The sequence below is a fragment of the Panthera tigris genome, chromosome B4 (genome assembly GCF_018350195.1).
Source record: "Panthera tigris isolate Pti1 chromosome B4, P.tigris_Pti1_mat1.1, whole genome shotgun sequence".
In the NCBI taxonomy this organism is placed as follows: domain Eukaryota; kingdom Metazoa; phylum Chordata; class Mammalia; order Carnivora; family Felidae; genus Panthera; species Panthera tigris.
Genome location: NC_056666.1, coordinates 56,259,122 through 57,412,554, shown reverse-complemented (window position 1 = coordinate 57,412,554; position 1,153,433 = coordinate 56,259,122). Strand labels below are relative to the sequence as shown.

At 36.0% G+C, this 1,153,433-nt stretch overlaps 1 protein-coding gene, 1 long non-coding RNA gene, 1 other non-coding gene and 1 pseudogene across 22 annotated transcripts; 1 reads left to right on the top strand and 3 right to left on the bottom strand.

The window, feature by feature from the left end:
• Nucleotides 1-181,955: 181,955 nt before the first annotated feature.
• On the top strand, nucleotides 181,956-1,112,208 carry SOX5 (SRY-box transcription factor 5). Of its 20 annotated transcripts, none has more exons than XM_042991952.1 (23): nucleotides 181,956-182,062; nucleotides 191,161-191,276; nucleotides 196,620-196,704; nucleotides 253,095-253,176; nucleotides 289,460-289,536; nucleotides 384,967-385,052; nucleotides 440,161-440,230; nucleotides 446,190-446,259; nucleotides 564,345-564,456; nucleotides 761,991-762,222; nucleotides 807,852-808,062; nucleotides 894,295-894,381; nucleotides 909,932-910,104; nucleotides 915,387-915,455; nucleotides 986,258-986,381; nucleotides 1,008,734-1,008,819; nucleotides 1,042,915-1,043,061; nucleotides 1,072,322-1,072,499; nucleotides 1,083,825-1,083,970; nucleotides 1,101,125-1,101,233; nucleotides 1,104,004-1,104,177; nucleotides 1,109,762-1,109,978; nucleotides 1,111,571-1,112,208. In XM_042991952.1, coding segments are annotated over exons 9-23 (2,259 nt in total). In that variant the 5' UTR covers nucleotides 181,956-182,062; nucleotides 191,161-191,276; nucleotides 196,620-196,704; nucleotides 253,095-253,176; nucleotides 289,460-289,536; nucleotides 384,967-385,052; nucleotides 440,161-440,230; nucleotides 446,190-446,259; nucleotides 564,345-564,454; the 3' UTR covers nucleotides 1,111,875-1,112,208. The 20 variants fall into 20 exon arrangements, with proteins under 20 accessions (XP_042847886.1, XP_042847881.1, XP_042847885.1 ...); XM_042991947.1 differs by lacking the exon at nucleotides 440,161-440,230 and adding an exon at nucleotides 504,332-504,402 and having other exon boundaries at nucleotides 384,967-385,063; XM_042991951.1 differs by having other exon boundaries at nucleotides 384,967-385,063.
• Nucleotides 215,774-215,880, bottom strand: LOC122240613. The gene has a single exon (XR_006220392.1). It is a non-coding gene; the product is annotated as a U6 spliceosomal RNA (small nuclear RNA).
• On the bottom strand, nucleotides 218,799-222,216 carry LOC122240315. The gene is made up of 2 exons (XR_006219821.1): nucleotides 222,096-222,216; nucleotides 218,799-218,911 (listed from the first exon to the last, which is right to left on the bottom strand). It is a non-coding gene; the product is annotated as an uncharacterized LOC122240315 (long non-coding RNA).
• LOC122240721 lies at nucleotides 474,247-474,385 on the bottom strand (annotated as a pseudogene).
• Nucleotides 1,112,209-1,153,433: the final 41,225 nt, after the last annotated feature.

The window sequence follows — 1,153,433 nt, the reverse complement described above, 5'->3', positions numbered from 1 at the left end:
AGATACTACTTGCTAATTTGGATGGTGTTATTGTTATTCAGAGTTCATCCTTCTAATTTGAGTCACATCTGTGACTGCTTAGCTGAACCGGGAGCCTCAGCATTAAGCTCTATCTTCATTTGCTCAGGGGACACATGGTGTGTGTAGGAGCCATCATGCTTTGTTTTTACAAATCAAACTCTTAATTAATTACTGAACATACTGCAATTCACTAATCAAGCTGTATTTTTTGAGACATTTCTGACTGATAAATATCTAGTCATCTGGCTTTGCAATATATCCTCTTGTCCTTGCTTTAGACAAAAATGGTGGGAGTCATTGGAAATGTTTCTTTTTATATGTGATTTGTTCACGATCATTCATGAGCTTGGAAGAAAACAATTTCCTGTAGAACTTTGTAGTCTTCTGGCCCACATTAAGAGGCAGTGTTTTCAAGTGAGAAAGGGCTCTGTATGTAAAATCATAAAAGACTTGGGTTCAAAATCTGGCCGTCCCACTTCCATCTGATTGCACTTTAAATTTCAGTTTCTTATTTGTAATATTTGTTTTGAAAATTAAACGAGAAAACCACATAAAGCACCTACTACTGTGTTAGCAATGAAGTTTCCAATCATTCATTCATTCCCACAAATATTCATGGGGTATCTACAATTTTCTTGGCTCTTCAGCATGGAGAAAACAATTGTGGGCAAGATAGAGATAGCACCTCTTCATATGAAGCTTGCCCTCTGGGGGAGGGGGTTTCCTGATAAACCAGAAACAAATAAGCAAAATAATCACATGTTTATTATAATAGCTCTCTTTTTTTTAATAAATGACTGTGTACATCGTTCATTTTCTGTCAGGTGGAAAGTTTTATGAAGACATTATCTTATACCCTTTTCTGGATCACGATCATTACTGCACATATTAGGAAACATATGTGTGTTGAGTCAATAAGTGAACAAGTGTAAAAAAATGACAGTGTAATGCAAAGACTAAGAACAATGAATGTCTTGAACCCATGTTTCCTGGGTTCAAATCACAGAGCAGCCAGTTAAACTCTCTGTGCCTTAGTTCCCCTACAGAAAAAATGTGGATAACAAATACCTGTGGGCATCTGGGTGGCTTAGTCAGTTGAGCGTCGGACTTCAGCTCAAGAAATGATCTCACAGTTCGTGAGTTTGAGCCCCATGTTGAGCTTGCTGCTGGCAGCGCAGAGCCTGCTTTGGATCCTGTGTCCCCCCCTCTCTCTTAGCCTCCCCCACTTTCACTCTCTAAAAAATAAAAATAAATAAAACTCTAAAAACTCTAACAAAATAAAAACAAATACCTGTATAATGTCATTTTCATGCAGATTCAAGGAGTTATTTTCCGCAGAACATTTAAAGGTGATGGTACATGGCAAGCACTGAATAAATGTTGACTATTTCTCTTTAACTGGAGAGCTACTTCTCAAACTCAGCTCTATCAGCAAATGGAAGTTCTTGGGAATATACTCAGAAGTGTTGTACATAAGAATTTTGGATTTTGTACTTTCATTTTGATAAAAAATTTTATTTTATTTATTTTATTTAAATGTTTATTTATTTATTTTGAGAGAAAGAGAGAGAACACACACAACTGGGGGAGAGATGGAGGAGAGAATCCCAAGCAGGCTCTGTGCTGTCAGAGCAGAGGCCGACGTGGGGCTTGATCCTACAAACCATGAGATCATGACCTGAGCTGAAACAAGAGTCAGGCACTTAATTGACTGAGCCTCCCAGGCACCCCTAGATGAAAAATTTTTAAGTATTAAAGTTAGCTTTTTGGGATAGCCGCCAAGCAATTTCAGTGCCCATTGGCCCTTACACTTAAAGTTGTTTTAAGTGATCATGTGACATGACAGTGTTTAACTTTTAGTTTCTCACACTGGAACACCATATTTTGGGGAGTTTAAAACTTCTCAATATTGAAAAATACTATTTTAGAGCATCGTTCATGTATCATAAACCATAACATAAATGTTTATGAAGCAAAAATCATGTCAGTGAACATATTTATTATGGTCATCATTCATGATTTTTCTCAATTCTTTTGGGTTCTCTGTCTTCAGGGCACATGGTTCATGGTAGGATTTCATGTCTTGGCCTTGTTTGTGTTTGGATGATGAGGGGGACCTGTGACTCCTTCTGGCCAGTGAGTGGTGAGCAGAACTGACATGTGTGACTTTTGTAGCAGAGTGTTTAATTACTGTTTCAGGACCTTCAGAACCCGCTTTTTGAGTTTTAGCTGCTCATTGGCTGCAACCCTGAGCCTCCCTGCCAATTTACATTGGACACACACCGTGCCTGAGAAATGATGTATTTGTTGATTTAAACTACTGAGATTTGCACATTGTCACCATCACATTCTGACTGGTAGGTACCCTAATTGCACCTCTTGTGTCTAAGACGTGATGATAGTTGCTGTATAAATCAAAAGTCAGCCAATTTCCTGGCACAGCCTTTTCCTCTCAGTTTTATCCCCTGCCAGATGATATTCTGAGAGCTCAGATAATATAAGCCTTCTATTATCTTAAACTTTCACTCAACTTGTAGTTCCTTCAGGTTCAGGTTACTGTCCTTCATCAATGAAGACAATAATAAAACACTTACAATCTCTACCCTTCTCACCAGATGCTATGCAAATAGTAAGGATTTAAACTTCATTCTCTCTAAAGACACTGATTGCTGCTACAGAAAAAATAAATACTGCTTGGCGAGATGGTCTCTCTCAGCCTACTGTGCTACCCCAGGCTGCATCTCTGTGGAGTTGCCTAGCAGTGGTTCCTAGCAGCAGCTTAAGCCAGATCCAGAGAGCAGTGGTTTTTGTTAATAGTGGTTCCTTGATGCTCCATTTCCTGGTCATGGTTCTCAGGAAAGCCTCAGAGATCCTTCAGAAGTCATATTTCCCTCTATTACTCTCAGTCAGTCATAAGACCCAACTGAGTCTATTGGGGCCAATTTGATGCTCTGTAAAAGATCGTTTAAAGAATTACCTATAGTGTTGTTCTGGCAGCAAGTTTAGGTCCAGTGAGCTAGTGGGAAAAGCAAATGGTCTTTTTGCTTTTATTATCATGCAGTCTAATAACATCTCTGCTCTGCCCTAAAATGAAACTAGGGCCCAATGTCCTACAGACTCTTCCTTGTCTCCAAGTTAATTGTCTAATTCCCTCAGAGATATTTTTCCAAGGGGTTGGAGTTTATATCCCAACGTTTTCTTGTGGCAGGACCTGAAATCAAAGAAAGAGATTTGATCACAACCAGAAAATGTACTTCATAAACCACCCCCTCCCATATGTTCAGTCCAGATTAGGTACTTTAAAAAATTTCCCCCAAGACATAAATAAAAAGAAGTCTAGCTCATATTTAAAACTCCAAAGCATGAATTTTGAAGTGAGATACTTTCTCTTTTAGCAACATTTAGACCTTATGCAACATTGATTAATACATTCAAGAATTTTTTTTCTGTATATGCAAATAAGCCACCATATTGAACAAAAGGGGGAAAGTGGAAAGAAATAAGGCTGGAACATTTCATGGGAACATGATCTTGAAGGATTTGTAAGATATGTCAAAAAGTTTGGATTTATCCTAAGGGCAATGGAAAGCCATTGAAAGATTTGGGGTGGGTAACATGATAAGATTAGCATTTTGAAATAATGACTCTGGCTATAGCAAGATGGTGGAGTCAAGACTGAGAGTAAACATAGAAATAAGGATGTTGTTTCGGACATTCATGTGAGAGAAGATGGTGGCTTATGACTTGAAGATCAAGAAGATTTGGTTTGGAGGCACTAATTTGGCAGTCAGCATAGACATGGACATTAAAGCTCCATGAGTAGTTAATAACACAGGGAGTGTATAGAGAGAACAAGATTAAGAACAGAACCAAGAGGGATATCAATCTTTAAGGGCGTGATAGGAAAAAGAACTATGAAAGAAACCAAGAAGTATCAGAGAACAGATTATACCAGTAGAGCGTTGTATCACAGAGCATAGGACAGAGTTTATTTCAAAATCTAGTGTTATTAAAGCTTATATATGATGGGAACCAAAATATTTCTATTAGATTTAATAACTAGAAGCTTTCTGTTGGAATGAGCAGTGTAAAAAAAAATCATGTTGTGGTAAGTTGATGAGTAAAAAAAAAAAAGTAAATAGATGAGAATAAATGTAGATAATTCTCCCAAGAAACTTGTCTTTGAAAGAAAAGAAAGATAAAATAACTGGAAGGAGATATAGGCTAAAGGAAATTTTCTTTGGTTTTACTGTTAATTTTAAGGAGACTATAGAAAAGGAGAGCTAGAAGATCTAGAGAAAGCAGATAGAAGGGGTTTTTTAAGTTTTTCTTTCTTCATTTTTTAAAGTTCTTATTTAAATTCCACTTAGTTAACATACAATGTAATATTAGCTTCAGGTGTACAGTTTAGTGATTCAACACTTCCATATAACACCCAGTACTCATCACAACAAACGCACTCTTTAATAACCCATCCCGAACTCATCTCCCCTCTGGGAACCATCAGATTGTTCTCTATAGTTTAGAATCTGTTCATTGGTTTGCCTCTCTCTCTCTCTCTCTCTCTCTCTCTCTCTCCCCTTTGTTCATTTGTTTTTTTTCTTAATTTCCACATATGAGTGAAATCATATGGTATTTGTCTTTCCCTGACTGACTCATTTTGCTAAGCATTATACTTTCTAGCTCCATTCATGTTGTTGCAAATGGCAAGATTTCATTCTTTTTTATGGCTGAGAATTGCTCTTTATCCATTCATCTTCTTTAACCATTCATCAGTTGATGGATAGTTGGGCTGTTTCCATAATTTGGCTATTGTAGATATGCTGCTATAAATATTGGGGTGTGTATATCCCTGTGAATCAGTGTTTTTGTATTCTTTGGGTAAATACCTAGTAGTGTGATTGCTGGATCATAGTGTAGATCTATTTTAAACTTTTTGAGGAAGCTCCATACCTTTTTCCATAGTGGCTGTACCAGTTTGCATTCCTACCAACAGTGCAGTAGGGTAGATGGAAGGGTTCTTTTAAAGAGACAAGAAGGAATGGGATCCAGGGTTTGGGTGGAGAAATTAAATTCAGATATTAATGCCGTCTCTTCCATTGTAACTGGACAGAAGCAGAAAAAAATGGCTATGAAAACAGCTAAATATCTAGGTTTGGTAGCATGCAGTGAAGGGAGTTCTCATCTCTTGGCTATTTTCCTTTTACAGTTGGAGGACAGATCCTCTGTTGATATTGAATGGGGAGATTGAGGTTGGAAATTTGGGGAGGGAGAATGGAGATCTTTGAAATTACTATTGTAAAGAATTAGAACTGATTATAGAACTATAAAAAGCTTCTTTTTTCTAATATGGGGGTGATTATACCTTGCTCACAATTGGGAAGTTAAATGAGATGATATATGGAAAGTTGTACTTGGTTGGCTATTATTAATAATAGTAGCTATTATTATTCCTGGTGCCACCATTTTCCTTCTCCTGTTTTTTTTTTTAATGTTTGTTTGTTTATGTGTGTGTGTGTGTGTGTGTGTATATATATATATATATATATATATATATATATATATATTTATTTATTTAGGGAGTGCATATATACATGACCATGGGAGGGGCAGAGAGAGAGGGAGAGAGAGAATTTCAAGCAGGCTCTGTGCTGTCTGTCAGTGCAGAGTCTGACATGGGACTCAATCTCACTAACTGTGAGATCATGACCTGAACAGAAATCAAGAGGTGGACACTTAACAGACGGAGCCACCCAGGCACCCCATCCTTCTCTTGATTTATATCACATTACTAATTCTAGCTTTTATTTATAGTTCCAGCTCTTCCTTGAAGTTTCATCTATTTTGTTTCTCTTAGTTAACTCCTTCACTCCACTTCCAGGCTCTTGTTTTCATCTCTTCACTTTCATCTTTTTCAACCCTTTCTGCTTGGTAATTTTACATAATGTCTTCTTGACACTGTCCCTCCTAAGATGGCCTGGCCCCAGGCATATCTCTGTCTGATTCTTTCCCTATAGGACAGTTCCTTACCTCCATCCTGAGCTCATCATCAGAACTCAAACAACAGTGAGGCCAGGAAAATCCATGTGCATTCTGTAGTTTACTAAAGCTTATTTTCAAGTGAAACCCTAATAATGGCCCTGAGTTCTCATGGTATGAGTCTATGATGTTAATCAAATAGTTAGAGGATCAGATTTAATCATTTATATATAGGCATACCTGGGAGATAATTGCGGGTTAGTTTCCAGACCACCACAATAAAGTGAATATCGCAATAAAGGTGAGCCAAATGAACTTTTGGCTTCACAGTGCATATAAAAGTTATGTTTGCACTATACTATAGTCTATTAAGTGTGTAATAGCATTTTTTTTAAAAAAGACAATGTACGTAGCTTAATTATAAAACACTTCATTGCTAAAAAGTGCTAACTATCACCTAAGCTTTCAGAGAGTCATAATCTGTCTGCATAGTCTTTTGGAGGGTCTTGCCTCGATGTTGATGGCTGTGGACTGACTGATCAGGGTGGTGGTTGCTAAAGGTTAGAGTGGCGGTGGCAATTTCTTAAAGTAAGACAACAGTGAAGTTTGCTGCATTGAATGATTCTTCATTCACAATTTCTCTGTAGCGTGTAATGCTGTTTGATAGCATTGAACTCTCAGTAGATCTTCTTCAGGATTGGAATCAATCCTCTCAGACCATTCTAGATGCCATTAAGAATATTCCTGATTCATGGGGAGAGGTCAAAATACCAACATGAACAGGAGTTTGAGAGAGGTTGGGTTAATCCCAACCCTCATGGATGACTTTGAGGGTTCAAGACTTCAGTGGAGGAAGTGACTGTAGGTGTGGTGGAAATAGCATGAGAACTAGAATTAGAAGTAGAGCCTGAATTGCTGCACTCTCATGATAAAACTTTAATGGATGAGGAGTTGTTTTCTGGTGGATGAGCAAAGTAGTTTCTTGAAATGGAATTTACTCCTTGTGAAGATGCTATGAAGATTACTGAAATGACAAGAAAGGATTTGAGAATATTATATCAACTTGGTTGGTAAAGCAGAGGCAGGATTTATTTAGTGCCTTTCTCCCCAACTTGACCTCTTAGCTTTAGCTCATGACCTCCCCTCCATGCTCCGTGACTGGAATCCTGGTGTTTTGGCTCTGACGATAGTTTGTAGTCTGAGAACATGGTGCAACCATCCTGCCATCTCAATTCCATCTCCTCATTTATTATCATGGCTAATCTTTCCTCGTCTCCCACCCTCAGGGCCCACCCATGTCCTCCTCACCTGTCACCACTACCAAGTGAATAATATGAAACTGAACCCTTTATAAGCGCCAGCGAAAACACCCACACTAGATGATTACTGGTGATCCAGAACAATATTTCATTAGGTTTTGCATATATTGAACCCTGAAACTCTTAGAACGCACACCTTGGCTGCATTCTTAAAAGCATCAAGTACATATCAATGTTTATTTATTTTTGAGAGAGAGAGACAGAGCACGAGTGGGGGAGGGGCAGAGAGAGAGGGAGACACAGAATCCGAAAAAGGCTCCAGGCTCTGAGCTGTCAACAAAGAGCCCGACGCGGGGCTCGAACTCACAAAGCGTGAGATCATGACCTGAGCCGGAGCCAGACGCCCAACTGACTGAGCCACCTAGGCGCCCAATCAAGTACACATTTCAATTTGATTATTAAGTCAGTGCAGTGTCATCTCTGTTCCCTGCACAGGAAATCAGATGAAAGTCTGTTACAACTTTAAAAGTATGTGCGGCATGTGTTTTTGAAGTCTAGTAGAGGGCACGTACAGCCACACCAGAAACATCAGCAGCTTCTTTGTCCCATGGAAGTTTGTTTGGAAGAAACTGAGGATACAGGTACAAAATGGCTGAGTGAATTTTTTTTTTCCTGACCAACAGTGCTGCTCGTTAGCAGCTTGAAAGGACGCCTAGATCCAAAATAGTATTAAACAAGTGTTTCTTCAATATGAGATCATTATGTTTCTCTTCTAAATCCAAATACTAATTGCAACCTTGCTGTGAGCATACAATATTAAGGCCATCATAGCCATGGCAACAGAATGCAACATGAAGTGGAATCCTATCATCTGCACAGCATTGCTAGTGGTTTGGGTGGCGGACGAACACTTTCTTACAACATCTCTAATGTTCAACTCCAAAGAGGGGATTGCATTGCATACCTTTAGGCAATTTTGCCATACGGATTGTGTTATCTTTGAATGTTTTGTATATCTCTATAATTAATTTCAATACAGGATGGCTTGTTAATCCATAGACAAAAATGCAAGCACAAATTAAAATTTCAACAGGCACTTTACAATGGCCATTTACATTTCAAAATTAAACCCATAATAAAAACTTTTGTGTACTTATAATTGGACTGATTTTTAACACCCAATGATAAACATCTATGTAAATAGCCTCCCAAAGATTTTACACTTAAGAAAAAAAGCACTTTAAATGAGCTGCTTAAAGTCACCTTCTCTGCTTTGCATGATAATTGTAATGCAAAATAATAAACAGCACAGGGCAGGAGTACAGCACTTCTAGGATGATAGGGTGCCATTTATATGAAGATAATTAGGCATTTAAAACCTACCAATACCAATTTTAAAACCTACCAATTAAAAAAAAAAGTGTGCTTACAGTAAACTCATTGAAATAAATTTCCATTTGCCTCTGCCTTGCTTTCATTACAAATATGTCCACAGCTTGTACAGCACAAGGACTCTGTTTTTGTGTGTAGGAAGTGAGGTGACGATTAAGAGTTCATAACCCAGCCTATCTTTCTATAAAAACAAAGAAGTATTTTGTAGAGATCTGCTGTAAACATATGAACCATATGCCATTGTTAAAAAGAAAGGAAAGAGTTGTGTTGGCAGAAAGACTTGTTACTATTAGAAAGATTGATGCGTGAACAGAACTCCATACTCCTGTTCTCCTAGATTATTCTGGGAAGAGCAAAGTAGACAATGGGATCTGTTATCAACATTCAGAGACAGATGCATGGGGCTTTGCTTTCACAGTCAATGAAACAAAATTCATCTTCTTAAGAATTTACCTGAAAATGGACCACGAACTCACATGAAAGCAATAAAGAAGCCATGTAGCTTTCCCAGATATATAAAACATATATCATTTAGACCACAAAAATATGTTAACACTTGAGCAATGAAGAAATTCCTAACAGATTGGTCAGTAGATTATCAGTAGATTATCAGTAGATAATTTTTACTATTATTAGTGCTACATTCATTCATTCATTCATTCACTCCTCCATTTATCAGACATTTATTAGTCACCTACTTAGGCATTCTACTACATGCTGACAATTCAAGTGAGAATTCAACACTCAAAAGAGATGAAACACATGTTTAAGCCAACAATTTCGGTAAAATAGGGGAAAATTATGAGTGAATCCTATACAAAGTGTAATGGAAACAGAAAGGAGAAAATGACTTAGTCTGCTATAAAGGAAGATTTCATAATAGGCAGTGTTTGAACTACATTTTGAAGGGTAAGCAGGTGTTTGTTGGAGAATGAAGAGGAAAATAGCTAGAAAAGTCTGGGAGGGACTTCAGAAGCTGGAGACACCAAAGTGGTGGGTTTTCATGCCTGCAAGTAGTTATGTCTAAAACACAGTGTTCATATGGAGGGCGTTCAATGTTACCCTATTTACTTTTCCATTACGTCTTACTCAGTGTGGTCAAGCCCTTCAGACTAGGTTGGAAGGACTATTGATTTAAATAATTATAAAAGTCAGGAGAATTATTTCAGGCATCACTGAATTTAAGAGCTGAGAAGAATCTGTGTCTCTCTTGAATTTGCCTTCCTCAGTGTTGGTTCCTCTCTCAAGGTTATACTCTATGAACCTGGCAAACACAGCAGAAATTTGGATTGGTAGAGGGGATGATTCTTCCCCAAGGGAAACTGGCATATTGTCCCCAAAGTGTTCACCAATTTCCCAGAACTATTTATTGAATAGTCAAAACTGTTTATATATACCAAAAACTTTATAAATTAAAAAAATAGAGGAAAAGATAGAAAGTCATCATAAAGAGGAAAATGGCCACCTATTTTCTTCAGTGTTTTTTTTCCCCTCAAATATACACGCATGTAGGCTTTTAACGGTGTGAAAAAATCACTGTGAGGCATGAAGATGGGAGAAATCGACATTTTCTTTCACTGTGCATCTCAATACCACATGCTTTGCCTTGGCCTTTTCTGTTACTCTCAGAATTAATGCATACCAAGTGATAAATAATATATCAGACAAATAGAAAAATAAATCTTGACATAATGAAAAAACTGAACTATTTTTGCAAGCCAAAATATTTGGATATTAACAATGCTGTAAATATTAATTTAGCAGAAAATAATAAATTGATTCTAGAAGGATTTACTTAAATTATTTTTATATATCTTCATAACTGTAATCCAAAAGAGGAAAATATGGGACAAATTAGAAGTGGAAGTTTTATTACAATGTTAATAATAGTTCATACTTAATTGCGATCACATCTTTAATCTTATCTTTCTCCCACCAATGGCTCGTTTTTATTCTTATTATCTTGTTTTCAGTACAGAATTATCACCCACTGGTTTTCAATTACAGAGAGGCCCATATTGATTCTACTCTTGATTTTAACTCACAACTGAAAAATTACTCATTTAGTTCTATAAAGCTGTATTCTGTATCTAGTTTAAGCTCTTCTAAAAAATTATGTGGACTCAAAATACAGAAAGATAAAACTCATAAACAGAACTGTTCAGTTATATAAAGCTATTGGGAAACAGACTTTAAATTATTTTAACTCAAATCACTATTAAAATGTAAGAAGACAAATAGTAATCAAAAATGTCATCACCATATGGAGGAAAACTTGATGTCAGTCACAGCATTTATAAAGAACAGGTGGCGCTTAAGCAATCAGAAACCCCTTATGGAATTATACAAATGTAACCTAAATTCCATAGATCTGTAGTAAAGTGATGTACATAAATTAGACAAAAGATCTTTCATTAACACATATATTCTAAGTTGTTTGACTGTGATTTCCAAAGTTTCAGAAGGGATGAAAATATTCTCCTGCACATCACATTGTTTACTTCTACATTTTCTAAGGAAATAATTGCATCCTTTGTTTCCTCTCAAAAGCTGTGCATATTCCTTCCTTGAAGAGGGACCCATGTCTCTGAACCCACCATAGGTGTTCCACTACCTTCTGTCCCCAGGATCTGGCAACAGGAATAGTGGGTGAGAGGAGAAGGATACTGTGTTCCGTCTGGTCTTGAAGATCATCAGCTGAGTCATTTGGAGTCTGACACGTCTGAAACTCTCCAGCCATCGCATGTGCTGTCCAGAGAAGAGGTTCTAAAGCCCCTCAGTGTACGAGCCATGCTGAGTGTGCAAATCTTAAACCAGAACCGATTTTTCTGAACTCAAATTTTACACAATTCATAGAAAGCCATTTGGGGGATAAAGAAAGCTTCTCGGAGCAAGTGAAAATGTTGAAGCAAAAGCAGAGCTTCAAAATGTTTTGAGGAAGAGCAGATTGATATTCTGAGCTGTGCTTTTGTAGTAGTCTCCTAAGAAAGTATCTTTATACTTCAGCATTTTCAAATCATATTAGTGGTTATGCCCCTTGATAATTGGAATAAAACACTCATTTTTGAAAAAAACATCCTGAGGTTGTATTTCATTTGAGGTCTCCTGTCTGACTTGAGGAGAGCAATTACTGGCTACAGATTTTCCACTGTTAATAGGTGAGCCTTGTAATTACCTCCGAAAGGAAATTCCCCTTTCTGAGTTCCTCCATATTAATCTAATTTCTGGAATCGACTGAGTAGTGCAAAATCCCAGATGGCGGACTAGAGTGCTACTGACTCAGTTTGTTTCACATTTTTATTCAGAATTCACACAAATGTCCATTTTGCGCTGTTTTTTTTTCCTTTAATATGAAAAGAAATTCAAGGTTAAACTTTCTGAAGAAAACAGAGTTTATTTCAACTGCACAGGTATACTAAGCAGAACTCAGGCATACAGATCACAACTAAGCTGTTTCCACTTTTTCTGCATTTTATGACTTTTATGTCCACTTTCCTTTCAGAATCCGTTAAAAATATGTTAACTGCTCCTGAACCACCTGATTTCTTAATACCTTCTCTGTGCTTGATGCCACACCCAACCATAGATTTACAAGTAGTTAGTATCACTGAAAGCCGCAGATTCAAAAGTTATTTCTCACATACAAAATCAGGCATAATTAATACCAGCATTTCCACATACTGATGCTTTTACCTCTTATTCTGTAAGAGATTCTGTAAGAGATTCTCTTGGGATGCTTGCCACTTTCTATTTGACTCAGTGTCCATTTGCATACCTCCAGCTGAATTTCTGTCAGTCCCTTAAAAGGATCAGGACCTTGCTTATGATTCCGCCCTCTACACTGCTTCTCACAGGACCTGGTAGGAAAAAAACTCAGTAAATATCTGTTGAATCAATGAAAGAAAGGATGAAAGAAAGTATATTACATTAGTCTTCTGATATTTTCTCCAGGGTTCTATTTTTAAAGTTTATCGAATCAGATATAATTTCTTCAGTAGTGAATGGATTTGTTATTCAGCTTCTGACTTGGGAATAACACCGAATATCAGTATTTGGGTAAACGTTCTCATGTCAGAAATACCTTTATTCATATTTATAGGTTTATTTAGGTGGATTCAGCTTTAATTTTTTTCATTGGTCAAATGAGTATACTACTTCCTACCTAATATATTCATAGTAAGTGAAGAGATAAGGCCTGTTCCTAAATTATATCAAGCATCTTTAAGTACCATTTATAGTGAAGCAAAGGATTGCTTTCCTTTTTTTTTTTTTCAGAATTTTCTAGGGCACACTGAGTTGTTAAAATATAAGGAAATAAATATAAAAATATAAAGTATGTAAAATAAAAAGAAAAATTAGAGACAGGAATATGCATTCTCCTGTTGAAACATATAACAAAAACAATAATAATGCTGATATTTATTTAGAGCTTACAGTTGTTCAGAATGCATTGTGCTAAGTGCTTCATATGCAGTTTCCAATTTAATCCCAACAATCATCTTACGCTATAGGTACTATTATTATCCTTTTCTTCCAGGCAAGAACACTGAGGTTCGCAGAGATTAAATAACATGTCCAGAGATGATAAGTGATGAGTAGGACGATGAGGATTCAAAACCAGGTGTACCTCACCCAATGCCTTCATTCTCTACTTTTCTATATTGTCCCTGTACTGGCGGGAGAGGCTGCTGAAAACACACTAGCATGACCAGTGGGGGCATCATAGCCAATCAAAGGTACCTGGGTTGATTTCCTATGTTAAATCTTTTCTTCCTTCCTTCACTCATAAGCATGGGGCACTCAGTGCCTTTGGGTGGCCAGTGAAATTTCAAATAAAAATCTCTCTCTGGAAAGGGCACTGAGGTTAGAGATCTGAGTGTCACCCCCTCACCTAGAGGAGGTAGAGCTGGTGCTCTCCTCTGAAAGGCAGGAAGAATTTGAATCCATCTGCAAAATAACCTCTTTCTGGTAATCAGGGGGTCTTCCCCCACTGGGTTCAAAGGGCTTCCCTCTTCTTTGTTGTACAATTTCTAAAGCATTGTGCAATACATAAAGAAAAGACCAAGAACATATCATTGCCTTGGAAACTGCTATGGAATTTGACAGACTGTAGGTTGTTCAGAGCAAATGTTCTGTTGCTGCACAGAGTCCATGCAGTAGCGGTGACTGGCAAAGTGGATGAATGCTCATCTGCTAATCTTGATGTCAACTTAACCTGTCATCCCTGCCCTAAGGATAGGGCGGGAAGTTTGTCTGGTGCTTTCTTTAAATTTGGACTTTTGAACTATTTCATTCCCAAACTGTCAATGACGGAATAAAAAGATAGGAGCTGAAGACAAAACAGCAGCTCTCTGGAGTACTTATCCACAGCTCATGGAGATGAGAATGTGCAACCTGTGTTTTCAATAGACGAAATTCTTACTGCATAATCTTGGGAAACGATACTGCTTGTTTTCAAAATGATTGTGACTCTTATGCCACATTTATAATAGCAAAAGGTAAGGGGAAAACCTGGATTTAGAATGCCGCTCACTGTGGTCCTTTCGAATAAATGTCTGGGAAAACAAATAAAACTCTGTATAAAATAGGAGGGAAAAAAGTAAGAAATGAAGGTAGGAAGACAGTCCTTGGAAGCTGTTTACCAAGAAGCAAATGTGACTCTGGCTAGTTGTAGCATTTTATTTATTTGTTTGTTGGTGGAAGCATTGAGAAGAAAAATAAAAGTGATCCTTTTGTGATCCTGTTTGGCCGTGACAGATTCCTTCAGCATTGCCATAGTAACTGAGAGAAGTGCATTTATGAATAGACTCGGATTTCTAAGGCTTGAGTTTCCTGCCAAGAAGAGCACACAGGGTGGAGAAAACAGAGGAAAGTCAAGGCAAAGGGAAAGAAAACAGATTGAGGTGTTGATTTCCAAGCGCTCTCATTCGGAGAGTGCGGGCACACACCAGGTCCGGACACTCTTACCTTTCTGGGCTCTCTTCTTCTCAGATTCAGAGATGTTGAATTAGTCCTCTTTCAGCAGAATAAGTTTAGGCAATTTCTACAGCTCTTTTTGATGCTGAAAAGGGGAAAACAATGCTCTGGGTTACCAAAATTTATGCATGAGAAGAAGGAGAATCTCCTCTGACATGGCTAGATAAGGTCATGGAAAAGAGATAGAAAACATGGATGCTTATTGGGTGAGGAAAGTAATATTCAAACTTACTAAGTGAAAAGACCTCAACTGAAGAGAAAGCACCCAGCCACCTTGTCCGACTTGTCATTTCGCTAAGTGTCTTGGCCAGATTACCTAAACAATAACAACAACAACAACAGTGAAAGAGAGGGGATCAATGGAAACGGACACTCAGTTCTGTCACGGGGAACAGAGTGGTGGGGACAACATGGCAGACAGAGCAGGCCTGAGATGCACAGCCACGATGCTATCCCAGCTAATTTCTGGAAAGAAGGAATGAGAGCTCAGTGTTGCCAGATCTTCCTATTTTTCAAGAGAAACTGGAAGATTGTTATGTGCAGTCTTCTGATATTTTAGTTACGCTCAAAGATTTTAAAATACCATTAAGCCAAACAAAATATGCCTAGAAATTACTTAGCTCCTAGATGAACAGTTCCTGACTTCCAGGGTCTGAGTCTAAATGCATAGCTGTATCTCTGGAGCACAAGCTGAGGGTAACAAGGAAGTGGCCAGAGATGAGAGAAATTCAGGAGATGGAAATGGGCAGAGGGGATGATGAACTGTGACCAGACTGAGAGACAGGCACTACCTAATCTCCAGAGCTTGAGGTAGAAAGCAGATGCTTTGGGCTTCACATTTTATTTTATTTTGTTTAAAGTTTATTTATTTGTTTTGCGGGAGGGAGGGGCAGAAAGGAGAGAGGGAGAGATCCCAAGCAGGCTTCCTGCTGTCAGCACATGTCAGCTGCTGACACGGGGCAGCTTGATCTCACCAACCATGAGATCATGACCTGAGCCAGAATCAAGAGTCGGACACTTAAGCCACTGCACCCCACAGGCGCCCCCAGGCTCCCTATTTTAATATTCAATATTTGTCTAGTGCCTGATCCATATTAGAAAATGTGCTAACCAGAAAACTTTAATAGACCACTTGATTCTCCAGATTGATTTCTTTTATTTCAGATATAATTTTTACTAAGAAATAACACAGAAGATTAGACATATTCACACATATAGGATTATAAGTAGCATATGCACAAAATTTAAGGAATAGTAATAGAATGAATATCCATCTAGCTATCTTCCAGCTTACTTAACAGACCATTATGAGGACTTTTGAGGCACTTTGTGTGCTCTTCCCCAGTTGCATCCCTCTCCTGCCCAGATATAATCACTATCCTAAATTTTGTAAAAATAGCCCCCTTGCTTCATTTTCTTTTAGCTGCTATGGTCTTGTGTGGTTGTTTAAATTTGTTTATATATGGTTATTACTACTACCATTGCTTATAATAAGCGTACTATGTATACTATATATATTATGTACTTTATACAATATGTATATTATATAAAATATACTACTATTAGTATATGCAGATAGTGTATTTGTTTACAGTTGCTTTTTAAAAAATGTTTTATTATTTATTTTTAAGAGAGAGAGAGACAGAGTGTGAGAGGGGGAGGGGCAGAAAGAGAGGGAGACACAGAATCTGAAGCAGGCTCCAAGCCCTGCACTCTCAGCACAGAGCCCAAGGTGGGGCTCAAACCCACGCACCACAAGATCATGACCTGAGCTGAAGCTGGACACTCAACCGACTTAGCCACCCAGGTGCCCCCATAGTTGCTTTTGATAGACATTTGGTGTCTCTCATATTTAAATTCTACATAAATACAATCATACTTAATGTATTTTTCTAACGTGATTTTTTTGGGTTCAACAGTACTTTATTTTTTAAAGTTTTTATTTTAATTCTAGTTAGCTAACATACAGTGTTATATTAGTTTCAGGTGTATAATATAGTGATTCAACAATTTCATACATTACCCGATGCTCATCATGATAAGTGCACTCCTTAATCCCCATCACCTATTTAACCCCCCGCCCTGCCTCTGGTAACCCTCAGTTTGTCCTCTATAGTTACGTCTGTTTCTTGGTTTGTTTCTCTCTCTCTTTTTCCTCTTTGCTCATTTATTTTGTTTCTTAAATTCTACATATGAGTGATATCATATGGTATTTGTCTTTCTCTGACTGACTTATTTCACACAGCATAATACTCTCTAGTTCCATGTCATTGCAAATGGCAAGATTTCATTCTTTTTTATGGCTGAATAATATTCCAGGTGTGTGTGTGTGTGTGTGTGTGTGTGTGTGTGTGTGTGTGTGTTTGTGTATGTATCATCATCAGTGCATCAACCAGTGGACACGGGCTGCTTCCACAACTTAGCTATTATAAATAATGTTGCTATAAACATTGAGAGCTTTGTGTTTTTATTAGTGTTTTTATATTCTTTGGGTAAATACCCAGTAGTGCAACTGCTAGATTGTAGGATAGTTCTATTTTTAACTTTTTGAGGAACCTTCATTCTATTTTCCACAGTGGCTGTACCAGTTTGCATTCCCACCAACAGTGCATGAGTATTCCTTTTTCTCCATGTCCTTGCCAACACCTGTGGTTTCTTGTGTTGTTGATTTAAACCATTCTGACACGTGTGAGTTGATATCTCATTGTACTTTTGATTTGCATTTCCATGGTGGTAAGTGATGATGAACATCTTTTAATGGGTCTGTAGGCCATCTGGATGTCTTTGGAGAAATGTCTGTTCACGTCTTTTGCCCAGTTTTTAATTGGATTATTTGTTTTTTGGGTGTTGAATTATATAAGTTCTTTATACATTTTGGCCACTAACCCTTTATTGGATATTTCATTTGCAAATATCTTCTTCCATTCTGTAGGTTGCCTTTTAGTTTTGTTGATTGTTTCCTTGGCTGTGCTTTTTATTTTGGTGTAGTTCCAATAGTTCATTTTTGCTTTTGTTTCCCTTGCCCAGGAAACATATCTGGAAAAAAGTTCTATGGCCATTGTCAGAGAGGTTACTGCCTATGTTCTTTCTTAGGATTTGTATGGTTTCAGAACTTGCCTTTAGGTCTTTAATCCATTTTGAATTTATTTATTTCAACAATACTTTAAAATTCACCCACACTGATGTTTATAGCTATAATTACTATATTCTTATTGCTGTGTATTTATTCCATTGTATTATGGAATGTAGATATTTTTTCTACTGTAAAGAGCCATTTGGGGTGTTTCTGTTTTTTTACTGTCATGAAAATTTTCATCCAAGCTTTCTCTATTAGTCAGGGTTCTCCAAAGAAACAGAAGCAATAAGATAAGTATATATCTAATTATATCTGTATATCTATATCTATCTAGAGATAGATTTATCATAAAGAATTAGCTTATTCATAGTTATTGCTTATACATAAGCAATTATGGAGGCTGTCAAGTCCCAAAATCTGCTGTCAGCAAGCTGGAGACCCACGAGAGCCAATATGTAGTTCCAGTTTGAAAGATGGCAGGTGAGACCCAAGAAATGCCAATGATGTTGGAAAACAATATCAGTCTGGTCTACCAATTTAGATGTTAGTCTCATCCCAAAACACCTTCACACACACATCCTGAATAATGTTTGACCTGGGTACCTGTGGCTCACTCAAGTTGACAGATAAAATCAACCATCATAGATTCTGATCCACTTGTGCAAGAATTCGTACAGAAAATATATATGGGAAATATAATGAAGGATCATAGAGTATGTACCCAATAAACTTCAGTTTGTTTTTGAAGTGGTTGTGCCAATGTACATTTCTATTAGAAATTTGTAAGAGTTGCCATTGCTCCACATGTTTGCCAATGTGTTTTTTCCCTCAGTCTTTTTTGACAACGTGGTGAATGTGAAATAGAATCTTACTGTGGTTTTTACATGCATAAGCTAAGCATCCTACTAACGAAATAGAAAAACAAAAGCAGAATATGTCCAAAAAATGTAAAATGGAGGAAATAATAAAGATAGGGGTAGAAATCAATACCAACTCTAGATCTATATCTATCTATGTATCTATCTAAACATTGAGAAGAAACAAAGCCGGAAGTAAATTCTTTGTAAAGATGTCCAAAAATAACCTCTAGCCAACATGTCCCTGACCAGCAGATGAGGCAAGAAAAAGATTCAAATTGTTAAGGAAAATAACTGCTATTATTCATGTATGATTTTATTATTTACATAGAAAACCTAAAAGACTCATGGACAACTTATTAAAATTAATAAGAGAGCTTAGCAATTTTCTAGATGTAAAATTAATACAAATGTCAAGTCTTTTTATAAATTATGTAAAAATAACTACAAAATCCAATAAAATAAGAAAATAGTAACAAATTTGTGGGGTTCCTGGGTGGATCAGTCCCTTAAGTGTCCAACTCTTGATATCAGCTCAGGTCTTGATCTCAAGGTTGTGAGTTTGGACACTGCACTGGGCATGGAGCCTACTTTTTTTAATTTTTATTTTTAATGTTTATTTAGTTTTTGAGAGAGAGAGAGTGTGTGTGAGGGAGGGGCAAAGAGAGAAGTAGATACAGAATCCGAAGCAGGCTCCAAGCTCTTGGCCCAGAGCCTGATGCGGGGCTTGAACTCACAAACCATGAGATCATGACCTGAGCTGAAGTTGGATGCTTAACTAACTGAGCCCCAAATGTGAAGCCTACTAAAAAAAATTTTTTTAAAGTAACAAGTTTGTAAGCAATAAAGGAATAAAACTAAAAAAAAGTTCACAAATTTTAGGTAGATAAATTTTAAACTTTATTTTTAAATATTAAATAAGATGTAAATAATGTAGAGACACATCATGTTCTTGGACAGAAAGACTAAATGTCCAATATATGGGTTATATATTATTCCAGTCAAAATCTTAATAGTTTTTCATAAAACTTGGTAAACTGATTCTAAATGTATATGTAAGAGCAAGGGATCAAAAATGGTTAAAATGCTTTTAAAATTACTTTCTCCACCAGAAGTCAAAACTTATTATTACTAAGTGTCTAGCATATTCTCTAACTGGCTAAAACTGAGTGTCTCCTACATGTATTCCAGCTCCAGCAACATTCAGGTCACAACTTCCCAGTAGTTATTCTTTCCCTGCCTCCCCGTGCCCCAGAGTCCCACCCTATGCATATGTAGTTTAGTATTCAGTTAGGTACTTAGAGATCTCTAAGCATATTTCTGGAGCTCTTTGTCTACTTAGCTACTGTCTGGTACTCTATCCATCAAATTCCAGCTTTTTTCATCTATCTAAACTCCAATCTCTGTGCTTTAAACTCAGAGAAACTACTGGGATGTTCTTGGACACCCCCCTTTCTGTACTGTCTCTGGTAAGTGCATCTAGATAGAACGCTTGGGAAGCTCATCTTGTTTATATCCTTCCTCTCAGGGATCCAGTCCTGTGCTGCTGCTATCTGATATCTGAAAACAGAGGTTCAAATATTTTGCCCTGTTTTTTAGTTGTATATAGTAGGGGATTTAGTATGGTACTAGTTAGTCCATGATGATCAGACTCTCATGACTCCTTTTGACACAAACCTAGAAATGTAAAAGCTTCTTGGCTAGTTGGTATGACACGATGTCCCTGGTTAATCTTGTATATTTTGGGCAGCAGATCTGACATCAGTTTCTTCTCTAAGAAGTCCTGATTCCTTTTATGGGAAACGGTATCTGAAGACCACAATCAGAATTCTGAAGAAATTCATAGCTACTGAGCTATTTCTTTGTTTCTAGATTCTTGCAGTTGCCAGAGCAAAGATTTACTAGATCTGTATCTACAGGTATAGCTACATCTAGATACACAGTGAATTCACACTATTCTCTCTCGAACTCAATCCATCAGGTTCTACCCTTTTTCTCTACCAACACTTATGTTGTCAAGATCACCAATGTCCTTCTGTTTTCTAAATCCCAAGGTCAATTCTCAGTCTTTTCTTTTTAAATTCTTTTTTAATGTTTATTTTTTTGAGAGAGAGAGCACAAACAGCAGAGGGTCAGAAAGAGAGGGAGAAAGAGAATCCAAAGCAGGTCCCACACTACCAGCACAAAGCTCAATGTGGGGATCAGACTCATGAACTATGAGATCATGACCTGAGCTAAAATCAAGAGCCAGGCACTTAACCAACTGAGCCACTCAGGCACCCCTCAATCTTTTAACTTTTTAAGTAACAGAAGCTTTTGACACAGTTTATTCTTGTCCTTCCACTTTGAAATACTTTATTCCCTTATCTTCCAGGACACATCGTTTTCTACTCAGCATCTCCTCTTGGATAGGCCAGAGGCATCTCATAGATAACATGTCCAAACCAGACCCTTTATTCCCCTTCTGAAATTTTCTCCTTACATAGTATTATCTCAGTAAATAGTAAGTCCTCCCTTCCAGTTTCTAAGGTCAAAACCTTAGAACAATCTTGACTCCTCACTTTCTTCCAGACTTCAGAAATCTCTCCATCAAATCTAATCCTCTTTTGGGTTTTCCATAGAGAGGATCATGTCATTTGTGAAGAATGAAAGTCTGACCTCCTCCTGGCCGATTTGGATGTGTTTTGTTTCTTTGTGTTGTCTGATTGCAGAGGCTAAGACTTCCAATACTCTGTTGAATAACAGTGGCAAGAGTGGACATCCCTGTCTTGTTCCTGACCTTAGGGGGAAAGTTCTCAGTTTTTCCCCATTGAGGATGATATTAGCGTTGGGTCGTTCATATGGAAAACCCAAAAGATTCCACCAAAAAACTGCTAGAATTGATTCATGAATTCAGCAAAGTTGCAGGATATAAAATCAATGCATAGAAATAGGTTGCATTCCTATACACCGAGAATGGAGTGACAGAAAGAGAAATCAAGGAATTGATCCCATTTACAGTTGCACCAGAAACCACAAAATACCTAGGAATAAATCTAACCAAAGAGGTGAAAAATCTATACACTGAAAACTGTAGAAAGCTTTTGAAAGAAATTGAAGAAGACACAAAAAAATGAAAAAAGATTCCTGGATAGGAAGAACAAATATTGTTAAAATGTCAATACTACCCAAAGCAATCTACATATTGAATGCAATCCCTATCAAAATAACACCAGCATTCTTCACAGAGCTAGAACAAATAATCCTAAAATTTGTATGGAACCAGAAAAGACCCCAAATAGCCAAAGCAATCTAGAAAAAGAAAACCAAAGCAGGAAGCATCACAATCCCAGACTTCAAGCTATACTACAAAGCTGTAATCATCAAGACAGTATGGTACTGGCACAAGGACAGACACTCAGATCAGTGGAACAGAATAGAGAACCCAGAAATGGACCCGCAAACGTATGGCCAACTAATCTTTGACAAATCAGGAAAGAACATCCAATGGAATAAAGACAGTCTTTTCAGCAAGTGTTTCTGGGAAAACTGAACAGCAACATGCAGAAGAATGAACCTGGACCACTTTCTTACACTAGACACAAAAATAAACTCAAAATGGATGAAAAACCTCAATGTAAGACAGGAAGCCATCAAAATCCTCGAGGAGAAAGCAGGCAAAAACCTCTTTAACCTTGGCCACAGCAGCTTCTTACTCAACACGTCTCTGGAGGCAAGGGAAACAAAAGCAAAAATGAACTACTGGGACCTCACCAAAATAAAAAGCTTCTGCACAGCAAAGGAGACAATCAGCAAGACTAAAAGGCAACTGACAGAATGGGAGAAGATATTTGCAAACAACACATCAGATAAAGGGTTAGTATCCAAAATCTATAAAGAACTTATCCAACTCAACACCCAAAAAACAAATAATCTAGTGAAGAAATAGGCAAAAGACATGAATAGACACTTCTCCAAAGAAGACATCCAGATGGCAAACCGACACATGAAAAAATGCTCAACATCACTCCTCATCAGGGAAATACAAATCAAAACCACATTGAGATACCACCTCACACCTGTCAGAATGGCTAACATTAACCACTCAGGCAACAACAAATGTTGGTGAGGTTGCGGAGAAAGAGGATCTCTTTTGCATTGTTGGTGGGAATGCAAGCTGGTGCAGCCACTCTGGAAAACAGTATGGAGGTTCCTCAAAAAACTAAAAATAGAACTACCCTACAATCCAGCAATTGCACTATGAGGCATTTATCCAAGGGATATAGGTGTGCTGTTTCGAAGGGACACATGCACCCCAATGTTTATAGCAGCACTATCAACAATAGCCAAAGTATGGAAAGAGCCCAAATTTCCATCAATGGATGAATGAATAAAGAAGATGTGCTATATATTCAATGGAGTATTACTCGGCAATCAAAAAGAATGAAATCTTGCCATTTGCAACTACGTGGATGGAACTGGAGGGTATTATGCTAAGTGAAATTAATCGGTCAGAGAAAGACAAAAACCCTATGACTTCACTCCTATGAGGACTTCTAAGAGACAAAACAGATGAACATAAGGGAAGGGAAACAAAAATAATATAAAAACAGGGAGGAGGACAAAACAGAAGAGACTCATAAATATGGAGAACAAACTGGGGGTTGCTGGAGGGGTTGTGGAGGGGGGAGGGGCTAAATGGGTAAGGGGCACTAAGGAATCTACTCCTGAAATCATTGTTGCACTATGTGCTAACTTGGATGTAAATTTTAAAAACTTAAAAATAAAATAAAAAAAATAAAGTTAAGAAGTTGAATAAAATGACCACAAAAAATTTTTACTAACTGTGAGGATATAGTTTATAAAATTTTAATATTATACAGAGGAGGGAAAATATTTGAATGACATTTAAATGTTATAGCTATGTATGCAGATGCATTTGTTGTTTTCTCCACGAAAGGAGAATGTCTTGTTCTAAATACATGCAAGGATAAGTTAAAAAAAAATCTAATCCTCTTGGCTCCACCTTCAAAACGTATCTAGGATTTGACTATCTCTCACTACCTCCACCACTATATTCTTGTACAAATCTTGAAAAATTGTTTCCTCAGTTGAATGATTGCAATAATATACAAACGTGTCTCCCCGTTTCCCCACTTACCCCCTAAGCATAGGCACAAATAGCCCACTAAAATATGTCACTTTATTCCATAGCACCATTCAAAACTCTTCAACATCTTCATATCTTTACAGATTAAAAGACCAACATTATTAAAATGGCCCATAAGACTGCATGTATCCTCTCTTTTGACTTTACCTTCTTTTACTGTCCCCTTACTTACTCTACACAGCCACACTGTCCTTACTATTTCTTGAGCATGCCAAAGATGTTCCTATGTTAAAAGTTTGTAGTTGCTATTCCTACCTCCTGGAGTACTGTTTTCCCAGGTATTTCCATGGCTCACTCCCTCCTTTTTACCCTCACCATAGCATTTAGCACTTGCGATTACATATATTTTACTTATTTATTGGTTTATTTTTATGTTCTTTGTCACTAGACTCTTAAGTTCCATGAGGGCAAGGAGAATGCCTAAAATACTGCAGGAATTTAACAAGACTTTGATTAAAGAATGAATAAACAAAATGTTTACTGAATACCTACTGTGTGCCAGGAACTCTGCTACTTGCTAGCATATGTGTACAGCATATAATCCCTGCCCTCAAGAGAAGTGAGAGAGGCAAATGACCAATTTCCTTATAAAGTCCCTGACACTAGGGACACTTCCATGCACCTCACACTTCCATGCACCTACTCTATTGTTATTCCCATACACTGCTTAAAGTTTCATGTGTGAGTACCCTTGATATATGATAGCCCTTTGACCTTTGAGAAAGTCATGCTCTAAAAATAGTCCAGAGGGCCAGTTCTGAGAAAGCCAAATTGGGAATTGATGCCACCTCTCTTCGTGGCTTTGGGCAAATCTAAGAACCTTTCTGCTTCTGTTTCCCCAGCTGTAAAATAGGATTAATAGTTCCTGCTACACAGGAGTCTTTTGAGGATTCTTTCATTCATGTAGTAATATTTATTGAAAATGGTAAGTGCTAAGTGGTATTATGCCTAATTAATTAGGTCCTCATCTCCCTGGTGTGGGTTATGGTGTCTGGCTGGTCATTAATAAAATATGCTGGAAGCTTTGCAGATTTTCCTTTCAGAGCTCTCCTGATGGCTGCATAAGCAGTGCAGGAATTGGGCATCCAACCTTGTAGTTAAATACATACAGCTGTTTGAGTTCTAGCATGCTCACATTTATTTAGTTCTCAGACAATGCACAATTGGAAGGTGCCGAAAGCGCCAGTTAAGAAAGAGAAATACTACAAAGGATCCTAGGGTGGTTAGTAATAAAGCCAGGAAATAAAATTAAGACTCAATTTGGATTTGCCAGATAATACCAATGGGAATCCTAACACCTCCTCTGAAAAATTCAAGTGGGAGTCAGATAATAGTAAAATAATAAGCAATATTATAAGATGTCATAGATGACATTATAGAGGAAATTATAGAAGATGTAGGATAAAACATCAACAACGGGTGATATTTAAGTGGTTGTTATATCACATCACAAGAGACTTTTTTTCCGAGACATACTTATGATAAAACTGTTAAATCTAAATTCCGCAGAAGGCAGAATCTACGTACTCTTTATATCAAGGGCAATCTCAGAGAGAAGGAATGAGGCATAAGCAGAGTGAAGCAGCTGGCTATTGTTACATGCAATTGATTGTTCAGTTCATGGGACCACGTCCTTCTGGCTCTTCTGAGGAAACATAGCAAGGTTGTGAGGTGTCAGGACTTACACCACTTATCCATTCAAATAGTTCCACCTCCTTGAGTCACCTCTTTCTTCCATACTATACCAAGGAAGATCTGATGTCTCGACTTCATTTACTGTTGCCTGTTATTGCATCTAAGTTTCAAGGGGACATACCAATAAACTGTTAGGGCTGGTTCCAAAAGTCCTTCACTGAATATTGACTTCTGCTGCCCCATCAATAAAATCTCACCTGTCCAGCCTTACATGTCATCCCTTTCCAACCCTTTCTGTCTCCCTGAGTGAGAACATACTATCATCGTCATGTAAGGACAGACTGAAAGGATTATTTAATGCAGTCTCCTACCTAGTAGAAGAATTCTTCCTGAAATGCTGTTCAATGGCAGTCACTGAGTCACTGTTTGCATAATTCAGTGGCAAAGTGTTCATCTCATAAGGAAACCTGTTCCCTTTTTCCATTGTTCCTATTAAGTAATTTTTTATATTGAGCAAAAAATCTATCTACCTATCATTTCCAACCATATTCTCACTGTTATCTTTCCTATTCTTTGTTTATTTGGCCTCTGTCCAGCTTTTGACATCATGTCAGAATTTTCTTTTTCCTTAGATTTCTATCCACCATCAGTATCTGTGATAGTTGATTTTTTTCTCCTATCTCTATAGCTATTTCTTATCAAGTCTTCTCTTTCAGTTTCTCTTCCTCAATGTGTCCCTTACGTGAGCATAATTCCTAAGCTCCATCTTTGGTCATCTGATTTTTTCCTTTCAACACTTAAGTTCTGTGTGTCCTTATATAAATCTCTGATTTCAACTACCCACCCCCAATTCTCTTTTTCTAACCCAGAGAACTCAGAGAACTATAACACTGTAATTTCAATTCTCTGATGACCATCTCTACGTGGATGTCTCATAGGTCCCTGAACCTGAATGTGTCTCAAATAAAATACATCTTCTTTTCCTTCCCAATCCCTTTTTCCTGTTGTTTCTCTAGCTTAGTGAATGGGACTATCAGACAATCATCAGTAGCCAAAGATCTAGCAAAAAAATCTAGATGCTTTTCTTTCCTCACCAGTCTGCCCTCCATGTAAACCTCCAAGGGATTCTAAATCCTTAAAAGTCTTTTACTCAGGTCAATGCTCACATTTCACAAACAGATTTTTAGGAGTATATTTATTATGCCTCAAAAAAACCCTTTTTAAAAAAATATGAAATTTATTGCCAAATTGGTTTCCATACAATACCCAGTGCTCATCCCAACAGGTGTCCTCCTCAATGCCCATCACCCACTTTCCCCTCCCTCCCAACCCCATCAACCCTCAGTTTATTCTCAGTTTTTAAGAGTCTCTAATGGTTTGGCTCCCTCCCTCTCAAAAAAACCTATTTTTTCGAGTCCATGCCCAACAGGTAGGTATCTCTGGTCATTAATCTTCTGTCTTAACACCACTCCTATGTTGTTTTATGTTTTCTTGAGCTGACCCAGACCTACACTTATCCCCCATCCTCTAATCCACTTTTCCCCCCACATGCCCTCTAGGACTGAGCATCATCAAGCTCTTCTGGAAGTATTCCCTATGACTTCTTTGCCATATCTGATATGTACCTTTGCCATATCTGATATGTACCATATCTGATATATATGCCATATCTGATATCTATATGTACTAAAGAACATACTTTTTGGGTCGCCTGGGTGGCTCAGTCAGTTAAGAATCTGATTCTTGATATCGGCTCAGATCATGATCTCCTGGTTAGTGAGAGCAAGCCCAGCGATGGGCTCTGTGCTGACAATGGGGAACCTGCTTGGGATTCTCTCTCTCGCTCTCTTTCTGCCCCTCCCTGGCTCATGCTCACATGTGTGCTCTCTCTTAAAGTAAATAAATCAACTTTAAAAAACTTAAAAAAAGAAGACATGATTCCTGAAATTTTTCATCTACCCTACAGTTCTCCCTTGTTACCTACACACCTCAGGGTCAGAGGCTACACCATATTCTTGGTTCTTAGCACTAAACTTTGTTCATAGCTGAAATGCAATAAATATTTTAAATGAATGGACTCATCTCCTTCACCTACCTCACTATGCTGGCTCAGTTCAGTTGTTCATCAGCTATAACTTAGTTTACTGTTAAGAACAGTTGATTCTTATAATTTGTTGATTCCATATTTTGAAATTCTCCTACTTGCTTATTAGTAACCCCAAAAGTCAATATTTGCAGGTTTTTGAAATCATTCCTGGACATGCTCAGAGTAGTAAAAAATTTGAGTCACTCAGCAAGCGTGTTCCCAGATAAGGTCAAACAAGGCAATACTTTACTTTCTGGTTTCAGCCCTCATATTGTAAACAAGTATCCTTTTGGCAGTCTATTTAGTGCTACATTTTTCTCATTTTTTGTGCCTTTTTTTTTTTTGGCAATTCTGCTGTTTAAAATCACCATCAAGTGTAGTGCTGAAGAGTCATCTAGTGTTCCCAAGAGCAAGATGGCTGGATGTGCCTTATGGAGAAAACACGTGTGTCAGATAAACATTGTTGAGGCATGAGTTACGGTGTTGTTGATCATATCTCAGTTTTAATGAATCAACAGGAGGACACATCCAGAGAAAGGAAAATGAAATTTGGTGATCTATATACGAGACACTCCAGAAAGTGCTAAAGCAATATCTATGGTACATGATGAAGTTACAGAAAAGATGGAAAAGTGGCTAAATATGTGGATTCATAGAATTATGACTGATTTTTTTAAAGCAAGGTCGTGAGGGTAAATGACCATGAAATTAATAGTCTTGTTGCTCAGTCAGGGAAATGTTAAATCCTTCTCAGTTAGAAATACTGCATATAATTATTTATAAAACATTTACATAGATATATATGACATCACATCTATATCTATATAACAAAGTGTCTTTAAACATAAAGATAGGTTACATATCAGTCAGTTGATTAAAATATTGTGACCAGAGGCTTGCAGGAACATAACCCTGTACTTCCCCCAGAAGCAGTGACTCAATATCCACTAATTCAGTGTTTGCACATCTTTACAGAGAGTAAGTGCCACAAATAATGAGAATTGACTGAACCTCCTAACAGGTCCTAATGCCTCCAGCTTGGCCTCACTGTTGCTTGAAGAAACTTTCTAAAACTAAAATCTAATCCTGCCATTGCCCAGTTTTAAATGCTTCTAGACTCCATATAGATTTCAGGATAAAGTTCAATTTCCTTAGTTTAGAATGTAAGTCAAGCCTCGTTTCCTACCAATGCTCTGCACATGTCCTTTTTTTCCAATTTCCAGAACTACTTGTGTTTTCACCAATTCTTGTATGCTGTCTTGATTTTCCTATACATTCACACATGCTGTTCCCTCTACTTGTGATGTCCTTACTTTCTCCCTTTATTTTCAGCTAGTTAATGCCTATTCATCTTTCTAATCTTATCTCAAGTACACTTTTCTCTGTGGAACCTTTACTGACCCCTACGGTCTGATCTAGATGACTTTTCTCTGTGCCCTAGGAATACCTCTAATATAACACATACTATGAATACTTGCTTTTTCTTGTCTGTCTCTCTCACTAAACTAAAAAGTGTTTCAGAGCAGGAGTCATGTCTTTTAAATTTTTTTCTTACTAGTACCAAGGACAGTGTCTGACATATTTCACATATAGCAAAAACTAAATGTATATTTTTCAATGAATGAATGAATAATTGAATGAATGACTAGTTTCATGAACTATACCCCCTTTAAATATTTGAGGAATTTGCAGGCTATACATTCAAACTTTTTATAACTCTTTCTCAATGGACATGATATCCAGAACTTTTCCAATATCTTGTCAACAGGACATATCCTGGGTCACATTCCAATTATTCAAAAGTTCATTTTAAACTGTGGTACATCTGGCACACTGTGACCCATATATGACATATAGTATGAAGCATGTAGAGTAAAATGTCCTTTGATTAGTATACACTAAGTAGAAATGAATGAATGAATGAATGAACGAATGAAGCCAATGCAGCTTTAAGATTTTTTTTTTTCCATCTTCTTTTTGTTCATATATCACTCTGCTGATTCCTATTGAGGTTGCTATTAATTCAAAACCCCCATGTCTTTTTCATTTATATTTCTGGTAAACCAAATATCCTCAGTACATATTTAGAAAGATTATATTCTTTTATTCCAAATTCAGGATTTATCATTTAATCCCTATTTAATTTTACCCAGCTAGTTTTGGCCTATTGTTATAACTTATACATAGTTTAAGTATGAATTCTTTTTCATAAAGCGTTAGTTACACTTCTCAACTCCATGCCATATGTCTTTACCCAAATCGTTGATAATAACATTAAACAGGCCCAGGACTCTGGCCTTCATTTTATACCTGATGTTTATCAAAATTCTTTTAATACAGTTACTTACTTCTTTAGAAATCCTCCTAAGCATATCAACTGGCCCCAAATTTACACATGGAATTCATAATGGAAGATGTGTAGTACAGTGGAAAAGTGTAAGTTTAAAGCAGACCTGTATTCAAAGCCCACCTCCACCTCTTACTAGCTGATGACTCTGGCCATTAACTTCATTTCTCTGAGCCTCACTTTCCTCATCTATAATCTGAAGATAACATACCAGCACAGGGGTGTTGTAAGCATTAGAGATAATGAACACAAGATGCCTCCACAGTGTGTGGCATATAGGACTTAGAAAAATGACAGTTTATAAATGACTGAAACAAGAGATTGGTTAAATGTCATCCTGAAAACTAGGTATCTATAGCATCATATTGAACTTCAATTGGTAAGCCCATCAAAAGAAACTAAAAGACTGTAGCATTCAATCTTCGTGATCTTGATAGAAACTTGCCTCCAGATCAGTTTTTGCTACATCAAGTAGCTCAAAAATCCCTTTCAGCATGAAAATTGTAGGTGGAGATCATTTATGGCTCTGGTCCAATTGATTATTGTTTATTACCCCATAAAAATAGTCCAGAGAAAACTATACACTTTGCTGCACATTATTAACACATGATAATGACCAGGGATGGTGTGCATTTTATCTTCCATTTTCTCCACCTCCTTGCCCCCACCTTTTTTTTTTTTTTTTACTTTGCTTCTTTAGGTCATTATTAATGCCCCTCCCTTCCCTCATCTTGTTCCTAACAAAATCCAAGAGGCATCTTGATGTGCTCTGCTCTCAGCAAACCCATACCATTCTCCAAAGCTTGCCATACTCTTCTTCACAGACTTCTTTAGAGCTTTTTAAAGAAACCCACCAACACTTTTCCAGGGATTATCGGTAAGCACAACATTCTGTTGTGTTTGCAATATACCATTTTCCACTTGCAGAAAATCAGGACATTTACCTGTTTTAGTCTTTTGCCCTCATATCTCTTCTCCATAAATATTCAATGGTCCCTGCTTGACAGTGTTTCTGAGATCACACCTGTAAATTCTCCAGGTGCCTGGAGAATAATTTTCTTGAATCTGGGGGCTTGAATTTATTTGAAACAGCTAGGAGCTCTCTCTTCATCTCTTCAGCTAATTTGGGCATTATTTTCCTATTAACCATGTTTGTTCTACTCTTTTCAGTTTGAAGACCCTTTTCCTAGTGGAGAAAAGAGAAGCAAATTAGGAGATGAGTAGCTTTTTTCTGCTGTAATCTGTTAGCATAATGAGATGAAATTCAAATACTGAGCCCATTTTTACCTTGTTCCTTCTTCACTCTACGGTAGCTTTAAGACTCTGGTCTTTGGCTATTTTGCACACTTATCCTTACGCTGAGGTTCAACTTTGTTGACAAAATTCTCTAGCTTAATTTTTCTCTTAAATTTTTTTTTTCATTTTGGGTTGTGTGTCTTTCTCATCTTTTACATATGACCTGAAGAAGATTCCCCAAATGGCCTAAATAGTTCCATTCGATCTCTACCTTCTTTTGTTGCATGTTGAGATAACATAAAATTAAATTCGAGATTGTTATAGTTGAGCTTGTTCCCGTCCCCACAGACTTGAACCATAAAAAAGATTACCTGTGGTGGAGCCCCCATCTTGAGCTTAATCTGTCACTAGGACAAGTCTTGTAAGCTAGTGTAGCAAGCCTTCTAGAAGTCTATTTAGTGAGAGACTGAGGAGCTTTGCAGCAGAGAATACCTCAGAGGAGATGGAGACAGACGTGTTAGCTTGGCCCAATAACAAAACCTCTGAACAGAGTCTGTTCAGGAAAGGAAGAGTAATTTTGAATATGATGTAGGGTGGTGGCTGTCACTTAAATTCATCCCTGTCCTTATCTAGTTCCTAGGGAGAGACAGGATTCTTAGCTGGGGCTATCAGATTTATAGATAAACTTGGCTCACACTCCCAATTCCATGAATGAGAAAATCCGAATGTCTCTTTTTGATTTCTGTAAATTCCCAGAATTGGGTCATTTTCTGAATATGCCAAGTATGTGTGTGTGTGTGTGTGTGTGTGTGTGTGTGTGTGTGTGTGTGTATTGGGGGAGTAGTTGCAGAGTCTGAAATCTTCTGCAAGTAGTTTAGAGTCCAGATCCAGGGAAATATGAGTTATTATCATTTATGTGATACATTTAAATTCACAGCATGGTGAATCTATGGTGGGGGCTTTTTGTTGATTTCTTTAACCTTTCTGAAAGTTTTCAAGGGTAGAGACTCTTCTCTACACATACATGTAATGAATAAACAAGTATAGCACATAGTAGGTACTTGATAATTCTTCAGATTTAATGAAACCATTCAAATGGAGGACATAAATATAAATATATCTGGTGTTACTTTATGTGGTTGTTGTGAATTCTAAAATGATATAATTCTTTTCTCCTAAATTCCCAGTGATGCCCACCTGACCAAGTAGCTCTCCCTTGTATTTAGAATGAAGTTCAGAGATACAGCACCCTCCCTCACTACCTCCTCTTTCTGTGAAATGACACCGTCGGTAGGCAAGCCAAGAAATTATCAGACATTTCACTTTTAGTAGAATGATTTTCCTTGCAGCTCCCTTGATAATTGAAGTCTCTCAATACCACTACATTTGATCTCCTTGCCAGTTATGTCATGTCGGTTAGAATTGCATTCAGAATCACATAAATGAACATAACGTATTAGAATTAGAAAGATTTGGGGGTGCCTGTGTGGCTCAGTTGGTTAAGCATCCAACTGGGGCTCAGGTCATGATCTCACGGTTCATGAGTTTCAAGCCCCATGTGGGGCTCTATGCTGACAGGTCAGAGCCTGGAGCCTGCTTCGGATTCTGTGTCCCCCACCCCCTCTCTGTGCCCTTTTCCCTCTTGGGCTCTGTCTGTTTCTCTCTCTCAAAAATAAATAAAAACATTTAAAAAAAGAATTAGAAAGATTTTTATTTGCCCTATTTTATTTTTAATCCTATTACGTCAAAACACCTTCATATGACCATTTTTGTGTATAGCTCTATAAAATATTGTCTGTTCCAAAGGAAATGTCTGGTTACTTATACTGTACATTTCTACCATATCCTTAACCAGGGTGTAAGCTTCATAAAAGAAATGTGTTATCTTCAAGGGCTTTTGTTGGTCTTCCTAATTTACTCAAGTTCAAAGATACATATATTGTCATTCACCACATCCCTCTTCCCATCAGAACCTAAGTGGCAAGATGTCCTTGGTGAAATTTTCTTAGCACTTCCTTTAAACTAGTACTCATCTTTGTACGTATTTCTTTTTTTTTAATGTTTATCTACTTAGAGAGAGAGAGAGAATGAGCTAGGGAGGGGCAGAGAGAGATTGGGAGAGAGAGAATCCCAAGCAGGCTCCATTCTATCAGTGCAGAGTCTAGTGTGAGGCTTGATCTCACAAACCACAAGATCATGGCCTGAGCCTAAATCAAGAGCCAGACACTTAATCAACAGAGCCACCCAGGCACCCCTGTACATATTTCTATTATAAGACTTTTCATGCTAGTTCATATACTTTTGTGTTAGGCAAAAAATAGCATGTAGGGGTGCCTGGGTGGCTCAGTCGGTTAAACACCCAACTTCAGCTCGGGTCATGATCTCATGGTTCATGGGTTCGAGCCCCGCATTGGGCACTGTGCTGACAGTTCAGAGCATGGAGCCTGCTTCCGATTCTGTGTCTCCCTCTCTGTCTGTCCCTCCCCTGCTTGCACTCTGTCTCTCTCTCTCAAAATAAATAAACATAAAAATATATTTTTTTGAATTAGCATGTAAATAATTCTAGCCCTTTCTCTACTCCTGGCTGCTACAGAGACTACTGGTCCTGGTCAGTCTGTTTCTTCCCTTACTCTTAGGATTCTCTTGCGCAGGTTTACAGAAAAATCAGGAGATGAGGCTGTTTCAAAGCAAAATTTCATGGGGGTCACAGAGTTGGGGTGGGAAGAGGAAGAAACATTTGGTGTTTGGAAGAAAGGCACAGGCCACTGAAATGGTAATAAAATGGATGAAAACGCAATTTTTAAAAGAAAAGTTGTACTTCATTTCTTAGAGTTTAAGATACACAAGCTGACTTATTTCAAAGGTACTTTTTTGGTTGTCTGACTATGCTTCTTAACTGCTCTAAGACTGAACCACATGAGAGCTTGGTTTCTGTAGAGTTACATTTCGTTAACTTATCTGTGATCTCTTCTGGAACTCCTTGGAGGCAGGGGCTGTGCCATTAGCTTCCATATCTCCAGTTCTTAACCCATAGTAGTGTTTAATAAGTAGTTGTTGAATTGAAAACTAGAAGTGTTTTATTTAACAAATAAAAAAGTCAAGAGGTCCCCTAAATCTGTATAGTTGAACACTTTAGCAAGCTTGAAGTGCTTGAACCTTCAATGACATCAACACTTGATTAAAAATTTCTCTTGGAGTGCCTGTGTGACTCAATCAGTTGGGCATCTGACTTCAGCTCAGGCCATGATCTTGCAGTTTGTGGATTCGAGCCCCACACCGGGCTCTGTGCTGAAAGCTCAGTGCCTAGAGCCTGCTTTGGATTCTCTGTCTCCCCCTCTGCCCCTCTTCCCTCTCAAAAATAAATAAACATTAAAAAAATAATAAAAATAAAAATTTCTCTTTAATGCCATTTTGTTGCTTCCAATTCTAGTAGGAAAAAAAGGGGGATTTTCTAATATGATACAATGCTATACCTCAATGAGCAATTATAATAGATTTAGGGAGAGATATATGAGATGTCTGATTCTAGGGACAGTTAAACATAATTATTAAACATATTTGTTCTGTGATACACTGCTCCCTCCATCCAAGAAGTAGTTCTATTCTATAGTCTTTCCAGTCAATTCAGTAGAGGTCCTATACACTAATAAGTTTAGAGTGCCCCTCTCCCCAAAAATATAATTCAAAGAGTTTTTAAATTACTAAACTGAAAAACAAAAGGAATAATAACACGTTCTGATTTTTTTTCTGTGATATATATTTGAAATTTAAAAAACTACCAGGGATAAAAATCTTTCACACACTTATTTTCTTATCTTTTTGATCCAGCTCTTCTAGTGTCCTCCCTATGAATATGCAATTTTTCAGAACTGAAAATCGCAAATGTTCATCATAAAACTAACTTTTTACCATCCTTTTATTAATGAAGAAGTAGTGAAAGTTCGTAGTGATGAGAAACATATGTATTTTCAGTTTGTGGGACTTAAGCACTTTTACAAGAATTTGAAATTCCTGGGAATTTGAAATCTAGAGAACCCAAGGAAGACTTTTCAAACGCCATCAAATCTATTTTCAGAAAAATTATCCAGACTTTTAGATTCCCATTCTAGTGTTCTTTCACTCATACTCAGTGTTTCAATACAATCCTAATTTTTCCATAGCATTTTCCCCTTATGTATAATGAGAGGAGAAAATACTATCACTCAAGTATTTATTGAATCTCTATTATACATTGAGAATTACATGAGGTGTCATGAGAAATGAAAAAAAAAGGGACAGGAAGAATTATTCCTGCCAGCTATGAATTTATTACATTGTTACTATTGATTATAGAAAAACTAGCTGTATAGAGGCTAGAAATAATTATGCTAAATATCATTAATTATAATGATAATAATCCAAACTCTCATTTGTATTGCACTTTAGAGTTTATAAAAATATAATCTCATTTATCCTCATAGTCCTATGTAAATTATCTATTCCATTTAAGTGTTGAGGAAACAGGCTCAGATTGTCTTGAGGTGGCAGCATCTTTGAGTGACAAGGGGAAACAGACTCATCAATTTTTATTTATACAACAGAGCCAACGTGGGAAATTGTTTAAAAATGGGAATTCTTATAGTAAGTTAAACACAGAAAATCTTTTAGTAACTTAATATTGAAAAGTTGTACAAGAAGGTTTAATGTCATCAAACATATGATATTAAAATGATAAAAGGCTCAACCAAAGGAGGAGCCTCTCATTCTATTTTTTAACAACTTTATTGTTGTGATGGCATCCTATAAATTATGCATATTTAAATGATGACAAATGTTAACTTGGCTTATTATAGCAATCATTTCATAATATATACAAATATTGAATCATTATGTTGCACAGCTGAAACTAATATAATATTATATGTCAATAATGCCTCAATTAAAAGAAAATAAAGTGCATGATTTGATGAGTTTCTACACATATACACCTGTGAAAACATCACCACAGTTAAGATAATGAACATATTTGTCATCCCTGAAAGTTTTCTCCTGCCCTTTTGTAGTCTCTCCTTTCTGCCCCTTCCCACCCCTACTCCCCTTTTCCCAGGCAGCCATTGATCCGTGTTCTGTCACTGTAGATTAACTTGCCTTTTCTATGATTTCATATAAGTGCAACCACATATTATGTATTCCTTTTTTTCCCTCTGGCTCATTTCACTCAGTATTCCTTTTTACCAATGAGAAGTATTTCCTAAGATGGATATAACACGGTTTGTTTCTCCATTCACCTGGTGATGAACTTTTAGGTTGTTTTCAGATTTCAGGTATTATAAATAGAGCTGTTATGAGCATTTGTTTACAAGTCTTTATATGGACATATGCTTTTATTTCTCTTGGATAAATATTTAGGAGTGGAATGGCTAGATTAGCTTTTTAAGAGGTTGCCAAACTGTTTTTCAAAGGGATTGTATCACTTTCCAAAAGGGAAGTACATTTACATTTCTGCCAGAGTTATATATAAGTAATAATTTCTCCATATCCTCACCAACACTTGATATGGTCAGTCTTTTTAATTGTAGCCATTTTAATAGGCATATAATAGTGATTTCAATTTCTGTTTCTTTAAGAAATAATGATATGGTCATCTTTTCTTCTGCTTATTTGCCATCTGTGAGGTGCATGTTTACATCTTCTGTTGATTTTTATTGTCGCTTTCTTATTATTGACATATCAATTCATTACGTATTCTGAATATAAGTTCTTCATATGATATATAATTTGAAAATATTTTCTTCCAGTGTCTGCCATGTTTTTTTCTCTCTGTTAACAAGATCTTTCAAAGAGCAGCAATTTTTAATTTTGATGTAAGCAATTTATCAACTTCTTTTTTAAAGGATTGTGCTTTTGGCATCATATGTTAGAAATATTTGCCTAATTCAAGGTTGCAAAGGTTTTCCCTACATTTTCTTCTATTTGTTTTATGGTTTTATTTATTTTTTATTTTTTTAATGTTTATTTATTTTTGAGAGAGAGAAATAGAGTGGGAGCAGGGGAGAGACAGAGAGAGAGGGAGACACAGAATCTGAAGTAGGCTCCAGGCTGAGCTGTCAGCATGGAGCCTGATGCAGGCCTCGAGCTCACAAATGGTGAGATCATGACCTGAGATGAAGTCAGAGGCTTAACTGACTGAGCCACCTCACCACCCCTGTAGTTTTAGATTTTACACTTAGGTCTATAACCCATTCTGTGTTAATTTTTGTATATCATGCAGAAAATTTCACTTTAATATCAGATAAATTTTCCAATTCGATTGTGGGGTAATTTGCCAAGAAAAGTTGTGGAAATTGTTCTCCTGGGGTCATTTGCACTACAACTGGAAAAAACATTAAGGAATTGACCAAGGAGGGGTGCCTGGGTGGCTCAGTCAGTTAGGCATCTGACTTCGGCTCAGGTCATGATCTCACAGCTCGTGAGTTTGAGCCCCGCGTCAGGCTCTGTGCTGACAGCTCTGAGCCTGGAGCCTGCTTCAGATTCTGTGCCTCCCTCTCTCTGCCCCAACCACTCGCATTCTGTCTCTGTCTCTCTCAAAAATAAACATTAGGGGCGCCTGGGTGGCTCAGTCGGTTAAGCGTCCGACTTCGGCTCAGGTCATGATCTCACGGTCCGTGAGTTCAAGCCCCACGTCGGGCTCTGTGCTGACAGCTCAGAGCCTGGAGCCTGCTTGGGATTCCGTGTCTCCCTCTCTCTCTGCCCCTCCCCTGTTCATGCTCTGTCTCTCTCTGTCTCAAAAATAAATAAACGTTAAAAAAAAATTTTTTAAATAAAAATAAAAATAAAAAAAATAAACATTAAAAAAATTATAATTGCCCAAGGAAACAGCTCCGCATGTGCAGAATATGGCTTCGGTAGAATGTGCTTTCTATTATGCCATTTGCCTATTTTCTGACTGCTGGCTTTTCTGAAACAATTTTGATCATGTCAAGGTAGGTAAAAATCCCTAAAATTTACAGGTTGGTGAATTTCACACAGTCTAAGGCTACTGAATAATATTTTCGAGCATATTTTAAGTGCTAGTAGCTTATCCCCTTGAAAGTATCAGAGGCACAGCTTTCTCCCCAATCCACTAGAAAATTCCATGTATCTCCTTTGAGTAGCCTATTCTTTCTACTCTTGTGATGCTCTAATTGATGTCTGGGGTATTTTAGACTTTTCTTGAATTCATCTACTCCATTTTTCGAGAAGAAGATTCTCTTGAGTACTAACCATTATACTGGGTTTTAGCTGAGAGATAGTATCATTCAAAAAATGATAACTTACTGTCATACCCATTGTTTCATGGTAGATTCCTTTTTTGTAGTTTAATCTTTATAATTAAATGTTTGACTAGGTGAAAGATAGGCTATCAGAGTTCTATTTAGAATAATAACTAATGTCTTCTTATTCAAAATTGGGGTCATGACCCTTAGGAAGTCCTAGAGTGTTTTTTTTTTTTTTGAAATATGGAAATTTGAGGCACTTAGATGGCTCAGTGGTTTAAGCATCTGACTCTTGATTTCGGCTCATGTCAGGATCTCATGGTTTGTGAGTTCAAGCCCTGCATTGGGCTTTGTGCTGACAGTGCAGAGCCTACTTGGGATTCTCTCTCTCTCTCCATCCCTCTCTGCCCCTCCCCTGCTTGCACTCTCTTTCTTTCTCTCAAAATAAATAAACATTTTTTAAAACATGGAAATTTCCATAATATCTCAAACACCCAAGTTTTGTAGAGCATTTAGCTAGCTTACATGTAACCATCAGGGTTATGTGCATTTAGAAGAAAGATGGTCTCTCCCATCTCTAGGGTTTCCTGCCCTTTGTCATTCTCTGCCTTGAACATGCTTTAAGGTGTCGATGCAAGCTTGGAATTGAAACATTCAGTGTTATCCCAAGTAATACTTATGTATGCAAAATGAATCGCTTGATTTTTGTGTAAGAAAGATGACATGAAATGAAGTGTGGGTTAGAAGAGACTATAGGGAAAAATCTTTAAATACATATATATATATATATATTTATATATTATATGTATGCATATATATTATTTATGTACATCCAGAATTACCAACATAGTATCAAGTAATTATTTTCAAAATTGAAATAATTTGCCAAATTAAATTTGATAGAGGTTTTGCTGATAAGTATAATAGTCCCCTGTCCACACTCCTGCTCTTCCCTCACTCCAGGGATAGTACCAAAGCAGAAAGTACACTTTAGCTGTTAAATTAAAAATTATGTGCATGCTTATTATAGAAAATATCAGAAGCGTGGAATATAGAAAGAAGGGGAAGAAAAATAACCCATATTCTAACTACCTAGAAATAACAATAGTTAATATTTTGATATGTTTAGTCAGGTCTTTTTTTCTGCTGAGTTTCTCAAACATATAGATGTATTACATATATGATTCACAAATCATATTTGCCTCTTAAAAGGATGATAGACACATTTTGATATTTATATTATATTTTGTTGAGTGGGCATAGCATTATCTACCTAATTATTCACACACTTGGATCATTTGGTTTTTAACTGATAAGGTGATATGCAGCACTATGAAGAATTAGGGATATAACCTTACCTAACTTGTGACTTACATAGTTTGGTCCCATATTTGTACACAGTTAAAAAGGTACAATCTCAATAGGCAAAAAAAAATAATAATTGGAAAGGTATTCTGTTCTTTACTCATATCTTTTAAAGTAGTGCTTCTCAAATGTATGCATGCACAAACTTGCTAAAATGCTGATTGCTGGGCTCTACCCTGAAAGATTCTGATTCAGTAGTTACGGGATGGGACCTGAGAACTTGCATTTCTAACACATGCCCAATTGAAACTAATGATTTAAGAGTCACAATCTTAAAAGACATTAAAAGGATCAATTAATGTCCTCTCTCATATTTTTCATACTCCTCTCTTCCCCAAATCTCAGTTCTTAAATTCTCTTGTCTTCCTCCCCAAACTTCCAAGCTCCCCAACCCCAGTTTTATAAATCACATGATGTTTACTGTCTGCCAGCCTTTTTCTCCACTTTCCTGGCAACCTCTAGTTCTTGACTTCTTTTACTTTGCTCAGAATCTGTATAACATTAGCATTCTGACCAAGATACACTCATCTCAGAGGTTGTGGGCAGGGATTGGGCTGGGAATGACAGAATTCTCTTTAACTAGGGAGAAATCTAAGAACCCTCCAATATTAATTAACACATTCCATCCCATCACAAGTACTAAAGATTATTTTATTAGAATAAAGCCCCAGGAACATAATTCCTAATAGTCAAAAGATGTGAGGTGATTAAATCTTGATCTAGATCGAGAGATTAAGAGCACAGATGCTAAAGTCTGATGTACATGAGTCCAAATCCCACTTCTGTCACCTGTAGTTGGGAAAGTCAGCTCCAGCGAACTGAGGAAACCTCAGTTTCCTCATATGTAAAGAATAAAAAACAATAGCATCCAACTAATATATGTGATAATAAAAGTAACGCTTAGTAAATTTCCTGGTGCTTGGTAAGAGCTCTATTGATGAAGTTATTATTATTGTCTTTGTTGCTAAACTATTTCCAGAGGGTTATTCCAGATTCACACTCCCATGAATAATGGAGCAGAGTGGTAACTGAGTAGTTATTAGGGTCTAACTACAACACATAGTCTTCATGTCTATGTTGGGGTGAAAAGAAGTTCTTCCTAAGTAATCAAGAGAGTCTACTAAAATTCAAAATGAACAATGGAGCAAATGATTCACAACATAAGAGACTTACTGGGTGTAATTCATATTTCATGCAAAGTGAAGCCAAATTAGATGGATAATATCATATCCATTATATTATAATATCCTTTTAATAATTTTCCCACCCTCTGGCCAGAAAGTTCTTCACAGTTTTGGCAATAGTTAAGACCTTAGTATAAATAGTTAAGACCTTAGATCCTGTGCGGTTACCAGTATGTGAATCATAGTAAGTCATTCTCTCTGTTTTTCTCAACCAAGTAACTCCAATTCTATGGATGCTATTATTCTTTCCTTATAGCTTTTGTTTTCCAACTATGCATTCGTACTGTTAACCAAAATCAGCAAAGTGGGAGTTTTATTTTTAAAATTTCTGGTGCCTTATGTGATATTCAGAAAGAAGTCAAATCCTACCACCTCAGTTTACATTGGACAAATATATACATAATGAGAACTACATGGTTGCAATATACCTGAATCTTACAGTCCATGAAAATGAACTTTTAAACTCTTGGTGAAATGCAAGATAAACTGCAAAACATATTTGATTGTCTAGTTGTTATTGGTGAAATCAGAACAGCCTCAAAATCACAACAGTAATTTGTTTCAGAAGTGGCAACTAACACTTCTATTGCATACATTAAGGTCTATTATTCAAGAGAAACATAAAGTAAATCTTGTGTGAGCTGAGTCGATTTTTGTCTTACCACACAAAAAGGCAGCTGGATAAAGAAGATGACCTTTGTTAAAAGGAAAAAATCTTCAATACCTGGTGTTCACTGCCAGTGGGTGTTCTGGTGTTGGCTCTTAAAAGAAGCAGGAATCCTATTGTCATTTCTTCTAGCTTTAATGATGAAATTTACTTTCAAGTTTGTGTTTCGTCTCGGGCTATAAAAGTTCAGTACCTCCCCAGCACTTGATTCTGGGTCATTTCTTGGGGACCCTCACCATACTCTGAGACAAAATAAGTGGCTACAGATAAAAAAGCTCCAAGCTTCAGCACTCAGTGCTGAAACTGGTACAAGAGCAAGGCTGTTAATAGCAACCAAAATGATTTTGAACTTCGGGAGATTCGCCTTCCTCCTGACTCCCAAGGTTTGGCTCTGACTTAGATTAAAGCTCTTTCTATTCAAATAGAGGTTGTACTGTAGGAGAGGAGGGGAGAAGGAAATAAATTATGAATTATGAAAGCACAAATATGCATGCAAAAGCAATCAGAGGCTTTGAGGGAACAGTATAATTTATAAACCATCCCTAGATATTAAAGTTATATTATTCTTGAGAATTTTAGCAAGAGATTACAGTTGGGTTGACCCAGATTATTAGTAATTGAAGGCAAATGAATACCCTTAGTCTGGTAAGATTCTAGGTGACTACATTTCAGGAAGGAAAATGGATTGTTTCGTTTGTAAAATTTTTCCCATTAAGGGCATAAATATTCTGGGACCCTCAGAATATATAACTAAAGGATCTTTTATATGGCTTTTAGTATATCAATTATGGCCTCTCATGAGGAGAACATTGGTGAACTCTGTTCAGTATATTGTATCCTCTATCTTTCGGGTCTTCTTTCCCTTGGTACATTGTGGAATTGACATAGTAACAACTCCTTCAACTATTTTATGAGGTTCACTGTGTATTGGTTCATTCATTATTTCATTCATTTTAATTAATGATATTTCATTCAATTAATTAATACTTCATTAAAGTAATACTTTTTTTTAATGTTTATTTATTTTTGAGACAGAGAGAGACAGAGCATGAACGGGGGAGGGTCAGAGAGAGAGGGAGACACAGAATCTGAAGCAGGCTCCAGGCTCTGAGCTGTCAGCACAGAGCCCGACGCGGGGCTCGAACTCACGGACCGTGAGATCATGACCTGAGCCGAAGTCGGACGCTTAACTGACTGAGCCACCCAGGCGCCCCAAAGTAATACTTTTTAAAATGCCTGATACAATGCTACGTGCTGGAGATGCTGATATAAAGCAAAATCCCTGGCCTTAAGGAGTTTCCAGTCGATTGAATGGAAGGCCAAAGTTTTCTAACTCATCTACCTCAGAGGTCCCCCAAAAGGTCAACGATGTGTATGGTTTATCTTCTAACCATGCAAATCAGGAATTAACACTCAGGTTGGTTTCTGTAGTGTGGGATAACTTTTGCCTAGGAGTTCACTCATTACACATTAAAGGCAGTCTAGCTGAGAGGAAAGAAGCCCTTCCCTATACTTCCTTCTCCACCCCCATCCCTAATGCTCCTACTGTTGGCAGGTAGAATTTAGATGCCTATACTAGTTTTCATAAGATTTTAGCAAATGGGGGGTGCCTGGGTGGCTCAGTTGGTTAGGCATCTAACTTCGGCTCAGGTCATGATCTCATGGTTCATGAGTTCAAGCCCCACGTCGGGCTCTGTGCTGACAGCTCAGAGCCTGGAGCCTGCTTTGGATTCTGTGTCTCCCTCTCTCTCTGTTCCTACCCCACTTGTGTGCGCGCTCTCTCTCTCTCTCTGTCTCAAAAATAAATAAAGATTAAAAACAATTTTTTTAAAGAATTTAGAAAATGAAGGATGGCCTTTCCTTAGGAAATGACTGGGATTCTGTGTTCTAGATACATACTACCTTGTCTTCTCTCTTCTCGCCTTTTTTTTTTTTTTTTGAAAATGGGCTATATATAGGAAGGAGAAATCATAACCATTAAATCTCAAATAAAAGAGACAATTTAAAGTTATTAGGTAAAGACAGATAAAGGGATCTCATTAAAATCCTAACAATCGTAATTTGTATAAGAAGTGAGAAACACTTTCTGAGTCAAGCTATAGAGTAATTCTTAATTGAACAGATAATGGCAATTGGATATTAATGATATAATTCAACATCTTGGCTGAAAATAGAAAATAATATTAGACATTGTTTCCATCGTAATTTCAAGATTTGGTGATGGCAACAAAATACGACTTGAAATGCTCTACGAGTTGTTTGACTAAACAAAAATTTAGAAAATCTTTGTTTTAATTTTAATTCCAGTATAGTTAACATACAGAATTCTATTAGTTTCAGGTGTACAATATAGTGATTCAGAAATTCTGCACATTACTCAGTGCTCATCATAAGTGTACATTTAACCTTTTCACCTCTTTCACCCATCCCACTAGCTACCTCCTCTCTGGAAACCATCAGTTTATTCTCTACAGCTAAGAGTCTGTTTATTGGTTTGTCTCTTTTTTTTCCTTGGTTTATTTGTTTTGTTTCTGAAATTCAACATATGAGTGAAATTATATGGTATTTGTCTTTCTCTGACTGACTTATTTCATTTAGCATTATACTCTCTAGATCTATCCATGTTGCTGCAAATGGCAAGATTACAGTCTTTTCTGTGACTGTGTAATATTTCATTGTATATACATACTGCCTGTTTATCCATTCATCTATCAAGGGACATGTGGACTGCTTCCATAATTTGGCTATTGTAAAGAATGCTGCTATAAACATTGGAGTGCATGCATTGCTTTGAATTAATGTTCTTGTATTCTTTGGGTAAATATCCAGTAGTGCAACTGCTAGATTGTAGGGTAATTCTATTTTTAACTTTTGAGGAACCTCCATACTGTTTTCCATAGTGGCTATACCAGTTTGCATGAGTGCATGAGTATTCCTTTTTTTCCAGGTCCTCGCCAACACCTGTTGTTTCTTGTGTTGTTGATTTTAGCCATTCTGACACGTGAGGTGATATTTTATTGTAGTTTTGATTTGCATTTCCCTTATAGTAAGTGATGATGAACATCTTTTCATGAGTCTGTTGGCCATCTGGATATATTTGTTAGGGAAATGTCTATGCATGTCTTCTGCCCATTTTAACTGGATTATTTGTGTTTGGGGTATTGAGTTTTATAAGTTCTTTATATAATTTGGATACTAACCCTTTATTGGGTATGTCATTTGCAAATATCTTCTCCCATTCAGTAGGTAGTCTTTTATTTTGTTGATTGTTTCCTTGGCTGTGCAGAAGCTTTTTATTTTGATGGAGTCCCAATAGTTTATTTTTGCTTTTGTTTCCCTTGCCTCAGGAGACATATCTAGAGAATGTAGTTATGGCTGATGTCAGAAAAATTAATACCTGTGCTCTTTTAGAAGTTTTATGATTTCAGGTCTCACATCTAGTCCTTAATCTATTTTGAGTTTATTTTTATGTATGGTATAAGAAAGTGGTCCAGTTTCATTCTTTTGCATGTAGCTGTCCAGTTGCTCAGCACCATTTGTTGAAGAGATTGTCTTTTTCCCATGGTATATCCTTCCCTCCTTTGTTAAAGAATAATTGACCATATAATCGTGGGTTTACTTCTGGGCTTTCTGTTCTGTTCTATTGATCTATGTGTCTATATTTGTGCCAATACCACAGTGTTTTGGTTAATACAACTTTGTAGTATATCTTGAAATCTGGGATTGTGATACCTCAGGTTTTGTTCTTTTTCAAGATTGCATTGGCTCTTTGGGATATTTTGTGGTTCCATACAAACTTTGAGATTATTCTAATTCTGTGAAAAAGGCTGTTAGTATTTTGATAGGGATTGCATTCAGTCTGTAGTCTGCTTTGTGTAGTATGGACATTTTAACAGTACTTGCTTGTTCTCCTAATCCATGAGCATGGAATATCTTTCCATTTGTTTGTGTGGTCTTAAATTTCTTTTTATCAATGTTTTATAGTTTTAAGAATATAGTTCTTTCATGTCCTTGGTTAAGTTTATACCTAGTTATTTTATTATTTTTGGTGCAATTATAAATGGGATTGTTTTCTTAATTTCTCTTTTGCTACTTCATTATTAGAGTATAGAAATGCAAAGATTTCTATATGTTAATTTTCTATCCTGAAACCTTACCGAATTCATTTATTAGTTTTATGAGTTTTTAGTGTAGTCTTTAGGATTTTCTGTATATAGTAGCACATTTTCTGCAAATAGTGAAAGTTTTACTTCTTCCTTAGCAATTTGGATGCCTTTTATTTCTTTTTCTTATCTGATTATTGTGGTTAGGATTACAGTACTATGTTGAACAGAAGTGGTAAGAGTATACATCCTTGTCTTGTTTTGATTTTCGGGGAAAAACTCACAGTTTTTCACCATCAAGTCTGGTGTTAGTTGTGGGTTTTACATATATGGCTTTTATTATGTTGTGGTATGTTCTCTCCAAGCCTACTTTGTTAAGGGTTTTTATCATGAGTAGATGTTGAACTTCATCAAATGCTTTTTCTGCGTCTATTGAAATGATCATATAGTTTTTATCCTCTCATTGATGTGATGTTTCATGTTGAGTGATTTGCATATGTCAAACCACGCTTGCATCCTAGGAATAAATTCCACTTAATCGTGGTGAATGACTTTTTTAAATGTATTGTTGGATTCGGTTTATAATATTTTGCTTGAGGATTTTTCATCTATGTGCATCAGAGATTTTGGCCTGGTAATTCTTTTTCGAAGTGTCTTTATCTGGTTTTGGTATCAGGGTAATGCTGGCCTTATAGAATGAATTTGGAAATTTCCTTTTTCTATTTTTAGAATAGTTTGAGAAGAATAGATATTAACTCTTCTTTAAATGTTTGGGAGAATTCACCTGTGAAGGCATCTGGTTCTGGATTTTTGTTTGTTGGGACTTTATTGATTCCCGATTCAATTTCATTGCTGGTAATCAACCTGTTCACATTTTCTATTTCTTCCTGATTCAGTTTTGGGAGGTTATATGTTTCTAGGAATTTATTCATTTCTTCTAGGTTGTCCAATTTGTTGGGATATAATTTTTCACAATATTTTCTTATAATCCTTTGTATAATCCTTTCTGTAGTGTTGATTGTTAGTTCTCCTTTTTCATTTCTGAATTTATTTGAGTACTCTTCTTTTCTTCTTTCTTTCTTTCTTTTTTCATGAATCTGGCTAAAGTTTTATCAATTTTGTTGTAAATGAACCAGAACCAGCTCCTGGTTTTATTGATATATTCTATTGTGTTTTTAAAATGTTTATTTCTTTTGATAGAGAGAAGGGGGAGGGGCAGAGGGTGAGAATTCCAAGCAGGCTCCACATTGTCAGTGTAGAGCCTGATGTGGGACTTAATCCCACAAACTGAGATCATGACCTAAGCCTAAATCCAAAGTCATATGCTTAACCAACTGAGTCATTCGGGCGCTCGTGTTCTATAATTTTTTAAATTTCCTTTTCATTTATTTCTGCTCTACTCTTGATTATTTCCTTTCTTCTACTGATTTAGGTTTTGTTTGTTCCTTTTCTAGTTCCTTTAGGTGTAAGGTTAGGTTGTTTGAGATTTTTCTTTCTTCTTGAGGTAGGCCTGTATTGTATAAACTTCCCTCTTAGAACAGTTTTTGCTGTATCTTAAAGATTTTGGACCATTGTATTTTCATTTTCACTTACCTCCATGTATGTTTTATTTTTGTTTTTATTTCTTGGTTGACCCATTTATTATTTAGTAACATGTTATTTAACTTCCATGTACTCATGTTCTTTCTAGATTATTTCTTGTTGTTGATTTTTAGTTTCATAGCATTGTGGTCAGAAAAGATGCATGGTATAACCTCAATCTTTTGAATTTGTTCAGACTTGTGTTGTGGCCTAATATGCTAATATATTCTGAAGAATGTTCCATGTACATTTGAAAAGAATATATATTCTGCTGTTTTAGGATGGAATGTTCTGATTATATCTATTAAGTCTATCTGGTCCAATGTGTCATTCAAAGCCACGGTTTCATTGTTGATTTTCTGTCTGGATGATCTATCCATTGATGTAAGTAAGGTGTTAAAAGTCCCCTGCTATTATTGTATTAATACAAGTTACTTCCTTTTGTTTGCTTGTTTATTTTGTTTTTGAGAGAGATAAACAGAGCATGAGTGGGAGAGGGGCAGAGAGAGAGGGAGACACAGAATCTGAAGCAGACTCTGGGCTCCAGGCTCCAAGCGAGCTGTCAGCACAGAGGCCAATGCAAGGCTCAAACTCACAAACTGTGAGATCATGACCTGAGCTGAAGTCAGATGCTTAACTGACTGAGTCACCCAGGTGCCTCTACTTCCTTTACATTTGTTATTAGCTGCTTTATGTATTTGGGTGCTCTCATTTTGGGTGCATAAATATTTACAGTTATATATTCTTATTGGATTGCTCCATTCATGATTATATAGGGTCCTTCTTTGTTTCTTGTTACAGTCTTTGTTTTAAAGTCTATTTTGTCCAATATAAATACTGCTACCCCAGCTTTCTTTTCACATCCATTTGCATGATAAATACTTTTCCATCTCTTCACTTTCAATCTGCAAGTGTCTTTAGGTCTAAAATGAGACTCTTGTAAGCAGCATATAGATGGGTCTTCTTCTTTTTTTTTTTTTTTTAATCCATTCTATAACCCTATGTCTTTTGATTGGAATGGTTAGTCTATTTACATTCAAAGTAGCTGTTGATAGATATGTACTTATTACCATTTTATTGTTTGATTTACAAAATTTTTTGTAGTTCTTCATGTTCCTTTCTTGTTCTCTCATGGTTCGTTGGCTTTCTTGAGTGATATACTTGGATTCCTTTCTCTTTACTTTTTGCACATCTATTACTGGTTTTGATTTTTGGTTACCATTAAGTTGATATACAACACCTTATGCAGATAGCAGTCTGTATCAAGTTGACGGTTGCTTAAGTTTGAACACATTTTTTACTCATTTCCCCCTTCATGTTTTAGGTATATGATGTCATACTTTACATCCTTTTATTTTGTGAATTCTTTGACTGATTTTTTACACATATACTTATTTTTTAATACTTTTGTACTTCATACTTTTTTTTTTTACTCCTACTTATGATCTTTCCTTTCACTCAAAGAGTTCCCTTAACATTTCTTGTAAATCTGATTTAGTGGTCATGAATTCCTTTAACTTTTGTTTTTCTGGGAAACACTTTAGGTCTCCTTCTATTCTGAATGATAGCCTTGCTGAATGAAGTATTTTTGGCTGCAGGTTTTTCTCTTTCAGCATTTTGAATATAATATGCTACTCCCTTCTGGCCTGCAAAGTTTGTGCTGAAAAACCAGTGGATAGCCTTACATGATTTCCCTTGTATGTAACAGTTTTCTTTTCTCTTGCTGCTTTTAAAATTCTCTCTTTATCACTACTTTTTGTCATTTTAATGCCATATATTTTGGTGTAGACCTCCTTGGGTTGATTTTGTTGGGGTCTCTTTGTACCTCCTGGATCTGGATTTCTGTTTCCTGCCCCAGATTTGGGAAGCTTTCAGTTGTTATTTCTTCAAATATATTTTATGACATCTGTTCTCTCTTCTCCTTCTGTGGTCCCTATGATGCGAATGTTATTACTCTTGATGCTGTCACTGAATTTCCTAAATCTATATTCTTTTTCTATTATTTTTTCTCTCTCTCTTGTTCAGCTTGATTGCTTTCCATTACTCTGTCCTCTAGGTCAAAGATCCATTTCTCTCCTTCCTCTAGTCTACTATTCATTCCATCTAATGTATTTTAAATACGCAATTTCTTCATCTCTTATTGGTTTTTATGTTTTCTATCTCTTCATTGAGGGCCTCAGTGAGGTGCTCCAGTCTTTTCTCTAGTCCATTGAGTATCTTTATGACCATTCATTTAAATTCTTTGTCAGGCATATTACTTATTTTTATTTAGGTCTCTTGCTGTGATTTTGTCCTGTTCTTTCATTTGGGACATATTCCTCTGTTTCCTCACTTTGTCTAGCTCTCTGTGTTTGTCTCTATGTGTTAGGAAAGTCAGCTATGTCTTCTGCTCTTGAAAGTAATGGCCCCATGAAGAAGCCCTGTAGTGCTCGGATGTGAAATATCTCCTGTTCACCAGAACCTGGTGCTTCAGGGGTTTCTTATGTGTCTTGTGTGTGCCCTTGTGTTGTGCATGATCCACTTTTGCCTTCATTCCAGTCATCTGCAATGGCATTCTTAGTCTATCGCAGGCAGGGTTTGGTCCCTGTGTTGTTAGTAGGCCAATGTGGGGTCACCTTGGGCTTGGATTGAGTCAGACCCGGCATTTTCCAGAGGTACAGTGACATAGAATTGCAGGGCACTTTTCCCTGTGCTGTCCCCTGAGAAGTTTTCATTGATGGGGAGAACCTGCCTTCAGACCAGATGTCTACTCCCTGCCCACTGCTGGGGTCCCAGTAGGAGTGGTATATGTGGTTAACTTCCCCTCTCCCTGGGGCAGGAGTAGGAGTCCCAGTAGGAGTGGTATATGGGGTCCCAGTAGGAGTGGTATATGTGGTTGTTAACTTCCCCTCTCTCTGAGGCAGGAGTCACTTTATAGTGGTGCTGGCTTTATTAGGGATGTTTGCACACTGCCAGGCTTGTGGCACTGCTTTGAATGGGCTGCTACCAAGGGCATATTGGAGGAGGCCAGTCTGCAGTGGAATGCCGGGGCAGGGCACACTGTTAGCACGTTAGATAGGGCATGTTGGCAATGCACTGGTTCCTGTAGGTATCTGTGTGTCTAGACTAGGGGATGTAGGAAGCAAATGGCACCTACTAGCTTCTTTATTCCTAGAGAATTCACCCAGTGCTCCCTGCCCCTCCAGCACACACTCTGAGATTAGTAAACAGATCTTCCTCTGGCATACCCCAGGCATTTTCCAAACTGCTGCTTCTATGCTCTGTCTCCAAGGGCTGTTAATTGTGCTCTTAAAAGGCTGGGACTCAGTTTCCTCTTACCCTACTGGCTTTCCCACAAGCCAGCGGATTTTTAAAGCTCCAGGTGTTAAGCCCCACTGATTGTAAGAACTCACAAAATTCATTCCCTCTCATTTTCAAAGCCAAATGTTATGAGGATTCATCTCCCCCATGCGAGTTCCTTATGCCTGGGTTGCCTGGCATGGGGATTGCTTCTCTCCCCTCTCTGTTCCAGTGGAGTCACTGTTCCCTCCTGCAGACAATCCCACAGGTCCCTTTAGCTCCAGACCACGTCTCTGCCTTTCCTCTCCAATGTGGCTCTTCTCCACATGTAGCTGTGGAGTCTGTTCTGCCAGCCTTCAGGTAATTTTCTGGGTTGCTTACACTGATGTAGGTGTTATTTAGTTGTATCCATGGGATGAAGCACTCCTAGGATCCTCCCACTCTGCCATCTCCCTGGAATTTAATTTGGAAAATCTTTTTTGGCATTTAAACTAAACATCAGTGTGAGTACAGCTTTCCAGTACAGGTCAAAAAATAAACAATTAGTAAAATATGACATTGCTAAGACTATACATCATATTTTGGATTTGGGCAACAAAATGTATTGTTTTAAACTTAAAGTAATGAAAAATATATGGATATTGCAAAAAGTTAAAGTACACAAAAGTATTTAGACCTCCATCACTTAAACTCATTAAACTCAAAGACCTCCATCACTTCTGTTCCAAATTATCCTATTCTTTCCCCATCCCCATTTCTCACTTCCTTTCACAAAATGGAAATTCTATTACCAGTGTGGTATATATCCTTTTTGTGACATTTATATACATATATGTGTGTATGTATCCACATACATTTAAGTAAAGATTGTTTTTCTCATATATGTGATTATATCATTCTACAATCTGATTTTTTTGGCTTACTATAAGTCTAAGAGATTGCTAAGTATCAGAGCATGTTTATTTTCATTCTTTCTAATTAATACATTGTATTTTGTGCTAGATATACTATAATCTACCTAATCATTTCTTTTAATATGATTGCTTGTATGGCTTATTGCTTTTCACTCTTATAAGCTTTTCTGAAATGAACACCTTTGCACATTCATATCTGAGTATATGTATATATGTGTATTTTTCTTAAGATAAATTTTAAAGTGGAGTATTTAGATTTAAAAATACCACCAAAGAGGAGAGCCTGGGTGGCTCAATTGGTTAAGCTTCTGACTTTGGCTCAGGTCATGATCTCATGGTTTGTGGGTTTGAGCCCTGCCTCAGGCTCTGCACTGATACCTCAGAGCCTGGAGTCTGCTTCAGATTCTGTGTCTCCCTCCCTCTCTGCCCCTCCCCACTCACTCTGTCTCTCTCACTGTCTCTCAAAAATAAATAAACATTTAAAAAAATACCACCAAAGGTCTACCCAAAATGCTATACCAATTTACCCAATATATATGTATGTTAGTGTCCATTTCTATCTTTATCAATACTAGGTAGTATAATTTTTTAAATTTATGACACTTTGGAGGTTGTGTATGTTTAATTTCACATATACTTACTTGAATTTTCATAATTATTCGTTGTGATTTTTTGTTATACATTATATGGATCCATATTTTTGTCATTATATGTGTGTGTGTGTATATATACACACTATACACACACACACACACACACACATAAATGTTGTGTTTACATGTGTTTACGTGTGTTCTTTTCTTGTCTCTCTACCGGATTGTGTTTTTATTATTAGTTGTAGACTTTAACCTTTGTGAGTTACATAGTTCTATCATGTTTTCCTATGCTGTCATTTGTCTTTATTCTTTCAAGTATGATGTTGGGACATAAAGAGGTTTAACATTTTTATATAATCCAATCTGGTAGTATTTTTATGACTTCTGAATTTAGATCTTGTTTATAAAGCTTTCATCACACCAAGATTATAAAAAATTTCTCCTGCACATTCTTATAATATTTTCAGTTTATTATTTATATATTTTTTTAATCCATCTGTAATTTATTTTCATGTATTTTGTTATGTAGGGATCTAACTTAATTTTTATATAAATTTCCTATTTCCAAACACTATTTATTGATTATTGCATAATTTATGCTGATTCCTAATGCAGCCGTTTCTAAATGTTTATGTGTATTTCTTTCTGGTTTCTTTATTCTATCAAATATATAAGTGCTTACCTCTTTGTCCAAGATACACTACTTAAATATATGTATTTTAAAATTTTGCATTCATATATAAAATGGAAAATTCGCAACATTAATTTTTTCTCTTTCTTAAAAGTTTATTGGCTATTCTGATACATTGTCTCTTCTTTCTGAATTTTTGAATCAGTTTTTCAAGTACTGTAACAAATTCTGCTATACTTTTTGCTTTCCTTATTAACTAATGTTTGTAACAATCACAGAAATTTTATCCTTTCTTACACAACATTAAAAGTCTTTTTTAGGGGTGCCTGGGTGGCTTGGTCAGTTAAATGTTCAACTCTTGACTTCACCTTAGGCCATGATCTCACAGTCTTGAGATCAAGCCTGTGTCAGACTCCACTTTTAGTGTGGAGCCTATTTAAGATTCTTTCTCTCCCTCTCGTTCTGCCCATCCATGCATACTTGCTCTCTCCAAAAAACTTATTTATTGATAAATAAATAAATAAATAAATAACAAAAAAACTAATCTTTAAAAAATTGTTTATACTCTAAATGAATTTCAAATGTGGTTGGAGAACAAAATGATTCCTAAAAACTCTTTATTAACAATTTTTTAATAAGGTCCAGAAAAACGCTTATCACTTACCTTAAGATCATTTGAAATATTAGAACATTTTCAGTGGCAAGTAGAAGTGATCTTTGAAAGCACAGCAAAACCATCTCCAAAAGTTCCTCCACCTAGAGAGTATTAAAACCTTTAGAAATAACATCACCAATACAGCTTCTCTAATCTGATTGTCTATCAAGTCAGAGAGAACATCTAAATGAATTAATCATTTAATACTAAATAGATTGTATGTTTGATCATTGATATTTTTCTTACAGTGAATGGGAGACTATATACTCCTACATGAAGCTGTGAAAAAGTATGATCTTAATATCAACATTCTGCCTAATTTGGCACATAAAAATATTCCTTACACTGTGTTTTAAAAAAGGCAATGGAGAGGAAGGAAATTCAAAGATAACTTGTTCCATGATATCATACATTTTAAATCCACCATGGATTCAGATAATAATTACAATTTTTCTTGTCCCCAAATGTCCCTATATAGGCTAATATCTGTGTGCTATATCCTCATAGCCAACCACACACATGCATGTACTTGTTTTAATTGACAAAGATTTACAGATGGACATATACATATATACATATATCAACACACAAATATATATGCTTCACCACATGCATGTGCATACATTGGAAAGAGTAGAGCAAACAAACAAAACAAATAAGTAAAAACAAAACAAAAAAGAAGATAACAAAAATTGAGGCGGGAGCCATGGGTGCACAGTGAAAGAGAGCACAGAAGGGAACAAATACACATGGCAAAGGTGGGCAGTGGCGGCAAGAAAACTGTATACATATAGCAGTGGGATAATTTGACACAAGATGTAGCTACATCAGCAACTGTTGTATCTTACCTAGGTTTCTTTGACCCTCTCACCTTCCAAAATTAAATGCAGACATAAGACTTTGAGAAAGGCCAGGTATTTCTCTAAAATTGCATCTAGAATGAGCTTATTAAGGTTATGAGAATTTCTTCATTTGGCCAAGAGTGAATTCACATGTTTGTTTTAAATAGGTATGATATACACACCAAATGTGAAATGGAGTTGTTTTAGAACATTGTTCTATGTATATATGCTAGTAGAAAGACAATATATTTCTTGGGAAGGGAACATAATGTACAGCATCTAATGTCATAGCATCATATCTAAATTTTTTTACTTCCAACTGATTTTTTTATTAAAACAAAAAAGAAGTGCTTTTATCAAGGTTGTCTACAATGTAGAAAAGGGCATGTAATTGGGAAATATTGATATTACTTGAATAATGGGCTTTTAAACATTTAGCTCACTATTTATACATGATAGAACCTCATTTTGGATACCGGTAAACAGAGTACTTTTGTGAGTTAATGCAGGCAGATGTATAGACAGTTATATTGAAGGAAACTGTGCTTCTGGGAGGATGCATGCTGTGGGAAATGTGCTTCCTGATATGTATATCAAAGCTTAAGCATCATACAAATGAGTAAATCCAAATTAAGGGGCATCCATTGGCTAAACACTAACTTTTATCTTCCTAAAAATAATTTCTGTTGAGAGGCACCTGGTTGGCACAGTCGGTTGAGCATCTGACTCTTGATTTTGGCTCAGGCCATGATCCCAGGGTCATGGGATCAAGTCCTGCATCAGGTTCTGTGCTGAGCATGGAGCCTACTTAAGATTCTCTCCCTCTGCTCCTCTCACTCACTACTCTCTGTTCACTCTCTCTCTCTCTAAAATAAAATAAAATAAAATAAAATAAAATAAAATAAAATAAAATAAAATATAAAATAAAATAAAATAAATAATTGATAATTGATTATCAAATAATTGATAATTGATTGCCATTGATATAGCAACTTGCATTAGGAGTTAATTTAGCGATGGGTGACTATCATGGTGCCATGCATAACTCATTTTGATTTTTTTTAATAAAAACAAAGACAGTGGGTAATTTGTGAAGGTGATAAGTTAAATGCATTTATAATAATGCCTCAGTAATTAATCACTATATAAGCTCCTTATTTACTTTCCTCCCATTCCCACCCGCCAATGTATTCTTTCTTAGAAATGTAGAGTTACCAAGACAGGGCATACAGATTTGCCAATGCACGGGGCACACAGATTTACCTCAGTCCTCTTCATTCGTCATTTGAGAGCTGCTAAAATCTTCTCAGATCTTAAACAGTAAGGGAGGACCTGCTGCACAGCCCCTAGCTAGATTTAGGTGTGATACAGAGAGGTATAATATACATTCAGGTACAATATACATAACCAAAGATACACAGATTGGGAAGGAAGAAATAAAACTGTATTTGTTTGCAGATAACATGATTGTCTATGTGGAATATCTGAAGAATTGACAGAGAACTCCTGTAACCAATAAACCATTATAGCAGGTTTGCAGCATCAAGGTGAATATACAAAGCCAGTTACTTTTTTATATAATGGCAATGAACAAATGGAATTAAAAAATTTTTTTTTCAATATATGAAATTTATTGTCACATTGGTTTCCACACAACACCCAGTGCACATCCCAAAAGGTGCCCTCCTCAGTACCCATCACCCGCCCTCCCCTCCCTCCCACCCCCCATCAACCCTCAGTTTGCTCTCAGTTTTTAAGAGTCTCTTATGCTCTGGCTCTCTTCCACTCTAACCTCTTTTTTTTTTTCCTTCCCCTCCCCCATGGGTTTCTGTTAAGTTTCTCAGGATCCACATAAGAGTGAAAACATATGGTATCTGTCTTTCTCTGTATGGCTTATTTCACTTAGCATCACACTCTCCAGTTCCATCCACGTTGCTACAAAAGGCCGTATTTCATTCTTTTTCATTGCCATGTAGTATTCCATTGTGTATATAAACCACAATTTCTTTATCCATTCATCAGTTGATGGACATTTAGGCTCTTTCCATAATTTGGCTATTGTTGAGAGTGCTGCTATAAACATTGGGGTACAAGTGCCCCTATGCATCAGTACTCCTGTATCCCTTGGGTAAATTCCCAACAGTTCTACTGCTGGGTCATAGGGTAGGTCTAGTTTTAATTTTCTGAGGAACCTCCACACTGTTTTCCAGAGTGGCTGCACCAATTTGCATTCCCACCAACAGTGCAAGAGGGTTCCCGTTTCTCCACATCCTCTCCAGCATCTATCGTCTCCTGATTTGTGCATTTTGGCCACTCTGACTGGCATGAGGTGATATCTGACTGTGGTTTTGATTTGTATTTCCCTGATGAGGAGCGACGTTGAGCATCTTTTCATGTGCCTGTTGGCCATCCGGATGTCTTCTTTAGAGAAGTGTCTATTCATGTTTTCTGCCCATTTCTTCACTGGGTTATTCGTTTTCCGGGTGTGGAGTTTGGTGAGCTCTTTATAGATTTTGGATACTAGCCCTTTGTCCGATATGTCATTTGCAAATATCTTTTCCCATTCCGTTGGTTGCCTTTTAGTTTTGTTGGTTGTTTCCTTTGCTGTGCAGAAGCTTTTTATCTTCATAAGGTCCCAGCAGTTCATTTTTGCTTTTAATTCCCTTGCCTTTTGGAATTTAAAATTAAAAACACTATATTATTTACCTTAACATCAAGAAAAAGAAAAGATTTACATATAAATCTGACAATATATAAAGATCTATGTGAGTAAAACTACAAAACTCTGAAGTTTTAAGAGTGTGAAGTTTGTGAAGTGTGAGTTCTATGTGAATACCTTAATAAATGGAGAGATTTTCTGTGTTTATGGATAGGAAGACTCAACATCATCAAGACAGCAGTTCTTTCCAACCTGATCTATCAGTTTAATGTAATCACAATTAAAATCCCAGCAAGTTATTTTGAGGACATGGCTAAACTGATTCTAAAGTTTAAATGGAGAGGCAAAAGACCCAAATAGCCAACTCAATCCTTAAGGAGAAGAACAAAGTCAGAAGACTAACACTACCCAACTTCAAGATTTACTATGTAGCTATGGTAATCAAAACAGTGTGATTAGTGAAAGAATAGAAAACTGGATTAATGGAAGAGAATAGAGAGCCCAGAAATAGACTCACACACATATAACCAAATGATCTTTGAAAAAGGAGCAAAGGTAATGCAACGGAGTAAAAATAGTATTTTCAATATACGTTAGAGGAACAACTGGATATCCACATATAAAAATTGAATGTAGCCACAGACCTTACATCCTTCTCAAAAATGAACTCAGAGTGGATCATAGACCCAATATAAAATGCAGAACTTCAAAAACTCCTAGAAGACATTGTAGGAAAAAATCTAGATAGCCATTTGTATTGGATATGGCAATGACTTTTTAAATATAACACCAAAGGCACAATCTGTGAGAGAAGTAATTGAGAAGCTGGACTTCAACTGTGGTCTGTGAAAAATGCAGTCAGGAGAATGAGAAGAGAAGCCACAGACTGGGAGAAAAATATTTGTAAAAGTCATATCTGATAAAGGAGTGTTATCTAAAATATAACAAAGAACCCTTAAAACTCAACAGTAAGAAAGCAAACAACCCAATTAAAAAAGGGTCAAAGGCCTTAAAAGACATCTCACCAAAGAAGACATACAGATGGTAAATAAGCATATGAAAAGATGTTCCACATCATATGTTATCAGGGAAATTAAAACAATGAGTTACCACTACCTATCCATTAGAATGACCAAAATCAAGAACACTGGTAAGACCAAATGCTGCTGAGGGTGTGGAACAAGAGAAATTCTCGTTCATTGCTGATGGGAATGCAAAATAGTACAGCCACTTTGGAAGATAGTTGGCAGCTTTTCACAAGACTAAGCATGCTCTTATATGATCCAGCAGTCACATTCCTTGGTATTTGCCCAGTGGAATTGAAAATCTGTGTCCACACAAAACCTGCCCACAGACGTTTATAGCATTTTTATTCATAATTGCTAAAATGTGGGAGCGTCCAAGATACCCTTCAGTAGTACTACATAAACTGTAGTACATACATAAATGAGCTATTAAGCCAGGAAAAGATACAGAGGAACCTTAAACTTATACTACTAAGTGAAAGAAGCCAATCTGAAAAGGCTACATGCTGTAAGAGTCCAACTATATAACATTCTAGAAAACACAAAACTATAGAGATAATAAAAAGATCAGAAGTTGCCATGAGTTAGAGGGAGGGAAGGATAAAGAGACAGAGCATGGAGGATCTTTAGGTCAGTGAAACTACTCTGTGTGATACTATAATGGTAGATACATGTCATTATACATTAGTCAAAATCCATAGAATGTACAACATCAAGAGTGAACCCCGAATGTAGGTCATTCTGTTGAGGCCAAAGGTGACATGGTCTAAATATGTGGTCTCTGTTGGAAATATTGAAGTCAGGAATTTTTGGAATTCCTAAAGGAGTAATGTGATAGATCATTCCTCAAGCCAGTATCCCTAAGAACAATTTATCCTGCCAAGTCTTTGATAAGCACCGGATATAAGACAGTGAAGTCATTCTCTCTAGCAAGACCTGGAATAATGGTACCTTCATTGCTGATCTGCAGCAGATCCTTTGGACATCAAATAAGCAAGTAGTAAATTTAACCTTGTATTATGAAAATTAGGAAGTCTAACAGGGTTCTATTCTTGCCTGAATAAAAGAAAACTCCACATATACATGTACCCAACATAAGGATTTTCCCCCAGGATGTGTTCACCAAAGACCACAGCACCCCATTCTCTTGTACACAGCAAGGATTATTGAGGCAGAAGAATGTTAACATATTTGATGAAGTGGTTCTAGGCATCTATCTAGCCATAGAATAGCTTCAGTAACACCCATGGAGAAGTTCTATGCCACCCTGCTATGCCACCAGACAATAATTGTAGACGATAAGGATAAATCAATAAATAAATTAACCTGCTACACAGTTTGATTTCTTTACCTCCAATATATTGAAGACTATCTGCTAACATTGTGTTTGTTAGATAGTACTCATTATAACCCTTCTTGATAATAAGTACATATTAAAACTATTTCTCAGGGTGCCTGGGTGGCTCAGTCGGTTAAGTGTCCGACTCTTGGTTTCAGCTCAGGTCATGATCTCATGGTTTTGTGAGTTCAGGCCCCGTGTTGGGCTCTGCCCTGGCAGTGTGAAGCCTGCTTGGGGTTCTCACTCTCCTTCTCTCTCTGCCCTCCCCCCACTTTTGCTGTCTCTGTCTCTCTCAAAATAAATGAATAAACTTAAAAAAATTAAAAATAAAACTATCTCTCTTTCTTTTAATAACATTCGTTGTTAATCTCTACCTTAAAATAGATATTCATGCTCTATACTATGGCAAATACTCAGTTCAACTAAAGTTCACTAATAGATAATGGCTCTCTATATAGTTTCTCAAAACACAATCTCCTGATGACCTACCAAGTTAAGACAAACTCTGTGGACCTTCAAAACTAGATTTGGCCCCCAACTACTTTTACAAATTTTTGCCCACATTTTTTTTTCTCTCCTTTTTACCCTTCTGGCAACCGAAGTGGACCCCACCGTTTCTGAACAGAATTTTTCTCATTGGTCAGTGGCTGGTTCTCCTCTTGCCCATGCTCTTTTTGTTATGTTTGCATGTCGAAAGTATGCATCCTTTAAACTAGCTCTCTGTTCTTAAGATGTTTTCTGACACCTCCAATTAAATGGGAAATCTCTTTTATATCATTAAACACCTTGTACTTTATTCCTATACAATTAACATTTTGATTCATTCTTAACATACTTCTATGTTACATACTTCTTCTTACAAGATACTTCTAGTGATCTTGTAAGCTCTATTAGGCTAGGAATTTATATTTTGTTTGCCTTTCCCTTAATGAACTTTATACTAAGTAAAATCTGAATGTATATGAGAATTGAAATGAATTAAACTTGACATAGTTCCCTTATTTGGCTTGCACTTGTATGTAACTTTGTTTTTAGTTCCATGTGTTTTCTTGAGAAATAGTACTTAGATTATCCAAATTTAAAAATAGGGGTCGCTGGGTGGCTCAGTCAGTTAAACATTTGACTCTTGAGTTCAGCTCAGGTCATGATCTCATGGTTCATGAGACTGAGCCCTGCATTGGGCTCCATGCTGACAGCACAGAGCCTGCTTGGGATTCTCTCTCCCTCTCTCTCTCTCTTTCTTTCACTCAAAAATAAATAAGTAAATATTTTTAAAAAGTAAATAAAAATAAATACAGAACACCCTCCTCTCTCTCTTCTTATGATGATGAACAGTCAAAGATGTTAATTCTCAGGAGGGTAAAATTTTGATGGTGTCCTTAGAAGATGAAGTCTTTTGAAAGATACCCCAAACATTCAATTGTCTTTCTTTAGTATTGGAAATAGATTGGAGGGTCAGAAGTGTGTTGTCTCCTTCTTTTTAAAAATGATAGATCCGAAATTTTTGAAATCAAGCCTTTCAGTTAGAACAGTCACGTAAAAATAATTCCCTTTTCTTGCTCCATAGCCATCATGAATAACAATATTATTTCTGATAAATTATAGTTTCTTGTTTTGAATTTGTCTTAATGTGGGTCCCCTTTCCCTCTTAGAGCAGTAGGTTGTTTCGTCTAAATGTTTCTAAGTAAGACTTCTGTGTATTTGGCCTTATTGTGGCATAAGTAGAAAACCGCTAATTACAGATGCTGCTATTGTTATCTTCGAACAAGAAAGAAAGGAAAGAAAAAAAAAACCCTCTGTTATAAAATTTGCTTGGGCTGAGTGCACAGACTCCATTTCCCGAAGTATAGAGTGATACACACTGCTACATAAATAATGAAAGTTACTGTAAAATCTGTGTCCCACTAACTCTCCCTTGATATTAAACAAGGGCAGTTCTGTGTTTAAAATACTAACCCGTTTATTCTTATAACATTCAATCTCTTCTAGGAATTTCAACTGCTTTTGAATTTATAGATTCTTTCGGATTATTCACAGTAAGTGGCCTGTTTCTCCTGGAGTTTCTTTGAATTGAGAAGCCCCCCAGGGAGGCCAGACGAGAAGAGAAAGGAAACAAGCCTGACTCACCATAGTCTAGTTAGTTTACAGTTTAAAGTGAGTAATCGAGCCGTGTGACCAGCAGCGTGACCTTCAACTAGTAAGTGCTCCTCATGGACTTACAGTTAGGAGCCTTTTAATTTGTGCTCTAGTCTTATCCAATATAAGGCTTAATTAATTCCTTTCCCTTTTTGCAGCCTAACTTGGAACAATAATATTAACAACTTCTGGAGATGCTATATCAATTTAATTAATCCATGCTCTGCTAAATTTCAGCATTCAAACATATTAATGTTAACTGATTGATCTTATTCTTTTGTTTTTTTCTGGGTGGTAATTTTATACATACATACACACACACCCCCCCTTGATGTTGCCTTATTATTTTCACTGAATCACAAACTTTCACTCTGACATGGTTTTACTCTTTATTTTAAAAGACAAAGTGCTGAAGAGTTTAGAATAATGTTACCTTCCCCTTGCTCACAATAAAACTAATGTGAAAGAAGGAATACAATTTTGCCTTAAATAATTATATTAACTAGGAACATGTGGGTGGCTTAGTCGGTTAAGCATCCGACTTTTGATTTCTGCTCAGGTCACCATCTCAGTTCATGGGCTTGAGCCCTGCATCCAGCTCTGCACTGACAGTGTGGAGATTCTGTCTGTCTGTCTCTCTCTCTCTCTCTCTTTCTCTCTCTGCCCCACCCTCATTTTCTCTCAAATTAAATAAACTAAAATAGATTATATTAATTAATGGCCAGTTAGTATAAGAATATTAAGTCAAATGGTAAGAATGGTAAGAAATACTCTTCACCCAGCTGCAGGGTCTGGTGCTCAGTTTCAGGAGAAGGAAGGAAATTGATATTAGTGTCATGCTGTAGGAGTATCTACTAATTTTACATAGAATTACCCGTGTACAAGTAATTCTGCTGTAGGGACAGAAAAATAACAATGTGTGAATATCAAAGCTTTAGGAATATTTATTCTTCATTTTCTCCAGGTTAAGTAACAGTCTGTGGTCACGATCTGTGTACCTCAAGGGAGATTAGTAATATTTATTGAACACTTTTAGAGTGCTTGGAAATGATGGTCAGAGAAGAAAATAAGAGAACATGATCTTTACATTCAAATGTCTCTATTAAAAGCAGACAAGATCTTTTGAGGCTGCTCCATGGTGACTTTCACATACATTAAGCGTGTTCACTTAAATGTAATACTGTTTCTATCAAGATGTATGTGAATTCATAGTTCTGCAAATTGAATCAGTTATTTATTTGTTTAAATGTAATCTTCATACCTGCTTTACAATAGGATTCTGTACGTCCAAGCAGATAACCTTAAGATTTGAGAATCGAGTGATGGAAAGTCTCTTCACGGTGAACAGAACAACTGTTTCCATTACAGTGCCCCTGGTTCTGAGAGGTGTGGTGGGCTTGAAAAGAAATCATGATATGGTCCTAATTTGCTTCAGAAAACAACCTTGAACTGAGCGATCCACCCATGTCACATTTCTGAAATGCAGCATTTGTTTTGGTGACATAGACATGGCGGCCCTCCTTGGGTAAGTGGTTGATAAGCACCTCCCAGATTGATGATTACTCCCTGCCAGCTTTTATACGCTGGCTTCTTCTCTCACTACCATCCACTGTGGCAAGGGCCATAGTTATCTCCACTTCTCCAAGAGAAACTGCTTGAGCAATAGCAGTCAGTAAAGTTAGAACCACTTTCTTCAAAAGGTGGCCGTCTATGGGGCATCTACTATGGTTTCGTGAACTCCTCCTTAAGTCAAAATGCATATCACAAAACTGCTTGTCTTCTAAGAGCACAGGGATGTGTGCTTGGGTGTAGACTCCTTCCTTACTCTCTGGGGGCGAGGTGCCATCTCTTCCTTCCTACTTGTGGTAAGAAAGATTCAGCTGCGTATTGCAAAACTTCCAAGTCTCTCTAAGGACTACTGCCACTTCTTCCAGTTTAGACCCTCACTGACAGACTATGGATGCTGAGCAAGATGAAGGCGACCAAGGCTGGATGGGATCCCTAAAGATTTAGCTTTCACAAGTGAGACTTAAATAAGTGTATCACCAAGAGAATCTACTCTTTGAGATAACATTTTCCCTGAATGGAAGGACACATTTTTAAATATTCTTTGAGCTCCAGTCAACTTTAACCAAAAAGACCTTTCTCCTATATATATATTTTTAAACTGGAGTCTTACTGTATTTTCACTAAATGAAATTGGCTGCAGCTGTTTCCCTAAACTCTGTAACAAGCAGGTATGAGGGAACAAACACTTAAATGTAGAGAGAAGTTTTGTGACAGGGATTAACCTTTTGAAGGGGGGATAATTTGATCACTTGCAGAAGAAACCCTCTAGGAGCAGACTTCAGGAACATCAGTATGAAGTATCAGGGACATGGAAGTGGCGTCATCAGAGGAAGAGACTGGTCTAAGCAGCAGTTGAAGCAGGGGACAGAATCAGCAGAGGGCAGTGCTATGATGAGAACGGCGGAGCATCAAAATGGACTCCAAGCCACATACAAAAGTTATTCAAAATGGATCATAAACATAGAAGCAAAACCTGAACTACAAAATAGGAGAGAGTTCTTTAGATCTTCAGTTAGGCAAAGATTTCTTAGGCAGGACACAATAATCACAAACCATAAAAGAAAATGTGATACACTGGATTTCATCAATTAAAATCTTTTGTTCTTTGAAAGATATGGTTTAAAAAATGAAAAGTCAAGTTGTAGACCAGGAGAAATTTTTTTTTAATTATATATCCAATGCAGAACTTGTGTCCAGAGTACACAAGGAATTCTTTCTTTTTAAATTGAAATATAGTTGACACGCAGTGTTACATTAGTCTCAGGTGTACAACATTTTGATTGGACAAGCCTATACATTATGCTATGCTCAGCACAATGTAGCTACTGTCTGTCACCTGCAATGCTATTATCTTTTTTTTTAATGTTTATTTATTTTTGAGAGACAGAGACAGAGCATGAGTGGGGGAGGGGCAGAGAGAGAGGGAGACACAGAATCTGGAGCAGGCTCCAGGCTCCGAGCTGTCAGCACAGAGGCTGACCCGGGGCTTGAACCCACGAACCATGAGATGATGACCTGCGCCAAAGTCGGATGCCCAACCGACTGAGCCACCCAGGCTCCCTATCTTAATAAGAAGACAGACAACCCCCCTTTTTTTAAATGAGCAATAGATTTGCATAAGCATTCCCCCCAGAGAAAATATGCCAATGAAAAAGAAGCACATGAAAAGATGCTCGATATCCTACTTATTAAGGAAGTCAAAACCACAGTGGGCCACTACTGCATACCAATTAAAATGGCTCAACTTATAAAGACTGACCATATAAAGTGTTGGCAGGAATGCACAGCAACTGGAACTTTCATATACAGTTGGTGGGAATGCAAAACGGTACAATCAAGAGACAGTTTCTTTTATTTTTTTATTTATTTTATTTTTTTTTTCTTTCTGAAATTGCTAATATTTATTGTGTTCTCTGTACTCCAGGAGTTTTACATTATTTTATTTAACCATCACAACCCTGGTGAAGGAACTAAAGATAATTACTTGCCTGAATCTATGATTAACAAATTGTGGAAATAGGGTTTAAATCCAGGCCCATCTCTCTCATAGTCTGTACTTTTAACCAAACACATCAAAATTAAAAATACAACATAACGTAGTATTGAATCTCAAGTTTCCTTGCCTCATTGATAGTGGATCATACACATTTTGCTAATATTTTATAGCAAAACTTGACTGAATTAGAATGTTTGGGATGTATAGTAGGCATATGTTTAACTGTTTTAAAAAATGCTGAACAAGCTTCCAAAATGGCTGTTTTACATCCCCACCAGAATGTATGAGAATTCCAGTTACACTACATTTTCATTATTGCATAGTATGGTCAATCTTAGTCTTTCTAGAGACCAATCAATGATGAAGAGACAGTTTCTTTTAAAGGTAGGTATACATTTAATGTACAACCCATAATCCCATATCTAGGTTTTTACTAAAGAGAATTGAAAACATATGACCACACGAAAACTTGAATATGAATGTTTATAGCAGCTTTATTCATAGTGTCCAGAAACTGGAAAACAGCCAGGTTCATCAACCAGCAAATAGGTAAACAAGTAATGTTATATTTAAATGATGGGATATTATTTAGTAACAAAAAGAAACAGACTACAGTTGTATATGGCATGGGTGAAAAAAGCCAGGCATATAGAACTACATTCTGTAAGATACCGTTTCTATGAAATTTAAGAAAAGGCAAAACTATAGTGAAAGAAAAGAGAGGGACTGTCATGAACCAGGCCATAGAGCAAGGAGTGTGAGGGGACTTTGGAGAGAAATGAAAATGTTCTGTATTTCAGTTATGGTGGTGGTTATACAACTGTATTCATTGGTCAAAACTTAACCAAAGTATACACTTAAAATTAATTAACTTTGTAGCATAGAAAATTATATTTAATAAATATTATCTTTTTTTTAAAGTTCATTTATTTTATTTTTGAGAGAGAGAGAGAGTGCAGGGGAGGGGCAGAGAGAGAGGTAGAAAATCCCAAGGAGGCTCCGTGCTGGCGTCATGGAGCCTGATGTGGGGCACAATCCAATGAACTGTGAGATCATGACCTGAGCCAAAATCAAGATTTAGGCTCTTAACCAACTCAGCTACTGAGGTGCCCCATAAATCTGATCTTAAAAACTAACTTACAGTTACTGAATTTAAAAACAAAACCAGTAAAGACAAGAATTACAAAGACCAGAAAGGACACCGTCTTGCTTTAACCTGAGGGAGTTCGCATGCCGGAACGAAAATATCGTTTTCTCAAGTAACTAATCACATAACTTTTATGACCCTTAGTGTCCCTAGACATAAAACAAGGAGAGTAAACAAAATGACCTTTATTTATAGCTCTGAAATTGGCAAAAGGTTTAGGTGTTTTTATATCAAGGATAACCAATTTTAAAGAACATTTAATCAAGAATTTTGGTTCCATTTTATCAGGCTATATTAATAAAATTGAAAAAGGAAACTCTGATTTATGTAGTTTGACAGTATTTCAAAACAAGTTGAAATGGAAAGTTTGAATAAGCAAATACAGGAAAGAAAGTGGCTCCCTAAATAAAGTTTTCATATAAAAAAATTCCTCTGATGTACCTCTTATTTGCACAAGACTGTTTTAACAGTTCAGAGGATTAGTCACTATCAACACAGACCAGTGGAGTTTAGGGTATCAAAAACACATGGAGTTATTAAGTAGTAGACTTGAAAATATCCATTGGTGCTTGTCATTAAGAAAAAAAGAAACAATAGATGAAGTGTTAAAATGGTGGAAATATAACAGGGAAACCTTGTGTTTTAAGAACCACAATACTGAAATAACTTCAAGGGATTGGCTTACACTCAAACAGGAAATTGACCAAATCAACATTTGGCTTGAGATAATGAAGTGATAAAAGGAGCAGAGGGGGGAGCACAACTGTGCCCGAGAAGGAGGCAATGGAAGTTCTGTGTTCAGCTACAGGGCTGTTTCTGAAAGTGTTTTTAATTAAACCTCTCCATTCAGTGTTCTTGAAACCTAAATACAATACTGAATTAGTGCCTTTGGGAACAGGTATAATAAAAAAAATAATAATAAAAAAAAAAAGGAAAGAAAGGGAAAGGGAAAGAAAGAAAAAAAGAAAGAAAAAGTAAAAGACTAGTAAAAGCATCTCAATCTTTTCTAGAACAAATTCTACACTGTTTCTCTTTATTGATAGTCCTATTTCAGGCAGTAACAAGGAAATTAAGAAAACAAGCCTACTGTGAAAGCAGAGGAAGAAGTAGCAAAATTGCACAAAAACACCTAAGAATGAGTGCTGGCTGTTCCCTAATCCCTGCCTCCCCAGTCCCTCAGATGACTATGGATGCTGAACAAGATGAAGGGGACAAGACTGGTTGGGATCCCCACAGATTTAACTTTCATAAATGAGACTTAAGTCAGGGCATCTGTAAGAGTATCATCTATGTATGACATAACAGATCTGGAGCTGAGTTCAGATCCAGAACCTGGTAATGGGAACGTGATATTAGGAGGCAAAACCTGGGGGTGGGACCGAGGACCTAACCATGAGAAACAGTTAATCTAATGAAGTTAACCAACCAGAGTTGAAAAAGTAGATAAGGAGTTAAACCAATGAGGCTTGGAGTCCAATAGAGAGTTAGTAGGTAAACACAAACAGCCTAGGAGTGAACTCACAGGCTTTCAAAAGTTGCACCAGGGGAACTTGGGTGGCTCAGTCTGTTGAGCGTCCCACTCTTGATTTCAGCTCAGATCATGATCTCACAGTCCCTGGGACTGAGCCCCAAGTCAGGCTCTGCGTTGACAGCTTGGAGCCTGCCAGGGATTCTCTCTCTCTCTCTCTCTCTCTCTCTCTCTCTCTGCCTGTCTCTCTCTCTCCTAAAATAAATAAATAAACTTTAAGAAGTTGAACCAAAGCACATGAAAGTGTTCTCTTTTTTCTCTCTCTTCTCACTCCTCTCTCTCTCTGTCGTATTATTTATGTCTATATCCCAATCTGAAATGGGATTGACCCAAATCCAAATCACTGCAGGACTCTAAATGGCATAGGGCATTTAATTTTGTACATTGGGAGGTAATAAATAAATAAATCTTTGAGGGAACAAATAATAATAGCTAACATTTTCAGAATACTATCTATGTGCCTGGTACTGTCTTAGCAATTTACAAACAAAGCAAAGTGAAAAACTTTATAAGGTAAGTACTGTTATCGTCTCCATTTTATAATGACACATTTTAATTGACTTATCAGATGTCATACAACCTAAGAGGAGAATGGTAGAGTAAGAATTAAAACCCAAGCAATCTGGTCCCAACCATTATTAACAACCGCAGGCCAATGGAATAGGCTGGGAGGGACTGAGATCTAGAATGAAAACCATCTCCTAGAATGGAGATGATCCCTGGAAAAACAGACCCAAATACAGATGCAGGGAGGAAGTTTGGTCCAGTGCATAGAGCATGGTGTCCAGAGGGTGTGGCAATATTTAACAGATGCTGGTGCAGCCCAGCAGTCAGACCCAGAGGTTCAGCCTGGATTGAGGAGATTCCAACAGATCGAGCAAGAGCATTGGGAGGAAATTTAGACAAGCAGTTGTCAGTAGGGCCCCTGGCAGCCATTTCAGGATGGCCCCTGTTCTAGAACTAGAAACACTAGAAATGGCACCAAGATAGAGCTCAAGCAAAGAAAACAAGAATGGAACCTAGTTCTCTTACTGATGAGGTTGAAACCATCACCATGTTTGCACCAAGGCTCAATTTCCCCTGGGCTGCTCACAGCCAATGACTGAGTGCAGTGTGGATACTAAGGCAGACTATGTCCTGGGAGATTCTCTGACAGGCTGCTTTGGTTTGAAAAAGGCTTGCCAAACTTTCCGTACATGGCATAGTAAGCTTCTCCACAGCACTTCTTTCTTCTTCACTAATTGCGATCTGACAAGCTCCCTACCACCACTTTCTTCATCATTTCTTTTTACAGATGCTTCCCCTAGTAAATCCTTGCACCCTAAATCCTATCTGTGCTTCTGCTTCTTGTAAGACCCAGACGAACAAAAACATCTTACATTTGTATCATACTTTACAATTTACAAAGCATTTTTACATGTATTTGTTCATTTGACCTTTAAAGAGTTTTGTGAGGTAAGCAGGGTAGGTACAATTATACCCATTTTACAGGTTTGGAAATTGAAGTTCAGAGAGATCCAGTGCTGTTGATTGGTATGCAGCCTCTAAGGTGGCTCCTGACAACCGCTGCCTCCTGGTATTTACATCCTGTATACCCCTTGTGAGTGGGCTGGACTTATTAACTGATTTTTAATGAAAAGAATATGGCAGATTAGAGTATAAAAGACCACAGCTTCCATCTTGGGTGCTCTGCCTTGTTTTTTTTTTTGAATCATTTGCTCCGAAGGAAAATAGCTGCTGTGTAGTTAAGGAAGCCCCATGGAGAAATTCATGTGGCAGGGGACCAATGCCTGCCAACAACCACGTGAGTTGAGTTTGGAAATAGGTCCTCCACCTTCACCCCCAGTCAAGTCTATGGCGAAGACCACAGCTCCAGATGACAGCTTGACTGCTACCTCCTGACAGAACTGGAGTCAGAGACACCCAGCAAAGGCAGACTTGGATTCTTGATCCGCAGAAACCGTGATATAATAAATGCTTCTTATTTGAAACTGATAAGTTGGGGGATAATTTTTAAGTGGCGGTAGAAAACTAATAGAGTATCCAATGTTCAAAGTGAGTAAGCGGAATGCACCACTGAAACTTACCCCAAAGCATTGTCTAGCTGCACTGTACTCTTATTTCTACCCCAATCTGCAGTGCTTCCTTTCTCCATTCTTTTAACAAACAAATTTGAATCCCTAATTGTTATTTTTTTATGCTTTGGTCTATTAGCCATTTTTGCTTTAGTAACAAACAGCCCTCAGTGGCCTTCAACAGTGAACATTTATTTTTGTTTCACAGGTCTGTCAGTTGGGTCTGGCTCTGCTGGACCCTTCCCAGGCCTGTTCCGGTCTATTCTATGTATCTTCATATCCCAGACTGAAGGACCAAGGCTACCACGGCTGTCTTTGTATGGAAGTGTCCTACGTTATTCCATTCCATTGACCAAGGCAAAACATTTAGCTGACCCAATAGTGTGACAGGATGCTAAATGCTGCCTAGAAAGTCACGGGATGTTACAAAGCAAAGAACATGGGAGCTATAGGTGGGAGGAATAATGTAATCTCCCATATATGATATGGGATGGCTGTGAATTCAGATTGTATCAGTGGTTGAAAAATTAATGCCTATAAATTTTAAAAATTAAAGCATTAATAAATGTAATAAATTAGTCCCCCTAGAATTCACTATGAAAACACCAACACTCAGTGAAACTATTGACCAGGAGGACAGAAAACACTAGATTGTTGTTTGGAAAATGAATTGGCAAAGCAGCCATGTCCAAAGTTAGTGACCATAGTTTAGTCATGATGTCTTTGCAGTTATAACTTTTAGAGATGGGAAATTGAATTTCTTCTCAGTACTACTCTCTCACTTAAAGGGGCATTTTTCCTTCTCTTTTAAAAATGGGCATGAAGTCTCATGGGGGAAATGTGTGAGACCCCTTGCTTAATCCATAAAATGGTTACCACCCCCTCTCAACCCTGAATTGGCCAGGAACATGATTAGAATTTCTTAAAAGTTGTTAGCACTATCCCTTGAAGGAAAAAGAGAAAAAGAAAAAAAAAATGATGCAAATCTTCTTCTTCTTCTTTTTTTTTTTTTTAACAACCAAACGTTCCGGTAATGATTTTCCACTCTTTGCCTATCTTGATGCTTTAAATAGATTCTAGGTTAAAAATATCTGCTAAAATAAAATAAGAAATAGGCAGCTAGAAAATTAGGAAGTAGGCAAAACTAATGAAAATAATTCTAAAGACTATTGAAGATACAGTCCTACTAAATGTTTTTTTTAAAGAAATGTCAATGTTTTAACCTTTTCTAGATAGTTATTTTCACAGCTGATTTTGAGATTAACTTCAATGTCACCATCACACTTTTGAACAAAAATATCACAGCAACAATATGTGTTAATGTGTAGCAGTCCTGCTTATGCCCTGACCCTGTATAAAAAGTGACCTAATAAATACAGTGGCCACAGAGGGGGGAAAGTATAGGTTTGAGGAACCAATGCAAAATCACTGTGCTTCAAAGGGATATCACTAGGAATACGGCATATACAGGGTGAACTCTCTATGCCTGTGCCTTAGGCTGAGAGAGACCAACATTTTCAGGTTTGTATGAGCTTAATTTCCAACTTCCAGGTCAAAGGGTGGACCATCGTTTTTTTTCTTTTCTTTTCTTTTCTTTTTTCTTTCCTTTCCTTTTCTTTTCTTTTCTTTCTTTTCTTTTCTTTTCTTCTCTTCTCTTCTCTTCTCTTCTCTTTTCTTTTCTTTTCTTTTTTCTTTTCTCTTCTCTCCTTCTCCTTCTCCTTCTCCTTCTCCTTCTCCTTCTCCTTCTCCTTCTCCTTCTCCTTTTTTATGGTAAGGGGAATCAGGGAGTTCAGTTCTATTAGCCACTTCCAGCCTCCAGTTCTTTCAGAGCTAATTCATCTAGGTAGAAAAATACTTACGAGCAATCTACTGTTTATGCCCAAGGTTATAAAATTACAGCATGGTTTTTGAGTCCTTTAAGCCATGTCCTAAAACAATACAATGAAAATATTATTCCCCAAAAGTTTGTTAATGTGGATTGGTCACTTTTTCTGTCTCTTCTGTAGGTCCTTCCCCAAGTCACTAATTCCCTAATTTTGTTTACATTTTTATTTCCCCCCACTATTTTTACTTTCTGGTTTATTTTTGTTTTTACTTTTCTTGCCTCCCATCTATCTATATAAATACACTATGTTTTTCATACTTACCTACCCATGAAATTGAAAAGCATTTTTATTTGTTATACTTACCAATAAATCAGGCTCTTTTTTTAAAAATATAAACTTGTAATCAATAACTGAATTTTCTCTTTAAATATACTTTTTTTTCTTACTTATGTACCTTATTTTTATTGTTGTAAGGGGCCTGATCAGTAGATTTCAACATAAAAAAAAGGCTCTTTACTGTTTCTGTAACACAATGAGATTGAGCATTGGGAGACTGACACTAAGGACCTCTTATAGATGTCATTAAAGAACAATACTTAAACGTTAAACTTTATCAGATGAGCCCTATATTAAATGAGATTAAATATGTTCTATTGAATACTTGATTCCATAAAAAGCTACATAGCTTGCCATGGTTTATTTATTTTTAAGTGTATTTATTTATTTATTTATTTAGAAAGTGTGAGGGAGGGAGGGGCAGAGAGAGGGAAAGAGAGAATCCCATCATGGGCCTTGATCCCACAGACTGTGAGATCATGACCTGAGCCAAAATCAAGAGTTGGATGCTTAACTGACTGAGCCACCCAGACACCCCAACTTGCCATGTTTTCAAAAAATAAACACTTAAATAAAAATTTAGAACTACTTTGGGGCGCCTGGGTGGCGCAGTCAGTCAAGCATCTGATTCTTGATTTGGGCTCAAGTCATGAGTTTGAGCCTGGCATCAGGATTCAAGCTGACAGTGCAGATCCTGTTTGGAATTCTCTCTCTCCCTCTGTCTCTGACCCTCCTGTGAGCACTCACTCTCTCTCTTTGAAAATAAATTAATTAATCAAAAAATAAAAATAAAAATTTAGAACTAGTTTTTTTTTTTAATTTTTTAAATGTTTATTTATTTTTGAGAGAGAGACAGAATGCGAATGGGTTAGGGCAGAGAGAGAGGGAGACACAGAATCCGAAGCAGGCTCCAGGCTCTGAGCTGTCAGCACAGAGTCTGATGCGGGGCTCAAACCCACGAGCAGTGAGATTATGACCTGAGCTACGAGCGGTGAGATCATGACCTGAGCCGAAGTCAGACACTCAACCGACTGAGCCACCCAGGCACCCCAATTTAGAACTACTTTTAAGTGGGTAGTCCATACAGTGTTTTTGGAGTCTCTAATACATGTATTTGTTGGGGTACACAAACTCCAGGCCTTAGTGTTCTTGTAAAACAAGATCAGTAACTTGAACCTCATGTTCTATTAATTTATTTTATTTACATATTTTCTGAAATTTATCAAGCCATCTTTAACAAGTCGCATGAACTTCAGTTACTTCCTTAAGATTTGTCATAGGAAGAATTATAATAAAACCTCAGATCTAAAAACTGCATAAATTAAGTAAAACTGTACACATTTTTAAAAGGTATCTAAAACATATTGAAAAATTGCAGTCTAATATTTATGGTTGTGATTTCATTAAGTAATATCTTGTTATACTGTATGATACAAAAATTGTAATTTACCTGGTTCTATTAAACAAGCTTAAAATACAAATAAATATAAACAAATGTAGTGCTATACACAACGTTGTGAGTTATAAGACCCACATGTTAGTTTACCATTCACTCTTTTGCATTCATTTTTTTTTAATGTTTATTTATTTTGAGGGAGAGAGAGACAGAGGCAAGCAGGGGAGGGGCAGAGAGGGAGGGAGACACAGAATCTGAAGCAGGCTCCAGGCTCCATCTGTCAGCACAGAGCCCGATGTGGGGCTCGAACTCACAAACCATGAGATCATGTCCTGAGCCGAAGTCGGACACTTAACCGACTGAGCCACCCAGGCGCCCCTGTACTCATTTTTTTAACAGCAAATCTAAACTTATCCATGTTTGGGTACTAATATTACATGCATAGATTTTCGTAATCACATGAACTCATTATTTTAATCAAGAACATGAGTAATAACAACTAGATGGTCACCTGGGGAATGCCATTAAGACCTGACGTAACTAAGAGCAAAATTTCACTCATGTTCTTCAGTGAATCAGAACACTGAGCTAAAGCTCTTCCCATTTTCTTGACAGTGTTTCCTGTTGTTGGCCAGATGCATAGCCACAAGCTTAAGTACCAAAAACTCAGAGAAGCCATTGACGAAAAGAGCTGGAAAGTAAGTCATTCTCCCACAGCTTCTAGACACAAATTCAAAATATAGAGGGATTCAGAAACATGGAAATCTCTGGCTGCCCATTAGAACTATGATTCCAAATGTTTGTGAGGCATCTCCCCACCACAGATTATAAGAAACATTGCTGTGTTGTTTAAATGAAAGCAATAAAACTCAGTGACCATAAACATTATAATTTATTTCTACGTACACTGCTACTACCAGCACTTGAAAGTTGGTTTCACTTTTAGTCAAGGCCCTGTCTTCAATGAGTAACTGAAGCAACTGAAATTCAAATTAAATCATCATATTGTTGGTCCCTGGCTATGCAATTTGGCAACTGACAAGGGGAGCCTCCTGGCATACTGGGTAGACACAAGGCAAAGCAGATATTCACGTTCAACCTGATGTTCAGGTTGGCTGTTGTAAGAAGAGCTATAGAGAGTAAAGTTCTATTTTAGGCCCAGATAGTGATACTGAGTTAATACGACCCACTATACAGAATTTTCTTTTAGTGTAACATAATTTCTTTTCACCAATAATTATTAAATGGTGGGTGACAACCAAAATGAGGACCACTGTCAAAAGGAGCCAACCTTGTGTGTGGATGATTGTCTTCATCATATGGTTTAAAGTTGTAACTGGAGGCCCTTGCTCTCATAATTCGGTCTCCACTGCTGTCTGAAATCTTTCAGTAACGATTCCTTCCATTAGGGTATATAATACTTTTTCATACAGCTGTTTTTCAATGGAGATAATTTGGGGAGGGCTGCCCAAATTAAATACCCCAAATCATAGAATGAATAAATGTGTCAGGCATTTTATTCATGCATCAATATTTTTCATTCTTTCACTTACGCCATTGATTCCTACACCTGAAATTTGGGAGCACCTTCTACATGCCAAATACTTCTCTAGGTGATGGAAATCTTGAGTAGGCCTTGAGTAGCTCACCCCCAGTGGGCAGCTGGAGATAGCACTCAAAGGCAGGAAAGAGGCACAGAAAAGGGAAAAGAGATTCACCAGATCTGACCAGGCTGCTTCACAGTTTTGCCTAGAGCTGGCACTGGTGGTACCCACAGGTGTCCAACCTCGACCACAACTGATGAAGTGTGCAAAAGTTACCTTGAAAAAGGGAAGTTGACTTCAGAAATACAGGATTCCCTAGAGTCCATGATTTCATTGGTTGAGAAAAAATGTTCCTTAGCTTTAAAAAAATGTTGTAGAGTGAATGCTTTAGTGGCAGGATCCAATTACTCTCCCAAAGAAACTGTTCAGCATATTAAGATGCATATGTTCAGCAGATCTAAATAAAATTGAAAACTCTTGATCAAGCCAAATCCCCTATTTTTATAAATGGTGACAGACACCAGAAACCACAAAATCACCTTTGCCTATATATTCCAGTCTTCTTTCTCAACTCCCATATTGTAGTTTTGGCGATATTCTTTTCATTCTTTTATAATCCCTTCCTGTTTCCAATGTTCCACCTCCATCTGAGCTAATGTATCAACAGTTTAACTCACCTCTCTGTCTTCAGCATTTCCTTCCCTTCTATCCATTCTGAAAACTGTCATTACGACATTATTTTGATCATATTGTTCATGCTTTTGGGGCAATGTAAAGACCTCTAAAATTTAGTTTCGGTCTTTTGTACCTCACTTACAATTTGTGCTATGGCAAACATTTAACCCTGCTGAGCTTCAGATAAAATCTAAACTCCTTAGCTTTAGGGGCACCTTGGCGGCTCAGTCAGTTAAGCATACAACTCTTGATTTCAGCTCAGGTCATGATCGCATGGTTCGTGGGTTCGAGCCCTGTGTTAGGCTCTGCACTGACAGCAGGGGGCCTGCTTGGGATTCTCTCTCTCTCCCTCTCTCTCCCTCTCTCTCCCTCTCTCTGTCCCTCCCCTGCTCCATTTCTCTCCCTCAAAATAAATAATTACAATATTAAAAAATAAATTCCTTAGCCTCATATTAAATTTGTCCTCAACCTGCCTTTACCATCTTATGTATAACCACACATTTTAAGACGTCTATTTCAGTCCAAAGGTTTACTCACCACTCTTCATTTTCCCAGTTTCATTTATTTACTCATAATTGTTTTATCCACACAGAAAGAGACAGAGACAGAGAGACAGAGAAAGAGAGAACTTTGTGCTGCTTTTGATCATTCTGGGAACATGTATGAGTCTGATTTTCAACCGTAAAATGAAGCTTGATAATATATAAACTTCCTATCTTATAGAGTTTTCATGAGGATCAAGGAACTAATATGTATTGACTCCTTGTTATGTACCAAATACTTGGCTAGTTTTAAAAACGTAATATGTTATCTTACTGTATCTTATTAAAAATTTCCAACTATTCTGTGATATAAGTCTGTCTTATTTTTATTTTGCAGATAAGGAAACTGAGCAATGATTTGTATGTAAACACTTTGCAAGCTGAGAAATAGTTAGAAAAATGTGGGGATTTTTGTCTACTTGTGACCTGCTGTTAAGTCTTCTGTTTTATGCAATCTTAATATTTTCTCCAACTATGTTTTATTTTAAGGTAAAAATGACTTTATGTATTTCTTCATAATGCATTCAATCATGATAGTTGCTAGATTTAGTACTTGCTTTGTAAATATTTTCAGATTTATTTTTATATACAGCTTATGTTGATAGTTTACCGCTGATTTTACCTTTCCATCAGAGAAGCTTACACTCTTCTTTTCCCTATTTTTTCCCTATTTGACAGCCAATAAGAGGCTATTGAGGGGTTACCAAGGAAAAGAGATATGCCCCACTAATGTGGGCTGCCTCAGGGTATGTGTGCACGTGTGTGTGTGTTAGTCCTGTTTGCAAATATTTCAAAATATATTTAAGGAAGCAATCAAATCTGACTTAGTAAAGGGGAAAATATTAACAGTAATTCAAAGCCATTTGCTGCATATTTTTAAAAGATCTATTAGGGATGAGGCAACTGAGGATAACTTCACTTTACTAGTGATAAATACAATAAACTCACAGAAACTACCTTTGAAATTTGACTTTGATGATTTAAATAGAGAAAGTAAAACTAGTTCACACTTGAGCAGGGCTTTGTTTATTCTATTTGTCTGATGTTAAAGCCAACTATTAAAGTAGGTTGAATGGGCTTAAGTTTCCATATTTGAGCAGAACTTGATGGATCATTTGATAATAGATGAATTCAGAAAATAAACCAGCTCCCAAATTTGTATATTTGTGTGTGTGTAGTATATATATTATATATTATGCTACTAAACTTTAAAGACAAATGTGTTTTTCTAGTAGAAAATTTTAAATGAGGGATGCCTGGGTGGCTCAGTTGATTGAACGTCTGACTCTTGATTTCGGCTCAGGTCACAATCCCAGGGTCATGGGATCCAGTCCCATGTCAGCCTCCCTGCTGAGCATGGAGCCTGCTTAAGATTCTCTCTCTCTCTCTCTCTCTCTCTCTCTCTCTCTCTCTCTCTCTCCCCCTCTCCCTCTCCCTCTCCCTCTCCCTCTCCCTCTCCCTCTCCCTCTCTCTCTCATTGCCTTGGTGGCTGAGTTGGTTGTGTTTCCAACTTCAGCTCAGGTCATGATCTCCTAGTTCATGAGTTCAAGCCCCATATCGGGCTTGTTGCTGTCAGCACAGAGCCCGCTTAGGATCCTCTGTCCTCCTCTCTCCCTGCCCCTCCCTGGCTCGTGCTCTTTCAAAAATAAATAAACATTTTTTGAAAAAAACTTCTCTTTCTCCCTCTGCCTCTCTCTCCCACTCATGCCCTATAAAATATAAATAAATAAATAAATAAATCAATAAATCAATAAATATTTTAAAAAAGAAAATTTTAAATAATAGGTTCCAAACAACTTTGTATATAAATAAAGATGCTAGAGTCAAAAGGCTGGTGGTTTCAACTTAATAGAAAAAATGTACTTTAGGCATAACTATGATTAAAACTTCTAGGTTAAAAAAAAGTGAGTTTGATTTGTTCTATTTTTTTCTTTTCTTTGATTAGAAAAAAACATGTTTTTATGGTGCTTTGTTCATTAGAAGTAAACATTTTAAGATGGCATCCCCTAAATCTATTCTTTTCAATATGAAACAGGATGCCTGGCATGAACTACATTTCCTTTATTGCACTGTGTTAGATTCCAAATACCATTATACATCTTAATATAAGAAATATGTGTGACATAGCACCTTTTCCTAGACAATATGCTTGAAATGAAGTTATGAACTAGGGAAATTAATCCATCAACCTATTAGATGATGACGTTTTAAGGAAGCCCAGTCTCTTTTCCACCCATCAAGGCCATACGTTTTACCTTCATCCACTAGAGGGGGTAATGTTCTTCCATCCTAAAAGAACATGGAATTATCCCAACAAGATTTAAATGCACACAATGACCTTATTTCTTTCTAAACCAGGTTAATTAAATAATATAATATAATGGATGCCAAAAATATCAACGAAAGTTTCTTCAAAAACATTTGTGACACACAGATCAGAAATACTTTTTGTTCTTGTCCATCCTAACATTTGGCAAAATCTGTGGTTGTAAAGATGGGTAAATTTGTTTTAGTTGAGAGAAGAAAATTTACATAAAGTAATGCTTTCTATGAACATCCAAAAAGTACTATGTACTGTTACTATGTAATTTTTCATGTGATCAATTTCAATCTATTAGAGTTGATCTTTGGGTTGTTATCTAGTTTAGCAAGGAGGCAAATCATCTATTTCTTTAAGGATGTATTTAAGAAATAATGGGGGAATTAAATAGATTTATAGAAGTTTATACTAAATATTATAAATACATGAATTAGACATTGTGTAATTTGATTGAATCATGATGCAGGGTTTGGAATACTTGAAGATCAATAACATATATGCAGAACTGTTTTTTTTTTTTTACATATAAATATATAATTGTCCCTGTTTATCATGGTAATGATTTTCCTTTAATAAATACCAAGTCAATAAGACAAAAATGTTTTTTTCTTTAAACCTCCTAAAAAATAGTTTGAATTGCAGAATAGCCAATCATATTTGGTTGTTAAAAGATAATCAAAATAATTGGTTAGAAATAACCAGTTGCCAAACTGATGAGATGTCATAATTATAATTAACTGTGCTATTAGGTCAGTTGTTTAGTTATTTCTATGAATAAGAAAAAGCCTAATCAGAATGCAGAATAATTAGTTCAGTTGAAAAGAAGAGATATAATTTGTGAAAAGCAAGTATATTACATCAACCGTATTTTTCGTAATTCTAATCATTTTCTAAAATAAAATATACTTCTAGTTCCTGGAGATTATTCCCCTTAAATAATAGCTGCTGTAGTAGTTTCAAATGGTGGCTGAATACCAGACTCACCATACAACTTCTGAAAATAATTCATGCCCAGAGCCCCCCAGCAGGAATGCTGATTCAGCAGGTCTGGGGTGAGATCTCAGCATGGGGACTTTTATAAAATCTCCATATTCTAATCTGCAGGCCTGGTTGAGCATCAGTGCACTGCACAGGGAGTTAATCATACCTGACTAGGTTTCTCTTCTTTCCTTTTGATCCCCAGAAGTGTAGTATTAAAAAAGTCTTTTCAAAAAAGCCTTTAGAGGCAAAAGAAGAAAATTGTAGTGAATTATTATAACTTTTTACGGGAGAATCTCCTATTGTTTGAATGAGAGTAAAGGCCTCAAAATACCTATGTGTGGTAGTGAATTCCACATTATAGTGCAAATAAACATGCTTTTGAAGTCTTGTATTGTTTCTCAGTAATTTGTGCTGCCTGGAGATCTTCCAAATACAGCTAACAAAAGCTTGTGGAAAGGACTTAGAGCATCATGGAAAAATTTTTGCTATAGACAGGAACAAATATTTACAAACAATAATTCCAAATAGACCCAAGACCCTATAAATAATGATCATGTTCTTGTAAATATATTATCATAAAAATGCAGTTATTTAAAAGTGAGCAATATATTTATCTACTGTATACATTGAAACAAATTATAGTGAGGTCACATTTCAAAGGGACATTTTATAGGAACTGGGAAGTTAAATTATATGCATCTAAAAAGAATTTGGCCTGTTTCATGATGCAATATGTGCCACCTATTATTTATTTTACTATAAATAGGGTTTTCTATATATAGTATAGATAGCTATTATTAATTTACAGTACATGACTTACTTTAATCAATATAAGAACAAAGTTACTGTAAAACAGAAAAAGATTTTTTTTCTCCTACAGAGTATTTTCCACCTCATTTTTTTAGCACGTACTGAAAAGGCACCAGGGTTACAAAGAACAACTGGGGAGTGGGGGAGTGGGGGAGGCGTAGCTCACAGGCCAGTGGAAGAAATTAACATGTATCCAAATAGTTGCAACGTAGCAGCATATTTTGCATATATTAAAACCGTTAGGAGCTATGGATGTCTGGAAGAAAAAGTGTCCACTTTTGCCTGTAAGAAGTCTAGAAGTGGTGAAGACGGTAGTTGTGGACAATCAGTGAAGAGTCAATGTTCCAAGATGCATTCATTCATTCATTTAAATCAAAGTTTGTGGAATAGTTGCTCTGTACAGATGTGACATTTCCCTTCAAAAAGCAGATAGTCCCTAAGAGGTATGTCCAAAATTAGCCAGAACAACAATGTAGAGATGGATGGATCGATGGATGGATGGATCGATGGATAGATGATGGATGGATGACACGTCGTGGTGAAAAGTGCTATGGAGGGCTTAAAGAAGGAAGGATCTCCCAGTGGTACATGGCACTAAACGTGCCCTGAAGTCTAGTTAGGATTGTTTTTGGAGAAAAGGATAGTATTGGAAGGCAGAGCCAGGAAAATATGGGGAAGACCTGGGATGATTTGTTTCTCTAGTTTGCTTGGAGAGTGTATTTCATCCCTTAAACCCGTGTCACATCCTCCATTCCAAGAACAGTTCCTGAGCTGTTCCCCTAGATCAATGCCTGAACTTGTATTAGACTTATAATTAGAAACAGTTAAACATTTAATTATATGTTATTTTGCATTGTTTTCTGGTTATTTCTTGTGTTTTTAAACTTCTTAACCCTTTACACTCTTTGTGATTTCTTTGTGACAGGGATTGATTTTGTACACATGTGATAACTTTCACATTGTCTCCCATACTATTTAGACACACTGTTTGGATCCAGTCTTTGTTTATCATTTATTGTTTATTTTAAATTGACAATCAAATTTAGCTGTGTGTATATACATACATTCCCTCTCCTCCACATCTGGCAGTCTTAGGTACTAGTGAATTTTTTATAGCTTTGTCAACATTTTCAATGTACTGACTATCCATTCCTGACCTTTCATCTGAGAATAAATTCACTTATTTTGTTGTTTGAAGGCTGGTTCTTCCTTCAACAAGTGAACTGCAGTAAATAAGAAGAATGAAAGAAAAAAGACATTTTTGAACCAAAGACCAGTGACTAAAGATGAAGGAAGCAACAAAGTCCAGTGATTGAATCAGAATGATGAACATGAGGGCCCAGAGACTACATAGAAGAGAGGGTGTAGTACAGACCGGAGGAGAAAGGTGTCTGAAGATACAGATAGGAAGAAGAGATGGGAAATAAGAAAGTTAAACACAGGGAGAGGCAGGAGAAGCAAGTTTATTTAAACACACACACACTCCAAGAGATACAGGAATGAAAAGAGGTAAAAGAACAAGAATGAAAAGTTGATGACAGTGGAATGAAAGAAAAGCAGGAGATGCAGAATGAGAATGAGGATTGAGAAGGTACGAGGAGTAGCCTTCCTGTCCTCTCCCCACCCAGCTGCACTAGTGACGTCTGTTGCTGCCACTGGCGGTGCTGCAGTCACCGGTCATCCTGGGAGCACGGAGAGAAGGTTTCCTTGTGCCCTTGTCAGGCTAGTCCAGGTGGAGAAGCTGGCCACCAGTCCACGGGGGCTCACACATGCGCGTACACACAGGTGTGTGTGGGATGGTTGGTGGGATGGTGTGGCAAAGATAAGTTCTGTGGAGAGAACATGGGCTAAGAATAAAAGTCTCTTAAAAGTGACTTATTACATATGGGGGTTTATTTTCCAACACTAAAAAGAAGGAAATTTTGCAATGTGAAATGACCTGGATGAAACTTGAGGACTTTCTGCTAAATGAAATTGAAACAAACCTGACACGTAAAGACAAATATTGCATGATTTTACTTACATGAAGTGTATAAAATAGTCAAATTCATAGAATCAAAGTGTGAATAGCCATTGCCAGAGGCTGGGGGAGGGAGAAAAAAAGGAGTTACTACTAATCAACAGGCATAAGGTTTCAGTTAAGCAAGATGAGTAGTTCTAGAGATCTGTCAAACGGCATGGTACTTATAGTCAACAATACTTTATTGTGCACTTAAACATTTGTTGAGAGTAGATCTCCTTTCTTAATGTTTATTTATTTTTGAGAGAGAGAGAGAGCGAGAACACGACAGAGCGTGAGTGGGGGAGGGGCAGATAGAGAGGGAGACACAGAATCCAAGGCAGGCTCCAGGCTCTGAACTATCAGCCGAGAGCCCAATGTGGGGCTCGAACTCATAAACTGCGATATCACGACCTGAGCCAATGTCAGACACTGAACCGACTGAGCCACCCAGGTACCCCAAGAGAGTAGATCTGTTAATAAAATAAAATTAAATTAAAATCTTATATATCATGAGATCACAGACGTGAGGGAAAATTCTGAAATCCATGACAATTTGTATTTGTATGATAGCTCTTTCTGAATTCTTCCAGACAGCTTTTTGTCTTCCCAAACTCTCTAGGCAAGAATGTAGACTCTGAGTGTCATCTCACTGGCTTTTTGCACACTGGGAGACTTGTCTTTCTTTCCTATAGAAAGTGTTGGGGCATTAACCAACCATGAAACAGGCATAGATAAGTAACACTTTTTATCCATCTACATCAAAATCCTGTAACATTAACCCAGGATCCCAAAGAACTGCTTGATGGCCAGTTTAAAAGCCAAGAAATTGCTTCCCCAGGTTCTTCAGTGGCTTCTTGGTCCTATCACACTGATAAACAGGATGAATTTTTTAAAAAATTAGAATACACTGAAAATAAATTTTACTTATAACTGTGATTATTAACATGTATTTTATACATGTGTGGGAGGGACAGGGGAGCAGTTCATTGAAAAGTTCTATTGTTTTGTTTCCAAGACTAATGAAGAACAAAGAAAATCTGCCCTGATATCCCAAGTTTATTTTCATTCAACTTCAAAGAAGAGAACCTGCTTTTTTAGGGAACTGCAGGAATGCTGCTCTACTGTCCTGCCTTGAAAAACTTTCTCCCACATAAATCAGCCATGTTGACATATAGCACTTCCCTGTAAGAAACCACAATTTCTTTCTCTGTTTCCTGCTTATCTTTCATGCATGGCACCAATCAAACCTAGACAGAATGAAAAGTAATGGGCGACATACTTTGTATTTTTATACATTACTTGTTGTATGTCCAAAAAATAGGGCCAAAGTTACTAACTATGTCCGTCTAGAGGGTGGTCTCTAGAGGCAAGCCAAAGTGTTCCATCTTGTCCAGTTCATCTTTTCCTTTTGTCAGAGACCTAGAGGAAAATATAAAGGAATGCTTATTAAGTTTGTACTGAGCATAATCTTTGGAGTTAAGAAAATTACATGTATGATGGTGTTAACATCTGCAAAAACAAAAACTCCAACATGTGCAAAGAAGGGTCAAATATTACAACATGAAACTTAATATGGGAAAATTTGAAAGTTAACACTAGGATCTCTTTCTCTATTTCTGTCTTTCTTACACACATGCACAAACACACACACACACACAAAATTGCATTCCTATAGGCTGGCTTATTGGCACTTGTATAACAAAGATTTGTCGATGTGATTTCAGTAAAAGCTGGCAGTATGATGTGGCTGCTAGAAAGCTCCTGCACTAGGGGCGCCTAGGTGGCTCAGTCGGTTAAGCGTTTGACTTCGGCTCAGGTCATGATCTCACGGTTCGTGGGTTTGAGCCCCATGTCGGGCTCTGTGCTGACAGCTCAGAGCCTGAAGCCTGCTTCAGATTCTGTGTCTTTCTGCCCCTCCTCTGCTTGTGCTCTGTCTCTCTCTCTCTCTCTCAAAAATAAATAAAGATGTAAAAAAAAAAAAAAGAAAGAAAGCTACTGCATTATTGAGTGTGCTATTGGACCTATGATGGTTTGAATGGGGATGTGACTGTCCAGCTCTGGTTGCTGATTGGAACAATCCTGGTGTGTTGCATTCAGCTCTGAGAATCTGGGAAACATAGTCAAATTAGAGTATATTCAAAGGGAAATAGTCCTTGGAGGAGAAAACTCAAAATAGTTTTCTCTGAGTTTCATCTGAAAGAACTGGAAATATCAGCCTAGAGAAGAGAAGATTCTTGGGCAAGAATAGTTAGCTTCAAATTGTTCATCAGGTGTCTGAAAGGGTATGAAGTGGAAAAGAAATCAGACATGTTCTCATGAATGGCGGTGCTAGAGCTAATAACTTGATGTTATGAGAAAGAGATATTGGCCCACCATAAAGAAATATTGACTGTCTGAACCTGAACTAGTTTGTTTTAGAGAAGTTACCCAATTGGGGAATTCAAGGATGGACTGGAAAACCACTGGGTTGGATACTAAAGAATTTAATGTTAGAAACATACATGTGTTAGATAATATTTAAGGCCTCCAGGACAGTATATAGCCAGGACAATTACATTCCTTGAAGTCAAAGAAATCAGATCCAACATTTAGAGTCTATTTGATACTAACAAAATATATAATTTTTTCCCTAGTCTCTTCATCTATAAAATAAAAAGAGTGAAAATTAACTTAAGATTATTGGGAAGACTGAGAAAATACATATACAGTGATTAGTACAGGATAATTATTTAATAAATGATGTTTTGTTTTAAGATTTAGGTCCATTCCAACTCTGGCAGTTGGAAATCATTTGTAACAAAATTTGTTTGACTTGGATGATCTTGGCATTGTGTCTTCTTTCAATATGCTCTACTCTAGTATGTATTATATCTACTTATCTATCATCTATCTATCTATCTATCTATATCATTTATCATGTACGTGTCATCTCTCTATCCCCTTTGCATGATACAGAAGCCATGAAGAAGCCCTAGGACCCACTCACACTCTGGTGGCTGGTATTGTATTATAGTAATTGTCTATTAAGTACCTAATTTTTTTTTATTTTTTGTAAGTATTAATGTTACCTTGGGAAAACGCAGGAGAGAAATAGCAAATTTATAGGTCTTGATATTAACCTTCTGACAAACTCCTCACATATAATTTGCACCCCATTAACATGGAATGGTTTTTTTTATCGTTGCTTCTGATGTGGTCTATTAAAACATAAACAGAACTACATGGAGGAGCTAGAACTCTCAAAAGGTGAGATACAGGCAGTAAGAAGATGTACCCTGATAAGAAGACAGAGAGGTGATGCATTCAGGCTAGTGGGCAAGGAAGGAGTACAGAGATATTGGATCAGTAGGCATCTTAGCATTCAAGAATGGAACCACACATTTGTAGTATGCATCATCTTCTCTAAGGATATAATCCTTGCATTTAAGAAAAAACTATATATGTATGTATACGTGTATATGTGTATTTATATATAGATGTATATGTATGTATATGTAGATAGTGTATGTATGTGTCTGTCAGGACCAACTTCATGAATATGCAACCTGTACAGTGTACAGGGCTTCATGCTTAAAAGAGTTTTGCACTTGGTTTAATGATTTGCTGTTGGAGTATTAAAATCCTTACTTATTTTTTAATACTTTTTTAAAGAGTTTATTTATTTTTGAGAGAGTGAGAGAAAGTGCATGTGTAAGCAAGCAAGAAGGGGAGGGACAAAGAGAGGGAGAGAGAGAATCCCAAGCAGGCTGCACAGAGCCCATTGAGGGACTCCATCCCACAAACGGTGAGATCAGGACCTGAGCCAAAATCAGGAGTCGGAAGCTTAACCGAATGAGCCACCCAGGCACCCCAAAATTTTTAGTAACTTTTGAACATAGAGCACATATTTTCATTTTGTACTGGGCCCCACCAATTAGGTACGTGTGTGTGAGAGTATATGTGTAATCTTAGAAGTGAAGGGATCTGATTATTTGTCTAATTAAACATTTCTTTCAACCCCCATTTTTTTTCCACTTCATATTTTCTATAGTATGGGTATCTCGTTATTTATTGTTTTTGCTTTCACTTTTCATTTTAAAAATAGCACACTAGTAAATACTTGATGTACATCTTTCTGGCTATTTTGTAATGAATGTAGACGGATATATATGTACATACATCTTATTACTTCTTTACATATATGAGATCATGCAACAAATATTCACTCCTGTTTCCCTTATGACTTGCATGAGAGATCTTTATATGTATATGCATGTATCGGCTGTCATTGTTTCTGAAGATTAGTAGTTGTAGTTAGCAGACCGTCCATTAGTTCTTCACCCTAAACTGTGATTGACCTGGACCGGAAGAGCTAGATTATTTTAATGCAATAGATACTCTCCTATTATTTCTGCATATTCTGGACTTCAGCTGTCTGGTCTATGTTTGCCCTATTCCTTCTAGTTTCTGAAGATTATTCTTTTTAATAGAAAGATGGAAACAATGTAGAAATGATGTCATTCTCCCTCCACACTCTCATCTGACAGAATTATATTAATTATCTCAAGCAAGAGACCTAATTTTTTCTTTTAATTTTTCTGTTCAGTAGCTAAAAATATTATTTGGTTGCTTCAAGACTTTTTCTTTCCCAATAATCTCAGCTTATTCTGGGCTTTTAATTTTTCTGATACTATTTTTAAAAATACATGTCATTCTTTTGTATTTTTCTTTTTTTGAAAGTTTTTATTTAAGGGGTGCCTGGGTGGCTCAGTCGGTTAAGTGTCTGACTTCGGCTCAGGTCATGATCTTGCGGTTCATGGGTTCAAGCCCCACATCGGGTTCTGTGCTGACAGCTTGGAGCCTGGAGCCTGCTTTGAATTGATTCTGTGTCTCGCTTTCTCTCTGACTCTCCCCTGCTCATGCTTTCTCTCTTTCTCTCCCTCTCTCTCTCTCTCTCTCTCACACACACACACAAACATTTTTTTTTAATTTAAAGTTTTTATTTAAATTCCAGTTAGTTAATATACAGTGTAATACTAGTTTCAGATGTACAATATAGTGATTCAACACTTCCATATAACACCCAGTGTTCATCAGGACAAGTGCATTTCTTAATCCCTATCATTTCTTTCTCCCATCTCTCCCTCACCCCTGTCCACCTCCCTTCTGGTTACCATCAGTCTTTTGTATAATTCTTATCTCACTTCCTTTGTGATATATGCTTATCTTCAAATCAGAGCTCATCAGAAAGTTTCCTGGGTTACATTATATGCCTCCCCTGCTTGATCCTCACTGAAATAATTAAGGTAATACTAATTAAGGTAATTTTGTAGAAATTCTACCCATCCCACACCAAATATCTTGTTTGTTAGAAACCCTGATAATTGATCATAAACATATTTCCTTTGATCTTTAAAAAATCCTGTTTTAGTTCTTACTAAAATAAGCATAAGAATAAGCATAAATGAGGTTTTGTGGAGGAAATTGTAGTCTAGGCATGTACAAAACAACTACATGTGCCTAACTTAGAGCAGCTCCTAAGTAGTCTAGTATTGGTAATATTTTTAGCAGAATTAATGAATACATATATACATGAATTTAAGACCAGAACCATATTATATTTGGTCCTTTAGATAAATATATAATTAGCTAAACATTTCAGTTGTTATCGTAGACTTGCTTTCTTATATGGTTCCTGTCTTACATTTCAACCTTGACCAACCTATAGAGTAAAATACTCAAATGTGAAATTCTTACACTTTTGAAAGGATATAATTCTTTTTATACATTGTTAGATTCAATTTCCTGATATCTTTTTGAGGATTTTTTTGTCTATGTTCATGAGAGATATTCGTCTGATTTCTTGACTTTTAATATCTCTATCTGTTTTTAGAATTAGGGCAATGCTGGCCTCATAGAATGAGTTGGGAAGTATTTACTCTGCTTCTTTTTTCTGGAGATTGTAGAGAATTGTTTTTATTTTTTCCTTCAATGTTAGGTAGAAGTCGCCAATTAAACCATCTGGGCCTTGTGCTTTCTTTTTTGGAAGGTAAATTATTGATCAATTTCTTTAGTAGATATAGGGTGATTCAGGCAATCTATGTTTCCTTGTGTGTGTGTGTTTTGGCAGTTTGTTGTCTTGCATGGAGTTGGCCCATTTCATTTATCTGATTTCTAAACAAATTTATTTGTTTAAAGTATATCTTTATTATCCTTTTATTTTTCATGAGATCAGTAATGATGATCCTTCTTTCTTTTCTCATAGTGATAATTTGTATCCCCTCTTCATTATTCTTGTTAGCCAGGAGAGATGTTTATCTATATTAATCAATATTGTTGATCTTTTCAAAGAATCAGAATCAGCCTATGGTTTTCTTGCTTTATTATTTTCTGTTTTCAATTTCATTGATTTCTGCTCTAGTATTTATTATTTGTTTTTGTTTTTTTCTGCTTGCTTCAGGCTTAATTTTCTCTCCTCTTTCTAACTTCCTAAGGTAAGGTTAAGTATTAATTTTTAGATTTTTTCTTTTATAATATATGCATTAAATATTATCAATTTCCCTCTAACTACTTCCTTTGCAATATCCTACAAATTTTAGCAAGTTTTTAAAAATTTTTATATTAGTTCTTTAACTGAAGTATAGTTGACATATAGTGTTACATTAGTTTCATGTATACAACATAGTGATTCGACAACTTTATACATTATGCTTTGCTGACAACAAGGGTGGCCACCATCTGCCACCATATAACGCTATGACAGTACCATTAACTATATTCCCTGTGCTGTACCGTTTATCCCTGTGACTTATTCATTTCATAACTGAAAGCCTGTACCTCCCACTCCCCTTCACTCATTTTGCCCATCTCACCACTCTCAACCCCTCTGGCGGCTATCAATTTCCTGTCTTTATTATGGGTCTGTTTCTGCTTTTGTGTTTTTTGTTTATTCATTGGTATTGTTTTTTAGGTTTCACATATAAGTGAAATCTTATGGCATTTGTCTATCTCTGTCTGACTTATTTCGCTGAGCATAATACCCTCCACGTCTATCCATGTTGTTGTAAATGGCAAAATTGCATTCTTTTTCATGAATGAGTAATATTTTATTGTATATATATGCTATGTCTTCCTTATTCATTCATCTGTCAATAAACACTTGGGTTACTTCCATATCTTGGCTACTGTACATAGTGCTACAGTAAACAATTTAGTAAGTTTTCATTTTAGTTTCATTTAGTTCAAAATATTTTTAAATTTCTCTTGAAACTTATTCTTTGACCTATTGGTTATTTAGAAGTATCCTATTTAGCATTTTTATTTCAAAATATATGGGGACTTTCCAGCTATCTGTCCTCTTTCTTATTTCTCCTTTAATTAAACTGGTCTGAGAACATACTTTATGTAAGTGTTATATTTTTAAATTTGTTGAGGTATGTTTTATAGTCAAAATGTAGTCTATGTTGGTGAATGCTGTATATGAGCTTGAGATGAATGTATATTCTGATGGATTATTGAATGGAATATTTTATAATGTCAGCTAGATTAATTTGATTGATAATGCTGTTTAGATCATCTATATCCTTGCTGATTTTCTGTCTGCTGGGATAATCAATTACTGAGAGAAGGGAGGTAAAATTTGCAACTATAATAGTGGATTTGTCTAGTTCTTCTTTCAGTTCTATCAGTTTTTGCCTCATGTATCTTGACGCTCTGTTGCTAAGTACTTACATGTTTAGGGTTGTTATGTTTTCTTAGAAAATTGACCCCTTTATCAATATATGGTGCCTCTCTTTCTTCCTGAAAATCTTGCTTGTTCTGGAGTTGGCTTTGTTTGAAATTAATGTGGCTACTCCAATTTTCTTTTGATTAATTTCATTATGGTATGTCTTTCTCCATTCCTTTACTCTTAACCTGAGTCTATATATTTAAATTGGTTTTCAGGGCGCCTGGGTGGCTCAGTCAGGTAAGCACCCGACTTCAACTCAGGTCATGGTCTTGCGGTTCATGAGTTTGAGCCCTGCATCAGGCTCTGTGCTGACAGCTCAGAGCCTGGGGCCTGCTTCAGATTCTGTGTCTCCCTCTCTCTCTGCCCCTCCCTGCACACACTCTGTCTCTCTCTGTCTCAAGAATTAATAAACAGTAAAAAAAATTTTTTTTAATAAAATAAATAAATTGGTTTCCTTGTAGATAATATTCAGTTGTATCTTCTTTTTTATTCACTCTGATAATATATGTCTTTTAATTGGTGTATTTAGACTATTTGCATTTAAGAAATTATTGATCACATTGGATTAATATCTGTATCTATAACTTTTTTCTTTGTTGCATTTGTTGTTTCCTCCCCCTCTTTTTTTCCCTTAATTCTCTGGTCTAATTGAGCATTGCATGTGATTAATTTTATCTTCTTTATAAATTACACTGTTTTTAAAATTTTTAAGTGGTTTTCTCTAGGACTTAAGACATATGTTTTAAACTAATCTAAATTCACCTTTAGGGGCCCCTGGGTGGCTCAGCTGGTTAAGTGTCTGACTCTTAATTACAGCTCAGGTCAGAGTTTGAGCCCCACATCAGGATCTGCACTGATAGGACAGAATCTCTCCCTCTCTCTCTGACCTTCCCCCACTCTTGCATGTGCTCTCTCTCAAAATAAGTACATAAAAAAAAATTCCCCTTCAAATAATGCAATGCTACTTCACACACAGTGCAGGCTCCTTAGAACAGAGTATTCTTCCCTCTGTCCCTTGTGACATTGCTCATTCCATTTATCCATTTGCTCTAATTACCCACTACATTGTTATTATTACTTTATACAAACAATTATTTTTAAAATCAAGAATAAAAAAATAAAACACTTAATTTTTCCATGTATTTTCCATTTGTTTCTTCTTTCTCTTCCTTTTTTTTTTTTTTTTTTTGTAGATCAAGTTTCTGACATCTATCACTTTCCTTCTGCTTGAAGAATTTCTTGCAACATTTCTTGCAGGTCAGGTCTGATGGCAATGGATTCCTTAGTCTTTGTCTCAGAAAGTCCTTATTTCTCTTTCACTTTTGAAGGATAAATCTATTGAAGGACAAATTTGGCTGGATATAGAATTCTAGAATGGTAAGCTTTTTTTTTCCTTTCAATGCTTTAGATTTTTCACTTCATTTTCTTCTTGCCTGCATGGTTTCTATTGAGAAGTCTAGAGTTTATCCTTGTGCTTCTGTAGGTAAGATTTATTTTTCCCCTCTGGCTTTGTTCAAGATTTCCTCTTTGACTTTGGTTTCCTGAAGTTTGAATATGGCTTGCCTAGGTGTGGATTTATATATATGTATTTATTGGATTTCTATACATATTTCTATATGTATTTATATTCTGCTTGGTGATATCTGTGCTTCCTGGATTTATGGTTTGATGTTTACTAAATTTCTAAAGTTGCCATGACAAATTACCACAAACTGGATTGCTGATAACAACAAATTTATTCTCTCACTTACCTAGAGGCTAGAAATATGAAATCAAGGTGTCAACAGGGCCATGCTCCCTCTGAAGGCTGTAGGGAAGAATACTTTCTTGCTTCTTCCTAGGTTCTGGCAATTGCTGGGAATCTTTGGCATTCCTTGGAGTGGAGCTCATTAGTTCAGCTGTGTCTGTCTTCACATGGCCATTTTCTCTCTGAGTACATTTGCGTCTTCACATGAACTATTATAAGGACAGAATTCATTGGATTTGGCACGCACCCAAATTCAGTGTGATCTCCTCTTGAGGAATTCCACCCACCAAGACTCTATTTCTAAATAAGGTCACATTCTGGGGTTCTGGATGGAAATGGATTTTAAGGGAACACTACTCAATCCAGTACAGTATCCATATTTAATTTTGGAAAGTTATTGGCTACTATAACTTCAAATATTTCTTTTGCCTGTTTTTTCTTCTCCTGGCTTCTTAATTATGCATATGTAACACCTTTTGAAATGATCCCATGGTTCTTGGATATTCTTCTGTTTTTCATTCATTTTTTTTTTCTCTTTGTATTTCAGGTTGGAAAGTTTTGATTGACCTATGTTAAAGCTCACTGGTTTTTCCCTAAGTCATTGCAATTACTTATAAGCCCATCAAAGACATTCTTCATTTCTGTTACAGTGTATTTGATTTCTTATTTAAATTTTTTAAGTTTATTTATTTCTTTTGAGAGAGCAGGGGAGGGACAGAGAGAGAATCTCAAGCAGGCTCTGGGCTGTCAGCACAGAGCCTGACTTGGGGCTTGAACTCACAAACCATAAGATCATAACCTGAGCTGAAATCAAGAGTTGGACACTTAACCGATTGAGCTGCTGAAGCACCCCACAGTACACTTGATTTCTAACATATCTTTTTGATTCTTTCTTATATTCTCCACCTTTCAGCTTACATTACCCATCTGTTCTCGCATGTTGTTTACTTTTTTCCCATTAAAGCCCTTAAACATACTAGTCATAGTTATGTTAATTACTATCTGGTAATTCTAACATTTCTAATATCCGAGTCTGATTATGATGATTATTTTTTCTCTTCAGACTGTTTTTTTCTTGCCTTTGTCATGGCTCATAATTTTGTTGTTGTTGTTAAAAGGTGGACATGCTGTTTCAGATCTTAGAGACTGGGGTAAATAGGGCTTTTCTGTGAAGATTTCTATTAACATGACAAGGAGTCTTGCTGGGTTTGTGTTTGCTGTAGCCCTAATGCCAAAGGCTTCAAATTTCTCTGGTGTCTTTGTTTTCATCTCTCCCCCTGACTTTGGGCTTCCCTAAATACTCCTCCTCAGAGAGAGTCTGCGTCTTGCAATTCTTTCAGCTGTGAACCACTGTTACGGGTGAACCACAGAAGCCCTGCTATGGTGATGGTAAGGTGTAGGGGAGGGGAGAACATTCTATAATCTGATTAAATCTTGGTCTTTTAGTGGGGTTGTGTCTTGGGGCTGAGCTGTGACCTTCACAAATATTTCTCCTGTGGGTATAGATTTTCCTCCTCATTCCCTACTTCCTTCCTTGGCTGCCAGGACTCTCCATCTGTTTTCTTAAAGCCCTGTGGACTATATTTTTCCCCTCTTAGGTGAGACAGATGAGACCAGAAGGCTAGAGTGGCTGGCTAGGAGGAGTGCCCTTCCTCTAGCCAGAATAAATCTCTGGTAAGGTCTTTTCCCTTGGAGAGTAGACTTTTATTATGGAGAAGTCTCTGAGTGTATTATTTCACAATGATTACTTCCTTTCCCCTGGAAAGAGCTATGAGACAATGGCTCTTCATAATGAGACTTGAAGGTCAAGTCCACCAAAGCAAGGTGGGGGCTATTTAAGATAAGAGTTTCTCATGCTCACACTGGTTCACTTACAGCCACCAGCAATTCATCAAAATTACCATTTCGGTGTTCTGCAAGCCTTGTCTCTCAAGTGCTTGTCTCTCAAGTGATTGTTACCCTGTGATCTCAGTTCTCTGATTGGTCCAAGAAAAGTCACTGAAGTTTTGTTTGCATAGCCTTTTCTGTCTTAAGAATGTTTGGAATGATGACTACCAAGTTCTTTACGTGTCAGAGTGAAAGCCAGAAATCCATTTGGGATATATTTAATAATGTGTTACAAAGCTAAATTTCTTTCTGCTTATTTATAAAAGGGAATTTTAAAATCTTGAAAAATATAAAATAAGAACTTAACACTTCCTTTACATATCTGCTTTTTTTTTTTTTCCCCTTTGGATACCAGTGCACACCGCCAAGGTTTGTTGCTGTCTTTGCATTTCCCAGCATTTCTATGAGGCAGACGTTAGCTGTGTTACCTTGGGAAAGTTAATCGTCCTCTCTGTGGCCCAGTTTTCTCACTGGTAATATAGATTATAAATAGTACTTTATTTTAGGATTCTTATGGAGATTAAATGAGATAATGCATATATGAATACTTAGCACAGTAAATACCTGACATAAAAATGTTCTCAGTCCGTGTTAACTTCTTCTTAACACTTTTGTTAATCTTATTCTCCAGACAGAGCAAATGAAGTAAACGTTTTTTTTCAAATCTGTGCTTCTCACCTCTAGGTTCTTTGTTTTAGAATTTTCTGCACTTTGAGCCACAGCTGGTGGTGTAGACGCGGGAGCTGCAGGCTTGACCACACTGGAACTTGGCCAGATGAAGTGCCATCATCCTAATTGTGTGCGAGGGCCACAGTTCACTGCATTAGCTCCTCTGAACTCTCCTGTCTCCTCCCACATGCTGGCAGCATAATTCAGCATACACAATAGCTTCAGATCAATCCAACATGAAAGTGGCCCCTGAAGAAAGGCGCTAAGTATTCTTTGCTAGTCCCCTGCAAAATTTTTAAAATTGAAAAAAGAGAGAGCTCTTTAGTCTTCAATTATGCTAGAAATATTATACTTTGAAAGATTTCAACCGGTTTATTTTAATTTCCTTTTCCTATGAAGTCATCCTCTTTTTCTCAGTTTTGCTAGTATTGTATTGTACTGAGAGGTATTGGTGGTAGAAGGAAGATGGGGTGAACAATTTCACAAAAGGTGTAGTGAGATTCAGAGCTGCATAACCGTCAGCTCATTTCTAAAACTCCATTTACAGCAGGGGCCAAGGCTGGAGGTTCTGACAATGCCATAGGGGAGCATTCTCCCTGGAAAACTGTGGCATTGAATGATGATGAACACCAGTGCAGACCAGGGCACGTTTAAAGAAATTCAACCTTAAAAGATGCTTGAATCTTAGAAAGTCTTTACATGAACTTTCAATAGGCAGGTTTTCTGCATTTATATGTAGAAGAGAGAAGAAATGTAGCCCCTATGTCATAATTTCTTACTGTTTACATTACATTTAATTCCTTGAGGCTATTTTAACTTTGTTTACAATGCTATTGTTGTAGGCTTTTTTTTACCTCAAAACCTGGGGTTTGTTGTCTTACTGTTTCGAAGAATGAAGAGGTGGACACAGAATGAGCAGCAGGCAAAAGTTTATTAGAGTAGAAGATAAGAAAGTAAGAATGGTAGGAAAGCTGTCTTTACGGAGAGGGGGCATTCAAAGGTGAATTCCCGAGACTATAGGCAGGGGTCCTTGTTTGATAAGGTTCTGGTCAGCACCTCATCACTTTCCCCTGGTTCCTTCTCAGGTTCAACCCTTACTGGCTGGATGACTCTAGGTGCTGGGTTGTCCATTCCTGGTTGGCCCAACTCCATTTTCTGAGGAGTCAGATTTGTCATACCGTCCCTCGTATAAGTTTTATGGTTTACTTTTTTTAGTTAGGTATTTTGATTGTCAAATTCCTGAGGGGAACCTGAGGAGGAGTAGGTAGTGCCTGTTACATTCTTAAGAGGAACCTCACACCCAAGGGGGTTTTGCTGTGGTCAAACTCGCAGCATTTTTCCAAAATATGTGTTTTTCCCCACCCAGGGACCTCAGGCCCTAACCTCTCCCTGTCTGCCTCTTTTATCCTATCTTTTTCTATTATACTGTCATTTTTTTCCTCCTGAAATTACGATAAATTTTTATACACATATAAATGTCTTAGTATTTAATCCCTTTATACTGTTACTGGTACACTTAATGGGATAGTAAAAGTTTATCTAGTCCTGTTCCTACTAAGTTCCAATCTAATAGTATATCAAAGACTGTTTTCTCGACTTTCTTTCAATTAAATAGGAATGGAATTCTATAATCTCTTTATTGCTTCAATAAGTGTATCGCATCTTTAATTTTGACAAATTATTTTTAAAATCCAATAGCACTTGATGTGATCATCTTTGAAGTTTTCAAAATATGTTTGCGACTCTCATCTCATTTGATCCTTATAACAACACATGAATGAATAAGGGCAAGCAGCTATTGCTAGAATTCTGATATAACTGAATCAACAATGTTCCTCTAGAACTGCAGGATATCAGCAGTCTTCTAGAATGGTTTTCACATAAGGCTCTGATGTTTCCTGGTGAGATGCATAAAGGATTTTTGCATTTTTTGCCTCTAGGATTCTCATTCCCAAAGAGGAAAAGACAGAGTTTGCCCCTAATCTCTGGTACGGGGCATGTGTAAAGCTGGCTAGATGTAGGGTACTCCAGAAAGCAGGGAACTGACCCTGAAGTAGGAGGAAAAAAAATGACATTATCACCATTTTAGGAAGGTCTTTCCTAATTAAAATGCAATCCCTAGTCCAAAGTAATTCTTTCAGTGAATCTATTATTCTACATCCTCCCCCTCCCCCCTCCCCCCCTTCCAAAGCACTCTCTGATACTTTTGGCTATTTCCTTCCTTACTATGTGCCTTGCTCCTGTAGAATTAATGATTTTGCAGAGAGAGGACCTGATCTTTTTGGATTATCAATGAATTCACACCACCTAGAATAATACCTGACAATCAGTAAGAGCTCCATGGATATTTCTCTCTGTGACATTAGGTCCAGGTCTCCTATGAATAAGCTCGTGTCTTTTTCTTTTTAATTTTTTTAAATGTTTATTTATTTTTGAGAGAGAGAGAGAGAGAGAGAGAGAGGCAGAGAGAGAAGGAGACCCAGAATCCAAGTCAGGGTCCAGGCTCTGTGCTGACAGCTCAGAGCCTGACGTAGGACTCGAATTCACCCATCAGGAGATCATGACCTGAGCCGAAGTCAGATGCTTAACTAACCGAGCCACCGAGGTGCCCTGTTTTTTTAAAAAATTTTTGAATGTTGATTTATTTTTTAGAGAGAGACAGAGTATGAGCGAGGGAGGGGCAGAGAGAAAGGGAGAAACAATCCAAATGGGGTAGTGTTTCCTAAATAAGCTCTATACTGGTCAGCCTGTTCAGGCTGTTATAACAAAAAATACCATAGGATAAGTGCCTTAAAAAACAAATGTTTGTTTCTCATAGTTCTGGAGGGTGGGAAGTCCAAGATCAAGGCATCAATGGGTTTGATACCTGATGAGGACCTGCTTCATCATTCATGGATAGCAGTCTTAATGTATTCCTACATGGTAGAAGGAGTGAGAGAGCTCTTTGAGGTCTCTTGGGAAGGGCACTAAATCTCATTCATGAATCCCACCTCCTAATACCGTCACATTGGAGGTTAGGATTTCCACATATGAATTTTGAGGGGACACAAGAATTCAGTCTATTACAGGGAACTTGCTCTAACTCCTCTATTAGCTACTATACTCACACATATGAAAGAAACTGAACTTAAAGCAACTGAAACAAGATAAAATTCATTTCTATTAGAAAGATACTAGAGTGGATGAAAAGTAGAAGAACCAAAAGAATGGACAATAGAAACAAGAGTGGCTCAGATGACCTTTCAGGTTGGAATAATGGCTTCAAATGCCCCTCGAACCTTTCTCAGTCTCTTCGTTCTCTCAAACTGCCACCACAAAGGTGGATTCATGGCTGAAAGCAGCTCAGACACTTAAAGTCTCACAAATGAGGCCAGAGCAAAAGAGAGCAAAAAAGGGCTATTCCTCCTAGCCACACCAGTCTCCAAGGAGGTGGTGCATGAAAGAAAAGGAATATAACTGACGCAGAGGAAGACCTGCTCATATCGAGAATGGAGAGCAATTTCCAGAAGATGAGAAGAATGCTAGACCCAAAGAAAAATGTTTACTTGGTAACTGTACTCAGTTCCGAGTAACAGAAAATAGCAAAATCATGGCATAAAGATAAAAGCTCTATTTGTCTCACATAAATGAGAAACCCAGAGGTAGGCAGTCAAGTGGACTTGGGAAACTTAATCTCTTTTAGAACCCAAATCGCTTCTTCATTTCTTCTAAGCCATCCTTAGTATGTACTCATAATTCTTGGTCACAAAATGGCTGCTGTAACATCTGACAGCACGCTTGTATTCCTGTCAGGCATGTGCTGTGAGACTTGATTTGGATCGCTATTACATTGTGTTGTTGTTGTTGTTTTGTATTTTTATAATGTCTATTTTTGAGAGAGAGAGACAGAGACAGAGACAGAGACAGAAACAGAGAGAATGAGAGGGAGTGTGAGTGAGCAGGGGAGGGAAGGGGCAGAGAGAGAAAGAGACACAGAATCGGAAGCAGGCTCCAGGCTCTGAACTGTCAGCACAGAGCCTGACGCAGGGTTCGAATTCATGAACCATGCGATCATGACCTGAGCCAAAGACAGACACTTAACTGACTGAGCCACGTAGGTGCTGGATCACCATTACATTGTTATGTTTAAGCCTTATGAGTGGTGCCATCAGCTAGTTGAAGCCTTGATGTTACACATGACATAACCTAAGGAAGCTGGGCACCAGAAGCATATTAATTTGTGTCAGTCAGAATGAAACAAGGTTGCATCAATGTGTGTATTTGTATATATTTGAGAGCAGTCACATTTGAAGCTGTTTTTGAAGGCATCAGGTATAGCAGCATAGTTTGGGGCCAGGCAAGTCCACATGAGTTTTTCTGTTTTTGTAACACATGGGTGGGGATGATGAGCCAGCCAGGGGTCAGATTGGGAGTTGAAGCTGCTTCTTGCCAGACTGTGGTGCTTGGGTCCAGGAGACAAAGAGAGTATTAATTGTTTCACACTCTACCTTTAGTGCCTCCTCAGATCTGAGGTGTTTCCTCTCCAAGGGTCAGGATTGTTCTCCTATAGTTATGAAATTGATGTGTCCACCCCAGTTACTTTCTTTAATCATCTTTAACCATCTTTCTTTAATCTCTGACTTGACCTAGACCTTTTGTCTAGAAAGGAGAGATGCACATGAGAGAAGGCATTGTTACAAAACTTAGAGACTCATTATGTATTCCATTTTGGCCCACATGGGCCATGTAGGAAAGTTCAGTAAGCAGTGTATTAAACCAAGTGGTTATCATTTTTATGATCTACAACCTTGTCCCAAGAGCTATTCTGGGTGGCTGAACCAGAATTAAGTTTGGTTCCCTACACCCACATTTTTCAGGGCTGTCACCCAAAGAATGAGCCAACCAGAATGGTCCAGGGTTGATTTTTGGGAAAGAGAGACTGGACGTGCCTAAGAATGGTCAGGGCTGGATGCTACGCTTGCAGTGAGTTTGCATGGTGGATGAGGAACAATGAGTTTGGAGACTCCACTGCTTTTATAACAAGAAGTAAGTAAACCTACTCTTTGCTTTGGAGGGTGACATTATTTCATCTTTTATAATTTGCTTGTTGTAAACACAACCCTGAGAAATGGCCTGGGATAAAGAGTGGACACTGCATTCGTGGCCTGTGCTGCAGGATATAGAAGAGCAAGAGAGACCACAGAGGAGTGTCTCTTCCAATAGAACTATAAGAAACAATCCTCTGAAACTCATTACTATCTTGACCAATGGGAAGCATGTCTTAACATTACTCAGTGTCCTTGAGAAGAGGACACCCCCAGGAAAATTTTCTATTGGGTCTTGATGTGAGGAATAATACTTGGGCTTCTCCCTAACAATTGGATATATGGAAATAGATCCTTTTTCTTCCTTCTTGCCTGTTGGAGAGAGTAAAATCAAATTTGTACAGTCTCTGGCACAAGAAGGTCTTCAATAAATGTGTGAATGAAGGATACAGAACTGTAAAGTAGGATGTGCATTTTGTGGTGAACTCACTCTTGGTTCCATTTTATTCCTCTGCCTCTTTATCCCTTTATCTCATTTTTCATACTTTAATTTAAATCGGAATCAAAGATCCACACCTTTTATTTTTTATAAGCTGGAATTCAAATCCAGGTCTTCTAATTCCAGTGTCCTATATTATATCTAGTTCTATTCTGTTTGAAGTTGGAAAACAGCTGGTTAATGTTTTTATCTTAAACAATTCATGAAGAGAGTTACTCAATCACTCATCATCTGTCTCTTCTGTCACTACCATGTTCGTTCTGTTTCCAATGATTTAGCCAGTTTTTTTTTCCTTCTGTACTCCAGACTCTCTCTTATTTTGTACACATAAACCCAGACCCTCAGATGTGAATTTGAAGACTTTTTATCTTTTTTCAAGCCAACATGCTCAGAACTTTTAGCAATGTATAGCAATGTATGTTACTGTTAACTCTATTAGAGGTTTTTTTGTTGTTGTTGTTTGTTTGTTTTTCTTTTTTTAAATACAAACAATACCACACTCAGTTATGTCTTTATCCTTCATCCTGCTTTGGACAAATCATCTCATTATTTCTTTTTAATTCTTTTTGGATTGGAAAATTTATGAGGCTTTGTAGTTATAATTTCCTACTATAGAGAGACAGAAAAATACATTGTAGGTTCCAGCTATGCCCAGGTAAATACTCAGAATTCAGAGGCTGCCTATAGGAATCAATTTTTTTTTTATTGTATAAATGTTTGATCATTTGTTTCTGCAATAAAAATTAAAAGTCGCTCAAAAATGAATGGGGATATTGCACAATCCAAGAAGTGTTTAAAATAACTGGAAGCAGTGTGACCAAACCTGACTATTAGGGTAATGATCCAATTGATTACTCTTTCCTGGAGCAAAGTTACCTGGAAAGAAGCCATTTTGAGCATACAAAACAATGTGCAGTAATTTAACATGTTCTTTTGAAAATCAACCTATGGATCAAATTCTAAATTTGTTTAAGTGTATCACCATCAAGGAGAAGATGGGGGTAGAAATTCCAGATACATAGATATGGAACTTTTATTTACTGTCTTCAAATAAGTTCCTGGGATTTCAATAAGAAGGACATTTTTGTGTGTTTTTAAAACTATCCTCTTCATTTTATATGCTTTTGTTGACCTTTCATTTTGTCCATTCTTTCACTCTCTACCACATTTCACCTAATATATGATACAATTGGTAATACAGTACCAAAAATTTGAAAGAAGTAACAGAAACAAGAGTCATCATGAATTCAGAGACCCAAATACATAAACCTTACTGGGACTCAAGCTTAATATTTTATTGCCTTGCTTGACAATTAGTTCTGTTACTAATTCTAAGTTAGCAGAATATATCAGTCATTATCCTTTTCCTTATAAATAAAAAAAAAAACACCAAATGTCCATCAATTGATGAATGGGATAAAGAAGATGTGGCATCTATCTATCTATCTATCTATCTATCTATCTATCTATCTATCTATCTACAACAGAATACTACTGGGCAATGAAAAAGAATGAAGTCTTGCCATTTGCACCAGAGTGGATGAAACTAGAGTGTATTATGCTAAGTGAAATAAGCCAGTCAGAGAAAGACAAATATCATATGAATTCACTCATATGTGGAATTTAAGAAACACAACAGATGAACATAGGGGAAGGGAAGGAAAAATAAGATAAAAACAGAGAGGGAGGCAAATCATAAAAGACTCTTAAATACATGAAACAAACTGAGGGTTGCTGGAGGGGTGTCGGGTGGAGGGTTGGGCTAAATGGGTAATGGGCGTTAAGAAGGGCACTTGTTGGTATGAGCATTGGGTGTCATGTTATAAGTTCTGAATCACTGGGTTCTACTCCTGAAACCAAGACTATATTGTATGTTATCTAACTTCAATGTAAATTAAGTAATTATAAATAAAATTTAAAAATATTAATAAAGACCCATGTATCTCACTGAAGGTAAACCTCTATATATTTATGATTCAAATTTTATAGCAGTAGATACACAGAATATACTGTGAACGTTAGGCCTGAAAGAAATCCACATATTAAAAAAACCCAAAACACTACTTTTACATGTTTAACTCCCCCACATTGTATACTCACTATTTAAGATTAAAGAACAGAAGACAAATTGAGAAAGAGTAGATTAAGAGACAAGATGTGGGGACTACAAATGTTTTGCCTGAATAGAACCAATCTCATTCTCTCTGTTTTTTTCTCACAAATAAGGAAAATTTAACAATAAGAATAATAAACACTTCAATACTAAAAACAATGCAGTTGTGGTTTTGGCTGGTAAAGGATTTAGGTTTTATATATTATTTCTCCTTTTCAAAACTGTGGCTGAAAGTTTTAAACAGTTCATCCTAAATACTTACCAAGATGATAAAGTTTAAAAAATGCGAATTCTTTTTTAAAGGTATATGCTCTGTCACATTTCAGTCAACTTCGGCAGCAAAAAGCAGTGTTGGCAGTTTTACCAACTGTTTGTAACCAGTTCAGTTCAGTCTGGCTCTGAGTTGTTAATAGTACTACCGATCCTTAATTCTTAGGACCACAGGGGAATGTTTAAATAAAAGAACACTCGATTTCATAGTAGTTTTTAAATGGAAACATATGTATCTGTAATAGGGCTTTAAACGTTTTTTTTTTCAGTAAGCACTTAATATGTGGCATCTGCTAGGTATAGTGTGTCTTTTTCGGTTTTTCTGAAGAGGCACATCAAACTCAGTAAAATTAATAGTTTAGATGTGGGTATCTCGGGTGTAATCAGGATTAAGAATGCCCAGGGAAGGAAGATTGTTGTTGGTTATTTTTTCTTTCATAGATAATCCCTTATCTTACATTTAGGGCGAGAAGAAGAGGAAGAGAAGACTTAAGATACTTTCTCGAAGATGGTTGATTTGAAGAAGTTCACTTTTAAAATTTGATAGGCATACAGTGTTTGGTGAGACAGGTAAAAATAGACATGGTATAAACCACTCACGTACCTGGGATTCTTATCCAGTACTTTAAGATTTCTTTGAGTGGTGTCAGTGGTTCAGTCCATAATCACTAAACTTAAATTACCATTTTATAGTACACTCTTGTTAATGGAGTGAAGGTTGACAAATTACACTAATTTTTTTTTAATGGGTAATTCATAACCATTAGAATGGTGTTCCATATTGGGTCTCTTGCATCACCTAAATTTCTCTCCACTTCTCAGACCACAGATTTTCATGTTTTTTTATTATTATCCCTCTCTATCTTCTTTAGGATTCCCAAGTACGCTGTCTCTGCTGTCTTTAACACAGATGACCAAAAAAATCCAAGGTGAACTTTGTGCAAATCAGCTAGGGTCAAATATTCCACACTCCTAATATTTACTAGCATTTCTTCAATATCTCCAAATATGTTGGGGGGATTAAAATTGCCTCAAACATTTTTAAAGAATCTTGAATACCTTGGACAAAATTAAAGCTCTTTCCCATCAATATAGGAGAATATGGGAACACAGATTGATACAAATCACAGTTGATTTGCCTTAATTTCCCCCATATTTTGAAAGCTATGCATAGTGTATATATATATATATATATATATATATATATATATATATATATATATCCATGAATATATGTAGGTATATTGTGTGTGTATATAAGTTAGCATAGCAAAGTGATTAAGAGTCTTTTAAAATTTCTTTTTTTTAAATGTTTTCCAATGTTTATCTCTGTGCCTCAGTTTCCTTATCTGTAAAATAATATAATAAAATCACATACCTCATGGGTGGTTGTGAGGATTGAGTTTATGCACATAAAGCACTTAGGATATGCTTGTAAAGTTATAGGGATTCAAAAACTTTAGTAATTGTTAATTATAATATGCATCATATATATATGCATACATAATATGCAATTGCTTAGTCTACAAAATAAGACAAATTTATGTTTTTGAATACATTCCTAAATGCATTTTATGTTTAATATATAGTAGATATGTATACTTAATATATGGCACATTTCAATTTTCTTGAAAATTTCACAGTTATGTAATGACCAATATGAGAATACCAAAGCAGCTCATGTCTGGACGTTCCATATGATACATTTGGCATTTTAAATCTACCCATTTAATGAATTAACATTTCCCGCTGAAAACTGACTCTAATATAAAGTGTAAGTGGCATCAAGGTGAGGTGGAGGAACATAGGCTTAGAGCTGGCGTGGTGTGGATTCTCATTCTGGCACAACCACTTAGAAGCTATGTGATTTTGGGCAAGTCACTTAACCTCTCTGAGCTTTGGTTTTTTTTTCATCTGCACAACAGGGATGCAGCGTTTCTTGCAAGTTTGTGGTAAGAAGTAGAGAGAAAATACATAGAAGAAGCACTTGGCCAAGAGCCTGGCACATAGTAAATGCTTGATAAATGGAAACACTGATCTTTAATGTGTCAGACCCACTTCAAACGTGGCTATTTTTTAAAAGCCCAACACAAACAAACATCCCACTGGAAGTTTTTGATCAGCTATGCTGTTGCTATGTAATGATCATGAGTGAGTCTTAAGGGCATGTGGTTTCAATAACCCTAATGGTTGGAAGTTGCTGCCTGTAGGAGCAAAAGGGAAGAGGTTGGTGATTCATCTGTATCTTACCAGGCAGCTTGCAACTTTGCACCCTGTCCCGCTCTGCCCAGCCTCACCTCTCCTGCCAGTAGGAAGCTCACTTGCCCCAGGAGCTGTTACAATGAACAAGCTATAGAAGCTGGAGACAGCAGTGCTTTGCTTGGTGGGGTCAGGCCAGGCAGGCATGTTTGTCTCCCATTGTCTAGAGAGCCAGGGAAAAAAGATTCACTCTGTCCCTTTTATTTTCACTGACTCTGAGAGAAGTGGATTAAAACTTGTAAACAGCAATTTCTCTTCAAATGTTATATATTTTCATATAATTGGTACTAAAAGGCTTTTTTTTTTTTTTTTTTTTTTTTTTTTTTGTAGCTGGGACTGATTCGCCTCTTGCACATTATATAAGGATCTGGGTCTGACATAGTAATAGCTAACTGTGAAAAGCAACTACATATGTACTATGAAAATAAATCATTTAATGTATGCCAAGAACTCCTTAGAATAAAAATAATACTTACATTCAAAGTATAGTGCAATTATTAAGTTCTTATGAATTCTTATATTCTTATTATGCAAATGGGTCTGACGTGAAGCTTGCATGATTGAATAAATGTGAGGAAAAGTAGCATATAGGAAAGGTGTTTCATGCACACGTGCAGAGAATTTTTTTCACACAGTTGGTGAAGACACATTGATCCAGCAATTTGAATGTTATTATTATCCCTGGTCTGTCTCATTAAATACTTAAGAAAACATAGTAAAATTGTTTAAGGATACACATTTAGAATGCCATATCCAGAGCTATATCCAAGCAGCAAATGATTACACTGCTTATAAATTCTAGGCAGATGATAATTTAGAGTCCCCATGAAAGCCCTGAGTTTATTTGATTGTTCTCTTAATTACTGGGCTCTGTGCTATCAAATATTTGTGGAAGAGGAAGCTTTTCTTTGTGGGAGTGGATAATAACTGTGCTTACACTTTGAAAATTTTGCCTTGAGTTATTAAGATTTGCATTCTCACTTTTGTTCCAAGGAAAGGTGTTTAGCCATTTTTAGAAAGCAGGTACCAAATAATCAATCATCAAACACCCCAGAAAGTTTCCACTCTAGGCAAGTGCAAAATCTCAGGTATTAGCAATCCAGTTCCAGAAACAAATCTACAAAGGGTGGAAAGGGGGAGAAAGGATGTATCACTTTTCTAGGTGAATATATTGTGATTGGTATGTGTTGCGTGCATTAAGAAACTGCATTTGCTTACTAACTGCCATTTAGAAACCAGCCAGAAAAAGTCTGAGAGAGATCGTACAGACAGGCAAGCCCTAAGCCTCCCTCCCATGCAGCTTCAGCGCCCTGCTCTTCCAGGCGCGTGAAGAATAAACAGACTGTGGTCATTGATCTCCTGGTGGTGTTGTTGCACTCTGGGAAATGCTAGGGGTGCCCAGGGACACGGCTCAGTCAATGGATGCGCAACTGAAGAAAATCACCGAGATGAGGAAAGAGAACATGAAAATCGGCTCGAGAAGAGGAAAGGGAGAGAGAGAAAAGGAAACGTGTTGCTCGTATTGTGTTTGAGTCCCCTTCTCCATCACCCTCTTCCAGACCCGCTGCCTCCTTGGTGAAGAAGATCAGTGGTACCCCCCCATCCCTGCTCTACCCTAGTTTGAGATTTAATAGGGTTTCTTTTTTCTTTTTTCTTTTCTTTTCTTTTCTTTTCTTTTCTTTTCTTTTCTTTTCTTTTCTTTTCTTTTCTTTTCTTTTCTTTTCTTTTCTTTTCACCCCTGGCAAACCCGCAGCTGTCATAAATCAATGAAAGTAAGATTGGAAGAGATAAGCCCGGCAGCTGTCAGAGCACACACTTAAATCAGCCCCACAGCTTATGCTCCGGGCATTACCTACGGAGTTTCCTCCCGTGGTGATGTAACTCTGAGGGTCTCTCTCGCCTTCACGCGCTGACTCCAGTGTCGCCGGAGTCGAAGCCCAGCGCGGAGCCTTTCCCTCCTAAATATCATTCCTTGGTCCTCAGGCATTGGGTCTTTGGGGTTCACCCACACAGAACAAAACCAGTTCAACCAGCCCGGAGGCAGGGGTGAGAGCGCCCGAAAACTTTTCTCCCCCCTCCCCGCACCCCAAGGAGTAGGTGGGTTCAAAGTGCCGGCGGCGGGGACCCGCGGGCGCACCGCCGGGCTCGGGGGTGGGGAGGTAGTGGTCGCTTTAAAAAGCAAACCTCTCCCCGCTCCAGCCTTCGCGCCGGGCAGACGGCGGCTCGCCTCCCAGAAGGTTCCGCGGACACCCGCAGACCCCCACACGCGCCCCCCGTGCAAGCTTTAAGGTTGTGCAAGCGGGGGTGAGGGGCGAGCAGGGGCCCAGGTAATGGTCGCAGGGCTGCGGGTGAGGTTCCAGCGCAGGGAAGAAGTTGACAAAGGGGACCTGACTAAACCCGAATGCGTATTTATAGATGCGAGCTCCACCGAGATCTAGAGATAGCCTCCTTCCACTCCTGCCATTTCATTTTATCGCTCCTTTAAGCGGAGGGCAGATTTTTTTTTTTTTTTTTTAAACATTCCTGCACGGTGTGGGTAATCACCGCGTTATTTACAATCTAGTTACTCTGCAGCAGACGGGGAAGCAAACTCTGGGGCTCCTTTCCTTCGGATGGACAGAGAGGGCGGCCAGGCGGCAAGCTGCAGCAAGGAGCTCAGGGTGGGTTTGCGGGAGCTCGGGGGCGACCTGGAGGGAGTCGGAGCCCCCGGCGCCGCCCCCGCGCCCGCCCCCGCCGCACCCCCCGGGGCGGGCGCCGGGCCGCGGTGACCGCCGGCTGGTGCGCTGCCCTCGCCTCCCCCATTGTTCCTACTGTCTTTTTGCCTTTTGTTATTTGCACTCGCATTGTGTTGTTTGTCTCTGAAGCCGCCTCATGACCAGCAAAGGGATTTCACCTCGTCCTTGAGAGCCACACGGGGAGCGAGAGCGAGCGAGCGAGAGCCGGGGGGGAGAGGGACACGCGCGCGCGCACACACACACACACACACGCACACGCACACACACACACACAGAGTGAAAAAGGCGAGCCACCAAAACCCATCTCCAGTCTCCTCCCGGGGGCCCCCGGCCCGCCACTGTGCCACTTTGCATCCCACGCCAGAGGAGACATTAAGGAGACCCGGTAAGGTGCGTGAATCGCAGCGTTTTAACTTTGTTGTTCGTCCCGATGTTGTTGTGGGCAGACCTCCAAGGCGCAGAGCTCCCCTCAGCCGCTCGCCGTGCCCGCCACTCAGCACTCGCTCCCGGCTCCAGCTGGAGAGCCGGCGGAGGAGGGAGGGGGCCGCCACCGGAGTTTCCTCAAGTACGGAGGGAGGGGGACTGGGCTGGGGGTGAGGGGGGGTGGGGAGGCGGGAGGCGGCTGGGGACTTGAGGTGTCCCTGGCATCCTCCGGGGGGGGCGGCCGGCCGGGGGGGGGGGACCCCGGAGCGTGGGCTTGGACCCCGTTCAGGAAATGGGATAACTTTAGATGTTTGTTGGGGAGCCTGCGCGCTGTTGCCGGTATTGTTTTGTAAGTGGTGGCGGTGGAGGTGGTGATGCGAGAGGAGGGCAGGAGTGCGGGGAAGACCCGAGGCTCGCGTGTGCATCTGGGCTGACGCCAGACCACAGACCCTGAAAGTTGGACAAAGCTCTCTCCCCTTCCTGGAATATAAAGGCGACCCCCAGCCCACCCCACAGTCTTAATATTCCACCCCCCCTTTAGTCTTTTTGTTTCGCTTTCTGCACTCCCTCTCCCTACCAGTCCTCCTCTCTCCCGCCTGGAATTTCGGAGACCAGTCTCATCCTTCAGAATTCTAGGGATTCCAGAGACCGGAAGCGTTAATTTTAATTGCAACTACTTTCCCCCCACACCCCCCTCCCTCCGTGTACGAAGCGAAACCACTCACGTGTTGTGTCACTTTAAGCGCGGGCTTGGGAAATGTCGCTTGCACTGTGGGGCTAGAGTAATGAGCAAGGAAAAGAGGTTATCTGAGTTAAAATCAAATTGGATTTGGAAATATTTGCGTTTGATAGCAGCAGTTTCTTGAGTGTTGATCTGCTGGCGTCGGAGGTACATGAAGCATTGTTTACATATTTTAATAGTCGTTTCCCTTGCACTTTGCAAAGCGAATTTATTAATAAATAGATGGACCCTGGTGAGTATCTGAAGACGCTGGCCTCTGTGACTAAATGCAGAGTGTGGTGAATGTGAATTCATTTTAATGTCTTTCTTTCTCAACTAAAGCAGGTCAAAAGGAGGAACTCTGTGAATATGCAGAGCCATAGCCAGGCAGTCTGGGTGGCAGTCCACTGTACTTCTTCAGAAAAGTTTAGGGATTTGTTCTATCCCAGTTGAGAGCCTCACAATATCCAGATATCCAAAGTAGTTTGTCAAGAAAGGCATGAGCCGGATTTCCCCAGAGACTGCCTTCAGGCTCAACACAATTCTTCAGTCAAGGGCAAGACCAAGGGAGATCTGTGGGATTTTGGGTAATAAGTGTGGGAATCTGCAAAGGGACTAGACAGAGTGATTTGTTTCCTTGCTGCTCATAAATAATGGCCCCTAGTATCCTTAAAAAAAAAAAAAAAAAAAAGCCCACGCAAACAAAACAAGCCAATGAAGTAGGCGCGTGGGAGATTTGTAGGCAATGGGCATTTCAATCAGAAAAAAACAGAGCAGAGTTTTTGATCAGGATTAGAGGAGTGAGGCTCGATTGCCAAGATTAGGTGAAGGGCCAGATGGTTTTAAAGTATTCGGAAATGTTTTTTAAGTTTGACTTTTACAGAATTAAAAAGAGGACGGACAATGTCTTAGAGTCTTTACAGAAGTGCAAAAATTTTGATCTGTCTAATTTTGAAGGAATTCAGCTGTATGTGAACTGTTGTTAGCTCTGATACGGAAAGAATCTGGTTTCAAATGTAGATACATGGGATAAAGTTTCTGGGGTTGCTTCTTCCTGATTTAAATATAGCTCCTAGGCTGAAGCCTAGATAAATTCAGCCACAATGATTTAAAATCAAAAGTACTTACACTGAAAGTTCTCTTAGGCATTGTGCAAAGTTCTGCAAATTATGTCATCAACTGTTTATTCCTCAGAACTATATAAGATAAAAATCATAAGCATCACTTAAAACTGATGCAATACAGCTTTAAATCCTCAGACTGGTAGAGATTGCTTTTGTTTGCCTAAAAGGTAGATCTTTCATCACATGAGTTGTTTAAAAACATTTAATTGTGGGGGTGGGAAGGGATGTGCATAATTATTTAGTTATTTGTGTTAATTATATAGTAGCATACTCGCTTGAAATCCTTTTTTTTTTCTTTCGTTCCAGTGGTCTTCTAACAATCTTGTGCATGAAGAATTAATAGAGATTTTTGTTTGCTTGTACGTTTATAAAAAAATCTTTTTGTATCTTTTTGAATGGGCAATATTGAATCAATCTGACATAGACTTGTAGAGTAAACTCTTAGTATAGGAAAAAAGAGCTTCAACTCTTAATGTAGAAACTCTGCATTAGTTTTGTTGTTGAGCTCAAACAGTTCTGGTTGAATGGTGTGTTATATACAGGATTCAAAACTCTCAAACTTATTTGGTAAATAACCAGGCATTTGAGATTCAGTGGTTATTTCAAGTTAACTTAGTCCTATACATGTAAATGCACATCCTGTTTTGACTGACACATTATTTTGTACAAGAAAAAAATGAATATATGTTTATAAAGATGTTATTTGTGGAGTATATGGAGTAAATAGTAAATAAAAGAGTAAAGTTTATACTCAGTATGATGGCTTTTTTTTTTTTTTTTTGGTCCTTTTTGAGGGGAAAGACATGACCTATATGGAAAGTTTAAAATTTCATTTTCCAGTTAAAAGAATGGATTTGAATGCTTGAATAATTTTTTCTTTTAAAGCAAATGAAAACTATGGTATGATTAAAAGAATATACCATCCTCTTGAAAAAGCTGTATTCTTTGATAGGCAATCACTGTTTTGAAGTCATGTTCAGATTATATATATGTATAAAAGTAAAATACAGAGCAGGATAAAACTTGTTTTTAGTAATCTCCCCCAATACACTGGATTTTAAATAACTTAGAGTTCTAAGGTTGAACACTATTTAGATTTCCATCAGGTAAAATTGTTGGGTATAATTGATTGGCATAACCTGGATGTTTCACGCGATATCCAATCACCTGCAGTGGTAGGGAATGCTATAATTAGAGTTTTGAGAGTAACCTGGAAAACTTTATTTCTAGGCCTGAAGTCAAAGCATTCCCTCACATACTCATCACAATTTTGTAGCCTGAGAATTGTAGGCTTATTTTAAAGGCAAAGAAAGTGCTTGGCTGTTTCAAATAAACTATATCCTGAACTTAGATTTGTAGATAGTTAATAAAATAAAAGTCCAATTTTGTTCCAAACGTTGTTTAAAACACCCATTTGTAAATTGTCTACATTTGGTTTTCATATGTTAATGATTTGGGATCTGAAACTTCTTTCAGAAAGACATTTTGGTTTATCTTAAAAAACACCACACAAAACTGTCTAAACAACTCTGTAAATAAACTGTTCCAAATGCCTCAATTTGATGAATGAATTAAAGAATTATAGTTCTTAATCCAATTATGATCAGTCTTGTTATTCCATTTCCCATTGCGGGGAGCTTTGGGGAGTGGGAATGGTAAATGATTCTCAAATGTGAGTGGGGTCTTTGTTGTTTATTTTCTGTGTGTGTGATGTAACGTAAATAATTACTCATACCTAACAGGAGAAAGATTTTAGATGTAGAAAAGTTATTTAATGATTTTCAGTTAAGCCAAGAATTCGTTTGCATGAAAAGTTGCTCTTAATGAAGAGTAAAGTGAAAATTTCAAGAATATAAAGCACAGATCTAACTTTTTGCTTAAAAATAATGAATTTTTACATTTAAAGGGGGAGAAATGGAGCACTTATGGGTCGGTAGCAGGCAGATATTCAGGTACTCTCAGTCACTTTTAGCTGGGCCTTGTTCAGACATTTCTGTGGTGGTATTTAATAAACTTTACCATTTTCAGTTTCCTTGTCTTTAAAGTTAAGGGGAATATGCTTTTTGAGTTGCTTCTCTCAACCCCTTACACCTGTACCTGCTTGCATGGGTGCTTTTGAATGCTCTCCGGATCAGGGGCCTGAAACTGTAGGATGGGCCCTGATAACAGCCCCGTTTGCTCTGAAGGACCCTTCTGAATTCCTGCCTCATTTGTCCAATTTAACCTCTGGCTCATTAATTAATTCAAAGGTGTTAATAGCTCATTATGGTTTAATTCTCTAGATGTGGTTATTATTATTATTATTATTATTATTACCGTTATTGTTGCAGTTTATTATGACCATCTAATTCCTTAGAGAAAGAGTTGTGAATACAGGTATCAAGTGAAACTGCCAGAAGAAACATTTATGAATATAAGGATTTTTTTGGCACTACTCGAATTGTACCTTATAGGCAAGTAATTACTCTGCTTACAGGTAAGGATGCTGGGCAGGCATATTGATAAAAGTAGGAGGGAAATAAATGCATTTAAAGAATACATTAAACAATCACTCTTTAAAAACTGAGCCTAAAAAAAAAAAAAACGTATCTCCAGGAGAGGTGCTACTGAATTCTATAGATACAGGTCTATTCATTCTTCATTGCTTAAAGTTCGTTGTAAGTTACAAAGGAAAACAAACAAACAAACAAACAAACCCTGATTCTATCTTTGATGCTCAATTACTTCTCATTCAATTATTTTGTGATTATGTAGTATCATATGTCCAAAGGGGACAGATAGTGTCTCATTCAGTGGGATGGGAGGGCTCTGGCTTGTTCTCCAGTTGGAATTCTCTGGAAGCTCAGGTATTGTGTTGTCATTGCAGCACCAATTAAAGTCTTTGAGGTAGGGAACTCAGGAAAGAACCAGGATGTAAGAGGCAATCCCACTAGCTTTTGGAGCTTCTCAGTTTAGGTCTACGTATAATTCTTCCAAGACTTCAGTTGGAGTTCTGTGGCCCTTTTACTGACCTCTAAAGGTGGAGATTATAATGCTTTTTCTTATAGAGATATTGCATGGATTACAGTCGATATTATATGTCAAATTCCTAGAATACGGTTTGTCATGAACCAGGTGCTTCGTAAATGTTAGCAACACTTGTCTTCCCTCCAGTCAAGTCTTTTTGATCATTAATAATACTTGAAGGTTAATTTCATACTTGCTTTGTACTGGACTTATTTGAGTCCAAGAAGAAAAATATATCACTTCCTTGAGGCTGAGATCAACATTTTAAAATAGTGATTCAGTTAATGTCTATATATGATCTCTGACAATGTGGTTTTATTAAGATGCTGTATTTGGTGCAAGTGTGAATTCTATCTTTTATTCATAGAAATGTTCCTTCAGTAATTAGCATTTTATCCTACATAATAGGTAAAGGCAACAAAAACCTTAGGACCTAACTATAGATCTCTCTTCTTGTTATCCTTTTTGATTTCCCATTACAGATACAAACTAGTGAAAATTTATCATGACTTTATCCATAGTCAGTCAAATACCTTGCAGTAATATGAAGTTATAGTACGTGTAGATAGAGATTCCACTTGGAAAAAGAAATAAATCTGACTTTGCAATGTTTGCCCTTTGAGTCAGCAGTTTCTTCAAAGAGAACCTCATAGACTTGTTTATACTGGAGACAAGGAGAAAGGCACAATAAATATACTATTACCTGTGTGAAGAGATGATGTATAGTAACATGGAGAAATTACTGGATGCTTTCTCTTTCCAGTGATACAGAAAATTTCTCTCTAAGTATAGGCTTCCCCCCGCTATCTGGAAGTAGAGCATTCCAGTGAAACCCTTTGTGAGCTGAAATGGCCTAAAGTGAAGAAGCAATTACCATTTTGTAAAAGCAGAAATCCTCTTTGGATTAGTGAAAACAGGTACTAATGTAGGTTTTTCATGAAAGCAAAATGGTGTAAAGCAAACTTTTGGATAGCAGGGTGGTGGTGGGGGGAACCTATAAAACTGACCAAAGATAAAGGAAGGGCTTTAAAAAAGTAAGTAAGTGACTTGGTTATTACATTAGTTTGGATCCCTCGAGAAGCAGATGACAAAAGGGGATTAGATAGTAAGAAGAGTTAGCAGAAGGCTGGGAGAGCCTTTCAGCTGTGATCCATGTTTGATACTTATGCAAGGAGAGACGGAAGGAGGGAGGGTTGAGTAGAAAGAAGCTGTACTGTAGTGCAATCCAGGAAAGGTTTGGCAAGGCAGAAGAGAGTCAGCCATTGGAGGAGTATTCATTCGCTGGCTGGGAGCAGCCCCCTGGAAGCATGGCCTCTGGGCATCACTGTTGCTAGAGACCTAGGGGCAGCAAGTGGGGCGCTGAGTCCATTATAATCTTGCAACAGGAGATCTGAGTGGTATGGTTCTAGTTTGGTAGTATAGCCCAGAGGTTAGTAGCAGTAGCTCTGGTTGGTGGACTTGTCACCAAAAAAAAAAAAAAAAGACCCAGTATTTCTTTAAGCACTTTGATGCTTTATTTTCCTCCCATGTAAAATGACCATAACAATAGTATCACCTCACTGAGTCCTGGTCACATTAAATGAGGTTGTATGAAATTACGTATAAATCCATAGTACCATGTATGGCATAAAGGAAATGTTCAAAGTATATAGTAGCCCCCCCCCTTATTTTGGGGGGATACATTCCAAAACTCCCAGTGGATGCCTTTCTGAAACCACGTACAGTACTGAACCCTATATATGCTATGGTTTTTCCTATGCATGCATACGTACCTATCATAAAATTTCATTTATAAATTAGATGTAGTAAGAGATTAACAACGATAACTAATAATAACAGAACAGTTATACAAATATACTGTAATAAAAGTTAATGTGAATGTGGTGTCTCTGTCACAATTTCGTATTGTACTGTACTCACCCTTTTTGTGATGATGTGAGATGATAAAATACCCACATGATTATATGAGGTGAGGTGAATGAGGTGGGCACCGTGACGTAGTGTTAGTCTACCCTTCAGGAAGGAGGATCATCTGCGTCGGGGGCGTGGGTGACCTCAGATAAGTGAAACCACAGATAAGGGGGGGCTTACTGTATTGAACTCTTTTTAATGTACTCATAATATGCAACTGGAAAGGTATAGCTGAATTGTGTCAGGTGAGAGTAAATATACTCAAACAATAGATATTAGCTGTAATTAGAAGGCATTGTTTTTGCAAGCAAACATCTTTAAGGCTCGCCTTTTAAAAATAGCTCGGTTTATTTCTCCTGCTTCAATCCTTATTTTTTATCAGGTTAGAAACCATACAACAAATAGACCAACTGACCTTGGCCATCTTCAGGTAATTTGCCCTGAAGCATGAGGTAGACAGAGTGCTCCCTTCATTTCCTTACCCCTCTAGGCTTCCTATTCAGTTGAGAAGCAACTTGCACTGTAAGTCTGCATTTTATCTTGAGCCTCAAACACCTTGCAAGTCTTTGCTCCCCTATGTTACTGTTCCTAAACCAACTTGCTGCACACAAAGCACTGAACTCAAGTGGCCCTCAGTGCTAGCTCCTGCTGTGATGAGTCACAGAGCCACCAGCACTTTGTTGCGTTAGATTTGATCACTGCCATGAGCAGTCCTTCGATTGTCAGCTAAGAGACCCTTCAGGGAGTTGTCCCTTAATAGAAAGTCTCTTTTCTTCCCTCCTGTTGTAACTTTAAATTAAAAGAAACTGTAGAGGAGCGGGTGGCATTGCAGCAGTTCATTCTTCTACCCACTGGGAGAACAACATCTGAGAAAAGACGTTATTGGACTGAGAATTGAGTTGTTGCTATTTTTTTTGGGCCAGCATGGGGGGGAGGTTGTGGTGGAGGAATGAAGACCGTGTCGTTCAGATGCAGACTGATTCTCAGTAATGCAATGGAGAGCGATCCTTCTGTGTATGCTGGTGAGCATTTTTTGGACGTTAGACACTGACTTAACATATTAATTTCAAGTGGGATTCACGGGACCCTGATTTTTACATGGTTCTGGGTGTTGTGTGGGAAACTGGCATGGGGACAACGTCAGAGTTCAAGGAGGGTGGGAGGCAGGAAAAGGGAGCTAATTTTTGACACATTCCTCAAGCAAATTGACCCCCCTAGGGAATCTGTGCCCAGGATGAGGACTGCTTACTGTGAGCCTTTTGGCATAGTTTTCCCCAAATAGTGAGTGCTGGTTACTTTAATGTTAAAAAAGGCTGATGAACTTCACATTTGTGAGAGGAAAAAGAAAAGAGATGTTAGTACTTTTGACGACGTGTTTTCTAGATGCTGTTTCTCACTAAATGTCTGATTTAATCCTCTGCTGTGCCAGGCTTCATACCCTCTCTAGTTGCTGGTCCATTCCCATTCTGGGTTAGGGCCTGCCCCCAAGTCTGATGTGTGCTAAGATTTCCCAGTGTAATTCATGGCTACGAAAAGCTGAGGTTGTTTGATGCGTGACTGAGGTTTGCGTGTGAGTTCTTGCGATGCTCAGTGTTACTATGCAGTATTGGCAGTCTTTCCCGTGGATCTGGCACAATCAGTCTCATTAATTTACTCTTGCACTGGGAACTGCTTTTGAACAAGTGCATACTATTTCTTATACTTTTGCTTTGACTTGTCTTTCTTCTCTCTCTCAGCCTTACTCCACGATACCTACACTACCAGCAGGATAGTAGTGTCTTTTCTACATTAAATCAGGAAATGAAGTGCTAATTTTAATGCATACTAAACAGACAAACAGTTCTGTCAATATGTAAAGAACCTTAATGCTCCCAGTATCTATTTCTAGGGACTTACTCAGACCCCTGAAATGCTCTTCCCTCCCTGCTTCTCTTTCCCTATCACTGCTTTTGGGATTTTCTTAACCTTTCTGTCACCACAAAGTCTTTTTTTTTTGTTTTTTGTTTTTAATGTTTGGTTACTTTTGAGAGAGAGAGAGAGACAGAGCGTGAGTGGGGGAGGGGCAGAGAGAGAGAGGGAGACACAGAATCCGAAGCAGGCTCCAGGGTCTGAGCTGTCGGCATGGAGCCCAACGCGGGGCTTGAACCCATGGACCACGAGATCCTGATCTGAGCCAAAGTCAGATGCTTAACCGACTGAGTCACCCAGGCACCCCACCACAAAGTCATTATTATCATGGCACCATTGGCCACTGCATTGCGTTAATCTCAGTGGACGAAGTGAGAAGCGAAAGATGTGCTTGCATGCATTGCTGCCTGGTTTGAAAGGGGTAACTGGTAGGATGACAAAACACTTCTCATCAGAAGATAAACTCCATGAAGGCACTGTGTTGTATTCCTGATGCAGTCACAATGCCTGGGACAGAGCAGCCGCAGAACAAATGATTGTTGAGCCCACATGCCTTGCAGACTGAGCTTCATTTTGATTCGAAGGCCCGGCCCTGCATGACAGAAAAGTGGCAAAACTAATAGCTGTTGAGCACTGATCCTGTTCTAGGCATGGATCAGGATCTCATTTAATCCTCACAGCCCCCCTGTTAGGTGGGTATCATCCACTTTTCGTGGATGTGTGAACAAACTCCAATGGGTCAGGCGCTGGCCTGTTTCCCTCAGCTAGGAAGCAGGAGAATTATTGCCTGAATTTCAGTCTAGTTGATTCTGCTTCTTGTGTTCTTTCCATCATACTGTGGCCAACATGCTGGTGTGGGGGCATGAACCTTACCTGCCTGTCCACCACAGGGGATGATTAGAAGGAACAGGTGAGAAGTCACAGAAAGTGATGCCTGAGATGTGAACTAAAACCTGGATGTTGAATATGATTATCAAGTACCCCACTGGTTGATTTATTAACAAATATGTGTGTGTGTGTGTGTGTGTGTGTGTGTGTGTGTGTGTGTGTGTGTGATATATAACACAGATGCATGTTGTTTGCACTTAATAGGAAATATTTTGTGACTTGAAACAGATTCTGAATACTTAAAAACTGACATCAAAGGAAATGATAGAACAGTATTTCACAAAGGTGATCACTCAATCACTCAGTTGAAAACCACCTGGGATATTTTTAAAACTCTACCTTTCTGGCCCCCATTGAGACAGGGAATCTGAATCTCTGTGGTAGTTGCCCAGTAATGCTACATTTTTAACGAGCACGACTGTCAATGCTTTTGCACATAGGAGTTTGGGAACCAGTGATAAAAAAAAGTATTGACTTAGTTTGGTACTAGGCTATGTATATGGCATCTGAAATTAAAGTAAGATCTCAAAGAATAATGGCAATGCCTAGATAAAGCACAGCTGATTGCTGAATTGTTGTACTTTTTTTGATGATGTGGTTTTAGAAGTTTTGAAATAAAATATAAATTGCGTTTATTAAATTTAAATGTGTAGAACATTAGCGTGTTTAAAGTCAAGAGTGAGGGGACCTGTCACAAGTTGGGTTGGGATTGGGGGAAGGGTGGTAGTTATGGGTATTCTAGGTTTGGAAAGAACTTTCTGTAAGGACAAATCTAAGATGGCTAAGTATGCTGAGAACCAGAGGTTGATTTCTTTATCCAGTTTTGTATCCCCAATACTTAAAACAGTATCTGGAACAGAGTACGTGCTTAAAGACCTTTGTTTAATGAATGAATAAACACAGAAGAAGAGAGTGATATGTGGAAAGTAGGATAGTTTGGTTGTGATTACTGTGGATAAAGAGTCAAGAAAGGGTATGCTGAAAAGGAATCCTAGTGAGATAAGACAAGGACAGGGTTTTAATTAGTCTAATATGGTCCTTACAGGAAAGTGCCTTCATACAAACAAATAAACAATGCAAAACCAAACCTGAGTTTTGTATAGGATTAAATCATCAGGCCACTGTTTGTGTGTATTATCTTGGGAGCAGCAATTACTACATGAGGACAGGGACCAAGTCTGTTTTGTTCTCCATACTATCATAGTACTCAATGAATATTTATTGAACGAATGACAGGGTTTCCACATGGACTGGAAAAGAAAGCTTTTAAATGACACAAAAACGTCTTGTAAAATGAGGACAAAATCTTTCCAATTGCTAACCAATAGCTTGGTGATCATGAAACTGGCAAATCTTCATAGAACTGTGTGTTCCCAGTCTCTTTAGAGTTTAGTAAAGTCTCCATCTGATAGTTTGTCTGTCACCAAGCAGGCCTTTGCCTCCAGTGCCATTTTCACTTTACTGTTTCGAAAATCCACCATGGTGCCTAGTGCGGTGCCTTGCTGACATTAGCTATTTAATTAGTATTTGTTGAATAGTTCCATTAGTGAGTGAAGAGTCCTGACTAGGGCCTGGGAGGGGGAAGTGGGGATTGAAAGCAGTGAAGCAGAGAGTTGCCCTCATCCACTCAGAGACCTTTGAGTAGGCACGTTTCCCATACAGCTCAAGGCCTGGTTGTTGGAATCTTGAGGGGAAGGATGTTTGCTAAGATAATGACTACAAAGGTAGGTCCAGTCTTGTTAGAAGAGGCAACCATTCATTTGATCTGGGAAGTCAGGCCAGAAAATGTATTGCGGGAAAGATGGTAAAAAGTAATTCTAAACCTAACAGGAGTTTCAGTAGAAAAATGGCTCTAATTCAGGCAGTGTAATGTTAACATCAATGCGTGTCTCATGGCTCAAGCCCCGCATACTACTTTGGAAATAAAAGGAGATTGTGTAAAGAATTAGCAATACAAGGCATTTTTAAGTGCTTTATTGCAGAGGCCTGTGATACTCTGAAATCTGTGCAGCCTTTTTCTTCCTGCTGTGCTTAATTTCAGAATCTGATGCTATTACCTATCCTTAGAGAAAAAAAAATTACTCACTGTTAACTCTTAAAAACCGAGTTTAACATTGCACTTGCTTTCAACATAATCTTTCTGACATTTCTTAGGAAGAGAGAAGTATATTTAGCCACAGAAGGTTTACCTTCAAGTTGTATATGTAGGATTGCTTCTAGGAGGCAGCATTAGAGTAACAGGGCAAGATGGAAAAAAATGTTGAAAGCCTAAGTTTAGAAATGGCTCAAACAGCTTGAAGAACAAGGTCCCTGAGAGAGTTGGCATAGAATGGGTTTAGCATGAATCCAGATCAGAAGCCAGAGAAGTAAATTATGAGGCATTATGAAGATCAGGCAGAAGAAGGAAGGACAGGAGTTAAGTCTTTACAGTATAGGTGGCTATCTTCTTGGACATGAAGACATACCCACCAAAAATATGTTCCCTGGCATGCCATCACTGTGCCCTTTCTTCTGTCTAGCACAAAATAACAGTTGACATTGATTCATAGTTCACTATTGCCAGGCATTGTGCTGAGCAGTTTTTTTATTTTTTTATTTTCATTGATTCAGTACTTCTCTAATTTAGATACAAATGCTGCCCCATTATACAGATAATGTTGGGTTTGCCCAAAAGTAGCATAGCTGTTTAGTGTTGGAGCTGAGACTTGAACCCAGAGTGGTTGATTCTGAAGCATGGGCTCTTAGCTATGGTAATATAGGAAGTATATTTTAAGTGCTGTTGAGTCATCCCTCAAAATGATGTTTTTATTTTCCCCTTTCTTTATATATACACTTCTATCACTCGAGGACAGTCTTTTTTTAGCTCATTTCTGACCTATTGCAAAGTTCCACAAACTAGCGTCTCTCCTTACAATCTGCTCTGTTTACCACTGTCAGGTCAATCTTCCTGACATGCTATTTAGATCATGTGGCCCCTTTCTCAAAAATTCAAAGTGCCTGAATGCCAGATGGGACCCAGACTCTTAAGTCTGGTTTTTGGGGGCCTTAAAACCTATCTCCAAGTCTCCTATCTTTTTAGGCTCATATTTGAAACTTACCCTTTGAGAATAATTTGCTTCTGATCTGGATTCAAGCTGAACACAGTTTCCCAGATGACTCCCCAACTGTCTGCAACATGTCAGCCATATCAACTCTTTTCAGAATGCTCATGCCAGAGACCATGCCATTACATAAAAAGCCACTGCTCATAGTCAGCTCAGACAATTCTTCCAGAGTTGCTTTTTCTAGCTACTTCAGACTTGCTCATCAGTTGACTTTCCTTGGTTCTCAATCCACTTGTCTCTATATTTCGGCTTTCTCTTTTTGTTTTGTCCTTTCATTCATTCATTCAATCATCAACAAATACTTATTGAACACCTACTATGAACCAGACGCCATGTTAAATGTCAGTGATGTGTAGAGGGGACACACATCTTGTACACAAGGATTTAAAGCCTATAAAGGAAGATAAACGTTAATGAATTGCTTGCATTTATGATTGCAAATTGTAGAACTCTATTTCATACAAGTATATACAATCTGTGGGAGAAGTATCTGATCTATTTAGGGGGGCCAATCAGAGGAGGCTGCCATGAGGAAGTCACATTTGAAGAATGGCTAATGAGGTAAAGAGGACTAGAGAAAAAACTTTTGAGACATGGGGAGTAGCATGTGCAAAGATTACAAAGGGGGAAGGATACGTTCTTGGAATTAGAAGGCCAGCATAGCTGTAGTCGAGTGACTAAGGAATGCAACTCTAGAGGTAGGTTGGGATCAGATCGTTAAACCTGATGGGCCATGTTGGAGAGTTGAGTCTTTATAATAAGGGTGATAAGAAACCCATTGAATAGTTTTAAGCAAGAAACTAATAAAATTTGTGGCTATAGCAGGTGGACCAAATTTAAGAGAGGCCAGAATGGATTTGGACAGGCTAATAATGAGGGTATTGCTGTTATTTGTATAAGGAAAAGAAGGCTTGAAATTTGGACTCTTGCAGTAGTGTTAGAGATGGAGACACAAAGAAGGATTTCAGAAGAAGAAAAAAAAAAAAAAACAAAAAAACCATGGAAAGTCGCCCAGGTCCAGGTGCTTTGTTAACCCTACTTTTTAGCCTCATTCCAGTAACCTAATGGGATATTCCCTCTGGTAATTACCCATTGTTTCCATGTTTCATAGGTTTAGAAAAGAGATGCTTAAGACCATATCTCTCCTGGGATCTCTGCTGGCTGGATCTGTACCTGTTATAGCCCTTAAGTATTCAGGAAGAAAGATTCGATACAAAACATATAGTGCCTTCTGTCTACATCTTTGTATTTGCCTTCACATTTCTATGTGTTCCTTTTGTATATAACATTCCTTCATATAGATTTCCTGAAACCCTACCCATATCTTAATTTCCAAATTAAATTTTACTTTTTCTTAGTATCCTCATAGAATATACTGACCGAAGATCTCTCCTGATCTTACGTTATTTACATCTGTAAACACTTTTATGACTTAATTATATATTGTACCATATTGTACGCATGTTGTGAACATGTCTTATCCTTTGAGGTATAATTGTGAGTTTGTGCCTTGGAAGTAGATGCTGTAGTTCATTATTATACCCCTATTTTGGATCATCATTTACTCTTTCGAGCTGGGCAATTTACTTGACCTCTCAGTCTGTGATTCCCTCATCTGCAGAATGGTGATAATCATTATCAGTAAGCAGTTGCGAGGAATCAATGTTAGAATGGATACAAAGCACTTAAAACAATCCTTGGCAAATAATGAGTTCTACCATATGATGACATTTTATGGTTATAAATATTATCCTTTGAAATCAGAAACCTGTATCTTGTTACTACTTTTGTCTACTTGGAGCTCAGTAAATATTTATTGAATTCAGATTTAAATTTAAATTTAAGTATCACTTTTGCCAGGGGATACAAATAAAAATAAATGTTGGTTCTTGTCTGAAGGAATGTTGATTTGATAGGGGAGCAAGTAACATAAACCGGTAATTATGTATCCGTGTGATAGGTGTAGTGATAGAGTATTTTGAGAGCCAGGTTGGGGAAGGTTTACTAAGTGAATTGATGTATGAGTTAAGTATTTTATTCATCAGTTAAAGACATATTAGAATACTATATGTGTGTTATATAAACTCAAAGTTCCGTGATAAAATAGCACTCCTACCTTACTAATGATCATGTCTACCCATTGCCACCACTTTCAACTCTGTATTTCTAAATAAAATGTTTACTCCTTATTTTAGTATTTAAAAAAAAAAGTTATCAATCTATTTGCTACTATTTGGCTTTGTTTTGCAAATCTTCCTGTACCTCACCTATCTAAAACCACACGTACTCCTTTTCCCTTTCTTCCAATATAATTTCATCTTTTTTCGTGTGTGCGTAGGGGGGTTAAATCAGTTTAGTAAACACAGTCACTTTGATTTTGTAAATGTTGTTTATCTCTGAGAGTATCATGAATTTATTACTTTTATTTTTATACAACTTTTTTAGTTTTCTTGGGGTTAATAATAACCTGTATTCAAACCTAAAGTTTTACTAGGATTGCTCAATTTTTACTGGGAATTCCTGAGTCTAAGGCTTAAAATTGGGTGAGTGGCATATCCAAGGTGGGCCTTTGGGGCAGTCAGCCCTGGTGGGAAGGACCATTTTATTATTACATAATTTAGAATTGTTGGAGCCAGATGATAATAAAAAGCCCACTGCCTTTTACTTATGTTTCTTAACATTTCTGCAGACTTTGCACCCCTGTGTTGCCTGCACTTAGACACACTGTTCCCAGAAACCTGCCCTTAGTAAGGCTCTGAGTTAAGCTAAGTATGGCAGGGAGTGGTGCTCCAAGAAGGGAGGAGAGCATTCCAACCAGGCAGTTGGTGAAATTACAGATTGTTTGGTGTCAGTAGAGCATGATGGGGACAAGCTGAGATGAGGCTGTGATTGTGGAAAGTGGTCAGATCAGGGTGATCTTTTTATTGTAGACTCCTATTCACGAGATTCTGTCTTGTGGGCTTTGGGGAACCTTGTAGTGTTGAGTAATGTGGTTTGCTTTGCTTGTGAATGAACTAATGATGTGTTAGCCAAAAAATGAAAATCTGGCTCCTTAAGTCAGCAGTTATAATGCTGTATTTGCATATTTGGTGACATATTAATACTTTAGGGGTGTCCCATCTGTAAAATTTTTAGAGTGCATGATTCTACAGAGAGTGTGTGTGTGTGTGTGTGTGTGCGCACACACACACACACACACACACACACACGCATTTATTAGGGCACAATAAACACTTAGAGCAAGGGTCTGCTTAAATGACAGTAGAAGTAAGAGTGGCAGTATATCAGAATTTCCTGGACACCAACTCTGACATGTAAATTTGTGTGCACTGGGTTTACTGCAAGGGCTTTTGGGGACAACACCTGTGAGGGGTTGAGAGAAGCAGGATGGGCCCATGGAGAAGTTGAGTGTGCCACATCTGAGGGTACAGCTAATCTATGGGGAGCTCTGGAACTGGATGGCTTCTTAGAGATGTCCTGAAATGAGGCAAGGGGACCAGGCCTCTGTAACCTCACAGAGGTTGTTGTTGGATGTGGGACATCCTTGGGGAGGGTATGGAACTTTGGATGAGGGCAGTTTTTTTTTTTTAATTTTTTTTAATGTTTATTTCCTTTTGAGAGATAGGAAGAGCATGAACAGGGGAGGGGCAGAGAGAGGGAGACACAGAATCTGAAACAGGCTCCAGGCTCTGAGCTGTCAGCACAGGGCCCGACGTGGGGCTCGAAGTCACCAACCGTGAGATCATGACCTGAGCCGAAGCCGGACGCTCAACCGACTGAGCCACCCAGGCGCCCCAAGATGAGGGCAGTTCTTAAGGAAGGGAGTCTTCAGTAGCCAACACTCTTGGCATCTGGGAGATGAGGCCCACCAGGTAGCATACCACAGCATCCACCACAAACAGCCTTCCAGAGAATTTCTCTATGTTTTTAAATTATTTTTTAATGTTTATTTACTTTTGAGAGAGAGAGGGAGATACAAAATCCAAAGTGGGCTCTGAGCTGAGAGTGGAGAGCCCGATGCGGGGCTTGAACTCATAAACTATGAGATCATGACCTGAGCCGAAGTTGGATGCTTAACCAACTGAGCCACCCAAGCACCCCTCTATTTTTTGATTTCTTATAGATTTTCCTTGAAAGGTGACTAACAAAGAGCTAGCAGTGGTCTGTGAGATATACTTTTGCCATTTTCCCATGTTCATTTATATTTACATTATTCGTATTACTTGGAAATCCCTAGATTATTGTTTTGTTTTGTAGGAAGTCTTTTAAAAACACTTGTCCAAATTATGGAAAGAGCCTAAATGTCCATCAACTGATGAATGGATAAAGAAATTGTGGTTTATATACACAATGGAGTACTACATGGCAATGAGAAAGAATGAAATATGGCCCTTTGTAGCAACATGGATGGAACTGGAGAGTGTTATGCTAAGTGAAATAAGCCACACAGAGAAAGACAGATACTATATGTTTTCACTCTTATGTGGATCCTGAGAAACTTAACAGAAACCCATGGGGGAGGGGAAGGGAAAAAAAAAAGAGGTTAGAGTGGGAGAGAGCCAAAGCATAAGAGACTCTTAAAAACTGAGAACAAACTGAGGGTTGATAGGGGGTGGGAGGGAGGAGAGGGTGGGTGATGGGTATTGAGGAGGGCACCTTTTGGGATGAGCACTGGGTGTTGTATGGAAACCAGTTTGACAATAAGTTTCAAAAATAAAAAATAAAAAAAAAACACTTGTCCATGTCATGAGGGTTAATTTGCTAAAAATTAGATGACGTCATCCATAATCCATTTCCTAAAGCATGTGAGACTGTAATGTGTAACAAATGATGAAGGAAAGAAAGAGAATGGCATTAACATGAACTTCTTCCTGTGGTGAAATGAGGGCCCCTGTGGCAATCTGTTAATAATTAGATTAAAAAAATAAAACCACACAGAAAACAGTATGGCGCTTCCTCAAAATATTAGAAATAGAATTACCATATGAACTGGTTATTCTATTGGTTGTTTACTCAAAGAAAACAAAAACACTAATTTGGAAAGATGCATGCACTGCTATGTTTATCTCAGCATTATTTACAACAGGAAAGATATGGAAGTGACCTAAGTGTCCATCAACTGGTGAATAAAGAAGATGTTGTATATGTACACAATGGAATATTACTCAGCCATAACAAAGAATGAGATTTTGCCTTTTATGACAACTTGGATGGACCTAAAAGGTATTATGCTAAGTGAAATAGTCACACAAAGACAGACAAATACATATGATTTCACTTATATGTGGTATCTAAAAATCAAAACAAACACAAACAAACCAACAAACAAAAAGCAAAAGCAGACCCATAAATACAGAGAACAAACTGATGGTTGTCAGAGGGGTAAGTGAAGAGAGGGCAGGCAAAATGGGTGACAGGGGAAAAAATAAATAATTCCAGCCTTGGATAAAATGTCTTTATGAATGAGGCCAGGGGAACATTTTAATTGGAAGTAGGACAGCTGACTGGATGTAAACATGTGATGGGGGTAATGGTGTCTCCATGCATTGGTAAGGGAGGAGGCATTCTGGCCCAGTATGTGGACAAGAGTATAGGCCTAGGTTTTCCAGCTTCCCAGATGGGCATCTAATTCACTGCTCTCCTAATTTTTAGGATCATTTATGTACACCATCAATAAAAAGATTATTATTTTACTAGTGGTGAACACAAAAATAGAAATTAAAAGGAATGAGATAAAGAGGGAATAAAGAATATCTATAGAATGAATAATGTAAGTAGAAGTCATAATATTTTTACTAGCATGCCAATAGATTATTATTATTTTTTGCCTCCACCTTGAAGACTTCTGAACTAGGTTTCTAGAGCATAAGTTGTATATTAAATGGGGAAAAATTGTACTGGAGAAAATTTTGACAGTTTTTTGCATTTGACCCATGTAACTGTTAAAATGAGATCATATGAACTCCCAAGTATTAAAAAATAAATCAGGTTTTAGAATACAGTTGTGTTGCTTTAAAATATTTTACAAATCATGGAGGGAGTGTGTGTCTGTGTGTGTGTGTCTGTGTGTGCTAGCCAGGGTCATAATGACTTAGGGTTTCCTTCTGTTTAACAATTCCTCATAATTAACTAAAAGGTTGGGGCCACACTGACACCATTACCCCTGTGTATATCTGGTTGTAATTTATGAGCCATATCCTGCCTTATTTTCCAGAATGCTTTTACTTATTTTTCTCTGATTCATAAACTTATAAATCAGTTACATGTAATAATGAAAAGATACCTTTATTTATATCATCTCAGCAATGAAAAGAAACCTTTCATAAATTTAGTGAATTCCTTCATGTCCTTTGGAATTTTAAATGTTTATAAACATTTTCTGGCAAAACTCAGCATGGCTTAAAAGAATTATCCCAGATTGATCTTGTGCCTGAACTTCAGATAGCTCACCTTCCTGATTAATATCTTTTATTTTGTTAATAAAAATTCATTTTAGTTGTGTTCTCATTTATATACTTAGCAGTATGCTTAAAAGATATTGGTTGCTTTGACTTTCTTGAAGAAAGGGGATAAATACATTTCAGGTAGCATTACTATTACTTTGTATTACAGATAAAATTAACCGACTGAGCCACCCAGGCGCCCAGATAAAATTAAATGGTAGCCAGATTTGGAACTAGTATACAGGAGTCTTAATAATGATATGGTAATCATGGTTAGATACCTAAGGAAACCTAACTACATAATCTTAAGTGTAGTTCATAAATTAAAAAGCAGAAACTTCCCTGTGCTAGAGAGTGCTTTTTAAAAAAAATAATTAAAAAATTAAGATTTAAAAAAATATACACAAGAATGATCTTTCCATTATTGAGTAGAGGACATATGTTATCTTGAAGTACCGTGCCTTGAAATTTTCAGGTGATTACATTCACATTTGCTCTTATTCTCTGTATAACTATTTGCATATTGATCTTAATAATTTGAAATAAAGAATGTTGTTGTGCTTGACTAATATTAGCATTCACTCATTTAAAATCTTTTTATTGCAAGTCTTTGTCACATGTGACAAATGTTCAGTAATGGGGTTACAATGGTAAGCAAAAGAGATTTGGTCCCTGCCCTTACAGAGCTTCCAGTCTAGTGGGAAAGATGGAGGTTAATCATCTAATTGTGTCAATAAATAGCATAGAGGAACGTTCTCTTCTTCATTTTAATTATGACTGCTAGCTCGACTGTTGATTTTAAAAAATTATAAACATAATTATTTATATAGAATACTAAAGAAATGATATGTACTTTAAATATTTTAGGATTTTAAACATGTACTTTATCAATCAGTGTATCCTTGTTTATCAGTTTGCCCATCAATTGATGTATAGTCAAGGCTTTTAAGTATGGGTCCCCTGAGTGATGATCTGTGTCATCTTCTTGGGTAAGTTACACCCATAATATATATTCTATGGCTTTTTTTTTTTTTTTTTTTTACTAAAAATGGCAGGGAAGCTTAAAGGCATTTGGCAAGGAATTTAAGTGCAGAATTTGCGTAGATTTTTTTTGAGTTTTATCCCAATTTTATGAAGTAAAGAGAACTTTAGTGGTTATTAAAAACAATTTGCCTTTATTTTTTCTAAGACATTTAATCTAGTGCCACTAAAAACTCTTTTGTCCTCTTATTAGTTATGTAATGTTTAATGAATTTACCCAATAGGAAGTAGAAATGGCATAAATGGACTTAGGATCAAGCAGGCAATTAAAATGGTATGAGAGTGTGTGTGTGTGTGTGTGTGTGTGTGTGTGTGTGTGTGTGTTAAGAGTAGCCTTTTTGCCACGAGGGTGCTATGGCCAATAGTGTGTTTCACAGAGGGAATGGAGCTCATCCATTACTCTGGTAACTTGGTGAATGTAGGTTGACTAACAGTCGTGCTATGGTATTAGTGATAACTACTATGGAGTGCATTATGACAGAAGAGTATAGGAGATTATAAAGGGGTTATAGGGTAGCTTGATTTATTCTGGAGCTCAAAGAAAGCTTCCAGGAGGAAGAGACATTTTGGCTGGGATATGAGGAGAGGTAAGGGGACGTAACTAGGTGGAGAAGGTGTGGGTGAATATGGCATAGAGAACAGCATGTGCAAAGCTCTGAGGTGGGCTACAGCTTGGAATACTGAGGGACTAAAGAAAACCAGAGTGGCGAAAGAGAGGGGCAAAAGTTTCAAAGAATGAGACTGGAGGAGGAGGCAGGACTTGTCTTAAGTAGGGTCTTGTAGTTGTTGCTAAGGATCTGGAGTTTTTATCAAAAAAGCAAGGGCAAGAGATTAAAGGATTTAGATTTGCATTTTTAAAAGATCATTCTGACTGTTTGGAAAACGGAGTGGAAGTGGCATCAGTTGTGTAATGATTAGGTGGTCTAAATAAGAAATGTCCCTGTCCCCAAAACTATTCATTCTGCCATTTTTGGGTTCCTCATCCTGCCACATAACTAAAGTCCTCTGAATACTTGAGGAATAACAGAACCTAAATTTATCACAGTTTGTAAATCTTTTCAATACCCAGGAAGACCCTACTTGTGTTTTCTATAGTGCACATTGCTCACTATCTTCTCCTTTTATATTTGTATTTATATTCATGATTTCTGCCCAACATATTTTCAAGACAGTAGAAAAAAAGGAAAAGTCAATCTTTTAAGCTTGTACCATGCTATTGACTTTCTTTGAAAGGACAACAAGTGTGTTTATTTTATCACTATCAGTCTAAAAATTAACCGTGAAACATCATTCTCTACTTCTAAACTATGTATAACAAAGAAATGCTTTATTGCAACTTCATCAATAATTCAAATGCAACTTAAAAGAAAGTAGGGCAGCATAAGGAAAAAAGCACACTTGTTCCATAATTGAGTCGATTAAATAGTATTGAGTCCAATTGTCATATTTATATCGATGAAACAACTTTTATAACTACAAAGAGTCTAATAAGTAAGACCTCAGAATTATGAGGCAATGTCATAGACATTTCTGCATTTTTTCTTTTGTAAAATATAAATAGCGAAAGCAACCTTTACTAGCGTGCAATAATGAAGGAACAGTTTTTGAAACGTGCTCTTATTGGGATTTAGTAGTTTTCAAGCCTGTGCAGTAATAGCCCAAGCTATTTTGGAACTGTGCATACATTAGTGTTCTGGTGCAGCATGATACAATAATGTGTGAAAAAGTATACGATCGCACCTTGTTTAAATTTGCAGTTTTTATGCATAACCCCACAGCGAGCTCTTGTTAGATTTTGACTGTATATAGGAGAGAAAAAAGTTTATAGAAGCCTACAGATTGTGGATGGATGTAAATATCTGACTATGGAAATAAAGGTTTTTTTTTTTTCTTTTTTTGCACGATCGAGAGTTAAGTTTATGTTGTATATATTATTTTGCAAATCAACCTGTGGTTCGTTTTACCCAGAGGAAGCTTCAGAATGTACATATATGACCATCTAGATGAAAATGCATATCTGCTTATTTCATATATGCAGAGTATGAGTGAAAAGTACCAAGTTTGATTTTTAAAAACAATTGTGCTATCACTTATGCATTCATATTAATGTTGTTTTTCAAGACTGTCACCCAGAGAAGCAATACCCTGATTTCAATGATGCCCTTGTTCAAAACATTTTGGAAAACTTCCTCTCAGAATTGTCTTTTGAATCATTTGCAAGCCTGACTAAAACATCCATCTCATTACTTTCTATTCGTATTTTATACCAAGATTCATCATCCTTTTTTTTATTCACCAGAGTTGGCTATAAATGTCTCCCTGAAATGATGAAAACGGCTAAAATTGACTTTCAAATTATGAAATTTGTCACCATTGAGGATATTTAGAAGTGTGTGTGCGCGTGTGTGTGTTCCAGACTTAGAAAGCACTTTCAGAAGGTGGTAGAAATACTGTGACTGATGGCTGATCTGTAGGGTAAGGGAATCGTGTTCTAAGGGGACCAGTGTGAAGGGAAAGCATGTGGATGAGATGGTATGTTTGTATGAAAACCAGTCACATTACTTTTTAATGACACAGTATATTAGCTTTTACAACGTATACAGAGAAAAATGTAAATATGTCTTTTGGAATGCAGGGCCAAAGTACCTTATACAATTAGTAGCATATTTTATTATTAAGACAATTAAAGGATTAAGCAACTACAGTGCTAATCCTTTGTTGGCAGATTCTTCAGATAATGGTCCTTACATGGGAATGTCTCTATATAATTTTATTTAAATACTACCATTCACTGTCTTATCTATAAATATATGTATTTTCATTAGCATCTTACATAATTCATACTTATTTTCATGTCATTGGAGGTACTATTTGCTAGCATTTGAAATTTTCATTTTAGTTGACCTCTTCACATAAGTAATTGACTCAATTTTTAAAAGTATTAGTGCTTGTTTTCTTAGCCATCAGTAAAGAACCCAGTTACATGTGCTTGAAATGTAAAATAATTGAATTCAAAATATTTTCTTAATTTAAGAAATCTGTGGCCATTCATTACCACTCACAATGTTATGTGTTGAATGATTTATGAATAAAATAAAAATGAAGCAGTAATGTACATATCCAAAACATTCACCATTTACCCCAATTTGACCATCTTTTTAAAAAACATTTTTTAAATGTTTATTTCATTTTTGAGAGGGAGAGAGAGAGAAAGAGAGTGAGCAAGAGCAAGAGCGAGCGGGGGAGGGGCAGAGAGAGAGATGGGGAGACACAGAATCCAAAGCAGGCTCCAGGCTCTGAGCTTTCAGCACAGAGCCCGATGCGGAGCTCAAACTCATGGACCGTGAGATCATGACTTGAGCTGAAGTTGGACGCTTAACTGACTGTGCCACCCAGGCACCCCTGAACATCCTTATTGTGTTCTTTCTTAAATGGGTAGGAAATGAAAGAAATAATTGCCAGAGAGACTCAGTTGAGTAGTTTTTATTTTCTGAGTATTAGCATTGGAATTAGTGCTGCTTAATAGAGAAAACAAATTCTTCTGTGATCAGTTTTTGTGACACTGTACCCTGTAGCTTCTGATTTCCAGCTTTGGGCATTGACAATAGGGATCAAATGCCTGTATTTCAAGAATGTCATCGGTTGCTCTTTGAAAATTGATAGATTTAAGTGCAAAGCAGCGTTCAAATATGGTCTCGTATGCACTTTTGTGTTGCTTTCCAGTATAGCTAACTCAACTCCTGGAGACAATAAAGTCTTCTTGTTTAACATGGTATGTAAGTTTTGTAGACTGATTTGTGTTATACTGATTCTTTTTTCCTGGCTAACTAACTGTGTTAACATTTCTTTCTTTCTTTTTTTCTGATCTCGTAGTACTAAATGGGTTTTCTTTTCCTGAATGCCTTTATCCCCGACTGTTCTAAAAAATTTAAAGCACAGAGTTTATGCAAGAATTGTTCTAGACTAATAATTACTTCCTTCTTATTAAACATCTTAGACTGTATTAATGAAATTGGGTGCTGTTTTATTTTTGCAAAAAAGCAAGTTTACCTAAAAGGAGGAGCAGTTTTGAGGTATTAAATGAAACTGAATGAATTGTGCTATAGCTATACCTTTAGTTCTTTGGTAACTTTATTTTACCTATTAATTGTCATGGATTTTTTCACAAAAAATGTTGTTTTTGAAATTCCATTGGAGGAAAGTATAATATTGTGTCAGGGTCCATTTGCAATATAATTATTCATTGACAATTTAAAAAATCTGTAACAGATTAGAAAATAAAACCCCAGTACTTTTTTGTTCCCCATTAAGAAAAGTAGATTCAGAAAGCTTGTATTATAAATGTATCATAGTACTGCTTACCAAAAGTTAGGAGTTTTATTCTTGTAGGAGTTAGGCTAGTAAGTAATGTTTATATAATCCTGATAAACATTTCTCCATGACCGAATTTTGAGTGGAAAACTTTGTTTCCTAAAAGACTGTATGTGGCAAGAAAAGAAAAATAGAGCCTCTCCTCTTAATGTGTTTGTGTGTGTGTGTGTGTGTGTGTGTGTGTGTGTGTGTGTGTGTGTATGTGTTTAGATCCAGCTTAATACCAACTAATGCCAACATCTGGCAAAGAGATGGAGATCTGGGAATTTGTTGCTTGAAACCCTGGGACAAAGTGTTCTGATCTGACCAGCAAACATAGCTGTGGACTTAAACTGGAATCTTCAGGGGCAGAAACGTCTTAAGTGTCTGGAAAATTGGCCTGTTGAGTCACCATGAAGGCACTAAAACAAAACTAATTTTAAGCAGGTCAAAGTTCAGTGATTCCCTCTGGAATTCAAACTTTTTTTAAGAGTCTCATGTTTAAGTGAAAAGGGTCAAAGTTGATGCACTGTTACAATGTTTTGAATGCTTTCCCTTAAGAACAGCCACCCAAGCTGGGATTAGCATGAGGAACTGCAAGGCTGGCACTTCAGCGTCTGGGTTAAAAATATTTTAAAGCAGTAAATGCAGTCAGTACAGAGAGATCCCTGGGAGCCTTTCTATTCAAAAATGTGTGAGCTCAGGGCAGCGACTGCAATGTAATTTAGGGCAGTGTATGCTTCATAGCTTTGGAGAATATTGCTTCCCACTAATGTTCCATCAGAGGATGGTAGGATAGTAGTAATTTTAGAAGGTGGTATTCCTGTTTGTCTTACATCGAAAACTTCAGAATAAATAAAAGGACATATCAACTGAGCAAGAAATGTAACTATGGAAAAGTACCAATGAATCTAAATTTGAACTGAACAGATACAAAATCAGCATGGGTGTAGGAATATTTTTAAGGAGGAGGCTGCAGGAAAAGCGACTTCCCAGGGAATGGACCGCCCAGGTAAGCACGGTGTGTGACACATAGCCTGCAGAAACTTTCAAGAAAGTGCCTTGTCAACAGCAAGGTGCTTTAACTATGACCAGATGTAATGCTCTTGGATATTTGAATGGAGGAATTATTTTAGAAAATGGAAACATAGGAGATTTAATTTCAGTAGCTGGAATTCAGATGATACCTAGAGATCCTGAGGATGCCAAGCAATTAGCTAGTCGGAATTCCTTGAATGAAATTGTACCGGGATCCTGTGATGGCCTCACTCTGAAGCAAGTGATTCCAGGACTTTTGCTGTTTAAGTGTTACATACTGCAGCTTAATGCGATTGCCTAGGCTTTTTCCGAGACTGAAGCTCTTGTTGTTGACTTGAATGAGACCTAAACAACATTCTTAGACATTAAAGAGAACCTATTATTTTATGGGTTGTGTCTAGGAAAGGGGAGAAGAACATTTACTCTGCCTTCAAATTTAGCAAGTCAGCTAAAGCTGTGGTGCAGCTATGAAATTTGGCTGGTGGCCACAGTCTACTGAACTCCTTATAAAACTTTGGTTGTTCTTATTAGCTATTTTTTTTCCATGATACCAGTCGCAGAATAATTCTGTTGCTCTTCGACATAAACTTATGACTCTCACTCTGAAGAAGCTTTAATTATTCAGTTATTTATTCAGTAGATATCAGTTATTCCAATTTGAGGAATTACATTTTGCATTGTGTTTACTGTGTCTCAAGAGATATGAACTCAGTCGTGTCTGTTTATTTTAATGAGATAAGCCAGGCACATGTGATAATTTTTACCAAAACACGGAATGAGAATGCTTGTGGAAGAAGGGAAAGCCAAGTTATTATCGTATGACATAATGACTCCTGTACATTTTTTAATCGGCATGTGATCCGAGGTGGACTGAAAGACGAGAAGAGGTCACGCGTGTTTGATGTGTTTCCTTCAGGTTACATACAGGTTCATAGAAAGCGGTCTTCGACTGAATCCTGGAATTCAGTTATGTTTATAATTATTAACATTGTGAATGCTGCTTGTTTTAATGTAGTGATGAAGAAAGAAGAATAAGAGAGAATCAAATATTACAAAGATTAAACTAGAAAAGGTACAATGCCACATGTTTTCAAGAACTTGGAGTTAGGATTGAGACGCTGGGATAGTTTTAGGTCAGTTCTTAGATTTCTCTGAATCTCAATTATGGACCAGAAACTTAAATTTTTGTGCAAGGAATTTCAAAAACAAAATTTATTTACCATCTGGGCTATCTGAAGAAATAGAAGCATCAGGGTATTCAATTTTCCAATTTATTATCTCAACAGGACTAGTTACCAGTTTTATCACAAGTGACCTTTAAAAAAATAGTCGTGGCTCTGAACTTTTGCCCCTCAACATGTCTTTGCAAGGAGAGCTTTCGAAGAGAAGAGTCTTAAATCTGTCTGATAGTAAAACATCCTGAGCCGTTTTCGTTTCCCTACATCCCTAGGCTCTGTCAGCTGTAAAACTTGTGCTAGCCGACTGCTGGCGCCTCATGCTGTGCTGATCCTTTTGTTTAACTGGTATTTCTTGTAGCTTCCCCCGCTTAAACTAGCTATCAGAATCCTATAGGTCAACCGGATAGTTTGCCTTATCGCAAGCTCACCTGAACCATCTTTCGAGGTAGGGCCTGTGATTTCATGACAAATCGTCACCTCAGTGGGGAGCTGCAGAGCTCACCTCTATCTTCCAAGGGTTAACAGTAACCTATAATAATAATTTGGTGACACAAAACGCTTCTTTTTATGCATTACCTATTTCCAGAGGCCTAATTTAGGTTTGTATCAAAATGGATATCACAAACAGTACAGCTTCCTGCTGCGAAGCAAAGTGCTACTGAGAGACTTTCTGTTTTTCTTTTGGTGGCATCTGGGAGGGGTGAAGAAACACTTGGGGGAGTGAAGCAATTGTCAGCCGCTTATAGAGGAGCTGGGACAGGCCCTGGTGGAGAATGGTTTTCAAAAGCAGACTAGCTTTAAGGAATGGTTCTATCAGGAACAGAATTGTGTTCTGTTGCACTTGCTATGAGGCAAATTTTAGAACAGGGAAAACAGCACAAGTGGTCACAACAGATACCTTATTTTTCTGTATGATTTTCATACTTCATGCTCTAGCAACAGTGACAGCGCTTACCCAGGTGTAAATACAAACATAATAAGATAGTGCCGGGGAAGTTTTACACTTTAAGAGTCCGTTGAGAGTCTTAATTCCTCATCACAGAATCCTTGGTTGTGCCAGAGACGGTCCTATCGGAAAAGCGAGCAAAGTTAATCTCTCAGTGTGTCCCGTCTTTAACTGTTTTTAAATCACCCAGTATCTACCCCAGACATGCTGGGCTTCTTCATTGTCCTAGTCCTTTTCACAAAAGAAAGCAAACACAAATGTATCATACATTTTTTTTTTAACTTAACTATACCCAGGAGTATTTGTACTTTAAATAGAAATGTAGGAAGGGTTGTTTTTCATAAACATTTACTAGACTTAGAATTTCTGGCTCTTCTGGTAGTTAGGGATGGGAAAATACAGCAATATTGTTTTGCAGAAGGGGTCTTCCAGGGAGCCCTCACTTCATACCGTGTACACTGAATTACCATTAGAACCAGGCCCAGAGCTGATCTGAGCCCAAATATGGGCTGGTAAGTGACCTGCGTTTTAGTTTTACAGTTCGGTGATGGAGGAGTTCCTGTATTTCCACACTTTGGGTTCCATGGCAACTTCCTACTTCGGCCTTTGCCCTGACTCTGCCTGGTTTCTGTACCTGATGAGTGGGTGGGAAAACCTCAGGGAGCCAGGCAAGTTGTCCAGGGCTCCATCCCCAGAACTTTCATTCCTGCCCTTTGCTCTTGCGTGTTTTCGGAGAGTGCAGGATTTTTCTTGGCCTTCTGCTTCCCGGAGGGGCCAGCCCTGGTCTCTCCCCTGTTCTCTGGGGATGTGTTCCCAGAGTGCCCATTCACCACCCACCCCTGGGGCACCGCCAAGGAGCAGCTGTCCTTTGCCTTCCCTTTCCAAGGAAGGCTGGGATGCACAGGCTTCTGTCACATCCTTAATTTGTGCATCTCAAGCACAGCTTGCTCGGCTCTGCATTTTTGGCTCCGTGAACGCATTGAGCATGTTCATATAGGTGTTCATCTTGGGGTACACCCCTCTAGGGATAATAGCCATGGTTCCTCTTTTCAAGGACTCCATTGTTAAGAGTATTTAATGGCCATTGGGGTGGGGGGGGGACACAGATTTTTTTTTTAATGTGCTACAAGTGACATGCCCATGGCATTCTTTTTGATTCTTTAAAAAGCTGTGTAAAAACTAGAATTTTCAGGAGTTTCTACCATAAAGACTGCTTTCAGACGCATTATCTCTAATTTAATTGGCTGTAATGCATTTTGTAAGCATTACTCATTCCAAGCAGGAAGACTTTCTTCCACCGTGGTCTAAGAGTTTGGCCACTTTTCTTAGGGATTGCTTAGATCTTCCTTGTAATAGCAGCTCCCCGAAGAAAACCAGAGAAAAGAAATAACATCAAACCTGCAACTGCAGCTTTTGTCCCATTTAAATTGCAATAGATAATTTTGAAAAATTGAGAGTAGGGTGATGATGTAAGATGGACTTTAGTTCTCCTTTCAAAGTTTCTCCTAATTTTTGTGCTTATTTCAAAAGCTTTACCTAGAATGACAGTGCATTCATGTTGTTTAATGTCCTTTGTTTTCATGGTATTGTTTTTTTTTTTTTTTACAATGATTGGTGGATAGAAATGTGCCAGGGCCATGCTTTGGGATCTGAGCCTCCTTTGGACCCCATAGGATGTCAATGGACTCATTAGGATTTAGCCAAGTTTTATGCATTATTCATAATATACATTCACAGCGTGCACACTAACGACTGTCTCCTGTGTCTGCTTAGTCAGAACCATTTGCATGCTGTATTATGGAACCATAATACAGAATGCATTTAGCCACATTTTCTGTATTATCCTTAATACATATTGTCATCATATTCTGTTATGGGGTATGTGGTGAATGTGTTTAAACAATAGCATGTACTTGTGCATTATGATTCCATAAAAACAAATGTATAATAAAAGTCTTGATGGAAGTAATTATTGCATATGTGCAATAATAGTTTCTAAAAAAGCCTTCATATTATTTCTAGTTTGCTTTTATTGTTTGATTATCCAGTTATTTGTTTTATGTTGTTTTATGCCTGCTGGACTGATGTCCTGAAATTTTTAATTTTGAAAACAACATACCTTCTTTATCCCTCTCATATCTTTACCTCATTAGTTTCCCTAAAAGGGTATTTAAAAATATAATATTTAAAAGAGACTCGATGATTAGGAAAAGCATGTTTCCTAACTACCAATTAAAGATCTGTAGGGTATTTGTTATAAAGAGCCTGTGCTCCATGTAGCAGCAACAACTGTGTTATATATGTGAGAAATTAACATCAAACCATTAACATCAAATTATCTTCCATATCCAGGATTGAGAGGTTCTGAGTTCTAAAGTCAACACTGACTCTAACACATTTCAGGGTTGGCACTTTATCTTTTTAATTTGGACATCTTGTTTGCAGAGTTGAAAGGACTACTGTTTAATTGCAATAGAATATCAGGTTCATTATATATTTTTTAATGTTAATTTGGAATAGAAACAAAAAAAAAACCCCTTAGAAATACATCTGTGTGTCACAGGCATAAAGGTAAAAGAATTCATTTAAAACTTTAAATGATAATTTATTGAAAAGTTATGCTATGATGGAAATCTTAAATGCAGAGTATAGTAAAAGGAGTCATTGAAATGGTTAAGTCTTTTGCAAGCATTAGCGGTGGTTTTTAAACAGTTTGAAGTCATCTGGTTTCAGGTTAGCTACTAATAAACTCATTTTAGAATGTTCACTTTGAAAACTCTGTAATTCATTTTGTCTCCTCCAAATCTAGTGCTTTTACAAATGACCACTTTTTATTTCATTATGGAACTGTTTAGGAATAGGTGGGGAGTTAAAACATATAGAAGATGGTAGTTTTAGTTTGAAGGGCCGTTAGTCTTTTTATTGATAATGACACTTGTAACAGTAACCTGTTTTACTTACGGTCTTATGAAATTTATCTGTTTTGCTGGACGTTATTGGTGAATTTATTTCAGATAAACAATCTCACTGAAAATTTGAAGCGTACCCGTGGTAATGTTGTAAGGCATTCTTTTCTTGTCTCTTCTTTTCAGGAAGTTTGATAGTATGCATCCAGATAAAATAGCTCTTTCAGTAGTGTCTGTGTTCTCTGGGAATCTAAAGGATATATAAACTTGATGCAGCATCTGACTAATACCTTTTCTGCCTGTCTCATATATTATTCTCTATTTCTCCATTGACTTTTACATAGTTGCTTGGGTCATATGTGCATGTTGAGAAGTCAATAGATTAGAATTGTCTGGTTCTGGATATAGTTCCAAATATGATGGATTGAATTACAGGTAGCTGGACTTCAAAATAGGACAGTGGAGGATATGCTATTCACCCAAATCTAGATATTTTGCTTGTCTGGAGTAATATGAGTTTGTCAGATGAAGAGAGATGAATTGAGTATTAGAGAGGTAGATAAAAGGGTGTACCTCCTTATATGGATGTTTTCCTGTAATACAGGGAGGGAAAGGACTCAGTGATTTCTGTCTTAAGCTATATTCTTTCTACTTTCATTTGATATGTCCTCCCTGTAGGCTTACTTAACAAAGTTGATCACTTTGCAGCTTTTATTGTCAGTTTGAATAGTTCGTCTACCCAAAAAGTCCTCGTGTTAATTCTGGCTATTTTTTTTTTTTCACATTTTTAGAGAAGTTCTTGGTCTTAGTGTATATGTCTGGATGAAATAGAATGCCTAAAAATGTTTTGTTTACATTTTTACTTATTAAGACTCATTTTTAAGTCAGAGGATTAGAAACTAATTCAGTTTTTTAAAAACAAAAAGTTCGTGTAAAGGAGGGGCTCCTGGGTGGCTTAGTTGGTTAAGCGTCTGACTTTGGCCCAGGTCATGATCTTGCTGTCCGTGAGTTCGAGCCCCATGTTGGGCTCTGTGCTGACATCTCAGAGCCTGGAGCCTGCTTTAGATTCTGTGTCTCCCTCTGTCTCTGCCCTCCCCTGCTCACACTCTGTCTCTCTCTGTCTCTCAAAAATGAATAAATGTTAAATTTTTTTTAAGTTTGTATTAAAGGAGTGTTGAACTAATTCAGCATAGTCACTTTCAAAGGTATGTAATTCTTTCAATGATACTGCAATTGCTCAGAATATTCCAGGAGCACCTCCATTAGAGCTATCATAGAGCCTGCAGCATACTCTTTTGATGACCTCGGTGGGCAAATTTTCTAACTTTGAAGAAAGGCTTTATATTTCAAATAGTCAAAAAATATACTTCAGCCAAATCTAGTGCATAAAAGAGGCAGGTAGTCAAAAGGGGAGTGGGTGTGCAGGGCAGTACAAATTGTGGCACTGAAGTAACAGATCTATTGTCTTGGGTCAGTCATTAATTGGAACATTAGAAAAGTGTTAAGCTCCAAAAATGTCTTAAGCAATAGTAGCAACAGGGAGATGAATACATGGTTTCTTAAGTTCAATTATTTGAAGGACCATACTTATTTGTCTGTAAAGGTTTAAAATAGATTTAAAATATGTTACATTAATTAGAAGTTATACTTTGCATAAGCAGAATATACTTCAAGGCTTTTTGTGTTTATTATAACAGACATACAAAAATGTGTCCGTTTTTATAGATTGGTGTGCCTGCTCTTTCCAAATTATGAAAAATGCAGTCTTTCTGTTTTTAAAGATTTATTTTTATTTCTTTTTTTGAGAGTGAGAGAGAGTGCAAGTGGGGAGGGTCAGAGAGAGAGAGAGAGAGAGAGAGAGAGAGAGAGAGAGAGAGAGAGAATGTCCCAAGCAGGCTCTGCACTGTCAGCATAGAGCCTGATGTGGGGCTCGAACTCATGAACTGTGAGATCATGACCTGAGCTGAAATCAAAAGTCAGACATTTAACCAACTGAGCCACCCAGGTTCCCCAGAAAAAATGCAGTCTTTCAAAACCATTAATTCTGAGCTAAGATAAGGTGTTCAAATGGAAAAATCGTATGTCTTTTTGGTTTTTTGGATTATAATTCAGTATTTCCAGGGTCTAAATATTTTAAATGTAGATTTTTTTTTTCTACTTATTATTGGTCAGAGGTTGCCTCAATTGTCAAACAATAAAAGTTATTCCAGGGAGTTTCTTTCTTTTTTAATTAATTTATTAATTATTTTAAAAACTTTACATCCCAGTTAGTTAGCATATAGTGCAATAATGATTTCAGGAGTAGATTCCAGTGATTCATCCCCTATGTATAACACCCAGTGCTCATCCCAACAAGTGTCTTCCTTAATGCCCCTTACCCATTTAGCCCATCCCCCCACCCACAAGCCCTCCAGCAATCCTCAGTTTGTTCTCCGTATTTAAGAGTCTCTTATGTTTTGTCCCCCTCCCTGTTTTTATATTATTTTTGCTTCCGTTCTCTTATATCAATCTGTTTTGTATCTTAACATCCTCATATGAATGAAGTCATATGATATTTGTCTTTCTCTAATTTCACTTAGCATAATACCCTCTAGTTCTACCCATGTAATTGCAAATGGCAAGATTTCATTCTTTTTGATTGCCAAGTAATACTCAATTGTATATATATATACCATATCTTCTTTATCCATTCATCCATCGATGGACATTTGGGCTCTTTCCATACTTTGGCTATTGTCAATAGCACTGCTGAAAACATTGGGGTGCCTATGCCCCTTTGAAATAGCATGCTTTTATTGATTTCAGGGAGTTTCATCTGAGTTTATTTTTTCGCTCTTCAAGACCAGTCTAGCCACTTGTAGACTGTTGCAGTTGCTTGCAAATAGATCATTTCTACAGATTAAAAGTAAGAAACATACGCAGTTATATATACACATAAAATTTCATGACTAACTTATATAGAACTTTTATAGTAACTTCTATAGTAAATTTTAAAAGACTATCATTTTGTAGATATATTTAATAATAAAGTGATTATTCACCAGATCGTATCATTTTCATTTTGGAGGGATTTCAGAAATCACCATGTCCAAATCCCTCACTTTGATACCCTTAAAGTTCCTTGGAATGCTCTACCACCAGGAATAATATTAGAAGGGTTGATATAAACTGAAGTAGGTTCAACAAAGAATGTTGGCTTAAGAGAAAATAGCTAAGTACTATTTTCTCTTATTGCAGATAATTTAAAAACTTGAATTACTTAGGGAATTGCCATTTCTTGAGGAGGATTAAGACGTAGAACAAATTTTCCTAGTGAGGTGACTACTGGGGAAAATTGAAATTAATGTGTACCCTGAAAATAAGGTTTGAATTAGTTTGAATTAGCTATCAACTTCTTTAAATTTGAATTAAGTTTGATTTTGCTTTGTAAATAACTTTTGTTACCTCCATAATAATGCCACAGGTTTACCTTAGACAACTTTTTTTTTTTTAAGTACAGTGGGATCCCAACAGTTTTAATAGATTTTAACAGTTTTCTTTACCTCAATATTTCTATGTAAATTACAAGTACATATTTTTGGTTTCAATTTTAAGACGTCAGTTTATCAGTTAGCAATAGTCGCACCTTGGATAAACCTCACTGGCTACCATACTGCCACTGCACCGAGCTAAGACATCACTTTTTAACCTACCCTCTACAATTGCATATTGTTATTACAGTCTCTAGTCCAGGGAAGAGAATAGACTTATTTAGCTGAGTTAGGAAGTTTATGCTTCCTCTGTTTCTTCCTCTCTTTGTACTTCCTTTCTCCCTCCCTTCTGTTTTTCTTACACTTTAAATCCCTACATTAGCTCTTATTACATATTGGATAGTGAGTGGAGAAGGGCAATAAAAATTGCCTTTCTAGGGAAGTTCTATGTATTTTTAAAATTTTTAAAAATGTTTTTACTTATTTTTGAGAGAGAGAGAGAGAGAGAGAGAGAGAGTGCATGGGAGGGGAGGGGCAAAGAGAGAGGGAGACACAGAATCTGAAGCAGGCTTCAGGCTCTGAGCTGTCGGCACGGGAGCCCAAGATGGGGCTCGAACTCATGAACCGTGAGATCATGACCTGAACCCAAGTCAGACACCAAACCAGGGAGCCCCCCAGGCACCTCTATGTATTCTTTTTATAAGACTACTCCTAGCTCTTAATGGCTTAAATATATGTGCCCATTACTCCTATCACACACCCCACTGGTTTTGTATTGCTGCTTGAGAAGTAGCATCGCAGGGAAAGAACCTCAAGCCATCATCTGGGTTTTCTTGTCTCAGGCCACTTAATTTCTCTGAATTTCCCTTTCTTCACTTGTAATAATTGGGTTCAACTCACAGGATTTTTGTGAGAGTTAAAATGAGTCGGTTACATGAACACCTTTTTAAACTGTCACATTCAAATAGATGTCAGTTGTTCATTCCTTGCTTTGGTGACATGTAGAACAGCCGTAGTTAGTGCAGCCAGATTCACGGTTATTTTCGTTGATGGCTTTATGACCTTTTTTGTATGCTGTATACCTCTTGATAAAGTTCAAACTTTATCGTTTTCAGATGGAATGGCACTAGTCCTGCAAGTTATAACCCCTGGGGGGAAAATACAAGGTGTGCTTTGGGTTATGTCCATTTGGGTTGTTCTGCAGTTTGGAATGAGGTTTCTGACGGTACCACTGAGTGTTGACGGCACCTCCTGTGACCTTTATACCTGAACTCTCCTCAGATTCTACTTCTTGTTTTCTTTTTCTTTTTCTTGACTAAATGTAAATATAAATTTTAGTTCGAGCCTAGGGGATGATGTGTGTATTTTCTTTTTGGTAATAGGTATGTGGTATATAAATCGAGTATTTATAACTCATTATTTTGATAACATGCTACAGAAATCCCAGTAGCCATGTTTAATATTTGTTTTAGGAAATTTGCCACTGCAGACAAATTTATTTTAGGCTGAATTCTCTGAAGAACGGTGAATTAAATGGTGGGGAAAAAATCCAATGTGGTAAAGTAATGTGATATAATATCTGAGTTCATGGGGCCATTTGTAATTTTTCTTTTCTCAAAGGTTTTTTATTTTCAATTCTCTCCACATTTATTGCCTGTTTCCATTTTCTATGTAGGAACTGGTCTCTACATTTCAGTTTGTAATGATAAAGTTATAATTCCAAGCGAAGTGACGGGACAAGTATTTCTGGGTATGACACCTCCATTCCGATGTTATGAAAGCCACTTGATCTCTTCTTCTTCCTTCTCTTTCTTCCCTAGCTTGTGAAGGAAACAGTTATAATGCATTTTGCAAGGCTGCTCAGAGGCATAAATGAGGTAATATATATAAAAGGTCAAATATTCTGTAATTGAAAAGTGGCATACCAATACCAGCTATCAAAATATGAATATTTGCCTAGTAAAAGGAGACAAGTTATAATGCCCAGGGCTTTTAGGAGTGTTTTGCAAATTTTTCTCCAAGGTTTTACACTGGTGGATAGAAAATAGAATTGTAGACTGGAACATCTATAATTCTTCTTCCAAACCCATTGGAGGAAATTGAGGGTCACATGGATAAGTAAGAGAATTGATCATAGAACCCAGGTCTTCTGGCTCTCTTGCTGGTCTGTATCCTCCACCCTGGACATGGCTGGGTCCACCTTTTGGCCTCCTATGGTGTTAAGACATCCTTCAAATGAGAGTGATATAATAGCAGTCACATTCACCCTTTTCTCAGGAATGAAGCACTCTAGAGAGGCATTTTCCTTTTGCTTTCTTTTTCCCCTTGTGGTTATTGACGGAGCTTAGGATCATGTTGAAACTTGTTGCAACAGCCAGGAAACTCTTTCAACTTTTAATAGTTATCACCCTGCTCCTCATTAACAAGTAGCAAGCATGATTATGCTCCAGTAAGTTGGGAAGACTTATCAGACTTTAATATTTCGATGAGGAAAAGACCTCCAGCCATGAAAAAAAAATCCCTGTTGATATTTTCCATAAAAGGGGATGTACAGTTCAAAATCAGCAGAGCCAACTCTGCCACTTTGTATAAATGGGATCCTGAGACATGTCTATGAAGAGAGCACGTTAGTCACGGCTTATATTAACACACAGTGTCCTCTCAAGTTCATTGGCTTCCTTCTCATGAGAATGCTGCATAATGAGCCATAAGAGCTGATTCTTTCTTGATGGTGGCCCTGAAATAAAACAAAAGTAAGTCAAATTATTAAACTTGCATTTATGGAAGTGCATGGGGAGGGTAGCTTTTTGTAAATGAATGTTTTGCTAGTGTCATCCATTTGAATCAAATAAGTAATGTGCCCTAAAGGAACACTAACCTTTAAAACCATGTAAACTTAATTCACCATTTCTAAAATAATTGATACTTACACTTATTACAACTGGTAGTGACTCACTCATGCTCTCTCTGTCTCTTAAAAATATAGCTGTTTTTCTTATGAAATGAGTGGGACGTTCAGCTCCCCCGAGACACTAGTTGGTTAAGTGCTCATGTCTATGCTCTCCAAGCTGCTCGAAGGTGGAGAGTTGGACCTAGATGTTGAATATAGTCCGGGGTAATGTGATTTGAGCTTCTTGCAGAATGTCAGAAAATTCCCTTTATTTTCTTTAGATTGTATTTAGGAACATTTAAAGAGACAAAAATAATCTACAGTAGAGAAAATGAAAAGAAATACAGAAGTACCGTCCCCATTACCGGTAGTGTTTTTTGGTGGAACTTGAAAATGGGATTCTTGTCCTAGTGACATAATTAGAGGTCAGTTCAAGTCATGTCCCAAACCAGGTTACAACTAATTTCAGTGTTCAGCAAGGACAATGACGCCACAAGTTTTAACTCTGCTATTCAAGTGGTAATAAAAATTACCAGCTAGAATTACTATTCCCCCCACTTCTCTCCAGATCCTTTATTTATGTGGGTTCTCTCCACCTAGAATCACAGTACCATAAGCAGATGTCTCATGTAGGCAACATTTCTCTGAGTAGGTTAAAATGTCCCGAAATGTAGCCCGTGAATTGGCGAATTAAGTACCAATGATGTGCCATGCACTGTCTTTGCATTGGGGATAAAGCAGTGAACAAACTAGACAGCCCTTGCCCTCAAGGAGCTTACAGTCTGGTGAGCATGACAGAAAATAAACTATTAATAAGAAATATGATCATTTATATGAAGACAGAATAGCGTAATATGATAGTAGTTCCCAGGATCTGCTTTGGTTGGGGTGGTCAGAGAAGATGATATTTGAGTTGAAATCAGAATGATGAGAAGGAAGAATCTGTGCGATGATCCAGGAAAACAGATTTCTTGAGAAAAGGAATAGTGTTTGCCGGGGCTTGGTGGCGGAGGGGAGCTTGGCTTGCTATGGCAGGGAGAACCCACTTTTCTCCTTTTGTCTCATGCTTGTTAACACTTGTCGTGCCTCCACTGCCATCCACACTCTCAACTCGTGATCTTGCATCCTATTTCTTATAAAAAGTTGAAGGAACAAGAAGAGGATTCTCAAAACTTCTATCACCATAGCTATGGATCTGCCCGCGTATACTCTGCCTTCTCCTCTCTCCTGTGTATCAGGTGTCAGTGATCTTAGTAAAGGCTCCTCCACCTGTGCCCAAGATCCTGTGGTCTGTTTCCTCTGGCCTGCCCATCCATTATTCCACTTACGCTCCACTCTGACTCTTGCATTGTCTGTTGTTTTGTTTTGTTTTGTTTTGTTTTGTTTTGTTTTGTTTTGTTTTGTTTTGTTTTCTGTCTGCTAGATCTTTCCCCTCAACCTACCAACCTGTTGTTTCTTCCATTTGTAGAGGAAAGAGTCTTTTGATGTCACTCTTCCCCAGTGACTCCACATATGTCTCTATCTGTTTAAAGAGGAATTCCATGAAAACGTTGTGTAATTTTTTCTTCCAAATTCTTCCCTCTCTTTTTCTTTTGAAACCACAGAGGCATTTATTTGCCTTCATCATGTGACTGAAACTGCTCTTGGTTCAAGTCAACAGTGGCCTCCGTGCTGCTATGATCGCTTGTCAGTCCTCTTACTTGTCCCACCAGCAGCTCTGGAACTTGTTTACTCTTGTTGCTTCATAACAGCTTTTTCACTTGGCTTCCATTTCTTGATTTTTCTTGTACATACTAACTGCTGCTTTTCTGTTCTTTATTTGGTCCCTCTTCATCACTGCAATTGCTAAACATTGCCGTGCCCTGGGGCTTAATCCCTGGACCTCTTCTTATTTCTATCAAAAAGAAAAATTTTGTTCATCCAGTCTAATGGCTCTAAATGCCATATGTACACTGATGACTTCTAAATATATATCTGGATACCAGAGCTCTCCTGAACTTTAAGCTCCTATATCCAACTGGCTACTTGACATCTGTCACTGAATTTCTAACAGGCAATTTAATATAATAGGTACAAAAATGAGCTGCTTCCCCCTCCCTGCCTCATATTCTCTGCTTTTCCTATCTCAGTTATGACCGCTACATTCTTGCAATTGCTCAGGTGAAATCCTTGAATTCATCGTTATGCTATTCTTCCTTAATATCCTATTCTCTCAGGAATCTTGTCTTTTCCACCTTCAAAATATATCCAAATTCTGACTGCTTCTTACCACTTCTTTGGTTATCACTCGAGTTCAAGCTATCATCATCTCTCATCTGGGTTATTTGGGTAGCCTAGCTCATGTCCCTGCTAACACCATTGCCCATCTCTAGCCAATTTTTAACAGACAGAAGGACCATTTTAAAATGTAGACAGATCATGTTTCTCCTCTGTTCAAAGCCCCTAATGGCTCCATTTGTCTCATGGATCAATAGCCATGGTATTACAATTTGTTACTGTCCCACCTCTTGGATCTCATAGCCTAATACCTTCCCTTTTGTTTAGTCTGGTCCATCCACACTTGATGCTCAAACTCTCCTTACACTTTTACCACCCCAGGGCTTTGGCACTTGCTGTTCTGGCTGCATTGAACTTGCTTCCTCCAGATATCTGCATGGCTTGTTCTCTCTCCCTCTTTGGTCTTTACGCGAATGTATTTTCTTAGTGAGTCCTTCCTTGGCCACCTTATCTTATCATTCTTTCCACCCTTCTTTAAGAACTCACTTACCCTCCCTCTTTTCTTTCACTGCTTCCTGCTTTATTTTTCTCTCCAGTTCTTATTACCATTTTGCATTTACTGTACATTTTCTTATTTTCTTATTGCCTCCCTTAACTAGAATGTAAGTAAGCTCACTGAGGAGAGAAATATTTGAACATTCCGTCCATTGCTATATGCCCAGTACTTCTGAGTGCTCTGTGAATAAAAATGTATGAATGAAGGACTGAATGTAAAAGCATATGAACCAGAGAAAGATTAAGGTAGCAAAAGTTGTACAGTGATTTAATGAGATGGGATTTCATTTCTCAGGTTCTAGGATGCAACGCCATGTTTAATTTTCTGGCTCAGAATTGTTTCCCAGGCATAAAACCAGTTTAACTTTAAAAGAATAAAGATACTTTAAAAAAGAGTAAAGATTTTTAGATCCTCTCTTGGAACTATAATGATCATGCAAATCTTACATACACATACCTTATTTAAGGAAGTTAGAAAATACATAAAAGAGCTATAGAAGGTTGCTATATAGGATTGCAAACGTTTTGTTTCCTAAATATTAATACAAATATCATGTTAAGGAAGTAAAACAATTTAAAGTAATGGTTTTAAAAAAACTTACAGGTGTAAAAGAGAAGCATATGGTTGAACAGAGATTGCCAATGAAATTGACAGATGATTAGCATTCATTAAAACTTTTAATTAACACCTTGGAAAATTCCATAAAATGATACTGTATGTAAATGACTATGTGTGATATCTTTGAGGATTCTCTTACCTATTTTGCAGAGGGGAAAAAAATGGATCACAAAACTGCTTATGATACAATTTTCCCTAGCCCTGGGTTTGTTTTGAGTGTTATCTACTTGTGTCAATCATGACAATTTGAGCTGCCAATATTCTAAATTATTTGGCTGATATAGAAGTGATTCTCTGTATTTCCTGGAGGAAAGAAAAACTACCTTTTAGTTTCTTATCCCTTCTTTTTTTTCCCAGCATTTTCTGATTAAGTAACGATGGGAGATTTTGAGCTTTAACATGGAGCTTTTCTAAGGTGACTTAAAATCAGGTGTGTTTAAAATCTGGTTAATAAAATTTATTATTAATAAGCCATATATAAAATACGAATTCAGATAGTGAGAAACTGATTTTCTCAGGGATTCAAAGATACCACATTGTACTTTGTTCTGTATGTTGAAACTACAGTTTCTATTTATTGTTTGTGGTGAAATGGGAGTGGTTTTCTACATGAAAATAGTGGTAGTTGATATAAATAATATTTCCAAATGTTTGTAGAGGTAGAGTTACAACAGGATTATGTTATTAATTTTTTAAAAGTTTTTATTTATTTATTTTGAGAGACCGAGAGAGCGCAAGTGGGGGAGGGGCAGAGAGAGAGAGGAATAAATAACTCCAAGCAGGATCAGTGCTTTCAGTGCAGAGCCTGATGAGGGGCTCCAACTCAGGAACTGTGATCATGACCTGAGCCAAAATCAAGAGGCGGGTGCTTAACAGACTCAGCCACCCAGGCTTCCCAATGTTATTAATTTTTAAGTTAATTTGAATTCTGATGAAAGGACAGCTTTTTAGTGTTTTGCTGAGAGAATTGTGGTACGAATATAAGCTTATCTACCTGTTGTTAATTTTTAAAACTGGCAGAGGGGAGCGGTAGAAAAACAGAAATATGTTTTCTTTGACAGAAACATGTTTCCTTTGTTATTAGGTAACATGTTTTGTCAGGGTTAAACATCCATTGGTGGTCTGAGTCACCCGTGAGGATATGAATTCTTGTGTCAAGCTGTCGTTTCTTGAGATCCTCAAGGATTGCAGGTTATACGACTTTTTTTCTGTCTGCTTATAATGATTGCGTTAAACTTCTTCTGCTTCTGTCTTTTGTTACTTTCTCCGCCTTCCTACTTCCCCTATCTTATCTTTTCTCTGCCTTTCTCCATTGAGTTTTCCATGCTTCTGGGTTTAGTGCCTGTTGATGCGACCATTAGATTCACACTCAGCAAGTGATGGCCCTTCTCATATGAGCTGCACGGTCATGTAGTGCTATGAATGATTTTAGGCAGTTTTGGAGACTTTCATTTTTTTTTGATATTTCCATTTTTAAATGCTATTCGGAATTTATTAATTTGCTGCTTAAGATGTTTCCTCTTTGGTTGAAAGGCAGCAAGACATGGGGGCTAGAACTGGGTGTTACAACCATTTCAGACGGCTGAGGTTTGGAAAACACTTGATACGTAAATGAGGCACTTCTATAATTTAAATTACTAAGTATGATTTTTAAGGATCAGTTATAATATGCCTGGTTTTGAAAGCTAATGTGTATTTTAGGTTCAGTATTTAAATTCCTTAGAATACTTTTTTATTTTCTTGTTTATTGTTTAGTAAGTATTAAGATTTTAAATCATTCTACAGATTAAGGAGTTAGAACATTGCAAGTAAAATATAAAAGCTTTAGAGATACAAAAGAACAAATTTATATTATTATTTTTATCTTTTCTAGTGTTAGGAGCCTAAATGTTTGGAAGCTGAAACATAAAGAATGCAGGAAGAAACAAAAAATTGTACTGAAAATACCAATTAAGCATGAATGTTGCCTGATTTATAATTCCATGTACAGAGATTATAAAGAAGAAATATAGCTCATGAAGGATGAGATGCTCTAAAATTGTAATTCTGACTATATAATTGAGAATAATCCTGCTGAGAAAGAAAAGAAGTTAAATAAAAGTGTAACTATATCAGGAGCCTTTGATAAGCTCAGAATTTAATGGGGTAAGTATCCAAGATTGAAGGGGTACAAAGTGAGAGCTTATTAAGAAAAGCAGGAACCTGAGGAGAGTTAATGATCATGGTCATTCATTCATTCTACAGACGTTTATTGGGAACCTTTTCTATACCACATTATCTTGTTTGCACTGTGAGTACTAAAATATAATGAGATCTTTGCTCTTAAAAATCTACTATGATAACATTGGACTATAATATTAATAATTGACATAGCAGAGGAAGAACTACTCGGTTCTTGTTTTGTTTCCAAACTGGAAAGTAGGGATTCAGCATACTTAAGTGGAAACGAAAGCCTAGACTGGAATAAAGAATAGAATAAGAACTTCTTACAATGAGTTCAAGTTTCCAGTCCAAGATGAATGTATATTTCAGCTTACAAAAGAACTTGCTTATATAGTTGTGGAAAAAAAAAAAACCTGTTGGCTAAATGGGTAAATAATAACATGAGATATTTAGGTAGATTTTTGGCAGGAAGGACAACTGAGCTCATAGATAAATGATTAATAGATCAGTGTTATTGGAATGTGGGCACTGACCTTGCCCTTGTCTTTGAGTACTTATTGACAACTTCAGTAAAATTGTGCTCACCAGAGCTTTAGGTGACAACATCTTGGAGTAGTAGCTTACATATTTGATCAAACAATCAGGATTCAATGTTCAGATAAATGTAAAGGTAGTGGGTAAGGCTAGAATGATAGAGACTCCTGAGAGTGGTGTCTTGAGAAACAAAGAATGTGAGGTTTAAATAGTTAGTCAGTTTGATGGTACTGTGGAAAGACACCATTGGCTAATTGTTGCAAGGCCCCACTGATAAACTCAAGGAGGATCAGAGGCCTATGTAGGGACATCCACAACTGTCTTCAAATATTTGAAGATCTGGCATGTGGAAGAGATAGTAGATTGGCTTCATGTTGCTCTCAGGGAACTACCAGCAATTAAGTGAAAATCATTGTAGTACCACGAAATGGAAAGCTTCCAAAAAACTAGGGTTGTCCAACAATGGAGAGGACTACATTGTAGAGTAGTGAAAAAGTCTTGTAGAGAAAAAAGTGGACCATTTATGTTAGGATAGGAATTGTGTTAGAAAATCTCTAGGGTTTCATATCTTTAAAATTGTGTAGTTCTGTAATTTCACAAACTTGTCATGACAGTTTGAGAAGATAAGAGGAATTTGCTCCAGGGAAAATATGCATATGAGTGGGGCATTTTTTTTTCTTTTTTTTTAAAGAGACCAAACCCAGTGGCAGTCCTGAAAACTATAATTAAAGTCAGAATGGGGAGTAGTAATAGCATTGTCCCTCAAACATTCTTGTGCTGTTTCCAGATAAATATAAAAGAATGTAAAGAAACATAATGGTCTGAATTTGACCCCTAGTTTGTCAGAGAGGAAAGGCATAGACATATATTGAAGATCCTTTTATTTATTTATTTATTTATTTATTTATTTATTTATTTATTTTAAAAAAATTCTTTTTTAAACGTTTATTTATTTTTGAGACAGAGAGAGACAGAGCATGAACGGCGGAGGGTCACAGAGAGAGGGAGACACAGAATCTGAAACAGGCTCCAGGCTCTGAGCTGTCAGCACAGAGCCCGACGCGGGGCTCGAACTCATGGACTGCGAGATCATGACCTGAGTGGAAGTCGGATGCTTAACCGACCAAGCCACCCAGGCACCCCGAAGATCCTTTTAATTATTCTCTGGTATTCAGCTTGTCTTTTGATTAGAAGAAATAAATGCCAGGCTACAAACAAGAGATTTCATTTGGGAAAGCAACAGTCCTTGCCTTTGTATTGAGTTAAATATGGAGGTTTCATCTGTAAGAAGAGACCATGTTGGATTCCTAACTACCTTAAGAAAGTACCTAAAAACCACTTTGAATGTTGCTCAAATTAACCTCACTTTGCCTACTTGATTTTTATTTTTTTTCTATGAAGTTAACACAAAAGACTGGTTGGATTACAGAGTCCTTGTTTGAACAGATTCTTCTTGAATTTAGATGTAACTGTATACCTGGGATCCTGGATGTAGAAAAGACCTGAAAAATAACTTAAATGCAGAAATTGCGTTCTAGAGCAAATGAATTGCTCAAGCAAATTCTCTTTGGTTACAAATAAAGTTAAGATTAGAACACAGCACTTAGGACTTGCAGTGAATTCACATCTCTTTCTATTGTACCATTCTCTCTACCTCTTTTTAACTATGCTGAAGATATGCAGTGTGTCAAGATACAGAAGGAAAAAAAAAAGGAGCATATATCCACATTGTCTTCATAAGTTAAAGGTGTTACATTTAAGTCTTAAGTATTTTTCAGTTTTATTAAACTTTGATCTCTAGAAATAAAATAAGAGTCAGTTGTTAAACTTCTGTTCTGGTGAAAACGGGAGGGATGGAGGTAGGATTTTGTGGTTAATTTCAAAAAGGATTTAGAGCTTATGACTGTCTTAGCAACTTTCCTAAATTATGTAGATTACTATTCCAGTAGTAGAGAGATCAAGTATCAGTATTTTAGGACAGCTTTTAAACTGGGCAAATCTAAGACATCTGAACAGAATATCACTTTACCTAGAATTGATTCAAGTTTCTGAACTTCTGGCAGAGAGGAAGGTCGGCATGCTTGAATACTTTGCTGCAAAGTTCCAAGAGTTAACAATCTTTTTTTTTTTTTTTAATATGATTCTTTTGTTTGTTCTCCCTTGTGATTGGAATATAGATTTAAGTAGTGGTACTTCATTGTTTTAAACAATAATTGACTCAATATTGGGTTTGATCAAGATAAAGGATAATCATTTAAAATGTATTTGCAGTGATAATTTCAAGGTGGTTTTTATTGAGCAAACATAAATGAGTATCTGGCTCACTAAAGTTTATGATAAAAATCAGAGGTGATCCATAAATGTTTATTGAATTAATTCCTTTAAGATTTTGCAAAACGAACTCAAGTGTTATATTTAGAAATAATCAGATTGATGCAATTTGAAGTCACTAAGTGTTGTTTGATACTTCCTGATCAGTAATTTCTATGTTTATGCCACGTAAATTGACATAGAGATTTCACATAATCCTGGAACCTTGGGTATTGTGGAGAAAGATGTAAGAGTAGATTAAGTGGGAGGTGGATAGATTCTCAGAATATAGTTAACTTAGAAAATTAAAAATCATATGAATTTAAAAATAAATTCAGATATTTGAAAGCAAAAATCAAAAGAATTTTTCTGGTTTGTGTGACTTCAGGGAGGAGGACAAAGAGCAAAGGGAGGGGGGTAGTTTGGAGATTTTTTTTGTAACAAAGTAGTTATAGTAATTTATTGCATGTCTTCTGTATATCTAGCCTATTCCAAGGAAGTATAAGTCACATTCCCTTGTCCTGCAGAATTTGCTTTCTTTGGGAGTGAAGGCAAGACGCTCACATATGAAGCAATTTGTTACAACTGCCTAAGATTTGTGTGATTGTGAAAATAAGTGGAATGCACTCTAAAGATTGTCCTTGGCTTCCCTTCTTTCATTTCCTCTTTCAGCCAGGAACACTTACTTGCTGTTCACTGCAAGTACTCATATCCTGGGACTAACTCCTGATCAAGATTCATGTGTGTAAGAAATTCTTGTTGGGGCCAGATCCTCACCTCAAAAACATACTAGTACCTGACATGTGTTCCCTGTCTTCAGGTCTCCTACCTTGTGATTTAGATCCCCTGATCTCAGTCCTGGATGATCATCAGAATCACCTGTAGAATTTTAACATTCGGGCACTGTCAGAATCTCTGGGGCTGTTACACAGGCCAGTGTATTTTTAAAGATGCATACATGTGTTTCCGATAACTTTTAACTATCCAATTTCTGTTGCCAGTGATCTGTATCCCATTTACTTATCTACCTGGCCTTCCTGCCTGGTTTTTCTCTTCCTGCCTATATAATGACCCCTCCTTTAGGTGTTTAATTTAATTTGTCTTAATCAACATTTGGGGACATAACTCTAAGATCATTAGAAATTTGAAAATTGGAACCAGTTGATTGAGTTACAGAGAACCAGACCTCAGTTAAAAATTCCTGTCATATGCATAGCCTTTATTCTGGTTCGTGAATATGTATTTATTTATATACTTCATCGTCAACGTGCGGAATATCCTTTTTTGTGTGTCTTTTTTCCGTGTTGTGTAATTGATTCCAAAATACACTGTGCTCACCTGTGTGTTGATTGTTGGTAGCAAGATGAACAAATGTCTATTTTGAGCATGAAAATACACTTGTTGGGGTGCCTGGGTGGCTCAGTCGGTTGAGCGACCAGCTTCGGCTCAGGTCATGATCTCGCAGCTCGTGAGCTCGAGCCCCGTGTCAGGCTCTGTGGTGACAGCTTGGAGCCTGGAGCCTGTTTCAGATACTGTGTCTCCCTCTCTCTCTGCCCCTAACCCACTCGCATTCTGTTTCTGTCTCTCTCAAAAATAAATAAACATTAAAAAAAATTTAAAGAAATCCGCTTGTTTTCTGTAGCTACCCGATTGTGAGATTAATTTGAGAAAAGTGATTCCAGTCTATTTGAATAATTTCTCTGATGTAGTAAACATAAAACTTCTCATTCAATGACACTTTATTTATTCTCAAAATGGTTTGTGAAGCCATTAATACAGATTAAGTGAAAAGAAATCAGATCATTTTTTAATAAATTTTGTGGTCGATATTCTCAACATCTAACGATATTAGAAGATTGGGAATGTCAGATTCATTGTCTGGGGTTTAAGACTGTAAATAGATTTCTGGTTCCAACGTTAAAGTACAATCTGTCTGACATGATTTACATATTTAGTGTAGATAAGACCAAAGTTAACGGATTTGCTTCAGTAACATGAACTAATTTTCTAGTTATTTGCTGGGCCAAGAGCATGACAACCATATAGAAGTGCAGATCAAATAAAAGCAAGGGCCTTTTTATAGCTTGCTGATGAGAGGCCAGCACATTCCACATGAGCACGTCTGTCTAACTTCCCATAGGTTAGGAGGTTCAGTATTCTGTGCTCTCATGATTATTATTCTGTGCTCTCTGGACTAACGGCATTTTGGCTATCACTGTTAATTAGTCTTTATCCCTAAAGAGAGTTTTAGGAACTTATCTATTGGTATTTCTTATATCTGTGAAATATTGACATAAATAAATTCTGGCCCTGACATACCTCCTCATCTGTCATCTTTTATTTGTTGCCATAAATGTCACGGTCATTTTTATGTTCATATAAGGTCCATCACTTTCACCCTGAAGCGATTTAGAGACAACTTATAGAAAAAAAAAAAAAAAAAAGAAAGGTGGAGAGGAAATGAGGATGAAGCAAAGCAAAGAGAGTGAGTAGAACAGAAGTCCAGCATAAAATGTAATGGATGTCAAAGTGGGTACTTGGCTCTTACTATCTTCGGATCACTTTAAACCAAAGGATTTGCTTTTGTAGAATTTTAGAATTGAATGTAACCTTACAGATAATATAGTTCATAGGCTTCATTTTAAAAATAAGGAACGAAGAGAAAGGTTAAATGACATGGTCATGGTCACAGAGATAGCGGTATTGTCTACCGACTGGCCATCATGCTGCTACTTATCTTTATTTTTAGGAAGAGAAAAGTAGGTCATTCGCCTCAGAGATGCAGGAGGCGAAGATCCTCAGGTACCTCGATTTTGCCCAGCAAATGGACATTTTGTTTCTGTGGCCGTGTGGTTCTCTGTCTTCCTTCTCAACTGTGCCTTATTAGTTCCTTCCTTTAGGGGTTCTCTTTATGCTTTCACTCTTTAGCTTTGGGCCTCCAGAGTTCTGCCCTGAGCTCACTGATCTGTGCACTCTTTATGTTCTCCTAAAGCATTCGTATATACCATTTATTTAGTACCTCTCAAGAATCCCACACCATGCTAGATACTGAGCTAGACACTGGGTCATGACAGACACAACACCTGGACCATGGAGTGAATGTTCTTGTTCATTCTTGGGGTTTTAGCTGCTGTCCATATTCTGAAGATTCTTGAATCCATAGTTCTGGTTGTGATTGATGAGCTGTACATGTGTAACTAACTCAGATGTCCCACAGAAGCTTCAAATGTGGCATACTTAACATGAACTTCATCATTTCCTCCCTTCCCCTTTCTTCAGAATATGCTTTTTCTCCTGAATTCCCTATCTCAATGTCAAAGTCACTTGGCCACTTCTTCAGAAAGTTGGAAGTCATTTTTTGATTTTTGTTCTTTCTTTTCTTTGAAATGACTAGTTCGTGTTCCCTCTACCTTACTCCTAGTCTCTTTTACTCCTTTGTTATCCCTTCTCTTTAGTTTTGCAGCAGCCTCCAGACTGAACTTCATTTCTCTAAGCTTGCTTTCCTTTCTACCATTTTTCTGAAATCCACTCTTTTCAGGGATGCTGGAGTGATGGTCTAGACTAGAGTGTAAACTAACCACAGCAGTCTCTGCTTAAAACCCTTGTCTGGTTTCCCATATTCTGCAGGGTAAAACCCAAGCTTCTTACCATGGCACTCAAGGTCGTCTGTGACCTGGTGCTACCTTGTGCTGCTGTTTCTTGAGTCATGTTGTTTCTTTGGTCAGAATGGTTGCTTATGCCATTTTCTCTGACTGGTCCACAAGACTACAACTCATGCCTCCCTGTTCTTATCACTTGGTTAAACTGAGAGAAAAATATTATAAAAAAATTTCAAATAATCACAGAAGGAAAAGTAAAAAGTACAAAGCGTTCCTGTATGCAACATTAAAATTTTGACAGGCTGGTTCATTTATTTCTCCCCACCCCCACCCCTTTTTTTTTCCTTTGCAGAAGAATTTAAAAGTATTTAAAAGCACACCCAAGATACCATACAATTTCACCCCTACTTTAGTAGGCCATCCTACTTCAGTATGGACATTTCATATATAACAACAGCGTCATTATCAAATAACAAAATTGGCAACAATTCCTTGGGATCACCCATTTTTCTGTGAACAATAAAATTTCCAAGTTGTTGCAAAAAATATTTTTACAATTAGATTTTTTGAATCATGATCCAAATAAATACCGCATATTAAATTTGGTTAAGTCTCTAATTCTTTTTTAACCAAAACCAGTTCTCACTCCTCTCTTCTATTAATGCTATTTTCTTGTTGCAGAATCCAGGTCAGCTGTCACATAGAATGTTCCTTTATTTATTTGTTTGTTTATTTATTTATCTATTTATTTATCTTCTGTGGTGTTACTTAACTTGGCTCTATATCCACTGTATTTCCTATAATTATAAGTTAGTTGTGGAGGCTTGATTAGATTTAGTTTCCATTATCTATCTGCTTGCCTATCTGTCTGTCTGTCTTTTAGGGTGTTAAGATTGATCAGTGGGTTCAAGTGGTGACAGCCTCAGCCCTCCCTTGTAAAAGTCACCATCAATCATTGTGCAACTAATGGTTTAATCCATTGATGATTACTGCCTGAATCAATTATTTCATTAAGGGTTGCAAAATATTAATTGTAGAATTCTGTAATTTCTTCCACATGTACTGGCTGGAACTCTTCTATAAAGACGAATTTTACCTCATCACCAAGAGCATTTGATTACCCTGAAATACAGACTGCATAAGGATAGGATGGGAAAAAATGCTAGTTTTTTCACTTTGATTACCTGGCTAAATTTTAATCATCCTTCAAGGCTCAGCTCAGGGGATTGCATCTGTAGGAAGCCATTGTTAATTCTGTTGAGCTAAAGTAAATGTTACTTTTCCCTTCCATGAAATCCCATACTTACTCTGCCTTCAGTTTCTCATGTTGTGTTGAAAGTATACTTTTTAACTGGAAATTCATTTCACTGTAGATGATTTGCCTAAAGCAGTGCTACTGAAAGCAATTTGGTAGAACACAAACTACCCAAATCATTTGTTCAAACTCATTACTGCCTCTCATTTTTCTCTGAGGCATTTTTAAAAAAAAAAATTTAAATGTTTATTTATTTTTGAGAGAGAGAGAGAGGCACAGAGTGCAAGTGGGGAGCGGTGGAGAGAGAGGGAGACAGAATCTGAAACAGGCTCCAGGCTCTGAGCTTCCAGCACAGAGCCTGAGGTGGGGCAGGAACTCATGAACCATGAGATCATGACCTGAGCCAAAGTTGGATGCTTAACTGACAGAGCCACGCAGGCACCCCTCTGAAGCAGTTTTTTAAATTGAAGTATAGTTGACACACAATGTTACATTAGTTTCAGGTGTAAAACATAGTGATTTGATAAGTGTATATACATTATGCTCACCACAAGTGTAGTTACCACCTATCACCATACAACACTATTACAGCATTATTGACTACATTGCCTATGCTATATACCTTTTACTCCCATGACTTACTCATTCCATATCTTGGCTATCATAAATAATGCTGCAGTAAACATAGGGGTGTATATATATTTCTGAGTTAGTGTTTTTTGTTTATTAGTTTGTTTGGGGTAAATGCTGACTGAGCAGGAGAATTACTGGATTATGTAGTATTTCTATTTCTAAATTTTTTAGGAACCTCCATACTGTTTTTCATAGTGGCTGCACCAATTTACATTCTCACCAACAGTGCACGAAGGTTCCCTTTTCTCCACATCATCACCAACACTTGTTATTTCTTGCCTTTTGGTACTAGCCATTCTGACAGGTGTAAGGTGATATTTTGTTGTGGTTTTGATTTGCATTTCCCTGATAATAAGTGATGTTGGGCATCTTCTCATGTGTTTCTTGGCCATCTGTATGTCTTCTTTGGAAAATTGTCTATTCAGGCCCTCTCCCCATTTTTTTGAAGTTTGTTTGTTTGTTTGTTTGTTTATTTATTTATTTATTTATTTTGAGAGAGAATATAGTGGGGGAGGGGCAGAGAGAGAGAGGGGGGGGGGAGAGAGAATCCCAAGCAGGCTCCTCACTATTAGCACAGAGCCTGACATGGGGCTTGATCTCACAAACTGTGAGATCATGACCTGAGCCGAAATCAAAAGTCAGATGCTTAACTGACTGAGCTATGCAAGCGCCCCAGTCCTCTACCCATTTTTAATTGGATTATTATTATTATTATTATTTTGGTGTTGGGTTGTGTCGACTCTTTATGTATTTTGGATATTAACTACTTATCAGATGTATCATTTGTAAATGTCTTTTCCCAATCAGCAGGTTGCCTTTCTGTTTTATTGATGGTTTCCTTTACTGTGTAAAAGCTTTTTATTTTGGTGTTGTCCCAATAGTTTATTTTTGCTTTTGTTTCCCTTGCCTGAAGAGACATATTTAGAAAAATGTTGCTAAGGCTAATGTCAAAGAGATTACTGCCTATGTTTTCTTCTAGGAGTTTTATGATTTGAGGTCTGACATTTAAGCCCTTAATACATTTTGAGTTTATTTTTGTGTATGGCATAATAAAGTGGTCCAGTTTTATTCTTTTGCATGTAGCTGTCCTGTTTTCCCTCACCATTTATTGAAGAGTCTGTCTTTTCCCCATTGTATTTTTTTGCCTCCTTTGTTGTAAATTGATTAGCTATATAAACATGGGTTTATTTCTGGGCTCTCTATTCTGTTCCATTAATCTATGTGTCTGTTTTTTGTGCTATCACCATACCGTTTTGATTACTGTAGCTGTGTAGTATATCTTGAAAATTGGGATTGTGATACCTTTAGCCTTGTTCTTTCTCAAGATTACTTTGGCTATTTGGGGTCTTCGTGGCTCAATCCAAATATTAGTATTATTTGTTCTGGTTCTGGAGAAAATGCTATTGGTCTTTTTGTAGGGAGTGCATTGAATCTGTACATTGTTCTTTGAGGCAGTTTTACACAAACTTGTATACATATTGGTGCCTTTTTGTTCATTTTCACATTTTAAAATTGTTTTCTTCATTAAAAAAATTTAATGTTTATTTTTGAGAGAGATGCACACACACAGAGCACAAGCAGGAGGGGGGCAGAGAGAGAGGGAGACACAGAATCCAAAGCAGACTCCAGGCTGTGAGCCATCAGCACAGAGTCTGAAGCGGGTCTTGAACCATGAACTGTAAGATCATGACCTGAGCCGAAGTTGGACGCCCAACTGACTGAACCACCCCCAGGCACCCCTGTTTTCTTAATTTTGATTTTGTTGTCAGTTAGCTGTGCTTGCTTCTTAGATTTGAAATAGGTAAAAGTTGAAAACAACAGAGATGTTCCCAAATGGGATATTATTTAGATTATGGTATCCCAAGTAGTGGAATAGTATACAACTGTTAAAAATAATATTGTGAAAAATGTAACTATTGGTGCGTAAAGACTTTTATGATCTACTATGAAGTGACAGAAAAAGATTACAAACAAATATGCTATTGTCCCATCGATGTTTTTGGTCGCTTATGGAAGTGTTGCTATATTATTATTACTGTCGTTATTATTGTCATACTAAGAGGAACAGTTTCAAAGTGTATTTATAAAGCAAACATAACCTGGGGTCAAATTACTTTAAAATTTCCCTGAATTCTCGGGGCGCCTGGGTGACTCAGTCGGTTAAGCGTCCGACTTCAGCTCAGGTCACGATCTTGCGGTCCGCGAGTTCGAGCCCCGTGTCGGGCTCTGGGCTGATGGCTCAGAGCCTGGAGCCTGCTTCTGATTCTGTGTCTCCCTCTCTCTCTGCCCCTCCCCCGTTCATGCTGTGTCTCTCTCTGTCTCAAAAATAAATAAAAAAAAGTTTAAAAAATTTAAAAAAATAATAAAAAAAATAAAATTTCCCTGAATTCTCATGGAAGTGCAGGATGCTCACACCAGGGGGAACGCTCAGGAGGCTGTACAGTGCGGAGGAGCGCTAGAATCACACCTTCTACCGTAGCTTGGGCGAACGAGCCCTGTGGGTGGACAGCAGGCGGGAAAAGAGGATGCATGCCTGCCGCTGCTTCTCTGCTTGCACATAAGGGATCTGGGTAGACACACGCTAGGGCGATAACAGTGTTTCCCTGAGTGGGCTGGACTTTGGGCCCTGAATGAAAGGTAGTGTGAGTTTTCTGGATGAATAAATTATAAATGGCCGTGGTCAAATAGGTATCATTAAGGCTAGATTTGGGGGCATTGTCCTCATGATAGCACTGTTAATACAAATTATATCTACGAAGAGTCATGGCTCACATTAAAGGGAAAAATGATATACAAACGAACTTTGTAAATGTCATTCCGAGGTATGTGTTTTTGTGTTCTGTTTATGCCTTAGATAGAGCTTCTTAAACTAGAGCGCATGGATGACATTCAGGGGGTTTATGGATTCTATGAAATTGTGTGTAAAATTTTAGGTGTGTGTACTTTTTTTTTTTTAAAATAAGTCATAGCCTTTATCAGATTCTCAAATGTGTCCATTCCTCAAAATAAGTCCGTTAGTTTTTGTGCCCAGAACTGGAATAAAACAGATTTTTACTCATATGGAAATTTGGAAACAGCTGCTTGACCTGAAATTTTATTAGTAGGTCAGCCTATGAATATATCAAAAGATATATTCTGATTTCTCATAACTTCCACTTAGGGTGTGAGCCAGAAGTGTTTGTGTAATAGTACCATCCCAATAAACCCCGATTTTACATCCTTTGTAAATGTGTATGATATACACATTTAGAAAATATATTTTATGTGTTTGCTGCTTGAAGTAATTAAACTACTTTAATTAACACCCCAACTTTTTGTCATTGTTTTTTACTAGTTCTGAGCTTTCCAATGAATAATAACTAGCTCTTTAATTTCTTATATGTTATATTACTTTAATTATCCATAGTAACTAAACAGATGGGTTAAGAAAAGTACCACACCAATTCAGGGATCTAGGAGATAGAAATCAGATCTGTCCTCTGGAAATGGACCGAGGAGGCAGGGGCAGATAGGCCGAACCAGAAGTGACAGTGAGTCAAAGGCTCAGAGCCCAGAAGTCTAGAAACTATGTTGGGGGTTTTTATGACAGAGAGAGAAGTGGGAAGGACTTTTAGTGCTTTAAACTTATGGTGAGTTATGTGTCATGTGTTGGTACCATTCATTTACTGCAAAAGATGGTATTTAGAAATTCCCCAAACGGAAGAGACAGTAAAGGCTTAAGAATATCAGATGGGGGGGCGCCTGGGTGGCTCAGTCGGTTAAGCGTCCGACTTCGGCTCAGGTCATGATCTCACGGTCTGTGAGTTCGAGCCCCGCATCGGGCTCTGTGCTGACAGCTCAGGGCCTGGTGCCCATTTCAGATTCTGTGTCTCCCTCTCTCTCTGACCCTCCCCCGTTCATGCTCTGTCTCTCTCTGTCTCAAAAATAAATAAACATTAAAAAAATATATCAGATGGGCGGGGGGTGGGGGGGAGGATGGGCAAAATGGGTGAAATGGAGTTACAGGCTTCGAGTTATGGAATGAATAAGTCACAGGGATGAAAGGTACAGCATGGGGAATATAGCTGATGGCACTGTAACAAGCGTTGTATGGTGATAGTAGCTATGCTTGTGGGGAGCACAGCACACTGTCTGGACTTGGCAAATCACTGTGTTGTGCACACAAAACTAATGTAATGGTGTGTGTCAACTCTACTTCAATAAAGAAGAGAAAAAGAAAAAAGAATATCAGACGTGGAACCCAAATCCCCCAATTTAATCCCAGCCTGACCATTTCCCTTGGATAATTTGCTTAATTCTTCTATATCTCAATTTCCTCATCTGTAATAATTGACTAACATCATAATGTTCCTTTGATGATTAAGTTAGCAAATATATAAACATGCTCAGAACTAAGTGCAGTAACCGTGTGCCTCAGCTGTACTGGACAGAGCTGTGGAAAGCGGTTGAGAAAAAAGGAGGATAGGTAATGGTGTGTGTTTGGAGGAGAAATTACCTGTCCTCTGCTTGCTGCTCCCCACCTCCCACAGATACCCAACCCTTGGCCTTCCAGGTATAGGAGTGATAAAATTTTAATCTTAATGACACGCCATTAGGACAGTATTTTACATAAAAATTGATGGGCTGTTGGTGCATATGGGTTTCAGAAGTTGTGTAATAATTGCCTGTAAAATAAAGAAAAAAGTTGCTTTTGATCCACTTGGCTGGTTGGATGCCTCAGGTGTTGACAAACTTAGCTGTGTAACAGTGGTGTGACAGTGTGAGTGGTTTCTTGTTATTAGAGCACCTGTTTTCCCTGGGTGTGTTTACAAAGTTGGCATGGTTAGGTTTATCTACCTGATGGCTAAATGTGGACCTATTCAAAAGAAGTTCCATGCTAAAAGCATGATAACGTATTGACTCTTCTTCCTTTTTAAAAATTGTTACATAATTCAATAACATCTCGAAAACTACCACCTTTTTCTTATTTTTAATTTTCATGACATCTGTTCTCTTATATTGATTATATTCCTCCAGCGAGTTTCCACTTCACTGTCTCTGTTGTTTCTATGGCTTCTTTCTTTGTTCCAGATATAACTCAAGGTTTTCCACATTGCAAGCTTTTTGTTCAAGCTCGATACTGATATTATACAGGTATTGATTTAATTTAGCAGTTTGAGTAGTTATTTCTGAGACTTACAAAAAAAAAACCCCACCTCAAGAACAAGCAGGCACAACGGGGTCTTGTCTTATGCAGTTTTAGGGATAGGTTTATGACATATTCAGATCTCAAAACTGTTTTGCTAATGCTACAAGTAAATCCTAAAGTCTCCCACAATGATTCTGGGTTTTTGTCTCTCCTTATCTGTATTGCCTCCTCTCTATGCACAATTTGCAACCCCCAGGATTGAGAGGTAATACTTTAAATAGTTTTGATTTTTTTTTTCTCACCTGCACCTCATCTTATCTTAGATGCAGCATGAAAAAAAAAAAGTGAGAGCAACCAGGGTGGTTAGAAATATTATAACTGCACCTCGTTTGGATTAGCTTGAAGCTCAGTTTGCTAGGCTTTTTAATCTATTCATCAAGGTAGATATGAAGTCAAAAAAGATCAGGTTTTGTTTTCAAAGAGGAAAAGTAGAGTTCACATCATTAGCCATTGTGAGCCAAAGGGAGAAAGAGCATTATGTACACAATTTATCTTCATTATTTTTGCTTTTGACATCAATTTTGGAGACATGGTAGGTGTTTTGAAAATAATGTCCATAGGCTTTAAATTTTAGGTTAGTCATGAAGGAGATTATGGCTTGCTTTATTTGTGTGGAATATTATTAATTCTTCTTAAAGTAGTTACATTTGCATGTTTTGTTGTTAACTATTTCCTTTCTTTCTCTTTCTTTCTTTCTTTCTTTCTTTCTTTCTTTCTTTCTTTCTTTCTTTCTTTCTTTCTTTCTTTCTTTCTTTCTTTCTTTCTTTCTTTCTTTTCTGTTTCTTTGTTTCTTTCTAGTAGATAGACTCCATGCCCAATGTGGGGCTTGAACTCAGAGCTCTGAGATCAAGAGTCGCATGCTCTACTGACTGAGCCAGTCAGGCGCCCCAGTTGATAACTATTTTTACTTTTAAAAATATACCTGTGAATTAGGTATTTGTTTAAGTGAAAAGCCTTTTAGTGACCTGTGATTTTTAAATTTTTTTAAATGTACACATTTATACCTTGAACATCTTAATTTCAGGACTCTAAAGTCTGTCCTGGGGCTGATATTAGAAGACTAACCATTTAGTCCTGTAAAAATAAGAACCATGGAAGTCCTGACATGGCCTAGAGTCTGATAAATTCATAGTTTAAAGACATAAGTGTTGAAATTATTGAATTGTACAATAATGATCAGAATAGCTCTAAAAGAAAATTAGACTATAAAATGGCCAAATTAACTCAACTAGTTATTAATCAAATTAAAAAGACTGCTATGAAGCAAACCCACGGGGAAACAGCCCTGGAATTAAAGAAAATAAAACATTTACTGTATGTTCCCCTATAATTTGAAAGGAAAAAACTTCTAATTTGGGGAACTCAAAACGTTGTTGTTCAGTCTTGATGACTGTTCACTTAGACTGTGGTGGTTCTACAATGAGTTTTATTAGCTTTATTTTAGAGTCCCTCACACTCTCCCTTGTTCCTTTTGACCTGTTATTTTTTAAGTTGTTTTGAAATGATTTTAGATTTATAGAAAAGTCAAAATAATACAGGGTTTACTTGCATCCTTCATCCAGCTTCTGCTAATCATCTATATAACCATAGTATGATAATTAAAATCTGGAAACTAACACTGATACACTACTACTAGTAAATATAAACCTTATTCGAATTTCACTAGTGCTCTTATTACTGTTATTTTTCTGATCCAAGATCCAATCTAGAATCCCACATTGCATTTAGCTGTTGGATCTCCTTAGTCTCCTGTAAGATGTGACGGTTCTTCAGCTTTTATTTGTCTTTCATGACCTTGACCTTTGATGAGTAATGGTCACTTATCTTGTTGAATCTCTCTTGATTTGGGTTTGATCTTCCATGATCAGAATGAGGATATATATTTTTGACTAGAGTACCACAGACGTGATGTGTTTTTTCTCAGGACATCACATGAGGGGGCACATTTTATTTTATGATACTATGTTTATGTTAGTTTTGGCCACAATGTTAAGGCGATATCTGCTACATTTATCCACTGTAAATTTATTATTTTTCCCAGGGAATTAGTAAATATCTTGAGAGAATACAAGAAACTGCAAATGTCCTGTTTCCTCTTCAACTTTGCCCACTAATTTTAGTACCCATCAGTGGATCTTGCTTGTAACATTTATTACTTTGGTGTTCTAATGGTGATTTTATATATCCCTCTTTTTTCTATTATTTATATGGAACTTGTCATGATGAAGAGCTGTTTCTTGTAACTTATTTATTTACATATTTAGTGATTAATTTTTATCAAAATTTTACTAATTCCAGCATTTTGGACTCATGGATAATTATTATTATGATTTATGGTCTAATAATATCTATTTTTATTGCTCAAGTTTTTTCTCTGTTGGCCATTGGGACTCCCTCACAGTTTGATTCCTGTGTCCTTTTGAGATACCCTTATTCTTTTTTTTTTTTTTTTTTTTTTTTTTTTTAGCACTTCCTTATTTTCTTGTATGACAAGATGTTCTAGGCCCACCTTATATTTTTCTTGTTCCATCATTGGTACCAGATATATCCAAGAGTCCCCTTATTTTTAGACATGTGTCATTGTAGAATGGTAATTAGAAACTTAGATCTTGTCCTGTGAATTTATGAAGAATTGTGTTTTTAAGAAGTTATATAAAAAGAAAGAAATGTTAAATAAATAAATTAGGGTATTTAGAAGTGTGTGGCCGCAGCCAAGAAATCTGTTTCCAAGTATTAGGTCTTGGGAACCTGTAGAAGGTAGAGAATTCTTTTCAGGATGTGAAGACATTGGAGAGCATTTCATATGCATCTTTTCCCAAGAATATCTAGAAGAATTTATAATAATCTTTATAATCAACTAACTTTCTTTCCCTTTCTTTCTTTCTTTCTTTCTTTCTTTCTTTCTTTCTTTCTTTCTTTCTTTCTTTCTTTCTTTCTTTCTTTCTCTCCCTCTCCTCCTCCTCACCCTCCTCCTCCTCCTCCTTCTTCTTCTGTTTAACATATCAAGTAAGAATTATACTGTGCCAGTGAGGAAATGCATTAGTCTTCCGGTACTCCTTGAAAGAACGGAACATGTAACAAAAGCAAAAGCAAAATGCAATCTATTAAAATGAACACTTAGGTTAAAAGTCTTGCATGTGCTGGTTTGGGTTGTGGGAATAGAGGGCATGTTCATGTCATTCCTCCCTGTACTTGGTCTTCCCCACTGAAAGAGTTCAGAAAGGCATATATCTCGTCCCTATCCTGGCCTCTCATCCCTGACAACTAAGTAGGCATCTCTCTGAAAAACAGTGTAAACTCAACAAGATCCCGACCTTAGTGCTACAACTGCTCTTAACGAGGTACTGTGTATGAATTAATTAAATTAGTTTGCCCCTCATGCGGCAAGCTCTGTTTAGTGTTTGTCTGGTTGGCTAATTTATGAGAATAAAATTATGGTACAGTCTCTGCCTTGCTTGTTTTCATCAAAGAGATGGGCTAATTTGTAATGAAACTTTATCAATCAGATCATGCTGCTGGTCCACCCTCCAAGCTCTGACTAATGAATTAGGGCCGTTTGAGTTCTTTCATACACACACATCCTGTTGCAGCTGAGGGGGAAGGGTGTGTTGGCTCTAGATTGATTATAAGATGGATTGCTGCTTTTCTAGCAAATAGATCACCCACTTTTCTGTTTTCTGTGTCTTGGCATGTTTATGGTTCTATGATTATCTTTCTTTTTATGCTGGGTATGAATTTAAAGTGGAAAGTGTGTAAAGATGCTGGTTTATATTTGTTTGGGAGAAACCAAAGATTGTGCATTTTATGCTGGGACAGCAGTAGCTAAGAACTCCCAACAATGGGAGAAGGAATAATAGTACAGCCGGCAGAGAAATGGAGAGTTTTGAAAGGCAATATTCTTCAATGTTGGGAAAGTAATGAAAGGTCAAAATGAAGTGCAATAGAAAAGCCATTATGAAAGGAAGGGGGGGAATTTGGCTTTTATGTTGCTGTCAGGATTTGGGACTTGTTTTCTTTTTATTCTGACAAAACTCTTTTGGGGTGTGTTTTTTTTTCTCTTCAATTCAAACAGTTTATACAAGTGTTATTTTAAACTTTCTTGTGTTTATATCATCATGTCTTTTTAAAAGAAACTTTTTTTTTCCAATTTTGTTATCTGGGAATTTTTTAAGGACAAAGCCACTGTTTGTGAGATTCATACACTCACACATGTATGCATTCATGTGAATATTTCTATTATCAGTGCCTGATTGAGAAATAAATGGGCACAGGATAATTCAAGAATACTTTTCTGTAAGGGACTGTATTAAAAGCCTCTAGGTACAAGATTATTTTGAAAATGCATACCACTTCCTAGTCAGTGATTCGTTAATTTATAAAACACTCACCACATAAAGATATTTTACAGATACAAAAGTGATACAAAGTTCCATGTCAGACAGCAAGTCAGTGGCAGAAGTGGATTTAGGATTTCAAGTTCTGACTTCTGTCCTGTCATCAGGCCACTAATCTGCTTGATTTTCTGAAAGAATTTGAAGCCTGAGGAAAGAAGATGCCAGAGACGCATTTCCAAAGAGATGAGTCACTTTGGGTGGTTTGATATAATAAAATCTGTGTTTATTTTGCAAAAGGCTTTTGAACAGATATTAGAGAAACAAATTTCATCATTGTGTTCAACTTTATACTTCGTAACATTGTACTTTGTGTTCCAATAGTTAACAGCACTAAGTTCATAGTTTTCTTCCTGTTCTCTCTTGGGAGTCTTCTATGTTAAAAAAAGGCAGAAATTTTTAATGTTTTATCTGAGTGACTTAAAATGTTATTAATATCCTTTGCCTGGACTATTAAATTAGCCTTTAATCTTCCTTATGTCGTGCTATGCTATGCTTCGCCCATGTCACTTCCTTGCTGAGAAACATTTTGTGGCTCTCTACTACCCACAGAATTCTTCCTCCTGATATTGAAGTCACACCATGGTAGTGATTCAGTCCACTTCTTAAAAGTTTGGATGCATATCCATCCAGACTAGACTGTTGCGTCTTTCTTGAGCATTCTCCAGACTTCTCTCCTCTGTGTGTTTGCTCGTGTGATTCCCATTCCTTGCGGTGCCCATGCCCCACCTTTGCTGACCTGTCACATCCCTATTAACATCCATACCTCATGCTATTGGCTTTACGAAATCTTTCTTGTTGGGAGATTCAGAACAAGGCTGCTAGTCTTGTGGGCCTTCTTCTCTGGTTGAGGTTGGGATTGCAGACCATAAGCAAGTCAATAAAAATTAGAAATACTTAATTTCTCTGGGGCACCTGTGTGGCTCAGTCAGTTAAGCAACTGACTTTGGCTCAGGTCATGATCTCATTGTTCGTGAATTTGAGCCCTGCGTCGGGCTCTATGCTGACAGCTCAGAGCCTGGAGCCTGCTTTGGATTCTATGTCTCCCTCTCTCTCTGTTCCTCCCCTGCTTGTGCTCTGTCTCTCAAAAAGAAATAAATGTTTAAAAAACTAAAAAAAAAACCCACTTAATTTCTGTTGATAATTCATGCTGTGAATACATTTAGATAATAATGTTAGAATTGGGGTGAGAGGGAGGGGACTGTAGGCCAGATCAAATTGAATGGTTCAGGGTGAGCTTCTTTGGAAAGGTGGTTTTAAGGCTGCTATTTGAATGCAAAAAAGGAGCCCGCCATGGGATGATCTGGGAGAGGAAGGAAAAGGCCCAAAGGTCCTGACACAGGAGAAATCTTGGTGAGTTTCAAGAATAAAAGAGAGGTCAAGTGTCTGCAGCACATCCAGCCTGGGGTGGTGGTGGTGGGGGGGGGTAGGCGCACGTAGTAGTAAGAGATGTCCTGAAGAGGTGGGGAGAGGCCAGCTCATGCAGAGATTTGTGAGCCAGTGTTCATTCAGTGTGTGTGGATTTTAAGCTCTTGGTAAAGATTTAGGCACAAGAGTGTAATGATCTGATTCTTTGCAATTCATTTCATTTATTTCAGTTATTTGTATAGTCCTTTTTAAGTAATGGATTATAAACTCTTTTTGGGCAGAGATTATGTGTTAGTCAATTTTGTTCATAGATAAAAAACAGTCAGTAAATATTTGTCAAATTGTTGAATGAATGAAGCTGGGGGGATCCTGAGAAATTATTGCTGTCAGTGTTTGGAAGTAATATTTTACTGAAGCAGAATGAATCAGGATCACACTCAGCTCTTTATTGTCGGTCAAACTTACGCTTCTTTGAGGAAGATGGGGTTGGAAAGAGTGTAAGCTAATTTGATAGGGACAGTGCAGCAAAGGGGCAAAGAGTGTGACTGCAAGTCAGGTTGCTTGAATTGGAATCCCAGCTCTGTCACTGACTTGCTGGATCTTTGGAAAGTTACTTAACTGTATTAGACTTTGTTTCCACACCAGTAAAATGGCGATAATGATATTATTTACCTTATTAGTCTAGCATGAGTCTTAATAGAAATCATTCCTCTGCAACACTGAGAATGGTGCCCGACAGATGACAGATGCCTAATAAATAAATCCCTAAACATTGGGACAAAGGCTCTTTACCGTGTCATTGCTGGAAGGCTCTTCTTCAAAGTCTTTCAGGCTCTCAAACCAATCCTTGACCTCCTTCCCACTTTGGGAGTTTAGGATGATTCTGTTGGTAGTTTAAAAGGTGAAACAGAAGAACTTTAGTTTTTAAAAAAGAAACAGACTGAGACAAAAACTTCTACTTTTTTTTTGTGGCAGCTGACAGATGTATCTTCAATAAATAATATTTTGGAGACAGGGATTCCAGCAGTTTTGTAAACAGTGACAATCTAAATGCATTTTATTAATTTTCTTTCATAACTGATTCAACTCTAAAAATATGTGACAAACTGTAGCCTGGCTTTGTCCCCAATGATGCCATGCTCTATAACTTCTATAGTTACATATGTTTATAGATAATTCTCTGTGGCGGCCTCACTGGGTTATCTTCAGTGTCTTTGCTAAAGGACTGTGTTATAGGTAAGATCATTTCCCCACAGAGCTTCCTCTAGTAGGAGGCCTAGGACAGCTCTGTGTCATAACAAATTCCATGCTTAGTGGTGCTTGTAGAAACCACAAATAGTGGAGAGATGAGTTTTTTTGTACCTTGGGAAGAAGCCAGTAGAACTTGTATATTCATAAAGAGCAAGGTGTAAAGTAATAAACTCAGTCTATGTTCTTTAACCAAATTATGTTTTATAAGTTTGATTTCAGGCAAGCCCAGATTATACCAGCACATTCTTTGGGTGCTCTTGTCTTTTATTCTCATTAATACCCCAAGTTTTTGGATTGGAAAGCCTGGTCTAAACGAATGGTGGAATTCAGACTGGAGCTCTTTGAGGGTGTGGTTTATTGTTCCTTTTCCAACTCTTAAATAATTCTGAACATTTTAACCAGCCAAATAGAAAAATCCCTTAAGGCTTTTTGTACGGTTGTTTTGTTTCTCTTCTGCTACTCCCAGTAACATTACATAAGTTACCTGGAAATTGTGAAGCTTGGGTACACTGAGCCAGACAGTCAAAATTCCTGGAATTCTCACTTCCTCAGATGTAAGAGTGAAGCTGGTTAATTTTTAGATAATAAGGAAGGATCTGGGAGGCGTGTTAAACGTGAATGATACTTTTTCTAATTATTGTTCTTTTTCCATAGTGTTAAAGTCAGAAAAGAGAGAGGCAAACCGTGTCTCTAAGGATTTGTAGTCCAATTTGGCTTTTTCAGAAAGTTTGGGTAAACTTTAAGTAACCTCTCAATGTTCAGGCATTACTCTTCTTTATAGGTATTTTTGCTTGTGTAAGAGCTGCTTGAAAATGAGCAGGAGTTGTAATTATAAAGGTTGTGGAATTCTACTACTTCTCCCTCTCCCCTAAAACTCTTTTTGGATCAACAAGTATGGAGATGATTGGTCTTCTACTTCAACTCTGGTTATGACATTAGACAGTTTCAAGTTTGTTCTCTCTTGAACAGTTTAGATCACTGTGGCATATTCAGCTGAATTTATTGTCATAGAATAAAGTTATGGGACCCGCTGTATGTGTATCCTCAAATATAGTTTAAAAACCTAGAGTGATTTATAGTAGTTAGAAATTATCCAGAGTCAAATCCCAACTGCATCTTTGACTTTGCCAGGAAAAGACTCTCTCGGAACTTCACTTTAGATGTAGGTCTGTGTTCCTTGCCATAATACACCCTCCCCAACCCCATGGCTCTTTTGATTTTTATTCTCCAATCTACACTTTCTCTGGTTACGTTAGTTAATAGGCAGTTATTCATGAATGCTGCAATATCAGATGTTAGTGTTTGTGAGATTTAGTTGACAACTTAAAACACTTTCTTTAATCAGATCCTTGGACCTAAACTAGAAATGACTTGTATCATTTTGATGTTGTTCTCGAAGTTGACCTCAAACAAACCATTGTTCTCGAATGTTCACTCAAGCTGAAAAGAAATCCACATCCAGATTCATTATTGGTTGATACACTCTAATGAAACCAGGTTAAATTCTCTGGAATTAAGTTCCCAAGGACCATTTTGTGAATTATCTTTTCTGAATAACTTTCCCAGAACTTTAATTACCGTTTGGGCTCATTTATAGTTCTAAGTGGAAGAAGGAAAAGGAGTAAGAACATGAGGGTTTCTGATATTCCCTTCAAGTCTTGTGATTCTGTGCCTAATTGTACTGACTCCCCTTCATTAGACTAAGTTCCTAATATACTGGGGCCATGATTTATTCATATTAGATCCATATCCTGGTGCCCACAGTAGATACTCAGTGGATAGTCATTGAATGATCGAATCACTCTGATACTTTTTTAGTTGTAGCTAAATTGAACAAGAACAAAATTTCACTGCTTCTTGAGTAAATGTCAGGTTGTAACTAGGTATCCTTAACTTGACAATGGGTCATTGAGAATGAGATGAATTTTAACTCTTCTGTTAACAACTTTATAACAAAAGTAGCTTCTGACTGCCAGTTAGCAGTGAGTGTTCCAAGGTGCCATGCTGTTATGGTACCAGAGAATAAAATTCCCTTTTCAAGGCAACGATGGTATAATATGCAATAAGCAGATTCAACATTGACACTCCAGTCATACACGTTTGGAAACAAATTTGTTGAATTCTGCAAATATTAATTCTGTACTTAATTCTGTAAGCGATACTATTTTTTGGCATTTATTTTCATTACGTTATTGAGGGAAAGCATGACCAATTTTGTTTTACTTTATCATAGCTTTTTTTCATTTCATTTAGCATTTATGTTTTACAGGAAATTGTGATACATTGGAACAGCCTCACCATAGATTTGTGTTATACTTAGAACGCCATGTATTGCACTATAAAATACAACAATAAAATTAAAAAAAAAAAAAACTTTTCTGGAAAGGACATTATTCCCAGTTACAAGTTAAGATGGGGTAGTTGAAATTGGGAGGGCTAGATCCCCATTTGAATTCGGTCACTTATTTATTGTGTAACTTCACGTAAGTTTCATAACCTTTCCATGTCTTTGTTTTCTCCATAAACTCTGATAATAATAATATATGCTATATGTTTCAGACAGTGTTTGTGCGGGTAAAATGAAAAAATAAATGTGAAGCACTTTGAAACTTTCAAAGGTATTATTATCTGGGTTCATTTTTATTGGATGGCCTGGATTAGAAAACGTATTCCAGTTTCTTGCCTTGGCAATTGATCTATAGGGAGCAGTAAACCCATCAGGTCTCACGATTCTCTTGCCTTTATATACTTTATAAATGCAAGAGGAGCTATGTATATATTTTTTATTACCCTGCCTAGTCTTATCTGCTGTAAGGGGAAGAGAAGTGTATGGAGTTCCTTCTTATCCAGTCGCTCCATGTATATGTTCTACACATCAGTATGGTTTATCCAGACATTTTTACTCTTTTTAAAGCATGAAAACCTTGAAGTTACTTTCATTATGGGCAGGGAATCTCAATGGATAGTGTTATTTCTAAAGAGCTAATCTCAATTTTGTAGTTATTTCATATCAGTCCGTACATTCTACACTTGAGGAAGTTGTTATCAGTTGATACAGTGCTTCTGCATTTTAAGAGTGTTCAATTGCATCATTACTGATGCTGACTTTTTTAAAGCAAACTTTTTTTTTTAGAAGAGTTTTAGATTTACAGACAAGTTACAGTACAAAGTGTTGTCTTATGCCTGCCCCCAGCCACAGTCTCCTCTGTTATTAACATCTTACATTAGTAAGACACATTAGTTACACTGTAATTAATGAATCACTATTGATACATTATTATTGACTAATGTCCACATTTTTTTTTCCGATTTCCTTAGTTTTTCCTTAATATTCTTTTTTTTTTCTTTTTTTTGATACAGATCCCACTCAGGATACCACATTACATTTAATATCATATTTCTTAGGCTTCTCTTGACTGTGAGTGTTTCTTAGACTTTTCCTTGTTTTTGATGATCTTGACAAGTCTGAATACTGCTGACATTGACTTTTAACTAGAGATTTGAAGCTTGCTCATTAGAAGAAAATGATAAGAGACCCACCACTCTCCCACCCCCAGATAAAACCCCAGAGTGTGGAGGATATAATTTATTGGGAGCTGTAGGCTAGGCAAGGCTCACAAAAACCAAGCAAGGAACTCTTAAGACGAGATTGGATTCCTCTGGGATAAGATGCCCTGTTGGCAAACCAGCACGTAAAGTAAATAAAAGCATCGAACACCAAGAAAAACCATGTTCTATTATCAATTGTACTCATGGCAAGTAAAATATTTTACTTAATGAAACAGAGAAGGGGGAAAGAAATCATTGAAAGGCTTGAATGGTATTCAGATATGTTTGAATTTTCTTTTTTCAATGTGTTATTTCTTAAAAAATTTTTTTAATACACCCCTAAAACTTTATACCTTAAATTTAACATATGAGACCTCGTGTATAGCAATAAATCCAAACTATTTTACAGCTCATTCTTTCATAAAAGGCCAATTTTCATTCAAAGTATGAAGAACAAAATACATGAAGTGTCATTGTAGACTCCGAGAAGAGATTCAGTTATGGTAAGATTGTTTAGTATCACTTGCCAATGACAAGATGGCCTTAAGTGTTTATTATAACCCCGAGTCTCTGTTTCTATTAATACTTGAGGGGATTGAATCATTGACTTTTCAAAGCAACTTTACTGAAGTCTATGAAATGATTGCTTTTCATCATTTCAGGATCATTGCTGGTCTTGTACCTTATGGCCCAGAACCTGTTCAATTCTTTGCAGTTGTCCAGAGATAGATGTACTATAGTATGCGATTTATTTTAATTTAGGCAAGATATTTCCTATGGGGAAATATGTTGTTGTCTTCTTTGTAGCAAAGAGGGTGAGACTTCTGAGGGACTTTTAAGTTGGGGGAATGAAGGTAAACAATCAGAAGGCACTTATTTCCTTTATTTTGTGAATTTTAGTTAGTTACCAAAATCAAGAGCTCTTTCAGTTGTTGAACTTTTATTGGTGGTACACTTGTACTTTGAATTGTGGAGCCCTTTTTAACCAGTTTGAATTATGTGAAGTTAACAGGCTAAATATGAAGGGGAGACAGATGGTAGTTCTTCCTTCCTCTTTTGATGAGCTTGAGCTTAAGAATCTCAGTATGACCAAAAATTTGGTGAGGATGTGTGTCTGCTTGTAGCTCTTGCAACCAAAGCCACTTATACTTGATTGCTTCAAAGTAATTAAATGGAGTGAAGATGTTGAGCTCCCAATTCAGCAAATACATTCTGAACATGTAGTGACTTGCTGGCTCATAATTTACCTCAAGGAAAAAAAAATATACTAGGGGTGTGAGACAGCAAATCTCTACAGTGGTGAAAGGCAAAGCAGTTTCTTGTGCCACAAGGGAAAACGATGCAAGGAAGGTAGACTGAGTTCCATTACAGACATACTTTTAGAGTGAGTGTTAATTGCATCGGACAGCCCTGGATTTGAAATGTGATCCTAGTGTTCATCAGAACTCCATACGTCCCTTCCTTTGTCCCTCCATTTGTCCTTTATCCCACTGTTGTCCTTTATGGGTCAATTAAATATGCTTTGGTTACTACTGTCCTTCAAAGGACTTTTGTGCATCTTCACTTTTTGATTCAAATATTATTTCTAAAATTCAGAGCCCAAGATTTATCAATTTGCATTGCCTGAGAATTTTTTTTTTTTTTTTTAAACCCAGACACCAGCATGTGATGCTGGTGAACCTTTGGAGATGGGTGTGGTGAGGGATGTAAGGGGTGATCATGATTAGTAAAATAAAGGAGGTTAAAATACCCTGACAAAGGCTACCTTAGGAAGAGGAGGCTCCTTAACCTTTCCCAGAAAGTCTTTAGGTGCTGCCACAGGCTAGGAAAATTTCCATGTAAAGGCCCGGTTCAAGTCAGAGTTACAGATCAGTTGCCTTGGGTTTTACCACAAATGTAAATCAGAGAACCCACCACACAGAGTCATCTGTAATTTCCCCATTAACTCGTCCCTTCACTCCAAGTGCGCACAAACCAGCATGAGTAGCTACCACCCAGGCAGCAAGCCTGGCATGAAGAGAGAAAGAAAGAAAAAGATGTTAGGCGTTTGTTTGTTGGTTTGTCTGTTTGTCTTTATTGGCTTTCAGATAAAAAGAATAGGTCTAAGGTTGTCTTACCTCTTATTTTGAATGTGGCAGCTTTCTGGTGTTTTGTTGCTTTTAAAATCTTTTTTTGAGAGGGTGGAATCATTTTTAGCCATGTGTTTTAGAAAGCTGGTGCTAATGTTTAAGTTAAAATAGGCATAAAGGAGTATTAGAGTATCACGCTACAAGTAAGTTAGCAAATGAGCAATAGACAATAAAAAGGAAATGAGAGAGTTTCTCCATGCCCATTTGGGATATTTATATGGATTTTGAAGCTCTTCATGTGCCTCCAACCCACCCACACAACACCATTAAAAAAAATATGGTGTGTGTATCAAATACAGCCTGAATTTCCATGAAAGCATTCCAAAAGAAACTGTGAGTTGCCCATGTAACCAATTTTTCCCTGAATTTTCCTGTGTAAGTGGAAAAAAATAGCTCTTCGGGTTTTAGCCACACTTGGGCATACTGGCTTCATACCTGTTTCAAAATGTGCTTGCAGAGTACTCATGGTCATCTTTAAAGAAAATGCTTCATAAAAAGGGACAATAGGATAATTTACTTTATAGTAAATAGAAGACAAATGATACTAAAAGTACTCTAAAAAAACAATCTGTCTTTTCCCTTTTTTACCCCCTGAACGTTCAATGCCCATCTCATAAACAATCTTGGGAAACCACAGTGCAAAATTACAGGAAGCAATTCTTTTCTTTAGTTAAGAACTCCATACAAGTTCAAACTAAAATCTGAATCTGTCCTAGGTGCCCTGGATACATTTTCTTGCCCTGCGTCTTGATAGAATATGTAACCCAAAGGCAAACAGTCTCTTCTCTGTTCATCGAAATGTCTGTTCTGTGCTATTGTTTTGCCACCCTAATGTGACAAAGGAGCACATGAATGCCTGAAGTCTGCCTTAAACTGGAGGAGGACCCATGAACCCAAGGGAGGTTTGCTGTTAGGGTTTGGACATCAATTTGGCCATCTGTCTCTGTGGACGGTATAAAGTAAACTTGAGTCTAGGTGTCTTCATGCATCCCATTAAAAGTTAGAAAATGTTTTGGGTGCCTTTGTGAGTTATTTTCCACAGGCGGAAACTCCAATGTGTGGTTAGCAAAGCATAAGGGAAAAATCGTCCCCAACTGATCTGGAAGAAAAAGTGAAAGCATATACCCCTCTGTCTCTGCCAGAGCCTTATTTTCTGTTGAGAGGTGCCCCGACTCTTCTTTGGGGTGGCAAGGAATATGGCCAACTGGTCCCCTGAAGATGGGGAGAGGTTAATTGGATAGATGTATCTTTTTCATCCCTTGACAATTCTGAGTTTTCCTTAATATCTGGTGACAAGAATCCCTAAAAGCTCCCAGCTATTTGGAAGCATGAAGGTTTTTCATCAAGTCAGATAGCCTGCAACCTTAATTGTCAGCCTTATTTCCTTTTCTATTTTTCTTCCCTCATACCCTGACTGTTCTGAAGGAGGCATGCTCTGGCTAGGCCTTGTTGGGTTTCTGCCAGGCACTGTGTGGGATGTCTAAACAGCCTCCCAGAAGCCCACTGGACCCCAGGGAATGGAAGTGCCTCTGCCCTGCTCCACCACCCCCAACAGATTTTACCACGTGCCTCTGTCTCCCATCAGCTCCCTCTTATTTGACAATTGTAGGCTTGGGAACTTGCCCCTTTTCAGTCGGACATTCAACTTTGATACCTGGCTCTGACGGCTAAGTATACTGAGATCCATAAGCATAGTATCTCTATCAAAGTCATTTAGGAAAGGAGAGTTGAAGTAACTAGAAATCAGAGTGCAAACATCACTGTTCCCCTCTTTAAGAGATTTGGACATCTGTGTTGGCATAAAAAGGTCATTTTAGGCTTGAGGGGTTTCACTTTGTTCCTTTAAGTCAGACCTTCAATGTAAACTATTTTCAACACTTGCCATGAAGAACAAATGACCTTTAGTTACTTGCCCAGAAGACAAATGATACATTAGCACAATAAATATAGTTTGCTGGGATCTCAGCCCATCCTGACTTGAACTTTCTATTAGGATATTTTAAAACTATAGAACCTTTGAAATCCCTTTGGATTAAGTATCCCTTTTTGATACTTTTTGAATTCTATGTACATTTTATTATGTCACTTAATGGAAATCACCTAAGATCACCTGTATGCTTCAGAATACATCCTGGACTTAAAAGCTGTCTGGGTAGGAATAGTGTTGGGATTACAGAATTATTTTTAAGTGTTGACAATTCTTACTTGTGACAAGATAAAAGATTTAATATTGAACATCTTCAAAATTAAAAGCAAAATTTCTAGTCTGATCTAACTGCAGTTTTAGTGATATTGTAGGTGTTTTTGTAACTCATTGATCAGGCATGAAATGCATATGGAACATATATCTGTAGTGAGAACTTGGCAACTCTTTGTAACAAATAAATAATAGGATGGGGCCTATAGGATAAGTGGTGGAGGGATTTTTTTAACCTTAAGTAAAAGCAAACATTTTAAGTCACGGTTGAACAGATCCATAATGAATCATTTAATTATCTGCATTTTCCCTCTTTTTAAAGCCTACACCTTTGACAGTTTGACAAACTAGAAACTAAATATTTTAGTTTTGCTCCAGGGAAATAAGTCTTATTTAGTTTTCTTCTACTGAGTTTTAATTGGGAGATCAAGGTGTTCCCTGATCCTGCTATCAGAGAAGGATTAGAGCCAAACTCCTCTTATCTTCTAAGTTTTGGTATGGAATGTAATGAATCCTAACATCACCCTGACTCTAAAAATGTATTGAGTTTTCCTTTTTGGTAAAAAAAAAAAAAAAAAAAAAAAAAAGACACTGGTTACAGTAGTCCCCCCTTGTCCACAGTGTCCCTTTCCTTGGCTTCAGTTATCTGTGGTCAACCAAGGTCCCAAAGTACATGATCTTCCTTGTGAGGTATCGTCAGAAGGCCAATAATAACCTAATGCTATGTCACAATGCCTGTGTCATTTACCTCACTTCATCTCATCACATAGACATTTTTTTCATCTGATAACATCACCAGAAGGGTGAGTATAGCACAATAAGATATTTTGAGAGAGAGAGAGAGAGAGAGAGAGACTGCATTTACATAAATTTAATTATAGCATATTGTTATAATTATTCTATTTTATTGTTGTTAATCTCTTACTGTGCCTAATTTATAAATTAAAGTTTATCATAAGTTTGTATGTTTAGGAGAAAACTTAGTATATACAGGGTTTGGTACTATCTGTGGTTTCAGGCATCCACTGGGGATCTTGGAACATATCCCCCATGGACAGGAGGTCAACTGTGGTATGAACCTGATAGGTAGAGACATTTATTCATCTCCTGGCAGCTGTTTCTTTGGTAGAGACACTGAAAGTTGTGACAATGACAACCTATTTGAACGGGACCCTGATCTAAATATTCACTGTCTTTCCTTGGGTGACATATCTCTTAAAGTAGAGTGTTAGTAATTACAGAAGTAATTTTTGTTGCTCTGGGGTAATTTCCGATTTTAAATGAAGTATTAAGGAAGATTACATGTTTTTAAATAAAGAAATAGGCCATGGAAAATAGTCAAAGAAATATTAGGGTAATATTTTTTCTTACAAATCCAGCCTCTTCGTATACCTGTTTTGTGTCCCTTTTAATGAATATTCATAAAATATTCTGTGTTGTGCAAACTTCGCATGTATAAAGTCTCTTTATAGTTTTTCCCTTTTGATTTTTGTAAAAGGAACATTGCAGATATTTAAAGAATGCAGGTTGGATTTTGAAAGTTAAAATACTATAAACATTCATATAAAATATATAAAGATATGTAATAGTATGAAATATAAAATATAAAATATAAACAGAGCTTATCCCCCAATTTTTTTAATTTAAATTTTATTTTCAGATAAATGAAGCAAGACGTAATTCTTTAGTTCTAATTCTAGATTATTGGAAATCTACAATGTTTTCAAGGAATAATTTAGGGACTTACCTTACTGGTGGGGTATAGAGACCTAGGCTGGTCAATGATAAGTTTTGATTAGTTGTTTTGATTAACCCCTGATTTTAGCAAATGCCTATGGCATGGAAGTTATTTTAGTGTTCTTTTCTGGGTGGCATACAGGTCACTGTACCTAATTTTCATTTATTTTCTTTAGATGCCAAGGCATCCTACAAGATGTTTTGTGTTTCTTTGTTAATTAAAGAAATAAAAAGCCAGACATGGTTGAGGTACTGTATTTAGATATCAGCAAGGCATTTGTTGATGACATTGGAAAATGTGACTTTAGAGTCAAAGAATGCTGATTACATGGGTCTATGTAATAGTGAAAACTTTTGGTGTCTTGCGAGAGGACTTTGTCCCTTATTGTGGTATGCAACTGACTCTCTCACTGAGCACCTTGCTGGAAGGATAATCACATTTGAAGAGCCTTCAAGACTCCTGGAATAAATTAACAGTATGTTGCTTGACGGTATCAGAGTTCAATCTCAGCAGGGTGGAATAGGTCATTGCTACTGGGATCAATATAAAGTCTGTACACACAAGAAGACAGCAAAGAAGTGATTTCCCTGTATTGCAAGGGAAAGGGCTTAATGGCTTTAGGGGACTCAGTATGGATTAACATTATTGTGTTGTTAAGATTGTTTAGGCTGACCCCCCAAACTAGTTTCGTATTGGGTTGCATTGAGAGAAGTTGAGCATCTGTTCAAGGGCAGTAATACTGATATAGAAGTGCATCTATTCTGTAACATTCTAGGAGTCTTATTTTTAACTAATTTCAAGTCACACATTAAAAATATTATTGGAGATCCCAATCAGAATGATGAGGAAGCTTGAGAAGAGACAGGAGAATGCCCCAGGGGTCAAGGTGCTGGCTCCCAAATGCAAAAGACCATTGGACACAAGTGTACTTTGATTTCTTTCTTGTTCTGCCATTATAGGAAGATAGGTGGGGGAGGGGGGGTGGCACTCAGTCAAAGGAAGAGACTTTGATTATAACTGCTTCAGATTGGAGTGGGTTTTCATTAGAAATAGTGGACCTCCTGAACATAGGCCCTGGAGGTTGATTTAATTATTTGTTAGGATATTGGAGAAGAAACTCCACATCTGGTAATTGTTGTACCAGGTCACTTCTGAGTCTCCTTAGGTTCTGAGACTCTTGAGTTCTGAGATTATTTGTTGAAAAGGGAAATGGGTTGTCAGTTAATCTATTATATATGTTGTATCCCAAAATGGTAACAAAAATTGAAAAGGCCCTTAGGGAAAAATTATTGTCAGGAGACATGTAGTGGATATGTATAAAATTACTATAATAATAGTTGCTTGAAAGACTCACACATTTGTAACAGGTGGAAAAGAGAAGACAAGCTTTCAGGGTTGAGAGGAGAGGTGGCAACAAACATTTATCATGTTATGCAAAGAGGTCTTAGACTTATACTAGAAATAGTAGTCAATTATTGATACCTATTATATGTTAGACATTTTTGGTGGGTACTTTTAGGCACATCTTTCTGGCCATCTCAACAAATGGGAGGGGTACTTGTTAGACAAACTCTACAGAGGAATAAAGCAAGTGAGTGTAGAATGGTTGTGCCATAACAAGCCGATGGCAGAGACTCAGAAAAGCCTTTCTGGTCCAGTCTGCTCTCTTTCTACATTACTAAAAAGTTTTGCTAACAGTTTGGACAATTCTATGGCTTTAATGCCAATTCTGAACTGCTCCTGTCCTAATCTGCACTACTGCTGAAGTTATTTTTTTCATAGCCTCCAAGACTGGAGTTTGGATTATGAGGGCTAGAAACTCTTGGAATTGTTGAGACACGTTTGGAGCGAAGAACCCCCAAATGTTATTTTATCTAGCCTATGTTTTTCTTATTTGTTGAGATTCAGTATTCACATATTTCAGTCTTCATTCTGCTGTGATATATTATTAGTGCTCTGCTTAATAACTTGCATTTACTTCCTTCCTTTATTTTACCTGAAGTCATCTCTCTTTTTTTTTTTTTTTTTTTTTTTTTTTTGAACAGGCCATTTCCCCAGTACTTAAATGCTCTTATTCCCTTCTCCAAGTATCAGAAGGTTGTGAATCCTCCCTTGAATTTCAATTTCTGAATCTGCTGTAAGTCTTTCTCTCTCTTAGAGTTTCTCATCCCTTTGAACACAAAAGCATACGTTCTCCATCATAGGTTTTTAAAATTATCTTCAATAAAGGGCCTTATGTTATTTAATTTCTTCATTCACTTATGGGTTTTTTTTTTCCACCTTGAGATTTCTACTTTTTGGATTGAATCTTAGACAAAACAATGGGTTGAGAAGAGTACACACTGATGATGGCTATAGTCATTTGATGGACAGGCTGCTGTGTATTTGGGGAAGAGGTACTGCATATTCACTGGAAACTGAATTCACAAATCATTTTGAAACAATGGTTTTGTAAGGAAAAACAAGGACGGCTTGTTATGATGCATGTACGATGTTAATTCCCACTAGGAAAATGTAATTCAACTTCTTTGGGATAATGATTTTATCACAAGGCATTTAGTAATAGTAATCTCCAAACACATGGATACATTCACACATGGACACACACAGCTCCTGTGTAAGTGTAAGTCTGAATGTGCTCAGCTGTGATCCATTCTTTTCTAGCAGAAGGGAGCAACAAATGCAGTATTCCTGATCAGTGTGATTTAAAACATTGTCACCTAGCAAAATGCAAGGTGATTCAAGATTATCTCCAATAAAGTATCTTATTCTGTAACTCATTTTTATTTTTATTTTTTTATTTTTTTATTTTTTTATTTAAAAAAAAAAATTTTTTTTTCAACGTTTATTGATTTTTGGGACAGAGAGAGACAGAGCATGAACGGGGGAGGGGCAGAGAGAGAGGGAGACACAGAATCGGAAACAGGCTCCAGGCTCCGAGCCATCAGCCCAGAGCCTGACGCGGGGCTCGAACTCACGGACCGTGAGATCGTGACCTGGCGTAACTCATTTTTAATTCAAGCAAACATGGTTGGTCCTTGCCCTTGAGAAGTTTGAATCAAAATTAAGAAGAGGGGAAGGAAGTCTTTAGTAAAATGCTACCTTCCTGCTAAGCCTAATGGAAACAGAGGCAAGGACCAGAAAAGATTAAGAAGTTGACGGGTTTGACTTATAAGAAAAGACTCAAACCGAATATGTATAATGTGGCTAAATGAGTACTATGCTAGGAGACATGATAAGTAACCAGATTTACTCCTTTGTGAGGCTTTTGAGACCAAAGGCTCTCCATACAGGAAGGTGATGTTTATCCATACTACAGACTTCGTACGTTTCTGGCAGACCTTTTAAGTTAGCAGCATCTTGCAGCACCTTTAAGTCAGCAGCATTTACAAACTCGAAATATAATGTACAGTACAAATATCATCAGTACCTAAGCCTTTGTAACATAACATATATCTGATTAAACACGCTTTTCTTACATAGAGAACGAATTGTTTTAATAAGGTGTACTTGACACAGAATATTGTGTTTGTTTCAAGTGTGCAACCCAGTGATTTAGCACTTATATACACAGTACAAAGTGATTGTCATGATAAATCCAACTTATCATCTGTCACACACAAGGGTTGCATATTATTGACTATACTCCCTGTGCTGCACATTGTATCCTCTTATTTATAACTGCAAGTTTGCATCTTTTAATCCCCTTCCCCTGTTTTGCCAACCCCACCCCCTTCCCTCTGACAACTACCAGATTGTTCTCTGTATTTATGAGTCTGTTTCTATTTTTTTGTTTTTTAGATTCCACATGTAAGTGACATTACACAATATTTGTCTTTCTCTGTCTGACTTATTTCACTTATCATAATACCCTCTAGGTTCATTAATGTTGTTGCAAATGGCAAAATTTCATTCTTTTTATGGCTATGTATTATTCCATTGTATGTGTATGTATTATATACATTATACGTCTATATACATGCATATGCTCATAGGTGTGTGTATATAGATAGATGTGTAGTTGTATAGATGTATAGATGTAGTATATACTATATTATATGTAGTATACTATATATATTTATTTATGTCTTTTTTTTTAATTGATGTACAGTTGGCATACAATGTTATTTTATTTTCAGATGTACTACACAGTGATTTGACAATTCTACACATTACACAATTCCCACTGTCCTAAGTGTGGTTGCCATCTGTTACCATACAAACTTATTATAATATTATTAACTATATTCCCTGTGCTGTACTTTTCGTTCCTGAGACTTATTTATTTTATAACTGGAAGCTTGCACCTTTTAACCCCCTTTGTCTCTCTTGCCCAGCTCCTCTTCCCCCCACACTCCCTTCCTCTCTGGTAACCATCGTTTTGTTCTCTGTGTTTATGAGTCTGTTTCTGTTTTTGTTTGTTTTGTTTTTTAGATTCCACATAAAAATGAAATCATATGGTATTTGTCTTTCTCTGTCTGACATATTTCACTTATCATAATAGCTTCCATGTTGATGTGAATGGCAAGATATTCTGTTTATGGCTGAGTAATATTCCATGGTATATAAATACCACATCTTGCTTTATCTGTTCATCTATCCGTGGACACTTGGGTTGCTTCCATATCATGGCTACTGTAAATAATGTTGCAGTGAACATAGGGGTGCATATATCGTTTGGAATTAATGTATTTGTTTTCTTTGGATAATTACCCAGAAGTGGTATTGCTGGATCATATGTTTTATTTTTTTTTCAGTTTTATTTATTTAATTTGGGAGAAAGACAGAGAGACAGACAGACAGAGAGGTAGAGAGAGAATCCCAAACAGTCTCTACACTGTTTGTGGGGAGACTGACACAAGCCTCAATCCAACAAACCTTGAGATCAAGACCTGAGCCAAAACCAAGAGTTCGACGCTTAACCGACGGAGCCACCCATGCACCCCCATGTGTTCTATTTTTAATTTTTTGAGGAACCTTCATACTGCTTTCCGTAGTGGCTGCACCGGTTTGTATCCCCACCAGTAGAGCACAAGGATCCCCTTTTCTCCACTTCCTCACCAACATTTTTTCTTTCTTGTCTTTTTTAGAATCGCCATTCCAACAGGTGTGAGGTGATAGCTCATTGTAGTTTTGATTTGTATTTCCCTGATAATCAATGATGTTGAGTGCCTTTGGCCATCTGTGTGTCTTCTTTGAAGAAATGTGTTTTCAGATCCTCTGCCTATTTTTTATTGTTTTTTTGTAAAAATACTTTCTTGTATGAGTTCTTTATATGTTTTGGATATTAATTCTATATTGGTTGTATCATTTGCAAGTATCTTCTCCCATTCAGCAGGTTTCCTTTTTGTTTTACTGATGGTTTCCTTTACTGTGCAAAAGCTTTTTATTTGATGTAGTCCCATTTGTTTATTTTGGCTTTTTTGCCCTTGCCTGTGGAGACAGATCCATAAAAATGTTGCTCAGACTTATGTCCAAGAATTTACTCTTTATGTTTCCTTCTAGGTTTTTTTGGTTTCCAGTGTTACAATTAAGTCTTTAATCCGTTTTGAGTTTATGTATGATGTAAGAAAGTGGTCCAGTTCCATTCTTTTGTATGTAGTTGTCCAGTTTTTCCAACACTACTTATTGAAGAGACTTTTTCCCGTTATATTCCCATTTTCCCCATATATTCTTGTCTCTTTTGACAAAGATTAATTGACTGTAATCATGGGTTTATTTCTGGACTTTTTTTCCTGTTCCATTGATCTGTGTGTCTGTTTCTGTGCCAGCACCATACTGTTTTGATTACTATAGCTTTTAGTATAGAGAGAATATATATATTTTTTAATTTATCAAAATCACTTTGAGAACCTCGTGTGTTGTTTGGAGACAGACAGAACTGATGAAGAAAATGCACAAATTAATTATAAAATGAGTTTTATGTGTGGAACTTACAATATGAAATTGCTTAGAATACCAACTTATAGCCAATTTAGACTCAATATAGGCAAATCATCACCTGGTTTCTAAACAAATGTGTCAATAATGTAGATGTTCATCCCCTGAGCCTAGTACCATTCAAGTAAAATGATCTATGTGGACAGATCACTGTTAAAAGAAGTTGAAAGATTCTATAGATGATCATTAATGCATCCTTTAAACAAAGGACTTCCTCTACCATTGGAAACTGGAATAATAGTAAAGTATACAAATCCTCATTTACTTTTCAGTTTTAAGAAGATGGCGCCCCCCCCCGCCCCCCCCCCCCCATGATTAGCATCTCATCTGAGAGGAAAACTTATGGTGCATTTTAAATAACTGAAATAAAGTGACAAAGAATGGGGTTGCCCCAAACAAGGTTTAGTTTCTGTGATGAGTGATTCAGAAAAGCCCCTAAGAACTTTCACTGAAAGAGAAAATTGCTCAAGAGTTAAGTTAATTCACCTGGTGTTTTCACTTTCCAGAAAAATTCTGCATGCTGTTATTTTCTTTTGTTTTGTGTAAAAGAAAAAGAAACATTATCATCAACACACAGTTTTATTTTTGAAGATTAGAAAAGCCTTCTGCTTTTTTAAAGGAAAACAAAGGCATCTATCTACATTGTCTCTCACTAGTCAACAAACTGAGGAAATAAGTAGCATTGTAACTGAATTTGAGTTGTCTTAAACATTGTTTCAACTCTGCATTTTCACTGTGGTTCTCTGTATTTTCACTCTAGCTGCTACACTCGTAGCCCTGGAAATATATTTCTTTCTATGTTTATTTACGTATGTATATATTCTTATATATTGACACACATGCACATCAAAGAACAAAAACATCCCAAAGTGATTTTCCATTAAAAAATAAACATTGACATAAGTGACATATATCAGTGAGATAATTTAGAGCAACCTTTTATTCACAGTACTCTTACTGTAAATTTTCAAGTGTGCAAATACAACATGTCAATTATCCACATTTATGTGGTTTCCTGTGCTCCTTGTGGTCTTTTAAAGACACATTCTATATAAATTTTAAAAGTATTATAAAATGGAGTCACATGAATGAAAAAATATTTTGAAATATACATTTTCTAGGATGAAGAACTTTGGAATGTCTACTTTTTCTGTATACTTGACTCATAAATATACTGTTTGTAGAAGGGTTGGACAGACTGAAATTGAATTTCAGTGAGAAAGTGTGAAGATTTTATTCCTTAGGAGATCTAACATTGCATCCACACTGATCAAGGATTTCTTACATCTTCACTCTGATATTTATTGATATGTATAATAGTAATCGTAGTGGGTAGAATGTCATTTCTGGTAATGCTGAGTGTCAGCATTTCAAAGACTGAAAAATCTATGAGTAAAATTGTTCTTAATATGTTATCATTGCCAAATGAAAGCTGTTCTGATTTCCCCATTCTCTCCTCTAGGGAATTATACTTATCTTTCATTCTGTGTCAGGAGAAACTGTCATTTAAGGGCAATTTTTGTTCCTATGCTGGCATATTTCTTTTGTTTATGTTCTTTCTTTTCCCATATGGGAATCTTTCTCAGCGTGTGAGTGTACAGCTTATCCATGCATAAATGGCAGCATTTCTTCTTCTTCTTCTGTTGTCTTAGGAGTCGTTGCTGTTTGAGAGTTGCTGCGTAGGATGGATACTGAGGGGAAATGGCAATTTTCTTCTAATGTCTGAAGTTAAACATAGTTCTTCTGTTCATGTTTTGCGTTTCTACTTAAGACCTCTCAACCTGTAAGGTTTCCGATGGGCATATATATCAGCTTCTATGATTATAAATAATCAAGAGTTCTCTCGGATCACATTAGACAGATTTACCAAAGGATATTTTAAGAATTAATTTCAAAATTTTCTGAATTTAGTCAAATGGCCCCATACTAGCAGATAATCCAGACTGTACTGAGATTCTTGAGGGTAGACGAAAGCCCAGTGTTGAGAAAGCAGAATGGCCCCATGGTTCAGTATGTAGACTCTGGGGCCAGACTTGGGGCAAGTTAGCTAGTTAGCTAGTCAGTTAGTAGCTGTGTCTTTTTACTTCAGTTATCCTCTTCTAAAAATAGGAATTGTATAGCTCTCGGAATTAAATGAGTTAATATTGTCCACATTCTTAGAATTCTGTCTGTGTGTAAAATTTTGTAGAACTTCTGTCTCATTTAATATATCTTTATCTAAGTCCTAATATTTGCAAGTATTATCTTAAGCACTTCAGAGTTGAAGCTATATTACACCTGCTATTTAAGAAGTATGTGGTCTTGGGTTAGTTCTTTAACCTCTCTTTAGCTCATTTTCTTCAACTGTAACAGGGTTTTTGCAACAAGTAGATGAGATCCTATATACAGAAACACATATGTAGAGTGCTTAGCTAGTGTCTGATCATAGTAAACACTTAGATGTCAGCATATTTTCTAGTATGGGAGGTAAAACATGTAGAAAACAAATATGCAGGGTGGGAAATGACATGCACAATAAGAGAGATTAAGGTGTTAGCGGAGCATATTTCTAACAGGCAGCAATAGGAGGCGGAGAGGAGTGGTTGGGGAAGGTTAGGAGGAGCTGGCATTTGACTTCTATGTTGAAGAATGCATGAAATTTAGACATCCTTTGTGCAGAGAGATGGCGTTTCAGGTAGAAGGGACAACGTAAATGAAGATTCAGAGTTAGGAAATCAGGTGCCTAATGAGAACAGTGTGGAGTTCATCTTGGTTAGACTGAAGGAGGCATCCATTCATACTATATCAATAAGGAAAATAGTGAGAAATAAAGTTGGGAAGGTAGATTGGGACCCGATAATAGAAGTCCTTGAATAAGTTGGATGTTCTTTGTCTGGCTTTTGAAAGATGTTTAAGATTTCTAAGCAGAGGAGTCACGTGATCAAACTTCTCTGAATTCATTCAGGATATTGTCATTTTGCGTTTATAAGTAGGACGGAAGGGAGATGGAGATCCTGGAAACAAAGGCATTTATAAGTAAGGTATAATGGAGAAGGGCTTCGGCACTGGTTCAAGCAAGAGATAATGAGGTCCTGAGCTAGTATGTGAGAATATGCAGTGGAAGGAACAGATGGAAAGAGACACTGCAGTGGAAGACTTGTCAAGACTTGGCACCTGGATGTGGAAGGTGAGAGGATGGACAAATAGTGCTTCAGAACTGCTGGTTTGAGGTAACTAAGAGGCTGAAGCTTCCATTAACAGAAATGGGGAACACAGGATATAGAGCAGGTTGAGTAGGAATAGGAACAGTAATAAGCTCTGACCTTTGTTTAGAATTCATCGAGCTTGAGATACTGACTTCCATCCTGGCCACCTGGGTGGGGGGCTCTTCCTTTAAGTAGGTGGGAAAGAATAGAGTTCTTTTCATAAACTGTGAAATATGTGAATGGTCAGTAAATATTGCAGTCTTCTGATAAAATTATTGAGTTACAGCATTATAGAAGACTCCCTTTGTTTCTACTCCTTCTTTCAAGAAAATAATGAGAGAAGTACAGACAGAAAGATGTAAATGTATTCTTCAGTGATCTTAATGGATAAATGGAAATCTGTTCCTTTAGGAACTTGAAGTTTGAGTGTCAAATACTGTAAATTGTGTTTAAATAGTGGTGAGACTTTATGATATGTCAGGTGAAAGAACAAAATTCAAGATTAATTCTAGCATCTCAATAGTAATTTAAAAAGGTTTTTCAATATAGTACCAGAAACATTGTTTGGGATGTGAAAAGATAGATAGTCCTCAATTTTGGATTCCTTAGGTGTTGGACAAATTCACTTTTTATGCTTAATTATATTTATTTTGAGGGTTTTTTGTATAGTTGTCTGTTTTTTTTAGCCTCCTTACAATTTGGTAAGTAATAAAATTTATGATTCTTAGGCAAATTATTTAATTAACTGGTAGCTTCCAATCGAAGGTAACTTGATTTGCTGTTTTGTTGTTGTTGTTGTTTTAATAGGCTTCATGAGAAAGACAAACCGTACTGATCACTTAGAATCTAGCATACTGTGCTTTTAGCTAAATGATTAATGCTTGTATCTGGATATAAAGAAGTATAAATACAAATAATAAGTAGATAATAGGTAAATACTTAACAGCTGAACAGTGTTTACCAAGCTCTTCAATTTATAATACTATGCAACACAAGTGACAGTATTATCTCACTCCAAAGAGACCCTGAAACCCAGAGAAGTTAAGGGATTCACCTATTTAAAAGTTATTCCTTATAATAAAACTGAGACTGTCATTCATGTACAGTCATGAAGAATTTATATTTTCAAAATGCATCTTTCATAGCCAGGGCATTTAATGTTTCTAAAAGCTGCCAAACATTGGTCATTTTCAACACTCTGATAGTGAAATTGTGATTGTATGTGAGTCATAAAATTCTTTCACTAAATCTAATATGTAGCAATATATAAAAAATATTTAAATCTCCATCCTAGAAGTTATGTATGAGTATGCAAATAGAAATGATATTGGGAGGCTCTTAACCCACTAATTCTGGAATGTTTAACCTTATTTCTGAAATGTATCATGAAACTTTCCTCAGGTTGGAATTCTCATTCTTGTCAATCACTGAATCACAGACTAGATCTTCAATGTAATTTTAGTCCATCTCAATGGCAGACATTTATTTTTCCAGTAAACTTTGTGAACCTCACTGTGTCGAGGGATGAAACAGACACCAACGGGATACTGTCTTTGCCCTCAAGGAACTGTTGGGGGAGGCCAAGGCCGGTATGCATGCAGTGTCGTGTGCTTTCTGACAAGAGGGAAGGTGGAAGCAGAGACAACCAACCATAAGAGCTGGGCTGGAGTCCCAGTCGCTTCTAGCTGTCCAACTTCCTCTTGAACAATTACCACAATGGTAATTGTCAGCCACATTTTCTGTTGGTCAGTTTTCATTGTTAAAAGGCTCTTTTGCCTTATTTTGTTTTGCTTTAATGGTTGACCAAAAATTGACCACCTTAGAACATCTCTTTGTGGGTCCTCGTTGAATTCTCCAGAGCATCACTGCACTCTACACCAGGGCTTTGCAAACTATCCGTGATGAGGACCGGTTTTGTTTTTTTGTTTTTTAACTTCTAATCTGTCATGGACTGATGCTGTTATAAAATGCCGTAACCATGGATTTGAAAAATGGAAAGGAGAAATCCAAAGATATACAAAATCCAAGCCCTGATTTTTCATTGTTAGATTCAACAGACATGAGGGGACTTTGTCAAGTTGTTACAAACTTTTCTATGTCTTACTCTTAGATGCTGTACCTCTCTCCTTGCAAACAAGGAACAGTTGGAGAAGGGGCAGTGACCCTCAGAGCATACAACAGGTAGCACTGCTCAGCATGCTAGGCTTTCTTTCCAGGGAGCTGATGGTAAAGTTTTCTCTTCTGTTTCTAATTAAATTTTAGAATTAGCCTATTGACTTTCCTCTAATAAAATGCATTTTTCTTCTGTATTGATGAAATTTAGTCTCTCTCTTGCTAGGTACTCATTGTTCTAGTACATTGTTAATACACAGAATGGCCAGAGCCAAGAAAACAAGGAGAGGTGATAGTAAGTGGTCCCCACACTTAGTTCACAGTGTCTTTTGTTCCTTTCCATATCACGCTCATCACTATCAGTCTTCAGCTCAGTTTACAGACATTTTTTGGTGCTTATTTATCGCAAGATACTGTGCTAGGCACAGGGGATATTTAGATGGATAGCACGTGATTCTTACCCTCAAAGTTTTCATGCTCCTGTGGGAGAGACTGACCAACTACTGTTTTTGTATATGTTTAATACACTAAATTTTGATATATTCATAAAAGTGAGATAAAATAAATGTTATTAACTTGATAGTTATTGAATTTTACTATTTTTCATTTCAAATGAATTGCGAAATTTTTAGATGTAGGTATAGAGTGAAGCATATGGCAATATAAAATTATTAAAATCATGATATAGTGGTCTTCTAAATTTTTCTTACAGACCACATTTTCCCCATGATAACTATCAAGACTTAAAATGATATTGCATTGGGTGTGTCATTGAGATGCAGTTATTCAAACAAGATTTTAAGGCACCAGACATAGGCAACCAGTTTTCTTGGATTATAAGTCAAGTTATTTTTTGTTAGGTAAGTCATTCTAAGAAGGATTATGTTTAATAAATCTTGTCAAGCCAAGCATCTAAGCCAAAATTAAATATATTTAATAGTATTACTATTTATGCAACAAAATATGTGTAAAACTATTTTATTTCACATGTAAAAATAATTCTTCAAATTGGATAATTTAATTGATTTCTACTTGATATCCTTCAGTCATTTAGTAGTGCTTTTTTTTTTTAAACTTTATTTTATTTATTTTGAGAGAGAGAGAGAAAGAGTGAGGAAGCTTGAGTGGGGCAGAGAGAGGGAGAGAGAGAATCCCAAGTAGGCTCCACACTGTCAGTGCAGAGCCTGATGCAAGATTCAGTTTCACAAACTGAGAGATCATGACCTGATCCAAAATCAAGAGTTGGGTGCTTAACTGACTGAGACACCCAGGCTCCCCTCAGTCATTCAGTCCTTAAGAAGACAATAATTTATAGCACCCTTTATACTAATAAAATATATTTAAGTAAATGTTTCTTTAAAGTTTAATACGCTGTACCAACCTTTATTGGACACATTTTTTATTAATCAGGAATTTGATCACATATATAATGATTTTATTGTTTTCCTGAGTAGTACTCAATTTTCCTCTTTTGTGTATCCACATAGCAGTCAGATATGCATATAAGCTTGATAAATTAACATTAAAATCACCCAGTTCCTTTTCAGGTTATAAGTCTTTTGAGAATCTCAGATATTAGAAAATACATTAGGATATTTGATGAGGACTAGAGAGGCTAGATTTTTGTGGACTCCTTTCTGACCACTGGCCAACTCTAATTAGTTGTGAGATGCTCAGTCTTGTACCTGTACTTGGACTCTTTTTTTTTTTTTTATTTTTTTAATGTTTATTTTTGAGAGAGAGAGAGAGAGAGAGACAGAGTACGAGTGGGGGAGGGGCAGAGAGAGAGGGAGACACAGAATCTGAAATAGGCTGCAGGCTCTGAGCTGTCAGTGGAGAGCCCGATGTGGGGCTCCAGCTCACGAACCTCAAGATCATGATCTGAGCTGAGGTCAGATGCTTAACCGACTGAGCCACCCAGGAGCCCCTGTACTTGGACTCTTAAAGATGAGTATCATTTGGATTTAAGAGTGATCAGAGGTTTTTTTGTTTCTGTTTTTGTTTTTTTCTGGTTGTTTGATGTGGAAGAGAAAACCTGAAACACAAAAATGCCCCAATGTTTTGTGAGATCTGAAGGCAACAGATTTAAATATTTAAATTTAACTCAAACAGCTTCGTAGATGTAGGTGGTTGAAAACACCATAGTCAACTTAAATCCTGTTGCCAGGAATTTGCTGTTGTACTTTTACGGGGTTTTGAGATGAACCAGCGGTATGACAAAGCTGGCTCTTGCAGGCTGGCTCCTGGGAGCCACTTGTCTGTATCTCTCCCCAACTCTGTGTTCAAGGACTTCATGGTGGGGTGGTAAGCTTGAAATCAGCCATCAGTGGGTTTTTCACTGTGAAATTTACAGGTTTTCCTCCTGAAGAACTGATTGTTAACATATAGGAGCACAGCATTTGTTTCAGCTTTTACCTTATTATGAATGCAGATAATACTATACTGATCATCTTAGTTTAGTTTTAAAAGTGGTTCCCCCCAAAACTTTGGAAAGCCCCTCCTCTGTATGGTACTATTCCAGAAACAGGGGATATAAAGATTAATAGAAAGACAAATGCTTTTTAGTAGTTAATATTCTGTGAGTAACCAAAGGGGGAAATCTTGGCAGAGGTTAAAAGTAGATGATGACTTTTTATTATAATTTCATATGCTTTTTAGTATAAGAAAGATCTTCTCTTGTGTACTGCAGAATGAGTGACATGTGTATTATACTGATTATATATTAAAGTAAATCACCATAGGTGACACGGTAGGTATAATTTTTCAATTATGTTATTTTGTGGCTTATGTTACATCATATATAACACTATATATGTATACATATGGTGATGACTAATTAGCATATTGTTTCTTAATTAAAATAAGGAACTGTATCTGATAATGCTCTTTTTTTAAATTTATTTTGGGGCCCCTGGGTGGCCCCAGTCGGTTAAGCATCTGACTTCAGCTCAGGTCATGGTCTTATGGTTCATGGGTTCGAGCCCTGCATCTGTCTCTGTGCTGACAGCTCAGAGCCTGGAGCCTGCTTCAGATTGTATCTCCCTCTCTGTCTGCCCCTCCCCCACTTGCACTCTGTCTCTCTCAAAAATAAATAAACATTAAACAATTAAAAAAAATAAGTTTATTCTGAGAGAGAGAGAGAGAGAGAGAGAGGAGGAGGGAGGCAGAGAGAGAATCCCAAGCATGCTCTGCACTGTCAGCATGGAGCCTGCTGCGGGACTCAAATTCACAAACTGAGATCATGTCCTGAGCCAAAGTTGGACGCTCAACCCACTGAGCCACTCAGGCACCCCTGATAATGTTCTTATTGAAGGCTTTGGAAACTGAAACCTTTTCTAATTGTCTCTGGGAATTGCTCTGACAGGCTAGGGAGATGAAAATTCAGCATGTATACAAACTCAACTGTTGGTGTATAAATCAAAATAAGTTCGAAGTACAGTCATCAATATTTAAAAAAAATTTTTTTAAGGTTTATTTATTTTTGAGACAGAGGGAGAGACAGAGTATGAATGGGGGAGGGTCAGAGAGAGAGGGAGACACAGAATCTGAAACAGGTTCCAGGCTCTGAGCTGTCAGCACATAGCCCGACGCGGGGCTCGAACTCACGGACCACAAGATCATGACCTGAGCCGAAGTCGGCCGCTCAACCGACTGAGCCACTCAGGCGCCCCTGAAATCATCTATGTTAATGACTATTTGGGACCCTTAGAAAACACAGGCCACTGATCAATGGGTTCATTTGGACAGAAAATTCAAGGAAAACATCTGGAACTTAGTGAACCAGTGCAGTTTCTCTTTGAACCCTTAGTTGCACCACACCCTGTCCTAAAGGGCGTTCTAGAGGGTAGAAGGGATGATTTGTCCATAATCAGAGGTTCTCTCCTAATTAACATTATCAGACCTGTTACTTACTGCTTACCACATTAGAAACTGAGGTACAATCCTTTGTGAGGGGAAACCATGACAGGACGGTTCCCAACAGGACGTGCACTTCTCAATTCCCTTTAACCTTTCTGAGAGACTAATTCCCTTTGCTCCACTGGACTGTCAATCCAAAGAACAACCCCAACTTCCTCTGGGTTCCTTTCACACACACTTTGCTTATCTGTCTGAGTGGTGTTTGTCTGATCTTTCCTTTTGCATGTTTTTACTTTTAAGATCTTCTCTTTCTTATGTAAAAAAGGCAATTAGACTCGTATCTGTTTATTTTAAACAAAATGGCTGTTAATTAGTGTGATCAAAAACCCTGCCATTGTAGACTATGGGTTCCACTTTGTAGTTGCACTAAATTGAGTAGGGTTTGGTGCCAGTTGACATGATAACAACTCAAAGTCTGGCTTTTTAAAAATTAATGAACAAACACATTTATGAGGCTTTGTTTTGTCTGGTTTAGATCTATAGGCTCTAAATGCATCAGAGTTCTTATTTTTTACTGACTAATGCCGTTGCTTATTAAAAGTGCATAAAGTTATTGAAAAACTTTTTTTTTTTTTGCTAACTTAATATAATTGATGTGTGGAATCCACACCATTTTCATTTAATTGGTTCATTTATGATTTTATAAGTTGGAGTACAAAGTCTGCTTATTTATCCCATTAGTAACACATACTAGCATTTGTTTTTATTAAACTGTCAACTCACCACAACTCTAGAATCATCTTAAATCGTTAGTCCCCAGAGCAACCCCCGACCATGCCCCACATTTAACATTTAGAATAAACAAGTAGATTCTAGGTATTTAATATAAACAACTTCAAGACCATGGGTCAGTATGACATGACTCAGTGTCATACATCTTAAACATCCTTGGTACTTTACAGTGATAATTAATATGCAGATAATGATGGCGGGAGTACTATAAGTCTCCTTTACAGGAAGATTATGTTCATGATATATTACTTCTAAGGCAGAAAGCTATAATAATATATACTAGCATAATTTTTTATGTTGAGGATTTAGACAAAGATAAATTTCTACTTGTATAGTCAGAAAAATTAAATCAAAATAAAATATAATTCTCCAGAATAGCTCAGATCTAATGTTCTGGTTAACTGAAGTTTAAAATTCATCATTTTTCACATTAAAGAGCAAAGAAGAGTGTCAGGGAACAAAAGGCCCAGTTCTCTGGATGTGTGCAACTTTTATGAATTATGTTAAAATAGCAGCACCTATCCTAACCTAACTTAGCTAGATGTCTGGGAGAACTTTGGGTTTAAAACATATGCCTCAGATCATCTGTAAAACAGCAATAAATCCTGATTTTTGATTGACTACTTTGAAGAAAAACATATGCTTATTTATGAATGGTAATGGATCAAAATGTCTCACTAAAGTTAGAGTTGAAAATCTACTAACTACTATTTATTTAATTTTTAGAGTAATCCAGGGAGTATTCTGTGCTCAGTAATTAATTAATCCTTGGATTCATTTATATATTATCATGTTTAAACTTTACAGGAACCCTGCAAGTCAGCCTTTGTGTACTCATCTTCAGTTGTGGAAACTCCTGCTAAAGAGTTCACTTACCTGGTAAATGACAGAGGTGAGGTTTGAACTCAGATCATTCTGACTCCAAATGCTTTCCATGACACTATTTCCTAATACTTGTCAATAACAAGGTTTTTTTTTTTTGTTTTTTTTTTTTTTGTAAAAGCAATATTTTCCTATTTTGTGAGGAAATCACATCATCATCTTATATCTTTATGTTTAATTTCCCAAGCTAACAAGAGAGAATTCCCTCATTTCTAGCACTCTCGCTGTTTGGAATCATTTATCAGATACCCTTATGAATGAAAAGCTGTTCTTAATGGATTTAAGTGTTTTAGTGATCTTCATCACTTATCTTGGAAGGTTCCTGCCTTAATCTGTCCTCAGTGTTGAACATTCTTTCTTGGTATTTAGCCTAAATTTACTTCTCTTGATTATACTCATTACTCCTAGTTACCTCCCTTATTGTGGATGTGTCAGTAATGATCTATCTTTAGCCAACTGGCCTTTGTTTACAGTTCTTCCCACAAGATTGAGGCTGATGTTGTAATGATGCTTAGAGATGATATAATATAGATGTGGGTAATTGGGCAATCAAATTCAAAGTACATTCTAAACCTAGAATTAGTAGGAAAGTAATAAATGGCATTCAGTGTTGGTTTTCTACGTCGTCTGTATTTCAGTTTGCATTTAAAGACATCTGTACTTGATACTTTGAGCTTATTCACATACAGTGACTTTGTATGGCTTGTAATATTAGTGTACGCTAGCCTAGTTAATAGCTTACAAGTTTATTATATATATATATTATCTGATACTGCACCGATCTTTCATTTCTTATCATTTGCACAAAATCAGCATCTCATACAATATAACCTTTGATCATATTTGCTTCCTGCTTCCTGCCCTCAAGTCCTTGATTTCCATTTCCTTTTCAGTAGTAATGAGACAAATTATCAAACAAGCTCATTTGAGGAAACTCCAATTGTAATCAGTTAGCTTGATGGAGGAAGAGATTTTTGGAATACGGCATTTATCCTCCCTTGTGGATGCCCTGTGTAGTAATTTAAAGCTTAGTGTAGTGTATTGAGCACCCACAAAGTGAGCTTTACAAAGTGAAACCAGATTTCTTCATTCCACAGAGAATAGATATTTGTTCATAAGCTCTCTATGTCTGGGGATTTTTGTTTTGTTTTGTTTAACATTTTCATAATGTGCTAACCTGGGGCATTACAGAAAGTGGTTCTTTTTGTGCTTTTCTACAGAATTGAAGGTTTAAAGGCATGAGTTAAATAAAAGGCATCACAAAATTGTGAACCTAGAACATGAGTACACAAGGGGGAGAAATCCAACCCAGAAATGTCCATAAAAAAGAGAGAAGCCAAGTGGAGAACACTAAAATATAAATCAGGAACCAAAGCAGAAATAAAGGAAAGAAAGGGCAGATTACAAAATTTAGGGCAAAAGCAGGCCAGGCATCGTAAAGTTCAGTAGAGAAATAATTCATCTTCTTTTTTGAAAACATCATTAGAATCCCTGAAGACCAAGAAAATGGAAACACAGGAAAAGAAATATGAATATTTAAAAATAAAACAGTTAAAGCAATAGATGGTAGACAACATAAACATAACGAAGATGTTAAGTACTGAGAGACTAGGCATATATGAAGTAATAAACAACAGTGGGAATAGGAGAAGACACCTCAAGAGCTATTTTGTGGGGCTATATTTAACCCTTCTGATCTGAGTGCATACAGGGGGGTTCTGGATTCTCTGAAGGCTAGGATTAGTCTTATGCATTTCTAATATTGGGGCCATGCGTGGGAAATCAACAAATCTTTGTAGATAATCATATCTCTAAAAACTAACACCAACATAGTACTTCCTGTGTTCTAAGCACTGTTCTAAATACATAGCATATATTAACTAATTTAATCTTCACAGTGCCTGATGTAGAAGGTATGCCATGGCTACATTCCCATCTTACCGATGAAGAGGAGATGCCAGAGAGATTAGCTAACTTGCCTGGGATCACACAGCACAAGGCTTTCATTGCAGGCAACTTGGTCCAGAGCCCATGCAGTGCTTCTCTATACTGCCATAGCCCCGTCCAGCTGGTCACCAAATCCTGATAAGTCCAGCTCTTAAATATCTGTAAAATATGCTTCCTCATCAGCCAGTTGCCACTGTCTCAATGACTGCAGTGTCCTCAGCCTCCAGTGTTGCCCAATTCCAACCGCTGTCATTACCACCATCTCTGTAGCTGCCCTGGATTCATCGGTGGTATCCCCCAGCCTAAACACGTAACCAACCAGAAAGTTAGAAAAGGATTACTTTTCATGTACTTCTCATTTCAGTGTGCACATCAACATGATTCCTTTTGAAAGCACCTGTATTACTAGCCCTTTTTACTGACTATGAGACTAGGGCAAGGGATTAAACTCTGCGCCTCTGATTTTCATGTATGAAGTGGGACTGATGACAGTTCCTATCTCATGGGATTTTTATTAATATGTGTAATTAGAGGAGTGCGAGTGCCTATGTATAATAAGTTCTCAGGAAACTAACACTTATTAGAAGTAGCAGTGGTAGTAAAAGACAAAGCGAACACACGCTTTACGTTCCAAAATGTGAAATACTGGTGTATATGTACTTACATACACACATCATGTAAGCCTGCATAAACACACATGCATATGCATATTTTTGCAGATACCCATTTTCCATTATTTCCCAGAGTATAGATTTCACACTCCATCAGAAGGAAGCTGAAAATCTAAACATCTTATCTGAAGCAGCCATTAATTTGTATGTGACTGCCAGTAGGTAACACTATTTGTCAACACACTTTTAAATTTATGAAATTTAAGATTGGGGTTTAAACTTTTATTTCTTTAAAAAAAACAATAAACATGGAAGGAAATTTAAAGAAAAGTATTCAACTTCAGAGGAGTGAATGAGGAGAGAAAGGTTTGTGTTTCTGGTCATGTAAGGAAAAAAGAGCTGAAGAGTATAGATTTCAGCATTCCAAAATAAAAAATGATGCCTGATCAGGATTGGAAGCTTCAGATCAAAAGGGCAATTTTAGAAAATTGTGGTGAGTGAATGAGGGCACTAGTTTATTGAAGAAATCAATTTGCTATCTTAACCAATGGCACCAGCGCTATCCCTATAATCTCTGAAAATAGACAGACACTTTGCGGTTCACCAATCCGTAGATTGCATCTGCTTCCTTACACCTGGCACGCTCACACCCTTTTCGAATAAGATAGTATCACAGGAGCTTTGTGGGTTTATGAAGCCACAAGTTTATTAGTTAGATAAAATCTCTAAGCGTTCAGGAGTTTTAAACTGTGTTGTCAAACTGTATTTCAGTTATAATGGCAATTTCCAAAGTAAATATGACACAGTAACTTTTAAATCTTGTCATTCTGTTTCCTTGAGTGTGTGATTTGTGATAATCTATGGCAGGGCTTCCTGTCTTTGTTTTCAAATTCAGCTGTACATAGAGAGTACCACTGAAATACTGAAACTTAGAATCTATGATTGATAAAACACTTCCGATTGCCCCAAATATTTTTTTTGGATCAAGGCGGGCCAGAACTTTCAAAGGGAAAACAAACATGGCTTTATGATTATTTTTTAACTTAAATGCAACTGACATATGACATTGTATTAGTTTCAGGTATACAACATAATGATTCAATATTTCTGTATATTGTGAAATGATCACCACGGTAAGTCTAGTTAACATGCATCACCGTACATTGTTACCAGATTTTCTTGTGATGAAAACTTTTAAGATACACAGTTCTAACAAGTTTCAAATATACAGTACCATATTAACTATAGTCATCATGTTGTATATTACATCCCCATGACTTATTTATTTTATAGCTGGAAGTTTACACTTTCTAACTTTCTTCCCCCATTCCTCAATTCCCACCCCACTCGTGGCCTCTGGAAATCACTAATCTGTTCTCTGTATGTATGAGCTCAAATTTTTGTTGTTGGTGTTTATGTGAATGTGTGGGGTTTTTTTTTGTTTTTTTGTTTTTTGTTTTCAGATTCTGCATATAAGTGAGATCATATGATATTTATTTTTCTCTGACTTATTTCACTTAGGATAATACCCTCAAGTTTCATCCGTGTTGATGCAAATGGCAAGATTTCATTCTTGTTTATGGCTGAATAATACTTCATTAAATATATATACCACAGTTTCTTCATTCATCTATCAGTGAATGCTTAGGTTGCTTCCATATTGTGGCTATTGTAAATAATGCTGCACATATTGTAAATAATGCTGTAAATAATGGGAAGCACATATCTTTTTGAGTTAATGTTTTCATTTTCTTTGGATAAATACTCTGAAGCGTACTTGCTGGATCATGTGGTAGTTCTATTTTTTAATTTTCTAAAGAAACCTCCATGCTGTTTCCATAATGGCTGTACCAGTGTCCATTCCCACAAATAGTGCACAAGGGTTTCCTTAAAACCACAGTCTTGTCAACACTTGTTATTTCTTGTCTTTTTGATAATAGCCATTTAAGCAGGTGTGAGGTGGTAACTCATTGTGGTTTTGATTTGCATTTCTCTGATGATTAATGATGTTGAGCACCTTTTCATATACCTGTTGGCCATCTGTATGTCTTCTTTGGAAAAATGTAAATATGGCTTAAAAATTTTTTTTTTAACGTTAATTCATTTTTGAAAGAGAGAGAGATACAGTCCATGAGTGGGTGAGGGGCAGAGAGAGAGGGCGACACAGAATCCAAAGCAGGCTCCAGGGTCTGAACTGTCAGCACAGAGACCAATGTGAGGCTCGAACTCAAAAGCCTTGAGATCATAACCTGAGCTGAAGTTGGATGCCTGACCCACTGAGCCACCCAGGTGCCCCAGGTCTTTAAATGTATAATGAATGCAGTAGTCAGAAGAGAAAATAACCTTGGGGGCAGGATGGGGTCCTCTTTAATATATTGTTCCATCTTCTTTAAATGATCAAAAAGGTCTAATACAATGAAAACTTATCAGAACTCAGTGTTCAAAGACCTAAATAAGGTTTTTTAAATTTTTCTTCTCTTTTAGCATTTGACCGTAGGAATAGAAGTGAATCCTAAGGGAGTAATGTGATACCCAGTAATGATTTTGGAAAAGAAAATTGCAGAGTGTTCATCTGGGTTATTATATTTTCTATCAAATTTTATACACAGAATTGCTAAATAAGAATTAATTTTTACTAGGAGCTATAGGTATGGAGTTAGGAAAACTGAAGTTTTCCAGTTAAACTGAGGCTTACTATTTTACCGTTCCTAACATCACAAGAATAGTCTCTGTGAAAGAATAATATAATCCTATGCTATGTAAATATTTCAGTATAATAAATATGTATTATTTCAATATAATAATATGATGAGATACAGATCTTGTATATTGTTGGATACTCTCCAGAGGTCTTCCACATTATCACTGCATCCTTGGGTAATCTCATGAGGTAAGAAGGACCAGTAGAATAAGCTTCATTTTGCAGTTTAGAATATTGGCAAGAGAGAAGAAAATGATGCAAGCCAGGATGCTATTAATTAATAACTGAACCGGGATTAAAGTCCCAAAGAGCAGAGTATATTCCATTATATTAAACTGAAGTATAATTTTATGGTGATGATAATATGAAACAGAATTAGTTTGTAGTTATTATAAACCTTAAAACATTGGTGCTATGTGGGAGCAAGATGTTTCACACAACAGACTTTTATTTTGCTTGGCTTTCATCACTGCCAGAGTAAGTGCTCAATGGAGGTTAGGCCTTATTATTACTGTTATAAAGATTTTGGAAAATTCCAAGACATACCACCCCAAGTAAAGTAAATTAGTGCTACTGAAAAAAAGATGATAATTCATGATATATTTATGGGAACTATTGTTATGTTAAGTTAGCATTGTTGCTATTTTAATCACCATTCAGAAAGCAGGGATTTCTTCCTAGAAATTATTTAGTATGAATTGCTATTTTAATGGGGATAGAATATAACGACCCATGGTTTTATGCATTTGAGCAAAAACTGTCACTTCATATCCAATTGTCATCCTAAGGTGTAAATCTGTTGACATCTTTCATATTGCAAAGTGACAGCATCAGTAGCAAACTCCAAGAATGAGAGTGGCCACTTTTATGACTTAATTAATTGACCAATGGAGAGCATGCCAAATGTAGTGCAGTGAATCTTCCTACAAAGTAACGTTTCTTGTTGTATAGCTTGAACAACGAATTGAGTATGTGTCAGTGGGCGAACTCGGTGTACTGAGACGTTGATCTTTCTTCTTCCTTCTGTAAAGATATTGTCATGTAGTAGAGGGCACCCAAATCTCAAGCCAAACATACACAGATACATGAGAATTCTTGTCCTTGGGATAGGAAGACTCTAATGGTTGTTCAGTTATAGGGGAAGAGTATTCAATGATCTTATTTTACTTTCTTCAACAAAATATGGTCTCCGACAAGAAATGAATTCCAGATTACCCAAGGTGGTTTGGACTGGCCACGTGGTACAGTCAACTACCTAGAGGCATAGAGGGATGAGTTAAAGTCTTCCGCAAGAGTCTGTGCAGAGGAAACTACATGAGGAGGAACTGCTGCTCTGTTGCAGTTGGCCAGTACCGTGCTGCCTTCGCGTAACCCTGCAACCTATCTGCTCTCACTGCATTCTCAGAAAGAGGGGGAAGTGCAATGTCCGAGGGAGTACTTGAGAAAGGATAATGGCATGATCAGATGTACCCCATATAAATTATTCCTTGTGATGTGAAAATGCTGCTAAAGGGACCAGGAAGATTCTGAACTGAATAAGTCCAAGTGGAAACAATTCTAGAAAACACGGCAGTGTGACCCTAATCCACTTAACTTGGTCTGTCTTTAAGTTTCCACTTACTTAGAGTTCATCCTTTCAGAAGTCGAGCACCCCTGTCATTGAGTAGTGGTCAGATTAACTGGGCTGTCCTGCTTACTTGCTGGCTAAAGTCGTTTTTGTTACTTGTAATGTAAGCTCTTGGAAAGCTGCAAAGTACAGTGACAGACACTATCATATTCAATTGGACATGCTTTCTGCAGATTTGTTAAGGATTTACTCTACACATTTGTAGCATTTAGTTGCCATGGAGATGACCTCAGTGGTAAGAGGAACAGCCTTTAGGTTGGACCTCAGATTTTCCTTTCATTTCCATTTAATTTGATTTGACTACAAAATGTCACTTCCATTGCATTGATTAAGCTTCATTGCTGCCACCAGCCGTGTTAGGAAGGTGAAAGGGCAGGCCAGCTGCTGTCATTTTGCACCCCTACCCTTTTCTGATATCAATACAGATAGGCTTTTGAGATGAGAAACTCCTTCACTACATTGATGCAGACACAATTTCCCTTGCTCACTTCATGAAATATAATAAAACTAGAATTATGTTCAAAAGTTATTATTCACTCAAAAGTACACTCTGTATAACCTCAAGTTTTCTCTTTTTCAGCTCCGTGCTTTGTAAGTTGTGATATATAATGTATGAAAACTAAAAATTACTATCTTCTGTTTCCCTTAAAAATTTTTTAAGATAAACTCTGCAGTTGTCTACTTCTTGAGATAGTTCTTTTATAGTTTAAGTGAGTGAGAAATAAATTACAAAATGAAATTATACAAATATGAAGTATTAATTTTTGCTTGAATGGGTTGGAAGTGCTATCCTTAAGTATTAAGGTAAGTTGGAAGCAAAATGATTAGACATTAGACATTAGACATTCTAAATACTACATTAGACATTAGACCAAGTTTTTCTTTGGTATCCTGTACTGCTTTCTGCTGCTTTCTTTATTCTTTTCCCTGACTCTTACTGCCTTCAGTAACCCAGAACTCATCAATCTCTTCTCTCAGGTAAAAAAAACACAATGTGAAAATTTAATTCAACACTAAGTTTTGAGAAAGTAAACATGTTAACTCCTTAGGAGTGCAGCATTTATATTTCACCGGAGGAGAGGAAAAACATTATTTAACGCAAGAAACTTACTTAGGAGAAATCTGGTAATAAACTGGGGAGGACAATTTGACAGGAAGCCTTTCAGATGCTTTTCAAATCATGATACATAGATTTCAGCCTTGATGTGAATGCTTGGTTCTGCTGCATTTAGGAGGTTACCATGTTAGGTTTCTATAGACTATCATTTGTGAAAGAAGTCCTCAGTTGCTTGATGGAACATATACAAGAAACCTTTGAATTCATAGCTGGAAAACACAGAAGTCAGTGATTACTATAGATACACCAGCACTTTGGGGGCAAAGGACCTTGACTAGGTAGCTTTATTGACTAGGATTGGGATTAGGGGAAAAAGGAAGCAGTAATTGCTATTTAGATCTTGGTTTCCTGGTTTGTGGGGTTTGGGCCAGAATCAGGTATGCTGCCCTTTGGGTATTGCCTCCAGCATTCTATCCAATGTGTGTTTGATTAGTTCCTGTTATTTCTGTTGGAAGTCTATAAAGTGATATGCAGTGGGAGAGTACTGACAATTCTTTGGTCTCTGCTGTAGTAACTGTACTTAATTAGACCAGTTTCGCTATGTTGGAATATTCTAGATTCCAGTTAGCAATAGCGTGAAAGTCATAAACATGGCTGCCTTTAGTTGTTATCTGTAAATGATTTAGAGTAGTGTTTGTCAAACTGTAATGTGCATATGAGTCACCTGAATATCTTGTTAAAATGCAAGTTCTGATTCAGAAGGCCTGGGGTGGGGCCTGAAATTCTGTGTTTGTAACAAGTTGCCAGCCAGGGCTGATGTTGCTTATATACTTTGTAGAGTAGGGATCTAGGGCAGGTTCTCCGACTAAGTGCACGTTAGAATCACCTGGGAAGATTAAAACATCTATGCCTGGGTCCCATCCTACCCCAGAGGTTAATATTTAATTGAGTGTGGCTGGGTATCAGGATTTTAAAAGCTGTCCAGGTGATTTTGATATTTAGCCAAGGGTGAACATCACCGATTAGATAATGGACCTGTGAAGGTGGGGGAAAATATGTGTTTTATTTTTACTACTAATTTGGAGGTTTTAGAGAAGATACTGAGACAAATTTGTAAATAAAAAATAATTTATCAAATTTATCATTCCATTCATTAACTGCAATTATTAGTCTGCCAGTGAACATTTACCAATACTATCTTCAGTGTTTTCTTCTTTTCAAAATACTTTAAGATAGGTTGGCAGATTTAGCAAATAAAAAGATACACTGAGGCACCATTCCATGCTGTTGAACCAGAACCTGCATTTTAACAAGATATTCAGGTGATTCATAAGCACAACATAAATACTGCATGGGATACGCTTAAAAAAATCAAATTTACTTGGGTGTCCTGTGTTTTTTATCTTGCAGCTCTATTTAGGAAGTAATTAACACTTATTTCATTACAGAATAAGATGGAAAGTAGTATTCTGAGTTTAGAGAACACTTTTAATATCAAGCTTCTTGTTTTGCCTAATCTTCCTGTGTCTGCAGTGTCCACTGATCTTTAAGCCTAACGTAAAATAAAACCAGCTGATAGGCCTTAAGATGTCATGCTGCGTGTTAGGAGCAAATAAGAATGTACTGTTCTGTGTATTTATGCAAGAATGGGAGACAGCTCTACCATTGTTAGCGTGCCCATCAGTTTACATTAAAAAATTGTTTTACGTCTTTCTCCTAAATTTATTTAAAGAATTGTCACAGATTTTAAAATCCTTTTATTTAAGGAATTCAGAAGCCCCCTTGTTATAACTAAAGTGTAACAGTTTGGTTGTGCTCATAAAACGACAAATACCAGAATTCCCCTGAATGAGAATTATACAAAGGCTGATCTTACTATGAAAAAACAGCCCCACAGGCTGTAAAATATTGTGTCTATATATCCAAAACAGAAATGCTAATCTTTTAAAAATTGCTTAGATAAATTAAAATGTCAAAGTTCAGCATTGTTTCTTTTTTTTAAATTTTTTTAATGCTTATTTATTTTTGAGAGAGAGACTGTGCAAGCCAGGGAGGGGCAGAGAGAGAGAGAGAGAGAAAGAGAGAGAGAGAGAGAGAGGGAGGGAGACATGGAATCCAAAACAGGCTCCGGGCTCTGAGCTGTCAGCACAGAGCCCAACGTGGGGCTTGAACTCATGAACCGTGAGATCATGACCTGAGCCGAAGTCGGACGCTTAATCGACTGAGCCACCCAGGCGTCCCCAAAGTTCAACATTGTTAAAAGCAACATTTAACCTGGCTCATGTCAATAGCAGTCTTATGAATCACAGATAGCAAAAAAACCAGTTTATAAAAGTTTAGTCACAAAAATTAATTTTTAGGTTAAGGTAAAAAACATATCATTGACATTATTAGATTTTTCTTTCAACTGTCTCCCCTTTTGGAGTCTTTGTAACACCTCTGGTACTCTATTAAGAAGACATTCATATGCTGGTATTGAATACAGTGATTTGCGCTTTAAAATGTAGTGTTGAGAACTCTATTTGGAATGTGTTGCTGCATATAAGATTGAGCTTTAATAGTGTTATATTTCAGTCTATAAATAACTTTTACTTCCTATCTGACATTAGAACAATGTATGGCATTTGGCAAAAAGTAAACTGCCAAATGATTTCTTAAGTGCCTAGTTAAGGGATGTCATTGTAAATTTTTATCCTGGTGAGGAACACTGTAACAATATGTCTTAGCTTTACTAACCCCTGAGAGTAAATTATTTATTTTTGGCACTATGAGATCATAAATGTTAACCAACATTCTGAAAAGTTTGCAATTGTTGATTTTTAGTGAGTCAAGTTAATAAGTATATTATGTAGTGAAGCTATACTTGGGACCATCAGGAAGGTAAATTATAACCAAGGCCTCACACTTGGAAACGTGGTAAACAAGAGGGGGCGGGGTACAGAGGATGTTTATTTGTAGTCCCAGTGAGGCAGTGGGATGAACACACAGTGGCTTCAGAGTCAGATCTTACATGACCCAAATGGACCTCAGTTCCTTCATTTATAAAATGAAAGAAGAAATATTCCTTCATTGAGTCATGAAGATTAAGATAATGTTATGTAAAGTTCCTTGCATCATGCTAGTAGATATTCAGAAGAAAACGTTAATTTCTACCTCAACCATCCTGATCCCCTAAATCTCTCCAAACCCATTTGGATGATTCTCCTTCCTTGGGAGAGTTTCTAGAAATCTAAATATGGCACGTGGGAGGCTGTAAAGAGATAAACTGTTAACTGTTACTTGGCCAGACTTAAAAGCCAATGTGATTTTTTCAGGTGAAGTCTAGTTGAAGTCCATTGAGGAAAACAATTTCTTTCTTTCTTTTTTTAAAAAATTTTTAAATGTTTATTTATTTTTGACAGACACACACACACACACACACACACACACACACACACACACACACACACGGAGTGCGAGCTGGGGAGGGGGAGGGAGGGGGAGACACAGAATCTGAAGCAGGCTCCAGCACAGGGCCCACCGAGGACGTGGAACTCACAAACTGCAAGATCATGACCTGAGCCTCCCAGCCAACTGAGGCACCCAGGTGCCCCAGGAAAATAATTTCTAATAAAGGACACCCACCTGGAAGTGAAAAGGCGGAGGAGCTGTTACCAGGACTGACTAGACACTTGATTCAATGCAAATTATTTAATTGTTCTTGGCTGAGGTTTCTTTACCTTTATAAAAGAAGTAATGTTGCATTGTAATATATCTTGGTATCCCTCCAGCTCCTCTCATTGTGATGCCTCTTGGGTCTGGTGCCTTGAGGTGCTAAGTTGGAGACTGGGAGTGCCCTTGAGATCAACAGCTGTGAGGGAATAGGCCCCCGGGACCAGGCAGAGGGAGGAGCTATACTGACATGTAGTTATCACGCAGGCCTCAACGGAACCTTGGAGATCTTGGGTACTTCTTGGCCCTTCAGAGCTTTTTGTGAAGGAGGCAAGGGTGCCCATCCTCCATCACTCTAAACCCTTCATAGGTGTGTGAGACTCTGGCCATGGCATCTCTCTTCCTCCGGGGGGCAGATCCTGAGGAGGAATCACTTAGGAATTAGCAGCAGCTAGACCATGTGGCAGCTGGAGTGAGTGCCTCCATCCTGGATGGGCATTTGACTCAGCCTCTACTGCAGAAGGTTGGTTTTCTAGCATCTTGGGGTCATGGCCTTATCCTCAGCAGAATATCAGTCTTTATTGGAGTGCTATCATTTTCAGAGATGTTTTGGGGGAAATGCTAAACTTTGGAATCTCCAGGTGTGTTTGTGGGTGTTATTTTGAACATAGGCTATGTGTGTGCATTTTCTGAAGTAAAATTAATCAAAATAATCTGATGTGAAGTCTTTGCTAAACTTTGCAAACGTTTAAGTTTAGAAAGTTAAACTTTGCTAAGCTTTGCAGAAGGGTAGACTTATTTCTAAGAGGTCTCTCCTACAGATTTCTCCAAGAGCATCATGAAAAATGGCATTGGCTTTTAGAGTTTAGAGTTTGTAATTGTGACCAAAACAAAAAGTGCTCAAGTACAGTAAGAGGCATTAAAAAAAAAATTCAAGTAGGTAGTTTTACAAATCACTGAGAAAATCAGCCTACTTTGGAACTTAAAGAACAAAAAAAAGATTTTGTTTAGATTCTGTTCCAGTTTTGAGTAGGGGAATTCTTCTGTCTCCGTGCTGTTTATTCACCTCTAGTTGGTCATTTTTCAAGTATGAGGGTGGTATGTTTCACAGATGATGTGCTGTGGATTAGCCCTCTGTGCTGGGGCCTTGTAGTGAAGGTATTTTGATGTTAGTTGAAACAGGGGGCTGAATGGATAAGACCCTCGAGAAGATAAAGCTAACTTTATCTACATCTAAAGAAGTTCAGTGTTATTACATACCAATGCATTCTTGCAAGGGTCTTACTTGGTGGAAAAGATAGTGAACCTCTGTATCCCCTTTCTTGGCCTGAAAATGGGACGTCAGGCAGCATCTAATCATCTTTCTTGTTTTTTTAAAAAAAAGAGAGAAAGATTTCTATTTGTGTCAGATTTTAGATGTCTTAATATTTTTTCCTGTCTAATTTTGCAGAAAGTGATAATAGAGTTCCTGTCAAATTAGAGGCTGCAGACTTTTAACCTATGGTGTGAAAAAAAACACATTAGTTATTATTACCATAAACGTAATTCAAATAAATATTTAGTTGTAATACCATTATGTTGAAGGGCGCATTCCAAGCATATAATTTTGCTCATTATAAATATTAAAAATTCACAATGACAGTACATTGGAGAAGAAATGAGAAAAAAAATACAGAGGTTTTTGGAGTAAGTCTTTTGCTTCCAAAGATGGAGTTTCAGGGGCACCAGGGTAGCTCAGTCGGTTGAGCATTCGACCCTGGATTTCAGTTTAGGTCATGATCTCAAGAGCCGCTGTGAAGGGCTCTGGCTCGCAGGGCAGGCACAGAGCCTGCTTAGGAGTCTCTCCTGCCCCTCCTCTCTCTCTGCCCCTCCCTCACTCAAAACAAACAAAAAACAAAGCAAAAACACAACAACAAAGATGAGGTTTTAGTGTAAATTCCTAATTGGAACAATTGGAATGAAAGTGCCTCTCATAGGGGTGCCTGCGTGGCTCAGTCGGTTGAGCACTGGGGACTCTTGATTTTGGCTCAGGTCCTGATCTCACAGTTCTCCAGTTCGAGCCCCACTTCAGGTTCCATGCTGACAGTGCTGAGCCTGCTTGGGATTCTCTCTCTCTTCCTCTCTCTCTCTTTCTGTCTCTCTGCCCCTCCCCCACTCGTGCTCCCTTGCTCTCTGTCTCTCAAAAATAAATAAACCTTAAAGATTCCCATAAAGAATTGTTCATCTCTGTTAAAGAACACAAAATTATTTTCTAAAATACCATAAAACCTGCCACATGTTTGTATCTGTGAGTCAGAGACCAAAGTCAATAGGGTCAAGGGTGGATCAAAGTGAGAAATGAAAGAAGCAAGTAGAAAACTCACTGTGGCCAGCCAGCCTCATAGAGAGAGCTATGAGCAAGTGATATTTCTGACCTTTGCTGAACCTGTTTAAGTCACCTGAGAATACTTGCTTGAGTATAATTGTTAAATGTGAAAATGATGTTGGATCAATCTTTAGAATTTTTCAGACCTTTATTAAGGTGATGACAATTTTGAGTATCTCATCATTACATTTTCCAAATACCTGTAAATAGAGCACACATTTTCATAGTTCAAGTTTATGGATAAAATATCTCAGCAGGTGCATTTTCAGTGTGAAAGAGTATTTTCTCACCCAGATTATTAGAACAAGAGAATGACTGAGAAAAGAAAGAACATACTCTAGAGAAGTCCTTTCTAACATTGCTTTTAGCAGTATTATCAAATTGGGTCACAGATAATTAGATTAATTTGACTACCCTATGGTTTTATTTGGAGATATGTAATGTGGCAACTCTCTTCGCTCTTGGATATCTATAGGATATAAGAAAATGGAAATGCTAGGTCTTCAAAAATGAAACAGCTATTATGTCACGCTCAATCAGAGAGATATAGACATTGATAGAGTATCAACACCTGAAGCCACTCTATTAAAGCATGCCTTGGTTCCTCAAGCAAAAGTCACAGAAAATTGTCTCATGTTTCACCATCTAGACTTGCTACCACTTGGTTTCCTTTAATTGGCTATCATGTACATTTACCAGAAATTGGCTCTGTTTTCCAGCTGCTGGATGTAGGTGATTTACTTGTGCGTGTGTACTCAGGAGTACGCCTGCAAGAGTGTTGTTTCAAACATCATTTTTCTTAGAGAAATTACTAACCTGTGCATATCTGAATATGTGTACTACAAAGGAATTATAAAACCTAGAACGTAAGAGGCTTTCAAAGGGTCTGAGTGGCCTTAAAGACAGTATTAGAGTAGAGGGGTCATGAAAGCCCCTGGGTGGGCCCAGGTCTATAAGGTATTATTAAGTACAATTTAAGGATCATATCAAAGGAATTTAAAAATAAATAGCACAATTCTTGGTATGTGCATTTTACCCAGTATAGGGAAGCTTATAAACCCACATCTTAATGCCCCTTTGAGTAGATTGCATTTAGGTTTAGAGCATAACCACTTAAGTATGTAGCTTTGTTCAACTTCTTAAGAAATCAGGGTTGTTATTGTTTTTGTTTGTTTTTTTGTTTCTGTTTATGTCCCATTGTAGTGGTTTTTTTTTTCTTTTAGGAAAAAATTTCCAGCACTTAACTTTGCTTTTCTGAACTCTAACAGACATTTATGGTTATCTAATTACCGTAACCACGTATTTCCTGAAATGTTGTTCATGAGTAGTTTTAACCACAAATACAGATGCTCTAATTTCAGATTTTCTGAATTGGGTCCACTGCTATCATCAGGGGAAGGTTCACGTAAATCTAGAATAAATATTTTAAAAATATAAGAATGAGTACTTTAAATGTGAAAGAAGATAAATGTAACATTCTTCTGAAACAAGTCTAGTAAGGATTTTAAGTTTTTAAGACTTTCTATTTAATTACTTTGCATTGAAGCCAGCTGGTTTGGTAACTTTCATGACCTTATATTCCCTGAATGTTCTCATAAATCAAAGGAAGAATATGCTCAATTCTAACATTAGTCCTGGGGAAAATTCCATATTTGAAAACAAAAGAAAGAAAGGTAGAATCAAGGTTGCCTTGGGAATTTTGAGGGCCTTGGTAAGGTTAATTGGGAGGGCATAAATTCCTTTATCCTCAGATTTTTCTTTTCCTTTCTCTTTTCTCCCCCTAAGCTTTCCTGCCCTCTAACCCATCAATTTCTCTTGCAGCTTGAGCCTTCACACTTCAACATTGAACTTGGAGATATAAAAATATTCTAACAGGCAGGGGGATGGCCTTGATGATCTCTTAAAGTTCTTTTTAGTGTTCTATTTTAAATTCCAATGATTGAATAGAAGCTCAGGGGTGAAATGGCCCTCTGGAGGTCATCAGCTGTAGCTCCCTCCATGTAACAATGCCTCCTACTTTCTGGGAGTTGGCATTAACAGCCAGTCCCAAGGGACCTCTTTATTCTCTGAATTTCTTCAGCACTATGGACTGTCTTATTGACCAGTTGGTGAAGGAAGTGCACATCAGACTTGAGAATTTTTCGAGCTATACATTTTACCTTCTTCGTTACTTAGGTTTTAAATATATAAATCATTGCTTGAGTGAACCACTCTTTTGAAAGAGATCTATGTTAAAGATTTCAGGTGTTGTTTTGAGGTGGTGGGGAGTTTCTGGTGGATGAGAATTGAAGGAGGTCAGAATCCATTGAGATCAAGCAATTCAACAAATGTTATTTGAGGACTTCCAAGTAAGGGGTTGTAAACTCTAATGCCTCAGAAGACAAGGATGGTAACATAAATCTTGAATTAAACTCTATGTAAGGCAATAGGGATGGTGTGAGGCCTGAGGCATTTGGGACCTGGTGTGAGGATTCTTGCCTTAGCTGTTCTGCCCAAAGCATGCCCACAGTTTGCAAACCCTTAAGTCTCTTTGCATGGTGTGTGTTCCATCTTGTGGGAGATACTCAAGTGAACACTGACGTACAACCGTGATAAAAATGACTATTCTAGTGGTGGCTACCATTTACAAAGTGGCTACTAGGTCTCAGGGACCATACCGCTCTTTTTCAATCCTTACACTTATCCTATGAGATCGTCCTGTTCAACTCTGTTTCAAAGATGGGAAGGTGGAGCCCCAGAGAAGATCAGTTACTTGTGCATAGTTACTCCTTTAATAATTGTTGGAGGCCAGATTAAAATTGAAGTCATCCAACTTAGCAACTTCCCAAACCTGTGGTCTTAACCATTATTCAGGTATATCTCAGGCTATCTTCTGTGAGATGTTAATGATATCTGTTTTTTTTTTTTTTAATAGTTGATGATTCTGTGATCAAATAATGAAAACAAAATTTGGGTTCCAGAAACTTAAATCCTACACAGTACTTACCATGGGACTTTTTCCAGATCTGTTAATTTTACTGTGTTGTGAATCCCCCAAAGTAGTATATATATTTCGCAGTATTTCCCAAGCTCATGTGAATTATACACATTGTCTCAAGTCCTGGTGTCCTAAGGAACCAAATTTGAGAAACTCTTATCCGTTAATACCTAGCTCTCTCACTGAGATGAGGGTTGTCATTAAAGACCAAAGTATTTTGGGTGCACACAAGATAGATGTTAATCAGAGAATGCATCAAAGGGAAGGTAACATTTGTCATTGGGTCTTAAAAGTGGATAATGGTTTCACAAATTATATTTACATGGATGATATTGGGCATTAGAGAGCATTCCAGGAGAAATGATTTTAGTCAGGCAATATTGCAGACATACACACAGAGACTGGAATGTGCCAAGGTGAATTTGAGAAATGTTGAAGAAAAATAGGAGACAAGCATCATTTGATTTTTATTATGAATTAACTGTTCATTGTATTTTAGAAGATTGGTTTTATTTTTTCGAATATTAGAAAAGTGCACTTGAACATTTCAAGTCAGATGACACATGAGTCATCATCTCTCATACTATTAAAATTACTCATCGAGCAAATATTTACTGACTGCTTATTATATTCCAATTCTGTTTTGGGTGCTGAGGCTACACTGTAAATAAGGTATACAAGCTTCCTGTTCTCAGACAACTCGCAGACAAAAGCAACACGAGACCGTGTCAACTAGTGATAAGTACTATGCAGAGAGATAAAACGTGGTGAAGAGTGCCTTAATGGCTATTTTAGAATAGCAAGAAGGAACCAGACATTTGAAGATCATGGGGATAACATATTAGGCAGAGAGAACAGCTGGTGTAATATCCCTAAGGGAGAAACCAATTGAGGTTATTGAGGAATAGAGAAAAAGCTAATGTGGTTGGAGCATGGGCAAAGAGGAAAATGGTAAGAAGAGTTTATAGGGATTGACAAGAACCAGACCACAGAGTAAGGAGTTAGAAATTTTTTGAAGTGTGATGGTAAACTATAAGAGATGTGTAAGAAGTGTGTGTGTAAGAAGATGTGACCGTGTGTGTGTGTGTGTGTGTGTGTGTGTGTGTGTGTGTGTTTTGCACACATGGGCACATAATCTCTGGCTGCTTTGTGGAGAATAAATTTCAAGGAGAAAGCGTAGAAGCAGGGGCACCAGTTAGGAAACCACTGCAATGGTCTAGGTAGGAAGGAATAGTTTAGACTAGGGTTGGTAGTTAAGATGGAGAGAAGTTGACAAACAAACATATAAGGTTTTTAAATTATTTACTTATTTTTAATTTTTGTTTTTTAACAGTGTTTAAATTTATTTATTTTGAGAGCATGAAAGAGAGAGAGAGAAAGAGAGATCATGAGTGGGGAGGAGGGGAGAGGGAGAGAAAGAATCCCAAGCAGACTCCCTCCTGTTAGAGCAGAGCCCAATGTGGGGCTCAGTCTCAGGAACTGTGGGATCATGACCTGAGCCAAAGCCAAGAGTCAGATGCTTAACTGACTAAGCCACCCAGGTGCCCCTTAATTTTTGGTTTTTTAATGTTTATTTTTGAGAGACAGAAAGCCTAACCAAGCATGCTCTAGCAGGGGAGGGGCAGAGAGAGAGAGGGGGACAGAGGATCCCAAGCAGGCTCCATGCTCTCTCCCAGCAGAGAGCGCGATGTGGGGCTGGGACTCACGAACCGTGAGATTATGATCTGAGCCGAAGTCAAGTCGGATGCTTAACTGAGCCACCCAGGTGCCCTAAATTATTATTTAAAAAATGTTTTAAGGGTACCTGTGTGGCTCAGTCAGTTAAGCATCTGACTTTGGCTCAGATCTTGATCTCACGGTTCGTGAGTTTGAGCCCCCACATCAGGCTTCATGCTGGCAGCTCAGAGCCTGGAGCCTGCTTCAGATACTGTGTTTCCCTCTCTGTCCCTCCCTTGCTCACGCTCTGTCTCTGTCTCTCAAAAATAAATAAACGTTAAAAAAAAATTAAAAAAAAATTAAAAATGTTTTAAATTGAAGTATAGTTGGCAGTATTTCATTAGTTCCAGGCATATGACTTAGTGATTCAACAAGTTCATATGTTGTGCAATGCTCACCACAAGAATAGCTATCATGTTACTATACAAAAAATATGGAACGCTTCAAAAATTTGTGTGTTCTCTTTGCACAGGGGCCATGCTAATCTTCTCTGTATTGTTCCAGTTTTAGTGTATGTGCTGCCAAAGTGAGTACAACATACAGGTTTTTGAGGCTGTGCTAATGAAATGGATGTAGGAGATAAATGGACAGAGATTAGGTATAGATTGGTATTTGTTGATGAGACTGAGGGAGGTTTAGATGGAAAAACAAATTTTGTATTGGGCGACTTGAATTGGAAATGTGTATCAGACGTTCCAGTGGAGGGGTCAAATAAACAATTGGATAGGTGAATCTTTTTTTTTTTTTAATTTTTATTTATTTTTGAGAGGGAGAGGGAGAGGAGGAGAGGCAAAGAGAGAGAGGGAGACACAGAATATGAAGCAGGTTCCAGGCTCTGAGCTGTCAGCACAGAGCCCAGCGCGGGTCTTGAACTCAACAAACCATGAGATCGTGACTTGAGCCGAAGTCAGACGCTTAACCAACTGAGCTACCCAGGTGCCCCCAATAGGTGAATCTTGAATTCAAGAGTGAGGTCTGTGCTGAAGAAGTATGAATATGTTACTCCATATTATTCTATTAACAGAGTTGAGAAGGTCTAACTACTATCTACCTTATAATACATTTTAAAAGGTAAAATTAATAAATTCCTTAATAAAAAATTAAAAGTGAATAGAATATACAAATTACTGTAACCTTGATGTGAGGCACTACCAGTTTTATCAACAGTTAAATGCTGGTAGAGAAGCAGGAAGACATTAAATTTTTGTATTGAATACCTAGAAAGTCCCGTGGAGTTCAAATATCCATCTCATCTTCTACAACTGCTGGACAAACATCTTTCCAGCAGAAGCTTGAATGCTCAATATTGGAAGGGCATGTGTTTGCCTCTCAGGGCAGGCAATGCTAGGTTTAAAATGTTCTTCCTTTTCTTGAATAGATATTTTCCCACTCACAGTCTTCCCTCCATTTTTACCAAGTACTGCAGTTTCAGACTTAGGAGAAGGTCCAATACTCACTCTTTGTAAAAAAAAAAACCCTCATGTATTTTGAGATAGCTGTTTTGCTTTCCTTGTTTCCTAGGTTAAGTATTCCCAGTATTTTTAGTTGTTTCTCACGTGTCATGAGTTTAAGTCCTCTGTCCATTCTGCTTACTCTCGTTTCTGGAGCATTTTTCTGCATTCTTCTCCAAGCATGGCACCTAGCAGTACTGTGTTCCCCATAGCACTATGGCTGTGTTTCAACAAGACTGAGTGAAGGAGGCCTTTGGCTTCCATTTTTTAGATGCCATACTTTTGTTGATGGGAACCAATCCAAGGTCCCTATGATTTTTTTTAAATAAAATAACCTTTAATTTTATAATAGTTTTAAATTGTAAAGTTGAAAGACAGTATGGAGTTTCCATATATTCTCCATCCAGTTTCTCCTGCTGTTTACATTTTATATTACTGTGCTATGTTTGGCACAACTAAGTAACCAACATTGGCACATTGCTATTAACTGTCTACTTTATTTGGGTTTCCTTAGCTTGTAGGGAAATGTCCTTTTTCTGTTCCAGTATCTCATCCAGGATACATTCTACATTTAGCTGTCATGTCTCAGTACTTTCTTCTGAAGTGTAAGAGTTTCTCAGATTTTCTTTGTTTTCTATGACCTTGGCAATCAGGTATTTTATAGAATGTCTCTCAATTTGTGTTTGTCTAATTTTTTTTATGATTGTACTGAGGTTATGGGTTTTAGGGAGATCACAAAAATGTACTATTTTTTACTATATCAAGGGCACTTACTGTCAACTTGACTTATCACTGACACTAACGTTGATCACCTGGCTATGATTTCTCTATTGTGAGGTTACTTTATTCTCTTTCTATACTGTACTCTTTGGAAGAGCAGTCCATATTCAAGATGTGAATAGTTAAACTCCATCTCCTTGAGGCAGAGTATTTACATAAATTGTTTGGAATTCTATATGGGAAATTTGTCAGTTTCTCCCATTTATCCATTCAATCATTTATTTAAAAATAGTGTGGACTCATGGATATTTGATACTTTGGATTATAATTCCGTACTATATTATTCATTTTGTGGCTCAAATTGTTCCAGCTTTGGCCATTGGAAGCTTTTGCAGGTTGGCCTCCATGTCCATTTGACATACCCCCACCATTTTGTTTTACCCTATTCTTTTAAAATCTGTGCTTCTCTCACTCATGAATCTCCTATCTTATATTGTGCTGTCTTTGGGGGGGGGCAGTTGTGGGTATAAAAACAAGCCTTATGATTGGTCTCGTTAAATTTCACTTTCTTAGAGCTTCCTGTTATCATCATCTCTTGCCTACTAGAGCAATAGCTTCTTCTTCTTTTTTTAAATGTTTATTTACTTTTGAAGGAGAGAGAGAGGGCATAAAGGAGGAGGGAGAGGGAGACACAGAATCTGAAGCAGGCTCCAGGCTCTGAGCTGTCAGCACAGAGCCCAATGCGGGGCTCAAAGTCCGGAACCATGAAATCATGACCCAAGCCAAAGTTGGAGGCTTAACTGAGCCACCCAGGAGCCCCATAGAGCAATAGCTTCTTATATGGTTTCTGAACTTCCATTCTGACCACCTCCCCCTGTATTATTTGGTTCTTGGAATATCAGCCAGAGTGATCTTTCCAAACAAATCCATTATGTCTCTTCCATGTATCAATGCATAAAGCTTTGACTACTGCTTATGTCTCTGATTTCAACTCTTAACCTTGATATCTTTCACTCGGTATGTTTCAGCCAAATGAGTATCCTCTCCAAGCTTATCCAAATGAGGCCTTTTAGCATTGGTCCTCTCTGACTGGAATATTCTTCTCTCATACCTTCAAATGGCTGATATTTTAACTTGCTATTGAGCCCTTAGCTCAAATGCCACCTTTTCAGGAAGGCTTTCTCTTGAATTCAGTCTAAGGTAGCTTCAGTTTCTCTTTATCATAGTGCCATGTTTTTGTTTTCTTCATAGCAGTCATCATGACAGGATATTTTCATAATAGATTTTTTTTAGCCATTTATTATCTTTCTGCTTCTCCCACCATTAGAATGCAACAGGGTCTTGTATATCTTGTTCACAGCTATATCTTCAGTGCATAAAGCAGTTCCTGGCATCTGTGAGAAGATCAATATATATTTGTTAAATGTCAGTTGCCAGTGTCTTCTGAGTAACACTTAATCTTTGAGGTCTCCATAATCTGGAAAGTCCTGTGCTGTGATACCTTTTTTACTTCATGTTATTGCCTGTTGTAGGATTGTATTGTACAGTTCTGATTAAGATTGTATAATAATTCTTTAGATAACATGTTGTGCCTGTCCTAGTGAATTTTCGTCTTAGAAAATAAAGCCAGCCCTGTTTGCATCAACACTTGCTTCTAGCCTATAAATCCAGGCCCTCCCTATGTGCCCCCATTCCTTTGTAGATCACCAAGACAAGATGAGAAAGAGAAAACGTGGAGCCACCAAAAATTTTCCTTCCAACTATCAATTATGGTAGCTGTTCTCTCTGGATATAGTTGTCCAGAATTTTATAACCTTAGCTATTTATATTATTTTTCAGCTGATATCTCTGCCTTGACCTCAACAAAATCATCATGAGGTATCTCAACTGATGCCCAGTATGGTATATCTGATATGTTCTTTATGTTACCACTTTAACCCATTCTGACTCCTTATGATCCTTATTTCCTGGTCTTAATGTTCAAGTTATTTCTTTAATAATGAGTCTCTCTTTGGATCTACATGAAACTCAGCAGTCTGTTACTATGAAATATATTTTTCTTTTTGCCACATTTTTTTTTATTCTCCTTGGACTCCTACACAATTACAGAATTAATAAAATATTTATCAAGCTTCTCAAGAAAACATGTTTTACTGTGTTAAGGGATATGCAGTTAATTAGATATATTTGATACCAGATTTGACCACCAGATAGCTTCCATGAGATACAGAGGGACTTCACAGTCCCTATAAAATCACTTACTAATTGACAATTCCTCATTTAAGTCAATGACTCATTATCATTTTGACTTAAACACAAGCATTTTGTAACAGTATGAGTACTTGTGACTTGCTTCCAGTTATAATGGGAATTGCATTAGAAACTAACACTAGCCCATGGAAGTGCCTAGTAGAACCAGTCACTACGTTTTAATCTCATTCGTTCAGAGAGTGGGAAACGTTATCATCTAGTGCCTATTTTTTTGTGGTGTTGCCTTTGTCTGCTTCCTTTGGAAACATACTCTCAGCCTCTGGTATTTGCATCTATGAGGTTTATTGTTGTGTGCTCTTGGGAACAATACCTATGAGGGCTGAGGGAAGCAGGATGGGCAGATGGAGAGTTTGAATTGAGATGCAGTTGCAGCAGAGGACACAGCCAATCCTATGGGGAGCTCTAGAGCTGGGCTGGCCATTCGGAGTTATCCTGAGTTGAGGTAGGGGGCTGTCCTTTGTACCTCTTTATTTAGCAGTCATTAGACATTTGCTGCCCCTGGGGAGGAGTTTAGCCTCCGGCGAGGCAGCTCCCTTCAACGGAGCCAGTGCCCAGAGAGGGGATCAGCTGTGAGCTGTTAGCATTCAGTGCTGCCAGCAGCTGGGACAGTGAGTGCTTCAAACTGAAGGGAAGATCTTTAGTTGTTGGGTGAATAGTACACAAGAGCATCTTCTACAGGTAAATTCGTATAAATTTCATGTCCCATTGCTAACTTTCTATTTCTGTGCCATTTGCATTCACCCTCGAGATATTGCATTCCCATTCTTGCCCAAGCTCCTGTATCTACCTTGAATATGTCCTTCAATTTCCTCATGTATAGAGTGGGAATCATAATACACACACATGCAAACACACATACACACAAATACAGTGGCCTGGCTTATAGTTGAATGCTTAATAGGAATGTTTCTTCTCTTCAGACTTTGAAATGCATCTTTAACTTGGCTAAGTCCCTAATGATTAGGTTTTACAGACCCCTATTCCTCTGTTTGAAAGGGAATAGTTCCTTGTCTTTTATCCTAGAGATACTTCAAGAAGGTTGTAGCATTGAAATATGAAATGTGTTTAGAGAACCTTGAAATATCAGCAACCTCCTATCCCGAACTAGCTCAGTTCCTCATACCTCCCCGATATCCACTTCCTTGTTAAACACTAGTTTAAAGACTGTAGGTTTCTGGAAGCTTCTCAAATTTCTGAATATGGAATAATAAGTGAAGGATTTATTGACCAAGTCGTGTATTTATAGTTGACAAGAAAGCAGTACATTTTGCAGCTATTGTAGGTAGCACTGTACTAGAATGGGTGTTGAAAAAGCCTGCTTTACCGTGTTATTTCAAAACAGTTTTTCCTCTAAGGAAAACTCCAGTCTCAGCCTGTTATATTGATAATGCACAATAGCATCTGATTTGAGTCAATACTGATTATTGTGCAGCCTGGCCTGCTAGGAGATTTTATCCTTCCTCCAGCTATCCAGTCTCAGTGCTTCTTTATCAAACATCTCTAAAACTATGACAACTCATTCTTGTTCTAGCATCTTACATGTGCTGAACAAAACGAACAGATACTTGAGTGACATCAACATCAACAATGTATGTCCCTTCTTTCTTTCTAGCGACCTGTTTTATATAAAGAAGAAGTAAATTGTCTCTCTAAGATATGACAGAATCAAGTTGGTTTGGTATGCTAAGGCAGATCACACTTACTGGCTGGTACTATGGATTCAATCAGTGATCTTTAGCAGGGTGTCATGAAAATCACTTAATTCATGTAGTATCTTAGGTACTCATGGAAAGAAAGTGATATTATGGTAACCATTATACAATATTTTCACTTCTCTCTTTACTTCCTGGCCCCATCTTGTCCTTTTAGGTTTTGAGGCCCATAAAAGATGTTTTAAAAAACATAGCACAAAATGGAAAAAAAAAATGAAAATTTGGGGGTGCTTGGGTGACTCAGCTATTTAAGCATCTGACTGTTGACTTCAGCTCATGTCATGATCTTGAAGTTTGTGGGATTGAGCTCCATGTTGGGCCCTGTACTGATGGTGCTGAGCCTGCTTGGGATTCTCTCTCTCTCCCTCTTTCTCTGCCCCTCCCCTGCTTGCACTTTCTCTCTCTCTCAAACATTTTTTTAAAAGGCTTCAAAACTTGTATATTGTAATGTCTTATGGAAATAAATGGTTAGCATATGATATCTCAGATCATGTCACTTTGTAGAATACTTCTATAACTTCTCCTCTCCCTCAGAATAAAAGCTAATGTCCTTATAATACCTATGATCTCCTGACCCTTCCCATTCCCTAGTTACCTCTTTAACTCATTATGAACCATTCCACTCCTTGTTTCCTCTCCAACATCCACCCTAGTTTTCTTCATATTCATCTAACTTACTGGGATGGCTCCCACCTCAGGACCTTTGAATATGCTCTTTGCTCACACACTTCTCGGTTAAGTGAACGGTTACTCTCTTACCTCCTTCAAGCCTGATCAATTGTGACCTCATTAACTTCTCCTCTTATGACTTTTAAACCCTAAAACAGCAGACCTCCCCCTACTGCCCCAACCCCTCACAATACATCTGTTTTCTTTGCTTTATTTTCTCCTTGTATGGACCATGTTCTCATACACATATGCTTCATTATTGTGTTGATTGTATTCTCTGCTCACTAGAATGTAATGTTCATGGGTGCAGGGAGTTTTGTGTGTTCTGTCCACTCACAAATCCGTAGTGCCTAAAATCATTCCAGAAACTAAATGAGTACAAATAAAAGGACATAATCTACATTGAAATGGACCTAACAAGACAGTAAATATAGGCTGAACTGTGATTGATGTAGGATTGCATTTTACCAGTATTCAAAATGTGTCTCTTTGACAGATCTCAGGAGCTCAAATTGTTTTTTAGAAGTACCTTTGTATCTGTAAAGCATTTACCTTCCTCTGTTAGCTACTTTTACTTCTTGTTTTGCCTGTTGCAGCATATAGTTCAATTTTTCACACCTTGTTTAGACTTATGTGTTTACTGTAACTCTACTGTTTTAAGTTTCCTACCTCCTTAAATCCACAAAGCACTTCAAGAAAGGATTTCCATGTATTATATTTTTGTTCAGAAGGCCTTATCTCAGGCAGACATATTTGCCCATTTTCTTTTTTATTAAAAAAAAAAAAGTTTTATAATCATTATACATGCAGAAGGGTGTTTCAACAGACTGGGTTAGTATCTCTCCATGAAACCACACACAATAAAACAGTTTCCTAAAAAAAAGTTAACAATGCATAAAATGCTGATACAGTGCTTCAGAACACTTAATTATTTCTTTTTCCCCCCATTGTTTATCATTGTTTTGTCAACTTTCCATATCACTACCCACAATGCTTTGGGTTCGGTTTTCTTTGAACATTCCTTTCCTCTGAACTTGCCATGAACTTGTGCCTGTAGCATGCCGCCACAGAATGCCACAGCCACTTTGTAAAGGGGAAAAATCAACCCTTTTGTCATAAAAGATGCTAAAAACCAAGCTCATAATATAAAATAGTAAACACACTTGTCCAACAGCTGTTTTAGGTTGAAGTATGGTTCTTGGTTTAAAAGAAGGTTAGTGTAATAGTTTGCACATACTCCAGGAGAATCAGGAATCTAGTGTTTGTAGGGAGGAGGAAGAGAGAAAAGAATTATGTTTCATAAGATTAGGTGGACTGTAGGAGGAGAAAGATTGCATGAGTACCAAATATGATACAAGAGAGGATGGAGCCCCTTATCACACATGCAGTGTAGGATGATGTAGAGGATTATTTGTTTTATACAGAAGGACAGAGGAGGAATTTTTTTTTCTTTTCATTTCTGATTATTTTTCTGCTTCCAGGGTTATATTAGGAAATTATTGTTCCTTTCATCAGTGTGTCAGGAGAGAGGCTCTGGATTGGGAAATAAATCCCAGGTTCTCATCCTAGCCCTACCAGTGGAAAAAAGTAAATGGGAATTTCCTACGGTAAGAATTCTTTCCCAACTTGCAACCTCAGATGATTATCTGGTAAAAGGTGGATCCATGAACTTTGTGGGATGTGGCCCAAATCATAGCAAAGTCATGTTTTTCAAAACCAGGATATGCAGTAATTTCACCTATATAACAGGTCATTATATTTGACTTACTGAGTTGTATGAGAGCTGTGGCAGGGCTCCAAAAGGACCAAGAATAATGTGGGTCAAACCGTCTCTTCAGGATTTGCTAGGAGACTGAGAAATCTCATTTGTGTGCTTATTTTGCAGCTTGCCTCTCTCTCACCTGGAGAGGGTATGTGAGGGGCAGAGGAAGGAAGAGTATAATAGGATTGATGAAGAGTCTGGTAGTGAGAATTCCAGTTTAGAGAATTAAGGCTGCATAGGTATTGCTCTCGTTCTTCCCTCTTCTTCACTCCTGCTCCCACAAAACTCATGTGGACAGGATGTGGGGGAACCACTCAGGGAGCTTGGTGTATGGGCTGGCCTATGGGAGCATAGGTTCTGGTGCCCATCATAAGCATGCAAAAGTCAGAAGGCAAGAGCCCATGGCAAAGAGACAGGGTTGCAGTAGGAATAAGCCCCATTTCCACAACTAGTAGGAAAAAGTTGTGGTCTCCTGGAGGTTGGTGATATGTGAATCTTCTAGAAGGGAGCCAATTATGGCGTCTTCAGCCACTGCCTCTCTCCCCACTCCCACCCCTACTCTGAAGAATTTCCTGTCCAGAGGAAGACACCCTTAGCAGAAAGACTAGAGCTTGGTGGTCTGATGTGGGAGCTGAGGGGGTTCCTTCAGTCAGCATTTATGGCATTGCCAGTGCCCAAGAACCACAGCAAGGTGATTCTCTAGGGATTCATAAAACACACACTACAAGGAAGAGCCAGTATTGAGACACTGGCCAGTAGCAGAATATGGCTGTCCAAGCCAAGAAAGACTTTTTTTTTTTTTTTAGTCCTTTACCTCTTGCCTTTCTCTTCTTCTCCATTTAGTCAGCAGTCTAAATTTGACTCAGATTTTTACTGACTGAAATTTCAAATTGTCCCCATCTAGGATGTTTCCTTATTTAACAGATATTTATTGAACAACAGGCAGTATGTGCAGGGCATCATGCTAGCACATATATTTCCTGATTTCGAGGGCTATGTCTAGCAATGAGTTTTCCCTTATTCTTGTTCTTAATGCAATTTTAATCTTCTCAAAAAGATTGACAATTGCGTAGACAGACAATTTCCACGTCTGTAAATCCAGTTTAGAATATGAATATTCCATTCCCACTTGAGTGAATAAGGTGAGAAGGAGATGGAGCTAGGAGTGGCACAGGAATAAACATGCTTAGGACAGTCTTGTTAGACAGATGGAGGGGAACCAGCACAGCAAACCAGATCACTGTATATTATTCATTGTGATCTTCTCATTTAGTTGCTGAGTTGTTTAATTTTAGCTCTTGATGGTGCACCATAAAGGAACTGCTTTTGCTCATTTGTTTTAGTAAATATTTATTGGTCAGATACTATGTGCAAGTCATTATGGTAGATGCATGTCTTTCCTGCCCTCAAGAAATGTCGAATCTAGTGGAATAGAGGGATTCCCTTGGTACAGATTCCTGCAATATTCAGAAACATAAGATCAGTGAGGTGTGAATGGGATTAGGAATCTCTTCTTGAAAATGATGAAGACCCAATTTGAAATAAGTTAGGCAAAGAGGATATTTATGGGCTCATATCACGAGGAAGTTCAGGAAATGACACGTTAGGCACAACTAATATCATCAGGACAGAGTATACATCCCTCTTCCCATTACTCTGCTCCTCTCCATATTAGCTTTGTGCACAGGCAGCTTTCTTCTTACAGAAGCAGCTCTAGGCTATGACACTCTTTTAACTAGTATTTCCAGAGAAAGAGTGTATAGTGTTGTTGTTGTTGTTTGGTAGGCCCAGGAGGTTTCTTATGACTGGCCTACTTAGGATTCTGTGCCTTTTTTGAATCATTCCAGGTGGCCAGGGAGATGGCATGCTTCCATTGAGCTGTCCTCAGTTAAATGCCTCCATGTTTTGGAGTGGAGGTGGCTGGTTCCAGTCAAATTGCTTGGAATGTATTCTCTGAAAGGAAAGGTGTCCTTTTACCAGGAGAGAATGGAAGGGAACATATGCAGGCAATACCACATCTCCATTAGTTGGTGGAGGGGCAGTGCCGAGAAGAGAGGGGTCTTTCTGGTGAGTGCAGAAAATGTCCATGAAGTAGTGCTAGTAATAGCTCAGCTTTTGAGATTTCAACAAAGGGTCTGTTGGGACACAGAGGATGGTTTCCCTCTCAGGCAGAGGAGTCAAACCATGACACTTACAAGGCTCAAACAAATTCATACAATGCCTTGTGACTCTCTTTCTATACATAGCCCTAACACCTTGAAGGCAATCTATTCTCTGTAATTGTTTTCCTCGATTTCTCCCTTACCTTTCCTTCCCCACCATGATCACTATTCCACTCATACCAAGTCATTTCTTCTGCTCTGGTAAAGGACACTGATGACCTTCTCATATGCAGATTGTGTGGTCTCTTTGCAGTGCTACCTGACTTCCTATCTCATAGTTTGACACTGTGATTCACGTCTTTCATCTGGGAAATTTCCCCTCTCTCAACTTCTGAGACACAGTTCTTTCCCTGTTCTGTTCTGTCCATGTGTATCTCTGAATAATCCCATATTGTCAGTGACATTGGACATGGTAGACCATGTCCTTGTTCACATTTAAAGGGCAAGAAGCTAGCATTTCAGGTTTAGGTTGAGTTTTATATAGAAAACAAAGATTTATAATGAGAGAAGTAAACTTTTGGGGAAGCATATAGAGAGAACAAGGCATACAGCTTGGTCTGCATAATTTACAAAGAAGGTCTAACGTGGGCAGAACTACTGAGAAGTCACCGAGATTCAGGAAGATGATGAGGGGCGCTGCTACATTTTCAAGTGTAGGGCTGCAAAATGAACTTGGGTTCTTACTTCTGTGATTTCCCCACCCTCCCCCTCAGTTTCCCTGCATAATCAGCCTTACATTTAAAACATCAGAGAATTCAATATTGATTACTACATCACAACCTTTAAATGGACATCTATCCTTAGCACTCTGTCATGACCAAAGCAAGATGAACAGTTCATCCTTAGCCAAGGGGCTGCTTTTATCGAGTTAACTCCCATGATCCCCTTCAAAAAGAATATTACTTGTTGATTGCTTCAAAAAGCATGTTTCGAATGTCCGTTTAACAGTACTTTTCTTCAGTCCACTTGAAAACAATTTTAGTAATTTTTCCTACTCATTTTTGTAGAAACATCCCACTTTGCTGTGGCCAACTTCTAGGAGTAGATAATAAGCCATACGTGAGTGTGTACTACAAACCAAATCGGGTGTCTTTTGGTGCTAAAAGATAAGTCTGGAACATTTCACCCATGGAAAAATCATTAGAAACTAATACATGTTGAATTTTAAAAGGTATTATAGATTTGCCCTGGATTTTAAAAATATTTAGTGTTAATATGTCATATCATCTGTTTTGCTTAATACAAAGCCTTAAGCACTATTTTAACCATCTGAAAATAATCACCTTGATTTTCAAGCTTTTAATTTTATAGTAGATCATAAATCCTATCAGGGCATTAACTTCTGATATTTATTACCTGAGATTGTCTTTATATAGATTTTTTTAAATTTCACTTTAATTTTTGAAGTATGAATATAGTTCTTATTTTAAGAAAATTAAAGATGAAATTTTTATTACAAAATAGTCATTGCAGATTGAGAAAACACCGGTGAGCAAAAAAGAAGCAAATAAAATTTGATTCACAAATAACAACTGCTGAATGCATCTAGACATTCCAGGCTTTTTTGTGGAAATATAGGTTTTTTTTGTTTTGTTTTTTTTTAATAATTGGATCAGTTGTATGTGTATATTTTTTCCCCTTTAATGAACCATTATGGGGGCACCTGGGTGGCTCAGTTGGTTAAGTGTCCGACTTCAGCTGGGGTGGTGATCTCGCGGTTCATGGGTTTGAGCCCCACCTCGGCTCTGTGCTGACAGCTCAGAGCCTGGAGCTTGCTTCGGATTCTGTGTCTCCCTCTCTCTCTGCCCCTACCCTGCTCATGCTGTATATGAGCTCCACCCCCCCCCCAAAATAAATAATAAACATTAAAAAAATAAAAAAAAATACGACATTATGTACGTCCTTAATCTTGTATGCAACTTGTTAGAGTGGAACTTTTTTTCCATGACCTAATTACTACTATGAACAGCATTCTGTCATCAGGGTTATTTTAAAAAATACAAATTCTCATGTCCTATTGCTTTTTTAAACAATATTTATTTTTGAGAGAGAGACAGAGACAGAGAGAGAGAGAGAGAGAGAGAGAGAGAGAGAGAGAGAACATGAGTGGGAGAGGGGCAGAGAGCCAGGGAGACACAGAATTCGAAGCAGGCTCCAGGCTCTGAGCTGTCAGCACAGAGCCCAAGGCAGGGCTAGAACCCATGAACCAGCGAGATTATGACAAGCCAGAGTTGGATGCTCAAACAACTGAACCACCCAGACACCCCTTATTGCTTTTTGATAATAGTAATAACAGCTAACTTTTACTGGGAGCTTCTCATGGGGTAGGCACTGTGCTCAGTCCTTCTATATATGTGATTTGACTGCTCACAACAATTTCATGAGCTTCCTGGCAATATCAGTCTTTAATGGACAAGAAGCTAAAGCAAGAGATTTATAATTTTGACCAAACTCGTAGCACTAGTAAATGGCAGAACCAACATTCAGATCCAGATCTGTGGGCTCCAGTCTGTGCTGAAAACTACAATAAAATACAGTGAGGACGTTTGGGATATATGTTGTAAGATGTCACTTTAAACATGCTTGCTTGTTCAGTGTCCTCAATCTGCTAGTCTTTGAGATTTCTGAGATGAGGTAACATTGTCACGAAGCTTTGAGGAAACCGTAAGCCAGTGGAAAGAGTGGAATAATTTCCCCCTGGTAATCAGAGAGATCTTGAAATCCTGCTAGAAAAGCACTAGAAAGTACATTGTTTTGTTTCTTTTCTCTGCTTGGGCTCTGTTACCAAGCCCCCATACCTGTCTGACTAATTTTCAAGAAGTACCATTATCATCATAAAATGCATTATCAAGTACCAAGTCATTTACCTTAATTCTTGCCTCTCTAGCCAGTCATTAGCAGCTAGTGTGGAATACTTGAATGTAACTTCCCTGTGAAAGATAGAAATTACCTTCTTGGGTACCAAGGAATGGATAGAACTTTCATAAGAAATGTAGAAAGTGATGGGAACTTTAGCATCAGTGGGCTATTTAATAGATTTAGCAATAGAGTTACCTCTCAGTTATCGTCTTCTCAATGAGCTTTGTCCTGAGAAGTGAAGCATCAAGCCTCATAGTCAGAAAGGTCTGAGTTTGAACCCCAGCTTTACCAATTGCTAGCTCTATAATCTTGGGTATATTGCATAATCTCTCAGAGCCCGTGTTTTATCATCTGAAATATACACAGAGATGGATAGATGTACACTGCTTGGCTGTAGTAGACCAAAGAATATGACCTTTTTCTTAAAAACAATACTAAGACAGCTTTCTGCTTTGTATTTGCTCTTCTGTGGGATTGGGGAGCACATTTTAACCCTCTTCTCTGCAGTAAAGCTGAATTTTGGTTAAATTCCCATATGGAAAAGGTAACTTAATTATACAATTTTCAAGCATAAAGACACCTCAGATATAATCCATTTCAACACTCGGATTTCAGATATGACTAGATTTGTGGCTCAGAACTGGCAAGTAAGCTGATTAGTGGTAGAACCAAGACCCCACCATGGTTGTCTATCTTGGCATAAATAATAAAGTTACTGCTGATGGCTGTCAAAGGAGATAAAATTTACAAAGTTTTATTTTGTGAATGGTCTTTGAAAATGAGTTGTTTTTTTTTTTTTTTTTTGCCAGACAGACCTCTGTAATCCAAATGAAAATTAGAGGTTAGGAAATGTAGTTGCTAATGCATCAACAAGGAGAATACAATAAAGTCAGAAAATGATCTCTTAACTCCAAGGACTGGGATCTTTGTAATGAAGCAAAATTACTGTCCTCAGCAGAAGACCATAACTACATCAATGTGTGTGTGGTACTGTTTTTTTTTTTTCTGTTTTACCTCATAGAGTGGATATTTATTTTACTTTTATTGATACTTTTAGGTTTAATGAATTTTACATATTAAACACACATACTCATAAATATCATATACATGAAATTAGAATTTTCTTCACTATAATTTTGTTGCGGTTAAATTTTCATACTAGTTTTTGAAAACCTACCTTCTTGTCTTAGTGGTAATATAAGTGTGGATTTACCACTTTTCATAACTGTATTTTGAAAGCTTTATAGTCCTTTAGAGACAGACTCCCTGGAAGCCTTGCCAGTCAGCAAACACACAAGATTAATAACATGAATGATTTGATGATTTTGGCATCTTGTAAAAATTATGCATTAGATTTTCTTTAAAGAAGTGTAACATGTATTTTCCACTTTGAAATCTTTAACTTTTAGCTCATGTTTCAAATAGACTATTGGTGTGTACCTAAATTGCTCCTCCCAAGACTTTTTAAAAATTGGTTTGATGAGTGATAATGTAAATTTTAGAGTAAAATGCATGGTAAAAAAAACTGTTTTAATGGATTTGGCTTTTTGGAATAACATTGATTTTTCTTTTAAAACTTCAAATTTCGTATCAGTGAAAAATTGGTAACTAGTAATTTCACCTTCACTTGACCTAGCTTTTGGAACAGTTGAAAATGCCAATGACAGATGTAGGGTGTGAGTGTTTCATTATGCAACTTGTCCCCTTTATTGAGTTGCCATTTGCCGAACTGGGAACAATATATATGTCACGTGTTGTGCTGGATGCTGTTTTTAGGATCCTTTAGCTTTTTTGTTTGTTTAATTAAATAAAAATAATGTAGAGGTTTATTGACAAAAACATTTGTATATTTGCCTGCATTAGACATTGTAAAGAACATATTGCATGATCCACAAAACATGCCTTTTTATAAAGGCTAGCATTTTGAAATGCAGGTATTTGTGCTTATGTAAAGTTCAGACTGTGTGTGTGTGTGTGTGTGTGTGTGTGTGTGTCTGTGTGTATAATTTGTTCCCCCCAAAAGAGCTAGTTGAGAAAGCAACATGCAGTGACTATCATTGTAATTTCTTTTGTAAAAGCTTTTCTTTTGTGGGTCTTCCTCACCCCATTCCCATTTGAGAAATATTGAAACCAATTCATGTATTTTTACATTTTGAGTCAGAGACTATTCTAATAAAGAAAATTAGTAACATACTTTTATTTCTCTCTACATAGAGTGCACTATCCCAACCACTTTTTATACGTGCTAGCTCAATTATTCCTCGAAACCATGCAAGTAAGTCACTGAAGGTTATTTATCTTGCCCAGGGTCACACAGCTAGTAAATGGTAGCATTGGTATTTGAACCCAGGCAGTCTGGCTCTACCCTCAACCAATTCACAGCACTACTCCCAAGTTGCAAAGTACTTTTAGAATGATGGCTTCCATATTTATAAGACCAATTCCATGGTGAACAAATTATCTTCTTAAAGGAAGGATTTAAATTTTAATTTTTTTTTTAAATTTTTTTTTTTAACGTTATTTTTGAGACAGAGAGAGACAGAGCATGAACAGGGGAGGGGCAGAGAGAGAGGGAGACACAGAATCTGAAACAGGCTCCAGGCTCTGAGCTGTCAGCACAGAGCCCGACGTGGGGCTCGAACTCACGGACCGCGAGATCGTGACCTGAGCCGAAGTCGGCCGCCCAACCGACTGAGCCACCCAGGCGCCCCATAAATTTTAATTTTTTCTTAAGTGTAGTTGATCCTTATCATGAAAGGACAGCTCTCTGCTCTGTCTAGTTGCCACACTGATTTTCAAAATGGACTTTTTTTTTTAAGTTTGTTTATTTATTTTGATAGAGAGCTGGGGAGGGGCAGAGGCGGGGGTGGGGGGGGGGGGAGGAGAGACAGAAAACACCCCAAGCAGGATCTGTGCTATCAGTGCGAGCCCAATGTGGGGCTTGAACTCACAAATCAGGAGATCACGACCTAAGCTGAAAGCAAGAGTCAGACACTCAACTGAGCCACCCAGTTGCCTCTCAAAATGGACTTTAAGCTTGATGAGACAAAAGAATTTGTTTTGAAATTTGAAATTTTGAATACAAAGCAATTAAAGGAGCATAAATTTTCCCAAGTTGTTCAGATTGGTCAGGATTGTAGTACTGTTTGTTTTTGTGTAAAATCAGGTTTTTGCCTCTTGTGATAATAGCTCTCAGTGAAGTTAACAGAATTTGTGTTAAATATAATATGGAGAGTTATAATAAATAACACAGAGCTTTTCCTTTCTCTTACAATACTGAATGATTAATTTTAACTTTCTCTCAAAAAAAAATCTGGAATGCGATATAGTATTTGGGAGGTTCATCAGCACACACCTCTGCTGTTTGTTTTTCAGTCAGTGTTCAAAATCACTACCGTCAGCAACAGAGCCCTGAAAAATCAATATTTAGGCTCTTAGACTCCTGATAGGGGTGTAAGGGCAGGGTTGGCTACCTCTTTAATTTGCCCCCTGATGTTCGCGAGTTCCCTTCCCGTAGCTTTTCTTGAGATAGGAAAAGGAGGGAAGTTTTATCAACCCCCAGTGGATAATTCCACCATTGTGAATTTCTGCCTGTTAGTCTTTTACTGTTACACACATTCACACCTCATATATTTTGCTCTAAAAGCAGAACATCTGAGATGATTCTGTGGTTGAAAAAGATCTCAAAGAGATGGGAGATAGATTTAATGTTGCCATTTTTAGATAATGCTGTAAATAGAATGGCAGCTGTCCTCGGATGCATAGCAGATATACAGTACATATGCTGAATAGGAACAGATAAAAGATTGCACTCAATTAATCCTCATGAAAAGTAGCATTTTAACCATGGAGTCAGTGATCGAGTTTTTCGGTACAGTGTACTTATTCTGTACCCTCACATGATGCAATACCATGCTTTGAAGGTGATTCAAGAAGGGAGAAGTTTACTAACATTCTCTACTAAGTTTAAAGCAATCTGTAAGATCTTATTTATTTGCCCTTCCCTCTCTTTTTTAAAAAATCCTGTAAGCAATGCAAATCTACAAACTTTTCTGGAACACCTATTATGTATAAAGCATTCTTGGTGAGGTGAGGGGAACAAGAACTATTTTTTTGTATAGAAAAGGCATAGACAGAAATATTTCATGTAAGAAGAATGTGACAATTGGTAGAAGTGAATTTGGATAGATATCTTTAGTTCAGTACCAGTTGAACATTTATAGAACAACACCTCCATTTCAAGTATATTGCTTGTAGGTACTGTGGATACCAAGATGAATTAAACCAGGCCCCAAGGAGCTTTCCTTCAGGGAGATGGCATGTAAACTAATCATTACATTTAGTAATTGAATATATAGCTTAAATATTCAGAAATAGTAGAGGAAGGGAAGATTAATTCTCCTGGAATGTGTTGGGTAGTAAGGATAGGCTTCAGAAGAGGTGATGACTGACCATGATTTTGAGGCATGGATAAAAGTTTGGTAGATAAACAGTGAGAGATAAAGTCAATAGAAGAAGGTGAGAGTGTTACAGAAAAAGGGAATATCATGCCCAAAGATAAGGAAGCATGAGACTACATGGAGTTTTGGACACCGGATAATCTGGGGTTAGCTTTGCCATGTACAATCTCTGCATTCTTGGAGGGTGTCTGGTGTGTTCAACAAAGACAGGGTTGTAAAAGTCCAAGCCAAAAAACAAAGTAAATTATATATGTAAACTTTGTATGACAGCAACTTAAATGAAAGCAGACCCGGTTTTGGATCCAGACTCTGGAACTTGTTGTTCTGTGATCTTGAGCAGTTTTCTACACCTCTTAGGCCTCAGATTTTCATTAAAAAAATGGTGGTTCTGATATTTAACATAAAATAGTGCATTGTCTGATACCTGTATATAATGTCGACTTTAATTATCACTGTTTGAGTTTTTTTGGTTGACCATCTGATGGTGGTATTAGTGAGGGATAAAAATACAACCTCACTCCATCAATGTAGTGTCACTGCCATTCTTCCCATGAAGTCTGGATTGTAAATGATGTGTGAGAGAAAATTGAAAGAGCTCTGAAATAGGAGGTTGGAGACTGAATTCTAGTTCTATATTCGCCACAAACCAAGGCTGGTGAGCTTGACTGAAAGTGTGCTCTGTGAGTTTATTCTTCTCTGAAGGGCTGGGGTTTATCCTAAATGTCTGCCTGACTCATGTCCTAGCTGCTATGAGTAGTTTCTGAGGAGCAGCCCAGCCACTTGAAAGAGATAAGCTATACAACTTAATTCCAGTAAAGTCTTACTAAAACAGAAATTGGCCTATATAATTTTTCTGCTTGGGGAAAAATTGTCTATAGCAACCAAACTCATTTCAAAGAATGGTGGTTTCCCATTGTTGTAAAAAAAAAAAAAAAGACAAAATACAATTAGCATCCCCTAAAATTCATTAAACATGCAGAAAGGTGTTTGGTCAGCCTTGCAGTTTTACTCAAAGGTCAAGAATGGGAAGAGTGGAGTGTGGTTTGATGCTTTGGGTGTGTGATGGTAACATTGTGGTTAGGTATGCTCCCAGGGACATCTGTTGAGATTCTCTGCATCAGAACATGCAAAAAACACTAATGAATCATGTTAATGATTGATAAAGTTTATATCTTGAGAAAACTTAGCTGGCATTGACTAGGGAACATAGTGCTTCTTTCTATAAATTAATGGTAATACTCATGAATAGGGAATATTCATTCACAAAGTTCAGAGAGATTAACATCCTAAAGAATATAGTAGTCAGTAGGGCCACAGTCAAGGAGTGTTAACTCCAGATTCCAAACCACAGCCCTTTGATATTACTTCCTCTCATGACAAAATCTAACTGCTGTTTTCACTGTACATTAATTCTGATATCATTTTGGAGTAATAGCATGTATGGCTCTATAGTTTCTTAATGTAGACAGTCCTTTCTCTTTCTCCCCTCTACTTCCTTGCTTTGTTTCCCACGTTAATCTGGTAACCAGTCACTTATTGTACTGATTATCTTGTAATTGAAACTGTAAAAGCCTATGGCAGGTAAACCTATGGCGGGCAGATGGTCTCCCCAGTATGTCAGCTGTCTCGGATGTGGGGGGTTTTTTTGTTTTGTTTTTTGATACTACAGTGTGGCAGTGTGGTCTGGGAACACACACACACACACACACTCTCACTCACTCACTCACTCACTCACAAAGAAAAGAGCCCAGATCATACAATTTGAAATTTAACAGAATGTATTTGCTAACACTTTTGAAGTTGCCTTAAGACGAAAATTCATTATGGGAGCATCTTTTGTGGAGCATGAAGTGAAAGAGCAGGAGGGGAAACTGCAGTGTTGGGAAGACTGTGGAGGTTGTTACAACAGATTTTTCAGTAGCAGTGTTGGTGGCTTTGGTCTTTTGGTGGACTTCTTCCTGGGGGGGGTGGAGAGGCAGAAATGCCCCCAAGCTGTTGATTTCTTCTGCTTGTTCTCATAGCAGCCTGAGGGGAAAAGTGCTTGTTTAAACACTAATATATTCCATAAAAACCAACAATTATGGCAAGGTTTTTTAAAAAAGAAAATTACATTAAAGATGAATGAGGGTATATTGAAATAATTATGTTTTAAGGTGCGTAACATTAAAAGATATTGAATAGAATATTGACTGTTTTGTGGAAATAGCAATAATGAGATTCCTGTCACCTAATCTTACAATAATTGGGTTATTACTATGCAAATGAAGGTATTACTTTAAAAAAGTAAGGAAGCAAGACAGATCCTTGAGGCAGTGCTTTATCTGTTCTTAAAGCTGTGCTGTCAGTTCTTCTTAGACTGAAGATCCTTTTCCAAACAATTTGGGAGATGCTCATTTCACTATTTGCCCCTGAATTCCACTAGAATATTTTTCAGCTGCCACAGGTAGCAGATTGGTGGCTGGTGATTTGATTTTATTTTATTTAGCTCTTTGTGGAACCCAAAGGAGTAATTAAACTGTGTAATTATTGCCCACTGTCTTTTTTTTTTTTTTTTTAAGAAATGAAATGTTGTGAATTTTGCTGCCAAAGATACATGCTGGAGCCCTTATCTCCGCTTTCCATACATTTCTATCATTATTGTGTAGTGTCGGGTAGTACCCATACACCTCAAAAGCCACCAGGTCATTCTGGGCTAGCAGACCTCCTAGGACACCTTTGTGGCTGAGGAAGCGATTCTGTTAGTCCTCAGTCACACTCAAATCAATAGTCCATACATTGCTGCCACCACCATGTCCATTTAAGCTCCTATGGCACCCATCAAATGAATAGAAATATTTGGGACAATTGCCACTTTAGTTCATGACCCAGGTAAATACCTGTGTGTTCAGCAGGGAATAGTATTTCAAACTGTTGATTGCTGAGGCTTTGGATGAAAGGTGATTATATTTCCTGGGAATGTCGTATGGTTTTCACACAACACCACTATACGAAATGTTCTCCATGTAAGGAAAGATACAAAGCTCCACTTTAGAAGTGCCCTAGTATTTTTACATAGAGAAAGCATCAAACAAAAGTCTTGGACTGAGCCTTATTGAAACCTCACAATGGATTTTTTATATTTTAATACTCGTTGGTAGTATATACTGGATTCATCAAAGCAAGCAGATTTGAGGAAATCATGAAAAACAAATTTCATTTACCAGGTACTTTTGGTTCCGAGGATTAGGAGGTCAATAAAATATAAGCCTTATCAGTTTATTTCAGAATCAGTTGAGAATTGAGAGACTTGATAAATGTCATCAACAATTGCTCTTTCCCTTATGTCCGCCCATAGTTGTTAAGGTAGAACTAGGCTCAGAGTGGCTACTGCATGTGATATTATATTCATGCCATTCTCTGTCCAGTAGAGAAATCCTAGAATAAAGTTGTATTTATAAGGGTACAGATTTGTTGTGTTATAGTTTTTAGGCATGATTTATCAAATGTAAATAACATTTTCAAACAGTTTGCCATCCTGAAAATATTAATTCTAAATCCTTTCATTTCCATAATGCAATTAATTTGGTTAGCCTCAATCAATCGATATAGGAAGAGAGTTTTTATTAGATCTTTGTGGAAGGGATATTTGGGAAAAACACAGAATTGTAGCACGTCGTTTGGGTTAGAATAAGTTATGCTGCTGTTATGAACAATCCTAAAGTCTCATTTACAAACCTTGTGAGTTTAGGTGACTCCACATGTTAGCTTTGCTTTCTGGACTTAATTTTAAGGTACCTCCTTATATGCCTGCTTCATGAACTCCCAGGCCAAGGAAGAGAGGATTGGAGAGCTGAGCACTGGCAGTTACTTTATTCCAGAAGTGACCAACATTACTTCTCATATTCCTTTGCTAGAACTAACTATATGGTCACTCCTAATTTCATTGGGATGGGAAGAGGAGAGCCAGATATTGATCAATATTAGCAATATTGATCATATCCAGTATTGACTTATTTTCTTAACTGTGAAATATGGAACATTACTCATGGGGTGTGTGTGTGTGTGTGTGTGTGTGTGTGTGTGTGTGTGTAATTACAGCAAGGAGTGTAATGAATGATTTTTATTAAAAACAAAGGATTTTCCTCCTATTCATTGATGGACCCATTTGTTTAGACTTTCTTGGACCATGCTTAGGTTTTATGGAACAGATTGTACTTTGACTAAGGTCACTGTGCAGTCAACCTTTACAGACAGGATTATATTGAGCTTTTAAACCGTAGCTGTAACCAACTTGCAATAATGATAAACATTGCCGAAGAATGCCTTTGTCCAGTTGTGATGAGAGTTGGTGACATTAAATGCAGTTAACGGTTACTCAGGTTGGAAAGGGGTTATTTGATTTGCCAGAGAAGGCAACATTAGAATCAGTGCATTCTTCAACTCATTCTGCTAGAATCTGCAAAGAAAAGAGAGTGTGGCTTTAGTATAATGAATGCATTATCTTTATTTCATTTTATTTATGTATTTATTTGTAGAGAGTGAAAGAGCACAAGCAGGGGAGAGGGTCAGAGGGAGAAGAGGGAGAATCTTAAGCAGGCTGCATGCTCAGCACAAAGCCCAACGCAGGGCTCAATCCCACAACCCTGGGATCATGACCTGAACCGAAATCAAGAGTTGGATGCTCAACCAACTGAGCCAGCCAGGTGCACCACCCCATTATCTTTTTAAACAAAGTAGAATATTTGGAGCTAATAGGTGTTTAGCAACAGTAACAGAAGTTTGTATCTTATTTACCTTTGGGGGGTAAGATGAAAACAAGGGTGTGTTTCACCTTGAGGAGCAAATATTTTACCATTTGGATAGAACAGCTTCCTGTCATCCTCAGAAGGTAAACAAGTAATTTCTTTTAAATACCATCATGAAATCATGAATTTAAGCATATTTGCTGAGTTTGATCTATTGCAATTCCTAGTCTTTTTGAAGCCTCAAATTGTCTCACCCTTGTCTAATGGAAATCTCTTCAGGTTTACTCCTGAGTACTTTTGACCTAACTGTAGTCATATTTGATAGCGTCCTTGGTATGTGGCATGTCAAGATGTTCTAGGTATGTTTTGTACACATCCTGCCCCTATCTACTTCTCCATCTACTTCTTGTTTTCTAAACACTAGGTATGTTTTCTATGCACAAGCTACTGGCTTGGTCATTATTTATAGGCCTAAATAGACAGTGCTGTTTTATGTGAATTTAGAATTTTTACTTCTAGTACTCAAGTATTAATTTGGGGCTATCGAATTTCATGTCAAAACAAAGACATTTAAAATGGTCCCAATATGCCTGGGTGGCTCAGTTGGTTCAACTTCGGTTCAGGTCATGATCTCATAGCTTGTGAGTTTCAGCCCCTGCATCAGGCTCTGTGCTGAAAGCTCAGAGCCTGGAGCCTACTTAGGATTCTGTGTCTCCCTCTCTCTCTTTCTGCCCCTCCCCTGCCCATGCTGTGTCTCTGTCTGTCTGGCTGGCTGTCTCTCCTCTCTCTCTCTCTCTCTCTCTCTGTCTCTCAAGAATAAATAAACATTTAAAATAATTAAAATGGTCCCAATATATGTGGTGTCTGTCAGAAGTTCTAATATTTTTAAAGAACTACATTTCAGCTATGGAAGAATATCATCTTTTAGCTATAAACTATAATGTATACATTTAAAATGTTTCTGATCTTAGTATTTCTTTGGCTTAATACTGTGGGCAAAGTCTTTGTTCATAGTTTATATTTGGCTCCCTTTTGTCTAGTGATGATATAATCTGCCACAAGTTACTGTGTGTATAGACTCTTATGCATAGAGTTGTACCTTTATTTTTTAGCATGATTGCTTCCTCTTGATCACCATTCACCAATGTGTATCCGCTGCAGTAATTTCCTCAGAAGTTGGCATATACATTATATTATTTATATATTTCTTTAAAAATTCCAAAATTATTTTTTGCACAAGAGTGAACATTAGGAAAATTTCATCATTTTACTGCATATAGTCCATTTCATAGTTGGTTTACATGGTTAATTGCACTTCTAGAGACTGCACCACAAAGTATTGTTTGGCAATAAAACATAACATCGGCTTGCTCAAAAAATCCTTTTTAGGCAGAGCCTCATCTGTGAGGATTTCTTTTCCTTAATATGATCAGGGAATAAAATGCCCCTACTTAGCTGTGTAGGAGGAAAGAGGAAGTTTAGGATCTAAAGTTTGTGTGTGTGTGTGTGTGTGTGTGTGTGTGTGTGTGTGTGTGTGTGTTAAGAAACTTGGTTATGTATGACTTTGGACTGCCCTTGTTGACAAGAATGCCAGGACCAGTCTGAGTGATTCTGACAACTAACTGTTCCATCTTTTCAGAAGATGGTGTTCTGTTCATCTGAAATGAATCACCTGGACAGAACCTTTCTGATACATAGAGATCTTCCATGCCACTTGTTTACTTATCCTGTTTCTTACTGTTTGGAGTCTTCTAGAGGCTCTAGGAATAACCAGAGGCCCATGAGATTAGATGTATTATTGGATCACAGTTATTTGCAAATGATACACAAGTATACTGCCTCATTATTTTTTTTAAAGAAATTAGGGCAGTATTTGAAAAGCAAGTCTAACCAGATTTAGTAATAAAGGAAAATACTATTTCACATATCCAGCCATTAGAGATAGGGCAGATTGTTGGCTTGACTTTGTCCAGTGCTTGCAGCATCTTATCTCTGCAATTCCCTTAGCTCTGCCATCCTCTCTATGCCAGCTTTATTCTTTTTTTTTTCAGTACAGTTGACTCACAAAGTTACTTTAGTTTTAGATGTTCAACACAGGCATTCAATAAGTTTATACTATGCTCACCACAAGTGTACTTATGACCTGCCACTGTACCACACTATTACAGTATCACTGACTACATCCCCTATGCTGTACCTTTAATTCCTATGACTTATTTCATAACTGGAAGCCTGTACCTCCCAATCCCCTTCACCCATTTTGCCCATCCCTCCACCCACCTCCCCTCTGGCCACCATCCGTTCTCTGTATTTTTTAAGTGTGATGATTCTGCTTTTTATTTGTTCATTTATTCATTTGTTTTGTTTTTTAGATTCCACATATAAGTGAAATAAATCATATAGTGTTTTTCTCTGACTTATTTCACTTAGCATAATACCCTCTACGTCCATCCATACTGTCACAAATGGCAAGATCTCATTTTTTACAGATGAGTAATATTCTATCACACACACACACACATTCCACATCTTCTTTATCCACTTATCTATCCATGGACACTGAGGTTGCTTCCATATCTTGGCTATTGTAAATAATGCTGCAATAAACATAGGGGTGCACATACCTTTTGAAATTTTCATTTTCTTTGGGTAAATACCCAGTAATAGAATTCCTAGATTGTGGGGTGGGTGGCTCAGTCAATTAAGCGTCCGACTCTTGATTTTGGCTAATGTCGTGATCTCATGGTTGTGAGGTCAAGCCCCATGTTAGGCTCTGTGCTGAACGTGGAGCCCACTTGGAATTTTCCCTCTCCCTCTCTCTCTCTCTGCCCCTCCACCACTCGCATGTGCACTCTCTCTCTCTCTCTCTTTTTCAAATAAACATTGGAAAAAAAGAATTACTAGATTGCATGATATTTCTATCTTTAATTTTTTGAGGAACCTCTGCACTGTTTTTCCATAGTGGTTGCACCAGTTGACATTCCCACCAACAGTGCACAAGGGTTCCTTTTTCTTTACCTCCTTGCCAATACTTGTTATTTCTTGTCTTTTTGATTCTACCTATTCTGACAGGTGTAAGGTGACATCTCATGGTATTGATTTGCATTAGGATATTCTATGCTTATGTATTGGAGAAATTAATATTGTTAAAATGTCCATATTACCCAAAGCAATCTAAAGATTCAATGCAATCTCTATCAAAATACGAATAGCAGTTTTCATAGAAGTAGAACAAATAATCCTAAAATTTCTATGGAACCACAGAAGACCTCAAATAACCAAAGCCAGCCTGAGAAAGAAGAACAAAGCTGGAGGTATCACAATCCTAAATTTCAAGATATATTGCAAAGCTGTGATAATCATAGCAGTATGCTCCTGGCACAAAAATAGACACCTAGGTCAATGTAACAGAATAGAGAGCTCAGAAATCCACGCTTATATGGCCAGTTAATCTACAACAAAGGAGGCAAGAATATAATGGGGAAAAGTCAGTTTCTTCAAAAAGCAGTGAGGGAAAACTAGACAGCTCCATGCAAAAGAATGTAACTGGAACACTTTCTTACGCCATACACAAAAATAAACTCAAAATAGATTACAGACCTAACTGTGAGACCTGAAACCATAAAACGTATAGAAGAGAACATAGGTAGTAATTTCTTTGACATTAGCCTTAGCAACATTTTTCTAGATATGTCTCCTAAGGCAAGGGAAACAAAAGCAAAAATAAACTATTGAGACCTTAACAAAATAAAAGGCTTTTGAACAGCAAAGGAAACCATCAACAAATGAAAAGGCAACCTACTGAAGGAGATAGATTGCTGGTAAGGAACATCTACTAGCAATCACTGGTAAGGAGCATGGGATTACCATGGTTGCTTTAAATTTAACACCACAGGGGTTGGGCTCAATCTCTCAAATCACATAGCTTTTATATGCTGAGGAAGGGATATTGAGGAGAAAACCACACTATCTTTTGCATTATGCCTTAGAGTATATTTGTGCATTTATTGTAATTGGTTTGGCTGTAGAATTTGAGTAAAATAATGACCAATTACAGTCGGAATAAGTAAAAAGGAGGGAAAAAGCCAATATGATATAATGTATCCAAAGATGTGTGATTTGATTATAAAAGTCTTTCAAGACATTCCTCTGATTTTTATTAATTTTTAAAATTTTGCTGACTGTGAATTATAGGAGCAACCTAATGTCATCCCTTTGTACTTCCAGATGATCTCAGTGAAAAACCACTTTCTGTGCAATATGATTAAACTTGCCCTTCACAGCTGTCATCTGAATTGAGCTTTTTGTTCTAGTTTTTCTTCTTTGGCTTCTTCTCGAAAAACCTGTCTTATAGGTTAAAGAGTGTCCTCCTGGGCTTTAACACCACCACCCATATTATTGTAGATGCAAACCTGGAATGTTGTCTACTCTTCCCTCCAACTTTCCAGAGCTTTCCTGTTTCTCAAAACCCAGCTGAAATACTATGTCTATGAAGCCTTTCAGTAACCAGCCTAGACCCAAGAGTCTTCTTCTCTCTTTTTTCTCTGAAGACATAAGTATTATTTTGTCTTCAGTTCTTTTGTTGGTCAAATTATCTGCTGCCTTTTGAGGCTTCTCTTCTATGTCTTTGAGCTATTATTAACATCTATTATTTTATTTATTTTTTTAATGTTTATTTATTTATGAGAGAGGGACAGAGTGCGAGTGGGGGAGGGGCACAGAGAGAAGGAGACACAGAATCCAAAGCAGACTCCAGGCTCTGAGCTGTCAGCACAGAGCCCGATGCAGGGTTCAACCCAATAACCTGATCATGACCTGAGCCGAAGTCAGATGCTTAACCGATTGAGCCACCCAGGCGCCCCAACATTTTCTATTATTGATTATGACTTTTTTGAAAATAGAAACCCTTGATACCTTAATGAGTCGCATGAAAATTGTTTTCCAAGTTGTCATGTTGGAAAGGGAAGTTTAGATAAGCTCTCATTCTGGACCTAAAAATAACTCACATTTATTAAGTTTGGCTATATGACAAGTGCTTTATGGGTATTATCTCAGTTTTTCCTCACATACAAATATAAAAACTCCATGTAGTAGTTTAGACAAAAGCCTATCTCTAAATAGTTGAAGTAAGAAAGGGAATATAGTGGTGCCCTAACAGAAAATAACCTTTAAACTCATGGTATGTCGAAAGACATCCATCTCTCACTCTGGTTTTCTGTCACTTGGCTTTACTTTTCTCTTAGTTGATTTTTTTTTTAGGTTTGAAAGATTCTAAATAACCTCAATCATGGTGGTGGTGAGGGAGATCTAGCAATTGTTGTGGTGATGGGGATCCCCACATAGCTTCCCATAACTGGTCGAGGATTACTCAGGCCTGAACAGTCATCCCTAAAGTACAGCTAGAGGAGGTGTGGGTCAGACCCACTTGAACCATGAAGTGTGAGAATAGGGACAGCATGTTTTTTTTTCAATGAGATCCTGAGTAGACAATTATTTCTGGTAAGTATTATTTCTAATTTGCAGATAAAACCTTGGTTTAGAGATTAAGTAATTTGCCTAAGAATATCCACATAGGAAGACTGTGCCCAGCATAAATTCCAGAATTTATGCTAATCACTTTGCTCTATTTCAGTATTTTTATTAAACTGTGTTTGAATAGCAGTTCTCAAAATAAAAATAGCATCTATTGAATAGACCTTATTTTATGTATCTTAAGTAGCAGTCCTCTTAAGATACTCAGTGCCCACCCTTCCTCATATAATCTCATCTTTTTCATTTCTTTTCTTTTCTTTTCTTTTCTTTTCTTTTCTTTTCTTTTCTTTTCTTTTCTTTTCTTTTCTTTTCTTTTCTTTTCTTTTCTTTCCTTTCCTTTCCTTTCCTTTCCTTTCCTTTCCTTTCCTTTCCTTTTCTTTTCAACCAAATCAGGAACCATTATCTGGAATTATTGCATAATGGTTAAGTGGCTGGATTCGCTTTCCTAAGGCTGTATTTCAGTTATGTTTTCTTACTCAGATCTTTGTACGGCAATACTTTGATAGCTCTTTGTGGTTGTAAAGGTGCTGCATATGACAAAGAAATTTCAGATGATGGCCATGGAAGATACTCACAGAAGAGAAGTAGGTTGGCCACAGACCGCTCCCTCCGTTCTCTGTGGAGGTGACTGGATATAAGGTGGAGATTCATGAGTATGTTAGTCCAAGATCTGTCAACGGAAAAATGCTTGGGGAAGTAAACAAGGGCAGACTGAGCTGTGGATGTGGAAGCCCTGATGCTTAGAGCTCCTTAGATGATGAAAGTGTTTGGGTCCTGTTATCTCTGGCTCCTTCCGAAATCTAGGGCCTGCCCTGATCTTGCTTGGGCCTGCCTGCGGCGGTCTTGTTCTTCAGGTTCTTCCTGCCCTTTCAGTACTTAGGAGAGACCACCTACTGATTCACTGCAACTCCAAGCCTTCCTTTTCATCTCTTTGTGACCCAAGAATTTCAGATATCAAAAATGAGTTTTCTATACTTTTGGTACTGTATTTTAGGTGCTCTTTAATTTTTTATATTTTAACATACAGACATACGTTTTGTTGTAGCAACCCCTTTCCTGGCGTTCTGGAATGTATTCCTTGTTTTACTTCTTTCTCTGCTAATGACTTTTTTAACTTTGAAGTACTTAGATCACAGCTTCTTTATTAATAAGTTTTAATGACTTTGTTTTCTCCATCTCATATAACAAAGTACATTATAGGTGTTGCTCAACAATGTATTTATTTAATTTGACTTGGTACTCAGAGATGGGGTGAACTGTCTGTGACATTAATATGAAGACCAGGGTTTTCATCTTATTAATAGAGGTGGCCTGAATACTGTTTTACTCTACACTTTCAGTTTGGGCTGAGAGCTATAGGGTGAACAAAGTATACCAGCCTAATCCACAGATTGGTATGTAGTTCTTACCATCTTTGTCCCTTCTGTCTTTAATATATCACCTGAGAGGTTAGTTTAGGATTAATTTTTGTTCATTGAATATATAATTTGGTGTATTATTAGTTTTTTTTTTTTGCTTCTAGTCAGAAATAATGGCTTCGTGTGGTAAAAAGCATTAAAATATTATGCTGTATCTTATCGAAACTAGGTCAGTTATTTTATAGTTTACATTTGATCCATGATGGTACTATGGCTGGAAAGGAAAACAAGTCTTCTTCTATAGAAACATGGCCAATTAACAGTGAAAAATGCATTTTTAGATAGCCCTCCTGATAATAGTTCATGGTCCATATTGAAGGTATTTGATCTGTTCATTTACTGATTTTTCATTGGTAAAGTATAACTTCATCTTCAGGCCATGGACATCAGCATAGGAGTACATCTAGTTTAATTTCTAATGTTAAAAACCACAAAGGCTTTTCTAAATTAGCAGGGGCATTTACACAGTAAACTAGTGAAAAATGTTATGAGCTTTTGTCAGCTGTTTGGGTTTTAGCGGCCACTTTGGGGCTTTTACACTTCTTTCTCTTTCCCACCCAATCGCCAGGAGGCAAACAAAGAAATATAATTTGCATCAGCTATAGAAATGCCTCTGAGATCACTGCTCTAAGTGTGCTGGGGATTTGGAGTAGAAATCCTGAAAAAGAGAAAAAGGCAAGGGTAAAAGCTCTGTTGACAAGGGAGTTTCGTAGGCATGCAGTGAGAGCGCAACACTGGACGTGTGAATACAAATTTTGCAAGCTTTCTCTTCTCTTGTGAAAAAAGTCTAGGAGTGTGGTGGTTCCGTCTGGTTAAAGAATTGGAGACAGTGACAGCTGGATAGCTTAGCTTTTCTTTCCAATGCAGATACTTCCCTGTTGGTGTGTTTAACACCTTTACTCCTTCTTGTCCTGCTACTCCTCTCATGTGGCACCACTGGGTGAGAGGAAGGTAGGTGGCTCCCTCTGTACAGGATGCTGAGCAGTGCTCCATCATTTGGCCAGTCCATGGGGCTGGAAGGGAAGGGCTTTTGAATTTTCACTGTGATGCAGAGCATTAGCACATTCACCCTCTGCTGGCATCAGGTCAAGGAACCCAAGTTAGCTTGTGAACCAGTTTTTCTCTGGAGTAAATATAATACATGTATTTGGCTAGGAGGTCATCTGTTAAAGGTTGATTTTATTTTTTCAGTAGGATCAGGTATTTGTTCAAATTTAGAAAGCATCTAAGTAAAGGCAATGTAGACATTTAATCAAAGCAAAATCTATTCTAAAAAAATAGGAAGATCTCATTACAGATTCACAGTCTGTGTATTTGTGTGCTCAAGGATAATAATAATACTGGGATACATTTCAGAGAAAAGAGATGAGTAAAAATAAGAAAAAAAATTAATGGATTTGAGCCCAAGTAAATGAAACTCTATTATTTAATTATAGTATCTGACTGTGAATATAAATGGGAGATGTAGAGCGAGTACTTTTTCTGCAGTTTGGATCATAGAAAATTTCATGGCTAAAAGGAGAAGTCTGATACTCTGAGCTACATGCCAGAGGTTTGATCCTTCATAAAATGAATCAGGGAGTATAAAGTATATTTTAGGATTGAGGACAGTTCCTTTTGCACACAATTAAGTGTTTTTACAACTAAAGTGAGTAAAAACTGCATAATGTGGAAAATACGGCAGTGTCCTTGAAATTTGCCACTTTGTAGAACTGAATAGATAGAATAAGACTTACTGATACACGATGGAAAAGGACATACTAACTCTTACACTTTCATGTTTGGAACCTCTTGTGGGGAGTGTCTGCAGTAGTATCAATGGTTGGGCCATTTATTTGTTACCAATTGCTATTTTTGGCATGCACGTAAGTTTAAACCCCAGTGTCCTGGTTAAATTCCAGTGTAGATGAGTGATGATATTCCATCTGACATGTTCTCATTTTGCATTTCTTAAGGAAATGAGGCATAACTGCATTCCCAAGCAGACTTTTGATATATACTTTAGGTAAAAATCTAATATTTTTATTCTTCATTTTGTAGTTCCATATCATTAGACCTTAGTTCTAGGTTCGACGTTATCACTGACACACATGTGACCTTGTGTAACTTAACTTCATCTCTCTGAAATGTGTTTTGTATAAAATAAATAATAGTCTAGGTAATTGTTAAGCCTACTCACAAGTTTAATAGACTATGAATTGTTGATGGTTTACATCCTCAATAAATACAATGAGACAAAATTTTGTCCAGACTTCAAAATTTTTCAAGTTTCTATTCATTTTAATGCATTAGAAAGCACATTCACTTAGAGATTATCTTTAAAAGTTGTCCATCCAAAAGATTATATACATCAGATGCCAGAAATCTTGATGTTTCAAATTAGAGTCAGGTTCTCCACTCCTCACCCCAGCTAATCTCAATTCATTTCTCAGTTATCTTTTTAGTGGAGGTATGAATATATGTGCAATTTAGGTGGAGGGAAACAGGAGAGCTTGGGGAGAAAACAAAACAGTATCTCCTATAGCTACAATTACTCTGATGTTTATATTTTTGATTTGTCAATCTCACATATTTGTAGAAAATTTTAGTAGGGCATGATTCATGACATACTTCATTCAAAGTGGTAAAATGATGACACTATCAGACTATGATAAATTATGTATATATTGTCATACCTAAAGCAATAACTAAGAAAGCTATACAAAGAGACTCTCAAAAATACTGCATATAAATCAAAATTGAATTATAAAACATACTGAGAGCAGAAAAAAAGAAAAGAGAAATGAAAAATAGGGAAAAGCAGAAAACAAAAAATGAAATTTCAGACTTCAGCCCTAGCATATCGATAATTATATTAAATATAAATGGTCAAAATATAGCAATTAAAAGATTCTCAGGGTGTATTAAAAATCAGACCTAACTATATGCTGTTTATAAGAAATTCTCTTCAAATATAATGATATAGGCATGTTGAAAGTAAAAGGACAGATAAAGATGTATAATGAAAATATTAATTAAAAAGGCAGGAGTTGTTATATTAATATCTGATACAGTAGACTTCAGAGAAAAGAAAAATTTACCAGTAGAAGAGTAGGCTATTACATAATGATAAAAGAATTGGTCCATCAAAAAGACATGGCAATCCTAAATATGCATGCACTAAATTATTGAACTGTAAAATACATGAAGTAAAAGTTGACAGATTTGAAAAGAGAAATAAACTCACATATAGTTGAATATTTCAACACCACTACCTCATCAATTGATAGAAAACTAGACAAAATCAACAAGGATATAGAAATCTCAACATCAGACTCTAATTGCTATTCACAAAACTGCACCAATCAGCAGCAAAATACATATTCTTTTCATGTGACTATGGAATAAATACCAATAATGACCATATCCTGGATCAGAAACAAATCTCAACAAATTTAAGAAGAATTAAAGTCACATGGAATGTATTCTTTGACCACCATGGAATCATATTAGAAGTGAATAACAGAGGAGCGCCTGGGTGGCACAGTTGGTTGAGTGACCGAATCTTGATTTAGGCTTGGGCCATGGTCCCAGCATCATGGGATCAAGTACCATGTCGGGCTTTGCACTGAGCATGGAGCCCCATTAAGATTCTTTCTGCCTCTCCCCCTCCCTTTGCCTCTCTCCCCAACTCCTGCTTTCTCTTTCTCTAAACTAAAAAAAAAAAAAAAGGGGGGGGGAGGAGTGAATAACAGAAAGATAACACAAAAGTCTCTGAACACTTGGAAATTCAGCAACATTCTGAATTATAAATAATAATCCATGAGTCACAAAGGCAGTCTCAGAGGACATAAATAATACATTGAACTGAATGAAAATAAAAATCCAACATCAAAATTTGTGGGTCAGAGATAAAGAAGTGCTGAGAGGGATCTTTACAGGCCTAAATTCATACATTACTCATTTGAGATTTTTCCTTTTTTCTAATCTAACCTCCCATTTCAAGAATCTAGAAAAGGAAGAGCTGTATACACCCAAAGAAAGCAGAAGAGAAATAATAACAAATGCCAAGAAAATTGAAAGCAGAACAATCAATGAAAAAATATGATTATTTGGAAATTTTGATGATATTGATAAATCCCTGCAAGACTGACAAAAAATAAAGAGGAAATACACAAATTACCAATATGAGGAATGAAAAAGTGTATGACTGCAGACCCTGCATACATCAAAATGATAATATGAGGATAGCACAAACAACTCGATACATATATATTTGACAACTTAGATGAAATGGACCAATTCCTTAGAAAACACAAACTACCACAACTCACTTAATATTAAATAGATAATTCGAGTATCCCCATAATTAATAAAGACATTGCACAGACAATTTTAAAACTTTCAAAAAGGCATATTTGGTCCCAGTTGTGTTCACTAGAAAGTTCTAACAGACACTTAGAGTAGAGAAGTAACACCAATTTTACAGTGTCTTCCAGAAAACATTTATTTTATGGTAGTATTTTCTAGATACCCAAGAAGTACAGTAAAAACACACACACACACACACACAAATATCCCTTAAGAACACAGACACAAAAATCCTTAACAAAACATTAGCAAATAGAATTCAGCAATATATAAAATGGCATATATTTCATGATCACTGGGGTTTTATTCCAGGGATGTTGGGCTGGTTAGTACTTGAAAAACTATTAGTGTGATTCACCATATAACAAGCTAAAGAAGAAATGTCATATGATTCTATCAATTCATACAGAAAAAAAGCATTTGACAAAATTTATCACCCATTCATGATAAAAACTCTCAGATAAATAGGAACAGGGAACTTCTTCAGTTTGATATAGATCATTTATAAAAAGATGCAAAACAATCTACAACTAACTTTGCCTTTCATGATGAAAGACTGAATTCTTTCCCCTTAGATCAGGAGCTAGGTCAAGAATGTCTTACTCACCACTCTGAATATAGTACTAGAATTTCTAGCCAGTTGAAAAAAAAAATTTTTTAAAAATTTAAAAAATTAAAAGCATAGATATCAGAAAGAAATAAATAAAACTTTTCCTATTTTCAGGTGATATTTTTGTTTATGTAGAAAATCCCAAGGAACTTAAAAAACACACTTGTCAATCTAATAAGTGAATTCACCAAAGTAGTGGGATATAGTATAAACATACAAAAATCAATTATTTTCTTTTATAATAGCAATGAACCTGGACACCAAAATTAAAAATACAATATCATTTACGATTACTCAAAAAAATTACTTAGGTGTAAATCTAACAAAACATGTATAAGACTTATCTGCTGAAATCTAGGAATATCTAAAAATAGATATACCATGTTCATGGATTGGAAGACTCACCATTACAAAGATGACAGTTCCCCCAAACTGACATAGAGTTTAACATAATCCCTATCAAATTTTTAGAAAGATTTTTTTGTACATGTAGACAAAATTATCTTAAAAATTATATGAAAAGGCAAAGGAATCAGAGTATAATGAATTTGAATTAGAAAAATAAAGTGACAAGGATTAACTCACCAAATATCTAGATTTATTATATAGCTATAGTAATCAAGGCTGTATGATCTTGGTAGTGAGAATAGACACATATATCAGTGGAACAGAACAGTGAATCCAGAAATTGACCAACACAAACATACTTAGTTGATTTTTGACAAAGGTACAAAACCAATTCAATACAGCCTTTTCAACAAATGATATTAGACCAATTGGACATTCACAGGCCAAAAAATGAACCTTGACCTAAGTCTGACAGCTTATACAAAAATTAACTCAATATGTATCATGAACTGAAACGTAAAATTTGAAATTATAAAATTTTTAAAAGAAAAAAAGAGTCTTTAGGATCTAGAGTTAGGTGATGTATTTTTGAACTTTCTGCCAGAAGCACAATCCATAAAAGGAGAAATGATAAATTGGATTTTGTTTAAGAACTTTTGCTCTGTGAAAGACCTTCTATGAGGATGAAAAGACAAGCTACAGACTGGGAGAAAATATTTGCAAACTATGTATCTGACAAAGGACTAATATTAGGAATATAATCTTTCAATCTACAGTAAAAAAAAAAAATCCAAATAGAAAATAAACAAAAGACATGAAGAAACATTTCATAGGAAAGTATATATAACAGATAGCAAATAAGCCCATCAAAGATGTTCGGCATCACTGATCATTAGAAAAAAGCAGAATGGCTAAAATAAAAAATAATGACAACATGAAATGGTGGCAAGGATGCACAGAAACTGGCTCATTCATGCACTGCTGATGGGGATGTAAAATGGTGCAAGCATTCTGCAAAATAGTTTGGCAGATTTTTAAAGAAAACTAAACAGACAACTCCAGTACAACCCAGCAATTGCTCTCCTGGGCATTTATCCCAGAGAAAGGAAAACTTTTGTTCACACAAAAACATGTATGCGTATGCTTGTAGCAGCTTTACTCATAATAACTTCAAACTGGAAACAACGCAGTGTCCTTCAATGAGTGAATGGTTAAATGATCCGTTTGATAGAGCACTACTCAGCAATAAAATTGAGAGAACTATTGATGCTCCAACTTGGATAAATCTCCAGAGAATTCTGTTGACTGTATGATTTCATTTTTATAATATTTTTGAAGTGACAAAATTATAGAAATTGTAAGTTGATTAGTGATTTTCACTGTTTATAGAGGAGGTGGGATGGGAGGGAAGATGGTTATGGCTATAAAAAGGAAATTGGAGGGATTTTTTGTCTTTTTTTGAGAGAGTGTATGAGGGAGGGAAAGATGGAGGGAGGGAGAGAGAGAGAGAGAATGAAAGAATGAGAGAGAGAGAGAGAAAATATGAGAATGCTAAGCAGGCTCCTTGCTCAGCACAGAGCCTGATGTGGGGTTTGATCCTACAACATGACCTTACCTGAAATCAAGAGTCAGACGCTCAACCAACTGAGCCACCTAGGTGCCCCAGGGATTTTTAAGATGATGGAAATGTCTGTCTTGATTCTATCAATGTTAGTATCTTGGATCTGATATTGTACTATAGTTTTGCAAGATGTTACCACTGAGGGAAATGAAGCAAAGAGTATAGGAATCTCTGTTTCTTACAGCATTAATGATCTCAAACTAAATTGTTTTACTCAGACAGCTTAAGGCGCCTGCGTGGTTTGGTCAGTTGAGTACCTGACTCTTGATTTCTGCTCAGGTCATGATCCCAAGGGTTGTGGGATTGAACCCCACGGTTGGACTTTGCCCTGAGTGTGGAGCCTACTTAGGATTCTTTCTCTCCGTCCCTCTGCCCCTCTCCCCTACTCTGGAGTGCTCTTTCTCTCTCAAAACTAAAAAAAAAAAAAAAAAAAAAAAATTAAGAAAAGGATAGCTCTCTACCAGCTCCTAGATCAAAATCCAAAGCCTTTCCTTTGTCCTTTCCAAACTCACTCATGTTCTGCTTCTCTCTCTCTTACCTAATCATGCTGCAGCTGCAGTGGCCTTTTTCTATCCCTGGACATGCTTAGCATGCTGTCACCACAGGGCCTTTGTACTTGCTATTCCATCTTCTGGGAAAACGCCTCTTTCTGATTTACTTACTTTATCCTGGTCTATGTGTAATACTCTCTCTAAAGTAGCACTCCTGTCACAATCTATTCCCTTATTTGGATTTCTTCTTCTCAGTAAAAACATATTTGGTACTTTAAAAAATTTCACATTTGTAGAATGGGAACCTTAAATTCCTTTGTATTCCTTCACTTTTCTGTGTTACGGAATTTGGAGCATTTGATGTAAAAAACAAACTGAAGAAGCTGATTTCTAGTTTCTTAACTTTTTTTTTTCCTTCAGCTGATGTCTAGGTTGAATTTATGGGTTCTATAGTAGTAAATGTTTTGTATTCTGTCTTGCTCAGCTTATCACAATCTACTGGTATTTCCCCAACAGCTAAGATGTGAGAGTTGGCCTCCTTACACAATGAATCTTCCTCTAAATGACTTAACTCTAATTCTTTTCTAGGCTTTTTAACCAGTCTGTGGTGTAAAGACACACTTCCAGAGGATCCTTAGAAGTTTTGGACAAGCTTACCCTTATGTGGCAGGTATGTCTCTCTTTACCCAATAAGCATGTAGGATGTGTAAGGTTTTAAAAAAATTTTTTTTAAATGTTTTTTTCATTTTTTGAGAGACAAAGGAAGAGCACAAGCGGGGGAGGGACAGAGAGAGAGGGAGACACAGGAACCAAAGAAGGCTCCAGGCTTTGAGCTGTCAGCACAGAGCCCAATGCGGGGCTGAAACTCATAAACCACGAGATCATGACTTGAGCTGAAGTCGGACACTTAACCAACTGAGCCACCCAGGTGCCCCAAGACATGTAAATTTCTTTATTCTTCTGTGGCTAATTCTAAATTGTACTTTTTGAAGTTTATTTATTTTGAGAGAGAGAGACAGAGTGAGAGACAGAGACAGAGAAAACATGAATGGGGGAGGGGTAGGGAAAGAGGGAACGAGAGAATCCCAAGCAGACTCCACACTGACAGCAGAGAGCCCAGAGACTGACTCGGGGCTTGAACTCACGAACCATGAGATCATGTCCTGAGCATAAATAAAGAATCAGATGCTTAGCCCACTGAGCCACCCAGGTGCCCCCTACATATGTTTTGATCTTCCATTTAACCATGTGGAAGCAATCTGAGGTTGCATCTGAGTTCTAGGTAAGGTTATGAGATACCAAGGGGTATCTTTTGAGGGGTGTCATACCTGTTCCTGGGCTGCCATCTCTTCATTAGCCACAGATTTCCTCCTATCCCTCATCAGTGCTTGTAGCCAACTGCTGAGGCACACCTTGATCTTCCTTTGAGGATCTTCTGCTCTCTTTCTCTAAGCTTCTTTCAGGTACCTCCTGGGCATATCCTACTGAACCATAAGACCCTTTCTGGGTGGGATGAAACTCTTTGCTCCTGGCATGCCACTCTGAATTCAGCACAGGATACTTGCAGTATTGTTCTTATTTCATACTATTGCATGAAGTCCTTTGCAAGGCCAGTTGGGTCCACCTGCCGGGACATATCACTTGGCCATTTCTAAGGTCCAGACTGTATCCAAGAAAGAAGATCCTTCCCCCAAAACCGTTATCTCCCACCAACATCTTTTGGATTTCTCTCTGCAACAGTATCTTGAACAAGCACAACTTAGGAAATCAATCAAAAATAATTTACTTCTTTTACTTGTTTCTTTAAAGTGAATTGGGAAAGGGTGGTGGGTATTCCCTTGCCTTTAAGAAAAAAAAAATCAGTCTCAGGCAGGCTCCATCCCTAATAGGACTAATCTTAGATTAAAAAAAGAAGAAGAAATTCTTTTTGGCACTTTAGATTCCAAACAGAGTCTTCATTTTGAAATTAGAAGGTTTAATCTCAGACCATAACCATAGCTTGAAAGTTAGTTTAATATCAATCATCTCCTCTCTCTTATCTGGAGCCATTTATGGGTTGGGCCAAAAGTTGTATGGGGAGAATTGTGTTTGTTTATTTTTTTTTTTCTTTCTCTCTTTTTATCTGTCACTTCCTCTCCCACTGGCTAGCTACTGCTAAACCCCTGGTTGGAGTATGGGAAAGAAGAGAAAATAAATAGCTTAGGAATGTTTTGTACTTGAAATGGTGCTATGTTAAGCTGGCTCCATGCTTTCTGGTCCTGGTGATGTTTAAAACTGACACCCACTTGGCCACTTTCGGGGCACTTTGGTGGCTCCCCTGCTGGACCCATCTGGCTTCAACTCCCTTGACTTGGGCAGGGCTTCTCTTCTAGCTATTTCCAGGGGAGCCTCTGGTTTTCAGACAGTCTGTTCTACATGAACTCTCATTTGGTATATCAGTGATACTTCCAGATGGTCATCTTGGGCTGCAGGCTGGTTCTCTCATATGTGGCCCACACCTCCTTGATGAAAACATGGATCTTATGAACCTCTGTGGATAGGAGGGGTGCAGGTGCTTCTCAGATTCCAGAGCTTCTCCTAGCCTCTCTTGTCCTCTGGATTTTCAAGGGGAGAATCAGTCAGCAGTCCATTGGGTTTCCCAAACTCCAGGGTATGCATTCAGGCTGTCTAACTTGTTCCTTTGAAGCCTCTCTAAATGATTGAGAGACAAAAAGAAGCACCTTCCATCCCTCTTACTTAGGGGGAGGTGGGACTTACCATAGAGTAGCAGCTCCATCCAAGAAGCTCTTCATAAAGCTTCTCCTAATCTCTGTTCTTTTGATCCTTTACATTATCTTGTTGGCTTTAGAGCCATCCAACCAGTCTCATGATTTTCTTTTAAAATCTTGATTTTTGATCTGGCCTTTTACTTTGGAATTTTATATCTATTTAATGGAGGTAACTCAATTGAATCTCCTGAACCAAAGGCCTGTCATTCTGACCTCAGTAGGATGAGTTGAGGTGGTAGGAGGAGGGTAAAGGTGCAATTACCCACCCCTAAATTGACCTGGATCCACTAATGTCTATGTATATCTTGATCACCTTATTATTATTTTTTTTTACCTAAAGGGATCTAAATCTGCTCTAAGCTTTATTAATACATAGGAGAATGTCTTCTAGGTCTCTTTTCTATGCATGGGAATCGTTCCAATTTCCCAGGGTATCTTAGGCTTTTGAAACTCAAAAACCAATAATGGACACTCTCTCCTACCCCATGCTCCCCTGCTCTGACAATAATTTTCCAATTCTATGAGTGCAGAGTATGGCAACTTGACTGCCTGAATGGGGAGAGAAACAAGATTCAAGGATATGAAATAAAATACTTCAAATATTATATCTCAAATGATAAAAACATATATCCTACCCTCTTTTGAATACCTCTAATGTGGTTTTTAATTTTTATAATGGCACTACATCCTTTACATTAAGGATTTGACATTTGAGGAAACCAGGTATATTAGTCGGCTGGAGCTGCCATAACAAAGTGCCACAGAGGGGTGGCTTAAACCATGATTTTCTGTTGTTGTTATTGTGTCGCAATTCTGGAGGCTCAAAGTCCAAAATCAAGGTGTTGGCAGCATTGGTTCTTTATGAGGGCTGTGAGGGAAGGATCTATTCCCTCTCCTTGGCTTATAGATGGCATCTTCTCCCTGTCTCTTCGCATCGTCTTTCCTCTAGAAGTGTCTTTCTCTGTCCAAATTTGCTTCTTTTTTTTTTTTTCTTTTTAATAAGGACACCAGCCATATTGGGTTAGGGCCCACACTTATGACCCCATCTTAACTTAGCTAATTATAGCAATGACCTTATTTTCAAATGTCACCTTCTGATGCACTGGGAGTTAGGACTTCAACGTATAAATTTGAGGAGGGTGTGTGTGGGGCACAACTGAACCCATAGCACCAGGGTTCAAAGAGGCCCAATGACCTCAGTGTCACACAGACCTTGAAATGCTTTTTCAGGGATTCCATAGCTGTGTAACTCTAAAGCTGGTGTTCTTCCTGCTGTACTACACTTGATCTTGGATAGATCTTGCATGCAGGCTTGTGTAATGAGAATACAGTCTTTTCTTTAAACAACCAAACCAGCCTGGTTGAGGCATGGATCTATCCAGGAATAAAAGCTTATATTTATCTATAAGGTGTATCATCACATGAACTCAGAATAACATGCCTTAAACAAAGAAGAAACAGGAACATGTTTGCGGAGAGGTCCAATATGAAGCCATTGCACCATAAGCTGGAAAATGAACTTATACCTGAACTAAGTGTTTAGGTGATATGGGATTCAAATGGCTCTGAAGCTACTAAAAGGGTATCAGCTCTTATTTAGGGATATTATTCCTATGGCCTGTGGTTTGCAGTTTGGTGCTTTTAACCTGTATTCATATCTAAATATGCTGTGTGTATGTGGGCTGCTTCACGTAGAGCATATTTAAACAATATGTAATAAAACAACATATTTAAATCATACACAAGAAAAAGGGTAAAATGTTTGCTATAAAGTCTCTGCAGGCAGTTACTGGATAATGATAATGATAGCTTTACTAAAAAAGGATAAAATATATTCAGCTTCAATGAGGATTATATTTAGGGGAATTATCAGATTATTTTGGATATTTTCCTTTTAAAAACAATTCTTTAGTGCATCCTAGGTGGGAGATAGGAATTATAATGGTGATTTGGAAACGTGGCTTCATGCATCTGAACATAATTTGAGTCTTGTAGTATTCGTCACTGTTTTATTCCAGATGGCAAAAAATTATTATTCCTTCCAGTCAGCGCTTGAAATATATACCTACAGAAATAAGTCCATTATAAGATTTTTCTTGCCAAAACTCTAATAGATGCTCACTTACTGAGAAATATGTGCACTGAGAAATATTTAAGAAAATGCACTTTAATGAAGCTGCACTAATGATATTTATTTAGCTAATTGTGTACAGGGATCTAAATATGATTTCAAGTAAAGTAGACTGTTGGCCATAGAAATAAGCCTGGCACAGGTGTGCAGAGTTTTAAGAGAATTAGATAGCAGATATAATGAAACTTAGAGTAAGTCTCAAAGAAGTATTTTATTATAAATTAGATTTCCTAGTATAAAACAAATAGAGCCACATAACAAAAGTATTTTAAAACAAGGGTAAAAAAAATGCTAAAATATCAATAAGCAGAAGCGACAAAAATAACCTTTTGGCATACTTGCTTCTCCTCTTTTTTCATTCATTTGTTCAATTGAGGATTACTGAGTACTTAATGCAGGCACCTGGGGAACGATGGCTAGGACAAGGTCTCAGCCCTGAATGAGCTTTTAATGTATCAGGGGAAACACACAGTGAATGAGCCCTGATCACGGGTGGTAAGTGCAGTACTAGAGGAGAGTTAGCCAACAAGCTTGCTATCAACTCTGTCGTCAGGTCCGGGAAACCTTTAACAGGTAAGCTTGGATAGAAAACCAGGAGTAGAAATATGTTAGCTGGAAAAGAGAAGAAAATATATTTTTGTTAGAGGAAAGAGCATCTGCTAAGGTATGGGAGGATTGAAATAACATTACGAGGAACTGTAAATAATGCAGCATGTCTGGAACAACAGAGAATGAGGTTGGAGAAGTTGGTGGAGGTGATCTCATGGAGGGATTTGTGCCAGGTACACTGTTGGCAAGAAAGTTTTTCAGGTAGTGAAGGAATGTGTTTAGGATTTCATTTTAGAAAAATTAATCTTCAGCAATGAGATTGGATAGATGGCTTAGAAATTACTAACCTTAGGAACTGAGGGTTTGGTAAGGAGCCAGATATAGCAAGAAGCTGAAATAAAGCTTAAATTAAAAACTCTTGGCTTGCATGGGACTCTAGCATGGGTAGGAACTCTAAAATATGTTCTCATGGTCATATGTTTTTGTGAAATTTGTAACAAGTGTGTTTTTAACTTCATTTAGTCGTATTTTCTTTCTATATTACTACCCTGTGTTATGCTTCTCTTAAAATTCTCTTACTGTTGGATGGCATCGGTGATGCAGTTTTTGTATTCACAATTTTTACCGTCTTTTCTGTCATTTTCAAATTATATAAGCTTAGGCCTCACTTGGTAGATCCAGCCCCAAGATGAGAAATGAGTGGCAGGTTCTTAAACCAAGGCAGAGATGAAGAAGCAAAGGATGTGGAAGACTAAGGGGGAGGAACTATCGACTGTTGGTATGAAGGAAAGATAGTGCCAAGTTTTCTTCTAATACTTGGTGAATGGCAGGGGCAGGTTACAATCATAAGTAACTGGGTATTGAAAATCTTTATGTGTGTGTATGTTTCATATTTTTGGATTTACAAAAAGGGTATTTACCTGTGTCAAAGTATTTTCAATGGATTTTGTTATCTATTACCAAATTGCTTTTCAGATAGATTGTGCCATTTAACACTGCTTCAGTTACTGTGGAAATGGGTTTTCTTGTTTACGCCCCCACTAGCACTGGGTATTATAATTTTAATTTTTTCAAACTAAATTATTTGGTAAAATTAGTACCTACTTTCAATTTTATTCTGAGGTGAGATAAATGCCATCCATTATTGTTAGCTCTGCATAGGAATCTATTTTCAGGGGGTAGTTATTGTAGCCTTTTCCTGGTAGTGATTTAGGAAGCATTAGGAGGTAGTTATAAATCTTTTATGTGAGTCGTTACATTATACACTCTAAATGCATACATATATACACACATACATATATTATAAAAGTTAGAAATAAGTGGGGGTAGAACAGTTTTATAGATCAGATTGTTTTAAACCGGGTATTGGCAAATTTTTTCTGGTAAGTACTAGATAGTAAATATTTTAGGTATTGTCGATGAGAGGGCAAATTTGAGGATATTATGTAAGTACTTTAAGAGAGGAAAAAAAATTCCACAAAATTTATTGACATAGTTAAATATATAATAATAATTAAGGATTTTTTTTATAATAGAAGTCTAATAATGAGAAAATATTGAATTATTTTGAGGGGGAGACATTTCATAATTGTAGCTCAAAGTTAATGTTCTCAGTCATTTAATTGATTATAAATGTTCATTCATTAAATCATCTCATTTCACAGGTGGTGAGCTAGATTTGGACTATAGACCATACTGTGCCGACCTCTGTTTTAGGCAGTGACATTTATAGGTCATTTTTCCATTAGGCTTTGTTAAAATGTTTGGTAATAAGTTTCAGTTCTGTTACATACTTTATTTGAACTTTTTGGCAGATCTACACCTTGGAAAACATTCCTCAAAATGTGTGCATGCGTGTGTGTTTGTTATATGTGTATAGGGTGTGGATGGTTTTATTCTGCATTACCAATAGAAACGGGCATATATATGGGGTAGCAACACTATGACAATGAAGCATTTGGTCTATTTAGGTTACCAGAGAAGTGAAACAGGAAACTAGATTTGACAGGTCCAAATTTGATCTGGTGGTATAGGTACTGGAATGAGTTTGAATGCTCCTTGTTGACTTTGATTTGGCTATAATTGGTCTTGTTCATTAATGTCTGTTTTTGCTAACTTTTGGGGGTTTCTGCTTTGGTTTTAGCTTTGCTGGTCCTCAGCAACTTTCCAAAATGTTTCATTCTTTTCCGACCCTCTTTCACAAACTTGATATCTTGAAATACTTTTTATAATTTACATTTCATTTGCTAATGGTTTTTGTGGCAAGGCTACCCAGTTCCTCTGGTTTTAAGAAAGAAAAGAAGGAGGAAGGAAGAAAAGAAATGAAATGGAAAGATATGAAAATAAGCAGGTCATTTAACCCACTTCAGAGATGGGCCATTTATCTCCAGAGTTTCAACTGGAATTTGATTCCCAAGTCTAAGACTAATTTTTCCTTTAAACTCTCAATGAATGGTTTGGGAATTCTTTTCAAACTTAGGGATGTTCAGCTATTTTCACGAATATGCTGAATTATAGAGTAGATTTCTTAGGAGCTGACAATTGGATTGAAAGTTTATTTTATCTTTTTTAGTCAATATGGGCACAAAGAATGGGTATCTTTCTAATGATCTTTAAAGATACTTCAAATGAATGAAACTTGATTTCTTCAAAATACAGAAATTTTTTCTTACATTAATAGTTCATAAAATCAAATATTTTGATTTAATATTTTGTTTAATGGAGAACTATGCTATACCTATTTACACAATGAGTAAAGGGGTCTGTATTTTTTACTGATAATGTGTTATAAGACTGCAATTTGTATGTTTCTGAGAGCACAGGAGAAAAACCATCAAAATTAAATTTTGGAATTATTTCCTTCTCTTATTTATTTTCATAGGCTCTTAGGAAAGCAAGGTTCCAAATTCATCTTTCCACAGTCTTCCCACCGGTGGCTAACTGAGCATGCTCTTCTCAACTATTATCTTGTTTTTAGCTGCTGAAATATGTGGCCATCTTAAAAAAAAAATTAATTCCACATTTTGTTTCTGCTTTAGATGCAGAAGGTCTTTGTGATTTTTTTTTTCAGAAAATTGGTACCTAATAGCTTTATAATTCCAAGAACAAAATTTTCTGTAGATACCATTTTTAAAAATTTTTCACTGAATTCTCCAATTATTGTTAAATACCAGTTGGATTTACTGTGTCTTAAAATAAAATTATTTTAATAGATATTTATACTCACAATTATTGACAAATACCTGATGTTATTTAAAAAAAACATTTTTTTTTCATCCAGGAAAGGAATAAATTATTTCATCAGAGACAAAACAAAGCTCCAGAGCCCTTCATTCTGGAGTTCTGCTGTAGGTTTGAGGAGAAGTTGGAGGCAGTGTGTACACACAAACCTACATTTTGTAAGATTTGCAAAGCAAGCTATTTTAACCGCAATCATTTGTGACCAGTGCTTCCAACTTTAACCTCCCTCCATTCCTTTTCTGTTTTGTGGTGAAATTGGAGAGGCCATGGCTTTGTTTTGGTCTGGAGGAGGGTCTACTGAAGGAGGAATCAAAGTGGGGATACAGTTATTTTAAATTAAGTGTAATACAGTTGTGTTGTTTGCAAACACTTCCATGTATCATGAAGCTATTTGATGATGTTCCACCTTGGAACTTTGACAAGAATATTTGACACACAGAGGCCACAATGGAGCCCAGGAGCCAGAGGCCACATTGTCCTATGCGTGCAGATGGAAGGGTGAGACTAGGTTTGGAACATACAGAGCCAGAAGCTACTCTGTGGAAAAACCCTTCTTGTTATTAGATGTATCATATTATAAACAGAGGATATGGTTTGTATCAATGCCCAGTCACAATAGAAGTTCTTCCTGTTAGGAATTTAATGACTGATGCAGTTTATACTGTTCTTAACACATTGTATATTTTTTTTCAATTTTTGATGGATATTACACAAATAGAATTTCTCGAATATCTGTATTTTTAGGGCACAAACTTATAGCAGTGATACAGGCAGCAAGAACCACTGTGTGTGTGCAATTGCATGTTTTCTGAATTCCACTTATGTATAGTTGAAAACAAATTTTGATTCAACATAGTAGATACAAGAATGGATTACCTTTATATTTTCTGTATGGAAAATGATATTTACAAAGAGGTGGAATAAGCAGCCAACAACTGTAGGGGGAAAAAGCATCAGAGAACTGTAGTCAGGGACCTAATTGATATGAATATTCTGTTTTATTCTAGATTTTGTGATTTTTTTTCATATTTCTCAGCATTTTAAAATAGTAGTTTGTTGGGATTTTTGCATTGTGGATGTTTCTTTTTAAAAAAATTTTTTTTAACTTAAAAAAATTTTTTTAACGTTTATTTATTTTTGAGACAGAGAGAGACAGAGCATGAATGGGGGAGGGTCAGAGAGAGGGAGACACAGAATCCGAAGCAGGCTCCAGGCTCTGAGCCGTCAGCACAGAGCCCGATGCGGGGCTCGAACTCACGGACCGTGAGATCATGACCTGAGCCGAAGTCAGCCGCTTAACCGACTGAGCCACCCAGGCACCCCTAAAAATTTTTTTTTAACATTTATTTATTTTTTGAGAGACAGAGCCTGAGCTGGGGAGGGGACAGAGAGAGAGGGGGAGTCACAGATTCCGAAGCAGGCTCCAGGCTCCGAGCTGTCAGCACAGAGCCTGTCGCGGGGCTCGAACTCATGAACCATGAGATCATGACCTGAGCTGAAGTCGGATGCTTAACCAACTGAGCCACCCAGGCGCCTGTGGATGTTTACTTTCATATTAAACTAATCATTTTAATTTGTATTCTCTTTCTAAAATTGCATAAGCTTTGTGGCCCCACAAAACCTGGATCTACATAATACTTATTAAATATTTAGATACCATGAAGGCATAGAGCCTAGTATATACTTGTCACTTATTTTTGTATTTAGAGTTGAATGCATCTCCATAGTAACAATTTGTTATTATTGTTCAGTGATGACTGGCACCTTATATAGACATTAAGTAATATTAGTAAGCTGTAGCTAAGAAGAATTTCTACTTTCTCAAGATCTTGAGCTGATGAAATGATTCATTCTACCAGACATTTTCTTATGGGTGAAAACTATTAAAAGTTCTTCATTTAACCAAGAATTTTGATATATGGAAACAATATTTAATCATTTCCTTCAGTCACCTTTTCTGGCTCAACTTTTTTTTTTTTTTTTTTCTTTTTTAAAGGAAGGAGAAAGAAGGAGGGAGAGAAACAGAAAAAGAAAAAGGGAGAGAGAGAGAAAAAGCTTCAGTAGTCAGAAGACTCTGACCAAGTTGGGTTATAACAGACTGGTAGGAGAGTCTCAGAACAGGTTCCTCAAATTCCCAAAAGTGGCGGGGACATAGTCAATGACACTCCCAGGAAAGTAGCAAAGTGCTACTAAGGTGCTGTCTATAAAAGTTTTTCCAAATAATAAGTTCCCAGCAAAAATTTATGTAACCAGTGCATTTTTAGAATGATAGTATCTACTTGTGTTTTAAACAACTCCTTGTTACAGGCAGTACTTACAACGTTTCAAGGAATTAAGCCCATCATCTTCCTTTGGTAAACACATTTTTCACTTTAACACAAAAACACTGTTTTAAGCATCTTATCTTCCAGTTGTACCTGGAGATTCAGGCATAATCTATGCTTATATAGACACTCCTTTTTAAACCAGCCACTTGGGGCGTATAAATGGATAAGAGGTCACAAAGATGCACCCAGGGGTGACTGTGCCTGCATAGTTCACCTGGTTACGTGTTAATTTTTTAAAAAAATTTTTTAACGTTTATTTATTTTTGAGAGGCAGATCATGAGTGGGACAGGGACAGACAGAGAGAGGGGGACACAAACTCCAAAGCAGGCTCCAGGCTCCAGGCTCCAAGCTGTCGGCACAGAGCCCGATGCAGGGCTCGAATCGACAAACTGTGAGATCATGACCTGAGCCGAAGTCGGACGCTTAACCGACTGAGCCACCCAGGCGCCCCTCACCTGGTTACTTCTATGTGTGTTGATGGCTGACTAAAATATGTTAGCTGGAGGAAGCCTGAGTGTGGGTGCATGAGCAAGTGGGGGCTGTTGCCGTGCCGGCACCAACAGAGTTAACCAGCCTTGCCAGCATGAACAATGGAAACCAGGCAGCTCTAAATGAAATGAGCTGAATATTTCATTCGGCCACTCAGCTGCCTGCTCCAATTGCCTCCTTTACTAAAATAAGAGCTTAATCTAAAGTGACAACAACATCAGTTTCTGTGTGCTCCAGTCACACTGAACATGACTTCCTTAACATAAACACTATTTACATGGACCGTCTGGATATAGCAGGGAATCAGGAGCGTGCCCAGCTAAGACACAGGGTACAATGAAGGACGAGAAGCAGGCAGCTGAGAATTAACATCAGCAAATGAAAGCATGACCCTCAGAGGGCATGTCCCTGATACGTTTTAAAATGAGAGAGCATTGCACCAGTAACCTTAGCCTTTGTAAAGACTATGCCATTTAAAATAAAATAGCACCTTTTCAGTTTAGACACTTAACCAAATGCATTATGTCTGACCCATTTTCCAACTTATGTGACACGAGAGGATGGATCCCTAGCTGCAATTATTAGAATCTTTCAAACAATTGCAACCAATAACCTCCCTCCCCAGACTCCTTCTCATAGCAGCCTGCACTTCTTCGAGATAAAGAGGGCATTTCGTTCAGTGAGTTCAGGCCAGACAGAGACGTCAGGGGAGTGGGAGAGAAGATGTGACCCTTGAACTGAAGGCTTTGATGTCAGTGTTAGCAGTACCCAGGAAATCCCTGTTTGAAAGTGGTTTTCAGCTCGAGAGTTCTGGAAGATTAGAAGCAAGAGTGTGACAAGGCACCAGCCTGTCAGAGTCCACAAAATAACACAAGTTACTTATTTCTAGCACCCTAGAATAGATAATGAGGAAGATAGCAATCCTGAAAATGCATTATTGATGGTTTATTTCCACAAAAAGGATGCTATAGTATTAATCACTTTTACCATGCAGCCATCTTCTGGGAATTTTAGAAGGGTCACAAAATGTCAAAATACATTACAAAATGTAAAAATATATAACTTAATCCTATTCAAATTATTGACAGTTAATGGAACTTCATGGTTTTTCCCCTAGCTTCATAGGTAAGGAAAGTAGGGCACAGAGAACTTACAGATACATCTGAAGTCACACAGTGAATCAGAGAGCAATATGGAAAGAGAAAGAGCCTTTTTTTTTTCTCTTTTCTCTGTTATTGCTACTTCCTTCAAGTCAACAGTAATACTCTCATTTCTAAAATGGCTCTTCTCTTAAAATCTTCTTTAATTGAGCCTTGTGGAGGCTGACCCCGGGCACTGATTCCTGGCTTCTGGGCTCCAAAGACCGGAGGCAATGGCAGGATTTTTTTTTTTTTTTCTTTTAAATACAGTTCTGTGTTATCTGTTCTCATCCTCCAGGCTCTATGCCTGAGTGAATGCCCCGACAGACCCCACCCCTGTGGTGGTATATTTTCCATAAAGGTCTTCTTCACTGAAGAAGAAAGGGACTGATCATTTAAAACAAGTTTCCTTTTTAGGAAAGGTATAATGAGTGACGGGAAGAAAAATGGGAGAATCATCAATATCTAGCTGGCTTTAGTAGAATGCTCATTAATCAACAGGCATTTATTGAGAATCTACAAGATTATTAAGCATTATATTAGGGAGAACAAATTGTCTTTGGTCTCATGAGGCTCACCATCTAGAGAAAACATGTATCATACTTTAAAAAAAAAAAAAAGAAGTTTAGATTTCTGTAGAGAGCCAACAAGAATACTGCCATTGTGAAAAAATAAAAATACTGTTTTATTGTTGCCCTTCTCCTATGTTTTCATCTTCATTTTTTTTTTTTTATTTTTAAATTTTTTTTTTTCAACGTTTTTTATTTATTTTTGGGACAGAGAGAGACAGAGCATGAACGGGGGAGGGGCAGAGAGAGAGGGAGACACAGAATCGGAAACAGGCTCCAGGCTCCGAGCCATCAGCCCAGAGCCTGACGCGGGGCTCGAACTCACGGATCGTGAGATCGTGACCTGGCTGAAGTCGGACGCTTAACCGACTGCGCCACCCAGGCGCCCCTTTATCTTCATTTTTAACTAACGGCAATGTGAGTAGAAGGATACCCTTTAGCTCACTACTTATTGAGCATTGAGTAACTCTTTTAGGTGGTATTCTAGAGGTGACTCCAAAGGAAATATACGTTTTCTCACAACCTGATGGGGATCCTAGCACTTGTATACATATCAATTGTACGAGTTGGTAAATGCCTTACTAAGAAAGGTACCAGATGCTTGAGAGCAGAGGAGAGGCAGGAGTGACCACCCCTGCCCTGTGAGATCTCTTCAAACGAAAAGGATCTTGACATCTATGTCCAGTAGTAGCCAGATCTTCAACTGTCAACAAATATCAGCTGGGAATAGCAATGCCGGAGGGAGCGGGGTCCCTGCACACATTAAGCTTGGGAGGCAGCCTGCACACTGATTATTGAAATCAGTAGAGTTTGCTGAAGGCAAGGAGTAAGTGGATCGTGTGTCTTGGCTTCTCTCAGCTGCAATAAGGTTCTTGATGACCTTTTCTTTTTCTTTCTCAGGTGAGGATAGCTTGCCTTCTCTTGGGATGTCTCTACTGCTGTGTGGCCTCTTAGTCTGAAGGGGCATGACTAGCCAGAGATAGACAGAGAGAGAGACAAGTTTCTCTTGTTATAAGTGATACCTGCTTTGAAAAATCTCAGGGCTTTAATGAGAAAATGCCTGAAATAGACCCAGGCCCTCTAGTCTCTCTTCTATTTTCTTTTAATCACCTTTCTCCTAATCAGTACTGGTCAGGGTCTCAGTTCGGCAAAACTGTTACTGTGTATCATTAACTAAGCCACTCATAGTTTTGTTTTCCCAGTGCAGGATGTTTTAAGAATATTTTGCCATTCTTATCATCATAAAGGTGCATATAAACCATTCCTTGTAAAATCAATCATAAAGTCTCTTTCCTCTTTGCTATTTTCATTTTAAACTTTTAGGGAAAGATATATTGTATTTCTTGTATTTGGTCTTATCTCTTCTCCCTTCTCTGAAGATGAGGGGCAAAATTTCTTCTCTCATGCTGAAATATAAGATTGTATTGTGTCATAATTTTTTAAAGGATGGAAGAGTTTTGAGATTTTTTTTGTTAATGTTTTTAATGTTTATCTCAGAGAGAGAGAGAAAGAGCGAGAGCATGAGTGGGAAGGGGTAGAGAGAGAGGGAGACACAGAATCCAAAGCAGGCTTCAGGTCTCCGTGCTGTTAGCACAGAACCCATCGTGCGGCTGGAACTCATGAACCAAGAGATCGTGACCTGGGCTGAAGTCAGAGGCTCAACTGACTGAGCCACACAGGCGCCCCAAGAGTTTTGCGATTTTAAATATAGTTTCTACACTGAGTACAAGTTTTCATGAAAAGAACCATAATTAAAAAAAAATTTTTTCAACTTTTATTTTTGAGAGAGACAGAGACAGCGTATGAACAGGGGGCAGGGGGGACAGAGAGAGGGAGACACAGAATCTGAAGCAGGCTCCAGTCTCTGAGATCATGACCTGAGCAGAAGTCAGATGCTTAACCAACAGAGTCACCCAGGCACCCCCAAAAGAACCATAATTAAAAAAAAAAAAGAACCAGGTTTAAAGCAGAATCCAGATATGAGATTATATATCTTACAAGTTTCTGCTCAATGACGTAATGTTTTTAAGTTTTACATGGTTTAAATGGTAGCACAGGTTCATTACTAACTTACATCTCCTCATTCAGATATCTAGTTATTGAGGAGTTGGGGGCAAGTGATAGATTCAATACAGGTGACCCTTGGTCATCCTCCAAGCCCTTGCAAAACCCTTTCCTGTAATACTGGGTTGTCATTCTGTTATCTTGGACCCCGATTGGCCTGTAATTGCATCCCATCGGCAGGACCACAACCCAAAAAGTCAGCTTCGTGATTTTGCAGCAGCTGTTGCTGCAGAAGGTAAATGCCGTGCAGATATTGATGAGCTTGCTAATTTGTGTAGTAGACAGAATTTAGAATGGGGAACAGGATTTGTCTGCTAGCTGTCATCATCCATCAGCCCCAGGCTGCCCCAGGCAGTGGGTTTGCTTTTTGCCAGCTTCTAATTTTGCTTTATTTTTCCTTAACTTCAGTCTACTTTATTCATTTATTATAATTGGGAGAGTGGTGGTTGAGACAGGGAAAAAAATACTCCTGCCTCACGCTTGAGATTGAAGGCTCTCATATGCTGCAGTTCTCTGGTATCAGCAGATTCAGACTGGACCTGTTGGTCTGTTGATTGATGTAGTTCATGAATGAAGACTGTGTTCTCATGTGGGGGTCCTAAAGCACAGTGTGACTGGAAGACTTGCCAAAGCAGTCCTCACTCTTCTGTATTTCTCCCTGTTTCCACCAAGATCAGAATTTATAGTATTAGGTTTGTTCCCTGGGGGTTTTCATTCAATTTATTAAAAAATTTTTTTGAGTGCTCACTATGTGTAGGTTGTTATTATAGATGGCCAGAAATATATTGGATGAACAAGGCAGAAAAAGCCCCTGCACTGAAGGTGCTTAGATTCTAGGGGTGAAGACAGAAATAAGAACATAAATACACAATACTTCAAGATAGTGATAAACCAAATGAATGAAGAAGGAGATGAAGTAGAGTAAGGAGTAGAGTTGGAAGCGCCATTTTAGATAAAGAGGCCAGGCAAAGTTCTCTGAGGAGATGACACCTGAGTCCTGAGTTATGACAAGCCATGGAAATTTCTATGGGGAGACTTTAGGGAGAGGAAGTGGCAAAGGTAAAGAGCCAGAAGAGACACTGAGCTTGTTAAGTTTCACGAACAGCAAGAAAGCCTGTGTAGCTGAAGCAGGTGGTGGGGGTGGGAAGGAGCATCAAGGGAATGACATTGGGAAGGAAAGAGGGTCAGGTCACTTGGACTCAATTCTGAGTGAGATGGAGGCTGGTTGTAAGTGAGCGAGTGACTTGGTCAGATACACAGTTTTAAGAGCTTACTCACTACTGTGTGGAGAGTAGACTAGAGAGGGGCAAAAGTGGAAACAGATATCAGTGGGGAGACTATTGTAGTCCAGTGAGAGGTAATTCTGGCTGGTACTACTGACAGTAGTGGAGTTGGTGAGAAGTAATCAAATGGTATATATTTCATATATTTTGAAGAGCTCTAGCTGATGGGAGTTTGGATGGGGGGGGGTTGAAAAAGAACAATCAAGGGTGACTTTTAGATGTTTTGATTTCAAGTGTTGAATGGTCAGAGTGCCTATAATTAACTCCTACGTATTGGGGAAGGATATAGGATGGAGTGAGGTGGTTACTAAATAGAAGTCATTTTTAAAAACCCGTTGTTGGCAAAATTTGAAACAGAATGTAGGGGAAAAGAAGTGTCAGAAGACTCAAGATGTGTAAATGTTACCTGAAATTTAAAATGAAAGAAAATTGCGCTCCTGGTGGCTCAGTCTGTTGAGTGCTTGACTTCGGCTTAGGTCATGATCTCACAGCTCTTGAATTCAAGCCCCACATCGGGCTCTGTACTGACAGCTCAGAGCCTGAAGCCCACTTCAGATTCTGTGTCTCCCTCTCTCTCTGCACCTCCCCCACTCATTCTCTGTCTCTCTCTCTCTCAACAATAATAAATAAAAAAAATTTTAATGAGAGAAAATATTATTTTTTATATTTATATTTTATTTTTATTTATACTTTAAGGATTTAAGTAAGCTTCTAGATTGTGTTTTTATGTAGATAATTTCTGAACACAAAAACAAAATGGTGTTCACAAGAAGGTAGTATGGGTTCTCTAAGATCTAATCATGTAACTTAATTCTTTTAAATACAGTTACTCTATTAACAGATACCATCATTTATTAAATGTACTTATATATCATAAAATTTTGAGAAATTAAGAAGGAAATTGGTTTGGTGGACAGTATGGTAACATGGATTAATAGCTGAAGAACCTTATTTAAAGGATATAGATTAGTATAATGGTTATCAATCTAAAGAGTGGTCTGTAGTCAGATGCTACCCATTCTATTCATTGGCTTATCCTCTTTATTATTTGTATTAAGAACTTTGATGAAGGAAGACCACTTTCTTACACCATACACAAGAATAAACTCAAAATGGATTAAAGACCTAAATGTGAGACCTAAAACCATAAAATAACTAAAGAAAATGTAAACAGTAATCTCTTAGCCATCATGGCCTTAGCAACATTTTTCTAGATATGTCCCCTCAGGCAAAGGAGACAAAAGCAAAAATAAACTATTGGTACACTGAAAACTATAGAAAGCTTATGAAAGAAATTGAAGACACACAAAAAAATGGAAAAATATTCCATGCTCCTGGATAGGAAGAACAAATATTGTTAAAATGTCAATACTACCCAAAGCCATCTACATATTCAATGCAATCCCTATCAAAATAATACCAGCATTCTTCACAGAGCTGGAACAAACAATCCTAAAATTTGTATGGAACCAGAAAAGACCCCAAATAGCCAAAGCGATCTTGAAAAAGAAAACCAAAGTAGGAGGCATCACAATCCCAGACTTCAAGCTATACTACAAAGCTGTAATCATCAAGACAGTATGGTACTGGCACAAGGACAGACACTCAGATCAATGGAACAGAATAGAGAACCCAGAAATGGACCCACAAACGTATGGCCAACTAATCTTTGACAAATCAGGAAAGAATATCCAATGGAATAAAGACAGTCTCTTCAAGTGGTGCTGGGAAAACTGGACAGCAATATGCAGAAGAATGAACCTGGACCACTTTCTTACACCATACACAAAAATAAACTCAAAGTGGATGAAAGACCTCATTGTAAGACAGGAAGCCATCAAAATCCTTGAGGAGAAAGCAGGCAAAAATCTCTTTGACCTTGGCCACAGCAACTTCTTACTCAACACGTCTCTGGAGGCAAGGGAAACAAAAGCAAAAATGAACTACTGGGACCTCATCAAAATAAAAAGCTTCTGCACAGTGAAGGCAACAATCAGCAAGACTAAAAGGCAACCGACAGAATGGGAGAAGATATTTGCAAATGACATATCAGATAAAGGGTTAGTATCCAAAATCTATAAAGAACTTATCAAACTCAATACTGAAAAAACAAATAATCCAATGAAGAATTGGGCAAAAGACATGAATAGACACTTCTCCAAAGAAGACATCCAGATGGCCAACCAACACATGAAAAAATGCTCAACATCACTCATCATCAGGGAAATACAAATCAAAACCACAATGAGATACCACCTCACACCTGTCAGAATGGCTAACATGAACAACTCAGGCAACAACAGATGCTGACGAGGATGCGGAGAAAGAGGATCTCTTTTGCATTGTTGGTGGGAATGCAAGCTGGTGCAACCATTCTGGAAAACAGTATGGAGGTTCCTCAAAAAACTAAAAATAGAACTACCCTATGACCCAGCAATTGCACTACTAGGCATTTATCCACGGGGTACAGGTGTGCTGTTTCGAAGGGACACATGCACCCCCATGTTTATAGCGGCACTGTCAACAATAGACAAAGTATGGAAAGAGTCCAAATGTCCATTGATGGATGAATGGATAAAGAAGAGGTGGTATATATATATATATATATATATATATATATACACGCACACATACACACACACACATACATACATACATACATACATACATACATACTATGGAGAATGACTCGGCAATCAAAAAGAATGAAATCTTGCCATTTGCAGCTACGTAGATGGAACTGGAGGGTATTATGCTAAATGAAATTAGTCAGTTAGAGAAAGACAAAAATCCTATGACTTCACTCCTATGAGGACTTTAAGAGACAAAACAGATGAACATAAGGGAAGGGAAACAAAAATAATATAAAAACAGGGAGGGGGACAAAACAGAAGAGATTCATAAATATGGAGAACAAACTGAGGGTTACTAGAGGAGTTGTGGGAGAAGGGATGGGCTAAAATGGGTAAGGGGCACTAAGGAATCTACTCCTGAAATCATTGTTGCACTATATGCTAACTAATTTGGACGTAAATTTTTAAAAAATAAAAAATAAAATTAAAAAAAAAGAAACCACTAAAAAAAAATTAAATAAACCACTGGGACTACACCAAAACGAAACAACAATAACAACAACAACAACAACAACAACAGAACTTTTATATAGTGAAGGAAACCATCAAAAAAATAAAAAGGTAACCTGCTAAATGGGAGAAGATACCTGCAAACGATAATCCAACAAAGGGTCAATATTCAAAATATTTAAGGAACTTCTATAACTCAACACCAAAACAAAAAAACAAACAAACAAAAAAAAATTCAATTAAGAAACGGGCAGAGAACCTGAATAGATGCTTTTTGAAAGAAGGCATACAAATGGCCAACAGACACATGAAAAGATACTCAATATCGCTAATCATCAGGGAAATACAAATCAAATTATAGTGAGATATCACCTTCTATCTGTCAGAATGGCTAGTGTCAAAAAGACAAGAAATAACAATTTAGGCTATTAGGGTAGGTTAGCATAGCAATGGGACCCCAAGAGTCTTGGCTTGTAATGGATGTGATAGAAAGAATGGACACTCCTAGGTAGGGTCCATCTAATTGTTTCTTTAGACTTGACCACATATGACATGCTAAGCCTTGTCTATTCATTAAAAAGAGCTTTGATGAAAGAAGAAAGTAAGCAAGAGGACTAACACTTTATCATTTTTGTTCAAGGACACACTTGCCACTTTAACCCATTTTATCTCATTTGGTACTTACAAAGTCAGTGATAGACTCAGTGTTGGCCCAAACTTAACAAGATGAAATTTAACAGTGTAAAAGTAATTCTACATATAATTTTGAAATCAATTGGCCAATTATAGGTAGGGGGTATTTGAGTTTGACAGTCCATTTTTAAGATATTCAGGTTGATTTCATGTTCAGTATAAACCAACAGTTAAGATCTATCTGCTCAGATAAGAGGTAGTGTCACCTTTAACAGCATTATTAGAAGAAGTATAGTGTCTATAACCAATGAAATAATCACCTGGTGAAAAGTATACTAGTCAGTTCATATGTCACTTATGGGTAAAATAATTTTAAGGACATTGACAATTTAATGCCTAAAGCTGGTGAATTATAGGGGTAGATAATCTGGATACTAATAGTTCCTATAAGAAGTTGTTTAGCTTGAAAAAGAGAAACTTAGGAAGGATTCCAAAACAGTCCTTCAAAATGTCAAAAAGGATTGGCCTTGGAGTCAGTCAGGGTCTGGCAAGAAATAGATGATGAAATAAAACCCAAACAGATGATGGACTTAGGTGGAATAATTTTTTTTTTAATGTTTTTTAATTTTTTAATTTTTTAATTTTTTAATTTTTTTTTAACGTTTATTTATTTTTGAGACAGAGAGAGACAGAGCATGAACGGGGGAGGGGCAGAGAGAGAGGGAGACACAGAATCGGAAGCAGGCTCCAGGCTCTGAGCCATCAGCCCAGAGCCCGACGCGGGGCTCGAACTCACAGACCGTGAGATCGTGACCTGAGCTGAAGTGGGAGGCTCAACCGACTGAGCCACCCAGGCGCCCCGAGGTGGAATAATTTGAGGAGAATTTAATAAAAGGAATAGTTATAAGGATATAGACAGGGTTTTGAAAACCAGGACCACAGTAAGAGACTTTACACTCATTAAAATTTCCACAATAAGAAAGACGTAATAATAAGTATTGGTAGAGGACATGGAGGATTCAGAACCCTCGTACATCACAGATGGGAGTGTAAGATGGGCAACTGCTTGGAAGAGTCTGTCTCCGATTCTTACAAGGTTAAACCTTGTGAGTTACCGTATGACTCAGCAGTTCCATTCTCAAGTTCATTCAAGAGTTGAAAACATGTCCACATGAAAACTTGTACACAATACTCATAGCAAAATTACTCATAATAGCCCAAAAGTGGAAAGAACCCAAATATCCATGAACTGATGAATAGATAAAATGTGGCGTATCTATACAATGGGATATTATTTAGAAAGAAAAAGAAATGATGTACTGATACACCCTTCAACATGGATGAACCTTGAAAACATTTGATAAGCTAAAAGAGCCAGTCACAACAGACTACATATAGAATGACTCTGTTTATATGAAATAGCCACATAGCCAAGTCTTTAAAAACAGAAAGTAGATTTGTGTTTGCCTTAGGCTGAGGGGTTGAGAGAAAACAGAGAATGACTGCTAATGAGTATGGAGTTTGTTTTCAGAGAGATGAAAATGTTCCAAAATTGATTGTGGTAATGGTTGTATAACTTTATGAATATGTCAAAAAACCATTGAATTGTACACTTTAAATGGATGAATTGTGTGGTATGTGAGTTATATCTCAATAAAGCAGTTATTGAAAGGAACCAACAAGGGTGGTGAAGTACTCTGGGGATAATAATAGCAGAGAGTTGTCACCACCTCTAGGTCTGAAGGGACCAGGAGAAAGGAGCTGTATGGAGAAGCCCACCTGACTAGGGAGATAGATACCACCAGACTCTGAAAGTCACTTGCAAGGAGGGAGCTGCAGAAATAACGTATCCTGCCCTCACTCTTTTCTTGCTGTTTGATCTCTGGCTGAAGCCTCTCATTTTCAAAACCCCACCGGAAGCCTGGGAGCAAGGGGCTCTCTTGATATGTTATAGAAGTCAGCAACCCAGGACACAGAGCTGGGTGAAAGGTGGGCTTGCATCTGGGTTTGAAACACAAATGATTATGCATAGCTCTAGAACCGAGACCAGTAGAGGAAAGTTAAAATTGGATGTTTTACACCAAGATGAAGGGCATTTGGGGGCGCCTGGATGACCTAGTCATTTAAGCGACCGACAGGCTCAGGTTATGATCTTGTGGTTCTGAGTTGGAGCCTCTCATAAGGCTCTTTGTTGTCAGCATGGAACCTGCTTCAGATCCCACTTCAGATCCTCTGTCTCGTCTCTCTCCACCCATGCCCCGCTCATGCACGCTCTTGCTCTCTCTCTCTCTCTCTCTCTCTCTCACACACACACACTCTGTCTCTCTTTCAAAAATAAAGACATTTAAAAAAAAAAATTTGAGCCTTCCAGTCTGTCAACATGGATTTACTTATTTAAAAAAAATGAAGTGCATTTTGATCTCTGGATAGAGTTGTACGGAGTCTGAGATGACTATAGAGAAATTACATAGAGGATTCTAGTTTGAAGTGAAGAGTTGAATTAATTACCTCAGAAATTTCCTTTGCAACTCCAAGTTTCTGCTTCTAATCTCTGGCATATTGGCAGCGACTATATTATCACTTGGCTAGCTGTGGTTTTAGAAGTTCAAGATTTGGGCTGGGCTAATAGAACATGGAAAAGAAGGTACATTTTGATGAGAATGAAAAAGCAAAGGGAATGTTATAAGTATGGGGTGTTCGCCTTGAGATCAGCTTCACTGACAAATAAATTGAACTCTAATGTGGTCAGAGGCAGGTCTGAGGAAAGAAGTGGCAGAAGAAAAAGAAGCTTGTTGTCAAGGAAGATGTAAGATTTGGAGAAATAAAATTTGCCTACTTAACTATTTTACTGATTATGTATTTTAGCCCTACTTTTCTTTTTAGTTTAAAATGACAGTAAAAATATGGCACTTTAATATTCTAAGAAAATTATAGTCGGCTTTCACGAGCATGAAAGATGTCAAAGAAGCGTGTGTGTCTTCTCTCCCGTGTGTATCAGTAGATTTCCTTCCGGATTTGTAGAGGGGGTGCTAGATCGGCCATGGAACCCACATCTGACTCTGTGCTGGCCAGGAGGCACACTTTATGTCACTCTTCACTCCTTTTTATAAACGGGATCTAGAGGGTTGGGATATGGGGTGAAAGTGATAGGAGAAGAAATGGAAAGTTACTTGAGTGATTGTGTTAATGGAGATGCTACATTTGGCAACCCTACCGTCTGCAGGCTACTTACGTTGAGGAATTTAGGGGAGTTATTTGATGAGATGGTTTTCTAAACTTGGTACTTTTACTTTGTGCCATGTTTTATATCTACTACATTAAATATATAGCAGTATAATCATTTACATGGTCCATTGCCAAAACACAGAAACGATGATGCTCATTTACAACTGTGGACAATATCCAAATAAACCACTGATTATGTCCTGCCAACTTGAGTGGATATAGGATTTGGAAGAAATACTGAAGACTGTGGAAGTATATTTTCTATTTTAATTTGTTTCTGGACATCCAGATACATATCATAAATACTTGATTAGATTGGTTGGATTTTTAGAAATGTAACTTTTTTCCTTTCAATATTTTGTACAGTAATTTTGCTCTTTACTAAAGGCCAATAGTTTTAGATTACTTTTTATTTCAACAAGTGCTATATTAATTTTTATTAACCAGCAACTCAAATTATTGTCAATTCATTGTCATGGATGATGTTTCACTGGAATAGGGCATTTAATTTGGTAGAGGACATTTAGTATAGGATTATTGTTCAGATGGACATTTCCCACTTACATGACAAGTACCCAGGAGTAGAACTTTCTCAATTGCTTCCAATTCCCCATATTTATGTACATTTTATTCTTTGCTGTTGTTTTTGATTTCACAATGAAATAGAAGACATTTCTGTATAAAGTTCTTTCATGAGACATTTGGCTTGGGTGTAACAAATATTTATGAATAATGTGGGGTTAATATTAAATGATTTAATACATAGAGCACACAGAGTCTGATATGTAGTATTATAAAAGTCATACACAAGGCCTGGGATGTAGTAGAGCTTAAGAAAAGATAGCTATGATGGTGATGATGATAATGACTATAATGTAATTAATATACAGTTCTCAAAGTCATTTTTACATAGTGATTTAAAGGTCAAGTCATATAATTAAGAACTTTAAAACATAAAATCTTTTAAGTTTATTTTTAAAATTTTACATAAATCTTGAAGCTGAAACATAAAATGTGCTCAGTATGAGGTATCCTCAACAGACCTTCAGAAGCATGAGCATGTAAGTTTCCTTTCCATTCCTGGAAAAATGTGAAACATATACATCCAGGGATGGTGCTAAATATTTGTTCTGAATTATCTGATCTCCAGACCTATCAGGTCAGACGACCAAACTTAGGCTATTCCTTTAGCATTCATTATGTGCATTGACAGCATGAATTTAACTGCCTATGATTTATCAGTGTATGATCTTTAAGAAATTGTTTCTATTAAAGGCAAATGGCTGGATACGGATTTCTGTACTTTTTAAAAGGCCATTATGTTAGACCCTGCAAATTCTGTCCTTTTAAATAAAGACTCGTTCAAAAACAATTGCTTGTAGTGTTCAGAGCTAGGAAAAATGTTGTTTGGGAAATATAAATTTCTGTTACATTGTGACCTCTCTCCTGAACTCCACACACACATGCCGGAATGGCTCCTTGGCAACTCCACACTGCACATCTATATGAGCCCTGGATGTGCCCTTCACACCTGTTTCCCTGGAAGTCTTTCCTTGGCCCAGGTAAAGGAAAATCCATTCTTCTCATTGCTCAGACCCCAAAACTTTCATCATCCTCGACTCCTATCTTTCACTTGTACTCCACCTAATCCCGTGGCAAAACTCTGTCAGCATGACCTTCAACATATTTCCAAGCTCTGAGGACCTTTCCTCATCTCCACTATTTCCAGTCTGGTCCAAGCCACCATCATTTCCGCTTGCGGCTGTAGGCTTCTAACTGGACTCCTGCCTTTGTTCCCCTTCAGTCAGTTTTCATACGGCAGCCAGGGTGATCCTTTACAGTGTAAATCAGATTAGTCATATTCTGTCCTTCTCTGCTCCAGACCCTGCAATGGCTTCCTTCCTCAGTGGAGTCCTTAACCGCGACCCTCATGGAGCGGAGTCAGCCCCTATCCTTCTGTTTGCTGAGTTCACCTTCCGCTTCTCCTCCTCTCACTCACTCCGCAGTAACCATACTGCCCATTGGTCTTTCTCTAACAGGCTGGGCACCACCCTTCTTAAGGCTTTTGCATTCTACAAGGTTTCCTCTACCTATAATGCTCTTGCTCCATTACCGAATTAGTCATACCAGCCCTTCCTTCAGGTCTTGACTCAAATGGCACCTTCTCAGTGAGGCCCTTCCTTCTCCTCTAAAACTTTATCTAGCACTTCCCTAAACACTTTCTATCACCTCTTGAATCTTTGTCCTTAGCCCTTTTCTAACTAACATAGCATAATATCAATTCATTTATCTTTTTTTTTTTTTCTCCCCGAGTAGAATGTTAGCTGTACGAGGGCAAGGAGGTGGTTAGTTTTGTTTACTGCTCTATCTCTGGAGCCCAAGTTAGTTCCTAGCAAATGGAGACATTCTACAGATATATGTTGACTAAATGAATAATTCAAGGTTGATTTTGGCTGGTGTTCTATATTTATGGTTACAGAAAGTATAAATAATGCACATTGTTTTCTTCTTGAATTCCATATAGGCAGCTTTGTGGTTAAAGTCAAATTCTTACTAAATTATTTTTTTCCTCCCACTCTACCTGACATATTTGTTTAATTAACTACAAGTCTTTTGAATTTATTTATCCAACTTTTATTAAACACCAAACTGTATGCAGGCCACTGGATGAGACTCTTAAGAGACATGATACACTTAAAAAAAAATTTTTTTTAATGTTTATTGATTTTTGAGAGAGAGCGAGAGAGCGAGCGCAGGCGAGCATGAGTGGCGGAAGGGCACAGAGAGAGGGAGACAGAATCTGAAGCAGGCTCCAGGCTCTGAGCTGTCAGTACAGAGCCCCATGTGAGGCTCAAACTTACCAACCAACCGTGAGATCCTGACCTGAGCTGAAGTCGGATGCTCAACTGACTGAGCCACCCAGGCGCCCCATGATCCACCTTTAAAGGATACTTCCAATTTAGTTAGTAAGGCAAAACTAGCAAATAATCCATGTAGAAGGGCTATTTTCAAATATAAGAGAAAGCTGTTTAAGAGGGATTCAGGGGCACCTGGGTGGCTCAGTTGGTTAAGTGTCCAACTTCGGCTCAGGTCATGATCTAACGGCTCATGAGTTCGAGCCCCATGTCGGGCTCTGAGCTGACAGCGTGGAGCCTGCTTGGGACTTTCTGTTTCCCTCTCTCTGCCCCTCCCCTGCTCCTGTGCTCTGTTTCTCTCTCACTCTCTAAATAAATTAATTAAAAAAGAACCATCGATTTAATAGCCATGTGTATATGCATTGTACTTATAAACATACATATGTACAGAGAAACATACCTTTCACCTGATTTATCAGGGCCTGCCTAACTGAAAGAAACATTCCCAATCTATCAACCTTGGGTAACAATCTGTATTAATATTAAAAATAGACACATATTTAATTATACTTCCTCTTTATGAGACAGGATGTTCTGGTTGGTTGTTTGTTTTGATTTTTAGTTTGTCAACAACTAAAGCTGCCGTTTCATCTGCAGCAGTGTCTGGCTTTTTGAGAATTTGTTGTGGCCAGACTGCCCTTTTGCTATTTGTAGCTGAATGAGCATTTCTGTACTTCCCAAGATACAGTTCTCACACCAGGAATGCATGCCTTTCACAGCCCAGACTGTTCTTGTGCCTTCTATCTGAGATGGCCACCTCAAGTAAAAATCACACCAGTGCAAAGTCTGCAGACTAATTTTCTCAGTCTGTTGCATACCACCCTGTACATGCCCCCTTTGAAAGTTTTACTTGTGCCCAACTTTGGTGGAAATTTCCAAGACTCTCTTTCTGATTAGTTGCCTATTAGTCAATGAAATATAAACCTGAGTTGTTTTTTCTTCCTTTATCTTTATTTAGGTAAAGCTGGACACACAGACCATGCACTATAAACAGTTTGATATCATCATCGTGTTGAACTTAGCCATCGAATTCTTTGGTTTTCCTCAGTGTATTCTTTTGCTCATTCTGCTTTCCTTTTTCAAAATATTTCAAGAGAATGGGACAATTAAAAATGCTTGCCCTTGAAAAGAAAAGCATCATGAGTCTCTGTTTGAGAATGGGGTTTATCTCTGGGTTCTATGAGCTAGATGCACACTAATTTACAGTGCTGGAACCAAATGGGTTGAAAATCCTTGTTTTCCCACCAGATGGGTTATTTTAAAATATCACAAAACTTCTGAGGTTATTTACATTACAAATGTGCTTCTTCGCACACATCAAGAATTGAGTACCATGTTTTGACAGTAACTCCTTTATGAAATTATATGTTGCGCAAGTAGAGTAAAATTCAAGTCATTCTCAAGGGAGCAGGCTTATGAATCTGGATGAGGTCACACCTCTTTAAAGATGCAGTTTGATAATCCGACATCAAAACAAAGGAATTCTGTTAATCCTCTCACAAAAGTGCAAATTGCTAATCAGATCCCTGGGCTGGGCTGGCAGCTTGGTAAACAATGAGCTTGGCAGAAGAGCAACTTTGGGCGGATAGATAGCTGAGAAGCTTGGGGTACCAACTTTGCCCCTGTGTTAGCCCAGTTGGGCCTGTTGTTTCGAAACAATTATGTTTGTCAATGGAGGTGGTTCTTGCGGTTATTGTGTTCTTGTGCTTTTCTCTTTCCATGTTAATGATGATGCAAATCAATCTTCCTGTCTTTCAGTTCACTTTGCTGGTGTATAGGCTACTATGCCCCTATATTCTTTTCACTTGGATGCATGTGTCTTTGAATTTTCATTACACATTCCTTTACAAGCCCAGAGGGTTTTCCCTCCTTCCCACAAAGAGTGTGGTGGTATTTGAAAAAAAGAAGAAAAAATCCTAAGCCAAATGAAAAAGAGTGTCTCTTCTAGAAGGTGTAATAGTTAGGATATTTATTTATTTATTTATTTATTTATTTATTTATTTATGATGAAACCTGATTTGAGGTGGCTTAAAAGAAAAAGCTGAAATGTGTTGGGTGAAGGAATACAAAGAAGGCAAGTAACCAAATTGGGGGAAGGCAGGAATGGCTTCTGAGGACTGGCCTAGGGAGAAGTTGGGACCATGGAGTCCATCTCTTTCAGGGTTTGATCCCTTTGCCTTGTCTCCCCGTCACTTTAGATAGCGACTTTACTCTTTCTTGCTGCAATAGAGATTTCTCCCTAGGGGAGGAATGTCTCCATGGATGCCAGCTCAGGAATTTCATAGCTTGCTGCTTTTTCCATCCTACTTAAATAAAATATCTCAGGGAAGGACTCTGATTGGCTTTGCTTAGATCAGGTGCTTGTCCTGGACCCTGTGTATACATAATTTCTTATTTGTCAGAGTGTGGAATGTGCTCGCTGCTTGGTTTACTGTGTCTTCTTCAGGTTTATTGAAGTATGTAACAAGCCTGGAAAATTATAAACTCTGATGACTGTCTCAGCAAGTGAAATTATTTTGCTCATCTCAGTGCCACTCTTTTAGCTCTCGCTCTGTTTCACCCTCTTGGCATTTCCAACTTTCACCCAAACATGACTAAGAATTAACGTGAAAGTGAGAAGTATAACTTCTTCATTTTAGAAGGGGCTTCTCGTTAAGAGAGTGCACTATTTTGAATACTTCCAGCTAGTTGTGTGTCTTCTATTAAGAGAGTGTTTGGACATTATTTGGGTGCAACGTGTGTGTTGAGAAGGAGTGAAAATTATAGTTTTGGTTGTGGTGTTGTCTTCCACTCGGTGAGAGCAGTGCACTTTTGCTGCAGTACAGTCTGGGCTACGGTTGGCATATTGGTTTTCAGTCAGACGAATGATACAGAACACGACAAATCTACATCTATAAGAGGAGAAACACATTAAATGGACAGGTCTGGGGTAGAGGCTGCCCTGGTGGGGCCATGCTACCCACAGCCATAGCTTTCTGAATAAGAGCACTGTCTTTTTAAAAGCAATAGGGGGTGCGGATTGAGGGAGTGCTCACAGCGGTAAGTATAACACAGCTGTGCTCTGTTTATGCTTCGGCTACAATAAAAAAGCTATAAAATGTGAGATGTCATAGCTCCACTTTGCTTTATTTATACTATTTCCTCTGAGCTCTGTCACACTGCACATTCATCTGCTAAGTTGCAGCAAGAATGGAGATTAAAATATCACAGCTCAAAATAGGAGTCAAGCGGAAGGAGATTCATCATAGCCCTATTAAAAATATGTAAATATGGGAATGAAGTCATTTTAAAGCCATACAGCGCTGCTCCTCCTTTATGAGTTGAGATCCCTTGTGCAAGTGGTGGGCCATGCAAGGGACAGAGCTGGGGCACTTGTTCACCATTTCTTCCACCCATGGAAATCCTTTTAAGATTAAAGACTGTTTGAATTGCAAATTATGCATGTTTTCCTATAATCATTCCTAAATTAATAATGGCAGGAAATCTGATGTGAAACAAGGAAATAAAAGATTTGGTAATTAAAGATTATATATTGTTCACTTAATGAGAATTATTAAAATTAATATATGGAATCTCCTTTTTGACCTCAATTATGAATGACATCTGAGAAACCTCCAGAAGTATCCCTGGATAGGAAAAGTTCCAAGAAGGAAACTGAGACTTGGAGACATGGTCTAGCTTTCCAGAATCCAGTTACTAATGATAAAGTGAAGGTGGGAAGCTAGGGTTCCTCCCTAAAACTCTGCTAGTAAATGACTTCACATTTCTTTTATCTCTAGTCCTGACAAAAACTTCCTTTCTGCTATCTATATGGTGTGCTTAGGAGAGTAAGGAATGGACTTTTTAGATGAGTGAATCTCCAGTGGTATTTATTAGCAAGCCTTTTATGTTCTCTTCTGTGTACACACAGAATGTTTTGGTCTCCGTATTGTCCACATGTGCCATCAGAGTAGTAATAAAGACCAACATTTGCTAAGTACTTACTGGCTGCCAGGAAGGGTCCTATGCGTTTGCTTTGTACTCATTATTTCACTCCTCACAACAGCCCTTTGCTGTTGGTGTTATTCCTCATATCTTGTAGACATGGAAACTGAGGCGAGGATCACACAGCTGATGAGTGAGAACAGGAATGTAAACCTAGCAGGCTGGCTTCAGAGCCGGCACTCTCAGCCCTAATGGCCTTTCCAAAAGGATTAGAAATCACCAGGAAGAGCACCAAGCTGGTAAAGAGCAGCCCTGGGTTCCAGGCACAGTTTTGTCATTACTCTAGTAAACAAATTTTCTCACCTACAGAATGCAGTGAGGAAATGATCCTGTTTTTACGGTTTCACTTTGTGTGTGTTTCTGTACTACTGCCTCATGAAAATAAATTTTTTGAGCAATAACATTAGAAGATACTGCCTCCTTGAAGTAGAAATGTTAGAAGAGCAGGTGGGCCTTTGGAAGTTGTTGAGGTTAGCCTTTTAGTGTGATGAATATAATACCCTGAAAGAATAAGTGACTTATCCAAGAACACTCAGCTACTTGGTAGAGAACAAAGGTAAAACCTGCAGGTCCTAGCAGCGGTTTCCTACATAATACTGCTACCTATGGAGTTATTAAATAGAACATGTGAACATTCTTGAAATTTGTGGAAGGAACCACGACACGTGTCTTAATGGCTTAAATTAGGCAATTGCCATAGTATCTCAGATTTATAGCAATTTAAGATTTTAGATGATGTGTCTTTTTGGCAGACTTCGCAAGAGGATGCTAGGAAATATGCTTTAGGCTGGCAGGGGAGTAAAGTGGCCATCTTTTTATTGGCGCTTAAGAAATTAATGTTCTTGATTTTGTTTCAGTGTTGAGTGAGGTAGCATGTGATTTAACAGGCACATGATATGCTTAGAGAATGTATAAAAGTATAAAGAAAAAAATGATTTTTATAGTGATTTGGGTAATTTACATAGAGAAATAATCTGATTAAACATTATAATTATTTTTGAGACACATCTAATAGATTCACAATTTATCCACTTATACTCTAATATACAAAGAAAATGGAGCTGTTTCTGTAATGCATTCTTATTCTGGAGTCCCTACCCTACTGGGCAGATTGACAGGCACTAAAAATAAATGCAATATAACACAAAATAACTCAGTGTCTTTGCTATCAAATCATCTCTTGCTGTTTGTTTCTCTATTTCCCCGTCCAGACCCAGGACTAGGCTGGGGTGAGAGAGGCACCTTGGGTGTAAAATGTAAGGAGGCTTCCCTCTCTGGTGGCAACCCTGTGCTTGCATGACCCTGAGGGGGATGGCTCCTTACATTTTGTGCCCTTCTAAGTGCCTCACAAACCTCACTTTCCTGCTGCCCCTCCCCTGTCCACACTAACAAAACCATCTTGAGGGGTTTATGTATCAATCATTGTGGCTGACACGGGAGTGTGGAGCACGATATCTAAGGCTGCTGGCCCTGGGGATGTCTTCTGTATCCTTCCTGGCGTCTGCTCTCTGATCCTGTCTCTAGCAGTAGAGGCTTCTGTTCTTGATGGTGTAGTTAGCCCCACTTAGATTTTGAACTGGAGCAGCTGCTATTGACCTACCATTACCTTGAAGTCTTTCTTCCTTTTCTCATCTCAGGGCTTTCTCAGTCTTCCTCTGTGTCACATTTGTGTGTGTTTGTGTGTGTAGGGGGGGGCATGTTGGGAATGGAGAAGATGGAGCAGAACACAGAAGTTGTCAGGTCCTTTGTACATGCACACAACCTGTGAAGAATAGCCCATTTTAAGTCAGTCTGCCTGGGAACCTTCCTTCCCCAGTGTTTTATTTCTCCTTCGCAGGTTAGGTGGGTACAAGACTTACAACAGGGATCCTCTGAGAGGCCTCTGACCTCCTCCATCCTCTCCCCAACAGGTGACGTCCATGAAAGAGAACTGTTAGCCCATAGGCCCTTGGATTCCTTTTATCCAGCTGACATTCTCCTGCCCCACCTCCTTATAGGTTAAATAACAAGATGTGCAGAAACCCTGGCCCCTGTCTCTGAGCTCTGCATCTCTCCTTGCCCTAGACTTCTTTTCCCCTTCCTCCCTAAGTACATGAGAGTTCCTATATTGGCTCTGTCTGTGAGGATCCACATTTTGCTTGTGTTTTCTCACAGGGAATGTTTTAGAAAACTTGAAACAACTTTTCACTCTCAAATTCTGTCATTCAAGATTGTTGTCTCACTAGGTAAGCTGATTAATAGCCTCTTTGTGCTAGATAGTAGCTGACCTCCCAGCTTGCATACTGGAGTCTTCAAAGGGCCAGACCCCCAGGAGCTCATAATTGAGACAGAGGGTATATAGGGTCAGGAAGAATTATCATCACAGCATAACATAATGTAAGATGTGTGGGCTAGCACAGGCTCTCATTCTGAGAGCTAGCCTCCCAGATTAGTTCTTACTCTCAAGTTAGGATACTCTCTCCATTGTGTATATATATTGTATATCCCATCCTACAGAAGGAAGTAGATCCAGGGTTAGCTCCTCTCAAGGGGCACTACTCATTCATAATCTCTTATTGACTCTAGGAATTTGGAATGTATACACTTCTTGAATTTTCTCCCTATATTCTGCTTATGGAGGATTCAGATATGTAATCTCATGCAATTTTATTACAATATGGTCAATGTTATTATATGGTTAGGAACAGTATTTTATGGGAACACAGAGAAGGGGTGCCCAATTTGCCTAAAATTGTCAAAGAGGGCTTCCCAGAGGAGTGAAACCCAAGTTAAGGATTAAATACTAATTATAGTCAGGCACATAGGTGGCTCAGTTGGTTAAGCATTCAACTTTGGCTCATGATCTCATGGATTGTGAATTGGAGCCCTGCATAGGGCTCTCTGCTGTCAGCACAGAGGCTGCTTTGCATCCTCTGTCCCCCTATCTCTCTGCCCTCCTCCGCTTATGGGTGGGCGCTCTCTCAAAAGTAAATAAACATTAAAACATTTTTAAAAAATAGGGGGCGCCTGGGTGACTCATTTGGTTAAGCGTTGGACTTGAGCTCAGGTCATGATCTCACAGTTGGTGAGTTCGAGCCCTGTGTCGGACTCTGTGCTGACAGCTCAGAGCCTGGAGCCTGCTTCGGCTTCTGTGTCTCCCTCTCTCTCTGCCCCTACCTCACTCACACTCTGCCCCCCCCCCCAAAATTAAAAAAAAAACATTTAAAAAACAGTCTTTTATGAATAAGACAGGAAGTATATTTTTGAAAGAGCAGAGCTCAGTGAAGAGCAGGACCTTGTCTGTCATACTTACTATCGTGTCCCTATCACCTAGCCCCGAACCTGGCATATTGTACACACTTAAATAGTTAGCATATAAGTGGATGAATAAATTTATATTGAGGGCCATCACAGTTGGATATTTTGAGTGGGGGAACCACATGATAAGATTTGTGTTTTATTAAAAATAATATGGCATCATTGTAGTAATGAATGAAAAGAGAATGAGACGGGGAGCAGCTGTGGCAGCAGGTTCTATGAAGACTCTCGGGAGATTCCTCTTAAGTGACCTCCAACCTCTTTCTAGATACATAGAGAGTTTGTCATTCTGCAACGAACATATGGTCGTTTCCCATGTATGTCTCAAGAAGGCTTGAGCACTGCCTGTTCCCACCCCTTAAGATGGCTCAAGAAAATCAAGAGATAATTCACAGCATATTCAAGTTACTTTTTGAACACCTTCCATATAGGAGAGAGAGAGTTGAGGTTTCCAAATTATCTGTTTATAGGCAATAAAAACATTCCATTCTTAGTCCATACTTAGTCTTAGCTAATATGATAAAATACCATAAAGTGAGTGGCTTATAAACAACAGAAGTTTATTTCTCACAGTTACGGTAACTGGGAAGCCCATAATCAAGGCATCAGCACATTGTGTCTAGAGAGAGCCCATTTTCTAAATGGCCATCTTTTTGCAGTAACCTCACATGGTAGAAAGGAGTAGGAAGCTCTGTGGGGTCTCTTTGATAAGAGCAGGAATCCCATTCATAAGGGCTCCACCCTCATGAACTGAAGGCCCCACCTCCTAATACCGTTACATTGGGCATTAGGTTTTAACATAGGAATTCTGGAGGACACAAATATTCAGTGTATAGCTTATGGCATAGTATCTTGTCTGTATTTCTTGTTCAGAGTGGGTTTATGAATTTTCAGTATTGGCTATGGTAAACTAGGGGCTACATGGTGAATGAATCTTATCACATAAGTGTCCCTATTTTCAGAGTGAAATTCTGAACAGAGGTCAGTCAAACATATGCAGTTTTGTTCTTGTGTTTATTAGCTTTTATTGGTGTGTGTCAAATTAGCAAAAACTTTGTGGCTTAAAACAGTGACCACTTTCTAGCTCAGAGTTCTCTAGGTCAGGACTCTAGCGTGGCATGGCTCTCTTTGCTCAGAGAACAACAGGCTGAAATCAAGGTTAGCCTGGTTGAGTTCTCATTATCTGCACATTCTTGGGGAAACAGAAATTTGCCTCCAAACTCATTCTTGTTGATAGAACTCGGCTCTTTCTGGTTGTAGGACTGTGGTCCCTATTTCCATGCTGGCTATCAGGGGTGGTCCATAGCTTCCCTGGGGGTTCTGTAGATGCTCCCCCCATCCTGAAGCCAGCAATGGTGTATTGAATCCTCTTTATGCATCAAATCTCCATCTTTCTCTGTCTTTGCCCTTTAGATCAAGATTTAAAAGGTCATGTCCACCCAGATAACCCCATTGCTTTAAAGTCTATTGTGTTATGTAATATAACCTATTCATGAGAGTCAAATCTGTCATATTCACATATCTCGGGACTATGCAGAGCATGTTCCCCAATTGGGAGGATTTGGGAGGGGCATCTTAAATTCTGCTTACCAAATTTGTGTTTATAACCTTAAAAAACCCCAAAAAACAAAAAACTACCAACAACAAGATTGTGAACAGCCTCTTGCAGAGTGCAGTGTAAGCGTTTAGTAAAAGCACAAATGAAAGTGTGATTTAATTAATATTTTGTTTGAAAACTGGCACATCTTTTGATGAAGTTAATTTTCTAACATCTGACCTTGACAGATCAACTATTACTAATTTTTAGAAATTTTACTTGTTTGTGACTCATTCACTTCTGAATATTACTACCATTCACATTACCAAAACAAAACAAAACCAACAAAACATGCTTCTGCATTTATTACTGGGAGTGTGGAGGTGGGGGTGGTTTTTATTGTTTGTGAGCAACGAAAAAAATAAGACAAGGCCATAAAACACTATCACTTCAAAGTGATTTTTAATAGTGAGAGTTCTGTTAAGGTAACTTGAGTGTAAAGTAAAATATCTTTCAAAGTTTGGGGAATTTCTAGATTTAAATAAGGAAGGTACAAGAGTTTAACCAGCCGTATGATTAGTCAACTACAAACTCGGTCAACTACAAACACATTTCTCCACATACTCCTCACTTCTGACACCAACTCCCAAGTTTCAGACGTTTCTAAAACCACCTTCAAGTTTGACAATTTGCTAGAAGTATTCACTAAAACAGATGATACTCATAGTTGTAGTTTACTACAGGGAAAGGCTATACATTAAAATCTGCCAGGGGAAAAAGTATGTAAGGCCGAGTCTCAAGCTGATAAGTATAAGGCTGAGACTGAGTCTGAGTTTGAGGCCTGCAGAACCAACCACAGAGCTTTCAGTGAGCTCTCCTGATAGAGTCAGGAGGCATTACTTTTCTAGTATCATTGTGACAGCATGCATTGTCAACTAGGCAAGCTCACTTGAGACTTTGGCATCCAGAGTTTTTATTGGGATGCAATTACATACTGCCCAAGTTGTTGACCTTTAGTCTCCAGCCCTTCCCGGATGTCACTATGGGTTGATACCTTTAATCTCCAGTTCCTTCTAGAGGCAAAACTGATACTGCATGGCCCCAATCCCCCATCCAAAATCACACTGTTTGACTGTTGTGTGGCCAAAGCCCTCAGGCAAGCAAAGACACTCCTGCCAGATGTGACACATGGAGGCCCTAGAGATCACCTCTCTGTAGCCAAAGACAAAGCCAGATCTTTCCTTGGATAAGGTCATTCTTCACCACACAGAAAAGGAGGGAGGGAAAGAGTCATGAATGCAAATAGTAGTTATCATTTATTGAGGGCATCCTATGTATCAGGCAGTATGCTAAGCATTGTAAATAAGATATAAACCATGTAAATAAAATGATGGTGGAAACAGGATTTAAATCTATGTCTGCCTAACTCAAAAGTACATGATTTCAAACACTTTATTGCCTTCACCAAACCCAAAGGACAGCAAGAGTGTATAATAATAATTTAAAAGCAGTTATTCTTGAGAATGGTTTTCAGAATAAAGTTGTCATTCAAATGTATAAGAACGTGCACTGCTATTTTAATAATGTAGGATACAGAGGAAGAGGATTAATGTATAGAATGGTTATGTCATTGAACTCATTCCTTCCAAATGGATTCTAGTCAGCACTTTATCATTGAATTAATTCAAACACATTTATGGGGGATGCCTTATATCTCAGGTGCTGTGCCGGCCACTGGTAACCCAAAGATGATGATAAATAAATTCCTGTCCAGAAGGAGCTAGCGATCCACTGGGGTATGTAAACTCTTTCTTTTATTATTTTTTTAACATTATGTCAGTTTTAAGCAAAATAGAGTGCAATATGTAAGAAATATTTTGCGTATGAATTTTGCAAGCATTTGGAACACATTTTTTTTTTTTTTTGACTGGGTGAGCTAATGATAAAGTTACCGATTTGGAGATAGTTGTGCATATGACTATCAAATAAGTAAACTCAGGTTCAATCGTTTTATATATTCTTTAATAGTAGGATAGATCTTTAAAAAGTAAAACTACTTCAGAAATAAAACCAACAACATAGCACTGAGATTTGTGTACATTTCCTACTTATAATAGTATGTGAGAGAAATGAAGGGAGAATAGGAATGTCACCAGAACACATCATACATAACAGCAATGTGCATTTCTTCTTCACAATTGTCATGTTGATACTTTGCTTTTGACTGGTTACTTTAGCGATAATTTTTACCTTTCATTTTCTTCTACTTAACTGATTTTTCCAATTGAACAAAGTCTATACTGGGATAAAATAGGATTCCCTATTGGGGCGCCTGGGTGGCTCAGTTGGTTAAGCATTTGACTCTTGACTTTTGGCTCAGGTCATGATCTCTTGGTTCGTGAGTTTGAGCCCCGCATTGGGCTCTTTGCTGACAGCATGGAGCCTGCTTGGAATTCTGTCTCCCTCTCTCTCTCTTCATCCCCTGCTTGTTTTCTATGTCTCTCCCAAAAATAAATAAAAATAAACTTAAATAACAAGTATAAACAATCGGATGTTGATATTTGGCAAATACGTATTTTATTTAAATTATACTTTACAATGGTCCATGCTTACAACACACCATGCAGTATGCTCGGAGTGGTCCTGAGGCAATAAGTACAGCAAATGCAGTAATATACATATAAAATATTACATTCTAATTATACCTTATATATTTTATAGCTTAATGTAGTGGAATAGAATTAGAAAATAAAATAAATTTATGAGTACTTGATGTCCAGTAGTTCACACTGATGCTGCACAACACTAGCAACAATATATATGGAAATATTTAATACATATATTAATATGCTATCTAGATTAAGCATTTTAAGTGCTGAGAGTGCAGTTGTGATCATTTTAAAATGTGAGAAACCCAAGAAAAAAACCTGTCCTTTTCTTTTTTTTTTTGCAATATGATTTTAATTTTTAAAAGCATTTAATTTTGTAAACCATATCCATCATCTTTGCATAGATAAATGTTGTGGCAATTTTTTGAATGAGCATTTTGGTTCCCTAAAGAAATTATGGATACGCTATAAATTTATAAATGAAAGGCCATTCATCAGAGTTATAAATATGAGTGGTTCTTGTGCTGATGCCCATGTAAACTTAAAGTGGTTTAATTTCTATCGGCTTTTGAGTATAGTTAGTACAACGAAAGAATATAGATACTGTCATACTTACATGTTGTCATATCATTGGCCAAATGGGAAGAACGGCATGAAATATTTTTTGAATAGCATGGCATTTCCTTGAATTATTGCTGGCAATAGAACATAAATCAACCTTAATGATGGATATTCCAAAGATGTTTATTAATCTATTCATTTAATCTGAAATACTCACTCCTGGCATTTATAGAGCCAGTTCAAAAGAAGTGGCGTGCTTCTAAACCCTAACTGTTACTTTTAGGGGCCCCATAATTATGTCAGCTAAGTCTGGTTGGAATGCAGATTAAAATGCATAAAAATCCTTTGTTCCTAATCTATGCTAAAGATATTTGCCTAACTGAAATATGTTTTCTCGTATATGTCTAATAAAAATTTCAATTTGGTACATCATTGGTGAAATTTACAATATGGCCTCTATTTGAATCTTCAGTTTTTAAAGTCTGTTTTCCTCCCTCCTATCCCCCCTGCCCCAAATTACAAGATAATCCTGTACTTTGTATAGTTTGACAGAAAAGGGCTGGAAAACTGGCCAAATTCCTGTGCATTGAATTAAGATATTGCATATGGCATATGATTTTGAGCACATGTAAGGAGACAGGTAGGATGGACAGATGTAAAGATACTGAGAGTGGAATTCTTATTAGATAGCATAGGTCAGAGAAAGCCAGTAGCAGTTAAGCTGAAGAAGGAAGAAGTTAGCTCTGCGTATGTTGGGGAGAAAGATGGTATGAATGTGCATGCATGTCTGTGTGTTGTTTACTAAAATATGGGAAGTCTAGGCATAGAGCTAACTTATGTATTAAAATAATGTGAGCAGGACTCAGCTTCTCTCCATTTCTTTGCTTCCACTAATATAGCATCAGTCTTGGCTTCATTTGCGACCAAGATGGTGGCATTGGCATTGCTGAGTATTAGCATCCCCTTGGGCTTTATTCAGATCAAACTGGAAAAAGAGAGCCTCTTTCCCGGAAGCCTTATCAAAAGTCTCTTTGTGCTAATTGGTTTTGATTAAATCGCAGACTAATCCTGCACACCTCTCTTGGAGCAAGAGAAAGAGTCAGCTTTATCGCTTTCCATGGACTAGGCACTAGGATTGCCTCCCAGAGGGAAATGGGGTACTTGTAACAGAATGAGGGTATATGGATGGTAGGTAGCAAAAATAAATGAATAAATAAATTACTGCCAGAAAAAAAAACCCCACAATGGGTATATACACATGAAACTTTACGTATAATTACAGAAACCTATAGATTTCCTAACAATACATGGATTCTAGGTTAAGAAACTCTAAAAAGTAATACTTGAATCTATGCCTTCTGTAACAAACAAAAAACAGTATTGATATCCATAGCTGTCTAAGGAAAATAAGCTTTTACTTTGATTGTTTCCTGAATAAAGACACAAAATGAGTATAATCTATAACTACTTGTTTGATAATATCGAATTAACAACGATAAAGAAGTTGTATTTTCTTATTAGCTAAAGTAGAAATGAGTGGTTCACCCTGAAGGTGGTTCTGTAACTATTGTTTTGTATAAGGAAAAAGAGCAAAAACCTCTCTCTCTCTCTCTCTTTTTTTTTTTTTTTTGAGAGAGAGCATGAATAGGGAAGGGGGAGAGAGGGAGGGAGAGAATCCTAAACAGACTCCACGCTCAACATGTAGCCTGACAATGGGGTTCAATCTCACATTGTGAGATCTGAGGCAAAATCTTTTATTCAAGATAAGAACTTTAAACAGGCAACATTGGGAGACTTCTATTAGGAAAAAAAAAGTTTTCCAATATTGGGTCGATAACTTTTATTGCTCTTGGGACCTGCATTTATGTGCATCCTAAGTCCCTTCAGTTTGGTCAGTTTAATTAAAAGAAGTATTAATGAAGGAATAAAAGGCACAGCATAAGGAATGTAGTCAAGATTCTGTAATAGTGATGTAATGGGATAGATGTCAGCTACCCTTGTAGTGAGCATAGCATAATGTATAAACTTGTCCAGTCACCCAACTGTACACCTGAAACTAATGTAACATTGTGTGTCAACTATACACAAATTTAAAAAAAAACTGAAATATTATTACTCAGAAAAATATGAATCAGGTCTATGAAAATAATTTGTGATTATTTGATAATTGGTCCAAACTACCTGTTGATTTGCCTCTTTTGTTTGTTTTTCACTCAATTTTATTTTGGAACGTGTTGGTGAAGTCAGTTATTTCCTTAAAATTATTTTTAATTGAAAAATCTTAGGAGAATCGGTAGAAAATATAGGTCAATCATTGGAAAATAGGGATACTTTAAAAATACTTGGGGCGCCTGGGTGGCTCAGTCGGTTGAGCGTCCGACTTCGGCTCAGGTCATGATCTCATGGTACGTGAGTTCCAGCCCCGCGTCGGGCTCTGTGCTGATGGCTCAGAGCCTGGAGCCTGTTTCAGATCCTGTGTCTCCCTCTCTCTCTGCCCCTCCCCCGTTCATGCTCTGTCTCCTCTGTCTCAAAAATAAATAAACGTTAAAAAAAATTAAAAAAAAATACTGACATAGTGATTATGTACTTCTCATTAATATTGGTTACAAGAAAAGCTTTTAATAATGTGGGCAGTAACATAGCAATTGTCAAGATAACAGTCATCATTATGCCTTACTTTTACATGGATTCTCAATTTTTTGACAAGAAGGAGTTAGCCTGGGATATTAAGTTGCATCACTGAGCACAAAAGGAGTTTTTCTTCATAAGTGAATCAAAATACTCCTCAAAAATGGAAAAGAATTCCGTGGTTGCCAGATATTTTTATTTTTTATTTTTATTTATTTATTTTTATTTTAGGGAGAGAGAGGATAGAGAGTACGAGTAGGGCAGAGAGAAACAATATTAAGCAGGCTCCATGCTCAGTGTGGAGCCCCATGCGGGACTCAATCCCACAACCCTGAGATCATGACCTGAGCTGAAATCAAGAGTTGGATGCTTAACTTACTGAACCACCCAGGCGCCTTGGATGCCAGATAAGTTTTAGAGAATAAACATGGTAATTGAAGATGGGTTTTCTGTGCCACGTTTTGTCTCTTTCAAACAAGCAAAAACCTTCTCAGGTTTTAATACTCTTCCTCATGAATGGATAGCCTTTTTAACCAAAATCTTATGACTAAAGTGACCAAATCTTATGACACAAGTGACTGATGACTTAAGACTAAAGTGAATTGTCACTGCTCCGTGTTCAGTTCAGTATTGTCAGTTGTGGAGAAGGACATTCTATTTTTCCCTATCGATTAATGCTACTGAAATGCTACAGCTATTTCAAAAGGTGTCCACCTTGTTTCAAAATATTTCTGCAAAGGCCATAATATACCTGGCTTTCCAGATTGACATGTTATTATTTTTAAAAACTCCTCCTGAAAACCTCAGTTTGCCACCAGTTCTTCTTGACTTGAAAAGTTCGTGGGTCCATTATTGCTGTGTGTGTATGGTTTTTGTTTTGTTTTGCTTTCTAGATTATAGCAGATCTTTACACGGTGTCAATTATCTGTGAATAGGAAACAGCAGGTAGTTCATTCATTGAAAACTGGTTTACAGATTTTCTTGCTATACATTTGCTTGCTTCTCAGATTCAGTTTTAGACCTAACCAAGATAGAGAATTGCTTATCTGCATGGTAGTATTAGTCATCAGTGGAGTTTAGAGAAATGAGGTTTGTAAAGAACAAGCTTTTTAAAATATATAATTTAAAATGTTGTTATTCTTCCATTTTGGTTAAAATCAATCCATGGATATTTTTAAGGTTGTAAGTTAAAGCAGGAAGAATGTGTCACTCTTGTAATGCTTTAGCTAAAGACAAAAGATAGAGTACCAAAATACCGTAAGAGCAATTGAAACTATATATTGTTCTTACATGATGTCCAATTCAGCTGTGTAGGTGTGAGTTTCAGATAAGATTGAATGCTTTTAAAGACGTGAACAGTCAAAGCATTCCCTATTATTTATTTTAAGGGCTTTTTAAGGAGAAGGAATGGGCTTAATCTGAGACCCCAAAGCATACATTTCCAAAGACAGCTGCCTGTCTGAATAAGGAATGAGCTAAGGAGTGAACAGGAGAAAATCCACATACATATTTGAGTTTCACTTTAGAACTTTTGATAGCTTTGGTCACTGATTGGAATTTTTCTCCAACTAGAAGTCAAAGAGACAAAGCAGGTAATCTACATAATCTTTCCCACATTTTCTAAAAGTGCCTGTAGATGAAAACATGTCAGACAATTGGTCAAATAGGGCCTAAAGTTTTGTTTGTTTGTTTTAAATCCATTCTTTACTGAGAAGGAAATAAAAAAAAAAGCTTGAGGTTGGTGACAGACTTGGGTTCTTGCCACATTCCCAGCTTATTTCATGGACGGCTCTCTACTCCAGAGGAAGTTAATATTTTCCAGAGATGTTCCATAGGTATTCTAAATCATACTACAGACACCTGCTCCTTTATATGGATATGTTATCCACCTAGGATGAATCAGAGCTGATTTTTTTTTTAGTGTGATTCCTTTCAAAAACCTCATTAATCTTAGTGTGCAGAATTTAGGGGGAAAGTTGTGTTTTGCTACTTGACACTGTTTAATGTAAATGATTTATGATTATTCCTTATGTATACACGATAGGCACTTTATAAATTGGATTGTTCTAGGAGTAACACGATACATAAATGTTATTGCTATAAATTCTGAAGTTGGCTATATATTTTTGTATCATGTAACCAGTTGACTTATAAATGCTGACTATTCCAACCTGCTCTTTCTACTCAATATTGTAAGTGGTGACTTAGGTAAGCCTGGCAGAGATATATACACAGAGGCACTCAAACTGCATGAGAGCAGGATATCCTGGCACCTCTCCAGTGTGGCTTCTGGCTGTCTTCCAGGGGTAATGGCAGAAAGAAGAAAGAATGAGAGGGGAAACTGAAACTTTATGTAGCAAAAAAAGATGAATCTAAATTATTATTATTTTTTTACCCCACAAAGTCAAGAGCCAGGTAGGAGAGAAAAGGGGAAAAAGCAGAGCAAATAGGAGAAAAGTACCAGGAAAACCAATTCAGCAAAATTTAGTTACATGCCACTTTACAGGTAAATTTCCATCACTTAAATAACATTAAATAAGGGTAAAGGTAATAACAGATTAACAGCTATGTAATTGTATATTTTTGTATCTATAAATACAGTATGTATGGAAATAATAATATTTATTTTTTTGCATTTCTGTGCATGAAGTGTTTGAGGAATGGAGTTTTATAAACCATTTGATTCTACTGGTAGATGAGACCATTTTATTATGTGTGTAATTCTGTTACACTAATAGCTCTCATTTTTTTACCATGAAAACTCATTGTGATTTTCTTTCAGGGATCTGAAAGAATTAGAAAAAAACCCCTCTGAATAATCGGTCACTTTATATCTGAGTAATTGCTAAATACCAAACTCATCTAAAATGTCGAGTTACAGAGGAAGGAATAATACCCATATAACTGACTGGCAGATTCATAGCGATTTTCTGCTGACTCCTGGTATTGACTGCTTACCTGATCACACAGTCCTGGCATTGGAGCTGATTTGAATTGCTCTATGCCCTAATTTGTGTAAAGAAGAACTGGGCTGTGAAGAATTCTATTGTGTTTATAGTGTCTATTCTGATAGTGATTTTATCGCCCATTTCATAGGCTGCTTTAGTTGATTCCCTTCCCCCATGCCCGACTAAGTAGTACCATCTACACAATTGATCTGGTTGTCCATGAAGTCAGTTCAAATCAGCTGTTACGGTGGCTAAAAATACAAGATCAATAATTTTAAAACTTGAGGTGCATATCCTCCACAAAAGGACTAAATCTCATCAGGCAATCCCACGTGAAAAGATTATGAGACTGAAACCACATGTGTGTGACTTGTAATAACAAACATTATTTATTTGGCTATTACACTGAAGGAAATCTCCTAATTTGCTCCTTTATTACTTCTGGAATACATTTTTAATTGTCATACTTTCTGGAGCTATCCTGGTGCATGCATTGGAAAGAATATGCATATGCAGATATCTCTGTATCTGTAGGCACTATAGTCAAAACAACTTATTTGCCTAGCTGCGAAGCTGGCTTACTCACCCACTCACAAACTCCCAGAGGAAATAGGGCAAAAAGGTCAAGTAGAAGCAATAAGCCAATGATCTGTTACACAAAAGTTACTTAAGAAGTTCTGAGTGGCACTGCTCATCTTCTAGAAGGGAGATCACTGCATTCCCTGCTCATCCCTGTGTCATCAGCAGTAGCTTTGGATTCGTTTTTGAGGAAGAAAGCCCGTTTCTACATTGCTGCTGCTATACACTCAGGTAAGCTGGATTGAAATGCCAGAGACACCGCTGAACCAGACTAGACTGTGGGAAGATTCTGGTGCCGAGAGAGGGATTTACAAACATCAGTTCTCTTATCCTGTAGAATCTGAACCACCATGTAAAATTCTTCTTTTTCTGAAAGGACGTTAAATTTAAATGCAAGACCTCCAGATTTAAATACACACACACACACACGCACGTAAAATGAGAAAAGCCCATCACTTTGTGTTCAGTACAGAATACTTACAGTTACTATCTTTGAGGACTTTCTTTTTTTGCCAGTTATTGCTCTTTGTCTTTGCACGTAGCATCTAATTTAAGCCTCCTAAGTCCCTTGGGAACCAAGTACTATTATTATACCCATTTTTTAGCTTAGAGAATTGAGAGAGAGAGAGAGAAATTGAGTAATTTGCCATGACTCAACAGCTAGTAAGAGGTGGAGCCAGGATTCAAACCCGGGCAGAGGGGTCCCCGGGGCTGACGCACACACTCCCAGGTTGACTTTGAGCAGTATGTAGTGCTTCGTTTGTGAAAAGAAGGCAGGGGAGCCATCGTTCAGCAGGAAGTAGGATTTGAATTCTTTTTCTTGTACTAATGGTCACTGTATCTCTCTCTCAGGCCCTGTTGTGACCAATGGCAAGTCTCATTTGAGACGGCCAGTCAGAAGTGAGTAAAATAATCTATGGCCAAAGAAGAGAAAGGAATGCACTGGTTAATATGAGGATCTGACCTTAGGACCTTGCTTTCACTATTGCCACAGTAAACAAGCGAGCTAATGAACCACAGATGTTAGTGTGTCATTAGTGTCTTGCAGTTTTGTCTTCCTGGGTAGCTACCATCAAGAAGGACAGTGCCCTCTATGAATATGCATTTAGTACTAGATACAGCAATTTATGCTTTTGAACAGCACTTTATCATTTTGTTTTTGATAAATATATAAGCAATAATCAGTAGTTAGTAGTTTCAGGCTAAAATGGATGCCATTATTAGTGACTTAACAGCTCTTCCTGTGAATTCCACATGTGTCACCAAGACTGGATCATGCTACCCAGAGCTACATATAGTCAGTTTTTAGAAAAGCTCACTTCGAATGCTTCTCGTGCTGTGAACCCTTTGTTCTCAGAATTGCAGTAGTCCCTAATTTCCAAACTCTGAATATGTAAAATACAGTACTTGCACAAAAAACCTAGGAGCTGTATAGGTCAGAACATTTGTTTAAACTAATATAGAATTAGCTTTTTCAGTTCCAGCTCCCTTTTTCCTATCCATTTGCCTTGCTAATAAGGCCTCAACTTATTCCTATTCAGTTACCTTGTGCCACGATACCTCTCCTTTTTGGATTTTTTATTCTGGTTTGAGCAGACCTACCTAGTTCACGCAGAGGACTTCGACAATAATAAGACATAAAGGCTATTCAGTAAACAAGGACGGTGAAAACAATGAAATTTAACACAAACTAGGCAAAATAGCATCTCACAGCACAGAATTCTATTCCATTTTGAAATTGGTCTTTACAGATATTTTTCTCTGCCTGAAACATGTGTGCTGGTTCTATATATATAAGGGAATAGTGACATCCTGTGTGTAGCTAGACTAATTGCCTCTGTAATTAACCTATTTGAGAAGGAAGTTACATAGACATAAAATATCATTGAGTAGTGAAAGAGGCAATTTTATCTTACAGCAAACCTCTAACTTTACCAGAGGGTGTGGACTAAACAAAAAGACGCTGTCTCCTTCCCTTCCATCTTTTTTTCCTTCCTTCTTTTTCTTGTCTCTGTACAGTTCCACTGCCATTTCTATTTTCTCTCTACTACCTATATTTCCATATTATGAGCTAAAGATCTAGTGTTATTGCGAGTGAATATTCAGTTTTAAAATAGAATTGAGGAGAGGGGCACCTGGGTGGCTCAGTCAGTTGAGCACCTAACTCTTGATTTTGGCTCCGGTCATGATCCCGTCGTGGGATCGAGGCCTGTGTTGGGCTGCATGCTGAATGTGGAGCCTGCTTAAGAGTGTCTCTCTCTGTCTCTCTCCTTCTCTCTCCCCCTCTCCCTCTGTCCCTTTGCCCCTCTCCCTTGTTTGTGCTCTCTGTCTCTCTCCCTAAAGTATGTATAAATAAAAAGATAAATAGAATTGAAGAGAGATGTAAGTGTGGTGATAGGAGATAGTCTTTGGTTAAGGGTGGGATATGTATAAAATCATTTTGTTGTCTCAGAAGCTGAGGACAAAAATCTTAACCTTCTTATCCCTTAATAAAATATATGTTAATTAAATTTAGAGAAGGATCTGGGGGCATGGCAAAACCAAGGTTTTTCTTTTGACCCCTTAAGTCCAGAAGAAACCATTAGAAGGCGATACATTACAACAGAGTGTAGTTTTTGTGGTCAGAATTATTCATACTTCACCCAAATTATGGCTAAAGGGGAATAAGAAGAACAATTTTTTTTCCCAAAGTGCCCCTTTCAATGTTTTAAAAGGTAACATCTTGTCAAGACATTTCAGAAAACTGTGGGACAAAGCAAAAGCAAGAGGCATGGGAGAAATTAGTGAAAAGTGTCCTGCTGTTTATGTCCTGACTTACCCTCAAACCCCAGCAAGACTCAACTCTCAGGGCTTTGCTCAACCCTAGCCTCATGTATAATCCCTTATTCCATAATCAAAATGGTATTTTGAGTCAGACAGCTTGCTTCAGTCTTCTTCAATGAGGTAACAAATGTTATGTTATGATTGATATATTTTTCAAGTCAGGTAGCTACGCTTGTATTTTGCATGTTATAGTAACTTGAAAGAGCTCAGTTTAAAGTTATGACCACTACTAAGAAGAATTTCCTTGTGAAATATTTGACAATTTTAAGACAAAGTAAACATAATTGCTGCATTATATAATGATGGCTGAGAGTGGAATAGTTGGAATGGAAATAAATGGTTTGGAGTTTCAGACCGTGGTGGATTTGGATTCGCCAACTTCCAGGAGAGTCTTTCCATGCCTCAGTGTTTTTATCTGTGATGTGGGGATAAAGATTACCCTTTCATAAGGTAATCTTGAGACTTCCGTGAAGAAATAGTCCTGTAACACCATGCCTAGTGCCTATAAATAAATGCTTAGTAAATAGTAGCTAATATTATTTCAGATGACATTTGATAAAGCAAAATGATTTGGATGCTAGATAGTTTATTGTAAAAGTATTTAATTTTATCTGGTTGAACTGTTCTTCAAATGGATTTGTTTAATGACCTATGCTTTCATTACTGTGTTCTAATCTTCACTGTAGTAACTTTTCACTTGTATTGATAATTTATATTAGCAATAGCTGGATTGCCATTCTTGGATGATGGTGCAAGGACATTTTTAAAAAGTATTTTTCCTTGGAAAAAATATGAAGCAAAGAAGAGAAAGAAACACTACAGAAAGTTTTCTTGTGCATCACCTTCACGGTTAATCCTGTAATCAGTAATGATTATCTGATTGTAGAAGAGGCTCCTTATGAGTAAAAGGAAACCCTAATTCTACAAACCTGGTCATTTGGTCATGGCTATGTTTTGGCAGTTGTGCTAGTTAAATATAGTATGCTATGATCATTGGGGTGTCCAGCAGTTTTATGCGAGTCCCCCATCTGTTTTATTGGTGATCTTCTCTAGAAGTTAGGGAATTATATGAATCGGAAACTCAGAAAACCATTCTCAGGAGGTCAGATTCAGTCAGTGCTCATAATCACAAGATAATTCACTCATCCATTCAACAAATATTTATTGGGAGTAAGTATGTCATGTGCCACCCACTGTGTCAGTTTTGAAAGTATAGTCATGAAGAGAGAAGATAAGGCATGGGGACTCACAGATGTTACAGCCTGACAGAGAAGGCACATAACATAAAACAAGTAATTACAATGAAATATTTAAGTCTCCAAATAGGGGAGTTTTTTGATCTCTTAGCCAACAGAGTTGTGATTTCCTAATTGTAGGTAGTGGGGGTTGGGGCATTCCTTCCTCCTGTGAATTTCCACAGCATTTTATCTGTACCTCCATTTGGAAATACCTTCCACCTTGCCCTTAGTTCCTTATGACTGTGGCATGTCTTCTAGGACTGGAAGTTCCTTAGGAGCCAGGCAGGCTACATGTGGGAGTGCCTTTAGCATCGTTCAGAGGACATACACTTGTACACTCTACATAGTAGTTGCTAAATCAGTGTTGTTGAGAGAATAAAGCAAAGAAGTGTGAGCGATTTACTTCTGTTATCCTTTCTGTTTTCGATTCTTAAATATTTTGCTTTGAAATTTCTCCTTCTTCATATTCATGTGGTTAAAAGCAGGTAATAACCAATTGAAAGCCACTATCCCTCCTTTTATCCCTCTCATCTATTATTCTCTCAAAATTTAATCCCCATCAGTCTCCTCTGAAATAAATTTTTATTTGTAAGACTTTCCACGTTTGCTGTACAGGTGTCTGACTTTAGCTGCCCCATGCAAATAATAATGGAGGAAGCATCTGTTATTTGTGATATGGTACATTTTGGGATGTCCTGATCAACCTTTCTTCTGCCTATCACTGGACCTATCCAGAGAATCAGTGTTAGCTTAATCAGTATCTAGTTTTGAAAGGTCAGAACTCTTCCTTGGTTGTAAAACGGGTAGACCTTTAACCAAAGGTTTAGTATTCATTTGCCATTACTCATCGCATCACACTCTAAGAAATAAAACTGAATTCTGACAGCTTTTAAAAAGTAGGAAAGTAACCAGCTCTTAGACATCTAATCCATAGCTTAAGAAAATTCGGTATTCAAAATGATAAAGGAAGTAGTTAGGCAACAAGAAGGAAGGCAGCCTTTGCATATTCTTCTGGAAGGAACTGAGCCTCATTGGGAGGGAGAGACCTGAGTTCAGTGTTGCCTGCGAGCTGGGGTGTAATTTAGTGAGCTGACAGGAGGAGTGAAGTATCTCCTCAATATCTGTGTTTGGCAGCAGAGATGAATGCATACATCAGGAAACAATGTTTAAGTGTTTTATTTCCTTATTTCAGCCTGTCAAACTGTCAGTATAGTTAATGGCCACCGAGAGAGAGAGAGAGAGAGAGAGAGAGAGAGAGAGAGAGAGAGGAGGAACAGAGAGAAACAAAGGTGCTATGGAATCTGAAAAGAAAGAAACCAGGAAAGCATTTGCATGTTTCTGTGGCATAATGGTCAGTCAGACAAAAATAACTCACTATATTCAATTCTCTACTAAAGCCAGATGTGCTAGTTCCCTACCTACAATCCCTGCCCCCTTTTGTGCCTTCGTTTATGTCCTTCATAACTGCTTCATTTCACTTTGATCCCTGTGACTCCTTTCACTGAGGTCTAGGATGATTATCAATACTTAAAGGATTATTTTTTGCTTTATTGGTAGTATCCAATTTTGCTCAATTTTCCAAGTTTACTCTCTTGTTTACATTGTTTATAAAATCTGGTATTAATGCTGCTTATACAAAAATTTTCAGTCTTACAACATCCCCCCTCCATATTTTTTGGGGGGGTCATTTTGTGTTTTTAGAATACACAAAGAATAGGTTGGACTGGATTTTGACCTGTTGTATCTTTCTTAAAGGAAGAAAAAATAAAAAATAAAGCATAAAATGAAATAACTAAATTAGACATTTACTCTTAATGAATACAAAACTATTTTTAATTTCTAAAAAAACTGAGCACAACCAAGTGATTTTTATTTTATAAAAAGGAGATATATAATGGATTGTTTTTGTACTGGAAATATGTTATATTTTGATAGCAATGGTAAAGCCTCTTATATTTCACATCTATGTCAAACTGAATTTTCAACCTTTGATTTCACTCCAGTGATGAATATTTTTCATAATGAACACATTTAGTTGCCTTATAAACTGGAGGTATTTAATTAGAAAAAAAATTGTTTTTTAAATCTCTATTTACAAACCTTATATAATGGTCTAAGGAGAGGTAGTATAGGGTATTAAAAATACCGGGTCCTGAATCAGGCCAGTCTTCAACACCTGGAAGGCATTTAAAAGTACAGACCCTTGGACTCTACTCCAGATTGCTGGGGAAGAGAATCTTAGGGATGAGGGTCCCGCATGTGTGTGTGTAAAATCCATTCCACACTCCCTACTCCTCGCCCCCAGGTGATGTGGGCTGTCAACCAGACTAGGAAGCACACCATTCCTGTCCTGGAAAGAGCACTGCTCTGGTTACCAGAATTGGGGCTGGTTTCTGACAATATCATTCAGTCACTGAGTAACTTTGGGCAAATCACAAGCTTTGGGGAAGCACATTTTTCAACTCTATACACTTTGTGTGATCTTTTCCAGCTTTAAACTCTTGTAAATTCATTATATTAATGAGGTTTTAAAAAGTTTTAAACTTAAAAACTGAGACTTAAAAGACACATACACACACACATAGTTTCTTAGTTTTTATTCTTAGACTGAGTTGATAGAGGTAAGCAAACAAAAAATCTCTCATTCTCAGTTTAAGAGTTCTTGATTGGACCTCTCTTTTTATGATATCAATCATGAACATTTTATCAGGGAAATGAGGATTTACCACCCTGTGTTTTAGGCCTTCAGATGCAAAATGGAACTCCTCTCCACCCGCTCAAACTTGATTCTTCTTCAGGGTGCATGTCTTAACTAATGACATCCCTATACATCTTGTGTTAGCCAAAGCATCATGCTCCCTCTCATTTTTCTTTGACATCCTAGGTTGATTTTACCCCACTAAACTATTGTTCATATGTCAACTTTTTATCTTCACCAGCATCCATCCTGGGCCAAGGTTCCATATTTCCAGGATTCTGCAATCACCTCTCTATTGAGAGTCTTTTCTATATCTTCTCACTCTGTGCTCTAGTTGATGCTCAATACTACAAAAAGATTAAAGATGCATATCTGATCATAGGCCTTCCCCCTTCTCTATCCCACTGTGCATGGGATAAAGACCAGAATGTGTACAGGGCCTGCAACACCCTGCATGATCTGTGCTACTCTTTTAGAACTCGCTTTCTGCTCTCTATGCCAACTGGCCATTCTTCAGTTTTTCACACATAGTGTATTTCCTTTCCATCTTAGGGCCATTGAGTTTTCATTTCTTTCTGGCTAGTAAGCTATTCATGTCCAACTTATTCATTTCAGATCAGCTGAAATGACATTTCCTCAGGAGAGCCTTTACTGATGTCCCAGATATGATTGAGTTCACCTGTTGTTTTTTAAATTGTTTTAAATGTTTGTTTATTTTTGAGAGAGAGAGAGAGAGCACGCTCAAGGCAAGCAGGGGAGGGGCAGAGAGGGAGACAGAGAATCTGAAGCAAGCTCCAGACTCTGAGCTGTCAGCACAGAGCCCAACATGGGGCTCGAACCCACCAACTGTGAGATCATGACCTGAGCCGAAGTTGGATGCCCGATCGACTAAGCCACCCAGGCATCCCTTGAGTCCACCTGTTATATACTAGGCTAGAATACCTTGAATTTTCCTCCAGAGCATTTTTCACAGTTTGTAATTTTATATTAATGCAATGGTTTGGCCAATTTTAATCTAATCACTTAGGCTATAACCTTGAGTTATAACCAAGAGTATGGACTTTTGATACTTTTGTTCATCACTGATTCTCTAATTCCTCAAACAGTGGGTAGGATATAGTAGGTTCTTAAGAAATATTTGTTAAGTAAAGGAATGAATGAATCAACAGAAGAAAAGTGCTCATTTATGCAGGGGACCTCCCCCATTGCCACATATTTCTAGTAATCTGTCAACCTGCCACCATTTCTCATTCTCTGTTCCAGCAACATCTGAATGCCTGGCTTCAAACCTTTTCTGTATTCTTCTGACGTTAAAGAGGAATGTAAAAGCAGTGCTTTAGGCTTGTTGGTGCACTCTTGAGATGAAGTTTAAAATTGTGCATAACATGGGACACCTGGATGTCTCAATTGGTTATGCGTCCAACTCTGATTTCCACTCAGGTCATGATCTCGCAGTTCGTGAGTTTGAGCCCTGCATCAGGCTCTGTGCCGATGGTGCAGAGCCTGCTTGGGATTCTGTCTCCTCTCTCCGCCTCTCCCTTGCTTTCTCTCTCTCTCTCTCTCTCTCTCTCTCTCTCTCTCTCTCTGTTTCAAAATAAATAAACATTGGAAATTTTTTTTAAATTGTGCATAACTCAATGCAAGAAGTATAAGTAGCGAAGAGGCCCCTCAAAAATTTATTTACAGGAAATGAAGATTTCATCTTCTGGACTCCCTCCTTTGTTCAAATAAAAAGGTTGTTGCATTGAGGGTATACAAATCTTGTATCTGAACTCGTGAGTCACCATGTCATATTCCTGTTTTGACATAACACATTGATACAAGTTATTGGCAAGAAGGACAGCTTTTGGAGACAGAGAGGATTTAAGATATGGAATTTAGTTAAGGCAGTCAATTTATTGTTGTCTGCTTTTCAGGTATATCATATTGTTTGTAAAATATGATCTGGGATACTGGAACCCCTTCTATGTACCTTGTGCGTTAGAGGGCCTTCTGCCTCACCCTTCTCGGCTTCTTCCTTCGCTCCTGGGTAGATGAAAAATCTACTAGACCCTATCTTAGACATGCTCCAGGAAATTTATACCTTGTAATTCTCTGTCCAAAGACTTCATACCTGTTGATGAGGCCTGTGCAAGCTCTTTGTGTGGTCTGTCCTTCAAGGGTCATACTTTGCCCTGGAATGTGTAACCGTAGGTCCAAGGATGGCCAGAGGAGAGCTGTTTGAGAGGGGCTGGCCACAGAGAAGGGGTGCCTCCATTTATCTGCTTGCCCTGGGCCCAGATATATTAGGGGGATGCTGGAGATTAGATGGGTGCTTTAGGAAGAAGGCATATAATAAGAGAAGAAGAGGACAGTACAAAGCCCCACAGAACATAAAATCAAGGCCCCAACAAGTTGATAATTGAGTAGATGGATAAATAAACCCATAAGTATATGAGTAAACTAACTTTTGAAAACAGAAATCAACTAGAAAAAAAAAGAATTAGGAAAATACTGCCTTGATTTTTACAGTATGACTCTCACATTTAGTCAGCATCGGCCATGATTAGTGGGACATATATTCCAGAGAGAAGTCTCATGGCAGTGATTTATGGCATGAAGCTGTTGGACCCTGTTGTCATGGCCCCAATGGAGCTTGGTTTGTTATTCACATTTTTTTTCTTTTTAGAGAATTGAGAGTTGATTTTGTTTCAATATTTGTTTCTCATAATATAATTAATATATATTATTTTCCCTGTATTTTCTCTTCCTTTCTTCTTTTTCTTCTTCCTTTTTTTCGAGAGGGAGAGAGAGAGAGAACGCATGTGTGTGTGCATGAGCAGGAGAGGGGTAAGGGGAGAGGGAGAGAGAGAATCTTAAGCAGGCTCCATGCCCAGCATGGAGCCCAACATGGGGCTCGATCTCACAACTGTGAGATTATGACCTGAGCCGAAATCAAGAGTAAGATGCTTTATCAGTTGAGCCACACAAGTGTCCCTTTCTCCCCACCCCCCAAATTTTCTATAGTGTGGTAGAGAGAACTTGTCATTCTCATTATTGAGAGGAAGAATTAACAACATAAGTAGGTAGTTAATAGCATAGTTAAAATTTACTGTCACAAAAACACCTGTCTATTCATTACTGTGCTATGTGAACAAAATCTCAGTGATACTACAGGAGGAAATCAGGAAGGAACAAAGTATGGGACTGCTTGGCTTTAAGATGATTAAACAATTTCATTCAACAGGCAGCACTTTTCCCTTAAGCCAACAGCTTTCTCTTTCACAGTACCTTTAGAATCTTTCTGCAAAGTTGAAAGAGCTGTAATTTTAATGTAACTATTATATTCAAGACATTAATGACCTGGATCACCGAAAATAACCATGGTAACAGGTGAGAAATCAAAGATAGTTAATTTAATTGCCACGGAAAGAAAATAAGTGCAAATAATCTATAATCCTTCATTTCCAATATGTACATGTTATTTTCTTACTGCATTAATTACCCAATAGTTAGACAGAAATTATCTAGTTGTTGCTCTGTGACTCCCCATTGCATTCATGTAATGGTTTGCACTCTAATAACTATTCATTATAATTTCTTACCTCAGCAGTTTAGGCTGCCATGAACTGGGTAACATGTTCATTCAGTTGACATTAGCAATTTTTAATAACAATAAAAATGATACTTTAAGTATAGTGGAAAGGAATTTAAGCAGTTCTTTCAACCTAGTTACCTAAAGGCCACTCTAATTCGGTGGCTCTCCACAAACTGCTAATGATCTGGGACTGCTTCTCAGACAGAAAAATATCAAAATTCGTCTCTATTTCTTAACTCTTTTTCTAGGAGTTCCTGGAATAGTCCCACAGAACTCTGCACAAAAGTGACAAGCAAGTTGTAGAATCCTAACTAGGGATATATGAATAATCATTGCCATGCCTATTAAATATTTTGTTGTATGTTTACTATGGGTTGAATATTTTGCTAGGACTTGGGGATACAATGATGAATAAGATAAGGATAGAGGTACTGATGATAAAGCAGGAAATCATGACTAATGAGTAAGTTTATTATAGTTTTAAATTTTCATTTGCTCCATAGACCATAAGAGATAGTAAATTGGTGGTATTTAAATTTCATGACTATGTGCAGGAATTTTGTAACATAACAATGCAGGCAAAAGTGTGTAATTAAACATAATATCTACTACTTACTGGCCATTTTCTTATGTCCCAGATATGGTCATTTAATTCTCACACAAACAGACACCCCACTCCAATAAGTGAGTTCTTTTATCTCCATTTTCACATGAGGAAGTGAGGGTGAAATAATTGACCAAACATCATCTGAACAAGTAAGTGAGGGAGAGCAGATCCCGGTTCAGGCTGGGCTCACTCAGTTTTAAGCTTTCTATGGAAGGAATAATGAAGAGCCTTTTTAGCTCTGGTGCTTATTGCCAGTACACACTGAGTAAGATACTTACTTTGACTTGATTTTACTCGCTTTTAATTCCAGACTATACCCAAACCATTTCAGAAAGAAGCTATCACATCTTTTTTATTGGTTTCTCTATCTCCTTTGGCAAGTCTATCTCAAAAACTGCTTTAGTAAGAAATTTTTTAAAAATGAATAAATGAACAAAGGTAGATACACGCTAAAAAGGAATGTAGAACCACCTCACATTCATCAGGATGATTACTACAAAAAGCCCTTCACAATATAAAATGAGCGTTCATGAGGATATGGAGAAATTGGAACTCTTGTGCACTATTGGTAGAAATACAAAATGGATAGCTGCTATGGAACACAGTATGGAGCCCAAATTAAACATATGATTTGCCATATGATCCAGCAGTACACTTCTGCGTAGGTATCCAAAGTAATTGAAGACAGGGTTTATCCTTTTTTTTTTAATTTTTAAATGTTTATTTATTTTTGAGAGAGAGAGAGGGAGGGAGGGAGACAGAGAGAGGGAGACACAGAATCCAAAGCAGGCTCCAGGCTCTGAGCTGTCAGCACAGAGCCCGACCTGGGGCTTGAACTCAAAAGCCGTGAGATCATGACCTGAGCTGAAGTCAGACACTTAACCGACTGAGCCACCCAGGCACCCCAAAAGCAGGGTTTCAAAGAGGTATTTGTATACCCATGTTCATGATGGTATTAAACAAAATAGCCAAAAGGTCGAAGTAGCCCAAATGCCCATCAGTGGATGGATAGATAAACAAAATGTGGTTTATACCTACAATGGATTATTATTCAGCTTAAAAAAGGAAGGAAATTTTGACACATATTACAACATGGATGAACCTGGAGGTCATTAGGCTAAGGGAAATAAGCCAGCTACAAAAGACACAGTACAATATGATTCCAGTTATATGAGGTTCCTAGGCTAGTTAAAATCATAGAAAGTAGAATGGTAGTTGCCAGGTTCTGGGACAAGGTGGGAAAGGGAATTTGTTTTTTAACAGGTATAGAGTTTCCGTTTTGCAAGATGAAAAAAGTTCTGGAGATAGCATGCACGATAGCATGAATATATTTAACACTAGTAAACGGTACACCGTAATGGTTAAGATAGTAAATAGTATATGTACTTAACCATATTAAACATTTTAAAAAAGGAAGTATGGAAGACTATATGACAGAGAGGACCTGGGAAAAGGGGGGCACCTCATTAGGTAAGTTGTGAATATAGCAAAGCCGTGTCCAAGATATGCCCTGTGCCATGGAGCCTACTTTCTCCTGAGCCAAAGACAGCTTTCCAGGCAGAGCAGTCCACAAATATAAATCCCTGGACTGAGAAAGAGCTAGGTATGTTTGAATTAAAAGATAGTCACATAGTAGCAGATGATATTCTTGGAGGGACGTAGAAGAGGTTGATCATAGAAGGACCATTAGACATGGAAGGAGTTTGGACTGCATTATCTCCACTACATTTTAGCTTTCCTTCGTAGGGCTCTTTGTATCTTAGGAGATGATAAACGTTATCCATTTTGTTTCAAAAATAGTAATTGACTCACCTATTAATGTTATGGTTCATGTCTCTTATTGCACAATTAAAAAATATTGAGAAGTGGTATGTTAACTTGGTGAGGTTTCATTTTTATTTGTTAACTATCTTGTTATTGAAGTGACTGCAACCTGAAAGAATTTCCTTTTATATCTGCCTACCTTGGTAAAATACCAGTGAACCACTACTTAAAACATTGCATTCATTTTATACTTGAAAGTACTTCAAAGCGTCTCTAGAAGTTTTCTGGGACCAGGTCAGTTCATTAATCCTCACTACAGTGGTTTCAGAGACTCTGGAGGCCCTAGTTTAAGCGATTAGTATTGGGTACTTTGCTGAAAACTGTCTAGAACTTCACTTAGCAGGGTCATTTCATGACAGATAGCTTAATACTGTGGTCTCATCTTAGAGTTGTTATCATATGAAATTTTAAAGTTTACCAGAATGACAGCTATGATCATTTAAATATGTTTTCTTAAGTAAAAGCAAAAGTTACTATAATTCAAACGTGTCTTGTTGTCAGATACCCCTTACATACTGTGATTTTCTTTCATGGAAAAAAAAACATTATTTAAAGTATCAGTAGCTCTGAAAAGATGTATATCTGCCTCAGTAAAATAATACATTTATGCTATAGTCCTCATATATATTTTTTCTGTTTTAAATATGTCTGGAAATTTTATCCTACTTTGGAATATCATTCTCTACTATTCATGATTCACAATGTCATGGCAGTTCTGAAACTTGTCATCTGACCTTTCTTACCCACTTCTCACCTGACATTTATCTAAGATTATCAGTAACGTGGAAGGATTCTGAGAAAATTTCCCTCAATGTATCAGTGATGTTCATTCCCCTGCATTTCAATAGAGGAGTCTGAATCTGGAGGATTGGAAGTTTGACTTTGAGGAAAAGCAGAAACAGATTCATAATAGGATGACATATCAGTGGAAACTTACAGCTGATGGAGTGCAAGTATACTTGGATCAGACAATCAAACCCTGAGACAGCGCAGTATGAGTGGTTTATGGGATGAAATGAGAAGGACACCTTTTTGGGCTGCCCGTTTACACTAAATGTGCAACAGTAGAACAGAAGGAATAGGTGTATTTAAGGAGCGACAGAAAAAGCGTGCAGCTAATGTGAACAATCTCCAAATTAAGTCGGTGGTACCCGAGACTGGTATGTCCTCCTTCATGACAATTCTATTAATGCCTTCAGTGAGGTGGGGATAAACTTCCTAGTTTATCTCCATGCAGTTTAAGAGTTTAAATAACCCAGGGGCACCTGCGTGGCTCAGTCAGTTAAGCATCCGACTCTTGATTTTCACTCAGGTCATGATCTCACAGTTTTGTGAGTTCGAGCGCTGAATTGGGTTCTGCACTGATCCCATGAAGTCTGCTTGGGATTCTCCCTCTCTCTCTCTCTGCTCCTCCCTTTGCCTTCTCTTTCTCTCTCTCTGTCTCTGTCTGTGTGTGTCTCTCAAAATAAATAAACTTAAAAAAAAAGAATTTAAGTATTTCAAAAGACATAATGGAGATGAAAATATTTAATCTTTTAAGGTAATTTTACATACGAAGACTAAATGGTTACGTGCAATAACACTGTCATTCTTTTAGAATTCGCAAGTGTTAATTTCTAAATTTTTCATTTGGAGTATCAATATTCATAGTTTTATTGTTAAAATGACTTTTGGTAATACCTCATATACTCATTAACAAGTAAAGGTATGAGAAGACCTTGACCCTGTTCTTAATGAGATTTTTAAATAGTTTGGAAGATTCAGCTGAAACATGAAGTAATTGAGCAAGAAAGCACTTTTTGAATGGCTGTGCAGTGAAAAACCAGCTGAGAAAAAGGGCTGGGGGGTCCAGAGTCCCTGGAGAGTGTTCAGGCACTTAGAACATGAGCGGAACCTTGGAGTCTGTAGTCAGAGGCCCTGAAGATCGGGTCACCCTAAATCTTGTAAAGTGAAAGTCCTATGAACTTTAGTATTTTCTGATAAAATCCCTTGTGAATTTTGCCTCCTGTCCTACAACATAGTTGTGTTCGTGCTAAAATAAAATAATGTTTGAGTTACATTCAAATTATTTAGTTTTCTTTCCAAGTCTGACATACCAGGAAGTTAAGACTTGTCTCACCCACGATATTGCCTTACTCCATCATACCACCACACAGCCTCAGGAGTCCAGCTGACATACCAGTTTGAGAAATATGGCTGTACTGTATCACAGTGCATTTGAACAGAAGAACCTGTTTCTTTGGCCATTAGCATGTAATCAGGCTGAGCAAATACGGTGGTTTTTTTTTTTATTTGTTTGTTTTTGTTAATCATTAAAAGTCTCTCGTACCATATGGTATGTGTACACATTCTTTTGTATGATTTTGGTGGGCTTTATAAGCAACCCAGATTTCCTCTTTATAAGTATAACTGGGACCCAGATGGTTTCATTTGCTGATAAGAGTTCATTTTCAATAATACGCTTTATGATTGGGTGCAGAATCAACATCCTCCAAGTTTTGCTTTTAGAGTACAAGCCTTTGTTTTGTATTTCCGCCTGAAGCCTTTTTGACCTTTGTCAAAAATATTTTTCAGTTATTCAGAGCACATTGGTGTGCACTAAAAAAAGACCACCCAAGCACATCCCTTTCAGTTGGCGAATTCCACTTAGAATGAGAAGCACAGAAGCATTCTCTAAGTGATGAGAACTGTACAGTCATTTGAATGTTTGAAAAAGGTCGACTCGTGAGATCATGGGGGCTGGTCTCTCTGGCTTTGTGTTGTCAGTGAAACGGTGTGATGCAGTGGTCATCTGTACTCCTCTCTAGTTTGGAAACTTGGTGTGGCACTATTCAGAGAGAACAGTAGTCCTTGGTGCTGCCAGAGACGCTCTTCACATTGTTGCAGTTTGTTCCAAATACCAAATTGCAAGCTGGCCAAGTAACAATGAGAGCACATGGTGGAAAGATAAGGAATATAAAAGAGATTTTCAAGGCATCATTTGTGTTTCACATGATTTCCATTTCTTTGATGTGTATGGCAATGTATTCTCAGGTGCCTAAATTCTTACATCCTCCAAAATTATAAAGTAGTACTAAAACCTTTTTGCCAAAAATCCCCAAGTTTACACTTTATACATCTTGCACTTGGCTTCCTGGCTGCAAGTGTTGCTTCCCCTGTTCCCACCAAATATTTCCCTTTCTTCACTGCTTATTTCTGCCTTGGATTCGTCCCCTCAGAGCCAACTTCTTAGCTGTGGCTCAAGCAGAGATGCTTACTCTTTGACAGGAACTTTCTATTAAGTCTCTGCTATGTGCCTATACTGTCTTTAGGATTCAATAAGACATAATCTACCAGATGTGAAGCTGAGAGCAGATTAATGACCTTGACTGAATGTTATGACACCCTAGCTCAGTTTTACAAATAGATATGTGTTCTATTTATTATATTTATCACCTATCAATCATATAATTATATGATTATAAATCATATACAATATATTAATCATATTATATATTAACCAAAAACCATGTTAATAATATATAATCTATATATATGTGAATTTCTTCTGTGTCCTCAGTTTGTCTTTCCCTAAAGGACTGTATTGAGTTCAAACAGTAAAGGGTATGAGTTGGGACCAGGAGGAAGTAAAGAGCCAAGGAGCAAGCTGGTTTACCTTACTTCTCTTTCTCTATGTTGCCATGACCTTGAATGAAAGATTGTAAAGTAGAGGGAATAAATTATCAAGAGAAGAACTCGAAGAGAAGTGATACATGCAGATCTATCATAGGGAGTGGAGGAAGACAAAGACATTGAGTAAGAAGACAGTCTAGACCTCTAGGAGACTACACAAGCCATTAGCTTGGCACTTAGTTCACATGACACTTTAGATACATAATGCTAATCCCTTACTTCCATATATATATATTTGTGATATAAGATGAGATGAGCATTAAACTTTCTTTCTAGAACAATTGATAATTTCTAGTTTTAAAAAGTGGATATAGGGGCTCCTGGGTGGCTCAGTCAGTTAAGTGGTGTCTGACTCTTGATTTTGGCTCAGGTCATGATCTCACAGTTGTGAGATATCTGTCTGTCTGTCTCTCTCCCTTTCTCCCTCCCTTCCTCTCTCCTTCCCTCCCTCTCTCCCTCCCTCTCTTCCTCCCTCTACCCCTCTTCCACTTGCTTTCTTTTTCAAAAAAATGTGTTAAAAAGTGGGTGTATGCATTCTAAGCAACAGGCATAAATGATGTTAAGTAGGTATTAGGTGCATACTTATGGTGAAATGAGTCTGATGTGGCAGGAGGGAAGTGTAGGTATGGGGAAGTGATGAGCCTAAGAAAATTAGGTAGGAGTCAGATAAAACTTTTAATTTACTATTTAGTAGTATATTCTGAATGCTTTGTGGATCGTATAAATAAATACAAATCACATGAATGACAGATTTATAATTTAGATAGATCACTCTGGTTGCATTGTGGAGTTGAATGGAAGGGTAGGAAGACTAACATCAGGGAAGTCAGTTAGGAAGCTGTTGAAGTGGCCAAAGAAGAGAGGACTTTCTAACCTAAGGCAGTGGCAGGAGGAATAGATAATAGGGAAGATATGTTAAGAGCTATTGAGGATGTATACTCTGTAAGCCTTAGTGACCAACCGGATGTGAAAGAAAGGAGGAAGTCCTTGGATTATGTCAAAGTTTTTGACCTTGATAACTATGAGGATTTTAATAGCAAATAATCAAAGAAACAAGATGGGCAAGATGACAATTGGTTCAGATGGGTCTAGAGTAAATTTGTGATGCATGTAGGACATCCCATTAAAGATAACTAGTAAGAGAGGCCCCTGGTGGCTCTGTCGGTTAAGTCTTCGACTTTGGCTCAGGTCATGATCTCACGGTTCATGAGTTTGAGCCCCATGTTGTGCTCTGTGCTGACCTGATGACTTGAAGCCTGGAGCCTGCTTCAGATTCTGTGTCTCCCTCTCTCTGCCCCTCCCCTTCCCACACTCTGTGTCTCTCTCAAAAATAAATAAATATTAAAAAAATTTTAAAACAGATAACTAGTAAGAAAATGGAGATAATGTAAGTCTGCACCTCAGCAGAGAAGTCTAGATAGGGGGTGTAGATTTGGTTAGAAATTGAGATTAAAGAATTTGGATGAAGTAATTAAAAGTGAGTGTAGGGTGGGGAGCCTGGCTGGCTCAGTTGGTAGAGCATGTGACTCTTGATCTCAGTGTCATGAGTTTAAGCCAAGGTTGGGCGTAGAGCTTACAAAAAAAAGGGGGGGGATTGGATATATATGAGGTGATGGATGTGTTAAATCAAAGGGGGGAAATCTTTTCAAAGTGTACATGTATATCAAATTGCATTGTACGCTTTAAACATCTTAAAGTTTTTGTCAATTATCCCTAGTAAAACTGAGAAAATAAAAATAAGTAAAAATAGTGACAGAAAATTTTTTTTAAAGTTTTAATCAAAGTTCATGGGCCGATCTGAGAACCCAATCCCAATGTTTGGCGTTGTTTATAATTTGAGATTTCCTGCAAATTCTGGGCAGAAAGAATTTAAAACAAGACATCTAGAACAATATGTGGCCATAAATTAGGACCTGGTTCTAAAGTAATTTTGGATTGTCTCTGTGTCAGTTGGGCACCAGTCAGGAAAACAGAGCCCGTGTCCGATGGTTCTGTAGAGATAATTCAGCACAAGGCATTAGTTAAGATGGAGACGAGCGAGAGCAGGAAGCCACTACTACCTTTAGAGCTGGAGGAGCCAGGGGAGGAGGCACTGTTAGCAGAACTCAGGAGCCAAGTCTGGCCAGTGGCGGCTGGACTCCACATGTCGGCTGCCTTTAGAGGGAGGGGCTGTCTTGTGGGAACTAGACCCCCCGCCCCAAGGGAGTACAGCTGTTGGTAAAGATGTTTCCTGAAGTAGAGAGAGTAGGCTTCTCTCTCCTCCCACTTCTTCTGACTCTTCTTCTTATTGTAAGAATGTGATTTAAAGCTAGTTAGCAATGAAGCCTGGAGAAATATTATGGGTGAGTTTTAAACCCCTGTGATGTAGAACTGAATAAGGTTTAGTTAGATCTAAGAGCCAACAGACAATTGAGGAGCATACCTCTGACTAGTATTTTTTTTCCTATTTTAAATCATAATTATAAAAGTAGAGAATCAAGAGATGGTATTGATTTTTTTATTAATCAAGTACTTTTGCACCCACATACCTTTTCAAACTAAAACTCTATTGCAAGTAGATTGCTAATCACTTTTAAAATTACTTCACAACATAAGGACTTTTATATTGTGACATTTCTGTAGCACTGTGCCTTTTTCCTAGGTTAGGAGGCCCGAAGAGCCAAAAACAATACAAATTTGATTTGGTTGCCCAAATGGCTCTTAGAGCTAGAACCACTGACTGCACTAAATTTATACAATGGATCAGTGTTCTCACTGAGTCTTCTCCCCAGATTCAACTGCCACAGTGAGGATGTGCACTTCATAAAAATGAACTAATAAAAAAAATCCTTCTGACAATTAGGCTTCCCTCGCTGGGCTTAAAATAAGGGAGTGTGTAGCTCTGTATTAAAAGGTGTGCTCTTGATATAGTCTTTTTTGAGGTTCTCAATCAAAGGACTCTGCTTTTGAGTAAGACCTTTAAACAGCATCAGCCTTTCCCTCAAAAGAGAAAGGCTAAAAAGAGTGCCAGACTCAATTGAACTTAACAGAAAATCCATTGGTGACCAACGAAGCAGAAAGGATGTGCTCAAATCGCTGGGTTGAACGCTCTGTTGTATAGATCAGACAAGCCCATTTAGTGTCTGCTGGTTCACTCCAGAGTCATATACTCGTTCACCAGCTTTAGCTCCCAGATATTTTAATGGCAGTGTTTACCAGTTTTAGCGGGAGACCAATGAACAAAAAACCTGTAGGTGGATTAACTGGGTCAAGCTAGTCTCTTGCTTGGATTTTAATTCCCTGGGTAGTGAATCAGGTGCCAAAGTTTTGCTATGATATTGTTATAATAGGTGGAATTTAATTTATTTGGTTCAGTCCAGGTCTAAGTTGATCTTAAAACATCCATTCTATAAATACACTACCTTTGAAAGCAGTTAATGAAGTAATGAGTATGAAATAACTTACCTGATGATTTAAAAACAAACAAACAGGAAAGCCCTTGTGTGCTGTTTTGGCATGGGTTCCCCAGAAAGAGACTCCGAGATGGAGATTATGCGTGGAGAGTTTATGGAAGAGGGCTCCCAGGAACATCTGTAAGAGATGAGGCAAGCAGGATTAGACAAGGCCACTGGTTACGTCCAAAGTCAGCCCTTGTTTATTAACCCTAATGTAGATAAACAGACTGGGCCACCATACCCACCCTGCCCCAGCAGACCACGTCCAGACATTGGATATTGGCTACTGCCAGGGAGGATTTTACCTTGGGGAAGTCAGTCCCTTAAGCTGAGAGAAATTTCCATTTCTCGGAAGTTATCAGATGTAGGGTGTGCTATGAAGGTACTCCTCCAGGATCCAGACAGTCATTTCTCCATCTCTGGAAAGTCCACCTTTCCCTAGAGCAGCTACCTTTCCCTAGAGCTGGGGAAATGACTGTCTGGATCCAGAAGGGGGACTTTTGTGGCACATTCTTCATCTGATGACTACCTTGCCCCAAATGTCCTCTTGTCATATCTAGCATTGTAATCCCAGTGTGAGTTGCCAGCATCTTTTCACTATACTAACATCGATGCCACATGATGGTGTCCTTTTATGCAATCATTTCTGTGTTCTATTTTCCTCATTTTATCCAATAATCTTAGGAAAATGCAAATTTGATTCTATCATTCCTCCCCAGAACCCATCAATGGCTCCTACTTCTCTCAGAATAAACACCCAACTGCCTAACAAGGCTTTAAAGTTTCCTGTCTTGCTATCTCTGTGGCTTCATATCTTGACATCTACTTTTTTTTTTTTTTTTTTTTTTTGCTTTTTGTACTTATAATCACCATGTCCTTTTGACCTCGGAGCCTCTGTGTACATTGTACCCTCTGCTCCAGCTTTCCCTTCTGCTGCCCATCATATTCATGCCCCATTAGCTCTTCCTTCAATATGAGCCCAAAGGGCCCTGCCATTAATTCTTTTCTTGATTCCCAGAGGGGGTCGAATTCTTTCACACGTTCCCCATACTTCCACTGTACTGCATCCTGTACTTACTTTCAGTAAGTGTGTATATGTGTGTGTGTGTGTGGGGGGTGCATGACACAGAAGAGACAGAGAGAGACAAAGTCTGATTATTTGTATAATGTCTGTTTGTGCCATTAAACTTGTAAGCTCCAGGAGATCAGGGAAGCTGACTGCCTTGTTCAGCACCACACCCTGTCCCAAGGATACTGCCTGACACATAGTATATGACCAATCCATATTTGTGGAATAAATAAAATGAAATATCAACCTGAAAACAAAATCCAGAGATGACTCTGGTCAACCTAAAAAGTACAGTTTGATGTACTACTACCATTTCAAGCATGAAGCGTCAGTTTTTATTTCCTAATTATAGGTCCAAAGTATATTTATTTCACTTTTCTGCATTTCATTGGTCTCCCTTGTTCTTTTTAGAATATATATATATATATATATATATATATATAACACACACACACACACACACACACATGCATACATATATATACACACACACATGCATATATATATATATATATATATATATATATATATTCTATATACATAATATGGAATGAGTTTTATGTTTAGAACAGAGCACACTCTTCTGGTCTGGGCTTGTTTTATAGATATCTTGACCTTTTAGCACTTTAACACATATATAGTATGTATACCCACTAAGGATTTCAAATAATTTGTATGAGGTATAGAAAATAATTGGAATATCTAAGCAAATCACCAATAAAGTAAAATATTTACAACAGCTATAAAATAAAATGTTTTATGAATGTGAATGTTTATATAAATCCAGGCCTTGGTATTAAAGAATGTTGGAAATGAGCTGATACTGGGCTTTGGAGGATTTGTATTCAACGAGGTAAATAAAGTTTTCATTACCTGTATGTGTGTTTCAAAAAACCAGGGAAAAGACATGTCTTTGACATCTTGTAGGTGAATGATTTAAAATGTTTTACTCCTTCAATTTTACATTTAACAACAATGTGGAGTGCATTTCAGTCACGGTGAGGTACTCATCTGGTGCAAAAAACTACATGTGCGTATACATTTTCCAAATACATGTGATTCTAGGAAGTTTGTGCATCATTTCTTAATGCCAAATGACAATACTACAGTTTATCCTGTGTGACCTATTTACAGTTCATCTAATAAAAACCATACTGACTAAAGTTTCAGTGCCTTTGAAGTTTTACCCATTAGCAAAAATTTCCTTCTCTGCTCTAGGGGTGGGTTCATTTTCAGTTTATTTTGTGGAAATGTCATTTTTAAGAACTCAAGTAATATCTGCTAAACCAAAAAGAGGCAATGTGAGAACCAAATCTTTTAAGATGGATTCAGAGATATAAAGCCAATAAACTGGATAATGGTGTTAATACATCTGAGGATTATGAACTGGAAATAGTGTCTGATTAAAAACCTTACAGGAAGTAGAGTGAATGTTGTTCATATGTTCAGATGTTAAAAGCCGTGTAGACAAAGGAAACTCTTCTAAAATTCTCCCTGGAGACATTATCTTTTTGATTTTTCCAAAAACACTGAGTGGGTGATTATTGCTTAGGCTCTGGTTAAGCTTTGGTAATGTGATGATCCCTTGCCATCTAGATCATTAACTGCAACAGAGAATTCTGGGATCTCAGCTCTTAGAGTTTCCTTTTTGTAAGCATCCAAGTGTGGCTTAACTTAAACTTATATTGCATGCATTTTGTGGGTAACTCCATGAAAAAAATTATTTTGGCTAATACAGTTCCAATTACAAAGCTTATTTGCTTGGAAAATGCCCAGAGGTTTTCATTTGACTGTGAAGTATCTGAGCCCCATCCTCATTCCCTGCTCAACTTGGTTTCTTGTTAATAAACGAGGATTGTATTCACTGCCCTGTAGTGTCAGCTTTGCTCACACGTTGTCCTCTCTTCTTCTCTCGTATACTTCTCAGATATTTTAGTTTTATTCTTATTTCTTATACCTCTAACAAGGGGAGGGCTCTGTTCTTGTTTAGCAAACTATATTTAGGTAGTAAAGCAAGGTGGTTTATATAATCTGTACTTCATGGAAGTAAGAATTATTACCATATGAGAATACCATAATCAGTTGTACCTGAATGATGTGCTTGAGTCTTCATGCAAAAATTTCCTGTTTAATTTTCTTTGCTTCGCAACGGATGCTGTAAATGGGAACTCTTCAATGGCTGGGATCCTGTTTTACTGATCTTGTCCTCCTGCCCCTCCGCCCATCTCAGGACAGTTCTTGGTGCAGCTTTGAATGATTGCCTGAGTGTTATGCTGAACTTTGACATAAAAAATCACATCCCCATATTTTATTTCCAAGTCTAAATTTAGGAAGTAGTAGTTAATTGCATGTTCACGCCAAGTAGAATTTAATTTTATGGATGCATAAAAGGTAATATTCCTAGCATAGAACCAGCAGCTATTGAAAATATACTTGATAAAATATTCCAATTCCTAAGCCTTTAAATTATATTGAAAATTTGGCTAGTGAAAGCAGAGTATTGTAAATAGAATCTACAGAGCATATGCCTAGTCTGAACCTTGTTATATGCAGAGTTAAGGACAGTGAAAAATTAATGAGGTTTATATTCAAGATCACAATTTAAGTTTTTTATATATTTTCCAGTGTCACTTGCCTGTCCTTCAAAATACTAGTACTTTCTTCCCAAGCAGAGCCTGCTCCTAAAAGAGGAGTGGTTCCTGGGTGGCTCAGTTGGTTAAGCATCCCACTCTTGACTTTGATTTCGACTCAGGTCATGATCTCATGGTTCATGAGAAGGAGCCCTGTGTTGGGCTCTGCACTGACACCGCAGAGCCTGCTTAGGATTCTCTCTCTCCCTCTCACTCTCTCTGTCCCCCCTCCCACCCAAATAAATAAATCAACATTTTTAATAAAAGAAGAGAAGCCTCTCACACTATAATGTAAATTTGGGTACATATTTTAATTCTTCCAAGGATGTATTCCTTGCAGCATAGTAGTTGATAAGGGGGTAGACTTTGGGGCCAAATTGCGTGGTTTGAACTCCAGATTCTCACTCTCTGAGTAACCCTAAACAAGTAATTTAACCTCTCCCACCTTTTGTTTCCTTAGCTGTAAAATGGGGACAATAATAGTTGCTGGGAGGATTACATTAATGTATGTAATGCACATCTAACACTGTCTAGCGCATGCTGCCATGCTCAATAAAGGTTATTTCTATGATATAATAAAATGAAAATGAAAGGTACTGCTCTCTCTTCTAGAGATTTCAGAATCATGTGGTGAAAGGAGAATGATTTGGGAAGGAAGCAAGGGCTTTTCCCCCCTTCATGTCTCTGCAATAGCTACTGGATGGCTACAGTGCTGCCTATTGGAATGGTTTATATTTGTTGGATCTCAAGGAATGGAGAGGTGGTGCAAAGGGGAACTTGTCTTTCATGATGCTGAGGGGTTTGTTTGCATTAGAATGGGTGTTTGTAGCATTTGCATAGAATTGTTTGTAGCATTAGAATGGGTGAATTGGAGACAAAAGAATTACGATCTAATAATTCTTGTATTTTTTTTTCAAAACAGCTGTCGTGTTTGTTTTTTAGAATGAAGGAACTATTTTCTTATTGCAGACAGTTTTGGAAATAAAGAATACTATAAAAATGAAATTACCTTATCTCAAGAGCCAGAGAAAATTCACTAGTACTGTTTCATATATTTTTATCCAGTTCTCTATTTCTTCTTTACATTTAGGATCATAACTGGAGATATGGAGATATGGTGTTACCTATGACATTTATTAATTAATCTTTATTTTGATCATTCTCCATGAAATTAAGTATTTTTAGTGAGACTTCTAAGGATTTGTCATCATGTGGATATGGTCTAGTTTATATGATGTACTATTATGTGTTTGACCATTCTCCTGTGGGTGGGCACTTGTTCTAAATTTTATCTTTGGGCATAAAGCTTTGTTTCAATCTCTGTTTCCTAATGACAGATCCTTAGAACTGGAACCACTAAGTGAAAAGGCAGAGTGTTGTTCTTCAGGCTTTTGGTGCATTTCCATCAGCGGTATAGAACAGGGGACTGGTATCCCTGTCCCCTTGCCAAGACTAGACATTTTAATATCAGTGTCTGACAAAATAGTAGGCACTCAGAGGTATCTCCTTCTTTTAATTTGACACTTGATTTTTAGCTAAGCTAAATCTTTCTATGCATTTATTTCCATTTGTATTTCTTAGTTCTGTTCTGTTCATATCCTTTGTTTTTTACTTCAGATGTATTTCTATTTGATTATAAATCCTCTTAATATATTAAATTTTCCTTTATATTTGTTGTAAATATATTCTCAGTGTTTAACCTGCCTTTCAATTTTAATTTACTCAATATAAATTTTTATTTCTGCATTGGAATTTATGATTTTGCTTTTCTAATTTCTCTTTTATATTCAGAAAATGTAGCTACTTTTGTATACTTTCATATAATTTTTAAAAATTATTTTATTATTTTTTATATTTAATCTTTTATTTTCTTATTTAATTTTGTTTATGGTATACTATTCTCCCCAAATAGCTGTCTGTTCCCTCATCCATTCATTAAATAATCCCTCTATTAAATTATTATATAAACTAGGATTTGTTTCAGGGTTATACTATTGTATGAAATTGTTTCCATTCTATTTTATTCATTTGATCTTGTCAATTCTTGTGCCTGTACTGTCACTCATTCATTCAGTTGATATAGCTCCTCAGTAAATCTTAAGGACATTCCCCCCCCCCTTTTTTTTTACTAGGTGAACTTCAGATGCATTTTGAAATATGCAAAAATGTCCATTGGGTTTGTTACTAAAGGAGCATTGACAAACCAAACCAAAACAAAACAAAAAACAACTAATGATATTGAAAGCTGACAACCTTATCTTTGCACCGTTATTAGTGGTATAATATGTCTTTTAGGGTTTTGTTTTTGTTTTTGTTTTTGTTTTTTTTTCCTGGCCTATTGGATTAGGCCAAATAATTTTTATAATACACTTCTGTTTTTAATTTACTGAAAGTTTTTTTGTTGTTGTTGTGAAACATCAAGTAGATTTTTTCACATTTTAAAATGCCATTTTATCCTCTAGTAAGTTGAGCACACTGTTATGAATCCTTTTATTGATAGATACACTAGTAGTACACTCTTCTCGGATTAATAATAAGTATTTTAAGATATCATTAAGTTTAGCCTGCCTGCATTTTATTTAGACCTTTCCTATCTGTATTCATAAAAGAGCTTTGTTTACATGTTGTCCTTTTGACGAAAATCTTTCTATTTTAATCTGTTTTACATCTTGAACTTTCTTAAAAATTTTATTCTAAGAAAGTATTCTAGTTAGAAATTTATTTAAAGTTGCAAATCATCAGTTTATTCTATACTTTTTTTGCTGGTAACTTTCTCTGACTTCCTATCAGTGTTAAAGTAGCATAATATTATGAATATAGTAGCTTCCTATGTTCTATGCTTTGTATCTTCATTCTAAAAAAGTTTGGAAGAATTTGTTGGTGAACAAAAAATAGGAATTCAAAGTCTAATGTGCTGACTCTTCTGATACCTTTCATAGTTTTTGATATATTTTTGGGCTGTCATTATGTGGTTGATTTTGATAAGGTTTTCTTTCTTTCCAAACAACTTCAAATTGAAACCTCCATTTCTTGTTAAATCAGCGATAGACAATTTATCTGATTATCACTGTGTAGAAAGAGCACGTTCTTATTCTCATCTTTTCATCCACTTCTCTTGACTCTGTTCGACTTCCCAACCTCTATCAACACTTTTATATTATTACAGTTGACATTTATTTTCTGTACTGTTACCATCCTTAAGTCTTCTGTGATTTGTCTGTAGGTTGAGTCTAAAAGATAATCCAATCTACCACTGAGAATATTTGGGATATTCCTGCTCTCTGGGTTCCAGCATGGATGGAGAACATTTCTAGTGCATATTTCAAATGGTCACTACATTCTTCTACTCCACCACTCACCTCTTTGACATCCTTTAGTTTTACAAACTTTCAGTCAGATTATCTGTCCTAATCATTTCCCCTTTTTCCTCGCAATGTTCTGACTACCTATTCAAATCTAGACTGTATCACTGCTGCTTAATGCTTAGCTTTTCCCCTGGGTCAGATCTCTTATTTCCCAAACTCTTCATATCTTCTTCTTTCATGGTTTCTCTCAGTTATCCCTAAATTTTATTGGTAGATGAAGCTAAATAAGTTTCTTGAGTTTCATGTCATTTAACCCTCCACAGGTCATACATTCTCAAAGTATCATTTTTCTCTCTCGGAGTCATAACATGACTGGGCTTAAAATTCAAAATGCAAAATAATTTTCATTCAGAGTTTTGAAGCCATGGTTTTTCATGCTCTAGAATCCAGTGTTGCTGGAAGTCAGATGCCAGGCTAATTTATGTTTCTTTGATGACAATGCCTTAGCCTCTTTTTTTTTTTTTTTAAGTATTTCAGGTCTTCTCTTTATCCCCAGAGTTCTGAAATTTGACCTTGATGTTGCGGGTGTGGATCTTGTTTCATTCATAACATTTATCTTTTTATTGTGTTCTGGGAGATTCTTTGCTATTTTTTCTAGAATAATATCCTTCCTTTAATGTTTTTTGGAGATGATATTGGCTAGTTCTTAGTCTTTCTGTTTCAGTTATCTATGGAATTTTTATCCTTTCTCTCAAATATTCTGCTCCTTTCTATTCTGTATTCTGGGAATCATTCACATCATTTACTTCATTTATTTATTAAAATTATATTTTAATTTTAATTTCTTTTGGTTTTTCCAATTATTCATTTTTATAAACTTGCTATGTGGGTGCTGTATATTCTTGAGTCTAACAAGGGGACCCCAAAGCAAGTATATTAACAATTGAGATCTTTCTGTTAATAAATTCCAGAGGGCTTTTGTTGTTTGTTTATCTTTTGTACTGTGGGCTTGTCTCAGAAATTAGGCAATCCATTGCTGCCCATCATTTTTAAGAATGAATCAACAGAAATGCCACTTCAAAGGTAAGTGACAGTCATGGGGCTTGACCGTGCTAAAAATGGGTGACTTGCCTGCATTACCTTGGCAGACTGCTGAAGTAAAATAGGGAAGGCTTTACTTGGGGGTGTTGACTTCCACACCAGCTGGCCTACTTCTTTCTTTGACAGTTGGGACAATTTCGTTAATAAAGAACTTATTTTTTTTACATGGGGATGATATGGCTCTTGGGGAATAAACTGTTTCTTTCCAGGTGCTTCTGTGAGTACTTCTGTTTTCTGGCCCACCTCTACTTCTCCATGGTGCCTAATGTCCCCTCCACTGGAGCTCCGATCGTGAAACTGGCTCCCTTTCAGCTGCAGCCATGTATTTATATTCTAGCTGATGGCTCCTTCATCAGTCATTACTCTTCCATCTGCTTTCCATCTTCTGGAACCTTGGTGAAATCTCTTCACAACTGATAGTCTTTCTCTTATTGTTCAGTGTATGTGTTTTTAACATTTAGAAAATGCTTTTACTCGTTTCACTGGAAGTTGGGGGGAGGAGATGCATCAAGTCAAAGGATTGTGCGTAGGTCTAGAGCATGCTATACAGACATAGTCATTTGTTTTCTCATGCATTCATTCAAAACATATGCTTGCCCTGTCTGCCATGTGCCAGATTACTTCCGAAGGCAGGGCCCCCTTGAACTGAACTTATAAATCTCCCTGCCTTCGTGGAGGTTTTGTTTGAGGGGCACCTTGTAGACAGATAATTTAGGAAGCTTGGCTCCGTAAAGCCAAGACAAAATGTCATGGTGGTATTATTACTGAGACCCAGGTAGGATTGATCCCAGGGAAATGAAGGTCCTGACTGCTTCAAATATGCAGGCTGAGCTGACTCAGTCTCTCCCTCTGTCACCACTTTGGAAAGCAGCATGCATCCTGCCCTCTATCACCACCTTGGAAAGCAGCAGGCCTCTTGCCCTGGAGGTCCAGGCCCAGACCAACCCTTACATAGGCATGTTCTACCACTTGTCTTTTTAGGTATGCCTCTTATGAAAACAGTTTAATCTGTTTCTTAAGTCAACCTGATTTTTCCCCCTACGGGGGGAATCTAACTTTTTATTTATTATCCTAATTGACGTATTAACCTGACTTTGACAACTTCTTTTTCATCTATGTTTCCTATTTTTCTTTTTCATCCTGTGTGACACAGGTATGTTTATTTTATGTGTGCTTCAGTGATTTGGGAGTTATATATCTTATTTATAAATCCATTAGTGGTTATCTCTAGGCTTTTAAATATATATTTAAAATGGCATCTTCTTGGGGCACCGGGGTGGCTCAGTTGGTTGAGCGGTCAACTCTTGATTTCAGCTCAGGTCATGATCTCACAGTTCATGGGTTCGAGCCCTGCACTGGGGTCTGTGCTCATAGCACAGAGCCTGTTTTGGATCCTCTGTATCCCTCTCTCTCTCTGCCTCTTCCCCTGCCCCCTTGTCTCTCAAAAATAAATGTTAAGAGAATTTTTTAATGGCATCTTATGTTAAAAGTTAAGGACATACCACCAATGTTTGAATTGTACTTTTGTAAAATGAGTAATTTACCATGCTTTTCTACCCCTCTGACTACTTTTAAACCTTTGTCAGATGCCATAATCATTCTTAATTTCCTAATTTGAGTCATGCTAAACAGGAAGATTGGAACAGTGAGTGGGAGAAATTCCCTGTGTTATTGTAGTGAGCTAATGTAGTAAACTAACACAGTTTCTTTGCAGTATAAATCTTGGTAGGATTTTAGTATATAACATGTAAGAACACGGCAATATCTAGGTTTATCTCTTTCTTTTAAAGAGATAAAAAAAACCTTAAACACGTATCTTAGTCTTAACTCTTTGCAAATAAAATTTTATGTCAGTAGAAATATTTTTGTGTGATTTCAAGCATGCTTTTGTGGTACTGCAGAGTCCAATGTTATTAGGGTTTTTAAAAACCTTTTAAAAAGAAAATCAACTTGAAATTTTGGTTTTACTTTATGAACCAAGTGAAGAGGCTTTAAAGACAAATAGTTGTATTAAAGCAACAGATAAAACATGGTTAAATAGCTTTTAGGAAAAATGTAATGATGATAATAAAGGTAGTTTACATTTCCTGCATCTCTGAAATTTGTTTTATTTGTTGCTAGGTTTCCTTTAAAATTCATTTTAATTAAGCATTTGCCATATCCTGACAAGGGTGAAAGAGTTAAGTAATTTTCTTTGCTACCCACTTTTTGTGTATATCTGAGTAGCAGCTCCACTATGGGGAAATGTGTGGAGGTAGGGAAATATCAAACTAAGCTTTTGCTCTCTGTGGATAATAAAAATTACCCACTTTCTCACAGATGTCAAATCTGGCAGATTTCCATAGAAAATTTGGATTGAATGTCAACTACCCAAATTATTTTAGTGTCTGCTGAAGTGTGTGCTTGGCAGGGATTTCAGCAGGAAAATAGGAAGTGGGTTTGAAAACATTAATAATATCTGAATACAACTCCTTAAGCTGATTGTTCCGTAGATGAACCAAAGCATATATTGTCCTCGCAAACCAGAGCTCTCCAAGAAGTCCAGGTGGACACATTGTTAAGGTTTCAAATATAGAAGTTGAGAGGAGGGCCTATTTAGGAAACAGGATTTGCTCACATGGGTAGATCTTTGCCTTCTCCTTGAATAGTTTAGATTGGCTCATTAACCACTAAACATAGCCTAAATGGCACAGATACCATGTGGGCAAAGAAGATAACTTGGGTTTTGTTAGTTCTAAATCATTTGTAGAAAGATAGATTTGTTCAGAAGTGTCCTGTGATTTGGTTAGAAGAACTGAGTTCTAATGTTGACAATGACCTTCAGAAGTCTTCATCTATGCTTAGTTTCCTCATCTGTAAATCAAAGAGGAGGTATTACATCATCTTGAGGGATACTTTCAGCATACTTTGATCTGTGTTGATAAGGAAAAACTGAAAAAACACTAGATGAATCAACTTAGTTTGTTTCCCCTGAGAAGAAAGCATGTTCCTTTGCTTGAAGAAGAAATTGAAACCGCAGTATATCAAGTAACATAAAATGTGTTCTGAGCAGTTATGCAATATCAAGGGATTAGCTTAATCATAGCATACATTTTAAATATATATAGATGTGCCTATTGCTATTCATCAGAAGTACTCATCTTTCCTCTTTCAAATGCTGTATCCTTGTAAAATTTATTCATTCAGTCAGCAGATATTTTTTGAGTACCTACTATGTCCCAGACACTGCAAAAAGCAAATTAATGAACAGAAAAGATGAAATCACCCTGCCTTCATGAAGTTTACTCTGTATTGGGGAAGGCAGATAATGAACAATACAAATAATTAACACTATGTCAGATAGTGGTAATGGAGAACAGGAGACTGAGTGTGCAGTGTGTGTGTGTGTGTGTGTGTGTGTGTGTGTGTGTGTGTATGCGCGTGTATGCACACATACACATTACAAATAGGTTGGTTAGGGAAGGCTTTGCTGAGAAAGTGAAATTTGCGACAACACCTGCAAAGGGTGAGGGAGGGAACCATGCCAACATCTAGGAGAGAAGCATTTCAGGTATAACACACAGAAAATGCAAAACCCTGAGGCAGGAACATGCTGGACATTGTAGCGAATAGCACAATATTGCTGCATGCCCTCAAAAATATCAAAAAAATTTCTTACTCATCATCTATATGATGTTCTTTATTTTCTCCTGAAGTTTACCATCTAGTAGGGCTAGGTAAGCATATAAACAAGAGCAATTGAATAAAAATATGTGGGATCCTTGAGAGTTTGCTAAAGGCACAATGATCCCTCAAGGAGGAGAAAGTAGTCAATTCTATATGGGAGGTCAGGAAAGAACTCATTCTTTGACCAAGAATGTTGAGCTCCAAATCTGTTCCCACTCCAAATCACATCATAGATGGTTCTTAATACTTTCTCTCTTTGCAGACACTCAGGTTAAGGTGAACTCTTGTATGGCTTTAAATATATAAGGAATGGCATGAATAGGCTGAAAGATTTTTCTTCAGTTTTTATGGCAGAAAGTAAGTAAAAGGAAACCATGATTTACTAGATGCTATACAAGGCACTTTATGCATGTGGTCTTATTTTGTTCTTACCAGAGTGCCACATGGTTCTCTTGGTCCTTGTTTTAGAGATGATAAAACTTAGGCTCTGAAAGATAAGAGATTGTCCTCGGTTACAGAGTGAATAAATGGTTGAACCAAAATTCAAATTTAGCTTTTCTTCCTAGCTTGCAGTATATATATTCCTGTGTATCTTTACTCATCTGTGGTTCCATAGTCAAATGGGGACTTTGAGATATTATGAGATAAAGTTGGAGGTAACACATAGAATTTAGGCTCTTGGGACTGGAGTTGCCTGTAATAAAGGTTCAGCCCAAAGTTGAGAGGCTTGACTTCAAATTTTTCTGACAACTCCAAAAAATAACAAATAGCACATGCTAAGTACTGAGTACCTTACGTAATACACACACACACACACACACACACACACACACACACACTCCTACTTTTGGGGTGGTTACTATTATTACCCCTATATAAAGTGCTCTCCTCTTTATTCCTCAAAACAAGGGTGTGATGAAGATAGTATTGCTTTCACTTGGGAGATGGTTTTTCCATCCCATTCTAGAACCCTCATTCTTAGTATTCATGGGATTCATTTTAGTATCTAACAACCCACATGGTTGAGAATGTCCTTTTTTATGTAATATCTAAAATACCTTTTCTCCACTGAAGCTATTCTTTACTGTTCTTCACATATTAGTATATACTTGTACATGGCTAGATACTTCATCAAGGGGAAAACAATGAGAATTTACTGGCAGTGTCTTATCTTTCTACATCCAGGTTGATTGCATGTCCTGACAGCTCTTTTTGTTGCTTCTCAGTGACTCTTACCTCTCTGATTTCTTTACATAGCTATCTGAGATGTCTCTGAAATATCATGTCTGAGATATGATATGTATTTATTTAAAAACATAGTTGAAATTTAAATCTGTCGTAAGTCATAAAAAATTATACTCTTATATTTATGGATATATAAATCAAAAAAAATTCATAGTACCAGCTCAACTGAAAGCCTGCTTTTTATTTTAATTTTAGAGAGAGAGAAGGAGGGAGAGGGACAGAGGGAGGGAGGGAGAGAAGGAGAGGGAGAGAGAGAGAGACCGACCTAAGCAGGCTCCACACTCAGCACGGAGCTGGATGCGGGGCTCAATTCCATGACCCTGGGATCATTCTGACCTGAGCTGAAATCAAGAGTCAGATGCTTAATGAATTGAGCAATCCAGGCACCCCGAAAGCCTGCATTTTGATCTTCACAGTCAAACATTTTAGTGTGTTTTTTGTGTGTTCAATTAACACTCTTTATTTTAAAGGTTTATGTTTCAACTTTCTTTTTACAAATAGTTTTTCAAATCTTAGGATGAGGCTAATAAGAACTACTAGAACTGGAATTATCTTGTCTTTTATTTAGGGAAACAATATGCCCAAATTTAGCTACTTACCACACTTTGACACCTCGAATGTTTATTAATTTGTGGTTTGTATCTAAAGGAGAAAGGGAAAAATATTTGCATTGTGACGTGTTAGAAGTATGAGGCTTAAAAAGATTAAATAACTTTTTCAGGTATAAAAGGACTAACTAAAGTAGTAAGTAACCTTCATTGAATATTTCCCCGGAATTAGGCATTCTATTAATTCTTCTATTTGTATTAACTCGTTGAAAGTTCACAACAGCCCTATACAATAGGGACTGTTATTTCCAGGTTACACACAGAGAAACTGAGGCACAGAGAAATTAGGTAACTTGCCTAAAGACATAAGTAATAGAAAAGTTTGTCTAAGTAATTTATCCTTTTTATCTGGCTTTTAACTACTGTGCTATATATTTGTCATAAGAGATGATTATAGCATTTTTAAATAATGATTTAAAAACAAATGGGATTTTAGGACTGCTCATATATGTAGTACAGTTATTGCAAGAACTTGTCTTTGTTCAAAAATGAGTAAGAGTCATAACTACCTATAGAATTACACATGCAAAATAGTCCTTCCTTATACTTAGTTATGAATAGGAAAACTAACGTACATAGTTATTAAAGAAGAATTTCAAGATGAAATAAGAGAGAGATAGTTTGACAGAACTCTAATTAGAGACAGAAGATAGCTTATCTGGCACTTAAAGTAATATATTTATCCATCTCTTCTAGCAAAGACAGTGGATAGAAATGTTTGAACCTTGATTTCTCACCCAGAAAAATAGAACAGTAGGAGGAGTAGTATGATTAGGATTTTTCTAAACAAAAGACTTAATGAATTAATACCATGAACAATGCTTAATTACCAGTTGCTACATCTCAAAACCAACTTTGAGGAAAAGGATGGTTGAAGTAAAATTTGAAGAAATGTGAGACCCACATTCAAAATGCTTTCTTTTTACTTCTTAAAACATAGAATCTGAACAACTGACAGCAAAGAACTATCCAGTCCACTTTTGTCTTAATAAAGTGTTCTCCTAGTCTTAAGGTCATTGTCTTTCCTTTAAAGGTAAAAATCCTTAATATACTTAATCCATGGCAGTGTTTAGACATAATAACTTATTACATTTTTTAAATAACTGAAGCATTCTTCTCTATCATCCCTAGTCATTTTGCAATATTTTTCAAAAAATTGTGTCAAGTTATTCTCCAGGAACTTAGCTGAGAGAAATGAAACTTTCTCTCCTTCTTCTTTTTTTTTTTCAATGAGAGAGAGAGAGAGAGAGAGAGAGAGAGAGAGAGAGAAAGAACACATGAGCAGGGAGAGGGGCAGAGGGAGAGAGAGCACAGAGCCTGATGTGGGTCTTGATCCCACAACCCTGGGATCATGACCTGAGTTGAAACCAAGAGTTGGACACTCAACCTACTGAACCACACAAGTGCCCCAAAACATGCTCTCCTTTTTATTTATTTATTTTTTTTACTTTCCTCCCATTTGAAGTATAAACTTTATACCCCCTTCCCAAACAAAATTAAAGAACAGCAGAGCAGGAACAGTCCCTTCACTACCACTTACTAATACCAAGAAAGAACCAAATCTACTCACATAACCTTTTTACCCACTCTTTAATATTTTAGAGACCGTTTACATTTTTCCGTGATTTAAAACGATAACAAAGTACCCTGAACCTGATAACATTTATAAGGGGCATTTTTCTTCTCCTCATGAGCATTTAAAATATGGTAATGATTTTTAATTATGTGGACATATTATTTAATATATTACCATTTAAAACATGTTATGACATAAAGGCATTACTATTAATATATTGTGGAAAATCTACCACATTATTTTATTCATATGTTAACTTTATGAAATGGTATGCTGAAGTTACAGATAAAGTTTTATAGTGTGCTAGAAAATTATTATGATTTGTGTCTGGAGTTTTCTACCTGACTATCACTACTCTGTCACTAACTAATTTAACAATATATATATATATATATATATATCTTACTCCTACAATTATATATCCTTATCTGTTAGTTTTATTCTAAAACCTCACTAAACTGTTTTGAGAATGAATGGAATAACTTATATTACAAAAACTAATACATTGCCTTATTACAATGGTACATAATTATTTGGAGAACTCATTGAAACAGATGAATGGGTTGACCTCCATTGTTTCTGAATCTGTAAGTTTGTGTGAGGTCTGTGACTATGCATATCTAACAGGTTTCCAGATGATACTGCTGCTGGGCCAGAGACCACACGTAGAGAAGACCACACGTAGAAAAAATTAAATGTGGTTAAAAAATACTCAGTAGCACAATAGTAACACATGGTTTATGTTCAAATGGGAGAGAGGGCTTGATCTTGAATTTGTTTGCATCTTTGGAGGTAATAATGACTAGGAAGACTGACCAAAATAACGTGTGGGGATTATGACAGAAACCAGTGGTCTGCCCTGCCTCCAGTCCACACTCCTGTCTATCCTCTTGTGAGTATGGGTTTGGTTTATTCCTCACACAAAAAGTTGACTACTATGCAATGCAGAATTTCATTAACATGGGTTTCTTGTTTGCAAGTAGTCTTTTTTTCTTTTTCCACTTTTAACTTGCTATCAAAGGTATAACAGAGAAATGTGAGACAATTCAGTATAATCTTTGTGAGAAACATCAGCTCACTGAGACACCAACATAACAGTTTCAGCCTTTTTACAGGAAAGAAAATTTAGGTCAGCCTTAAAGAGAAATCTATACCGGAGTGAACAGTAGGACATACACACATGTGTGGACACACACATACATGATTTTTCTTTCAAAGATGTCATTATTTCCATCACCTCCCTCCATAATATCTCTTATTTCAATAAGCATTGTTCATTAACAGGAGTAATTAGCACAGACTTTGCTATCTTGTTTAGTTTTTATGCTTTCTAGATGCCTCTCCATCTGGGGGGAGGTGATCTTTTTAACTTGTCATAAGTAGAATCAAAAACAGCACCTTAAGTAATTACTTAAGTACACGTTACTAATGATAATAATGTGTGGCAGCCAATGAGAAACAACACATGTACATCTGATTTAAATTTACCATCACTGTGGCATAGGTTAACTACCTTGATTTTTTCACCTTATGAATGTGATAACTAAACGGCCATGATCAAGCATATAGCTAATAAACAGCCTTAGAAATTGAATGATGGATTTGATCTCACTGCTGTTTAGTTGACAGATGGGAATCAAACAGACATAAACTCTGTACTTCCAATTTATTGCTGGGAAGGAAAATTGTGTGCCCAAAATGCCATAAGACAGGTTGTTCTTCCAGCATTTATAGTCTGGTGGGAAGGAGAAAATAAAGGTCCTGCAGTCTTTCAAAAAAGACAGTTTTAAGCCATTTTCAACATAGTATTTCAGATTTCCAGTTTGGATGAGAATGTGAGTATATTAGGGCCAAATTCTGAACCTTTTGAAGTTCATTCACATAATATAACTCTTTTTTCCAATTTCAGTTTTAATTCAAGCTTGTTTTAAATGAATGATTCTTTACCCAGTCTACTTCAGGTGCTCAGTAAATATTCTACTTACAGTAAATAAATAGTCTTCCTTGAAATGTTAAAATGTGTTCTATATGTATATAGTTTGATTTTTCTACCTTCTAACTAAATGGCCCAAATATTTGCTTGTTCACATATGTCAAGTCAACACTATAAAACTAAGATAGTCTCTATTATGGTATAAATATGAAATTAACACATGATATCCATGGGTCTGAACCTTTAAAAAATACATGTAGAGGCTTATTACACAAATTTATTGTATTATATGCTTTAGTTTTTATATGGTAAGTCTTTAAACACTTCAATGTGAAAAAAATATGTTCACCTTTTGGTAAGATATCAATATTACACATCATGTATCTCTTTAATTGCAGTTATTTAATGTTTAACCTTCCAATTTCATGCAAATATAAATAGTAAGAATTTTATGAGTATGATTACCCACTTGAGATTTCTTTGCTCAAACATAATTGGAGTAGCAATATCTTAAGTATATAGAATTTTATTAATTAATGAAGGAATTTATTAATTCACAAATATTGGTTACTCATCTATCAAGTATGAATATCAGAACTGAGTTTTTAAACATCTAAAAAAGTTTTAAATGTGTATTTATTTTGAGAGAGAGAGAGAGAGAGAGACAGAGAGAGAGAGAGAGAGAGATGGGTTGTGAGTGGGTGAAGGGCAGGGAGAGGAGACACAGAATGTGAAGCAGTCTCCAGGCTCTGAGCTGTCAGCATAGAGCCTGATGCAGGGCTCGAATCCACATACCGCCAGATCATGACCTGATGTGAAGTCTGATGCTTAACGGACTGAGCCATCCAAGTGCCCCTAACCACTTTTAATCCATAGATGAACCAGTTAACTTTGCAAGGAGTGAATTTGTCTGACAGCTCTTTCTATAGTATTAACTCTACCTAACATCCTCAGACAAATAGGCCTGCTAACAAGGGGGCAAGGAAAGGAAATGTGGATGAGTTAGTACAGCATAGGAAAAAAGACAAAGCTCACTTCTTATAGATGGTACACTGTATAGAAAATTTAGAATCTGAAGAATGTTGTATTAGATTGGTCACAAAAAAGCTGATGAATTGGTTTAGCTGTGTAGTCAAACTATGCCCATACATGTGCAAGAGGAAATTGAATCTGCTGATATTGTTTAGGGAAAAAGTTAAAACTAAGAGCAATGACACTAGATAAGAATTTGCTCTGAAGAATAAAAATAGAAATTAGAGAAATCTGGTGAAAGAGAACAACCATTTTAGTGTGAAATCATTGAAAGCATAAATAGTGAGATAGAGTTAAATAGGATTCAAGATTAAAGAGTTGGAAATAAAATATTCAAAGGAAAAAATAAAGAGAAAATTCTCTTATTAAAGCTAGTTGTTTAATAATTAGGAAGAAACATTTTCTAGAATAGTTTTTAACTTGATTGTATGAAAACCAAAAGAATTGAAACAGAGAGCAGGAAGGGGAATCCTTTTCTGTGAAAGTAATGATTGTTCCACTTTTGATGGTTTTGTGCAACCTGTGTAATTTTTCCCAAATATTTTCTATATATATTTGTGCTCATCCCATAGTTTTATCACTGTGGAGTGCACTGAGAATGCAAAGTTAAGGGAATTCTGACCTGCCTATAAGAAGTGTAGCAGTCTAATAGAAATGTAAACCATTTACCATAGGAGTGTTGTCAGCAATCTGGCTGTATAGACATTCCTCATCATGTCCACCCCTCAACACCAACAATTTGGCATCCATCCTTGGACAAAAGTGGTTTTGTGGAAGCTTTGGGATCCAGCATCTTATGCCAAGGGACCTTGGAGGTATCTCACCTCCCCATGCATTTGGTGTAATAGTCATATAGACCTTGGTCCCAGCTGTGGACTAGGTGTTGTTCCATGACCCTTCAGCCGTGGTTTAGTCATCCATGAATGAGAGAGTCTTTGTAGAAGTCCAGGTTTCCAGAGGAGAAATTCCAGCACACCATCAGAGGGAAAAAAATACAAGTTGAACACATAGGAGAGGAACATTGAATCAGGAGCTGCATAACTTGGGGGCAGAAAGCAGCTGGGAGAGCAGATAGGACTCTTGAAAAACATTAGAGTGATATGTATCCTACTAACTGTGACATGAACTCCATCAAGAAGCCCCCCCCATGAACCACTGGGGATGTCTCAGCTACAATCTCCCCAGCTGGCCTGTAGGTACTCCAAGTACTTGGTGTGGCTCACCCACACCCCCCTCCAGTCTGTGGCTGACTCCCTGTGTGCAGTCCTGACAGTGGCAGTGAGAGTGAGAAAGGTAGTCCTTCCCTATCACTAATTATTCTAAATATAAATGGATTAAATTCTCCAATCAAAAGATACAGAGTGGCTGGTAGAATTAAAAAACAACACAAGGGACGCCTGGGTGGCTCAGTCTGTTGGGTGTCCGACTTTGCTCAGGTCATGATCTCATGGATCATGAGTTCAAGCCCCGTGTCAGGCTCTGTGCTGACACTCAGAGCCTGGAGCCTGCTTCAGATTCTGTGCCTCCCTCTCTCTTTGCCCCTCCCCCCACTCTCTGTTTCTCTATCTCTCTCCTTCCGAATTAATAAAAAACAACAACACAAGACCTAAAATATGCTCTTTGAAGAGACTCATGTCAGCTTTAAGGATACATGTAGGGCCAAAGCAAAGAGTTGGATATTCTATGAAACATATTCTATGAAAACGGAAACCAAAAGAGTGCAGGAATAGCTATCCTGATATCAGATGTGCAGATTTTTAGCCAAACCTTTAACAGGAGACAAGAAGGTCATTTTGTAATGATAAAGTGTCAATTCATCAAGAGAATATAACAATTATGAATATATATGCACCCAATATTGGAGCACCAAAATACATTAAGCAAATATTAACATATCTGAGGAGAGAAATAGACATCAATGCAATAATAGTAGGAGACAGCAATATCCAACTTTCAACAATGGATAGATTATCCATACAGAGAATTAATAAGGAAACATTGAACTTGAACTATACTGTGGACCTAATGCATCTAACAGACGTATACAGAACATCCCATCCAACAGCAACAGAATACACATTCTTTCCAAGTGTACATTATTCACAAGTATATACAGAACATTCTCCAGGAGAGATTATGTGATAGGTTGCCAAAAAAAAAGTGTAAGCAAATTTTAAGTAGATTAAAGTCATACCAAGTATTTTTTCCAACCACAGTGATATAAAACTGGGCATAGAAAACTGGACAAAAACTGGAAAATTCACAAATATATGGAGATTGAAAAATAGACCCTTAAATGACCAATTGGTCAAAGAAGAAATCAAAAGGAAAATTTTCAAAATGTCTTGGAATAAATGAAAATAGAAATACAACATGACAAAATTTATGGGATGCAGCAAAAGCAGTTCTAAGAAAAAAATTATAGCACTAAGTGCCTACATTAAAAATAAAGATCTCAAATAAACATTGTGACTTTATACCTCCAGATACTAAATAAAGGACAAATCAAGTCCAAAGTTAGCAGAAGGAAAGAAATAACAAAGCTCAGAGTAGAAATAAATGAAATAGCAGAAAAAAATAGAAAAGACTGATTAAACTATGGGCTGATTTTTGAAAAGATAAGCAAAATTTACAAACCTTTAGGTAGATTAAGAAAAAAGAGAAAGGACTCAAATGAAATCATAAATGAAAAAAAAGGTAAAAATTGGAAAAATGCCTGGGTGGCTCAGTTATTTCATCTCAGGTCATGATCTCATAGTTGTGATATCAAGCCCTGCACAGGTCTCCGTGCTGGGCATGGAGCCTGCCTAAGATTCTCTCTCTCTTCTTTTCCCTCTAGCTGCCCTCCTTAAAAAAAAAAAAAAAAAAAAAAAAAAAAAAAAAAAAAGAAAAAAGAAAAATGGAGACGTTATGACTGATACCACAGATATGTAAAGGATCACGAATGCTATGAATAGCTATATGGCAATAAAGGGGATAATCTAGGAGAAATGGATAAATTCCTAGAAACATATAACCTATTAAGAATGAATTATGAAGAATAGAAAATCTCAACAGAGCAGTAAAGACTACGCAGATTGACTCACAGTCAAAAATCTTCCTAGAAAGAAAAGAGCACACGCGTGCGCGCACGCGCGCACACACACACACACACACACACACACACACACACACACACGAAAAGCACAGGACCAAATGGCTTCCCTGGTGAATTTTACCAAACATTTAACAAAAAATTGATGGCTTCTCAAACTCTTCCAAAATACTGAAGAAAAGGGAAGACTTCCAAACTCATTTTATGAAGCCAGCATTATCCTAATCCATAGCCTGATGAGGACACTATAAGAAAACTGCAAGCCAATATTTTTGATAAACATAGATGCAAAAATTCTAAATGAGTATTAGCAAACTAAATTGAATAACACATTAAAGGATCATATACCATAATCAAGTGGTATTTATCCCTGGGAAGCAAGGATGGCTCACCATATGCAAATCAATAAATATGATACACTATATTAATAGAAGGAAAAATAAAGATTATGATCATCTTAGCAGATGCAATAAAAGCAATTGACAAAATACAATAATCTTTCATGATAAAAAAACTCTCAAGAAGTTGAGTATAGAAGGACTCAAAGGACCATAACAAAGGCAGCATATGACAAGCCCACAGTAACATTACACTCTGGCATAAGGTTGAACGTTTTCCCTTTAAGATCAGAATGAAGACAGTGGTGCCCACTCATACCACTCTTATTTATAACATATTACTGGAAGTCCTGGCCAGAATAATCAGGCAAGAAAAAGAAATAAAACACATCCAGAATGGAAAGGATGAAGTAAAATTGTCTTCATTTGCAGATTCTATGATCTTTATTTATTTATTTATTTATTTTGAGAGAGACAGAGACAGTGCAAGTACAGGAAAGGAATAGAGAGAGGAAGAGAGAGAATTCCAAGCAGGCTCAACACAGCCAGTGCAGAGCTTAATGCGGGGCTTGAACCCACAAAATCATGAGGTCATGACCTGAGCCAAAACCGAGTAGGACGCTTAACTGAGCCACCCAGGTCCCCCTTTATATGTAGAAAATCCAAAGCTTCATCAAAAAAACTGTTAGGATTAATCAACACATTCAGTAAAGTTGCAGAATATAAAATCAAGTTACAGAAATCAATAGCATTTCCATATAGCAACAGTGAAGTGTCTGAAGAAGAAATAAGAAAAACAATCACATTCATAATAGCATGAAAAACAATAAAATACATAGGAAAATTAATCAAGAAGGTGAACTATTTGTATAATGAAAATTATGACTTTGATGAAAGAAATTTAAGAAGACACAAATAAATGTAAAGGTATTTTGTGTTCATAGATCAGAAAAAAGTAATATTGTTTAAAAAGTCCTTACTACTTATAGTTATCTATAGATCTAATGAAACCCCTGTTAAAATTGCAATGGAATTTTTAAAGAAATAGAAAAAATAATTGTGTAGAACTCCAAAAGACCCTGAAGAACTAAAGCAATCCTGGTAAAGAACAAAGCTGGAGACATCATACTTTTGATTTCAAAGTATCCTGCAAAGCTATGGTAATCAAAACAGTCTGGTGCTAGAATTAAAACAGGTACATAGACCAATGGAACATAACTGAGAATCTGGAAATAAATCCCTGCATATGTGGTCAACTATTATTTGACAAGGAAGCCAAGAACACTTAATAGGGAGAGAGGATAGCCTCTTCAATAAATGGTGCTGGGAAAACTTTATAATCACATACCAAAGAATGAAATTGGACTCCCATCTTATATTATTCATAAAAATGAACTTGACATGGATGAAAGATAATCATAACACCTGAAACTGTAAAACTCCCAGAAGAAAAATAAGGAAAAATCTTGACATTGGTCTCGGCAAAGAATTTTTTGGATATTACATCAAAAGCATAAGTAACAAAAGGAAAAATGAATAGGTGGGGCTATATCAACTAAAAAGCTTCTACATAGCAAAAGAATCAACAAAATGAAAAGGCAGCCTATGGAATAGGAGAAAATATTTGCAAGTCATACATATGATAAGGGGTAATGTCCAAAATATATTAGGAACTCAATTCAATAGAAAAAAGCAAATAATTCCATTTAAAAATGGGTAGAGGAATGGAATAGACATTTTTCCTAAGAAGACATATAAATGGCCAAAAGATATATGAAAAGACGCTTAACATCCAGTCATTGAGTAATTGCAAAACCTGAAATGCTAATCATCAGGGAAATGCAAATTCAAAACCACAATGAGACATCACCCCGCATCTGTTAGAATGGCTGTCATCAAAACGACAAGAAATAACAAGTGTTAGCAAAGATGTGGAGAAAAGGGAACCTTTGTGCACTGTTGTTAAGAATGTAAACCGGTACAGACACTATGAAAAACATTGCAGTTCCTCAGAAAATTAAAAATAGAACTACCATATGATCTGGCAATCCCAGTTCTGGGTGTATATCCAAAGGAAATGAAATCAGTTATCTTCAAGAGGTATGTGTGCTTCCATGTGTATTGCAGCACTATATACAATTACTAAGTTATGTTAACAACCTAGTTTCTACCAACGGAAGAATGGTTAAAAAAGATACAGGTATCTATGGAGCACCTGGATGGCTCCGTTTAAGTGTCTGATTTCAGCTCAGGTCATGATCTCACAGTCTGTGGGTTCAAGCCCTGTGTCAGGCTTTGTGCTGACAGCTCAGAGCCTGGAGTCTGCTTTGGATTCTGTGTCTTTGTCTCTCTCTGCTCTTCACCTGCTTTTACTCTGTCTCTGTCTCTCTCCCTCTCTCAAAAATGAATAAATATTAAAAAAATTAAGAAAAGATATAGATATCTATATCATATCTTTTTAAACCATTCCTACATTGGCAGACACTAGATTGTTACGATATCTATATATCTGTATCTAGATATCCATTCATTCATTGACAGACATTAATTGTTATGGCTTGTCTATAGCAATGGAATATTATTTAGCCACGAGAAACAAGAAAATCCTGTCATTTGTGATGTATATACACCTTAAGAACATTATGCCAAGCAAAATAACTCAGACTGAGAAAGACAAATACTGTATGATATCATTGATATGGAGAAATCTTAAAACAAAAAGAGCCTGAAATTACAGAAACAGAGAGTAGAATGGTTGTTGCCAGAAGCATCAGAGTGGGGGAAATGGGGAGATATTGGTCATAGAGTACAAACTTTACATTATAAGATGAATAAGCTCTGGGGATCTAATGTACAGCATGGTGATTGTGGGTAACAATACTGTTCTATATACTTGAAAGTTGCTTAAGAGAGTTAATTTTAAATATTCTCACTACAAGAAAAATGGTAATTATTTGAGGTGATAAAGGTATTAACTAACACTACTGTGGCAGTCATTTTGCAGTATATCAGATCATCAAACCAACATATCAAATCATTTTGCAGTATATTATCACATTGTATCCCTTAAACTCACATAATGTTATATGTCTACCTCAGAAAACAATTATATCTCAATAAAGCTAGAGAAAAAGCAAAAACAGATGACCACAATAAACCATGACGTGAATGATGACATAGTATGAACACCCTGCTAAATTATTACTCAGAAGGATATACTGTTAATTTTGTCGGGAAAGGTTGCGAATCATGGAAGGCATCAGGGAATGAGTGACATTTGGGTGGTGTTTGAAGGATGAACTTTTGTTCAAAGAAAGATGAAACTATATCATAGCATTAATTTGATAGTGCAAAATCGTGGCTTTAGGGGTTTAAAGTAGGATGTCTAATTAGATTCTTTATAAGGAATGGCCTTTTACATCATACCATGGAGTTTGTATTTTATTTTGTGAGAAAATCCTATCTTTTGATTAGCAGTTTAGGAAGATCTCTCTGGATGGGTTTAACGGGGAGAAAATAGTTATTTCACAAATTCAGGTAGGCTATGAAAAAGACTTAAAGAAAATAGCATCATGGAGAGAGAAGGATGATTTTTAAGAAGGTAAAATCAATAATTAATGATTAATTGATTATGAGGCATAAAGGAGAAGTATAGTTTAAGTGACTCAGCTTTTGGCTCGGGAAAATAGATGACTGGTTGTTATCGAGTAACATAGTATTGGATTTGGAAGTAAAGAAATAATTTGTTACTTTATTGATGGGGCTTTAGAGTATGGTGGGGATTTGCCAGATATGTGGATAAACAGGGAAAGGGAGCGAATATGTTATGCTTGAATGGAATACACAAATATTCATGCTTAAAATTGTTAGAAACTGTCCATGTTTATTGGTAAAGGGAAGATAAGTCAATAGAAGAGCAGAAATATGAAAGAATACATAAGGGGGGGGTGAAGTAAGAAAGGGAGAGGGTGGCATGCAGAGCAAGGAAGAGAGGTAAGCCTTAATAAAAGTCTCCTCCTCCTCAGGAAGACAGAGAGGAAGTATGAGTGAGGAGACAGAGCGGTAGAGGTGGGTCACCCTTTATGGAAGAGTGGATGCCTGTGGCCTCAGTTTTTCTTAGTACAAAGTGTCATCTACTGACATGGAACCTGGTTAATAGGGGTGAAGATTCAGCAGGGTGTTAGTGTACAGATAATCGTTGAAGAAATTGGGTTAGGTGATTACTAAAAACAAATGAAGTTGTGCTATCAGCACTAAATTCTCAAAAGAGGTACCGATCCTTAAAGTTTTGCAGATTTCCCCAGCAACACTGGGTTGTACCCAGATAGTGCTATAATAATAACTAACAGTTTTGACATTTATTATATAACAATGTTAAATCCTTAATCTTCACAACCTATTTATGAGTCGAACATCATTATTATTCTCATTTTATGTAAGAGGAAACTGAGGCATTGAGAAGTATCAAAGTAAAGAAGGCACATCGTCAACATACTTACTTAAGCTTAGATTACCTTCCAGCAATAGGATAAACTAAAATAGCAGAGGCTTAAACAAGATAAAAGTTCCCTTGTTTGTTCAAAACAGCCTGAGGCAGTTAGTCTGGAACTAACATGACCAACTATGGTTTCAAGGACATGGGTTCTCATGTGTTATTAGGTTACCATTTCCAAGCCTACCTCAAGATCCAATATAGCTGCTGGTGTGCCATATTTCAGACATTGAGAAAAATAAAGAGGACAAGAAAGGCATGTTTCTCTCCTCTCAGCTAATGTCACATCCCAGAAATTGCATATACCACTTTGACTCATACTTTTAGAACTTGGTTGCATGGCTATACCCTGATTCAAACAAGGCTGTGACATATAGGTATATATTTTTTAATTTTTTTTACTGTATATTTATTTTTGAGAGATGGAGAGAGAGAGAGAGAATGGGGTAGGAGCAGAGAGGGAGACACAGAATCCAAAGCAGGCTCCAGGCTTTGAGCTGTCTGCACACAGTCCAGTGCAGGGCTTGAACTACTGAACCATGAGATCATGACCAGCGCCAAAGTTGGACCCTTAACTGACTGAGCCACCCAGGCGCCCTGATATATTTTTATTTAGAGTAAATAAAATTTGGAATAAGGAGTAATACAGATTTTATTTGGATTAAATAAAATTTGGAATAAAAAAAAGAGCAAATAGTGGGGAGGTCTCTTATCTTGTTTAATTGATCTAGATTTGGACAATTTCAGATTATATTGGATGAAAAGAGAAAGGGATAAAGAGATGAGGGTGTGGGTGGGAGGGATGGGAGGGTGGGTGATGGGGATTGAGGAGGGCACCTGTTGGGATGAGCACTGGGTGTTGTATGGAAACCAATTTGACAATAAATTTCATATTGAAAAAAAAGAGGTGAGGGTGTGAACAGAGTACAGCTAAGCGATGAATTACAACAAAGAGAAGTAAAGCCAAGAAGTACCCAATAGATGGAAAGAAAAGGAAGATGGGAAGGTCTGGATGACTTGGTGAAGTCAGAGAGATGTTGTCAGCATTACTCAACGAGAGTACTTGATGGATACATAGTTTCTTGAGATGGAGATTGTGTGAGAAAGAGAGGATGGAGTTGAAGATTTCAGGGGTGGGGGAGGACCAGCAACAATGGAAAGAATGCTCTTGGTATTTTGCTGATGTTAGGTGAAGGCACTTAAGGGCCAGGCAGTTAAGGGGTAGAAATGAAGATCTTAAATGAGTTAAATGACCATGAATGCTTTAATGATCATTATCCAATATGTATCACTGTAGTGTTGACAAAGAGTTTAGGAAACTCTTTCCTATTACTGGGATAATGATTATGCTGTTCATTTTGGGTACATACTTAGTCAAGTTTCAAGTTTGCTTTACACAGATGACATTTGTTATGTTCAAAATTGCAAGTCTTGAAAACAAGTAGTGTTTCAGATAACTGAATCTTTCATTCAATGCAAACCATTCAGATGGAAAAGTTCCTAAAATGTGCTACAAATTGCTTTCTTAAAATAATGCACAGAACATATTTTATGGTTGACACTCATTGTTAAACATAACTGTCAATTATTGTCCTGGAGTGAAATGAAAGATGCTCAGCTTTCTCTCACTCTCTTTCATTATAGGAGTTCCTCTATGACACACTGAAGTTCTATAATTTTAGAGAGCTGGCTTCATCTTGCTCCTTTTGATAGTTTGGTTGCTCCTTGGTTCCACAGAATTAGAAATTGTAAGATGCTGACCACTGGATAAAAGGTTACTATAATTTTCAAACTAAAGCTTATAAAAAGCTTTCCATTTCTTAAAATCTTGTCTTAGGACCAAATTATCTCATGCTACCACCAGTTTCTTGCTTGCAGACTGGAAAGGATTTGTTCAAAAAGAAACCCTATTTTGCTTTCAGAAAAAAAAAAAATTTAAATGAAGACTATCCTACCTAATAAGGAATGCTTTTTAAAGCAAACCTCTATTTTTAACTTTAAAATTTTTGATTTTTCTCGAAATACATTTTGAAACGACATGTGGAATTTCAATGTAGTTGGCACAGCTCTGTTTCATTATTCCCATGTACATGCTATGATATATTGAAGCTTGTGAATTTCTGTGCACTAACTTGTATTTCTGCAGATTTTCTGCTGCCTTTTTCCTTCCACCCCCAAAAGTTAGAGGGCCAGAATGGGGAAATCCAGTCACTTGCGATGATTGAGTTTAAAGAGCGCTGAAAATTCTGCCAATTGTATGGGAAACTGGCCATCTTTGAAAAAGTGCTCTCACGGCAGATTATCAGATAGATTGTGCCAATGTCAAGTCTATTGTTGAATGTCAGAGAGAGGCGAACAAATGAGTGTGTTTCATTAGGTAAAGTTTCACATGAATGGGAGAGGTGGTGATTCCTCTGATCCTTTGGTTGGTAGGTATGAGTGGATGCCAACATGGACTCTCCACCCCTCCCACTTAACACCCACCCCACCCCACTCCTGCTTACTCCAAAGACAGAGCAAGAGATGAAATTAGTCATTTTAAAATCATCTTGAGAGATTTCTGCTTCCTGGCACTTCCTTCACATATGAGGACTCTAGTGATTTTTATTCCGTAATTACCAACCAACTGAATACCACAAGTGACACAGGTGACTGTCTCCAGCATGGCTGTGCCTGCAGAGGCTACAAAGCTTTCGAGGTAACACAGGCAGCTTCACAGTTGTCTGATTACCGGTGGGCCCAAGTGATGTGAAAGAGAAGCCCGTGGCTGAAGATCCTTAGCTTTGAAGGCAGGTTCAAAAAGAGTCACATGCCTCCGTTTTCTGAAAGCAGAGTTAGATGAACAGGTATTTGGCACTTTCAAGATTTCTTTGTGGGACTTAAAATTGTAACTTTCATTTGTGCCCAAGGCCTTCAGAATAAAGAGGACCACATGCTGGAAAGGTACAGCAAGGATGGTTTTTATCTGAACTAGTTTCTCTTTTATTTTGGAAACTAGAGGAAATTAGTAAAGCTTTCTAAATGATTTGCTGAATGATAATTATTAAAAAAAAAGAAACTTGTATTTTGAGTTTGCTACTCTTGATTCTGGTAATGAAAGTCGTAAAAAAGCTAGTAAGGGATAGGGATAAATCAACTTGGTCATAGCCTCTATATGTATTAATTGGAAACTTTGAAGAAGAGATGCCTTTATACATGAATTTTACATAATAATGAAAATTATTAGGATGTGCAAATAATTTTCCTAATATGGTAAATTCATATTTTCTTAAAATACTAATATTCAAAGAAGTTTCTGTTTTTCTTTTTTGTTTTTTTGTTTTTACTTTTTAATATCTTTTTGTAATTTACATTCTTCCTTTTAACTAAATAGTAAGGAATATGTGGTAATTGCAGGAATATATGGGGAAAGTTGGAGATGTGTACATTCTTACCTCAATTCATCTATTTTGCAGTGTTTCTGTACAGAGAGTTAGAAATGGAAATGTAGCTTAACTGTACCTAGTTAGTGAGAGCACAAAAGATGAGTTAAAATAAAAGGAAGGTTGAAGAAAGTATGTAAGTGAAGAGAGAAGACAGATGTAAGGTGGAAGTAAATAAGCGATTTATATTATTTGATTTCAGAGAGGTGCCTTTATGTTAACGCTTTGTTTCTTGCCAGTGTGTTAGTCCATTCATTAATCCATTAAGTAGTTAATAGTTATTGAATATTTATTATGGTCCTGGAACTGTTCTTGACGTTGAGGATGCATTAATAAACAAGACAAACAGCTTAGAGGAGCTAGTAGTCGGATGTAGCCATGTTAGTATTAATAATAAATAAGTACTGAATACCTACTATGATCTGGGCACATTTCTTGGTACTTGAGGATATAATAATGAACACAGCAGATGAAAATCCCTGCCTTCATGGGGGAATGACAGATATAACGGACATATAAAAGAAGGAATAGTAAATGGGAGCATGTCTGATGTGTTCAGGAAGAGTAGTAGATCCAGATATGGCTGGAACAGAGTGCATGAAGAAGGGAATAGCAGGTCGCAAAGTCAGAGAACAATTGGAGCCAGATCATTTAGGCCCTTGTAAAACCTTGTAAAGACTTAGGCTTTGACTCTGAATGAGATGAGAAACCTTGATAGGGTTTTGAGCAGAGAGAACCGAATAATGTTTTAAAAGGATCACTCTGGATGGAGTGTGGAGAGACCAAGATTTTGGTTAAGGAATGGTAACTAAGAGGCCAGTTAGGAAACTATTGCCCTCAGCAAAATAAGATATCATGGTTGATTATATCAGCAGGGGAGATGGTGAGAAGTGGTCAAAACCTTGATTTAGGATCCTTTAAAGATTTAGTCATGAAGATTTGTGAATCTTTATTTGTGAATCACTATTATGAACATGTGGTAGTCACTTGGTTGCAATCAGGTGAATATGTGGTATGCATGAGAAAAATCACAGATGACTTGAGGATTTTGGCCTGAGTAAATGGGACTTGACTATTTTCAATTACTGAGATTTGGAGAAGAGAAAAGCAGGTTTGAGGATAAAGAATAGACCAGTTTGGAACATGAGTTTGAAATTCCTATTAAATATCCAAGTAGAAATATTTAACAGAAGTGTGGGCTAGAAATCTAAATGTGAAAGTCATCAGCAAGAAAGTGAGCATAGACAAAAATGGAAAGAGAGAGAAGAAATGTGACTATGGATATAAGAACTAAACCCTGAAGCACAAATAAATGTAATAAATTGTCCTATGGTGCAAATATATGCAGAGTGGAGATCCTCAAGGGCCTGACCCAGGCAAAGTGTTTTAGATTTTATTGCAAATATTATGGCAAAGTCTTGGGACATTTTGAAGAGGGGAGCTACATGATCATAAGGCCTAAAATGGACAAGTTGTGATTAAGAACTTAATATTAAGAGGGGCACTTGGGTGACTCAGTCAGTTGAGCATTTGATTCTTGATTGCAGCTCAGGTCATGATCTCAGGGTTGTGGGATTGAACCCCGTGTCAGGTTCCGTCCACACTAAGCATGGAACCTGCTTAATTTTCTCTCTCTCTCCCCACCCCCCCACCGTCTCTCCCCCTCTCCCTCTCTTCCCCCTTTCTAGAAAATAAAGGAAAAAAAAACCTAGCAGAAACCTCAGAAAGTGTTGCACATATTACTTATATCCTTTACATTGTGATTTAAATTTAGTTCTTATATATCTATTGTCAGTAGGATTGGGGAAAAAATAGTTTTGGTCTCAATGTAAGTTGAAAAGAAGTTATTTTTCATTCTCTTCATTAAGTAAACCAAAGTCCTTAATTTCTTTTCTCAAGTACAAATTTCTGTGAGCTGAATTTACATAGAATTCTTTATCATTTGTTGTAAAGGTAACTCCACTAAACTCTTAGGTTCTATATACTTTTTTTTTTGGTATAGTTTATGACCTTCAAACCCTGCTAAATATTTGCCTGTGATACAACATGTATTTGCTTTGTTATTGTTTTATATATGTAAAATTTTTTTTAATGTTTATTTCTGAGACACAAAGAGACAGAGCACGAGAGGGGGAGGGGCAGAGAGAGAGAGGGAGACACAGAATCCCAAGCAGGCTCCAGGCTCTGAGCTGTCAGCACAGAGCCAGATGTGGGGCTTGAACTCCCCTTGAACTGTGAGATCATGACCTGAGCTGAAGTCAACCGACTCAACCGACTGGGCCACCCAGGCACCCCTGTCTTATATATTTTAAAAGGACCTCCCAGACATCCTGTTCCTAATCACTATAAAAAAAGGAGGCAGATAGTCATTTCCTGCCCATAGGAAGGCATGGATTCTGGGATCCTGTAGGAGGCCAGATGTCTGATATAAACCTTATCAGCTTTTAAGCAGAATTAAATAATGCCCCCAAATTTAAAAATGTGGGCATCCATTTTCAAAATTTCTATTAACAACTCAACCTGAAAACAATTCCAATCAACCTACATAAAATGGTTAAAATTATTCTCTGGTGATAGTTGAATAAATTCTATTTATTTTTCCCAGAGACATCAGGTTTGAGCTAAAACTGGAAATTCATTTGTGTAATATTATATTCAGTCCCACTCCTAAAATATGCACATGCAAACTCTGGTTATTTTTTTCCAAAATTAGTTCAACAAACTTGGCACATAGTAGGTATTCGACAAAAAGTTTATGAAATACAAAAGTAGATGTCTCTTGTCCCAGAACCGCTTTAAAATTTGGAAGTGTGTACATTTTTTTAAGTAAAAAAGAAAAGTGAGTGGAAAAAAAAGAAAACAAAACACTGAAAGTCCTTTATAGCTCAGATATTTAAACCAGTTAAGCTATTAATATGTGTTCTCTGTTTCCTTGATGTTACTTGACATGATTGAGTTATTTCCACTTAGAATTAACTCCTTGCATTGTTAAACTCAACTCTTTATTACTTTACCAAATCTCTGTGACTTCTCTTTCCACTTACTATATTATCATTTTTCTGCATTTTTCTCCAGGATATATTTAGTTTGACCAGTATTACAGATTTTATTAAAAGGAATATATAACAATATTAAGGGATTATATAATGGGTTCATTTTTATACACGCACACACATACACACACACACACACACACACACACTGTGTGTGTGTGTGTGTGTGTATGTGTGTGTGTGTGACACAAATATCCTGGGGCTGAGGATAAGCTGAATTGGGGAAATTGATTTAAATGTTAAAGATACTTTCTTTTCTAGGTGTTGATACTTTCAAGAAAGCTTTAAATATTTATCATGTAAAGGTATATCATTAAATAGATGCTTCTTGGAGTGATGACCTGGGTTAGGAGCAAGCCCATAGACAGTAATAAATAATACATGTAACATTCATATTTTACAAAGCATTTTACAGACATGTTAAATATATTGTGTTTGCTATAAATATTGTTTACCCATGATTTTGTACTTGTGAAACCAAAGTAACACAAGTAAGGATCACCCCTCTCAAATCCTTTTAGGAAAAAGGTGGAATATAAATAAAAATTTAGTAAATTAAAACTACTTATGACATGTGAAGCCATGTTTTTTAGCGGTAGATGGCCTTGAAACATCCTCACTTGAATCTAATGGTAAGTGATCACTTGATCTTTTAAAACACCGCATCCTTAAGCTCAAATGCTTGAGAGTTACCATATAATATTTGACTCAGTATTTTATAACTAATAATCAGATAGGGCAAATGTTGCAGTATATTAAAAAATACCTGCTTTGACAAGCATATCAGAAAGATCGTATCATTCCAAATCAAGTACCGGAACTAGTAGTGATAGGGCATGTTAAGAACTTTTAGTTCTCCAAGTTATTACTTGTAAACTTAAGTGTCAGGAATAATATTTATCTTGTTTGTATTCCTTCCCCCCCCCCCCCCCGCCCCGTATGCTTTTTACAACTTGTATTTCTATCTTTTATGTTACTTTGTCCAATGAGTTTCTGGGTTGACTTGTAATATTTTTATGCTATGTATCAGAAGGAGAGAAAGGAAGGAGTGTTTTCAAATCATATACTCAAGGTGAAAATCAAAGTTCTCTTTATAAAATTTTGCCTTAATTAATTTGTAACTTTTTCATGACTAGCAATAACTGGAACCTTTAAACAGCATTTTATCTAAATGTGGATTTCAAAGCAAAAGTTTTTTTTTTTCTGAAGAAAAAGCAGTTTAAATAAGACCTTAACTGGTTTTTATAAAATCAACTTTAATATCTAAGGTGTAATTAAGTAGAGGAAAACAGAATAACAATAATAAAGTACTTTTTAGGGAACTGTGTTTCTGTGGAAAGTGTTTATAATATTTATTAACATACAGAATTAGTCTTAACCTGCTAGAAAGAAGAGAAAATGCAACACCTTTCAAAGATGCAAATTGACAATTAACAAAACAATAGAATTCTAGGCCTTCCTTTGCCAGAGGTGCAAATTGATAATCAGGCTCTGTTGAAAAGCTGGTTGTTTCTATTTAAAAGTTATCTTGAGATGAAGGCTCCCCAAGGAAGAAGAAAATAAGAATATGATCATTTTTGTTAAGAACATCTATTCTATGGTGATATCATCATTTTACTCTCTCTGCAGTTTATATTTGAAAAATCATAGCCAGAAGGGAGGAGAATGTGTGAATTTGGTTTCTCTATGTATTTAACAGCACTGCTTTTCACATTGATTGGCAATTCTTTGCACTGTTGTGACCTTTGCTTTTAAGTTATTAAATGGTATGGGAACTGGATACCTGAAGAATCTAATAATACTTAACTGTCTCTGGAGGACTATATTGTGCTGGGTATGTGTTTATGAATTTCTGCCATGGTGGTGTCTCTGTACATTTAACACTCAGTTTTCCATAGGTAGACATTTCAGTTTCTCTGATTTTCTGCTCCATTTGATTTGATTTATCTTTTTTGGGGGGAAGGGGTGTAGTTGTTGGCCTAATCATTGAGTTATGTTTAGTTTTCCATTAAAAGTCTCTGCCTGTATTGAGAGGTACAGTTGATCCTTGAACAACATGGGTTTGCACTGTGTGGGTCAACTTATATGCAGATTTTTTACAGTACAGTAGTCTATATGTATTTTTTCTTCCTCATGATTTTCTTCCTTTAATTTTTAAATTAAAAAAAATTTAAATGTTTTAGAGAGAGAGAGCATGAGGTGAGGAGAGAATCTTAAGGAGGCTCCAGGTTCAGTGTAGTGTCGGATGCAGGGCTCCATCCCACGACCCTGGGATCATGACCTGAGCCAAAACCAGAGTCAGATCCCCAACTTACTGAACCACCTAGCCTCCCATTTCTGATTTTCTTTCTTTTTTTTTTCTATTTTTTTAAAATGTTTATTTATTTTTGAGAGAGAGAGAGAGTGACAGAATGTGACCGGGGGAGGGGTAGAGAGAAAGGGAGACACAGAATTCAAAGCAAGCTCCAGGCTCTGAGCTATCAGTACAGAGCCCGAGGTGAGGCTCCAACTGACGTCTTAAGTTTGACTGAGCCACCCAGGCGCCCCGTCCTTATGATTTTTGTAATAATATTTTCTTTTCCCTAGCTTACTTTATTGTAAGAACACAACGTATAATATAACATACAAAATACATGTTAATTGACTGTTTATGCTCTTCATAATGCTTCCAGTCAGCAGTAGGCTATCAATAGTTAAGTTTTGGGAGAGTCAGAGATGTATGTAGAATTTTGACTGCAGGGGGTTGAGAGTCCCACTAACCCTGGCATTGTTCAAGGGCAAACTATAGTTGTATGTTCTTTGTTTTTGTTTGCTTGTTTATTTGTAAAAATTTTTAACGTTTATTTTATTTCTGGGAGAGAGAGAGAGCACGAGCAGGGGAGGGGCAGAAAGAGAGAGAGACACAGAGTCTGAAGCAGGGTCCAGGCCCTGAGCTGTCAGCACAGAGCCCAATGCAGGGTTCAAATTCACGAACTTTGAGACCATGACCTGAGCCAAAGTCAGACACATAACAGACTGAGTCACCCAGGTGCCCTGCTTGTTTGTTTTTGATTTATTTCAGTAGGAGTCCTACAGTCAGTCTAATTTTATTGAGTGTACTGAGTACCAAGTACTGTACTAGATGTTGTAAATCCAAAGATGTTAGAGAATGGGTCTAGTAGTACTCTGAGCTCAGAAGAGCGTAGGATTTGAAGAACTCCTCCCTTCCTTCTCTCCCTTGGTTCCTCCCTTCCTTCAGCAAGCATTTATTAAACATCTAGCTATACACTGGTAAACAAGAAAGACACTGTCCTTGCCAGATCCCACTTCCTCCACTCGGCCCATTTATTACTGAACACTTACAGGGACAGGCTCTGTGTATACAAGCATACAACTATATAAATGAGAAAAGCCTCATCTTTGTCTTCAAGGAATGTGATTTTTTTTAGCTATATCCTTGAATCTTTCTAAGTTTCAGTATTCTCACTAGTAAATAGGAAAAATAATACCTCTTTCAGAGGACCCTGGTGGTGATGATGGTAGAGATGATGTGAGTGAAAGTTCTTATACAGTTTGTATTCGAGAAGTTCATTGAATTCTCGTATTCTAGGAAACTTGTATACCATGAATACCATAATTTTTAGAAAAGAGGGTAGCTTACATCAAGGAAGAGGTTAGTTTTATCATATAGTAGATACTTTATTAACATTCATAGTTTTGACTTTTTCCACTAGGCTCTGTCTGGAGCTCTGTGATGTAGTAATGTGTGATTTTACTGAGGCAAACCTGTGAAATGTGCAGCGAGGGTGTTAGAGGCAGTAACTGGTGGGGTAGTGGTGTAACATGGAGGTAACGGATCTGGGTTTTGGAGTTGAAAAGACCTGGTCTGAGTCCTTCATCATATCCTTGGACATTCTCTTCAAATTACTACAGCTTCTTCATCTGAAATGGGGATGGGAAAATTCTCTTAAAGAATTGGTTGTGAGAATTGATATTACCTAGAGATGATATAAAGATAATTAATAACGTGTTTGGTACATGTCAGCACTCAGTCAATGAAATCTACTATTAGTATGGTCAACTTAATTACCATCTAGAAAGGAATCTTCAAAAAAATTTTTTTAATGTTTATTTTTGAGAGAGTGAGAGAGAGAGAGACCAAGTGTGAGTGGGGGAAGGGCAGAGAGAGAGGGAGACACAGAACCTGAAGCAGATTCCAGGCTCTGAGCTGTCAGCACAGAGCCCAACGCAGGGCTCTAACTAATGAACTCCCAGATCATGACCTGAGCCGAAGTCAGACCCTTAATCGACTGAGCCCCCCCAGGTGCCCCTTAGAGAGGAATCTTAAGTAACTACTTAGGTGGGATTTACATTCCAAAAAGCTAGGCTTGCTTACTCTTCCCTTGCTTTTGTGAAGTGTGGCCATCAAGTGAGAAATCAAACTTCAGTGAAATCTAGAGAGGCTGTGAACTTGTGGTGTGAAATTAGACTTAGACAATAGCAGATTGTCAATAGATTTGTGATGTGTGAACAATAAGCCCTCAAAAAATAGGTCTATATTTGCAAATTTGGGAATTGTTGAAGAAGTCAAAGGACATCTTCCACAAGATTATCAAAGGTCCACTGTATGTATACCAAATTAGGTTAGGAACAAAGAAGACATGAAATTCAGATTGGTGATTTGGGAAGAGGTAATATTAAAGTCGTTCCTTAGCTCTTTATTGATTTACTCATGTATTTATTTATATATGTATTCATTCATCCATTTATTTTAGTTACTCTGGATTTTCAGAAAATTACACATGCTTATATGAATATGTAGCTCCACTGTCACACTTCAAAATTACTTCAAGTAAGTTGTTTTGAAAATTATCTTCTCATGGGCAAATATATAGCTATAGTTATGTTTGTCTTAAGTTTCCTTTGTAAATATATACAGCAGTTAATAAACATAAGTTTCAGTAAATGTTGAATGACATCCAAAACTTTTACATGCAACCCTGTAAGCTGCTACCCTATGGTTTTTATAACTATAAGAGGAGTTCTTGCCAACCAAGAGCTCCCCAACATGGCAGTTCCCCCGGGAGTAGTCTTATGACAGTTGAATCCATTAAAAAGCTGAATGCCATTTTGTCCATTGCTCTCACCTTTAATCGGTCCTGAAATCTTTGGTAGGTGAACATTGCTCTTTGGCAGGAGATGGAGGGTGTAATATAATATGGTTGAAGTATGAAGATGCCCAGCATCTCCAGTTGTATTCTGTTCTTCCCTTCTCTTGCCCTCTGTTTGGGAATTGGCCCGAGAATTGAGTACCTTTTTGACCTTGGTTCACATTAAGGGGTAGAAGTAGAAAGATAGCCACCATCTCAGCCCATCTTCCTACCTGGGATCTGTCTTCAAAGGACATTTTTCCTCGTTTCTCTCCACTCTCTGGGTTTCAGCTATCCTGAATGTCAGCAGATAATACCCCACTCTCTAAATTTCCAAAGTTTTTATAGTATTACCCCTCCAAGCACTCTTTAGCTTTCTTCCTGCTCGTTGTGGGTTCTTTTCATGGGTGCCATTTATGTACAACAAACATTCGTCTTCTCTACAAGAAGAACCAGAATGATCATGCACTTCGTTATGGTTATAAGGCAGTCTAAAAACTTTTCTTTCTATGATGCTGGCCAGGGCTCTCTGTGCTCTGCTTATGGGGTATGATCTTGTTCTACAAATCACAGTCTTCGCATGATCCCAGGCCACAGCTTCTGTGGAAGAATCATAGGTTAAGGGACATTGCCCCCTTGTTTTTTTGGGGTCACTCTGCTACTGGCATTTTAAAAACACTTTTACAACAAGCTTTGAACTGCTTTGCCAAACCCCCATCTTCTTATCTCCAGGATCTGAGCTGGTGGTGCAGGCATCACCCAATCTGTGCCTGGTTCCCCTGGCTCCTCAGAGGTGAGCACCTAATGCCAACTTTCCCCACCCACCCTATCTCCTGCCAGCCCTGAATTCCAGCTTCCTGAGAATTTTTGCTGGGTGTGAGGCTCAGTCTGGCAATGCCTTAAGCAGAGCATGGTACTCAGTTTACACCTGCCAAGACCTGTTCTAAACAGGTCAGATCTACACTTTCTGATTTTAAAGTTTCCTGAGCAGAACACATCCCTTTATAAGCAGAGTTGTGTTTGTTTTTATTTTGTTTTGTTTTTTTAAAAAAAAATTGGAGTTTGAGGTGGAGATCTTACAAATATCTTTCCTTGCCTCTCCCTCTCCTGGGTATTCTCCTAGCAATAACATAAAGATTAATCTCTTCAACCAAATCTAAGAAGGCTGCCTCACCCTCCCTCCCTTCTACCAGTCACCTCTTACCTGCGTAAGGAATTCAAAGCAGAATTCATTTTCATCACAAGCCACTGATATTTCAGAAATGATATAATGACGCCCCTCCCCAGTCTCCATCTCTGTATACCAAGTGTCCAACAGAATCACAGTCACTGTCACAAAGTATATTGGGTTTAGTTATAAGAACTGACATCTCTCTTTGTTATAGTTTTACATGTTGAAAGATTTTTACCAATCCTTGAAGAGATCTCTGTGCATACCGTGGATAAACATTAGAACACAGTCTCATGTGTTTGAACAATATCATTTCCTGTATTTTCTATTATTTAACAGAATTATTGACATCATTATCTTATAATAGCATAATTCATCATAATAATATCATTTTTAAAGAATGTTTGTTTATTCTTGAGAGAGAAAGGTAGAAAGCAAGGAGGGGAGGGCCAGAGAGAGAGGCTCCATGCTGTCAGCATGAAGCCTGATGCAGGACTGAAACCATGAGATCCTGACCCGAAACCAAGGGTTGGACGCCTAACTGAGCTACCCAGGTGCCCTGATAACATAATTTTTGACTCTCAAGCCACCATTCTAACAAACTGGCAGAAAAATCTAACATCAGTTGTCTTTGGGTCTTCTGAACTCATCCCTTTGGTTTGATTGTCAGAATTCTTCCAGGATCTTCTTTAAGACCAGGCATTGATTGGAGTGGAAGATGCCTCCAGTTTAGTTATCTCTAGTTTGTGGTAAGTAGGCTTCCTGAGGACCTGACATAAGCCAGGAATTTGGGGAATAGAAGATTAAAGGAAGATCAACACTGGCTGAAAGGTGAGGGTGAGGGATAATGGGTTAATACTACCCATCCTCTGTCTTGGGGCACTGAATTAATAATGCTGCTGGAACAGAGAGGGAATAGGAGAGGAGAGTAGGTTTGAGATGACCAGTAAATTGGGACACATGCTGTGTTTGCTGTGCTTGTTAATCAACTGAATGGACCTATTGGAAATATGGGTCAGGAGAGGGATTGAGATTTTAAAGAGAGCGACAGAGAGAGAGAGAGAGACAGACAGACAGACAGATGCACACCAAGTAAGAAAGGGCATGCAACTCTTAATCTCAGGGTTGTGAGTTTGAGCCCAGGTAGGGGGTAGAGTTTACTTAAAAAAAAAAAAAAAAAAAAAAAAAAGCAAGTGGAGAACATGGGTAAAGAGAGAAGCCTGCACATACCAGTGCCTTGGAATGTGCTCACCTTTCTATTGCAGTAGCCACACCCCTCTTTCAGACAACATGGCTGCCAAACTGTGAGATGGTGGCTGCCTTCCTCTGGTAGTCTAGCACTGTGTTTGTACTATGGCAGCTCTGCAGAGATTCTTAGTTTACTCAGAAATCCTCTGTGGCTTCTCTTTAACTTAGTTCAGCCTCTTTGGTTTGGAACTCATGATCCTCTCTGCCCTAACGCAATCTTCCACTGCAGGTTCATTTTCTAGTCTTCTTCCAGCAGATGTCTTTAGTCTAAAACCAAGACTATTTCAATTTCCATAAGACTTTCTACTTCCCATGTCCATGCTTGTCTTCTGTGTCCATGTCATCCCTTTCACATGGAATTCTCTTTACTCCAGAATCTACCTGCCAAAACCCTTTTCCTTTACTCTTCCCTATGTGATATTTTTTCTTCTTTGAACTCCTGTACTCAGTCATGACTTTTAAAGGCATATATTAAATTGTGACTTCTTTTTGTCTGTTTTATGCCACAGATTCATAGCATCTCTGTATACTAGGATGGGAAAGAAGTTTAGAGCCTCATTAGTTCAATAATCTCAATGTTATGCTTTAGCGGAACATAGAATTGAAGGATTGCTGTCTTTCCCCAATTTTCAGAAAAGATAGATACTCCACAGAACTATCTGAGGTTAAATTTACCTATTGTGGTAGGCATCCTTTAAGATGCCTCTCCCATGATCCCCTCTTCGTGGCATTCACGCCTTTGTGTTATCCCCTCCTTGTGAATAAGGTGTCCCTCATTTACTTACATGGGATGTTACTGAGTGGTGGTGGAGGCACAGCCATTTAATACAAATGTGATATGTCTCAAACTTCCTTTAACTATAGGAAATACGTCTGGAATCCCTATGTTACAGCACTTAAAACTCAGTTAAGCTTCTTCATACTTATACATACCTATAGTTGACAACATTTCAAGGAAAGCTGGCCTTCGTTTCTTTTTTAGAAACCATTCTAGGGTATAAATGGAGTCCCCATTCCCAGGGATTAGGAAGATGCTTTGTTCATATCAGGGACAGAATATGTTTTACTTCCCATTCTTCGGTGGACAAGTAGATATGTGCTTTTTGACTTTTGATGGATAGCATGTCTAATTTCTTATTTCCCCCCATACCATATAGTATTAATATGCTATAGTATTATTATTTATTAACTTTGGATAAGATAAGTCAGTCTTTTCAAGGAATATCTGAATTCTATTGAATGTGTATAGATTTCACATTGTTTATATTAAAAAACTATATGTGGCTACAAAATTTTCCTGGAAATATACTTTATCCCTCTCATCTTTAGTGTCAGTGTGTGTGTATGTATGTTTGCTTTAATGGTGCCCTTTCTATAATAATACTAGCTATAAAAACGGGTTCTGTTTTTAAATTTTTAAATATTTTATTTTAGAGTATGAGTGGGGGGAGGAGGAGAAGGAGAGAGAGAGAGAATCTTAAACAGGATCAAGGCTCAGCATGGAGCCAGACATGGGGCTCCATCCCACCATCCTGGGATCATGAACTGAGCCAAAATCAAGAGTCAGTCGCTCAACCGACTGAGTCACCCAGATGCCCCAAAATGGCCTCTTTTGCAAGCCTTGTCTTCTCTTACATATGCTCTTTTGTTTGGCTCCTCTTAGTGAATTCATAGTGAATCTTGGTGTCCTTCTAGATTTGGTGCAATTTTTTGATTGCGTTGTTTTTGGAAAATTAGGTTTTTGTTGTTGTTACTGTTGTTGTTTTCCCCCATAACTAATGTGAAGTCAGCAATTTCATTTTCCCCACTCTGAGTGCTGTTGTCATCAGCTGTCCCTCTATAATGGCTTTTGATATGTTCCATTGTGACACATTGGACCCTGTCCCTAGTTAATCACTCATTTTAGGAGACTGATTCTGGGCAACAATGATTATATTCTCTCTTCACTTTCAGTGTTAAAATCCTTGGCAGTTCATTTTTCTCTACCATTTTTTTTTTTTTTTTTTTTGTGGGCTGTAACTTAAACACCCAGCCACACTGAAGCCCCTAGCAGAGTCTACAATGCCTTTTTTTTTCTGCTTGCCCTGTAGGATTTCTCTTAATTCCACCAACTTGTAATGCTTAGAAACTTGTAATGCTTAGAAAAATTTTCCAAGTCCCATGTGACCTAACCCTATTTTTCTGTTTTAGAACCTACTTTTCCCATGTTTTGTAAGCAAAAGAGGTAACACCTTGGAGCTCTTTGCAAACATTTTCCAGGTTCTTACAAAGTATCTTAGTACAAATTATAGTGAAACATACACTTATAAAACTGTTTTCCAGAAGCCTTTGCAGATATATCCAGCAGTCCAGGAGATCAAGATATTTATGAATAAATCTAAAATGATGCTGAATTCACACAAGCACACATGTTATTATTTCATCATATCTTTTTTTTAAAACAAACCTTAAGGAGATACATATGTAGGAGTGTGTGTGAGTGCATGTGTGTGTATGTGTGTGTGAGGTGAGATGAGAGAGAGGGAGGGAGGGGGAGAGAGAGAGAGAGAGAGAGAGAGAGAGAGAGAGAGAGAGAGAAAGAGATGGGAGAGAATAGGACTGCATGCATACAATATAGAAACACCTTCGGATTATTTTGTGACATCGCTAAATTCTCTTGCATCTGACTGGAACCATGCCAAAAAGATAAGAACTTACACCAGTTGGATTTTATTTTTTGGCTGAAATAATAAAGAGAAACAAAAATTATATTACGGTGAAGTTTTTATGAAGATTTTGAAGGCGCGCCTGGGTGGCTTAGTCAATTATGTCCGACTCTTGGTCTCTGCTCAGGTCCTGATCTCATGGTTCAAGATATCGAGCCCCATTTCGGGCTCTGTGCTGACAGCACAAAGCTGCTTTCGACTCTCTCTCCTGCCCCTCCCTCTCTTGCATGCATGCTCTCTCTCTCAAAACAAATAAATAGATAAATAAAACTTAGAAGATTGTATAAAGACATTATGAATGTATATTTACATATGTGAATATGAATAATTGTATGTATATAAAAATTACCCTTGCTTCATGATTCATCAGAATTGACCTAGTTGATATATATTGCCCTAAGAACAGCATTGAGGGAAAAGGCTTTCAATGTGTTAAAGTCAACTTTGATCACAGTGATTTTATCACTGATATCTGCATGGCTTATTGACTTCCTGTATCCAGAGACAAGAAAATGCATCTTTCTCCGTTTTCTATCCAGGATTGCACAAGTGTACATGGGCTCACTCACACTGGTTTAAAAAATAACCAAAAATGAATAACTTCAAAAGTAAATATATTTTAGTCAGAACCATACATTGTTAGAAGCTGTAATAGGGACTAAAGAATTTGGAATATTTTTCTTACTTTGCTTTATAACAGTATTTCATAAAGTAGCTAATTGTTCTAGCATTGCTGGAAACTTTCTACAAAGTTCTGTTTTGACCTCTGCTGTTTCACTAAATTGGGGAGATGTTGAAAGTGCATAATTCATGGTTTATCATAAGATGTATTTATGATTATGTATGTCATAAGATATATTCATCATTATCATGAGATATATCCATGGTTATCATAAAATATATCTACTGAGATTGATGCTTTCTGTGAATAATGCAGACATTTAAGGCATTTTGGACAACTGCGTAAGACAGCTGTCATGGCATTTCAGTACAAAGTGGAATAGGTCTCAGAGAATTAAATTGCCTCTTGAAGAGGAATACTTTTTTCAATAACTAATATTGGCATTAGACTGTCAGGATCAACAGTGACTTTATACATTCATTTGGGGGCAAATTAGGAAGCAGAGATCACAGGTTTCTTGTATCTGGGGCTTCCACATGGCAGAGGGTGATGGCAGCTGCTGGCCTCTGGCAGGGAGCACTGGGGGAACCCTAAAGTAGTGTTAGGAGTCTGCAAACCCTGGAGTTTCGTTACTCCCAAAATTTTGTGGAGGAACATTTTCCACATAAAACTATAGAAGGATAATTTGAAAGGTTGAGGTCAGCATTGTATATAAACAGATTGAATTTCAGTTAATATATACATGTATAAAATATGCACAGAGACAACATGGTATAGCAAAAAGAAATATAAAAATGAATAATTCTTGATTCCCCCCCCCCCCCCCCAGCATTACAGTCCTAATGCTGGATTCACATACTGTGATGTGTAGACTATCAGTTACCTAGGAATTGGGGGCTATACGAATAGGCAATATACTGTTTTTAAGACACAAAATCTGAAAGTTGAAGAAAGATTATAGTTTTGGAAGAACTATTACTGGATGGCTTCCTGAAAGAAAAATTTTGTGAGGGAAGATTAACATAAGGAATAAAAAGTCTCTTGGTTCACAGACTGAAATCCATTATGCTATAGGATCTTTACCACAATTTCAATGGTCTGTTTTCCTGTTCAGTGGATATGTTGCTTAGTGAATATTGGTCTTGTTGCAAGGATAATGTCCTATTTGAGTCCAAAATAGCTCACACATCTCTCTTGTGTTTAGTAATAAATTGCCACTAACCATCAGGTAAAAGTTCACTTTACAAGATTCCAGATGGTGCATTTAACACCATTTTTAAGGCTTCCTGCAACTAGCTAACGTGTATAGTTAATGCAGACATATCTGAATTCCAGTATACTTTAATTCTTAATGTAGGGCCTCCCCCCACCCCCCCCACCCATCCTTCCTCAGGTTTTTCCCTTTCTGGCATGTTTTTCTATTTTCTGAACCCAGAAGTTACCACTGGCAGAATTTCAGTCTCAGGATTCTGTCAACCTTTACAGATATATTATTGTGGCTTTTGAAAATGTTACTTTAGAATGAGTTTTAAATTGTTGATGACAGCAGTGTTTTACTTGGTTTTCGGGTATGCCCTAAATTCCAGCATTGTTTCTTTCTCACTCAAGTTCATAAGGAAAAGTGTGTACTTCTGTGTGTTTTTCAGGAAAATGCCTTTAGAATTTTATTTGCCTTTGAGATTGTCTTGGAAAAATGAAGGGTTATTATGCACTCTTTAGTCTTAGCAAACTAAATACTGCATAGAAAGTAGGATAAACGGTCGTAAAATCAAGGGTAGGCAAAGGTGATAAGCATCGAATCAGAAGAGATAAATTTTTCCTTTCTTGACGCAGAACTTTGGAAGCACTCAGTTAATATAGTAAGAAGCAATGACATTCACTAGGGATAAATTCATTTTCTTTTTCTGAAATTAATTTATTAAATGAATCATGTCCATGAGTCAATTGAAAAGGCATATCAAGAAAATCACAAGTGCTACCACATAAACTCTCTAGTGTTTGTTTATTTTGAATTTATATAGCATCTTTTCTCTGGAGATTTGAAGATGCTGTGCAGAAAATTTTAAATCTTTTAAACAATAGGCAGTAAGTTGTAAAATATGAACCCCTGATAGATTATAATCTCTAAGGCTCTTTAATGTACCCAGGTATAAACACTTGGCAGTTACAAAAGGAAAAATACTTAAAATATGACATTCTCACCTGACTAGATACCAAGAATAAGAGATACTTTGTATACATCTTATTCTTTCAGACTTAGGTCTATTTTTTGTAGTTATTTTGACATTTGAAGTTAGGGATTTAACCTCAGATATGAAGCATTTTGTAAATTGCTAAGTTCCCTTTTACATTGGAGAGAAATTGAGAGTCAAAGCTACCCAGGGCAATCATTGAAATGTGATTTAGTCTAGTATCAGTGCTAGGAGTCTATTAAAAGATGGTACAAGAGGGGCGTCTGGGTGGCACAGTCTGTCAAGTGTCTGACTTTGGCTCTTGGCACGATTTCACGGTTTGTGAGTTCGAGTTCCACATGGGGCTCTCTGCTCTCAGGATGGAGCCCACTTTATTTTATTTATTTTTATTTTTTTAATGTTTATTTATTTTTGAGAGAGAGAGAGAGCGAGAGTGTGAGCAGGGGAGGAGCAGAGAGAGGGAGACACAGAATCAGAAGCAGGCTCCAGGTTCTGAGCTGTCAACACAGAGCCCGACAAGGGGCTTGAACCCACGGACTGTGAGATCGTGACCTGAGTTGAAGTCGGACGCTTAACCTACTGAGTCACCCAGGCATCCCAGTATGGAACCCACTTTAGATCCTATGCCTCCCTTTCTCTTTGCCCCTCCCCGCTTTCTCTCTCCCTCCCTCTCTGCCCCTTCCCTGCTTTCTTTTTCTCTCTCTCTCAAACATAAATAAAAACATAAATTTCTAAAAAATAAAGATAGTACAAGGAGATAAAGACACTCGAATCATAAAAGTTAACATGATACCTCTTTGTGTGATGCAATAAAATGTGGGTGAATCAAAGTACTTCCCTCATCGTATTTTTCTGAGATTTAAATGAAAAAGTATATGTTAAATACTCAAAATAATGTGTAACATGTAACAGCTGCTCTATTAGTGCTATTAATGCTGATGTAGTACAGCGACAGACTATTTGAAGATACTGTTTTATCTAGCTAATTTTTTTACCTTCTTACTCATTTCCACGGAATAAAATATCTTGACACTATTTTTTTTTAAATATTAAGAACACACATACATTTTAATAGTCTTGAAATTGGAACAGAATTTTGATAATGTCCTGCAAGATCTTTTAAACTCCAATGCCTTCTAACTTAAAATTGCCACTATTGAAAAAGTTGTTTTGTTTTGTTTCAATGTATTGTCACATTAGCTGACATACAGTGTAGTCTTAGCTTTAGGAGTCGATTCCCCTGACTTATCACTTACATACAATACCCATTACTCGTCCCAACAAGTGCTCTCCTCATTTGCCCATCACCCGTTTTCCCCTCCCTGCAACCCCCAGGAGTAATGTTTAATGGAGGGTGTGTGGTTAATGGCTCCTCATTGATAGTGAACATGCCACATATATTTAAATCTGTCATCCCAAAGCCATGTGGGAGTGAGAATTTGAAGGAAATAGGGAGTGGGGAAAAAAGCAGGAAAGAGCAGTGAGGTCTGGCTGAAGGAGTTTTATACCTGCACCATGTTCTCACAGGCCCCAGCAGAGGGTGGTGACTTAGCAGGGGGTACACTATGCCTTTGTGCAATTCTTTTCCTTGGGAAAACATTCTGAGCAGTCATGCACAGTTCCAGACCTACTGGACGCTGTGTTTGCACAGTGCCCTTGTTCTTGAAGTTCTTGCCCTGATCTGAAGCACGGGGAATGCGGTGAGAATAGAAAAAAGAGTCTTAAAAGCCATCATACTTTCTTGGCTTGTGGAGTCATTTGCCTGCTACAAGTTTTCTGTTCATGATGTCAAGTGGTTCTATAGGTTTAGCAATATTTAAGGGAGAGCAGAGAGATCTTACCTATTTGGTTTAATTGATTTAGCCTGTGATCACCTGTAGTGGTTAATGACATCCTATTTACAGCCACCTGTGCTGGATTGGTTTTTAGCTCATGATGTGTGGAAAAACGAAAGAACAGCTTGTTTTATTGGGAAGAAAAGAAGCTTTTGCGAGTGGGAGAGCTGAGGAAGATAAAGCCCAGCACTGATTGTTTTGAACAGAAAGACCTGGTGATTTAAAAAACATAAGTGCTGTCCTCTGAAATACACATCATGTTAGATCAGCCTCCTTGGTAATAAGCATCACTCACTGTTTTGAGATTTTGACCAAATTATACTTTGGATCCACAATTTTAATTACAAGGAAGAAACTTAAGCAGATGAATAAGAAAGAATAAAAACTATATTTTAGTCTCATCTTAGTTAAAACTGTAAAACAATTTGCATAGCTACCTTTATGTCTGTGACTGTTAAATAGCAAAAAAATATTATTAATTCATTGGCTTGTCTGGAAGTTGGAGTGACAGGTAAAAATGGGGATTAACAGCAGGGCCATGTTGGTGTATGTGTGTTTGTCTGTGTGTCTGTCTGTGTAGGCCCATGTGGAGTGAATGGATGTCCAGGTGGCAGAAATTATACTATCTAAGAAATAAAAAGGTTTAGCATTTTTTAAACTGTTCTTTCTTAAGATGACAATATCTGATGAGTACAGATTTGCCTTCTAGAGCTGTGAAGTGATAATGCCTTAGTTAGGAAAAGAAATCTAGAGAACATGTTGGTTGCATAGGATAGTGATTTCACGTTGCTTTTCCTGCCTTGTCATTTTACATGGTTGCTACTGTCAGAAAGTTGGATCATCAAAAATCACAATGAGAATGCCGCAACTGTTGCTTCTCAAACCTTCAAAAGATATTTTCCTATTTATTCATGAGTTTGATATCATATTTAAAAATCCAGGTCATGCTTGTAACTGACAGCCGGATCAAAGGTGAAGGAGGAAGGTAGCATGCAGAGAGCGCCAGCTCAGGACCTGATTGTTGTAAATCGCATGTTGGTCTGTTGAGAATTCTTATGTCCCGACCCAGAACACAGTTTTGGAGAGGGGCACCGTCGGAGGGGCACTTCAGTGTAAAAGAGTCTTAAGTGTTTGTGACTTCCCTGATGTACAGTGGGATGATCTCACAATCATGTTGTAACAGTCACTTTTCCCATTAAATTATTTTGCCGTGCTGCTCCTGAAAGCAATGGATGAAAAAAGATGACGCAGGTGAATTTGGATGATCATATCTTAAAGAAATGAAATCGACCTCTAAAGAGATTTCTGCTAATTCAGAAGCTAAATGTCCTGTGATGAAGTCTCAGATAAACTTTTGTTTGGTGTTCTAGTGAAAGATACTATGAAAATTTTCAGCACCATCTTAGGTTAGGTTAGTTCTCAGATTTCATTTTCCCTTAATCTTTTGTTTTAATTGTTTAATTTGAGAGAGAGAGAGAGAGAGAGAGAGCACGCGCAAGTGGTAGAGGGGCAGAGAGTGAGGGGGAGACAGACTCTGAAACAGGCTCCAGGCTCTGAGCTGTCAGCACAGAGCCTGATGTGGGGCTCGAACCCATGAACTGTGAGATCATGACCTGAGCCGAAGTTGGTTGCTTAACCCACTGAGCCACCCTCGCATATTTCCTTTATTCTTTTCATAAGTGGCTGATATTTCAAAGATGATATGTATCCCAAAAGAATATACCAGGTAACAGAAAGTTTATATATTAATATTCATTAACAAAATCAGTCGGCCTCATAGCACACACGGGTCCTGATTCATACAGGAGGAAGGCAGCATATGAGATGTACCAAATGAAAAGTGCCATGTTGAAACCAGTATTGGTTTCACAGAGCAAAGGACCCTTTAGTGAGCGTAGATGATGCAAAGAGTTTGGTATTTACACATTTCCCTTTCGATTTCTTCAAGCTGGATACACCATGCATGCAGTTTTACATTTCAGGGTTAACGTGTTTGGGGGATGTCTGAGATAGCTAGCACATGAATCATTCTTCCACTTAATTCTCTATGTTGCAACAAAGGCTCTGAGTGGATAAATGTGCTTGTTAATCCAGGGAGAATTGGAGGAAATGCGTTTGTTAATTGTAGAGGAGGGTACTAAGATCTGGGGTCCTCCAGCAATAGAGAGGGTAATTAGTAAGGAAAAAACTTGCTGCCGATAAAAGAAAATAAACAGGAATGTGAGCATGTCATATGTGTTGTCATGTGTATGTATACATAATTTCTTTTACTTAGAAGTTTGTACATATATATGGGTGGATATATACATTCATATAGACATATATATGTATATATGATTAAATATATCTATATTAAACCTTTGGGGGAGATTTGTCAGTAGTCAATGAAAAATCCTACAAGCTTGAGAATGTTTGGCTCTTTCCCATACTGTACTACACTGTGTCAGTGGAGTTCCATATTTTACCTTTTGGGGATATAAGATGTGATGTTTTCTTGAGAAGGAAAGAACACAGAGAATGTAGTGATGGGAAGTTGCAAGACCAACAGCTGTGTATCCTTCAGTTTCCAGATGTTAGATTTCCCTGATTTGATTGTCACCTGCTTCATCCCTCTGCCAGGTCAGAACTACGTCGTGTTCAGCAAGGTCGCTTTATTTTCAGGGAAACATGGTTGCTTTCTGTAGGATGCAGCCCCCGAAACAATCTTATCCATCCACAGATATAAAAATGTACTGCTGTTTCCCCTTAGAGCTTTTGTTAGAGATGTCAGTAGCATAGACTGTTTAAAATGGTTGGATACTGTGCATTTGGATAACTCCATTTCTTGTGCCACAAGTGAGAGGCAGAAAGTGTGAGAGGAACTCTTTTTCTCAGAGTGTGAAGACGTGCTTGGGGGCATTCACATTTGCTTATGAAATAGTCCCCTCAGGGTTCAAGAAGCAGAAGTGAAAAACCAAAGGGCTTTCTCGAAATGTTTCTATGCTTCCATGAAGAGGATATTACATTGGATATTAATGTTAGTTACCAAGGAGAAAATCAGGTAGAGAGAGGAGAAATATAGAAATAACTTTTTCCTGGTGCTGTTTCCTCAGGATGCCTTTTGAATGTTTAGGAAGAAAACCCCATGAGTTACTGATGAGGCAGCTGTAAACAGGGGAAGTGACAGATGTAATGAAAAAGTCTCAGGGACTGTCCTAGAAGAGGTCCCAGCACTGGTTGTGTGAGCATTATTTACATGAAGATGAACAGATGGATACATTTGATCAAATTCTGTGGGGTCCCTACATCAGAATTCTGTTTAGCATTTTGAGTCTGCAGTTCCAAATGCATGTATTTCCTTTTTTTTTTAATTTTGTAATGTTTATTTATTTTTGAGAGAGAGAGAGAGAGAGACAGAGAGAGAGGGAGGGCGAGGGAGAGAGTAAGCACAATTGGGGAAGGGGCAGAGAAAGAGGGAGACACAGAATCCAAAGCAGGCTCCAGGCTCCAGGTTTCAGTCTCTGAGCTCTGAGCTGTCAGCACAGAGCCAGCCAGGGGCTTAAACCCACAAACCGTGAGATCATGACCTGAGCATAAGTCAGATGCTTAACCCACTGAGCCACCCAGATGCCCCCAAATGCATGTATTTCTAATGCAACTTCTATATCTTATTTTTTATGGGACTTAAGGTTGTTAGAATAATATTAACAATGGCACTTTACCATTTAATGTAGCTATTTCTATTCTGTTACTATTTATTGTTCTCTCATGGTGATTTATTTCACTAGACAATCACAAGAGGTAAGTTAGATGTGATAATTTATGCCATTTAGGGAAGAGACATGTTAAAGAACTTACATACACAACCCAGGTCTAATAGTAAAGTAGGAAAGTATAATTCAGTTTTCAGGAACTGGGATCAATATGCTGTATCAGCAGGGTGGTGGCTTAAAAAAAAAAACAAAAAAAAAACAGAATGAAAGTAGAAAATCAGTACAGTCCTGCCAGTGCCTATTTTGGTCTACAAATGCTTGCCTTCTGGAATATTAATGCATGTCTCTAAAGTGCATAATCCATGAAGTTTCTTCCCCTTTCCCTTTTTTTGTTCATAATTGTTTTAGTGTTTTGCCATTTAGCAGTTCTCAAGATATTCATATCCTTTTTCCATCTCTGCTGGTGCATCCACAGGTATTTGCACATGATGCTGAAGATTCATTTTGTAGATACAGCCATAGCCATGTGAATTTTAAAGAGTTGTTATTGTAGATTTATAGAACATAATAGTTTATGTTAACTGATTTAACTGATGGCCAGTTTGCCACCTGAAACTTAAGGTCACAAAAATTAAAAAGTTTTGATGAAGACCAGAGGCAGGTTAACCTTGAAGCAAATGAAGCTTAAGTTCATTCCATGGCTCTGGTTGAGTCCTAATAAAGTGATCACATGGGCATGTGTTTTCATTAAATTTGCAAAAATGATTTGTATCCATACCTATTTGTATTGCAGCTTCCTCTCGGTCACTTTTTGCGTTTACCTATAGTGTCGGAGTGGTGTCGGTATTTGAGGGATCATATGAAAGGAGATCAATTTGGAGATAACACTGAGTTTAGGCTGAGTGGGATACATGTATATCATCTAGTCATTTTCATCTATGGTTATGTTATTAGTAGCTGTGCCAGGATGGGCTTGGAATGATCCCACTGTTGACTCATCTGACAGTGTAAAGAGTGGCCCTCAAGCTTCAGGGCCAGAGTCACACCATGTAATGAACATCTCTTGCGTCATCAGACACTGAAATTATATAAGTAGTGGAAGAGAAACTGGGTTTGAATGGATAGAGCCAGAGCTAGCCTCTGGAAAATTCTTCCAAATCCTGTATCTCATAAGAAACTTGAGAAAGGTTTTCCAAAATTTTATATGGTCTGAAAATTTTACATTACCTTACCAAAAACAAATTGGAAAGATGAAAGAATTTTTTTCAACTTTCTCTAACAACAAGTACAACAACAAAATTCTATCAACCCTACCACTGGAAAGATTAAAATATCTTGTCAGGTATCTCTAAACCTCTCTATAAAATTCTGTGTGTACATGATTCTCCTCTGTACATAAAATTCTCTCTATGAAATTGTGATTAGATGTGAAAAGGTCATAATTCTGTATTTCTTTAAAGAGGGCATCCCAAATGCTATAAGTTTCAGGCCTCACAAAACTTGTATCCTCCCCTATGTGGACACATTTTGCAACAGTTGGATAAATGCTATGTATCTAATGGTGCTTTTATTGGTTTAAAACTGTGATGGGAGGGGCGCCTGGGTGGCTCAGTTGGTTAAGTGTCAGACTTCCACTCAGGGCATAATCTCACTGTTTGTAAGTTGAGCCCTGTGTCAGACTTTGTGCTAACAGCTCCGAGTCTGGAGCCTGCTTCAGTTTCCGTGTTTCCCTCTCTATCAAAAAAAAGAAAAAACATTAAAAAATTTTTTTTAACTTTCTTTTATTTCTTTTGAGAGATACAGAGACCACGCGAGTGGGGGAGGGGCAGAGAGAGAGAGAGAGAGAGAGGGAGAGAGAGAATCCCAAGCAGGCTCCGTGCCACCAGCTCAGAGCCTGATGTGGGGCTCGAACTCATGAAACTGTGAGATCATGACCTGAGCCAAACCCAGGAGTTGGATGATAAACCGACTGAGCCACCCAAGCACCCCGGAAAAAAACAAAAAACAAACAAAAACAAACAAAAAAACCCTGTGATGGTGGCATCTGGGTGGCTCAGTCGGTTAAGTGTCTCACTTGGTTTTGGTTCACGTCATGATCTCATGGTTTCGTGCGTTTGAGCCCTGCATCGGGCTCTGTACTGGCAGATTATAAAAATCATAAAAAACTGTGATGAATAAACCATATTCTCAGGTATTTTTAAAATACTGATAAGCATTTGTCACATAACTAGGGATTTGTTTGAATTAATAGAATATGCAAAGTGTTATTCTCAGTAGTTTTTTTTTTTTAATCCTCGTCAAAATTTCATTTGTGCAGCTTTAAGTGGTTTGTCAAGTGATGAAATCACAAGCACTAGTTTCCTTTTTAGTCAAATTCTGTTGAACAGTTTTTTTTTTTCACTCACCCCTTAAGCAATCCCTCAGTTTGATGAAATTGAATAATACTGATAATACTGATGTCAGTGATTCTGATCCTGGGCCATGATTGATCTTGGTAATTTGTCCCCATTGCTCAGTTCTGGCTCAGATAAGAGCTGGAAATCACTTTATTTTGAAATGCAAGAAGCTATTAGCCCCTCTTCTCCTTAGTTCCAATCCTCAGGTGCACCTCCACTAGGATTTCTTCAGTAGTCAGCCTATCACAGTGCCTTGCATAGAGCAGGCACTCCCTAAATGTCTGTTGGATGAACAGTATTTTATCTAGCTGTGTGTTATTGCTACCTTCACCTCCACTAGATCTCTGGTAGCTATAGAGCATATTCATAGCATATCCATCTACATTTTTCCCAGCAACCATCGTAGTATCTTTCATATGGTGGTGGTGATGTTATGCTTCTAAATAATCAGAGTCTGGCCAACCAGGAATATTGTGGTAACAGTTTGGTCTTTGGATAAACACTCCTTGTTACCTCACTTCCCAATTCTGAATATCTACCAGACCGTACTGAATCTGTCTCAAAATCTATATGAATGTACTATATCTGTAACTTTGTTGCAACTGGGCTCATCTTTTTATTGAGCATGATTCCCTTGATTTTCTTGCTTCTGCTTCTATATGCACAGTTTATGTGAATAAGATGAACATTAGCAGATTTATCTACATCTCTTCATTTCTATTCTACAGCAATAGCCCCTTAGAGTAATATCTGAAGTTATAGTAATTTTCTTCATATCAGAGAGTTTCTAACTATGTTAATGGAAGTTAGACTGGCTGCAGAGACATTCGTGAGAACTACCTATGCGGTAACATTTAAACAATTTATTTGATCTCTCTTTAGCTTACCTGCTCATGTCTTTGGAACATTGATGTTGACCTTGTTGGAACTTTGTCTATAATCATGATAAGTCCTTCAATAAAATCTAATAGAAAATGACATTTAAATTTCCAAGTGACTTATTAACCCTTTGAATACTTTATGATGTGTTATGCTCATTTTAGCAAAGAGATACTCTTATTACACTATGTTCATATATTATTTCCTGGGATGCCCATTGCGTAATGACTTCATGTTAAAAAAATAATAAAAGAGATAAAATAACAGCATAAAAAGTAGATAATGCTGAGCATTGCTTATTTCCTAATAAAAAGTGAGACATAATCTTTGAGGGCAGCAAAAGATAGTGAACATTCATCAGCCATCAGATTGCAACCCTGTTTTTCAAAGCATCTGTGTGATTTTGCCCTGTGTCTGGGCCTCCATTTCCTCATAGGTAAAATCAAGAGATGGATTACCTCTGCTTGTTCACCTGGCTTACTCCTAATCATCTTTCAGGATTTATCTCAGTCATTTGTTTGGGAATCTATTGCTGACTCCTAGGGGAGGCTAGGTGCCTTCCCTATGCATACTCCCTCAAAGCCCTTAAGGCATTCTACTGAAGCTATCTAGTTATTAATTTCTCTCTCTCTCTCTTTAAGGCATGTGCCTTTCAGGGGCAGGGATCATGTCATTTTGTCACCACTGTGTAGCTCAGAGTGGAAGGCAGAAAAGAAAGGTGATTAAGGACACAAGCCAAATTCATATCCTAGATCGTGTCTCCAACATTGATTATGTAGACTTGGTCAAATTACTTAATTTACATGGAACTTTGTTCTGTGGAATGAGGCTAATAATGGCTGCCTTATCAGTGTTACTGTCAGAGTGAACTTAAGTGATATTTTTAAGCTCCAAACAAAATGCCTGGCATTTAGAAAGCACTCAATTAATGCTATGACTACTATTATTGCTGAAATAAAGTGTGCATCGTATAATGTGATTTTTAAGGTACTTTCAGATACTAGAGTCTATGACCATCCCATTCTGTTTACTGACTAAGAAATAAAGATCGTTTTAGCTTTCTGATTTTGGATATGGGGACAAAGTGGCCGTCTGTTAAAATGACATGCTTACTGTTGTTTGTGTGCATTGTTAAGAACCATGAAAGGCCTGAGATTTTTACTCTGTTTGCAAGCCAGTACATCAGCCTACTTGCCACAGTTTCATGGATGCTGGGAGAAGACAGAAAATCTTGGATCAGTGACAAAGTACAGCTTATCAGTCACAGTAATTGTAGTAGCCAGAAGATTAGCATTTGTACAAGTTCCCTGAGCCCTAATTTCCGTATGGTGATACAGAGACAGCCTGAGGATGCTTACACTTCAGAGGGAGAAAACCTGAGCTTAGGGAATCTGACTCTTTTATATCAGGCAACAAACATGCCTAACCTTTGCCACTAAGTGAGACATTATCCTTATTACCCCGGACAGTAAACAAACCTGCCTTAGTTCTGAAGGGAGACACTATCTTTGATTTTCTGTATACAAATATCCTTGAAAAGGTGGTTCCAAGGAAAGGTCATTGGTGCCTTCACTCAGAAGGAAACACAAGAGACAGAAACCCACAGAGAATGGTCTTTCAACCTGGAAATTTGTATTTGTAGAGTGTGGATTTGCCACTTTCATCAGATTCCTTAAAGGGATATGTGAACTAAAAAAGTTTGTCTCTAAATCCTAACGCACTATTCAGACTGACAGCGTATTTGAGAACACGAAAGGGTAAAGAGTAAGGAAGCAAGATACCACATAGGAGATATACCATGCAGCATTTTTATGATGGAAGCAACTTGCTACCCCAGAATCAGGTCTTTTATTTGGCTCTTATTAAGACTGAAACTTGGGGCACCTGGCTGGCTGGTCATGCTGGTCAATAGAGCATATAACTCAAACTTGGGGTCATGAATTCAAGTGCCGTGTTGGGCATAGAGCTTATTTAAAAAAAAAAGATGGAACTAAGTCCAAAGATGGCACCCTGGACCTTGCCCAATAGGGGATAGAATTGAGAGCTCTGGCTTTAGTGAAGAATGTGAACAGGGTAAGGGCAAAAATTGACAGCCTTTTCTGCAAAGAGGACATTACTAATTATTATAATGTTTATTAAAATAATTTGCCACATTAAAAAAAAAGATAGCCAAATTCATTTTTAAGATTAGATATGCATTGTTGGGATTTTTTGGTGTATGCTATACATAAACAGAAAAGTCAAAAGTTACTCCGTTAACTCAAATTTCCAATTTCATTTCATATTATCAGAATGTGTGCTTCTGACTGTCCCCATTTGCATCACTTTATTTTCAACATTCTTAGAAGCAAAGTGTTATAAATACCATGACAAATTATTATGATCCATTTATCTCAGTAATGGTGACCTCTGTGTCACTTGAACCACTGCTCAATGTATTGTCGAACAGCAAAGATTAAGGCACAGGGCATTCTGTGGAATTAGTGACTACCCAAGAGCTTATAGCCTTATGCCAAACCAGTCATTAGTGCTCAGCAAATGTTACATTCTGAAAACGTTATTATGATTATGTAACAAAAATAAGAGATAAAACCAGATGGCTTAAATAAAAATAGTGCTAATCCAGGGGTTCTCAACCTCAACACTACGCTTTGGGCTGGATAATTCATTGTTGTAAGGAGCTATCCTGTGTACTGTAGGGTGTTTAGAAGCATCTCTGGACTGTACCCCATTAGATGCTAGTAGTATCCATTCTCTCCCCACTCCTCACACCCCTCCCCCCACGCCCACCGCAGTGTCACAAACATGTCTGCAGACAGTACAGTGCAGTGCAAAATGTCCCCTAGGGGGCAAAATCACCCTCCATTGAGAAACACTATGTTATTCCCAGTTTTAAAAGTGGGAATACTTAGTCAATGAATGAGAAAGTAAATACAGAGTATAGAATAATCCTGATAAACATTCACAGCTTCAGAAGTAAATTTATACTTCCATAGTTTGAGGGATTTCAAAATGACCCCTCTGCCGAGTCCTAAAGTACTCCATGTGATTTGTTATAGATCATAGTGGACAGGAAAAAGACGGGACTTGCGTTCTTGCCTTTTTTTTGCTGCTTTGTGGTTTTGTGATTTGGGATCAAGTCATAATTCTTCTGGGTTTTTTTAATCTGTAGAAGAGGGATCAGCCCCTGTCATACTTACCTTTGAGAATTGCTGAGAATCCAGTCAGACAGTTTATGTGAAAATGCCTTGAAAAGTCATCTAAAGATGTCTATAATTGTTAGGATGAAAAAATCAAAATCAAAATCACTTTAAGAATTTCTCGAAAATCGCAGAGCATTCCTTGAAATAACTAGAGGAACCCTGAGGCATTGCAAAACAGGATTTAGAATTGCTTCTTTTGAAGATGCCCTTTAGTCCTGCTTCACTCACTTTTCTGTGTTCTTGTTTGCCATGTGCTGAGGGGTTGGGACAGACGGCGCGGTTGAAGGAGTAGTGGAAAGGCTTGGCTGACAGCAAGGAAGCAGTACTCAGTGTTCAAAAAGCATAAGTACTTTGTTTACATTTCCTCAGGAACCAGGAAGTATCTATAAATTAAGTAACTAGAGACTTAAAAAAATAAAAAATATGGTTAATATTGTAAATTTATTAAAAGGAGATGTTGCTTATTTAAGCAATCATATATCTGACTTATGATGTTATGTGCCTTTTATTGACTAAAATACTTTTGTGAGTTTTTAAATAATAGCTTTATACTTTTTATAATGGCTTTATCTTTTCTTGGTCAAAAATGACTATCCTTTTTCTGATGCTAAACCTTTCAATACAGAATTGCCACAAACTTTTCCCCTGTTAAATATTTAATGCTGGCCTTGCTTGCCTGGAATTACATGAAGATATATTTTTGAACTTTGAGAAATAGGATAATTCTCTCAGATGAGAATGGATCCTAAAAGCTACCCAATGCAATATACCATTCAGTTCAGAAATCCTGTTCTCAGGCCTCTGGCAGATGCCCTGCAGTCTCTGCTTGGGCTTCTCTAGCTTTCCTCAGTATAGAATATATATTTGGAAGATTTTGCAGATGAGAAAACCAAAGCATTCATAGCCCATGCCACTATGTCCAAGATCACTTGGATGGCAAGTTGCAAAGCCAGAAAGTGACCCATTCTGTTGGAATCCAGAGCTCTTGCTTAAATACTCAATCATTTATCTGGCTCTGCTCCAACTAATCCTGCTGTTGGACAGCTTTTTTTTTTTAAAAAGTGTTGTTTTTCGCAATGCCCAGAAATCTACCTCCACATAACCCTGCTGAGGAAACAAAACTCAAAACGACACCTTGTTCTTTTGTGTGGACCATGGGACAACATATCCAGTCCACACTTGACCAAATGGCCTTCAAATCCTTTTTTTGTACCTAATGATTGCCCACCCCCCTTCTCCTAAATTTGATCTTTTTCAGGCTGACTGTATCTTCTAATTGTACCTGACTTAGCACAGTTGTCATACATAGAATATTTCTGGTTGACTTTTTCTGGGTGTTGAATACTTACACAGTTTCTTACCTATAGGATAGGAACCAGTTCTGAACCAGTATTTGAAATAATTGTCTTATTGGTCATTGGTTTTACCTAACTCTGATTCAGACACTCTATGCTTATCAACTGTGCTTTCTTTTCTCTGCTGCCACATCTCATTCTTTGCTTACACTGTGATTGCTGCTACTAAAAATCACAAAGTATCATGAACTATCTTTAGTCTCCATATTTTTATAACAAGCTTTGATATTAAACTAGATGAAAGTGTAGCTTGATTTAAGTCCATCATTTCAATTTTAAGATCTTTTTTTATGTATTTTAGAATTTCCTCACAGATTAGAGTTCACATTTGATAAGTATGTCTTCATCGAGCTAAATGATTACTGCATAATTATTCAAGTGTTTTGGGTAAGTTAAAATCATAAATATTATTTGTATCCTTTCCCATTAATTATTAAGCACATGTCTGTTTCAGAGAATTTTAATCTATATGTTTGATTCATAGTCCCGTAATTTTTCAAAGTGTAATTTTGTAAGAGCCATCTAACATAAATCATTTTTATGGTGTGTGTGTGTGTGTTGTGCGTGTGTGTGCGTGTATGTATGTATGAGTGTGCGTGCATTTGTATTCATTCCTAACATCAGAAGGTCATGTTTTGTTATGAATAAACAAATGCCTGTATGTTAAACATGTCTTGTCTAAGACATAAACTTGGTTAACTTGTCTCTGCCATCTACCATTGGAAAAACGTATTTTCATGACAGATTGAGCTACCTCCTTAAAATAGCCTGGGCAGATTCCCATGGTGTTAGGCAGTGGGTAGAATTTCCTGGAGCAGTAGTAGATCTCTGTTGCTCTTTCATTGGCCCACAGATTCAGACATGGCAACAAAAAACAGGGTATCAATAAGTAATTGACAGAAGATACAGAGTAAGAATAGCTTATCTGATACATGAATACATTATGAATGTTATATATGGAGTACCATACTTCAGGCATGGCAAATATTGGACCAGAATGTTATTGAAAAGGTTCTATGCTTTAGGTGGCCTTGACTTGCTTCTAGGGTGCTATGAATAAAGGATAAATAATGGTTCTGACAGGAGGTGATAAGAAGTAGAGTAAAATAATAATTCTGTATGGTCAGGGTTTAAGCAAGAAGACAGAAACCACTGTGATTATTTTAAAAGGGGACATGTAATATTGAAGAATTGTTACACATTTATAATGATGAATTGTAAAAGCAACCTAGAGATCAGGAACAGCAACAAGCTGGGAGCCAAAAGGGGGGAAGCAGGGTTACCAGGGTTACTGGATGGAGTCTGAAACAATGGGGACCTGTCTGGTAAGAAGTAGAGCCGAGTAGAGAGAGGGCTTCTGCCCAAGACACCTAGTAAAGCAGAGGAAAAGCAGGAAAATTTCAAATAGCAAAAAGGTGATAGACGTTGAAACTTGGAGATGGTTCATGGGTTTGTTTTACTTATGTCTCTGTTTAGAATGTGTAATTGTCTATTAAAAAAAAGGGCTTTTTAAAAAGTAAACGAAGGAGAGAGAGAGAGCCCAAGGTGCATTAGCTCATGTACACACACACACTCGTGCACACATGCACCCATGCACATGCACATCATGATGTTTATACCTTACATCATGTTCCAGTCTCCTTCCAGAAACCGAACTCACCTGGAAGCCAACTGCAGAGTAGTCTGGGAAACTTGTCCTACTGGGATTAGCCCATGTCAAGATCAGCAGGGCAGGAGATGGGAAAAGAAAGGATCTAAAGCAAAGAGACTGGCAGATCCTCACCCAGGACAAATGAGGCAGTGACTTTCTCCCTGCCATGTACACAGAGTCCTAGATAGAACTTCCTGTTGCTTACTTTGATTTTTCTGAACCCCTCAAATGTACCCTCTATCTATATCTGACTTTGTTGCTATGAAAGTGGGATTGGAACACACAGTTTGATTATTTGACTCAGCCTCTGCTACACTGAATCTTTGGACACTGCAATGTCCATATAACACACCAGTTGAAATCTTTACCTTGCATAGAGAGTAAGGAATTGGGCAAAGAATGATGTAATTAAAACTTTGGCCTGTTGCATAGTAACGGTCTTTGGCACACATTTATTGCATTTAATTAATAATAAAAAACATACTCACATTTTTAAAAAAATTATTTAGAAAGAAAGAGTGTGTGTGAGCAGGGGAAGGACAGAGAGAGAGAGAGAGAGAGAGAGAGAGAGAGAGAGAATTCCAAGCAGGCTCCACAGTGTCAGCACAGAGCCCAATGCGGGGCTTGATTCCACAAACCCTGAGATCATGACCTAAGCCAAAAATCAAGAGTTGGACATTTAATTAACTGAGCCACCCATTCACCCCAATACTTGAGTTTTTATATGTTCAGCAATGAAGACTGAAAATTAAAACATAGCAAAATGGGGATATATGTAATTATTTGAATTAACATATAAAATATTACTATCATATTGGAATCTATCTGTACTGATTTTGTATTAATAAGTGGGTACTTGATTCAAAAATCTCAGAAGAAGGTGGGATTTTTGGTTTTTCTTTTTTGAAGACAGTGGGTTTTTATAGTAGAAATAACACTTTTCTAACCATGAAAACCATAAAGTCTCTTTTAGGGCATCCTGTATGGTTGTGTGGGTAATGTACTTTCTGAATCGCCTACCTACGAGAGCATCTTTCTCTTAGTCACACAAAGATAGTCTGCTAACAACAGGCCTGATCTACCAACACTGATATTATCAGGGGGAAAATATTGCAAGCAGAAATTTCATGGTCTTCACTACAGAATTTTGTCTCTTGGTATCCATATCAGGATTCTAAGAGGCCCTCTTGAAGAATATCTTGGCTCTGAGCAGGAGAGAGCTACATGCTGACTTTAGATGTTCAGGTTTGCCTATTTGCATTTAGCCCAAGAATATTTATTTATCTTTACTCCTTTCTTGTTAATATTTGTTAATCCTTTGTGTAATAGTAAAACCTTCAATTATATAGAGATCAAGATAGGGATCAGAATGCGTGTTTCTATTCCCAAATGATTAAGACTATGGCATGTTCTCAGTGTACATGTATTAATGTGCCTTTATATTAATATATAAATTGCGTATTTTACAGAAGCTGAGGTATTTTAACAAAGATTAAAGAAACTCACATAAGTCCCAATTTAAAATTTTTAAAATACAGTGTGACTTATTTATACAAAGGCAAAGCCATCTACACATTGAGAAAACGATTGTCCGATCAGGTCAAAATGGATAGGTTTTGAGGAATGGATGGCAGTATTAAGCAGCAGTGAAGCTTGCAGGTGTTGGCATCAGACTGGATCAAAGCCCAGACCTAGCACAGCCTTAAGTAAACTGGTCAAGTTTTCTAACCTTTCTGTTCCTCCGTGCTATGAAATGTACCAACCTATAGAGAGGTTTCTGTGAAGATCAAGTGTAATGGATGTAAGCGTGTAAAGCCCTTAGAACAGTGCGTGACAGATAGCACTTAAAAAAAAAAAAAAAAAAAACCTCTTATTATTAAAGATCATTTTTATTAAAAAAATGCCAACTTTTTTCTTTAGTTATCATTTGTTTTCATGTTCAAATTAGGGGAATACTTATTTTTCCTCCTAGACTTCCTTACCCTTGTTCACCTTATTAGCCCATTACCTCTCTATCCTGATGCTCTGAGAACTGTTCTTGAACTGTTCTGAGATAAGGTTTTTTTTTTTTTTTTTTTAATCCTAACATCTGGGCATGTAGATGTTTTTATCTCTTGTTTGTATATTCCTCATTTACTCCTTTTTTTCACATTCCTAAAAAAATCCTACTTATTGGTAGTGTATATTCCCTTTGTCTGAGGATATTAGAAAACAACGCGGCAAAGTGCAGTGGAATTGAGATTTGGCTATGTGTCTCTGTAGCTCCACCCAGTTTTAAAGTCTTTGAATCTCTGAAATTGAAAATTCAGAAATTTGAATGGGTGATGCACTTGAAATCACACAGGAACACACTTTTTCCCACACCCCCTTTCGGGGTGTGTGTATGTATGTGTGTGTTTACTCAGCGTGTGTATACTTTCTACTTTCCCATCTGCCATCTGCTTTAGCACCAGCCTCGCTAGCTGTTCTGTGTCCAGAGTACTTTAGCCTTTTCATTATGGAAGAGAAAGAAATGAACTAATATGAGAAAGAAAATCCTTCCACCAACCGCTTCCACCTCGCTTTTTGTTTTGTTGTTTCTAAGCAAGTTTCTTGCCATTTACCTTTGCATTTGCATTGCTTATTGATTGGCAATTTTAAAATTGTTTATTGTGCTCTTTTGTTTCACTGTTCAAGAGCTAAAACAAAAGCTACCAGGCCCTTCGAGGTACACATTTGCATGCGGTGAGCGTTGCCCGAGGAAAAAGTAATTGCTAATGCATATTTATGTGGCACAAATTTGCCATTTGTTTATGCATAAAATTATCAATAGTGCAGGGCGGCCCAGCCGTAGAAAATGGTGACCTTTTTAGCTTAATAAATAGAAATCAGCTGTTATTGTGAAGAGATCAGCCATTTATTCTGTGTTGAGGGACATTGCCGGGAAAATGCAGATTGGGGCTGGCAATATCATTAAATGGAAGGCCAATGACCCTTTCGGTAGAGTCTATTATACTTTATCTAATAGGGGATAAATGGCTCTGGTTGGCAATTGGAATAAAGAACAACAGTTTTTTTTTTTTATTTCAAACTAATTTTATAACTATATGGATTTTAAGCCAGTAAAACTGAACAGGGAATCTCAGTCTGACCTGTTGCTAGAATTCTCTCAAAAAGTATCTGTTTTCAAGTTGCTTTTCTTGTTCATTATTCTTTATTCTGATTTGTACCCATTGAAACAGAGTAAGTCAAATGATGTTTTTTCAGGAAAATAGATCTTCCTTTAGTTTTCAGTTTTTAGCTCTCTTTTTCCTTTCTTTTTTACCTTTTTTTTTTTTTTTTTTTTTTTTTTTTTTTTTTTTTTAACCATACTTTTATCTTTGCATTGCAGGCATCTGTGTTTTGCAGGGTTGTTCTCTATTTGATGTCTTAAAAAAATATTAAAAGTAGAAGATGCTCTCTAAATAAAGTTACTAATAGATTATAAGTGGAGAGTTTTTTATTAAGCTAAACGTGATACTTTCTAAATGATAATAATGGTATTTGGAGCAATTATGTGGGTCCTTTGGATTAAAGAATATTCTGTAGATATAAAACCTTCTCATTAGTATATATAGATTTTCTTAATATATAAAAAAAACACAACAGAAAGTCATGTATCTTTTTTGGTTGTTTTACTGGTGCATCTGATAGATGAAATGCCCTCAGTCTCCCCAGAGCTCATTTATGATTGTGGTTTAATGTGGTGTAATCTCACAATTATGTTTACTTGGCTAACATCTCTTCGGTACGTTATGAGCACTTCTGCCTTTCAGGATTTTTTATCTAGTTTTTTCAGTCATTATAGAATTCACTCTTAAATGGAAGTTGTGTGTGTGTGTGTGTTTTTTAATAATATGTAATATTTGATGCACTCAAACTTTTATGTAAGTTGTGAAACCTGATAATGGAACCGGAGACCTGCAAACCCCACCTCGGAACATGGTAAACTCTAGGAGGCTACCTCCATGCTCCTCCCTGATTGTGTTTCTTCATGCAAGCGGGCCTCACCAGGTTTAAAGTTTTTACAGTAGAGGTTTGCAGCCACCAATCTTTCCCTCCTGCTGCACTTTAGGATGACAGTGCATTCTGCAGCATGTCACCAGAGTGACTGAGTAACCTTTTACTGGCAGAAATGGGTCTGTTGTTCCTTTTTAAAGTAGAGGGTGTAAATAGGATTCAGACACTAGGGTACATTAGTCCATAAAATGAATATATTTTTTATGTCATTTATAAGGTATTGATTTTAGGTCCATTAGATTCACAGTCCCTAGTGGGAGAAAAAACAATGATTGAATGGGTAGGTTGGAATTCCAGAAGGAAGCACAGCAGCAGTGATTAACCCCTTCTTCTTCAACTCCCTGCCCCTATTATTTAACATGGTGGAGTAGCCGAGAAGGACTCTGAGGGAGAGGGACAGTTTGTTATCTGTCTTTTGTATGCTTTACGAGGGTTCACAAAACAAATTTCAGCTGGATTATTATTGTCTCTGAATGTGATACAGCAGATCAGTCTGGGTTGTTAAGAGTTGCCCCCATTTTTGTATAAGATTAGTTTTTAAGTTGATGAATGCATTTTATTTTTATAAAACCTAGAGCATAAGTATTAGTAATTTAAGATATTGTTTAGGGAGATTATAGAATACAAAGGAATCAAGCTTACATTCTTTTTAAAGAAAACATTTTTATTCTCAACTCTAAGAAAGGAGAGTTCATTATGGCATCATGTCAGTTATGCCCTTACTTAGGCAAGTTTTAAGTAATATTGGTGAGAATGGCCATCAGAGTAATGTTTTAAATAGGATGTTTCCTGTTCCACAAATGCATAGAAAATTATTGGTTTATACAAGCCTCTTTTCTGATAAAAGGATGACTGAAATATCATTTCACTTCTATGTGCAGAGCACTCGTAATAATTCTAGTCAATTTTACCCAACTAATGTTACAACCACCTAAAAGGAATTTTCTCTTAGGTTGGTTTGGCAGTTACATTTTCATTCTTATACATGAAAAAAAGTTACAGTATAGGTAGGAAATTTTTAAAAATTCTAATTATATTTTCAATCATCTGATGTAGTGATATGTTATGGTTGAATAAAATTATGCCAACTAAAGTCTGACTTTCTCAAAAATTGACCTGACATAATATGGTATCAACAAACATTTTGAGAATTTTATATTTTAATTCAAGTTTGTCAAGTTCTGTAACAAAAAATGTAAAAATACAGGCTCCCTCTTGTGGGTAAAATTACCACCTGTATATTTTTGTGTTGCCAACATATAAGATATGGCAAAATTTCTATTTCATTTTTAAGTAAATTCTACTCTATAGTCTATTTATTTGGTCAGATGTGACATTTCACTTCTTGAAAAAAAGTAGAGTTGGAATACTTTTTTAGTAAATTTTTTAATGAAAAGAAATGAGTTTTTTTTAAATTAATGGACTATGTATAGACAAGCTTTGTTTTACTGCAGCAGCATAATTTCTGATATTCAAAATTTGTAATAACTTTCCTCATTTCGGAATACTCTCCTGTGGAATAATTAGCACACTAATGATACAATGTGGAGTCTTGGTCAGTGCGGTGACTTTTGGATTTCTGTGTTTGTAAAAGTTCTGGTACTGGAATGAAGTAAAATCCCTCCCTACCCATCATGTTTCACGTAGATACAATACAGTAATAAACCTGCTCAAATGCCATTAATCTTGTAATCAAAACTGAATAATCAATGGTCTAGTAAGAATGAACACTGAAGCATTATTCAGCTCTCCCTGAATTGAACTAATACTGGAGACACTGAGCTGGGGCAGAGGCTGTGGCTACATCACCATGTATGGGTTCCCTGCTTTCAGAAGTCTGATTCCTAGGAATTTCAACTGAGTAGCAGAGGCAATTTCCTTTTCTTTCTTTCTTTCTTTCTTTCTTTCTTTCTTTCTTTCTTTCTTTCAGTTTAGTTATTTATTTTGAGAAAGAGAGAGTTTGTGTGAATGCTGGAGGAGCAGAGAGAGAGGGAGAGAGAGAATTCCAAGTAGGCTCTGTCCTGTCAGTGCTAGTTATTTATTTTGAGAAAGAGAGAGAGAGTTTGTGTGAATGCTGGAGGAGCAGAGAGAGAAGGAGAGAGAGAATTCCAAGTAGGCTCTGTCCTGTCAGTGCAGAGCCTGATGCAGGGCTTGATCCCTGGAACCATGGGATCATGACCTGAGTCAAAACTAAGAGTTGGAGGATTAACTGACTGAGCCAGCCAGGCACCCCAATAGCAGAGGCCATTTCTGTCTAAACTGGGGACACTGGTAATCAAGCCAGAGCTATATTCACTCATGAAAATGGCAAGAGCAGTATTTCTGAAGCTGAGCTTGGCAGCACAGTCCTAGAGATATATAGCAAGAAATGTGAATGCAGAGATACCTGAATAACTCCCACTAAGCAGTTATGGTGCTGACTGTCGTTGTCATACATTTGAATGAATGAATGTCATTCATTCAATGTCATTCATTCAGTGTCATCAAATATCATACATCTGAATGGAATCAAGGAAAAGGCCTGTGAGGACACTTGAAGATCTCTCATAAATCATTCTAAGAAGTAAGAATTTATCTTAATGTTGCCTGACCTAAAGCATCTGTAGGATGTTTACATGAAAATCAGCAAAATGAACAACTTCTGAGGGGATTAATATATATGTGTATATACAGATAACAATATATGTATGTATACAGATAACTATATATGCACATATGTTTTTAGATTAATTCTGGCAGCATTAAACAGTGTCAAATTAATGCCTCTTTTCCCACAATGATTTTATTATATTTATATATTTTGTATACATTTATGTAAGTATACATGTACAGATTTACTTTGAAAACCTTAGGAAAAAACCTTGAAAATTCTCTACTTCCAAAAGTTCTATGTTGATACATTTATTAAGATGGAACAATACATTGTTTTTTCTTAAACATCTTTTTATTAAAAAAAATTTAATGTTTATTTATTTTTGAGAGACAGAACGTGAGTGGAGGAGGGTCAGAGAGAGAGGGAGACACAGAATCTGAAGCAATCTCCAGGCTCCAAGCTGTCAGCACAGAACCTGATGTGGGGCTCAAACTCATGAACTGTGAGATCATGACCTGAGCCGAAGTTGGACACTTAACTACCTGAGTCACGCAGGCACCCCTAAACATTTTTTTAATGTTTATTTATTTTTGAGAGAGAGAGACAGAGTGTGAGCAGGGGAGAGGCAGAGAGAGAGAGGGAGACACAGAATCTGCAGGAGATCATGACCTAGCTGAAAGCAGATGCTTAACCTACTGAGCCACCCAGATACCCCATGGAACAATGCATTGGTAATGGTGTTTTATTTTTTCTAGGATTCCTCTTGCTGATGACACAATTCCTGTGTGAATCTGTTTACAAGATTCTGAAAGCTGAACAGAGAACTTTGGCACTGCACTGGGTAGGAAAAAGGTATATTCATAAAATACAGAATGCACACCTTTGAAAAATCGATTAGTACACTTGCTATTTCACAAAACTGGAAAGTTTATATGCCTTCTCTTATTTTTTTAATTTATAAGTAAAATACATGATGTATGCATAGAAAACTATAGTACATAATCTTTTATATTCAAATGATAACTGGATTTGTAATTATAATTTGGAAACTCATTATGAAGGTAATGTCTAAACTAGCAGATGATAGCAACATTTCTTTTAGTTTTCTTAATGAGATAAACTTTTCTTGAAGGTGTGGAAGCTTTTTGTCTCCATTGAAAAATGGAGAAACATTAAAACATTTGTTCCTGCTTTTTTGTTGTTGCTACAAAGGAAATATTTTGGGTCACAATGGGTAGGTCACACATTTTATAAAAATTTCCATTGGCTATTAAATACCCTGGGGTATGCTTTTGTAAACACACATACAAAAATGCAATTTTGCTCAGGCCAAACAGATATTTTTCGGTTTGCTTGGCAGAAATATTTAGTGGGCATCTATCTGTGAGTGCATTTATGAAATGCTTGTTTGTCTTTTCAAAAAAAGTTACACTCTGGGAACAGGAACTGAAAGTTTGACCACAGACCCACACTTGAAAATCCTTTTATTATCCCCTGGCTGACTATCATGTGGGTGACATCAGAAAAGGTTGGAGGTAAGGGAGCCTTTGTTTAGAAGTTTGTCACGAATAAGATGGAAAAGGAATTCTTTTTTTGTTTTTCCTAAAATGAATTATGGAAAAATAATCTTTTTGCATAGAGGACTAAAACTTATTTGCTAATCGACTCTTAAGGTCTTATGACTTATGTTTGTAAAACTTCAAGATGCAAGTTTATTTGTGAAAACTGTTAGAATCAATTGTGTTGGTTAACTTCTTTAAAAATTAATTGTTAAAACCTAAGTAATATCCTTAAAGTATCTATAAATAAGACTTCATATTTTCATAGACAAATCAAACAATATAATATGGAAGAAAGCATAGTGAGTAATGGATTTTTATGCTAACAGAAGTGGAATAGGTCACAAATGGATTATTGCAAATATGAAACTTGTGTAGTTTTACAAGTGAAAACACCAATATCAATACAATTAAAAGGCAAGTGTAAACCTGGGGCTACTTCTAATAAATATAGTGAACATCACATGTAAACAGGTTCTTAGTATCAGAAGGCACTAACATCTTAATTTAAAAGAGAAAATGTAAGGGGGCGCCTGGGGGGCTCAGTGGGTTGAGCGTCCGACTTCTGCTCAGGTCATGATCTCATGGTTTGTGAGTTCAAGCCCCGTGTCGGGCTCTGTGCTGACAGCTCAGAGCCTAGAGCCTGCTTTGGATTCTGTGCCTCCCTCTCTCTCTGCCCCTCCCCTGCTCACGTTCTGTCTCTCTCTGTCTCTCAAAAATAAATAGATACTAAAAAATAAATTAAAAACATAAAAGATAAAATGTAAGAACAAATAATGAGGAATACAATTCTAATGCAGTATGCTAATAAGAGAAATGCAGAGTTACGCTCTACTTACTATCTAACCAATAAAAAAAAAAAACGGTTTGGAAGGATAATGTTGTAACAAGAATGTGGGGAGATGGGTACTTTTAATAATGTTGGGAAAAGGTTATATTTGTTCAACTTTTCAAGAAGTGATTTGGCCATCTCTGATATGAGCCTTAAATGTTTCCAAAGCATTCTACGTAAAATTTCCACTAGTTTGGAAATGATTTGATTAGAAGTCATCTGAAATAGTTAAAAAAAAAAGTAGACATGTGTATTTCTCTTTGCGAAGTCTGTGAAGTCTGTGTAGGCAGTTCAGAGCTGGTTGGATGGTTCCACGGTCATGAGGGACCCAGATCCTTCGTCTCTTGCTCTGTTACTCTGAACACGGGACTGTTACCTAGTGTTTTAGAATGTCCAGAATTGGTATTCCAGTAATCCTGTCCCTAGGCTAGCAACAAGAAGGAAGTATCAGTAGGAGAAGATCATGCTCCCTCCCTTTAAGGAAATCTTCTCGAAGGTATTGACATCCCTTCCATTTACATTTCATTGGCTAGAATGTCGTCATAACAACCAAGCCATGCTTAAAAAGGCTGGAAAATGTAGTTTTTATTCTGGGAGATAAGTCTCGAGAAGTTATTACAGTGGAAGAATAGGAGACTGGATATTGGGCCCAATTAACAGTATTTGGCAGTTTCACTTCCAGGAATCTAACTTAATGAAACAATTAAAGAAAGAGACAAAATTTATATAAATATATTTGTTCATTTTCCTATATTTATCATGGGAAAATTTTGAGATTGACTAAATTATCCAGCATGAAGCAGTAGTTGGATAAATTTGAGTACATTTATTTTATACAGTCAATAAAATATTTTTAAAGAATTTTTAAGGACACACGAAATTATGCATAATACAATATTAAGTTAAACAAGTCAGAATCCACATTAAAGATACATTGTGTAACTTTGTGTGTGTGCACACTTATGTACATGCACACACATATACATTCACTTGTATATTGCAAATACATAAAATTGACAGAAAACAATACTTAAAAGTTAATACATCAAATATTATTAGCTCTAGATCATGGAATCATGACCAATTTTGATTTTCTTCATAGTTTACACAATTTTTTGAATAAGTATGATTTGATATTAAAATTTGAGACGTAGAAGACATATGAAATTCCAAAAGGCTTATATGTTGCCTAATGTTCCTGTTAATAAAAATACTAAATATGTCTATTCAAGGAGAGATGAAACAGCTTAGCACCTATCCTTTTTGACTTTTTCCTGCAGTCAGGTTGCAATAAGTGTTCCCTTTCAGTAGAGCCATTTGGTCACTCAGAAATCTTGATCATATTGCAGCCAACATGGGTTAGGGCAGATTGAGATACTGTGCTGCAGTTCAGTGGTGTGCGTCAAGCACATGGAAGTTGTTGGTAATCGTGCCTATTTGAAAGGCAAAGAGCAGAACATTTAGAGACTTCTCTTTCTTGTGTATCAGTGAAAGAGGTTGAGTATTGCAGTTCTGGATTAAGAATGTTTCTTTGTGTGTGTGCGTTTAAGGAACTTTTAAAAGTGTTATGTTAACTTAGAATATTAAAGGAGTGAGAATTTAACTCAAAGCTAAATGAAAAATCAAATTAGAGAGCAATTCATGAGAAATCCTTTGCAGAAATTAGAGTGAGAGCATTCCCGCCCCCACGCCCCTCTCACCGCCTCCCCCCTCCCCCCCCCCCCAACCTAAGCTGACTTGACTCTTTAGAACTTACAAGAGAACTATGATGTTGAGAGGCATAGACTTGGGAGACACACTGTTTGAGTTCCTGATTGCACCACTGATGGCTGTCTCTCTTGGGTATGTTCCTTAGCCACCAATTCCTCATGTATGAAATGTAAATAATAATAGAAGACACTGTACCATGCTAATACTTATCACATGGATACTGGTGTAACTGCACTGATTCAGCAATGGTTTAAAGCTGAAACCATTACTGGAGATAGAGTCACTTTGTAAATAATTGAAGTTTCAATTCAATAGGAAAATATAATAATTTAAAGCCTAAATGCCCACAATAACATAATCTCAAAATATATTAAGGATAAATTGCCAAAACAGCAAGGAGAAATAAGCAAATCCACAATAGCATTTTAACCTACTTTTAGTAATTGATGGAATAAAGTGGACAGAAAAAATCAGTAAGGATATAGAGTTGAAAGACAAAAGTAAGAAACTTGACCTCATAGACATATATAGAACCTGGCATACAACTGCAAAACACATATTATTTTGAAGAATACGTGGAAAAGTTATAAAAATTGGTTGTATGCTGAGTCATAAAATAGGTCTCAACCATTTTTAAAAGAATTGGAATTCTACCAATTTCATTAGAAATCAAATTGCAAATAATTTTTAAAAATGTATAGCTAGAAAATAAGTTTCAAAATTCCAGAGAAATCACAATAGTAATTTTAAATATTCTAAGGAAATTGAACTTCTTATATACAACAATTGTAGAATGCGTAAAAGAAGTACTTAATGGGAAATTTATATCTTAACTGTTACGAGAAAAGAGGATAAAAATAAAGAGGCATTTCAAAAAAAGCAAAAAGAAAAACTCAAAGTAATAAACACTAGGAGTGAATTAAAGCAAGAGCAAAATTAACAAAGTGCGAAGTTGTCATATTTCCAAAATATTTGATTCCAGTATTCCAATTCCAAAAATTGATTGTTGTAATAAAAGATGAATAAATTTTCTAGTCCTCTGATGAGACCAGAGAGCAAGTGATAAAGGGCACATAACCAATATCAAGAATGACTGAAGCTATATCACAAGTGTGCAGATATTAAATAGCCAGTAATAAATATTATGAATGTTATATTACCAAGTTTATATTGGTAAATATGAAGAATTGGATGAATGGTCAAATTCCTAGAAAAATACAGTGTAGCAAAATTTACTCAAAAAGAAATGGAGAACCTGAATAGTTCTGTAACCATTAAAGCAACCGAATTCAATAATCAAAAATCATCCTATAAAAAAAATTCCAGACCCAGGTTGCTTCACAGACAAATTCAAGGAAGAAGTAATTCTAATTTTACATAAGTTGTTTTTTAAAAAACAGAAGTGATAATCTCAAACTTACTTTATCAGGTCATGGAAACTTGGTACAAAACTTGGTAAGTATCACTTGAAAAAGTGCATTTACAGGGAAATTCCTCTCATGAATATAAATGGAAAAAAATATCAACCAAATATTACCAAACAAAAGTCATGATCACTGGGACACGTGGGTGGCTTAGTTAAGCATCCAACTTAGGCTCAAGTCATGATCTTACGGTTCATGGGTCGAGCCCTGATGGGGGCTACACGCGGTTGGTGTGGAGCCTGCTTGGGATTGTTTCCCTCTTTCTGACCCTGCTGTGTGCACGCTCTGTCTCTCTCAAAATAAATAAATAAACTTAAATTAAAAAAAAAGAAATGTAATGAAGGATTAAGACATTGCCATTAGATTGAATAGAAGGAAAATGTTTACAAGCTATAGAATTGTGAATATTTATGTATGTTTTCAAATGTGTTGCAATGTTAAAATATCCTTTTGCACATATCAACAATACCCACAAAAGGGCTTAGTTGAGTATCAGATTTTATACTCCATTGAACAAAAATAACACAACAAAAATAAGTACTTTACATAGATGTTGGGAATCCAAGATTTTGCAGAGGTAAATTGAGGATAGTGGTTAGTTAAACCATTGATAGCAGTTATTTTTGCTTTGCTTATCTCCTTCTGCGTTAACATTCTTTTAAAATGTCACTGCATTTATAGTTATTTGCTTTAACCATTTAGCGAGTTAATAATTTGTGATCCTGAATAGTTGTTATTTGTACATGACTTTTGGTCACCTTTCTCTTTTACTTGCAAATAAGCAAGCTCTTTGCTTTAACTATTTATCAAATCCAATCACTTTTTTTCCTCAGTCACCCTAATATAGAGAGTAAAACTCTTTATTGCTTGAAAAAGGAAAATAATCCCAATATATTGCAAATTGTCAAGTGAGTTCTTTATAATTAAAGATTACTTTGCAATATACAATTTTTAAGGCATTTATCCCGACAGGGTTCACTGGCCTTTGAGCATGAGCCACTTTGTTGACAAATCTATCATCTAAATTGTGCAACATTAATGAGAACTCCAAGCAGCACAGTCTTACATTTTAATGTAGGTGGCAGTTTAAGGGAAAAACAACAACAACAACAACAACAACAACAAAACCACCACCAAAACAAAATACTGAATGTGATTGAAGTTGGTTTTAAAAAGGTCTGTCACCTGTGGATAAAAATGTGCATAACTCTGAACACATAGTAATTAGGAAGACTGAAAGGCCGTAGGAAAATCCAACGACCCTTTGAAATATAAACACCAGTTATTATTTTTTAAAAAGGAAGGAGGCACTGATTTGTACATTTATATTAGTACAGGGCTTGTGATACTACTTACTTGTACAACTAATCGTCCATGCTCTACAACCTGACCCACAGTTCTATTGTACCATATGGTAGAACAGATTCAAAGCTGGTCTTTGATTAGAATCCCTTGTTAATTAATAACTCATCATGTGATTATGTATTTCCTGAATGGTATCAAATTTCTATATCTCATTCTTTTTAATAACCCTTTATACATCATTGTAGATCATACTTTATTGTTGCACCTCAGTTTCTGGAATATCTTCATTTTGATAAACTTTCAGCTTAGTTTTCTCAAGTTAATGAAACGTTGTAAGTAACAACACCATGAAAAGCATGCTAACAGCCTATTAAATCTGAGGGCACTATACTTTTTTTTTTCCTACAGTTTATTTTGACAGAGGGATCATGGGCATGCGCATGAGCAGGGGAGGGACAAAAGGAGGGAATCTGTCAGCGCAAGGGGCTCCAACTCACGAACCATGAGATCATGACCCAAGAGCCAAAATCCAGTCAGACGCTTAACCGACTGAGCACTGTACTTGTATCATTTTTTTCCTTAACTCAAACTTATTTGTATAAATGCCTGATTATACTTGATCATCTTCATGCTCTACCTACAAATCTCTAATATCCATCTGAATAGTTTTGCATAAAATTATTAAGCTTATTTTCTGGGTGTTTCGAATGTATGTACATATGCAGTGGAGGAGTTTTATTAGCACAATTTGAATTGCAGAGTTCGTTTCAAAATGTATATCAATTTAAGTAACATAATGCAGTCATGTAGAGATGCTCCATTGTACTGGTCTTGGAACAAGATATTGCTCTTTGAGTAGCTATTGGTGATGTACTTGAAACAGTCCTAAAACATCTGGCAGAAAGTAATGGTCTATGTATAATTCCTTTGGCTATGGCTTTCAGCTTCTGATTGATAAGGAATGATGAATGAGAATCATCCAAAAGTTATAGGAAATTTAGAGTTTATTACTTTTTAAAGTCAGATGATAATATATGTCTTAATAATTTAATAACAATGTTTGATCATTGTTCTCTTATTCAGCAATTGTTTATAATTAAGAGAATTTTTCCTTCCAAGTAAAATAATGGCATGAACTGTTGACCATAAATTTTTTAAATGATGTATATAAGCAAGCCATTGTTTATTTTTGTGTCTTACTTTAGAACACTAAGCAACAGAGAAGCAGTTCTAACAATAATAATTTAATTTGAGAAAAAACCTTGAACCAAAACTGTCTCCATAGAACTTTTTCATAATTAGGTTATACATCTTCTCAATGGAAGAAGTCTTGCCCACGGTCACATTCTGTAAATGAAAATACATTTTGCATAAATTAGTGATGTTGAATTGCTTGGATTCATTATGAAATGTAATAAATATTTCTTAATTTTTAATGTAATTATGAACCATGATTTTTTTTACTTTCCTAGATGATGCATGTATCTCGGCATCTTGTAGAGAATTAAAAAAATTCACCATATTTTATAGTGAATAATTGGTGTTTTAAAATATAATATGATGTGACATGACATAGCATAACATAATATAAACATGATGTTTGACCTGTAATTAGGGAATTTCATTCCCTCTTAAAGCTTTTTGATACAAGTGTCGTTTTAGGCATTTCAAATCTGTGTGAAAGGAATGGTTTAAGGACAATTTTCTAACTATTTAGAAAAAAAGTTAAATTCAATTCCTGTGCCATTACCAATATAAATTCTGGAAGGATTAAAGATTTAAATTTTTGGGGCGCCTGGGTGGCTCAGTCGGTTAAGTGTCCGACTTCAGCTCAGGTCACGATCTCGCCGTCCGTGAGTTCGAGCCCCGCGTCGGGCTCTGTGCCGACCGCTCAGAGCCTGGAGCCTGTTTCCGATTCTGTGTCTCCCTCTCTCTCTGCCCCTCCCCCGTTCATGCTCTGTCTCTCTCTGTCTCAAAAATAAATAAAAACGTTAAAAAAAAAATAAAATGCATAAGATTTAAATTTTTAATAGAAGACACTATAAGAGTATTAAGAGATAGTGTTGGTGAATATTTATGTAAGTGTGGGGAGGGTTAGAAGTTATTTGTAACCATTATACCAAAGGCGGAAGTCACAAAAAAAAATGTTGTTAGGTTTGATCACATAAACATAAAAGCTTTTTGGCTTCTTAAATGGTAAGACTGACAAAACAAGCAAATGAGGAAATGAGAAATATATTTGCAGTATATTAGGTTTAATGATATAAAGTGCTATTTTTGCTAAAACTATTGGAAATGTTATATATTCAATGTATGTAAATAAAATATAACTTAAACTGCTTATAAATTAATAGAAAAGTAGAAAAATAATTTGAATATTCAGTTAATAAGAGGATTCAAATGGGGATTAAACATATCAAATGTTTGATTTTTGTAAAATTCATGAAATACAAATCAGTTGAGATAGTTCATTTAGCAAATTAGAAAAGATGAAAAATGCTGCAATAACCAATGCAGACAAGATTGCAGTGAGATTAGGCCTGTCCTTGACTGAGGCTGGTGGTGTCATTTGCATCCCTGCACCAAAGATTCATTTCACACAGTACGCATTAAAATCAGTTAATGTTGACGTTTGTGCTTCTAGGAAGTTAGCTAACGTTTCATATATGGTGTTTATAGTAACATAAAATTGGAAACAATCAATATATTAAAATTGGCTCTATGTTAAAAAAAATTGTGTGTATATGTGATGGAATATTAATTTCATGTAAAAATGATGTAGGGGCACCTGGGTGACTCAGTCGGTTAAGCATCCAACTCTTGATTTTAGCTCAGGTCATGATCTCATGGTTTGTGAGATCAAGCCTTGCATCAGGCTCTGTGTTGACAGCATGGAGCCTGCTTGCAATTCTCTCTCTCTCTGTCTCTGTCTGCCCCTCCCCTGCTTGCACTTGCTCTCTCCATCCCTCTCTAAAATATATAAAATGAAAAAAATTTAAAAATGATGTAATAACATGGGGAGCCAGAACCTGGGCAATGGTAAATGTTTATTGAGTGGATATGTGGGTACATGCATGCACACGAACACACACACAGAGGTGTGTGGATCATGCATAGAACAAAAGTTCTGGAAGAAGATATGAAAAATGCAGAAAGGATATGTCTAGATTAAAGAATTATGGCTGATTTTTAAAATTTTCACCTTTTTGATTACATGTGTTAGTTGCCTTTCTTTCTTTCTTTTTAAAAATTTTATTTATTTATTTTGAGAGGGAAAGTACAAGCGGGGGAATCCAGAGAAAAAGGGAGAGAGAGAAAATCCTAAGCAGGCTCTGCACTGACAGCACGGGGCCTGACGTGGGGCTCAAACTCAAAAGCCATGAGAACATGATTTGAGCTGAGACCAAGAGTCAGATGCTTAACCCACTGAGCTACCCAGGTGCCCCAGTTGCCTTTCTTCCGTAAACATATATTACTTTTATTTCAAGGAAAGATGCATATATTTTAACTGTATGTATCCATGTACTAATCCATACATCAGGAACTTTCCCCCTGCATTTTCTTCTTGGAGTTTTACAGTTTTAGGTCTCATGTTCAAGTCTATGCGTTTTAAGTTAATTTTTGTGAATGGTGTAAGATAGGGGCTCAATTTTATTCTTCCGCTTGTGGTTGTCCAGTTTTCCCAGCACCATTTAATAAAGAGAGGATCCTTTTCCCATGGAATATTTTTGGCTCCCTTGTCAAATATTAGTTGACTCTATCAGAGATTTATTTATGGGTTCTCAATTCAGTTCCATTGGTCTATGTGTCTATTTTTATGCCAGTACCATACTGTTTTAATTACTGTAGCTTTGTAGTATAGTTTGAAATTAGGAAGTGCGATATCTCCAGCTTTGTTCTTTATCCTCAGTATTGCTTTGGTTATTTGGAGGGTTTTTTTTTTTTTTTTTGGTTGTTGTTCCATACAAATTTTAGGGTTGTTTTTCTATTTCTGTGAAAAATGACATAGGAATTTTGACAACGATAACATTAGTACTTCATACGTAGTTTTTCTAATGAGAGCATTTTCTATATACACAGATTGCTGTATAAACATATTTAAGTTCTTTGTACTGATTTTGAATTGGGAAAAAAATCAAGAGGAAAAGTGTTTTTCAGAATTTTTAATACATTAAAGTCTATACGGTTAGGATAAAATGCTATAACACTGCCAACATGTTTATTCAGGGTTTATTCATAAAATTCAGTTCTTCATGTTGTGCTAACTTTTGCCTTCATGTGAATTCCACTTGGTCCCATTATCGCTGAGAATAATACCCCAGAAATAAGATTTTTAGAATCCTTTGAAAATAAATTCTAAATCTTATATAATGGACCATAGATACTATTCCTTGTTAAGATATTTGCTTTGGGGCACCCGGGTGGCTCAGTTGGTTAAGCATCTGACTCTTAATTTTAGCTCAGGTCATTGTCTCACAGCTCTGAGACTAAGCCCCTCTTTGGGCTCTGTGCTGACAGCATGGAGTCTGCTTGAGATTCTCTCTCTCTGCCCCTCCCCTGCTCTTGCTCGCTCTCTCAAAATAAATAAATAAACACTTAAAAAATACATATTTACTGGGGCACCTGGTTGGCTCAGTCTGTTAAGCGTTGGACTTCGGCTCAGGTCATGATCTCACAGTTCATTAGTTCAAGCCCCGCACTGGGCTCTGTGCTAACAGCTCAGAGCCTGGAGTCTGCTTCAGATTCTGTGTCTCTGTCTCTCTCTGCCTCTCCTCCACTTGCACTCTGTCTCTGTCTCTGTCTCTCTCAAAAATAAATAAATGTTAAAAAAATTTTGAAAAAAATTTGCCTTTTAAAAACCATCATTAAATTCTTCCAGTACTGTTCTATTGTTTCTATAGTCACTTCTCTTTAATGACACAGTTAACTCATTATTGTGAGCATAAATCATGTCCCTGAATTTACAGATGTGTCTACAGTTGGATTTTTTAAAGTCTCCTGCATTTCCCCCTTTATTCTCATTTTTATAACCAAACACCTCAATGAAAAAGTGATTATTACACCCATTGGATGAAGCAGATTATTAAAATAAAGTAAAATATATTTGATAAATTGTTCAGATGAACTTGTCTTTTTTGACTGAAAGAAACTTTTATAAAATGAATTCTATGTTCTTCCATTACCAACACACCTCAGTTAGATACTTAAATAAGTGAACTTTGGTGCATATCCCCTTTTTTCTATTTTTAAACTTTATCTGTACTGAAATAAAGTACAGGTAAATATTTTAATTTTAGGAATAGGAATAACTTTTCAAAAATAAATAGTGTTTTTAAAAGAAAATTTACACATTATGACCAGCAACTTTAAAAAGGAGTAACACTTCCAGAGACTTAAAAGAACTCAAGATATTGATACACCCTTAAATAACAAATATCAAAGTATTTATGTAATGTCATTGTAATACAGAAGAATAGGGTAAACTGTACAGAAAAGGAAGGTCAAATCTAATTTTAACCTTTATATTTATTAACAACCATTGTGTTTTCTTTATTTATTCCCCCATCTTTCCCTTTTGTTTTAGAAGTATTGTTATTGAAAAGGAAGGAACACTAATGTCAGAATTATATTAAAAATCAGACCTCAAGACTATCCGTGAGGCAGAAATAATCCAACTATTATTTCTGGTATAAAAAGTTTTTTGAATAACATCACTTGCCCAGAAGCTGTTTTCCAACCTAATAACTCTTGGAATTATGATCTAAAATTTCAAGAGGATTAAGGCTGCATAACTCCTAGAAAGTACAAGTGTGCAGGAATGTGACCAGAGGTGAAATCTGATTTAAAATTTCTTTGAGAAAGCACTAGTTTGAAACAGTAGCCTGAGAAAGTAGAATACTATACATATAAATATTGCTTAGCAAGCTTCTCTTAGTTAAACATATATTAAGTACATGCACAGCAGTCTCCAAGATGGTCATTAACTAGGGTTTTAGTCTATTTTCTCGATTTTAACCATCTGCTTTCAATTCTTCTTGAACGAAATTAGTCAGAATGGACAGAAATAAAGTTCAACACATTCTATATTGGTTCATCTTATTTTTAGTGATTTCTTTATAAGTCAGTTTGGTGGCAGCATGGGATGCATGCCCAGTATGTTGATGGAAACCCATGTTGGGTGTGCCTACCATTTATCTGTCCACTCTGGCATTTTATCAGAGGTTGTATAAGGAGTTGGATTGAAAAGAAGGAAGCAAAGATGCATCTCTGTGTGACAGTCATACCATAATGTGCCAAGCATGACACTGGTTGCTGCAGAAGATACAATAATAAGTAAAATGAGATCCTGGGCTTCAAAAGTGCTAGAAAGTGCTGGGGTGCAGGTGGGGGTGAGGAAGGCAAAAGTATATCAGTCCCTCTTTTATTTAGTTATTTTTTTCAATACATGAAGTTCATTGTCAAATTGGTTTCCATACAACACCCAGTGCTCATCCCAAAACGTGCCCTCCTCAATACCCATCACCCACCCTCCCCTCCCTCCCACCCCCCATCAACCCTCAGTTTGTTCTCAGTTTTTAAGAGTCTCTTATGCTTTGGCTCTCTTCCACTCTAACCTCTTTTTTTTTTTTCCTTCCCCTCCCCCATGGGTTTCTGTTAAGTTTCTCACCAAACTCCACACCTGAAAAACAAATAACCCAGTGAAGAAATGGGCAAAAACATGAACAGACACTTCTCTAAAGAAGACATCCGGATGGCCAACAGGCACATGAAAAGATGCTCAACGTCGCTCCTCATCAGGGAAATACAAATCAAAACCACACTCAGATATCACCTCACGCCAGTCAGAGTGGCCAAAATGAACAAATCAGGAGACTATAGATGCTGGGGAGGATGTGGAGAAACGGGAACCCTCTTGCACTGTTGGTGGGATGCAAATTGGTTCAGCCACTCTGGAAAGCAGTGTGGAGGTTCCTCAGAAAATTAAAAATAGACCTACCTTATGACCCAGCAATAGCACTGCTAGGAATTTACCGAAGGGATACAGGAGTGCTGATGCATAGGGGCACTTGTACCCCAATGTTTATAGCAGCACTCTCAACAATAGCCAAATTATGGAAAGAGCCTACATGTCCATCAACTGATGAATAGATAAAGAAATTGTGGTTTATATCAGTCCCTCTTTTAAAAGGCAGAATGCAGAGGGTCAATGTCTCTCTTCTGAGTACTTAGCATCTAGATGTGGTCTTTGCTAGGCATGCCAGTTTTCTCAAGATGGGGGTCAGCTTGCAACTAGTTTAATCATAGGCATTTGATTTAGTGTTTGGCCATGTATAGTATCTGAACTCCACTTCTTTCAGAGAAAACAGTTTCAAATCTGTTGCCCCACAGCATCTAGGAGAAACCCAGTGGCAACAAGCAATATTTACAGAACATGGTTTGAGGGGTATGCAATTCTTTTGAGATGCTCCAAAGTCTACCTCTGAACTAAGCCAGAGATGCAGAGGTATGTCCCTGAATACTTTCCAATAACCCCAAGTAAATGCCCTTTATGATCTCTGCTTTAGTGTGGTGTCATAGGTCCAGATTGAATGCTGCTATAAGAGCCCAAAAAATGCATTATGACTACCAAGAGTTGTGCTGCAGAAATCTTTCATTGCAACCTATAGCATCCACTCTCTAAAACTATTTGGGAGAAATTTCTGACTCCTTTTACCAGTTATGCTGCCGCTGAGTAGTTGGTCTGTTTTTATCTAATGATACCCGTGAGTTGTGTAACGGACTTTTAATTGATGTTCTCTGTTGTATTTCCTGTATCAGAGGAGGAAGTGGTGTCATGGACAGGGGGTGAAGGCCGTGGAGAAGAAGTGGGAATCCAGAAAGGCATAGCTAAAACCATGGTATCTGAGTTGGGTCTTGAATGGTGGAAATAAGGAGAGAATTGAGACAGCATGATCAACTGTGTAGAGGAAAAACTGTGTAGTTCTATTTGGCTTAGAAATATCAAGGCAGTAGTGACATGTCAATCTGTACATTTCATATTGTCAAATTCAACCTGAGGAGCTTATGTGCAATCTTGTCTAATTTGATGAATAGTAAGATGGCATTGATTTTTTTTCCCCATGGGGGAAATGTCAATATTTAGCATGTTTTGTCCAATCTCATAAAGATTTCTCTGATGTGTATTATGGTATGGGTTTTGGGGGAGAATAGGGAATATTGAAAAGACCAAAAATAAAATGTGATATCAGTTCCCCAATAGAAACAGGGTAGATGTATTTCCTGAGCATGGCTGTTGATAGCCATGGCATATCTAAGTAATAAAATTTTGACTGAATGATAGATACTTCACTTTAGAGTCATTTATAGTTCATGTACTCTTTGTTCATGCTGAGTCCATCAGCTAGCTGTCTTTCCTTTTTTTTCCCTGTTCTTTCTTTCTCTCTTACATTTTGTTAAATATGGTATTATACTGAGTAGATACGGTCATTGTATAAAGTATGTTTTTCTTTTTTTTTTAAAAAATAATCTTTATTTATTTTTGAGAGAGAGACAGAGTGTGAGCAGGGGAGGAGCAGAGAGAGAGGGAGACAGAATCCAAAGCAGCCTCCAGGCTCTGAGCTGTCAGCACAGAGCCCGATGCGGGGCTCGAACTCACAAACCGTGACATCGTGACCTGAACCAAAGTCGGACGCTCAACCGACTGAGCCACCTAGGCGCCCCATAGTATGCTTTTCTTTTAATTGAGGTATAAATGACATATAACATTATGTTAGTTTCAGGTTTGTAACATAAGGATTTGATATATGTATATATTGCAAAATGATCACCACAATAAGTCTAGTTAACATTGGTCCCCATATGTACTTATAAAGTTTTCTGTGTGATGAGGACATTTTTTAAGTTTATTTATTTATTTTGAGAGAGAGTGAGTGAACGTGGGAGAGAGAGAGAGGGAGAGAGAGAATCCCAAGCCAGCTTTGCATTGGCAATGCAGAGTCTGACACGGGGCTCGAACCCACCAACTGTGAGGTCATGACCTGAGCCGAAGTCAAGAATCCATCACTTAACTGATTAAGCCACCCTGGCAGCCCTGTGATGAGGACTTTTAAGATATATCTTAGCAACTTTCAAATGTAGAACACCATGCTGTACGTGATATCCCCATGACCTATTTATTTTATTTTATAACTTAAGTTTGTGCTTTTGGACCTCCTCCAGCTAAATTTTTTGCTAAAAATTTCAGTCATATTTATTTAAGCATTGCAAAAGGAGAATAGTAAGGTATAAAAAGAAAGTTACAAAATGTACTCTTGTTTTAGGTATACAATAGTTATTTTTTTCTCTAACATTTAGTATTTCTTATTCTTTCCCATTCTGCATTGTATTTTATTTTTAAGTTTATTTATTTTGAGAGAGAGAGAGAGCAAGCAGGGGAGGGGCAAAGAGAGGGAGAGACAGAATCCCAAGCAGGCGCCAAGCTGTCAGCGCAGGGCCTGATGTGGGGCTCGAACTCATAGTTACTTCTCTTACAGTTAAATCCATGAAAAACCTCTTGACCAGATCTTTTGAGAGTTGGCCTCCTTTCTGCTGAGACAGCTTTTACTCTCTTACTTGCTACCCCCCTGCCACTTACCCCCTCCCCGCCATGCCTGCTCCTCCAAGTCATGTCAGTGAGGTAGGGCCTTTTTGCTGTCTTTCCCATGTTTATTATTTCTGCTCCTCTCCTTGCACTTGTAATTCTATTTGTAAGTTATTTTTTTTTATTTTACTCTTATTACCACTTTTGAATCTCTAATTCATTATTCAAAGTCAAATTCAATACCAAACTTCTTCAGGATGACTTCTCTGTAAAGAACAAGCAAAATAAAGTTTCCCTTCCTTCCTAAAAGTTTATTTTATGGGATTATGGAATCTAAGACGTGCAAGATGATATTAGACAATATTATTTAGGCTGGTTCAACCTCACAACCACTGCAGAAAATCTTTTATATTGTTCATTATTGATCATTACCTAACTTAAGTGTTTTTAATGATAGATATTCATTGCTTATCAAATCAGCTTGATTCATTGTTAGATGCCCCTGATACTTAGAATTTTTTTCCTTTTAATAAGTCACATTTTTCCTTCTTCTAGCATCATTGATCTTAGATCTTTCATTTAATCTATTTTATTGATTGTATTCCATTTAGCACTTTGTAGTATGTTAATTGTGTGGTTCTCAAAATTCTGTCCTTTCAGTAAGTCTGAAAACTCCTTGTAGCTAGGAATCATAATTCATACTTCTGTATTTCTTCAGTGCCTTACATACTACTTAGCATAAACTAGCTATGTAGTAAATACTCAATACATGTGTGTGTATGTGTGTGTGTGTCTGTGTGTGTATAAATCAAAATGGATTTTTCTTATGTTAACCTAGCATTTACACACAGTGATAACAGTGCCAAAGCCAAAATAATATCCAACATTTGCAAAACTCATTTTCTGTCTCTTCCCCACCCCCACTGCAGTTTAACTTTGACTGTATTGGATGCTTCCTAAGATGTCCAGTGTATTTTTATGTCATACTTTTATGACGAGTTTTTCAGATATATTAATACATTTTGCTCCTTAGGAAACACAATCACAAATCTCGATTTATTACCTATCGAATGGACACCTGCATAGGAGAGTATCTTAGCTCCTGGAGAAGTTAGATTGTCAGATCTTGACAGCCATTCATTAGCTGTGCGATCTTGGACGACTTCCTTAACTACTCATTGCTTAGTTTTCCTATTTCTAAATTTGAGATGATAGTACCTATTTCATAGAGATTTGAATATTAAATGAACTAATGTATATGAAGTATATAGAACCCACATCTCGACTTTAGTAAATGTTATTATTGTTAAAATGTACTCACCCAGTATCTGAAAAAAATTCATAGCTAAGATAATATAGGAAATAGCTCTAATGATCCCCAGTGATCATATTTACTCTCATGTATTTTCTAAAATGACATAGACCTTAAATTTTTAAAGAGAAATTCATATGATTTTTCCTTTTCAGTGAAACAGCTAGATCAAGAAGTTTTACTGTATGAGTGGTTTAAACTAATAACAAATAACTATTTTGATATTGTTATTAACAGTGTTATTATTAGAAAATGGCTAAATATTTTTTTATTCTTGACATATTTAAAGAACTTAAAGCTGCAAATAGATTTAACAGCATCAAAGGAGTTTAGTTTTATAAGCCAATAATGATAAAATACTAATATGACATTTTATAGCACTTTACAATTTTTATAGTGCTTTCTTATGCATTATGTGATTCAAAATGATAACATATTAATTCTCATTTGGAATTATTGCACAAAATGTATCCCTGGATGAATTCAGGGAATTTCTAGAGACCATGGACCAAATATCAAATATGGCCTAATTTTCAGTGTAGGGATTTTAAAATAAAATTTTAAAATGTATTCAGAGCTACCAGTTGTACAATTTAAAGCACTGTCAACTGACTCATTATATAGGAGGCTGGGTAAAAGGACTAAATAAAAAGGAGCTTCAATCCTGTCAATCTAAAATTTAGAATCTAAGTTATAACTTAGAGAAATCAAAAGTCACCTGGAAAAAACTTTGCATGTGTATGTGTTTGTGTGTGTGTGTGTGTGTGTGTGTGTGTGTATGCAGTGTCTATAGATGTATGTAATCAACAGGGAAATATTATTTCTGAGAAATATGCCTTCACCAACATTGAAAGCATAAGATAAATGAGAAAATGATTAAAAACTTGATGATGTTAATTTGGAAATTTTGTTTTCCCCAAGACTTTTTAATTAACTTAAATACCTCTTCTCTGCTGGAAAGAAACATTTAAAATATGGTTCCAGGTAAGAGGTAGTTGACAGAGACTTTATGCACCTGCAAAGTAAAGCAGGCCACCCAAACCTGTGAGAGCACTTTCCCTTACATTCACACTTCCAAAGGGTTAAGGGAGAAGTGCTCTATTGTATTCCTGATGGTTTTCTCTGCAGAAAGCCCAGTGGGCTCTTTCAAGGGACTCTAAACAATGAGCTCAGTGAGGCTGTTCTGTCTAATTACTCAAAGACAGGGATGCTAAAGAGGAATTAATGACAGTTGACAAGTGCAATTAATAATTATAGCAAAGCCTGGAGTCATGCAGCAGGCAGATGACAATAACGGGGTAACTCTACATGGCAGCTTTCATCGGTTTGTGCTCTGTGTGTGTGTGTTTAAAGTGAGAGGCTTTGTGCAGGATGGGCCACACTTCATGCAGACAGAGTAGAAACTATAATTGAGTGACTCTAATGGATAGAGTTGGTCATACTCTCATTCACATCCACTCTCTTTCTCCCTTTCCCTCTATCTCTTGCTGCCTTCCCTCCCCCTCCTTTCTTGCTTCCAGCTTTTCCAATTTGGTGAAAGAAACATAGTATAACTCAAAACAGAACTTAACAGGAAAGAGCTACAGTTAGCTTTTACTATCAGCTGGTGACAAAGCTACTTAAAATTCTGTTGGGCAACTGGAAGGAGAAGGGGCTGGGGAAAAGGCAGTCACAGAAGTGGGATTTCCATATCAAAGGGCAAGCCTTTGGCTCTGAATGGTAATTAAAGTACCCCGATTTCATCTTCCTGGTCAAGTCATGAAAGGGGAAAAAATTAGAAGAATTTTTCACTCCCTTCAGACTACAGAAAGGAAAGCCATAAATTAAATGAAAGCTGAGCTTAAAGGTGTCTAACGCTTCAATCTTTGCATCTAATAGAAGCTATGATTTTTTTCAAGCATTTATTCAGTTCACATCTTCCTTCTACCCTGATTATGAAGGATATAATGTCTGCTTACATTTATTGGGCACACATCTCGGGCTTCCCGAGTTGGTAAAGTTATCAGTTTTCATTACACTGCCTTGGCGGCCCAGTCATTGGGGAAGGTCCTGTGTACTTTGAGCAGAACTAACCTGTTTTACTAATTACTTCTTCAGGTAACCTAAAAACGTAAAGTGACTTGTTCAATTTTAGACATGTGTTGGTGTGACTCCAACACTTGTATTTCAAAATGCTGCAGATTTGACACTCACGTGCTACAAATTGTGCCTCTTTCATTGATTGCCGGAGCTATTTTACTGTCTTCTCCAACACTCCCATTTCTAAGGTTATTGCTGTATGAAATTATTATTTCAAATTGAAGTAAGGGGCTTATAAGTAGTTTCAAATTCATTAAAGGAGAATACCACTTATGTTCTGGGAAAGAAGGACTTAGAAATCTTATTCCATTTTTTTGGATGAGATGTTCAGCTTGGACCTACCTCTCTATTCATTAGTGATCACAGAGCTTTCTTCTTCTTCTTTTTTTTTCCCCTTTCTTTCTTTCTTTCATTTTTTTTTTTCCTCAAAAGAGCCCAGAAGCCTGGCCAAACTCCAATGTAGATAATTACATTCCACCTACCTAATTCCCTAGCTACTTTAATTGGAAACAATTCCACTTTACTCTTCATCCTCCTTACTTCTTGTCCTTAAACTGCTTTGTAGCTTCTTGGGCATCTTTCACACACTACCATATATTTTCCATTTTCAAAGTACTGTTTTGGATTTTGGGGTAACGTAAATTTACTGAACTAGATGGACTAAGGGTCCATGGATTAGTACTTAAAGGTTTGCGAAAAACAAAACAAAACACAGACTCACAACTATAACTGGCTTCCAACTTACCTTCTATAGTCATGTTGGACCCGATGCGCTAAGTGGAAAGTGGTTTGTCTTCCTAATGTGAATTAGCCTGTGTATTCTCAAAAGGTGATGTTACCATAAAGGGGTAAAACTTGGTTTTGAAAAGAAGAAAGGATTATCCCCCTTTCAAAAAGTATAGATACACATATGGTACATATAACAATATACTGGGTGTATTAAAATTTCATCGGGTGGGCTATTAGGGAAAATTTATAAAAATGTTCACTGGGAAAAATGATAGTGAAAAAAATACTAAGAGACACTAATGTAGGCTTATATCCACTCTTTTTTTATTGATGATACAAGAAAGAAAAGATGACAGAGGCCAGGAGGGCCTACCAGAGCATTCCATATGCCTTGCTTTCTTTTCTTGTTTCTCTTCATTTGTTATCAAAGTCTGTAGTACAAACCAGTTTGAGCTATTCCTCTGTTTCTTACTTCTTCTTAAGAAGTAAAATGGATGGCCAGTGGAGTACAGCAATGAATGAATAAAGAGTTATAAACACATACTAATCCAAACACTTAAAAGTATAAAGAATAATCAAATTAAACCCCAAAGGAGAAAGATCATAAATAGCAGTAAGAATATAATATATTAAACACTGACTGAGAATGATCATTGAAAATATCATGGGAAATACTAGTTACACATATTTTATGGAGGAAAAAGGTACACGCTATCTTCCAGACTTCAATAAAGAGAACATTAAAAGAATACTTAAGGATTGGATATAGTGATACATATTCTAACTTGCTCTTCCAAGGGAGTATATTGACTCTGAGATATTGACTCTGAGACAAAACAGTTAAGAATATTTAAAATCTGTGGCCAGATGAGACCCTTAGTCCATCTAGTTCAGTACTGTGCAGTGACCCCAAGAATGTATTGTGTGAGTACATTGTTACCCTGTAGGCCAAACAAAAATTGTTGAAAACACCCACATAACTAACTGTAGCTTGGGAAGTAATGAGTGACAGCGATGACGATGGTCACATTTACTCGGAGTTAGGAACTATTCTCAACACTTTGCTTATACTAACGTAATTCTCTGATTACTATTAACATCATCCTTATTTTTATAGATTTAAAAATTAAGGCACAGATAGTTGAATAACTTGGCCAATAATTTTTAGTTTAAAGTTTACAATAGCATATCACCTAAAAGCCATATTAAGACTTTATATTTCTCTCCTTGTAAGATCCATTGCCTTCAGAAGAGTTGAATGCCACGGTAAATAACAGAAAATGTAATACTCTTTCTTCACAGGAAATTTGGGGTTTTCAGGGTTTTATGGAATAGTTCTTTCTCTTTTCCCTTCCGAAGAGAAAATATCTTAGAATTTTCACTTTAAAATGTGCACCATATCTCTTTTCAATAAAACTTATTTAATTATTTTGGGACTTAATGAAATCAATCTTAAAAGACATCTTCATGGGAATTTTTCATCTCTCTTATGAATAGTCACTGTGTTCTTGCTTCTCTTTTGTTTTGCCCTTTCCATCTTTGCCTTAAAGACAATGAAAAACATAAATGACTTGAGGGGACTTTCAGAGATGAATAAAGATTGATTTTGTCTTTTCTACCATTTCTAGTTGTGGGTTTTATAGATAAGTTGTCATGTGTGGATCTTATGTTGATATCAATAATTAATCAATCAAATAAAAAGTAAGATCTTAGATCCTTTTCAAATTATCTGCAATAAAGAAGTGAAAAAAGAAGATGTGTGTTTTCTCTGATCATATCTGTGAAGAGCTGGACAAGAATTCAAATAATAATCTTACTCTCAAACAGAAGTTTATGTGTGAACTGCTTGATAGGGACACATTTGCCTCCTGTCTCTTGGCTTTCTCTTTGTTCTTATTTCTTTCCTTTCTTCTTTTTTGTCTTTCTTTTCTTATCTCAATGTCTCTATGTATCTCTCTTGTTTCCTAGCTCAAGTGCATCATTTTCTGCCATTGTACTTAAAAAACTTGGCTGCAGGGGCTCTGAAATGAATAAAAATGTAATCCTCACTGTGCCCATTGTGTGCTCTCATTTGTTTTTGCTGTATCGATTTATCAGCGGAGGGAAATTACTTGCTGGAAGAGAGGATGCCAGTCAGAATGACATTTATTTCATAGTACAAGGAGGCTCTCCAGCGTGTTTCCATGTAACCCAGATATTGGAGCTGTAAAAGGGCTTGTAACAAGGTTTAGTGCTATGATTAGATCGTGTGGAGCACCTTGCTTTCATAACAACAGGCACTCTGCAGGAGCTAGGGCCTCGGGTTATGGTCAACCCCCCCCCCCTTTTTTTTTTAAACATAGATACAGAATTCAACAATTCCCTCCCCACCTAAACTGTTTCTATTCCAAAAGCCAAATCTTGCAGACTTAGAAAATAAAAGGGGTATATTTTTAGATGCCTAAAGCTTTCATAACATCAAATTAAATGCAAAAATAGATGAAACACTTGCCTATTAATCCCCTTAACATTTTATTTTGCCTTTTTCCCTTTATTTTGGAGAAATTGTTCCATTTTAATTCACCAAAGCGAATCTTTTCATTCAGTGATTGTAAGTTACATGTGCTCAAGGCTACCAATTACCTGTGAAACCAAACACATTCTCTATGTAAAAACTAAGGCAAGTGTGGCAAATTGTAACAGCAACTGTTTTTGGCATAGACACTAGAGGTAGAATTTCATAGGTCTTTGCTATTTTTCTTACAAGCCTGGCATTCAGGAAATTAACTTGTTTCATTGTCTTCCTAATTTTCCGTAGAGCTGATAACAATGGAAATGTTTGTTATAGCCACTTTTTCCCCTATGGAATGAGAGAAATCAATCTATTTTCTAGGAAATGTGTTCATTTTTATATGAGTATATAGGAGACATTTTCTTTACCCCTTTCCTCACTGTTGAGACTTGTTCATTTTGTAAAGTTGGCAAAAGCAAAAATGAATGAGATTTATGGAATGAAGAAAAAGTACCAAACTTAAATTGGCAAATAGACAAAAATCACATTTTTTTTAGCAGTACTTCTTTCAATAACTGGATCTGTGATACTGAGGTATTTTGGGCTGTGATAAAGTATATGCCTTGTTAATTCCTTTTCTGAATGTCTGACCATCCCAGTTCAGTAAGGACTGGGCTGTCTCCTTAAAGAAGACTGGAACTTTTAATCAAATTTATATTTAGGGTATAGCATGGATCATCAGACCAAAGAGACAAGCAGTAATAGCTATTTTATGCTATTTTATTAAATGTGGAAGGTATTTATTTATTTATTTTTGGAATTCAAGGAGGGCATCTAAATATTGAATGAGGGAATAGAAGAACTTCTGACATTCCAAGTCATATTTCTGACATATATTTTGAGGCTGCTGTTCAACGTTTGCATACTTTTGGGCAGTTAATCAGACCAACATTAAAATTTTATCAGCCATCGTAAAAAATCAGGATAAGAATGAACCAAGTAAATTTTCTAAATATTGGATTTATGGGAATAGTAAGTGAGACCTGTTATTTATGTTGAAAGAGTACGGTGTGCTTAATTACACAGATCTTAGAAGTAAGTTTTTGTGTTAGTCTCAGCTGACTCACTCATCCTGTTGCTGCTACCCAAACATTGTACAGTTCTCTTTTGAGTATTCCAATACAGAATAATATAGCTTGCCAACTCCAGGAAATTTAGTCCTGGATGTTGGTTTTTACTGTAATACTCAGATATTAATTTTAACTGGAAAAGATTACAGGAATTATAAAGGATAAGTGATCTGGAATCTGATTTTTCACATTCTGAATAGAAAAGGCCTTCGGTATGAGAGCCCGTGTACAATACTCAGAATTGTAGACCTCCCTCTCTTAAGTGCCTTTCAATTAGAATTGTTGGAAATGCCCAGGGGAAAGGTAAGCATTTAAATTAAATGTATTAGACCTTGGCATACATCCTCTGAATTGGAGATCTATTTGGATACCTTAGGTGATAATTCTTAATGAACTTACTTTGTACTTTTGAATGAGTTGACACTCTAAGTGACTAGGCATAATATTTTAAAAGCTAAATTAAAATGGAGTTTTGAAAAACTCAATTGTCCATGTTATTCTTTGTTGAGCTCTTTGAATTCCAAGATGTTTCAGAACTTCAAAGAGAAATGTTGCTGGCTTTAGGTTTTTAACAAAAGCCTACAATGGCTGAACCTTTCAGCAAATCTGTCAGCTTCTCTGTTCCAAGGACAACTGCAGTGTCATTTTCTACTCCTGCTGGTATTAATGGAAAACCAACCTTTTGACATGTTTAGGCTGTGTCTCAAAAGTTCTCTATCTCTTGCTGGGGTAATAAAGGTTAGAAATCACTAATGGCAAGTGATTTGTGTCTTGACGAAAATGCCTTTCATAAGACCTGCTTGAAATAGGTAGGCATAAATACTGAAATAATGATATAAAATGTTCTGGGTGAATAAATGACATTGGGGAAGATGCTGCCTCATACATTCACTTGTGCATGTACACACACGCAGAACAAAACTTGACCATCACAAACTTCCAACTTTAAGTTCTTGGTACTGGCATCAACTTTATTCTACTGTCCATCAAACTTGAAGTGGTTTTGAAAATAGGCATTTTAGATAGATTACTGAAGTCCATGTCTTTGTGATAGAACTATCGTTTCCTAACTCCTATGGTTTCTCATTCACTGAATTTAAATATTTTTTTTTTAACGTTTATTTATTTTTGAGACAGAGAGAGACAGAGCATGAACAGGGGAGGGTCAGAGAGAGGGAGACACAGAATCTGAAACAGGCTCCAGGCTCTGAGCTGTCAGCACAGAGCCCGACGCGGCACAAAGCCCGACGCGGGGCTCAAACTCAAGGACCGTGAGATCATGACCTGAGCTGAAGTCGGACGCTTAACCGACAAGCCACCCAGGCGCCCCTCTCATTCACTGAATTTAAAGGCAGTGCTAGGTCAAGTTTAAAGTGGAGATATACCTTCTTCTGTATCTTAAGGAGCAGGATTTCCTTGTGGTGTAAATACTACAATACCACCCCCTGCCCCCCCTTTTTTTTTCTGTAATAAATCAACTGGAATAGAAAGCACTAGTATCAGAAATAAGTCAGAAAAAAAGTGCTCTGTGAGTACTAAGTGAAATAAAATAATTTGAATATGGTAGTAGTTTTTTAATGGTGAGAGACTGAGGTAAAATGTACAAGGGTGGGATCTGTTTTGTTTCCGTGAGGTAGTTTCCAGCTGCAGTGGTTCATTCTAGGCTCATCAATGGCATGTTGGCCTGGGTTCTCACCCCACTCTTTGCAATGCCATGTGATTGTGCAGCAACGTATGTGAACTTGCCTGGTTGACAGCTGTCAACTGTAAATGGCCATATGTAATGATGAGTAAAGTTGTTGTCAACTGTCAATAGGCCATATGTAATGATGAGAAAAGTTACAGGCTGCTGTCTGATTAGATGTAAGATTAGGAAGAAAAAAAAAAAGAAACAACACTGAAACGTGTTCCTGAAAGGTCTAAAACAGGTATGATTTTTTTTTTTTTAATCAGGGCCTTCTGTTATGTATCACTGACAGCTGTATTTCTGTTTTGACCCCATTTCTCTATAGATATATAAGATAAATCTTGCTTGTCAATATTTACTCTTAATGAATTGGGAAATTCTTATCAACCTTACAAATCAAAGGCCTGAAAATATTCAAGGGAATATTCAAATGGAAGAACATTTGAGTTTTCAGGCAAATACAATCCCATGAAAGAGCTCTTTGTATTCACTCTCCCCTCCCCATTACAGAGAAAACATTTCATTCAAGACTAAGCATTTACTAAGCACTATTCTGTGCTGGGTAATGTGATGGGCAAGTGTGAAATGATTTCTTTAGGACAAATATTGTCAGCCCAGAGAGATGATCAATGACCCAGGCATGATGCACCGATACAGCCATAGAAACCATTCTTTGGTACCTCTTCTACTGAAGGGGCATATTTTTAACTATCAGCCTCATGAATTTTCACTATTGGGCAATTTCTTAGCCTTCACCACCTTCCTTCAACCATTTTAATGAAAAGATCCTCTTCATCATTTGCTTTGTGACTATCATACATTCACATAGAACAAATATTCTGAAAAACATAAACAAGCAAACTTAATCGAGTTTGAAAGAAAGGGGCTGTGCATATTGAGATACAGCAAGAGAGTGTGTAACAAAGAAGCTACAACCAAAAAATGTCCATGAAGAAAAGAGGGAGAGAATGCAAGGCAAAAGAAAAGAGAAGAGAAAAGACAAAAGAAAGGAACAGAACTTCCCATTTCTTCCATCTAATACCACAAATCAGTGGGTTCCTACTTTTGTGCCCTAGCTCCCTGAAGGCTACAACATATTTATCTCAGAAACATTGGCTTTCTGAGCCTGTTTTTGGGGGAGGTTCTCCAGGAGCACCTGAGTGGCTCAGTCCATTAACCATTTGACTCTTGATTTTGGCTCAGGTCATGATCTCGCGGTTTGTGGGATCAGCCCTGTGTTGGACTCCTAGCTGAACATGGAGCCTGCTTGGGATTCTCTCTTTGTCCCTCCCTCCCATTCTCTCTCCCTCTGGCAAAATAAACAAATAAACATTAAAAAAATTAATTTCTTTTAAAGGCAAATCACCTCATGGCAAATACAGGCTCTCTTCTACAAGCCCTTCTCTCAAGTCCCCCAACATGGGCTTCCAGGAAATTCTGTTCTTGTTATTTCTCCTCCCCTGCAAAGGGAGGCTTTACATAATTCCTTCTCAAACATTTGTTTTCTGTCAGGTTCAGTAAAACTTTGTCCTGAACAATAAGCCCCAGAAAGACTTCTCCCAGACCCTAAACTTTAAAAGACAGTGTGAGAAATAGTTTTGTATAAAATATCTCTGGCTTTTCTGTGTGTTTGTTTTTTTGAAATGCCATCAGGGACTTCTTATAGCTTTTGGATAAAGACTTAATGTTCCCACAGGCTCAGCTTCTCTGGCTCCCATAGAACTTGTCCCGCCTTATCTTACAGTGCTCAGTGCTTCAACACTCTGATCTTTTTTCTGATCCACAAGGGCCCCAAGCTCTCTCCTGACCCTGGGTCTTCGCACAGACTCCCCTCCTCTCAAATGCTTTTTAGCCAACCTCATCCTTTTCTGAGTGAACTCTTCATCATCAAACAGACTTCATTTGAGCCTAACTTCTTCAAGGAGCTGTCCCTCAATCCTCAAACGAGTTCCTTGTTTCTATCATACTCTGTTCCTTTCCACCAGTACTATCTTAGTCTGGACTTGCATGCTTATCCTTTTGTGATTAGTTGATTAATGTTAATCTCCTTTCCTAAACTATGAGTTTCAAGTAAAGACCAGGCCTTTTTTTCTCCTATTGGTGTTTCTACCCCCTTCTACCCCCTGGCACAGTGTCTGGCACATTGGAAACACACACACACATATATATATATATATATATATATATATATATATATATCAAAAAAATATATATATATATATACACATACACACACACACACACACACACACACATACAAATGACTGCACCTTCTTCAAAGTCTTCAAAAATAAATCAATTGTGTAGTTGAGGGTTGGTAACTTTCTCTTTTCTGGAGGAACAGGCGTGCTTTAGTTTGTTAATTTTTTAAATGCAGTCTTTATATTCCATCATATTTCTCCTTTGAAATTGGTAGAAACCTTGTATTTTTTTTTATTATTACCAGTTGCTAAAGCTTCACTTGGGTTTTGGCATGGCTATTTCATAAATCCTCTGTCCCTTTATCATTTACCTATGGCCTTTTTGCTTTGTATTTCATTATAAGCTGTCTCAAAGCTTTTTGGAAATATTTAGGAGTATATAATAATAAATCAGTGAGATGAATCAACCCTAGGCAAGCCCATTTCCCTGCAATTATAGTGCTGTTGGAACGCTTTATCCTTTTGTAAACATGACCTGAGAATTTTATGATTTTTTTCCCTCAATTTGTGGGAAACATTTAAAAAATTTCTTTTACTTTGCACCTGTACACTACTTCTCTTCCAAGAATATTTAAGCTTTAAGCACTTTCCAATCATTACTTGATTAGCTGCCAACATGTCAGTGTTTATAATATGGAAGAACTGAGGCAAAAAGAGCCAAAATTTCAGAATTAAAAAAAGAAAGTTGATAACATGAGAATGTATTCCTGGCTCTTGGTCTCTTACAGTTTCACTCAGGTGGTATGATGGTAGGTTGGTAATAATTGGAATGAAATTATAATTTTAATTTCCTTGAGCTTTTTTTCTTTCACTTTGAAACATTGAGTTTTATATGACTGACAGTGACTGATATAACTGTCATAAGATACTTTACTTGAAACACCCTTTTGAAAAAAATTAGTGTTTATAAATAATTTGAGAAGCCAACAGGAAAAATAATATCCCAAAAATTGAAATAAGCAATTTTTAATAGTCAACATGATATGACAACTAAGTAAAAGTTTTATGAGAAAATATTATTAAAATATAGGTTCAACAAGACTAAATGTATGCATACCAATTTTGTGATGTTGAAGGGATAGATTTCATGGCCAAAGACTCAATTTGACCCAAATCTGAAATGGTAACGTGATGCTATCCAATGATATTAGTGTCAGCAGATGAACTAATAAACACAAAATATTTGATACATATATGATTGTACATTGAAGCCATTTTTCTCTTTTAGATAAGTAGAATGTAGAATTGTTTACAGGTTAATACAAAAATATCAGGAGTGGATATTTTCCCTTCTTGGTCACTAAAGAACATTTCCTTTACTGTTGATTTATCTCCTTATATATTAAATTTGACTTCTGTATTCACATGTTTGTTTGTTTGTTTTTCCTCACCTGCTCTATATTCTACCTGTGTTATGTCTCTTTGATTTACGTGCTTATTTACCCAAATTTTGTTGTTGCTGCTGTTTGGGTTTTAAATCTTGTTAAAAATTAGCTAAGTTTCGCATAAACAATTTATAGATGTAGGTTGTATAATATACAGGTTTGTGTGTATAAATACCCACTTACAGTTCTTCCTCCACAACTCCAAACTGGTTTAAGGCCACAGCTCAAATTTTAATGGACGAAGCATGTCACCCTGTCTGCCTATTGGTGTTAGGGTGATCAGGATATAGAGTCAAGTTATCTGCAGATTGAATTAGCGTCTCCAGCTAAATCTCAGGCAAGTCAAGTTGTCTTTGTTTTTAAGCTTTTTTTTTTAAGTTTATTTTTTATTGATTTATTTTGAGAGTGAGGGAGAGAGAGAGAGACAGATAGACAGACAGACCATGCAAGCAGGGCAAGAAGCAGAGAGAGAAGGAAGAAAGAATCTCAAGCAGGCTCTGTGCTGTCAGTGCAGAGCCTGAGTGATGTGGTGCTCTATCCTACAAAGGTAAGATCATGACCTGAACCAAATCAAGAGTTGGATGCTTAACCGACTACGCCACCCAGGCACCCCTTTGTTTTTAAATTTCTTAAACAAGTTCCCTTGTTTCTTTTAAAAAGATGTTTTCTATTTCCTGGGTTCTGTATTCATTAACTAATGCAGTAACTCATTCACTAGTATTTATTGGAGTCCTTTTAGGCACTAGATGCTCATCCTAGATTTTTGGGTTACAATCGTAAGGAAAAAGCAAAAACAGACAAAAAACTCTCAAAACACTAATCATGTTCTTAGCCACCATGGAATTCACAGTCTAGGGATAAGAATGAGTATTATATACTGCTTGGCTGGCTCAGTCAGTAGAGCATCTGACTCTTGATCCTAGAATCATGAGATCAAGCCCCATGTTGGTCATGGAGCCTACTAAAAAAAAAAAAAAAAAAAAGGAGGGAGGGAGGAAACAAAGAAAAGAAAAATTAGTATTGTTAAACAATTACACAAAGCAATGTAAAAATGTGACCGTGATTAATGCTACAAGAGAATAATAAACATTGATGAGCCCTTAAATAGGAGGATTTGACCTCATCGGGATGTTTGGAGAAGGCTTCCCTGAATATAAATGATAATAGTAATGGTAATAGGCAACCCTACTGGTCGCTTTCTCTGTCCCTGGCACTGGGATGGTTGTTTTACCTGTGTAAATTTATCTAATCCTCCTAAATACCCTGAGAGGATGGCACTATTATTCACCCCAGTTTGCAGAGGGAAAATAAACACTAGGGATCTGTTCCAGCATCCAAATGCTTAACCTTTCTTCTGTCCTGCCTCTGGGAATAATGGGGAGAAGAATGTTCCATGCACTGGAACTTGTCAGCTTGTGACTAGGCCCTGGAATGACAGGGAGTACATTGATAGGAGGGGCTGAGAGAAAGCCAGCAGGAAGATAAAGTCAGAGGAAGACAGCACAATACAAAGATGCCTCCATTTGCTTTTTGTGCAACTCTAGATTCCACTACTACCCATGTGTCTCAGGCTAACCCATGGGGAGCCATCTTTATTTATGGGGGGTAGCAAATTACTCCTGGATTTAAGGTTTTCCAGCCAGATCTGCTCTACATTATATGGTAGATGACATAGCCTCAAGTTTAGATAAATTGCATACAATAAAGTGGAAAAGCTTTCGATTTCTTCTCTTCACCTCCAAATATAGAAAACAATGATTGGGGGGCACCTGGGTGGCTCAGTTGGTTGAGCGTCCAACTTTGGCTTGGGTCATGATCTCATGGTTCATGAGTTTGAGCCCCACCTCAGGCTCCCTGCTGTCAGTATGGAGCCTACTTCAGATCCTCTGTCTCCCTCTCTGGCCCTCTCCACTCATGCCCTCTCTCTCTCAAAAGATAATAAACATTAAAAAAAAAAGAAAACAACAATTGGTAAAACACCAGACTTTACACTAACTTGCCTATATTCACAATTAAAATCTTCCTAACATAATAGGTGATCACTCTTGGTCATTTTACAAACTGATAAATGATTTGAGCTCAGATTAACTCTGGAACCATTATATAAGAGATACATAGATCATGAATGGGAAAAAATCATGGTTATTTTTGGCTGTTTCAACATTAAGAATATCTCTGGTCAGGTAGAAGTTCCAAGTATAGTTAGATGGAAAATCCATTATTAATTTAAAACTGAGACCTTATTCTCTGGGGTTGTGTTAAGGGACTGTCAGTATATACAGTTATAATAATAATTACAGATATAATTTAAGTACATAATAATCATATGCATGGTTAATGAAAAATTCTGTTTTATTTTGATAAGTGGTTAATTAAATCATTCCATAACACTAGTATTCTATGAGGCAACTCAGGGTTTTTAGAATGACTTTATTTAAATATTATATCCAAACAACACATAAAGAATAATGGTTGTTAAATGGAGTGGTTGTATGGAGAAGATCATTCATAGAAAATAAAATGTTAAATTTATAAATATAGGACAAGTTAAAATAATATAGTTCATATTTGTAATAACAGTTTTAGGGTTTTTTTCCTCTTTGAATTAATAAATAGTGTACTTTTGAGCACTCCCTACTTTTAATGCTTTGGTTGTAGTTAAAGTAAATATAAGATAGAAATTGCTGGTATTACCTCAAAGTAGAATATTTTTATATATTCATAATATTCATAAAAACACATTTTACATAGAAAACATAAATTCCATGAAACAAAGGAAATATTAGAGATTATTTATAAGCTGGAATAGAGAAATATAGCTTTGGTTGTTAAAGTGTTTAAACATGTCTCCAGTAAATCATGCTTTTAAATAATATGTTTTATGATATAAAAGTAAATGATCTAGAGTTCTAAGTTCATAGGGCTGTACATATATATTTTCTTTCTTTTCTTTTTCTTTTTTTTTTTTGCTTTCTTTCTGATTATAAAAGAAAAAATATTGTAAAAAAATATTGAAAAGCCTCCACAGTTACCTTTTCCCAGAGATAAGTTATGTTTTGTTTTCTGTCTTCTGATTAGGTATAAAGACATCCTTTTCTCTCCTTTAAAATGGTGTCATAATCTTAATTCCCTGTTGATGGACATTAGGGTTGTTTTCTGTTATTTGGCAAATGATGCTACAAATGAGTATTTTTATGCACGTATCTTTGCACATGTAAGTGATTATTTAGATAGGATAAATTACCAGAAGTGGAGTTGCTGGGCTGAAAATCATGCACATTTAGAATTTCCACACATATTGCCAAATTGCCATTCGAAAGTGTATAAATTTACACTCTCACTAAATATATATGAGGATTTGTTTTCTCCCCAGCTATTAGCACTGGGTATCATCTTCTTTTAAAATTGTATCAGTTGGATAGAAAAGTGATATCTCATTGCAGTTTTAATTTGCATTGCTTTGATTATTACTGTATATACATGTTTGGAAGAGAATAGAATGGTATAGGAGAGGAAACAAACTGTATTTGTATAGCTTCATTGGGAATAGAGCTCAGGTTGAGACAATGTTGAAAATGGAACTTTCATGTTAGTCTATTTCACATCATCCAGTGTTTTCCAAATGCCCTCATTTTTTTTTTTTTTGGAAAAAAACAGTTTGCACGTCATGACATATGCATTGAACTGTTTGCTTCAGTGGAGGAATGTGCAGAACTGTAGCAAAACCTTCTTTATAATGAAATTATTTTAATACCTTTCAGGCAAGAAATTAGTTTCATCAAGAAAATTGATTTAATTTAGAAGAGACGCAGTATTTATAGCCATAACCAGGTTAAACATTTCTCTCCACTCATCTATCAGAAAATAGCTTCTAACCAATAGATAGCTCTAAATCAATTAGTTCAGTTTAAGGTTTTCAAATTTTATTAATACTCCTCCCATCCTTATGACATTTATTTCTGCTGTGCAAGTCTTTGAGTTTCTTCACAAAACTTCACAAAACTGACAAGTACCTTTTGCTGGCCAGTTGACCGATCCAGAGAAAAATTTGCAGTCTTGACAATAATGGATTCTTTTGGTTCATAGAGCTGGAGAGTGACAAATGATTTCAGCAAATTCTTCTGAATATTATTCAAATTCAAATTCTCCCTAATATTATTATTTTTTCTTTCCAAGTGCCTATATTCATTAAAAAATTAAACTTGTATAGTGTAAGAAAACTTACTTTCTTCCCCATGACTTTAATAACAGGCAGAAATTTTAGTAGCTGATTAATTTTCATGAATCATCCAATACTTACTGTATTTTAGAAACATAAGTTGAAGAGAAATCAAGAATATTGATATCCTACAAATGTAACCTTGCCGTTTGCCAGACCTGCATGCTGTGGATCTTTACTGCACAGTTTTTGAATGGCAGCCTAATAAGCTTGAATATTCCACTGAGACTGAAAGAGAAGTAAATTTTTTGCAGTATCGTCTCCAGAGGCACCTTTGGTCTTCTGAACGCTGCAAACTATGAGTGAAGCTTGGATCCTTAGAGCATACCTTGTGCAGCAGTAGTAAAAACAGAGGATGAGTTTCATTGCAGATCATCTCTGGATGTGAACCTTAGTTGTGATTTATGAACCCTCCTGCCATAATCATGGCCAGTAACAGAGTGAAGGATTGTTTTTAATTGCCTTGAATTTTGTTCTTATTTTGAAAAAGTATTCTGTGTCTTAAATTTTCACTGAAAGAAATTTTAAACCATGACATAGGAACAAAGAGGTTTTTTTTGTTTTTTTTGTTTTTTTTGTAATGAACTCAGGCAAAGCCACTCAAGTATTTAAAATCTAATTATCTCTGTTGAAGTTATTTAAGTTGTGCCCAAGTCTACATTTATTTAACTACTTGGAAAATATCTTGTTGTTTTAGATGTATTTGGTATACTCTGGTATTACACTTTATTTTTAATTGCAAAATAATATGGCTTAGTTATAAATAAGAGAAAGCTGGACTCTGAACCTTATGTTCTTTCCAAGAATGTCCAGGCATGCTTAGGAATTCTCTACTGTTACAGATTTGTAAAAAAACACGAGGGAGGGACTTCAGAGTACATCTAATCGGTTGTCCTATTTCATGGCACCACATATAAACTATTACACTTAATTCTGAAACTCTAGCCATAGAAAAGAGCTTTAATAATCCATTCTCAGTGAATACTTGAATTATGCATTTTTTAAAATTATGCCATTAAGACAAATCTGTACAGTAATACGTATCTCAAGTTGAAAATGTACATTGCATATTAATTTTCATGGAAAAGTAGAATATTAAAAGCAATACGGTCATCATAGATGTTGTTCACTAGTAACAACCATTGGTTGAATTGCATCATTTTACGTGTGAATTTCCTCTACTTCCACCAAGGGTAAATGTTCTGGAGTGAAATTCAGCTGCCAGTCCTGGCAGTCTTGAGATGTATAGTTAGGTATTAGTGTGGGATGGAAAATGGAATTTGTTTTTGTCATGATTTTATTGGAAGGGGGAAAGGGTAGCTAAATTATCACTTAACTAGGAACTGAGCCAATCAAACAATAATGTGTAAGATAAAGACTTCAATGACTTACACGTGTTTAAGAATTTAATATCATCATCTGGAAATCTTGGCATTTGACTTCGAGATATAGCATAGCAGAATCGCCATACGTTGCATCTTTGCACAGAAAGCTGCATTGTTCTTTTAGAAAATGTGGTTTTATAGAATAGGTTGCAACCTACCACAATGAATTTTCAGCATCAATATTGACAAATGACATAGAACAGCAAGCAAATGCTGGCAAGTGAGGTATTATGGCAGGCACAATAGTGAGGCTTCCAGTTTAGAGCCAACCATCAGCTTCTTTGACCTGCCATTAAATAGCCATAACCTTGTCCTAAAATTAGAATTTTAATTTCAGGCTTATGATTTAGGCATATCTTACAAATTAAAGAAAAAGGAAACACTGTAGGTAACGAAAATGAATTTTTGAGGCTGTTTAATATGAATACAACCACTGCTTGGAGTTTTTATATTTTAAAATGGATAGTCAGGCAGTAAATAGGATTTCAGTATATGTCACAGTTAAGGATCTCTTTATATAGTGCCATAACTTTATGTATATAAAAAGATACATACATTTTGCTAAAATTAGCATAAGGCCTCATATCTGGAGCTACGTATTCCCTGTGTGGCAATGCAGTTTTATTCCTTATGTCTTCTATCCCCTCATCAAACATATATACTTAGGACATTGGCTTGAAAGGGAATGGTCAGGTTAAATCTCCTTTTTGAATAAAAGTTTTAATAATCGCATAAAAATAAATTGCAGAAATGTCTTCAGACATTTAGAACCAAATAGTGGCTCTATACTGGCTCTAAGATGAGACTTCTAGTAGAAAAGTTTGTTTTCTTGTCTTTAACCACTGAATTCCACTTTCTCTTCTGAGTGTAAACTGGCAGATTAGACATTTCCAAGGGTTTGTTCAGTGTGAAGTTTTTCAGGTGATTTCAGTTTAATGCAACCAGATAATTGTAGCTCCGGGGCTTAGTTAGGTTGTAAAGCCGCTAATCCAGACAATATTACCCGGTCACATGTTGTGCTTATAGGAGACACCTCTGCCTTTAATGGTCTCTCCCCATGCTGGCGATTTCTAGTTTCAGAAGTCCTATAAAAATGAGGCACACCAGGCCAAGATTAAGCCTGGAAAAAAAAAATCAGAATATGCAGTTTGGGGCAACAATGTAAAACCTTAAATCTTTTGCCAAAGATGAAATTTGATATTTTTGAATCATTAGGTTCTACCTTATTCCTTCTTGTCTCTAAGGAAATTTAGCACTGAATTTGAAGACCACATCTTTTTTGTTTAAATGAGCTACTGCCAAAGCAGCCATACTCTAAGCATTTATAAATAGTTTAGTCAATTATTACAGTTATTATGTGATAGGATTCTCCCTTTCAGTGGAGTGCAGTAATTCACTTTCCATATTTATTCCACTCAGAACCTCTTCTGAACAGCAATTGTAATGCAATATTGAATAATGATATTGTTGGGATTCTGAAGGTTGTTACCTTTTTCTCTCACCCTGACCAAAATTTGGCATTTCTATTGTAGTTAATACATAAATAGATGCTTATAAATAATAGGGAAATCTATTCATTTGTCAAACCTTTGTTTGCTCCTGTGGCCCACATGCTAATGAACAATTGGGAAATAAAACAACAATGGGGAGAGGCAGTTTATATGTGATTAAGCCTCTCTATTCTGACACTGAATGTTAGAGGTGGGGAGAAGTCCTGCCTTAGAGCACACTTTAATGTGGAGTATACAAATGGGAATTAGGATTCTATTGTGTCTAAGGCTAGGTTTAGGGTTTGGATGGGGTAAAATATGTAGGATCAAAGAGGACAGAGAAGGTAGAAATTGGGAGCTCAGGCACTGGGATTCTTGCGGCGTAAAAAGTCATTTCGTGGCAGCAAGACTGTACTCAGTAAAGTGCCTGGCCCAGAACTTAGCTCCCTATAAATACATCTTTTATACGTGCCTTCCACTTCCTTTTTCTTTCCTTTCATCTCCCTGCCTCCGACACCCGCCCCCCCCCAACCTCCCTGCCCCTCTACTATTTATCTTGGGAGAGAAGGGTATACCATTTTACTCTTAAAAGGTTTTCATATCAATCCCTTCTTCCAAACTTTATGTTTTCCAAAAAATCATGTGTTGGTGTCATGGCTACTAAATATGCTGACTTCTCTTTGTTATCCTACAAGGAGGCTGACAGTAAGAAAATGGACAGTTTCCACTTGTCTTTAGTTTTGGTACCTTGGATCATAGAGAAAATCACCCCTCTTCAGCTGAGGTTGCCAACACAAGGACCACTATGACGCTTCTTAATTGTGATGGGGTTCTTTCTGGGTTGTGAAGAGGAAGGACTAGGGATGTATAGAGGCCATGCTGGCTGTTCCATTCTTTTCCCTACCCTGGTTGTTTTCCCTCACAGTCTCAGAAGCTGCTACTGTCCTCATTGATACAAAACATGTGCATAGGTAGCATCACTGTCCCAAGGGTGGGTATAGTGGTGGGAGAGGAGAGTGAAGAGGGAAAAGGAAATTAGATGGTGGAGGCAAACTTTCTTCCTTCATTTTGAACATGTGGAAATATTCCACATGTTTTATTTAAAAGTATATAGGTGCATTGGCTTTGTTATCCTAAATGTGGAATTAGGATAAACTTATTTTTTGATACATTCTGGTCACCATTAGAATCTGAAGGAATTCTTTAAATGAAATATTAAAAATTTTTAACTTACTTAAAACATACCATTCACCTTAACTATATTTATAACTTATTAGATAATCATTGTTCATGTTTGATGCAACAGAGAATTCATTGGAAATATAGGGCAAAGGTAGCCCGAGTTGACTTTTGTAGGCTAGCTCTGTAAACAAGATTTTCACATATGAAATAATTAAATGAGATATTAAAAACATCATTCATGTTTCAAAAAGTACATCTCTATTTTATATATGTAATAATTGTTACTTTTTTTCTTAATTGTTAGTTTGCTTATTAAAAAATCTTTCTTTAAGATCCAGGCTTGGAATTTACCCAAATTTTAAGTTAACTTGAAGGAAATTATAAAATATATTTGCATTCCTAATTGTCAAAATGTTTACTATTAGTCCATTATTCTACACATGTGAATTAAAGTTGCTTTATTGATGATTTTGGTATTGACCAATTAAAGTTGGATTAATCAATTAGGGTTCATTTCGTTTTACATCATAGTAACCTAGCTAGCTTTTTTTTTAAATTATAGAATATTGGAGTGTCACAGTGCCCCAAATCTTAGAAAGGCAGGACCCATAGCAGCTCTGGGGAACCCTGGGGAACCCCCTCTCCCCGACTGTTACCATTGAAATGATTCAGTGGCCTTGACTTGCAAATAAGGCCTGAAAATAAAATATTTATTCAGAACCAATAACATGCTAAATTCAGAACATACCAGGAGTTATACTCTGGAGTTATTGCACCAATTTCTGCAGAAAATAAACAGTTTTTTGGCAAACATCTCATTTTCCAATAGGCATTTGAACCTCTAATGATCAAGAGACTTTGGCAAAGTTCCTTGATCCTTTTCCCAAGTGGTGCCCTGTTTTAAGCTTCCAGAGGACACACTGAGCATTCCAGATCTGTATTCGTTTTCTGAGCTGTAGACACTGACCTATTTTTTTTTTTTTGGCAGAGTTTGACCTTTCCCTGAACTCCCCAATGTGTTTATTACTTTCACCTGCTTCAATGCCCTTATGGCACTCTACCTGAATAATTACAAAAATACAAGCTAGAGTCCTTATGGTTAAAGGCTGAAAACTTCCAATCAAAAAATGGCGTCTGGCAAATGTCTCTTATTGCCAATCAAGTGCTTTGCAAACTTATCCAACTCTGCCTCTTGATTATACTCCTCCCTGGTTTCCACTACTGCCTTTCAGATTTTTCTAATTAGAAGGTAAGGAAACTATAACCAAATAGCCCTGGGTACATAAATCAGGGAAAGATTGCTGAGGTGGTGTCAGCTGCAGTGAATCAGAATTTGAGCCTTTTGTACCCACCCCCCCCAACCCCCTGCCGGCCCAGTTTCTGCCCTGGTAGCCTGCAACAATCTGGAGTTCCAAATATTTTCCTATGGAAATTCTGAATTTCATCATCACAATTTCTCAAGTTTACATACGATAACTCTTTTATTACTAAGTTAGTGAATTTTATGTGTAGCCTGATCAATTAGTATTTTGGGTTAGAATATCAAGCAGTGCTTCTTAGTGCTAGGTATACAGATTAGCAGAGTATGAGAAGAACACAAATCCTATCATCTGATTACAGTTGCTTTTTTATCATCCCTGGAGTGGATCATGCAAAGTCATCTATTTCTACAATTTTATAATTTTTGACTAATTAAAGGAAAGTCTTGTAAATAATCATAAGAGATTCAATTGTATTACTCTTGAATATCAAAAATAGCTGAATTTGACTATAGAAAGTTAACTCTAGATGAAAATTATGTGTCATTAGGATATGAAAGTATCACCTAAATCTCACATTATAAATACATAAAATATTAAACATGTATAAGAAAGATGCTCTTTTAAAAAGATAAGCCCTTCACTTTCAGGTCTTGTTTATGAAATTCATTTGGCTACAATAATTCTATTACATAGGTTCGAAGGTACATTTCAGCTCAGCTTTCTCCAAGACATTGCTAATCTTGTACTAGTGGAGTCCAAACAAACACAGGGTTTCTGCTGTTTTATGTGTTTTTTCATTTGTTAGTGCTTTAGTTTTGAATAAACCACAGAAGTACTTCACACATTGAAGTCTGGTGATTTCTAGTAGCTAGAACAGATAGGAACCCAAAACAAGCCTAGAAAATTTAAAATTAATGAATTAATCTATCCCTCTGAGCTACCAAGCTTTACTCATAAGATACCTTCTTTCCTAGACTATGTAGTGTAATAAGCTTGAAAACAATGTTTTCTGAGCACAGCAAAATAATGCAGCAAATCAGAAAAATGAAGGGCCGTTGCAGGGGTGGAGATGAAAAAGCAAAACAAAATAAAATACAGAAAGTACTGCAGTCATAATAAATTGATCCCATTTACTGTAATTCAGGGTTTCTTATCCTCAGCAGTGTTGACTTTTTGGGAGGAGGATTTGGATAGGAGTGGGGGTGGGGGAAGGGTTGTCCTGTGCCTTTTCGGATGTTTAGCAGCAAACTTGGCTTCTGTCCCCTAGATGCTTGTTTTACCTTCTTTCCTTCCCTGTTGTCCCCACAGTTGTGACAAACAAAATTGTCTCCAGACAGTACCAGAGTTCCCTTGAGGGGCAAAATTGACCCCTGTTGAGACCACTGATGTAGCCTTTAACAAGTGTAAAAACCTTCGAGGTCCATCAAAGCATACTTGTGATAGTCCTTGTTATAACTTGAAGCCATCAAAAAGCTTATCTTTAGCTTGTTCTCTTTAATTTGACAGGTAAACGTGCTACATTTTAGAAAGCCCTATATTCTACAGACTGGAATTTTAAAGTAAATTGATGGTGCTTGTGTGGTAAAGGTCAGTCATTTTAGAAATTTACATACAAGGAACCATTTTAAAGTCCTGTGACACGGAAAAATGATTGAAGATAATCATTTTGTAAAATATTTGCTTGCCTGATTATGCAGTCAAGTATTACAGGTCCTCTGGCATGGCCCTTTAAACTGATACTAAAATTATCTTCAGTTTCCTGAGCGCACATTATATAGGACAGTAAGCGGAAACAGCCCGAGCACAATAGGAAGTGTGGGGAAGTTGGCCTCAGATCCATGTTTAGATTTGTTGGACAGTCAAAACTGGAAATGAATAAAGATCCCTCGAAACAAAGAAAGTTCCTCTAAAAATTGTTCTTGATAGTTCAGATAGCAAGTTGTACCTTTCCTTTATTCATTTGGATATATTTTCCCAAATAAAAAGTGTGATGTGGCTCCAACCTTTGATCTGTTTAAAACTGAACATATTGGAAAAGACGACTTATATTCTTTCTGGGGATTTATTTTAAAAAATGTATCTGGTTATTGAATGCCAAATGTGTATATGCACCTTTCTTATACTGGCTATACATACCAAATGGGATCAAATAGCATGATTGACAGTATCATCTATTGCAATAATATTTTGAATGTTTCAGATTCAGAAACCGTTACCAATTAGGTAGTCTCTTCAAGAAAACTCAGGTTTGGAAGGACCTCTTGTAGGAGAGTGGCTGTCTGTCTACAGCTGCCTCAGATTAAAGTTTGCTTATGCAGTAGAATTTTAAACCTTAGATTCTGCCTTGCCAGTTTGAATTTAATGTTTTTCCCTTTCCTGCATTTTTCACTATTATTCTTTAACCTCTGAGTTCTGTAATTTGTACCTGTGTTTCCTTAACATAATTTTAGTCTATCGTGTTAACTTTTCTATGGCATACTTTTTGTATTTTAATTTTTCCTCATATCTTATATTTATGATTGTATACATTCTTCCCTATTTTATCCTTTTTTTTTAATTTTTGCTTATATCTTCCTCGGTATTATTCCTATGTTTTTTATGTATTTTCATTATAATTCACATATTGACTAGAATATTCTATAGAAATTTTGTATCCTTATCCCATTTTCTTTGCACTTATTTTAAATATTATTTATTTACTTATTTCTTTTGTATGACTATTACCTGTATTTTTCTATTGATTTTCACATCTTTGTCTTTCATTAAAAGGCTAGATATATGAGGAACAGCTATAAAATCCATGTTCTGGGAAGAAGATTTTGAATATGTTACTCTTACAGTCCCTAAAGCCTACTCTAAAATCTCAAGTGTCAAAAACTCAACTATCTACAGGAGCCAGACAGAACTGGTGAGGACTGGGATGAACCCAAGAGTATGTGTCTCTACCACATGGGCAGCTTCCATTTTGTACCAGTAGATTGCTGCCATGTGAAAGGCTGAGGCATAGCATTGCCAGATCTTCCAGGTTTTCAAAAGGTGTCAGAATTATGGATTCTCTTAGTTTCTAAATACTGGAAAATACTTTTATAACATGTTAATACTATGTAGGTCAAACAGAATGCCAGACAGTGATATCCGGCTACTTTTCAAAGCTATTGCAGGAACAGTTAAAGGCAGGCTATATTGTTAGCCAATTCAATGATTTCTTAAATCAGGAGGTTGTTTCACTCTTACCCAGTCATTCTGAGAGTTAGAAATTAGCAATATTTAGCCTGTCTTTCTGTCTTAGGGTACTTTTCTAGTAATAAGAATCTTAATGGTCAGGATTCTCTTCTCTTTTAGGAATAAATTTATTTTCTACCTTTTGGCTACTTGAATCCTGAAGAGATTAAGTATTAGTAGATTTCTCTCTGTGTTAAGAAATTGCCCTATACATTTACAGCTACCATGTGTGGTCTTGTCTTACTATTTTTTGTTATTTCTATTTTAATACTACCCATGGAAGTCTCGTTAAATATAAAGGGCATTTCTAGAATACTCCCAAATTATCATAAAACAGAATGATTAGGAAACAATATTAAGAATTCTAGAGAATATTGTATAAATAGAATGTTGCATAAATAGATGAGAATTGTTGAATAAAGTGGAAATGAGGTAAGTCATTGCTATGTTTAGAGAAAATAATATAATCTTGCTTACAAAATATTATAGTAAGTAGAAAAAAATCATACAAGGTGAATGAAAGCAGGATGAAGTTAACTGGAGTGATTTATAAGAAAGTCATTGTTTCTAAATGGATTTCCACATTTGTTCAGAAACGTTGAAGAGAATTATGAAGTTCCAAAGGAATTGGTAATCCTGTTATTGATTTCTAGATCCCAAATACCCAGCCCTGTTCTAGAACAGTAGAGGATAGTGAAATTGAAAACAAATTGATTTTTTTTAATGCTTTGTCATATGCTGTATCATTCAACACTTAACACTATGGAGTAATCAGGAGAGTCATTATCCTTATAGAAGCTGAGACTAAGGAGAATGAACAATGTTACCGAAGACACATGGTTAGTTCTTAGATGTCAGAAATATAACTGTAGGCTCTTTCATTCCTGGTCTATCATGCCATTCTGCTGTTCTGCTATATTATCATTCATTGGTAAATAGATAGTCATAGCAATCATAAAATGTACTGGGGAATCCATTACTCTTGTGAGTTAACATGTGGATACACTAGGTAAGATTCTCAATAATTGACAATGGGTCTTTTTATTTTTTTTTAATACAGGTTAGAACATACAAGAAACTAATGGTGAACCTCTAACCTGTATACTCCTTTTTGATTATACTGTATTTTCAGTTGGTTGAACTATATGATTTTTTTCTTAGACTTGAGTTTCTGGTTGAGCTTATTTAAATCCAAAGCTGTCATATTTTTTGTAAGTTTTTAAAATTTAATTTGAGAGAGAGAGCATGAGCAGGGAAGGGGGGAGGGGCAGAGAGAGAGAATCTCAAGCAGGCTCTGCACTGGCAGCGCAGAGACTGACATAGGGTTCGAACCCATGAACCACAAGGTCATGCATGACCTGAGCCGAAACCCAAGAGTCAGATGCTTAACTGAGCCACTCAGTACCCCCCATACCTTTCATATTAAATAAGTGAGAAAGAAGGGAAGCAGTCACGAAACATACTCCTGTGCGATTTTCCTGTTTCAGCCATTTGCAGAGTTTCCACTGATTGTTCTAAACATGTGACCTGAAAACAGAGGAGTAAATTTTGTCACTCTGCTCTAAAAAAAATAATTCTAGTGTGGTCATTTTCAACTGAAATTTGAAGAGAGGGAACAGGGCCATCAGCCCTTCTAAATAATGGTTCTCTTCATCCTCCTGGTCCATCTCAAAGCAGGTGCTTCAACTCTTGTTCTCTTAATCCTGTTGAAGGCTTGTGCTTTAGATATGTGGAAAAGCTCCTGATTTGAATTCTGCAAAAATGCAGAATGCAAAATGAAGATGAGGTCCTTCTGTAGTCAGGTTTTGTTACTCAGTAGTTAGCTCAATTTTCAGTATAATTTTTTTGATTTACATCTTATCAAGAAGCAGGATAGAACAACAGGTCAACATCATGATTGTGTGCTTTTGCTATTGATATTATACTTACGTATAATTCTACAGAAGTTACCAGGAAACCTCTGAAAAATTGCAGAATGAGAGCTCTGTGTCAGAGTACAATTCCTGCCTTTTACTGAGACCTGAGACAGAGAACTGATCTAGGTGGATATATTACTTCTGGGCCAGTGTTGCTTTGTTTTCTTTTGTTTTTATCATTTCCAGTTTGAACCCTGATCATAAGAGTGAAAGTTCAGCCCAACAATTTTGTTCATTTTCATTCATTCTCTCCTGCACGCCCTCTCCTTCCTCTGCACCTCCCTCTCCCCAGCCGGTTGCACTTTTCCTGGAAGTAAACAGTAGATGTTACATATATTAACACTGTGCTCCATACAGTGCTTTTGGGTGTGCTCTCTGTGCAATTCCCTGGCAGTCGTAAATTAATTAAAAGTAGACAGGAACCACAGAAAAAGAAAGTTCTTTTTTTCTCCCCCCTCCCCCTTTCTTTTTCTATGGGTAAATAGCTCGTTCCTTTGTTCCTGGGTGCACGATTTCATTTCTGCCATTATTGTCCTCATTGTTCTCTGAAACAGGAGGGGTCTGGGCCAGGAGCAGCAAGGTCTCAGCTAATGACGGGAAGTCTTTAAAGTTTGCGCTGCATTTCATCTTCTCTGTGGGAGTTTTAGGACGTATCCAGTGTTTGATCCCCACCGCGCAACTTTGCTTCTAGTTAATTAACAGATCCCCCATTACACACTCTCATCTAGAAGCACATGGGAGGCCTATTGGGAGGTAATTCAAGGCCAATCTGAGTGATGGCAAGAATTAGAGAAATCAGTTGTTTTAGGGCTAATGTTCAGGAAATAAAGACGTCCCATTTTAGAGATCTCATTTGAAATTTTTGATTTTTTTTCTTTTCTATTTAAAAATAGAAGATAAGGGGATTATTTTGTCCACATAGTCTTACTGTGACTATTCAGGAGAGTTTGAACTTAGAACTCTTTATGACTGCATGGAAGAAAAAATAAAAATGAGAAAAAAAGCTAGACAGACAATAGTATGAGATGTTGCAAGGCTAATAAGAATTTTTCTTGCCTTTTTATTAGCTGTCCTTTCCTGCCCAGCTGATTAGCCGGGTCCTAACTCCTAACTGTCCACAACAACTTTTCCAGGACACATGAGGCAGAATAGCTGGCCAGAACATCTCAGTAGTGGCTCATTTTACAGTCAAGGCTAAATCATACTTCGTTCTTATGTTGCTGGTTTGTTTCCAAAGGTGTCAAAGTGATTTACAAATAATAAATAGTAGCTTCAGTATTAGGATCACCTCCCCTTCTAGCCTCTTTCCAGATGAATGTTGCAAAATAAAACAAAGATCCAAAGTTAGAAGTTGGCACATGGATGCCAGGATAGAGCCCTCATATTTCAGCGACTCTGCCATCCTGGATCCCAGGTAGTCCAGGTTTGGGTAGCATTTGAAAGGGAACGCCTTGTTCAATTTCTTACCCTTCTACCGTTTCCCCAGCCCTATGAGCAATGACCCCCTTTATCTAATGAATTAGGAGCTGCTCCTGCCTTGCAATTCTCAGTTCGACACTTGGCAATGAGAATCAAACCGGGGCTATTTAGTGCAGCAGTAAATGGCCCGCCACATTAGCCCCCTGGCATGCTAAGCTATTAGGTTGTTTTACTGTTGTTAAAGTTACATTTGTTAGGTGGAGTTGCTGCCCTTCCATACAAACTCAGCAGTGCCTGATACTGGCGGAGGCGGCACGTGTACAAAACGTGTGCCATGCGGGACCCGAACGGCCAGGCAGTATGGCTGTGCTGCACATAAGAAGCATTCTTCGGTCTGAAAAAGCAGACACATGGATTATTATGATTCAAAACGAAGAAGAAAAGGAGACCACTGGACAATCATGATTTTTGCACTTTGCTGTGACTAAACTAATTACATGGGCTCAATTAACCATTAATTTACAGCAGTTTTTAAGTGAGCCACTAATTGTCATAGTGCCATGGAGAAGAAAGGCCAGGGATGAGAGGCACTAAATAAACTGGTGTGGCACTCCACAGACCAGCAGCCAGTGCTGCACACACGCACTGGAGCTGGGCAGAATCTTCAGGAACCGAAAGATGAGCATGGGAATGAAGGAGAGATATTCAGGGTGCTTCAGTGGTGGTGGGTGCATGTGTGCATGCGTGCTTCTGTGTGTGTGTGTGTGTGTGTGTGTGTGTGTGTGTGTGGAGAGAGAGAGAGAGAGAGAGAGAGAGAGAGAGAGAGAGAGAGAGAGAATATTTCTGCAAAGAAAGGAAAATGCCAGTACTATATAGCTCCATGTAGCCAGCTTGCAGGGTTGAGTTGGCATTTGGTAACTTGGTAGCGGCTGCCAGTGTGTGTGTGGTGGGAGAAGAGGGAATAGACAACAAGAAAAACACATAGAGCTTAAAAAAAGATGTAAAATGATTCACTTCATGCCATATGGACAAAAATGTTGTCACAAAAATAAGGCCAAAAAATAGTGCCAGGTTAGACTTTTAGTTCAAAAACATATGTATAATCATCCCCATGAACATGAATTTTAATTAGTATTTTGATAGAGAGAAACCAGATATTTTTTTAACCTGCTCTGTTCTTGTTTTCTGTTCCTCTCCCAGTTTTAGCCTCCATTAAACATTCATATACTGTATGTTTTGTGTCTGTATGAAGAAAATGCCTTATCCCTGGATTGGTGGGAACGCAAACATCTTGGTTTTCTGTGGCATACAAAATATCTTCCCAGTGGAGCTCACAAGCAGAAACTTATCGCTGGGAAATCTAGAGCTCTCTCGGAGCCCTGGGCACACCAGGAAGGAAGGACGCCATATGCCTTTCCCCTTTGTCAATGGAGGCATCTGTACCCATTTGCTTCCCCAGATCGACTCTTCACACCCATCCACATCTCATCTCCCTGGGATGCCTTTTAAAAATGAAACAAGTTTAGTCTATATACATATTGCTATGTGACAGGGCAGTTTTAGAGAAAAATGGGTAAGATTATCACCACAGCAACTTTAAAAAAAATAGAACATATAACTTATTGATAAATAAACTTAATGAATGCTCACATTTTACATATTAGTTTTCTTCCATCTACTTCTCAAAAGGGTTTCAGATGACATCACTCATCAGAAGATACTGTGCTGAATCATCTTCCCTTAGTAAAGCTCTTTCCCACCTTAAATAAGGTGCCTCAATTAATGCCCTGCATATGATAATGAGATGCTGATATAACAACACGCTTCTGTTAGCAATGAATTTGCTGCTTAGAGGGCCACCCACACCCGAGGACGTTTTTTGTTTTTTGTTTTTTGTTTTTACCGTAAAAGAATACAGGGGAATCAGATATGTGATTTTAAAGTGATACAATTGAATAAAAAACCTTGTATTATAAATCGGTCAATTCTTGGTGCAACAGTATTCACCTAGTTTGTATTCTTTATTAAAATCCCTGAGCTTGCCTCTTAGTATTAGCTGTAATTCATTCTCTTCCAAGGGCAAGGATAAGACCAATGATAGTCTTAGGAAAGGTGAATTTTACCAAGCTCTTTGGCGTCTCTCAGGAGTTTCTCAGACTTTTTTTTTTTTTTTTTTTTTTGGCAAACACTAACACAGCCATTCCTTTTTTTCTTTTTTCTTCCCTTTATCCCCTGAGGAAACTCTGGTCCCTTCAGCGAGAGTGTGAGGCCCCGTAGCCTGGTTGACTACACCCTCTTGGTGTTGGCAGTTCTCTCTGGGCTTGTTGTCTAGACCTCTCCTCTTCCTCAGAGCCATTTGTCATCATTCCTGTGGCGTTTATGACAACAGCAGAGAATGTGCCATTGGGCACTCAGTGATCTCAAGCCACAAATGGAGATCATATCTAACCGTTATTTTGGGACTGCTGCAAGGATGACTTTCACATTATTAGGCTGCCTCACTTGGGGAAGAGTAGAAAACACTATTGCTAAATACACCTGCCTACTTTCAGAACTAACGCAGGGGTCTGTTTTCTGAAAACGATGTCCAAGCTTTTGTGTCAGATTGGATTCAGTAGATCTATTAATTTATTCATTTAATCACTATTTTCAAGCCCTTAATATGAGTTCTAAATGTAAAGAAAGTTAAGAGTTGTTTCTTGCTACAGAGATGCTTGTACATAGGCAAATGTCGCCCTGGCTCTTATGTTTTTAGGACTTCTAGTGGGTTTAGGTTAGTTTAAGGTCTCAAGAAAGTCTTCTGAGAGGAAGAAAAAACATTTCAAAGTTCTAAAATTTTAGAACTTTTCTCTTATAGATCTGTATTCAAGACTGGGAATACATTTGAGCCCTAGTGAAAACATCAAAGGTAATTCAGGCTTCCCGATCCTACTCCTTTTCCATATCAGAAATGTAGAGGTAACTGACAGCTGTAGACTATGCAGAGTAGACTCAGGCAGCCTCCTTTCCCACCAGTGATATTCTGGGAATCCTACGAGGATTTGAAAAAATACTCATGCAGGCTATTAATTATGAAATTATTTGCAATTTCAAAATACTGTAAAATAACCTAAATCTCCATCCATTGAATAAATGAAAGTGTGTCCATATAATGAAGTATCATGCAGCTGTAAAAAATAATGGAGCACTAATATGGAGATATTTCCAGGATACATTGTTAGTGAAAATTTGAAAAACTTAAGAGTATGTATAGACTCTTTACTCTTCTCTACTTCACTCATAGTATATAGTATGCTGTATATTGCACAAGAAAGGACAAATAAGAATGAATGGATATTTGCTTATTGTTACCAAAAATACAGGAGGGATAAGCTAGAAGTAATAAAAATAATTACATATAACGTGTGGATGGGAATGAACAGAAGGGATGGGGGAAATTTTTGACTTTTGGAAAATTCAAGTACCATATATGGGATGGGAATGGGAAAATATCTGTAATATTTGATACTAACATTGATGGAAAGCTGAATGATGATTATTGTTGGTACAAGGCAATGAAGGGAAATCATGAGATTGATACCTATTGCTTTGTATCTATTACTGGTACTTTCCCATTAAATTTATTTATTTCTTTTCTTTCCCACTAAATTTATTCCTTAATTATTATTTTCTTGCATTTCTACACTACCAATAATCTCTTCTTCCTCTCCCATGCTAGTAGTCCTTTTGACAAGAGAGGAAAATAAATGAAACTATTAATAGTTTTCTCATTTTGGCAATAATTTGAGCCAATGATGTGATTTTATATCGTGTTTTCTCAGGAGAGGAGGATACAGAATCAGTGCATATTCTTTGCCAGTTTCTAAGTCTTTACAATTATTAAAAAACATACATTATAGGAAATATTACTTGCTTCCTGAGCCACATTGTTTTTTTTTCTTTTTATTTACTAGAAAATGCCAATATGTACCATTTTCTACTAATACATAACTATCTCCCTGAAAGTGTAACATGCTTTTGGGGTTAACCTTTTGGAGGCAAGAGACTAGTCATTAGTAAAATTATTTTAAGAAAATGAAACATGACTATGGAAAGGAAAAAGGAAACTAAGGCTCAATAATGGTTGATTACCCAGTGCCCCAAAATGTTAGTATTTTATTTTTTAAAAATATTTTTAACATTTTTTTTTTATCTTTGAGACAGAGCACGAGCAGGGTAAGGACAGAGAGAGAGGGGGAGAAACAGAATCTGAAGCAGGCTCCAGGCTCTGAGCTGTCAGCACAGGGCCCCGTGCAGGGCTCAAACTCATGGACTGCGAGATCATGACCTGAGCCGAAGTCGGACGCTTAACCGACTGAGCCACCTAGGCACCCTGACCCAAAATGTTAATATTTTAAACTTCTTCCTAACTTCTGCTCTGGATCACTGCTTCAGCATGGTCGTATACATCTCTTTTATAAAACAAAGATGGGAGATATACATTATTTAAAAATTGGTGTGTATTGGGCCTACTTTAGGCAATTTTTTTTTGTGGGGGGAGAACCCATGACTTTGATGATGGATAAAGTAACCTATGGGGTCATATTCTCATCTTTTGATCCTGATGTTGCTGTTCACCTGAGGGAAGCAAAGGAAGAAGGGCATGTGAATCATGAGGTTTACTTCTTTATTGGTGTGGAATTTGTATTCAGTTTAATAAAAATTTATTGGCACCTGTTTTGTGTCTAGCACTTGAGTAATTCCTTTTATTCAATGACCTTGTCCTTAAATAGGCAAAATTTCATAGAGTTTCACCAAGTTCAAGCAGTCTGAGAATTAAACATAGTGTATAGGTAGAAAGCCAGAAGATGACTATAGTGATGTATAGAGTGAGCACCGTGTGTGTTTCTAATGAGAATGAAAGGAATTTACGAAGCCTAAATATCCTCTGTTTAGTTTTAAGTCAGTGATCATGATATTAAAGAAAGTTGTATCGTTCCACATATCAGTGCTTTTCATCATGCAGTGACATAGTGAAAAAAAATAACCAAGTAGAGACGTCAGTTCCCCATATCAAAAGCTATGAAATATAAGTGCTCCCAGCCAAAGAAGGCAAGATCTGGAATTTTTTTTTTTAAATGTGGATATATAGAATAAATATGCAACCCTCCTGATAATGTTGGCTGATGAAATGAAATTCACCAACTGTAATTCTGGCACGGAGAGACACACATAGTGCCCGCATGCGCGCACGCGCGCGCGCGCACACACACACACACACACACGTGCACACACACACACACATATACACACATACCCTCAGCATATCCTTAATCATTTGCTATCTTATTTACATTTCATTTGCTAGAGTAAATTCTATCATTTGAACTTTAAAAAAAATGTATTTCAATATTACTTAGGGAAAAATAGGAAATAATGTGATTGGCTTTCAAATAGCTTATTACCATTCATATACTCTCAAGATAAATTATATTAAAGGAAAAAAAAAACCAGAAAGAAAGAAACCCTGTTTCAGCTTCTGAAACATTCTAAATGGAGACTTAGCTCTAAGTAATCAAAATTGCTTTAGTTGTGCAGAGCGGCATTAAAAGCCTTGTCCACTAATTGAGTGAAGCAGTGCTATGGAGCAGTCCTGTCCCCTCATTAGGTGAACTTGCAGGCACTGTTTGTCATACTGGGTTGCCGGCCTCAATCTAACAGTACTGCTGGCTCAAATTAGCGGTAATTCATTATGACACAGTATGTCCTTCTGTGAAACAACAATGTGAAGCCCATGGGGCATCTGTCTGCCACTTGCACTTCCTTATCACATTCCTTCCCACTTCAGGGCAAGTGACCACCTTCGCCTGAGCCTTCTAACTTCTTTAGCTAACTGGTGATTGGAGATGCAGTTTGAGTGAAGCATTGCATCCACCTCCCTTCCACAGATGTTGTAGAGAGGAAGAGGGTGGGTATCAATGGGCCCAGTCCTTCTGGAAAAAGATGACATGTTCTGAAGGAAGCAGAGTGCTCTTGTGTATATGTGTGAGTGCAAGGACTTCTTTTTGAATGCAAATGCCTCCCTTGTTGTCAAATCATAGGGGATGTTAATAGAAAATATTGAGGTAAAATGTTCATAAATGTGATAGAATGCTGAAAAGAATGAAAGGTTTCTGACCATATACGTTCAGCTATTCAACGACACATTTGGAGAGAAACTTCATGTTTATATGATGAGCATTGCTGTTCAAAATGCAACTTTTCTACTCTTATGAGCAGGTAGATTGCTATCACTAGGGAAAAGTTCTAGCAGTCATGCAATTGGATACTTCCTCTTGCCAACTCTAAATTTTGTGTTGTGTCAATTAGCTCGTTGTGTTGATTCAGATAATTTCTTGTGTCTATGGAGGAACAACTAAATTCAACTGCTAAAGAATCTCTAAACCATGTCCGGATACAGCTTTTCCTCTGAGATCCTTAACTTGACCATGGATGTAGAAAACTTTGCACATATTGACTGTTGACTCTACAGCGTTGGGAGTGGTGGTACTTATTAGTCAATGAGTGAGGTTCAGGGCTGTTGTGCCCCCACTGTTTTTCCAAGGCTGAGCCTAATCTCACTGTAGGACATCTACTCCAAGTAATATGGGCCTGGTGGGATTTTAACAGCATTAAAAGCCTGCCGCCTAACATACCATTTATCATTTGAAATTCCACAATTAGACTCATTCCTTTGGATGATATTTAAAAAACAAAAAACACAAACTTTTCTTGATATAATCTGATTGCTTAAGCTGGTTCATACATTACGATTAGTTACTAGTAATTATTTGTTTATCTACTATTTATTTCTGTAAACTCTATCCCTTCATAAAAAGCACTCTAACAAAATCCATCAGTTTAGAAATAGTGCCCATTACCTCATTTTACAAAATTCTTACATTAAACATAGATACATGTTTTTAGATAGTAGTTCCTAATGAGTCTTGACTGAATTCCTGCTTTCTTCACCAAATCTGCTTCATCCCTATTCAGTCTTCACGGTTTCAGTGAATAGCAACTCCATCCTATTTGCTCATTCCAAACACCTAGGAGTCATCCTTGACTTCTAGCTTTCACTCACATCCATATCCAATTAATTCACTGGCAAATCCTTTCTGCAAAAATATACATTCTGAATTGACCACTACCATTCTGGCTCAAGATAACACAAACTGTTGCCTGGAATATTAAAATAGACTCTTCAGACCTACCTTCACTCTATTTATAACATAGCTTTGAAAATAAGTGGTGTCATTTTAGTTGTCAAAAGGTCTGGGGATTATTACTGGCATTTAGAGATGCAAAATGACCTACCATGGGTTTGATGGTCAGGACAAGGAGGAGTTACCCACAGAAAATTACACTTTTGCTCAAACCCCTTCAATGGCTGCTAATTTTTCTGAGAATATAAGCAAGTAGTATTACAATGGCCTACAAGGCATTACACAATCCTTCCTTCCCCCTCCCTCACTTATCTGATCTCATTTCCTGTTAACTCTCATTCATTCACTGCATTACAGCCACTCTGAAAATACAGTCATGCTGGCATGCTATTCCCACTACCTGAAAAGTTCTTCCCCCAATATACTAGTCTTACTCCTTCACCTCCTTATTCAAAAGTCTTCTTTCTCAGTTACCCAGTTGTAGAGTATCTTTTCAGATTCCTAACCACAAGCTATTTTGCCACTGAAATACTGATCACTATCCAACATATTTTGTTATATTCTGGTCTTTCTTCACTTACCAGACTATATCTTACAGTATCTTACATGAGAGATTTTTGTCTGTTGTTTTGTTTGCTGTTATTATCACGTAGCTTAGACTATCTGGTACATAGTAGGTGCTCAAGGAGTTATTGAATGAAAGAATTTAAACTCATAAAAACCTTAGGCAGTATTGCATTAAAGAAATGAAAATTTAAAAGCTGAGGGGCTAGTAGATTAGTCAAGATACACATAGCTTAGTAAAGAGAGGAGTTTTCACCTGTTCTCATGAATACATGTATTTATTCATCCACTAAGTATTAAACTCCAATTTAAATCAGGTACTTTTCTAGGTGCTAGAGGTAAAGCAATGGAGAAAATAGGTAAGGGCATGTAACAAAACTAGTTTTAGAGATGGTAAGTGCTATGCAGGAAATAAAAGGAAGAAGGGGGTAGTGACAGGTGGCAGGGGGAGGCCTCCAATTATTGTATATTTCCCACTGTAACCTGACTAACTCATTTTTACACTAGTAATAATTATTTTATTTGATATACAGTAAAACCTTGGTTTATGAGCATAATTTGTTCTGGAAACATGCATGTAATCCAAAGCATTTGTACATCAAAGCAAATTTCCTCATAAGAAATAATGGAACCTCAGATGATTCATTCCACAAGCAAAAAATATTCATATAAAATGATTACAATACTGTAATATGATACAGAGTAATAAAATAGAAAATATAAAGAAAAATAACTTAACCTGCACTTATCTCTGAAAACCTTGTGGGTGGTATAAGGCAGACAAGAAAGAGGAGGGTTACTGTGTAGGATGACTTTCACTATCACTAATGGAATTACTGCTATCTATTGACTCAATGGAATCTTTTTCTGCATGGGGGCCACTGTATACGCTCATACAGATGTTGATTACAGTACGGTATTAATGAACTCTTGTCATATACTGTATTTAATGAAGTTGGCAATAAGGCAGCAGAGGAAAAGGTCTATACCTGCAGGCAGCCTGACCTAGAATGAAGCAAAGCATTCCTAAGCTTACTCTTGTGTGGAAAAGCAAAGGACTGTCCATAGGTGCTTTGAAGTGACAAAAAATTCACTAGTGCCAGTTGTGGGCACCTTCCAACGTTCTGAAAAATCACTGATTTCTGCCAAACACCACGGCCTGAGAAGGAGCATTTGAACATGGGAGATGATCACCTACAATCCCACAGTGAGAGAGAGGAAGAAAGAGAGAGGAACCATGGGCTCAGTGGTGATCATATGACATTTGGCATCATGTACTACGTGTGTTGCAAGACACTTAGCAAGTTAAAATGTATTAGCAAACACTTGAAAAGAAAATAAAGTGGGGAAATGATACATAAACAGGTATATTTTGAAGAGGTCTATGTGGCCTGTTGGAAATAAAATGGATTATGATACGGGCTGTCTTGGGTTCAAGGATCAGCTTTGCTCCATGCTGACCATGTAACCGTGGACACTTAAGTTCACCTCCGTATTCTCATTTGTTAAGTATTAAGAATGCACACTTCGTAGGTGGCTGTGAAGTAAGAAAGTGGTATAGATAAGGTATCTAATACATAATAAAAGATAAATGGGTTTTTTTGTTTATTTTATTTATTTAATTTTTAAAGGTTATTTATTTATTTTGAGAGAGAGAGAGAGAGAGCACAAGCAGGGGGGCGGGGAGAGACAGAGAGAGAGAGAGAGAGAGAGAGAGAGAGAGAGAATATCCCAAGCAGGTTCTGCATTGCTAGTGCCAAAGCGGACATGGGGCTCAAACTCACTAACCGTGAGATCATGACCTGAGCCAAAATCGAGAGTTGGATGCTTAATTGACTGAGCCACCTACGTGCCCTGATAACAAATGGTTTTTTGAAAGACTTTTGGCTACTGTACAGGAAATGAACCTGGATACGGTACCCCAGAGGGCATCTGTGTGCTGAGGAGAAAGATCAGGTTATTATGAGGTCACTAAGTACCAACTGAGAACCTTTATAAAAATCCTTTCTTTCCCCCACTTAAATAGCAATATACAATTTGTATGAAATTTTTGTTATTGTATTTAATAATTTTATGCTATTATAAAAGTTATTTATTTGTGAAATGTTTAGAAAATGTAGATTAGCAAAAGAAGAAAGTAAGAAATTCCTGTAATTCTAAAATTAGCATTGCCACCTTTCGGCTATCAGCACAGAGCCGAACACCGGGCTCTATCTCACAAAAGGCGTAACCGATTAAGCCACCCAGGTGCTCCTGGGTTGAGTCTTGAGGGAGAGTAGATAAAGAAGAATTGCATAACATGGTCAAGTTGTCCCATGTGTAGAGTTTGGGACTGGAGCAAGGAGAACATCTAAGGAACATATAATGGTCCTGTAGGGGAAGAATAAGAATGTAGAGAAGGGCAATAGCTATTGAAATGGAGGAGAAAGGACAGATTTTGTAGATATTTAAGAGATGGGATGAGCATGATTCCATGGCCAATTAGATGTGGAAGGTGAGGGGGAGGAATCTCCCTTCAGTCTTATAAGAACTTTTTAATTAAAGAGTTGTAATTTTATGTAAATCACCTCTTTAATATCTTCTGAGTTCAGATAAATTAAAAAAAATCTGAATTATAGCAAAGACTATTTCTATTTACATAGTAGATGGATGTAAGTAGGCAACTGTTGTTTCGTATTTCAGCATGCAGCACCACCCATGCAAGTCCTTTCCTTTGGGAGAACTGCTTCTTCATTCTCTGCCTGTGACGATGGTACGCAATAGAGTCCTATCCAGTCATAGAACTTCATTCTGCTTGCCATTATGAGTGATTCAAAGAAAAAGCCCTGGTTTTTCCAATATGTATATACGAGTAATCTTCCCTTATGACATTTCATCTTCCCATTGAATGGTAATTAAAATACCTGTACCTTTTTGCTATGGCATGAATGATTATAATAAGAGTAAAAAGATGATATAACATTGATTATCTACAATAATAGTGGTACTCAATGGACCAGACACTCTTGAATTTGACATGCATTAATTCACTTAACACTGTTAACACCATATAAGGCATGCATTATTATAATTCTTCTTTAAAAGATGAGAAAGTAAAGGAACCAAGACATAAAGTAACTTTCCAGTGGTCAGGAAAAAAAAAGTGCTGGAGCTAGGATAGCCTGAGTTATCAAAATTTTCAATAGAGGAGATGTGGTATTTGTTTTTCGTTATCTTAAGGAATGACACTTAAAAGTAAATATCTTTTCTATAACGTTCAACTTAACTTTCAATTACTCAGAATTTCCTGGGAACAAACTAAGATGATTGATCTATTTTTTACTTGATACTTATTTAATTAGCTTGGTAATCAATTATATAAATTCTATTTGCATTTGGTGATAATGGTGATGCTATGTTATGTTTATCTGGTATGGATCATCTCACTTATTTTATCACTGGAAATTCCTACTTTATAATTTTTCACCTTATTTAATTCATTTATACAGATTATAATATCTATTGTATGGTTAACTTCTCAAGTACAGAATCCATGTGTGATTAATCTAGCCTTCAGAGTACACAGAAAAAGGAGAAATTACTGTTTACTTTGGGGCTCTGGAAACACATTAGTTCAATTATCACCTTGAATATGAGAAAACTAAAGTTCAGAAAGGTCTTGCAACCTATAAGTCAAGGCCTTAACTCATACTCCATTCTGGATAATCCCAAAACACATGTTGTTTTTATCTCTGAATTCTACCTTATAACCTATACAGTATCTTACGATAAGTACTCAGGTACTTTTTGTTGAATAGATGAGTGTTGAATAGATAGATGATGGTTGTTACTTAGCAAATCTCCAACTTAAACCAAAGCAGTGTATGAATGCACTTTAGAGAAGGGAATGGAACTTTTAAATTCCAATAGCATAAAATATGCTTGAATAGTCAAACATGTATTAAATAAAGAGATTAGCCGCTATAGGTTACATAACTGGAATGGATGAAGCTGCTTAATCATAGAACTCTTTTACCATTATGAAATTGGGTAAATTTGAGACAGCCCCATAAAATAATGTAGCTCCCATTTTTTTAATGAATTCGTATTAGAATTAAAAGTTAAATAGATAGTATTGGGAAACTTCAATTTTATGTCACTGAAATTTAGTATTTTTAAAGTATATGTTTTCTCATATATTTACCTTGTTTCATTTGGCAGCTAAAACTTTATAACAGTCATTCTTTTTTAAGTTTATTTATTTATCTTGAGAGAGAGAGAGAGAAAGAAAGTAGGGGAGGGATAGAGACACACACACACAGAATCTTAAGCAGGCTCAGCACTGTCAGCATGGCACCTGATGAGAGGCTCGAACTCACAGACTGTGAGATCGTGACCTGAGCTGAAATCAAGAATCAGACAGCTGAGCCATTCAGGCACCCCTAATAGTCATTCTCAAATCAAGAATTCTAAAATCACTAAAGTATCTATGTGAATTCCAACTTTTAACAAATTGTATTCTGAACTATCACCATAGTTTGGATTAAAAACATTTTCCTTTCACTATCAGTCCTGATAAAGTGACAATTATACTTGGATTGTATTATAGTACTTGGAACTCTGTGGAAAGACTATCTCTGAAGACTAGTTTAAAAGTAGAACATCTTCCTATTATTTTATTAGTGGTATTTAAACTTGGCATGGATTGGCAAGTTTATGGCTTGGGTTTATAGTTTTAACTCTTACGTTTAGTTATATGGTCCATTTTGAGTTAGTTTTTTACATGGGATTGAGGTAGGGGTTCTATTCCATTCTTTTGCATATAGATATCCAGTTGTCCCCAACCATTTGTTGAAGACTATTATTATGTTCCAGTACTAATTCTCAGATGTTAACTGGGTGTCCTATCATTCAATTCAATCTGACAATATCTGCAGTTAGCATCAGATCCCAGAAGTTAAAGTGTAAGGTCCCCAATGATTGCTCTTATTCAGAAAGTAACTGCAAGTACTGTCCCCAGGCAATGGGCACTTCTGCCTGCCAGAATTGGCTGCAAATTTGGGAGTTCCCACAATACTCCTTTAGCCTCGGTAATTCACTAGCATGACTCATAGAACTCAGGGAAGTGCTATACTTATTATGATTGTTTTATTATAAAGGATTCAAATGAATAACTTAGTTGAAGAGATACACAGGATGTGTCTGGAAGGGTCTTGAGCACAGGAGGTTCTGTTTTTGGGGAGTCAGGGTGTGCCACCTTCCCAAACATCAGTGCTCACCAGGAAGCTCTCTGAGTCTCATTGTTTAGAACTTCCATTAAGGTTTCATTACATAGGCATGATTGATTAAATCATTGACCATGTGATTAAACTCAATGTCAAGCCCCTTTCCTCAGAGTCTGGGGTACTGGGGTCCTGAAAGTTCCAATCCTCAAATCACATGATTGCTTTTTCCACAACCTCTCTCATCCTGAAGCTATCTAGGGGCTCTGTTATGAGGCAAGTATAGCATAACAAAGGCATGTCTATCACTTGCTGAATTCCAAAGGTTTTTGAAGCTCTGTGCCAGGAATCAGGGAACAGAAATTCAGAGAACAGTTTTATTCACAACAGACCAGATTTCTTTCCTCCGGGGTCTTGGCAAGTGTGTCAAAAACCAAATGACCATAAATGTCTGGGTTTATTTCTGTACTCTCAATTCCATGCCATCCTTTGATATGTATTTGTATCCTCATGCCAGTACCACACTGTCTTGATTACTATAGCTTTGCCTTAAGTTGTGAAGTTGAGAACGTTATATTCTCCAACTTTTTTTCTCGGCATTGTTTTAGCTATACTAGATCCTTTGAGTTCCATATAAATTTTAGGATCAGCTTATCAGTTTCTATCAAAAAAAGCTAGCTGAATTTTGATAGGGCTATGTTGAATCTACAGATTAATTTGGAGAGTATCTTCATTTTAAGGATATTAAGTTTTCTGATCCATGAATGTGGGATGTCTTTTTTAGTGGTGTTTGGTTTTTAATGTACAAGTCTTCCACTTCTGTTAATAAATTTATACTTTTTTTTATTTTTTCCATGCTGTTGTAAATAGAACTGTTTTCTTAATTTTATTTTCAGAATGTTCATTGCTAGTATACAGAAATTTAATTGATTGATCAAATATCCTGCAACCTTACTGAACTTTTTCATTATTTCTAATAGTTTTTTAGTGAATTCCTTGGGATTTTCTAAATAAAAATAATGTTATCTACAAAAAGCTGGTTTTCCTTCTTCCTTTTCTATCTGGATGTGTTTTATTTCTTTAAAATTTTTTTTAATCTTTATTAATTTTTGAGAGAGAGACAGAGTGTGAGCAGGGGAGGAGCAGAGAGAGAGGGAGACACAGAATCTGAAGCAGGCTCCAGGCTCTGAGATGTCAGCACAGAGCCCGACGCAGGACTCGAACTCACGAACCGTGAGATCGTGACCTGAGCCGAAGTCAGAAACTCAACTGACTGAGCCACTCAGGGGCCCCGATGGATGTGTTTTATTTCTTGTTCTTTATTAACAAACCTGGCTGTAACCTCCAGTACAATGTTGAATACAAGTCGTGTGAGTGGACATCCTTGTTTTATACCTGATCTGGGGAGAAAGCAGTCAGCCTTTTATCATTGAGTATGATAGTTGTGGGTTTCTGTAGATGCTGTTTTATTAGGTTAAAGGAAGTTCTCTTCTATTGCTAGTTTGTTGAGTGTTTTTATCATGAAAAGGGGTTGGATTCTGTCAAATATTTTTCAGACCTATTGAATAATTGTATGAGTTTTTATTTTATTAGTATGGTGTGTTACATTGTTTGCTATTTAGATGTTAAACCAATTTTATATTCCGAGGGTAAATCCCATTGGGTCTTGGTGAATAATTCCTTTTCACTCTTCTATATACTTTAAAAGAATTTAGGTATGCCTGAAATCACCCATAATGGAGGCTTTTAAAAATAAAAAGTTTTGTATAAACTAATAATCAAAAGTTATACGAGTAATCTGGCCCTAGATCACCTCCAAATCTCTGGTTACAGTATTTTAGACTAATATTCTAGAAGTGTAATTCTGTCATCCTAAAAGTATCACTTTTAAGTCTTTTTAAAATACTGACCACATGGGGCACCTGGAAGGCTCAGTTAAGTGTCTGACACTTGATTTTGGCTCAGGTCATGATCTCACAGTCATAAGATCAAGCTCTGCGTCAGACTCCGTGCTGGGCATGGATCCTGTTTGGGATTCTCTGTCTCCCTCTCCTTCTGCCCCTCTCCAACCCTCCCCCACTCACTCATGTGTGTTCTCTCTCTCTCTCTCTCTCTCTCTCTCTCTCACACACACACACACACACACACACACACACACACACACAGAATACTGACCACATAATCTGGTTGATGATACAGGTAACTCCACCATCTTAGGGCAGAAACTTTATATAATTTGTTTGTACAATTTAGTAATATCACAAAAATCATTAATGTTTAAACATTTCAAAATGATGACTAAACATTCTGGGGGCCAAAGTTTGAAAAGGTAGAATAAGTGATGAACTCACCCTTACCAAATTATTTTACATACATCAATAAATAATAAAATCATGATAAAATAGTTATATGTTTTGGATTTTTGGATTCATGACAAAATGAAATGAAACTATTTTATAGTTTCTTATAGTTTCTTATTAAGAAAATAAGCCTCCAACGGGTAAGATAAATTTCCAAAGACATTCAGCTCTTCTGTCATAGGACCAATGATTAAACCTTGGTCATTATGACACTGGAGTATGACTCTGAAAGAGTGACTGGGTATAAAAGTTTCTGTTTTTATTTTGCTGTTTTTATTCTTGTTGTTTTTAATCTAGAAATTATCTAGTAAGTTTGTAAACTTTTATTCTTATACAACTTAGTGTCCTAGTATAATATAGCACTGTGCTTTGATAAGTAATAATTTACATTTAACAAATTTTAGAGCACATTAGGATGTTTTCTATAAAGTATTTCAGCTATAAATAATGTTACATTATAAATATATTTTAACTTAACCATCAATGAATATAAAGAAGGTTAAAAATTTTTTTTCTATAAAACAAGTCCCAGAATTACATATTCATATATATGTTTATATGACTGAATTAATAATATAAAGATTAAAAAAATTTTTTTTGAGAGAGAGATGATGTGTGCATGCACATGAGTGGGAGAGGGGCAGAGGAAGAGGGAGAGAGAGAATCTTAAGCAGGCTCCGTGCTGAGCACAGAGCCTGACATGGGACTCAGTCTCACAACAGGGAGTTCATGACCAGAGCCAGAATCAAGAGTCAGACACTTAACCGACTGAGCCACCCAGGTGCCCCTATAATATGAAGAATTTTAAAAGCTATTTAATTAATATAGCTCTAAAATAACTGGTTCACATTTTTACATTTCAATTGTCATTATATCTTGACTGTCACTTATAAAATTTGTTTTTTAGCTGTTCATTCATTATTCATTCATCACCCACTAACTGCAATGTGTTGTAAGTCTGACATTTTGTGTGGCTATGAATCTGATCTAGAAAAAATTACTATGATGAAATTATTTAATATTTCTTTCAAAGTTTTGTAGTAGAAAGTTTAACTCTCTTTATGATGTTTGATTTATTCACCTGAGTATTTTGGAATTACTTTGATTTCTCACTACTTTCCTTTCTTCTTTTTTTTTTTCTTTTTTTTAGCATTGCAAGAAATAGATAACATCAAGAAGGACATCAGGAGTAGGAGAAATTGGCCTGGGAGGCTCAGCAGGTCAGGACGCTTGCATTATCATTTGCTGTTCATTCTTTTGCCATCAATTCTAGAGTTCTCAAGTCTCTTGCCACTTGTTTCTTTCTTGAATATGCTCACTTGGTATATTCTCAGTTTTGCAAATCATGACTAACACCTTTATGTAAAAAGTCTGGCATTTGGGTATTCTTTTTTTAGGATTTGAAGATTAAAAAATAATAATTCAAATAAATATTCAGGAATAGAAGGAAGTCTCTTACCTAATAAGTTATATAGATACCCTGGTTTCTCTTATTCTCATATAAACTGTTTTTAAATGAAGATTTCCTGATAACTTTTTCCAAAATCAGAACTTTAAACATAAAATGTTATTAAGCAATTGTAGTAACATTAAGTTATTGTAATAACACTGGCATCATTAAAGTCAAGTTTCCTTTCTTTTCTGCTATATTCTCTGGGCTTGGGCCCACCTCTGAAAGCTCTTGACACTTTAAAGTCAATCTGTTTGCTTGCACTAATTTGAACTACTGAAAGTTGACTACCATGTGTAAAATGAAGGTTAATTAAAATACAATTTCTCTGTAAATAGAAAGATCCCAATAGTCAAAGGGTCTACTATGAACATTGTCACCATTGTAGAACGTTTAGTGTTAATCATATTCCTCAGTAAGCTGGAGCCATGCTGCCCTTTGGGGTCTCCATTGCCCTGAATGTCCCCATGAGTAACTAATGGCTTTGTGGTCATCTCCTGCTTCAGAGGAGTCTCCCAGTTGTCTTAAATAGTGATTACATCTCTCAGTACAATTGCTTAACTATTTATGGAAGCTTGGAGAGCCTTTACCTCTGCCATACCTATCACTTCCACAGCTCTCCCAGAGTTTAATTTAGCTCCTTCAAATCCAGGTCTGTTATGGAACATCTTTCACTGAGATTTTCAGTTTTCATCACACAGAGGGACAAATGCTTCTGTCCTTCAGTCTGATCACAATTCTTCTAGTAAAAAGGCATTTCAGGAAGGAACTAAGCTCAGAATTCTTCTGCCAGGATGATTCAGGGATTTTGTTATTTCTTAGCATTAGCATTAGGGACCGGACAGATTATTATTGTTATGTGTTGAGAGAACACTACCCTCCAGCTTAAAGGAGAGATAATTTCACGTATAACTGGATATAATAAATATGCTCAAGCTTCTGTTCTTAGCTTAATTAGGGAAGAGTTCTACAAAGAGATGTATTTAGAACGATATGTCTAACTGACTGGATTTATAAGTATGCCTGCACTGATTCTTGCAGCTTTGAGGTTTCCTTTTGGGCAATACTTTCATAACGAGTTTACTGTTGGTAGACCAGATTTTCAGCTGGCAAACAGTGTTCAACTAAACCTTGAAAAGAAATAAATGGAGCCAAAAGTGGTAGGTTTTCTTGGCATCCAGCTAATATATAAGTATTGACCTTAAATTGAATATAGTTGTTGAGCTTTGCATGCTTGGAAGCAAAATCAAGAAGGAGAAACAAGTATCTTATAGATCCCATAGTCTTGGGAGATAGAATCCACTCCAATTTACCTATTTTACAAACTTAAATTGCTATCCAGTGTCATATGAAATCATAACAGAAGTAAATCGGTGTTTCTTGATATGATGCAGGCCTACTGCATTATGCTGACTTGCAGGTTATGGAATACTTACAATTCTGTGCACAACTTTGTGCACACACGTGACAAGTATCATCATTTGCCATCTCCACCAATGGATAGTTTATATAAAACATAATTGATACTAATACTTGACTTTGGATTATACTGATATTTGAAAAATATCAAGAACTTTAAGTTTTTGTTTTCCTTTTTAACTGTTGTTTCTCTGGAGACGTTTCCTATTTGGCTGGATGAAATGGAAGGGTGATTATTCATTCATTCTTTAATTCATGCAACAGAAGTTCTCATGCTCCTGAAGCTTTTATTCTAGTGGAGGAAAACATTACGTGAAGATTTTAATGTACAGTTGATCCTTGAACAATGTGGGGGTTTGGAGTGCTCATCTCCCATGCAGTTGAAAATCTGTGTTTAATTTTTGATTCCCCAAAAAGTCAAGTACTATTGGTCTACTATGGACCAGAAGCCTTACCAATACCATAAGCAATTGATTAACACATATTTTGTAAGTTATATGTATTTTATACTGTACAATAAAGTAAGGTAGGGAAAAGAAAATGTTATTAAGAAAATCATAAGGAAGAGAAAATACATTTACAGTCCTGTGCTATAAAAAATCCACAGATAAGTGGACCCATGCAGTTCAAATGCATGTTGTTCAAGAGTCAACTGTATATGTTAATGGGGGTGCATACTAAGAAGTAAATAAAGCAGAGTAAACAGAATTATGGGAGACTATTTCAGATATGTGTGTGAGGAGGGGCGCCTGGGTGGCTTAGTCGGTTAAGCGTCCGACTTCTGCTCAGGTCATGATCTCACGGTCCGTGAGTTCTAGCCCCACGTCGGGCTCTGTGCTGACAGCTCAGAGCCTGGAGCCGGCTTCAGATTCTGTGTCTCCTTCTCTCTCTGACCCTCCCCCACTCATGCTCTGTCTCTCTCTGTCTCAAAAATAAATAAACATTAAAAAAAATAAAAGAAATGCGTGTGAGGAAGGTCTTTCTGCTAAGGAGAAACTGAAGCACAAATGTAAATGGAGAGAGGGAACCATTTTGGTATACACGGGTGAAGAGATACTCCTTAAACTTGCTATGTTGAAAGATTGCTGAGAAAGGCAATGTGACAGGAAAAGATTAAGTAGTGGATAAGTAAGACATGAAAATGGGAAGGATGCTGTGGAGTCTATTGTATAGTTCCTGGTAGACCGTGGCAGGACCTTGCCTATCCTTCTGAGTGAGATGGGAATCATTAGAGTGATTTTAGCCAGTAAGAGGGCATCATATGGCTCACATGTTATACGGATCACTCAGACTTACGGGGTATGTAAAGCATTTAAAAGATTTCTCTTGACACGGAATATAAATTATGAATGAAAATAGACTTAAATTAACAATGATCAGGGCAACATTATCTGATCAGGATATTGACAGATGATTGTGTTCCAGGAGCTAATGTTAAATAGTGCAGCTCTCATTTTTCTTTTCCGTGTCCTTAATTTGCATAATTCTTTTGAATTTGAATCATGTTTTTTGGCAGTGTATAATAACTTATTGTTTTATAATAGGGACATTAATGACAATGATATGTAATATTTAAAAATGATGTGCGTCTGATTGTTCCTTTGCATACTGATTTTCCCACTTGTTTGTCATTTATAATTTCAACCAAAACTACATAGCCTTGTACGAGTCCACAACAAGTCATGAATTTTATCTTCTATTTGTAAGGGAAGATGCTTGAAATTATGTCATGGCTTTATTATAATTATCACATGATCTATTAGACTATTTATAAGGAGGAAACATGGAGTAATTAGTAGGAATTAGAGAGCATGAATTCTGGAACCAGCTCTGAAACTTACAGCTGACTTGGGGTCTTTAACATGTTTGCCTAGAAATGATCAACACTGCTTTTCCCAAAGGGAGAAGCATACTATTATTGTTACCTCTAGAGTTCCTTTACATTTGTTAAGCCAGTGTGTACATACTAGGTGGTGAATAAAAGTTGGTTGAATTAAGAGTCACCTACACTAGGAGTGATCATTTTTAATATAAATGAGAAAATAAGGGAGATTATTTCATATAAATAACAAAGAAAAATCTCCATATTTATTTTCACAAAAATCACTTCGAGTAGATATTATTGATACTTGGAAGAGTTGTTTCTTAAATTCTCATTGCTATCATGTGAAAGAATCAAAGTGAGCATTAAAAAATAAATTTAACGGTTGCCTTCTATTATCAGTCTTGTGGCAGCAGTTTCCAAATAATTTACCATAAATTTTTTAAATTTTTAAATGAATACATTAATAAATGAATTTAAAACTATAAGCTTATATCTAAGCTTAGATTCCATTATTGGCTATCAGAATATTCATGCAACAAATAAATGTATATATTTGAAAATTTTTATTTATTCAAAATGCTTTCCTTTTTAATCATGAGAATAAAAATCACTTTTATGATTAAATGAGAAAGAAATTATTCTCTGAATTCTGTTTCAGGGGAGAGGGCATGCCTACCTCAATTTCACATGCACACTTGACAATTATCCTTGAGCCTATGGTGGCTCAGGTTCTTTTCTGCCAGCGAGTGCAGGAGATTTTCCTCCTCTCCCATCACAATTTTTTTTTCCTTGAAAGACTCTTCCCTGCTTTTTGATGGGAATTAATCTGTTTTGTTCTCCACTATAAGCCAAATACACCTTTCAAAGTACTTTGCTTATAGCATGTGTTAAATAAACTTAGTTTGAAGATCCAAAACCAAATATTATAATGCAAAATAAAGTGTATTATAGACTAACAAGAGCTACAGTGTAACATTATTTGAGGGTTCATAGAAAAGAGAAAGCTTCATAGGCAAGCCAGTACTTGTCTTAAAGGATGCATGTGATTTTCTTAGCAGAGATATTAGACACAGAGGTAGGGGGTGGTGGTGGGGGATTGCCTAGTATATATTTAAGGTCCTGGTCTCTGAAGTCTCTCTTTGGACTTGGGTGAGTTTGGATGTGGCACAGGGTATACAAAAGGCAATAGTGACTATGAAGATATGTTGAACTCTTTACGACATAAAGAGACTTTATAATCCAAAGTCTCTGAAGAAGACTTTGACTCTTTGGTGATTTGACTTTTAATTCAACAGGACCTAGGAAGTTATTGAAAAGTTTAGTTTGTTTAGAAAATGTGGATGATGATTAGGTCTGTGCTTGGATTAATTAACTAATAGGATAGTAGTATGAGGTTGACTGAAAGAGGAGAGGTTACAAGGGGAAGAGAGGAGACCAATGCAATAATCAGACGAGATCCAGAAAGTCAGGACCGAGATAAAAACACTTAGGGACAGTTACAAGCAGAAATTCAAAGATGGAATCAATAGACTTTGACTTACGAGAAAAATAAGGGATGAATTTAAACCTTGAGTAACTGAAATAAAAGCTTTGCAAGTCATGGATGTGGGAAATCAGGAAAGGCTACCCATTTTTACTTATTTATATTTTTATTAGTGAAGAGACACCAACTGATTTGAGAATCTTTACATTTGAGTTGCCAGTGCCGATATATTCAGGAAGTATCCATGCCTCTTCTGGAATGTGGCAGGAGAGTTGAAAATGAAGCTACGTGAATTTAAACTTGACAGCAAAAGTGTCCTCTTTAGCAGAAGAAGGGCAATCCAGGCTGAGGAATACCCTGAAAGACTAAGAGTCTTAATGCCATGTGGAATTTTGAAGAAAATCAAATGGAAGAGTCAAAATAAAAGAAATTCTGAAATTTGAATTGTAGTTCTGCTGCTTGAGCAGCTGTGTGGTTCTGAAGTTGGCTTTGGTTTGTTTTTTTATTTCTTTATTTTTACTTAAAATTTTTTTAAATGCTTATTTATTTTTGAGAGAAAGAGAGACAGAGACAGTGGGAGGGACAGAGAGAGAGAGAGAGAGAGAGAGAGAGACAGCATCTAAAGCAGGCTCCAGGATCTGAGCTGTCAGCACAGACCCCGACGTAGGGCTCAAACTCATAAACCATGAGATCGTAACCTGACCTGAAGTCGGGTGCTGAACTTACTGAACCACCCAGGCGCCCCTATTTATTCATTTATTTATTTTTAATGTCTGCAGGAGCCCTGCTTGAGTGATCTGCAAATAGTAAGCACTAAATGCAGGCTTTATTGGCTCATTAAAATATAATCATTTCTAGGGGTGCCTGGGTGGCTCAGTCGGTTAAGCGTCCGACTTCAGCCGGGTCATGATCTCACAGTCCGTGAGTTCGAGCCCCGCGTCAGGCTCTGGGCTGATGGCTCAGAGCCTGGAGCCTGCTTCCGATTCTCTGTCTCCCTCTCTCTCTGCCCCTCCCCCGTTCATGCTCTGTCTCTCTCTGTCTCAAAAAGAAATAAAACGTTAAAAAATTTTTTTTTAAATATAATCATTTCTGAATTATGGAATCTTTTTTAAGTATTGAAATTATTTAAGTGTCATTCATTCAGTTTTAATTTGTTCATTCATTCACTGATTGATTAATCGATTCATTCATTCATTCATATGTTCTTACTGAGTCTTAACTGTGGCAGGTACTGTTTTAATTTTATTGCCTTTTTCTCCATCCCATACTTGACTAGAATCTTCACTTGTTGAACTGAGCATATTATTCTCCGTCACTTACAGGAAAAAGACTGATTTAGATATTGTCTATCTATGGAAGCATGCCTTCCACAGCTCAAACTGTCTCCTCTTCCTCAAGTTGGTTGGAGTAACTATAAAAGGAAGTGATGGAGAATGTTGTTTTTACTTTTACAATAACAGGAAACACATTCATTGTACTGATTCCCTGTAGACACTGAGAGTAAAATATTTAACTCACGAATTATTTAAGTCACCCTCCTTAACGGTAGTTAAACACGCTGATGTTATAGAGATCTGACAAACATAACTATTATCATATGACTACTGAGAAGTTTTTGGACAGAAGTGCCAGTAAGAGGAGGGAGCCCTATCCCCGAATGCTGAATGAGTGCTTGCCTGGGGTGTCCCCAGGAACAGGAGCTGACACAGGTGTTCGGCACAGTTGCTTACTGCTTCCCATCAAGAAGGATAGGGGGTTCTTAGCACTGCTGGTTTGTGGCACTCAGCATATTTGGCAGCAGTCAGCCCTGGCTGTGGATTTCCCTGGGGAAAATAAAAGCCACAGGGGAGTCATCAGTGTGACCTTCTGCTGGGTAGTTGGCACACGGTTGCACCACAGGAAGGCTTTCAGTTGTTATTTTCTGAACGGGTAGATATCAGGTGCTGATGGAGGCTCCCCATTCAAGGTGGGAAGTGGAGAAGGAAAAAAAACATTGAGCAGAAGCTTACCAAATAATCCCCAGTCTTGAAGCTTAACACCAGCTGATCTGCTGATAAAAGGGATTTTGGGGAGGCGGTGGGGAGGGGGGGTAGCCAGGGAGTTTCATTGGTTCTGTAAGCACAATTATAAGCTTTCCTATTTAAGTCTGACCCATCATATTGAAATGCTGTCACTAGTATCATTAGCAAGTAAAGTGTTGATAACATAGTCAAATGCACAGCAGAGTTCTGGCTCTTAAGTGTCTGGACTAACTCCCAATATTAGGAATAGGAGTCAAACTGCCATCACTTTTCCTGTGCTAACAGACGCCCTGCCATTAGCAGTCTGAAGGCAATTTTAATAAAATACATAGCCCCGCTGAGTTGGTCTCAAAAGATAAATAAGCAATGCAGAAAAGAAGCTTTTGTTTAAAAGTAATTATTTAAACTATGCATTACAGGTAATTTTCTTTTACCAGTAAGGCAAATGCTATCAGAATTTCAATAATGATTTGGTGGCACTTATCTAAATAATGTGATATTGTCATTTCTAAGAGTTAAAGCATTGCTTTATTTTCACTTATATACAAAATGAGGGCGAATTGGATTCAGGTATCATGTGCATGTGTTTTACAGTTTATGTTACATTTTTTTTGGGTGAACAGTGTTGTATTCTTAGACAGATTTATGGAAATGTAACAAGCTGGTGATAGAGTTCTGGGAACTGCAGACTTGACTTCCAAATACAGATTAGAACAGGAGGGCAAAGAACATCTTTTTATTTTTCCTTTGCTGTCAGAAAGGAAATCACATTTCAGTCTTTTAAAAACTCTTTTAAATAAGATGCTTGTACATAAACCACAGTCACAAGGGTATAATAAATGTGTGCATGTATCAGAGGAGCCAAAGCTTTGTTTGCCAAAAGGTAAAAATCTCCGAAAGCTTTTTCAGAGTCTATTTGGAAACCATTGAAACCACCACTTTTCCTTTCCATCTTGATAGTGACATGCTGGCCTGAAATCTGTAACACAGAATTGGTCCTGGCCTTAGAGTAGGCAGAATAAAACTTGCCTATGTAAGTGTGATATAAGGGGCATCAGGAAGGCTTCTATTTCCAGCCGCAATCAGGGGTAAAGGTAAGCAGCATGTGCTTTAGAATGAGACTGGCCTCAGTTCAAATCCTACTCAAATCATAAGGGTTTTTTCCCCATAATACATCCTCTTAGACAAATTATGTGTCTTCTCTAAGTCTTTGTTTTCTCATCTGTAAAATGGGGTTAATAGTAAAACCAACTTTGTATGATTGTTACCAGGATGAAATGCGACGATACACGTAAAACATGTCGGATGTTATATGGCACAGAGGAAGGACTCAAGAAATGTTTCTTTTTATGTTAATGGTCTTTTAAGAAAATTTCATCAGGAATGTTATATGTTGAAGATTGTGCCAGGAGTTGAGATAAATGTGTTGATCAATATATCATTTCTATTTCAAAACTAAAAAGTCTAACATAAGACAAACATTTAAGCAGATAACTGCAGTACTGTGTGCCAATTGTAATATTGGTATGGTGCTCGGGGACATAAAGGATGCAGGACTTAATCTCGGCCATGGGAAAATTACTATAAAATCTTGGTGTTTTGAACTTTCGAAGTGAAGATGCTAAGCTATATATTTCCATCCTGAGCTGTTGTGATCAAAGGCAACTATTTTTTTTTTAAGAGTGATTTTCCAGCTCCTTGTTCTTTCTCTTCTTCCTTTACAGTTATGTAAACCTTTTCTTTGAGTTTTAGCACCATGGTTAGATAATATCTATAGTCAGAGAGAAGAAGTAAACATGAATCAAACACTCACTGCTCAGCATCTGTCCTAAGATGATTTGGAGGCAGAGATAAAAACACAGCCTTTATTCTCATACCGTGCTAATAGAAATAAAAGTTGGTACAAATCCTTTGAACAGGAATTGGGCAATACCTAACAAATTTATATATATATACCATTTGATCCAACAATCCTATTTCCAGGAATTTATCCTGAAGACACACCTTTAACAATATAAGAATCACAAGCTCAAGGTTATTGATTGTGACATTGTTTATAATTGTAGAATATTAACAACTATCTAAATGCTCATGCATACTGGAGTAGTTGAATATACTACTACACTATAGCATCTCCATATAATGAGGTACCATGCAATTGTAGAGATAATGAACAGATGTGAAAAAAGTGCAAAAGTATGTTACCCATAATGAAAAGGAAATAAAGAAATATACATAGATCTGCTAACTGGGGTCAACAGATAAGAAAGAAACTCCAGAAACGTATGGAATTGGTGACTTACAGGTGTTGGGCTTAGTAAATGTGGATTGAGAGAATGGAAGTAGGGTAGAAGGGGTAATGGGGGAATGACATTTATATGAATGCTGTCTATTTATTTTTGTATAGTTCTGATTTTTAGAACTGTGTTAATGTTTCACATACTCAAAAATAAATAAATAATTAAAATTAACCAGGGTGTTCTGGGATCCCCACGTGAAAAACAAACAACAAAAATATCTAGTAAGCTAAATTATATTTCTAGGAATTAAAAATGAATGGGGTGGGGAAAAAAGAGCTAATCTAAGTAACTTTGATAAACAGTGTTTTGACTTTATACTCTAAGATTATTTTAAGAAGGAACTATTGTACTCCAATTAGAAAATATAGATTAATGATTCTGTTTTTTGTAGGGGTAAAACTTAACATTCTGAAACTGCTTTAAATGTGTTATAGGATTGTCATTAATGATGGCTATTTTTCTCACTGTAAAGAAATAAAGAGGGGTAGAACAAACCCTATGATGTTGAATTGGAATCGGAGTTATCACTAGGAAGTCATGTGTGTTTAAATATTAAGTATGTATCGCAGATATACAGATACAAAAACAAAGAAATAGGTGTGTGTGTGTGTGTGTGTGTGTGTGTGTGTGTGTGTGTGTGTTTGCATTTATATCCCCTATCTTATTGATTGAGACGCTTAGGAGCAATAATACCTCAGTAGTGATGAGCACACTTAGTACCTGGATTTTGGTTTCTAAATACCATTCTCCAATAAAAGAAACCAAGAATCCTTATAGAAATGGATGTTTCTAGCACCAGAATAGGAAAAGTATATGATGAGAAACTGGAATATCTTGTGGTACCAGAAAGTAAGGAAAGACTAAAAAATGATGGAAACACATTGAAAGGACACATAGGCCAATGTGAAGTGGCTCCCAATGGCCACATATGGGACATTGGGTGAGAAAATAATGATAGTGTTGGCTTATATTCAATATAGTTCATGATATTATAAAAGGTATTGAATAAATAAATGTGGGAGGAAAAAAAAACTCTTTTATGGGTGTAGAATACCAGTTAATAACTATAGAATGAATGATGGAAATAGAAAATCACCATGTGGTACACTAGAGTAATAATTTTTTTCAGGCAAGAATCACCACTGGATAGTAAATTAGTCATGAAAATATGATAAATAGGCTACTTACATAGTATATTAAAATGCTTACTAATTACAAAAGGAAAGTAGTAACTTTTCAATGGAAGAACCTAAGCAAGCAATCAAAGTCACCACCATCACTAGTAATGGGATGTATTGGCATCATATGCCACTCCTATGATTCACTGAGAAAGGCACAAAAAAATAATCTCTGTCATGTTCTTGCCAAAAATCCATTATATGAATTTTATCATAAGGAAATATCAGACAACTCAAATTAAGGGACATACTATAAAATAGCAGAAGTAGTCTTAAGAAGTGTCAGGGTCATGGAAATCAAAGAGAGACTGAGGAATTGTCCCAGATGAAATGAGACTGAGAAGATATGACAGCTAAACATTGGCTCATGGTCCAAGAAAGGATATCAGTGGTACAATTGTTGCAATCTCAGTAAGGTCTGTAGATCAGCTAGTTGTATTGTATTAATGCTAATTTCTTGGGTTTGATAATTGTGCTGTAGTTTTGTAAGATGATAGTATGTGAGAAAGCTGAGAGTTCTATTTTTTCAGTGTTTCAGAAGTATGAGATTATTTCACAACGAAATGATAAATTGAAAAATAAAAAATGTCTTAAATAAGATGTATGTATGTATTATCCATTCTTCTTTATTATCATAAAGAGTTTGCTGTACAAGAGGGTAATCACTAGGCTCTAAGAAGAAAGGAATAAAATGTAATAGAGTGATGAGTATGTAGCATTGTGAATTGGGTCTTATTCTGTTAACTGGCTCTGTCACACACTGTGTAAGCCTTGAGGGTACTTACTATATCTTTGCATTTGCTAGTCTATTTTCCAATAAAACAGAGATAATGATCTTAGCAATATGGTTTCTAATTATTCACACCAATGGAGGAGAGCAAAAATGTCGAGTATGGAGCCCAACAACAATAGTTTTAAGCGCTCAAGTGAAGATCAAGATTTAATGTCAGTGAAGGACCAAGTGTATTCTGGTAGGTATAAAACTCTGGATTATGACAATATTTCCAGGGCCAGAAGCCAGAGCTAGTATATTCAGTTCAGCGGATATGTGTGAAGAGATCCATAATCAGACAAAAGCTAGAAAGAAAGTACTGGAAGACACAGTACACAGTACAGCCAATCAGTCAGACTTTGAGAGTCTAGATTCTTAAGTTAGACACAGGGTCTGGTGATTCACATCTCCCCAAGCTTGATGGTGCCAACAGGGTGGGGGTAGTACTTATCAGCGCTCTGTGACAGCATTAGAAGACTAAGGGAACAAGAACAACATACATTTGCACAGAGTTCATTGTACCACCAATTTGTTTTCACATACCTTTCTATTCAAAAATTTCATGTTCAACATAGTTATAAGATGTAGGCAAAAAAATCAATTTCAATATCTACGTTTTTGTAGATAAAGAAAGTCAGATTCACTGTTTCCATAATCACATAGCTAGTAAATACAGGAAGGATTTGTGCTCAAGACCAGGATGTACACCTAAGTTTATGAACCTCCTTCTAGCATCAAAGAACACCTTATTTACATGAATTCACATGAATTCTTGTATGTAAGATTATTCTGGCGCAGTTTTTTTTTCTAAGGAAAGGATACAAATCATTGGATTCTATCAGGTCTTCCAAAAGGGTCTGTGACTTAAAGGAAGGTAGAATATAGATTTTCCTTCCACAATAATGCAGTATATGGCATGGAAGTATTTTGGGGGCTTAGGAATATATAACTCTTATATAGTGCAGCTACTCAAGAAGCATCTTTACCAATGGCATCTAACAGAGAGGTCTTAGGACTTGCCCAGAATCCCAAGAGTTAGTGCCGGAAATAAAACCAGAACTCCAGTTCTGGTTGATCACATTATGAGTTAAGCATTGTCTTTGATGAAGATGGTTCTTTCATAGTCTAGCACCAATCAGGAAGACTGGAGGTCTGTTTCCCAGGCTGGATACCACTCAGTGGAGGAGCCAAGTTCTGCTCTGGTAAGACATTAATTAGTATTTTGAGCATTAGGGTGATTTGAGTAAAATTCTGTAGATTTCTTGAAAGTCTTGGGAAGACAGGGGCACTAGTGCAATTACCTTACCTATGTAGAATAAAAAGCAGTTTAAACCTGGCAGAGACCTTGGGGTGAGTATTGAGTGTGTCATGTCATTCAGCACTTGAGAGCCTCCCCCAAGTTTTCATTTCCTGAATTACTCTTGGGCATTGGAGAAGTTCCTTCTTTCCTGCAGCAGTACACTCTTTTCTTTGAGGAATACCTGAAATGATGTCGGTCTTTGTATGACTTTGACATTTGCCAAAAGTTTATGGTATCTGCTAAGATACACAAATATTATCCCATTGTCCTTATCTATGATTATGTGTATTGCCATCACAGAGCAGATGAAATTTTTTTTTAAAAAAATATTTAATTCTTTACCATTAGAATCAGAATCCCTTGTCTATTACATATATTCGCCTTGCAAATTTGGGATTTATTAAAGACTTAATATTTAGATTTATTATAAAAACTATATAAAATTTAAAATTTCATTTACTCAGTAATGATTTAGAGAATACAGACTCTAAGAACTAGATAATGTTTGTTCAGGTCACTGATTTTGTAGACAAGGAACTGAGGCTCCAAGAGGTTAAATTTTGCATCATTTTACACAGTTAATAAGTGACAGAGCCAGAAAAAGAACCCAGATTTCCTGATTTCTGGCTCAGTTTTCATTCCACTATGGCATGGTGCCTCATGACACGTATGAGATTAGAGCAAAATTATATTTGTTGAAATTCGTGAAAAGTGTTGTGAATCTTTTGATGATGTTTTGTGGGGGGAATGGGTCATTCTATCCTTGATTTTTTTTTTAAATCACTAAAATTAATAAATTAATAATACCCTTTATCAACCTCAGATTAATAAGGTTCTATTAATTTTTCTCTTCAACAATTTGCCTATAGTTGTGGAAAATAACCTCTTAGAATAAATACATGCATACCTTCAAGTTGCTAGCACTTGAGTTGCTCACCCATTAAATGACTAATCTAAGAAATCACCTCTCTTGTTAGGTGCACTGGATTGTAAATGTCTTTTGATAGTACTGCAGCGGTAGCATAGGGATTTGCAACTGGCAGGCAGGAATTGAATTGCCATCATTTGGCTTTAGCAGGAGTTAGAGTCTTGTCTCCAACATAAGCATGAGCCAAGGTACTGTCTCCTTTTTTCTAATTTTAGTTGGAACCATTGGCACTGATCTTACCTAGACAGACTAGTGTTATTTCTACCCAGCACAATCTGCTGGCATGGGCTCTATTCCAAGCCATGCATTTGAACTTCTCCCCCTGGTTTACCAGAGATATGATTGGATGTAGAGGACAGTAACTCTCACCTTTTTCATTAGAAGGCAGTCTTTCAGACATAGGGATTCTCAGTTTAATGGATTCAATGTATGACTCAGAGGGAATTGGCTGTTGTGATGGGAAATTGCAGTGTGCTTTAATTGTGGGTCATGAAATAATTACTCCGACATTTTGGTTCTGGGAGATGGATATTGATACGTTTAACTGCTCAAGGGTAAGAGGAAAGGTGAGCAGTGATGTCTGCTTTCCAGCCCTCACCTGTTCTCTACTGGAACAAATGAGTTGTACAATTGTCCTGTCATTAGCTCCAGTCGTGGGCATCCATCCCTGCTGGCATCTCGCAAACCTCAGTCACACTGGCCATACTGTGGCTCTCATCTGCATCCCTTTATCACAATCCTCAGTGAGACCCCTTCAGACCATCAGTACCCTTCCTGAGCTAACCCCCACACCATGGAGGGTCAAATGGGGACATCACAGCCTCTGGAAACCTGACCCTCCATGAAGACATACCTGTACCCATTTCTCCCTACTTCATTTTGTCATGGGATATCTGCAAGGCTATTGCCTCATAGAGTGCCACTCAGGAAGCTAGCTTAGTCCTTATTTTGCTCGGAGCCTAAACATAAAGGGATTTCCACTGTTTCCAATCTCATCCCAGCCTCTTCATTCTGATCTTGCCCTTTCTCAGTAGGAGGGCAGGGCCCTTATATTATCATTTGAGGCTTCTTCCTGCCTTGACTCTTCCTTCTCCCTAAATTAAAAGTGCCCAAAGCACTCACAATTTTCCCATTATGCATAAACAGTAATTTTACATATGTAAAAGCAGAAGATTTTTTCCCCTCTGGTTCCTTATGACCCAAATGAATGGGGAGAGGTAACACATCAGGTTATTTCATGTATCATCACACAAGGGCCTCAGTGATAAATAGAAAAGACACAGACTGCCCTCCTGGGGCACTCACAGTGAGCTCAGATGGAATTTATTAGCTTTTTGTTGTTCTTCATATCAATACATACAAACACATCCACAAATAGAGAGATTCTGATAAACAAGTAGACAATATGTTTAAATCTTATATAAAGGAAGTCTTTGAAGTGTATATCACATCCTGAAGAGCTGGTTGAAAAATAGCAAATTATTATCCAAGTGGAAAGGGACGGCATGATTCTCTCTCTTTTTCCCCCCACTTCCTCTCTCTCTTTCTCCCCCTCTCTATCTCTCTAATCCCAAACATTTTTCTGTTCCCCTTTTGGATGATGGATTTGGTAGAAGATCTGTGTTCCCTGACTGCCATATCCTGTTGCTAACTTTTGCCTAGTTTTCAACCATGGATGAGATGCTGTCTTACAGTATGAGCAGCCCAATAAGACTAATAATAATAAATAATAATCATTAAACATTTAGACTTGGTTTATGTGTGTTAGATGGATTATGTCATTTAATTATCAGAGTAGCACTTAGGGAAAGGTATCTCCATTATCCTCATTTTACAGATGAGCAAGTTGATGTAAATAGAAAACAGGCAATCCAAAAGTGTATGAGAAGTGGGCAGACCAGGACCAAATTCTGAAACCCCATCACTTAAGCATTTTATACAGCTTCAAGTAACAGAAACCCGAATGACATTGGTTTGAACAAGATAGGAGTTTGTTTTATTGTTTAAAATATACCCCAAACTTTCCTTTGTCTATAGTCTCCTTCCGAATTATGTTTATTAAAATATACATATGCACACTATGACTGTGATAAGAATCTATGACTCTTAAATGGAGTATTTTCTGTAGGATCGTAAGCAACTACTTAGCACAGACTGGCCTAGAAGGGAATAGTAAATTAATTTGGAAATGAGGAACTAAGACAACATCACCTAAGTTTAAAGATAGTGAACTGACTAAACCCCATCTCCATCTTCCAAAATGCTAATTGATAAATGGTTAGTTATTGAGATAGAAATTCTTTCCTTTAGGATAGAGCATTGTGAGTTGTGCATTTTCCTCTTTATGCCTGGTGAAACAAAAATTGCTAATCAGGATAATATCCACCGGAGGCAGTATGTTTCAAATTCAAAAGACTAAAATTCCATGAGCTTATTTATTTCTTTGTATCCCAGTGTTTGAATAAAAACAAAGGGTTTGCTTTTAAACAGTGAGAGAATATTGACTGAAGATTGAGTGAAATACAGTGTGTAGTTTCTTCACCTGATTGACCTTCACCTGATTGAACTTACCTTTGTCTTCTATGCTACCTCAGTTTTTCCTTTAAAAAATGCTGTCATATATGTGGGATTTGTCTGTGGAGTTCATGTCAGTAAAATATATTACAATAGAATGATCATTCATAGGAATTCTGACTAACTCGGTGGTACCTCAGTGTTATTCTGTTCTTACATATGTCTATAGTACAGTTGTTGTTTTACCATGTCATTGTAATATGCTTAATATATCATATTGTTTTGATAACAAATGAATTTTCAACAGCTTTATATATAAGAACCATGTACTTCCAAACAGATAGTACAGGGGCATCTGGGTGGCTCAGTCTGTTAAGCCTCCACCTTTGGCTTGGGTCATGATCTCACAGCTCATGAGTTTGAGCCCCGTTTCAGGCTCTGTGTTGACAGCTCAGAGCCTGGAGTCTGCTTCAGATTCAGGGTCTTCCTTTCTGTCTGCCCCTCCCCTGCTTGCATTCTCTCTCTCTCTCTCTCTCTCAAATATAAATAAACATTAAAAAATTTTTCTTTAAAAAAGTACAAACCCGGGCCAAACCAAATAAATACTTATCCACAGCTTTCTATGTGGAAAATATGTAAACAATTAGTTAGACTATACTTACTCCAGGATATTCCTTGGGAGTTTTAGCTCTATTCTTAATAAATCCCTAACATCAGTATATTTTCTAAATGATGGAAGATGTTGGTCAGTTGAATTCTTTTTAAGCAAGGATTTATAGATTGTTTATTTTTGAGCTCAATTCTATATATTATTGTCAAATTTGGCTTTAACTCTTTAAGAGGAAATTGGGGCAATCGCCAAAAGGAGAGTAGTTTGTATCATTTAGGTTCATGAATTAGTTTCTTAGTAGCTGTTTTTAATTCTAATTAGGCAGGTATATTGCATTTTTCTTTTCCCCTTTTTAATGTTAAATTTGCCAAAGATTATTACGTGCACAAAGGAAATATGTATGATAAAGATAATTAATATAAAAAAAAACTTTTGCCCTAATTATTTGAATATTTCATGTGAAAGTATTAAATGGGCCTAAATTGGCTTAATAATTAATTGTCTCAGTTCCTTCTTAGTTTGTATGTTGAAATCATGGCCCTAAACCATTACTAAGAATGCTTCAGCAACAGGAAGTGAACTGAATATTTTGATTACCAACAATTTAGTGACTTCTGGAAATCTGAATTTACTTGTTTTAAAAAAGGTGATTATTTTAGTGTAGAATTTCGTGCGATAACTTTTTTATCGGTATTCACAATCTGATCATATAAATATTTTTCTAGTGTTGTTTTCCATAAAACAATTTATTTTAGACTGCAACTGGTAGATAATAGGCTTTTGTTTTAGAGGTAAGGATCACTTAATTTTTGTAGTTTCCCAAACAAAACAGTATTGGAGCCTATACCATTCCTCGTAACAGCCCTTCAGTATAGCTGCATCTTGCCATCAAGCCTACTAATCTAAGGAATCTCAATCTTCCTTTCTCTTCTATGAACTACCGTACTTGACAAAAGAGATTTCTAAAGAGATAATTGTATTGATTAATTCAATTTCTGGGCTGAGCATAAGGTTGTAAATTGGAGATCACTCACAGAAATTGAATACAAAGGGAAAATCTTTTTAAGTCTTTTTTTTAGTGTATTGAATGATTTATGCTGAACTCCTAAAAGCTTTCCAACCTCACAGAGCTTCAATAAACTTCTAATGGAGTCCTGAATGCCAGCTCTATTTTTGTTGCTTGTACCGTAGGTGGGAAACCTTTAACTAGGGGGATGAGTCTTGTTTTCATTCTATTGAAAAGCTCCTGTTCTAACACTTAGGGACTTTTAATATTTTAGCTTAAAAGTTTTCTGGTGTAACATAATATACACATATATCTATACGTTTATATATATTGATATATTTTTGCTGAAGTATAAATATGTATTTTATGCAATTATATTTAACCAAACTCAATTTTTGTGCATATGTATAGGCAAGCAAGATATCTTCACATGTGTATGCATAGTGTCCATATTCATTATATGTTAGTTGGTTGAGTATTTCATCAGATAATAGGTTCTCTATTGCAGAAACTGTTTTATCCACATTCCATCACCCCCGACAGAGTATAATACGGTGTCTTTTACACAATGGATGCTAAATTAATGGTTGTAGTGAATGGTGACCAAAAGAATACACATTTAATCAGAGATAAATGTACCATTTGATTTTGATACAGGTATACAGAAAGATGTCACTTAAAGAAAGTCCCCTTTATTGTCGATTAGAACTGTTTTATTCCACTTAGATGGAAGCCAGCTCTGCCACTTTTATATAGTTTTATTTATAATTGTGAACATGTAGAACCACATGAGGCCATCAATCAGTAGAGAGATGAGGGCCCAACAGAATTATTTCTGTAGGTGGCCAATTTTTTTTCAATCAAGGACAGCTGAAAGGTCATGATTAAAACAGTGATTTTCCTGAAATTGTAAGTAACTGTTACTGACTGTTTTGCACAAAGATGTCAAAACTACTTTTTCCTCTGAAAAAGAAAATTATAAGTTCTTGAAAATGTTGGCAGTTTTCCAAATTTCACTTGCACTACTGTAATGTATTTTAATTACTGCATTTGAGTCCATTTCTTAAAAAAAATGTAAGAGGCAAAAATAAGTTAGTGTGATAGGAACCATACATAGATTAAACAATAGGCATCTAATGCCTCACTGATAGGTACATATTCATTATTAAATCTCAGCCAAAGCATAGGATTTAACAATTTTTACCCAAAAAGTGTACATAGCATTAATTCATTATTCTATATGAGATGAGGGATTATGTCACTGCATATTTCTAGTAAAACATGGCAGTGATACTCGAGATATTTCAGTAATTTGCTTCACATAGACCAGTTCGCCAAGGCAGCCAAGGATAGCAAATGTTGGTTGTGATTTCTGTAGGTGGCCCTTTATTCTCTGAGTCAGAATTGACTGTATTCCCTGGGTAGTGGCAGGGAGGACTAACTGCTGATTGTCATCATCTTTCAGATGAGGTGTGGACATGAAGTCCTAACCATTTGTAGTCATTAAAGATTCCTCAGAACATTTGTAGCAAGAAGGATTTTAACCGCGGTGTCCTGGTCAGTTTCCAAATCGGGTAATTACATTCTGCCTCCTAATGTCTTCCTGCAGGTTTTGTTTTTGTTTATTTGTTTGTTTGGGATTTTTATTGTTGTCATTGCTTAGATATATGGAGCTGTAGTGTTTTGGGGTGCATCTCTCCTTAGTTTTAAGCTGTCGTGTTCTTTTAATCTTCTATAGACTATACTACAATGGAACTGAAGAGTTTTGTTAGAGGCGTAATCCTTTAGTCTGCATTAATAATTTGTGTTCCATATTTTTATACTCTGTTTTAGTTTAGTTTTTTTTTTTTTAAGGGACCCTTACAAAGGAACAAATGAAAAGGAATACTGGCAGGAGGTACAGTAGATATGGTGGCTGACATGGGCTGCTATCATGGATATGGCCCAAATATACCTGCTCTTCTTTACCTTGGAGGAAGATGCTGCAAGGCAGAGAAGATAATTGACACTTGCTGAGTTTAGAGAGGAATCACAGGAGAATATGGAGAGTGTTAGTTCACTTAGAATTAAAAAGCGGTAAAGTTCCATTCAAGCCTCAGAATGACATGGTTCGTTTTCATCTTAAATGTCAATCTTTTTTTTCCCTCATTGATAAGCATGTTAAATTTGGATTTGTAAGGCAGAAGGATATGTATCTGATTTTAAGAGCAATATTTTGATATGTCATAGTTTTGATGGCCATGTTTTGAATTGGATATTTCACTCATGATCATTTTTTATAATCTACAGAAAGATAAAATTCTATCAAATCAACATTTATTGGATGCCAACCATATTAAAAAGAACCACATTTGATGTATTACTCTTGAAGAGAGTTATTTGGTCCAAAAAAAAATAGAGCAAAATAAAACAAATAAAAAACTGTATCAAGTATTTATCCTATTATATTCCTACTGGGTTAAAAGTGATTTTTTTGTTGTTGTTTTATTGTAATTTTATTTATTTAACAGAAAATGATAAAACAAAATTCAAAGTAACTGAGTCCTAACCCAAGCATAAATTTCATCCATTAATCTTAAAACTTACCCTGCCAACAGCATTATATGGTAGGAAAAGCATAAGCCCATGTGTCAAAAGAGCTGTTTGTTAATGCTGGCTCTCACGAGTTCTATCATTTCCAAATGGGTAAGTTGCTTAGCTCTCTTGTCCCAGTTTTTTCTTTGTGGAAAAGAATAATTCTCATGTTTTTGACCTACCCACCTAACCAGTTTTAAACAAATGAGAGAAAATACATTTCCTTTTAAAATGAACTCGAAACTGTAATACGGTGCTTTCCTCGCTAAATAATTTATCTGTCATCAGACTGGTTTTTACACATAATCCCCAATTATAAATTACTCTTCATGGCTTTTCTGGAATCTTAGCTTGAGATTAAACCTGCTCTGGGTTCTGTGTGATGGGGCTTTTCACTTCTCCATTCAGCCTCTGAAATGTTCTCTTCCCAATACTGGATAGTTGTGCATTTTCTCTAATACATCTTTTTTTTTTTTAATCATATCTGGGACACTTAAGATACACAAATAAAAGACTTTAATACTGCCCTGCCTTGCCCACTGAATCTGAAAATACCTATACCTGATAGGATCAGGGCCCAGCTGTCACTGGGACTACAGACGGCTGAAAACTGAGTATTGGTGAATGTCACCACCAAGGAGTAGACTACTGGAGCATCTCTTAGCAATAAGAGGAAGCTCATACATACACGGGATCAGATGATTTCATGGTAGGCAAATACCTTGCCGTACAGGTGCTGAACGTCTAGCGGTGGGCTGTTCCAGGGAATAAGGGCGCCGTGCCATGACTGGAAACTCCATCCACAGATAGTAAGAAGCAGTCAAACTGATAAACTGTCTGTGAGCATCACAGAGACTTGGCAACGGTAGCAGATTGTCCCAGGAGACTAAATTTTTAACCAAGATTGAAAACCTGATGACAGAGCCTGGAGGTGAAACTCATGGAAACTAAGTGGAGGAAACAAAACTTTACTCCAGTAAGGGAGCAAAATCCAAACACTACGTTACTGACACTGTGCTTTTGCATGAAAAGACAAAAGCAGGCCTCCAGCTGCTAGCACTATGAGGTCTGCCTTTGAGGCCAGACAGTGAACTAACTCATATTGTCTTTGGCTTTCTTGCTCTGAGGTCTTCTCTTGGCTACCTCCTATCTTATTTCCAAATTCATGCAAGGCAGAGAAGAGAGAATTTATATAAATTCTGAGAACACGATCTTCATTTTCTTCTCTTTTTTTCACTTATATGTCAACCCAAGGAAGGTTCTGTTTTCTCCCAGCCATCAGCTTTCTCCCCTCAAAGTTCCTGTAACATGTGTATGAAAGTTACACCAAAATTTATTGGTTTAAGACAATTTTAGCACATTTTAACATATGAGATTATGATGGATCTTAAATCTATGTTTTGTCATAATTTAATTGCCAGAGAATTTTTTTTCCTGGGGATACATAAAATACAGGGTTGTCCTCAAATCAATGGCATCTTGGATGCAATACAAAGCTTACCTAACTAGGAGTGTTGCTGCCAACAATGGCTTTAAATACAATCTGAATCATAAAGACATATGATATCAATGATACCACATGATGTCATTGACATTGACTGTCACCAGTGCTTGACAGAGTCCAGTTGTTTGTTAAATCCCCCTAACATCTAAACCACTCTTTCCCTGTCTGGCCACATTCCCCTATTCTCCACATTTCCTCCTATAGAGGAAAAGATCAACCAGAGAAGTCTCTCCAAAGGAGGAGACTCCTATACAGGTTTTTAACAACTATATGTTCTTCATAATAGGAATACATTTATTGCAACTGGCATCTCCTTTCTAATAGAATTTTATGAATCACAGTTTAGGTAATACCTGTCTTCTTCATCTATATACATATATTCATGTGTCTAAAAGTGACATCCTGATGTATGGGAATGAAAACACTATCTTCTTTCTTTAGTGGATCCTATCCCAGTACAGGAGCTTCTCAGGTAATAAACATGTTTTTACAATTCTCCCTGGTTTTCTGATACTGAGGTTTAACTTTAGGTTTTCAATATTGACTTCTTTGAATACGATATCCTCCCCAAATTCTCATTTTGATCTAAAAGAAGCACAAATTCCTAACTAGGACTTTGAATAACACATGGATTTGATTTTATCTTATTGCCTAACTGAAAGGAAACATATTTGCAAGGTAATTACATCCTTGGTTAAATTTCCTCATTTTAATTAACATACCTTTTGTTCTGTCACTAACAGAAGTCCTTCTACTCTTATTGTTAAGAGTTATAGTATTTCTATCATTGGTAAGCTTAGTATTTCAAATGTGTTGAATATTGGAATTTGTCTCAATATGTCTTAATATTTGAGCAATGTCTTGATTTCATGATTTTTACATTTTTAAAATATTTTTTAAGTTTATTTTGAGAGGGAGAGAGAATGACAAGGAGGGCCAGACGGAGAGAGGGATAGAGAGAATCCCAGGCAGGCTCCAAACGGTCAGTGCAGAACCCAATGTGGGGCTCAAACCCACAAATGGTGAGATCATGACCTGAGCTGAAACCAGGAGTCGGGAGCTTAACTGATTGAGCCACCCAGGCACTCCATGATTTGATTTATTATATATTTATTATATGTATAATTCTTCACATAATTTTTTTAGAAAGAAAATGGGGGACGCCTGGGTGACTCGGTCAGTTAAGCGTCCGACTTTGGCTCTGGTCATGATCTTGTGGTTCATAAATTCAAGCCCCATATTGGGCTCTGCATTGGTAGTAAGGAGCCTGCTTTAGATTCGTGCTCTCTCTCCTTCTCTCTCTCTCTCTCTGTCCCTTCCCCAGTTGTACTCTTTCTCTCTCTCTCTCAGAAATAAATAAACTTAAAAATGAAAAAGTAATACAAATAGTAAAAAATACAAAAAAAAAATGGTATATGGGCCCAGTGAGAAAGAAAGTACAGTATGACTTGACTTGAAAAATGAAATGAAAGATTTGTGGACAAGAGCTAGGACTATAGACCAAGACAGAATAGCTGTATATAATAAAGATTTGTCAAATTTGATAAACTGCTTTTCCTAGACACAAAGACTTCCTTTGAAGGCGGTACTGAGCTTCCATGGAGAGATAATCGGGTGTTGTGATGAGACCATCTATGTAAGACTTGAGAACACACTTACTTGTGGTTCTTGCTTAGAAACAATCTACTCATTTAGCACTACATTCATAGCTGGTTCAGTGTTAGCATGATTGAAATCACCTATCAACAGCACCCCAAGGAAGAGTATGTATCCTGAATATCGCTGATTACATGAATGTGAGAAACAGCTCTCTTATTAAAAGAGAGAGAGAGAGCTAGAGAGAGAGAGAGAGAGAGAGAGAATTTCACAGAATTTCAAACTTATAAATTTAAAAGACAAATAGGGTTTATTTAATATGGATAGATCTCTGGCTCTCAGGCCTTTGAAGTATTTGAGAACAGACAGGTTCCTGTTTGTTATGCTTTCATCATATATTTCAGAAATTAGAAGTCAGGGAGAGACTGTGGATGCTGAATGTCTGTACTATCGTAAGAGTTCAAGTTCTAACAACTATCTCAAAGCCCTGTTATTAAGGAAGTTTTCAATAATTGCTAAGGATTGAGAGGAAGCTTTGAGATACATATGGGGAAAAGCTCTTGTAGCAAAAATGAGATGGGATATGGTAGACTTCGTGCAGGCATTCAGTTTACAGTTTCTATGCTTGTAGATATTCCTTTTTTTGTTTCTGGTAGAATATCTATCATGCAGTATCATGAAACCTAATGGAAAATCATTTTCAACAAATCATTTTTAGAAATCACTTTCCTATAACAACACATTTCCTTTATTAGAAGAGAATGGTGCAGGTCATTGTCACTTACCTACAGCATTTTATTAACCTCTTAACTGGTGTCTCTACTTCCAGGCTCTTTCTATGATAATGTACTGTGCACACTACAAATGGATTAGTCTCACTAAATCACTGCTCTGGTCCTGTAACTCCCCTGCTCAAAAATGGTTAATGTCTCCCTGAGTGACCTGTTGGATGACATCTACACTTAACAGCCTGATATTCAAGACCCTATATGCACAGGCCCTGTCCTTGATACTGTGGCCAGCCATTAGCTCAAGTTTACATGTCTTCCTCTTTATAAAATCTTCACTGACTATTTTGAAAACAGAATTTTCTTTCTTAACTTTTAAATATTGAATAGATGTTGGTTGGTAAACTGATCCTGTTTCTCCATGCAGTCTATACATAATAGATGCATTTATTACTACAAAGAATAAACATACATTGGATAAATCGGTAATAATTCTTGGATATAAATACCTCAAAGTATTGATTATTCAGGGAACTCTTTGTCGTTTGTGCGTTTTCCAAAACTTTGCTTTTCTTGCTTCATCCTCAGGCTTCCTAACTTAGGCTTTTTTGCCTTATTCATTTAAATTCTAATTTAGGAAGTACACAGGAAGAAATGAAGCATTCAAATCACTTGAAAAGAGAAGAGAAGCATTCAGCCTTTGTTCACTCCTGGCTTTTGATCATAACTATAATTCTCTGTAAGCAATCCAATAAAACTTCCCATTGAGTTGCACTTGTGTTTCCTTTGAGCTCGAATTTACAGCCTACCATCGGTAGATTAAAAATCCATTAAAATCTATAAGAACAGCAGAAGTTACATATTCCTTTTGCTGTAGTAAAGATTTTTCTGAAAGATTTTACATTAAAACTCTGTTGCTAAGTAGTGATATTAATAGGCCATTTTAAAGTCAAACTTGGCTTGTCCTTAAGGCACGGAAGACTGCACAAGGAATAGTTTCTCATATTCCATGAGATTGCATTTTGGACAGATGACTGAGACACAGTTGATTTTTTTTTTCTCATGTCAGAAAGACAATGCTAGACTCCATTAACAAACACAGACAACCTCAAGGATAAGTGGTAATGAGGATAGTTGGCAAAGAGCATGCTAGGAAGGGGTGATAATAGATTCAGAGAAAGAGTGCCCAAGTAATTGTCCTGTAGATAGTGAGAAATATGAAACTGGAAGAAGGGTGAGAGGTGAAGGATAGAGATGTAAATCTAAACTAATATATAGATTAATAGTAACCAAAAAATCACAATGCCTAATTTTATAAAAACACTCAGATAAAGTACAGATCTGAAGAAAATGTATTTCTGTCATTGCCTTTTCAAACTGATGCTTCTCTTTGAATGGGATGGTTTATGCTCTTTGCTATAAATTAACATGCTCTCAGCATCTTACTATATTTGCAGATATTTAAGAAGTAAATTTAATGTTGAGATGTCATGTTTATAGCTCAGAAGGCAACAAAGCTTTAACGGGTTAGAATACTATGTTTTCTTGTTTTCTTAGGTGATTTTCCATTACCGGTTTTAGCTCTATCAGCTACACTAATGAAATATGATACTATTAGATATTTCCTCTAGAATTATCTGTCTACTGGAAATGAAGCTACTCTTCTTAGCTAACCAAAGTAAAAGTCCTGGATATAATATCCTTGGGGTGGGATTGATTTTTTTAAGCCAGAGTTATTTCTTTTTAAAACTGTTCAAGAGTCTTTAAAATGTCCAAAGCCCCAAGTATATCTGAGTTTAATATTATATTGCAGTCAGGTTGTGACTCCATTGCTAAAGCTTCAGAAGGATCCTGGGCAGTGCTGCAATTCATATTTTTTCCTGTGAAAGTTGATATCTGGTTTGCTTCATGCAAGTACATCAATCCAGTGATGAAGAAAAACACACCATGTCAATAACAATCATTGTCTTTGCAAAGGAGAAAGGTGTATGATCAGAGAACAAAGCCATCAAAGCATTGCTAAGTAGCCGTATTATTATAGTATGGGACAAATTGATCATGCTCTTGTGTTTTTCCTCTCCTAATGTTTCACATCCTGATCATGCTGAGATCAATTTGGAATCCTCCTTGTTCTTCCTGATGATCTTATATACCTTTTTCTACATTTTAATCATACTCCTGCCCAGAATTTCTGTTGAAAATTTACCCTACTTTTACTTTTTATCAATATGTTTTGTCATGTTTTTGTTTGTATGTTTTTCCTACAAAAGGATCCCATGTTCATTGGGGATAGACTGGGGGTGGGGAAAGTAAAAAGAAGAAAATAATATTAAAAACACAACTTTATGGGGGGGTGGGTGATGGGTAGTGAGGAGGGCACCTTTTGGGATGAGCACTGGGTGTTGTATGGAAACCAATTTGACAATAAATTTCATATATTGAAAAAAATAAAAAATAAAAACACAACTTTAATTCTACTAACCAAAGGAGATAACAAATAAGATTTTCATTTTGTATTTTAAAAAGTAAATTTGTGTACTAGTCAAGATATAATGTGTATTAACAACATATATGTTTTGTATAGAAACTGATTCATACTGTAATTTTTTTAAATGTGTATTTATCTATTTGGTGGGGCGAGGAGCAGAGAGAGAGAGGAAGGGAGGATCCCAAGCAGGCTCTATGCTATCAGCACAGAACCTGGTGTGGGACCTAATTCCATAACCCTTGGTTCATGACCTGAGCCATGAGTCAGATGCTTAACCAACTGAGACACCCAGGCACCCCTATACTGTAATGTTTTAGAGCCTAATTTTTTATTTGATGATATGAACATCTTCTCATGTAGCTAAATATTCTTTATGCATTAGTTTAATGACTGCATAATATTTTTTATTCTACCATTTGAATGTATCAGAGTTAATGCAACAAATCCCTTGTTGGGGGGCAACTAGTTTTGCTTTCTCATTCCTGTTTTCTATTCCCATTGCCATTCCTAGAGGCAAAGCTCTCATCATACCTTGCTTGGACTATTTTAGTATTAATGCAATTGATGGATTGTGTCTAGTAAACTGATAATTCCATAAATGTAAAACAAAACAAAAAAAATTGAATAACTCATAAGATTGTGGCATGAACAAAGGCTTTGATCACTCTCCGTTTGCTTCAGAATAAAGTTCCCATTTCTTAGCATTCATGTTGATTCTTTCTGATTTACTCATACCGCCTTTATGATTTAACCTACATTCACTTACCTCGTATTATTCCTTTTTTTAATTATTTTTAAAATTTTATTGTTATTTTTTAAGTAAGCTTTACGCCCAACGTGGGTCTTGAACTCATGACCCCAAGATCAAAATTGCATGCTCTCCTGACTAAGATGGCCAGGGGCCTGTATCTTAGACTCTTCTTGATTCTCTAAGTACTACTTCAATGTCCTTGTTGTTTCTTTGTGCCAAGAACACCTTTTCTTTTGTTTCTACCTGTTGATACCTCACTTATTCTTTAAAGAGGAGGTAAATTCACCTCCCACGTTCTCCCAGTGAAATTTATTGCTTCCTCCTCTATGTCCCTGTAGCATTTTGTTGTTGCCTCTCCTATGTAATCTAGTGGGGGGAATATAACAAGCATCATCTGAGTATAAAGGCAAGATCTGTCTCTAATGTTTCCATCTTAGTTTCATCCTTCACTCATTTGTTTGACAAATATTATTAAGTATCTTCTGTGTGCCAGGCCTTCTGTGGAACTCTGGGATTCAACAACAAACAAATACTAGTCTTTATTATGGAATGTCTATATGCCAGGCAGTGCTCCAAGTGCTTTACATGTGTGAGCTCATTTAATCCTCACAACAGGTTCTATTACTCTCCCCCTTTTATGAATGAGGAAATTATGGTACAAGAAGTTCAGCACATGTGAAGGTCTCACAACAAGGGAGTAGCAAAGCAGGAGTTCAAATCCAGGTGGTCTGGTTCCAGAATGTGTTCTCATAGTCAATATGAGGCTTTATCACCTCCTAAAACAAACAGCATTAGACACAAACTTTGCCTTTCTGGAACTTTCAAGCAAATGGGAAAGACATGTATCCAATAAACAGTAACACAATCACTTGATCTTAGCCAAAAGGCCAAGAAGCGATTAAACAGCAATACAATCAAAACCAAAATTACATATAGTAAGTGCTATGAAGAGGATGTGCACAGTACTATGCAAAATAATAACAGTTTTTTACATGCTTGTGGGAGTTAGGTTATGTTTTCTCATTTTCTTCCTAACAGTGTGCCATTTGAAGTTAAGTCTGTAGGAGAAGGAGTTAACCATGTACAGAAGGGTGAGAAACATGACCCCAGGTGCAGGAAACTGTGCAAAAGCTCTGTGGACAGAGGGAATATGGCATGTGGAAGGGCCTAAGAACCAGCTGCATGGCTGGATAGAGGCCGAGTTTGTAAATAGATGGGACCAGAGTCCTTTAGGCAATGCTAAATCTTGTCTGTTGTATTAGCAGTGGGAAGTGATTAACTGTCTTTAAGGCGGGAATTCACGAGCATATTTTTACTTTCTAAAAACTTCTCTGGCTGCAGTAGAGAAGAATTTGTACAAGGGGAGTGAGATAATGTATTTCAAAGTGTCTAGCACAGTGTCAAGCTTACTGTGAGCACTTAATAAACACTGATATCCTTCTTCATTATTTTATTCACCAGATTTTATGCACTAAGACACTGCTGTGTAAAATATCACAAAACAATAAATGCTTGTTGATTGACTGACTGAGTGAATAAATCATTATAGAGACTTTTCTTGAAGATTTCCAGAGACAAGGAGCGCTGTGTCACATAAAGCAGTCCATTAAACAGCTTTATGTGTGAGGATATATTTTCTCGTTCTGAACCAAAAAGCTAACTTCCTATAATTCTACTTCATTTTGCCTCTGGACCTGTACAGAATAGTATAAATCCTCTTCTGTGGTAATCTTTCAAATAATCGAAGGCACTTATTTGAAATATTTCTGTTCCAGATCCTTCAGGCACATAATGTATCACCCAGATTCTGCCTCACTCTGGTTGTCATCCTGAATACCCTTTCTTTTTTCAGCTGTAACACTCAGAATCAAAACAGCCCCTGTGCGAGGCACATGGGTGGCTCAGTTGGTTGAGTGTCCAACTTTGGCTCAGGTCATGATCTCATGGTTGGTGAGTTTGAGCCCTGTGTCAGGCTCTGTGCTGACAGCTCAGAGCCTGGAACCTGCTTCGGATTCTGTGTCTCCCCCTCCTTCTCTGCCCCTCCCCTGCTTGTGCTCTCTCTCTCTCTCTCTCTCAAAAATAAATAAACGTTTAAAAAATTTAAAAAACAAAACAGCCCCTGTGCTCAACGTACAGAAGTAGTAAGGCTATTAGCATCTTTATTTGAAGTGACTACTCTAATTAATGCCACACACAATTACATGAGCTGTTTGGAAAGTGATGTAATATGTTAACTCATGTTGAATTCACAATCTGCCAAAACCCTTATCTAAACTGCTTGAACCCGTTTCTCTTTCGCTTTTATGTTTGTACAGGTAGATTGTGTTGGCTTCTCTTGCCAGCTTTACATTTATCAATATTGAATTTAAATGTAATAATTTTTGGTGAAATCTTTTTGAATAGGGATTCTACTATCATCTTCCAGTATATTAGTTATTTCTCCAGGATTTTTGTTTTGTTCGTATTTGCATAATTTTTTTTTATAACTTTAGTTTTGTTATAGATAATACAACAAATGAGATTAACAAAGTTGGAGCTCTTATTTTACTAAAGATTTCTTTCTGGTTTGCACTGGTACTTGGCTAGATGTCGTTTGATTAGTACATTTTTCCATCCTGTAATTTTTTTTCTTTAAAGGCCCTCCTGAAAATCAGAATCAAGTCATTTTGCTGATTCCCTGGTTGAATTAAACCTTTTGAACAAAGACAATGCATATAATATGAAAAAATATATACAGTAAAGTAAATAATAACAATCACTGCCTAAAGAGTGGGAACTCTATGTCAGGCACGCTTCTGAGTGCTTTAATACATTAACTCAAATAATTTGCATGCATAAAAAATTAATACATTAACTCAAATAATTTAATACATCAACTCAAATAATTCGCACGCACAAAACTATGAAAGAAGTACTACTGATACCCACATTTTACAGAAGAAAAATCTGAGGCACAGAAGTCGAATCATTTACCAACATAGTATAGCTAAAAAGTGGTGGAGTCAGGATTTAAACTCTTGCAGTTTGAGTCCAGATTCTGTGCTCAAGCCATGTTGATTTAGCAATCATTCCTTGTTATGTATTATAGAAAAACACAATCAAAACAGTAAAATAATGTGGTACTTTGGATAAGAATTATTTGGGAATTTTTGAAAATTGCCTTTTTGTCCCTAATATTCCATGTGTGTAGGACTTTTCCAGTATGTTGCTTTAAGCCCCAGATAATTCATACACTATATATTTAAAACGATTTACTAGGTATCTGCTGTCTAGAGAAACTACAGATAAGGAAACTCTGACTCAGACAAATTACGTGCAGGACAGTTCAGTTCTGTTCCTTATGGGGCACTGGCAACAATAGCAAATGCAACATAAATGCATCTGTGGGGAAAGACAGGGGGACCTATGTAGTCATTCATTGGATGCATGGATGCAAGAAAACACATGCATACTATTTTCAATATGTTTTTTTAAATTGTGGCAATGTCAGCTGTTTGTGAACTGGAAAGAAAACTAGGATTCAAAATATTTTTTTGAATGGCCAGTGCTAAATACTTAGTGGTTGCCTTACATTTTGGTGCTGGATTATGGTTCTCAGCTTCTTTGTGGGAGAAATCTCATAATTGATGCAAATTATAGTTCTGGTAAATGTGGCAGTATTTCCATAAGAATTAACCATTTGGAAATTTGGATTTTTTTTTCTAATCATATAGTTAGGACTTTTACAATGAATTATATCTGTATCAAAAATCCATCATTAAGATGTGTTGGAAACAGTTTTACTTTCACTGAAAGTATCCTGTAGGTGAGAAGGAGAATATCTCAATGGCATATATTTTTCTTTTTGGCTCCATCAACAATAACAACATCCTAATTTGGACAGCTAATATGCTTAAGTATTCTCTGAAAAGCTATAATATATTCGAACTGTTTAGTTGCTCTCACAAATCATTTTGCTTTACAGCTCTGATCTTGAAATATGTGGACTGATGTCTGATTTATGCTCTCGGCCCTTCTTGTAGATAGTTAAGTGTTCTTGCTTAATGTTATTAAATAAGCCCAAAGCTGCAAATGGGCCTCCTTCAATCAGGGCATTTAAAAAAGACCTTTCCCTTTAAATTGTATACCTTGTCCTTTTGGGTAGTTTTGCTGTGGTTCACTAATGCCTTTTTGTCCTTAGGGTAGTATTTGTTCATTGTCATTTTCACTTGTCATCTCCTGAAATCTCTTGATCTTGATTTATAACTATTATCTCTAAAAATTTAGAGGATGATATTCAAAGAAGGTTATTTAGTGAAAATATAGATGAGGAAACTCTGACTTAGACAAATTGCATGCAAGGCATGTAAGCTCTATTGTTCTTTACAACCCATGAGTTGTCTTCCTATTTAATTCTGAATAGAAGGCACTTCATAGAAAACAAATCTGGCACCATACAAGAATAAAATGTTGAGTTAGTTGTACATTGTACATACGTGGAGCTACAAACTGGGGAGGTCATAAACATACCCATTTGAAAACTCTAGACCAAATTCTTTTTTTTCTTTAATGTTTATTTTTGAGAAAGAGACAGAGTGCGAGCTGGGGATGGGCAGGGAGAGAGGGAGACACAGAATCCAAAGCAGGCTACAGGCTCTGAGCTGTCAGCACAGAGCCTAATGTGGGGCTCGAACCCACAAAGTGTGAGATCATGACCTGACCCGACACCAAAGTTGGATACACTTAACTAAGTGAGCCACCCAGGTGCCCCTAAGACCAAATTCTAAGAAGGCATATGTGGAAGGCTACTTTTGAATTATGATCATTCATTTTATGTTTCTTTCCCCCCAAACTTTCATCTGTCTAAAGGGAATATCTTTATCTTACTCATTTTTGTTTACCAGAACCTAGAACAATATATCCAGTACACTTAAAAAAAAAAAAAGAACAATAATATTGAATGTTTTTAAATTGTTTACTATGTGCCAGTCACCAGTCTAGGTTCTTCCCATGTACCATGTCATTCAATTGTCACAATTCTAAAAGGCAGGCCCTATTATGATCCTCTGTATATAAGAGGAAGTGAGGCACACTCATGATCACATAGAAGTCGAAGTGTATACACTGAAACAGTATAAATAGGTAAGGAGAAGAGAATCTATATTTGTTATTTCTATATGTTTATTAGTGAGCTGTATCTTACTAGTCAGTCACAAATTCTGCCCTGGTTATCCTCGGTGAATGAAAGTTGAGGCAGATATTGGTTGACTGAATATTGAATGACAGGGTATGATATTCAAACCTACAAGAGTAGAGAAGAAAGAGGAATCATAATTAACTAGGCACTATCTAATTTGCATTTCAGTGGAATCAAGCCCACTTGAAGGAGTCCGCTCACAGAGTTAATTTTAAGGTGAATATCTGGTATCATGAATTCTTGGAAAATCCCAGTAAGCCCTATAATTAGGGCCAATGCACTGTTGTTCAGCAATGTGCAGTGCAGCCAGTTTTTCCTTTGGCATCATAACATCTGTTACCTCTTCAGGTGAGATGCAGAGGATGTAGGCAGCTTGTACTGAGAGCTATGCGATATGAAAAATTCTTCTCTTTAAACACTAGAATCACCCTGATGGTAAGATGCTCACATTGTGAGCGACACAATGAGATCTGAGTGTAGAAGATGACAGACTGACACCTCCCATTTCATGCTTACTCTGGGCCATGAGTGGGCTGACTAGCATGGTGATGGAATTATACTAGTTACATTAACTACTTAAACTTTTGCAATATCTGCTACATGAAGAGAATTGAAATTCTCATAAGAATGCAACTTGAAATATGTATATATGTAGAAAGGAAATTTAAAAATTTGTAGCATATAGAGATGCTTTAACTTCTATGCAGTTTGAATTTATGCTTTATGAAATTTGGATGGAGGAGAACGGGCTGAGGAAGAAACCCGAAAGAATGTTGACTAAGAGAACAGACGAGGAGACACAGGCATACCAGGTGTAAAGGGGCCTTGGTGCATGCCCCAGCATTGTTAAGGGATTACAAACTTTCAAACTGGGCCAAATGGGACTTTGAAAAGTCTGTATAGTAACTACAGATCCTCAGACTTAAGCTTTAGAAGCTTATTAGCAATTGTTCTTCTAGGAGTCAGTAGATCCCAGGGAGTAATTTGTGCTAACCAAATATACAAAAAGCTGACAGATATGTTTATGCCGAGACATTTAATTATCAAGATAACTAGAAATCTCGTCAGTAGAAAGGTTTCCTTTGGCCACTTGTTAATACGTTTCTAAAGATTATTTCCTGGACATGGAAGGAGGGTGAAGGCAGTGAGATAGTTTTAACTGAAGTATGGTGAGATCGTTTTTCACTAGGCTTGGAGGCAAATATACCCTCCTCTCTCCTAGAAGAGTTAATTCAGTAATTCACTAAATAGACCAGAATACTCAGCCAACTATCAAGGTAACTTATCAGGGCACCTTTTCCATGGAAAGTGTTAAAAAATAAAGGGTTTTTTGTTTTTTTGTTTGTTTGTTTTTTAATCGGCTCCTTTCCTTTTGGTTTTCTAGATACCATTTGGTTACATAAAGAGTTATAAAAAGAGCTCTATAATGTTAAATGTTTATTTAGCTCATAGTTTAAATAACTTGTGTTAGTTATATTTTAGATTTCTTGATAACCTTTGAGATATTTAATTAGATCTAAGAGACACTATAATATCATGTATATGTTGATAAACCATTACTCTAGGTCAGTTCTTTTTCCTGCAGATGGTACAGCCTATCCATTTACATTGCTTTTTTTTTAAATTAACCTTGCTGTTGGAAGATTATACACTGTGACATTGTCCTCCAAACCCCTCCTGCTTGCAGCCCATCAAAGATGGGCATCATGGGAAGGACACGGGTTTTGAAGTTAGGCAGACCTAGATGAAAACACTACTTGAGTGATCTTAGGATCACTACTTGATCTCTCTCATGGTTTCCCCATCTGTAAAATGGGAATAATTAAACTTATTGTATAGGGTTGCATATAATTCAATAAAAATAGTAGGTGCTAAGTAACTTAGCTTTGTTTTCTATACAAAAAGAAATTGTAGAAGGAAAACAAAAGAAAAATTCCTTAAATCGTTTTAACAAGAGTTTTTACCAAGGGGCCAAATCTGCCTACACAGTTTTTTGAATCATTTTGGAAGTAATTGCCAACTTTAAACACCAGTAAATGTCATCTAAAAATCTGTATTTCTCACTTTTCTTGAGAAGTGTATCTTCTGGGACACAGTGTCCCCATTTCTGTGCTGAACAGTGGGCAGCAGTGGAGTATCTGCTGTTCCTCTGGACAGGGCATTTACTCAACAGTTCACTGCAGACCCACGAGCCCATGGCACTCACTCAAATGACCTCTCTAGGTCTTTGCATTTGGGCCTCCTTCACTACATTATCCTTATCCTAATAACTCTTCATTTCATGATATTTTGACCAAAGAAAAATGAATGTGAGTAGAAACAGATACTGCAGTGCTTAAATTAAAAAAAAATCATGCTCTTGTTTTGATACTGTGTTTAAGGAAAGTGTGATCATACTTTCCAAATTAAAAACTGACCTGACTCATGATCTGAAGATGACACTGAATATTTAATTATTTCATGAGACTTCCATAGAGGAACTTTGTTACTGTGGCTTTGAACCACATAGACACCCAGGTAATGGTGCTGACTGATTTCTGTGGGTTGTCAAAGTAGTGCTCACAGTTTCATCGCCCCTGTCTGGGCTGCCTTGGAGTCTGGTGACAAGTATACACCATTTGTAAAATTAAAGTGCTATGTTCATCCTTGAAACAAATGGCAAAGCTATTTAGGGTTGGTTTAATCTGATGTTCTGGCAAGGATCCCGTTGGGACACACAAATTAAAACATAGTCCTGGGTCAATTATAGCAGTGTATCTTTTGAATGCGAAAGACTCAATGGTCGGTTTGACAAGAGTCTGGTGACCCTGCTGAGTGTTATTAATTTAATTGTCCCAAGAGACTAATGAAAATAGGACCCATTGTTTAGCCCTCAGGCTAAAATTGTCCACCATTATCTATATGAACAATGTCTGAAATATCCCCCACAGAATATACTTAAGGGGGAGAGACATGAGCACAATCATACCTTTAAAATAGAAACAACCATCAAATATAGAAATAATAACATGACTATAAATCCAAAATCAAAAATACATGAAAGAGAAAATTTTGGAGATAGAGGCCTTGAGTTCTGTTTCTAGATTATTCTGACACTCATGGCCCCCAAGATCTTCTATTTACACAATAACCATGAAGTATCACAGTGCATTTGACAAAATATCACATTTACATTTTTCTAGGGTCTTTATCATGATCATTTTGAATGTATTCTCTAAATGAGACACAATGTTGCAATTTTCAAAAGAGGTCTTTAGAATCAGATTACCTGTATTGGAAATCAGGCTCCAACATTTATTATCCAGTTATGTGACCTCAAAGAAGTTAACTTAACCTCTAGACTACCTCACTTAACTCAGTCAAAAAATGAGGTAATGATAGCACCTTCTTAACAATGTTAGAAGAATACATGGTAATAATTTAATAAAATAATAATAAATGGTAATAAGCTCTTAGCCCACGGAAAGGCCCAATAAATGCTGGTTATTGTTACTTACGTTGGTCTAAACTGTCCTTCAAACACAACTTAGGTTTGGATAAAGAGTCTTCTGTGATTCCTCCATTCAGTCATCAAATCTAAACCAAATTGATGAAAACAAAGCTTGGCTGTGCTGCCCTAAATGTAGTGTGAAGTACTATGAATTGTCACAGCCAAAAGCGACAGTTTAATCTTTTAGGTGACAGGAAATCATCAGAAATTAGCTGTTTGTTGGGCATCTGGGTGGATCAGTCATTTGAGCGTCGACTTCGGCTCAGGTCATGATCTCGCAGTTTGTGAGTTCAAGCCCCATATCGGGCTTGCTGCTGCCAGCTTGTCAGCATGGGGCTCACTTTGGATCCTCTGTCCCCCTCTCTGCCCCTCGCCACTTATGCTCTCTCTCAAAAAAAATAAATAAAACATTAAAAAAAAAGAAGAAGCTGTTTGTCTGTAGCCTGCAGCTGCAAATCTAGTTATCAGGGAAGAAGATACCTTTCACAGTCTGATGAGTGATGGGGGAGTCAAAAATATGAGAAACCTAGGACGTTTAAGTCCAAGATTACCTTGGACCTTCACTTCTCTGTCCTGAGTACTATATATAAAATGAGGGAACAGGAAGAGACTTCTCACTGCCACGATGATGTTGGATTCAGCAGTGGCCCTTCTTTATTTAAAATCAAACACTCTGTAGCCTATGAGCTATACGCCATATGCTCATTTGCACTAGTCTTTCAGTCGCTTGGGAGGAAGCGTGCTTATTGTAGCAGGCTGTTTAAACCACAGCAGTCTGTGGATGGGACTGGTATCTGGCAGGTGATTTGACTTAGGGCAAACCACTATATGTTTAAGTACTACTTAATACATTCTATGAGTATTTCTCTGCTCATCTTTAAAGATAAGTAAGTGTGCTTTCCCCAGTAAATTTACACACCTCCCCTCCCTTTTTTTTTTTTTTAGCTTTTTAAACATTTCAATTTTTGCCTGTCTGAAGAGTCTCATCAGGATTGTTTTTGATGGGATCTGACAGGCCTTGCCTTTGGAAGAAAAACCAGCTAGCTTTAAGATAGAGGGGTCAGTTCTCAGGACAGGGTGTTCAAGACGAGGGAGTGGAGATGCCTTAGTAACAAGGTCTGTGACATCAGGGAAGTCCTCTCTAGTGAAAATCATTTTCCTTTTGTTTGTTTTTAGTACAGTCAGCAGGTAATATTAATGCTCACATCTATTTTTAATTTATTTGATATTTCTTACAGTTCACATTATGGTCTAAGGTAATTGGCCCTTGCACTGTTGGCTCCAGGGATCTTGTGTCATCTCATAGAGCCCACTAGGGATGAACAGCGCCAATGGGAAGAATTTATAGTCTGTAGGTGCAGAAGACTGTGAGCCTTTGCCTCCATGAGCATGTGCTATGCTTGCAGCGCAGGAAACTGGAAGCTTATCCACCATTGTGAACACAGAGCTTATGAGAGCAGAGTACTGCTTCCAAAGAAACACTGTCAACCCAAATCACCATTGTACTTTTTTGGTATGTCCTAGTTTTATTTTGGTTTGGGGTTGTTTTCCCCTTTGGGAGGGGTCACCCAGTCACTCCAGTTTAACTGAAAATATTATGTGGACCCCTGCTGGAAAAGTATTCCTATTATATGAAGGACACTAGAGATGCCAGGAAGGCAAAGCATGAGTGATGAGGAGGGCTGTGTAATTACCATGTAAAGCATTTAAAGTAGAATTCTAAATATAATTAGCAAAAGTTGAGAATATTTGTGTCCTTTAGTTTTAGAACAACTGTGGCCTACACTTTAGGGCATTTACGTGGGGTCTGCCAGGAAATGCTTCATAATGAAGAAGTAGCTCTTAGTCTCTGCACAGTACTTCCAGAAGTATGACTGTCAAAAAAAAGGCTGGATGCAGTGAATCCCTTCAGCATCTCTGCATTTTTCTGTCTGTTAATCTGGAATCTTCATAGGTCGCTTGGTGATTATTTTTCCCGCTGAGCAGTGTCTCTACTGTTAAGGCAGGAAACTGATTTATTTCCTCCTCATTTTTGGTATGTGTGAGTGTGTGTGTGTGAGTGTGTGTGTGTGTGTGTTTTACATTCTCCTTCCTCACTAATATCTGGAATAGTAATTTGGCATGGTCGCAGTGAGTGTCCCTTAGGCTCCTTCCAATTCCCCAAGTGATAATTGTATCTGCTGGAGTTTGACATAGGAAACAAAGCAGCCGTTTGAAATCCTTGCCTTGTGGTTCTCAGAAGTTTGGTAAATCTAAAATTCACCTAGGAAGGCTGTCACAACTCAGATTTTTGGGGCCCACTTCCCAAGATTCTGATGCAACAGGCCATGGTGGTTCCTAAGAATCTGCATTTTTGCATGGTTCCCTTGAAAAACATCATTTTGTGGATTAATCAGTGCCATGGATGGTAGAAATTGGGGATATATTGCTGATACCTTTTTATTCTTAACTTTGAACATCAGAATGTGCAGTGGATTCTTGTAAAAATGCCTGGGTGCAATACCCAGAAATTCTGATTTATTAGTTTTGCTTTTAGACTTAAGAATCTATATTAAAATATTAAAATACCATCCCCCTAACACACACACACACACACACACACACACCAAAACTCCACAGGTGATTATTTTTTTGTGCAGCCAAGATTGATAACCACTGCCTTAGCCCTTAACCTCACTGTGTCGTTATTTGAATGCTTCTCAATGATTACCAGGTAGAAAGCTGGAAAAGGTTGCCTTCTTTGTGAATAACTAATACAGGGCAGAAAAGGCCAGATTATCAGCTGCCCCTCATTTATACATTGATTAGGTCTCAAAATATGACAAGCTGGACTTAATTGTTAGGGAAAGAGTAAATGAGACCAGGAGATAGCTGGAAAACAGAGACCTCTTGGCTTATTTCTTAAGTGTCACATCAATCTGCCCGGTTACGTGATTAAAGGAGAGGCTCTAACCTGCAAGGGGAACCAGGCCCTGATTTGTTCAGGGTCATGAGCAATGGCTCAAAACCATCTTGTTTGCAGATACTCCTTTCATGTTATTAGGCTGTCAGTTGACAGACTTTGCAAGATTTATGGCTCAAAACTCAAGTGTCCACATGTGTGTGAGAGGCTGGGATGGTGTGACAGGTTAGATGAGGTGAAAGGGGAGGAAAGGCAGCACATGAGTGTTGCTGAGAATTCCAGGCACCAGCCTTCGGCCTTCGGGACTCTGCCTCACGGTCCTTCTCTTCTCTTGCTTTTCTCCTCCTTCTCATCCCAGTAAATCTTCTTTTTAGTTTCTGGAATTTCTGCTATCAGAATTTAAAATAGAAAGTGGGACTTCAAAGGGAAGCACCTAATTTTTATGAAAAGATTCCTAGGGTGCTTTTAATAATGTCCTATTGAGGGTGCAATAATAAAGATTTAGGACCTCTGTCCATAGCACTTCACAATATTTCTTGTTCTCTTGAGAAAACTATGCTTTGATAGCATAATGAACTATATTTTTTTGGGCCTGTTTACGTCTCTCTAACTTACTTGAAATTTCTGATTCACATTCTCTTCACGGTAGGGACAGTAATCTCCTGCATCTTTCTGCTTCTCCCTCAGATATTTTTCTCTTTCCTGCCAAGAGGGAACCGGCCGCCTCTTTCCTGAGCTGCCCTCCTTACTGGCTTCCCTCTGTCAGTTTGTCCATTCCAAACAGAAAATTTCTAAAAGGTATTGTTACCCTGTTACTCATGTTTTTGAAATCCTTCTGAGATTCTGTAGGGCACATTAAATCCAGACATAGAGAAGCATACACTGGTTTGGGGCCTAGACTTTGTTTCTATTTCCCACCTCCAAGCCTATTAACACACATACAGGTGCGCACACACACAGACACACGAGTTCTCCAGCCATAGTGAACTTATTTGTCACTCTTCAGAATTCCGTGTTTCTGTATTCTCATGCCTACCCACATTCTTTTCCTTTTGCTTAGATTTCTTTCTGTCTGGAAGACCTCATAAACTTCAACCCTAACTTCAAGACTTTACTTAAATACTGATTTCTCTGTAAAAGTGGGAACTTTGCCCCTCAATCAGAGAATGTCAGGGGTCTCTTCTTTCCATGCTTCCACAGTACCTTGTGCACACTCCACTGCCCAACACATTATCTTTATGTTATATGATGTGACCTCCAGAGATGGTATTTGAAAGCAGGTTCTGTGTCTTACATTACCTCCTAAAGGGCTGACCAAATACTAATTAGAGCTTTTAAAAGCGTCCATTTCCTTTTAGAAAACACACACACACACACACACACACACACACACACACACACACAACTAAAATTACGACTAGGGATGGCCCCAAAATATGTTCCGAGGATGGAGATAAATACTTACAGGTAAAATATGTGGGGAATAAACTATCCAGTTTTCATTTTGTCCTGTTTCTAGGGCACTCTAATTTAGCTGTTAACAACACTTGCTGAGAACCACTGTATTCTGGAGCCTCGCTGGACTAAGCCGGCTTGGAAATGGTGTTTCAGCAGGATAGCTATTAGCCAAGCCACATTCCTTCATTATGGTGGTTTGGGGGAAGGGGTCAGTATCCCCAAACTTTACATGAATGTGTAACGATGTTGCAGATGAAGTGGTGCAGGTACAGTGACTTGGCAGGGGTTTCTCATTAGTGGCATCCCAATATGCTGTGTCCTCTGATTCCAGAGGATCACTTTGGCTAATAGACTGACTGCATGAGTGAGAGCCAAAATTCCACTATTTTTGATAATTGGGAAGAGTATTTTGTGCAATATGTATTCATAATGCACTTGGTAATTTGTGTATTAAAAAAACCCATGGAGATATTTTGCTTAAGTGCAAACTAAGTAGTATAAATCTTCATTGATTTTCAAGTTTTAATGCTTATTTTGAATATGTACATATGTGAGGAGATAGGTTTGCAGTGGGCTAAGAAATGGCACCAGGAAAAAACTGTACTACGTGACAAAGTTTCCTAAGACAAGTTTTAAAGTCTACATCTCCTATAGCAATGTACGTCTGAGGGCAAAATAAGATTTTCCTTATGTGGAAAAGCAGAGGGACTCCTGCCTCTTCTCCTGGCTTCTTCCCACCAGAGAATGTGTCTCGCTTGTGCTCCCAAACGTGGCATCTGCCCTATCCTGTGGTGGTTGCTGTTTCTCCTCCTTTGCTCTGACTAATGCAGTTTCATCGGACACCCTATGAGCTCCTTGCAATGTGGCCCTCTCCTTGCAATGATGCTGCCTGCTGTTTTGTGGGCTGCAAAGGAGGGTGGCCTGGTGTTTTTAGTGTTGCCCATGAATTTTGTGAAACAGCTCTTTTATTTCATTTCTGTCTTTTTCTTTCCCTCAGATTCTGGCACAAGCCCCTGAGAAAAAATGTGAGGTTAGGAAACAATCTTAAGCCATATAACCTGCTGTGCTTAAAAGTGTCACTTTCCTCTGAAACTAACCCATTGTCCTTAGACTTGGTCTATGAGCCTCTGTTATTGTTTTCATCTAGAATACCCTTTGTGGTTGAGACAAATATACACCTTGTGAGCACCTTCTTCTAGCCCTTCAAATAGCTACGCATAAAATTGGCCAACCTTGGGACTATGGGGGAGAGGGTAGATAGGTCAGTCAGATTGAGAGCATAGTACATATGTATAGTGAGGCATATGTAGGCAAAAGCTAGAAGACCCCAAAGTTCTCGAGAGTAATCATTTGCCCAAAGCCAGTTATGCAGTATCGCATTTGGCATTGTAATCTAGGTCTTTCCAACTCCAGAGTCCTGTTCTTTTCCGGCTTATCATTTCTTGTCTAACTTTCTATCTTGACTCTAGTGCCATATAGTAGCTGTAAAGCATAGTTGAAAAGTAGGTATGAAATAAATATTGAATGAACAAATGACTGTTAGTTTGTATCGGCATCAAACGCGTTTTGTGTTAAGGTGCTAATACTGTGGAAACACTGTGAAGACAATATGCAAATAATAGAACTATCGTGTATAATATCTTTTAATATCACTTATTTAAATCTACTTGTTAGGAACTGATTTGGAGTAAGAATTTGCTATGAGAGCTTGAATTTTTAAAGTCTATGGTCTGCCTTACAGTTGATGAATTGTGACCATAATTATTTGAAGTGAAGTTTTTTTCTGGAAACTTAAACAGATCTCAGGAAGTTTCTATAAGGTGTCACTTTTCCACGCATAGAATTTTAAATAACTTAATAACTTAAATAACTTATTCTTTTAAGTGAGAAGATAGCAAAAGTTGGTAACCTTGAGGTATGTCATAATAAAAATGACTTATTTACTTGAGAAGGACTTTTTAATCTTGAGGGATCCTTAATTATTTATGCCGTCATTACTATTCATTGTAAGAATCACTTCCTTCTCCTCTAAAATTTAGTTTCATTTTTTTTGGAAGGAGCTGATTTGTCTACAAGGGAGATTTTACATTCCATTCAAGAGCTTCACATCCCCTTTTTCCCCCTCCCTCTCTCTTTCTCTCTCCATGGAAATTCAGATTGTAGTAATAATGTTTATTTGCTGTTATTCACAACAGTGATAGCATACTAGGCTCTGCATAGGATAATATATACAGACACATTTGCATTTATATACATAAATACATACACAAGAATGAGTCCCTAGTAGCTATAGGCACATGCCTGCCTGCCCATCTTTCATAGATATATAAGATTTTCCTCCCCCCTGGGAGTTTGATTTACACAATGATGGGACTTCTTTTATACTTGCTAATTCTATTCTCTATTATATTCCAAAAGGCATCATATTATCTGCCTTGTCCGATTTGCTTCTGTGTCTCATTAAAGTGCCCTGCTGTGAAGCTAATTTTTTCTGCTCATTTTATTGATATTTTGGGAGAGGGAGATTTTTTTCCAAGCAGTTCCTGCTTTAGTATAGGGTTATAGTAGCTGTCAAAAGAAGGCTCCAAAAACCATTCTCTAAAATAAATTAAAAAATAAAAGCAGCTTATTTTAGTATCTCTATTGAAATATAAATTACAGGTCATTGATCTTTCCCCCCACTTCCTTGCAATTATTGAAGATTTTTTTTTAAAGTAAGACAATGCAATGTATTTTAAAAAGCAAGAAAACAAACCTCAATGATAAGAATAGTACCAAATGGGTTTGTAAATGGCCATGACACACATTTGGTGGGAAAAACATAATAAAGCCTAGCTTTGTTGTTATTAATAGAAAATAAAGTGTGGCCGTGATTAGGTTAGCACAATTCTGAATCAATTTAAGATCTCACCATAAAGGGACAGTTTAACTCTAAAAGTTTAGACAATTATTCTTGTCAGGTCAACTACCTTATGTATATCTATATCTATAGTATACTATATAATATATATAAATAAATCTAAATGTATATTAAACATGTAATATATAAAATATGTAGATATAAATATATAAAACATGTATATATACACACTGGAGTTTATATGATTGAATATATATTTAATTTAAATTAAACTAAATTTAATTTAATTTTTTTTGGAGAGAGAGAGGATGGGCTGAAGTGAGTGTGGCTCAGGAAGAGGAGGGACAGAGGGGGGGAGAGAGAGAGAGAGAGAGAGAGAGAGAAGCAGGGCCCACCTGAAGTGGGGCTCGTGTTTTACCCAAAGTGGGGCTCGAACTCACTAGATGTAAGACTCAAACTCATGAAGCGTGAGATCATGACCTGAGCCAAAGTCAGATGCTTAATGACTCGGCCACCCAGGCGCCCTATATGTGTTAAATAATACATACTGATACCAGAAAACAGAAATGAGGCGATAGAAGAGCCTGCACCAGCCTGGTTTTGCACCTTGGCTCTGCTGCTTCCCTTCATCTCTTTGAGCCTCAGTTTACCCTTCTGCCAACGAAGCATAGTCAGAGCACTTTTCCCATAGAGTCTTTGGGGGCTTTAGTAAATTTATATTTGTAAATCACTAGACAGTAGTGCCTACCACATGGTAAGCATTACAGCATGTTTGTTAAATAAAGATATTGGTAGCTGAGCTGATCGGAAACAAACTAAATATGGTTTAGAATAACAAGTCCCTGTTTTTTAGGAAGGCAAAGAAAATGTGTACCTTCTACAGATCCACCTAGGATTAAGTATTTTGTGACAGAAGAAATTGTTTCCCTTCTAGTATATGCTTGAGAAGTCCCAGTATGGTGGAGGGTCAGGGGCATAGTTTCGAAGGAGGGGGTCAACCCCTAATGCCAGGGGCAAGTCCCAAGGGTCCTGAAGGTTTTATCAACCCAACAGTGAACACTGAGTTAAGCTATTTCTTCCAGCCAGCTCCACAGGTGACTAGTTCTGTAAATTGTTAATAGGTGTGCTTGGAAGAGGCTTCTAACTGACATAAGTTTGCCAAATATTGGGTTAAACTCAAATAACAATCTTTGCAGCTTTCGAAGATTTAATATGCATTTCAATACTGCAAGAAAAGCACATAATCTACATTAGATCCCAAATTTATTTCTTCATGATTTTTCTTTTTTCTTCTTTTTTTTTTTTTTTTTTTTTTTTAAATCATTGAACTATTGTCATCTTCCAAAGGTCGAAGATAGAACATCATGAGGAAATAATGGTTATTTTTTGGTCCTTCTTATATTACATGGAGAAAAACTAAATAGAACAAAGTTAGCTTAAAAAAAGGAAGGAAGATGTTAATAATAGCAACTGAATGACATTTACAACTTAAGCATATGTCCATATTCATTATTTCCTTCAGTAGCTATTTTCCTCGTTTCTATTCACCTAGTAATTCTCTACCTTATTTCCTATTTCCTGAAATCATAAGGGTGGGATCACCTCAGAGCCCAGCCATTCTGTCTCCAAGTAAATGCCTTCTTATAAAACACTTTGCTGGGGCGTCTGGTGGCTCAGTCGGTTAAGCATCCAACTCTTGGTTTTGGCTCAGGTCCTGATGTCACAGTTCGTGAGCTCAAGCTCCGCATCGGCTCTGTGCTGCCAGCTTGGGATTCTCTGTCTTCCCCTTTCTCTGTCCCTCCCCCACTCACACTGTCTCTCTCAAAATAAAGAAATAACTTTCTTAAAAAATGTACTTTGCTTATGTGAGTTAAAGTACATTCATTGCAATGCTGTTTTTAGGGGCAAAGAAGTTGAAATCATCTAATGTTTACGCGTTAGTTAAATGAATGAACTAGCTCAGCATGTAACTGTGTGTGTAAGTTTTAAAAGCATAATTTCAAGGGAAAATAAATAGAACAAAATTAAAGGAAGCAAAAATATGATGGAAATTTAAAACCCATTGGAAGACAGTAACAAGAAAGAAATGTCAGTATAGGTAATGGTGACCTGAGTAAAGTGAGTTGGCTGCTCGTCAAAATTTGGGTAATCTGATCATTAGGGTTAAGAAATTAGGAGAGCCGCAATTGTGTTCATGTCCTTGCTTCTGTGTCCTGTGTTTCTTTATACTTCCTAAGGATCTCATTCACATGCAAGATGTTATTATCCAAACTATAGGCTAACAACACACACATTTACATTTATATTTCCACTTCACCCTTCTCTCTTGAATAGCAGGCTTGTATATCCATTGGCCTCTTGGACACGTTTGTTGAATATCTCACAGACAACTCAAATGTGACACGTTCTAAACAATTCATTGTTACTCACTATCCCCTTTGCTGTTCTGAAAAGAAACAAAGTTACTCCTCGAGGCACCTGGGTGACTCAGTTGAGGAAGTGTCCAACTTTGGCTCAGGTCATGATCTCAGTCCGTGAGTTTGAGCCTCACATCAGGCTCTGCACTGACAGCTGCAGAGCCTGCTTGGGATTCTGTCTCCTTCTCTCTGCCCCTCCCCCACTCATGCACACAAGCTCTCTCTCTCTCTCTCTCTCTCTCTCTCTCTCTCTCCCCCCCCCCCCTCTCAAATAAATAAACTTTAGGAAAATTTCTTTTAAAAAGTTACTCCTCTTCTTGAATTTTCCATATGTTCCTCACAAATGACACTAACCCAAAAACCTGGCTGTCATTCCCAACTCATTACCCTTCCCCTGCATATAATATCAGTTCTTTCTCTTAAATTTCTGCTCAGCCCAGCCGCTTCTCTTCATCTTTTCTCCCACTGGCCAGGTTCACCCATCCTATTAATTGTTTTCCTGGGTTATTAGAATTCCTCCTTAAATGTCTTCCTGCCTCCAGTCTTGCTTTTCTTTAAGATATTCTCTACATATATCTTAGATCTTTATGGTATCTCTGCCTTCCATAAAATCTTTTGCTAGCTTTCTTCGTATTTTTAGATTGTGTTCAAACTTCTTAGTATAGTTTAAAAAGTCTGCATTGGTTAAAACACTGCTTACCCCATTAACTCTTCTTTCTAACCAAGCATTCTTTGTATTCCCTTCTTCTCCAACCTGGGCTCCCCCAGACTCTAGTCATATCAACCTACAAATACATCTTTTCCTGTGTGTTTCTGTCTGCCTAGAATGCCCCTGGTCCCCGATGAGCTCTTGTTTTTACTTTATGACTTTAAGAAATACAACTATTTTGTATTTCTTTCTAAATCAAAAACTGCAAAAGAAGTTGCATATACATTTTTACTTACACCACTTTTTATCCATTAGAAAAAAGAGGCAAAGGGGTGCCTGGGTGGCTCTGTTGGTTAAGCACCCAACTCTTGGTTTCGGCTCAAGTCATGATCTCTCAGTTCCTGAGCTTGAGCCCCCTGTTGGACTCTGCATGACAGCTGCAGAGCCTGCTTGGGATTCTCTCTTCCCCTCTCTCTGCGCCTCCCCTGCTATCTCTTCTGTCTATCTCTCTCTCAGAAACAAATAAGCATTAAAAAAAAAGAAGTGAAAATGAGTGCACTGAATATTTTTTAAAGTTTTTATTTAAATTATAGTTAGTTAACATACAAGGTACTATTAGTTTCAGGTGTACAGTATGATTGAAGACTTCCACACATCACCTGGCGCTCATCACAGCAAGTGTACTCCTTAATCCCCATCACCTGTTTCACCCATCACCCCTGCCTCTTCCCACCTCGCTTCTGGTAACCATCAGTTGGTTCTTTATAGTTAAAAGTCTGTTTCTTGGTTTGCCTCTCTCTCTCTTCTTTTATCCCTTTGCTTAGTTGTTTTGTTTCTTAAGCTCCACATATGAGTGAAATCATATGCGATTTGTCTTTCTCAGACTGACTTACTTTGCTTAGCATAATACACTCTAGCTCCCTCCACATCCTTGTAAAGTGCAAGATTTCATTCTTTTTTATGGCTGAGTAATATTCCATTTCTGTGTGTGTGTGTGTGTGTGTGTGTGTGTGTGCGCGTGCATGCGTGCAGATGTGCATGTATATACACACACACACACACACACACACAAACAAATTTATATCAAGTGTTAACTTAGTATACCCAAAAGGTCTTTGAATTGTACTTTGAAAATGTTAATGTTATTATATTTTTGTACTCCTTGTAACAAATGATGAAAGGTGAGGGTATTTGTATGATATATGGAAATATGTTTAGTTTCCTCTATCCTAAAACATTGCTTATTTAAAATCAAACAATTTAGTTCATACTGCTTAGTTATATTATGGCTTTTTAAAAATATGACTTTCAAAATATCTTTTTACTTGAACAATAAGAATTGTCATAAGTGATTTTCAATATTTAAAAAAAATAATGTTTTTATTTATTTTTGAAGGAGAGAGAGACAGAGCATGAGCGGGGGAGGAGCAGAGAGAGAGGGAGACACAGAATTTGAAGCAGGCTCCAGGCTCTAAGCTGTCAGCACAGAGCCTGATGCAGGACTCGAACTCACCAACTATGAGATCATGACCTGAGCCGAAGTCGGATGCTTAACTGACTGAGCCACCCAGGGCCCCCAGTGCTTTTCAATATTAACACTAAAATTATGTCACAGAATTCTGTGTTTGAACTAAATGAGCAAATGGCATGTTAACTCTTTTTTACTAACAAATTCTACTAATTTAAAATGGAAAAGTGGGAGAACAAAGCAGGGATATGTTGTGGCAGGAAGCATTCACATAACAGGTAAAAAGTATCCTTTATTCTTCCATCTGTTTCCTCAGTTTTCATTTTTTTGTCATAAATAGTTATAGACACAGAAAAGTGCTGGCTTGCTAGTTAGCACATTGATAGTGATTTGGTGTGAATCAACTGCTTATTTGGACACCTAGTATAATTAGCAACTGGGACAGATGAGTCTAATTTATAATTGATCCTTTAATGGCGTTTCATGGGGCATGTGGTGAAATAGAATTACTATTTTTCTTCTTGGTAAATGAGTTAAATGATCATTTTGGTTTCAAAAGTGAATATTATATGCCTAGGAGTGAGAAACTAGATAAAAATATGTATGTGCATTGGAGCTTTTTTAATTAAAAAAGGAAAGCATATATTATTATAATGTTTAGATTTGACAGTAATTTAAGAAAGAACACTTTAAGTTTATACACTCTGAATTTAGTATTTCTGAACAATAAAGCATCATCTACAATTGCTACCGATGGGTATTACTCTGTCTCATAACAGCTAGTGTGTACTATGTCGTAGAACACAGTATTATTGTGTGCCACGGGACTCACTGGAGAGAATGGAGTGAAAGGTACAAACTTATAGAATATTTCCTGACTAGAGATTATTTTCTAAGATATACATAGAAAAAGATTAGTTGCCCCATGGGCAAATATATATGTTTATTTTTGTAATAAACCACTCAATAACCTATAACATGTACTATGCAATTTAATTTCTACTGTATTATTTCTCTTCTCTTGAGCTAATTTTATCTTGGTGAGTGATTTGAATTTCTCTGCCATTTTTGTCATTTTCCAAATTGCAGAGCCAGGGATTCCTGCTGCTTTTCTCTGCCTTGGGATATGCTAACTAGCTAGCCAGTGATGGATGGATGGATGGATGGATGGATGGATGGATGGAAGGAAGGGAAAGGATAGGAAGGGAAGGGAAGGGAAAGGAAGGGAAAGGACAGGAAGGGAAAGGAAAGGAAGGGAAGGGAAGGGAGGGAAGAAAGAAAGAAAGAAAAGAAAAAGAAAAAGAAAAAGAAAAAGAAAAAGAAAGGAAGGAAGAAAGGAAGAAAGAAAGAAAAATCCATATATACATTTTTTTAATCAGGGGAAATTATAGGAGAGGTCATTTTACTGAACAGGAAGTTAAAAAAATAATTACTTCCACCTTTTCATTGGCTGTCACTAACCTTTCAGAAGTGATTCATCATCATTATCAGAAAAACATTTTGAAGATCCAGGCTGCATTCATACTCTACATTGCTGTTCAGACTGACAAAATCCTTCTGTTCTAGGTGCACAGAACCCAAACCGGGTAATGTTGGCATCAGTCTACAAGACAGAGATTGCACAATAAAGCACTGAATAAGTACATAAAGAAGAGAATTAATTTAGGAGAAGGCCCAGATTCAGGAGTGTGATGAGTAGACAAAAAGAGCATTACTGAAGTTTGATCTTCTCTAATGCAGTATCGGCAAATAACTCTGGCACCAAGATCATTGTCATATGGCTACCTCCCAGAACCTGAATGAGAAAGCCTACTGTTTATTAAGATAAATGCAGATGTGTCTGCAAAGGAGCACTTCAAAATAACAGACCTTTTTAATGCAGTGTTATTAGTTTGGGATTCTTTTTTTAAATCATTTGCTTTATCCTTTGCTTTAGGTCATTTTTGAAAGCCCTATTGTATCATTAACTAGATTATGCTATGATTTGAGCATATTTCTTCATACTTAAAAAGCTTTCCAGGGCTACCCTTCTCTGGTTTGCACTTAAGTGAAATTAAAAGTCTGACTGTTAGGTATTGCCTTTAGACCAGCTGAAATAGCTCCTCCAGCTCACATCCTTAGGGCCTCATTAGAAAGAGGCTCACAGCATGCCTGACACTGGTTAATATTTGCAGAGCTCATTTACCTACATTGGAAACAAACCAAAAAAAGGCCAGACAAATCCTACTGAAGTGAAGAAGGCTGAGGGCATCAGTGCCCATCATCTGGGTCACCCTTCTCTGTCGGAAGTGGATGACCCACCAGGCAATGACTCCTTATCTCTTCTAAGCTGAAGGAGACCTGTTGAAAATGTGTCTTCAAGTACCTTTGTTGTGAAAGATTCCAGAGGACAAAATGGGTAACCCATAACTTTGAGAGAAAAAGGGAGTAAGGGCAGGATTCCTTTCCAAAACAAGATACGTTCTTTACATAAACCTGGTTAGCCAGACAGTGTATTTTCCAAGAGGATAAGTGAAAATTTTCCCACTCTTGTGTCTCTGTCCTGAGAGGATTCTGAGATAATACTTTTTCTCTATTCAGAAATGCAGGGTATGATAATTTGCAGTTTTCCTGATAAAACCGGTCAACACTTCTTCATTCCTGTTTCTCTTTGCTATTTTAAAATTCTGCTCTGTGGTATTGTCTGATACATGGCATTTAGATTCATGTACTCTATATGGGGGAAATCTGGTGTGAATAGTCAATATTCGAACTCTGTCTTCTCATACATCAAACTTAATTTGGAGCCATTTGTTCAGTTATGAAGACGATTTTGGCTAAATCTAGATGAGTGTGGTTAAATCATAGGCACTAGTTTGTTTATCTAGAAGCATCCTCAACCTTTGTATATCATTGGATTAGCTAGAGATTATGAAGTACCTGGTCTATTTACTAGAGGTTCTGGTCTACTGTACTTTTAATAAAAGCATACTGGAGAAAATATGTCAAAAGCTCTCGAACTCCAGTAGGATTTTTATCAAGTTAATTACTGAAAAACAAATTCCAGGGATGCACCCTAGATTCAGGAGTTTTAAAAATGTTTCTTTGGCTTATCTTTTTCTTTCTGTTTACTGCCACTGTTGTTGAAGACATAACATGTCTTCAAGCTCAGAACAGCATTTTCCTCATCAATGATTTTTACTAAATTTTCAGGTAAATCATATTTTTTTTTCAAAATCATACTTTTGTATCCTTTGTTGAGTTATGAGCTTTTTTTTTTGAAATTTTTTCAATTTGGAATTGTTGGGAAAGGGGTGTACATATTGGGGCTTTTGTTGCTGAATACTGGACTGCTTCAATTGATATTCTGAAGAACAAAGTGTGAATTTCCTTTTTCCCTGGACCCTAACTAACAGATATGTTGTAAGTTTTAAATTTTTGCCAAGTTTATGGATGGCAAATTTTATTATTATGAACAATAACTGTTTTTAAATGTTTATTTATTTATTTTGAGAGAGAGCGCACAAGTGGGAGGAGAGCAGGGAGAGAGGAGGGAGAATCCCAAGCAGGCTCTGCACTGTCAGCTGCGAGCCCAACGTGGGGCTCCATCTAATGAAGTGTGAGATCTTGACCTGAGCCAAAATCAAGAGTTGGACACTTGACTGACTGAGTCACCCAGGTGCCCCAGAAATAACTTTCGTTTTAAATCTTCAAATTCAATGAAATTTCATGAGTTATCACTCCTCTTTTGCTCTTTGCAACATTTGATTCTATTGGGTATAACCACTACTTGAAACTTTCATCTCCTGACCTCTATAATACTAATCTTAAATTGGTTTTTATTCTATTATTCTTATTTGGTCTCCTTAGCTGATGTTCATTAATAGTAAACATCTGGCCTTGGCACAGACTCTCTCATATTTATGCAATCTGCTCTAGTAAACATATCCTGTGTATTCAGTTTACCTCTATATACTTCAAACTTGAGCAGTGAAACATGGTCCATGTGACATTTTTGCTTCATATAGAGCTGGGGGGGGGTTGGAATTAGAAGAGTGCTAGGCAATGCTGAAGGCACCTTTAGTCTATTTTTCTATTTTATTTTCACAACAGCTGAGGTTCAGTGAGAAGTAATTTGCTTGACTAACATTATATGGTTCATAAGTGGAAGATTCAAGGCTTTCTAGAAAAGGTCCTTTGGAGCTTTCCTAGAAGTCCATCACTTTCTTTCATGCAAAAAGAAAAAAAAAACAAAACTTCTTGATGTTAGGATAACAGCATCTTGGAGTAGGAAGGTCTGGGATTAATAAGTGGATCATGTTGCAATTTGATGACACCATGCACACAGAATCATCTCTGTGTTTCAGATGACTGCAAGCAGGGATAATGATGACTATTTCAGTATGGTTGTTGTGATTCTTGAGTAATACATTTGAAAATGCTTTGTTAATTTTCAAGCTCTATAGGTGAAGGGTGTGCATGTTTATGAATGTGTTATTGTTTGTGTCTAGGGGTGTATGTGAAGTCATCTTCTGAAAAATTATGTTTACAACTTCCCTTTAAAAAACATCATATTTCCACTGTCTAGAATTTTTTTTTTATATTAAGCTACTCTTCTCACTAATGTTGATGATGTTTAGTCGATTCAATTTAGGCAAATAAAAATACAAAAAAAACACTTCAGTGGGGTTGAATTGAGTCCATTACTCTTAAGTGTCTCTTGTGTCCACCCCTTCCTCCCTCTCTCACAATGTAACCATGATTTCAGTTCAGCCTCCTTCATCCTTTCACCTTGTAGTCTTTAGCTGATCTTCCTTCCTCCAGTCTCTCCTCTCTCGCATCAATTTTCCACACTGCCAGTGGAGTGATCTTTCTAATCAAAGGAAGTCAATCATATCACTTTTTGATTATAAACATTAACTGGTTCAACATTGAACTTATAGGGTGCAATGCAAATGGCAAAACAGGTCATAAAGTTCACCTAACTTCCCCTGTTTTCCTGATCACCAGCTGCTCTCTTTCTACCACATGCATCACAATCAGAGTTGATGAAATATGATTTATGGTGATATTCTTTCATTCCTATTTTTCTTACTATAGATATTATGATCATTAAAACTTCAAGAATAGTATAAAATTTAACATGTCTAACTACATTCACATAATTTCTTGTATATTACTTTTCCTCATGAAATTTTCTCAGCCTTTTTCTAGACAAAATTGCCTTTGACATGTTCATCACTTTAGCATCTTCATATTGGAGAAAATAATCACATGTAAAGCTAAAAGCTAAGATGTTTCATTTTTATTCTCTTGATTGAGTGAGCAGTGTGTATGGCAATAAGTCATAGATTTTTGCCTGGACTATTCTAGAGGTAATGATAATTTATATTAAAATGTATTATTGGGGAAAAAAAAAACCTTCGGTTATTGATTATCCATGGATAAAAGGCTTTTGCCTAAAGGCATATCCTAGTTGAAAAATATTTTATTAGAAAATAAAAATACTAAAAAGTAGAAAAATTATTAAAAGATTATAAAAATATGTTATTTATAATGATCTGTTGTTGAAAACATTGAAGAGACTATACTTTTCTATCCAAGTACAGTATCCAGAATAATGTTGCATCCATAAGGATTGCAGATCTTTGCAGTCTGTCAACATTATGTTTCTGCATAATTATTCACCTTGTCAATTACTTGGATATGAGTGTTGAATGAGTAGAGTGTTAGTTCGAATATTCTGATCCCAGAATATTCCCTGGAACCTGGTCCTTAAAATAAGCCTGGAATATGCATTTGTTTTATTATCCTATGCTATCTTCTAAAATTAAGGAAGGAGAATGAGAATAATATATGGTTAAGAGTTCAGTTAATGAGATGCTGGGTGATTAAGTCATTTCTATGCCTAAATGATGGATAGTTCACTGGGGGAAATTTATTGAGTTTCAAAACCAAGTGACAGGTTATTCTAGTTGTTGGCAGTAACAGGGAAAACATAAGAATCTCAAAGTCAGTAAATTCATTGAATATTTTTTCTAACAACAGACTTTGTTACAAAATAAATGTTTTCCTTAAGATTCTAATTTTTAAAACAATTTTCTATTTAGAAACAGATAATTGAATGTGTAATATTTGAGGGGGATATCCAAGAATACAAAAGAGAAGAAGGTACTCTTATTCATCTTGTGCCCTTGGATTTAGCCTGACACATTATAATAGTTCACTACATGTTCGATTAATAAATGAATGAATGGCTGAATGGATGGATGGATGGGTGGATGAATGGATGAGTGAATGAAATAAGGACTTGTCAGAGAATCAGATATAATAAATGTAAACAATGGTTTACCAAATCCCTATGTATATAACATACCTAAAAATTATTTCATACCATGATACATCATATCCCTTCAAATGAATGTCATTATTCAAGATTATTACTTTGGTCTATGATGGCTACTGTTTTAAGTAATTTTGAAAATATTATTTTATATTTAATTTCAGAATAATTTTGAAGTTATCAAATAAAACAGCCCCAACACTTCATAATTTTATGGAAGCATCTCAAAAATTTAACCAGATATATTACCAAGTGTTCTTAACCAATTCAGTAGACAAAAATGGGCTTAAAGTGACTTCTGATTCTAAAACTGCATTTGCCATCAGAGGAGTTTTGCTTATTGAGATGTACCCCAAAAATATGTTGTAGTTTGTGAATGACAATTCTAAAAACGGAGCAATGGACTGGAATTAGGTTGTTGTTTCCAAGGAGCCTACTTTGAAGGGCACATTTAATTTCAAAGTATGTTTACTAAGCAGTCTCATTAAATTATTATCCATACCTGAAAGCTACATTTAAAGGCATAAAGATTGGGGCACCTGGGTGGCTCAGTTAAGCGTCCAACTTCAGCTCAGGTCATAATCTCATGGTTTGTGAGTTCAAGCCCCATGTCAGGCTCTGTGCTGACAGCTCAGAGTCTGGAGCCTGCTTCAGATTCTGTGTTTCCCTCTCTTTCTGCCCCTCCCCCTTTTGCACTCTGTCTCTCTCTCAAAAGTAAGTAAACATTAAAGGCATAAAGATTAATGTACTTCACCTACTAGTTACAAATTTGTGTCAATTAATTTCTATAAAATCAATATTTTTTTCTAAATACATATTCATTCTGAGTAAATGTGAATATTTTTATGGCCTCGCGAGCAACAATAATTCAGTTTGATTTATTCTATAAAATATTTCTCTGGATAGAATTAAATTCTAAAATTTGTAAATGTAGTATTAGTGGTTTGTCAATTCCAAGAGGATCAAGGATTTTTGTTTCATTAAATAAACATTTTCACTCTTAACTATTGTGTAAAGCAATGAAATGATATGCTGTCTTTTCTAGTGCTTCACCCCCTTTTATGAGAGTGCTAATGTGACCTACATGCTAAGTAATTTAGTAGAATCATTTGAAAAGTTTTGGTTTTCTAAATGTGTTGAATTTATCTTTTGAAAAACCTGACCTTGGCAAAACTGCCTTTCCTTTAATAACTAGTTCACCTTTAACCTGAGTCTCAAAATCTCTCCTTTTAAAGGAAAAAAAGTAAAATAAGTAAGGTGTTCTGAATTAGCAAGCACTAAAAAAATTACATATACCATCTTGTTTTGGAACGTTCAAGATTATTGTATAGAACACAAACAAACCAAATATAAAAGAAGAATAAGGGATAAGATTTGCTTGATGGATACTGGAGCCCATGCACATTGCCATATTATTACTCTCTCTTTTTATTGCTCTTCAGTTACATATGTTTTGTAATGCAGTAAATATTGGTACTGCACTTAATGTGACAGATGGGTTCAAGGGGAATGACTTCGCTGACTAATAGTCTACATAATATGAAAGCAGTGTTAAATTTCTATCAGGACAGGCCCTATAACAAGAACTCATTTGCAAATCAATTGTTGGAATTTAAAGTACATTTTTCATAGGATTATTATTATGGACTGGGTCTGCAATGTACCCAACCAAATCCCAACTAGATATCTAGTTAAAACACTTACATTGCCCTAGACATGTTAAATTAATCAGACGGGGAACCAATAAGCGTTTAGAGATTAAATGAAAACATATGCCTACTAAGTTATTCCTACTAGCATTGAAAGATGAGAAGAGAGTTGTAACTTGTTTCTGTGCATTTGTTTCATTATTGTTCTAATTAAACTTATAACTTCTACAGAGTATAGTGTTGAATGTATTTCACCTATTTTTTAACTTAGTGTGGTATTTGAATGTGTTATGATAATTGTATGCAATTCTAAGCATTAATTTAGTTCAATGAAGAATTTTAATGTTTTGGAGATATTTACTTAGTCAGATATTTATATATTTTAAGAAGTTTAAATATGCTTAACTTTATCATCTGAAGGCAAAGGAGCTGGACTTTACAGTACCCTATGAGGCAGTCATGGATTATGAGCCTTCAGGGCCTAGAGTAAGGGAATAAGAAACATGTTGCCAGGTACTTCCAGCCCAACGATCCTACAGTGCAAGATGCCCCAGTAGACAAAGGGGAGTCCTCTGAAGAAAACGTGTAGATGCTAAGCAGGAGAAACGAAGCCCCTGGTTGCTGGGAGTTGGGACTCAAACCACTCGCCACGGGTGAAAGGGTCTGGTCTGAACAGCAGCAGTGTCCAAAAAAATATGCCTACTAAGTAACATCTGCTGACATGGAAAGAAATTAGAAACAGAATTTCAAAATAGAAGCATCTCTACACTTTTACCTGCTGCTGCTGCTGCTCTTTTCAAGCTTTCTCAAGTACCTGATACCCTGGAACTGGCATGTAGGTGCCCATAGCCAGGCCCACCCTCCTTTCTCAGGGGGCTCTGTGCTGGACCACCGATTTTTTTTACTCTGCATGAAACTCTCATTTTCTTAGCACAGCTCAACTAAGCATTCAGAAGAGACAGGTTCAGATTCAAGCACGTTACTTTATCTTTTGTTTGTTTTTGTTTTTGTTTTTGTTTTACCAGCTATTTGTTAACCTACATGGATTTCTTATTCATAGTATTTTAGACAGCTTACATGAGGAGAACTTGACATGCTGCAAGGGAAGACATTTTTCAGTGTGGAGGCCACCGTGTGAGCTAAAAATGGCTCTAGATGGCTTTTCTTGCTCTCTGCACCTCTGAACCCAACGTCTTTTCATGGCTGCAGCTTTTTTTGTTGTTTGTTTTCAAAATAATGGCATGTCCTGATAGTAACACCAGGAACAATGTCCAAAAAATAGAGAGTCTTATACTAGAGAGTATTTCAAAATACTCAAAATATTTTAACAAAGGTAAGTAAAGAAAAAAATCTATTGGAAACAATTTTCATCTATCTTAGAAGTTATGAATATATTTTTGTCTGTCCTCCCCAGCCTACCAGTTGGGTATGGCTGACTGAAGTCTCCTATCTTATGAGGGTTGACATACATGTAATTTATTTAGAAGAAACCTCTGGAAATAATAGGAATTAGGAATGCTCATTATATTCATTGTTCAGGTTCAGGTATTGATAGAGGACCTTCAATGTGAGGAGACCCTCTGATACAAATACAATAGTATTTGTTCTTAAGGAGGATACACTTGTGTATATTCTATTTCAAGTTCTTAGCACAGGCTTAATAAACGTTAGAAAATGTTCTCAAAGTTTTTATCTAATAATGTAAATTGATTCCAATTATAAGGCATGATTTACTTCTTCAACTAACCTCCGAGAAGTTTTAAAATTAGTCCTATTTTCACAGTAACATTTAACTTATTTCTATATAAATGACACATTGTTATTATTTATTATAATATACTAAATTATAATTGCTATATTATGTATTATTATATTATGAAAAAATCAAGGCAGAAATAAAAGGAACATAACTGAATTTTTCTACCACCATAATAAGACCCCTTCCAACGTGGACTTTTTTTCCCCATCCAAGTATTTTATTCTTTCTACAAACATTTTTGTGTTCTGTTTTTCACTTTAACGTTAAAGCATAAGCATTTTTCTGTTGTTATAAACTCTTCATAAATCTTCTTTAATGTCTCCCAAGCATCCCACTGAATGGGTTTTTAGGCTAACAGTTTTCTGATTGTTGTGCACCTAACTTGTTTATGGCTTTTTCTCTTTTGTCCTTACCAAGAGTATCAGCCAGCCTGTTAGTGATCAGACCTTTCCATACAGCTGTGCAGAAGGGGCATTAACACTTTCAAGTCCTTTGTTGTTCAGTAAGCCTCTTGGTCTCTCATATGTCCTCCTCTTTTAGCCAACTAAAGCCACCTATTTGAGATAAAAAATTTATATCTCAGTAATAGACCCAAACAGGGCTGATTAGGCCTGGTGCTGCTGACTATCATCTAAAGTCGGGCAGCCTAGATCTTAGTAGCTCTAAAGCCTTACATTTTACACATGTTTCCACAGGCCCATACCATTTAGAAGCAAAAGGACACCTGTATATTTTGAGATCAAATGGAAAGGAGAGTTACTCTCGGGTAGGTGTGAATTACTCCCATTCTCCTAGTATCCCGGGGGAAATTTCTGAGAGGAAGAGGGCTCTTGTGAGCTGCTTGGATAAAGGAAAGCTTGTTAAATTGGAGGTGGGAGTTCTGGGCATGTGCTGAGGGTTAGTCTGGTAGGTTCAATGTTCATTTCCAGTCTCCTAAATTACTTCTAGCGACTGGGGGTCTCATGGACAAGGGAGACAGAAGTACTTTGGAGATAAACACACATTTAGGGGTGTGTGTGTTTACATAATAACATTTTATTTGTTAAGGGCCTGATTAGTGGTTTGAATGTCATAAAATCCCTTGTACTTTTCATAGACCAGGATAGTCTCTTTGATAAGAATTTCAGATGGCAATTGAATCTTGCATTGATTTCCACACCAGAACTTTTACGTATGTTTAAAGTCTTAGAATCACTTTAATTTTATTGTAAAGTTGCTTCTTAACATTGTTCCTGCATACCTCACTGAAATAAAGGTAATGTAGGTAATGTCATAAGGATCCGGGTAAGAAGATGTTGACATACACACACACACACACACACACACACATACATATATGTATATGTATATCCACATATATATGTGTGTGTGTATATGTATATATATGTGTATATATATGTGTGTGTGTGTGTGTATATATATACACATATATATGTGTATATATACATACATATATATATATATATATATATACGTATGTGTATATATATATATATATATATATATATATATACACATACGTATATATATATATATACAGGAGCATACATAGGAGAGGTCATGGCCAAGATAAGTGTACTTATTCCAATAGTCTGAGCTTTTCTAGAAAACTACTTTAGAAAGCATATATTGCTTTGAAACAGCAGTAGGCAAAGTAAGACCAAATTGTGATGTAATCATCAAGAAAACCATATTTGTAATAAGGTTAATTAAATTTGCTGCGATCTTGAGACAAGCATCCTGTAAGTGTGCCAGTAAATCTGGTCTTGCTTTATCAAACTGAAGGGCACCCCCTCCTTCTCCCAGAACGAGTAGCTCATTGCCAGGGGACACACACAGGCTGGCAACAATAACTAATATGTTATGAGAGGTTAGACAAGTTTAAATAGAATTCATCTCTGAACTGAAGGGCAAATTGTAAGAAATGTCTTTGTCTGCTTGCGATCCTGTTAAATTGAAAGCACAATGGGAGGTTTGGGAGAAGCAACAAAGGTTGAAATGATGGCCTGCTGTTTGGAGCAAGCATCCTGGCTCCACCGATGGTCCAGACATCTGCTAACAACAGCCACTCCTTGTCAGGCTCTGCCCCACACAGGGCGCAAGAACACTTTGCACCATTTTAACTCATCAGAGTCTTTGAGTTCTACAGTGTGCTCCACATCAAGAATGTTTGTGTAGTAAAACAGAACTAATTTAATCAAACATTTCAAAGGGAAACATTATTTTAACCCTAATTAGGTATGATTACAGTTTTTTTCCCCCTCTGTGTTGGGCTGAGCTGCACTAAGCACCTTCATTTTGCTTTCTTTACTCAATTTTGTAACCAAGTCACCAAATAATGCGTGCTGTCCCATCTCTGTCCCATCTTATGATATTCATTTCAGTAGATTGATAAGTTCAAAAGCCTTTGTCAAATTTAAGGTGATTTAAACAAACAACGAGAGTATAACAAGGATAAATTGTATTGGGGGGGTGGAGAATAGCATATTTATATTAATTTATATCCAACTGTGGCCTTTTTTTGAGATTCTTTAAAGGTGATACTCTGTTATATTTTATTTCAAACCCATCAAGCTGCTCCAAGCAAAACATATCCCCATTTCACAGGTGATGAATCCAAGGCACAAATGGGATACACAGGTCTGGAGCAAAGCAGAGCTGGTTAAGAACAACTCAGAGCTTGCTTTCTGAGGGCATCAACCCTCTACAAGTGCTATCCAAGTACTTTTGCTCAAGGTAGTTAAAATCCACCAGATAAAAACTCACAAAATGTGCATGAAAGTCATGCTGGATTGCTAACAAATAGATAAAAGACTTCTTTAATCAATGACATATGAAATACTGTAATATACTTTTAACTAATTAAAGACTAAAAAAAAACTTTGAACTCTCAAAAAAAACCTAGTTTTACTAAAGTCGTAGGAAAACTTACATTTTTATTTATGTACATAGTATATTAATGAAAGTCTAAAGAAATTCACAAAGATTCAAGATAAGATTTCAACAGAATAGAAAATGCCTCTATGTTGGAAAACAAATCAGTTGAAAGCCTTTCAGTGATTGAGGGAAATAGAGGGTTTTAAATGTTTGAATATTTCTTAATGAATTCAATGAGATGAGGCATTTTCCTAGCTTCTTCAAAGCTATTTATGATTAAGAATAAAGTATAGGGGAATATGTATGAAATGGAATTATGATAGAATGAAAATATTTTCGTTTTTGTGGTCTTAGAGAAATATTAAGCTTACTTAACTCTTTCCTCAAATTCTATGAAATCATACTTTTATAAGAAAGAGAGAAGTCAGTTCTCTGTAGCCCTAATTTAAAAAAAAGTCAGCAAGAAATTTTTCTTTCTACTTCTGACCCAAGCTGAGGGCTTGGCAGCAGCTGGAGAGTATATTGTGTTCATTTTGCTGTTTGAGTAGCTCAAGAAGGAGTTGCCTTTCAAACACCAAGCAACTACTATGATGCCCTGAAGACATTGTTGTCACCTCAAAGTTTCTTTAACACACACACACACACACACACACACACACACACACACACACATCATCGTCATCATCATCACCACCATCACCACCATCACCAACAACAACTAGCTAAAGTTTTAACAAGTATAGCAGAGAGAATTTTTCCTCAATTATAATTATTCAGGTGAAATTATGGCTATGATTTTACCAATAACACTCAAATAAATCAGAGATGATACACTGTCTCATTAAGTTGGCATATCTTAGTTTTATAAAAATTCCAGTGACTGTGTAGGATTTCTTTTTCATGAATTATAGATTTATTATTTACACCTTTGCAAATATCTCTAAAACTTGGAATAGGAAACTAGAGAAAGATAAAATTACTTAGTAAATAAAAATGTTCCTCTCATCTTCTCCAGATGGATCTCATTCCTATTTTCCAATCTGCCATGACTTTAAACATGGGATCTTCTTTTAGTTCTCAATCTCTTTTGATATTTACATTTAGTACAGTAGTAAGTCATATGATTTTTTTGTCTGTGATGTTGTGCAGTAGTTTTCCATGCAATTGACTAACATCATTTTTTGTTTATTTATTTATTTTGAAAGCAGTGGGGGGTGGGGGGAGAGAGGGAGAGAGAATCCCAAGCAGCTCCACACTGTCAGCGCAGAGCCCAACATGGGGCTAGATCTCATAGACCGTGAGATCATGACCTGAGCCAAACTCAAGAGTCAGAACCTCAACCAACTGAGTCACGTAGTTGCCCCTACACCATTTTTATATAGACCCTCTTCACCTCACTCCAGTACAGTGCTTTACAAATGGACTTCCTGATTCTCTTTAAATTCATCTCCCATGCAATTACCGTCATACCTACCTAAAACAAGGTCTTTGCCTCGTTGACTGTGTTTGAAAACTTTCTTCCTCACCACTGAGGTATTACCTTCACCAATCTTGTCACACTTCTGTTCTAGACTGAACCGAAGATATTCTCCATTACCATGCCCAGGAGCTAGGATTCAGCCCTTATTTTATTTAGGGTCTGTGCTTTGTGTGAGTTGTTCACTGTTCTTCCTTTTTAGAGTTTTTGTTATCTATTGACTTTTGAGACATTGGTAAGTCAGCTTTTTCTCCATCTTTTTAGCTGCCATATCTTAATCCTTTTTATTTTTATTTTATTTTTTTTTTTAATTTTTTTTTTTAACATTTATTTATTTTTGAGACAGAGAGAGACAGAGCATGAATGGGGGAGGGTCAGAGAGAGGGAGACACAGAATCTGAAACAGGCTCCAGGCTCTGAGCTTTCAGCACAGAGCCTGATGCGGGGCTCAAACCCACGGACTGTGAGATCATGACCTGAGCCGAAGTCGGCCGCTTAACCGACTGAGCCACCCAGGCGCCCCTCTTAATCCTTTTTATAGCATCTCCTTCCCCTTCTCATCTCTTAAATGATAATTTTGTTCTAGGTTCTGTTTGACCTTTTCCCTCTTACTTTGTCAATTTTCATTCAGTAGTTTCAGTGAAATCAATAGCTTTGATTACCACCTGGATGCTAGTGGTAAATTTATACCTTTAGCATTTTACCTTGTTTATTATAACTGCTTACTAAGCATCTAGTGCTCCAGACATCTTAATTTCACATTTCCTAATTGATATTATATTCCCTACTCCAACACAAATCTTTTCTTGACTTCTATAATCTACATCTTTGTGTGTGAACTCACTGTTTCTGCACTTGGATGACCTAGAGCCTGAGAATCTTCCTATATTGCTCATCACAAAAGTCTTTGTTTAGCACCTTCTACTGACAATCAAACATTGGGGGTATAGCAGTGGGGTAAATAGAAAAAAAAATCCTTGCTTGCATAAATTCAACATTCCAGCAGAAGAATAAAAACGAATAATATGTGTATAGTATAATAATAGTTCCTAATTTTATTGAGATAAAATTGATATGTAATAAACTGCACATATTTGAAGTGCACAGTTGTTAAGTACTGAAATATGTATGGACCCACAAAACAGTCACCACCATCAAGATAGTGAACATGTTAGGGGTACCTAGGTAGCTCAGTCGGTTAAGCATCCAACTCTTGATTTTGGCTCAGGTCATGATCTCACGGTTCAGGAGACTGAGCCCCACATCTGGCTCAGCACTGACATCACAGGGTCTGCTTGGGAGTCTCTCTCTCTCCCCCACCTCTCTCTTAAAACAAATAAATATTTTAAAATGTAAAAAAAAATAGTGAACATATTCAGTCATGTCCCTACTTCTTTCTGTCACAATAGATTACTTTGCATTTTCTAGAATTTTAGACAAATGAGGTCATACATTAGGTACATTTTTTTCCCCCTTGGTCTGATTTCTTTCACTCACCATAATTGTTTAGATTTATCCATGTTGTATTAACAATTTATTACTTATTTCTGAGTAGTATTCTATTGTATATATGTAAACAATTTGTTCATCTTTTGAAAGGTATTTTGGTCATTTTAATTTATCCTATTGGCAAAAAAGCCCCTGTTAGCATTCATGTACACTTTTTTATGGCTATGTTTTTTAATATCTCTGGAGTAAATACCTGGAAATGGAATGACTGGATCATAGGGTAGACGTATGCTTAAGTTTTAAGGAACTGCCACTGTTTCCCAGTTCTTCCACATCCTTACCACCAATTGGTGTGGTAGGTCTTTTAAATTTTAGTAATTTGAGGGGCACCTGTGTGGCTCAGTCAGTTAAGCGTCTGACTTTGGCTCAGGTCATGATCTCTTGGTTCACAAGTTGGAACCCCACATTGGGCTCTCTGCTGACAGCTCAGAGCCTGGAGCCTGCTTCAGATTCTGTGTCTCCCTCCCTCTCTCTACCCCTTCCCCACTCATGCTCGTTCGCTCTTTCTGTCTCTCTCTCAAAAATAAATTTAAGGGGCACCTGGGTGGCTCAGTCGGTTAAGCCGCCGACTTCGGCTCAGGTCATGATCTCGCGGTCCGTGAGTTCAAGCCCTGCGTCGGGCTCTGTGCTGACAGCTCAGAGCCTGGAGCCTGTTTCAGATTCTGTGTCTCCCTCTCTCTGACCCTCCCCCGTTCATGCTCTGTCTCTCTCTGTCTCACAAATAAATAAACGTTAAAAAAAATAAAATAAAATAAATTTAAAAACATTTTTTATATCCCACACTGGTTTTAATTTACAATTACCTAATGACTAATGATGTTGAGAATATTTTCATGTGCTTAGTTGCTCTCTGCATACCTTCTTGTTGAAGTATTTGTGCATATCTCTTGCCCATATTTTAATTGGGATATTTGTTTTCTTATTGACTTTTTAGATATATTCTGGATACCAGTCCTTTATCAATACATGATTTGGAAGTATTTTCCTGTGGCCAGTGACTTCACTGTTCATTTTTCAAAAAGTGTCCTTGAGGAATAGATTTTTTTTTTATTTTTGATGAGGTCAACTTATTTTTTTTTTCTAAGGGATTATGCTTTTGGTGTTGTATCTAAGAAATATTTGCCTGACCCAAAGTCACAAAGATTTTTTTCTATGTGTTCTTCTAGAAATTTTATAAATTTAGGATTTATTTTTAGATCTGTGCCCCATTTTGAGTTAATATTATTAGTGTATGGTGCAAGGTGTGGATTGACATTTTTATTTTTCTATATGGATGTCCAGTTGTTCCAGCACCAATTTTTGAAAAGACTATCCTTTCTCTGCTAAATTTCCATTTTGTACCTCTGTCAAAAGTCAGTTTTCTATATATCTGTATGTCAATTTCTAAACTCTCTCTGATGTTCCATTGATCTATTTGTCCTTCTTTATGATAATACCACATTGCTGTAGCTTCATAATAAGACATAAAATTTCTGGTTATTACACAAGTTTTATATTTTTTCCTCAAGGTGTCACAGCTATTCTGGGGCCTTTGCATTTCATGTGAATTTTACAATGAATTTGTCCATTTCTCCAAAAAAAATTTTTTTAAAGACTTCTGGGATTTTTGATTGGGATTATGTTGGATTTGTTGTTTGTAATCTATAGAATAATTTGAAAATTGACATTTTAACATTATTGAGTCTTGTGACTAATGAACAAAGTATTATCTGTCTCTCCATTGATGTAGGTCTTCTTTAATTTATCTCAGCATTGATTTATAATATTCAGTATATACATCTTGCACATTCTTTTCAGGTTTATCCCTACTTCATAATTTTGATGCTATTATAGATGATAATTTTATTTTAAACTTCAATTTCTGAATTTCCCTTTTTGGTATGTAGAATGCAATTGGATTTTTCTGTATTGCCTTTAAATTTTACAACCCTCCTAACTCATTAGCTTTAATTATCTTTATTATAAATTCAATCTGATTTTCTATATAGACAATTACGTTGTCCACAAATACAGTTTTACTTATTGCTTTCATATCTAGCTGCCTTTTATTGCTTTTTCTTACCTTATTGCACTCTGATACAATCTCCAATAAAAGTTGAATAGAGGGACACCTCAGTCAGTCAATCCCCTCAGTAGAGGTGACACTCACTCAGTTGAGTGTCTGACTCTTAATTTTGGCTCAGGTCATGATCTCATGGTTTGTGAGATTGAGCCCCATGTCGGGCTTCGCACTAAATGCAGAGCCTGCTTGGTATTTTTTCTTTCTCTCCCCTCCCCTCCCCTGCTCACATGCAGGCACATGCTCTCCTTCTCTCTCTCAAAATAAATAAATAAACATTTTTTTTAAGAAGTTGAATAAAAATTATTATAGTAGGCATCTTGTCTTATTCCTGATCTTAGGAGGTACCATTCATTCTTTCATATTTAAGTATGATGCTCCCTGTAAGTTTCTTTTGATAGATGATCTTTATCATGTTTGGAAGATTCCCTCCTACTTTTAGCACACAGAGAATTTTTATGATAGAATAAATCCTTTTTGTACATGTATTGATATGATCAATGATATGATCAATGATATGATCATGATATGATCAATGATATGATAACCTTTCTTTTTAGTTTGATAGTTTTATAAATTACATTGGCCTATTTTGAAATTTTAAAACAACTTTTCATTCCAGGTAATAAATTCTGCTTGGATTCAATTGGTTAACATTTGTTAAGAATATCTGTGTCTATGTTCATGACTGATATTGGTCTGTAGTTTTTCTTGTATGTCATTGTCTGAATTATGTTCACCTCATAGAAGAAATTGAGAAGTTTTTCTACCTTTTCAACTTTGTGGGAGAATTTGCAAGAAATTATTGATTAACTCATGGAGAATTTGCCAGTGAAGCAATCTGGGCCTAGAGTTTTCTTTGTGGGAAGTTTTTGTTTTTTCTTTGTTTTTACTATATGTCATTTTTAAAAATAGACAGAAAACTGTTTTGTCACTTCTTTATTCCTAAGTGAGCATTGGTAGTATCACTCAATGAATATGTCCATTTTGTAAATGTTGTCAAATTTTTTGGCATAAACTTGGTCATAATATTATCTCACTATCATTTTAACATCTGAAGAATCCCTAGTGATGCCACTTCTGTCATTCCTCATATGTGTAATTCGTGTCTCATCTCTGTTTCTTTTCCTTTTCTGATGATTTTGCTAGAGATTTATCAGTTTTATTGATCTTAAAGGACCAGATTTTGGTCTCATTGATTTTTTTCTATTGATTTTTTAAAATTTTCTGTTTCATTGATTTCACATTGACCTCTATTGCTTCCCATCTTTTCCTTACTATGAGCTTTGTTTATATTTTTTGTTTAGGTTCTTAAGGTGGAAACTGAGGCCCATTCTTTGAGATTTTTCCTTTTTTTCTAATATAGACATGAAAGCTACAAATTTCCCCTCAATATTGTTTTAGAAATATCCTACAAATTTTGACATGCTATATATGAATCATTTAAAATTTATTGGGACTTCTTTTATGGACTGAATATGTTCTTTTTTTGTAAATATTTCATAGAGACTCAGAAAAATGTATATTGTGCTACTGTTGAGTGTACTAAAAATGTCAATATGTCAAATTGGTTGATAATATTTTTCAAATCTATCTTTAGTGATTTTTTGTTTACTTGTATATCAATTATTGAGAAAAGGATATGATATCTATGACTGTGGGGATTTTTTTTCTTGTACTTCTTTGAGTTTTTACTTCATTTAATTCGTTCCTCTGGTATCTGGTCTATAATGTTGAGGATCATTATGTCCTTTTGATAATTTGACCTGTGTATTATTATGAAACAATCTTTTTCATTGCTGGTTATATGTTTTTTTTTTTTTTCTGAAATCTACTTTATCTGATATTACTATCACTGTTCCAGCTTTTTACAGTTAATACTATCATGGTATATCTTTTGGTATCCATTTCTGTTTAACCTTTTTATGTCTTTATATGTAAAATGGGTTTCTTGTAAGCAGCATGTAGCTAATTGTTGTTTTTTATTTCACTCTAAATCTCTCTTTTAACAGTAATTCAGGTGATTTATGCTTAATGTTATTATTGACAGATTTAGGTTTAAATCCACCTTCTTACTCTTTTGTATGTGTCCAACTTGCCTTTTGTCCCCTTGTTGTTTTTTGCCTTAAAATTTAATATTTTACTTATTTATATTTTAAACTGAGATGTAGTTAACTTAATATTTTTATTTTCTTCTTGACATATAAGGTACAACTATTTTTAGAGGATTGCTTTAAGATTTGTAGTCAATATATTTTCAATTTGTCATAGTCCAACTCAGTTATGTTATACTGCTCCCTGTTAGTATGAGAATCTTAAAATATTGTATTCCCAGTTTTTTCCCTCTTGGCATTTATGCTATTTTTGTCATATACTTTGTTTCTACATGTTGTAAACTGAACACTAGATAGTTTTTATTTTTTAGTCAATTATTTTTTAAAATGGTTTACATAAATTAGAAACAAATATAATTTATCCATGTAGTTATCGTGTTCCATGTTCTGAATTCCATTTTGTAGATCCGTATTTCCATATGGTTTCATTTATTGCCTTCTGCTTGAAGAACTTCCCTTTAAATTTCTGTGTGATGGATCTACTGGTGATAAATTCTTCTGTTTCTTGTATTTGTATTTTGTATTTCGTATTTCCCCTTTGGTTTTAAAAGATATTTTTGCTGGGTATAGAATTCAAAGTTGTTCATTGTTTTCCTTCTTTTTTTATCTGTGGGTTTATACTTTTAATCAAATTTGAAAGTTGTTCTGCCATTATTTCTTCCAATATTGTTTTTCCCTTCTCAATTTGTTACTCCATCTGCACATATATCAGAATGTGTGGTCCCTAGAGTTGTTCCACAACACACTGATTCTCTGTTGTTTTTGTTGCTGTGTTGGTTTTGTTATTGCTGTTGTTGTTCTTCTTTTCTTCTTCCTCTTCCTCTTCCTCTTCTGAGGCTTTTTGTCAATTTTTCATTTAGGACACATGTATTTCTATGTCTTCAACATAGAAGACATGTGAATGTCTAAATGAATTTACTAATTCATTTAGTCCTTTATCTGTCATTAATCCCATTCAGTGTACTTTTAATTTTAAGCATTGTGATTTTTTTTCTTCTTCTTCTTCCATCGAAACATTGTAGTTTTCATGTTCAGAAGTTAGGTTTGAGTATTTTCTTTTTTAAATATATTTTCTATGTCTTTACTTATTGTTTTCTACCTTTGCCTAGGTTTGTAAATATATGGAATACAACTATATAGCTGTTACAATTGTTATTTAACATTTCTCTTCATTCTAACATCTCTGTCAGCTTGGGGTCAGTTTTGAGTGATTGATTTTTCTTCTGATATTGGATCATATTTTCCTGCTTCTCTGCATGCTTGGTAATGTTATTTTTTTTTTTAATCAGATGCCAAATTTTGTAAAGTTTACCTCACTAGATGTTGGATATTTTTGTATTCCTATAAACTTTTTGGGGGGACACATTAGGAATAGATCAATACTGTTGGATCTTGCTTTTATGTTTTGTTAGATTGGACCAAACCATTATGTTTTCTACAGCCAGGTTTTCCCTATTATTAAGGCAAGACACTTTGAAGTACATTAAAGTACTTTGAGTACTTCAATGTAGCTCTGAATTGTGAGTCTTTCTAGTGTGCCTGGTGGGTATAGGCCCTCTTCCTAGCCTATATGAACACTAGTTACTTTTTCCTCTAATTTTGAGGGTTGTTCTTTCCCTAGCCTTGGGTAGTTACCTCACACATGAGCTGATCAGCATTCTGTTAAATGTTTGGAGGAATCCTCTACACATCTCCTGAACTCTCTGTGCAGCTCTCTCATCTCCACTAATTGGTCCTATAAACCCTAGGTGCCTTTATCTTCCTGAATTCAGCTCTGTCTCCTCAACTCAGGGAGTCTGTCAACCTCACCCGAGCTGCCTTATCCTGATCCACCACCTGCAAACTCTCTCAAGAGAATAACCTGGGTCAATCATAGAGCTGGTCTCATTTATTTCCTTGTTCTCAGGGATCAGTGTCCTCTTGTGCTGGATTTCCAATATTTCAAAAAGCATTGCTTCACAAATTTTGTCTACTTTGTTGTTTCTGGTGGGATAACAAATCCATTTATCACAATAGTAAGTGCTTTAAAGATAAAACAAAATACGTAAGTGGATAGAAAAAGTAAATGTTGATGAGAATCAAAAGTTAATAGGTTTGTCAAAGATTAGAGAGGGTATCCTTATCAAATACACACTCCACCAATTTCTCATTTTAGAGAGGAAAAGGAAGATAGAAAAGGTGGTATTTCTGTACACCCCTAATAATGTTACTAGTAATTCATATTCTTTGGACATAGTCTAAAATAGATATACCATAATCCAGATTTTATACCTCATTAGAGTTATGATGCTTCTGTTTATGCATATAAAAACCAATACTCTAAATCTTCCTTTCATTTGTAGGGGGTGCTCAGTGTTACATGTATCTTCAATTAATGCCCAATCTCAAAGGAGAGACTGGAGAAAGAAGTTGGAGAGAAGAGAGGCAGTTCTATGTGTCCACTTCCCCCCAGTTTCTTCTCTCCCTACCCTACTAGTGAGCACCCAGTAGTGTGTTTAATGTCTTTCTCTTTCTTGGAAGAAAAATGCCTCTGTTGATGGTAGTAGTTCCGTTTTTCAAAAGGGGGAAAAAGTAGGACAAGGAAAAATTTTCTGTATTTCTCAAAATTTGATTCAAAGGGAAGCACATGAAGGGGGAATGTGAAGTAAAGACTGGTTAATTTTATCCCAGGTATTTTATTATAAAGAAACCTCTGGCAGACTTTAAATGCTTACCTCATTTTATAATTAAGAATTCCTTTCCATTCACAAAGTCCACCACACCTAAATATAAACATGATTCAACCAGTGATTAATTCAACAGTTTGGGTAATTACATTCCCTAGCCTCCTGAAAACTATACCAACTAGCCTTTTATCAGATTTTAGACCCTAATAACTCACATTTTTATTACCACCTGTTTACATTATTACTAGAATTTTGGGCATATGGCACATTGATGTAGTCGTATAAATAATAAATAAACAGACCAGTTTATGGTATTTGAGAATGAAATACGCTGTTATTCAAATGGGTTTCATTTGTGTGTATTAAGATTAACTAGTATCAGCAAGTTACTTGTCCTTTGGGACAATGAATATCCTTTCTGAAATGGGCAAAGGGCCATTTGGCTCCTGAAGGATTATTTGAACCATTTACAATACAAGAGACCTACTGTGTGAAAAAAGATAGTCTAATCTAGTATTTTTTCTTAGTCAAAATCTTTCTCCACATCACAGGTTATACTATCAACAAGCTTGTTTTCATTTTTATCAGCCTATAAACATGGTTAGCTGTGAAAACCTAATTCCCTTTCAGTATATCCACTATATTCCATTACTCTAGTACAGTCTGAAACCATTTTCTCTTTAAAACTTATGACAGATTTTCCTTCATTTAATAATACTTTGCAACACTTTGGATATAAATATATTTCACCTGGTAAACCATTTTAATAACAACCTGGATAAAATCATGTAGGAGAAGAAAGACTTAAGAAGAGGATTAAAACACTCCATACATCTCTTGTTTTTTTTAGCAGTGAAGAGAGAGCTTTGCAGAAGGGTTTCAGAGTGATTTATGAAGTTTTGGGAAGGTGTGTCTTTTTCCCTAGCATGTTCTAATGGTTTTATATTTGTTCCTCTAGCTCTGATCCAGAATACTTAATACATATTTTCTGTTGTTTTCTTCTGCAACTTTGAGGATTGGTGATTTTTAAAACTATATATTTGTTAATATGTGTTACTTGATAGAAATATAGTTTTGTGCTACCTAAAATATTAGGATATGTATTTAGTTTAATTTTTCCACAAATTTAATTGAAAATATGAACTCATTTCATAAGAAACCTCAGTTTCTTTTTTTTTATGTTTATTTTTATATTTGAGAGAGAGACGGAGTGCCAGTGGGGAAGGGGCAGACAGAGAGGGAGACACAGAATCCAAAGCAGGCTCCAGGCTCTGAGATGTCAGCACAGAGCCCAATGGGGAACTCAAACTCACAGACTATGAGATCATGACCTGAGTTAAAGTTGGGCGTTTAACCAACTGAGCCACGCAGGCACCCCAAACCTCAGTTTCTTAATAAGAGATTTTGGTTGCATCTATACGTGCTTTGGGAAAGTGGAACAGTTATTCTGACTTTCTATTAAATGACAATAATTAATTATAGACTATTTACCAGTACATACATTGTTCCAAGATCTTTTATTTTTAAGGGGAAGAATTTGTTACTGTCTTTTTGGTGCAAGATGCTAAGTTTAATATTTTGTTCCATATAGAGAACTCTGAAACCATGGACTTTTTTTGATAATCTGAATATGTATGAAATATCTCATGATTCAAAACTGAGTGTGCTTTCTGTGTGTGTGTGTGTGTGTGTGTGTGTGTGTGTATAATTTTAAGCAGCACTACTCTCTCAGTTAGGACAGATCATAGGGATAAGCATTGTGTGTGACCATAGTCTTTATCTACAAGGGTGAATATGCTCAAATCCATAGGCCATTTTTCAAAAAAATTATTTTTTTTTCTCATTTACATCCTTAATTCCTATCACTTCTCTAGACATGCATCACTCATCATGCTTTATGGAAGAAGCCTTGGCCTATCCACATATCCTTCCTTGCAAAACCTTTTACTTCTGAACATGACTTCCTCTCTGGTTCTTTGCTAACATGCCCACCCCACCCCCACCCCCATGGCTTCCCATGAATGACAGCATCTGTGTGATTAGGATCAGAAGTGCCAAGCGGCCAGCATGGCTAGCATTGACATATACTCTAAGACTGTCTCTTACTTTGGACTACTTATCCTTGAAAAATACTTAAGTAATGTGAAACATGGTATAGGTTTATATGCATTTTATTTTCACAACCAGGGTGAATTTGTTCATAGAAGTTAAGAAGTAAGCTATTTATTCAGAAAAGAAACCCTACTAAATTGAATATGTACCACCTCAACAAGGGTCTGAAGGCTTTAGTATTTTCTTTTCAGTTTAGATTCTAATCATTTGTGTCTCCAAAGGAAAGCATTCTCTGGTACAGGCAGAGGCCAGGCAGGTAATGTACTTGTGTGCCCTACAAGGCTGGTCTTGAGGCTCCCATTTTAGCATCCCAGTTTTCCTAAGATGAGAGTCTACTGGCTAAAGAGAATCACCCTTTGAGTTGGATTTTAGGTGCCCCAATTTCAAATAGCAAATGTCCTCTAAGAGATTAAAAATTATACCGTGGATCTTTAAATAAAAAAATTGTTCAAAACAGTAAGATTGAAATGGTCCATTTTTTGAAAAACCAACAAACAAAAAACTATTCTGTGGGCTAACCACGGAAACAGGTTCTAAATGCATTAAAATATTTTATCCCATTATTTGTTTTGACCAATTGACCACAATATTAAAAATTCAATCATGGAGCAGCTGACAAGTGCAGTTGCCTAATTTTATTTAAGAGTTTTTTTCCTTTTTCCATTTTTCCATCCTGTTAACGCTGCTGCCTGTGCCCAGACAGTAATGGGCTTCTTGTATGCCCACGACTGTTATGATCATGTAAATTTATTGGTGCTTAGAAGAAGCGAGCTATTAAAACATTACAACAGCCATTACAGCCGGGCTCGTGTTGGCTTTCGCTCCCAATGAACATATGCTTCCGAGTGAATGCCTAAACTCTTATTTATGGATTTAATTTAATATGCGGAAAGAATTCAAAATTAAATTTTGTGTCTGCCTCCAGAGAGTGTCAGTGTATAATAACATGGTAATTTTTACACATCTTTATGAGAAATGGGAAAATTAATTCTTTCTGACAAGTTGTAATTATTCGACTTGGAACAGTTGCAGCTGAGCAGTTTGCATGCCTGTTGTCTGGTGTTTCGCAGTGTAAGGGGAAAACTCAGGGATGGAGATATATTGTGCATCTGAGAGTTTCTAATAGCTTCTGACATTTTAGCCTTGCATATTATCAGGGTGCTCTTTAAGGAGTCGAGGCATAATCTATTATGTTGCCTGGGACACACACAGTTGCAATAGCTGGAACTTTCTACGGCAGTTTTTTAAATATGGGGAATGTCTCCAGTATCATGCTATAGATGCACATAGTTGAAGTTGATGTGACAAATTTGCATGTCTCTTAAGTGTACCTATTGTTATCTGCTCCTTTGCCTCCATGTACCTGGAACAGGTCACTTGATAAGGGTAGAATTTTAGACCTGTATTTTTAAGACAAAATATGTTTAAAATGAAAATGTGTGTTTTCTGACCTGTCCTGCAAACTCATTTCCCCACCTCCACCTTGCACACACACACACACAGATGCTTCTGTAATAAATGCCTTGTTGCTTCCTAATCTTTAGATTTTATGTTTAAGTGTTCATGAAAATGTAGGATTAATTTAACATACAACTAAACCAAAACACCACTGGCTATGTTAGCAAAGAAAATATGGAACATGTTGTATGTGAAGAGACGGTACGCTGATTGACAGGCCAGCCTGGAGGAGAGTGGTGTCATCTCTGTGTGTAGGATCAATATAGTCCTTGCAAAATAAATGCAAACTTACAATGTAAGAAAGTGTCAGCAGATGAACATGAGAAAAATTCAATTGTCAAAAGCAAGCACATTTCCTTTTTTTGCTTTGGTACTTCTGCTACAGAACACAGGGATAAACAAGTGTGTATGCCTCTGTTCTCTCAGTTGATATACTGAAACTTACTCTGACATTGTTTTAAGTGGCAAGATATTGCTAAAAGTTTATATTTAAGGATGAGATGAAAATCAAAGTTCTATCCACTAATGGCCTCCAAAGTAGTATGATGCCTTTTGCATGTTAAGGCTAGAGTCCAGCCAAGCTTCCAGTTGGGGTCGTTGTATTTAATTTCTATCAGCTACCGCATTCTTTACTTTCCATCTTAAACTGCCCAACCGTGGGCCACTCTAATCCAAGACATGCTGCATCTCAGTAATTGGTGGTGGATTTGATCGTAGCTCATTAAAAGGCTCAACAGCATTATGATCCTGGGTGAAGACGGCTTGGGACTTTATACATTTTACATTTGTTTTCTTTTCACTGATTCTCTCCAGTGAGTTTTCATGTGTTCTTACTCATTGTGACCTAAGATGAAGAAATCTTTTTAAGTTGGAAACTTGTGCATGATGTCAAGGCAAATGCTAGAAACGCCAAAACAGAGTTACACAACTCTGTGAATGGAGATGGATATCAGACTCCCCCAGCCCTAGCTCCCTCCACTTTTACTGCACATCCTTCCCACAAGGTACAGCAGAATCCCAGTAGAGAAGGTACCTAGCAGATATATGTCATTTTACTTTATTAGACCACATATGCCACCTGTAATTGTCAATAATGACTGCATTTATTTTGGTGGTTATTAAAGTTAATAAATTAACTTTTTTTCCTGTGTACTGCAAACCCATAAAAAGAAGCTGGGTTTTGGAAACTGGAAGAGCACTTTCCCTGTTTACGAGTAGACTGTATTTTTGAAGTATAGCACAAGATTTTGAGTGAGAATGGATCTAAAAAAAGCATTTTTATAGCATAGTAGTCTTTTAAAAACTCTAATTTATTTGAGATAGAGCAACAAATTAAAGGCCTTCAATCCAGATTGAATGCATGAGATAACATCCACATTTTAAAAACAGCCCCAAACAGACAGAAAACTTTAGAAGTAGAAACAAGGGTCCTTTCCCAAATAGGAATTTGATGTTGAAGTGGCTTAAAAAAAAGGTATGGAGAGTCATCCCTTTTTATTATGTTTGTAGGGGGCCAGAAAGAGCCCCTGATGACACAAACCTGCCCACTCCATCCCACCCTTACCCCAGGTACCCCAGGGGCTGAATCCTACTGAAACACTAGCAGTGTTTGGTCAAGCATTCCACATCCCAACTGACTGAATCATCTCACTACCTCTATTACACAGATACTATTATAATCCTCTTTGCACAGAAGAAGATGTTTAGGGTTAGAGAAGTTAAATGACTGCCGAGTTCACATAGCTAGTAATGACTGAAAATAATACTTACACCCATATTTCACTAGAGAATAGTCACTTTCTTCAGTTGCTCACTTTCTCCAGGCTAGTGATTAAAATGGATCAGAGACAGGATAGGAATTTGGACTGCTGTGGAATGTGCTGGAATGCAAACCCAGAACTACTCCAGTGCATTATCTCCCCATCAGATTTCCCTTCTGCCTTTAAGGGCTTCATAGGTCTCATGGGGACCCAGGCTGCACACCTTAACCCACCCTGACTCCTCTCTTGATTCACAAGTCCTGTCGGTCACCACTGTCTTAATACTTTGCCTTTAGTGTCTGTCTTCGATTCTTCCTTCCTTTCCATCCCTGTTTTTGCCATTTTACTTTGAACCCTGATCAGCTCCCATTGGGGTGGTTTAAGTAGCCTCTGTCTTCCTACGGGATGTCCTTGACCGAACTTTAGTCAGGCTCCTCTGCACTCTCTTCTCAACTCAAGCAGTTTTTGGGCTTCGGCATTTACCTCTGAATTGCCCAGTTTTAGCAAGAATATTGGTAAGTCAGTTTAGCCAGAGTCCCTCTTCTTTAGTATCTGATCACCCCCACCCCCACCCCCGATATCTCCCTGGCTATTCATCTCCTGCCGTCTTTCTGGTGATGTCTGGTCATGCTGACCTACCTTCAGCAAGGATCCTGTTAGGTTGGGTTAGTCAGAAATCTCTCCTTACTCCTGATGTTTCCTCTTACTAATTTTTCAGCCACTGACCCCCTACTCTGTTCCTTGGCTGTAAATTCCCACTCCTCTGTGTATTCAGAGTTGAGCGCAATCTCCCTCCCTTCCCCTCTCTCCACCTCCATTGTTGTCTGGCAGTTTCTATTCCTATTTCTTAGTCTCCTCAAATCAAGTCTGCTGGTCTGTTGTAACAAGGGCCAGGAATGCATACTTTTCTTCTGTAATACTTTCCAGCGTCTCATAGCATTATAGGGTGAATCGTCGTAAAGTACACCTCTCATGGAGCTAGTGCTTTCTTCAGAAACTTTTAGTGGTTTCCTACCACCTACCAAATATATTTCTTTTAGTCTCAGATTTCAGGCTGACTTCTGGTAATTTCAAGTGCATACTCTGTGTTCTAATTGAAATAGGTTGTCGTTCCATGAACATACTGGTCTTCTCAGTCTCCACGTGGGGTTTTTCCTTTCCCCTCTGCTTGGACTATCTGCTCCCAGGCCTCAATGAACTCTCTGTTACCATGTAGGTCATATGCTACTTTCCCTGTAAGCATCCCCAGGTCCCGTCCTGACAGTCATCCTTCTGTCCTGTGAATGTCCAGAATACATAGTTTATATCTGTCCTGTTGTAATTATTATATGTGGCATTTATTTCTATTATTATGATCTGTCTTATCTCTCCAAGGTAGTAGCACTTCAGAAAAGCAAAGGATGCTACTTATTTTCATTTATCTTTCCCAGAACAACAGTGCATTCCATTTAGTAGATACTCAGTAATTGCTTACTGAATGTGTAAAAGCCCAATCAGCCAAAACCACCCGGAACAAGACTGTAGTTTGACAAAATCATATTTATTGTCTTGTAGTGAAGAAGGGAATTCCAAAGAACCATGGAAATCCCCTGACAACAGGTAGGAGGGGATAACTTTTGAGGTTGGGGATTTTGAGGAGATTCTAAGAGACAGGGGGCTCAGTTTTGGATTGGTTGCTGTTACTGAGGTGGGATTAGAAGTGGGAATTGTGGCTCAGTTGGTTAAGTGTCTGACTCTTGATTTCGGCTGAGGTCATGATCTCATGTTTTGTGGGTTCGAACCCCACATTGCAATGGCTCTGTGCTGACAGTGCAGAGCCTGCTTGGGGTTCTATTTCTCTCCCTGCCCCTCCCCTGCTCGCTCACTCTGTCTCTCTCCCTCTCCCTCTCCTTCTCCTTCTCTCTCTCTGTCAAAATAAATAAATAAACTTTTAAAAAATGAAGGAGAATCTTCATACACATGCAAGTCTAAGTCCATTGTCTGTACTTAATTTTACTATCCCTTTAAGTGACTTTTCTTTTACTTGAGCCACCAGATAATCCTGTGTTTTTATTGAACTCTCCTATCTCTGCCTCATTGTTCATTCTTAATATAGATAATAGAGCTGCAGAGATGTGCTAAGAACATTTTCAGAATTTCTTTGCTTTCTTGTCCACTTCCCTGTCTCTCAAGTGTCTTTGATTTAATGGATCAGAACCCTGGTTTCGTTAGTGTGTTTGTGGAGTGTGGTAAATAAACATACACGCCTCCCCCAACCCCTGCCACACAGATACAAAGTGGGATGTAAAGCTGTTTTTATTAAAGTTTTCCCCAGAGCAAAAACAAGTATAACCAATGCTAGAAATTGTTAAGCCATTTTCTTCTGAACCTGCAATCTTTAAAATTAGGTTAAAACTCTTTATGGCAGGCTTTTTTCATGGTATCTTCAGATGCTGTGTTCTCTGTTGTAGAATTTCTCATGGCGGACATTTTTAAAAGGTACCAGATTCCATCCATTCCAAGATACTTTCCCTCATTCCTTCTGAATGAACCCCCTAATAAAACCCCTAAAGATTTATTATTTTTTCTTTAAAAGGATACCACAGCTGAAATCATATATTATTTGGCTCAATTTAAACATTAATGTTTCTTCACCTGCATTTATCAACCTGTCTACAACCAGAATGTTTAGAAGCAACAATTTAAAAAAAATGACCTCACCATTTTAGAATTCACAAGGAGAGGTGTTCCATTAGCAAACTGCTCAATTTCTGATTCAATAGAACAAGGTAATTTGTCCAAAGGTAGAAGCCTCCCTACCTAATATTGTTGAATGTTACCTGGGCAGCCCTGGGCACACAACAGAGAAAGAGCATGCCAATATTTTTGGTGTGTGCTATATATCAGAATGTGATTATAATCATTATATCCCTATTTGCATTTCTCTGGCTCTCTGTTTTCTTTTTAATTGGGTTATAAAACAATTAGTTAACACCATGTCTTTTTAGAACTCCCCAAGTGGGCCAGAAGCTGTTTGTTCTCCCTGGACTGATGAGGGAGGGACCCTCAGGAATCTCATTTTATTTACAGCAGGGTGAAGGTCAGAGAGAAACAGTTTTTGTTCTTGTGCTGTTGCTTTCAGTTGTGACCTCTCTTGCATTGTTTGGCTTCCCTGCCCCCCGCCCCTGTGCTTTGAAGAGCCGCACACCAGGTGTTCCTGTTCTGAATTACACATGAAAGAACCTCATCCCTGGACTAATTAACTAGTAAACTGTACCCGCCTCCCCTGGGTTTAATTGATGCTGCTCTTAAAAAGGGAAGGCAGTCCTCACCCCCTCTGATTTCACACCACGGTCCTCTCTTCTTTATCTTTCTTAAATGTAGAGGATGTTCCAGATGATTTTGACATCTAGGTAAGGCGCCAGGGCCAGTAGCATAGTTCATAAAACAGTTACCCTGGGTGAAAGGAAACTACTCTGGACTTTCCTTCATGACTTTTTAAAGCCGTGAGTGTGACTCTTTCTCCAGGGAGTGACATGTCCTGAGTGATCTACTTGCTCACAGTACCAAGACCCAGAATCTCATCAGTAACTTTCTGCATTTCTGCATTTGATTTTCCTTCTTATTAAAGAGGAGCAGGAAGTCAGTATGCCGATAGGTGTTTTTTATTTTTATTTTTATTGTGGTAGAAATCCTAGAGAAATATTAAAAGTTGTAGAATCAGTTAGTAGATCCTCTTGTCTTCTAGTATCACAATTGTTAGATAGATTTTAATTTTCACAAACAGGGATCCGGTCTCCTTGTGTAGTGGACTTTTAATACTATGGGCAGCCTACTCTTAGCATTGACACGTGTTCCAGGGAAATGTAGGACTATGTGTATGTGTTGTGCAACAGTCTAACCTTTCTTTTTTTCCTGCCCTCTCTTCTAGAGCATCTTATCCTATATTTAAGAATGCCAGGATTTAAAATTCAGTTTATGAATTCTGTATGTTCTTCCATCATCATTTGGCTGTGATTATATTGTTGTTGATTTTGCTTGTTTGATTTCCAAACTAGAATTAAAATATTTAGAGTCAATTATTTTGTGTGGGAGCATTTTAAAATGCTCTCTTTAAGAATAGTTTTAAGAATAGTTTTAATTTTTAAAAAAAAATATTTATTTAGTTTTGAGAGAGAGAGAGAGACAGAGACAGAGGCAGAGACAGAGTGTGAGCAGGGAAGGGGCAGAGAGAGGGATGGGCACACAGAATCCGAAGCAAGCTCCAGGCTCTGAGTTGTCAGCACAGAACCTGATGCGGGTCTCAAACTCACAAACCATGAGATCATGACCTGAGCTGAAGTCGGATGCTTAACCAACTGAGCCACCTTAGCCAACTGAGCCACTGTGCCCCAAGAAGTTTCTTATATAACACATAGATTTCTTATGAGTATAGTTAACAATACTGTAGTGCATTTTTTAAAGTTACCAAGAGAGGGGCACCTGGGTGGCTCAGTTGGTTAAACATCTGACTTCGGCTCAGGTAATGATCTCATGGTTGGTGGGTTTGAGCCCCACTTTGGGCTCTGTGCTAACAGCTCAGAACCTGGAGCCTGCTTCCGATTCTGTGTCCTTTTCTCTCTGCCCCTCCCCTGCTCAAGCTCTGTCTCTGTCTCTATCTCTGAAAAATAAATAAATGTTAAAGAAAAATTTTAAATTACCAAGAGAGTGAATCTTAAAAGTTCTTATCATAAGAAAAAAAAATCGTATGTGTGGCGATGGATGTTAACTAAACTTACTGTGGTAATCATTTCACAATGTAAAACTTCTATATAAATTTGGACTAGGGTTGCTTCTTAAAATTCCAGCCCATGTATATAAATATTCCTGGTATAGTTTCCTCCTGAGTAACTTACCTGTAAGAGCCCCCCACTCCCTTGTTTTTCCCTTGTTTTCCACTTCACATGAGCAGTCATGGACATTTATTATTCTGGTACTAACTTCCAGAGCGGGGCATGAAAAACCAAAAAAAAAAAAAAAAAAAAATTAATCATGCATGTAATTATTCCTCTAAAGTAAAAAACAAATAAGGAAATTTTTGTTTTTGTAAAAGGCATTACGTATTAAAAAATAAATAAAAACTAGTTAGTCATCCTGTCAGAAACGTTTGCACTGTGGCCAAGGATTTACTTATTGGATTGCACACTGGGTACACATGGTAAGATTAGAAAGTTGTAAAAATTTTATTATGAATTTTTAACTTTGCTTCATTGAAAGCTATTTGAGAATGGGTGTTGTCCAAATCTATCATTTCTGCATCCTGACCCATGGTAGAATGCTTTGGTATTTGTGTGATCAGTACGTGTTTGTTGAATATAACTGAACTTAACTTTCTTATTTATTTTTTACTTATCATTAGGTGTTGAAAAGAGCTAGGAAGGGGAACTTGACAGGATGGTAGAGCAAATAGCTCCCTTAAATTATTAACAAATGATAACAAAACGTGGTCATGCTCCCTGAGTCCTTTAGGACTTGAGTGAATCTCAAGTTTGCTTCTGACATGAGAGGGGGAAAAAAATAAAGAAAAAAAATGCTGAGAATCTAGTTCAGTGTAGACAGAATGTAGAGGTTGTAGATTTGTACTCAGTGATCCTGTTAAGTCTGAAAATACTTGTTTTAAACATAGACACAGTTTTAATAACACAGATGTGTACTGCTCTCTCTCCCTCTCTTTTTCTCACATATCCTACACATGGCAATCACATGAATATACACTATACACCATTACTCACATACTTCACAATTCTTTAAGTATGAATAATAGCAGCTGCAGATCTAAAAACATCCACCTGATATTCACTTCTGTTGTACGTGCGCATCTTCTGCATATTCTTACAGTGAGATTATAAATATATGTAAAGTTAATGCGGCATATTTAAAATGTTAGTTTAGTAATGCATTTCAATATAAAATGGATTACTCTTACTTTGTGGAATGGAATCAAGTGGTATAAATAAATAAATTCAATGAACAATAACTGAGCTTTTACTTATACAGTAAATATAGTACTGGATTCTGGGTCTTGGAAAATGCATCAGGTAGATCTCTTGCCCTCTAGAAACTCCCAGTGTAATGTCAAAGAATGTCACACAAATAAAACCATGCAACACAGTGTTATAAATGCTGTAATAAAGACATTTAAAAAATACTACAGATGTACCCAGAAAGGTTAATAACTCTGAGGAGGTTGATAAAAGTTTTCTGAGGCAGTATCATTGGAGTTGAATCTTGAATGATGGATTTTTGAGGGCAATTTGGAGATTCCTAGTTTGGATAATTAGGTGAATGGTGGTAATTTAACTGGGAATCAGAAGGAGGTATAGGTTTGAGGAATGGAAAATAATGAGTCACTTGTGGATATGTTAGATGTTAGTGGTTTGGGACACCTAGAAAGAGAGGTAAAAATATGGAACTGACATTTGGGATAGAAATGAGAGTTGAATATATAAATCTCTCTCTCTCTCTCTCTCTCTCTCTCTCTCTCTCTCTCACACACACACACACACACACACACACACACACACACACACACACGTGGTTGTCTTTGAGGTATAGTTGCTAGTTGAAGAGAGCCAGGAGTTGAGCACATTTGCCCACACAGGGTGTGTAGAGGAAAAAGAATAATATCCACATGAAAGGAGCCAGCCAAAAGTGAGGAGGAGAAGCACTGGTCAGCGCTGTGGATTCCTAAGACCACCATGGCCCCTGACTCCTCTCTTTTCTCCTTGAGGACTTTGGAAGTGTGCTGAGCTCACTTTCTCTTTTTCCTTTTTTGTCACCCCTATTTTTATACTCCTTAGTCTAGGAAACTATACACTTCTTTTTCTTTTGCTGCCCTTCCCAACAGACCATCCTTAATTAAACTTCATCAGTTGAAATGAAATATCCACATATGAGTAAGTAAAAATTTTTGAATTCTGAAAGTCCAGCACATTGGAGTAGATTCAGATTTATTAGAACATGATTTTTACGAGAATGTGGCTTTTTACCATCTGCCTTCTCTTTTATTCAGATAAGGAGGTTGGTCTTATCCTCTTATGTTCTCTCTCCTAATATATATATATCTTACTCATTAAAGCTAAAACTTTCAGAAGACAGTGGTCACGCACATTATTTGCTCTAGACTCACTGTTTTTTTTTTCAGTAATAATCAGATGTAGTTACTTTATTGAAGCAGCTGAATGTATCAGCTATATATTTTTTCACACCACTTACTGCTTTCAGATGTGCTATTTCAGATCTGACTTTTCTGCTCCTTGGTTATATTTCTAACATATCCCGTGGTTTTCTCACCGACTCCTATTCCTTTGTTTTCTTGCCTCTCCTGGCAACTTTCTTGAGTATCCTTCCAGATATATACTATACATAGGCAGTCTTAAACACACATACACACATGAATGCATGCACACACATAAATACATATATCCATTTTTTGGAATTTTTACCATGGGCATTTTATTTTATTTTATTTTATTTTATTTTATTTATTTTGGGACAGAAAGAGTATATGTGTGTGTGTATGAGCAAGGGAGGGTCAGAGAGAGAAGGGAAGAGAGAATGTGAGGCTTGAACCCACGGCCATGAGATCATGACCTGAACCAAGATCAAGAGTAGGACACTTAACCAACTGAGCCACCCAGGCACCCCTACCGTGGGCATTTTAGAATTATGTAAAAATATATAGAGAGTTCTACTCTAAAAAAAATACATAAAAACCTAAAACTATAATGTTTATTTTTCAGCCTTTTTAAACTTTGACCCTAACATTTAAAATTTTTCACTCAATTATCTTTTGGATTCTCTTTATTAAATTTATCTCATTTTATATAAGTTAAGAATCTTTCATTTGCAGTGAAATAAACTCAACTCAGACTAACTTAAACTGGTTTGATTTTTAGTATCTCTGGTTTTCTGTACTTCTTTTCTATTATCTTCTAGCTTATTCTGCTTTAATTTATTACTAGAACTCAGGCCAGACTCAGGCTTCATCCGCAAGGACAGTTGTAGCTCTCCATTGAGAAGGAAGATCCGTTCTCTATGTGCAATTCAAAAAAATTCAAAGAATGCCTGATTTGGATACATACCCATCCCTGCACAATTTTTCTGTGGTCCGTAAGATCAAGTGCAGGGCCAGGTATGGGCCCTGTGCACACCCAAACCACAGTATAGGAGAGGAATACCCTCTAAGAAAAAGGGAGTGTTTTATGAGATGAGGAAAAGGATAGCATGCTGGACCAATGAAATAAGTAGCTAACACAGTCTACAGCATCCCATTAGAAAATAATAAAAAGTACATTAGTCATGACAAAGATGATATTTCTATTGTACTGAACTTGTTTTTAACAGATATAGACTAAAACTCTTAATATGTTGCTAATAACTAAAATGGGTTATTCAACTGAAAATGTGTTTAACATTCCTTCAAAATAACCTTCATTATACATGTATTTTCAGTATTTTTTTCTAAATTATTCTTTGCTTTAAATGAGTATGATCCATCCAACTAATTATAGCCAGTATAATCACAAGGTGAAGTTAAGTCATGACTGAATGTTTGTATAGATTAACAGTAGTCAGAGTAGTCAGATGTTCTTGTAAATATGCATAATTGTGTTCAAATCTATCAACACTTCCCAGTGTTTCTATTTGCACACGGTATCTGGAAGAAATCTGGAAACTCTCCACTTCTGTTCTTTCTCCATTGTTATTTTCCTATTCTAGCAATAGTGTCCCAAATGGTGTCTCTGCTTACCACCTCACTCCTCTTTCGCAAATCCATTCCTCAACAGCAGTCCCAGGGACACCATTAAAATATAAATCAGATTGTATTATAATCATATCATATTATTCCCATTTGAAGCCTTCCAGTGGCTTCTCACTATAACTGGAATTAAATCCAAATTCTTTGCCTTGGCCAATAAGGCCCTGCAGAATATAGCTTCTGCTTACCTCTTATAACTTCAACTTGAGCCACTGTCCTCTCACTTATGAAGGTGACATCACATGACCATTCAATGTGAGGAACATGTCAAAAGCTGTCCCCATATCAGAGCCTTTGCAGACACTAATCCTACTGTGTGAAACTGCCCCTTTCCCTGCTCCCACCCCAAAGTCTGGTTTCTTCTCATCCTTTAGGCCTCTGCTAAAATGTCAAGTTTAGGGGGTTCTTCCTATCTACCCTATCTCAATAGTATGTCATTGATACTTTTTTCTCTAGCTCTTCACCGTGTTTCTTTCATATATTTACAGAAATTAAGCAGATTTTTATGTCATTGTGTTTACTTGTTTATTGCCTATCTTCACCATCAGACTGTCAGCTTCATGAGAGAAGAGTAAAGGTCAATGCCTGTTTCTTCACAGTCTACTGTTAATATTTAGCACAGTGGTGACACAGAATATTTGCTCAGGAAATACTTATCAAAAGAGTAACAGAATAAACTTAATAATCTTACTAAGAAAACTCATCTGTTTGGTAATTAATTAAAAATATTCTTCAATGAGAGGCCCTTGGGTAACTTAGTCAGTTAAGCGTCTGACTCTTGGTTTCAGTTCAGGCCATGATCTCGCAGTTTTGTGGGTTGGAGCCCTGGGTTGGGCACTGTGCTGGCAGCTCAGAGCCTGCTTGGGATTCTCTCTCTCCCCTTCTCTGTTCCTCCTCCACTCATGCTGTCTCTGTCTCTCTCAAAATAAATAAGTAAAAATATCCTTCTATACAATAATTAATAACAACAACAACAACAACAACAACAACAACAACAAGGAAAATACCACCAAGAGCAGTACAAACACTGCTAACAAGAGGAAGGATGTTCATCAAAAGGAGGGACAAAAAAACAAACAAAAAACCACCTCCAGAGAAGCTAACTAAGGCTGGCTAGATGTTCATAGAAGGAAAAAAAATGTGACTCAAAGGATAAAAATTATCCATGATAAAGCATTTCATCAAGTCCAAGCAGATTGTGCTAGGTGTCTGCCAGAATGGATCTTATTTCCCTAAGGAAAATGATAGACTGCCATGGGGACTGTGAGCTAATCTGAGGGCAATAGGAAGCAACTGATGTAAAAATTAGACCAAACTAGACAATACTGTTCTGAAACGTGCTTACTTCTCTATGTGTTTGGTTTGTGGCCCAAGCTTCCCAAATTAGAGTCTGGTGATGTTGAAGGCAGGGTGGGAGAATGTATCATACTCGGGGGTGGGGGTGGGGGGTTGTTGTTTTAGTGGGGAAGGGCAGTGAGGAGACTCAGGAATGGAAATACCTTACCAAGTCTGTAATGGGTCTTCAACTTCATTCTGCACTCTGACAGCAGGAAGCGTAGCAGGAGTATGGAAAAAAAAGCTTAGGAACCTTCTCAGCCTCTGCCTCCAAGTTGCTTGTAAATGAATCTAATGCAAAAATTTAGAAATGCCATGGCAGTGACCGGATGGCCTTCATAAAATGATGAGCTAAACTAGATAACTAACTTATTTTATTAAGTTGGGCCTTTATTTGAAAAATATCATGGGGGCACCTGGGTGGCTCAGTGGGTTAAGCATCTGACTCTTGGTTTTGGCTCAGGTCATGATCTCACAGTTCATGAGTTCAGTTTGAGACCTGCATCAAGCCTGCTTGGTATTCTTTCTCTCTTTGCCCCTCCCCTGCTCACATGCATGCTCGCTCTCTCTCTCTCTCTCTCTCTCTCTCTCTCTCTCTCTGTCTCTCTTTCCCTCGAAGTAAATACACTTAAAAAGAAAATATTATGATATTTATTTATAATGTACAATCTCATGTTAAAACCACTTGTAATATATGCCAATCATATGATACTTAATATAAGCACACAACTATAGAGCCGGTTTGTTGAGCATCAAGGAGGGCTGAGAAACATAAAATTGGACCTGAAGCAGGATATAGTTAAGTGGAAAATGTGAGGAAAGGAAAGGATTCCACATAGGCAGAACTTTATGTGAAGGTGAATGGTGAGGTAAGTCAATGCATCATGGGCAATGACCCCAGAGAGAGCTGTTCACTGCAGACCAGAGAGAACTGAATGACAAGATGGTGGGGCTAGACACAGCTAGATTATGAAGGATCCTGTGCACACATTTAAGATTTTGACAGAGGGATTCCAAGGAACGTATTTCAGCTAGAGAATGACAGGGGTATTCAGAATGTGTATATACATACTTGTAAATATATACAAAAATATTTCCATAGCCTCTTTCATCAGTCTAAATAAAAGGTGCTTACTGAGCTGAATGGGATGGTGGTTGTAGACATGCAGACAAGTGGCAGATTAAAAGCCTAAGCCATGCAGGCTCTGTAGGACATAGTTATTTATGAGTTAGGTGGGGGACAGGTAAAGTGAGAAGAAGGAGGGTGATTTCCTGTCTCTTTCCCTTGAGCAGCAGGGTGCTTTGTGGTGCTCTGACTGAAATAAGGAGTACTGGAAGGGGCACCCAAATGAATAAGTACAGTTTTTAGCGCATGGATTTTGTATCTTCTGAAAGGCCTCCAATGGAGATATTGAGTAGATACTTGGCTAAGGGGGCTTTGCAATGTGTAGTAAGGGTCCAGGAAGGAGATGCAGATTTTGAAGGCATTGGTATGTAGGCAGGGGGTTAAAATATGGGAATGGGTGTAATTATATAGTGAAGAATACCTGTAAAAGTGGAGTGTCCTGAAAGCCTAGGGAGTTCGTAAGGAAGGACGTGGCCACAGTGGTTGAAGTGCTCCTGAGATGTGAAGCAAAGTGTGGATCTCAAAGTACCCCTGGCATTCAGTGGTATGTTGGTCACAAGAGGTCTAGTACCAGCAGTCTTGGGAGAAAGATGGTACAGAAACCAAGATGATGTGAGTGGAGAAGAGAATAAGAAGTGAGGGAATGTCAAAACAAAAAGAAAGTTCCAGACCTATCTCTCTTTGGAAGTAAAGTGATATCTGGGGGAAGTTTTTTTGTTGTTGTTTGTTTTTGTTTTTGTTTTTCTCCTTTTATGTTTCAAGATGAAAAAGACTTTAGTTTGTTACTTTGTTTAAATGCTGAAGGAGTGACAGAGGAGGTTAAAGTATGGGTATTGAAACTGAATATTATTTCAACATCAACACTTCTGTTAGACTACATAGAGACAATTTAAAAATGTTCCCTGAGTTTTCTTTTTATTACTGCATAGAGGTCATAGTCAAAGAAAGTTAGGAAACCAGAAGGGCAGAGATTTGCCTGCAGTGATTGGGAGGCATGACATTAGATCACGCTTGAGGTAGTTATGTTCCTACAGATTTCATAGGTGCTCAATAACTCATGCTATTCCTGAGGGAAAGGGAAAAAGGGGGGAATCAAAAGGTGTTTCACAATGGAAGTGATTGGGATTTAGGGAAAGAGAAATAGAGGAAATGAAAGGTAATGAGAAGTAAGCACATTCCTGGTGTTTCCTGATGGGGCCTGTGTTGAGGTCTTCAAGGTCTTCATGTCCCTTATGGAATTGCTGTGAGAGTCCTCCTATAGCAAAGTTTTCTATAGGAAAGTTTGACCTACATAATAAGTTCATAAAAAGAAAATTTACAATGGGGTATTGTGTTTGCATTAAAAGTAAGCATTTTTGTATATTTTTGACCCGGGATTAAAAGTCAATCTAATTTTACTGTAATTCATGATTTTGTCTTTTAGAAGATTTAGCGATATTTATAATCATCAGAAAATGTCTCTCATCTTACTTTCACAGAGATTCTCTTTGTGCTTAGAGTTTGAGGCGATCTATGATATCACTACATTATTCAGAATGGAATCTGGAGTAAAACAAAACCCTGTTTTACACATACGAATATGTGTCACAGATACTACCATCATGTATTTATGGTTATTCTTCACTTATTATATGCTGAATGACTAAATTATAATAAAGGCTGAATAACCCCTTTTAGGTTTAGAAAGGATAGTGGCTATCTTTGAGAAATATTTTATTGAATTAGTCCATTAGTCTCCAATGGAGACCACTGGCGAATATAACTCACTGGACCCTAGTTCTTCTCTAAGTAAGACCAAATTTGTGTTGTGCTGCCGTCCTGAGGAACCATCCAAAATCCACTTCTTTTCTTTTTTTTTTTTCCATAATATTCCACAACTGACTTATAGAAGAATATTTGCATAACTAAAGGTGATTTTAATATATGTTATTTTCATTGGGGCCTGCACTGTCCAATTATTCTTTTTTTTTTTTTTTTTTTTGCTGGAGGAATTACTGAAGTGTGTCAGGAGTTTGATTTTCACCTTCTTCTGTGAACTAATCAATGAGTGGTTTTGTCAGGAAAAGCCATACTCAGATGTCCTAGCGCTGTTTTTAGAACAGACCTGTTGTGTGTATTGTGTGATTCTGGTTTCCAAGTGATTTATGTGCAGGAAATACAGAGAAAAATGTTTCTACTTACTTTAAAAACTGCATTAGCCAATAAGAATGGTTTGCTGCTGAGCAGGCACATTATGAAAGATTATATTACGTGGGAGGAGAAGTCCAAGTACAGAATAGATCTGGACAGTGGCAGCAGGGGGGGTGGGGGGTGGAGGGGTCAGGGGAAGATAGAGATACTTTCTTAAAAAATAAATTTAAAAATTAGCATGCAGTATTCAACATGAGTCTATTAGTATTCTAGATTTCTTTTAAAAATGAAACTTCAGCGGCGCCAGGGTGGCTCAGTCCATTGAACGTCCGACTCTTGATTTCAGCTCACGTCATGGTCATGATCTTGCAGTTTGTGGATTCAAGCCCTGCAGTGCAGAGCCTGCTTGGGATTCTCTCTCACTCTGTCTCTCCCTGTTGTTCTGCATCTCCCCTGTTTGCTCTCTCTCTCTCAAAAGGAATAAACTTTAAGAAATTTTTAAAAATGAAAATGCAGGTTCACACAAGTATTTTACTAGAAATTTGATTGCATTTTTAAAATCAGCATAACAGTGCATCAGTTTGATTGATTTATTTTATTTATTTTTTAATTTTTATTTTTTATCACAAGAAGGATGGTACTGTTCTTTCAGGGAAAGGTGAGACTCTTGAACTTAGCCTGCAGCTTCTGGAGGGACATTGTGAGAATGAGAGGGTAGGGCTGTTTACCCAGTCTGGACGACCAGATGCTCAACCCTGGGCCTTGGTGGGGCGAGGTTATTTTAGAAAGAACATCTTCCTATTCTACATGTCAGTTATGATACGTAGTTTGTTTCAGTAAACACAATTGTAACTATTTCTCTGTGTTTGGAATATGCCTGATATTTATGCCAAAATGATTTATAGTCAACTCTTGATTGAATCTCAAGGTTGGTACCAGGGATAACAAGAAAGGTGTATATCTTGTTGTAATTTATATTGCTTTTGAGATATACTCCATAACTTACTACAGAATATGCAACTTTCTTATAATGTTTGTAGATAAATTATCCAATTATTTGATGGTTGGGTGATGAAAAATGGCCTGCAAGTAAGCTTTAATGAAGGGAAAGAGTTTGTGGAAGGCATAAATTGAAGTTGCTTTTCTATGAAAACTTGCCTATACATAACTTAGAGTAGGACTTTTTATGCTGCTCGTTAGTGTGTATATTCAATGTAATTCAGGGAATTTAAAAAGGAGAGAAAATGTTTTTCTAACTGTATCTGTTTCTGATATATCCTGACACAATTTTTACAGTATTATCTGCTATTTTGAATTATTTATTTATTTATTTATTTATTTATTTATTTATTTATTTATTTTATTTATTCGTTCATTCGTTCAGATCGGCACTGGTGAATAGAGTCTTTTCTATGCAAGTACTTCTTTTCAACAAAGACACAAAGGAAACATCCCTCAGGATGCTGGTGGATCAGAGGGCATGAACACTGAGGTAGTTGCTCTGAAGATGGTGTACTTGTCCATACACCTGAGTGAGGCCAGATGAAGTTCACAGTCAGTAGAAAGCAGGCTATGACTGCTCTGCTGTCTTTCTATGATGATATTGACAAGAACTTGCTGGTCAAATCTTGGTTTTTGTTGGTGAGCTTTGTGCTTAACCTCTCACCTTGGTCGACATTGAACTTGCCTCTAATGGCTTCACAGCCCAATAGCAGTTTCTCAGCTCCTTAAGTAAGCATCACATTAGTTCAAGTTAACATCACTCTGTGTCCTTCACTTTTTGTGTAGAGTTATGTTCTGCTGACCTCTAATTCACTTACAGAAATTGCTTCTAAGAAAATTTCTTTTCCAGATTTTTCAGGAAAGAAATGGGAGCAAAATAAAGATCTGATAGTTTAGCTCACTGAGCTCTTCCAGGGGTTGTTATGCCTTAAATCAAATAGCCTAATATCTGATTTCTCCTATTCTGGTGTATTTTTAGGATATAGATTACCTTTAAATATTCTAATCTTGTTGTTCCCTTTTGTCCTGTGGACAAAATACCAAAAGGACATGTAACCTTCTATGAAGGTACTGCTGTGTTTAGAGTGATAATATGCTTTAATCCGTGGTGGCAGTTCATCTTAAGACATAACCTACCCTGTCTTTCTTTCTTTCTTTCTTTCTTTCTTTCTTTCTTTCTTTCTTTTTCTTTCTTTCTTTCTTTCTTAAAGACAGAGAGAGACAGAGCATGAGCAGGGGAGGGGCAGAGACAGAGGGAGACACAGAATCCGAAGCAGGTTCCAGGTTCCAAGCTGTCAGCACAGAGCCTGATGTAAGGCTCGAACTCACAAACTGTGAGATCATGACCTGAGCCGAAGTCGGATGCTTAACTGACTGAGCCACCCAGGCGCCCCGTAACCCTCCCCTTCTGAATGAGCTAGACTTTGATCTTGTACAGATACTTCTGACCCTCTTTGAGCCATTTAGAATTTTTAACTCTTAAAAGTGAAGAAGAAACTTCTTTTTGAGGGGAGAAACCCAGAACCCCAACTCCAGTGTCCTGCTTGGCTTGTAAATCAAGTCCTTCCCTGTGTTATGACATATTCCTGGGTCTGTGGTTATTGTCACTAGTCATAAAAATTATATCATCTGAAGCCATTTTCTAAAATATTCTAAGCCCTTGATAGCTTTTTATGAAATGCTGATGCCACAAAATTGTTTATTTTGTAAGCATTTAAACCAGACTGAGGATGGTAAAGCAAGAAGTCAATTGAGCCCAAAGGTAAGAATTCATCAATTCCCAGATTTGCCTGGTTGAGGCTCAGTTCTGTTGTGGGACCAGATCTCATGTTAGGGATAATGGAGGATAACAGGGGCCCCAGGATATTTGAGAGCACTTGCCTCAAACAAAAGAGGTTGTTATTTTTTCTCATTTATTAGGTTTAATGTTTCCCACTCTTTTTTTTTTCAAGAAAAGTCAGAAGTCTAGATATTTATGTAAAATGTCCTTGTTTTTAAATGTTTCTCAAAAAAGAGGGAGAAAACCACACTGAAGACTAAACAAAACATAACTCTTAAGTCAGATCAGATCCTTGGATCATCCATTTAAGTCTTCTACCATAAGGGGAAGTTACAGGCATATTTTATTTCTATTGCTCTCAATTAAATATATGGTCTCTTTATTTAGTCTTAATGTGACTAATAGGTAGCTAGACTTTCTGATATTACCTAGGACAAGAGATATTTAATTCTTTATTTTTGAAGACCTTGTAATACTTCCCTTTCTTGTTCCAAATAAAATCAATTTTGCATTTTGCATTTTGTTTTTGTTAGATGATAGAGAGTTGGACAGTTCTGAAATAATAGTTGGAACATGTATTTTAGAATATAAAAGCATTTTTGCTCTCTGGATCTTTATCACATATTGCATTTAGAAAAGTAGCTAATTTAAAGTGGCTAACATTTAGTAAGTACTCAATGAGCATTTACTAAATTAAAAGCAATCGGCCTTTTAAACAGGGGGAAAAAAGTGTTGTTGAAGATATGGACAAACTGGAGATCAATCTAAAACACTGCAGGTGGTAATGTAAATTGGCATAACTATTTGAGAAACTGTTGGACAATATCTCCTAAAGTTGAACATGTAAATGAATACCCATAACTCCAATAACATTTCCAAGTGTGTGTCCAACAGATATGCATACATATATTTACCAAAAGATATGTACTAGAATATTTAGAGTAGCACTGTTCCTAATAGACCAAATCAAGAAGTAGCCCAAATGACCAGCAAATATAGAATGCATAAAGTGTTGTCTGTTCTTAAAATGAGAAACTGTGCAGTAATGAAAATATATGATCTACAACTACATACAACTGTATATGAATTTCACAAACAGAATGGTGACCATATGAGTCAAGCCTAAAATCATCTGTATACTATAAGATTCCACCTATGTGAGGTACAATAATTGACAAACTGAACTATGCTCTTTATAGTACAAGAATAGTTGTTACCCTGGGGATGTTAGTAATGAGAATGGAATACAAGGGGAGGGCTTTTTGGAGTGTTGGTAATGTTTATTTCTTGATCTTGGTGTAGGATTTCATAGATACATTCAATTGTTACAGATATTGCATTGGACACTAAGACTTGTGTGAATTTTTCTATGTTTATTATTCTTTAATAATACACTAAAATGAAAGAGGTAATAGGTCTTTTAAGTTCAATGAAATAATTGTACGTAATCAAAGGAAATATATTTATTTTTAATATTCTATTATTACCTGTTTTAGGTAAAAGGATAAACTGAGTGGAGTATATTGTTAAGTAGAGGTAGTACTCTATAAATTATGGTTTTACATAATTACATTTAAGGTGTGATTCTTGCCAAGTTCAGAGATATTTTTAAAAATCTGCATTGATTTTATAAAATCTGTAAAGTAAAATATAACCTCAAGTGTGAATCAGTTAGTCATGTATACAGCATGCTCAGTATATTGCCTCTCATTTCTTAATGGTTTCTCACAACGTTTGATGATGAATAGTTCTAATGATGTGTAGTTTTTAATGAAATAGGAAACCTCTATGTAATTTTTTGTTCATTATAGAAGTTAAAGAATTTTAGATTTGTTATACAGAGCATGATACCCAGAGGAAGTTTCCCCAAATTGTTCATACTCTCTTAGTTTTTGAAGGAATACTCTTTTCAAATAACCAAATGCTTATTTTATATCTAACACTAATAACAAAACTACAATTTAAATTTAAATCATAGATTAAACTCAGAATTTTAAGAATCATGTGTGACCAAATATCATTATAAAATAGACCCTCTTTTTTTTTTTTTTTTTTTTTTGGTGAAGAAACAGACCCAGAAAGGTTAAGGGGTATATCTAAAGACCTGTCATTATTCTCATTACTGAGACCAAAACTCTTCAGCCTGTCTTTTCAGTCTACAGAGAACATTCACATGCATAATCTCAGTTCCTGCTAGTATTAATAGGGATACATTTGTGTAATTTTAAGTTGTTCTCGTATTATCTGCCAAATTCCTGTTTACAATAACCCTATGTTGTTATGATATATTTTCCTGTTATGTTATTTGCCTTGCTGTTTTAGATGCCTTGATTAAGGAATAATGTTAGATCAATTAGATTCTATTTTATTAGAAGCTTTTTCAGGTTTGACCAAGAATATGATGTCTGCTTTCATCTGTAGATGACTTTTCCTGCCTACAAGTGAATAAATACAATTACTGCTGAATAGGGATTTCCTAGGGATTAAAAAAAATATCTGTGATCATGTCAACTAATCTCATCTAATTGTATTGATATTATCAAGATGCTTAATGCCCTTTAATTGTTTGTCTGTTACTGGGGCACTGAGAACTGTCTGTGCCGATGATTTCAAGGTAAGTAAGGGTCTAGGAATTATTCATTTTTAGATAAGTGAATCAAGTTTGAAATATATAGGGCCCAGAATATTATATTAATTATATCATATACATATGTATGTACACACATACATATACATAAATATTATATATGTACATTTAAAATTTTAAGTATTTTAAATGTTATCAAAGTTTTACATACATATGATTTAAAAAAATCAAACAATATACAGTAGCAGTTCTGTACCCATATGCCCTATGGCATTTTCCAGAGTCAAACATTTTTATTTAGTTTGGCTTCGTCTCCATACTTCTAAATCAGGAATTTTTAACCTAGAGTGGATGAATAGGGTTCAGGAAGCCTGTGTGCTTGGATAAGAAAAAAAAAGAAAAAGTTACACCTAAGTTGAAATTTAGCATAAGCAATAATCCATGGTAGCATTGTCAGTACTGTAACACTATCAGTGATAGAATTGGAAAATATTTTTATGACCTTCAATTGTTACAAAATTGACCTTGGTATATTGTTTACATTCATCTCTCCTTCCAAATTATATCTTGTTACTTAATGCATTAAGAAAACATTGCTATATTTCACATTTGTTTAGATTTTTGTATTTCAATATATTTCCTTTACAAATTCCATATATTTTATTATATGCATTTAAAATAATATTTTGAGAATAATTCCATAGGCTTCACCAGACTGGCAGTGAAGTCCATGCCAAATGTATGTTAACAATTTCTGCTGTAAATACTGTGCATATATTAGTATTTCTTGCTGTATCAAATTGGGCATTGAGGCAACTATGTTTAGTATTCTGCTCATTTATAACATTCTCTCACCTTTCTTTCTCCTATACTTTGATGTAGTTATATTACTCTGCTTCTCTGTTGGTTATCTTTTTAAAATGGGGATCTCCTTATACCTTTAATGAATATCACTATGACTCTTGATACTCCATTTTATTATTAGCGTTACTATCTTTTTCTTTGGTTACATTTCCACCTTCCTCCACGATTCCTGTCCTCTAAACTTCTGAATGAACAATGTCAGTATAATAACATTTGCACTCTGTTCTAAAAATGTAACAATATTCTGAAAACATGATTAAGTGTCCAATTATTTATCTATATGTTGATTCTAAAAGTTCAAGATCAGCTTGACCTAATTAGAACTATGCATATTTTGATTGTACGTTTAATAGGCAAACTACACTTACATGTTCTTTTTGAGCAGCCCTTTGTTTTTCGTGTTGAAGTTTCTAATTGCCTTCCTTTCTCCTTATTTCTTTGTTTGGAATATTTGACTTCTTCATATCCTCATTTTTTCAAACTCTTTGGCCTATCGGGGTGCCTGGGTGGCTCAATCGGTTAAGCATCCGACACCTGATTTCAGCTCAGGTCATGATCTGACAGTTTGCGAGATTGAGCCCCGTGCATTGGGCTCCGCGCTGTCAGCTCAGAGTCTACCTGGGGTTCTCTCTCTCCCTCTTTCTCTGCCCTTCCACTGCTTATGCATGCTGTCTCTCCCTCTCTCAAAATAAATAAATAAACCTAAAAAATTGATTAAAAAGAATAATAATATCTTATAGATTGGATTAATATCTTTTAATTTCTATTTTCTCTTTTATCTCATTCTGTATATTAAACTGTATATTGAGCCTGCATACATAACCTTTTTCTTATACATTCCATTTGTATATTTGTTCAATTCAACACTTAAGCCTATCTCAGAATTTAAAAATTCAGCCTATTTTTAATTTTAAATACACTTTCTTCTCTGATACTTCATTATTTGTGGAATCTTACCATTTTATAAATTTAATATCTTTTCAAATCTCTCTGAAGATTTTAATTTGAGATTTAATTTTTTAAAACTCCCCTTCCCTGATTTATCTTTTCTTCCTATAATCTTTTTTTTTTTTTTTTTTTTTTTTTTTTTTTTTTAATTTGGTCATTCCTTTTTGTGCTGCAAACTTTTCTCAGGTTTGCTGATTCTTGATTGCTTACATAAAATTGTAAAAGGAGAAGTTGGGTCAGCTCTTGTGTCTGGTCAGGGCTTGTGGACAGGCAAACCTCACTTGGGGAGGGTCAGACAAATGGCCACAATTCTAAACTGTCCTTAATCTTTCAAATCAGAGAGGTCTTTTCTCAGAGGATTATCAATCTCATTAGCAAAGACCCTTCCTTTTTTCCCCTTTCAACCCTTTCCCTCCCCCTTTCTTTCTTTCTTTCTTTCTTTCTTTCTTTCTTTCTTTCTTTCTTTCTTTCTTTCTCCTTCCTTCCTTCCTTCCTTCCTTCCTTCCTTCCTTCCTTCCTTCCTTCCTTCCTTCCTTCCTTCCTTCCAGTTGTTTCTTCCTTCCCCTCTTCCCTCTCTCTTTCCTTACCTCCCTGATTCCTTCCTGCCTTTCCTCTTTTTCATGGGAATTTTCTGTGTTGCCAAGTTGCAGAATATATGCACACCGGGATGAAGTGGATGACTTGGGATTTGATTCCCATAATTGTCAGGTTTTCCATTTCATATTCCCTTCTAGCACTCCACGTTGGCAAAAGTTTCCAAATCCTGAACCTTCCTAAAGTATAATAGGGCACCCAGTCACATTTTCATTTGTAGTGCCTCTATGTCTCTTCTAGGTTGCAGTTTTCTCTGTTCTGTTTGATCAGTCATTCTTTCTCCTGTACCTTTTCAGTGTCCAGAAATGTCAAAAATTCTAATCTGCTGATCATTCCATACCATATTCTTCACTGGTGTGTGTGTGTTTTAATCTCTTTATAATTCATTATTACAACTACATGGTATCTCTGAGAGATTGCAGAAGAATGTCCACAATCTTAAACCAGAAACACTGAATATTACAGTGTAATAATTAAAATTTTATATTGTTTATAGTTATCTGAACCAAAGGCCTAACTTTGTATTACATGCCAAAACAAAGTGTTTTTGTATAGTTAAATATACATTAATTTTTTATAAATGCAACCAAAAAATGATAAAACAAAGAAAGATTATATTGTATTTTTTTGGAACTTTACTAAAGGTGTTCATCATTTCCAAGCATCACTTCACCTTATGATATACATGAAATACCAAATGACAGCTCAGTTGTGTAAATCTGCATTTTCACCTTTGGATTTTTAGGGATTCTACATGTAGTTGCAAATGTCTAACTTAATCGATTTTCCAGTATAGATACATTGCACATTTATATCTTTGAATACATATGATTTTATTATAAATTATTTCCTCTTTATTTTCTTTTTTATATTATAGCTAGGAAATTATATTGATTTTGTTGAAATCAGTGTCTATAATTTATATTATTTGTTGCTTTCATTTCAGAATAGTAAGGGAATAATAAAAATCTTATCCTGAGGGCCTTTAACATTTAAAAATGTGTCTTAGGTCTGATAAGGTAGAGAAACAGTGATCTAAATCATAGGATTACATCTCTTTTTTTTTTACTTATCAGTCTTTAATAAGAAACAGGAGAATAAGCTTCCAAATAGTGAAATAAAACTCAGGAATTCTGGGGCTGCCTGGGTGGCTCAGTTGGTTGAGTCTGACTTTTGATTTCGGCTCAGGTCATAATCTCACGGTACATGAGATCGAGCTCCACGTCAGGCTTCATGCTGACAGTGTGGAATCTCCTTGGGATTCTTTCTCCTTTCTCCACCCCTCCTGCGCTCATGTTCTCTGTCTCAAAATAAATAAACTTAAAAAGAAAACCGGAATTCTGAACAAATTCTTTCCATTGATGCTTTTTAAAAGCAATGAGTTAGAAGTAAGTAGTATAAGGCAATTCTCTGAGTATAAATCTAGCACATGATTACAAATCTAGCACTTTTCACCTACTTGTTCCTACTTGATGAAGTCTTGCTTGAATATTCTCCCCTAGAAGCCAACACACCTTTTCTATAAACAGCCAGGAAATAGACATTTTAGGCTTCAAGAGCTAGATGGTCTCAGTTGCAACGACTTATCTCTGCCAGTATAGTATAAAAGCAGCCATAGAGAATTCCCAAACGGATGAGTGTGGCTGTGTTCCAATAAATCTTTATTTACAAAAACAAATGACAAGCTGAATTTGGCATACAGATTGTAGTTCGCTAAACCCTTGATCTAGATAATTATCAGATCTTTTGGTTTCAGCGGACTATCATTGGTGATGATGTTATTATTTATTCCAGTAGTGAAATCATCTAAACATCTTGAAATATTTGCCCATATTTTAGTAGTTTAATCATGGTGAAAAAGGATCTAGAGTTGCTTTTTTTCTTTGTTTTTTCTAAGGGTTCCTTGTTCCCTATTTGGTTGGTTGTTGTGATGATTAAAACACTTAGCTACTTTATATATAGAAAGAAATATGCTACTGTTAATATCTCACTATTCTTGGTGGTGGCAAGAGTCTACAAAAGCTGAACCAAGTAGAGATTGTTCCATTAAGAAGGAGTATAGAGGGAGTAGAAAATATCTATGGTGGATTAACCTAAAATAATTAAAGGTCAAGGAAAATAATTTATGAGTAATGATTGAAGTTGTGATTACTAAAGAAAAGGGAAAGCTTTTGAGGGCTTCCTATGACTCATCACATATTTGAAGAATTAACATGAAGAAGAATTCTAAGGTTTAATGTTTTTTTTTTCTCAGCTTTGAGATTTTAACAAAAAACCCTTTTTAAAAGAGCCACTTTATTAGAGGTTTACATATAAGAAACATCATGGTTATAAGAATGAGCTTACAAACCTGAATTATTAGAATTTCCAACTTTAAAATATATGGATTCGATAAACATTGATTTTTTTTAGCAACACCAGACAGATAACAGATTTGTTTCTCAATGATATGCACGGATCTGTATAGTATTAAAACAACTGATATATTAATATCTTTCAATGCTATTATTAATGACACTAAATTATGACTTTTATTTCTGGTAATGTACTTGGACTTGGTAAGACTCAAAATCTGACAGGATTGACTAGCCTAATACATCACTCACAGGCTGAGTTGCACATGCTCTTTATTTCCTGCAGCACAAGGTATGGATGATAACTGTCAACTTTGCCCTTTGATAGATGTTATCTAATGTTTAAAATATTCCATGAAGCCTTTTCCAGATTTCTCTTGGTGCTTTCAAGTTCAGAAATTTGATTTGCTTAGTGCAATGTTCTCAACTGGGTGTGATTTTACTCCCCAGGGGACATTTGGCAATGCCTGCAACCAGTTTTGCTCATCCCAACAGGAGGATGCTATTGGCGTCTAGTAAACAGAGGTCTAGGACGCAGTCTCCCACAGTATTTATACAACCCAAACTCTCAATAATGCTGAGGTTGAGAAACTCCGACTTAATGTAAAATTTGGGAAACAGACCCTCAGGATTCTTTAAATCTGTGCCACCTTAATCCTCATCAATGAGATACTTCTAATGTCTTCTTTATGGAGATATTTGAGAATGTAGCATTTCCCTGATTACCTGAACTGTATATCATTATATCTGAATCACAGGGAAGCTAGTGGTTGTATTTCTTCCTAGGTCAGTGATCCATTTTTTCTGAAAGAATTAATGAACCCTTGATATGGGACCAGGGCTAACTATACAACACTGAGTAAGAGAAGGTTCTTACTTCTAGTAATCTAGATTACTGCTGGGCTGTAAAGGTGCATGTTGTAGTTCTCTATGACTTTTGTAATATCTTACTACCTGATAACAACTCTTTGGGCTTTGCAAAAAACAAGGATAGGCTTGTTACGAATTTTTGAAAGCTTTCTTTGCATTGGCAAGAGGATGGGGCAAGGTAGTTGACTTATAAAATATTCAGTTTTATGTTTTTGTTTAAGTAATCCATAGATCAAAACTATTGAAGGACCACTGGTGAATGATATCCCTTATGGACAGAGGGATGCAGTCGATGATTTTTGTAAGGTTTTTTTCAAAACTGTGAACATCATTATTCCAATAACGTATCATCAGACAAAAATTTCAGTGAGATTAGCCCTAAGGTAAATTTGTGCTATGCCGTATTTGAATTTTTGGATATATGTTCTCCAAGGGCTCCACTTCTGCCTTCAGTGTTTTTGGAAACTAGGGCATAGGCTGTCGGCTTTGTTTCCAAATGTGGCTTTTAAAACAGTAGCTTAAAAAAACAAGTATTTTTTTAACTTCCAATATTAATAAAATATTTGACCATTCATTCTGTTGCAGTGCTTTTTTATTGTTATTGTTGTTTAAAACTATTTTTCTTCCTTGGGCTATTAAGTGAGAAAGTAAGAAAACACCTATAAAGAGACCAATCTATTTTTACTGTGTAATGATCCCCCTAGTGGATATGAGAAGCAGCTAGCTGTAGGATTTGCATAAGGAAGCAGGTGAGTGTGGGTGAGACTTCCCAACTTGTTTCTCACTTTCAGAAGTGTTTTACAAGATCAAGACTGTCTTTACTATTTTTTTTTAATTTTTTTAAATGTTTATTTATTTTAGAGAGAAAGAGACAGAGCACAAGCAGGGGAGGGCAGAGAGAGAGAGGGAGACACAGAATTTGAAACAGGCTCCAGGCTCTTGAGCTGTCAGCACAGAGCCCAACGTGGGGCTCGAACTCAGGAACAGCAAAATATGACCTGAACCGAAGTCGGACGCTCAACTGACTGAGCCACCTAGGTGCCCTAAGTCTTTACTATTTTAAATAAAGGAACTCCCAGTGAATTAAATTGCTTTTTTCAAAATCCTTAATGAGGCAGAAAGCAGTAAAGGTGCATACTTTTTTAAAACTAGAAAAAGATGAATATCTTAAAAGTTGGAGTGATGCTTTTGTAGTTTTTCAACACACTATTTAAAGAAAAGAATTTCACCAGTTATTTTGTGTTCTTTCATTTAAATTGGCTAGCTATTTTAAAGTAGTCATAGTGAAACTTGGTGCTGCTATATATGTGGCCAGGAGTTAGTTACATTTTTAAAGAAAGAATAAGGAAAATTGATGATATAAAAATTTATTACTGATTACAAAAATGCTGCTTAAAATTATACCGTCAAAGTAAGATGTTTAAGGAAACTCTCTGTAGTTGCTGTATAATAAAACCTTCAAAGTAAAGATTCATTTTGATTGAGTAAAATGTTGTTATAATATTAAGCCTACAGGATTCAAATATGCTACTATTCAGAATATTGGAGACAGGACCAGAAGAGTAGAGATAAATGCCCAGTGATGTGGAGAAAACTTAGAATATTGCTAAATCAAATAGCTTTATCATGTTCAAGTAAAAATAGCATTAATGATGACCATGTAATGAACTCAATATCAATAGAAAACTATATTGCCTAAGCAAACAGTGTTATTACTTTCCTTTTTTTGGAAAATACTTATCTGGCCCAGGACACTGCTACTGTTCTGAGAAAGGTAACATTTAAGTAGGAAAATAGCCTGTTTCTTTGTAAAGGACTTCAATATGTAAAGGTAATATTCTATTAGTAATATGCACTTTACAAGTGCAGCGTATCAGAAAGTCATGTTTGATAATAATCATTTTCTGATATTATAAAAATCTGTATAAAATATAAAACAGATACATATGCTATTGGTGTAAAAACAAATGCCGTGTTTATACTGGTCATAATTAACATGATTTTAAACTTTTCACATTTTCTTTTCACTTTGGAAAGATACATAGAGAACAAACACCTACAAGGTGACTTGTTGACAGTAGTCAATGATACAGTATGTGTGACATCACACAACATCACTCAGGTAATGAGAAGTTTTACAAGTTTAGCTTGATTTACTGAAAAGAAAACCACATTTTTCACCAATTAACGTTCTTTGATGACAGTAATAATGATGCATGAATTGGATGAAGAAAATGGGAAACGAGAAGATAAAAGGATGGAAAATCTATAATTAACAAAAAACATACACAAACAATAATTAGTGTAAGTGAAAATATATTTCTGCAGACTAAAAATGGAACAGAGTGAACAATGCAAATCATAGACAATTAGGGCAGATGTAACTCAGATCATAGAAATGGTGAAAGGCAAAAGATAATGTAATACAACTTGTACAGAGAAACAATCGAAATCTGTTCAAAAGCTTTTTTAAAAGCCTTCCCCTTTACACATTTCGTATCCTATTCTGCCTCTTCGTTAGCATGTTTTCTTTGATATTTCTAACGTATGAGATGCCTGAGGAAAATAAACACTCAACTTGACTTTAAAACTTTATCTGTAGCCCTGCCACAGCTTTTTTTTTTTTTTTGAAGACTATATATTATATGGATTTACTGAAACATTCATTTGGTTTTGCTTTTGAGTGGACTGCTGGTCTAAATTGCCTGATATTTAAATGTTACCATAGTGATGAGTAGTGGACACTGTCATCTTTCTCTTTTTAATTAAGGAACAGATGCAGGTAAAGCTGATCTCTCGGTGACCCTCTTTAAGCTGGCATCAACACATTGATTGTTTTCAATTCTTTTCTCTCCCCTGCAATCTTAGCTTTGTCCTTTCTTCATATCAAGGTCTTCATCCTCTTAGGTTAAAGATGCAGGAACTCCTTTTAAACCCTTCCTTTGGGAGCTTTATCTTAAAAGGAGTAAAACACACTTCCACTAAATAGCAGTGAAACACTAATGCATTTTTTTTTCTCCAGCAAGAATCCCTGGCCCTTTCTGCTTTAAAATTCACTAATGTGTGAGCAGTAGTTTGTTAAAAATTGTTATAACCTATGAGGCCATAAATATTTCTACTTCCACAACTTTTTTGAGAAAAACAAGATGCCCTTCCACATTTAATATATTTACCAACAAGGTATACTTGGAGTGTTGAAATGGTGTTATCAATCCACATTCATTCTTCCTTGTGCTGTAATCTCTTCAACTACACTAGTACCATAAGAAGTATTCAGAGTAATTTCATGCTTGGCACGTTTTAGATGTTTTTCCAAATAAAGAGGGCTGGTGCCTCAAAGATGCTCACAGTTGGGATATATATGAGGCAGATAGTACTGAGGAGTTTTTTGTTGTTGTTGTTATTGTTTGTTTTTTTTGTTTTGTTTTGTTTTTAACCTAGGTGTTATAACCTGTTTGGGGCACAAGAAACAAAATTTGCCTGAAGGGAATACAGAAGAGTTTTAAGAGGGACCCGGTAGCCAGACACAGGCACAGTGCCAGAGGAAGAGCATATGAAAAATAAAATGCTTGCTTTAATTTTCATTTCTTCCACTTTAGATTGTTAGTATTAACTCAATACTTTTAGGGCTGTTCTTTATCGCACCTCCATTTTTTGGCAGCTTTGTCTTATTTGGTTTTTGTATTAGATTTCACTGGTCTTGGAGACTAGCTAATCAAATTTATCATCTCTGTTCGGGTATTTCTAATTTCTTTTATTCATGTTCAGTCACATGGATTCCAATTTTTCTTGTGATTTTCAACCCTTTTGACTTCACTTGTCTTTATAATATTTAGCAGATACACTTTGCATGAATTATTTCACATTTTACGTTGCCTCGTTTGCCTGGAGGCCAGATGTACTTTTGGATATTTTGCCAATAGAATAGTCTATAATTATGCACAATCATATTTATTGACACAGTTTTCAAACAATGACTTGAGGAGGTACTTCTTTTGTTAAAACTATCTTTATTGAAGTGTAATTTACATACAATTAATGGCATTCGTTTAATATGTACAAATCGGTAAGCTTTAGTCAAGTCACAGAGCATTTCCAAACCTCCAAATTTGAGGATGCTCCTTTGTAAGGCAGTCATTTCCTCCGCTTCTGGTCTGAACCATTGATCTGCTTTCTCTAGATTAGTGTGCTTTTTTTCTGGGATCTCAAATAAATGGAATCATACTAGCATGTACTCCTTTGTGTCTGCCTTAAAAAAAAAACAGAAACAAAAAAAATCCTGTTTTTAATGTTTATTTTTTGAGAGAGAGAGACAGAGTATGCATGGGGGAAGGGTAGAGAAAGAGGGAGACACAGAGTCAGCAGAAGGCTCCAGGCTCTGAGCTGTCAGCACAGAGCCCAACGTGGGACTCAAACTTCCTAACTATGAGATCATGACCTGAGCCAAAGTCGGACGTTTAACCACTGAGCCACCCAGGTGCCCCTGTCTGCCTTTTTATTTTTTTAATCCAGCATACTTTTTGAGATTTACCACACTATTGTGTTTATCAATAGTTCATTCTGTATTGTGGATTTTATTGTATAGATATATCACATTTTCTTTATCCATTCCCCTGATGATGAACGTTAAGTTGTTTTCATTTTTTGGCTATTCTGAATAAAGATGCCTGACCGTTTTTGTGTGTAAGTCTTTATCTAGTCACATATTTCATTTTTTGAGGGTAATTACCTGGGGATGGAATGCTGAGTCATATAGTTAGTTTATATACAGCTTAATAAAAAACTGGCCACGGTGTTTCAAAGTAGGCGCGACATTTCTAGATCCCCACCAGCAGAGTTGCGTGAGTGTACCACTGGTCCTATATCCTCAGCAACACTCAGCATTGTCAGTCTTTTACCTTTTAGTCATTCTGATGGGTATAAAGTAGTATCTCATTGTGCTTTTACTTTGTATTCCCCTCATGATTAACAGAATTGTCTTTTTGTGTGCTAGCTGACCATTGCTGTTTTAATTTTTTTTTTTTACATTCATTTATTTTTAAGAGACAGAGACAGAGTACAAGCTGGGGAGGGGCAGAAAGGAAGGGAGACACGGAATCCGAAGCAGGCTCCAGGCTCTGAGCTGTCAGCACAGAGCCCGACACTGGGCTCGAACTCACAAACCATGAGATCGTGACCTGAGCCAAAATCAGACACTTAACCCACTGTGTCACCTAGGCACCCCTGGTCATTGCTTTTTAAAATGAAAAATCATCTTTTTTCATGAAAAAGGATGTTCAAAAATTTTGCCCGTTTTATACTGAATTGTTTCTTTGATTTTGGAGTTATAAGAGGTTTTTTTTCCTTTTGCTGCATACAAGTTATTTTTCAGATATATGTATTCCAAGTCTACTGACCTGTTCTTTAGCTTGCCTTCCATTTTTTTTACATTGTCTTTTGAAGTGCAAATATTTGATTTTTACAAAATCAAACTTGTCAGTTGTTTTCTCATGTAGTTTGTGCTTTATGCTTTATTTGAGAAATCTTTTCCTATCCCAAGGGCAAAGGTTTGTTCTTCTTTTTCTTTTCTTGCTTCTTAAAGTTTATTTATTTAATTTGAGAGAGTGAGAATGCAGGGCAGAGACAGAGAGAGAGAGAGAGAGGGAGAGAGAGAGAGAGAGAATCTCAAGCAAACTGCACCATCAGCACAGAGCCTGACGTGGGGCTCAAACTCATAAACTATGAGATTATGACCTGAGCTGAAATCAACAGTTGGACACTTAAGAGACTGAGCCACCCAGGCATCCATTTTTTCTTAACATTTTTAAGATTAAGAAGTAAGTAGTAGTATGGTACAGTAATCTCTTTTCTTACTGAGGGAGGATTTTCTTAAGTATCAGGGAAAAGAATGAGACATGACTTCCTAAATTGTGAAAAAACAGAAGTAATTATTGAATTGGTTGTGATTGTACTAAAGCTGCTTTCTGCCCTTATTGTCTCTAAGAAAAATTTATCCTGAATCCTTTCCCTATCAAAAAATTCCCTTTATTCACATGTTCTGAATATAGTTACATTAAATGAGTAACTCACTGGCAAAAAGAATTTGTTGTTAGAATTGAGGAAATATTTTATAATCTCCATTGAAAATTGAATTATAACAACTATATATTTTATGAAATTGCATTATATTTTACCAGCTCCTTAGTTGACTGGTTATAGATTTGTCATGGTTCCATCTAAATATTTTAAAAAGCAAAATGGGTTTAATTCATTTACTTATATATTTTTTTGTAACAAGAGTACTTGGAAGCAAAGCTGTTAATATAAACTTTAAGTAAGTGTGTTTTAGGGACAAATCCATCTTTGACATGACAAAAAAAAGGGACAATAGAACCAGTGAAATAAATTTATCAGCTACCAACATTATAACTGATGTTATCAGAAGGACCAAAAGTAATGGCTGTCTTCATTCTTCAGTGAATAATGTACTGTGTCGCTTTTTTCTTAGTAGTATTCTTTCCATCCAGAGACTTCTAGATTATAGTAATGTGGTGATCTGAACTACTCAAAATAATAAGTCCAGTCTGCCAGGATTATGTGTGGCTTGAGTGAAACAATAGTTGTCGGAGACTTTATTTACTGATGAGCAAGGCCCTTGGTTATGTGGCTGTCCAAGAATAAACCAAACGACCACAAAACCCAAATAGCATGTTGGGACATAATATTGCATTCAAGATATGGAAGTGCTGTGACTTAATCCAGGCTCATCTGCAAAGATCTCCTTCAGTGGAGTCATGTCTGAAAGGATACTTTTCTTGGCTGTGCTCACTGGCTTCTGTTGATGGGATATCAGAATGGCACATATTGCATCATCATGAGCTGTGAGTTAGTAATTATTTGCAGTGACACTGTATCAAGAGTGATGATTATGATGTCAGTAAGCATTCTCTATGTGTCTTAGGTACTATAAGCTATTTATTTTTTTAATTCATTACTTTAATGGAAAAATTTCAGAGGTTACTTAAATTACATCTATGAACTCTCTGGGTTACATGATCTTCTAAAGATGTGCCTTTGGTTTCCCAGAAGTGATCTCTAGATTATAACAGTATCTTTTCCAGTGAGCATTATTTTTTTTTGCCTTTGGATCAATAAAATCTATAGATGATGTAACTTACTGCTTAAAGTAAATAAGCAATTGATGCTAACAATAGTCATTTCAGTATAGAATTTTTTAAATCATTTCATTGTGATAATCTTTTCTGATTTATGTATTTCTCAACACAGTAGTTTTTCAGTTCTAGTTAAACATACATTCATTAAATGTTCCTGTGTGTATATTCACAATGATCCAACCAATAACACAGGTAAAATTTTATCATATATATATATATATATATATATATATATACACACACACACACACACACACATATATCATATATATATATTCATATTCACAATGATCATATATATTCATATTCACAATGATCCAACCAATAACACAGGTAAAATTTTATCATATATATATATATATATATACACACACATATATCTATGTCATATTATACATACACATAATATGATATATATATCATAATGCATGTGAAATTTTAATATTTTAAAAATAAAGAGATTCAAAATCTGTTTGCAAAATAGGGACTTGAAATTTTCTCGTATCCTTGTGGCTCGTTCTGGAAAAACAACACTAGAATAGTCCATTCCTTCTAGCTTTAAGCCTCTAATACTTTCCTTAACGATTTTCTCTCATCAGAAGACACATATGCTGGCTAGGAAGGAAAACATTGGCATTGTTTTTCAGGAAGAAGATTTTGTTGTTAATGAGCTACAATAAGCTCATATCTCCATTATATCTTGCACATAATCTTTTATCCCATATTTGAGAAATATTACCCAAATCAGCATTTAGAGCCTAACTTTGGTACAGAATATTGGCTTGTTCATATGATGTTATATAATCTTCATGAATAATTCTTTCATAGGTTAGACTATTTTATAATGCTCTTATACTTTATTTTTTTAGTTCAATTGAAAATTAAGATAGTGATATTGAGAGGAAGTAACCCTTGAAGATATTTGAGTTCCTGAAAACCAGGAAGACTGAATAATTTATAAAATGTAGCACAAAGATTTTGGTGTTTTCTCACACAAAAAAAAGCCTGCTTAGATAACATCAACAATTTACTCTTAATGCTTCTTAATTTATTCTTGCATGCGAACTTCTTGCACAAGTTATAACAATTAGAGGCACACTTTAATTTGCTTTGCAGTTTGAAGTTTGCAACAGCAGTGTGTATCTATTATGGGTCCTCAGGAAGACTCTCGAGTTCAACCCAAGATTGTCCTTCTTTCTTCACTTCCTCACCCTTCCTATGTTAGCAAGGCCTATTAGTCAGGGATTTCATTTTACCACCTCAAAACTGCTAAGGCAACCTTGTCATTGTAATTTTCACACTCTTTCTTTTTCTTTGTTCTATATGTCAGTGAAATCTTATCTCCACAGTCTTCTGTCATAGGTTAATAGCTTGAAACAAAGTTCAATTGGAGTCTCTAACATAATAAAGCAAAATTCACAGATGGGAAAAAAAATAGTAGCCACTGCTTTTCCCTGCGCTTTATTCAAGTGCTGTTTGTTGAATCGTGCCCATTGGTAAAACCGAATTAGTGGATTTGATGAGAAATGTAAAATGTGTGCATACACATAGATTTGGGAGACCTTAGTACGGCTGTGCTGTTCTAGAAGATGTTCCAATGACTTTGTAACACTCTGGAAAAGTTCTTAATATAGATTTTATTCTCTTAACAATGTGGCATTTAATCATACTGTTAAATCCAAAAAACTGTAAATAATTTACCGAAATTTAACATCCAAATGCTGCCTTAACATTTTTAAGCTTTTTGAAAAGAAGTATTGGTTCATTTCCATATACTGCATTTATTCAATTAAAATAACCTTTGCTAACAGATTAAAAGCCAGGGGTCATTGTCTGTACTTATTCTACTCATGCTGCTGTCTGCTCAAGGTCATTTGGAAATTATATGGCAGAGAAATTTTCCAAAGAAATAAATGTTATTAGTGCAAATTTACTAGCTGGATTATTTCAGAAGAAATATATTGACACCATTGAACATTTTCAACAATCCCACTGCCATCACTTTCTCTTCTTCTACTCAATGAGCTGTTAAAAGACACAATTTGTTGTACTATGTAGCTAACAAGAAATAAATAACATGTAGCAGGTGCTACACAGGAAGGCACTGAGTGTTATTGTACTAACTGTGCCTGACTAATTCCAGCCAAAACAACAATTCTGTATTCAGTAAAGAAGAACAGATAATTTAGTGGAGATTTGGAGCCTAGTTGTTTGTAATGTCAGGGTTATACTTGGAGAATAGAACCAAGTGAGAGACATGGCTAGAGAAAATCCTCTGACACAGAGATATGTACTAAACTTGTAAGAATCCAATTTAATGGAAGGTAATGGTACACAGATGATTGAAAATATTGAATAGTCCAAATGTTTTCCTATATATATATTTTTTAAAAACTATGTGATTATTTTGGCATGGAAAGACCAGATACATCCTATTTCTATTAGATTAATGTTAAAAGTAACTTTCTTTCTCTGCGTATATCATAGCAATTTATACTAAATTGGGGAGAAAGCCAGAAGTAATATTTTGCCATTCATAGTCTGCAGAGAAGATGGAGATGTGAATGATACACATATTTTTTTTTAACTTTCTTACCAATAAGTTGATGTGCATTGTTCTGATCATTTAGTTTTCCAATAGTTACTTATTATTACGTGTAGCACCTATTATATGTTAGGAACTGTGGATAGAGCGAACACAATTCAAATGAGGTCTTGCTCTGGCAACTTTGTTCTACTGGGGGCAGTAGACAATGTTTAAGTTAAAAAAGGTAATTACAGATTGACATGAGTGTTAGTAATGAAGGAAGGAAAGAGGATGCAGACATTTAGATCCTCTGTGGAAAGATTTCCTTTGAACTTGGAGCTGAAGGATGAGGACAGGTCAGTCATAAGGATTGCAGAGGATGACTTTCCTGGTCCAGGAACAGCAAGCAAGGTGTCTTGGGGGTGAGCATCATGTTGCCAGGTTCAAGGAACAGGAAGGATGTGGGTGTGGTTGGAACATCACAAATGGTGGGGAGCATACTTTTTAGAAGATAAAATTGGAGGGATGGGCAAGAGCCAGACCTTTCCTTCTGGTGGAAATAGCACACTTGGTCAATGTGTGTCCAGGAGCTGGGCAGACCTGCCTCTTCAGGAAGAGTCCGGAGAAGGTGAGAGCTGAGGGTTCAAGACGAAGAAGCCATAGCATTTTTGGAAAGGAAAGTTGTCTTACTAAAGACAATGCTGCTTTTGTTCTCACATTCTTAGATTCCTTTTTAAAAATTTTTTAATGTTTATTTTTCAGAGAGAGAGAGAGAGGGAGAGAGAAAATATGAGCAGGGGAGGGGCTGTGAGAGAGGGAGACACAGAATCTGAAGCAGGCTCCAGGCTCTGAGCTGTCAGCACAGAGCCCAATGCGGAGCTAGAACCCACAAACCATGAGATCATGACCTGAGTCGAAGTTGGACGCTTAACTTTCTGAGCCACCCAGTCTCTCCTTTAGATTCCTTTTGCTATCCAAAAAAGAATATGTAGTTTATCAAGACAGTGATAGCATTCAAATCCATTTAAGCCCTATGACCATTTCTGGGAACTTCCCTTGTTAATAAGTCTTGTAATTTACAGGTACAGCTAGCACATCAGTGGGTGAAGGAACTCAGTAGAGGGGTCAAATTTATACCAATGTCCCAAGCAGTTGAAAGCTTGTGTGTGTGTGTGTGTGTGTGTGTGTGTGTGAATGGATTTGTTAAATAGTATCCTAAATTAAGTATTTCCAAAGCAGTCTTACCTTTGTAATATTATGCTAAGACTAAAAATAGAAGATTGGCTTCAGAAACCCTAAGAGCAGGAAATTTATAATAGAGAACTCATGGTGAAAAGTACTAATGTAGATATTAATAGATCTAAGTGGTGAAATAAGGAGGTGAGCACTAACATCGTTTCAGTTAAGCTTTAACTGTAACCAATTCTGTTAATAATAAAGGGCTCATGATGCCTTACAAAAGTCGCTGACCACTACCTATTTCCAGACATTATCATACCATTCTTGTGATTAAAACTTATGGAAAGTAAGGAAGATAAGGAAGTAAATTGGTAAAGCTGGAAACTTTGGAAGTTGATAGGTGTGACATAGAATGTTCTAGATTCTCAGAACTCAGTTCTCTGTAAATGCTCAGAACTTCACTGAAAATAAAGCAAGAATAGCCAGGTGAAATACAAATATGCTCAAAAGTTTAAATAGCAATAATATGGAAGGTGGATTACAGAGTGGACTTAAAAAAAAAAGGTGAGATAGGATGGAACTTCTATGCAACAGTGAAAGTTCACAGCTTATTGCAAGATGTACATCAAATGAGAGTGTGATAGACAGTAGTACATATATCGTGAAAATAAAACATTTGGGTACCAATCATAGAAATGAGAGAAGACCAGGGGTGCCTGGGTGGCTCAGTTGGTTGGGCGTCTGACTTCGGCTCAGGTCATGATCTCACGGCTTGTGAGTTCGAGCTCCGTGTCGGGCTCCATGCTGACAGCTTGGAGCCTGGAGCCTGCTTCGGATTCTGTGTCTCCCTCTCTCTCTCTCTCTCTGTTCTTCCCCTGCTCACACTCTGTCTTGCTATCTCTCAAAAATAAATAAAAACACTTAGAAATTTAAAAAAAAACGAGAGAAGACTATTCACATTGAACTGAATTCATTGCTCGCTTGTTTAATTGGTGATTTAGCTTCTTAAACTAATATTAATGCTGGACAACTGGATATTTACATACAAAAGATGGCAAAATCCTTTTTGTAGAATTAATCCTTAACTGATACCATATGTAAAAATTAACTCCAAATGAATCAAATGCCTAAAAATAAGGACTAAAAATTATAAGAGTACTAGAGGAAAATACAGGGGCAAATATTTATGAAAATGAATTAGGCAGTAGTTTCTTATATGTGACACCAAAAGTATAAGCAACAAAAGAAGAAATAGGGGCACCTGGGTGGCTCAATGGGTTAAGTGTCTGACTTCAGCTCAGGTCATGAACTCATGGCTTGTGAGTTCAAGCCCTACATCTGGCTCTGTGCTGATAGCTCTGAGCCCACTTCAGATCCTCTGTCTCCCTCTCTCTCGGTCCCTCCCCTGCTCATGCTCTCTCTCTCTCAAAAATAAATAAATATTAAAAAAAAATTAAAATAAGGAGAATGAGGGCATAACTGACAGAATGGAAGAAAATATTTGTGAATTGTGTAAGATAAGAGTTTAGTATCTAGGATATATAAGTAACTTATAACAACAAAAACACAAACAACTCAATTAAAAAGTAGGAAAGGATTGAATAAACATTTTTTCAAAGAAAGTATACAAACGGCCAATAAGCACAAGGAAAGATGCTCAATGTCATGTCATTAGAGAAATGAAAATCAAAACCCCAATGAAAGATAACTTTTTTATCCAGCAGGGTGGTGGGAAGTGTTGGTAAGGATGTGGAGAAATTGGAACCCTCATGCATTGCTGCTTGGAATGTGAAATGGTGAAGCCACTGTGGAAAAGAGTTTGGCAGTTTCTCAAAAAGTTAAACATAAAGTTACTGTATGACCTCGTAGTTTCACTCCTAGATATATACCCAACAGAAATGAAAACATATGTCCACATAGAAACTTTTACACAAATGTATCTAGCAGCATTATACACAATAGCCAAAGGGTGGAAATAACCCAAATGTCCATAATTAGATGAATGAAACAATAAAGTGTGTTATGTATACACAATGGATCATTATTTAGCTTTTTTGACACCTGCTACAACATGGCTGAACCTTAAAGATATTATGCTATGTGAAATAAGCCAGCTATAAAAAAACCCAAATATTGTATGATTCCATGTATATGAAGTGCTTAGAGTAGTTAAATTCATAGAAATAAAAGGGTAGAATGGTGAAGGAGCCCAGGGGGGAGGGCAAGGGAGGAGTGACTGTTTGATGGGTGCAGGGTTTCCTTTTGGAATGATGAACATTTTTTGGAACTGATAGAGGCTGTGTTGCATAACATTGTGAATATACAGCTGATCCTTGAAGAGCATGGGTTTGAACTGCCTGAGTCCAATTATTCACTGAGGTTTTATAGTACAGTACTGTAAATGTGTTTTCTCTTCCTTATGGTTATCTTAACATTTTTTTTCTTTTCTAACTTACTTTACTGTAAGAGTACTGTATATAATACATATGATGTACCAAACATGTTAATTGACTGTTGTTATCGGTAAGGCTTCTGGTCATCAGTAGGCTATTAGTAAAGTTTTTGGAGAGTTAAAAGTTGTATGTGAATTTTCTACTGTGAGGAGAGTTGGAGTCCCTAACCCTTGTATTGTTTAAAGGTCAACTATATTAAATGCTATTAAACTGTACACTATGAAATGGTTAAAACAGTGAGTTTATGTCATGTATATTTTACCACTCAGATACGCACTCGCGCGCATGCGCGCGCGCGCACACACACACACACACACACACACACACACAACAGTAACAATGAGAAGAATTGATCCTTGAATTTAATTTTAATCAGCAAAAATGAACTGTTTGGCTAAGAGGTTGACTAAGGTAATCTTGGAGTACAATGTCAGATTGTAAGAAGGAGGATGAGTCTAAAGGAATGAGTTGCTATTTAAAAAGTTATTTTTGATAGTACAATCAAAGGGATTCCAATGCAGAAGAAGAGGAAGAGGTACCAGGAATCCTCTGTCAGGAAAGCTGAAATCTAGACTCTGTTCAAGTTTCAAAAAACAAACACAAAAACAAAATCTAGGGAGAGGGCAAGTCAGTAAAGAAAGTTCCCCAACATTATATGGGATGAGAAAGGAGGAGATCACCTACTTGAGGAAGATAATATTATATTAATAGAGTTAAGAAAGAAAGAAACTATTCAAATTCTGTTTTACTTAATTGTAAAATCCTGTAATTTATAATTGTCTTTTTTTCCCCTTTCTTATGCTTTTTGGAATAATCAAGAAACACTCTCTCCTCAGTCTACGCACAATCTGTGTGTGTGTGTGTGTGTGTGTGTGTGTGTGTGTGTACGTACATGCATACACATGTGTTTGTTGGGACTGGAGATGGTGAGGGGTGAAAAGAGGATTTGTAATGCACAGTCTTTAGTAAAGTTCAGGCTATCGCCAACCATTCCCAAAGGGAGGCTCTACTTGTAGATGATTTACTTGAGGAAACAAAAGAAAGGAGGAAGTAGCCAAGACAATTTTGAAAAAGTGTAGATTTGAGAATGGCTTTCCCTAAAATTTAATTATTTATTATTCAGCCAAAAAGTGTACACAGTATGGATTGGCTTTAAGTCCATCATATAGATCAGAGAAGGGAAGAATTGAGAGTCGATAAACAGTTAAATTCATGTATGAAGGCATCATTTTTGACCACGGTGGCATTACAAATTGGTAGGGAAAGTGTGGGCTCTTCAGTACATGGTGCAAGGACAATTGGTTATCCATATGGAAAAAAGTAAAATTAGATCTTGGTGACAGAATAAATTCCAGGTGGCTTGAAAATCTGAAAGTGGAAAGCAAAACTTCAAAAATTCTACAGTTAAAAATTGGAGTATTTTTATGACCTCAAGTTTAAGTAGGATTTCATAAAGGAAAAGGTTAGTAAATTTGGCCTCAATAAGTTGCATTTTCTATACATCAAAAGAGACCATGAAAAGAACTAAACAAAACAAAACTAAGCCACTAACAGGAGATATTGTAAAACCTATAGCCACCAAATGATAAGCATTTAAAACTTCAGCAGAAGAAAAAAACAAACAAACAAACAAACAAACAACCTAATAGTAAAATGGGCAACAAGGATAAACAGGCATCTTACTTATGTGCCCAATAAAATTATCTGCAACTTCACCACTTGTGATAGAAATTCAAATTAAAATAATATACCATTCATACTCATCAGATTGCCACAAATGAATGGCAGTGTCAATGTTGATAAGGGTGAAGAGCAGTGAGAGCTCTCCTACAATTTTAGTAGTAGTGGAAATTGGTACAGTGACTTTGGAGTGCAATTTGGCAATATTTGATTGGAAGAAAATGAACAACTGAAATTTTTCCGACAAAGTATAAGGTTTATTCATTTAATGGTTAAAATGAATGAACTAGGATGACAAGTATCAATACAGATAAACGTGAAAATATTATATTCTTTTGATATAATGAATTCTTTTTGGACAAAATGGAGAAAAGTTCCTTTGAGGGTGTTGATCATGGAACACACAGTTTGGTGACATTTTGACTGGTTGAATAGCCCTAACCACAAAGTATTGATTAACAGATTGGGTAAGAAAGGTATTGTACCCATTACCATTTTTTATTATTAACAAACCACTTCAAAACTTAGTGGCTTAAAACAGCCACCATTTTATTTAGCTCATATTCTTGTATGAATCCAATTTGGATGGTTGGGGCATCTACCCATATGGTCTTACTTCCTCTAGTGTATTAGCTCAGGCTGTGTGTGGAAATATTTGGGGTCTAAAAAGCAGCAAGAGTGAACACTCCCCAAACACAAGTACTTTCTTGGACCACTGCTCATGTTAGATTTAGGGTTGGGAAAATAGACTTTACCTCTTAATGGGAGCAGCTGTAAAGTTACATTGTAAAAGGGTATTCATACAGGTGTGGGAAGAATTTGTGTACGTTTTTACAATCAATTATAGGTGTCTTTACACAGGTATCTTGTCTTGATCTGTGAAACTTTTACATCAGTTACTTGGATAATGATCCTTAGGGTCCGCTCAACATGCAGCCTTTAGTAAAATGGCTTAACCCCAATTTTAGTACAAAGGACCATTAGGTCTAACCAGTTTCTGCCAGAAGAAGAGTCTGTAGGCTTTATGGGCCAGACCATCTCTTGTGGGGTGCGATTTACTGGGGAAGCAGACTACTTCAAGAGATGCCATGTGGTTCAGCCTCTAAAAGTTAGGACAGATATCGCTTCCCAGGACTGGATAAGAAGTATAATATTCTGCTGGTCCAATAATGTAGAGACCCTGTTTGTAAAGAGAGAATTCTCCTTGGTGGGGTCATTAAAGTAGATCCAATTAAATAATTGGAAAAAAAATCAATAGCATTTGGCCCAAGACTAGAAAGTAAATACAATTTTCTTTAGAGATGTATTCTTCCCCAAAATAACAGAGAAAGAAGACGATGAATGAGATAAATTCAGCCACACCCACTTTCCTGTAACCTGAGGACTTTCTTCAGGAATAGGGGTGGGATGAAAACCAATGCCCTTGAGGTCAAATGGGTTTCCCTTCTTCTAGGGTACCAACATTCTGCGTGGACTCTGGTTGAAAGTATGTAGCAGTAACCAGCTAAGCAGAAACCAACTTAGCTTCTAACTGTGATAAAAGATACTGGGGTTGTGGGGAGAACTGAAGACAGGTGGGGGCACAGGGTGGAGGGAGCAGACAAGGACGGGATACAACAAACCTAAATAGTTACCATCCATTTGGTAGTTGAGCTATGGGTCATCACTATTTTCTTCTTTATGTTTTATGAAGTTTTCAACAGCTATAATGAGCACATATAATGTTAAAATCAAGAGGAAAAGAAACTTTCTCAGAGCCAGGATTTAAATTGGGCCGGATACTGTACATTATTCACATTTGTACCTCATACCCATTTTAATACTAAATAGGTGCCACTCTCTAAATGTTTATTGAATGCGTGCTAAAATTATAGGGAGTTCAGTTTGGCTTGCGGTAAGAAAGAATTTTCTAGGATGTAAAGTAGTTCAAAAATGCAGTGCTCTGTCAAGCAGTAAATGCCATCCCACAAAGCACCCAGACAGAGGCTGGATTAAACAAGCAATATCTTGGAAAGAGTTAATGGTCTGATTGCAGATTTCAGGTAAGGCATCATGGGGGAGCTTGCATTTAAATAGATGAGTAGAATTTCAGTAGGTGAAAAAGGAGGGGGTAGGTGGAAATGAAAGAATAGTTAGAAAAAAATAAATGACTAGATGACTCTAATAGCCCCCACCTAACTAGGATTTCCGTGTATCACATCTTGAGAGACTGGATTCTTTTAAAGAAAAATACTATAGTTTCAATCTTAGAATGGATTTCTTTTATGCTGGTAAATCGTTTTTGCCATTTGCCTCTGTCATCCCATTACTGGACTGTTTCATTAAAATTTATTATAGAACAGTATCCCCTATTCACTTTATACTTCCTCTTTTTTTGTGTGAAAATCTAATTTGTATTTTAGATGCTTTTCAAATTTCAAATTTTGCCATTAGTTTCATGCAGTAAGACATCATTGATACAATGTACAACAAAATATCATTAATAATTTTGTTATGATATAGAATTCTATTTCATTCGTATTCTATATTCCCTTTATTGTGTTTCAGCTTAAATACAAGACATGTGATATTTAAAAAACATCAATACCTACTGTGTATTCCTCTGAGAAGTCGAGCGTGTCTGAAATATTGTGATTTCTTGTCAGGCAACGTCGCAAAGCAAGTTTATTTTTTGAATTGGTGAACAAAGAGCCAAACTTAAGAACGCACTTGGGCTTTGTTCTTCAAAAGTTTTTCTGAATGACAATTAAAAGAAAGAAAGTACAGAAAATAGAGCAGCAGAACTCTTGCTCACTGGAATGTTTTTCAGGTTTTTCCATAAGGTGTCGACACTTCTCTGTCAACTTGTAGGCTCGAAAAACAACAAAAAGCAGTCTTGTCTGTCAGGTGTTCAGTGGCATCCCTCTCCAAATCCTCCCAAGAGCACAGAGCTCTAGTTCAGATATTTCAGTGTTACGCAATTTAGTCTGTCTCTAAATGTCAGTCCCTACGGTCTCATGATTTACTTTCAGATTGGGTGCCCAAAACGCACCGCCAATTACCCCGAAGTGCTTAAGGCACATATCTTGCTCTATCTGACACTGAGAGTGTATTGGTACAAGTAAGCTGTGAACCAAAATAATGAAATGTACAGTAAAACTTGCAGATACTTTGGATATATTTTAATCCAAATATTTCCATTTATCCAAATATTTGTCCAACAGTCTGATTTTTTTTTCCGCTGAGGGGACTCACTGACCATAGTTATTTTCTTATATTTGTGCCTTTGTTACAGATAATCCTACTAATATATAATTTTATTGTCTCACTTGCAGGAGCCGTATGTTTCCTTGAGCTCTCGGGCTGTTTTAGTCAGTGGTCTTTAACCAGATAGTAAGAAGGAACACTTTATCGTTCCAGGAGCGCTCTTCATGGTCACACAGAAATGTAAGTGAATGAGTTTATGCTTCCCTTCCATTAGCCAACTATCATTACAAAGTGAGGCAAATAATTACTTTCACTGAGTGTGAAGTTAAGGATTTGGAAAAGACACTTGCAAATGATGGATTTGCTGTTTCCTTTAAAAGCAAGATCTACGTCAACAAAAAGTATAAGAAGATTAATAAGGATAAGAAAAAAATTACAATATGAGGTAGTCTCCATTTTATGGGGATTTCAAGATATTTTAAAATCACATATTCTGATTCTTAGTCATCTAAAATATTTAGTCATTAAACGCCTATTTTGGGCATACTGATTCTTTGTCCTTAAATTGTTATACCTGCTCTTATTCCTTTCATTGAAGGAAAAAATACACCTATATGCTTTCCATTTCTTATGTAATAGATGTAGTTTAATAATTGTAAAAAGCTACTAGAACTACTTTATATAAATGCTTTTATTATCCCAAACACTTGTAGAGAGCCAACTAACTTTACAGAAATGAAGAAGGAAATATAGTAGCTGAGAATCCCCACATTCAGAATACATCTTTCATTTACTTTAACTATTCAGGTCTCATCTTAAAGAATTCCTTATAGGAATCTCTATGGCAATCTGGTGTTTAGACCAGAGAGGAAAGCACATAAGGCATGGGCATTTTACCAGTCTTTCTGCTCTTTGTCATATGCTGTTTGGTTATCACCTAGAGGGTACTTCTGTGCCTCAATTTCCCACATTTATCAAAGATGACAATATAACTCTGTAGCATATACATTAAAAGATTAACAAAAATTAAGTTTTCTATTTGATTAATTTTTCTATGCATGAATATATAAAGACATTTGTGTATAATCATATATACACTCCTAATATTCATATATAAAAATAAAACCTAAAGCTCATTCTTTAGGATGTCAGGGCATTAAAATATTCATGCCAGTTTTTCCAATATATCAATTTATGGGACTAGATCTGGCAAAGCGATCATTTGTAATGACGACTGGAATGCAGATGGTTTTAGTGACTGTATATAGAAACTGGGGGGAAGGGAATAGCAGTCATTCTTTGTTTTTTTAGGATGAGGCAGAAAATCTGCTCTCTCCTTGATATGGAGGAATTTGTTAGAAGCAAGAGCTAAAATAAGGAATTATTGATCAGCTAGAAATTATGTTTCTTTTATCTTCCCTCTTCACTAATATTTTTACCCTCTGAAATGTACAGATATTTTCACACAGATATGTTACTGACTTTTGGATGAATACCAGTATTTTTCATTTGCAACCAGTATATTACTGGTGTTATCTAAATACTCTTTAAGGAGTCATCAGCAATTTTATTATAAGTATCTCAGGCATAAAAACTGATAATTAAACATTTTGTTACTTTATTCAGTAAATTGGAAATGATTGTGAACCATAGGATACAACCCTTCTACGGGGTGCAATTCAGAAGGCCGAGTGAACAAGGCGCTTTAAAAATTACTTCTCTTTTAAATATATGTCCCTAATTAAGATTTACTGCCATAATGGACTGCTGTTGTCGATAGGATTGTATAATGTTTCTCAAATGTGTTGAGATGGAAACGTTTGTGAATGACTGATTTAGGGGAAAAAATATTTTATCAATGTAAGAATCTATAGCCATATTCAAGTGGAAACAGCAAATCATCTGAAATAGTAGTGATCAGAAGATAGATAGCTAGAAGGAAGACTAAAATTAGCCTGTAGTGTTTAGTAAATCATTCAAAATATCTTAATTAATATTAGATTGCCAGATTATTCACTTACATTCAAGTAATCAAATCCGTATGTGTGTCTCCTCTCCGTGCTTCCCCTGCTCTACCAAATAGTGTTTGATAGTTTCTTCTGGATTCGGCAGGTATGCATGGCAATGTTTGGTAGTTCAGTGTCAATGCAAGCCTCACTAAGGCAGCTTTTGCTAGCAGAAACTGTGATACTATGCTGCTCTTATATTAATGAGAAAAAAAACGTACCACATTATATAAATGACAACAGTGGACAGTTGCTAAAACAGCTTCTCCAGAGGTCATCATTATTGGGGGTGGGGAGAAGTTCAGTCTATCTTCAAAATGAATCCTTTCTGTTAAAATCTACTTTCGCCATTAGACTGATATTGAAAATATGTAGGATCAATATATTTTTGATTCGGTAGCCCTGTGTTGATACAACCTTGATTTACTGGGCAAAGAAGCTGAGATTTATGGTCATGGGTGTCTATACTTCCTTTTAAGAATTCTAAAATGTAAGCTCAGAGGTTCTCACTCGTTGCTCACAGCATTCCTAGGGGAATGTAAAACCCTCTGCCTGCTTTTTGGCCCATTTCTGGGATATTAGTTGGAAGAATGGTGAAGACTAAAGAGGCCTGTCTTTCTCTTCATTATACTGAGACCCTGTTGGCTGTATTTGTGGGGGGTGGGGGTGGTGCGCAGAAACAAGATGCTTTTATTTTTGCCTGTTACTTGAATAAATGGAGGCTGTAAATATTTAGATCCATATACTTTTAAGTACTATTAAAAGGAAGATTTCCAAAGAGGAAAAAATATTTAAGAATCGTTTCCTAGAAAAGTGGGATGGATTGTTTCCTCATATTCCAAACATATTATTTGCAGTAGAAAATTAAATGATCTCAGAATTTATAACTGGAGGTTACACCTTAAATTGAAGTTTCTTGCTCCCCAATATATCACATTCATAATCACTTTGCAGGGCATTTTCTCTCAGCTGGAATAAAGAGCATATAATCTGCCATTTTAATCATTTTATCAAAGATAAATTTATCTTCCCCATGTAGACCTTTACACTCTAGTAACCAAGTAGATCTGCCTGACACTTGTAGGCAAAGCACCTAATTGGTTTTATTCCATATACTTTAATAACCACATAAAAGTAAAAATGGACACAAGAGAAGATGAGTAATAAAGATAAGGAATATTTATTGCTTCATATTACTGTTTAAATATGTGCACAAGGAGGGCATCACAATTAAACCACAGCATCTGTCTTTGAAAATTTGTCGTTACAACCTTTTGTCTTATCAATGCATTTCACTCATAATTATGATTAATATTCTGGTAATTTATGGAACAATAATTATTATTGCTAATGATTATGCAATAAAAACAATCTAATATATATGTGCATATATATACATATAGCTATAGATAGATATACATTATGTACATTGTGGGGAGGGAGGGAGAAAGAGAGAAAGAGAGGGAATGCACTTGGTAGTTCTTTAAACATGTGGTTGTACTGTAGCTGCCTGGGCAGTGTCCAATATGTAGAAACATATGTAGGAGCCGTTGGTACTAAGTTAATTAAATGTATATTTAAATAATTAAGAAAACAGGTCATTCTAAATTTTGTGAAAACATGATATTTATATGTCATTTTTGTTTAAAGATCTTGGAACCCTGTCTTTGGCACTTTGGAAGTATTCTTGAAATATTGCTGGGACAAAAATAATGATTCATTGAATGAATGAATATAACATTCTAAACCTTGAATATTTGATTATATTTTTGTATTTTATAGTCATGTGTTCAATGAGTTTGAAAATCCTCACCGCCCTCAGTGGATTTGTATATAGTGACTAATTTAAAAGGAAAAACAAAAAACAAAAAACAAAACCAGAACTGTTTTCCTGAATGTTTTGACTCTCCTGGGCTTCTTAGGCCCCTCAGACTCCATGGAGAGAACTGTAGTTACTAGAAATGAAATAATAACATCATTTTTAAAGTTTGATTTCATGGGTGAAACATCAGTCCCTGGGAAATCATTTCTGAAGTTTTCTCCTGCCCTCTAGCTCCATTAATATATTTTGAAACTAAATTTTCCTAAGGTGTGGCAGTTTACTCTTCCTCCTCCTTTTCCCTCCCTCTCTCCCTCCTCCCCCCCTCAACGTCCACTTCTTGTTTGTGAAATTCTATAATCCAAAGTCTGTGAGTTTAAGATTACTTTAAAAACAAGCAAATGGATTTTCTATTCTTGTGACATTTATACAGGTACTGGGGGAATTAGCACGCACTCTCCATTGTTTCTTGAATCATGTCTTAAGGGGAAAACATTCTAAGGTTATGTAGCCTGCAGTATATACTGATTTTACCCAATACTTGAGAGGTTTTAAATTATTTGCAACCAGCAGTTTCTTAACTAAGGTTTATTTTGACAATGAAAAAAAATGTACAATGTTTTCTCTCCCTTAACAGCCAAATTGTTTGCCAGTGCTGCCTTTGGGAAAATGGATGGTAATAGGGAAAATGGTTTTTAAATCATTTGGTATACTCTTGGCCTTCTTAACTACCCAAAAGAAAATTTTTGATTTGGCAAAACTAGTTTGAGTTGAGAAATGCTTTAAGAACTATTTTATTACCAAGTAAAATATTATTAGTGTCATTTGATTTTTTGTTTGTTTTGTTTTTAAGCATAGGCTCTCTTGTCTGTGTGGATAACTTATACTGTTTATCTTAATTTGGGGGATTTTTTTTTTTTACTAATTTGAGTGTGCTGAATAAGCTTTTATTTTGAAGAGGGCATTAAAGGGAGAGATACTTTTAGAGTTAATTTCTTTGTCCCATTAATAGTAGTTTGTGATTTCTTTTCCAAAAATTAATAGTTTTTCTTTTCTGTTAATGACAAGTTTTTTTTTTTCCAAAATGGAATAGTTTTTTCTTCTTTCAGCTGACAAAATTTGAAACCCTTGGTGGAATCTTTCTAGATATACCTCCCTCCATTTATTAGGAAGTTGTCACCTAAGGAAACTGCTATGTTGTAAATGTGGGACTTAATCAGCCCATGACTACTAATACACATGTATATAATAGCCAAATTAACAAAGCATAGTTATGTAAAAGCATGAAATTAAATATTTGTTTAACATAATGATACTGGCAATTATTCATTGTGGATAAGAATGAGGTCTTTGAGGTCAGAATGCTAATCCAACAACTTGAATGCTGCCACTAACTGTGATCTTAGGCAAGTTAGCTAACCTCAGAAATGGGCACAATTATTGCAGCTCAGAGCTATTTTGAGAATTAATGGAGATAATGTATATGGAATGCATAGAACAGAATTCCTGGCATGTGGTAGGCTGGAGCCCCAGACTCAACTGTGCAGTTTTCCCATGGCCCAAAGGAGCCCAGTTGAGGAGATGAATAGGGGTGAACAGAGCTGACATTCACCTCTTGCACCTCTTTCTGGCTAAGTTCTTGTTTGCTGGGAAAGGTCAGTCCAAAGGATGGGGCCTTTTATTTTGAACAAAGGTACTGGGTTGGGATGTGGTGGCTCTGTGGGTCAGCTGTCTTTATTATCACCCTGTAAGAACACATACCCTCCATTTTCAGGTGGTCTTTGGGAATTTTGAAGTCAGCCTGTCTTCCACATAATCCTTATGAAAGTGTGATATGGACACTTTCTCCACAAGGTAGTTAGTGAATAAAGGAGGGGCGCCCGGGTGGCTCAGTCAGCTCAGGTCATGATCTCATGGTTCATGGGTTTGAGCCCTGCATCAGGCCCTGTGCTGACAGCTCAGAGCCTGGAGCCTATTTCAGATTCTGTCTCTGTCTCTGTCTCTGTCTCTGTCTCTGTCTCTCTCTCTCTGTCTCTCTGCCCCTCCCTGACTCATGCTCTGACTCTCTCTCTCTCAAAAATGAATAACCTTAAAAAACTTTTTAAAATTAAAAAAAAAAGAGTGAACAAAGGAAATATCCAAATGATTATACTGAAGCTCCATTTAACATTATTGACATTTTACAAAGCTTATTAATCAGGAGCAAGACAGCCATAGTTAAGATTTAGCATTTCTTATAATGGGACAGCTATTAAAGGACAATACACACCTTTTGAATTTCCACTGAAGTTATAGAATTAAATCAAAGGTAAAATATGATTCAAAATTGCATGAGGAAAACCATTTTTTGAAATTGAAGATAATTGATAATAACTACAAAGTTATCGTAACTGGTAGGTTGGTTGCGTGCTTGAATTGGTGAAGTGTTATGTTTATATTTTACTGTGTTCTGAAATAAAGTGTACAAAGACATATTTTTAAACTGAAATTTCATTTTAAAAATGCCACACATAGGGCTTTAGTTAAAGGACAGTAAAGGAGCAAAATGATGAATCAGGAATTTTAGGTTTTGGAAAGTTATACAAAATATGAAGTCTGTTATATTTTGAAGCTAACACTGGAGGGAAAAACAACTCTCCCATGTTTCAGTTATACTAAGGAAATTAAGTGTGAATTCTAGCTCTACAGGAGACTTTCATGTAACCATTTTACTGACTCTACTTCATCCTTTTGTTTCTTGAATCTAGACACAAACCACATTTTTCTCCTTGGAGCTTTCTTCCCTCTCTACTGCCTTTCTTCAAATATTATTTGAAGGATGTATTGAGTTGGCAATTTCACATGGTCGAACCATTTATAGATCCAGCCAGCCTGGTGTAAGACCTTTGTGATCACATTGGCTCCTTTCCTCTTCTCAGCCACCATATCTGGTTTCCAAAGCACATTTTTTTTTTCTGTTTCATGCATCTTCTCCTTTCCTTTGGCACAGAAAAAACCCCATTCTCTCATCCCTTCTCATTTGAAATCCTCAAGTAGCCTTGGAGGTCCTTATCCGGCTCCCCATCTCTTCCTACACCAATCGATTGCAGTTGAGGATAGCACTTAAGGGCCACCAGCTACACTATGGCCTCAATCTGAACTTCCAGACCTGCCTTGCCCTAATCCCATATAAATAGCATCATCAAATAATGGGCCACTAAATATTCCTTATTATAATCCACATGTTTCTGTTCCCTTTAGTGTTCTTTTTTACCCCTTCCCCAAGTTAAATTCTGTACATCTCATTCTCAACCCTAATATACTTCCCATGATGCTTTTCAGGTGGGAATTCAAAAGCTACCATAGATTCTATCCAGCCTGCCTGCCATAGTGGGGAATTTGCACTTTCAATTTGTACAATGAAAGAAATCTTATACCTATTTGTGTATCTACTGCCCTTCACACAGTGTGACTGATTATACTGGTTTAGATGTATGTCATTCCAGCATATGATAAACTGCATTAAGATATCCTCGTTGTATATTGTACTCTACCATTGTTTGGTGTAATGCCTGGCAGATAGAATATGCTTAATACTATAGAATAAATAGTGAAGAGTTTTGGGCTTACTACACTGTTTAAAATGACATATATGTGATTATATGTATTTGGCCTTTATTATTGACAGCATAATATCTGGTGACATACTCACTGTTAGTATCTTTTCCATCTGCTAGAGAAAGGAGATCCCTTAACTCACTTGGTAATGTTTAATCTTATTGCTTATAAAGGAAAAATGAAAATTTTGTTATGAAATTAATTGAATAGACATGGGAAATTATCAGGCATTTGATTAATAAATACATTGTTAGTTTTTATAACACATGAAAATTTATGTACTGTAAAGGAAATGGTCATTCCGACATTTAAACAATTACACAAATTATTTTCTATACTGTAAGAAAAAGCCCTCTTTTTAATGTCAGGACAGCTGAGCATACCAAAAATAACTGGAGAGTTCGTTGCCTTTATTACTATTAAGTATATTATTATGTCCTTGTAAAATCATCAAAAAAGATGAGGTATACTCCTAATGATCAGTGGTTTAAAGTCAATGTGAAGAAATAACATAAACGTATTAATGATAAGATGATTACCTGGTTGAAATCTCAACAGCACAGATTTCTATGGTTTAAATTAAAAAGAAAAATTAAGGAGGGGAAAAAAAAACAGGCAAACGGTGTTTGTATTCCTGGATTTCAGGTGAGGTACCTACATTTTCCTTGTATTTTTCTTTCTCATTAACTGTAGAAACCCATAGATATAAGTCTCTGTGCAGCTCCAAATGCCCCCGCTCCATTTTAGGTGGTATTTCCAATAAGGGTACTGTTTCTTGCAAAGAATATTACATCTCACTAATTGTCCTACAAATCCCATTCTTAATTAAAATCAAAATCTTCATTGCAACAACTTTACTGTATAGCTTGCAAATATGTGCTCTTCTTGTTTGTTTGGAGGACGATGCTCTGGATACATCTTTTTTTTCTTTTTTTCTTCGTTCAAAAAGGAGCAGCCCTGGTGAGAAAAATTTACAGCAATTGATTTTGTTTGTTTGTGGCTGCAGCCATAAAAACTCCCAAGCAAAACTAAATAGTGCTTGTGGGGCACAAGCATGGTGGTTCATGGGTAAACAGTAAGTTTTATAATACTGTTAATGTTAGACAAGAAGACAAGGTATAATAATTCCAATTTCCTCATTTGTCTCCGTTTTGTACTAAATTGTGCGCTCCATCATGCATATGCTGGCTATAATGTGACATATTTAATTCTGCATTTAGTCTCTGCTTTGTTACACATGCACGAAAATAGCAAGTCAGCTTCTCAAATGCCATGGAACGGCCCTCTAACAACAACAACAAAAATAATTAAATACAAAATAAGTTTGAATAACAGTAATGGTGGGAAAATCTATCCTAGGGTTCATTCTTTTTACAGGGAGTTGGCAAACCAGGAAGAATAGACTTTGTCATGTGCAAATATGGTGACCATAAATGGTGCTAGAGGCTTTTCCATTGTCCTCTGAGTTTGCCATGAGAGAAAGCGGGTGAGAGAAAGAAAGACACGTTTGATAGAGTTGTGAAGAATGTTTGAATGGCTATTGGGTGTTGAGCATTGTCTTGCAGTGACCTCAATTCGGTACAGTAGAGACCCTTGAAAGCACTGTCTGAAGTCACAATACCACTATTCTCCTCCATTTACTAAAAGGGATTAGTTAAAAGGGTGACGTTCCGTGCAGAGAGTTCCAAGTATTCCATGAAACAAAGGGCTCTGAAATGTTTTTGAAGTTATTTTTAATTGAGTTGAACTAATTTAATAAAGGTCCTACGGAGGAAAAAAAAATAAAGGAATGTGATTGTTTTATGATTCCTCACAGATGGAATGGACATTTATAGCATACTTTTCCTTTAGTGTTCCAGAGAACAGTAGCTCCATTTACAGCTACTGTTAGCAATTTAAAACTGCTCCAAAATGAAGTCTTTCAAGAAGTTGACAGCTTATAAATAAATCTGTCTGATAAAATTGAACATAAACTGCATCTGTGGTTAGTTTGCCAAAATTAATTCTACATTTAATTAGAGATAGCAGTCAAACATATTTAATAAAAAACAGTCTTGGAGAGTAAATCAAATGAAGTCAGATTTTAGCAGACGTTTTGCATTTTTTTCCAAGGAGTGATGAAATGACCTCACCTCTCCGATTCCCAGTTATATGGCAGCGTGAGCTCTGTAGCGTTATGGGGAAGCCAGTGAGTTCACACTGCTTGGAAAGGTTCCTTGCTCAGCTTAGGGTAAAGAGAGAAAACGATCATTTTGTGATTTTGCTTGATTCCATCATTAGGTTTTACTTTGATGCCATATGTATTAAACTAACAAGTTAATAAGCACATTACTGCTAATGATTACAGAGACCCAGCTAAGGTAATCCTAATTTATATATGTACCAGTACAGAGAATTGTCCTTAATTTTTTTTTTCTGATTTCATTGCCAAGCTTGTTTTCTTTTGTTTTGTTTTGTTTTAATTTAACCATCACAATGAGACATATGAAAATCATACACTAGCAACAATGCCATTTCTTCCTGTAAAAAGACTTAGGAAAATCACCTTTGCTTATCAAATATTTGTGCTCACTCTGCACGGTTTAAGCAATGTGGCACAGTTGTGGAATCCTGGGGAAGATGCAAAAGCACACAGATCAATCAGAATGCAGCAAACAATATTTGGGGACAAAAGTGACTTACGGTTCAAAGGGCAAAGAAGCAGATCTTCAAACACTGGAAGTTTCAACACACAATCCATAGTCCTAGGTGAAGTGTGCAGACAGACAATAGAGACTAGTATTAGCAATAACAGTTTCTTTCCAATTTATGTAAAAATGATATGCACCTTCACAAATGCATACAAAAACTAGAGTCAATTAAACCAGCTTTTATTTTGATCTTTTAAAGTAGGGGATGTTACTTTCTAGTAATGAGGAAGAATTTAAGAAATGTGGTAAGAGATTATGTGGCTGTACTTATTAGTTAATATCAAATTTGGATTAGACACTAAACATTAATTTATTGAGCCTCCTCTATATTCTTAGTGTTAGAATCATAGAGATGGTTAATCTTTACTGAATATTTTTTCCAAAACATCTACGTGTTTTGGAATCATGCAGTTATTAATACTACTTCTGACAAATATGCAAAGGCATTTTTTCTACTTCTTCAAGTTTTGTTTAGATATTTTGTTCTTTCAGAAGAGCATTTTTATTTTTACATACATGACTTTGTCCCCAAGTAACTTTATCAAAATTTTGCTACTTTTTTTAGAATAATAGGAAGTAAAAGTAGAACACCCTTATTCCTGAATTTGAACAATGTGTCATTGTTGTGAGGTTTGCTCAGTGAGCCTTACATTACTTGTATTCTGAATAAATGAAGAAATGGAAATGTATGCAATGCACAAATTCTACCTAGCAGCCCCATTCAGTTCTGTCCTGGAATAATTACACTGTTCTAAAACTCATAGGTGGACTTAAATACTAATGCATTACAGTTGTTAATTACTATCAAAATACAAACCAGCAATAGGCTGTAGCTAGGGAGAAAAAAAAGGTTAAAGATCAGCTCAAGAAAGAGAAATTGACCAACTCAATCATGCTGTAGGATTTAAATCATCATTAAGGTACCCCAAAGGATATCTTTGACTGATCTCTTTAAGAATTCATATATTGGACCTGAAGAAATAATCATTTTAATCAATGGTTTCAAATTCATTATATATGTTTTAGTGCCATTAGAGGATTAGGATATTAATGCAACTGTGTAGCTAAATACTAAATGACTATCACTCTCATTTAATAAAAATACAAATAAAACAAGCTTCTTCCTGATTTAAGAAGGGTAAAAATATATTTATCTTTTCTGTGGATCCTTGAACAATAACTTCTTTCCCAAAATTTTGTTAACAACATTGTTATAATTTATAAAATAAACAGCTTTAGAAAAAATGGGTTAACAATCACATGGTTTCTTGTGGGCTTGTTAGCAGTTAATTTTATGTTGGGCAAATCACTTATCTCACTGGGTCAAGATTTCTTCATCTCTAAAATGAAAATATTGACTAGAACAATTCTAAAGCCTTGTTCTCTGATTCCATGGTTAGTGCATTCCTACCCACCCTACTTCTTTTTCCTCTAATTTCAAACAAATGCCATGTCTTTTCATCATTTTGGCTGGCTCATGAAATTGAACAGAGCAAAACTAATAAGGAAGGGAGATACAATTTGAAATTAGACACCATTGTAGCTTTTGCTGTATCATCAGATGTACAAGATTAATGACAAATAGAGAAGTAGATCAGTAGATGCTCTCAAGACATTGATGCAGAAGCCCTAGGTCATAGTAACAGAATTTCTATTTGAATGTTTTCTCTAATACTGAGGAAAACGTATTATCCTTTCATTTCTAAGGAGCTTAAGAGGTTTGGTTAAGAAATGTCTAAAAAGGTGCTCTGCAAAGATGTATATTCTTGAAGTGCTAAATAAAGTTGTCAAGCGCCTTGTGGGTCCTTGAAATCAATACATTGGCTTGGATTTAGGGTTTGGGCCTTCCAGAGAGCACAGAGAAAATTGCTCTGAAGCATCAATGCTTCCACCTTACTGCAGGTTCTCACCATCTGTCACAGTGTATCACAGATTTCTCCTGAGTAGACTCCTTGCCTCGTCTCTCTTGTTACAGATCCATTTATCTCATTGATGATGCCAGTTATCTTTTCAAAATGCAGATCTGGTTATGTCATCTTCCTGATTGAAAACCTCTAATGACTTCCAGTTGCCTAGCTGATAGAGTCTAAACACCTAAGCCAGGTAAACAAGACCCTTATCTATCTTACCCAAACAGAGCTTTCCATCTTCCTCTTTATGCAGTTATTCACCCTGGTCCAGGACGTGCACCCTTCCGTTCACAGCCTTGAACAACTGGCTCATCTTCAAAAGCCAAGAGAAATATCATCTCTTCTATCAAGCTTTCCTTTTCTCAGGCACCTCCCTAATATGTGATTCATTCTCTCTCCCTCTCCCTCTCTGTCTCCCTCTCTCTTTCTCGCTCTCCCACCACCACCACCCCTCCCTGTGTCTTCCATATCTAGTGTGCTTCTGAGTCACCTTTTTTTTTAAACCTGTTTTTAAAATATCTACCACTAAGCAAGGCGCATATAAGAATAAATAAAGTTAACTAAAGTTAACTCTGTAGGACACTAAAATGCAGCTGATACATGAGATTTGTTTTGTTGGCATGTGTTTTATGGAGGTCTCCTTTCACTTACGTACATACTGTAATATAAAATTTATGCCTTTTTTCCAAATTCTAATAATATGCCTATGCATTGTGTTTCAGTAAAATGTAGTTTGCATTTCTCCATAGGTTTTGATATTATTTAAGTATTTTCAAATTATTCTTATGGTTTTTCAAAGCTTATGTATTTAATGTAACATTCATAATTGCTATGGATATGTTGTTAAGATTTTAAATTGCCATTTTGAAGCCAAAACTGAGATTTCAGTGTGGAGATATATATATATATATATATATATATATATATATATATACACATACATACACACAAAGAAAAGTACCACCTTATATAAATTAATAATTTCTTTTAATTGCCTCGAATGTTTCAGTCTCATGTGGATTTTTGAAGTAGTATGTAGCTTTGATGTTTTATTAATTATTTTCAAGGTGGCTTTCTTTCCAGAGCAAAGCATACATATTGATTTTGTGTATGATGAAGACTGAAATTTCTATCTTGGCACTGATACTTCTTGCAATCAGATCTAGAAAAGGGTTTGATCGTTTTGAAGCAAGTCTCCAACAGTTAACTGTTGGCTGCCAAAGTTCAATTTAGATAAGTGAAGGGGAAGAGTTTAGAAATTTCACACATTAAATGTGTGATGGGAAAAACCCAATATAATGTATTAAAGATGCAGGCTTTGGAAGGAAAACATGGAGTATCGTAAGAATTGTGTGCCAGTCTCCAAAGGTTTTCAGTTAGGTTTGGTTCAGAAAAGCCCTTGAATGTGTTGGAAGCAGATCTTGGAAGGGGCTGTGTGGTGTGTCAGGGAAAGCACCAGAGAAAGTCTTGGTTACACAGAGTCTGTAAAATCGACTGTGGTAGCATGACAAAAATTGGTCTGTGTGGTTTGCCACTGCCAATCTTCATGATTGATACAGATTGTTGGAGCCATATCTATCATATGGTGCTCCATATTGATTGTTAAAATCTGCAAAAATGAATTATTTGGAGTGTATTTTTCCATATCGTTGGCTGATTTTTCCTGCACCAAAGAGTTTAAAAGCATTTGACCTTTGCTCTGAATTCTTACTTGTTCCCACGACTAGAAGGAAACGATACCAGCATCTCTATTTATTATCCTTTAATAATGATGCTGTAATCTAATTCTTAATGAATATGGTAAAGGCTGCACATTTGAAAAGTCATTGTATAAAGGTGCTCAGTAAGTTAGTTCTATGTTTAGGGATGGCTTAGCTATTTTATTTTTAAAATTGCCATCCAGACTTTAAGAGAATTAGAAGTCAAATGGCAAATAAATCCTTTTAGAAGAACTTTCCGTCTTACCAGCCATTACCCAAAAAAGCAAGAAATAGCTCTGGATTTTTTTTCTTTTTGTAAAAGTGTTGGGATTGATCCTATTTATCTACAGAATTCAAATGCAACCAACATTTATAGGAAAATATGCCAGACTTTTGCGAATTGAAAAGATTGTGTGCATTTGCAAGAGGCAAATGACACAGGAGACTTTACTTTAAATCACCTATAATGTTAGGATCATTATAAAGTAAGCAGCCAGCATGCTGGATTGTACGGCTGGAAAGAACCCACATAAGAATGAAAACAGATGGTATTATCATTCTATCCCAAGCACTGTGTGGATTTTTTTGGTTAGAGTCTGATTAAGGTTTCAGAAATTATTAAGTGGATAGATAATAGAGAATAAGAAAATGAGAACACAGAGGGCTTGCCAAGTCTTTAATGCTCACTTAAACAAAACTGCCTGCAGGTTCAACAAACCCATTCCTGGGTTTTGTGGGTTTGCAAGGTCCTTCTCCAGAAAAGTTGTTTTGGGTGATGGTCACCATTTAATTAAAGGAATATCAAACTATATGTTTAGAAAGATAATAATAAGCCACCCAAACCCAGATGCTAGATGCCACACATGTTGGAGAAGGGCTATAAAAAAAAAGGCAAAAAAACCCCACAAAAAAACCCTAAACACTCCCACACTCTAGAAGTTGGATTTAAATGAAACCATTGGGGGGAAAGGACCGTTTCCGTTTTCCAGTTGCAGTAATCTTTCTCCCCACTTTCCTTACTGCCTTAATCCACATCTAATTATCAGCTATCTCCATATTTTCCTCTCCACTTGTTATCTTCATTTCTTTTGATTTGCTAAAGTATATCTGACATATATGTGAAAGGAAGTAATATCTTGCCTTTGTGTGCGGGCATTTGTGCATTCTGAGTATTTCCTTTGTACTGAATTGTACATTAGTGTAATTTTATTTTGGCCTCCTCGGCTCCTTTGAAAAATATTCACGAATTAAACAGTCTAGCAAAAGTCAAACAAACAAACAAATAAAACTCAAGCCATGAGAGCTTGTGATTTCTTTCAGTTTGATTTTAGCTGAGGAACATTCAAACTTTGAATTTGCTTATTTCAACCATTTTTTTTTCTTTCTTAATTGTGGTTTCCGCCATACCTTTTAAAGTATAATTTTCTTAATTAAAATAGTAAAAAAAAAGTTTCTCAAATTCAGGTGGGCTGCTTTGGATTATGGCTCTCTCTCCTATGTATCTGTCTGCAGTTTTACAGCAACCACTTTTCAAATTAAAGCCTTTTTTCTCCCCCATTTCTTCTGCAGTACAGTGGACTCAGATCAGAGCCCTCTGATGTGAAAGGATGGGATTTTTAACTGACACTCTTGTCTGTTGAAAGAATAGTTCAACAACTGTATTTTTCATTTTCCATTTAAGTCTTACATGGTATAAAATAGGAAAACCTGGGGCGCCTGGGTGGCTCAGACAGTTGAGCCTCCGACTTCGGCTCAGGTCACGATGTCGTGGTTCATGGGTTCAAGCCCTGCATCGGGCTCTGTGCTGACAGCTCTGAGCCTGGAGCCTGCTTTTTATCCTGTGTCTCCCTCTCTCTCTCTCTGCCTCTCCCCTGCTCGCTCTCTGTCTCTCTCCCTGAAACATAAACATTAAAAGTAAAAAAAAAAAAAAAAAAAAAGGAAAACCTGTGAGATGCCAATGACGGTTAATGAAGTAAATGGTCTATCAACATGAAGGTAGCACCTTTATGTTTGGAGAATTAACAAAAGCAAAGCAATTAAAAGAGCAGAAACCAAATTTCCCACATGATGCAGTAGTCATAGTTAAGATTTCTGAGTAGGGCATAGAACTTTTGAGAGAGGTGTGATAATGCTTCAGATAAATGTTGAAAGCAAATTCAAAAGTGTGGTTTGAAAGGCTTTGAATTTTTTTTTTTCACACGTACAAGTTTTGTTCATGTGAAAAAAAGCAGGACTTCTCAAACTGAATGTTGAGCTTTTTTTTTTTTTTTTTTTTTTTTTTTTTTTTTTTTTTTTTTTTTTGTATAGAAACAAACATTGAGCCTGACACCAGGTTTGCGTGGGAGTAAGGTAAATTCGGGCTAAATGACTGATGTACTGTTTGGGTATAAACATTAGATTCCATATTGCAACTGTCTGTCACTACTTTTGTCATTAATCAAATAGGTAGTAAAATGTACAGCAATGCTTAAGTGTATTTAATGTAGTTAGTTTTTATAATCACTGCTGGTAGTTATCCAGGTACAGGTGGTAGCTTTCTTTTTTTCCCTCCCTGATTTAAGATTGTGAGATCCTTTACTGTTTCTCTATAGAATTGGCATCTGAGTATACAGATTTGATTTGATCTACTAAATTTGGTGTCATTTGTGATCTAGTGGCAATGCAGGATTTAAAAATCATGGACCTTACTGAAGTGTTAGGAGAGGAGGAGATAAATTCATTTGACTCCTGTGTGTGGCCTGATGCTAAGTCAAGCACATCTATATTCCTATGTGGAAATATATGTGAATGTAGAAGTAAAAAGTAAATTTGAAAAAGAAAACAACAAAAAGGAATTAGTGTGGTTCCATTGAACTTAATGCTATACACTGTCTATATTAAACTCTTTTTTTTTTCCCATTCAGTTGGATTTGTTTAAAACGGCCTGTTAAAATTAATGGCACAGAAACATACATCAAGTAAAATCTTGTAATATCTCTGTAATATCTCATAATTTGGTTTGTGTTTGACCAAATATTTTCATCATTACTCCAAGCTTGGTTTGGACCATCCAGGTGTTTTCAACTTTTTCAGCTTTCTAATTAAAACAAGCTTCCGTTTTATCTAATATGCTACAATGATTAAAATATCAATATAAGATAATGAGTTCTATTGTTTGCTAATATCAGGATATCCACTCTACCAGGTAACTTCAAGTCCTATGGTGAAATTCTCTTAGAACAAATAGGTAAATGGTATAGCTTAGCAAATTGCTTAATTTGGCTGCTATTACCAAGAGCTTTAGATTTTCCTTTTGACTTTGACCGTAGAATGTGGCCACCCCATGATAGTTCCTTCTATTCATCTTCATGGTACATCTCTATGACAGTAATGTACTTATTGCAAGGATGAGTAGATGTTCAGGAATCACATATACACAAGAGAAAATACAATCATAGAGGAAAATCCAAGTCCAGCTTTGTCCCTCCCTCAATTAGAAAAAATTCTGTCATGTTAACTTATCCTGCTATTTTCCTGGTCTGGAATGCTTCCACTTGGAAATTGGTAGTTTGTTTGTTTGTTTGTTTGTTTCTTTCTTTCTTTCTTTCTTTCTTTTTTTTTCTATCCCTATTCCCTTTTTAGGTTGAACTCCTCTCTCCTAAGTGTTCAAACAATCCTTCTATTTTTGTTCTTCCATTACTACTATCATTTATATACCAATATAACATATAAGTAGCTCCTGGACAACAGGACTGCAATAGAGATTGGTGACTATATAAATATGTAAGACATTGTCTCTAGTCTCCAAATGTTATACTCTAAGTAGTAAGAGAAACCAGGTCCATAATACAGTTAAACAAAAATACAGATTATTCAGGTAGACTGCCAAAGGGGAGGAGATGGGGGATGGGTAAAATGGGTGAATATGGAGGAGTGGACTTCCAGTTGTGGAATGAATAAGTCATGGGGATGAAAGGTACAGCATAGGGGATGATTGTTAATGGCATCGTGTGGTGACAGGTGGTAACCACAGGTATGGGGAGCATAGCATAACATACAGAATTGTCAAACCATCTATGTGGCACACTTGAAACTAATGTAACATTGTGTTTCAACTATACTTCAGTTAAGAAAAAAGATAATAATAGCCAACATGTATATGGCGCTTACTCCGCGTGAGGCACAGTAATTGTGTTTTATCTATAGTGACTTAGTTTTTACCTCCCTAACTCTATCCTACTGATGAGGAAACCAAGTTGCACAGAAATCATGTTACTTGCCTATTGCTGAAAAGCAAATCCAAGCTTTGAACCGGGTCATCTGGCTCTCAGAGTTCAGGCTCTCACCCTGCTTTGCACTGCCTAAGGATTTTTTTTTTAAGTGTGTTGTAGTCTATATTGAGGATTTGGCAGTATCTGCCACCCCAGATTAGGCTCTCATTGCTCCATCCCACACTACTGTGGGTACTCTCTTGCCCACACCCAGCTATTCAGCCCCTGAATTCTAGAAGGATTATCTGCATTCCATAAATATTGATGGAATAGAATCTATTTGAATAATCTGTATGCTGAACATTGATAGAAAAAAGGTAAGCATATTTTGACCATGAAGTATCAGTTATTCAGTGTCAGATATTCAGTAGAATATAATTTCCAATGAACTAATTTTATTTTATCTTTTTAAGTTAATTTTTAAATTTATTTTGAGAGAGAGAGCAAGTGTATGAGTGGGGAAGGGGCAGAGAGAGAGAGAGAGAGAGAGAGAGAGAGGGAATACCAAGTAGGCTCTGCACTATCAGTGTGGGGCTCAATCTCACAAATCGGAAGATCATGATCTGAGCCCAAACCAAGAGTCAGATGCTTAGCCAACTGAGCCACCCAGATGCGCCTCCAATGAACTTTCAAATTTTATTTATTTTGTTTTATTTTGTTTTAAATTAACATTTATTTTTGAGAGAGAGAGAGAGAGAGAGAATGTGAGCGGGACAGGGGTAGAGAGAGAGGGAGACACAGAATCTGAAGCAGGCTCCAGGCTCTGAGCTGTTAGCACAGAGTCCAACGTGGGGCTTGAACTTACAAACTGTGAGATCATGACCTGAGCCGAAGTGTGATGCTCATCTGACTGAGCCACCCAGGAGCCCTGAACTAATTTTATTTTAAATTTCACAGATTTAAGATTAAAGGTTGCTTTTAATTTTGCATGCTAATGTCATTTTAGTTGTCTCACTCTTTAAAAGTTATGGTGAAAGGGATCAGTTAGTTTTAAAAGATGAAATTTATAGATTATCGAAAAAAGAGCACTTGTTAGACCACTAAAATTTCATCACAAATTTATTAAGAAATCATCTGATAGATGTTTCCCTTTTTTTCTATGCTTCTTTATTCTTTTGTGTATTACCTATCAAATAGCCAAAAGCTGGGAACAAGAGTAGAGAAACAATAAATAAATAAATAAAAGTTTTCTATTCTTTCTACCTGGTTTTGTACAATTGCTTAAATTCGTTTTATATTATTTTTTTTATTTCCTTTTAGAAGATATCGGAAGTGTGTACTTGCTAGGCAAAAGGTCTAAATTTGAATCATTATTGAACAATTCTGGTGTCTAATACAAATGTTCATTTGAAAATGATAGACGGTCGTTCAGGGACCCTGAAGTGTTTTCATGGATTCTCATGCCTGGTTGGCAGTTTTGTTGAAAGTGGCCGTAAATCAGGAAAGAGAGCTGAAAATACATTTTATGTCATCTTTAAAACAACTGTAAGTTATTGTCCCAGAAAATGAAGATGCCATTTTTAAAGAAGGTAGCAGGATAAGGTATTGAAATGGGTAGAAAAAACATGTTTCCAGAAAAGTATCACCAGTAGTTACTGATATTAATTATAGCATAAAATGGGAGTGGTATGAAAGAACAAGGATTAAAATCAAGATTGTACATGGAGTCTGAAATTTAAATTTATAGAACCTGATGCTTTTTATTTCTTTAATTTACTTTTAACTTTTTTGGTGGTGGTTCTTTTACAAGATGTTTGTTGATGAGCAAATTGAATTTGAGCTTACATGCTATAGAAACCAGGTGAACTCACATTCTCCAAACGCATCTGTTGTTTGCTCCTTCCAGAATAAATATTACAATTCTTGATGAACAACAGCTGGGAGGCTTGAATGTGGTTGCATTCCTCATGGGTTCACAGGATGAAATCACTTGTGCACCATTGACAATTTTAAATGGAGAACAAAAATGTATTCCATCATAAGATGTCAGGAAAAAAGTATTTTTGTAAAAATGTATTTTCTATTTTTAATCTTCTGTGAGCTATACATTTTAGGACACTGAATGAGTTGGAAGATGTATGTTGTGACCTGACATTCTCTCTGACTTATCTTTAGTTATTTTTTTGAGTTTTTTAAAACTTTATTTATTATGAGAGAGAGGGAAACAGAGAGGGGGGGGGGGAGAAAAGCATGAGTGGGGGAGGGGCAGAGAGGGAAGAGAGAGTGAGAATTCCAAGCAGGCTCAGCACTGTCAACACCAAGCCCAACACGGGGCTCAAACCCACCAACTGAGATCATGACCTGAGCCGAGGTCAGATGCTTAACTGACTGGGCCACCCAGGCACCCCTACTTGTTTCTTTAATTATCTTTAAGAAAGTAATATGTACTAAGTGCCAAAGTCCACTTGCAATGCATTGAAAATGGAAGCAATTGGGTCATTATACTGCTAAATGGTATTTTTACATGTATCTTTTATGGCATGTCAGCCGGTTCATTAATGTTTTAACTTATTTTACTGTTTTGGGTGAGGAGTAACTTTTCTCTGTCAGTGTTTCATGGACAAGTTGGTAAAATGGTACTAATGGACAGAATCCTGGACTGGAGGTGAGTGGCTGTGGCCACACTGGAGATTTGTGGCCATGGGCATAGACTGTCATCTCCCTGTTCACACTGCCTCTTGTATAAAATGAGGGGTTTGGACTGGATGATTTCTCTTCTCAAATCTGTGAGCCTATGATAACTTCTAAACCAGTCTTGAATTCCTTTATATTTGCTGCCGACACTGATCTCTTCCCTTCTTGACTTTCCCTGAGGGTATTATCAGTTCTATAAATTGTGGTGGTTGATTATGTTTAATGATATACTTTATCATGCAGTCTTTTATAGGGCTGTTTTTTTGTTTGTTTTTCAGGAGCACATGTTTAGTAATATTCACTGTCTCATAATGTTAATTCTCCTCTTGATGATGAAATATCTAAGCATCTCAAGGAAAGTAACCTTGTTCTATATTGCTTCTTTTTTCTGGTTTTCCTTGTAGCACATTACAGAATAATTGCCACAGCTATTTGAAGTGTTGATAAACTTAACAAATTCAGTTACTAACTTATTTAAAACCCATGCAGTGTGTTTGGTTCAGAACCATAGAAATAGAACAAAGCTAACACTGGAATGGGGCTCAAGAAACCTGATTTTCAGCCCAGATCAACATTATTTGACTATGTGCTCTGCTCTTGAACAGATCATTTGGTGCTTCAGTTTACTCATGTCGAAAACGAGGGAAAGAGACCAACATTCTCTAACTTTTAATTGCTGTAATTTTTTTCTCCCTGTAAATGCCATCATGGAAGTGATGAACAACTTTGCTTAGCATTTTCAAAACATAGCCTACTTTTTATCAAGCATTTTTATTCATCATTTAATTCGGTGATTCAACATATATTTATTGAGCACTTATTATGAACCAAGAACTGTGAGTCAGAAAGTACGATTTGAATCCACTTAATATTTAAATGTGGGGAAATACTTTCACCTTTTTGCTACATGTGCAAAACGGATATGGCAATATCTGCTTTACCGGGTTGCTAGGAGGATTAAATGAGGCAATGCTATCAAACATTTAGCTCAGTACCTGCTAGACAGAATGGGATTAATATTATTATTAACACTATTATTATGTAGCACATTAAAATTTTAAACCATTAACTGGGGATCATATTTAATGGTCTATACAGTGTAAATATAGCCTGAGTGATTATTTGGGTGTAGTAAATTCAGATTTTTCAAGTGCAGTTTTATGTTGAACAAGTGACTTATCCTCTCTCTTAGAAACTTAGGATACAAATACCTGTCTCTTCTGTGGTCAGGATTAAAAGGGTTTAAAGTGAGATAACGTACAGAAAATTTGCAGCATAACCTTTGCCATATAAGACTCGAACATGTCTGTTTCTGGAAAACTAACCTAGTTTTGTTCCAGGCAAAATTAATCTGTGGAGGTCACCTCTGGTGGGGAATTAACCATTGTGAAGGGGCATGAATAAACCATTTGGGGTGACAAAAATATGCTATATCTTATTTCTTGTAATGTTTATTATTGAGACAGAGAGAGAGAATATGAATGAATGAATGAGCATGAGCAGGGGAGGAGCAGAGAAAGAGGGAGACACAGAATCCAAAGCAGACTCCAGTTTCTGAGCTGACAGCACAGAGCCCGATGTGGGGCTCGAACTCAAGAACCTTGAGATCATGACCTGAGCCAAAGTCGGATGCTTCAACAACTGAGCCACTCAGGAGCCCCTGAAATATGCTGCATCTTAATCTGGGTGATTACACAGATAGATACATAGCTCAAAAAATTCTTTGAGCTGTACAATTAAGATTATTCATTTTATTGAATAAATTTTTCCTAAAAAAATGTTTGTTTTCTTCCCTAAACATAAATACCATATTACATTTTATAACCAGAAGAAATATCAGTTAATAATAATAATTTTCTAGTGCCATAGCTAAAATACTACTCCAATATATTTTTCTCAACAGTACATAAAAGTGAAAGAGGACACCATGATCCCATGAACCTTCTGATGTCAGAAAGCAGTTGGAGGAACACTCAGTGGTTCTACATATTTCACCACCCAATTGTTTCAATTTGGCACACCATATTTTAGGATATTTATTGCCTGCCTAGTTCTTGAATCTACTCTTTTCCCTGGCGCCCACAAAACCATACGTCATGGAGTATTATTTTTACGAGGATCTGGTCAAAAGGACCTGATCAGTACTATTGCCACTTTTTCATGTATTTTTCTGAGATGAAGAATAGCTTAAGATTTACCTCAGTCAAGCTTTATTTAGGATCGGGTCTGTAGGAAGGGGTGGAAATGGTGGGGGAGGGAGCGGAAGGGACAGCATAAATATATACATACAGTGTGTGAAAATAAAGAAAGGCATCTTTTGTTACAGCTGGTTGCAAGAGAAGTTTCTGCTTGCACTGCTGAAGATAGTATGAGATTAGCGGAGTTGTAGCAAAGTCAGGACAAAGACTCGCTGTGTGAGAGGGATCAGCGTGTTTGCTCAGTGGAGCTTTCTCTCCAGTTGTTGACAGATTTAACTGGTGTAATCTTAGGCCTGGCTAGCTCCTCCCCATGAGTGTCAAGAGGCAATCCATGCAGTAGTAAATGGCCATGTGGAGTATACCATGAATTCCCTATTTGTGTAGTAGCTGTAGTTTAGGGTGGGGATTTAATATTGAATGGACTCCAGATTGTCTAAATTGCAATCACAGTGTTTATTTAAATAGCCTATGGGGACCATTAAAGCATTTTAACTTTTGCTCCTATGTTTCTCATGTTATGAAATCTTGAAGCACATCAGGGAGAAAAGAAAAATCCAGCCTTGTAAAAAAGCATATGATGCTAAAAGTTCTCCCTGCTGCCAAAAATGCTTCAAGAGTTTTAGTGCTCTGAACTAACATGTGATATGATGGATGGGATCCTGCTGTGGTCCCTAACTAGGGGATTTTCCTTGTGCAGATACACTAATCTACCCCAGCATAATCCAGGAGATTCTTTCCCATACTGGTTCCCCACTTGCAGTGTTGAAGTCTATTCTGCTCACAATCATGTTCATAATGCTATAGCTTTAAAACTACATAAAACTCTGTGTTAGTAACACAAGTGCTATAATATTATTAAACTTTTAATTTTACATACAAAAAAACCCCTATTTCATTTACTTTACTGGCAGAGCCAGGGTGATGGTGAAACTTGACTTTGGTGAGGAAGGCCATGAACTTGAGGTGTAGGACAAACAAGTACATCTATTTCTAAGGCAGATCTTCTGAATAGAAAGCATGACTTCAGTTTCATGCTCTGATTTAATACAATAAAATTAAAAACATTTCATAAATAAATTTCTGCAGTTGATTCCCTTCTCCAGGAAGACTTGCTTTCCTACATTCTTACTTACTTACTTATTGAAGGGCTCTAAGTCTGGAATAGCATTTGACAATGTAAAAGATTTTCTGATTATGGGAGCAGCATGGCCCCAGAGATCTTTCTGAATGCTGAATTCAATGTTCAATTTTCTTTCTTTCTTTCTTTCTTTCTTTCTTTCTTTCTTTCTTTCTTTCTTTCTCTTTCTTTCTCTTTTCCTTCCTTCCTTCCTTCCTTCCTTCCTTCCTTCCTTCCTTCCTTCCTTCCTTCCTTCCTTCCTTCTTTCCTTCTTTAAATTCCTACACGTTTCTACGGCTGTTCTAACTGCTTTGGGCTATATTAAAATGTGTTCCTGTTCCTGGCTCCAACTCTGACATGGTGTGCCTCATCAGAGTAGTTCAGGGCACCTCCAGGGTCCTCTCAACTGGCCCTTCTGCATCTTTCTGCCCTGTGTGTATAGTGATAGTAACAATACTTCTCCATCTCAGAAATAAACTGGGGGCGAATGTGCTAATGTATATAAATAGCCTTGGCCTTTCTTGAAATGAAGACATTGTGAGAGATGTTTTAATGAGAACATGAGAAAAATCAGCAATAGCAGATCTTAAATAACCTCTGTCTGCAGCTGGGAAGTGGCCATTTAACTTGACTCAGACCATACATCACTGAAGGTCCTTTCCATCATAAGTTTTCTGTTTATTATAAGTTTTTTATTTATTATCGTGATGTATATTATAGAGCTAATTGCTTCCAAATGCGTCATGATGTAGGAGTGTATTTTTTTCCTAAAATGCTTTATTTTGCTTTTTATTTTGTGTTAGAATCAAAGTTTCAGATTTCTTTCGATTCAGTGTTCCAAATGCTTGGAACAATATCTGAAGCATTTCCCACTATTCTGTTGCATCCTTACCCCTCATCTCTAATTCTTTTTCTAGGACAGACTGTTGACTAAAATCCATAAATTTTACAGAAACCCAGTTTAATTTGCTGATTTTCTGATCACTATTAATGTTTTTTTTTTTTTTTTAAGAATTCATCTATTGCTTATTTTCACTTTTAGTTTCACCTTCTTGCTTTTCAACCACTTTCTCTCATCCGCAGATTTCTTTCTCTTTCCTGACTGTGTAACTAGTGTCAATTATCCAAAGAATATGTAACTTGTAGTGATGGAAATAAAGAATATGTACAGTCCACAAAACTGATCATCAAACCCAGAATAACAAGGAGTTGACCATATGTCTTCTACTATTTAATAGGGAGTGACAGAGTCTATGTGGCTAATTAGAAGAATCTCTGTTTGTTTTAAGAATTATACTAGTAATAATATCTGTCTTCTTTTTATGTGACATCCACCTAGCTTCTAGGAATAGTCTTTTTAGGGGCTACCACCCTCCAAAAAAGATATTTTAACTTAATATATTATTGAAAGGCACTGCAGTTTGGGACTGAAGGGGAATCTGTATGGCAATTATTTTGTTTTTCTGGGGCAAACCCTTGGTACTAATGCTGTTCATGGTTGTTTTGACCGTATTACATTTTGCTGAGCCCCAGGACTGCTTTTGGAAGGTTTAGAAGTATCCAGGGAGGCGCCTGCCACTTTGATTATTCATACCCAGCTCTTTATTTTTATTTGAGACATAAAATAAAAACACACCCTGGCTTCTGCTCAGCCTCAACTGGCGTTGATTTTAAAAACAAACCCCAAACTGACCAAATGGCAGCCGTGCAAGCTTTTCTGTGAGTGAGTCCTCTCTCGTGTCAATCAGAGTTCATTTATGGAAGCATTAAATTCTGGTGCTGGCCAGGCCACCTTTAGACAAATTAAAATGGGTTGGGATTTGGTAGGCTTGGAACAGAGGACTGAAAGGAAAACCAGGGTGATGTTATGACTCAGAAAGTGACTCTTTTCCTTCTGAATCAGAATTGAACCACTGGTAGAATTAGCTCTCTCAGGAAGATGGCAACTTTTAGGTGAAAGGTTAAGTGGAACCTCTGACCATCTGTGTTTGTCCCCCTGTTGGTTCAGCTCTGTGCCAGTTTGAATAATTACTTACTCTCCACCTTTTTTCCCATTGCTTATTTGCAAAGAGGAGTAACATTTTCCTTCTTGTGTCTCTTGAAACATTTTTAAGACTGACTGTGAACTTTTAACCACTGATACATTTTATGCCAGAGGTGGCTTTATTTCATTAATGTGTTAACTAATTTCTGCAGAAAGTACCACTCTGCCTTTCTGATAAACATTGGGAAATATATCTCTAGATATTTACTCTCTGGAATTTCCTGCTTATTCTATTTATGTACAAACATCAATTCTAGTTTTCACACCTTTTTGTTCATTCTTAATAGTTCTATCTATATGCTTCCAAAAATGATTTTTCCAAGGATTCATTCTTTCAGCAAACACTTACTGAGCATCTATTTTATCTTTTTTACTCTGCTTTTATCAGAAGCTTTTGAAGAATATTTTCATTTCTATTATTGATTGATTTCTATTTCATGCTATCTGAAAGTTCAGGATTTTATTAAATCTTCAAAATATCTGCATGAGTTAAGTTGTATGTTTTAGTATTGATACCTGTTAGTTCTGCATCAAGAGCAAATTTTAACATCTTTGTACATTTATCAGCCCCCCCTTTTCTACTAGTATCAGGAAAAGATTTATATTTTTTTGTCAAATTTATATGGTTCATTCATTGAAGAATTATAGCCATTGTAATTACAAGAGCGTTTACTCATTCTGTATTCATTTAATGTGCAATTTATTGAGTCATACTATTTGTCATCAGACTAGAAGTTCCTTAAGGCATTAAAGTAATTTTTAAAGGTTTATTTATTTTTGGGAGACAGAGAGAGACAGAGCATGAGTGGAGGAGGGGCAGAGAGAGGGAGACACAGAATCTGAAGCAGGTTCCAGGCTCCAACCTGTCAGCACAGAGCCTGAAGCAAGGCTCGAACTCACCAACCACGAGATAATGACCTGAGCCAAAGTTGGACACTTAACTGACTGAGCCACCCAGGAGCCCTGGCACTGAAGTATTTTTTGAATGGAACAATAAAAGAATACATGAATTGTTAAGCATTGTTGTTTCTCAAGAATAAGCCTCCTTTGGGGCACCTGGGTGGCTCAGCCATTAAGAATCTGACTCTTGATTTTGGCTCAGGTCATGATTTCCTAGTTTGTGAGATCAAGCCCTGCATCCGGTTCTGCACTGGCAGAGGGGAACCTACTTGGGATGCTTTCTCTCCCTCTCTCTCCATGCCACCCCCCCAACAAAACAAACAAACAAAAGAATAAAGCTCCTTATAATGAAGTTGTTTATGTCCTAATCCTACTCCAAATTAATTCAGGATTCAGGTGTTTTCACAATGGTGGATGCTGAAACTTTCTTTGTGTCTTTTGCAGAGCAGAGCCAGATAAGGTAAGGATTAGTGCTTGCTGGAAGCCAAGAGCCTGGGTATGATGTAAGGAAATAGGAAGATTGACAGTGGTCATTGTGGGGAACTGGCAATTAAAATCATGAACTTTAGCAGTGAACCTACTTAGTGATTATTCATTTTAGAGGTATCTAAGCCCCAAACTTTACCTTGCTTACTTATATATTCTTAAAGCCATCCCCATGTTCCCTAGGGGTAATCAGAGCTAAATAACATCCCTTTGGAAACTGAACTTGTGCTCTTGATTAGCAAAAGCATCACTGTCAAGAGACTTTCATATGGCTCTCTTGCTGTCTTTTTAACACCATTCCTGATGCCTGCAACTAGTTAGTTACCCTTCCCTCATCTTTGAGGGACTGGAGGGCACAGAGTGATTAGGCAAGATCTGGAGTCTCAGGGACGGTGGCTAGTAAGATCAGGCTCTTGAACTTAATATTTCTGCCAGCCAATGGTTCTTTTAAAATTCCTGGACCAAATTCCAATGTGGGGTGTGGGAAGGTTACCCACATACAACACCAAACAATGTTCAGACACCCGGGTGTCCAAGAATTCAACTCAATTATGACACTACTTGGAGATAGCATCAGGTTCCATAGGTTAAAGGTTCAGCTTTATGAGACTGCCCCTGTCTCCTGGCTTCAGATGAGAGTCACAAGCTTTAAACTGTTACCTGCGCTTCTGACCAACAGGCTACAGATTAGAGGTTCCAGTGACCTCCTCCTTAGTTTAAATTAATTTGTTAGACGGGCTCACAGAACTCAGGGAAGCTTTTACCAGTTTACTGAAGGATAAAAAGGATACAAATCAATAGCCAGATGAAGAAGTACATAGGGCAAGTTCCTGAGCAAAGGAGCTTTTGTCTCCCTGGAGCTTAGGGTCTCGCTCAGTGACACATGAAAGTGTTCTGGTTCCCCAAGTATGGAAGTTCTCTGAAAAAAGCAAAGGACCAAAAAACTATCCTCTTGAGTTTTTATGGAGGCTTCATCACACAGTCATGATTAACCAAGTCACTGGCCATTGGCAATTGATTCAACCTCTAGCCCCTCTGCACTCCCTGGAGGTCAAGGGGTAAGGCTGAAAGTTCCACCTCTAATCACATATTTGGTCCTTGGCAACCAGCCCCTCCTTTAGGTGAGGTCCCAAAGTCATCTCATTAACATACCAAAAGACAACCTTTATCATTCTTATCACTTAGGAAATCCCAAGAGTTTTAAGGGTTCTGTGCCAGAAATGGGAACGAAGACCAATTTTTTATTATAAATCACAATATCACAATAGTCATTCTTTTCATAACGGCAGGACAATCTGACCATTACACACCCTCAGATCCGAAAACTATTTTACACTTTTGCCCCTTTAGTGTAAAGTGTCATTCTTCCTCAGGAAAGCTTTTATACGCTATGCAACTGGGTTTAATTTTGGAATAAAAGCATCTGGAAATTGAGGATAATTGCTTTCCAGTTTGCATTTTTAACCTCAGTTAAAAAATTAGTATCTTGAGGGAGATACATGAAATCTCTTTAGCTGATAGCCTGCATTTGTGCCCTGTGTTTCTCCTTTCTTCTGATAAAGAGAACCTGGGCCATAAACTCTGTCATATGAACCCATCCTTATGTACTAGTGGGCAGATTTTAAGCCAACAATTCTTCTGAGACATGCATTTTACTTATGTGTATTTATTGTTCTGGTGCGTAACTATTTACTGAGCACCTACTAGGTGCCAGGCCCTTTTTAGTGCCAGTATACAAGGAACAAAGTGATGTTTCACCACCATATAGAGCACAGTCTCATAGACACAGACAACCACCAAATAGATGTTTAAAAAAATTAAATTTATTATGGACCAACTTTATTTAAAAATTATAGTGTCTTGGGGTGCCTGAGTGGCTCAGTTGGTTAAGTGTTCGACTTTGGCTAGGTCATGTTCTCATGGTTCTCATGTTCTCATGGTCATGTTCTCATGGTCCCTGCATCGGACTCTGTGCTGACAGCCCAGAGCCTGGAGCCTGCTTTGCATTCTATGTCTCCCTCTCTCTCTGCCCCTCCCTGCTCATACTCTGTCTCTCTCTCAAAAATAAATAAGCATTCATTTTTTTTAAATTATAGTGTCTTACATTTATGTAGTATAAAATGTTTTAAAACCATTTCTCATTTATAATATTATATTTCATGTATTTTAGAGCAGTTTGTAAACTTTAAAAAGTTGGGTTTATACAATATATGAATTAAGAGTACATGCCCTTTCTGAGTGAACTGATCTTGTGCCATAGCTACTGGATGTCCAGAGATAAATTTAATACCTACTATAGCAGTGTCCATAAGAGCTATCTTGGGTACTTGATGCATTCATTGCATTATAGCCTCTTGGATGAGTTTTGGGAACCTCCATTTTTAACAAGCAAACTAGACAATCTAATGTTGGCTATGGGAGGACCACACTTTGAAGAATACCATACCTATTAGGCAGTTTATTAGAAGGGACCTCGAAGCCCATTCTAAGAATTGAACACACATGTCTTATAGATGCCTACAATTCAACAAATGACACTGATGGTTCATTTGATTTGTTTTTTAGGCCATAAAAACTGTAAGATGAATGAATATGTTATGGGCCCTGAGCTTAAGGATTCTTCAGTTTATTAATACCATAGAACTCTCTGCCATTTTATACCTAGCTGTCATGCTATATCGTGTGGCATTTTCCATTTATATACTACTTTGTATCCATTTACATAGTACTTTCTATAACTTACTAAATTGCCTCATTGACCCCACATATATGAGTTTCTTTTTTGTTACATATAGTTGTCATTACAGATGAAAACAGAGGCTCAGTGAAAACTGTTAAGGAGGCCAAATTCATAGGGCAAATATGTGTCAGAGCTAGATCTTCTAATTCCAAATCCAGAGTTGTTTCTATTTCATCACATTTATGTGCCTTATTAACATTAATTCAAAAGTTAGAGGATTTCTTTCACCTACCACAGGTATATTATAATATCAGAAATTCTTCAATCTGTATAAAAGTTGTAATATACCATGTTCCCAGCCATTGAAAAATGAAATCATTCAGCATCCTTAAGTAAAACCAGATGCCTCCATTGAGAATCGCAAGGATCTCTCGTAATAGGATTACTTGTACATTCCAGAAAGTTATGACAAATGACAAATGAACTAATACTAGGAAATAGCATATAGACGTGTTGGGAAGGAGCCAATCTGTGACCACCTCCACTCTAAATATTTCTTGCATTAGAGACTCTTCTTAGTGGAGGTAGTGCCATTACTAGGGCTTATTCTTTGATTTACTGTGTCTATTATCTGTTCATTCATTTGTTCATTCATTCATTCTTTCATTCATTCATTCAATAAACATTTACTGAGTACTCATATATACCAGAACAGGACTAGTCACTAGTTATAAAATTATGAATAAGACATGTTCTTCCCCAAATATGAAGCAAACTATATGTAATTACCACAGAGATGTGAATAAGGGCCTATTCTGTGATTTCTCAACTCTTGACAGTTACCAGTGGAAATATTGGTTGGAGAAGTGAGTGTGTGGGTGAATTCTTCAGAAAGAGTTGAAATTTGTTATAGCTACACATCTGGCAGTACTTAAGAATTATGAATGATTTCATGTTTCCATGGACACATGGTATGTTATAACACATTATGTAATATGCTGGTTGATAAAGCACTTTATAATAGTATAATTGTGTGCCTTTCTTCCCTCATTCTAAAATTACTCCATACACATTCTCACAATATTGTCCTTAGATTTATTGTTAGGATGTTTTTATTATCAATAATAGCAGTGGTAACAATAGTCTATCATTGAAGAAAATGAGACACAAAATAACTTGCCCAGGGCCACCCCACAAAAAATTGGCAGTATCCCATGGCATAATTCTCTGTTCAGTTTCTAAGCTTCAAAACTTCTTTGAAGGAATTGCTAGCCTGGGTATTTTGTTCATTTAGTTGCATATAACATAGTGTGATGCTTCATATAAGCACAGAATTTTCCAGGGGTGGCCCACTGGCAAGCTTGAACTTTTCAGGACCATGTCTTTAGAGCGCTGTCAGGAGGCCCCACCCTTCTGCTGCCCACCGCTTTTTCCATAGTTGAAGAACTGGTCTATAATCATGGTATGAGTCTTGGTTGGCTTGATTTTAAGACTCGGTAATACATTCCTTCATCAGTCTCTGTCACACAGAAACGTTTAGAGCTACCAATAGTTGACCAGTAGTCCACTTAGTTTCTTTTTGGCAAATATCTGCATTTTTCTTACAGAGCATTCTCTAATGTAAACCCACAAACTTAACAGTGTTAAAGACCAACTTAGCTGAAACCAGAAAGATAAGTCAGAGGTAAGGTGAAAATCTTTTCAGACTTGATTCCAGTCAATGCTTATTAGCTCTGCAATAGAGGGCACAGGAAAAAAAGAATAACGTTTGAAGTCAGAGGAGAATTATCTTTGCTTAGATGGGTCATGTCAGATTCATGTCCCTTTCTTGCTGTTGTTGTACATCCATTTGCCAACTACTCTGTCAGGATGCAAGTTGACTTCTTGGGCTTAGGAACCTACAGTGTGTGACACCCTTGCTAATATGATGATTGATGACAATTAGTTGATTCAGCTATTTTAATATTGCTTTGTTTCTTGAATATATCTTCTTTTCTATGTTTTTTTTCCTCTCCCAAATCACTGTATTAAAAAAGAACAAAACTCCCGTTCGAATACAGCAATTATTTGAAACCATTTTCAACAGAGCAAGAGAATACTTTATATAGTAATGACTGGCAAAGCCGTGTTTTAATGTTTTTGTGATTGACGCAGTGGTACACAACAGTTCCTGTGGAACCATTCTTGCTTCTCACGTTATAAGGCCTGTTCAAAGAAGGAAGCAGAAGAAAGTTTCTTTTCTGTGAAATTGATGCAATGGGTATATGGCAAACATATAAACCTTAAGTGACTCAGTTATTACCAGAGATGTAATTACTGACCTTAGACTTTTGGATGACATGGAAGAACATTTTCAGAACCAGATTGCTTAGTTTTTTGCAAGACCTTATGTTTAGAGCCTTGAGCTTTGTATAAAAGTTATCAATGACACTATAGTAGTAGCAAAATAAAGTGGGCCTTGGTTTTTATAAAATGTTATTTCCATCTGGATAATCATTTGATATATGATTGAATATTTTGACTATAAAGTGGGCACATGGTAATAATTGCTTCCAGATCCTTTGGAGACACAGTGAGACCAACTAGAAATGCAAACATTGGCTGGGAAGCAAGAAAAGCTGACTTTTGATGTTTCCTTTTCTTTCTTTCTTTCTTTCTTTCTTTCTTTCTTTCTTTCTTTCTTTCTTTCTTTCTTGTTTAATTTACATCCAAGTTAGTTAGCATATGGTGCATTAATGATTTCAGGAGTAGATTCCTTAACGCCCCTTATGCATTTAGACCATCTCCCCACACACAACCCCTCCAGCAACCCTGTTTGTTCTCAATATTTAAGAGTCTTTTATGTTTTGTCCCCCTCCCTGTTTTTATATTCTTTTTGCTTCCCTTCCCTTATGTTCAACTGTTTTGTATCTTAAATTCCTCATATGAGTGAATTCATATGATATTTGTCTTTCCCTGACTAATTTTGCTTAGCATAATACCCTCTAGTTCCATCCATGTAGTTGCATATGGCAAGACTCCATTCTTTTTGATTGCTGAGTAATACTCCGTTGTGTGTATATATGTATATGGTGTGGTATATATGTGGTATATATGTTTGTGTGTGTATATACATATATACATCTTCTTTATCCATTCATCCATCGATGGACATTTGGGCTCTTTCCATAATTTGGCTATTGTCAGTAGTGCTGCTATAAACATTGGAGTGCATGTGCCCCTTCAAAACAGCACACCTAGATCTCTTGGGTAAATACCTAGTAGTGCAATTGCTGGGTTTTAGGGTAGTTGTATTTATAATTTTTTGAGGAACCTCCATACTGTTTTCCAGAGTGGCTGCACTGATTTGCATTCCCACCAGCAGTGCAAAAGAGATCCTCTTTCTCTGCCAACATCTGTTGTTGCCTAAGTTAATGTTAGCCATTCTGACAGATGTGAGGTGGTATCTCATTGTGGCTTCGATTTGTATTTCTCTGATGATGAGTAACGTTGAGCATTTTGGTGTTTCTTAATACTTAATACTTAGGGCTTCTTAAACCTTGTCTCTCTCTTCTTTGACTATGCCTGGTATAGGGAAACTAAACCATGGCAATTTCTTTTCTCTTAGTCCTGGTTTTCATTCAAGATCCATAATTTTGGGGGAAACCTGACAACAGTTTCCTAAAACACCTAAAATAACAAGGGAAATAGCTAAAATTTGTGGAGCACTTACTAATTCTAGGTATTATCTTAAGTTCTTCATATACATTATCTCTCTAAAGTGATTTATTAGACTGAACCCCTTTGGTCATAAATGATAGAAACCCAATTAAAATATGCTTGAACAATAAAGTGGAGGGAGTATTGTTGATTCATATAAATAAAAATTTCAACATCTCCTTAGTTTTAGGCATGACCATCCCAGGGCGGTTTTTCTCTCCTCTCATGTTTTTTTGCCTTTCTCTGTGTTGGCTTCATTTCTTTTTTTTTTAATGTTTTTTAATGTTTTTATTTATTTTTGAGAGACACAGAGACAGAACGTGAGTGGGTTGGGGCAGAGAGAGAGGGAGACACAGAATCCAAAGCGGGCTCCAGGCTCTGAGCTGTCAGCACAGAGCCCGATGCAGAGCTCGAACTCACAAGCTGTGAGATCATGACCTGAGCCAAAGTCAGACACTCAACCGACTGAGCCATCCAGGCACCCCTGTGTTGGCTTCATTTCTAGGCAGTATTTGTACATATGATCTCTGCTCACGCAGCCTCAATCTTTTGTCCTAAAATTCTATTTATTTTATCAATGTTTATTTATCTTTCTGAGAGAGAGAGAGAGAGAGAGAGAGAGAGAGAGAAAGAGAGAGAGAGAATGCCAGTGCATGAGCAGGGGAGGGGCAGAGAAAGAGGGAGAAAGAGAATCCCAAGCAGTGTCTGTGCTGTCAGTGCAGAGCCCAATGTGGGGCTTGAACTCATGAACCATGAGATCATGACCTCAGCCACAATCAAGAGTCTGATACTCAACTGGCTGAGCCTTCCAGGTGCCCCTATCCTAAAGTTTTAAAGTTATGTCTTCTTTCTCCATAGTTCTATCACAAGTCCCATATAGGCCACCTATTGGTTTGGCTTGTTTGTTGGGTTATCCCTGAACCCACCCTTGTGGCCAAGAAGATAAGGGGCTTTTTTGTCCAGGACATGGTCATATGCTTGTGTCTTGTTTGAGAATTTTCCTCCTTCCTCTAGGAAAAGATGAGTTGTTTATTAGAAGACAAGATGCCAGGCAGGCCAAAACAACTGATATCCATGTCAACAGAGCAGTATTGTTTTTTCTTTTCTTTTCTTTTCTTTTCTTTTCTTTTCTTTTCTTTTCTTTTCTTTTCTTTTCTTTTCTTTTCTTTTCTTTTCTTTTCTTTTCTTCTTTTTTCCCCCTATTTTACAAACAAGAACTTTACCTAAGCTCACATAGCAGAAGGGAACTGTAACCCCATCTGCCTAATTGTGAAGCCTATGTGCCTACAAGAGAGGTAACAAAGTTGAGAGTATAAGACTTGAGTCAGAATGTCTAGGTATGGTTTCTGACTATGTGACTTAAGGCCTAGCTCTGTTACCTTGAGGAAGTATGTAATCTCTTCAAGCTTTGGTTTTATTATCCATAAAATAAAAGTATTAATTGTATCTACTTCCTAGGGAAATTGTGAACATTAGATGATCATGACATAAATGTATAGACTTCTTTCTTTGTATGGTTCCTAGCATATACCATTATTACGGTGTTTTTGTTGTTTGTTTTGTTTTGTTTTTTAACTTCAGTATAGATAACACTTATATTACTTTCAAGTGTACATTATAGTGATTCAACAATTCTATACATTACTCAGTACTCATAAGTGTACTCTTAATCCCCTTCACCTATTTCACCCATCCCCCTCTCCACCTCTCCTCTGGTAACCATCTGTTTGCTGTCTTTAGCTAAGAGTCTTTCTTCTTTGTTTTATTTCTTAAATTCAACATGTGAGTAAAATCATATGATATTTGTCTTTCTCTGACTGACTTATTTCATTTAGCGTTATATTCTCTAGCTCCATTCATGTCTTTACAAATGGCAAGATTTCAAATTTTTTCTATGGCTGAGTAATATTCTGTTGTGTATATATATATATGTGTGTGTATACATATATATATATGTATATATATATATATACACACACACCATATCTTCTTTATCCATTCATTTATTGATGGACATTTGGGCTGCTTCAATAAACATAGGGGTGCATATATCTTTTGGAATTAGTGTTTTCATATTCTTTGGGCAAATACCCAGTAGAAAAATTAATAGATTATGTGATAGTTCTATATTTAATTTTTTGAGGAACCTCTATACTGTCTTCCACTGTGGCTGCATCAGTTAGCATTCCCACCAACAGTGCACAAGGGTTCCTTTTACTTCATATCCTTGCCAACACTTGTTGTTTCTTGTGTTTTTTATTTTAACCATTCTGACAGGTGTGAGGTGGTATCTTATCATGGTTTTGATTTACATTTCCCCGAAGATTAGTGATTTTGAGCATCTTTTCATGTGTCTGTTGGCCATCTGTATGTCGTCTTTGCAGAAATGTCTGTTCATGTCCTCTGCCCATTTTTTTTTTAATTTTTTTTTTAATGTTTATTTATTTTTGAGACAGAGAGAGACAGAGCATGAACAGGGGAGGGTCAGAGAGAGAGGGAGACACAGAATCTGAAACAGGCTCCGGGCTCTGAGCTGTCAGCACAGAGCCCGACGCAGGGCTCGAACTCATGGAACGCGAGATCATGACCTGGGCTGAAATCAGATGCTCAACGCCCCTCTTCTGCCCATTTTTAATTGGATTATTTGGTTGTTGTTGTTGTTGTTGTTGTTGTTGTTGTTATATAAGTTTTTTATGTATTTTGGATACTAACCTTGTATCAGATATGTCATTTGGAAATATGTAAAATATTATTATTTTTTCTCTTATTCAGCTAGATTGCTTTCTATTACTCTGTCCTCCAGGTCACTAATTCATTCTTCTGCTTCCTTTAGTGAGTCTCTTATTTATCTTATCTTATCTTATTTATTTATTTATTTATTTATTTATTTATTTATTTATTTTAGTAGGCTCCATGCCCAGCATGGAGCGTGAACTCACAATGCCTCCATTGCAAGTCGCATGCTCTATGGATTGAACCAGCCAGGTGCCCCTCATCTAATGTATTTTTTAATTTCAGTTATTGAGTTCTTCATCTCTGATTGTATCTTTTTCAAGTTTTCTTTGTTAAGGGTGTCACTGAGGTCCTCTACTCTTTTCTCAAGTCCATTGAGTATCCTTATGATTATTACTTTACATTTTCTATCAGGCGTATTGCTTTCTCTGTTTTGTGTAGGTCTCTTGCTGTGATCTTGTCCTGTTCTTTCATTTGGGACATATTCTTCTGTTTCATCATTTTGTCTAACTCTCTGTATCTGTTTCTATGTGTTAGGAAAGTTAGCTATGTCTCTTGCTCTTTAAAGTAGTGGCCTTATTAAGAAGACATCCTGCTGTGTTCTGCAATATAGTGTCCCCTATTTACCAGACACTGGGGCTTCATTGATGTTTCCTATGTGTGTTACTTGCACCCTTCTCTTGTGACTGAGCCACTCTTGACTTAGTTCAGTTGTCTGCAGTGGCTCTCTTTGCTTGTTGTGGACAGGGTTTGGTCCCTGCATTGTTAGTAGGCCAATGTGGGGTTGCCTAGGGCTTAAACTGAGCCAGACCAAGCATTTGCCCAAGATGCAATGGCACCTCCTGCAAGAGAACATGGGGGTGGAGCATGTGGTGCCAGCAAGAGGTATACTGGTGTGAAGAGATCTGCAGCTCTGGGAACTGAGGCAGGCTGTTTGGAGGGGGCAGATCCACAAAAGTGAATAGTTGTGGGACACACAGAGTTAGCAAGGTTTGTATGGGTCTGCTGTGGTAGGGAGCTGAGGTCTGGATGGAAGGGGGAACACAGGAGAACACAGGAGCAAGGCTCACCGTTAGCAAATTAGGTGGTGAGTGTTGGCATAGTGGTGGTACCTGCAGGTGTCTGTGTGTTTATGCTGGAGGGTGGACGAGGTATGTAGCATCCCCCAGCTCCTTTGTCCCTGGAAGTGTCTCCCAGTGATCCTTGCCCCTCCAGCATATGCTCTGAGATTAACAAATCTCCATCCATATGCCCCAGGTATCTTTCAAACTGCTGCTTCTATGCTGTATCTCCCTGGGGGTAACTTCTTGTGTTATCTCTTCAAATTGGGGACTCAGTTTCCTCTTCCTCTCCTTCATGTCCCATGAACCTGCTGATTTTTAAAGTGCCACGTTTTAAGCCTCACTAATTGTAAGAACTCAATGAATTTGGCGTCTTGGTTTTCAAAGCCGAATGTTATGGGGATTCATCTTCCCTGTGTGGGCTCCCTGGTATGACTCTGTTTTTCTCTCCTCTTCATGCCCCAGTGTCCTTTCCTCCTGTGGACAGTTCTGTGGGACCATTTAGCTTCTTTTAGCTTTAGCTTCTGACCACATTGTTGCCCTTTCTACTCTCTTCCCTGTGGCCCCTTCTCTACATTTAGTTGTGGAGTTTGTTCTGTCAGTCTTCAGGTCATTTTCTGGGTTATTTACACTGATGTGAGTGCTATCTAGTTGCATCCCTGGGAGAGGTGAGGTTAGAATTTTTCTGCTCTTCCATCTTCCTTGGAAGTTTTGTTTTTGTTTGTTTGTTTGTTTTTAATTGCAAACCTAAGACACAAATCACCAGTTCTGACTACTTTTATAAACTCAAACCGTAACCTGACCGAAATCCCTAGTTTCTCCCATTGCTTAGTATGTTCAACTCCCTTCATTTATTATTTTACATTTTACATTATTATATTTTACATTTTACATTTATTTTCATAGTCTGGTTATTTTTGTTTGGCTCTTTAATCATTACTTAATGAAGAGATTAGGTTGTACAGAAAGGGAAGCGTATCCTCATCACCTTCACTATATCCTTCATAGTACTGAGAAACCTGTATCAAGTATGTACGCAGTAAATATTTGTTTTCATTTGCTTTTTTTATACTTCTGATTGTGGGTTGTGTCTTGAAAGACTATCCATAGAGAATTAGCAGGGGAGACATGATTTCCCATTTCCTGAGCTTTGTTGGTGAATCTAAGATTGAGGTTGGGGCTGGGGGTCTGATCTAGGTGATTTGTAGATGGGGAAAATATGCTCCTGGCTGCAATAGGAATATACACCAGCAGAGAAAACACCTTCCTGGGCTCCTAAGAAATCATTCATCTTTCCTTCCCATTGATCTTATTTTCATACAAAGTTGAGGCAGCATGGTGAGACTAGAATTTTCTTTGGAAAATCCATTAAAAAAACAAACTTAGGACTGGGCAAGGAGAGTTTTCTAAATTGTTTCAATTATTTGCAATGTCCAAGTGCCAAATGGGGGCTTTATTGATCTTAAATGAAGAAAATTAGCTATTTAGCAAGTTCACTCTTCCACCCACAAATCTTACTTATTTCCTTTTGAAATAATTACAGATTTCGGTTGGTATAATAGGAATGTTTTGTGTATGGATTTACTGTCAATGAAATACAGAAGAGCTATTTTCCAAGTAAGGTGAAATTTAATGCCAGAATTTCAGTATTTAAATGTCTTAGAGATTAGACTGTAATGATAAAGATGATGTATGATATGCATATAGTATATGTGTATATAGTACTGTATATATAATTACAGAGAGAGAACCTATCTGGCAAGTGATAATAGTGAACTCCTTAAATGTTACAATAAAATGAAACAGCATAGTTAGATTAATGCAATGTTTCTTGAATCCTTGCTATAGACTATTCAAAAAGGAAGCACATAGTTGAAATACCTCTTCATGAGAATCACGGAAGGACCCTCAACATTATTTGATTCTCCCACCAGAAGTGGCTTGAACAGAGCCTTGTATAACTATGTGAACTGCGGAATTATTTTATCTTTTAATGGGTTTATTATAGCAACCTGGTCAAGGTTCAAGATCACTCACTCTTTTCTTCTGGTGGAACATAATTTGGCCACTCATAAACTGTAGCATTGGACTGCAGCCTAAAGGCTAAAAGCCTATATCTTTCAACAAACCTAAGACAGTAACTATTCCCTCTATATTTACAGATTATTTTTTTCTTTGCAAAAGTAATAACACTCAGTAAACAAGAAAGTGCTGCTAGCATTTTGGAGTTTTCAACTAATTCCTCAGCAAAGACAATTTACTGTACCCTGGTTGTATTTAGTATAAAAATAAGAGGAACTTCCTAGAGACAGAAGTGATTTTTCTAGTTGGTTACCTACAAGGAGATGTATTGATTTCTATTGGTAGTACTCGTTTCTGCCTACAGATGTATGTTGTGTCCAGGGGTTCAGAAAACAGGGCTTTTAATTCTTTGTAAGTAGTAGCATCCTATGAAAGGTATTTTGTTGTTGTTTTAACTGCAACTACAAAAAATATTGCACACATCAGTTTAAAATGAATTGACCTTTTGTTTCAAAGAGGGCGGTGTGTTGCTTGTTATAAAGTGACTCCATTTGCCCATGCAAATAAGCACAAAGCCAGGATATTATCAGGCAATGGCAAAATTAAGAGGTAGGTCAGATTTAATGGAAACATCTGTCATTAACCCTTTTACAGAAACTGCCTCGGGGAATCCTTGCAGATAAAAGCTATGCTAAGCTATCTTACCTTGCTTTGCAGAGCTGCAAAGGGATGGCAGTCCTAATGTACAAATTCTGTTCAGAGGATTTACTTTAAAGAATGCCGCATTTTAGAATTTGGGAGAAAAAAAGGCTTATTTTGTATATTTTCCTCTTTACAAAAAAAGTAAAAGACTATGGAACAATTAAGGCTGTTGCTAATTTTTAGATTTTCCACCAGCAGACTTCTTCCCTGATGGTTACATTATGCCATTCCAAGAGTGTTACCTTATTAATACCTCAAATCACAAATAATATATTTAGGTACTATTTCCTGAATTAGAAACAAAATTAGAAGTAGAAATTAGAAAAAAATAGAAACAAAATTAGGAAAACAATGGTATCCATAGCTGCAGATGATAATATATCTTTGCCTATTTTATGCAGTGGTAATAAAAACTTGATTTTCTTAACTGAACATTTATTGAAGGTAATTCAACTTAACAAAATTTTTTTTTTTTTTAATTTTTTTTTCAACGTTTTTTATTTATTTTTGGGACAGAGAGACAGAGCATGAACGGGGGAGGGGCATAGAGAGAGGGAGACACAGAATCGGAAACAGGCTCCAGGCTCCGAGCCATCAGCCCAGAGCCTGACGCGGGGCTCAAACTCACGGACCGCGAGATCGTGACCTGGCTGAGGTCGGACGCTTAACCGACTGCGCCACCCAGGCGCCCCCAACTTAACAAAAATTTAACAGTCACTTGGATGTCATTTATTTATATTTCTCTAAATTATCGGTTACTAATAACAGAAACATATGAGTCAGTTGGTTTGCATTTGCGATGAAATTGAAACCACAATTTAAGATTACGAGTCATACAATAAACTGCATTTGAAAATAGTTTTTTTAACTTATATAAAGTGAACACAAGTGTTAATAATATCTATTTCCTAGTTAGTAAAGAGAGGGGAGGAAAATCCCTGAATATCTTCACAGGAAAAAAAACTAAATAAAAAACAATGCTTCTGGTGCTTTTCATTATGTTTATTCACAATACAATTGCCCTTAACATTATTTCATTCCATTTTTCTCTTATATTTTTATTTTCACATTTGCCTTCATTGTGATATTTTATTAATTCCTTCTTAATTCTATCTTTGTGTTTTTTCTTCCTTAATTCTCTTTGTCTTCACACCATCCTGTCATCAGTGTAGCTGGGCTTTTACTTTCTTTTTTACCTCTTTGAAAATAGGATGTACCAATTACATTGTACCCCTCTTTTGATGATTTCTTCTAAATAAGATTTCAAGCTTATCTAACTAAAACAAAGAAACAAACAAACAAAAACCATTGTAAGATGAACAGAGTGGACGTGTACTTTCCCTTTTGGGGGGACTTTTTATACAATGTGTGACTTCATTCCCTTGAGTAGGAGGGACCCACAAATGTTTGTGCAAGCAGTTGAATGATGAACCATTTTAATCTGCACGCAACCTTCCCAAACCATGGGGTTGAATTGAGTTGAACTTTTCTGAATATTACTTTGGGTAGATTAAGGACATGAAAGAGAATTAGAGCAACCATGGATGATGAGAACAGAAGGCAAGCTGAGGGCCAAACACAAGCTAGCTGCCTGCCCCCCCCTCCCCCAGCTCCACCAGGTACAATGTGTGTGATTTTCCTCAAGCACACATGGCTGCCAAGAACAAGGAAAAGGAAAGAAAACAAATGGTTAACTGATAGAGATCACAGTCATGCAGGACATGAGTCTCCATCTGTTTATAAATACCAATAGCCTAATCTCCAGAAACCTATAGACTCAGTTTCCTAGAGCCCCTAGTATCACCCTTCCCTCCATAGTGATGTGGGGGAACAAAGACAAGAAGGAAATGGCAGGTAAAATTAAATTTCCTTATGACCTACAGCCCATTGCAGCTCTTTCTGACCATGGATCCTGTCCCTGTGCTTTAATAAAATCCCCTTTTTGCACCAAAGATGTCTTCAAGAATTCTTTGTTGGCTGTCAGCTCCTAACTCCGCCCCCCTCCATCACTCCAAAACCTCATCATTGGATATATATCTGCTTTTTAAAAATACAGTATTAATTTTTAATGTTAAGCATTAGTATGTTTGAGAACTATTTTTGAACCACAAAACCAGCCAAGTAATGTCAAGTTTCAACTGTAGAATTAAATGGACTTGAAAGCATCTTATGCTGTTTCAGAATTCATCTATTACTTTTATATTAGTCAAGAGTTAGCAATTTATTTCAAAATGTAAATCATGTCTGTTGCTTTCTGTGCATGCATGCGTGTGGATCCATATCAGTGGGTCCATCCCTTTTGGACTGTGTGCCCCTCAAAGCCTTTTTGCACTGACCATTTTGTACAGCATTTATTTCAACAATGTGTACAATTAGTCATCTGATTAGTTGTTGTTGTTGTTTTTTTTATGACAAATGCTTTTAGTGGGCACTTGTATGCTAATGCTTGAATTTTGTGTGTAAATCTAAATGTACAGGAGGGCTTGGCCAAGAACAGTTTCAAAACAGTTGCAGCACATCTGACCCTAGACCTGATTAAAGATCAAGAACATTCAGTGCTATCTTATTCCAAATCATAGTGCTGTAGGCTCTTGGTCCCAGAGGCAAGTGTGACCTGCTTAGTCAATTGGTAAGTAACACAGATTTTGTGGAGTATGTGTTACTTTCAAACAGCAACCAGAAACATGGTATTTACCAATAAGATTTTCTTTTTATTCAGCCATGGCCATGGTATGTCCTAGATGTCATTGCATTTTGTTCTTGTTTCCTCATTTATAATATTGTTCGCATTTAATAGTTGGACAAGATGTTTCAGGGATGTTGAAATTTGGCTGAAATGTCTATTTTGAAGGAAATTTTACTTTTTAATTTTTATTAGGTTTTAATGATTCTCTTCTAAGAACCTTTTGGTGATTAAATAAATGTTCAAAGCAAGACCTGTGAGTTAATAAACATCTTGTTTCTACTTCACAGGGGGAAACACTATGCATTGAAAAGAGGGTATATGCCATCCAGGATGGTTAAGATTTCTCTTTGATCTTTGCAATTTCTTTGTTACAAAGAAAGAGCTGTGAAAATCCCTCTGTGGTTTATAATTTGAGGCAAGACAATGATTTTTCTTTTTCCACATCCTGTGGACAGTTGACTTGTATCTTAAAGACCCCTATCAGTTAGCTGCACTGTTGGCAACCCTTGCCACATTGTATCTCTCTTTGATAATCAGGACATGAATCCTTAGTTTCAATCAATAGGTGCCTCTTTCTTGAAGGAGTTATCTGAAGTAGAAGAAGCAGTTTTCCTGACCGATGGGCCTACTGGGCCTAAATCTAGATTCTTAGGATGAAACATTCTATTGCTGATTTTTCCCCCCAAACCAAAGAAGTTCATTGTTATGCTGACATGACATTTCAGAATGGTCTACTGGAATTCTCTTTTTACGTTCATTTTTTGAAAATTTCAATTTATTGAATTGCTTTTTGAATATCATTATATGGTTCAGAATTCAGAAAGTATAAAAATGTGCACAACAAAAATTTTTTCCTATTCTTGCTCTCCGTTTACCCAGTTGCCACTCCCCTCACTCCTCAAAAGTAACGGTTCTAATTGGAAATGTGTATGTTCTTCTGGACTTTCTTTACTTGCTGATGCTTTTTTAATAGGTCATACCTATTCTCAGTCTCCCAATTTATACATGTCCTTGTTCACTTGACGTTCATAAAGTGTCTTACTATGAAGTGACATTTAACAATGTGCATGTTGAATCTGGGTACTTTTTGCTTGGCTTTGCATTCATCTTTCCACTTATGTTTTGAAGAGACATTTCATATTTTCTTTGCTCTAATTCTGGTTGCCAGGATGGCTGAATGCCATTCCTGGAAGGGGTGTGCGTTAGAGTTGGCACAGACAGAACCACTGGCACAGGAAAAGGAAACCATTCCTGTGTCAAGGAGATTTATCTATTCATTATTTTAAGAATTATTATTGTTACCATCACTGACCATTCATTGTGTGTGACCCGTGGCTTGGGTACCATTTTAAACAAAGAACAAGGCATGTTCTCAACTGAGCGTGTTGGGGCTCTATCTGTGGTCAGATTATGATTTTGGTGGCCAGACCTTTCCTTTACCAATAAGTAGCAAATAGTCCAATATTATTGTTTTCAAACTGTCCTCCAAGGAAGGCAGTAGTTTTTTTGTAGATGATCCGAAAGCCATTTAGTAAAGGGAGGAGAAAAGAACATAACCATACTACTTTTAGCCCTTTTCTAAGTCTTATCCTTGTAAGATTTCTATTGAAGAAATATTGCGACAGTTAAAAAAAAAAAAAAAAAAAAAAGTTTGAAATCCACTGCTGTAGAAGAGTAAATGCCCTAGCTGGAGTTACAGAAATCATGTTCTTTAGTCTGGCTGTGGCTCATTTTTGATTCCATGTTGCATGGGGTGCAACAATCTGATGAGAACAAGTTGTACCCCACTTTGCAAAACTGATATGATTTTGGAAAAGTTGAATGTAAATGTGTGTTATCTAATTGACTTACCCTTTTCATGCACTAGAGAAAAATCACTGTTTAGAGGGTTTCGGTGGGCAGTTTTTTGTAAAGGATTTCTTTGTGAATGAATAATGTCCTATGTTATGTTGTCTGGGTTTGAGCATTTTATTTATAATTTCTTTAAGGGAAGAGCATGTATCCAATAAGAGAGAGTATGGTAGCATTGACTTCCTAAAATACTTGAAAGGTGTAACATTAAGGGATACAATTATCAGAGGGAAGAAAAGAAGCAACAAAGGATTGGAAGGAGTTTTACTTACAAGTAATGTGTAAAAGTGGTTTCTGAATTTTGCTGGAGTACAGGAGGAGAATGTAGCAGCTAGAAGAAGTGAACTGGCAGTAATTTGAAGATGAGAGAATGGAGAAGATGATCTAGTTTAGTGAAGAGTTTTTACTGAGAGATTAATGTCTGTAATGAGGATTTTGAAAGCACCTATATCATTTTCTTTATGATGTTTTGACTTTAGTATTTGTTTACAAATTAGGGAAAGTAAGCTATCTTAAAATTAATAGGATTAAAACATTAAAGTTGTTACTTCACATTTGGAAGTCAGTCCAGTTCATTTATGTAGCATCTGGTTAGAGTTTATATGTTAAAATATGACTGTATAAACAATGTTTCACATGTCATCAGCATTGAATAAATGATCATTGAATCCTCCTAAATGACATTCACATGTATCCCAATAATTCTAACGGCACTAGCTGCCTTACCATTAAATAGGTTTCACAGCGGTTAAAAATCAAGATAGGAACTTCACATTTTGTGTGTAAATTAGTTATTTACAGATGTCAGTAACATATTTAAGAAAACTGAACAAGGGCAATAGCAGAAAAGACATTAGTTAACATTGGAAACTATTGTTTCAATTAGCTAGGTAATATTAAACATTGAAGGTGATAGAGGCAGAGATTGTTCATGTTGCAATGTTTCTTAAATTCTATTTAAACTGTAATAAATTGAAAGTCATGCATAGATTCTTTGCTTAATGCAGTCTTCTGTTTACTTTGTTTTATTCATAGTTTCTATCATGTCTTTTTAAGTTTGAACTACATTCTCTGGGTCAGGCCCAAAGGAAAGGCCACAAACAGTAAGCTTCTAGGGGTGCTTCACATTGAAGAGCAGGTTGAGGAAGAAGAGGCAGAAAAAGGCTGAGAGAGGCCAAGCAAGAAGTGGGGAGAGTCAAGCAAGAAAGATGAGGGTGGCAAAGAGCTGAGGAGGTTGTGTGCGACAGTCTTACCTGCTAAAGAGTGGTTAAAGAGCATGAGGACAGAAAACAGGCCAGTGGATATTGGAAATTCAGTGGCTATTGGTAACCGTTGCGTAAACAGCTTCTCTAAAAAGGTAGGAGCCGAGCATGTGCAGCGGGTTGAAAAGGATACAGGAGATGAGTGAGAAGAGGCACTAAACTTGGCCTGGCTTGCAGGCAATGTGGTTGTTGGTGAAAAAAGAAAAGGAAGTGAGAAATAAGAGAAGTTGGGTCAACAAAAGATAGTATGACTACTTTACCACTTTGTGTTTTATAGCTATTTGTGACAAATAAACTCCCTTTGAAGGCATTTTTTTTTTTCTCTCTTTTCCTAAGTTACGTTAAAGGAATCTGGAATGGTTGGCACTGTTTTCCAAAGAGTTTTTTAACAATTTGCTTGTGGTTTTTCACTTTTTGTCTACTATTTTAACTATTAAAAATTGCTTAAATGGATATTTTTGTCTTCAACCAGGCGTTCATCCTCACCATGAGCACCGTATAGTAATGGGGCATTATTCTTTAATTTACTCCTGAGATCTACTTGCTAGAATTTTCCTTCCTTATTCTGAAGTTAGCTTGGGCTATAATTTTGTGTGTCAGGGAAGGTGTGTACCATATATGGCTTTGGTTGTGACTTGGTGTCAGGGTTTTGCTAACCTTGCAAAAGAATTGTGAGTCTTTTAATCATTTTAATGTTTTTGGGGTGCTTAAATAAGAAAAAAAATTCTCATTCAACTTAGTTTTGTTAGAACCCATATAAAATTACTTGAATCAGAAAGAAAAAAACCCCAACTACCTGTGTCTGGCATTTTTAAGAGATGGATCTTCGATAGTCTTTTCAATTTCTTCTATGGCCATTGGCATATTTAAGCTTTCTATATCTTCTGTCATTTGGTAATATTAAAGAAATATTATTATTATATATTATTATTATTATTTAATATTACATATTAAAGAAAATGATTGTTAGGATGAGGGAAATGAGTATGTTTTAGTCTAAGGAGAAGGAACCTAGTGGATGAATAGGAATTTATGATAAAAATAGACCCAGGAATCATATAATTAAGGAGAAAAATTATTCTGGTAAAAAGAGTGGTGGAATTAAGAATATAACTGGAAGGACCAGAAAGAATCAGAGAACACCTATCCTTCAACTTGAGAGAAGGACGTAAGGAAGGGCAAAGATAGACCAAATTTAGAGGTGGAAGAAATTGATACTTAAAGGGGAAACAGAAGGAAACAAAAAGAAAAAAAAAAAAGATTTATTCATTTATTCTCTGCCAGGCATTGTGTAATGTCTTGTGTAGAAATAATCACACTTAATCTTCATATAACTCTAGAGAGCAGGCTTTATTCTCTCCATCTGTATCTCTGGCTAAGGACACAGACAGGTTCAGTAATTTGCCCAAAGTATCAAGTCTCAAAACTGTGAAACTTGTATTAGTATTTGCTCAGTATGATTACAGAGGTTTTTAGGCAAAATCTCAATCTTTGTTTTCTGTGATTGGACAGAATTGTCTACTAGTAGGCATGTATACTTGTATTTGTACAAATTTGCATGTAAGTACACAACTGAACATAGACCTTATGTGTATCTAAATATCCAAATATATTAGGTGTATATATATAATTCATGTAAGAAAATAATCTAAGGATTTAGTCTAGAAGGATCCCTCTCTAGGTACTAATGATAATATCAATCATAATGGTAACGGCTTCATTTATTGAGCAACCACGTATTTGCTGACAATTTTCATTTCTTATATTTCTAGTTTCACTGTCATCATAGAGAGTAGAACTGTTATCACCATTTTTATGGATGAGCTGATTGAATCTTAGAGAATTTCAGAAACTTGCCCTGAGTCATTTTGGTATATTCCTGAGTAGGCATTCAAACCTAAGTTAAAGAACTGTACCTCTCTATACCAAGCATTACCTTTTGTGTGACATTCACTTATTAAGATTACCTAGGATGTGCTTTTCTTTTCATGGAAGCCACTCGGATGATTACAATTTACTTCTCAGATTTAACCCTGTGAATCTTCGATTCTTACAAGAGTTTTTGTTATGACTCTGCTTAGGTAGGTATTCTTTGCCTGTGATTGTCTATTTGAACAATCGAAATAAAATAAAACAGATTCTCATTTTCATTTTGCTAAATCGGCTAGCTCAGTCCTGTGCCCAGGGTATACACTCATCTAGTGTCTGTCAATGACACTTATGATTCTCTGGGGAATGCATGCCTACTCAAGAGGACTGAAGAAACTTTACACCTGCCTATTTGTACAACAATGAAAATCGTAGCATTTTTTAAAAATCCTGTGACCATAGGACTCGTGATTTTTCTACATGGCAGAAAATGATTGAATGTAGACTTTTGAAAATTCGCATTTCAAGACACGTCAAAGGCATTTATAATGATCATATATAGTCGCTTACTTATCCACTCCCATTTCTTTCTCCCTTTCACTTTTATGCCTCTGCGCCCACAGCATGTGAAAGCATTGAAAGAAAATAAGAATCTTAAACTCATAAACATACCTGCTTACCATCTGGCAGGCATCCCAGCAGTCTGGTGATCTCCTTAGTTATCCAGCAGATAGTAGAAAAACAAGAGTCCTGTGAAGATTTCACATGTTGCCATATCCCTGCCAGATGGTGATTTGTAAAACATGGACAAATTGCACTGGCTCCACTTCCCTCCGACAATCACAACAGAAACACTATAGCAATGGTGTTTAATTTGAAAGCAACTTCAACTGAGTAACTTTTAAGGTATTAACATCTGAAGATTATCAGGACAAAATGTGTCATTATCTCCAGAGAGCTGGTCCTTCACAGGCCTGCTAGTCTGTCCACTGATACTTCTAGGATTCTCCCTTTAAAAAAAAAATCTATGGAGGGTTGGGAAATGTCAACATCATGGGACACTTGATTACTACCTACTGATTCTTTGCTACAACATGATGTTTTTCTGTCATCTAATGATGGGCTGCAGGACTAAAAACTATATTGACAAATTTGACAATTGGGCAACCTACTTCACATTGGAATATGAAGAACCGAATCTGAGTAGAAGCAGGGAATTCTCCCCTCTAAGTGTTAATAAAACAGTAAGTACTTCTAAAATAATACTTTCCCACTGTTTTAGTTGTTCTCTGTGGTTGTCTACACAATACTCAAATCGTTGGTCAGTTTAGAGTAAAATGTCAAACAAGTGGTTTAGCATTGGGTAAATAAACTACCAGTGTGTGGTTCTAATGTTTTCCAGCAAGTTTTCCTCTCAAAGCATAGTTGGCCAAAGAGGGAGGTCTTTTCAACTCTAGCAATGATTCAGAAGTCCCCCTGGATCCAGGAGACCAAAGCTTTGCCACTATTTAGGGAAGATGATAGAAGACAAACAACTCTTCTTTCCTGTTTTGGTAGCTAGATTTGTTTAGTAGTTTGTTGACTCGGGAATATGCTGCCTATTTCATCTGATGATACGGATACAAAGGTGTTACATACCTCCATTTTTTTAGTGAGGGTTTTATTTAAAACAATTTTTTTAACATTTATTTCTGAGAGAGAGAGAGACAGAGACAGAGACAGAGTACAAGTGAGAGAGGAGCAGAGAAAGGGAGACACAGAATTCGAAGCAGGCTCCAGGCTCTGAGCTGTCAGTACAGAGCCTGATGTGGGACTCGAACCCACGAACCACCAGATTATGACCTGAGTCAGACACTTAACCGACTGAGCCACCCAGGTGCCCCTGGTGAGAGTTTTATTAAGATATATTTAAATAATAATCCCTTCATTTAAAGGGTTATTTTTAGCACATTTGTAGTTTTGTAAACATCACCATGATCAATTGTAGAACATTTTCATCATCTCAGAGAGAAATCCCATACTCATTAGCAGTCATTTCTCATATCTCCCCCAACATTTTCCCCCTTGCCTCACAGCCATAGATAACCACTAATCTACTTTCTGTCTCCATACGGTTGCCTATTCTGGACTTTTAAATCAAATGGAATAATACAATATATGGTCTTTTGTGACTGGCTTCTTTCATTTAGTTTGTTTTCAAGGTTCATCCATGTTGTGTGTCAAAACTTTATGTCTTTTCATTGCCAAATAATATTTCATTGTATGGATGTACCACAATGTATTTATCCAGTTATCAGTGGATAGATATCAGGGTTGTTTCCACTCTTTTATGAAAATGTGGCTATGAACATTTGGGTACAAATTTGTGTGTGTGTGTGTGTGTGTGTGTGTGTGTGTGTGTATTATATATAATATATGTATATATATATATTATAATATATATATATATATACAAGAGTGTATATATATATATATATACACACACACACACACAGAGAATGTGTATATATATATATATATATATATATATATATATATATATATATTTCACCTGGGTATATACCTAAGAGTGGAATTTGCTGGCTCAGTTGGTAACTCTATTTTTAACCTTTTGAAGAATGAAGGGACTGTTTTTGTTTGCAACTCCTTATTTTGTATAAGTGAGATACATAATTGGACTCTAGATACACTAAATTTATGTAAACTAGAATTTTAATTGCTATTCCAGAATAATTAATGGATATGGATTTTAGAATTAGACACTTATAAGAGCATCTGCTTCGCTCAGTTGGTTGAGCATCTGACTCTTGATATTTGGCTCAGGTCATGTTCCCTGGGCTGTGGGATTGAGCCCTGTATCAGGCTCTGCCCTAAGCATGGAGCCTGCTTAAAATTCTCTCTCTCTGTCTCTCTCTGTCTTTCTCTGTCTCTTTCTCTGTGTCTCTCTGTGTTTCTCTCTTTTTCTCTCTGTCTTGTCTCTCCCTCTGCCCCTCTCCCTTGCTCTCTCTGAAAAAAAAAAAGTAGACATATGCAAATTTTAATCCTAATGTTGCTGCATGTAAACTCTATGATCTTGGGCATATTTCCAATATATCTTAAATTTTAGTCTATTATCTATGAAATGAGGATTATAACACTAATTTTTCCTGGAGTTTGTATGCATGCAATGTGATACTGTATCAGAAATCAGCTATAGTGCAGTGTTGAAAATAGTAAACTTCTAATCAATGTTATTTTCTTTTAACACATTGTTTCCTGGTTTTTGTTTTGTTTTGCTGTTTTATTATTGTTGTTGTTGTTGTTTCCTTCTGTGTACCTGAGGTGTAGGGAGAATTAAAGGAGAAACTTTTGGTGGATGATTTAGGTGTTCAGGTGAAGGCCTAATTGTCTGATTTATCAGCACCTTGGAGAAAATAATCACATTTTTATGTGTACCTTTTAGGACTATATTTATAATTTAATAATCAGAAAACATTGAAAACGATGTATAAAAACATTATTTCCTTTACCTTTTAAAAACTTAGTGTTAAAAATTGAGACTTGTGTTGAAATTCTTATGCAGCTATGTCTACCCTGTTCTAATATTTACGGGCTCGTTTCACATGTAGACCATCTCATAAAGAATTGAAATGACAAGCAAGTATGATTCTGAGGAATAATTTCTTTTTTGTTGTTGTTTTAGCTGAAGTATACTTGACATATAACATTGTGTAAGTTTAAGGTGCACTGAGAATAATTTTTAGTTGGAGTTTCAGAGTGAAGCATTTGTATAGAGAAAGAATTTGATACTGGGCTGTTGGCCAACCCAGTACAGTGATGTCCACTTAGTTCCACAGAGATGAGTGGGGGCTTCCTAGAGGAAGTGTTATAAGTCACAAACATCTAAAGTCTTTAAGATACCATTAGGGATGTCCTCCTGACTTCAACATAAGCCATGCTTACAGCACACAAAATGATATAAGTGTTGAAAAATCATTAGCAAAGTGGATTTCATCATCTTCCCCAAGAATGGAATACCCATGTGAAATAATTTTCTGTGTGCAAAATCCAGCCTTATGTGTAATCTAAATGCTTTTTGCCTTATTTAAAGGCCATTTCCATTGAATCCATTTTCCTGAGTCAAAAGTTGTATTAAAGAGCATGACAATCTGCTAAAAAAATAGAAAAAGCGTATATCTAGATTAGCCAGTTTTCTCCCTGTTCCCTAATCTTTAACTTTCCCAGAGAGGCTTTGCTCAGCATAAATGGTGTGACCACAGTAAAACCAAGATGTTTTCTTTTACCATGTCTTTGGGTGGTCATCCTGCTGACCCTTTGAAACTCTAGAGGTATTTGAAAAAACTAAGAAAGTTTTATTCACACCTCCAAAGGCAGGGGCATGGGAGGGGGTGGGGAGGGTGGGGAGTGAGGTAGGAGTGGGGGGTGGAGAGTGGGGTAGAAGAATGGAGGAGATATAAATGGGCTAGGAGATAGGGTTCAGCTATATTCTTGTAATTCTTGTTTTGTCTTATAAGACAAAATTTCAAACCTTTTCATGGCTTCAAGTCTTAAGTTTAGGTATCATTAAGTTTCTTTTTATTAATAAAGAGTTTGACTTTACTAACTGTATGCACTATCACAATTCCTCTGTGTTTTTGTGTCAAGCCAAAGAGGAATATTTGAATTCCAGTAATTATTCCAATTTAAATTATTAAAAACACACTACAATTATGATATCACAAGTATTAATAAGCTTTGGAAACCCTTCTCCCAGACAACTCATGCTTTCTTTTAAAACTAAATTTAAATTTCAAGCCTAGATTACTTCACAGTGTCATTTTAAATCGATAACATCTGGAACGGGGGCTAAGTTCCCCTTTCAGCTCTTCAGAACAGATTTCATTTCAAACCCGCCAGAAACTTAGACCTGCTGCAAGATTAACTTTTGCATCACTACTTTTTTTTCTTTCTTTTTTTATTTTTTTAAATTCTCTCCTTGCCCACTCCTCCTCTCTGGTTGTATTTTCTTCCTCTGCTCTTAAATGTGTCTATTACCCTCAGGCTTTGACCTTGGGCAGACTGTGAGCACAAAGTCATGTTATTTAGAGTGAAGTAACACCAGTAGTCAGGAAGGAACAATGTAGTTCAAGCCAGATAAAATAAATCTCTCATTTCCTGTCAAGGGACTGAGCCAAAAGCAATGATGAGAGACAGAGGGGGCAAACCGCCACAACTCGAAACACAGACGCTTGGGATAGACACAACCGCAGGCCTCCTTTGAATATAGACAACAAAACCAAAACAGCCAGAGTGACAGGAGACACATAATAGCTGTGGGATAAACCAAAACATAAAACGGAGGGGGATCTGTGCAATTCCCTGGCCACAGAAAAGATATATTTGAATTGCTTGAGTGGAGAATCTTAAGGACAACAGTGATACATATGGGGAATTTTCCCTGTAAAGATTGGGAGTTTCACAAACTTGGAAACATACCTGTGTAGCTGCCACTTTTGACCAAGTCAGCTTTAGAATGAAAGCCATACATATTGATTTGTGAGTAAATCTGAGCTGCACATGGAAATTTGCAAGTAGCCTTGGGAAGGAATTCCCATATCCAGTTCAACAGACTTACATAGTGGTTATCACTGTCCCCAAGCTATCACTGTCCAAGAAAGTTGCGTTTTGAAATGACCACTGATTTATTAAACAAACACCAATAGAGTGCCTGCTGGTGCTGTTTAAAGTTATTTCAAATATTTAATCCTTTTAATCCTTAAAACAACTCTAAGAGGAGGCATTATTGTACTCCTATTTTATAATTGAGAAGCTTGAGAGGTGAAGTAACTACTTAAAGTCACATGGCTAGTGAGGGATAGATCCTGGATCTGAAACCAAACAGTGGGGGTCCAGAGTCTACTCCCTTAATTACTATGCTTGGCTAATACACAGCTATACTCCACTAGCATGACATATTACTAATCTTAGTTGTTTCCAAGTCCTGCTCAGATTCTTTTGAAAGCCATTATTTGTTTCAGAAGCACAATGAGACTTCTGAATGCTCACATCAGATCCAGAAGAAAAAAAAAAAAATTAGTGAGAACATGCTACATTCATGAACAATGTTGAGTATTTCACTTTTGTCCAAAGCTCTTCCAAGAAAGTAAGGGACTCAGAGTTCATTCATTCATTCATTTGTTCCTTCAATAAATGCTCATTATTGAGTGCGACTACATGTTAGGCACTGTGATGAGGACAGAATAGTCTCCTGGCTGACGTATAGTCAGTCAAGGATGCATTTGAGGTCTAATTTGTTACAGCATATACGGTGGAGAAATCCTCATGAGGACAGAAGAGTCCTCAAAGATGAATACTAGTTTATATTTGGAGACAGGATTTTTTTTTAACTCAATAGGATAAATACCATTTGAATCAAAAATTTAGAAGTTATCATGTGGAGATATAAACTAAGATTGTGTACCCAAAGACTCTGAACAAGTGTTCAGTAATATAACTGCTGTAATGACAAGGGACATACATACTTAAGAAAGAGAGCATGCCTCATTTTGAGAATGTTTCTAAGAAGCATAAAAATCTTAATATGTACTCTTCTGACATCATCCATATTCCTTCTAGACTGGAAACGGTAGCAGTATTTTGTCTCTCAATATACACCATGTATAATTCAATTGTTATACATAACATATTACATTATACTTATCTAGTAGATGTGATAGATTTATACTTACCTGCTATACTATGTTTCCTGAGTAGAGTATTGTGTTCTCCATCTCTGTGTTCTAATACCTATCATTGTACCTAGGTATATAGAAATTACTCAGTATATAATTGTCAAATGAATGGATGAAAATACTGTGCTTATACATATAAATCAGAGGCATGTACATATATTTTATGTATGTAATATGCAAATTATGGATGGTTCAAGGCAAATTGTACTATTAAAAGTAATGATTATTATTTTTATAAAATAGCAACAATAATGGTATAATAGATAAATTATTTGAATGCTTATATAGAAGGCCAAGTAACACCTGCTTCTACGTGTTTTGCATGGGTTATTTTGTTTAATCTTTACCCTAATTCTATGAAACAGCTATATGCTTTGTCTTAAGGTCAAATTAAAAATGACCATAAGTGATGGACTTTTTACTTTAAATATTCTATAATTCCATTTATTCTATTACTATTACTAATGGGAATGTCCCAGGAAAGTAAGAAATATATATTGTTCTCTTCTCCTTTTGAGAAATACTAGAGTAGTCTAAGTTCAAGAGGTGACTATATCTCACATTTATGTTTTGTGAGCAATTCGATGAAATTTTCCATATCCACACAGAAAACTGATATAGATCAAGAAAAGTTTGGTTGGGCAATGTATAATTGTATGAGGAAACTTGTACATTATTGGGATGTGAGAAGCAGAAATGTCCCCCTAGTGGACTTGGGGGACCCTGGCCTTAACCCCTGGAGAAATTCAGTGAGAAAAATCTGTTGGACTGTTCAGACATCTGTGGGTGGAGGAGAAGATTGCTCCAGCTCTGTCATGCTTTAAGTTGAATTCAAAATATACTTTTTAATAGCCTTTGAACTTTATTTTAAAAGGTAGGCTTTTGTATTATATGTTTAGTAATCTGTTTGCATATGATGCCTATGCAGAATATAAAATATTTTAACAAAAGGAGAAAATTAACTCAGACATTCAAATGTGTTGTTTCCTGATGCCCTTGATGGTTGCACAAACAGGTACCTGATAAATCCTGGCTAGATTTTTGCTTTCTGATATTTATTGACCTTTTTACCTCTCTGCTTTGTCTTCTGTTGACAGAAAATGGGACTTTTGCTTAATCTAACCCAGGATGTTTCCTTTAAACAAAAACAATTGCTTCCTTTCTACAGGAAATTTATGAACCAGAAAGTCTGTGGAAACAATTCATCTCTTCTTTAGGTAGTTTGCAACACAGTGTGAACTGAAGGCCATCTCAGGCTCTGGTGGGGAGCAATATCAATTATTTTTATATGCCCCAATATTGTGTCATCTATGCCAGTCTCTCTTCTACTAATATTCATATTTAGGATGCATATTAGATAATACATTATTTAAGAAACATGTTGTTGAAGTTTCTGTGTGCCTCACAAAAATGGAAAATGAAATTATTGAAAAATAATTACAAACGCCAGTGTTGTATTGTAACCATGAGTAAAAGATGAAGCTCAAATAAAAAATATTCTCCTCATGCACCAAAGATGATAAGGAAAAATAGAAAAATACATACCTATTGGTGGATTTCTTTACCTTTCTTCATAAGGAAACACCCAATGAAATCAAATATCATGATCAAAACAGAAGAGAGTAACTTTTTATGCAACATACAACAAAACTGTAAAATTCATTGCTGCTGGCTATATTGAAGCAAATGGCATAGTAAATATACTTTTTTTTTAAAGGGTAAATCATTTTATGAGTATGGAGAACATTGTAATTATTTTATTTATAGAAACTTGAAGAGACCGGTTAGTCATACTTCAGAATATGTCAATAGTTTGGTCAAGAAGAAATACTTCCAAATTTTGTTGGCATAGCACACTTGATATATTTTTGAACTCTAGATTCTACTAAGAATATTGGGCAGTAGTCAAGACTGATTCTAGATTAGGATAAATATTTGACAATGTTTTATCGATTTTAACCGCTTTGTTACTACCTTGTATATATAATACTATAAAGGTACGTACTGATACTATGACGCTAAAGTTTTTATGCATAATCTATAGAGTCAATAATAATACCAAAGCTTTCTAAAACTTGTATTCTTTGTTTGTATGCCTTGTGTGTGTCTTTAGTTCTTAATTTTCTAATAAAATACAATGTTTATCCAGTTATACATTAATTTTTTTCATGATATTTGAAGATGTATTAAGAATGGTTAAATGCAGGGGTGCCTGAGTGGCTCAGTCGGTTAAGTGTCCAACTTCAGCTCAGGTCATGATCTCACAGTTTGTGAGTTCCAGCCCTGTGTCAGCCTGTCTGCTGACAGTGGGGAGCCTACTTTGGATCCTCTTTTTCCCTTTCTCTCTCCCCTGCCCCACTCACACTCTCACAGTCTCTCAAAAATAAATAAAGAGACATTTTTTAAAAATGCTTAAATGCAGTGTTGGTTAATCACTTTAGAATACAGTTACTCAGCACTGAGTCTTATGCATGGTAGATGTTAAGTAAATGAACAACTTTAATGATTGATTTGGGGCTTTTAAAAGAGAAGCTAATGTTATTTAATGTGCCTCTAATGTTCATTTTTAAATGCAGTTTAAAACAACAGTTATAACTTACTATTAGCCAATATATCAAAGAAAGTAATTTTAACCTAAATTTATTAGTTTGTCATATACCACAACAACATTCTGAGGTTTAGAGGTGATATTTTTGTAGGCATTACTGATTATGTCTTCACAGCCAGGTACAGAAACTGTTATCTAATGGTATTTTTTAACTTTCACTTAGGCATCTAGATGTTTCCCAAGCATGGACAGCAATTTTTTTTGTTTCAATGTGTTTTAATTTTTATAACTTTGCAAAGATCCCTTTCAATATTTTATTCACCAGTAGGCTCCTATCATGGGAACAGTTTGGAAAGTTGTTTTTTTTTTTTTTTCTCTTGAAGCTATAATTCACAAGAGGAGCTTAATTTTGACAAATAGATCACATGCATGGTTTAAGGACTTTAACATATGTAGTTACCGTACTATAGATATGCAGTCTTTAATCAGAGAAACTCCAAATACTTTAATGTTATCATAAAATTCTTCTTATAGCTGACAGTATTTCTTAAGCCCCAAACTGATTTCTCTCTCTGCCTTCTGAATCCAAGAATTTGTCATTTTTCTTGTAAGCAGTACTCTGGAGCTCGCAATTTCAGTATTTTCATTTTGACAAATGTTTCGTATTTAGGACAGAAGGACTGAACATGTACACACAACTAAGATAGGTTTCACCCAGTGAACAAGTGTTCAGGGAGTATGATGATACGCAAAACTCAGAGGATAGGGGAAGTCCCTCCATATATCCCCCCGCCAAGACCATCAAAACTGATCTTCAGGATTATTTGGTTCCAGTGTCTCTGATCCCTTTGGAGATAAATAAATTTTCCTAGATGTCCAGATTTTCCAGTTTAAGAAATATTAGTATATTTTGATTATAGGTGATGGGGAAATATTCTTTAATTTAGAATTATACTTAATTTATTAAATTCTTGGCGTTCTTTATAAAGTTTCCCCTCCCCCAACATTGTGTTAAAAAATATTCCAAACAGTTAAAGTAATTTTAATAAGCATTGCACACATATAGCTCAAATAAATATTTAAATATTGGTAGAAAAACATTGAAAACAGTTATGTTTTTCAATTATCGGAGAAAATTCATGTAGATTATGAGCAATTAGGGTACATTGTGTCGTATGACAATATAATAATATTATCGCTACAAGTGCAAGTATCTGGTAGGAATTTATGTGTGGTAAATCTGCAATCTTTTTACTTAATGAAGTTTTATCAAAAACTGTTTTATAATTTAGAAAGTGAAGACTCAGGGATATTAAGCAATTTTTCCAAGGTCACACAGTGAGGAAGTTAGGAATATGAATATTTTCAACTCTAATATCTGTTCATTTGTCTAACTACTAAAGAAATAAGATTTAGAATTATGTTTTTTTCTACAGGCTGGCCTTTTGAATTTATTTCAAAATATATCCATAATCATGCAGTACACCATATATTTATCACCACGTATTCATCACAGTGCTAGGTTTTATTCACACCTGATACTAAATCATGTCCCATCTTCCTGGGAAAATAATGCTGACATAATTGAACTAGGACACTGCAATAGACTGGCTGTCTGATCACATTGGCATGAATTAAAATTTTAATTTAAAAAAATTGATATTTGCATACATAGTTTCCATAATAAGATTATCATCAGCAAGTTTAGAAAACAAGTGTGTGTTTCTATTGTATCTGTGTAGTCTAGCTTCCTACAAGACTGAGCCACTTCTGACTGGACACAGTTGGCACTTGATAAAACTTTCTTGATTAAATGAATGGCTTTTCCTTGGTGAAGTTTTTAATTTAATATGTTTAACATATTATCCTCCTTGTATTTGTGCCGTTAGAAAAAAAATGAAAGATTCCAATTGAGTAGGGGAAATTAATATGTATATACTGTGGGATTTGGGTAGAATGTTTACTGATCTGAAAATGCTCAGATTAGTCTACATTCATTATACCTGGAGAAATATTTTACCATTGTTGCAACCATTTGGGCTTTAACTACCTTGAGTGTATATGTTTTCCTTTTTATCATTAAATGTGAACCATATCAGATTTGTTCATGTACAAGTGAGAATATCTTCTTTTAAGTTTACTTTTCTGGTAGCAACAATGTTGCAGAGGGTTTTTTGTTTGTTTGTTTCTATAATCAATGAATTAAGGATAGCCCTTTGCATCCAACTCATCTGTGTTATTATCTCTCCAGTGTTGACTTTAGTGAGACCTTGAACAGTCATCACTACACAATATACTTTAAAGTTTTAAGAGCTATTTGTTTTGGCTTGTTTTAGTCTAGCAATTGAGAAATTATTTAGTCATAGCCAATCTGACTTAAACACAGGAAAAACCATCAAGTCATCGTCTCTTTTTTGAATCTCTATTTTTTTTTTCTGGAGGCTTCATTACTTCTGAGGATATAAGTGACTCATATGTGTTGGGAAAACTCACAGTTTCCATGATTGCTCATATTTTTGACTTTAATATTTACCATTAGAAATTATGTTTTATCCTGCTACGGATACGGGAAAGAGGGAGAGCCCCTGAAGTCTCTTTCCTAATAAAACTATGATTGGATAGCCTATGAAATAAATACAGGTATTTTTTTTTCTCATTTTGATGCTAGGAATCAGGAAATTATAATAAATGATTTTTAAAAAGCAGTGAAGATTGTGTGAATAACAATTTATCGTTTTTAATTAGGATGTCCACATAAAAGTCATAGCAAGCTCTGGAACTCTGTTGAGCCTAATGTGATTACACATCTGTAAACAGGGCTGAGACATTGTAAATATTGATGGAAGTATTACAGCTTAGAAGACTCAGAAGTAGCAGACAAACCAATATCCATTCATTCTGTCTCACGTACCACTCAAGAGTGAGTAGTACAAAGTTGAATTATTTTCTATTGGACTTCAGATCTAAAATACATAATTTTCCACTACAGATAGTGAATAAAAACATCTTTTTTTCCCCTATCTTCCTTTACTTGAATTATATGGGGCTCTACTTGGGTCTTTTTTTACTCTTTTGAAAAAAAATACAAAGCAAGGTGGGTGTTGAAATTTCCATTATGTCAGTAGGCTCAAGAATGTGGCAATATTTGGTTGTGTAATTAATTTGTTTCACAAAGGGAAGAGCCCTCCTTAGGGTTTTTGGAGCTGACACTGTCACAAAATGACCCAAACCCAGTCACATGTCACAGGATTGTGGTGAAATCCTGCTCTATGGGTCACTGGGAATCACAACAGAGCGATTCCCTCTTGACCCCTGGTTTCTAGAATTGGTATTGTCACTGTTCCACAAGGTAACAGGAAAGCCTGGGTGGGATGAATATTAAGAGCCACTGACTTTCTTGTCCTTGCCACTGTAGACATTCCTGGGAACTCAAGACACATGTTTTGCTCTGAAGAAACCTCCACATCCACATGGTTTCTGGCTGAAAGAAAGGTTTATGTGGTGACTCATTTATCTCTATCTGCCTCTGTCAATTTTGGTAGGGTTTTGTTTTTGCTTCTAGAAACTGTATAATTAAAGCTCTGTAAACATTGAGAAAATGTACAGGGAAGCTCCGTCATGTTTTAAATTTCCACCTTTACCCTTTTCTTCTTTTGTATCCCTTTTTGGGAAAAAAGGGAGTAAGGGACTTTAGAAAACATCCTAAAAATATTTACAGCATCATGTATGATATTCTATGCATTTACCTGCCAAGTCAAGATTATTGCTTTTATTAGTGTTTTGTGTTAAAAAATACAGTAGACCCTATAATAATATCATTAAGTATATGTTTAAAACTATATAGCACATGGTGCCACTATAGAGAAGGAGTGTTGGGAATTGCTAAAAAGACACCAATTAGTCTATATTTTGAGGAAATATTTTAGTAAAAATGAACAAATAATTCTTGTAAACATAGATATGTACAAGTGCAATTTATGAGATTTAACATTTTTTCAAAAAATTATATTTAACTTTGGAACAGAAATAAGTTTGACAAGAATATTTTGAACTTTTTAAGCTAAATATCACTTAAATGATATATTTCATCATATACTTCTCACTGCATTTTATATTTGCCAGCCTTGTTGACATTCCCCCAGTATAACTATGATTATGGAATGAAAGTTTTTCAGTCAATTTGGGGACAAGGTGGCTCTTTCCTTTTCTAAACTCACTTAGCTCTTTTAGCTGTAGTTCATTCATCATAAGTTTATACCCTGATTCATATAATTATTGATTAAAGTCATGAAATGTTATTACCATCTATATATGGGAATTCCTCTTGTGCTGTCGATAACAATGTCAAGAACAGGCTTCAAGATGGTTAATTTCTTAGGTATCAGCCTACCTCCTTTATGAGGATTCACTCTTTTGCTATCTATATATCTGCTGTGTACGTGGGTATATATGTTATTTATTTGAATTGTCTTAAGTGCATACTTGAATAGCTTACAAGGGTCAAAGAGAGTTCAAATGATAGAAAAATGGTTTGTTATTTTCTCCCTTCCCCACTCCCCCCCCCCATTGCTAATGCTAACTGATGAAGAGTGCAGGCAGTGTCCTTCAATTTAAAGAGACAACCTTGTTCATTTGGAGGGTGTGAATGCCATTCTTGTGAAATACTGTAAATAGTAATTCACAAGGGGTGACTTTTTTATTGCTTTTACATTGATAACATGCCTTGTGAAGACTTACAGTTATTCTGAATTTAAGAAAGATAAGAATGGGATGTGTGTGTTAATTTAAACATCTGTACATACAATAAAATAATCCTTTATTATCTGGCAATCAGATCCTTTTACATGTTTACCAATATTAAATAGCTCTTGAGGGTTGTTATCCAATATTGTACTCAGTGTTTCCTCCAAGCACCTTCTTGAAATATCGAGAGAAAGGCTGTGATCATGATGTACATCACTGAATCTACAGTTTATGAAAATGAATTTAAATCACATCTGGAAGGCTGACTTGCCAAGCAGCATCAGCTTGCTGAGCAAACATGAACAACCCAAAGAATGAGTGTTGATGTCAACCAAACTAGGGGCACAGCTTACTGTGTATTGAATTCATAGATAGCTTATTATGCAGCTAGATAAAAACACAGCGTCCACGTATAAAGGTGATTGGTGAACAGAAAAATTACAGATTGATGTGGTTCTCAAGAGACATACCAGAGCAATCCCACTCAGTTCCCTTGCAGGTTAACCCCGTGTACCTTCACAGTATTTAATTATTTGGTAAGGTACAGTAGAAGCATTTAAGAGTTTGAATGCCAAAAGCTGTTAAGTAAGTGTAGTGTTGGAATGTTTAATGGCATTAATTATCATTTATATGTGAACCTACTCCTCCTTAAGGCCCAGGAGGCAGTGACTCACTGGGTTGTCATTAACTGTCATTATTGCTAGTAAAGTCAACTTCCTATTCATAAAAATAAAGAAAAAAATTCATGGTGAAAAACACGTCATTCTATAATACAGTATTGGTGTTGCTAACTAACTTATTCTGTATTTTAAAATTCTATTGGCATCTTGAAATGTAGATGAATTTCAATATTTTCATCACTACAGTTAAAGCCTTTTAAACAATTTCTGTGTGTGTGTGTGTGTGTGTGTGTGTGTGTGTGTGTGTGTGATTTTTCCATTTGCTAGCATTCTCCTGGTATGAGAAAAAATACCTTACAAACGATCTGCAGAGAGTTTTGTTTTTATTTCAGTTTGATCATTTCTGAAAGAGATCGATTTGGAAGGAGTACCACCTAGATATGGAAGCAAACAACTTGCCAGGTTGGGGCAAAACTTTCTCCAGGCTCAGGATTTGGCACCGTGTGGTTAAACCATGCACATTTTGTAATGAATGAGGAGAAAGTAGGAGGGTGACTAGTTGTAGAAATTTTAGTTGCATAAAGTTAAAATATCTTCAATTATATATAGTCAGGGAGATGCTTTTCTTTCTTTTATTAAGAAATTATTTACATGTAAGGCCAGATGAGTTGAAAGACTGTGATTTATTCTTTGAATCTAATATGCTTATTGAATTTTATTTATGGTCACTGTTCCTGGATGTGATATTATTTTGTTTGGCTTTGATAAAAGAAGAAAAAATAACCCCATACCTTTTCTTTATGCTTTTTATATATTGCTATATTTTTTTGTTGTAGGGATGCTACTTTGTTTGATTTATACATTGTCATAGCTTCAAAAAATCCATTAGGAAAGCAGTTTTTATTTCTGATTTTGCACTTTTATTTGTAAATATTTGTTTTAACTGTGAATAATTATAGGTGTTAACATTCCAACTTTGTGTATGTAAGAGTATGCAATAGACTGAAATGTAAAGTGTGATTGTTATCATTGGTAATGTTTACTGAGTAAGTGCATATACTAAGACCAGGGTTGATGAAATTAAAAAGTAGATGGCATTAGCATAAGATGTGGATACAAGTTGCCAAAAAGTAATTATATTAAGTTTTCTACTTCCAGAGTCACGTAGAATCTTCTCACAATGGCTATTACTGCCATCATGCAGTATGTATTGAGGACTCGTAATATGCTAGGTACAGAAAAAAAAAAAGCATTGAAAAGAAATAATGGTGATTTGAGACCGAAATATAAAACAGGATTTGGGATACTTTGAGCTTACATCATCAGGAGACGCTGGGGTTTAGCATTCTGTTTCATGTGGAGACCCGCAGTTAATATGGTCCTTGTTGAAACTTAAAACAGCTCTATTAGTAGCTTGATTGAGAAGGGGGGAAGAGGCCTAGAGTAAACACAAGTGTGCGTTTTCAAGACAGCCTAATTGTATACAGTGCACTGGCTTCCGCAGTTCCTTCTAATCCATCACATAGTAAAATGCACAAATTTATTCTATTGAAGTAGATAAAATTGTTAGATAAGTAGAAGGCATGGACCAAAAGGGGAAATGGCATCTATTTAACAATTCTCTATTGTTCAAAGGATCATAGACGTCCTGTTGCCTGCCTGTCCCATTCAATCAAGTTGGGTAAAATGCTGCACTGGAGAAAAGGAGGGAGGGAACTCTGTGCAAGTATATGCTTACACCTTTCTTCAAAAATTCCATTGGGGTGATGGTGAAGGGAGTCCCGAGGGGTGGGGGAGAATTGGGTTTTGTGGAGTGACAGAGTTATAGGTTCTCCCGCACCCCCATTCCTGTCTTTGACTTTGGTACTGCCCAGGAAAGCTGCACGGCAGTCGGAACTAATTGTAACTCGCTCAGGAAAGTCTTCATTAGCACCACCACACATGGTTACCAGATGTGCTGAAGGGCTAGGGAGAGGAGGGGTGAGGCATCTAGAGAGGGGAGAGAAACAAGTAGCTTCATTTGAAAACTTAATAATCTGCTTTTTGTTTCCAAGTGTATTGTGTTAGAGAAATGAGGGGGAAAAAAAGGGGAGTTTGGGAAGATGAAATGCCCTCTTATTCACTCATTCTGTGGAAGCTGAATGGAACCCTTTGTCTTCTTCAAAATGTCAACACTTTTGTGACTTATCATTGTGTTGGAAATGTTTCACTTTCTCCACCAGAGTAAATGAAAATTACCTGGATTATCAAAGCAGCTATGCTTTCAGATAGCTGAGACTGAACGTGCTACATTTGGGGTCTTGGAATAGGCACTAGATTTCTAAAATATGTAAATGACTTATAAAGAACAGTTGTCTTCCGACTATAAACTCCAGCTGACCAAATGTGAAAACAAGAGGACAGGGTTCTCATCTGTCCCTAATCCCGATCCAAGTCAGGCGTAGCGTGACATCTTCTTTCGTACAACTGTAATACTTTTAGCAATAAAGCATACTGATTACAAACCCCTGAGATTACGTATTTTATTCGCATTATTTACAGGTAAATTCTCCGGAAATATGGGTTCATTTTTACTCACTACATTCCACAAGAGAATAATGAAGTCACAGAATTTCTACTGTTTTTGAAAATGTTATTTACCATGTTCTCACTTAACGGTACACCAGTATCTATAGATGTAGTTTATTTTGGAAGGACAGTGAGAACTATCCTTCTGGATGAAACCTCTGGTCTCAAAATGGAACTTTCTTGATTCTGCAGAAAATTGTGGCATTTAAAAATATCGTAATTTGGATTCTCATAAGAAACTTTATTGTTATTATTTATTTCATGCCCAGATTGATACTTTTAATTTCCCTTTGCAGTGACTCTAGAGTTTCACAGTAATTTGTTTTTAAGTTAGACGTCAAAAACATTGAATAAATGATTTGTAAAAATCTTGAATTCTACAAATGAAAATTTCAAGACTGGCTAGCTAGTTTGGACAGTGCCTTTCTGAGTGACGCTTTATCACTTCCATCCCTGATCCTGCAGGAGAATCATAAAGACATTTGGAAAAAATTATAACAAAATAGACAAGAAAGGTTGCTTCAACTGGTTTTGGAAAAACATGGTTTAGATTAATTTCCTATTGGGATAAAAGACCCAGTGGTTTTTAACCTATTGGGGGTCATGAAACCAGTTGAAATTTTGATGAGATCTGTGGACCTTCTTCTCAAAAATGTGCTTCTACACAAATTTTAACGTAATTTAGGACCTCCCCAGATCCAGCTTCCAGTCTGAGAGTACCATTTTAGAGCCTTCCAGTATATCCCTGCTGCAAAGAAAAATACCCACAAAGTTCAATTGTCACAAACTGTGAAATATGTGACCTGCTACATTTAGTCCTACTAAATGGTAGAAGAGAGTAGAGCCTGAAGGAAATTTCATTGAAAACGATATATTTTTCATTGACATGTTTAGCTGCTGTTAGAGATTCACCTATATGTAGTTTCTTTAGTTATGTTTTAAGTTTCTTTCAGAAAGCAACCACGCGTTCTGTCTTATGATGACTTCCCAAAGAGCTTAGTACAGCTTTGCATACCCAGTACTCCCCTGGCATGGTCTGCTCAAAGGAATAAATGAATTAGTGAATGGGTTAATTTTTCAATGTTATTTGTTGGCAACTGCCACCGTTTAAATAGCAGGAAATGCAACCACACTGAACTAATTCTTCATACAAAATTTGCTGTGAAAATATTACCTATAATCATGGTTTTTATAATTGAACATGAAAAATATATTCAGTCTTAAATTTCTAGTGTCTTACATCATAGCCTTCCTAAAACAATATATTACCAGTCAATGCTGGCTGATATTATTATAGGTAAAATTACAAAAACCATTGGTATTTTCAGGAACAAAATGCTTGTAGATAGTATTTTAAAATTCAGATTTAAATGATATTTAATGTTAAATAGTTTATGACAAAAACTAATATTTATGAGATGTGCCTTTTTTGTTTTCCTGCCATGGCTTATATTATCATTCTTGTATTGACTATGATTATTTGTGGAAAATCAAAACAATGTCCGGACACCGGTGTTTATGTAATATTAGCTATTACTATAATTTCCCCCATAATTTTATTACTTTACCCACAGCCCCAGTGTTACCATTTGCTGAATCAAATCAGTCTACTACCTGCATGTTGATTTTGTGCGGTCCTCTCCTTTCTCATTCTAAGGACTTTAGCTTAGGCCTCTCAGCATTGCTTACTAACAACAACAGCATTGCCAACAACTTCCTTCTCTCCAATTTATATTCACTATTTCCTCAGTTATGATCCTTCTAAAACATGGATTTAACTCTATCATGCCTATGCCTAAAATCACTTTTGGTGTCATTACCTATGAATAAAATTGGGAAGTCATAGCTGGCCGCATATTTCTTTGTAATATGCCCCCTGCCTCAGCTTTCTGCTTGCTGTCCCTACATCATAAGTTCCAGCCATACTGAGTTACTCTGATTTCTTTAATTGTTTTTAATGCTTTGTGCCAGTGATTCTCATTCTTCAAGATGTGTAAAATGGGACATTACATAATAATTTTATGAGTCAATATACTCAGAGTGCTAAAGTAATATTTTATAAATGACTTTTTAAAAAATGCTTAGTTATTTATTTTGAGAGAGAGAGAGAACAAGGGAAGGGGAGAGAGAGAGAGAGAGAGAGAGAGAGAGAGAGAGAATCTCAAGTAGACTCCATGCTCAGATGTGGGGCTTGAACCCTTGAACCCTGAGATCATGACCTGAGCTGAAATCGGGAGTCAGACCCTTAACCATCTGAGCCATCCAGCCTCCCTGATAAATGACTTTTATGAAAACTAGTATTTTGAAAGAAACTGTAATGCCTAAACACCTATAATCTGAAAAGAATATTTTTGTTAGTGAGCTATCCAAAAATTACCACGATTCGTGTTTTACAGAATTGGCACAACACAGCCACACAGAGCATGGACTCTAGAGCCAGACCAACTCAGTTCAAATCCAGACTCATTCTGTTCCTCACCCTGTGACCCAGCCTGTGACTTCACCCCTCTGGGCCTCAGCTTCCCATCAGTAAAACAAGGGTGAATATAAACCTACCTCCCAGGGTTGTCATGAGAATTAAATGTGTCAGTATAGATATAAAGCATTTGGAACCAAGTCTAGCACGTATGAAGTACTGCATTGATATGACAGATCTGAGCTGTCGATATTTTTCAATTCTTTGATTAAATAGAGCTATCCAAAAGTATAATATTAAAAGTTGACTGTCCTCCTGTTTAAGAAAATTATCTTCAAACTACTATATTCTGAATTTTTAAGTCTTTCTTCCTAATATCTTCATCACTCAGGAACTTTACTTATTTTAATATTTACTTATTTTTGAGAGAGAGAGTGAGAGACAGAGCATGAGTGGGGGAGGGGCAGAGAGAGAGAGAGAGAGAGAGAGACAGAGACAGAGCCAGAGACAGAATCTGAGGCAGGCTCCAGGCTCTGAGCTGTCAGCATGAAGCCTGACACGAGGCTTGAAATCATGAACTGCTAGATCATGACCTGAGCTGAAGTCGGTCGCTTAACCAACTGAGCCACCCAGGCACCCCCATAACTCAGGAACCTTAAAAAGCTTAGGAACTTAAAGGAAACTCACATGAAAAGACAATGGTCAACATTTGTAAATGGTAACTTTTTTTTTAATGTGTATTTATTTATTTTGAGAGAGAGAGAGAGAGATTAGGAACAAGTGGGGGAGGGGCAGAAAGGGAGAAAGAAAATCCCAAACAGGCTCTGCAGCTGTCAGTGCAGAGCCAGATGCGGGGCTCTAACCCACAAACTGTGAGATCGTGACCTGAGCCGTAACAATTTATTTTTGATTGGGTTTGCTTCTAGGTAAAACCAATTTTACCTAGACTTACATCCTTAACATTCTTGTATTTAGGCAAAGTGTCCTTTCTGTTATTTGTTTTCAGAAACAAATTTAAAAAAATGTATTTTAAACCCACTAAATAATATTAAATAGATGTTTGCTGCTAATTAGTATATGGTCTGAATTGTAATTATGTCATCCAAAGGGACTTATAAATACAGTCTAGTTAAAATGTGATTCAATCTTCAATCATTCACAGAGGCATGCATTCATTATTATTCATTTAGTGCTCTCTGATTTGAGCTCTAAATGTAATCCAGCGAAAGATGGAGGGATTTTACTTTTATTGTCATGATTTAATATAGCAGATCCCTTAGTTATCATCCTATACTAATCCAGGGATTGTTACAACTTCTTAGAGTCTGTTATTTGATTTTTAAATTAGTCTGTGTATCGTGCGGGCATAGCAGCATGTAAATTCAAGAGCTTAGAGGAAGATGCCACATATCATTATGAGACAATCAGCATATATTTTTCTACTGTCCAAATTTTAGTTTAACTTTAAATGAACCTTCGTTTTAGCAATTTGATATATTACCACTTTAAAACTCTTATCCATGGCTCTTATTAATCTAAATTATAAAGAAACTGCCAACTCCATTTATCCAACAATCTTTAGTAAGTCCCCGCTGTGTGATCGGCACTGTGCTAAGTGCTAGGAGTTTTGCACTGAATAGGACAGTTATGATCTCCTGCCCCCAGGGATCTTACAGACTAGAAAACAATACGGACATTTAAAAAATACTGCTAGTATGAAAATGTTGATTGCTACAAAAGTTTTGGCTGCAAAAGGTGCATAAGAGGCAAATGTCATGTTCTAGGTAGCCAGAGAAATCCATCCTACCCCCAAAACCTGGAAGTCATGCAAGAGTAGTTTTTAGGGCCCAGAAGTGAAAGAATGATGAAATCAAGGTACTGAAAGGTGAGAAATTTGGGATAGTGGAGAGAATAGTGTGTATGTAGTTAATAGGAACTGGATTGAAAAGGGCCCTGGAAGCTTGCTAAAAATGTTGGACCTTTCTTAGAATTGTGGTGGTAATGGCAAAGTCTGATGTGATGGAATTTGCATTTTTAAGGGACGTGTTTAGATGTGAGGTGAAGGATATATTGGAGGGGAACAAGATTGGAGGTAGGGAGATGATGAGTAGCCTGCATTGATGTTCTAGGGAGAGATCATGGTAACCTAAATTCAAAGGCAGAGTCAGGTTCTAATATTGGGGGATTTGCAGGCAGGAAGGTGACTTTGATTGGTAAAAAAAAGTTGGACACATGAACAAGGGGCTTCCTTAGGAAGGCCTCTGTCCATATCCCAGATTGGCTTTCACACTGCCCTCCTTATCGCTTTTCATCCTGGTCTTAAAAAATACTATGTGATATTACCTTCACATAACAATTTGGATGACCATTCAAAAGAAGGGATGCTTCTTTTTTAAATCATGTTGGGGGAATTTACCATCCACTGATCCACATCTTATCTTGCTATGCCTCTGCTTGAAGTAGAGTGATGTAACAGTGATATCAAAGTTGAGAGATACTAAGGATTAATGGGACCTAACCATTTTCTGGATGTTGGGAATTATTCCTCATTTTCTAGCTTTGGGGTTTCAGTAATAACAGTGTCATTTAGAAAATACGGGTGCCTGGGTGGCTTAGTTCGTTAAGCAACCGACTTTGGCTCAGGTCATGATCTCACAGCTTATGAGTTCAAGCCCCGCATTGGGCTTTGCGCTGACAGCTCAGAGCCTGGAGCCTGTTTCAGATTCTGTGTCTCCCCTTCTCTCTACCCCTCCCCTGCTCACACTCTGTATCTCTCTGTCTCTCAATAATAAATAAACGTTAAAAAAAAATTAGAACACATTGAAGAGGAGCAGGGGGAGATAATGAATTTAATTTTAAACATGCTGAATTTTAGGTACCTGCAAGATATCCAAACGAAGATGTAGAAGCCAGCAGAATATGATAGTCTGAAATCGAGAGAGCGGATTTGAGTGTTCTTTTTATACAGATGATGCTTGGAATCATGGGACTAAATAACGCACAAAGCAAATAAAGAAGGATGCCTAGTGTAGATCATGAAGAATTTCAAATTTTAAGGGTCTGTTCTAGTAGGCTGGAATCTCAGAAGCCAAAGGAGAAGGTGTTTTAAGGAAATAGGAGTATTTAGTAATGACAGACATGCTGTGGCATTAAGCAAGAGAAGGGCTATGTGAATCAGTATGGGCTAGTTTTATCAGTATGAATGAAGAGTTTTGGTGGATTCAGATAGGCTGTGTCCTGAATTGTGAACGAGCGGCAATCTCGGTATGTTTTCCTATGAAGAATTTATGTTAAGCAATAACACTATAACTATACCAATATGATATGAAGTTTTGTGGGTTCACTGGGCTTTCAAATTAACTTTTTAAAGTTTATCTATTGATAAATCTTTCTTAAATGCTTCACTGCTGCTGTGGCCTGGGGTTTATAGTCACAATCGCTGTAAGGTCCTTGGAGTGTGGTGTGAATTTGTGATGGTGATACACTATTTCCTTGGTGCCTTTCTCTCCTCCTGAATGGATGAGATTACATTAACTCTGTTGCTGATGTGCAGTAGAGAACTTTAAAGAAATCTTTGCACACAATTTAACACCCATAGCCAGAGTTAACAGTTCCTCTATATCAGCCTTATCAGTTCTATCCACGTACTAATGGGATTTTCCCAGCCACTAATTGTAATCAATAATTTTTTAAAAAAGATTTTTCTCTGATTTCTCTCTCTAATTTTTTTTTCTTTTAAGTTTTAATGTAAAATCTAAATGGACACAAAATGTTACATTGACTTCAGGTATACAATATAGTGAGTGATTCAACTTCTCTGTATATTATGCTCTAGATTTCTCTTTTGAGATAAGAAATCTTTTATACTCAAAGCATCTAATGCAGAGTGGAGAAGCTCTTTACAGATCAAGAATATGTTGTTTTTTGCAGTCCAGGAAGTACGTATTACTGAAATCTTTACTCCCATGGTTACCCTGTCAAAATCATTTCCTTTAGGAAGCAAAAGAGCCAAACTGTCAATGACAAATTTAGTTTTTCTTTGCTTCCTTTTTTACTATGTTTACCCTAAATATCATGAGATATTTTGCTTTCTTCTGCTACTTTTTAAGAGTGTAGCTATGTTGAATCTGGCCATTCAAAAAAAGATTAAGCTATGTTGGGTATGTTTAGATTCTAAGATTTTACTTAAATACAGTAATCCACTCTATTATAGAATTTTGGATTAGAAAGTAAATCTGGAGTTCCTATGTTTATTGTTATTTATTTTTTTTTTTTTTTGCTAATCTTAATATTCTTTTTCACCTTAGTAAGACCAGCACAGTTTTCTAATTCATCTGAGAAGAAAATTGGGTGTCTGCAGATGCTTATTATTATTTATTCCATGGAATACTTTTATTCAGTTATTGTAGTCATTTTTTTTTCAATATGTGAAGTTTATTGTCAAATTGGTTTCCATACAACACCCAGTGCTCATCCCAAAAGTGTAGTCATTTTTTTTAAGTGTGGTATTTTATTTTGTGAATAACTTTGAAAGTCTTATTGGTGTTTTATCATTGCCCAATTGCTTATCAGCTGTAAGCTGATGTGAGGATTTGAGAGGAATATTTTTACTCTTTCCTGTAATATGCATTAGATACCACTAGATAGGGGCAGAGAATCTCTCAATACTAAGAAGTACTCCTCCTTTTATGAATATTGAAAGACCAGACAGAGAGTCGCTGTTCTTTATCTCTAACATAATATTTTCTTTGGGAAAACTTTATTATGTTAAAAAGTACAAATGGAGATGTTTAGGCAAGAGAACTAGAGTTGAACTGGTAACTTTTAGTTCTTTGTCTCTAGACTAGATTCTTTTCCTTGTTTATGTAACCTTCAGACCTTTTGTATGAGTTTAGAAAAATGTTTCTTTCCTTTAGACACACACTGGGATTACCTTTGTCTCGGATTCCTGACTGCTATGCTCTTTGGATCACAATCTGTATGTTTCTATCTTCCCATTTCTTACTCTAGTATATCCTTTTAGTACGAATACCCATCCTCTCCAACTTTGCTCAGATTCCCTCTATTCAGGAGCCTTCTGTTTTGTTACTTTAAATTTTTTTTTCCTTTCTTTCTCTTTTCTATTTTATACCCTAAAAAAGAAGATAATGTTTTTTAAAATTGTTTTCCACAGATGGCTTTACATACTTATTAAAGAATTTATTTTAAAATTATTTATTTATTTATTTTGAGAGAGGGAGAGAACATGAGCAGGAGAGGGGCAGAGAGAGAGGGAGAGGAAGAACCCCAAGCAGGGCCCACGCTCAGAGAGGAGCCTGATGCAGGGCTCGATCTCACAACAACAAGATCATGACCTGAGCTGGAATTTTAAGAGTCAGATGCCCAACGGACTAAAACACCCAGGCACCCCTAAAGAATTTTTTAAAGTAACTGCACATTTAAAACTTAGTGAAAGGAATGAATTTAATAAAGAATTTTATTTTAGGTAACTGAACATTTAAAATTGAGTAAACGGAAAGATTTTGCTATAAAATTTAAATGGATACACAATGTTACATTAGTTTCAGGTATACAACATAGTGAGTGATTCAACTTCTCTATATATTATGCTATAGATTTCTCTCTCGATATTAAAGATGTGTAATTATAGAAACCAGGTAATTTTCTTCTTTTTTAATAATCACAGTTTTTATATACATAGAGGTTATCATGTTAAAAGAAACCATTTCTGGGGTGCCTGCGTGGCTCAGTCAGTTAAGTGTCTGACTTCAGCTCAGGTCATGATCTCACAGTTTGTGGGTTTGAGCCCTGCTTTGGGCTCTGTGCTGACAACTCAGAGCCTGGAGCCTGTTTTAGATTCTGTGTCTCCCTCTCTGTATCCCTCCTCCACTGGCACTTTGTCTCGCTGTGTGTTTAAAAAATAAATAAATATTTAAGAAAAAAAGAAACCATTTCTGGAATTTTCTATGGGAAAAATCTGGCGTGGATTGACAATCTTACTCAACTTTGTTCAGTGAAAATCTAAGTACTTAAACAGACTTTATAATCTTTTCATGATTAGGTCAAATAAAATTCTGAATACTTAGAGTTACAGATTATGTATGTTATGGATATTAAGGGTTATAGTTCTTTTTTATACATTCTGTCCAACCCTAACATTATGGACCCCTTCCACTTGTTACCTTGGCAGCATCTGTGAGTACAATAATTTGGAATTAATGCTTGAAAATTCTGACACATATTTAGAAATGTCTAAAATGTAGACAAATTTAGTCAACTCTACTTATTTTGAAGCAAAATATTCATCTTGAGCAAATGCCTATGAATTCCCATTATTTTCTGAATTTTGATGGTTATTTCTAAGCAATGTTACTTGCTTTTCATAACTGTCATAAAGCAGTTATTTAGGAGGTTGAATCTAAATTGATTAGTATTGCTATAAAATTTAGTTTCAGTTAATGTGATACAGTGCAATATAGATGGAAATAATAGACTATAGGATTTCATTGTCTTGATATAAAATCAACTTGATATTTTGATTGAGTGAGTCACATACCCTTTAGAAGATGTCGACAGAAATTCTTCTCTAGTTAAAATAAAATAGAGCTTTATTTACTGTGTTTAAGATAGAAATCTGCCATCTTAGGAAGCATAACTAATCCTTCTAACCATTATACTCCATTTCCATTATGTTCCAAAATACTGGACCAATAATGTGTCTCTTTGTATTCTAACAAGTTAACAGAATTAAAGAATTTCTCAAAGTATTTATCTTAGTTTAAATTAGCTTCTGACATGAGGGGCCATGGCTAAATGCTTTACACAATGTTTTAAGAAAAGTGTAACAGACTGGCAAAAACCTAACACAGAATTTCAGAGGCATGGGACAACCATTAAGTTATATTTTCCTTGCAGGTCAAAAAGATAATGAACGCATCCTGAGAGCAGGGATTATGTCTATTTTAGTTGATGCTATATTCCCAGTACTTGATACTTAGCAAGCACTCAATAAATATCGAGTTAACGAATGGATACCTGCACTTCGTGGCTTTCTCTTATAAAGACTCAGTGAAAAAGTATAAAGAAATAAATAAGTGAATATGTAAATAAATAAATAATAAATAACGGAGTAAATGACACATTTACTTGCTCAACTAAGCAGAAGTTATTTTTATGATTCTTCCATGTCTACTCTAAGGATAAATATTTTGAATGAGCCCCAGTTTAGCATTGTATGTGCTATTGTCAAAATTCAGTAAAAGGAAAAATCAGGTTTAGCAATTAATTCAGATGCTTATTTTGGTTAGTACAATTTGCAATAATGTTTACAAACTATCTAAACCAATCAACAAGTTCTCTAGTGAGATAAAATTTATGTCTCCAAATCAGACACCATAGACTTAAAATGTCTAGAAGATAATTGTACATTTTATATCTGAGATTTGGACAGCTTCTCTGAGTTTCAGACTAATATGAAAAATTTAACATTCATCCAACTTCTGAGGTTTCTGTTAACTATGCAGATCAAGTAATAGTGCTTTTCGGAAAGGAAATGAAGTGGGTTTAAGAGAAACTTGAATAATCCTTAAAAAGCTCTTGATGCAGCTGTTCTGTCATGTGTAACAAACATCTGAATATGCTCTCTGAATGTGCTCATTATGTGATAGTTGTATGTCACATAAGAAACATAACTCGTGTGAATATTCCCTGGGAATTATAACTCGTAGATACATTTGTAACTCTTTTGATATCCATTAAATTGAAATGGAAAACTTTAGGTTTCAGGGTGCCTGGGTGACTTAGTTGGTTAAGCATCTGACTTCGGCTCAGGTCACGATCTCACGGCTGGTGAGTTCGAGCCCCGCGTTGATCTCTGCGCTGACAGCTCAGGGCCTGGAGCCTGCTTCGGATTTACTGTCTCCCTCTCCCTCTGCCCCTTCCGCACTCACTCTCTGTCTCTCTCTCAAAAATAAATAAAAACATTAAACATTTTTTAAAAAAGAAAACTTTAGGTTTCAGATATGGGGATTAATTTGTGATAAGCAATGCTGTTACACCTTTGAATATCTCAGAAGTCAGAAATCATAATTTGACCTTGAGAAGCACCCAACCCAAACAATAGCAATAAATTTTAAGGAGGAATGCATGCCATTTATTTACCCATGATCAGAAGTTTTGTTGAGGGCACTGCTATCTTCCAATGGTACAGCTAAGTTAAAAGCCATTCATTAATTCAATGGTATTGATCAAACAGCATATTAAAATGATTTTGAAAACATGAATTCAAGAAGATATATGCACCCCTATGTTTCTTTTAGCATTATTTACAATAGCCAAATTATGGAATCAATCCAGGTGTCCATGAACAGATGAACAGATAAGGAAGATGTGGCATACCCGCGTGTGTGTGCGCGCACGTGCACACACATACACACACACACACACACACACACACACATACACTGGAATACTACTCATCCATAAAAAAGAATGAAATCTTGCTGTTTGTGACACCATGTATGGGACTAGAGAGTATAATGTTAAGTGAAATCAGAGAAAGACAAATACCATATGATTTCACTCCTATGTGGAATTTAAGAAATGAAACACATGAACATAAGAAAACCAAAAACCAGACTCTTAACTATAGAAAATTGATGGTCACCAGAGGGGAGGTGGGTTGGGGAATGGTGAAATAGATGAAGGGGATTAAGAGTACACTTACCATGATGAGCACTGATTTATGTACAAAATTGTTGAATCACTGTATCGTACACCTGAAATTAATATAACACTGTATGTGAACTATACCGGAATTAAAGAAAAATTAGAAGCTAAAAGTGATTTTGAGCTTAATTTAGCTGAAGTTGTCTTTCATCAAGAAATGGTTCTCCTCTTTCTGAGAAGACCATCCCTTTCAACAAGGGCTCTGCAGATGGGCACGTCCTCAAAACAAACAATCAAACAAAAAGACAAAGAAACAAAGGCTCACAGCTTGGGTATGGGGCACTTTTGAAACAATGATATCAACAGAATTTGCCCTGCTGATCCTTGAGAGGGAGGTGCCATTATATTGTTCTAGGTACTGGAAAGGGACAAAAGCGAATGGCTTTCAGCCACTAGAGATCTTGTACATTGGTAGGCAAATTACAGTGGCTACACAACTCTGATTCTATCTTGACCACTTCCTCTTATAGAATGTCACAGGTTTCCTATTGTTTTTAGGTGACACCAGAATCCTTAACATGTCCTATGAGGCTGCTTTTTATGGTTCAGGGTCCACCTGCTTCAGCTCATGCTGTTGTCTGCCTTGCCAGCGGAGTTCTAGGTACATGCCTCTTTCAGACCAATCCCCTTGGCACACTGTCTCAGATAGTAGAGACTGTACCTCCATCTTCACTCTTTCCACCAAGTTCAATTCCTATTCTTACTTCACACTTGAGAAAAAAGTGTCAGATCTTCAGAAAAAGCTCCCACAGCCTCCATTAATAAGTTAAAACTTCATGTTATCATGTATCTCTCCTTTGTGATACACATCACATTTTAATTTTGCATTTATTGAAGCATTGTTTGAATGTTATCTGTCTCGTTGACTAAATTGTAAAAATCACAATAACAAGGATATTACCTGCTTTTAGTCATCTTTTTATCTCCACTGCCTATCACAATGCCTGACACATAGTAAGCACTCAAAAAATATTTGCTCAATGCATAAAGGGATGGATGAATAAATGAATAACACAAGATACATGAGAACATGATAGTTCAATAAAGGAAGCCCTGACAAAAGACTATAGGAGTTCAGGGGAATAAATGAATTTCTCAAATGACTAAATCTAGAATACATGGAGGTACCAACTATTATTGTACTTGCTACAGAAGGTAGAGGCTAGAAATCTTTCCACATCAGATTGAATTATACAAATCCTGAGAGTCCAGAATTACTGAGCACCTGTCATAAATAGGGCACTTTATTAAACACTCCAGTGATTCACCCACATTAAGAATCATATTTGCCATCATTGCCGTAAGATACTGATGCTGATTTTGTTAGCCCAAAGGGCTACCTTGGGATTTTTATTAAAATCCCCCAAAGACTTGACTTCTGTCATTTGGCAAAACGACCTAATTTGCTAGAATTTCATTTGAGGAGCACTGGGCCTTGATTATACAGGACAATGTTGTAATTGTCCTGAGAGGTTACCTTTCGTAGCTCTTTGGTGTTGACAGGGTGCAAAGTGTTAATGCTGCTGTGTAAGTCGTCACGTCTTCAAACCACTTAAACCCGTCTTGCTAATGAGAGTCCATTATTCTCAGCCTACATCAATCCTTCGTGTGGTTTCTGAGAGAAGGAAACCCCAAGTGTGGATGAACTCTAGAGCTGCTGGGGAAGGGCTGGGGGGTGCTTGGCTATGTCTCTCGGGTCTCCTGAGGCACTTAGACCTCGGTCCTTATCTCACACAGAACTCCTAAGCCAGCCAGCTCAGAGAGGTCTGTGTTCCGACACCCTCTGAATCTCGTGGATACTATACCTTTCATTCACTTACCTGTTAGTTAACAGGCAAAGGTTATCTTCATTCCTCATCATCTCTTGATAAATGTATTGTATTACCACCACCGCCCTCCCAATGCTGGGCCGATGATGTCACCCCTGTGGTGGTTCTGACTCTGTGGCTGATGATGAAGACCTTTCTCAGGAAAGGAAGCAGGCTCTGTAGGCTTGGTGCCAAGTGTCCAGCTTCCTCCATAAACCAGCAGTTGTTGAGATGTTTTCTGCAGGGCAGACCTCTTCTTCTTTAATCACTGGTAATAATGAAGTTTTTGTCATATTAAAGGGGAAAGAAGAGAAGCGATTGAGAATAGTTTGAGAGGATGACTGGGCCGTCCCTCAGGTCCAGCGACAAGAGGACTACAATGGGTAGCTTTCAGAACTACATATGGTCTTCCTTCCGAGGGATTTGATTAAGCGACTCCGGATGAAATTGAAATCCTGTGATTTGACCTTTGTCTGGCCTGGGAGGGCTGCAATTCGCATAACAATTTCCTTTTGTTCTTTGTTTGGAGTTATTAATCCAACATGAGCCTCGAATTAATCAGGGGTAGTGCGTAGCTACATTTCTAATTCACAGCTCCACTGCTTGTGTCTTTTTTAATTAAGGCCGAATGATAGCAGGCCTTAGCCCTGATTGCCACACTTGCTAACCACACATTGAGGGATGAAGAGGCTAAACAGGCAGAATGAGATTACTTCAAGGTTTCACTTAATTGTTTTCTTCCTTTAAGTAAAGAGCACTGAGTGAACGTTGCTGATTCTGGGCTGGGAGAGCTCTTTTTATGTGTGTCGCTTGTCTTGACTTTGGGATAGGGTGGAGAGAAATCCACACTTTTGTTAGTACCCTCAAGTGTAATGACGAAAGGGGTTGCCCAAGTCAAAATTGTAGTTATTGATTAAAACCGCACTACACATCTTCGTGAAGGATAGGAGGCTGGTTATCGGTGTCCTACCCACCCCCCGCCCCACTCCCCGCCACATCAAAGACATTTGACCCTTGGTTACCTAAATATTGTGTAGGGTTTGGCTCCTTTGACACTTTAAGGACTATTCAACATTACTTAGTCAAAACTTTGTAAGAGTAAGTAAATTGGAAATTTACTCTTATGTGATTTATGTTACTCTACAATTCAGTACCACATGGTTTTGTCTTCTACTTTGTAAAAGGGATTTAATTACTAGAAGGACCTAATTATAGTCCAGCTTCACCAAACAGGCTGTGCAACACAGTATGGAACCTGGGCTGGATCATGTGGGAAGTTAGTAATAAGTTTGTCCCCCCTTGGTAAAAGTTATCAATTGCTTCCATTCCTTCAATGCTTGTCATATTTTAGAAGGGAAATCTAACATAAGATCAGATGATGTCAAGTAAAATTGAACTCCAATTTACTGAATTACTATGCCTCTCCCTGGAAGAGAATGATTCCTTAGAGTGGAAAATCAGCTCTGAGACACTGGCAACATTTAATTAACCACTTTTGCAATAAACTTGTTAGGATCTTTGTACAACTCCACAGGTAACTTATTCTTCCCTCCAAGTATCTGATCAACCTGGAAGAAATGGACTCTTTATTAATGTATATTTCCAGCTCGGACAAAGGTGTAGGGTGGAATAAACACAGACGCTCATTTGGTGGGTGATTTTTTTTTTTTTCCTGAGACTCAGGTTTTAGAATAAACAAACAAACAACAGGAAGTTGGGTCATAGAGTCTATATGGTTCCTTTCATCTTTAAAACTATAATTCTATATTTAAATATCCCATTTCAGATCCCAGATTTGGACATTTATTTCTCTAATCTCTGTTTTGTTTTTGTCTGTGAAAAGTAGTAAGCTTCCATTGGGTAGAGATGTCCATATATTTTTCATAGGATTAAGGGCTAGAAAGTATTTTAATTTAAATGCAGTATTGGATTTCAAGTTAGCCTCCTATTATGGTTGTACTCAATGTTATATTGTGTTTGGTAACATTTGAGTAAGAATTCTATGTGAAGAGAAGTATTTTAGAGAGTAAAATTTAATTTGTAGAGGAAATAGCACTGAATTGGGAGCCAGGAAACCTTAAGTCAGGTTACAGCTCTACTCTTAACTTGCTGTTTGACCTCACACGCTTAGTCTCATTTCCAACTTAGGCAGAATTAGGAATAATATACTAAAGATTCCTTGCAACTCTGACTTTCTAGGATTCTAATAGTTTAATCATGTTTAGGACTTTGAGACTGATAACTCAAATGTTTTGAATATCAAGCATTTCACTCTGGAATATGTTCAGCTTTTTATTGATAGATACATCAAAAATATAGGGGAACATTTCTAAGCAAATGATTAAAAGGACAGCAAACTTTAAGGGAAAATGTCATCTACATTTTAAAATCTAATTTTTACTTTTAGAATAACAGATGCAAAAGTTATCAGTGAGATTGGGCTGGAAAGAAGACTCTCTGAAAAAGGTGACAAAGTGGTGGTTAAAGGGAAACAGGATGTGGAAGAAGGATCTGATAGGACAAGAATGATTTGAACATGTTAATAGGTTAAGAGGAATGGGTCAATAGAAGATAGAGGAAGATTGGGGAAATTGATGAAGTAAAGTCCCGAGGTGATGTAAGCAGAGGGGATCCTAACCATTAGTGGGAGGTGAACTTCAAACAGACGGGGAGATTCTTCATCCTCTGACCCTGTAGAGAATTTGATTTGGTGGGTTACAGAAAGCGGTATGTGTGTAGATGGGACAAATGACATTTATGGGAAGGTGAGGTCATCTGAAAGTGATGGGGCGTGGTGTTTTAAAGAGAGTGGTAAAGAGGTACCTGGGTGGCTCCCTTGGTTGAGTGTCCAACTCTTGATTTCAGGTCGGGTCATGATCCCAGAATTTTGAGATTGAGCCCCATGTCAGGCTCCATGCTGAGTGTGGAGGCTGCCTAGGATTCATTCTCTCTCTCTCTCTTCTCTCTCTCTCTCTGTCTCACTCTTTCTTTCTCTCCCCCTCTCCTCTCCCTGTGTCCCTCTCCCCAGCTCTCTCTCTCTCTCTCTCTCTCTCTCTCTCTCTCTCTTTATCTCTCTGTCTCTGTCTCTCTCTCAATAAATAAATAAATAAAGAGAGTTACAAAAGTTTGGGACAATTGCTTAGGAGAGTGAAAGCAGGTGAGAGAAGACAACTAGAAGGATCCTTGAGGGTTGAGAGCACGGGTATGGGTGAGTAGCAGCAAGGGTCTGTGCCATTGCATAATTTTCTGCAGAGGTGTTCCATTGCCCCAGGATAGATGAGCTTCAGAAAAGGCAAATTGTTGAGTTGATTCAGCATGGGAGCTCCTGGGGAAGGGACATGCAGGAGTAAAGCTGAGTTGATATGGCTTGGTGCATTGATATTATTAATTACTCAATCTTAAATATGAACACAATTATTGGCAGTTTAAAGAGATGGAAACAGAGGCTACAGGAAGTTAGATAATGCCTTGAAGCCAAGCAGTCTTGTCCCTATGCCTTACACTGTCATTTAATAGTATAATGCGTTCCTTTTTGTTATTTCCATCAAAATGATTATATTGAGTCATTCAATGAATTATATAGATGAGAACATTTCTTGTAAGGATTACATAAAACTCAAAAGTAAACCCTGTTTGGTGAGTAGATCTCATTTTACGGGAAATGTCAAATCCATGGAAAACCTAGAAGCAAAAACGCAGATATTTATGACCACCAATCCTTGGCTTTCAGCATTGTGTCACAGCCTTTTGCTCTCTTTTTCTGTTGGCTGAGATTCAAAAAAAAATTTTTTTTAATCTTTGGAAAGGTTGATAACCCTACGCAAGTCAAGATATTATTGCCACATTTCCAAAATACGGATGCCAAACTCTTTGGGGTTGTGATACACCCAGATGGTCTTCCTTTTTTGCATTTTTGCAAATGTTATTACCAAATACGACAATTTTTCCTCCAAAGTCATTAGAGCCCATTTGGCACCTTATCTAATCTGTCCTACTTGTTACCTTTTAATTACTTTGTGAGGGGACTAGTTGTCTTGTTGTTGCTGAAGGCCAAATGACCAAGGGGTTAATGCTTTTTTCTGTCCCTGGCCAATTGGTTTTTAGTCAATAGTTATTTATGGGGAAGTCCAGGGGCCATTAGTTTTCAAGTATGTGCAGCTGTACTCTTCACAATTACTAGTCCATAAGCAAATGTGGACTTACTTTTTGTGTACGGTTGTTTTTTTCCCTGATTGGTTAGACAATCTGTTGCCATTTATGAATGATTTTTGTTGATGCAAAACATGGCATTGAATTCTATTTTATTATTTGGATTCCATGTTTCATAGGATGCTGTAATCTTGATTCAGACAAGGCATGAGGGTATGCACCTCCTGTCACTAGTGACAAATTGCTCCTGTGTAGCAAAATGTCAAATCTCGCCCACTGCATGTTAGCTGTTCCATTCTCCATAAATCGGCATAGGTGCTGATGATCCTCATTGTGAAATCGGTGACTGGTTGGCCTTGGCCTTTTTTGCTCATGCTCTGTTCTTTTGGGCATAAGGTAGAGATTACTATTAATGTTTCTTTCAGTTCCTAGAGCTCCTCCCTCTGTGCTGTCTTACTGTGATTTTTTTTTTCTGCCCTCATTGAATGGTAGTCTTTGATGTCACACAAGAGAATACTGTTGGCTAACAGTCTGGAGGCTGCTTCATTTGAGCTAACCACCACATGAAAACAAATGTGATCCATCATATTTCATTAACTAGCTGTCCTCCTTTTGGGTGCCCTTTTTTGATGTCAGAGTGCATCCTGACAGGAATCAGAAAGATATGTGTGATTAAGAACAGTAATAATGCTTATTGCATTGTATTGTAAATTACCTTCCTGGGCCCTGCTACTTTATCAGCCCCACTGGCATTGGCTCCCGTACATTTTTGACTACTCAGTATATACAGTGTATTAGCGCAATGGAGATCATTATGTGGCCTGTATTTGAGTCATTTTTATTTAAGATGCCAAACAATAAGCTGTTGATTGGGGGAACAAGAGGCGAACAATAATGTTCTGTGTCACATAATACACCACCATTTTCCAGCTTTGCTTTAGAAGGGCCCTCTTTATTGTTTTTGTATAAAAATGGTTCTTAGGAGGAGGAATATTTTGCTGAGGTATGTCATTATTTTGCAAATTTCTATTATCTCATCATGTTGTCTTCATTGTAAATTGCAGCTAATTAGGAACCTAGTTAGAGCCCCAGCTTTGAGGCTGGCTTTTTTGTGAAAAGAGCCCACCGATTACCGCACTACAAGAGAGGAAGGGAGAGAAAAAGGAGATTAATCTGGTTACCTAGGCGACACTCGCTTCCATCTGCGAGGAACAATACATTTTTGTTTCCTTGGCTCAGTTCAGATCTGTTTTGTTTAGAGGGGAAAAAAAGAGGGAGAGAGAGAGAAAGAGAGAGAGAGAACGAGAGAGAAAAAGAGAGGGAGAGAGAGAGCCTAGCTCCACAACAATGCTGAATTCTGTCTAGCCCAGGCTTACAGGCTTGATTCCTCTGCAAGTTAGAGGTCTCAGGGGAGTGAGAAGATGAAAGAGATAAGCTCCAAAGTTGTCAAAGGTCATGACCTTGCCATACAAAGCCAGCAGTTTTACCTCTAAATCCCCTTCTTCCAAAAAGCACTTAATAAAATAATATACTGTGCTTCCCAACGCCCTGAAGTCTATATTAAGGAACAAGGCCCCCAAATTGTGGATTTAAGGGTTCATTTTTAATTTCATACTAAATAATCAGTGACTCTGAGAAGCTACTTACAGGTCCAGTTTTTGTCTAGACAAGTTAACTTTGACTTTCCTGCTTTTTTTTTTTTTTCCAAAGTGGCTTTCCCATAACCTATCGTTGTATTGTGGTGACACATAATGTTTAAGCTATGTTTTTACTTTTCAGTGAATCAAACAAACCTATTGAATCCTAAGATTGAGGCTTACTAACTACTCACTTCCAGTTGCTTTTGTTGTACATCAAACTTCTTAGTCTTTAAAATAGGGTGGCCATTTACTTTGCTCAGTGAGGGTGTTGCCAGGCTGTTTGCTTCCTCTTAAATAGTCGCCAGGGAAAGGACTGAGTATGGCACAGAAGCTGAAAGAGTCAGGCTGAAAGGCTCAGAAATCTCAGGGCTTCTTCAGGAGAATTGGCTAAACCCACAGCCTGTGATGAGCATAATGCTTTCGGCATCATGTTCTCACTGGTTGGTATGCCATCATGCATAATGAGCAGTCATCCAGGAAGGTTATGTGTGATGACATACAGTTAAAGGAGGCTCCAAGAGAGAAATATGGGCTTATCTGAGCTTTCTAGTCATAAAATGCATTGATTAAATTGGAGCAACTAGCTTACTTTAAAATGCCCTGCGGAATCCATGCTTCACACCTGTGAATGTCTCTTCATCAGTCCTCTTTCCCAAACCCATTCTTTATAAAAGGAACATAAACATTTTCATAACAATTGCAAGTTACTAATGGTCCTCAGTACATTATATATGCAAGTAGACACTTCTCTTCAAAGGGTATTACCCATCTTTCTTGTCTTATTTGAAAATGGGAAAAAGACACCTATCCAAATTGATTCTGTGCTTATCCCTCATCTAGCCCTCTACATCTGCCTTCTTTCTTATTCCAATTTGTGGCATTTGAGCAGCTCCAAATGATCTTCATCATTGAACTTATAAGCAGTCTTAGAAAAATATGAAATAGATTGATAAGCAGTCTTAGAAAACTATGAAAACATTTTAAACTCCTGCAATTCTAATTCATTCTAACATTTATTAGACTTTATGGATAAAAACAAAAACAAAATCTTGCTTATCCCAAACTTAAGCCCTCCAAATGATACTCTGTTTTTTGAACCTTTGTAGGAAATCAGATGAGCTTTCCAGTGTACCCATGAGTACTTCAAATAAGGCGAGATGCAAATGTGTTTACTAGAGCAAACCCTCAGCAAGAGTCTTCTCCTGGTACCTTTCACTATGTAAGGCTGAAATTACCTAATATCACATTATTATTAAAAGCTAGAACATCTTGCTCCACTTTGTGAAACCAGGGTTACTCTTGGTAATGGCAGGAGCTAGGTGTGTACATGTGTTTTAGAAATCTACTTTTAAACAGATGAATGAAGTAGTCTCTTCTTATCTGAAAATTAATAGTTTCCATTAAAATTATTAAGCTATTTTAAGCTTTGGGTACAGGTTCTCAATACCTTTTTTTTTTTTTTAATGAAAAACTTTAGTAAGTTGCATAGTTACACAGAAAAGTAGTTGTAGCAAATAAGTCAACACTGCTGAAAATAGCTTTCTTTACAGAAAGTATTTGAGCTCTAACAAGCACTCACTAGAAGGACGCCAGTGTCTCTTTCCTCATCTGTCTCCAGAGTCAGTCCATCCAATTCCTCTTCTCGGCTTACTAGAGTCACATATGGAACCTAATCTCTTTATAAAGGCTTTGATTGATTATATGCTGAGAAGGTAGAGAAATGAAAATGAGGAAACTGTTTAGTATGTGCAGAGACATATTTTTGTTCACGTTGGATAAGACAGGATTCTTTAACCACAAAATGTGTTCATCTAGTACGAGAATGCAGTTATCACTTAGATGAGATGGGAATAGCTACTTACCAACACGACTGGAGTTAATAGACAGTGAAAAAGGGTATATCAACTTGATAGATTTAAGAAGCATTTGGTAGTTCTCTAATGCATAAATGTCTCTTGTCTTCAGTAGTGAATTATTATTGTTCACTCAAGACCTTAGGTTCCCCCCCTTATGAAGTAACTTGTAATATTCTGCCCTGAAAAAGTCATTCGAAATAGATGCAGAGGAAAGAGTGCCACCTGCTGATTTCTCATCCTAAAGCAATTCTGATTTCCTTGGAGGTTTTTCAGATGAGAACTAACAATGTGTGGTACTATTTATTAAATCATAAATGACAAGCACAAAGCCTAGATTCGTGAGGTTGCAGTTTTGTGATCATGGAGTTTTAAGGTTGATTCAGAAGGGTTCAAGGGTTGATTACAAAGGTTTTCATTCAGTTCATAATTCTCCCCTTCATATGGTGGGTTTCAAAAAATTCAAATCCATCATTTCATCAGTTGTTTACATTTTTGTTTTTATTAGTTGAAGGGAAAACTGTGGGCAATAAAAGAGTGGCTTCCTTGACATGTGAAATTACCTTGTCCTGAATTTCTTCTGGATTCTTCTTAATGAGGAAAAACATGTCTATTGAAAGCTACTTTGTGATGTTGGCTTGGAATTACCCCTCATGAACATAACTTTTCTTCATTCTGTCCTGCAAGGAAACACATGTCTTTCTGGTTGCCTGTATCACTATGGAAGAAAATTGTTTAAAGTAAAATAAAAATAATTATGAACTTGCTCCCTAAATGGCCCATTTGCAAATTAAGATTGTAGAAATTTATCATTTCTGGTTTTCTTGCTAGAGTTTACAATTTGGAGATATTTTATAAGTTTTTAAACAATTAATAGTATGCGATTGTTCACTAAACATTGAAAAGTTAGGAGAAGTGATGTATGTCTAGGAAAGAATGAACTTCTAACTGATGAAGAAAAATTGAAGTAAATTTTCAACTGAATGTGATTCTGGCATCAGTTATATCAGTATAACTTTTTTTTTTGCCACAGTTATAACTCCAATTAATACAAGAAAACACTACTTTTTTTTTTTTTGGTCAAATTACAGGGTAAGTGGTCCATATTAATACCATTCTTAAAAAAAAAAAAAGACTCCCAAGTTAAGTATAATTTAAAAAGTTGACCAAGATAATGGGTGAGCTGATGCATGCTTATCCGAAATGAAACTCATCACCTATTACAGTTTATTTATCCTTAATTGTTATAACAGTTACAGTTAACCTGTGCCTCCAGTGTTAAGGTGATTTTCTCTCCCATCAACTCAGGCATGAAAAAGGTTGCAGGCACAGCAAGTAGAATGAGCAACAAAGGAGTTGTTACCACAAAGGAGCAACTCAAAAAATGGGCCAGAGCTGTCAGTATTTCTTGCTACTCTACAAAATCAAAGTTGTTAACAAAAAAGATGGGATCCTCTTTTTTTTTTTTTTTGAGAAATAAAACAAAAAGAAAGTGAGAATGATGGAAAGAATTTTTTTTTAAATGGAAATTTGATCACCCAGTGTTCGTTTATAAAGTTTGAAAAAGAAAACCCACTTTCCAGTCCTGATAAAATAGGAAACCAATAATCATGTCATTGATATGAGTCACTATGGTGGTGATTTTATATTTAGGTGAGGTGAACCTGTATGTGCGCACACACACACACACATACACATATACATTATAAGGAATGTTATTTTCTATTTTTAAATTTTGAGTAATTGCTGTAGACATTCTGCAAATAAGCAATTCTTCCTGTGTATGAGGAGGCTACAATATTATAAATAATTTTCTAAATAGAATCTTTCACCTTATTGCTCTATCGTTGTTATGATTTCCCTCTAATGTATCTGATACTTTTTAAAACAGGAAAAAAATGGCTAGCAATTATATGTCATTTGGAATTTAGTCTACTGGCATCTTTGGCATCACGATGCTATTAATATTTTAGGATATTATTCTAATTGCTAAAGAAAGATTCCCTAAGTAATGCACAGCAACTGGTAGCAATGGCAGTTTTCAATTAAGACACAAGCTCCCTTTCTTCCCATGTTCTGAGTGTTGATTTTTAGTCCTTTGGCTTAATCTCTTTTATGTCTTATTTATTCAAAGGGACTTCTAGCTCCAATTTCTGCCCTTATTTATAACATTTTTTTTTACTTATTGGAATTATACCTCTCCCGATGCAATGCAGTGTATCACTGCTGATTACTTCCTTTTTGTTTTTGTCTCCAAACATACACACATAATCTTCCATTTACACATATTTCCTGAATACATGTATGTTCCAGGCATTGTTTCAAGGATACATCTTGGGATGTGAGACAGTAAACAAAACTGACAAAGATCACTGCCCCTTTGGAACTACATTCTAGTAGGGAGGGAGGTCAAAAAGCAGTAGGTTTAGGGGCACCTGGGTTGACTCAGTCGATTAAGCATTGACTTCAGCTCAGGTCATGATCTCATGGCTTGTGAGTTTGAGGCCCATATTGGACTCTGTGCTGACAGCTCGAAGCCTGGAGCTTGCTTCGGATTCTCTCTCTCTCTCTCTCTGCCCCTTTCCCATTCACACTGTATCTCACTCTCTCAAAAATAAACATTGAAAATGTATTTTTTTAAGTAGTAAGTTCATCTTGATTGAAGACTTCAGCAAATGTGTTGAGTAGTGAGAAGCAGAATGGTTCTTGGCATATAGTAGTTACTTAATTTTTGTTGTTTTGATTGAGAAGTTGTTCTATTATGAGGAAACAAATGGAAAATAATCCTATTTGTAGTGATTCAGAAGTTGTTTTATTAAGAGGAAATATATGGAGAATAGTCCTATTTCTGAAGTGATAAACTGAATCCAGATCTCAGACTAGATTTGGATGACTGAATGGAGGTAAAAAAATACTAGATAGTGAGGACCATGCTAGAGATTAGAAGGTATCTTCTTGGTAAGAACATGAGACCACAAAATAATTCCAGAGAGAAGTCTCTACTTTCCTTTGTATTCCTTCTTTAACTCTTGAAAACTTGAGTCTTAATTTAGAAAATTTTTCCTATGGAATATTTGGGAGAAGGTATTTGAGATGGGTGAAAATACAATACCATTTTGACTAAACAAATATTTTAAACATTCTTAAATAACATGTGATTTGATATCTCTGGCTTATAAAAATTTAAACGTGAAAAATTTATTAACTGTCATAGGTTATCTTTACACTTCCCTTTCCTTTGTGGCTTTCATAAGATAATGGAAGTTTCAAGCTTCCTCCAGAGTGAGCATTTCAGGAGACCCTGGAAGAGCCTGCACAATTTATTATGACCTACATTTGGAAGGGATACAGCATCACTACTGGTTCATTCTGTTGGTCAAAAAGTAAATCACAGGGCCAACCCAGATTAAGAGCAGGTGAGTTCACAATGGGTATGAATACCAGAAAGCATTGTTCATTGGGGAGACCATCTTTGGAGACTAGCTACCATCCTCCCTTTTAAGTATTAGCCATACCTGACTTTTAGGGATGAATTTATTTAATATAGAAATTTACCAACAAGTAATTCAAAATTTGAATATTTAAATTATCTTCTTGGAAATGATATATTTTTCTAAGAGGGTACTTAGTTTTCTAGTTACTATTACAATGGAGGGTCATAATACCTTAAAAACAGAATCTTGGGGAATCGAGAGCTTAGATTTCTATTTGAAACTAGATCTTAAAAATATATGTGTAGATTTAAACCAAGTTTTGCATCTAGAATGTCCATCCATTCCTCCTGGTAATTGAATTCCGCTGACTGACATAATTAGGCCCTATCTGTTAAACCTGTTGTGTCAAAATCTTCTTGAAGTGTCTTCATTTACATATTTCAAACATTGCGGAAACAATCATAATAGTCGGTTCTGTCAAGACCCATTGTAGAATGCTTTCATTCTCTGATTGACAGTGATAATAATTGATACTATGGGTCCTTTATATTAGAATAGTTGTTTATTTGGCATAATATTCTAGAAAATGTGTGCCGAAAATCCTTGAAAACGTTTTGGTAAAAGAGTTTCCTCAATTTTTCATCCATTTTTCACTCCTGTCATCTCAAATGGTTTGGATCAAACTGTCCCTAAATTAGTAAACTGGAAAAAGAACAATCTTAGTTTCTTATTTCAGATATTTTCTGGTCTCTGTAATCATTCACAGCTTAGTGAGTGGCAGCTATACTTAAAAATATCTAAGAAGTTTACACGAAAGAAGATATCCTTTTTTTCCTTGGGCAATTCCTTAAATTTAATTAGAAAGACTTTGCAGGCCCATTTAGTAAATAAGACAACAGACACATTATAAAATAATTCAAAAACTAGGTATTAAGTACTAAGACTTAGGTATTGTCTAATTCTTACTGTCTAGTCCCTAATTCTCGCTGCCTCTGTTTTACCAGTAAAGATATTAGCACTGGTCAATTAAGACCTATTTGGAGTTGTTTGGGGAGTAATAATAAAAAGATCTTCCCTGCCTGTTGTTGTAAACTAGCCATTATACAAAGGAGTAAGATAGATGAAGACTAAAAGTTTATGGTTATTACAGATAAAGGTGATACCAGAAGGTGTGGGCCAGGAGTTAATAATGAGTGCCTGGATTGGGCAGATTTGCCCACCCACTTGTGGAAGGAGTGGACAGGGCAGGCCTCCTCCCACAGGGACAGAACCAAGCAGCACATGTGATCCCTGCAAGCATCCACCTCACAAGAGATAGAAGAGGAAGAAGCTGGGTAGCTGTGTTTAGTTTCTCCTACAAACCTCCCCCCAACCACACCCACACCCACACCCATACCCACGCACACACACACACACACACTTGCAAACACACACACACACACACACACACACACACACACACACACACACACACACACGTGTTACTGCTCCTCCCTTAAAAAGCAATAATAGAGGGGACAGTGAGAAACCAGGAATGCATAATAACAGAATTGACTACACAAGTAAGGACAACAACAGGAAAAGCATTTTGCCATTAATTTTCTCTAGTCTTTTGTTCTCTTAACGTCTTGGGCTTAATCATTAAACCATTAACAAGATAATAAGTGAAAAGAGTTCTCTTACCTTCTTTTTCAAGATGATCTCTTATTTTAATATTCTTTCTGTACTACTGTCATGATGAAAAGATGAGAATTTTTTTTATGTGCATAAGAGTGACCATGGGATGCTCTGACAAAAGCTTTCCTATTCACTGACTGGGTCAGGATAATAATTCTTTTCCATTGATGATTACTACAAAGGCCTTTGGCGTCAATAGCCCATTTAAATCAGCCAGTAATAAACCTAGCCAAAGGAATGAATCCAGAATGGATATCAGTGCAAAACTATTCCAGATGCAAATAGAGGGTTCAAGCACCCTTTAGGGGATTTTTTTCCCTCTCTATTCTGTTCTATTGAAAAATTACTGGAAGTGAATATATAGTAAATCTTTCCAAGCTTTGACAATTTATGTTATAGTTAGTGAAATATGTACATTTTTGCTTATGTTTAACCTTTCTCTGTATTTTATAAAACTTTTCTAAAGGAGAGTTTCAAATTTTGTTGTTCATGGTGATGGTTGTTATCTGTGACATGATTTATTTGCTCCACAAATATTTGTTGAGATTCTAATATGTGCCAGATACTATTCTGGGGCACTTCTGTTATTTAATAATGGGATTTAAAGAAATATAACAAGGAAAAAATATGTAAACTAAAGAAGATAAGTAAGTATAGAGGACCTATTTCAGATAGAGATGTCTTCTTCAAAGAGGTAACAATTCAGAGTACTGTATTTTATTTTATTTTATTTTATTTTATTTTATTATTTTTATTTTATTTTATTTTATTTTATTTTATTTTATTTTATTTTATTTTATTTTATTTTATTTTATTTTATTTTATTTTATGAGAGAGAGAGACAGAAACAGAGACAGAGAGACAGAGCACAAGCAGGGGAGGGGCAGAGAGAGAGGGAAATACAAAATCTGAAGCAGGTTCCAGGCTTTGAGCTGTCAGCACAGAACCTGAAGCAGGTCTTGAACTTGCCAACCGTGAGATCATAACCTGAGCCAGTGTTGGATGCCAACTGAGCCACCTAGCCACCTCCATTTCAGAGGACTCTTAATGAAGTGAAAGGATGAGCCATGAAGGTGTCATGCTAATTCTGTAATTGTATACCAGACACAGGGAAATGCAGACACAAAGGTCCCATGGCAGAAACATGGTTAACAGATAACTCACAGGAGAATGTGGCCAGATGTGGCAAAAGGGGTACATTTTCTTTCTTTCTTTTTTTTAAATTTTATTTATTTATTTTGAGAGAGACAGAGACAGTGTGAGTGGAGGAGGAGCAGAGAGACAGGAAACAGAGAATCCCAAGCAGGCTCCACACTGTCAGTGCGGAGCCCAATGCCAGGCTCGAACTCACAAAACAGTGAGATCATGACCTGAGCCAAAACTAAGAATCAGACTCTTAATCAACTGAGCCACCTAGGATTCCCAAAAAGGATTACATTTTAAACATGAATTTGTTATTTTGTAGTGAGGAAAAGAATCAGAATATTTTACTGAAAAAAAAAGTTTTTTATATTACAGATGTCTCCGTTACAATCTTCTGATTAAAGATCTTCCAAGCTTCTCTTCTTCAATAATTTGTTACAGCTTCATTGAGATGTCATTTACCCTACTTTAAAATTCACCTATTTTAAGTATGTTATTCAGTGATTTTTTAAGCAGATTTATAGATCTATGCAACCACCATTTCAGTCCAATTTTAGAATATTTCCATCATCCTCAGAAGGTCCATCATGCCTATTTACAGTCAATCTCTTCGTACCCCTCGCCCAGGCAACCAATAATCTACATTCTATCCTGATGGATTTGCTTTTTTGGACATTGTGTATAATCGGGATTATATAATATGTAGTTTTCTGGATTTGGCTTCTTTTACTTATTTTTAATGTTTTTGAGGTTACTATATATATATATATATATATATATATATACACACACACACACATATATTATAAGTATTATATATATAATATATTAGCATACATCAGCTCTTTGTTTTTATTGCTGAATAATCTTCTGTTGAATGAATAGACATTTGATTTGTACTTTCACCTGTTAATAAAAATCTAGAATTTTTGTCCCCCCCCCCCCCCACTTTTTGGCTACCATGAATAATGCTGCTATCACATTCACATTCAGGCTTTTCAGGTCTTTGTGTGGATATATGTTTTCATCTCTTTGGTTTGATATCTAGGAGTGGAATTACTGGGTTTGACTGTAAATTTGTGTTTCACAAAATTGCCAAATTGTTTACCAAAGTGGCTATATTATTTTATACCTACAAGTAGTATATGCATGGTCTAGTTTGTCTACATTCTAGACAACATGTTTTTATTGTCTATCTCTTAGAATTCTATGACCATCATTGTGCGTATCAAGTGGTATATCATTGAAGTTTTAATTTCATTTCTTTAATGATTAATGTTTTTGAGTACATATATGCTGTGTGTGTGTGTGTGAGAGAGAGAGAGAGAGAGAGAGAGAAATGTAAATGCTGATCTCTAGTGAATTTTTGATTGGACTATTTGTTTTATTAAGTTTTATGATTCTTTATATATGCTATATACGAGTCCTTTATCTTAAATATGGTTTATAAATGCTTTTGTTGGTAGTACATAACTTATATTTTCATGTTCCTAAAGGTATCTTTAGGGTATCTTTAGGTAGCTGAGGAATAAAAGTTTTTAATTTTGATAAAGTTAAATTTATCACTTTTCCCTTTAGTGCATCATGCTGTAAGATCAGAAAGATTTTTGTCCTGCTTTCTTCTAAACATTTTATAAATTTAGTTTTTACATTTAGGTCTGTAATCAGTTGCGAGTATTTTTTGCTTTGGATGTAAGATAAGGTTCTAAATTCATCTTACAGCACATGGAAATATAATTGTACCCATACTATTTGTTGAAAAGACTCTGCTTTCTCCTTTGAATTGCCTTGTCACATTTGTAAAAAATCAGTTGGCTATAAATATAAGGGTTGATGTTATGTCGAACTTTGTACCACTGACATCACATGTCTAGATCACTGTAGCTTTATATTGTGCCTTGAAATAAAAAAAAAGTCTAATTCCTCCCACTTTGTTTTTTTTAATACTTGTTTTTGTTATTCCATGTCCTCTGCGTTACCATATAAATTGTATAATCAGCTTGTAAATTCCTACCAAAAAAAGGTCTGCTATCATTTTTATAGAAATTGTGTGTAATGTGTAGATAAATTTAAGGAAAATTTCCATTTTAATACATTGACTCTCCCAATCTGTGAACATGGAATGTCTATTTATTCATTCTCTAACTTCTCTCAGCAGTATTGGATAGTTTTCAGTACACAAGTCTTACACTTCCTTTGTCAAAGTTATTCCTTAATATTTTGTTTTTGATGCCATTGTGGATGAAATCATTAACAGGTTATTTATTGATAGTATATAGAAATATAATTGATTTTTGTATATTGATCTCGTATTCAGTAATCTTGCTAAACTTAGTCATTAGTTTTGCAATTTCTATTTAGCTCCTTCAGGTTTTTTATACATGTGATCAAATAACCTGCAGATAAAGACTGTTTTACTTAGTACTTTCCACTATGGATGATTTTTATTTATTTCTCTTAACTCGTTGCACTGGTTAGAACCTCCAGTATGATGTTAAATGGAAATTATGAGCACAGACTTCCTTCTTATTGATCTTAAGAGAATGTATTCAATCTTTTGCTATTAAGAATAATATTAGCTACATATTTTTTTTCTTTTTTTCAAGATGCCCTTTTTAGTCTTGAGAAAGTTTCCTTCTATTTTTTGTTGATTGAGAATTTTTATCATGAACAGTTGCGGGATTTAGTCAACTTATTTTTTCTTTTTGGCAGCCATTGTGATGGTCATGGTTTTGTTTTGTTTTTTATTTGTTTTGTTTTTGTTTGTTTTTTTGGTGATTTATTCTATTAATATGGTTTATCACAATAATTGATGTTTAATTATTACGTCAGTCTTGAATAACTTAGATAAATTTCACTTAGGGTATAAAATTCTTTCTATATGCTGCTGGGTCAGTTTGCTAATATATTGTTGAGAATTTTTGTGTCTATATACATCGATGATGATTGTAGTCTATTATTTTCTTTTCTTACAATGTTTGTCTGGATTTGGTACCAGGGTGATATTGGCATCATAAAATAAGTTCCTAATTGATTCTCCTCCCTCTAACTTTTTGGAAGAGTTTGGAAAGGGTTGGTATTTTTCTTTTCTAAATGATAGAACTTTACAATGAAGCCATCTAGAAATGAGTTTTTCTTTGTGGGAAGATTTTTAATAACATTCAAGAAGATTTTTAATAACATTCAAATTTCTAATAATTATAGGTCAATTCAGATTTTTCTGTTTCTTTTTGAGTCATTTTTAATATTTTGTATCTTTTTAGGAATGTATACATTTTCTCTAAGTGTGTAATTTGTTGGCATTAAGTTTTTGATTGGATGGTTTTATAATACTTTAAGTTTCTATAAGATCAGTAGTGTTATTTCTGCTCTCATTCCTGATTTTTGTAACATGTGTTTTCTCACTTTTTATCTTGGCCAGTCTAGCTACAGGTTTGTCAATTTTATTGATATTTTTAAAGAATCAGATTTCATTGATTTTGTCTTGTTTTTCTGTTCTCTATTTTGCTGAATTCCACTCTATTATTTATTTTCTTCTGATTGTTTTGTGTTAGCTTGTTCTTTTTCTACTTTCTAAAGATGGAAAGTACAGCTATAAAATTTCTTCAAGCACTATTTTAGTGGTATCCCATAAACTTACTTTATTTTTGTTTTCATTTAGTTCATACTATATCTAATTTTGTCTGTGATTTCTTCTTTGATATTTGGGTCATTTAGAAACGTGTTTCTAATTTCCAAATATTTGTTGATTTCCTAAATTTCTTTCTGTTGTTGATTCCAATTTAAATCCATTTTGGTCAGAGCACATACTTTGTATGATTTTGGATCTTTAAAAATCATTAAGACTTTTTAAATGACTTACCATATGGGGTATGAAAGAGAATGTTCCATGTGCACTTGAAAAGAATGTGTATTATGCTGGGAGAAGTTACCTATAGATGTCAGGTCAGTTTTTGATAACATTGTTCAGCTCTTCTGTACCCTTACTGATTTCTGCCTGGCTTTCTTACAGTTTCGGTTTACATGGCATATCTTTTTGGTTATTTTGCTTTAAACCTACTTATGTCTTTGAATCTAAAGTTTATCTCTTTACTATTTTTTATTTATCTTATGTCTTTTGTTTTTCTGTTCCTCCTTTATTTCCTTCTATGTGATAAATACATATTTTCTAGTTTCTTTAAATTTTCTCTCTATATGTTCCTTAGAGATTACATTATGCATTGTATATGATCATAATCTAGTTAAGATTCATATTAACTTAATTCTTATGAAATAAAAATACTCTGATCCAATATAGTTCCATGTGTCCCCTTTCTTGTACTCTTATTACAATATGCAGTTACTAATACACTATTGTAATTATTGATCTATGCAATTTTATGTCTTTTAAAAACGTATGATGAAGAAAGGAAAAATACATTTAAATTTTCCATATCAACTCACATATTTACCTTTTCTGGTGCTCTTCATTTCTTTCCATAAATTGAAGTTACATCTGCTTATCTGTTTTAATTTTCTTGCTCTATTACAGCTCGATGTCCTCCACCTTCTTTATATATACACACACTTACATTTATATTTATATGAATAATCTTCCCATGCTATGAGCGTAACAATAAGGTTTTGTAATTATTTTATAGTTATTGTTTTATTAAATTGTTTTTTTATAAAAACCTATTAAAGAATAATAAGAAAAAGTACATATGTTTCCACTGTTTTATAGTGTTCTTTATTTTTTCCTATGGAATCAAGTTACCATTAGATGTTATTTGCTTTCAGCCCAAAGGAATTTCTTTAGTATTTCTTGTATGAAAGGTGTACTAATAATTAGTTCTCTCATTCTTAACTCATCTGGGAATATATTTTGCCTTCATTTGTGAAGGATAGTTTTGGTGGATATAAAAGTCTCAGTTGACAGGGCTTCCCCCCACAGCACTTTGATTATAGTTTATTATTACAATAATTGCTTTGTGCAGTTGTCTAAGAGAAACAAAGGCACATGTGTGTGCATGCATACACACACACACACACACACACACACACATACACACACACACACTCACATACTTGTGTATTTTATATTTACCTATATATTCTACCCCACTGCCTTCTGGCCTCTATTGTTTCTTTTGAAAATTCTGTTGTTAAACTTACTGTGGTTTCCTTGTAAATGAGTCATTTTCCCTCCCTGCTTATGAAAATTTCTCTTGTTCTTTCACTTTTAATAGCTTGACTATTACGTTTCTAGATGTGGACCTGTTTTGTTTATCTGACTTGACGTTTGTTGAACTCTTAGATACGAAATTTATGTTTTTCAGCAGATTTTAGAAGTTTGTTGGCCTTTTTCAAGTATTTTTTCAACCTCTTTCTTTTCTGCTTTCCTCTGAAACTCTAATTACGCATATATTGGTGCACTTAAAGATTTCCCCCCAGGATTTTGAGGCTTTGTTCATATTTCCTCAATCTCCCCCCCCCCTTTCTTCTTAAGATTAGATAATCCCTATTTTTCCATCTTTAAGTTAACTGATTCTTTCATCTGGGTAGTCAAATCTACTTTTGAGTCCCACCAGTAAATTTTTTACTTCACCTACTTTATTTTTCCAAATCTAAACTTTTCACTAAAAAAAACTAATTATTTAACATTTGATTGACATTCTATATTTGATGAATCAATGTTGTCAAACTTTATCTTCTTCTGGAACATGGTTTCTTTTAATTTTTTGAACATAATTATAAGTGTTGTTTTGAGGTTTTTGAAATTGCCAAGTCCAATATCTAGGGCCCCTCAGAGACAGTTTCTTCAAACTGTTTTTTTTCCCCCACTATATGGATCACAGTTTTCTATTTATTTCCATGTCCTGCTATTTTGTTGTTGAAAACTAGAAAATTTGATAATATATTACAGTAACTCTGAGTCTGATTACCTCTCCCCACCCAACCTCTGGGAGTTGTAGATATTATTATTTATTTTTTTAGTGATTTACCTGGACTAAATTTGTGGCTTTTATCTCACCCTCAGTGTGCATGATTATTGCCTCTTCCTTGTTTTTTAATTTTTTAAATCTTTTGAAAATCTATTTATTTTGTGTATATATATATATATATATATATATATATATATATATATTTTAAATCTGGCTTTCTCAGTTTCCCCTGGATCAATTAAGTGGTCAATGATTGATCAGAAGTTGTGCTTAAATATCTTGAGTCAGTAAGACTTCTACCCTTTGTCAATGGATCTTTTCATGAGTCAAGGAACACAAAGTTCAGGGAGTTTATGAATCAGACCCAGCTGTGACTTTCTGCATGAGCAAGGTCTCACATTCAGGCAAAGTGTGAGTAAATGCAATAGCTAGGGCTAGCTCCATGATCTTGAAATCATGCTCATAGCCTCTGAGACTTGCAAGGACATGTGGGAATTTATCATAAAAGCCCATAATGGCTATCGCTTTTGCTGGATTTCCCTGTAAAATTTTTGACTGTCTGCAGGTCTGTTTTTCACCCCAACCAGTACTGTATCCTCATATAATCTATGATATTGCCCTTCCTTGACTGTTTGCCACAGAGATTGCTATTGTTTTTGACAACACCTCAGGGCATGGGCCTTTTCAGACTCTGTTCCAAATCAATTCTTACCTGTTAAGAATGTTACTTACAGTTTGCCATGCCCTGGTAGAAACACAGCAAAAGGAGCTGGTGAAGAGGGTGAAAGCAGTTCCTGGATAAAATATGACACAGACTTCTACCATTTTCCTGATTTTTAGTAGTTTTTCTTGAGTAAACACTTCACTACAATTTTTCATAGCTTTGGTCAATTTTCAGAGCTTCTGAAATGATTGTTTTTGGCAATTTTATTGTTGCTTTGTATGGAGATTTACTGAACTATTTGTTTAGGCATGTAGGAAAGCTATTATTTATGTTTTTTTTAAATGTTTATTTATTTTGAGAGAGAAAGAGAGTGAACATGAGTGGGGGAGGACTGAGAGAGTATGAGAGAGAATCCCAAGTAGGCTCTGTGCTGTCAGTGTGGAGTTCCACATAGGGCTCTATCTCATGAATTAAACTGTGAGATCATGACCTGACCCAATATCAGGAGTTGGATGCTTAACCAACTGAGCCACCCAGGTGCCCCTCTTCATTTTTTTTAAAGTTGAAATTCACATATCAAAAATTTACATACCTTAAAAGTTTATAATTTAGAGGCATAGTCATTCACAGTAGGTATAGCCAACACTCCTATGTAGCTCCAAACATTTTAATCACCTCAAAAGTAAACCCTGAACCCATTAAGCAGGCCCTCTCTATTTTTCCATTCCACCAGCCCCTGGTATCCACAAATCTGCTTCCTATCTTATGGATGTACTTATTCTAGATATTTGATATAAACAGAATCATACAGTCTATAACCTTTTGTGTCTGGCCTCTCTCAGCATATTGGTTTTTAGGCCCATCAACATAGTAGTCTTAGTATTTAGTTAGTATCATTACTCCATTCCCTTTTATGGATGTGTAATATTCCATTAAATATATGTATAGTAGTCCCTTTTTATCTGCAGGAGATATGTTCCAAGACCCCCAGTGGATTCCTGAAACTGTGGATCATACTAAACCTTATATATACTATATTTTTTCCTATACATACATACTTATGATAAACTTGAATTACAAATCAAGCATAGTAAAAAATTAATAACAACTAATAATAAATTGAGCAATTATAACAATGTACTAAAGCAAGAGTTATAAAATGCGGTCCCTTTTTCTAAAAATATTTTATTGTATATACTGTGCTCACTTTTCTTGTGATGATGTGAGATAACATGTCTACATGATGAGATGAAGTAAGGTGAATAACATAGGCATTTTGACGTAGTGTTAGGCTACTGTTTAACTTTGGATGATAAGTCAGAAGGAGGACCATCTGTTTCTGGACTGGTTGACCACAGTAACCGAAACCATGAAAGGCTAACCAATGGATAGAAGGGTCTACTGTGTGTATAAACTATGTTTATGTACTCATGTATTGGTGGACATTTGTGTTGTTTCCATTTTTTGGCTAGTGTGAATAGTGCTGCTATGAATATTCATATACATACTGTTGCTTGATTATTTATCTTCAGTTCTTTGGGGTATATACCCTGGAGTAGGATTGTTAGGTAATCCTATGTTTAACTTTTTTGAGAAACTGACAGACTTTTCTGTGGCAGCAATGTATGGGTGTTCCAATTTCTCCACATTGTCACCAGCACTTATTCTTTTTATCACCATAGTCATCTTAGTGAGTGTGAAGCAGCGTCTCGTTGTGGTTTTAATTTACATTTCCCTCAGTGACTTGCAATGTTAAGCATCTTCTGTTCTTCAGCTTTTAAACTAAAATCATAGAACAATCCATGGATTAGATTTCATGTGTCTGTAATTTAAGTTAGTGGTCTTTTCTCAGTACAACACTATCTTCTACTGTGTGTTACATGATATCATTTAAAGTCCTGAATTTGCCTTGCCCTTATTCATTTTATTCAAACAGCTCATAATGCAGATCTATCTTTATTGGATTAAATGGAGTCATTTAAATAACTAAAATGAAATAAATACACCTCTCTGTATATTTATAGTCTTACATTCCATAGATGTGAGGTGGCATATATCTCAAGATAAGACATAGTAAAAGAATTTTCATGGTCCAAGTTCACATTGAACTTTGTTCCCTTTAGAAATTTAACCTTCTGCTGGTAATGTCTACTTTTTTTTTCAGTTATATAAAGTGAACAAGTCCTAGAGATCTAGTACCTATGGTTAATACCATGCTATATACATAAAATTTTGCTAAGAAGGTAAATTTTATGTTAGGTATTCTTATTACAAAAACAATAATGGTACTAATAAATAAGAGTTAAGTAGGAAACTTCTGAAGGTGCTAGATAGGTTTATGGCATAGATTATAGTGATGGTTCTACAGATGTATACTTATCTCCAAATACATCAGAGTTGTATATATTGATTATAAATAAATTTTTGTAGGTCAAAAATACTCAATAATATGAATATAAATAACCTAATTCAAAATATGAGGAAAATATTTTGAACAGACAGTTCATTAAATAAGATAGACAGATGACAAGTAAACATATGAAAACATGGTCAGCACTGTCCATTAAAGATATAGAGATTAAAACCACATTGGGATACCACTATGTACACACACACACACACACACACACACACACACACACACATATATATAGTGTGTGTGTTGTATATATATTTAATGTCATATATATACATATATGTATGTATATATATGGCATATATATGTATATATATGACATTAAATATATATACAACACAATATATATTTTAGATATATACACAATTATTTATTTGTTGTGTGCTCTTTGGGATTTATTGTTAAATAGAAAAAAAGCAAGATGGAAAAATTTTCCAAGTCATCATTTAACCAAGAAAATGGGGAAAAGAGATATAGGTACCTAAATATCTACATCTAGATGTCTTATTTATTTAAAAGTCAAAGGAAAACCATATGTTGTGATTTTTATGTGGAAGGGAGACCTAGAAAGGGGTAGAACTTAGACTCTTCTAATACGTATTATTTTGCAGGTTTGCATTTATGCAAACACAAATTTTTAAACAAAATTTTGTAAAATCTTGAAGAAAGGGAGTTTTTAATTAATTAAACAAAAATAAAGAAAACATCCACTTTAGAATCCATACTTGGAAATTTTTATTAGGTGAATAATGTGTAACTACTACACACAGAGTATTAACTTCAAGGTTACTGACCACTATCCTTGTAACTGGAAGTTTTAAAATAAGATCTGATTACTATGGAACTCAAGTAGTCAGCAATGCTGTTTTTCTTTCATATGTGAAGATGTGATTATCTTTTTTCTTCCTGTTGTATAGTTGTAGCAATTTGACACCACATAGATAATAATAACTTCAACTTATTAATCAATGTGAGTATGCTTTTTAGTTTAAACATGTTTTTTGTGTGTTTGTTCAGAGCATGGGTTAGACTGTCTCCATTTTACTTCCAATACTTTTAGTTCATTGAAAGCCACCAGAAGTAGATAATTTTCTAAAGGGCTGATAATAGGTCTTGAATGTGATTACTGTTTGGTTATTTATGCTGAAAAGCATAGGTTATCAACAGTGAAGATGAGGAAGATAGTGCACCACCCCATGCATTTCATTCATTTGTTCATTCATTCATTCAGTCAAGTAATATTTCTTGTGTACCTAATATGTGCCAAGTGTTCCTCCACTGGCAGAGAAACTCAATTGTGAGAAAGAAGAGTGATCCTCCCTTCATTCATGGAATTCTCATTTTAATAGGGAATATGTATATATTAATTATAATATCACACACACAAAAATGCACCCATGGCATTGTGCTATGAAGCAGTTTCATGTAGCTGCGACTTGAGAAGAGCCATAGGAAAGCTTCTCTGGGAAATGACAATTGAAACCTTTAAGTTGTTAACTAGGTAATGAAAGGGCAGGAAGATCTTTCCAGATAGGGGAGATACTATCTGCAAAAATCCCATGGCAGGAGGAGTATGGTGAATTCAAAGGCCTCAAGGAAGACTCATATGACTGTTTCAGAAAGTAAGAGAGCACAGGTACAAGACCTAACTGGAGAGGTAGAGGTGGGAAGGCAGTCTTCACCTTGTAGGCTTTCATCCAACAATGTGGTATATATGATCCTGGATACATAATCAGATTCACTTAAGAAGAAAAAAAAGTTCTGGTTGCTCTGTAGGTAATCAAGGAAAGTGGAGCATCAATGCATAAGAATAGACCAAGTAACACAATTAGGGCTTCAAACAAGTTGTCATGGTGCCTGGAGATAGGTGGAGAAGATAAAGAGATGTGTTCGCAATAGAGATTTTTGAAAAGTAAGGTAGCCACTTTTGGATTCCTTAGGGGGGAAAAATATCTCTATCTATCCCTATCTATCTATCTATCTATCTATCTATCTATCTATCTATCTATCTATCTTTACCTGAATTGTTTCAGGTAGGCAAATGAGGAGTAATGACAAGTTAATTTCCATTTCTCTCAAGCATTTATTTTTCCATCAATATTTCTATTCATAATATTTCTTGCTGAATGTTAAATGTATACATTTAAATATCATGTCCTCTGTTTCATTTATTATGTGGCTAATAAAAACTTAATAGACACTAATTGTTTTCAAATTTGCCAAGAAAAGACTTTCACAGATCTTGTTAGTTTTTAACATTCTGTTCATTTTGGAGCCTATAATGTATCCCCAGCAGAGCCTGTGCTTGGAAGCACCAGGGACTTCTTGGAAGAAAATATATTTGACAGATCTCAGGTCAAACTATAATCATCCTTCACAAAGATTGATTCTGGACATACTGTAGGTAATAGATATATTTTTAGACTGTCGGGATTTATGTCACTTTGTTGTCCAATTGTTCTAGACATTTTGACCATCAAATTATGAGCATCTACAGAGATATATACAATAACAGCTTATTTTCTTATATTAGACCACTCACACAAAAATGCTCATTCCAACTTTTTCATGTCTATGAAGTTTTGGAAAATTTGCTACCGAACCACATCTAGTGACCATAAATGTGGATCTGGTTAGCCTGTTAGGAAAATATCTCATTATTATAATTTTTTTTTTAATTTAGAGATCTCTCACCTGCCTTTCACCTTCCTCCCACCACCTTGCCCCTCCATACTAACATGTGAGTTTTCTTTCCTGGAGGAATGAGTACAGACCATAAGAAGATAGAGCAAAATTGCAGAGAAACCGAAATTGGTGTTATAGTCCTTGAATGTGGGAGTCATTTGGAGAAAATAAATTCATTTATTTAAATATAGATAAATACATAGTTGTAGATTATATCTATCACACATTCATACACCTTTGGGTAAGAGGAAATTCTGATTTTTCAGTCAGGTTTATATAGCAAAAGGGCTAATTTATTACTGTTCTCTAAAACTTGAAAGAGATATTTGAAACGCTTTTTTTATGTAAGAAAAATTCAAGTAATAATTCCTTTTATTTTATTTTTGCTAGCCTTCCTTCATTTTTCTTTAACATTTCCTCTTTACTATCCCACCTATTTCATTATTCCCATATGTATTTACTCATTCATTTCAGATACCCTCCTTGTGATACATCTTTGAAGAAACATTTTTTTAATGCCTATTGCTTCTTAATTTTTCTCTGATTATTCTTTCCTTCAAGTAATAACGTAAAAGAATTTTCTTAACCAAAAGATTTCTGAAGAAGTATAATTTTTTTTTCTCATTTTGGATATCTTAAAGCTTTACGAGAATGAGGGGGAGTAGGTGGAGGTTTGTAAGGGGAAAGGTGACTGGTCTGAACCATATAGTATCTGAGAGAAATATGTGGCCTGTTGACAATCTGAGATGAAGCTGTCATGATGACAATTTGGAGTCTTGGCTGATATGACAGCATTTACTTGTTTTGTCGCTCCAACTGGAAAACAAAACAAAACAAAACAACAAAACATTGTGTCTAGGAATTAAATATACTTGTGTATTCTTGAACTAAATTAAAGGGAGATACTAAAAGGTTTATGTGGGGTTTTTTGTTTTATTTTTTATGTTCATGTTTTAGTCTTAATTTTCTGATTACTAACGTTCAGTTCTTTAATATGGCTTATTTGTTGTTTTTAAAGGGAAGCGGTTTGAAACATGCAGTGATGTCACAGTGAAGTCAGCTTGTTAAGACTGAAATTCTGTATTTCATTGATCATCTATTGTTTTGAATAGTGTCAATAAGTATGAAGTGCTTTATGGTGTTTTAATTCCAAATCGCCTGAGATATCTAACCAATGAACTAAATGATGAGTATCATAAATTCTGTAGATTAAAAGTCCAACACAAGAATGGAGTAACTGTGGAATTGTCCCAGTTTAATTGTCAGTATGCCCAACCACGGGGAGGAGACAGAGAAGAGCAGAGCGAGAAGTAAGATGCTATCATAGTTTTGTTATCCCTTTTCTTTCTGCCACATCCTCCTGTGAGAAGTGGTTCAATAGAAGTCGTATCAGCATGGAGTTGTCTCTAGTCACGCATGCTTTTTTGGTTGTGACATAGAGTCGTGTAAGTAACTTTTCAGCAGAACTAAAAGTTTACTCTGACTTTGAGAAACTTGTTATATAATGAAAGGACAGTTCTTTCTGAGTCTAAAATTACTGTTGTATAATATGGACCTCAAAGAAGAAATTATGAAAAATATGTATATATTTGAATGGTCATCCTTATCTGCATTCTTAAGAGTTCTAGAGACAATTGTTTCCTGACAATTCATAGAAGGGTTATTGCACAGTGAGAATGAAGTCATGGAAATACTTTTTTTCCCTGAAAATTAAATGCACTTATGTAATTAAAGATATTAAACTTCTGGGTGACTAGTAGTATTTTAGTAATTCATGTTAAAACAAATCATTAATGGTTGCTTTGCAAATGGTGTGTTAAATCTCATTTTTCTAATAGTTTGTTTATTTACATAATTTGACTTTGAAACAATGTCAAGAAATATGTTCAAATTAACCACTTAATTAGGGAAGGGATCTCTTTTGTGGCACATCTGTGCAGTTTCTGTGCAAATTTTCTGAAGTCATATTTACCTGAGGGCAATAGGGAGAAAAATCTAGCTTTTGAAACTGTGTCACTGTTAACTAAAGTTGTTATTATAAATGCTGATGGACCAAGCATCAAAGCTCCTCAGAAAATATTGAGAAGCTATTGAGATACAGATATTAAGGAAGCTTATTAAGGAAGGCATTTGCTTTTTTACATTAATATCAACTCCAATCAGGATTTCCTGGGATTGTAAATTTATTATTTTTGTTTTTATTATTGATGATGGTGAAGGCCAATAACATATGTAGGCAAATAAATATAATTTTTAGAAAACTGTATAGTAGAAAGTAAGTTTTACATTGCCTATTGTTTTAAGTTTATTTCGAAAATAGGCTTTATGTTGCCTCTCGATTTTAAGTTTATTTATTTTGAGAGAGAGAGAGAGAGAGAGAAAGAGAGGGACAGAGAGAGAGGAGGAGAGAGAGAAACCCAAGCAGGCTCCACACTGTCAGTGCAGAGCCCAATGCCAGGCTTGCACTCACAAACCATGAGATCATGGCTTGAGCTGAAGTGGGCTGCTTAACCAACTGAGCCACCCAGGTACCTCTTGTCTCTCTTTAAAGACATAAAGCCGTCCTTCCCCCCACTCTCAAGTTTTTATTTAAATTCCAGCTAGTTAACATGCAGTATAATACTAGTTTCAGGTGTAGAACTTAGTGATACATAAGACACCCAGTGCTCATCACAAGTGCCTCCTTAATCCCCATCACTTGTTTAACCCATCACCCCCCCCAACCGATGTCCCCCCAGTAACCCTCAGTTTGTTCTCTAAAGTTAGGAGTCTGTTTCTTGGTTTAGCTAAAGCCATTCTAACAGTGATACCAGAAGTTATCAACAAGGTAGTCTTAAAACTAGACTAACATGTTACCGGAGAGTTATGGATTAGTCCAGGAAGTCTTTTCTTATAATGTAATGTTTAGGTCTATATTATTTGTGTTTTATTCTCTTAAAATACTGTGCATAACTATACAAATAGTTAAGAAGAAAAACCTTTCATATTCCACAATGCGTGTGTCTAGTGCATTTGATCCATTGTGTCAATGCATCATTTTATTACCAAATGAAGGAAAGTGAATTAGTTAGAACAGTTAACTCCTATGACAGTTGTGACTATGAAGTTAAGAAATAGCATTTTAGTACATATTTACAATTCCTTATTTGCGTCTGAGAACTTTTTGTGAGTCATTTTATAATTGGAAATATGTAATACAATTTTTGGTAACTCATTTTGTGAAAAACCCAAATGGACTTGACAAGAGACTGAATTTAGTGTGTACATTCACATATGTCATGGGGGACATATCAACATATTTGATTATGGGATATTGCCCCAGACCTCATTGGTTGTGCTATGTATATAGTATATGTGGCATAGTATATTTTTACAATCCAATTTTTCAGTGTTATGAAGCTGATTTGGCTTATTTTAGATTATAAAGCTAAATTAAGTATATTTAGAAAACTATCAACAATGTTCTATTCGGCTCTGATTATTATTCCAACTTTCTACCTTATGCAGCCTCTTTCATTAGTTCTTTATCAAGCCTTCCATCTTAAATTAGATAATACATATTCAGCAAAAACTATTGAGCACCTACTCTGTTCTCAAGAAACAATGTCTGTTCCCTAAAGAAGATTGTATACCTTTGCTAACAAATAATACAAGTGAATATATGGAATAATGGAAGCATGTAGAAGATACAGATGTGTAATATGGAGTAGGAAGTGATAGGGTGCTGGTTCTTCCTTGGCATAGAGATGTCAGGAGATGGACAAATGGAACAGGTGGAGAATCAAAGAAGGTTTCACAGAGAATGTGATGCACTTTTCAAAGTACATCACATTTTAAAGAAATAGACTGCACATGGCACAAATGGAGAAGTGCCATGGTGTTTGCATGGAAGAAGAGTAATTATATTGAAAGGGAATGATGGAGAATGTGGTGGGAAATGTATCTGGAGGACTAGGCAGTGATCATATCATCAAGGTCCTTGATTGCCACACTGAGGAACTTTGACATTCTTCTGTGGATAATAGGAAACTATTGAAGGTGAGTGCTGTGATCCATTTTGCATTTTAAAAGGCTCTCTAGTGAAGCTTTGTGAAGATGGACCAGATGGGGAAAAAGGCAGACCTTTTAAGAGATTAATGCAATTAAGGGGGACAGATGTCATAATCTGTAGCAGTCTTTTGGTCCTAATTTGTCAAAACCTATCTACCTTTCTTTTTATTCTCCTTTTCCTCCCTTTTCTCCATTTCTCTCTCCCTCGTTCCTTTCTTCTCTTCCTTTTTTTTTCCTCTTGAAGTATATTCTGGTTAATAATGACACTAATTTTTCATATGCTTTCAAATCTAATTAACGTTTGTTTAAATATTTTTCTCTTTGTATCTCAATGCCTCTCTTTCTAACTTTAGCTCTTTTGATTTTGTTTTCTTATTATCTATTGCAACAGTTTTCATGCCCTCCTTTTGGATGACTTCAGTGTTCATGAGCTGTCCATTCAATATCCTACACTCAATCAGTCTTACTAGCAGTCTATTCAGACATTTATTCACATGACAAAACTCTGTTGTTCATCAGCATTCAGCAATGTCCCACATCTGAAATCATAACTTCTTCTTCAAGATTCTAACTGCAATCTTCTATTTCTCCAATGAGGCCACATAGGATGAATCTAGGAAACACTATTCACATTGTATTCTATATGAGCACAGTTACAGGAATTTAATATGAATGATTTCCCCTGGAGTAGCGTAAAAGATTTAACTTTCTTGTTCCAACTAGACATGTCCTTCAGTCTTACAAAATTTCAAACCTTTGAGTCTCTCTTTGTCTCTTAACCTATCAGTTCCTCCAACTTCATTTAATTATCTGTTGATTTCAGACACATTTGGGTATCACTTCTCCCACTCTTGTGAAGCCTTCCAAGTCCACTTTGGTTTTTTATTGCGTCCACTTTGGTTTAGACAAGCTTCTCTATTTCTACACCTGTTAAGCACTTCTGAAGGAAATCATATAATCATGTTATTAGTGCTTGCTAATTTATAGTTTTCTTCCTTCTTCTCCCTCCCATATCACTCTCAAATCCTTTTGCTTGACCTTAGACACATGCTTCTCCCATGGTCCAAAGAATCTAATCCAAAATATTGAATACAGCAGTAAACATTAATTTCCTACAATCCCCACACTATCATGTCCTAAACTTTTGCCAGTGGACTCTTTGTCTTTGCTGACTCTTTCTACTCTGCTTAAACTCTAAATTTGGGGGGTTTCCTTGTCTATGCCCAAGCTCTCTTCTCTACCTATTTATTCTCCATAGATGACCTCGTACAATCTTGTATACCAAAAACCATCAATAGTATGACAACTCTAAAATTTCTATTGGCAGTCCAGTTCTCTCAAATTTTCAGATTTATACATTCAGTTGATTACTTGACATCTCTACCCAGATGTCTAGTTAGAACATCAAATATAACATGGGCAAAATAGACCATTTTGCCCACAAACCTGCTCCTATGTTTGTCTTCTCTGTCACTGTAAATAGCACAATCTTCCAGCCACTTTCTCAACTCAAAAACCTGTGAGTTATTATTGGTTCTTATCTTTATCTCTTCCACATCCAGTCAGTCACTAAATTCTATGTACTACCACCCCTTCTCCAACGTAACACAAAGCCAGTCACTTTTTTTCATTCCTGATCCATTATTTTGGCCAAGTCACATCATATCTCACCTAGATTACTATCATAAAATCCTGTTTGTTTTTCTACTTCCACTGTTTCCCCTTTATAATTAATTATCCTTCCACATGGCTGGCAGGATGACCTTTTTCTACTGAATATCAAATAATACCCTCTTCTTGCTTTAAACCTTTCAATTAATTCCCATCATTTATTTTGCCATGGCTTTCAGAATTCGCTATGATTTTTGTTGTGACTGCCTTGCTAAGACCATCTTGTACTACTTTCCTTCTAGCCTGCTGGCCTACTATGTTATAGGTCTGCTGGTCTTCTGTACCTGAAATACACCATGCTTGAATTAATGCTTACTTCCATTAGTGGTCCCACTGGACCACTAGAGTGTATTTCTATCAATCTGTGCATGATTGACTTCTCCTCGTTTTCAGATCACAACTTAAATGTCATCTTTTGAAAGAGGCTATCTCTGATCACAGAGTCTGGACACCCAGTCACTCTAGATCACATCATTCATTTTAATTCTCTACATAGCAGTTATCACCATTTGATCTCTTTTTCTGATGTAGTTTTTTTGGTCTCCTCTTTTTTTTTTTTTTTTTTTGTCTTATTTTCTACTACATCCATACCTTCTAGAATAGTACTAACACTTAGTAAGTACTCAAAAGAATATAAAACCATTCACTGAAGTTAGCATTATTAACTGTAATAGCAAGTAAAATCTGTTAATTAACTGAAATCTACTACATTTTGTAGTTGAGAGGAGAAAGTAACTTTTTTTTTCTAACAAAGAGATAAGGGTGATTTTTCTTTTATATGAGTGTTTGATTAGTGCAATAAGAAGAGAAACTCAAAGTAGAATTAAAAAAAAATTTTTTTTTGGTCTGGAAGAGAATGGAGTATGAAGATTGGCTAACTTTATAAAGTCTGTACTATATACCTCTGAAGAAAGTAATATGGGGGTTATGATTCCCAAACTATTTCTTCCTTCCTAGAACATTTAAGGGAAGGATTCTTAGATAGCTTTGAAAATCTGGTACCACCTCTACTTGATACTATAATAGTCTCACTTTAGTGGAGAAAAAATTATGTTGATGGAATAAAAGATCCTTCAAATCAGTTGTTTAGCGTAGCTCAAATGGTTAGTTGATCCAATTTTTCACTTTCTCTATGGAGTGATGAATCATCCAATTAATGAAAAACATATTTTGATCTTCAAGTAGTATATTATGATTCATGTAATGAAATATAATTGTTATTATTGCTACATTATCACATTAATTTGGTTAATGATTATAACAGTGATTTAATTTTTGTACTAAATGAGTACCTAAAGTGATGAAAGATCCTGGTGCCACACAATTTCTACTTTGTACTTGTGTGTGTGTGTGTGTGTGTGTGTGTGTGTGTGTATTTTTTTTTTTTTTTCCTCTCTGCAAACTTCATGCGGGCAGGAGTTTTATTTTATGTCTTCTTTGAGATTACAGAAAAGCCAACCATCGTGTTCCAATCAAATCTTACTGGACAAAAATGAAATACAGTTCATATACAGCGTAGATTAAAACTGAATTCATTTCTGGGGTGCGTGGGTGTCTCAGTCAGATAGGTGTCTGACTTCTGCTCAGGTCATCTCACGGTTGGTTAGTTCAAGCCCTGCACTGACAGTTCAGAGCCTGGAGCCTGCTTCGAATTCTGTGTCTCCCTTCTCTCTGTCCCTCCTCTGCTTGCACTCTGTCTCTCAAAAATAAATAAACGTTAAAAAAATTTTTTTAATGGATTCATTTCCTTACTCTGACAGTTTCTTTGGGAGGCATAATAAAGGCCCCCCAAGATATCCACATCCTAATATCTGTGACCTGTAAATATGTTACATTACATAGAGAGATGGAATTAAAGTTGCAGATGAAATTGAGATTGCCAATCAGTTAAAATAAGGAGATCATCCTGGATTATCCAGATGGGCCCAGTATAATCACAAGGCTCCTCAGATTGAGAAGGAAGAAGCAGAGAGAAAGCATTCTGAGAAAGACTCCTCTTTGTGGACTTTGAACTTGGAGGGGGGTCATGAGACAAGTAAGGCAGGCAGCCTCAAGAAGTTAGAAAAGACCAGAAAATGAATTTTCCCAAAGATCCTCCAGAAAATACTGCAGCCTTGCCAACATCTCGATTTTAGCCCAGTGAAGATCCCTTTTGGACTTCTGACCTCCAAAACTGTAAAATAAGTTTGTGTTGTTTTAAGCCACTAAGCTTGTGGTAATTTGTTAAAGCAGCCACAGGAAATGAATATAATTTTCCTTTTGCTTTTCTCCTCAGCAACAAAAAATGAAAGAGCTTTTGAAGGAAGGGTTGTGAATTGTTTCTATGTGTATCTATGAGGGCTTTTTGCTTAAGAGGGGTATTTCAGTTTTTTCAAGTTCTGTTTGTTCACTGTGCAGACTCCTTTGGTCACATATTACAAAATAGCCTGGACAAACTTGGCCAATGTGATTTTGTTTTAAATTTTTTTTAACGTTTATTTATTTTTGACACAGAGAGAGAGCATGAACTGGGGAGGGTCAGAGAGAGAGACACAGAATCTGAAACAGGCTCCAGGCTCTGAACTGTCAGCACAGAGCCCAACGCGGGGCTCGAACTCACGGACTGTGAAATCATAACCTGAACCGAAGTCGGCCACTTAACCAACTGAGCCACCCAGGCGCCCCTTGGCCAATGGAAATTAATTGCGAAGTTTAAGTTATCTGCTTTTAGTATACATCTCAACTTATTGGAGTAGAGAAGGAAATGTATAAAAATTAAAATACAGTAAAAACTAATCATCTTGATTCCACCATTTTAGAATAGCCATTTTCTAAATGGACTGCAGTTTCTTTAATCAAATTAAAATGATGCAAATAAAGTTTATATTTGAGCTTGCAGAGGGGGTGCTTAAAGTACTTAAGAAAACAAATGATTTTAAAGCAAGCTACCCACTGAGCTTTATTTTATCTTTTAATTTGGCTTAATTTTAGTCTTAATTCATTTTGTCTTAAAATATGTTTAAAGGACACTACTATGAACTTTTATCTTTAAAAATGACTTCTCTTGCTTCACATGAAATAATGTAACCAATAATAAATTCGAACACGGGCTCCTGGGTGGTTCGGTCAGTTGAGTGTCTGACTTGGGCTCAGGTCGTGATCTCCTGGTTCATGAGTCAAGCCCTGCATTGGGCTTACTGCTGTCACCACAGAACCTGCTTGTAATCGCCTGTTCCCTTCTCTGTCTGCCCCTCCCCTGCTTGCACTCTCTCTCAAAAATAAAATAAAATAAAATAGAATAGAATAGAATAGAATAGAATAGAATAAAATAAAATAAAATAAAATAAAATAAAATAAAATAAAATAAATATAAGGACAAAAATTTAAGGAAAATCTAGTTTGTAAGTTCTGTTTGGTCACCACCTATGCCTTAGAAATTTCATTTTCTGTTAAAAAATTAAAATCTCTTTTTTACAGCAAGATTTCATAAATTTAGCTTTTCATAGATTTAGAATGAACTTATAAATCTATCTTAATAAGGCTTGAGTGCATTCAGTAAATGATTTTAGATTTATTCTTTTATGATATTTGCTTAATTTTTATGGCAGGCACACAATTTCAGCATAGGAAGGAACTTCTCAGCTCATCTGGCCCAACTCCTTATTTTGCAGATGAAAAAAAAAATAAAACTGATTCCCTTTTCTGCAATAATAGCTCAGGTGACCTCATGTGAGAGATAAACTTCAAAGACCAATCTTCTGAACCTATTATTATTCACATTATACTAGAATGGCATTGTGCTACCATTTCACAGTGCTTTGGTGAAACTCAACTTCTAATTGCCAAGCATGACTTGAGCTTTGGAGCTACCGAATAGAGACTGGACACTGAGGGAAGCGGGGATATTTACAAATCTCTGAAGCACCACACAGTCTTTGCCAATGCCTCATCACTGATATAAAGTGGTGAGAAGAATGCTGCCTGCCCATCTCTAAACACAGATGCTTAAGGCTTCCCTTAGGGACCTTGGGTCTTGGGGCTTAGTCCAACGCAATGGACTCTAGATCCCAGAGATCAGCAAACCTGAGTGTTTTCTGCTGTTTGCTCTCTGAGATTAACTCAGGTTCTTGATCATGCTGTGTTGGTGGTTTGCAAGAACCTGAAAAGGGCTGGCAGAGGCATAAAATGATGAATGTGTTGTACTGTCTCACAGGGTAGACAGTGGCTGTGGCTACTGAGTACTTGAAGTGTGGCTAGTTCAAACTGAGATGTGCTAAATATGCACCAGGTTCAAATGCTTAGTAAGGAAATATGAATTTAAAATCAATTATTTTTAAATAAAAATTACATTGAGTTGATTTTATTTTGCGTATATTGGGTTAAATGAATTATTAAAGTTACTTTCAACTTTTACTTTTTTGAATGTGGCTGCTTAGAAAACTTACAATTGTATATGTGATTCATAACATATATTTCCATTGGACAGAACTCCTTTAAGGACTAGAGTAGGTGACGTAAAAATTCCAGAATCAGTGACTGGTACCAAGACTCTCAGTCACCAAACCATGATCACCATCAACTTATATACCACTCAGCATTTCTAGTTTATTCGAATGGATGACCAGTGAGAGGCTGTAGACATACAGTTTCTGAATTTGGGAGATCTATAGGCTTATGAAATAAAAACAGCAGTGATTCTCCATATGCACTGCCCAGTTCTCTGTAGTGTAGATGTAAAGGAAGTGGAAAAGTTATACCCACTTAAATATTACAAGCATATCAGTTCTTCCCTACTTCAAATGTAGATGTAGCATTTTGCCTAGCTTGAAGGTAAAAATTGCGAGGGAGGGAGAGGCATTGTTCTATAAATCATAAAAATGGGCTTTCATGGAAAAAGGCAGTTTATGGTTATATTCATTCAAAAAACTTTTTCCACATACATTTCTCAAGGCTTAGAATTAGAGTTCAAGCTCAAAGTGTTCTTTAGTACTCGGTTTCTTCTCAAGGAGATCATTCTATGTGCATATCTCCATCAATCATACTTCATTGAATATTCTGGATGCTGATCATGTATAGAAAATGGTATGGTCTCTGCCCTCGAGGTAGTACACTATAGGACTTCTTAAATTATTAAATCTATATTGTATATTACACGAGAGTTGTTATAAATATTACAGTGACACAGGCAATATTTTCACATATCAGTGTATAAGGAACTCTAGTTAATTTTCCTAGTAATCATTGAGGACACTAGTAGAAAATACGAATTATACTTACAAATTGGCTACAATAACAACTAGGTATTAAGTGAGAATTTAGAAAAATGAATACCAATTGGATAACATTTCTGAGCCTCTTGAAGAAATATACCCAAGAACTTTCTTCTTGGACAACAAACAAAACAAAAAAACAGGCAAATAAATCTCAGCTTATATTTTCAGGATTCTTCACTCAGAAATAATATTTTAAAGGCCACATTCAGTTATTTTTTAAAAAAATTAAAAAGTGAGCTAATCACAAATGTGTGTGTGTGTGTGTGCGCACGTGTGTGTAAACTGTACATAGAAAAGTAATATACTGTGGTGATAACCAAGGAATAGTTCATTACAGTTAGGTAACTTCCTGATTAGTACCAATGCCATATATTGACTAGAATGTTGGTCATAAAAAATTAGGAAACACAATCAAAAAACATTCCACATAATAAATAAAACCCAAATCTATTTTTTAATGTTTATTTATTTTGAGAGAGAAAGTGTGAGTGGGGGAGGAGCAGAGAGAGATGGAGAGAGAAAATCCCAGGCAGGCTCCATGCTCAGGGTGGAGTCCAATATGGGGCTTCATTCCACGACCATGAGATCATGACCTGAGCTGAAAACGAGAGTCAGACACTTAACCAACTGAGCCACCCAGGTGCCCCAAACCCAAATCTATTTTTGATATTTTACCTGACACATCTTAGAGTCCATGATATACCTTTTAACGAAATTTGGATGTTAACATTGGTCTCATGATTACTATATAATCTAAATTCTAATAATGACTACCACTACCACTCTATCACTACTACCACAGTATTCTTGAATTTCAGTGAAGGGAAGAGGTCTCACGTTCTCATTTTTCATTTCACTGATACTTTGTGTTTTGCAGAATGGAAAGATTATGAATTCTGCAAACAAATGTTATGGGGAGGGAGGAGCTGTTAATGATATCCCTAAAGGGAGTGCTACCAACTTCCATGTCCTCCCTTAAGGATTTCAGCAGACCTCTAAGGGAGGCGTGTTGGTAATGGAATTAGACTTGGAAATCTAGTCATAGATCCTATCTACTGGTTGAGGACCCCTACTATACAGACATAATTTTAAAGTGTTATGAAATATCTTAAAATATCCTGTACTGGCTTCAGACTAGCTTCAGATGTGAATTACCAGAACATTTAGAGGGACCCACATCAGCCCTGTTCTGGCCATGAAATTCCTCACAAGAAAGTATGAGTTGCCAAGGGTATATGCCCACACAGATACCCAAGACCCCACCTCCTGCTCTTCTATACCATACTTCAAGGTCACAGAACCAGGAATTATTTCCCAAACAGCCCAAACCACTGCCAGGATTTACCCATGTCTTTTGTTGCCCAGGCTCCCAATTGAAAACTTGTTGCTGTGGGTGCTCACCCTTGGGTCCAAGGGAGTCATGTGGCTCCCTGGGAGAGAGGCAGGGACAAAAAGCAGATATAGCATGGCATTTGGAGGGGGAGAGAAGGAGACTATCCTATGTCTGAAATGGTGAATACGAATAGACCAGATTGCCCTTTTGGCATATTTTTTAGATATGTTAGGAATAAGACAACCACAAAATGGAAATTACTAAAAGAAAAGCATTTTTGAAACATTTCATCAAATATGGGCTAGGATTCTTTGCTGATGTTGCCTCCCAATATTCATGGTAATCATTTCATATAGGGCTTATTAATGCTATTTCCACATCTTATCATGTTCTGTTCAGATTTTGGAACTCATCAACCTTCCCAAATTTTATATTATATATATACATACATATATATATGTAAATTATACATAAAACATATGTCATATATCATATAGATTGAAAGCATATGTATATGGAGAAATATTATAGTTGGAGGAATTAGAATATTTCATTAAATTTCATCAACAGCAGTGAATATTCAAAGAAAATGAAGTAATGTCTTCAAAGTTAGGAGGAAAAAAGATATTAACTATTTTTTTTATATTATGCAAGAGATACTTTCAATCATGCAGTAACCTAGTATACTATTCACTGACCCTATATTATTCAAGAGGATCTAGCCAGGAAAATAAAGAGGAATCTTAAGAAAAGGAATATATGAAATACAGGTAATAGTAGCAGCTAAGGGTGATCTTAAGAAGGGAAGGAAACAAGAAAGTAAATGAAAAAGAATTTGTTAGATACTGACCCTTGAAACATCCCCTTCAAAAATAAAAAAAGAAATACTACACTTTATTTTTCATGAGGTCAATAATACTTCTCAGTATATAGTTAAAAACAATATTGTATTAATTACTATTAACAAATAAATTAATCTATAGTGGTCCTAAGTAATGTGACAAAAAGAATATAAATGATCAACCCTCATAGTATAAAAATAAAATTATAGCAAATTTTTTTGAGGTAAGGGAAGAGAGGTAGAGGAAAAGTTTACGACTGACCTCACCTTTTACAGAGAGAAGTAAATAGATATTGTTTTAATTGCTACATGAAAAAAAATTACCACTTAATTATACAATTTGAATTTAGAAAAGCAATGACTAAAAGAACTAAGGAAAAAAATGATCTAAAAAGGAGGAAGGAAGGAAAGGAGGATGGAAAGGAAGGAAGGGAGAAGGAAAAGATTTGATAGTGTAAGTTACCTAAATAATTTTTTGTACATAGTGTCTATAGGTGATAAATCATTCAATAGAGTACATGGGAAATTTTATTTAATTCTTTTATAGCAATGCAAAAATCAGTTATTGAGTGACTTTCTGTTAATGTTGATAAATCTTAAATTTCAAATGAGCAACATACTTTAGAGGTAGGTAGGGAACCTAGAGTGAGAAAAATCTAAGTGTTCTCATTGGCTTAGAACTCAATATTGGTTTATGATAGAGGCAATAAATTCCTTATCATTTAGATTGAAAACAAATATGTCACATTATTTATACAATTATATAGTTTCATATACTGTGAAGAGCATTGGATAATGATTGCAAAGGACATTGAATAGCTCAGAAAAATGATGTATATGGCAATAACAAGTAATGGTATTTTGGGAATATCTATCTACAGCCTTATGTTTTAGTTTTTATGTATAATTAAAACTGTACATGCTTTCTATTATTAATTACAAAGTTTTATTTCCTATATTAAAAATAAATCAAAGGAAGCAGTTTTAAACTTTGATATTCTTGATTGGCTCATTTTTTATATTGGCTACATTTGGATTTCATTTTTATTTTAGATTGAAGACATAAGTGTTGAAATATGCAACATGGTTTTCTTTACTTTATGACTAAAAGACAAATTTTTGGACATTGAAAATATCGTGAGTCAATCTGTTCTTGGAAATTTACCAGCTACATTTTACAGAGGTTTAAATTAAGTTAGCACACCTTAGGGTACTTACTCCGGCAGAATTTATTGAAGATTAATAATAGTTATATGAATCACATGTCATAATACGTTTTTATCCAGTAAGGTGTCATTTAACTTCATAAATCCAAAACACACAGTGTGCAAGCTGTCCCAAACTTGTGAACAGGTTGTTTCAAATAGTTTGTTTGGAATTTGGAATTCACAACACATTTTCCTACAGAAATAAAATCATGAATTTTTTTTGGATAACTGGCCAGCCCACAAAAGCTTATTTAATCCACAAATTAGTATCTGGGCTGTAGGTCAAACAAGTTTAGAAATGCTAGTCAGGGGTACTTGTGGTTCAAGAGAGACAAGAAAAGCACTTGTTCCTTTTCCTTTTCTTAGGTGGGGATGGTATAGATAAAATAATGAGATTATTTTGTCCTCAACACTTTCAGCCTCTTGTTATACATCCTCACATTTTTCTATTATACCACTTTCTGTTTACAAACTTCAGTCTCATTGACTTTACTTTTTTGGGAGTTGGGAGCTGAGGTTGTGATAAAGTAGCACAAAATCACTTTATACCTTGTTCCAAATTCAAAAATTATCCCTTACTACTTCCCCTCTGAGCCTCTCCATATTGTGTTGAGGATTTCAAAGAAAAGTGGGAAGAAATTAATCTTGACTAAATTAATTAACATTAAGTTATAGATGACAGTCTCGTAATACAAATCTTATTTCCTTGCTGTTGTACCTATTTCTCATTCCCAAATAATGTTTATCCAAGTATGAACTAAATGATATTTCAGAGAAGGTACTGAGGTTACATACAAAGTTCAGTCACAAGAGAGTCTTTTACTATATTTGGGAAAAGAACCCATTTCATAGAATCTGAAGCCTCTTTCTTCTAACTTCTTTCCCATCTTTTTCTCCTATATTTGCTTTTTACAACAGTTTATTCTTCTACTTCTAAGCCATCAGATTTTTATAAAAGTTGCTGTTTTATTTTATTTTGTTTTTAAACACTGAGCGCGTTGACAGTGAATAAAGGGTCTCTTCGGTGGGTTTGATGTTCTTTGTTGTACAACCCAGGCATATAAAAGGGACTAAATGTATCATTATAATGACAGACATAGTTTACCCACTTTTTTGACATCTATAAAGCCACCTACAAATGAATGTCTAAAGGACTTCCAAGTCACCTCCTAGGTAATATTCCTTTCATTATTTAAATCTACTTATACTCGTATGATTTCTAGGCTTAACAAAAGTTCATCTGCTTGTCAATAAAATGATTAATATTAGGCTAATCCCTAGATTTATTTCTTAGGTTCTGCTAACTTTCATTTCTCTCCCTTTCTTCTCTTTCTTACCTTCCTCCTCCTTCTTTTTCCAAATATATATACATATATATATATATATACATATATATATATATATATACATATATATATATATATATATATATATATATGTATATATATATATATATATAGTGTTCACCTAATAGAAATACAGACATAGTCTGTAAGTGACTAAAACTTTTTAGAAACTGTTCAACCATTTCCTCAAGATTAGTCAAACTGCCTGTTGTCAGTTTCTTAGCAATTCTGACAAAATCGGTTTTAGGTTTATTTAATTTCAGTCAGACCGTTTTTTTTTCTTTAGCAGTTCAGAAAATGCTACTTAATGACTGTCTAAGGATTTCACTGCCTTCCATACTCTGAAGGACTTTAAATTGTTTCTCATTTATTTTAAAGTCAGCTGTTTCAAGAGAGTCAACAAATAAGTGTTGAATAAAAAAAATCTGTTCTTTAAATTTAAAACGATTATATAAATATGTGCCTTTTTTACTCATTGGTGTGCTTAATAGGTAAAATGAGTTACATGATCTATATTGGAGGCTGATGAGTATAACTGGAAGGAATATGCTAATCCTAATTTACCCGTGCTACTTTACTTACAAGTAAGCTGAGAAGGATAACTTTTGTTAGGTTAAGTAACATGGTGGATTAAACACAAGTCTCAGAGTATAAAGTGTTTGAATTCCTTTCTTGTCTTAATAGAAAAACTTAAATAGTGCATACTATGAGTAAAATCCTTACATTATGCATATTCATTGATTTTATCCTCACTGTAACCCTACCAAATAGTTTTTATTATCAGTCTTACTTAAGAGATGGTTAAACTGAGGCACAGAGCATAGCTAATGAGCAGCAGAGACAGGATATAAACCTAGACAGTTTTCTCAAAAACCCATGGCCAGTGACATCACACTGTCCCACTAGAAGGAAACACATAAAATTTCAAAGCTTCTAAACACAAACAAATGATTCATAGCAGGGCACTGCTGACTATAATGAAGAAAAAACAAACCATACTTCAGAACAACTAACCAACCAACCAACTAACCAACCAACAGAAATGACAAAAAAAAAAAAAAAAAAGAAAAGAAAAAAAGATTAGATCTGGATATAGAGAATACATAGGACCCTAATCAATCAACTGGGTATTTGTTCTTTCATATTTATACTTAGTCCTGCTTTAGTTTTTTTTTTATATAAGCACATCAACTTCACCTTAACTGTTATGGTCAGGTTTGGCTCTAATGTTAGTGTACTGAGTTGTCATTAAGATGAAAAACCAATAAAGGAAGTTTTAGATGGTGTTCTTATGCTATCTATATAACATTTTAAAAATTTTGAAAATCTACTTTTATTTCAATAAAATATTTGAACATTTTCCATTTTATATGCCTATTTCTAGTGACTAGTTTAGAATGTATACATATTAGTAAAAAATGACTAATGGGCATTAATTTATTTTTGTAACAAATTTAATACAAGGCAGATGTATGGTAAAATAGAAGTGGTTTACTTTACCTTATCTTTAAATAGAAGAGATTTATGTTTAGATTGATATTTTAGCTTCTTTTTGCCAACCTCCTTTTATAGGTAATTTCCCAAACATACCTAGATAATTTTCTTCCTTAATATTATCTTTTCTCCTAACACATGTCAAGTTTTTATTAATTTATTCTAATTCTAATTTTTTTCTCTACTAGTTTTCCATCATTTTAGTATCACCCGAACTTGATCCTTAATCATTTGTTTTTCCTTTTCTGCATCAATCCATTCATTTTAAAATTATGAATCCACAAATTACTTTTCTCTTTCTTTTTCTTACAAAATGATTCATTCTCTTTCTATACTATCTTCTTACCATTCTTGCCTAGAAACCTAGGGATTTCAGAGAACTAATCATGTACCTAATTGTTTTTAGGAAGATCATAATCTAGAGTTTAAAAGGAAAGAAGATTGGCTGCTTGTGAATTTATCTATCTATGATGATTATTCCCCCTATAATCCCTTCATCTTTTAATACTAGATCATATCTAGGTAAACTTTTCTCCTTTTAACTCAGAAGGAGAGTGTAGAATTTTGTTCAAGTCATTAAGATAAACGATGTTAATGTCAATGACTACAGCAAAAACATACAAACCAAAAAGAAGAAAGAAAAAAATTATAATTCTCCAGGATATGTTTGGATATGTTTAGTGTCTTAGCTTTTTAGTTTTGTAATATGTAAGATTTCATTAAATGCATAATACATATTAATTGATTATAGAAATGAATAACTGTGGTAATATTTTGAGAAGCATTTAGTTTTTCTGTTTTTTTAATAAATATGGTTCTTTTAGAGCCTCAGTTTTTCATCTATAAAATGAGAATATAAAACTACCTATTATTTTGTATCTTGAGGAATATATAATTTAGTAGGTATAAATGCACAGGCACAGTATTTACCACTTAGTAGCTCTCAATCTATGTTGATTTTGCCCCTCCCCAAAAATGTAAACTGTCAAATTACTTAACAGACATGAGATGGGTAAAGGATTTAGCATATTCTAGCTCATTCTCCAAAATATGAGAATTAATGAAAAGGCTCAAAATTGATTATTCTACTCTTTTGTGAAAAGATATTTTTTGAAAAAAAATCTACACAGCTTTGCCATCTGTGAGTCAATTATATGCTTTTTGTGTTTAATTTATATGTATTTAAAGCAAAATCTCTGCACTGTAGAAGAAGGGCTAGTGGTAACTGCAGTAGTAATCTCCCTGGATAAATTGGTATTCGTTGCACCAAAAAAATGCATCAGCTGACACACCTACTAGGATGGCTGTAATAAACACCAAAAGATTCAAACAAACAAGAAAACCCAGAAAAATAACAAGTATTGGGAAGAATGTGGAGAAATGGGAACCCTCTTATATTGCTGGTAGGAATGCTATGGAAAACAGCTGAGTAGTTTCTCAAAAAACTAGATGGAATGACCATACGATCCAGCAACGCAACCCAGTGTTAAGTACCCAAGGGAACCGAAAACCGAGACTTGAATACGTACTTGCAAATCAGTGTTCACTGCAGCACTACTCATGATAGACGAAATGTGAAAACACTCTCAGTGTCCATCATCAGATGATTGGGTAAGCAAGCGTGGTGCACCCATACAATAGAATATTGTTTAGCCATAAAAAAGAATGATAGATTCTACAGTATGGCTGAACCCTAAAAACATGTAAAGAGAAATAAGCCAGATACAAGGGACAAATACAGTATGATTACATTAAATACCTATATTAGGCAAATTTATACAGAAAGTAGATTAGAGGTTACCAGAGGCTGAAAGGGAAGAGAGGATGGGGAATTATTACTTAATGGTTTCTGTTTGGAGTGAAGAAAACATCTTGGAAATAAATGATAGTAATGGTTGCACAACACTATGAACGTAATTAATGCCACTGAATTGTATACTTACAATAGTAAATTTTATGAGATATACATATATATATATAGCCACAAGTAAAAAAATTGATAATGTAATACACCACAATCAATTGAATTGTATACCTTAAGTGGGTGAATTTCATGGTATGTGAGTTATAACTCAATATAGTTGTTAAAAAGCCAAAAGTCTGTTAGGTGCTCCTTTGTTAGGAGGAAGGGAGTTATGTTTCTGTCCCTGTGATAGTCTGTGGCATACACGATACTAATGTGGCAATGTAAAACAGAATGCTGCTGTGATGAACTGTTACACAGCAAGAATGTGTAACATGTTAGGGTGAACCTGTGCATGCAGATATGCTATTATGCCATAAAAGGCTTTGGGGCTTCTCCAGGTTGCTAAATGACTCACTTAGCTGGGGGAGGGCTCAGTTGACCCCAGAACTTCAGAGTTCCTTCTTACTAGAAAGTCACTGTGGAGCGTGTCCTCACACTTGTGCCCTTTTGTATCATACAAAATATTTGTACTGTGTTTGCTAGGTTGGTAGTGAAACAGAAGATTTGCGAGCTGGAGGCATACCCAGCCTTCTCTGAAATGGTGCCTGACTTTAGCTCTAGTATTGCTGAATATATTTGGAAGTTTTTCACTATATGAAGCTATCATTTTTCACCTTGAAAATAAGTGGAATAATCAGCAAGCAATGCTCCAACAATGAAAACTAGGTTGAGCTAGCTTAGCTGGGAAGTAAAGTTACCCTGAAGAAGTAGAACTTAAGTTGAAGTAGAGTGTAAGTAGACAGTAGCCAAATATAAATTTGGATAAACATGATTACAAACAGAAAAAATAGCAGAGGACAGAAACCTTCTTTCAGAAAAGGTTTAGTGTATCTTGGTAACAGAGATAAAGTGCTGTGACTGGAGCTCGGTAGCAATAAAGAGACATTGTGTAGACTATAGTAAATGTTAGGGATTTGATTCTAAGGAAAAGGTAAAGACTGAAGAATTTTATGCCTGGGAAAGAACACGATAAGATTTTTTGTTTGAAGAGCATCAGTTTGGGCATTGTGTGGGGAAAAAATATGGATTGGAGAGAATGAGTAGGTAGACACAGACTAAGAAGAAATTATAGTATTTTAGCAGATGATAATGCTTTGGACTATTGTGGCAACAGTGGCATTAGAGACAATTAAATGATTCAAGATATATATTTAAGAAAAAGAACTAGAAAGACTTGCAGATAAAGCAGATTTGGGAGCCAAAGGGAGAGGAGAGTGTCAAGAATAACTGAATCCTAGCCTTGGCCCAAACAGTTGAGTGGATGTCAGGCTCCATTTATCATGACAGAAAAATTAGAGGGGAGAGTAGCAAGGGGATGGGTTTACTGTGGGGACATGCTGAGTTTGAGGTACCCATAAGACATCCCAGTGGAGATAATATAAAGTTAGAAGAGGGGTCTGAGATAGAAATATTATTTTGGAGTCTTGATATATACATGTTACTAAAATAAAAAGATGAAATGAATTTGTCCATGGGAGAGAGAATAGTTAGAATTGATGCTCAGACCAAGCAGCTCCATCATTCAAACGTTGAGCATAGAAGGAACAATACTCAAAGTCCAAAAAAGTAGACAGAGAACTGTGATGAAAAATAGGGCCCTGTAGTAATGGAAATAAAGAGAAGAAACTGTTTCAAGGAAGGTTTGGCCAAGGTCATGTAGTGGAAAAAATGAAATTTCTACTAGGTTTGGTAACATGGAGGTCATTGTTAATCTTAGAAATAGTAGTTTTGGGGGGCACCTGGGTGTCTCAGTAGGTTAAGCATCTGACTCTTGATTTCAGCTCAGGTCATGATCTCACAGTTTGTGGCATTGAGCCCCACGTTGGGCTCTCTGCTGACAGTGTGGAACCTGCTTGGGATCTTCTCTCTCCCTCTCTCCCTGCCTCTCCCCCACTTGTGCATGCTCTCTTTCCCTCTCTCGCTCTCTCTCTCTCTCTCTCAGTCTCTTTCTCAAAATAAATAAATAAACATTAAAAAAAAAAAGAAATTGTAGTTTTAGCACCACTGGGTGAAGCCCTACTATATTTCATTAAGCAGTGAAAGTAAGGTGTTTAAATGGTAACAGCAAGCATCGACATTGTTTTGAGGAAGTTTGGCTGAAAAAGATTCAAGATCCAGTACTAGAGAGGTTTGTAGAATCTATGTTCTGCCATGTACTATTTGGCCATTGGGAAGTTACTTAGTATCTCTGATTGTGTACTCTAATCAGGATGATACTAACAAGAATGCCTCCCTCAAAGGGCTGGTTGAAGAATATTTGTAACAAAGCTTTGCTATTAGTAATACTTAATAAACAGAAGCTACAATTATCCTTGATGTGTATATTGTAATATCCTTAATATCACAGGTATCTTTTCAGCCACAAAACAGAACTTCATATTCTTCAAAACTAGGAACATCAAAGCTAGGACAATATGAGGATACAGACATATAGGAAAATATAAATCTGTTTATATTAGTAGTCATTTAAATTTCTTATTACTAATATTTGATTAAGAAGTCTTTCCAATTTCTCATTCTCTTATACCAAGACATTCTTTTTTACATATATCCTATTATCCTACAAAGTTTTATTACAGAAATAAAATGCATAGTTTTTCTCATGTCCATTGGCTTAAAATTATTGTGAAATTATTAGGTATAGAGTAAACACTATCTCCCTATTTCTACTCTATGTTGTATGTTGTCTGTATGATTTTATGAAAGGAAACTGTTTTGGCAGATACTAAGTCATCCAATTAAAATAATTTAGAATATTTTGCATATTTAGTTACTTTTTAATATTTCCTATTTACATATGTTTTAAATGCCTCTTAAAATACCAGTTCAGCTTTTCATTTTGCTCCGTTTCAATTGGCTTTTTTTTTTTTTTTGAGCTGCAATGCATCTATTTTAAACAGAGACATTTCTCACATTTCAATTTGAAATGTTCAGTTCATTACTATGGACCCACCTAGTGTTGACTTTTCAAATTCATTTCCTTACTCTGTGTGTATGCTTATGCTATACATCATATAAATCGTATAATAAATGAAATGCTTAAATAATCTTAACATTTACAAGCTCATTTCAGAATCTTAATGTTTTTGTTTCCTTTCTTATGATATGCATTGTATGCAACATAAACAATCTGAAAATAATTGACTATGGGTTAAATACACAGCTGCTGCAAAGCATCTTATTGCTCTTTTCAGCATCATTCACTCAAGAGGAAAATATAATCACTGGTATGAAGTGTGGTATTATTGAAAGAGGTCATTTTACATAGGACTTTGTGTGATTTATTTTATGCATTGGAGTTACTTTTCTAAGTTTATAAACAATACCTTATTGGCTGTAATAACTGCTAACACATTGCATTTCACAGTTTACAAAGCATTTTTTATGTATATGGTCATATTAAATACTTATATCATTTCTGAAAGATAGGCATTGTTATCATTCCCAATTTACAAATGAGGCAACTGAGGATCAGAGGTGTCAAAGCAGAATTATGACTTGAACCTAGGTTCTCTGACTTCGCATAATAAATGTTTGTGTTTCGGCAGTGTATTACTTTTGAGATCTTGGTATATAATTCAATCAATGCATATGAATTATAAATAAGTATGTACTCAGCATGCATATTGCCTAAAATTTGTCCTATCATGGACCTAAAGTGCCAATGTTCAGAAATGGGCCTATTTACTCATTACATTAATAAGTTTTAATTAACTTTACTAGGAAGTTCAGTATCTTTTTCTTCATTGCCATTTCTGTAGTTTCACTTCTCAAATAAACTACTTTGGTTCAATGTGTTTATTTTTGATATATAAAATGCATTGAAATATAAAACTTATTACTTAGATGTTTGTGACAATCACGGCATGGAATTCTCTCCCTTTCAGTTTCTGCCGCGAGAGAAACAAACTTGTTCCTTTCCTTTATGTGGGAAGGGAAAAGAAAAAAAAAGTCCAGCACAGACCATTTACTCAAGCAAACTTCTTAACGCATTTACCTATCTATCATCTATCTATCTATCTATCTAATCTGTCTATTTTTTGGGTTCCCCCCTGCAATAGACAGGAAGAAATGGGGGGAGAAGGAGAAGAAAAAGGGTGTTCGTTTCCTATCTCTTCTTCCCCCACACTATTACTCCTCAAGTCAGAAAACTGAATATCCAAAAGGATATTTCTTCTGTTTTCTTTGAAATCTTGACTAAGTAATGAAATAATCTGCATCAAGTAATGGACAATTCAAAACTTAGAAGGCTGAATATCACGGTGGTCAGCCAGTGCCTCTCAAGGTGCTACAAAACCAACTGGAAGGCTGTAAGCATGTGCTTAACTGCGCATCTTCCCAGTGGTTGTGGTTATTTATTATCTGGGAAGTATCACAAGGGAATCATAAGCCTGTATGTCGAGGGTGAGTTCACAATTTGTCCAGGAAATTGTCTAGTGCTGGGGTGCTTACCTCTGGTCTTCCTTCCTGAGGTCCCCACCATCACTTGGTTGTGGGTGCTGGTGTTTTCCAGGTAGGATCTGACAGTCACCCAACGTGATCTGGCAGCCAGTATTGAACCTTAAGTGTTCAATAAAACCAAAGGACAGGTTGATAAGCAAGTTAGGTCTTTGTCTCAAACATGAGAGTGCAGGCCACCTGAGACTAGATTTGATATTGGCCACTCTTGGTATTCAGGCCACCATACATGCTAATGACCATCTGTTCTGGACTCTGGATGTGGATAAGTTACACAGGCTCCATGGAAAGGGCAGTTGGCCGACAGCGTCACCAATGAGGCAGTGCTACCCCACGCAAGGCACGTCGTGGATGTCTGTGCGCACACCAGCCATGTTCCCTTCATGGCCTGCCCATGCTGGAGCTGTCAGGAAGGGGCCACTAGCCAGGTTTGCTCTGGTGCTGGCCTTGGTTCTTGTCGAGGTCTGCGCCCCGAGTGGATGCTTCTTCAGTCTAGTTCTTTGCAAGCTCAGGCCACCAGCTTCCTGATGTTATGGGTTGCTGTCAAAGATTTCTCCAGGTGGGCCAAACTTGATGGAAACATGTACATATACTTTGAATTTTATAGGTGTATACATGTTCATATGTGTATATTTATATGAACATACAGTAATATTTTAAATAGTCGAATAAACCTTTCTATTTGAGGTGCATGAAATACTTGAAAAACACTGAGATAAATGATCGTATTGGGTGACCTGGTATATAACATATATGTATGTATATATAAAACATATATGTGTGTGTATACACATACACATGCACACACATCCTCAGGGAATATAAACTTAGGGAAGCACCCATGTTATGCTGGACCTCACACATCCAAACAGTTAACAGTCTGCTCTAGGAGTATATCAGGTCACATGTTAGCTTCCTTTTCCAGGTTGGCCTAGGAGGGGTTATGAACATGTTCTGTTTTTCCTAACATCTTACACTGGAACCCCTATGCTAACAGGACAGCTGTGTATCTTTCAGGAAAGCATAAAATACTTAATAACTTAGGTGTGTCTTTTCTGCCAGGAGATTGGTCGCAAAGTAAGCAAGGGGGATAGTAAATAAGTGTTTCTGAAGAATACATATAAATGTGGGAAATAAGGGTGACAATTAACAGTCATATAGCATATTAGGATAGCAAAAAAATAATAGATATGGGGAAAGGGTAAACTTGTGATAAAAAATGCCATTTTATGGTATATGTTATAAAATATTTATAAATATCTAGTTTATATTATATTAATACTCCTCTATTTATCTCCCATAGTGGTCTTAATTTGTTCTTGCAGACATTTAGAATTATTTTGGTGTGACGCTTTTCTACCTGTGCTTTGAAGAGAGAGGTTAGAATCCTCTTCTGTTCTACCCTTGCTCCCTTGCTCCAATCCCTAACACACAAACTTACCCTTATTTTTTTCTCTTTTCTACCTAAGTTTTGTTTGTTTTTGTTTTTGAGGAAGTGTTTTAAGGCTAAAAAGTTTGAGCATTACAGCTTTAGATTTTTATTGACCAGTTATAACTAGTTTATTATCAATGGGTTTTATTTGCAGAACACCTATGTAAATAGTATACACTTCAAAGGCAAAAACAATCCATCGACTCAAACTTACTTCCAACTTTTTGTACTTTGTTCATGCATGCCTGCTAGACTCAAGATATCTCAGTTGTGGTAATCCTACTGAGCATTGTCTCTGAAAGCTCTCTAAGGTCAGATCACTAAATTAACCAGTCTAGTTCCCCCAATAACTGACTTTTGCTCTTATATGGATATGTCAGATTCAGGGATCAAGAACAATTCCGTGAATTCTGCGTCTGCTTTTATAGTTTCTTAAACTGCAGGTATGCAGACAGAACTGCACATATGTAACAGAAAAGCATGACTATATGTATTTGACAGGAATTATAGAAAAAGACAAACGAGGTAAATTTATTATTTTTGAATTTATAGAACATAACTGACGTCTATTTGCATTTGCCATAACTTGTCTTATGTTCAGGCAGCATCCTTATTTTCTCTTGTGCTTCAACATGTTAAAAGGGTAGCTTTCTGTTTGTTAAACTGGCTTAAGAAATTATTTAAGTATGCTTTAATTAAAAGGAGGTTATTTGCCCTTATTTGCCCTTGGATGCTTCCATTAGAATGCCCCTTATGTAATGGTGCAGTTTTCTTTTAAAAGAATGTGCTTGCTTTTCTTAAACTAAAACAGAGTAGGCATCTTTAATATATGTGTTGATATTTATTGTTCCCCTGCTATGCTTCCAGAATATCAGAATGATAAGGGGAAATCATTAGATTCTCTCCATTTAATTTAACAGTTTTAATTGGACAAGATCATTATTACATTTTCTTTTAGTGAATTGTAGGTTGGTTTTTCAGTGAATCAAACTGTTCAGGTTGCTTACTTATGAGGTTCAGCCCTTGGCATAATGTCACTAATGATTTCTACAGGACTTTGAAATAAAGCTACAGGAAAATCTATCAACAAAGAGATATAAATGGAATATTTTTAGATCAAAAATAAGATTCAAACCTTTGTACTGGAAGAAAAGGACAACAGTGGGCAACTGCATACTTGATCACTTTAAATGCAATAAAAATGGCAGTGACTGACTAATTGCCAAAATAACATCTGGACACATGGAAAACTGGGATGGCAGTTGTATTTGACGGGGATTATTGCCATTATTAAATTAATAAAGAAGGCCATTATGTTATGAAAGTGGTGACTAGTTTATTTTTTCTCAAAAACTTCAGATATTTTTTTTAATTTCAACATTTTTTTCCTCACTGGTCTATTTTTCCTAGAGTGTGCTTTCAGTTGATATTTTCCTTTTTCTGGTGCAATTCCTATGTTGTTTCTAGAATTTTATTTGTCGAAAGGAATAAAATATTTCTGTGTATGTTTGTGTGTGTTTCCAGAGTGGTAAGGGAAGGCTATAGAGTTTATGATTTCATCTTACCAGAGATGAACTAACTCTGTTCTTGTGTTTTAAGAACATCTCTCATCAATGGTCACCTAATTGCCAAAATCAATGGTTTTTCAAATAGGCCTCTTTAAAAAAATCATCATTATGTTGTTTGTCCTTTTTAAAACTTTATCCTTTGTAGTTAAGTGCTTTACTCATCTTATAAAAGAGCTTTTAGAACTTATGGAATAAAGTCTGCTTTTCCTATATTTTCAGGACATTGTTAATAATTCCACCTCTGAATTGGAAATCTCTATGTCAAATTCAATGTAACATCACTTTTCTCCAAAAGAAATTCCAACTTCCAACCTGCTGTTCATACCACCACTGTTGTCCGTGGATTTTGATACTCTACCATATTTTCTCCCACACTTCAATCCTGGTCTAGGGAAGTCTTTTTCCCAGGAAGTGATACTTAAACTCAGATGTAAAGATGATGACGAGGGAGCAGGTTTCATTTTGGGGAAACAGATTGGGCAATGTCTCGTGATACCCAGTACCCACACAAATGTATGATATTGAAATCTCCTGAGTTTCTTCCTTATATCGGGAATGCAGTGGGAACTACAGAACTTTGAAATGATCTGTAGGATAGACATGATGCAGTGTCTACCTTTATAGAGCTTAGGGGGAAATGGTGGGAACTTCCATTCTACTGAGTATTGTGAGAGTCCCAAGAAGAATAACAAATTAGGGACCAAGACTCCAACAGGATCTGATGCTTCAACAAACTATGAAGGATGAGTAGAAATTAGGCTGATAAATTGAGGTAAGGGACTGTGGAAAATATTTTAGGAGTAATGCACGTTTCACCCAAAAGCATTGAAGAGAAGAAATAGCAGGCTGTTTGCCTCCAACTGTGTCACTGCAATGTAGTTGGAGAATGAAGTTCATGGTGTGTAGGGAGAGATAAGGTTGGATAAGGAGACCATGACAGAGCCAAATATGCCATATTAAGGAATTTTGATTTATAATACAGCTATCATCTCTCAAACTTGAGTTATATATAGCCTCTTTTAAGGGAAAAAAATTACATATCCCCAAGAATAGATTCACTGGGATCTTTGAATTTCAGTTAAAGAAATATTTATTTCAGAAATTGAAATCATATTCTATGAAAATATCTTTAAATTGAGGATTATAATTAAAAATGAGAATTGTGGTTTTTCCAGCAGGTAAAATGCATTTTAAAGCATTTTTTTTAAGTTTTTATCTACTTATTTTGAGAGAGAGAGTACACACAAGCAGTGGAGGGGCAGAATGAAAGAGGGAAAGAGAGAGAATCCCAAGCAGGCTCCATGCTGTCAGTGTATAGCCCGACTTGATCTCAGCAGCAGCCGTGAGATCATGGACCTGAGCCGAAATCAAGAGTCAGATGCTTAAGTGACTGAGCCACCAAGGTGCCCCAAGTGCTTTTTAATAACAAAAATGTTACATATTAATTATAGGCCTCTGCAAATATGTTTGCATGGGGTTTGCCTATCTGAACCTGAGAAATATGTATAGTTTATAGGCAACCCTTTGGGAGTTTTTAGTTCTATTAGATGTTATTTAACTAATTTGATTTATGTATATTTAACTTGTTTTGAAAAATTAATGGATTCACTTCAAAATGAAAAAAAAAAGCTAAAAAACCGTATAGTAAGAAGTTTTAACTCACATATCTTACATCTGGTCAGTTCCCAGCTCTCCCTGCCCCACCATTATAATTGTTTTTGTTTTATTTTCTTATGTGTCCTTTCATTGTTTTCTTATGCATATACAAGCAAAAAGAAACTGGATGTTTTATTTTCACACATTTTGTGGCATACTATGCTCAGTTCTCAGTTATGTATTTTGTTTTGCCCTTAATATAGGTCAATAATTTACCGAAGATCTTTTTTTGTGTGTGTGATTCAGTGTATAGTTACAGTCTTTTTTTTTAAATAGCTGTATAGTATACCATTGTGTTGTTGTACCCCTAAATAATAGACCCTTGGGGTATTACCAATCCTCTGCTATTGCATGCTGTTCTACGGTGACTAACTTTGGATACAAAACGTTCTGCACATGTCAAAGTATATCTCTAATAAATTCCCAGAAGTGGAATTTGCTTTGTAATTTTGGTAGATATTTCCAAATTGCCATCCATAAAGGTTATATTGATATATATTTCTAATAGTAATATGCAAGAGTGCCAGTTTCCCTAAGTCACAAACAAGACTGTAAATAGTAGTAAGCTTTTGCTGTAACAAACAATCCCACTCTATCAATGGATTACAATTATTGTGATTTTTTTTCTTGTATGTGTTACATGAGGGCTCTGGATGTACTGGGGTCAGCTGCATTTGTTGGCTTGATTGGACTGGGCTGGAGTACCCTTGACTCCATGTCTCCTCCTATTGTAAGATCTAGGCTGAGGTGACTAGTCCTGGTCTTGTATATGCTATTCTCATGGAGAAAGACAGAAACAAGATGAGGTGGCTGAGCCAAATGAATCTTTCATACAGAAAGCTCCATATTCCATTGTCTAAAGCAAAGAACATGTCTTAAGACAAAGTCAATGAGGTAAGAAGTAGACTCCATCACCTTAGAGTATAGCAAGGGAGAGAACAAATTGTTTATGAATAAATAATACAATTTAACATCAAATATTCAATAAAGTTTTGATTTTTTGCCAAGCTGATAGATTTAAAAACAATGGTTATCACATTGTCATCGTAGATTGTATTAAAGAATGCCGAACATCTTTCCTTTGTTTAAGAACCATTTCTATTTCCTTTTCTTTGGACGAGTTATATTGTTTATCTGTTTTACTGTTGGATTGTTGATCCTTTTATTATGGATTTCAAAGAACTTTTCACATATAGAGACTCACTCTTTCCTTTGATATTAGTTGCATATATTTTTTTCCCAATTTGTCTCATGTCTTTTTTTTTTTTTTGGTGCCTTTTATCATCCAAAAGTTTTTGTGTTTATATGGTTGGATTTATTTATTTTTTTTTAATTTTATGGCTTCTGAATTTTGATCCATTGTTAGTAAGACTTCTTTACTCCAAGATTATATTGGAAATTGCTTAGTTTCCCTTCTGGTAGATTTACATTATTCTTGTTGTTGTTTGTTTTATTATTTTTGTTTTGTTTTATTTTATTCTTTGCATTTGAATCTTTATCCATTTGGAATTTATACTCCTATTTGCGTGGAGTTTACTATTTACTATTCTATTTACTAAATAGAATATACTAAATACCCACTCTGTCTTGTTGGTTTTTTTTTTTTTTTCAGTACTTTCTTTTTTATTCCTTTGGTCTTTGAATCTGTTCAATATACATTTTTAAAAAATTTTTGAGTCTCTATATTATATTTTAATTTCTGGTGATCTGAGACCTTATTCTTTTTCAGTTTTTCTGATTATTCCTCTTTGTTTTGTTTGCTTCACATTAACTTTTGAATGAATTTATATAGTGTTTTAAACATATGCTGGTATTTTAGTTTGAATTCAATAATAAGCTTATACATTAATTTAGAAAGAAAAGACATTTTTTTATGATATCGATGCTACCTATCCAGGAACATGGTATGTCTTTCAATATATGTTAAAGCTTTCTTCAATTCAGTCTTCTATGTGAATGCATTCTTTCTTAGCTCTTTTATCTTTTGTGCTACAAATCCTAATAGGGCCTTTTTCCCCCCTTATTATCTCTTAATAGCTGTGTGTTAGCATATATATGAAAGTTATTGATTTCTACATATTACTTTTTTTCCCCACTGTAATTTTGAATTCTCATAGTGCTTCTGGGGTTTTCAGTTGATTCTCTGATCTATATTTTATTAACTCCAACAAACGAATTCTAAATTCTTGAAGTTCAGAAAATGGTCATCATATTTTAAGATCACTTGTTACTTAAACTCCCCACAGAATTTTATTTGTCTCCCTAATTAATACTTTTATCATTTGATTTTGTGTTGCCTATAATTTTTGGAAGTAGCTCTCTTGCACAGTGTAATGGGCACTAGGTTTGTAATTAGAAGACTTGTGTGAAATTGTGGTTCTGCCTCTGACAAGCTGTGTATTCAGAAGCTGGATAATTTTTGTCCTTGTATTTCACTTACCTTTTCTATGACGTGGAACTGATATCAGTAACTGAGACACTCTAGATTTGTTTTGAAAAGTAAATGAAATTATCTGTGTAAAAATTGTAGATTTCTAGTTGGTAAGAACTTATATAGTATTTAGTATATATAATATATAGTATATATTATATAATATATAGTATATATTATATAAAATATATATATGCATATATATATATATATTCATATTAAGATGTCTTAGGATATTGGCCTGTGTTACAAATGCTTATATAGTCTTTTAGTCTATGCTTTGACTTCAAGTGAGATTTTAAAATAAATGTTTCTGATTGCAAATCCCTGATTTGTTTAGAGTTAATTAATAGATATTTTAAAATACTAATACACCATTTGATACCTAAATAGTTCTTCAGTTTCAGGGAAGTTTACAAATATATATACATTTATTACAGGAAGTATACAAATACATATATGTTAATATATATATATGTGTGTGTGTGTGTGTATGTGTGTATACACACACACACATACACACACACACTATACACTTATGAGTTAAAGATTTGATACATACTTATGGAGTCGTCAAATGAATACATTCTTTTGGTAATATCTGTTTTCTTACATTTTCATCCTGTGTATAGTCTGACTGAATTATTTTCTAAATTACAGCAGTGAGTCATTTTTTTAACAATAATACAAATAAAAGAAGCTGTCTATTTGGCAGGGGTTCTACAGAGTGCTCACAAAATTTATTTTAAAAACTAGGTTTTCTTGAACACAATTTACCTGTCAGGATTTCTATCATTTCAACTTTTTAGTTTGAGTTTCTCATTTGATGTTTTAAAATTCTGGATAAAGGTAGAATCACTTCCGTTTATTTCTCCATGCGTGCCACTCACTACCATCAAACACATATGACATGTTCAGTGTAGTAAGAAACTGCTTTTAATTCTCTTTATGGGATAGTACTAATAAGTTTATTCATACATATCAGAAAAAAAATGAAAGTTGTGATTTGAAAATTCAAGTACAACAAATTTTTCAGAATCACAAAGAGGTGAATTTTGTCATAAAATTAGTTCTTTTGAAAACATGGCCATTTTCTGTGACCAGTTAAGTTCTCCTGATGATTTTAACTTAAAGGAATTTAGCAGAATTAACTTTCATTAATGATAGATTTATTTTTCTCATCATCTCGTATTGACATGTGAATGCTGAGTTGTTACATATTTAAAAGGACTAAAATAAGCTACAGGGAGTAGTTGCAAAACATTTTTTAAAAGGATATATAATTGGGATAAAACTGAGAATGGTAGGAAATTTTATTTTGCACATTATAAATTGACTTATCGAAGAAGAGATTATAGAGTCAGAATTTGAGAGTCAGAGGTTCCTTAAAAATCATTTTTCCTGAGATGTTAAAGATTTAAGTTAAACCATGCCACTAGTAAGGAGGGAATAGAGTCTATCTTAGAACACAAACTCCTACATTTCAGTTTAGCCATAATTCTTTCACCTGCGCTGCTCTAGACGTAAGTAGACAACGTTGTTAATAGGTAACATTTTCATTTACTAGGATTAAGATTTAGCATCTACTTGGTGTGCAAAGGAAGACTATAAATGATAGATAGGTGTAATTAACTTAAAAGTGAAGCTAAATGTTCAAATGTTTTCCTAATTTACTCAGTTTTATCTCTTATTTCTACTCTGATTAGTTAATATCAAGAAATGCATATAACATCTATAGTGAAAAACTTCCCTGAAAGATGTGTACTAAACTATTTTGCAAAAATCATCTACTAAGTAAGAACCCAACCTACATTGTAGCAACATTATGGTGCTACTTCTCACTTTGGGTCTGCCTCTAGGTAAAATGCCAATGCAGTACATTCCCTGAATTTCTTTCCAGGTTGAAAATAATACAGAAAGTTTGATGGTTAAGAGCACTCTTTTAATGTATGATCCCATGTATATGGCTTCTATTTTCATGAGTTATATGGATTTTTTTACTCAATAGGAATCATGATTTTTACCACCAGAATGATTGGTTCATGTACCTCTCATCCTCATGAACTGCAAACCATTAGAAATCACCACTTATCACAAGGAGAGATGATTGTGTAGTGAGCAAAAAAATTAAAAAAAATAAATAAATAAAGTATAAGTCCAGTTGTTCTTATTTTTCTGAAATGATTCTTTCTATAAGACAGAAATTCCATTGCAAAGTAGTTACATAGGGAACAGCAAAATAGGCTCCTGTATTTTCCCTGTGACATCAAATATTATCATATTGAGAAAGAGAATATTTAGGGGTGCCTCAGCAGCTTAGTCAGTTGAGCATCCCACTCTTGGTTTCCACTCACATCATGATCCCAGGGTCCTGGGATCAAGCACTGCATTGGGCTCTGTGCTAAACGTGGAGCCTGCTTGAGATATTCCCTTCTTTCTTTTTCTTTCTTTCTTTCTTTCTTTCTTTCTTTCTTTCTTTCTTTCTCTCTTTCTCTCTCTCTCTCTCTCTCTCTCTTTCTCTCTCTCTCTCTCTCTCTCTCTCCTTCTCCCTTTGCCCCTGTCTCCTGATCAAGCTGTCTCTAAAATAAAATAAAATAAAATAAAATAAAAAAATAAAATAAAATAAAATAAAATAAAATAAAATAAAAATGAATGTTTCCTTAAAAAAAGAAAGAGAATGTTTAGAAATTATTTTGTTAAAAAGAGCCAAGTTATATGATGAGTAGTACTAATTTTGATGTTTATTATCACCATAAATTGGATAAGAGTACTATTATTTAATTCTTTTTAATTGTTGTACAAAGAACCATCTTTTATATTAAGTTATTTGTGAGGATGGGGCAATCTTCATTCTATGTAACTTTGTTCAAAGTTTGGACAGTCACTTAGCATTAAAACATACTTATGAACACTTTCCTGTGTACTCAATATTGAATTACTATTAGGTTATATTGAGATAAGTCAGAATTTGGTGCCTTTTGAGAATTTCAAGGAAAGATGTTATTAGGTTTGATGTTCTCCATCTCTGTACCTATTAGTTGTGGGACCACAGATAAATTAATTAACTTATTGGTTAGCCTTGGTTGCTTCATTTGTAGTTGGGATAATACAGCTACATATCTAATGTAGTTTTTTTTTTAATATTATGAGATCATTTGTTTTATATGTTTCACAGTTATGATAGAAAGTTCTCAAAAAATAAAATTTATCATTTTGTCACTTTAAATTATTCTAAAGGAGATAAATAGTAAGGTATCAATCAGTGGGAACTATGACTGGGAATGGCATCAGCTCTTTGAGACAAGTATGACAATGGAGTTTCTAAAGTGAAAAGGAACACTTAAAGAACACTAGTTGGTCAAAAACGTGATCTGAGGAAAATTCATATTCTAACTAACCAAATGGCAATACAGAAAGTATGAGGGTACAAAAACCTTGAATTTATAACCTCTTATTATATGCCAATTTCCTGGCAAAAGAATGCATTATGGGAAATTGAAAGTTTAGGTATTTTTAAAACCATGAGCTATTGAATTTCTTAGTTGTTTTCTGAAGAGGTCCAATTACAAGACTCTAAGTTAGTTTGAAGCCACACGTGATAGGTCATGGTGAGCTTATCAGGCATTTGGTGAATGACTCACAGATGTACATTGGTTGCAAGTTTTGTGTTTCTTTTTTTTTTTTTTAAGAGAGTGGGTTCTTTTCAAATGTTTTTGTGATGAAGTAAATAACATCGTGGGGGAAAAATAGATGTACATTTTCTTAAAGCCTCTTGCTTGTGTCAAATGTTGTTATTGTCTGACACTGATTTGCTTTAAATTTATTGTGGTTATAATACTAAATGTTTTATTTCTCAAAAATAACCTTCCAAATTCCATAAAATGTGAAAGCTGTAGCTTGATGGTAGGAACATTCATAAAATATCAAAATGTAATCTGTACCCGTGACAACATATTGCAATTTCAGTTATTAAAGTAGAAGGTGTGTAACAATTATATCTTAAAGTAGAGGAATTAAACAGTTCCTTTTAAGATTAGAAGAAAAAGGGGCACCTGGGTGGCTTAGTTGGTTAAGCATCTGACTTCAGCTCAGGTCATGATCTCACAGTTCATGGATTTGAGCCCCGCATCTGACTCTGCGCTGACAGCTCCGAGCCTAGAGCTTGCTTTGGATTCTGTTGTCTCCCTCTCTCTCTCTCTCTGCCCCTTCCCTGCTCCTTCTCTGCCTCTGTCTCTCTGTCTCTGTCTCTCTCTCTCAATCTCTCTCAAAAAATAAATAAACATAAAGAAAATCAGATAAAATAAAATTAGAAGAAAAATATTAGAAATGCTTGCTTGAAACATTGTCTGGAAAGGGTTAAGTTTGGAAATAACTTGTCTATGATCTTTAAAGTTCCTGATATTCTCTTTGAGAATTTTCCAACAGTGTTCCCGAGCATATCTTGTATTTCCTTAGCCTGTGTGAGTCTCCTTTTTATATTTGCAATGGAAACAACATGAACTCAAAAGCACACTTTTCAGGTTCAGTCCATTCTCCAGAATACTGTTTCAGCAGTGTCAAAGAGACTCATTAACTGAAAAATTGTTTTATGGAGTTTCTATTGTAGTTTGTGCTCTCTTCTGCTCTGAAGATGTATTTCTGTTTGTGTACCTTTGTTTGTAGACATTTTTATATTTCCTACCAATTTAATTATTATTCAGTTGTCATTAGTGCTTTCTGATCATTTGCTTATTTATTTTGGTTTTAACTTTTCTTACCGTGTTTATCCTAGAGGGCTTGGATATGAAACAATTTGAATTTTAGTCATATATATAATTAGATTTGTTACAAATTTTTCTTGAATTCTCCTTTTAAAGCTGTAGTACTTACCTGGGGGTGCCTGCGTAGCTCAGTTGGAATAGCATGCAACTCTTAATCTGGGGGTCCTAAATTCAAGCCCCACATTGGGTGAGAATATCAGATATATAACAAATTGAATATCTTAAACTTTTCAGGCAATTGATAAAGGATATAGATTTATTTAACACATATATTGTGCTAGTCATTAACACATATTTAATATTTATACATTTTAACATTTAATATAAAATAAAAGTATTTATAATAGTAATTTACTATTAAATATTGGATTCATTGGGTCAATTGAATCATTTTATAATATTATCAATAACAGGATTTGAGAAGAACATTTTAGAATTGCCTTCTCTTTTGCTGACATCCTGAAGTCTTGCAGAAATGTTAATTTGCAATAGAGAACTCAAACGAGAGAAAACTTTTACGGCCTAGAGAGATACATTTAAAATATTTATTCCATTCAACCATCAAATACAGCACCAACTTAGTGCCAATGAGATTATATCAAATTGAATTTTATTAACAATTATTCGAAAGCCTTTATGTCTGTTAAAAGTAAGTACTATCTTGGGATTTTCATTCAGCTATAAATTCTGGATTGTTATTTTATTCTGTATTATGGTGTCACAAGTGAAATAAGATCTGGTTTCAAGTAACAAATGGGCCACTAATTAGTTGTATGACTTTAAATTCCCTTGCCCAAGTTTAAACACTGGGAAAGAAGGATATACCAGTACTCACTCTTTTCTGATCCATGAGCTAATCTATGTGAACAAAATTCCTTATGAGCTTGGAGTTCCATTAATTCAAAGTATCATTATTAGAATAATCATTATTATATTGGGCAGATTTTCTGTCTAGTTCCTAGTCTGTTTCAATTTGCTTAGCAGGGATGATTGTGCAAGAAATAATTTGTTTTGGAAAGGCTATAGGGATGTTTATAGAAACATGTTGAGATTGTAAACTAACTTCCAAACCATTTAACATTTTCCTATATGTTCTTTGTGTTTATTTCACATATGTATACCTACCAATACATAGATCAAGAGTCTATGAAAATAAAACCAAAGGCAAGGAAGATTCTGATATGAGCATTTTTCCTTTCTAGTAAAGTTGGCCTCAGAAACTCATACTCGCTTTCTTACCTGCTCTGGTGACCTTCTGGATTAGAGTTTCAGAGAAACAACCAGAGGTAGTAGCTGTGGCAAGACAGCAGCTGGGACCATACGGATCTCAGCATCCTGCCTTATGGCCATTATCTTTGTTTCTATCTTTATGCTGCCACTATGTCTCCTCCTTGTGCTCTCCCTGCATCCTCTCCTTGCTGCCTCCTCCTTTTCCTGATCTCATCTCCCATTGCCCCTAGGAACTCACCCTCCCTCCTTATTCATTTTTCTCTATTGATATTAGATGAAACAAGATACCCTAATTAGGAAATCTTTTAAAAACTATTTTTTAAAGTGTGCGCAGCCATGCAGCTACCGTTCCCTAGTTCCCATAACCACTGTTAACAATATACAAAATTATTTATTGTATACTTTATCAATTAGACGTATTAGATTGTAGGTCCCATAAGGTCTTAAATAAAAAATAGGTGTTTAAAATAAATGCAACAATTCACTTATTTTGCTATGTAGGAATGGGTTGTTGTTGTAATGAAAAAAATAATTTGAGGTTAATGACAAGAATAGTGAGTAATATCCTTCCCCCTTCCCCAACTGCTGAAAAAGAAAATCATGTCAGCATCAAGTCATTTTTGCCACATCCCTTGTTAACAGCTTTTTCAGGGTGGGTCATCATTCTGTGTTTTGTTAGTATCTTAACTCCATAGTGACATGCTTAAATCTTATTCCACATTGATTTTGTTGTATGTATACATTTATTTTTAGGATATCCTGTGAATGATGGATCCTGTTATTAAGTCATTATCAACTTTGTCAAAAAATGTATAAGCTTTCAATGAAGAATACATTTATTAATATGAGAAGGTTAATAACTGGTTTTTCTGTTTGGAATATGTGTAAGGTGTCTATGTCTAAAAAAGTAAACTTACTGTCTGCCTGTCGCCAGAAAAAAAAAAGTGGGACCTAATCAAACTGCTATGGGGTCAACCCTTGTGGTTTTAAAGGCCCTTAATGTTGTCCAGCTGCAAAATAAAAGGAATTGGGAGGGGAAGTTGGAAGGAGTGGAGGGGGTTGGGGGGGAATGTGTGGAAAAGAACAGGGAGTCTGGCTTTTATTTTTTTTTAAAGTGAGTTCAGTGCCAGCCTGGACATTGGCTGTGCAGACTATTGAGCCATTGTCTGCTCCATTTCCAGAATAGCCCCCAGTTAATCACTTCGGCTTTGAAGGGAATTTCCTCGTGGAATTCTCCACAGAAAATCTAATCAACTGACCTGCCCTCTCAACAATGGAAGGCTTTTTTTTCTCTCTTTCCCTTATTGGGGCGGGCTCTGTAATGTAGCCTTTTGTGCAGAATGAACCCTCCCAGTAGGAGTGGAGAGCGTGTGTGAGTGACTGAGTGAGTGTGTGTGTGTGTGTGTGTGTGTGTGTGTGTGTGTGAAGAATGCACACTATCTCGTGTTGGTGAGTGTGTGCTCACTCCCTGACCAGATGCTGCGGTGCGCGGGGCAGCCACCATCTCTGCATGCGTGTCTGTGTAAGTGTCTTTCTCTGTGTGTGTATGTGCCTCTGTCATTTCATGTCAAAGGTACATTACCTGATTACCTTCCTCGCCTGCCAGATTTTTATCTAGATAATTGGAACTGCTATGGAGGCTGTGCCTTGCCAGCCAGCTTAGGATCTGTAAAGCCATAGTTTGTCCACCTTGTTATCTGTGTCTGCCTGGGCAGAGGAAATTAAAGAGACCCACAGCCAGGGGAGCGCTTCCTACCTCTGACCTCCCCAGCAATCCCGGACAGGACAGTTTGTTGGTACCATCTTTCTGGTGTGGTTTGGGTTTTTGTTCCCTCGTGTGTGTATTATTTTGGCATGTGGATACCTATTCCCCTCCACATCGCACATCGTGTTTTATGGAGTTTGGAGCTGAGGAAACTTTGGTTGGGTTGCCAGGACGTTCGCACCACTTTGTGGAAAGCACGAGCTAACAGTGAGACCGACAGAGTGAGTGACAAGTTGTTTACAGGTTTCCTTGAAGGGGCCTCTGCTATATTTCAATCTGTCAAAGTTGCTTTTCTTCCCTCAGAACAATGCCTGATTGTTGTGTGTATGTGAGTGTGTGTGTGTGTGTGTGTGTGTGTGTGTTTCCGTGTGCGCACGGAGAGAGCCTAGAAAGGGGTGAGGGACTAACAATTCTTTGTGTAAAAATGATATTACCAACATCTATTTTTTTTGCTTAATTAGTTAATAAATGCAGTTTAGTCGTGGTTCTCTTAGTATACAGATTTCTCTTTTAATGAGCAGCAAATGCATTAAAAATCATACTGTTTTGTGTGCGTATGAGTGTGTGTGTGTGTGTGTGTGTGTGTGTGTGTGTGTGACTTATTATTTAGAGGAGAGAGAGTATGGGAGACGTGTTAAATGAGTTGACTTCTCACATTCGGTGATGTCTAGAAGAGCGAATTAAAAGGAAAGGACAGGCACCCTGAGGTTGTCTAGTGCCTTGCAGCCGAGCGCGGCTCCCGCGGAGGGGGGGAGCAGCCAGACCCCGCTGCTGGAAGTGCGCTACCCCTTTAAGAGACTGGTCAAGGAGTCCTAGGAGAGGGAGAGGAGGGTGGGGGGGGGGAGAGGGGGAGAGAGAGAGAGAGAGAGAGAGAGAGAGAGAGAGAGAGAGAGAGAGAGAGAGATTGAGAGAGAGGGAGAGAGGGAGGGAGGGAGGGAGAGAGGGAGAGAAGAGAAGGGAAGAGAGAGAGAAAATCAATTGGTTTAGAAGGTTTGGACTCACTTGACAGGTTCAGTTGGAGACGATCATAGGTGGCTGCTGTGACAAAGGGAAATTGTGCTTTTCCAGCATGCTTACTGACCCTGATTTACCTCAGGAGTTTGAAAGGTGAGTACAGTTTTCCCCCCTAATATATTGAAGTACAACTCTCATTTTACAGTCATCTCTGAATCAATTGGAAGATGCTTCCCTAAAACGTGTTTGTTAGAAAAGCTTTTAGCTAGTGCTTCTGCAATCTTGTTAGCTGATTTTTGTTGTGATTGCCCGGACCAAATTGAACTGATTGGCAAAGTCTCCGAGATTTCTGTTAATGTTTTTAGGTTGTGTCCTATAACAGGAAATTAAATGAACATTAAGCATCTCTCTCGCTTCCACTCGCTGGTTTTCTCTTTCTCATTCCTTCTCTTACTTTCTTCCTTCATTGATATTTTTCTCCCCTTCTTCACCTTTTTAAATGCTTTTGTGCAGAGTGTTACCATTTTCAATATCTCTGTCTCCTAATTTCTGGGGTGACAGAAGGGTTCAGTGGTGGTTAAAACAGAGGCTATAAGTTCCTATCTGATCCTTCCGTAAAACTTTGGAAGCTGCCTAGTAAAGCACATGACCTTTTGTTGATATAAGAGAGCAGATTTTTTTTTAAAGAAAATTTAACATCACAGCAGTGTATCAGTATAGTACTCTGGAAACGTCAAGAAAAGCGAAATGCGGATGATCCCTTTCTAAGTTTTAGTAGCTACTTTTTGTGCTAGTTGTCTTAAACTAATTTTGATTTACTGTATCTTTCCCTTTTGCTATGATGAGAAAAAGTGTATTTGTAATTAAGTAGTTCCTCTTTAGAGAAATGTGTGTAATATCCTTCCATTTGATGTTGCAAGTAAAACAGGGCTTTGAAAAAATTTTAGCCCTCTTCGTGTTCCTATAAGTACACATTGCAGTTTTTAAATTTGAGTTCTTATCCCAGCATAAGTTCATTTTTTGGAACTATAAATAGAATTTTGTTTGCCATTAAAAAGAATTCAAACTTTGTATTCTGTATGGTGAATTAAAAAAAAAAGCTAAAAAAAGCCAGGATGCATGATACCCAGGCTTTTTTTCATTTTCATGAAAGCTACCTTCTGTATAAACATTTGTTGTATCTGACTATGCAATGCAAGCTAGGTGCTAGACCAGCTGGTTAAAAATATGCTAAGTCAAGCTGTTCATCGCTCAAACGACTGAATTTGATATGAAAAGACGAAAAAAGAAAGGACAAAGATTAAAACATTCTAGAAGTGAAGCAATGGAAGAGAAGAAGGGTATTGAGAATAAAATAATGCTTGAATGTGGTCACATATTAGAGTAGCCAACATCAGATCAAGGAAGAAAGTAAAATAGCTAACATGTATACTTTAATACTGTCTTCTTTCTTTCATTTCATCTCTTCTTCCTCCTCTTTTTTTTTTTTTTTTTTAATTAGGGTGCATCTTCACAAGATAATTCCAGTGAATGGTTGAGCTTTCTTAACAATCTTGAATTAATTTTTTTCAAAGTTCTATATATTAACTCCTTAAAATAGTTAGCTTTTGTTTGCACATATAGCCTGTTTCATATGTAGATACTGAAGTTATTTACATTGGGACATACTAATTCTTGGTGTTGCAGTTTGTAATATGTATACCACAGTAATTTTTCTAGCGTGCACAGAGTAGCACATGATTACCTTCAACTCTATATACTTTTTGAAAATAAAACTCTGAGTCTGATTTGTAAGCCTGTTAACAGACTGTTCTTATAAAAAGGTAGTTACATATTAACAGGCTGTAACCTATTTCTCTATATAGGCAAGCTTTCCTGCTGTGAACTTTATTTGTATTTTTTTCAATTATCTCTTTTGAACTAAACTTTTCCCTTTACTATTATGATGTTCAAATCTCTTAACTTTTTTTTTTTTACTCCTGGTGAGAATTTCATTTTATTGTCACCCAAAGGCATGCTTTTCTTGCTGGCTAATTAAATAAGCTACTGATCATCAATAGAGTTATTAGTATAGACAGAATATTTGGAAATATTAGTAGCTGAAATAATTTTTAAATGTCATACAATATACAATTTCTTAATAATTTCCCCTGTGGTTGTAATTGGTAATACAGACAAAAATCTCAGTAATTCATTACTATTTGTTTACACTGAATTTGTACGAGTGAGTATCTATAGTCACCCACATAGAGTATATCTTGCAGACTTAATATTGAATATTTATATTCTCCAAAGGAGGTATATTTGCTATAACTGCACTGTCACATATAGTCAGCTTTTTTTTTCTTCTCAACTATTGCAACTTTCATTGAATAAGTAGGTCATTTCCATTGAGTGTTAATTTTTATTCTGTTTGCTTACCTGCCATAGATGAGTTATTCACTCAAACTTAGAAATCTGAAAAGAAAACTTTTACATTTCTTTATGAAATAAAGTAGTTTGCTCTAGAGGCTATAAATAAGTGGCTTTGGGTTCATATATTTTGGAAGTTTTATGTGATCTTTTTTTCTAACTTCATTGGTAGAGTCCTATCCATCTTCTGTTATTCTTTTCAACCTGTAGACTATTTTGAACTTCAAGAGATATTCAAAACTTAAATATCAGGATCAAATTTTGGATTTAGATTGGTTATGTCTGTATTATCAGCCCTAGAAATGAACATGGTCAATGCTGTCAGACTAATAAGCACTTGTTAAATAATTCAGAAGTCGTAACAGTTTCATTGTTAAAAAAAATGTTCAGGAGGTAGAACAAATTGAAGAGTGATTCTAAAAAGTAAACAAGTAGAAATATTTTATTTTCATTTTTAAGCATCACTGTCATAACTGATTATGAGTAATGAAAAGCACAATTCTCAGGTGTGGGTGAATAGGCAAAGTATGTTCTGAGACATTATTTGTAAGCAATGTCTTTTACATTATACTATTTAGAGGAAACATAACTGGCAACATGATCTGAATGTCACTAATAGCATCATGACAAAGAACACTTGAACTCTCCTAAAATTTTTAAAAGAAAGTGTGATAATAAAAAATCAAGACATAAGGTTTTTCTTTTCAGAATACTCTATTTTTTCATATTCTTAGAATGAAAATATTTAAAATATTTGCCTTAAAGATCAATTTTATCTTGTTTCTGATGAATAAAAAAACAAATTTTAATACTATCAATAGTATTGTGTTATTATTTCCTTTATATTTATATTTATCCTATTTGATTATAGTGTAATCGTTTTATGACTAAGCTACTTGTTAGACTTTCTCATCGCTTTATGTTAGAGAGTTAATTAAAAAGCAAGTGTAAGATGATTGCTTACGAAGACAGGCTGATAATGTCTAGGAAAAAAGTTGGGATTAAAGGTAGTGGGATGAAGCAAATTAAGCTTATAGTATCACCTCTTTGCTTCTCTCAAAACGGGTACAGACAACAGGCTGTCTATTTTGTACATGTTGAAAAGACCACTACAGGAGTTGAACCTTCTGCAGTAAAATTCTAACTTATTTGCTCTATATTCCCATCAAAATTTTTTGTAGTCATGTTGACTAAAGAAATAATTTTTGACATCAGGAAAATTTTAAGTGCTTTTTTTCTAAAGACAGAAATATACATCAGGTACTGTGAAAAGCTGTTTTGTAATTACCATGTAAAATTACTATTAGCGGACCGCAAGAATATCTCTTACATTAGCGGTACTTGAATTACGTAAAGTTTGGCCATAGTAATAAAATATTTATTACCCAGACATATTTATTCAGCTTAGTTAGAAACTTTATGAGTGATCAGTGCATTCAAGTCAGGAGGTAACCTCTAGGTGTGAAGCAAAGGAAAGTTATCTGTTCACATCTGTCAACCTTATCACAACTGTAAACCTATAAGTTTGATGTTGTATTTTTAGGATATTGTGACACATGCCTTAATTCATTTTATTTATTTTTTATTGCTACTTTGTAGAGGAAGGGGTGTCTACCACTGATGATAGGTTTTAATTGCTGTCTCAATAATTTGCAAGTTAATTCAGCTATTAGGAATATACCTTACCTGAAACACTGGACACACTATACTTCTATCACAGTCACACGCTAGTACTATCCTGAAGACATAGCAGGAGACCTGACTGATCACCGAGAACAATTAAGGGTTAAATGTCAGGTGGCACTGTGTGCTGCTCAGTGTTTAGCAAGTTGACAGATACAGAAATGTGTGAATGTTATGATTACTTTACATGTTGATGTGTTCTTTTCTTATCTTATGTTTCTCAAATATAATAAGCCTAAGATAACATGGTAACGTATTTACCTGTTCTTAGGGAGCTTTTAACTAAAATCTGTGTATGCATCGTACCTGAGAGGCAAATAACAAGACCAGCTCTAATACTTTAGTACGTTACTCCTCTATAGAATTAGAAGCGATTTCACATGAATTTAAAAAGCAAAATTACATTCATGGATAAAGTCTGATCTTTATTGTCTGTTCTTCCCACTGTCAATTCTCCAAACACCTAATGGCAGTATGTATAATGCCAATGTGTATTATGTAGATTGAACATCTCCCTTTTTATAGATTAGCTGAAAAAGTATAATGGATGAATTTTTGCTTTCTTCCATAATTTGTTGTTCATTTATAAGTTCAATGAGGTTAACTAGCAGCATGGGAAATAAACCAATCTGCATATCTCTCTTATACTAACTCACATACAATTTAATATGTCAGGTGTCTGACCCAGATGATGGCAATCAGGTAAAATGATGTTCAAAGATTTGACCAAAACATGAAACATCGTCCTGTTAGTGGAAAATATCTATTGAACAGGAAATGGACTAAAACATAGCAAATTCTTCCTTACTTCATTCATTCTCTCCTTGTATCCTTTTCATTGATTGATAGCATCATCATTTATATTAAATATAAAGATCAAATGCTCTATAAGTGAACACCATCAAATGATATTGCTAGAGAAGAAAAAAAAATAAGGACTGTTAGTATCTTGCTTGAGTGAATAGTGTTTATTTGGGACACTTTAGGAGAATGCTTCATATTCCATCATTTTAAGCAGGAACTGATCATGGTTCAGGAGAAGACTTGTTATGCTTTCTGATTTCTGTGTTTTCTCCTGCAGTTTGGAAACTGCATGCCTTTCCCTTTAGCATTATCTATTCTTCCCTTCACTTACTAGTTGAGAGTTCATACATCTCTGGAGATCCTGTGGCGTATGGTTCTGCTTGTCCAATAGGGGGGTGTTGCATTTCTACACATTCAGTATCCTTTTCCCTTGGAGCCTGAGAGTAAAACCTCAGCAGTACTCCCTGCCTTTGCCAGCCTGAGGAGTCAGAGACTCAAACTTGTTCCCAGCTCTTGCGCCTTCATTGTAGAGCTGCGTTCTGCTCAGTGGGCTGCCGAGAAGGACCAGACCGAAACAAGATTTAGAAGAATTCTGGTGAGAACTGTTTATAGGGATATGGTATTTTAAAAGAATGTGGTAAACAAACAGAATTGTGGCATAAACAAAGATAATTAGCATAAACAATGTCGTTTTAGGACAGGTGGTTTAAAAAAACAAACAAAACAAAAAACCCAAATATGAACCCAACTTGAATGCTGCCAGTTTGGAACCACTGAACCTTAATCTGTACTTCATGAGAATTTCCCAGGTTTGTTGATAAACTTGTTAACATGCTTCTTCTGTTTCTTTTGTATCATTTTCCGGTCATTATGCCCTTTTGTCACCCAGCTTGAAAGTAATTAATCTATTACAAGGTAGTTTAAGGACTTTTACCCATAAAACATGACAGAAGGAAAATTAAAACCAAAAGCTTGTAGATGTCCATAGGCATTTGAAGTCAGTGTTGAACCTTAAATCAATTCAAACCTGAACTCGTCTCATTGTATTTTAAATCTTTTATCTAAGTAACATTTCAGTCACTTGGCTCTTTAGTGTTAATATATTTACTTTTGTCTTGCCTTAGAATTCAGATATTTTTTTTTTTTTGCTATGGCTGAATCATCACTTGTGTTATATGTTTATTTCTAAGTGTTCCTTATTTTTTCTTCCTATTTTTTCTCTATTACTTAGTGAAGATGGTGTAACAGTATATACATGGAGCTGGTAATCATGAAATATGAGGATGCTAGTTGTGAACCACATTATCTATACCTGCTGTGCCGTCATGATGAATTCTTATCTGAAGACATTTAGGTTTATTACTAAATGACATTTTTTCTTAAGACCTTATACTGAAATATTTTGACTTTATTGAAATGTGGAGTGTGATGAACAGAAAGCTGTTTGTTTTTCTTGCATTAAGGACCAAAGTTTTTTTTTTTTTTATTGAAGTTAAAAATATTTTTTTTCCTCTTTATTTTCTCATGGAGAGTGGGGAACAGGAATTCAAAGTAGGTATCTCTAGTATTCTGTAGCCCTTCTCTGTGCTGAAATGAAAGCATTTGTGAATGAGTTTTGGTTTCTTGGAGTTATAAAAATGTGTGTAAACTAGTAAACCATGTCTCATTCATGTGCTATGGAGATTTCTCGTACTTCAGGGACAAAAATAATTTGGCTACTAACGAATTAGGGCTACCTGCCAGTGCCAACACATACTGTAGGTAAGAGGAACACTATAAAGAAAAGCTGCTGGCAGCAAATCCATTGAAACTTTCATATGTAACAGCGTTCTATTTCTGCTCTTCACATCTTTGAAAGAATGTGTTTTTCAAAAAAGAAAATGTTGAGAAACAGAAAATATGATTTTTCTTAAAAATGTATTAGTAGCTTCATTTTTAATATTTCTCATTGTGGAGATGCAGAGACTTTTATATTATGTTCTGTGCACATGTGCCTCCCCTACCCATCCCAATCTTTTCTGTCACATTGAAACCTAAGAATCAGATACAGTCAGAATAGATGTTATATGGAGAAATAAAATTTACTGTCTGGGCCAAAAAAAAAAAAAAGCATCCTCAAAGCCTTACAAGGTTTTTATACTGGCAACTTAAGAGAGTTAGATCAGTTGGGACACTGAGAAGCAATTTTATAAAGGACGTGTCTTCTCCTTAAGGGCTTCAGGACACTACTGGGAAAAGAAGGGAAAGGGTTAAACTGCTTTGCTTGTTAATATGTGTGTGTGTGTGTGTGTGTGTGTGTGTGTGTGTGTGTATGTATATATTTTAATCTAGTAGTAAAAAAAGACAGGCACAAATGGTGTTTGGTTGATACATTTTTAATCAAAATTTATTTTAAAATGTAGTAAATGATTTACTTTATTACTGATTTTGGATTTGTTTGGTTTTTTTATTTTTTGTTTTTTGTTTTTGTTTCTGCTTTTATTTAGTTTTTTATATTAATTAGGATCAGTATGCCAAGAGGATAGTTTGTTTGGGAAGTGGTTGTAGAACTTTCATATAGGAGCTGTTGAGTTGTCATTTTAAACAACTTTATACTTATCTAATAAAAGAACATTGTAATGAAAAAGAAACACAAACTTTGAAAATGAGAAATACCCTTCACCTGAGAACATAATATTAAAAAAAAATAATGCTTTATTTATGCTATGCTTTTTCATTCACAGCTACTATAGGCTGCTTGACAAAGTTCTAAAACATTTTTATTCTGATTCCAGAGTTAAGGTCTTACTTGTTTGCCTTCTATTATTTCTTTGGGTTATTTACCTGGGCCAGATTTGTTGGGCAATAATTTACAAAGTCCAAAGACTTTATTTTTGCTCTTTTCCTGATGTCTCTTTGTTTCATGCTCCCCCTCCTTATTTGCTGTTGAGTTTCGTCATATGTTGGAAAACAGTTTACAGGAATATGTATGTCCCATAAAATTAACGTTCTTATTTCTTCTTTTTCACCTGCACTACAAGAGATCTATGTTGAAGATTCATTACATAATATATACCCTTTAGTAGAGAAAGGAATGAAGTGATGATCAAACTATTCAATTTCTGATTCATTTATTAATTCAACTTTGAATGAGTGATAACTAAATGTACAATGTCAGATTCAGATCGTCATCTCTCCCATAATGTCATCAGGATGTGAAGAAAACATTTATGTAATATTCCAAGTACCATTAATCATACAACACCTAGGAGTAGAAAACCAAAGATAACACTGAATGCCATTTCTCAGGAAAGAACTTGTATTTCCCTCCAGCCCTAAACATAGTTAGAATATAGAAAATAGAAGGAAGAGCTATTGTTTTTAGAGCCCTAAGGATTATGGGATATAAATATGGTTGTATATTCGCCTCTAAAAAATTAACATTACTGGAAAAATAAAATGGATCCAATTTGACCTATAAAGAGTTTAGAAATAATTAATGGTTTAAAAGCATTCTTTTAGAGAAAGAAAAGCATATCCAAAAGATCCTAATAGCAGTGTAAAGAATCAAAGTAAAGGAGCAGAATATATGGACTTTTATAAGTAAACTAAAAGATAAGTGGGAGCCACTAACACTTTTGTGAAGACTAAATATACTAGTGTTCTAGCTTTTGAAATCTGAGGGTAGCATTGTCATGCATATTGAAGAGAAAATTTGAATTCAAGAAGTTTGGTGGCTCAAGGGGTGCTTGAATAAAATTTAAGGATATTTGAGATTTTGGATAAGGATGAGAAAGTTGAGTGTCAGAGGCCTAAGGCATACGGATCAAATGAACAATATTTTGTGGATTGTGAGTATTTTTCTAACACATCAAATGGTTTCCTCTTTTTCTGGTAGAAATTTACATGTGTCAGTATCTTTACTAATTTTGGTTTTTTCATAAGTAAACCATGTGGAGAGTGGTATTAGCTGGGTGTAACATCTCAAGTTCTAGCTCTTCCCTATGGACTAGGAAGAATTTTTGGGTCTTAGTGTATGCATCTGTAAAATGTGAAGATGGGCTGGATAGTTTCTAAATCTCTCACCTTTAAAATTTCATCACTTTGAGCTCCTTTGAGACATCTCTAGCTCCTTACTCTAGTGGTCAGAATTTTTGCACTGATGCAAGAATGACCAGCCTTTATGAGTGGAATCATTTCTCAATTTACCTTTCAGTTGAGTGGTATTGTGCAGGAACAAGTAACTATAGTACATTTTAGGAGTTTGAAATCTAAGTACTATGTATAATTCTTATTTAGGATCAAGTTCACAAATTTGCTATGAACTATTTTGAAGCTGAATGTTTCAAAGAGAAGATTCATATTTTATGTGGTTGAAACTTCCAGGTGCATCAGATCATCATCCTCAACTATTATCAATATCGTGAAAAATAAATTATATATGGACTATTGAACAGGGAACTATGGAGTAATATGAAAAGCATGAGAGAGAGTGGCATTTTGGGTCAAAGAGCTGAAAGTATTTATAAGGATAAGATTAAAAAAAAAACCAAAAAGAAAATGTTAGAGAGTAGAGCCTCAGGACAACACGGGAGCTTATGGACAGTCTGTGTCTTTATATAAGTAAATAAAACACTGGGCAGGAAAGTGGCAAGATTAAGATTACAAACAGTCCAAAGAAAGACTTTAGGTGCTTCTTAAAATAATTTAGGCAACTATTAGGATCATGACAACCAATTTTATATGCATTAGTTAGTGACTGGCAATTTCAAGAAAAGGAATGTTAAACTCTGTGAAGCAAGGAGTAGAACAATGAAAGATGTACTTAAAAAGCTATATTATCTGAGAAGGCAAGCTTCACATATTGTTAATATGTTACATTCGGCAGACTGCATTTTTTTTATAACACAATGTTTGGGGGGAAAAAAGTGTAGTTATACCATCAGCAACGTAATCTTTTAACTACGTATCCAAGGACTTTCTGTATTATATGCACTTTGAAAATATGGCTATGGTATTACAAAGTCCTTGTACATATGAGGTGTACGTTTTAAATATATATTTGTGTATTTAGGATAACATAGGATTTGGCCCTTTGTTAGAATTAATTATTTGCTTAATGAGTGTGATGTAGAAATTTTTTATTCTATTCCTGCCACTTTTAATTTAGGAATAAAGAATGGGTGTTACCCTCTCATTCTCCTGGTACCGATATAAAGGTTGTAAAACAAAACAAAACAAAACAAAACAAAACAAAACAAAACAAAACAAAACAAACAGAAAAGGACCTTACTGAACCAGAACTACATTTAGAACTAGGACCAAAGGGAAATGTGCAAATATCCTACTGTTAAATAAGAAAGAAAATCTGGAAATCGTCCAGTTGGGCAACTTCCTGCTAATACATTTTATAATACAGCATTTAGTGATATACAAATTTGGCGTATGTTCCTACAGCTTCTAAATCAAGAATTAAAACTTTGTGATGTAGAAGTCATTTAAATTCTTTGGGTTTCAGCCATGCAGTTATAAAATGGGCTTTAAAATGAGTATAAAATTATTTATCCCCTAATTGTAATGAGTCATTTTGAGCTTATGAAAATTTGTAAAAAATATTTGGATATCTCTGAATGCAAACCACTGAATTCAGACTTTGAAAGAATTGTATATTTTTGTTTGATAAACATAGTTGTTAGCATATGAAATAATGCCTATAAGATTTATTGACTTTTTAAAAATTTTATAGTAAATACAACTATAATTAAATGCACTTATGACTATTGATCCAGGTAACTTATACCTAAATAACAGCAGTATAGTACATTTTCTTCTGCTTACTGCTAATAACAAAATATCTGAAAAGCACATCTCTTTCCATTTTATATATAGGAAATATGATACACTGAAAGTTGTTTTTGCAAGTGTCAGTATATCTAGCATTAAAATAATGAATTTCCTGATTTAACATATTCCTATGCTTTATGCAAATTAAAATTCATTTATTTGTGTATTATCATAAAAATGAATTATTTTATATAAAAGTTATTGGACAATGAAAAAAAGAATGATTTTTTTGTTGAGTAAAAACAGCCATACACACTATTTACTGCTTTGTAAAGCATTATTTGTACAAATACTTTGGATATTGGAAAATATTAAATAACTTGAAGACAGTTATCAATGCAAATATAGTACATCATAGATTTTCGTAGTAAAAGTAACATGAGGAGTTTTGCATTAGCTACCTATTTCTTAGATGGCGAGTTGAAGCTTGAGCAAATTTATAGATTTCTTTTTTATGGGCAGCTGTGTAACAGGCAAACAAAAACATCCAAGAAACAGAACCTTTATTTTTGATATAAAATTGTTTTCCACTGATATAATCTGTTGAAAGCCAGAAGCCATCCAAAGTGCTGATACCAATTTAAGAAGATGATCTTTTGCCTTAATTATACATCTGGGAAATATTAGCTGAACATTTTGTGGAGAACAGTGAATACCTTAGTTGCCAGTTGTCTAAAATGCTGCTAATGATCGACATAGTGCCAGTGTTTTGATGGCTAAAACCTAGGCTGAATATGAATACAAAGAACACAGTTGGGGGAAAAAAAAAGCACACATTTTATACAAAACAGATTTCAACCATCTGCTTGGCACTTAAGTTTGCGACTATAGGCAATATATGAAAGAGACCACTGTCCACGTTATGAATGGTATCACTTTTATTGGTACCTTAGAAAAACCATAGGGTTTTGAAAGCATATATAACCAATGATTTTCTTCAACTAAATAATGAAAACAAGGGCCTCAGCCAAAATTTTGTGCCCTCTATAATCTCCTCTATGTCAGTCTTCTTTTTCTAGCAAAAATGGGTTTTGCTAATAAAGTAGGTCTTAGTTCCACACCTCAGGATATTAAAATATACCAGACAACACTACACAAGTAGCCCTTAGGACGAGAACCCCAGATGGTTATGAGATAAAATACTGTTTGCTTTAGGAATAGGTTATATTCCCGAGTCTGTTGCCTGAATACTATGGTGCATGTCAAATCAGCATGGAAGTTAATGGTCCAGAAGCACTTCTGAATTTAATGCTTTCCCATTTGTTCTGAATTTATAGTATTAAATCAGGCCAGTGCTGTTTCATCACTAGTTCAGTAAGGGAAACATATTCTATAGATAGTAAATTATAGTCAAAGTCTAATTATTTGACCCATTTCATTTACCTTAAAGGTATGGGAGAAGTCCTCAATAAAAGAATATTGGCAAGTATTATATACTATAAGCTTTTAAATTTATGGAGTAGTTGGTAAAAGCTATAATAGACTTTTACTTAGCACATAGTAAGCCAAAAATACATTTTGACTAAGTAATTTGACCTATTTTCTTTTCCTTGGCTGAAATATATTTGCATTTCCAAATATTGGGAAAATTGAGCTATTAGAATGTGTTAGATTATGGATATGTCTAGGTTGTATGATTTACCAATGATATATTGTCTTTTAGTTTTTGAAAAAGAAGTCTGTGATTTAGGAAAATTGTAAAAGGAAATGCTCTTAGAATCCCTCTATATCTGTGCTTTCCAATATGGTAGCCACTAGCTACATGACAGGAACATGAAATGGGGCTAATTTGAATTCAGATTTGCTGTAAGTATAAAAAACACACTGGATTTTGAAGATGTGGTTGAAAAGAAACGATGTAAAATATCTTACTAAGATTTTTTTAAAATATTGATTATGTTTTGAAATGACGGTATTTTGCTATACTGACTTACATAAAATATGTTGTTACAGTTATTTTCACCTGTTTCTTTTTACTTTTTTAATGTGTCAGCTGGAAATTTCAAATTACTGTGTGTGGCTCTTATTTGTGGCTCACATTATATTTCTATGGGACAGCACAGTTCTCTTCCCTTCCATGGAGGGAGGAAAATTAAAACTTCTGTCTGTATCTGGATTCTAGTAGTCCACAGCTCAGTAGGGTAACAATGAACCAGAAAGAGTTAAGTGTTTATTAACTGTCCTCCTTTTTAAGCTTTCTTCTATAAGAAGGTGATGTTTTATTGCTTTTGAAAAAGCCTTGGTAGTAACACTGACTTGCACAGATCTTTATATCATTTACCCAACGAATTCTGTCAGTTTCTTCAAATTTCCGTGGAGTTATAATAGAAAGGAAGATGTTTGCTTAAGGATTGTATGGGTTATTTTAGAGATTATATGTTTAAAAGGACAATTATATTTACCTTTTGAAATGCCACCATGTGTATCTGTCATTTCTCCACTGGGTTTAAAGAAGTTTGTGGCTGGCTAGGAATACCTTCCCCTTTTGCATCCCAGCTGATACTACACACAGTTTCTAAAATTGACCCACAAGATGTGATCCAAGCTCTATCTCTGTACAGATAGAGATACACTAATAGAGATATATATAAAGATAGCAATGACATTCAGTATGTACTTATGCTGTGCCAGCCTTAGCCTCACAAAAATCTCATTTGTTCTCCCTTTTCCACAAAGAAGAAAATGAAAGAAAGAGAGTTGCCTAATTTCTCAGGTAACAAAGGGCAGAGCTAGTATACAAACCCAAACAGTCCAGTTCCAAAGACCTGACTCTTAGCCATCAAATTTCAGTATTGATCTAGGTAAACAACAACAACAACAACAACAACAACAACAAAATGTGCTTCCAGAACGTTAGAATCTATTATTTAAGTGGCAGAAATTTCTGCATTCATTCAACAAATGTATTTCAAATGCTTACTATGTCAGGAATTATTTTAGTTGGTGAATAATTATTATAAAATTTCAGACACTGTACACACATAATATACAATGATTGTGATACAAACTTCTAATCTCTCCTATCTGAATCCATTCATTCATTCATGGCACAAGGTGATGTGCCAGCAGGTGGATAGCCAGATATGTGGACAGTTACATAAAGGGTTTCTTGGTAAAGGCTTCTTGAAACTATTTTTAAGACCTACCAATTTCCAGTGCACATTATAGATGGCAATTTCTTTACTGTGATAAGTATAGCTATGTAAGATCTCTCAAATATCTCTTTCTTAAGTCCTTTACAGGGTACTTCCTATTGAAATAGTGTCTTTATGGACAGGCAGTATCTTTGCTCAGAAAGTTTATCCGATTGGCTTTGCTATCTTTTTTAATTTTTAAAAATGGTTTATTTATTTTTAAGTGAGAGACAGAATGTGAGCGGGGAGAGAGGGAAACACAGAATCTGAAGCAGGCTCCAGGCTCTGAGCTGTCAGCACAGAGCCTGACGTGGGGCTTGAACTCACAAACCACGAGATCATGACCTGGGCCGAAGTCGAATGCTTAACCAACTGAGCCACCCAGGCACCCCTGTTTTTGCTCTCTTAATGGGCAGGACACCTCTTTATAGTAATTTTTAAATATGTCAGTGTTCACATCTTCAGTGGTGAAATTAATATGGAAACCTTGTGAGAAACTGGTAAATAATGCTAGAATTAAGACAATCTTAATCCTTTGATCTAACTTGTAGTCATGACATACTGCTTTTATAGGGTAGTGGGCCAGGGTGTTGGTAAATTTGAGTAGAGAACTCAATCAGGTATGGTAAAATAATGGGACTATTAAAAGACTGAAGATTCCTGGGGACAGTAAGGCATTTGGGAATGGAAGTGAACCTCGTGGTTTTATTCTATTGGATTTTTCAGTTTTACTCTTAAAATAGTGTATGTTAATATAGGTTTGAACTGAACCTATATTGGATCTCTGTTTTAATTTTTGATCTTTTAAGTATTTTTCCATATGTAGATATGGCTGAAGCTTCTGGTGGTTTCTTTGATTTCTTGATACCTGGTCAGGGAGAAACCATATAACTGTACTTATGGGTGCGTTTTGGAGTCAGACTGCTTTAATTTATTCCACAACTCCACTGTTATTAGCTATGTGATTTTGGCAAGTTACGTAAAGTTTCTGTGTCATAATTTCTTTACCTGTGAAATGGGGATATAATAATTCCCATCTTTTTGGTCACTTTACTACTCATGTAATAAACTAAGTAATCTTTCTACACTTAATAATGGGGAAAGATTCCAAGAATATTTCACATAACACAGGAAAGATGGCAAATCAACATTGGACTATATACTGATATATAAATATCCAGTACTTAATAAATAATATTGAAGCCAGTGTTTTGTACAGGATTTAGTAGAACTTCAGGTACTTGCTAAAAGGATTATAAATATTAAAAAGAAAATATTCATGTCATAGAATCCCATATGTTTTACATATTGTACATATATAATACATATGTTTGTTATATAAAAATATATACATGTTATAAAATTATACATTACACCTATATTATGTACACTATATATATGTGTATATATACACTGTATACACTATATATATGTTAATGTATGTGTGCACATAAATAGGCAAGTGGATAAAATAAGGGAAGATAATTCTTCCCAAAACCTTGGCTAAGAATACTCTTTTTAAACTGACAGTCATAAGGTTAATGATTACCATTTTCTGACACAAAAAAAAAGCCTAACATTTTATTGGTAAACACAATTGTTTTGCAGGACCCTGATGTGAGAGAGTAATATGTTTTGAGTCCTTAAATTGTCTCCAATAGAAGTATTGTAGAAAATTCATAAGGCATTCTTTACATTGCCATTTTTAGTAGAGACCAGATAAGAGAAAGAATATTGAATGATAACTAACTTAGTGAAGGAAGGCATTTCTATAAGTAGCTAAACTAATGTTTGCCAGGTATGTAGATTTCCTGGTGAAAGGATATTGGCAGAGATCTAAGAAAAGGCTAACATGTCCCTTAAACTATCTCCTTTAAATAACAGTTGTTACATCCAGGCTGTTGCTAAGAGATGAGGAACAATCAGTTCTTGACTGAGTTGTATTCTTGCCTAGATTGAGGGCACTCCCACTTCTGTCCTTAAATTGACTCTAGGTTTAGGAGTTCATGGAGACAAAGCAGGAATTTTCCTCAGGAAACACTTTTGGATCTGCTCGAGTACCTGTAAAGTGTCCCATGTGAGCCCCTAGAGTTTGGTATAACCGCATAGCAGAGGTTATCTTCATTTGAAGCATGTTAAGGCTGTCTATCATTAATGGTCCACTTTCATAAATGGATTGCCTTTGCAGATATTGAGCAACACAGCATTCCATTGGGCCCTCTGGGTTGACTTAACTCTAAAAGTCATCCCAGATTAACTGAAAGAGTTAATTTAGCAGATAATTTTATACGCTTTCACTATGAGTTAGTAGCACATCTACATGTAGAGTGATGACACAGAAACATTTCCATCTTGATTTGTTCCTTTAAAAATATTTAGCAAATACTTACTTTGTAACTAATTTCTTTGACAAGATGAAGGTACACATCAATATGAATAAAACAATGTGAGGAAGTGGTGAATGCAGGAAAAAGGGTAGGATAAAAGATTTTTATAATTTATCATGTTATCAATAGGAGAATAATCATTAAAAGCATCACTGTTTACCTTTTGCCAACTAAAACATCACCAAAATTGATGGTTTAGGTTCAGGCATGATTATTATAGGACTGCTCTTTATGATAACGTTTAGGCACTTACAGATCACGATGGCAGAGCTAACTCACCAGCACAGAAGATTTTTGACTTTACATTTGCTGCAACTGAAAACTTCCTAATGATCTAAAAAATGTCACAAGTATTCAAATATAGAGCTTTTCTTATTGTTTCCTTTTCTTTTTTTATTAAAAAATCAAGATCAATAGAAAAGTGCCGAGAGTAGTACAATGAATATCCATATACTTTAGACTTTTCACCAAGTTTTGCTATTTATTAAATTTAGGTCCTTTTACTTTCTCTTTCTTTTTTCTGATTCATTTGCAAGCACATTGCAGGCTAACACTTCTAAGAACCAGGACATTCTCCAACATAACCACAATAACATTAGCACAGCCAAGAAAGTAACATTAATTCAGTGATATTATTGGTTTTTATTATGATTTTTTAAAAGTTTTGTTTATTTATTGAGAGAGAGAGAGAGAGAGAGAGAACACAAGCGGGGAGGAGCAGAGGGAGAGGGAAAGAGAATCTCAGGCAGGCCCTGCACTGTCAGCATGGAGCCCAATGTGGTACTTGAAACCACGAACTGGGGGGGGGGGGGGGGGGGAGGCGGGGGGGGAGGGGAGATCATGACCTGAGCTGAAATCAAGAGTCAGATGCTTAACTGACTGAGCCACCCAGGCACCCCAATACAGTGATATTATTTGATATAGTCCATATCTACATTTCCTAACTGCCCCAGTAATGCCTTTTTTACCCTTTTTTTTTTTTTTTTTAAATCCGGGATCAAGTCAAGCATCAGATATTTTATTTACTTGTCATATCTCTCTAGGTCACTTTTAATTGTAAATAGTACCCTTCAATCATTTTGTCTTGGCATCGACATCAACATTTTTGAAGAGTCCCAGACATTTGCTTCACATAGTATCTCACAATCTGGATTTGTCTGATTGTGTCCTCATGATTAGATTCAGATTAAATACAGATTTTAAGACAGTTATTAGAGCATTGTCCTTTATAAAATCACTTAAGACTATAATTAGATTAGTTAGAAGTGGATACCTATCAAGTTCAAGTTTTGGTGTACCAAATTTTGGAGGTTTTTTTTAATTGGCTTAGATTTCTAGGACATCTAATCTGTGATCAGGAACAATCTGAGCCATAATGATTTGTCTTGCAGAGGGAGCTGTTTGGTACTAGTTGAGAATATAGAGCTTCCTTAATGCAACGAAGTATTAACAATTTATCCATGAAGTGTACTCTGCAGATGTTCATAAATACCAAATTTTTTGCAGGTAATAATCTAAAAATATTAATTATAATGTCTATCTAATAGTGTAGCACTGTAAAAGCACCGTGTATTTTGTTAGATTGGAATTCATATTTAGAACTACAATGTGTGCTCTTTATAAAAAGTGCTAGAAGTCAGTTATCTCAGTCAAAACAATTTCAACTCTTTTCCTCATTCTTCATTTACCCAATCAGATTTTTAAAATCAGATGTAATATTTTTAAGGATTCTAAAATATTTTATATATTTTGAATAAAATTAGAGGCGAATACAGTTTATTCTTTCTTATTTTAACTCTACCACTCTACAATTTAAAAAAGATATATTAAGATATTTTTAAAAGATTACAGAATGGAGATCTTTTTTATTACCAACATTTTCCAATTCTCTTTAAACTGAGAATTTAGCAGTTTGAAAATTGCCCCTATTTCAAGGTAGTGTATAGCATAGACTTTAGAGCCAGATGTCTATGTTTAGTTCCTGACTGCATATTTCACTAGCTGTGGCATATAGGGCTAGTTTCTTAACCTCTCTGAATTTCATTTTCCTCTTCTGCACAAAAAAAAAAGGAAAGAAAGAGATTGTGGCTATTGAGTAACAGAATATAAATAAATTAGCGCTGAACCTAGGATAGTGAAAACTGAATACATATTAGCTATTGTATTGATGGTGAATTGTCAATATTTGTAGTTATTAATGGAAATTTTTGATTGGCAGTAGAGAGAATAGATCTTTTAAGCCATTTAAAAATGTACATTCCTTCATGAAATATTATTAAATACTTTGTATATACTAGATAGTGCTAGCTTCTAGAAATTTAATAATGGACAAGACACATATGGCTCTTGTCCTCATTAAGCTTATAGTCTGCGGGAGACAGACGTTATGGAAGCAATTGCAGTATATCAAGCAAAATGTAAGTGGAGAAGTAAGTAAAGAGTGTTATGGGAGAACACACATTGACTTAATCCATGTCTGTCAGTTTTTTTTTTAGGAGGGGTAAACACTGAAGTTATAAATGGTAGAATTTTCTAGACCTAAGCAGTCATGTGGGTCTTGAGTATAGGCTCTAGAATAAGATTATCTAATTTACCAGCCTGATTCAGTGGTTTGTAAGATGGGTTCCCTTGGGTAAGCTGTTGAACTTGTCTGTGCCTGCCTCAGTTTCTTCATTTGTGAAGTGGAGAAATGACAGTCCATACCTCATGGGGTTGTTCTGAGGATTAAAAGAAATGAGTTATGGAAAACTCAGAACTGTCTTTTGACATTGTCAGTACCCAGTGAATGTTGACTGTATTATCAGAGAGGATTCAGTTTATACAAGTCCTGATGATGTTAGTATTATCAATGGAAGGACATAACGTGCCTGCATTTACTCCTTACAATGTAAATGTGCCAGAATCCCTCGTTCAAATATTTTTCGGCTTTTATCACCCTGCCCCTATAAGCGGTCACAGAGCTTTCTTTTGCACTTTACATGAGCTTCATCTTCAAAATATTAAGACAGAATGTCAAGCTGAACATATTTATATTTTTCCTTGATGTGTTAATAAAAATGGCATTTTGTGAGAGCAAAAAATAACCTAGTCAAATTGCTGCCGGCAGGTAAATTTTAAGTGGGATTGAATGAATTAAAAATGAAGCATTCTACCAGTGTTCTTGGAAAGTTTATGGAACAAAGTCTGCTTTACCAACTTGAACAACTTAGCCATTTTCTCTGCATGTTGCCCTCCTCCCCACATGACTCAGTAACATAGTTACATTTATTGGTTGTTTACTTACTTTTAATGCCCTTCATTCCACTAAGGTTTGTGAGGGGTGAGAAAGGGAGCTCTAGAATGCATGGTTTGAATTGAAAAGAGACGCTGTGTGGTCAGAATGAGGATGAGTGGAGAAATTGTAGGGAAGTTTTGGTTTTGAACAGCCTGTGGATTGTGCCTTTTTATTAAATGAAAACAGAATGATTTAATTTGGTCAAACTGTTAAGTTGTTATTATCCTGCTCATTGATGGAATCTGATAAACTTCAATGCTTTTTTCTTAAATTGCAGAATTTCTAAATATAACGTTTTCTGTTGATTCAGGACAAGCTGTTGTGTTAGGGCTCAAAAAATAGTAGTTCTAAAAATTGTTTTCAAAAGATATTAGATATCCTCAGGTGAAAACATGTATGTTCATAAACATGAAAAATTTTTATATAAGTATATATTGTACTTATTCCGACATGTGCTATTTGAGTACGTTTGGATTTCTTGCTTTAAGAAAGGTTTTTTCTTTTTCTTTTCTTCTTTTAAGGTATTCTTAATTTCACTCTTCTGTATGGGATATTTATTGTTAAATGGCCAGTCTCATGATGTGTGAACTTTGACTCCTACTTTGAAGACCGCTGCATTTAATTGGCTGTGTAATATTATTCAGCTACAATACAGAATTTAAACATTGTATTTATTAAGGAAAAAAATAAGGATAGTAGATAAAGGAACAGCATTAACTTTTTAGCAGTTTCTAAACTAATCATTTTACTTTTGATTTTTTTGTTGTTGTTTTTCATGTATATCATAGTCTAATACAGCTTTTGCTTGTTTCCACAATGTAACAAAGTTTTGTAGGATTTTGTATTAGTTTATTGGTTTTACATATTTTAATGTGAGAGTAATTCATTTTTGGGGGGAAATGGGTCATTGTTATCCAAGGAGCAGCTGTCTGTAGGGTAATATCAAATTCCCTGCTGATTGTTTCACTTTAAATTTCTATAGTATATGTTTGAAACACTACTACACTTTTAATGTTCACTTTTTCTGTTTTTATTTTTTTAGATGACAGATACATAAATATATACATATACAACCAGAAAAGTCAATTAATTAATCATAAGTTTTATTTGGAAATTATTAAAATAATTATATTTCTTTGCATCAATTAGATAGCTCATTGATTATGAATAGATAATTTTACCACAGTAGCGGGTAATAGACATTAAGACACCTATGTAACAGATAATTTTCTTTTGGTTTCCTGCTTTTTAGGAGTCCAAATTTTTACTTATTAGCTCTTGCTTACTACTTTATTAGCAAAAGAGCTAGGATGCTTAAAGATCATCGTCAGAAGGACAACTATGTATTTTTTTTTAATTGAAAGTCAGGCAAGTGATATGCTGTCTGTTCTCTGCCCGAGGGCAACCAACATTAATTTCCTTACTTGTAAATGATTGTTTTGCCTAGGGAATGAATATTTAAAAAATCAAGGAAAACCGTATTGTTTTATAATATATAAATTTTCATTTTTCTTTATCAATTTTAACTGAGAGATTAATTAAAATGCATAAAAGCATTTAAAGGTTTAGAAATTCAGATGTCTAATAAGATTAAAGGTGAAAAGTTTTACACATCTTTCCAATGTCAGTTTGTGGAGCTTTAATATTAAAGAGTTCTATTTCAGTTAAAGTGTAACTTGTCAATTCCCATAAAATTCCTTGGCCACACACAGTACTGAGCACCATTAAGGCCAGAAAGGAAAATCCACCTTCCTGCCTCCAAAAGGTCTTCTGCTAATAGATAATGAGTCTCTGAGATCTCAGTTTTCTTGTTTGCTAGAACTCGCTGCAGGTCCTGTGTTGTTGGCATCTGGCTCTACTCAGACTTCTTGGCTTTCACTCTGTATTTTGGGGGGCTGATCTGGTTTCCCTTCAGGTTTGGTTACCTTTTCTCCTGGGAGTCATGCTACAACGCTGTGATCTTCCTCATTTGCCCAGCAGATTTTCATTGGGCTGCTCCATGACTGTTAGATGCCCTGGTTCCGTCCTTTCCAGGGCTCCTTGATGCCCATCTTACTTTGGAGTGCATTTCACACCATCTCATGGACACGTCTTTGGGGTTCTGGAAAATGTAATACCCTTTTGGAGACGGTCTCAATGAATTTCAAAGTGAGCTTCTTTGTGAGTTTGTGAGGATTCCTGTGTTTTATAGAACACATGATAACAACACACTTAAAAAATGTAAATAGAGTTCAGTTTTACTCAGGACTTTTACGGTATAAGCCACGTATAGCAGACTACCAAGGGTTCTTCAAGATCAAATGAAACCAAACAGAAGTATTTACTGTTTTGCACATTTGTCAGAGATAGATTTTTTATAACATAGTTTGTTTTTTTTCCTTGTTTGGAACAAAATATAGACAATATAACTTGTCTAACTTATCATTAAACAGTGATGAAGAGTGATTTGTAGATATTATATAGCCTGTGAGGTGAAACAGGAAAATTAAAAGAGCTATTTGTAGTGATAATCATCATTTTATGTTTTTATTTTTTTTAATTTTTAAATTTTTTTTAAATTTATTTTTGAGAACAAATAAATAGAGAGACAGACTGTGAGCAGGGGAGGGCCAGAGAGAGGGAGACAAAGAATCCGGAGCAGGCTCCAGGCTCTGAGCTGTCAGCACCGAGCCCAAAGTGGGGCTCGAACTCACGCACCATGAGATCATGACCTGAGCTGAAGTCGGACGCTTAGCTGACTGAGCCACCCATGTGCCCCTGATCATCATCATTTTAATAAAGTGGAGTATTTTCTACTAATTATGAAAAGTATACTATCTCAGACTTTGGGTCTTGTAACCCTGCCTGTATGTATGTATCCATGTATGTATGTATATAAAATGAGAATGCAAGAGAACAAGAGCAAGAGAGATTGAGAGAGCAGGAGAAAAAGAGGAGAGAGAGATGCCAGCTTGGAGACAAACAGAGAAAGTGATGAAAAATAAGAGGGAGTGCCTTTATTAAAATACCATGAATTCTTCACAGAAGTGATATGCTTCCAGTGGAAAGGATAACCCTACCTGCCTTCACATGATGGAACCCAGATTCTCCCCCAAAGAGGTTATGCAGCTTATATGAGGTGAATTCGAATTGTTCCTATATAATGGTTAGGGGCAGTGAAAAGGGATCCTGCTAATTTGTAAGAATTTTTGGTAAAACTAATAAATGTAGTCCAGACTACAATCCTTTTAGAATAACAAAGCAGGGAATGTCTACTTTTTAAATTCAGGCTTTAAAATTAATTATGATACTTCAAACTTTGTTTTATTTGTATTAACCAGATTCTTTGTTTCTTTTTCATTTTGATACTGAAGATAATAGATAAGAATCATGGGGTCCTTCCTGGCATACAACAAAAAGTTCTTTATCCTATTAACTCATGCAGATCTATTTCAAGTCCTTTTGAAAAAGATTTCTTGGCATCTCACTCTCTTCTGAAGTTGGTCAACCTTTTAATCCAGGTTTTTCAAAATTTTGCTCTGACAAACAGAACTCGTGGGCAATCTTACCCATACGTTCTTTACTACTATCAAAAAAAATCACTCAAATCTATCATCAAAATGATGCGTCTTTTGGTAGTAAAAAATGGATATAGCAATGCTTTAAAGCAAAGAAAGTGCTATAGAACAAAAATAGAATTTTGAATATACTAAACATAACCCATAAGTTTAGCTGTCTTTGTTGAAACATTGATTAAAAGTAGATTAAACCTATGAATTAAGATTCTCTATCTTTATAATAATTTGCTTTTCCCATATAGATGATTCCTTGGCAAAAAAAAAAAAAAAAAAAAAGAAAGAAAGAAGAGAACACAGCTCACTTTTTTTCCTGTCTTCCTAGTGCATATATTACAGGCTCTGACAAGTCCTTCAGTAAAGAAAAGAATGAAAACTCATTTAATCCAGCTTTCCCTTAATTTATTTGGTGAGAGAAACTTTCTTACAATATTGATTTACTTCTTGGAAGATGTACTGAGAATACAATAATGAAAATGCCTATCTAAAGAGAATTTATAAATGTGAGTGTGAGGAATACCATTCTCGATTCACCCAAATCGAATAATATAAAAATATTATTGTAAATAAGTATGAGTTAGTTGTTAATTTAAATATCATGTCATCCCAGTGTTGTGGAAGTAGCACACTGTGATATGTTATATACATACGTGTTATATGTTATATATGGCATATGTATACCCATACTGAGGCTGTATTCTCATGAGTAACCTGCAGGGCTGATACACAGCAGCTGTAGCCAGTGTGGCTATATTGGTTATTGATAGCCAGCATCCATTCAAATTGCTTGGTATCTTGCTATACTCCCTAGTGAGGTATTTTAATCATCATCTTTAACCACAGATTGTAGCATTAAATGAAATAAAATAGTGTATGTAATCTTGTCAGAGTGACATATACCAGTATCACATTTGTCATTTCTGAGATGCATTTATTTATAGGAAAAAATGGGATAAACAAGTAAGTTTTCTATTACTTCGTAAGAAATGTTACTGGCTTTCAAACAGATATATTTTGGTAAGGTCATTTACGGCATTAAATATTCACCTTGAAATACTGTACTGTGTTATAAAGTGCTCAAAATTTGAAAATAGCATGGTAATCAGTTTTCTACATACAAATTGATATTCACCATTTATTTTGTTATTTATCTTCATATTTCGCTGGGCCTTGAGACAGAGTTTTCAGAATTTTTATTTCAAAAATACTTTTTCTGGCACCTGTTACTAACTTACCTGTTGCTTTCTTAAATTACACGTGAAGGTTTTCTTGTTATATGTGTGGAATATTACAGAATATCATGTCAGGGAGCACCTATGATCCACTTTACTATAATTTAAATAGTAAGGAGATGCTAAAAGTCACACAGGTGCACCACTCACTCTCCACTAATATTTATTCAGTAAATTAATTCAAATGCAATGCATACAGAATTATCGAGGCATTGTATGCATTTTTTGGTGTGTGAGAGAAATTCCATTTGAATTTTACCTGTATTAGAGAGCCAAAGTATTGTGCTAATGTATGAGGTCATAACTGTGGTTTGTGCTTATATCATGAAAACAGTATATAGCTATGATAGTTGCAAAAATTCATTGTGATAATTTCTGATCATTTGTTGGCATAACACATGGAAAATAACCATGACTTGTATTTTCTATTAAACTATTTCGTGATACAAGAGCAAAAGAAATTTAAAATTAAAACTATTTGGATTAAACTATATAAGCTTAACCAAGCCATGTCGAACTATCAATTGTTAGATGCCCTGAAATTAATAGTAATAATTTGAATATCTAAAAACTCTCCCTGCTATATTCTTTCTGTGAATTCCTTGATACTTTGTTTTCAAGCCTCCTTTCCCTTATATTTAACATTTTATCAAATACTACATTATTCTCTAAAGATTTTAACAGGTCAAAGGATATGGGGTGCCTGGGTGGCTCAGTTGGTTAAGTGTCCAGCTTTTGATTTGGGCTCAGGTTATGATCTCCAGGTTGGTAAGATCAAGCCCCATGTCAGGCTCTGCATTAACAGCGCAAAACCAGCTTGAGATTCTCTTTCTCCCTCTCTCTGCCCTTCCTTCTCCCTCAAAATAAATAAATAAACATAAACAAAAACAAGTGGAAGAATAGGATACCAATAGATTACAAGTTATAGACCTTAAAAATGTTGTAATATCTCTCCATTGCACCTGATTTAAATGTGTATCATTTTTACTCATCATTGAGGAATAGCTGGTAGAGAAGAAAACATTACCTCAGCAGTTTTTGATATTTTCACTAAAATTTCACCTTAATTTGTCCGGTTATATAAGAATTGTAGATTTAGCTTCAAATATTTTATACTACGTATCTGCTTATATGATTTCTGGTTAAAAAAAATCAGGAAGGCTTACCACAACAGCTACATAGCCTAAGGTAGTAGTGACTGCAAAATATACCTAATATGAAAGGAAGAATGCTTTATCTCTGATGTTAACTTCATATTTGTTTTTTGATATTTGTTACCTTCATAAACTTTTAAGGTCATTTAAATAACTTACAAACATACCTAAATGATTTATCTTGGTACAATTCAATAAATACTCATTGAGGGGACATCTGGGTGGCTCAGTCAGTTAAGTGTCCAACTTTGGCTCAGGTCATGATCTCCTGGTTCGCTGGTTTGAGCCCTGCGTTAGGCTCTGTGCTGACAGCTCATAGCCTGGAGCCTGCTTTAGATTCTGTGTCTCCCTCTCTCTCTCTCTCTCCCTGCCCCTCCCCTGCTTGTGCTCTCTCTCAAAAGTAAATAAATCAACATTTTTAAAAAATAAAAAAACATAGTCATTGAACATTTACTAAATGCAAAACTTTTTAAGGCAACGTTTGGGGGGAAAATCTTCCCTTAACAGCCTTCATTTGGACAGTAGAAAAGTTCACATAAACATCACAGGACTACATGATATAATAACTGCAATAGATACAAAATGTTGGGGAGCTCAAAGAAGGGCAAAATATATTCGAATGTGGAGCTGAAAGATTATGTAAAGGTGCTGATTTTGAACTGGTTCCTGGAGGTTGTATAGACTCTTGGAGCTCCTGGCATAGGATTGAAAGACTGAGCATTGGCATGCCAGACCATATAATCATGCTCAACTTTGGATGTGGTAAGAATCTTGTGGGACTGAGATATAGGGTATATGGTAGGTAAACTGAGGACAGGCTATGGAGGGCCCCAAACTACAGGATTGGCTGTTAATCTCTAGTCCGTGGGAAAGTTTTGATTTTTGTGTTTAGTGCAGGAATTGGATGATGGGTTTTATTTAATGTGTCTTTTGGTCATGGCACTTCTTAATTTAATAACTTCAACCTCTGCAGCATCCTCAGGCTCCAGTGTTAAACACGGTCTTGGTATTCAAGGGATGTATTAAATATATAAACCTGAATCTGACCTTCTATTTATCATCCCATTTATCTAGCTACTAAATCTATTGATTCCCATCTTGTACCCTTGTTTCTAGCCATTCTATATCACTCTATACTTCTTTTAATTCGGTGCTTTTGGTTTTCCTTTGGTATAACCTCATTCTTTAAGTTTCCCTTGGGGTGTTGTCTGCTTTTTGAATCCTGCTTTAACTGACTGAGAGAATTATGTACTCCCTCCGTGACTTCCATAGGATCTGCTTTCTGCCTCTGTTTATAGAATTTCCCACAGTTGTGTCTCCTCACTAGATTGTGATGTCACTATATTGTGAGTGCATCAGCTAAGAATCATTCATCTTTATTTCCTTATACCAAGCACAGTTTCAACATTCATGAAATACTTGTTGAATTGGATTAAATTTACAAACAATACGGATTCAATGGCAGCTGAACTTCTATATTGTTAATATAGGATATGTGTGACACGTGTTACATATGAATGTTGTGGTAACTATCATTTATCTATAGGATCTCATTTTTTCTCTGTAATATTACCCTGTAAAGACTGAAGTTTGAACTTCAGCTATACATAGGAAGCTAAATGTAGTAAATCATAGAGAGAAATTTATGTAAGGCACAAGTGACCCATGAATGCAGGCAAAGATTTCCTGTTCTCATTGTAATCATGCAAAGAGAGATACTTTTCTTGACACAAACCCTGGGTTTATTTTGTGGGATGTTAATTCTAAATTTAAATGGGAAAAATATAAAGCACTGTGTGTGGGTAGAATTTTGAAAACAGTATCTTTTGGAGAATCTTAATATTATTGTATTCTCACTGATATATTGATAATCATGGCATTAGATCTCTTTCTTTCTTTCTTTCTTTCTTTCTTTCTTTCTTTCTTTCTTTCTTTCTTTCTTTCTATCAAGACTGAACAGGAAGCTGTGTTGGCAACCACCACATTGGGTGGGATTCAGGAGGGAGATATACTAGAAAGGAGTGAAAACAAAGATTGCTTTGGTCCTCTTCTTTTAAGGAGGAACACACTAGCTGGTTTACAGTATTATTTCTCTCTGAGAAAAGTGGGAGCCCAAGGGGAAATTGTCCAGTATGTCGACCAGTCCGTTTCGTAGCTCTGCAGATTGTAATCATTTCTGTATTCTTTGCGCTTAATGAAATAATTGTTATATGCTGGAAGTTAGTGATTGCCGTTTTGGATAGAAGGAAGGAGTTTTACTTTGGAAAAAAATAAATTAGTAATGGAGTGGCAGGGAAGAAAAGACAGAACAGCTTTTCTGTTTTCCGGTTTGGATTCTGCTAGTGGCTTTGCTGCCTTGCCTGCAGTGATGGGTATTGCCAGAACTTAGGGAAAAACAAAGCTAAAATGGCAACATCTCTTAGGAAAATCTGTAAGATTGTAAGAAGGCTGGGTGGTTGTGGGGAGTGTGAGTTGGAGAGCAGATGCCTTTGGTCTGAGTTTCAGTCCTCACAGTCTGTTTGCTTTCTTGCTTTGAAATATTTTTTGTTTCTACCTCCTTGGTTTACAGGGAGCTGGGGAGGCTCGTTTTTGTTGTTGTTTTGAAATGTAAGTTTGCCAACAAGTGAGACAGAAAATAACTGCTGTGACAGACATGTCCCCTAAGACCTTTGCTTCTAAGGGAAACACCTCTCTGCTTCATGTTAAAAACAGAGGCCCCTACATTGTAATACCAGATTCTTTTTGTCTGCAGTGCAATATGAAAATGTAAAATTGTCCCTTTGTATTTTTAGCTTTTTTTTTTAAAGGTCATATCAACTTTGAAGTCTTAGAGCAATAGTTTCACTGCTGCCATGATTTGCTTTTTTTTTCCCTTCTTTTTTTTCTTTTTTTTCTTTTTTTTTTAAATTCTTAGGGCAGACATTGTGCTAAGTGCTGAACAGCTGCTTTAAATTCTACTTATGAACGGAAATTTGAGGTTTTTTAAAATGCTCTTATTTAATCATGATCAGACCTCCTCTGATTGATGGACTGCTCCTGTTGATTATTTTTTGTACTTTTTTTATTAGGCTTCCTTGGTAGTACAGAACCATTCTAACTTAGCTTCCCTTTAAAAAGGTGTATTAGGTGGATTATGTGCTAGCGATTCTTTAAGCGATGTTGATGGAAGAATTATTTTGTGTATTTAGACAGTCACTCAACAAATATTTTATACGTCAACACCGTGTTAGTTCAAGGTACATGAAAATGAAGAAAACATACATGGTCTCTGTCCTCGCAAAGTTGTCAATCTGAAAGGAGGTCTACTTAGTTATCTATTTACACATTTTTATATGTTCCTTTCACAACACATTTTATTAGCCTTTATTAGCATTACTTATAGACCTTAATAAGCAAGATAACTTTAGTTTTGTTTTAAATCATGCTATTGTACACATATTTTACCAACTGCTTATTTTGAGGACCTCAGAGTTACTATGGAGAGTTAGGTCTAGGTAAGATTTTTCAGGTTTTGTCCATTAATATACTTATTTTCTTCCACTTACAAATGGTTTTTGGCAGGCCTATCTCATAAGGGATAGATCCCTGGATCAAGCCAGTGGCATTCTTGTTGTTTTCTTTTTGCTCTTCCTGAGAAGATTCATAGAAACAAAGTCAAGAAGCTTCTACTTCCAACTTACATGTGATCTGTGTGAAAGTTGTGATTTCTGTATTCAAATAGAAACCTAAATCAAATTGGGGAATGAGATGGCAGAAGCAGAAATGTCACTGATGCAAGCTGGAAATTTTATCTTAGAACTAGTTTATTACTAATCTAGAGAATTAATTACCTGGGTAGTTTCCCTAGTCTAGTCTTTAGACTAGAGCAGTTTCAAAGTTTATCCCTTATTTGAAATGCACCTTGGGTCACGTCCAAGTAAGCTACAAACAATACTCGAGAATTAAAAAACTGTATTGCAAGTCAATTAAAATTAAACAAATGGCAAATCATTAGAAATATGGATTATTTTCTGTTGTTTTTGGCAGAATAATCATTATTATAATAAAATACTTCTATTTAGAAACGTCTTACAACTACTGTTTTTATTTTTTTCTTTAAGAGAGGTGAGAAAAACTATTTCAGAGGAGGGAATGTGCCATAAGTGAATAGACTGTTAGGCAAACGCAGTGCTGAGTAGATAACTGTTGATATTTGGCAACAGGGCTACAGAAAATAGGTTAGATTTATCATAGAGTCTACTAATCATGTGCACAGGATTTTCTGGGATGCTTTTAGCGTCAAATATTATAATGAACCTTCCATATCACCGAAAGTTTTCAGCATTTTGGTATCTAAATTATATTTTCCGACTGCCTTACTCATTCATAAGTGACAAAAAATATATTGGCCAGTAGATAAGTCATTTTGGGGTAGGTAGTTGTGTCTTTGTAAAAGGTGGTTTATGTATTTAGCTCACATCATAGATATTTGCAATACAAGCAGTGTAGTAGATTCTGGAGCTAAAGGCTGAAGATTAAATCCTACCCTGCCTCCTACCAGCTGTTTGACTTTGGGCAGGTCACTCTACCTCCATTCTTTGGCTTCTTCAGTCACAGATAGGGACAGGAGTAGTGATGACCTGTAGGGTTTTGAGGGTTAGATGGGTAAGTAGGTGTGTAGGTGTGTGGGTAGATATAGAGACATATTTCATTTCAAGTGATATATTATTAGGTGGTGTATAAGTACTAGCTACAGTCGTTAATATCGTATTTAGGTAAAAGAACTGTAGCTACAGTGACAACAAATACTGAGATAACTTGAAACAGTTCTAATATTAAATATTCTGTTCATTCTTAGATTCACATTAAACCAAAGGTCACAAATTGATCCACTGGCTAGTGGTGTTTGTTGCTTTTCTTTTGGTTTTACTAACGTGAAAATATTGGATATTTCCCACAAAAATCTAGATTTGTTTTTTTCCCCTTATAATTGGATGTTTTGGTCACATTAGTGGCCTGAGAAAGGTCACATCAGCCACTCTAATCTGAGCATATATTCTGCAGTTTTCTACAGTGTTCTTGTCACCTTGACCCCCATCCACCACAGTCTGCACAGTCATGTCCTCTACTCACTGATATTACCTGTCCAGCACCTTTCAGCCTCTGGATTTTTGTGATTTCCTGCAATGCATCCTGATTTTTAGTTTAATTTTGTTTTATTTAGTTTTGTTTTTGAGAGGGGATTGGAGCAGAGAGAGGGGGAAAGAGAATCTCAAGCCTACTCCATGCCCAGCGTGGAGCCCAATGCGGGGCTTGATCCCACAACCGTAAGACCATGTCCTAAGCTGAAATCAAGAGTCTGGTGTTTAACTGACTGAGCCATCCAGGTGCCCCTTAAAAAACTTTTTTATAATAACTCTTTTAGATTAAACAGATTTAGGGAGCATTTTTCTCTTTATATATAAGTCCCTGAAATATAAATAAGTAAAGCATTGGAAAAGTATGATCAAATATAGCAGAAGCTTACTATATACTAAACCTTTATACCTAGAAATATAGTCAGCAAGCAAGAATTGGATTTGTTACCTGAGATGAGTTATAGGGCAAAATTTGTATTCTTAGTTTTTGGTTGATCCTAAGACTTGGGTGAATACTGGACTGAGGTATTTTAATTGATAATTTAAGACTTAGTATTAGTCCTTTCTTTGTAGTAGAAGGTTACATGACACATAGAGGAAAGAGAGGAAGCTAAAATTGCTGCCTGTATTACCCCAAATTAGAAATCCTAGGAATCATATGCTTTCAAATACTTCGTGTAAGGAAAAAAGTTCTAGATGAAAGAAACTAAAAGTTCATTAGGAAATGGAAAAAAAAGAAAGTCAAGGAAAATACTAAATTGTGTTGTTAGTAGGACTAAAATACGCATATAAGATGTTCATATGTCTCCCTGTATTTATATTAAACATAAATGCATGCTCATGGTTTGAAAGAAGAATAAAAAAGGATTAATTATTTTGGATCTACTACCAGTCTTAGAATATAACTCATATAACATAGTCACAGTTTTTATAATATTATCTTTAAAAGTGAAGAAAAAATATACTATATAATTTATGAAATATTCACATTATCAACTACCATCTCATAGGATTTATCCATAATTAATAGATGTCCAAATGATTGGTGCTCATGAAACTTCTTTATTTATACTATTATAATTTCCATTTTCCAACATTTTGTACTCTCACCTTAGATACATTAAATTCCGGTGCTCACTATAATATATACCATAATAGAAGTATTAGAAAATCATACCCATTCTTTTAAGAAGAATAAAATACCAGCATTGAAAGGAACCATAGCGGTCAACTAGTCCCAACTTTTAGAGATACATGTGAATCTTCTCTATAGTATTTCTGATACATGATCTGTCTTCTGTTTAGACTTAAAGTGTTGTGAATCTCATTATCTCAAGAGACAATTCTTTTTTTGGTGGCTCTGACAGTTAGAAGGTTCTTTTTAACACTGAGCCTAAATCTAGCTTCTCTTAATGTCTGCTTTTAACTCTTATTTTCTTGTCAGTCTTTGTAAATCTTTTGTATATTATATAGTATTATAAGTATTTGTTTATGTGCTGGCTTTCTCAGTGTAGGGCACCCTGATACATAGTAGACACTCAATAAATATTAAATAATAGCTCTGATTCTGGTTCTATCTCCTAAAACTATACAAAATAAATTTAAAAAAAAAGAAATAGTTGGGTGATAGTGGAAGATTACCTTTCTACAGTTTTCTTTGATCTATATTGCCATACGTAGCACACACACCACACACACACACACACACACACACACACACACACGCACACACACAAATCCATGTATAAAATGTTAGAAATTAACACTGTTTTTAGATACTCAAAAATCTCTAATAGAAATTCCACAGAGGCAGAAATTAATACACAAGTTGCTAAAAACGTTTAAGACCTGAACTTTATGGTGGCTCCTGGATTGATGCCCATGTTAACACTGAAGTGGGAATTCTAATAATGCATTCCTTGATAATGCTCTGTGGGTTTCCAAGAATCAAGAAGGCAAACTTGTTTTTTTTTTATTATTAAAAAACATAGTTTATCCAGTGTTGGCATTTAAAACATTGCTAACATTGAGGTTCAATAGACAATGTGATTTAAATGTATTTTCCCTTAGATTATAGTTCTTTACTGTTTCTTATATTTACCCACAGTACCTCCGAAATATGAATAAGGGTTCACATTTCTTGACAGTACGGTGACAGCAGTGCTTATTAATTCTGAATAGTTTCTAAATACTCCAAGAGCTGAGGGGATATAGTCCATATGGCAAGTAATTGGTGGTGCTTAAACTATCTTGACATCACTCCATTTTGAAGTGGCTATTATTTCAATCTGCTTTTTGGTGATAGCCAGCAGAAATCTACCTGGAACTGCACATTTTCAATTGATTTTCTTGCCAAATGATTGACAGAACATTCTAACTCAATTGTTTTCTCTTGGAATTTGTTTTCAAACATTTTTTTTAGAAATACACAATGTTTTTAGGTGAACTACATAGTCATTTTGGGAATGGGTGTAGTTAAAATTATTGATGATAATGTATAAAGAACAGTGTTAACAGTTTCAGTAGCTAAATAGTTACACAGAGTGAAAAAGAAATTCTTCGTAGGCTTTTTTTTTCCCTTTCACTCTTGTGATTGTTTGATTTTTCAAAAATTACCCGTTTGGGGTTCAGCTTCAGGGTTCTCAGTCAGATGGCTGTACAAAATGTGAGGTGTCTATCTAAGCCAAACTGAGTTCCTTACAATGCAAGGGTAGCAAATGCAGTGATACAATGCAACCATGTTTTACATTTATTCTGTACGATAGAAACCCATTTCTTGGTCTGGAAGTCTTAAGTCCTACACATAGAATGGGGAAATTGTTTATGTGAATAGCAATTTCTAATGAAACTTTTACAATGACTGAATCTTTTAAAGCACATCCTACTCTCCTTTATCCTAAGGGGATTAAGCTTACCCTCAAGAAGCAGGTGGAAGGAACATATTTTATAAAAGTTGTTTGGCAATAAATGTCACACAGCAAAAACCATATTCTGAATTCCTAGCGATGGGATGAAATTTTAGTATGTTGGTAGCAGGAAGACCGTTAGTGAGGTTCTTGGTGTCACTCAGTAGTGATTTCTTTCAACTTAAGTTGAAATTAAAATTATTTGAAGGGCCCAGATGCTGCAGTGCTACACAGTAGATCTTGATTACTCACTTTTCCAGCAAGATTCAGAAATCTGAGCCTTGTGCAGTGAGTTCTAAATCTTATTTTTTTATTCAAAAATAAAAATTTTGGCTGTATAGAAATATTAAAATAACTCTTGGCTCCTTTTCATAGGTCCAAATATATTAAACACAGATGGCTTCTCATAGCTAATTAGATTGTGTCATATCCTAACCTTAACTATGCTTTACACTTGAGTGGTTTAAATTAGATTCAGTTCAACTCAATTGAGTTCCAAATAACAACAATAATAATAGATAACATTTTTTCAGTATATATAATGTATTGGGTACATTGCTGCATGGTTTTATATGTACCCTGTACTCATTTACTTCCCCCCAATGCATAAATGATATACTATTTATATTTCCTATAGTGAAAGAACGGAAACTCAGAGAGGTTAGGTTACATGGTCAAAGTCACAGAGCCAGAAGATAGTCTGACTGAGACTCAGCCATGGTTTGTCAATCAAAGCACATGCTCTTAAATGTCACCCCCGAGCTCCAGTTTGGTTTACTATGCCCTATGCTAGATCTTGCATGAGCCTGAAAAATGAGTAGTATTGTTTGTGGTTCAAAGAGTCTATAGTCCAAATTTAGTAGCTCACAGAGAACTCATGAATTTCAAAATTCAAAGTGAGTAAATTCACTTGGAGTTTGCTTAAAAAGTCTATACTGGATTAAAAAGTTTATTAGATGGGTTTCAGTAATGGAGAGAAAGACCAGAATGTGAGGTTTCTGTATTTACATTTAGAATTTTTAAGTAGATTACTCACTGTAGTATAAAAATTGTGCTTAATTTAAACTAAGATGAAATTAATAAATGTGAACTACCAGCACACATTTAAAAAACAATTCTTTAATTAGTAATGTTAATAGTCATTGATTTTTAAAGTATCTGGGTCCTGAGGAACAATATGCTCCTTTGCTTTAGTGCTTACATTTACGTAGTTTGTAGTTAGTATTGTTATTACCCAAATGTCTGTGCCTTTTCCCTCTAAAGCATTTCTTTGTTCTCCACATTCATAGAGTCTAAGTCATTTTTAAAGAAATAAAAATTGAAACAGTTCCTCCGATGCACTTCAAGGAAATGCTGAGTTCTAAATTGGTTTAAAGTTACTTGCCCAGGCAAATCAATGTCTATTTAACTGAGCCTATGCTGAATTGACCTAAATCAATTCAAGCTACTATCATAAGTGGAACAAATCTTAAAATATATCATGGAATAGTAATAATTGAGCATCGTGCTCTACTTTTGTAATAGTGGGAATGCATTTGTAAACAAACTATTAAGAAAAAGGAAATGTTAAAATACAGTCAGCTTATCCATTCTGCTTCCCCTACAATTTTTTTAAAGACTTGATTATCTAGCTAGCACCAACAATAGTTGATTTCACAGGAAATGGACTAAGCTTGAGCCCTGAAGATGGAAAAAAAACACATACTAACACCTAGTGATAATTATTTTGGAGATTATCCCACAAATTACTTACAAAGGCTGTGAATCCTTAGAAATTTCTTCAGATAACCTGGAGGTGAAGTTACCTTCCTAAAATTTCACCTGTGTTCGTAGGATTGTTATACTGGGTTAAACTGCTCCAGACTGAACTATGATAACAGTAAGGTAACACGTATCTTTTCTAAACATTTAAATGAAGAGATTGGTAAGAATCAACATAAAAATAGATAACCCACCACTGAGAACATATGGAAGAATAGGATATCATGTGCCCTGTGTGCGTTAGGAATAAATTCTGATTTTGTACAGTGTTTTCATTTAGAACAATCATTAAATATTTGCTTATCATAGTTCCAAAAAGATAATGTTACAAAGAGGGTGTTTAAAAGAAAGTAATGAAAAAAATGTCAGGAGAAGAAAAAAAAAAAAAAAGGACTTGTGCTTGATGTGGGTCTAACCACAATGTTCTATAAAAGCTTGTATCCAAACACAAGCAACAGAAATGATAAATATACTTCTAACTTTTTAGAGAAAAAAAATCAGTTTTAAAGCATATATTTAAGTTCCTTCATAAAAAAAGATGTTCTATAATGAAAATGTGGTGATATTTGGGTCAGATCTAGCTCCAAATTCTAGTTCAGTAAGACTTCTATCAAATTATGTAACAGCTCTGAGCCTGTTTCTATAGATAAAATGGAGGCAATAATGTCTACTTTGTAGCTTTAAAAAATTACTTTTTAAGATTATTATACCAAGCCCATTTAGTATATAATAGAATGATTTTTAGTATATTCACAGAGTCGTGTAAGTATCACCACATCCTAATTTCAGAATATTTTCGTCACTCTACAAGCTATCTTGTACATTAGCAGTCATTCCTCATTCTCTTCCATCTCTACCACACCCCCTTCCTAAGCAACCACCGACCTACTTTATATACAGATTTGCGTATTCTAGATGTTTCATAGCAATGGAATCATATATTGTGTGTTGTTTTTGACTGGCTTTTTCCTCTTAGGTTCACCCATGTCGTAACATGTACCAACCTTCATTTTTTAATTACCAAATAATATTTTTATGTATGGAGGTGCCACATGTTGTTTGTCCATTCATCAAATGGTAGCTGTTTGGGTGGCTTCCACTTGCTTGGCTATGAATAATACTGCTATGCACATTTGTGTACAAGTTTTTCTGTGGACATATGTTTTCATTTCTCTCAGGTGTATACATAGAAGGGAGAATTGCTGGGTCATATGATAACTCTATTTTTAACTATTTATAAACTTCCCAAGTTTTCCAAAGCAACAGCAGTATTTTACATTCCTCCCAGCAATCTGTGATGGTTCCAGTGTCTCCACGTTCTCTCCAATACTTGTCATTGTCTGACTTTTGTTTGTTTTAGCCATCCTAGTGGATGAAAGGTGGTGTCATACTGTGGTTTTTAGTTTGCATTTCCCTAATGACTAATGATAGTGAACATTTTCTTAGGTGCTCATTGGCAATTTGTAATCTTCTTTAAAGAAATGTCTATTCAGATCTCTTGCCTATTTAAAACATGGATCATTGTCTTTTATTGTAATCCCATAATTTTTAAATATATATAAACTTAGTAAATATGTATGTATATGTAAATATATACATACATGAGTTATTAGAAGTCTTTATATATTCTAGAAGCAAGTCCCTCATCAAATATATGATTTGCAAGTATTTTCTCCTATTTTTAGGTTGCTTTTTCCTTTATAGTATCATGTCCAGCACAAAGGTTTATAGTTTTGAGGAAGTTCAATTTATCAGTTTTTTTTTCCTTTTGTCATTTTTACTCTTGGTGTCAAATCTAGTAAACCATTGCCAAACTCAAGGTCATGAAGATTGACCTTTATGTTTCCTTCTCAGAAGTTAATGATTTTAACTCTTACATTTTAGTCTGTAGTCCAATAGAGAGTTATGATAATGAGAAATAATACAGCATCTAGCACAGTGACTCGCACATATCAATGCACAAGTAGTGAGAGTCATTCATACTTCTCTAAAACCAAAGGAAAAAAAAAATATGTCCTAGAGAATATCTTTAGATATCTCCCACAATACTATTGTTCTTATTGCTTTTTGTAAGAAGATTTAAATAACAGGAGGTATGCGTTATCTTAAAAAGCATTTTTATAGATATTTGAATCACTGTAAACTTTTTATTAATGGTTGTTTGACATAATAAGAATGCAAAGAAGTGCAAGAAAAGCATAAGACACAGCACGTTTCAGCAGATTTAAGATTCTGCAACTGATTTGTGTAAAAGATTGTATACATGCGGATATGTTAATAGTATAATTAAAATATTCTCTTTGGAAAGTGTATTGAATTTGAGAAATTTTGTTTTTTTAAGTTTATTTATTTATTTTGAGAGAGAGAGAGAGAGAGAGAGAGAGAGAGAGAGAGAACCCCAAGCAGGCCCCGCTCTGTTAGCCCATGTGGGGCTCCATCTGACAAATGGTGAGATCACGACCTGAGCTGAAATCAAGTCAGATGCTTAACCAACTCAGCCACCCAGGTGCTTTGAGAAAATTTAGTGTATATATAATACTTATTTTAATTAGTATTAATTTTCTTAAAATATCACAGAATGGTACTACATTTGGTGGCTTTATTTTCTTTTGTGAGATAATGTTTTGGTGGGTTTCATAAAAGTTGGATACATTATCTGCAACTATTTCTAGACAGTTTAGTAAGTACTTTAAAGAAAGGCATGGAAAGAAGTTTATGATGGTATAAAAGTGAATTTTTAAACATTGCTTCCTTTTGCCACGGGATATTTTTCCCCCTGTATTCCATTTCTCCTGTATGATAAGTTGAATATGACATAGGCAGGTATTGGTTTGATATACTTTGATAAGTTCAGAGTGTTTCATAAGAACCAAACATTTATTAGAAGCAAATGACTCCGTTATTTCTGAAACTAGACTACCACATGCAGCAAGGTGGAGTATGAATGACTATTGCTCTGGTACCTGTACAAGCCATGAATATGGGAAGAGGTAGATTCTTAAAGCAACTGGAATTCATGGTTTACCCTAAAGAAAATGCATTTAGTATTATAAGTATACATTTCACGTTGAATAGAAAATATGAAGATTGGTGAAAGAATCATATTTTACCCCTTCTAAAAAAGGATAATCCCACTAGGTCACTGACAGGGCAGGATGAAGAAGTCTTACAGTACGGCTGCAGCAGCTTTTGGATAAATAGAGGATTTAATAACATTCAAATATTTGTCCCAACCTCAAAGGACACCCTGAAATAGAACGAACTTTAGAGTTGATATGTTCTCTCCATATAAGTTCTAGTGGCACTTGCCCAGGGATTTCCTTGGGCATTTAATGTGTTTCGCTGACTCTTTAACCAGTGCAGTTATGGTAGCTCCCTTTGAGTGAGATTTGGCTTCAGTCCTTTATAAATAATGTCAGCAAAGTATGTAAGAATGACAAACTTGAAAATAGGAAATGCATATTTAAATCTCTGGAAAATCTTCCCCACAGTTTGATGTTCTTGGACACATGAGAGCTAGGTTTTGAAAGGATTAATTAGCTCACTCTAAACTTTCCTTCAAACTTCAGGACCATATCTCATGTTGCTACACACTCTGAGTGTGCATGTAGCCAACTCTCTTTGAAGTATTTTATGGAAACATTCTTTAAAATGTTAAGATGCATGCTGGGTTTCAGCACTCATTCTACCTCAATTATAGATGCTTTACTATCTTTTAAAGGGATACGTCATTTTCTAGAGTCCTTAGCAGAAATAACTATCTTGCAATGGAAAGCTGTTGATAATATTTTGGTAAAAAGGAATCCAAAACAAGTAAGTTTATTTAGCCATTTAAAATGTTTTCAGGGGACTGTGTGTGGATGGTTTAATGGAGAGGAAACCAGTATTTTAGGAAGTCTTTAAAGGATCATGCCTTCATAAACATAAAATCAGCATAATAAACAACAAACAAAACAAACAAACAAAAACAAGAAGAGGAGGGAAGGGAATGTTGGGGAGGATTTTGTCCCCTTTGGAACACAAAGTCACAGGGGATTGGAATAGGGTGTTTGGGTAGTGGAAAAAAAATGTTTTAGCATGTGGTAATGAGGTTAAAAAAAAAAAAAGCAATGGATGATTACTTTTCTCCACCAAGGCTCCTTTATCCTCATAAGCTCAGACAGTGGTCAGCCAGTAAGACACCCCTCCCTGTTTTATCCATCCCTTAACTATGTTCTTTGACAGAACTGGTTTATACAGCTGGGCCTTTGTTAAGCTTCAGGGGAAATACTACAGAACAGCAGAAAATATGGCAGACTGCGTATAAAATGGTAAATGGTAAACACTATTGAAGTGCAAGATTCCAACTTTAAAGTGTTGATATTTTCGTTTGATTAGTTTTTCTTTTCTTTTATGGATTTGTAAAGTGAACACCTTTAAAATTTTTGGTTTTTCTACTAACAGATTTTATGGTAATGTAAGTAAATGGATTGTGTTAATCAATGAAATTTCTTATCATCTATATTTTAATAAACAGAAAAAGAAAGAACTCATATTACTGACTAAAATTACAATCTAAAATTAGACATTTCTATGATAGTGACATAGTATTTTTAAGAACAGCTGCATTGTATATCCTTAGCCACGGAACGGATTGAAAAGAGAAAGTAAAGAGGAAAAACTATTTACTTCAAAAAGTTTATCTCTATGACATACTTTAAATTTTTTAATGGAAATGTGATAGTGACATCGCACTTAGCCCTGTGTGAAATGTAGTGTAAACCTTGTAGTGGGATCTTTTTATGTCTTCATACTTATCATACTTTTATAAGAGTTTGATGATTGTCTTTCGTGCGGCATGTGCCATATCCTTTGAATTTTCACTTCAGGGGCAAGAAATGGGTAGCCTTTAGGTTACTGCTAATAGTTTGTACCCATTTATAGAAAAGAGTTAACATTCCTAACTCATCCACAGTGGCAGTATGGGCCATGCTTTTAAAGTTTCCCCCCCCCCCCTAAAAACAACAGGGAACGTGCTAAAACCAGAAAGATTAATGGGGGGAAGAAGATAAACAGTTAAGATGTAAAATGAGTTTAGAGGTCAAGCTAGAAAAATAAGAAAGCTTATGGATTTAATTCATATTCATCCAAGCAAAGAGGCTTTGGCATGAAAGGAACCAATAGAGAGGTTCAGCATTCTTGTAACATCAACCATAGCTGCATCCCGCTGTTTTGGAGTTTGGGTTGATAGATGCTCACCATCTTTGGCATCGCACCCTTACTTTTGGACTTTTCATGATTATAATGGCAAATTCTGCATTTTGTCAGGAGGTTCAGAAAATCTGTCTTTGCATAGCATGCCTGTCTGTCACAACTAGAAGCTGTTGTCCTAGGAAAGATTTTTGCACTGTATATATGTTCTTTGCTGTCTATTTTGAATATAACATAAATATTTTCTACTTCATTCATTTTTCAACAGCTGTTGTAGGAACAAGCTGTAACCAAATCTGTATGGGGCATGGAAAGAAAGAGTCCCCTAAATTGGCCACAATTTAGCAATGTATAAACTTTTCCTTGTCAGACTTTTCTGGATTCCAAAGAGGGTAAGGGTCATAATATTTTTCTTCATTGAACTACTTAGACAGTCATTCTTAACAAATCTGACACTGATGTTCAGTATTCCTTTTAGCTGTGAGCCTCCTTTCTCATTTCTGCTGGGGGAAACACACACACACACACACACACACACACACACACACGCACACCATTCTCTAGAGGTTTGCTTTTGAAGGCTTAACTTGCTTGATTTCACAATGACCTTTGAAAACAAAAGAAATTAAAACTAGATTGGTTACTTAATTATTTTTGTCATCATTATTAGATCCTAAATAAATTAAACATGCCACAGATTTTATTTCAAGACATACACCATGCTAAGAATAAGTCACTTTTGATTATGGAACAATTTGCCATTTATTTAGACTTAGCCAGTAATGTGAGAGGGGAGAGAGAGAGTATGAGTGGGGGTGGGCACTTTAAGAGGAAACTCGGATAAGGAGATAGGAGAGAGGGAGCCTCAAAACAAAATCAGAACTTAAGGATATTATTTTGGAAAATAAATTTTATATCCTATTTGCAGTTCTGCCATAGGGAGAGTTTCCTGAGAGAGCCAAAATGACCAACTTATTAAAATAAGTGATATGATATTTTTACAGAGGGATTAATATCATTAAACCTAAGAGATATTTTTTCTACTTAAAACTGTTTTGTTTTGCTTTGTTTTTATATTTTTGCATATCCACCTCACCTGATATTTTTACAGAGAGATTAATATCATTAAGCCTAAATAGATATTTTTTCTTTCTTAGAACTGTTTTGTTTTGTTTGTATTTTTCCATATCCTCCTCACCTGACTAGTGATGTTCAAGAATGAAAATATATTTTCTTTCACTGTGTTTACGGTGAACTATTATTATAGGCTATTACAAACATGTGCATATGTGCATATGTGAACATGCAAAGACACTCATATCCTCCTGAGAACAACATGAAAAAAATGGAGCAGCGTTATTTTGGAAAGCAATAACTAAGAGATTAGTGCTACTCACTGTAGTAGTAATATTTAAGAATCATATTTCTTTTGGTTTTTTTTTCCCTTACTTTTTATGGGCTAATAACTTGGGAGGAGTTTGCTTCTATTTTTGTAACTTTTTTTCTTCAAAAATACGTAAAACCTCAACCAGTCCTTTTGAATTATATAGTAAATGAAAGTTGTTAGCATATGCTTATGCTTAAAATGGTACTGTCAGATCCTTAATAGAGAAGTCCAGGAAAAAATAATGAATTTCCATTAACATATCATTAGACAGTAAAGTCTTCTTCTCCCACACCTCTTTTTCCTTCTCTGTCTCTGCCTTTCTCTGTCTCAATCTCTCTCTCTCTCTCTGTCTGTCTCTCTCTCTCTCTCTATCCCTGTCTCTTTGTTTCTCTCCCCACCCCCAACCCCCCCCCCCCCACACACACACACACTTGCTCACACATATACACAAGATACAGATACCTCTCAGGGTGCTTGGGTGGCTCAGTCAGTTGAGTGGCCCACTTTGTTTCAGGTCATGATCTCACAGTTTGCATGTTCGAGCCTGGTGTTGGGCTCTGTGCTGACAGCTCAGAGCCTGGAGCCTGCTTTGATTCTGTGTCTCTCTCTTAATGTTCCTCCCCCACTCTATCTCTCAAAGTTAAATAAAGATTTAAAAAATTAAAAAAGATATACAGACACCTCTCAAACTTTCCTGGAAGGTTCATTAGAGGACAGAACAATAGAAACAGAATTAATCCCTGTTTCATTACCAATTATTGTGATAACAGAAAAGATTGTTCCTTTCCAGGGATTCTACAGACAATTTTTAAAGGTACCTTTTTAGAGATCTAAAGAATAGATAGGCATTTCATATAGTATTCTTTCACTATTCTATCCAGTTGTCTATAACCTGAAATTTGTACATGTGGCAACCATGTGTCTCAGAAAATTCTAAAAGCTTCTGATTTTTTAGGCTTTCTTTATTTCTTTATCTCAGAAGCACACAACTACTAGTTAAACAATTTGTCCCAACTTTTGGTTCAGAAAAGTGGTACTGATATTACATACATGGTGTTTTTTTTATTGTTACCTCTTATTAAATTCTTAATAAAAGAGTTTTACAGCACATACTGGAAGAGATGGTTTTGCTAATCACTAGATCATTTTCCCTTCAATCCTCTATCTGTCCCAGGAATGGAGTATGTGGCTACTCAGTGCTCAGCTTTCAGACTCACAAGGAGCCGAGCATCTGGGGAAACTCAGGAGGTGAGCACTTTCACGCTGACTCAGAGACCAGCCGTATGACTCCAGTCTGGCACTGTCACGCCTGGTTATGGAAAGGCAAGAACAATGCCTCCCTTGAGAAGGGGGAAAAAGTCTAGTGCAGTCACAGTTTTGATGTAAAATTTAAATCATCCTTCCACATCCTGTGGACTTGGAGCTGTCAGAAAGGCAAAACCCAAACTCCAATGGAAAAAGCTTTTTATTTCCTCAAAAAGTATATCCTTTCTAACTGTAATAACAAGTTTTAGAACCACAAATCTTAATGTTAGATTATTCAAAGTAATTTATAAATAATCAGAACAAAAGGACTTTGACACTTTTAACTTGTAGATGAATGAAGGTTAATTGTTCTTTTTCTGTTTGTTTCTGATTAATGGCAAATGTATACCAATACATGGATTATGTAATTCACAGCAAATTGCTGTTTACAGTTTTGTATTGTCTTCTGCACAACTCATGTAATTGGTCATTTTACCTACAACTTAAAAGAAATTTCTCTTCAACACTTAAAGGTCTTAATCATTTGTATTATGTTTTCTTCAGGTAGATTTAGTTGAAATTTAGTGTTTTTGACAATTGAAAAGATTCTGTGATCAAATGTTTAATAACTCAAATTTAGGTGCACCTATTTTTGAGACAAGGAAATAAAATTATAATAATTATTGAAGAAGTCAAGAAGTCAGGATTTATTTTTAAGTGGGAAGTACTTCTTGCTATATTCTGGTGTTGTAAATCATGAGAAAAGTTTCAGTAATTTTTTCAAAAAAATGTAGAATTCTGTAAAAACGTTTGCTCGCTCTTCTCTTAATGAAAGTGACTTTGTATTTAGGAATCAAATGTTCTTGTGATCAGTTTACCTCCAATCTTGTCAGACTTAGCATGAACTTTTCTAAGCATTAGAACATTATGGAATCGTTACAATAGGGTTTAATTAAATTTAATACGCTTTGTACCTTTTTATTTATCACGAATACTATTGTTTTAGGCACTTAGCAAGTGTGGATTAATTTTAAAATAACACAATAAAACATAAAGATGAGAAGTTTTAACTGGCAGATCATTTGTTTAGATAAATTTTGGCTCTAGAACCCAACTATTATGTTACTCATAATAAAGCAATCTTTTTATTTAGAAAATTTTCTGAGAGTCTTCATCCAATAATACATGGTCTAATTTTGGAGTGAAATTTTTAGTGATTTGTAATTATCAGCGAAATAGTAAGAAAAGGAAGTGGAGAGAGAATCGAATTTTGAATTCTGAATCATTGTAGGATGGAGTTTTGCTATCATAAACTGCTTCCAAATGCTTACCTTCCGTTCTTTCTCTCTCTTGTTTAGAAAACAAAAACAAATGCGACTTTTAAACTGAATTGTATTGCTTACTTTAGGCACATTAATTCAAGCACTTTTGAAATATCCTTTGTCCAACTCCTAAAGAGGCACTCATTTCTTTCAGGTATTAAAAAGAATTAAATTCTATTTCTCAGTCTTCTCTCTCTTTGACTTCTGATATTTTTGCTTTTGTCACCACCCCTTTTGCTAAGAACCCTGTACCTCCTCATTTTTTCCTTGTTCTTATACTTCCCTCCATGTCTAACTCTTTGGTGGTGGGGGGGGGGGCGCAAGGCTGGGAATGCTCTTTGGTAAGGGCAGACATGCCAGTGAAGAGAAGGGCACAAAGGTGGTAAAGAAGTTAAAAGTAGTGCCATTCTTACCAGAAAGAAGGGATGGTATAGTGAACTGATGTCAATGCAGAGAACATCTCAGAAACTAAACATATGACAAGGTAAACACAGGCAACAGCCTTGGTAAAGGTCCCTTTGAAATTTCTTGGTGACTGTAACATTTTTATTTAGCAGTTTTAAGTACAATTTAAACTTTTATAATATGTATTAACATTTTTCTGTAAATTCAAATTATATTTCAGAAGAGAATAATGAATTTATTGTTATGTAGCTGTAGTTCAAAAATTACTTTTGTTTTTAGATTTCAATGGTATGGTAAGTTTTGTTTATAAATACTAGTAGAAATAAGTTTCTACTCTAGTGATGAAATGTGTATGGAGAGTGACGAGGGAGTCTAGTCTTATTTATTACTTGGTGTTGTCCATTTTTATATTTCTATGAAATCTGTGTTTCTACTTCCATTTATAGTTTATGCCAGGACCTGATGAACTTGTTCATGCTTGTAAATAACAATATAATGAATGAGGTCTTTGTATGCGGGAAGCAAAGTGTAGAGAAGTATAGAGATTGGCATGTTCTGTATCAGAAGCTGATGGCAAGGAGGATTTATGGATAAAAGAAAAAAAATATTATACAAGTTGGAAAGTCTGCATGTTTACCACAAATAAGGTTTCTGCAACTTAAAAGGCTTCTGAATATTATATATGACAGACTTGTTTATAAAATTGACGTGGAATGTTCACAAAGTAAACACAAAGCTGACTCTTAGTGGGAAAATGAAGATGTTCAAAACATGTAAGAGGGAAGCAGAAAGGCTGAACCATGAAATATGAATAATAAGAATTGAAATTCATAGATAAGAATAATGAAACTATTATTTCTTTAAATGATATGCTAATTTTTTTTGTAATTCTGTGTTTATAAGTCGCGCAGGAAGTATTGGTTGTTTCACTCATTTGGATCAAAATGTGCCTAGACATGCTAAATGTCTATGTTGGTTTCCCTTATTAGATAAGTAATATTCTATTGTGAAAATACCTTTGGTAAACAGTAGAGTTTAATTCCTAATCTTGATTAGCTTTCTCACAACAACCTTAATTACAGAAGAGACCAGACAAGTAAATGTAAATGTCTTGTACAAATAGTCTTATTACTAGAAAAACTTGAGGTCCATAACTTCTAGAAAAGCAGTATAATCTGTGGATATGAAGGATTGTCAGTTTTTATTTTGTTTTTTAATGTCCCATATTCATTGTTCCCTTAAGATGCATCCTTCAAATATTTTCTGTCATTTTAAAACTGCATTCTGCTGTGCTTGAAATGTAACACGAGAGAGTAAGTAGTGAAAACAGTTATTTAGGAGAGCAATTAACGGACGTTGTAAGTTAAATAAATGTCATGGTCCAGAATTTTAGAAGTTCATCTAACAAATGTTTGGTTTGGTAGAATTGTTTTAAAGAATAATTATGCTGCTTTGCTTATCACTTTGACTTCTCTTTTTTGCTAATCCTTTTTATACACTGATCCCCCTTAGTAGGATGGACTGCAAGGTTTCCTCCCCCTCGCTCTATTTTTTTTTTCCAGTTTTTCCCTTGGAGAGACAGTTCTGTGCTTGAGGTGCTGCCTATTATAGTGCGGAGACCAAATAGTGCAAGAAAAGATATCTAATTTGTGACTCTGTTTCCTATTTTATAAAACAAGAACAATAAATAAACTGACTTGGAGCATTGTGGAAGAAGTCAATCAGAAATAATTACAATTATTGTTAACTCTGCTGGTGTTTCAAAGACCACGCTGCCTCAGTTACTTCCACAGAAGTTCTCCATTTTCTGGTACCTGCTGTTTCTTTTTTAAAATCTTGCAATCAACAAAGATTTATTTCTAAAACTGGATTTCATATTTTCTTCCAAATTGGCCTTTCTTTCTAGTTTTTATGTATTTCTTATTAGCAGTGTTTTTCTCTCAATTATACAGTCCAGCAATCTCTTTATGTTTGAATTCTCTCTCTCATTTGTTCTCCCTTTCTGGTTCCCACCCTCAATCTTGTATCAGTTACTAATGTCTGAGGATTTTTCTTTCTAAAATAGTGTTTCGATTGTGTTACTCTGGGGATCACAAACCATCACCGGCCCCCTTCTGCCTTCAGTTTCACTTTCAAATTTTGCTTTAGCCATTTAAAAGAGATAGGATTTAATCAGAATCATTGTCATTTAGTCCCTGCCTTTCATCCTTATCTGCATTTAGTCCTCCTAGAAATTTCTGCTTAAACTAAACTATTCGCCAAACCATGCCATATCTATCGTTCTATAAATTTTTTTAATTGGCTAATGTCATTTATCTTGTCTGGAAGCTTCTCGTCTTCTCTATTGACATCGGACCCATCCTTCATTACCCTGTTGAATTCTTGTAATTTGTAGGAAGCATTCTCTGATTATTTTAGTGAGACATCATCTTGCTATTATCTGTCTCCCATAGTACTCACATTTATAAAAAGTCATTTACCTTAAAATATTATTTATTGATTTCTTAATTACATTGTTATCTGCAAGCACATGGTAGTCTTTCAATAAATGTTTTTCCATTAATGAATAAATGGATGAGTGGGTATATAGCTTCTATTTCCATCTAAACTGTACTTCCTTAGCAGTAACCCAGAAGGGTCTTCATATCTAAGTTGCCTGTTTCCTCCATAACATAAAGATAAATTGCCTGGCACAAAATAGACACTCATGCAATTCATTTATTTATTCATAGAAAAATACACTGTGTGCTAGAAATTGTATTGCCATATAATTAATCTGTATCTCATTCAGCATAGAGGATTAGACTCTTTGGGGGAGAAAAAAAAACACGGCACAATTTGGAAAGACCTTTATCATACAGTCATAGCTTTAGCCTTAATCTTGGGAAAATCAGGTGAAATGGTTAAAAGTAAAACTATACTTACTGAAATCTTATTAAGTGGAAGACAGGCTACATGTTATGGGGATTCCAAGAAATTCAAAAAAATGATATTCTTGCATTTCCTGTGTTTGTGTTCTAGTTTCAGATACTGCATGTACTAAGAAGAAAAGAAAAATAAACTATTGAATGAATGTCATAGGTTATACTGATGTTCAGTTTTTCATGTAGACTAATAATGAGAATTAATGATGTTGTTTGAGGTGGGGTGAAGTCACTTTAACCGTGGTGGAAGGGAAGGCTTTGTAGAAGAGCAGGAATTTGAGTTTGTTCTTTATAGATATTATTTATTTATTTATTTAGCAAGTTTTTATACCTAACTACAAACCTTACAGTAAATACTATCATCATTCCTAAAGAATAACCAGTAGAAGGCACTGCTTCTTAGGATTTTATCTCTGACTTAATCAAAGGTTAAAATATTTAGAGAAAGAAAAACTTTAAAGGAAAACTGTTATGGAAGGAAAGCATTTCCTATTCTAAGCTTTCCATCTTATGTTTGTTCCATATACGAATTCCTTTCACTTGGTTTGTGCTGTCATTTTTTAGAGTTGAATTAAGGAATATATTCTAAAGCAGTAAATAGGTGATCCCTCAGTAATAGGTCTGGTGATAATTAACCATGTAGCATTCTTTCATAAAATTACTTCATGTTTATAGTTTACATAAACATTTAAAAAATGACTAAGATTTTTTTCACAAGTATTTTAATAACCTAATTCAACTAAGTTTGCCAATTCCTTTCCACAGACATTATTTAAAAGGATACTGTTATCCCTTAACTGGATTTCCTTTTTCTATGACAATATGAAGATATTTTCTAAGCATGCTTGTCTTGTAGGACTAGATCTTACAATTATTCATAGTTAGAGAATAGTAAGAGAGTTGTCGGTTTTAGATGATAGCTTTCAGGTAACAGATATTTCTTTTTTTTTTTTTTTTTTTTTTAAATTTTTTTTTCAATGTTTTTATTTATTTTTGGGACAGAGAGAGACAAAGCATGAACGGGGGAGGGGCAGAGAGAGAGGGAGACACAGAATCGGAAACAGGCTCCAGGCTCCGAGCCATCAGCCCAGAGCCCGACGCGGGGCTCGAACTCACAGACCGCGAGATCGTGACCTGGCTGAAGTCGGACGCTTAACCGACTGCGCCACCCAGGCGCCCCAAGTAACAGATATTTCTTGAAAAACTGCTATCTTCAGAAAGGATTCTAAGTCCTGGGTATGAACCTCTGAACAAAAAGAAAGTCTTCCCTCTTGGGACTTATGGCGGGACAGACAGATAATAAATAAACATATATGAGGGGCAAGGTGCTAAACAGAATGAGGAGGTGCTGGTTCAGGAGGAGCAACCAGGGAAGGCGTGGCTGGGAAATGATGTTGGCTCTAAATGGAGTCAGAGAACAGGCAAGTGTATATCTGTCTGGGTTAAGAAGATTTCAGATTGAGGAAATACCAGCTGGGAAAGAAATAATGTGTACATTGTGTATTAGTTTCCCATTGCTGTTGTAACAAGTTAGCACAAGGTTCGTAGTTTAAACAATACAAATCTATACACTTACAGTTTTGGAGGCCACAAGTCTTCCAGTCACAGGGCTCATTCCTTCTAGAGGTTTTAGGAGAGAATCTTTTATCACTTTTTCTAGCCTCTAGAGGCCACTTTTATTCCTTGACTCACAGCCCCAATTCATCCATTTTCAAAGCCGGCTAGATAGTATCTTCCAGTCACTCTCTCTGACTTTGATTCTCTTCCCTCTCCTCTTTGTAGGGACTTTTATGATTACTTTGGGCCCACCCAGAATAGCCAAAATAATCTCATGTCAATCACCTTAACTTAATCACATATGCAAAGTATATTTTGTATTGTAAGGTAACATATTCACAGGCTTCAGGAATTACAGTTTGGAAATCTTGAGTGAGGAGCTTTAATCTGACTAGTGCAAATGGCTTGCAACCTTGACTGTGTATTAGAATCACCACATTTAAAAAATTTGGATACTCCACCTCCACACCAGAACCAATAACATTAGAATGCCTGGCGGTGGGACTCAGGCAGCAGTATTTAATAATAGTTTGCAGCCAACGTTGAGAACCAATGGTTTAGTTTATGTTGCAATCTCGTACCCTGTTCCCTATCCTTAAGTTTGCTGTGCATGTTTGAGTACTGTTGGGGACATCCTACTTACAGAGTGATTACAGTGCACCCAGAGAGCCTTTAGCCAATAGTAAAGGACTCCAGTAGTTTTAAAATCACTTTCACATATGGACTAGAGTGGCCTGATTGTGCAGATTGTGTTACAAAGACAAATAAAGGAAAAGTGACTTCATGTGAAAGCAAGTTGCCCTTTAGAAGGGAAGCTGTTTTCTATCTATTCCATGCATGTAACTCAGCAACTCCAGGAATGTTATAGTCTAAAGACAGGATTCAGTCCATATTCCTCAATGTCCTTTTTTCTCCAGTAATCTTGAGACTTAAATTTACACTGTACTTTCTGAAAGTATCTCTGCATCTTTGCTTGTATCATTACTTCCTACATGAAATTCCCACACTGTTTATTCCAGACTTCCCATTTGACCTTCTTTTTCCCCCAAAACTCGGTTGGTCAACCATTCCTCTAAGTATTCCAGGATCCTCTGGGCCTCGTGAAGCCCTCAGGTATTTAGATGTAGTATCATTTAGCCCTTAGCCTGAACTGTCTTTCATTATTATTTCTCCAAATCTTCTCAACCAATGCATAAACCTTTTAAAGCAGAGACCTTAAATTACACATTTTATTCCTGTTAGATAAGTGTCTTGCACATAATAAGCAATCAGTAAATGGTGTTGATTTGAGGATCCCCTTTTGCCCTAGAATTAGACACCAGTTCTTTTAAAAAAGATTTTCTTGTCTGTACACAAAACCAAGTTAAAGATTCTGTTATATCATTATTACCTCCATGGGTTAGTTTCACACTGGATTATATTTGTCTGTCTCATGTCATTTTCTTTGAAGTCTGCGTTTTATTCATTGGCAAGTCTAGCACCTACCACAGGAATGACAGAAGTCATCTCAGGATCAATACATAAGAACATGCTTCAGCCTAGCTCTTCAGATGGTTCCAAAATGTCCATGCGCTGCAACACTTATGTGTAATACAGTCATGCCACATAAGCAATCACACGAATTGGAGCCCTACGTATCCCAGATAACCAATGCGTGGAAAGTGACATGACTTCTTTTCTTATTATGTATCTTCCTTTATTATTTGCTTTTTATCAAGAAGATATAATCATTGTTAATTTGCATGGGTAAAACACAAGTTCAACATACATGAAGTAAACATTGACAGAAAGCTTAACAATTCCAACGGTAGATAATTTTACAATAAGTAAGACATTTTCTTAACAGCTAATCAGACTATGTCTCACAACCAAAGAAAAGGAAAATGCAATATTCAAAAACCTATAGATGCAGCAAAAGCAGATGTTAGAGTGAAATTTATGCCATAAATGCTTGTGTTAAGAAAACATTTCCAATAAACAAAATTACACCACAAGGAACTAGAAAAAGAAGAAACTTAGATGAACTTTAGTGGAGGAAGGAAATCCCTAACAAAGAAAATCAGAAATAAAGTGGAGACCAGAATAAACAATAACATAACATTGAAAGTACTTTTTTTTTTTAAATTAACGAGACTTTCTTCTCTCCAGAATGAAACTGTTTGGTAGATGAACAAAAATTTAAGAATCTAACACTATTGGTGATTTGTGATCAATATTTTAGAAGTACTATGAGTCAGACAAAACATGAATGTAGGCAGATCGATAGCTCTCTCTATAATTTAAGTATTTGTTTTTTTTCTGACTTAATAGCCTATTTTTGAACTATGGCATTTTTGTCACCATATTTTTTTTAATCTTTAAGAAATCTTTTACCTGAACTGTATGAAAAGATTCTCATCTTGAGCACATTAAGAACATTCTGTAAGTGTCTGAAAATGGAATTGAAATAAGCATAAAATATATAATTGTTTAGAATCATTTGCCTTCTGGCATCACGACTCCTTCATGTTTAGTGTTTGAGACCTTACGCTTTTGCTCCGTAGAATGATATATATAGAAAGAGACACTGTTTATCCAGTGGTATATAAAGATAATTTAGATACTGAAATGACAAGATGTTTTGAGAAGAGTAGCAGTGTCTTAACTATTTACCATATTTACCTTATGTCTACTTTTGGACTTTCAATTTTCATAATCATTAATAATGCTATACATAAAGTAGAGATCAGCAAAAAAGTCATGCCTTCTGAAGGTCATAGAATTGTATTAACTTAGGAAAGACCAGCTGATCTAGCTTTCTACTTTAATAACCCAGAGACTAGCTTTTGCCAACAGCCTGGAGTTTTTGGACAGTGAAGAGACTTATTGTACACATGACTGAGGTAGACACCAGAATACCAATTCATTAATTTCACCAACAGTGATAATGGCTACACAGACCATAAATACTATGGCTTGTATAATAAATGCAGGGTCCCCTTAGAGTCAAACTATGTGTAAAACAAGAAATAATTAAAAGTCCTTTTATTGATTTACTCTGATAAATCGGTTCACAAAGACCTTAAGTATTTTAAATCTCTTCTTGTCAGCTCATTCTCTACACGGCAATTGGAAGTTTGCTTGGAGAGCATAGAAGCAGAACAGTGGAAGTTAGTATCTCTAGTGTTTAGAGTTATTACATATACTTTAATATTTCAAGTTGGTGATAGATGTGGTGTTGCCAATGAGCCTAGGACCATTCCACCTCTAGACCATTGCTTCCTCCCTCCACACTTAGAGTATATGTGGAGTAAAGTATAGTAATGAGATTAGAAATAGCTAAAGACACCTGTAATGTGATGGCCCAGTCTACTTCTCCTCTAGATAGTGCTTACTTGGTAGCCACCATTTCTTCCTTTCTCTCTGTTATTCAGCTGATCAAGACTTCTGCTATTAGTATTTCTTCTTTACAATTGCAAATACGTTTGATCAGTTTGTTGCTACGTATGATTGGCCAGGGAGCATTTCTCTATGAGGAGATTTCATATTTCTTATTGATTTCCTGCTTTACCTCCTGGAAAGCAATGTGCTTTCTTCATCTTGGAGAGTTTTGGTGTTGGGTTTTTGGTTTTTTGAGGAGAGGAGGTATAGGTTACACAGTAGCTATAATTTTTTTTAAGTTTTTTAACGTTTATTTCTTTTTGAGAGGTAGGGAAAGACTGAGTGTGAGCAGGGGAGGAACAGACAGAATCCGAAGCAAGCTTCAGGCTCTGAGCTGTCAGTACAGAGCCCAATACAGGGCTTGAACCCACGAACTATGAGATCATGACCTGAGCCGAAGTCAGATGATTCACTTACTGAGCCACCCAGGCGCCCCTAAAGTTTTAAAGTAAATAATATCCATGGTTTATTGAGTGTCTACTTAGTGCTGAATGCTCTACAAGTCATTTTGCATACACTACACAGTTTAGTCTCAAAAAGCATTACCAGAAAATATTTACATCTCATTTTAAAGATGAGTAAAATGAGATAGATTCAAGGGCTAAAGATGAGTAAATTGATATAGATTCAAGGTAAGTCTCACAGCTAGCAAGTAGTAGAATCATTATTTTAATTCATGTTTGTCTGATTCCAGGGACTTTTTTTTTTAAGCTGGGCTATTATTCTTAGTAGAGTATCTGCAGTACTCGAATACTCTATTCCTTTGAAACTTTTAACACTAAGAATAGTATTATTCATCAATGATTAGGAGCATCTTTTTTATAGTAAATTTTAAATTTAAAAATCAGGGTTATATATGAAAGAAGCAGTGTGGCAGTTAAGACTTTCCTGCCTGGTCTAGAATAAGAATGGATGATTAGGTAACACTCTTTGTTAAGCAAAATAACAACTTTCTCAAGGTCAGATCAAGTTGTAAATACAAGAGTTCTTTTCTTTAATTAGAAATTTTAACTCTCTACTACTTCTATATAACCCTTGTAGTGAAAAGAAAGGGAACTATCTGCTTAAGAATAATTGCCACATATTTTAAGCTCTAATAGTGTTCTTAGTCAGACTCAAATACAAAAAAAAGTGTTTAATTTTTAATTGTCTAAGTGAATTTTCTTATAGGCATTAGCTCATCAAAACCAAACATCTTTATTTGATTTCCCTCTCTTACTTAGGTATTCTAAAGAGCAAATAAGTCTAGAATCCACCTCTAAATCTTTGATATCATTGTGGAAATGAAAATTGAAATATTTTTATATTTTCACTTTTTCTACCACTTTGCGTATGTGATATTAGAAATAAATGGGGAGGCGAGGGAAGAAAAATCCTCAAATGTTTCAAGATTAACGGCAATTGTAAAATTTATTCAATTCTTAATAAGCTTTAAGCAAATATCAAACTTTTTGTCATGAAGTCTGAGGTTTGCTTATAACTAATATTTATTTCTACATGTCATAATAATCTTACTTTTAATAAAATGCAAATTTGTTATAATGGCCACCATTCATTTATTTTGTTTATTTTTTGATGAAAGAAATTTTAGTTCTTTTCCCTCTTTTAGCTGCCAACAGTATTTGTTATTCATAGATGTTCTGTCTTCAATGAGGTCTATCAAAGTGTAAAACTAGACGGGTATGTTTTGCTTTTTTTTTTTTCCTTTAAAATGGAATGGTCTTTCCTTATGCAGTGTTCTTAGGTGAATTCTCTTGTTTAAGAAGCCAGAATACAAGAGAGTGCTATATTAGTGTATTATTCTCACAACAAACAAGCACTGTTCTGTTGCTACCTGCTTGGCCATTGTTTCTGATTGTGTGCGCTTTGCAGTGGTATTTGGATGGTTTCCTGCTCTCTGCCAGCACAAAAAGGCATTTCTGTTACAATGGCCCCTAACCACACAATGACGGCATTAAGGATTTATGTGGAGGTTTCATTATTTTCTCCTCTTTTGTTCCTTCCAGGATGTCTTCCAAGCGACCAGCCTCTCCGTATGGGGAAGCAGATGGAGAGGTAGCCATGGTGACAAGCAGACAGAAAGTGGAAGAAGAGGAGAGTGACGGGCTCCCAGCCTTTCACCTTCCCTTGCATGTGAGTTTTCCCAACAAGCCTCACTCTGAGGAATTTCAGCCAGTTTCTCTGCTGACGCAAGAGACTTGTGGCCATAGGACCCCCACCTCTCAGCACAATACAATGGTAGGTTGCTCATGGTCTCTTGTGCCTACACTCACTTTTTGACCAGTTTGCTCCTCTGATAAGTTTGGCTTCAGTCTTTTGCTTTAGAATTATCATCTACTTAACAGCCATACACAAGATTCATTCCTAACCTCTTAGAATTCTTTATAAGTAAATAGATTCCAGTAGGAAGTAGAAGATGCTTTTTTCCCCTGTTTTTCAAGAATTTTGCTGTTGAGACACTTACAAGTTAATTAGAAGAAAAAAACATACATATAAGAATAATGTTAAAATAGCACATTTAAAGTTAGCATGAAAGTGAGATGTCACAGTATTTCTATTAAAGGTTTTTCTGGGGGTGCCTGGGTGACTCAGTGAGTTAAGCGCCTGACTTCGGCTCAGGTCATGATCTCACGGTTCGTGAGTTCGAGCCCCGCATCCAGCTCTGTGCTGACAGCTCAGAGCCTGGAACCTGCTTTGAATTATGTGACTCCCTCTCTGCCCCTCCTCCATTCATGCTCTGTCTCTCTCTGTCTCTCAAAAAATAAATAATAAAAAAAGGTTTTTCTGGATAGAGTTACAACATATTTTGAACATCTCCACCATGATAAATCAATGTTTTTCAATTCTTTGCTTTGCCCAGATTGGATTCCAGTATTCCTTATGGTACTGGGAATATTATAGAAGAATATATTTTATAGAAACTACAGTTTTTTAATGCGACTGCAATAATTTCTAACTCAGTCTCATTCACGCTGTTTTGATAATTCGGTAATTCCCTGGTGCATCCTATTCCTGAATTTGCAACTCAGGATAACTTATCTGGCCCCTTGTCCTAGGGTCTGGCTCATTGCGGAAGATTAGGAAACTGTGGTTTCATGGACGGGAGGGAAGAAAAGTGGCTTAGCATCTTTGGCTGAAACATATAAGCATGTGCACACACACACATACACACACACACACACACACACACACACATATACACACACACGTAAGGCTTTTAGGTCCTTCTTAGGAACTTAAATACACAATCAGCATATTGGTAAGGTAGCAGGGCACTTAGCTGCCAGTAAAACCACCCTCAACTTTTCAACATGACTGCTTGGGTAGATGGGTTTTGTGACCTTCTCCTCTTCTACTTCAAGGATGGTGGGGCCATTAATATGAACCAGATTTCACCAACAAAATTATGTTTCCTCAGACATTCTCATACTTATAAAGACAAGGTTGATTCTGTGAAATGTTTTTTTTTTTTTTGCTTTCTCTAGAAAATTATTATATATCACAAATGTGCTTGGAACTGAAATACACCTACTTATTTATGTTACTAAATTACCATATATAGAATTAAATCAACAAGAAGAATCAGATAGCTCCTAATAACTGTGAAATGGATGCTGTTCTTTGATACTCACATCAGATTTAAATACCTCTTTCAACATTTTAAGCCTTACAGGTCAGAATTGCACTGGGTATGTGACTATGTGCCAAGATTTTCCCCTCAAGGATAGTATTTCCGCTAACACTGTGTAACACTTATATAGATGTGGCATTTTAATCACATTATCATATTAGCTCATTTGACCTTCACAGTAATACAGTGGGTGTTATTTTTGGTCTCATTTTACAAATGAGGAAACCGAGGCACATAGGGGTTAAATAACTTGATTAGATCACAGTTGATATGCAGGAGAACCAGGGTTGTTTACCCAGACATTCTGGCTTTGGAGTCCATGCTTATAAACATTACAAGCTCCTCACAAGAGCACATGCATATTTTGTTATCTGATTATCTCTTATTTGGCAAGCTAAATCATACTATCCATATCCCTACCTTCTTTCTCTACTTATTAGTTATGTGCAATGATACAACTTTTTGGTCTCCTCTCAAAAAGGTTAAATTAGGAAAAGGAAAGGAGAAAATGGTAGTACACAGTTCAACAGGGTAAGGAGATCATACCCTGTATTTGGCATTGCATCTCTGCTAATAGCTTTCCTCTCTCAATATTTTGACCATTGCGTTCTCTCAAGGAGTGCTTCTTGGTTTTTTGCCTTGTGATATTACTCTAAACATAAACACAAATTTGAAGGAGTAGATATAAATAGTTATAACCAGAAGAACATCACAAAGATAAAGGGGAGGTTATTTTAAGTTTATTCAAGGATGGATATAAGAAAAGTATATTAAGTTACATTCTGAAGTTGGCTTGAGGGGATGCTGTGATGCAGGATGTTAGTGAAAAGGAAACCATTCAGTTTTTAATGGAGAATTCAGTTCAACTGGATACAAACTATGAATCGCCTACTTTGTACCAAGTTTGTTGTTGTTGTTGGGCACTATGGAAATAGATTTGAATAAAACACAACTCTTTTCCCCAAACAACTTCATCTAGAGTAGCAGTTCTTAGCCAGGGCCTATGGGATCTCCTGAAAATGAGTGGACAATTCTGTATTATGCATACATGTGAGTAAGATCATAGGTTTCATCAGATTCACAAGCTGATCTCAGGATACAAGTGGTTTAACTTAGTTTTAGTGACCTGAACACTGATGCTTTTACTTTACGTGTAACTAGTTTGTAAATTTGTTCCTGCCTCAAATGTTTCTTGATTCCATCAGCTTTTCATCTCTTGAGTAGACAAATCTGTGGAAAAGTCTGTCATATGATCTCAGAGTTTTAGCTTCTCTCTCTGGTTTTTCTTTCAATATTCACTGGACTTGTTTCCCTGAGAAATGAGTTGGATTATTTATCCCACTTTGGAAACTAATGTGCGTCCTTGTTTCTGACAGGATTTAGTCTAAAACCCTTTGGCTTAGCATAAAATTCTGTATAGAGTAGCACCAAACTATGGCTTTGGTATTCTCTTCTGCCACATCTGGCCATGGACCCAGTATTCTTGTCATGCCAAGTTTTTCATACAGGTTCAGAAACATACCAGGTGACCTCGAATGACACAGCTTTATTCTTTGTACCTGAAAGACATTCTCTTTTCAGATTTTACCTTCCTGATGAACTATGTTTCTCCCACAAGACTGAGTTCAAAAATTGCTTCTTTTTGAGATGCTTCCACTTACTTCCCAAGTAGAATGCTTGCTGAATTATTCTTTTATCTGTGACATTTGTTTATTCTTTTCTCATGGCCTACATTATAATTTATGTGTTTGTACGTTTGCCTGTCTGTATACTGTATTTCTCCTTGAAGGCACAGTCATACAAATCATATATATGACATATATGAATATATTTCTGATACTTACCACATAATAGACACTCAGTGTGTGATTACTAATTACTGGCAGAGTTCATATGGATGATTTAATAGTGAATATGTTTTGGGCAGGGTTGTTAAGGCACTATTCATGGCGAATATGCTGATTTTCCAGAAATTTAACAACTAAAGTAGAATATACTAACATAATATATTCAGAATGCTTCAGAAAGTGTGTCATAATAGCCATGATGTATTCAGCTGTTAAGCTGATTTATATATTTTATTCATTTATCAAAATGATTGAATATATTTATAGAATTGTTATTCAACACAAATGCATTATACTTTTTCTGGGTAGTAGGCCATTGTCATGTTCACTTAACAGGAACTTTTATTTAAGTAGGAAAATACAGTTTATTAAAAAAAAATTAGTGTTTATTTTTGAGACAGAGAAAGACAGAGCATGAGGGTGAAGGGGCAGAAAAAGAGGGAGACACAGAATCCAAAGCAGCCTCCAGGTGCTGAGCTGTCAGGACAGAGCCCAATGTGAGGCTCGAAGTGATGAACCGTAAGATCATGAACTGATCTAGAGTCAGATTCTTAACCAACTGAGCCACCCAGGTGCCCCAGGAAAATACATTTTCTATCTTTTCTCTGTTCAATATCTTTGAAAACAGATAATGTTTCACGGTCTCTATTTCAAAGAGTTCAATTTAAGGAGAAAAAAAAAACAGGTTTCCAGATTTCATTGCCTGTTTATGTGTGACATTCATACTCTATTCTTAAATTTAAAAAAAACATGAGAGGTCCACATTTTATATTGCCAATATAGTTTAGAGACAAAGTAAAGCTGATGAGTAATCTCTGTAAGGCTGGCTTGAAGTTACATAGAGATATTCTCTGTATAACATTTAAGTTGGAAAATATTTTCTGGAATAAAAGTTCTGTTCACTTCACAATTGTTGCCATATAAAGATTTTGAGAAATTAGGGTTGTTTGTTCATATCCAATGTATGCAGGCATTTGGAATTGGGTCAAATGAAGATATAATTCTTCCTTTCTGAAGTTGTGTTTATTGCCTTAATGTTTTGGAGAAATGGATTAAATGCCTAAATAAGGGCAGCTCACAGACAGTTATATTGGTGTGGATACTATGGGTGCATCTATTCTTGGAATGGTTTACTCATTATTCAGAGTACATCGTAGATGAAGTGTCTTCAGATTGTGTACATATATTTATTTAAGAAACTGTCATATTTCTAATAAGTGTAATATTGAGACACATATTGCATAGGTATGTAAAAGACAGATTTTGTGGGTTTCTTTTCTGAAGCTCTTATTAGCAATTAATGACAAATTTTGATTTTCATGTAATCTTCAAAAAGGTGAAAGTCAAGGTTGGAGAGTCATAGTCTGACATGAGCGGAAGGGCAGTACGGGGCTTTACTTCTACTGAGAAATAAATCTTCCTGTCCCCTTCCCCCCTTTTTAAACATGGGTTTGGAGACTGTCACTGTAGAGTTTCAGAGACAAGCAACAATCACTGTAATTTCGGGTGGTTTTTAATAATAGTTCTGATACAGATGAATTTATTTCATGATGCAAAGAACTGTTGAGAACAAACATATCCTCATGTCAGTCAGTGTGATTACAGATGAGCACCAGAAGGGAAGAGAGGGAGTCTGAAGAGAAATTAAGTAGCATCAGAGGCAGCTAAGGGACCATTTTGGTGCTCATTTTCTGTCTGGTTGCATTGCTACTTCTGCTGCTTAGATTGTTGTTGAAGTGTCAAATGTGATGTGAAATGAAAGTCTTGACCACCTGTGGTCACTGAATAGTCAATTGTCTCCTTTTTTTTTTTTTTTTTTTGTTGTTGTTGTTTGTTTTTTTCACAGAAGGTATACTCTTATCTCAGCCAAACTCTCTTTTGACTTCTTAAAATCCTGTTGAGTTGAGTGACTACTTTTGTGTAACTTTAGAGTGTCTGCTTCCCAACAGTGACTTTTAAAATATACAATTATTTATTATAACAGTACAGAATTTTTATTAAAAAAATAATTTGAGTTGCTCACGTTATAGATAGCTCAATTTCCTATGAAATAAATATTGCATGTATATACATTTTTTAACATTTAAAGATCTATTGGATCTGAAAATATGTTTTAATCTATTTTAATATATAATGTAATGTCTGTATTGATAATATTTTCCTGGAATTGTTTAAAGAAAATTCTGGGACATACTATATTGGGATTAATAATTTGATTTATCTTAATGTCAGTGTGTTTAAACATTGCAGGGACACTAGTTATCATAAAGCAACATTCAGTGTGAGTCAGTTTTCTTCCTGAAGTCCATCAAAAGAAGACAAAAGTGTTTTAAGTTGGATAATTTTTTTAACTCTTTCAAAAAATGTTTATTTATTTATTTTGAGAGAGATCACAAGCAGGGGAGGGGCAGAGAGAGATAGGGAGACACAGAATCCAAAGCAGGCTCTAGGCTCTGAGCTGTCAGCACAGAGCCTGACATGGGGCTCAAACTCACGAACCCTGAGATGATGTCATGAGCCGAAGTCAGACGTTCAACCCAGTGAGCCACCCAGGCGCCCCTTAAGTTGGATCTTCTATAGAAGTTGGACATATAGCTGGGAACCAAGTATAACACTATGGCAAGGCTCCAACGTATAAAATCCAACCTTAATGATGAAATTCACTTAATACATGTGACAGAGAAAAGTTTTTACTTCCTCTGGATTACTGTCAACTCCTGGGATTACTTATTTGCCCCCCCCCAAATAATTTTCATTGCTATATTATAGCTGTGTCTTGAAATACTCTTTATATGGACTTTGCTTATATTAGTAATGTATCTTCAACGTTTGACTAGGATAATGTTATGTATGAAGTACTGTTCAGATAATATACAAAAGAAAAGAGAAAAATACATGTGTTATTTAAAAATAAGTCACAGAATAGGACTTTAATTATGGTGTGGTAAAGATTCCTATTTCTATATGGCAGTTTTTATAAGCTTTTAAATTTCTGGTTACCTTTGTACATCAAACTTAGCATAAGTTATTATGATGGTATAATGCATACTGTTGTTAACACCAGTGAGGTTATTGTGCAAGTTCTAATAATGAGAATTTCATTGTTTAGGGAGAGCAGTCTCCTACACTCTAGACAAAAGTGTAATTACTTTTGAACGATGTGGAATGTGTGCAGTTTAATAGCATGGAGAATAGATTCAGAAAGATTCAGATAAGTAAGCTTGGAAGCCATATGTGCAGTGTGGCAGTATAAAATTATGATAGTAGGCAGTATAATTCTACACACACATACCCGATTTCACACAGTTTATCTCTAAACTGTTGTTTCTGTAAGAGATAGGCTTGCTTATCTGAACAAGGCCAATTCAATTGAAACAAGGTGAAAATGGTGACAAGTTTGTATTTGTTTTTTATGGTAAATTGATGTTTATCATACAATGAAATTACATTGTTACCAACATTATTCTGTAAATGTTGTCAGAAAATACCACATGAAGCTGTTTATCTAGATATAATCCAAGGCTTGTGTTTGAATGTAAGCTGTTCAATCTTATACTTGCATTGTTTCTGGAAATTACTCCCAGGGCTAGCAGGAATGAGGACATGTGAAAAACAATCAGTTGGGGTTCATCAAAGCCACTGGATAAGGTGTGCAATGGGTCTTTTTGTCCTGTTGCCTTACAATTTCATTCCTTTGGGTTGGGGGGAGGGCTGAATATCAGTGGGGAAAACCTTGATTCATTTGATGTCCACAGTATATTTGAAGTACTACTGTTGAGTTTAAAGTTAACTGGGCCTTGAGAAATTAAGGAATGTACTCTCCCACAGTGGGGAAAAAGTGCTATGTGGGAGTTGCAGGCTAGTTCAGGACATTTGATGAGTATCCCCACAAAATGCTATCCAGTGACAGGTGAATAAATAAGAACTTCTAAATCTGTAGTAACGGGAAAATGTGTTTCCTTAAGAATATGTGGCCTAATGAATTTAATGACTTTCATTTAATAGGAAGTATTGTGGAAAGATCCAACTTAATTATATACAATGAATACCTATCACCAGAGATAGGGAGATGAATAAGAACCCTTCCTTCCTGTGCCTTTTTGTATAGTATGGGGATAAGATAACCAGAAAATCACCATAATTTTTTATAAAATACTAGAACCCTGATACAGGCTAACAAGTGCTAAGGAGATTAACAGATATTTACATCTCATTGGATATCATTAATATAAGGTTTTTAGTTAATATTTCAGTATAATTTTGCCTTTGCCACGTATTTCCCCAGGTGCAATAACTAAGAAAGAGGAAAAGAGCAAGTTAAAAAAAAATACTGAAGACAAAGCATACTGTAAATATCTTAACATAAAATATGAGGAAGTTAGTAAAATACATGTCTCACATTGATAGGAAAACAATCAACTACTTTAGTTATTGGGGTTTTGCATGTTTCCTTTCTTTTTCTGTGTGACCACCTTGAATGAGGTGGAAAGAATGATGAAATACTTGGCTAGGGTATTGGAAATAGCAAAGACACTAAGAAGCGGTGCTGGAAATTTACTTGACTGGTGGCCCTGATTTTGTGGAATGGATAGGTGTCCCTCTTTATTTCATTTACTATTTCAGATCTACATAATAGAATCCTTTGTATTTGGGAGTTAAAAATAAGGAAAAGTTTGAGGACCAACTTTCATTTTGTAGCTTAGATATTTTGTTCTCAGTTCTTCATCGTTTTCTTCCTTTGATTCTTTTCCTTCTTTGCTCCTCTTTTCCTCGCTTTCAGTTTGCTCCTATCAGAAAAACATTCTTAATGGGTTCTCTTGTGGATCTCAATGGAGCCATTATCAGGAAGGAAGAGAGGGTTGGAGAATCAGCACCATTGTGCTCTGATATATACTTCCTTCTTATTTACATATATTGCCTCTTGGGGGCTTGCCAAACTTCCTGTAGTCAGCCTAGGTTTCTCTTACTGTATGTGATTAATAAAGGTCAGTTGGTTCTATGATAGAATTTTCACTGATTTTTAGTTAGTTCTTCACAAAACTATATGGCATATTTACTCAATTTATTCAGAAATCATATTTGCTTTTCTTTCATGAGTCAATGTTGATAGTAAATTATAATATTATATTTAATGTACTTACTGGAAAAAAGGACTTAGAAGTCTATACTAGTTTTGATATTAGTTTTGGAAATTGTGCTTATCATTGAATCCAAATGTCTGGGACCTAGTGCTTTAGCAGATATGTTATGCTCTTTGTGTGCCTCTTCTTAGCTTCTATTTTAAATTATTTGACAGCTTCTGTCACTATTTTCAATACGTTCTTGATTCCTTCTTTAACTCAATTATTGCTTTTTGTCTTCATATTTCTTTCCTAAATTTGAGATTTTGTAGAGATTGGTAAAAATGGAAATTATTTACATAACTATAAGGTGATTTTGATGTTACTTTAACTGTATTAACTTAGTACGAGTGATAATAGCAACGAGTTTCTCATTGTTTCTTATTCTGTAATTGCAAGAGACAGTCACTTAAGGGAATGCAAAATAAATAAGAATTTTCCAGTGTTGGTGACTGAATTCTAGGAATTAGAATGAAAACCTACAAGTGCCAATGGGACCTCAAAATATTTCAAGTAATACCTACACCATATTCCCTCTTGGCTTTATCAGTTAGATACAACTATCTACTGTACCTAAAAAGAGAGGAATTATCTTTGTAGAGCAGTTTCTCTAAAAAGCACAAACACTGGCACTTAATTTGGATCTTAAGAAAGTGAAGTCATACAAAAAAAAAAAATGTAAGGAAGTATTGGGTTTTCGTTCTAATTTCTTTTTCTCATGTATTTTGGCAATTAGACTCATACACCTTTCTCTTTTATAAGTATAGACAAACACAAATGCCTGCATTGGTGGGGAGGGGCTGATGGATTTTTTAAAAACAGAAAGGAATTCAATAGTACAGAAAATCTAATAGGAAGATAGAAATGAGCACTCTGAAGAGGAAGGGTTCCTTAAGAAATGCCAATCTGAATTCAGAATGAACACTTTTGCCACATGAGGTGCTTTTAAAAGCATTAAGTTAGGGGTGTCTGGGTGGCTCAATAGGTTGAGCATCCGACTTCGTCTCAGGACATGATCTCACGGTTTGTGAGTTCAAGCCCCGCGTCGCGCTCCGTGCTGACAGCTCAGAGCCTGAAGCCTGCTTCGGATTCTGTCTCCCCCTCTCTCTGCTCCTCCTCTGCTAACACTCTGTCTCTCTCTCAAAAATAAATAAAGATTAAAAAACAAATTAAAAAAAAAGCATTAAGTGAGTTTAAATTCTTTTCTTCCTCCACAAAGTTTGAGATGCCCATAATTTGTACTGGCATGAAAGCTGTCATTAACAATGAATTCATTACAGCATTTTAATATGAGACCAGCTTGATCATTTTGTACCCTTTCTCCCCCCATTTTTTGTTTTACAAAGTCAATTTTATGTTTTTCTATGCTCTGTAGAGGAGAAAGCCGAAAGTTCTTTGTTACTTGTAGCGGGGAAATAAATGTAAAGCTAACTTAAATTTACAGTTGTAATCGTTCCTTTTGTTAACAGATCTTTATACATACGCGGCAAGCTTTTTAAAACTTTTTCCCAGAGACAGTTTTTAGGAATGATCCATGTGAGCAGATGAGGTGTGAATGTAAGGAGAGCAGCCTTGGGCAGCTCTGTGACACTGACATCACATGATAAAGTAAATGAACACAAGTGACTGGATTTTGTGTCTTATTTAGTCAAGGCTGCTTCTGCGGCAGCAGAGCAAACAATGTTATCATTATATAGAGAAGCAGTGTTTACTTCAGTGTCTCTTCTTAGCCCTTAAAAATCCAGCCTGTCTCGAGATAAAACAGTTAATCTTGTTGGTCGATAACCCTAAATGAGAGAATAATATTCTAAGAGTGAATAAACAATTTTAAATGGAGGTAGGATATAAAGAAGGAGCATAACCACAAAGGCACTATTAAGGACCTTTTTATGTGTGTATGAATATAAAATATGTATCATGTAAAAAGTCAAAACCTATATTAATGAGTAACAAAAAATAGGTTACGATAATTTACAGTGTTAGACTTAATAAGGTGCTAAGCCTGGTACCCCCTTTTGCTGCTGCTGCTGGACCCTTCCCTCTGTGTAAACATATATCTGGAGAGGGGGATATTGCCGGGCTGTTACCAGTATCCATCTTTAGGCTTTGTAGCAGTGGCTGGCATGCTTTGCACACCAGGGACACAGGAGTCAGAGAACATGCTTCTTCTGAATCTGAGATTTTGATTTCCCCAGAGTCATCAGTAGAATATAAGAAGCGACTTTGAAAGTCTTGTGTGAATATATCTTATAGCCTATCTATAGTCTGATAGTCGCAGTTCACATATGGGAGATTTAAAATAGTCAATGCTCTGTAGAATATGTTATCTAATAATTAATAATAGGGATGTATAATATTTCAATCTTTTCTATGTACCAGCCAGACTACATTTATTTTTTCAGCCAATTTTATGTCAGTCCGGTGAATTCGACAACTGTGATTATCCCCAGTTTACAGACAGACAACAGTCTTGGGTAAAGTAATTTGCCTAATAAGTAAGTGGGAGAGTTTGGAGTCATGACTTTAGAACCCAAGCACTTACTAACTGTACTTACTGCCTCCCCACTCATACAAACATTGAAATCAGTTTTATAGTTTATTGGAATAAATAATTTTAAAAGCCCTTAGAAATACATGTGGGGCATTCAGGTGGAATAATTCATTGTTGCCTATTATACCTTAACTCAGAGACAACTTGATTTTTCAATCTTTTTATCTGGCTTGAAATGGACCAAGAGATTTAACTAATTCAGAATGGGTACCAGAAGTTCTGCATAGGCTGTTGGGTTATATATGGGATTTTAAAGGATTACTTGCTAAACCTTTCACATCAAGATTAGGAGTAATTTGTGCTCTGCTTATGAGACTGTTGGCAAAGCATAGTGGTTTAGCACATGGCACTAGTGACAAAATTACTGAGTAAATTCCATGTTCCGCTGTTTAATATCTTATGGCATTTGGCAGTTATAGAAATTTTCTGTACCTTAGTTTTGTCATCTGTAAAATAGGTATGATAAGAATAGCATCTGAGAGAGTGTTATGTTTAAAGAAGTCAGTATACCCAAAGCACTCTGGTGCCTGGGATATAGCAGGAACTTAGCTTAGTAAATACTAGTTAAGTGAGTGCCTAAAGAAATGTTTACATTCTATGATCGGGGAGAAAAATGGTGCATTATATTAAATGACCGATACTTTAAATTCTTATAAATTTAAGTGACCTACAAGAAAAGGTAAAGCTAAGGAAGAGTACTTTTGAAATGAGAAGTCCAATAGAAATCTCAACTCTTGTCATTAAAAGGTTTTTTTTCTTTGTATTTTTAACTATTAACAAAACACAGGATTATCAATCTGAAATAATCTGAGTCTCCCAGTCAGATATTTATGACAGATTCAATTATCATAAATATTGTTCATTGGCAGCCAAATTTTTGCGTACTGTTATTAAGGCTGTTCATCAACAGCAACTATCACCACCACCACCACCACAGAAAAATCTACCTCAGCCAAATCATAACTGCATTTTGATAGGATTAAAAGATGTAGAATGTGAAGAGCCTAAATTCACCCTTGAATTGCTTGGGTTCCAAGAAAGTCCACTTTTTGTAAGGTGTCTCAGTTGTATGGTGTCACTCTGTGCCTTTGTTTTCTCCTCTGAAAATGAGGATGATACTAGAACCTCTGAATATACACAGGTGTTACAAGGATTAAATAGAATTCTCGTAAGTGTTCTTGAACTATGCTTGGCACATAGCAAAGACTTAATAGATGCTGTAGTTCTTGAGTCGTTTGTGTTCTGTTGACTAATTACTATGAATTACTAGAAGAAAACACTATGGGTTTTTTTTGGGGGGGGGGAGGTGGTGCTCCCAGTAATCACGATTTCCTTTTAGTAACCTGCAGGATTATTACGCACATTCCCATCCCATTTTAAGTGGTCCAGTGGTCTTATCACTAAACTTTGTCAGTATCTTTGGATGTAATCTGAACATGAGATGCAAACTCATTTAAAGGTAAAAGCTCTCAGGGACGCCTAGGTGGCTCAGTTGGTTAACTGTCCGAAATCGGCTCAGGTCATGATCTCGTGGTTCGTAAGTTTGAGCCCTGTGTCGGCTTCTGTGCTGACAGCTCAGAGCCTGGAGCCTGCTTTGGATTCTGTGTCTCCCTCTCTCTGTACTTCCCTGCTTGCTCGCTCTCTCTCTCTCTCTCTCTCAACAAAGAATAATAATAAACATTAAAAAAATAAAAAAAAATAAAGGAAAAACTGTCTGGTATCTTTGGAGTCATATGCCTGTCTTGTTCAGCACCAGGTCCCTAGAGTCTGGTACAGTGACTGACACACAGTAATTGTCTTAAAATAGTTGAATGGTTGAATGGTTGAATAAAGCCTGTGCCCATAAAAGACATTCTGAGTGCAAATTTCCTTATCTACGTGTTAAAATGTTACTTTACACATAGATAGTTGATGTAACAAGTAAATGAAATAATTACCTACCACAGTGCCTGTTGTATAATGAATATGCAGTTAATGCGACCCCCTTTTTGTCAGCCTTCTGATTTTCTCAGTGCAGTTGCTATGCAGATAACTAATCACATCATTCTCTTGTAACTTCACATATTACACTTCTCCAAATAATCTGCCTGAGGAGACCAACATCAGTACATGCACACACACACATGCACACACCAGCAAAAGTGTTTTGGAAAATAGTGTATTTAAAAATTGCTAAACTTCTGTTGCATGAATATCTGGAAGGCAAGTGATTTTTCTTTTAGTACATGGTTAAGGAGGTTCATGTTTGCGACTATGGTTTTATTGGCATATTCTTTTGTTTTTGTTTTTATTTGTTTGTTTGTTTGTTTTTACATTTCAATGTGTTTTAAAATGCCTATTTGATTTTGGGAATTTTAGAGTTCCTGTGAAGGATTCAGTCCTTTGTTTATTTGTGCTATGTTTATTGCTTTTTAAAGTCCTTTGATCTTTCCTTTCTCTTTACCAATAAGAGCAGCTTGAGCTGATGTAAAGAGGCTGAGATATGGATAAGAGGCACTGTACAAATGGATTTTTTATAGGATATTAGCTGAACCTGTCAGAAACCTGACATGTCACATTTAAAACTAACACACCTAACCAAAATGTGTATATTTCTAGCTGTTAATTCTTGATGATTAAACGTGTATTTCTGCTTTTGTTTTATTGGATAAAACTTTGACTTGTCACTTTCCTAATGTGCTTCATGTGATCTTTTTATTTCCTATCAAATAAACTCTTCCCTGTTCACTTATGTCCTCTTCAGTGGTTCTATAATTATTTTTGTTTTACATAGATAGAAACATGTTTTTCCCCCTTTTTTACATATGGTGTTTTTGCTTCATGCAGAGAGAACTACACAGATGACATTTTTTAAAAATCCAAATTTAATTCAGTTTTACATTCTTATGTTTATAACCCTGAATATCTCCAAAATGTCCTTACCTAAAACACTTTAGAGTTTTATTACTAGATTTATACCAGTAAAGATACATCAGCTTTCTTAGGGATAATCTTTAAGCAGAACTTAGCAAGACAAGCTTTGAAAACTATCATTCCTAGGAAAGTAAATCTCGAATCACGAAACATCAGTTTAATCGCTCCCCTTGACAACTTAACACGGCAGACTGAAATATAAAAGCCGATGCAAGTGGGATCAATGGATTATCTAAGTCCCTGAACATCTTCTCTTAAATCGGAGGACTTGACAGAGTGGTTGTGAGAGGGGTGTGTGTTGTGTGTCCCTTGTCATGTGCAGAGCATTAAGTTTTCAGAGATTAGTGCTGAGTGGATGTGGTCTACCTGGACATGAAGCCGGGGAGAAGGACATTGGGAGGGAATGAAAAAGAGGGGGCTACAGGAAGAGAGGGATAGAGAGATTTACATGTGAGAACTCAAGGGGCTTTGTCATGGCAATTGTATAAAGTGATATACAGTGCAAATCGACTTGAGCATGTCCCTGGATAGCAGGCGGTTTACAGCCTCCACGAGCCGAGATTACTGCTTTATCTTGTCATACTAAATTAACATGGCAGCGCGCTGTTAAACAGTGGTGACCTCTTCATCTGGGGAAATTGCTGCCTAGAAGAGAGATGGTATTTGAGTCTCTCTCTCTGTCTGTTTCTCTCTCCCCTTATACCCTTAAAGCATTTGGGGGTTACACAGTATCCATTTTTAAAATATTATAGGAAAATATTTTCCTATTAATGCTACAGTAAATAGGGTGTAATTAGATCAAATGGCCATTTGGGGTAGAATAATAGGATTTTATTTATCCAGTGTTCTAAAAAATGACATATCATCTTTATACATTGGAATTAAGAATATATTGGCTGCCTTTTCATTTTAATCCCTTATTATTCTACAAATAGCCTGTTAATTTGTGTAAGAGTTAATTTCTATACTTTCCATAAGAATTGGTTGGTGGTGAAGAGATAGAGGAAATAAGGCTCAGACATTGGTTCTCCCACTCATCAGGTGGAGGGATAGCCCAAGAGAACTCGCAAGAGGATTATACCTTAAATAGAAGCACCCAAGTTATCTCTTCTTCCCAGAGCTTACCAGGTACTGCTTCATTCTTCAGACTTTTAAAATTACTTTATTAAAAGAGGAGAGAGAGAGAGAGAGAGAGAGAGAGAAGATCATGAGATTAATTTGCTTCATCCCTCTGCCAGTCTGCAGCTGTTCCCTTCATGTATCTTCTAATTCAACATATAGGAAATATACTATTTGTCTCCTATCTTAAAATGTTGATAAATCAATCAAAATCATATATATATATATTTTTTTTTTCTGTGCTCAGTATGTGCTATTGAAATTTGAATCAAAGGAAAGGGCAAAGTAAAGCTTCAAAATAATATGAATGTCTATTCCTTTATGTCCCCAGTTGAAGACTCTCCATATTTAAAGTGTAGCTCTATGACATGCTTCTTCACTAACCTGTAGAGCCAAATGTTTTCCATACGTGTGTTAAATCACTTTAAGGCTCACAGGGTGAGCTTTGCGGAATCTCTGTCCCCTCTGAAACTATGTGATATATGCACTCACATTTTTTTCTAGAGAGAGGGCCCATTACCTTCATTATATTCTCCAAGGGGCCTGAGCTACCAAAATAGATGATTACTTGTCTAGAGCTTAATTCTGTTTTAGGGCCATACTAGGATACGTCCTCACACTGGGGCTATAGATCTACCAAGCAAGATACTGACTTACAGACACACTTATGATTGTGCTTATTTTATAATCAGAAAATGTATTCACCAAGTCTGCCTTGGAGAGTTTTCACAGGGCTGCCACATTTGGAATTCACCCTGTAGGCCACCTATTGCTCCTGACCACTTAACACTGTTCCTCTTAGCATTCTTTCCTGGGTCCATTTTTTGAGCCACAGACTTGCTGTAATTCTAGTACAAGGATGAGGTTCAGTTCTCCAGTACCCTGGATTCAGAGTACAGACCCTGGAAACACAGAAAGACTGTTCAGCTTACAAGGGATGTGAAAGAGAGGCAATGCATTTTCTTTTCTTCTTTTTCTTTTGATAAAACACATTTTCTATTTTTTTTCCAATAACTTGCTTCCTCCTGCCCTCTGCCCTCTCTCCCCACTTTTCCCAAGTCAACATGTTGTCAGAACTGTGAAATAGAAAATACACATTAATTTAGGAGTCACCTGACTGGTTAAATTCTTCCTTTGAAGCCCTGGTACCATACTGTTTGACTGACACAAACTTTTTAATATGAAGGTAGTTTGCTTCTGTTCAGTATTGTCATAAACATGGTGTTTTTTCAAAGAAAGGAAAAGACAAAAAATATAAAGACAATGACAGAAATTTCTACCAAGTTGCTTTTGTATGTTGTATATTATCTGGGAGCTAGTATTAGAGAAGCTATTGAACTCTGTCTTTTTCTCCTTATTCTCTCCTTTGATAATTTCTTCCTTCCTAGCATTTTTCATCAAATTAGATGCATTAGCAACTCTTCTAAGTAGAGAGTCACTAGGTAGCTACTTTCTCCTAAGTTTAACTATTTCTAAAATTTTCAACTAATTCTTTCAGTGAAGTTCAGGACTTGACTGTAAGTCGATGTGATGTTGTCAAAAATGTTAACCTTTCCCCTATTCCTCACTTCTCAGTCCCTGTTATTTGTTTAATATATTTAATGAACATTCTGCACACTTAAATATTAAAACTTTGAAGGGTTTCTTTCAGATAAATTGCAAATTTGACATAAAAAGTCATGGAGAGCAGGTGTAATTTTTTGTCTTATGATATAGCAACATATCAAAAGTAACAGGAAAGGACCCTGGCAAACTTCTCTATCACCTCCTGACTCAGAACCAAGGGTAGGAGGTGGGGAACAGGCTCCTGTTACATCAACATCATAAACATCAGAAATGTAGAATGATAGAGACCCCTATTCTGGAACTGAAATAAGTAGAATATAGTGCTTGAATACTAGAGTATTGAGGATATCCTTATTATTCAGAAAGTCAATGTAATCTAGTATTTTCCTGGAAAAGCAGGAAACCTAAGAGAAAAAAAGGAAGAAACAATATATATACAGACAAAAAGAGGAAGACTGTAAAATAAGAAGTAAAAACAGTTGTCTCATCACACTAAATATAAATGGGTAAACTTACCTTTTAAAAGATTAGTATTTTTCTGAATTTGTTTAAATATAGTTTATTCTCCTTACAAAAGTGAGACATAAAACAAAATAACATTGAACTGTTAAAAATTAAAAGAAAGGTAAAAATATAGTAGACATACACACACAGAAATCAGAAGTAGTGTTATGAACAGACCAAATTGAATCAAAATCCTGGGATAGAGTCTTTTTATGTTGTTATATAGAGATAAAATGTCATGAATATTTAGACATTAAATAAACTACATAAGGAAAATGTTATTTTAAAATATTAAATTATAGAAAGAAAAAGATGGTAGAAATATGAGGTGTTGACAAAAATGTAATTATACTAAGAGATATTAAAGCATCCTTTTCTCTTTCACAGATGGATTAGATAGAATACAAATTCATGGATGCTTTGATAAATATAATTAATAAGTTTGATTTAATATCTATATGTAGATCACTTAAAAATGTTTAAAAAGTACACTACTAAATAATTCTAGTGTTAAAAATCAAAACTATAAGATACTTAAAATAACAGCATGAATATAAAAATTTGCTATGAAATGATGAAAGTTCTAGTAATAGGCAAATTTATAACTTTGAATGCCTTAATTATTTTTTGCAGATCTCAGCTTTTTTAACTTAACATTTTTACAGTAACATTAATAGTTTTAACTTTTTTTTAAATTACAGTTTCTTCCATTATTCATTTGGTTCTTTTGTTCTTTCACTCTTTTTATATTATTAAGGTATCATTGACACACAGTGTTATATTGGTTTGAAGTGTACAACACAGTGATGCAACAATTATATTACACTATGCAATGCTCATGACAATAAATGTAGTTACCATCTGTTACCATACAAAGTTATTGCAATGTTATTAACTGTATTCCCCATGCTGCACCTTTTATCCCTGTGACTTACTTATAACGGGAAGTTTGTACCTGTTAATCCCTTCACCTATTTTGCCCATACCCCTACCCCCAGTGCCTTTATTATTAAATTGAATAAGTGAGGAAAAAAGAACAAAACATCTAACTTTAGAGGCAGATAAGCATTATAATAATGCTATCAGTACAGGCACAGAACAGAACCTGAGAGATACAAGGAAAGAAATAAATGAAGTGGGAGAAAATTAGGCAAACTTTTCTCCAGATTAATAAATGAAAAAGAGCAAACACAAATACACAAAAGTATAATTGATAAAGGGTAATGTCATTAGTATTAGAGAGATAGTATAAATTGTTATAGTCTATTCTAGGATTTTCGAAATTGCGTCCTAAAGAACATGTACCATACAATGTCAAAAACAAAGATTCTATGGTCAAGTCAATTAGGGAAGTATTTCATAATATAATTCATAATCCCACTTTTTGATATTCGGATTTTACACAGTATATTAAGGTTCTGAGAAGTCAGCCCTGTTGTTCAGAGAACTAATTAGGTTTATCTTGCACAGTGTTTTCTACACTTAATCCTTCATAGAACCCTTCTTTAATACATAGCCTTTTGAATCTATCACTGGGAAGTAATATTCTATTGAACATACTGGCAAATGTGGCTATATAAAACTATTCATTAATAGAGTTGAGAATCTTGTTGAAATATATAGTTTATAGGACTGCAAATAAAATAGGAAAACTAAACACGCTATCTGTAAAAGACTTTTTTTTTTAAGTTGAAGAATAATCTTCAGAAATGCCACCTATAACCAGCCAGATATTTTCAACCTCTAAGAAACTTAGAATCGCCATGCTGTATAAAACTTTCTTCTAGAGCCAAAATAAAAACAAAAACAAAAACAAAAATAAAAAACTTTTCTAATTAGCATAATGATTCAACCAAACCAATCCCAAAAGAAAAGTAAGTACAGTCTCACTTTGCATATAAATACAGAAATTCTTAAAAAAAAAAAAATATATATATATATATATATATGAAAGTTTCAGTCCCTTACTAGGCTTTTAGTGGATCATGCTTAAAAAGAGTAATTTTGGTGAATTCAGGGAAAGAAACATATATTATCATTTTCTGTATTAGGGGTCAACAGAACTGGCTTGCCAAATATGACACGCTGCCTGTATTTGTAAAAATAAATAAATAAGTGAATGAACGAATGAATGAATGAAAGAAAGAAAAAGAAAAACAAGTTTTATTGAGCAGAGGCACGCCCATTGCTTTATTATTATCTATGGCTGCTTTTGTGGGTCAGTGGCAGAGTTGAGTGGTTGTAATGGAGGCCCTGTGGCCCTATAGCTGAAAATATTTACTATTTGATCTTTTGTAGAGAAGTTTCGCCAATCCCTTGTCTGTATTCTCACTGGCTCAAGAAGAAGTCTTATATGACAATGCTCTGAAAAATGTTTGATAAAATTAAACATCCATTGGTTGGTTATATAAAGTCGTTGTAAATAGTTAATACACTTTTACAATCTGTAATAACTACTTCAAACTTAATGATGAGGTTCTCTAGTTCCTTTCAAGTTAGGGATAAGTCAGGCTTGCTCACAACTTGCATTTAATATTACTTTATCAGGTTCTTCCCTTCCTCCTTCCCTTCCTTCCTCCCATCCTCCGTTTTATCCAGCCCTCCTTCCCTCTCTCCCTTCTATCTTTTTCTATCAAGAAAAAATAGTGGAACTTTTAACTCAAGAAAAAGAAAGAACAGTAGGGAATTTTCTCAGAATTATAAGAAATTTTAATCAAGAAGAAAACAGTGGGGTGATTTTCCCTGAATTATAGAACTTAAAATGATCTGAAGTCTTTAGGTATCCTAATGAAAACTTTTTCGGCAGACAGCTTTCTTAATGATACAGAACAAACCAATTTCTCTATATTCTTTATTTCTTTTTTTTTTTTTTAGAAAACTAATTTACAGTTTCTCTTGATAATGTCTCTTTCTGTGTTACTGTTTTTAAGTCAAAAGGTTGTAATTCATGATTATTGAACAGAAACGTCCTGATTTGTTTTCAGGTTACTCACTTCCATGGACAGGGTAAAAACTCCCTCTTACCCATTTGTTACAGGCCTAACATTAAGTAAGCTACATGTTTTCAATTTAAAATATATGAAGAGGGGTGCCTGGGTGGTTCAGTTGGTTAAGTGTCCAACTGTGGCTCAGGTTGTGATCTCATGGTTCGTGGGTTTGAGCCCCACGTCGTACTCTATTAGGCTGACAGCTCAGAGCTTGGATCCTGCATCGGATTTTGTGTCTCCCTCTCTCGCTCTCCCCTTTCCTTGCTCGCACTGTGTCACTCTCAGTCTCTCAAAAATAAATAAACATTAAAGCATTTAACAAATGTTAAAATATTTGTTAAAAACAAAAACAAACAAAAAACGTACCAAGAAAATCCACTATCCTATGGGCATGACCTTGAGCTGGGACCATGTTAGAATGGAAATTGATAGCTCACTATTAAACTCACTATTCCTAAAAAATGTCTGATTAAAGCAAGTAACGCCTAAGGTTGTTGAACTTCGAATGAGTATGCACCTAAGAAATTCCTATTGCTATTTTCCTCCTTTTGGTACTCCATGGTTTGAGATGGAAAAGTTTGGATGTAGGACTTGAGGGAGTTTACTTTAGGCACAGTCTGCCTTTTCAGAGCATTTTCTCATGATTTAAAGGACTAATCTTTTCCCTCAGGACTACTTCAATTTTGGTTCAGGTTTTGTCACCCTGGAGAGTATATTTTTACTCAGTTGGCTTTCTCAACTTCACCTTGTGCCTCCTTGGTTTCAACTTGGGTTCTAGATCACCTTGGGATTATCATTTCACTTGGTCTCCCTTCCTGTAATGTTAGCCTTTGGTTAAATTTTCTTCCAAGTTGCTACTGGTAATATTGCCAATTTCTACATGAGATCTTTAATTACAGGAGGAACCCTATTGTGTTTTTACCAAGTGTTCTCTTGCTGTTACCTTTTATTTTATGGGAATTTTAGAAAGACAGTGGTGTTATTGGGTCCTCCCAAACATCACAGAGATCTCTAAAAGCAATAAGGTTGTAGTCTTCTCTATTACACTGCTTCACTGGACTTGATTACCTTGCTGCCTCCTAGACTACCTTGGACAAAATGCAGCACTGCGATTGATTTCCTCTTTGAGTAGCTGTGGTGTCAATTGATTAAACTTAAATAAATTCATATTAAAATACCATTTTCATGAGTTTGGTTTTTTTTTACCTAAGAATTTGGACGAGGACATATTTTCAATCTTACTAGAAATGCATTGTCTTTAGATTTCTAGGCCAGATAAAAATTATTCTCATCTGTCCAATATCTTTCTCGTACAATTTAGCTTTATGCATTTTCTCGTGTGTGTGTGCATGTATGTTTCATTTTGTTTTGAGAGAGAGAGAGAGAGGGAGCACATGCCTATGCTCCTGGAAAGCAGGGGAGGGGCAGAGGGAGAGAGAGAGAATCTTAAGCAGGCTTCATGCCCAGCACAGAGGCCCAGACAGGGCTGCATTCCACAATCATAAGATCATGACCTGAGCCGAAATCAAGAGTCAGCTGCTTAACTAACTGAGCCACCCAGGCGCCTCTTATACATCTTCTATGCTTATTTCTCATTACTTGATTTATTACATAACAGTATATAGTTTTGTAAATCATCATCTTTTAGGCACCTAATAGTCAACATTTTTTTTACTCAAAAAATCCACTGTAGAGTCACATAGTTAACCATACTTTCACGAAAAAGCCTATATAGCTCAGTGGTAAAGTCCATCTGGTGAAAGTCTTTTTTTTTTTTCCTCATTACATTTGGTTTTATTGCACCTTTGTTCAAAATGTCAAAGTGCCTGTGAACCCCTTCTTCGATGTGCCCTCTTCTCTACCTTTAGTTGTGGAATTTGTTCTGCCAGTCTTCAGGCCAATTTCTGGGGTACTTAGGATGATTTGATAGTTATCTAGTTGTATTCATGGAACAATGGGAGCCTAAGGTCCTATTCTGCTGCCATCTTCCTCAATCCCAAAAGTCTTTCATAATCAAATTATTGGAAATTTCTTTATTAAATAATAAGTTAGATATTGGTAGCACAATGACCAGTTAACCACATACAACTGTTCAAACTTGGTTCATGGATCTCTTAAAAAAATTCATCCACATGCCCTTTATACACCCCTTTCCACAGTGGTAGTAATCCTTTACCAGTAGGCTCCTATATGTCATTTGTAGTAAAGAAAAGAAAATGATATAATCTAATGCAAAATAATAGACTATTTGATATAAGAACAAATATAGCATGGTAATTAGAGTATATGCAAAGAATTTGCAATTGAGGTGTTGATGAGAATGATTTGCTTGGCTGGCAGACATACAAACTGGTACTTTATAATAAAGGTTCATTAACATGTAAATAAGTGGTTTATTTTTGGTGTCAGCAGTGACATTGCAGTTAATTCTTGGCCCTGGAATCAAATGCTTAGAGATATTGATTTAATAAGAAACACGAATATCAAGCTTGAGTTACAGTGGAAAAAAAATTTCTGCTTATTCGCTAAAAATAATGTAAGTTAACAAATCTTTTTTTCATTTGCTAAGGCTGTCTCATGTGAGGAAAGTAAGATATTAAGCTAAACTTTGCTAATATTTTACAGGTTTAGAGAGTTTGAGAGCAAAGGTCATTTTGTCTGTCTATGCATTTGGTGAAAACGTTTTATTCTACTGGGTTAGCTTTAATTGATCACTGAATATGAAGACAGTTTACCAGGAGTATTTATAATTTCTTTGATTTCCAAGGTACATCTGGCTAATATAGCTGGTTAGGTTGGTGCCTCCTTTTTTTTCCTTAAACTTTTGTAGTGTTTATTTTTGGGGGAGAGAGAGAGAGAGAGAGAGAGAGAGAGAGAGAACGAGTGGGGGAGGGGCATACAGAAAGGGAGACATGGAATCCGAAGCAGGCTCCAGGCTCTGAGCTGTCAGCACAGAGCCCAACATGGGGCTTGAACCCACGGAACCACGAGATTACGACCTGAGCCAAAATCAGACGCTTAACCGACTGAGCCTCCCAGGTGCCCCTGTGCCTCCTTTTCTTGCACAATCCCATAGGCAGATTCAGAATTCTTTTTGAAGACAGCTGCCTTCCCAATCGTTCTAAAATAAAGCATGTATTAATAACTTTGTGATAGAGCTACTAATCTATATGGTGGACTAGTTACCAAATAGTCCAGCTAAATACTAATATGATCATAAAAGTATATACTAAGTACCTGTGATTTCATAGTCCAACAAAGTCATGAAAAAAAAAAAGAAAAAACTTTAAATGTTAATTAATTAACCAGTGTTTTTATAGTTCTGCCATTCTGTACACAGAATAAATATACAGTTTTTAAATTTTATTTATTGTTTTACATTTTTATTGAGATATAATATTGTGAGTTTAAGGAGTACAGTGTGTTAATTTGATGCGTTTATATATTGTAATATGATTACCACCATACTGTTAACTAAAAACTCTGTTATGGCACATAATTATCATGTCTTTTTTTTAGTGGTGGGAACAATTAAGATCTAGTTTCTTAGAACTTTGAAGTTTATAATACAGGTTGTCTATACAGTTTTCAGTATTTTGTAATGTTTTGTCTCATATCAAACCATAAAAGAAACATATTTTTAGGTCTCTTAATGACAAAAAAGCCACATAACTTCTGGAAGAACAGCAGTGTGGTTGTGCATATGTTTGTGTCTATATTATTGACTGTTTATGAAAAAAGCTCATAAAATCATCAGTCAGCAAGTTGAAGTCATACAAGTACATAAATGTAACATGTATAAAACATTCAGTGAGAATAAGTGTAATATAAAGCTTATGCAAAATGAAACTTTGCAAAGATGTTACACTTTGATGTTCTTCTGATAATCAGAAAAAAGAAAAGTGGGAGAAAACTTATTGTGATGGACAGGGCCAGATTAGCCATCAGGCACTATAAGCACAGTGCCTAGAGCCCATAGGACTTTTAGGGGCCCAGGAAAATGTTTTGACTTCTTTTAAAATCAGAAAGACAAGTAAACTTTTAGGTGGAAGAAAATTTTTTAATATTTTATACTAATATATTTTTCCAGTGTAGTCCTATAATTAAAATAATACTCTTCCTTCTCTCCCTCTCCCTCTCCCTTTCCGTCTCCCTCTCCCTCTCCTTCATCATCATTATTTGTTTGTGGAGGAAGGTGTTTACGAAAGCAAAATTTCTTAAGGCCCAGGGAAGTTTATGATGTGGCTCAGGCAGTGGGTAAAACACAGAAAACAGTTTTGAAAAAGTTTTACAAAGATGCCTTTTATACAGAGCACCTACCACTTCCGTTCTTGCTCCTCTCCAATTCTACCTAGTTTTTTTACATTCCATGTTTTATCATTCTGGGTCTGATTTTGGAATGTCATTCTTATTTGCAGGTTGCTTTGTTATAATCCTTTAGTAGCTTGAATTGTGATATTGACCAACTGATCCCAATATTTATCTACTGCCTAATTGAAAGATCAAGTTATTTTTCACTCTCAGTAACAAAATGCAGCAGCTATACATATAGGTGGAAAGTATGAGAGAAAAAAACAAGTTAATAAAAGTGAAACACATAAAAAGATGTTAATTTCATAATATTTTTCTTTCCATACTTTTAAAATTTCTTTTTCATTTGCTGGGTAGTTTATTCAGACATAATAAAACAAAAGCTGACATCAAAAAGAAGACTTTTAATTATTTGTAATTGAGGTGCTTTTAGATTGATATATGAGATAGACACAGACATTTAGTTTCGTTAAATATTGTTCATATTTTTTGATGAAAATGTATGCCTTCGTGTTTTTATCATTTAAAAAAGTCACTGTAGTCTCTTCATCTAATTTTGAATAGTTAAGTATTTTTGTTACATTTAAATAGCTATCAGATTTCCATGGTGGATAAGGGGATTTTTATATGATCCCTGTAATTATAAAGAGATTTCCTTAGTGAGTGAAGTGCCTCATTTATGCACCTCTACCAAAAGGGAAAAAAAGAAAAAAGAAAAAAAAAGTATATCATAATAAATTTTACATGAGTGGCAATAGTGAAAAAATTGAAAGATCAGTAAAACCAGAAGCCATAGCTAAGAAATAACAAACACAGCAAAACCACTGGGAATGGCACAAATCCAATTTAGAATGAAATTTAGCACCAAGTTCTGTTTTCATGTCCTGTCTACATAGCTAAAGGGAGAAGATAGGTTGAATAGTTTTTGGGATTGTGTAAGAACCTCCGACCTTATAGCTCAGCTATAAAGAGGCTCAGCAGCAGTGTTGGGTTAAATAGGGGGAATCTACGTTGATTTTCTGCTGTATAGAAGTACTCTAAAATATTGCAGTTTTTAATTTTAAAAGTTATATGTAAAGTTTTAAATATATACATGAATTTAGGATTATCTTTACATTTTCATCACTCCTTACAATTTGCATTTTTTCATGCTTTCTTGCCTATAAGTAGAATGGGTACAGTTAGTTTGTATGTGTTGGAGAAATGAGTTAAGCATTGGAAAACCCTCTATGTTTATACAGAGAGTAAAAAAAAAAATTTTTTTTTCTAAACTTTGCTTTAGGGAAAAAGTTTGAAAGTCAGGTATAATCCTCACTATACTCATGCTTTTGCCCCATTCCCCCATTTCCGCAATATTCTAGTTGAAATATAGATGGTTTCTCAATAGTGTGCTGAATCTTTGAGAGACAGTTCAACTTTCCCTTTACTTATGGCATAGAATTCTATATTGTCTTTTCTTCTTCCTTTTATTTTCAACTACTTTTTCCCCCTTAATATTTGTTTCATTCCAAGCACCTTCTATATTTAACCCTTACGTCAGTACTCGCTTTCTAATACTGTCTGCATCCAAGGTCCATTATGAGTACCTGTTGATAGGACAAAATTATCATAAAAAAGGAAGCCACGTTTCACCTAAATCTTAAATGCCTCATTTTTTGGTGTAATGACAGGGAAGAGAAGTCATTTTGGTTAAACCAAGATTTGTGGAATATCTCCTATGTGTAAAATATTTTAATGCAAACATGAAAAGGGCACATTTTTTATCTTCTGGGAACTTACAGTCTGGTGGAGAAAATAGATGCACATATAAATCCTATTTAAGGCTTTGATAATATTGTGAGTGTTACAGATGGAGGGTTTATGGTATGTTATGGGAGTTTATAGAGGAATAGCATCATTTTCTAACTAAGGGAGAAGAGCAAATTTCTAAGCAAATTGTTTTAGAACAGTGCCACTCAAAATGTGGTCTATGTCCCTCCCTTCATTAAGAAACTCTTGCTATGAAAAGAATACTAGCTAAAGTAAACAGGGTGCCTAGTGATAAAATCAATTTCCATTCTGGGGCAGCTTCTTGTCTTGTTGCAGACTGATGCTTTCAGGACCACTGCTCAAGAGGACTGCGGCGTGCATCCTACATGTATATGCAAATTATAATAAATCAGAAATGAGTAGGGTCAGTTTCAAAAGTGGGACAGTAGAGTGGTTCTTGGAGAAGTTTCAAAGAGAGAGTAGAAGTGAAGGAAAGCTTCCTTAAAGATATGTAAGCTGAGTCTTGAAGGATAGGTATGACTTGAACATGCAAGATGAGGTAGAAGGAAATTGAAGGGAAGGAGATAGTCTAAATAGACTGAAGGAAAAGAGCTCAATTAGGAACAGTTCTTCTAGGTATGATTGCAAAAGTTATGTTGTGTACACAGGGTACTACTATTGGTGTGTGTGTGTGTGTGTGTGTGTGTGTGTGTGTGTGAAACCCCAAGTGTATGGTGTATGGTGTATGTGTGTGAAACTACTATTCAGTATGTATGTGAAACCCCAAGCAACTTAGTTTATTCAATTAGAGTGTGCTTTCAAGAAGTCTGGTAAAAGGGAACTAACATTTATCAAACTGTAAATATGGACTAGGAATTATGCTAAGCATTTGCATTCATCATGTCATATAATCTTTATAATCTTCCACAAAGAAAATATCATTAGGTCCATTTTACTGATATGGATACCAAAGTGGAGAGAATAAAATAAAGTCACACAGCCAGTAAGAATGGGACTGACTCAAAAGACTATGTTGTAATATAAACAAGTTGAAAAGGCAGATTAAGGCCAGATTGTAAAATGTCTTGAATGCTATCAGAAGCTTGGAGTTTATAATCTCTAATTGTTGGGGAACCATGAAAGTTGTGGATACACAAATGGTCTTATAAAAACCCTATATTGTGAACTAAATATTAATTCATCATTTAGTTTAAACTCTAAATAAGTTAAGTCTAATTCTGGTTTGTGTCTAGACCAGATCCATGGAACCAAAATTGAACCAAGGTTTAATCTCAGATGGAGTGGGAATAAGGGGTGATGGGTGTCCTATTTTAGAAAAGCCTTCAAATATTTTGGCTGATAATTAACTTGTTGGTAGTTTAGAGAAACATATAAAGTGCCAGGTAAGTTCTGTGAAACAAGACCAAACATTTTTTTTTGTCTGTTCTATGTCGGAAAACAAAAACCAAAACCAAACCTGTTACGTGTAACCCAGTATTGGATTATCAGAGATATGCACAAGCAAAAGTGAGTAGGTTTTATGAACAGTATGAAAAACGACCAGGAGTATCTATGTTTATTTTTCTTGCTCAAATATGAAAAAAAGTAATTTCCACTTGCTTCAATGGATTTCTAATATATTTACTTCCCAGCCTTAACATTGTTTACTCTGCCAGACCAGTCAGAGTGTAGCAAAATCAAATGAATAATTAAGCATTTTAGAGAGATCAACAAAAAGAAATATTGTCTTGTTCATAGAAATACTAGAGTCATGAGATAGAACAGTTTCTGAAAGCAGAAAAGGCAAAATATGAAAGCTGATTAAGCCAGCTAATACTGAGAACAGTTAAAGCTGTAACACATTTGTTGAAAATTTATTTGTTAAAATATATATATTGTTACACATATGTATATATGTAAAATACACATATATTAGCAATGAAAGCCATAATTTTTATATTAACTGTATGTTTGTATGTAGAATTTTATTTTTACTGTTTCCTTTGTTATTTACACCCAGCTAGAGCTTAATTTACAGATCTGCTTTTCACAGTAAGAGGTATTACTGTCCATTTAGTGGTGGCATAGTGCCTGGAAAAACCTATTTCTTTCCATAGGGACAGACTTAGGCCATTTAATCTATCTCATTGGTGGCAAATAATGCCAATTCTTAGTTTATCTTACTATAAATGCAGATATATTTTGGGGGGTGTGGGGACTATGTAAAAGAAAGATAAAATGATAAGGGTTTTAGGGATGAATAAAGATTGTAGATGAGACAAGTACCTGCTGTATTTTCATATATTTATCACTCACAGACCTATGGAAATTTTTTTAATGTTTATTTATTTATTTCGAGAGAGAAGGAGAGAGAGAGAGAGAGAGAGAGAGAAACTTGCACATGCATGGAAGAGGGGCAGAGAAAGAGAGAGGGAAAGAGAGAGAATCCGAAGCAGGCTCTGCACTATCAGCACAGAGCTCCAGGCTGAGCTTGAACTTAGGAACTATGATATCATTACCTGAGCCAAAATCAAGAGTTGGATGCTAAACCAACTGAGCCACCTATGTGTCCCAGACCTGTAGAATCTATCTGGCATTAGATCTGAGAGCTCTTTTTGTCCACATCTCTCATTTTGAGATAGGAAAATTAAGAGGTTAGGAGATTTGCTTATGATCAAAATTAATGATTTTTACTTTAATCCTCTATAGCCACGAGAATGTTGGTGCCACTGTAAGGAGAGAAAACAGAAGTGACCTGGTTTGGGTGACAGAATTCGTCTTTGTGTTGGGTTTGAGGTAATGAGAAATCTAGGTAGAATACCAACTGTTGGAAATAGTGATTGAAACTTCTCTGTCAAGAGATGGGAATGTGAACCTTACCTGCATAGACACAAGATTTGAAGTTGTGAATTTAAGGGGTGCTTGGGTGGCTCACTTGGCTGAGTATCTGACTTTTGATTTTGTCTCAGGTCATGATCTCACAGTTTGTGAGTTCCAGCCCCACATTGGGCTCTGAGCTAACTACGTGGAGCCTACTTGGTATTTGCTCCCCCCCCACCCCTCCCCTACTTGTTCTCTATCTCTTTCTCAAGATAAATAGAAATAAAACCTAAAAAGAAATTGTGAATTTAAGAAGAGTCATTTATTCCATAAAAATTTGTTGAGAATTTATAACTCCCCAAGTAAACCTAAGCCAAATTTATTTTGTTTTTTTTTTTTAAGTTTATTTACTTATTTATTTAGAGACAGATAGAGCAGGCAAATGGGGAAGGAGCAGACTGAGAGAGGGAGGGAGGGAGAGAGAGAGAGAGATAGAGAGAGAGAGAGAGAGAGAGATAAAGAGAGAGAGAAACTCCCGAGCAGGCTCTGCACCACCAGTGCAAAGCCCAATGCTGGGCTCAAACTCACAAACTGCGAGATCATGACCTGAGTTGAAGTCGGAAGCTTAACTGACTGAGCCACCCAGGTGCCCTTAAGCTGGATTTTAAAGCTTTCAGTTATCTTGAAAGAAGCAGGGAAGTAAGAAATTAAGGAGTTCATGGCCTAGGGAAAGCAAGGAGTTAAATTATGGTTGTATCACTAAGTGGCATGGAGAGTGATAGTAAAGAAGTTTGTGTATCATCCAAAGGAGTTATATGTGTTTTTCTTGAAAGTTGGTGCAGGCCACTGAGAGATCTTCAACACACAGCGTCAAGATCATTTTCCTAAGATGGAGAGTTTAGAAAGAGAAGTAGGAACTTATGGTTGTTGAATGTTTTAGAGGATTTAAGGTCAAAACAGGCAATGGCTGGGATAAGAATGAACAGTAGATGTTAGGCCATCAGAAAGCTAGGAAAAGAAATCTTCAGTAGTCTCAAATGTTTTGAAGAAGCCATGAAAGATACTGGATTTCACTATTAGAATAATATTTGTATTCTCTCTAGGACCTGGGATACTGCTTGTTAAAAAGTAATCACATGGTTAACGAATTTCATGTGCATGCTTCGCTGGTGTGTGTGTGTGTGTGTGTGTGTGTGTGTGTGTGTATGTGTGTGTGTGTGTTGGGGGGTGGGGTGGGGTTAAAATGTTAATTTATAAGTTTGACAAAACAGCTTAATTTTCATTTGGAAATATAAGTCAAGGAAATTGAAATATAGGATGGAGCTAATTAAAAACAGTATAGAAGACGGAGTATGTTAATAAAGTACCCTATGAAACCAAACTGGTGTATTAGAAATGTCCTATGAGACAGAGTTAACAAATATGGAGACAAAACGTGTTTGCCAGAAAATCAGATCAATGTTAATAAAATTAGAACAGTTAGGTGTTTTCAGTCTAATGAGAGACTGTATAGCAAAATGGCTAAAAGCACATTTGAAAGATTCAGAGACATGGGTTCAAAATACTTACTGAACTTGAACAGCTTACACTGAATTTAATGGCTTAAGCCCCCATTTCTGCGTGTATAAAAACAGTAACAATAATACCTACTTCATAGGTCTGTTAGGAGGGATCATAGCCTAGTAAAAACCCGATACAGAGATTGGCACATTTCTAAATTTAATACTTGATGCTTTTATGAGTTTGCTAAGAATATGCCCTCAGGTGCTGAATGAAATCGGAGGTTAATTATAATCAATAAAGAACATTGTAATACACATATATTAAAGGGAAGACTTATCCTCACACATATTACAATCAGGGTGGTATAAACGATGGCCATATAAAAATTCACAGTGACTCAAATTGTCAAGTTTCGGAGTTGACACCCAAGTGAACGTGTTGAAAGCCTCATCATCTAGGTCATTTCAAACTAGATTCTACCACACTCAAAAAATCCTGTGGTCAAATTCTTATCCTTTCCACTAGTTGCATAGTTCTGTGCACAGACCTGCTATTGACTTCCCTGTTACCATACACAAAGCTGCTATTCACAGGAAAATCGGTGGCTCTGTGGAATTGGATAAGAATTTGGCCTACAATGAGTGATTTGAATGAATGAATTTGGAATTGGCAAGAAAATACAAACATATGCCACATTTACTTGGTACATTCATGCCTCAAGAGAACTCAGGTAGCACATAAATTCTGCGTCAAGAGCCAGAGATTTTCAGCAAGAACCAGTTACAAAAGTTAGCCTAAATCTGCCCCAAGTATTTTTGTCATATTCAAAGAACAAGGCAAAAATGTCATATTTAATTACTGCTCATTGGAATGCAAAAGGCTAAGAAGTACCTTCTGGTAAAGTCATATATAGTGCCTACTATTTATAATGCTGCTCTCAGAAGACAGGATTAATAGTCATGGTATAGGCTAATTTAACATATGAGGATTTATTAACTTTTTTTTGATATACTGTTTTTTAGACCAGTCTTAATTGACTGAATTGATACCTAACTGCTTGCAAATTAAATGCTGTTTTTTGCTTTTTATAGGCAAAATACAACCAAGGTGTGTATGGTGGCCTGCTTGTGTGCTGGCATTAAGTTGGAGGCAGTCTGAACCTTCTATTTTCAGTAGTAGACAGATTTCTTCTCTTGATTATTGCTCATGCAATTTTCAGTACCAGAGACATTGGACCTTTAAAAAGGAAGAGATGTTACATTTTTGACAGCTTTTCTCTTCCACTGACTAAAACAATAAAAATAAACATGAAGCTGTCGGAATGGCCTCTGCATATAATGTCATTTGCATGTGATTTCCTTTGCTTCTCTAGATAATTGAATTTATTCAGGCAATTTATTTTTTAAATGTGTAGTCTTTGTGAATGGAAACATCTTAACTAAAAAAAAAACTTATTTCCTCTTAATGAAATATATACATGTATGTGTATATTTCTCTTAGAACCAAGGGAATAGAAGAAAAATAATGAAAACACCAAAAATGTACTATAAAAAATTAATTGAAGAGATGAAATGTGATTCTCATAACCAAACATTCTGTCTTTGTGTTCACCCTTTGTCTGTGTTCAAGGTCTCTAGTTGCTCAATAGGAGTTTTTAAGTTATTATTTCCCTTTTTGATGTTGCTAAGTATAATGAATGGATAGCAAAGGACTTTTGTAAGAAATCTCTGCATCTGTATCATCTCAGAGCTGGTGAGCATAGGGGATACCTGTTGGGTTCCCATCCTGAGATTCAGTCTTAGTGTATATATTTCAGGCTTAAAGAGAATGGCTATTTAAATGGAGCTCCATTAATCAAACAATGTAGCTTTATAACACAAATAAAGCTTCTATTATCTTTCTGTGGGATATATAAAGAATATATACCTTGGGGCACCTAGGTAGCTCAGTCGGTTAAGCATATGACTTCAACTCAGGATATGACATCACGGTTCGTGGGTGCTAGCACGAGTCCCCATCGGGCTCTGTGCTGACAGCTCAGAGCCTGGAGCCTGCTTCAGATTCTGTGTCTCCCTTTGTCTCACTCCCCCTCCCCTCCTTGCAATCTGTCTCTGTCTCTCAAAAATAAATAAATGTTAAAAAAAATTTAAAAAATGAATATATGCCTTTATTTTGGACCAGCATTTTTGTGGGTTATGGAGCACCAAGCCAGTATCATTTTGAGATATCAGCAATACCCAAGGATATTCAGAAGTTGGGAATTCAAATTAAATTGTGGAAGAGAGTACATCTTTCCAAAATCCAAATACTACATCTCCTCTCTCTTCTCCATAGGATTTAGTTTAACCTAAATACAATTTCATTTTTTTTTAACGTTTATTTATTTTTGAGACAAAATAGAGACAGAGCATGAACGGGGGAGGGTCAGAGAGAGAGGGAGACACAGAATCCGAAACAGGCTCCAGGCTCTGCGTGGTCAGTACAGAGCCCGACGCGGGGCTCGAACTCACGGACAGCGAGATCATGACCTGAGCCGAAGTCGGCTGCCCAACCGACTGAGCCACCCAGGCGCCCCTACAATTTCATTTTTTATACATATACCCCAACAGCTTCCCTAGATAGTAGTTTATAAATGGGGAAAAAGCACCATCACCTCTTACATTTACATCTGTGATCACAACTTAATAAAGCGCTCAGAGCATAGGTTTTTGCAGAATGTTTTGATGGTGATAATTTTCATTGTAGTTTTTCCCCCATTCTGACTCTAACATCAATATGGTAAGAGTTTTAGGATTAAACACACAGCACCAAGAATTCAGTATTTAAAAGCCTATTCGTTACAGATAAGGGAAAGATGCGTCAGTTTCTAATAATCTCCTTTATTTTTACAGTGTTATCTTTTTGTCCTTTTGCCTTATTCCCTAGAATACCCCCAATATTTTATTCTAGCATTTTTTTTCTAGAGTCTTCTCTTTTTCCAGTTTCTCTGTTTTGCATATTCTCTCGTTGTTATTTCCATGTATGCATTTTTCTTTACAAAACATCTTTCATCCTTGAAAATCTAATTATAAATAACCATAAAGTTTCAGAAATGTACACGGTAAACCCGAGTCACTGGAAGAGAAGATGATACCCATTTATAACTGTCATTTTTAGACATATGTGAAGAGGGCTTGGCCATTTGTTCTTCTCCCTCAGAAGACACTTTCTAAGAGCTAATTTACTAAAATGGATTTAACCATTCACTGGAAATAAATGGTTCATAAGTCATTATTTTACAACCTTTATGTCTTTATCTGCTTCTTATATTTTGAGGCTCATCTACATTTGAATGTTCTACATACAAATTTAAAGATCTCGAACGATAAACTTATCGTTTGAATCCTATTATTTACAGTGCTGTGGCCAGAAGTAGGCTAACACTCATGTTATGGACTAATTTAATTATGTAGATCTATTTATTTTTTTTGTAGATATATCGACTCTATTTAATAATCATCCCTGTTGGTTATTTTAATAATCATCCCTGTTTGGCCATTCTGTTTCTGTCTATATCATAATCATTATTTCAACCTCCCAAGCAAGAAATATGTTTATCTTTGACTGTCTCCTCCTTAATTTTCAAGTTACCTAATCCTATCATTACTTGCTTCAAATCGTTTCTAGGATTTGATGGTTCCTTTCAAGTCTCGTGGCTACAAACTAGTGGAAAGCTTTTTATCATCACATATGTGAGATGGTAATGGTTTCCTATTCAGTGGAGATCTTTACTTTCTCTTCTTCCCAATTCATTCTCCACACCACTGCTAATCTTCCTTAGACCTACTTCAAGAGAATCATCCAGTAGAGAATCTAGAATAGTTCCCTTTTGCTTGTCAGGTCAAATGTAAACAATTCTTTTTTTAAAATTTATTTTTAATTTTTTTTTAATGTTTATTCATTTTTGAGAGAGAGAGACAGAGACAGAGTGCAAGCAGGGGAGGAGCAGAGAGAGAGGGAGACACAGAATCCAAAGCAGGCTCCAGGCTCCAGGCTCCAAGCTGTGAGCACGGAGCCTGATGTGGGGCTCGAACTCACAAACCATGGATCATGACCTGAGCCTAAGTCAGACGCTTAACCGACTGAGCCACCCAGGCTCCCCCAAATGTAAACAATTCTATTTGACTTTCATAACCCTTCAGAAAATGGTGATGCCTTCTGGATGATGCCTCGGGGAGTGCTGTATCTTACTTCTCTACCTATTTTTGTAGGCTCAAACCAAAAGACTATCTTATCCATAAAGATTGGATAAGTTGAGTAATTAACTCAATCTGTGTGTATAAACACAAATAATAGGGTCTGGAGTACATGATGAATAGTCAGACATATTTTCTGCCTTTGGGGTATAGAGAGAAAATTAAATAAGTGATCCCAAAGCAGTGTACTAATGCTGTGATAAAGAAGTTTCCACCTTCCTTTGCTTTCCAGTGTTCTCTCTTTTTTAATCTTCTTCTGCATGTATAATTTGCTTCTATACCATTTAGTTATAATTACTGATTTTTGTGTGTGTGTATTTAAATGCCTCTCAAATTTAATTTTAAAGTCTTTGAGAAGAGAGAACAAGCTTTATTTTTTGATATCTGTGGCATCTCTTACCACACCTGAATCAGTTGAAGAAGGCAGTCTTACATAATGATGACCAGCATTGATCCTAAAATTATATAATCTTGGCCTTAATTCTTCAATTTACTATTCCCTACTATTACTTTGGGTGAATTACCCATCAGAGCTTAATTTCCTCATCTGTTAAATAGGAATAACAGTCTGCATGGGATTTCTCTGAGAATCGTAAAATTATGTCCATAAAACTTTCAGAACAGTGTCTTAAAGAACTCCAGGAGTAGTAGCTATAATTTCACTGAAAACATTAGTGAATTTTAAAAGGTTTTGTATATTTGGTCAGGAAAATGCCTAATAGTTTAGAAATGTTTTTACAAGTTTTCACAAGTATCAGACTAAAATGACTAAAATTATATATAGCATTACTCCTATAAATTGTGTGAAAACAATCTTTGCAGAGAACCCAGTATTTTACATAAGGAATGCCAGTATCTCAGGGATTGTCTGTGCTACAACACAGCCTTTATATGAGCACTAAAACAGCCTCAGGAAATTATGTTTTATATTATGAAGAAATAGTTGGGCCAGCGTGGGAATTTTATAAGAGTATGTAGACTGCTTAATGCCTTATCTTTATTTTGGAATGAGAACTGAAGCTGTGCTCTTTAATCTCAAATCATTGCATAAGGTCAAATCCTGCTAAAGGTCCCTTTCAAAGAAAAAGTGTTACTTTTGCTGTGATCATAGTGCTCTATTGAGAGTCTTAATTAGTATAGAAAAATAGGCCTTTAGCTTTTCTTTTTGTTTTTTTGTTTTTGTTTTTGTTTTTAATAGGAAGATGGGATTAGTCTAATGACATAACAGAATGAACTGATTTTTGGCTATGAAATCAGTGTGATCTAGTGAGGAGACATACTGGTAAAGGGACTCTGTTCAAGTACTAGAGGAGAGAGGATAATAGGAAAAGTGGAGAGTTAGCTTGTAATCTTTCCTTCCTCATATTACCTTTGTTGCCATTTTGTATTTATAGCGTAAGGGAACTAAAAGGTTTGTTTGCAAGAGAATCTAGCGGTGCCAATGTTCTTGTGAAGAAAAAAAAATCTTGATATGTCTATTTTACAAGAAGAAAGAAATATGAACGAAAAGTAGAAATATGGCATAATTGGTGTCATGTATTTATGAAAAATCATTACTGTAATTCTTTTCAGACTTTGACTTTAAAAAGTTTTATTTCATAATGAGGAGTGATTGAACATTCTTTCCTTGATCATTTCTCTGAGTTATCACTTTGTGGAGAACCAGGAAACTGTGAAATGTGAAGATTGAGTGGCATGATAATGGCAACAAGAGATAAAAAGCACACTAATGTCACATGTGTCACATGACAGTTTGTGGACTCTTTTTTTTTCCTTAAGATAAAGTTTGTATTAGCTTATCTTTAAAAAATGGTCCACCTTAAAAAAGTTTAAATTAATCTTTTTAAAAATTTTTATTTATTTATTTTGAGAGAGAGAGAGAGAAAGAGAGAGCATGCTCATGTGTGCACGTGCAAGCAGGGGACGGGCAGAGAGCAACCAAGAGAGAATCTCAAGCAGGCTCCACGCTGTTAGCCCAGAGCTATAGACAGGCTTGATCTCATTAACTGTGAGATCATGACCTGAGCAGAAACCAAAGGGTTGGGCATTCAACCGACTGAGCCACCCGGGTGCCCCTAAATTAATCTTTAAAAAATTGGTTCCATGAATGCAGTTTTATTTTAGCAGAAAGAACTATGAAGTTACATAAATGTGCAAAAATACTTTTTTTTTTTTTTTTTTTGGTGGGGTAGGTGGGGAAAGGGGTTTGTCTCTTGTTAATATCTTCTCCATTTTCCTAGTAAAGAGACTGGCTTTTTCTATATTTATTTTTATATATTATGTGTTTTGTTCATGGTTATATCCTAATATAATGCTTAGAGCTTAATTTAACAAATACTTATATAGCTCTTGTCATTTCCCAGTTGCCATTTTTATGAGTTTTATGATTTGTAATACCTGTATTAACTCATGTAGTCTCCTAACTCCTATAACTCATTATTTTGTAACTCATAGTCCACTAACAACTCATTGAGGTAGATACTAGTATAATCCCCATTTTATAGATGAGGAAACTGAGGCACAGCAAGATTAAATAACTTATCGAGGGTCACACAGCTGGTTAATGGTGGAACTAGGATTTGAACCAAAGCTATTGGCTTGATTCTCTGTGCTTAGATGCCATCATTAACTGCCTTACAAGTTAGCATTCAAAACATTTATGTTACATGGATGAAAGAGAAAATTGAGTGAATGAAATAGTATTTATTTTTTAGTAAGCATTCTCATTACTGTTAAATTCTAGAGATCAATGATACTGCGTAATAGTACATATGGTATTACTTATCATTAATTATCCCCTTTCATAGATTTGGAAACTGAGGTTTGGAGAGTTAAGGTAACTTGCCAAAGGTTGCATAGTTAATAAATGACAGAGCCTGGATTTGAACTCAAACTTCTTGACTCCTGACTCCGGTTTGCTTAACCAGTGCTTTCTACTGCTTTGCTGACATCATGTTATACTGCATGGAGGATCACGGTTTATTTCACATATCACTGAATATGTAGTCAGTTCCCAATTATAAATGATGTTAGCAAACACTTAGCTTATTAATTTTGCTGGGGGTCTGCTCTGTGTAAGAAACTGTGTCCATTGCTCGCCATTTCCTAAACGGATCACTATTTGAAGAATTCCTCACATTTCATTTCTTCCTCCAGACTCAGAGTGAATAGGCATTTAGTCAAGTTTATTAACAACTATTGTAAGGATGCTCTGGAGGCTTCTTAGGAAAATGATAGATGAATTATTATATGCAATTAGTGGCTGGTTACAATAAATGTTTTTTTTTCTTTATTTCTTAAAATAGTATTATATAATTTACAATTCTAGTGTTAAAGAAAGTGTTTTGACATGTAACCTAATTTTTATTTAGAAACATCTTATGGTTGACCTTTGAGCCCTCAGGGAAGAGATCATCAGATGTCTTAAAATGTATTTGCTAGATTGTTTAAACACAAGTAAGACACAGCACAGAAATAATCCTCAGGAAGATAATGAGACTGTCACAGCACAAAATGTTCTTTGTTTTTACAGGTTCTATTAGTTAATGTATTAGAATACTCTAAATGCCACTTTTGCTTATTAAGTGGTTTTGAGAGCACATGAAAACATACAGTTTATTCTTGAATGCAGCATTTCTGAGATTCTTAGTAAGTGTGATTCTGAAGGAGTTTTTAAAAAGCAACCATTAGAAACTTCTGCCCGTGTAACATCTACTCTCAGATGAAGATACTTTCCAAAACTGTTTTTCCTATCTGTACAGTCTCTTACTGAGTCAGAAAATTTGCCCTTAAATTTCTGTTTCACTCACTGGAATTAAATTAGATGGCATATATGATATTGGTTTAAAAAACAACAAAGGAAACCTACTATTATTATGTTATTTTTATATTATAAATCAGATTAAACTATTAATAAATTCAAACCACATTTTAGTACATTTCTTAAAACCATCCATTTCCACAATGCAATTTTGACATAAATCTCAGATTTTCCAGGAAATCAGCAAACAGAAGCTTGTTTCAACATGTGCCAAAATGACTGTTAAAAAACTAAGTCAACATCATTTCCCTCCAACATATATTGGCCATTCTTACCCTCCACCCCATCACTTCCCCCGCCCTGCGATATGTTACCATTCAGCTCTCTTCTGAAACCCATTAAATTCCATCATTTTTGTGATGCATTGTGACCACTGCAGGTTTTAGTCATCTCCCCCTTTGCCTCTCTAACTCTTAGTTTTTTTCCTCTACCAGTAGTTTTCAGGCTTACTGAGTATCGGTCTCCCCTGGAAACCTTGTTAAATCACATAGTTGGGCTTCACCCTCTGAGTTTCTGATTCAGAAAGTCTGGGGTAAGTCCCGAGAAAAATGTATAAAGTACCCTCAGGTGATGCCAGTCATTTTGGTTGAGCAGACCACCATCTGAGAACCGTATCTATACAAATTACCTGTCTTGTATTATTTAGCCCCATGTGAATGCATTTTAAGATAAAATGTGCTTTTAAATGTTTATTTAGTTTTCTGATCAATAATTAAATATGAGCCTAAGCTAACATTTCATCTCCACGCTTGGCAAAAAAAGAAAAACCAAGTTAGACTTTTGTTGAATTTCCATCCTATTGCACAGGGAAGGAATCTTTAAAAGATTCCATATTTTTAGACTTTGAAGAAACATCAAACAGCTTTCACTTCTTCTGTTTGCACTGTCCAAAACACATAAAAAATTTTGAAATATGGACTAGATCCTATATTTGAAATATAATGGAGCCATTTTTATAAAATAATAATCTTTCACTTAAACTTGATGAGGTCTGTCACTATTTAAAATATTAGATCAGCCCCAAGAGTGGGTTGTGTCTGTATTACAGAGACAGATGAACTTCTAAGGTTTCTGTAATATTCTTTAAAAATTAGAACTAATCAGTATATGGAATGTAGAACTTTCTCCATGGATTATAGAGCAAAAAGATGTAGTACATATTTTAGTATTTTAGAATTTCTTCCTATTTTTAAAATTGTGAAGATTTAATGATTTTTAAGGACTGAGAGTACTAATTTTCAGGGAATTTCAATATCTCATAAGATTTTGAAATAATAAATATAAGTAGCCCTTAAAAACTGACTTTGGATTCTTCCAAGACTAGCATCGTATGGTCAGAAACCCCTAGGGAACTTAAAAAAAGAAGCATATGTATCACTTGTTGGTCACTAGATTGACTTATGAACTATTCATCTAATATCTGGAATCTCGATTGGTCTATGTTATACTGATTCAAACTTTAAGAATTGTTGATCTTATAAAACTTGGTAAAGTTTGTTTTTCAAATTCAGTAATTTTACAAAAGTATTATTGGTGGCTTTTTCTAGTATAGAAAGGTGACAAGTCCTGATGAGGTCTGTGTCTAGGTAACTATGAAAATAGGCCCAAACAAAAGTGTTTCTGTCAGGTTTTATTCTGTGAACCACTGGACTTAAATACACATCAGGCAGCTTTTTTTTTTTTTTTTTTGTAAAGCAAAAGTTTAGAAAAGATTTTAAATTGGATAGCTTTAACACCAGTAGTAATCACAAGTATAACAGACACCCTTCAGAGATCTTACTATAAGTGCTTACTTTTGTTTTATAGGTCTCAGGAACTGACCATATCCTGTTCCCAGAATACTGAATTTGATCATGTTCACCAAAGAAAGACTCTTAGTGTTCTCTGTTGAGCTTTTTTAAGTGTTGGTTTTTGCCTCAGTGTATCCTTCATATGTTTACATTCTGTCTTCAGGAAAATTCATAGTTGAAACTGAACTAGTATGCTTTTTAAAACTGGAAATATTCATTTATAAAAGTTAGCAATTTGTTCTGCCTTCCATTTTGAATTCACGTGCATGTTATCCCAAGGTGATCGCTGAGTTAAGAAGCCCAAGATTGCCATTAGTAATGCATTCTTTTCTTCGAGGTGTTTATTATTCTTTAAAGTATAATTAAAATACTAATTTCCTTCTAGATGCTTATCTTAGGAACAGTAAAAGTTTCATTTATTAGCATATATATCTTTAGCTAAATTTATCTGAATAAAATATCAATGAAATCTATAGTTTGAGGCTCTTTTTTGCAAGTATTAACTGGTCACGTTAAAATCATCTAATTATATGTATTGATGAGTTTAGAGTATGATTCTGGGAAGATACACATTTAGGTCAAAGCTTCTTGTCCTGAAATCTGTGATTTACAAGAGTTTCTAGGGGATTTTATGGAGACAATTCACATTTGGAACTATGAAAGTAGAAAATTAACTCTCTAACACTGTACGTGTAATTGTGTGTGCAATTGCATGAGTGTGTGTCTGCCTGTTTGCATGTGCATGTGTGTTTGGGAGAGCATCTCCAGCTATCATCAAGAGATCTATAACCCGAAAGGATAATCAATTCAGGGCATCATTAAGAACTTTAATGAAAAACTACCATAACCAATAAAGCTTTAAAATTAATTGCGTATTTACACAATAATCAGATACTGTTTTCTAGTACTAGAGTGAATGTGGCATCTCCCAACTTGACAGAGCAGGTGCGATTAGTGCAATTTAGTTTCAAAATAGACATTTGTGATAACATATCTTTTCACCTGTTTTTAAAAGAATTTAAGGAATGACCAAATAATGTAGCTTTTTAAATTGAGATATAATTGACAAAATATTTTATTCATTTTAGGTGCACAATGTAATGATTCAATATTTACGTATTATGTGCAATGATGACAATAAGTCTCGTTAACATCCATCACCACACATAACCATTTTTTTCTTGTGATGAGAATGGTCTAGATCTACTTTCTTAGCAGGTTTCAAATACACAAACAATATTATTAGCTGCAATCACCATGCTGCACATGACACCCCCAGGACTTAATTTATTTTATAACTGAACATTTGTACTTTTGCCCACCTTTACCCATTTAACCTAAGTAATACGGCTTTGAAGAAATTTTTCAAATTTTGTTTTGCCTTGCCCTGTTGATATTTACAAAAACAGCACATTACCAGAAAAACATGACCATGTTAAAGCTTGTTCATACTTTCTCTAGGTATCTGTAGTTCATTTTATGCTACCTCTATGAAATACCAAAAATCATGAACTTGCACTAATGAGAATCTAGTTAAAGATAGTCGAAACTTTCTGTGCTGTGTTTTTTTTTCCTAAATTAAAAACTTTGTTGTACTAGAAAGGATGCTAGTGATGCCCATACATATTAAGGAGCACCTGGCTGACTCAGTGAGCAGAGTGTGTGACTGGTTTATATATACAATGGAATACTACTTAACAATGAGAAAGAATGAAATCTGGCCGTTTGCAGCAACATGGATGGAACTGGAGGGTATTATGCTAAGTGAAATAAGTCAGGAAGAGAAAGATACCATAAGTTTTTATTCATATGTGGATCTTGAGAAACTTAACAGAAGACCATGGGGGAGGGGAAGGGGAAAAAAAGTTAGAGAGGGAGGGAGGCAAGCCGTAAGAGACTTAAATACTGAGAGCAAACTGAAGGTTGATGGGGGATAAGGGAGAGGGGAAAGTGGGTGATGGGCATTGAGGAGGGCACCTGTTGGGATGAGCACTGGGTATTGTATGGAAAACAACTTGACAATCAGTTATATTTAATATTAAAAAAAATTCATTCTTTTTAATGGCTCGGTAATATTCCATTGTGTCTGTATACCACATTTTTATCCATTCATTGGCCAATGGGCATTTGGGTTCTTTCCGTAATTTGGCTATTGCTGATAATGCTCCTATAAACATCAGGGTGCATGTGCCTCTTTGAATCTGTATTTTTGTATCCTTTGGGTAAATACCTAGTAGTGTAGTTGCTGGGTCGTAAGATGTTGCTAACTTTTTGCAGAGTCTCCATGCTATTTTCCAGAGTGGCTGCACTCAGTTTAGGAATGCATTTTTTAAAAATTTATTTAAATAAAGATAGATACAGTAAGCATATCCCTTCCTTTGTCTCATGGTTGCAACAGTGACAAAGGAGGCAGGATTAGGTAAAGCGTGTTCAAGTGTAACAAAGATTATCAACTTTGTTCTAAAAGTTTAGAACCCTCTTTTATCATTAGACTTTAGAAATCCTGCCTCGCAGTTCTGAGAGCTCTACTGCAAAATATTGAAGCTTGCCTTTAGCACTCACAAAAATTTGCTGAAATATATATTGCTGGTCTGGACCATGAACACTTCTGTTAGTAGACTCTGGATGTTCGCCTGCCAGCAAAGTGAAGAGGAAAATGCAGTCATTACTTTAGGTACAGTAAATGTAATCCCAGGGAGGAAATGGACAATTATAGGACTTTCTTGACTGAAGAGTGCCAGCACTCTTTATCAAGCTATTCACCATGCAAATGAACAGTGGAGTCCCACCCTACAATATCTGGTAACCACATAAAACTGTTAAAGGGATTAACAGTGCTAGAGGCTGAAATGTAATCAGACAGGTGAAATAGCCAGATGAGAAGATATTTGTTCATGAGCTAGCCTTGATAATTAACTTTTAATACTGTTGTAGTAACTGAGTTTAGAATACTTGTGAAATGATGGTAACCTCTTTAAATATGCCCTGCTTTGCAAGGTGTAAAAAATTAGAGACATGCAAAATGGGATGTTATTTTGTTTTACTTTAGTTTGGAATATTTTCTGATACCTTAATCGATGTGATTGTATATAATTTGGTTGTCTTTCCCTCTACTAAAGATTCTATAGAAAGATATTTGTAGTTTTCAATTATGGGCAATGAAGTGCAGCTGCCAAATTCTTGTTTGTTACGTTTGTCATCACATAATGTGATATATCATATCATATAATGTGTATAGAATAGAAATGTTCAAAGTGAGGCTAATATTGGGGTTATTCTGCTTTGACCCTGGAAATAAGTGAGAAGAAAGATCTGTGGAAAATGAATACAGAGATTTTGCTATATTCTGATTTGATGATGAAACTGAACTAATGTGTGTTATGGACCATTCATAAAAACATTCCTTAGTTTACTGAATGGATTTGTGATTGCTTTTGTCAGGTGTGTGTGTGTGTGTGTGTGTGTGTGTGTGTGTGTGTGTGTGTTTATGGATTTGCTTGTATTTATGTGTGAGTTTTAAATAAATAATTCTAGAAGTGTACCTTCACTTAGCCCGAAGGGGCTTGTAATTATTACATTGTGCATATTGATTTCCAAATCCAAGTACATTATAAGCTAAGATTCATATATGAAAGTATTATCTATGGAATATTCATTTAAGACATAGTAATGTTTTCTGCATATTCTGTAATGTTTATAAGAAATAGAAGCCATTTTGGGTGTAGAATTATAATTTTGAAGATTCTGTTTGCACACATTTCTTACTTTTACTTTCTCCACATTGCCTAGTCTCCCTCAACACACTGATGCTTACACCGTAGCTAATGCCTTGTATTATTATCCTTTAACAAAAAGTCATATGAACATATTATGATTATATTTGTATTGACATCTCTATTTTAATCTGCTTTTAGAAGTTAAAATGACAAATATTTTAGTATATTTTTTAACTAGTCAAATATGTTAGAATTAACCTTAAAAACGTTAGATATCAAATCAGTGTGATTTGTCACTGTTCTGGGATCAAGGGATCCTATTAACATGTCTTACAGAAGAAATGTATAAACAAGAATATAATCTATTATTCTGAATATTTGATGTGTGTACATTCAAATATATTTCTATTTATTTTTTATTTTTATTTTAGAAAGAGAAAGAGAGAGTGGGGAGGAGGCAGAGAGAGAGAGAGAGAGAGAGAAAGAGAGAGAGAGAATCTCAAGCAGGCTCAGTGCTCAGCACAGATTCCAATGTGGGGCTCAATCCCATGACCCAGAGATCATGACCTGAGCTGCAGTCAAGAGTCTGGACACTTAACTGACTGAGCCACCCAGATGCCTTTCAAATATGTTTTAATGGAAACTTTTAATACTCTAGAATTAAGAACTGTACTTAGAGACTAACTTCCTCAAAGATCTTAGGATACAAGTTTTTTAAGAAATCTGCTTTGTGAGAAGTTAAAGGATTATGGAAGTAAGAGATTATAAAAGGGAAACCTTTAAGTATGAAAATTAATTTTTCTTTATCATTTCAATAACACTCCTCTTGCACATGTATGAAAAATCAATTTAGTACCTTTATACAAAATATACCACAAATATTAGGTAGATGGCTACAGTTGGATAAGAAATTATGGGGAAAATAAGGATAAAAAGAACATCAAATATGTTTTCAAATTTTAGAATTATAGAATAAATTCTTTTCATACACATACACAAATATGAACAGGGAAAGATTGCAAGAACCTTTCTTTTGTAGGACATGTGAGGCTTACAGTGCAAAATAGAGAAGAATATTGACAGAAACAATGCTTGCAGTAACAAATAGAATTGGAAACATCTTTGGCATAGGCAGAAATAAACTTTCAGTATTCCTATCTGATGTCAAAATAACCTGTGTGGCTGATGCTTTCTCAAAAGCATGAGAGGGAGGTGGAGAACTAAAAAAGGACCCTACTTTAATTAGGAGCACCATCAAGAAGAGGCAGATATTTAAAATGAAATTTGAAGTGCATGATGTTACTTATTTAAATATTGCAATATCATGAGGATGTTTAGGACAGATGACTTGTGCATTTGATGTTCATAGGAAAATCTAAGACTTTCAAAGCAGGAAAATACATGTAATCAATACAGGCTTTGTGTAAGGCTTTTTTTCCCATTTGTTTTCAGTCTTAAGGCAGAGAATCTCCATATTTTTATTTCTTCTGTGAATTGATCTTTGACTCACACTGTATGAGCCTGTAAAGTTAATGCATTCTTTTTTTTAAAATTTCTTTCTTTCTTTTAGTCTTGCAGAATGAAGTTTTGCTTTTTCATGCTTTAGCTAAATAAGCCACCTAACCAATTAAAAAACAAATAAAGCTTCCAGAATTAAAATTTTTTTCCTTTGCTTTCTCTTTCAGGAAGTTGATGGCAATAAAGTTATGTCTTCATTTGCCCCACACAACTCATCTACCTCACCTCAGAAAGCAGAAGAAGGTGGGAGGCAGAGTGGTGAGTCCTCGTCGAGCACGGCCCTGGGAACTCCCGAACGGCGCAAAGGCAGCTTAGCTGACGTTGTTGACACCTTGAAGCAGAGGAAAATGGAAGAGCTCATCAAAAATGAGCCAGAAGGTAAAGGTTAGCAGAGAAAGCAAAGTTGCTTCCATCTCCTGATTTTAAGAGTTGGGTTTTAACTTCTAGTTCTGTTTGTTTGTTTTTTTTTTTTTTTAACTTATACTCAAAGTTAAATTATACGAAATGGAAACCTAATGCTATGAAGATGGAGAGATATTTTTTCCAGAAATATTTCAGTTTGTCCCAGTGTTTTAAATCATTAATTTCTGTTATGATGTCTTCCTTACTTTCACACATGGGTAAATTGTGGTTTAGTAAAACTTAAAGATTCAAGAATAGAATGTGAGAGCGGAGCCCGGAATAGGCACCGCCTACAACCCCAAATATCTGCAGGCTGGTTTGTTCATCTCCAGTTTTTGTCCCCAAGGCCATTTCACAACTTTATTAAATTTTATAATCTTTATTCATGAATGCATCTTATATTACCTTAGTTCAGTCTGTTCCAAGATTAATATGGTTTAGGCCTATTGTATATTTTAAAATCATTGATTATTCTCTGTTAGCTATGCTGAAGTTCCCATTTTGTTCAGCTTCCATGATGCCTTTCTTTTAAGATTTCATCTTCTAAATCTCTTTAATAGTTACTGGTAGTAGCCAATGGGTGATATGCACATGAAGTAAAATTCAAGCAAACAAACAAATAGAACAACCGATGCCAATTACACAGTTTATGTATAACTGATAGTCACCCTTTATGTTCTAGATGTTCACTAACTCCTATTTAAACCTGTATTCTTCCTAAGCACGGATGCCACATTGCACACAAGAGCATGCCTTCTACTTAAGAGTCAGATGGAAATTTAAAACAAACAAAAAATAGTGACATAAAAAGACATATTTTACACCAAAAATATACTGCATTTATACTCTGTAACACTGAGTTGGGCTCATTTCTAGTCTGTTGTTAGGACACTGGCAAATTATGAGTATATATGGCACAAAATGTATGTTAACCAGTATATTTGGGAGTCATATGGTAATTAAATATTTCTGGGTTCCTACCAGATGCATAGCTGGGACATGGATTTTAGTTATAATTTATGTAATTCACATGATCTTACAGTTGGAAAGAGTTTTAGAGATAATCTAGTCAGCCAAAGACTTTTGGCTTTCATCCATGTGGAGATAAAAATGGGGTTTTGAGGAGGACCTAGACAATTTTTTTAATGTGATGGAATTTTTCTTGATATTAAAAATACTATCTTCTTATTTAAGAAGTGTTTAAAAACACATAAAAATTAAAAGGAACATAAAAATTGCTTACATTAGTAGCTTTCTGATATAACAACTCTTATCCTTATGATGCATTTCTCTTTAATCTTTAGTTTCACATGTTCTGTTCGTTTTGCACAATCAATTTTATGCTTTTAAAATTATTTTGTATCTTTTAGGTTGTGATACATTATCATTAACTAGAGTCCACAATTTCTTCGTATTTTATTAGTTTTCACCAGTATGCTTTATCTGTTCTAGGATGTCATCAAGGATAACATGTTACATTCATTTGTCATGTCTCCCTGGGTTCCCTTTGGCAGTGACAGTTTCTCAGACTGTTTTTGTTTTTGATAACCTTGAAAGTTTTGAGGAATACTGTGCAGGTAGAATGTAGAATATCCCTCTATTCAAAGTGTCTGGTGGTTTTCTCTTGATTGAACTAGGGTTATATGTTTGGGGAGGAAGGTCATAAGGTAAAGTACCATTTTTGTCACATAATATCAAAGGTACTTACTCTCTATTTGATTTATGAATTTGATGTTGACCTTGATCACCTGGCTGATAAACAGTGTTTGTCGGGTGTTTCCACTATAAAGCTACCCTTCCTGCCCCCTTTCCATACCCTAGTCTTTGGAAGAGAGATGCTGTGTGCAACCCACATTTAAAGAGTAGGGAGTTGTGTTCCCCCTCTTTAGAGTACAGTATCTACATAATTAATTTGGAATTCTTCTGCATGAGAGATTTATCTTTTCTCCATCATTTATTCATTCAATAATTTATTTATCTAAGTATGGACAGCATGGATATTTTATACTTGCACTTATAATCCAATTCTACTTTATTTTGTTGCTCAACTTGTTTCAGCTTTGGCCATTGGAAACTCTTTCTATTGACCGCTGTGTCATGTTGACATATCACGGTGATTGTGGGTAGTTTTTTTTTTTTTTTTTTCTTGAGCACGTCTTGACTTTCTGGAACTGTAAGGTGCTGCAGACTCATTTGGGTATTACATGCCCTGGTTCTGGAATCAGCCATTTCTCAAAGAAGCCCTGGTTTCTTTTATTGGAGAATGGTATTAGAAAGCCAGATCTGGACACAAAGTGTGTTCCTTGCTACCAAGGTGTCCTTGCCTTTAGGGCCTTTTATCTGACAGAACAAAGAAATATATGTGTGCGTGCTAACCTTTATACATACATATCTATAAATATTTCTATGTCTAACTGTCTATATATTAGGCGAAACAGAGTTCTTACTAATGTGTGCAACTGTAATCCATTTCCACATGGATCATTCCAGCCTTATTCCTTGTTGATGCTTCCATTCCCATCCCAACTGTGAGTAACCCAGAACCTACCATCCACCGTCCATTTGCTTATTGTTCAACTCCCGTATATATGTATAACAGTATCAGAATTTTTAACTGATACTGCCATGGGAAACATTCTTATAAATAGAGTATAGTACTTATGTGCAATTCCTTTGCCTTTAGTTTTACAGATTCCATTCATTTCAAAAATTACTTAGGTAATCTTTCCTCTATCTCATTCAGTGAGGTTTTTCCAAGCATTTTTAATACAATTAAATTCTTTCTGTGGTTTTTCCTGGTATCTCTCAAATTTTTAAATTACCTTGTAGAATCTTCTTACATCAAGGTTCAATCTTTGTATTGTACATTTCTGACATGTTTTGACAAATGTATTTTGTCACTTGTCCACCATTATAGTATCATTCAGAACAGTTTGATAACCTTAAAAATCCCCTATGCTTTGTTTATTCCTTCCTCCCTCTCTCCCCAGAATTCTAGGCAATCTCTGATCTTTCCACTATCTCTGTAGTTTTGCCTTTTCTAGACTGCCGTACAATTGGAAGCATACAGTATGTATCTTTCAAACTGGCTTCCTTCACATATCAATGTGCATTTAAGTTTCCGTCATATCTGTTCATGGCTCATTTCTTTTTAGCCCTGAATAAAATTCCATTGTATGAATGTACCACAGTTTGTTTATCTATTCACCTATCAATGGACATCTTAGTTTCCAGTTTTTGGTTGTTAAGAGTAAAGCTTCTGTAAGTATTTATGTGAAGGTTTTTGTGTGGATATAAGTTTTCAGCTCAACTAGGTAAACACCTAGGAATGTGATTGTTGAAATGTATGGTAAGATTATGCTTAGCTTTTATAAGAAACTGCCAAACCATCTTTCAAAGTGGTTGTGAGACTCTGCATTCCCAGCAGCAACGGATGTAAGTTCTTGTTGCTCCATACCCCACCAGCATTTGATATTGTCAGTCCTTTGGATTTTATCCATTCAGATTGGTTTGTGGTGGCATCTCATCATTTTCATTTGTAGTTTCATGATGACATGTGATGTGGAGCATCTTTTCATATGTTGTATTTGCCATCTGTATATCTTCTTTGTGTATGTTTACATCTTTTGCTAGTTTATTAATTGAGGTGTTTTTTTTTTTAATTGTTCAGTTTAAAGAATTCTTTGTGTATTTTGGATACAAGTCCTATATCAGGTATCTGTTTTGCAAATATTTGATTCCCGGTTGTAGCTAGCTTCTTTTTTTTTCTTTTAACATTTTCTTTTGTAGAGCAAAAGTTTTTAATTTTCATCAAGTTGAACTTACCTCTTGTCTTGCAAGGATCATACTTTTGATGCTATAGCTAAATGTATGTTGCCTAACCTAATGTCATTTAAATTTTCTCCTCTGTTATTTTCTACAAGTTATGTAGTTTTGCATTTTACAATTTAGTTCTATGATCTGCTTTGAGTTACTTTTTGTAAAAGGTTTAAGTTCTCTGTCTAGTTTGTGTTTTTGCATGTAGATGTCCAGTTGTTCTAGCTCCATTTGTTGAAGAGAATATCATATCTCCACAGAATTTCCTTAGTTCCGTCACCAAAGTTAAGTTGAATGTATTTGTGTGGGTTTACTTCTGCCCTCTATAGTCTGTTCCATTGATCAATTTGTCTATTCTTTTGCCAATACCTTGCTGTCTTAATAACTATGACTTCAAAGTTGAGAAGTGTCAGTCCTCCAACTTTGTTCTTTTACTTCAGTACTGTGTTAGTTATTCTGGGTCTTTTGCCTTTCCCTGTAGACTTTAGAATTGGTCTTGCCATCTACAGAATTACTTCCTGGGAAGTTGGAAGAATTGGTATTTTAACAGTGTTCAATCTTTCTATCCATGAATACAAAAATATTTCTCTACTGATTAAGATTTTCTTTGATTTATTTTCAGTTTCATAGTTTTCTGCATATAGATCTTTTACATATTTTGTTACACTTATACACAGTATTTTCATGATGTATTTTTATTTATTTGTTTAACATTTATTTTTAAGGGAGAGAGAGACAGAGACAGAGACAGAGTGTGAGCAGGGGAGGGGCAGAGAGAGAGGGAGACATGGAATCTGAAGCAGGCTCCAGGCTCTGAGCTGTCAGCACAGAGCCAGACATGGGGCTCAAACTCACAAATAGTGAGATCATAGCCTGATGAAGTTGGATGCTTGACGAGTTGAGCCATCCAGGTGCCTCTATATTGTATGTTTAATTTCAAATTCTAACTGTTCATTGCTGGTATAAAGGGAAGCAATTGGATCTTGAATATTAACCTTGTATCCTGTGACCTTGCTTTACTTAGTTATTATCTCCAGGAGTTTTGTTTATTCTTTAAAGTTTCCATATAGACAATAATGTTATCTGTGAATGAAGACAGTTGTATTTCTTCCTTCCCAGCATGTATACTTTCTATATCATTTTCTTGTCTTACTGCATTAGCTGGCTTCCAGTACGGTGTTGAATAAGAGTGGTAAAATGGGACATCTTGCCTTGTTCTTGGTTGTAAGGAGAAGGCTTCTAGGTATCATTAAATATATTAGCTGTGGTTTTATGTAGATATTCTTTATCAAGTTGAGGGAATTCCCTTCTTCTTCTAGTTTGCTGAGAGTTGTTACCATGAATGGTTATTAAAACTTGTCAATTTTTTTTCATCTATTTAGATGATTTATTTTTTAAGGTTTTATTTAAGTTCCAGTTAATTGAAAAAAAAAATTCCAGTTAGTTGACATGTAGTGTAATATTACTTTCAGTTGTACAATATAGTGATTCAACACTTCTATACAACATTGGGTGCTTATCACAAATGTGCTCCTTTTTTTATGTTTATTAATTTTTGAGAGAGAGAGATTGGGGGAGGGGCAGAGAGAGAGGGAGACACAGGATATGAAGCAGGCTCCCGGCTCTGAGCTGTCAGCCCAGAGCCTGACACCAGGCAGGAACTCACGAGCCTGTGAGATCATGACCTGAACCAAAGTCTGTTCCTTAATCCACTGAGCCACCCCCGTATCCCTTATCACAAGTGTACTCCTTAATCCCCATCACCTATTTCACCCACCCACCCCCACACTGGTCTCCCCTCTGGTAACCATCAGTTTGTTCTCTATAGTTAAGAGTCTGTTTCTTGGTTTGCTTTTCTCTCTTTTTTCCCCTTTACTCATTTGTTTTGTTTCTTAAATTCCACATATGAATGAGATCATATGGCATTTGTCTCTCTCTGATGGACTTATTTTGCTCAGCATAATACACTCTAGCTTTTTAGCATGTTCATGTGATGTGATTTTTGAATGTTGAACCAACCTTGCAAACTTGGAGTAAATTCCACTTAGTTGTGGTTTATAATATCTATATTAATGGATTCAATTTGTCGATACTTCATTAGGATTTTTTCATCTATGTTCATGAGTCATATTGGTCTAGAGTTGCTGTTACTGTTTTTTTTTTTTTTTAATGTTTTTGTCTGATTTTTCTAGCAAGATAATGCTGGATTCATAGAATGAGTTGGGAAGTGTTTCCCTCCCATGTCAATTTTTAATTTTTCTTTAAGATACGTTTGTGGCCCAGGTATAAGGTCTAGGAAGAACTACCAGGGCAGTGCTATATATTGGATTACAAAGTATTTTTGTGGGAGGAGAGTGTACTTGAGATGATGTTGTCCCTGGAAATTTGGTATATGACCTTGGTATTTCTCCAGGGTGTCATGTTGGCTTCTAAGTAGTTGCATAGACCCTTATTTTGGAGGTAAATGACAGGCCAGATCCAAGTGAGTAATTCCCCAAAGGAAAGAAGACCCTAGACAGTGCCTCCCAATTTGCTTAGCAGGTAACATTTTGAGGCATTGGGACTTAAGAGGAAAGTATATTATCTAGTAACAGCTACACAAGCAAAAGAGCAGAGATAGAGCATCCACAGCAGCAGGAGCTGATGTGAGGAAACATCACTATTACGTGTGGACATTATAGTGTTTTCATTATCGTATTTTCCACAATTGTTTTGCAGTTTTCCTCATACAGGTATATTAAAAGCTCAGCTCAAGATAATACTATGAAGGCATTGAGAAATGCAGAGATTGTCTTTATGGAAGCAGTAATATAAATTGACCATGGCAAACATGTAAAAGCCTGAATTCAAGAAAGATACGTATGAACAAGACCGCTACGATGCATTTCTGTTTACATATAGAAGATTCCTAGTTTGTGTTTCCGGTACACAGAAATGTAAATGCTCTCACTTTTATTGATAAGGAAATTTGCCCTGACAGGAATGTTTGTTTAATAACTGCAGCGATTGAGAGATATGTCAAGCAGCAATTTATGTATTCAATAGAGTGATGTTCTTAATCACCTAGAAAAATATTATAGAAAGGCAGAAAATCATATCATAGGAAAGGAATAGAATGTCAACAAATGTTTATTTAACTGAAAAGGGAAAAAAATGGGGAAATATATCCAGCGAGATGTGTAAAAGTCCCAACAGTAAATAGAAAGTTACATCGGCTTTAAATACTCTATTAATCATAAGTTATGGTTGGACACAAGAGTGGATACCAAGACGTGATATTATCTAAGCATTAGGAAGACACTGTGTGTGTGTGTGTGTGTGTGTATATATATATATATATATATATATATATATATATATATATGTATATATAGTACAAATGATCATAGTTCTGTGATGTGCCGTAGCATCAAAAGAATAAAATGGGAATAAATGTAACAAAAGAACTGCAAAACTCATACTCAAAAACTACAAAACATTGTAATAGCTTTGTGATGAGAGCAGCAATATGGGGGTGAGGGGACCGGAGATAGGGTGAATGAAACTAAATGTTAAGCTCGCAAATATATGCCACGGAAAAATCCTTTCTTCCCCCAAGCTATTTTTTCCATTGTTTTTCAAAGGCCATTAAAATGAACAGCAGGTTGTGATGAAAATTTCATTAAGCCCCAGCTAAATCATTATGAGGGTGCCATATTCATGCCTTTGCTTCCTCTCATTGAGGGGGGAAAGCAGATTTCAGTAGAAAGTCTTTATTATTTCCGACCTTATCCCTGCCAACAGCAAACTAACAAAAATTCAGAAGTTAGAAGAGAATGGTGTGTCATACAAAAGGAGGCCACTGAGGTGACATGGTTAGAAAGAAAATTAGATTTGCTTATGAGTTGAAGGAAAAATGGCTCTTTTATTCCAGCTACGTTAGTTTTTCAACCAATTAAGATATTTTAAAAGTTATAAATAGGAGAAAATGTATTAATGTGTTTTTGTTTGAATCTTTTTCCTCCATCAGAATTTTTGCCTGTCATTATTCACAAAACTCTGGCATGAGAGACTTCCTTGTCTAGTGTCTCTTAACTGACATGGAGTACCAAACTTCATGGAAAATTCACAGCTCAAAACATCTGGCCTATGTAATATAGTTGCATTATACTTGGTAGTCACTAAGCTCTATCAGTTAGTCTTTAACTATTAGAGGCTAAGGGTAACAATGAATGAGGTTGAATATTATAATATGGGACCTAATATCTGCATCAAAACTGATTAAATAATGATGTATTGGTGGGGGAAAATGTAACATGTGTTAAGTCCATATAATGTGTTAACTGTAGTGTTTCAGAATTTGTATGAAACCCTTTATTTGATCTTTATATGGTTTTTCATATATGGTTATATGGTTATAAGGTTTTATATATCAACCTTATAACCAAGGCTGCTATGTATAGTTGTCCCAATTTCAGGAAGTGCCACTTGTGTGAAGTAAATATTCATATTATCTCCATTTTCAGATGAGAAAACATGATTAAATATGTCACTGTGCGACTAAGTGTCAGGGGCATTATTCAAACTGAAGTCAACCTAAACTATAATCCATGCTGTTAACCACTAGTTAAAGTGTTTCGTCTGATTAGGAATTTTGCCAGTAATAGTTTAATGTTACTCTTTAGCCCGTGTGTGCCTAAATTCCTTTGGAATATTAGATAATAAAGTATTACTTAATAATTTTCTGCTAAAGTAAGTTTCTAATGCCTCAGTGGTGATCAAATCTCCAGAAAGTTTTAATTGAAAATCAGCTCAGTTTAAACTGTTTTGAGTTTAAAGTACTAAAGCAAAAATGCCTTGGAGAGTATCTTAATAAAAATTTGTTTTAGTTGTCATTATGTCTGGGAGCAAAATAGTTGTGGAATAATAGAAATTCAGAATTTGAATAAAATGTAGACACATTTTAGGACTCTATCTTCATTTGTGAGAGATAGAGACAGAGACAGAGGACAGAGACTGACTGAGGCAGAGATATGCCTGAGATCACACAGCAAGTCAGTGTTAAAGCCAAATGAGAATCCAGTCCACATTTTACAGGTTCAGTTTCCTGTCTTGTTCAGTTACAACATACATTCTGACATTCTTTATCCTCTTTTTCTTGGTCTTTTAGAAATAATGTCACTACCATTGTATTGAAGAGTATTTCACTGTTTATTAAATTTGATTGAATCTAAGGCAACCAGATATCTTAATTTACCTAATAAAGCCAAGATCGTATAGGTTTCCCCAAATGTCCTGAGCTCTCAAGTTCTCAAGCTGATTTTCGTTCAAACTTTGGGTCGTTAACAGTGCAGATGAGAATAACTTTAAATACCATACTTGAAATAGAATTCTTTTACATACAAAGATTATGGCAGGCTGCTTCTTTTCATTTTTCTATATTAACATCAATGCTATGTTAAACATCTCTTTGCCACGGCCATTTCAGCTTGTAGGCAAATTTGCATCTCTTCCTTCTAGAAACGCAAGAAGCAAAACTTACCTTTTCTTCATTCCCATCACCTCTATGTGTTCCTCCTCATCTCTCCAAGTTCAGTTGCTAGAATGAGTTATTTGTACTCACTGCTTTAACTTTGTCATCATTTCTTTTAGTGTTTATTTATTTTTGAGAGAGACAAGAGCACAAGTGGGGGAGGAGCAGAAAGAGGGGGCCAGAGGATCCATCGTGGCTCCTTGCTGATAGCAGTGAGCCCGATGTGGGGCTCAGTCCCAAGAACAAGGAGATCATGACCCAAGCTGAAGTCAGACACTCAACTGACAGCCATGCAGGTGCCCCTAACTTTGTCATCTTTTTAAAGTACTATTATTTGCCTCCATTGTTACCCTAACTCCACTGTAATATAATTGTCCATATATTTGTCAGTTTCTTCCCCTATGTTAAACTCCTTAAATGTGAGGGTAGTGCATGTAGTAAATATTCAAAATATTTGTTGAAAGGATGTTTATACCTCCTCAACTCAATGGGGCCATTGGTTTCTTGGGGATGGGAGATGAAACACTTTAACAAAGATCTGATTCTTCTGCCAGATATTATGTGAGCTATCTCATTTAATCCTCAAAAACTCTCAGGTTAACATTATTTTGTATCTTAGAAATGAAAAACAGAGGCTTAGTAACTTGCTTATGTTCTTATTATACAGAGAAACTAGAATCGGAACAAAATTACTGTCCTCCACCAAACTACTTGGCATTGAACATAAGACCATATATAATCTGACTCAACCCCTTTTCTCCCTTAACCTTACTTTTCACTGTTTTCTGAGGTGCAAGTTTTGTGCTATCTTATCAAACTGCTTTTGGTTCTTTCAGTACTGTATTTTTAATACTACTGTACTTTTTCATATGTGGTTTCTTCTGCCTGAAATGCCATTCCTTGTCTTATCTACCCAGTGAATTTTTATTCACCTTTTAAGACTCCACACCTTCTCTGAACACCTTTGTCAGGATTTGGCTTAGGCTACCCTATTGGCACTAGCTCACTTCTGTTAGTTCTTATTATTTCATTATCACTATTGTTTATTTACCTCCTGTCTTCTATAATAGTATGTGAATGAAGAGTCCTTAGTTTGATTACCTGTGCCTGTCTGTTTCTTAATGGGCATGACACATAAAAGGTGATTGTTTATCTTAACTGTGTGTGACAGTCAAACCACTAATTGACATTTTGTGGCCTTTGCTAACTAACACTACCCTGAAATTGGACTAGGTTTCATTTGTCTTTTTGGTCTGGTTTTAACATTCTCTTTTCTTTGTATCCTACTCAAACTCTGCCTTGACCTCCTTATTTGTCTCATCATCCTGTCTTCTCCAAACTTCTTCTCCCCATATGTGTACCTCTATCATTATTTAATCTTTGAAGTCAGTACTTTCAGGTTTTTTTTTCTGTGACTTGGAAGTGAAAACTTTGTCCTAGGTCAGAAAACTAGGTATTATAAGATCCAGGATACAAAACTAAGATACACGTATAATGAAAACTTTACATTCACATTAATGTTTTAAATGACTCCAACATTTCACATTTCTCGAAGGAAATATGTTGGCATTGTCTATGGATTAGTGGTTGTAGACAATAATTCTCCCCCACTGCTGTAGGCAAAGTGAGAAGTGAATTGGGTTGATCTATGAATAATTTTTCAAAATTCAGAGTTATAAGTGGGTCTTTAACAGTGTGTCAACCTCATGGAGACCAACGTCCTTTTCTAAGTGTGTAGAGTAGGCATTGCAGAGGGAGTCCTTATTTCTTATAATAGGCTCAAGATGGAGGCTTCTTAATTTTGGATCTTCTGTTCTACCACCTTCCTCCGCCCCCACTCACACACAGTTCGTGTTAGAGGGCAATGGAGACAAAAATATGACTGATTCCTTTCAACACCTTCTCTGTTCCCTCCAGTCTTCCAAGAACTCTAGCATGTTACCTCAAGGGTAGAATTTCCAAACTCAGGATTCATGAGGGATTTTTAAGTTTTAAATAAGAATCTATCTGCATAAAGCTGAGCATCTACCTTTTTATTCTTCTTCTTAATAATAATAATAGAGAGAGAGCATGTGCATAGAGTGTGACCAGGGGTAGAGGGAGACAGAGAAAATCTCAAGCAGGCTCCATGCCAACTCTGAGCCCAATGCAAGGCTTGAGCCCAAGACCCTGAGTTCATGACCTGAGCCAAAACCAAGAGTTGGATGCTCAACCGACTGAGCTACCCAGGTGCCCCTACCTTATTATTTTTATTATAGGAAACATTATATTTTCTTGCTTTTAAGTGGCTATAATAATTGTGTTAATATAATGAATATCTGCCTTCAGTTGGCAATGCTAATTGCGCTACTTTCATCAGAGGGTTGCTGAAGGAAACAAATGAGGTAATGCCCGTGAAAGTACTTTATAATTATAACTAGAACTTGGAATTGCACCACTTATTGTCATTATCGCCTCTTGGCTGGTTAGAAACATTGGTACTTTAGGCATCTGGAAACATTATCTAGTTCCCAGTGTTGCTTTCCCAGAATGCTTTTATGTACTGAAAAAATATGATTCGGACCTGCAAAATTCTGGAAATTTAGGATGTGTAGTTGACAGTAACAATAACAACAAACTCAATCGTTACAAAAGTCCTGGGAGAGGTAGTTGCTTTGATTTTTATTTTTATAAATTTCCCTAAATAAAATATGGTAGGCAATTTTCTTTTTTTTTAATTATTTTAATGTTTATTTATTTTAGAGAGAGCGAGAGAGTGCACATAGGTTGGGAAGAGAGAGAGGGAAACACAGAATCCCAAGTAGGCTCCAGGTTCCGAGCTGTCAACACAGACCCTGACGCAGAGCTCGAACCCACAAACTGTGAGATCATGACCTAAGCCAAAGTCAGTCACTTAACCCACAGAGCCACCCAGGCACCCCAAATTAGGCAATTTTCTACCTTGAGAATTACTGTTCCAAAAGAAAGAAAAAAATTCTAAATTGATACAAATAAAGTTGCAAACTGTGATTGACATGGATCTAGGAGAGGCATTTTAACATTGCATTTGAGGACTTGGTATATTCTTATTTCTACAATAAATGGGAATGTGTGCTGAAGAGAAATATAAGTGAGGGCTTCCCTGGCCAAAGTTTCATAATTTTCTAAAATTTTAGCTTTCTTTTATGTGGTTCACTTATTCTTCCTTTCCTCCCCCATTATGTTTTTTTCCTTTTCATTCCTTGTGTGTGTGTGTGTGTGTGTGTGTGTGTGCGCAGTCCTCCTTTTCAGCTCCCACATATGCTTGGTTTTATTTAGCATCTTTATCTGTCAGTGTTCTTCCTTCTTAGAGTGTGACGCCCACACCTCCAAAATTGTTGTGCCGTGATGAGTGTACTCCTTGTGTGTAAGAAACTGCATTTATTTGTGAAATTTCATTTCTACTAGAACTAGACTTTGTCATTATTTACACAACTCAAACTTCTTTTTTCTGAACTTCAGAAAATCTTCACTCACAGTTTATATTACAAGACCCTAAAGGCACAGCCTACTACCAAAATCACCCAGTGTTACTTCACATGCAACAGTTCATTGCTTTTAGTACAGACTTCACAAAAGAGTTAGTTTTCTTCTTGTGAGAACTAGTCAAAAACAATGGGACAGGCTTGGAAAAGTATATGTTGTGACATACTTCAAGCCTTCACTCTGAGTCATCTGTAGACCATAGACCATCAGTATGTGAAGGGGATACTGAGGTTTTCATTCTCATTTTCTCTGCGTCTATGTCTCTGTTTCTATCAGACACAATGAGAAAGATTGTTTTCATAGGTGGAAACACTTAAGTGGATATCACCCTGACACCGTGCAATGTAGTGCAAATCCTCAGTGGTAAATATCAACAGAACAAAACAAAACAAAACAAAACAAAAAAACACCGTTCATTTAAGTCCATTTGTAGCATTTGCAGAGTTGGGTTGGACAGTTTTTAAGTTTGTAACTAGCTCTTTGTGAAGCAGAAAGTATATATAAGTGGTTGGTCATGAACTATCCTCCCTTAATACTTTCAAATATGTATAGATACTGTTTTTTAATGTATCATTTTGGTACATCTTTTGAAAATAATTCACTTTAGTTGATTGCACCTTCTATGATACTTTAGTTATGCATTTTTCCCCACCAGAAATAATTAGTTAATGCCCATTTAATTTTTATTATAAATATGCTGACATATAGAACCAATAGATCCTCTAAATGGGTATAATTTCCCCCTGATTTAGGACTTATTTTAGGGGTCCTAAAGTACATATTATAAATAGTATATTTTCATCTGTGGTGTGCTACAGCATTGAATGCAATTATTCTATGGAAAAGATAGGCCCCTGCTACATGATATTTGGCCTTGTGAACATCCCTACAGGCATTGCACGTTTGATGTTTGAGTTCACATTATAAATCACAATGCCTGTTCTTATAATTTAAATGTCTGCTGTTGAGCAGTCCCTTAGAAACTAAATTGAACCATATTACATTAACAGACAAGCTGAAATATAAATTCAGAATTGCCCCCTAATTTTACCAACTTTTTAATTACTATTTCTCATAAGGAAATTATGGAGATTGACTTTCCTAAATTCAAAATTCCAAAGCATTCCATTAATTGGGCAAAGAAGAGGGCACTTTGAAATTCACTCTGGTTTTAAAATCACATTTGATGAGGTGGGAAAAATAAAAAGTGAACGGATCAGGGGGAAAGCTTAAAGATAGTTTAATTGGCAGAGGTTTGAGTTGCTTTTGTTTAGTTACTCACTGTCCTTTTGACAAAGTACATGTTGAAGAGGCTTTGTAAGTGCTGTTCCACTGAAGGACAAACAAGGGTACTTTTCAATTGAGCCCTTTTAAGTTTTGTTCCTTCACACTCCCGCTGCTGTTGGAGGCTACTCCTAATGCATTGTGACTCTGTGTTCATCTGTGCAGTCTGTCACTGGAAAATGTCTCTCTTCTTGTTGAGCAAGCTAGAGTCTAACCTGCAGGCACCCTTTTCAAAGGCACCACTGTATGGAAATCGACACTCATAAAATGATGATAAAGAAAAGAGTTTATTTTTTAAAGGTCAGGACAAGAAGACACCCTCCAATGCTGCCGAGCCTCTTTCTTCAGGAAGAAGTGTTTTAACTTTAGCACAGTTAGTGGAGTTTGAAGCCTTGTAATTTTTCAACACTAAAGAGAAACTTTGTCTGCTGTCAGCTCTTTTTCAAGTGGTATCCATTGTAGCGGTTTATCTTGATAGTTTTTTATTTCATTAAGTGCTACAGGAAATTAATTTATATTTTCTTTTAAGACCTTCTGACTTGGACTGTGACGGCCCACAGATTACCTTTGGGCTCTTATTTATATAAAGTAGTAGGTCCCTTAGCTGAGATCCAGGATTGTCTGGACAAGAAATCCATTTGGCCAAGAAAACTTCTGTTCTTCTTTTTGACTAGAACTTGTACATTTGTTAGTAATATGAAAGGATGCTAAATATCATGTCCTTAATGTTCATCTTTCTGAGAACAATCTAGCCAGGATTCTTTTCTCAGGTGTCTATTTGTCTGTTAATATAACAGTTCTATTTGATTCCTGCTCATACGTGAGTTTGTCTGAGAAGACTCTGTAAACGATCACTCCAACATCTCTATGCCCAAATGCTTTTAATATTTTCTAAACCTTTCAGATAAATATGGCACCCCTATTTTTCTTGTCCTTCACTAAAACTGTCAGTTCCAGATTTTCAGTTTTAATTACATGGATCACTTTAAAAAGACCCACTGACCCAGGCTGTACATTTCAAGGTAAACATTAACGGAATGTGCCAGCCCTTCTTGTTGCTTATGTGCCACAGCTTTTGGATATACCATTTATTTAAGAGTGAAGAGCCAGCCACCTGTTTCTGAGCCCTCTTTTCCCTCACATTAAAGGTTCAGGCCCTTGCTGAATAGTAACACTCTCATCTGGGGAACAGACACAGCATTTTTCTGAAACTGATTTCTCACACTAGACTAGCTGGAGGATTTTCTGTATTTGCGCATGTATGTGTTTTTTTCACTCAGTTACCCTCAAGGCACTTGTCACGACCATGCATATTAAAATTAATCAGACCTCCTAGGCCTGTGTGGCTGTGTGTTTAACATGAAGAAGTGGATATCAAGCAAATGCCCTAATTAAATAGGCCTGCTTGGTTTTGTTCTAGTGGATGCTTGGTCTTTTTTTTTAATAGGAGTTGCTTACAGGGAAGGCACGGACAGCATTAGAGTCAGTGGAGAGCTCACTCAGAGTTTCCTGTGCCACCTGCTCCCAGAGTTCTGAGACCACAAGGACTCCCAGTGTGCCTTTCTTAACTACCCTTAATGTTGAGGAGAAGTGTGGCCAAGATGGTAAGGGAGCAGTGAGGCTAGGGCAAGCCAGAATGAGCATATGACCTGGATATTTGGATTGATTAAGAAAGTCCATCTTACGTGATGATAAACTTCGGATAGCAGATTGTGCTCAGTGCTCCTATTTTCGGATGATGAAGTTTAACAGTTAAGAGGAAGATCATATGTGAAATTTAGAATGCATGTCCTTCCTTTTATGTCTTGAAGTTGCAAACCAGCTTTTATTCCTCTATCTTTGCAATTAATTATTTCCTAGGTCATCTACATATCACGTTTATGAGGCAATAAATGAATAAGTGGATAAAAAAACTATATATTTATACATTATAACAGACAAGCTGAAATAGAAATTCAGAATTGCCCCTAATTGCCTATATATATATATATATATATATATATATATATATAGGTTGTGTGTATAGTATATAGTATAGTGTATATATATGTATATATGTATATATGTGTGTGTGTGTGTGTGTGTATATATATATATATATATATATACCCATATATATATGCACCTATATATATATACAAAAAGTTCAACTCTACTATGATAGTTTTGGTACTTAGCCTATTTTCATTTATGTTAGACTTTCCCCATAGCTTTAGGGAAGACTGTCACGGGACATTTGGAAGCAAACTTTTATAAAGAGTAAGCTCAAAACACTGAAATGTCTCAGGCTGATATAACACAGTAACTCTTGTTTGTGTATTTAATGTCATAAATGAGGTAAACTCTAACATCATGAACACTGAGTTGGGATTTTAGTCACAATTCATGTGTATTATTTGGTCTTCTTTTTGTGTTTTAGAAAATAGAAACAGACAAATTAAGTAAGAATGTATCAAATTAATCTGATATATTATACACACACACACACACACACACACATATATATATATATATGTCAGATGTACACACACACATGGAGACAGAGACTAAATAAAGCATGGAGCCAACATTAGAAACAGTTTGAAAAATAAAGCAATAAAAAACTCATAAAAGTTAAAGTATTTGAAGTTATAGTTTCATAAATTTCCAAATAACCATAGCAAGTTATTGGGTAAAACATTACTCTGGCAGGACATGGTCTGTAAAATTGATTTGTTCCTTCTCAAATTGAAAGGATTGGACAACTCCAAAGATCTGTCATTTTCCAACAGTTCTTCCTTCCCTCCAATTGGACCTAAGAAGTAAGAGGATCCATCCATTAACCTATCCTCTCTCTCTCTCTCTCTCTCTCTCTCTCTCTGTCTCACTCTCTTTTTTCATGTGGGCGTGCAACTCCCATGTAGAGAACTGTATCAGCCGTGCCAAGCAACTGTCTGGTACCTGACAGCATCATAGAAACCCCTCCTCTGTTCACTTAGGTTGCTCTTGGTTATTTATTAACACAATGCAGACTGTTCAGTGTGGGTGTATGTGAAATAGAAAGAAAAATAAAGGCCCTGAACAAGTAAATACATCTTTCATCATTTCTTTTCTTTGGTGTGTTTACTGTGTGCTTTTCTTGGTCAATAGAAGTTGTTTGACAGTTCTGCAAAAGGGTAAGAAACCTTTTCTTGAACTTTATCGTTTTGTTTTGTCTCCGTAGAAGTTGCTATTTGCCATTCACTTTTTATTGCAACATGTCTCTATAAAATGTTTTTTTTTTTGAAGATCGTTACTGCTGTTAATATGACAAGTACAGGTGATTATGAAACATGATAGACAGCTTTGTCAGCTTTGTTTGAAATGGACAGTTAAGAGACTAGAATTCTAAGATAGTTTTCATTTCTCAACTTTTTAATTAGAACTAGAAAATGAGTTATTATACAAATCACCTTTATTACCTCCTTCTAAGAAACATGCCATTTTTTCTCAGGCCTTATGTAAGCTTCACTGAAATATCGAGCCTTGATTTAATTTGTATTTAAGTTCTCTCCTCCCTGCATATTAATATAATATCAATGTTGAGCTCATTGCATGGTATAATTACTGAAGAGATCAGTAGCTGGGAAAGCACACCATAATTGAGCATGTCTGTTTATTATAACAGGACAGTGCTCTATGCTGTATTTAGTGTGTTAATAGATGAGAATTGATTTGCTGTTTCAAGATGAATTAAATCTCTGTTGCTTAGGCCTTTCTTTTCTGAGAAGTTATGGTTTGTTGTAGAAATTTGCCCAAAAGGTTTCTATACTGTCATGTGACATTAGGCATGTGGAAGACTGGGGAGCAGAAAGCCAATTAAATGAGCAAAACACACCGTCCTCCCTTTGGAGTTTTGTTATCTTTCTCTGTTTTTGCTTATTTTTTTCCGCCATCCCCTAGGGTTTTTGCTTCAGCCCTGGTTCCAGCACTCTAATATTTCCCACCAGTGTCAAGATGCTGCGTGTAAGTGAAAAGAAACACTGAATGGGGAGGTCATGATGTCGAGAGCAGTGCAGTGTAAATAGGACAGGCCAATTCTCAGCCTTTATAGGGTATAGTGCTCCCAGTGCCGGGGAGAGAAACATCCATGAGCAAAGTAGAAGGGGGAGGAATTCGACATGTTTGCTCATGTTTTTCCTCCTTGATACTTAAGTTTAGCTATTCTTGTTCTGCAAAGGGGAGGACAGCTACCTTGTTGTTTTACTTGGCCTTTTCTCCATTCAGTTCATGGGACTCATTAGGAAGGAACCACCAGAACTGAAAATAAAATGAAGTTGAACATTTTTTAGCACATCTTTTCCACTTAAGGAATATTGTAATTAGGGATTAATAAAAGCATATGAATTAAGTGAAAAAACATTGTAAGCCCTGGAGTCCTTATTTTTTATTGCCAGGATTTTTCCCCCTTTGTTTTCTAAATTTCAAATATTTAAATTAAAAATATTTGCCGGTTTTGAAGTATATTGCATTAAGTAGAGATGGATGTATACAATATTGCCTTTAGAAGTAGCTTATCTGAATTCCAACCCATATGAAACCATCTAAAATATTGTCTAATAATTGTTTTTAAAGATTTGGAGTTAAAGAGTATTAAATCTCTGTCTCTAACAGGTTTTTAGATTTCTTTTTAGTTTTTTTAAATATATGTTTATGTTTACATACATAAGACAAAATCTTGTCAACTGTTAGGTGTCCAAAATTTCCCTAGAATGAACTGAACACACACACACACACACACACACACACACACACACACACACTAGATATAAGAAATTACTGTTAGATTTTGGGAGCATTTATCTCACTGTTAATCTCTAAACTAAAAATTTTGACCTAGAACAATTTTTGACAAAAAGAAAATACACAGAGGAGGAGGATCTCTGTATGGAACAGAACTCCGCATTCTGTTCTGTATTTTTTGCTCATTACCTTTGGATGCCTATTGGCATCTGTATAAATTCTCTCTTGATGCCCAACATGGAGTCAATACCTCCTTTCTGTGTGACACCTTTGTGTTTGTTCACCTCTTCACTTATTCTTCTCATTCTGACAGAAAACATTTATGGAGGTCCTAGTATATGCAGGTTATTTTATAAGTCTTCATGAGAAGACAGAAATCAGTGATACAGTTTCTCTCCCTGTGTTGCTCACAGTCTTTTGGGGAAGGTAAACCATGTGTTTTCATGGTGAAAGGAGCTGTGAGTGAGGCGGTACAGGAGGCTCTGTCATTAGAGAGGAGAGTCCTTCAGTGCATGTATTTATCCTCTAAAATGAGTTTATATTTATATATACCATGTATCTAATGTATACAATATACATATCTGTTGTTTATGTCGTCTATGGACGTCATGTGGCTACCAGGACTGCTCTAGCCAATTCTCTTTATTTAAAAATTTTTTTTAATGTTTATTTATTTTTGAGAAAGAGAGACAGAGCATGAGGGGGTGGGCAGAGAGAAAGGGAGACACAGAATCTGAAGTAGCTCCAAGCTCTGAGCTGTCAGCACAGAGTCCAATGCAAGGCTTGAACCCACAAACCATGAGATCATGACCTGAGCCAAAGTCAGATACTTAACTGACTGAATCATCCAGGTGCCCCAAGCCAATTCTCTTTAAGTGCTTGTGCAAAAAAGCTCTCACAATATTCACTGAATCTACCCTTTTATAACATACCTTCATATAATATAGTTTAACTCATCATCCCATCTTGTCTGGGTATTTTCAAGTTATTGATTTCTGCCCAGTCACATCTTTCTGAGACAAATTTATAGCTCTGAAGAAAATATTCTAATTGCTTTCTCCCAAGTTCTCCAGTTAAGAAGACTGGGCATATAATGTATTACTTCCCCTTTATCCATCTTTAGCCTTTTCCTCACTAAAATAGTAGAGGATATTATTTTTGACTATTGGTTTAGTATCAGCAGAATGACATTTGGAAAGGTGAGCCAGAAACATGATGATGATAATGATGATGATGATGGTGATGGTGATGATCATAATTGGCACCTAATGTAAATCTTACTCAAAGAACTAAAACACACTAAGTTATGGAATCATGTTTGGATCCATTATGAAAAATTTAAATGCTTAGTCCAAACTCATTAAAACTCCTTAAAAGGTTGGTTTTTTCCTGTAATTACTACTCCAATTTTTTTCTAAAGTTTTTCAATTATTTATTTTAAGAGAGAGAGAGCAGAGGGAGGGGAAGAGAGAGAATTCCAAGCAGTATCCTTGCTGTGAGCACAGAGCCCAACACGGGACTTGATCTTGTGAACTGTGCGATCATGATTCTGAGCCGAAACCAAAAGTCGGAAGCTTTAACCATTCAGCCACCTAGGCACCACCATTATAACTCCAAGTGTAAACCAAACTGATTAAGTTCTAACACATACAGGTGTATAAGAGGCACATATAGAACAATGTATTAATACATTTCTTCTGACATGCTCACCTATCCTGCTGGCAGTTAATAAAATGCAATCCATACATTTTCTTAAGTTCCTTGCACAAGGAGAAGAGACAATGGTGGAGCAGCCTCAGGGGGATGGAAGTAGACCTATTTAATTTCTTCTCAAGAGTGGAAAAAGAGCCTCAGCTGGCATGTGTTGTAGTACTTGTGCCATCCTGTATATTTTATTGGGTCTCCCTGAGCCCTTTATTAACGTAGGTGGGTAGTCAGCCTGCAGCTGCAGTGAGCTCACTTCCTGTCTAACTCCCCAGCCTCGTTTCTCATTTCCTACCATTCCCTGCATCACTCTTTATGACTTTTGCTCTAGTAATGCCGAGTTGCCTGTGGCTTTTCACAGCCACCATGCTTTTCTTTGCTTATGATGTTTCGTTGCAGTGCCTTTCACCTTACTTTGCACCTGGGTGATGGCTGTTCGTCCTTAATATTTTCTGCTAACTCTTAACGACTCCCATCATCCCTCCCTTAAGAGATTCTGTCTTTGTGTCTCTCTATTAGATTTTGACTTCCTAGAGCAGCATTCCATTTTTGAATTATTGAAAAAAATCAAAAGAGGAATAATATTTTTTTTTACTTTAAAATATTTTATTGGAATCCATTTGATAAAACCGAGTACTTGTTTACGAAAAAGTCGTCAAAGTGGCCTAAATGATACTTAAATGTCTCAAAATTTCCTAGCAGTTTCTTTTCCTCTAGTAAGTTGACAGCTACCCACACAGGTTAATGAAGGAAAGACAGATGCAAGTAAGTTCCTAGGATCTACCCACTACCAGATTGGAGACATCCTTTGTGTCTACAAAACCCATTGTAGCCAGGGAGAAAGGACATGGCTCTTCCCTACTCAATACAGCCTGTAGATGGAAGTGGCAGGACCCATTTCCTAGGCATCCCAGACATCTCTACAGGACTTCTTCAGGAAGACAAATTCCAAACTTCAGCCCTTCAGTCAGATCAGTGCCTAATCTGTGAAAGGCCACTGCCCCAGCAAGGCTTCGTGAATAATCATGCTAGAAAGATGAAAACAGCACAACCAATGGAAAGGACAAGCAAAGTTAAGGCCCTCTTATCAGCCCCTTCTCAGAGACTCAAGTATCCAGTTCTCCAAATAAGAGTATTTTATTATGCATGAACATTATATGAAATTCAAATTTGTGTCTATAAATGAAGGTTCATTAGAACACAGACAGGCACATTCATTTATATATTGAGGTAGTGTACCATAATATAATGTACTTTAGGGTTACACTGGTAGAACTGAGTAATGTTGCCCACAAAAGCCTAAAATATTTGCTCTCTGGCCCTTTATGGATAAAGTCTGCTAATCTCTGTCTTGGAGGGCAGGGACAGAGTCCCTGTCATCCCATTATCCAAAGCTTCTAGTGTAGTGATTCCTAGTTCAATGAGTTAATTAAATGGTTGAATAAGCTATCTCTGACCTGACCCTCTAACCCACCCTAGGGTTTCTAGCTCTCTTCCTGAAGGAAGTTTAATAGAGGAAATAATGAATTATGAAGACCTGGGTGCTAGTTTTGCTCTCATCATTTTCTGTATAACCTTGCACAACTGCTTTATCTTTCTTTATTTAAAAATAGAATTATTACATTCGATGGATTTCATAGTTCTTTCCAGGTATATAATTCTAGAGATATTCTATCAATGTCTTTGTTAACTCAGTATGCAAAAAGAACAAAAACAGGTTTGGAGAGCTCCTTATTAAGAAATGTGGTCAAAAAGAACAGTGAACTTTTACAGATCAATTATACATCAGGTTTATTACTGGGTTGATTAGGTGTTCCACTGTAAATCAAACAAGAATCAAGTTTATTGTTGGTCTGCACTATGAATCTCTAGTATTAATGTATTGGGGTAGAAGATAAGATCTTTTGTTGTAAGATCCGTGGCTTATAATGTATCTATATTGTTTTTTCAATAAGTTTGATGAAAGGCAATACTTTTATTGAAAGGCAGACACTTTTAATGTTAGATTTTGCTAGAATCCTGAATTATTCTGTTTATTCTCTCTTTCTTTTTTAATCATATTTTTTTCTCTTATATGTACCTGCCTCCCCAGAGGTATTACAAGCTAGATCAAGGGTAATGTTGATACTCATCCTACCTACCTACCTTATTTTCTAGATTATGAAAATTCCAGAGTCCTGACATCTCTAAAGTGACTTCCTGATTCTAACAGAGGTGCCAGTTGTAGTCCTGGACAGTCATGAAGGTATCTTACATGAAAATATCACAACATAATTTACAGACTCTTTGGATGAAGACCCTTGTGAAATTTATACCCTTCTCTGATGTATTTAAAAGGACAATGAAAAGGCAAACAAAGTTAGACTTTTTATTTAAAAGATTCTTACTTAGATGAGAATATTCTTGAGTTAAATTGATCATCAAAAAAACCTATAAATATAGTACAGATAAAAGAACTAAAATAGATAATTTTAAAATATTATTCAAATGGATAATTACAAATTTTCTACTGTTTGCTATATACAGCATTAAAATGCAGCATTGAAGTGTAAAAGAATATGTTCTACACTGTTTGCTAAAAACCCTAACTGGTTAAGTGGAATGCCCAAAATAGAAATGGCCTCTAAATTAATCTTTTCCAGTTTTTACACATGTAGGACTTATATGTTAGAAGTTGATGAATGGTAGGAAAATGTGTCCAATAATTTAAAAGCTGCTAAAGGAAGTGAAAAAAATGTGAACATCCAAGAAGAATTTCATAAAAATATATTTTCTAGAAGCTGTGTGTCTACTTTTCTGAAATAACCTCGAGAAATAATAAATAGATAATTTTACATAGCCTCCTCATTTCTAATATTAGGGTCCTGCTGCATTGTTATCAATCTTTTTTGTTGCCTTCTGTAGAAATCTCCTTTTTTTTCAATTTTATTTTTAATGTTTCTTTATTTTTGAGGGAAAGAGACAGAGCATGGACAGCAGAGGGGCAGAAAGAGAGGGAAACACAGAATTCGAGTCAGGCTCCAGGTTCTGAGTTGTCAGCACAGAGCTAGACTTGGGGCTTGAACTCACCAACCGTGAGATCATGACCTGAGTCAGAGTGGGGCATTTAACCCGCTGAGCCACCCAGGTGCCCCTGTACAAATCTCTTATATTGAGGGCCTGCAAGCAAGCAGTGTGGGACATCTCATTGTGAAAGAGAATACATTTACTATAACCTATTTGCTTCAGGGTTTGCTGTGTGGTCTATCTTGAATTAGGTTAGCTACCATCAAGTATGTGAAGGGCAAGTCTAGAGAACCGGTTCCAGTGAGTTCGGAACTACTGTATGTTAAACATTTCTTCAATTCCACAGGGAATATATGTTAGGGCAAATCAGTATTACTGCCACTACTTCTAGATTTTTCATTCTGTTTTCACTCACTAAATATTTGCCAAGCCTATTCCTCTATTTTGGAATTCTAAGTGCCATTAAAAACATACCTGAAACACATCTGTAAATGAATATTCTTTTAATTTATAAAAATAAAAAGCATTTTAATATTTTTATTCCCATTTAGATTATTTCACCTGAAAATCTATTGTTATTTAAATGTCACAACTCACCTTGTGATTTTAAGGGGGAAAATATTGCCTTTATTTTGCTGCATTTGCTATAATTATAGGCTAATTAAATGGCAAAATATCAATAGCATTATTTTATTTTTTTAATATATTAACTAACTTCAATATACATAGTTTAGAATGTATATCTCAAATTACATTCATAACATATAAGGAGATTATTTTACTCATTGTCAAAAATATAGACACATACTTTCCAGAGCTCAGAAATTATAAACTTCCTTATGAAAACTCAAGGATGCATGTTCTTTCTTCTGGAGCAAAAATGGTACACGGATGAAGAATGACAGTTTAAAAGTATGTAGTTATGTCTAAAACAAAAACATTTACTTGCTGAAGGTTGGTTTCTACCTGTGATGACTACAGAACAGCATGTACTTTGATTAAAATGCATTTGAAATACCTTCTTTCTATATATTTACCTTTCGCTTTTCCTGAGCACATTTAAGGCTCAGAAACACGGTGATCACGTCCTGTGATGTGTATGTAGGTGAATGAGCTAGTACATCTGCACCCTTCCTTTCCTTATCTTCTCTGGGTGTCCCTGAGCTCTCCCCAAGCTGAGACAGATGGCTGCTGGTTTAGTTATGTGCGTGGGAGAGAGGGACTTCCACATGTGATTTTTACCATTTGGTAGTAATTAGTTTGTTGTATAAATTAACATTAACTGAACCATTCTTCAGGCATTGTTTGTAATTATCTTCTTTGAGTCTCTGAGTTGTATAAAGAGATAAAAAGCAGGGAAGGCATTGCTCCTTCTTTTATAAAAGTGGAAAAATCTATCATTAGACAGAATAGATCAACAATTACTATTGTATTCCCAATAGATGAAAGACTTTGAAATAATTATAAAACAGGAAAACCAAGATTTTTCTGGAACTTAATGGTTTAGAAATGCAATTAGATTTTCTGAAAATGTGTGATTTTTTAAAGGCAGAACTGAATGTAAAAGAAAAATGAAATACAGTTTGAGGGTTGTTTTTCACATCATTTAGCAAATTTCTTTTGGTTCTCACAATAACTACCTCTTGAAGGTCACTGTCTGTCTTGTCTTTTTTCTTCCTTATATGTTGCATACTTTATTTAGATGCTTTCAAATGGAAGTATTTTAGTGTACATTTTATGAGAAGCATGTATTTTTCTGAGATGTAGCATGCTGATATTCATCTTTTTTAAACAAAATTGTTCATGAGTGAGTGGGATTTTGATAATTCAAGCTTTAAACTCTACCGACTTACTATTCTCTCCTCTATCCCCAGTGAAGATGTTGAATATGAAGGAAACAATAAATAACCTATGTTTCTTTCAGTTTGGTTTTGGCCTTGCTTATATTATTTAATATTATTTCTGAATCTTCTTCTGGTGTCTTTCTCTAAAGAGATCTAATAGCTGATACCATATAACAGATTGTCCTTTAAAACATAAATGTTTCTTTCTGAAAAAAAAAATTCCCATCTGTGTTTTTCCTTTGAGAATTGCTCTAAGAAACTACCAAGAAGAACAAATTATTGCTAGACATATTTTGACCCAAAGTATTTAAAGTGTGTCATCACACTTTTACTGTCCATAACACAGTCATAACTTTGATGTTGACAAGAAAATATGATGGTCATTATTCTACCAAGAGTTTCTTTATTGCAGCCTATTAGGTAATAAAACCCCAGTCACACCAGAATTAATATTGGTGTGAACCTGTTATTAGATTATTAATAAAAAGAGAAATATATATATCATAAGTAGCTATTTTCTATCATACAGTTACTGATTAGATATTAGTTGTAGAAGCTATAAATACCAGAAGTAATTCATTTCCTGGCTTTAAAAAAAATATTGTTGCAATTTGGTTCAAGGAATACAATTATTTAATGAGTCTCCAAGATTTAAAAATATTTCAGTACCATTGCAAATTACTTGGAAAAATAAGAACATTTTGTCCTTATTTAGAACAGTTACACTTAGTGCATCTTTTTGTGTGTGAATGAATAAAATTAAGATGAATAAAAAGTTTTTTAAATTAATTTTAAATCTGTTTGGTTTTGAATTGTTAGATAAGCCATTCATGTATTTATGTTAATGTGAGGTTAAAAGAGCTTTGCCACTTTTTTTTTTTTTAAGTAAGACTGTTTTAAGAAGAGTTTCTGGATTACTGCAATTGAGGTATTTTTTAAGTACTTCCAATGCAGAACTTATTTTTATGAAATAGGGAAATGAGAAATAGTTTGTGCCTAGGAGTTTGGCCTACCCCAAAAAGTGTATCTTCCTATGTTTTCCATAATCCACTGAGATTCTAAATCATGCTTCTGCTTTGCATATGTATCACTTTTAACCATTTTTATAACCCCAAAGTTTTGGAATTTTCAAAAATTTTGCCTCCTCAAAATTACTTATACACATGTATTTTTTTTTTCTCAAATGAGAAAAAGGAAATCATTATCGGCTAGTCTCTTTATTTGGGTTATAAATTAAAAAAACATAAAAGCCTTATACTCTGTGCTTTTCATTCAGTGTCTAGAGCTGGCTAAGCAGGAAGCCAACTTCATCCTGAAGATGTTTCCTCTCCCTGCCTCCCAGGACAGAGTCATACTTTCTTTTAAATGGGGGCCAGTATAGATTTGGGTAAAATTTTGAAGAGCAAACTTTATGTCTACTCAACATCCATTCCATATACTATGTGTTATCTGCAAATGATATAAGTATAATTTTGACAAAACACTTTAATAGAATGGTTTTTGATTTGTGCATATTAAGATTCTTAACATTAGGCCAAAATATTATTTCGTGTGAGGGGAAGTAGTCTTTATGTTCCTCAGGTAAATTTAAGTCCTAATTCTTGGAAGTGATGCAAAATAAACACTTCTGATTTCAAACTGTTTGATTTTGCTTTGTGTATGTACTTGTGCTCATAAGAGCACATGAATTGAGGCTTACATGCACCTTTTGAAAAAAATCACAATATCCTATCATTCTCATTCATATAAACCTAAACCATTGTTTCATTGTTCCTCAATTCAAAAAAAAAATTATTTCAATATTTCTTCTTTTGGAAAAATGGTTTTTAGATGAAAACCATCAACTGTTGACAAATATCCTACACAGAAACCCACTGAATATATTTTGTGACCACCATTTGAAATGCAGACTGTTGCATGACATGATATATTTTGGAACCAGAGATAAGAAAGGAGGGGGAAAAAAAGAGCAGCTCTTCTGTGGCTGTGGCTGTGGCTGTGAAGCTCAAAGAGAATACATTAATTAACCCAAGAGAATTTCTAGGAAGCTGTACTGAGAAGCTGTAGCTTTGAAATCTAGTGATCTTTATCCACTGTTGGGTTTGGGTCAAAGACCTTGGATAGAGAAGGAAAAAAGGGAAGGGGGTACATTATAGGAACCAGATGTTAAAAACTGATAAAGGCTGACCAGCCCCCTGCTGCTGAAATCTAACCCCACCTCCATCAAAAAGGTGACATTCTCCTCTGAAGCCCCTATGTCCTTCGAGGAGAGAGAGAGACACAGTTCTGGCTCTGCATTTTTCCTTTGGCCTACCTTGTCGAATGGCCCTAGAAGACTAAACAGGTGTTATCTACTTTTGATTTCAGTGCATTTAAATTAATCCTGTCAGCTCAGCTGTTAAAACAACTGTCATCTCCAGCTGTTAGTAATTTTCGACTGGGCACTTTCACAGGTTGCCAAGATCTGAGCCTGCATTGTGTGTCTTTCTGAATGCAGTAGAGTAACAATTTGTGTTTTGGTTTTTTGGTTTTTTTTAAAGGGGCTTGTATTGTGATGCTGCACACGTTGATATGATCGTAATAATAATAATTTCAGAAGACTCTCTGGTACTGTGTTTTTCAATATGTAAATAAACCATGTACGGTATGCCACTTCTATCAATATCCTGTGGACACGTTACATAACTTTTTGGCATATTTAATTAAATAGCCAATAAGTCAACTTGGAAGTCCTAAAAGGGGGAGAAATAGTAAAAAGTTAGAAGAAGATAGTATTGCACGTGCTTATAAAGCTTTCTGTGCTTCCAGAAACAATAGTTGCTTCTAGCTTTATTTTTTTCTTAAACTGAAGTATTCAGTAAAATGTTTTGTTTCTTTTTAACAGTTTGAGTAACTGCACTTTCAAGCATAATGTAAGGTTTCTGGCTTGATCTTCTCCTATTGGACATTTTAAATCATAAGAGGAATTTCTTGTGTAATTTCAATATTTGGGATCTATCTCAGTAGCTCTTAATGCTAATATTGTGGAGGGCAGGAAAGGCTATTATGAAATTCAGTCTATTATCAACAATTGGAACTCAGTGAAAATGTGGAGTGATCTCAACTCTATCAAAGAAAGACTTTCATTTGCCATTCATGTAACCATCTGGAACCCATGAATATTCCTCCTATCCTAACCTTACACATTGTAAAATCAAAAAATTATAGGTTTTATTTTTCTTTTATAAAGTCTTAATTAGGGTGTTAGTTTTTTCCTGTTAAAAAGTATGTTTCAAAAGAAAAAAAGATATAAATTACTTAAATTGACTTTAAAGTGTTTATGTTTAGAAATAATGCAATCAGATCAATAATGAAAATAATTTTCACAAAAATGTACTAGCCTCAAAATTTCTGGCCAACAATATTGTACTTGAATTCATGTTATACTGATGTGGAATAAATTACACTAACTTAGTTTAACTGAGTTCTATGTTTATTAATATCTGAGGCATTTATGATTCCATATTCATATAAATTTATTTAAAAAGTAGCTAATTTTGGAGAGGATATTAAAGACACAAAGTAAATAGTTAAAAATGTAATAAAAAGTGTACAATGGAAAGTATTTCTCTTTCCTACTCCTATCCTTCACTCACTCAATTCCTCTTTTATAAGGATTCATGTAATGTGTTTTCTCCTGTGCATCTCTGGATTTATTATGTGCATACACATATAGCAATATGAGTGTGTATGTGACAGGGTGTGTATCTAAAGGATATTATACATACATACATACACACACACCCAAAATTTGGATGTCATTACCCCTGGATTTATATATTAGTTAAATAACATTCATTCCCTAAGGAAGCATGTGTGTACATGAAGATAAAGGAAAAGATTACAACATATATGATATACATGTGTACCAATTACATAATTTATTAGAAGCGAATATTGTAATTCACATTGAATAAAGAATATTTGATGGGACTCTGTCAATACTTATCAAAATTAAAATATATCTGCACTTTGGCTTAGTAATTACAGTATTAGAAGCTGAACATTCTCACATATATATGTCAGAATTAGTAAAGTATATTATTTGTGACATTGTTGTGGAAAAACTAAAAATTTTATACAGGATGATGTAAGTATATTATTGTGCATTCATCGGTGGATTTCTATGAAAGTGTTAAACATTAGAGAAATTTATCCATAGAAATATGGAAACATGTCTATGATTTATGTTTTAAGTTTAAAAAGTTGCATAATAGTAAATATAATATCCTTTTTTAGAAGCATTTATGTATATTTGTATATTCATTTATTTTAAGTATTTAATATTTATCTGAATGTATATATAGTAAGTTATGAATACATGTTTTATTTTGGCTATTTTATTAATATTTATAATAACATTACTAACATTATAAAATTTTATTAATATTTAATTTAATTACTAGGGATTTGATCTTAATAAAAATGAACATCTTTAGTAATGCCAATAAGAACTACCAGCAGTTTTGTTTTAGTTTAGTTTAGTTTTGTTTTCTTAGAAAGAGAGCATGAGTGTGGAGAGAGGGGCAGAGGGAGACAGAGAGAGAGAGAGAGAGAGAGAGAGAGAAAGAGAGAAAATCCCAAGCGGCTCCATGCTCAGCGCAGAGCCCAGAATGGCGCTCAATCCCACAATCCTGGTATCATGACCTGAGATGAAATCAAGAGTCAGACACTCAACCAACTGAGCCACTCAGGTGCCCATTTTTAGTTTCTCTAAACACTAATTTACATGGGAAGAAAGTCATTAAAAACTAATATAATGTAGAAAATATATGTGTGAAGTTGGGGGTGATGAGGTAGAGTTGGGGACAATAGGAAAGCTATAAAAAATGTTGATTGAAGGCTTTATTTCCAAAGCTGTATCTGCAGAAAGAGGAAAGAGTTCATATGACTATGCTTGTTCAAACATACAATGGGAGTCTTAATGGGAAATAGATAGGCCTTGCTTAAAAATATATTCTGTACATATTCTGGTAAAGATTAATGTATTTGAATTTATAAGATAGTCTTTGTATTAGTTTCCTCACGCTGCCGTAGCAAAGTAACTCAATCTGGGTGGCTTAAAACAAGGGAAATTTATATTTTCACAATTCTGGAGTTTATAAGTTTGAAGTCAAGGTGTCAGCAAAGTCATGTTCCCTCTGAGAACCTTAGTAGAATCCTTTTAGGATCTTTGCCACTTTTTAGCTACTGGTGTTGGCCATCCAGCCTTGCCATTCCTTGGTTTGCAAATGCATCACTCTGATCTCTGGCTCTGTTGTCACATGGTGTTCTCTTTGTGTTTTTACATGGCCATCTTCTTGTAAGGACCCCAGTCTTAGGACCCACCCTAATAATCTCAACTTAATTAAATCTGCAAAGATTCCATTTCAAATTAAAGGTTAGAGTCACAGGCACTAAGTTAGAACTTCAACATACATTCTTTGGGTGAATACAGTTCAACCCATAACTCTCTTAAAAATGTAAACACAAACGAGTAGATAAGCGAATTGACCATTCATAAATTGCAATGAATCACATCGGAATTTAAATTGATATATAAAAATAAATATTGAGGGGCGCCTGGGTGGCTCAGTCGGTTGGATGTCTGACTTCAGCTCGGGTCATGATCTTGCGGTTTGTGGGTTCGAGCCCCGCATTGGGCTCTGTGCTGCCAGCTCAGAGCCTGGAGCCTGCTTTAGATTCTGTGTCCCCCTCTCTCTCCACCCCACCCCTGCTTGTGCTCTGTCTCTCTCTGTTGTTCAGAAATGAATAGACATAAAAAATTTTAAAAAATGAAAATAAAAATAAATATTGAGTCATGAAAGAGAAATAAAAATTTTAGGGGCACCTGAGTAGCTCAGTTGGTTGAGCGTCCAACTTCAACTCAGGTCATGATCTCACTGTTAGTGAGTTTTAGCCCCACATCAGGCTCGCTGCTGTCAGCCTGTCAGCGCTGAGCCCGCTTCCAAACCTCTGTCCCCCGCTCTGCCCCTCACTTGCTTGTGCTCTCCCAAAAATAAAAATATATATATTTAAAAAGGGAAAGAAGGAAAAATTTTAGAGTTCATAGAGGTCTTGATACAGGGCACTCCACCTAAATGAACTCTTGAGTGGGAAGTCTGGACTTCTCAATGTTGACCCAAAGGGCCTGGGCAGATAGCTAGAAGTGGAGAAAAGGTAGGAAATGATGAAAGGAGGATGAGAATGTCACAAAGTAAAAATAAACAATCAGAAAATGTTTATGTGCCCCTGAAAGCCACCTTGTTGCCCAGAGATTCAGCTCCCAGCCTATCATAGGCTTGAAGAAATTTGTAACACCTCGTGACTGGAAGAGCTATATTTAGCATTTATAGATGTTTTATTGTAACTTGTATTTCCCTGTGACCCGATTTTGCCAAACACCCTTATTGTTTAAAAAACAAAGCCAGAAATATGACTGCAGTTTGCTCAATGAAACCGTGTTGTTTTCTTTCCATGCCAGGATTGTGACTACAGAAAAAAAAAGGTTGTTGTTGTTTTTGTTGTTTTAAAGGAGCAAGGATAATTTTTGCATTGTAATAGCATCTCAGTTTTTGGTTTCCATTTTACATTGATTCTGATGCTGTCAGCCAAAGATCAAAAGAAATGTTTGAGTGAAGCTGACTCAGGCTGACCTCTCTGTATTTATGTCCGAGTTAAACATGTCTCCACCACCTATTAGGAGGCGAGTGTTGCAGTGAGACCCGGTCCTCTGACTTGAGTGCTCAAGACTGGGGAGGAGAAGGCAGTGCTACATGCTGCTTGACCTTTCCTCTGTGAGACAGGGGTGTCTTCTGTATTCCTGCCCCACGCTTTCTTTCAAGCGTTCTTAGGAGTAGTGTTGAGAAATGTTAGGTCTAAGTGTAAACGACTGAGTTTTCATTGAACTATGGAAGGTTAATGGATGAGGGGGGAAAAAAACTGAGATGGGAAATGGGGGAAACTTTTTCTTGGCTGTGAAAGGCATTATTGTAAGTCAAAGCAGGGAAAGAATAGACACAGTCACCATTTGCCTTTTTTGTTTTTTTGGTATTCATTTTACCAGAAGAAAATGCGATTACTTATAATGTTGATTATCTAAACCTTAAACTATTTCTTATTTCATAAATTCAAAGAGTGTGTTACAGGGATGCATTCCATCTGTATGTACAATGCCCTTAGAAAAGTGGTGAGCAGATGCTTTCCACAGCGTATATTGTCTGTTCAGGCAAATACGAAAATTTAACTGCACATACAGTAAATTATTCAGTCAAGTATGAAGTTTCAAGGTTATTAAGAGGAAGTGGCAGCAGTATATAGAAAATTGGCAGACTACAAAACTTTCATTTAGATGAAGATCTTGACTTTGTTCTATATTGTCATGCTTGACTATCTGTTTTTATGTTGACAACCAGTCTGATCCTTATCTGTCAGACTCGTAGCACGTTGTGTTTAAGTTGTATAACATACATAAAAAAATTTCTCTTTATCTGTTAATGGTAGGAAATAGGTAAAAAAAAGAACCACCATAACAACAAACTAATTTTGAGTAGCTTGAAAGATTATACTAAACTTAGTAATGCTACTTTTTAATAATAGTAGGTAACATTTATTAAACATATAGTTTTTTCCTCAGGCATCATGCACTTTAGATCTCTCTCTCTCTCTCTCTCTCTCTGTATATATATATATATATATATACGTACGTATGTATATATATGTGTATACACACACACACATACATACAAACACACATACTATTATAGATGAGGAAACTGTTGTCTAGGTGGGCTAAATAAATTGACTACAAAGGTAGTAAAAGCAAGACGAGCTCAGATATGTCTGGTACAAAACTAGCTTTTAAACCATTGCAGTATATTATTTCTCATAGATTAAAACAATATGATGAACATAGTTAATATGAATGAGTTTATGAAATAATGCACGAATTAATTTATTTATATTGATTTTTTGATAAATACCTGGGCTTACAAAATAATATGACATACAACAAAACAAGTAACAGGGACAACCTTGTTACACCAATTATGTTATTGTATCGAAGACATTTTTTAAAATATATCAAAAGCTCCATGCAAGAAAAATATATCAGGAAATAATAGATTCCATTAAAAAGGCACATATTTTGTTGGAGAAAAGAGTGGATTATTTCATGATGTAGTGATGTACCTGGAGATAGCCAGTATTTGAATAGACAGAGATGGAGGGAGGGCCCTCTAGGGCTTTGTCAAGTGGGATTGAACTGGGATGAATAGTTTAGTGGTTTAATAAAAACAAACAAACAAAGAAACAAAAAACACAGAGGCTAAAATACATCAAGTATTATCACAAGGAATAAATAATTTAGTTTATTGGGGATATAAGGAAAATAAATTGAGAAAAGGAAAACAAAGTAGATTCCAAATGTAGTTTAGGGTCAGGTTGAAGAAGCCCTAAGTATATAAGGTTCCTGGTAGTTCAGTTGATTATATGTCCAACTCTAGGTTTCAGCTCAGGTCATCATCTCATGGTTTGTAAGTTTGAGCCCCACATTGGGCTCCGCACTTGCAGTGTGGAGCCTGCTTATGATTCTCTCTCTCTCTCTCTCTCTCTCTCTCTCTCTCTCTCTCTCTCCCCCCCTCCCTCCCTATCTCTCTCCCTCCCCCACTGGTGCAGTCTCTGTCTCTCTAAAAATAAATAAATAAACTTTAAAAAAAAAGAAAACCCTGAATGTCACTCTAAAGAGTTAAAACTTTATACATTAGACATTGAAAAGCAATTGATGACTTTTCCAGCAGGGAATGATCAGATCAGAGTTGTAGTTCAAAATCCATTTTCATCATTGATTATTCTTGGTTACCACACACTTGCTTGGGTCGTTGGCTAACAACAACGATATCCAAACAAACTGTAGTGCCATGCTGATGATAGATGTATCACTAAGATGTTTTTTCCATTTTAGTGGGATTTCAGGTGGGAGGTACCCTACAGACAGTGTGTCAGGTAGCTCCGTGTTTAGATGATATATCTACACTGGATTTTATGTTGCTTATTTACAGAATTTGTATCTTACTATAAACCTTGTGATATTTATTTCTACCATGAGAGTTTAAATATCTTGAGACCATAAAGCTTGTTTAGTTACTAAATAGCATGACTTCAGTACATGATAGTTGCCTAATTTTGTTTATTGAATGAGGGGATAGATGAGGAAATATTGGATGCCTAGTTAAGTAATTATTTGCTAAATGGGTAAAATTTAAATAAACAAAATCCTACAACTCTTTGTCTTCCTCTACCTGCAACTCTCTCTACAACCATTGACACCTCTGGTTTTGTGACCTAGTATCACTTTCTCCCACTGATGAGATAATATTCACACTGTACCATTTTATAAGCCATTTAACCCTTCACTTTCCAGGATAATGCCTACATGTCCTTTCAAACTCAGCGAAGCATCACCTCTTCTAAGAAGGATTTTCTTAAAGGCTGGTTAGAAACGTGGCTTCTGTGGTCATTCTTTATGCTTACATAAGATTTACTATTTATACCTCATAGCATTTAATCACTCAATTTCACAGTCTCTTTCTCCACTAGACTATAGATGTCTTGAGGTCAGGGATAATGTCATTTCATCTTTGTATTCTTAGGCTAATACAGGATTTGGTAGATAGCAAACTAGTGTTAAATATTTGATGAAAGAATGAGCGGTGAAAGGTTGAAAGATTTGTGAGAGGGCTATCAGAGTGTTCTGTGATAGAGGTGGCCAAAACCAAAATAAGGTTTTGGCTTTATGGATATAGAGAAGACAATTTCAGAAATCTTGAAGGTTAGATATGAATGGGACTTGGTGGCAGACAGTCTGTGAAGATAAAAACGAAGAGGTTAAAGATGCAAAGTGACCTACAATATGAAAATGTCATCAAATGAAGTGGGTGAGTCACGAGAGAACCTGATTTCTTGTTGGGACTGATGATGAGTTTTCTTTGGCATATAGTAATTCTGAGTTACCATTGGGCAATACATTAATAATTTAATGAGAAATTGGAACTGGCAAGGGATCAGGAAAGGACATAATTTAAACAATTTTTTAATGTTTATTTATTTTTGAGAGAGAGACAGCACGAGTGGGGGAGGGACAGAGAGAGAGGGAGACACAGAATCTGAAGCAGGCTCCAGGCTCTGAGCTGTCAGTACAGAGCCCGATGCAGGACTCAAACTCGTGAACGCTGAGGTTATGACCTGAGCCGAAGTCGGATGCTCAACCGACTGAGCAACCCAGGCGCCCCAGAAAAGGACATAATTTGCAAGGCATTCACATAGTAATGATAGTCGGAATGCATGAATGGAAGAGATTTTAATAGAAACCTTAGAAGAGAAAGGGAGGACGGAATCTGTGGGACACCTACGTGTGACACATTCAGAGGAAGAGTACCAGAGAATAAATGGTGAGAGAGAGAAACAAGAAAGAACAATTTTAGGGAAGTTAAGTTTGAATGTGGTTTTGTGTGTGTGTGTTTTTTTCCCTGCTGTATTGTGGCATAACTAACCAGTAAAATGTAAAATTTTTAAGGCATATGTCATGATAATTTGATAGATATATACATTGTGAAAGGATTCCCCCCTCCCCATCTCATTAATTCTGTAGTTTTAAGAATGTTGAGTGGCTGGAGTAGAAGTTGTTAGTGGAATAATATTCTATAGTGTGGTTAAGAAATAGGTAGTTAGTGAAGATGTCAGAAGCCAGATTGCAAAGGATTAAGGCGATGAAAAAGAAATCAGTAAGATGGTAAATTATGGTAGTAGTAGAATTAAGATGACTAATTGTTCAAGGGGCAGTTCCCTTTTTACCTGAAATGACATATGCACCTGGAGGATGTTTATGTGGCTTGTATTGAACTGTACTCCAGAAACACAAACATTTTACAAACAATTAGAGTTGCTACTTATCTCTCCTATATATCTGGAAACACAAAAATGTCAGGGTGGACTTTTTGGAGAATTAGATTTCAGTATTAAGAGTAATCACACAGCCAAATGATAAACTGCTATCCATGAGTAAACCATGTTTTATAAATGTGTCATATTTTGAAATGGAAGAGTACAGAGTTAGTAAGTACATGAGGAATGTGAGTGGCTGGTGTCTATTACCTAAACCATATGGTAGATGTCCACGCTCTGTTATAAAACCCTGAATTGAATCTCATGTGCTTAAAAAACAAGGAAGAGAATTAACTGTCCCTTTAAGTTTGTTCCATGTCTGGTATTTTGCATTTTATGGTTGTAGCATGTATTTCCTGGAAGAAAGCTTTTCTCTTTTCATAGCTGAAAGGTGGATTCTGAAGGCCATCCTCTTTCCGTAGAAATGCTAGGACACGGTAGTAGCATGAATGGTTAAATGAACGAAAATACCGGATTTGTTTCTCCCAAGGATAAAATTTATCACTGCACCTGAAAGCCTGAGGACCATTTACATTTGAAATCAGCAATAGGGATAGAATCTAAATCCAAGTATCATTGCAGTTTAACTTACCTAATAGGAATCCCCTACATTTTTTTTTGTAAATAAAGTTTGATAAAATAAAGAGTTTAAAAGTGTGGGAAAAAAATCTAAGGTGTAAAAATTCATGCTTCACAAAAAAAGTGAAAATTTTGTATAGAAAAGGTGAGAAATCTTGCAGTGTAATGTTTGACTGTATCAAGCTGAGTTTTAAAATTTCACCAACAAAAGGTGTGTTTTTTGAAGCAAACTCTGCAGTAGAAATGTGGGCTTACCCTCCAGAGATTTCACGTGATAGACAAACCACTGGATAAGCTAAGAATTGATTGTATTTGAGTTACTCCTGTGTGTTGACAACCACCTCAAATAAATCTGTAAACCCTGTGGACTTGGAAGATTGGGGCAAGGCCCTAAAGTTGGCACACTATTTTTTTTTTATTTTTTATTCATCTTTTTCATGCTCTCTTTTCCTCCTCCTCCTCCTCTTCCCTTCCTTCCCCTCTCCCTTCCCCTTTCTTTTTATTGACCACTGTATTAAAATTAGACTAGGTCCCCAGTTCTATTGTGGCCAGCAAGTCCTGTCCACTGAGTTTTGCTGCCATGCTGTCACCAGGTTTGGGTGTTGTAAAACTGACCCAGGAGCTATAGGGAAGATGAGTAACACCTCTTGCTTCTGGCGAGACTTCCCATCTGCTTTTTTGAGAAAATAAGCCCAACGAGGAATTGGATGTGACAAGTATAGCGATTCCCTACAGTAGTATTTCTTACTGTGGTCCAGTGCCTCACTAACTACTCATAATAACACGGAGCACTTTTCAATGTGTTTGCATTTTAACCAGCTTTGCAAATAAACTAAGTGTTTTGCATTGGTATCTAATTTAATTTTACAGTCCTACAAGGTAAAATTATCCCAATTTTACAGATAAGGAAAGTCACAAAAGCTATATATGACACTCTTAAAGAAATTCTAATGAGAATACTTGTTTGTACGGTGATAGACCTTCCTCTTTCAGGGCAGTTACTATTGTAAACATAGTTTGCCACGTGAACAGCACAGTGTTCTTTTTCTGGGAAGGCAGTGCTTTAGAGCAGCATTCGATATGACAGGTACAAAAGGAGACAGTAAGAATAAAATTTTCTGCTGTCCATCTATATAGTGGTATAGATGCTTAACCCCTTGCACATTTTGATACAGAAGTTTTGTTTTATACAGAAAAGTGATAGCTATTTATTGTACCACTTATGTCCCAATTTTGAAGTGTTGTCATATCTTACTTGTCGTCAATGATTATATTTTAAGAACTCTTCTCACTATGTTCATTCCTTTGGTTCATCAATCTAACAGTGGTGCATCCATTTATTAGCAAGTATTTATGAAATTCTTAGTGTGTTCAGGCAATGGGTTGACACAATTTCATAAAAAGGCTTATCAGTGTTTGATACCAGAATTGAGAAAGTATCATGACATCCTCCATTTTCTCACTGACATTTTAGATCTCACTCTAAAAATATTTCAGTTCTTTTAAGTGCACTGTGTTTTGTGCCACTGACATATTTTTAAAAAAATTTATATTTACATTCAGTACCTTTAGAGGATTGGCTTCAAATTACATTAATGGAAAGCATTCTAGTTTATTATTTAATGTGAAATTCGGTGTGTCCAACTTTAGATCACCATAGATAAAATAGATTGTTAAACTTTAGATGGTTGTTTCGAGCAGAAACATGCGTAACTATTAATATGCTTAATCTTCTCTAGACCACTGTAATTTTCTGTAGGACAAACTTTGTTAATATTAAAAATACCAAAGAGATATTTTTACTGTGTACTTCATAAAAACAACAAAAGTTGAGAAATACTGAAGTTACCTTTTAGAATAAACTATTTAGTAGCTGGTTAATGTCCATACATGGACACTTCTCATATAAGATCCTTGTGGAAAAATCTTCCCTGTGTAGAAGATTAAACTCCATATTATTCCTTTGGTTGCTGTGTCAAACTTTATCCCTATCTCAAATTGCTGAGGGTTTTGCTGCTTACCTGTTTCATATCCACTCCTACAATATCTTTGTTCAGAAAAGTTTCAAGCAATTAGAAAGATTTGGCTAAATTGTTGGGGAGAAGGGATATAGGGTTGATTTTGGAAGCTCATTATCATTTTTTATTTATTTATTTTATTTTGAGAGAGTGGGAAGGGCAGAGAGAGGGTCAGAGAGAGAGGCAGAAAGATAATCTCAAGCAGGTCCCACACTGTTAGTGCAGAGCCTGATGCGGGGCTTAAACCCATGAACCGTGAAATCATGACTTGAGCCAAAATCAAGAGTCAGACCCTTAACCAACTGAGCCACGAAGGTGCCCCTCATTACCATATTTCTTTTTAATTTTTTAAAATGTTTATTTTTAAGAGAGAGAGAGCACGCGTGATCAGAGGAGAGGTAGAGAGAGGGAAAGAGGATCCAAAGTGGGCTCTGTGCTGACAGCAGAGAGCTCGATGTGGGGCTCGAACTCACAAACCATGAGATCATGACCCGAGCTGAAGTCAGTTGCTTAACCAACTGAGCCACCCAGGTGCCCCTCATTATCATTTTTTTTAAAGTTCATTTATTTTGAAAGAGAAAGGAAGAGAGCTACAGTGAGCAGCTGCACATGAGCAGGGTAGGGGAAGGGAGAGAGAGGGAAAGAGAGCATCACAAGCAAGCTCTGTGCTGTCAGTGCAGAGTTTTGGGGATTGATCCAACAGATTGTGAGATCATGACCTGAGCCGAGATCAAGAGTCCGATGCTTAACCAACTGAAGCACCCAGGTGCCCCGGGAAGCTCATTATCATTTTGAGGGCATTAACATTTCATCATTATTAATTAATGGACATTAGCAAGAAATTTCAAACTTTAACTTTTAAACAGATCCTATTATTAACCTGTTATTATACCACTATCTTTAGCATTATCACTGCCAAATTAAAGGGCAAGAATAAGTAAGAATGGTTAAAAAGTTGTAATATTACTCCTTACACTTTTATCCACTGGAAGAAAATAATACAGAATGAACGATTTTACCAAAATATTCTCATAGTGTTCCTGTTAGTAGAGGGAGGGAAGAGGGCAGTGAAGTCCTCAGAAAGCTAAAGAGATGGCATCTTTTCATAAGTATTTACTGTGGTTAAAGAGGAGAAAAAAAGACTTCTAATGATAGTACAGTGACTATTTTCATGAACCAGACTTGGTTTTTGAATTAGTAATGTTGAAGTTTCTATTTTGGCTAAGCAGTCCAAGTATGCCTCTTTTTATACAATAGATTTGTTATGAAAATTTGTGTATGTATTTGCCTTTTGTAGATCAAAATTTTTAAATGATTTTATTACAAATAATTTAAATACATTATTGGAATTCTAATAATTATTTCTTTGATTTAAAAAAGTATCCCATATTACCTTAGTAATTTTCCTCAATTTATTAAGTATTTTTTTAAATTTTATTTATTTATTTTGAAAGAGAGAGAGAGAGATAGAACTGACGAGGGCAGAGGGAGAGGGAGAGAGAATACCAAGCAGGCTCTGCTCTGTCAGCACAGAGCCCAATGCAGGGCTTGAACTCAGGAACCTTGAGATCATGACCTGAGATAAAGTCAGACGCCCAACTTACTGAGCCATCCAGGCAGCCCTCAAGTTTTGTTTTTTAAATGCAGCTTTATATTTTATTATTTCCTGAGGGCAGAATTGTATCATCATAGAGTCAGAAGAATAATTGGTCAGAGCTGTAAAGTTAAATATGTGTGTGATTTTAAGGGCCTACTGTTTTTTTGTTTTTTTGTTTTTAAATTCTTCTGCAATGTTTGGGATGAAAAATGGAATATGCTATTATATATATGTGTGTGTGTAAAATGTAAATCAAATGCGTGCATGAGAATATGTATGTACTCATATATACATGGGTAAAATTTATATGCACTAAGTGAGATTAACCAAATGGAAAGGGACACCCAACTTCAGGATGCCAACTGCATTTTTGCCTCTGATCCTGATTAAGGATATAAACCCTTAATTCTCATTGTTTCAAAATGGCAGCCACAGGAAAGGGAAGGATAAGAATTCTGTATTTTGGGCAGACAGAACAAATAATTAGATCCTTAGATTTAATCTGAGTCAATAAATATTTTGTTGAATGCTTACTATACCCTAGTCAATGTTCTAGGTACAGGAAATACAGCAGAGGACAATAGAGAAAGCCCCTGAATTTACGGGTGTCCAGTGAGAGAAGTCTGATAATAAATATAATAAATAGGTAAAATATATAGTGTGTCAGATAAAAATAAGTGGTATTAGAAAAAAAAAATAAAGCAGAAGGTGGAGGTTTGGAAATGTAGAGAAGGGTGAATTTATAAATCCTCCCAGAGAAAATGACACTTGAGTAAAGACTTGAAGTAGTTGAGGGAGCAAGCTATTTGGATATTTGGGAGAAGATCATTCCAGTCAGAGAACAGAGTGCAAAGGGCCTGGCAGATTTGAAGACAGCAAGGTCAATGTGGCTGGAATGAAATGAGCCAAGAAGAGGCTAGAAACAAGAGAGTTCAGAGAGGTAAAGATCGCCTAGATGGTAGAGTGTCCCTTACTGAAAAAAGTGAAAGCAATTGAAGGGATTTGACAGAGAAGTGTGTAAAATGTCTTTATAGCCCCAGAATATTATACTTTCGGACTTCCCTAGAACAGTGCCGTAGTTTTAGAAGCCTCAGGAGTTATCCCAGAACTTCTAAACCAAAATCAGATTAAGTATATAGAATCTGCTCTCACTTGTGGAATTGTTGTTGTTGTTGTTGTTGTTGTTTCACAAATCCATTAGGACCTGCTCTAAGATTTGGATTTTGTTTTTGTTTTTGGACCAAAGAAGCAAAATTTTCAGTATGCAGTCTTTTTTTTTTTTGGTCAGGATACTTTATAGCCCCAAACTCAAGAGAGATCTAGTGGTCCCATCACTGCTTTATAATTAAGGCATTTGGCCAGGGTACCCACAAATCCCGATGGGTTTGATAAGAGCATATTCTATGGCCAACACACTTATCTATATCCTTAATACTTTAAAAGCAGATTTTTGAACCACTGCCCAGCAAATATTAAAGAGAAAACTTAAGGGTTTTCATGTCTCTATTAATCTGATTGTGCCAATACCTAGTCTGCAAAAAACAAAACAACAACCAGAAAAATGATGCTTTTATTTTAGAAGAGTTCAAACAATTAAGGTACCACAAAAACAGGAGGGCATCAGGAATCCATTCTCGTAATATGATTTAAACTGATTAAGCATCTGGTGGTGATTACGACCACTTTGAAGCTGTATTATTTTTCAGATTTTACATTCAAGTTAGAGTCGTGTTTTGCTTTCTTTAAGATGTATAAAATATATTTACTAATTTCTCTTTAAAGATAGCTATTGTAAAATAATATAGAGCTAAGCTTATATGCTTAGCTCCACTTTCTCTCATGCATTTATAAATATACCTTAAACCTTTGCAATGTGGAAAATGTTTAAAATCACACACACACACACACACACACAATACTGTATAACAATGAATAAGCACACTAATGTAGAATGGAAATTACTATATTGCTGATCTCTTTAGGTAGTTTTCAGTTCGTTCTTTTATGCATTGGAATTGTAAAACCCTATCATTTTGCAGTCAGGAACAATTGGTCTTCATTTACGAGATCCAGCTTAGGAGCTAAATACAGTTTGAGAGTTTAATTCAGGCTTAATCCCTCCTACCTAGTTCCTAGTTAGGCCCAGTGGAATATGAAAATTCCACGACCAGTGATAACTCATGTTTTTTGCCTGCCTGTTCTCCAACTTTCACTGTCATTAAACTCCATGATATGATTTTTCAGCGTTAGCTATGCAGCTCAGCTATGAATATGTGCCCTTTGACTGCTTGGTGACTTATGAAATCTGACTACTCATTCAAATATACTTTTCTTTTACTCTTTCCCTGAAATTTATCCTCCAGGGATACTTCAAAGTCTTTAGAATAATGATACATTTACTTTCCCTGCTTTTCTCCATTGACCATCGCTATCTTATTGTGTTCTGCAAGGCTTTGTTCAATGTTGCATTACACTTTATACTACTAAGAAAGAAAGAATTCAGCTGCCAGGCAAGACTTTAGGCAAAGGACTTTGGATGAAATGGCAATGTATAATTTGAGTTGTAAACACTGTAGATTCATTGTAGTTTAAAAGTATTCATCATAACTGAGTTGTAGTTAAAAGGATTTGGTAGACGATTGGGTATCGATAGGTAACAGTTAGGGGTTTTCCAGACTCCCTTTTATGTGGCTGAATGGAGCTGCATATCAGTAAGGTTCAGACTCTTAAATTACACCCTCTTTCTTGACCTTGTCATCCAGACTCCAGAGTATTTTTTAGTTTATTAGTTAAATACTACCCAGTGATTTAAATGCCAGAAACCTCCATTTTTTGAAGATTGTTTCCAGGAAGGGAAAATGGTAATCAATAGAGATGCTACAAATATATGTATGTGTGTGTGTGTGTGTATACACACATATATATTTGTATATATATACAAATGTGTGCACACTCACACATTTCTGAGGGTGGCCTTCTGTAAACTGTAGCTTCATTGTACAGCAGCAACCTTTGGAAATTCACTAACTAATAATGCACAGCAAAGGTTCTGTTCCGTGGCTAGTTCTGCCCACAAAACTCCCATTCAGCATTTTTTCTGTTTTCCTGGATTATTTGAAGAGTTAATAGGCACATACACATGAACACACACTCACACATACATGCTTATCCCACATCACAAAAACCACCCTCACATTTGGCTCTCATCTGATCCTCAATTTAGCCACAAGGCAAGACCTAACGAGTTTGTGTTAACTCTATTAAAAAGATATTCAAAAGGAGTCTCGAAAGGTAAAATTTGAGGAACATAGTTGAGGTAAGGAAAGAGGGAGATTATATTTAAAGTCATAATATAATCTTTTCCTTTTTCATAATATGACTAAACAGATTAAGTCTCTCTCTAGAGCATCTCTTGCTAACATTTTTCATGAACAACTCCATTTTTTTTAAACATAGAATATGAATAAACATTGAGGACTAGACACTCAATGGTATCAGTACTCATAAACATCAAATACTAGATACTCAATATTCTGGTTCACTTTTAAGGTTCTCTTATTGTATATTTGTTTGAAACATGCTATTTTTAATACATCATCTTGATTATTAGAAGTCATCTTTCTAATGTGAGTTAAATAGTACATTTAAAACACACTATTAGATGATTAGCACTTATAGGAGTGTCTAAATGGTGTTTGACTAAGAAGTGATATTATTTTAATGCCAATACTATAAAAATGAGATATTCTTTCATAGACCTAAATAAATTCGTTCTGAGTTAATCAGCTTTATGATCAGCTGAATATATGAGCATATATATCTGATAGCCACATTTTTACTAAAAGACTATAAAATTATTTGTCTTTCTGTAGAAATGCTTTTTTTATTTTTTTCAATTTATTTTTGAAGGAGAGAGAGAGAACATGAGCGAGGGAGGAGCAGAAAGAGAGGGAGACAAAGAATCTGAAGCAGGCTCCAGCTCTGAGGTGTCAGCACAGAACCTGATGCAGGGCTCAAACTCATGAACTGTGAGATCATGACCTAAGCCGAAGCCAGACGCTCAACTGGCTGAGCCACCCAGGCACCCCAGAAATACTATTTTTACATGTTCTAATTACATAGAACACAAAACATTCTATTAAGAATTAAGGATTGTTTCTTACATTTATTAAATGACTACTGCATGAAAGACGCTATCCTGTCTGTTGTAGGAAATGCTAAGATAAGTAAGACTCAACTCCTAAGCCTATCAGGAAAAATGAAGAATAGGGCTAGCATTTCATGACAGTTTTCTTTTGATGTTTCATTTAACTCAGTAGTTTACAATCTGCTGGGAGACAGTGATTCATGTATCCGTATCACTGATTCATGTATCAATGATTTGTGAAAAGTATTCTGACATCAACTATATATGTTTATATTCTTGAAAACTCTCATAGTAAGAGAATTTGCTTTTAGAAGTTAAGACCTTATAGGGAACTAGAATTATAAGTCAATCAATATAAAAATATATTTAGGTAAATGTGTATATAATGCCTATTTTTATATTCACTAAAATAAACTAGTAAGGACAGCACACCAATTAAAGAGAAAGTCCATAAAGTCTTTCATATCATATGAGTATATTAAAATAGAGGGTTATTCCTTTCTCGATAAAACTTTTCCAATATTCTTCCCCTGTGGTTTCAGTGAAATACTTGTTAATTCATTTTATGTTAATCTTTTCAATGAAGGATTATACAGAAAACACATACATCTTTATAGGTTAATCTTTAGCAAAACAAACGGCTTTAGTCCCCATACCCTCTGAAAGTAAGAAACCTGGAGACCCGTTCTGTCCCTTGGGAAGGTTGGTATAAAATGTCAGTACCTAGGTCACAAAATGTAAGAAGGCATTCACTCTGTGTCTTGCAAATACAGAGTTGACAAGTGCATGACCCTAGGAGTTAAGAGTTTCCTTAACTCTTGTACCCTTGGTACTCTCTTGCCTCATGGGTGTTAATTCCACCTCTGAAGGCAGAGACTAGGATTATCTTTCTTTTTACTGTGTGTATTTGTAACGTACACACATTTAATTAATGTACTAAATTCAGATCCTTACTCTTTACAGCTTCGCCATTATTTTGCTTAATCCTTAAACGACATTTTCCTGCTTATTCTAACATGCACCAGGCACTTGAGTAAATTCTGCAGAAGGGCAAGAACCTTTTAGAATTCTCCACCCATTCTCCATTCTTAGAGTAGGGATTTAATGGCTTTCTTAAATACAAAATGTTTTTTAATGTTTACATAGGCATTCTGTTTTTCCTTTAGTCTAATTTAGTTGGTTCTTAAATATTCCTATTCTTAACTGTTACTGTTTAGGGTTGGGTATCACAAAATGCATAATGTACCTTCTGGGCAAATAAAAAGATTTTCAAGGGCTATTTTTTTTTATAAGCTGCTTTTGGCTAATGTGCCAATTTGAGAGTCTGTCCCTAACCCTGAGGGCCTAGCAGAATCTGTGGCACAAAGTATATGGCACTTAATAAATGCCTGTTGAATAAATGGCTTATACTGTAACTACCATTTTTTTTTATTTTAAAAGTTGGAGTCACTCATGATTCACATGTATTTTATCAAGAATTCTTGCAGTGATGAAAAAGTATGGAAATATATATCTACTTATTTTCACATGAGGGGAATTTACAGTTAGAGAAGATTACTGTAATTTCAGTGGAAGTTCAAAAATCCCTAGGTGAAAGTCTTACAAGAGGAAAGTTTCAAGTTTTTTCCAGGTTTGTCTGGTTTAGTCTTTGAAATGTTTTGCCTTGATAATGGAGTTTGAATTTCAAGTACCTTAAATAAGGTTTCAGGTTTTCTTTATAACAGCCCATTTTATATATTATTCACACAGAATTTTCACACATAAAATTCTAAATTCATAAATACAATTTTAAAATATTTTCTGATTAGTGGGTAATTTCACAAAAAGCTACGGGATGAATTTACTTCATATCTTCTACTAATTTTTGCTAAAGTCCCTCTTATCTAGAGACATTTTATTTTGCTCTCTGTCAAACTGTAAAAGTATCAGTGTTTCAGTTAATCCATGCTACTTGCAAAGAGACACATCAGCCACCATTTACAAGTTAGTTACTAAGTCTTAGTAACTATACACAGACTAATCTTCACAATTCAGATCATCTTGGAGATTTTTTAATTGTAAATTGTAAATTTGTAAAATTTGTAAAATTTACAATTGTAAAATTGTAAAAATTGTAAATTTAAAATTAATTTAATTTAATTTTTTAATTTTTTAATTTGTGGTCTAATTGATCCAAACTTAGTTTTGATATTCACAAGAGAACAGACTGTAGATACAGAACTGTTACAAAGTTTCCATAGTTTGCAGTAGTGTTTATGTGCATAAAATAGCCATCACTGTACAGTTTATTAAACACTGCAGATGAAATGCTTTGAAACACAATGTCTTTCTCCAACAAAAACAACTGGAAGTTCAAGTATACTTGCATAGCTAGGCAAGCCATGTCTTGGATAATATGACTGGAACATGGAATGATTTATTATTTCATATTCGTGACTTGGGTCCCTGAACACTATTTTTTTTTTATTGTGTGGCATGAGTCCTATGTCCTTGCACATCCGTGGTAATAGCCTCTTTGTCTTAAGAAAAGCTGCTTCCTCTGTGTAACATGTCTTGATTTCTGGTAGATGGGCTGGGAAAAAGTAGAAGTTTTCTCTGAAATTTTGATCCTCAGCAGTTGGTAGACTGGTAACATGGTTTACTGAGATAGGGAATACTGGAAGAGTTAAAGCAATAAGAGCTTTGTGAACTCCAAATGCCAATTTTGCTAATTATTTGCTGTGTGAATATAGGTAAGTTTTCCTTGATTTTAAAGGAATATTAATTATCTATCTCAAAGAGCAGGCATAAGGACAAAATGGGATTACATATGTAAAAAGCTTATTACTGTACTTGGTCCTTAGTATGAACTCAATAACTAGATGCTAATTTTTATTAAGGAACAGTCTGATTTGGACACGTTGACTTATTACTAAAAGATAATAAAAGATATTTAGGAGACAGTTGAAAACATGGTCTGGATGTCATAGCTAGAAAGGTTCAGGATTAATTTACATAGTGGTAATAATGGAACTAGACAACATCACTACTTAAAATATGTTGATTTTATTTTATTTTTTAAAGATTTTTTTTTATTTTTAAGTAATGTGGGGCTTGAACTACAACCCTGACATCAAGAGTCACACACTCCATCGACTGAGCCAGCCAGTCACCCCAAACATACGTAGATTTTAAAGAGAAGAGTATTATTCACAGAACTTTCGTGTGTGTGTGTGTGTGTGTGTGTGTGTGTGTGTGTGTGAAAGACGTACAGGAGGCTGGCATGGAAAGAAGGGCCAGTGAAGTAGCCATAAGAGAAATGAGAGAACAGAGTATAATATCATAAAAAAGCTATGGTTATTTATTGTATGTATCCTATTCAGTTCTTGATAGAATTTTTATTTTCTAAAGACAATGCTTTCCTTAAAAATTTTATCCAGATTTAAGAGATACTTATGTATATTTTTTAAATCATAACACTTAGGATGTGATTATGAAATAATAAAACTCACATAAACAGAAAATTATTTAAATGAAGAGAAATAATATCTTCTGGCAATTAAGTAGAACACATAAAGTGGGAAAATTAAAGCAAATGTTATTCTATTACATACATTTGTTTTCCAGTTTTATAGTTATAGTGATTATCATATTGAGTTCTAACTGGTAGATTCATTCTATATGGACATGTTTTCTATATTTGATGCAGTTGTGTATAAAGATTTATTACTGGTGAATGTTACATAGTTAGTTCTCTTAAGAATACTTATAGAAAACATACTGTGATAGATACCATATAATTCATTCTAAGAATAACTTGTGGGGTTGAGCTTGATAAAGCTGGAGTGTTATATTTTACTGAGGCACAGATTTGTTGTTTTTGAAAAGTATGGAATATATCAGTGTTTCTATGTATATGCTTTTTTTAATTTTCCTCCTCACATATATCTGGCAATATCTAGATCAAGAAGATTTGATTTTGTTTGTTGCATTCCAACAAAAGTAAAAGTGATTTTGTGTTCTATTACCTTTTTCTGTGATCTGTTTGCAGACCTTGAAATTGAAGTTGGCATATTTGTAAATATGATTTTCTTTCTTAGGTCTTCTGAAAGTTTATTTACTTGGCAGATAAATTATCCTGGGAATTCATTGGCAACTTTGGCTGTTATTAATACAATAGGAAATTAGCCTTCAGAGATCTAGGTTAACATTTCTGTATGTAGTACCATGCAAGTAATTGGTTCTAACGTGATAATTTAAAAATTGAGGCTCTGTTGGTGCATAACTCAATTCTTAAAATAGGTTATGCATGAAAGATAAACTATATACCACAAATATAAATCTTGTCTGTATCAGTTTTAATTTTGAAACACCTAGCCAGGCAAAATCTGTTTTGAAGTTAACACTTAAGAAGGTTGTTTGAATGGACAGACACCCCTATCCCTCTCCTAGATAAACAATAGGAAAAGCTAGCTTGCTTTGAAAGCTTTCCTAGGAGTAATGACATATTTGTGCCGATTCATTCACATATTTTGGGCTTCTTGTAATCAATAGCTTGTAGCCAAGGAATAATTTAAGTCTCTCTTGCTTACAATGGTATTCACCCCTTGACTTTGCTCCTATACACATGATACTTTAATTTAGAGAGTAATGCAAAAAGAAATACCATATTCTCCTTTAAGAACAGGCCAAAGACAGATTGAGGAAAAATCACAAGTATTATAGTTCACCTTTTCCCTCATATCACATTTACTAGAAAAGGTGATTTCTGCTGTATCACCACTAGTAAGAATAGGAAGAAACACATATTCATTGTTTAAAATAGACATTATTACTATTGTACTTAAAATGTATGTTAAGGACAGGATAAGACAGGCTTTGAAAATATGTTAACATAATTTGTTAGTTTTTTATTTCAAAGAAATGATCAGAGTTAAATTAGAAAAACAGATAATCCTGGCATTAAGATTCAGGTTTTCAGTTCTTTTCCTTCCTTCCTGCTTCCTTCCTTCCTTTCTCCCTCCCTTCCTCCCCTTCTTCTCTCCCTTCCTACCCTTCATGGATGTTCTATGCTGTATATGATATCAGACGTCTAGTATGGAAGATACAATTCCTATCGCAGTGACGGGAGACTCGGCAAACTCCCGTTCAGTATTCTTTGTGTTGTGCATGTTTGGGGGCTAAGGAAGGACATCTGAGAAACAGGCAAGGAAGAGTCACAAAAAGTTTTTTTTTCCTTTCTTCATATACCATCTCATGTCTCCTTTTTATACACAGTAGCTTATCTACCTTCTTATAAAACTACATTTCTTAGATACATTTCTTATATCGGCGTGGAGATTTATAATTTATGTTTAAGGTTTTGAAAACATTTTTACTTAAATGCAGCAGTTCTGCTATCTGAAGAAAAGATTAATTGACAACCTTAGGGATAAGGTTACAGATATTCTCTTTGGCCCTTAACATATTTATTTTTATCCTGTATTAGGCTTCTTTAGCTACAGTAAACATGGAAATAGTACAATTTATTGGTACTTAATCTGATTCTTTGTTTAAATGGTGCCTGGCACACATTATGTGCTCAATAAATATTTGTTGAATCCTTCTCCATCTAATAAGCAATATATAATTTATACTTTCAATGTTCTTGTCAAATTGTATAAAATCTGAACTCTTCTGTTATCAGAATTGTTACCAAAAGCTCAGTTTCTATCAAGTACTCAGTTGCAAAGTGAATATTCATATCTTATTATTCTATATCCAAACATACATAAAGGTTCCAAATTTTATCCCTGAATCAAGGAGATTTCATCATGTTCCATTCTTATACCATTGTACAGTTGCTTTTATCAAACTCTCCTTTGGCATTATTTCATTACCTGCATTGAAGAATGTAACAAGAAGTGTTCATAAAAAACACTCTATTGCAAGGATATATGGTTCACTAAATCAAATAGGGTGTTCCATTAATGAGGACCCATGGGAAGATTTTCACTTAGATTTGTGCATCAGGAAAAGCTTTCTTACACCTATGCAACTGATTTTTTATCTGATGGACATCATAAAACTATAACTGTTTCTCCTGTAGCTCTGAATAGTAGGAAGTGCTGGAAATTATACCATATGTTTGGTTTATATATGCTACTTTGTGACCTCCCCTCCTCAATTCATCTTATTCCAAATCATTCTTTTTCTGCATTTGTGCACTTGTTTGTATTTTTACATTTTTGGTCTATATGTCCAATTCTATTCTTTTCTCTTTTAATAAGTGGAGGGCACAAAAACAAAAATGAATATTGCAACTTTTTTGAAACCCTTTCATACCTGTTTTAGCTATCATTCCCTCTTTTTTTAATATTGCCTAGTATAGTATCTACAGGAATACCAATCCTAAGTAAATATATAAGCAGTTATCCTTTTATTTTCTGTGTTCAGATGATGAGAAAACTCTCCCTCCTTTCAGACTATTTCTTCTGCTATTGCATCCCAGGTACTCAAATGAGAGTACTTTCTCTTTTCTCACATAATTCTCCTGTGAGTGTAGGTGATAGATATGGTCATTGAACCTTGAACTGTAATGTCATGAATTTATAGCTCATTTCACTTTAAAAATAGTATCTGTAATGTGTCTAGATTTTGTAGTCCACCTCTACTAAGCTGATGTATCTTTGGTTGATTGGAAGATAGACACTGTGGCTTAATTCTCAGATATGCAGCGTAAAACACAATACTGTGTTCTCTTCATAATGACTAAATTCCCATGTTAACAATGGGTGTTCTTTGTAAGAAATAGAATTAGAGTTAGAATTGGAATTAGAATTAGAATTAGAAAGTCAGTATTGATATATTTCAGATGGCAGTGTTCATCATATGTACAACCCTTGGATTAGAGCAAATGTGTAATTCTCTTTAACCCATAATATAGAAAAGAGACATTTTAAGTTGTCCTTTAGTATAATATAGTATGCAGTATTTGTGGTGAGGATTCAGGACATTAGGTCTAGTATAAGTACTTCTGCTGACTCAACATAAAAATCTCAATGTCAGGGACACCTCGGTCGCTCAGTTGGTTAAGTATCTGACTCTTGGTTTTAGCTCAGGTCATGATCTCATGGTTCATGAGTTCAAGCCCTGAGTGGGGCTCTGCACTGGCCATGCAGAGACTGCTTGGGATTCTCTCTTTCCCTCTTTCTCTCTGCCCCCTCCCCACTTGATCACTCTGTCTCTCTGTCAAAATAAATAAATACACTTAAAATATCTGAGAGAATCAGATGACTTTGTGTCATGTTTACAACCACACTGAACAATACCTACAATGACATTTTTAGAATGAATCAGATTTTACAGTCTCATTGCTATTTGAAACTTACTATAATAAAATGCTTTGTTTTCTTAAGAACTCAAAAGTGTTTTAATTCTGATATCTTGTAAAATTACATGCCCACTGTATTGCACCGTTGATAATTTTAAGATGGCAAATGTACTGTAAAGTACAATTATATCATTTTAAATTGTAAAAGCCATTTAGTTCTAAGTTGATATACGACACTTCATATATTAGCCCAACCAGTATTTACTGAGTGCCTATTGTGGGTTAGGCACTATTCTAACTCTTGGGGATACAAAGAAAATAGGAAAATAAGATACAGTCTCTTCCCTTAAGGACTTTACTGTTAGGTGGGAAGAGATATAAAAATGATAATTAAAATAAGGTCTATAAATTACAGCATACCCTGACAGATGTTTTGGTGAGACAAAGCTGATATTCAGAAGACACACATTAGTAAGCATTAAAACTATTCCTTGCCATTGGTTACTAGCCAGTGCCCTAAGCCCCTGAGTGCCCCTTTACTACTCTGGCTGTTTCTGTCCTTCCTCCCAGGGCCATTTTGGCATTTCCAACATCCAAGAATTTAATGTCTGGCAATTAATATAGGGCTTTCATGACCATGCTTTAGTTATTGGGTCTGCAGTACCACTTGTTAAATGTGTTAGATTTTTGTTTATTTAAACATCTTTTCAGTATAACCCCAGGATGCAAATATGCACAGTGATACCCAAATCAAACTGAGACCCTGAGGAGGGCTTTCTGGAGGAGGCTGTGCTTAAGATGACTCCTAAAAAATTTGTAGGCATTAGTTAGAGGATAGGAGAATGATGACCCTTCATGGCATCTCCAGTAATTAGTTCATCATTCAGTCCTTATTTGAACAAGTCTTGAATCAAGAAGTGTTTCACAAAGCAGCTGAGTCTGTCACGGGACCCTTCCAGTTTTTGTGTTTTTTTATGTTTATTTATTTTTGAGAGAGAGATGGAGAGTGAGTGGGGGAGGGGCAGAGAGAGGGAGACAGAATCTGAAGCAGGCTCCAGGCTCTGAGCTGTCAGCAGGGCTCGAACTCATAAACTGTGAAATCATGACCTGAGCCGAAGTCAGATGCTTAACTGACAGAGGCACGCAGGCTCTTTTTAAGAACTTCTTCCTCTTATTTGGCTAGAATTAGTTAAAAGTATACACTCCACACTTTCATTTTTGTTTTATCTTAAGCTTAAAATAATTACCAAATTTGGATCCTACTTTGTAATTAGTGAGTTTGAATCACTTTTTAAAATAATCGCAAGAGTTGATGATGGGGAGAAAAAGTCTTCCCAATTCTTAAAGTGGTGTGCACGTTCTACAATGTTGGAACTTCAGAATGTCAGATCTCCTCCTGATCCGTATATTCACAGCCTTAAGTACTTTTACCATGCATTTACTTTCATATAACAAATACTAGCTTTATCTCTTCATCTACCGTGATAGACCTACAGTTAATTTTGAATGAAAGTATAACTTTTACAAATTGCAGCTACAGGCTCTCTAGAAATTATGTGGTCTGGTACATCCTCTACCCCTCCACTCTAGCACCTGAGACCAGAAGAAATTCTATGATTTACCTAAAGTTATGTAACTTGCTGAGTACTCACAGGACAAATAGCATTCTCTGACCTTTTTTTGTTCTACCTTACGGGAACTACGTGGGCAGCCTTAGTGCTTTTCAAACTATGATTACTGTAATCAGTAAACCCTGCCTTTTACTATTAAAACCAAAAGAATGGTCTTACTATGGTATAAAAACAATTTAAAATTTTAACATAAATGATTTTCTTAATTTTGTTTTTCTTAATTTTACACTTTTTTGATACCTTTGATGTGTCATGGCTTATCTGATGGCAAGACAAATGGAGAATGATGCAGACAAATATTAGTAAAGATTTGAAAATAGTAAAAGTTACTTAGTTTAAAAATGTATTTGATTTATGCATTTGTCATACTTTGGAGTTGTAGTTGCATACCTACACTATTAGATTTTCTTTAGGAAATATTAAATATTAAATATTGAATTGAAATAAATCAGTCATTTCCAAAGTAGTATCTTATTCCATTTATGTCATTTTCCCAGAAATTCCTTAGAATTCCTTAGTTACCAGTCAAGATCTAAGTAATAATTGTAATCATTGAAAAGAGAATATATGTGTTTAAAATAAGGACTTTTGATAATTTAAATAGCTGTGTATATTAGTTTGAACCTATTGCCTAAAACCTGTTACCAAGAGTGTCGAATCTACTTTTTTGATATTCTAAGTAAAAAGATGTGTTTCTGGTATGATCGAAACACCAGCTGTTCTGGGATAAACTGATGATTTCTTAAGATCTGTATTCTGTTATAGTAAGACTTCATTATCCTTGGTGAAAGAATTAGGTAAGCAACAGTAAAAGAATGGTCTAATGATTCTTTTTAAAATAAAAAGCACTGAATTGATAACTGGAAACATTGTTCTTATTTTAAATTCAAAGGAGCTTAAATAATGTGTTTTTCCCACTATTTAAAACTTCCTCATGGTTTGCTTTCCTGTTTGTAATTCTGGCCCAAACAAGAAAAGAAAATGCCAACAAAAATGGGAGAAAAAAAATTTTAATTTAACAACACCAGGAAAAAAAAAATCTATAATTCTTCTATTCTTGTTTAATTTTGGAAAGACTCCTTAGTAGATTTAGACAAGCTTATTAAAGTTAGGGAATTGTATCATTCTTTACATCAAAAAGCATTTCCTGTGTATTCCACTTGTAAATCACTTCAGTGTTTTAGGAACACTTCTAAAAAATGCATAGCATTAATAAACATTATTATCTGTATAAGTGATTTATCTCTGGGTTTCTAATAGGTGAATTTGGAATTGGTTAAAAGAAAACACAAAGAAAACAGAACAAAAATGCTCAGCTATATTTTTTGTTCATATAATTCTTTCTTAGGAAAGTAAAGTTATTAGATAAAAAGTAACCTTTTGAAATAAACATCAAAATTTACTATTTGATTTACTATTTGTAATGCTCTAGACTTTTTCACTGAAATGTTTTTATTTAATTTTGCAACATCCGTCCCTTGTTATTTTTTCCACAAATAATTCAGTGTTTAGTTTAAACACAAATGACACCAGTTCAACATTTATACTAATCCTATAACAACAAACTGATGGAAATGGAAAAATAAGGTATTAAAGAAAGTAGATTTTGATTTACAGCTTCTAAAGACTAATTTTAAATATTGAAGCATGATGAATTCTATGGTTGTCCAAATGTCTAAATTCAGTAAAAGCTTTCAGGTTGGAAAACAATCACCTCATTAAATTCACTTTGTATAATTCATTATAAACATTTTTAAAAATGTGTGTCAGACACACTTGTTAGTTATGATTTTTCCCAAGAGGAAATGTCAAGCTCTGATTAAATAGATGATCATTTTTGGGGGGCGCCTGAGTGGCTCAGTCAGTTAAGTGTCCGACTTCCACTCAGGTCGTGATCTCATGGTTCATGGGTCCAAGCCCCGCATTGGGCTGTGTGCTGACAGCACAGAGCCTGGAGCCTGCTTAGGATTCTGTGTCTCCCTCTCTTTCTCTGCCCCTCCCCTGCTCACGCTCTGCCTCCGTCTCTCTCAAATATGGATATTAAACATTTTTAAAAACTAGATGATCATTTTTTTAATGCCATGAAGAAAGCTTTGCAATACTTCAAAACTGAGTAATCAGTTGAAGTCTGTACAGAAGAGAAGTCTGTGTCCTCACACAAGACCATTTTTTGCTGCATGTCCCCATTTTATTTCTGTTCATATATAAATGTGTAATGTGTTAACTGAATAAATCAGAGAGCCACCCACAGGTCTGGATGGAACTTTAGAAGTTCTGTCATCCAGTCCTTCATCTCCAAGGAGAGGCCTACGAGGGTATATAGTTTACCCAAAGCTATCCAATGGCAGGTAGAAAAGTCAGGTCAAGAACAGTCTTCCAATCCTCAAGCCGGTGCCCTTTCCATTACTCCTTGTTTCTTTGTTTTGTCAGGGCATTTTAAAAACTTACTCAGAAATTTCAAGCGTTAACTCTTCAGCAATTAAATTCTGATTGAGTTAGGTTGTCAAGAAGACTGAAATAACTGGGTCACAGAAGATGGTTTATTTCTTACAACACTCCTCTAGGTTGTAAGGTCCATGAAAGCCATGAGTGACCAGCATGTTCATTACTGAATTTCCAGATGCTTGTCCAATGTCTGGTACATGATAGATTCTCTAAGAGTATGTTGAATGTTGAAGAAATGGATTTTAATGGCCTTTTGGGAGCCTTTCAGTTCCACCCCACTGAAACATTAACAAAATATGTAACACGGTTTTCATAAAATTTGGATAAACTTACTGTGAAATTAACACAAAAACAAAAATGAAAATTTCTAAGTACAGCTTATACTAAATGATTTTCTTATGGTAGTTAATTTGTGGACTGATATCCTCTCTTCTGCTTCTCTACTTTGCAGTATTGTTGCTATTGTTACCTGTTTGCTAGAATAGGACAAAAGCAAAGAAGAATAATTTTCATATTACATTCATGTTTGGCTGAATAAAGTGAACTTCTGTTTCAACTCAATCACTCAGGTTTTAGTCCAATTTTCTATATTTCTAAATAAAATAATAACCTAAATATTTTTTTAAATTTGTTGAGTCAAAAAACATCATTTGGGGGTGCCTGGGTGGCTCAGTCAGTTAAGCATCCAACTTCAGCTCAGGTCATGATCTTGTGGTTCCTGATTTTGTGCCCTGCGTTGGGCTCTGCACTGACAGAGCACATCCTGCTTGGGATCCTCTGTCTCCCTCTCTCTCTCTGCCCCTCCCCCACTCACACTCATTCTCTCTCTCTCTCAAAAATAAATAAACATTAAAAAAAATAATCATTCCATTCTCTCTTCAAATTAGTATATCTTTTAGGGATTGCACAATGACTAAGGTTTTCTTCTTATCAAATTATTGCTTCTTATACTTCTAGAAACTAGGCATACTTCTTCTGTCTCTCATTTATTTAACATTAAACTAACATTTAAACTTATTTTCTATGATCTACACATTGTTTTATTTTTATTATTTTTTAACATTTATTTATTTTTGAGAGAGTGAGAGAGACAGAGTGCAAGTGGGGGAGAGGCAGAGGGAGAGGGATAGGGAGACACAGAATCTGAAGCAGGCTCCAGGCTCTGAGCTGTCAGCACAGAGCCCAGTGTGGGGCTCAAACTCACAAACCGCGAGATCATGACCTGAGCTGAAGTCAGATGCTTAACAGACTGAGCCACCCAGGCGCCCCTGATCTACACATTGTTTTAGATGCCAGAAGATACATTGATTAGCAAGGTAGTTTCTCATAGAAATTATATTCCAGTAGATGTAGACAGATAAGATCACTTCAGATGATATGTGCCATGAAGAAAATAAATCTTTGTAATAAGCAGTGACTATGATGAGCTAATTTAGATATAATGATCAGAAAAGGTCTGCTAAGGAAGTGGCATTTGAACTGAGAACTGACAGGGATGACAGTGTGCTTTTCTTCATAAGAAAGGTTTTCAAGGCGGCTTACAGAAGAGCATTCATTAACTTGATGATCAGAGAGCTTACAAGCTTGTAAATCTGATTTTACCAGGGCACTGAGAGCAGATCCATGCTTTGTGGGAAATTCACTTCATCTAAGCTCAGGAGATTAATTTATTTTATTTATTTATTTTTTATTTGAGTATGGTTGACACACAATGTTACAACACAGTGATACCCCATCTCTATCTATATGTTATGTATGCTCACCACAAGTGTAACTACCATCTTCCCATATAACACTATATAATATCATTGACTCTAATCCCGATGCTGTGCCTTTTAGTCTTGTAGCAATTTCATTCCATAACTGGAAGCCTATACCTCCCATTTCCCTTTCATCCATTTTGCCCATCCCCCCCCCCCACTCCCTCCCCTCTGTTAACCATCAGTTTGTTTTCTGTGTATATAGGTCTGAGTGTGCCTTTTGTTTGTTCATTTGTTTTGGTTTTAGATTCCACACATGAATGAAATCATATAGCATTTGTCTTTCTGAGTACAACTTATTTTGTTTAGTGCAATACCCTTTAGGTCCTTCCATGTTGTTGCAAATGGCAAGATCTCATCCTTTTTAATGGCTACATAATATTCCTGTGTGTGTGTGTGTGTGTGTGTGTGTGTGCACTCATTACATGTCTTTTTTATCCATTTGTCTATCAATGGACACTGAAATTGCTTCCATATCTCAGATATTATAAACAATGCTGCAATAAACATAGGGGTGCCTGTATCTTTTTGAATTAGTATTTTCATTTTTTTCGGGGTGAAGACCAAAACCGTAATGAAATGTCACCTTACACCTGTCAAAATAGCTAAAATCAAAAAAGATAAATAAGTGTTAGCAAGGATGTAGAGAAAAAAAAACCCTTTGTGCACTGTTGGTGGAGTGTAAATTGGTGAAGCCACTGTGGAAAACAGTATGGAGGTTTCTCAAAAACTTAAAAATAGAAATACCATATGATCCAATAATTCCACTGTTAAGAGATTAATTTATTTAGCCAAAATTCAAATGTACAGTTTTAAAATAAAGAATAACTGCTACTAGGTTCAGAATACTGAAAATCCTCACGACGAAGTCCTCCTGTAGGTAGATTCATATGGAAATCAACATAATTGTCATAAAGATGTTGGTAAGGATGTTATTAGAATGAGGGAGTTGTATGAATTTGGTATTTATAGCTAATGCACCTACAACAATAAGGATGGGCCTGTCTTATGTAGGCTGTAACTTTAGGCATCCATCTCTACCTTGCTCATGTGCCCAGGTCCTTGATCATTTTGCCTGAGTCTACTTTTCTGCTCCTTTCTTCTATTCTTCCATCCTCAGTCCCCCTTCCACACCCCCCCCCATTTTTGATGCCTAGAATTCCTCTCTTACTGACATTGTTTTTAGAGATGTTAATATACCCTCAAACAAGTGACATTAAATTCTTAAGGACCTTAGGAACCAGTCTGCTTTTTCATAACTCTGATTTTGTCTATTATATTTTAATCCTGGGTTTTTTTTTCTCTCTTAGAAAATTATATTTTTTTCTACCAAATTCTTGGAAAAAGCATGGACCCCCCATCTACTCAGTCCTTATGTCTACCTAGTTGAAGATGGCACAAGATATAAGCTTATATAGAAGAGTGTGATTCTAAACTACTTTTACAAAAGCATATGTATATACATACATTTAGGTCTATACTTCTATTGTCCATTCTAAACCTTTCCTTAATGTTGAAAACTGAAGACATACTGGGATACCTCGTGATACACCAATGGAGATTAGAATGAAGTTGACGTTTCTGATTTGTTGCATGCCTTGAATGTGCTAGATGTAATGCCGTGGAAATGTCTGGTTTGTAATAAAAACCATATATATTCAGTCTCACCATCAAATTCCAGTCGTCGTGTTAATGTAAGTTGCCTTTAGTTCCTTTTAACCTTAAAACATTATTATTTTCTGTCAGCGTAACAATCATCATGACTCATTGTTTCAGTTTAACTTAGCCTAAGTAAAAGTAGTGTCTGAATTTGGCCCTTAATTTAGCTCCAGTTTTTCAAATTCTCCCAACTGTGTTGATTTAGGAATAAAGAAAAAGCATACTCTCCAAAGAAAGGCCAATTGTGTTTTAAAAGGTGGATAAGGAAAAAAAAATTATGGAGAGAAAGGGAGAGAGAGGAGAGGAGAGGGGAGGAGGAGAAAATAAAATATATTCAAATAGTTTTAAAGTTTTACTCTAAGTGTTCAATTTTCTTTGCCTGATATCTTCTCATTTTTTTGAATTTTATTTTACAGAGAGAAAGAGAGAGTGTGTGTGTGAGCATGAGAGGGGAAGAGGCAAAGGGGGCGAGAGAGAGAGAGAGAGAGAGAGAGAGAGAGAGAGAGAGAGAAAGAATCCCAAGTAGGCACCACACTCAACACAGAGCTGGATGTAGATTCAATCCCATGACCCTGGGATCATGACCTGAGCCGAAATCAAGAGTCAGATGCTAAACTGAGGGAGCCACCCAGGTGTCCCTCTTTTTTCGTTTGTATTAGACTACCCGAAACCATCTTCCTTCTTTTACCTTTTATCATTTCAAAGTAATTTTTGAATTACTTTAAATGCAGGAGTGATAATGGGTAATAAAATTAAACTACGCTTTGTTTTCCCCATTCTTTTAGAGGAAGGCAGTCATAGCTGTTTTTAACAATCAGACCTAGTGCATGCATGTTTTCTTTACTTCCATTCTTTCTGCAGTTATCTGTTAGCAGTGTCAAAACACGTAGATTAGAAGAGAGGCAGCTTTTAGCCTCAAGGTTAGCTGGCCAAAGTGGAAGATGAGAGACAGGAAGGAAGGAAGGGAGGAAGGGAGGAAGGAAGGGAGGAAGGAAGGAAGGAAGGAAGGGAGGAAGGGAGGGAGGAAGGGAGAAAATATATCCTCCATAAAAATAGCAGTGGTTTCCATTAAAAGTACAAAAGAAAGGAAATGCAGAAAAATTGAGCTACATATTCTTCCTTGGGTAAGAAATTGTACCTTTGGTACCTTGCACCCTATCCAAATATGGGTAATGTCACTTCAGCCTTCATAGAATGATTGACACTCTGAGATGAAGAAAGAGAATCCTCAGGGGAACATGGCTGCCAAAATCACTATATGGAATAAAAGTGGTTAATAATCTTCTTGGCAAAAAGAGCTCTTCTGTTCCATGATGGCAGTACCACCAATTCTTCCCAGGAATTTCCTCTTCACTTTCTGCACACCCAGCACTAGGTCAGCAGGCCTCATCTCTCCAGGTCTAGAACAAAGCCTGTAAACTTACATCCCTGCAACAATTCTCACTCCCTACCAAGACATGCTGTTTTACTGTGCCCCTCTCAGGGTTTCAAATGCCACTCTTATTATTTTACAGTCACATTTAATACTTTATTTTTGTTTTGTTTTGTTTTAAAGTTTGTTTATTATTGAGAGACAGAGAGAGACGGAACATGAGCAGGCGAGGGGCAGGGAGAAGGAGGACACAGAATCTGAAGCAGGCTCCAGGCTCTGAGCCATCAGCACAGAGCCCGATGCGGGGCTCGAACCCACTAACTGCGAGATCGTGACCTGAGCCGAAGTCAGATGCTCAACTGACTGAGCCACCCAGGTGGCCCTGTACAGCCACATTTTTTAAAACTTTTTTTTTAATGTTTTTATTTTATTTTTGAGAGAGAGACAGAGCATGAGTCGGGGAGGTGCAGAGAGAGAGAGGGAGACACAGAATCCAAAGCAGGCTCCAGGTTCTGAGCTGTCAGCATAGAGCCTGACATGGGGCTTGAACTCACAGACGGTGAAATCATGGCCTGAGCCGAAGTCGGACACTTAACCGACTGAGCCACCCAGGGGCCCCTACAGTCACATTTAAAACACTTCTATGGCTGTATGTGGTTCATGTCATCAAATGCACTCTTAGACCACCTTCCCAAGGCCTCCAAAATATGGTTGATTTTATTGCTTATTATTCATCAAATATCTACCCAATATATTGCCAAGTAGAATTTTTCTACTTATTGTATGTGCTTTCTCACTCTGTCTCCTGGTTTTATGTTACTGTTCTAGTGTTCTTTGCTGATTTAAAATAAATACTGCCTCATTCCAGAGTTTGGGCTAATTTTAGCCCTGACATATTTCTTTCTTCTCTATTTCTCATCACACTCAAGATCAGGATCCCCTGGTTAGTACTTTTTTTTTTTTCCTTTGCTTTATGTATAGCATCTTTCCTTAAAAAATCTCTCTGGCTATATTGTAAGATCCTTGAAAGCAGGAACCAATCTCTTACAATTAAAAAAAAAAAAAAAAAGTACAAAATGCCTGATTGTTGAGCTTACTTTTTTGACTTACTGGTTTGTGTTTTTTTTTTCCTCTTAATGACATACAATCTGTACTCTTAATGGGAAAGCTCAAAATTCAGTTTCAAAATTAAGGAAAAATGATTGCCATTTCTGCTGACACAAAGCTGTTAGGGATTAAAAAGCTTTCGTTTAAATAAGTAATTTTTTAGATGCATTACTTCTATTTAATGCATAAAATGTTGTAGTATCCAAATTTTGCAGGTAATCCTAATATGACTATATCAATCTTTATTAAAAACAGAAACCTTAAAATCTTAATCAAGAGACTACAGACAAATCAACATTAATTTAGGGAAAGTTGCTTGGATCATCATGACGCCTGTTAATGATCAGTATTGAGCATTATCCTTCAAACACAGACGCATACGCACACCCTCACAATCACACTCAAAAACACAAAACTATTATCTAGTTAAAACACAATATGCTGGATTATTAGGTTATTTACCAGTTTATATGTACATATCACTTTATGTGTACATGTATTTATATTTATGCATGTGTGTATGTGTAAAAAAATAGGGAAATTTCCTAAAGCCAGATGCTTGAGATTAAAAAAAAAATTGCCAGAAAACTAAAATAATAAGAATTTATCATGCAATTAATTTTAGGTCAGTGTTTCTTACTCAAAGTTCACTTTGTGTCAAACCCTGAAAAAATTTACTTCATCTTTGGACTAGAAATAGTTGTAGCAGAGGATATGACTGTATTATAAGGATGCATGTTAAAACCACAGGTATCTTCCTCATAGTCCATGAATTTAATAAAAAACTGCCAAACTAAGCCTGACTGGTTATTTGTGAAATTTGTGTATTAGGATTTATTAAAATTCTTTCGGTATTTGTTCATTTATTTTTGTCATGTGAGAGTACTTGTTGGCACACACCGCGTAGCAAGTCTCAAGGTTTTAGAGTGGTCTGAGACCATTCAGAGAAAATAAAGTCAGGTGATTTATTGGATGCAGATGATATAATAAGTGTAATCCCTCCCTTTTGCAATTATCATGAATTTGCTCATGAATTTGCTCTTATGGTTGAAGTATCATGAGGAAAAATTCAGCATTTCTCAAAATAGTATTTGTTAATACTCAATAAAGTGAGAGCACTGTTAAATGATTATTTGTGAAAACTACCATTTTATAATTTGAGGTACAATAGTCAAACATTAAAAATCACTGTGGAATAGTTTTACTGTGAAACTGTCTTATGCTGGAAGGAATAAAGCCACACATTGGTCATAAACTTGGGATGATTTCTCTAGTACAGTTGTTTTCCTATCTGGTAAAATGACTTACTAATCTTACATTTCTTGCATTCATTTCGATTGTACTCTCATCTGACCATTTTCATCTGAGATGCTTTGCTCTCATTTGTGTGGAGTGGGGACGAATGGGGTCTCAACCAAGTTCTATCCAGCAGGTTCAGTGCCCCAGTTTCAGACACCTAATTCAGGCCCTTTTAAAATTATAAACCATTTAGACACATGGTTTCTGCCGTGAGCCTCACCACTCTGTTATGGAGAAGACATGAAACTTCTCATTCTCTCTCTCCAATCATCTACAACTCTGAGTGACAGAATTACAACACGAGATCACTGCACTGGATCACACCATACAATCTGGCTCCCCTAGCCCTTACTGCTAAAGGAGGGAAATTAAGCAATCTGATTATGTCAGTTCACACTTACATTCATTCAAAGCCTTACTATCTCTTTATTTGGGTATCAAAGGTTCTCTATGGTGTGACCTCTCTGTACCTTTCTAGTTATAGTTGTCTCCACTTTTGATATCCATCTTATGCCCTAGATATATAAAATGTCTTTGGATTTCTTGAACATGCTAGACTCTCTTTTGTTACCATGCCCTTTTCTGTATTACTTCCTCTGCTTGGGTGATATTGTCCTCTTAATTCACGTGGAAAACTCCTTTTAGCTTTCAGAAGTTGGCTCAGTTAACCTAGTTTTACTTTGCATACCTTCTTGCATTAATATCCTTCCTTCCCTGAGTCAGACAGCCTCATTCTGTGTTTCATAGCATCCTGAACATCCTTCTGTCATAGCTGCTAGTACAGTGGTAATTATGAGTCTAACTGGTGTTTTTAGGTCAGGAAATATATCTTTCATCTTTGTCATTACAATGTATATTATAGTGATTGACACACTGTGGGCATAGAATAATAGAATAAATATTTGTTATATAAGTTATCTAATGAACAATAGGCATTTATATTCTCAGGACTTAACTCATGTTAATTTTTAAAGAGATTATGAAGATTGGAATATTGTGTACAATTTTGTTTTAGAAAATGAAGTCTAGGAAAGATATATATAACTTATCCTTGCCTCTGTATGCATAGTAAAGTGCAGATTTGGTGTTGGATTCATCTTTTAAAAGAATACAATAGAATCCCATTTAAACTGGGTTTAGATTCTAAAGTCAGTGGGAAGGATAGAATTAGCCTTGGAAATACCTCAGGAACATGTCACAGTGGAGACTGACACCACTGTCATTTGGTCAGTCGATGAAAGTATTGCAATGTGTTTCTGTTTCTTTGGTCATGTCTCAAATGAACTTGTTGAGTTTCATAACGAATGAAATATATGTGTCGTTAGACATGGAACCCCCTTTTGGCAGAGTGAGATATTCCAGCTGGGAGAAGCAAACAGGAACTGAGACCAACAGAGGGAAGAGCAAGCAGTCTCAAATCACAGGTGTCAATTTAGTGTACCGTATCATGGGCAGTGACAAACAGAATCATCTGCCCTAACTTGCTAGTTTTTTTGCCCTTATTTTTCTTTTAATTCCTATTTTAAATAAACGTAGTTGAATTTAGATGAGTTAAGTATTTGTATAAAGTAACTCCACAGTAAAGGAATGAAGGGTATTTTTTTTGCCTTATTGACACAAATACTTGTCACGTTTCATAGATCCTTCACGAAATATATAGTTGTAGATATAAGTTAAATGTATGTGCAGTAAGAAATTGTGTGTGTATTTGTGTATGTGCATACAAAAACTTGGGAACAGAAGCAGACGTGATGGTCAATGGTGATGTCTTTCTGACGTTATTGATGCATCCAGAAAAAGGCTAAATTCATCCAAAATTAGAAAAATGTGAGCCCAAAATCATTCAAAAGATAAGGAAATTATATGGCTATTAGTTTCCTATAACCTATGCTGTTCTGATTACTTTCTTGATATACTTAATCAGAGATAACATGTATAGCCCTGCCTATATAATCCCAGTATACCTGTCTTCACATATAGCATTTATGAGAGAGAATTATGAAACTTGGATAATGAAAATGTATCATCTTATACTTTAGTTATGGGTAACTTGAATAATGGTGTTCCCACACATCTGGAATGACTTCCAAATCATACATAACCTTGAGTCATCTTAAAGCAAAGAGGATCTCTTAGAGTCTGGCAGAAATTCATATACTCATTCATTCAACAAATTCTTTTTATATATCTGATATATGCTAGGCTTAAGTTTAGGAAATGGAAATACATAGTGAACAAGACACATAAGTCCCAGTTCTCCTAGAGCTTATAGTTTAGTAAGAAGGAAGAGAAAAAAATATAAATGAATAGATAAGAAGATTTCCATTAGAGATAAGTGCTATAAAAAATAAAGAGAATTTGATAGAAATAGAGTGGAGTGATAGTAGGGATATATTGCTTTAGATGGCAAGTTAAAGAAGGCCTTTCTGAAAAGGTGAAATATGAGTTCAGGATAAGAGGAATCAGTCATGTGAAGTTTTTGGAGAAGAGTGACTGAAATAAAGCGAACACAGAACTCAAAGTGGAAACACACAGAAGTGAGGGTGGACTTCGCTAGTTGGAGAAATGTCATGATGGCCTCAGTGGCTAGTGCATGTAGGAAGAGTAGCAGAAAATGAGTGGAGAGATGAACAGAGACCAAAGCTTATATAACTCTGTAGACCTTGGAGAGAGTTTTGGATTTTATTCTAAGCACAAATAACCAGGGATACCCTTGAGAACTCAGAAATCATCACCAACAGGAGCTCGGAATGGTATTGTATCATGTGCACTAAATTCTATTTGCAGTGTGTCACCTATCATTAATGTTAGTAGGCTGGGTGAGTCAGTATGGTTACTGATTAAGAAAGCAAACTTTGAAAATCAACAGATAGGAATTTGAATCCTGGCTTATTTCCTCACTAGGTGTGTGTCCTTAAGAAATTACTAAATCTCAGTTTCCTCTGTAAAACAGGTGATAATAATGGTACCTACCTCTGAAGGCTGTTATAATAATTAAATGGCATAATTGCATAAACCACAGCACTATACATAAAGTCAATAAATATTAAGGATATTAGTAGTAGTAGTAGTATTACTAAAATAGGGAAGAGAGACAATGCCTAATGTGGCTCCAAACTACACAATATTCATGATATTTAGAGCATTTATTAAACTGATTTGGGATTACAAATTTGTCTCTTTGGTCTTATAAGTTTTTTTCATTTGATAAGCAATATATGTTTTTCATAGCCATTACAAATGCAGAATCTTTTATAAGGAAAATTATGTTTTGCATACACACAAAAGGAGATCGGTAGCTGATTTTTGCATATTCTAAAAGAGCTGGGGGAAATCTTCCTATAGAGCCATGGATTCAGATTAAAAATGTATCCAAAAAAATTATTTTAAGTAGTTAAATATACACCTATGTAGGTTATATATTATTTTCTTCATATTTCTCCACTTAGCTGGTGTAATAGTCCAACATTATTATTATTATTATTATTATTATTATTATTATTATTATTCTCCTTAGAGAAAATGACCTGAGGAACCAGATTCAGTTTAGGGACTGAGGACTCCTCAATGCAGAATTGTTCTTTTCCTCAGTGTGATAGAATGTGAAGAATTTCTTATCTGCCTTTACTTTCTGTCTTTGCCATGCTGATGCCATCAGAGTAGAATTCTAACAGGAATCAAAACATTCATAATTTTCCATGATTTAAAAAATTTTGGAGAAAAAAAAGGAAAAAAATGTAATTATTACTTTTCAATGCCAGTCTTTTGTATTATCCCAAGACTTGAATGAAATGCATTAGATACATATTCTGGCTAATTCCATTTATAATTCTAGGCAAAATATATAAGAGTAGAATTTCTTTTTTTGTCCTTTTCCTTACCATTGTCCAGATGTAAGCCCAGATCAAAGTATCAGTTTGTTGAAGAAAATACATGTATTTAAACACACAGATAGCTTCTTGGAGTCACTAGTTCTAGACTACTGCGGAACAATAAAATTGCTTTGCTTACAGCTATATTCACAACAGAGGTAAGAGGGTAACGTGATGATGTTGCTGAAGATGACAGAGATGCTGATAGGAGGTCTCCTCAAACACTTAACGTGTGGTAGACGCCTTGCTAGTCTTTGTCTCTCTGTCTCTGTCTCCCTCCCTCTCTCTCTTCCTGTAAGGCAAGCAGGTATCATAATTTCACTTTTAAAAGTGAGCACACTGCGGGCACCCGGGTGGCTCAGTCGGTTAAGCATCCGACTTCAGCTCAGGTCATGATCTCCCGGTCTGTGAGTTCGAGCCCCGCCTTGGGCTCTGTGCTGCCAGCTGAGAGCCTGGAGCCTGTTTCAGATTCTGAGTCTCCCTCTCTCTCTCTGTCCTTCCCCCACTTGCATCCTGTCTCACTCTCTCTCAAAAATAAATAAACACTAAAAAAAATTAAACAAGTAAAAGTGAGCACCCTGAAACTGGTTACCTAGATTGCCTAAGACCACTTGTTAGTAAAGAACAGCACCAAGATTCATACCTAGTTCTGACTCCAAACTTTCTTCTCCCTCTACTACATTACCATTGATCAAGTCATGGAATGGATTTGTTCAGCTACCTGCAAATGGCAGCCTTACTCCACTTGATTCATATTAACATTTTAATGTTTTATGTTGATAATTAGGTTTCCTATTGTCTTTCATGGCTGGTACCTTTGTATCTCCAAAACCTGCCATAAAGTAAAAAGTCCACTTTGTTTCCCCTTTTTAAAAGATCAGCAACAAGTTACAATTTAATGCAAGGACCCTGGTAATAATTAAAGGGCTGCAGAGAGTCTTTATAGTTACAATTTACAGTTTTGTTTTTCAGCATACATTCTTTTCTTCCAATCCACATCACCATTGGATTTGGTGTACAAATTACTTCTAATTGCAGATGAGGGTCAAGAAATTAGGGGTGTTTATGCTTTTAGATATAAAATAACCAAAATAGTCATGCTTAAAACTTTTAGCTGGGATAATAATGATATAAAGGAAGCCCATAGGAGAATTCAAAATTTTGGGTATTTATATCACAAAGTTGAGTTGCAGAAATAAGATTAGACTTCTTGTTTTTTTGGTTTTTTTTTATGTATATTTACCTTACAGAGAGAGAGAGACAGACAGACAGACAGACAGAATCCTAAGCAGGCTCCACACTGCCAGCGTGGAGCCTATGGTGGGACTCCAACTCACGAACTGTGAGCTCATGACCTGAGCTGAAATCTAGAGTCTAATGCTTAACCAAACAAGTGACCCAGGCACCCCAGACTTCTTTATTAAAATAGTCTTTCTGCTACTTTTGCTTTGCAAATTGCTAAACATAGATGCTGAATAAATGAAGAATGATGTTATTAATAAGCCATTCGAATATGTAGAATTCTTGAAGATAATGATTTACTTGAAGAGGCAAAAGTTGTTATGAGCTCTGTCACTCACTGAGCTGCTCAAGATTTGGTTATTTGAGCAGTACATTGCTTATAAAGATGGAGATGTGGAGGAGAACAATGATGACAAATACATAAAAGTATTGTATTGAGACACTTTACTTTGAGAAACTCATTTAATACCTTCAGTAGCCCTAGATTGTAGGCATATTAAGCATATACTAACTTTGCAGGTGAGGATACTGGGGCATGGGAAGTTAAGTAATTTTACAAGATGTCTAAACTTATAAATGAAGGAGAAAGACTCTGGCTACAAAGTACCTGCTATTAACAACTAAAAATAGGATTTTGCAGGAATTAAAAAGAATTATATATAAAGCACGTAAAAGTTCACATCACTTAAGCTCTCATTTAGTAGTTGTTAATATTACTATTGCTTGGCTCTTATTATCATTATAATACATGATTATATGAATGTTTTTATTGTGGGCTTAAAGGGTACTTTTTCTCTTAATTATACATAAAGAAAGGCCTCCAAATATTAAAGATGTGAGTGATTTTGCATAATGTCATTCTTAGTTCTAGCCAGCTCTTTCATTAAATGTTGATGTGATTTTTATATATTCCAATGACTATCACTTAGGTTTCTGGAAGGAATCTGTATTATTGATTTTAAAGATAAAAAGCCTCAGTGGAGGAGATAAGCTTACACTGTGTAAAACACCAGTTACCACCACGCATGGGATAAATAAAAGGCCAAAGATCAAGGCATCAATAAAAAAAAAAATGCCACTCCTTCATAACTACCTGATATTTCTACCATTTCTCTGATTCTGTTTATTGAATTGGAAGGTACTCACTCAGGAATTTCAGGTTTGTAGAGATTTAGGAAAAGTACTTGACATTCTATTTCTGTTTTTTAAATTTCCATCATAACCACTTTGTATTAAAGGCAGGCATGCAAATATGCAGAAAAATTGTAGGTCTTCTTGAACTTTGAGACGTCCATTTTGACAAAGAGGAAAGCACACGTTTGGAAAAATTTATATGTGCCCCTTCGGTTTGGGTGCTAGTCTGACCTGCCAAACTTCAGAATTTTCACATTTTTAATATACCAAGGTGGGTTCAAACAGCCCATTAGTAGAAGGCGTATTTTTGAAACTGTTGACATTTGGCTACTGTTCTTTCATCCACTGTTCCGCAGTCTTGACAGAAACTTGGTTTAACTTGCAGAGAGAAAGTGAAAGACAGAGAAAGGTGTCTATACGAAATGCCCCAGAGAGAAGCCGAACTCCTGTAAGGCAACATGTAGGCATTGAGTGTGACACTGTATTAACCTTTTTAATGGATGTATGTAATAAAGTGACATGTAAATGGAGCACAAGGGGAGATATGACACTATATCTGGAAAAGGATAAAACAGTTGGTTGAATACTGGGCTATTATAGCAGTTTGCAAACCTTGGATAAACTCAGTCAGCGGTTGTATAATTGGTTATTCAATCCCGACCCTTGTTCACAGCTCAAAGCCAGGAACACTGAGACCTGTTGCCAATTTGAGTGAATATAGTGACTGTACTCGGCCGGGGCCTAACATTGGAGCCGGGCCTTTTCCTGTGGGCCGGTTTCCACCATGTCTGGGACTGGCTCAGCGACAGTGGGTCTTTTGTTGTGAAAGGCTGGCTGGTACTCCCCTCCTTTGCAAAATGTCTAACAGCTACACAAATATAAGAAAATAGGAAAAGGGACTTACTGTAGCTTTTCTCTTAGTAAGTTACTGTGGAGTTATTAGTTTTCCTTTCTTTATTTTTCTTTTTCTTTTTTTTTTCTTTCTTTTTTGTTTTCTTTGCTCCTTTTTGGGGGAAGTCTGCGTTAAGTAAGACAACTTAAAGAGTGATAGAAAAGCCTGCTTCTAGATAAGAATTGAACCTTGGTAGTCCTTGATTGGAACATGATATGTATGGAGAAATTGATAGTAATTTGATTCTCAAAAATGGGTTTCTGAAAAAGGTATCTTTACTTTTCCCCCTTTCTCCTATGAATGTTCATGTACTGAGAAGATTGTTTTTACTGAATATCTCCTCCGTGACAGAAAGATACAGCATGTTTATAAACCTGTTACGTATTTAACTTTATGAAACAAGCACCCTACCCTCTCTGCCCAAACACACTGGCTGGATGCCAACAGACTAACCACTTACTGTTTCTAGTCTAGTAAAAATTGAGAAATAAATCAGTGAAGATTTTGATTTGAGTGTATGGTATAAAGAATGCCCAGTCTTCTTACAGTGCCCAATTCAGAAAGGAATCTGTAACAAGCTTGTAGTATTTGCCAGTTAGGTGCTGCTTACTGATAGGGTGACAGTTCCCAGCTGCAATCAATTATGCTTCCATTATTTCTGTTGTTTAAACATGCCTCGGAATACCAGTTCGAAGCATTTCACAAAATGTATCTTCGTTCCAAAACGAAGTAAAGAGCATTTTAAAAAAGGACAAGGAAAATACATTCTGAATCGAGATTTTTTTTTCCCTGAGAGTATTTATAATCTCTCTGCCACCCCTCTCACCTCCCTGATTCCACCTCACACACCCAGCATTTATAAAATCACACACACAACACATAGTGTTTGATTTAATGCTGGGTTGCAATTCAATCAAGAGACTGCTGAGGTCATATAATATAAATGGCTACAGTACTTCTTGGCTCAGTTATAGCCTTGATCATTCAGGGTTTTGTTTTTGTTAATTGAGTAGCCTCCTGCTGGGGGGAGCTCCTAAATATTTTGGACTATATGTCACGAAAAAGAATTTGGAGACTAGAAGGTAGTGATCTGAGGGGTGGGGGGTGGGGGGTGGGAGGAGGTGAGTTTCTGCAGTGGACAAGGGAAAAGGAAAGACGTAGTTCTGAAACCATGACAGGACAAAGAAAAAAAAAAAGCAAATTGTTTTTGAATAGAAAATTAATCATTGAAAAGGGACTGGCTATTGTGAGGCAAACATAAAAATAGAGGGAGCATTTAACTTGAAATATATGAGAAAAAGCACTATAGAAACTCCAACAGAGGCATTTAATGGAAAATACACCTGGCCATCTCATTATAAGTACATCCCTGGGAGCCAAGTGTTATGAGCATTAGTAAGAAGGTGGTATTATAAAAAATTTGATTATAATCAAGCTTAATGTATTTGAGGCTTAATAAAAGTATTGTATGGCAGTAGTGAGTATCATGGCATAATAGAGACCTCTTAGTATTGGATTGTTCGTAAGTATTGTATTTCATAATGTTGATCTGTGGAGGCCTTTACTTCCTGATGGGAAAATAGGAGCTTGTATTGGAAAAGAGATCACAGAATCATAGACCGGCCCCTATTAACCCCAGAAAATGCAATTCAACATATATCTTATCATCTTAATCTCCCAAATATTCTTTTAGCTTATATTATAATACAATATTGTATATAACAAACAGATGTCTCCCCTAGGTCACTGTTGGTAATTTAGTAAATTGTAGGTGTCCAACTGGAGAGTCTAGAGCTGCTGGTGAAGAATGAATGCCTGAGATGCCTCATTAATTTAATGTAGGTAAGAGGCCGGTGGGCTTAAAGGATTTGGTAGTAGCCCCATTGAGAACTACCTAACTGTAATTCAAATAGTGTGGAATAAACTTTTTTTTTCCCTATTATTTCTTCCCCTCCATGCTGTGAAAGCTCACTGATCATTATTTTTTAGGCACTTAATGTGTCACGATGAAAAACAGAAAGGCTGAAATATGTATGAAAACACGAGTTTCGATTAAACTCAAATCAAGTATTTTTTAAAGGTGTTGGTTTTTAGTTTTTATGCAGCTCCGTTTGGCACACAGCTCTTCACATGTTTTGAGATTTGGCTTTGCTGCTTTATAATTTTGAGGGTGCTGTGCTATAATCTGAACGATTTGCTGAGAAGAAAAGAGAGAAATAAATAGCGCAGGTTTTACATCTTGAACTCTGGACCAAAATAATAAATTGACACCTACTATATAATTGGGAAACCTGTTAGATTATGTGTCTACTTTAATGTGATTTATAAATTTTGGAAATATTCTTATAAAGAATTGAATCCCCTCATTAAACAAAGTAATTTCTTATTTTTTGGTAGTTGCCATGGAACAATGATGTCTTTCTTTTCTCTTTAGAAATGGAACAGTTCTTTTTTTTTTTTAATTTCATGAACATATTTTTTAAGTAGATAATGTACCTTTTAACATTAACCCCTTTTGAATAGTAAAGATCAGGTTGGATGATTATACATTTATTGCAAACACAAGTTTAGTGTACCAAATTTCTTGCAATAAATTATTAGCCTTCTGCAAATAAGATTATAGACGGCTGCAATACTTAGAGTGTTAAAGCAATACTTTGTCATGCTTCTAATTCAACTGAAGATCTCAACTATTATTGGAACACCTTAATTCATAAATATGATTAAATAAATGTTTCTAATTTATCATCATTAACAATATTTTATCTGAATCTTCATTCTAGAAGAATTACAAGATTTTTCCAAATAGTTGAGGGCACTGAAAGCTTTTTGTAACCATCTTCAGTATTCATCCCAGTGTTCACTTTGGGTGAGAGAGCTAATGTTCTGTCACAGAGACCTCTTGGGGCTTAAATGTATTCTGCACCTTTTTGTGAGAGCTAAGATAGCAGGTTCCTGGGGCTTTCATGTCCCTCAGGGAAAATTCCCAGAGATATGAACACTTTTGAATTTCTGACATGTGCAACACAGAACCTTTGTAGCTTTCAGAAGACTATTCCCAAGTTTGTAAAAACTTGTTCTATGACCCCCAGGTCCGAAAATTGGGTAGTCTGTCACTTTACTGGATTCATCCATCCTTTGGGGATAAAATACTAATCTAGATCTTAATTTTTTCATTGCTGACATTGGAACTTCACCAAAACCCTCACACTGTTTTAAATAAGTTTTTTCCCTACCTTTCTTAATTTTATTCTATTAAATCAATAAGTCATTAGGAAAGCATGGGCTACGTGTCATTGTATGGTGAATATCCCTCGAGCCCCTGCTATCCCCACCTACTTTTTCTCTTCTCATTTTTTTTTTCAATTTATTCATTTTGAGAAAGGGGGTGGGCAGAGAGAGAGGAAGAGAGAGAATCCCAAGCAGGCTCCACACTATCAACCCAGAGCCCGTCACAGGGTTCAAACTGTGAGATCATGACCTGAAGTGAAATCAAGAGTCAGACACTTAACCAACTGAGCCACCCAGGCACCCCTCTCTTCTGATATGTTTCTAACAAGATAAGTGAGTTCAAATTATATATAAATTTGATATTAAATATATGTACATGTGAAAGAGAAAGATTTGGGGGATGTATATCTCCATTGTTTATTCCATACACGAGAAGTAAGTCGTTTTTTGTTTCTATATATCACATGGTTTTTGACCTCTTCTTTTGAGTTGAATTTTAATATATAAGTAAACGTAAATGCTAATAAAACTCCCAAATGTTAAACTCAAGCACAAGACACAGAGGGGACATTCAACAGACAGCTCTTTCCTTTTCTGTTCTCTCTCTGGATATTTCTGTCCTTTCAAATGTTTTCCCTTTAGTTACTAGATTTGGGACATGATTCTATAGATGGTATAGACTGATATATTTAAGAATATAGAAAAAGTAAGCAGCGATAGTCCTGTGCTGTAGATTCTTGTTAATTATATTCAAGGTATAGATTATTTTATTTTCTACCATTAATACCAATATTAGTCATTGCTTATCCTCTCATCTCTTTAAATGAATAATCAGGATATTATCCCATCATTCTTCCCTGATTTACCACATTGCTTGTAACAATATTCTGCTGTTCTTTTCTGAACCTGCAGACCTTTAGTTCTCAACCTGAAAAGAGGATGCCCTTGTCATTTAGCTGACATTTCAAGAGTTTCTCTTCTTTCTTTGCTGCTGACATAAACATACAAACCTCTTATATTATGTAGGTGGTACATTACTTTGAAGTATATATATATATATATATATATATATACACACATATTTATTTATATATGTATTTGTTTATGTATGAAATACGTGGTCACATGATTAGTGGTCCCTTATTTAAGATTTTTAAACAAAATTTTTGTTCCCAATACTCCAGTAATAATAATTCTCCCTTTTCACCCTTTTTAATAAATAAAATATATATTAGCTCCTGGTAGTTCATTATTGCATTTCACTGTGACTTTTTTGAATGACTATATGTCATCCAGGTATAAAATAGAAAACTATTGGAGTTTATTTGATTTTTTTTAGTCAATGATATTTAAATTATTACTCAAATGACACTGTGATATTAGTAAAGTTATTTTACCTTTCTTTCTTTTTTTAAAATTTTTTTTAATGTTTATTTATTTTTGAGACAGAGAGAGACAGAGCATGAACGGGGGAGGGTCACAGAGAGAGGGAGACACAGAATCTGAAACAGGCTCCAGGCTCTGAGCTGTCAGCACAGAGCCTGACGCGGGGCTCGAACCCACGGACCGTGAGATCATGACCTGATCCGAAGTCGGACGCTTAACCGACCGAGCCACCCAGATGCCCCTATTTTACCTTTCTAAGAAGAATTCAATATATTCTATTTCACATCTTAACCACATGAAAAAAGTTTTCAAGTTTCTGAAGATTTAATAGAATTTTTATCCATATTGTTATACCCCATTATCAGTGTTTACTCATCAAAAAAAAATTACCTCAGGTCTCAGGAAAGTACAGATTCCTGGATTCAAACAAGACATAAAGAACCATTTAAAGAAGCTTCCCTATGGGGGGCCTGGGTGGCTCAGTGGGTTAAGCACCTGTCTTCAGCTCAGGTCATGATCTCACAGCTCATAAGTTCAAGCCCCATGTTGGTCTCTGTGCTGAAAGCTCAGAGCCTGAAGCCTGCTTTGGATTCTGTGTCTCTGTCCCTCCCCTGCTCATGCTCTGTCTCTCTCTTTCTCTCTCAAAAATAAATAAACATTAAAAAAATTTAAAATAATAAAAATAAAGAAGCTTCCCTAGGACTATGAACTTTAGGTGAATAGGGTCCGCTTCCGTTTTGCTCCTGTTAATATCCCCCATGGCTGTAAAAATATATAGTACATGCTCTTTGTTGAATTAATCCATTCTACTATTCTTATCCATATTCTTATCTTTTAATTTAACTTTATATTATTAGTGTGATTTAATGCATACAATTAGTATGTGTTACAGACGAGATGTGAAATTGGTCCCATTTTTGGAAAGAATTTCTTAGTAGAATTTTTTATAGCTGGTTTGATTGATAAATGGTAGCCTATTTTGCTTCATTTCATTTCATTTCACATTGTTTATTTATTTATTTAGAGCAAGTGCTTATGCGTGAGAGTTGGGAAGGGGTAGAAAGAGAGAGGGAGAGAGAGAATCCCAAGTAGTCTCCATGCTGTCAGCACAGAGTCTGATGCAGGGCTTGATCTGATGACCATGAGAAATCTCATGATTTCTGAACCAAAATCAAAAGTCAGACATGTAACTTTCTGAGCCACCCAGGCGCCCCAACAATAGACTATTTTAGAACTCTTTAGGGTAATATTACCATAATAGCACTTAGAAAAAAAGTCTACTGACACATTTATTAACTGTTCATTAATATAATATTTAAAATGAGGCATGTTCTCTTTGTTTTTACTTCAATAAATGAAACAATAGAAGAGCAATTCTGTGACACTGTAGCGATTTTCAATCAAAGGTTTAGTGTCTGGTCATTGATAGTCTATACATCTTTCTCAGAAGATTGAGTTTCTTGAGGTGCAGAGGCCACATCTTAGTGCCTGTCATGGTGCCACAGTAGCAACTTAATAGGTGATTGTTAAGTAAATAAATGAATAAATGGATAAAGTATAAGACTTCCTAATCTGTGTGCATGTATGTGTGTGAATTCTGCAAAATAATGAAAATGGCAGTATCCAATTTTTTAAAGTAGTCCGATAGCTCTCTGATAGTACATTATGCCACTAAAAGCAAAGATAATCATTTTGTGCATTCATTCAATTAATAAATTAAATGACTATACTAATAGATACTACATGCCCAATTTTATACCTACTGACTTTAACACTGAGAATGGTTTAAGTCTCTGGTGATACAGGACAAGTAAAAATGAACTATGCTTTTTCACTTTTTCAATTTATCTAGACTTTTTAAAAATTTTTATTTGCTTCCTTTATATCTTTTTTTTTTCACTTGTTCTTCCTTAAATGCAAATGCTTCTTAAAGAGAATTCTTACAGGTTGATTTTTTTTCTTAACTCTTCTGCATTTTGCAGGGGTCACAGCGTAACACAGCTAGCACATGAAACCGAAGCTTTCGTTGTTGATTAGATGGTGTCTAAGCTGGTGAACATTAAATGCCATTTTGCAAATATAAGTATTGTATTTTCTCATCTAAAGTTACTCCAAAAATGACATGATCCAAAATCCATGAAAGGTTATGGGAGACCAAATATAACAAGTTGTTAAGGCAGATGGACGACTTTGGTTGAGAAGGATATGTGCAAATTTAGATATATGATTTTAAGCAAATCAGAGGATATTTTTCTTAATTTTATGTGTCAGAACATAAAGGTATAATTTGAATTGTAAGTAGCTTTTCACCTCAACTGTGCATCTACCTGCGTATCACAATCTCTGATTTATCATATGAATCATGTCAGTTTTTATTGTTCATATCTTTTCAGGCATCTGGCAAGCTGAAATTGCGATTTGTTTTCACATATGTTGTGATAGAGAAGATTCAGGATGTGTAGTGGTTTAGCATCAGGCTGTATGTGCTTTAATTCTCACTTCCAGTGGTAAAACATTCTGTCATATTTTTAAAAGTACTGGAATTCTTATTCTAATATACTTTAAGCGGTTTTCTATTTCTATGCTTTTTGTATCTCCCTTACCATCCCTACCACCTACTTTCACAATTTTAAACAACAACAACAAAATTGTACAAATATCATCATTAATTTTCATTTTCATCATGGTCTTAGATATCTAATTAAATGGATAATTATGTGAAGACATACTCTTCTATAGTAGGATGATTGCTTCATTTATAATTCAAATACATCTTTAGGTAATTTTCTTCTTAAATATATCAGGAGGTATATATAATTTGCTTACAGCTATGCATTCTTATCTTTGCTAAGCTGTGATATGTTTAAGCTGTCTTAAACTCCTGTTTGTAAATTTGTCTTGCGAAATTAAGACTTGGATTTAATGGAGTGCCTGGGTGGCTCAGTTGGTTGAGCATCTGACTTTAGCTCAGGTCAGGATCTCATCGTTCATGGGTTTGAGCCCCATGTTGGGCTCTGTGCTGACAGCTCAGAGCCTGAAGCCTGTTTCAGATTCTGTTGTCTCCCTCTTTCTGCCTCTCCCCTGCTCACATTCTCTCTCTCTCAAAAAAAAATGATAATAAAAAATATTTTAAAAAAAGGCTTGTATTTAATTATGCCTGATTCTCATATACCTTTTGCCATGATTTAGTTCATACAGCTTGTCTTCTATTTTACTTTCTTCCTCTATTTCACATATGCACAGTTGAGAAAATAGTATTTTATATAAAATGCATGGAGAATAATGGTTTTCTTGTAACTGGTGTCTGAGCAAGTTGGTTATATGATGAATAAAAACAGTCATGATAATTTTTTATGAGAAATGCCTTACCTTTTTAAGTTGACTGTTATTGATACATCATGAACACCTTCTTCCCAATTTTCTTTTCTCAAATTACTTTTGTGTTTCTATTCTACCCTTCTTGCTTTAGTAACTCCTTTGCTTCTTCCTGCTCTCCCCTCTGATTGTAACTAATGACTAGAACTTAATTTTCCTTTCCCCACCCACACTTTGCTGACATCATAAATTATTTGGATACAAATGGACAGTATTCATTAGCTGTGCACTTTGCTGAAAGAGCCTTACACAGGAGTGCTGTACTCTCTCATTTTTATTAAAAGTTAAAATGCTTTTGCTGTCAGGGGGGTTGGGGTAACTTAGCCATGATAGAGGACAGGGCTACAGTGCTAATAAATAAAAATAATAACTATTACGCTGGTTGAGTGACCCTGGGAAAAGAGCACTACACAGCTATTTGTTGTCCCCTTTCACTTGTCAACAGCACTGGCTTAAAAGCTTTAGCTATTGTTGAGGATGTAATGGAGCCCATGGAAAGTTATGAAGACAACTGTCAAAAAACAATCAGGCAAAGATTAGTTGAGTATTTTTGTGTATCTGTGCTGTTTTGGGACAATTCTTACATTAACCTACGGCAAGTGACAACTGTCCTTTTCCTTCTCATGATACTACACCTTTTTCTGTATCATCCTTATTGGCTTGGACCATTTGAAAAATGCATAGGAAGGGTAGATAATAGAAACTAAGGGTTGTGGGTCATTGCCATAAAAAATGCACAGATAGTACTATTATCCTTGCTGAGATTTTCAAATTCTGGTTCATTTTGGTGATGGGCAAATAAAGCATATGCATGTATGTTTCATTTGATTTTGAAGTCATTCTTTTGGGTAGTTGTATATTAAGTGGCAGCTGTAATGTTAGTCAACATTTTTAAGTGTTACTGTGTGCTCAGCAGTGTTTTAAGAGCTTTACATAAATTATCTCCTTTAATTCTTTTGACAATCATATGTGGTAAGTAAGTGCAGTTACTATTACTATTTATAGGTGAGTCCATTAGAGCATAGTGAGGTTAAACTACTTGCCAAAGGTCACAAAACTAGTAAGTGATGGAATCATGTCATTTGACATTAGTTGTTCTTTTTTTTTTTTAATACCTGATAGCCCAACATAAGTGAGATTTTGTATGCGAGAAATACCTCTTTGCAACTATTTCTTGAAATGCTACCCTCAAATTGCATGTTATTTTTGCTGACATCTAATATTCGAAACAAGGACAAAACAAAGTGTTGCATGAAAATATACTTACTTTCTGAGTGATAGAGTAGATACACCAGTATAGCTCCATAAGTTTCTCTTTTAAATGGACTTTTTTTTCTTTTTGCCTAGAAAATATAGAGCCATCTTGTGAGGAGTAAACCCAAGGTTATCGATATGTAGCATTTATATCATATTGATTATGGCATGTTTAATCATGTGATAAAAAAATATTCTTCTAGAATGTGGTATAAGATTGAGTATAATTGGGCAGGTGTGTTAATAGTTTCGACTTGTGCAACGAGAAAATTTAAGCTTGTAAGTATTGATTTAAACATTTCAATAGTCCAAAAACTGATTGCATATTAAACATTTTAAAACTTGAGTCAGCAGGCCAATTTTTTTTTTCTTTCTGTTAACAAGCTCTTATTAACTTTCAAGTGGAAACAAACAAGTATTTTGGCACCACTAAAAGTAAAGTATTTGTAGAGCTTAATTCACTTTAGGATAATTACATATAAAAATGAGGCTTATTGAAATTCTAACGCTTTGGAATTTCAGATGTGTTTCTCTTGTGTGTTGTGGTATTTATTATTTCTTGATGTTTCCTAGAAGAACTTGACGTTTTCAGTGGCTGACTAGCTACAGTGCTTGGCTAATGGGAATCTTGCAAGGGCTTGTGGTCTTCAATAGACAAATAACTTTTCAGACATATAAAAGTTTTTGCATTACTTCCATAACATAGTTTAATATTTTCCCCCAAATATTGTCTAGGCCAGTGCATATTGTCCACTTGAATTAAACTCGTACAGATAGTTGATTTCCAGATTCAGCCCAATATTCCCCTCGAAAATAATCTTATTATCAGTAATTGAATAATTAAATAACAGTACATTGAATTGTAATTAGCTTTTTGAAGAAAATATATTTGGCCAAGTGTTCTAACTTGTGTTTATTCTTCAACTTTATGTTGGCCATCAAGTGAAAGCTTCCAATGGGAGAATGTTGAATTAATGAAACATAATTAAGAGATTAGGCACCCAGGGGCGGCTGGGTGGCTCAGTCAGTTGGGCATCCGACTTTGGCTCAGGTCATGATCTCATAGTTTGTGGATTTGAGCTCCTCGTTGGGCTGTGTGCTGACAGCTCAGAGCCTGGAGCCTGCTTTGGATTCTGTGTCTTCCTCTGTCTCTCTGCTCCTTCCCCACTCATGCTCTTTCTCTCAAAAATAAATAAACATGAAAAAAAAAAAAAAGAGATTAGGCACCCAGATCAGCTATCATATAATAATTGTTCAAAACTATATAAGGTGAATAAAACTGGACTAACATTTTGAAAAGGTTGACTACTGTAAGAACATGTTGCTGTGTGTGGCGTATTGAAAAGGACACTGAACTAGGAGTTAGGCTTCAAGTTCTACCTGTATCATTAATTAGATTTATGATATTAGGCATATTTTAACCTTAATTTACAATTTCAGTTTGTAAAATGAAGAATTTGGTCTATACCACTTATGACACAAATTGTATTGAGCAAAACAGTTTATCTCCCCACAGTAATTTCCTTGGTCAAATATTTAAATAATGCTGTAGAATCCATAGCTCATTTAAGGATTGACAGTCTTGTTAACACATAAAAAGATCTAAATGTTGTAGAAAAGAAATGTAAATTTGTGTAATTTTAATTAGATTTACATGACAATGAAATGCTTATTTTGTTTGTTTTAGTTTTAAGTAACCAAACAATTTGGGTTCTCTTTATGTCCAATATGTTTTAGTAAATCACTTTTATGAAATGCTTATCTAGATGATATATAAAGATCCTTCCAGGTTTAACATTCTGATTCTATGGCATGAATAATCTACATATGCTCTTACTTCTTGACTTTGAAGGATGTATTGGTATATTTTGAAGTTTAGCCATATCATTGTTCCTTCCAAAGACAACTCCCATCCCTAAATGTGCATCCTATCCCAAGTCAGAAATAACACAGCTTAGTTTAAGCTACAAAATTAAAGTATAAACAATGGTAGATTTGGTAAGACCTAACTCTTGGGAGTTTGTTTAAAAAGTCAAATATTACACATACATATTTTTTGCTTGTTCGATTTTTCAATGAGCTCTGCCACTGCAGCTCAAGGGAGATTAAGGGAAAAAACCTACATAAACACAAAGCAAAAACCCGAGCTTGTGTGTAAAGCTACTGCACTGGAGCGAATGTGGTTTAATTCTTGGCACTGGCAGCTTGTTGGAGAATTACAATATGTTGGCATGAGTCTCTAGGTCTCATTGTTCCAGATGAGGGAGTCAGTCTTAAGAGTGTTTGGCACTGAAGGGAAAAAGGAGTGAGAGTTATAGGGAATGAGCAGGCCCTAAAGAGGCAGGATGCTGTTGTAACAATGGCTGGCACAGTTGGGGGGGCCATTCACTGGTAGGGATTGCCATAGGCATTGATGTGAAGAAACATATGTGAGCAAAAGAGGCAAGGATGAGGAGGGAAAATCAAGCAAACATCAAAAGGGTCCTAATGGCACAAAGAGACAAAAGTAATCCAATCAGAGTCATCTTGATATTAATGGATTGACTGATAAGGATATCTGTAATTTCCCTGTAATTTATCTTATCACTTGTTTCTTACCATTTATTCTGTTTTATTTTAAGATATGCACATATTTATCTTTCCCCCAAAGAAACAGATCCCTGAATTAAGAGGCTCTGGTTTTGTATTCCATCTGTTCTACTTTCTGCCTAGGTGCTGCTGGGAAAAGCATCTTTCTGAGCCTTAGTTTTCTCATCTGCAAAATGGATATAATAATAATGCATACCATTGACAACATTGTGGTATCTGACAGCATTATATAAACTGAAATGCTATGCAAATAATAAGAACTACTATTATCTCTTCTACTTATTTTAATATAGGAAACACTAGTTTTTATTTTTGACAGCAATTGTGATACTTTAATGTTTGAACAAAGCAACTCTCAGGAGAATTGTTACAGGTGCTTGAAGGAAAGCTATGGCATATCTTAATGTGAAAATAATGGAAAATCCAGTATTTGAACTTTGGGAAATAACTATGTCCTCAAACATACTATACATACTCATAGTATAAGATGCAATTCCACATGTACTTATAAAAATAACATCTTACGTATTTAGTAGATAGCTACTATCTTTTTTAGTCCGTAAATACTGAAGCAGCACTTACATAATTGTGTCAAATTTCACTTTAATCACATTCACACATTTAATGAACAGGTGTATTATAAATATTGGGATTTTGCCATTTGGCATCTTACAGTTCTAGTCATGTGTATCCTATGGATTCTTTACCATTTTCAGGGAAATTCATCCATTGGTACCTGTGCATCCTTTGTATTCATTTATTACCATTGTGACATCATCATTAACCATCATTGTTACCATCCATTGTGAAATCATTTCTTACCGCTTCTTCATGAACTACCAATGGAGACAAATTAGAACAGTAGCAGTTGGAGGAATACTTGATGTGGACTTGCTTAAAGCTCTTTATTTCATAGTAGTTTAGATAGAGAGGTGAAGTGGGTGAAATGATATGCTTTTGGTCCCCCTGACTTTGAGATCCAGTAAGTTGAACTTAGCTCCATATGGGCAAGTTCTCATAATAATCTTCTGAATTAGATATTGGTGCATTGTTTACCACTTAAGAAACCAAAGCTTAGGGAAATATCTAATTCAGAAGATTATTATGAGAAGTTTGAGATACCACATGTAAAGGACCTGGTACACCGCTTAGCACTTATCCCTCAAAATAGTAGCTATCATTATCATTTCATTGTTGACAAAAGAGTCAGGAATTTGTAGGCAAGGCGCACGCGCCTGCGCGCACACACACACACATGCACGCGCGCGTGCACACACACACACCTTGCTTCAAAACAACTCTGCCTATTACATTTCGTGAAACCTCAGACAAGTCCTTTTCTTCTTTTTGCTTTTTTTTTAACCTGTATGATGGATATAATAACAATCTGAGTCTTCAGGTATCAGCTATGATTAAATGAGAGAATGCAGACAGGTAAAAGCATCTAACATAGTTCCTGGCACATAGGCTGCTCAATAAATGTTTATTAAATCTGAATTTAAAGTATATGCCTCATCCAGATTGCAAATATTAGTGACTTTATTCATCCACAGGCATGAAAACTCTGAGTTAGATATGTTCTGATTTTACATCTTTCAAATTACTTGGTCTTAAAGAAGTTATTCATTTTTCTGTAGTGTACATTTAAAGTAAGGTACTTGAAAAAAAAGTGGCTCTGTATAGGAGCCTTATATCTTTATGTAAGTTAATAAAGAGGCTAGGAATGTTCTGCAGGTTTCAGAAATCTGGCGGCTGTTACTTTAACTCTGCAACTTAGACAGAAGACTTCTGTTTCTTTCTGAGCACACTACAGTGAATATTTTGTCTAGCTGCAGGGGAAAAGCTTTGTCATGGACTTTGCAGACAATAGCCTTAAAAGTAAAATGGTCTGCTTTTGGTGCCAGGAGGTTCAGGGGCCTATTGTTAGTGCACAATGGATTTCTATTGCTGCATTCCTGCTTTGCAAAGGTTTGTTAGCTTTTAATGACTGACAGTACTCTATTGCAAATACCGTATTGGCTGTGCCCTGTTTACATGCTACTCAAGAATTTTTGTGGAGTGCTGGAAAAAAAGAAACAGTGGTGTTTGTCTGACCTACTCTGATAAGGTTTAAAAAATGATTTCACTCATGAAGTGTTTACTGGGAATGTAGAAACATTGGAAATCCTTGCAGAAGTATTTTAAAGTTACTTTGAAGGCCTCAATGAATAGAAATATTGATTACAGTAGAGATTTAATCCACTTTATTACTCAGAATTGTCATTATCATTTTCAAAACAATATGGTACAGAAATAGGGATATTTTAAGAAAAAGTAAAAGTAAATTTTATGGGATCTTTCTTCCTTAAATGTAAGAAATGGAGATATTTTGTTACAAAGGAAGAAATGCATTTTGAACATTCCATAGTAAATTCCATAACAAATGTGTACACAGTAGTTGTGGTAGGTGTGTTTATGTGTGTGTCTATGTATATTTTTTCATATATCTATTTTTCACCATATGTATAGACTATAGGCTATGTAAAACAGTGAATCACTCAGAGCTTTTCACTATTTTATTTTCCATAAGCTTTTGACATCTGAGAAAAGCAAATAAATAAATAAATAAATAAATAAATAAATAAGTGCATTCAATATTGTCAGTTTTTCCAAGGAAATTTCACTTCCACTTTGTTGAAAACTCCACACAGGCCTTGTGACTCTGACAATCAATGGCTGTAAGATGGGGGCCTGAGAAAAGTAGATAGCATTAGCCAAAGATGATGAGGATGCCTTAAAATGCATTTTACTGTGGGGAAAATGAACCAGTTTCTAATAATCTTATGGTCTCTAGGCCAGACGGTCCCTTTGATAAGTTAACATGTACTCCCTTTATGCTCCTAGTAGGGGGTAAACAAATGTCTGAACAAGCACAAATACACATAAACACCAATGTGGAGAATGGCAGTGTATGTCTTAGATCTAGATAATAAGAGTGGGTATTGTTATTTAGATGGAGCATACTGGGACACTTATCTTTTAGTACACTCCATTTTCTAACTGAATGCAGTGCTAATCGTGGGATTGAAAGCCATTGTAATTGTGTACCCATCTAAATGCTGACAAGAATATACAATTACATTGTTTGGAATTGAGTTTAATGTTTGGGAGTTTTATTAGCATTTATGTTTACTTATACATTAAAATTCAACACAAAAGAAGAGGTCAAAAACCATGTGATATATAGAAACAAAAAAACGGACTAAAGCATAACCTTGCTCTTTAAAATATATGTGCCCTGTCTCAACAGTGGGCATTTTCAAAGAATGTGATACAAATCTGAAATAAGCAAATAATAGGTTTCCATTGTAAGCATTACTCACTTTGGTAGATTTTGCAATCTTTGTAAAGCTTCTTTTGTACGAACTTTTTTTTTTTTTTTTTTTAATGTTCATGGTACTGGCAAATCTTTCCACAGTGTGCTTACCACCATACGATGTTAAACACATATTATAAAGTGGATGTAATTGTAAACACACAGAGGGATATAATTACATGTAGCAGATTTAAGAGCTAATTCTTTGCCTTTTTTCCCCCTGCATTTTATCAACATAATTATTTTTTGACTGCAGACTAACACCCTGAAATTGACAAGCATCTATTATAGCAGGAATTTGTTCACCAAATTGAAAAACAATGAACTGCAGGTTTATATGTACCCATTGTCATAAAGAATTAGTAGGGCTTTGTTCCGCAAGAGGAAAAAGCTAATGATTTTGAAACAGCAGGTGACAAAACACATTCTTTTTTTCCCCCCCTGTTATCAGTTTGTTGATGAAGTCATTATGAACTGGGGCCCAGATAGGGATGGCCTTATTTTTAGCAGATAGACTTTTAATGAGCTGCATTGTAAAGACAGTCATGTTGATTTGCTTACATTTTTTTTTTCCTTTCCTTAGAAACCCCCAGTATCGAAAAGCTACTCTCAAAGGACTGGAAAGACAAACTTCTTGCAATGGGATCAGGGAACTTTGGTGAAATAAAAGGTAACATATTGACAATTATTTTGATCCAAAATGTACTGAAATGAAGTTTATGTTTAGAAACATTAACAGTGAAAAGTGCTGCTCCCTCTTCTGCCTCATGCATTCTGTCTTTGGTGTTTCTTTTCCCTAGCTTGAACGTGGACGTGTCAGGACTCTGACTTTCTCTTTGTGCTTTATTGATAAATGGAATGCTATTTTAACAGACTAAACCCCTGTATCTTCAAAAGGCTTTGGTTTTCATCATTAAAAAAAATTAAATGATTCACCTTGTCAGTGGGAATGTATTTATATCAGGGTTAAAAACTGCATATGATGCGATGAGTGTATACATTCTACTGTTAGAAGTGTGAAGGTACATAATTTACATTTAAAACCAGACATAGTGAATGGAGAAAGCTTAATAAAAGGTTGTATTGTACTAACAAGAGCAACATTTTTTGTTTGTTTTTATTTGAATCAGACATTGAACACAACTAAGAAAAAGTCTAGACGAACCTCAGATGATACTGAATATTCATATCTTAATAAACTTTTACTAATAGCAGTGGGAAAGGACTTAATTTCCCATATAAAAATAGTTAAATGATCATTTCAGTTAATTTCAAAGTGTGTTTTCTCAGAGCATGGTAGGCAATCTATGGTTTTCTGTCTGTTGCCAGTAGCACACTTGATTCTGAGTTCTAAAGGATTAATCTTGAGAAAAAAATACTTATTCATCAATATTAAAATATTTAGTTGTATATTACACTATATGGTTTTTTGTAGAAGCTGAATATATATTTAAATATCACCAGATTTATATTAATATACATGTAGAAATATGTGTATAAATAACTTTTTTGCATATGTATGTATGCGCACGTGCTCTCCCAATGAAAAAGGCAATTGTCTTTCTTATGGCTCTATGACCTCGCAGCATCCCGCAGAAAGGCAGGACACTAGCATCTCAGCATTTTGAAACTTCCAGAAAATGTTTGACTGAGTGTTTCACTTCTTATCTATTGTATTTGAAGTTTAAATATATTCAGGTTATGATCAAGTATGACTTGGTGGTGAGAGAATGAATGAGGGCTAATCAACAAAATCAGTAACCAAAATCTATCATGGAATCAAATTCAAACAGATAGCAATTAATATGCCTTACAGAGCTTGAAGACAGAGTTTAAACAGAACAGAGGAATTTCTTTTCCTAGGCCACAGATCCTTTATATTATTATGTTGGCTTTTAACCCATTTACACCTGAGACATAGAATGTGTTCTCCCAAGGTTCTTTATTCTCCTCTGACCGAGGTGATAACTGAGCATATAGCAGAGAAGACCGCCTGTTCCAAGCCTTGTGATCTCATTCCATTGGAGGACAAACATTTTTCCCTCCCTAGTTTTCTTCACAAGTCGAACTTAAAAGCAGCCACAGCAGTGATGATAAGCTTAGAGAAAAGCAGCTCAGCTATTCTTCCAGGCTTGCCTGTGGGCTTGGTTCAGGAAGCTGCGGTTCAGTCAAAAGAAGTTTCCGTCTTTAATTTTGAGTTTTTTAAAGCTTCGCATTCAGAGCATAAGTTTGGTTATTGTCCTGTGTTCTGTTCAAAAAGCTGTTTTCCAATGCATTTTAAAAGCAACTGTAGACCTTTCTTCTGTTGGGGGGCATGGTTATTAGGTGCTTGGATAGGTTTGGCAGAAAACTGGGAAAATAGCACTGGCTTACTTTTCCTACTGACTGCCCGTGACAGTTGCAATTACTATCCATTGTTCGTAGGTGGCTAGAAAGTGGAAAGGATACAATAGTGTATAGCCCTCTGGGGGTAAATGAATTTGACTTAATGGTGTTTGGGGGGTCAGACACTCTGATTATGCCATGCCCAGGAATGTGGTTTTCATGCCACCTCAGAAGTTATGGGAGAACAATGGCTTTGCTGTTTGCAGCATTTTTTTTTTTTAATGAAGCAAATAAAGGTGTAAGTCTCATGTACGTGCACACTGTTTTGGGTTGGGATAGGGAAGAATAAGGGTGAGCTTTTTTAAATCTGAAATATGCACATATTCAATTATTAGATGATTTATGAATGATAATTTTGAATAATATATTTGATAGACTCTTGCATATGTTAGGACATTTACAGCCTTTACAGTATTTACCAAGTCTTGTGGATTGAAACTTTTCTCCTCTGTTTACACTGGTCAGTTTTGATTTAACTTTGTAAAAAATTTTAATGTTTGGTTTTTTTTTTATTAATTTTTTTTAACGTTTATTTATTTTTGAGACAGAGAGAGACAAAGCATGAGCGGGGGAGGGTCAGAGAGAGGGAGACACAGTATCTGAAACAGGCTCCAGGCTCTGAGCTGTCAGCACAGAGCCCGACGCGGGGCTCGAACTCACGGACTGCGAGATCATGACCCGAGCCGAAGTCTGCCGCTTAACCGACTGAGCCACCCAGGCGCCCCTAATGTTTGTTTTTGAGAGAGAGAGAGACAGACAGACAGACCATGAACAGGAGAGGGGCAGTGAGAGAGGGAGATGCAAAATCTGAAGCAGGCTCTGAGCTCTGAGCTGTCAGCACAGAGCCCAATGTGGGGCTCCATCCTACAAACCGCGAGATCATGACCTGAGCTAAAATTGGATGTTTAACTGACTGAGACCCCCAGGCACCCCATTTAACTTTTAATAGTTGCAGAAAATGTGTGAGTAAATGAGTGTGTGTGTGTGTGTGTCTGCATGCACATGTGCGCCCATTCTTGAATATCTAAAATTATAGCCAGATGAGGGCAGAGCTCCATTCCTAAATGCTAACCTTCAAGTTGCTGCACGTGAATTCTTTCAGAGCATTTGGACAAAGATTATTATTACAGCTTGGCAAAGTTCAAAGAAGTGTTTCTTGCTATTACTATTTAAAAAGTTAAAATGATAAACTTCTAAAAATAAGAGAAATAAATAGCATTTGGTTTGGATATTTTAGCTATCAATAAATAGTTGTCATACCCACTTAAAGTCAATATCATTCTTCAAGAAACAATGCGGGTTAGTAAAGGTCACCCACTTCTAAGAGCATGAAATTATTTTTCATGTTAGGTTATTTTGCCTGTTAGAATTTATTCCATTTTTATGGTCTGGTACTTTGGAAATGTGAAGTGATTAGGTTTTAAAGTTACATTAGAAACAATCCTCTAAAAAACATACAACAAGGACACTAGATCCAGTTTTGCGGACCAAAACAGTTTGACAAAAAAAAAAAAAAAAAAAACTTGGCTAACAATGTATGTATATAAATTGATTAGCTGCCTGAAAAAATGACTTATTTCTTCTCCAGTCATTGATATAGTATGGCTGGTCAGCTTATGGTTTTTGTTGTTGTTGTTATCTGTAGCAGAAGCACAGAGTAACAGTGGTGAGAAAGGTGAAGGAATATCTCCTATAGCCTTGTAGTTGCTGAGAAGAGAAAAAAAAAAGAAAAACAGCGCTTGCACTCCCGTTGGCAACCACGAGTGTCACGCGTTGTTTTAGCTAGCATGAAATTCCATTACACTGAAGGTCAATGCATTGGCACTTCACCTGAGGACAGTATCTGGGGATCCAGGGCAGCTTTGACTAATCTAAACAGAGCATTTGGTTTTCAATAAAGTCATTGCAGGATTTGTATGTTACAGACTTAATTTTTTTTTTTTTTTTTTTTTTTTTTTTTGTAGAATTGCAACCAAAAAAATCTGCATGCAAAATTCTCTCAAATAGTTCTTTCTTGGTGAAGTTATAAGAGCAGGGCACTGTTTGAGAGGTTTTTCTGGCTAGGTCACTCAGATAAGCCCAAATCAGTTTCTCCACCAGCCTTGTATGAAGAATTCGTTAAAGCCCGGTTTCTTTCCCATTGGTATCCCTGGTTAGACCCTTTCTCACCCTGCTCAGAATGCATTAATTTGGCTGGCAAAGTGTTGTATCCTGTATTATGAAAAATGCCAGCTGCAGTTGGTATAATAAAAAATTGGCTCTTTTGAAAGCTATAATTTCGTTCTTTCTAGAAGATGGGACATAAAGGCAAACACCAGACAGCTCTAGAATGCCAGTAATAGATTCAAGGAAATAAGCCATTCAGCAATATTTTGGCCTCTTAGAACTCATGATAAATACATAATTTTTAGATGCAACACGTGGGTTAAAGTAGATCCTCTGTTAGGTGACATCACATTTGGAGATAAAAGAGATAGGTGGATTCAGTATGTGGCTTGAAAGAGATAATTCTGTTTAAATAATGTTAGACAATTTGTGAACAAGCAGGTGTGGGAAAGGAATCAGATCCCAGGTAATAAATAAAGAGATCCTTAGAGTTTGTAAGTTTGAAACATGGAAACTATAATGCCAGTATTTAGACATGTAAGGGTTTGTATCACTTTGAAAGTTGTTTTAAACCCATTCTTTTAAAACCAAAAAAAAAAAAAAAACTATTTAAGAATTGCATGCTTTGCTAATAGTAACTTGGTGACTTATGTCATTTGTACATTCAGCTAAAAAATATATCTGTACATTTTTATAAGGGGGTTGGAAATATTATTTATTAAGGGAACTGTTGTATCTGAAATTTGTTCCATGCAAGAGTGAGCCATAAAGAAGGCACATATAGTCATGCACTTCTAAATAAAGTAAATATTTAATGGTTTTAATCTAGTGAGCTTGTTTTATAGTTCCTCTGTAGTTGCTTATGAGTAATGTTTTCCCTTTTTGTAAAAACCACTTTGTAAGAAACGAAGAAAGACTAGTGCTGTGCAGCATATAAGTTTCTGAAATAAATTTGGCAATGTCCGTAAAAGCAAAAAGTGACTTCATGTTTTCTGCACATCACTGACTTGCTCTGCCCCAGAATGCCAGAGTCTTTATGCCAGTGTGTAAACATAGCCAACAATGGGAAGAGAATGGTCAGACACTGGATCTCGTTGATTTCTGTCTTAGGAAGTTTTACATATCTTTCAAAGCAGGTACTTAATAATGCATGTTTTAAACAGATAATCTTACATATTTAATCTGGATTCTATATTTGAAAATAAAAATATGATTTCCTCAACCTTTTTTTTCTCTCATTTAAAAATAACATTCATTCACTTAATAAAAATTCATTTGTGCAATGGAAGTGAAGATTCTAAAATTAAAATAATTTTAAGAACATTATTTTTTTCTTATAGATATGGACTCCAAAGCTTACACCAGCCAGATTATTAAATGATGGAATTAATCCAGAAACTTTTCCTCTTTTTAAACGACCATTTCTCTTAACTGGGGAAACATAGTGTAGCCAAAAAGTTGGTATCATGTTGCCCTGATTGTTCCCAGAACTTGTGGAAATCAGTTTAACTCTTTTGGTTTATTGCCTTATCTGCTCATTTAAAAACAGTTGCAGGTTACTATTGATTACATGCCCATCTATATACAGGCACACTGTAAACATTATTCCTTACAAAATGACAGAGACATTTCATTCCCAGTTTACATAGGAATAAATTGAGACTCGCAGAGAGAGAGGGAGAGAGAGAAAGAGAGATCACTTATCCAAAACCACATACTTTAACTGTGACAGAGTCAAGATGTGACCCTATTCCTGCCTGTCTTCGAAGCCGGTGTTCTTTGCATGAGGCTGGATGGTCTCTCTTCAGTAAAGTTGGCATGGATGATCTCTAAAATCCTTTAAAACTTGAAAACATTTCCAGCCCCCATACAGCTGGATGCAGCACCCTCAGATGCAGTGATGCTGTTCTCAGTTCAGATCAGTCCCCAGCCCACACAGCTGTTTTGTATTGTTAGCCTATTTATGCATTTACCTTGCCCTTGTGTACTACCTAGCTTACCATTAGTCCAAACTTAGGGATCCAGTTTGCACTTGATGAATGAATGACAATTTAAAAATGCCATGTTTTGAAAAGATTTTTATTGGCTATGTTAAAGTCTGTAATGTGGCAAGTTGGATGTGTTTTAAAAAACAATTTTTTTTTACTTCTTTTATATAATATCCAAGTAAGTGGATGGGATAATCATAGGGAAAGTTTGTAAAATTACAATCTCAGAAGGTAAATATTTGTAATAAATAGTATGGAATTACAAAGAAATAAGAACGATGCTTGCTTTCACTACAAAAATGATGACGCACACATCTTGTTTATGTCATATCTCGGTAGCAAAACATCCAACATAGGATAAGAACAGTAAAGATCATGGGGCGCCTGGGTGGCTCAGTCGGTTAAGCGTCCGACTTCGGCTCAGGTCACGATCTCGCAGTCTGTGGGTTCGAGCCCCGCGTCTGGCTCTGGGCTGATGGCTCAGAGCCTGGAGCCTGCTTCCGATTCTGTGTCTCCCTCTCTCTCTGCCCCTCCCCCATTCATGCTCTGTCTCTCTCTGTCTCAATAATAAATAAAAACGTTAAAAAAAATTAAAAAAAAAAGAACAGTAAAGATCATAGCTACTTGTCAAGTGTTCCATTTCACTCTTATGTCAGTTGCCTTTAAAACTGAAAGCTTTCTATAGCAGAATATTTAAATCCAAGCCAAAGCCTACTTTTTAAGATATTGAAGCAGCAAAAAAAAACAAAAAAACAAAAAAACAAAAAACCAGAAACAAAACAAAACACACACACACACACACTCAAAACACAAAACACTGTTTTTTCAAAACAGTTATAGAAATCTATAAATTAAGAGTATTTATAGTATTAACAGTGTATAATAGAATCAGTTTATTCTGTCTTATAATAAATAATGTTATTCCTTGTATAATTTTAATTGAATCCAACCTCTCAGGTTATCTACATAGCAGTAAAGTGTATGTAGATAAACTTTATCAAAGTTTGATTAAACTTGTTCTTGATGAAAAAGACCAATTCATAGATGTTTATAAGTTGGATCACCTAACAAATACTCCTTTAATGAATTGAAATGATGCCACTAATGCCTTTGATGAAGGAGTGTGCCTTTTCTCTCTTGTTCAATAAGAGCACCACTGAAAGAAGCTTTAGTTGTAAATTTAGACTAACTTAAGTTAGTTTTTATTCATTATATTTTTAGGTCATTCAACAGATATTCCTATCTGTCTTGTCATGTGCTGTGTTTTGGAGATATAATGGTAGCAAGTAGAGTAGACAGATTTCTACCCTTCTAAAGCGTATAGTATAGTAGAGGCTCTTTCATTAGACAGAATTTTTTTTTTTAATTTTTTTTAATGTTTTTTATTTATTTTTGAGACAGAAAGAGACAAAGCATGAGCAGGGGAGGGGGAGAGAGAGAGGGAGACACAGAATCTGAAGCAGGCTCCAGGCTCTGAGCTGTCAGCACAGAGCCCGACGCGGGGCTCGAACTCACAGACCGTGAGATCATGACCTGAGCCGAAGTCGGACACTCAACCGACTGAGCCACCCAGGCGCCCCTAGACAGAAATTTTAAAGGCAGGACAACAAATGGTTTTTAGATCCTTCAAGTACAATACCAGTTGAAAGCAACAATATTAACATTAAAAAAATTAAACCAAGTAAAATCCTGTCCAAGTTATAACACTGATAATCTAAGAAGCACCAATTATTAAAGGAAAAAAAATCTGGCAAAAATTGACTATACTTTGAAACAAAGAATTACATTTCTGGTAAGTTTTTTGAAGGAAGAAACAATAATCCCCAGTTTATTTTTAGTGTCAAAATTCCAGGCCCTTTCCCTTCTTCTTGAGTGAGTTTACTCTTACATTTACTGTATTTGGGTAATAACTCCTAGCAATTTACTTTGAGTTTGATCATTTTATTTCAAACCATATGTCCATTTCATTTGAGTGGAAGAAAACAATATTGGAGAAATATCAGCTTCCACAGATTTTTTTCTTATTAGTTCAAATGTATTCAAGACCATTTTTAATTTGAGTAATCCTGATGAGGGTTTTCCTTGTGCATAGAATTGTACATTATCAGTCAATCAAGGATTTTTCTCTTTTCTTATGAACTTTGCTTTATTCATTTAAGAAGTTGTTATAAAATGTCTATGTTGTGGTAGGCATTACTCTATAGATTCTGAGTATCCAGCATTGAACAAAACAAACTAGCATTCTGCTGTCTTAAAGCTTATTCTCTATGGAAGATTCAATAAATAAATAACTATATCAATACAATTCAACCTATGGTATTAACTACTATGAACAGAATAAAAATTAAGTGATGTGATGGAAAGTGAGATGGTGTCTTCCTTAATTTCAGTGTTTGGCGTAGGCAGTCTGAGAAGTTGGCATTTATATTACTTCTGGTTGGATCTGAGTTTATTTGTTTATTATCTTTTCCATTTAAATGTCAGCTCTCTGAAGCAGACATTTTTTTCTGGTGTAGACACTGTAGTGTCCCCAACACCTAGAATAGGGGCATTGAAGGGCATTGAAGGAACTCTGTGGGTATGTGCAAAATGAATGAAAGAGAAAAGTCTGTCATTTGAAGTGGTTCTCTACCAGGGGAAATTTGGCATTGTCTGGAGACATTTTTGGTTGTTATAACTAGGTGGGAAGTGCTACTAGCATCTAGCCAGACATGCTATAGCACACAGCTCCCCAGAAAAATAATGGTCTAGTCCAAAATATCATCAATGCCAAGACTGAGAAATCTTAATCTAGGAGCAGAGTTTTCCATGGGAAACAATTGGAGTGCAAAGATCCTAAGGTGGGAGCATCTTTGTGTATTGGTATTGGAGGCACTCGAAGAAGGCCATGTGACTGAAGCATTTTTATAAAAGAGAAATGGAAGAGATGTTGCCAAAGAAGGTAAGAGCTAGAGCATTCAGGGCTTTTTAAGGGTAAAGAGTTTGGATTTTATTTTATATGGAGTATAAAGCAATGAAATGTTTTTATACAGCTCTGTGACATGATCTGGCTTACCTTTCTAAATGGATCACTGAACTTTTGCTTGGAGAATAGCTTTTCATAGGAGAAGAAGTGGAAGCAGGTAGAATGGTTAGAAAACTATTGCAGTAGTGAAGGTGAGAAATACTGATGGCCTGAAGCAAGAGGTTGTACTGGAAATAAAGACTCATGGGCTAATTTATATGTTCTAGGGTTGATGGGATTCCAGTGAGTTAGATATGGAAAATGAGGCAGACAAAAGAATATAGCAATATATGGATAGTGATATCTCTTACTGAGAGGGGGGTGACAATCTGGTTCCCCTCCTTCATGACTTGTGTCACATTACATTAAGGAATGTTCTGACCTGTACTTCTGTGGAACCTATAGCACTATAGCAATGAGTCAAATGATTACCATGTCTGTAGTTTCTAGGCAGTAGGAAGAACTGAAACAGAATTTTTTTTTTTGCCTCTTACATCAGTGATCCTTCATTCTAAGGGAATCGAAGCAGGACTAGCATAGATAAAACACATTAGAGTGCAAAGAAATGAAACATGAAAATAAATTACTATCAGTGACACACAAACATGAACTCATAGATACAGGATTTGTGTCCCCATTGTGTTATATACTTGTATGACTCTTACAAATCTTAATCTAAGTGAAGAAACAGTAGTTTGTCTTTTTGTTTGGGAGCCCTGTGGATTTTTCAGTGATGTTTGTGCGTGCGTGCACACACACACACACACACACACACACACACACATATTTAAAGTCCAGGATGTTTTGTGACTCTTACTAGTTTCTCCAATACTCATAGACCACTTATTGGACCCTCCCCACCCACTGGGAGATAATTATTATGAAGATTATTATAATTTAGAGATGAAACTATAGGGCTTACACCATCTGAACATAGTACTTTTATAAAAGTGGAGAAAACTTCTTTTGCAAAAGCTCAAGTTCCTTAGCTCAACTCTCTTAAACCAAAACCAGAACCTCTATGTAACTCATGTAAGATAATACATCTCCTTATTCTCTTGGCTATATGGCATTCCTAAACCTGAGAGTGGTTTAAAGCAAAGTGACTTACTCATTAAAATTTTAGATGATTTGCTACATGCCAGGCATATGAGGGCATAAAAGTTGGTCATTTATAACTGTTGCCATCACAGCTATCTCTGCTAACTTTAGGGTACAAATGTTAAAATCAGATTTATAATACAATGATTAAGGAGTATAGTAAAGATATCCACTGTGTGGATTCCAAAAGAAGGGAACAACTGTTATCAATGAGAATCAGGATAAGAGTCTTAAAGAACAAGACATATGATCTGGAACATGAAGAATTAATGTTAGGGAAGGAATGGCTGAGGTTAAGGTATTGACTTTGTGGGTAATGGTACAAAAGTCACTATGGCTAGAACCTAGGATGCACAAACAAAAGTGAGAAGGTTGGATCATAATTAGGACCTTATTCATCTTTTTCTTAAGTTCACTTATTTTTGAGAGAGACAGCATGCACGAGCATATGCAAGGGAGAGGGGAAGAGGAAGAAGGAGAGAGAATCCTAAGCAGGCTCCGTGCTGTTAGTATGGAGCCCAACATGGAGCTCATTCCCATGAATCATGAGATCATGACTTGAGCTGAAATCAAGAGTCTAATGCTTAACTGACTGAGCCACCCCCAGGTGCCCTAGGACCTTTTCATTCTTAAGAATGAGTTGACATTTTATTCCAAAGACAATAGGGAACTAATGGAAGTGTTTAAATAGGAGTGATATGAGTAGATTTGTTTTTCTAGGAAGGTAATTTTGGCACCAGATTTGAGGATAAACTTGTAGCGGGAAAAAAAAAGTTCTATTAAAAGTTTGTCAAAACAATTTATAAAAAACTTGATGAGAAATGTCAGTGGAGATGGGGAAGGGAGGCTGGAACAAGAACTCTTCCTACATACTGTAGGGCAGCAATTTACACTATGGTATCCTTTATGTAAAGTAAATTGTGTGGGTCAAATTGTGTCCCTCTAAAAATTCATGTGTTAGAGCTCTAACTTCTAGTATCTCAGAATGTGGCTGCACTTGGAGATAAGGTCTGTACAGAGGTAATTAAGTTAAAATGGGGCCATTAGGGTGGACCTAAATCCAATATGATGGCTGTCCTTAAAAGAAAAGGAAATTTGGACATGGAAATGTACAGAGAGAGTGATGATGTGAAGACACAGGAAGAAGATGGCCATCTACAAGCCAAAGAGAAAGATCTGGGGCAGCTCCTTCCCTCACAGCCCTCAGAAGGAACCAACCCTGCTGACACCTTAGTTCTGGACTTCTAGCCAATAAATACAAATTTCTGTTCAAGCCACCCCATCTGTTATGACAGCCCTGGTAAATTAGTGCAGAAATATTCTGGTATATGGTTAAATCTTCATTTACAAGACTAGGATAATAATAGTAATTGTGGTTACCTTAGAAGGAACAGTATTCAGAGGAGACCTTTCACTATATACCCTTTTATAATTATTGATTATTTAGTCATGTGAACATAATAATAATGAAGAAATAACAGTTAACTAATTAAAAGTAAAACTGAAACAGGCTATTTTGAGAAAACATTATTATGATTTGTTGATATAATACATACAGGAGGATGGGTAGTTGAGAAGCAAATTGAGGATGATGTTAATATTTCTAGCTAAGAATGTTGAGTAATGATGTTTTTAAAAATTTTTTAAAAATAGAGTCTCACCTTATACATACTGAATTTTAAAACTGAGATCTAAGGGTGCCTGGATAGCTGGGTCGGTTGGGCATCCGACTTTGGCTCAGGTCATGGGTTCAAGCCCTGTTTCGGGCTCATGTGCTGACAGCTCAGAGCCTAGAGCCTGCTTCAGATTCTGTGTCTCCCTCTCTGTCTCACCCCTGCACTCTCTCTCTCTCTCTCTCTCTCAAAAATAAAATAAACATTAAAAAAAACCAAAAAAAAAACGCCTGAAATCTACACTCAGAGATACCTGTTCTGCATGTAAAAGTAAGTTACTATGGCCTGAGGACAAACTCGGGGTAGGCATAAATCTTAATATTTCATTGACTCTGAGACAGTATCCATTGTAAGACTCAGAGAGTTTAAAATAAACAGTGTGTATCTGAGAAGCATTGAATCTGACAAAGTGAAGACAAAAGAGTTTTGTTAATATTTCATATACTGAATGCCAAAATGATATTTGTTTATACTCATCAACAAACAAGTATATTTCTTTACCCATTGTATTACACCACTTATGAAAATGGTTATGTCACCTTAGACTTTTAAGTTATATCTCCACATATTTACATGAAATACATTTTTCTAGGTTTTCTAAGTATGTAAATAATAATAAAATTATAGAAGATTTTCTTAAAAAAATAAAAATATTAAAATGGCTTATAATTCCATCACCTAGAAATAGCCATTAATATATAATTTTCTTCCAGTCTTTTTTTTCTATAAATATAGATATACGCATACACTGAGATATTTATACAATGTTTTCTTTATTTTAATTGAGGTACAGTTGACATACAATATTCTATTAGTTTCAGGTGTACAACATAAGGATACAATATTTGTGTGTATTCCAAAATAACCACCACCATAGGTATGGTTAACATCCATCACTATACACAGTTCCAAAGTGTTTGCTTGTGATGAGAACTTTTAAGATTTACTTTCTTAGCAACTTTCAAATATGCAGTACAGTATTATTAGCTATAGTCACCATGACATCCCCATGACTTATTTATTTTATAACTGGAACTTTGTACATTTTGACCCCTTTCACCTATTTCACTCACCCCATACCCCTGCCTCTAGCAACTACCAATCTGTTTTCCAAATTTATGAGATTGGTTTCTTGTTTCTCTTTTTATTTCAGATACCACATATAAGTTAGATCATATGGTGTTTGTCTTTCTCTGTCTGACTTAGTTCACATAGTATAATGCTCTTAAGCTCCATTCATATTTTCACAAATGACAAGATTTTATTCATTTTTTATCGCTTAATAATATTCCAGTGTGTGTGTGTGTGTGTGTGTGTGTGTGTGCGTGCGCGTGTTCATCCACTCACCTGTCAATGGACATAGGCTGTCTTTATATCATGGCTATTGTAAAAACCATTGCCATAAACGTGAGGGTTCATATATCTCTTCAAGTCAGTGTGTTAATTTTCTTTGCATAAATACCCAGAAATGGAATTGCTAGATCATATGATAGTTCTACTTTTAATTTTTTGAGAAACATTCATACTATTTTCCATAATAGTCACACCAGTCTACACTACCACCAACAGTGCACAGAGTCCCCTCTTTTCCACATCCTTGCCAACACTTATTTCTTGTCTTTTTAATAACAGCCATTCTATCAGGTGTGAGATGATCTCTCACTGTAGTTTTGATTTGCATTTCCCTGATGATTAGTGATGTTGAGCATCTTTTCATGTACCTGTTGACCTTCCCTATGTCTTCTTTGGAAAAATGTTTATATTCTCTGCCCATTTTTAGTTGGATTGGATTTTAGTTAAGTGTTTTGTTTGCTGTTGAGTTGTATGAATTCTTTATTTATTTTGGATATATAACCTTCTATCAGATATATAATTTTCTCCCATTGAGTAGGTTGCCTTTTCACATATGTTTTATTGTTACCCAGTTTTTTGACCTAGTTTAAAAGTTATTTTAATGTTTATTTTTATTTTTGAGGTGGGGGAGGGACAGAGAGAGAGGGAGACACAGAATCCAAAGCAGGCTCCAGTCTCTGAGCTATCAGCACAGAGCCCAACACAGGGCTCGAACCCACTAACTGTGATCATGACCTGAACTGAAGTTGGATGCTTAACTGACCGAGCCACCCAAGTGCCCCTGACCTAGCTTTATATCATGAAAAAACTCATTAAATATTCTCTAACAAAGTTTGTTCATGGATGCAAAATACTCTATGATCTGGGTGTTCATAATTATTTGATTATTCCCATTTGAAATTGAGATTGTTTCTAATATTTCATATAAAACACTTTTTAATACTTAATTTCTTATAATTTCCTGGGCTAGATTTTTATAAGTGAAATTATCTTTGCAGATAATGAGGATTCCAAGGCCTGCTATGTATTACTTTTCCTAGTATGTATTCCTAGAAATGTGGTAGCCATGTATTTCTCTTTACTGATGACATGTGAAGATGTATATCTTACCGTCACTTGAATATTTTCTTTAAAAAAATGTCCCAGTATATATTTAGATTATTTATTATTAGAATTCTAATTGCAACAGTTATATTGTTATTCTTAGAATAAGTGTTCAGCTGTTCAGTAGAACCCAAATATCTGAAGTATAATAAATTATTAGCAACAATTTATTGGGCACCTGCCCTGAGTAATGCTAGGTACTAATCATAAGGAATGCAATGCATGCTTCTTGACTTCTGTTCATTCATAATTTCTTTTCTAGATATTTATTCTCTAGCCCTAAATTACATTAGAAACTTTTTCCATTCCAAATGGGCACATGAAAATTATAAGCCACTAATGATAGCTACTATTTCCTAAAAGGCACAGGCATCTTCAGCATAAATTGTTAGAGAGAAATACAGTGGGATGGGGAAGGGTGACTGAGTTGTAACAGATCCTTCTATCTAATTACATATACAGGTGGCAAATGCATTATTAAACTAGTGCTTAGTGTCTTATATTAAAGTGAAAATTGTAATTAAAAAGTATGTTCTCTCCTACTGCGAGTACTTTACCATAGGGGTCCTGTCTATCTGGTGAATTTGAAAAGAACATCTAAAAGTGATATTGTTCCTGTTTCGGTGAACCGCTCACTTTTCTGGTGCATCAAATCAGTATTTTAACCTGTCGAAGAACATTCATTGCATGTTTTAAATATCCAGAGCATGTTATTTATTCTTAAATGACTGCTGTGACTTCTTCTCCAAGTCTTGAATTAACTATAATCTTGGGTGGCTATGTTATGATCTCTTAGTTTTCCCACCATATTTCATTACCTCATGATAGCCTAAATTTATATTCTCAATCTTGAATATTTTATCTGCTAACGATATGCTATTTTTGAAGAAAGCCTCTGAGTGGCAGATGAGAAAACTGTCTAAAATTATATTGGCTAATAGATATCTTCCCCCTTTTTCATGTAGAATTCCTTGGTTCCAACTCTTTAAGATTCTTTTTTGAGAAAAGGAGAATCGTATTGCTGATAATAATAACTTGATCTCTTAATAACTATGGTTCTTAAATGTTCATGTTTTTGTCTTGCCTCTTTAAGTTGATTAAAAAACAAAACAAACAAACAAACAAAAAACTACTTAGGACCAGGAGCTGTGCTTTAGGCTTCTTTTTATTTCTGTCAGATCCCAGCATAGAACATTACAATAGTAGATGCTCACCCAGACATTTTTTTATTTACTTGTAAAATCAAAAGCTATGGATGATTACTTATCATACATAAAAACAATCAAAATATTTGTTCATTCTGATATTTTATAAAGGGGAATTAGCCATTACTTTTCACTGTTTAGTGAAAAATCCAAAGTAGGTATATGCTTGTGTATATAGGTATATAGTAGGTATATACCTTACATTTAGAATAGTTCTTATACAAGAGAATCATTGTCATTGAAAAATCACTCTCTCCTCATTTCCCTTTTCTTGTATATTTTATTGCTATGTTATTTTCAGGGACTCCTGAAAGCCTAGCTGAGAAAGAGAGGCAGCTCATGGGTATGATCAATCAACTGACCAGTCTGCGAGAGCAGCTATTGGCTGCCCACGATGAGCAGAAGAAACTGGCTGCATCTCAGATTGAGAAACAGCGCCAGCAAATGGAGCTGGCCAAACAGCAACAAGAACAGGTGAGTAAGAGCCTGAGACACAAATTCCTGAGGCATTGTTTTGCCTGCTATTCATAGGTCACTCTCCTAGGCACACAAAGTCCAATAAAAGCCTTTCTTCCCACCCCACATGAATAAATAAAAAGCAAAATACAAAGTAATCAAACAAACAAAAAACTTTGATCTGAAAAAGCTTAATCAGCTACTTCCGTGCTATATAACACAGAAGTAATTGTAACCAAGGTGAAATTCTGATAGGTCATGCGAAAAGTACCAGATCGAATCATGGCGAGTCAAGAGAACATTTCTAGTCAAGGACGCTGTGAAAGATTTCATTCAACAGGTGTTTAGTATGAGCTTTGCAGATAAGTAGGATTCAACATGTGAAGAAAATTAGTTATGGCACAGGAAGTTTAGTTAGAAGGCTATTATAATAACTTCAATAAGGAGTGAGAATCTAAACTAGGTAAGAGTCTAAACTTAAATGACCACAGAAAAAAGAGAAGGGAAGAATAAACAGGTGGAAATTTTATGATTAGTTGAGTTTTTTGAGTGGGCAAAAGATTGAGGAAAGATACTGAGCCGGGGTTACTAGGTAAAGTCAGGAAGAGGGCAATTCGGAAAAGCAGGTGGTTTTATCATGTTGAATTAGAGCTGTTGGTTTTCCAACTAGAGGTATGTGAAAAACAGCAAGAAATACCACTTGACAGTTGGGAAAACAGGGCTCAACTAAATTTCTTAGACTATTTACATAGAGATGGTAGTTTAAACCACTGGAGTAGATAAATTTCATTCATTTATTCAACAGATAGTAATCAAATGTCTCTCATGTGCCAGGCACTGTGCTAACTTCTGAGGCTACGTCACTTAACCAGAAAGATAAAACCGCTAAATTCTAGTGGAAAGAGAGAAGTGATTAACGGAGAAAAAGAGAAATTAACAAAATAATTTGACAGTGATATGTAATTTGATGAAATGTAATTACAGTAATTTAATAAATATTGATTGCTATGGCAAGGCAATGTTTCTTAGATTGGGTGGTTGGATCTGGCAGTTGAGTTCAGATCTCCCTGACAGAAAAGAGGCAGCCATATGAATATCTGGGGCCAGAGTGCTTCATGAAGGGGATGACAGGTTTGTAAGCCCTAAATTAGAATAGTGGTGACATCATGAGAAAATGGAAAGGAACTAAGGGTAGATCCTTGCGAGATAGTGGCATACAGCTGGTAGAGAAAGGAAAATGAACAATTCCAGAAAAACAAAGCTACTAGATTTGTCATTTAGTTTCTCACTGTTGGCCTTTTATGAGTGTGGCTTCTATGGAGCTTTAGCGGTAGAAATGAGACATAAGAATTGACAAATGTATAGTAGGAAAATGGAGGCGATACACAAGAACTTTCACTAAAGAAAATTGGTAGTGTTGGGAAAGAAAGAAGGGAGTCTTAGGGTGAGTTTACATAGAGAGATGGTACATCTTTTCTGGGGCTAACTTCCTTTGCCATCCCCTATTCTGGGCTCAGTCCATTCACCATCCTAAATGGAAGAAGACCATTAGTTAGCTACGGGTGTTTGTGTTTTCACACATCCTTGCAAAACCCTTCCTAAGCAGTTTTCTTTTTTTCTAATTTAAAAAAAATTAACATTTTATTTAGTTTTGAGACAGAGCATGAACGGGGGAGGGTCAGAGAGAGAGGGAGACACAGAATCTGAAACAGGCTCCAGGCTCTGAGCTGTCAGCACAGAGCCCGACACAGGGCTCGAACTCACGGACTGTGAGATCATGACCTGAGCCGAAGTCAGACGCTTAACTGACTTTACCACCCAGGCGCCCCATAAGCAGTTTTCAAAATGTAAACTAGCAGAGTTGAAAGAAGAAATATTCAGGTTACATTTGAGGAGACTCCTTTCAGTTTACTCTTCCCTACTTGGTCATTCATCTCTGCTTGAAAGATAATGCTTTCATGTTTAATGAAATGCCTCATCGGTTTCCTTGAAGATACATTTGGCCTGTTCTTGAATATGGCCCATGTTTCTCTTGCATTACCCTTGTGATAAAAGTTCAGTATGTTTGCCTCTGACAGTCTAGAAAAAGACTACTCTTTTCTTGTTCACAATTCTCAATACTTTCAAACACCTGAATTCTAGAAGATTCTAACAGCTTTTGAAACTGTTTCTGGGATACTTCTTTTTAGAGAATCCCTCCTTTGGTGGATCTAAGGGCATATTTGTCCTGAAAAATCCAAGTGATCACTAATAGAGAGCAAAGTCCTCTTCATTCTTCTTTCACATTCTGGCCCATCTGCACACATCATCAAAGATTCTAGAATTTTTTTTTACTTTTTCTGACATTATTCTTGGAATGTTAGAAATCATTAGGTTCTTCCAGAATTTCTCTCCTCTGTTGGAGAGATGCTAAGCAATGATGCCTGCATAGCCTGAGAGAAGATCCCCTGTGAAAGCTTCAGGTCAGATTTCTAGAGCCTGTTTTGTTCCCCAAGATCTTCTCTACCATGCAGTGCTGGCATGCATAACCACCAAGCTTGTGATCACATTTATCTTTTCATTAGGACACAGGGAAATCTCTGAAACACATTTAATGCTTACTCTGTAGGATTCAGGTTAAGTGTATCTTCTCTTGAGAACTCCTTTTCTGACCCTCCTTTCCAAACTCCCTACTCATTGTAGGGTGTCCCTACTCTGTACACTCTACTGTTCCCATTACAGCCCTTAGAGATGCTAATGAACCTGTTTACTGATCAGCTTTGCCACTGGACTCTTCCACTGCCATTCCACATCTTTCATTCAACAAATTCAACTACTGAGCACCAATTTGATGCCAGGTTCTGTTCTAGTTACTGGGATACAACAAGGAATAAAACAGACAAAAATTCCTAATGTGTTGAATTCTAATTAGGAAAAGATAGTAAATAAACAGGTAATATATAGTAAATGTTGATAAGGGATATAAGTAAAGGAGAGAATTAGGGATGTGAGTACCGGGTAGAGAAGCTCTTTTAAAATGGGTGATCAGGGAAGACCTCACTGACAGGGTGACATTTGAGCAGAGACTTGCAGGAGATGAGGGAGTGAGCAGTGCAGTTATCTAGGGACAGAGGTTCCAGATGGAGGGGAAAGCAAGTGCAAAGGCCCAGAGGCAGGTATATCCATGGGAGATAAGAGCATTCTTGGTGTGTTCAAGAGACAGGAGAGCAGTGTTGCAAGAGTAGGGGAGGGGTGGGTACAAAGGGAAGAGCAGGAAAAGGTGAAACCAGAGAGGCCAAATCATACAGGGTCTTGCAGGCATCATATGGACACTGGCTTCTGCTCGGAGTGAGAGGGTTTTGAAAAGATAAATAACATGACACAACTTATATTTTAAAAGGATCTCTCCAGATACTGATATATAATAGGCTGTAGGGAGCAAAGGCAGAAGCAGAAAGAGCAATAGGAGACTATTATAATAATCCAGAAGGAGAAAGCAGTGGCTTGGAATGGGAGGAAGTGTGGAGGGGTGTGTGAAGTGGTCAATGTCTTGATGAATTCATAAGGTGCTGAAAGAAAGATTTAAATTTAAACTTCAGCTGAAATGATATGTGGGAGGAAAGGACCAGATTTAAGTAAAAGAGGGATACTCCTTTTCCTACCATTTCTTTCCTGCTTTCTTCAGGGGAAAAAAATTGATTTTTAAAAACCCTGTTCCTAAGATAAAATGAAAGCACGTAAATAACTATAATTTGTACCAGTGCCGTTAAGGGAAATAAAAAGTTAATTGTGCAGCCAGGTAGACCCATGTTCCTCATACAGTTTCTTTACTTTCATTCAGAGTAATGGACCCTGCAGGTGTCAAATTTTTCCTGAATTTTTAGCTTTGTGATACAGAGATTAAGGGACATACATTTATAATGAAAACAATCTTGATTATAACATGATGAGAGTAAGAAATAGAGCTTATTTATAAAAGAGTGATACTTTTTATGAAGTTAGAAGTTACATTCTCATGAGAAGGTTTCCTACCTGACAGCATGTAATAAAGTATTTAAAATTTTCTTCTCATCTATTCATTCATGCTTTCTTCATCAATATTCCTTCTGTACCATGCTTTGCACAGTGAGTAAAATATACACGATTCCTCACCTCACTGTATTTATGGATTTCGACCTAGTTGACAGTACCATGTTAATTAAAACAAAAATAAGATAAAGATAAAATCATAGTATGTTATGTAGTATTAAGTAAATGTATAAGGTGTTACAAGAGTGAATAACAGGAGGTGATTGTGCTAGTCCCTGGCTTAGAAAACACTCAAAGATGACTGCATGGAGGGCTAAGTCCTGAGTTTAGTTTTGAACTTGTTGAATATGAAGTATTCTTGGGAATGCCATTGGAAAAATGGGTCTGAAGCTTAACACAAAGGTGTGGTCTAGAGAAACAAATTTGTAAACACTTGGCACCTGGGGGGAAGAATTGAGTCTAAAATTGAGCCATATACAACTATGGCATTGAATGGCTGGACAGGGCGATTGAAGGTAACTATGAAGAAACAGACTGAGGCAGGAGCAAACCCAGGGAAATGTGATGTCGTAGAAGTCAGGGAGGAAAGTTCAGATCGAGGGAGAAAACTTCAGTGTTGAATTTTGATGAAAGGCCAAAAGGCGAGGTCCAAAAGACACTTTAGAGTTTAAAAAATGACGTTAACCGTGACTTTTACGAGGAATCTTTTTAGTGAGAGCAGAATCCTTAAGACTGGGAGCAGAAACCATAATGGAGTGCATTGAGGACTTAGCAGTTTAGGGGTTTGTGGGAGGTAGAAATGAGGGCAGTATTTATGAAAAAAAAAAAAACCCAAAAAACAAAAACAAATACCAAAACCTCACGAAGGCATACAGCCTCTCCTAACACAATATTTTGTGCTACCCTGAACTCCCAGGTGAAAATAACCCCCTGTTGACGCGATACTTTCTTTTGTAGAAAAGAGCTAAAAAATGCCAGAGGCAGTACGCTCTTAATGTATTGCCTGGAAGGAAGAGGGATTTTTGACACTCTACCATTTCATACTGGATTCGATCACTGTCATAGTGTCCTAGGCCTCATTTGTTTTAGGCCAAAAGAAACTGTTCCAGAAGACTAAATACCTTGTTTGATCTTACTTAAGAGTGAATTGCTGGTACCGTGTAGAGGCACAGGCACATCTATTTTCATCATCTTAATCAGTGTCAAATCAAACTTTGAGAAACAGAACATTGGTAATTTCCCCCTGGGACAACAATATACTTTTAAATTTTTCATGTGCAATTTCTCCACAGATTGCAAGACAGCAGCAGCAGCTCCTGCAGCAACAACACAAAATCAATTTGCTTCAGCAACAGATCCAGGTCAGAAATCATAATTTCATACATACTTCCAATTAAATATATATATATATATATATATATATATATATATATATATATATATATATTCTGTTTCTAATTTTTAGATCACCTTACTGGAGTGACCTCCAACACAAACATTATTTTTGGCTTAATTCATGCCGTGTTATCTCCTGTGCCATGAGAATCTTGCAAATGGTGGCCATCACAGGCCCTACTATGTCAGGAAGCTCCATTCTGAGCAAGCGGACAGTCATTTTCATCCTTTACCAAAAGGAAATTATTGCAGAGATATGTTAAAAAGATTTCATTTGCTCTATTCTTTAACATGCCCATCAGTGTTCTTAATGAATGACATGCAGGGGAGGCAAAGCAAAAAGGTATGGCAAGTTTGTGAGAGAGCAGTGGCAGAGAGTATGTTCTACCGTATGCTCAAGAGCCACACGCGATAGAGGTTGAGGTTAGGGAAGGTGATGAATTTCACCCTTCATGTTGCCTGGAGGAACCAAGAGCAAGGGCTCTATGTACATATAGACATGTTCTATGCATATTTTGCTTATATGGAAACATGTGATGGTGAGGAGCCATCCATGAAGAACAAGAAAGCAGCTATATTGCCAACAAAAAGAAAAAATAAGTTGTCGGAGATGTCCAGTCTTCACCACTTGCTAGCGGCATGAATTATGACAAAATTGTTTCCCTTTCTGAAAATTCCCTTTCTGAAAGCACCTATTTCATAGAGTATTTATGAGGATTTAATGGAGTTATGGGTGGAGCATTTCAGCATAGTATCAAGGCACACAGTAGGTCCTCAATACATACTTGCTATTACTAGCAAGAAAGGGAATCTGATTCATAGAGCTATGAATCCAACCCTATGTAACATTACCCTTTAGAAGCATATGTTAGAGAAGAGGAATTCATCATTCTCTTGGACTTCTATCTTGAGATGCCAACATATTAAGAAGAAGTTTATCATTCTTTTGAAGTTCTATTTTGAGAATCCAGCATATTTCTTTTATTAAGTTTAAATACCATAAGAGACAGAAGCATACATGTCTACATTAGTTCACTTTTGTATTTAATCACATTTAGACTTCATTGCCAACGAAGTTTAGCCCATTTTACCTAACTGGGTCAAGTACACTTCATTTCCCTGGATTATATAGCACAATCAGGGTTTACTCGTTCTTGGGGCACCTGAAATTTTAGTGAGCTAGTCACAGGTTGGTGAGACAGAGAAACATCAGTGAGATGATCCAGCCAGGATTCTTTGCTTTCCTTCACTGTAATGACAAGCAGCAAATCCTAATGTGATGTTACATATGTTCATATCTGGCAAGTGGTTATTCAGTGGTTTAAAACTGTTCATTGGACTTCCTGTTCAGTCTAAGTATGCTGTCTTTGAATATAGTTTTAGTTGATGATACCAGGTTAACTACATTTAATATGTTTTTAATTATTGAAAATCTAAAACAACAAAATGCTTATGGCAACTTCTCATTATCAATAAGCAATTCCATAATCAGCAGTATGGCCCTTTGCAAGTCACTCGGTTTCACTGTAATTTGAAGACACACCGGTGATTTTAAATTTTTGTAATTTTTGTAATACTGAGATAGTCCTTTGTTAAACAGAATTGCAAAAATATATCTAAACCAGTAGTATGAATACGTAGAAGGCTCATAAGCTATGTCACCTGACCATATAAGTTTAGCCAACACCTTCAGTAGTTCTTTTGGAGTCCTGCCACAGTTACGACCACTACGTTCAAATGTGGATTTTAAGCTCAGTCATAGTGGCCTGGTGTTGAAATGGATAGATTCCTTGCACCAGAGCACGGAGCACTACAGTTTATAAGTAAGAGAATTTTTAAAATGAAGTTCCTTAACATTTACCTGCCCTAGAAATGATATGACTATGGAAACTGTATTCCAGAGAGCTAAAGCCAAGTTTAATGGCTTGCCCAAGATTACACAACCATTTACAGGTTGCACTAAGATCAGAAGCAAAGTTTTCTGACTACTCGTAGAAATTTTGCTGAATATGAGAATTTTAAAAGCTTAAAATTCCTATGATCAAACTGTTAAGTTGCTGGCCTCCACTAGTTCACAGAGTGAGAAAAAAACAAAACACCAATAGTCCCTAAAGGAATTAATGTCATACTAATAGTAATTTTAGGAAAACATTAAGAGATGTTGAGATACTGTATCTATTTATTTGTCCTCTTTCTAGTGTTAGCACAAATAAATGATACTGACAGAGTCAAAACCCATTAATCTATTATTTTTTTTTAATCTTGGAAGTAGGGAATCTTTCAGGCAAAAAAAAAGGTACTGAGCAAGACTGATGATCTGAAAGGAATTCATTTTCACAGCTTCTAGTATATTCATTAACTAAAAGCATAGTTCTAAAGTATATTTTATAAATCATTGATTTGGGGAAATCTCACAAATACTTAACAATTATGAAAGTCACAATATATTTAGTCTAGTGAGAGATTGCTCAAACAGTTATGGGAAGGACTTCTGTAGTGACATGTGTAGAAATAGATGATTAAAAATGTAGAACAGATACTTTTATTTGCTCGTATAAATCCTTACAATATTTCTCTTTCAGAATATTTTCTCTCCCTTTCTTCTTCTTCCCTCATCCCCCTTTCCTTAGCAGCATATAGCAAGGAAGAAGAGTAAAAATCAAACCTGCTATAGTAGAAGGCAAATCAAAGTCATCAATATTATTACAAAATTTATTTTTGTCAGTGCTCACATAATCAATGTTTACATAAGAATTTATAATAGATTACATTTACTTGATATCTGAAAGTACTTAGGTAGTATATTTTGAATTTGATCTACTTCCTTTTTCTTCTATACGGAGACTAAGACCTTATAGAAATAAACATACCTACTTACATTGTTCATCCTGATTGCATTTTCTTACGTGTTATGCCATTGTTGCTTTGGGCTTTAGAAAACAATGCATTCCAGTTCCTTTGTTGGTAGAATAGTGGACTGAAATGTTAGTAGACCACAATTAAGGCCACCTTTAAGCTTTCGGTTGCAATTATAAACATACAAGACATTAACTTGGCCCAAATGTTGGTAAAGGCCTGCAGTACATTAGATAGGTAGGCAGATCTGCTAGATGGATTAGATTGACAGGATAGAAGAGCAGGACAAATTTTCACCCTTGATGGCTATGTTAACTGACATGAGGATGATGTTCCCCAGCATTTCTTCATTTTACTGAGATCTCTTTAAAGGAGAGGTTAATTTAGACATTTTTATTCCATTTGAAGTATATGTCATTCAATTAAAAAATGTATGAACATGTTTATACTTGTCTGTGTATGCACAAACATTCATATATTGAAATGACCCAGGTTATCAAAATTTCTCTTGGCCTGTTATTTCTGTCTCTTCTTTCCAGATGAAAAGAGTGGTAGTAGGTTTTACTCTGTAGTTATTTATTCAAAGAGAAAATGCCATAAGAATTAGCAAATTCACCCATTTTATTCAATCACTTAGGATCAATTTTTATGAACTGTTTTTCTCTCTTTAAAAAGCAAACTTAACTCTACAATTGCCTGATTCTAATTGGATTGACAACTTAATCTACATTACTTCCTTATGAAGACTTTATAAGTTATAGTCTTCTAAGACTTTATGAGTTATAGTCTTCTAGGTCGATTCACATAACACATTAGGATAAAAGAAGAAACAAGAAAGCTCTCTGTTATTCTCTGCAACATCAAAAATCAGTTCATTCTACAAATAAAATCATGTCATAATACCAAAAATATCTTGTCTTCCCACAAGAACTTGTCTGTTTCTTTATGAGACTCTTAGTTTTAGGGACACTAAGAAACTTCTAGTCTGCTTTTTCTCCCATTCAGCAGTGTTTTCCTTTAATATTTTTGTTTACTGTCCTTAAAAAAATAGAATTTTTTGCATTCCTACTTACTGTAGATAGCTCACTCTTAATACACATTAATATGTGAGATAAAATTTATAGATATTTCAGAGAAAAATAACTTTAGATTTTTTTAAAGATAACCTTTTTTTTTCTTTTACTCTCTTGCTTATGCTAAGTGCCCATCTTTTAGCAGTTTTATTTTCTGACTAATCTCTTTTCTTACATTAAATCAACCTGTTTCTAATAGGGACAGTTAGGTGGTTTATGTTTCCAGTAATGATCCTAGACCAACGGTTAATCTTGACTTCATTCACTGCTACCAAAACCTTTTAAAGTAAATGAATGAGTGACCTCTACTCAGCTTCCATTAAGGCAACAAACTGAATGCCCCGGAGACTCAAGTTCCTTTTTATCTTGAAGCTTTGTATGGGACAGGATTTCTTTAGCTTTGGGAATGAGTGGGGGAAGCATGTCCTAGTTGAAAATTTTTTTAATCCTTTTTCAATAATACTCAATGGAATTTTATTTAGGCTCTTATTAGCCTCTAATAGGGTCAGTCCAACAACATGCTCTAGTAGGAAATCCACTTCAGATAATGGTAAGAGAAATTTTAAAGATGTGCTTCTTTTAAAATGCATATTTGTCATGATTCCCATACTGAAAGTTCAGTGTTTGAATTTTCTTAAGAGATTCCACATACCTGTTACCTTCTCCCTTTTGACAAACTTTTCCAACTGTTGTTCATTGTGTTCTTTTAGGGGCAAAGATTTGATATTTAATAATCTCCTTATTGTTTCTGATTCATAAGGTATGCATTTGCAGGACTAGTAATAGATCTGGGTCACTGATTCTGTCTAGAGCTAAGAGTAGAGCAAAGGACAGATCTTTGTTCGTTTGTATTCTGGGCTGGTCAGTGTATATTCAATGGTATGTAAGGAAGAGCTTGGCTCTTTAGGTGGTATAGGACTACATTTAGCTGTGTGAAATATAACTTTAATTGTATTAAATGACTAAAAATGAAGATAGAGAGCAGAGTCTCTAGAATTAGACATACCTAAATTCAGTCTTCACATCTTCACACCTCATCTTCTGTGTGATGTTGGGAAAATTGCTTAGTCCCTCTGAGTTTCATTATTCCCATCTATTTAATGGGAATTGTAATAACCAAGTGATACTAGGTTAGTTCGAGGAATGGGATTATACCTGGGATGTAGTGAGCACAGAATGCTTAAAGTTTTTGCCTAAGTTATTAGGAGAGAAAAACTTGTTCCTTCTGTGTTTCTGATGATGAAAAATTCAATGAGTATTTCCAGCAAGAGGAGAATTTCTAGGAACAAAAGAGTATAGTCTACATGGCAGTGGCCACTGAAAACTGTTTAAGTTCAATGTTCCAACAATCCATATGATTTTAGAACTACAAGGGGTTTTTAGATAGCCTTTATTTAGACCTATCTCTCATTTTGACATTTGTAAACTGAAACCAAGTAAGGTTAGAAGATTTTCCCAATGTCACGTAAGTTGTTACTTGTAGAAGAATGGCTGCATTCCAAGTCTCCCAAGTCTTGGCCCAGTTCATTTTTATTTTACTGATATTCTACCATTTAAGGCTTAATGGCCCAAAGTTTTCAAATGAGTTTTCTTTCCCTGGGAAATTATTCCCACAAAATAAAAATACAACTTGACTTATGTACAATTGAATGATTAGTTGCAGTCATGGGCTCAACCAATTTGTGATAAAGGTTTCATTTTATTGGAGCCAAAGTTCTCTGAGCTCATTAAGAGTTTTAGCAATTCTTGATAAATTATTATGCAGAAGAAAATCCATTGAAAAATTGTATTGAAAACATAATAACGTGAAAGGTGAAATAATAGTACCTGACTGACCTGCTGATTTATGATTTCTTTCTCTGAGTGTGGTAAGTTGGAAGCATTTTACCCCCCTCAACAAGACTCCACGCACATACATGAGCACAAAGAGATTGCAAAGTAACCTTGTCTCTTTAGGAGACTGGAAATGCCAAGAATAAACACCATGCAATTAAGGTAGCATTTCAACCTGAGAAGGAAATGCATTAACTCCTTGAGCTCTGACTCATGTTTTGCTGTAGGAAATAAAATACACCACAACCGTACAGGATATAGTTTTTGGCTTTCAGATATACTGTAAAAGGAGAAAATATGGAGATACAAAGAAGTAGCTTTAAGGATGGTTTCCTGCTCTTCCTTGCACTTTCTGGAAGTAGAAGTTCCAATTTGAGAAGATAGGCGCCATCTCCTAGAGGAGCCGTGATGATAACTGCAGCTCTCTGTCCTACTCAGACAGAGCCACTTCAAAATATTTTAAGCATATTTTAATACATCTCCTGGCAATTACCTAATGATGGAATTTCAGCATAGTATTTCACTGTCTAGATAAATCTGTCTCTGTAGATAGAGATACAGATACATTGATATCTATATCTATATAGACTGATATCTATCTATCTATATAGTTTAATCTTTGCTGATGTAACACATGTCACATTGCTAAGAGTACAAGAGAGTAATGAAGGCAACTGTCCAGAGCCCAATGCTCTATATGCTCCTGTATTTACTGTGCCCAATCCTTTTACTCAGAAGGAGCCACTTTAGAATATTTTAAATTTTCGTTTTTAATAACCTCTTAGTATTTTCTTCACTGTCTATAAAATATAATTATCATGCTGCTCCTGACTTATCAACTTTGAATATCATTAACTTGGAAATGAAGATTTGCTTAGGTTTTGTATCTCCATCCTGACAACCTCTCCTATTCCCCTCCCGCACCTTACAATGTCGTTATAAAAGTCATTTAAATTCTTCCAGCAGGTACTTTTAAGCTTTAAATAGTTTACTTACACCTCTTTTCTTTTCCAACCAACTATAAATAGTCTCTTTGCACTTGCCTTGTCAGATGAGGATGGCATCTCTTTTCTCTTATTCCCAACTGCCAATTTCTGTTATCTGTATGTTTACTCTAAATATATATAATACATGTGTTTGTGTATGTATGTATACACACATACCTCTCACACTTTACCTATTGGTTAATCCTAAAAGTTAAAAATCAAAAAATGGTGTTTATATTTAAAATACAAGTCTATGTATTGTTTTCTGGATATAATAAAACAGATGCTCCTATTTCCTTTCTGTGTAGCTCTGTGCTTTCCAGTTGCCTTTTCTTCCCCCTGCCCCTCATGTTACTCATGTTACTTGCCTTATAACTCTGTAAATACTCAAGAATAAATCAAATCTCTGAAACCCCGCTTTTCTGGATACCTGCTTCCTAGCCATCTGTCCTGCTTTCATTTAGATTGGTTGGTCCAGCCAACATTCTGGGACACCCATTTATGATTCTCCAGAGCTGGAATCACTGTTTCTTATTATGTCCTCCTGGTTTATCTCCATATTTTGCTCTGGAACCACATCAGGAAACTTCCTGATAGAAAAGGAACGGTGTGGGGATACTTAGGAACTAAAGTGTCTGGGGTAAAAATGTTCTAAATAATGTTCTGTTTAAGCTCTCTACTTGATTGATAGTTTGGCTGCAAATTGAATTCTAGGTTAGAAAAGATTTTCCTTATACTTCAAATCCATTGATCCATCATCTTTTAACATCTACAAGAAATGTGATGTTGATCTGACATTTTTTTGTGGATGGCAACCAATATTTCTCCTTTCTGAAAGCTTTTATGTCTTCTATTTACTGTGACATTTCACTGGAATGTATACAAATATTTTTCATTTATTACAAACGACATGAATCTTTTAGTCTAAAGAGTTATTCTTTTGCTCTAAAGAATTCTTTTTTTTTTCCTTTGCCCATTTTATCTCCTTATTTTTCTAATTCTTTCTGAATCTCCTGTGAGGCAGATATATTTTTTATGGATTGATCAATATATTTCTTATTGTCAATATTATTGCCTCTGTTTCTTGAGTCTTCTTTCTCAGAGATTGCCTGAAATTTATCTTGTAAACAGTTTAATTGCATCTTTGTTGGAGAAATTGCCTTTTTAATTTCCATAAGCTTGTTCTTTCTCCCTAATAATTCTTTTTTCAGTTTATCCTGTTCTTGTTTAATTCTGTTCTTGTCATTTCTTAATGAGTTGGAATTTGAGGACGCTTTTAAAAAGTTAAAGTCTCATTTCCTCAAATTTTCTTTTCCTCCATTTTTTATCTGCTTGTTTATTTGATGTTTCTCTTTCAGTTTAAAGTCCTACTTAAATTTAAAAAAAATAATTCAGATTTAAAAGAGATACAAGGAAAAGTTGATTGGGAGCTGTGACTATGAATGAGGTTTATCAACAGGTGGACACTGCTCTAGTGAGAACAGGAAGCTGGCCATACATCACAAGCATGGATACAAAAGTCTTTGTTTTAGGATTTCTCTTGAGGAAGTGTGATGTAGTTGGGGTAGAGGTGAACTGATGGAGCCACTTCCAAGTAATACTACAGTTTTCTTTTATTTTGAGAGAGAGAGAGAGAGAAAGAGAGGGGAAGAGGCAAAGGGAGGGGGAGAGAGAGAGCCTGACATGGGGACTGGTCTCATGAAGTGTGAGACCATGACCTAAACTGCAATCAAGAGTCAGATGCTTAACTGACTGAGTCACCCAGGTGCCCCAAATACTACTGTTCTCAGTCCAGGCCTCACTCCTCTCTCTCATACCTGGAGTTTCAAATCCCAAAACATTCTGGTAGTTCTGAGCGCAAATTAAGCCTCATTTCCACTTAACTCCTTCCATGTATACTCTAGTTTGTTTCACCCACTTAACATTAATTAACATTCTATACTTACTTTTCATCTTCTGAAACTCTAGTCAAATTTACTGCCCGTGTATATCTCTTATTCTTTATTGCTTTATTTGGTACAGGTTTTTAAATTTTTTGTTTTTATCATTTTATTGGTGTCTCAGGAAAGAATAGAGATAAGTGCACATGGTCAATCTAACACCTTGGACTGGAAATCAGGACAGCATTTAAAATAATTCTTTATTTTGGGATGCCTGGGTGGCTCAGTCGGGTAGGCGTCCAACTTCAGCTCAGGTCATGATCTCACAGCTCATGAATTTGAGCCCCATGTCGGGGTCTGTGCTGACAGCTCAGAGCCTGGAAACCACTTTCAATTCTGTGTCTCCCTCTCTCTCTGCCCCTCCCCCATGCACTCTCTGTCTCTCTCTCTCTCTCTCTTTCTCTCTCTCTCCCTCAAAAAAAAAAAAAGTTAAAAATTTAAACATTTGCTAAAGTTAAAAATTTGCAAAGTTAAAAATTTGCAAAGTTAAAAATGTGCTTTATTTTTAAATAGGAGAAAATATTTAAGACACACTAACCAATATCTGGGAATAAAGGAGTCCTTGTAAAGAGAATGAATTATTGTAGAAAGAAAAAGCTTGAGGCTCCAAAACCAAACTTCACTAAGATTTGTAAATGTAGAATATATTTTCTAGTTTCCTTAGTGGGAAGATAGTGGAGATGAGGAACATAGATATAGAGAGTATCACCATTCTTTTTCTCTTTTTGATAGATTTATCAAACAATAGGAGTTTATATTTATGTAAATTTTAAACTATGACCCTGATATTTTAAACTTTTTAATAGCATTATTGAGACCCTCAATAATGTTAAAGTAACTCTGTATGATGACTATGCTGAAGTAATTTTGACAGCAGTTTTTAGAAGTTGTAATTCTGGTTCTGTAATTCACTCATCCTGATGTACACTTTTCACTAAAAACATAAATAATACTTTTCAGGGAAGGAGATTTTTTTCTTCTCTTTTGTGTGGAATCTCAAATAATCCTCCTTACTGTTTTTCTTTTTCTGTCTTACTTCTGTATCATTTCCATGTTTCTTCTTTCTCTGATCTTTTAGTATCATTTTGGAAGTGAAGCCTGGATTCATTTGATCCAGTATGGCCATTATGGAATCACTGAGACTGGCCCAGAAAACAGACTGACAACAGTCTTTCCCATGACTTTACATCCTTTTCCCAAACAACATTACCTGTGGAAAAAGTTGAGCACTGTTCTTCATTGAGGCTCTGTACTCCATATCTTATCATTTAACAAAACAGGGCCCATCAGGGCTTATATAAAACCATGGGACTGTAATTATCAAATAGTGGGAAACAAAATAAAACAAAGCAGGTTAATAGCAACAGATTTGGAAATATAGGCCCGAAGTCAATATGTTGGCCTAAAATGAATTGATTTTACTTTACCTTAGCTTACACATTTACTAGTGTGGTAAACTAAATGCTGTAGCAGGGAGTTGCTCACAAAGCCTTTAGAAAGAATTTCTGTCTCCCATCTTTGAAGAGAGTTGACAAATGGGAAGACAATTAGATGCCAATGAAATTAACGAGTGTTAACATAAAATTAATTGTTCTGTGAAGAGTAGTTACATCAGGAGTCAAGACATATATTCCAGTCATTCCTTGTACATGGCAAATTTCCTTTAGTTCTCAAGCCAGAGGGCTAATTTCTACACAAAAGCTAGTAAATTTTTATGTAACTTATAGTAAAAAAGAAACTGATTTTTTACTTTATTTGTATGTGTGTGTGTGTGTGTGTGTGTGTTTAGCTCTATTTTTCTTTAAAAAAGAAAGGCTAACAGTCAAATAAAATGGAAAGGAAGATAAATAGAATGTTAAGGTATCTTTATGATACTAGGATGACCCCTAGTTTTCTCTTCAAGGAGAAGCAAAAAGAGAAACTGGAATTGCTTCTTCATCAACAAGTATTCTAGAAGTGGTAAATTCTCAGTCATATGGCAACATTTGATAAAGTCATTACTCCCACTTTCTTGTAACACTCTTCATTTGGTCTCCAAAAGACCACAATCTGCTTAGAAACAAAAACAAAAACAAAAAAAATTATTATTCTCCATCCTCAGTCTCATATGATAATTTCTTCCACATCCTTTAAAGGCTATCATGCTATAATTCTCCATCATCTGACTTACTTCCTAAACGAACTCATCTAATCAATGTGTGTACTGTTTTAACGATAATAAATTCAAAATTTATCTTCCCATCCTTGATCTCTCTCCTGGACCTCAGAGCCAAATATTCAACTGCCTACTCAGCCTATTTAAATACATAGCTAGTAGGCACCAAGTTTCACATTTTGAAAGCAGAACCTTTAATTATGTTTCCTAAACTCATTATTTCCCAGTTTATCCAACTATGAGTATAAGACCATATGCCTTGTTGCTGTCACCAAAACCTAGGAAGTATCCTTAAATCCTCTCATTCTTTAATACCTCATAAATAACCCATCAACATTGGTTTTTATCCTTAATCTATCAGTTGACCAACTTCACCTACCATTAGTCACCATCATTTCTCATTTAGCCTGATATAGTCGCCTCCTATCCGTGTTGGTCATCCAACTTCCTCTGTTGACCCCCTGGGTGGACATTTCACAAAGCTGCTAGAGTGATATTTTAAATTTAATTATGCTATAATCATGCTCAAAATCATGTTATTTAAGATAAATTCACTCTCCTTATGTCAGTCTATTGGGCTGTACTTTAATGTACCACTGCCAACCTCTCTGTCTCCCTCATTCCTTCTACCTTAGAAACCTGTCCTTCCTGGTTTCAAGGAATATTCCAAGAATGTCCTAGAATCAGTACATTTTTATTTGTTTTTCTGATGACCTGGAATAGTTTGTTTAGTTCAGCACATAAGTCAGACCCTCGTTTCTTTCAGTTCTCTCTACAAATGGTATCCTCCCTAGGGTGGCCATCTCTGACAACCCAGTCCAAACTAGTCCCTGCATCCCTTAAGTCATCTCTCATCATTTGTCCTGCTTTTACGTTTCTTGACAGCCCTTACTTATCGCCTCCTTATATGTACCTTGGTTTTGCTGTACCCCATACTGCCACAATACATACCTGGCAGTTAAGTTCTGTGGGGTTGGAGATTTCATCTGTCTTGCTTACTGCTATACTCAAAGTACATATAAATAGTTCCTGGCATATAGTACAAAATTTAAAATATTTGTTTGTTTGTTCGTTTGTTTTTTAAGTAGGCTCTACGCCCAACATGGGGCTTGAACTCATGACCCTGAGATCAAGACCTGAGCGGAGATCAAGAGTCAGACTCTTGACTGACTGAGGCACCAAGGTGGCCTTAAAATATTTATTAAATGGATGAATGAATAAACTGTGGGCACATTCCCCACTCTGTAGTATATGTAATAACAAGCAAGATGATAATTTTCTCAGGGGATTGAAATAGATTTTTAGGGAGCCATCAAAAATAGATAACCAACATTCCCTAGTGCTGTATATGATTTGTAAAATCATTTTGTACTTTGTATTATACTGGTGAGAAGAGCAGCCCGTTGCTTGTTAAGTACTTGGCACTTTGCAGACGTCATTTCATATAATTATCACAAGAATGCAGATAGGTTATGATATTATCTCCATTTTATAGACATTGGAACTGAGAAGTGTGTGTGTGTGTGTGTGTGTGTGTGTGTGTGTGTGTATGCATGAATCAGAGATCCTGAATGTTGAGTACTATGTAAACTTAAAAGGCACTTTCTTCCTCTCTCTTTTTATTAGAGTAGCAAGGAGTGATTTAATTCAGATAATCCCAAGAAAATAAGAGTAATTGATCTTATCAAACTGAGTTAAACCTATTAAACTGGCGCATGTGGCAGGGTTTTTTAAAAAGTATTTTACTTTTGCTTTCTATAATAAACCAGGTAAGAGAGTGCTCTTTTATAAATGGGGGAAATTAACAATTACAAATGCAGGAAAGTTGTGTTTTACATAAGCAAACGTTGCATGTAATGAAATCTTCACGTATAAATGCCAAAAAAGATGGGATGCCATGTTTATACAAGTTTGTATCTTTAAAAATAATTATTTGATGTCGACAATCTTGTTACACCTAAATGGGAAATTAGAAGATGTGAACTAATGAACTTTCATAGCATGCACATATGTTTACTAAAAGTGGTGAAGTAATGAGCTAATCTGCATATCATACACACATTTAAAGATTTATATTCGTATATGTGTATACACTGTGTGAATGTGTATGTATGCACACACTCCTTCACACATACTCAGGTTTCTACATATCTTTTTAAATCAGTTTCCCTTCGTTTTCTCTGTTTATTGCCAAAATTTAAATATATATTTAAATTTTTTCCTTCTACTGTAACCACCATCTAATTCTGAATGCATTTTTTTTACTCCCCTCTCTACCTCCGAATTCCTTTCCACTACTTTGCCAGTATCTCTGTCTACACCTGCTGCTTGACCATCTGACATAGCCACCAGTCATTTCCTTTACCCTTTTAATTCTATTTTCTTTCTCCCACAGTTCTTCTCTGGCAAAGTTTTCTCCTCTTTATTCTCCCATTCAACTGGATTTCATGTTTTCATTGAATAAAAGTTGTTGTTCACTGATAAGCCAAGCAGGTCTAAAAGTTCATTGCGTTTTAATTTTAGAAGTCAGTTATTTAAATTGTTGTGGGGTGGTTCAAGTGGGAGAGAGCAAAAGAAAACATAAGCAGGCCTCAGCAGAGGTTTCACAGAGTGTCAGTATAATATATGATTGCAATCTTTTCATGATAGAGGGTGTGTTGTCACGAGCACCCGTGTCTCGCAGCCAGAAAAAGTGGAGGGATGGTGCTGCCGAGAGGAAAATCAAGAGATAACAATAAAATTTTTCTGTTGCCTGGTGGAGGTGTTTAGGATGTGTTTTCTTTATATCTTCATCCGCCCCTAATTGAGGATGCTTTAAAATTGAATGACTAGCAGTCAAAACGTGTTTGCTTCAAGCTGAGAAGAAAAATGCTGGTGTCTCCGCTTCCAAACTGATTGCGCTTTGTACACAACTGACAGCTACAGTCACTTTGAGTGACTGATAAGTGGGAAGCTTTGCCACTTATCAAGGAATGCGGGCTGAAAAGAAAAGACTGGAGCCGTTTAGATGCTTTGGCATGTTCAAAATAACATCTTACATCAGTCAGACTCAGAAGCACTAAGAGACATTTAAAATGAAGTAATGTATATAGAAATGCGGTATATGTGTGTGAGGAGAGACAAAAATTATTCAGCAAGCGAAGAGCTGCATGAGGGGGAAAGAGAAGGCATTGTAGTTAGAGGTCAATATTTGCAAGATGAATCAATGGATAAATAATTTACACACACTTTGATAAAATCTGCCCTTAGTTTGAAACATCCAAATGTAGAACCACATAACTAATGAGTTCCACCATTATTTATATAAGCAGCTAGCTTTGACCAAGCGGATGCCTTGAAGCACCCGAACAATGAAAATGTCATCCACTTGTATAGATAGTAATTTTTACCTTGAGGAAGAATCCCAGTTTTCATTTCCCTTCTTCTTTGCTTGTGTAAATATTTAATACTTAAAATACATGTTTAAAGTATTATTATATCTGACTTAAACAGCGTGATTATATAATAAAATAAGATAGAGATGTGTTTCTTTTAAATTTTGAGACGTTAATGAAAGAATGTACAGATTGCCTGGGCTGTAATTTCTACAAATAGGAACTTCTGAAAATGGCAGTTTTTTTACTCCACTATTAGGCTTATATGTTCAGTGTATGTGTATCCTGCTCTACATTTCCTAAGGCATTCATATTTTAAATATTTTGTCTGTCTAGTTAACTTGTTCTTCTGTACTCTCTGGATCTTAGTAAGAGAGATGCAGTACATCCCGGTGATTTCAACCCTCCTGTGAATGACATGCTGTCTATTTAAATAACTCGTTTCAGTCCGAAAACTCATAAATACACTGTTGTTTTGTTTTGTTTTGTTTTTGTTTTGTGTTTGTTTGTTTGTTTTTTGGTCAGGGCATGTCCCAGTTTTAGATACAGTCACAATAACCATAGCTGTGGTGAATTCAAGCTTCTTCTGTGTGCTGGCAGGCTAAACTTAATATATCATCTCTTAATTATTTAAGGAACGACCAACTGCATGGTCTAGGGGTTACCTATGAAACCTGCAAATTACCTCATTCTTCTCAATTGCTCTAAGACTGAAGAGTATTAGTGTTTGCATCATTGTAAAAACTTTTGGGTATGCTCGAAGTGAGCAGGAAAAAGAATGTGTTAGGACAGTACGGCCCTCAAACCAGTTTGTGAGCTGCAGAAGTCCTTAATGAGATAAGGAGCTTGATAAACCCACTTTAATTCAGTGTAACTCCTTTTCACTGCAATACTTTCTTGGTGAAGGAAGCAGTTTGGTGGATTACATCCCAGGACAAGCTCCTGACCTCATCACAGACCAACCCGTTGAGTAGTATTAAATTGGAACTCTGTGATCAATAAAATAATATAAAAAATAGACTTTACAGATAACTTAGTCCAACTTTTTTTCCTTTTGTAGAAAAAGAAGATGTGGTCCAAAATTAATAAGAGCTAGGCCAAATTCCCATAAGAAAGTGGAGGTAGACCATAGTCTTTTAGCCCTCGTTAAATATATCAAATAAATCAAGATAATAAGCACTCCTGAAAACAAAATGAACAGTAATTCTGCAGAGCCCATCAAATTGAGTTTGCTACTTTATCTGGAATTTGGAGCAGATATTAAATCTTTTGCTAAAGAAATATGGAGCAATATTTGAATGTTTCCATACAAATTGTAAACGACACATCACTTAGGAGAGAACAATTAGGAAATGTTAATCACATTTTGATTCACTAAAATTATCAGTATATCATTTTGGAAGGCATATACACAAAACTTTTTAAAAACGTGTATTTCATTGGTTTATGATCATTCCTGTTTTTTAATGATTATTTTTACAGGGAGCTAGTATCTTCTTCTGACCCATTTTAGATGAAAATTTATAATGTCCTATCATTAGACTATAAACTAAATAAGGAAAAGAAAAAAGTGATGTTCTAGTATGAAAATAATGTCTGATCTGCTTCTCTCAGAGAAGTGTTCCTTTCATAAACTGTAGCTGAGGACCTTTCAAAATAAAACTAAAATATTTTAAAGAATCTTTTTGATTTCTAGATCTTTTAAGAACCTAAAATAGGAAATAACAGTTTTTGCAAAGGAAAATATTTTCTCATCATGCAATTGATTTTTTCCCACTATAAAATAATGTCCATCTTGAAGTTCCCTATTGTTTTAAAACACCCTTTTTGTGTTTCATTCTGTAACATATTCTTCATTCATGTAAGAGAATAGGAAAGCAGGATCTTTCTCTAAAATCTTTATCCCTTGAGACATTTAGTGAAGTCTTTTTGTGATTAAAAAGGGCTAACTGCTCTTAAATGTATTACAAGCACAATCTTGAGTTCTACAAATATTTCCATCAACACATCATTGCTTTAAACTGTCTTCTCTCTAGCCTGTCTTCTGCTACCTCATATCTTTGTCTTTTTACTTTTTTATCCAGTTGCTTTCTCCCCAATTATTCCCATGCTTATGACACAAACTCATTCCTAGACCACAGATCATTTCAGCAAGAATTAAAGAGAAGGAACACAATACAAATATAACCATCCATCACATGTTTTTTGTAAATACCTGCTTTAAAAAAGTTTAGTATCCTGGTAGCATGAAAATGCTAAGAATCTTTTTAATCATGAGAGAGTCTCATTTCCTATAATATCTTGTGAATCTCACTTCTCACAGTCATATGATTATTATATTTTATATCTCTTACATGGCCATTCTAGGATACAGTGTTAATGCATGTAAACAAAATCCCGCTTTGAGTAATGGGCACTTCGGTCTTAATTCATCTGGTAAATCTGTGCTCATGCATGTGGTGACACAATTCAGGTATCTGATGTTTTTCTTCTGTACAGTCATAATCATAGAAATAAGATTATATGAGGCAAAAAAAAATAATGATAAAGCCAATCAGGGGACATTCTTTGGTTATTTTTAAATTAAAGAAAATCACCGGACACCTGGGTGGCTCAGTCAGTTAAGCCTCCGATTTGGGCTCAAGTCATGATATCACCGTTTGTGGTTTCGAGCCCCTCATCAGGCTCTGTGCTGGCAGCTGGGAGCCTGGAACCTACTTCAGGTTCTGTGTCTCCCTCTCTGCCCCTCCCCTGCTCGTGCTCTGTCTCTCTCTGTCTTTCAACAAAAAATAAATGTTAAAATTTTTCTTAATTAAAGAAAATCAGGATTATGACATTTATGAAACATACCGAAGTTTTCAAGTAAATGTATGCTATCACTTTGCCCACTTTGCAAAGATCATCAATGGCTTCTGATGCTAAGATATGATACTATCTTCATTGTTCCTTCTTTTTCTGATTAAATCCTCAGAATTGTGTTTTTTTTTCTAAAACAGAATAGAGGTACTCTTCTCTAAGCTTCTTGTTACCATATTCCGAGCTACACGGAGTTAGAATTCCCATTTACCCCATCTCCTTCGTACATTTTTATTTAACAGCCATTTTCTGCCCTCTTTCTTTTTCTTTTCCTTTCATAAATATTTGATTGATTTTCATTTTGCAACTTGATCAAGGGAAATAGAAAAAATTATTTTTTAAAACTCTCAAACTAAGTGTAATGTTTTGTGAGGTTTCTGATAGAGACTGATATGTGATGACATTGTACCTGGAAAATACAGACAGACTTGGAGAATTCAAAATTGTTTGAGTTTTCACAGGAAAAGGTGAAAGGATTAAATGTGGTTTGTGAAAACATTATATTTTGCAACCATCCCAGTTTAATTTAGATTAACATTCTGTGATATAATTCTGCCAAGTCCCTGAAATTATGGACCCTAAGATGGTGAACTTATTTGTCCAATCTCTTTTTCTAGATGTGAAGATTAGAATAGGAAGTTTTGTTCTTATCTTTAATGGTTTTACAGCCTCAGAATGAAACTGACATGCCTACATAAAGGAAGAATTCTTGATTTTTTTTTATGTATTTTCACTGAGAATATTCTAGAAAGCTCAAGGAATGTATATATCCCAAAATAATTACCCTGGTTCATTTTTTTAATAATGACTTCAGTAGCATTAAAAAGTGATAATACACTAAAGTTTTCATATGATTTTGTATTTGAAATTTCTATTCCATAAACACACATTTATGGCTTGGTTCCTTGTAGTGGCTCATTTGCATAAAGATTAAAAAGTGAGAATATCTTGAACTTGTCATGTGTCTTGCATTTTAAAGTATTTTAAGGATGCTAATGACATATTTAAGAAATTTTTTTTCCTTAATAGCAACCATTTTGACAATAGGGTAAATGTCATAACTTACCTGTTGAAATCATAAAGGCAAAAACTTATCTAGGAAAATGTGCAAAGCTAGATATCTTCCCCCAGTGCTATTGACTGTTCATATAACTGTAATATGGTTCTGAGACTTTCTTTCCTTATGATACTGCTTTAAGTTAAAGGAGAAACAGAAAATAACCTCAGGATGTTCTGCACTTATTTTATTACTACTTGTCCCTTCTCTCCACCTTGACCACTATTAAGTTTTATTCCATTCTGGCTGTGTTAAGCTGTACTAAATGTCAGTGGGATGTCTGCCCACATCATCTGTTATAATGATCTGCTCCTACTCATAGGGACTCATTCATTGAGGCTCTCTTCTTACAATCCTACATACCCACCTGCTTGCTTAGGAAATATAATTCTCCCCTTATGCAATCCTGAGCCAGTCTTAATAAACGTGATGGTGAGAAATGCTACAGGCCTTTTTCTTTTCACAATGTAATAGCTTGCTACAAGTGAAAGAACAGTAATTAAGAATACAAATGTTTATCATTGGTGGGTAGCTACTGAGGCAAAAGAAGAAAACTGAAAGTTGAGGATTGACTAAAATTTTTTGAAATATAGATTTTTCTAAGTATTTTTATTTTTTATATTTTCTAAATATTTTTAATGCATAAGTAGTGATTCATAGCAATGTATATAACTAACACAATTGGAATTTTTTGGCATATTGAAGTTCAGTAAGAGTGTTTATATATCTTTATGCAAAGTATAAGGGACCAGAAAGTACTACAGTTAGGTAAAAATCAAATATCCCAGATATTCTGCTCAACTATAATGGAGGCATTCTTAACACCTTTTAAACAATGCTCAGATTGAAAAAAATTTATTTATCTGGAAAGAGAGAGAGAAGGAGGGAGAGAGAAGGAGGGACAGAGGGAGAGAGTGAATCCCAAGCAGGTTCCATGCTGTCTGCACAGACCCCAACACAGGGCTCAATCTCATGAAACATGAGATCACAACCTGAGCCTAAATCAAGAGTCAGATGCTTAACTGACTGAGCCAGCCAGGCACCCCACTGCTCACATTTTCTACTAAGATTTTCAGGAGCCAGTGGAAAGAATCCAATGACATAATGACTTCATTTATTATAAAAGTAAACTGAGGCAATAATTTTAGCTATTTCAAAGATTTTTTTTAATGTTTATTTATTTTGAGAGAAAGAGAGAGAGCATGTGCGGGGTGGGCGGGCAAAGGGGGTGCAGAGAAAGAGGGAGCACAGAATCTGAAGCAGGCCAGGCTCCCAGCTGTCAGCACTGAGCCTGACATGGGGCTTGAGCTCAGGAGACGAGATCATGACCTGAGCTGAAGTTGGACGCTTAACTGACTGAGCGTTCCAGGTGCCCCTACTTTTAGCTATTTCAAATCTTGGAAGGGGCAAAGAAAATGTGGGTTGAAAAACATGAGCAAAAATGCAACAGAAAATCCAAAAGACCTGAAACAGCTAAACAGAGACATACAAAGGCATTGCTTTGTGTTGATGATGGTCATTGTCTTAAGGAAGAGTGCCTTGAGAGGGCAATGGGAACAGGATTAGAAGGAGAATTATGTTTTGTTTTGTTTGGTTTGGTTTCCTTTCAAGGCTCTATGGGCAGTACCTAGATCATAGGGTTGAGAAGCTGGAGAGTTTACGATTTTCTAGTTATATGACTTTGGACAAGTCATTTAATCTCATTGACTCTCAGCTCCTTCCTTTGTAAGTTAGAAATATTAGCATCTTACCTGATGAGATAAAGCAATGAAATACTGTAATATGAGTGTGTCTTAAAGTTTGTGGAACGTTAGAGCAAATGTATGTTGTTGTTGGTAAGCAGAGGAGCCGTTCCCCTCCTCTGCTTCGTATCTTAAAATTTGAGTAATCAGCATCCCAGGAAGATTTTTGTTTGTTTCTTGGTTGTTTTTCCCCCTAGGGGGAGTAGAGCAGGAGCAAAAAAGCAGAAGAATTATGTATTTACTTTACAACTGACATAATTGGCTTTCATTTGTACCATAAGTATTAGTAGTGTGGTGTTGAAAGGAGTTCACTTAGTTGATCACAACCCCATCTCTCAACGTTTCCCTTGTACCACATTTTTTCATTATTATACATATGAAATAATAAACTTGCCTTCCTGTTGCCCAGAACAATGGACAAGAGAGTTGTATGACAAAACCATTACCTACTCACAGGTTATTTTTTTCTTTTCCTTTATTAATAATAGTGAATGCTAGCTTTTTTAGTACCTTGCTGATTTACAACTCTGAATTAACTTCGTCTTTAGTCAAATAGAATTCAGGTATTAGCATACTTTCTAATCTTGAAAGTAATTAATTTGTAGGTAAACACACACAAAATCATAAGATTTACCAGAATTTTAGTGTCACAGTGGGTCACAGTATCTTCTGGGTGTTGCATAACTTAAGGGTCCTCTGTATCTTTGCGTTAAAAATATTGGTAAACTTGAAAATACTAGAATCATCTGAATGAGGAATTTACATCAAGTTTTAATTATGGAAATGTTATCAGGTCTTTGGAGACCACTAAGTCCAAATTTCAGAAGATGTTTACTAATGATAATCATGTTTGGATGATAGATAGTGATATTGAAGTTCTTTGTTAACTAAATTGTTAACTATTTAGGCCAAGTATTTCTTTGGAGAAATAGCTACTCTTTCCTTTTAACATCACTTATTGGACTCTATGCTCAGTTGCTGCTTGCTTTAGCACTGATATTTCTGTATGGAATTCGTTCTTTAGAAAGGACCATATGGGAGCAGTTGATTGCTTCATCACAACTGGCATCTTGCCTCCAGCTGTGTCCAATAACCTGGCATAACTGTACTTAGTGGATAACTATTAATGTTGTTAATGTTCATAAAAATTGTTGAGGTACTTAGGGTAATAGTGGGATCTCTGCAGAGTAGAAGTCAAAATATAATTTCTGTCTGACCTTTTAAACGTTACTGACCTATCATATGATATAAAATTAATATAACTGTAAGTTGCATTAGTCCCCCATTATCCATGGGCAGGACACTCTAAGACCCCCAGTGGATGCCTGAAACTGCAGATAGGACCCAATGCTACATGTACGACTTTTTTCTACATGTGCATACCTGTGATAAAGTTTGATTTACAAATTAGGCACTGTAAGAGATTAACAACAATAACTAGTAATAAAATAGAACACTGATAACATTATACTGTAATAAAAGTTATGTGAATGTGGTCTCTCTCTCTCTCAAAATATCTTACTGTTTTGCGCTCACCATTCCTGTGATGATGTGAGATGACAAAATGCCAGATATATAGAAAATGACATACAACTGTAGACATGGTAAAAAATTACTTTTAAATTATTTCTAACCTTAGTGGTAACTCATGGTATAAAAATTAGCCTGCTGCTACTGCCTTTACATTATACTTTAGAGAATGATTCAGAAAGTAAATTCATATGTTATATTCATACTATGGAATATTGTGTTGATACTAAAAAGAGTAGGGCTGAGCAAATATGTCAATCACTAAAACATGACCAGTATATATTGTTAAGTGACCAATGCTGGTCATAGAACAAACTAATATACTATTCATGCCAAAGAACTTAAAGAGAGAGAGACAGAGACAGAGAGAGACAGAGACAGAGTATCTGTCTTTAATTCTACTAGTGGAACATAAAATGTAAAGAATAACTACATAATATTGCAGCATTCATGATTCAGATAATAATAGAGCCAACACCCCAGAAATTTCCCAGGGTTGAGTTAATGATGGTAGACTTTCTGGATCACCCAGGAATGCCACGAAATTCAAATATATCCATACCATATATTGGGGAAGTAAAATTTTCATGCCCTAGTTTTAGAACTGCTCCTGTGTTAGTGTCATAGGCCTGCCATAACAAATTCCCACAAACTTGGTTGTTTATACCGAAATAAATCTCTTGTGGCACAGTTTTGGAGGCCAGAGTCCATATCAGGATGTTGGCAGGGTTGGCTCCTTCTGCAAGCTCTGAAAGGGAACCCACATCATGCCTCTTCCCTAGCTGCCATTGAATGCCCAGCTTGTTAGGGTTCCTTGGCATCGCTTCAGTCTCTGCCTCCATTTTCATAGCATCTTCTCCCCTAGGTCTCTGTGTGTCTCAAATATCCCTCTCCAATCTCTTATAAGCACACCAGTGTTTGGGTTTAGGGCCCAGACTAAATCCTGGATTATCTCATCTCTAGATGTTTGATTATTACATCTACAAAGACCCTTATTCCAAATAAGTCTGTATTCACAGGTCCCAGGGGTAGGAACTTGGCTATATCTTTTGGGGGAACATAATTCAGCTTATTATAACTGTTAATATTATTAATTCATTGTGTTACAATTATTTTGATTATTAGGTATCTTGAGAAAGTATTGAGTAGAGAGAAGAATGAGTGCATGACATACAGGAACACTGTCAATACACAAAACTGCTTTATCATTCCAGATAAATTGATGTTTCAACTTTTGGTAAGACTGCATAGTTGGTTTTCCGTGAAGATGTGATTTGTGAAGACACAGTATTATCATTGAGTGATATAGTTGATAGCACTCTGAATTTAGTGTCTGGGGACTTTGTTGAATCTTGGTTCTTTCTCTAGTAGTTACATAAATTTAGAAAGCTTATTTATTCTTTTCAAGTTACAGATTTATTCGTATATAAATTCTAGGCAATACTAGCACGTGTAAAGTTCATAATTAATGATGGTTATTGTAATCATATGTTTCCTCCATGTGGACTCTGGCTTCTTGGTTTGTCCTGAGGTTATAATCAATAGATGTCTCTTACAGCTTATCTCTAAGCATGTGGACATAGCCTAAGGGTCGTCTGTACGTAATCCATATTTATTCAGCTGATAAAATCTGTGCAAAATGCCTTCATCATTAAGAAATTTTAAAATATCAGTTTTACACATCGTTCTTACCATCATACACTAGACTCCTGACCATCTGGAAAAAGAATTATGTATCACTTTGGGGCTATGTCTCATTTGATACCAAAATATTTGATAAATTCAGTCAGGTTTTTAAACAAGTGATCTTGATTGGCTAAGTTTTTATTGAGTTAACGGTGGTGGCTGTTCTACTGGCATTGTTCTGACATGGTTATATCATGAGAGGTGTGCTGAAAATAGCAAGGACTCTTCAGGCAGGTAGAACATAGTTTAAATGGCTGCATTGCTAGTCACTAGTGGTATGACCTGAACAATTTATTCACTGTCTTCACTTCTAAAATAAAGATATCCTTAGTTCAGGTTTGTTATGATCATTAGAAGTAAATTAAAGCGTGAAGTTAGTGCCCAGCTTACAAGACATGCTTAATAAATGGTAGTTAAAATATTAATAGCATCTATGTGACAAAGAGAATGAAGATAAGAAGTAGAATTTCCAACAAAATGAGTTGGTTTATGTCATTTTGAAGCAAGAGCTGGGATTTGTCTTATTGTGTTGGGACTTTATCAATATAATATTTTATCAATATAATATTTGTTACTTTATCAATATAATATTTTACTTTATCAATATAATATTTTACTTTATCAATATAATATTTTAAAGGGCTTCCAGTTCTGTTTTTCCAATTGCAGTTACTTCATGTTCCTGTTAACATTTTTTCTGTTTAGTTTTGTTCACATATAGCTAATGTTACACCTTATGTTTTATAAGCTATGTCAAGTTGGTCAGCATATATTTTCATCAAATGCATTTATATAGAGAAATATATCCTAATACATCATAAATATGATTTTAATCACAAATCTATTTATAAAATAAGACACTTTTGCCTCAGAGATCTTTTTTTTGTTTCTTTTATGAAATTTATTGTCAAATTGGTTTCCATACAACACCCAGTGCTCATCCCAAAAAATGCTCTCTTCAATACCCATCACCCACCCTCCCCTCCCTCCCACCCCCCATCAACCCTCAGTTTGTTCTCAGTTTTTAAGAGTCTCTCTCTTATGCTTTGGCTCTCTCCCACTCTAACCTCTTTTTTTTTTCCCTTCCCCTTCCCCATGGGTTTCTGTTAAGTTTCTCAAGATCCACCTAAGAGTGAAACCATATGGTGTCTGTCTTTCTCTGTATGGCTTATTTCACTTAGCATCACACTCTCCGGTTCCATCCACGTTGCTACAAAGGGCCGTATTTCATTCTTTCTCATTGCCACGTAGTACTCCATTGTGTATATAAACCACAATTTCTTTATCCATTCATCAGTTGATGGACATTTAGGCTCTTTCCATAATTTGGCTATTGTTGAGAGTGCTGCTATAAACATTGGGGTACAGGTGCCCCTATGCATCAGTACTCCTGTATCCCTTGGATAAATTCCTAGCAGTGCTATTGCTGGGTCATAGGGTAGGTCTATTTTTAATTTCTTGAGGAACCTCCACACTGTTTTCCAGAGCGGCTGCACCAGTTTACATTCCCACCAACAGTGCAAGAGGGTTCCCGTTTCTCCACATCCTCTCCAGCATCTATAGCCTCCTGATTTGTTCATTTTGGCCACTCTGACTTTGCCTCAGAGATCTATTGAAGATGTGTGCCAACATTGTTCATTTGTTAGAAATACATATTCAAATGCATAATTGTTTTCTTTGTATATAGACTCATACCTACACACTTCCACACACACACATACATTTTGTTTTCTATATTTTAAAGTTTGACAATATTATACCAAAACCAAAACACAAGGTATGTTTGGTAAACATTAATTGATGGTGCTAAGTTTAAAATTGTGTGAAGACATTTTAACTGCGTAGTGTGATGTGCATTCTGAATCTTTGTTTATTTTCTATTAGGGAGACATACGCCTTTAACAGAATTTTCTTAAAGTGACACATGATGATATGTCACATTTTTAAAGTAAACATGACAGAATGGCAAAGACTCTGAAAATAAAGTACTTCTGTTTTTGTTATGAGGGTAGTACATATGTAATTAAGAAAAAAGAGAACTACACACTTTGCTCATTTTTAATTTTAAGGACCCGCTGAACTGGTGGGTCTGTATTGAAAGAAGTGTTTTTGATATCTTATGATGCACTGAACGTACACCAGGCAAAATTCAGTACCACATATAACAACCTGTTTATCTAATCCAATAAAGAACTTTTTTTCACTCCATGTGTCAGTGGGTGAGTGTGTATGTGTGTGCCTGTGTGTAACTTCATATCCTGTAATAAAGCCAGGTATTTTTGAGTAAATGACTTTGTCCATCAAAGTACTATAGAAATAATATTTGTCAGAAAAATAGGTCTTCCTATTACCAAAACAATAGGAGAAAAAGCTAAAACATTCCAGTCTTTCTTAGCTTCAAACTGTTGAAATATTGAACTAGGCAAAAGTTTATTTTAAAATTTATTACTATTAATAAAAGTGCAATCAATATTGTGCTATAGTAAAATTTTCAAAACTCATCTACTTTCCCACATCAAACTTATTTCCAAAATACTATATGACTATATCAATACTAGAGGGACTCAGTATTTTCCATACTGATTTAGTCATCTGCTTATATGCAGGTTACAAGCAAAGGAACATCAGACACTATTCACAGCTTCTAAACTAGTAGAAGTATTATTACATTAGGAGTCTTGTTTAAATTAGTGATGTAAGAGTAATGTCCTTATTCTGTAATGCCTATGATGTCTATATTCCGACTGGAGTAGAATTAAGGTTACTTTCTTGTCCCTATTAGGGTACTTGTTAGAACATCTGGACCATGAGGTTATTGCCACTTAAATACATTTTGCAATTTCTTTTCTGTAAAACCCCACGGATCTGGGTGCACTAGAGGATACTTCTGTAATTAGTCTTCCTAAAGGAGTCCTGAACCTATTTTGTTTATTCCTAACCTCATACTTTGTGGGAAACAGTTCTGGACTTAGTAACGAATTGGCTCTTAGTTTTTAGTCCAATGTAACAAATTTCCAGCTCTATGACATGATTTCCATGATGATGGTATACGTTGAAATTGAATGTGATATATGTATGTGATAATTGGCCATGTTTTAATAATTTGTCACTGAAGTATCATAGGGTATATGAAGAAGTTCTTGTTTTATGAATTTGTGGTCTAGAAATAGCTAATAATCATATATCCAGTCTCCCAATCATTTAACTTCAAAAACTTGAATTTATTTTTGATGTCTTCCTCTTCACCCTCCCCCTTTGTATAGCATTGCAACTGTATAGATTTGTCTTCATGATGTTGCTTGCATGTTTTCTTTCCTGTCCCCAATTCAAGTTCTCGTCCTGCTCATCCCTGCAATGGCAACCTAACTGTTCTAACTCTAGAAGCTTTACTCTGCAGTTGCCTTGGTGCAGTGCTGTCACATCAGTAAGCCTTCTTAAAGAGTAACTCTCCTAATGCATGTACATGGCTTGCTGAAAAATCTCGGACAGCTCCTAGCTACTTACAAGATTAAATGGTTCCCTACCTCCTGTCATTCAAGACCCTTTACCATTTGGTGCTCTTATTTTTCTGTTTGTTTTCTCTCATTTACTTTTATGGACTTGATGATCCAACTATCTCAACTATTCTTCTGTTCTTCACACTTTCTCACCATCTGGCCTTCATGTTTTTACTAATTTGGATTCCTTTTCCTAGAATTGTATTATCCATTCTTTCTCCCTGTGTCAAGAAAATTCATACACACTAAGACCAAATTCATATGTCCTCTTATTCATAAATAGTTACATGATCTTCCTAGAGCAAAAAATTCTTCTGAATTCCTATATTGTTTGCCATTCTGTACTTTTTTTTATGGTATTATTACCTTCTACCTTGTATTGCACTTTTTAAGACGATTTTTATCTTCTCTTATTACAAGGAAACCGTTGATAGAATTTATCTTTGTATTTGCACAGCATATATTTGATTCTTTTGTGGGAGGCATATTAATTGCTCCATAAAGATACCTATAAAAGTAATTAAAAGCCCCCAGCTTCCTCATCTCTAAGAGTCTGGTATGGATAACAAAACCTATCTCTAAAACTCTGTGCGCTTTAATCAAATCAAGGATCTTTACAATCAACATTTTCAAATTCATTGTTGAGAATTTGCATATGTGCAAATTAAGTTTTCAGCTAATATCTGAAGAATGATTAAAAAGGTGTCTATTTTGAGGGGTGCCTGGGTGGCTCAGTCGGTTAAGCGTCCAACTTCGGCTCAGGGCATGATCTCGTGGTTCCTGAGTTTGAGCCCCGCGTCGGGCTCTGTGCTGACAGCTCGGAGCCTGGAGCCTGCTTCGGATTCTGGGTTTCCCCCTCTCTCTACCTCTCCTCTGCTCATGTTCTGTGTCTCTCTCTCAGTAATAAATAAATGTCAAAAAAAATTTTTAAGTGTCTATTTTGAAACACAAGTATCATTATGCTAAAAAAAAGTTTATAATATAAAAATGTGATCTTAAAATGATTGAATAGGTGTTTAATTATTTTAATTCTAGGCTTAAAAAAGAAGTCCAAAGCTAAAAATTCAGGCTGCAAATGTAAATGATCCTACAGATTATGAAACTTTAAAAAACAGTTAAGTTTTAGCATAGAATTATTCTTTTTTGTGCATTCTACTCTTCTCTTTTTCAGGATGCAAAGTTTCATGGCACTGTATCCTCCCTGAAGCTAAGCTATCACCTTGCACGTTTAGTCTGACTCGTGCTCCTGAAACCTAGACCAATTGATGCAGGGTAGTCAGGATTCAAGGGCTCAACAGTCAGGAATTTCTGTAGCTTGCTTTGGTGTTTAGCAGTTAGTTTAAGGGGCACTAGGGTGACTCAGTTGGGTTAAGCGTCTGACTCTCAGTTTGGCTCAGGTCATGATCTCATGGTTTCATGAGTTAAAGCCCTACATAGGGCTGTGCGCTGATGGTGTGAAGCCTGCTTGGGATTCTCTCTCACTCTCTCTGTCTCTCTTCCTCTCTCTCTGCCCCTCCCCTACTCGTGCTGTCTCTGTCTCTCTCAAAATAACTAAATAAACTTAAGAAAAGAAAAAAGTTAGCTTAAAAGTCCAGTCCTTTGCTGCTCTTCTCTTGATATACAGTGTCTGCTAAAGATTGAGTGACCTAAAGCACCAGCCTAGAAACAAAATAAACCTCTCAATGAGCCATGGATGCCAAGGCAATGAATAGCTTTTTTTAAAAAAATTTATTTATTTATTTACACTGGGGAGAAAGTTCAAGCTGATTGGTAAGGCAATACTTTCAAGAGAATAAAATCTAAATCCAGTCCTCTAACCCTACACAAGTTGGTTTTTAATTATTTATTTCATAACTGCCACATTTGGAAAATGTAGTTTCTATTACTAAGCATTTGGGCATTACAGAGAATTTTTTAAAACTATAAACTAAGTTATGTATTTTAAACATGGATTACAGTCTGAAATGTGATTTGTAACCAAAAGTTGTGGATTACATAGATATGGGTATGTTCTCTATCCCATTCTGAAACAATTTCAAATATATTTATAATTATATTTGATTAGGGCTAAAATATCACCACATCTACAGATACACTGGTAGTTTATATTGGCGTAAAATGCTAATGTAACACTTTATTAAGTTTAAAAATCCCCAATTGTTAATTGTTTTTAGGTTTTAAAACAGAATTTTCAACCAATAGGAAATTTCTAAATAGTATTTATTTGAACTTCTTTATATGAACTTTGTATGTTTTAACTTAAAAGCGTAGCCCTATTTTGAATACATGTATTTTTCCTTAATACGAAAAATACTCAGAAAACTTGTCATTGTACAATTTAATTTTGTTCACTTAGCCAGAGATATCATAAGGTGTGATAGATTTTGTCCTCTGTGGTAGAGACTTTTTAATTTTTTATTTGTTCTAGTTTTGTTGTAAACTTGGGGCCAGGCATTAGACATGCCTTCATTTTAAGTTAGTCTGTGCTACCCAATGCTGTAAGAATCTATCTGCATAACTAGATGGAATTTACACAGCAATTGATGAAATATCTTATTCGTGGGACTTATGTGCACTCTAATAACAATGTGGTCTTTGGTTTCAATAGTGTGTATAAGTACTAAGCATGATATTTCATAAGACAGCCAGTAATTGGGAAAGATTGTCAAATGACTGTAATTTGTACTCTTTTATCTACTTTTATGGCTGACTCATATTGTTTTTTCCCTCTTTGCCTTTGTTTACTATATTCCAAATTGTTTTTAAACTGTTACACAAGGGATTATGTCCCTTGGGAATGGTCCATTACATTTTGAATATCAGCGCCATTCCAAGTTATTTCAACCATGGCATTAATCTCACTTAAAGCAATAAAAAGCAAATAGTGGTAAGAGGCAAGATGCATAAAGCATTACTTTAAACAGTTAAAAAAAAAGATGTTAAATGTTCTCTGTCTAGGAGCTCCTGCAGCTCTTGATATGGTTTGTGTGCAACTGAGCAAGAGAAAAGTAGCAGTGGGATTATTAGTGGAGAGAGAAGCTTACAAGGAACATGAAAAGGGGACCGCTTCGCATTCTGGCTCCTTTCTTCCTACATGCAGTTAAAAAGAGAGAATCATTTAAAGGAGCTCCTGTAGAACTCCCTTTTATTGGTTTCTTTTCTTACGTAAAGTTACCAACAGGTTCATTCATAAGGTGATCTTGAAGGTTGTTTCACTGTCACTGAGCCACAGTTAAGGTGGTTTGTAAAAGGTACCACCCAAGTATAAAGATGCCTGGTAGGAAAATAAGGCCTTTATACAAAAAGAGCAGCAGCCCATCAGATCTTTGCTTTTCAAGCCAGGCAGTTTCCCCCTCAGAAAGATTAATTACAGTCAGGTTGAGAGGATAGCCTTGTTCTGTGTGTGCATGTGTGTGTGTGTGTGTGTGTATGCGTGTGTGTGTGTGTGTGTGTTTTCCCCCTCTAACATTAGAAAGATAAAGGGTGTGATTAGTGTGCACAAAGCTTCTGATCAAACCAGCTCAGAGGTTTGTGACAGGAGGTTCAAACACTTTATGGATCACTGGTGCTGACAGGTAGATCACACAGGCCTTAAACAGATGTTTAGTGAGAAGATGAATGTGTGAGATCTCAAACATGCAGCGCTCTTTTACTTGGCCACTTTAGTCTGTGAAGTATTAAACATTGCTAAGGAAACCTCCTCTAAAAAGGTTGAAAAAGTTACTAACAAGCTTCCATTAAATCTCAGCCCTTTATTATCAAGACTTAATACAGCTTAGGTTTTGAAGTTACCGAACTTTCTGCAAGAATTGATGAATATTTCCACACTCTATCTTATATTATGAAATGCTTATTAACGAGTTTATGAGTATTCTGCCTCATGACCTGAGTTTGAGAAGTTTAGTTGGAATAGGTAGAATAGTCAAGGTAAATTAAATTTAGCCCCAAACCAGGATGTTTAAGTAATATATTTTTTTATTTCTTAATATAAAGTTTTGAGATACTATTGGATGAAAAAATTTCATAATTATGAAAATATACCAAACCTATATGTTTAACTGAATTTCCATAGTGAAATGTACATTATTAATAATTTTTTACAAGTGTATATAATAAGAAATGCTATGAATGGCTTCACTTCATTCTTCGTCAAGAGAGAAAATTCAGAGTATGTATGTATGTGCATGTACGTGTGTATAACGTATGTATATATCTCAGAGATAAACATATAATATCAATTATTTTATCATTTTATTGCTGTCACAGAGGAATGTAGACTTGAGATTTCTGACACTTGTAGCAATATGTCTTGCTGGTGTTAACAACTTTGTTAGGTGTCTTATATTGCCTTCGCACTGTTATTGTAGAATCATACAAACTGGTGAAAAGGAGTATTCAACTGGTCTTGGCACTTTTAATACTTTAAGACAATGGCTTGATGAGAATACCCTTGTAAATTCTTACTTTTATATATGATTGACAAAATCAGGGAGAGGAATTGATTCTGTATGTTTTGCACTAGAAAGTATACTTTGTCAGTACAAAATGACAGGTTTTCAACTCATTCAATATTAAATTCAGGTTCAACAAAATATGGCTAGCGATCTCATCGCCACTAATACAAACATTAGTGGACCAGTAGAAATAATAGTGTACTAGTAGAAAGATCAGTGAATTGTAGGTACATGAAATGTGTAATTTCATATACATAAGTATATGTATATGAAAGCATTTTAAAACTAATAAAAACTATACAGATGCAAAATTTTAAAAAGGAGGGTGAAAAGGGTAAAGATGAATAAAAGTTTAGGAGAAGGAAGAGAATTGTTTAATGGGAAGAGTCATGTAGTTCTATTTACTATTATTTATTACAGTATTTTCTGACTGCCTCTTAGAAATCCCATTATATGAATTCCCATTTCCCATTTCCCCAGTGCATTTCTATTTGGATCTTCAAAATCAGTGAGAATCCAAAAGTGTCTTCTACATTTAACCAATACTTACTGAAGATAACATGTGCAAGATTCTGTTAACCCTCACAGACAATTAAAGGGTGGATAGGATGCAGCCCTGGTTCCTGAGGAGTTTAGACTTAGTGGCAAAAATGCTTAATAGTATTGGAACTCAAAATTATTTTTAAGTACTTCTCAAACCATAGCATGGTGTGTGTGTGTCCGTGTGTCTGTGTGAGAGAGGGTCCACTCTACACACATGCTTCCCATGAAGCCTTGGATATATCGCTCAAACATTTCATGTTAAAAATTACTTTGTCCATTAACTTAGTTTGTCCAAATCTATGCTAAATTTCGGTCACCTTGAAGGATCCATCCCATTGCAGTTGAATTCTTCGTGTCTGGCATGTCAGACGGGAAACAGTTTTACTTCGTCTCATTCTCTGTCCTTCAGCATTTTATTCACTGATTTTTTTTTCTTTTCTTAAAAAAATAAAGATGCGAAAGTTGTTTGTAAGCAACTTTCACAATTATTTCTTACCCAGAGTGTGGGACTGCCTGTTTGAATGTTTCCAAGAAAGTATTGTTCTTATGTGACAACAGGTCAGAAAGACTCTGCATTAATTACACTAACATATGGTTATTAACAGATTCTAGCTCAGGGAGCAATACTTTACAATGTTATCTTCCACATAGTCAGATGTTAGCCATATTGTCAGTGCTGGCAGCTATTGTTTCACTCATTTACTTCACAGAGCTAATTACTCCCTAATAATAACTTTACCTTGGAGTTTTTCACTTGCTTGTGCCAGCAAACCTGTTCACACTACATATGCTAATTATTGGCACTTATTCATTATGTTAAGATAGCTTTAAGTTCAAGCTGTGCAGCCTGGCTTTCGGTATGGAGCCAGCTGGCTGCAAAGTTCCACCTTTTTTTACTAAAGTCATTAAAAGTTTTAATATGGGCCCATCTTGTTCTCTTTACAAGATTCAGTCTTTCAGGAATTCAAATGAATGTGCAGTTACCCATGGACAATTACAAATTATAACAAGAAGGTCTTTGGTTTCTGTGAGAAATTCTCAAAGCTTGCACTCACTGTGGCCTTTTCGGTGAGATTAGAAAAGATGAGTGAATTCTTTTACATTTAAACTATACGGTCACTTTATCTATTTGATTACTCCATACACAAACATACATGCATAGACACACAGACACACAGACACGTGGGCATGTGTGCACCCACACACGCATTCATTTTTGGTTCATTTTCCTTCAGAATAAGTCCAACTCACTGTGGTATTTAATTTATGCACATCTAAATAATAAAGAATCTTGAATTTTACTGTTTGTGTACATCCTTTTTCAGTTTTTTTTTTTTTTCCTTCTTATCATTTCAAGAGATTTAGGATTACTGCCAGGGCCAAAGACTGTCCTTGAACTCTATTCAGGATTCCCATTGATATCAGCAGGAGTTAATATTTAAGTGTTGTTTCAGTCAAAGTAAAATATGGTTCCTCTAGTTCTAATGAACAAATAGCTTCATTTGGTTCACATCCAAATATAATTAGTAACTACTACCACTTAATTAAATAACCCAACTTTGATGCATATGAATCAAAATGGATTTGACCTTTTGTAGGTGGTACATTTGAGGAAGAATCTTTTGAGACCTAGAAATGAAAATATACTCAGGCATAAACTCTGTCTGAAGTGAGTTTTTCTCTTAAAAAGATAACTTTTAAAAGATTGAACCTTCTGACCTTCATCTTTGATACAATAGGGCTCCTTAAGTTTTATATTATTCATGTTGTAACATAGGCACTAAACATAGGAATCCTGAATATACAAGTGCTTCATAAATCCTGGTTGAGACATGCACTATTACATGTAAAAGGGAAAACTAGACGGTGTGAATCTATTTCAACCAGGGGCAAAGGCAAGAGACTTAGCTTATGCTTTCAGGTTGTCTTCCATGAGGTAAGTCTCTCTTCATTTTTTTTTTTCTCCCAAATACCGCTATATTTTGTTACTTAGTGGTTTGCCACTAGAATGCTCAGGGGTGTTCATTTTAGTCTATGAAATGCCAGTCACCAACTTTTGGTATTTAAAAAAATTGATATGTTACTATGTGTTGAGGTTGGAGAAGGAATATTTGACAACACATAGAATTAGAACAGAAATGAAAGAGAATGTAGAAATCTTGGTTTCTATGTACTTGGAATTCCCTGGGAGTGGTGGTAATCATTGGAGAGAACCAATACCAATTACCAGGATGTTGAGAAAGGTGTTCCATTTTCATCCCAATCCATCCTTGCTTGAGGGCCTAAGAATGTTTTCACTGGCATATAATCTCTGTTAAAAGTCTTGTCTACATTTTAAATAATTACATGTAATATGGTTGACTGAAGAGAAACAGGTAGTCAGTGTTGAGGGAATTAATAAATAGTTGCTGGTTCAAAATACACGAGTCGGGAAATAAAGACAGTATTTGGGCTTAATATTATGTTTATAAAGATTAACAATTCACTTGTTTAACTTTTCAAAATAAGAGCTATTCATTGCTATTTTCATGCTGGAGAGAGAAAAAGTTTAGAGAAGGGAGTAGCAGTGTTAAAAAAATAACACAAAATTGAACTGCAGCTTGAGAAAAGGACTGCTTTTTATTAAAAACTGTTTTAAAGAGATTCTAAAATTCTAATTTGTATTTGTTACTGCTAATGAAAATTATTTGTGAGCTTTGATTATGCTTGGTCTTCGTGAGGTAAGAAGATGTGAGGTTGCTATGCGCATGTATGGGCACTTACTGAGCATGCCCACATTCTCTTTTCAAACATCTTTTTCTTTAAACAACTATGTGTGTACAATGAAATTACAGATCAAATGATTGAAAGTAGTTCAACAAAAACAGTAAGGTTTGATTATTTAAATCACTGAATTCTCCATAAAAAGTTATAAGACTGGGCTATATATATTTCCATTTGAATCTTTTGAAACTTCTATTAGCTATCAATCTGATAAAAACATTTAAGGATAGGCGTGCCTGGGTGGCTCAGTCGGTTGAATATCATATGTTATTTATTTATTTATTTATTTATTTTTGAGAGAGAGAGAGAGAGAGAGAGAGAGGAGGGCCAGAGAGAGAGAGGGAGACAGAGGATCCAAAGCGGGCTCTGCACTGACAGCGAGCCTGAAGTGGAGCTCAAACTCATGAACCCTGAGATCATGACCTGAACTGAAGTCAGAGATCATCTGATTCTTGATTTCAGCTCAGGTCATGATCCCAGGCTCATGGGATCCAGCCTGCGTTGGGCTCAGTGCTGAGTGTGGAGTCTGCTTAAGATTCTCTTTCTCTGTCCCTCTGCCCTTCTCCCCCACTCATGCTCTCTCTCGCTCTCTGTCTCTCTAAAATAATAATAATAAAAAAAAAAACATTTAATCCTACATAAGTAGCCACAGTAGACTAAGGAAGAGCTCATTTGGGCTCTTCTTTATTTTCTGAGTAATCTAGTTTCATGCGTTTTTATTTGGCTTGAATAATTTTTCTCAACTTGATTCTTCTCTACATATTTATAGAAACTATTAACATGTTCTGTATTAACTATTGACGACCAAGAATGTATGTTCAACTTTTGTTGCCATCAACCCATTCACCCTGAATTGTAGGGCTTTTACCTGTGGCTGTTTGAATGAACAAGTAATCAAAGGCTCTTCATGCTGAAACAAATTGTTTCTGGATAAAAATACATTTTAATGCATTTCTGCCCTTAGGAAACTTAATGGGAAAATCTCAAGAAATAAATATAAGAAAGAAAAATCTTTTAGGTGAGTTTAGAACACAGAGAACTGCACTATGAGCAACCGTAAAAGTTGGGCTTCTCCCTGGGTTACATACCAATACCAATGTTAAGATCAGAGAATAAGCTTTGAATCACCTGTGAGATGGTGAAGCTTAATCTGAGTTTAGGCTAACTTACACCATAGTAACAAACAAAATGAAGCAAACAAAAAACTAAAATCCTTAGAGATAAAAAATCTCACTCAGATTTATGTCCATTGTGTGTCAGTAAATAGCAGCTTTGTTCCACATTCTCTTCAATACAAGATCAGGCTCTGATCTGGGACGTGATAGTCTAATGACGAAGGGCAAAAGGTTATAGCAAAAGTATGAAAAGGCCCTTAAAGGTTTGCTTGAAGTTGTACCCATTATATCTACTCATTTTTATAAGCCAAAGCAAGTCACATGGCCATGACCAATATCAGTGGTAAGAAAAGTAAAATCTTCCTGAAGGGACCCTGTAAAAATAGGACATCACCTATTTTTAAAATAAACTCTACCATGGGGCCTTAGTTGTTCAGTTGTGCCCCTGAAAACCTAACAATGTCAAGTACTTTCTAGAGGAAAATGTCTCTAATTTAGTTTCTCAAAGTTCCCACAAACTAAGATTAAAGAATATATACTCAATGTAAGAATCACACAACACACAAAGAAGCAATCTGTAAAGAATAAAAGTCAGCAGAAATGCTGAAGTGTTTAGCCCCTCCACCCTGAGGGCTTCAGATATTGTAAATATCATATAGACAGTATAAAATAAATATGCATGAAATGCTTAGGGAAGTAAATTATGAAATCATTAAAAAACAATAAGCATCAAAAACTCAGAAAATAAGAATATATGAAAAAGAACTCAGTGGAAATGAAAACTATAAGAATTTGAATTACAAATTCAGTAAATGGACAGCTCTTGATTTCTTCCAAGGGCCAGATTAACCATCTCACCTTTAAACAATCAGTCATAACATATGAAACAAAGGTATTCAGACACTGGACAGTAGGCAGCACAGTTTTCCCTGAGAGAAGGGCAACAGATGAAGAGAAAGCCCAGTGCGTGCCTGCAGTTCCCTGGCTGGAGAGAGGGACCCCAGGCACAGCCTGACAATCCTTCTGAGTTGAGGGGACAGCCAGGGTTCAGGAACACTGAGGCAGGTAAACAGATCTATTTGCAGATAGAGGACTGGGGAGGATAGCTTTGCATAGAGAGAGGGAGAAAGAAAGAGAGAGACAGACTGACTCTTAACTCTCTAGAAATCTTCAGTTTTTTGGTAAGGTCTTTAGTCTTTACTGAATAGTGATCAGTGCCTATGTATTTAAACTACTGAAACTAGGTTAAAAAAATACCTTTGGAAAAGAGCTGGCAGAAATTATAATCCTAGTTCTCACATGGGACTAGGAATATGTTGTGTTTTTACCAACCAAAATAGAGAGATTCCTAACACACGGGACATTAGGTTGATCCTTCAAGAAAGAAACTACCTTCGTAGTAGAACCATATTAATTTTAAGCTGCTAGCTACTCTAAACTTGACCTAAAACAAACAAAAAAACAAACAAAAAGTAAGAACTGAAAGGATCAAACTGTATCCAAGTTAGTAGAAAACATCCTAGAATAAATCCCATCAAATAAAGAGATTGCAAAAAAATAAAAGACAAAATTCAAAGTATCTGTCATCCAATCAAAAATTAGTATGCATGTGAAGACTCAATAAAATATAACACATAATCAGGAGAAAAATCAATCAGTAAAAACCAAACCCAAAGTGGCACAGATGTTAGAATTAGACAAAGATGTTGAAACAACTATCACAGATACACTCCATATATATGTTCAAGAGCATGATGAAGAAATTAATGGAAGATGCAAGAAAAGATGGAAAGTACAACTTCTGAGATAAAAACTATACTGAATGGGATTAGAAACTGCAGAAGATAAGATTAGTGCATTTAAAGATATAGTAAGACACTATCCAGAAATAAAACAGAGAAAAAATATTGATAAAAAATAGAGTATCATTGAGCTGGGCTATGGGATCGGGGGAGGCAGAGAAAATATTTGAAGAAATAATCTCCAAAATTTTTCAAAATCTTTTATAAACTATAAACTCATGTATCAACCTCAGTGAACCCCAAGCAGAGGAAACATGATCAAATTGCTGAAAAGCAGTGACGAGGAAGAAACCTTAAAAGCAGCCAGAGATAAATGATACATTCCCTGCAGCGGAAGTAAATTGTTGAAAGTTTTTTTTAATACTATATATGAAGTAGTATAACATTGTTGGAAGTAGACTGTGATAAATAGGTATGTGTAAATCATGGAGCACCCCTAAAAAAAGAAAACAAAAAGGAATATCTAATAAGCCAATAACAGATAAAACAGAATCATAAAAATACTCAGTCCAAAGGAACAGGAGATAAAATAGGGAGCAAAGGGCACATGAGATTAAATAGAAGACAGAAAGATTGTAGCTTTATGCCTAATCATGTCATTAGTCACATTAAATATAAATGGTCTACACAAACTAATTAGAAGTCAGATATTGTCATATTAGACTCTTTAAAAAATAAAAGCAAGACTCATCTTTATGTTGTGTGCAAGAAACCACTTTAAATATAAAGATAGACAGGTTAAATCAAAGGATTAGGAAAAGACATACCAAGTCAACACTAATGAAAAAATGGAATGCCTATAGTAATGTACATTTCAGAGCAAAGAATATCAGGAGTATTGAGATTCATTTCATAATGGCAATGTGGTCAGTTCATCAAATGAATATAAAAATCCTAAATGTTTGTATACCTAACAACAGAACCTTAATTCTATGAAATAAAAAAGTTTAAAATTAAAAGGAAAAAAATACAAGTCCACAATTATAGTTGAGCTTTTCATAATTTTCTCTCTCAATATTTGAAGAAAACTTGGAAAATTAATAAGAATCAATAATATTCATCAAGATGACCTAATTGACATTTCTAGAACCCTCCCTCTAACAAGAGCAGAGTAATTACTCCTTTAAAGTACATATGGAGAATTAAGCAAGAAGATCATATTCTGCATCATAAAAGCTCACAATGAATTTGAAAGGATTGAAATAATTTAAAACACGTTATCTGATCACAATGGATTTAAATTAGGAATTAATAAACAAGGAATGTCTAGAAAAATCCATTATTTGGAAGCTAACACCCTTCTAAACCACCCAGGGATCAAAGAAGATACACAAAAAATGAGAAAATATTTAGAAGTGAATGAAAATGAAATAATCAAAAATGCCAAATTTGTGAGACATAGATAGAGCAATGCATAGTGGGAAATGTGTAATATCAAATGTTTATTTTACAAAAATAGACGCCTGAGTGGGCGTCTGGATAATCAGTCAAACGTTCGGCTTTCACTCAGGTTGTGATCTCACGGTTCACAAGTTCGAGCCCCACATAGATCTCTGTGTTGGCAGCTTGTAGCCTAGAGCCTGCTTCAGATTCTCTCACTCTGCCCCTCTCCCACTTGCACTCACTCACTCTCTCTCTCTCTCTCTCTGTCTCTCTCTGAAAAAAAAATAAACATTTAAATTTTTTTTAAAAAGAAAAATGATAAGATATAAGCTTCCACCGTAAGAAACTGGGAAGAGAACAGAGAAAAATCAAACCCAAATTATGCACAGAAAGGAAAAACTAAAGAGTAGCACTTACTGAAATGTAAAATAGAACAATGATAGAGAAAAGTGAATTTAAAAGTTAGTTCTTTGAGATTACAAAATTGATAAACTCTAGCTAAACTGCTGAAGAAAGGAATGCCTGGGTCGATGTCGGTTAAGCATCTGACTCTTGCTTTTGCTTAGGTCTTGATCTCATGGTTCTTGAAACTAAGGCCAGCGTTGCTCTGTGCTAACAGCACAGAGTCTGCATAGGATTCTCTCTCCCTCTTTCTCTGGCTCTCCCCTATTCGCTCTCTATTTTTCTCTCTCTGTTTCTCTTTCAAAATAAATAAATGAACATTAAAAAAAAATAAACTGCTGAGGAAAAACGTAGACACAAATTAGAAATATCAGAAATGAGAAAAGACATCACTACAGAGTCTACAGGAGGTAAAATGGAACCAAAGAGTTATTATGAAAAACTCTATGCCCAAAAATTTGAAAACTTAGAGACAGACTAATTGAAAACTTACTCAGGAAGACATACATACCCTTACTACCTCTACAATGTTAAAGAGATTGAATTTTCAACTAAAAACTTTCCCACAAAGAAAATTCCAGCCCAAGATGGCTTCACTGATAAATCATACCAAATATCTAAGGAATAAAATGTAATGCCAATTCTACACAAACGCTTTGGGAAATTGGAAGAGGAAAGAATATTTCCCAAAATTAAATGAAGATAATGTGAAGGAAAGAAATCTAGATCAATGTCCCTCATCAATGTAGACGTAAAATTCTTTATAATTTTGAAACTGAACCTAGCAATATTTTAAAAGTAGAAAACATTAGGATTATATGGTGTTTTTATTAGGAGTGCAAATTTGGTTTATCATCCAAAAATAAATTAAGGTAATTTGCCAGATTAGTAAAATAATTATCTATTATAAATTTATTATCAATACAATAGAAGCAGAAAAATCATTTCACAAGCTTCAACACCTATTCATAGTAAAATCATCTCAGCAAATTAGGAATTGAAGGAAAGTTTCTCAAGTGTATAATTTCTACTCATATATAATGTTGTTAAACATTTTCCACCTAAGATTGACCACTCTTAAGATTTTTATTCATTATTTTACTGGAGGTCCAATCCTCTAGTGCTGTAAGTCAACATTAATAAATAAAAGGCATGTAGATTGGAAAGGAATAAATCAAGTTGTATTTATGTACCAATAATATAATCATCTATGTGTAAAATGCTAAGGAATCTATTAAAAAGATACTAGTGAATTTAGCAAGGACACAGGATATAATGTATACAATATTAGAAACAAGGAATTAAAAATTGAAATATGTGAAAATCATTTAAAATTTTATCAAAAAATTAAATAATTGGGGATATATTTGAGAAAATATATTTAAGACCTGTATGGTGGAAACTACAAAACTTGCTGACTAAATAGATACATACCACATTCATTCATTTGAAGACTCAATATTTTCAAGATGTTAATTCTCCATAAATTTATCAGTAGATTTGATGTCATCTGAATCAAAATCTTATTTATGTCATAATTTATAAGCTGATTATAAAATTATTATAGACATTCATAACATTCTTAAAAAGAACAAAGAGGATTTACACTTCCTGTTTCTGGCTTGCTTTCAAGCTATGCTAATCAATACAATGTGATATTGGCATAATGACAGATGTATAGATCACTGAAACAGAATAGAGAATTCAGAGATATACATACAAATGATCTTCAGTTGATTCTTTTTCTTTTTTTCTCCAATTGATTTTTAATAAAAGTTTCCAAGCAATTCAGTGGAGAAAAAATAATCTTTTTAAACAAATGGTGCAGGGACATTTGGATATTCATATATAAACAAATAATATCAATTATTCTCTTGCCCATGTAAAAAACTAATTGAAACTAATTGATCTGTAAATATAAATATTAGAGATAAAACCATAAGCTCTCTAGAAAACATAGAATAATTTTAGTGACCTTTAGTTAGGCCAAAATTATTAAATAGCAACCCCCCAAAAGCACTAACTATGAAAGAAAAAAAATAGGGGCACCTGGGTGGCTCAGTTGGTAAAGCATGCAACTTTGGCTCAGGTCATGATCTCACAGTTAGTGAGTTTGAGCCCCACATGGGACTTTGTGCTGACAGCTCAGAGCCTGGAGCCTGATTCTGATTCTGGGTCTCCTTCTCTCTCTCTCTGCTCCTCCCCTACTTATGCTCTCTCTCTCTCTCTCTCTTTCAAAAATAAATAAACATTAAAAATTTTTAAAAGAAAAAAATTATAATAATATGACCTTAATCAATGCTAAAACCTTTTGTTGGCTTTTTAGCACTATAAAGAAAATGAAAACGTAAATGGCTGGCAGAAAATTTTTGCAAAACATATATCCAAGAGAAGGCTTGTATTAAGAATAAAACAAGATCTCTTTAGACAAAACAGTAAGAGAAGTAGCTCAATAAAAATGGGTAAAGAATTGATCAGACGCTTAACCTAAGAGAAATAAGGATGTCTGAAAATGTGCTCATTATCAATCTTTAGTGAGATGCAATACCCATACACACACAAAAATAGCTAAAATTAGAAGGACTGACCATACAGCAGGTAGAAAGACTGAGGAGAAACAGAAGCTCTCATAAATTACTAGTGGGAATCAAAATGGCATAGTGAATAGAATGTTTGAAGATCAAAGAATAAAAGAAAGACATACTAGGCAAAGACCAATCTAAAGAAAGCTAGGAGCTATATCAGTACCTATGTTACCAAAGATATAGAATATTTAGGAAAAAAGTGAAAAGCATGACCTAATATAAATTTTGAGAATCCTACGTTTAATATTTAGAGGATATTCTTAAACATACAATTAAAATACATTAAAAAAAAACTTGTTTAGGCTAGGTCTTAAATCATGTCTCAACAATTATTATAGAATAGGGTATCAAAAATATTTATTTACAATTAATGTAATTAACTTAGCCTTACCGAAATATAATAAATATAAATAAACCCCAAATATTTAGAAAGTATAAACAGTCTCTTAAATAATATGCAGGCAAAGAAGGAATTTGAGGGTGTGAGGAATTTGTACAAGAACATTTGAACATTCTCAGAGCTTATTGGTAAGAACCTTGATTTCTCAAGTTTTGGCATATAGCTGAAATAGTACGTTCTATTCAATATCAACTTCTTACATATCAGTAAAAAAGAAAATTAAGTTAGTATCCACTTAAGAAGCTAGGATAGACTAAATGCAAAAAAAAAAATGGAAAGGATCATAAATGCTAGAGAAATTAATGAACCAAAAATCAAATATATAATGCAGTGGATCAGTGGAGCCAAAAGAGTTTTTTTATCTGAACAGATTTGTAAAATGGACAAATCTTTAGTGAGATTCTTTGCTAAACAAGCAAACAAACAAAAAAGACTATAACTAATGTCTCAGGATCTTATATATAACAGTGACTACAGCTGATAACACTGTATCATATAAGTGGAATTTGCACTTACATAATACACATATAACATACACACACATACAAAGTTAAATATATGAAGTAATGAATGTGTTAGTTAACTTAGGAGAATCCTTTTGTAATGCATAGGTGTATCATGAGTATTTTATATACTTTAAATATCTTAACCATTTTATTTGTCAATTATACCTGAATAAAGCTGAAAAAATACAAAAGTAAGTAATGCAAACAATAGAAAAGGTATACATTGAGCCATGGGAAAGATTTAAAATATAGCAATAAAACTGAATATTTTTGCTAATGTATTTTTAAATTTAAAAAGTGGACAAATTCTTAAGAAAAGGGGGAAAAAATGTACAGAAACTTCAATTAGGAAACTTGGAGGCACCTGGGTAGTTCAGCTGGTTGAGTGACTTAGGCTCAGGTCATGATCTTATAGTTCATGGGTTCGAGCTCTGCATCAGGCTTACTGTTGTCAGTGCAAAGCCAGCTTCAGATCCTCTGTCTTCCTCTCTCTCTGCCCCTTCCCTGCTCCCACTCTCTCAAAAATATATAAAACGTTTGAAGAAAAGAAAAAGAAATAGAAAGCCTAAATGGTTTTCTGACCATTAAATCCATTGACTTCACCATTTAAAATCTTCCCACAGAGAGACACTGAGCCCAGTGTTTTACATATAAATTCTATCAAATATTCAAAGAATAGACCATTCCAGTTGTATACTCTTTTCAGACAATAGAAAATGAGTCCTACTTACTAATTTGTTCTTTGACTTAGTATAGTCTTGACTAAAACCAGTTAAGTTTTTGAGAAGAGAAAATTATGTTCTATGTAACACTTTTGGAGTCTAGAATTATGACACTCTAAACAAGAGAAAAAATAATAGTGTGATAGTGTGACCAAAAAAAATAAAAGTTCCAAAATTCACACTGTCTTGTTTCGTACCCATAACTTCTCCCACAGTCATTTCAACACCCTCCTTTCCTCCTTGCCTTTGGCCTAGATGCCTCTCCAAATTTTTCTTCTCATTGCTCCCAATTTGATCTTCCTAAAGATAGAATCTCCACCATGACTGAAACCTTTGAACTTGATTGGTTCTTCTGGACTTTGATCTGGGTCCTCAAGATACTCAGACCAGTTGATAAACAGAAAATAAGATTAGTAATTGTAATTCAGTGTATGGTGAGTGGAACAGTGTGAAAGCATGTTCCCTTCACCCAGGATGGGAAGGGGTGGAGGTAAGGAGTGCAGGAGAGAAAAAATCAGGATTTAGGAACTAAGGAAGGTTTACCAGAGTAAATAACCCTGAGCTGAATGGTAAAAGATAAGTAGAAGTGAGTTAGTTAAGTGGGGAGAAGACCATTTCAGCTAGAGTGACTAAAATGACAAGGCCACTGAGATATTGGCAACAATGGGTGTGGAAGGGGAGGGGGGTGCGTGGGGATTTAGGGTGTGTAGGGATGCACAGAAGGGGGCAGGTGGGAAGTAAGGTAGGTAGAGGGAGTAAGGTCAAGGCTACACTACAGGTTGAGGAATTAGTGCTTTACAATCAGGAGAGAGTATTATTGAGGAGTTTTAAGATGGGGAAGTTTACATTTTAGGTACACCTGGTGACTGAGTGGAAACCAGTTTTAAAGCCTATGAATAGTGGGAGAAAGATGAAGACAATTTAAATTATAATATTGGAAATATGTAGGAATAAAGCGTAGGGGATTTGGTCATAAATATTTATCAACTTGGTAATTGATTAGGGCATATCTTTTTAACCTTATTGTCTAACAATGGCATATGAGGCAACACAAATAAATTACAATTACAATAGAGTGAATGAATGAAAGACCATGTTTTTTTTGTTTTGTTTTGTTTTGGTTTTGGTTTTGGTTTTTTATATATGTATTACATTGAATGAAGGGATAGAATTTGACTGTCAATTCTGGCATATTTCGTAGCCAAAGATGAATTTGTTTTATATTCTACAGTATGACCTGTCTCTTGACCAAGTTTTTAAACTGTAATTCAGTGTGATGAATGAAATAGTGCAGATATGCTCCATTCCCCAAATTGGGAAGAGACAGAGGCATGAATAAAGATTTAGGGGCTAGGGAAGTCTTCCTGGAGGAAGTAAAGCCTGAGCTGAATGTTAATTGGTGAGTAGGACTTAGTAAAATTACTCAGTCGATGAAGTGACCCAATTTGAGATAGTGGTTACATGAGTTGGAAGCAGATTCTGCAAGGAAAGTGTCTAAACTCAGTTTTATTCATATTGAATTTGAAATCCTTGTGAAATATACAATATGCAACATGAAATTGGATGCATATGTGTGAATATTAAAACATGTTTCCTCCAGGTAGCCTAGACGCTAACATTGTGCTTTAAGTGTATCTTTTTTAATTGAACACATCTCTCAGTACAGGAGATTATTTACCGGTCTCTAGGATATACTTCAAAATCCTTTATTCCTCATTCTCATCTCATATTTTCCTGTCCTCTGCGTCCCTCCTTAGCAGTGCCTTTTCCTTTTCCATGCTTCCATAATCTTATCATACCAAAGCTCAAACGATATATGAGGTGATGTATAAAATGTGTATTATTGGCAAATGGGATAAAAACTTACAACCTGGATGACACGATGGAGAATGCCCTAATTAAGTTTTAGCTGGCTAAAAGCATATAAATAGATAAGAAGAGGTGGTCAAAACTACAGAGATTGAAATTGAATGCAAACAACCTAGGTGAATTTGAGATGGACTGTCAATAAAAATGAAAGTAGTATGACAGTGTATGTGTGGAGGGGAAAGTGAAAAGTAATGCTTGAATGCTATGCATGCGCATAACAGAAGTGACCCTGAGCCATTGAAGATAACAAATTGGGCAGCAGATAACCATCAAGTCTCTCAGTTTCTTTAAAAGTTGATGTTGAAGGCATGTAGGACAATACAACCTAATTAAGAATATACAACTTGGATGTCTGAATAAACTCGTCTGTATCAATTTAGTTATACTTGTAGGAGAATGCTATATAGCCGGCCCGGCTGTAGAGGAGAAAACAGAATCCTTATGCATTAGAATAGTTAAAGAAATTAGATCTAAATGGCCTGGAAAAAAGGATATCAATATTGACTTAACAACAAAGGTCAAATATATGAAAGAGCAGTTTCATTTTACACGGAAGGGAAAACCAAAGAAAATGAGCTTGTACCATGGCTTAAGGATTTCTCTCAGGTAACAATTTTCTAAAAGAGATGCTTATGAAATATTGGAATATGACAGGAAAAATTGTACGCAATTTCCTGATCTTTAAGTGAAAAGAATACGTTATCATCTATTTATTCATGCAACAAGCATTTATTGAAACATCTACTATTTCAGGGAGTCCTACTATCTCAGTGGTAAAGATAAAATTGTAAGCAATCCCTGCCCCATAGATCTTACAGCTAGTGAGCATATATATTATTTGCATGATTGAGTATACTGAGTACATTGAGATGTGTTTTTGAGTGAATGGCAGAATTATTCATGTCAACATGGCAAATATGAGACCCAACTGATAGCAATTAGTTAGGCAGTGTGTAGCAGATGATCTCTGATAACTTGGTAAACTACTGGAAAATGAGTAAAGAAAGAGGAACAGAATGAGTGAGAAACCACTAGTTACATAGACCAGTTAGACCATGTACCTTTATTGCCACTCCCATTTTGCCATTTAAAAATGTTTATTATTATTATGTAGTCATATGAATCTAATGAACTTATTTTACAGTGAAAAAAGTTACGGTGTTGCTTATAAAAATTGCTTGAGTAAAATGTAAGATTTGTAGTGTTTCCAATACTGAGAGTATATCAAAACTGTTTGATTAACTGGAGATGTTACTTCCTGATTATTTAATGACACAGTATAGTTGGAAGCTTATCATTAATGTTGTCACATGTCTAAAAAATAATTTTCTAAGTGCAGCTCAGAGGTGACTAAATACCACATTATAATTGAGATGAGAACTATATCATTGTATTGTTGAATTGGTGATGTCAGGCGATTCTACTTCACAACCCCAAAGGACCATATAAAAGGCATTTGCAAGCAAGATGTAAGTACAACATCAGCCAAACAGATCTACAGAAAGAGTTTGTGTGTGGGGGACCGAAGGTCCAGCTGTTCTTGAAGGATTATCAGGTTTTAATGGAAAGCACAGATGGAACCAATACTATTGTCTAGAGTATTCTAGGGCAGAGGCTAATATGTGAAAGGTGATCAGTGGCAGGCCAATTGTAAGACAAAACAAAACTTTTTTGTTAAGATGAAAAAAACGTGAACCAACACTACCCAATAACACTGATTCAGAGGAAATCATCCCCGGTGTTTTATTTTAGCCATTGTAGAGATGGTCATATGTGCTGTGCAGCTGTAAGCGGTTCTCTCTGAATTATTAGAGACTGAGCCCATTATTCTTGGTGTTTAGGCAGTTTTACTGGATATGGACCATTGCAATCATATAAGCTCTCTATTGTGTGACTACTAATTTAAAGTGCTACCATAAGCCAGCCACAGCACCCCTGGCTTCTGTGAGTGAATGAGTCATGTTGAAAAGCAGACTGAATATGTAGTCTACAATTTATTATTCGAGAGTTTAGATATATTTAAAATTCTGCGAATTCCTTGTCAAAAATTTAGCTGGTTTAGATCAATGAAAGTGTCGTTGCTTTTAGAATCACTTCATCCAAAAAGGCTGTTTTTTTTTTTAAGGAAATATTGTCATTTCCATGCTAAGTTTAATACTGGATATATATAAAATCACTTCCAAAGGTTGCTAGTTGTTGGCATGCGTGTAAGAAGCCCCGGTAATTTTTATCATAACTTATTTTATTTTGCCTTAGGTTCACAAAATTCTACCTTGAAAAAAAACTTATTATTTCTTAATTACCATACACATAGGCCTAGAGACTTTTTTGAGGTTAAGTGGCATTACTGTGACTGGTACCTATTGATAACATATGTAAAGACATTTAAATGTCATAATGCTGTCTCAGAGAACCTCAATACAGTCATCTTTGCACATACCCAATACCAAAAATGAAGTAAATCTTCAGTAGCAAACTGAGTTTACAATAAGTTTACACAAGTTCATGTGTAACTTGACATTGAAACCTACAAGAGGCCCTCTTTTTTACAAAGTCTGTCTGTCCACAGAAATGATTTTTTAAATGTCTCTAGAATGTGTCCGAACAGAAAAGCATGTAGACACAGTGAACGGTGTCTTATTCGGCGTTACTCTCTCCTCCAGTTTTCAATAGTAAATCTATCTCTTTTCACAATTTTTTTCCTACTCCCTATCAATAAAAAATAACTTCCAAGGGGCATAATGTAATCTTGAGGACAACAGAAGGGAACTCCCCTTTTTGCTATTGCCCTACGCGAAGGAAAAACTGAACAGGTACTTAACTGCAATGTTACAGGATAAAGAAAAGATATGTCATGTGCTTCTCTTAAGAGAGAATTTGTATTTCTGTGAAAGCAATTGATATTTGAATCATTTCCTAGTTTTCTTTTGAATAATTAAAATCAGTTTGAGAGCCCAGTATTTGCGAAGTTTGAATGGCATTAGAGAGTCGCCAATTGGCATTGCCTGGTAGTTCTACTATTTGTTTCAGTTTGGAGTTGGGGAATATTTTTGTATTCTGGGAGAAGCTGTTCTAAAATATGTCATCCATTTCACATTTTCCCTTCTTAAGCTGATATTTTTATGCAATACAGAAATAAATAAATAAAACACTTACTGGGGCTACAGGATGGTCATAATATCGGAAAATTGGCCCTCTGCCAAATTAACCAGGAAGTGGCAAGGATATAGCCAATTTTTTTTTTCATTCTGAATTTAATATCTGGCTCATTTTTAAGCATAAATTTTGCACTAAGTTGAGTTATTTTCATTCAGAAGAACCTGATACTATTTTGGCATTCTTTTTTTATAGACTATGCTCTGTTCTACAAATGTTTGCTCTCTAATTATAGCTCACTTCAATACCTGGATTAAAGAATTAGAAATTATACCAGGGGCTTATACTATATTGTAAATGGATTTTATGCCTAAGAAAAAACAATTCTGTGACTATTGTATAGAAGATGTTGGGCTTGACGTTTTAGTAAGTATAAAGTCTCTAACTTAGAATAGACCTGTGTATTATTACAAGTTGCAGTCTATCTGACACCATAATAATTGAGCATGTGGTTCAGTTCATTAGACATAACAGTGTTCACTATATTATATATATTATTAGATTTTGGTATTGAATAATAACAACAGGAGAAAGTGTTTCCAAATTTTGTTGACAGGCCCTCATAGGGTCCATGGAGGTCCCCCCATGAATACCTGGGGTGGGATCATAGTATTAAAAAGGAAAGAGGAGCTGGTGGGTGTGGGTGAGTCTAAGTGTCCATGCGAAACTTTCATCATTAAGCCTATACATTAGATTTGTCTGGAACAAAGATTTCTGTTACTGGAAAAAAAATTTGACCCCAAGTATTTAAGGTTCTCCTTAAACTTAGACTAACAAAATTCAGCAAGTGAAGGATCTAGGCATAAAGAATCCCTCATGAATATAGCATTTCACTACATTATTCTTATTTGCTCATTCAAATATATAAAGACAATTAAAATTTTTAAGTTGCCAGAACTGTCAAATCTTCTTTTGTCTTCGCTTCTTACTAAAAAGTTTATCTTTATGCTTGAGCTTTTTTTTTTTTTTTTCTTTCCTTTCTAGTTTTCAGGGCATTTTTGCTATAAATTAGGATGTTTCTAACCATGAAGTTATAATTTCTCTACCCTCTATCCTGCCCACTTTTTAAAGTAAAAGTGAGAGAATAAAAAGAAATCATAAAGAAAACATAGAGACTAGAGAAAAGAACGCTGGAAGAGAAAAGGACACCTCTTTCTTTTAGGATAGCTTATTTTCATCCACTACTACCCTTACTACTCACTGGCCCAGTTCACCATGGACTTCTTTGTCAGTAGCTTCCAAGACCTGTGAAGTATGATACAGAGCTAATGTAATAGTTTCCTGTGCTTATGAGAAATACTCAAGGGACAGGACAATTTCAGTGTACATATATTTTTACACAGATGCATAAATTATTTGATGATCTATTTCTAAATAGTTTTTTACTGATAAACTTGGGCCCTGACTTTTTGGCTCTGATAAAGTAAAATTAATATTAAACAAAATAATACAAAGAGAACCTTAATAACCATGATTATATAAATCACCTCCATTTATATTTTAAAAATTAAAATTTGGAATGAAGGTTGACATTAAATGAGGTGCACTGTTAGGAAAGAATGTAAATTTTGGTGAGATGAAATCACCCATAGTTCAGAAGGGTTTACCATTACTTTAAGCACCATGGGCTAGCTGGAAGAAAGAGTTCTAAACTTATACTTTTGAATTTGCAATTCTTTGCATTAGCTATCATTATATTAAATGCTTTTTTTAAAGTACATTTATCTCTAGGTCTATATTTCCAGACACAAAAATCTCAATGTGTCTTTTTAAAAAATATGCAAATGTGTAATTACAAGAACTGAACAAACAGCAAGTCCATAAAGGAAAACCTGCAATTTGTCATTTTCATTAGGACAGATATCTGAAAGATCCTGAAAAGAAGCACAGAGCAGAGCAATACTAGAAAGTTTCAGCCGATCTAGTAGCTGCCTTTATGTAAGACAATAGATCTTGTGAATATTCCTCTTTCTTTCCAGGCAGCTAGCTAGTCTGGTTAACCGAAATTGTTGAGTAATTGTTCTGTGGTTGAGAACAAAATGCTGAATTAAACTGTTCCCAGCACAATAATTGTGTGATTATAGCATTTATGTTGCTGGCCAAAGGAACAGTCATTAGGTTTGGAAGACTTACCAAAACCACAAGTACAAAAAAAAATGCAAATCACATGTAAATTGCTGTTTAATACCTATAGTGGCTTAGAAATGGAAGTAAGAGTAGAGCACATTTCTAGTTGAAAGAGATGAACCTGGAAATCTTGATTATACATTTAGTATATGACACTGAAACTGAGTTGTTGAAAGTGCATTTTCTTTGTTTTTTCCCTTCTCTATACTGCATATATTGTTAGTCACGCATTTATTTCACTCACACACACCCTTCCCCTTTTTTCCACCACTGGTCCCATCTTTCTTAACCCCCTTGTTAACTTCAATATTTTTAACTCTGTAAGCCTGTCTGAAAAGTTTCTTTTTTCTTTTATTTTTCCCCTACTCAGAATTATCTGGTGAAAGGACTTATAAACCAATGGGGTGTTGGGGCTAGTACAGGGAAAGATTTAATAAGAAAACTGTCAGCAAATACATACAAAATGTCAAGTAAAAGTGAGTTGCTAATAAAATTGAAATACTATTATTTCTTTTCATTTTGAACTATTATGCTTTCTGTTGCTGATAAATTCATGTACTAAAACAGTTGAGTTTTTTTTCTCCTGTTATTGCATTCTTCCAGGTGAAACATACACAGACTGAAATCTCCCTGTGATGGGGATCAGGTCTTGCTCAATGCATGTGCAGTATTGAGACCCACATGTGAGACTCAGAAGTAGCACTATGTAGGCAATATTAATCGTGTTACAACTAATAAATGAAAACCTGTAGTTTTGCAAGATGAATGACCCAATTAGAATGGGTGATAGATTCACTGGGTCAGTTATGAACATAATTCAAGGATGTGAATAGACATTTTGACAAACGTTTTCAGGATTCTGGTACATTTCATTTTATTTTTAAAAATCCGTGATGAAATAAATTGCAGAATAATCCCACTGGCAGGGAGGACAGTCAGACACAAGGCAGAATAACTGAAATGTTGAAAAATCTTTGCTCAGCATCTCCCTCTTCTGTAATCAGAAATATATTTAACACAGAGATTTACACCAACATTAGGGCTTAGGTTTTCTTCCTATCGACTTGCATATCACATTGGAGAATTTGCTTCCTTTATAAATTTGTGTAGAAGCTACCTCAATCATTGTTTCATATTAACTCTTATGAACTATTTTATATTGATATAAATTGTTTTGATATACATCAAAGCATGCCATTATAGCTTTTATACCCATATCATGTATGTTTTTATTCATTTGAAAAGTGTGTTGAGCTCACAAAGTCAGTTAAAAACTGGGCATTTTAGTGAAAATGTTAAAAACTTCAGTTGTATCAAAATCTATATACAACTTGTTAAATGGCATTTTGTTTTACAAGATTATATCAACTTTCTATTTCTTTACTGCTAATATCTTCTCAACTTTATTTCTAAGATTTTCTCAAAATTTTTGAAAACATGTTTAGGTATATCATGTATATTTTTTCAAACATCCACAAATTTTTTGTCCTTTTTTGTTTCAGTGAACAAAAATGTTGTTCAAAGACCTTAAAATACATGTTCACAATTTAAAAGCTTTGTGTGTAATGTTGACTCTTTAAAAAACATAATGACTTTAAATTATTTATTCTTGATTGTTTTCCCCAATAGTGCAGTCTTCAAACTGTACAGGTTTTGAATTGCTAACCATTACATGATATTAAATAACCTCTAATTCCTGCCAACCACCCACACATTAATTATAACAAACACAGCAATTTTAATGATCCCACTTGTCAATGGTAAAGCACATTTAGAAAATAAGGATCATATTTCAGTGATCAAATTGTGTTTTTCATAGAAACATACATTCAATTCCCAGGTAAATGTTTCAGTCTTTTCTAAAATATACCTCTGTAAATCTGAAATTAGACAAACTCCTCTTTCAAAAAGAGAAATTGTTATTTATGGAGTCCATTTTTTAAAACTAATTTTCCTCTCCTTCTAAAACCAAATGCTTTCATCATAATTTTGCATATTACTAAATCTCTTAAATCCGTTGGGTCTTGCTTTATGGCCTAGCATGTGACAGTTTTCATAAATGTCCTGTTTGCCTTAAAACTGTTTGTATTCTATAATTATTGAGTGCAGAATTCTATATATGTCCATTAGATTAAACATTCTAATTGGGCTCTCCAAATTAACTATGTCTTCACTAATTTCACTTGTGCTATTAGTAATTAAGAAAGTGTACTAAATGGCCTACAATAATGAGGGTTTATGAATTTCTCCTTGTAGCTCTCAATTGTTGCATTATAGATTATGAGGATAGAACTTTATTTTTCCACCATTATCTATTTCACCCATCTCCCCACTCACCTACCCTCTGGCAACCACCAGTGTGCTCTCTATATTTAGGAGTCTGTTTTGTTTTGTTTTCTCTTTTTCCTTTCTTTGTTTGTTTCTTAAATTCCACATCTGATTGCAATCATACAGTATTTGCCTTTCTCTCACTGACTTATTTCACTTCATGTTATACCCTCAAGGTCCATCTGTGTTGTTGCAAATGGCAAGATTCAATTCTTTTTTGGGCTACGTAATATTCTATTATGTATATATTGTATGTGTATATATACATATACTTCTATATATGTCTATCCATGAATACTTGGGTTGTTTCTGTATCTTGACTGTTGTAATTAATATAGGGGTCCATACATCTTTTTGAATTAGTGTTTTCATTTTCTTTGGGTAAATACCCAACAATGAAATTACTCGATTATATGGAAATTCTATTTTAAATATTTTGAGGAATCTCCATTCTCTTTTTTCACAATGGCTGCATCAACTTGCATTTCTACCAAAAGTGCATGAGAGTTTCTTTTCCTCCACATCCTTGCCAACACTTGTTATTTCTTGTCTTTTTTATTTTAGCCATTCTGACAGGTGTAAAGTGATATCTCATTGTGGTGTTGATTTGCATTTCCCTGATGATTAGTGATGTTGAGCATCTTTTCATGTGTCTGCTGGCCATCTGTATGTCTTTTTGGAAAAATGTCTCTTCAGGTCCTCTGCCCATTTTTAATTGGATTATTTTTTGTATTGAGTTGTATAAACTCTATATATTTTGGAAATATACCCCTTATTGGATATATCATTTGCAAATATGTTCTCCTGTTTAGTAGATTGCTTTTCATTTTGATGATGGTTTATTTCACTATGCAAAACGTCTTTTATTTTGGTGCAGTCCCAATAATTTAATTTTGCTTTTGTTTCCCTTGCCAGAGGAGACATCTCTAGAAAAATGTTTCTGCAGCCAATGTCAAAGAAATGACTGACTGTGTTTTCTGCTAGAGATTTTATGGTTTCAGGTCTCACATTTAAGTCTTTAATCCGTTCTGAGTTAACTTTTGTGTGTGGTATAAGAAGGTGGTCCAGTTTCATTCTTTTGCATGTAGCTATCCAGTTTTCCCTGCACCATTGGTGGAGAGACTGTCCTCCCCCTCCCCCCAGTGTATATTCTTCCTTCCTTTGTTGTAGATCAATTGACCATAAAAGCATGGGTTTATTTTTGGTCTCTCTATTCTGTCTCATTGATCTATCTGTCTATTTTTGTAACAAAACCATACTGTTTAGATTACTACAGCTTTGTAATATATCTTGAAATCTGGGATTGTGATACCTCTATGTTTGTTCTTCTTTTTCAAGATTGCTTTGGCTATTTGAAGTCTTGTGAGGTTCCATAAAAATTTTAGGATTCTTTGTTCAAGTTCTGTGAAAAATACTGTTGGTATTTTATAGGGATTGTAAAATTCTGTAGATTATTTTGGGTAGTATGGACATTTTAACAATATTTGTTTTTTCCAATCCATAAGTATGGAATAGCTTTCCATTCCTTGCTATCTTCAATTTCTTTCATCAGTGTTTTATAGCTTTCAGAGTACACATTTTTCATCCCCTTAGTTAAATTTATTCTTAGGTATTTTATTATTTTTGGTGTAATTGTAAATGGGATTTTTTACTTAATTTCTTGTGGTCTTTTTTTTTGCCACTTCATTATTAGTGTATACAAATGCAACAGATTTCTACATATTAACTTTGTATCCAGCGGCTTTACTGAATTCATGCATTAGTTCTAGTAGTTTCTTGGTGGAATCTTTAAGGTTTTCTGTATATAGTATCATGTCATCTGCAAATAGTGAAACTTTTACTTATTTCGTACCAATTTAGAGGCCTTTTCCTTTTCTTGTCTGATTGCTGTGGCTAGATCTTCCAATTAATATGGTGAGTATATATGTATATAACTTTAGAATTATTGTATCTTCGTGATGAAATGAAACTTGTATGGCTATTTCTGGAAGCTTTGTATCCACAATAATCCTTTTAGTATTAAAGTTTATTTTGTCTTATATTAAAATAGGTATAATTTAAACTTCTTTGTTTGTTCATTTGTTTGATTGATTTTGCCTGATACACATTTTTTCATCCTTTTCAATACTCTTTAGCATTATAATTTAATTATATCTCTTATAAAGTAGATATAGCTGGATTTTCTTAAAAATGTAATCTGTTGATCTCTGTTTTTTTAATTTATAAGCTTAATCCATTTAACATTTCTTATGATCAAACTTAAGTCTCTCATTTTATTTATGCTTTCTGTTCGCACCATATTTTGTATATGTTTTTTCCTTTTTTATTTTTTAGGTATTAATGTTTGGTTTTCTTTTGTGTCATTTTTTCTTTTTATTGGTTTAATCATTATCTACTCTATTCCTATTTTTTATGGATTGCCTTTGAAAATTTAACATGTCTACCTAAGGTAAGAGATTCTGAAATTGACAAATATTGTATTCCTTTTCTTGGATTATAAAATAATATTAAAACTCCATAAATATGAATATTCCTCTTATTTTACATGTCATTGTTGTTGGAATTAGCTCTGATTCTTTTTTAATTCAAGCATTGGTCATTATTTTCATTGAACAAATTATTTTTATTTGCTCATATGTTCACCACTTTCTTCACTCATTCTTTTTAGGTACCTTTCCTTTTTTCTGAAGACATGCTTTAGAAATTCTTTTAGTGAAGGAATTTGTGGTAGACTTTTCCTGAAAAAAAAACAGGCTTTATTTTGCATTTATTTTTCAAATTGTTTACTGGGATATACTTTGAAGTTGACTGTTATTTTCTTTTACCTCTCTATTGGCTTCTAGTACTATTGCTTAGAAGTTTGTTGTCAAATGAATTATCGTTCTTAGATTGATACCCTGTGTCTGGCTGCTTTTAAGATTTTTCTCTGTGCCTTTGTTTTTCTGAAGTTTTTTAAAAGCGTATTAAGTGATATTTTCTTCTCAGTCATTCTGTTCATATATAGTTGGCCTCTTGCATCTAAGGGTCTATATCTTTCAAATTCAGAACAACTCTCAACCATTAGTTTTAGAATAGTGCTTATCTTTATTTTTTTCTATTGTCTTCTAAAATTTTTGCTGGGATTTGTTGGACCATCTCATTCTAGCACCTTAACACTTAACTACCCTTGTAAACTTTCCATCTCCTTATTTCTGTCAACTAAAATCTGGCAAATTTCTTTAGATTTATTTTCAATTTAATGACTTCTCTCATCACCTATATCTAATTACTGTTTATCAATCCAATGAGTTTTAAATTTCAATTATTCTATTTTTCATTTCTTAAAGTTTCAAAGTTCTATTATTTTTTAAGTTTTCCTGAACATCTGTGATAATTTTTCTTTATTTCATTCTATTTTTCCACCTTTTACTTAAGTAAACATTTTAAGCATTGTTTTTATTCTTCATCTGATACTTGACTGCTTTTGGATGTCTAAATATGTTGCTTCTTGATTCTGCTCTTATACATGCTAGATTCTTCTTTATGTATTTGTTAGATTTTTTTAGTGACTTTATGTTTGGCTGAACTTAATCTGTGGGAAATCATCGTATCTAAATTGGTGATACTGGTCTACTGTACTGGGTTGTTCTGCTAGGTTCCAGGAGGCAATATAAACCAGAGACCACTTATTTTTAATTTTGTAGTTTGGGGCTTCACTGACCATATAGGAAGTTTTGATTTCAATTGCAGACCCAAGTTAGGTAAAGCCTGTAGTTGAATAATGGAAGTACAAGTATTATGACTAGGTTTTTATGGTAGTAGAATGTAAAGTCAATGAGATCGGGGATTTTAGTCTGTTGGGGTTTTTTACTATAGTATTTTAAGTACCTGGGAAAATGTCTTGTACATTGTAGGCCCTCAATAAATATTTGTCGAAGAATCATCATCACCATCATTATTCTCATCAGTGGTTTTCTACCAGAGGTATTGTAGAAACATTCCAGTATGCCTGCTTTAATTGCAATATTTCTTTTAAACTTATCTTTCAGTAATGGTATATCCCTCCTTTTTCCTGTGTTAGTACAGGAATCTGAAGGTTAGCTTTTTAGGGACCCAAGGTTTCATCCTGGGTTCTAGTTGCTATTACCTACATTTGCCACCAGTGCAACCCTCATTCTACCCACCTACTCTCAACTTACTAGTCCTCATTTTCTTTTTCAACTTCCCTGGAGGCTCAATCAAAAAAATATGTTGATTATTATGTAACCAGGATCCATGTGTATTATAGCAGCAGAGTTTTCTAGGATATTTGATATTTAATACTGTTTCCATTATACTTTTAAAATCATGTGTTCAAATAACTGTTTTCAAGTCATGCGATTCAAAGTATTTGTGATTTAAAAATTTTTCATGTAAGTTATAATGTATTTTGTTATGGTAAGATTTATTTATAAGTATATCCTTTATTTGAGTGGCTGTAAAGTGTGATGGTGAAAAACCTGAATTCTAGCTCTTTCACTTACAGTCTGTCTTATTTGAGGCATGCCTCAGTTTCTTCCCTTGTAAAATGGAGGTGATGGAAGGATCTATTTCATTGGGTTTTGGTGAGTTTGGATGAGTGAAAGTAGAATTGTGCAAAAGTCAACATGGAAAAAAAGGATCATGAGAGAAGTTTAGGGAAACAGAATAGATGTTAACATTAACAATCATCTATCAAATACTTTTGGTAAAGGGCAGGCAGATGGAAAAAAAATCATGCATTCAGTCCACGTTCTCTTTTCATCTAACAAAACACCCATATAAAGCTAGAATTGTCACAATTTTGATGACATACAGAACATTTCTAATAGTAAAAGCAGTTTATAGATTTAGCAAAATATCAATGGTATTGCATAATTCACCTTTATTTAACTATTGTCATTATATGTGGGCAAGTTATAGTGCTTTTTGCTGTACAGGATCAAGTAAATTTAGCAAAGTAGGGAAATTAGCTATCCTGACATAGATTATTGCAGGTAGTGTACAGTTCCCTACTGAATGTACCGACAGTGGAATAATTTATAATATTCCTTCTCCACCAGATTTAAAAACTTTTGATTATATAAATGACACTGTGTTCAATGGGTTGTCCAATTACAAAAATATTTCACATTTTCAGCTTAAGAAACATCTAACATGCCCTTTCTGGGAATTTCACACGTTTTATTTTCAGTGACAAATGTTCTAGTGAGTGGCTTACTGCTAGAATGTCTTCAACTATAGTCAAGTGAGAAGCATCTGAGTACCAAGTTCCAACTGAGATTATGAGGCAGTATCCATTGTTATTCAAAGAGCATGGATTTTTCACATTCTAAGCAATAGAACTACACATTAACCTGCCGCTAATATGGTTGCATTTGGGGGCGATGTTTGAAGTGTTATTTTTGGTTTTGCTTGCAGGAATACTTGATGTTAAGGGCTTCTTCCCACAGATACAACATTTTTCATTGCTGCTTCAGTATACGCTTTGCATGCTACAAATAAACAAATCCCCATACACTAGCCCTTCACATCAATCTAGCACCTGCTTGCTAAAATATTGAAATTACACACTGGGAAAAGTCTGAATAAAAGAAACGTAAACAGTATAATCACAGTTATTTTCTTAAACAAAATAAAATTAATACGTAGTTTAAGGATACATCTATGTACTTGAATTTTTAGTCAAAAATTTAAAAAACTCTTTTTTAGCATATACGAGTTCATGCCTACAAATTAAACTCTATTCTTCATGTGTTTCCATTACCTTTTAGTCACATTACTTTATGTATTGATATGTGGATAAGAGCAAACAATTCAACTGTGTTCAGTGACACACAATGTATTCATTTGAACTGACTTCCTAGTCTTGTAAAATATGTATTCATTCCATGTGAGTAATAAAAAATTACAGTTTTATCATAAATAACATCTAACTGTAGTTCTTATGGTATTTCACTAACGACACATCAGACTTCTTTCTCTCTTCTCCCAAGGAACAATGAAGTGCACAAAACCTAACTTAGCATAATTGATACTAAAACTAAGCTCTGAGGAAGGTCATAAATTGGGGTGAAAAGTGGCAACAGTTATATGCCATGTTTTGGGACATTACTTTGGGGAAGAATGTTAAATCCTGAATGAAAATGAAATAAAGCCTAAAATCCATTGTATAAAAGGAAATGTTTTACTAAACTGTTCCTCTTACAAGACACTGAGACTAAGACATGAGTAGCCTTATCTAATAGTAATTGTCTTTTTTTTTTTTTTCTTTTTCAGAGAGAGAGAGAGAGAGAGAGAGGGAGAGGGAAAGCTGGGGAGAAGGGTGGAAGGAGGGAGAGAGAGAATCTTAGGCAGGCTCCACAACCAGGGTGGAGCCTGACTCAGGGCTGTATTCCACCACCCTGGGATCATGTCCTGAGCCTAAATCAAGAGTCCAGCACTCAACCAATTGAGCCACACAGGCGCCCCTGTAATTGTCTTTTAAAATAATTAGTGCAATTGACATAAATTGAGCAGGTACTATATGCTGGGCAGTAATTTGGATCCTGTGGATACCAATATGAATTTGCTATGTCCTGCCCTTAAGGCAGTTTGCTCATGGAGACAGACACAAGTAATTTCAATCTAGTGGAATCCCTATATGGAGTACAGAGAGAAGAATGAAACAGTTTGTTTTACACAGCCTGCACACTTCTACCTCAGGCATCTAACATCTCCTCTTCCATTTGCCTGGAACACTTTCCCCCAGGTTACTGAGAGGTTTATTGTATCCTTTCTTCCAGATCTTTATGGCACCATATCATTGATGCCATATTTAAGCTTGCAGCCTCCATCCCGACATTTCTTTTCCTCTTTCTTTAATTTTTCTGTAGTGTTTGTCTGTCTTACTCATTATAATATTCCTAGAACCGATAGTAATACCTAGCACAAGTGGGCACTCAACCCATGAATGAATATATTTTGCTTGGGAGTTTGGGTAGTCTTTACAAAGGCAGTGACACTTAAGTTAGGTTTTGAGGAAAAAGTAGTTCTTGAGTAGAAATAAGATGAAGTTTTCAGCTTCACCTCCTGGTCTCTAACTTGAAAACAAGTCAAAGAATAAAAGATCTCTTGTCCAGAAATAATCATAAATATAATGAGGGAAGTGTAAATTAATACAAGCAAGAAATAGAAAATGTTAAAAGCGTTCATAATCCAATGATCATTGCATAGAATAAATACTAGTGGTATAGGATATTTCAGCAAGAAGTAAACTAATAAAGGTCAAATAATTGGTAATGATTTCAGGAAACTTTGAAATAAATGTTAATATTATATATGCTTTTTATGAAAATCAGAGTGAAAAAATTATTTTTTAATGTGTATTTATTTATTTTAGAGAGAGAGAGGTGCAGAGAGAGAGGGAGAGAGAGAGAATCCCAAGCAGGCTCCATGCTGTCAATGCAGAGCTTGATGCAGGGAGCAAACCTGGGAACCATGAGATCATGACCTGAGCCGAAATCAAGAGTTGGATGTTCAACCCACTGAGCCACCCAGGTGCCCCTACATTTTAGTAGATTCTTCAGTCACATATTAAAGATTTTTTTCCTATTTTCTACCAAAATATGCTACAAAGAGTCACAATTTAAGATCTTTAAGATCTTTAGGATAGCAATTCCTGTATTAAATATTCTTCTGTGATATGCCAGGCTCTGTAATATTCTATTACATCTCTGTTTTTTTCTGATTAATTTTCAGATCATTAAAGTAGTATGTATACACATTGAAAATTTTAAAAACACTGTGGACAGAAAACATAACACAAAATAAAATGTAAAATAAACATGAAAATCAAAGTCAAAATGCCATCCTTGTGGTAAAAATGTCTTAAAACATAATAGAATTTTATCCTTGCAAGATAATTTAAATGTGATCCATTTTTATGCTGAGCACATAATATGGGAATTTTGACAATGTTTCTATACTCTTTTTAAATAAACCAGTATTTTTATTTCAGAAGATTATTACGTTTTTGTTTTATAGTTAAGTAGACTCAAAAATAAGTTCTAGGCTTATTGTTTGGTTAAGTATATGATCATGGGTAAATCTCCAAATTATTTGTTTGCCTTTCCAATTTCCTTATTTTCTTTTTAATTTTTCTTTAACGTATATTTATTTTTGAGAGAGAGAGACAGAATGCAAGCAGGGGAGGGGCAGAGGGAGAGGGAGACACCTACAGGTTCTGAGCTGTCAGCCCAGAGCCCCATGCCGGACTCGAACTCATGAACTATGAGATCATGACCTCAGCTGAAGTCGGCTGCTTAACCGACTAAGCCACCCAGGTGCCCTATTTCCAATTTCCTTATTAATAAAATTGAAATAACAACACCTGACCTGCTGATCTCCAAGAGACAGGATAAAGTATAATTGGACTAATTTATTTCAAAGGACTTTATAAAAATACAAAATAATAATATAAAAATAAAAAATAATCATACGTGATTCTAACACAAGGTATGATTATTTCAAAGCACATTTAATCCTGCTTCAGATAGTAGTGACATTGTATATTTTTTGATGTGGTCTTTTAAATTTGTTTATTTATTTATTTTTTTAATTGAGGTACAGTTCACATGCAATAGTGAAATGGAATGGAATGGACCCTTTTTTTAAAGCATACAATTCAGTTGTTTTAGTATAGTCATGGTGTTTTGTAACCGTCCTCACTGTCTAATTCCGGAACATTATCATGACTCCAAAAAGAAACCCTGTATGCGTTAGCAGTCATTTCCAATTTAACCCTCCCCACAAAGTGATAATATTTTGAGTGATAATATTTTGAGATAATATTTTAAACAACTTATGTTGAACTAAGATTTATGTTGCATGAGAAAAAAAATCACTAATAATCTATTGTAGGCCATTGAGCAAAACATCATAAATCAGAAATCAATAAATAGTGAATTTTATTAAATTTTCTAATGATGGTGTCCTGAGAAATATAATTGAAAAATATATTATATTTCATGTTGGCCATTATATTTTATGTTGTCTTTCATTTGCATGTAAATGACAATTGACAGAGTAATGCATGATATAAAATAAGATTGTATTAGTATTGGCAAAGCCTGATTCTGTTCATGCTAACAGAGAACATGCATACTCATATGAACTAGGCTGTTTTGTTGTCAGGAACCATGATAAGTAATATAAATAGTCACACGCATTGGAGGGAACAAATAGCATTGCATTATAAAGAAAGACTTTGCTTTTATCAAGTAACAGCTATCGAGCTACATAAAATATTGCCTTTAAGAAATAGGTGATAACCTAATCCTGAGTAATGCATCATTTGAGATATTTTAATCATTGCCTTTTTAATTCTTTCATTCAGTGCAAAATTGTCCTTGGCAAATTGAATGGCTGTTTTTCCCATACTCCTTCACAATTGCTTTCTTATTTAACACCATATTTTTGCCACCCTCAAGTTTCTATGATTATCAACCTTTAAAATAGAGATTTTTCCTTAAGTCAGCAAAGATACTTTGTTTAAGCATGTTTCATATTTATAAGAAATGCCATCATTTTGGTTGATATGAGTTTAATGTATATTAAAATGGTGCTTTATAAGAATGTAATGCCTAAGTGTTGAAAATAAATAAAAGGTGCTATTAGACAAGAAAACTACTTAGTTGAAACCTGCGCAGTAGTAAGAATGAAATTTTATTGCTTTAAAGTGACAGAGGTCTTAATTCTACATGATTTGAAAGTGGTTGTATGCTAGTAACAATGCCAACAATGAGAACATCATGCAAAAGTAAAAATGCAATAGTGAAATGAGCCATTGAAAGGAAGAGTCAGTGACCATATAATATTTCAGTTTCTATTATATCTAGTAGCAATCTGGTTAAAAAGAAATGACAGTTGCCCTGAAGGAAATAAAGTGGAGGTATTATTGTAGTAGTAGTTTGGAAAGAAAATTGCACTGTGTCTTGACTGGATTATTTCTCTATCCTTGTAAACTATCTCTACCTCTCTGTGGTGCTGCCTCTTGCCTTCTTTATACAAATTGAGTTTGTATCATCTAAACTCATAGGGCCCAGGGGCCCTTTGGTGACAGAGAGGAGGAGGAAAGGGGGAATTAGAAAAAGAAAATGTGACAGGCAGTTTTGAAAAGAAAAGCAATTTTCCTTGTGGGTCTGTTCCTAAATAGGAGTTCTTCAATGCAATATTTTGCTTCTGCAGAGCAGTCAGTCAGAATCAAGTGCATGCTTGTGCTGTTTTGTGGGGCTTGGCACTGACAGGTTTTATTTAGGAGGGGTGGGAATCCAGGGGGACTGGATGTGGGGAAGTTAGTAGTTTGGCTATATCAGCCCTGGAGGCAGAGTTAGCACTTGCGATGGGACAAAAGTATTTGTAGTCATCAGATAACTTTGCAGTCAGCTTCAATAGCATCACTCTGGGTTTTTTTCCTACTTTTTTTTTTTTTAATTTTGGCAGCCAAGCTCTTAGTAGAACCATCTGTCTTTCTATTAGTATTTTTGAGGCCTGTTTTGAAGCCACTTTGCTTGGCAAAGTCACTTTCATCCTTGGAAACGATTTTTAAAAAAAGTTCTGTGGCTTTTTGCCGAAGAAGAGTACTATGTAAAAAAATCCACATGGCTGTTCATTTTTGTTCTAAAAGAATATGGCTACTTTGTCTTTGTCTTAAATCACATGAAATTAGAGGTGATACAACTCCAGTGTGGCTATTGGGAAGTGAGAGGCAGGCGTAGCAATTTTAGCAGTGTTTTTATGTCTCTGTAGCTCTCAGTGAGATTTTCTTTAGTTTTCCTAGTAGATTAATTGGAAGATAAAATTGACTCCTTTACTCTTAATTTTAGTGTAGTTTTTTTTTCCTAAAAACCATTGCATTGGATAGGATAAACTGACAAATCTACTTTCTCTTATATGAAAAGAAAAATCACAAACTGTTAGTGGTCATTGAAGATCCCATGCCTCTTCTTGCTAATGGTAGAAAGTCAGCTTTGTGATCCTGGTTACTCCAGTTTGGGTAATTATATCCTGCCTACCTAAACCCCTCTTGTAATCTCATTTGGATATTATATTCTTCATTTTCTCAAGAACTACTGTGTACTATCACTGTGTGCTTCTAAACAGCTGCTGTGTTCTCCCCTGAAGATGGCTGAATTTCATCTGTAGGTGAACTGATCCCTAAAGATGATGTGTGCTTGAACACAACAGTACTCATCTGACTGAACTCCTGAGGAACATTTGAAAGTTTTAGATTTTACATTTTATTTGTACTTGTGATAACTTAAATCATACAGCTGCCTTTCATTATAACATCTGTGTATGTAGTTTAAGCAAATGTACCATCGTAACCTAACTTCCTCTTGTTTGAGCTCTCACACAAATTGCTCCTTGATACTGATGTGGAGTCCCTCTAGTTATTTGATTTCTGTATTTTTCCAGTCTAGTAAGCCCTTCCAGGCCTCTCTTCCTGGGGTAGAGCCCAGGGCCCATTGTCATTCAAAAGAAACTTTGGTTTCCTCTTAATGTCCTTGCTGAATTTCCCACAATCTCCTTCTCTTCCCCAACCTGAATGCTGGAATTCACCTTCTCTGCTCCTCAACCACTGTGACAGGAACTCTGAGAAAAATCACAGGAAAGGGAAGACTCACAGAATGTATATATATTCTCATATACCCACATGTATATAGCATCCCCCCCATCATTAATACCCCCCTTTTTTCTGAATATTTCTTGGCTTTTTCTCCTCATTTCTAACCCTCCTATAACTAATCAAGCCCTCATAATCTATTGCCAGGTTGACTCAATTAGCTTCCTGTCTGGTCTCTATGCTTGGTCTTTTAAATCTCTTCTCCATATGCCCATCAGAGTATTCTACCTAACCTACTCAAAATCCCTTGGTTGTTCCCCACAGCCTCATGGGGAATTTCATGCTTCTTACCCTGACACACAGACTCATTTAGACAGACCTTCTCACCACTGGTTTCCTCTTACTTTTTCGTTATCCCAGACTGCCCAGATGGTGTCCCCTTCACATGATGCTTTTCCTTATCCCTGTTTCTTTCCTCATGTCTGCTCCTTTGCTTAGAATTCTTTTCCCACCCTCCCGTCTTTTTGCCTAACTGATTCCTACCTGCCTGTTCAGCCCCTGTACCTGGTATACCTATCCCCATGAGGCTTGCCTTGTTTTCTCCTGGCTACATTAGGAGTCTCTCATCTGCTTCCATAGTCTCCTACACAGGTTTCTGTTACTGAATTAATGGCAGTGGATTATAGTTACCTATATACCTATTTGCCTGACCAGACTCAGAGCTCCTAGAAGGTAGGTGTTATGTGTGAACTCATCTTTGTATCCCTCGTTACAAAAAAGTGCACGTTCTGCTTAGTGAAATTATTGATTGAGTGAATAAACTAATAAACAGAGGCATGTGACTGAAAGCTAAAGGAATAATCTTAAGTACCTACTTGATGTATTAGTTTCAGGGAGTCACTAAAGGGTTTTGCAATAGAACATTTACATAAAATATAAAATATTTAACTATGGATAATTGATATGTACTAACTTGTTTTTTTTACAAGTATCCTAATGTGACTGGCTTGTGTTGGATTCTTAAGATTTTAGAGGGCAAGTTTACACTATGTGGTAGAGTGATAAATGATGTTGAAACATAATACACCATCTTAAAGGAAGTAGCCTCTTAAATTTATTGTGGGTTATTCTAACTAAGGAGTAACATGCCACCTATTAAAAGGACTAAAATTTTGTGACAAAAGAATTTTATTGAAACTTAATTATTAATGTCACACATTTTAAACCTTAATTAGAAGCTTAAAAGGAATTTCACGCATTAATTGAAAGAAAATAAATGAAGTTAATAGTGAATAGGATTTGGAAGTACTCAAAACTTCAAGTATGTAAGGGTGAATTACTAACCATATAAGAAACTAGTTTTAGAATTTATCCAGACATCATTATGCTATTTTGGTGTGATCTGTTACTCCCAAAGGGTGACTAAATTTCAGCAGAAGTGAACTGAAAATTAGTTAAGATACAGCAGTACTACAATTGATGCTCATTATTTTCACTAGTTGAGTTTTATAAAGTTGCCATGAACACTGAATTAGCAAGTACCAAACAGTTGCTCCTGGGAAAAATACAGATGTAGGTTCCTAAATGCCTTTTGTCACACCGTTTTTATCACCTGATCAACTTATAACTTTGTTTTATGTGTGTTTCATTTTAAAGACACCTTATTAATATTTATTATTGATTTTATGTGCATTTGAAATGGTGAAATCACCAACAAAATGTCTTACTAGTATGCGCATGTCTGTGAGTGACTGCAAAAGCACTGGTACCAGTAAATTTGGGGAGGGGGTAAGGAGTAAATTTCCGACTGGCAGATTTGCACATACAGATTCTACAAATAGTGATCAACTGTATTTTGAGATGCCTTTGTAGTTGCATATGTGGATTAGCCACACTTTTTTTTTTAATATATGAAATTTATTGTCAAATTGGTTTCCATACAACACCCAGTGCTCATCCCAAAAGGTGCCCTCCTCAATACCCATCACACACCCTCCCCTCCCTCCCACCCCCCATCAACCCTCAGTTTGTTCTCAGTTTTTAACAGTCTCTTATGTTTTTAGCCACACATTTTGATATTTATTTAGTGTTATTCTGAGTTTTAGTACAATGCTCTATAATCTGTTGTATGATAATCTAAAGAAAACCCATCATTGGGACAATGAACTTCGTCTTATTCACCACTATTGTTCCTTTCTTTCCCTTGTAGTTTCAACTTCCCCTCCAACTTCTCTTATTGTGCAGGAAACGAGTACTAGATTAAGAGTTAAGACATATAGTTCCAGTATTAACTTTGCTCTTACTTTGAGGTGGGAACTTGGACAATTTATATGGCCAAGGCAGTATTTTCTTCCCATTCAGCAGAATGATTGTGTTGTGCCAATCTCTAGGATCTTTGTCAACCCTAAAACTCTGTTATTCTATATATGCAGATCTTGGAAAATTTAGGTTCTAAAACAAATCATAACACTAAATAAAAATGCATTTCCATAATTATACTAAGATAAAAGGCTTAGACTACATAGGTATTTAAAAGCACAGGAATATGTTACAATGTATTCTTTCAAATACTCAAATTTTAGGGTGCCTGGTGCAGTCAGTTAAGTGTCTGACTCTTGATCTCCGCTCAGGTCATGATCTCATGGTTCACGAGTTCAAGCCGCATGGGGCTCTGTGTTGACAGTGCAGATGCTGCTTCAGACTTTCTCTCTCCGTCTCTCTCTGCTCCCTACTCCCCAGTTCATGCTATCTCAAAATAAATAATTTCTTAAAAAATATTTTTAAATAGATGTAGTTTAAAAGATGGGAATATAGGGGTACCTGGGTGGCTCAATTGGTTAAGCATCTGACTCTTGGTTTCGGCTCAGGTCATGATCTCCTGGTTTGTGAGTTCAAGCCCTGCATTGGGCTCTGCTCTGATAGCACAGAGCCTGCTTGGGATCTCTCTCTCCCTCTTTCTCTGTCCCTCCCCAGCTCGCGCTCTCTCTCTCTCTCTCTCTCTCTCTCTCTTTCTTTCTCTCTCAAAAAATAAACAAATACCTGATACAATTTCTTTTAAAAAGATGGGACTATATAATTTGTTCTTGTTTTTTTATTCATGAATTATCAAATGTAGTAGTTTCAGCTGCTGTGCTAAGCTCTCTAGAGGTACAATAATAAGTAAGTTACAACTTCTTTCCTAAATAAGCTCATAGGTCAAAAGGGAGGCTCAAGTTATACAAGTAACTATTATTCAATACAGTAAGTATTGTATTAGCTTTATAAGGTTAAAAGAAGTAACAGTTCTTTCTCCCTGAAAATTGGCACCACAAGAAAGAAGTGTTTCACAGGCAGACACGTTATGTGGGTCTAAAAAGCTTTTGAAAAATAAGTAGAATTTTGCCAAGAAAAAAAGGAAAAGAGAAATCACTCAAAACAGAGGAGAAAATACTTTAGAGCACACTCAGGCATGGAAAAACACCGAGTATGCAAGGAACTCTTCGTGGTCCTTTGAGGCAAAAGTACAGGATCTGAAGCAGGGCAACATCTCTGGAAAGATAGACCGAGGACAACTTGTGAAGAATCTTGAATACCATGCTGAAGGGTTTGGTTGTGACTCTCTAGGAAAAAGCAAATCATTAAAAGTTTCTCACAAAAGGGACATATAAAAACAGATAAAAGACTCAATTAGAAGGAATTCTATGAGCAATCTGACTTAATGTCTGGTTCTATCCTGTGGGCACCAAAACCTGTAAAAGTCAGGCAGTGTGCCTTTCAACTACTTACATACCTGAGGGTGCTTTGTGACTCAAGGCGAAACATGAAGACAAAAAGATTAGTTGACAGTGACTGAAAGCATTCTATACAACTGTACTTCTCCAATGTGGATGCATGTTGGAAACATCAGGGGAACTTTAAAAATGCTGCTGGCTGGGTCTCACCCCTATTGATTCAAATTCAATTGGCGTGGGAAGAAGTCTAGGCATTGAGAATTTTTCAAAGCTTGCCAGGTGATTCTAATATACATTCAAGTTTGAAAACTGCACTAAAACAAGAATCTATTGTTCCTGCAATTCTAGAAGTTATGTTTCCCCAATTTTAAGCTATCTGAAATTTGGATACTTCCTATAACCCTTCTGTGTGTTTCATTTGGAGTTCCTTTCTTCTTCCCTCTAAAATGCTCTTGTTAAATTTATGTGTACATCGTATAACCAGTGGTGTCTTCGAAAGGAGGAGATGTACTGTGTAAAATATAATAACTTACAAACAATGAAATATAAAATATATACAGCAGCTGGGTCTGTTCGTTTCCTTGCTTGGTATTCTGGTCAGTGCCCTCTTCTTGCACTGAACTAGCCCCCATGCTCCTTTGTCTTCTGATTTCTACCTCTTATTTTGCCCACTTATGCAGTCTCTTAATTTTGAGTCTTTAGTCAATTGTTTTCCATTGGTTTTTACATCAGGTATATCTTTCCTCCAGTATGCTCAAAAGAGCCTGGCTGTAGTGATATAAACCTTTCCCTCTAACCTTAAGACACTGTCTTTTTGTATTCCTGTTTGTTGTCATTCCCTTTTAGTTTCACTCTAGTGGCAGTGATAGGTTTAAAATCTTTTTGGCTAAAAGAAATGCCTTCCAATTTAGAGTCATTGCTGAAAACAGATCTCTCATTCTTATAGTGCTTATTTTTCTCTCCGTCTCTGTCTCTCTTTCCCCCTCCCTCCCACCCTTTTCTCAAACATCCCCCAACCCCACCCCACAGTGCATACACTCACCAGCCAAAATCTCAGGAATAGCTCAGAAGTTTACCGTAAAAGATGAAATAATGGACAAACTGTAGGTGGACTTTTAAAGTGAGAAATGATGAGCACTATGGGAATCATAAGTGCCCCAGGAATGTTCAGTGCCAATGGGAGAAAGAGAAAACAAATCTGAGGGAGTGTTCAGGGTTGCTGTTAGGATTCGCAACTGAATGAATTTGCAGTCTTTTTTGGATATTTGTTTTCTTAGTCTTCTATCATTATCTCCACTGTAATGTAATGGGCATAGGCTCTTGCTTTTCTTGTTTACTCTTGTTTTTCTACTGCCAAGCTCATTTTCTTGTACATGGTAAATGTCAATTAAATATTTTCCAGGGGTGCCTGAGTGGCTCAGTCACTTAAGCATCCAACTTCGGCTCAGGTCATGATCTCATGGCTGGCTCCTGAGTTCGAGCCCTGCGTTGGGCTCTGTACTGACAGTTCAGAGCCTGGAGCCTGCTTCAGATTCTGTGTCTCTCTCTCTCATTCAGACGCATTCCCTGCTCATGCTCTGCCTCTCTCTCTCTCTCTCTCTCTCTCTCTCTCATTTCCCAAAATATAAATAAACATCAAAAATTTTTAAATATTTTCCAAATAATTGAATTAACGTGTGGAAGGAGTAGTAAGAGAGAATAAAGCATCAGATACTTGATTTTTAGCATGATCCTAAATTCTTGGTCATATATTTAATAAAAACACCATCTAATAATAATGTTCATCAAGGAGATTTTGCTTAATAATTATTTTGGGGAAATATTTTAGTTATGATAACCACTGTATTAATCAGTAATGTGATATTGCTGCATAAATGACTACATTAGGTTGTATTCCTAGAAATCTCTGCTCCATTCCAAGAAGATAGTTATTCTGTTATGCTGGGTTATTTATTTACTGATGTGAACCCCATATCCTGAGAATGACATCTGCAAATTAAAGTGTATTCCATAGATGGCAACCAAAACACAGACCATGTGGTTTGAAGAGTGGTTCAATTGCTTGTCAAAGGATAGATGAAGACAAAAGAGTGTATGTAACACAGAGCAGGATTCAAGGGACTGATTTTAGACCTAGTCTAACTCTCCCCTTCCACGGCCATGGACAAGTCGGTTCTCTTTTGGCCCCAGTTACCTTTCTATAAACAAAAGGGAAAGTCTTCATAACTCTCTAACCTTCTTTCCCAGCTCTTTTGTTCAAAAAATGTCAATCTTATGTGGACATGGGAATTATATTCAAGTAATAAAAGCTATTTATATGTAAAATGATACCAGTTTAGTTAGTTTTATTTTAGAAGATAGAATTAGCCATAAACAGGATTTATAGAAGGAGATTTTAGTTCAACCTCAGGGCAATTTTTTAACCATTACATTAATGCAATAAGAAAAAGCCTTATTGTATGAAGTAGTGATGCTTCATGTGGGGATCATGTAGGGAAATTATTCATCAGGTTAGAAAATGAACTTGGTAACACCTTCCAACTAGAGTGTATTCTAATTTTGCTGTCTAAGGCTTGACCTCAGGACCAGTGTTTGAGCAAGCTTGTATGCCAGTATATTGAATCGAATAAATCGTTTTCTTTTGTCATAAAGTAAGGAGGGCGGGAACCATGGAGCACCAAAACTTCGTCTCTTTGATTCGCTCTATCACGTTCAGCAGGTTCAAGGTCAACTGCCGCCATTAATGATTCCCGTGTTCCCTCCTGATCAACGGACACTGGCTGCAGCTGCCCAGCAAGGATTCCTTCTTCCTCCAGGCTTCAGCTATAAGGCTGGATGTAGTAAGTACCATTGATTTTCCATTTGGGAGTGGGTGGAGGGCATGGCTTTAAATTAGGCAATTTAATGTTCCTGCCACACCAAGAAATGACATCACTCATATAGCATTTTTATTTTAAAGAGGAAACACACCAAAAGTGTAGAAAAGGATTTATGTTGTTTTTTAAAAGAACGTAGATTATTTCTACGCTTCTGAAGCCAATATTTGCTCTTAATAATTCAGTTTCATAACTTTCATTTTTCATAATATGAATATAATTTTCAGGTTCAATTTGTTTTTGCAAAGATAAGATAGGAAGATGCTTTTCAATTGCTTTCCATTGCCTTTTAAGATAAACTCATTTCCTAATGTGAATTAGTTGGCCTTTCCTTATCTGTCTCCTGCCTACGTTTACAGCCTAATTTCTCACTAGTCTTCTTTTAGTTCTTAGACCAAACCATACTCTTTCATGACTCTGGACTTACAATTGTGAGTGTTCACTCTCTTTAGTATTCTGGACATCTTTCTTTTTCTTTTGTTTTTTTTTAATATGAAACTTATTGTCAAACTGGTTTCCATACAACACCCAGTGCTCATCCCAACAGCTGCTCTCCTCAATGCCCATCACTCACTTTCCCCTCCCTCCTACCCATCATCAACCCTCAGTTTATTCTCAGTTTTTAAGAGTCTCTTATAGTTTGCTTCCCTCCCTTTTTTTTCCCCCTTCCCCTCTCCCATGGTCTTATGTTAAGTTTCTGAGAATATTCTGAACATCTTTCAACTCAGATCAGGGAGAACTTGCCTAACCTAGTTAGATCCCTTTCTCTTAGTTCCTTTGGATCCTGTATATTTTCCCTTTTATTTTAATTTTATGTAAGTTCTATGAGAGCAAGTGCTGGCTCTGTCTTATTCATTGTTATATCTAAACTTTTAGTACAACATTCAATTACTTGTTATGAATGAATGAATGAATCACCACTTGTTACAAACACTACAAGGGCATTTTTGCACTAAGTGAGAAGTTATTCCAAGATAATTGTTTATATTGCTTACTAATTTTAGATGCTGGTGATTTTATGACTTTTTTCTTTTTTTATCAAAACTGAAATTGTATATTGTTAGTTGTGTAAACACTCTAATATTTCACTTTCCAGAATTTAAATAGCCAAAATGCCACCTATAATCTGTTAAATAAAAATAACAAATTCCAAAGAGAGAATAGACCACTAAGCAACATATCTCCTGGAACATTATTACCATGGCCAGAAAGAATATAGAGAAGTCAAGCTCACTAAAATATTTTTATTGATAAAAGTAAAACATCATCGGAAACAATTAATGAAATATGATCATCTTTTAGATATTCATGTAGAATATTGTATTGTAAAGCCCAGTATATGTGGGTTCTTTTATATTTTAATAAATTGTCCCATTAACATCTTGCTATGCTTCAGTATTTATTGCATTTGAGAAACTCTATCCAACATTGCTAGAGATCAGATCTAAGCTTCCTGTAAAAATGATGTCTTGGATTTTCACATTTTAACATTTATTCTTAGTCTTTAAACATTTCTCTATATAATATTGAAGAAGTGGGATGCATTTTTTTTTAAATATACAAAGCCACTTGAGAAGAGTAGATTGCAGCTACAGAGTCTAGGTAAAAGTGAACTAAACTCAGGACTATAAAAATTCACACTTGTATGATATTTTTCCCTTTGCAGTTTTGAAACTACTCTTTCACGTCTTTCTCTTGACTTTGGTTTCATGTGTTTTAAGATGGTGTTCTCACTCTGGGTCCTGAGTTTATTCCTTTAATATTATTTTCCACATTATTCTATCTTCATAGATTGATTCATTCAGAAACACCAACATTTTTTTATGATTAAGGACTATATTTATATTCTAAATATTTAAGTTGTAAGAATAATTTAAATTCTAAATATAGGATTTTAAACCCTGTTGCTACACTAAATTCTGAGGGTTTTTTTTTTTTTTTTGACGTTTATTTTATTTTTGGGACAGAGAGAGACAGATCATGAACAGGGGAGGGGCAGAGAGAGAGGGAGACACAGAATCTGAAACAGGCTCCAGGCTCTGAGCCATCAGCTGGAGCCCGACGCGGGGCTCGAACTCACAGACTGCGAGATCGTGACCCGAGCTGAAGTCGGATGCCCAACCGACTGAGCCACCCAGGCGCCCCTAAATTCTGAGTTTTTAATCATAAAATTTTGTTTTGTTTTGTTTCCATTTTCCTAAGGAATTGCTATTCACCTTAAACGCACATTGCCAATGTGTTTTTTGGTAATCTTGGTTATTAAAAAGAAAAAACAAAAGACACTTTTGAAAATCATCAGTTGCCTGAGATTGCACCTGCAATATGTATGTATAGACGAGTTCTGTTTTCCAGAAAGGCATTTTTTAAGTAACTGTAGAAATAAGTCCCATCAGCAAATATTGTACTGAAGAGAAAACCATGTTGGGTATGAACAATAGAGTAACTTTGGGCCTGGAAAAGGTCAAGGACACCTCTGCCTCACTCCCATTTGCCAGAATTGGCATGCTAAATTTGTTCAGTGTTAATGTGATGTGGCGTGGAGAAACTTCTCCCTTTCTAAAATCGTTCATGTATTATCCATTTGATATTTATGCCTTTGGTGCTTAAAATTACAAATAATACCATTTCTTTTGTAACCTTGGAAATTAAGTAGAATATAGCCTTTACAGCCGCTGGCAAGCCTGAACCTAGTATCATACCAAACCCTGAAACTCAGAAGCCAGTGGCACAAGAAAGGACCACCCTTGTTGACACTCTGGCACTTTGACTCAGTTTGGGTGGAAGCACGAAGTAGTCCAGGCTATTTCCTCACTAATCACATTGCAGGAAAGAATAGAGATAAGAAAGGACATAAATCTTGCCCTCTCTCTTCAGTGGGTCTCCTTATTTTCTCCCCAGAATTGTCAACAATACGTCAGTTGTTTTAATTTGAGTACGATTACCTAATTCTCAATGAAGAAGACTGACCAACTCATCTCGATTTGTGTTTCAAGTGAATATCAAAGACATATTTGGTGGTATCAGAAATTCAAATGCTTTTCATCAGTCCATTCATAGAAAGTATTGATGATAAATTTTTCCATTTAGACTATGTATCTTGATCAAATAAATAAAATAAAAATCTCTGGAACTATACGAGAAAGTTCAAATGTTCTCAGGAGGGAAAAGATAAGAACATTAAGTTGGGGAACCTAAGCATCACAATTGAGTGGGCATCTGCTGTTTTCAAAAAAAAGAAGCTTTCTGTTGGACATAAAGATATTTTCTCTTTGAAAAATATAATAATGGAAGTATGGCATAGAATGGAGACCTACTGCTGGATTCTCCCTTAACTGTTAAAATGAATGTCAGTAAATAATAGAAGGATAATTTAATAGCAGTACAACCAAAGACTTCAGAGCAAACTGGCTACATAGTAAAGAAGTTTTAAAGAATGTTGTAGTCCACTCGTATCCGTGAATATGTAGATCAGTTTACAGATATTGATGTATTATCAGAATCTCAGGTTCTGTTTTGGCATTTGCTATTAATGAAATCAAGTATGAAACTGCACTTCTTCATGGATCCATATCTAGTTATTACTTTTCTTACTTATTTTTTCAATGTTTATTTATTTATTTTGAGAGAGAAAAATGAGTGGCTGGGGGAGGAGCAGAGAGAGAGAGAAAGAGAATTACAAGCAGGCTCTTCACTGCACAGAGCCTGACGAGGGGCTCAAACTCACGAACTGTGAGATTATGGCCTGAGCTGAACTCAAAAATCAAATGCTTAACTGACTGAGCCACCCGGGCGGCCCCCTACTTATTTCTTAATATCTAAAAATACTTCCAAACTTCTAAGGTGGTAGAGATAATGGTGTATTATTAAGTTTAATATTTTTAATACATATAATAACTTGAAAATAATTACATAAAAACACTGGTTTGATCAATCACCTCAATTCATAGACCATTCCACACAGGGGAAAAATTAATGAAATAATCTGTATTTTTAACTTGTCAGTTCTATGAAAACTGTCAACTAAGTTGCTATATGTAGACACACCCCAATTTTTATAGTGCATAATTAAAAATCCCAATTTTAAATTATGTTTGTGGGCACCTGCTCATTTTAATCAGTAAACTCTCATTAAAGTTCTTGGAATAAATTTTAAAACTAAGTTTCCAATACTGAATAATAAAATAAATGGTGTAAAAATGAATTGGTTCAAGTACACTTTGGATGGTTGAGGAGTCCAAGGACCCAGTACACTTCCCTCTGCTGAAAAGTCTAAATGAAATCCTAACCTCTTAACCAAAGGGTTCAACCTGTGAACCACAAAAGTTGTTTCATCTAGACTTTTGTGAAATACAATGTACACACATTTGACACCTAGAGAATACTTCATGTCGCAAGAAGACCCCACTTTTGTGTTCACTCATATGGCAAAAAATCTAACAAATTTCACAATAATATTGAATGTGTATATTGGTTTTAGCATTTTAAACTTGAGAGAAACTTTTGACATAAGGTGGTTGAAAGTCCTAAGTTTGGCTAATACCAATTTCACTGATTCCAACTTCCAGTTCTCTTTCCAGGACACACAGCTTCCTCACACCCCACCCTCAAAGTTAAATGGCGTTCCCTCGGAACACATAGTTTGTAGGCAGGAATGAGAGGAATAGGTGTTTCTCTTTTCACTAATAACTACAGTGCTCTGCTCCTCTTCTTTTTGTTTGGGTGTAAAATTTCTAGTCATATAATTCTAACAGCTGCCTTAGAAATTTGTGACAGGAACACATTTTATGCGGAAATAAAAAAATCTGCAGGAAGGCAATCCAATAAAATAACCCATTTTCTATATACAGTATAAAACAAACAGTGGTAAAAGAGTTGGCTCAAGAGTTTAGCCCAAAGTGTCAAATTGAATGTGTCACATAGCTGCAGATAGTCTTTCCCCATAGATGGGCATGTGCCTAGTGCTGAAGTTCCCAAACTGTGTGCTAAGGTACCAGGGTGCCTTTACTAATTCACAGGGGCATACAACATATTTTAAAATTTCAAGGAAAATACAGAGACATCTGTCAGACACTACATAAACTACCTTAGCTGTTTAGACCTTTACTACTTAACAAAATGGAAGAGTCGGGTATTTCTTTTGTCCTGCAGGTGCCATGAAAAAATTATTGAGCTGTGGATGGTGCCTGAATCCAAGAAATTATAGGAACTTTTGGCCTAGTCTAGTACATGTACATTTAAAAACTTAGTATGACCTATCTTACTAGAAGGTTATTGGTGTCGACTTATCATATTACAATCATAGAATGGAATATTATAACAAAATTTATCTTATGGGTCATGGACAATATTGTATACATAAAGCAGTTGATTCATTTGTCTATACCAGTTGATTCCTGTGTCTATGTGACTTCAAATAGTTAACTGTGTTTTTGTTTCATTTTGATTTAATTAACCCAGTGTGAAATACACAACTACAAGCTGAAAGGTACTTGGAATGAGAGAACGTGGGCTTGAATTAAGTTTTGCCTTGTTCTGCTACCGTGATTGTCCTGTGCAAGTTACTGAGCTTTCTTTTCCTCATCTATATATGGACTGATAACACCCATTTTACTTAATTGTTTCAAAGATTAAATGGGATTGCATATGAACTAGTACCTAGGTAGCATTGTGCCAGGAAAACACAGATCTGGTTTAAAAGAATGTATTCTAAAACCACACCTGGCAATTAATTGCATTTTGTATCCTATCCAGGATCAAATTTGTTCAACCACACCTGAATGGGGCTTCCTCTGACTAGGAAAATTGAATTGTTTAGAGAAAAGTATTACAGTGCTGATGGAAACCATTTGTCTCATGTAGATACAGCCTTAACTATTTACATCATAATCACCAAGTTTTAACTTTTTCTGTTGTCATTTTCCACTTGTATATTTATCAAAGCTCATGTTGGAAAAGATCAGGTGATTTGGAGTTTTTTCTTTTTTTTTTGAAAATGTATTTAATCATTGTTTTGGCTGTATGAAACTAGAAATATATTCACATACTTTCCACATTGATTAATTTTTCAGAAATGTGCTAAATAAAATAGCCATATAACGTTACTGATTGAAATATTTAATTGCCTTATGAGATTACCTTAAATAAATAGAAGTCGATGAGCCAAGCTTAATAAACTTAAAATATGCTGTATTTATTCTTCATCAGTTTTCTGAACAGTATTTCCGCTTCTAATAAAAAAGGAAACTCTCAGTTAATTAGTTCCTCATACACCACAATAAAATTAATGTTTAGGAGTTAAATACCATAAACTTCCTCAGGCATATTTGCTGATGTGTTCCTGTTTTTGGTTAATGTCACATGTTTCATTGTTTAATGGGGATATCATGTGGGTTCCATTATATCTCTCTCGTGTAAAGGGTCCATGTGTCTGGCATTTTAGGAGACTGCATGCTAATTTCTGATTTAACTGTGTCAGCTGACATACAGGTCGTTGACAATCAGTGCTGAAACAATCACCGAATCACAAGCTAAAAACCATTGACATGGTACGCTTTTATCAAATTGACAAAATAGGAAACATGTGTTGTCAGGATCACATACTGTAGGTTCTTTGTACATTAGCAGAGAGAAGAGGATGTAATCATATATTCAGGCTTCTGTGTTTGTGTGTTTTAAGATTATTGTGACCAGCTCTTCTCTACCCACCCCCCCGAAACACCTTATAAACCAATGACTTTGGGTGAACACAACTTCATTGTAGAATTTAGTCTATATATGTGTGTATGTATATATATATATATAAATAATTTATATTGTATTTATTATATTTGTAATATATATTATATTAGTATATAAAATTAGTAATATTAGTAAATATATATCTAGATCTAGATCTAGATATATTTATTTAAAGAATTGCTCTGGTACCTACACAGCCAATCATTTAAATTGCCATCTGAAATAAGTTAGACTGGTGGCTTAAAATGTGAGATGATTAAAAAGTAAAGAGAATTGAGTGCAAAAATGTATATAACATTCCACAATTATGGTGGAAGCTACCCTCCAATTCTCATGGGAAGGATGTTTTTAGGTCAATAAAATGTGGTGTTTTTTTTTTTTTTCCTAAAAGGGAGTTTATAGTATTTTTACAAGATTCATCACTGAGAGAAGGGAGATGTATGTTGTGACAAAGTGTCATAACTTGGTATAAAAACAATAGCTTATATTGTGCCTTATTGTTTATAAAACATAGACACATAATTAATTTTAAGCATCATAACTCTGTGAGCTGATAACTAAGCTATGTTAGTAACTACTGTTGAATCCCGTCCTCCCAACACACACACACACTACTACCAAAATACACACATGAGCAAACACAAAAAGCAAAAGCCCCTTTTTCAAAAAATTCCTCAGATTTTACTAGACCAAAAATATATACTTAATCTTTTAATCCATCTTGTTTGCTTTTTAACACTTAAGAACATAAGCATGCCATTCAATTTAAATATAAACCCATTTGGGTCAGTTTTTCCTTTTTTGACATAATTCTTGATAATGTAGATTTGTCAAATGGAAAGAAAGAGTGCTTGGCTGATGACACTCTGTGCTCTCAGCCAAGAGGCCTCACAATGTGGTATTACCATATATGACATTGCCATAGTGCAGCCTAACCCTCAGAATTCTAAATTTATATCTTTATGGCCACAGCAAACATGGAATCTCATCTTTGTAGCAGCCTCACATGAAGGTCATCAGACTGAAATGTAAGCCCAGAAGGGCAATATTTTATTTGAATAAATTTATTTGAATAAAATATTTATTTGAATAGAACTGTCAGTGATACCAAACACCTCTGTTCTCCGGTGTGCATATTCTTTCACTGTAGAAAATTCCATTAGAAGACAAACTGTAGTCATGAGGTTGATAGGAAAATATGGAAACAGAAAAAGTATTTAGTAAAACAGGTGAAGATAGTATTTGCTTACAACTCTACAATAGATACATATCTTCTATAGGGACGGAACAAGTCATGCTCTTATAATATCATGTGGAATCATATACTGTTTTAGGTTTATCTACTTTAAAGGCCAAAATAATATTAGTTGAAACATGGTGAAAGAATATTTTTTTTCACTTACATAATAGTCCAAACATTGCTCCTGTGGTAGTTCCATAAGAGCAAATCCCAGGCTTGTGCTCTTATTATACCACCTTCCACAAACTATAGTTTCTGTCTTAGATATCTTCCCCAGCCACCATATCCCCATTCCAGCCAGTGGAAAGGGCAGAAGAACTACAGCGACTTTTTAAATAATACTATTTCCCTAAAAATTTATTTTGGCTCTATATTCAAAGAATATTTTCTTACACCTACTTAATACAGTCATCTCATAACAACCCTTCGCATTTTTTCCTAATATATTAAAGATAGCACCTGCTGACTGCACAAATCTCAAATGACGTAGAAGCATAGAAAACAGAAACCGAAAGTTGTCTGTCTACACTCCTATGCCCCTATAATCCCACTCCCCATATGTAATCACTGTTAACAATTTGGTACTTATTTACCAGAACTATAGATAGAAATATATATGTGTTTATATATAAATAAGTATATACATTTATTTATATATAGATACATATATGTGATATGTAAAATGTGAACATATCTGTAGGTTGTAATGTGTATGTAATGATACATAGATGTTATATATATATATATATATATATGCCATTCAATTTAAATATAAACCCATTTGGGTCAGTTTTTCCTTTTTTGACATAATTCTTGATAATGTAGATTTGTCAAATGGAAAGAAAGAGTGCTTGGCTGATGACACTCTGTGCTCTCAGCCAAGAGGCCTCACAATGTGGTATTACCATATATGACATTGCCATAGTGCAGCCTATGTTATATAACATAATATCATAACATATATAATATATCTATGTTATCTATAACATCTATGTTATTATATATTATTTAGTACAAATCATATATATGATTTGTACTAAATAATATATAATGTATTGAGGGTAATGTTCTATGGACTATATTCTACTTATAAATTAAAAAAAAATCACGACTATCTTTCCTCTTCTGTACTTTTATTTTTTTAAATTTTTTAAGATATTTATTCATTTTTGAGAGTGAGAGAGACAGAGCGTGAGCAGGGGAGGGGCAGAGAGAGAAGGAGACAGAATCCAAATCAGGCTCCATGATCTGAGCTGTCAGCACATAGCCCAATGCGGGGCTCAAACTCACGGACTGCAAGATCATGACCTGAGCTGAAGCCAGACTCTTAACTGACTGAACCACCCAGGTGCCCCATCCTCTTCCATACTTTTAGATCTAACTTCTCCTGCATAATATTTCATTAAGCTGGATTACCATATTCTATTTGCATTTCCCACTAATGAACATTTAATTTTGTCTACAATATTTACAGTTAAATAATTCTACAGTAAACATTTTTGTGTGCACATATTTGCCCCAAATGAACTCTTCTAGTCCCAGTATATGGCATTTTACTTTCATTCATTTGTTCCTTTCTGAATAGTTTTCACCTGAGAGATTGCCTCTAAATTCTAATGCTCTCTGAGTTGGTTAATGGAAGGTCTAAAACTTTGAAAATTGACTCATCTGAGTCAAGCTATAAATAAGCATCAATGAGACTTGTAATCTGAAACTATTAATTGTCTGGATTTAGTCAATTCTGTTAGAAAAAAAAAATTAAAGGGGCGCCTGGGTGGCTCAGCTGGTTAGGCAACTGACTTCGGCTCAGTTCATGATCTCACCGTGAGTTTGAGTCCCTCATCAGGCTCTGTGCTGACAGCTCAGAGCCTGGAGCCTACTTCACATTCTGTGTCTTCCCCTCTCTCTACCCCTCCCCTGCTCATGCTCTGTGTCTCTCTGTCTCTCAATAATAAATAAATATTTTTAAAAATTTTTTGAAAAAAAAAATTAAACAAGATATCAAAAGACCTTGGTAATCAAAATCCCATTTCATATTATTCTGTGCCCTTTGGCTAGTCATTTCCTCTTTGTGCCCTAGATTTTTAATCTTTAAGTGAGCTACAATAATGTCTGCCCTACTCACTTCATAAGGGGATTGTAAAAATTGTGCATTTCTGAGGAATTTAAATTATAATATAAATATAACATATAATTATTATTTATTAAATGTAGAAGTCTGTTTTGAACATTTAGAATGTGACATAATGAAAAGAATTTCAGGAGTTTATTCTAGGTCACTATACTTCTAACCAAGACTTTTGCATTATTTGGTTTTCTTTTTTTTTTTAGGGGGAGGGGAAATGCCATAACGGTTCTTAATTTTCAGAGTTCTAAATGTATCATTCTAGTAGGAAACTCTAGACCAGAAGTCATCCCAAACATACAGCTCACAGGCTTATTGTTACAGGGGCTAGGAAACTTCCTGTTTTCAACCTGCAGTTTCCAGATTCCAGCGACACTCCAGGAGGAGGAATATCTATCAAAAAACCATGATAGACAGAAAACTGGAAAGGTTATAAAAGGTGTCAAAGAAATGAAATGCTTGCTAAACCTTAGTATTAAAAGTGGAAAATAAAAACTATCATTTGCTTTTATCATAAGTGGCTTATACCAATGCCCCTCTGCCAAATCACTGCTTTTAAGTACCTGAATCATTTGGGGTGCTTTTTTCTGTGCCATTTATTTCCTCATAAGACACAGAAGCAAAATATAGACATAGTAATCTAATGTACGTTTGGATATAGAAGCTGTTCCTTAATTAATGATTCTCTTTGAGCAGCTTAAAATGAATTATTGTGCAATAGCTTAAATGATGCCTTCGTAGCAATACTGGAATGCAGGAGGAAAAGGAGATTTCTTTGATTCATTGTCACCTTTTCAGGGATACTCAGATTTCTTAGATAATTAACCCAGGAATTTTCATTAGGACTAGAATTCATTTAATTTATGGGCTAAGAGGTAAAGAAAGAATGCCCTATCTCTTATAATCAGAAATGTCTTCCCATTTTGAGAGGCATTTCTTAAAAAAATTATAACCTCTTACTAAACTAGCCAACTGAGTAACTATTAGTTAAATAGGATAAAGTTTTCATTTGCTATGCTACATTAAAAAGACATAAAAATATTTTTTTTATTTTTAAAAACTTTTTACTGAAAACACCTGAGACAGAGCAATTGAGAACAATTATCTCAAAATATCTTTTGAAAATAGATGTTTAGTCAAACAAAGGATAATTATTAATCTTATTTTCTCAAAATTCACATGAAATATTTCTATTATTTTATGAGACTCTCCTATAAAATATTAGCATTTCTCACAAACAAGTTTCAAGTATCAAAGTCCTATTCTAACAAATTGATAAAACCCCTTTACCTTAACTCACGTATACCATATCAGTTGTTCTGAACTTCTTGACTTGGATTCCACAAGACGATTTAGTGGAATTGTTATAAATTTAACCACCTAAAAGGGAGCGAGGGAGGAGACATAGCTGAGCATAGTACTATAAAAAATCAAAGTTTAACTCACTTGGATTTATGAAAGTCTAAATTGATTTGAACAATCACAATGAAAGATTTTGTTTTGTCATTTGTTTATATATAACATCTTTTTTGGTAAACACTTTGACCATACTCAGGTACTTTAATGCCATCATAATAGTGGGTTCCTTTTAATGAACAGAAATTATGTTAAGATTTAGGAATTTCATATTATTTATTTCAAATACTCAATGAGATATGACTTGCTTTAAAATTAAAATTTATAAAATAGACAGATTATGGAATATTATAAAAGAATAATTTGATAAATGAAAATATTTTACAGAACATTCTTTACCTCTTCTGGGTCCATATTTCCTTATATCCCCAAGCTCTAGGCTTCTCTTTCCTCTTGATTTCCTATTCTACTTTTGTATCATTGGTTGCTGAGCTAACACATCATTATTGTTTGAATTAAACCCTGTCCAAATACTAATCTGTTCCTTATTTGTATAATTATTTGCTTACAATCTGTTACTTCTACTAAACTGTAAGCTTTTGATATGGGAAGAGTGGTCTCCTGTGTTGATATTTGTTAATTTCTTAATTAAATGAATTGTTTCTTCATTTATTCAGTCAGTAAACATTTTAACAGCCTGTGCTATGTATTTAACAGAACCATGCACTTTAACAGTTCCTATGCTAAGAACTAGGGATTTAAAGATGAGTAAGACTGAATCTCTGCCTGTAGGTTGCTCATAGTGTAGTTGGGGAGAATGGGACATAAACAGATGTAATATGATAGACGTATGCCTAGAATTTTTGATGGAGGTCAGGGGAAAAGGAATGAATTCATACTTAAGAGAGGTGGAAGGTGTCAGGAAAGGCTACTTGGAGTGGGGACCCATAAGTCAAATTCCAAAGGATGAAGTGGGGCAGGCAAAAAAGCATTTGAAGAAGTTGTCCAGGTGAAGGAACACAGAAATAACATTCTAAACAGAAGAAAACAGCCTGGACGAAGGCTGGAAAGCGAGAGATGGAATGGGGTGTACATGGACCTATAACAGTTCAGTGATAAAAGTAAATTATAAGGCAAGAAATGACGAGTAGTGTGAGGACCTAAGAAGAGGCAACTCAGGGGAATATTTATACACTGTGTATGCTCCAGGAAATGAAAAACCATTGGAGGTTCCTCCCATCCTTACTTTTAGGCTTATCCATTTATTCATTCAGCAGATATTTATCATCTATTGTGCACCAGGCATTGCGGCTCTTGGACCTCTTTCATCTTGTCTAGTCTCATATATTTCTTAATTTTTTTTAACATTTATTCTTTTTTTTTGAGAGACAAAAAGAACAGAGCATGCGCTGGGGAGGGGCAGAGAGAGAGGGAGACAGAATCCAAAGCAGGCTCCAGGCTCTGAGCTGCTAGCACAGAGCCCCATGAGGGGCTCGAACTCATTCACTGCGGGATCATGACCTGAACTGGAGTCGGATGCTTAACCAAATGAGCCACCCAGGCACCCCTAGTCTTATATTTTTACTGAGGATCTAACCCAAACTCAGCCCTTTCTCCGATTCTTTCTCAAATGACTTGAGTTTGAATAAATTCTTCTTTTCTCTGGTAATTTTTCTCTTTCTTATTCATTTGATTTTCATCTTATGGCTTTGATTTATTTCACTCTTGATATCTGTATGTCTTATTTGTGAAACTGAAAGTGTCATCAAGGCAAGAACTATACCTTTTATTTCTTTGTGCCCTCCACATAGTATTTGATACATATTAGTTGGATAAGCTCTAAATGAATGTATCTATTTGAAAACTGAAGTCTGTGTTTGCATAGTGTTCTAAAAATAGTCTATGATGTCTTCTAAAATAATACTTTTTTTCTAAAAATAGTCTATGTTTTCTAAAATAATACATTTGGGGTTTGTTTTTTTGTTGTTTGTTTTGTTTTTTTGTTTTTTGTTTTGTTTTTACTCAAGTACTAATGTTTATAGTACTTACTATAGTATAGTAAGTATACTATAAGTATACTTATAGTATACTTATAGTATACTATTAGTATACTTATAGTATAGTAAGTATAGTATAGTCCTGGACTTTTTTTTTGTAGAATAAGAATAATTATATCTACCCTACTGAATTGTTGTGAAGATTAAGTGAGATTTTATACACACACGTAAATATGTATGTGGATGTATATATGTGTATATATATATATATATATATATATATATATATAGTATTTTAACAGTGCTAAAATTCAACAAATACTAGTTGCTCACATTCCAAGTTAGTAGGAAAAAATGAATTATTGAAACAGGATGTTGGAGCAATTGAATAACTACTTGGGTAAGAATGATTCATTCTTTAAATAATTTACTAAAATAAAAGCCCAAACTATAACTTTTTTTTTCTTTTTTTTTTGCTCCTGTCTCTCTTTTCTCCCATCAAATTGGTCATCAAATCTGTCTCTCAGATCTCCTTCCCTTATGCTTAGTTTAGGCCACTATCATTTCCCGCTTGATTTATTGCAGTGGTATTTAACAAGTCTGTCTCCAGTCTCTCCCTCTTTCAATCGATTCTATCCCTTGCCACAAAATTGATCTAAAACACAAATCAGACTATGTCACTCTCCTGCTTAAAATCTTTCAGTGACTTAACATTGCCTTTGAAGTAAAACACAAGATTCTGTAAGATATGTGTTCCACCTCCTTTTTAGCTGCATAGCTTACCCTTCCCTTACCGCATCAGACACACTGAGAGTATTTAAATATTCTCGAAAGTAGGGGTCAGTAAAAGATGGTGGTTATTGTTCGCACTGCCTGATCAATGGCAGGAGGCTCCTTCCAAGCCAGAGGAACCCACTGATTAATCTATGGTTCCCTAAGATGAAAGAAAGCAATTTTCTTCAAAAGTTCTGTCCATAGTGTCCTTTTTAATGTCATTCTTTCCTTAGATTCCTACAGAGCTCTGTCCATCTGGAAGTTAGAGTGGTAAAAGCAGAATGTTTTAAGTACTATCTAAGAAAATGGTGAATTAGAGCAATTTTGGTTATACTAAATGGTGGAAGCTTACTGTGGGACTCTAGCAAGTAGAAGACATGGAAAGTAGGTGATAAAATGGTCCTGAAAGGCAATGCTTTAGTGAAACTAGCTATTTTTAAACATTTTTTAAAGTTTATTTATTTTTGAGAGAAACAGAGACAGCATGAGCAGGGGAGGGGCAGAGAGAAAAGGTGAGAGAGAATCTCAAGCAGGCTCTGTGCTGTTGGCATGGAACCGGATATGGGGCTCAATCCCACCACTATGAGATCATGACCTGAGCTGAAATCAAGAGTCAGATGCTTAAACGACAGAGCCACCCGGGAGCTCCTGAACCTAGCTATTTTTAATAGACATTTTAGCAAATAACCTTTCTTGACACTGTTTCCAAGTTAAGTTCTTCTTTTCTTGAGGTTTTCAGAGTACCTTCTACACTACCTTCTGATTTGCTCATTGTATCATCCAATTGGCTTATATGTTTATCCCTCTCACTTGATTAGAAACTTGTCTAGGGCTAGGATTGTGTGTGTATGGGTATGGGATTTAAATTTTGTATTTCCCAGCACCTAGAGAAGGCAATCTGGTATTTGTCAAGAAAACAAACCAAACCAACCAACCAACAAAACACCATGGAGGGCTAATAAAGGAATGCATCTCCTTGTTTCAGTGAAAATAATGCCATAAAACTTTCCAGAACATTTATACTAATCCATGGATGAAAGGATGTAGGTCCTTGACCGGGGTAAGAATATATTTGCTTTGACAATCTTCCTGAGCCTAGATAACCTTGTTGGGAAATATTGTTTTTCTTACTTTATTATATATCAGAGAGGTAAATCCTTCTTAATGTCAGTAGGGATTATTATGATCTAAATATTCATTACTTTAACACTATTGCAATTAACATGCTTTCTAAGGGGTTATTGGGTTATTTAATATTAGCTATATCATTTATATCAATAGACACTATAAGCTAGGTTGTATTCTGAAAACAATTGACTAATATACCTCACATATTTTTCAACTTTTTGAAAAAAATTGTTTTGAGCTAGAATTTTCCATACTTGGCTTTGAAATAAGAAGCCAATTAATTTTGGAAAGGCTTAGGGAAAAACTGTTCAAATGGTTAAAACCTAGGAAAGAGTAAAAGATATTACTTTTAACTAGTTGAAAGTCAATTTGAATAACTTACACATGGTTGAACTTTAAAAGTCAGAATTTTCCATTATTTAATTTTTACTAAGTACTTCATGAGGTATTTACAAAATAAACCTGTTAAATAAGGGATGGCACAAATAGATGACAGTATTTACTTCAATAAAGGATCTTTTTTCCCCAGTAGGTCTTAATTACTCTTTTGCCATTAATAACCACCCTTGCCCTTATTTTTAAAGTCTGATAGATTCTGTGTTTGCTTTGGACACCAGCATATGCATGCAATATATTTTGAATTTAATTAAGAGTGAAATTGCTATATTGGCCAGCTTCACAGCTATTGTATTTGTATTTACTTAGTAACTTGGGACAAATTTGAGTCAAACTAGTTTTGGATATCTGGGTCTGAAAAATTGGTAATAAGGTAGACATGCTTCAAGTTATGTATGTTTGTATGCTGAAAGGAGACGGTTGTGATAATGTGGTACCTTAGACACAAACTTTTGAAAATTAGTTGATATCCTGTTTATGACTATACAATTATATCTTGGAAACTGTATATGATTAAAGACACATATTAGCTATCACAGTCTCTTTAACTCCAGCTGCCAGTCTTTTGTTTTCTCCAATTTACTTAAACATCAAATACATTGATGTGTGGCTGTGTATGGCAAACATTAGTTTGCTAAGGCTACCATAACAGAAGAGCACAAACTGAGTGGCTTAAGCAACAGAAATTTATTTATGGAGGCCAGAAGTCCAAGATCAAGGTGTCAACAGGGTAGATTTCCTTCTGAGTTTTCTTTCCTTGACTTGTAGATAGATGGCCATCTTCTCCTCTGTCCTCACATGGTTGTCCCTCTGTGTTGTTTGCATCCTAGTCTCTTCTTCTTATAAGGATAGCGGTCCTGTTGAATTAGAGCCCACCTGTGTGACCTCATTTAGGATTTCAACATATACATTTGGAAGGAGGGAGCACAACTCAGCTTATAACACATATATACAATTATTTAGCTTGTATAAATGTTATATATATATATATATATATATATATATATATATATACACACATGCATTTATACTCACACATACAATATGGGATGTGTAGAATATGATAGTTATTCATTCATACATGTACAATTGACCCTTGAACAACACAGGTTAGAGCTGCACAGGTCTTCTTCTATGCAGATTTTTTTTGATAAATATAATACAGTACTGTAAAAATATTTTCACTTCCTTATGATTTTCTTAATAACATTTTCCTTTCTCTAGCTTACTTTATTGTAAGAATGCAGTATATAATAATATAACATATAAAATATGTGTTAATTGATTATTTATGTTATCAGTAAGGCTTTCAGTTAATAGTGGCCCTTAGGTCCCTGGGGAGTCCAAGGTTATACCTGGATTTTCAACTGCATGGGAGTCGGCACCTCTCACCCCTGTGTTCAAGTAGCAACTGTGTGTATATATATCCAAGTAGATCCACATATATACAAAGGAAAATAGACTATATTCATTCATTAATATGCATTAATGAATTTAGAAAATGAAATGATAAAAGATAAAATACCAATATATGCATTTTTAAAATTTATAGAATAATCTAGATTTTGATAATGAACTTTATATGTATGTATCACACTCAATTTGTTATTAACAATTAGATAATAGTAATTGAGAAGTGCCCAAAATACCTATGCAGGTGCTTGCTATCAATCCAAATGTATGAGGAAGTCTTTGTCCCTAGGTTCGAGATCTGGCGTCATTTTTTTTTAATGTTTGTTTTAGTTTTGAGAGAGAGAGAGAGAGAGAGAGACCAAGGGGAGGGGCAGAGAGAGAGGGAAGACACAGAATCTGAAGTAGGCTCCAGGCTCCAAGCTGTCAGCACAGAGCCCGACGTGGTCTTGAACTCACAAACTGCGAGATCATGAACTGAGCCAAAGTCATTCGCTTAACCAACTGAACCACTCAGGTGCCCCCAGGTCCAGGGTCATTTTTAAAACCCCCTGCTACCTAACTTCTTTAATGATACTTGCTAAAACTTTATTTCATAGTCATTGCCGTGTTGTATCCAAATAGCCTCCAGTGTGGGGTATTAAGTTTCCCAACTCCTTCCCTTCAGTCTCTTTTCCCTCTACTTTATTCTATCACCTATCAGGTAAACTGATTTCTCTCCATTCCTTCAGCATGTCATACATGTTTTAATGTGTTTCACCCACCCAAAACATCTATCCCCCCTCTACCTGCAAATCTTCAAGGCCAAGCTCACTCTTATTTTCGTCTTTATTCTCTCACTTAATTAGAAAAGATGGATGTGTAGTAGATAGAGACCAAGGTTTGTTTTGTTTTGCCTCCCAAAGAACCTAGCAGAGTTCTCGTCACATGGTAGACATTGTAAGTACTGATTAATTGATTAATTCACAACAGGATAACTAAATTATGTAAAATGAATGATCACTATGAAGGGCATCACAGCCTCTACTTTTTGCTATAGTTAATTTTAAGATTATATTGATTAAATGAACAATAGAAACAAATTACATAGTTTAAGTATTTAAGTTGCCTATTCTAATAGTCATACTATAATATTTGTTATTTTTGCTAGTTTGCATAGTACAAATTCAGCTTTTAAACATCTAAACTTCCCCTTATAAATTCAAATAGTGTTTTCTAGATTAGATATTAAAAATACTAAATGGTAAATAAAACCTTATCCATGTAACATCAGTCAGTTGTCCACTCTCTCCCCTGTATCATCAGGGTTTTTTTCCCCTATATTTACTGGATCGTTCTTACTGGCATGCAAGCATTCTATAAGTTTTACAAGTATACCTTTTAAGTAAGGTTTTCTGGATTACATGCCCTCCAATAACTACTGCAAAACACCTCACTAGAATTGTCTGTTCCATCACTTCTCAAATAAGTACAAACTGTCTGGGACTCTTGTTGAAATTTAATTTCTAATTCAGAAGGTGTATATATTTGCTGCTTTAACAAATTCTCCCAAAACTTAATGGCTTAAAACAATAAAACATTTGCACACAACCCTGCTGGGAACCTGTGGCTCAGGATCTTCCACATAGTTGTGACCAGTGTGTTGGCCCGGGCTATATAGTCATCTCTAGGCTTGACTTGAGGAAGAATCTGCTTCTAAGCTTTCTCCTTTGGCTGTTGGAAGGCCTCATCTCTTTGCTTGCTGTTGGCTGAGAACATCATGCCTTTGCTATGTGAGCCTCTTTTTAGGGCAGCTCAACATAGCTGCTTAGTCCAAGACAGATAGGGTAGGGTTAAGGAGAGGATAAACAAGACAAAACCAGAATCTTCTTGTAACCCAATGTCACAAGTAATATCGCATCACTTTGCCTTCTTCTCTTCAAGGGTAGGAGATTACAAGGATGTAAACACAAGAAAAGAAGTAGAGTCATTGGGGGGTTCCATCTTAGATGCTGCCTGTCCAAGTAGATTTGGTGTGGGGTTTGAAATGCTACATTTTTAACGAATTCCTAGGTGATAACCGTTATTATTCTCCAAGAACTTCATTTTGAAAAGAAAGGGTCTACACTTCCTGACTCCAGTTCTACTTTTAATCATCCTCTGTTGGTCACACTCACTCCAATTAGGCTTTCTCACCCTCCACTACACTGAAATTGCCCATGTTGGAGTCACCAATGACTTCCACATTACTAAATCCAGCATTTGAAATAAAATCACTCTTTCTGAAAATCTTTCCTTACTTGGCTTCTGGAACATTAAATTTATATTTCTCCTTAGTTTTTCTGCTACTTGCCTATCTCCCTGACTATAAATATTACTATATTCCACAACCAACCCTTGGACCTATTTTTTTTTTCTCTACAGTTAACTCCTAAACAGTCTAATGAAAGCTTATAGCTTTACATTCCAGATATATGCTGACCACTCTCAAATTTACATTTCTGATATGAATTTTTCCCCTAAAATACTGATGTGTTTACCAAGTGCCTCATTGAACATCTCTACTCAGATATCTAATAGTAATTTCAAACTTAAAGTGTCCAAAATAGAATTATTCATACCCCGTGGCCTCCCCCTTCCCCACCAGGCCCAACCTGGCAATCTTGCTTCTCATTTAATGTTTGCAAACCAAACAAACAGTACTACTCTCCAATCTGGCTGTTCAGTGAAAACCACAAGAGTCATCCTTGAGTCCTCTCTTACTCTCATATGTAAACAATCATGAAGTTGTGTCTGTGTTGCCTCTTTTTATCCCTTGACTTTCTCCATCATTCTCCATCCCAACATCACCACCCTTGTACAGACCATTATTATGTGTTACAGAGAGTTCTGATCTTTTTACTATTGATTATAGCTTCTAACCTCTAGCCCAGATGATTTTATTCAACCCATCGTTTTCTACATTCATGGTTTCCTTTAGCCTACAGAATGAAGTTTAGATTCTTTTTTCTTCAATATATGAAATTTATTGTCAAATTGGTTTCCATACAACACCCAGTGCTCATCCCAAAAGGTGCCCTCCTCAATACCCATCACCCACCCTCCCTTCCCTGCCACCCCCCATCAACCCTCAGTTTGTTCTCAGTTTTTAGATTCTTTAATATTATTTATAATGCTGTACATAATCTGGCCCCTGATTCCCTCTCTGGTCCCATTTATCTCTTCTTGTTTACCTGTGCTCTAAACTTAAGCAGTGCAGGGACTGGGCTATGATATGACACTCCCATTTGACTGTAAGTCTTCATTAAAATGGTTTTTCTTTCTGTAAGGCTCTTCTTTTTCTTCTTCGTTTGGCTAGCCTTCTCTTCATTCAGATTTCAGCTTAAACCTAACTTCTTTCTGGAGGCCATCTTTGATCTCTTAGACTAGGTTTAAGGCACCTATGGTGTAGTGCATAGTGTTATATACTTCCCCATCTTAACAGTCAGTGTATTTTCTACTAATCATTGAATTATCTTTTTTCTTTCTCTCCCATTAAGCTATAAGTTCTGGGGAGACCAAGTCAACAGATGTAGATTCAGGTATTTTGAAGCCTGAAAAATATAACTTTGGGGTCCTCTTTAAGAATATATGTAATTATGGGGGCACCTGGGTGGCTCAGTCGGTTAAGCATCCAACTTCAGCTCAGGCCATGATCTCACAGTTTGTGAGTTTGACCCCTGCATCTGGCTCTGTGCTGACAGCTCAGAGCCTGGGGCCTGCTTCAGATTCTGTGTGTGTGTCTCTCTCTCTGCACCTCCCCTGTTTGTGCTCTGTCTCTCAAAAATAAATAAACATTAAAAATATATATATATTTAATTATTTATTTATAATTATTATTTTAATTATATACACATAATTTTCAAATACACACACTCAAGTGAAAATGAGAGTTTTCATTTATAAAAGAAATCACAACAAAGTAAAAACGCTGACAAATATGAAAGCATATGATACTGTAAACATGCTTCCAGAGGCCCTTCGCAGAACCCCAAAGCTTAAGCTTCATTAAATTCCCAGTAAACACACCTCTACAAGTCAGTCTTCTTTAAAACTCTATTTCTAGTGTTGAGAGCAGTGCTTGATATGTAGCAGATACTCAACAAATATTTTGGAATGGATGTATTAACTTTATTTTCACAAATTAGATTACTAAAAATAGATTTTTTCTATATTAAAAAATTATGCTTATAATTATTATTTTTTTATTTTTTGCTACGGTCATATTTCAAATACAAATAATGTACATGCCTGTTAGCATGTCAGTGGGCTCTAAGCAGAAAGTCTATTGTACTTCTTTACCAAATGGAAAAAAAAATTGCATCAAAAATGTATACTCCAATCTCTTAGATTGTATGTATATATATTTGTGTGTGTCTCTATATCTTTATAGATCACGTGTATTAAAACTTTAATGTTGAATTACTAAGATTTTGGTTTTTCAGATATCACCACAAACAAAAACCCTTCAGGGAGAGACCATCTATATTCTGTTTTCTTTATAATATATTTTATAAACATTTATCTCTGAGATAATAAGGATACGAATATTTTATATAAAACAATGCATAAAATGTTTTCTTTATTCTCAAATCATCCACAAGACACTACTTAAGAGGTTATTTGAATTAAGACAATAACATTGCATTCAAAAGGTAAGCTATTTGGCTTACATCTTTAGAGTTGAGTTTGTTAAAATGGAATTAAATTTAGTTAAGTTCCTCTTATGGTAACATTTTAAATTTGCTGAGGGTTGGTAGGCTCATGTCAAGACTGTTAGGTGTGTGTGTGTGTGTGTGTGTGTGTGTGTGTGTGTGTCTGTGCGTGTGTGTGTGTGTGTGTGTTATAAAGTGCAGCCTTCTGATCAATGCACACTTTTTTCCTCCCATTTTCCTAAATACATCATGAAAAAAGGATGAGGTTTCCGCCTTAATTGCTTGTGCCTTTTATTCACATTCCTCTCTCAGCCAGAATTGTGAAAAGAGTGTTAGTAAAAGGCTGCACAATAGAGCTTTTCATTAGGCCCCAGCAAGGCACACAAAGGAAGGCTTTTGGAAAGAGTGAATGCAGGAGTTTAATTTGCAGGTGGAGAGTAGATAAAAGGTGCTGACACCTCTATTCTTCTCTTACTTAGGTGACCCTTACCCTGTTCAGCTGATCCCAACTACCATGGCAGCTGCCGCTGCAGCAGCACCAGGCTTAGGCCCGCTCCAACTGCAGGTAAGTCCGGAAACAATGCAGAAGAGACAAAGGTTAAGTAAACAGGGAAAACAGCTATTATCGTGTTAAAGCAAAATAAGGCTGAGTAGTGATATTTGTCTCCCTCTTTTTTTGTTTTTGACTTCCCTTGCACTGATTCTCAACCAGAAGTTGAGTGGTTGACTCTTTTAATTTGGGGCCCTGTTTTCTGTACTAAAGAGAGCTTATTATACATTTTTATCGCCTGGTATGATTTAACAAAACGGTCTCAGGTTTTGCTTTGATTACTGTGTAACATAGTTTCATCACAGACTGGTCCTCATCAAGATAAAAAGAACAAAACTGTCAAAGACATTCACACAGATACTTATGAATCAAGGCAACTTAACAGAAATTACATTTTAAAAAATGTTCAAGACACCCAATATTTTTGACTCTGTAGGTCTTTTTATTCTCCAGCTAATGCCAACTCAGTTGGGCAAGCAAAAAGAAATAAACCAAATAAGCGAGCGCCTAAATGAGCACAACTTTATCCAGGCATCCCAATTAAGACCTTTTTAGCCCTGAAGAATACATATTCCCATATATTCAAGAATGTCAGTGATAACTTTACCAGATGTCCAAGTGATTTTAGAAATTTTGTCTCTGGAGTTGAAAAGAATATCAATAATATTATATTAAAGGTTTCTTTCATTAACTATTTAAATTTTTGAATCAGCCTCCCTCAAAATCTTCCCTAGCTTCTGTTGTTATGGACTTCATAGTTATGCAACTAATGAGGATAACAAACCATCTAATAATAGAATCAATCACCCCTGTGAGAATTGTGTATTTTCCTTTGCCTGAGAGACACAGTATATCTGTAAACCCAGATATATACCAGTTGTGCTTAATAAACTTAACTTGTATGCACAAAAATGCATTGTCATGATAGGTGATCTTAACCTATAAGGAAGAATAGAGTTTTATATTGTAGCATTAAGAGACAAATATATCTGGCCAGCACTGGGGATTGTCAGAAGACCTGACGGGTTTCTGAAAAATCAGTCGAATCTCACAGGAAGAACACAGGAGGAGCTGAGACATACTGTGTTCTACAGAGGTTAATAACAGTCATTCCTAATCTACCTTTTCCACAAAAAGCTACAGTGTGAGTAAGTGTTTCTTTGAGCTGGAAGTATCTTGGGAAGTGTTAGAGCCAAGGAGACAATAAAAGTAGCATAACACTTGTTATCCTTTGAAATGGCATCCGGAAATAATGACAATATGGGAAAGTGGTTGTAATCAGTAAAACTTAAAAAGAGTAGTGAAATTAAAGAAAGAGGGAAGCATATCCAGAAATATATTTGAATGTAGAAATAGGAGTTTAGGAGATTTCTGATGTCCGTTTTAAAAGCAAGTTAGACATTCTTGTCTCCTTTCACCCTTGGATTAATGGTGAGAGGAAGCCGGGGCAAGTATGTTTCACTGTAGGATTCTAGTAGAAAGTAGCTTTGTTAGGCAACAATCCAAACTTCTCTTCCTACAGAGATGGTATTAAAATATTTGAAATTCTTTTATTTCCATCCTTATAATACATCAAATTCCCCTAAAATATCAAGATCTAAAAAAATCATTTTCAGAACAAGGAAAAGACACCAAATGTATTTGCTCTTGCTTTCACTATAATTTAATCTATAAGTAGAATAAAGATCTTTTTTATATAAGTGACATTGTACCCATTAACATATATGAGTTTCAGTTAGGATCTCAGTAAACCAATACTGTGGTATAACAGGAAAATTAATAATCCAAAACTCTTTTGTGGGAAGCCACTCGCTACTAGTAAAACACATACAGGAGCACCTGGGTAGCTCCGTTGGTTAAGCATCCGACTTTTGGTCAGGTCAGGATCTTGCTGTTCATGAGTTCGAGCCCCTCATCAGGCTCTGCACTGACAGTGTGGAGCCAGCTTGAGATTCTCTCATCTCCCTTTCTCTTCCCCTCCCCCACTTGTGCTTTCTCTCCCTCTTCTCTCTTCCTCTCTCAAAAATAAATGAGTAAAATTTAAAAAAATAAACACATACACATAAACACACATGCAAATTTTTTACTCATGATTTAAAAATGCTACTCAAATGCAAACACATTTCAAACTCATGACATTTGCTAACTCAGTAACCTGCTAACCAAATTATAACAAAAATGCTGATGAATTGGCACTTCTACAAATACTCTCTATGCATCACACTGCTGAAAGAAGTAGCCCGATTCATAAGGGCAGTTATCTATTTCAGACTGCATTTCAATTTCATCCCTCTTTACACAGATATATGTTAATTCAAGCCTCTCGTTTTGAACATCTAGATCTAAGAAGGGCCCTATAAATGTATTCCTACTCATGATTGACTTTGCCTACCATTTGTGTTTTCTTTTGAAACAATCTTTGCCTGTCATTGTTCATACTTGGATGACATAGAGTAGAACCACAAATCCAGGATCTTCCTTAAAGAAAGAGTACAGTTATTTTAAAAGGTGAGCAAGAGGATGTGTTTTAAATGCAGCCACTTTTTATTACTTAAATATTATTTCATGTTCCTGGATAAAATAATGAAATTCTAGCCATGTAATAAAATACACCTTATATTTTAAAATCACCTTACTATATACATTAGGAGCAGTTGAAATAGTCTAAGCATTGTGATGTATTTATTTTTTATAGAGAAAAAAGTGGCTTAATCTGGATTATGTAATTAACATGTTGTGCCAAGGGACTATTTTATTTATTTATTTTACAGTGAGATATCATTCTGTTTCTTCTGCCTTTAAAGTCTTTCCCGAGCCTCAGATCCATATAGACAACTATTTTTGACTGTCAAGAGGAAATATATAGGTGTTTACAGACATTATAAGCTGAATACCAAATGGAACTTACCAGTTCTCTTTCTTGCCCCGAGACCTGCTCATTCTCTGGTCCTAGCAAATGGCTCCACTCCATCTTTGCTCAATCTGGAAACATGAGAGTTATCCTTGTCTCCTCTTCCTCTACATATGTCCATTCATTGTCTATGCATTCCACCTAATAAATACAGCAAGGATCCATCCATTTTTTTTCCATCTTACCTATTATTACCCTTCTGGTCAGGCTCCCCTCATTTGTTGCCTAATTTACCACAATAGCTCCTGCACTGGTCTTCTGTCTTCATCTTACCCCCTCCAATGCTCTCTCTACTCGATCAGAATAATCTTTCTGATTTTAGAAAATCTGATCATGTCCTTCTCTTACTTGTTTTCAAGTTCTCTGGATCTTTACATGTGGTATTTCCTCTTCCTGGAACCCCATTACCCCACACCTTTACCAAGCCAACTCCTATTTCACTCAGATTGCAAGATAGAACATCACTTTCTAAAGAAATATTTCCTTGTTCCCAGGTCTAGATTAATGTAGCTCTTATGTGCTTCAAGAGCACACTGTATTTCCCCTCTCATAGCACTTGTAGAAAAAGTTTAAATTCTACTTTCTGGCTCCTACCAGATGGCAAAATCTATGAAGACAGTGACTCATCATCATTTACATTAACCAAGTGTTTGAAATATTTTATGAACTCAGTATCTATTATATGAAAGGGTGAAAAATGAATCTTAACATCATAATAAGTTAGGTATCTATCTTGCTCAAAGAGCTACTCTGCTTTATGATATTGGAATTAAGCTGAATAGTAATGATTAGTTTTCAATATAAATTAATTTTCATCCTTTAAAAAAGACAATAGCCAAATTACAAACACCAAAGGTGTCATTGGCTCATGGAAGAAAAAAAAAAAACTAGTAGTTTGAATTCAGTAAGATACATGTTGAAATTTTATAATAAAAAAAACTTATTCCCTTTTCATGAAATAGCCTTAGGAGAACACTACATGCCTAGCACCATGGTTAGCACTACAGTATTTTCTTTACTTTTATTTAAAAAAATATTTTTATGACAGTTTTGCTCCATACTACCTTATTCAATCAGCTCCAACTACACTAAGGGCTTTGCTGTCCCTTGACATGCCAAGGCATGCTCCTAGCTTCCACCTTAGAGTTTTATATTAGCTGTCCCTCTACCTGAAATGCTCTTCCCTCTGCCTGGAAGGCTCATTCTCTCACCTCATTCAAGAATCTGCTCTCATGTCATCTCTCTAAGACACCTACCCTAACTAACCTGTTTCAATCACAAAATAACCCTGCCAGATATACAACATCTTCTATTTCCCTTATTCTTTTTTTTTTTCCCATAGCACTTGTTATCTTCAAACATCCTATATAACTTACGTATTATGTTCCTTATTTATTGTCTGTTCCAAATACTCCGTAAGCTTCACCAGAGCAGGGACTGTTATTTTTGTTATTGTTGTTCAATAATGTATCTCAATTGCTCAAATTAATACCTAGCAAATAGCTGGTACTCAATATATATTTACGAAATGAAAGAAACTATCATGAGTTAAGAGTAATAATCATTTTAATAATATAACAAGGCAGTATGTCATTAATTTCTGGAACAAATGTTATTAATTTAAAGACCTGGGAACTTTATATTTTTCAGCCCCTATTAGAAGATTCTCAGTATATGAGAAATCCCTAACTCTATCTCTCCTGCTCTTTCTTCCCTTTATCTCATCATAGCCATGGTCTGCTACAAAGAGAATGTGTTTTAGCATTTCTTGCAATTTATGTTATTCCTTTAAAGTAATTAGAATTTATACACACAAAAACAGACCAAACAACTTAACATTAGATTATTCTTGTATGGTTTGTCAATGTATGTACAGACACACATAAGAATATGAACTGCTGGAGGTACTTTGACTCAATATGGCGCACCTTGCCACACAAAACTAAAGTAAGTGATTTCCAGATAATACAAGAGTGTATTATCAAAATAGTAACTATCTAATTAACAGTATCATATTCTGGGTTTACTCTTTTATGTTTCTCCCTCCCTTTCTTTCTCTCTCTTTTTTTTTCTTTCCTCTTCCTCTTCAAACTACCTGTATTTTTCTTTCAAGAGCCAATGATGCTTTTGGTATTTATCTTCCTGATATTGTCTCTTTTCGGGGGGCGGGGGGGGGGGTTCATGTATGCAGAAAACTAATATAGCTTCATTTCAGTTTCAAAAAGTGAGGATAATTATTTAAGCCAAATAAAGTTACACTTTGAATCTTTTGGATGTTTGGACTGGTTAAAATCAGCTAAGCAAATCATCTATTTCTAATTAATAAAACCAAATAATGGCAACAGTGCATCTGACATTCATTCCTCATATTCATTGTCATGAATTTGCATTTTACTTAATGGACATCATGAATTTTTTAACAGTAATAGTTATAATGTAGTGTACTATTTCTATTTTTTAGCTAGGCTTCTATGATTTGAAATTAGAAGGCAATATTTATCCATTTATTTCTCACTTTATAAATACCGTATTTGTGTTGGCCAAAAGATGGTTGCCACCTGTTCTACCTATAGGAAGCCAAAAATGTTGACTCCAACCAATGATTAATAGTGATAAGCAAAGGAAAAAACATTGAGATTATCCTTGGATTGTCACATTTTACTCAAAATAAGCAAGTAGCATTCATTCAAGATTTTTTACTGAATTAGTGAAACTTTTTAATGAATTCAGTAGGATCATTTTTTAAATTCATAATGGTATTTTTGGAATAAAGCCTCAAAATTACAAGTTGCCATAATTGAAATCTCATGGGCTATCATTCCAGTAACTGGTATCATCACTAACATGCATTCTCTGGGGTTGAGAAAATGAGGGTCGTCACGTGATCACGTTAGAGAATGAAACATACAAAATATCAACGGAAATCAGTCTTTTTTCATAGCTATCAAAGGTACATGCAAGTCCTAGTGGAAATGGCTTAAGCTTCTGTGTGACAGACAGTAACATCAAGGCAGACATGGATAAAAAACTGAAGTTCATCTTTTTATCAACCTCCTGCCAGTCTCCGAAGGAGGTCAGTAATTATGACAGGACACAGATAAATGCTTCATATTTCCCACAGCACTGTAAGTGACTGAGCATGGCTTTATGTATCTGACCAAGAGAAACACCCAGAAAATCAATAAGGGAGAAATAACCATATGGAGAGGTCTGGATGTGAGGAATTTTACCATCTTATTGAAAGAATTGCTTACAAGGATGGTTTTTCTCTTTACCTACCTACACACTGTACTATTCAGCGTAACTTTTAGGTCCTTGTCATGTTCATACAGGGTGAAAAATGCCCTACTGCTCCTCATTTCAGTTGCAACCCTGGTGCACTGTTTGCTGTTGGACTTCTGTCTGCATGAGTGAGATTTCTTGCAGGTTAGAAGAGTGAATTCCCTCTTTGCGTCTCCCTTCGACCCTGAGCCTGCAGGGCAGACAGACAGAAGCACACATATGATTAATACAGCACAGCTGCAAGTGTGAGTCATTTGCATATGTATTAATAGAGGCAAAAAACCCAACAATTAAATTATATAGAGACATCCTGCATACTAAAGAACATATGCAAATGGGCCTGAAAAAGTGCAGCCAACATTTTCTCTGACTTTTCCAAGCCCATATGGGCTAGAGTCAGAACCCAGCAGTGTTCAAGAATCTCCTTTAAGGAAGAACCTGGTAGGAACTACTTTCATACTTATTACCACCCCTAGGGTTCCCGGGAGCTGTTTTGACATTTGGACAATGGAGACAGTACAAGCAGTGTCTTTTTCATGCTATTTCTGTATTTTCTTGTTTCCAGCAGCTTCATGGTGTGTCATTACATGCTAACAGAAACATCAGTACATGTGTGCTTTTCCATAGTACCCATTTTTATCATAATAGCCAATCAAATAAATGCTAAAATTTACATTGTATTTGAAGTCCTATCATCGCCCTACACTAAAGTAATACAACTATCGTCAGTGCCAGATTTTCTGGTCACAAGTCAGTCAATGCCCATTACTTGATGGCATTCTGTGTTCTCTTGATCAAAACATACGTAGGTTACTCTGACATGTTTTGTGGCTAATTACCATACATAAAAGGATTGTGAGGCTCAAGGCCAACAGTAAATTATCCATTCCTAGGGGTGGATAATTTAATACAATATCAATGTATTAAAATTTCAAAAAGTGTACAGCTTTTTCATTTTATTGAAAAAACAGAAACTACTCAATTTTCTAGTCGTGGTTATATCTATGTAAGAAAGAGCAACTAACATTCTTCAGACACAGATTGTATTTATATAAGAAATTTATTCTTCAACCTAATTGTCAATTGACCTTATATTATGAGTATTCTTTAATTATTCAAGGAAACTTTTATGAAGACAAATTCAACGTTAGGGGTAGTATTTCACATAATTGCCTTGATAGGACCGATAAGAATCTTGAACCTAAAGAACCCTGATGAAGACAGATGCCTCTTAAGAGGAGCAAATGCTGAGGTTTGTTGGTACCAGAAAACTGTTGAATAATATCCATTCTTTGCCATGGTGAAGTCTCAAATGGTGCAACTGGAACATGTAAATTGCATTACCTACAACTGGTAAACATAGGACAGAAGTCTTTGTAGTTAATATATGCAGAAAAATTTAGTCTCTTAGCAGGGGATAATTAGGAAACATAAAGACTAAAGGAAAAAAATTTATTATATTAAGGCATTGTCTTTGGATTAATATTTTAAAAGGCACTGTTGGCTAATGAGAGGCATTGTGACATAATAGTTGAAAGTGTGGTACCTGCAGCCATCCATGCCTTAAAGAACTATTATTCTGTTATTCACCACCTCTGTGACTTTGGACAAGTTACCTAACTTCTCCATGCCTTAATTTTTTGTCTGTATAATGTGGGCATAAATGATATCTTTTTGTGAGGATTAAATGAGGTAATATATATAAAGTGTGCAAAGCAACAAAAGTGTTAATTACAGTTTATCAAATATTATGTGCTAGGTAATAGTAAATGCTTGGTATTATTAGTTGTTTAATAACTGTTACTCACTGAAATTAAAACTATTTCTTTTTTTTTTAATGTGTATTTATTTTGAGGGGAGGTGGACACAGAGAGAAGGGGAGAGAGAATCCCAAGCAGGCTCCACACTGTCAGGGCTCAATCCTGTGACTCTGGGATCATGAGCTGAGCCTAAATCAAGAGTCTGATGTTTAACCCACTGAGCCACCTAGGCACCCCTAAAACTATCGCTAAAAGGAAATCTCACAAATTAGGATTTGGCAGACTTATCTTATGTGCATTTACTTTGCAGGTCAGCAGGTAAAGCAAGTTAGTAAAATTGAGGCATATCATCCTATTTATGAGGAAATACTTATATTCCCCTGTGTGGTACAATTTTAAGACCCATCACAAGAATCTATGGGAAGCAATGAGTTTACTTATCCCACCAAAATATAAGAAGTTACTTGGAGCATAATGTTCTGTATTTTGCTATTACTCACTCTTTGTCTCAATATTTATATCTATAAAATAAGAATAATGCCTGCGGCATCTGGGTGGCTCAGTCGGTTAAGCGTCTGACTTCGGCTCAGGTCATGATCTTGTGGTTCTTGAGTTCAAGCCCCGCGTCAGGTTCTGTGCTGACAGCTCAGAACCTGGAGCTTGCTTCAGATTCTGTGTCTCCCTCTCTCTCTGCCCCTTCCTAACTCATGCTCTCTCTCTCTCTTTTTCTCTAAAAAATAAACATTAAAAAAGTTAAAAAAGAAAAAGAAAAAGAATGCCTCCTGTTGAGTCCTGTTTTTCCATGGGTGTAATGCAAATGGACTGTCTCAATGAGCTGCCCACGCTATTCTAGATAAATACCTTATACTATTTAAAATAAGTTATTTACATAGATGCCTTTAATGTAATATGCATTTTTAGATAAATAATATAAAAAAGATTTTCTGGTATCACCCCTCAAAAGTCATATCTCTTTTTTGAGGTATATTGATAGAATATTTACTCTCATTCTACTCCTCTGTTGTCTATATATAGATACTAAACTATTTCTCTTATAAATCTGAGAAAATTTATAAACTTTGTATGACTTTATTTAAAGAAAAAATTCCTTTGGTTTCAAACTTGAATGTGGAAGCAAATTATTTTTATAAACCCCATAGTATACTAAAAATTTTATTTACTCAGAAGATATTTATTCTTTGTAAGCTCTTCAGCTAAGCATGTTAAGGAATGCAAAGATGAGTCAATTAAGAATCCTTAATGGATTATCGAGAAGCCTGAAATTTAAAAGAATGAATGCAGTGTGAAAGTGGAGTAAAACTTGAAGAAAGTCATAAAACCTCCTTTCCTATCAAGTATATTCGAAATGGAAAGGACCTCAGAGACCATTCATTGAAAACCATTATTTGAAACTATTCACAGGAATCCAGGCGGCTCCAAGAACCCCAAACGATAACATTCACTTTTGTATGTTTTATAGATCTAGTTATACAGGCTAAGATTGTTTGAATGAAAGAATCTGATGCTTAAAACAAAATTTTAAAACCATTCTTTTAGTCCACGTCCATAATTTTATTGATGATGCCATTTGGACTCTAAGTGGTGACCTGGCTAAATCCAATTATTAGCAGAAGTGTACCACCTGGGATCCTAGCAACTGAAAGCTAAATCTAGCTTGTTCCCATTTTACCATGGTATCCTTAAAAATAAACTCATATATTCGTATATATTATTTTTAAGTAGTTTTTTTTGTATAAAAGGGGGAGAAAAATGGCTGTTTTTGCTTTTAGACTATGAAATTAAGGATGAATAAAACAATGGGTAGGATTTGCATACTAGTAACAATGACAACCTTCTGAATTGCCTTCATTTTGCTGAGTTCAGTGATTGTGCTCTGTGAATTAATTCTTTTGTGAAAAGCTATTGAAAGATCAAGGAATTTAGAAAACAAAACAACAGAGAAGCATGCTGTTTCATATCTATTTGTTCATAGAAGGTTCAAAGTGGGATTGTTTATATCACAAGTCTTGTTGATATTTTATTTGCTTCTCAGAAGAAAGATAGTATTCAAAGATGATTATATAATCATGCAGATAAGATTTTGTAGTCATGAAAGAACTGTTCTGAGAGAGAGACCAAGGAGAAAAATCACATTACAATATTGAGCTGTGTGTGTGTGTGGTTGGCAGATGTCTTCAGGAGACTTGAAAATAGAGCCCTATTTGCTTCCTTCAGATGAAAAACTGAAGCCAGTCCCATATATTTCAAATTTGCTGTTTCCTGTGGAAGTTTCTCAATATTGTTCTGCCAAACTGAGGGCATGCAAAGAAAGGGGGGGAGGGTGGGAAATGAACCCTTAATAATTTCATATTTCTTAATCCTGACCTTTACTTTAATGTCATACTCCTTTTCTTACCTAGCTACTGTTTGGATAAAGGAGGTAGACAGGAAGAAATGGAGGAATAGATTCAAAGTATGCTCCTGGATGATTTGCTACAATGAGCATTGGGCCAGCATAATTAATGCCTCCAACATGAAAATTACAACAGCAGTCTCTTCCTTTTCTCATTATTAAAACTTCTTCAACATAGAATGGAAAAAAAGTAATAGTGATAGTGAAAATTGCAATCACTTCCTTTTAGGAATGAGACAGAACTATATAGCAAATGTTGTCCATCTATGGTAGTTGCTTTAAGATAAGTTTCCATTGGAAATTTATACTGTGCCCTACAACTCCAGCCACTTCAAGTACGTGCTCAAAATATTTTTCATATGACTAGTTTCCCTCTAAATTAGCTCTTTAGTTGTAAAGGAATCTTAAGTTATTATAAACCATGCACCTAAAACATTTGATTAACATAGAAGTTATGCCAAGACACTTAACCAAACAATAAAAAAAAAAAAAAGCTAGGCCCTATGTGTCTTCATTTTTATTCCTTCTTCATTTGATTCATCTTTTATCTGGTTTATTTCCGGAGCAATTTTAAACTTAGATGTTTTAGTGTCACCTTAGACACAGGCTAGCATCAAATACATTATGAAACCATAAAGTATCCTGTCATAGATTCAGTCTTTGCTTTGTAACTATTTAGTAGTATGCGGCATAGTAACTAGTTAGATGGCTTGAATGGCTTTAGCTGTTTTTCCTCCTTTTTGTTAAACGTATTCCCCAAACTTGATTTAAATATTTTTAACTATTTAAATAAATCTAACAAATAAATAATATGCAAATGTTATATACTATATAATGAATTATGGGCTTTTGTTTTATGAGAGACCTTGTTTGTGTGTCTGTGGTCACAGTACTCAATACCTTAGTCTTAGTTTCTTCACATGTGAAATTTGCTAATATTGTTCCTGCATGGCAAAGCTAGTGTAAGGTTTAAATGAGATACTGAATACAAAATGTTTAGTATAGCATAAGCTGTCAGCCATCATTAGCTGCTATCATCCTCATTATTATCTCCTAGGTTCAAGTACTTACCCTTGTCAGAAAAGAGCCTAACAAATTATTTTGTAATTTAAGTCAGAAAGTAATTGTCTAGGATATAGCAATTATGTCTTACAGTACAAAGGACTATGGTTATTGTAGAAATCCATCTTATTCAAGTACTTGATGCAAGCAGAATGTCTTTACGAAAATAAAATACGTTTTTAAAATAATCTTTCTTGTACATGTAAGACTACAAGAAACCTATGTTTCAGTTCTTCCTAAACATAAATAGAATCTATCTAATGTTTTCATTCCACATGAATTACTAGAGCTTTTATGGCATTGGCAATCATTTGGGAAAGGAACGAGCTTTTCCTTTTGAAAGGATGTGCTACTGGAAAGTTGTAGTTTTTGTTACAATGAAGAGAGTTTTACAACATGGAGAGTTAGGGCATAAGAATAGTTAGAGCATAGTAAAGGCAGCCAAAGTAGCTTATCTAACCATCATTATCCCCCTAACAACCCAAATTGTTCAACAAATAAGGGTTCTAGTCTCACCTGCCTTTGAAGTGATGTAGGAGTCTGGTCTTGAATCATTTAATCTGTTATGACTCAAGTTTTCTTATTTGTAAAATGCATATTACTGTCCTACCTCTAGCTGTCCTACCTATATATAATGGAGGAAGGAAAAAAATGAAGCAAAAAAAAGTACTAGTGAAAGTAACCAGTAGCCCCAGAAATCCCCAGAAGGAGCCTTTGCACCTTACAAGTGGACTTCTCTGATTTATGGACACGTTTATTCATATGCTGTCAAGGAAAACATGAGACAAGGGTAATGAGGCAATTATTGATCTGAGAAGTTCAAAAGAAATGCTTTAGACACTTGAAAATAATCAAGCTAGCTCTGAAGATCCGATTAGGCAAGAAAGTTTTATTTATTCCTATTAGGTAGCTCCATGGAATGAGAAGATAGATGAGCAGGTCAGACCAGGACTAGATTGCCCAATAGACAACCTAACAGCATACTTAAACACAAGAAAGGAAGAGCTATCTAGATATAAATAAATAACAATTTCACATAAAATAACTTCATGGCAGTAATCAGAATACTGTCATTTTTTAATTACAGTCACGGTGTTTGGACACTACCAACTTTTTTTGTCCTTAGGGCTGCTAAAGGTTTTAAAATAGGAACATCGGGGCACCTGGGTGGCCCAGTCGGTTGGGCGGCCGACTTCGGCTCAGGTCATGATCTCGCGGTCTGTGAGTTCGAGCCCCGCGTCGGGCTCTGTGCTGACCGCTCAGAGCCTGGAGCCTGTTTCAGATTCTGTGTCTCCCTCTCTCTCTGACCCTCCCCCATTCATGCTCTGTCTCTCTCTGTCTCAAAAATAAATAAACGTTAAAAAAATTTTTTTTAAAAAATAGGAACATAATTCTAAAAATCAACCTTTCGGGGGGGCCTGGGTGGTTCAGTCAAGTGAGCGTCCTACTCTTGATTTAAGCTCAGGTCATGATCTTCTGGTACATGGGATTGAACCCCACATCAGGCTCTGCACTGACAGTGCGGAGCCTGCTTGGGATGGTCTCTCTTTTTCTCTCTCTCTCTCAGAATAAATAAATAAATATTTTTTAAAAGTTAAAAATTGGCCTTTCTGTTCCTGTTTGTCAGAAATCTTTCTCTTTGTTTTTACTTTTGTGTCTCCTTTTTTTTTCCCTCTTAACTTTTCCTATGTTCTTAGCTGCCCTCCTGTGTTAATCCTTCTTTACCTCTTTCTTCCCCTCTTCTCTTTTCTTCAGGTCTTTTCTCTTCTCTTGTTTATCAAGATCTGAGGCTGTAACCACTTTTTTATTCTCCCACAACAGTGAAAAAGTGGGGAAATTATCTTTTTTGGATGTATTTGCTTGTTGACTAAATAATTACAGGAGTAATCCAGATATGAGCAGAGGAGTCAGAAATTGGAATTAAGAATATTCAAATGGCAAGGATGTAAACTATCAGAGGAAAATATATCTGGACCTTTTTTCTTTTGCTCTAAATAGAATTCATAACATTCTAAATGATCTCAGAAGATCCTAGCCTATTCATCTTCTCTATTAATAAAACCAAATATGTCAATGATAGAGGCTTCCATTCAGACCAGAACACCAACAGTTGAAACAGTCCTGTTTTTACCCACTCTCCCATTAGAATTAGTATGTTTTCAAACTATGCTTCATAGATTGGGAAAGAAGCGTGAGTTCTCTTGGAAAGGAAACATGTAGATGTGAAAGCTCTGCTCATTATTTTTATACTAAGAAAGTACAGCACAATTGGTTTCTTAGCATCAGCGGAAATGGAAAGAACTGCTTTTCACCTTGTTTATTTAATAGTCTACTCTCAGTACTTTATACTCCTATTATCTCAAATGGTGGGTGGTAACCCCTGGCTAGCTGCTCTCCTGCACACTCAAACCATTTGTAATTCATTTTTATACCCATATGGAGATATTGGAGATACAGAAAGATCAGGACTGAATTTTATAATGTTTTCAAAAATCTTTGTAATCTACAGTGCTAGCAAATTGTCACTTTTCCTGTCTCTTTCTTGGGAAGGAAGGCCCAAGTGTTTAAGAATTATAAGTCAAAGTTGTTGAATAAGATTCTTTCCATTTTTACATGGTATCTTCGATTGTTTTTTGATTTCTAAAATGAACATCTAGTAAAATTGACTATTTTGGATGCACAATTCTATGAGTTTTCACCATCATCCCCACCACCACTACCATCACCACCATGTCAGGAAACAAGACAGCTTCATCACCCCTCAAATTCCCTCATGTTTTTAGCCACCTGGGAAAGAAGTTCTGTCATCGACTGCCCAAGGAGTTGAAACCTGTGACAAGATAGTCAAAGCTAAGAGGAGCAAGCTATCTTCTAGTTCAGCAGGCATCCTTGTAAGCCCACTATTTTAATATGGCTTTCAGCTCTGTCTGCTCTCCTTAATTCCAGCATTTCTTTGTTCATGCTTTGTTCATTTGGATATTTATTTATTTATCTCTCTATCTATCTATCTATTTATTTATTTATTCATTCATTTATTTATTTTGAGAGAAATAGAGAACATGAGCAAACAGGGGAAGGGCAGAGAGAGAGAGAATCCCGAGCAGCAGTCTCCACGCTGTCAGGGCAGAGTCCATTGCAGGGCTCAAACTCTTGAACCGTGAGATCATGACCTGAGCCAAAGTCAAGAGTTGGATGCTTAACCAACTGAGCCACCCAGGCACCCTTATTTGGCTTTTTTTTTTTTTTACAGTACCTTCTCCGCTGATTTTGTTGGACTTAAGTATTTAATTTCTGCATTTAAATTTATTTTTTTTTAAATTTTGATTGTGATCCAAGCTTTGCTAATTTTTATTAAGCTTCCATAGATTTACTTTTTGTTATGGTAAAATATACATAAACATAAACTTTACCATTTTAACCATTTTTTAGCACAGAGTTCAGTGGCATGAAGTACATTCTTGATGTTGTAGAGCCATCACCACTTCCCATCTCCACTACTTTTTCATCATCTCAAATGGAAAGTTCATACCCATTAAACAATAACTCCTGATGTTTTCACCAGCACCGACCCCCAGCCAGTCTCTGGGAACCACCATTCTACTTTCTGTCTCTATGAATTCTCTATTTGAAGTACCTCATGTAAGTGGAATCATACAATGTTTGGTCTTTTGTGTCTGGCTTATTCATTTAGTATAATGTTTCAAGGTTCACCCATGTTGCAGCATGTCAGAATTTCCTTCCTTCCTTTTTAAAGCTGAATAATATTCTGTTGTTTGTATATGCTACCTGTTGTTTACCCATTCATCCATTGACAGATATCTGGGTTGTTTTTACCTTTTGCTATCGTAAATAATGTTTCTATGCACATGGATGTACAAAGATCTGTTTTAGTCCCTGCTTTCAAGTATTTGGGGTATATACCCGGAAGTGGGATTACTGCATCATCTAATAACCTTAGGTTTAATTTTTTGAGGAACTGCCATGTTTTCCACACCGTTTTACATTTCTACCACCAGTGAACAAGAGTTCTAATTTCTCCACATCCTTGCCAACATTTGTCATTTTCTATGGTTTTTGCTGTTTCATTTTGTTTAACTTTGATAATAGCCACACAAATGATGTTAGGTGATACCTCACTGTGGCTTTGGTTTGCATTTCCCCAATGATTAGTAAAATTAAACATCTTTTTATGTGCTTATTGGCCATCCCTATATATTTAGAGAAATGAGAATATCCTTTTTACAAGAGCTTCTGGGAATTGATTCTTGGAGAATGTTTGTTTTTTCATTGTTACCACCTTAGGTGAGCCTTTAATATTTGTTGATTGAGAGAGGGATACATAAATGAATGAATAAAAGAACAGGCCCTATTACCCTTTATCATCCAGAGCACCTGAGTCTTAGGACTGGATTTGCTATGTGGGGCAGATTTCTTAACTTTGCTAGGCTACATTTTCATAATCTATAAACAGGGATAGACCCTTAGAATTGTTATGCAGATTAAATACTATGCAAAATGCATTTAAATTAGTGACATACCAACAGGAAATTAATTTGCTAATAAAGATACCTTAGTGCTTATAATTACCTGCTATGTTTAAGTTTCGTAATACTTAAATGCTGATTCTTTGTTTCGTTGTTAATGCTAGGAACACGCTCTTAAAATAATCTGTAAATTTTTTAAGTATAAACTTCACAGGAATTAGTTCAATATCTTTCAAGAAATATTTATTGATTAAACTGAAGAATGATGAATGAATGCATATGTGTACACACATGTGTTCACACATATACGTGTGTGTGCCTGTGTGCACACACATGCACACACACACACAACTTTAAGCTGTATTTGGCTCATATAGATTAAAAGTTTAACTATGTGGCTTTTCTCATTATTAGTAGCAAATCCAAAATACTGTATTGCCTCCAACTCTATTGGATTGATATTTAAAGAACTGTGACGTCTGGCAAATTTTTGTTTTGTTTTGATGGCTAAAATAATAAACTGTAGGTAATTCTATCTGACTTTTGCTTCTATTTTTTTCTGATTAATTCCATTGAATTAATAACACCATACCTTTTACTTTCTGTTAATGAAATAATAGTAATAATATTTACTAATTAAACTAATGAGGCTGTGGTGTGGCATTTATAGAAGATTTTGTGAGCCTTTTGTTAAAGTTTGTGGAAGTGTGAAATACTATAGAAGTACAAGATCAATGGTAAGTCAATTTGATGTTGATATACCCTAATGGGTAAATTTTCCCAATCATATGAGAGAGAACACTACTGAAAAATGTGTCCCCTATACTAAAGTATTTTTACTTTAAATCAGATTGACTTTATCTTCATTTTTTTTTCTTTTATCACCCTTTTATTTTCAAACTGGCTGAGATCTGAGGTCAGTGTTCATATACTAATTTCAACCAAACATAGAAGTGTAGGATCAGAAGAGGAATAAGAGATGGTCCAAATAAAAAAGAGAAATGTTAGATTTTTTTAAAAAAGCTAATTTGTCACTTCACTCATTGAGTATGAACTGAATAGACTTCTAACCCTTAAAATACTTTTTTTTCCCTCTTTTTATTGCCTGGAATCTTAAGAGCTTTATCATTTGCAGTCATAAAATGAAAATATACACCAAACCCTCAAAGGGCAAGTATGAAATTAAATTATATTTGGGCAGCTGTAACCTTTTAAAACGATCAGATTCCAGTTAATGTATTTCTTCCTGTTCCAAGTGCTGCCATAGTGTTTGATGGTGGGAAGCAGTCCAAAGGGCATTGGGAGATAATAAATTCACTGTAAATTTCACCCCAAGGCATGTCTCGATACACCAAGGCCTCCATTTAGCAAGGCTGACCTAAAACTCTTGTCACATCCAAAGGTCATTTAGGTTGGGGTTGGTGTGTCCCATCTATCTTTCCTTGATGTAAAGAGTGACAGTTGAAACAGGATTGAGCTCATAAACAGTCATCTGAATATGAAAAAGAAGCTAGCTTTGGAGTAGGAGGGGAAAGTGAAGAAAGAACTACCTTTTACAGGAGAACTGGCAAATGCTGTGCTTTTTGCAAAGTCAATGAAGGGTTGACATGATCTTGTAGCTTCTCTTTCAGAGCAATCATTAACTTGAAAGAAAGGGGCATTACTGGATTGGGTTGATTTAGAACATACTCTTCTTTCTTTTGTTTGTATTTGTTTCCAAAAAGGTAATTTTTAGTAAGTATTTTTTTAAAGAATCTAATATTTCCAATCTCCTTTTACTTTAGAATACCATTACTCCTTTCCTCCTTTAAATATGTTCTCTTGAGTTAATGTACAAAATGAACCAACACATGGGAACACATTAGAAAAAATGTTTTAAAGAAATAAAGCGTAATGTGGTACTGGAAAACAGTGTTTGGTTTTTTCTTCTTTCTATTGCCCTCTTAATTATTATAGTTTTGTGGTAAAATATGCATAAAAATAAAATTTATCATCTTAACCATTTTTAAGGGTACAATTTAATAACATTAAATCCCTTCAGAATGTTATGTAACCATCACCACTATTTACCTTCCGAACTTTTAATCATCCCAAATGGAAACTCTGTACCCATTAAATAATAACTCTCCATTCTCCCTTCCCTCAGCCCCTGGTAACTACTTTTTTTTATGTTTTATTTATTTTTGAGAGTGAGAGCACAAATGGGGAAGGTACAGAGAGGGGGACATAGGATCCAAAGCAGGATCTTAGCTGATAGCAGCAAGCCAGATGCGGGGCTCGAACTCATGAACCGTGAAATCATGAGCCAAAGTCAGATGCTCAACCCAATGAGCCACCTGGGTGCCCCCGCTGGTAACTTTTATTATGCTTTCTGTCTCTGTGGATTTACCTATTTATATAAGTGAAATCATGTAATGTTTATCCTTTTGTGTCTGGTTTATTGATTTCAAGGTGTACCCATGTTGTAAGCATGTATCACTCAATCATGTACTTTCAAGAATGACCTCACTTCCTCAAAAGCAGTATTCATTTACAAATATGAAGAGTAATGGATATATAAATTCCCAATCATAATAACCACAAGTCACATATAGTGTCACATATGGGGGCATATTAGACAAGTACTAGATAGATAGAAGGAAAGATTAAAGTCTAACAAGTCTTTGGGGAGGAAAACATTTAAAACCCTATCATTAAGGCAGAGATCTCTGTTCACTGATGTGTTCTAAGTGTCTAGAACAGTGGTTGGTAAATAATAAGTGCCCAATAAATAAATACTGAATGAAGCAATCAATTTAAGGCAGGAAAGCAGAAGTTAACAATTGTTGACTATTTCTCTGGACTATTCTGATGATATATGAGAAGTATGCCGTGTGGGATTGAAAAGGAATCTTGCCATGATTAGAAGAACTAATGAGAGTCAAGACACATTGTAAAGGCAAGGTACTATTAGAGTGTGTTTCTATTATTGTAATTGATTTAAGAGTAATGTGTGGTATAGGTAGTGCAAATGGCTCATTTTTAATGCATTTTTCTTATTCTTTTTTAAATTATCCAAAAGAACCAAGGTTAGTGACTATGAATTGAATAAAAATATAAAGTTTTAAATATGATTAAATTCTCCACAGAAATTATACAGGAAGTGGCAAATATTTAAATAAGGATGAGACTAAGAATGTTGAAAAGTATATAGCCAGACTTATTCTATAATTGATTTTGAATCAGTTTTAAATCATGTAAAAAAGTGATTATGTTAATCTTATTCCATTAAAATGGGGGGGTAGATGTATCAAACCCTTCCAATCAATTCTCATATTATAGCTAGACTAGTCTTGTAGAAATGCAAATCTAATTATGTCATTCCTCTTCTTAAACTATTACGGCTTCCCATCTAGCTTTTTGAGCATCTCTCCCACCACACTAGAGTCTCACTGGCCCCCTTCCAGTACTCTGCTTTTGTCATGATCTCCCCTACCAGTAGCTTGTTTTGCTAGTACTTTTTCCTACTCCATGTACACAGTTGCATCATCTCATTCTTCTGACCCCTAAGTAATCGTATTTGTAGAGGAGCCTTTCCCGATCTGTCTGAGCGTATCATCGCTCTCTCTTACATGCCCTTAAAACACCATGATTGAGAAGCAAACCAAACTGAACCTTTTTTTTTCCAACTGGCAGTGGCCAAGAAGAAGGAGGATGAAAATGCTAGAAAAAATGTCTTCTTGGGTGCTTCTCATGTCTTTTCCTGCACTACAGCTGCCGTAAGATAGTTCTTATCATAAGAGCCCAGGCTCTGTCAGAAGTACTGTTAGAATTGCCCTCCCTGGCCTTGTCCACCTCTTTGCCCAAAAGACCCAAACCCTACTACTGTATTTAAATGACCAGAAAAGATGTTCCTAAGGCATTGGTTAAGAGTTATGGACTTTAAAGACTTGGATTCTAACCTCAGCTTTACCTCTGACATATGTTCCTTAGGACAATGACTTTTACTTTTCTCTGTGCCTCAGTGGCCTCCTCTGCAAAATAAGAATAGTATCTATTTCCTAAGCTTCCGAGAGAGACAGCATGGGCCTGGCACCCAGTAAGAGTCCTATACATTTTAGCTATTATGGTTATTTTTGCTGCTATTACCATTCTGTGTCCAGATTTCTCTCAAAATTTAGATAAATTTATGTAGTCAAATAACCAACACTAATATAATATCTAATTTTCTCTTAGTCATAAAAGTTTATGAGAGAAAATGAAGGAAAAAATACGGGAGAAATCCATAGGAAGAAGTGTTTTTAATTCTAACCCATCATATGTGCTGTCTGTTGGTACCAGCTATTGAACAAAATAACTAGCGAAAAAAATCTTAAATGGCTGTGCTTTCTTCAGGGAGAGTAGAGTTCTGTCACTAGTGATGCAAGAAGTCTTTTTTTCTTGAAGCCTTTTAACCCCTGGGCTTGTAAACTATCATTGGCTCAGAGGTTAGGGAAAATCCCTGTTTCCATTGGCAAGCAGTTAGGGAAATCCCACTGCAGTAGAGAGAATTCATCACATAACGTTTAAGTTTGGAAAGCCTTATTTTTCTTAAGATTTTTATTTTATATTTTTATTTTCTTTTTTTATTTTTGAGAGAGACACAGAGAGTGCAAATGGGGGAGGGGCAGAGAGAGAAGGAGACAGAGATGACTGTCAATGTGGAACCCAGTGCGGGGCTTGAACTCAAAAACTGTGAGATCATGCATGACCTGAGCTGCAGTTTGACACTTAACCAACTGAGCCACCCAGACACCTGGAAAGCATTTTTAATAGTAGCATTGTTATCCCCATATGGTAAATTTGTATGACACGTAGTAGAAAGGAAAACTTTAGGGGATACCCAGACTTCTGAAACTACTAGTTGTTTTATCTTTGTCAAGTTTTTGAACCACCCCCACTGCACACACAGACGTGTTATGGTGATCCCTGAAATAGCATGCAGACTTCTAGCAAAGTGAGTGGCACTTCGTAGTCACTGAGAAAATCATGGCTCTTGCACTGCCTCTCCCCATATGTGCCAAGTATTTTCAAGCTTCCAGCAAGTATGCAATCTGGAAGTAGGTTTTTTTACAATATACAAAATAATATATAGTCTGATTTAATATGACTTACACAATTTCTCTTTTTTACTGAATAAAAATGCTCACTATTTTTAATGTTTTGATTATTATAACATGCCACCCCCAATGTATTGGGATAAAATGAGCAATTATTTCACAATTATGAACTTAGTCAAAGGTAAGCATTTGCTTTAAAGGTCTTTCTGATAATACCTAGCTTTCTTATAGTAAATAAAAATATGTGATAACAACAGAGTTTTTCCCCTTGGTAAATAAGCATTTCTCCTCTTATTGTTACTTTCAAAGGGTTTTCAGCAGTGCCTCTTTTCCCCCTATAAACTAAACTAATTAAAGCTATGAGGATAGTCACTGATATATAAAAGATTTGCAGACCTTTCCAGCCAGTGTCCCCTTTACCTTGCCAAATGGAGATGTATTTACTCGTTAGTGACCTCAGGAATAGATGCAAAGTGTTCCTCCTCCCACAGTCATGAGCAGAAAGTCTGGAACGGCATAAAAAGGGTCAATCGAATAGGTCATACATCATATGGGGAGGCAGATGTTAGAACATATTGTAATGGATTACTGTGCGGTACATGAAGATGGCTTGTGGAGTAGAAAAATCGAGGAGGGAGTGAGAGAGATAGATAAACTATCCGTTGGTGTTTTCTTGCATGACTCTTGCAAATATATCTGGATCTTTAAGGAACGGCTTCAATTGTAAAAGTCAAAATGTTTTTTCTAACTGTTCAAGATTTATTGGTGTCTAACAAAATGAAGAAAGCTTTTTAAAATCCAGTACATTTGAAGCATCTCTTATTTATACGCTTCAGTATCTGCAGTGTGACAGAAACAGCTTGAGAGCATCATACCTGTGAAAAAGGTCTTACAATTTAAGTAAGTTCAACTGTGTTCTTTAATTTTTATCAAGATGCCATCTTCACACCCTATCAACACTCCACTCCTCATTGATAGCTCCGTATTCTGTCCAAGTATCACACTGAGTGGGACTGAATTTAATATAAAGTAATAAAGATTGTCTATGTATTATTAACATTTGGCGATAGCAGCTTTACATATATAACGTTATAGCATCTGCACATGTATTCATGATAGCTTTTTAATGGTATAACTGCACTCTAGCCAGACATAATATTTTACTTTTGTATGCCAGCTTTTCTAAGGCATATCATCCAGGAGTGATACTTTTAAGGAGGTGTGGGTCATAATTGCAGGAGTCTCTGCCTTGGAGCCCCTACCAGCCAGCCCCTTGTTTCCTCAGACATGCTTTCCACACAGTTCACCTTCTGCCTTCTCTGAAGGCAGAAAATTCCTTCTCTGAAGTGGATAACATTTATTTTTCCCTTGTGTCTTGCCCCCCTGCCATCTTGAACTCACCTCTAGATGTCAGCTGGCCATCCAGACTTAGAGGCTTTGTCCACCTAACTCATTTCCTTGTGTAACCTGATATTGAAGCTCTTATGTTCCAATACCTTCAACTTCTTCATTTTTTTTTTAATTCTGCACCCTTGATATACTAGCTATTAGTTATCCTCCATTTGGACAAATCTATAGTAAGTCTAGGTTTACTTACTCTTTCTGTTTGATGCATCTTTCTTGCCCTCAAGTTTCCTTAGGAATTGTGTCCAAATACAGCAGATCATGGATCTCTCACATTGTGTATACTTACTTCAACTAGCTTTTCCAAGTGACCCTAGTTCCTGGTATACCCAGATTGTCACTCCCTTCTCTCCCTTGGGAAAAACTCCCCAGTTGGAACTCTAGGCTGGAGATGAAGTGAAAACCCTTGCCATGTCCACATGGGCACCCCCCCCCCAGTCACTTTCCTCCCTGGACTGTGGTAGTGAGGGTGAAGCAACAGGAGAAATGTTTCATACCCCTACCCCCCACCCAGCTTCTAGGGTTTAACCACCAAGGAAGTTAGGAGAGAACTTTAACCATTTACTTTCTACCCCAGGAATTTAATCCTCACAGACTTGACCAAGAAAAGATTCTCAGTCTTGAGAGCTAGCCCTAAGTGTCTAGTCTTCATTTTTTTTCCAGAAGTCGCCTTAGTGGTTTCTAAAAGTCACCAACTTTCAGAGCTCGCTTTACCATGCTAATGTTCCTTGATGGGGACAAAGAGTGAATAGCCCTTCACAATCATCACTGTACTTCTCTCATAGGATTTTTTTGAAAATTAAAGAATAAAAAAATTATCATTGTATAAGTATATAAAAATTTACATGAGAGGAAAGTATGTTTAAATGTATTACTCTTGTATTGTCATTATATTACTTACCATTATGAACCTTTTTCTAATAGCTATACACTGCTATTAAACTGGACCCTCACACAGTTTCTCCAGTAGGTTTTATTCTTTACAATCAAATTTGAATATTAAGAACTCTTACAACTAATAAAAAACTCATTTTTTTAAAAAAGGGCAGAAGATTGAGTAGACATTTTTACCACAGAAGACATACAAATGGCTAAGAAGCACACGAGAAGGTACTCAACATCCTTAGTCACTGAGGAAATGCTGGTATAGTGGATACCAGTTCTCTCCTACTAGAATAGTTGTAATCAAAAAGATAGACAATACCAAGTATTGATGATACAGAGAAACTGGGACCTTCATAACACTGCTAGTGGAAATGTAAAACGGTTTAGCTACTTTGGAAAAGTTTGGCAGTTTCCTAAAAAAGTAACTTGAACTTACCCTATGACTCAGCAAGTCCAATCCTAGGAATTGGGTAGTCAAGAGAAATGAAAACACACAAAGACTTTGTACAGGAATGTTCAATAGCAGGATTATTCATAATAGCCTAAAATTGGAAACAACCCAAATGTCCATCAGCTGGATAAATGCACACACAAATATGATCTATCCATACAAAGGAATACCATTCAGCAATACAATGGAGCAGACTGCTAATACATGCTGCAACATGGAGGAACCTCAAAAACATTACGCTGAGTGAAAGAAACCAGATCTCTTTTTGTTTAGTCTCTTCTAGCACTGCTCCAGTAGTGGTGACTATAAAATCGAATAACCTCACATCCTGCCTAGGAGAAGTAGAACGAACATGTTCTTTTATTTTAAAAAGGGAAGGGGAGAGCCTCTGTTTTAAGAAGTGTCCTGTGCGGTATACAGAAAATTCTTAAATGCTTATAGATATATTTTTCAGTTGATTTAAAGGCTGACACTGTAACTTTGCATGTTGTGTTTACTCTGCCTAGAATATCTTTCTGCCTTTATCTTGGACTTCCTTAAAGGTTCATGTCTAGCAGGGCTTGTAGCCATGTCACCTTCTGGACCCTACTTTAGAAGTCATTTGCAAGTCAGTCACAGACGAGAAATTTAGGCCATCTAGGACCAAAGCCAAGCATCTTCTCTTGAATGGCGCTGGGGATAGGAAAAGAAGGAGTGCAGGCTGTGGGCCCAAACATGGAGCACTAAGGAGATCAAGAATCTAAATTAAAACTTGCCCTCTATATCATTTGTGTGGAGGTTGGGGAGAGAATATGCATAACATAAAATTTACCAGTTTAGGCATCTTTAAAATGTACAGTCTGTGGCATTAAGCACATTTACTTGTGGTGCACCCATCACCACCATCCATCTCCTGAACTTTCATCTTCCCAAAATGAAATTCTGTACCCATTAAACAATTAAGTCCATTTCCCTGCCTCACTCCAGTCTCTAGCAACCACCATCCTTTCTGTCTCTATGAAATTGAATACTCTAGACACCTCACCTTGTATTAATGGAATCATAAATATTTGGTCTTTTATGACTGGCTTATTTCATTTAGCACAACATAATGTCCTCATGGACCATCCATGTTATAGTATGTGTCAGAATTTTCTTTGTGTTTTTTTTAATGTTTATTTTTGAGAGAGAGATGGAGCACATGAGAGGTAGGTAGGAGGACAGAAAGAGAGAGGGAGACAGAGGATCTGAAGCAGGCTATGCGCTGAGAGCAGTGAGCCTGACGCAGGGCTTGAACTCACAAACCATGAGATCATGACCTGAGTACAAGTAGGATGCTCAACCGACTGAGCCACCCGGGTGCCCCAGAATTCCCTTTGTTTTTAAGGCTGAATAATATTCCACTGTATGTTTATAACGCACTTTGTTTATCCCTCCCTCCATTGATGGGCACTTGGGTTTCTTCAACCTTTTGTCTATTGTGACCACTGCTGCTCTGAACACAGGTGTACAAATATCTATTATACTCTCTGATTTCAATTATTTTGGGTATATACCCAGAAGTGGGTTTGCTGGATCATATGCTAATCCTATATAGTTTTTAGAGGAACTACCATACTGTTTTCCATAGTGACTACGCCATTTTACATTCCCACCAGCAACCAGCAAGGTCCTGATTCTTACACATTCTTGCCAACATTTGTTATTTTCTAGTATTTTTATAACAGCCATCCTTGTGGTTTTCATTTGCATTCTGGTATTTTGAAGGTATGTTTGTCAGGATGGGAGAATGAAACATTTTATTAAATACTTCATTAGATTAATTTGTAAATTGTAAGTTTTTATAAATTTGCCATGTGAGTTTCTCTTTGCACTTTTGCCCTGGGATCCAGCAAATTTAAGACCTATCCTATTTTTCTTGCAATATACTTGGATAACATCAGAAAGAAGAGCTGACAATGTTAGGGAAAGAAGTCCCATGTTTAAACTCAAGTTGCTTTGATAATTTTCTGTGAAGAAACATTATGAAAAATAATGTGCAATGCAAATTTATTCACATTGAAACATGCTGATATGTTTTGAAAGATTTTCTCCAGTACATTAGTTTCTCTTTAAACTCCACATTTAAGTTACATTAAGAAGCTGAAATTAAGCTATAAAGATAACACTTATGGAGCCTTGAAATTGCTTTCTGAATTTTTTCCTCACAAATGTTACTCCTTGTTTCTTCCCTTAAAAAACAAACAAATGCTTTTCTTACACATCAGATCTAACGCACATCTTTTAAGTTTGACTTAAACTTTAGAAGTACACATTTACCTATTTTTTAAATCATAGTAAATGACAACACATACATTTGAAAATCTCTAATCCAAGTAGTTAACACATTGTATGTATGTTAATTTTTGTTGCCAGATTTCAGTCCCTGCACTTAAGATCAAAATGTTCTGCCATTTCTGTACATATATTTGAACTTCAAGGGACTATTAATCAGGGGGTTTTTAGTTCTGTGATGTTCTTTTTAAAAACTTAGGTTTATACATGTTTGTGTATGTGAGAATTTAGAAGTGACTACTACTTATTTCTGAGTGAGGGCTTTCTTGACCCTCAAGGCTGATTAAAGGACTTCAACTTTCATCCCAATGCCTATTTATGTTCTCAGGGTAAATTAAAACAACCTTATTGGTCTCATTTGATTAAATATTAAAAATATGTTAAATTCATTTGTATAGTATACCTCTTTTTTCTCTCTCTTATTTTTTGGTGTTTGTATGATATTTCATTTGGAGAAAATGATTCTATTTATAGAAATAATTTTAAACAATTAATTTAGCAAAAATTATATGAAATCGTTGTGCCGTCTGTTAGCACTCCTCATTCAGATAATGGCAATGTAAATGTTTACAAATTTACTGAAAGAATCAGTATGTTTTACTACATAGCATTTAGAAAAGACAACATTTTCAGTCATAATTTTATTTTTTTTTCATTAAATGCTTTTTGTACCCAGCTCTCCTACCTAATATGATGAAGTTTGTGATATGGGGAGGAGAGATGTAGGGAGTCAGATAAAGGGAAGGTAAAGGTGGAGAGAGAATGGTGAATGTGACTTATTTTGCACTATTTTCCCAAAGAATGTCCCCATGTCCTAATCCATGCCTGTAGTAAAGGAAGGTAAGGTAATTGGATGAAACCATTCACCATCATTTGCTACTGGCTCCTGAGTAATTGCCAGTATGTGGTGTCCTCCCTGTCTCCTGTACCTTTATTTAGATTGGGCACACAAAAGGGAGATATGAAAATAGATCCCATTTCAAATGAAATTTAAACTTTGAGGGGTGCCTGGATGACTCAGTCTGTTCAGCGACTGACTCTTGCTTTTGGCTCAGGTCATGATCCCGGGGACATGGAATTGAGCCCCATGTTGGGCTCTGTGCTGAGCATGGAGCCTGCTTAAGATTCTCTCTGTCTCCCTCTGCCCCTCTCCCTGGCTGGCACGCATGCTTTTTCTCTCTCAAATAAAAAATGAAGAAAAAAATAGAAAGAAAATTAACCAAGAGAAAAGAATCTAACGAAGATCAAAGGATCTCTTGAACTAACCAAGAGGAAAGGATCCCAAAGAACATTTTCTATGTAACAACCATAGACCCTGCTAAATACCTGTTTATTCTCTGAATAATAAATATTTAGGATTCAGTGAGTAAATAGTATATATCCCTTTATCAGAAAGAAGGCATTTCCTATTTGTCTTTTCCAAAACAGTTAAGAGTATCTATATGCTTAAATGCTTGGTTCTATTTTTTTTAAGGTATTAACTTTTTTCTTATAATCTTTATCAATTTTTTGGTTCATAATTCCACATTGACTTATTCATTTACTCTTATAATTATGACTACAGCAAGTATGTTATACTATATTTTGTTCCTATGCTGATAAGGTTTTGAAATGCACTGTTTCTTTGTCCCTGTAAGTAAATGAAATAAATGGATGAATGGGAAGTTTTATCAACATCACTGTTATATCTTTTCTCTAATTCCTCAAGTAGTAAAAACATTGTCTTTCCTTCCAGGTTTTTAAAAGGTCTTTCACAAAAAGTTACTGCCATTATTAAATATATATTAAATATGTACCAGAGGTTTATGTTTGTTGAAAATTAATCGTCTTCTTTTATGCAGTTCATTTATGCCTTTATTCATTTCTAATTTTCCTTGCCTTTAGGACTTCCTGAGAAAGCATTAAATAATAGAGACAAAATCCTTGCCTTCAAGGAGTTTACTAGTCAGTAAATGGTTTGAGGGACCAACCAGTGATAGATATTTTTGTCAGTGCATAATACTTTCAATCCAAATACTCCAGATGGTAGTTAGTAGCAACAATAGGTGAAGTTGTAATTTTAACAATTTGGGGGAAAGAATCTATTAAGAAAAAGTGGCAAAATTTTATGATCTCAAGGAAGCAATCCAATAGTCTACCTTAGAATTTAATAATCTGTTTTGTGGAATTTCTCCACCCCTTTCACTGAGTACCAACCTCTAGTTTAGGATAACTGTGTAGAAATGGCTACCTTTGTAAGAAAATACAATTGTATCTACTGGTGGTTTAAAGGCCAAGTTGTCCAAACACAACTGTACTGTTTTCCCTGAAATTAGCAACAATTCATTCGCACAGGTTAAAATATCTGTTTGTCATCATCCTGTCAGATTTTTGTTTTGACCCCACATTGTAGTTCAACAGGAAGAATGCCTACTAATGAACTATCAGCCCGCTGCCTAGTAGTGCTTTGGTACATGTAGTACATTACAGGAAAAAATAATACTGGTTGAGTTTAACTAAGATAAATATAATTCAAGGTCATGTTGTTATAGATACAGTACATCATACCCTTAATATTTAAAAAAATATTTAATGAGCTATACCTTAGGGAAAGCCCATGATGGAATGGCTCTAGCATTTTCAATATCAGGATATGAATTGTAGGGAAATCTGTATGACTTAGTTCTTTTTTGTTTTTTTCAAAAACTAAAGAAGAAAATGCATGTGTTTTAGCTGTCTTACAAGATAGTATAATGATTATATATACAAATGAGAATATGTGATAGGTGAATACTTACATATTCTATCTATGAAGTAAAGACTATATAAATTATACTGTACATTCTGTTCTTCTCTTTCATTTTTCTTTTCTTTTCCCCAGTTAATTTGTAGTCATTTATGTGTCCACTATGCTATGAACTTGGTTTTATTTTTTTCATCTTCACTTCCACAACTGTTACTTCAACTCAAGTTATCATTAAAATTATTACTGGGGCACCAAGGTGGCTCGGTCTGTTAAGCATCTGACTCTTGGTTTCAGCTCCGGTCATCATCTCAGGGTTTGCAAGTTCAGGCCCCGTGTCAGGCTCAGCACGGAGCCTGCTTCTGATTCTCCCTCTCCCTTTGTCTCTGCCCCTCCCCTGCTTGCTCATGTGCATGCACGCTCTATCTCTCTCTCTCTCAAAATAAATAAACTTTAAAAAAATTATCGCTCCTAAATTTTAATAACCGCATAACTTCTACCTTGTCTTATCTTTATTCTAGTTTGAAACATAACATATATTGCTTTCAAAAATCCAGTGGCTTTCTCTTGCCTACATACTAAATTTAAACTTTGTCTTTATTTCAAGATCTTCTATAAGGTGAACTAGCCTACAAACCCAGCACTGGTTTACTCTTCACAGGGTGTGTACTCAATTAGTCACTGTCTTTTCTGCCATTCACTGTTCCACACCATCTTCTGTATTCCCTTGGCTCAACTACCTCATTCCTGCTCCTGTGCCTTTAAACTGTTCTCCCTTCCTAGAATGCCACCTCCTTTTTTATTCCTAGCTTAGCTATATCTCTTCTATGAAAACACATGAGATCATACTGACTCATTTCCTTTGCCTTCACAACTTTAAAAGTGGCATACAGTTATAGTACACTTACATGCTCATTGTTTTATGTTTACCAATCTTGATTTAGGGAAGAAACTATGCATAAGCATGTTTGTATCCTCCACTGTACTTGGCACAGTCCAGAGTATATAGTAGGAAGTCAGCACATATATATTACCTTGTTAGTTTCCTTCTTGGTATAATTAATTGCTTAATAATTAGAACTGTTACTTACTGGTTAAGGATTCTTTGCCATGTGTTTTTCTGAGTATTTGATACTCACTGTGTGATTTATCTCTCACATCAACCCGATAAGCTCAGTTTTATTTATCCTGAATTTGCAGATGAAGGAACTGTGGCTGGGTTTACTTGCCCAAGGTCACTAGTTCAGAACTGCTATTAGTGAGGTTTATCCTACTTTTAACTGTTCCAGTAGAAGTACACTAGAAGTAGAAAACCATGTGTCCTTGAAAGAGCTAAAGAAACAAAGAATGTGTGTTTATGGAGCAAGTTGAAATAAAAGCGAGTTACTTGTGTGTGTGTGTGTGTGTGTGTGTGTGTGTGTGTATACACTTATGGACACATGAGCCCCAAAAAGACACTAAGTAATCAATGGATAGATTCCACCGATTATGTGATTTTTTATTTTATATGATTTTTATTTTATATGAATTTTTTCTTAAAAAATCATTGAATTAGGTATAGGGATGAAGGAAGGGAAAGGGAATAGGAACACAATATTTTAAGTAATATAAAGAGTGGAAAACCTAATGATCTGTGTAGTTGGAGAATTTTAGAGCTTAAAACAAGAGTTTCAAGATAACAGTAAAGTTATTCTGCAAGGCAAAACAGTTATTCTGTTAGTCTGGTTAACTTCATGAAATGAGTGTTCTCTTTAAGCTTTAGCTTTTTGTGTTTAGGATCTCTCAATTTCTTTCTGATGTTTAGAACAACTTAACTGCTTTTCATAAAAGTATATTTATCATAATACATCTTGTATATAACTCTGGTTTTATCTGCAGTCTTTTAAAGAAAAATGTTAGCCAAGTTTTTGTTTAAAAAATTTATATACTTAATATATAGATAGCGGTGCCTGAATGGCTCAGTCGGTTAAACGTCTGACTCTTGGTTTCAGTTCAGGTCATGATCTCACAGTTTGTAAGTTCAAGCCCTACTTCAGGCTCTGCACCGACAGTGTGGAGCCTGCTTGGAATTCTCTCTCTCTCTCTCTCTCTCTCTCTCTCTCTTTCTCTCTCTCTCTCCCCCCCCTTCCTTCTCCCTCTCTGCCCTTCCCTTGTTCATGCTCTCTTTCTCTATCAAAATAAATAAACTTAAAAAAAAACATATAGATACACAATTATTGAGGTGTCTACAATAAGGGAGTGGGCTCTATAGTTCACAGGATGCTTACTACTTCAGATGGCCTTCTGGTTGCCACTAGATTCTGTAACCCTTCCCTGTCAACAAGATCAACCAGTGGTTCTGTATTATTCTTGATTTTGCTTCAAGAACATGTAAGAAGTGAAATAAAATAATAATTGTGTCTTAATTCACTTGTTTTAAAATTAGCCAGCACATACATTTTAATGCATGGACAGGTGAACTTAAATTTTTTGAAAGATAGAATTAAAATAAGTCACAGCAGCATTGTTTTTTTCTTTTTTGCCAGTTGCCCACCCTTACATAGTAGCCAACTATGAGGAACACTGTCAGCTTCTTTAAAACTACTGAAATTTCCTTTTAACTTGTGAATTAGGTCCAAATTAGGACCCAGAAGTATTAAAATTCCTGGTTTATTTTATCTGTGCAGACTTGAAGTGTGTTAGATCCCCTAAGACTTGAGGCCTTTTTATGCTTCTATAAGATGTAAGAAGCACGTATATTTCACACAAAATAAAAAGTATTGGAAATAGATAATTCCTACTTCCAAACCTTGGTTAAGTAGGAGAAAGCCAAATATGAGGAAGGGGATATGGGAGATTGAAAGAAATGAACAGCTACCTAATGTTAACCATACTCTGATTGACTAGTAGCTCCTGACATTTTATTTTCATTATAAATTACTTTAAATCTCTGTATTATATGCAAGTACCAGTAAGGTAGATGATACCATACTGTTATTATAAAAATATTTAAATGGGTCCACCTATTTTAAAAATTTAGGGTTTTTACTTTTTCCACTCAGAAGCATTTCCTAGGACACTTTAATTAAGATAAACCTTAATTTCATATTTAAAAAGATAAAATAAATACATTTATTTGAATAATGAAAGAATGTCTATGATATTCTTTACTCCAAATGTATGTCACCTCCAACCTTTACATTCAATAAAGTGTTTCAGAGTATATTTATACTTGTATTTTCAATGGTAGCTCTTATACTTCTTTGCAAGTTGTTTGTCTGTAGAGATTAATATTTGAACATTGAGTCACCTTTTATGAGTGACTGGTTCATCTATTTAATTATCTAAATAACTCAAATAGTCAATATTTTTTCAAATTATGAAATAATTCTTTAATAATCAAATTAAAATCTTGAATAATTATTTTGTTCACATTTGTTTATCGACAGATGTTAAAATGTCCCATGTCAATCTCTAGTAGTTATGAAACAATCTTATATTTAGTGTGTACAAACCAGTAATATGTATTGTTAGCCTCTCGGCATAATACCCACTGGAATAATTTTTAAAGACAAGGATATAATATATAACCCAGTATTAAATTTATAATATATAGCAATCCAGATAATTTTTTAAATATTTTTTAAATCAGTATATGTAATTTGATACATGTATTTTACTGGACAAAATTTAAATTTGCATAGTGGTATCTTGGGATATTGGTTGTTTTCTTAATAACTTCATGAAGAGTTTAGGGTGAGGAGAGAAAAAAACTACTTTTTTGAATTATAGGATATAATGCAAAGGTTTTTAACACAAGTGTGGAAAGTGGATAAATTCTGATATTTTAAAAAAATGATAAACTCCCAGTCATTGTATTTGACGTCATATCCTTTTACTCTTTATGCAGTCTAAGACTTACTAATTAAGTCTTTTCTTTCTCACTGACTGAAATAAAGAATAATATAATTATTCCAATGCACGTGTACACAAACACGCACACACACACACACACACACGGGAAGAAGGAACAATCATTATTGATAGTATAAATTTATTCCTCTGGTGTTTCTGTATCTGGAATGTATCTTGCATTAGTTGGCATAATAAAAACATAATTTTATCAATAGTTTTAATGCTCTGTTTCATTTAGACCATAGTATCTGGAAACTGTGAACAATGTATGTGTGTTTTCGTGTAAATATATTCCTGTCCTCAGGTTTCAAAGTTTTGTTTCTAGAGAGGACCCCCCCCCCCCAGCTTATCAAGGTCTCTGGCTTATGCTGAGCAGTTTTATCCCTTGAATTTTCTCTTGTGGAGAAAAATCAAGATAAACTATGTCACAATACTTTCCCTTGAGAGCTTCTTTCTTTAGTACCAGTCTTTTTATTACAGAAGTTCTAACTTGCATACACACACACACACACTGTACACACATGCACATCTTTTCTATCCAGATCTTAAAATTTTCACACACTAAGTGGAGATGAAAAGAGAATTAATCCAGACATTTGATGTGACTATTTGAATCTAAAACAGTCTCCTTGTTTTAAGATACTATATCATATGGCAATTATTATCAAAGTGAAATTTTCTTATTATTAATTTGATTTGTTGAAGAATATTTTACTGGTTATTTAATCAGAATGACTATGCAGTGGCTTAGTGGAAGAGGGCATGTTTCAGACAGTATTCCTTAAAACCCTAATCCTCAAGATAATTTCAGGTTTGTCTGTGTTTATATATCATGACATAAAGTGGATTTCTGGCAAGCATCCAGTTAATTTTATCAATGTAGGTAGACTGACCAGATAGTGTTCTTGAAATACTCTCCTTCCATTCCCTCTCAATGGCTGTTTTTGTATTTCTATACAACTAATGATTAGAAAAAGAATTGTTACAGGTCCCCATTTCAACAAGTAAAACAAAACAAAACAAAACAGAACCAATATGAATCGTAAGAAAATTACTTTGTATATGAAGCTGCATTCTTTTATAACACACTGTGTACATTTTAAAATAGAGCAAAAAGAGGTCTTGACCAAATGTTATGATATACTTGTCTTCCCTACCATTGAGAAAAAGTAACTATGAATGACTGTTATTTGTTTGCAGTCCCTGGACATCCTAAAGCTGAAATCCTTTCTATGTAGTATCTGTCATTTCTCCCCAGAGAAGTAAGTCATGAACGTTGAGATGACAATTTCTTTCTTTAAATGTTCCAGGCGGTAAACAAGAATCCTCACAGGAAAACTACCACATCTGAATACAGGTACTTTCTGAGAGGTGATTTATTTTATCACTGATAGTCATTTTTTTTTTCTCTCTCTCTCTCTTTTTCTTTCTCTCCCCTGTTTCTTCTGTAGCAGTTATATGCTGCCCAGCTAGCTGCAATGCAGGTATCTCCAGGAGGAAAGCTCCCAGGCATTCCCCAAAGCAACCTCGGTGCTGCTGTATCTCCTACCAGCATTCACACAGACAAGAGCACAAACAGTCCACCACCCAAAAGCAAGGTACCCCTTTGCAGAAGCTACCTGTCTTGCAATTGACAGCTTTACTTTTCATTCAATGGCATTTATTGAATATTATGTGCCAGCAGTCGGGTTAACCACTGGGTCTTCAAGGAGCTAAGAGTCTGGTAGGATCAATAAGGATCAATAACATACATACATTGAGCCATGCATTTATTCAACAAACATGCATTGGTAGCCAGAGTTGGAAATGTGAGTGATGCACAGATTTATTAGATATGCCGTACTCCAGTGGCTTACAGTCGTATCAAATAAATACCCATACTCTATGAAACGAAGCCTTATAAATGAATCAAAGCCTTATAAAGAGTAACAGATAAAATGCATTGGAAGTTATTAGGACAAACACCCTGCTTTCAGTGAGATATCCTGGGAGGGGTTTTCCCCCCCAAAAAAGGGCAACCGAAATAGACCTTAAAATAGGGGTACAGATAGGGCATACAGAAAATGTTTTATTTAAATATCAATAACTGCTATAATGTGGTGCAGTATGGATATAATTCTAGATATATCATCCATCCAATAAGATTTTCATGAAAGATATAAAGATAATAATAGTGTTAGAAGTAGGACTATTTAGAAATAGTTTTCTTTTGGGAACTAAGGAAACATTTCTTGAGAGAACATGGAAAAAGGATTGACAGGAAGAGATTCAAATAAGCTGTTCTTTGTCTTAGGAGAGAGAAGCAGAAAACTTTGAAGCTGAAATGTTTTGTGTTTGTAAGATCTTAAGGTCTTAGATGAGGATAAGTGAATACATTATACTTTCTGTGAAGGAAGACAGAAGAGTGACCATAAGTATGTTTTTCCTGAGATTACTTAGGGAAGTAACAACACATATTTTCTATTAGAAAATGTTAAGTAGAAAACTGACCCAGTTAATTTACCCCCAAAATAACAACTTTTGCTGAATTAGCTAGAATATTGTTTGTGTTCTCCATTTCCCAAATGCCATATTGGAAATAACTAAAGAGCAAAAGAATAAACAGAGAAAAAAATTAAAAAGTATTGAAAGAGAAAGAAACTCTAAGAATTTATTTTTAATCCTATTCTAGTACCCTTACAGATACCTTTCACAGTTAGTGTATTAATTCAGAAGGTAAATTGAGAAGGAGAAGGGATCAGTTGGGAAAGTCTACTCTAGCCTCCATCTTCCCCAAACTCTTAAGGACCTTTTCCGTATTATTAAGAGGTAAATACACTTGAAAGCACAACTTAACCTGGACAAGGAACCTAGACCATGATTCACCCATAATATGTGCAAACATATAGTTCAAATTATTGTACACACTGCTGTGATATTGGGAAATGTACAAGTGCACCCTTTAAGAACTATTTCAGGGGCGCCTGGGTGGCTCAGTCCGTTGAGCATCCGACTTCGGCTCAGGTCACGATCTCGCGGTCCGTGAGTTCGAGCCCCGCATCAGGCTCTGGGCTAATGGCTCAGAGCCTGGAGCCTGCTTCCAATTCTGTGTCTCCCTCTCTCTCTGCCCCTCCCCCGTTCATGCTCTGTCTCTCTCTGTCTCAAAAAAAAATAAATGTTAAAAAAAAAAAAAAAGAACTATTTCAGCCGTGTAATGAACTTGGCATGTTCTGTGCCTAATGTACACCCAAGATCTGGACTGCTTTTCTTTATAATCAGAGAAGAGCATATTTTTTAAAATTTGATAATAATTGTAACATTCGTTAACTAAAATTTAATTTTAAAGCAGTGATATTTTGAGGTCTTCATGGACCAGCAATTTTAATATATTGCATGTATGGGCTAATTTTGAGTAAAATAAATAGCTGTAGCAGCATAGTCACCGTCACACACAAATAATTCCGTGAGATATTATTCTCTGTTTTTTCCCCTTGATTTATTAATGTGATTTCATACCATGTTTCATAATGATGCTTACATTATGACATTTCATATTATGATTTTAGACTAGATAGTTCACTTGTAAATAACTAGTGGGCTCTCTTTATTACCTCTAGAATAACTTTTTGTCATTATTATCTTCTCCCTAATTTACTTACTCAAATAATCAGGAGGCTTTTGATATCAATCAGCCTCATCCATTTATGCATCTGTTCATTCATTCATTCATCCATCCGTTCAAATGTTTACTGAGCAGTTGTCACAGTGATACTTTTTTTAGGTAACCATGGCAAATGCAAAAGTGATTGAACGTTTGTTTTGCCAAGACTAGAACACTACTTTATGAGTTCTATGGTTCTAGACACTCATAGAATCCTATACAACCCTATATACCAGTTGCAAAGCAGACTTATTATCCATCTCAGTGATAATCCTCTGCCACTTTCTACAGTTTCATAAACCTCCATTTTTCAGTACAAGTGAAAAAGTGGATTGTGTTTCTATACCTATGATTATACATAATTTTAAAATATATTTTGTAGCTTATCTTTAAAATTCAGTGTAACTTTTTAAAAACCAGCCTGCTTGAATTTTTTATCAGGTAAAGTTTAAGAAAGTAGTAGATATTGTGTTTCTTCCCATTTGCAATTGTGTAAAAGACATTAAAAGTTTAACCAACCAGTAAAGTGCCTCTTTTTAGGTAATAACATGATTTAATAAAAATATGTCCTCTAGCACGCTGTCTACAACCACTCTTATTGTCAGAAAAGATGTCTTAAATGTGCTTGTGTTTTAGCTCAGCAGTAAAGTTTAGTGCATTAAAAATAGTCCGACCAATAAATATTACTGTTGTCATTTTAATGAAGAACATGGCCAAAAAGATACAACCAATAGTAAATAAAGAGGACCCATTTCAATACATGAATTTAGTTTCTTGCAGCATGAAACTGACATTTATACATGGCATTATAAACATTTTCACTTCACAAAGCTATTTTATTTATTAGAATAGCCATCATTTATTGTTCTGTTTATATTTTTAAACAATCAGTTCTTAGTGTCCTTTGGGCATTTTCTGTGTGTTTTATTGGTCTATTTTACTATACAATGGAATTATTTTATGAATGGGCTTTATGTGTCTGTATACCTATCTGACATAAACCAAATTGATGGTTTATGTTGAAGATATATTTATTGTTTGGAACAATGGAATTGTCAGCCACATCCAAGTGATGATGTAAGGAAAATGATCTTATTGGCAGCTGTCAAAAATCAGCCATGTTCTCTGGGTTTTATTGCCTGCCCTTCTTCCTAGGTGTGCCTTTGCCTTTGACTCACAACTCTAGAGAAGGACACAAACAAAACTTATTTGCAATTTGCAAAAAATGGAAGGGGGGAATCAAAAGGAGGGGGCTCCAAAAGACTGTAAAATTGTACAGCATGAGTCCTCTGATGCATGCTGTTTTCAATCTGCTGTGTGCCAGTTGGAGGCTTGGGGAGTGTGTGTGCGCACGAGAAAGGATAATGCTGAGAAATGATAGAGTGGCTGTGACCTCCAAGCTCAGCCTGGAAATCCAAGACATTGATTTCACTTAGCATTCCTGCTGAGAAATCTGGCGGAGTTCAGTTGTAATAAAAGAACAAGATTCTGTTCTAATGGTAATGGCGTATGACAGACATATCACTTTGTCTGTCCTCAGCACCAGAGAGAGGAGAATTGGAGAAAGGTCACCTGACCTGCCTGTGGTGTTGTACGAGTGCTGTACTGAGCTTTGAGCTGCTGCCTAGGAACATAATTATTTATAATATTAAATGATAAAGAAACCTTTAGAGGGTTCACAATGAACCTCTAAAAAAACTGCAAACAGGAATCGCATTCTGTAAATATGAAAACACAAAAAGAAATCTGGTCTCTTCAAAATCTGCATTGGAGAATATGGGTAGTGTTGCTTGTTGAGTTATATGTCCTTGAACTTACTGCTTATGAACTGTTTTCATTAATACCTGACATATTGTCATTGGTTAATTTTTCTTTCTTTTTTTTTAATGCCTTGATATTATTAGGCAAAAGCCAAGAAAACTATTTTGCCAATGGTTAGAAAATTAAGGTCATCAGCAGTTTTTTTTTTTTAATTTCTCATGTGTTACATAAAATCCTTTTTAGTACATGTACACCTCTCTCTTTAAAAATTGTCCCCACCGCTCTGGATTCTACTCCAAGACCATTCTTTTCATTAACCAACAAAAAGAAATATATTTAGCTCTTCAGAGATATTCTTGTGTCCTTGCTGTGTCTTCACAGCTAGCTTATTGCTAAATATTGGTAAATAACTGAATGAAAGTATGAAATTATGAACTTTTGTGTACAAGAGATCCCATTTCAAGGAAATTTTACAAATACTTCCACTTTTCATATTAAGGAAAATTATTTAGTTAAGTTATTGTTTAGCCATATTGGTCCTTAAATCTCATAGACAGAATTGCTGCTCTGTTTAAATTCCTTAACAACTGTTTAAATTGATTTGTGTATAGTTTAGCATTTTGTCACAGGATGCATTAATGTATTAGTGACTTTCATTTTTACACTAACATATTTCCTTACCTAAATGACTTTCTGAATTACTTGTTGCAGTCTTTTAAAAACCTAGATAGCCTTTCCTGTGTGATAGTAACTGATCTCTTGGTAACATTTGTTTTTTAAGAAAAAATGATTTCCCTTAAAAATAATAGACTCAATGTCAGCCTTAAAATAGTTATATTAGGAGGAAGAACATTTTTACTCAATTTCACACACCACTCACACAATTGTTGGTAATAAATAGACTTACAATTCCATGCTACCAAGAAATTCTCATATGTCATAGATGTGCTATCTGAATTTTACATGTTAAGTGATTTGCCATTGTAAAAGTAGCCACCTCTTGGGAAAATTACAAGAGCAACTTGCAAATACTATGAAATGTCTCTTGGCATTTGATGAAAACTTGTATATTGCCTGCAACAACCAAGAATAGTTAGTTTGAAAAGCTGGTGACAAGACAGAACTCCTGGGTGCTTTTCTTTTACCTTTGCTATGACCCTAGTCATACTCCTTGGTCACAGTTGTGTCTCTATCGATGACAGGAGCACGTAAATTGTCTGAATCAATTCTTTTTTGTTCTTTTCAAATACTTCTAGCAGTGATGTTCCCATTTGCTCAGCAGTAGCACCTGGGAGTTATGACAAGGGAAAGAAATATTTTCCAACAAGACAGAAACAGTCCTAGCCAGCTGATCAGACACAATCAGATTCTTTCAGCTGCAATATCCTTATAAATATTGCTTCAAATTCAGAAGCAAGAAGCGAAACTATATTGTTATCTGATCTTCTTTCTCAAGTGCAGTAATGAAGATCTTTTCTGATTTGGTGGCCAGGTGTTTGTGTTAGTGATGCCCGAATTGCCAATGACTCTTATTAGGGCATCTATTTTTTTTGCTGTAATGGTACCAATCACATAGTTCCATGCTATCAAATAAGCATTACATCAGTACACACTCATCTACAGGGTAGAATTTTGTAGCTAAATACCGTGAGTCACAAACCATGGTACACATACAAGATTAGCATTATGTTGGGAACATGAGAAATCCGAGGATAATCATGATTCATCTTAATTGAAAATTAGTTCGAACAGGAGATGTGGGAAATAAAGCTTTTTGCTAACTTTGAGATCGTGTTCTGTAATGCTATCTGGGGAAAAAGGCTGAATACCAAAGTCCGCACACAGTGTAACCACAATCAAGTTGAAACACCACTAACACTAACTGTAAAAACATTATTTTTAATATTATGGGAAACACATTCTTTAAAGAGAAAGCAAATGAAATCAAAGAGATTTTGTAAGTTTTAAATGGACCAAGACCTTCACAGGAGTACTTCCATGATGAAAGGTTTGAAAAATACTGGTCAATATAACTGTTGACTTCATTTCATATTTTTTTACATTTTATCTGGCCACAAAAACTTTTGTGCAGTAGTAGTTGCTAGAGATGTAAATTCCAATATGTAAAAGTTCCTAGAATGCTAGTACTTGATGTATTCTTAGACCTTTTCAGGTCAAGATCACAAATAATCTTTATTGACTACCCTGGGCTGGAATTCATCTCTGAATGTGGTATCTCTGAATAATCCAGAGTGCTTCACTAGTATTAATAAGAGAGGAACTGCCATTCATCTATAAATGTAAGAACAGATAAAATCACATATCCATTGTGAAACTGTTGAACGTGATACTTTTTACATATCTCATTTTCCCCAAAACTTCAGAACAGAAGGGGGTGTTAGCCTCAGCTAATTATAACCACATTTAAATTGCCCATTTTCTATTCTTATGCTTTAAACACTGTTTGGCATATCAATTAAATGCTAGAATTTCCCTAATACCTTGCTCTGTACACCTGCTTTGTGTTTTGTTGAATAGCTGTTGAACACCTCTCTCTCTCTCTGGTATTTCAATATCTGTGAAATAGCAATTTTGTGAGCCTTTAAGATGTGATATGGATGTGTCATACTCGAGAGGTGACTTCATTGGAGAAGAATCACCCCATAGAGTTAAACTGTAAATGTACCCATTATCATTATCATCACTTCCTGGGTGGGACATATGTACAGTGAATATAACAGAGTCGCCCTGTCATTTTAAATAAAGTAGTTTTCTTTTTTGCAGTCCGTGTTGCTAAACTGAAATATGTTAAATGAAGTGTTATCAACAGAACCCCTGTGATGAGCCTCCCCCTTTCCTTTTCATCTGTATTCAGTTGACAGGAATCTCAAACAGCTAGGTACTTAAACAGAGCCTTTTCTGAGCACAGTGGTATTAAATATCCAAGTCGGTCATTTGGTGATATAGTCTTATGATTCAGGAAAAGAGGGGTTGGTCACAATTGGAACATAAAAAACAGTACAAATTATAAAACAAAGAGACAGACAAGTCATAATCATGGCATTTTTAAAGAGGCAAAATATACAGAGGGATTTAGGTAATGTTCTTTGAATTCAACTGGCCTGGCCTCTGTTCCCCAGTATACTGAGTTTGTTTTGACAGGAACATGTCTGGAACACAGCAGCCAGCTCTGATGAGCCATGTCAAAGCTTTTTAATAATGCAAACCATGGGGAAAGCATGAGGATGTTGAACATGTGCAGACACAGGAAGATCCACAGAATCACATTTTCTAAATGGAAGTTCCCCTCTAAAATAGATCCAACCCAAAGAAGACACACCATCCAAAAAGCTGTGATTAAAGCATTTTAATTTTAAAACCAGGCAGTTAAAACCTAAATAGTGTAGGGAGGAAAAACAGCAATGTGAAAGGATGTCTTTGTACAGGAGGAGGATCTAGAACAACCTCCACGAACATCATGGCTAAAAAGGGGAAATCATTACTATGTTAGAGGCTAAGTAAGTGAAAGCCCACTTCTATGGTTCTCTTCCTTTTTAAGAAAACATTTACAATTTTGACTTCCTAAAATGTACTCCAACTCAGTTCAAATCCTTTATTTTCTAAACTAAGTGAATGATCAGTGCTTCATTTGAGCTGATTATTGACCTCTTTCCAACCCTCTAGACCATACATGTACTGGAGCTATTTGGATAGAGAATTGAGAAGAGAACCCATGCAGGACCTCTCTAGACCTCAGATTTGATTCCCTCTCTATTTAATCAAATTATTCTGTTTATACATCTTTCTTATTCATAAATAGGAAGAATTTTAATGGTCTTTCTCGCAGAGATGTACCAAAGTATAGGTATGTTTTTAAAAGGACAACAAATATCAATGTCCTCTTTAGATTGATGGAAAATAGTATAAATAAATATTCATTAGTTATATTTTTTCAATAGATTTTTGTCTAGAGAGAACAAAGCATTCTATGATATTTTTAAACATTATAAAAATGGAGAGGGATAAGAAAACACAGTAATTAAATGTAGATGTAAGAGTCAAAAAATTAAAGAGATGTACCACTCTAAGCTGAAGACAAGTTCAAAGCCCAATGTATTCAAGTGTCATTTACTTCACAAAAGGTATCAGGCATTTTATTTATAGAAGTGTAGAAGCTTAAGTAAGGAAGAAACCCAGAAAGTTTTCAGTCCAAAGCATAATAACCTACTTAAGGGGTCCCTTTGCCGCCACTCCATGAGGTAGCATTATTTTATTCAGAGTAACTCTTACCGTCACAATATTCTTATTTAAATAGAATTGTAATCAGATTTCCAGGATTTCAGCATGTGGTTCCACTGAATGGCAACTGTATTTGTTAGTACTCTTTCGGTTGCAAGTAATAGAAAGCCCAACCGAAACTGGACCAAGCAAAAAGGAAATGTATTCAATCACATGGAAAAAAAAAATTCTGACTACAGGTCTGGTTTAATCAGAAGCCCAAACAATATTGCATGGAAGTATTTCCTATCTCTTAGTTCTGCTCTTTTTCTCATTCTTCAAAGGACTGTTCCTTTTTGGTGTTTTATATATGCTTACATCTATCATTCACTGATTCAACGAGTATTAATTCATGCCTATTGTGTGTCAAGTTCAATGCCAGGCAGTAGAACTACAGCTCCGATGGCTGTAAACAAAAGTGTGTCCTCTTAAAATCTTACAGTCTAAGAGGAAAAGACCAACTATGAACAATTAAACAAATAGATAATTTCATATTTTGGTAAGTGCTCTGAAGAAAATAAAACATGGTAAAAGATCAAGTTCCTAGGGATAAGCAAGGAAATCTTCTCGAGATAGAGATGTAAAGGAAACCCTGTCTGACACCTAATTCATGCAAATGAAAGTACCTGCAAAGGTCTGGGGGAAAGTTATTCCAAACAGGAGGAACAAGCAATTGCAAAGACCCTAATATGTGAATCTGGAAATTCAAGGTTTAGAAAATAGGCTGAAGTAGCCAGAATGCGGAAAACATAAGGGAGAATGCTAAGAAATGAGGTTGATAATGAGAAAGACCAGATCATGTATGACTTTTTCTTGTTCAGGAATTTAAGCTATATTTTAAGTTCATTCAATTTAAAGAAATAATATGTTTTCCATTCACCATGAACTGTAATTACCTACTCATTGTCTTCCTTTCTTAGAGTACTATGTTTTTGAGGGAAGGAAATGTTTTCCCTTTATCCTTTGGATCAATTGAAAAACAGTTTAAGCATCTCTACAATGCTTCCCTAGAAATACTGTGGAATTTGAACCTTAATGAGATATATTGTACCTTGCCATTGAAGGAACAAGACATTTTAATTTGACGAGTCTATTAATGGCCTATGATGTGTCAGAGTCCTAGGACCTGAGGATACTGGCACATAGTTTAGACAGATCTCTGCCCTCATGATATATATACATCACATGTATATACAGTGATGTATATGATAAGGGATTTACGGATGGAAAAGGACAATTTTGTATAGCTAACAAGGGCAGCAAGTAAGTGCAAGGAGTGTGAATGTAACCTGAAGTATTTCCTGAGTTTTCTTCAGATTGACTTACTTTATCAGGGTTGTTTCACTAGTAATATAAGAAAACACATACCCTTAATAGTACCTGTCACCACCTATATAAAGCAAATTATAAGGTTGAGTTTTTGGAGTGATATTTTCATACTAACACTAACACATGAGTATTGATTCAAATGTAGTCACCTTAAAAATTATAATTACTATTTATTAGCGATCATAAGAGTTTTAGAACTCTTACTTAATATCTTTTGATCATGTTAATAAACCACAAAGGAAAGCAGACCCTAATTTCTAATTAATCTTTTTGCTTTTGATATTTTTAAAAACGTTTGATTTTTACCCAAAACTTTATAACCCAGTCTGATTTCAACAGATCTGCCAAGTCTCCCAGCAAGCAGACTTTTAGCTAGTTTAAAAAAGTCAGTAAAAATGTGCTACAATCTCTTTTTTGTGCTAAAATCTTAAAACAACTGTAAAAGGGTATTTTTAAATTATGAATAGCATCATTTTCATCATTAAATTGAACCTGTATTCTTCTGAATTGAATATTTTTGAGAGGATAACTTTCTTTGAAAATCTCTTTCTCTCTCACTTTTTCTGTTTCCTTTCCTTCATCTCTCTCCTGCTCTCTTCCCCTCTTCCATCCTTCCATGTCTCTAGTTAAAAATTTTATTAAAAAACACTTGTCAGAGGGGCGCCTGAGTGGTTCAGTGAGTTGAGCGTCAGACTTCGGCTCAGGTCATGATCTCACGTTTTGTGAGTTCGAGCCCTGCGTTGGGCTCTGTGCTAACAGCTTGGAGCCTGGAGCCTACTTCGGATTCTGTGTCTCATTCTCTCTTGGCCTTCCCCCCACTTGTGCTCTGTCTCTCTCTGTCTCTCAAAAATAAATAAACGTTAAAAAATAAAAATTAAAAAAAAACACTTGTCAGGTAAATATGCAATGCCACCAACTTAAAAAAAAAAAGAAACTTCTATAAAGTTTCTGTAAACCTTCTATAAATAATGTGATTATTTTATTAGTAAAATTTTATCAATAATTATTTTATGATTTCTTTAGGCATGTACATCCATAATGCACTTAAAATCCTATTTATTTTAGTGATAGTAAGTTTATATACTAAGTTCTACTAAGATCTATATTGTATTATATTCTATAAAGTGAAATTCTTTTTTAGTTACACCTGTTTTCCCATTTTCCTATGCACATATGATATGGAAGTGGCCTTAATTGTGCCTAACAAGAAACAGAGACTATTTTAATCCAAAGCCTACTCAAAAAAATTACAAGATAATGAAATTCTCCACCATCATTTATATAGTTTCTCTTTACTGGCAATAACCAACTAGAAAACAATCATTTTTAATGAGGGCTTTTTAAACAAAGACCAGAAATTGTATGAATTGATTAGTATTAAATGTGAAAAAAAAGCCTTCAACAGATACACAGTGAGTGGTGTAATTCACATTGGCTATGAATTATTATTTAGGGGCTGCTTAACATGACCAGGTAAATTTTGTAAGCACGCATATTCTTATCTTACGTATCTTCCAAGTTTGAGGACATAGGAGACACAGAATAGCATTCAAAATATACAACACCTCTTTCTGTTGATTTGTTTTTGGATCTAGGAGATAATTTTATGACTCTTCTTTTACTTGAAAATATATTTGAAATTTTTTCTATATTGAATAAGAATTTTTCCCAATGAAATTATAATCTTAGGAACATTAAATTTGTAAAACACATTCTTAATGGCTCAAAGTATTGAGTATTGTTAAGAACTTGTTTAACAAAGTGCTGCTTAGAAAGGAGCATACCTACAAATGCAAGTGTCTAAATATCATGAACAGCTAGCAGCTTCCTTTAACCTGAATCCAAAGGTGTCCTAAAGTTTTCTTGGGAAAAATGTGCCCTGTCCCAGTCTAGGACCTTCTTGTAGATAATATAATCGGATGCTTCTTAGAATTACACTCCCCTCCTCACAAAGCTGTATGACTTACAGTTGCAATATTCCACAGCTTTTAGCCCTTGACTTCCAACTATGGAGTAGCTAATTCCATTGAGTGACTTTTTCAGAACCCAACAATTAAAGAAAAAAAAAATCCCTTTGTGACTTTCATTTTTCAAAAGGAGAAAGATGAGATCTCTAAATTTAGAAAAAAATAAAGACCAGAATTTTCATTTTGTAAGTTTTACATTACCAGAATAATATGAAGGGGAAAAATGTATACTCAAATACATAAAAATTCATTTTCTCCCAAACTGTTTGCCAATACCAGAAAATACTAAGAACCCTACATTTTTATAAAACCACAAAATATTTTTTAATTAAAACTCTGTTGTAGTTCTTTTCAAGACTAATTTTCAGGACTGAGATTTTTGTATGAGACTCATTTAAATTGGGCCTTTCAATAACCAAGGAATCTTATTTTTCTGTTCATTATATAATTTGAGTTGTTATGGTTTGTTGTACAATTCTGATGACTTTTGGCAGTGTAGATATTTCATAAATAGGAGAAAAAGAAATTGAAACCAAAAATAGAAAGGATGAAATACTGCAAAAATTTTCTCTTGTGGTATTTCCAGTAGCACTCAAAATAACATAAGAAAACTATTCTGTTGTGAAGTATGTATAAAAGCATTATGACAGCAATAGGAATGTCCTTAAATAATAGTACAGATTTGTGTTTTCTATACTTCCCTGTGTAACTCTTTTGAGGATCAAAGTTTCATTTTAAGTCGGCAGGAGCTCAATATTCAGGTCAATCCTATATAAATACAGGGCAAGACAAGAATTTTAGGTCAGCTGATGGAATTTTTAGTGCCAATTTTCATGCAAATAGTGCTGTGATTTATCTAAAAAAATGATAATTCTGATCCAATTTTAAGAGAACCACTGGGTAATTTTAGTTTGGTTTTACTTGTTTTTTTCCTATTAGCTTTCATAGAGTTGCAAGGAGGTAGAATTCTGATTATATCTGAGACTGCAGTTTATGGACTTGCAACAACATAATTGAAGGAAAGATCAGTTTCATAAGATTGATCATATTAGATACACTTCCTTTATCCATTGAATTCTAAGTGGCTGGTCCATAATATGCATTCAATAAATGTTTACTAGATTACATGTTTATATTCTACAACTCAATCTTAATAATATGAATTTAAACTGTACTTATCACTATTTGTGATGTAATTTCACTATATGTTTATTTTTGCAGTTAAATTATTAATGCCACATGATCTAAGACAATGTGTTTGTGTAAGTGATTTTTTTAAGTCAGTAATATGTTTTTAGTTATTGTCAGGTGAACTTTTGGGCCTTTAGTGTAACCATATTATTTTCTAGAATTCTGAGCATATAAAATAAAATATTGGAATTTAATGAAACAAAAAGAAATAGAAACATTTTGAAATATTCTTTCAAAATGTACTTGAATCCTATTTTTAAAAAAACAAGATCGACTTAAAACACAGTTAATAAAATATGATTTCATTTACAGGAGTTATCTTCTACTAGAAAAAAGAGGAATGTCTTCCTTTGAGGGAAAAAAAAAACAAAAAAAAACAAACAAAAACCATTTTCCAAGCAATAGAAATAGACTTTACAGTTGCCACCAAAGCTAGGTGTTTCTTCCCTGGTTTATATAATCTTTTTAAAAAACTACATAATGACCATGTTATTCATAAATGAGGTTTCTAGAGTCACCATCAGGTATCACTTTTAGAAAGAACATTTTCTGAGTTTTACTCAGTAAACTTTTTGAGCACCTATAATATGGTGGACACTATGGTAGAACCAAAAAAGAACAATAATTAACACCCTGTACAGTGTAATGGGGAAGATGGACAAACTGACAATTAAAATACTATGGGCTAAACACTGGTCAAAGAACAATATGGAGGCAAGGGAAAAAGTTCCTAATACAACCTGGGGAGAAACAGGGGAATGAGGAAGGACTTCCAGAAGATGTGCCATTTAGAAGGTTTTTGAAGGAAGTGAAAACAGCCTGTGCAAACACATGTGGGAATGAAAGAACAGACTGTTGGGTTTCATCTGAATTATAAAGAAAGAAATAAGGTGGTCTGTAATGCATGTCTAGAACATTGGGAGTAGAGTTAAGAATAAGGATGAAAGAAAAGTGTCTACAGGATGAAGGCTAACCTTCTTGTCATTCTGTGACCTAGCCCCACCCACCACACTAGCCTGATTGGTTACTTGTGCCTTTCTCTTGATCCCAAGTTTTGTGTTCCATATGGAGTTACTCTCTCCTATATCATCTTGTTTTACCTCTTTTTGCTTATGTTTGCTCCACTCTAGCTCTCTGGGGTGCTTTTTTTCCTCTTCATTACGTTTTTTCCTTTTGCCTTGCACCAACTTATGAGATCTATCTTAGTTATCACCTCTCTGTAGAATTGGCTGTTCCATCATATATGACTCCACTGCACAGATACATACTCCTTGTGTTGTACCCCAGCACCCTTACAACACTTGATTGCCATTGTCTTCCCTTGTATGAGTCCGAGCCTTTCAGCATAGGGATTATTTCTTACTTATTTTTAGCACCGAGCATAATATTTGACATGTAACTATTACTCTAGTTCTGTTAAAGAATAATCAAACAAATAAGCGAAACATCTGTGGAAGCAAACCAAGATATTATGTTCAGACATGTGACTGAGTTTGGGGCGCCTTAGGTGGAAGTATCAAAGGTCAGTGGCTTGCATCACTGGAGGATAATCTCAATGCAGCATGAGAAGCATAACTACTATTGTCTGCAGTTGAAGCAGGCATAATTTACCACCCCTTTACTATGGTCTGGATGAAGCACTCCCCATATACTTCTTTCTGCCCTGATTCTCATTGTCAAATTTGCTTTGTCAAGTATCTTAAAATTGGAAAAAGTTACCTTAAAAAACTCAACAGTATTCTGGCCAGCTATAAATTAATTAATTGGAATTCTGGTTTCTATGTTAGCAGCATGAGTTGGTTTAGTATGAATACATCTTCAGGTGAATGGTCTCCCTTACAGATGCTGAAGAATTAAGTGGATCCTGAAATAAAAGGCACAGGCTTATACGAATACTGGCTAGTTTTGTTATATTGTTTAATGGAAAGTTCAAATCAAATTTTAGGCAAGAAAATTATTTTGTCTTTCTCTCTTATATTTGTAAGTTCATTATTCTTTGCTTCTCTTTTTGCCAATCTAGCTTAAATATGGCAAAGAAATATTCCGTCTATACATGCTCATGTATTAGTTTATATTCTACATGTATAAACATATGTATGTGTGTATATATGTATTTCATCCCTTATTACAAGAATCAAGAATGCAGATTCATTTTATTTGGCAATCTAATGACCCAAAGCAACATTTAAAATAAGGTCAAATATAAAATAAATGCACTCAATCCTTCTCCTTAGTTCAGTCTAGAAGATATGACCAAAACTCTTATGTAATGATATCATTACAGTTGCTATATAAAATCTTTTATGCCATCCAGACTGTGAAATGTATTATTCTTTTAATGTTATGGGTTGGGAAAAATTAAACATGCGGCATTACAGCTGAGTTTCACTACACATTAATTATTTTAATTGCCTATTTCTTAAATGAATATCTGATAAATCAATCTTGCAATTCTTCATGCTTCATGACATGCTTAACTCAATACAGACACTTAAGGATCATTATGCTGTGAGAGCTTTAATACAAATTTGAGATCATTATAATTAAAATCAGACTCTTACCTGATGCTCAATTCTAAGCCTTTTCGTCTTTATTGAATTTTCTTTGCCCTATACCTTGAATTTCATATTTTAACATGAATACGCAGAATATATAATCAAGCTAAGCATCTTCAATACATCGGAAAGAAATATTTTGTCTCCTGAGCACAACATAAAAAACTGGCCTTAACTGACATTCTATATAAGTAGTTATCACCCCTTCAAATTCTTTAAAGACATCAGTTCCCTCCTGGTCACTGCTGTGGAGACAAGAATGCCTTAATGACTCTATTGAGGTTATCATTAAAATAAAAGGAGCTTTTCAGACATCAGCTATCAATCACTATAAAATGGCCTGTGGGTAACCTTTGACACAACTCATTTGAAATAAACCTGGAATGGATTCATAGCCTTTGGTCAAGCCAGTAGGTGGCCTAAAGGTCTTTTCTACCCTCTCTTTCATTTCTTGCAATATTAGTTTCTCTGTAAATGACTGGACAGCATTTGAATGTAGGTAAATGGCAGTGTGTTTTATATTGAAACAAAATAGGTTTATTCAAATAATAGTGTTGAGGATACTTATGCATTTACTTAAAAAATGTTCTCTTTAATTTTATACTTTAAATATATGAATACATGTAGAATTTACTTGTAGCTAGCTTCTTTGGTAAAATATTTCATGATTTGGTATTATAAACAGTTTTCAAGGGTTCAGACTAATATTACCCAAATTGAGTTCTACATGATCCCTATAATAATGGGATATAACAATTTTCTTTGAAATGAAGAAGAAATTACAAGATTTCAGTTGTTAGTCTGATTATTTCTGAGAAATTATTGCTTAACAATCCTTTTCCCTGTTGACATTTAGATGGAACGTTGCTAGGCTTACATTGCAGAGACTTGGATTCAAGTCCCAAGCTTACTAAAGTTAGGACCATAGGCAAATTTTTAAATATCTCTAATGTCAGCTTCCTTATCTGTGAAGTGGGATTGATGATATCTCACATTCTTGCTGTGATAATAAAATAAGACAGGGACACCTGGGTGGCTCATCCCGTTGAGTGTCCTACTCTTGATTTCAGCTCAGGTCATGATCCCAGAATCCTGGGATCGAGCCCCGCATTGAGCTTCGTGCTGAGTGTTGAGCCTGCTTAAGATTCTCTCTCTGTCTCTGTCTCTCTCTGTGTGTCTTTCTCTCTCTCTCCCTGTCTCTCTCTCTCCCTCTGCCCCTCTCCCCCACTCGTGCTCTCTCTCTCTCAAATAAATTTTGAAAGTAAATAAATTACATCTTTAAAAAAATAAAATAAGGCAAAATGTGTGAGGGTGCTTTGTAACTAGTAAAGCTATTTAGATGTCAGGGAGTAAGTGAACAGTATTAGAAAATCAGCATTAAGATGAACAGATATAAAAATATTCAAATTATTTTTTAAATATTAATATTTAGTTTACTAAACTTATTTGATGTAATTTTATGTTTTGTAATATTTAACTGACTCCCTCCAAATATTAATGTAACAAATAGTGTACAGGGCTGTAAGCATTTATTACTTCTTGAGAAACTAGCTCTCTTCATGACAAAACCAGCATTTCTTTTGGAGTAGATTTCTTTTTCCCAGGTAAAAGTTTCATAATTTCTGTATTCAATTAGACATATACTATGCCTTTTCTTTATTCATTCTCTGGTAAGTTAATTATGAGAGAAGGAGAAAGGAAAAACACTTTAAGTTGATCATATTTATAAAATCATTATTTTTGATTATTATTTAGGGGAAGGGAAAATAATCTTTATTTCTAGTAAAAATCACCTAATCCCAAATAGTAAGTTTTATAGGACTAATATTCCAAGAGCTCATGCCCTTGATACCTTTTTGTATTTTTAGAAAAGCTGATGTGAGGATCCATGGAATAAGGGTATTATAACCTTATAAAAACTTCTGAAAATTGCATTTAAATTAAACATCTAAGATTTAAAATCCAAATCCCAGTTCTAGACTACTAGAATATAAATTCCTTCTCTCCATGACTAGCACTGTTGGGAATAATGCTTAAATGATACTCTGGAACAAATTAAAAAATAAACCTACCACATGAGAGAGGGGGAAAAAAAAAAGACCAGAGCAAATGGGACAACTCTTCTAATTCTATATATTAAAGAAAATTGCCAGTACTGCCCTTAATCTGAAGGGTGAGAATCAGTCTGGTTTAAAGCAAGTGGGAGTTGGGGTGCCTGGGTGGCTCAGTCGGTTAAGCGTCTGACTTCAGTTCAGGTCATGATCTCGTGGCTTGTGAGTTCGAGCCCCACATTGGGCTCTGTGCTGACAGCTCAGAGACTGGAGTCTGCTTCGGATTCTGTGTCTCCCTCTCTCTCTGTCCCTCCCCTGCTCATGCTCTGTCTCTCTCTGTCTGAAAAATAAATAAAAAACATTTAAAAATTTTTTAAAAAATAATAGAGCAAGTGGGAGCAAAAGAAGTGAGTTTTACATTTAAATTTTATTTTTGCCTATCTTTGGACTTTTTACCCTTTGTCTTCAATGACTGCCTCTCTTTCCTGTCCGCAGTGAATGGAGTAGAAGGAATTGTGGTTTAGATGTAGTGACCTAGTAAAGTTTCAAGAGAAATTAATAGGAAGCCTGACACTAAAGAGTGCCTGACAATGGCTGTGTTAGCTAACATCTCTAACTAGAAAGCAGTGCGTCCCAAAGATGTCAAACCTTCAACTCTAGGGGAAGGCAAGAAAAAAAGGGAACAAAACTCTAAAGACTAGGAAGAACTATGAAATTCAAGTAGTGAGAAGAGTTCATTTGGAGGAATACATTATGGTAGTGCCTAGGTTTCTATTCTTCCCTAGCCACAGTGACATTTACATTGTATAGTAGACGTAAAGAAGTTTTAAAACACTTTATGAAAAAACAATAATGGAAAACAATTTATCAAGGGTTTGTCATTGATTAATCTTGACTATCTGTGTAATTAAGATTTAGTAGTTAATGTTTAGTATTTTTTCTATTCAAGGCCATATGTGGGTGATAAAAACAGTATACTAATGCCTGCCCTCAAAGTTGTGTGGTAAAGAATGAGTACTCAGATCATCAGAAACATTCCTTTAAAGAGTAAAACCCTCTTAATCTATTTGAATTCTGATTTTTTTGCAATCAACAATTCAAGAAAACAACTAATGCAATAAAACAGAATACAGTGGTTTGTTAGTAATAATAGGGTGCTGTCTTAGTCTTCCCTTTCGCATTTTGTGTCTCACTCGCCTTCAAATCCATTACACACACACATGCATGCACACACACACACACACACACACACACATATATCCATCCTGCCCCAAGGTTCTATGCCCTATACAATTTTGCCCTTACTCAAGTCTCCCAGATGCACACAATATACCGGTTAACTGTCACAACTGCCATTAATCACTAAATACTAATAGTGGGCCCATCAGTCTACTGGGGACTTGTGCCCATTAGAAACTGTACATGCATATAGGTGGGCAATGGAAATGAGATTTTAGATTTAATTAAATGAGAGTTAGTATTAAGTGATTTATGTATGATTATGCCTGCTATTTCTTCTCTCCCTTTCTCCCAGGTTGGCCATCTAAAGATGGTTTATCTGCTTATAACCAGACCAAACTCTTCCTAGGATCTGTAAAAACTTAAATCCCTAAAGGAACCATAGATATATTTTTTTTAATTTTTAAAAAATTTTTAATGTTTTTATTTTTGAGAGAAAAGCAGAGACAGAGAGAGTGTGAGCAGGAGAGGGAGAGAGAGGGAGATACAGAATCTGAAGCACGCTCCAGGCTCTGAGCTGTCAGCACAGAACCTGACACAGGGCTCAAACTTGTGAACCGGGAAACCAAAGTCAGACGCTTAACCGACTGAGCCACCCAGACACCCCAAGAACCATAGATATTCTTGAAAATAAGTTTTTTTAGCCCTTTAAGAGTCTTCCAAAGTATTTAATTCTATTTGTTTTATTTATTTATTTATTTTCACGAGTGTTTTTCCCCTGTGAACAATAGGCTTCCAAATGGGACAGTGGGACAGAGAGTTAATACTCATTTGTATTGGTATTGTTTATACTGTTCTGCTGTCTTTTTGATAATTCCTTTTGTAGATTCAGGCAGAGAGGTTGGTGTGCTCATTTTGTACGTTCACGTAGAGGTGCCATCCCAAAACACATGGCTTCTATTTTCTTAGAGTTTATTTTGTAAAGCTGTATTGCTCCAAGAGCTCATGCTTGTGTGTGTGTGTGTGTGTGTGTGTGTGTGTATGAATCCATTCCATCATTTGATAATTTTGTAGTTCTTGATTAATGCTTTTTCACATATCTTCAAGTGACACTAACAGGAAAGTAACAATGACAAATGCTTTTTAATTATGAATTTAAGGACTGATCAGGTGGTGCCAAGAAAACATTATGTTCTTTCTACACATGGAGTGACCAACTCTTTAATTTCTGTAAAGCATTTTATAAAAGCTTTTGGAGGTTTGCATTTAGAGGTTAATAAGAAGAACTGGTATGATTATTAACATCAAGTCTTAACTGCTTTATGCTTTCTTTTAGCCTCTTGGTAGAAGAACTATTAATCATTTTAGAAGATAATAGCAATCTTCCAGATATAATGAGCACCAGAGGACAAAATAACCATTATTATTGGGAATTTGAAGTTGTCTAGGGACCAGAGGTTAAACAAAGTTGAATCTGAAACACCGTACATTTTATACTGGCTCCTGTTATGAATGTTCTCATCAAATATTATTGTTGACACTTGTCTTCCTTCTGTTCTTCCTCTTTTCAAATACACAATGCATTTGAAAAATTTACTCTGCAGAATTTCTGTGAGTGAGTTTTCATTTGGTATTTTGAGCTAAAAGTCTTCTCATAGAATATTCTTGTAAGTAAATGTATAGAAACTATATTTATACAGTATAATTTTAACACATTTTGAAAATAAAAAGTAGAAGTTAGATAGATAATGTAAAATTGACGTATCAGGGCACCTGGGTGGCTCAGTTGGTTAAGCATCCAACCTCAGCGCAGGTCATGACCTCATGGTTCGTGAGCTCAAGCCCCATGTTGGACTCTGTGTTGACAGCTCAGAGCCTGGAGCCTGCTTCAGATTCTGTGTCTCCCTCTCTCTCTCTCTGTCCCTCTCCAGCTTGTGCTCTGTCTCTCTCTCAAAAAATAAACATTAAAAAAAGTTGAAAATACCATTAAAAAATTAAAGTTTCAAAAGCCAAGTTAGAAATGTTAAAAAGAAGGGAGAGGAGATACTAAGGGAGATAGAAAGAAAAAGTAAAAAGAATTACATGTAGGTGTGCAAAGCAAATGAGTAAAACTGAGGGAGATTCATGAAATATATTCATATATTATGGTTGAAGAAGGAGAAACAAGTGTTTTTCCAGGAGTCAAAATTAAATCATGGTAAAAAAAGGGTTTGGAATAATGAAAGAACATCACATGTTTCGGTTATACTTCCTTCATTGAGGATGTATTAGCTATCACTGCCTAACAAAATACTACAAAATTTAGTGACTTTAAACAATAAAACACTTTCTCCAGACAATTGCTGTAGGTCGGGAATCTTGGGAGCAGCTTACCTGGATGGATCTGGCTAAGAGTCTCTCATGTGGTCGCAATCAAGTTGTCACTTGGGGTTGCAGTCCCACGAAAGTTTAACTGGTATTGGTACATCCACTTCCAAAGTGGCTCAGTGCACGTGCCTAACAAGTTACATCCTGTTGGCAAGAGGCCTGAGTTCCTTGCCAAGTGGACCTCTCTATGGCTATTTGAGTGTCCTCATGACAAGGCAGGTGGCTCCCCTCCCTCTCCAGGCATGACGTTCTCCCCCAGGAAATATTTGGCAGTGTCTGGAGATAGCTTTCATTGCTGAAACCTGGGCTGGAGTGTGCTACAAGCATCTACTGGGGCTAGGGATACAGCTAAACATCCTACAGGACACAGGACAGTCACTCACAACAAAATTGTTAAGCCAAAATGTCAATAGTGCTGAGACTGAGAAACCATACCTGAAAGCGAGTGATCCAAGAAAGAGAAAGGTAGAAGCTGCAATGTCTTTTATGACTTACTACCAGGAGTCAAACTGTCATTTCTGCAAAACTCTATTGGTTATATAGGTCAGTCCTATTTATTGTGGAGGGGGGAGGGACGAGAATACACAGGGACATAAATCCCAGGAGGCAGGAATTATTGGGGGGCGATCTTGGAGGCTGGCTACCACAGAAGAACTTTGTGTGTAGAAACAATGGCATTATTTGTCTTAGGTATTTCAAAGCACTTTTTAAATTAAAAAATGGATAGGAAATGGTATTGAGATTCCAGAAGCCGCACTCTTTATTCTTTGCTCTATTTGTGTTCAAATATATATACGTGTGTGTTTGTGGGTGTACAGTTTAGAGGTATTGTCATTGAAATAAAAAAAACAAGGGAAATCTTCTACCAAAACGTTAATGGAGAAGGAACAGAGAGCATGATAAACAACAAATGAAATGATGAAAACTATGTGAATACCCATAAGTTAATTAAAGGCCAAGAATTTAAATGTAAAAACAATATAAAATTACCACAATGAAGCATATGTCCCCCAACTACACCAGAGGCACCCACGTTTAAAAGAAGCAGGTATATATTAGGCAAAAGTGTAAAATGGCAAAATGAGGAAGCTAAATGAAAAGTTAGAATACATTACCCTCAGCTAAATCACTTAAGACTTGGATTTAAAGGACAGTCAAGTCTAAGAGTAGCTTTAACATAGAAAAAACACACCTATCAAAGAATTCCTGGAGCTCTATCTGCCTGGTTAACAAGGCATCTTGCAATTTGTATGATCAAAAGCAAGCATCTGTTTATGAAAGGGGCCTCAGGACCCTGTGTTCTAAGATGACAGACTTGATTTTTAGGTACCGAGAACCTACTAGTGAAGTGTGGAGTTGGAGTAGCCACATGAGTAGGATCCCTAATTCTTTAGTGGCTAAGAAAATAATGTAAGATGTTCAGTTAGTTTTATCTTGTGTTACTTTGCTTGACTGTTGCACATCAATGCAAACCTTTTTTCTGATCTATGTTCGTGAAGGAAAGGTCAGGGACACTACAGTCTTTTCGGAGATCCTCATGGTATTTCTGTTCTGTTCTGTTTTGTTTTGTTTTTCTCTCTAGTAAACCTCTACTGAACTGCACAAAGAGATGCCTTATTTGGGTGGAAAAGGTGAAGGAGGGCTCCTGCAGTGACCATTAGGACTAGACAATAGATGCAAAGCTGAGCTAGGCGAGAGAGATGAAACCCCAGAGCGCCCTTTATGCGATTCAACCTGTAGTGTAACTTCCCTACTTAACTTAATACGATTATTTAATCAGAGAGGATAATAGCAACCGGGTGATTAATTTTGCAACATGTTTCATGAATGCCTTTACTCTTTCCCATATGTTATTATTGCTACTTACTTCACATGAATATTTGTGATAAATATGGGGAAAATCACAGTTTTCAAATAGCACAGAGGAAGGAGCCTGAAATTCTGTATTTTTTTACTCAGTCATTATATGGCTATTAAGGAATCAAGTCATACTTACAAATGAAAGAATATATTAAATACATAGACAAACTGTCCTTAAATAATTCAGTTTAAATAAAATACAATACATACATCCACATACATCTTCACTGCAGACTTAAATATAAAGTGAATACATTTTTTCCTTCTTTATTACTTGCCACACAAAAACACAGCTTCAAAGCCACAAGCCTAGATGTCAAGTGATTTGCATTTTTCTAATGCCCAACATATAACAGCAAGTAATAAATAGTTGAAATTTCATTCAATAAAGAATGAATGAATGGATGGATGGATGATTGAATAAATTTAGATGTTCTTCCCATTGCCATTAGAATGCTATAAATTTGTGAACTACCAAATAAATATTTGCTTTTTGATAATTACTTTAGGTAAATATTTAAAGAAAAATTTTTGTTATAAAAATTGCCAATGAAAAATTTTGATAAAGGTATAAATAAAGGTGAAATTTTTATTCTGGAGGGTATAATCATCTGTTCATCCTTAGTGGTGCACCTTATGGTCCAAGGACCTCCTTCATGTGGGTATATTCTACATCGTGAAGGACAAGGATACAAATAGGAAAAAAGGAGTAGATTTCTTTAGGTGATGAGGGTTTTGGGGTGATGGTGGGGTTCAGAGCCAATGGCCAAGAAAGAATTCTTGTGGTGCAAAAAGGTGATTTTTATTAAAGCACGGGGACAGGACTCATGGGCAGAAAGGGCTGCACTGGGGTTGTGAAGAGTGACTGATTATATACCTTCAGGTTGGGAAGGGGTTAGGAACAGTGTAAGTCTCTAAGGAATTTTGAAAGCAAGGTTTCCAGGACCTTGAAGGCTAGCTGCTGTTAGGAAAACACCATTTATTTCTGTTTAGTAATGCCTCAGTCATGAGACCCTTCAGATATATATCAGGGGCCATATGCTTGGAGTATAATTGCCAACATATACGTGGGAGTTAAAGTTGGTTTGCGGGGCGCCTGGGTGACTGGGTTGGTTAAGTGTCCGACTTCAACTCAGATCATGATCTTATGGTTCATGAGTTCGAGCCCCACATAGGGCTCTGTGTTGACAGCTCAGAGCCTGCTGCAGATTCCGTGTCTCCCTCTCTCTCTGCCCCTCCCTTCCTCATGCTCTGTCTCCCTTTCTTTCAAAAATAAATAAGCCTTAAAATTAAAAAAAAAGATAAAGGAGGTTTGCAAAGGAATGTTTATGTGTTTCAGAAGACTCACAGGATCCTGGCGGTTGGGGGGGGGGGGGGGGTCAGGATAATGTTAAGCCAAGATCCCCTTTTGTCCCTAGCAAAGTGTCATCATCAAGGCAGCTGATCTCCTAGAGGAAGATCACTCTGCCTGTGTCAAGGACTTGTCAATGGGCTGTAGGCAGTAAGGGAATTTAGTTTTTCATTTGCCTTTATTTCCCACATCACTGTGACAAGCACTTAAACTCCCTTACATCTTGATGAGGGTGATATTAGGGCTCCAAGAAACAGTCTATAGGTTTCTGGAGATTAGGCTATGGATAAGATTGACTTTTTCTTGCAGTTTACTAAGTTATCCATAAAGTGAAGGAGACTCCTGTCCTGCATGACTATGGTCTCTATCAGTCAACTATTTGTTTTCTTTCCTTTTCCCTTGGGCAGCCAGGAGTGTCCAAGGAATATCACACATACCGCCCTTTGATTTTTATGAGCAATTTGGTCTTTGCACATTAAAAATTAAGAGTATTATACAATTATGTTAGAGTAGCATGTTTTTCCTAAAATAAACATATTATTTGAAAATCATCTGAGTAAATTATATTTTAACTTTATATAGTTATTTCACTGTTTTTGTTAAGTGTGTGGAATGATTCTGCATTCATGATAAAACTTCTATTTCTCCAGTGCACCTGAGACTGTTGATATTTATGTCAAATAATTTTCTTTACCCAAATTTATTATTTATCTGTGTGGGGTATTTATTTTCACTGCCAAGATACAAATTCATCAGAACCTCCACAATATTTCTGCTACTGGGACCATAAGTTGATATTAAGTGAAATGTTTGCTTTTAGACAAGTTGTAGTAGCTATAAGTAAGCAGAACATGCCTGAACAGTATGCTTGTTTAGATTATAATTGTTTTGCTTTCTATCCCAGACAACTAAGATTAGACAACACTTTATTAAGAGAAGTTATAATCATAAATAGGTTCCAAAAGCTTGTATTTATATGTGTGAAATGTTATTCCATTACACATTATTGAATTACTGTATTTTCTGATATACTGTACATGGGCCCTTGGTATTTTCTCAAAAAAATAATCTAATTTGATAACTCTTTAGAATTACCAAAAGACAGTTTTGATGTTGTGTACTATGGAGATCAGACAAGCACAAAAAATCACCAAAATAAGTCAAATGTTGTCTTAACGTTGAAGTTAGTACATAAATAGCAAATGTGTGTATGACTTCATCTTGTTACATGTGTATTGATGTTTGTGTGGTTCACTATGTGAAGAATTATATGGTTAAGTCTGAATACCAGAATTTGTATTCCATCAATGTCTTTTTAAATTTAAGATTAAATTTGTTACATAAATAGAAAGAATATTGTATGTTGAGTCCAAAAACGTGGGTTTCTTTAGATCTCTGAGTTTTAGTTTCCTCTCTGAGATTATTAATTAATTACTTCATAGTATTGAAGATTAAATAAATGATTTGAAATATTTATAGTGAATTCTATACATGTAAGTAATAGCCTGTTAGTTAAAACTTGCTTACCTTAGTTTACGCATTTACCTCAGCTTAAATGTTCACCTTATATTTATATTTGGTTAGCATATCAACTTTGTAACTACTCAACAGATACATAAGATTCTTCTTAACTATCATTTTGGGTTTAAATTAGCTAATTAGGAAATATGCTATTTTAAAAAATTTCAATTGGCAGCATCATTGAATGATTGGACAAGTAATTAAAAAGAAATTGCTCTCCTTATTGCTTTATGGTGTACTTCATACAAATGGTATTTTTCCACTGCTTTATTGACCTTGAAAATTGCTTATATTCTTTTATATAAGAAAATATTTTTTGACAATTTTAAAATGAATGCTTTATTTGTACGAGTAGGGTTTGATCGTGCTAAGCTTGCAAATTTCTCCTACATAAGATATTGCAAATAAAAAACAAAGTAGGAAACTATTTAGAAAAAAAACCTTACCTTTGGCATTTATTGCGCACATTCATAATTATGAGAATGCAGGTCATAAATAAATGGTCCACTTTCATTTTATAGTTAGGGTTTTAAAATTTTCATCTTGTCAAATGAAAAATAATTAATAGAAAATGGGAAAGTACTGTAATTTTTGTATTCGTCATGAATAACAGGTATTTGGTGTAGTAGCTCAGTAGTAAATTATTAGAAGAACCAAATTGTGAAATAATATCATATAATGGGTCAAAATTATTTATATAGTTACCAGTATAAGAATCAAGCATGTGGGTTCTTATTAGTATACCATTAGCCTGGTCACACAATGAAAGAGAATGAAAGGGCAATTTTGAATGACATTTCTATCAACTTGGGAACTGTCAACCTCTATTATGTCCTTGGGGCTTTGCACTTTTTGGCTTTCAGACATCTGTGCTGCCCTGAATGGAGGAGAATATTAAGAGTTCCAGTGGGTCTCTTGCTCTAATAAATGCTTTGGGTAGTCATTTTTCAGAATGTGCACATAATAGTTCTTAGTGCTTACAGCTAAGCATATGACATTTCATATGCTTCCTATCATCAGCACCTACATCTGCATCATCTTCGTCAAGACCCTCATTCCCCCTACACACATACTCATGCTCTATTTCCTCTTGCTCATAAATCTCTTCTGTTGCAACTCTGGGAATATATTCCTTCCTCTTTTTTTTTCTGCACTGTCAAGTGAAACAACCACCTTAATTTCTCCAAGCATCCCCTCAAAAACTTTTGCAAGAGTTGTAAATACTGCCCAGGGAAGTTTTCAGGCTGTCATAACAAAAGCTGGTAGCTTCACACAGAAAGTAGTAAGTAGGTACATTTGATAGAGGAAAAAGTGTTTAGAATATTTACGGCTGCATGGGTAACAGTCACTAAAGCACCTATCTGACAGGATACTCAGGCTGAATTAATGAGAAGAGAATCTGGATTCTAATTTTGATTGGTCTACTGAATGTCAGTAGCATTTAGTTTATTATGCATATGAATGTTTTCATTTATTATTAGTAGTAGTATATGTTATGCTTTGATAAAATTTTAAAGATTGGGATTACTATATATTTTGTTAATGTTACATCATTACATTGAGGAAGCTTTTAAAAGGGTTTTGAAGCTTAATAATTTTTTTCAAAAATTACCTCCCTTTGTATTGTATATGGTGGTGGCTTTCACATGTTAGTGTGCATCACAATCATCTGGGATTGCTCGCTTTTTTTTTAAGTTTTGATTTTGATTTTGATTTTTGAGAGAGAGAGAGATCAGCATGAGTGGGAGAAGGGCAGAGAGAGGGGCACAGAGGATCCAAAGTGGGTGCTGCGCAGATAGCAGAGAACCCAAATTGGGCTTCAACTCATGAACTGTGAGATTGTGACATGAGCCAAAGGCAGACACTTCACTGACTGAGGCACCCAGGCGCCTCTGGGAATGCTTGTTAAAATACACGTTGCTGGAACCCACCTCCAAAGTTTCCAGAAGAGAGAATTTGCTTTTCTAATAATGTCCCAGGTGGTGTTGATGGTACTGATCCAAGTATCATATTTGCAAACTATTCATCCATACTGTCGGTATAGAGAAAAAGGACACAATACTTCTGGGTTTCTGTCAACCTATATAAGGTTGACAATGTCCTATATAAGGATTATGGCTCACCAGCTCAACTGAATGTACCAGATTGAAAGATCTAGGCATAATTTTGCCCCTGCTGTTTTAAAAATGCTAAAGTAAATTTTTGTTAATCATATAGTGAACCAGTCATGGAATTAGTTTACCTTACTTCCTTCCAAGATTCTATGAATCCGTATAAATTCAGTATAATGGTCGTCAACTTATTACACATCTAATGTGATCACAGATTGCCATTTGAATTCTAGTAGATTTTCAGATAACTCTTCTTTTTTGCTGAAAGAGAAAACAGAATTTTTAAAAAAATGTTAGAGTAATTTTTCCTAGTTTTTCATGAGTTTCCTAAGTGCAGCTAACCATGGAATTTAATAACAATAAGCCACTTAAAAATACAAACTTTAGATAGATATCATATACCATTTTACCATTTTTATAAAGTGATTTGTTTCAATGGTTTTTGGTGTATATATGTATACATATGTATATATATACATATATATATGTATACATATATACATATGATTTTGTACACAGTAATATTTATTTTCATGCCATAAAATGGCACCATTTGATTCTAAGAAAAATAGATATTTATTTTCTTAACTCATGAAGGTAGAACAGTAGCTAAGTAGAAGCTAAATTTATTCTACAAGAAAAATGTAACATTGTAGATATGGTTATCAATAAAATATAAACATATAACATGATGTTTTAATTTTAGAGCACAAAAAAGGAATAAGTTTTTCAGTCTGTGATCAGAAAAGTGATGTAATATCATCTGATTCTTGTGAATGATGTGGTAGAAATTTTAATGATAATTGTATACATAAATTTTATGTATGAAATTACACAAGGACTAATATAGAAAGGTATAAAATAGAATGTAAACTATGTAAACTTGACCTATTCAAGTAGTGAACAACTGGAAATCACCATATATGCTGAATTAACCACATAAAGGTCCCCATACCACAATGTATTGATTGTGGTATACGTTGCAAAGAAAATCTGGACAACAAATCTAATTTAAAAATATAAAGTGGTTAGAACAGTGTTGCATATGAATAAATAGTACATATTGGTATAATGTTAATTATGTTTAATTTCACTTTTAGATCAAATCCAAACTGTTTCTGTGAAAACTAGGAGAAAAGATTATTTTCTAAGAAAGTTAGAAAGTTTCTTTCTTTTTTGTATTTAATTTGGAGAGTAGTTCTGATCAGACTACATACCATTTAACTCCTCCATCATGGATGTTCCAGGATCTCTGCCTAAGCACCAAGCTATAAGGGTGCTTGGGACTCAACCCCTGTTCTTCGGAGGTTGAGAAAAGCTTATCTACATCATAATTGTACATGAATTATGCATGGTCTCTCAATAAAAATGAATAGTACAAGGAATAGCTTTTTAAGAGTATTTCTTACAGGTGACATCAGTTATATACTTTCTGGATAGTTGAGTACCTGTGTACTTTCTCAAGAAAGTATAAATTTGTATAAATTTGTACTTTATATGAAAGGTTTTTCATAATATGTAGTTGGAAGTGACATTGTTGACAGCTAACCAAACACTGTGATGTTCAGGTTGAATGTTAAGATCACTAATTGGTAGAGTAATTGGATGGGAAATGACAGGCTGTATACCTGTGTTTTTCTAGGCATTTTTTGATCAGCCTTTCCTTATCACAGCTCATGTTCTAATGATCATTGCAGGATGAAGTGGCACAGCCACTGAACCTATCAGCTAAACCCAAGACCTCTGATGGCAAATCACCCACATCACCCACCTCTCCCCATATGCCAGCTCTGAGAATAAACAGTGGGGCAGGCCCCCTCAAAGCCTCTGTCCCAGCAGCATTAGCTAGTCCTTCAGCCAGAGTTAGCACAATAGGTAAGTTCCATTTCTTTGTTCTTGCTGATTTTCTGTTTATGGCAATTGAATGAAATCATCTTTTAATGGCGAATCACGCATACCCTGTGCATGGTTTTAGTTCCATAGGAGAGTTTCCATTTGATGAACCTCATAGGTCTGTTTTAAACATGCAAATGAAATTTATAACTGAAGTCCAAGTTACAATGTCCCCCTGAAAAGCTAATGGAACTGGTTATGTTTGTTGATGTAACAGATGTTCTTAAGCTTTAAAAAAAAAAAAAAAAAAGAGGCCTAAGTGACTTAATCACAGAAAGCAATGTTTCCAGAATGTTGTTGTTAGGTGACTTGCCTTTTCCATCACTGAAATGTGTTTCCATTTTTTTTGTGATGTGTACAAACTGTACATAATGATGAAATACATTCCACTTAGATCAGCAGTCACCCATCAGGATATGACATTTGTTCATTTCCATACTGCTTGAGTATTATTTGAACATACCAAAGTATTATAAAAAGTAGAGAGCTTCATTTCTCCATAATTGGCATTTTGGTAGAGTAATAAGTAAATACTAAAAACTGCTTCTATAAGCTGACTTTAAAAATTCCAATAATTTTTACTATAGTAACACATAAATTAGACTGTATATACTTACTTCAATCCACATTTATTGATGTTTATCATTTGCATACAGTTATAAGGAGAGTAGTACAGACAAGCCTTCGAGGAGCTCAGGGTTTTTAAATTTTATTTTACTTATTTATTTTAATATTTATTTTTGAGAGAGAGAAACACAGAGCATGAGTGGGGGAGGGGCAGAGAGCAAGAGGGAGACACAGAATCTGAAGCAGGCTCCAGGCTCTGAGCTGTCAGCACAGAGCCCAACACGGGGCTTGAACTCACAGACCATGAGATCATGACCTGAGCCGAAGTCAGACGTTCAACTGATTGAGCCACCCAGGCGCCCCAGAGGAGCTTAGGGTTTAATTAAGGGAAAAGTCATCCATGTCATAACCATAGAGAGTGCTATTTGAGAACATAGATACAACTTTGTAATCAACGAGGAGTATTGGATTCTATCTGGGAAGGATCAAGGAAGGCTAAGTTGGGAATAGCCTAATTCAAGTGGAGTCCTGAGGAAGAGAGATATCTGTAGACATTTTAGCTTTTAAGAGAAAACCCAGAGTAAAATAGCATATTTTTGAGAAATGCACTGATTTGGCGAGAGTATGGAATGAGTGTGTAGTGGAAAGTGATCAGGGCTAAAACCGAAAAGAGCAGATGGAATCTGACTGAATGCTATCCTAAGAAATTTGACTTTTTCTCCAGACAGCAATCTGATCAGAACTTTAAGAAAGAAGAGTATTGGCATCAGGAAGAGACTGGAATCAGGGAACCCATTGCTTTAGTGCGGGACAAGAGTTAGTTAGTTCCATGAAATAAAAATAAGCAATGATAAAACAAAGGAGAGAATAGATTGAGGAGATATTAGTAAAGAAGAATTGATATAACTTACCCTCAATAGAAAGTACCTGGTGTGGTTCAAGTTGAAGACAGAGGAGTCTAGGATTTTTAATTCATAAAGTAAGAATGATAATACCTCCCTTAACCATGAAAGAGAAGACTAGAGTGGAAGCTGATGAAGGGGAAGACATAAATATAAAAATTTCCTAAGTGTTAAAAGACAAGGAGCCATTTAGGTATACATATTCAGGAGGAAACTATAAATATTTCTGATATGTGAAGGGGTGCTAGCATTTTAGATGTAGAATTATATATGGTATAAGGGGATTAAGAGTACACTTACGACAATGAGCACAGCGTAATGTATAGAGTTACTAAATCATTATATTGAAACCAAGCACAGAATTATGAAATTACTGTATTGAAACTAATGTATTATAGCTATACTGGGATTAAAATAACAAAATAAAATGAAAGCACTAATTTGAAAAGATATATGCATCCCTAAAAAAGAAGTTGTTCACCAACAAAGAGTGTATATAGTAAAAAGAGAAATGGGCTAAAGAATCCTAGGTATCACCTACTGTATTAGTTATCTATTACTGAATACCAAATTAATCCAAAACTCAGCAGCTTAACATAACCAACATGCATTATCTCACAGGTTTTAGGGGTCAGAATTTGGAAGGAACTTAGCTCAGTGGTTCTGGGTTAAGGCCTCATGGTTGCAGTCAAGATGTTAGGCAGGGCGGCAATCATCTATATGGGCTTTACTAGGGATAGATGCTCCTTTGTCAAGATGTCTGACTCACATGGTTGTTGGCTGGTAGGTCCATTCTCTACCTTGTTGAGTCTTTTCAAAGGGCTGCTCATCGCATGGAAACCAACTTTCCCCAGTGTGGGTGATGGAGAACAAAGAGAAAGCCACAGTGCCTTTTAAAACCTAGTCTTGAAAGTCACACACAGTCCAGTCTATTTTATTCTTTTCACTATAGGAGAATCACAAATGCAGCCCAACTCAAGGGAAACGGTATTAAGGTCCAGCTCTGAAGGAAGCAATATCAAAGTATTGTTGGACACATTTTAAAACCATCATTCTTCTTTAGGGGGAAAACTGATAAAGAGCAAGTGAATGTCTTAGAATAAGAATAAAGATAGGAAAATGCTAGCCTAGGAAAAATGAAAGTTTCAGAAAGGAGGGGTATTTAATGGTGACCCATTTGGCAGAAAAGTTAAAAAAAACATGGAAAAGAAAAGCCTTATGATTTAGCTAGAGCTCATGGAGAGGTAATCTCTAATGGAGAAGTTTTAGGAGAATGCCTTAGGAGAATTTCAATTACAATGATTTGGAAGACAATGAGGAAAGAAAATGCAGTTGATATATAGACCAGTCTTTTTGTAATCTTGGCATTGAGAAGTGAATATTTTAAGAAGACTGAGTAGAGACAGGTTTTAAAATGGGGCAGTCGTTCATATATATATATGAAAATATATATATAAAGTCACGGGGAAGAAGAGTCAGAGAGAGATAAAGATATGAAAGAGAACACGGATGATGATGGAAGAGATCATGAGAAAGGATTAACCTTGGAAAGCAGCAAAGCCCTTCCTTTATCTGAGACTGAATGAAAGGAAGGAAAAAAGGGAAAGTTACAGAGAAGTTGTGGGATGGACAGAAAGAAGGCTGAAGGAATATATTTCAAATGCTTCAATTTCCACAGAGTAGAATTCCAGATTATTTGCCAAGAGGAAGCCAGTCTGGGGCAGTGGGGCAGCAGTGACAAGAGAAACTATGAAAACTTTAATTTTGAGAGTTTAAAAAAGGTTTGGGGTTCACATGTGCTTTTTATCATTATGAACCATTCTGTTATGGTTTAACTCAGTTACTCTGCTCAACATCTTAAATGGACTCCAAGATAAGGTTTGCTTTCATGTCCTAAGTATGTAAAAGAAAAAATATTTTATTTGGCAGGAATGATTCACTTCCATAATAGACACGATGTTTGTAAATATCACAACGCTGGTCTATGATCTACTTTTGTAATGTTGCTAGAAGTAGAATATTTAACTAACAAAATAACTAATAGATTTGCATTTTTATCATGTAAGGATTTTTTTTTTTTACTTCAGCATTCCAGGGATTAAGTGTGACCAAAAAAAGGCAAGAATGTATTCAATGACATTTATCATTTGACTTTCTCCACTACTAAAACTTCTCTTACTTTTTTCCCTTAAAAATCCTTTCACCACGTACACATCTCTCATATTTTCCAAGGATTTGAGGCCACTACGATTTACTTTTCTCTTTTCAGCAAATGCAGATGTTGAAAGCTGAACTGTAATGAGTAATAATGTCATTGGATAAAAGCTGTGAGCATTAACAGTGTTGTAAAGGTCACCCCTGAAAGAAGAATTAATGTATGATGCCATTAATAAACCAAGGAAAACTGTGAACTAAAAGTAACTGAAGTTATCGTTAATGACGTGGGCTCTTGTGACCAAATATTATCTTTCTTCTATTGGCCTTTTTCACCCATGTTGTACATATGTGTAATACTTCTAACATTTTTCAAGGCATTTTAATCTATTTCTCACTTAAGCTGATTTTAGAATTATAGACCCTTAAATAGATAGAGCAGATATCCATATCATCTAGTCAAAACTTGTTATTTTACAGATAAAGAACCAGCGCTTATGGAGGCTAAGTGCTTACCCAGGAATTCTAAGTGAGTTCCTGTCACAGTGTAGACAGTTCTGTGACCCTGTGTTTATTTCCTCCATTTTAATTTCAAGGAAGCAACTGTACATGAAGACCAAGTAATGTGCCCAAACTCACAGCCAGTGGAGGTCGGGGCCATAAGATCGTGGTCTCTGGCTGGCATGCTCTCTTTTCAGCCTATGGATAGCCTTTCCGCATTAGATGCTCTTCTCAGTCCTTTCTCTATCCTCTCATCCAATAAATGGAAATCAAATATCTTCTCTATGTGATATGATTGGCAGGATGATGAGCAGATGGAAGTCTGAGAGGCTTTAGATGCCTACAGTCTTGTTCTTTAAGTCTTTGGAAGATATTAGGATGTTTTAGTCTTACCCTTTATTCCTCAGAGGCATTAACACTTGAAAAGTAAAACTTCACTGAGCAAAAGTAGAAAAGTAGTAGACTCACATTGATTCAATAAGATGAAGAGAAATGTTTTCAAGTTCGAAGGAGGACATTACCTTGAAATTTCAGTAGTTTACAATTTTAATGAGAAAAACTGCTATGAGGGTAGGTTATTAAACAAAAATATTATAATAGTTTAATTGAAAGCCATTGGATTTTTAGGAAGTTGAGGGTATTATTCAACATCTGGCAATTAACATTTGCATAACACTTTACAATTTACAAATTGCTTTCACATTTATAATCTAATTAATTCTTGTGAGTTTTCACAGATGAAGAAATGGCTACATATCAGGGTGCCAAAAGTTTGATGATGATAAGTGACCTCAACAATTGAGAAAAAAAATTAGTATTTGTTAAAAATAACTTGAAACACATGTGCCCTTGCTTTTACTTACAGCTGAAAAGCCCTATGTAAAATAAATATGTAGTAAATAAGATTTTGTATTGCCTTCATAGCATCTGTTAAATCCATGGATTTAATAAATATGTGTCATGTGGTACAGGCTTCCATTGATGTGATGACATAAATAATCACCCTGGAATTGCAAAGGTAGATACTTTCAACTTAGAAATATGCATTTATTCCTTCAATAGACCCTGCCATGGGCCAAAGGAATAAAAGACTGAAAATTTAAAAATGCCCTCAAGTAGTTCATAGACTGGTGTGAAAGACAAACTTAGACAAATGGAAGGCAATGTGACTGTAAAAGCATATATACGGTTTTGAAAGAGCATATAGATGAGAAGTTCTAATGTTGACAAGGAGCATGCCTGGGGTATATCAGGGAAGTCATTACAGAAGGGGCGACATCTGAATAAAGTCCCAAACACACCAAAAAGACAGAGTATTTCAGCAAAAGAGAAACGCTTGGGAGACAGAGGCCAGTGCTTGGAAGAGGAAATAGTCCTGTGCTGCTTAAACACAGAATCAAGAGAGACCAGCAGGAAGTGACGCAGGAAAGATAAGCAGAATTGATATCATGAGGAGACTTTTAGGCCATTGTAAAGTGTTTGGAATTTATCCCAGAATGACATTTTGGGGGGAACATTACAGGGTGTCTTGTTCCAGTGTATTTGGGAAAAGCTGCATACTTTTGTTATCTCTGGAAGATTCACAGCGCACATTAACATTATCACGATCTTGGGAATTTGTGCAATAAAGAAACCTTTTTTCACTTTAATTTAGTATTTCCCACACTTATTTGAACATGGAATTATTTTTTCACAGAATATTACATCTCATCATCTTATGAAATGCTCCTTTAAGCACCAAGGTACCAAGAGATGGGTTTTTAATCAGGTAAAGTGACATGATCCAGATTCCTTTGGGAGGATATTTTGGAATGCTTTATCTGGAAGCAGATAAAGAAGATAGATTCAAGGAGTGTAAGCCCGAAGATAGGGAAACCAGTTAAGAGTTTAAGGCATTAGCCAGGTGAGAGATGAGGTGCCTTTAGTGAAAGCTGTGACCATCATGATGGAGAAGACACACATTTGAGAGCTGAGGAGGAGGCATGACTGTCACAGCTTGGTTGCCTGTTATATATATGGGGTAAAGGAGATCCCTCAGGTGACTGAATGGGCCACTGGAAAGGGATAAAGAATGTAGAAAAAAACAGGCTGAGGCAGTGGGAAGACAATGAATTCTATGCTGCTTTTCAGATCCTCATGAGACAGACAAGTAGAGAAGCTTGGTATGTGTATTTAAACATATGTGTATGTGTATTTAAGCTTGGTATGTGTATTTACAAATCAGGAAGGATTTGAGGTAGGTAGCAGATATTTTATAGTACTTGGGATCACCCTTGACTTTTAGAGTGCATTCAGACCAATTGTGGTATTTGGTTTCGAAGGCTGCCACGACAAGTTACCATAAACCAGGTCGCTTAAACTGTAAATCTATTCTTTCACTATGTGGAGGCTAAAAATCCAAAGTGGTGTCAGCAGGGTTAGTTCCTGCTGGAGGCTCTGAGGGAGAGCCTTGTGTTCCTAGTTCCTTGTAGCTTCTGGTAGTCCTTGGTGTTCTTGGCTTATAGGTGCATAATTCCAGACTCTGCCTCCACATTCACATGGCCTTCTCTCCTTTGTCTCAGTATCAGATCTCTCTCCTTTAAGACTCACCTGACATCCAGGGTGATCTCATTTCAAGATCCTCAATATAAGTACATCTGCAAAGACTCTATTTCCAAATGAGGTCACATTTACAAACACCAGGGTTGGGACACAGACATACCTTTTTGGAGAAACACAATTCAACCTGTTACAAGTGGTTTTCTGTTTTTCCTTCTACCTTTCAACAGCTTCTTTCCTTGTGGAGCAGCCCATACTCTTTCTGTTTCGATTTTATCCTAAGATTGTTCATGGGTTTCCTAAGTGAAGCTGACCATGGTATTTAATAACAATAAACCACTTTAAAAATATAAACTTTAAATAGATGTCATATTATACCATTTACCATTTTTGTAATGGAACAAATGTAAGGTTGATGGAAGAATTACATGAAATAACACAGGTTATTTCCAGGCCTCCCCATTTTTTTTCGGCCTCTGAAAATATATAAAAGGGGCCTTTTTAATTTTGAGAATTTTGTTGGTAGTGATTAAGAAGAAACACCAAGGCATAAAAAACCAAACTGGTGAATTTAATAAGGTTACAGGATCTCACAAACGTTTTACATTAATGATCCCTAACCTACATTTCCCAAATCTCATTTGAGGTATTAACTGGAAGTCATGTTGACCTTTACTTTCCCACTTCCCTCCTAAGATTGAGGCTCACCAAACCTCTCCTAAGTACATACCCTCCTTCTGATCCTATCTTATGATGAAGTTGGTGCCTAAATATATAATTAAGGCAAAATAAAATGTATCAAGTGATCATTTGGGGCATTTTGAACTCTGATGGCATGACCCCTTTTCCTTGAAACTCTGGACCAACAAGAAATGATATCCCTTCACAGATTTTATCATTATTGTCAATGTCATACAATAAGACTGCTGAGGGTGAGCATATAGACCAAATGCAAGAGAAAAGAAAAAGACAGGAATTAACATTTTTTACTGCCTCCTCAGGTACCAAATGTTATCTACTCCTTCACAAAATGTGTAATTTCATTTAATTCTCCCATCAATCTTACATTCATCTTACAGTAAATGGAAATGGAAATCCAATGACATCAAGTGTTCTATTTGGCAAATGTCACACTTTCCAAACCCAGATCCTTCTGAATCCAATGCCCAAATCCTGCCCATTTCACTATGCCATTTTGTAAATAAACTGACAGTGAGTAACTCTCATGGACCATTATGCAAGACTGTATTAACTCATTTACTCTTCACAAATTTATATTATCTAGTCTCTAGGTGTTATCTCCATTTAACCAATAACATAATTGAGACTTAAAAGGGTAAAACAACATGTACAATTTATATAGCTTGTAAGTGGCAAAGTTAGGATTTCCGTTCAGGCTTATCCAACTCCAAAATGCAAACTTTTTCTGAAAATTGTAACCTTGGACCAAATCAAAGGAGAGGTGAAGAACAGATCCCAGGCAAGGATTTGAAGATGGAGAAGTCAGAGAGGAAAGGGGATCCTGCGCTGTGATAAGAAACAAGGAAGAAAGCACTTTCTAGAATGAGGGGATTGTCAGTGCTGTCATTCTGCAAGGCATGGCTAATGTCCCTTGGATTTGGCTGTTTAAAAAAGCAAGGAAGCTGAAACAAGATTGTAGCAGAAATGGAAGAGTGAGGAAGGAATGGGGAGTGTGGTAAGAATCTTAGAAGGTAAAGAGAGAGAGAGTTGGAAAGAGAAGGCAGCACAAAGTTGAGAGAGACTTTATTTGCTTTGTCTCAGGTGGAGAAAATGAAGTACTTACAAGGTGAAGTGGTTAGAGACGGTGGAGAAGTTCAGATACAGGTGACAGAAATGTGAAAGAGAATGACCAATGGTGAAGTATAGAAATCTAGAACACGAGCTTCGGGGGTTTGCCTTGAATGAAGGTAGAGGCAACATTTTCACTGAAGCAGGAGGAGGCAGTGGGCAGAAAGGGAGACAGATTTGAAGCGAACATGGGTAGGAGTCGCGGTATGGGTGGGGCAGGAAGGTGAGAGCTCAGCCTTATACTGGTGTTTCCAAAATCAGAGGGGAGGCCATTTGCCAAGAGAGAGGGAATCGGCAAGATTGATAATTTGGTGACTGTGACGAGAACAAAATGTAAAGAAGCAGCAAGCGACCCTGCTATGATTCAACTCTGTGATGTATAAAATGCCTTTAAGATTTAACACAGCAGATACAAATGTTAGATTTCATATAGCATTTTAGCTAATACTCCAAAGTCTCTAAAAGCAGGAATGTTTCTTTTAAAGTGGATGCCCATTTCCACCTGCATAGGAATACACACCTCAAACTGGAAATAGACATTACGGAACATATGTCTGTCAGTTATTCACCTCCATATAATTTGCATCCCTTTTGCATCTATATTAATCATTTTTTCTGCACAATGTTATCTTGGCAGCACCCAAAAAACATAAAGAATTCATACTTTTATTCAACGCCATGTGCCAAACAATTTCAAAGTGTACTTGTGCTCTGGAGAAGCTAAATAGACTGCATGATGCCAGGTTGTACATAAACAGGGGTTAGAGGATAGGAAAATCAGGCTGATCGTCTTCAGATCTTTCACCAAATGAACATATACTGAGACCACCACTGTCATCTAAGAGCCGTATTTCTTTCTAGAGTAGTAGTGTTCATGAACAGAATAAGTTCAAGAATAATATATTAAGAAAGTTGTTCAAGAGAACCAAGACAGGATGTTGAGGATAATATAAGGTTAAAAACAACCATAATTTAAAGTAAACACTAACCCTAAAGGCTTGACCTGGGTCTAAATTGTTGTTTACAATTTATAATGTGTTTATTTATAATTTATATTGAGCAATGAGGTTTTTTATTTTGAGAATTTATAATGAGCAATGAGGTTTTGTTCTTTGAATAAGTTCCAATGAATTTAGCTCTGAAAAGCAAAACATATAGTAGCTTTCAAGGCTCCCCTTTCTGTCGCCTACACTGGAACTAACTTATCTTTCTGCCTCAAGGAGATCAGAGGATGAAGTCTAGTCTGTGCATAGCAAGGGGGTGGGGGGAAAGCATGGATCATTTAGAAACCTTCCTGCACTGAAGCACTGCGCTAATCTGACATCAGCTTCTTCAATAGAATGTTTAAGCAGCAAGAAAGTATTCTATGTTTTTTGGCAATCAGCAGATCAGATAGAAGAATCTAGCAATACGATGAGGATGTGTAATCTGACATGATTAGACAAGGCTCTTTAGTACCAGAACATTCATAATTGAGACAAAGAAAGAGTATTAATAACACTTTCCTAACACGGCAGTTAGCCATTTTATATTTCCTTTCTTTAATCTTAGTGTTTTTCAACAAATCATGGGATTTAATAGCGTGTTTTGGCAGATTAGAGGATTTATGGCCCAGATGTTTTTTGTTCTAAAAATGGATTAGGGTGTAAAGTTTGCTGGAATCCATGGAACATGTTGAGGCAAGCCGGTCATTTTATGTGTGATTAGTGCCTGCCTTCTGTCTCACAGTCCCTCCATCTGTCACAATTCACCAATGGATCTGGTTAGATTTAGCCTCATGTCACAAACAAGTCCCTTTTCTGGGCAATTTCATATTATAGATTCAGTTTATGCCATTTTATGCCCTAGTTAAAAGATAGGGAGAGTGAAAGATGATATATTAGCTTCCCTTTCAATATTTACAAAACAGTGTTTTCCCATCGGTATTCTACCCTAAAGTCGTGCAGATTATCATAATAATGTGCATCAAATAAATAAGTGACCAGTGTTAACATTCAGGTAAAAATTAGTTTTGCTCCTCAAACCTCTTCTTTAAAAGAAATTATTTTGGCAATTTTTCTTTTCTTTTTGTTTTTTTTTTTTTTTTCTTTTAACTAATTTTGGATTATGGAGCTATAGACAAGTTGGTCATTTGACCGTCTTATGAAAAGTGTGAATTAAATGTGAGTGTAGTTTTCAGTAGCCACAATTTCTGATCGTACAATTCACAGGTATTTGGTTACATCCATGCTTGAAATTTAGCCTCTTACAAGTTTGTATCCATAGCAAATCACTGCCACCTGTGGTTTATTTCACCATCAATGGGGGGGGCGGGGGGGTGAGGGGATGATCTCCTTTCACTTAGTTAATAATGATTTATTCCTTCTGTACATAACACAGCTAATAGTGCTATGTACAAACTCTAAACTGACCTTTCTAACACTGCGAGAATGTCGGTAATTAGAGTGATAATCATCAATACCCATATCCTGCAGTATGATCCTTACATGAAAACAAGTATCAAAGATAGGTTTTATTTGGGCACTACAAAACATTCAGATAACTGAAAGTTTATTTAAAAACTATATTGTGAACTTTCCAAGCATGTGGAAAAAACTATATTTCACTTAAGTACTGTGTATGCATTACAGGTACTTGGCAGCATGTTCACGTATGACTGTGTGAATCAGTCATTATCAATTACTCATTCGTTCATTCGTCGTAGACAAATGACACTGAAAAATTATTATGTGCCAGACACTAGCCATTACGCAAAAAGGACGTGGTTTTTATGGTTAAAGGTTAAGCTCTCCATGCCTTTATACAAAACATAGCCTTTGTTCTGTCACACCTTCAGGTTATTTAAATGACCATGATGCTGTCACCAAGGCAATCCAAGAAGCTCGGCAGATGAAGGAGCAGCTTCGGCGGGAGCAACAGGTGCTTGATGGGAAGGTGGCTGTTGTGAATAGTCTAGGTCTCAATAACTGCCGGACAGAAAAGGTTAGTTCATAAAAGATCTGACTTTCCAAAACTACTTCCGTTGCCTGAAAGCTTTTCTCCTTTGTTTTCTCACCTCACCATCCTCAGAATGATGCTTCTCCCTCCTTTTCCCCCCGCTCTGTCAATACAGAAAAATCTCCATGCCCATCCTAATCAAAACCATCTGCAAATGAGAAGAGTTATAATTCTCTTCTATCCATGTCCAAACTTTATTGACAATTAATAACCCCCTGTCTGCCATCTGTTTGCATTAAAATGGAATGGCATTTGAAATATTTGAGTCTGAGTGAAAGTTTTGCTCTACAGAGATGCTTAACTTGTATTTGGGGATGAGCTGGATTTGAAAATCCTGAATCTTCTTTAATCAGCATAAGCTTGGATGATACCCACGCTCACAGTCTAAGTAACTAGGATCCTGAGCTTGTCATAATATGTTTCCACTGCAAAGCACGGTCAAGTTTTAGATGACCGCACAGTTAGAAATTCTGACTTTATTATAAAACAAAATGTGCTTTTTAAAACTTGTACATTGTTGTTATGCCTAAGCCCAGTGAAACTTCTGAATTCATCTGAGATACATTAATTTCAAATTCTTGTGTCTAAGCTGCATGGTATTTTATTCAGAAAAATATTATGTTATTATAGAATGCTCAGAGAGATGTATTTATGTAGGTAATATGTGATTTTTTTAATTGAAATTTTAAAATATTACCGAGTCTCCTTTTCACAATTCTATAGCTAAAGAGACATGGTAAATAAGAGGGAAAAAAAATGATCAGCTACTTAGCAGCAACTTGAAAGTTAACCGTCATGGGAAGCTTGTGAGTCAAACAGTATTGTCCAGAATGAGCAGATTGTTAATTTGATAGCTTTCTGGTTTCCCAGGTTTTATATGGAATTTGATGTGCAATCTCTAAGCTCACAATCTGCATAGCGAAAGTGAAATATATGTGTGATCCTGTCACAACTGTACTTTTCGTCTGGTCCAAACATGGGTCAAAAGGATGGGGAAATGATTTTAATTCTGCTCCGTTCCTGGAGGGGAGAGCAAAGCATGGTTAGGTACACATCCCTTGCAGTCACACAACATAACAAGAGCAACATTGGTGCAGCAAGAAGGGCACAAAATTTTTCTAGCTAAGCACCAGAAGGGAAGGGGGAAAAGCAACGTGACAGCTCTAAGAAGGAATGATAGCAAGCATGAAGGAATTTATATTCAAATATTTAAACATTCTTGAAAGGATGCTTGAACAGAAATTCCTTTTCTCTGCTCCCCATGTAGAAATGAGTTTAACACTCAGCCAGATGCTAATGCGAAGTGACTCAAGCTATTCCTCGCAAGCATAGCTAAATTGCCGTTATTTGTTAAGCGCATTGAATTCAGCTGTGGATACAGCAGTTGGTTGCATTCAGCAAGCATCTGTACCCTTTTTTTTTTTTAATCCTCCAAAGCAGAGACAACTCTACCTATCTCCCCCCTCTCCTCCCCTGTGCTGGCTGGGAATTGTCAAGTGACAACCGACCAAATCCTTTTGGACAGGAAGCCTTCATCCTGAGTTCTATATACTTGCAAAACAGGCCTTGTGGTTGGATCAGGGAGCCCATTAAAAGCACTTTGATGGTATGGAAATTCATCTTCATGAAGCTCCTAGGCCCCTAAGCAGCATGCTGTTTAGCTGTGGTTACAGATCAGTCATTCAGATCGGAGGGCAATAATTGTGCTGACGGCTTGTAAGGCAATGGAAGTACATAAAATAATCCTGGGCCCTCCACCATGGCACTGCGAGTTAATCTTCTCTAATACAGATCAGCTGTTGTTCTAACACATGACTTTATGCCGGCTCCAGTGACTCTGCTCAGCCTTTTGATTAAGTAACAGGAGTGGAGCCATCTGCATTCACTTTACTCCATAGTTGTCCATTGTTAGGGAACTTTATTTCCACTTCTTGTTCCACTCGTTCCAAGCATACTTTATCTCTCTGATTAGCACCTTCTCTATTTGCGCTGCAGGAGTGAGAGTTGCCTCTTGTTGAAAGCTACTGCCTTCAGTGTTCCTTTCTCTTTTGTAGAATTAGAACTTTTTAGAAATCTGTTTTTGAAGTAATACCTGCCAAAATCTGTTGGCCAATTAAGATATCTCCAGTCCCAAGAATGTTGTCCTTCCCAGATCTCTTCACCGTGCCCTTTCAGTGCGACTGAGTTATGTCATCAGCAACAGTCTTGTATTTTTATGGTTTTTTTAAGTGAAAATCTTAAAATAAAGTGAAACAGTTCCATTATTATAATAGCATGGCAAACTTTTGTAAGGTGTGAGTAAATATTTTCAGCAGACGATTCTGAATGACTCCTTGGTACCTGACAGTGAAAGTGTGATTTTTGAAGCTCTCCCGAGAAGCAGGTATTAACTGTGCTTGCCCTTTCCTATTGAACTAGCTTGCTTGTCATTTCTACAATATTAATGATTGATCTATGTGCAACTCCTGGGAATGCGATAATGTCAAATTTATGTTCTTTAATTAATACGTGCTGTGTATGGGGGGGTGGTATTATGTACTTGAACAAGAAAGTATGTTCTCTGCCTTTATGAAGTATATGGTTTAAATCAAATTATTATTTTGACTGTCAGTCATGGCACCTTTATGTTTGTGAGCCTACTTATAGGAAGTGAATAAAGGCCCCACCCATTTTCTTTGGTATATCAGATCGATTCTGCACCTGAGTTGACAAAGGTGGCTGCTTATTCTTCCACATAAAGTGACATCACTTTGCCTATCCCGTTGTTAATTTCCTAATACCTACCTTTTTAATAGATTTTTATACTTTCCTGGCTTTATCCATGGCCAAAGCATAGGTAGATGAGTAGTTGGTTTGGAATTTTGCTTCCGTTTGAAAGACATAAACAGAATATATGGTAAATTTCTGCACTGTATCATACCATTTGAATCCCAAAAGGACATTTCTCTCACTAAAGCAATATTCCCAATTTCCAAAACCCGGAAAGTGTGGGAGATGTAAGGAGAAGGGGAGATAAAAGAAAAAAAGAGAGAAAGGATCTGGGAGAAAGGAAAGGGGAAAAGAGAAGAAATCCAGCCTGGCGCTCCCATCTGTCCGAAAGGTGATTAGCACAACCTGAGACCCAGATAGTTGGAATCCGCAGTGCAGATCTGTTTTCTTGAGTACGCAAACCTTATACACAGAAACTTTTCTCCACATTTCAAATGACCAACATGGTTGTCCCAAGTAGAGAGTCGTAATTCTGAAAAGCTGTAATTGGTAGTAAAAACAATTAGAGGTGTGAAGATAGGGACAAATGTTTTCTAGTAATATGCACCAAAACACATAATGAAAGTCATTTTTACTAAAACACATTTTAATTGAAGACTTCTAAAAGATTTTTCATTTTTTACTTTTCTTGGAAGTGTGTCAACATACCCAAAAACTGTGTATGTCAGGTTTCTTGGAAACTCTGGGACACAGTGTTATTTATAATTGTCATTTCAGGTTAATTATAGCCTGATTGCATATTCGGATAATGTTATCTTTTATCACATAGCTCTTCACAGATTAGTGTTATGGATGAATAAAAAATCTTCTCAGGTAGAAAGAATCAGAAAGACTCTCATACATTTGGCTTGTCAAAACCACCTGCTTTGCTTCATTAGCACCCGCCTGGCACAGTCTTGACCATATGATCAACTGCATACTCAGGTTCTGACCTTGTGTTTGAAGGTAGCCATAGTTAAGAGGGAATCATAAAGTCCTCAGTTTTTGTCCTGATACCACTAGGCAGTACTAGTATAATAGAAACCCAATGCACTTGAAATAGTGCAGAAATTTCCAGAAATTTCCTTGCTTATTTCCCTCACCCCCAATGTAGTTAACCTAGGAGAATGATGCCTATGCTGTGGTATTTGGTAGACATGTGTTTCATTACATGCATCAGGAAGTCTAAACACAATAGCTTCAACAAATAACGATTCATTTTTAACACATAATGAAGTTCTGGAGTGGGCAGTTCATGGTGTTAGTTTATCAGCTCAGCAATGTCAGGGTTGAAATCTCTGTGATTCGCTTAGTTTTTCCCTTAGTGTCATAAACTGGTGCTCTACCTACAACCATGCCAGCTCAGGAAGGAGAAGGAGTTTTCTCTTTGCTCTTTTCAGGCCTCTTTCGCATAGAGATGTTTTTCCTCCCTCCTTCATTCACATTGGAGTGTTTCTTACGTTATTCACATAGAGATGTTTCACTGCACCCCTGAAGCTGACTTCCACAAACATCTCATTTGGGTAGAAATGGGTCCTATGCATTCCTTTAAGACAATTACTGGTCAAAGGAAGAGAACTTGCCTTAAGTTTACCAGGAATGATATTTTGGAACAGAATTAGAGACCTTATCCCCCTAGAGAGCAAGGGATATCTTAAGATCAAAGATTATGTTGACAGAGAAGAAAAGGACCAGAATGGCTATTGAGTAAGAAAAGGCCATTGAAAGCCACAGCTGCATTATAAAAGTATCAAAGCTCTCAAACATTTTCTTTATAAAACCTGTTTGTTTTCATTATATTATATTTGTGGTCATCTAACTACTTTTGCTCTTGCGCCATTACATGTCCCCAGGGCCTCATACCTTGTCTGTGGTCCATAAAGAATTAAATCACACATAAGCATGTGCGCACACATACATGAAAACGTTGCTTAGGTGACAGGTTAAACCAATGAATATGTGTTCTCACACATGCTTTCTACATGTTAAGGCCAACTGTGGTCCTACTTTCATATATAAAATTGATGCCACTCACAAAAATAAACCTACAGATGTGCACATCTGTTTTTTAAGGTAGAGAATTTATCCACCAAGCAAACATTAATTGCCTACAGTGTACTTGAAATCTAAATGCCTACCCATGCTATGAATTCATCTATTACTCCAAATAATAATACCTGGCAAAATGCCTTACTTTTCCTTCTGAGGTTCTGTGAACATTCATTGCAAATTTCCATAGAATAAGGTGAAAATGTAGCAAATAAAATGTATATTTTAAACAATACTTTATTCAATAACAATGGCAGTTTCTCTTTCACTTGTCAGTCATACTCATGAGAAGCCTTTCCAAATATCATATGGACTAATTTGTAAACAGAGGTTAATTTTTATAACCCTGGCACTTGGAAACTTCCATTACAACCTCCTCTTTTTCTGCTATTGTCAACTTCTTTCTTTCCCTTTAACGGAGTGCCAAACATGAAATGACAGTGGCCAATGTTGACTTAATGTGGATGTTTAATAATGAAAAAAAGTGTGTCAGTCCCAGCATTAGTTACAAATGGCAGTAAGTGTATCGGATGGCAGGCCTGTAATAATTTTACATCCATCATTCTTTCCTGATGCTTCGCTGGCCATCTGATGGATGGGGCCAGCAGTGTTAACTCTTCAGAAACTGACACAGTGTATCTAGTTCAGCATTATCTAACACATGCTCCTTCCCTTAGATAAGGACAAGGCATGTGAGGAATTGTGAATTACAGGTTACGCTTTGAAAAAGTGACTGTGAAGGAACTCATGCGTCTGTGTTCAGTGGAAGATACTACAATTAATTAATGATTTATGGATGGCTTTTGTAGATGTTGCCTTTAGTCAAAATGAATTAGAGAAGTCAAATTAGAACCAGCTATTTCAGTGGTTAGAGGAAAAAAATCACTAAGGAGAAAGGCATGTTAGGTAAATCCTGCACGAGGAAGTGAGATAGATCATCACCGCACCCTGGCAAAGCAGGAGCTTTTTACCTGGGGGTCGGGGGTGAGGGGGGCGCCGAGTTGTGTGTGAGCACGCATGTGTGATTTTTAAAAAGCTCCCCAACTTTTAAGTCTGCTGGTTGGAATTTGTCTAGGAAAAACTACAGTAACACAAATTATTAATAGTATTTCTTTATAAAAGTATTATTTTTTAATCTCTACATTTGCATATTAATTATTCCATGACTTTAAAAGATACATAAAATCTGATGTTGAATGCTTGCTTTTTTTTATAATTAGAGGCTCTCTACTCTGAAAATTTATATAAAATGGATAGGGAACTGCTTTCTAGGCAACTGATTATTAGGAAATCTAGACCAGCTTTTTGTGTGCAAGTTGGCATTTGATCCTTAGGTTTTCTTTTCTTTTGTTTTTCATTCATAAAACCTTCTTAATTCTGAGTGTCTTAGCTAGGGAACACTTCTTATGGGACAGGAGGGGAGAGGAAAACCCCTTAGTGAATATTATCAGCACAGAGCAGCCAGTTTTCAAAGACCATGACAAAAAGGCGAATAGGTATTATGTCATCACCCATCCATCACTCTATATGTCAGCCTTTCAATAATTCCAATCGACATTCTCGACAGGCTGGTGCAAGTTAAAGGGGCTGTTTGTTTCTAGAAATTGAGTATGGGCTGTCTATAGCCTTTTGTTCCAGATGGTTTTCTTCTGTGTCTTTTCATTTCTTTCTTTTTTCTTTCTTTTCTTTTTGGGGGTATTTAATTGAAATACATGCCGAGTTTGCAGACTGCAAAGATCAGAGCTGTTTTCGTCCAGCAGTGGTAACTATGCATTAAACATTTTGATTTGTTTGAGCTTGAAGTTTAGTCCTTTTTTGCCATTTGCTTCATGGAGTTTGTGTATATTTACAGCCTCTGCATTTAATGGCCACATGCCTTATTTTCACAGATGGCCAGTGGAAGACTTTTTCTTTCTCTTAGTATAGCCCGCTTTCAGTTTTGCTACATTTGTCACAGTGCCACAACTTGCAGCTAGCAAGTGCCCACGCTTGGTGGGGAGCAATTATGGTGTGAGTTTTTAAGGAGCTTTTTAAAGGTTTTTTTTTTCCAGTAAACTTTTTATGGTTTAATTTTCAAGCCTAGAAAAGCTGTGCATGTTTTCAAACAGAGAGTCTTGTGTTCTTTACATCATTCTGGTAGAGGGGTTAGTGCAGGATGGTCCAATAAAATGAGACACACAGGGCATGCCAAATTGGGCTTTCGGATAGACACCCACAGGCCTCTCTGATGATTGAAATTGTCTGTGCATTTAAAGACATGATAGGCTTACAATAGTATTCCTGAAAAAAGCAAGTTTGAAAACACCATGTAGAGAACGATCTAGATATTTTTAAAGTATATTTCTATGTTGCATGTTAAAAAGGCTAGAAGAATAATAATGCAGTAGTCATGCCAAGGTGATGGGGTTGTAAATTGACATACATGTGCCCACATTTCCATTTTTCCTAAATTCCCATAAGGAAAGTAAGAATCACTTTTGTTGTTGGACCAGACGTTTTCTTTTTATAAAAAAAAAAAAAATCTGTTAAGAATGGTCTTTCCTTCTTTTCTCCCTTGGTCCTTTCCTCATCCCCAAGATGGAATAGTCATCTTAGAGACATTTAAACATTAAAGCACTGAAATAATACAGACGTTTGTTTTTTTCAGTTACCTTCTTATATTTACTAGATGTGTTGTATTCTCTATTGTCGTGTATTGCAAACTACCAAATCAGATTAAAAATTATGAGGAAAATGTTCTGAATTTAGCATGTATTTCAAGGATCTCCTTGATCTTTTCAATCATAGCTTTTCTCTTTTTTTTCCCCACAAATGAGAAAGACTTGTTTATGAGTCATAGAAATAATAATGGCTACTGATGTTTATTTTGTGCTTTACCCTTTCCCAAGTGATTTCACATCAGCTTTCAGTCTCATACTGTAATATGAGCAGAACAGTATTCCATCTTTATTTTAAAAATAAAAATGAGGAGCGCCTGGGTGGCTCAGTTGGTTAACCGTCCGACTTCAGCTCAGATCATGATCTCATGGCTTGTGAGTTGGGCCCTGCGTCAGGCTCTGTGCTGACAGCTCAGAGCCTGGAGCCTGCTTTGGATTCTGTCTCCCTCTCTCTCTCTCTGACCCTCCCCCGCTCACTCTCTGTCTCTCTCAGTCTCTGAAAAATAAAACTGAACATTAAAAAAATTTTAATTAAGAATAAAAATGAGATTGGAGATTACAGGAATTCCAGTGGAAGATCAGTTTTTAAACCAAGGTCTTGTGGCTTAAAAGTTCAGTCTGTCTTCTAATGGACCGGGCTGAAGAAGTTCAAGAAAGTACCCTGCCTGATGATTAGCTCCTGGGCCAGTGTTGGTCATATGTATTATGTAGTATGATTTGAGGCTTTATTAAAAAATCTAATTTAAGGGACGCCTGGGTGGCTCAGTTGGTTGAGAGTCCGGCTTCGGCTCAGGTCGTGATCCCGTGGTTTGTGAGTTCGAGCCCTGCGTGAGGCTCTGTGCTGACAGCTTGGAGCCTGGAGCCCGCTTCGGATTCTGTGTCTCCTCCTCTCTCTGCCTCTCCCCCACTCATGCTCTGTCTCTCTGTGTCTCTCAATAATAGGTCAACTTAAAAAAAAAATCTCCTTTAAGCAACCACCATTTCCACAATTCATACATTGTTCTTCCAACTACTTTGTTTTTCCTGTGTCAGCTCCCTTCCTGGGTCTCTCTTCCTCCACCGCACACAAGAGGAGGAGCAAAGAAAACAAAAAGAACATGCTCCATCTTATTTATTTTGCTTCTCGTAAGCAGTGCTGATAAAACATGTGAAGTTTTAGCTGTTCATTAAATTGAAATTTTAAATATCCATTCTAATCTGTATTTTTTCTCTCCCTTCCCTTGAAACAACCACAGATAATTGAAAAGTGAACAATAACTCCGATGTGCCCGTTTCTATTTGTCAGACCCAGCCTTTCTGGACCAAGCCATGACTCTTTCCAATAGTCCAATTGTATTTATTTAACTGAGGTAACTACTGGCTACTGAGGCTACAGTCATAAGAATGCTAGCAGTTTTATAGCTTTTATTCCATGAAATGGAAAAATTAAAGAGAAAAATTCTGTCTGTACATTTCTGTATCTCAATAACTGAGTTATCCATTGTTTATAGAATAATTAATATAAGACAATATTCAGGTTTTTGTTTACATCTATGCTGCCCTCCCACCTACCGGACATCCTGTGTCAGTTATAAATTCTATTATTTTTCTTTGTTGGCCTCCTGTTTTTCTCATGTTGACCCTTTTGATTTAACTCGGTGTGCACAGTGTCTATATCTGCCCTGCTTTGAAATATAACAAAGTCTTTTTTTTTAGATTTTGGTTGGATGCTGACCACATACACAAACATTTGAAAACTTGAGTCTTAGTTTTTTTCTTCTGCCTTCTCTCCTCCACATGTACACACCATAAACACAACTGTGACAAATAAGCCAGGGCCAATATTTTGCCATGGCAGTGTTCCTGTGTACCTTCTTTGTGACTGATTTGTTTTCTGCAGATTGCTTTGAGTGGCCTTTTTGTGCGTTACACCCCCAGGCCTCAGCACCTTCTGCCTCTCTCTGGCAGCACCTTCTTCCTCTCTCCTTAAAACTTACTCAGTTTTAAGGACTAAATTAGTAATGTTGAATTTGGGTACATAAGTGTGTCTTTCACAAAGTACCTGAATCAGTAAGTCTGATTGCTATTTGACAGTCTCTTCACAAAATATACCTCAATAACTCAAGGTTTTTTCATAATTTGCAATATCTTCCTTGACTATAATAGAATGATTGCAGGTTTCTCCATTATAAGTGGAGTTCCCTTAAGTTTTGAAACTTAAAAACTTTTAAGAAACTGTCATTTATGGATAGAGAAAATATTTATAGTTTTATACATTGGTCGCATTGTTTTAGTTTTATTTTAGGGAGTGTCCAGTAAAGTAGGATGTAGAATTGCAGGTTTGAAAGAAAATGAAAAGGCCTTGAATCCAACCTGTCATCTGATGTTGCGTTTCCTCTTCCATATTTTTAATATGCTAGGCAGGTGGTCATATGGCCCATACTTGAAAATCTCCAGAAAGGGGAAATTTTGTTTTACATCTTGAGCAGCTCATTTAATGGACAGAGACTTGTGACTATTAGACAACTCTTTGTGGTTCATTATCTTTCACCTGATAACTTAAAACCATTGGTCAGTGTTGTATCTCTTGACTACGTATGACCAAATTCTATCCCTTTCTCACAATACCAGGCCTTGATTTTTTTTAAATAAGTTAATTCTTAAGATATTTAAAGACAGATGTTTTTGATCTGCTCTTCCCACCTCATTCAACTTTCTTTTTCATCGGCCCCATGCAACTTCTCCAGCATGACAATAAGGGGATTGATAGGAACATAATCCAAAGCCCAAAATATTATGGCCATCGAGCATCATGGTCCACATTCTAATTCCTATAGAAAAATAAACTGAAGTCGTTATAACGTTGTTTTTGTTACTGAGTCCATACTCATTTTTTATTGTCACTACATCCTCTACTAATTGCTCTTAGCTAATTTTTATAACCATCAGCTCTGTCTTTTCTGGAATATCCATTAACTGCTCAGGTCATTGTTCCTCAGATTTCTCTCTTCTTTCATGAAAAACAGAATTATTTGTCATTAGCTTCCTAATATTTCTCATGCTTTAAAACCAATTATTTAAAAATCATAAATCTGCATTCATCAATTCCATCTACAAGTCTTGGAAAATTATTCGTGTATATTAAGACTTGAGTTCATACTAACTGTGTTTCCTTCAAAACCATTCCATCTACAACTTCACAATACTTTTTAAAGAAAATTTGATCTGCCAGTACATTTCAATTTGATCAGATTGCCTGATGAAACTAAGTTTCTAAGAAATGTAGCTAAAATATTTATTTGGCTAAATATTTATTAAAATAAATACTTAGCTTTAGGAAACATTTCATGAAGATGGCTACCAAATTTCATAAAAGGAAATTAGACTGTGGAACAAAATTATGTGTTCTGATGCATGATTTTCTCCACTAGGGGAATCTCTGAATTTAGAAAAAGAAAGCATCAAGATTAGATAAGGCTGATTTTGTAGATAACTAGATTAGAGGACATTTATGGACCTTTCCAACCCCTTTGCTCACATATCTCTATGATTGATTCTCTGATGGAGAAAATGATTGGAAAATATTCCTAAGGAATACCAGATTTCAGAGTAAACGTGTCTAGGAATATCCTAGTGGATACATTTACATTTGGCCAGAGTAAAATTAGTGAGTGATTTCTTCAATTTGCATTTTTGTTAGTCTTGGAGAGAAGTGTGTGTGTGTGTGTGTGTGTGTGTGTGTGTGTGTGTGTGTTAGAGAGAGAGAGAGCGAGAGGGAGAAAGAGAGAGTATGTATTTGTATATAATTTATATACAATTTGCAAGAAAGCCTTTTCTCCCATTTGTGCTGTTAGATTATGTAGGTGGATGGTTATTTCTTACAAAAACAGTGTTCTCAGTAAGCAAGGGTGAAACTGAAAGGTTGAGGGGATAGACATATGCATTATTTCTTTATATTTTACTTAAGCTTATGAGAAAAATCTCCAACTGATAAATCATTATGACATTATAAATAATCTTTCATCTTCTTTGGTGGTCTGTGAGGCTCACATAATTGGAGGGTTAAAAACCTTTTTTGTTTCGTTCTTCCTCCTGTGTCATTAGTATAGAAGTAGACCGTAAAAAAAAGTGCAGCCAGAAGGGGTTTAACTGTTACTGAGTCAACATTTGACAGTCACACTCTATTCTGTCATTTCATGCATGTGCTTTTTATGATTTTTATAGCTTTGTGAGCTTTATTTCAGGGATGTCCATTATGATAGCTGATCCACAGCCCATCTCTTTCTGTCTATGTGTGTCTGCTGGGGAGCAAAGCTCATCACCTTATATGAATCCCAATTTCAAGGAGTAATAGAGGAACCATTTACTCATGCATTGTTTAATTTTGGATTAGGTAACTAAGGAAATATTCACCACCTCTTAAAATGGAGTTTTCGTGGTTTTTTTTTGTTTTGTCTTGACTGCTCTGTGAAATACCAAAACAGGATGTTCATTTGAGCCTTCATAAATGGCGAATTTTTAATTATTTTCTGTATAAGTTGAAGTAATGGAATAGGAGAAAATTTCAATTTAAGTATGTACTAGACTTATAAGCCATCATGCCTGAGCATCAAATGGAAAATAAAAAAGATTAAATACATCATTGTAGATAATGGACAAGAGGAATGAGAAAAAAAATCTCAACAATTTTTAGAGTTGTTACCAAAATTCTTCTTTTAAATGAGTACTTGTCCACTGCTCTAGCCATAGAAAATAAAAGACCATGGGGCGCCTGGGTGGCTCAGTCGGTTAAGCAGCCGACTTTGGCTCAGGTCATGATCTCACGGTCTGTGAGTTCGAGCCCTGCATTGGGCTCTGTGCTGACAGCTCAGAGCCTGGAGCCTGCTTTGGATTCTGTGTCTCCCTCTCTCTCTGCCCCTCCCCTGTTCGTGCTCTGTCTCTCTCTGTCTCAAAAATAAATAAACGTTAAAAAAAAATTAAAAAAAAAAAAGAAAAGAAAAGACCATAACCATGACAAGTTATTTAATACTGATATTGAACTATTCCTGTAAATCATACATGCTAGAAAGAATCTTTATTTTTTCAATTTCCCTCATTGACTTTTTTCCCTAATATTAAAAGCATATATATCTTCATTTTTTAAGCTGATGAGAATCTATTGTTATATTTAAACCCCATTTTAGGGTTTCTGGGACTCAGAGAGGATAATTGATTTGTCTAAAATAACATAGCTAATGTATAGAGCATAGTATGGTTAAGATGTGATGTTTCTGGTCCCCAAGCCCATTATTTTCTATATGGGTCATTTTCTGTATTTTCAAATATTTCCCATTAATCCCGAGGGTCTTTTGGGATGCTTGGGTGGCTCAGTCGCTTAAGTGTCCAGCTCTTGATTTTGGCTCACATCATGATCTCATGCTCTATGAGACCAAGCCCCTGTTGGGCTCTGTGCTGAGAGTGCAGAACCTGCTTGGGATTCTCTCTCTTCCTCTCTATCTGCTCCTCCCCCACTCACACATGTGTGCAGTGTGCATACTCTCTCTCCCTCCCTTTCTCTCTCCCAAAGTAAATAAATAAACATTAAAAAAAAATCCCTATGGTCTTTTGCCATTCAGAACATACAGATCTTTGCTGACTACTTCTAATCAAGTCATTGCTCACATCTCTTTAGATATTACTTGGCTTTCCTTGTTGATTCCCACCACTGCCTGGTGTCATGCACAAACAATACAATGTGTTGTTTTCTACTATGCAAGTCAATTGAAAAAGCCACAGAGCCCAAGACCAGCTGCCAAATTGCCCAAGTGAATATTAGCATATTAATAATAGTTCTTTGAAGGCGGGATTTTACTATGATTTATTTGATCCCAACAAACTATGTGATCTAAAAGTTTATTTTCTTCTACAGATGAGATATAATTCATTCGGATCCTCTTTCAACTTAACATAGGATCAGAAGATTTTTCAAGTAAAAACAGACTTTACCTAATGTTTCCCCTTGATATCAGTAAACCTGCATAATTGTCTAAGATTTGATTAGCCAGGTGGGAATCATCTTTCCAAAAGAAATCTAGTTGTTATCCAATTGCTAGCTTTATTCAAGAGAGAAAGCATATAGGTCATCTTGTTTGGTCCTTTTTTATATGCCCTCAAGCCTTTTTATTTGGACTAATTTGTAGTAATTAATATGTTTGCACCCTCTGAGATTACTCAGAGCATTTCAGAATTTTGGCAAGTATTTCCTTAAATGTGTTTATTTTTCTTTCATTTTTGTTTTGTTTCTGATAGAAAAAAGGTAGGGGAGAGAAGACCAGTGAATCGTGTCAGTTTCAGACCAGCATTTAGATAGTATTGAAGGGCAGTAAAGTAAAAGTGCTGTACTGGATATGTGTTCAAGAACACTGATCTTATAGTGGGGCGGTGCGGGGGCTGGGGCGGGGGTGGGACATGAGGTGTTCTTCTTACATACAAATTCTTGAATAATCTGTTTTTTATTGAAACCAATTGGGACTAAGAGTCTAAGTTTGGGAACAATTATCACTTTTGCCAATCAGCATTTTTTTCTGCTTCCCCAAACTCAATTTCTTGAGTTTTACTGTTTTTGGCATCTTCCCATTTATCCCTTTTGTACCTGATATCAAACTGTGCTTGATTTGTTTCAGCTGCCTCTTTTTAGAAAAGATTAATTATAAGGACTTTGGGAATCAAAATATTACCTGTTTGAGTAATATTGGCACATTTGAAAAGAGACTTTTAAGAAGAGAAAGATTTGACCCAAGGAACAGAATTGCAAATCATTGAATTTTAGACATGACAATGCAGAGGGGACAATCAGGGAATGGTTGCATTGGAAGGAACAGGACTAGAGGAATCTTCTCAGTGTACCAACATTTGTGCTTTATAACATTTGGCTGATTCTTTCTCCTCCTGTATACCTGAATAGATTGAATTTAAAATGTTGAGAACTATTCTATTGTTTGTTTTGTTTTGTTTTTTAAAAGTTATTTATTTATTTATTGATTTATTTATTTATTTATTTGAGACAGAAACAGACAGAGAGTGTGGGGGGGGGGGAAGGGGGGGGAGAGAGAGAGAGAGAGAGAGAGAGAGAGAGAGACCCAAGCAGGCTCCACACTGTCAGCACAGAGGCCAATGTGAGAACATGACCTGAACCAAAATCAAGAGTCAGAGACTGAACCAATGGAGCCACCCAGGCACCCCTTTTGAGAACTATTTTTAAATTCAACTCATTCTTCTGATGTTTCAGTATATGACCTAGACTCCTAGCCACATAATGATTTATATGAATCTCTATACATAAGAGCAGAATATAAACTTTTATTTACTATAGGATCAATTTTCATATGGAATTATATGGTAATTATTTGCCATGTAACCACTGTGTTTTTATATAGTGCTACATATTTACCATATAAACACTTAGGTTTTGTAATATCCCCCTTACCTCAGTTCCTTAAAGTCTTCTGAATTCATTGTCAGTGAGGGTTTTTAAAATGTGCCAGTGTTACCATTTTGATGTACATCCTATTTTAAGGTGTTTTAATTAAAGGCACACCGCACATTCTCCAGTTTCTGTAGTCATGTCTCATTTTCCTGTTCACATGTCAGGGAATCGGCTATGCAAAGGGTCACAAAAACAAGACAGTTTACCCTGTTAACTTCCACTCTCTGCCACTGACCTGCTCTTGAGAAATATTGTAAATTCCATTTTGGGTAACTAATTAAATAATTTTATTATACTGCATGTTCTAGTGGTAGATGGTTAGAGGTTACTTACTGTAAAAACTGATGGCAATTTTCCTACCCATCATTTGCTAATTTTAGCCTCTTGGTAAGATGGCACAAGGTTCACAGCCCAACATAGAACATTTGAAGTCACTTAACATTTCATCCTTTTTCTACTCCGATTGCCTTCAGTTTGCTTTTTCTTCTTAAAAGACTTTGCTTCAGAATGGAAAACTCTGTCTAAAATATGTAGCATTATTACCTTATACACCATTAAATCAAAACCTGAGAGGTGATCCATGCCTAGTACATTCCCCAAAGATAGTGCAGTAAAGCCTTCATTGACTGCAGACTATCAGATCATGCTGATGGAATGTAGGTTTGTTTTGTTTTTTTTTTTTTAATGTAACTGTCTTCTATTTTAATGGCTACATTTACTATGAAGGGTCTGTTTAGCTGGTGTCCTTGGTGCCCCTGTTCTCAGCTGAATATATACAGCAGACTCTCTCAGCAAAAGAAATCCAGAACATAGAAATTAACTGAAAATGCCAATTTCACACATATTGGATCAGGTTCTACATTTTTAAATATATCATTTATCTCAACTTAGTACTATATAATCCTATAGAACTAGAGTTGATACCAACTATTTTGTTTCCAATTTCCTTGCTGTGTTTTGTACTAATTGACAATTAAAAATATTATTTCTACTAAGTCATGTACAGCCTTTGATGAATAGGAGCTCCAAGGCCACTAACTTGAAAGAATTTTTCTCTAGTATGTATAAATGTAATACTGTGAGAGATGTTGTAGAGATAAAGCATGTACTACATTAAGAATTTGAATACCCTAATGGTTGTTGGTGGGAACATTAGTTGGACCCTTTACCTATAATACAATTGTCCTAAATAGTTGATGATTTATTGTGTCAATATCTGTTACGCAGTATACGGGTTCATTTGAACAGTTCATGACTGTGTTCCTCAGAAAATAAGGTAAATAATTATAAATAAACCTGACCAAATTTTATGAAATCCAATAGATGCTTTCCTTAAAACTGTTTTGGAACCAAATCATCCTCAGAGCAATGACAGAAAGTGCTAGAAAAGTTGTAAACCTTTCATTGTATGCTTTTTCTTTTCATAAAATCACCCAATTCCTTAATTGGAAGTAGTTTAGTATTTCATGTGGTTTAGATTAAGCATTATATTTTCCTTGACAATAATTTTGTTTGTAATGCCATGTTCTCCATGAATTCAAATCATGCACTGCATGCTTTTAAATGACTTGATGTCTTTGCAGATCTAATTTTGGTGTATTTGTATCTCAAATAATTCGCCAACTCAATATTTTGGCTTAGCAATCCAAATCAAATTGTGGTCCAAGTAGCAGGCACTCACATTGAATGTACAGAGACTTGACAAGCAATTAGCAATGAATATTTAAACGTCTTCATTACCCTTGCATGAGGAATGCAGATGGCATTTAGGGAGATGGCAACCAGAGGGCACTACTGTGAATTATGTTTCTATCAGTTGGTCACCTGACTATTGGAAGACTTTCTCTGGGCCCCATGCCACTCCTATACTTCTACTGTCTGGCTAAAAATAGAGCGTTCCAAATGGTGCAAAACAGGTTGCTTTTCATGAAATTACTCTGCACATTTTACAATTCAGGAAGATTGTCTCCAGGGATCCCAGCATATACCCTTTAGGCATACCAAACCCAAATGCCAAGACTATCTAGGGGATTCTAAGAATCAGAGTTCCTTCAAAAACCCTGCTCATCATTTGCTTCAGTTATCTCAGCAGAATATGCTGAATGTGCAAAGGTGAATAAATCAATATCCCGTCCCTCCCAGGAGTTAATGTATTATATATGGCCCAAGAAAAAAATGTCTTTGAATAATTATAATTTCCAGACTGAGCTCTCATTATAAATTTCTTTTTTTTTTTTTAAGGAAAAAACAACACTGGAGAGTCTGACTCAGCAACTGGCAGTTAAACAGAATGAAGAAGGAAAATTTAGCCATGCCATGATGGATTTCAATATGAGTGGAGATTCTGATGGTTTGTGAAAATTATTCATATATATACCAATAGTGTGCAGAAGTGTCTATTTAGCGTCAATTAAAACTACTAAAAAGTATGTAAGACAGCTGCCTAATACCTGATCATTACAATAAGAGCTCACGTGTACTGAACAGTTCCCATGTGCCAAACAATCTGCTGAGTGTTCTGCACAAATCATCTCATTAATTTCTAGCACAACCTGTGAAGTAAATACTATTGAAAATAAAGAGATTGGCCCCTGGGAATTTTGAATCATTTTTTTCCCCCAACATAACAAGGCTGTAAGTACCAGAGGCAGATCCTGGATTCAAGATGGCACAATTCTAAAGCAAATACTCACAGTCACTGTCTAATCTATGTCTCACTTCCCTATTTCTTTTCAGCAAACTTTTCAGAAATTTGTATCTATCTGCTCATTTTCAAGTTGTCATTTGTAAGATTCTGACCAGAATACAAGGCTCAGTGGATACTGAGCCTTTTTTTTTTTTTTTTTTTTTTTCATTTTGAAACACTTCCCTCTTATACTGTCTATTGTACAGTCCGGTGTCATCCCTACCCCCTGTAACCCAACTAGAACGCCAGCTACAGCTTCATGCATTCCTCACATGCCTTCTTGTTGTCTGCATCATTTCTGAACATTCTAAAATCCAAAATGACAACTAATGAAATTGATACCCTAATTTTAATTGCACAGGAAAGAAAGAAAAAGAAGAAAGTGTTATTCCTCTCACCTTGAGCCCCAGCTAGGAACCTCCCTCCAGTGTCAAGTACCAAACACGCATTTTAAGAGCACTGTCCTCAAATGTGTTACTATTGAACAGGAAGTTCCCTGCATGTAGAAAAGTCTGCACCAGAGCAAACCATTAGGAAGCATACTTTAGGACAGAGGGGATTGCCGTGAATTCCCCAACATACTTAGTTGTCTACTCTGTACCTTGGCCCCCAATTCTGCTTTTAAGTCCAGTTCTGCACCAGCCACAAAAGTAGCCAAACTTGACCATGTAGCCAGATAATTTTATCAAAATGAATCTTATTCAATTGGATATCCAACAAAAGTCAGTGTTGTCCTAGCCTGTTGGATCCAATCATTTCCTTCTATTTTCCACATCACTTGCTTAAGATAAACCTAGCCTAAGTACATATAAAGAGCTTGTTTAGCTTTGATGAAGTTACACTATGTTCATTTTATTGCTTATGTTGCTGTAAGGTGTAAGAACAAGAAAAAGCAGATGTGCAAATGATCATTTGCTAGTTACAAACCCATTTTAGGGAGATGTTGCCATATATTAGCACTCATTTATGTCAATAAAAAAGACAATGACTGGTAATAAGACATTTCATAAATTTTAAGTTGTATTAGCATGATAAAATATAAGCATAGTAATCAGCATTAAAACATCAACAATTTTGTTGCTGTTATTTGTTAAATTCAGTCATGCTTGTGTATGCAAAATATTTTCCAATCTTCATCAGACCAAAGAGCATACTATGAATGAGAAATAATGAGAAACTCCACCAACAGGTATGCTGTGTTTTTGTTTGCTGCTGTAGAGGTCTTCAAGTCTGGGTAATTCTGGTTGATTCCTATTCCTTCTAATTGAGAAAAGAAAGGAAGAGGAGTATGAAGAAAGAAGAAAAAAGCAGTGCTTTGATTAATGATACAAGCTCTAGAAATCCCCAAATTATTTAAACATTTTATATGCTACCAAAATACATCTCTTCCATATTTTCTAAAGATAACCCTGTAATACTTAGTATCACAGTTCTGTGTTTTCTTATGCTTCTCCTGATTTTCTTTGCCTAAACTCAGGTATCTCTGGAAGCTGTTTAGTCTGGTGAAACTATTCTATAAAGTCATGCAAAGCCTGGAGGAATGAATGCAGCTCCCAAAGTTTCTACCCAGACTCTCAGTCGTGTTCTATTGTCATAAGTCTTGAAGGGAACTTTCAGGGGGTCTCCGGATAACTTTAGATGTTAGGGAGAAAATTCAGGGGAATGAATTTTTTTTTCACCTTAAATATGTGGCTGTAGACTTCTTAAGAAACCACGGTTGTGTACCTGTTGGTTGTTTTTTCCCTACCATTTTCAAATATCTTCTGGGGAGCAGGCTATCATGGATGCATCAGCATCTTTCATGCATTTATCAGCACAAAATTGCAAAGAAATGCCAAACACATTACAGAAGATTATCTATATTGTATTTTCACCCCAAAGTTTTATTTAGCAGCATTTTATTTCTATAACCTCAGAGAGAGGAAAAGGGCATGACTACTCTATGTTCTGACCGTCTTTAGGTAGCAGAGACACAACCTCACTTGTAGTCCATTGTGCCAAATGTGCTAGTGTTTCACAATTTTCTGAGGTTCTTCACCCATTTAATATTTACACAGTGCCAGCATGCCTACAGGTATACTCCAACTGTTCTCTTTCCATTTTGCCTCAAAGATCACGTATTCAGGTTTCTCGTGTCCTTTTGAAAGTAAATGGTGAAACAGTCCACAGTCCATTGAAGAAAAAAAAAAGGAAAAATATATTAGAAATGGAATGAAAATGCAGATACAACAATTGCCACTACAGGGCTTAATCAGAAGCTTCATAAACAAGCATCTGTGTCAAGAACTGAAAATACTATTAGCAGATATACTTGCTTTATTCATATTTAATATACTAGAATAGATATTTTACAGACAAATATTCGATAGTAATGCAAAGAAGAGAATTGCCAAAAGTCTTAACACTAACATGAAGCAATGTTCCCTATTTTTAGGAAGTGCTGGAGTCTCGGAGTCAAGAATTTATAGAGAATCCAGAGGGCGTGGTAGCAATGAACCCCACATAAAACGTCCAATGAATGCCTTCATGGTGTGGGCTAAAGATGAGCGAAGGAAAATCCTCCAAGCCTTTCCTGACATGCACAACTCCAACATCAGCAAGATATTGGGTAAGAAACTTATTGATGGTTACATGATGTATGGAATAAATGTACAATTCTGTTTTATGCAGTTGTTGAAAGGTACTGGCTTTGGAGGCCAGGCAGCTCATGTTATCTACTTCTCTAAAAAGAAGCACCATTACTGAGCCTTTTCTTCTGACGACAGAGCATTTCATGTTTGTTGAGAAATGGCCCCAGTTTTTATAGCTAATTTAGTTGTGTACCTCTATATTAACTGTGGTAATGTTTTTTCTTCTTTAAAATCTAGAAATTTTTGTACTAAGTCCTTAGTTCTTTTTGTATGAACTACGTGATAATGGTATTGACCATATTCATTCTTTTCCTTTGAACTACAGAATTCTTCATGTGCTGGGGATGGAAGCATAGGTGATGGTTGTTCTGGTGCTATCATTGAAAATCAGTTTAGAATGTCAGAGGACACGAGAACATGTGGTGTGTGCAGTTTTTAATTTACACTTTTAGTAGCCTTGAGCCCGTTTTCAGCAGCATGTAAAAAGGGACTTTCCCTACCGTTGCAGCTTTCAACTTAAGAGATAATAAAGTACATATTTGCCTTACATACATAGACACTAAAGCACACAGAAATATGGGCGAGAGGTAAGAGTATTATAAAGAGACTTACCGTATACCAGTTTAAGTCCCAGAAAAAGGAACGAAGATTCCATTTTGTGTGTGCTGTTCACCTGACACCATCATCACTGTTATTGTCATCGTCCTCATCTTCATCACGCTCGTCTTCCAGATAGCCAGCTACCAGATGAGCTAAGCAAATTTTGACTATTTACTCTGACTGCTAGGAGCCAAACAACAAAAACAGAATAGGAGTACCTAACTCGATCAGTAAATTTGGGCTTCAACAAATAAGTGACATTCCTCTGAGTTACTAAAGCTTTACTAAAATCCATAATGCACTTGGAATTACATGTACTTAACGCAGATAAGTGCTCCTTTTGATCCCTTACATTAAGGAACTGGTCATCTAAAAGTGGTTACTAAACATATACATGTGTTTTTATGCTCACATATTCTCAAATTCTCATGTTACTGGGTGGTAATAGATGCCATCCAGTTCACAGCATGCATTTGTAGTGAGACCAAAACAAACAAACAAAAAACCATCAACCACTTGAACTTATGTCTCAGTTTTCATCTAAAATGATCTTGAAATCTTTAGATTAATGTCATCTCAAAAGATAAGAGTATGTAAAGCTTTAGGTATATAGAAAATGGGAATATTTATGGATATATATATATGTGTATATATATGTATATATATGTATATATATGTATATATATATTCAAAAAATTAAACTGTTCAAAAGGAAATGCATATTTTTATGCTGCTACCATCTCTGACCTGTTTTTTCTTTTTATGACCATATTTTACCTTCCATATGAAATTTTCCATTTTTAAAAAATGTATCTGTTCCACTGGGGAAAACTCTAGAAATGAATAAAATATTCCATATTTTAACATATCAGTTATCACAAAATTAGCCCAAAATGTCAAAATGAAAAAATGAACTAAATACTGAGATTATTTAAACTGTCTTTATATCATTCAATTCATGTATATGAATACTGGAAAATGTTAATCACTGATTCAAACTTTATCCTAAGTATAAGAGAAATATCAGCTTTGATGATGTGAAATACTTTAGAAGATGTAGGAAAAGACTTTATGGGAAAGAGGTGGCTAGCTACAAGAGTTTCTTTCTGGTTTGAAGGAAAGAATATTAGGATGACCATATAGTTAAATCACAATAGGTTACATGAAAAAAGAGTGCTGTCTAATTTTGGACTTTTCAATAGAATTGTATTAATTAAAGATATCCAGTAAAAAAAAACACTGAGGTGTTTGGGACCTCAATATTTGGTCTTAGCTTCAAATAAATAAGTGATCTTCAAATATCCACAAGATCATTCTAAGTGGCCCATTTCATATAAAAGTACAAAGAAAGCTTGATGTTTTCCTCTCTACTGATTGTTTTGGATAACAGCCTCCGACAGCATGCCGCTAATTCATTCTGCTTAAAACAGGCGCTTGAGCTGGGTTGACATTTTACGTAGTCTCTGGGGATCCTAGTTGACATTTTAAAGGGCTTCTAAGCATTTTATAATACCCTAAAATCTGGTTTTAATAAGCCATTCTGCTGAAATTGTTAACATAAGGAATCACCTTTTACTGTTTGGCGCTAGATCAGGGGATGGGGGACATCTTTTTCTGATTAGATATACAGTAGTTGGAGTAAAATGTGCAAATTCATTACAGACCCCATGGAGATGACGATGCTACTCAGCTCAAACTCTTCATTTTTATCGCATCGCCAGATTTAGAAAGGAAAAGAGCACTTTCAAGACTTTTATTTTTCTTATTATGAACATCATATTTTTTTTTATTGAATCTTCCTCTTTGTCATCAGGAGGAATACCCAAAAGTCCTTCTCTGTTTTTTTTTCATTGTAAAAGGCTAGGCTTTTGAGTAAAAGCAGAGAACTTACTCCCTGTACGTGGTCCAGGGTAAGCAACCAGCCACATCTTAAATCAAGTAGATGTTTCCGTCTCTTTTGGAGATACCTAAAATGCTTTCCTACCATTCACATCCAGCGTGTCTCAATGTTTACATCGTAGCTACATACAGTGGATGTTGTACCTGCAAAGCCATTAAAACCAACACCACACTGGTCATTTAGTTATTCAAAAGTTAGTTTTCAAAAGTGACAACTGCAGTTGCCACCAACCAAAACACCATTTGTTCCGCACGGTCATAAAACAGCAGAGTTGGCCATTTTACCAACTACAGGCACCACTTTCACTATCTTGATTCTTAATTTTAAGAAGACTTAGAACTATGCTCCGGCCATCTTTTAAAATGTAATTTAGGATTCAGTGATACTTCCGGAGAAATTATATTATCAAGTGTCTAAATATGTTGTGATTCCAGTTCATGCCAGATTTAGAAGCCAGCTTGTCTAAGAATTTACACATCTTTTATTATATATGTATCTGTTTTATCTTTATATAAATATGTATCTTTTATTTATCCTATATATGTGTGTGTGTATATATGTGTGTGTATATATATATCCCTTTTTCCTCTGCATTTCAGACAGTTCAACTGTCTTTAAGTTCCTCTAATCCTCCTTCCCACTGCAAGGCCTGACCATTCTATTCTTCCTCCATAGAAAGCTCTCCCTCTCTGATTCCTATAGGAATCATTTCCACAAAACCTTCCTGACCTACAAAAGATTGACCCAACTCCTTATGTTTTCATAGCTTCCTGTACTTTCCCCACTTATAATTAAAATAATAAATGTTTTAATTAGCTGTTTAATGTATTTCTTCTCCACTGGAATATGAGCCTCAGGAAGATAAGGAACAAAATGATTCACCACTGTGTATCCAGTAATTAATACAGCATGGAGCACATAGTAGGAAATCTAAAAAGAGTTCTCACATTCCAGGGTGGGTTACAGTAAGGCATAAACATTCCCTTTCCTTAGAAAACCATATCCTTTTTGAGCTTATGAAACATTTAGACATTGAGAAGTACCATTAGCAATTTCTATTCTAATTGAGGATGCTAGTTACTTGGTTCTGCCTGGTGATAAAGATAGGGAATTTTAAAGTCAACCATCCTTGGTCATTTTTCAGTGTATTTATATAACTATGAAGTAAATTATTTCTGGTAAGCTCACTTTTACACTCCCTGATCTGAGGTTCAAAATTCTGTTATACATACTTGTAAGAAACTTCCCAAAAAGAATTGACCCCGTTCAATGGTATTATAGCTTTACCTGTATTTATATTTGCCCTGAGAATAACATGATGGTTTCAAATACCTCTAGAGAATAGTGTTGGGCAATAAAGAGTTTGAGATTGTACCTACAAATTTAGGATGTGGCCACTGAAACACAAGTTTGAGAAAGGAATGGAAAAATAAACTCTATGATTTGAACTGTAACCTGGATTTCTGTAGTAAATAGAATAAAATCATATTGGCTGTCTAGATTGGAAAAAAATCTGTTTATAAATTTTTGTAACACCTATGTGGATATACCCACCCAGGCAACATCTGTTCTGATAGGAAAAAATTCTAAGGGAAGAGATATTGTCCCTTTTACTCTATTCCTTTAATAAATAAAACAGCCCATATTGAGGACTTTTCTGCATTTGTAGAGAAGAACGGTTCATCAGTGAGCTAGTTGCATTTGAGAAATGGAATTTTGGTTGAGTAATGAACCCATTCGAAACCCTGAAGATCTTGCTTAGATGACTTTGGAAGGCAGGTAAAGGCTTCCATGCCTGTAAGTATTTGGTATAGAACCCACAATTCCAGTTATTTTGATCCTTGTGCATTTGAGTAGAGTTGAGCTGATTACTTCCTGATAAACACACTTCATCTACACACAGATTCTCCTCACGTGTTTAATAAAAAAAAAATATATTACTTCTACTTCTTTTACTACTATGCATAGCCATACTAATAGAATCAAATATTTAAATCACGTTTATATTGAGAATTAACATAACTATTTTTAACTGTTGTTATTTTTGTTTTGTTTTGTTTTGAAATCCTAGTTGAGTCCAAACCAAAATCAAAAGTGAAAAGATGGAGAACACCAATTTGGCTTGACATTATTAATGCAAACTATATCACGAGAAGTGACATCTTTATATATTATTGAAAGTGATTTATTAAGAGAAAAATCTTACCCCTTACATACTTATTGTAATTCTGACCTCTGCTAAGTCATAGATAGCAAGTGGTTGTAGGTATGTAAAAACATGCATTGTGGCATACTTTCAATTATATCAAACCTGAGTTTGAGTCACAGATTTGTAATTTAATAATTGTGTGACCTTGGGTGAGTTACTTCATGTATTTGAACTTCAGTTTTCTCATTTATGGAAATAGGTGTAAATGCTATCTTACAGGATTATGATGAAAGTTAAAAATGTGACAACTTATGTGAAGTTTTTAGTGCAGTGTCTATCTAGCACCTGGTAGTTAGCTGGTGCATGTTCATTAATATAATTTTTTGTAATTTAAGTTTTAATGAAATGAATTTTTAAATGCAATCATTCATGAAAGCATACTTAAACATTTTGAGAAGAATTATATATGTTAGGAACCCTTGTAGTAAGTAATGCACCCCCACTTAAAAATACTAACTAGATAATTAGCCACAGATTGAAAATATGTAATAAGTTTTTGCATAATTTTTCAGTTCACAGTTGAATTAGATCATGGTCTAATGTGGAAATAAAAGATGTATTCTTAACATTAGCTGTGAGCTTTTAAGTAAATATATATGCTTTTGGCTAAATTGTTCATTCCAGCCGGGAAAAAAAAATATATTGGCCAGTGTTTGTACCTTTGGGTACACAGTTTGCTCTACACAGCCACCAACACCCCTGTTCTTGTGAGATCTCACCTCTTGAGTCATAGTTCACTAATCAAACACATTTTTATGTATTTCTGGGCTTTAGCCAACATTTTTATTTTAGATTTATTTTCTTGTCCTTAGCAGCTGTGCAAATTGGAATCCTAACCTTCTTTTCCTCATAGGATCTCGCTGGAAAGCTATGACAAACCTAGAGAAACAGCCATATTATGAGGAGCAAGCCCGTCTCAGCAAACAGCACCTGGAGAAGTACCCTGACTACAAATACAAACCCAGGCCAAAGCGCACCTGCCTCGTGGATGGCAAAAAGCTGCGCATCGGTGAATACAAGGCAATCATGCGGAATAGGCGGCAGGAAATGCGGCAATACTTCAATGTTGGGTATGGACCTTTCCGTCATTTTTTCATGGGGAACACTTCTTGTTATGCGTAATGGGATGTGAACCATATTCGTTGAGCTGTAAAGCAGCATTTTGAAAAAGAACTTGACCTCAATGTATTTTCAGAAATTAGCCTGGCCCCCACGTGATCCTGAAAAGAATACATCCATATGAAGCCACCCCGAGTTCCTAGAACAATGGCTCTAGTGTGAGCTTTACTCCCACTGGCTTGAAGATAAAATATCTGGTAGTAAATAATTTTGAAGCGTGTCATTAACAACTTAGAAGTATTATTGGTTCTTTTCTTTGTTGGTTTTTATTACTTCCAAGGCTTCCCATTGACAAATTCTGCAACATCTTTGTTAAGGAAATACAACATAAAAATTTTTCCAAAAGAAACACTCACTTCTGAATATAGGGGGATTTCTGGGCTATCAAGGCACATATGTGGCCTTTGTAGATCACACAAAGTGGGGATTCTATTTAGGGCACCACAGGGTTGTGAATGGGAAAGCTGTCTTCCGAACTAAGAGTGTAGTTCTCAGGAGGTTTTATCCTGCCTCCTATGGCAAGGCTGTCTACAGTATCATATTAGGCTAACTGCAACATCATTGCTTCTGCAGAATTTTCTCAGAAAGCACAGAGATAAAGTTGCTTATATCTGGAACATAAGTTAGTAAGATCCCAACAGCTGCTTATAATAATAAATACCATTCTGAAATGGCTAAAAGATACCTTAGAAAAAGACTCATAAAGTCTGCTCTATCCTGTTCCCTCTTTCTGCCTGCTCTGTCCATTGGCCCATGATTTATATCCCAACGCGTGACTCTTCTCAAAGCCAAGCATGAAACCCAACACTTGCTGAGGAAATAGTAAACATATGAATGAATGAAAGAAGGAAGAAATGAACACTATCTATTAATCTCTTCCCACTAAGACCAGCTACATAATTTGAGGAGCTCCCAGCAAAATGAAAATGTGTGGGGTTCCTATTAAAAAGTTAAGAATTTCAAGACTGTGGCAACAACTTTAAAGCAAGCATAGGATCTTTCATAGCCCAGGGCCCTTTCCAGCTGCAGAGCTGTGCACCCACGAGGCTGACCCTGCTTCCTGTCCCCCCAGCTACTGCAGGGACCAAGTGGACAATGTGATACTCTTCAGTTTCGGTGAGTTCCGAGCAGTCAAGTTTTATTTTGAGAGCTCTCATATTTTAGGGTTTTTTTTTTCCCCATTAAAATTGAATTATCTTTATTTCTAAAAAGCTGAGTGTTATAGTGAAGGAAAACTGAACTTGGGGTCAAGGACTGAGGTTCTTCTGCTTAATCTTTCTACACCTCAGGTTTTTTGCATAAGGGAACATAGGAATAAAAATTATTTTGAGGATCAGGTGGGTAACCCATGTAAATGCCTATAAAGCATGACACACAAGTAAGTTATTGCAATCACAGTAGGATACCATTTTTTAGATGTTGGGCAATAGATGAAAATCAGTAGTTTAGAACTGGACAAGCTGAGCAGATTCATTATACAATAAAGCCTGCATCTGACTATCCCTTCACCCACAGTGTATTTTTGGGAATTCCTCTCTGACAGGCAACAAGCACAGATCCCCATCGCCACTGCTGGTGTGGTATACCCTGGAGCCATCGCCATGGCTGGAATGCCCTCCCCTCACCTGCCCTCGGAGCACTCAAGCGTGTCTAGCAGCCCCGAGCCTGGGATGCCCGTTATCCAGAGCACTTATGGTGTGAAAGGAGAGGAGCCACATATCAAAGAAGAGATACAGGCTGAGGACATCAACGGAGAAATTTATGATGAGTTCGATGAGGAAGAAGATGATCCAGATGTAGATTATGGGAGTGACAGTGAAAACCATATTGCAGGACAAGCCAACTGATAAGGGTCAAAAAATGGTTGTGACCTTAGGACTTAAAGAAGCCCTAGCTGGTTCATCCTTACCAGTGGCCAAGCACATTAACTTTCTCATACACTGACTGTTACTTTAACTGTTAGTCTTAAATAGTTGGGACATCAGCTGACTAATAGACCTCAGCCTCAAAAGGCTTGGAAAGGAAAAAAAAATACAAGCAAACAACAATATCAACAACAAGAGATTGAAATAAGCTATGGGTAAAATAATGCCAGTAATTCAGCTGCTACATCCAAGCACTGAAGTCTTACCCGTCAACTTTTTTTTTTTTTAATAAACTTTATGGCTGTTTGTTCTACAATGTTCTAGAAATTCTCACTCAGGTACACAGTGCCAACAAGTGGCTTGTGAATGTGTTTTGTTGTTTTGTGCTACAATTTTTAAAAAGAAATAAGTTTTGTTTTGTTTTTTGGGGCTTCTGGGTTTTTTCCTTTTCCTTTCCTTTCCTTTTTTTTTCCTTTTTTTTTCTTTTCTTTTTTTTTTTTTTTTTTTTGTAATGCACCTGACAGAAAAAAAGAAAGATGAATTTCTCTTTACTTCTCTCCACCTTCTCCATCTCTATACTTTAAAGATGGAAGTCTGTGCATGGGGGGGAAGAGGGAAAAAGAGCCTGTTTTTAACTTCCTTGCTATCCACCACAAAATAAGCAATTATTTTCTTCAGAGGACTTTCTTTGTCTAATGCACACCACACTACATCTTTGAGCAAGTGCCAAATTTGTACTGAAGTGTTGACCCAGTTCCTTTTTTTTCCTTTCCTTTTTCCTGTTCCTTCTTAAGTTAGGACAGTGTTATATCTTAGACAATCCCTTGGAAAACCTGAAATACCAGCAGCTGGTGAGATTTGACTTTTTTTTTTTTTAATGGAAACTGTAGGTGCTGTTCTCAGGTGAAAAGAGAGAGAGAGAGAGAGAGAGACATAAGAAATTTAGAGAAAAAATATTTTCTGATCTTGGATTTTTGTGTGTATGTATGTGTGTGATTATGGTACTAATAGGAATAACATTGAACCATTGTGAGTTAAACCCACATCTGGGGATGAAATCCCACATCCTCCTAAGTGACTGGTCTGGAAGCAACCTTGACCTTGACTTTGCACTTCAAATGACAACCAAGATAGGGCTCAGAAATTATATTTTTAAATTTCTAATATGATTATTGGATGGATTGGGCGGCCCTGTGTAATAGAGGTGTGCACGTATAACATGGAAGCTACTAGCAAACTGTTCCCAGATGTCCCTTCTTCCTGATCAGTTGGTTCCACTAATGTTTGCTACTTAATGATTTCTGTTTGTTTTTCCTATTGATAACTTCGAGCAAAAAAATCATTGTTTTCCTTGAATATATTTGGCCATTTTCCAGGAACACAGAATTAGCTTATTTCTTCAACATTCCATCCTTTCCTGATCAGGAAATGGAACTGATGATTTTATAAGGTATTTTTCATCTCTCCATGAAATGAGGCGGAGGCCATTTGCATTTCACAATTGTGGGCCATGTGCATCCCATACCATAAAGAGCAGGATTTGATTAAAAGTCATTGCAGCCCAACAAAATGGAGCCGGGCTGAACCTAGTGAGCGTCGCTACGACTCTTCACTCGCTGTAAGAGGAATCCACTGAAGGCCAATTTTTGGTTCCAGCAGAGTATGTGCATAGAGCGACAACTGATGGTGACAGAACCGCTTGTTTAGATTTTGCCAACCAAATGCCACGACAGTTATAGGGCTTGTACAAATAAACGCAAAATCATTTAAAGTCAATTGCCATTATTTGTGCTGAGGCATCAGACAGTAAATACTCCAACCAGGAGCTTGGATGTGCTATGGTTTTCACTCCAGTCATCATTTTGCTATCTCACCCCTCAAACCTGACCCAAAAGTTTGATTTTTACATATAAATAAGAAAAAAAATCCTTTTTATTTTTCTCTCTCTCAAAAGACTTGCTCTGGGGTTTTGCTTGGAGGAGCTGATCATATCTTGCATGTCAGAGATTTTGTTTTGTTTTTCTGTTTGTTTTTGATGACTGTATTTTCATTTGAACTGCCTCTTTTTGCTAGTGTTGTAATGATGATGATGATAAAATAATAATAATAATAATAGTAATAATAATAATAATGGTCAGCTGTTCCCAGATTAGTAAGTTATGTATAATTTATTTCTCCCTCTCTATTTTATTCTCCTCTGATTTGGAAGTACAGCCAATAAGCTGTTAGATATTTAAAACAAATTCCCATCTTCCAACTCATTTATATATATATATTTATACACACACACACACACACACACACACACATTCGCCCACACAATTTTACTTCTCCTTCAGTACATTTTCTCCTTTTTAAAAATTTGGCCCCAACAATGTCAAGTTCTGGTGTTTCATACAAAGGAGTGAATAGGAGGGTCGTGTTCAATCTTAATTAACTTATGCTCTCATCACTCATTTTAGTTATGTAATTGCCACAGTCATCTAGAGCCATTTTTTTTTTGTTTTTGTTTGTTGTTTTTAAGCACTCTGGATAAGGAAAAAAATAGACACTCATTTTATATCGTTATTATGTACAATGTGAAAACAGATTTTTAAAAATTTGTTCTTCGTCTTTGTTAACAAATTCTTATGTGGGTTCACCTCTCACGTTTGCTGGATACTTATTTTACACCACGTTATAAAGATGCTTTGTTTTCATTTCATTACTTTGGGCTACAAGAATACTTTGTTTTAGCTCCAGGTAGATGCCACCGAGGGCAATCACAGCTGAAACCAATTCTAACACACTTACCAGTGAGTTGACAAAACACTTCTGTGTGGTCTTTTTTTGTTCGTTTTTTATTCTGTTTTATTTGAAGGGGAAAATGAAATTGTTAATGGTGACCTTTAACTGCTGAAATTCAGAAGTTGATTTTATTTAGTTAGGTTTATGTCAGAGAGACTACACCATGGTGGACTAAAACAGGAAGTCCAGAGCCTTGTGTTCTGTTCTCTTGTTCTGACATAGGATTCGCTGGGTGTCGCAATTTCTTTGCCTTGGTTTTCCCCAAAAGAAAACAAAAAAAAATTATGTTGATGTTTAAAGTGCTTTGATGTCCTTTGATAAAAGGTGCTATGAATAGCAACTTACTGTGTTAACACATTGCCTTTTTGGCATTTGATTGGTTTATCATTTTTATAAAGGATCCTAAAACCTTGTATTCTTTTTCTGTGCCCCATGATGATCAAAAAAGCTAAAGTTGAGGAAATGAGAGGAAGATCAAACTGAAATGAAGCTAACATTTCCCTACCCTATCCTTTCCTACCTCCCTGTTCATATATCCCCTGTCATTCTCCCTCTCTCTTTCTCCCTTTCTCTCTCCCTCTCTCCCTCTCTCTCACACACACAAACACATACACACATGCATACACACACACACGCACACACGCACACACTCACCCCAGTACTGAGGAATAATCTTGCCTGATTTCTGATTTATGGCTATTGTGATCAATTCATCTAAAATAGTCATGTTTTAAAATGAATCTAAGAGAATATCACTGGAGAAAATAGGTTCAAGTTGCTCATTTACAAGATACTACTAATTTGGCTGGTTACTTGGATAAAATACAAATACTTTGGCTTGGCAATTGGATAAAATACAAAACTGTTCTTCAGTACATTTGTACCTAAATTACTTAAGTCGATTTTTTACATTTATTTGGCATCTGCATTTAAAAGTTAACCATATATAAAATCCCTCCCAAAGATCATAACTATTATTGAAACCAAACCCTCTTATAAGGAACAAATATAAAAGAGTTGTCTTTGATGAAATTATTTCATAGATTTGATTTTGGAGTAGACTTTTACCTTAATTCATTCAAAGAAAGTTATCTTTAACTATTTTGTGGTCCCAATTTCAGATATTTTCTTAATCCAGAAGTTGTTACTGTTTCCAGAAGAAATCTCTTATATCACATTTAAAACATCAAAAGTAATTACATTTTCATTCATTCTAATGGGTAAATTATTGAATTGTAATAAACAACTGTATATTTGCAAACAGGTTTATAAAATATTTGTCTATCAAGTTAATAGTAAAATAAAAATTATGGGGTCTGCAAGGAAAATTATGAAGCCCACTTAAAGTGGTTCAGATATCTCTTTGTCGTATAGGGCATAAGTTTTTGTTTAGACAGGCTTTTACAGTATTTAATTTTAAAGTTTCCTATAACTATCAGTTTCCCAAGTTGAAGATGATGTTGTGTTAAGTTTTCTACTGATTGATTCCTGTTCTCCCCAGTGTGTCTGCCACTGGTTCACTAAAACAGTATTTATACAGCTCCACTGGCTCTAAAGCTCTTAGTCCGTCTAACATTTTGGATTTTATGAGTAAAAATGGGGAAAAAAAATAGAAAAGAGACAATCAAATGCCTGGAGCTTAAAACAAAGTATGTGCAACCTACCATCTCACTTGAAATTTAATAAAATAAATAATTATGTAAATATAACATAGAGTTATAGATTTATATTTTGTTCATAACACATAGTGTAATATAAGTTGTATATTTTCATGTTTTTGGTTTTATGTTACCATTCATGCCACAATAAAAACAGGAGTTTATGTACTCTTAAAAAAAAAGATGTGGGTTGCCACCAACCTGTTTTTTTGTTTGTTTTTTGTTTTTTTGTTTTTGCATTCTCTTTTTTTCAGTATTACTGCCATGCAAGGCACCAATAAAAACAGCAAATGTGTTCTTTACCTATTATACTGTGTTTCTTTTCACAATTCTTGTTATGAGGGTATAATCTTTAATTATGAAAAGAGTAAAAGTATGGAAAGCCATTTAGTTTTCAATATAAATTACCCCCACTTCCTGAAGTTGACTTTGAACTGAGAGCTCAGGGTTTAGTCCTTCATGGTGGGCATTGCAAGAAGAACCCCTGGACCTTTTTATAAGGCATCCCTTCCTAGCTTCACAGTAAGGTCAAAAGCTATAGCTCTCATAGGTAATGGAGTCTAATACTCTTTAAAATCCTACAGCCTGAAGGATTTTTAATGTTCTTCTCCTAAGCTTGACACTATCATTGGGGCAGGGTTTCTACACTTTAGAATTCTATTTTATCCTGTGTGTATAGAAAGCATACACATTTTAGGTTATGAAATTGCTAAGAACTAGAAATAATTTTCACCTTGCTGGTATCTAATTTAGGATGATGGGTGTTTCTAAATTGTTCAACACTCTTAAGTTAGCTTCTGGATTCTACCTTCAATTTTTAAAGCAAATGTTAAAAAAGAGAAGCCACCATTTTTGCTGGTCTTTCTCACCATATGATGTTTTTCTATCTTGATAGCTCTATGTGTAATAGGTTCCTGCAGGGGCTTTTGTTTGTTTCCTTGGTTGCTTGCTTGGTATTTAAATAAGTATCAAGATGCTAGGTCAGATAGCATGTGGTCCAAATAAATATAAAGTAAGTATATAAAGAGGATATAGTCTACTAACACTTTGCCCATTGTGTCCCTTAACAGAAGTATTTTACAAAGTCTGGTCCATGGACCACCTGCTTCAGAATTAACTGTTAAAAATGTAGATTCCTGGGCCCAACTCCAGATGTAGTCAATCAGAATCTCTAGGGATAGAGATAAAGCTGTTGCTATTTAACAGCTCCAAATAATCATGCTGCACACGCTGGTATTTCAAAACAACCAGGAGGTGGGGCTGTTTTCCTCTCCTATTGACTTTCTTTGCATGTCCAATTTTGCAGATCCTGTGCCCTACCATACTTTAACCTTAAGCCTCTGTGAAAACCTTGAAGCTTAGGGTCAGAAAGAAGCAAGAGTTTGGAAAAAGCTCTCGATCTGTCACTTGGTAGATTGTTTTTGATCCACCAGTACCCCAGTACCATGCTTGTGTGTGTGTTATCCTTGTTTCTCTGCTCTGGCATTGTTCATGGGCAAAGCAGGAGGCTTCAGAGACTCCAATCGAGTGCAACACTGAAAATATAACTGAAACACACAAAGCTACGCCCACTTGGTATTTGCAAAATGAACTGAGGTTATTTGAAAGGAAAATATCCATTGTAGAAGTGAAGAGATAAATATCCCATGCAGTGTTTATTAGAATAGACCACCTATGGCTACACTGGTCACAGTCTCATACTGTTACTTCAAAAAACAGCATTATCAGGATATGCTAACTGTATGTGGGCAGGGAAAATCTTGTCTGGTTATGAAACCTGATCACTCAAGGTGTTAAGTCCCAACCACCACCCTCTCTTTCCTACCAAATAAAGTTCATTTAGTTTTGTTCTGTGAGACTTCAGTTTAGAAGCATTCTATTCTTGGCCTTTATGTACTTTAGTTTCTTATGGAATATTTAGGACTAGCATGCAATAACGGATTGTTTCCTTACTGTCAATGCCTTCAACAACCAAAAAATACTGGCAATAGTGAAAAGAAACTCATTCTCTTTTTTTCATTTATCTCAATTTTGCCAATTTCAGTCGTTGGTGTTTGAGGACGTTCACATGTGTTTTTAAGACATCAGGACACTGTCATTCTTACCAAATTTTAAAGTTCAGAAGTCAGCCCTATTTATAACTTAACACCATCACTGAAACCTCAGTTATAGCAATGGAGTTCGTGAAGGGAAGCATGAATTAGTCCAATGTCTGAACTAAAGAATATTTATGAAAAAATAGATTTATTTTTCTTGAACTACTAAAGCAACCTAAGAGCTAGCTGAGAAGACCTGTTTTATAAGTAAGCATTGTAATTAGAATGTCAAGTGTATGCAATAGTATTGCTAAAAGTTCTTAACAATAGTTATGTTTTCTTAAAGAGGCTAAACATCTGTCCTACAATCTTGTTTGTTCTACCAATTTGCTTAGCAAACTATTTTTACCACCAAGAATGAACCAGTTCAGCTCTGATCACAATAATCACTATTTTCCAATTAGTCAGGTCCAGATTCATGAGATTTTACTCCCCCATTACTGCCATTGTCTAAATATGCAGGCGAATATGGAATGGAATGGTATTTTGTTGGTATTCACAATAGAACCAAGAGGATGGAAGTTGTTTTATCATTGATGTCTCTACTGATTCAATTTAAGAAGAAAAAAAAAAAAATTACCAGAACAACTGTAGGAAGTCAGTAGGCCTAAGTAAACACCGCCATTTTGTATATTGCCTGTTCAATTTAGTATTAAATTTTAGAGTCTGGAAAGCAATCCTAATTACACACAAACTGTACAATATATTTGAAATAAAGTCTTTTGTTTATAAAAATCACTTGTGATTACTTTTTTAATAAACGAATGTGGTCTTGGTAGAATGTTGGAGAACCCACCACAGAACATATTTAGGTTATTAATTACACAGAGGACTGATTTTGTTCAACTTGCTCCAACACTGGCCCTCAGTGAGTATTCATTTTGCCTTATATACCAAACCTACAATTGACTACAGCACAAGTTTACAAATTGTGGTTGCATGAACTTAAGTTTGATTCAGGACTATAATCATTACTAGTAAGCCTCAAATAATTACACAAATTGTCCTTTTTATTTGAAATGATCCTTCAAAGAACATTGTCTTCTACTGGGTGAACATGCACGAATGGAATTAACAATCTGCTTTCTGATGGGCAGAGCTTATTTGACATCTGGAAAATGAAATTGCCAGGGGTATAACATTTAGGCACAAATGCTAACTATAGTTATTGAAAAGAAAATGTTAGAGTTATTAAAGACTTATCAATTTTTCCCTAACCTACTAATACCACAGGTCCATAAAGCTTTGGTATTATAGCCTATTATGTCACCCAAATATTGGACTCTTTCTCATAAAATCCTCTGGCAGAGTTTTATCTTTGTCTCTTACTGTTATAGTAAAACTTTAAAAAGTAACTTGATTTTTCAGATACTTCCAGATTCCCAAAGTTTATGTTGGAAACCTTTAGAAAGTTTTGTAAATTTTACACTTTTTATGTAAATTTTAAACACACAAACCTTGAGTTTGTGTCATGAAAAAATATCATGATAAAAATAAAGCTTTTTATGAGTAAAAAATACAAATCAGGAAAAATAAATGATAAGAATCATATGAGGTTGTGGTAATGATGCAATATTTGGCAAATATTAAGTGAATGATGTTAACCTTGTTCTCCTGGGAATAAAAAAGCCTAACTCCTGTCAAAGTTGATGAGCCTCTTGCTCCCCAGTGCATCATGTTGGCTTTATTTAAATATGTAGACTCTTACCCATTTTCAAAATTTGGTATGCTTGTAATAATATACAAATACAATTATACCAGTACAGTTAACACATACCGCATAAAGAAACAAGGCTAAGGAGTAAGAATAAAAATAGATTACACACACACATTCACACAACTCTAATCGCCACACAACAACAAAATAGGTTTTATCTTCATAGCAGTCAAGGCAAAGAAGAAACTACGTGGATTAGAGAATTCTTATTGCTTAATTGAAGGAAGCATGCAAGTTGATCATGAGAAGTAAACCTTCATTGCCCTAAATTCTTGGATGGATTTCACACTTAAGGGATAAGAAACAATGCAAAGAACCACTTTGTTTTGTAAGCAGATTCACAAAAGCTGTAGATTTGTTTCATATATACTTTATCAGTCCTTGAGAAGAGTTTTATGAAGACAACTTGCAGGGGGTCAGAGAGAGAGAGGGTATACATATGAATAGATAACTGGATATATTGATTAGAGGAGGATTTACAAGGATAAAGCTGGCAGAATTGTGATTGTGATGAATATTTATCGTGTCCCACAGACTAGCTTTTTCAACCATAAGATGTTTCTAATTGGCTTTTAATTATGCTATGTTCACTATTATGATAGGTACACAAAGATATAAAACATTTCTTCCCTCAACATTTGTAATTTCCAAGGAAATAAGACTAGCATACATTAAGCAATAAAACAATATAAGAATATGATGAAAGAACCAAAGACTGTAAGTGATAGAAGATTTCAAATGAGAACAAGAATCATTTGAATACTCACAAGATGTCAGCTACTAAATAAATGTAGGAGGTGGTGAATGGCCACCCTCCAACTCAACTAGAAAAAGCTAGAAAATTACAAAAAGTATATTTTAAAGTCATTAGGAAACCATGGAAGAAATGAGACTAGATGAACCACGATTCCAGAAAAGCAAGAATCTGTCCAAGGTGAAGGTGATGGTTGCTAGCCATTTCTATTTAATGAACACATTAGCAAATCCTGAAATAACTTTTATAGCAAGACTTGGCAGCTCCTGGGTGAAAGGGACACCAGCAAAGCAGTTGTGTGGATCTGAAGCAACAAATTGGAAACTCAAGGGACCTCAAATACAAGACAGGTTTCACTAATGGCATATTTTCTGAGTTCTATGGCTGTGTGTGGGATGCAAGAGATTTATAGTAAATGTTTCTCAAAGAAAGACTGAAGTCTACAGCCAGTTAGTGCTTGGGAAACAAAGTCCCGCCAGAGATGCGGGACCTTCCTCAAGTGTGCAGCTAGTCTTCCTTTCAAAACATTTGACAGATTTTATCTTCAAAAGGTAAAATTCTAGACAGTTGGACTGAGTACCTTAGAAGGGCAGAACTGAATTCCCGGTAGTCTCTCATGGCTGAGGAGACTAACACTCATTATGCTCACAAGCAAAGTTTGGGAAAACCACACTCTAGGACAAAATTAAGGTAGTCTGAGTATTCTTAAAACTGCCAAGCAGCCTTGACACAGCTAAATTTCTGATAAGAGTAAGATAATCAGCCCTTCACCCTATCTGTCTAACACAACAATGGGAAACTCCATTCTGGCAAAAGATGAAATCAAAGAGTTTCTTTGTAGTTTTTTTATTTAGAAATTTTAGGAATAAAAAAATTCTAAATACAGGAAAAGATTAAAAAAAAAAGACTGATAATGAAAGAAAAAACAAACAGTAGATATATGCTCACAAGTGAGGCTGATATTAAAGCCAGCAAACAAAGACTTTAACATAACTCTAGCTGATATAGTTAAAATGTATGAAAAAATAGACAAAATAAAGAGGTGAAATCTATGAATAATAATCAACTATCACAGAAGAGGCCAAGATTAGTAAGATTAGTAAAAAGAAATAGTTTAATATAAAAATACAGAGATCTATAAAAAGTATTTAAAGAGAAAATTGATGAGACTTTTCAAAGCTAATAAAAGATACCACACAGATTAAAGAAGTTCAGGTAATCCAAGTGGGATAAAGGAAAGGAAAACCACATACATAAACACTATAGCAAAACCATTGAAAACCAATGACAGATAAATTCTTAATAGCAGTCAGAGGAAAAAGCACATTATCATCAGAAAAAGTGACAATAAAACTGACAGCTGACTTCTCAATAGAAACAATGAAATCTAAAAAACAATGAGATCATATTTTTAAAGTGCTACAGGAAAAAATTTGCCAAACTGGAATTCTACATACCATAGGAACTATCCTAGAACATTGAAGTTTCAATAGAGACATTTTCAAATGAACAAAGGCTTGGAGTACTCAGCAGCAGCAGATCTGACTACAATATTAGAGATTGCCTCAGGCTGAAAGAAAGTGATTCTACATGGAAAAATGGAACTGCAGATATAAAAGAAGAATCCTGGAAATGGTAGATATATGTGTTAATATAAATGACTTGGATCTGTACACTGCCTTGTCAAGTTTTAAATAAATGTAGAAGTAAATTCATGACAACAATGATAAAACAAGGGAAGAGGCTAAATAGATTAAAAAATCTAATTATCCAGCAGCATCAAGAAGTCAGTGAAGGAGGGGCACCTGGGTGGCTCAGTTGGTTAAGCGTCCGACTGGCTCAAGTCATGATCTCATAGTTTGTGAGTTAGAGCTCTACGTCTGGCTCTGTGCTGACATCTCAGAGCCTGGAGCCTGCTTCAGATTCTGTCTCCCTCTCTCTCTGTCCCTCCCCCACTTGCACTCTGTCTCTCTCTCTCTCTCTCTCTCAAAAATACACATTAAAAAAAAAAAAGTCAGTGATGCATTTGGTGATCCTAGAGTAGCCAGATAGAGAATGGTGAAAGAATTTATAACCAACTTTCTGAGAGAAAAAAAAAATGGACTAATAAAAAAAAAATTTAAAGGGAGACTAGACTGTAGACTGTCAGACTGAATACAATAAGATGCATGCTACCACAAGAGATATCAGTTAAGATGGTTGAATGTAAAAGCGTGGGGGAGGATAGATTGTGTAAATACTATGAAGAGAAAACTATGATTGCTTTACTAACATCAGACAGAGGAGGTTTGCAGATAAGAAGCATTACAAAAGATAAATACATTTCAAGTGAGTCAATCCAATTGGAAGATATGAGAATTTTTGAAATCTATATACTAAAAATCATAACTTCAAATGATATAAAACAAGCCCCAAATGACAGAACTAACTAAACAGAGAAATACACAAATCTATCAGCATAACGTTAATGCAGTTCACTCAATAGCTATTAAAACAAGCTGGAAGAAATTAGGAAAATTATAGAAGTTCTGAATACTACAATGAACAAACATGACCAAATGGTCACGTATAGAACATTTCCAACATTTCCTCCAGTGATGAAAGAATTAACATTCTTTTCAGGTGCTTTGGAACATTTACCAAATCAACAAGGTAGTGTATCAAAAAAAAAAAAAAATCATGCAGAGGCTATTTCTTAACCCAATAGAATTGAACCTCCTAATAAACAACATTTAGCTAGAAAAATTCCAGTTTCATGGAAATATAATATCATAGATCATTAAGGGTATTAATGCCTCCCATGTTTTTATTTATTTTCCTATAGTTCATATGGCTCTTTCTACTTTACCACATAGTCTTCATGGGTTTTCCTCTCAACTGGAATATCCCTTTGAGCTTCTTCCTTCTTCCTCTATACCTCTTCTCCAAACTGTAGTGGGCATGAAAGAAAAAACAAGACTCTGGGAACCTCCAGCTGTTACTTGACATAGATCATGGTAACAGGAAGTCTGAGTTCAGACTAGAGTGATCAGCTAGAGCTATTGTGCAAAGAATACCCCAATTCATACTATCATCCCATATGAGGGCATACTCACTTTCATTTGTGGTTAATAATGCTGTGAAGTTTTCTTCTTCATCTCTTCCCAACAAATAGCCACCAAGTGTGTGTTGGGGAGAGAGAATTCGTCCTCTACCCTCAGGGTCTTCCAGCTGGACAAGAATTCCATTTACATGAGGCAGATTAGCAGGAGGGAAAAAAACCACAAAGTTTTCTTATGTGTGCATGGAGACCCAATAATGAAATTGAGACCCCAAGAAATGACCAAGGAAAGCAGTTTTTATACATTTGAGACAAAGACACAATAGATTTGTGAGGAATTTCCAGGATAAGGAAAACAGGTGTTTGTGAGCATTAATTAGTAAGGAATTCTAAGTGGAATTTGGGCTGGGGTAGTAGAGTAGTAAAAAAGTAATAAGGTTTATTTCTATAGTTTTCTTAACTTTCAACTCCCTATCTCCAATGATAAGGATATCTCTTTATTCCTTAGTACAGGGAGGGTATTTTTCATATGGGATATTTGTATCCTGCTTTCAGAAGACAGAGGAGGGTCCGAGTGTCTTCGCACTGGTTGTTTCTCAATTAGCTTCTTCAATTCAATGCCATTGTGGTACATTTGGGGGTGGCCTGCCCATGTGAAAATGGGTGTTTAAGAAGACCACGTATCCAGGCTATGTCCAATTGCAGGCACTCCTTGTGTAACTGATCTGGTTGACCCAGTACAAGGTGGAAGTTCTTCCAATGTTGACCAGTTTGTTGTACATTAATGATTGGTAACATTTCAGAAGAAATTCTGTTCCTCGGTACTTTGGAAGAAAAGACTTTATGTGACAAAAATCTCAGCAACAATATCTGTGAGTCATCTGCATTCTTATTAAACAATAAGCTTAGAAAACATAAGCCATAATTCTGTCCTACAATTATATCTTTAATTGGATATATCTTTAATAGGATATTCATATCCTATTTCCACCGGGAGCTTGGAATTTCCTATTTTCTCCAACACAGATGATTCCTGCTGAGTTCCCTGAGGGCTCTGGGGTCGCTCCTGCAATGGAAGCAACCCTGCCCAGGCCTTTCTCCAGCCACATTGCCTCGCACAGGGCACAGGGCTCTGTGGCCCCCAGGGGCTCCTTCCTACAGCTGCATTTTATACTGTAGTGGCATTATAATGCATCCACAGACCAACATGATCTTTATGTCGATCACAAAAAACCCTTGTGCTTTCTCTACAAAAGTAATGTGAATTAAGGGAAACAAACACTAGAAACAGAATTTAAGTCCTGCCACTTACTTGACGTCAGGTTCTAGGGATACATACAGAGAAGAGAGGAAAATGATCTGTCTTCAAGGAGCAGACAAGCATCCTGCTACTGGAATAGAGGAGGACCAGCCACCATGGCTTGCTCCATGGAGTGTGCACAAGTGTTCTTAGCATTTCTGCAGACTTCAGATACTATTTTGGTGACTTTGAATCCTAATTTCCATGAGACTCTTATCTGAATCCCACCTCAGCTCTCACAGATAATTCCTTCTTTCTGCTTCAAGTTTACAGTGTGGAATTTTACCTGGTACCTGTGTTCCTGGAAATCAGCAAAAGTTAACAAATCCTCCCCATCCTTTGTGTTCTGGAAAAAGACGTACATCGAGGAACAACCCTTCCCTTATGATTTAACTAAGACTCATGGATACTCTTCTTTCCCACCCCTTTATCTGTGATTAGGCATAGTCCATCTAGACTTACCATCCTTTATGCCATAAAAGATTAGTTGAACTGCTTGTGCTCTCAGACCTATGGGAGCAAAAGGCTTGTTAGTCAGACTTTGGTTCAGTTTCTCTCCTTCCCTCAGGCCCCTGAACTTGACCCACCCAAAAGGGGCTCGCACACAGCCCCTTTTGAGAACAGCCTGGCCTCAAGGTTAATCTCTGATCTACTCTCCCATCAGGCTATCCTATATTCCTATATTCCTACATTCCCACTCATGGGTCTTTCTAGGCTTGTTTATTCCTCCCTATAAAAACAAAACAAAACAAAACAAACAAACAAACAAAACAAATAAAAAACCCACAACCCTTTGTGCCTATCTAATAACTCTAACCTGGGTTATTGTCAGTGTTCTCCCTATTGAAAAAGCCCCCTTCCCCCTGGAATCGTCCCATCCTGCCCCCACCCCATCTTGCCACAATCTTTTCTAACAGTCTCTCCTTACTAACTTAGGATTTTTTTTTTTTACAATTTTATTTAAATTCACATTAGTGAATGTACAGTGAAATATTGGTTTCAGGAGTAGAATTCAGTGATTTATCAATTATATACAACACCCATAACAAGTGCCCTCCTTAGTACCCATCACCTATCTAGCCCATACCCCACTCACCTCCATCAACCCTCCATCAACCCTCAGTTTGTTCTTTCTCTTTAAGAGTCTTTTATGGTTTGTCCCCCTCTCTCTTTCTTCCTCCATCCCTTTCCCATATGTCCATCTGTTTTGTTTGTTAAATTCCACATATGAGTGAAATCATGTGGTATTTGTCTTCCTCTGACTGACTTATTTCACCTAAAATAATATACTGTAGCCCTACCCACATCATTGCAAATGACAAGATTTCATTCTTTTCAATGGCTAAGTAACATTCCATTGTATGTTATATATATATATATATATATATATATACTATAAGTATATATATATATATATACTATGTATATGAATTTGGCTTTTATTTAACAACATAATCTCAGAAATGGAATGTAATTCATTTTCCTTCTTTTCCATACTATAAGGTAATTGATGACTATGATAGCATTTCCTGAAAGTTGAAGACAAAGAATGTAAATGGAGAGCAGGGGTGCATTTACACCTGGCTTCGGGTCCACAAACAGACCAAGTTCTCTGCAGGCAAAATCCACAGAGGGAGAGGAAGTGGTGAAACAGGACAGGAATTTATTTCAGTGAGGCCAACATCAGGAAGACAGCAGACTAAGATGGTCTCCAAACTACTGAAAACACTTCAAGGTTTATCTAAGGAAAGTGTGGGACAAAGATCAGTGGGTACACGCAGCTGGTGGATCATTTGGGGTCCATCACATGGAGTCTTGCTGGCTCTAGGTCAGTCCCTATTGCTTAAGGGAGTAGTTTCTGTTCCATCATGGGATGCTTGGTTCTGCAGGGTCTTTTGAGTTAAGAGATAAGCTAGAAATGGGGCGCCTGGGTGGCTCACTTGGTTGGGCATCCAACTTTGGCTTAGGTCATGATCTCGCCGTTTGTGAGTTCAAGCCCTGTGTCCGGCTCTGTGCTGGTGGCTCAGAGCCTGAAGCCTGCTTGTGTCTCACTCTCTCTCTCTCCACCTCTCCCCCCACTCTCTCTCTCTCAAAAATAAATAAACATTAAAAAAATTAAAAGAAAAAGAGATAAGCTAGAAAGAAGAACTTAATCAATTCGAAAGTACAGACTGAGGTCAAAACGGAGGTAGTTGAAGTCCTCTTTCGAGGGGATTCAACTTGTAGCCACACAATTAACATACCATGTAGGCTTCCCTGACCTTGACAGTTTGAGCCTCCAGCCTGTATGCTCTGCCTTCCTGATTCTTCTTTTACTTCCCAATTCCTTTGCATTTCTTGTGTTGAACAGAATTATTTTTGTATTTGTTACCTTTCGTTTCATGGCTCTTGGCTTCCCATCCCCAATACTTAGCACATTTTTTAAGGATAAAAAAAAGAAAGCCAGTTCTTTCCCTAAAGCAAACTATATCTGCTGGATATTATGATCACCCAGAGAAAGGACAGTTTAGGCATAAGGGAATGTGCCTGGACTAGATGATTCTGGAACTATTCTACAACTAACTTTCTGACCTTATTCGAGTGACTTAACTTCACCGGGATCTTTTTTCTTTTTCCCTGCTGTGAAAGAACTGTGATGAATTAGATGCCTTCAAATATCTCTTCCATTTCTATGATTCTATAGTTCCTTGAATCTAAATACAATAAGGGTCCCCAAAAAAGAAGAAATGTATTTAGTGGCAATGATCTTGAAAATAAGCAGAGAAAGGAGAGAAATCTTTACAGTGGGTCTCAGACAAGGAGGCATGGGAATGAGTACAAAAGAACACAGGTTTTAGAGAGACAATGGCTTAGATAAAAATCCAAAATGACTTCTAGTCACTAGGCAACTTTAGGCAAGTTAATTGATCTCTTTAAGCTCCATTCTTTAATAGAAAATGGTAATCCAATTTTGGGGGTTAAGGATTCAAGGTCAGAGTAATTTATATCATTTTAGTATAATTTTGCCATGGTTTCCTGCTTAAATGTCTTCCATAAAATCTTTTCTAATTTTCCTTCTCTGTAGCACAATTTACCATTCTTATTTATACCTTAAAAATATAAAGCTGTATATACTTTTGAAATATTATTTAAAATACAATATTGTAATTGTATTTATTACCTTGCAAATGTGTTTTGATAATTAGACTTTGAACTTCCTTAAGGAAAGGGAATGTATCATTTTTAGTTCTATATCCTCAGTACCTAAGATAGTGCATGGCACTTGACAATAAATTTTGCAGAATAAATAAGATAATAAAATCTTACAGATGGATGGATGGATAGACATGGGGACTTTGCAAATAGGTCTTGGGCATAATTTCATACCAATGAATATTCTATTCTTATCTGCAAGAGCAATTACTTGAAAAATTAACTTAAAATTAACTAAATGTAATTGTTACTAAATTGAGATTTTAAAGAATAATATGCATTGACACTTGGTAACGTGTCCCTAAGACTGGTCAAAATACTTTGCAGCCTCCAGGCATTGGTCCTATTAATGTTTCAGAGGTCATTTTTATTATATTCATTAACCTAATCTGAGGAAATAATTCATTATATATTCTTTAATCTCCCCCCTAATTTGGGGAGTATGATGTAATTCTTAACTTTTTGAAAAACAAATTGAACAGAATCTTAACCATTTTAGCAAAAACATGAAAAAAAAACCTGCTCTTAGGAACTATGTCGTCATAGCATCTCATAATATATACATTTTTTACTTACGTAAGAAGTGTTTTCCTTAAACAAAGGAGTGTTGTAAACGAGTCCACACTCATTCTACTTGCTGCACAGCAGACCAATAAGTTGAAAGCCAAGATTTGGGGCAAGGAAGTGACTTTATTTGGAAAACCAGCAAATGGAGGACATGGAAGTTACTGTCCCAAAGAACCATCTTCCCAGCATGAGATTTGAGCTTATTTTATGTTAGGAAGGGGGGAACGCCGGAGGGGGTTGGAATGAAAAGGTAACTGGCATCTGAGGAATGTTGAGTGATTTCTTTTGTCCTTGGTCATTTGATTTTGGTGCGGGAATCTGGTCATGTCATTCTTGCAGACTTTAAACATAGAGTAGTCATTTCTGTGCATATTCCCTTATTTCCCTGAGTGATGTAGGTTTGGGATAAAAAAGCAGTTTTCTGCTAATCTCGGCTGTAAATTCCTTTGCAAATTCCTTTGATGATTAACATGTCTGTGTGTAGTGCTAAACAGAAGTTTCCAAACTCCAGGTCATAGCAGCAAGGGAGATAGAAGCGATATGGAATCAGACATGTTAAGTTTCTCCCAGGCACATTGTATTGGAACTGCCACTTCTCCTGGGCATGTCTGTTGAACACATTCTGTCTCTGAGGTTTCAGAAGATGCTTCCTGCCTTTCTCCTCTCTCTCTTTTATCAGTTAGTAAGACCACTTACGAATGGGTTGACTTTGAGAGGGAGTTTGCAAATCTTTAAACCTTAATTAACGTTCAACCTCAGTTTCCAAATTCCATCTAAAAGGAGCACTGAGAAAATGAAGTGGAAGAGATCTTAATTCTTCAAGTTTCTTTTGTCTCTCTGCTGATAGTGAAATTATATGTAGGAGGTGGGTAGTGCCACCATAACCTACTTCATTCTGCCTGAATAAGCAAGGTCGGTATATCATCCCTTCAGGGAGAGGAAATTGCATAGACATCTCCTGGGATGACAATAAAGACATCCTTGACAGCATGTTGAAAACAGTGGTAAAATATTCTTTTTTTTTCCCCTATGGGGGAAAAAAATCAGTATTTAAATGACAGATGAAAGTAAATGATGGACAAAATGCATTATTCTTAAAGTGTCTCCCAGTGTTTCTGAAAGAACTATGGAAATTTGAAGACTGAATTAATACTTTAATAACAATATATCAGTTTATCAATAAGACAGTGAGGCTGTTTGAAACCATGTTTTTAAAATTTCTTGTTGTGTTAGCTTTGTCTCCAAGCATCTAGTCTCATAAAAACAACTGAGAAAAGGGGGGAGAAAAAAGAACTTTGTTTTATTTTAATATAGGAAAATTTTCATTGAGTTTTCAGTTTAACTTCCCTTTAACTTCAGGAAAAACAAATGATGGAAACTTCAAAATGTAAATAACTATCCTCTTAAAGAGTTTAGCCAAATAGAAACTGCCTTCATTTGAGCCAATAATTTTTTGGCAGCTTAGGAATTCATTTTTATAATTTGCAGCAGTTCTGCAAATTGCCAAACTGCCAAATTGCCAAATTGCCAAAAAAAAAAAAAAAAAAAAAAAAGTATAACTGGGCTAGCCTTGATTTCAGCTAATATGGTTCCACCTGATAAGTTACCATCCCACTTCTACTTATGTCAGAATGGACTTAACGCCAAGGAAAAATTCAGAATACCAAGGGCTATCTTATTCTAATTAAGCACATAGATAATTTTCAGTTTTTGCTTTATAAATAATGTTGTGAACATTTATGTATATAAATCTTTGTTGGTACAGTTTTTTTTTTCCCTTATAGATAATAACAGGTCAGAATGTTTGAAATTTTTCTGGCCAAATTTCTTTTCAGACAATGTACAAATTTACATCTCTTTTGCTTCTAGTACATTTTAGATCATGCCTTCTTTAAGGCAATTGGATCTCTCCTCCAAAACTCCATTCATTTTGCCTCGGAAAACATTTCTTTGTTTTGAAAATAAGAAGCTTAGAGTCTCTGTGGAAGGAATAAATGAACTCCATTTATGATAAAGAACTCTTTCCCATACCTAATTTATAAATCATAAGTCAAGTAAAACCCCTTACTTCTCCCTGGAAAATCCTCAAAAATAGAAATAGCATGCCAAATGGACAGACTAGACTATCCATGTACTAGGATTGACTGTCTAGCTTTACATACCAGCTATATATATGACTTGGGAGTATGTATGCCAGTCTTTACACATGTAAAATGGCCATTGGACTAAATTATCTTACAGTTATCTCCCAGTCTCAAAAAATTTTTATAGGTCACCCTCTTGAAGTCCTTTGTGATCACTTACTTAAATAACAATTAAATTCTCCCTCTTCTCATCTTTGATGGTTACTTATTGCCCAATGGCCTTGATCACAGGGGTTCTGGGAAAACAATTCCTAAAGTACTGTGTTATATGATTTTTAAATTATGCAAAAATGTTATCACTTTATCCATGAAATAACCAGATCACAGGGCTTGATATTAATACATGTTTTCATTTTGAAAATAACAAACATAAGCCAAAATGTTTCCTTAAAAAATATGGTAAAGAAATATGTAGTAACTCATCAATCAGGTAAAAGCTACTAAGCTGTTTGAATATAGAATACAACTTTAGGTAACCTTGTGCATGATTAAAAATTGTTAGAACTATTAATTTTTATTCCATATTATAGTGAGAAATTTAGAATATTTTATTTTATTTTTCACATTTATTTATTTTTGAGAGACAGAGCGAGACAGAGTGAGAGCAGGGGAGGGGCAGAGAGAGAGGTGAGACACAGAATCTGAAGCAGGCTCCAGGCTCTCAGCTGTCAGCACAGAGCCTGACGCAGGGCTCAAACTCACAGACCTTGACATCATGACCAGAGCCGAAGTTGGACACTTAACCAACCAACTGAGCCACCCAGGTGCCCCCAGAATATTTTCTATTACTTTAATTAAAACTTCATACAGGTTAGAATGACTATCAAAATTACAAAAGGTAACAGGTGTTGGCAAGCATGTGGAGAAAAGTGAACTCTTGTGTCCTCTATTGTTACAGCCACTTGGAAAACATTATGGAGGTTCTTCAAGAAATTAAAAGTAGAGCTATCATATAATCTAGCAATCTTGCTTCTAGGTACATATCCAAGGAAATAAAATCAGTATCCCAACAAGATATCTGTATTCCCCTGTGCACATGAATCATGATAAATTCTTTAGTTCATCCTTCTAATAAGCCTAGTGATCTGGTCTTCCCTGTTGCCAGCATCTCCATTTTCTACAAAATTGATAGTTTTTTGTTCATTTCCCCACATGGAAAAGATAATTGGAAGGGCCATAAGAAGTTATTTGCTTCTTTGAAATGTTTTCCAACCGTATAGACCTTGTGAATCAAATCTTCCATGCAGAAAATATGGTGAGGATGAAGAACCTGCAATAGATTTCAAACCTTTGGGTTGACACCATGGATACTTCTGATTCTGATGGCAGGTGCCTACTTGGGTTCCACAGATACGTAGAAGTTGCCAGCTTTTCTTGCCATCCTAGCCATTCAAATCTCAGTTCTGTATATCTGCCTATATTCCTTGTGATAATGCCTAGCTCTTTCATAAACAAGCTTCCTCCTTGCCTTTCAAAGCATTTTGGGCAAACTTCTTTCTCAGATGTTTGATCTCATCTCTGTGAAATTCCTTCACTTTTTTCTTAAGGGCTTCTGCCACAGCAGGAACCTTCTTTTTCTTCCCTTCTGCACCCTCCATGGTTCCAGCCAAGAAAATGAAAAAAAAAAAGCTGTATAATTTAATTTGCTAACAAAAGAGACTTTAAGAACTGTCACCACAAAAGGAGAAGTAGGCAAAGGAGAAGAAGGAGAAGGAGAAGGAGGACAAGAGGAGGAGAAAAGAAGAAAGAAAATGGTAATTATGTGAGATGATGGAAATGTTAACTGGCTTTATTGGGGGAATCATTTCAAAATGTATATGTATATCAAAATATCAAGTCATCCATCTTAAATATATACAAATTTTATTTGTTGCTTGTGTCTTAATAAAGCTGAAAAAAAATGGAAACTGGTCTTGCTAAATTTCTCCCCCTTGCTGGCTTTAAAGAAGTAAGTTATAAGGTCATGTCTTGAGCTACACTCAAAGCAGCCTTTAGCCAACAGCTGGCAAGAAACCAGGCCTTCACGGCCCTGAAAGAAACTATATTCTACCAACAACCACACAAGTTTAGAAATGAATCCTACTCAAGCCTCAGACCATAGGCCTTGACGATACCTTGAGTACAACTTTGTGAGATCCCGAAGCAGAGCACCTAGCTAACCACAGCTCAAACTCCTACCAATAGAAACTGTGAGATAAAAAAATGTGTGCGGTATTAAGTACTACGTTTGTGGAAATATTGTCACGTAGCAGTAGATAATTACTGCAATAAGACATTGAGTCTTAGAGAGTTGTCCATTAATGGGCTTCATGGAGTAAAAGAAACACCTCACCAACCCACCAATGTTTGTTCTTTGCATTCATTGTTCATGGAAGAGGGACCTTAACTTTCCTCAGTTTGTCAGAATTCTCCAGAAACCAAATATAAATTTGCTACTGTTATTATATATAATGAGAGTGATTACATTTTTCATTACCTCTGGACATAATGATGTTTTATAGCTATAAGAGAAGTTATCGAATCAAGCCATTCTCCAAACACAAAGCACAGCAAAAAGAAGAGTGAGAAACCAGATAAATCATGGCAGCTCTCTTCCTTAGGCAGTAATTAAGCATTAGACTAGAAAATGTTTTCAAGAAAATGACCAGAGTCATCCCAGGAGATGTTTTTGCCAAAATAGTTTGAGTGGTACCAATTTTTATAATTAGGAAATCAGCGCCCCACTATACCTACTATTTTGTTTCTTTTTCTAACATATTTTAGCCTGATACGTGAATACAAGTTAAATCATTCTGAAAATCTTTAAGTCTATGGCTCTAGGTATTTGAAAATATTCAAAAGAAGATTTCACAACTTTTAAAGGGCATTATGGTCATTTTTGCTAAATAAAAATGAGCCCTCAAGAAAACACTATTTTTGGGTGACAAAGTGATAATGAAAGAAATGTGCTTAAAATGGACAACAAATATGCCTTTCAAACTGAAATGATTAAATAAAGATATGCCCGTGGAAGTGATTGAAACTGGAGAAGTGCTGAAATTCAGGGCTGTGCTCAGAACATCTAAACTGGAATAGCTTTAGCAATGTCTGCCAGGAAAATCAAACTTCATTTAAAAATTTTTCTTAGAATTTCTTCATGTCAGTGACATTCTGTGTGTGAGGGCTCCTTTAGCATACAATCTAACAGAAGCTGTGTACAGCTGATTGGGGAAAGAATACCATGGTTTACTCTGGTATTTTAAAATGTGCTATCCTCTCCTTGTGTTCTGAATATTTCTGTTCATGGAAATGTGATTTTTTTAACAAGAGCATTTCTTTATGACATTTTAGATCTCAGACATTCAACTTGCCCTACTAAGCCCAAGCAAAGGGCTTTTAAAAGAATAAGTGAAAGGAAAAGGGGGCTCCAAAGTAATGCGACTGGAAGTGGTTTCTAACCTTGACATTTTTCTTTGACAATGAAAGGAAAGAATCAATGGGTCACAATTACTTCCTGAACATAAAGGCAAAAGGAATGAAGGGAAAAATGGGTCTGTGTATGAGACTTCACATCCATCTTGTAGATTTCTTAATGGTATAGATTTTTATTATTACGTTTATGGTTTTAAGTCTGCAGTTACTTTTTATACTTACATTTTTTCCTATGAGAGTAAGTGATGAATTTCACAGAATTTGATCAGTTCCTGGAGAAGCCTGGAAAAGCAGGCTTCTCTTCTTTACAGTGTGATAGTGAATGTTCATTTCTTTACAAAATCTCAAGAGGCTTCTATGGTGATCTCATTGACCTGTTCTCATACACTCCAAAAGATGAACAATGGGAAAAAATGGCAAGAATATTTCTAATATTGGTTGAAATATCATTGAGAAACCAAAAACTTAGAGATCGGACCTATATACATTTGTAAGAGAATAATATTGAACCCTGTTTTACATTGTACAAGTCAGTGTTTGGCCAAAAAGTTTGTTTGAATTAATTTTACTGTTATGAATTCACCTCTCTACTCATGTCCACAATTTATTAGCTCTCTTAACATGAATAATATCCTGATGGATGAAATGTTTAAATTTTAGCAGTGCTGTAACATTATGCATAAAATGTGGGAGACTATATGCATAATTTTTGTGGAGGTTTTTAACCAGGAGGTTATACCAGAAACCATAAGAGAAAAGATAACATTTTATTATTTTAAAATGTAACATTTTTACAGGAAAAGATACCACAAATGCAGTAGGAAGAAAATGATAAGATTTGGAAAAGATATTTGCAATTCAGAGGTTAATAACTATCATAATCCTCTTATAAATTGATAAGGCAACAAAACCCTCAACTAGAAAGTGAGCTAAGAACATGAAGTAGCAATTCAGAGAAGCAAATATAAGTGGCCAGAAGCATTTGAAAAGATGTTTGAATTTAATTCAAACAGAAAAACAAATGCAAATTAACTTTTTAGATCAGTTAATAATCCTCATAGTGTCCAAAGTTAAAAAGACCTAAAACACCTATGTTCAGTCAAAAAAGAAATGTGGAGTTACAGACTTTTTGAAAAGCAAACTACCAACATTTAATGCAATACACACACACATTTATTGAAAGAGAATGCCCACTGCTCTCCGAAATCTATTTTTCTCTTCTTCCTTGGCATGTGGTTAAATTACATTTTCCTGCCTTGCGTGATGGAATTCTGGCCAATCACTGAGCAGGATCAGAAAGTTCCTGTATTAGCTGACTTGTGTGCTATAACAAAATATCACAGACTGGGTGGCTAAGGCAACAGACTTTTTCAGCTTTATTGTGGAATGAGTGACAAATGATCATTGTCAATATTTAAGATATACAATGTGACATTTTGATGTACAACATCCCTGATGATGTCATCTAAACCTAATTATCTCCCAACGATTCCACTTCCAAATACAGAAGCATTGGTAATTAGGAATTTAATATATGAGTTGGATAGGGGGTCAGAAACAGTCACTAACAGTACCCCTGCTAGGCCAGGTCTATATAAACCTCTCACACATGGGATGTGCTCCTCCATGCCCTTTTCTCCTTCCAGCTGCTAGTATGGTAAGCTAGGGAGCCACCAAAGAGGGAAGAATTTGAGTCACACTGTCTAGCCTACAGCAACTGATACATGATTTGACTTAGCAATTTCTCTCTTGGGCATCTATTCCAAACAGTGAAAAACATCAATGTGTATGGAAATATATTCAAGGATAATTATTGCAGCATTGTTCATAGTTATTAGAATTAAAAAAAAAAAAACAAAAAAGAAACAAATGGAATGACTGAATATGAATAGGATTGAACAAAATATGCTTAATCCATACTTTAGAATATTTTGTGTTTTTAAAAGTTTAGTTATTAAATTTTAATAACTAAATGGAGAGAGATAGTGGGGGAGGGACAGAGAAAGAGGGAGAGAATCCCAGCATGGAGCCTGACTCAGAACTCAGGGCTCAATCTCACTAAACTGTGATATCATGACCTGAGGAAACCAAGAGTCAGACACTTAACAGACTGAGCCACCCAGGTGCCCCATTTTAGAATATTTTGAAGTCATTAAAAATAACAAGATCACACCACTTGACTTGAAAAGATTTCTAAGAACTTCTGTTGAATGAGAAGAGCAAGATAGAAAAAGCATATTTACTGCCATCCCATTTTAGTCGACTAAGCAAAGACCTAAAAATCTCACATATGTGTATGCTCACATAGACAGATACATATATTCATTTAATATAACTATATTAAGTAAAAACAGAAAATAAAATTAAAGATAATATGCTAAAAATATACATGCATATGCATTATACCATTGTGTGTGCATTTATGTAAATTTATAATCAATGAATGTTTATATATTATATTAAATAAATCAGTAACTAAGATGAGACTTACACATATATATATGCATTTTTAAAATGTTTATTTTTGAGAGAGAGAAAGAGAGTAAGGGGGGAGGGGAAGATAGAGAGGGGGACAGAGGATCTGAAGCAAACTCTGCGATGATAGCAGAGAGCCCAATGTAGGGCTCGAACTCACAGACCATGAGATCATAACCCGAGCCGAAGTTGGACACTCAACTGACTGAGCCACCCAGGTGCCCCATGTGTGTATATATATATATATATATATATATTTAAAATAGTCTCTCTATACTACATGAAAAACTCCTCCTCTCTCCCTCACTAAGCCTCTATTTAATTTTATTAAAATGATATTTGTACAGGAAACTTCCCCTTGGTATTAGAATCGTATTTGCTTAATCACTGACTCATAGAAATTGTCCTCATGCATAAATAAATGAGAAGAACCAGCAGAAAAAATACGAATACACAAGAAGTACATTAAAAAAAAATTCTACATACTTCCCTTGTTCTCATCTAAAAAAGTTAGGCAAGAATATTTAGCTTCAGTTTTGTAGAGAATCGTCTTCATGTCAAAAAAAAAAAAAACAAAAAAAAACAAACCTGTGTAAGTAAGCATTTGCCAAGAACAGATATGATTCTTCCATATACAAATTATTCACCAAGACAAAGAACTTATGGCAAGAAGTAGTAATGGGACTGAGGTTTTTGTTTCTTTTTTTTTTTTTTTTTTAATTTGGGCACATGCCCAGAAAGTGTAGGCCAAAGGTTTAATGACTTCAGATGCAACTCTGGTTGAACAGATTACTTGGGACTCTAACGTGTCCTTCGTTAAAATTTTTATCAGCCACTGCTGCACAGTTAAACAATTTTCCTTTAACAAAGAGAAGGAAGATGAACTCGCTGACCCCAAACTTCGCTGGCAACATCAAAAGCCCAAGAGCAGTTACATGCTAAGGCAAGACCAAAGTATCAACAACAGAAGTTAAAGATGGTGGCCAGTTTATCACCAAGGGCTTACCTAATGTTTTTGTTTTTGTTTTTGCTTTTGCTTTTATTTTTTTCTATTAAATTTTGAAGATAGATGAATGATAGAAACAAAATCACATGCCTGTCCTAGTATTTTCTATTTTCCAAGTTGGTCACTCTTCTAAAACTTACAGGGCTGTCTCAGTTCAAGCTACTATAACAAAAATACCATAGACTAAGTAGCTTAAACAACATTTATTTCTCAAGAGTTCTGGAAATTGGGAAGTTCAAGATCAAGGTGCTTGAGGATTCAATTTCTCCTGAGAGTCATCTTCTTGATTTCCAGATGTCAGTCTTCTTATTGTATCCTCACTTGACTGAAAGAGCAGAACATTAGTCTTCTGTCTTTTTATGAGGACACTAATCCCATCATGGGTGTTTTACCCTCATGACCTCCTTAAACCTAATTACCTCCCAAAGGCCCCACCTCCTAAAACCATTGCACTGGAACTTAGAGTTTCAACATATGGATGTGGGAGGGCAGACACAAACATGCAGTCCATAGCAAGGGCTGTATTTAATCTGGCTCTAGATAATGTTTGTTGAGGCACCTGGGTGGCTCAGTTGGTTAAGCATTTGACACTTGATTTTGGTTCAGCTCATGATCTCAAGGTTCGTGGGTTTGAGCCCCAAGTCAGGGCTGACAGCATGGAGCCTACTTGAGATTCTCTCTCTCTGGCTCTCTCTGCCCCTCCCGACTCACAGTCCCTTTCACTTTCTCTCAAAAGAAATAAAACTTAAAAAAAAATGTGAAAACACAAGTAATTGTGTATGCCAGCAGTTAAGAGTAAAAACATTGTGGAAGTATATCACCTTTTGTTTCCATTTTAGGTATCAGAAACTTAAGCGATAACTTGCTAGATGAGTGACCAGAATACAGGATTGAAGATATTGGGAGAGTCTGCAAAGTACTTGAGGGACTGATGTGTGTCATACCCATAAGTGATAACTTCTGTAATATGTGCCAGTATTCATACACGAGTAAGCTTAGACTCATTCAGAAACAATGGGCCTTAATTCAACACCAAAAAATAATAAAGTTGGCAAGGGAATTTAAATATTTGGGGTCTTATCTACAATTATTTAAATGATTTTTATTTGGTATTTATTTTGTGTTAATGATACTTTCTTTTAAGGTTTGATATTAACAAATGTCAATATCATGTAAATATTATTTTCACATGTCATTGATATATGTGCATGTATATATATTTATAAATATATATTATGTACCATAAATAACATAACATTTAGTGTGCTTATAATATATATTACTATATGTAATAAAAGTACAGCTAATTATTATAAAGCAATATATTGTGACAAGATTTTTATATTAGCATTTATAATATCTAACATACATTACATATAACATATTAAATATATAGTAGAATATACAAAATATTATGGAAAATATACAAGGAGAGAGAAAATATAAAATCTTGTCACAATGTTTCGGTTCATAATAATAATAAATTATTATTCTTTTATTATGATCTGTTTTCTTTTTTTATAACAGCTTTATTGAGATATAATTTATATACCATAAAAATCATCCTTTTAAAGTATACAATTCAGTGGTTTTAATATAGTCACAGAGTTGTGTAAATAATACCACTAAGTTTTGAACATAATCATCATACCCTAAAATGAACCCTAGACCCATGGTCAGAATCCTTTTTTCGTATTAAATAAAACCTCTGAGAGTTTTAGCATAGCCACACTACAAAAAATAATTTACTTTTATAGACATGGTCATATATTATAATTTTAAAATGTTAGAGTATGATGCAACATACAGAATAACTTGCATTTGGGGGAATTTCCAAGAATCCACAGAAATGCTGTTCTCTTTCTCAAATCCTGAAAATTCATGTCTGTCGGGAATATGGCAATACTATCCCTAAGTAAAGAGACACACAACAGAGCCTTCAGTTGACCTACAATGACCATACAGCATGAGTAAGGGAAAAACTTTTTGTTGAACCATTAAGATTTATGGTTGCTTGTTATCCAGCTTAACTAAGCCCTCCTGATCACCGTAGTCATAAACCATGGTTTATATGGTTTATGGTTTTTGTAAACCATAAAAACAATAGATCAACTAACAAAAATGAGGGAAAGAGAGGAAGTGGGAGGAAACTTTCACAAGCTGAGAAAGAAGGAAATGGAATCTGTTTAAGATGAAATATGTAGTGGAAAATAAGGCCACCAATTCTTAAGTTTTTCATTATTACTTGAAAATAACTAGGGGTGCCTGGGGGACTCAGTCAGTTAAGAGTCCAACTTTGGCTCAGGCCATGATCTCACAGTTTGTGAGTTTGAGCCATGCATTGGGCTCTGTGCTGACAGCCCAGAACTTGGAGCCTCCTTAGGAGTCTGTGTCTCCCTCTGCCCCTCCCCCACTCATGCTTTTCTCTCTCTCTCTCTTTCTCTCTCTCAAAAATAAATAAACATTAAAAATTTTTTAAAAAGAACTACAATTAAAGATTTTTTTCACTGTTAGCAACAGACACAAATGCTATCAAAGCTTAAGAAAAAAATGTATTAATAGATAACAGAGTAGATCACAAAATCAAGGAAAGAAAACAATTGGCATCAGAACGGTAATTGGAAAAGCTTTGGGGAACAGGATAGCTAGGATTAATGAACAGTTTCTTGGAAGCACCACATTCTCATCAAATCAGCTTTGACTATTTCCTGTCTTAGTGTTAAGATTCAAGATTCAAATACCTGGGAAAATGCATCAGTTTGTCTCTGTTAAATAAGCCCTAATCTCTTAGCCAAGATTTGTCAGGACATCTTGATCGACACTCCTTCCCAGAGTGCATGCAATAGGTCTGGACTGTTCTCCAACTTAGAACACCAGCAAAAGGAGGAGTTTAAAGAGTAGATGTTTATTACAATAGTGAGGAAAATCTTTTATAAGTAATATACCTCATATATAAAATAAGTTCTCTATACAGCAAATCTTTCAGTTTCATTTCAATTTTCTTGAAAAAATTAAATAATTTTAAGGAAAATTTTTATGTGTAGTGTAATCTCATTTTTAAAAACTTAGTTACGGTGGAGGAACCTGACCAATAATCTCAACAGGTGATTGGGATCAATATCAACCATGATAAATTGTGTTGATAGCATGGAGCCTGATGTGAGGAAAATAACAGTTTGCATCTATGGTCTTCCTCCCCCAAACCCACAAACCTGGTTTAATCAGGAGAAAAACATCTGACAAATCCCAGTAAAAGGACATGCTACAAAATATCTTATCAATATTGCTCAAAACTATCAAGGTCACCCGGGTGCACCTGGGTAGCTCAGTCGGTAAACTGTCTGACTTTGGCTCAGGTCATGATCTCACGGTTCATGAGTTCGAGTCCCGTGTCATGCTCTGTGCTGACAGCTCAGAGCCTGGAGCCTGCTTCAGATTCTGTGTCTCCCTGTCTCTCTGTCTCTCCCCTGCTCATTCTCTCTCTCTTTCTCTCAAAGATAAATAAACATTAAAAAACTTTTTGACATAAATTTTTTTTATTTTTTATTTTTTAATTTTTTTAACACTTTATTTTTGAGACAGGGAGAGACAGAGCATGAACAGGGGAGGGTCAGAGAGAGGGAGACACAGAATCTGAAACAGGCTCTGAGCTGGCAGCACAGAGCCCGACGCGGGGCTCGAACTCACGGACCATGAGATCATGACCTGAGCCGAAGTCGGCCGCTTAACCGACTGAGCCACCCAGGGGCCCCAAATTTAAAAAAAAAAAAACCTGCCAAGTTCATTTAAAACAAGGTAAATCCAAAATACTGTCATAGTGAAGAGGAATCTAAGAAGATGTGACATCTAAATGTAATGTGGTATCCTGAAAAGGATTCTTTGACAGAAAAAGGACGATGGGAATAAAACATGGAAATGTGAATAATGAACTATTTTTCTGTAAGTAGAAAAATATTGTAAAAATTAGAGCATATTTTTAAAATGGACATTTCAATCACTCTATTATTCTGTCTATACATATCCATTAAAGATGTCTGAAAATAAGTTAACCAACCTCTCTATAGTGACTATCTTTAAATCATTATTTTTAGCTCCTATTCTTCCCTGACCTACACACACACACACACACAAGCACACACACAGTATACATTATATTCATGTGTGCATGTTTGTATGTATACGTTGCTAGATAAATATCTTGATCTTAACATCTTTCAGATCTCAACATATCTCTTGATGGGGAATACGTAATTGATGATACTAGGACAAAGTGCTGTGAGAATATGCTCTTAATGTCATATAATTTATTTGATGAATGCTTATAGACTATTACATGGCTCTCTTGTAGATACTATAGGCTCATAGGTGAAGAAGACATGGACATGTCCTGTTGTCAAGGAGTTTATGATATATTAAAGGAAGCAGATGTTAGCAAATGTTAACACTATGAGTTTTGAAATAAATCACAATTTGTCCAAAGACTGTACCTTGCCCTTACATTTATTATGGCATCTATCACACTTCATCTCACTTGTGAAGTCACATATTTATTGACTTCCAACTACGAATAATAGTAAATCCTCAATATGAGTCTGTGGAAACATTTGGTTCATTTTTTGTTCACTTCATTTGTTGAATAATTAAAGGAAGGAGACAACTGCACTGGTTGTTCAACTGACAACTGCGATGGCTGATTCGCCTTCATGACACTGAAGAGACACAAGGCCAAGTAAAAAAGACACAGCCGGTTTTGATTCCGTTCCATGGTCCCACTAACTTTGGCACAATTCTGACCTTGCTTTGTTTCAGTGGCTCCTTATCAAAGGCTATGGTGACCAACCATCCCAGGTTGGCAGGGATTCTCCTTCTTGCAAGGAATGTCCTTCATTCTCAAAAAGCCCCAGTCCTGGGGTGCCTGGGTGGCTCAGTTGGTTAAGCATCCCACTTTGGCTGAGGTCATGATCTCCTGGTTCCTGGGTTCCAGCCCTGCATCAGGCTCTGTGCTGACAGCTCAGAGCCTGGAGCCTGCTTCGGATTCTGTGTCTTTGTCTCTCTCTGCCTCTCCCCAACTCACACTCTCTCTCTCTCTCTCTCTCAAAAATAAATAAACATTAAAAAAGAAAAATTAAAAGCCCCAGTCCTGGAACAACCCAGATGGTGGGCCACACTAGAAAATCATGGAGCACATTTATCTCTTTCACATTAAAACAAAACAAAACAAAACAAAACAGAAACAAACAAACAAACAAAACCTAACCTCTAAGAATAAAGTGATTCAGCAGCTGTTGATAAAGACTCAGCATTTACCAAGTGCATCTTCTTGTGGACTGTGGACTTCACCATGGTAGCCTTCATAGAAGCTCTATGAGGTAAGCACCATCATCATCTCCACCTGACACATGATGAAAGTAAACACAGAATATTAAGACGTGGAACTGGATTTCAAGCTGAGGTTTGTAAAAAACTGGGATTACGTTTGTGGCCACAATGTTTAAATGCAGTTAAATAGCAAATCATGCTGTTACTGAGGGTTTTTTTTCCCCAATTCTCAAAAACTTCTGGCTCTATCCCAAGAGGACAATACTTTTCAGACACTCCCTGCCTTGGGGGGGGGGGGAGGGGGTGGGAAGAAGTTAGTCCAGATCAACACTGCAGATCTACAGATCTGCCATGAGAAATTAGTTTTCTCAGAATAAATATGTGGGAAGCTTCTTCAGTCTAGTTGTACTGAAAGTGAATCAATTTAGAGAAAAACCGGCCATTGCACTCCTGAGACAAATTTTTTGTTTGTTTGTTTGTTTGTTTGTGTCTATAGCTTACAATTAGCTTGCCTCTGTGAACGATTCTGGCTGAAGTAGCTTTCTCCAAGTGCCTGATTTAAACATTTATAGTCCTTCAGATTCCATGGGCTTGGGTGAGCTTTTCCAGACAGGTTAGCGATTTCAAGTTTGGCAAGCACTTTGGCTTTTCAGTCTGTTTTGAGTGAAAATCAATTTACACTCTTTGCAAACATGTGACAGCATAAATCAGGCAATTGAGTTCACTCTTAGAACACAATAGGGGCTCGTTTCATTTTGCTGAGGAGATGGACAAAACACTTTCTACTAGTTTCAAACATATCCCTATCATACTGTGGCTATTTGACAAGCATACTGTTCTACCACCTTTAATTCAATAGATGATAAACACAGAAGCAAGAGATGTTGGATAAGCTATTGAGGACAGCACACAGGAAGGCAGGAGAAGAGTCAGGTCCAGAATTCACAGGTTCTAAATACACCGATCATTCTTGGGGGATAAGGGGCTTCATGCCTCTCTGTACCACCCCTGTTATTCCATGTTGAGGTTTGAAGGCATCTTTTGTTCTAACTCACCTATTCAGAAAGTCTTCCCATTCAGATATGTTTTCATTAAAGATGGGCTGAAAAAAAGTGCAGCTTTCAATCAAAACTAAAACATTCGGTACTATAAAACTAATTTAAAATGTAATAAAACGGAAAATAAAAAAGCTGCTTACAATTACATCATTTATGTTTTGGATGGCAAATAATTCTAGTGACTAGTGAACTATTGATGCATTGTGGTTTCAAAAACAAAACAACACATAGAGCAAAACAAATTGGAATTGAGAATGGATCATCTTTCACATCTGCCTTGGGAGCACCGATAGTAAACTTAAGGGAATATTCTGCCATTGAAAACTAAAAATCACTAAAAAAAATATGATTTTTGGGCCCTCTGAATTTACTTGCAAATTCTTTGTTTATGTCATCTCTTTGCTAAATATATACATTCTGAAACCTTTAGCTATCAGCTTCTCAGTACTTCAAAAAGGAATTATTCTTTCTTTCTGCTATTTCTTAGCTAGATTTTATCAAAGTAGGCCTTGCATTTTTCACAACACTAGACTAAATTCTGGTAGTTTTTAATGATTTATCCCCAAACATCCGGAAAATCCTGTAACTTTTGTGTGGGCTGTTTTTTTTTTTTTTTTCTTTCAATTTTGTGTTTTAACCTGTCAGCATCCTCAGTATGAAGGAGTGTGAGGTGAGCTTTTCTTTTAGGAAAATTGCTTAAATTGGGAGCAAAACCCTGGAAACAGGGTTCTCAGCGGAATGGGGAGGCACATAGTTTTGCTGTGATACTGAATCACTGTGACCACTTTTTCCAAAATGGAAACTGTTGACTTAGAACAGGGTTACTCTAGGGGTGCCTGGATGACTCTGTCGGTTGAGCGACCATCTTCGGCTAAGGTCATGATCTCACGGTTGGTGAGTTCCAGCCCCACATCGGGCTCTGTGCTGACAGCTCAGAGCCTGGATCCTGCTTCAGATTCTGTGTCTCCCTCTCTCTCTCTGCCCCTCCCCTGCTCGCTCTCTGTCTCTCTCTCTCAAAATAAACATTAAAAAGTTTTAAAAAAATCTTAAAAAAGTGTTATTCTAACATCCGGGCTACCCCAGCGCCCAGCTCCTCCTGACTCTGCTGCCTGTCCAAATCTTTTTGAAAAACTGTGACTGAGCTCCTGTTACATAAAAGTCGGTCAATTCTGTGGCAGACGTGGCGGGGTGACCCCTCATAATTTAGTAGAAATCAAAAGCATTTTAAATTGATATTGGGATCCTGATGACAGCCGAAACTTTAAAAAAGTGCAATGGCATTTAGTTTAGAACAACGTTTCGCTTTAGCAACTCCTATCCTTTCAGACCTGAGCTATTTGCATATTCATCTCCATCACCACATCCTGATTCTGAAAGGCAGAGTTACACAGACACAGTGGGATAACCTCCAAAAGCATGCAAATGTCTTTGTAATTTAATCCAAGGGTAAACCTTGAGTGAGATGATCGGGAACAGTTTAAAATATCTCCACATGTTTTCTAAAGCTGAGGTCCCGTAGAGTATTTCCCAGATGTAGCAGACGTGTAAAGTTTATGTCAGCCCAGAAACTTTTGAAAACTATTTTTGTATTTTAAGATAGCTTTCCACACTATAATTTCCTCTTCGTCAAGTTTTCGGCCAAGGTCTCACCCTTCTGTCTGCGCTGCAGGTGAGGGGTAGCCACGTGACAACAATCCCAGGGAACCCAGACAATGACTTCCCTGCAGCTAAAAGCAAGGGGAGGCGTGGGGCATGCTCGGTGCCCAAGCCTGTGGAGGAATGTGGCTCAGGGACAATGAAGGGTCAGATGTAGCAGGGACAGAGTCCCCGGCAGTAACTTCCCAAGGTTCGAGGCTTACCCTCCCAACGAAGGGCTACCACGTGTCTGTGGAAGTGGTATTATTCCTACAAGCTGTGCAGACATATTTGGATTTTTTTTCCTGATAGTGTAGCTTCTGAGTCTAATTTGGGGCCCTCACGGAGATTATGTGAACTGCAAAGTGTGACTTAATACATGTATTTACAGCTTAAACTAAGTGGAGCGGAGTCTGTTGCTCGCAAATAAGAACCCTTGCAAATGCATAAATTGGGATCAGAAACGCTTGTGAGCAACAAACCTTTAAGGAAATACAAAACTGTGGACCGATGGTCAGCTCTGGTTTTTACAAACAAAAACCAAGAATAATTCTCCTGTAATTATTGGGCAGCTCATGGTGGAAAGTGCTAACACACTTAACAAAATGATCACCGTGGTCACCTGGCATTAAGTATTCAGGGAGAGAAAATTACCATGCCCTAAAACATTATCAAGGCCAGGAGGACCACTAAGGCTACAGAGGGAAGACGGTTTTAAACTGCACTGTGAATACATAGTGAATACAAGGATACAGAATGACTATCCCAGGCTATTTAATCCATGACTCAAGATATAATCAGATCAAGTGACTAGCACAAGAAATCCTTTGACTAATTTATTAGGAAATGGCTCTCTTCTTCTGACATTGGCTTTCTCTTGTATGCCAGAAGACATTGATCGTTAATAATATAATCAATAAATTAACTGATGTCCATAATACCTTCCACCACTGCATCTTTGTAGTAGGAATTATTTTTAAGGTATTTTTTCGTCTCCATCTAACAATAAAAACAGAATAATTTCACAAAATTAGGCTTCAGGTGTCTGGTCTTCTATTTTCATTTTTCCTTAAAAACTATTTTCACATTATTCCAATAGTCAGATTGTAGATATGCAAAGCTACCTCCTCATGGACTCAAAAGTCAATAATATGACAAGAGAAGAAATGTCTCAACTAAATAGATACTTGCTTTGGTGAGTGCCAAATGGTCAAGCTGACTTCTTTTTAAGAAAATATTGAAATGACCCATTAGTCTAAATTGATAATATGGACAAAACACTGACTTTCTTTTGAACATAAAGTTATTTTTCAACTCTTCTAATGAGTGTTTTGGTTTTTTTTTTTTTCCCAACACTAAATGTAGTTTTTCATTTTGTGTCTCTGCTTTGTGTCTGTCTGTGCTTTTAAGGGGAAATGCTTTTACCCCCCAATAAAATACTATAGTCATTTATTAGGGTTCAAAGGGAAAAATGCCAACAAGTGGCCATGATCTATTAATCCAAACCTGAAGCCTTGTATAGCTCTCAAGTTTCTATACTATTTATAAAAGAAATTAATCTATATGATGTAATTTTACATTCTATTTATATCATTATTCTTTATACAACATAAACATAGAACTCGGTGATGTTATTGCATGTCATAAATGTCATCATAATTTGTCTTTACACATCATAAATATCTTGGTTTGTGACATTATTACACCTTTGGGTGTCTCTTTCCATATTTATGGTAATTACATCAAAGTATTTACTATAATTATGTCATTTGATGAAATTACAGTAATTACTTCGAAAAATGATAGCCCATGACTAATGAATTAAAATAGCATGGAAATTCACATTAAAAAATGACATTAAAATAATGCTAAGGATCTGAGATAAGCCATAAGAACAAGAACATTCATTACTGAGTTTTTAACCTCCAAACTTGGTTCTACAGGTTTTCCCTTCTTGAAAATCTTATCTTTATTGAGGACTGAGAAATGCTTTGTAATGGTGCAATAAAACATCAAGATGTTAAAAAAAATAATGAAAATTAGTTGCTAGTATTATTTTTGGCAAATGGGCAAAACTAAAGTATAACTTTAAAAAATAACTTATTAACCATTATAGCATCCTCAATCTGTATTCCCACTCACCTCTATTATTTACAGCCTGTCAAAAATAGGCTTGAATGATCTACCTTATCTATATTAGGTAAAAGGCCGAGTACATACTGGATTCATGAGCAATTGTTCTTTGAGCTATTCATATATGAAGTTCATATTCATATATGACAAGAAATGGAACTGGAAAGGACCAAGAAATCATTTCATTCAGCCTTTGCTTCCAAATAGATTAAACTAAAAGATGGCTGAGAAATAGCTTTGTCTATTTTTAGCGGTCTCCATGGAAGAAGATGCCACAGCATCCTATGACAGTTTGTTTTAAGGTTTAAGGTTACCTTTCATTATTGTCAAGAACACCCTTCCATCTCTGGCTCTGCAGCATGAACACTCTTCCAGTTAAGCTTAGTTTACACTTATCACATTTGCTTTCCCCAGGCATCCCACTTTGCCTTGTTTCCCACACCATAGACATTTTCTGCTGCTTCTAGATGCCATGACTTTTGGATTTTGATACAAACATTTACATATTAAACAAACATTTGAGTGCCTACTGGATACCATTCTAGGACCTAGGAATACATATGGTAGCAGACAAAGCAAACATTTCTATTCTTATGGAGCTTGTGTAGAAAGAAAATAAACAAAATTGGCACCCAAGGGAGGGAAACAACCCAAATGAATAATTATATAATCTTTCAGTATGTAATATATGTTATAATATAATAATATAGATATCAGATAGAATAGAAAGTGCCAGGAAAGAGTGAGGATCATAGAGTTGGACATTTTAGTAAGTTTGAAGTTTTTAATCAGGCCTGACTGTGAAAGTGACATCAGAACAAAGATTAATTAGGAAGGGCCACAGGTGCAGTTAGAGGGAGAGCATTGTGGGTGGAGAGAAGAGCTGTAAAAAGAAGTCTGTGGGGTATGTTAGAAGGTTAAGGAATTCTGTAAGTCAGAATAGGAAAGAATAAGGACAGTTGACTCCTGAAGGGGGGTCCCCATGGGGATTGGGGTGCTGGCCCTCCTCTTCCTCAGTTGGAAATCCAAGTGTGACTTTTGACTCCCCCCAAACCTAACTACTAATAGCTTAATGTTGGCTGGATGCCTTACTGATAATAGTAGATTAATACATATTTTGTATATTATATGTATTACATATATAACATTACATGCTGTATTCTTACAATAAAGTAAGCTACAGAAAAGAAAATGTTTTTAAGAAAATCATTAGGAAGAGAAAATACATTTACAGTACTGCACTGCACTTAATGAAAAGAAATCCACATATATGTGGACAAATGGTGCTGTTCAAGCATCAACTGTACTAGGAGACCGATCAGGCAGTCGTAGGCAGAGGTAGGGTTTGCTCTTAGACATAAGAAGTATGAAATTCTTATTGGCCATTCAGGTAGATATGTAAAATAGGCAGCTGGTTATTCCAGTTTAGGGGTGTAAATTTGAGATTCATTAGCATAAGAATGCTATTTAAGACCATGAGATGAGATGAGGTTGCTTAGGGAGTAGTAGAGATGGAGTGGAGGGTGGGTCAAGGTCTGTATGCTGAGGAGCTCCGATAATTGTTCAGAGAGGAGAGGAGTAACCGGCAAAGATGATCAAACAGAACAGAAAGCAATACTCTGGTTGATAAAGAAAATATTTAAAGGAAAAGATTAATATATACTTCAGGAGGGCAAGTGCAATGAAGACTAAAGTGGATCATCAGACACAGCACTAAAATGGAACATTTCTGGGCACCTGGGTGGCTCCATAGGTTAAGCATCTGACTCTTGATTTCAGCTCAGGTCAGGATCTCAAGTTTCGTGAGTTCAACCTCACTGTCAGCACAGAGCCTGCTTGGGATTCTCTATCCTTCTACTCTTTCCTCCCCTGCTCTCATGCACATGCATTCTCTCTTTCTCTCTCAAAATAAATAAATAAACTTAAAAAAAAAAGACAAAACATTTCCATTCTCTCTGATCTAGACATCTTCATGCTAACTATCTATCCTTTGAATCCCAATTCAGGGTCCTACTAAACAAAAATAATAGCAGGTACAAAAATCTTTATATTTCACAAAGTGCCCCCCTCCTCTAAATATATAGTCAATAATATTACATTATATTGTATGGTGATAATGGTAACTATACTTATCTTAGTGAGCATTGAGTAATGTGTAGACTTGTTTAATCAATATGTCGTGAACCTGAAACTAATATAACATTGAATGTCAATTATACCTGTAATAAATTTTCAAAATACAAAATAAAAAGAAAGATTTGGAGGCTCCCAATAATTTTGATAACCACTGTCTATCGTGGCCTTGAGTCCATGCCCTTCTAATTTGAGTGTGTATATATATATATATATATATATATATATGTACATCCTCATAGCAAACTTGGATAGTGCAGACAATGAAGTTGAAATACAGAAAGGTTTAAGTGACTCATGAAGTCTCAAATCCAAGTCTTTAAACTTGAACTTTTTCCAGTATAGGTACTTCAAGAAAAGTCTTATTAAAGTTTCTCCATGGGTGGCTCAGTCTGTTAAGCAGCCGACTTCGGCTCAGGTCATGATCTCTCGGGTCGTGAGTTCGAGCCCCACGTCGGGCTCTGTGCTGACAGCTCAGAGCCTGGAGCCTGTTTCAGATTCTGTGTCTCCCTCTCTCTGACCCTCCCCTGTTCATGCTCTGTCTCTCCCTGTCTCAAAAATAAATTTAAAAAAACATTAAAAAAAAAAAAGTTTCTCCTACTCTTCCAGGCTTATCACTCTTTCTCTGACTCCCTAGTCCAGAGATTCCTAAAGAGTGGAGTGACCCTGAGGTCACAAAGAATCTTTTATTGTTATTTTAAAAATGAATTAATGAGCTCTTTAACAATTTTAACTTTTAATATGGCAAATATCAATAGATATACTTGCATTTTAAGAAAGCTCTTTGGCAGTCTTTCGATAAATGTTGCTGGGAAAACTGGACAGCTACATGTGAAACAATGAAATTAGACCACTTTCTTACACCATATGCAAAAATAAACTCAAAATGGATTAAAGACCTAAATGTCAGATCCCAAACCATAAAACCCCTAATAGAAAACATAGGCAGCTTTCTTTGACATCAGCCTTAGCAACATATTTGTGGATATGTCTCTTTAGGCAAAGGAAACAAAAGCAAAAATACACTATTGGGACTACACCAAAAAAAACCTTTTTGCACAGTGAAGGAAACCATCAATAAAATGAAAAGGCAACCTACTAAATGAGAGAAGATATTGGCAAATGATATATCTGATAAGAGGTTAATATCCAAAATATGTAAAGCATTTATACAACTCAGCACCAAAAAATTAATAATAATAATAAAATAAATTAAAAAACATACAAAAAAAACCCACAAAACAATCTGATTAAAAAATGGTCAGAGGACCCAAATAGACATTTTCCTGAAATAGATGTATGGATGGCCAACAGATATGTAAAAGGATGCTCAACATTACTAATCAGGAAAGTGTAAGTCAAAAGCACAGTGAGATATTGCCTCACACTGGTCAGAAGGGCTAGTATCCAAAAGACAAGAAGTAACAAACATTGGCAAGGATGTGGAGAAAGGGGACCCTCATACTCTCTTGGCGGAAAGGTGAATTGGTGCAACTGCTGTGGAAAACAGTATGGAAGTTCCTCAAAATATTAAACATAGAAATAATATATGATCCAGTAATCCCCCTACTGACTGTTTATCCAAAGAAAATGAAACCATTAATTTGAAAAGATATATGAACCCCTGTTTATTGCAACATTATTTACAATAGCCAAGATATGGAAGCAACCAGTGTCCTTAAATAGCTAAATGGATAAAGAACACACACACACACACACACACACACACAGGAATATTATATTACTCAACCATAAAGAAATCTTGCCATTTCTGACAACATGGATGGACCTAAAGAGTTTTATCGTAAGTTAAATAAGTCAGAAAAAACGAATGCCATATCATATCACTTATATGGGAAATTTTAAAAATTCAAAGATGGGCAAGCAAACAAAACAGACACTCTTAAATACAAAGAACAAACCAGTGGTTGCCAGAGGGGAGGAGAGTGAGGGGGGTGGGAAAAATTGATGAAGCGGATTAAGAGGTACAAACTTCCAGTTATAAAATAAATAAGCCATGGAGATGAAAAGTACAGCATGGGAAGATAGTCAATAATATTATATTATGTTGTATGGTGACAGATGGTAACTACACTTACCTTGGTGAACATTGAGTGATGTGTAGAATTGTTAAATCAATATGTTGTGCACCTGAAACTAATATAACACTCTCTGTCCATTATACTTCTAATAAATTTTTAAAATACAAAAAGAAAACAGAGAAAGATTTGAGGGCTCCCAATAATTTTGATAACCACTGTCTATAGTGGTCTTGAGTCCATGCCCCTCCACTTTGAATTTTCTTACACAATATTTGGTGTTTATTTTAGTTTCTTTTATATAATCCTTATTTAATCCTCCCAGATTATTAGCTCTTCAGGTTTTAGGTACTATACTATTTTTTTTCCAGAATAAACATGAATTATTTCACCATCAGTCTTAAAAGTTCCTGAGGTTGGGCAAAGCCTGGATAGTGACTTAAATCCCAAGCACTTTTATTGAGTGACAACCCAGTTAGCAAGTCCCTGATACTGCACAGAGAACAGGGTAGATCACCCCTAGGGACTGTCCTTTTAATTTTAATTTTAATTTTTGGCTTCCCCAAGAATATTCTGACTTGTAAAAAGTTAAGAAATTTCCAATTAACAATTATTTTTCAAAGATCTATTGATATCCTAAATCTTTTTTCTAGTTAGTTAAAAAAAAGCATTGGATTATAACTTTACTGTTTTTGAATATAACTTTCTTAGGGATTCATTTATTTAACAAACATTTATTGAGCATATGTTGCACAGAAGGCCCATGGAAAATACAAACATAGATGAGACACAGTTATTTCCTTCTAAACATTTATAATCCAGTAGGAAAGATAAGATGGTTATCGTGCCATAAGACATATTAGACCTTGATTCAAAGAATGTATCCAGGTAATTATGCAACTAATTTTTCTAAACTGTTTTTCCCAGCTTTCCATTTATCTGAAACTTGATATCATTTTGTTTATTTTCCTTCCTTATATTACCTCTTAAAAATATGGAGGCTTCAAACCAACATTTCAGATTGAGCCTTTATTAAAACTTCTAATGGCTGAGTACTGTGAAAGAAGTGTTTGCCAT

Coding starts and splice junctions, on each gene's coding strand:
- SOX5 (XM_042991944.1), top strand. Junction 1,072,500..1,083,824: donor AGCCAGAGTTAGCACAATAG/GTAAGTTCCATT, acceptor TCACACCTTCAG/GTTATTTAAATGACCATGAT. Junction 1,109,979..1,111,570: donor CGGCAATACTTCAATGTTGG/GTATGGACCTTT, acceptor CCTCTCTGACAG/GCAACAAGCACAGATCCCCA.